The following is a 1,081,325-nucleotide window of genomic DNA, read 5'->3' on the forward strand; positions in this document are numbered from 1 at the left end:
AGTGCCAGACGTAGGCTCGGAGCTGGAGGAAGAACGCCTTCACCTGCTCCATCGTCAGAAGTATCTGACAGCACATATGATGACCTGAGCCCCGACCAAATCCGAAAGAAAATTCGAGAGAAGAAGATTCTACTTGATGCGACAGATTTCCAAGACGAACGAGCAGCCGATGATGAAGATGTTCTAGATCGCAGAGATCGCAGGGAAGCAGAGGACCTTTTCCGACAGATTCGTCGTCTTCAAGATGACATTGATACCCATCCCAATGCCGGGTTCGGTGGCTCGGATACGGGCGCAGAACGTAGATCACTCCGCAGAGAGCTGCAGCGTTATCAGGATCGCCTGCCAGCATTGGCATCGGACGTTAGAAAGATTGAAAAAAGTATTGCCGAGGCTAGGATGCAATTGTTCCGCCTGAAAGATGCTAAGGCTCATCCTAACAGCGCATCAAACATCGTCGGCACTGGTCCAGGAGGGTCTGTTACAGAAGCTGATCGTATCAAAGCTAGAGCACGGGCTAGAATGCAAGCTCGAGCCGCAGAGCTGGCTGGACGACCTGCTCCTGCTGCTGATGACGAAGCGGGCGCACAACGACGTGTTGAGCAAGAAAATTCAAAAATTCGTTCTGAACAAGAACGCAATGAAGGCATGACTCGGGACGTTGAAGACAGTGTCAAAGATTTTGTTTCCAGCCTTGAGGATGGACTTCGCGAGCAGGGAGGAAATGCCACCCAGGACCACGAAAGAAGACGATGGGAGGAAGCCTTGGGAGTCGAAGATGAAGTGAAAGAACTCATTTACGATCTTCAGAGAAGCAGCCGTACGGCCAAGGTCCGCAAGGATGAGTAAGTCATGTTCCATATGCCCCTAGATACACCTTCTGACAACAATAGGCAATCGCGTCCAACACAACGAGTGCAGACAGACTATCAAAGGGAAGAAACTCAACCTGCAAATGGTCATGCCGATCTCCCTTCCCGGCCAGCACCAGTGTCAACACCATCCTCTTCCTCACCGGCTGGACAATCCCAACAAGATCGTATTGCATCTGCAAAGGAAAAGGCTCTCAAACGTATTCAGGACAGAATGGCAGCGGCTGGTATTAAGCCTGCTGGAGACTCTGGCGAAACCCTTCAACAACGACAAGAACGAGAGAAGCAGGAACGAGCTGATCGCGTTCGCAAGGCTGAAGAAGAAGATGCAAAACGCGAACAAGAAAGACAGCAGCGACTGGCTAATGAAGGTGTCACCCCTCCCAGTCCAAAAACAAGCAAGAAGCCACCGCCGCCACCTGTTCGTAAGAATCGACAAGACAGTTCTGATTTCTCAGATCGCAAGTCTGCAGATGCGTCAGCACGCGCCAAGGCTGAAGAGCAAGCCGCTCGATCGAACGCCGAGCAGGAAGCCGCGGCTCAGATCAAATCCGAGCAGCAAGCAGAGGCTGAGAAACGTAGAAAACTCGAGTAAGTTCTGGCCTATTGGATTGGACACACATCATACTGACACTTCGCAGATCTGAAGCCAAGGCTCAGGAGGAAGATCTCGATAAGGAGCGTGAAGCTGCTCAAGCCCGTCTCCGAGCCCTTGAGGAGCAAGTGAAGGCTGGTAAGGTCAAGAAGGCGGAGGAGAAAGCTCGCAAAAAGGCTGCAGAAAAAGAAGCAAAGGAAAAAGAGACTAAGCTTGCAGCCCAGCGTGCCGAGCTTGAAGCAGCAAGAGAAAAGGAGCGACTACTTCAACTCCAGCTTGAAAATCTTGGTGATGACTCGTCGTCCGATGATGATGATAGCCCCGAACAGATCACCCCTCAGGAGAGTACACCAGCGACAAGTCAAGTGCTCACAAGCAGTGTCTCGTCTCCGCCACAAGCACCACCGGTGCCATCGACCAGTGGCGGCTACGAGCACACTCCAGTTGCAAGCCCGCCTGCCGAGGAATCGAGGAATCCCTACTTCAAGAAACTTTCCCAATCTTCCGAAGCTGGTCGTCCTGCATTCTCTCCACCACCAGTGCCTCAAACTCAACCGTTTTCGCCTCCACCAGCCCCAGCCGCTGACCTGTCGTCGACAAATCCGTTCTACAGAATTGCGCAACAGGATGCCCCTAAACCCTTGACTCCGAGTCTGACAGGCGCACAGTCGCGTCGACGACCCGAGGAGGATGAATGGTCTGCTGCGGGTTCGGATAAGGATGATTCGAGTGACGATGAAGACGAACCCCCTGCTGGCGGATCGGCGAAACAGCTCGCTTCTCTCCTCTTTGGCACAATGGCGCCTCCACGACCATTGTCTGCCATGGATAGCAAGCCAGGAACCCCAGTACAAGATGCTCCACCAGTCCCAGGTGCTTTTGATTCTGCTCCTCCACCTCCGCCATTACCAGGGTTTGGTGCACCTTCAGCCCCCCCACCACCACCCCCACCAGTTCCAAGCTCAGGTGCTCCAAGTGCTCCTCCTCCACCTCCACCACCGCCTCCTGGAGCCGGATTTGGTGCTCCGTCGGGTGCGCCACCGCCACCTCCAATGCCAGTGTCAGCTGGTGCCGGTGGTGCTCCTGATCTTGGAGCACTTCTAGGACAAATCCAAGCCGGTAAAGGATTGCGCAAGACTGAGACTAAAGATCGAAGCACATCATCTGTTGCCGGTCGGGTGTTGAACTGAGTAAATGAAGTATATAGGAGTGGTGATTGACTGATATGCCGGTTGCGAGGGAAAGGAATCGAATATAAGTTCATAGTCAAGATTCATGCTTATTCTTTCTCCACGTCGTGCTCCGGTACCTTTCCCATGCAAAGTGGCTCCTCGGATACCTAGGTAGTAAGGTGTATGCCCAATAGTCCAGGTTTCCACGAGATTCTGTCACAAGATTCTCGACCTTTTTGAACAATTCTCAATGACATCCAGAATGGTCTAAAGAACTATTCGTGACACAGCCGTAAGCGTCCCGGAATGCCTGCAGCCACATATCCAGGATCCAAGAGGATCATGGCTTGTGGGGCTACAGAGCCCGACATACCACGTGATATGGCGCCGAGATGCACCTTGCCTATTCGGGATCAATAAACAAATACCCGTGCGATTCTGCGGAAGGCCGCGAGTGACTTGATCTCGAACTCGAAGAGGATGAATCGATCAACATCGGAGTCACAGAACGACAATTGACGCTGAAGGAGTGAAGATAGACTGGTTCATGCACGGTCAATGGTAAAAGGAGACTCGAGCTCATAGACTTGAAAGCATTGAATCAAGAGGGGAACGATCACAGAGTGCAGCGGCTTTCCTTCACATCGAATCAACTGCAACATGCCTCGTGTCGCAGGACAAACGGGCGGGCGCCCGAGTCGCCAGAACGTGGTTATGAATATGGCGCGTGACAAGAGCAAAGCGTCGCCTGTGAAGTACGTGTTTGGTCCATTATTCTGCCCCTGCGCACTGTCCTAGTGCTGCTACATACCCATGCCCTTATTGCGAGGTGACTCTAGACTGACAAGAGATCAAACTCGCTACAGACTGGCGTTGAATGACGATCGAGGCGAGAAAGCCGCAAGACTACAGTCCCGACAAGCCCTACAAGAAATCCACATGAACGAGATCCGCGCCCAAGCCAGCCCGGTACGGAAAATCAATCAACGACGAGACACATATACTAGAGCTATGTCTGAATCGCCGCGAACACCCAGAACACAAACTGCGGATATGCGCAAGAGAGTGCAACAACAACATAACAGCCAGAACGATGCAAGACAAATCGAGGCCGCCAATGGCAATGCCGCTACACCACCCAAACGCGTCCCTATCTTGGCCAACTTTGAGGAGTGGATGAAGATGGCGACAGACAATAAAATCAATGCGGCCAATTCTTGGAATTTTGCATTGATCGATTATTTCTACGACATGAGCCTGCTGAAGGAGGGCGATGGTGTGAATTTCCAGAAGGCCAGTTGTACGCTTGATGGGTGTGTCAAGATCTATACCAGTCGAGTGGACAGTGTGGCCACTGAGACGGGTCGACTACTTAGCGGCCTTGCTGATGGTTCTGCTTCAGAGGGAAAGAAGAAAGGGAAGGGTGATGGGGAAGAGAACGATGATGACGATGAAGATGGTGAAGAAGGTGAAGATGGTGAAGATGGAGAGGGAAAGAAGAAGTCCAAGAAGAAGCCCGCACGAAGTCACGAAGCGACACTGGCTCCGAGCTTTGCGACATTTCAAGCGAAGAAGCTAGATCTAGAGTTCGCGGTTGATCCTCTGTTCAAGAAAGCATCGGCTGACTTCGACGAGGGAGGGGCTAAGGGCCTCTTACTCAACCACCTGTCCATCGATTCAAGTGGTCGGATCGTCTTTGACAGCAGCGATGACACAGGAGATGCAACCTTGACAGCTGAAAAAGGTGAACAACAAGAACACAACGAGGACGGTCCAGCAGAATCAGCACCTGCGAAGACATCGGTGGTTGAGGATGAGGCTCAACACGAAGAGGAAGATGATGAGCAGGACGAAGACATTGATCTTGACTCACTAGCGACCAAATTCTTCCCAGACCTGTCACTGTTGGACAACCAAGATGTCTGCCCATCTATGAAATCATTTACTCTAGGTGATCCGTCAGGAGATCTTAGCATTCCATTTTTGAAAGCACCGGATGATTGGCGAGATCAGAAGAAGGCAGCCGAAACACAACAACCTCCAGCCATTAGTGCGAACCTATCGGATCAGACGGGGATTTTCCTTGATGGGAGCAATGCTCTTGGATTTGATGACGACGATGATGATGGCCTTCTTGGTGGCTTTGACCTCGCAGACAACGTCGGGTTTGGTGAGGGAGGTGAAGCCTGGGCCAAGGATGCCGTCGTTGATGCACAGACCCGGATCGATGGGGATGATAACCTCATCGACGGACAAAACGCAGACGGGTATGGTCTATCACTGCAACACAAATACCAGGAGGATGCAGAACATGAGTCAATCATGGCTTATTTCGAAAAAGCGTTCAACTCTCGAGCAAAGGGCAAGACTGCTTTCACGACACTGGAAAACTGGCGGATGCAAAAGATCCAAAAGGCACAGCAAAGTGAAACCGCGGCACCTACACGTCAGAGGAAAGAGAAGGAGCCCTTCGAGATTGACTTTACAGGCCCGATGACGACGTCTTTGCAAGAGTTGCTCAAAGCTCCAGCTGTGCTCAATTCGCAGATCAGCTTGCCCAAGGCGCAATGGCGGACGAAAGGCAGGAATTTGCTTGACAAGGATGATGAGATTGTCGATCCAAGAAAGCTTATGCGGTTATGGACCAAACCCAAGTGCAGAGTGGGCAAGAGGAAAGGTACCATGGGTGTCATTGATGAAGGGTTTGGAGCAAGAAATCGGGTTGGCACAGCGAACAATGGCGAGCTAGACGAAGAGGACGAAGATGAAGGAAGAAAGGGTGATTACGATGCGAATTTCTTCGCGGATGATGATCAAATACTTCCTTTCGATGGTCCTTTACCTATTGACGATGACGACGACGACGGCATTCTGGGCGTTGGAGACGACGGGCCACAACCATTTATGGATGCCCGGGAAATGCTCAGTCCACAACCTGAGGGTCATCAACAGCAGAATCTTCTCGACGCCGCCTTGGATGGCGAGGGCGAGGGCTTACAAGGACAGCCTCCGGACTCTCAGTTTCCGCCACAGAGTCAAATGGACCTACTACCAGGTAGTTTTGGTAGTCAACTCGTGACACAAGCTGGCCGACGAATGCGCCCCGAGTATGTCAACTACGCCCGCACGGCCAAGAAAGTCGACGTGCGCCAGCTCAAGGAGAACATGTGGAAAGGCATGAGCGAGAAATTAATCCGCATCTTCGACCAACAACCACCGCAACCCAAACCTACAGAACCAGCCGCTCCCGCAGATGAAGATGTCGACATGATGGACGTGGACGACACGCCGCAGGCCCTTACGCCCCCAGAAGCCGAGATGCTCAAGACACCGAATGACGACAACGAGGTTCTCAACTTCACGGATATGATCCATGATTTACGGTCGGTGTATCCGGAGCAGCAGATGAAGGACATCAGCACGAGTTACTGCTTTATTTGCCTGCTGCATCTGGCGAATGAAAAGGGGTTGGTGCTGGACGTCGAGCGCGAGGGCGACAATGCCATGCAGGAGATCAAAGTCATGCGGGACCCGAATGTCGGGGAGGGCTACGAAGGGGAATGAGCGGGCCAGCAGTGAGTTAGAGTGATGCTGATGAGATGAAATGCAGTGCCTTATTGAGGCGAGACGTTGGTCATTCGTTGTCATTTGCCCCTAGGTTGGGTATACATGTGATGCATATTGGCGCTTATTGAGTGTTTGGTTGGTTTTCCCAGCACAGCACAGCACAATGATTACAGTTTTCTTGGTCTCGTATTATTATTTCCATCCCGTCTATCATTCCACCCGAAAGAAAGTACTAAAATCAAAGCTGCAATCGTTCGTGATTCATCTACATGTATCTCCAGACAAGAATCGACCAGTGGCACACACAATACATACGTAGGACCAAGGATCTCGACGATCAATGAACTCTCACGCCTCGGGGTCTTCGGGTCTCGGCCCTTCTAGAAGAGGCCTCCTCGATGTTGATGTGCAGGTGCAGGGAACGTAGTAGGCTCCTAGTCTTCCATTATTATTACAGCGGCCGAGGGCGAAGATACAGTAAAAGATACTCCATCCGTTGAACCTACTGTATCCGTCCTCGAAGCCACGCCACGTTCCCATCATTCGTCCCTGCAATCTCAGGTAGCTCCCAGTAGTAGTGGCGCTGGCGTGCCCCCCACGGCCACCTCTCGAGATCAAATTTACAGAGGGTCGAGCGCTCTGGCCCTGGGAGGTGAGGTGTGGTGACAATTGGGCTAGACTGAGCTAAGCTATATGGAGAACCAGTGCTTAGGGGGAGCCTTTGACCCTTATCTTGAGAGAGAGTGAGGGAGGTGAGAGTTTACAGATAGTATAATTATTGCTTACTCGGACAGCGTACCGTAGAGGCGGAGGGATATCAAAGTGCGGCTCGGACTAACTTCCTGGCACTGCACTGAGGGGGTAGTTAGTGGGAATAAGATTGTGGACCAATCTCGTTAATCTGGCAACCGAGATAAGCCGCAACGCACTGCAGCGAGCGGCGTACGGTACGAAGTACGGAGGATGGAAGGAAAGTCGCGGGACGGGGGGTTTGCTCTCCTCCGCCGATTGCTCTCCTCCGCCGATGATTTTCCTGGAGGTCTAGATTGATGGATCCATACTTGATTAATTTAGCCGGTACTTCGTCGTAGTAGTAGTTGATGATACTGTGGATCGATGTTCATTCTTTCCCACTTCTCTTTGCAATTTCTTGGTTTGATGGAAGTCTATTCTGTTCTTTGGCTCGGAAGTTGGAAAAAGTTGGAGAGGTCTGTAGCAACGAGGTCTGGGTTGGGTTAGTCTTTTCTTGTCTCAAGCGCCGCCCAGATGAGGCTCGGATTGCTGGTCGAAAGGATTAGATTGCGGAACCTTTGAATGGCATACCACCGCTACCTGGTAGTGCGAACCATGCTCCATCTGTGGTTGAAGGTGGAGGTTCGAGAAGCTGTAATATCTGGACCTGAACTCTATTTCTTCATCTTGAGTCTGTTCTATTCTAGTGATTTGCGATACCAAACGGTGAGTGCCATGTTATAGCTTTCCTTCCCTCTTAGCCAACACCCAGGTTCCTTCTGCCTCTGTCAGTACCTGGCCGTCTTTGTCGCATATCTGGCCACGCGACATCCACTTGCGACCCTCTCTGCCCAGTAGCCAGGTCCTCACAAAGACATCCCCTGGCGTGGGTACAGGTCGGCGAAATGTGACATTCAAGTTGACGGTGAAGAGAGAATCCCGGGGGCCGGATATATGTTGATGATGCAGCATGACACACAAGCCCATGGTCTCGTCGAGGATGGCCGATGCCATACCTCCATGGATTACGTTCGGATGACCATCGAGACCTGGCCGACCCAATGCGAGTAACATGATACAGTCAGGATGCTCGGGCACGGGTGTGATCTCTTTGGGATCCTGTTTGCCTTTTAATTGTCCTTTTGCACTCTCTGGCGGGAGCTTGTAGTCTTTCAATTGAAGGGTCACTAGGTGGGGAATGGTGGATGGGGAGCTGATGGTTCGAGAAAAGAAATAGTCTTCGCCAGATTCCTTGAGGACTCGTGAGAATGTGGGAATGGCCTTGTAGAGGGGATCGACGAGGTAGGCGTTGGTCCATTCCACTGAAGCGAAGTGTTTTCGAGCGTCTTCAGGTACCCGATGCGCTGTGATGAATTTGGACATAAAGTCCGTTTGTTCGCCCATTGTGAGTGAATAAGATTGAGATGTTTTACCTGTAAAGCATTCCGGTGTTGTCTATCATGCAAGAATGCATGTGTTGTGTGTATAAGAATGTCATTAATTATTTTCCGGTTTTCGGTCGGTTGAGTTCGGACAGCAAAAGGTACCTCGGTCGAGAGCAACCGTGGGAAGGAGTTTGTGCTCCAAAAAAGTTGGGGTAGACATGCTGGCCTTAGGTACCAGGGTACCTCTTCCAGGTGGCAGTGATTCACCCAGGGCTCACTCTCTGGTGCTTTACCTACTGTACTCTGAGCGTCATGTTTGCACCACTCAGGTAGAAACAGCCTCTAGTTATACCTGCAGGTTGCTGTTTCTTGCACGAGATCAACGAGGACATGGTCAATGAACATTATCCGCATTTTTCTTGCCAGGGTTTACGTGGACAGGTTCCGGGTAGAAAGAGTTAGTGTCTGAGATGGACAAATGGAGAAGAAGAATGGAAGTGAGAGGCTGCTTATCCGTGCCTGGACTGATCTGTTGAGTGGGCTTCAAGCATGCGACAAGGTGGTGATTGGAGGCAAGCCGAGGGAAGCCCTTAATGTGTTTTAGAGTTGGTTGGATTAGTGACGAATGCCTTGCTTGAGATGCCCGGGAGTGGCTCCCTGGGAACCCCCAAGGGCCCCAACATGGGTCACCACCTGCAGAAGACCAGTCCGAAACCCTGGTTAGTGCTTTCACGATCCTTGAGGAGGGTGACTGGGGGGCGACTAGTCGCCAGATAGCGGCAACGTAGCTCCGACGCCAGTGCCTTTCGACCTCATCACTGCAAGAGATATCGGGGTGCCGCGCCAATGCCAAAACTTGAGGAAACGGAGTTCAAGAAAATAAAGCCCTTGGTCTCCCAGCGACAACCAAATTCCCGCCCAACCCCCAGCCCTTTTCTGTACAAATAATCATCTTCAGGTCACGACGACAACCCTTACCACGTCCTCGTCCTCCAAATTGACAATTATTGTATTAAAAGGTAAGGCATAAACCCCCAGGCCCCAAGGACTGCCAGTCCTCACTTGTCCCTGTACCTGTACCTGCACTCCACCGGCATTGGCATTGGCATCTATCTGCATCATCCACTTCGCTCTTCATCGACAGCATCGACCACCTCCACAACTGCGACATCCACTGCCACTGCCATTGCCTTTGCCTTTGCGATAGCTCACTTCTTGCCCGCCTCTACTCCACCCACCTTTTTCTTCTTCTTGCCACTCTTGTCCCTCATCTGACTTTCTCTTCCACTGATAAACCAAGCATCGATTGACCTCTCCCATTTAGAACAGTCTCACACTTCTCTTCCTTCCAATCATCTTACCTCGTTCAAGATGCTCTCCAGATCGCTTCTCAGTGCGGCGGCCCTCGCGGTCGTGGCCAATGCACAAACCATTGTGACCTCCAGTGCCAGCTCAGTTGCTGCTGCTACTACGGTCTCACAAGTCATGCCTCCAGCTGCCACCGCATCCTTCAATCCCGCAAGTGTTGATTCGACTGAAGCTTGTAAGAAATAATTCATCCTTCGTTGCTGAGAGGCCCTTACTAAAATACAAACAGTCAACTGGTGCCGCGGTCAGCTCAATACTTGCCCTCAGATCTGTGGAGGTTCAGCTTCGACAAATCGATGCGACTCGGTAAGCATCGAACCGTTCATACTCGTCATTAAACATTCTAACAAATTCTCAGACACAATTCACATACTCGTGTATCTGCGCCAATGGAACCGTCCCCGATTGCACCGCATTCGCCGAAACCCTTCCCTACTTCATGTGCCAGGCGACATATGGACAATGTGTTGCTGCGCATCCCAATGATGCTCAAGGTCAATCTGTATGTGAGACAAATCAACAATGTGGCACTCGCAATGCGACAGCCGAAGCCCTTGCCCTCACCTCTGCAGCAGAGAGCAGCACCGCTGCGGCGACAAGTTCAGCCTCTTCATCAGCTTCCGGTTCTGCCACTGCTGCCACCACCTCTGCCTCTGCTAGTGCCTCAGGTAACGCTGCTGCTGGAATGAGCCAGCAACTCGCCACTGGTGCATTTGCCGCTGTCCTGATGGCTGCTTTCAAGTTCTTGTTGTAAACAGATCTTGCTCCCCAGCCTTCGAAAGACATCCTCAACCTCCGCTCATGAACTTGGATTGGACACAGCTTTTTTTTTCGATAGTGGATTCGAAATTGCAAGAGAGTTGAAAAGCGGACATGAGAGCATACCTGAAGGCACAGACCTTGACCTTGGGCTCAAGTGAAGAGATGGTATGACAGGATGACGATTGCAGATAGTGATGATTTTATGTTAGTGAGCGTGTTTTACTATGGCTTTGGAGCGAAGCACCCTTCATTCCTTTAGCGCGGCGATCGAGTCCAAACGGTTCATGTTCGCGCAAAAGCATAGCGAATAGAGCTCGGAATAATACAATTGTTTTGGCGAACAACGGCCTCTACTTGGTTTTATCATCATATGCAAGCACTCTAAGTGATCGTCGTGTCAATCATTTTTGTCTGTGCCCACTTTTATGATGGGACAACATGGTGCTGGGGTTACGTTTGCAAGGATCAACTCTCGTGCGGGGATCCTTGCGACGAGGCTCGGAGAACAACAAACTTAGCTAACGAGGCTGTGGAGACAATACGAGTTTTCGTCTCGAGTCTAACAACAAGTGTTTCGGAGAATTTGGAAACCTTGGGGCCAAACCTTCAAAATATCATGAGACTCGTGTTGAAGCTTCACTTGCTTGTAACAACGAGTCACACATCACCGTGCAAGAGTTTCTTTGAGACGTGCTTCTTGGACACTGTGTTTTATCTCGCCCCCTTCTAGTGCTACCTAAGCTGTGTTTGGGGAGCTGATTCAAATGGATCATGATGTCGTGTTGCAAAGATGCTTGACCAGGCTTACGATAATCGTCTGGAATTATTATCATCGCTGCGCTTCTGTTGCTAGGCCGTGACACGCTATTCAAATGGCCTGTGGGGAAAAACTGTCGCATGTTTACCCTCATGAAGTGGAAATGACCGAATGCAGATAGTAAGTCATCCTGCCAGTTAAACAAGATGAGAATTGCACGTTCGGGCTTGATGTATGACTGTCTACCTGGGTATGCAACTATCCTTATTGTCATTTGTGATATCTCGACGGTGCCATTGGACAGGACACCTTCCCAAAGCCGAGCAATTATGAATGAACATCGCGCCTTCCCTCATCACCTGCCCTGCTTCGACGGCAGGAGCTTACCGTGGTTTGCTCCTTCCTTCATTGCACCAATGCCGTCAAGTTGATTGTCTTGCGAGTGCCTACTTCAGGAAAGCAGCTTGAGCTGGTAAGAATCCACGAACCACTTCAGCAACAACTTCGCTCATTTTGGCCAGTGTCATATTGCCCGCTCAGCAGACGACGCAACTCTCGAATGGCTTTCGGTACTAATTCTCTCCTAATTCTTGCTCTCTTACTCGAGACAACCGCATTTCCAGACCCCAGATATCTCGATATCTATGGTCAGGTCGTGCACGGCCCTCCAATTCAGGCGAGGAATCTACCTACCTTCTCAAACTTCGATCCCAATACGGTCTGTACTCTGGCCACTCAGCATCAGCCAAAACTAAATGGATTTGATTTTGCTTTCTGCTGCAAGGAAGACTCGCCTCTACTAGACCTCTGGCTGGGTGTCAGCTTTCAGACTTGTGAGTCCATGCCTCAAATCACTAGTCATGTGCACAGTGGTTTTCTTCAACTATCTTCAAGTCCGCAGAGACTGACTCTCATTGCATAGGCAATATATCGCTAGCTACGAATCAGTCTTCTCTTTGTCCTCAAAACCAGAAGTTCACCTGTTGTACTTCTGATGAGTACACAATCAGACGATCTTGTACCGTTCCGAGGCAGAATATTGCCGGCCCACCCAACTGCACGTATCATACTGCGGTAAGTGGATTAATTGCTGCCCCTCCAATCGGATGGAGAGTGCAGACGATCAGAAGCTGACAGGTTCATATCCAAATAGCCTGGTGTTGCCTGCGCCAATGAGACATTGAACGATGCCATGACAGACGATCAGTTGAGCCAACTCCTACGAGTGACGGGCAATGTTGGGCTCTGAATATATCGACAGGTTTGAACCGCCGAGAGTCGTAACCACCGATAGCTTTTATTGCAGTCATGCACACTATGCTTTATGCTCGACAATCAACCAAAATTTTGACATGTTTGTCCTTCTCCTCAATCAATGCCCGGTATCCATCCTCCACAACTCGATCAATTTTGATAGTGCTAGTTATCATTTGCTCTGGCTTCAGACTACCATCGTCCAGTGCCTGAATCACGCCAGCAAAATCCTCTTTGAGGTATCCAAGGACTATTCAGGTAGTTAGTTAGCTTTGGTCTTTATGGAGTCGTGAAAAGCTATTACTTACTTGCGAAATACTTCTTCTCTCCAAACACAAGATTGTTTGGCTGGAAAGGAATCTGTCAAGCTAGTCAGTATTGAACCCATCCAATGGCGGTCTCTTTCTGGATGTTTTTCTGTGACATACCTCCTTCTCCCAGATAGCCAGATTCACGATGGTGCCTCTGGCACGCACTGCCAGGGCCGCAGACGTAATACTCTGGGGCACACCAGCGGCATCCAGTGCCACATGTGGTCCATTTCCGCCACATATCTCTTTTGCTCGTTTGACCACGTCTTCTTTGGATGGATCAATGACATGGGTTGCACCAAATTTCTTCGCAAAATTCTGCCTCTCCTTGGCGACCTCGACGGCAATAATGGTTTTCGCACCTCGAGCTTTCAAGCATTGAATTACCCCAAGACCGATTGGTCCAGCGCCCATGACCAATGCTTCATCTCCTTCCTTGAGAGGATATTGATCGATTGCATGCCATGCCACCGCCAGTGGTTCAACCAAAGCACCCACGTTCAATGGAATGTGCTCTGGCAATTTGAACACAAACTGCGGATCAACGCATACAGCATCAGTCATACCCCCGCCTCCACCGCTCAATCCGACAAACCCAGCACTGTCGCAGCAGTTGATGTATCCATCACCACACGGGCCGCATTTGAAGCAACAGACCGTAGGTTGCACAGCCACTTTGTCTCCTACTTTCAGGTTCTTGGGATTATCAGCCTTGGATCCAATTTCAAGTACCTCGCCACTGAATTCGTGTCCGATCGCTACCGGCATAGATTCACCGGTCACTGGATGGGGAGCATCCTTTGCGGGAATGAATGTTGGAGATGAGTACTCGTGTACTACATCCAGCATTTGTCAGTCAACCCGATACGGGCACTTCCACGGCTCAAGACCTCGGAAGTGACAGTAGGCAGAGAGAACGTACAGTCTGTGCCGCATATTCCACAAAAAGCCGCTGTACAGTATCAGTCAGCGTGGACTCTACCACAGAACCTCCTTGGGGTTTGTAACACGAAAAGGAAGTATGGATCAGTTAAACTGTACTCAACTTACGTTTGATCTTGATCTGGTTATCTCCACATTTCGGCTCAGGAATATCATCCACCCGCAGATCCTTCGTGCCGTGATATCGAAGAGCTCGCATTGCTGAATACCTGGGTAGCAAGGTCGCACTATTGTAAGAATCCGACACCTAGAAACAATGAAATAGAGATATTGTGCCCCCAAAGTCCAATAAAATGACTCGTACACGGATTTACAAGGATATCGACGTCGTGGTATCAGGTGATGTTAGGTAAGTCGAATAACGTGAATCATTCATGTACTAACTCAACTCGAATGAATCCCACATGAAACCCCAACCATTTCACCATCCAGCCAAATCCGTAGTTTTATATTGCGACTCTCAAGCTACACAACTCCGCACTCTACGTAACCTACCCAACAAGTGGAGAAGATGCATTGCACTGCACTGGCACTGGCAGTTAATTATTGCGCTCCTACGGCCCAAAGGAGAGCCGAAGCATGCGAAAACGTGGAGAAGAAAGCTAGTGCGGAAGCCGTCGTCATAGGATAGAGGAACGTAGACTGGGTTGAAGGACTCGGAGCCGATGGAACACGCCCGGCTTTCTGCGCTTGCATACTGGGTGTAGACTTAGGTTCTTACCTAGGTAGGTAGATATGCGTCGTCGATCGTCGGACGCCCGGACGGATAGGTTTCATATCTAGTTCACTGACTTTGGGCACACCGGGCACATGAGTAGTATTTACCAACTTCGTGGATCACTTCGACTGCCGGGCTCAACGACGACACCCAACGCATCTTTCTCAGGAGGTTACTTATGTGCGTTAATAGCTGGCTCTGTCAAAGGAACTAGTCCACAAGGTTCGAATTTACTCAAATAGACTATACCTCAGTGATTTCTCGTTGAGAAAGCTCTGCGGCTCCCACTAGGGATATGTGGTGAAGAGTACTGTCTAACAGTATGTCTCCTAGTATTGCTGCTTTGATTCAAACACCTAGTACTTAAGAGGAGGTATGTAAGTGTTCTTTAGGGATGTTTTTATACGGGTTGAAAACCGGCGGGTTAGGCGGCGCCTTGGGCTTTCTTACTGAAGCTGGGTCGCTGGAGCAGAGAGTGGGGAAAAGTGGTCAAGCATTGGACTTTAATTAATGTACGCAATAAAGAAAGAAATGCAGTCGATAAGGCAGATATCCGCTCCAATCAGCTCGGAGGTGTTTGCGAAACGAACCAAAAGTTGTTGACATCGCCAATCGCCATCGGCCTTCTCCGATCATCAGAGGTTGCCCCCATTCTTGCAAGTTCGTACTCTCGTACATCAGTCTCGATTTGTTTGTATGCCAACCACAGGGCTCTCACCTCAGCAAGGTGCAGTTCATATGATCAAAGCTTCGCCACGACACCTTCCACTCAATTACACTCTCGCACGCAGTGACTCCATGGGCGTGACAGTATCGTTGATATATCGAAACTCTCGTCGAGAGATTGAACCAGGCTGGCCGCCGTAATGGCCACCCATCTTATCTCTCCGTCGTCAAAAGCTACACCGTTGGCAGAGGTAGATGCTGAGACTGGATACATCAGCAATATCGACGATATCAGACGTTTGGAGTATCCTTCTCTCAATGGGACCACATATCTCGACCATGCAGGCACGACCCTGTACGCCAAAACATTGATCGAGAATTATTCCAGGTCTCTGATTGACAATCTGTATGGGAACCCTCATTCGGCTTCGGCAGCCTCACAGCTATCCTCCCGTCGTATTGACGATGTTCGAGTCGAAACATTGCGATTTTTCAACGCCGATCCGGAAAAGTTTGACATTGTCTTTGTGGCAAATGCTACCGCGGCCATCAAGCTTGTTGCTGATGCATTTCGAGACCAGAATGGTGGCTTCAATTACAGCTACCACGCGGAATCTCATACCAGCCTTGTTGGTGTTCGGGAACTTGCGTTGCCTGGTGCTCTTTGCTTTTCAAATGATGTCGAGGTTGACAATTGGCTGAACAGTCAAGAAATCGGGTCAACGACCTCGGATTGTCCGCCATCATTGTTTGCATATCCTGCACAATCAAACATGACCGGTCGGCGCCTGCCCATGGATTGGTGTCAAAGGGTGCGAAACGCTAGCTCCGTCTCTCATACTCCTATGTTCACCTTGCTGGATGCGGCTGCCCTGGTTTCAACAACTCCGCTCGATCTTTCCAACAATGACATTGCCCCCGACTTTGTTGCCTTAAGTTTCTATAAGATCTTCGGGTTTCCTGATCTCGGAGCCCTGATCGTGCGGAAAGAATCTGGAGATATCTTACGCAAGCGGAGGTACTTTGGGGGCGGTACTGTTGACTCGGTGACGGTGCTGAAGGATAATTGGTATGCTAGAAAGGAGTCATCCCTGCACAGTTGCCTCGAAGACGGGACTGTCCCTTTCCATAACATCATTGCACTTCAGTTGGCCTTACAGACCCATGCCAAGTTTTACGGCTCAATGAGCATAATCTCCAGACATGCAAACTTCCTGGCCTCTACCCTATGGCGAAAGTTGGCTGCTTTAAAACATGCGAATGGGATGAATGTGTGTACAATATATTCAAAGGGGTCGTTCTTTGGGTCGAATCAAGGTCCCGTAATTGCTTTCAACTTGAAAGACGAAAGAGGTGGGACCATTAGCAACAGTGAGGTTGAGAAGTTGAGTATCGTGAAAAATATTCAACTCAGAACTGGTGGCCTTTGCAACCCAGGAGGTATCGCATCACACCTGAGTTTGTCTCCGGAAGAGATGCGACGCAATTATGCAGCTGGTCAGAGATGTGGCAGTGAAAACGATATCATAAACGGAAAGCCAACTGGTGCCATTCGTTTGAGTTTCGGCGCCATGAGCAGCATGGAAGATGTGACCAATTTCCTACATTTTGTCGACGAGTTTTATGTCAGCTCCATTCGCGTGGAGACAAACCTGACCTCAACACAAGTTGATACGATGATCCCTCCCTCCGATACATATTTCGTCGAGAGTTTATCGGTCTTTCCAATTAAAAGTTGTGCGGCCTATAAGATTCCATCAGACGTTGAATGGGAGGTGGGGTCGAAAGGACTTGCGTGGGATCGTGAGTGGTGCCTTGTTCATGCTGGAACAAATGTCGCGTTGAGCCAGAAAAAGTTCCCTCGGATGGCGTTATTGCGCCCAGAGATTGACTTGGTGAATCGAGTGCTCAGAGTATCATTTGACACTCAGGGTAATGGTACTGTTAGTTTTGATATCGGTTTGGACTTTGAGCATACCTCAATGGGTCGTCGCAGCCCATACGAAACAATGACCAACAGATCATCCATCGTATGTGGTGAAGATGTGGATGTTGAAGTATATACTTCAAACGAAGTAACGAGATTCTTCAGTGATGCACTGGGCGTCCCTTGCACATTGGCTCGATTTCCGAAATCTGGAACTGTTCGTCAGGCTCAAGTGCGGATACCTGGCAGTATTCCTGGTAAGATGGGCAGAGAAACCGGTAGATCAATCGCATTGGCGAACGAAAGTCCGATTCTATTGATATCGCGATCAAGCGTCAACCGCTTGAACGAGAAGATCAAAGAAAGTAGGGGGGTCGGCAAAGCAATTGCAGCAGCCTCATTTCGGGGGAATATTGTCATTGCAGAAGATTTTGGCGTAAGCCAAAGGGAAACGCCTTATGCAGAAGACAACTGGGAGTCCATCAAAATTGGAAATAACAGCCAGAATCACTTTGAAGTTCTTGGACCATGTCAAAGATGTCAGATGGTCTGCGTTGACCAGAAAAATGCGGAACGAAGGCAGGAGCCATTCAGCACATTGTCAAAGACAAGAAGGAGTCATGGGCGAGTTTGGTTTGGTATGCATATGTGTCTGACTCCAACTGCAAGCGAAGATTCTGCAACCCCTGTCTATATTCGAGTTGGCGATCGAGTGACACCAGCGATTGGTAGTTCGTGAGTGAAGGATTCCTCATGAATGATGGGTTCCATCGGCCTCCTTGGATCACATTCAAGTGCCGAGATGTGAGGAGCGGAGATCAATATCACGCGGCAACATCTCATACCTTTATACACACGCAAGCAAATGTATCATATCTCTTGTATAAGGACACGGTAGTTAGCTCTAATATCAAGCAGTCTTCAACCCTCCACACGGACGACCAGCAATGCGGATATTCTCTGTCACCAATTGAAGCCATCTCAGCAAGAGACTGGTACGAGCCCCTGCATGCAGAAGATGAGATTTCATGTCGACTCAGGACTCTGTAGCGTTACACAGGACTCCACATTGTTGCGTTCGACTCAAGAACTAACTCATCTGAGATTTCTGCGTCATCTTCTAATGGGTTATAATTGGGCCACTGGCTGTGGTTGGAGGCTGCCAAGCACTCCATGAGAGGGGAGATTCCTCTTCCGCTTCCTTCTCCGCTGCCAAACACTTTCATCGCTCATTCTTCTATCTCATGGATCAAACCTCTGCATTTTTACAGAAATCCATGTTCAAGCAGTGGGAAAACCATGGCTTTCCTTGACTTGATGTATCTCATTGATTTGCCTTGGAAATTTCAAGATATGGGCCAAGGTTTTTTCTCGAAGTTGGCAAGGTCGACGCGTGCCTCACAGAAGGAGCTACTGCCACCAGTGGCTGTACTGAGCTTGCTCCCAAACTTCATTTCTGCTAATTCAATCTAAGATATATATCTCTGTTCTACTCTCTAATATCTCTGTTCGTACACCGCTTCCGCTTGACAACAACGGATACCAATCGTATTCACTCAATCTTGCAACTGTGTCAGACTCAAGCAGACAACTGCCAAAACCAAAACCCAACAGAAGTTTAGCAGCAAGTCTTGAGCCGTACTCAACGCGATTTCGCTTGTCTATAACAACAAAATGAGGAAAGAAAACTCGTTATCGTCACCAAATCCCAGCTCCCTTACGATCGTGCCTTTTTCTGCTGGTGCTTCCTGAGATTGCTGCTCTTCAGGTCTGATTGTGTCGTATGCCCTTTGACAACCTGGTCTTCGTCAACCATCTCGCGCAACATGGATTCCAAGAAGTCCCTTTGTTCAGTTATGAAGGCCTTAGTCGCCGCGGTATCAAAATTTCTACCGGCTCGTTTTCGGTCATTTAGCTGTTTGCGATGGGCTCGAACACGTTCTTCCAACATATCCAGTCGATACTCAGCATACTGAGAATAAAGGTCTGAGAGGTTGGAGATTGAGCGGACGGTTGTGAGTACTGTATCATCCTTGATGAAGGCCGACTTCGGTCTGAACGATGTTACCATGGTGATTCGCTCGGTTGTTCCTAGAGTCCTTAATGCTTGATGCTCAATGTATCGTCCCTGCAAAACAACAGCATGGCCCTAGCACAAGGTTAGTTAACATTAATAGCCCAGGGGAGGTTATGACTGACCATCTGTGGTCCCCGAACTTTCATAACGTTCCCGTCTCCTTTTAACAGTGCAGTTTCTCCACCAACCATGTGTGTGCAGTCACTTAACATTGTGACGCACACAAAAGGATAGCTGTCAGTGTGCCAATTGACAATGGGCTTGTCATCCTCCCATGGGCATCCAGCCACCCCTTCATCTGCATCTCGATGCTGTTTCTCTTGTATGGCTTTATCATCCTCCTCCTTTTGTTCAGCAGAAAATTGTGAGAGGTTGATATGTGCGATTTCTAGGTCCATTTGAGGGACAAGATCGATACCGGCAATTTTGGATACAATCTTGAGCACCTCTGGGCTATTCCACGCATCGTAAACAAACGGGGCATATCTGTCGAGGTAAGCATTGGTTCGACAACCTCCCACTCAAAACCTACTTTGGTGCGAATCCTCTCAGTTGGCTGGCAGCAAGGTTGCTGGCATATTTACAATTCTGTTGCACCGCATCGCTAAGGACTTCGTCCCTCATTTGCATGATCGCCTCCTTACTGAAAAGGGGAAAGGGGTTTGATACTGCAACCGGTGAGATTCCAACATTTTTGTGCCCAATCTCTTCCATGGTCCATATCTTATCGGGATCTTGGAATTGCAGATGCTGACTTGGATCGAAAGCAATTTTTCTTGGGACGGTGAATGACATGACGTTCTCCAATGATGATGTTGTCACCGACTCCGATCGTTTCCTTTTGCTAGAGCCTAGACTAGCGGGGACTGGGAGGAGTACATCTGCGGTCGCCATGTTGAGCTGTGATGGGTGTATTACTATATATCCTCAAGAGTCTGTCTTAGAGGGTGGGTCCTTAGGAACGAACAAAACTGATTTCACCAAGTCAAGGGATATATTAATATGCAAGGACAATCGCTTGTGAGGAAGAACAAGGAGTACTGGTAAATATCTCAATGAACCTGGAGTCCTTATATGAACCGACTTATGGACACTAGAAACATCGGGCCTTGGAAGAGCTACGAAGAGTCACAAGCTTGAACTTAGTCACGCGGGTATTCATTCGATACTCCTGGCCTCAGCTGCAGTATAGCCACTGAGCAAACAGCAACGGCTCTCCACGCAGATATCAATTCGTGGGTTGTGGTGGTGAAAGCCGACCGAACCCGCATTAGAAAGGCACTCGCCCGGATCATCAGGTCTTATCAATATCCTTATCTCGATCACCTATCGGGGAATGTCAATTTTCGCTACACATTGATTGCGTCTTGCAAGGAGCACTAGAACAAAAGCTGGGGGTACGGAAGTGAGGCGGCAGTGCCGTGACGGCTCTCTTTATTCTTTCTGGATGGGAAATTGTTGCTTTGTTTGGACTAAATCATCGCCCATCCATCGTTCATGTTGACCTTCACAACCAGTCCAAAATAAGGTCCATGATTCCACCTCACGAAAAATTCCACGTCTTCCTACCAAGTCATCCAAGAACCGGAACTGCTCCGGTTTCTCAGATGGGAAAAGTTGTTCTTGATTGACTCTTCATCTAGGTTCGATGTTGATCTGATGACCGCCTTGTTTACCGAGCGCGTGGGCGGACTCCGGAGATGACATACCTCCACGATTGTCGTATGGTAACAGCATTTCTAGTGATGTGCCATTGTTGGCTAGATCAAGCAATGTCATGTCTACTATTGCTCGTGTCGAAGTCGACACATAGTATCTGGACGTGTTTTATCGCAGATAAATGTGCGTGGACAACCCCGCTGAGGTCAATGGATCTATTCACCAAATCAGGCAACGTGCCGGCTGCCAAAAGTATCTCTGGCGATACCCTAACCAGTGATGGCATCTAGGCGACTCTGATTGACCTGTACTTATCTTTGTCTACCAGGGTGTCCTTTTCTCTTGATATCCGATCCATGGCCTACGAATCAATACAATGACAGTCGCAACGTCGAGCATAGTGTGAACAGTGTGATTTAACTAACGGGCAAGGGTCACCTCCAAACAATCTTAACATGAACACGGACATCTGCTACATGGATTGAAGTCATTCCTGTTACCACGACGATGCATGGATATAAAAGATTCCGATGTCGGGTGTGAATTTGCAACGGGTCAGTTGAGGCCCAAGTTTCTCATGTTAACGGTTCTCCTTGTAAATTGGGAACAGCACTGTGTAAGAACTGTGCTACAAAATGAAGTCAGGTCTTCCGAAAAGACACTGCAACGGTGGAGATTGTCACGATCTCCTTCATTAGCCATAAGCCAGTCTGCTCCATAGACTTCCAGATCAGTCTTCATGTTCTTGTGCACCTTCATGATGAGAGATATTTTGGTGGGGGAGACGTCGGGGATTGCTTGGCGGGATCAATTTAAGGTTATCGATAAGAAGCACACTAAGATCAATACAGCTTAGCTTTCGGGTAACTTGCATCTGCATCTGCAACTCTTCCTACGAAGTACGGCCGCGAGTCGAATAGTTAATTCGACATTCAGAATAGACACATCCTTCCACGACGGTATGGCTACCTCGGCGGCACCGAAAGAGCAGACGGCTGCAGAATCTAGTGGTGACGTATGGGATGCATCCGCGAAGAAGTACTCATCGTACGTACATCGACACTGACTCCTCTTTGCCTCCCGCCATACAGAGACTGGATGGCGACCACTAGCTGGACGAAGTGACTGACACTGATTGGTTGTAGAAAACGAAGCTCCGAGTACTTTGATCCCTGTCAAGAAGCTGCGACGAGAAGCATCAAATGCATGCACCGCAACGCAGGAGACAAAGATATGTGCCAGGACTATTTCCAGTGCGTGTTTTCCCCCACGCACCACGACCTTCCCTCCCCGAACCGTCACCAGCGAAGTTCGTACTGGACTGACCAAAGAATTTGCGGAGTATAGGGCATACCGGGACTGCAAAAAGGAAATGCTGGCGAGGATGAAAGCGGAGCGCAAGTCGTGGTTTGGCTAGCTCGACCCGGGCCATTGCGCAGCATGCGCGATCACGTTGCAAGGCCATGACGAAATCGTCGTTCCTCGCCAAAGCACGTTTCGAATGTAAGAACATATCATTGGCGCTACACTACATTGGAGAAACATCTTGGGGCCGCATAGCGCAGGCGTGGGTCTGGGTTCAAGCTTGGGACATAATCTCCTCATCAGGCAGCAAAACACGAAAATGTATAAAATGAAATGAAACACGAGTTGCAAGTGGATAGGACATACGACGTAAATTGGCAGTTCTCAGATCTTAAACGTAAGGCTTCGTAAGAGAAACTACCTGGAAACCAGAATCTGCACAAAATGATGTGGCTGCGGATTGTGCTTCCCTAACTGCTACCCCCCATCTCAGAGCCTCGTCTGATATTTATAAATTTCCCCACTTGGAGTTTTGTTGTAATAATTCATCAGCTTCCAGCCTTCCAGCCTTCTGACCTTCTGATATTTGTTATTGATGGCGGCTTGGCCAACCACACGATCATGTCGGATCTGACCGTGAGCGAGCGTAGAATCCGTCCTATCCAGGATGCGGTCTCGAGTGGGAACTGGAAACAGGCACTCCAGCTCTGCGACAAATGGTCCAAGAAGGGTGAACGGTCGGATCGATTCCTGGTATGAGTGTCCCTCCCCACAGCCCCGCCCATGCATCAGTCCCATGGCGACGTGACGAAATAATAACAGTTCGTGACAATATAGGCACTGAAAGCATTTGTGCTCGTCAACCAAGTGGACGAGAAGCAACATGATCGGGGACACAATGAAGTACTGGACTTGTGCAAACGCAACCCACCCATTACGGAACCCGAAGCCATCTATCAAATGCAACATGCGCTCAAAGCCCTGTCGTTGCATAAAGAGCAAGGCTACAAACTATGGGAGCGGGCGGTCGGCTCAACACAAGACAACAAGGATTTATACATCCGATGGTTGAACGAAGCCATCTTGGAGAGCGATTGGCTCAGTGCTCAAAAGGTGTGAACAAACCATACTCTACCATATCAGACCCAAGCATGATTTCCATCTACACCATAAATGAGATGGTACAACTCGGTCAGAAACATATCGAAACCACATACACACGCATACTCATTCTGTCTCAGTGGACTCTGGCTGACCATGGGGGTCCCAATTCTCCTCGACGCAGGCCACCATGGGTTTACGCAAGTCCTTTCCCAAGGAACGCAATTACGAATTCTGGAATATCATGATGTGTTCCTTGATCCAAAGTGACCGGACGCAGGCGGACAAGGATAGAAATCTCTTTGGCACTCTGGCATTCCGCATGATCTCCAAAGCCGCCGAGACGATACCGACCGACCAGGTATGTTGAGACTATCTGACGACGCACCATCATTTCCCCATGTATTGCTGTGATTCTTCTCTACTGATGATCCTCCGTTTACTCGCCAATTAGGAACAAGTCCTTGTGCCCGAAAAAGCTATATCAACACCCGAAGAGGTGGCACTCCTCTCACAGATTTTCAATTCCAATGGACAAGCAGCACAGACAGTGAAACTGCTTCAAAGCGAAACCTTGAATGTGGAATCAAAGGTCGGCAAACAGGATCCCCAGCTCATCCTTTCCTTACTCCTAGATGCATTCGAAGCATCCGAGCAGTGGGAGGAAGCCCGCTCGTTCTGCCACCAACTGTTGTCGTCCAAGCCTGAATCGCAATCTGACGACCGCGTGTGGGCTCTCTGGCTCAAGGCAAGGACGAAGCTGGATGTTTCAGACGAGTAAGTCTTCTAGTGCAGCGACTGACACCCCCATTCAGATGAAATCCTACAGTAAGTGACGACTGACACCCGCATCATAGCCAGGATCAATCCTACGAAGAACTCCTCGAGTCAGCATGCTCAGTGCGACCGATATCACGAGCATCATATATCGCCAAGCTACAATACCTCCAGACGAAAGACGACGACAAGTCACTAGACGCCATCGTGAAGACCTGTGAGGAATATGCGGACGCCTTTTCCACAAAAGCGTTCTGCTTCGATGACCTGAAGGGCCCACTACGTCGTCTGAATGAAACCCAAATACAGTCCTTCCGTGACGCGCGTGCAGCCGCAGCCGAGCAAAACACACTGGAGCGACTGTTCGCTCTCGAGCTCGAGTACAGTCTGTTACCAGATGCGAGCAAAACATCAGACCTAGTCGACTTCGCTGCTCGAGCTCTAAAGCTCTACCACATCTCGTCGTCCGAAGGCTCTTCGCAGCCCTGTCCAGAAGCGGCCTTCCTAGCAGTGCTCGCAATCCTACGTCTCGGAACCATGAATACAAGTGGTGCGGGTGGGAAAGCCACAGACGAGAAACAGCAGCCGATCGACCACGACCACGTGCTACGTGCAATCATTCTACTCGAAACCGTCCGCTCCTCCTTCGAAGACTACTACCAACTGACCGTAGTCCTCATCCGCCTCCAAGCATATCTGGGGCTCCTGTCATCCGCCATGACGACCTTCACAAAACTCAGCGTCAAGAACATGCAATACGAGACGGTCGCGCATCTGATCCTGACACGCATATCGTCGTTACATCCCTCGCCTATCACCATCCCCTCCACATCTTCAACGACCAGCAGCAGCGGAGGAGGAGGAGGCGCCGTTTTCGACCCACTCACGGCGATCGAAACCGGCCTGACCGTCCTCGAGAACGCCGACGGCGCCCTCGTCCGCGGCATCCGTGAAGGCCTGCGCTTCAACAGCTACTCCAACATCCACAACAGCGTCGACATGCGCCTGCAGCTGCACAACAGCGCGAGCCGCCGCGTCTACGCAGTTGAGGAGCGAAAACTGCGGCGTCTTAGGGGCATCGCGGACGATCACACCGTGCTTGAGTCCGAGGAGGACGGTCAGGGCGGTGGAGACAAGAACGCGGCGGAGTCAGCGACGGCGGCGACAACCGCGACCACGACGTGGTCCGAACTGGCGGATAATCGCGACTTCAGCTATTTCCCACACTTCCGCGACGATGATGTCGAGCTCGTGCAGACGCGCTTCCGGTGTGGGCCGTTGCCGCGGGGGGAGTGGGTGCGCTGCATGGCGCTGCTGGACCATGTGGTCACGTTCTTCCGCGCCGAGTTGACGGGTCAGGTGGCTGGTGCGGCGGTCGGGAGTAAAGCGCTCGAGCATGTCAAATCGCTTGTCGGGCGGGAGGAGACGAACCGCGGGAAAGGAGATGAAGAAGACGGTCTGACGAGTGCGGAGCGCTGGAACCTCGAGTGCCACACTCTCCTAGCGAAAGCGGCGCTCTTGCTTGCTGATTCATTCTCTTCATCGGCGCCTGAGGATGACGACATAGCCAGCGTGCTCGGTCGGCTCAAAGACTGGCTACAGAAGACGATCAGCTCACAGAACCAGACGACCACGACGACAGCGACCGTCACTGGGATCCAAATCTACACGTGGCAGGCCTTGCACACAAGCATCAGCACTCTCGAAACACTGCAGGCCGTCGCACTGCTCCTGGGGATTCTGAACAAGAAGGCCAAGTCCGGAAAGGGCAAGGCTAGTATTCCGAAGCCGGCGCTCGTGGAGATTCAGGACTTGGTTGGCCAGTTGGAAGGGGAGATCCATGGGGCGGTCAGAGCGGTAAGAGATGAGATTAATCGGGCTGGTGTGTTGGGGAGGTTGGTGGATTTGGGGTTCGCGAGAGTGGGTGATGACGGGGAGGGTGCTGATGGTGGATTGGGTGCCTTGGGCGAGGTTCTGGAGTTGGTGAGTGATGAGGTTCAGATGGAAACGATTTGTGGGAGGATCAAGGATAGTTGGGAAGATGCGTTGGACGGGGTTCTGACTGTGAAGGTCAAGTTATGGAAGTGAGGCTTCCATGGAGATCTGGTTGCATGGTAGAAAATTGCACTTTTGAGCAGCATTCACACGAGTCGGTAGGTTGAAACCCAAATTACTCATTTCATCCCGTTTTTCTCCTTTATCAGGCTGATCCCGAAGCCCTCTTTGACCATTTCGCCATAGAGAGAAAAACGCCATTGCAATATGAATCAGTGGTGTGCTACAAGATCCGGAAATCGATCGGACCACCAGTGCTTTAATCTTGTCTTCCCTTGAGTAATCTTTTTGTCACCTTGTCCTTTTCGATGATGTAGACATGCGCACCCCAGCCGGATAAGGCATCTCGATCAACAGCGTTGAGCAGTGCCTGTGATATTGTTTCAAACAGGTCTTCGGGCTCCTATGGAGTTGGGATGAATTAGTTGGAGTCTGGGGACAGGAAGAACGATATAACCAGCAGATCATGGAGTGCTGCAAGATGGAATACTGACCAGATCGGGCTCCCAGAGACCCTCACAAGTACCAAATAGCTGATCGCTGGCGGTTCCAGCCACAATAAAGTCCTTGGCAAAGTCGATGCATCCAATGCTGTCGAATCCACAAATGAAAGGCTTCCCCGTTGTGTGATTGATTCCAGCAAGGACTGGACTGACGAACCAAGGACCGAATCTTCGTTCATAGAGGCTGGAGGAAACGAGATTTGCCAGAGTTTGGGGGGCAATGTTGCGCTCTTCTCTCAATCGATACATGTTGACTTTGTAGCGGAAAGTATCTGAGACGGTCTGTACATCTGTGGCTAGGCCGGTGAGACCCAGAAAGACAGAGGGAGCATAGTTGAAGATCTTGGGGAAGTTGTTGGAAACGGTCAAGGCTTGTAGACCTAGTCGCAAATCACAGGCAATGGCCACGCAGTCTTTGCCCACCATTGCAACACAAGCGCCGCCATCTAATCGAGGTCAGGGGAGATCCATAAAAAGACACTGGGCGGATGGAAGTACGTACTGATATCGAAGGGACTGCTCTGTATTGAATGTCAGTAAAGAAGAGCTTGCGATTGAGGTTGAATGATGGCGGCTTACCATATTGCCTACGGAGCTGTTGTGATGAAGAGAAGACCGGTTGTTTGGTGATTACAACAGCGCAGCGCCAAAGTAGAATTGGAAGAGAATGAGAGAGCGGTGAGTGAGGGTAGTGGTGTTGGTGTTGGTGGTCGTTGTGAGTTTGATTGATGAGGGTGCTAAACGGCAGGTGCAAGGGCAGACGCAGGCATATCCTACAACGCGTTCCTTCCTCTCCAAAAACTAATTAGGTGGCCAATGGGAGTTGCTCCTTCCCCACAAGGCTGCCAAATGACGCCGCCTTCCGCATTTGCCTGCGCCTGCGCTTGTGCCTTGACAAACAAAACCATTTCAATGAGCCTGACTACTCAGTAAACAATCACTGCCACTCTAAGATATTGCCAGCATATCTAAGCATTCTAGATTCTTCTTGTCCTGGTTCACCACTTGTCATCATCTCATACCCCTCCTTCAATCTTCTCTCGTTCATATTTGAGACTCAAAAACAATCCATCCACCCCGCACTCACAAGGCACTCTCTGCTGCCTACCTCTCGCCATCTGAGGTGAACATGTCTGCCCACGTTGTCGTGATCGACTCCGCAGCCAGGAGGCATACCGTCAAGACCACTCCAACAAAACACCTGACCGATGTCGTTCAAGAAGTCTGTGATAAACTAAAACTCAATTCTTCCCAATACGGCCTGAAGTGAGTGTGTCTCCAACTTGGTCTCCTGCAATCCCGAACTCGCTGACTCCCTTCTAGACACAAGAACAAGTTCGTTGATCTGACGAATCCATTCCGACTTTCAGGTCTCACTTCCGGCGCCAAACTCGACCTCGTCCAACTCTCCAAGTCTGCCGGTGTTGTCTCGATAGCCCTCCAGATACCAGAATCAGAAGCTGGTGGACAAGTGAATGCTCGTCTCACAGATAAATTCCCAAGCTCAACCACGTTATGGCTGGTCCTCAGGAAGTTCGAGGCTGGAGTTGCGGGAGGTGCTCCCGCGCGGAATTTCACTGCCAGGGGTATACCAGCTATAGGTCGGGGCAATTCTGGAGCAGGGAGACTGTACTATGAGCAGCCTGTCCTACACTGTTTGAACCGAGAGCTCTCCTCCTTTACCGACCTACAAAAGACGCTTGCACAACTCGGTCTAAACAACGGCTCTGCTCTCATCCGATTGAGCTTTAAGGCCACCGAAAATCCATTGGAAGAGGCAATGGCCCAGATACAAGGCTATTTCGATACGGTCGAGCCTTCAGCTGCCTCTCAAGCATCAAATCTTCCACATCCCACCACAAGCGAACCTGAAACATCCGCTACTCAGCAGCCTGAATGGACGGAGGATACAGTTTTACCAGATGCGCCTCCTCTGCAAGAAGCACCCGAGGTGGCAGTTCCAGATTTACCTCCAACAACAGAAACGTCACCTCCACCACAGACCACCACGACATCCTCTGGTCGTCCACTATCGGTCTACCGTCCACCTAGTTCTTCAACACCGGCTGCTGCCAGAACGACGCACAATGATTCCGACTACACACCGACTGTTGAGCATGCCCAAATTCACCAGAAGCTACTTGCTGACAACTCTCGAAACAAGAGGCTGCCTACGGAAGCTGAGATCGCCGCCCAAGCAGAGGAAGAGGCGGCGAAATGGGCGCAAGTCGCCGATGTGGAGATCAAAGTCCGGTTTCCAGACCAGAGTGCTATCAGTTCTAAATTTAAACAATCTGACTCGGGAGCTGACCTGTATGGTTTTGTGAGAGACTGTCTTGAGGATAAATGGCGGCCAGAACCATTTTTCCTCAAAAATCCCGGTGTAAGAGGAAAGAATGAGATAATTCCAGACGATAAGACGCAAAAGTTGATCAAGAACCTCCAGCTAAGAGGCCGAGTACTGGTTGTATTTGGCTGGGATGATACAAAGGCTAGTATTGAGGCGAGAGGGACCAAGGCGGTTCTGAAGCCCGAGCTGAGAGCTCAGGCTCAGGAGATCAAAGTCCAGGAAATTCCTGATGCCCCGAGTGGTGCGAATGATCCTGGTATCAAAGTCAATCTGGCCAAGAAGGAACCCACAGAGGATGGGGGAGACAAAAAGAGCAAGCTGTCCAAATTCTTGAGGCTGTCGAAGAAATGAGGCCAAGACATGAAGCTCGTCAGCTCTGAGTAGATGATCCTACGGGAAGCCTTCAGGGCCTGTAAAATTACGACTGCTGAGAACTACCACTTGAGTAGAATGAGTGATGCAGCGAGTGTGTTTGACAATAGAGTAACGGAGTTGAGAGCGAAGGCAAGGCTGAACAAGGCTTAAGTCCAGATACCCTGGTGCTTTAATTCCGGCGCTAAAATGAATATTCCGCACAATTGAATCTTGGCTTGGCTGCGATCTGAGCAAAAGCACTCCCATATTGGTTCCATCCCTGACGCCGCAGCACTCATTCGCAACCCGACCTCTTGTGAAATCCAGTCAGGAATTCTCCTTCAAGATGCCTTCCGAAGTATCCGACATCAAACAATTCCTCGAGATCGCTCGTAGGAAGGATGCCACAGGTGCGCTTTTCCAAAGATCCCAGATCATCCCACCACGAAATAAAACGAGATTGGGTCAGCTCAGACAATAGGAGGGATTTATGGCTGACAGAAGAGTTTCCTTTGTGAATTATAGGTGCCCGCCTGAAGAAATCCACAAAGGGCAAGGACATCAAGCTCAAGCTTCGCGGAAAGCGCTTCCTCTACACCCTCAAACTCAAGGACTCGGACAAGGCCGACAAGATCAAGCAGTCTCTGCCTCCTAGTAAGTCTTCCGGATCTCCCTTACACGTTTCGTTTCCTCTCCTGCAACTATTGACTGGATCACCTGGACCGTATTGCAATGCGTGGGGGGTTCCCTAACAAAGGACAAAAAGTTGTGACATTTTGAACCGAGAATGACAAGACAAAACCTAACCATTCACCCACATCTGAACCATGCCCAGAGTAGCATGCGGAGATGGAGAATACAACGACACCTGGCCGTTTCTTTCTGTTTTTGTTGGCACCTCACAAGCATCTCCGTACTACGGAGAATCAAAACGGCTGACCCCATCTTTCTCCTTTATAGCATTACCGTTCCAGGAGATCAACAAGACAACCAAGAAAGCCAAGAAATAGACGCCAGACCTTGAGAGGCAATGTTGCGAGCACGGGAGGGACGAAAGATTATTCCACACGACTAGTCTGACTGCTCTTCCTGGACGGCCAGAGAACGCCTCGAAGGTGGTCACAAGTCGACGCATTATCTACTTGCTTAATGTCCATTGTTCGCTCTAGAATATGATGCGAAACAGATCATTAGCCTTCGGCTTGGTGTCTTCAGGTGACGGTCTTGAGATGCAATGAATGCCGCACGAATTGCTCGAGGGCGACGGCACTCGCGGTATGAAGGAAGAATAGATGTGGATGAAAACAATACCCTACAATGAAAAACAAATTGAAAAACAAATACAATGGATTCCATCCCTTGACTACGCCTTCGCCAAGAACAAGTCCTAGAGAGAATCGTCTGTCATTGAACACAGTCGTCATTGAGGACAACGATAGTCAACCTCTCGATATCCAAATTCAACCCCCTCAATCATCTTCAGCACCGTCTCCCTGCCAACCCTCAGCTCAAACTCCCCAAAGAAACTCGGTGTCTCTTTGACCTTCGTGAACCCTAATCCCTCAAACAACCCAATACTCCGCGCATTCTCTTCGCCGATCTTGACTGCCAGATAGTCAAATCTCGTTACATTAGCACTCGTCCCGGTGGCCGTATGCTCATCCCCCGCCACATCGAAGAACTCACGTAGAATCTCGCCTTCATGTCTAAGAATATAACGTAGAAACGCCAGTAACGCCGCTTTGCCGTACCCATGGCCGCGCTCCCTCTGCACAGCGATCATGAGTTCCAATTCACCAACCGTAGCATCTCCTGCGTTGGCCGCAATATGCTTTGCCTCTGACTCATCCTCCTCATCGTCCCGCTGCACCTTCGCCACAAACAAGTTAACATCCCCAATCATCCCGAACACATCCAGTGCGCCATCGCGGTAATTTCCATCACTTTGATCATCACGACTGGTATTGACATTGATATCCGAGCCATCATCCGGACGGTCAACATCCTTCTCCGCGCCCGCTTTACACACGATGAACGTCAGTTTATCGCCGTCGCGCCGCCAGCTCTGCTGCATTGCGTATTCTTCGGCCAGAGAGAGCGGCTCCGAAGCCGTGAGGGCTTGGATTTCCTGGTGTTGATCAAGCGGAGCGAGTTAGTTGGGTGGATGGATAATCCCTGGGAGCATGGAGCTCGATTTGGAGGATACATGCAAGTATGTACATGCGAGGCAAAATCCGTTCTCCCAAAGGCGGAAAGAAGATTCCTCAAATTGGATATGGGCTGGACATACGTACCGTATCTTTCATCCATTCGTGGTATTGAGGCACGTGGTGCGCCGAGTATGGCACGAGGATTAATCTCGAGGTTTGAATTGCTGGGCGGACACCATCGTTACTGACTAGTACTTGTCATTGAGGCAGACCTTTCTCATCTTCTCATGTAGAAACTAAGGTTTCAATGGGTAGATTTGGTTCCTCTCTTTAGGTGGACGTCCTTACCGGTGTGCTCGTTGACACGCATATTTGCGTCTTGAAATCTAACTTAGGTACCCGCCTCCCGACATCGACAATGTGCTTTATGCCATGATTTTAGTGTTGGCGATCCTGTGTTTCAATTGACAGGTGCGCAAGGGTCGTCTGTGGTTTTTGTCGATCGTAAGATGAAAGAGAGGATCTTGGTGTTCGAGGGAGATACAGGCAATTTTGAAAATCTCGAGTTTGGTCTTTTTCCAAGGGGGTTGTCCGCAACTTGGAGCAAGGCTTGCATCCCCTAATTCCTAATTTCACTCCCTTTCAGCCCAGCAATGATGACGAACTTCAATTTGTGATGTCTTCCACTTGAAAAGAATTAGATATTCGTTGTCGATATGCTACTTTTCCGGAAAGTCTATTCTTCTATCTGAAGCAGTCGACAATAATCTACTTTCAGAGCTCCACCGTAAATTCTATATCTATCCCGGTTTCTATCACCCCGTTCATGGTCGATAAAGCAAGATCCACGTCAATCTATACTGAATGACTTATAACTCCCGACATCGTCAGCCCTCCAAGATCAAGAAACAACAAGATCCGCCAGGGCTAGGACTGTGATGTTGGTTGGGGGTGATTTCAAAGTCATTCTCTTCGTTTTCGAGGAGAATTTGGAATGCAGGATGCTCCCGAAGGTCGAGAAGAGAGGCGAGCAGCTTATTCAATCCATCGAGAGTCGTTCCGCGAATATTCAGCGGCTGATGGCGGTTGGTGGGGTCGTGGATGTCTTGGATACATGAACTGGCATTCCATTTTCGTACTCTTTACTCTGAATTGTGACCGGCCGCTTGTCAGCTCTGTCCTGGCCACAATTTGGCACCGTCATCCAATCTTCAGAAGATAACTCGTAAGCTGAAATTACCCACAGTAATGTCGTCTATACGAAGATGTGGTGACGGGTAGACCATGTGCTAGTGTGGTGAGGCTGTGGGCTGGACCGATGTTGAACATTGCATGGTTCCGTCAAAACAGATGAATTTGCTCATCGTCTGGCTCGTCCGAGTGATGGGATCAAAGTATCATAACTTCAGGCAGATCCACCAGAACTTCCTGCATAGGGCGTTCACGTCGAGGTCGTACCAGGCCAGCATCCTTCTGATGACAATGACATTTCAGGCGTGTGAAATAACTCTTGCAGTGCTCAGCAAGTTGGAGATCATATGTGCCACCGGACTATTGACCTCGTGGTGTTGTTGGTGCCTCGGAGCCGGAACACATCCCTTTTCCTTAGCCAGTCTTCATAAAGATCTCGTCTAGACCTTTCATATCTGCAAATGCCATCCTCTTTGCTTGGATATTGCGTCCACGCAGCAGATGTCGTCCGTTACGCAGGGGCGTAGATACTGGGGTTTTTGGCATCGACGTCTCAGAAATTTCGGTGACCAAAGATGATCGTTTCCTTTTCAGCCTGCTGTTGGATGTCGAGTCCTCCGTCCCCGATGATGAAGATACTGGCTCGTCCGGAGCCTGGGAAGGGGATGATTTATGTGCCTGGAATGGGATCGGCGTAGAGTTTTCATCTTCATCAGCACTACTTGCTGCAGCGCTTTTCCTTTGTCGCCTCGCCTTCTTCTCGGCTTTCCGTAGGGCCCGCTCCTCTCGTTTTTCTCTTCTGGCTTCTTTTCGTTGTCTCTTCTCCTCCTTTCGCATCCTCTCTTCAGCATTGGAGCCTGTGGAGTTGTCTTCATCCTCTACCTGCGGTGATGGCTCGACCGGCTTTGGACTGCTGTCTTTCGAGTTGGCGGTCTCGTTCTCTTTGTCCCCCGTGCCGAAATCTCGATCACCAACGAGTGTGCCGCCTTTGACGAATACCATGCCGCCCCACCGACCCTTGGCGTACATTGCCAGTTTGCGGTCTTCGATTTTTTGCTCCTCTTTCTGAAGTTCCTGATCACTCTTCCCGTTCAGGCGTCCGAGTAGACCTTGGAAGGCATCTAAACCGGTCCTTTGCCCTTCAATATCTTTACTCTTGTGTTTGGCACCCAACCCGAGATTGTTGTCCTTGAACAAGACACCGACACGGGCTGCTGCGAGCCGATCAACATCGTTTAGTCCAACGTGCACCGATTCTCGATTTCCGAGGGACTGCCCTTCTTTCCAGCCCTGTTTGGTCATGAGTCGCTGACCGAAGGATGAAGATTGCGACCATGCTAAATTGCGAGGGTCATGGGCAAGTTTAGAGCGCCTATAAGAGTGCTGTCAGCCTTCTCACTCATCAAGATTTACCGAACAGCAGAGGAGTGGTCGGTTGACTCGATTTGTGGAAACGCTTCTTGATTTTACTGTATTTACAACTTCCGCAGAGGAATGTAAAGGAGATAAACATACCTTTTCGGCTCAGCTAGACCCATGGTACCAGTGTCTTGCTCGAGGCGATACGTTCAAGTATTGTACGGAGCCCTGACAGATACTAACACACCGCAGAAATTTGTTCAAACCATAGGAATATCGCGGGGAAAATAATTGGACCGTGCCAAGATTTGCCAGTCACTGACGCTACTAACAGCACCTGCACAAATTAGTGCTCGGAAAAGTTGCCTCTTACGAGCCTCCGTTTTGTATATGATCCAACATCAACTCTAAGTATCCTTTCTATGATCAGAATTACTAGACATGATCACACTTAAACACCATGAGCTCTTCTGAACTCAGATGTCTTCCCATACAAACATCTGCCGATATCTAGAGCCAATCCTCCGGCCTCCCAGCAGCAGCACCCTGCGGATCGTAGGCGACAGCCTCGATCTCGACCAGCATCTCAGGTAGGCCTAGATTTTCCACGCCCACCGCTGTCCAGATGGGCTTGTGATCGGGAAACCACTTGATAAGGTTCTCCTTCATCGTGGGCATGGCGTTGCCACAGTCCTTGGGATGATACGAGGTGATGCGGTACACCTGTGAGAGACCTTTACCGCCAGCGGCCTTCAACGCGAGGTCGATGTTTCGGAATGCCTGGTCAACCTGGCTTCTCAAGTCTGCGGCAAATGTTGGTGGTATTGCTACTGGGTCCCATCCACCTTCGATCGTCAGTGTCAGTCAGCCAGTTTTCGCTTGCCATGGCAGAATTGTAGATGATAGTTCAGGGACCGACCTTGGCCGGAGAGCTCGATCTTGTCGCCCACGCGCACAGCCTGGTTATAGGCAAAATTCTCGAGGGCGTAGGTGCCGTAGTTCTCATAGTTGAAGTATTTCAAGTCTGCCATTTGATTCGTCCTCGGTAGAAAGACCGGAAAAGTCGAGGGCAAGGCCGATGAAGAGTTGTCAGGGTCTTAGCCAGCAAGGAGCCTGTCGCTTGGTATATCTGCGTTCGTGCGTAGTAGCTGTATCTTGCCCTGCCACGAGGTAGGCTTCAACTCGATCCCAAGTCGGAGCCGAAGAACACTACACCCGCGTATCAGTTCGGATCCTTCTAAGATACGACCAGATGCCAAGATCCCGAGCACTTCTTCCGTGCTTTTGAGCACTTGACCTTGAAACATGAAGAGTGTATATTTGAGTTTAGACCGAGTTTGCGGAATGTGTAGTGTCGAGAAATCATAGTCATTCAGCTGGCGCCGCCGTTGTGGTAGCCCGAAGCATCCCAATTATTGTTGAGGAGTCCTGGTGGCAATCGGCTTCAGATACCAGAAATATCATTACTTGAACTATTGTTTGTCCCCAAGAAGTACGCCGAGGTCACCAGCCTTCTATCGTCTGTGACTATAAGTTCATTCCAGTGAATTATGATTGGGAAAGCAAGATCTCTAGAATTTTGTCTCAGCTCGAGGCTGCAAACTCAGGGGTATTGAATCTATGACTACTGACATTCTCGGCGACGAGGCTTCAAGGCCGTTGAGGGACGGTGCCTTACCAGACTCCAAGAGCCCATATTCCCTATCTTTACAGTCTCACAGGGACTTTGACCATCCATGCCAAGATCTCAAAAGCGAGCTGGGCAACGGTGGTTGCCGTCATTTGCGCAGCATCATCATAGATGGGCGACAATTCTGCGATATCCGCACCAACGATCTTCACCCCTGCGGTGCTCAGCCCTCGGAGCACTGCCACTAGCTCCCTACTCGTCCATCCACCTATCTCGGTGCATCCTGTGGCCGGGGCAAACGCTGTGCAGACTCAATATCAGCCATTCCACCCAAATAAAAAGGGTTAAACTTGGAATCGAACTCACCGGCGTCGAGAACATCAATATCAATAGTCACGTAGACGGGAGTCTCCGTACCCACCCGGCCTATGATCCGTTTGATGACACCATCGATGCCCACATCGCTTCGGTCAATCTCAGTTGCCATGACGGATTCGAAACCGCACTCAGCATCGTGTCGGAGGTCTTCGGTGCGGTCGAAGAGGAGAGCCCGGGTGCCAACGTGGATACCACTGTTGTTCTTGAGCAAGCCTTCTTCGTGGGCAAAATGGAGCAGCGTGCCGTGGGTGAGCTCATCGTACTTGTTGATGCCGCCGCCCCATTGTCGGGGGTTCCACGAGTCAAGGTGTGCGTCGAAGTGGATGACGGCCATCTCACCCCAGATCGGATAGAGGGCTCGTAAGGAAGGCAGCGCTAATATCATCAGTCACTTTACTAATACATGAAGAAACTCGGGATACAAGGTGTCCTTGGACTCACTGATCGTGTGGTCGCCGCCGATAGTAATGAGGCGGACGTGGTCTCCCTTTTTTGCTGCTTTGGGGTTTCGGGACGCCATATGATGCAAGCCTTGGCCGAGTTCCTGTACAGCCTCGTACTTGTCGAAGAGTGAGTTTGGGATATCTCCACAGTCGACCACCGTTGCCCAGTCCAGAAATGGATTCATCATATCATGAGCCATACTTGTCCTCAACATTAGCACTCGTGCTGAGAAGTGCGAAAGAAATGTTTTCCCGTACCTATAGGAGATGAATGGTGCCATCCGCTGAGAGACTGTTCTTGCTGCTGCAGGTCCAAACCGCTGGCCTGGGCGATAGCTCACTCCCAGATCGAAAGGCATACCTACGATCCCGACATCGAATGTGTGGTCGCTCTCAGGAGCGAAGCAGTTGGTCCAGTTCAGGTGAGCAAATGTTGCGATCCCTGGCATCGAATTCTGCTTGCCAAAGTTGTCGTATAGGCGGAATTCAGGGGGTACCGACCCTGCAGCCCCGACGACATCATGCCCCGGTCGAAATATTGATGCCTCACGAAAAGTCTGTCTGCTGTTCATCGGCGTTTGCGAATCGGATGCGTGTCGCGCACCCATCGCCGCCGCATCAGCGACATATGTGCTTATGCCCAGTGCAGTGAATTTAAGCAGGCTATCCAACATGTTGCAGTAGAGGTTGAGGTGCTTTGCGTCTGATAATGATGAGGGTATGCCTCTGCTTCTAAAATTCAAAGATTGGTACCTCCTAGTTCTTGTTGAGCACCAAGGTCACCTGGCAGAAATCATCTCCAACTGCTCTTTGGGAGAGTACTGTCTCCACGGATATTTGCAGACTCATGGTTTCGGACTTTCTGGTGCACGAGAACATAAGGGTGCGATGTGATCTTCGTCCACGATTGACCAGCCTCGGCTTTTCCGAGACTCGTATCTAAACGACTTCCAGTGTGCATGGTAGCTACACACACAGGCCAGGACAGAATTCGTGGACCACTAACCCCTTTTCTTGCCTTGTCATTCGCCGTACTCAACCGTTAGTACACAACACAGGGTAGGTTGCATCTGATAATCAGATAGGAATCTCGGGATATGCGAGCTTCGGTCGAGACACGACGAAGGTGTTAGATCCGAGCAAGTAAACATCACTTACTTCCTCGAGAGGTAGGTGGGCCCTGGTTCAGTCCGTTGGAACTCCCAGGTATCTCGAGTCCTCAAGTATTGCATGACGCTTATATGAACGTGTTGCAATGCATTTTGATAAGTTCCCGTGCCTTAAGCCATTCTCAAGGATCTCTTGGACTCAACTTTGACACTACGACTCGTCGATATGATATTACACAAACCCAACCGAGAAGAGGACTTTGATAGGCCACACCCTACTGAGGCAACGCCACTGCTTCGAGAGACCGGCCACGCTGATGAAAGTGGTACGCAAGTTTCTCCTGCTGGCTTTGTTCTTCCCATTGTACTGACACGGGAACAGGCCCCGTTATATCATGGACAAAAGCTGCCCAGCTAATGGTCAAGAATGCTTCTCCACTGGTGCTGTCGGGCCTGTTACAGCACTCGATTGGCCTGACCACCGTTTTTCAAGTTGGCCACCTTGGACAAACCGAACTGGGAGCTGGTAGGTTGTCACTCTCCCTGCAACCAACAGATTTGCGATCCTCTGCCTGCTGGTTAGCATTCCATCCAGATACTGACTTTATCCGATCCTTCAGTCTCCTTGTCCATCATGACGGCCAATGTGACTGGATACGCCGTGTATCAAGGAATGAGCACCGCTCTAGAAACCCTCTGCGCACAGGCTGTTGGCTCTAAGAACAAGCTCCACGTGGGACTCTATTTCCAACAAATGGTTCTCCTTCTGTGGCTGTTGACGATACCTATTGGCATATTGTGGTACAATGCAGGCCAGATCCTTGGAGCATTAACACCCCACAAAGACACCGCGCATCTTGCTGGTGTCTATCTGAGAGTCTTGTTCTGGGGTTGCCCAGGCTATGCCGCCTTTGAAGCAGGTAAGAAATATCTGCAGGCGCAAGGCATCTTCCATGCAGGAACGTACGTCCTTCTCTTCGTTGCCCCGTTGAACGTCCTGACGAGCTGGCTCTTTGTGTGGAAACTCCAATTGGGATTCATCGGTGCACCCATGTCAGCAGCACTTACCAACAATTTGCTACCCTTCTTCCTTTTCCTATACATTGCGTTCGTTGACGGACGACAATGTTGGAATGGCTTGACGTCCAAGGCTTTCATGAATTGGGGCACCATGATTAAGCTCGCCTTTCCCGGTTTTGTCATGCTCGAAGCAGAATATCTAGCATTTGAATTGCTTACGCTAGGAGCATCACACTTGTCCGGCACACAACTAGCTGCACAGAGCGTCTTGAGTCCCCTTATTGCCTTGACATTCCAGGTACCCGTCTCTCTTGCGATCGTGGCGTCCACCATGATCGCAACCGCCGTAGGCGCGGGTGCCGTTCCGCAAGCCCGTTGTTTTGCCAAGGTGAGCATTGAGTTATCAACTTAAGCACCATATAAGTGAGGGCGATCAACTCAGACTGACCAATATAGGTTGCCGCATGGGGTGCTTTCCTCGTAGGCCTCCTCAATTTCATGTTCATAGTAGTGGCAGGGGTCTCTGCGGCGCGATTTCTCACCACCGATCGCGAGGTCATAAAACAAGTCACCATGGTGCTTCCAATCGTTGCGATATTTCAGCATTTTGATTCCCTAGCGACGACTTTCAACGGTTTTCTTCGTGGTCTTGGCAAACAAGATGTCGGCAGCCTCATCAGCATCGGATGCTATTATATCGTGGCCCTTCCTATCAGTTTTTGTACAGCATTTTGGCTCAACTGGCAGCTCATCGGCTTGTGGTCCGGCATCGCGGTGGCTTTGGCACTGTTTGTTCACCTCTTCCTCCAAGTATCCCAACTGCGTGGCTGACACATCCCTTAGGCACTCATTGGTTGCTGGGATCTACATCTTTTCTTTTCCATGGACCAATGCCGTCGAGGCAGCAAAAGCTAGGCAGATCGTGGCGGATCTGTAGAAGGACGCTTTTGTAAAGTCAGAATTGGGATCTGTGACACAAAGCCACGGTGTGTGCCCCCATCAGCTATGATCTGGGTAGCGATAGTGCAGTTGGCGTTGAAGCACGAATGCCACAGATGTGAAAGGTGCCCGCCCTATCGCCAAGTCCTTGATGAAAAGCGTAAAGGAGGCCAGTTGATTTTCGAAGATAGTATATGCTCGGAGTGAAGCAGCTGCTTGGTACTTGGCATCTAAGCTGGGTTGTCTAATATGCCCCTCACACGAAGAGCGAGGTTGCCATTAGCGGGCAACAGCGGGAACAAAATTGCGGTCCTGCTGTAATGTCTGACACAAGGATACAAGAGTCTGACATAATTCGCGTAAGTCTCCGACCGATGCATTGAAGTCAGCGAAGATCTCTAGACCTTCTGTGACATCTTCAAGCAACTTCAGGTCATGCCAACACGATGACTCGACAACGTTGCAAAGGATGGCGAAGAATGGGCACATAGGGTATAGTAGGATAATCCTAAAGATGTTTGTAAGCCATATCTGGTGAACAAGGCTCTTGCTCAGAGAACTCACCAACATGCAGATAGGCAGTACGCATTCCGGATCGCACGGGATTGTTGAGCATGTAGCTCCATATCTCTTAGACTGGAAAGTGAACGCCTAGCATTTTCATAGCATAATTCGCGCACGTCCTTGCTGGATTCGAAGTTGAAGTGGAGACGGGAGATGGCAGTCATGAGTCCAAAGTAAGTGAAGTCGATGCCCATCCATTCGCCACGGAGCAGATCGTCGGTAGATTGGGGTGGGCGTGAACGGAACTGCATAAGCAAGACAGTAAGAAGGTGAAAATTCGAGTATAGTACAGCAAGAATCACTCACGTTTTGGATGTTAAAACGAACACGTTCCATTCGAGATCTGAGATCTTCAATCACTCTTAGGCGTCGTGGATTTTCGATTCCAGAAGTGGGGTCTCGCATTTCTCGTGCCACGTCGTCCTGGATCCTTGCAAACTCAATGTAAATGTTGAAGATGAGAGTGCTAGGAATCTCTGGTACCGGTGGCATCAATATCGAGGCATCTATTTGCATCTCGGGCAAAAATGAACGCTTGGCTAAGGACAAGGAAAGCGACTTATCCATGATATAGCAATGGCCTAAACAGTGGCGGACCTCAAGAGATTCTTGCCTGGACTCATCTGAGGCTAACTCGGCGAAGTAGTGGCCTCCTAAATGCATACAGACGAGACAAGCAGTACTCGTGAGCTGAGCGCATTTTTCCACATTGCCAGCCATCTGGAAGAGCATTGCCTGGTTCGCGTCGAAGTTGTTAGCTCAACGTGCAATATGACAGAGTGGTGGTCAGGAGTTCAACGTACGCCGGCGAGCAGGGCTTGAAGAAGTGATAGGCTTGGGGGACTGAGCACACTGATATGATGCAAAGCCTTGAAAGCGTTTTCCCGATACCGGTCTTGCAAGGAAGTCAATCGTTTCGCGATGCAATTGCTGCTAGCACCTGCCTCTAACCCACCTACTAGCGTAAGTGTGAAGAAGTTGACGCATACAATATATTCAGCTCGGGTGTGGCCGTGAACCTCCCGATCGATCAAAGCATATGCCATACGTTCAAAGGAACTTTTTGAAATGAGCGAAACGATTTCGGAATGAAATACGCCTGCGATGGTCCTAGAGTCTGAATCATATTAACACAGATTCTGCTGTGCCTCACTTGTCCGAAAAGATGACGCACCATTTGACAAGAAGCACATTGTCTCTGCTGATGGGTACATCGATGAGTTATCGAGAGCGTGTCGATCGAAATCAAGTTGCTCGTATCCATCGTTCCATCCTTGTCTACAGCCACCTATTTGAGGAATCATGTCAATGGCTACTGTTAAGCTCTCCCGCTCGAGGGCACTGAGGCGGTGGTTAGTCGCTAGCTCCTTCTTAAGATAGGTCTCTGCCTCGAAACCAGCTGCTATTGGACTTTTAGCTTGGCGCACTTCCGACAGTGCGGCCTGGTAACCATTTCCTCGTCCAGCAAACCCTTGGTCGGCTGTTGAATTGTGGTTCTCTGGCTGGTCGACCCTTCGAGGAGACGTCATTTCTTCGGAAGTCATCATGAGCTGTAGCACATCAGTCGTATCGGGTTCGGTGGCAATTTCCCCATTGTCAGATTGTAACAGCTGTGGCGATACAGAGCCTTGATCATGGTCATCGAGATGCGTGATGACGCTCGATATTTGACGAACGTCCCGTGTCATGTAAGTACGTTTGCGCCGCGTGTGACTGATTTGCCTTGTTCTGAGACAGGGCGTAGCAGAGCGACTGCATCGATCACATGGATCTTGTCGATTGCAACGAACCTGCCCAGAACGACGACATGATAAGCGCCATTACTATAGAGGACTGTAGAAGTGACTTAGCATACCTTCCTGCTATGGCAGAGATCGCACTATTGGTTGGAGTGCCATATCAGCATTCTGCTCATACAGCTGTGTAGAGCAAGTGACTATTCCCAAATTGGACATCGGGATTAACCTACAGCGATAAGATTGGCGGAGCCCACTGTTGGTGGTAACGACCCCCTGCGGCTCTCCATGGTGTGAGGTATATCATCTCACAGCTGAAGAGAAAGGTGGCTGGAGGTAATGAGGGAGGAACTCGGATCTTACGTGGTACAACAGTCGTATCTTTAAAGCAAGAGATCGCTGCGTGTGTCTCGTATCTTAAGGGTGGATCAGGGTTCGGGTCTCGGGAAACTTCGTATCAAAGACTGGCGCTTATCTTAACAGCCTGGACCCCCGACTCGAACCACCACCGCTTGCACCTCGCCTTATCATAATCAATGCCATATGAACAGTCCAGCGTGATCCCAATAAGACCTGCAATGATGAAGGCGGAGTATATAGACAGCCCTGTACGCATGCAGCGGCAGCGGCCTCACTGGATCGGAAGGTAGCAGATTGTTTGCACTCGGAGTACCACCACTCACACAACTCCGGTTTCCGCACCACACGCCGACGTCAAAATGTCTCTGACTACAATGACCGAGAAGGGTGTTCCTGCGGCCAGGGCTGAGAGCACAAATGGACTTGAGGAGGGCACTGCCCACAATACGAACACCAACCAGTTGAAACAGAGCTATGGTTTGTGGAGTTTCTGTGGGCAAGCCATAGTCCTTCCCGGCTCATGGGCTTTTGCGGCAACTGCTCTGACCATCGCCATTTTCGGTGGAGGTTCTTCTGTCGCCATCTGGGGTACCATATTTATCTCAATATGCCTCTGGGTGGTCGTAGCCTGCCTGGCCGAGTTTGGTTCTGCCTATCCTTCGGCCGCTGGCTGTACCTTCATTGCCTACAACGTGGCAGGCCCGGAATGGGGCCCGTTCTCTGTAATAAGTTCCGAGTTCTTAAGGCAGAATTTGGATTTGACTAACATTTTCCGTCACAGGCATACATGACTGGCGCATTTCACTGTCTCGGTGGCATTTTTTCACCGCCGGCATTTCTGATCGTTCTCTCTCAGCTGCTTCTGACTTGTGCGGCCATTTTCCACGAAGACTACCAGCCCACACGGTGGCAGATCTTCCTTCTGTACGAGTTCTGGAACCTGGTTGCGCTCGTCTTCCTCCTCTATGGCAGTCGCATTTTGCCTCTGTTGAGCACCATCGCATGTAAGTTCAGCTCTTTGCAGTACTTCCAGTCCTGGCAGGATCATCTGACACACCAACAATAGTTGTCTTCCTCGCGGGGGGGCTATTCCTCACGCTCGGGCTTCTTCTCGGTTTCACAAAGGAGACAGCTCCCGCTCAGTAAGTGCTGGCCTTAGCTCGTGTGGGAAATCTGAATCAGAAGCTGACTCTCCTAGCCATGTCTTCTTTGACTTTCACAATCTGACAGGTTTCGAATCCCCCGTCATTTGCGCCATGCTAGGCTTGCTCGGTCCCATATACGGCTTCGGTCCACCGCATTTCTTGTTGAATATGGCCGAAGATGTTAAGAACCCGTCCAAGAACATGCCTATTGGGCTCGCTGCCCAACAAGCAGGCAGTACTGTCTTGTAAGATCATACCGGGCGTAGCGTACCCCGCATTTTTATTCGGCAGAGCTGACCCTGGAGTAGGCTCCTTGTCTTTTATATCGCTGCATATTTCACTGTGGTCGATTATAATGCTTTGCTTGAATCCAGCTTCCCATCGGTGGTAGGCGCCGTGTATCTGCAAGCCACTCAAAACAAGGCTGTAACATTGATACTTTTGATCATTGTCCTAGCCCCTGCGTTCTTTGCCTGTTTCAGTTATTTCCTGGCCAATATTCGACTCCTATACGGGTTCACTCGAGCTGGTGCACGTAAGTCAATAAGCAATCATAACTAATTTACTCGCGGGAAGTCATGGCTGACGACTCTTTCACAGTTCCCTACCGTCAATGGTTTTCCAAGGTCGATGTTGAACGAAACATTCCTGTCAACATGCTCTATGCCACGACTTTCATCAACTTCCTGCTCGGATTCATCTACCTTGGTAGCAGGGCCGGCTTCAGCATCATTCTGGGTTCATCAGGAATCTTCTATGGTTCGTGTTTTTCAATTCCAATCCACAGTCCCTTTTCCAATATCGTGCTGACAAACGTGTGAATTCCCTAGCGGGCGGATACCTGTTCTTTTTCATTCCTGTAATCCTCAACAAGCGCAAGTACATGGGCAACGGATCTTTCAAACTGCCATCTGCTGTGGGTATGGCTTTCGCAGTCTTCAGCGTCCTATATGAGACATGGACCATGATCGTCTACAGTCTCCCACCCGTCTACCCGGTCACAGCGGAAACTGCCAACTTTACCCCTGTATTTCTTGGCTTCGGAACCATCCTGAGTCTTGCGGGCTATCATTTTTACGGTAGACATGGTTTCGATATCGAGAATTCAGGTGTTCCTCCGCATAAATAGCAGTGACGAGCTTCGACAACCAAACGTCATGGCGAGCGCCTGGAAGGCGAACGCTGGTGGATCCGGCCCTGGGTGGTTGGTGTTTTACTCGCTGGGTAGCATGACAGACTGAGCAATTATGGAAGTCGATCTCTGTTGGATGCGAAGGTTATAAGGTACCCATAATTTATACTGTTGTTGTACAAGAGTTAGGCAAGCAAGATGAAGACAATATGGAAAAAGCAAGGCTCGTAAAGGGCAACTTTCTGAGTGCTAACTGGTGCTAGCGCCATGTACTACTAGTGGTCTTGATTACCCACTAACTTAAGAGAGGCAAGCCTGCTTTTACCCATCACAATCAGTGATCGCTTTTCCATTTCGCAAGTTCACCAGATCGAGGCACTCTTGCTTAGTTGTGAAGGCCATTCGAAGCTTCATGCCTGTCTGTGGAACATCTCAAAGTTGCATATGCAGCTTTGAATGGTTCCCATCATCACGGCCGATGCCCATGGGCCCAGAATGGTGGATCAAGTCGTCAATGTAATGGGACTATGTCCGGGGTTCCACCATGTCAAGTATGTGGTATATGAATGGAGAATGAAAGGTAGGTCCTCCAGATATCAGGAACCTTCAATTATTTGAACACCGTTCCACAACTCGAAAAGTGCTGTGTCGAAGCTGTTGGATTCTTGCTCAACTCTGTACCTGAAAGTTACTCCTTCAAAATGTCAACACCAGTCCCTCATGAATACCCTGGGATAGATGACCCAGATGCCAAGCTTGAACTTGTAGGCCAAAATACTCGGAACAATAATATTCGTCGGCGTGCTGAGATGGTTACGAGCTCATGAAAACCAACACGCTTGCCGAGCTGATTGGCCAGACGGTCCGCTTATGCAGGGGATAGCACAAGTGGCGGTCGGGGAACAGGCGAAATCTCATCAATTGATACCACCTCGCGTTGAACACAGCGAGGCATACTCCTCGAGCGACGCTGGGACTCAACTGTGAGTAAAGATTTACAACTTGTCGAGTTCACGTGCCCGGCCTCAACTCTGGTTGTCCTGATTCACGGCGGAGGCCCCTGCGTTGGCGTGCCCAAGAACGAAGCAATCACGACACGGAATGTGGTGCGAGCCTTTGGGGCGGTGGCTGTATCGCTCGATTAACGACCTACTCCAGAATACAGGTTCTCATATGCGGTCGAGGATGCATGGGCCGGATTCAGATAAGTCGCAGCAACTGCAACCCTCTTGCGTGTTAATGCAAGCGTGGGTTTCATCCTCGGCGGAACTTCCGCGGGAGCCAACATCACTACAGTTTTAGTCCACAGAGCTCGTGATGAGAATATGCAGTTTTTAATGACAGGGCAGTATCTGGCAATCCCGACAACAGGAACCGAGGCAGAGATTCCTGCTCGGTATCGTAGTCGTCTGCTGTCCTTTCAGAAATACAAATATAACTGTCCATATAATACAAAGCATCATTTAGAATTTAAACCAGTGCCACAATTCTCTATCACATAGTCCACGTCTTTGTCGCCACGACCCGAGAGATTAACCAGTATACATTCACTAGTCGGGCGTTTCGCCGCCAGCTTCAGAGCATATGCCACGGCATGGGCGCTTTCCAGCGCAGGAATGATGCCCTCATACTTGGCCAGGCGGAAGAACGCGCCGATGACCTCGTCGTTCGATATGCCCGCGACGGTCAGTCGATTGTCGGTGAACAACATGGCGATTTCCGGTCCGATGCCGGGATAGACAAGGCCGGACGCGATCGACGACACGTCCGCGGGCGTATCGTCTTCGCGCTGAATCACCAGCGACTTGGCTCCGTGCAACGTGCCTGGTCGCCCATGCAACAGGGTCGCGGCGTGCTGGCCGGGCTCTTCAGACTTGCCCGTCGGCTCCACGGCGTGCAGGACGACGTCCGGGTCGTCCAGGAAGCCCGAATACATGCCCATGGCGTTCGAGCCGCCGGCGACACAGGCGACCACGTGTTCCGGCAGCTTCCCACCGGACTGTGAGAGGAACTGCTCGCGCGCCTCCTGGCCCACGACTGCCTGGAAATCCCGGACGATCATGGGGAAGGGATGGGGCCCGATCGCCGACCCGATCGCATACAGGGCATGTGCATGTTGTTCGGTGTACGCGAGCATCGCCGAGTCGCTTGCGTCCTTCAAGGCCGATTGGCCCGACGTCGACGAGATGACGCTTGCGCCCAGCAGCTGCATGCGGGCGACGTTCGAGCTCTGCTTCTTCACGTCGATGCCGCCCATGTGCACCTCGCAATCGAGGCCGAAATGCGCCGCGGCCGTCGCCAGCGCGACACCGTGCTGCCCTGCTCCTGTCTCGGCGATCAGCTTCGTCTTACCCATCTTCTTCGCGAGCAGCGCGAACCCAACGCAGTGGTTGATTTTATGCGCTCCCGTGTGGTTGAGATCCTCTCGTTTGACGTAGATCTGGGCGCCTCCGACTTGCTTGGACAGGTTTTCCAGATGCTGGATCGGTGTCGGTCGTCCCTGTAGCGTCTTTCGTACGGTGTCTAGATCTCGCTGGAAGTCTGGCGATTCGCGTAGTTCCAGGTATGTGTCGAGTAGTTCTTGGAGCGCTGGCTTCATCTCCGGCGGGTAATGGCTGCCGCCAAATTGACCGTAATACCCTTCGGCATCAGGATAGCGTTGAATGTAAGTTTTGGGAGCTTGGGACATGATGGATGAGTCTCGGCGGCGATGTCTAGTCGTAGTCACGTCGGAGCCTGATGGATAATTATACTAATTGTCGAAGACCGTGACGCTAGATTGCACCTCGAGGGGTGAATGATAGCTCTTTAGAAGGTTCTGGTTTGACTTTTGATCTGCTCAAGGACCTCTCCGATCTTGAAGGAATGCGATACCTTGGAAAGAATGAGAGGATACAAGACTTATACCCCCCAGGAGCATGAAAAAGGACGGCAGCAGGTAGCAACATCATGTTCAGGCCTTCTGACTCACTAATTAGTTCGAGGCATCGATCCCCAGACGGGCATGTGGAGCTCATTAGACAGCAGAGCATCGTGGCATTCTTGAAGGGCGTCGACGCAGCCGGAGTAGATGCCCATCATGCCCATCATGACGAATCTTGGTTGGCACGATGACCGGAGACGGGTTGATTTATGTGGTGAATTTCCTGTCCGTGCTGTGAAAGCGCACGTTTTGCGCGGGCCGCGAAATCTCGAGTGCACGGTCCGCTGGTATATAAACCAACTAGTGCAAGTACGGTGGGACTCGCTCTGAAGTGAAAGGGACGCCTTACGGCTTAGAACCACGATGTGACTTCTGCTGTCGCTTTATTACGCATATTGTCGGTTGTAACTTTCTTCATATGGTCCTACACTCTTGGATCAGCGTTGGTGGTGATGAGAGTACGCGACTTTTAACTTCTATCAAGCGATGATGCGTGGACTCGGAGCCAGCTTGATATTGATACCAAGGGTATACATGGGTCAGCTCGGTTTGGCTGAAATTTGACACGAGATCTGTGACACTAGAGAATGATTTTCAAACTTGATTCTTGAAAACTCATGACGCTACTTGTATTCGTGACCTCTTCTCACTACTTGTGAAGAATGTATCCAGGTTCATGGGGACTTGTTCTGGTGGCCGCTGCACCATTTACTTAGCCGTCCGTCGGCCCTCCCTGGTTTCGGTGACATGTTCTCAAACTCCTCGCTTCTGTGCAGATATGTAGTTGGGGACGACTCCTGGGACGACTCTTTTTTGTGCTCGATCCATATTTGCAAAATGGCGTGATCGAATCAATTCCTTCCTGTTCCATCAGGAGCATTGAAATACTATTCCCGTATGCATCCCTTGGAGCTCCCATTGTGTAAGTCGTTATCAACGACCATTGTGTTGAATCATCTCTTTCCTTTGATAGAGCTTTGACCCACTTCAACCAATTTGGTGTGTGGAATTGTTGTCTTTGTAGACACCACCGTGGACACGGATACTGATGCCGACCGCGATGCCAACGGCAGCCCCGATGATGACTAGAGCAATCACTACTTTGACCAAAAGTCTCTGTCGTGGTGGTAGTCGAGATAACCATCCCGTCTGTTTGGGTTTGGTCATGCACTTGTTCTTCTTTTGCCAAAATTTCAGTCTGTTCTGGGCTGGCTTCTGGGCTTCTTTCTTCTCCTCAGTTATAGTAGGTGACAAGTTAAAGGTTGCTGATTCGAGATCGTGAATGGAGACTCTGGTGCCAGGCAGATTTTGATCCTTTGCCGAGACGTCAAAGGAAGGCCGTGGCGAGTCGTGATTGTACAGGTAGAATGGGGAGGTGATTTTGGCATTGCAGCAAGGATCGAAGTTCTGAGGAGATTTTGGTTGTTGCTCGGTGAGCTCGGTGCCTTCAGGGACGGTCTGCATAGTTGTTGAATACAGAGGGAACTGTGGATGCAAGTCAAGGTATCGGCAGCAGTGAAGATATGTCGAGCAGAACGAATGCCGTAGTAGACCACAAGCAGGTTGCCAAAAGGTCAAATACGTGAAGGCTAAGAGTCCATGGCTTAAGCCAATTCAGACTTTGTTGGTGACAGTCTGGAATGGACGACGGGCTTTCTGATATGATCAGGTTCGAGGTTGAGTGATTGCGGGCAGGTACGAAGTGCTCCCTATGTAGTGGTGGGAGTGGTTTGCTATGCAAGTGCAGGCGTGATCCGGGGACAGTGGGTTCCTCTTGCCGGATTGATTGCACTCTATCGTGTTGGAGGTCCGCAATGGTTAGGTATCAATTGATAAAATGGACTAAGGGCTCAAGAAGCCTGAGGCGTGGAACGAGTCGAAGAGTCAAAGAAGGCGCGAGACGGAGACCCGTGTCGCCGTTGGAACTTGGAAGAGATCTCACCTTTGATATGAATGTGGCGGAAGCCTCTGAAACCATGGCACAGCCCATCCAAGGACGACGTAGTGCGGTTGATAGTGCCCACGAAATACGTGTGCCATGGAGACGTTTTCAGAACCCGAAACCTGATGGATTTGGCGAGACTGAACAAGTGCAATCAAACTCGCTGGACGAGCAATTTGACGCCTGTCTTTTGAGCTCGACCGGGGTTGAGAATGGAGTGATCAACAAAAAGCGCCACTCGGGGAATCCGCTTACGGTTAAGGCCCTGGTTACAAGGACACCCACCCAGGCCAGTCAGTCGTGGTCCATGCAGAGTCCAGGCACGGGGGAGGGTTGGCCTGCAAGGGCGGTCTTAGATTCCCTGCTTATCAGAATCTTGTTCGTTTAAAGATAGCCCCAAGATATCGGAAGTGACCAACTACAGAGTACAAGAATCGGATGTGATATTGGTTTGAGACTCGTGAGGTCACCATCTTAAGACCGCTGGCCAGGTGGGTGATTTGGGTAATTGCGAAGTAAAATTCCCCAGTCATCGGAGACCACTTGCGCACCTGGCCTGTGATAATTTCTTCCCTGATTTATTAGGCGGGGATCCAGGTAAAGTTTGGTAGGAAGGTGATAGTTGTGGCGGAATCGACCGCACCCGGGTGGCCTCCGTCCCCAAGGGCCAGTGAGGGCTGGGGGATGGGATTTCCTTGAGTGAACTAGTTGTTCGTGGTGCCTGGCTAAGCCTGTTTGAGAGTTGGCCTCAGGTGCTTCCTTGCTCACTCATCACCTGTCCCCGCCACGCAGGCCGTTACGCGATATTTCTCTTCCACCTGCAATCAAATCAATCAAATCAACCTTGGGAGGTCTCACCAAGGCACCAACATCGTCCCTGCGTCCGTGCAACATCCAAGGTGGTGGTCAGAATCTTAAAACATCATCTTGTTGATTATTACTCCGTACTTGAATAATATACCGCTAAATGTAGAAGCCAACTATGCAGTCACTGTCAAGGCCATCTCCAAGGCTACCTCCAACTGTGCTTTTTTCCCTACTCGAAATTTTTGAATGCCCGCAACGGCCAATGCTTGCTTCCCCATGCTTTTTTCATATGCGTACAATCAATTCTCCAAGAAGAAATCGTCTCGTCTAATATGACTTTTGTCACACATGCCGCGGAAAATCCCATTCGCTTCAAATAAGTTGATTGGTGTATCCAGTTCGGCAATCTGGCCCTTGTCCATGACGCAGATCCGATCGTAGTTGATGATGGTCTTCAACCGATGGGCGATGCAGAGGAGCGTCTTCCCTGCAAAGCCCGTCCTCATCGTTTTCTGGATTTTCTCGTCCGTCTCGAAATCGACAGACGAAGTGGCCTCGTCGCACACGATGATTTGTGAATTTCGCACCAACGCTCTCGCCAGAGCCATCAGTTGTCTCTGACCGAGCGAAAAGTTCAAACCCTCTTCTTCAACCTGGCTGTCAAGGTGAATTCTGCTGGGTGCTGGAGGTCCGTTCACGTTCGATGTCGATGTCGCTGCTGTTTCTGCTGTCTGCGGTCGTGGGGTCTTGTCTTTGGGGTCAACGTCCTCCGCAACCAGATCGGCTTTTCGTAAGGCGGTCCATAGTTCAAGGTCAGTGTGCTCGTTGAACGGATCCAAATTTGATCGGACGGTGCCACGGAAGAGTGTTGGATCTTGCGGGATGATCGCCAACCTCGACCGTAAGTCCTGGAGCCCGACGGTCGCAATGTCGATCTCATCGATCTTGATTTGACCGCCTGACAATTCAGTCAGACGGAACAAAGCACTCATGATCGAACTCTTGCCCGCCCCTGTCCGACCAACGATTCCAATCCGTTCGCCACCTCTGATGGAAAAGTCCAAGCCCTGCAGCACCAATGGCAGCTCTGGACGATACCGCATCTCAACCTTGTCAAAGGTGATGGCTCCGGTTTGAGGCCACGCAGCTGGGACGTCCCGGTCCTTCGGTGGTGCTTCCTCTGCTAGCTGAGTGCCGTAATAATGAATTCGTTCCGTAGCATTCATATTATTCTCCACCTCGGCCAATTGTCGGATCGTGAATTGGATCATTTGAACGATGGCGAGGACGTACGACAGGACCAATCCTGCAATACTAGGATTGACGTTGAATCGATCGGTCACAACGAGAATTCCCACCACAAAGACCATAATGTTTCCAATAGCGTCAAGACGTGTCGAGACCCAGCGTTGGTTAGCAAAAGTGATGTAATATGCGGAATTCATCTGGTCGATCGCGTCTCGCACCCTCGACACAAAGTACTTTTGTAATCCATATGCACGGATCGATGCCACCCCGGAGACCGATTCTGAGAAGCGAGCGAAGACTGTCGATCGTAATACCGACTCGTGCCGTTTTATCTCCCGGGCGGAGGCTCGATAATATCCTGCTGCGAACAAGAAGAGCAGGAACAAGGGTCCTAACGCCACAGCAAAATAGTAGAAGTATGCGATGATCAGACCAAAGATGGAGGCCACCATGGCCAGGGTCAAAAAGTACAGACGCATCGCATCGGTCAAACTGTTGTCCATCGAGTCCACGTCCTTGGAAAATCGGTTTGTGATTCGTCCGAGGGGAGTCGTGTCGAAGAACGACATCGGCGCACGTAGCACACGGGTTATGGCTCGATGGAGAAGCGTTCTACTCGCATTCGTGCCACTCGTTGACAGTACGGTCGAGAACAGATAAAGAAGTAGGGCTTGAGAGAAGCCCAACGCCGCGTATACACCAATGTAGGCACCTTGGGTGAACCCGAAGTGATCACTAACCCACCAACTCAGCCAAAGACTGGTGGCGATATTGGACCCTTGAGACAAGACCAAGAAAATGAATATCAGCGGCCAAAGAATCGGCGAACCCGATGCCTTGATATAGGCGCCCCAAACACTCCAGCTGACCGACTTGACCGCACGTTCTTCTTGTTGCATCAGAGCAGCGGCCTTGCCCTTTTTAGTCCTTTTCTCTGGCTTCTTCTCTCCCTCCTCAATCTCATCTGCCTTGGCATCAACCGTTTCCTCTTGTGCAGTGGTGGCCATGAGCTTCTGGAAGTCAACACTCTGGCTCATGAGATTGTCGAAAGTATCGATGGCTTGGATGTGGCCGTCTTCCATCCAGATAATTCGATCACATCGATTCAAGACGTGGAGTTGATGCGTCGCTAATATCCGGCATTTATCCTTCATGAGCCCACAGATTGCCTCGTCCATTATGTGGCGGCCAACATGCGCATCGACAGCCGAGAGAGGGTCGTCCATAAGAATAATATCCGCGTCGAAGTAGATGGCCCGGGCGATGTTCAAACGTTGCTTTTGACCGCCAGACAGTGTTATCCCTTTCTCTCCAATTTCCGTCTGATCGCCTGCAGGCAGAATTTCCAGATCAGGTCCTAGTGCACAGGCATCGACCACATTTCGATACCATTTGGACTTGTACGGTTTGCCGAACAAGATGTTTTCTTTCAAAGTAGCGTTCTGGATCCATGCATACTGAGGGCAGAAAGCGCGACTCGAAGCCATGAGCACCTTCCCGCCGGTTTTGCGCATGTCACCGGCAAGAGCAGCCAGTAGAGATGATTTACCAGAGCCTACCGTGCCAATAACAGCGACCAGCTCATTTCTGCCAACGGTGAAGTCGATACTCGATAGTTTGAAGGGTTCGATCTCGGTGATATCACTCGATACGTCTTCGTTGGATGCAGTTGGCTTCTTGGATGCTCTCTTGGCTGCCTTTTCCGCCTTCTTGTCTTCCTTCATCTTGTTCTTCTGGGCCTTGAGTTCGCCCTTGGTTTGGAAAGTGCCGACTCGTTCCTTATCTTGGGTCACAGTTCGCTCCCATGTGAAGGAGGCATGTTGTACTTCCACAGCGTCATGCATCTCCTTGTCCCAAGTGATCTGATCTTCTTGCTCCTCGCTGAGTAAAAACTCTTGGATTCGCTTCAGGGCTGTGAGGGCATCCGTGGTCTGGCCGAGGACCAAAGGCAGCAAATTGAGCGGCATTCTCAAAGAGTTGAACAGAGCCAAGGAGGAAAAGACTCGAGCGGGGGATAATCCGTGGTCCGTAACAGAGTATGTGATAAATGCCAGCATGGATGCAAACACAGGCATCGACATTGCTATTGCGTTGATGGCATTCCGTATTGAAAGCAACACCTGGATCGCTCGGATTTCACGTTTTCGCAATTCCTTCAGGCGATTCAAGAAACTGAGCTCCCAACCAAAGAACTTGACAAAACGTACGGAACTCAGGATTTCCTGGGTCAAAGTGACACGTTGGTCGGTTATCTTGTTGATCTGCTTTCGTCTGGCGAATAGTGATCTGATGGTTCTGGCCAGAATCGGCATCATCACAAGAATCAATCCGTAACCTGCCAGGGCACTGTAGCCCAAATTGATGCATAGAACGACGAGCACAACAATGAGTTGAATTGGCGAAGTCCAGATGATGTGGAACATTCCCGATGCTTGATCAACACGATAAGTATCAACGCTCATCAGATTAATGATCTTGCCGTTGCCCCAGCCAGTACCATCGCCTGCAATCCCAGCTGCTTTGTCCGGTGTGACTTTTGGTCCTCCTTTGGGGTGAAGTCGTTTAGAGAGAGCACGAGCGAGTGCTGGCCGATCGGAGGACTTTTCTGTCACCGTCTCATCAACTTGCTCCTGACTTTCGGCGCCTTCGACAGCCTTTCCTCCAGCTTTCGCCCTGGCGGAGATCTTCAACGATTTTTCGAAAATTGAATTGATCAGCACTGCTCTTGCTTGTCCTCCAACCATCATACCACGATAAAGAAAATGGTTGGTGGCAGTGGTCTGACAGATCTGCATAAATGTAATCCCGATGACCAGGCCAATTCCATGGCCGATGTTAGGGGCCTGCCCGCCCGTTCTATCGGCGATCCAGGCATCTGCAGCAAATTGAATGAGGTACCGTGTCGCAAAGGGAGAGAATACCTGAAGCAAGGCTGAAAACAGGGCGCAAACTCCGCCAAACAAGAATTCGCCCCGAAAGGTGTCGAAAAGAGCCCACATGAGAGGATTCTGTTCTCCCCGAGCCGTTCTTGCCTTGAAAGCTGGCAACATTCTATTGATCATCGTTTCGGAGCTCCTATCTGGATTCACTTCCCAGATATCATTAAACTCGACTGTCCGTTTGTAGCCCACCGACATCAACGATTGCATCCACTGAAAGGTCAACAGGCTGAAGAACCCGGCGTTGTATTCCGGGCATACTGCCCGCTTCTCTGGCACAGGAGGTATGGGCCCTCGTTTGAGCGGGTTGATCTTGTGGTACCAGGGAAGATTTTCGGGTTCTGTGGTTTTCACAGGGTACGCCGTACTGGCTTGGGTCATTTCTGTCGCCGTCGATTCTATCCTCGATAAGGTCGTACTGGCATCACTTCTGGTCCGACCAAGCTGTCCAGGCTGGTTGGGTACCTGCAAGAACTGTGACGACTTGTCATTTTTCTCCAGATCCGTTTGGTCGACATTGTCCTGTTCGAGTGCTCGAGAGACATCCTTCTCCTCATCCACGGGAGGCGCCATCGTGGCGCTTGTGAGTGTTATTCGACTAGGGACGCAACTACGAGAACTTCCATGTCCTGTGGGAAGACGTATGAATGCCAAAAGGGGGGCAAAAGGGCAACGAGTGTCGAAAATCACAGATACTAAATACTGGTCGTAATGACGGAGGGGAGATCCCCCGACGAGGGGAGAAGCCCCGAAGGACCTACGGACTCACTGCTGTGGGAATTAAATCATGGTGCTGCCTCGGTCACAGGGCTTCGGAGTCAAGTAGTAGTCGTAATCGAAGCGACAGTGGAGAAAATGGAATGGTGGGAGTGGTCCGGCACCCTTAGTGCACGATTGTAGCCAAAGCCACCGTCCTTCAAGCCTGCTAACCCTGAAGTCCGGCACCCACATTTGTCAGGCTTATCTAAATTGGGCGCCTCCAGGCAAGACAACACATTGTTATCCGTGTAAAAATTCGGGAGTGTCCTAGAGTCATAGGGACTGACAGAGGTGGTCCCGCAGCAATCTGTGCCGTTCGTTCCAGGGAGGAGGACTTACCTGTCTCGATTATCAATCCACCTGTCGCGACACGAGTTTTCCCCCTTCATGAGGTCGTCGATATCCCGCGAGGTCTACCGCCTCAAACCCCCAGACCTCTCCACGAAGCCGACTTTGTGATCTCATGACTCCAAGTCTTTGTCAATGTCACCCGGTTGACTTTTGTGGTATTCGAGTCCGCCAATTGTAGGCTAGATGTATTTGGATGACTGCCCAATCTAATCTATTCCATACTGATACCCCAGGCAAGAAGAAATGATAATTAATGGATGCCTATTTTCACGTCTAACCCCCGAGTCAACGTGCATTCGGACATTATGCAGGCTCACTCGGCTTTAAAATTTAACCTACTCGTACAGTTCTTTTGTCCGACAATCTGCAAAGCTTGTTTTGTAGGCGACCGCCATCGCAACGCCTTCTTCTGTCGGAACTCGTGGGCAAGCTTTGTTGGGACGCCCTTTGCTCTCTATAGCTACAGTCCGTTCGGACTCGGGACTGTTTGATTCCTTCCGGGTTCTCATCGTTGGCATAAGATCCTACAAGTCCACTGTGCTTGTAGCGGGTTTCACAACAACCCCAGACACTGTTCAAGGCACCTCGCAACCCTTGTTCTTGAGTACTTGGTGGGTGCCATTCACCCCAGAGGGAGGCGCCTATATCACAGGTTTGTACTTCCAGCGAGTTCCTTCTGAGCATCTAGCGTCCTCCGGAACTCGGTGATTTTCGCATCTGCGACCCGCCAGCAGTCTGGCCCAATTAAAACTCGCAAGAAGTTTTCCTTTGCAACGAGAGTACCAAAGTCACCTGTCCCGGTCGCAGCTTCGAACATAACTTTTGCTGCTTTCACAGGATCTCCTTTTGCGGCACCGGATCCCAGACTCTTGACCCATCCAAGCCTGGTGCCAACGGGGTGATCGTTGGCATATGCTTCAGAAGGCTCGCTCAACACCCCCGCATTGGCAAAATTGGTGCGGAAGGCCCCTGGCACAGCAATCAAAACCCTGATACCAAAGGGAGCCACCTCTGCACCAAGGGCATCTGACGCTGCTTCCATGGCAGCTTTACTGGCGGCGTAGATGCCAGTAGCGGGACTCGGGCACACCCCCTGTGCGCTGGAGACATTCAAAATCACTCCCGATTTGCGGTTCCTCATCCCTGGGAGCACTGCTCGTGTGATGCGCAATGGCGCAAGGAAGTTGACTTGCATCTGAGTCACGACGTCTGCATCCGGCACGTCTTCCGTAGAGCCGAGTACGCAGTACGCGGCGTTGTTGACAACGATGTCGAGGCGCCCAAAAATCGACTCTGCCTGTTGCATGGTTTCTTTTATGATATTCTCATCCGACAGCGCATCCAGAGTGAGCCACTTCCCTCCCTGCTTCTCTACCTCGGCCACGAGTTCTGGAGTCCTCGCTGGATTTCGTGATGTCGCAATGACGGTATGGCCCTGGGACAATGCATAGCGGGTCAACGCAAGGCCGAGACCTGCACTTGAACCGGTGATGAACCAGACTGGGTTTGTGGACATGGCTGGCTAGCTTTCGGTAGGTTTTGGTTATATGTGTATATACTCGTAGCTCCAATGGATGATTCTCGTTGTATATCGCGCTGTATCAAATTTATACCCCAGCTTGTTCTATCTTCCCCGGACATATGCTTCACTTTCGTTTTTATGTCCGCATGCTCCGGTCAGCATTGATCGATCAAGTGGGGAATTCAACACCTAGAACCCGAAACCGAACTGTAGAGTATCTTTTTAGTGTCAATAACAACCATGGTCAAAATAGTTCTTCGAAGATCTTAAAGAATTATACTTCCATGGCTAAGGTGCCGAGTTGAGTTTGCCCAGTGCCCTTTGTAGTTTGATGTCATTCATCATCAATGTTTGGTGTTGAATTGACATGGATGTTTACCTCGCGTTAGGTAAGAAAAAGCCAAGTATTCAACTAGAACCACGAAGAACTTGAGCCATAGGTGTACCCTTACCCGGGGGGAAACGCTGAGAGGTGCCTAACCTACCCCTCATCGGCGGGCATGTGTTTGTGTGTCTTATATTTGATCAACGAAAATTTCGGAGAAATTATGCACACAGATCCATGTCCAAACCAATCCCACTGTACAACGATCTACCCAGTTCCTTAGTGTAGTGGTTATCACGTTTCCTTTACACGGAAAAGGTCGTGGGTTCAATCCCCACAGGGACTAATGTTTTTTTTGGATGGAAGATCTGGTGCGTAGTTCGATGCTGGAGAAGGAAATGCTTTGACGGCGATATCGTTTTTGGTGCACTAAAATTGGCTGAGAATCTCTTCATGAACAATGGTTTGCAAAGTTATGCTTATTATTTTTGTGTTCGCTCGCTAGCTGATATTGAAACCTCAGGTCTGAACAAGGTATGGGCTAACGTCTCGCAATTCCATACCCACGCCAACAACCATTACCCTTCGTCTGCTCGCTGCAGGGCTCTGTTCCTCATCGCCTGGCTTGTCTCCCTCGCCGTCCACTTTCACAAGCTCAATAGCACTCACGTCCGCCACCGCTGTCCATTCAGCATGGACCCTTTTTACCTTGAGGCCTATCATGAGCTTATCCTCGACATCAGCTAAGAACTGGCTCGATACTTCCACCTCCCATACGTTCAGCCGCTGATCGTTTCCAACACTGATGATTTTCAAATTGAACCCTGTGGAGGTACTTTTGACTTCTGCAATTTGGAGTGCTGTCAGTGCAGCGGCATGTGCTTTGGCAATGCAAACCGATCGGGCTCGAGTCGCACTAGAACCCGTCATGGAGGTTGCTCGTGATATGACTGTAAGTCCTAATGCATTATCATCGCCTCCCGTGGCGGCAAGCCATGTATTCTGATTGAGGGCCACGGTATCCATAGACAAGATGCTGCTTTGGTGCACGCGGTGGGGCTCAATCCGAGGGGTGATAGTTTGCACATCATCCAAATGGAAGAAGCTTATGTTCAGAACTCCATTGGTGCCGGCGGACAAAATATGCATATCGAGCAACCGACCGTCCGGTGTCGTATCAGATGACAAAAGTAACGCTTGCATCAGACAGAAAGAGCCGTAAACAATTTCTGTCAATGTCTCAAACTTGCCTTGTCCTCTATCGCCACCAGGAGTGTACTTGATGATTTTGACCTTACCATTGGAATACGCGAGTGTCATCAAGAAGGTGGGCTCCTGATATCCCTCGACTGATGAGAGGTCTGAAATGTCTTTTTGATCAAAACTCATAATTCGTGCGTCTGAGTCTTCGGCTTCTTTTTGCATCTGGTCTTGTAGCACCACACCGACACCGATGAAAGGAACGTTAAACGTCAACTTCCAGACGAAGAATTCTTCACAACCCGCGCTGCTGAATAGATATGTCCCAGACGAAGAAAAAGCGAGATGCTGTAGGCCAGTAGTGTGGCCTTTCAAGATCGCGAGAGGCTGGAATATCGTATTACCGTGAGCCTCGGGCTGGTCGGTAGACAAGGCAAACATCTGGATGTTGGTATCTTCTGAACCAGTCGCGACAATTGGCAGAGCCTGGAGTTCAGGCCTGGAGAAGCCACGGCAACTTGCCAGCGCCTTAATTTCACGGCCGTGCCCACCCTTGACGATTGATCGATGGGGCGACCCTCGAACACTGTACCAGTTGAAATTACCCGCCTTTGTCCACACAAAAGTACGTACTGGATCTGTCACGTTTGAAGTGTGACCTATGCTCTGAAGAACTTCGTCGCCCATTTGATCGTGCGTGTCGCTATATGACCAACTTCGGTGGGACCCACCACACTCCACTGAAAGTAACGTTGACTGCTGCGTTTCGTTCCAGACGACATACGAAGTAGAGCGAAATCCATACAAAATGAGATCGGACGTTTGGGCCTCTGAGCCGGCACAGCTGTTGGTGAAATATGACCCTTCAACGTTGGGGCCGAATGGAGGCGCAGAGCGATGAAGAGTCGAGAGATGAGATTGAGAAATACCTGTGTTTGAATCCCATTCGACACAATGTACAGCGTAATATCCATCTCTCCCTGTTGTCAGAACGTATATGCGTCGTTGGAAGGAGCGATCAGGTTGATATTTGGTCGTCAATATTTTGATAGAAGTGACACTATCTTCACCATGAATGTGACGAAAGCATGTCGGGATAGTGGCTGAGCACTCATCCGATCTGAATCTCGAATATACAGCCAGTGCACCAGCACGCGAGCCCAGAAGGAGGACCTCTGCTCCGGGGTCATAACAAGATGCCGTAACAGTAAATGTATCTGGGAGGTTGAGGCTGACCACCTTCACACGGAGAGGTGGAGGTGTCGTTTCTATCCAGAGGACGAAGACTTCTTTGTTGGCAAGGCATGCGATCACAGATGTCATTGAACTATCCCCTGACCGGGATTCATATGCAATATCAATGGATGAAATCGCTCCCGGTAATGAGGACGAAATTGGAAGTAGCTGGTAATTGGCAAGGTGGAGGAAAGCCAATGACCCGTTCTGCATTCCCAGAAGGGCGAGGCTATTCCTTCGTAAATATCGTATCACCAAACTCATACTGGAGTCTGGATCAAGGATTCTCGTCCAGTTGAGAGAATTCTCGACACCATTGTTAGTAAGCATGAATAGCTCCCCAGAATCTGTCGTCGCAATGCACTCTTCATGCGTGACAATGTTGTAATGCTTCAAAGCTTTTTTAGATCCAGTGATGTCCTTGAATGGACGGGAGGTGTGTAGAAAGACAGTTTTTCCGTCCCCTATATTTCTGAGAATTACCTGGCCATCTGCACCACCCGTGTATACCTTCGTTGAGGACCCGACTCGTCGTTGAGCGAATGACCAGATATTTTTCCCATTGTGATGTCGATCCTGCAGGACAGGTTGCAAGACGAACGATGGCCCTTGATTGGAATTGGTTACTCGTATCAGAGACCATAATTGACAGGTGGCATCCTCGCCTCGGGAAAGTAGGAGGACATCATCCTGGCCGGAAGTGGTCTGCCTGACATCGAAAGTGATGTTCCATATGCGAGATGCATGTCCCCAGGAAGCTGCAAGCTGAAGGTTATCAGACGTCTCGGAGTGTCCAAAACCTGTCGTCACAGGTAGGTGTTCCGGGTGAGTAAGCGCAGCAGAATGATCGCAGTCGCTGATATCCCAAACTCGGATCGTGCGATCATCGCTACAACTGGCCATCAATCTTGTGATAGTGCCATTGAGGCTTAGCGGATTTGAGATTGCAACACCGAAGATGGAACCTCGGTGGCCATTGTATCGATGTCTAGGAACTGCCAGCCAACTCCCAGAGGTGGTCGATCTTTGACATGTCCATGTGATCACTTCCCCGAAGACAGTTCCAGAAGCGATGATGATGTGATTCACTTCAATAACCTTGATATCTGCTGCATATAAAAATGACTGTGGGCCATGAACTTTGGACACAACATTACAGCTTCCAGGACCAAACTCGCCGTCAGCCCAGGGGTTGACCTCTAGTAATGTGTTATGAGCAGTTAGCATGAAACTATTGGTCATTGGTGACTGTCCATGTTCTGGTGCGTCATCGTGGAAGGCTACGATTTTCAAGATCCAATCTTGAGCATCGAACAAAGGTTTCGGGATGAAGGTGAGCCTGCTCGAGACAGAATCCGGTTCAAAAGGCTTCAGGTAACCATAGCGCACCCAACGACCACCCCAGACAGCGATCGCAACTTGAGGAGGCACATTTTGAGCAGCTTTCTCCGGGATGATTTCAAACCCTTGAATGGGCTGGACATCAAAAATTTGCGCGCACACAGTTTGGACGCCTGCGTCGTCGTAAGCACACAACCAGGGCCCTTGGCCAACAAGGACGAAGTTCCTTTGGCCACATTCCAATGGAAGTAAGGCGGTCACAGGCAGGCATGATGCTTGAGATGGGAGCATTCAGAGTGTGCGTTGTCTTTGAATGACAACAAACTCCTAAAATGAGCCAAAAGTCTTCCAGATGTTGTTCTACAGTAAGAGGGCTCCTTTGGACATGTTCAGAGAAAGCGCGGTCGTCAGTCTATGGAAATCGCCAGCATGTTAGGAGACTTCATGTATGTCACGCTCTTATTTGAGATTGGTTGAAGTTTGACAATGAGCATTCTACGTGTGCTAGACGCCAAGACGACGCTGCACTTTAGTGCAAATTCGATCCCAATCACCTTACCAACTCAGTGACCTCTCTAGAATATCGGCCTTTGTGGCTTGGGTCTCATATATCTCTGCAGATAACAAATCAGCGTGATCTCGATGATCTTGGTCCATGGTCTTTACTCAGACCAAGGTCGCAGGTAGGTTAGGTGGCTATCTATCACTCATCGTCATCTGCATGCTTCTCTTCTTGTAAGTCCGTATGATGAATTTTTTCGTGGGAAGAAACAAAGGTTACTTGACACGAAACAGCTCGAAAACGTATAGAGCTGATATATTCATGTGGACATCAATATGGTACCTTGACTTTCGAAATCTCTCCAGAAACGTTATTATGGATATTTAAGCACTGGTTGTTCGGCCGATATGGCCTATGCCATATCCTACAGGAAAAGCAACTGAGCACTAGACCTTCCAGCCTTCCCAGTTGCCAGCACAATGACCATGGCCTGCTGGAGATCTGGAACTCTTTTCTCCTCGGGTCGATCATTTGATACAGGCTGTGAGCACGAGACCACCTCCCAGTTACCACCCGACAATTTTACATCCTTAATCTCGTCTCCATCTACAAATATACGCAATGCCGACAACTCGTCCTCTCGAATAGTCCCCGATACGTGGATTTGATCGCCTTGTCTGAATGTCTTTTCGCTGTCGACTGTCAGCACAGGAGCTTCAGACCCCAATTGCCTCGGTTCCTGGGAAAGCAAAATGATATCTGTTTCCAGCTCTGGCGTCCTCGCCGGCTTTTGTCGCAATTGGCTACTCTTTTCGAAAGCGTAGGCATACCGAAGCAGAGCGGTGTCGTCATATGCCGCCGACGCAAATGTGAGGTTGACAGGCATTGCCGTGTCTGCCATCACACCCATGGGCACACTAATTGTGGGAATACCTAACTGGCGAATTGCACAGTTGCCATTCGAGAAGAGGACGCCGTTGCGCCACGCATCTGCTGCGGAGGCCTCGTTGCAATCGGCGTCTGCTTTGCCAACATCGCCGTTGCAGGGCCATACAACCGCATCCAGCCCGAGGGTGCCGAGCCAGTCTTCAAAATCAGCTCTCCGCCTGGCTTCGAGATTCTGTAGGGCTTGCCCCAGGCCGGGAATGTCATATGTGGGGATCCTGCCACCTGTAATGTGTGCCACCACATCAGCGTGGCGTGCCAATGGGTCGTCGGTGTCATATTTGTCGGGGATCGTGCCTGGTGGCTGGGGAAAGATGGTCGCGGAGTCCACCTGCGCGAGAGTCGCGAGCTTCTTGTCGCCATTGCTGACGAGAAAGTCGTCCCAGGCATAAGCCATCAGTCGACACATGTCGACTTCGTTGCGGTGAGGCGGAGCGATTGATTCCGCCTGCGGAGGACCACTGGCCCCCTGTTCGACCGCCTCGAACTTGGTCACGACGGGGAAATCAACCTCTTCGACTACGGCACCAAGTCCCTCCAATATCTTTCGAGCATTGTTCCACAGGTCGACGACAGACTGACGGGTATGGACTTTTCTCGCCGCTGGATCGGAGTCAGTCTTGCCAATGTACATTTTGGGAACGCCGATCTTCTTCCCGACCAGCGCGTCGGCATCGGCCAGGTTGTGGTATGATTTCGGGCGGACGCTGGCGACCTCTGGAAGGGTAACAAAAGGCTGTGCTCTCCAAAAGTCGCACTCCTTTTCCTGATCATGCGCAACGATCACATCGAGCAGGGCAAACATGTCCTTCATCGTCCTTGTGTGGGGGACCACGGTGTCGCATGTTGGAAAAAGCGGCCAATTTCCTCGAATCGATATCAAGCCTCGGGACGGCGTGTAGGCAACAAGTCCATTGTTTGAGGCGGGCGAGCGCCCGGAAGAAATTGTCTCCTCGCCCATGCCAAACACGCCGAAACTGGACGCTGTCGCCGTCGCGGATCCATTTGATGACCCTGAAGCGAACGCTGCTGTAAGGTATTCGGCATTATACGGTGACTCGGCACGACCATACACTCCGCGCTGCATTCCTCCTGCAGCCATGGGAGGCATATTTGTTCGGCCCAAGATGACGGCGCCGGCTTCTTTGATCTTCTTCACCGTGAACGCATCATCCTGGGCGATCAGATTCTGAAACGCATGAGAACCAGCCGCCACAGTCATGCCCTCTATCTTGTAGGAGTCTTTGATGGTGCACGGAAGCCCATCTAGAATATTTACTGTCTTCCCGGCTGCGCGGCGGTAATCAGAAGCTTGCGCAGCTTCCAGTGCGTTCTCATTAATGATGGGCATTGCATTGAGCACCGTGGACCGGCGATCATATTTGGCCACACGAAGGAGGGACTTGACTGTCAATTCAACACTGTTGGTGTGTCCATCGGCAAGGGCGGCCGCCAGATCTGCAACAGTGGCTTCGACGATGGATAGTGCTGTGGCTTTCTGTGCGATCTTAGTTGAGTGAACGATGGACACTGGAAGGAAATAGACTGGAAATACAATGGTAGTGAGAACTTACGGGTGACACCTCGATGGAACCCATTTTTGCTCCGTTTGGTTGTTGTTCTTGAGTGCTTGAGGAAAAGAGATAGTATGAGAGAGGGATACCTTTGAATATTCGTTCTACGTCTCGGTCAATCAATTCTATATATGTCTATCCTCCTCATCCTGAAGAGCCCGAAATACAGCTGTAGAACCCGAAAATTACCAGCTGCTAATGGTATCGTAAATCTGCGGAAATTAACAGCTGTTGAATTGATAAGCCATTTCAACAGCTACTAAATGCCTCCGACCACTTCAGAACTACACGATTTAGCAGCTGTAGATAGCATATCAACAGCGGCCGCCCCTGACACAATGTCATCCTTCCATAAAACGAGTATACACGGCTATCTTCGCTTCCAGATTACCAAATACCAGTTTATGATAGCTGCTCGGCCAGGAGAACTCGAGCCCAGGGTTATGTATATATAGTGGGTTCTTTTTCGAAGTTTTAATCCTTCTCCCTTCAGTCAATTCATCTCTCCAGATTCCACACTTCTACAACCCAAGATCTATACTGATTCCCTCCAGGCTTCCACAAGCCGACCATGTTGGGCCCCACAGACCATGACCCAGACTATGTGCCTGGCACAGTCTACCTCGTCGACGTTGGCGGTCAGCTATCGTCGAATCTGCACGATGCTGCTCACCGCGACATCGTGCTTGTTCCGCGCCCAAGCTCAGACCCTGAAGATCCGTTGAATTGGACACACCGACGCAAGATCCTTGCCGTCAGCATGGGTTACCTCTACGTCCTTGGAACTGGCATTGCGACTTCTCTGCAATATTCCGTCCTCGCCGACATCACGGCGGATACCGGAATCTCCACTGCAAGCCTCGTCCAAGGTACCGGCGTCATGTTTCTGTTCTTTGGCTGGGCTTGCCTCCTGTGGACTCCAATCGCTCTCACCTATGGTCGTCGTGGGGTGTACCTTATCACCATGTTTCTCACCATTCCCATAATGGTCTGGACCGCTTATTCGTCCACCGTAGAACAATGGTACGCCCATCGAGTGCTCATAGGGATAGTGGTTTCCCCGATCGAATCCTTGTGCGAAGTCACCGTGTTCGACCTCTTCTTTGCACACAACCGCGGGACTTATATGGGACTATATGTTTTCATTCTGTTCGGCTCGAACTTCCTCGCCCCTCTTGTGGGCGGGTGGTTGAACGATGCCTATGGATGGCGGTGGACGATGCATTTCGGAACGATCCTCTGTGGAGTGATCTTCTTGATCTTGTTTTTCTTCATGGAAGAGACCATCTATTTCCGTGACGGCGCTACCCTGGGAGAGACTGCGGTACGCGCAAGTCCACCGAGCGAAAATGAGGCAGACAGCCACGAAGGATCAACATCGCCAAAAATGGAAGCTTCGAGCATCGCAGCGTCTCCAGCCCCATCTGTACTTGGAACAGGCGAGCACCCGCCAAGTATCAACGCAGGTTGGAGAAGGTACGGACTCTTCAAAGCTCTTCCCAACCGTCCAAGCAACGTCAACATGCTCCGAATGGCATATCGGCCGATCATCATGATCTTTCGTTTCCCCACTGTCGCATGGTCTGGATTTCTTTATGGAATTAACCTAGCCTGGTACATGGTACTAAATGGCACCGCATCACCAGTCCTAACAAGTGCCCCGTACAACTGGTCGGCCGCCTTGGTAGGCTGTGTCTACGCTGGTCCAATCGTGGGGGCCGCCCTGGCTTCACTCTGGGCTGGCAATGCTGCAGACTGGATTGCCCTTCAGCTCGCTCGACGAAACAAGGGTATTCGAGAACCTGAGCATCGTCTCTGGGTGTTGGCGGCCTCGGGTATCATCAGTGCCGCTGGACTTGTTACCTGGGGAGCGGGTGCCTATCACAACGTGCACTGGATCGGCCTTGTCTTTGGCCTCGGAATGCTGACCTTCGGTTGTGTGACTGGCGGCTCGATCGCCGTCAGTTACAACGTGGATTGCTTCAAGGAGATCGCTGGGGAGACCACCGTTTCCATCATGCTGATCCGCAACACCATTGGCTTCGGCATCAGCTATGCAATTACTCCATGGTGGACACGGCAAGGATTGCAAAATTGCTTCATCACCACCGCCGCAATTTCTTTGTTCTGCACGTTTACCTTCCTCATTGTGATTGTGTACGGAAAGCGAATCAGGCGCTGGTCGATCCCCGCCTATCGCAAATATATGGCGACACAGATCGTTTCGCAGGAGTGATGGAGAGAGATGGAGAGGTGTCTCCTTAAACGACTAGGTATTTAGCTGTTGGGAGTGCATCATCTTCAAATTCCTTATGCTTCGGTCCTCAAATTGACAGCTATTGCAGCGTCAAGCGGCTGTTTCTGCCAATTTGAGTAATCGTTCGGCCGCGGCCGCGGCAGAAGGAATATCATGCTCAAGATTTTGAACTAGATCTCCAATGAATGTGATTAAACGTCTTGCTTCTGGACGGTACTGGCCATTATCGTAGTGAGAAGCGTTGCAGATCATATGCCCGACTCCAAGCAGCTGGTGCACAATCTGGCCACTGGCAACTTTGAACATGATCAAGGGTGCTTGACTTAATTCTTCGAGGAAATTCTCGGCAAGTTCCATTACATCGCGGGCTGGAGCCTGGCTGTACAAGAAACTCAAGATTGTTACCAGTGTTTCGGTACATGATATCTGAATACCCATGTATCTGCATCGGTTGCTCTCGAACCCGCCCTCACCTTCGGCTGTACCGAAGATTCGATGTGGCTTGCTGGCCTTGAGCCTGGTGAGGCTATCGAAAAGTGTGGTTGGCGAAGGCCGATCACAGAGGACGGCCAATACTGCTTTCCGGTTCTTGCATGCTCGAAGACTGAACAGGGCGTACTCCAGTAGGCGAAAGAGATCTGTGATATAGTCCCATCCCGCGGTCCATGCCTGTGCTTCAGGATCCATAGAAGGGATAATGCGAGGATAGAGGACCGTTATCTGTGACTCGGGCAGACGCACGACGTGGCCAAACACAGTTGCGCTATGCACCTCCAAACGGTACATGCACCAAAAGAGTCGACGCCGGTCGTCAATTTCGGGGAGTGAAATATCTGTAGGCCACTTCGCTTCGTCATGGAAGCCATGTTGAGCGACCAGCGCATGGTACAGGCCAAGGTAACGATGAAGATCATTGGTCTCACTTCGTTGAAGAGAATAGACTGCTAAGAGGCCGAAAGCTCGCAGATAGTCTAGGTCCTGCGACTGTGTAAAGTGTTGTGGTATCCTGGAGACAGCCTCTGAAAAGTATTGATGGCTGTCCGGTAAGCCAAAGTCTCCAAGCAAAGTGTCGTCGAAGACTGCGTTGAAAGCGGCTGTCTGACAGCTGACAGCACACAGAGCCATTAGTAATAAATAGGAAGGTGTTGTTGCATCTGGAATTCCGCCTGACCAGCGCACCAGTAGATCGTTTTCAGGGAGAAACGGGTAGCTAAACGTTGCTCAACTCCTTGTATAAAGACCAATTACGGGCCAAGAGAATGACATACTAGCATTGATACATAGTGTTGCGATAGATGCGCAACAGAAGCGATATTGTGTCGATAGACATTGCTTCTGGATTCGTGGACTGCAGTTCCACCTGAGATATCTCACATTCATTCGACCTCTGCGGCTTCCGGCCTCTCCTCTGGATAGGGCGATTACTCGTGCATTCAATGTTGTAATCATTACATGTGAGACAACTGTTTTGTACATGCTGTGGTTGACCCGAGCTGATGGGTGCACGACGACATCTCAGTCCACGAGTATGGCAAAAATCGCATGCATGTGAAGCTCGCTGCCTCTTGTGAGGAGTATAGGTAGGCATATCGCGACGTACAATCGAGATGAATCGACATCGAATAGTTGATGAACAGTTCTGAGAATTTAAGCGCGGTTGTATTCAATTCTTCTTATCGTATCATCAATTTTGCCGTTGATAAGCCCGTTCGGTCTCCTAACTAGCGATGAAGACCAACCAATGAAGACTTACCGTAGGTCAAGCCAAGATGAAACTGGAGCCCGCCTTAGATGTAAGCGGATGTTCATAAGGCATTCAAGTTGTTGTTCAGTAGGGCACAGGTTTCGTCGGTACCTACAGTAGGCGTACGCTTAACATGGAAGTGCTCGGCTCATGCATAACCTACCCATGTGTCTGATGTCCCCACATCGGGGCTGCGATGTTAATTCGGAAGAGCGTAGCCCCTCTGAATGAACAATGAAGTTCTCTACGATGATGAGTCTGGATGTTAGATGATCTATTAGCTACATAGGCAGCGTGAATTTCATTTTGAAAGAACAGGAACAATTCATTTTCTGGATGATTTCTGGGAATCCGAGAGAAGCCAAGTGATTCCGTCGCTGCTTTAGCCCCTAGTAGTGCCAAGATTTTCGTCGCCCTCAGTAACCCTCTGCTGGAGAAGACATTCCCCTTTACCCTAAAGCCCGTCAAGGAACACAATCAGAATTTGCATGAAACAGGCCTGCAATCTGCCTCGGAGCGTTACTCTTTGCATCAGATGAACGAGGATAACAACTTAACCATTTCCAACTACTCCTTGTTGTGAGCTCGGGCAGTACGCGCCAAACACGCGGCATTGGACGCGTCCGTTGAACCAACAGAAGCAGGAGGGACATGACCAACTTCGAGTTACAATGACCCTGCAAGTTGTTTCTGATCTCAAGTTGATTCGAAGCGGCACGTTCAGATACTTTGCAGATCTCGCTTGCGACCTAACTAGGGGTAGGGTTACAATATGGGTTCCGCCCGGGAGCCCATTGTGTTGTCTGACTCTGATGAGGACGGACAGCCACAAAGAAGAGTTTCAGCTCACCCTGAATACATGCGCCAGGCCTTAAACCCAGATCGTCACTATCCATGGCGGTCAGAACAACGACAAACACCTCCACAGAGACCTTTCAACCGTCCCACGATGCCAACCATGGGCTTCTCCCAACCCCCGCGTGTTGTTCATCAATCTACTCGTCACTTAGTAACCACAAATATACCCAGAACACAGGTACCCTTGGCCACCCAACGAGCTTCAACAGAATATCCAGGGAGTAGTCCATTACCTGTATCACAACGAAGACCGGTGTCCTCAAATGAAGAAATCACCATGGCTCGCCTCAGTCGAATATGGGGATTCTCAAACCCTCTACCCAAGACGGGCAATCCTTCAACTCGCCCATCCACTCCGAAATTAGCAGAACGAGAGAGTGTCTCTGCCCCACAGGTTTCAGCTCGCCAGCCAAAGGAAGCTGTGGCCACTACGAACAACAAAGTGCCTGACCAACAAGCACGCGGGTCCTCTGATGTCTCTAAAAAGAGCTGCCAGCGTTGCGTTCGAACAGACACCACGTGTGATGGACTACAACCCTGCACACCTTGTAAGAACACGCACTGCAGGTGCTCTTATCAGACCATGGTAGTTACACTCGTCTCAAAGTCAGCCAGGGCCATGGATGCCAACTCGAAACCCAATCATTCCGTGAACTCAGCACAATTCCATGTGACTGACCATGGTATTGATGGTCACATTGAACCTCACGAGCCCCAACAGAAGCCGGGACTCAGCTACGATATGGTCGCAATTCAACCTGACCACGACGACACATCTTCAGACGAATTCGCCGCTCTCCTGGAAATTGATCTTAGTATCGAAGCAGTCCGAAACCTAGTCAACAACCTGCAAAAGGATCAACACGTTTGGCAAGAAAAATCTGTTCAAGCAGACCTGAGACAGGCAACATTTGATATGAAGACTAGACGCTTACCGGATCTCGACCTGAATATGCCTGACCCTTTTCGTGTCGCATTCGAAAAAAGAAAGGCCACAGAGTCGGAGGATATTCTCGAGACACCAGAGACCAATGGTGTGGGCAAGACTTTGGCTCGGCCTCAACAGAAGAAAGTCTTGCTGACCAGAGCGGTCGAGAAACGCTTCAAGACTGGCGGCAACGTACTCCCGAAGTACAAGGCGATAGGAAGAGTATCTTCGACTTTTCTTGCCCCTAACTGCCACACTCAGAAATACCGACCCTACGACGCGGAAGATGAGATTCAAGATCCAGAGTCAACAGAAAAGTATCTTGAACTCGAGCAACGATTTAACAATAATTACGACGGTTTGAAAGCCCAACGGGACTGTCAAGAACTGATATGGCTCTGGAAGCCATGGGTGGAGCAACTTCTTGGCTCTATGCAGATCAAAGCAGAACACGTGATTTACTATTTTGTTCGCGATCATTTCGAGCAGGATCGGCAGCTCAAAGTGCCTTGGTCAATGGAGTCTGGAAGGGCATGGACATCAGAGTGGACAAAAAGCTGCACAACTTGCGAGCTTGCAAGTCAGGAAGAAAGAATTTCAAGCTTCAGTCGGAACAAATTCGATGAGCTAGATCGACCTGATGACCGGAGTTTGGCCCTTGCTGGTCTTGCAGCCTACGCATTCCATCAATTGAGTCGAGTCAGCATGTGGCACATCGTCACAGGTGGCCTCATCCAGCCGCCTCATGATGAATGGGAGGATGACGAGAATGGGTCAGAACCATGTCTGATCTGTTTTCGCCATCATTGTCCAGCCCATGGCAATTTTGTTGAGCCCCGCGATGAAGATCAACCAGAGGATACCAAAGCCTATGTCAACGATGAAGAGAAGAAGCAGAATGTCAGAAAATTCATGTCTCTCCCTGCAGATGAGCAAAAGGACCAGAAGCCACACTCCTGTGGCGTCTTTTGTGTTGATCCGGCACAAAGCCTCCAGCAGATAGTAGGCAGACATCCAGATGGCACTGTCGGTGGTGACAGTCGAGTAAACGATCAAACACGGTCATCATTCCAAGAAAATGAACTTTGCAGCAGTAGGTGTTTCTGGGAAGTTTCTCGGCGACGAAACCTCAAGATATCCGAAGCCAAGTTTGAACCTTTCCTGTCGAGGTCGCATAGGGTTCTTGTTGAGAAGCTGATGCGGTTTTATCTCAACCACCTCAGAGGACCATGCGTCATCTCTCGAATTGTCAAAGATGTGACTTGTGAGAGTGTCTTTAATCACATGATCTTTTGCATGATGCAAAACCCACACCCTTTTCTGGATGGAGATCCACTGTCTGACACCAATTCTGCCCAGAGACTTCAGATTGCCGCAAAGAAAAAGAGAAAGCCTGCGCCACCTATGGATACATCCAAGAGTGGGGATCTTGATCAACGGCCTCCGTTTCAACCATGCTCGCATGAGGGGCCTTGCCACAATGATCCCAAGTGTAACTGCTACAGATACAAGGTGCACTGTGAACGCTTCTGTGGCTGCGATGACTCTTGCAAACGACGATTCAGAGGTTGCACTTGCGTGGCCCGTGGAAACAAGGTTTGCTTCAAAGACAACCGCTGTGAGTGCTGGAAATTGAATCGAGAATGTGACCCGTCCCTCTGTGGGAAATGCGGCGTGTACGAAGTTCTAGATTCTTACAACAAATACAACGATGACGTTCGCAAAGGAAGATGCAGGAACAATCGGATTCAGCTCGGACTTCCAGCACCTACTACCAAGGCGCCAAGTCAAATACAAGGCTATGGCCTTTACAGCAGAACGGCCATTCTCAAAGAAGAATTCATCGGCGAATACACAGGTGAACTCATCAGCAAGTCAGAAGGCAACAGAAGAGGTGCCATGTATCACGTTCTAGGGCAGGAGTACCTATTCACCATCAACAAAGCACAGGAGATCGACGCATCCAATAACGGCAACAAGATGAGATTTATGAATAACTCTCAACGCGAAGAGCATATTAATGTGGAGCCGAAGATGCTCTGGTGCAGTGGCGTTGTGCGTGTCGGTCTTTTTGCCAAACGCGACATCGAGGCCGGAGAGGAACTACTGTACAACTACAATTACCCCGAATCCAAGGTCCAATATTTTTGGGAACCTGGTGAGCGGCCATCCAATACACGAGCTGTCGTCCCGCTGTCCCATGAGCGCACTGCACGGACGATAACAGCGCCAAGTGCAGTTAAAGCTTTTGCAGACGCAGTGAATAATGACAGCCGCAGCCCATCTCCCATAGTCGCACGATCCCGGAAGAGAAAACGAGTGTTGGACGATAGTTCCTCCGAGCCTGAGGAATTCAGGCAGGCTACTCGACCAGCTGGCACTGCCAGGCGTCCGCGCAGTGGGACCGGAACCTCACGCGTTCCTGAAATTGGAGATTCAGCAGAGTCAGACTATCAAGTCAACGGGCGTTTTGCTGACGAGGATGAGGCAGGAAGAGAAGGAGACTTCGAGGACGATGCCGATGGCTTTGTTGACGACCTTTCAGAACCGCCAGAGGAGAAATCACGCAAACACAAGGCCTCTAAATCTCGCTCATCTAACATCATCATCGGAGCAACCAGCAGACGGGCGAAGAAACGCTCGCGGGTCAGTGGCGCACCTGCGGCTCGTCGGGTGTACAAAATGAAGGATCAATTGGACGGAATGGCAACGGCCAGTAGAGCTGCGAGGGTCAAGTCTCTGAGCCGCTCAAATCATACGAAGAATAAAGCGGGAAAGTTGGTGATTAGGAAGCGCAAGATAGGGCCGAATGATGGTCGATTTGGTGGGAGAGCGCAACAGTTGGCGTGGGAGACGAGAAGGTTGAATGAAGCGCGGGCGAACGCAGGCTCAAACAGCTGATGGCAGGGCTTTTTGTACAATAGTGATGAAACGTCCATCACATGCAAGGCAGATGCGTCTGGCTGGAGGCATGATCCGGAAAGGAATTTACATGGTTAGCTACGGTGCTCAGTACGTACTCCGTATGCACATGCGATTGACGATCCGGAGAAGGCTTGCGGCAGAAACTCTGCAAGGGTGGTGGATAACGATGGTCTCGTGAGCTGTGGCTGTGTCTTGTATTTGAACTATCCGCGCGGGCTATCGTGCGGCTAATGAGGAGACCATGACCACTGTGGCATCCCGATCTACATGCAGAAACTACTTCGTGGATACTCTAGACGCATTCGATGCATTTGAATATGGCGGTATCCAAGAACTGCCCAGCCAGTGGATCTCGCAAATGGACCAAGATAGCAATTAAATTGGAATTGGGTCATGATGGAAAAGTTGAAGATCTGTTTTGCCTCATGCATATGGAGCATTCCCGAGACCCTATGCAAATCGATGACGTGAGCGGCTTGTTGCTTTGACGACGAGATTGCGAGTGAAGTATTATTTGGGGAGCTTGGAGCTGCCAGCTGCCAGCTGCATGGTGAGCGGGTTATTAAGCTGGCGGCCAGAAGATAAACTCGAACCATCGAACCAAGCGCCCGAGCATCTTCCATTTAGAGGGTTGCAGCGGATCCCACGAGCTTCAAGCTTGAAGCATCGAGCCATTGAGCTGCCCCAAGTTCCAACTCCAACTTCTTGCAGGCTGCAGCTATCCATACTAGTTTCCTGTTTCCCCCCTTCGCAAGCTTTTAGAGCTCTCTCCTCATGCCCGTTCGTACCTGCGCCTGGTTAAAAGATCATCAGAAAATTTAATTTGGATATGTTGTTTATTTCTTCCCACAGCTTCGCTGCCCAGCACTACTCGTATGTGCCACAGTCGTCAAGATCGATCTCTGGCAACCGCTGTGGAGTTGAGGGAGGAGGAATGACGTGGAGGCTGGCCCCATCTGGGTTTCCAAATCCCATCATGGACTTTCGATTGTGGCTTGTCCTTGTCTTTGCACTTGTTTCAGTGGTGAGTTTGTGTGGAAAAAGTGGGCTTGATTGGAGAGGGTTCTAGAGGGTGGTGGTGGCGCCAGTGGGTGCCCCAGCAATGGTCGGTGCACACAAACCGGCCCCTGGTTTCTTTTGGCTTTCTCTAGCCACTTCGAGTTGCCAGTGCCACCTAGAAGGTCCAAAGTCATCAGTAGTAGCAGCAGCCCCAAGGTGGTCCGCTCCCATCCGGCACGTCATCCCTCCTCCATCGCCGAAGAGCTATCCCGCCTGAATTACTACCTCTCCTTCCGCTGACCTCGCTGCCTCTTCTCATCTTTCCATTCTTCACAACACAGTTCTCACCGAACATCAGCTTTCACCGTTTCTGAAACAGCTCTGTGTCTAACCCTGACACTCAGTTCTCATTCAATATACACACTTACAAAAGACCTGCCCAGTAGCTCACCAGCCGCTGTAGCTCCTTCTCCACCCTCACCCTCTCCTCCTTAAAGAGCGTTATCATCAGTCCCACAACCGCCTTTCAAGATGCACCGCACATACTCTATGCGCCAATCGCGCGCACCTACAGCCTCACAAATTGAGAATCCCCCTCCACCATCTTCCTCAACCAAAGGCGGCCGCCTATTTGGCCGCAGCAACTTCGGTAAGCTCTTTCTTCTTTTTCTGCAATGAGTGCAACCCCATCTGACAGTTAGATTAGGCCATGCATTTAGAAAAGGTACCGCAGGTGCCTTTGGCCCAGATCTCGCCAAGAAGCTCTCCCAGCTCGTCAAGATGGAAAAGAACGTCATGCGAAGTCTCGAGCTAGTAGGCAGAGAAAGAATGGAAGTAGCTGTAAGTTCTCCACTTGAGCAGCATCCGATGACAAGCCCAGACCCCAAACTAACCAAGATGTGCAGCAACAACTTTCCCTGTGGGGCGAAGGTTGCGACGAGGACGTCAGCGACGTCACTGACAAGCTCGGAGTCTTGGTCTACGAAATTGGCGAGTTGGAAGATCAATTCGTTGATCGCTACGACCAATATCGTGTGACTATCAAGTCGATCCGTAACATTGAAGCTTCCGTGCAGCCCTCGAGAGATCGCAAGCAAAAGATCACCGATCAGATTGCTCAACTAAAATACAAGGAGCCCAATAGCCCAAGAATTGTTGTCCTGGAGCAAGAACTCGTTCGTGCTGAGGCCGAGTCCTTGGTTGCCGAGGCCCAGCTGTCCAACATTACTCGCGAGAAGCTGAAGGCTGCATTCACCTACCAATTCGACGCAATCCGAGAACACTCGGAGAAGGTTGCCATCATTGCAGGTTACGGAAAACATCTCCTCGAGCTCATCGATGACTCCCCAGTGACCCCTGGAGAGACCCGAGCATCCTACGATGGTTATGAGGCCTCCAAGGCCATCATTCAAGATTGCGAAGATGCTCTCACCAACTGGGTATCGTCCAATGCAGTTGTCAGCTCCAAGCTCTCGGTTCGCTCGCGCAACCTTAGCCAGCGCCGGAAGAAGAACGCTGCTTCATCCGAAGGCGTGGATCTGAGTGGTCAAGATCACGCTCTCAAGAATGACCGTGACAGCTGGGTGCCTGCAGGTCAGCACGGAGAGTATGAACAAGAAGAGGAGGAAGAAGAAGAGGAAGAGGAGGAGGAGGCTACTGGAACCAATGGTAAGACGCGTCATCTTCTGGTCACCCGAGTTGTAGCTAACAGACGTCCAGGTCAACACGCCGGTCAGCACCCTGTCGCCGCTTAGACCCAAGGAGTTGTTCAACGACAATGCAATGCAAAGCAGACCGATGTGATCCTCCGGCAATGAGCCTTACCGATCGCAAACACGCTCAGAGTCACAATGGATGAGGAAGAGCGTGGAAATAAAATACCCCCTTGGGAAAATGGAAGGCGCTAGATCTGAGGGAGCATACAGGGTGTTCGCACAATGATTGATGTCGAGATTCAAGTTTTTCTTTTCCAGGTGTAATGAAGACAAGCGAAGATGGAAGTTATTTGCCTGAACGCCACTTCGAATCCCTTCCGACATGGTTCTCGCGTCCGACTGCGCACTGCATGGCCACCATCGAGTTATCATCCGTGGTGGACCACATGACCAGGAGACGTATGGGAAGATAGAAGCAAGTTCCAATTCTGCGAATCATCTAACACCGAGTAATAATGAGATAATGGAAGAAGTGTCTAATTGCACTGTATTCACCCAGATTCCGTAAGCTATTGCGTGGTCTATCAAACCGGTCGTCATAGAATAGCTACGGCTACAGACTTCATACCAAAGTAAAAAGCGCAGCCTTCCAAGTATCTCACCATGACTCCAAGGAACTGGCACGAGTTACGGGGGCGCCCGCTAGCATGATTGGTACATGGTGACATCCGGGGACGCGTGTACGGTCACCCAAATCATCGATGAGTACGAAATACATGCCCTCCTGCTAACTAGGATACTAGGGACCATCACCTACGACACTATACCCCATTATTTACACCAAGACGTTATTGCGCAAGTACTCGTCATCCACTATTATGACTGAAGAACGCCGGCAATTGTTGAAGATCTGGGTGTGTGCGCTCACCAAAACGACCCTCGGCACATCCAGTGCTGTGGGTGGGCACCCACCATCTATTAATAACAGGGCTGAACAAGCCTACCGGAGTACCACATGATTGGTGATCTTGTTACATTCGGCGAGCTGAACAGCTCTTCGGTAAGCGAAAAAAAAGAAGGAAGAGAGGAAGAGGAAGAGATCTGAAAATGGACTGATGAGGCCTATTTGATGACTGTGTGTTGGTCTTTGAGGGCACGCACCCGGCTCGCCTTGAATAGATACCTACCTAGGTATTATTGTGATGATCGATGCAATTAAAACCAATATTGTTGTTCCTTGTTCATTATTATTGCCCAAAGACACGTCTACGTTATTATCATGAAGCCTCGCGTTCGGGCTGTTCTAGACTTGGTGGTCCTTGGACTACGGAAGGGCTTAAACGTGGAGGAAGCTTGGCTACCCTCCCTAAAGTTCACAGCTGAAATGGAGCTGATCGCTGGGTCCTCGTCGATGCAAACACCGAGAGACCTTTATGGCTTGAGTTCATCTTCGGAATCAATACTGCATGAAGATATAGGTATGTGTGATATGATAAAGTTTACTGCTTATCAATATAGGACGGAATGAAGAATTTGGGTTCAATATCTCGATTCCGTGCTTTTGAAATCATACCTACATATGGACATAGGTAGAATATCTGGATGGTGAATGAAACACTCGCCAGGATGGGGGCTGAACAAATGCATCGCACTAACTCGGCGGGCCATATAGCATGATCCAGCTAGGCGGTCGTAGGCGATCCACCTGAAGCCTAAAGGGCCAATGTGAGGGGAAGGAAGGATTCAGTGGCCGTCCCTGCGCAGGTTCAAGTTGCCTCAGCCTCACTCCTTAGTGTCCCGTTTGGCAGTGCAGGGCCTTGCAAAGCCTGAGCTGCTACGCCTCCAGTACCAATAGAGGATGATGAAGCAACATGCTGTGCCACGGTTGAATCGAATGACTTTTCTTCCTTCAAGCGGAGTTCCTGCTTGCTCAAAAGACCACCTCGGACTTTCCTGTCGCTATTACCTCTCGTTCAACCATTCATTCTCCTCAGCCTGTCCATACAACGACAGTAACCATCACCAACTTGAACTCGCTTTACTTGTTGGTGGGGATCCATCAGCATTCGTTCCCCGTACGCCTCCAAAACATCGCCTGTCCTCAAGGTGACTTCCCAAATTGCCCTAAGTGCTTACGGCCCCCGACTCACCAACTGCACCCTGAAATCTACCTCTTCTTCTTGAATCTCTCATAAGTCAAATCATTCCGTGACCGAACTTGACAAGAGATCGTTCTGTCGAGACTCATCAACCTACCTACCTATATCCATCCTGCCAACACAAGATCCCCATCTCCATCGGCCACTCTGATTCCCCGCATTGAGACAAACTTACCACGGCCGGCACCTTTCAGCTGAGCTGAACTCGAACTTGTCCTCCATTCCCTCAGTAACACCTTTTGGATATTCACAGTCGCAGCCATGGTCTCTGCAGGCCGCATATGCTGTATAACAGCTCCCTTTCTTCTCACCATTGCCGTCCTCGTCTGCACGGTATTGATATTCATCGCCGGAACCATCGATCGGAATAAGACCGTCGATGATTTATATTTCCTAAAGGTAAGGAGCATCGCTCGATCAATGTAAGACACGCACTGACAGACACCCCGTCAAGATCGATTTGACAAACCTCACCCTCACCTCCTCCGCAAATCTAGTCGGCGATACCAGTGCATCCGATTCCACTATCCTCGCAGGTGCCCTTCAGGCTGCGAAGCAGTCTCTGGGCATGAAAGACTTTTACACCATCTACCTCCGAAGTTACTGTAGCTGGAACGGCAACGACACCTATGCGAACTGCACCGACCCCAAGGCATACTTCTGGTTCAACCCTATCAACGTCTGGGGATTAAACAACACTGGAGTAGATGTGGACACCTTCATTCCCAAAGAGTTCAACGACGGACTCAAGGTCTACCACAATGCCTCCAAGGCCATCTTCTACCTCTACACCGGCGCTCTCGCCGCTGCTGCCATCAGCATCTTGGTAGGCATCTCAGCCATTTTCTCCCGATGGGGTTCTTTCTTCACCACCTTCTGTGCCACCGCCATGTGGGTTCTCTTGGTTGCTGCTTCAATCACAACCACTGCCGTCTACGTCATCCTTCGCGCCGCCTTGGACAACACTCTAAAGAAGGACTATGGAATTGATTCAGATATTGGTACCAGAGTCCTCTCTGTCTCCTGGATCGGCTCAGCCTTCGCCGTAGGAGCAGGCTTCTTTTGGTTCCTATCAGTCTGTTGCTGCAGTGGACGAAGCCCATACAACCCTGGCAGTAAGGAAGCCAGACGCACCCGGGCCGAGAAGACTCCATACACCTATGAACGTGTTGGCAGTCCTTACATGGGTCCCAGCGACCACCAAAGTGTTCCCTTGACGAATTTCGGACCTGGAAATCAGCAAGCCCAGAGAGGAACTGCCTATGAACCGTTCCGTCCTCAACACGTCTAGAGGACTACCAAGGCTCCCAGGACCCAACGAGGCCCAAGACCGACACGAGATCAAGGACTGTCAGAGGAGGGGGTGCATTTTTCGTAACGAGTGGCGGTGCATGTGCTGGTGGCGGAGGCATGGCTTTTTGCTGATGGGACTCGTTCACGGCGGTCACACATGGTGCTCACCATATATGGTGCAGAGCGATCCCAGGTCGACGCAATCTCACTTGCAACTTCTCGTCACTTTGTCGCTCAAGTCGTGTGTCTATAAACATTTGGGTGTTTTCCTCGTCGCAGTCATCATAGCCACTACAGGCAGATTCGTGTGTGGCTTTCACACAATCAAGTCATGCCTGGCACGCCAGACATAAAGCTCGGCCTCAAACCCCACCAGAATACGCGGCAAATAACGAAAAGTGTTTCATTTAAACGCCATGAGTAATCTCTCGGGCACCCTTCACCTATCAATGAATGAGTTGAGTTGAATTGAAAGCATGTTTTTCAATAAAGAACCTTGGAGTTTGCATGGCGTATCAACAGCGGATTCGGGCTTTTGAATACTAGGGGCTAGCCATGGGCTGACGGCGTTGGGCGTTTAAAAAACCATTGTTGCTCTATCTATCTATCTATATCCTCCTGGACTATCAAGTATTCTCATACAACACAATACAATACCATGAGATTCTTCGTATACGCAATGCTCTGCACCTGTTCTTCCCTCTTATATCTCGTGTTGTCATCATCGGTATGCGTGCACAGCCGTGTATCTATTGCAACATAGTCCGCCGTCCAATATATGACAATTAAGTATATTGCTAGAGACCTGTCAAGTCTGACTAGCCTCATCCACATATTCTCGATGGACATACTGGAGATATCTTCCATCTCACTGATCTACCCACGCAAGACAGGTGACGTCTACTCAAAACAGACACGGAAGAGAGCCAAGAAGTCAGTCCACGCCATGCCGAGGTTGAGGTTGCCTATACAGAAGACCACACACCTGCCCACCCTCTTGCTAATACATAGATCTCGTGTAGTCCATCACTCACCCACTCAATCAACCACTCACTCACTCCGTAATCCCAACCCACCCACCACGCGGCCTGTACCCTACCAAGCCCTCGTCCGCCGCAACATCCGCAGCCTTGCGACCTGTGAGCACGCTCGTCTCGTGTTCGCGACCGAGGACGTGGAATTTCTCCGACGGCCCGGCTTCACAGCGGCGCCATATCTGCGTGCCGGTCCGGGGGTCTTTCGTCCGTGTGAAGCCACTCGCGGGCCGGTCAAGTGACAGGAACCACTTGCGTTGGTGGATCGAGTTTATACTGTTGGTCGCTCCTGGATACGCGTTCTGTAGCCGGATTTGTTCGTCGGAGTCCATTGTTGGGTGTGCCGTTGGGATTGGGGATTGGGGTCGGTGGGGGTCCGGCGGAGAGGGAAGTGGTGGTGGTAGTGGGGGTGGCGGCTGCGCTGAAGGAGAAATGTGCTTTTGCTCTCTGTCGCTCTTTTGGTCGACGGTTGCTCCGATAGAGCGCTTGCGTGCTGGTGGTGAGGCGAGGCGGCGGAGTGATGAGACGCTTTGTTTCAACTGAGCGGCCCGTGCGCTCCGTTGCTGCTCCGAGGGGTCCTCATCGTTTGGTGATTGTTCCGGTGATGGGGAGCGGCTTGAATCTAGAATCTCCGGTTCTCGGCGTCGTCCAGCCGCGTCAGCCTTGTTATTCCGTCTTCGCCGTTTGAAGGATGGAGGTGCTGGCTGTGTCGATCGAAAATTGTCAGTAGTCAGGCGAAGCGATATCGTGTAATTGGGCGGCAATTTCGTGCCGTGCAGACGAAGCTTGATCTTTCTTGCTTGGAATGCGCGATGGAGCTTTGCAGGCTCCGATTCTCCATTCTTGGAGTCTTCGGGCTCAGAGTTCGAATCGGAAGTGTCCGTACAGGAGACTGGGTCGGACGAGGTTTGCTTTGCGTTGTATGGAATAACTGAATATTCACCAGTGTCCCACAGAAGCATCGTGCCAGTTTCTGACGACGCGGTCTCAATCAAGTGATTCCAGAGGTTGTGAACCCTGGTCTCTGTCGCATTGCGATTTAGACGGCGACTGTTGGGATCACCTGGCAACCCATACATGATGGCAAAGCTGATCGAGCTCGTCGCATTACACTGCAAACGCAGGTCATAGTGGGTGCCGGCGATGGGATGGTCATGCTGATGGACAACGAAGTGATGACCTCTGTCATTGAGGTTTCGTCGATAGAGATCTAACCATGCTTGGTGTGCGAGACGTGGTTGATTTGCCAGTACAGGGAGGCGTGCTGCAAGTAGTTTCGTCGAGAAAAAGGAGACATGATCGTCTATCTCAATCTCACCTGCTTCGACTGCTGCTGTCTCTGACTTTATTGGCGCAAGGCTCTTGGGAATGATAGCCTTGGTGACATTCGCCTCTTGCTTGACTCGGAGACGTGATGGTGGAGACACACTCCGGTTGAGAGAATGAGGCGCTCTGAGCTCCCATGATTTGTTTTTCGATTTGACGAATGGGTTCTCTATGGTAGCAGCATCATCCTCGTGCCCGTCTAATCCATTCATTCACGAGGCTGTAAAGCTAATGATGATGATGATGATGAGGAGTAGCAGACTGACCAAGGGTCTCAAATTCCACGGAATAATGCTCTCGGGTGCTGAAAGAGGTTTAGTGTCGAGGGGTATTCCCGAACAATGATGTCAATGCCAAGCAGAATTCCGTAGTGGGCAAGTGCATGACAAAGAGCAGCAAGAGCGGGCGGTGGCAGGTGGCAGGCGCGTCCACCAATGTTGCCCTCGTGTTCAAGCTTTCTCGTTATTCAAACTCGATCTGCTTACTCAATGATTGAAAACCCATTAGCCAGTCTGGATCAGCCATTCCATCATGAACCAATATACATTCTGGATTCTGCCACCATGCTCTAGCAATGCTCAGGTCTAAGTCTATATAGCTTCTCTTCCTTCCCAATGTTGTCTGGTTTTCTCCATCAAAAATCACTTCTCATAACAGCCATAACAGCAATACTAGCAACAATCACAGCCTTTGCAGCAACTCACATGCTCTCTAACAACACCAGCAGCACTTCTCAAGAATCTTCTATGAAAGCTTCCAACATTCTCAAACAAACCATGTCGCAACTCTCTCACGCTAAGATCGTCCCTCGACCCTCCAAGACCAGAGGAGCAGCCAACCACGGCTGGCTCAACACCAAGCACTCCTTCTCGTTTGCTAGCTGGTACGATCCAAAATATACTCAGTTCGGCTCTCTTCGAGTCTTGAATGAAGATCGCGTGGAGCCAGGAGAGGGATTCCCCACCCATCATCACCAAAACGCCGAGATCTTCTCATATGTTCTCGCTGGAGAGTTAACCCACCGAGACTCCATGCAAAAGAAGGGTCAAGAAAGCAATGACAAAGACAAGTTCTTCCGCCTCCATCGTGGAGATGTACAGTTCACCACTGGTGGCCGAGGTATCTCCCATAGCGAATACAACGAACACAAGCAGGATTGGGTCCACTTCCTGCAAATCTGGGCATTGCCATGGAAGAGAAACCTTCCTCCTGCATATCACACCAGGACATTCTCTGAGGAGGCCAAGCGAGAAGGATTTGTGACCATCATCACACCCTTGAAAGCGGGACCAGATGCAACACTAGAAGAGGAAAAGGCTGCAGTTCCGACAATCGATGGCACCATTCCAGTTCACGCAGATCTCGTTTTCAGTGCAAGCATCATTCCTCAAGGCAAGACTTTCACATATAAAGTCGGCGGAGGAGATGCGGTAACTTCCAAATCGAACCGAAACGTTTATGTCCACTTACCCGAAACGAAAGGTGGAAAAGCCAAGATCCGTCTTGACGGACGAGATAACGTGGTATTGAGCGAGGGTGATGCAGCCTTTGTGACTCAAGTCAACGCCAATGACGAACTCCGAGTGGAAAGCATAGGCGAAGCTGAAGCAGAGGTCGTGGTGATCGATTCAGAGTAAAAAAGTTTATCCTTGTACACTGGACACTGGCATATGATAGCAACGGCGCTCCCGGGGGGTTTCAAAAATTGTAACATCAATTATATAGGTACTGATTTCTAAATTTCAGATTTCACTTCCATAACTTAAAACTTCTGTCTCCTATCTGCTTTCTATTTTTCTCCCTCGTTCTGATCTATATTCACTTGTGTAGGAAGTTGAAGCACTCCGATTCGAGAAACCCCAATGACGGGAGAGCTATGCGATTGCGTTATGGCTTGACGGGATGAGTCATCTTCAGCGAGCTTTCGACTAGGGAGGCCTGAGGCAGTGAGTCAAAGATGGCGGGATCTTCAAGTTCAGTCAAAGGAAGGTCTCAACAATCCAATTGTCGCTGTCCGAGGGTGCCTTTTAGCTACAGGACTAGTCGGAATGTGGGTTTGTGCATTGCGTAACATCTCCAATCCGCATCCACTGATTAGCGGACATCTGCATCCTGCGAATACGAGTCTGAATGCAACTTAGCTCACCACCGGGGTGGGTGGGATGGAGCGGTCGTGGTTCTGGAAATTTTAATGATCACTTCACAAATTCACCAGACCGTGGCCTATATCGTATCTTCCTTCTTGTCCACTCCTCCACATCAAACAACATCGCCACTCACTCGTGAGTATTCCTTCAAGAGTATTTTGGGGCCAAATTCAAGCTCCACCAGAGTGTGCAGTCATCAGCTCCGCCACTTTAGTCAAGTATTGAATATTTCATAATCGACCAGTCTTACAGCCGACTCTTATACTACCTAAGAGATGTTGTAAACGAATAATGGACTCAACTCGTCTCTCCCTCCAAATCCGTATTTGTTGAAGACATGCCAGCTCAAATGAGCATACTGATGGTCCACCACGCCTCCGCCTCGTTAATAATCTCAATCTCATGTCTTGCTCTTGTTGCTGCACTATCACTTCCAGCGCTATACCAGTATCTGGAACGAGTTCGGGCAAGGAAAGATCAGTATTCTGAATTGGCAGATCTCTACGAAGACGAAGATGGAAAAGCTACCGAGGAGAGTCAAGAAGCTTATTCGGATTTCGTTCCACGGCTAGTTCTGCTCTCGACGTCAGCAGTGGCCAGTATTGATGCTCTGATTGCGGCTATCCTCATATCGCGCCAGCAACATCATTCTCTTGCGATCGAACAGTGGCTTCAGTTTGCTACATGGGTGAGTCTGCGAAGGGCACCATTTCTATCCATTGTCTAACTGGATACTAGCTGCTTCTCGTCTTTCAAGTCATTTCAATCTTCACCACGCCCTCTTCTGTGAAGAGATACGACCTAGGAATCTGGTCTGGTATATCGTCATTACTTCTTTCCCTTGCTTTGGCCTTTGAAAATATCTCCTTGTGGCAATCCAGCGTAACTCCTCTCCCCCGAAGCACCCATCTTGCACTTTCACTGATCCAATTTATCTCTGGGATAATTCTCTTATTTGCAAGCTTCTTGATCCCACGCCGCCCAGACGTCTACTGGAACGGCACTATCGTGGACAGGCAAAATACTACTACAGTACTCAGCAAAATAACTTTCACTTGGCCAGGCGCTATCTTGGCCAAGGCGGTCAAAAATAAGGGCTTGAAACATGAGGACCTTGCAGAAATCGACCATGTAACCCGTTCGCGAGAATTACGACGTGAGTTTGAAGCTGTTGAGAAAAAAGATAAGCTGTGGAAGACCCTCTTTTGGTCAAGAAAGGGCATCTTCCTTCAGCAGTGGGGGCTTCAGATAGCCACGTCCATTACGCAATTCTTACCCCAGATCGCTCTTTACGCTATCCTTCAAACTCTGGAGCGCCGGGACCAAGGGGATAATGTCTTGCTACGCTCATGGCTGCTCGTTATTGGTCTAGGAGCAGCCAACGTATTCTCCACATGGTTAGAGGCAAGAGCATTTTTTATCATATTTATGCAACTTGGAGTTCCCATTTTCGAGCAACTATCGGCGGTCATCTTTGGCAAAGCTATCCGGAGAAAAGACGTCAAAGGAGCCGGGAAGAAAAGAGAAGAAGATAGCGTCGCTGGCAAGGGCGTACTCCTTAATGGCGAAATCGTTGTTAATGAGGAGGCTGGCCCAAAAGGCGAATCCAGCGTGCCTGAGGATGAAGCTGATGCTGAAGAAGATTTTCAGAAATCGAAACAAAACACAATCAATCTGGTGGCAATTGATGCGAAACGGATCGCAGATTTCGCCACATTCAACGATATCTTCATTGGCTCAGCCGTTAAGATGGCTTTCGCTCTTGGATTTCTGATAAAACTAATCGGAATTATCCCGTTATCAGCAGGTCTGGTGGCCTTCGCTGTGATCACTCCATTAAACATTGTCACCGCAAAACGTTATGGAGATGCACAGGATGATCTCATGAAATATCGTGATCAGAAGATGGCTGTTGTGACCGAGGCACTTCAGGGTATACGTCAAATCAAATTTAGTGCTCTAGAGCGCAACTGGTACGAGAAAATCTTACAGTCACGAAAAAAGGAGTTGGATACACAATGGAAGGTTTACACATCCGAGGTTGTCTTGATCAGCATCTGGATTTTTGGGCCGGTGGCCTTGTCCGCTGTTTCATTGGCTGTCTATGCCTCTATCCATAAGGAACTATCGGCGTCCGTCGCTTTCACAACGATCTCGGTGTTTGAGGCAATCGAGATGACCCTAGCAATCATACCTGAGATGGTGACTGATCTATTGGATGCCATTATTTCGGCAAAGCGAATCCAAAATTTCCTCGACGCTCCGGAGAGAGAAGTACATATTACTCCCGGCGAACTTATTTCTTTCCAGAACACTACAATAGCATGGCCGACTGATGACCCCGAGCAAGAAGAGACCCAGTTCAAGTTGAGAAACTTAAACATTGATTTCCCAAGGAAAGAATTGACGGTGATCTCAGGCCGAACCGGGAGTGGGAAGTCCCTTCTATTGGCTTCGATCATCGGCGAGGCAGAGGTGCTTGAGGGAACCTTGACGGTTCCTAAAGCGCCAGTACCCGAGGACCGTTATGATTCGAAAGCCAATAAGAGCAATTGGCTTATCGACTCAGCTGTGGCTTTTGTTTCTCAAATTCCTTGGATTGAAAATGCGACAATACGAGATAACATCCTATTTGGTCTTCCACTTGATAACGATCGATATCAGAGTGTGCTTAAGGCGTGTGCGCTTACCAAGGACTTGGAAATGCTTGAGAGCGGTGAGCTCACTGATATCGGGGCCAATGGAATCAATCTCAGTGGTGGTCAAAAGTGGCGTGTGTCATTTGCAAGAGCGTTATACTCAAGAGCAGGAATTTTGATCCTTGACGACATCTTTTCCGCTGTTGATGCCCACGTTGGTCGACAATTGTTTGAGGACGCATTAACCGGAGATCTCGGAAGGGGTCGTACAAGAGTTCTAGTGACCCATCATGTTGCTCTTTGTTTACCAAAGACAAATTATAGTGTCCTTCTCTTGGATGGCACTGTTGAAGTGGCAGGCAGAACGGAAGAGCTGAGAAGAAACGGAAAACTGAAACTCATTCTCGACCAGGACAGTGAAGAACAGCAAAAGCATGAGGAAGAAGAAGCCGAAAAAGAAAATGCACTCACTATCGATGATGGCGGAGGACTACAAAGAATCCTCACAAATCAATCTCGCCGATCGAGAAGGAGATCTGCTGCTAGTGAGATAGGCGCCAGTTTGAACCGTCGCCGATCCCATGCAAATTTTGAGGACCAAAAACAGAGAGACCCCCCGAAGAAATTCAACGAAGAAGAGAAACGCGAGACAGGTGCAGTCAAATACAACGTTTACGATGCCTACCTTAGAGCGGCAGGTGGATACGGGTATTGGCTTTTCATCCTGAGCATATTCGTCATGTGGATTGGTGTCTATCTCGGTCGAACTTACTGGATCAGCATTTGGACCAGATCGTACCGCACAGAATCCGTGTTCACTAGTCGACTCGTGCAACAGTCCTTGGGTTCTCTTAAAAACGCAGCATCAAGACTCAAAGCGACCGAGATGGATGACAACCTGAAATACTATCTGGGCATTTATCTTGCGATATCCCTTGCGGCAGTGAGTACTCACCTAACCTATGAATTCCATCCTTCCTCATCACTCCACTACTCTACCGTTCTCCCTCTTCTTTCTCTATTGTTAACTAGCCACTCAACTCTTTATATTCTTACTAACTAGGCGATAGTGGCTTATCGGGACAGTAAGATACTTCCTTGTGTTCGTAGCTGCCATTCGAGCCTCAAAGGTTCTTTTCAAGGAGCTGGCCTGGACTATTCTTCGAGCCCCACTCCGATGGCTCGACACTGTACCGTTGGGACGCATTCTGAATCGCTTTACTGCCGACTTCAACATGGTGGACTCTCGCATCTCATACGACATGGCTTCCACACTACACAATGGTATGCACGTTCTTTCCGTCCTCATTGCAGGTCTTGTCATCTCAGGGTACATGGTGATTCCTGTCCTGGCATTCATCCTCGTATGTGCATACTATGCTCGCTGGTACCTAGCAGGTGCGAGGGAGGTGAAACGACTGGAAAGCAACGCCAAGTCACCAGTTTTTGAGCAATTCGGTTCCGTACTAATGGGCATCGGCACAATTCGAGCTTTCGATAAGTCTCAAACCTATCTCGATCGGATGTATCAGAAGATCGACACTCACTGCCGTGCGTACTGGCACCTCTGGCTATTCAACCGATGGATGGGATGGCGTCTGAATATGGTGGGGGCTGTTTTCGTTACCATAACTGCTGCATTAATCGTGAGTATCAGGCATATTGATGCCTCTTTGGCCGGTTTTGCTCTTAGCTTTGCGCTTGGTATGTCAGAGGGTGTCATCTGGGTCGTTCGATCATATTCCAATGTGGAGCTTGCCATGAACGCCACAGAACGAGTTGTGGAGTACAAAAACATCGCGATTGAAGACCAAACAGGCCACGATGCACCGGCAGCTTGGCCCACGGAAGGCAGGTTGGAAGTGGAGGACCTCGTCGTCTCATATGCACCAGATCTTCCTCCTGTGCTCAAAGGCTTGACCTTCGGCGTCGCACGAAATCAACGGGTGGGCGTGGTAGGGAGAACCGGAGCCGGAAAGAGCAGCTTAACATTGGCGCTCTTTCGATTCCTCGAGGCCCGCTCAGGAAGTATCTTGGTGGATGGAGTGGATATCTCGAAGATCAAGCTCTACGATCTTCGATCAAGACTGGCCATCATCCCTCAAGACCCCGTGCTGTTCTCCGGGACCGTTCGAAGCAATCTCGACGCCTTTGACCAACACGCCGACGCCGAGCTGCAAGAAGCCCTGGCGCGGGTCCATCTCGTCTCCTCCTCGACAACCACAACATCCGTCCAAGCAAGCGGCAGCGCAACACCCACCGCCCCATCTGGGAACGAAACCCCACAGGGAAGCACGAACAACACCAACACCAATGTCTTCAAATCCCTGAATTCCCGCATCTCGGAAGGCGGGCTGAACCTCTCGCAGGGGCAACGCCAACTGCTGTGCTTGGCGCGCGCCATCGTCTCGCGCCCGAAGATCATGGTCCTCGACGAAGCGACCTCGGCCGTGGACATGGAGACCGACGCCCTGATCCAGCGCTCGATCCGCGAAGAGTTCACCGACTCGACGTTGCTGGTCATCGCGCACAGACTGACCACCATTGCGGATTTCGATCGCATTCTCGTGCTGGGCGAGGGCAAGGTCGTCGAGTTCGACACCCCGGCGAATCTGATGGCCTTGAAGGATGGTGTTTTCCGTGACATGGTCGAGAAGAGCGGTGAGCGTGCAGAGCTGGAGAGGATTATTGCTGCGTGAGTGAAGTTCGATTCTTCTGAGGTGGAGTGGACAGGCATGGAGACCGAGGATCGATCATAGAGAGAGAGAGAGCATACTGTAGTGCTGCACATCACACATCGGGAGATGATGGGATGTCTAGGTAGTAATCATGGCGATAATGGCGTAATGTTTCTGGATATTGCAAAGAAATTAAAATGGGAGTCTTCCTTTTTGCTTCTCAAATCTCGAAAGAAGGCTTCCTAGCTAACCAAAGGACTACAAATAGACTGACAGCCTCACATGAATTTTAGTAACTTCGTCGAGAGGTTGATATACTGTATTACATCACATAAATCCCTCTAGAAGGTGGAGTAGAACTACTGGATATTAACCCCTTTAGGCCACTAACTCATTAGGACGTCTGTCGATATTTACTCCTAAGGTATGGTTGCCTGTCCTATGTATTCTTTCTCCTTCCTCATTTGATCTACAAGCTCGAGGAGAACGGTAGATGGATACACTGTTGTCAAGTTATCTCGGGAGTTAGGTGCATGAGTAGGGGCGATACCTTGGATACTGCTGAGTCAGGTGCTCGCTACGATCAGAAGTTGTTTAGAGTTGTTGAGATATATCTATATTGCATGTGCTGTACTTGATGAATGTAAAGGTGGACGTGAATGTGAATCGTCAATGTCTTGTCTTCGTTCCGTCTATACATCTTGAAGCTAATGTACATCCCATCCTCGTCGTTTTCGCCCATAGCTCTAAGTTTAGACAGCCTCAGACCTTGAGCGTCTCTTTCCAATTGTACCATATCTTCATTTCCTCCGTGACATCGAGCGCTTCGCGTCAAGGAGAAGACCTGGGATCGCATGAAGGATCGAAGCCTCAGAGTGAAGCCGAATGGACAACCTTATCTTCTTGTTTGGTAGCACTCAAGATCCAAGCAAGCACGGACTGTCCCATTCCAGCCTTTACCGAGTTCCAGGGCTGCAAGATATTGCACATATCTTGAACATTGAGCATTGAAGCCCTGGCAAGACCAAGTCTGTCGCACCTTGCATAGCAGGTGGAATGCAAGAATATATGGGACTTGTCTCAACCTCATTGAGTAGTTTGACATTGGTGTGAGGGGAGGTCTCCTCGACAGAAACCTGAATTCTTGCTTCCATAGGAGTTCTGTTGAGTCGTGTTTCTCGTCAAGGCGCCATCACGGCCAGGTTTTGGAGTTTCTCAGCTTCCATGGAAGCCGAGTTACCATCATTGTCATAACTCGGTTTTGCTAGTTAGCGCTCTCCGTCCTTTGATGTGCTCGGTCGGTAGTGACTCAAAGAAATCGTCGAGTTCGAGATACTCGGCGGCGAAGACAGCGGTAAGAAGAGCCCAATCCTCGACGGTAGGAATGTCGAGATGCTCAGCATCGTCGTTGATTGTGTGCCAGACACTAGGAAAACGAGAAGGAATCAAATGCAAGACTTGGACACCTCGAGCGATGAATGGGATATGATCATCCTGCATCACATAACTACTGAACCTGTCCGTGTCCTTCTTGTTCTTTTCGGGTAACCAAGTATGCTTTGGATTACTCTTGAACATGCCCAGCTGTCTCAATCGTTGCTCGGCTTCGGCCATTCGGACATAGGACCAGTGTGAACTATGTTGCCACGAAGGTATCTGCAGATTCTCAGGAGAACCAAGAAGATCGAGTAGCACAAAGAGTTCGATGGAGTCGAGGGGGCTTCTGTAGATGCTTGTAGCAGGATGCATGGTATGCTCCCATTCTTCAGCCAGTGATCTGGCTCCATAGATACTGTCGGTAGCAGTCCAGTCCTTGAAAGCCTCCTCACCATCAAGCAGCAGAACTTGAATGCCCTTGTCCTCCTCGAATTCAAGATCTATATCATCCTGCGTCTGCATGTTTTCCCACTTCTTTGTCAAAGCGGCGTCAATCGACCGAATGGCATGCATGATCATCGCACACGGAGCGGCCGAGTCGGTTGCACCAATGAAGCCCTCGGGTGTGTACTTGGAGTCATAATGTGCCACCAAGGTCAGCCTTCCTACATTTCCTGGCTGGGCCCATGGAGGATCCCTTGAGGCGATCAGGTTCACGAAAGGCACATCGGTGTCACCGTGGGTGGGAGTCTTGGAGGTGGAATTCTGAAAGGACACTGTCCAGGTTGGGAGAGCGGTGCGAAAGAAGTCGACGAAATGTTTGAGGACTTTCTGTGAACCTGGAGTACCGGGGACTCGAGGAATCAGGATGGGAGCCAATAAATTGCCTGTATGGATGTCAAAGTCGGCCGTCTCAGGCAATGGCAGACGATGTTTGAGGGTGTCATCAGAAAGAGGCTTGTATGCGACAACCAGCTGTAGCGCAGAAGCGAATGTGACCAGCACCAACGACCCCGATGCCCACCACATTGTACAAGAGCGATGAGGAGAGTCAAGAATAGGCCATTGCCTGTCAGTGGTGGTGTTGGTGTTGCTGAACCGTGACTGCAAGAAGCCACTACCCGAGCCTGACGAGTCTGGGGTGCAAGTTGGGGCAGGCACTTGGTGTTCCTCCAGTCGGCTTTTCCTTCCCCTTTTCCGGCCGGAAGTAATTTCTGCCCAACTTTTCGGCACAGTTTCTGTTCTTGTCCAGCCGATCTTGTTTCAAGGCGCCTCGACGTGTTTGGCGGCGTGACAAAAGTTGGAGAACAATGTCACAGCCGGCGAGCCATGTCTGTTTTCTTTCTCTGCTTCCGTGCATTTCGTGTCTGAGGATCTGTCGATCTTTGTTGCTCTCCTTCATCTCCCAGCCAGATGGGCAGGCTCACAACTGGCCCACTGGTCTGGTCATGCATCAGACAGCATGTTGTGTCTCATAAGAGGGTCCTCTTCAGTACTGCTTCTCCGCTCTTGAAGAGTCCTCGAAAACCAACCAGGAGTCCACCAATTCAAGTTGTCCACCACAAATATCAACAACACCAGCAGCAACGCCTGGCCCAGGAACATGCCACATCCGACAGTCAAGAACTGGTCCCTCTTCCCGACCAAGAAACCGCAGTAGAGACTGCTCCCAGGGTCAACGTACCTCTGCGAGTAATTCCGAAAGCTCAGGTCGCTCCCAATCTCAGACTCACCCCGAAAGAAAGACTGCATATTGAGCAGCTCACAAGGGTCACACCTCGACCATCCGCACCACCAGGTACTGTGGAATCACAAAGCTACACTTCGTCGCGGATAGATCGGCTGACAGAGAGACAGTGTATAAGAGACGGTTGCGCATTTACAGTGCAGGCAATCCTCGCATATACTTCATCATCATCTCTCGCTTTGCCGCTGTGTGTGCCTTGAGCTTCTCCACGGTCTTGTTTGTCCCAGCCTATATTGCTGCTGGCACTCCGTTATATGTTGTAGCTGGAGGTAAACTTCCCCTTGGATTTTCGACTGAAGAATCTTTGCTCATTCAATTAGCTTGGCTTGCAAGCGCTGGCACTTTCGCCTATGTCAATTGGAGTTTGCGTCCCTTTGTCACCGAAGTGTTCCTGCAGCTGCCCGAATACGCTCAGAGTACTCCAAAGGCCGCAATGGAATATGCAAAGAAACTCCCAGATCAGGCTATGCTGGATATCAGATTCCTTAGATTGACTGCCATCACTGATGTTGTCTCGTTGAGATTGTCTCAGACAATGCCTGCTCGAAGTATCTTCAGACCTGTATCGTTCGAATGGATGGCCGCCTATGTCCAAGCTAGTCGTTTTTGGAAGCCAACCCCTACTCAATTCTATGTTCGAACTGAGTCTGCGAAAGGCAGAGCGGCTCGAAACACGACCCCAGGCATATGGAGCAAAGTCTATGAAAGACTTACGGGAGTTAAGCCTGATGCAAGGTCAAGATGGCAACGTTGAACCAAGTCATGTGGTGAACGCTGAGCTGTGTGTCTGAATCGCAAGTTTATCTTGATTTCACACCTCCGGAAGATTCTGTGCCATCGTGGAAGGTCTGGCGGACACTGTCAGTCGCCCCAGTCTCGGCAACTGTGCCTGTCCACCCAAGCTCAAAACCTCTCTTTGATTCATCGTCCTTGCCCTTGACAAAACTTCAACCTCTCGGACAAACCTATTTCCGGCACCGTGAAATCTCCGCCTTCAGATCGACAACATCACAAAGCCAGACCCCTGAGATACCACAGCCTCGAATCAAAGATGGCATCACCATCCGCCCCTATAAAAATAATTCTAAAGTTCACCAAGCCGGCACCACGTCCGCCAGCCCCAGTCAACCTCACACCCACGGGTATGAAGAACCTCGTTGGTGCATTGAGCAACACCAAGGACGAGATCAAGGTATGCATACACCCAGTTTACTTCTCCAGGCTCTATCCTCTATTATTCCTTCCTGGTGATATGACGTCCAAACACTGACATATTCGCAACAGATCGACTACGAGGGAATGAAGCAGGCCCTAGGCCTCAGCTCAAAGTCGTCCGCCTCGAAAATCCGGTCGCGCTTGCGAAAGAAGTTGTTCGCCAACCAGGAAGAAGCCTCCGCCTCCTCCGCCGCCCCTACCGCCGCCGACGAGGTCTGACGAGGTTGAAGAGGACGACGAGAACGACGAGGAGGAGGACACTGCAGATGACAAAGGTAAGTCCCCTACGCGTTCTGGCATGATACCCTCCCCAAACACAACACGACACGACAACAACAAAACTCACCTATCCCTCTACACCACAGTCCCAGCCAAGAAGCCAGCTGCTGCCGCTACCCCTGCTGCAAAGCGCGGCCTTGAGACCGAGGATGACGACGAAGAAGACGACGCCGGGGCAAGGCCAGGCAAGAAAGCCAGAAAATCTACCTAGAGGAGAATAGCTACACGTACATACAGATAAACAAACAAACAGAAACCCACAAAGTGGTAGCCTCAGCTGTGGCAGCGAAGAAAGGCAGAAACTGCAAGCATGATGGATGAAATAATACATTTTGCTATTGAAACACTCCTTAAAAGTTCAAATCTCTGTCCCCTTGTTTTTGCGCCTTTCCTCCTATCCGTGCCCATTGCAGTGAACCCCACAGACTCGAATGTACAATGATAACTATAGAGCCCGAAAGACTCGACCGAATCTCCGCAACTTACAACTCGCCCACGCTCAATTGCCCTGACAAATTCCCTTCAAGACCGCTGCTCCACTTGCTCCTTACAAAGCCTCAATACACTTGACCAAAGCATCCAGACTCCTGGTGTGGACTTGCCCTCCCTCTGCACTGTCAATATCGTCCTTCAGAATCCATGCCAGATCACTCAGAATGCCCAACGGGACTTCTTGCTCCTTCTCTCCGTCGGCTTCGGAACCGTCCTCAGATGAGCCGTGCTTCAGTTTGCGAGACACCAGGCTGGTATGTTCCCATTCGCGGGCTGCTTCCTCGGCGCGATCGACCACGGCACTTGCAATGCCACACATACTCGCGCAGTGCATGCCGAAACTGCCCTCGGCGACGCCAGCTTCGAGTTTATACAAGAATGTCACTCGTCGTTGCTCGTCGTCGACTAGAATTTTCATCCTCTTTGACATGATCTCTGGGTGGTGTTGAAATTCTGCGGACAGTGAGTGGTAATGGGTTGCGAAGAATCCAAGACAGCCAATGTGTGATGCCAGGTGGTGAAGCACCGCTTGCGCAACTGCAAGACCGTCATGAGACGAAGTGCCACGGCCAAGTTCGTCCAGGATTACGAGAGATCGTGGAGTGGCTTCAGACAAGATCTTCTTGGTCTCGGCAAGTTCCACGAAGAAGGTGCTCTGAGCAGCAAATATATGATCTTGTGCTCCGAGGCGGGACATGATGCGGTCGAAAGGCGTGAGCCGAGCATACTCACATGGTAAGTAACAACCAATCTGGGCCATGATGACCGCAATGCAGGTCATTCGCAGCACTGTTGATTTTCCAGCGGCATTCGCACCTGTCAGCAGTGTGAGGTTATTGGTTTGACCGCCTAACACAATATCATTTGGAATGAAGTCGTCGACATTCGCAAGCAGACAGGGATGACGAAGCTCCGCCAACTCAAGTGTCGAGCGCTCGTCATCCACAAATTCAGGACGGCAGCTTGGATTTCCAAGACTGGAACTTGCTTTCGCAAGCGAGATGAGGCAGTCAAGCTGAGCAATAATCTTGACGGCCGCAAGCCAGATTTCGTAGTTCTCATCAAATCGGGCGAAGAATCTACCTGCGACTTCTTTGACGATCTGCGAGTGTCTCTCTTGGGCCTCTTGTAGCTTGCGAACCAGCTGTCTCAATTCTGGAAAGTAATATCTCTTGACTTGCTTAGTGGCTGACATTTGGTCCCAATTTTTTGGGATATCTTTGACCTTGACTGGTACTTCAAGCTGCTTGATCTCCTTTCCGTTATCACGGTAACAAATCGCGTTAGACCCTAGCTTCTTTCTTTGCGTGCGAAGCAGGACGTCGAATTCAGCTTCGATTTCCTTGATCATATCGTGAGAATTATCGAAGTCTTCTTCGATACCACGTTCAGGGACTAGAAGGCCGGATTCTTTTGCCTGACTGCGGTCAAAAGCATCCATCCAGTATCTGAGACGCGAATCGAGTTCCGGCATAGCAGTGATGAGTTGGCCAATTACACCTTCTGAATCTGCTGCTTTTCCAGATCCATCTCGAAGGAGTGACATCGTGTGATCGATCTGCTCAAACCCTTCCAAGACCTTGACAAATTCTTGAACCTTGCATGTACCCGCATGAACGCGAGAAATTAGACGTTCTAGATCAGGCATTTTTGCCATTTGTGAGGTGAACCGATCTCGTACTTTCGTATCAGCATTGAGTGAATCCACAGCATCCAGCCGAGCATTGATCTTTTTCGTGTCCATCAGGGGATGACACACCCATTGCTTAAACATGCGTTTGCCGAACGGTGTGATACAGCGATTGAGAAGCTGGAAGAGAGTGCCTTCGTTACTGCCATCATAGGAATTTGCAAAGATCTCTAGGTTGATCAAGGTCTGTCCATCGAGTACGAGGCTTGAGGCCTTCCGAATAGGGTCATACCATGTGAAATTACCCAGAGTCACGAGATCTCGCTCGATTTTCAGCGTCCTGAGATACTGGATGAGAGCACCCAATGCGGACATGAGCAGGTCCTTGTCTTTGCCTTGCTCCAGTGCTTCTGGCCATGCAGCAGGAAAATACTCACTGGCTTCAATCTCTTTCAAGGTAATGTGACCCTCCCAAAATTCTTTACCTGGCTTGAGGTAATTCCAGATGGTGGTCAGGCCAGTGTTGTTCTTCAGGATTCGTAGAGTTTTAGCTGAAATTGCACCCTTTTCTAGAATAATCTCTTGTGGCCTGGTCTGAGCGATAAATGTCTCAAACTTGGTCATATCTGGATCATCTGTGAATTGAGAGATGTTGAACTGCCCGGTCGCAGTATCGACAAATGCTATTCCGAAAGCTGGAAAGCCATCGATCTCGGACTCTTTGATTGCAACACAGTAAACAGCCATATCATCCTGTAGCATATTCCCATCGACTAGAGTCCCTGCCGTCAAGACACAAGCAAGTTCTCGTTTGATGACTTTGTCATCTTTACTCTTTTTGGCAGAAGTACCAGTGGACTGTTCGTCACGTTCACGCAGATTCTTCCCCAAGGCAGTCTCCTGTTGATCGACACGGGCGATTTTGTATCCTTTGGCAACGAACTGATTTGCCCACAGGCCCAGGCTTGACTCTGGAACACCAACCATACGCATGTTGACACGATCAGTCAGCTTCAAGTCAAAGAGCTGATGCCCTATTGTTGCATCTTTCTCGTAGAGCTCATAAAACTTTCCCTTCTTGAAGAATACAATAGTGTCCCAAAATTTCTGTTTGATTTCCCAGTATTGCTTTTCAAAAGGTGAAAAGCCGGCAAAAGCCATGGGCGGAATGTATAGAGTTCGAGGGTCATAATCGGGATGACCTACTGGATTGCGATCAAGGTCCCTTATATCTTCAAGCCAGGCGTGTCTTTTCTCGGGCTCTGTCATGTGTGCCTTGAGCTTCTTATCCGCATTTGTTCCAGGCTTTTTCGAAGGGAGATTGGCATTACGTGGTTGAAGAGGCATGGGGTTCTCGGGGTCGTATGTCCATTGCTGAGCAGTTGTCGTTTCGCGTCCTTCCAGATCCATATCGACATCATCATCTATGGATGGGGTGAAATGAGTGGAGGTGGTTCGCGACACAGGTTTGGACGGCCGCTTGCGTTTCGTTGGCCGCACCTCGTTATCTGAATCGTCTGGTGCGATGAAGTCATCGAGATCTAAAGGTGTTACCCTTGAAGGCTGTTTACACAGGAACAGGGAAAATTACCTTCGTCAATATCTACTACATTTTCCTGTTCGTAGACGTCCTCGTCCTCCTCATCAGAAAGTTTTCTTCGTTTCACAGCCCGACCACGGTTCGCAGGAGTGGGGTTGAAGACATCATCATTGTCAGTACCTTCACTATCGGACTCAATGTAGCTGATGATCTTCTTCTTTGCCTGCGCGCACATTAACGAGGATACTCGAGCTGGTAATGGCATACTTACTTTTCTAGTAGGTGTGCCTCGTACGTTTAGTTCTTCTGCATCATTGGTCTGCCGTCCGTCAGCTGAGACTGGCGAAGGCAGACCTTTAGTAGAAGAGCGGAGACTCGCCTGGGCGTCGCTATGCTCGAAGTCCGGCTCTGCTGCGTCACTGCTAGGGACGGGAGTCAATGACGAGCCAGATGCCGAGGAACCCGCCTTTCTGAAGACGGGTTTCGAGGGTGCTGGTGTCTGGATTGCAGGCTTCGTGGGTAAGGAGGCTGGAGAGGAGGTAGATGGAGTCTTTGAAAAGAAGCCCAGTAGAGTCCTCTGTCCACCCGAAGATGCGGCCTTCTTCAACGTGGGCGTGGGCGTGGGCGTGGACGCTGGTGTTGCAGATGCTCTTTTGCCCATAGTGGCAACTTGGCCGCCTTTCAGGTCTTGGTTAATCAATAATCGTATTACCTCTCAGCATCCGTCTGTGGACAGAGAGAACAAGTCGCGCTGAACAAAAATCGCACAAAAGAGTGAAAGTTGGGGAATCAGAAGCAAGCGGCCTCGCCGCGTCCCGATTGGGACGCACCTTCCCTTCGCGCTAGTTAGCGCGTTCTACGCGTAAATTGGTTCAGCCTCGTTGGGTGTTCCCCGCGTTGGACGTCGAAAATCTTCAAAGTGGGATTCATTTCTGCCGCTTGGGTTTTCAGCAATAAGCTTGCTGGCTAGAGTAGGGTTCTGAGAAAGTAGAAGGGTAGTATTGTACAGTCTATACTACTGGAGACATTGCACTACTAACCAGAATACAGGGTAAACCTTCCTAAGTATCCTTAATGGCCCAATGTTGACCTAGATATATTGCAATGTCGGAATTTCTGTCGCCAAATGCCCTAAAGCCTGGAAATCAAAGAATTTACCAGACTGTAGGGCATGCTAGCCGAGTTGGATAACTCGACCTTCTCGAAGATCAAATATTCCACTCGGCTGGCGGGTGAAAAAAATCCTCGCAAGAGGATTTTCTATCACTCCTTCCTACCATGGGCCCCTCCCACCTCTAGTAGGTGGGCGGGGCCCGGGAGGAGCGATAGTTTTTTGTTGTTGGCAGAGGATGGCCTTTTTTGAATTTTGTTCAATATCCCGTCAGAGACTTGTGATAAGCATCGGCCCTTCAAGTTGTTGTTACAATGGGAGTTGGTCGTACCTTCGCATGAGAAATCTTTCGGTTAAGCAGCGCACTGCTTAAGCACGAGGGGGCTTTGAGCTGAAGCCTAAGGTCTTCATTCGTTTTTTGGTGCCGTTGCTTCCTCACTCTTTTCCCACCCAGGGCAAGTCAGACCAGACTCAGCATACTCCTCGTCCGACACGATATCGATGATCTTTAGCCTCCATTTTCCGACCCGCAGAATTAGAAGCTTCTCATCCATTACATACTTCTCCAGTAACTGCCAGTCAGAACTCTTGGCAGGTGCGAAGTTGAGCGCGTCATCCATTCCACCTTTCGCATCTGAGTTCCCTCCAATGTACAAGCCTCCAGCGTTGATCAGCCGCTGGCCTTCGGATTTGGATGAAACCAGACCCGCCGAGCAGCATATTCGACTAAGCGGTTGTCCGATAACTAGGCTTCGGGGTAATTTGATGTGAGGCGAGCCCGAAGTCTCTCGAGTCAATGGTTGAGCGTGTTTGTTGGTCTGAGGGTTGATGAAGCCTTCATTGGGATTCCCATCCAAGGGTGGCTTTGTGTGGGCGTCAGGCGTTTTCAGAATGCTATTTATTGTGACCGCCTTTCCGTACATGCCCCGATGCTCAGTCTCGGCTTTATCTGCTGCCCCCAAGCCATGAATCAGCTCTACGATCTCTTTAGCAAGTCTGTGGTGCGGAATTCGTTTCGAGGAGTCCAATTGGTGTTGTTCCATCAAAGACTTAATCTCTGGCATCGGAACGAAGGTCAGAAGTCGGAGGAATTTGTCGACGTCTGCATCAGCGGAGCGGACCAAGAACTACGGGACTCGTCAATGAAACTGTACCCATGCAGAACAGATCAACTCACCTGGTAGAGCTCGAAAGGACTAGTCATCGACTCGTCAAGCCACACAGCATTTCCTGCGCTTTTGCCGAACTTCTCGCCTGCAGCAGTCGTCAAAAGAGGAACGGTGAATCCCAAAGGATCATTCGTCGCCCGTCCTCCAATTTTGCTTTCCCGCGAGAGTTCCACCTGAAATGGATGGTCTGACTTCGCAATGCTTTTGACTGCCTCTGCGCCAGCAAGAATATTCCCAAACTGATCAGCACCTCCGATCTGTAGTTGCACACCACCTTTATAGAGCTCCCACCAATCCCAAGCTTGGACTAATGGATAGCTGAATTCCGCGAACGACATGCCGTTACCATCGAGTCGGGTTTTGACACTTGAAAGCCGTTAGTAGCGAGCCATTAAGAATCTCCAGTAGGATGCTCTTACGTGTCTCTACCCAGCATTGGGCCCAGACGTATGTGCCGCCCTAGAACAGAAAGGAAATCCCTTGCTGAAGTTTTATTCCACCAATGTACATTGTTGTGCAATGCTTTCCTCCACGCCCACTCTCGAATGAAGCCTCGTCGCGCTGCATATCTTTCGACCGAGTCCATGAATCTCTTGAGCTGCATGTGCAAGGCAACCATATTCGCTTTCCGGACTTCAGGCTTGTCCTGCTTCCTGTCGGTAAGACGACCGATTGGGTCTCCTATGCTCGCGGTAAACCCACCGAGCTATTGCAAAGAAACTTGTATCAGCTGATGTTCTCAGTGTGTTTGTTCGTTCCGCATACCAGGTAGCGCGCGCTGTAACCATGAATGTACATGAAGGACAATGCCATAAAGGGGATCAAATGGCCGACGTGCATGGAAGCTGCGGTGGGATCTATTCCAACATAGACCCCGATCCGTCGCTCAGTAAGGAGGGTCTCTAGCTCTCCGCGATCACTATTTTCATCTCAGCCCCAGGAAAGAGTTTATCTTCAACACGAAGAAGACTCACCCAACGATCTGGTTTATGTATCCCCTCTCTTCCAGGCGACTGAGCATAGTGGGAGCATGCCCAGCCTTTATGAGTTTCGCCCGCTCATGCCATTCTTGCTCTGCTAGTTTGATCTTTTGGATGTGGTTTTGAGTTATGCTTCGCGTTCGCGGATGTGAAGAGGATTGTACGGTGCGCGGTGTTTGACGCTGTGCATTGCGACATGTTTGACAAATGTAGAGCGAGCGCGGAGCTGCTCGGGAAACCTGTGTCCTAACCATGACGTTTCATGATATATTGCAATGCAAAGGCAGTCTCGCTTCTGCTCGTGGTCACAATAGCGATGTGTGTTAGGCGCAGGCAAGGATATCATTGACCTTAAGGTTCAAAAAAGTTTCGGTCATAGAAGGACCGAGCAAAAAGCTGCCCAATGACTCAAGGTCCCTGGCTTACATCCAAGGACTGACTCGGTCGGATCACGTGCGATAGCATTCCCGGATTGTTGAAATCCCGCCTGACTGGCGCTCGAATTCGGTTTGCCGTCACAAATTTGAAGTCTTGAAATTTAAAACCCATACCGACTAAAGAGTTCCCTCAGCCGATTCAATTACTTGGAGGCTGAACTTTGCATAAAGTGATCGATGTATAGTCATCCATGGATGTCAGTGAGTATTTCGGTTTCCATCGAAGATCATGAGATGTCTCTCCGCCTCGTACTCGTATGAGGCAGATCCCACCTCGGTACTTGTGTCAACAACCAAAGCCGGTCGCTGGTGGCTGAGATCCTTCGAACTTCAAAGGGCGTTTTGTGCTGTTCTGGCGGCCGCCACCCTTAAGCTTTAAACTTGGCCGCGTTGATTCAAGCCCCGACCACTTCTTAGTTGAACGTGAAGTTGAAGACATGAGACTGCCTTCTAACTTATGATAGTATGTCTTGTTGGACTTCATTCTAAAGGGTGAGCGTAAGTCGTACCTCCGTTTGGACTCCTGATCCCGAAAGGACTTGCCCGGACGTATTGGTGAGGAGGAGCATGCTCATGCGACCGTGGTTTTAGTCGGTGGCCTAGCCCTGAACCCTGGGTCATCTGAAAAGACGGACTCATCCTAATGTCTATGCATGGTCTAGCCTACTTGATGCCGGACCATTCGCTTCCCCACCCCCCGGCCTCTTCATTTCCTGGACGCATTTGCCTGGGTCTGTCGACTTTCGGCCATCAACGATTCACGCTCGCTAAGTCACTTGTGGAAGAGTCCGAACTCGCTTCAGCTAACAAACTGTCAGCGATTGCCAGGGCTTGACTGTGACTTGTGACTTGTAACCTGACCCCGGATGACGGGACAAGGGCGTTGCATTACTGCCCCAGGTTTTGAGTCCAAGGCCATGGTCCGTCAATCGCCCAGGTGAGTGCCCCGATCCCATATCCCTACGGTGAGTCCTCGTTCTCCTGTGCCCACTCTTCAACCTCCTTCCGCGTTTTATAGAGCACCAAGCTCGCTTTGAGCTTTGACACGCTTCGCTGGGTTGCTTGTGAACGCCATGGTCAACAGGAATTACTTCGTGTCGCAATCATGGGAAAGGATTTCTACACAAATACGTTTGAGTACGATCTCCTACTGAATCATGCCAACCAATATGTCAAGACTAATCCACAAGTAGTTCCACCACAATTATAGTCACCGCGACGACAGCCCTCAGTTTCTACAACTCCATTGAGTTGATCCTACTGATCTTCACCACTTTCACGTCCTATCGCGGCCTGTATTTCTGGTCGCTTCTGATTGCTACATCTGGCCTTATTCCTTACTGTATAGGCCTCGTTCTCCACTACTTCCGCCTTGGGAACAACCTTGCTGGATTGATAATCAACAATTATGGTTGGTGTGCTTTCGTCACTGGGCAGAGCGTTGTGCTCTATTCGAGGTTAGGAATAGTACTCGGAAGGGAGAACAATCGCATTCTCAAGTTTGTCAAGTGGATGATTATTATCGACGCGATATTGTTCCACGTCAGCACGACCGTTCTGGAGTTTGTCGGAAACTATGCGGATTCTCATGCAGTCCGACCTGCGTATCAGAAAGGATACATCTATATTGAAAAGATTCAAATGACCGGTTTCTGCATCCAGGAGTTCATCATTTCAGGGCTTTATGTGTGGAAAACACTAGACATCCTCAAAACGCAGGATAACGCTCCACGATCCGGCTCTACGACTTCAGACCACAGTCCCAAGAAACACGTACACCGTGTCATGCTTCAGCTTGTCATCATTAACGTCATCATCATCGCGCTTGATGTCTTACTCCTAGTCGTTGAGTATTACGACCTCCATATCGTCGAAATCTCCCTAAAGCCGTTCGTCTACAGTGTCAAGCTGAAGCTTGAGTTCGCTGTTCTGAGCAAACTGGTTGAGACATCATCGACCGTTCAAGCGAACAGACGAAGATTGAGTCTCACACCGGACCTATTTGACCCAAACGTGGCGTCATTCGACAGCACCCGCCCATTACCAGTACTGAAAAATGCAACAGGTACCGACGTGGAGTTTGCTGTAGATCCCACGCGCAAATCTGCAAATCTTCACCTGCGCACAACTTTATCCGCGACCTCTACCTCGGCCTCATCTCGACCGCAATGGATGGAGGACCTTGAAAAGTCAGACATATCGACTCACATCGAGAAGGTCGACAATGACAGTGAAGTAAGAAGAAGTGAGCCGCTAGCAGGACCTTTCTCGAAAGAGTATATGCAGGAAGATTCAGCCGATCTTGACCAGTACGAGCCCGCGAACTATCGAAAACTGAGGAAGGGATCAGATCTACTGTACGCAGACGCCCTTCTCGCGCTCTCCAAACGGAATCAGGGCGCATCATGAAATCGCCCGAAGCATTTGATTCGGAACCACTATCTTGATTCGAAAATTGTACATATATAGCAACCCTGCTAGGAGGAGGATAACACACCAATCCCTCCTTTTCACGACGTGCACGAGCAAAATACAAACTTATACCTCCAACAAATCCATCATCACCATCATTATTGCAAAAAGCCCTTCGTGATCTGTCAAAAACGCGTTTATACTTCTGTCCAGCATTCCGAAGAAAGTACTACGGAGCATCAGATAGTCTCAGATCAATGGAATTCAGAACAAAGGCCTTCTACCGTGCAATTACCAACGTGCATACCTTGTTGTGCATGCCCAACCCACCCCAACCCAATACGATATCGATTGTCGTTGGCATCGCTCTACTCGTTCCACGTTACGTCGTCCAAGGCATACCATTCCGGCAGCTCAACATTCCAGTCCTTGCCGAGCTCGTCGCCGAACAGAAATTGATCCCATCCTGGATTCACATCTGGACCGTCGATTCTGAACGGTGCATAAGCGAGGCCAGGGCCATTGTTATTGCCGTCGACACCGTTGTAAAAGTTGGCATCCATTTCGCCTTCGCCAGTGTTGACGTCCGTCCAGTCCTCCGTGGACGAGTGAGGCCATATGTCCGGGTAAGAGTACTCCGTACAGTCGGGGCCAGCGAACGCCTCATGGTCTGGTTTTAGCTGCTCCACTCGGACAGCGGATGCCATGTCGCCGTCTCGAATTGAATGGCCATTCGAACTGACTGGAGGGTTTAGCGGTGGATTTGCAATGCTGTTTGGTCCGTCAAATGCTGGTAACATGTTGTCGACGGTGTACTGCTCAATTCCAACCACCGGATCCAGATATGGTCGAATGGGCTGTATGGCTGACGGACCAAACTCGAGGTTGATAGTTCCGAAATACGGCATGATAACGACTCGCCGCCTGGGCTTGCCCTGCGGGATTCCCTTCTCCACTCCGATATGAGTATCTGCGAAACCCAAAGAATCATGACCAGCACCGTCATCAGCGTCATCGGCAACATCATCGTCAAAGAACGACCCCAGCTCAACCAGAACCTTCAAGCCCTGCTTACTGATAAAGCCGCCCTGACGCTGCGAGCGGTATCGGAAAAGGTCCTTCGTCTCCTCAACCAGCGCAAGACTCTCGGTGATTTCGTCCTGTCCCGGCCAAGCTACGAGGTTGTTTCGATCCCGCAGCACTTCCCCGGGGCACATAGCCTTGCACATCAGCAGGCCAACCAGCAGGATGCAGCCTGTCAGCACGCCCTGGAAGTCGTCGCAGTTGCACACGTACACAGCCATGGTCGGGTTTGCGCGTAGAAGATTGAAGATCCGGAGGACGCCGCGGCATCCTTGGAAGCACAGGATTCGGTTTTCTTGGTAGATGTCGATGGTGCCCATGTCGGGGCTGGGGCTTGTGTTATTGGTTGCCGTCGACGTTACGAGGTGTTCGTGGGAGGGCATGGGTTTGAGCATAAAGAGGAGGTGAAGGAAAGCTTGCGTTTGCCAGTACCAGAGCTGGGTCATCAGGTGTTCGTGGACGAAGAACGGGTCGCTCGGAATGGCTTCCACGTGGGTTTCCATGTTCCACCAACCAGGTGGCATGGTTGCGCCCGCTTCGATGAGTGAGGCTTGTAGATTCATAGTCTCAGCGTGCAGGACTGAGTCATCTATCCCTGAGCTTGCTCGGACGTTTCGGTCGTTGGTTTTTCCGGCTATGATTGCGACGATGCGTCGTAATGCGCGCATCTTGATATCGATGTTTGATGTATTGGGTTGGCTGCTGTCTACTTGTAGCCCTGCCTCATCTCTTAAGACAGCAAACGCTAGTTGATCGGTGAAGTTTTCGTCCATGTAGTAGGGAAATCCAAGAACCATGCTCATCAGGCGGTCGAGCTCGAGTATCGAGCCTAGAAACCTCTGTCGAACGACGAGTTGTGTGACATCTTCGCCTGTTTCTGTACTCACAGCGGACGTCTTTGCACCTTCCTCTGCATTTGGTACACCAGGAAATATCTGGCTGGGCCGTAGTTTCGTGTTTGGATCGACGAAGCCCATGGCCTTGGCGGCATGAATGGCTGTGCGGAGTATCAGGAAGGATTTGTGCACTTGATTGCCTTCGGCATACATCTTGCTTCGTGCCATCAGAAGTAGTAGGATGGACGGATCGTTCATGTAAGATGAATTCGCACTGGACGACAAGACCACGGAATCTACCGCTAGAACGATCCGATCCATCAGCTCCCCTGGAGGACAGGAGAGATGTAGTGGTGTATCGTCTATGCCAGATCGAAGTACTTGTAACGACATGGCTATGCCGAGTAGCCCTGTTGCAATCGCGATCGCATTGTCCTTCTGTGCTAGCTTTGAACGGACAAAATCTTGCAGGGAGATTGGAATAGGTTTACTTTTCGCGCCGCCAGCAACATTGCTGTCCATCGCAAGTGCTGTGTTGACATGTGCAGGCAGGTACTCGGCGTTCAGAAATACTTCATGTAGTGCAAAGGCTTGGTCACGCCAGGAGATCCACCAGTGTGTTGAGACCTCGAGGACTTCCATAATATATGGCTCCGAGGCGATGGTGGATAGCAATTTGTCGGAATCGGTGGCTGAAGCTTCGTCTGCAAATGTCAGAACTTGGAATTTCGAGCTGAGGTTATCGGGATCTATGGAGGTCTGGCTCATCTGATCTAGGTGAGTAAAACGCGAAGGGTCATCAGAGTCAACCTACCATGCTGTTGGAGAATACTTGAGACAAGACAGGGCTTGATGTTTTTAAGCCCATCTCATGCTCGAAAACACTTTGGAATGGCCTTCGGGTCTGGTCTGGTTTTATGGATGCCTTAGTTTGCGCAGACCCACAATCGCTTTTCTCGGGTGTCTCGTAATGATGTAGCACTGCGTTCATCGCCGCGACATAGTCGTAAGCTCCAATATGTTCAAAGTCCTGCATATCTGACACTCTTGAATTTGCTAAATGACTTCTTCCAGACTTCGGACGCTTTGCCAGTCGCTCGGCAATGGAATCAACCCTATCGACATGGATCTTGAATAATCTCGGACGGCCTGCAGGCTGATTCTCGATCACCCGGTCTTCACTACCACTTTCGGGAGAGTCAGATTGGATCCCAGATTGGTAACGACGACGCTTATAAATTCTTTTTGGTAGCTGAGACGGCGCTCCATCACTCTGCTCGCTATCTTTGGAGCTTCCCACGATGCCTTGAATCTCACAAGTGCGGCCGTGGCTAGTACACTCAATGCATTTGGTGGTAGACGTAATGGAGGCAACCGAGTCTAGTGTCTCCAATTGCTCTGATGGTATATGTTCAGAAACAGATTCTGCGGATGGTGGGTAGCTGCATTTGACCTTCCTACGACGACCTTGGACATCCGCATTAGCATTTTTCAGAGTCACTGATGGCTTCCGGGGTTATCTATCGCCAGGAAGGTGATCATAGAATTTGAACACACCGGTGAGAAGCAGAGGAAAGCAATCGTGAAAAAAATTAATTCTGAATCAGGGCTCGACCAAATCCTGAACCTTTAGATCTTGGAGCATCGAAGTGTACCTACATTCTCTGCACGACTTGGTCCCTTTCCGCATCTGCTTCAATGATGACGGCTTTTTATGAGTTGACGTCAAACCGCCATGTCGCTCAGAGGATCTTGGTACCGAGGCTGTAGCGGGCAGATGCATCGGTACGGTATCAGCAGTCATCTCCTCTAGATGGCGCAGCTAGATTATTTTTCAAGTCGTAGATTGTAACTGTGGCAAGGCCAAAAACCTCAAACCAAGGTGGTGTGATGTGGATCCCAATGAGCGTGACTATGAAGACGCAGATCCTGCATCAAGGGGGAGGACTCAGAATACTGCCATCTCAAGTAGATGGCCTGAGACGGCGGAGCATCTCGGCCGAAACGTGCAGCCTTGCCAACCTTGGTAGCCTCGCCAGCCAGGCCTTGTTTGTGACGCTTGGCTTGGTCTTTAGGCCATCAACTCCTCAGTGCTTTTGATCATTGACATGCCTAGGGTTGCTTGAGACAGTGCAACTAGTCAATCAAAGGACCATTACAACACCAGAATCACTAAAGGTGCTCCTCGTGACGGGGTTGAGTACTTGTAAATTCGGTGGAAGTTAACGCCAAGAGTTTTGGCTTGTTAGCGCCTTTTCTGAGTTGTTGCTAGGCGGCGGGCAGCGAAGAAATCTTTCGTCTTTCAAGTTCTCAAGACCAGGATCTAAGTATCAAAACTGATCCACCTTTCGGAGTTCTGCCTTACATACTCTTGAAAATTCCACATGTCACAACATGTCTGATACAAATTCCCGAAAGCGATCCAGATCGGCCGGTAGGTCAGGATCTGATGGCGACTCGTCAGATGATGATGATTTTGGCCCAGCCTTGCCCTCTTCAGTCCCGCCCAAGAAGAAGCGCAAACTGCCCTACGAGTCCCTCTATGTCGATGCTTTGCCTCGAGGACTGAAGTACTCCAAGTCGTTGATGCACAAAGATCAGCTCTCTACTATTACTGTTGCTCCCTCGCCAGCAGATTTTGTTATTACAACTTCTGTGGATGGAGTAGTCAAGTTCTGGAAGAAGGTGGCAACTGGTATTGAATTTGCCAAGGAATATCGAGCGCATGAAGGTCGGATAGTCAGCTCTAGTGTGAGCACTGATGGTGGACTCTTCGCGACTGCTGGTTATGAAGACGATAATACCATCAAGATCTTCGATGTCATCACATTCGATCTGCTGTCTATTCTGAATCTCGATCAAGCAGCCTCCTGCATATGCTGGGTACATCGAAGAGGTGCAGTCCCTCTCTTGGCAGCTGGAGTAGGGAAGGCGATACATCTCTACGATGGACGAGGTAATTCGTCGACACCTCTCCATGTCATTCCTGCTCTTCATCGGGCCCCAATAGTGGCCTTGGCTTACAATCCTGCTTTCGACTGTGTGGTGTCAGCCGATTCGACAGGCATGATTGAATACTGGCAGCCAGGAGACAGTTATGAAAAGCCAGACAATGTCTTCAAAATGAAGGCAACGACAAACCTATTTGACTTCAAGAAGGCTAAATCAGCGCCCGCAAGCATCACCATATCACCATCTGGCCACCAATTTGCGACGATATCTTTTCCCGACAGAAAGGTACGCGTGTTCGATTTCGCCTCCGGAAAATTGTATCGCTCCTATGACGAGTCCATTGAAACTATTACTGCTATGCAACAAGCGGGCACTGCACTTCAGAAGCTGGAGGAAGTGGAATTTGGACGCAGATTGGCAGTTGAACGCGATCTCGACAATGCAGTGATCCGGCCTAGGATCAATGTTGTGTTCGACGAGTCGGGTCATTTCATTGCCTATGGCTCGTTGCTCGGTGTGAAGGTCATCAACACCCTCACCAATCGGGTTATGAAAGCATATGGGAAAGATGAACCGTTCCGAACATTGAACGTGGCTTTGTACCAAGGAGCACCGCAGAAGAAGGATGTGGTGACCATCTCCATGGCTGCAAGTTCGAATCCCTTGCTGAGCGAAGCGGAGGAAAGAGATCCCATGCTTTTTGCCACTGGTTACGGGAAGGTTCGGTTCTACATGTTTACCAATGAAACAGAAATCACCAAATCGACTAGAGATGTCCAGAACGAGAAACCTCGAGTTATTAGTGGTAAGAAGAAAGAAGAAAAGCAGACCCAGAGCGGCACGTCGGCGGTGCTACATACCAACTATGGAGATATCCATATTCGATTATTCCCGGACAAGGCACCGAAGGCAGTGGAGAACTTTGTGACGCACTCGCGAAACGGATACTACAATAACACGATCTTCCACCGAGTTATCCGTAAATTCATGATTCAGGGTGGCGATCCGCTAGGAGATGGGACTGGAGGAGAAAGTATCTGGGGTAAAGAATTCGCTGACGAGTTCTCGGATTTGAAGCATGACAAGCCATACACGGTGAGCATGGCAAATGCTGGTCCCGGAACCAATGGGTCACAGTTTTTTATCACAACTGAAAAGACACCTTGGCTGGACAACAAGCATACCATATTTGGTCGAGCATACCAAGGGCTGGATGTGGTCCATCAGATTGAGAATTCCAAAGTGCGGAAAGAAAGGCCAGAGGAGGACATTAAGATAGTCAACATCTCTATTACTTAAAGAAGGTTAATCAATCCTGGTGATGCCCTTACGAGAGACAAGAGACACGCATAAAGTGTTCTCCTCCACAAAGTCCAAAATGGAAAAAAAAAGAAAATTGTAAATATTAGAGAATACAGTGCGGATTCAAACAACCAAAATTTCTGACTGTTGAAGATACACAATCGGGGGAGTTTAGAGAGTAGCTAGAATCGCCATACATCATTTTACACGCAGTAAGTGACGAGAGGGTCCATTTGTCGCCGGATGAGCAAGAGGATACGCGGGCACTATTTATCAGGCCAAGGGGCAGAGAAAGTGATTCTGTGTTCAAGTCATATTTGGTTGGATTTCGCGCTGTATTGAGAGCAAGACTCTGGGATTAAAATATATGTGTTTCCCTTTTCAGGAGTGGAGGGTAATTGTAGGGGATGGCGCCCATAGTGAAGCTATCGTCACCTGTCCACTCACTTTCAGGCGGATTGTACAGAAAGAAGTGAGGCGGAGATGAATGACAAGATTGACCACCAAGAAAGAATTGTGTTATTCTCCTCAAAGGATATATTCTCTTGTTCAGACTGATTTATGTCAATGTCCATTGTTGGAAAATATTCAGTGAGGATGTTCTCACGAGGCTGTAACCCTCCAACCTCGACCACTGTAATCCAGCTGAGATATCCACAATTTTCATTTCTCCGCATTCCGAGAGGAGAACGGTTCCTTCCACTTTTTTCCCTCGCTACAGCAAGCACCACTGGCAGCCTACATTCCTCAAGCGCGTCTTGACCAACCACGCGTCTGGCACTTCCTGCCTCGACCGCCAATATGGTCAAGCTGAGGGTCGTAGCCAGAATCATCTCAGAAGATGATTACTTGGCCGACCTCCCCCAGACGTCTCAAAAAACTCCCAGAAACGAAAAGCGGTTACTGGTCACCGTCCGAGATCCGTACACATGGCAAATTGGCACTCTTGCTCGCGAGATCGAGAGAGCCTACAAGAGCACTTATCAACGGTGAATACCCCTCCTGACCGCAACGCAGCCTGTGAGGTCTAACTCAGATTCCGCAGTGATCTCCCTCCGATCAAGTACTTGAAGGACGTCGAAGATGATTGCGACCTTGACCTGTACTCTTCTGTCGCAGACCTACTTCTCGACGAGGGCAAAGCTAAAAAAGATGGCAATGACCAACGAGTCACGATAAAAGTCATATTGGAACAAGGAAGAGCAGTTCGTGAAGGATCCGTTGCAGTTGGCAATTTGTTGGCGGACCCGCACTTTCACTTTCAACACCAAAAGTCTTTACGGCCACCGGTCCCCAAATTTCCCGATGTCCTTTCTTCACTTGGGAAGCGGCCACATCCCCGAGAGGATTCTATTCCCACCATTGCAAAGAGATCGAAACAGCTGGAAGAACTCCAAACACTACGAGAAGAGAGCCTGATATCATCGATCGAGCGGGATACCCATGCGACATCAGTCGATGTTATTGAAGCCACACAGCCCTCTTCGCGACAAAATGGCACTGATTGGCAAGTTTCTGACCACAATGTCAAGGCTGAATCGCCCGAGTATTGGAAATCATGGCAGGACATGCCGGATGCAAGTGTCGATGAGCTCGAGCAATTGCAGCAAGAACCAACAGGCTTCATACCTCGCCACCGAGCTGGTAAACAGGTAAACAAACCTCAAATCAATCCAGAGCTTCAGGGTCTCGATCCTCAACCTGTCCAGCTCCCTTCTCACGAACGCCTCCAGCATTCTCATGCACCCATCACTCCACCGATGGAGCCTTCTCGCCGCCCTTCGAGCTCTTCTAGACCTTCGGTTTCAGCCAGGAAGAACCCAAACCCGTCGCCTTGGGGACGGTCGTCTAAATCGGCGAGAAGATTTAAGAACCCGTCAAGGAGGGATGTCTACGACTACCCAGAGTCTGAGATTGATGACTCGCAGATGTCACCCAGATCGAGAATGGCAACTCTCCGCCAGCAAAAGTCCAGTGACCGTCTCTCGCGCATCGAGAATCAGAAATCACCGGAGCTTGGAGACGATGCAGCAGAACGCTTAAGCATCTCTCAAGCGATGAACCTCCTGGATAACAATTCTGGCTTCGACGATAGTGCAGCTCCAGAAGACTCAATATACCCCACAAGCTCACTGCTCAATGGCAACGAGCTTGCTACTCGTGATCGCGCGAACGACTTAATTCATGAGGACACGGATCAGAATATCGAGCCAAGAGATATGAGGGACGATAACCATGAGGATGCTAATGATGCGGATCTCTCTGATGCTGCACAAGATGACTATGAAAAGGAGAACATGCCTGTTCAGCGACCCGTAGTCAAGACTCCGAAGAAACCGTTAATTGGCCAGCATACAACGCCACGATCGGCACTGGAGTCCGATGTCAACTCAACCTCTGCGAATACAGCCTCGGCCAAAAAGAGAAATCGTGCTAAGAGGCAGACACCAAATGGTGTAAACAATGATGGAAAAGCGTCTGCAAAGGTCGACCACGAAGGACTGGACACTCCAGATCTTGGAGAGACCAATGAATCCGTCCGCCGCAACTCCGGAAATGAGAGAGACACACCCACTCTAGACAGTCCAGGTGAACAGCTCTCACAATCCTTGCAAGAATCGACTCGCAAGTTGTCATCTATGCATGCTTTAAAAGACAAACTTGAGGCTAGCGGACAATTATCATCTTCGCCCTTGGCCAATGTCATCAAGAGCGATGACGACGATGAAATTAAATCCAAGAAGAGTGAAAAATTGGCCAAAAAAGCCGCAAAAACCAAAGTGAACGGAAGTGCAGCATCTTCGAAATCGTCGAAGCGACCGCGGAAGAGCAGAAACAGCGACATCAACGCCGGCCCTCCCTCGGTCAGTGTTGAAATAGTCGAGCAAACAGCAGTTCCATCAAGCCCCGTCTCCAAACCTCTGCCCAATTGGGGATCCGAATCAACAACGGTCGAGAAACCTCAGCGTTCTGTTCCAAATCAGACACACTCCTTGACTGTGGACAACAACAGCAATTCCAGAAAGAGTCCATCCGTGGCTACAGGTCTGACCTTGGAGGAAATCAAAATCATGGAGAGTCGGCAAAATTGGACCCAAGAGCAATTTGCAGAGAACAAGAAGAAGCAACAACTGGAAGCGAAGCACTATGCAGCAGAACAAAAGAAGAAAGAAGCCAATTTGAGGAGAGAAAGCTCGGGGAAGCAGTCAGCCCCAAAGCCAAAGCTAACTTTACTGCCCGCAACCGAGCCGCCGCCTGCCACTGTTCCGTCGCGTAAAGCCAGTGCTATCAGAAGGAGTCTTTCGACGGATGAGGAGGTTGGGTCGGCGAAGACAAAGAAAGGTTTGGATGAAAGCGCTTCAGTCGATGCAAAATCAACCGCTTCAACTAAAAAGTCTGCTTCAGCAAAGAAAGACGAAGTGAAGGCTTCCGCGAAACCTCCCATCGAGACCCTCTTTAAGACTCCTTCCAAAACGTCTACCAAGACTACATCGGTGAAGTCGGTCCCGAAGGACGCCGCAAAGACTCCTGGCATCTCGAAAACGGATAGCAAAAGTCTGAGTGCTTCAAATCAGAAGAAATCAGCAGCAAAATCAGAGCCTACGCCCAACACCGCCACGAGTCCCTCCTCCAAAACTAAGGTAACAAAAGCTCCCGTTACAACAATCCGGGGTGCAAAAAGTCTCAAAGACCTTCGTCAAGTGATGAAGAGCGCACAAGAGCCCCGAATTCCGGTGACAGCAACAACTTCTCGGGCCTCCTCAATCTTACCTTCTCATAAGCGTTCCGCCCTCAACTCCGCCAGTGACGATGATAGTGACGAATCAGAAAGCAGTAGTGGTGATGAAAGCGAGGATGCAAATGTACGAGATAAAGAAGCTATGCAGCAGCAATCAGTGCAGAAAAAGGCTATCGGCGCTGCAGAGAAAGGCCAAGGCTCTCGAATCAAGACTCCAGCACAGGGGAAACAGGCAAAAGCTACTATCAACGCAAAATCAGAAGTGAAAACATCATCATCCGGGTCAAGCGAGGACACTGATGAAGATGAATATGAACGCAGGCAGACGCAAGTAGCTCGGAGCAGAAAAGCTGCAGACGCCGTCGCTCGAGCAAGATCTAGTTCATCTCGTCCTATCGCATCTTCACTGACTGGCATCGCTCGCCCTGACCCAAGTATTCGCGACGCGAGCGTCGACCCGTCGTCTTCCAACGATGATGACGAAGAGCTTTAGAAAAGCAAACCCTTAACAAAAACGATACGCTCGATTCCGCCAGTGTGCCACAGCGCCAGGCCAAAGGAGGGAGGAGTGGACTGTCAGCACCAGGCACTAGACGGTGTTGGTCGTCGATTGATCAGTCGCAGGGAATATGGAGCTTGAGCATTGGACCTTGGAGGTAACCTGGGAGACTATACACCAAATAAGGCGGGCGAAATATCTCAGTGATAGAGGAAGCTTGACTCATAGGTACTCTAGCTAGTATGCCAGACCTTCAATCGTGTTGAATATCACAGAGAATGAATGAATGAAAAGCTCTTTTCCTTGGTAGGAAGACAACATAAAATTGAGTCTCAAAATTCTGATGGTCTCACTTCAGAAGAATAGGATTTTCTACTTTGTTGCTCAGCGCTCTGCTCTGTGCTCCTCACACTTGGATGGATTTCAAGTCATGTCCCGAACTTAAGGCAAGGGATTTAATCCATTGCCGTGAAGGATAGATAGCAATGCAAGTGCCGACTCCACATACCTAGGTAGACATACATAATCCTAAGATGCGGGCGGAAGCTTCATGCATAGTCCCTCCCATGCGAGTCGAGTGTAGCAGAATAAAAAGCATAGCAGCATCATAATCCCGCAACACACACAAAAAAACAAGTTCGTACTTTATAGAAGAAATCTAGTCTAAGAAACCCGTGAATTCTTGAGGGAATGTTTGCTTTTAGTCTCCGGATCGTCTCGTCTCACTGATTGATGGAACCTAACAACTACATAGTTAACTTAGAGTATGCAATTTCTTTATCTAGCTGGTGGCGCTATCTATGGCACATCCACCAGCTCCCAAGGGCGCTTTCTTTCCCACGTACTACGAAGTAAGTTACAGCATGAGTTCCCGTCATGTCATATCTCATTGCTCAGAGCAGAGTTCTGCCTGAGCAGCGACCGACACACCTTGGATCGCCCAAAGTCTGTGATTAATGGTTACAATGTTCTGCTGCGAGGCCTCGATCAAACCTGGAAGTCAGGAGTTCTTGTCTCCACGCCCACTACGTTCAACAATCCTCTTAGCTATGTGCTCGATCGTGGCCTGAATTTCTGCGCTTGTTCCTGCCTTGTCGACGGGAGTCGGAGTGTACGTAGCTTGAGTGTACCCACTAGGAGTGTGCTGTGGTCTTTTCTGCTTCATCCCAAGATCGGCTGATAGTGCTTTCGTTACGCTTCGGCATGCCATGCAATTCATTCTCGAGAGTCATTTCATCCCATGTCAACACGTCTGACGTCTTCACCACTACTCGCAGCATCTCTTTTCACTACCATCCCCACAGGGGGTGGTGGCAGAGCCTCCATGAGCAAAAGCAAGGCTATCCGTATCTCCACCACTGCCAAAATCTTTCGAGGATGCGGGCTTTCAAGAGCTCTCAGGCTCAACAGTGTTTCCAGCAACAATGTTCGCCCAACCAATCAAACGCCAATGCTTTTCAATACGTCTGCTGAGAGCGATCTTCTCGCCAATAGCTGTGCAAGCAGGGTTGGTGAGTGTCAATTTCGCAGCATCGGCTTTGACGCCCATAACTTTCGCACCCGTTGCTGTCGAACCGATATTTACCATGAGAACCTCGTTCTTCGCCAATTTAGCGACCTTGGCCTGCTTGCCATCGGCAGTCTTGACACCTAGCAGTCTGCGGAGGAGGAAGTAGTTGACTTCGAGTTCCATGTAGATTTCCGGAAGTTGGCCTCGGAGACCCAGTACGTGTCCGACAAGACGATCGGCTCGGCAAAGAGTGGGATCAATGCGTGTTCCCACGCCAATGAGACCGCCAGGGACGGCGAACTTGAGATCGTTGTGTTCTGCATATAGAGAGACAACGCGTGACATGATGGGTTTACAGATGGTCTGGCCCTGTGCGTCCTTGGTGATAATGCCAGGTCGGATCTCAATTTCGTCACCGAGCTTCAACACGCCGGTCAAGATCGATCCACCAGCCACACCTCCTTTCAGGTCTTCAATCTCAGCGCCGGGCTTGTTAACATCAAAAGATCGGATAACGATCATGTGAGGAGCATCTTGGAAATTTCGGATGGGGACTGGGATCTTGGTGACGAGATATTCGTTGATTGCATCGATATTATACTTGAGTTGTGCAGAGATGGGAATGATGGGTGATCCGTCAGCGACTGTGCCTTTGATGAATTTCAGAATCGACTCGAAGTGAGATTGTGCGCCTTCCTCCCGCATGAGGTCGACTTTGTTCTGGAGGATGATGATGTGGTTCAATTTCATGATTTCAATAGCTGCGAGATGCTCCGAAGTCTGGGGTTGCGGGCAGCTTTCGTTGCCGGCGATGAGTAGCAGGGCAGCGTCCATGACAGCGGCACCTGACAACATGGTGCTCATGAGAATATCGTGGCCAGGGCAATCCACAAAGGAGACATGACGTAACAGACGGTAGGTGCCACCGCAGCCTTCTCGCTCACAGGGAGGATCAACCTCCTTCTCTGACTTGTAGCTCTTGTAACATGTGGGCCGAGGGCATGCCTCATTGTCACACTTGTAGATCTTTGCATTGGCATAACCCAATTTGATGGTGATGTTCCGCTCCAATTCGTTCTTGAACCGGACCGTCTGGACACCGGAAATAGCCTTGACGACCGTCGATTTCCCGTGAGCGACATGGCCGATGGTACCGATATTTATGGTGGCCTGTCGGGAGATGATTTCAGGTGACAGAGGAGTGAGAGTAGAGAGATCGAGGTCTTTGGGTTCAGGTTGTTCGGGGAGAATAGGACGAGCGACCTGGGTTTCTGGGATGGCCGCAGAGGTGTTTTTCTTTAGGGACGACTTGGGTGGTTGATTAGTTTCTTCTACATCATCGACGTCGTTCTCCTCTCCAGGGGGGCTCCCTGGCTGCGAGAACTCATCGTCGGATGGTAAATCGCCGTTGGTAGCCATGATTGCGGTTGAGTAAATGGGCCTGAGTGGCGGTTGCGAAGGGATTGCGGGAGTGATATTGGCTCTTTCTGGAGCGCCGGAGGAAAGAACCAATGTATGTCAGGGCTCAATGTCGGTAATGGTAATGTCGTTGGCGAGTGCGAGTGTAAGGGGTTTCTTCGTTCTATGAGCTTTTCTTGGTGATGGATGGAGGGGTTGAACACATTGACACTGAGTGTCCGGAGTAGGAAATTTAGATATCCCAATGCCAAGAACATGAACTTGACTCATTTGTGGCCTTTTAAAGCGGCATTATGACTCATCCTCATACGTCCTGATAATCTCTCCAGCCTCGTCATCGCAAGGCTTTCCAACTGACCAGCTGGACAACGCTCTTACCCTTATTATCATTGTGCGACGCCAGATTGCCTTTGTCTACAGCGCTTGAAGCTTTGATAATGCTGTCGAGTCTATCAGACTGATGTTCTATTGCTTGCTGTACCATACATTGTGGAGATATGGTCACAAGGCTTTGAGCATTATTTACTACTCTTTACATGCACTCGCTACTCATCATCGAGTTCATCCTCTGCTCCCTCTACAATCTCATATCCCTCGCTACCATCAATGTCGTCTGAGCCCTCCTTATCATCTTGTGCACTTTCATCAGAATCACTGTCATCTTCATCGTTGTCTTCTTCATCGTCACCTGCCTTTAGCCCGTAGTCATCCTGGAAATAAGTAAGGTCGTGAATCTCAGGTGAGAAGCCCTCCCCAGCAAGCCCTTCCGAAATCGCCTAGGTAGAAATTGTTAGCCTGGATTAACGATCACCAATCCTGAAACTTGAACTCACCTCTTTGAGTGATGGTGCACACGTCACCAGAACATCGGCTTTGTCAGACCTGAACACATCAAAGACCACTGTTTCAAGTACCTGCTTGATCTCTGGTACCGTGATATCTCTGACTTTCTTGAGTAGCGATTCCTGGTGGTCTTCTGGTAACTGCTTCATGACGCTGCGGATGAAATTTGACGCTGCAGCGGAAGCTAGTGTTTGTTGCTCATTGGCGAACGCAACCACGATACTGCTGATCGCACCCTCCAGCATTAACGGGTCGAACTCGATCTCGCCTGTGATGTGGCCATGGACTACTTTCCGGCTGGCTTCGAATGCCTTAAACGAATCTGGAGAGCGATACACATCCAATGTGATGAAGCCGGATTCAATGTCGAAGCTGACGCTCGTACCGTATGCCAGACCTGTGCCCCGGACCGCGACCCATAATGGACCCTCGACAGCGTTCAGATACGCCATCGCAACCATGATGGCGGGCGTTTTGGGGTCCTGGTAGGAAGTAGGCCCTCGGGAGATGGAGTAGGCAAAGGAGGAATCGATAGTAGGGAGTGGTACAACATATGCCAATTTTCCAGTCTTCTTGCCTGCCTCACTAAGGCGTTCGATTCGCTTGCCGATGGGTGCTAGCTCCTTGGTTGCCTCTAGGCCTTTCATGAAAGGTTTCCATGAGCTGGCAGGTCCTTCAAGCTTGTCTAGATCACTGACGACCAGGAGTCGGAAATTCTCAAACTTGAACAGGATGCTTCGAAGGTCTTCCAGTTGGTGCACCACCTTGCTGGAGTCTGTCTCTAAAAGATGCTTGATCCGTTTCAGATAAAGAGCCTTAACCAGAGTGCTTCTCGCCCGGCCGATCGACTTCGGAGCTAGATGCGTCATGAGATGTACTGCTGTCAACATATCGTCGCCACTGCGCTTTGCGTCAGGTATATCAGCCAAGAGTCTGGTATTTATCGCTTTCAGTCGTTCCACATCGAACACAGAGTTGTACAATAGTTCACTAAGCCATCGGATCGCCACGTCATATTTTTCGATCTCCACCTGAAAGCTGATCCTCAGCCCCTCCACATTACCGAGATTGATGGCTGAATCGATAGCATAGCCGACAGTGTCTCGTTCGAGCTCTAACACCACCTCTTCGAAGCTGATGGTTTCTTTCCCGCGTGTAACGGGGAGGCCGTAGAATGACTCCATATAAAGTGATAATAGCGGCCTCAGTTCGTCTGGGAGGTTTTCTGTAGAGACGATAAGCTCAACCCTCGCAAAATTCGATGGAATGTGCTGGAAGTTCAAGAAGAGAGGTAGATCTTGTGCATCTTCATCAATGATTTTCTGGTACTTGGATTCTGGTCTCCCCAGCTTCAACGCCAGTCCAGATCGGGCAGGTGAGGTGCTCACAAAGTGAATTGTTTCAGTCGAAGGGACCTTGAACTTGCCCAGCAGCTCTCGAGGTATTTCGCGATCGTTCTCTGCTTTCGCTGCATCAAGCTTTTCCTGCATCTTCTTCAGTCCTTCAGGACCAAGCTTCTCCTTTTGTTCCTCCACTCGCTGAGCTTCGTCAACCTTGAGCTTCTCTGACAGGCGGGCAGATGGAACACCAAGAATTGACACGTGGTGAGCGTCAGATATGTAGGTCTTGATGAATTTCTTCCATGCATCTTCTGACCAGCCTTCGAGAATAGATCCAAAGTGCTTCAGCGATTTGAGGTTTGCAAGAGTCGATCCATCACGATGTCCAAACAGATAGTCCGAAATGATAAAATCAGCGAATGAAGTTGGCGAGGATTCAGCGTTGTACTTGGACGATCTAAGTTGTCGGTCTATGCAATCCTTCATGAATTTCATGTCTAGAGGTTTGTCCATTGCTTCTTTTAGGATCTCAAAGAATCGCTTCTCCACCTCCTCAAGTCGCGCAGTGGCGACACTTGAGAGGGAAAATGCAATCTCGGTACGCGGACGACTGTCGAGAGTGTAGTATACTGCTGTGGCCAATTGCTCTTTCTCTACCAGAGTGTTGTCTAGCACGGCAGCCGAGGATCCTGCGAGGTAAAGTAAGGCGACGTTGAGAGCAGCCATTGACAATACATCTGCGCAGTCCGGGCCCAAGAAACGTATATCGACCTCACCAAAAGACTCGTCCTCTTCAGGAAACTCAACTCTTTCAATCGTGGAGTGTTCCAATGGCGGTGCAGGCTTGGAATCAATCCATGGTCTGGTGAACGGAGCGTCGGGGCTAGGGATATCAGACAAAATCGATGACTCAAAAGTATCCATTATGTCTAGCATCTCTTCATGGTTGACTTCTCCAAAGAGTGTAACACAGAGGTTTTTGGGCTGGTACATATCGCGGTGGAATTCTCGGATTCTCTCGGCTGTAAGAACACGAAGCTGTTCCATCATACCACCAGTTTCATAACGAAAACCGACACCCTCGGGGTACAAAATTCTTTTTGATCGCAGTTCAATTAGTTCGGCGGCGGCATTCTGCACGCCTTGCATCTCTGAGTAGACTACACCAGCGTCATTGCCAGTGGCATCAATGTGGTGAACTTCAGTTGTACAACCTGCATCGGTGAGAGTTGGAAGAATAACATGCTCGAGGTAGACAGGTAAAATCTGAGCAAACCCTGCCCAGCCTGCAGTTTCTAAGGTGTATGCAGTGTGATCTGTTGCCGTCCAGGCATTGGTACCTGAGTACGCTCGAGTGGCTAATTTGTCTAGGAAGCCCTTGTACTTGTAGCTTTTCGAGCCCATAAAGCATAGATGTTCTAAAGTGTGTGGTGCTCCAGAGTCATCATGAATCTCGGTGGCAAGGACGAAGAAACCAAAAAGTTTGGGACCCTGTTGGTCCACAACAACGATTCTTAACCCTGTCCGTTCTGATTCATATTGCGTGACCTTGGCAGGACAGTAATCTGGCTCAATGGTTTGAAGGCGCCGAAAGCGAGGCTGGGCTCTCATTGACACCATGGTCGATAATAACCGGGCGAACTGAAGGGGGCCCAAACGAAGATAGCTCGGATTCAGCAGCTTGAGTGCAAAAATTCCAGGGAGCCACTGATTGACTTCCACAGTCAGGTATGCGGTCGAGAAGTTGGGAGTGTATAGGGCCGGGACAATCAGGTTTAGAAACAAGATGAGAATGGGAATAGTGATGAATGCCAATCTCATATGCCCTTGGTTCCCACCAAATTCAACGCGATCACTCTTCTCTGGGGAGTGAGGGCTCCCTCTGCAAGAACTGAACGCTCACCAATGATTCCGAAGATTTCTAGACTACTGTAAGGAGGGTTGAAATCGTTGTTTGCCTTCAAGTTTCGCTGATAGCGTCCAGGTTTTCACCAGATGCGTGCCGCGGGGCAAATTGTATGGTGGAGGTGCTCTGACGAACACAAAAGTGACCGCGAAGAAGTACTCGTGAGGGCAGATTTGTATGTGCTATCGCAGCGCTAACGAATGTTGCCCTATCGCACGTTTATTGAAAGACGGTCTGCTCGATCCCAGGCGCTCAGTGTGAGCCAGTTCAGGATCGAGGCAAAGACAGGCTGGTGAATCATCTACATGTGGAGGGACGAGGCCCGAGGGCTACCAGTCCTCCCTCGTGCAGGGTTTGTTTTAGGATTAGCTTATCTTGGCATCGTATGCCACTGCGTGTCAGGCTGTTTTCAGTCGTCACGTGATCTTAAGACCTCTACTTAGGTCAGTACCTAGGTAGGTGTTGAACGATGGTCTCACCATAATACATACGAGCCTTGTCTGTTGCCAGAAATTGGTTATGTTATTACTTTACAACTCCCCTAATATGTTACTTCCATTGATCCTCGCCGAGTAAGTAGATGTCCTTACCAAAAAGGCATCTTCCACCTTGACTCGTCATGTGACTATCCCAACAACTTTTCCAGAAACCACATCTTCTATGCAAATGTGGTGCAAATGTGGTACCCATGCTGAATATCTCCAAGATTTCTCAATATACCGCTCATTAAATCGCTAAAATTCTTTCCAAGTTGCCCAAATAGTAAGCAATGTGCAAAGCGTGCCTAAGTCGCTATCACGTCGGGGTACCAGTATACAACTCTTGCAATCCATTATTTCCCTTTCGGAGCGCCCAGTTCTTTTGCTTCTTATCTTTCTTCATCTTCATTTCCGCCCAGCCTTGCTCGTCGTCCTCGTCGTCGTGTTGTTGATTCAGTGGCGATCGTCGCCCAAGGGTGTTGACCGACGGTTTAGCGGAGTGGCTCGCGCCTTGAGATCCGTTGTTTGTTTGTGCCCAAGGCTGGAAGCTCGCACTTGTGAAAGTCGAAGCACGTTTAGTAGGGGTTGCGTCAGGCTCAGCCATGGTCGAGACAGGTCGATAACGAGATGCAAGCCCAATATTGCTGCGTTCCGATGGGGCGATTGATGGAGCATAATTGCCGTTCAGGTTGATTGATGGGAGAAAATTAGGAGTCGAATTCCATGGAGCCATGCCAGGATTTAAAGTGCTCATGGTCCGTTGGCTGGCATGAGAAGGAGCCATGGGAGGCTGCATTGAATGAGGTCGGGATGCTTGTCCTCCATATATGCTAGCGGCGGCAAGACTCGGCGCTCCAATTTGAGGTGCTCCTCCTGGTCCCATCATTGACTGCATTTGTTGCATCCATTGCATCTGCATCTGCATCATCTGGTTCATCTGCTGTGACATTTGAAGCTGAGCTTGGTCTGCTGGAGAAAGCATCGGCGGCATCCCGGGCACCCCCATAGGTGGATACCCCATGGGGATATTTCCTGCAGTTTGTGATCTCGTCATGCCTGCGTGAGGCGGGAGACCTGGCATTTCGTAGTTGCCTGCTGGGTTGGGGCTTCCTCTCCGGGCTGCGCGTGCCCTTTCCTCGCCAGCAATCACCCCGACAAGCCCAGCTGGATGGATGGGATGTGCGGTGGAGGGACCAGATCCCAGCGCACTGGGGCTTAGCGAATGTGCCGCCAACGATTCACGCACCGGTTGATTGACCAAACTTGCACCATAATAAGGATCCTGGGGTAGGCCTCTTGCGAATACAGGTAGATTGGTCCCTTTCGGGGTCTGTCCCCCACCAGACTGTGCACTTTGTGGTGGAGGCTGGCTTGTGCTTCGAAGGTGCGAATTCGAGGGAGAATTTGCCAATCGAGTCGGTGGTCGGTTTCTATTGGGGAAGCCGTGTGCGGCGAGGATTCCAAGAGGCACATCCTCGTCTTCGTCTTCATCCTCTCCACTACTCTTTCCTCCTGATTGTCTGGAGGCCACGGTCAGATGTGAGAGTCGGTTATCGAGATCAGTAGAGCTGCCATTATTAAACTTTAATGCTGCAAGAGCACTCTCGGGACGCGGTGGTGCTGCTTCGCCTGTGACCTTCATCATTTGCTGCCGATAGACAGCAAGATGAGCTTCCTGTTTCCGCCTTTGTTTGGTAGCTTGTCGATCACGTTCAACCTCGTCATCATCCTCATAATTATCTCCTGCCTCTGACCCGCTGTCATCGGACAAAGCGCCTAATCTGCGGTCCATCTCTTTTTGCTGTTTGTAACGTTCCCATTGCTGGGGAGTCATGACCTTATTTGAAGGAGCGGGTCTGGGCGGAGCGGGTCGAGATTCTTCATACATGTGGGCCAGCTCGGCATCGGCAGCAATGGAAGGATCAAATGATGCACTATGCAGCGAAGTAGGTGACATTCCTCCATTCTGTGGTAGTGTAGGACTGGTAGAGAGTAGCTTGGTTTCTTCGTTCGTTCGAGTGCGGCTCACTGATAGAGGCTGCAATGTATCCATGGAAGAAGAATCCCTGGGGATGGTAGGCCTTCGTTGAGCAGGTTTCAGCGGTGGGAGTGGACTTTGATTTGAATTGACGAATGTATTATTCGCCGATCGAGGAGGACTCGCTTCTGTGATCGTTTTCGAAGGGCTTGGTGATCTGATCAGGCCATCATGGGAGTCGTGGGAGGTCCATGAGTATGGTGAGGATTCCACAATCTGGTTTCGATCGACGTTGATGGGTTGTGGAACGGCAGCCCGATGCGAGCGGGCAAAGGCAGGACCCGAGTAGCTTGTGGGTGGATAACTGGTGGGAGGGGAAGATCGATCCTAGTTAAACATGTCAGTATGAAGAAGAAAGGAGACGAAGGACAGGTCTACCTCAGATTGTATAAGACGGATACCCTGTGACTGAGAGCTAGACCCAATGTGGTCAAACATGTTGCCGAAACCGTCTAATTCGGTATTCTCTAGCGCCAGATCGGAGTCGAACAACCGGGGTGGAGTGGCGGTACTGGCGGTACTGGCGGTCACCGCCCGGTCTCTCTTGTTGTTTATAAGTGGAGGAAGGCCGCCCGGTGAAGAAGCAGGGGATGACCGCTTGGCGATACCGAAGGAGAAAGTCCGCGAGGAATCACGCATAAATCCAGGTCTCGCAGAAGACGGGGGTGGCACTGGGATATCTGTGTATGTCCTGTGTCCGTTGCTCTGGCCGTTCTTATCGGAGCGGGCGTCGATCGATGAGGGATTGGTGGATGAAGTGCTCAGACGAGCCGAAGAGGCTGCGCTGCCATTTGGTGCAGTCGAGTGGGAACGATCGGTGCCACCACTACCGCTGCATCAATGGTCAGAACTTTGGTCATGAGAGATTTCTTAGGTTGATACACTTGACATACCGATGACTCGCATCATGGCGTGCTCCTGTAAAGACATCCTCCTCCTGATGTTGATGGAAATAATCCTTGGGAGGGGGCCTAGGGCTCTCCTGAGGGCCAAACTTCATTGACAAGCCCCCATCGAAAGATTTGCCCTTGCTTGTGGGGCGTTCCAGCACTCTGAACGAAGAATTTGAAGAGTCGCCAGCTGGAGGATTGCGCACCTCATCTAGGGCATTGCCTGAAGATTTGCGTCTCTGAAAACCCTTAGGCAGTTTGATGGGCATGAAGGTCGATTGGGATGGGGGATGGTGTCCTGGACCAAATGTCAAGGAGTGAATGACCAGAGGGGTTTGTAGCTATCAGGCTGTAGCTATTAGAAGTGTCGTTCGAGTAGGGAGGATTGATCTTAGGTTGATGGCATGGAAAGGGCTCGAGAATCGACAAAGAAAGGGCAAGCTGCATAATGATGTGGTCAGCAAAAACTCGAAATTGACATGGCGGATATGCGGGTTTTCGGACCGGAAACTGAAGCAGGTAGTCTATTAGAGGCTGGTTACCGTGCTCGAGTGACAGCAGTAGCAGCTGAACCAAGCGTTCTGTCAAAAGCCAACGACAGATGTTGGATAAGGTGGTATAGACGTGAGGTTTTGTAAAACTTGCGTTGTTGAAAATGGCGCGAAGGTGGCAGGGTGCAGCGGAAAGGACGAACCCCGACAGGGGAGATTGGGAACAGGAAACTCAATTGGAAAGCCTAAAAATCCCGTGATTTTGGGAATGCGGGCGTGATGTTCGATCGAATACGTCGCAACAGCAGATCAAGGAGCGAGCAGAGAGCGATCGAAATAACGTATGGTATACGTAGAACGAGTGTGCGAATGGTGGATGGTGGGAAAGACTTCAGGGTCGTCAACGCCAACAACAAAAACAACAATAATAATGACTGACGAGATGATGAGACATTGATGAACGATGGGCACCCAAAGGCAGGGAAGAGAAAAACACTAGTTAGTTGAAGCCTGCAGGGTCAGGCCAAGTGTGCTGCCCCGTGGCCCGCACGGTACAGTACCAAGTAGCACACTGCCCAACAAGTCCCTCAGGGCCCACGACTCTACGAGAACTCTCATCGGGCAGGCCCCGCAGCACGGGATTACTCGCACGGATGATGGCTAGGCACCGGGGTTGAATCGTCTTCTAGCAAGTCCTGTGGCTTTCCAGGTAAGGAGCAGGGGCAAATAGGTGTACGAGCTGTTCCGGATGGCTACTCCTTGGGTCATGGTAGGCATACCTCTGGTTAGGAACCTGGGTGGTCCCTTTGAGAAGACCAAGACATCAAAGCAAACTATTTCGAGCCAGCCACGACTACGAGCCTCCTCATTTAGCCCTTCCGTCCTGGGCGGCGATTACCGAGAAAATACCCCCGGAGGCCGCTATTGAGTCTCCAGCAGTTAAGAATGCTTAACTAGTAGCAGTAAATTAAGAACAACTCTCCCATTTCAAGCCTGACCACCCACTATATTCTCTGAGACTGGCACTACATCATGATGGTCGCCGGACTCAATTTGTCATTCTGAGGATAAGCGCGTTTTTCATGAATATAGATGAATCGTTCTCTCTCCCCTTAACCATTATTATTGTCTGTCCGAATCAACACGCAACCAGCCCCTTCTTGATCACACTCGTAAGGATGATGATGATGCGGTGCCTGGTTGGTACCACCCAACGGAGGTTAGTCACGACGATAGTCTTCAATTGATTGCCACATTCGGCCTTGTTCATCTCCGCTCACGATCCCCCCCTGCACTGCAGCTCATGCACTGGTTTTGTGAATTTGTGCGGCATTGTCCCTGACCCACGTGTTGGCTGCTTGCATGACCCCGGCCTTGCGCTTTTGAAAAAGTTGGCTGGGCCTAAAAGTGTAGGCGTCGAACACAAAAAAGGAATTTCATCCCGAATACCGTCGTCAGTCATTGATCGACAACAAGTCTCTGGAGTCTTGAACCTGTAAACGTCGATCTCAATGCCATGAAGGACCGGGCTTGTTTGAGTTCTCTCCTCTTCGCAGCTTGCATTGGTTGAATGTCCAAAAGTCCGTGTTGTTGTCTTGGAGAAGCCAAAAACAGCCAAACTTAGCCAAACTTCCGCCACCTTTTGCGACAGCCAGTCGGATACAATGACGGGAGACTTTCCATTACCACCAGGCACCCACCAGGTGGCTGAACATTTTTGACATCAAGGCCTGTATCAAAATCCTCCGATTGACGTTGACAGCCACCAATATCGCTCGAGAGCTGCATTTACTTGTGGACGTGCACCCTTTGTCCGGATTGTACGTGTGCTTCATGACTTCCCACCGCTGTTGACCTGGACTACTTTGTCCTCACCACCACTCAAAATACCCACATCCTTATGCCAGCAGACTCCGAAGACCTTGACCCCATCTCCGGACACAGGGTTCGGTCCGCCTTTCAGGCTCGCTCTTGGCAGTGTATAAAGACTCTGGCCGACTAATCCTTCCTTTTCTTGCTGCGTGCTGCGGACATCCCATACCCTGCACGTGCCATCATGGCTGCCACTGACAAGTGTGTAATCATTGCTTGGGTCGCGTGCAAGGCTCACCACGGAGTTCTTGTGGCCTTTTAATGTCATGGCCGCAACGGTGGTGGCCGAAGCTCGTGGATCCACCAGCTTGATGACACGACTGACCGATCCAGCTGCCAGAAGGTGGAGATTGGGCATGTGTTCAACACAAAACAGCGCACTTGACGTCGTTCTTGTATCCACCAAAGCTGCAGTCACTAAATCCCACGTCCGTACCGTCTGGTCCCACGAGGCGGAATAACCCACCGTGGCATCGTTGGCATCGAAGACAGCCCCAGAGACTGGACCTGTATGTTGCTGCATCAGAGCCAGTGGTCCTCTCTGTGGAAGCGAGATGTCTGGGTTCAGTTTCCTCCTCTTCCCATCCTTGGTCGTCGTACGGGGTATTAACTCCTCTGGTGCAGGTGGTGCGTCCGATTTTCTCGTCGACCAAAAACCCACCGAATGGTCGGCAGATGCGGAAAGAATACGGCCCGACGTCTCGTGAGCATTCACCGAGTCCACTGATGCTTTATGTCCATATAACTCAAGCGAAGGCGTTAAGCTGGCAGCAAAGCCGTCAGCCTCCTCAGCATATTTCCATAGCCGCACCGTTCGGTCAAACCCACCGGACACGACCTGTTTTGGTGATATAAACTTGGCCGACTTGATAAAAGAGCTGTGGCCGCCAGCTCTAGGGCCTGGAGAGGTAGCCAGTACCTGCGAAGAGGTATTCCAAACTCTTAATAGTCCATCGTAACTCGCGGATAAGATTCTTGGATTATCTGATGATGTGACGTCCACATCGCTGACCCAGTCTTCATGTTCGTAAGAAGCGATGTACTGAGGAGGAATGCGTGCCCGGACATATTCAATGGCCAATGTCGTTTCGGTCGAGAGGCCGTTCTTACTTAGGTACTCATCAAGAGTGGTGCGAAGATATGTGCCGTTGACAATAAACTCTAGTGGCACCGGTTTCTCATTTTCGAGAAGACCATTAACCAACGAAGATAGCGGATAGCGACGGAAGGACGTAGGAACGAGGATTGGGGCCGCATCGTTGAGGGTCAGATCTGCATCTCTGGTGGTCAAACGCACTCGCACTTGGGTGGTTGGTGGATCTGGATCTTGTAAAGTTGATGCCATGGTGCGATTCGCACAGTGTGTGGGTTGAGCTAACCGTGTATAGCATATACTTGTAAGATTTTTCAATGCGCAGCTGAATCAAGGTGATTATAGGTGTCAAGGATCAAAGGTGGTTGCGATCAATTTGGTCGCTATTCGTGGTTTGAATTGCAAAAACTGAGTATGATAAAAATTTCCGATCGAGCACGAAGACCACAAGCGCAGATTCGAATTCTAATTTGAAATGACGCTATCGATCGCCTGTGAAGCGGGTCTTTGAGGTAATACGTCCGTCATGACATTCGAATCAGCAATTGATGTCACCGCCAGCACCCTCTAACCTGAGGGACACTGTTTCCGCCAGCGTGCCCGATGCTGGCCGCAGTTACCTAGGTAATCCCTTCGTCTCCTAGCCACTGCATCACGACCAGAGCCAGAAATGCCAGATGACACGAATGCGGCCGCTTCAATATGCGAAAGCATTATTCAGGGGACATACCCTCAATCAGATGATCTCTTGACCTCCGAACTCTCGACCCAGCTCATTCCACCCCTTCTTAAATATATCTCGGAAACACGACGCGAAATCAGCGATGAGATCAGGACTACAAGTCAAGGAGAGGCTGACGATGTCGATCAATGGATTCTACAGGCAAAGAGGGCCCAAGAAGATATAGCCAGGTGCAGACTTGAGTCCCAGAAGATAGTCGAGGAGCACGACCACTTGCGTACATTACAAGAACATACCACAGACTATCAACGCAAGGTTGACCTTCTCGAAGCCGAGATTGACTTTACCGAAAAACTCAAACAAGAACTTCAATTTGTGTCCGTCGTCAGCCAGTCCCTGAAGGTGGTGGAGGACCTTGTGCTGCAAGATGATCTATTTTCTGCGGCCGAGAAACTCCATGAACTGGACAGCGAGGTGCACACGCTGACCAGGTCAAGAACATCAGTCTTGATTCGAGATCTGAGAGATGAATTGCAGCTGAAGACACGTGTCAAACTGGAAGCCAGATTGAATTCCCAAATTCAGATACGAAGAGATTCGACGTCAGTGTCCCTCAAAGTCCAACCTTCAGAATTAGGAGGCTCTTCAGCCACTTCAGACTCCATCTTGTCCGCCTTGCGACAAGTCGGTGAGCCCCAGGACGTGGTCGAAGCTCTCATAGAGAAACTCAAGGTGTTTATCTTACACCCCTTACGACCGTCTTCGCGATTTAAACTTGCAACTTATGAAATGGAAGTACAAAGCATCACAATTCAACTCGGCGAAGTAAATCCGTCCTTTGATCTGGTCTTTAAATTCGTTTCTGACTTGATAACATTTCTGCATTCTTCTGTCTCAAAGACTATCCGAGAGACTGCCGTGTCCACCATTTTCCCGGATCTCATGTCACTACTCGTCACCGACTGGCTAACTCCAACTCTACCTGTTGAGCTTACTGAGCTGAGGCAGCTTGACCACATACGACAGCACATGCATAGGATCTTGGAGCAACTGAAGTCTCTTGGTTGGCAAGGTCAGGCTGAGTTGCAAAATTGGGATGAGTCGTTGAACCGTGTATGGCTCAACAAGCGAAAAGCGACAATCTTGGATGCTGTTCGGAAAGGTCTTGCTTCATCCAAAGGAGTCTTACGTAAGGTTGAACGAGTGGAAAAACAAGTTGTTCCCATAAAAACACATGATGTTGATGACTCGACCGACAACTGGGATGCCAGCTGGGATGATGAGAAGATTGATCAGCTAGCATCGTCTGATGCATCAAAGTCTGTGGATGATGAAGATGCTAGTGGCTGGGGATTCGATGACGAAGAGGAGTCTGACGAGAAACCCGTAGAAGAGGAGAAAAGAACACCAACAGAGAAGGACGGGAATGAAGTTGAAGACGCCTGGGGTTGGGACGATGAAACTCCCGTTCAAAAGGAGTCAGACACGGCTAGCCACAACCTCGAAGCACAACCAAATGGTGCACAAGAGACCAAACCTATCGACAAAGAGCAGACGTTAAGCGAATGGTATAGCATCAGTGAAGCACCCGATCACATGATTGATATCATTTCTCGTGAATTCTCTGATGCTCAAACACTGCAAGAAACTCAGCACACTTCTTTGAACACAACACTCCTCTCTCGAGGTCTTCTCGCCCTGCCGACTCTTGCACTCGCCATGTTTCGTGCTACTGCTCCAAGTTATTACGGTGCATCACCATCACTGACGGATATCCACCGTTATAACGACTCCTTGTACATTGCAGAGCGACTTCGCGATATCACCTCAGGCGGAACCAACGCGAACGGTGGCGTCTTTTCGCCAAACCTAGACGCGGACATACAAGCGATGGAGAAATTTGCCCGCCTGGCATATTCCAAAGAGATGGAAACCCAACGGCTCATTGTCTGGGACCTCCTGGAAGGTGCCCAAGGGTTCACCTCATGCACGCAATTCCCATACTCCCAGGAAATTGAAAACGCCGTCTCAAGCGTTGTGGATCGCATTCGGGCACTCCACGCGGAGTGGCTCCCGATCCTTGGAACCTCACACTTGATGCAGAGCACGGGGACGATCCTAGCAATGGTGGTAGGCAAAGTGATCTACGCGATCGAGGACATGGACGACATCTCGGAACCCGAATCTCAGCGCCTGACGGGCTTCTGCCAGCAGATCGCCACGCTGGACGATCTTTTCCCACACGATGACAGCCTTACCGGCAATCCTGTGTCCACCACGCCGGTCTATGTCTCCAGCTGGTTCCGCTTCCAGTATCTCATCCAGATTCTCGAGAGCTCACTTGTCGATATTCAATATCTGTGGACGGAGGGCGAGCTAAGCCTTGAATTCAGCCAGAGGGAAGTCGTCAGTCTGATTCAGGCATTGTTTGCGGAAAGTCGCCATCGGAGGGAGGCTATCAATGCTATACTCGCGAAGAAAGGTCCTTGGGATCAATGATCTATCTTATGTTGGTGTTTAGCCTTGGGTAGTTCAAAATGGCTGTCGTCCAGGCGCCCACGTTCGTACGGACTTCTCCTTATACTAGTATGCCTGGTATAATCGTATAACATAAGATATCATGTAAAGAGCAGCGTCCAAAGAGAATCCATGTGACTACTGTACGTCACTTCGAGTTTTTACACGACTGTTGGTAGCACTAATAACACTAAGTCATGCCCAGTGGCTAACAAGTCCAACTCAATAACATGGCCGTGAAGCCCACAAAATTCTCGCTAGGTCGTTCTCACACCTGTTGTCCTTCATAAATATCCCGAATATGAACGCCATATCGCTGCCCAATCATACGTATCATGTCATCAAAAATCCATGACGTTGTGCCTGTCACAACACACCTCATGATCACGTCTGGGATAATATGGCATGACTCGAGGCCGAGCACAGGAAAACAGAAATTACTTAATAAAGCACGAGGAAGCCGGCAACCTCGACCCAATAGTACCATTTGAAAAACCATTCATCCCAACTCAGCAAAAGAATTTATACCATTTCTTCCAAGCCGGCCAATTCTGGCGATCGGCCTTCTCCTCGTTGACGAGGGAGCGGACGTTGAACTCGCGCTTGCCCGTGAAGAGATCCATGTCCCTGCCCTTGAGCACCTCGGTTCTATTCCAGATCTTGTAGCCGAGATACATGAGCAAGACGACGGGAGCGGCGAGGTACGCCTGGAAGAAATTGACGACGAGCTCGGTGGGCGACATGTCCTTCCAGCCGACGGGAGAGAACCCGGTCCAGAACTGCGCGACCAGCACGAGAACGTTAAACGTCAGACCGACCCACGACCCGATGACGCCGACGGGGGAGCGGAACGCCAGCTCGTCGAGTCCATGGCCCTGCAGAGACCAGGCATGCCGGAACCGGATGTGCGCGAGACAAATGCTCGACCATGTGAAGATCGAGGAGAGGCCGGAGAGCGCCAGCATCCAATTGAAGGCGTCTTGCTGTTTGTGGGACGCGGCAAGGAATCCGAGGAGTCCGAGGACCGACGCCAGGATGATCGCGTACAGTGGTCTTCCTTTACGGTCGATGTATGCTAGGAAGGCTGGCGCTTGGCGCTGCTCGGCCAGTGCGGCCAAGGTACGTGACGAACCGTAGATGGCGGAATTGCCCACGCTGAGCACTGAGATCATGATCACTACGTTCATGACCGAGGGGAGGACTTCGATGCCGGCGTTTTGGATCGAGATGACGAATGGGGAGGCTCTGGAGTTTGGACTTAGTATCAGCGATTCATTCCGCAGTAACTGTTGATTCGGTACACTTACTTTGCATCCGCACTGTTTCGACCGTCCAAGAGTCGAGGGTCGTCATAGGCGACGATGGTACCCACGAGGAGCAAGCTGACGATGTAGAAAAGCGTGATACGCCAGAAAACCTGCTTAATCGCCGAGGGCAATGCTTTCCTGGGGTTTTCGGTTTCGGCCGCTGCAAGGCCCACAAGTTCAGTGCCTGCAAAGGCAAACGCTGCAGTTACAAAGGTACTACACAGTCCCTTGAACCCGTTGTTGAAGGCGCCGGGATTATGCCACAGCTTAAAGCCTAGATAGCTCCCGTCGGGTCGCCCATTGGCATCGCGGCCGCCCATGATATTGATGAGGATTGCAAGGAGGCTATTTGTCGTTCCACGCGGTCAGCTCGTTGCTAATGGAACGCCAGCCGGCAGGGAGAGCGAACAGAGCAGATCGTTCTTACATATAACCAATAACGGCAGTGACTTTGACCACCGAGAATACAAATTCAGCCTCGCCATAACCTTTGACACCGAAGAAATTGATGATGACGATCAAGATGAGGAAAATCGAGACCCATGCGGCATTCAATCTCATGTCTTGGACCTAATGATTGTGAATTCTGGGTCAGCGACAATGTTCCCCCATTGTTCAATTGTCCATTGTTGTTTCCATTGTATCGAAAGACTTACCCAATAATCCACCGTTATTGAAGCCGACACAATTTCCAACGGTAACACCACCAACCATTGCATGGCGTAATTCCATCCCATTGCAAAACCCCACGCCGGGTCGAGGAATCGTGTCGAGTAAGCGGCGAAGGAGCCCGCAACAGGGAATAGGACGGCGAGCTCTCCCAGTGCTTGGACTGTGCAGTACATCATGGCTCCCGTTAATGCGAATGCGAGCAATAACGACGCCGGGCCACCTATATGAAGGCATTAGATAATATGTCCAACCAAGGACGATTCCCCTTCTCTTTTCGGCGCATCCACCTAGTAATCCAACACCACCAATACATCTCTTGATCCGACGCAAGAAAAAAGGATTCGCTCACCATGGGCCAAAGCCTTCCCACTCCCGACAAAAAGCCCAGTACCAATACTACCACCAATAGCAATCATCTGTAAATGTCTCCCCTTGAGCCTCCTCAACAGCGGCGACAGCGCCGTGGCCTGGACGGCGGCCTCAGCATCGTATCCGGATTTGTGGTCGGCTGCGCTGAAGGATGCGGACCTCGTCACACTGGCGTTGGGGTCGCGCTTGAAGCTCTCGCGGAGCCGGTTCGTGAAGGATCGCTTGTACGTGCCCATGTCGCCCTCGTAGGCCGATGGGCCAGAGGATGACTCTGGACTCCAGCTCTTCTTATCGTCCATCCGGGATCGCAGTTGCCCGTGAAGAAGGGAGAGGGAAGATGGAGTGGAAAGTTCGCGGGCACTTTGAATGGGTGTGGTCAGCGGCCGTCGAGGCCTATCCGCTTAGGCGCTAACTAACTACGAATAGGCGCGGAGGAGGGGGACTGCCGGGTTACGAGTTTGTGACGGAAGAGCGATTGGGCATGACGTTCTAGCGGTTATGGTTGCGTATATGTATCGATGTGCTTATATACATTGGTAGATTGGAGGTGATGAGAAAGTTGAGTGAACTCGCTACTTACAACAATGAGAGACAGACCGAACGGTCCTTGACTGATTTGGGTTGCTAGCAGTGCAAGACCTCGTGCAAGGTTGGGTGCGTCTGGTGCCAGTCTCATGTCAATTTGAAGCCACAGATACGGCAAATCTCCACTTAGGACCCTGCCACTGATAACGGATCAGCGTGGGCATGGGCATGATTTGCCTCGTGCTTCAGAGCCCTTTGCGTCCAATCGGTGTCGGCCGAGGTTACCCAGAAACCCTTGGATTCTAGGCTTGGTGGTTGGGGACTTTCCATGTGGAGAGTGGAACTCAACTCCGAGAACATATATAGAAATGCCATATCCTCTAGGAATAATGGACAGAATACCATGGCTGTAGGTCGGGACATGATTGTGTCTTTGCACATATTATTACATAGCTATATACGGGAGATACCTCTGGTCGGGTTTGTATTTTCTGCTATACAAACGCAAGACTCCCCTTAGGATGCTGCTTTCAGGTCATTAGGTCATTAGGGAGAGGCTTAGGGCATTGGACATCCGGTGAACCGCCCATTTCTCTCGCATTCAGCCATGGTAGAGGCGCAAAAAAAGCCGCCGTGTGAAGTTCAGTTTCGCTGGGGAACACACGTTGTGCGCGTATCGAAATCAATCTTCTGAGGACAGCTCAACATTTGTCGAATTGTACAACTAGTCGGAGCCCTCTTCCTCCGGGCGATCAATGGTGCTCGAATCCTCCGGTATAACCTGGTCTGGTATTGGCTCCGGAAGGTCTGGAGTTTCTAGCCCTGATTCAGGAATTTGCAGAGTATGGTCAATTATGTCATCTGTTTGAGCTGGAGGATCAGGTTTGACTTCAGTAGAACTTAGGCCTCTTTCCAAGGCGAGTCGTCGAGCCGCTTCCCGTTTAACCTTGACTTCCAATTCTTCTTCCCTTTCGACCTCTTGTTCCTGCTGTTGGAGATCGAGCAGTGTCGGAGCATGCGAATCATCGTTCTCGGGCAATGGTACGACGGGTGCAAGGCTCTTTTGTGACATTGATCTCTGGCTTTTACTGCCAGGACTTCTTATTGATTTGGAAGAAGTGGTTCGATTGGATCGTAGAGAATCCCTTGGACGTTTGCCACTTGTACTCCTCGATTTTCCATTTCCTGATTCTTCATTTACACCTTGATTGGTCATCCGTCGACTTAGAGCAACAGCAAACTCATCATCGAGGGGCACAGCATCATCCTCTTCATCACTCATGATCAGATCGCCTCTTGAGCTGAGTGAATTCGTAGTAGACCGTGAAGTGGTAGTATCACTCCGCTGTCGACCATGTCCTTTTCTCCATACCTCGGTGTCGTCTTCATTTTCTTCTAATAAAGGCTCAGCCGCGCCATCTTTTACCCGTACTGCACCAGGATGCTCCTGCAAGTCTGCAGCAGATGGTTTGTATCGAAGCGTCCTGCTACCAATCTTCCACGGTAACCGCTCCAAGAAACCTAGGTATGAAGATCCAGGGATAATAGTAGGATCTACCTCAGGTTCAGGGTGAAGAGTTGTCGGTTTTCGGCGTCCCCGAGAGCCATAGCTCATTGCGCGCTGTCTCTTCGGTTGTTCTGATGCCGAGCCGCGTCCTGCCAATAAACTGTCCAGCTCATCATCCCCCCATCGTAAAGTATTCTCGTTTGCCTCCTCTTCATCTTCCCATGCGCTATAGAAGTCAAAGCTGTATTCGGCGCGACCACGGGACCGGCCCCTTCGTCGGCGCAAACTGCCCTCCCGGTTTGGGAAACATGGTGCCGTGCAGTCGTATAGACAGGATTTCACTCCTGACAAACAGGGGTCGATATAAAGTTGGGTAAATGTGTAGATGTTCTCTTGCGCTGTCTGGTTTGCGCTTTCGAGGTTGTGAGAGAGGTTGTGTAGAGTCTGGCGGAATTCAGGATTGTTCATCTTGAGGGGTTTAATGGTGAGGCGAATTCAGAGGTTGAGGAGGTAAGCGCAAGCACGGAGCGACAGTGCTTTGTTACAGGCGCGACTTCTGTGCGCTTCAGGATCACAATGGCCATGCTTAATTGCTATGGCATAGATCAATCCATGGGTTGAGATTGTTGGAAGCAGGTTCCGATGAGAGTCTGTGCACTGAGCCTGGGAGGAGATATGTGACCATTGATGATGATGAATGGGGGAAACCATCTCACGTGACGTCTGTGATCACGGAGCAATATAGTCCCGCTTCCGAATCTACGATGGAGCATTCGCGCCATGTGGTCTTTTGAAATCAAAATAATGCACTTCGAGTTCACATCAGAGCGGCTCATGAGGCACACAACCTGTATCGATCTATATTCTGATATTCCCGAAACCCCCAATACCAAATTCACTCCTTCGGATTATTCATTTTAGACACATATTCCACCGGATGAACGTATCATATATTGCGGAGGCAACTTCCCAGAAATCAAGCCACACCATGGTGCTGGCACAACTCACCCCGACTCCAAACCCGCAAGACATGGGACAGTCCAAGTTATGCATCAAACAGTTCGCGAATTTTTACTGATTTCCAGTGGACTTGTAGCAGACTCCCACTTCCATGTGTATGAGAAATGTGCCCGCATCTGCAGATCCATAACCTGTTTCTAGTCTCTCATACTTTGCATGGCCAGCACTACACCGAATATCAAATCGTGGAAGTCTTCGGAGCATCTCGAAGCCTATGTCCAATACCTAGACGAAATGCACTGCTAAACTATGCCCTGTCTCATCTCAAACAGCACATACAAAGTTGCCTGCGAAATTCGGCCCTGCTAGATGCCGTTGCCCGGTTCTTTAAGGAATTGATCCCGTAATCCGGCAGTCTACTGACTGGAGAGCTGGGTCAGCCTAAACTTGGATGAGAGGATCCCAGGTATTGAATGGTCTAAGGCAAGGAGCTTCAAAAACACAGTTCTACATGCTGCAGCTGGAAGTGGGCTTGTCTACAGCAGTTGAGATGTTGCTTGTAGGATAAAAATTCTACGAATGCTTGGTCTTCACTCTCTAACACGGCATTGGAAGACATCTAGACAGGCTGTCGCTTTCCCAGAGGCAAGATAGAGTGCTGCTATTACTGACAATGAAGCAGACTTTCGATATACCTTCCTCAAGGAACCACTATTATCGGCCTGGGGGACCTCCCTCAAGCAGGTCGTTAGACACCTCAGTCATTCTCTCCCCCGAACTCAATCAAAGATCTTACCAAGTCGTGGCAAACGAGGGTGCCAATTAAACCTGGCTGCTTGCCAATCTGGGAAGGTGTATCACTACTGCCAGCATTCACCACAGAAAGTGCTGCGCCTGATCGTCACCGTTTTCGCTTAAACACGCAGGGTTACTCGATTAGAGACAGGACCGAGCGTAGAATACGATGCTAGCTAAATATCATCTGAATGTAAAGACGACTGTACGGCCCCCTGTCGGACCCGATGCGGTAGGAGTAATTTTGAGACGCCTGAAAACCAACCCTAATCATCGCCCCCAGGGACTATTTTCGGCCTTCCAAGTGGCCAACTTTGTTTTCCATTCGTGGTACCTGGCAATCACTAGTAGACCTAAAGGAAGATGGCCAGCAGCAGTGTGTATTGGTGTAGTCACTTCTGCATCCTATTTTCATTCTGTCCCCCTTTCATGCAGCCTTTCCCTCCAATAATTATTGCAGGGGAGATTGGATACTGCAATCTGACATCAAAATCTGGCAACTGAAATCCACACACAACAAGAATTCATTCTCGTGCTTGTTAGTCTGGCAGATCCTGAAAATCGCATGTTCCCTGGCCGGCCTTATTGAGACCAATTACGATTATCACTCCGCCATCAACAATCCGTTGAAGGAGCTTCGAAAAAGCGCTCCTGAGTAACAAGCAACTTGTAGGAGGAAACGCTACAAGCTACGTGAGAGAGACGTTTTCTAGGTCTTCAGTAGATGCAGAACGCTGATTGATATGGCAGATCAAGACATGTCGAGTAGTCCCCAGACTAGCTAGGTAAAACTACAGCGTCATGCCCGAGGAACAATGGAGGGATGAATTGCAAGAGTATGCACTTCTTGTAGAAGCCGTTTCTAGCGGAGATAGATCTAAGGTTGTCAAACTTTTCGGCGACTATATACTACGGAAAAAAGCAGCAGAGGCAATTGAAGAAGCAGAGGCAGAAATAGAGGCAGAGGCAGCTGTTGAAAATGAATATGTCGACGAGGAGGATAACCAGCGGGATCTGAACGAGGACGATCATGAAGAAGGTCTCGACTCGGGCGAAGCCTACGAAGAAGATTACACGGCCGAAGACTACGAAAACCACTATGATGAAGACGAGCCTGGTGCACATGAACGGACCCCAGGGAAGCGAGTCACATTTGCCGACGATGAAGGAGGTGGCGGAGAAGATGAAGAAGAATACTACGATGATGAAGGCAACCCACTGTATGATGATCAAGGAAATGGATATGGTGACCCAGACAATGGCTACTATGAAGAAGAATATAACCCAGATGGATACGTTGGTGGTGAAAAAACTATTCCTTACATGTCTGGGGCTCTGTCTTCGGAACATAACGAGAGCAACGAGTACGACCAAGGAACATACGGCGAAGGATTTGACTATGATGATAATACGCAGTCGTACGATCAAGGAGATCAGTTTGAAAACGCGAATATTCAGGATATGGGCCACCAAGAACAGTATCAGGACTATTACGGCTCATCGAACGTGGCTGGTGGTTACGAGGGGAACGGATATCATGATTCAGCACAAGTCGAGGGCTTCTATGATTACGATGTGAATCAACAGGACGGAGGTGAGTGGAGCAGCGCTGTTAATGAGAACGAACGGGTCACAGATGATGAAGTACAGGACAATGGTATGAACAACAACAACTATGAATTTGACAACTCATACAATGAGGAAGTGCCAAATTTTCAAGCAGACGAGCTCAACGAGCTTAACGGTTTGATGAACAGGCTCCAGCTAACAATGAATGCTCATGAATATGATGGTGGAGAAGAAAGGCAGGGCCAAGATTATGCTGAGAACGGCTACCCTGAGTATGAACTTGGGGTGCATAAAGGCAATTCAACAGGACTTGGAGATACTCATCAGCAGTCCCCTTACCCCGATCATGAGGAAGAATCAGTCCGAAAAAGAAGTATTGCGGTACTGCCGCCCTACGCGGACAATGAAGAAGGACGCAGCAGCAATAACCCTAGTTCTGCTCAGCCTCGAGATCTTGTCTATGAGGAGTCAATCGATGACAAGGATATAGACGACTTTGATTTCTGGGATGATGGTCCTGCGAATCAGGCTAACGTCCAAGGATGTCTTGAAGATTTAGATTGGGTTCAAGAACAGCTCTGGGATGATAGCCTGAACAAAGATTTAAGCAGGCGAAGGGACAATATTGCTCTTGACAACGAAGATCTCGAAGAATATGACGAAGATTACAATGATGAGGAAGGGTACGATGAAGGGAATCACGATGGAAACTCCCTTTCGCAGACGGACAGTACAGAAAGGGTATGGGTCGATTCTGTACGTCCCCATTATGATGCCGATACGGCTCCATTTCCAGGTTTCCATCGAACAATCAGCAATGACCAAGTACTGCCATATGCAATACTACCGGGCGACAGGTTTGACACAAACATGAGACGTGACCCTATAGAAGAGGTCAACCCCACTTACAACGTATTTGACACCGGTCAGCGATTCTACGACCACTACAGCGATAACCGCGAGGACCGCAAGCGTGATCCAAAGAGGAGAAATCAGAGAGGAACTCTTCATCCAATGTCTTTAGTCGATAAATTCCGCGAGAGGCTCTATGCGAATTGAACACACCCTCTGATAATGGGGAATGTATTGCTTCACATCTGCGATACTGTCTATATGTCATGTACATTTGAGCAAACTTTGTATATTTATAGCAAGGTTGAGACCATTGGCCCCTACTTGAATCTTCATACTAGCTAAGTATAAATGCTTCGTGATTAACCATTGTGAGTGCGTATGAAACTGATAGGTGAAATACCATGTCTGAGCCACTATACAAATGCTGGCAGCTATGTGACCTTTTATCTGTCCTAGAAACAGCTAACGAATACGTGCGAGACCCAGATTTCTGAGCTCGCGTCAGCTCAAACGCCATTATGACTGAATGGAAGCGGTCACTAAGACCCATGTTGAGTTTACTGATGGAGCTATTCTGAGTCCGCATCCAGAATATTTGGCAATGTGGTGGGGCGGTTGAGTATTTTAATTAGGGGAGGCTGTGCAAGACCCCCTCTTCAATTCTGCACTATCCAAGTCGTCGAGATCTCCCTACCATACACTTTGGCGCAAACAACGTCTTCTACACGATCGCTATATTGCACTACTTTGCCATCTGCTTATCGAGGATCGGACATTTTGACAGAGATCTCCAAAACACAACCTCCTAGAAAGGCTGACGGCTGTATTACCAAGGTTTTCTATACTTCTTCGACCTCCGATGGACTATTACGATAACTCTCACGACTCTTACGACTACTACGACGCATATGAGAGTCAGGCTTGGGATAGTGAACAATACGACGAAAGTGGATACGGGTATAATGGCTATGACAACTATAACGAGTACGAACAGGAAGAGGAGTATTGGTATGATGCAGAGGACGGCGGTTACGGTGAATATAACGGAGAGGATGAATATGGCGCTCAGGAGCCGTACAATAACTACGAGGAACATGAACACTATCAACATGAACACAGCCAAGAGTATAACCAACAGGACGACCAAGAATATAGTCAAGCATACGGTCAAAGCTATGAGAATGCGGGTGAAGAATATGTAGGAAGTGCACAGGAGCATTCTAACATGGAAGAAGACCACGGATACAGGGAAACTGGCTCTCAGCAACAATTAGGAGGCTACCCGAATGACCATGAAGGCCAGTATTGGTAAGGTGTGAGCCATCGATCTGAGCACAAAGAATCTGCGACTAATACTTCTACAAAGGTTCTTCAACGAATACGAAACATCCTCACGGTTTCACCACTCCGATGGAAATCATATAACAGGAGCTCATAGATCTGCCATCCCAGATATTCATGAGTCCACTGGGACTAGCGAGTATGAGACAACGCAGCACGCAGCGGTGGATCAACATTTATCGCCCGCGAGGGGGGGGCACAGTGTCCATTCCGAATCATATCAGTCTTTCTTGCCCAGTGCCATGTTTGAGCATGGTCAGCACCAAAATCATCCGCCATCTCGCGCTGTAAGCCTCAATCGCAGTCAACGCCTGACCCTCCAGCCAGCATACCCTATGGAAGAGCATGCAGCATCTCCTACGGGAATATTCCGCGATCTCTTCTGGAAGAGTCAACGCAATGGTGGTTCGATCAAGTCGGCTGGCGAACTCGATCACCGTCATAATAACCATCGTAACAGCTCACCACTATCGACACCCCGGAGTCCACGGACGCCCTTGAGAACTGGCTTACTCACACCACGCTCTGCAGATGGGGGGTTTCAGCGTCCAAACACTGATTTTCGAAGACCAGATACATCTATCGGGTTTCTAGCGCCCTTGACACCGTCATGATCTTAATTGCGGACGCCGCTATCTCATTTACTCAGATACTTAATTTCATGATGTGGATGGAAAATATGACTTCTTCGGCGTTATACTAGATACTACTGTATTCTAGATGGCATAACTTTTCTATCAAAATTATCTCAATTATCTAAAGATGAGAATTCGAAGAAATTATGACTGAGCAGAACAATCTCAACTTCCAGTTCCGTCTTGTGCTACTTCATATGACACCCTCATCATTGTCAAAAATGGGATGCATCCCACGAGGGCCACTCAGCGCACCACCAGTCCCTTATATGATGGATTTACCCTCACTAATCCGCCCTGATGATATTGCCGGTCTGGCTCAGCAAGATGACAGATCTAAAGCCAGGAGTAACAGCCAAAGGCACGAGTCATGGTTGGCAGGTTAGTCCCGTGTTTGCATTGTGAGTCTGCTCGTCTGCTCGTCTGTGGAAGCCTTAAAGACCTATGTACATATATGGAAATGGCCCCCAGCATGGTGGGGTTACGGCAAACACCACTGATATCCTCTGGTGGGAGATGGTTAGCCCTGCCAGCCCTATATCTATATGCAAGATCCAAGGTCTACACTGTAAGAATTTAGGGTTATCATGCATGGGCAATACTACCACCCCTCCATGTCTAGCAACAATTCACAAGCAAGCGAAACGATCAAACAGTTCGATCGGACAATAGCAGCGCCGAAACTAAGTATAGATGTCATTAACAATAATCTATACCATAGTTACTACCTTGTATCGTGGCTGGGGACTGCGACATTTCATCGCTCCGCATGCATATCATGCTTCTTTGATGGCTTGATCGGGTTTTAACAATCCTCAACATCCTAACAACTGATTACCCACGCACTTGTATTCACCAGCCCTCTTTCCTATCCATTCTCATTTTCATTCATCGTTGAAAATACGCTCTTTTGAGATAACAGTAATATACACTATGAAGATCTCTGCTTTTTTGACCTTGTTGGCGTCGCTAGGAGCCACAGCTTTGTTGAGTTGTTGCATATTCGCAGGTTACAGTCGCTCAACACTTTCCAATGTCTCAATGTTTACTGTGAGATCTAGAAGTTTTTAGTAGTGGGTTTCGCTGACATGGAAAATGCAGGTCAATGCCTCTCAGATCGCAAATACGAATTTTGATAATAGTACTGGGAATGGATGCAACTGTGTGGAGTTCATAAATGGCACACTCACAATCAATGGGACATCAGTCGAGAATGGTACAGTTGATACTGAAACGGTTGAACTTGGAACGTCAGAGTTCTACGCGGTCTTCGCGATGAACTATTGTGAAGGACAATATCTACCAGACTATCAGGATCCTGATGCTGGCGCAGTCCTCACTCGATGCAAGAAACCATCTCTTGGAAACCATTTCAACCTTGCAACAATTGTCGAAGATGCGATCGAGAACGTCGGCAAACTATTGGAATTGTCCTTGGATCTCGATGACTTAGACTGGCCCGAGGGAATCACAAGCGCATTCTTATATGTCAAATCAGCAGGATCGGCACTGATGGCTTTTCTCATCATTGGACTGCTGTTTCTCCTGATATCAGTATTGGTCGCAGCTCTTGGCCTTTTCTTGGAGAACAGATTTGTGACAATTCTGTTGGTTGTCACCTCTGTGGTAAGTGATGCGCTCAGAGGAAAAACGTCTCGAACCCATGCTAACATTTTTCCAAGCTCGCAACCATTAGCCTAGGTATAGCAGCCGGCATTGCCACAGCCGTTATCACCACAGTCGTGAATGGGATCAATGTAAGCGGCGATGACGTTGGAATATCAGCAGAACAAGGGAACTATTTCATGGCAATGATCTGGATAGCTGTTGCCCTATTGTTTCTCTCTTCTTTAACGTCATTAGTCCAAATATGCACCAAGTCTACATCCAGTGGTGCAGGAAGCAGATCGCAGAGAATGAAGATGGGCTCGAAGGAAGGCTATGGTATGCCCATGATATCTCCAAGATATTATAGAGGCTCCATGCCCTATTACATGCCAATGGGCATGAACGATGATCCTTATATGGATCCTTATTCGTCAAGGAGAAACTTAAGAGACGACGAGTATGAAGAGTTTAGGTAATGCCAATTGGCGATGCACTAAAGGCTGCCATGGGAAAAAGTATGTATATATGTACAATCAATAATGACTATAAGTAAATTTAGGCATCGAATATCGAAGAAATTCAGTAAAAATATTCTAAACTCTTTTGTTGTTTTGCTCAATTACGGCATTACCACCTAGTTAGCTTTGGGTTTGAACTCGCGCTATGGCTGACGCCCAACTAATTTCCTATGAACATATCGTGCAGTACAATAGCCATAAATTGCTGTTCAGATATCTAGGCACTACGAAAATTATCTCGTTCTAATTCTCACTTGAGAATAACCTTGAGAGTCTCGAGTGAAGTGGGCAGGGAAAAGGTTATGCTCCCCCACGAGGCTGCCAGTCAAGGGGGGTAGTTCCCCCACTTCGAGAATAAGGCGAACCCCTTTTCTAAGATAAGCCCATCTAAATGCAAGGCCTCCGAATTCGGGGTCGCAAGCAAGCGCTTTCCAAGACGGGGGCGTAACTGTCGAACCCCAATGCTCGTGATGGTGAACGATTTAGCCACATCGAGTCTGTGGACTACGGCCTCCAATGTTACATATCGGTAAAGCCTGCTTTTTGCTTTTCTCTCGAAGCGAACACTAGGCATTGTTCTCGTGCTCGGGTTTCGCCTTCGTTCTGTTACTAACGATGTAGAGATCTACAAGCGTATTATAGCAAGAAGCTAGTGAATACCAGCTAGTAGGACTAGGACCAGGCTTTGGTGTTAGCACTGGAGTGCAGATCTGCACATGCTCTCAAGTAAATGTCTCTACGAAGTAGGCAGTTGCTTGAATACTGTAGTAACGAATGGCGCCAAGGCTCTCTACCACGAACAGTGCAACGCGATTGTCAGCCAGCATATCACATCAGCCTGTCGACCGGCATTTTAGAAAAAGAAAACCTCTAAGACGGTGGTGATTATCGAACGCCCTGTATGGGGCCGAATTCTAACCAGACCATTCCTGGTGGCAGGCCTGGAATACCTACAGACAGAATGAAAGCAAGCTTCATATCTTTATTTAGTGTTCATCAGTAACATATTCGCCCTTGCCCTCCTCATCTAGGCAGTTGGCATCTCCCACTGATTCCTAGTGGGCTTAGGCTACCAACCCGACATAGATTGGACAAGCGCATTTCTTCTGCACCAGTTTGCAAATAGCAAAGATGTGTAGTAGATGAGGCTCGGGTTGATGGAGTCTAGATGTCATGATTAGGCTCGTTGTTTATTATACAATGCATCATCAGTGATATTCAGAGGTTTTTTGGAGTTAACAAAACATGTTCCACATCTGATAGCTGGTTGTCATAAAACACAGGAACAAATAATTTCGAGCAGGATTCCAGGATGATTTGCAAGACCTTTGGGAATATGGATTGTGTCTTGTCACGAATTCAACCTGAAGCAGGCCCTGCAATATGAAGCCAAGAACGTATGATACGTGCATTTTATATGTACAAGTCTTCCAGTCCCTTGCACCAGGTCCCGCTTTCTATTACCCGGTGTGCCATACACTCCCGTTTCCAAACCCAATTCACGCTTTTCGAGATTCGAATACAATATGGTTTAAACATGGTTTACATCATACCTCGCCCTCGCATACCTCCCCTCATAGCGCCACCCCGTGCAGCTCCTCGACCCATCACTCCTCCCCTGCCACGTGCACCTGCCATGCCGCCTCTTCCCACCGCTCCACCAGTACCAGCTCCTCCGTCTGGAGCTTGGGGTGTCAGACCAGCAGGAGCAATCGCCATAGGCTCTGCGTCTTTAAGAAGCGAAGATTTCTCGATAGTGTCGCCTGCAGCAGCGAATTGGCGCCCACCGGTAGTGCCTGCAGTATCTGCTGGAGTGACCTTGACCTTGATACTACTTATATTGACATGTGTTTGGATTACTCCGATGAAGAATCCAAGGGTAGCAATCACAGTTAGCCAGTGTAGTGCGAGCGCTGTCGTCCCTCGGTTGACATTGAAAACATCTGCGGCTTGCTGATTATGAGAAGTGATCTTAGCCATGGCTGCAAAGAGTTGGGAGTTGGCCACCGCAATCGCAAACGAGAACACTATTGTCAATCCAAGACAAACGATCATTATGAGCCTCATGATATCCAGTCTTCGATTTCGCTGAGACTGCCTCCAAGATGACGCCGGTCCTACCCAAGGTCGATTCAGGGTGGAATATGCAATAAGAAGTATAACACCGACTGCGAGAAATGCTCCCGGGATCGCAGGCATAACTATAAAAACGTCATTCTGGAGGGACATTGCGATGTCAAAGAGAACCGTGTTCAGTCTTTGGTTGTTTTCCAACAGATCGAAGGAGACTCTGTCGTTCTGCCCCGTCGACAAGAAGCGAATACTTGTTTCATCATCCTTGCCAACAGTGATGGCACAATGTTCAGGCTGATCTGAAAGCGACAAACACATAGCTAGATTTACTTAGCGCCAATCGTGCTTTATGTGGTAATAAACGGCATACCTGTATAGCCAATCCGCAGTCTTGTGGTTGCGGTCCCATTTGCAGCATTAAACTCTATCAGATAATACTGCGAAGCAGCACTCGAAGACCCCGGCGCCCCTGGTACGCATCCAAGGATGACAAGGCCTTATATAAATGATAAACCGAATTGCAATTCATAAGACTGGACCTTTCAACTTACATTGGAATAGAATAGCTAAAGCAGCTAGGAAATCGATGGCGATACGGAGCCAAAAGCTGTCTATTAAGTCGTCAGTCACAAGTTGTCTAACAGTTAGAAATAGGCAATTACCGGCGATATGTCTCTTCCAATATTGAGACATGGTCCCTCCCATGGCTCCCATGGCTCCCATCGCGCCCATACCCCCCATACCACCCATTGCACCACCGGCGCCGCGCTGTTGATTCATCTTGAGAAAGTGTTGGTGTTGGTGTTAAGAGAGAGTGGTTTTCAGTAGACGATGAATGAATGTTATTGGCAATGGATCGAAGTTGGAAAGCTGATGCAATAGTGAAATAACGGGACACAATGGAAATAGTAGTGGATCTGGAGAAGCCAGAACACCACTGAGCAACCCACATGGAACTGTTAAATGGAAATTCGAACAACTCAGACTTAGTCTTAGCTAGGCGTCCATCGAGGCTCATGTCACCTAATTTGGCACAGCACCAAATACGACAGTTCCTTGTAGCCATGAAAATCTATGTTTGTAAGTATAGTCAATGCTAATTTGGGCTGGGAGGTCGCATTAGTGCCAGTGTGGAGGAGCAAAGGGCGAAAGGCTTTGTGACATGTGACCCACTCTGCTATCACAGGGGGCCATCAGCACCATCGATCGATCCATACTTATTGGACGGCTATTGCTGTAATCAGCTGCATCCCGATGGTGGATAAGCTTAATTTGACCTGGCCAATTGACACTGGAACTGTTTGATCGATATCATTCGGCGTTGAGGACTTCCGTTACTAATGACAGCGCCTTCCGTAGATTCAATGTAGAGCGCACACTATTTTGAACTTGGCAAGCCTTAACAGAGACTGGCCAGGAAACCCTCACGCAGGACTAGTGAGGCCGCAATGATGCGCATTAGCCAGCTGTCGTAGAGCAAGCCTCCCAACCAGCCGGCTGTGCCATTCAAGTAAGGAATTCGTCTAGATGCACTCACAAACACGTTCACGGTACAATCTTTCTTGAGAGGCTTTGTAGATGAACAAGCCTGAATGGATTTTTCCGCTGAGCTGCTTATTATGAATTCAAGTGGATGGTCCTTCAAGTTCCAGTGAAGAGAGAAGGATCTTCGCGATTTTGGACCTGGCACCAGTTCTGCTTCAGAAGGCGTTGGTATGCTATATTTTCCAGCGAATTGCTCCGCTGAATTCGAGTTCTCCTCGTGATCTCTCTGTCCACTTCTGGATATATCAACCTTTGATCTAAACTTTGGATTTGTAGTCTCTAAACAAGCAAGTCACAAGAGAAGACTTACTCGGCTCACGTTTGGCGACATTGTTGCTGAAATTTGTCCAAGGACACGTCAGAGTATGCACTTCAAAGTATCTATAGTTGTGAAGCAAATAGCCTGGCCCTGGCATAGAAGCATTTGGGCATGTCCATCAATTCATTCAATAGCACGAATGCAAGAACGATCGTAAACTAACTCTGTCCATAAATTCCCAACCCAGCTGAGAAGTTTGCGCAAGCCTCCAATGGGCACAACCTCATGCAAGGCTTCGTACTATGAAGCTGTGCTGGATAATGAGCTCTTTTAGCATTCCTGCCCAATCTGCATCGCGTGTCGGCCGTGCATTCCTTGTCCACCATGCTCGCCATTGCCATCATGGCCCTGGTGATTATGCTCGTGCCCACCATATTCATTTCCATCTACATGTTTTGTCAGTCTTACCCAGCACATACATAGTAGAGCTAGAATTGTACTCACGAGATCCATAACCTCCTTGATCGTCCCAATCCTCATCTTCACCGTCGCCATGCTGTGCATTTGGATTGCCATGCTGACCTTCGTTATGTGGATCGTGTGATTGGCATTGATTATGGTTCTGGCCATGTTTCTGGAGGTCTGAACCATCATTCCAGCCCTGATCATCATCACCGTGTCCACCATGCTCGCCATCATCATAATCATCATAATCATCACCGTGTTCACCTTGACCACCGTGTTCACCATGTTCACCATGTTCACCATGTTCACCGTGTTGACCATGGCCGTATTCGTCATCGTCCTCTTCATCACCATGATGATCCTGATCCTGGTCCTGCTCCCACTCTTCAAAGCCTTCCTCTAGTTCGTGGAGACCATGTTCGAGAACGTGGAAACCCTGTTGGACATGCTCCATGATCAAGAGTTGTGAAAACGTGTGGATAAGATGTAGCAAACAGTTGCAATGGAAAACAAGGTGCCAAGTCTGCGAAAATGGTTCGTTGCTGTAAGGACTTTTTAGTCGACTTGGACTTCTTGGCCGCTCTTATATCTTTCCACTCCCAGATGTAGTGCCTGTAGAATGGACGCAGGGTAAGGCAAACCTTCATTGCTTAGCCCACGGAGCGAAAGCATCTGGGATCAATAATCATCCTCCTGAACAGATTTTCATTTGCCACGAGAGATGCTATATTCGTCCATGGCAAAGTCCTCAGCAAGTGTATCATTTCAGGAGCTGATGGGAGGAGCATCCTCAAAGCACAATCATTTCGCTCCTGGATGCACCCTGCAGTTGCAGATCACGTACCCTGCTCATACCCGTACTTAGAAATGGAAGGGCCAAACTGCAACCTAACTTTGCTAGCGTAAAATGCATGCTTCTTATTCGACAGTTGTTGCCAAATCGGGATCTATCCCAAAGCAACCTTGGAGATTTTCAAGGAAGTACGCTGTAATGACCTCAGCGCTATCACTGTATCAGTAGCACAGGTCTTTGAGATTCATACCCTGGTCAAGCAGCCATGCGCGGTGCGGAGCCGGGTGCCTGGGACGCCTAGAGATACTGATAAGGTGAAGCGGGACATGCTCTGTGAATGAGCTGTACCTCAATGCGTATTCTATCCACAGATTTGTTGGGGCTACTGATTAATTGCACTGCATTTGCAGGATTGAAATTTGCCCGCAACAGTGTTCAGTCTAGTCGCTATTTATGAGAAACTCCAGATAATGTAGTAGACCTTCTGGGATGAGATTGAACGAGCGCGGAGCATGACTAAGGACTAGCGGGATGTCTCTTCCAGGCAAGATCATCGTTAATTTTGCAGCTCTGTTTTGTTAGTCTAAGTCTTTCTTGATTCATTCATAGTGATAGTTTCCAGCATCAAACCATGAATAGACAGCCCGAAATAGCATCTGAGCAGTACCCCGTGGGTACAGGTGTTCGCTGGCAGATTTTAGATTTGACCTGGGCAGTTCTTTATGAAGCAAGTTGACTATCCAAAGTCGAATGAAGAAGTCTGATTGCGAGGACAGGCACATGCACCGGTAGACCGAGCAGGAAATTCCAGCACAGCAAGGCTTGGACAACTGATAATTGGGTGTGTTGGAGGAATATCTTCAGAATGCGCTTCAAGCAACTAATACTAACGTAGTCTTGGCAAGCGCTCTATTCAGGCTTAGCGGCTAAATTCGTTTCACAGAAGCAACTTGACATCCATAGCAAACTCTCCCTCTTCTCTTCTCGAGGACTCTCGCAATTCCAGTGTCCAATCTCATGAAAAAAATTCCTGAAGAATGGTACACTATATCCGCCTTCTGCGAACCCCGCAGACTGCTACTAGCAAGAAGGCGATTGATGTTTCAGCGGTGATCGCGGTCACGACAGACTTGGGGGACGCTCTGTATCCTGCAGACGTTTCCCTTCATGTCGAAGTTGTAGAAGCCAACTACCCACATGATACCTTGTGTGCCACTTCATTGGAGTGGAAGGCAACTTCCCGTGCCCTGAAATTCACCGTGCAGTGCCCCAGCAAGTATCTTTCGAGACCTGCTCTGTTACATGTGACCACCAAGGAAACGACCGATACTTTGAAAGCACTGCATATCCCCCAAATCCTTGATGTTTGGAGTGTTGAATTCTCCTTGTCTGACAAACAGCGGACTGAGCCAGTCGTGGAGCGACGACTATGGCTAGGTAATAAGTCCTGTGTTAGGATGACGGAAGAGACTGGTGATAGCATTGCCCGCCATATTTGGTTTGTGAATATCTTCGCGAGCAAATATAATCCCGCTGACTTGTCCAGGGATGCGAGTTTAGGCTTTCTGATCTACTTCGACAAAGCAATGTCACAATCTTCTACTGTCGGAACATCAGCTATATCTGAAGTGATGAAAAACACCAAGGTAAGGCGCTTGAAGGTACTTGAGCTGGGTGCGGGTTGTGGCATTGTTGGCGTTGCATTTGCTCAGCTTGTCAAGTGTGACATGCTTCTTACCGACCTCGAAGATGCTCAGGAGATTTTGGGGAGCAACATCCGGCTTGCTTCACTTGCAGCTGGGTCTACTATCCAGGCACAAAACTTGGACTGGGAAACAGGCCTTGATGATAGCTCCAATGCGAATTTCGATCTCATTTTGGTTTCGGACTGCATCTACAATCCAGAAAGCAGTCTACACTTGGTAAAGACTTTGAGACAACTGGCTCTACGTGCCCCCCACGTGTTGATATTAGTCGGCTTTAAGCGGCGACATGAAGCCGACACAATCTTCTTCGAACGAATGCAACAGACTCAGTTTAAGGTGCTAGAAAGCATCAATATCCCGCTTCCCCACCAAAATACCGACCACGATCCTGATATACCAACTGCAGAATTTTACACCTACAAATTATCTATAGGAACAACGTGAAGGCCTTCCACGACAGGGCATTGCTCCTTTGTTCGAGCTACCTAAAAACTTAGATGGTAGCAAGACATGGAGAATGACCCTATATGCAATTCGAATCTCCGCCACCTAGGGCTTACACGCCTGGGCAAGCACGTCACGTGCACACACGCACACACACACACAAAGCTCTTTTCAGCTGGATCAGAGACGCCAGGGATGAATCTGCGGGAGAGTGACGGTCTTTGTGGCTTAGCGCTGAATCACCAATTCCCTCAACATCAAGGCGACTGGGAATTTGATTCATCGATTTCACCTACCAGAGACTTTTTGATGGGTCCCGATTCTGCCCTTGCCCCCCACCTTGTCGTTCAGCCATAATTTTCCTATCGAAACCACAATTCGATCTTTCTCTCACATACCTCAATCAACCTCACTTCACCTCCAACAAACTAAAAACAACATTCCATCTACATCTACTACAGGTGTTGCAATTATTGGATAACTCTACTCTCCGCCTTTGGCCGACCAAAGGCACCCGATAACACGGCTTCAACATCTTTTTGCCTTCGCCATCAAACTGCATCCTCTCTTAAACACAGACACATTCTCAACACTCGTCCACCTCCTGCTACAGTTCAAAAAATCAATCCCGATCTCGTGCTTTCAGTTTGAGATCCCCATCATTCAATCTAACCAACATCAGCTGCCGCATAGGTCGTCACTTGAGGTTCTTCCTCTTCAGGAGGGGGAGTCGCTGAGGCAAAGCCAACGTCAGATCGGAGCAGAGTCCCGCAAACCTCCCTAACACCGATTTGGGCTTCTTAATCAACTGATCTATCGCTAAACTCTCTTGCATGGTTATGGCCCCTTCTGCTATCAACATTGATTACAAAGAAACTACAATTTTGAATGACAGTAAAATCGATCTTTTCGATAACAATCATGGCTTCGAATCTGATGTGACTGGCTTTGCCTCAAAGGCTCTTATCCAGAAAGTGCTTCAGGAACAAGTGGCTCGTATCAACACCGATACATGTGAACCGGGTGAGGAAGATGCTTTCTACGTCGCCGATCTTGGTGAGGTGTACCGTCAGCATCTGAGGTGGAAAATGAATCTTGACAGAGTCAAGCCCTTCTACGGTGAGTTTACATCCCTGAAGCTCTGAGTCCGGGAGTGAAACTGATCACGACTAGCCGTTAAATGCAATCCGGACAAGGAAGTTCTTCGTCTGCTGGCAAGTCTGGGCACTGGCTTCGATTGTGCATCTAGAGCAGAAATTGACATGGTTCTCGAACTCGGTGTGTGCCCGAGCCGTATCATTTATGCTCAACCCTGCAAGACCAAGTCTTATCTCCGCCATGCTAGAAAATTTGGTGTGCATCAGATGACTTTCGATAACACCGATGAACTGCATAAGATCAAGGCTTGCTTCCCAGATGCAGAATTGGTACTCCGAATTTTGACGGAGGACTCGACAAGTTTGTGTCGTTTGAGCTCTAAATACGGCGCAACTCTGGACGAGGCGGAAGATTTGCTCGCTTTGGCAAAAGAGCTGGAGTTGAACATCACTGGAGTGAGTTTCCACATTGGATCTGGAGCAAGCGACCCGGATTCTTTCGGGAAAGCCGTCAAAGATGCACGCCACGTGTTCGACCGGGCTGCCGAATATGGTTACGATCTCAAGTTACTCGATGTTGGCGGTGGGTTTGTCGACGAGACGTTTGAAATGTTTGCAACCAATCTGAATGAAGCTATTGATGAGTATATTCCTTCTCATGTGCGAATAATTGGAGAGCCGGGCCGATACTATGCTTCGAACGCCTTCACGTTGGCTACAAATGTGATCGCACGGCGCGAAGTTGCAAGCGAAATCCCGGGTCAGCGAGGGTACATGCTCTACCTGAATGATGGAGTCTACGGAAACTTCTCAAATATCATCTTCGATCATCAACGTCCCATCCCACAGATACTCTCTGCCGAATCCACGAACGATACACCCGTCGAATATTCAATCTGGGGTCCTACATGTGATGGAATCGACGTCATCACTGACCGACACTATCTGCCTGGAACTCTCGGCGTGGGTGATTGGCTGTACTTCGACAATATGGGAGCATATACCAGATGCTCAGCTACAAGGTTCAACGGCTTCCGTGACGATCACGAAGTCATCTACATTTCGAGCGAGCCTGGCGCCTCAGCATTGTTGGGCTACGGAGGTGCTGGCAAAATCTCCATATGAGACCATACAAAGGAGCGTCGACAAATCGAGCTATTTACACGCACGATATTGGTCGCTCAAGCAAGGAGGATTTTCTATTATTCTGTTGTCACACGGTCATTTTCCCATGGTTTCCTAGATAGGCTTTTCAACACACATCTATCCCCTTTCTCTGCAAAGGGTCGATTTCAATTCGATATTCTCAAATGGCTATATTATCCATTTGAAACTCCGGTCTGATCCTGTCAAAAACATTCCCGAAGGAGAAGTAAAGCCGCTGGCGATTCTGTCCGTATCTCCAAGTGAGCGTCTTTGTTTTATTCGTAGCACAATCAGAGACCTCCTCCTCTCCCTGATCTCCTACCAATTTAAAGGGGATTCGACAAGGCTGTGAGTGTTCAGATCACATGATGGAGTCAAACATGTCAATGCGGTGGATAGTTTTTGGACATCTCTTTCTCCAACTATTTTCACTTCGCTTAGATATTAAACTTCGTCACCCAACGAATATCAACGAGCCTTCCAGGGCATCTTCGACGTTCGTTTTCCTTGTTCTTAGTTCTCATAGACTCCCCATTTATCTTCTTCACGCCTTAGATTTGTTTTCTATCTCTCATTGCCTGGTCAAATCACCTCGATAGAAAGAAGTTCGACGCTGTCCTGGGGTTCCAAGAAACATGGCACCAACGCCAGTGACCATCATAACCGGTTTCCTAGGAAGTGGCAAGACAACATTGATTCTGAATTTAATTCCCCAGCTACCGAAGACATACAAAGTAAGTCAAGCACCGAATTTCCAACTCTGGCTTTTTTGTGGCTGGTTACGGTTCAACAATCCGAGCACCAACGCTTCACCCACGACAATGATGGACTTGAATCTTTCAAGTGCGGACATCAATCTTGCAGTCAAACACTGACTCTTCTACCAGCTCGCACTTCTCAAAAATGAATTCGGGGACCTCGCTGTTGACTCCCAACTAGCTGGATCAGCATCGATATCTGGTGTGCGAGAGCTACTCAACGGATGTATCTGTTGTAACCTAGTTGGCCAACTGGGCGACGCACTTTTCCAACTCCGCGAGTCGGTCGATCCCAGTAGAATTATCATCGAAACGTCCGGGTCTGCGTTCCCCGCCACGCTGGCCATGGAAGTGAACCGTGTGGCGAGGGAAAATCCTGGGACTTTCACGCTCGATGGCGTCATCAGTGTCATCGACGTTGAGAACTGGAAGGGCTATGATGATACGAGCGTCACGGCAAAGATGCAAGCCAAGTATACCGATCTGGTGGTCTTCAATAAGTGGGAATTGGTTGATGAAAGGAAGTTTGAGGATGCACTGGATAGATTAGGTGATCTGGAGGTGCAAGTCGCTTGGGTGAAGAGTCAGAAGGGCTGGGTTGATGTCGAGGTGGTCATGGGCATTGACGGGGCCATGGTACGGGCGCAGGGTTTGAGAGGTGCGATTGAGATCAACGAAGAGCACGGCAAAGAGCACGACCACCCGCACACGCAAAATGATCATGATGACCATCATGATGACCACCATCAAGATGAGGTTGAAGTCCTGAGCGTGGTACTTCATAACGCAGACACGTCTAAAGCGCCGCAAGGCGTCGTCCTAGAGTCCTTTGAGGATCTGCTTCTTGGCGCACCAAAGGACGAGGTCTACCGCATCAAGGGTCTCATCTTGTCATCCAGACCTCCACCGGATTCGACGGGGGACAGCAAACCGAGCATTGCCGTAGATTCTGAAGGCCAGAGTCTCTATGTTCTGAATTGGGCATTCGGTCGATGGACATACACCCCTCTACCAGGGACAGCGTTCAAAGCAATGGAACAAGCAAGTGCACGACTCACATTTATTCTGGCTCGAGGTGAATCGAATAAATGGATCAGACGGTTGGAGCGTGGTGATTTCATGGCGCTCGAGGGCGAAGGGGGTAAGGAAGAAAAGGCAATACTGAAGGTTGAGAAAATAGGTTGAAGAATGCACTTTGAGGCTAGATTGAGGCTGGAAAGGGATGCTCAGCCTCGGGTTCAAGAGACTTCGTTGTTGATTAGTGGTAAACAAAAGGAAGCTGAGCGGCATGCATAACCACGGCAGTGACGAAATGCCAGCCTACTGGAAGGCATGAGAGAACCAAGTCAATTCCATCCCTAAGCTGGATCACTACTTCTATTCGACTGGCCAAGACAGATGACTTACGAGTGTAGTTTATATCATGCCTCGATGTGAACAATATAGCATTAAAAGATAGGTCAATGAATAAGGCTCATTACCTCCCTTATGGCGCAACATCACAACACGGCCCTCAACTCTCCTTTTGGATCTAGAGTCCCATCCAAGCCAAGGAACCTAACGACCTGGCCCAGATGATCGAAACCCCAGAAGCCTTCCGTCCTGCCCTTGGTATCCGTACATTGAAACCACGGTAGACCAAAAGCACCAACCTCGAATGCCTCATTCGACCGGGCCAACAACTCCTTCTTCACAATCTCCGACCCCATCTTCTCGATCCCCTCTCGCACCACTTCCTCAGGGAGCATCTTGCCCAGCACTTGAGCGAATACCTTCGGATCCGGGAGCGCGGACTCATTCGGCTCGGTCCACAGAGCCGCATACAGCGCGTCGAGCGCCGTGGGGAGTAATTCCGGGTGAGACATGTTCAACCCAGTCAAAAATCGCTGGAGATGGAGCGTTGGTCTGGGGAAGCCGGCTGGGCTATTCAGTGACATGGGGATGCCAAATTGACGAGCCCACCTTAGACGTTCCACATTTATCCACTTGTCCTTGTTGCGAATTTCTAGCGGTGCACGGTTGCCGCACGCTTTCATCAGTCCGCCCAGGAGGATCGGCACATATGTGATTTCCACGGACTTGAAAATCGGAGAGTTCTGACATCGTTGAGTATCATGTTAGCTCTGATAATTCTCTTGACATGATCAGAAGATCAATCGGGCGTGATGACCGCGATGTAGAATCCAGGTAGGCAATAATGGATCTCCCTGGGCTTGACACCAGAACAGAGCAAGATTTCATACCAGCAAATGGACAGAAGAGTTCAACGCGGTTCAAAGAAGCTAAGAAGGAACAAAGTTCAACTCACCCTCAACATATAATACCCCATATAGGCAAAGGGGCTGACAATGTCGACATACAACGTGATCTTGGGTGGCGCCATCACGAACCCCTCGTCGTCAAAAGTACAGTAGACCTTAATCAATCATTCAAGGACCCCTCGGTTTCGAGTTGTCCAATCGACTTCGCAGGCGATGGCGCAATATGATGACAGCGCGCGCCTCGAACACAAACTACGGCGTGTAGATTGTCGAAGGATGTTCAGTAATCCAGCTTCAGACGACCGCTATGCGCACTTGGCGACCCCTTCAAACCTAAGATAATGGTTTGATAGCAACGCGTATTGCTTGGATATTCACGGTAAGGAAAGACTTCATAAGTCGAGATACAAAACCCGGTAGCGCTTGTCTACATGATCTTCACTACTGATAGTGCCGTGGAAGGAGGAGCTGGTCCGGCGGAAAGTGACACGCAAGTGACGTCGGTAATGCTGCAATCTGCTCTGAACCGAGGCTTAAATAGAAGCGAGGGCCCATTGTGGTGGAGTTGTCTCCCCTCTTCAGCCTTGCGCACCGGGTTTCCTCCACTCCTGGCGGCAGCCTTGCCATGTTGTACGACATCTTGACAGGGCCATTTGGTTGGAGACTACAGATTCGGATATGATGAAGGATAAGACAACATGTAAGATACATCTCACTAAGCTCAAACTAACACTCTTGTACCTCTACCTGCCAAGTCACATTGGACACTGCTCCACAGATTACCCTCCCTGACCCAGGATGGACAAGACCAAACACCACTTCAAAAATGGAAATGAGTCTTGATAACAGGCTCATAATCCCTATACCGATCGAGCAACTTATTCCACCTATCAGCATCCAGACCACCGTCATCGATCTCAAACCTCCCAGGCCGGATCTTGCCCTCGCTCAACCAGCCAGGCAACCTCTCCCAAAACCCAGCAGTCAATTCCCCATGACCGTGACAGCTCCCATGGACATCGCACAACTCAAACCCGACCTCCTTGACCCCCGCATCGATCTTGGACTCATCGACCGGCCCAATAGGCAGCAGCCTCGCGAAGCGTCCGCGCGCCGATGAACTCAGCGCATTGATCGCGAGGATCTGCCCCTCGGGTGGATTCGCCGTGTCGTACGCATACAGCAAGTCGTCGTGGACGATTGCACGGATCTGCGCCAGTGTGTCCTCGTAGGTCAGGTGGCGTGAGAGGACGTGTGTCGCGCCATAGGACCGCAGTTCGGCTTCAGGCCCGCCGACGACCACTATCGTCCCGATCCCCGCGAGCGCCGCGAGCTGCACGCCGAATTTCCCGCACGACGTGCCCCCGCCGATGATCAGGAGCGACTGTGCGGCGTAGTCGAACGTCGTCGCTGCGGGTGTCCACGGCGCCGGGATGGCGAGGTTAGCGCCGTCGAAAAGCGAGATGGCGCTGGTGCTCGCATTCACCGGCAATGTGGCGGCTTCATCGGCTGATACGCCTGCGGGAATCTTGGCTGTGAATGCGCTGTCGAGCACGCAGTATTCTTGGGATCCGTTCTGGGGGCTGTCTTTCTCGAAGCTGGATTGGCCGAAGACTTGGTCGCCGATTGAGAAGGTCGTCACATTGGAGCCTAGTGCCGTGACGGTGCCGACGACGTCGTTGGTGATTGCCGCCGGGATTGCGTCTTCCACGAAAAGCCCGATGTCACGGGAGAGTTGGTCGTGTGGGTTAGGACCCGCGATGCTGACTTTTATTTGGATTTGGTTGGGGCCCGGTTGAGGGATTGGTCGGTCGGTTACTATAGTCAGTGGTTGGCCGATCTCGGTGATGAGGAGGGCACGCTGGGTTGATGGGACGGCCATTGTGTGGTCGTTTGAGTTGTTGGGTTGGCAAGAAAGTGTACCTGTGGAGGGAAGCAGTGGGGCAAGACCGTATGCCAATTACTTCAGTTCCTGATAGGAGAGACTTGGTTTGACAGATGTGTTATCTTCGTTATTGAGTAATCTGACCTTCTCTGAAATGATGTGTTCTGTTTCGTTTTGAACTTGTAGAAGTATCAGTGCACCTCCATCGATTCCATTCCGTCTTATATACCCACGAACGTGATGATTGTCGAGTTTCGCGTGCAGGACGCCATACCACTGGCATGCATGCCAACGACGTCCTCCACGTCACCATAGGAAGCAATATCAACGCGAGTGTAACTGTAAACACCACTGACAGCCTTAGTCACGCACCCAAGACGATGCCAATGGCGACCGCCTAGCCATGCTGAATAATGTTGAACTCATCATCCCAGATACGAAGCCTTGAGAAGAAAGAAAGCTTCAAACTATTGAGATATTAGCATGTCATCGAACGATACAATGTAGTCTGTGGCTGTCGACAGGTTAGGGAGCAGAGGGGGAGTTATCCAGGCAGACCAAATTCCGATCAATCAGGAATCGCTTTGCCCTCAAAGCCAAGTCTGCACCGCAGAAACATTTTGCTTGGACACTTCGTGATCGCATTGCGAATACGAGTGGGTGAGCCGCTTTCACCTAGGAATTAGGGATTTCGGAATGAATTTCTCAATAATGATTGAGAGTTTCGGAATGGGTCTGGACGTTGGTTTGTGGGATATTGGGATAATGCAATTTGCAACAATGTTGTCTGGTTGCCTGTCAGAAATTTCCACGCAAAAGAAGTCACATCACCTCTCAATTGCTTCGAAGTTTGCCTGTTTATTGCAGCACCGAGCTCAAATCGGTCATGGATACCGGAAGAGCCCTCTAGTGATCGTATAACTTTCAACAGAATTCTCGATGCAACCACAGTGACCAGATCGCTGTCATGTGCTGTGCATCAGCAGCAGGGAAAAGACAGTCAATATGGCATCTCTTTCAAGCGATATTCATTATTCATAGAAAGCTAGTAAAGCTATCGGATTTTGATGCCTGCATTCTGCAGCGCACCATTGATAGGGAGAAGTTTCATCTCATGCCATGTGTGTGTATGCATCGGCGCAACGCCTCACGCTGCCAATATACCAGAGCTCTTGCACGTTGATATATTCGGGGGTGTTGTGAGAACGAGTGGATTTACCCTCCTAATCCTTAGAGAAAGTGGTGTCTTTGTCCTTGACGAAGAAGTCCTTGCCAGTCTGGGTTTTGTCTGCAGAGAGAGAAAGAGAACTGTCAGTCCCATAATTCAAATTGCAAAGAGAATCGGAATATTGATCCTCGACAGGAGCAAGGCTTGTACTTACATTGACCACGGATGAAGTCACTGATTTGCTCGTCCTTGGCTTGCTCAGCAGCACTCTCGTTGTTCTGTGGGCCTTGACCCAAGAATTTCTCCTGGACAAAGTCGACACCTTGAAGATTATCAATCCATTAGCAGGATTTTCAATGATATCAAGTCTCCGATCCCAAATTGATAACTCACCCTTGTCAAGATAGTCCTCGTTCTTCTCACTCTCCGGACCACCGCCAGCAGCAGCGTTCAGTTTGTTACCGATGCCATCAAGGAAGCCACCGCCACCAGAGCTGCTCTGTTGGCCTCCTTGTTGTTGCTGTCCTTGGTTTTGGTTGTTGCCGCCACCAAAGCTGCCGAGTGCGCCCTTGAGTTGATCCATTGTATAAGGGAAGGGTGATTTGATTCAAGGAGACGGTTCAAAGGCTGTAAAGATGAAAGAATCTACGAGAAGACAAGTTTCAGGATGGTGATTGAGATGGGTATTGAGGTGGAACAAAAACTATCAAGAGAAGACAACACCGGCAGGATGAAGACCCTTTCTTAAATTGTCAAAATGGGTAGGAGCGAGGGGCTCACGGGTGAAGAGACACAGGGCAAACAGGGCAAGCAGGGAGTACATTGTGGCTTGGATCCAGGAACCTACCTAGGTAGTCTGCATTACCATCACAGCTGAGCATGAATGGACTGAACCTTGACACGAGCTTGAATGTCGAGCTGTCACGACAGACACAAACGAAACAGGTTCCTCAGACTGGAGCCATTCACGACGTCAAGATGGAGACCACAAGTGAGGGGCACAAGTTGACGTGGGCCAAGCCTCGGATAAATCGATGTGCAATGCGGTGCCATGTGCTCCGAACTTGCTTATTTTCAGCTGGGACGATCCGTAGCAAAGCACCTGATTCCCACCTGCTAGACAGCCAGTGCAGTATTACTAACTAACTAGCTGCAAAACCACACGCCATCTGCCGGGCGATCATTCGTTCACTCCGTTACCATTGAAGCTGAATGTTGCTGCGTCCTTTGTCTCACTTCTAGCCTGCCCTCGGTACCTCGTACACCTGTAGTACTGGAACTCTATCTGGACAAAGCCGGGAGAATCCTCCGGCACATCATAGCCCTTGGGCGCTACTCCCCAGCGCGGCTTCTTCTTGTTCCTCCTGCTCGGCCTCATTCTCCCAGTCGTCTATGACTTCTTCTTTGAGCGCTTGCTTCCGAAGTCTATCTTCATTTTCCTGCTTCCTTTTCTTCGCCTCCGCTAGTCGACTCCCCAATACTGTGTAGATCGGTCGTTGCCCAACGGGTTTCACCTGAGGTGCTTGCATAGGTATTGCTCTCTTGGCTGCAACCTGAGACCAACCATTAGCAAAGCTGCTGCTGGCTTTCCCCTGCACGTGAACCACTCGAGGCTCAACACCAGACAGATCGAACTGACACAGAGTGGTTGTTGATGCAATGTGATGCTTGGCCATTTCGCTGGCAATCAATGGCTGTAGGCCAGTCAGCGATGTTGTCAACTGCTCGGGTGTTTCCCAAGACCTTGATGGCAGCAACCCAACACCATCGTCGTTGGATAAGAAGATTATGTCAAAGTCGATAGATGCGGCTGACTTCTTGACCAAAGGCTTCACCTCATCCTCTGTCAATCCGAATTTCACATTGGTAAGAAGCAGACCATTATAGTCATACTTGACCTCGTCTGCTGGCTTGGCTTCTACCGTGGATGAGTGGATTGGAGCTACAATGTTGAGTTGCGCGCGCTTGATCCTGACTGCCTGTGCCAAGGTCTTCATCGGCGCCGACACAAACTTGGGTGTTTTGAACAAAAGTACATGTCGATGTGGTTCAGGATCCAGACTTTCTCCATCAAATCCAAAATCTTCCGCAAGGCTGTGGATGAAGGCTCTTTGCCGATTTTTCATTGGAGCAAATCGATGTCTCTTTTCATCGTTATCGGCAGCAAAAAGTCTCAGAATCTCTTCCTGCCTGTGAGACCACACAATATCTTCAAGATACATCTGCAACGTGGCTGTCGAGTAGGGAATGTGTTCGCTGACATGGTCGTCGGGGATGTGCAGAGCCCGTGCCAAATTTCGATTTCTTTCGAGTCTGGCGCACTCTTCATCGCACTTGAGTGAAGTCTGTCTACCTGATGGCTCAGGTACATTGGCTCTCGAGTTACAGCGGACTTCTTCCTTCTTGCGCTGGCAATCACAAGTTATGATATCCTTGAATGGGCACGCCTTGTCCTCTTTGCACGTAGATGGAGCATGACAAGGCTGTTCGCACGGATGACCGCACGTCTTTTTTGCTTTCCCGCACTCCTGTTGACAATGCTGATGTGCATCTTCACACTCTCCAGGTTTGTGACACGTCTTTCTACAGCTGTGAGAACCGCACTTGAGCGCCTTACCGCAAACGAGTCCACAAGGAATCTCCGCGCGCCAGCAAGGCTGATTTTTGAGGGTTTTCTTGCCACACAGACATGCCTTCTCTGTCAAGAAGGGACATTTGGGACATTCCTCTTCCTCGGGGTGGCAGCTATGCTGTACCTGAGGGTGGCCACAGGCCTTGGTTTTGGTACACGGAAAATTGCAAGGAGGGGCTTGTGTGCCGCACGGCAGCGGAGCCTGTAGTATGGTCCTTCCACAAGCACATGAGATATCATCAAATAGCGCCTCTTTGCAAGTCCCACAAGGTCCGCGGTGGCAGAGATCTGAACAATTGTGGTTTCCACACTTGAGCTTTCGACCACAGGAACGAGTGCAGATATGCTCTGCTTCCACCTGGTCGTCCAACGAGCGCGTGAAAAGATCAAGAGTCTTCAACTTTCGTTTTGTGGCTTGACGTTCTAAGGCTTTGCGTTCTCCGGTGCAACACTTCTGCCCACATTCATGTCTCCCACAATTCAATGTTGCCTTACAGAACCTAGTACACTCCGGTGGGTCTGTAGTAGCCTCGTGGCAGAGCACTTTGAAACTATTGCGACCACATCGGCAAGGCGTAGATATTTCGAGATCACAAGGTCGGCATTCACCACTATGGCACGATTGCGTACAACCATGTCCGCAAGGTAGTCGTCGACCACACGCTTTCTGGCAGCTGGGGATGGGATCGATACATTTGAGACGAGGCTTCCCACCAAGATATTTGAGCGCAGTTTTGCCACAGGGGCAGTGAGTTACCACGTCAATAGAGCGAGGACAGTGTGGTGCGGTCGAATCTTGAGGATGGCACGACTTCTCGCAGCGATGGATCCCGCAATCCATGGGGTTATCACACATGTTTCCACAGTCGAATGAGCCCACCCAATCTGTGCTTTGCTTCTCCTCACCCCGATCATTACACTCAAGCTTCTTCTCGATCTTGCCACAATAACATCGAGCATCGACTTCTGCGGTGCAAGCACCACAAAGACCCTCATGACAGGGACGTTGACATGCGTGCTGACCACACGGCATCATGTCACCACATATCGCACCACAGCTCCAGCCTGTCTCGTAGTTCGTCTCCAGACAGCGTCTTGTGGTCTCCTCTTTTCCGCAGAAACAACTCTGAATTGGGCCCATGGCGGAGCAGGGTGGACAAGGGCCAGCGTGACATAGCAGATCACAAGGGTGTGGACATGTCTTGGGAAACTTCCTCTCACGACCACAAGTCTGCCCGCAGGAGTGTGGTGGGAGACCGGTAATCATTTTGGGATCCAATTCTTTCTCACACCAGCAGGTATATGAACTTGGGGTTATATCCTTGGGTAGATTGCAGCCAGGACACCTCCATTGTTTCCCAACTGCAACGCCTTGTTCGTCTTGCCCCGCAGCCCGCTGCACGGCTGAGCCCTCGTTCTTGGACCATCGCTTGATACATCCAATGTGGAAGACTGTCCAGCAGGTCCGACAGGACCAGACTTTTGAATTCCGGCCAACTTCATTCGTACATATGGCACATTCATAAACCCCGCGGGAGATATCTTCATGAATGCGGGTGGCGATGTCAGGCGCAGTGGAGCGAGAGAGGGAGGCTCTTCGAGGTTGGGGATTCTGTGGTGCAGGCTTCTTGCCACGACGAGGATAGGATTGCGACTGGGACTGAAGTTGAGCTGAAGAAGAGGCGGTGGTAGTAGGAGGGGGAAGTGAGGCAGGAACAAATGCCGGTGCATCTGCTTGCAATCGTGTAAGTTGACCGCCAAACTGTCTGCCCGCCACTCCCAGTCTGCGGTTTGGCTGTGCTGGTTCCTGAGGTTGGGATTGTGTCTGTGGCTCTGGCTGTTGTTGCCTAGGGTTTGGCCGTCTCCTTCTCCTATTACCTCTAGCACTGGAAGTGGAGCTAGGGTGTTGTACAGAGACCGGAGCCTCCATGGTCAATGTATGGAGTTGCAGAATTTGTGACAATGGCTGAGCCAGGTGGGTGGAGGCGAGGGGATGCACCCAGTAGATCTGGGTGGTTATGGTTGAAAGACAATAGGTATGAAGAAGGTAAAACTGTCAGGTCCTTGGGAATGTGACTATCAAGATCCAGACACAGTTAAAGTGGTGAGCAAACAAAGAGAAGTTGTACAGTGGTGGTGGCGGTGGTGGTGTTTGGTGCAGTCACGGAAGTGGCACTGGGACCTTTTTCTAATTCGGAAGTCACAGTGTCAGTTCCAGTTGCTCTTTCCTAACATTTCTCCAACATTAGACTTGGGAAGGCACGTCATGCATAAAGGCTGGACAAATTGCAGCAATGGGGACTCCAATTTTCTCTTTTGACTCATTCCCCAGGCTAGTAGAGAGGCTGACCAATAGAAGTATCATCCTTCCAGATGCAAGGTGATGTTCAGAGAATCTCGCCGAGTCTATTCATCCATCATGACTCTTCCGCCATCCTCAATGCAACACCTCCTGGCGGCCACAATGATAATGTATTGTACAGACCCAGCGAAGGATCATTTCGTAGCTGATATCCATTTCTTTGCGCCCATAGACGATGCGCAAGTTTGTCCCATAAAACGCCACGCCACACTTGCATTGCAGGCGAATGAAATCATGCTGCCATACGAAACGTCCTTTCAATTCACCTGGGTGCCATAGCCTCGAATCTGGTCTGCAAATGCCCAACTTTGGTCTTCCAGCTTCTCGTCCTCCTTCAAATCAACTCCGTCCTTGGTCACCACTGCAATGCTGTATTGATCCAAACTCCGAGCGTCTCTGTAGAAAAGCACTTTCATACATTCCTTGACTGCATTGATCGCTTGTTCCTTGGTCACATCTTTGACACTCTCCTCATCGTTTGGCATCAGTTTTCGCAATAATGGTTGAGCGAGATGAGCTCCAAAGCCTGTAGCCAGCGTTGGGCTTGTAAAGGTTGTTCCCAAGAGATCGGCACTCGCCAGGAAGGGCTGGTCATCTTCATCCAATCCCGCCACAAGAAGCTGATTCCACAACGGATTGAAGTCGTTTCTTCTCTTATAGAGAACTTTTGACAGGTAAGTGTGTAGATTCTTCGCGTTGAGGCTGTGTTCCGACGACGAGAGATAGTTTTCTCGGATGTCCAAGGAAGACAGAAGACGGTCGAAGTATTGCATATCAGAAACATCACCGCCAATGCCGATCACCGTGTTGGGAGGGAAGGTTCGCAGGCGCTTGACATCCGTGAATCTGGCCAAAGATCCATATGAAGCTAGTTGTAATCGTTAGTTGACCCTCGTCACTCTCACACTGGACTCGTCCGCATACCTAGATTGTCGGCCGCTACAACGACACCGTCCTTGAACTTGACACCCAGTACTGATGTTCCCGTGACCGCTGGTGATTGCGTATGCGTTACGGGCATCGAGGTCTGAAGATAAGAAGCGTCGTAGGGACCATAGACATCATCTCTGGGCTGAGTGGTGGTTAGCTGGAAGTTCAACCTGCGGCGGGCTACAACTCACTCTGCCCCAAGCTTGAGGGTAATGGTTCATAATTTCGGATTTCTGTATGCGTGTGTACTCAACCGGAGTGATGAGCAGTGAGGAACGACTATCAATGTAGTCTTAGCTGTGTGAAAGGATGAAATGTTGACTTGGATTTGAACACCGGGGACTGCTCTTCTATGGCGATGGTCCAGCCGCGTCAATCATCTGCCTGTAGTGGCATCGGTTGACGGCACTATACTTAACCGTAGTAATTTCGGTGTGGAAGAACACACTACCGCGCAGTCATCAGAGTCTTGGCGTCGTCAAGTTCGACTTGCACAGTTGAAAGCACTTAGCATCTTCCATCCTTCACGGGCAAGTTTTATAGATCATTAGGCGCTATGCTTCAGAGCTCATGCACGATACGCTGAAATCTCAAGTATTCATTTACAGCTGCAGCCTCGCTCATAATGGGACCCTCCAAGCCGCGGCGTCATAATTCTTAGGCCAGATACCGTTCTTCCCTGGTGCCAGAATACCCTTTGGATCTAGGGCATTCTTGATCTTCTCGTTCAACTTCATTTGGGCATTGTCATTGAAATTGTAGGTCCCCGAAATTTGATCCATCAAGGCCAAATGTGTCCGATACTCACCCCAGCCTGCCTTTGCTGCGTCATCAACCAATACACTGATGAGCTTGTGAGCTTTACGTCTCTGCTCTGGGTCCTTACGGTTGTAGACGATGCACACAATATGGTGCATCTCTCTCATCCCAACAACGAATGTTCCAATAAAATCGAAGCCAAACTCTTCACTACGACGCCGCGTGAGCTGGTATTGAGCCATGGCATCGTTTCCAGATACCTTGGCGATCGGACTGAAGAACAGATGGCCTCCATTAGGAAGCCAATCCACCCAACTTAGCTCTGAGAAGCTAGGGATACCTTGCAGAGTGTTGTGTCTGATCTGCAAGACTTCGTTATCTGGCATGTCTTCAGGGAAGTAGAACTTGGCTCCAGGAATGGTCGAGAATGCACCTTTCACTACCTGCCACATTGCCTCGCGGATCGGGGCTGGGCCGTAAAGAGCGCCATAGAAGTTCCATCGACCTAGGTTGAGTTTTTTTGCTATTTCATCAATCTCCGAGTCCGTCAGTGGTTTGTCTGAAGTTGAATATTTCGTTCGGGTTCCCTAGTGGGTGGTTAATTCTTATGACTTCATGAATATCATCAACACTACTTACCATCACGGCTGCATCCATCAGAACATGGCGGACAGTTGGTACGTTCTGCAGGACCATTGCGACTCTCAGTGGTCGAATGATCTCAACAGCCTGGTGCAAATCCTCGTCGCGAGGGATCGTGACCAGATAAGATTGATATCCTCCAGGATTGACCATTAGCCAGATACCCATTTTGGTAACAATTCCTGATCGATGTTAATGAGGATGCCCCTTGAGACAAAAGTGCTTCACTGACCTAGAGAAGACTGTGTGAAAATTCCATCATTGTATGGACCGAAGCCATAGTTGAAAAGCTGCCAACATTCATTCGCAGGCTGCTCATCTGCAGGCAAAGAGGTGTCCACATTCGGTGGTGGAAGAGCTCCCATGCCTGTTCTGATCAAGCTTCCATCCGGAAGTACTACCTCCATGCCGCAGTGCATCATAAAGTGGTCACCATATGGCTATCGAGTGTCAGTTTTCAAATCCTCAAGAACGATAACGGTCGCAACGCACAGTATATCCAACACCTCTTTCGATTGTATTACCAAGCACTGAACCACCACCAAGATCCGGAACGTCGATCCAGAGTTTGTCTCTCAAGTTGTTGGCGACGAGATAGTCGTGCAACTCTTGAAATGTAACACCAGGCTCAACAAGAGCGTAAGCACCATCGACATCGACCTTCAAGACCTTATTCATATTCCTCCCCATATCGAGGCCAATGCTACCACGAACGCGTGGTCCAGCACCACCATAGCCGACATTCCTCCCAATACTGAACGGCCAAACCGGGATCTCGAACTCATTGAACAGCTTCATAAGGGCCTGAACTTCCTTGACATTCCTTGGCGCGACGACAGCTGAACTGATGAAGTAGTCTTCGTCGAGGATGTTGAACATATCATGAACCTTGCTGGGGTCCATGTAGTCGTCCTTGCTATGGTCTTCAGGCTTAGTGATGATAGTTATGTTCTCCTCGCCAACAACCTCCGACACTCTCAGGATGAAATTCTTGAACGTCTGCGAATTGACGCCCGGCGGCAGCGCGATAGGATCCTCTGTGAGCTTCGGGGTGCCGCCATTGTTAGGACGACGGATCGCCAGTGGAACTGCGCCGCCTCCAGAGACATCTGACGGTGTCACCTTGTTATAGTCCTTTGGCTGTTCAGGCATCTTTTCTTGCGATTTGTCAACCTGTCTCAAATATGCCAACAAGCTGTAGGCTGTAGACCGACCAAAGGGGCACATGCGACATTTATATACACAACAGAGGCCCCTCGAACCGGACGTACTGTGCTCAAATCACCAGCATCCCCGTCTCCTCCTCCACAACTCTCACCCACAATTCAATCCCGCATCTGATCAGCAGCATAAGATACCTAGTAACTCCACAGGAACCATGTAAGTCCCCTTGCCAGTAGACAGTCAGTCCGGGACACCTAAGTTCGACCAAAAAGTATCATATCCGGTGGGCTTATGTGAGTCCCTCAAGAACTTGTTTCAACACGTATGTCCAGCGCAGAAATGCAACCGCAATTGTAATTCCAGTCGCTTCAAAACGGAGCGGAGTGGCATTGTGGGGGTGGATCTCCCTCCCAAATGCCGTGCCCAATCCCCATGCCTGGGCTGGAATGGACTTGCAAGATGGATGCAAGGTTTCGAGTGTGCTCGCGAGTCAGGTTGATCAGGCCCTGACTTTGGCCTCAAGAAGCCGGAACCTTCTCCCCAGGAATTCTCTCGACTTGCGGCTTGGCCCCACTGAGACTTACGATGCCTGGGAGTCTAGGCGGCTGCGGGTTCGAGACGTCAAGCAATAACATTACGCGGTGTCGACTGCAAGGTTTTGAGGATGGTTTCGATCTCGGGAACGTACAATCCTACAGTTCAAAGGATAGATCCAGGAGTGCAGTGGTGAACCGGGTCTAATGGGCTGGATCCTGTAGGCAGCCATCGCAGGGTTCGGTAGTTGCTTTCAGTAGGAAGGGAAGATTCAATCTTGACCAAATAGCTACGCACTTCCCCAATCCTTTCCTCGGTGGTCGTCTTGTCATTTGGTACTCAGCCTCCCTCAGGGTCCAGTTTGCCTCCTCTGTTTAGTCTAGACCCTATATCTCTTGTTTGACTTTCGCCAATCTGCGGGCTAAGTTTCCATTGCCTTCGTAATTAGGAGGGCCCGACTTTCGCGATCTTTAGGAATGCGTTTCTCGATGGGGAGAGTTCTTCGAGTCTTGCCCTCTATACCCATATCCGTCGAGTGAAGTAGGCAATATTCCAATAGTGACGACTCAGCTCATGTTATTGCCATCTACAGATCGTTCTCTTGCGCACGTATCTGATCGGCATCGGTTGTGGGTTCTCACACGCACCATTTGTGAGCTGGACTTATGTTGCCCTAACCAGTCGAAACTCTATGCCTACTGGAGCTTCGGGTGGAGATGCTCCTCTCAAGAAGCATCTGTGAAAACCACGAGACTTGATTCATGATAGCCTGGCTTCGATAGCGTCCAGTCAATCTGAATCCCATCGTACGGTCAGACAGAGACCGGCCAGTTCAATAGCTGTTCTTAGATAAGGACAGCATTCATGTCTTTAGAGCCGCCAACTCGGCCTTTGTCTCAAGAGTTTGCGAGATAAAACTTCGGAGTGCAGCCCACCTTTGGCTTGTAGAAGGAGCAGACTGCGATGCAGGCTGGGTTGAACTTGTGGCATTATTGTTGTTGACACCACCAGCATCCTTCGTGCTCGCTGGAGTAAGCTGGGCCATATTTTTTGCGAATCTATCCCTCTCGCTCTTGTCAAGCTTTTCTCTCCTCTTCATTGCACCGGGTTTGGACTTCAGGCTTTTTCGCTTAATCACATTGATCTGGTCTTGCGGTCTCGACCCTGCCGTAGCGGTTCCAGAAGTTTCATCGTCATCATCTGGTAGTGCGTCGGCTAGTGCATCAAGTGTCGTGATCAACTTCTTGTTAGGTCGTCTCCTTCGCGGCTTAGTCGTGGAGGATTTTGTGATCTTGTGCATCAGCTGTGCATGTTTAATCCTTCGCTTGTCCTTCTTGGAAGAAGAAAACAGAGACTCTGAAGCAGCATTCGAATCTCGCGATGCACTATCCGAGGACTTTTTCTTGAGGATCGACTTTAGCGATCGAGATGGCTGTGATGGAGCCTGAAGAGCATTGGTTAGATTGTCCTAGACATAACGTTATATGGGCGGCTTGACGTACCATATTTATTTGGAAGAGATGCCTCGAGTATAGTCTCCCTTTAATGACTACATAATCTCACCATATGATAAGTTTGGCATCAATGATATTTCGTACCGCGTTTGCCCACCGCTTGGAGCAAGAAAGCCGCGAAATATTTATTCTCGTTATCGATACAACGCGGGGAATGTCATGTGATTGAGCTCACGTGATCCTAATTTCGAAGATGAAGCCACCCAGCACCTTATCGCACCTATTGTATCGACTTACATATCTCTGCACCTAAGTGCTAGCTACTTAGGTAGTTACCACTCTCTGCACAGTTGACAAAGTGATGAGGCCGGTCTGCATAGGCTGGAGCCTGATGCACATGCTTCGCCAGTGGCCGGGAAGTGGCCCGCACAACGCCTACCCGGCAGTCCGACACTATTCGGAGGTGCTTGTGCCTCGACTGACTCGAGTAGATGCATCTGTCGGCAGTCTTACAATGGCGTAGGCAATACAATCAACACAAGTCGTTTTGCGCAAACTTTGGTTCTTGGTCTTGCAAAGCCAGCCAAATATCAGATCCGAGTATCTGGACGAATCTTGCAGACTCTGGCAACCGGTGAACGGGGTTTCAAGTTTGAATCAGTAATTGAACAACTGGAGTTACCTTGATAAGTTGTGAAATGGGGTTCCACCCCAGGAACTACGGTTTCTTGCATGTACAGTCGCAACCGTGGGCCTCGGCTGACGCAACGCCGGCGGCGAGGATCGCAAGCTTTCCATTCAGCCAGACTTGACCCCGCCCTTCCTGTCAAGCGTGAGTAAACAACGTGAAGGGACGGCGGGGGAGTTTGGACGCAACCTCACATTGAGTGGTTCGGCTCCATGATGGTGACCGGCTCCCCATCAATTGTAGCAGTGAATAAGTAGGAAAGAGTCCCAGGTTTGAACGTCTTTTATTCCCCTCCCCCATTGCATTGCCCACCCATTGCAGAGTTGAAGCAACCAAACGCAAACACCTCAACCCATTTTCCATTACAAGAGGCATCTTCAGAACCACTTCCTAGCTGGAAATCCATATCGCAACTTACACTCAGCATCTTTCAAACCCCTCAACATGCCTTACCACGCCACCGTCCTTTATCCCAACGACGACGACCTCAAGTTCGACATGGACTACTATCTGTCAAAACACATGCCGCTCGTACAGGAGAAATTCGGCCCGCACGGCCTCAAAAAATGGGAAATTCTTGACTACAAGCCTGGTGCCGACGGTGCCAAACCAGCATTTGCCGTAGGAGCAACGCTGATCTTCGACAGCCCGGAGGATCTGGGCAAGGCCATGGGTTCGGCGGACGCTGCGCCCGTCTTTGGAGATATCCCTAACTTCACCAACAAGCAGCCAACTGTTTTGGCCGGAAATCTTATCAAGACGTCCTGAGAATGAGAAACAGACTCGGATGGATTCTCATGTACATGTGTCCAATGAGAAATATGAGCAGGAATTGGTCTTGCTTCAAACATATGTAACGAAGATCCTCTCCTAGAGGGATAAACCCAGACAAATAAAAGTCAACAGCAAAGCAATTTAGACCAGTTACAGTCTTATCACTCGATCCCCATCATTCTTTCTTACCCCATGCTCCACCACCAGGCGTGTGAATAACAACACGATCATTGCGTTTCACCTTGACCGTATTCTTGCCCCCAAGATTCACCGTCCTGGTCTGACCCGTAAGCTCGTCCTTCGTAATCCACAGATTCAGCCCAACTTGGCCTTGCCCTCCACCATTCATGCCATACGGCCTGTGGACTCTCCTCTCACTCAAAATCGAGCACTGCAAGGGCTCCAAAAACTCGAAATCTCTGATGACCCCCTCCCCACCACGATATAGCCCCTGACCACCCGAGCCTTCTCGCAGGGAGAACTGTCGGACGATACAAGGATACCTCTTTTCCAGTATTTCGATGTCTGTTATCTTGGTATTGGTCATGTGAGATTGCACGCCGTCCTGGCCGTGCCAATTAGGGCCTCCTCCGCCCCCTCCGCAAATTGTCTCATAAAATCCATATCCATCGACATGGGTTCCGTCTGCATCTGATTTCCCTCCTTTCCCGAAGGTAAGGTTGTTGGTGTCGCCCTGGGATGCGGCAGCCGCGTTGAAAGCTTTGAGGACCACGTCTGTAATGCGTTGAGAGGTCAACACATTCCCTCCGACGACTGCGGCTGTGCGAGAGGGGGAGAGGATCGACCCTGGTGGTACCTTGATGTCTATTGGGGTAAGGCAGCCTTGGTTGAGGGGGATCTCGGAGTTGATCATACATCGGAGGCAGTAGATGATGGCGGAATTGACGATAGCGATGGGAGCATTAGTGTTGCCTAGGACCTCGGGTCCAGTCCCTTCGAAGTCGAACGTTGCAGAACCGGTTTCGGGATCGATCTGGACTTTCAGAGCTATCGGTGTGCCGTCGTCCATGTAATCAACGGCCTCGAGAGACTTTCCACCGTGACGAACCGAAAGTTCACGAAGTAGATTGCGCACTGCTGTTTCTGCTGTAGATTGAATGGCGTACATATATGCTTGAACCTCTGGGAGGCCATATTCGGCAATCAAGTTTTGAATCAGCTGGATTCCGCGAGTGTTGGCCGCAATTTGAGCCTTCAAATCAGAGAGATTATCTGCAAGGCATCTTGTGCCGGAACAGCCCTCGAAAGTAGCCGGGATCTTGAGGAGAAGCTCTGTCATTCGAGCCTCGTTGAATACACCACCACTTACAATCTTCTCTGCCTCGATGGCAGCACCCTCTTGCCAAAGTTCTGTTGACTTTGGTGGCATCGATCCGGGCAGTAGCCCACCGATATCGGCGTGATGACCACGGGATGCAACGTAGAACACAATCTCTGTTCCTCCGGGGCGGTCGAAAACCGGGGTAATGACGGTGATATCGGGCAAGTGAGTGCCTCCACAACTAGGGTGGTTCGATACGAGAACGTCTCCATCGACGAGTTGACCGAGCCAATGGTTGTGTTGGTACTTGACAGCAAACTGCATTGATCCAAGATGAACAGGTACATGGGGAGCATTAGCAACCAGTCCACCGTCTGGAGAGAATAATGCGCAGGAGAAGTCGAGTCTCTCCTTGATGTTTGTAGACACAGACGTCTTTTGGAGTGTTCGACCCATCTGCTCAGCGATCGACATAAATCTGTGCCCGAAGATAGACAGTCTGATGGGGTTGATTGGAATTTCGTTCATCACATTAGGATCCGCCTTGAAAGTGTCGCTTCTAGCAGCCAACTTCTCCTCTTTCAGGTCTATAATGATGCAAGTCTGGAGTACACTCGCCACGGCTTCTGGTGCCACGACGATCGTCTGTGTTTCGTCGATGATGATCGCCGGTCCACGGATACGACTATCCTTCTCAAGATTGTTAAGCAGGTAGACTGGCGTCTCAACTCGACCTGTGCTTTCGAAATACACTGAGGTAGTCTCCTGTGATTGTGTTGGATTTATATCTCTGATGCACGCCCTCTTCAACTGTTTCGATGGACTGATCTCTGCATGACCACCTGAAGATGCAACAGATCGAACTCGGACATCATCAACCAGGAGTGGCTTATCGAATGTGAAGCCGAACTCCCGGCGATGTCGTGTTCTGAACTCTTCGGCAAAGTCCCAATTGTCCGGTTTCAATATCATCAATTGAGAGTCTGAGCCGACGTAGCGCATATTGAGATATAGCTGATGGCTGATTTGGTCGATCTGGAATCCTTGATCCATGAGATCTGTGGTAGATTGGGCAATAATGCTCTCAAATCTTTTGCGTAAAGTTGATTGGGAGTTGAGATATTCCGTTGACACTGGCTCCTGGGATTCTTTGACGACATCTGCCAATGCTAGGCCATAAGCTGACAAGATGGAAGAGTATTTGTGAATGACTATCCTCGAGATCCCAAGGACAGCTGCAACTGAGCAGGCGTGTTGTCCTCCTGCGCCACCGAAAGATGCAAGTTGGTGGGATGCTGTCTCGTAGCCCCGTGCCTCGGTCAGATTCCGAACGGGGCGTGCCATAGACTCATCCGCGACTTTCAGAAAGCCCATGGCAACTTCCTCGGAGGTGAACAATTTTTCTTTTTTCTGGACTTGTTCCTGGTTTATTGTTTCCGTAAGCTCTTCAAACTTCTGTGCTGTAACCTCGCGATCCAGAGGCTGATCTTCATTAGGGCCGAATATCTTGGGAAAATACTCCGGTAACAGTCGGCCAAGGAAAAGGTTGGCATCAGTGACTGTCAAAGGCCCGGACTTTCGGTAGCAGGCTGGTCCTGGGTGGGCACTTGCTGATTCAGGCCCGACCATAAAAAGACCATTGCGCCAGGATAGAATGGATCCACCGCCAGCGGCAACTGTGTTGATATCAAGCTGTGGGGATTGAATGGAGATACCTGCGATATTGGCGCCAAAGACATGTTCGAAGTCCCCACCAAAGCGGCAGACGTCAGTTGATGTACCTCCCATGTCGAACCCAACCAGTGGTATCCTCTCATCTTCATCCCAACTGGTGTTTGCAAATCCTACAACACCAGCTGCAGGGCCCGAAAGAATGGCCTTGAGGCCACTGAATTTCCGATAGTCCACTAGACCACCGTCTGATTGCATGAACTCAAACCGGGCGCCGTGTGAGTTCTCAAGTCCACCCTCAAAATTCGAATCTATGCTGTCGATGTAGCTTTTTATGACCGGTGTCAGGTATGCATCAGCCGAGGCAGACATTCCTCTTGGTACGGCTTTGATCATGGGTTGAAGTTTGGACGAAAGGGCAACTGAGAACCCCATACTTGATGCCACGTGCCCAATCTTAAGTTCATGCTCGGGATAGGCATATGAATGCAGAAGCACAACAGCCAGCGATCTGTAGCCATCTTGCCATAGGGCCTCCAGGTCTCTGATAACTTCTTGCATGTTGAGCTCTTGCAGGACCCGGAAGTTTTCACCAGTTGTGCCTTCGACTAGTCGACATTCTGGATACCTTTCTGTTGCCGCATTTTTGGGACATGGAATAATCCGCTCGTCCACCTCAACCACCTTTTCGTATAACACTCCTGGTTTTGTGGCTGAAAGCTGAAAGATTTTTGGTCGTGACTGGTCTCCTATGGATAGCAAATCTTTGAAGCCTTTCGTGGTCAGTAAAGCTGATCTGGCACCTTTCCGCTCCAGAAGTGCATTTGTAGCCACTGTTGTCCCCATGCGCAATTTTCGGATGTACTTCAGGTTCAGTGGTTTCCCCCTTGGGAAATTCTCACCAGTCGCCTGCTCAAGGACTCTTCTTATGCCCTCTGTCGGCGCATCAGCATAATTTGTGGGGTCCACTGAGAGCAACTTGAGAATGATATCGGGTTTTCCAGGATTCCGGGCGTGTACATCTGTGAATGTGCCACCACGGTCGATGCTAATACTGATTTTGGAAGTGTTCGACATGATTGACTGTTGGTGTTTGCGTTGCTAAAGCGGAGGTCAAGCTGGAAGGTGGACATTGCTCTCTCAAATATAGCACCCTCTTGCGCCTGGCACGAGGAAAGAAGTCCGACATCTTGTAAGCCTCCATGCTGTGCTTCGTCATGTCTGGAGTTGACGGGACTGAAGACGGTGTGGACGTCCAAGAGCTCCAAAATGTTGATAGAATCAAACAACAGGAGTGGGGTGAACGCGCTAGGCTTGGTGCCCCCGATCGTGTTCAGGCACCCTGTTTAATCATCAGCCGGAGTCGGGATCCACAAGCCTAGCGTGATGATGATCCCTGCATATCTCGGGCTGGTCGTGGCTCTCGCATATCCCCGCATATGTCATTCATCGGAGAAGTACGAGCCTCGAAACCACGCTCATGAGGACAGTGAGGCCACCAGGGGAATGCATGTCCTCCGGGTATCCTCCATGACCATCGCGTCGGACCTGCTCTCCTATGCGAAACAGTGTTGGCAGCAGATATCATTCAAAAACCACAAAATTTCTAGGGAGTGTTCGATTTTGATGATCGCATAGGAGCCTGTCAATACGAAAAATACTCCTCTGGAGGACAAACTCTGATATGAGTACCATCGACACAAATTTCCAGCAGACTGGCGAATCAATCCGTTTACTGGCTAGGTCAGGAAAATTTCATACCCCGACAATCACCTCAGCACCTGGGTTCGTTCAAGCAAATTTGATCGTGCTACCCTCCCGCTTAGCACCAGACTTTAGGCAATTCTGTGCAAGGAATTCTGTGCCATGCCCTCTACTAGCTGAGACGCCCATTGGCATCTTTGATCGGCTCAAATCACACATTCCAGGGTTGACTGGTCAGCAAATTGCAGGAGATCTCGACCTCAGATCCGACTTTCCTCGATATATGATATATGACAATGGGCGGCTAACAAAATCTCATGTCGCAAACATTGAGCGAGAGTGGACTGGAGACCATGTTGGGTTCTTGATAGGCTGCTCTTTCAGCTTCGATGCTGCACTGACCAAAGCCGGACTTCCTCCAGCCCATACATTATGGGGAAGGAATGTACCAATGTATCGGACTCGAGTTCCATTGTGTCCTGCGGGTGTATTCAAGAACTCCACTTATATCGTTTCGATGCGACCATATCGACGAAAGGACATCGAAAAAGTTCGAGATATTACTCGGCCGTACCTCATAACTCACGGAGAGCCCATCGATTGGGGCTGGGATGCGGTTGAGCGACTCGGAATATCCAACATTGCCACTCCGGAATATGGAGACGCACCAGTGGCTCCAGATGGCACAGAGTTGGTTCAAGGATTCGGCGAAGGTGATGAAACACTAGAGCCTGTGTTCTTTGGATGTGGAGTCACTCCCCAAGAGGCCATTCAACGGGCTGGGCTCGAAGGAAGAGTGTTTGCTCATGCTCCAGGCCATATGATTGTGCTCGATATCAAAGACTCGGATATTACTCGAGATAATTGAAGATACTTCTTGTAGGGTAAGTAGTTATGGAAAGGAACCATCATGATCTTTCCGGAGAGCAGTTTCAATCCAACCAGTATCCATGTCGATGTCGAAATTTCCGGATATTTCATCCCACAACCCGTCTTTATCATCAATGTCAAAATTGAAGGAGATATCTTGGAATGGTTGGAATGTATTTTGCGGATAGGACATGTTATTTGGTGGCTGTTCAAGAGTCTCAAATGGCACAAGAGGTGCTTGTCGTGCGTGTAGGCTTGTCATAGTGGCTGATGCAACGGACATCTGGGCAGGTATTGGTATAGCTTCTGCTGCAGGAATCACGTGTTGCCGTCCCATCGATGCTCGAAGCCCCATAAGTAGCTTCAATCGAGCCTGAATATACTCGTTCCCTTTCTCTGCCATACCTCGTAGGACTGACAACGCCACGTCCATTCCTGATGCATCTCTCTCATTATAAGGAAATGCAACGTTGACCAAGACCAAGGTCAGAGATGTGGAGAATGCGTGTTCACCATCCATAAAGCCATATGTTGCTAACACGGTTAGTCATAGCACATTTTCAAAAAGAAAAATCATATTGCTCACCCCATTGATTTTGACTCATTGCCATGTTCATGGTCATGGCACTAGCTCGGGCAGCAGCAATCGCATTCTCAATAATCATGACAATATTTCCTGAAAGACCCTCACGCCAATCCATTGGAGCCGTGTTATTGGCTAGGTCCTCAAGTCGTTTCTGGGCCACGAATAAAAGGAATGGCCGTGTTGTCATTGTAACGCAATGATAATAATGGAGGAAAGTAGACACACTTTCACGAAACATGGACGATGTCGAGATTTCTGCCGGTACATCCTTGAGCCAGTTTGATAGATCCGTCATGATACTCTGAACAGAGTGCAGAAGACTTGTCCCCGGCCGGTGTTTCTTTCGATATATTTCTCCACCAATTCTTCCAAGAATGCGCGACAATCGAGTGTACTGGGATAAGATTCTGCTACTAGACTGATGGTGGTCAAGTCCCACCAGAAAGCTTGGCCATGCAACGTCGATGTCCTCATCATGGATGCTGATAGGCTGTCCCGACTTCACAGATATGATTCGGTCCATACTGTAAACTGACCACCACACCCGTCGCCGGATCTCGCGTTCAGTTGTGCCCATCGCTGGGTCTGCAACCTCTTGATGTAGACCTAGAGAGATTGCCATGCGGATTGCCAGTCCGATATAAAGGAAAGCTGCATCCTTCCTGTTTAGATTTTGGAAGTATGGGGCTATAAGCCCGAGCACTTGTACAAAGAGAACAGAACCTTCTTGGTGAATCTCGGGAAGAAGGAACAGTGCGTGACGGAAGAAATTGAAACCAGGAGGTCCATCACTTCCAGCCCATTGATTGACACTGTACATTGAACCATAGCAAAGGAGAAGGAGCACCAAAGTGTAATTCAGGGTGTCCTCCCGGTTCTCAATGTTCGGTGGATGGTCGTAAGCTTGACGCAACCGAGCTTCAAATTCACTCGGCGGACAAAAGTGGAAAATGCCTCCGATGAACGCATTCTGCACAGTATACAGCCTTTTGGCGAAGTCGAAAGGGGGTAGTTGTGGGAGAAAGGGAGCAGGAGGCCGCTTCAAGGATGAAGGATCTTTGTACATGGGATCGCTGTCCCAAGCAAGGCTAGCCTCAGCAGGATTCAATCTCTGGGCGAGATAGGTCGATGAACCGCTGCCAACATAGTGATGCTCTCCTGACCGGGTCAACCAGAGATTGTCCATCCCTTTGTACCACCAGTCATCATCTTGATTTGATTCCTCTTCGTCAACGTTTGATGGTGAATCAACGGTGCTGGGCCCAGATTTGATACCTTTCACAATTAGCACGCACATACCAGATTGGCATGTGAACAATCTTACATTCTTCAGGTTTCTCTTTGGCCCTGCGTTGAAGATCTAACAGGTAGCTGCATGGGTCAGTCTACTGACGGTGCGATCCCAGAAATTTAACTAACCTTTCAGGAACATTAATTCGTCTTTCGGTCTCGGTGTACACACATTCTGATCCTACGTCAAGGCATGCTGAGCATGGATGAGGAGGCGTCCCAGTGCATTTTGTCTTTCGTCCTCGACAACGATTGCAAGCGAGGGCTGAACGCCTGAGTGGATCGTAAGAGAGTCGCCTCGGCTTGTTTCTAGAGGATCCTGAAGACATTATCAAAATTCAGCAGTAACGCCTATTTCAACAGGCACTTGTGGAAATTAGACAGCCGTTCTTGTTTCCACAAAAATTACGAGTCGTGATGCCATTTGAGGTCAATAAAGCATCTAATGAGCATAGTAAAGTCATCAATGGCCATTTAATGCTGAATCGGATAATCCAAGGCTCCGCAAACGCGATATGATCCAAGATAGGACAGATTCGCCTACCAAGATTGCGTTTTGCGTCGGCTGATACCCCAGAAGGACCTCAACCACCGGAGTGATCACCGTCTACTGGCTCTCCGTCTTCCTCAAACACAATTGACGCGTCTGTTGCGAGTTCCTCGGGTCTCACCCGGCGGCGAACGAAGAGGTAGGGAAGATCAACTTCAAGCGGCATCAGCCACCCACGGTACTTGAGTCCCTCGGACTATGAGTCCTATCGGCTATGAAAGTTTCAGGAAGCTCTGTCCGATCGATAGTGATTCAACGCGACCCTAAGCCTAAGATGTATGTTGAGAATAGGTGTGCGGGTTAGGTGGCTGGTGGATCGGATAGAGGTGTTAGGCTCGGAGCACGAACAGCGCAAATGCGAATGGCGGCTACCGGTTTACCAAATACCTTTGTATCGGGTCGTAGACTTAGGTACGTACGAGAATTCTAATATTTTGTAAAGACAAGCCGATTGCAGAAATCCTGACCTCAATCCTCGTGCTTTACGCTTCAATTTCTCAAGGAAGGACGTATCTATATTCTTTGGAATCAAGAGACATCATTTTCTATACTCTATTATGGTAAAAAATGTGGTTTTATGTAAGACTGCGCGTTATAATAAATATAGAATCTAGCTAACAAATCTATACAAAATTACCAGCTGCGAAAACGGTATATCCGTGTTCAGACCGAACAGTGGCAGATCCATCTCCTCAGCTTTGTGGTTGATCACGTGATGATACAAGCCAGGGTTACATTCTCGCTATCTCCAACCCTTGTAGGGCCCCCCCTGTCCGTCGGATTCCACAAGCCGATCAAGACTTGACAGGCAAACTCGTCACTTTTGGCGATCCACTGTACTTGTACTACTCTACACTATCTCCTGCTCCTCCACACAGAAAACACAGATATATAGCTGCCAATCCACTACAGCATGGAGAAAATGGAGCGCAACACTGGCGGGGATTTGAGCCGACATTCTACCCATTGCATTCTACTCTCAACCAAAAGAGCCATATCTCGAAGAAAGGTTCGTCATGTCTGGCATCGAGCAGCAGCAAACAATAGATGAGAAAAAGATTGGTGTTACGCCTGAAGGCAATCAGATTAATGATGAAGCTATCAAAGATGACGGGGAACTCGAGCAAACCATTGACCCCAAGAAGGAGAAGCTGCTTCTCGCTAAACTCGACTTACTATTCACGCCGGTGATCATGTTGGTCTACCTTAGTTGCTTCTTGGACAGGACAAATATCGTAAGAAATATGGATCTCGCAGCAACTCCCAGGTTTTGACTCATCATCAGGGCAATGTTAAAGTCGCTGGGATGCCAGAGGATATTGGGGCATCTGATCAACAGTTTTCCACCGCGGTCTCAATTTTCTATGGTAATGACCCAAATTCAAACTAATGATCTTCTACTGATACAATCAGCAACCTATGTTACTTTCGAAACACCCTTCGCCATCATGTTGAAGAAGGTGACGCCTCGCGTTCTTCTCACGGGACTGTGCATTGTCTGGTCTTTAACTACGATATTCTCGGGATTCATCCATAATGTTGGTGGACTGTACACTTCTCGACTCATTCTTGGAGCCTGCGAGGCAGGCCTGTTTCCGAGCTTGACAATCTACCTTTCTATGGTGTATCGCCGAGAAGAGCAAGCCCGCCGTATCGCATATCTCTTCAGCTGTGCGGCATTGTCAGGTGCATTCGGTGGATTGTTGGCCTATGCAATCCTGCAAATGGACGGGGTGGCAGGTTATGCGGGGTGGCGGTATGATTTCCCTCGGACCCCAAGATATAATCTTGACTCACACTTCTTAGATGGGTATATATCATCGAAGGCATTTTCAGTATAGCCATTGCTGTTCTCGTCTGGTATGGCCTGCCAACTGACCCAGCCCTTCATCCGTGGTTGACGGCTGAGCAACAACAAATGATGAAGATTCGCCAACAACAGACCGCCGCCTACATGGGTAGTGATGAGTTCAAGTGGGAAGAGATCAAGATCGCCTTCAAAGACCCCAAGCTATATCTCAGCGGGGGTATCCAATTCTGTCAAGATATCCTATTATATGGCTTCAGCACTTTCCTCCCGGCAATTCTAAAATCGAGCGGCTATGATCGACTGCAGAGTAATCTTCTTACGATTCCGGTCTACATTGTGGGGGCTGCCATCTTTATAGTCGCCGCCGTCTTTTCTGACCGGTTCATGCTACGATCCCCAGTGAGTGGACTCGGCTTATTCGAGCGATGTGAACACTAATCATGACTTAGTTTATTCTTGTTGCCAATATTTTCGGAATTGCGGGCTATATCGTCCTTCTTACAGTCTCGAATGATACGACCAAGTTTGCTGCAACCTTCTTGTGCGCTGTAGCCGTCTACATTGGACCTGGCGTCAATATCACATGGCTAAGTGTCAACGTTGCACCACATTACCGTCGAGCGGCCTCAATTGGTCTGCAGCAGACCATTGCGAATACTGCTGGCATTGTTGCCGGGCAAATCTACCGGAAATCACCATACAAGCTCGGCCATGGATTCTCACTTGGTGCCCTCTGTCTCAGTCAACTGTTGATTGTCGCCAAGATGATATACATCAAATGGTGGAACGTCAGAAAGGACAAGATCGCTCGTGGTGCAATCGAAGATACTAGAAACGTCAAGACTGGTGATAGAGAATTGGATTTCAGATATCACATGTAGAGGATACCCGATGCAAAGGAAAGAGAAAGCTTGGGGTAGGTAGAAATGTTGTCGGCTAAAGCTGGATGAAAGTTCTTGGCAACTATGGTTCATGCAATTGACCTAAGTAGGCAATATATTCAAGAATAGTGGTCACAAGTTAGGAGAAGAAAGAGAACACGAGGATATGAGGACGAGACAAGGAACTAAAACTCCGCATGGAGTCTCGGACCAAGACCGATGTGCGACAATATGGGTGCATTCAGGCTAAATTGCAGGCTCCTCCCACCGGTTATGTGGTACTGGTGCTGCCGTATCGGTGCTGGCGGATGCTCCCCGTCCTGGGCAGAACAGCGACTTCATACTAAACAGACAAACCATTTATACTTGATATTTTCTACTATTAAATGGGTATTGTTTCTTTTCATTGATATTTATTGAATTTACAGACCCCGTTTAGTGACACAATGGCATCTGGAATCTTACGTGTGAAGGACACCCAAGTGGTGGATGAAAATGGCAAGGTGGTATTACTACGAGGAACAGCCATTGGAGGATGGATGAAGTATGTACACCCTTGACCTCCTCAGAGACATGTTAGCTAACTCTTATATAGCATGGAGAATTTCATCACTGGCTACCCCGGTCATGAGTCAAGTGTCCGAGCCGCCATGCTCGAGGTACTCGGGCAGGAGAAATACGAGTTTTTCTTCGACAGATTTCTCTATCATTTCTTCACCGAGGCAGATGCAAAGCATTTCAAGAAACTCGGACTCAACTCCATCCGCATTCCTTTCAATTACCGACATTTCGAGGACGACATGAACCCTCGAGTACTCAAGGAGAGCGGTTTCAAGCACCTTGACCGTGTCATTGACCTATGCGCCAAGGAGGGCATTTACACCATTCTGGACATGCATACACTCCCTGGTGGGCAAAGTCCAGGTTGGCATGCTGATAACACGACAAGCTATGCGGCATTCTGGGATTACAAAGATCACCAAGACCGAACCGTTTGGCTTTGGGAACAAATAGCGCACCGGTATAAGAGTAACCCCTGGATCGCGGGTTACAACCCCATTAATGAGCCTTGCGACCCCAAGCACATCCGACTGCCCGCATTCTATGCCAGATTAGAAAAAGCCATTCGGGCTATCGACCCAGACCACATCCTATGGCTTGATGGCAACACCTTTGCGGCAGAATGGAAAGGGTTCGATGAGGTCCTGCCAAACTCCGTCTACTCGTTACACGACTACAGTATGATGGGCTTTCCCACCGGAAGGCCCTACACAGGAACAGAACAACAGAACAACATACTTGAAGCTCAGTTCCTCCGCAAGTCGGAATTTCAAAGAACGCATAAGACACCGATATGGAACGGTGAGTTTGGTCCGGTATATGCAAATTCGAAATGGGACGAGAATGCCGAAGAGATCAACCAAGGCCGATACAACATGCTTGGCCAACAGTTGCAGATATACGACAAGTTCCAAATTCCATGGTCCATCTGGCTGTGGAAGGACGTCGGTCTGCAGGGGATGGTCTACACCTCATCGGACTCGGCGTGGAACAAATTGATTGACCCATTTCGCGAGAAGAAAAAGGAACTCCAATTAGACAACTGGGGCAAGTATCCCAATGAAGAGATCGATGGTTTGATCAAGCCATTGGTGGACTGGATAAACAGGGTATCTCCCACGGCGAACTCCGTGTATCCAACCACATGGAACACCTCCCGACATATGGAACGGCAGATCCTACAGACGTTCTTAGCCGAGTCGTTCGTTCAAGAATTTGCCGAGTTGTTCAGAGGCAAGGACGAAAAGGCACTAGAGGAGCTGGCTGCAAGCTTTAGCTTCGAGCAGTGTGTGCAAAGGGAAGGTCTGAACAAGATATTGTCTGATTATGCCGCTGTGGCTTCGAAATAGCTTGACTTAATTTAACGTGCCTTAGGCCGAAGGACTCGGCCCTGAACTCCTTGCGCTTCTGCCTCATGATGTGTCATCCCCACGAGTGTGGTGTCGTGGGTGTGTCGATCCGTGCGAATAACGTCAATTTCCCCGCCATTGTTAATCTGCCTCAATACGGCTTCTCGCCTAAATTCATACTTCAGCATCCTGAATTCCTTCATTAGGCATTCAAACTCCAATTTCGCTGTGGTTTTTGGAGATTTTCATGGCTCGTGCGGGGGGACGTGGCAAGGCTGAGCATGGGTAGGAGTCAGTTATGGCTATCGGCAGATTTGCAAAGCCTATTGCTATGCGCAATACTGGGGTTTATGATACTTAAGGCCGGCCTGATGTCCATTTTGGTCCGTGTCAATCGCTCTCAATCGCAAGTCATCCCGAGGATTTTGAACAACACTGATTCCAGGAAGCCCTGATCAGTATCTTGGTCACAATGGCGAAGGCATTGGCAGGACATGATGTCGCGGCAAGAGATGTCGCAAAGATTTCAGAGATCAGTCATCTTCTCGAGCAAGATACAACACCATGGTATAGAAAGAAGAATCTTCGAAGACTCTACTTGTTCCTGGTACCTTCAGCACTGGGTGTTGAGATGACATCAGGTTATGATGGAAGTGTCTTGAATGGACTCCAAGCAGTACAACCGTGGCAAGATTGTGAGTAATTCAAGCGGAGAAGAAGAATTTGCTGTCCGCTAACGTTACAGACTTCGATACTCCAAATGGAGCATTACTGGGTGTGATGACAGCCGCCTTCTCAATTGGAGCCGTCCTCGGTCTCCCTCTGGTACCATACATCAATGATCGTTATGGCAGGAAGGCCTGCATCGTGCTTGGAAGTATCATCATCACGATAGGCGCAATATTGCAGACAGCATCTGTGAACAGTAAGCAGCTATTCATTTCCTTTCCGTTGCGCGTGGCAACTCACAAGCATATATCTAGTTGCCATGTTTTTGATCGCCCGCATCATCCTTGGAATGGGAATTGTCTATGCCATCAGTGGTGCCTCACAGCTCCTTTCAGAACTGTCATATCCAAAAGAGAGATCCGTGATAACAGGTCTCTTCAATGAAAGTTGGTACGCTGGAGCGATCATTGCTGCTGGTGTAACACTCGGGACTTTCTCCTGGAAAAGCGATTGGAGTTGGCGACTTCCTTCACTATTGCAACTTCTGCCTTCGACATTGCAACTCACTTTTATATGGTAAGTCAGGTTAAGTCACGTTCGACTGCAAGACACTAATTTGCAAGGTTCGTTCCTGAATCACCGCGTTTCTTGATTTCACGCGATCGACACGAAGAGGCTCTGGAGATCCTAATCAAGTACCACGCCGAAGGTGACCGCGACAGCCCTTTGGTTGCAGCAGAGTTCCACCAGATCCGTGAGACTATCCGTATGGAATTGGAGAGCACCAAGACCCCTTGGAAGCAGCTTGTTACGTCCAGTGTCAACCGCAGGAGAGTTCTCATCGCCGCCTGTGTTGGTACATTCTCGCAATGGTCTGGTAATGGCTTGGTTTCGTACTATTTGAGTCGGGTACTCGCCTCGATTGGAATCACCGTGAAGAGAACACAGAATGAGATTAATCTCGGACTGGCATGTTGGAATCTCGTAACCGGTGTGACCGGTGCATTTCTGGCTCACAAACTGCCGCGTCGTCGACAATACTTGATCTCCTATACTGGAATGACAATCATGGTGAGTAAGGTGTAATTATCATTTTGCCCCATCAGCCTATGCGTGCTTTGTCCTGTCTCAAAAGCATCAAGATGAAGGAGGATATCAGACAGACTGACCAAAACCTACTTATAGTTCGCCTGCTGGACAGCAGCTTCAGCCACGTACGCAAAAGATCACACAAACCATCATGCCGCTATTGCCGTGGTCGCGCTGATTTTCATATATTATGCCTTTTACAACCTCATGATGCCTCTCACTTACATTTTCATCTGCGAGGTATTCCCATTCATTCACCGCAGCAAAGGTGTGGCTATAACACAGTTCTTCTCACGCGGAAGCTCTGCCTTTAACCAATTTGTGAATCCGATCGGGCTACAGGTAAGTCTCAACCAGACATCAAGTGCCAGGGGAAGTCGAGCTGATGGCGTGAAAACCAGAACATCGAATGGAAGTATTATATCGTGTATGTTGTCTGGCTGGCATTCGAGACAACTACCATCTTCTTTATATATCCCGAGACCAAAGGGCCAAGTCTGGAAGAGATTGCAGTAGTCATGGAGGGCGACAAAGCCAATGTCGAAGTTATTGAGATTGGCGGAATAGCGGGAAAAGGAAGTAGTGGTGTTCATGAGGTTGAGAAGGCCTGATCCGAATTTGCTGTCAGCGTCGGTCAGATGGAGCAGGGCAGAAGCAAGGCTGGCGTAGCACTATAGTAGAGGAAATTTACCTCTACGGAGTGCCATATCGAAATTTCCAAAATATAGCTAGGACGTAATTACGTGCGATAAAAGATAGTGAGGTTGCGTCGTGCTCGGCAGATTTCGTTCACCGAATACGATGGCGCGCGAATTGTCTTCTCAGCAATCGCCATCTTATCTCAGGACCTTCACATTTGCGATTACCACTCATGGTCCACATCATATCTTGCAAATTTCATGAGCACAGCGGTCTTTTGTAGGTGGCGGCTCGTGATTCCTGTGAATACTTGTTGTGTTAGCCAACTGGACCGTTACTCATGTGTGGAATTCCTTAGGAACCACCTTCTGACCTCACTATCGCGGTGACGCATCAATCTGCTGCATCCTTCTACAGGATTCCACATTATCAACTTAGCGCCCCTGTTGTTGTCCAGTCTATCTGCCTCTTGTCTATGCCGCAGGCTCTTGAACTGTATTGATGGTTAAGGCCGAGGCCACATGATGATCAATAGTAGGTTGACCGGCACAACACTATTACATATATTGTAACGTGCATGGAGTGTTCGTCAGCGGTACTCTCCTTCTGAGACAGGGATAGTAATGTCGAATGATGCGAGGCACGCTGAATATTCTAACCAATTGATCGCAATAGCATTCAAGCTTTTTGTGTTTTTTTTTCGAAAGAGGAAGATGTGATGCCTCATAGAGTGGCTGATTGTCAGCTGGATGGGCCAGCACTTGGTATGAGATTTGCCGTAGCCCAGAAATCCAGATCGGCGAAAGCAGACAGATCAACATTCTGCCCCAACGCAGCATCTACTGCCGGAAGCTTGAAGCCAGGGTCGAAGTACTCGAATAAGTCAATATCAGGTAAGTCCGCAAAGTCGAGATCAAAATTGAACGAGTTAAGATCCTCATTGTCGAAAGTGACAAATGCCTGCCTATTTTCAATATGCTGCGTTGAAGTACTCGGCTCATCAGTATCATTAAGATGATTCGGAGCTCCCGCCGACTTTCCAGAAGAATTGTCGACAGTCGCGGAGAGGTCGGCTGCTCCATTCACTTCTCGTTCACGTGGTGTGAACAATTCTGTGACCGTTTGCCGGCGCCCCGAGATCATTGACGCAGCAACCTTATCCATTTCTCGAATCGTCTGCTCTGCCATGTCAGCCATTGTACTGGCTGATGCAAATGTGTCGAATCGTCTTAAAAGGGCGCATGTTGTTAAGAGCTGCCGCCTGGACCGGGCCTGGAGCAAAGGTACCTTACTGACGCGAAGCTCACGATATGACACTCTCAAACACAGAGATACTGCATATGGTACGAATGGTATTAATGAAATTTCTCCATTAAACTCACTGCCGATAATCGATATCACTCGGGAGGCCGAAAAGTTTTGTCGGATGTTTGGGGTCGACCGTCGGTCAGGCTCATCTAACGAATTGAAGCGACAGGAGAGCATGGCAACAGCATGATAGAGAATCTCAATAGTAGCTAGAAAAGCTGTTGTCAGCCTCTAGCCAGCGAATTCAATTGGATTGAGCCAGGAGAAGACGTGTAGGGGATTCTTCTCATTCGCATGAAACTTACCAATCAGGTATCCAGAAATTCGCTGAGATCCAGTCTGAATAATCAAATCTTCAAACGAAGGAAAGTCATCGACCCAATTGTTCTGAGTTCCAGTCGAAGGCCTGTATAGGTCTATGATCTTATCGAGCAGTTCGATCACCACAAGGAATAGCTGAAAGCCATTGTCCTGTTGGCTGACACTCATTGTCATGTCCCGACCGAAGTCACGCCCATGCATGAGAACTGGGCGCCCATGGAAGGCTGCATTCAGTCGATCCAGAGCCCATACACAGAGAAACAACCGTGTCGCTATCCGATGATCCTTTCTGAATCTGCTTGTGTCGAGATGGAGTTGTAAGGTCTGGACGTAGCTGACTGCTCTCCCACAGTACTCTGCGGAGGAGTGATTATCATTGGACAACTGAGAAAACAGTGAGAGAACCGACAGGGCCTGCACGGCGACAAGCTTGTCTCTACTTGTTCCCAAGTCAACAAAAGTGAGTATTGCTTGCGAGAGATAGCTTATGAAATCACTCGGCATCTGCACGGAATCTGACAAGGAGGGCAATTTCAAATGTTTGCGCGCCCTGGGACTGGTGGCTGCTGCCAGGCAGATTGTTTGCATTAGCAAAATTCTCGTTGGCGAGCTTTCAGCCGTGGTTGGAGGAGGCATGTCGAACTCAACCACCGGAAAGATCGGATGCACTTCTGTCTTGTAGATATTTTGCAGGACTGCAAAATCAACCGGATTCGGAATGAGATGGAAGCTCTGGTCGAGTAGGCAGGGCAATAGGACGTTGGATATAAGTTGACTTTGGCCGTAGAGGGTTTTTGATCTGCGATTGACCAGTCCGATTCGGTGTCTTTTTATATGGTCATAGGTCTTTCGCGGTAGCCAGACGCCGATTTTATCGCCACCTCCTGAGGCAATAGAGGCAGTCGGGCTTGTCGCAGCTAGAAAGATGCCCTGAGGATTTGTATGCCCGATGAACTGCAACTCTTCATCACTTGTAGGCTCTGGGCTTTCGGAAAGCGCTTGGTGAGTAAGTCCTCCAAGTCCAAGGTTCGTGGGCTGTGCCGTCGACTGTAATTCAGACTCAGCAGCAGGACAGGATTTATTGAGACTCGACATTGGTTGAGGCTGGGTGTTCTCACATACATCCGGCCACGGGGTTTCTCGCTGTACTGAGTGCGAACTGGGGGCAGGGTTTTTCGGATTTGGAGGCTGGAGTGGCGTCAAAGGAGATGCCGAAGAAAAGGTAGGGGTCGAGAATGCTTCCATCAGGCGGTCGCCGGTAGTAACGAGTTTCTGCGAATTATCGGCGGGGAGTGTTGATACGAACGTGGCATGATCCTCAACGGGAATATGTGAGCACCTTTTCTAGTGTAGAAGTCAGGGAGGTCCATGGATCATGGAAAGCAGAGCAGTCAAACCGCTTGTTGGCTTGTTAGGCAAGTGCAGGCTTATAGAGCAAAGGATATATTGCGAGGGGACCCATACCTTGCGCTTGCGGCACGTCTGACATGCTCGCGGTGTCTGCTTTCTCTTGACAGGAAACCCATCTGAGGAGCTGGCCACAAATTTGACCATGACACAGAATCGTCATGTGCTGTCGTCGCCGTTGCTCCTAGTCAGCATAGCCATTGATTGGTGTGGGACGAATTGTGAGATACGTCGGCCGGGGACCGACTTCAAGTTCCTTGCACATACATGCTAATGGAGGACAAGACACGGAGGACTGAATCCACCATATGAACCAACATGAGGTCAATAGAAAGAAGAGCGGGGAAAAACTCCAACTTATGATACCGAACTATGACACAACGGGTTAGCTATCCGGTAGCGCACTCTGCACTTTAAGGGAGCGGAATTATGATTCTCCGCCCTTGGGACTCGAAATGAGTTGTTTTGACAATAGCAGGCAAATTCGAACGATGAGTAAGTGGTCGGTGTTTCCAATTCTGGAGCAACCCAATGAGTCCCAACAAAGAGAGACTGTGGCCATGTTGACCCTCAATGTGAAAGTGTACAGGCGGGCACTGTGGCCGGCCAGAACTGTGGCCGCACTCCGCATTTTTGCTGTCGGACTTTCTTCATCTGGACTCACCTCCGTCGGGGGCCTCCAGAGTGCGACATACCCTTTTGGGGTCAAAGGATGGGCATGAGCATGGCCTCTTTGCTATAACATCTCTAGAGGCTACTGCAACCAGAATGATCATCGACAGGAATCTCTACCCTCAATATCTTGGCCCTCAAGTTCGCAGAACGGCGTTGAAATCAGACAAGCTCTCAGGTTGTCCAAGATGCAGTTCCTCAGTCACTGGGACCTTCTCCTCATCAAAACAGCTCTTGGTGGACTATCAGCTCTATATATAGGATCAAAAGTCCAGCAAGCTCTGCGTGTCCAGAACCTGGCCACAAGCATCAGTCCTCACTTCATCACATCAATCAAGTCAGACACCGGTCCATCGCTCGCCTCAACCCGCAGTTTAAGAAAGAGGTTGGAGCAGACAGGAAAAAGATGCATTATCTTCTATGGCACTCAGACTGGGACGGCCGAGAAATTCGCATTGATCATGGCAAGAGAGCTGACTGCACGATACAATTTACCAAGCATGATTGCAGACCTTGACGACTACGATTTCGTTGATTTGGCATCGATGGAATCGAACCTCCTGGCTATCTTCATACTTGCCACCTATGGAGAAGGTGGCCCAACAGACAACGCTGTCTCATTTGGGAATTTCCTCAAACAGCAAAATGCCCAGAGAGGCGCTACAGGTGAAAAGTCCATGTCGTCGCTACGCTATGCAGCTTTTGGTCTTGGGAGCAGCTCTTATCAATATTTCAACCTCATGATTACCAAAGTGGACGAAACTTTGCAAGAGTGTGGAGCAATGAGAGTTGGCTCGCTTGGACGCGGTGATGACGGAAAAGGCACTTTGGAGGCTGATTTCATAAACTGGAAAGAGGCAACCTTAAACGACATCGCCACTGACTTTGCCCTCGAGCAGGTCGAATACCACTTTAAACCCAACTTTAATGTCCAAGAAGCATCGAGCAGCGAAATTTCGGATACATTTCTCGGCGAGCCGAACAAAAATCATCTGAACGGCAAACTCTGCGGGCCATTTACAGCTCGAAATCCCTACCCAGCAAGAATTGTGGAAGCAAGGGAGCTGTTCACATCACCTATACGCAATTCCTTACATTTGGAATTTGACGTGTCAGATTCTACAATTACATATGAAACGGGAGATCATTTAGCAATCTGGCCTGTCAATTCCGACTTGGAGGTGGAGCGTTTCCTTAAAGCTCTCGACTTATTCGACAAAAGAGACACAATTATCAACATCACAAGTAACGACCCCACCAATCAAGTCCCTATTCCACCCAAAACGACATACGCTGCAGCAGCAAGGTATTACTTGGATATCTGCGCTCCCGTTTCGAGACATACACTTACCATTCTCGCAACTCTTACAGCTGGTCCAGATCAGCAAGTTCTCCAACGACTAGCTAGCGACTCGCAACTATTTCAAAGCGAGATAAGTGACAAGTTGCTCAACCTTGCACAGACGTTGGATATGGCTGGAGCCACCGCAAGTTGTCTAGCCGTGGGATTTTCTTTTTTCCTGGAAAACATCCCGAAACTCCAGCCGCGATACTACTCTATTTCGTCCTCATCACTGGTTTCGAGCAAGAGAATTTGCGTCACCGCTGTCGTTAATTCATCTACTACTACGGGGTCGTGTTCTCCATTCAAAGGCGTCTCAACGAACTACCTTCTCGCGATCAAGAATGAAGCTTGCGGTTCGCTGACGGAGAGCACTACTATCCCAACACATCGACTTGGCGGCCCTCGTGACAAACATCACCTCCCCACCGCACTAATCCACGTCAGACGATCCAGGTTTCGGCTCCCCACCAATCCAAGCACCCCAGTTATCATGGTTGGTCCAGGGACGGGGGTGGCCCCATTTCGCGGCTTCGTTCACGAAAGAGCGTACCAGGCTCGTGCCGGGCGAAACGTAGGTCGAACAGTATTATTCTACGGCTGTCGAAAAAAAGACGAGGATTTTCTGTACAAAGATGAATGGGAGAGTCACTCTTCCTCTTTCAAGAAAGGCCAATTTTCCATACATACGGCGCTCTCACGCGAAGATCATACCAAGAAAGTTTACGTCCAAGATTTAATTCAAGACCATGCGGACGAGCTGAAGGAGCTTATTTTGAACCAGAATGCGCATGTTTATGTTTGTGGCGACGCGTCACAGATGGCGAAGCAGGTATTCAAAGCATTTGGAGATATCATAGATGGCTGTGTTCAACAGCCAAGCGACAAATATCTCAAGAGTATGAAGGCAACAGGTAGATGGTCTGAAGACGTTTGGTAATGGGATCTGATTGACATTCTCTCATGTCCTTCATGTGCGTTTTGGCGCTCATTCTCCAGTCCTTGGAGCAGACTAAATTTACTAATGTATAGACCTATTCACAAGTTGAATATCAGAGTACCATGTTTCAAACCTGAGTTATAGTCTCACTGTGCAAGATAAGTACTTGTGGGCATCAACCCTTGAGGCTTGTCGTCTGAATCCGTGAACAGGCAAGCGTAGATATTGCAAGCCGCAGACAACCGAAGCTAGAAAACCCATATCATTGACTTGCATTGGTCCATTTATTGGATAATCCGGATATAGTATAAAAAAACAATGAGTCTAGGAGATTGCAGACAATCATAATCTCATCTAGGATGTAATCAAAGTGCGGATAAGCTTAGCGCCAACTCCCTTTACACCAGTTGCAATGTTCGCTGAAGACATCTCAAATGTAAAACAAGAATTCCAACCACTCTTCAGGGAGAAACCAATACTCGCTTCCGAACTCGCATGACCATTTCATCCGGATTCCCATTGAACCTCTCCAAAGTTCTCAACTCAAACCCTTCCGACTCAAATTCAAACTCGTACCCCTTGACCAACGCTGCAATGACGAGCAACTGTTCGAAATATGCAATGTTTCGTCCAATACACGCTCTAGGCCCGATGCTGAAGGGAAAATGGGCCTTGCTCAGTTTGGCTTTTTCGCTTTCTCCCCCAAGCCAGCGTTCCGGCAGATACACTTCGGGTCTGTCGAACACTTCTTGGTTGCGCAGGAGTGTGTAGGTGGGGACTGAGACTGTAGTGTCCTCGGCGACAAACTGACCGGCGATAAGACGGCCGCCTTTGGGCACAACACGTGGAAGGCCCATGGTGCTTGCGGGACGGACGCGGAGGGATTCTTCAACGCAGGCTCTGAGGTAGGGGAGTCGGGAGAGAGTCTCATAAGCTGAGATTGGGCTTATTCCTGTTGCTTCGTCGAGTTCGTCTCTCAGTCGAGCTAGGACGGAAGGGTTTTTATATAGAAGGTAGATCGTGTTGGTCAATGCCGCGGTTGTGGTGTCCGTCCCCGCGTTCATCATAACGCTACATTCAGCGAGCACTTCACCCAGCTTCAAGCCTAGTGCGGCGCCTTTATTGTCAATCAAAAGCTTGGAGAAGATGTCATCTGCTTCTGTGTCGTTCTCATTGAGTCTTTTCACTGTGTTGTAGTAAATGATGTCATCGTACGACGCTCCTGCCTTCTTGTATGGATGCCAGGAGAAAAGACGTTTGGTGAGGCTGAGAATGGGTGCCTCCATGCCGAGTACAGTGTTGATGATTGTCGCATCGTGGAGTGACTTAATGAAAGGCGTTTTATAGATCTTTCCAGCCTCCGACTGGGCAGTGACCATGTCATTTCCGCGCTCCAGACATCCCTGAGTCTCGCCATAGAGGAGCCTCGAGAAAACATCGATTGTGAAGTAGTTGAGATATCGCCTCATATTCATCGGCGTCCCACTTAGTGCAGCCTTTTCTACTTGTGTAAGTAGAATCGCGACAGTATCTGATATCACGGGCTCCAGGTTTGCAATGGTCTTCTGTGCAAAAACGTGAGCCAGCAGTTTACGTTTCTGCTGGTGCTCGGCTTTGACACGAGCATCTGCCATATGTCGGAATTCGCCGGCTCCACCATCGTACCAGGCATCCTTGAGGAAACCCGCCCCATGGCCGTAGATATCATTCATAGCAGCGGGATCTGAAATGGAAATGTGGTTTGGTGCTATGCGAACATGCGTGCCTAAATTTGTGTGTGCTTCATGGATGGCGAGGAAATGCTCCTTGCGAAGATTGTGGATAATGCGCCAGAAGGAAGAGACAGCTGCATAAGACGGGGAGGGGAACTTCCGAAGGCCTTTCCGATCCACAGCATACACCACAAGTGGTTGGATGAAGAGGACACCGAATAGTACGGCGAAACCAGCTGCCACAAAGGATTAGCAATTGGAACTAGTACAAGGAAAGGAGGTGGGCATACCGACTAGTAGCATTTTGAGATGGATATAAAAAGAGCCCTTGTAGTAATCGAATTTCTCCGCGATCAGAATGATCTATGAAATAATTTATTGTCTAGAAGAAGAAGCAGAGTCAGATATAGTCCTTTTTATGACCCGCTCCACGGTCGTACCAGGTGCCCATTTCTCAGAGAACTATCTGTCTGTATCTGGATACTCCGCTCGCGACATGCTTGGTTGCGCGTCAAATGCTGCACGATAGCAGCCAATGTTACTACTCCATTCCCAAACGCATTGGGTAAATGGCTCATTGACATGTGTGGGTTTTGTGGCGTGGGAATGAGTTGTCGCATGGATTACCCAATACGGTAGGCATCCGCTCCTCAAGTCGGAGCTGCCGCAAGCAGCATTACTTTGGCTTGTGTTACGATCATCGTTCTCCTTACTTGGAAAACAATCCGAGGGGCTCTTCCTAGGCGTTAGAGTCCAGTACTTAGGCAACAGGCTCGAACCCAGCAATCTGGCTATTGATTACTATCAAATCGTCCAAGTTTAAGACTTTGAAAGAGTCAACTTGACGGCGTTTTGGTGGATTAGGGATACGCTTTGCGTCTCGGTTCACAATCAGTTTTCGAGTAAGATAATCGCAGTGGTTATTGTCATGCGCCACATGCGGATACATATCACACTCGACTCTAATTTGTCTTTGTGAAATTTGTTGACTCTGGTGGATGGCTAAGAGAATAAGTGTAAAAATGCAGGGTTTCAGTGGATGAAACCTTTTGTTGCAAAGCCTAATAACTTAACTTCATAGATTACGTTCACTCGACGCAGCTCAGGTTGACCCTCGGGAAATTGTAAGTTCCATAACTAGTAGTGTCTCAAGCACTGTATCGACGATGTCATATCTTGGGTCATCCAGGGGCCTCACGTAATAAGTTGAATAAAGGAAACTTATAAAGCTCTGAATGGAAAACGCGAATTCGATCTTCCCCACCAATACAGCATCTAAATGACCCCAGAAACCTCTGAGCCCACCAATCCTGGCCCTGTCTCCCTATACAGACCCAACTGCAGTATCCAAACTCAATGGCTTCCTTTGACCTCGTGCTCTCAATCTCAGTCCCGTCTCGGTGACAGCGACATACCTACACTGCGCTCCTCACAACTTCAGTGACTGAGGCTCTTCTCTTCTCTCCGTCTCCAACTACAGTGCTTCTCCTCCTTTCGGTCTCCTGAACAAGCTCATCTAGCGGAGGGAACACATGTGTCCGCCACTGTCGTACTGGGATACCTTGCTCGAAAAAGAGCGAAAGCTCGAGGGTTGAACGTCCATTGGTTTCACCCACACAGAACCAAACCCATGCAAGTGAGGTAAGTGTCGTACCAGCATAGAAGAAACCGAGCATAGGACCCCATCCGGCCGAATAATACATGTAAGGTGCAGTGAAGGAGACTAGCCACGTAATGAAGTAGAAGAAGACTATGGAGAACGACATAATCTTGTTTTGGTTTGGCCCGACAGCCATCTCACGAGCCACCGTGTATGCCAAAGGACCTAGTCCGTAGTTGAAGGCGACAATAATGACGAAGGAAAAGACCACGATGACATACTGCGAGGATGTAGTAAGCTTCTCTTGGGTTCCGATGCCACCGATGACAAGGAAGGCGCAGAGCATCATGCTAGTGGTTACGAGCAAGTTGTGCCGTCTGCGGACTTTATTTCCGGTAACGACAGCAGCAGCAACAGCGAAGATCTGGAGGATATTGGTGATGAGCTGAATCATGAATGGTTGTTTTATCCCAATGGCTTGAGCGAAAACGACGCCGTAAACGTAAAAGAATAAAATGCCACAGATCTGTTGAGAATAGAGGGCGCCAGCCGAGTAAATGACCTTTCTTCTCTCGATTGGATTGGTAACAAGAGACAGCCACGATGAGTGATCCTTGTTTTGAAGTTCACGCTCACGCGCTTCTATAAGGACGGTGAGGTCTTTGGCGGCACTATACTCATGGTTGCCTTTGTGGATTTTCTCCAGGGCTCGAGCGGCGTCGGTATGCTTGTTCTTGCTTACAAACCACGTAGGTGTTTCTGGAATAAATGGTAGTCCAGCGAAGAGCATCAAAGGAAGGATGATCAATCCGCCCATTGGGATCTTGTACGAAAGCGTGCTGTTGATCCCTTCGGTACCCTGGGTTATGCCCGCGGCAATGAGTTGGGAGATGGATTGGAGGAATTGAAACATCATAAGGGCAGGTCCTCGAACGTGAAGAGGCGCAACCTCGCCAATGTAGAGAAGCAAAGTGACCGTGCACTGGCCCATTCCAATCCCGATCAGGATACGTCCAAGTGTCAAAACCCCTTCGTAATGAGTGTCCGCCACTTGCGTGATGCCTCCGGCGAGAATGCAAATGGCGGCGAACCAAAAGGTAGTCTTCCGTCCGTATTTGTCGTTAATAGGCGCTGAGATCAGGGCACCAATTGCATCTCCGATGTAGATAGAGGAAGCAGTGAGGGAGGTAAAGAACACATTTAATGCTTTCTGGCCGTCCGCATCATAGTGATCGCCGTAGTGGTTCTTGAAAGATCGCATGGCGAGTACACCGTTGTAGTAAGTATTATCATATCCATAGACCAAAGCCCCGATGGCGGAGACGGAGCAGAAGAAGTAGGCCCACCGATTTTTGCTGATTTCGAGACCGAACATGATGGGAGTCAAGTGGAGCTGGCAGAACACCTGATGAGACTGATATAAGTAGATTTGATAAGGATAATCGAGTAGACCGTTTGTGGACGATTGAAAGATTGCCTCACTTCGAGGATTCTTTGTCGAATTTTATATCAATCCATTCTTCGGCGGCGTCATCTGGGGGAATAGCGGAGACCGCCAGAGCGGGGATTCGCACTTTTCTCGAAGCAGTAACTCCGATACCCCAGATGTGGAAGTGTTCCCCAGGAGGTCTACGCATCGAGCTGACCTGCCGAGATTCAAGCTGTTATTGCGCTTATCTCGACAAACCATACTATTGTATTTTCGTTATCGTCCGTATACCAATGTACAGGTGACAACCCGGAATATCCACAAGTAATTTGAATAACAGTGTAAATAATTCCTTCTCCGCCCCTTATATCTAATTTACTTACTTCCAGTGCTGATATTGAGGGCTGAATCATGCGTCCGCTGCTTGGCTTCATTTCAGAGTTCTGCGAAACGCTCTTCGTATGATTCCGTGGCCAGATTTGTGTTACTGATCGGACGTATCTTTAGCAGGTATTCTGGCGAGCGTACTCGGGAGGCCTCTCTAGAATAAGCGGACCTACTCTTTACGACAGCGGAGTTGAAAGAAACTGAACCCCACACAGAGCCGCCCCAGTCATACTGTCCAGTGCCACAATTTACAGGTTGGACAACGTCAAACAGCTGCAAAGCTGAGCCTGCATCTGAGCGGAGTCGACTTCGGAGCTACTGAATTAGGCAAACTGACCGGCACAATGTCGCCACCTTGCTCAAAAGTTATTTTGTATGGCTCGAAACATTAGAAAACCGCGAAAAGGTTTAGATATGTCGAAGAAGGATATTTTGATGGATTTGCTGAATAGATTTCACACATCGAAATGATATCTGCTTTGAGCATCTCTGTCGGCTGCGGCTCAGCGACGCCGCCTTTACTTGGCTGCAGATTTCCCGCAAATCAGTTTGAGCAAGAATTTTGCTGCATTCTTTTTGACATGGATGGAACCTTGATCGATTCTACACAAGCTATAATCAAGTTCTGGAATGAGTGAGGCTAGCCGCGGTGACTTCAAACTCCAAGAACAAAATCTAACAATGGCGGCAGAATAGGCATGCGTTACAAAATAGACCCTGGGGAAATTCTGGCCAATTCGCATGGGAGACGCTCGATCGACATATTTCGTCGCATTGACCCTAAATGTGCATCATGGGACTGTAGGGCTTAGTATCTATTCTTCAAAATGACGCTGCTAAATGCTTGATAGATCTTCGCAAACTTGAAGGCGAGAGTCCGTTGAGATGGGGTAGTGATGCAGTCGAAATTCCTGGTGCACGCAAACTTCTCGGTAAACTTGAGGAGGTCGCAGGGAAATGGGCGATTGTTACGTCTGGAACACGACCTCTAGTAGATGGACGGCTCGACATCTTGGGACTCGTTGCCCCACAGACCCTGGTAACTGCTGAAGAAGTCCAGAATGGAAAACCGGACCCCGGCTGTTATAGACTTGGGTTGAAGAGACTGTCAATACCTGAAAAAGATGAACTATTTTTGCCTCCACTTTGCATCGAAGATGCTCCAGCAGGCGTCAGGGCCGGAAGAGCAGCCGGTTGCAAAGTACTGGCAGTTGCGACCACCCACAATGTGGAGCAGTTGATCGATGCTGGGGCCCACTGGGTGGTCCAAGATCTCAGGTCGGTGTCATTAGGAGGCAATGGTAGTGACAAGAGCAAAATTAATGTGGAAATCAGAAACGCCTTTTCCGCATGAGCTTCAGCATTGTGACTGGTATTCTGGATTGGATAGTTTCACTACTAACAGTAGATGCAACACGGCTCCGTTTGAGCTTTGAGATTAGATTAAACTAAAGAACAACGTGACCATACGAATCGAGAATCTGACGACGCACCTCCACCAGCTCCATCGTATGGTCATTTTCCACTCCGGCAGCCAACAGATCCGAACTAAAGCAATCAAGGATAGATTGTTCTTGCCGAGCAGGCATCATTTGCGGACCTACAGCTGACTGGTAAACACGGGGAAGTTGTAATCTGACGACTGAACACCAGGATTTGGGATTTGGAGGATTAGAGGAGTGCAATTTTGCGCTTATCACCCTTCCAGGCCAATGAAGCGATGCGAGAGTTTGATATAACAATTCGATATTGTCATCAGAGCCCGATACTCAATTAGGATTAGATACAATGTGTTGATATTGGCAAGACATAGACAACCCATCACTCTCTCCGCTTCGGAGCATAAGTTCAAGCTGAAGAAATGCGTCAGGAAGTCTAGTGAGGAAAAGTTCGACTAGCAGACTTACCACTTCTAGATCAGCCAGCGCTTCCTCAGGCTCCAAGTCTTTGACCGTGATTCCAGCCGCGATTGCCTCTGCCCAGATACGGACCACAGGCGGCACACCCGTTCTTTCGTCTTCAATGATATTCACTTCGGTATTACCGGCCACAGTGACAACGACTTTAGAACCAGCAACCGAGACAACGCCGTGCTCATAGCCAACAGTCCACTCAGACCCCGTGAGCGAAGTACCTACCGATTGCTGGTATGTTCCACTAACTCCCGATTCAAGTTTCAGAATCGCATTGATCGTATCGACGGGTGGAAGGTGACTTTGTAGTAAAGTCGTGAAGGATGATAAGCGACATACTTTGCTGGAGGGCTGCGATTCTAGAAGTCGTCTCAGACCTGCAACATAGTGCACACCTCCATCGAGTAAGAAGCCACCTTGGTGAACTGGGTTTTTGCGCCAATCGGTTTCTGTGTCACTGTGTTAATCAAGAGTGATATATGCCATCCATGAGTTTTGGTTTATCCCCCACCAAAAAATTTCCAGCCTTTCTGGATGTTGTCGTAGATTCGAACCCGAAACCCCAACAATCTGCCTAGTTCACTGGCCTGCTCTTTCGCAAAAGCAATGCTGTCGAGGAAGCGCCAGTTCTCTGCTACATGCAGGTTGCTTTCATCTTCAGATCTTTTCTGTACCAAGTTATCAACTCGTGTGCTTCCTCGAGATTCTTGGCAACTGGCTTCTCGGATAATACATGCTTTCCCGCTTCTAGTGCGGCTCGAATGTAGTCCTTTTGATTTGCAATCGGTAGTCTAGTAATTCTTAGTTAGTACTAATACATTATAACATAGAAGATTCTGACGCTATAACCACAGCTACAATGTCCGGTCGCTGCAGCAGGTGGTCATATGATGCATCGGAGTCGTTCGAATATACATCAATCCGTCCGGCATGTGATGCGATGAGTTCAGCAGATTTGACTGATCTCGAGTACACGGCCTTCAGCGTAAGGTGCTTCGAAGCTTGAATAGCGGGCTAGAGCTGTCAAATCTACGTATTTCGACAGATAGAGTGGCCTGAGATACGGACCAAGTGTTCTTCCCTGGCCCAGAGCCCTGTATCCTGATGGTCAGCACTCAGTCTTCTTCAGCATTGCCTGGGAGTTTACAAACCACCACCAATCAGAGCAACGCCTATTGTCATGGCATACGTGGAAGATATGACAGATGGCTAGCTGTGCTAGTGGATATCGAAATCAAGTCGAAGGTCTGAAAAGAAATAGGCAAAGCAAAATTTCCCAAATATCGTTGAAAGAAGAAGAACACATTTTAAAAACAAATACTTTTCTTTTTCACAACTGATTAATGAGCCCGTATCCCTTGTCGCCATGACCATCTGAATCCTCCCCTTAAGTGACATACGAAGTGTAGCAATTGGCTTCTGGCCAAAGGAGTAATTCCGCCTTCAGCCAGAAAGGCGCAGATCGCCGCGAATCTGGATTAGACACTCCGATATACGGTTTTGAGCGGAAGGTATGAGACAAGGCACAAGCGGATGGATTGCTTCAAGGGTCACTTAGATTTCAAGGGCCAGGAGCCCACCAAAATACACCTTGCTAGAGGTGGTGGTGCACCCTCATACTCTAACAGGCGGGAGAATCGGGGCGGCGGCGTTACAATGTCATCCTAAATTTCGTTCCAGGGCATTGCTATCTCGTGGATGCCTTCTGCTGGCACCTCCTTCGTATATGAACTGAGGCACAGCTGAGGAAGTTCGACGAGATCCTTCCCGAGGCACCAACATGAATAGCGTTATCGAATAGTCAGCTTCGTCCCTACGGGTCAATGCTGTCACATGGACCTGAAGTGATGGCCTCTGCTTGAGATTTATCCTCAAAGAGAGCCAAGGGCGATAGTAATAGATTGCAGATGAGTTGTTCTTATCTTGATAGGACAAGTGAATGGGAATGAATGGGAATTGTGCGGAACGCTACGAGTGCTGGATACCATCTTCCCACTGAGGCGGCGACCTAACTACTTCATAAATACGTTTTGGCCAACACCAATCAATCAAACTACGTTCGCGCACAAGCGTGTCAATCTATACTCTCCTTTAATGCAAGAATGGTTAAGATACTTAGCCTGGGTACAAACTTTGTTTTGCGCCTGCCAAATACTACAACAATAACCATTAATATGCAGCCGTTTTCTGAACCTGTATAATCTTTTCACAGACCTAAGTCGCGAATCCTTCTGACTGCTCCCCCAATCCCTGTCCCCTTTTGCTTCATCATGTGTGCCGCCCCCATTCACATGACGTCCCTCCTCCTCGACCTCGACCAGAAAAGATCCTTTCTCCATATCATGGACACAGCCATTCAGAATCTCTGGACTCCTGGGGAGGAGGGCGACTCCCATGGCCACGAAATCGGCACACGTCTCCTTGGCGAAGAGAGTTTCTATCATGTAGCGTTATGTGTGCCTTGAGGGAGTCCATAATTAGCGTAGGCGGCGCAGACGCCATGCGGCTGCTTCATTCTCAACACGCTTCGACCTATGACGCCCAATACTGCGCGTTAGAGGTGTAACACGCCAACTGTCCGAGGGTGGACTGTCGCATTGGAACGCTGGTGCCTCGATATTTAAATGCCATAGTCCAGCACATAGCTACTAAGGTATACGATCTAACGAGTCAGGAGGGAAGGGAACGTCAACAGGTGGGTTCAGGCTGATTGCGGGTAACAGAAGATCTGGGACTTCGAGATGCTGATATATCAGAACGTCGAGACTGTGCAGGCTGTGATAGTTCATTTGACATGGCAGGAGTACTTGCTGTAGAAGAAGGCGAGAAGATATGGTGGGGAGTCTAACAGCGCTTCATTTCTCGGAATGTGTTACTAACTAGTACTTGGCGTTGGGCAGGATGATATCATCAGCCCATATGAGATCTGTCCTTGTGGGTGCCTGGCATGCCTCGAGGACCCAAATGGCTATGCTTGCGAACATGCAGCCGACTACAGCCCAAAGCAGCAATTGCCTAAGCTTTGCCATGTATTTCTTTGGGGCGACCCCCGGAATCTTTTGAGAATCTGATTCTGGTTTAACTACCCGGTAGGCTTTCACTCTCGAAGGACTTCTGGTGTACTCTGCAGATATCGAAATCGATTGATATTGCAAGCAACGCTAAAATACCAAAGAGGAGGAATACGCCGAGCTCTTGATCGTTCGTGCCGATTGATGATAAATCAGACAGCAATTCTGCGGAATTGTAGCCCAGAATGCAAACCGTTCCAAAGCAGCGCATGGTCTGCTCTCAATAATGTAGGCTACCGACGCACACAGCATGATATTTGCGAAAACATGTTGTCTATCAGACCTGGACTACTTGATGCTCCCTGATGCTGATCATCTGTAAAGGGACCTTGTCCTGCATTGGAGTCCAGCGGGTTTACTGGGTGTCTTGTTAGTGATCCTCACGGTGATACCAGTAGAGCCGTTTCTTTCCTTAGAGCAGTGGACACCACACAAATCTGTGAGATGCGCACTATTTGATTGGGCAATGGGGGAGTCAGGCAGCTCATCTGCGCAGATGGACAGGCTTGAAACTATCAGGACCCCCAAAGAAATGTGCTTGGAAGCTGCACCTCAAGGTTCAAGCACATGAGGTAGTCCACAAGGCGCAAGCATTGCGGAGCACGGCGTATTAAGGCCCGCAAAGTGATACGCTTAGGCTTGATTCTGATACATATCATCAAGCACAATTGGTGAAAAAGCCAATCAGGTAGCTAACAGAGCCAAATGCTCTGTCAATGACTTATCCCTAAGTGCAGATAGCGGCGTATTGCCGGGGTACTGGGTGGTAGCCTAAAACATCAGGCATTGGCATGGGTAGGGTCCCTCCTCAGTGACTAACCATCACACCAGCTAATCTTTAGTTTTAGGTCAGCTCTGCCCTGCAGCCTAAGGGCATTTATTTTCTTCCCGACAACGACTACTTGACATTCACCCATTACGATGTCGGCAGAAAGTCCCATTCAGCGGTTAATTGTTTGTGTCGACTCTGCAGATTATGATCAGGATGGCAAGTCACGTAAGTCAAGTTACGAACTTGGTGCGGAGCATTGCGCTTACTGCGACCCCTAGCAAGTGGTAACCACAGCACGATTTACAGATTGAAAAGCATTGTGCCTAGCAAGGTGGTCTACGATGTGAACAATCAAGCTGTTAACCAGGTGGTGCGCTATTATCGTGCGGCTGACGATGGACCAAGTCTTATGGAAAGACTGAAAACCAAAGCCACATCACCATTCTATGAGGACCAAATCAAGGAGATCGTGAAGACGATCTGCGAAACTCTCGAAAAACCCACTGATGAGCTGTTCCTCTATGGCTTTGGCCGTGGAGCTTTCATTGTGCGGGCGGTTACTGGACTTCTACATACTATGCGGTTACCAAAGAAGTCAGACCTGAAGAACTTTGATATTATCTACAAAACAGGCATTGATTGCCTGAAAGCTCGACACGAAGATGATAACATTAATGGACCTAAGATGATTGATTTCCTCGCCTCGCACACTACCCAGCTTCCTCGAATTCGATTTGTAGGGGTCTTCGATACAGTTGGGTATACCGCTGAGGGCAATGTACACGACTTGTCTATGGTCAACTCCGTTGAAAATATGAGGCACGCCATGGGCATTAACGAAACGCGGTCTCAGTTGAACCCTATCTTTATCGAGACTCCTTCCTTGGAAGAACTGGGGCAATCAACGCTTATTCAAGCCTGGTTTATTGGTGGACATCAAGACTTGGGTGGCGGATCCTCTGAAGATGGACTCTCACTATACCCTCTACAATGGATGATTCTCGAAAGTATCAGAGCCGGCGTGATCTTTCGCTTTGAAGAACAGAAAGGTTCCGGTTCCCCTATGGAAAATCCCTTGGCGCTCAGCCTTCCTCACTTCGCTGGTGAGGTACCAACTTTCCGTGGAGAGGAGAAAATTGAATGGCAGATCCAGTACGCAAATGGCCTCATTGTCTCCTTATACGATCTACAAAGTGTACACGGGCTATCCACCGATGCTAAGGACCAAACACACTCTATACGCATCAATCAAACTTCAAGTCTTTATAATTCCCAGAGAAAGATTTTTGGTTCCAAGAACCTAATGAACGCCAAAATAGCCACTGTCGAGGGTCTGATGGGGTGGAATGACCAAGGTGAGCTTTCAGAACACCTTACTGGCGGGAATCTGGCTAACAACGGGTAGGACCTTCTGGCACCATTATCCATCCCTCGGTCTATTGCCTTCTCGATAGGCACCCGAAGCTCTACGATCAGTCCCGGTTCAAATCACTCAAGCAAAATCTGGGAGATTTCCGGGACAACTATCTACAACAAACTGACGGAGCTCTACCACCATGGCTTGAGGGTATGGAGCTACAAGCAAGCGGTGTCAAAGCGTTCCGTATCCTCGTATGCGGTAAGACAGGAGTGGGCAAAAGTAGCTTGATCAATGCCGTTTTCGCGGTCGATATGGTATTGTCACATTGATTGCGCTTGTATGAAATATTGCTGATCTTCATGGGTAAGACGGACGAATCCACCACCTACCAACAAGGTGTGCACGATATTAACCAGGCGTTCGAGTCACCAAATCACCCTGGCCTACTGGTCCATGACTCAAGAGGATGGCAAGCAGGCAGTGATACGGAGTTGGAACTCATCGCAAAGTTTCTGCGTCATCGAGCATTCCAAAAAGATCCTGCCCAAGCACTACATGTGATATGGTAAGTGTACCTGATGAAACGACGATATGATAGATGGCATTCCTTGTACTCATTACCCTTAAACAGGTTCTGCGTGGACTCAGACGTTAGTCGCATTGAAGAGGCCGACAAACGAACATTCGCAACCATTGCTCAATATTCCAACCACGTTCCCGTATTCATCATTGGCACCAAAAAGGACAAGATGGTTGGATATCGCAAGATGAAGCTCCTTGAACAGTACATGGAAAAGACCAACGATTTTAAAGAATCCAATAGGTTAGCGACTGAAGAGGCGAGTAAACAGGCAGAGGATCAGTTTATGGGGCTGCGAGACGAGCTTTCCCGCCTACCACATTACAAAGCAGATGGATATTGCTGTTTATCAAAAGGTTTGACTGAAATCCCCGTGCTTTGAGTCTAGGGGGTACGCCACTAACACGTTTTGCTGTCATAGATGATATGGACGGCATTAAAAGGCTTCTCTCGCAGACGCTCGAACTGATAAGTGATGACAGAGTCCGTCTCTTCTGCGTAGCGGCGCAAGTCGTAGATGTCGAACAGAAGATTGACTCGGCAATTACAGAATGCATGCGACTGGCCACGCACGCAGTCCGGACGGCGATGGTACCACTACCGTTCTCTAGTGCCATCGGGACGCCGACGGTAGCGCGGATTCTTTGCGAGCATATGCTGCTATGTTTCGGCTTTCCAAAAGCTATACCTGACGAGGTCGAGGACATCATGCTCAAGATTTTGTTCGGGCACTTGAAGTCGTTTATGACTGTCACAATGGTGGAATTCGTGGCGGTCTCGGCGATCACAGCAGGCCTCATCGTTGGTACCATGGGTGCTGGCGGTGTCGTTGCTCTATCTTTGTGTGCACTGGCGGCTCCCCCAACGGCAAGGATGCTATTTAAATGTGTAAGTGCATGATTATCAGGTTTTGTATTTCACAGGCGCAGGTGCTCGAGAACTACGTCGTTACTGTCACCAGATTGCTAACTATTGTTAGGCTGCCGATCTCATTCTGATTCTTGAACGGTCTTTCAGATATAAAGGGAAATATGTGTCCACCAAGCAAATCGAAGATGCGGCAATCTATTATACCACCACGAAGGTGACCACTTTTGCAGGCAAAGAAAAATTGTTGCAGACGCATGTGCATGACCAAATAGACAAACTGATACCACTGAAAGGTGTCAAACTCGGGTTTAGATTCGGTAAACTCAGACAAGGATTAGAGGAGATTATATACAGCAACAGGTTCGAAAAGGTCGATACCAACTCGAAAGACTCGATAGCAGAACTGCCCACCAGCGACGCGATTGCAGAGCTTGATGCATCCCCAACCATCGCGGAACTCCCAGGCAACCAGACGCAAATTGCAGAGCTACCAGCTGAAGTGAGCTTTCCGGTACGATACTCTGGCAGTGCGAATGCGCCTGATAGCAAGCCGTCACAAGCAGCCACGAGCACGGTTATTGGATCGGACACACCGAGTTGGGATGATACATCGACATTGGCATACACTATGAGTGATGTCGGCCCCAGCAGTGCTACCACGGGTTCAGTGTCCGTGGGCTCGCCAGTATCGCCTATGACTCCGGCTCCAGCTCCGGAGAAGATGAAGGGGAAACGGAGTTGGAAGACCATGGGGTTCCGAACATCGTCAAAGGGTAGCCTGTCTAAGACTAAAACTGGATAGTGGTAGTATGGAGATTGTTGTATACCCAAGAGCGCGGTTTTTTGTCAACGCGTCAGAACCTTAGCTACCACGATACGATATACGTGGAAGAGGAAACAAGTAGCACATGTCTTTATTATGATTGCCATAAATCTTGGAAATGAGATGTTTTTTCTCTTCTTCTTCTTCTTCTTCTTCGTCGCCGAGGCTGTGACATGAAATTAAGAAGATGGATCGGCGAGGCCGAAGTCGAAGACCAAACAAACGTGATGCTTCGGCCGCAAGGACTATTTTGCTGAACCTTTGAGTTAACACTCATTGGTACGCCCCTAATGAAAACAGCTACAAGGTTGATGAAAATAAGAGCCCGCCGGTTACAGGCTTGCCTACACCCAAGGGGCACTTCGGTCCCATTGCTGTGTACGGCTTAGCACGCGGACAGAGGCCCCTGGCCCTATCGATAAGCACGTGAAAGCGTGGGCACCTCGGGAAGCCAGGATTGACGGATCTACGGTTAGAGAAGGCTGGCCGGGGTGGAGGGGCATCTCTAAACCAAAGACCTCGGGCATCTGGACGGGCAGTCTCGAATTGATCCCCGTATCTCGTACTTGCCCAAACCACCGTTAGTCTTCATCGCACCTGCAGTACCTGCGTCACGCGCGCATACTCAACAACCAACATTTTCCATTGCTTCCTTTGGTCCAAGTCCAACCCACCAGAATTTCCTTTTTACTATATAAACATCCACCTGCGGTCACTATCCTTAATCACGGATCCCTTTCCTCCATTGAATGTTTTTGACTTCTGGTTCCACTACAATACTTCGTTACTCTAGAATCTCTATTTCTCGTAACCTTCTTCCCTGCCTACCTAACTCAACCCGTCCCAGCAAAATGGATGGGATTCGAGCAAAGATGTCAGGTCTCACACCTTATGCGAAGAAGCATAAGGTGACCATCATTGGCTCTGGTAATTGGTTGGTCATCCAAGCTACTCTCTTTCGAGCTTTACTGACATAACTCAAGGGGTTCTACCATAGCTAAGATGGTCGCTGAGAGCACCGCGGAACATTCCGACCTTTTCGAACGAGACGTGCAGATGTGGGTGTATGAGGAAGATGTCCAACTCGATGAGAAATCCAAGCATTACAAAAAATCTTCAGAGACCAGCCAAGGACCTCAGAAGCTCACCCATATCATAAACACCTTTCACGAAAACGTCAAATACCTTCCTGGAATAGCCCTACCTCACAACGTCATTGCCAACCCGTCCCTCACTGATTCCGTAAAAGATTCCTCAATTCTCATCTTCAACCTACCCCATCAATTCATCCTCGGCTTATGCAAACAACTCAGAGGACATATTCTACCCTATGCTCGAGGTATTTCTTGTATCAAGGGTGTCAATGTTCACGAATCTTCGATAGGTCTATTCTCCGAGACCATTGGTGAAGAGCTAGGAATATATTGCGGTGCTCTTTCTGGGGCTAACATTGCAAGTGAAGTTGCTCAGGAGAAGTTCTCAGAAACCACTGTTGCATATGACCCACCACCGATTGACTCGCAAGCCCCAACCCCCGCAACATCGCAGGGACCAAGTCCAGTCTCTAGTCACGTCGATCTTACCCAGCTCGCACACAAAGATGTCACTGGCAGACCTTCCAAGGTCAAACTGCGACCGCTTCCCCAAGAGTACCAAGCCATTGATCACACCACTATCAAAAAGCTTTTCCACCGACGCTATTTCCACGTGCGTGTGGTTTCGGATGTTGCAGGCGTATCTCTTGGTGGAGCTTTGAAGAACGTCGTGGCAGTTGCTGCAGGTTGGGTTGATGGTCTTGGTTGGGGTGATAATGCGAAAGCAGCCATCATGAGAGTTGGTCTGCTTGAAATGAGAGAATTCGGAAACCGATTCTTCCCTCACACTGTCAATCCCGATACTTTCACTGTCGAATCCGCAGGTGTGGCAGATCTCATCACGACTTGCTCAGGTGGAAGAAATCATCGATGCGCCATGCTGAGTATTCGAGAAGGAAAATCAATCGAAGAGATCGAAGCCAGAGAATTGAATGGGCAAAAGCTTCAAGGCGCTATGACCGCCCATGAAGTAAACACGTTCCTCAAGAGCCAGAAGGCCGAAAAGGATTTCCCTCTTTTGACTGCCGTCCACAACATTCTCAAAGGCAATGGCAAGGCAGAGGATTTACCTGACTTAATTGAACCAAGCGAGTGATTAGAACGAAACTTGACTTTCTTTTCAGTCCCAAATGATATCAGCAATGGGAGGGAGTATTCTTTTAGCCGACTTCCGGACATGGCTCGGCTTGCGGTCAAATGTTTATATTGTTTGTCAGCATGATGCATGATACCCAGGGTGGATGGGAGGAGGAAGAACTTGAACGATGAACAGGATTGTAGAGCTAGCCAGTGGTGTACCTAGGTATCTATTCATGGTCAGAGAATAACGGACTCGCCAGTGGGAATGACGTAGTAACGAATCGGAGGTCAAAAAGTCTAGTTAGACCACGATGGAATATAAGGACCCATAACGATCCAAAGGCCTTTCAAAAATAAGCTTTCGACGTTTATACTATACGTTATCTATTTATATTCAACTTCTTCTTCTTCCTTGCTTCCTGGGCTTGCGTGGGACTTTCACGATTTAAAATTGTATGATGCCTGAGGACCTTTACATTCACCATCCTAACTTGGCCAGAGTAATTGCTATTTCCTCTTAACCTTGTCCAGACCTAACGGCATAAGTTTTTGTGGATGGTAATTCGCCCCATGATTTCTAGCACGATAACGCCACATCTTGAAGGAGCATGGGATAAGATATACATGTTAACAGCACAGCACTAAAACTCGTGGATCTGGATATAAATCCACCATCGATTCCCATAATCTGCAAACGCCGAAGGATTCTCTATATATCTCGGATCCCACCACCACCAGGGCCACCACCAGCGACCTCATTGTTAATCTCCCTCAAGAATGGCGACACCACCACCACCACCACCAGCAACACCGCCAATCCTGCTCCCCGCGCCAGCGCTCTCCTCCAGCCGGTACAACCGGCAGCTGCTCGTGCCCCAGCTGCGGGGCCTGACGGGCCAAAGCAACCTGCTCAAGGCACGGATCCTGATCGTCGGGCTCGGCGGGCTCGGGTCGCCGGCGGCGCTGTACCTCGCGGGCGCGGGGATCTGGACGCTGGGCCTTATGGACGGCGACGCCGTCGAGACGTCGAACCTGCACCGGCAGATCGCGCACAATGAGGATGCCGCGGCACGGAGGATGTCGAAGGTCGCGAGTGCGTTGCGCGCGTGTAGAGCGTTGAATTCGGATGTTGAGTACTTGCCGTATGAGATGCGTGCGATGGCGCAGGGGCCCGATGGGTTCCTGGATGTGCTGAGGCAGGGGAGATTTGGTGTCGTGCTCGACTGTACGGATAATCCGGCCGCGAGGTATCTGATCTCCGATGCGTGTGTGCTTGCTGGGGCGGTACTGGTTAGTGGTGCTGCGCAGAGGGGGGAGGGCCAGCTTGTTGTGTTGAATTGTCCGCCGATTGGGGGTGTGTGGGGCGGGGATGAGAGCCAGGGCGAGGCGGAGGAAAAGGGTCCTTGTTATCGCTGCGTGTTCCCACGCCCACCCGCCCCGGAGATGGTCAGGGGTTGTAGTGAGATAGGCATTCTCGGGCATGTGGTCGGTGTTATTGGGGTGTTGATGGCCGGTGAGGCGATCAAGATTGTTAGCCAGGGTAGGCATGTGCCCCCGAGTGCCGAGGAACGACAGGTTCAACAGCAGCAGCGACAGCAGCAGAAGGAACACATGGAGCCGAAAAAGCAGCAGCACACCATGCTCCTGTATAACACCTTCGCTGCGGATCCGCGAAATCAGTTCCGCACGATCACGCTGCGTGGGCGGCGGAAGGATTGTGTCGCGTGCGGTGACGACGAGGTCCTTGCGGCGAAGAACCTTACTCGCATCACGGCTGAGTCTATCTCCGAGGGCCGCATGGATTATGTGGCGTTCTGTGGTGTGTTGGAGGATGTAAACGTGTTGGGCGAGGAGCATCGGGTCGATGCGAAGGAGTTTCTATGGAGTCAGCAGCAACAGACACGGCAGCGGCAGTGGAGTGGTCAGAGAGATGGTGGGCATATTGGGAAACGGAAACGAGGGTTTAAATCCAGACCCCGAGGGCTCGTCGTGGACGTGCGTGAAGAACATGAAGTCGAGTTGGGCCCGAAGATTAGTGGGAGTGTGAACGTTCCGCTATCGAGAATCCTCAGGCATGGAGGAAAGGCTTTTGATGATTTGCATGCCCACATCGATCGAGTCCACGTAGAGGATGCAGGTCCTGATGGTACTGCTAGAGAAGGTTTTGGCGAGGGGAGGCAAGGAGGAATGATCGACCAGGAAACACACGTGCCCGTTGCAATTTCTGGGTCGACGATCACTGCGCATTCAGGGGCAGCGAGTGAGAATGTCAGTTTTGGCGGGATGGTGGATGAAGAAACTCACATCTCTCCGACTTCAAGAGCGCAGGACTTCCCTGTGGAACACAGCAAGCCCGGTCAGGTCAGTGGCATCAACAGCGGTCTTAATCTGGAAAATGGAGCGCTGGTCAACGAAGAAAGCCACGTCCCCATTACCGCCACAGACCGCGACGCATATCCTCAACGACCAGACGCCAAGAACCAGGACAGCCACGATGAGCGATCCGGAAATACCGATATCTTCGCGCCGGAAGAAGAGGAACGCACTGGTGACGAAGAGAATGGCTGGCCGATCTACTTTGTCTGCCAGCGCGGTAATGATAGCCAGATCGCGGCGCAGAAGTTGTTGGACCGAATACGGGCAGAGGAGAAGGAGGAGGCAGACATGGAAGTGGAGGCTCCAGGGGATCTTGATGGTTCTGCTCCTGTTGCACGGAAGAAAACGAGACCATGGGGTTGGGTCGGAGATATCAAGGGTGGCTTTGTGGCATTGGAGAGGCATCACTTTGAAGGGTCACCATGAAGAGAAGCAGAGAGATCACTTGAACGAGATCAACTATTCTCTTGACTAGGCAGGACGTATGGAGATGTTTGTCAGGTTAAGTTGTGTAGTAAGGACAGACCGTAGCAATGGAACGGGTTCAGACAAGGACAAGTCACAATATGAGGTACAGTGAATCGTTCTAGCATAACATAGAATAGATTATGTGTGATGGGAATTACATACAATATTTATTGTAATCCTATACAGTCGAGGTGTCCACAAGCATGGTAGGGATTGTGTATCCCACCCCATGGAAACCAGACCTGAGAAGAAACCAATACAAAGTGTCGTGAACAAACGCTGGCGGGATGGGCGCTTGCATCCCATAAACATAACCGCAGTCATGCTGAGACAAGAGATTGAGTGTTCCAAAATCGACCCAAGCAGTTTGAAGGCATCAGAAAAAAGAACAAATAGGGAGTTCGTTATACCACGTGTAGAAAAGAGTCGCCGTTTCAGGTGGCTTGGACCACTTTGCAAAGATGCGTAGGTTGTAGAATAGTCGTTCATAGGTCATAAAGAAGAAAATCGCCTCTCCCTGTTCGCCAATTAGTTGTATTGTTTGAAAGGCAGATAGATCCATTCGTGCATGGACGATCCTCAATCTGTGAAAATCGTGCCTGGATAAGTAGGTGAGCACCGGCTGTCTTCAGTACTCTCAACATCGAGCCTTGTCATGTCGGATGCGTAGCTCAGTCGCATATGCTCTGCTGAACGGAGAGATTTTTTGGTGTCTTGATTTGTTCACAGTCAATGTACATGTATCGTCATTAATGTCGTTCCTCTTCCCATGCAAATATTCTAGGAAGTCACCATACCGGGGGCCAATGTCCCCGCAAGTCGGACTTCTTCGATGAATTTTTCTTCGTTACCAGCTGCCTGGAGGTTCCAGTGTCCAGATCTTGGTTCTCGATTGAAGGGGCCCCAACCCAACATTTCTTGTGTATTCCGTCGCTTGAGGTGAATATCGCCTCTGATATCGAAGAGTTGCGACTGCAGGGATCCTAAAATGGCGACTGCAGCCTGGACCAAGCTTCTGTCTCCTTCAAAAATCCATATATCCCAAACACGGCAAAGTCGGTCCACATCCAAACCATTGGAGAAAATAGTTCGAAACATAGGTTCGAAGACTTCCTCTCCAGTAAAACCTAGACCTCCTTGTTCGAGTGAACCAAAGAGATATTCGTGGAGACGTGGGAACTTGATTCCAAGGGTGGATACCGCATGATTGTACGTTCGACTTGTAGATGCTGTGTCATTGATTTGAAATGCCAGTGGTGCAGGTCGGTTCAAGCAATTAGCCATCAGGATGAAAGCTTCTGCGGGAGTGGGGATTTGCAGAAGAAGTAAAGCCGCAATCAGTTGAATCCCATAAACGTATCCCACATCACTCCGATAACACGCATATGCTTCGCATACATTGACCAGATCTTGCCACATAGGACATTGTCGTTGGAAAAGCTTGAGCTCTGGAAAAGCTGTTTCGGCATCACGTTCAATATCAACAAACCACACTCCCATGCTTCTTGAATGCCGATCAAGCTGATCTCTTGGTTTTATTTTGATCTCTTTTGCTCTTTGCAGAGCTTTCTCGTAGCTTTTGACAGTGAGACCGAGTGGGTTTCCCACAGTTCTCTGCCAAACTTTGCCTCGGAGATTCGGACTTACGCCACGCCAGCAGAGATCGTATATACGTCGATCAATAGCATTGAGATCGGTGCTTTCATCCACGTAAAAGGTCCATATCCGGTTTAAAGATTCGCTGGTATCATCCTTGACGCATTGCTGAGCCTCAAGTTTTGCGCGGCGCTTCTTCTCGGATTCCAGTGATGCAGCCATCATTGCCTGGTATTCTCTGAGATGTTTTCTCTCTTCACTGGGGTTTTTGGGTGGTAACCAAGATGGCCTTGTTCGTGAGAGTATGGCCTCTTTTTCCTTGGAGATAGGCATGAAATCTAGGGTGCTTTTCTGAATAGGTGGTAATTGAATGGAACTTTTCCGAGAATTACTGCCTTTTGGCAGTGCAAGACTTTCGGTGGATCCGTCTGCGTGTGGACTCACCGACCTATCTTGTTCTTTGACTTCAGCATGATATTGCAATGTCTCGGAAATGATTCGTGCTTCTTCACTTAATTCGGCCATCGCAAGATTCCACGATTTGGTACGGCCATTGCGTAAGGGATTAGTTCTTCGGGGAGATGGTGGATTCGAGCTTGAAGGGTTTAGAGAACCTGTCCGTGGACCATGTGATCTGTTCTTTGGTAGGGATTGTTGTGAGTGCATAGTTGGTCGGGGTGGAGTATCGGGAGTGGTTTTTGCATGCGCCAAAGGTATAGGGCCCGGACTTTGAGACAGACCTGCTCGATCTGGACTGCCTCGAAAACTGGACCTGTGAGACCGTTGGCCGCCGAAATGTGGAGACACAGGGACATTCCAGAGGCTTGCGTCGTCCGGAAGCTCGTCGTCAGAATCATGGTACTCGTCTTCAAGCTCTTTAATGGTTTTCCGTTGAGGTTGCCATGAAGATCTGCGGGAGGGTACATCCAGGAAAGACGCAGGCGACTGAGGAATGGGTCGTAGTCCACCAGCACTAAGAGAAACACTTGATGCAGAGGGCAGAACTCTTCGGGTCGGTGGCGAGGAAGATCGCGTCCTCATATTCACAGGGAAGAATGATTCGGGGCTTGTGAATCCCCGTTTCGTGGTGGCCATCCTGGCTGGAGCATTTCGTGGTGCGGCCCATTCCGGTCGTTTACTTGACGATTTGCCTTGAGTCTGAAGCTGGGGAAGCTGCGACCGCCTCTCGGTATTGATGGAGTCCGAGGATTTGATCAACTCATGTTGGGAACCCACGGATTGCATCGAAACATCACGTGAATGATAGCTCCGAGGTAGTGTTTGCTTGTCATCCTCAAGTCCAATCTCTTCAAAGTTGGTTACATCGGACTCCAAACCATCTGGACTGGAAAATGTGGAGGACAATGAAGAGGATTTGGAAGATCTCGAACCAGAAAGGTCTGGAGGCGAACCGGGGACACTTGTGATGATTGTGGTCATGTTCAAGAGATGCGCATTGGAGGAAGAGACTATTGGAGGTAGATCAGGGTGCTGCTGGATATACGTTGAATCGAGGAACAAATCATTGATCTGGGTGGTATGGTTCCTGTGTCTGTGGCCTGAACGACTGTTGGGGGTGGGTGCGTCGGCAGTGGAAAGTGGAAATGCAATTTCCGAGCGAAAGCGGGTTTTCAGGTGTTGATTAATAGTGGGAGTTGTAAGTGAGCGCGTATGTTTGATGGACTGTATGTGTCGAGGACGGTCAGAATCGTGAGAAAGGAATGTAATAGTGCACCAGAGGGCATGACGATCTTGATTGTTGAGGTGGGCGAGACCGCTGGCAACAAAGCCTGGTGGTGGTGAAGCTTGATAGCAGCCAAGCAGAAACTCTTGGAGAGATGGCAATGCCAATCGACAATGACGGTGACCAGCCCCTGGAGGGTGTGGATGGCCTCGAGGAGTCGGAGTCGAGTCGATTGGTGGGATGGAAGAACATGACGGTGAGCATGGGCTGCATGGCTTTGCTGGGCCGGAGCTTGAGGATGAAGGTGCGAAGCTATACCAAAGCTGGGGTAGCGGTTGCTGAATTAAGGGGTCCTCCATTGTCAATGACCCCTACTGAGTGGCTGACATGTGCTGGAGGGCGGGAACCAGGCACCCACTGACACCCACAACCACCCAGGAACAGGGGATAGTACGGGCACCACGGGGTGGAGATAAGGGCCACCACCCAGACCGAAGGGGGGCTGGCAAGAATTTCTTGGGGCTTCCGGGCACTCCTGTGTTCGATTGGGGAGGTTTCAAGCGCGACCAGTTAACGAGCTGCAGGCCAGTATGCGGCCCACTGTTTGTCTCCCTCCCGTGCTGATGCTAATGGAGAAACCGGTTGATGAAGATTTGAATCTTGATGCAATCGTAACAATCCTGTTACTGACACTGGCACTGACTGACAGCACCGTGGTACAGAACGACGCTGGCCTCCCCGTGTCTGTTGTGCTTTCTGAAAGTCAACTGTCGAGGCCGACTGGCAACTGGCGGCTGTTGACCACTTCCGGTCACAACTGCGTTTCAGGTTGGATTGGGTCAAGTTTGCGTCTCAGGCGCAAAATGTCCTTCCATGGGCGATGGCGCAAGTGGACAGTTAGATCTGATGTGGTAGTCGACTTCAACGAATCAAACTGTGCATCTTAAATCTGAAGCAGCTGTGGCGGTTTCATCTGCTTTGCAACGATCAATTGAAATTATTGGCCTATTCGAATATCGACCAATATCTGAACATAGTGTTGAAGGTTGTACGTTGAGTAGCATTCGCATGAGTTGATTTAACGAGTATAACCATTTGGTAAATCATGTTAAAGAATTCTTCTGGCTGGTGGTGGGTGGGTGGCTGGTATCAGGGCCATGGCTTGCAAGTTCCCGTTCTGGCCTTCGCCAGATACCTCGCCCTTTTCACACCAAAAGCCACATTCCTCAGTCGACTACATACGTTCAAGAATGGAGGCTGAGCTGTGCATCAATGCCTTGTTGACAAAACATTGGGGACTACGTCAAAGAAAGTGCTCGATTGTAGACGCTCTCCATTCCGCACCTAATATATGTAGCCACGAAACATTTGCTCGTTCTCTTTTATCAATGCTTCTCTGTCCCCTGTGTGCATTCCGACGCGCAGCTCAGTCTCTGCCCGGAGCGTGTTCAACCAAGCTAGAACTACCCGATACTGGCTCTGCTTCCGTTGAAGCACTCTCTGGAAGGCGCATGCTCCCAACCAGGACATCTCAGGCCATCCAATTCTCTGCCTTCCACCATTCTTGGTTGAACAAATTTTGAAGGCTGTAGTGATTGTGTCCTGGATTAGCCCTCGGATCAATCCTTCTGAAGGACGTTGGTTTTGGGAAAGCTGGCCCAGGTACTGATGAAACTTCATTGCCGACTCGGCAAAATTGGCCAGAAGCGTCGACATGACTTGACGTTTGCTGTTCAAGGCAACATCCACAAGCATGGCATGCATCTGCAACTTGAGCGAGGACAAGACCTTCCTCTGCAGAATCTTTCCTGCTTTGGAGCCTGTTTCGACGGTCAGTGAATTCCTGACATATGCATCCTTCTTCTCTCGGTCCTTTTGTAGAACGAGCGTGTTCATCTGAATACTCATGCCGCAATATGGAAACCAAGTGGTCCCATGTAAGCGTGGCACTTTGTGTCCATTGATCGTCACATCGAAGTTGGCCAGCGACTTATCTGTGTTGACCTGGATTCCATACTTGGGGTCTCCTTTGGCCATTGTCTCCAAAAACAACTTCGCAAGGCTCTTGTCAATCGTAATCAACAGAAAATCATCGATAAGTCTCAGAAGTAAACAAGATTCTGCATCCAAGAAGCTCAATTCTTGACTTTCAAACATGCCATAGAAATAGCTACAAAGCAGGCTGCTCAGCATTGATCCTTGAGGGATACCATCCTTCTGAATCATGTGCTTTTTGCCCACTTTGACGATGCTCTCCTCCACATGAGTGTGAAGCAGTTTCAATAGCGAGCTGCGAGTCCAGATTCTGTGGTTTCCAGTATCTGAGAACACAACTCGCCGCTTTTTAGATGCCAAAGACTGAATCGATGTTTCCGAAAATACTGCTTTGTCATCCACAACTCGTGCTGATCCGACAAATCGTCGCCGGAGTTGCGGTTCCTGGTTACAGTCCTTGTCGTCAGCTGACTTTGTCTCGACATGTTTTGTAGTCCGGTAGGCTGGCTGATGGAACAGGTCTGTCACCGCCAGCAGTAGTTCATTCTGAGGTATACTATCAAAGCAGGATTTGATGTCCATCTTGGCAAAATAAAATGCGGATTGACAAGGCACGCCGGTCTTGAACTCAGCCAACTTGCCATGAATATCTGCCGCTGACAGCATGGCAGACCCGAACACTGACGGATTCTGACCCCATTCGTACTTGAGGACGCTGAATATTGGCGTGAGCTGCGAATTGATGCTTTGAACCAATATTCTCCGACCAGAGATTCTTTTGATTTGTCGTCGTCTCAAATTCGTTATGGGTCGCGAGCCAGTGTCTTTTGGAAGCAATCTCAAATGGCTGTATCCCAAAGACCTCGTAGCAAGCACGCGTCGAATTTCGCTAGGTAGAGGTTGCACAAACATATTAAGCCTCAAGGTAGCGAGACTCGGCTCACTGAGCTTGCGCCAGATATCATGTCGAAAGTAGAACAAGCGATTCCGATGAGACGAGCTCTCAGTAACATAAAAGTTGGACCGAATGAGTGGTATCAGAATAGAGTCTAGGAGATAATAGACGAATTCCTGCAATATCTCAACCCGCTTAGAGAAGTCTGACTTAGAAAGGTTCTGTCCCTGTCCAGTCTTGGGACTACCTAGCCATTCGATTGCCTTGACCCGTAAACCCTGCATTACTTGATGTAGACTCAAAGTTTCAAAGCGGCGTAATCTGATGAATTGGTCGATCCTTTGCATAATGATCCGCATGTTGTGTTCTCCATCTGAGCCAGCCCCGAGTGCATCCTGAGGCAAGAGCTTTGCAATGACTGACCGACAAAATGCCGAAACCATCTCTAGCGAGGTCGCATGAGGTAGGAAGGAGGTCTCAGAGTCGTATTGATCACGCACAGGGCCACTTGAATCGAAGGATGGGCTGGACTTAGTCATCTGCGTCACTGGTTGTTCGGAATTGGAGGGACACAGAGTATGTTGGGTTTTCTCCGAATTCATCATGCCTTGAGTCGCGATTGCAGTGAGCGGGCAATAATATCGCAGTAACTGACTGTATGAACAAGTTCGGTGATTGCGCTGTATTTTCCTCACCACATTGATGGCTCCTCCACGGAGACGGCGTGGAACCTTGACTAGACGTCCTTTCCATCTCTCCCCAATCTCCTGCTCGCGGAAGGCATAGTCTTTGAGTGGTTGTGCTGTCTCGGCGGGATCGACAACACTTGTGAAAACATTGTGCAAGCCGAACTGGAGAGGGAAAACATGCTGTATCACATGTACTGTATGTTTTGGTTGCGTAGAGTCAGGAAATCTCTCAAGAGCGTGCACATGTTTCAGCCCAAACTTCACCTTACCACTGCGATTCAAGCCGGGTCTCGAATAGAGAATCCTGTTTCTCACGAAACGAATGAGCGATGGATCAGCAGGGCGATTATGAGGTTTGGAGGTTTGCGGGTTTCCAGTAGATAAGGGTTGTTTCCGTTTGGGCTTCAGCTCGGCCAAGGGGATCCCACTCAATTGAAGGTAATTATCCCTTCCTGCAGACATACGAACGAAAATGCCACAATCGAGCAGTAGATCAGCCAATATACTTTCAGCATTTTCTCCGAGTAGCAGAACCACATCAGACCATGCTGTTGATTTGAGCGTATCTATGCTTTCATTAGGATGCTGTCGCATAATGCCCGGAAGAAACGTGGTACGCCCACGGTCTTGGTCCGAGACCAGAGGTGCAGCGGCTCGGGCAAGTCCATGACAGAGGATATGATTAGGGCGATTTGAGTGTGCTCTATGGTCCTTAAAGAGCGACCAGACAACGAAATCAATAATCTGTAGCCAGTTCAATCAGACCTTCTTGTTTGGAATTTGCAACAGCTTTTCAATGGATGTCTCACTTCTTTCATTGAATATCGCAAAGTCTTCCCACTGAAGGCGCCAGTTGCGCTATATTGGGTTTGGGTAAATGAAGAAAAATCATTCTTTCGGCATCTTGACAGCTCGGTGGAGGGCTCTCTGGAAACACCGACCAAACAGGTGTCCAGCATGCATGTCGAATCCTGCTTTCCATAGGCATCTAATCGCTTCCTTCTGACGCGAGACGTGGTCGGTAACTTTGACAGTAGGAAGCTCCTCAGAGTGCATACCTTGTGATAGTGAGAGGACAGCACGTTGTGATGAGTTGCTGGCAAGGCTGCTGGTGCTTTTGGCGCCTGAAGACCCTTTTTTGCTGGTGTCTCTACACGTCTTTTGGTAGGACTACCATCTTGTGCGTCATGGCACGGTCTCTTCCTCTTCATGGCATGTGGATGAACTGGTGTGGAGGATCAGTGGACTAGAGGGATAGTCTGAATTTAGATGTCAATAATGTGCTCGATACGACCGAACTAATGTTTAGATGCCCCCAGGTGAAGGCGCGCAACCCCTGAAGTTGCCAAGGTCTGATAGAAAGTGCGAAAGGGCACCAGGTAGTTCGTTGCCGGTGAAAACCATGGGTCTGTGAGTTGTTGATTTTAGTTCCACCGGTTTGCTCGAGTTCGTGTTCTCGATTAAAGCAAATACCAACCGAGGCAGGTAGTAATGCGGAAGAGCGCCCAAAGCGTAAATAGGGTTTGCTTCCGGAGACGCGCTGCGGACGCGTCGAGTTGAGGGATACGAGTCGCTAGCGCAGAGGCTACTTTCCAAGAAGGTATTTAACGGCCAACACTCATTTAGCCTGGGCCGCCACCAACGGTGACCCATGTTTTGAGATGACGATCTTTGAATCTTTTTGATATTGGGTCTGTCAATTTAGAATGTCTTTTTGATCTTGATCTCGATGTTGCAACTCCATGGCTTGGGCTATCTTGGGCTATCTTGGACATGTTATAGACAGATTATATCTAGGCTGTTCTACGGAATGGGATGACACCATCTCAACCAGCATCCTGAATAAGTACGGATACAAAAAGAATACCAGTATCCTCTGTAGAGACATCGGACAAGGCCCATGAACATCTAGTGGGGAATGACATGCCAATCTACCACAATAGGTGGCGGGACTTTGATCACAGGCGGGCAGATCCTGGCTCCTGTGTTGAGAATGGCGGTGCACTATGATGGCAACTCTATTGCCGTCTCGAGTTGTTTCATCCAAAGTTGGTGTGATTTGTAGGGATGAAAGCATCAGTCTGCGGCCGATGGAAGGCATTGGATGTGCCCGCCGGAGAGAATAATGTTACTTTCGACGCGAGCATATTCCCCAGTCATCTTTCCTTTGTTCGCAGCGGTAGCTAGTGGTAGAGACTGACCAAGCACTACGGACATACTAAGATCACGGATGATCAAAGAACGACTTTGTATCTTGCCAGTGGATCAATCATCAGTGGCATGCGTGCATTGCCAGGTCATCAGCTAATTACGGATTCTTTTGCCAGTGAGGCATAACCCTGGTCTATCGACCCATTATTGAACTCCGTTCACAATCTGCTCGCTTGTCGTCGGCGGTCGCTAGTTTTTCAAACCCCCTGGGGGCTCCTCTTTCCGTACTTACCTAGTAGGTAGGTGCCCGCCTCAGGTGCCCGAACCTGTCCCCCGGACTAGGCGGTATCTTAACTAGAGTCGCCTAATCGATTGCCAACTACACGGAGAACTTGCAGTCAAGTGCAACTGACGCTAAGATATCACCAGCGACCGCCCTCACCATCGACTCTTGTAGCCTCAGCCCAATCTATCCTCATCACCGACAACGACAACGAATAACGCATCAACTCCGTAGGCCACCGCACTGAACGATTGCCCTTGAGAGTGGCGTCTACCATTGCCAAAAATTCCCACCACATCTCAACCTGGAGGCTTTGCCTTCCGTCGTCACTTCTGCCCGTGCCTGACCGCAGGCAGTTCACCTCACTTGCACGAATTCACTCGCACATCTTCGGTGGCATCTTACCTTCTATTCTCACTGCTAGATACCACCAAAAGATTGTTGGACCGACTTCCTTACCATTCTACCACCGTATGCGAGAAATGCTAGCTCAGAATCGCGACGCATCGACAGCCATCTGACACCACCTCCGTGTCTTGACAACCATCAACTCCGCGTTGTCAACCTCCACCCCGATTTCCTGATCGACGACATTTCTCACCTGCACGTCCCACCACCCACGGTCGCGATCACGGCCTGAAAGTCACCATGCGTGCGGTGGACCATGCACCTGTCCCATAGCCTTGATTGTTCCCAAATACAGGCTTGTCCGTGACCTGACTGGGGCCGATCTTTAATCCTCTAGCCCCAGCCTCAGGCTGGCGGCTCTTGACGACATGCCTTCGGCTGTCTCTAATCAGAAGAATTACTACACCACTCACCACCGACGGCAATCGTCTCTGTCGCAGACTAACCTCACGGACCAGATCGTCGCTTCTCCAACCCAGGTCACCTCACCCTCCCAGTCACTTGTCTTTCTGCCCTCAACTGCCTACCAACCACAGGTACCGGCACCGCGAACAAGAACCCCTTCTCTATCTACCACCGCATTATCCAACATAAGGCTCGACTTGGCTCGGGAGGAAAATGTGATCAACGATCCCCATGAGTTCTATCGACGGTATCAGGATCCTTTCGTCAACAGCGCACCCATCGGGTCACATCAAGAGGGCATAAGAACCACTGCAGATGAACAAGAGGTAGCGCAATATACAAGTCGAAAGTCAAGTTTTGCATCCTCACAGGCAAATGATGATCGGGGTCAAAGATCAGTCAGAAATTCGGTTAGTGCCCGAAAGCTCTCAGTGAACACCCAACAAACGCAGTTGGAGGGAGTCAACTCAAAATCTTCCAGCTCTGCGCCAAATACATTAAGGTCGAGAAAAACATCCTTCAAAGATCTGGTGGCTCGCTTCGACGCCTCTCCAGATGAAGTCCCGCCTTTGCCTACCCAGCAAATCTCTCGTCCGTCATCGAGAACTGCAAGTCCGATGTCAGGTTTTGCCAATGTGGAATTTGGTCATTCTGCCGGCACCGGTACTCAGCCCAAACGGCCATCCTCAAGACTGTCAGAATCTTATCGAAGAAATGGCAGTGCATCGGCGTCTACTGGAATACCCAACACCAAGTCCCTCACTGGTCGAAATAGAACTTCATCATTGGCAAGCGGATTGACCAAAAGTGTGACCCACCCAGAGTCCTCTCAGAGTGGTCGTAAATTGTTGTTTGGTGAAGTTCTGCCATCGGTTTCTCAGACCGCTGCCGCAGGCTACGGCATTGCTAATGTACGGAGACGCCGTGGCTCAGAAGGGTCTCCGATGCACAGTCCTAATCCGATGTTCCCATCTAATTCCTCCACTTCGACTATTCAAAGACCTCCGTCAACCTCATCACAGATTCTCCAACCTCCAACCTCTAGTCAATCACATGTCGGCTTAAGCCAAGAAGCACAGTCCCATCGATCACATCGTCGGGCACAGAGTGACTTCGCTAACCCTTCAATCAGAACTTCTGGTCGACAGGGAGGGATTGTGTCAGCTGTAAATTTTGAAACTGCGCTGAGCTCACCGGACTCGACTGGTGACGGTACGAGTAAGGTCAATGGTCAATCACGAATACCCGTTAGCACACGTCATCAGCGCATGGCTTCCGACTCTGCAACCATGTCAACTATTAATGCACATCCCGCCTTCGTCTCACAGCTACCTCTGCGTAATTTGGCCAGCTCACAACCGAGATTCAATCCCGCTCCATCTGGTGACCGCAAGGCAGCCAGTCCAAAGAGAAGGCCTCGATCCCCTATCCAAATCAAAAGCCCTGGACGGCGCGGCAAGGAGATTACAGCCAGCAGCGAGAAAAGCCCTTCGCTTCGAGCAAACATCATAGCACCTCCACCTAAGATCTCTCCTCCATTAAGAAGCTCTCGGCCCCGGCTTCCAGTCTCCTCTGCCAGTACAGCGGCATCGAGAGCAAAAATTGCAGACAAGTTCCAGATCATGGCTAAAGAACAAAGTGACAAGAGAGGCTATCGGCGACAGCGACCACCCGAGTTGAGCGACATCGATCTCAAAGCCCGAAGACTTAAAATCACGCAGGCACTGAGTAGATCAAGGGAAGGTGAGGATCTCAGAACTGGTGATTTCAAAACTCACGATAGCTCGAAAAGTCGTACAAATAGCATGACTCCATCCTTTTCAGGTTCGAACAACGAAAATCCAAGCTTTCCTGATCACATTGACATCCCAGCAGTCGTGGTCAACTTTTCTGGCCCACCTACAGATATGTCGGAAGAACGAGCTTTTTACACACCGGATGATCAATCTGCACGAGACCGCACAACATATACTCAAAATGCTCTCAGGATTGTCGAGTCAAACTCCAGACAACCAGCTGCGGAGGTCGACTCACCAACTTTGGGTCATGCAGAATCAGCATTCGGTAGCATTCCCTTCTCATTGAACACGCAATTAGTGCCTACCATGCTTGAGCAAGAACCCTCATCTGCGCTCACTGAAGATACAATAGCAACCGAAGCAACCATGATTGACATGGAGCCACAGACCGATGCTTCGAGATTGCAAACCCCTGCGCAATCTCTATATGCACAGATCAGCGCTTTCCGGAGTCAAGATTCCAACTCTCCTATGTCTGCGAGTTCGCAAGCATCAGGTGAGCTTTCTGATCATGCAGATGGGGTTTCGGTTCAGCTAGGGCTGCGGGAGACGACGTATCTCGATGACGTCGAAGCAGCTGAAAAGGGCTATCGACCCTTCTTAGCCAGTGCTGGATCTGACATTGCCACATCACGCAGTAATGGAAGAAGCTCTTGGACGTCGTCAATTGATGAGTTGCCAGAATCTGAATCTGGTGAAAACACCCTCCCAGTCCATGGACTGTCACAACCGCCAAATCAACCGCCAGCAGACCCTGGTTCCACCTCACTCTCTGATTCGATACATTCTAGCAATCAGGATGACTCCCAGGAAGAGCCTGGTGAGCTTGATGTCTACACGATCGTCAACATTGTTCTTCAACAGCAGACCCCCTCAGGAGTGGTTGACCAACAGTTGGTTGATGACATCTATCATCGCATCATCCAAGTTGCCCCAGATCTAGCAAGCACTGATGCTGTTGATGATGACACAATTCGACAGCTCTGTTTGCATGAGCTTGAGAACTATCACAATCAGTGGGACGAACCAGAGTCATCACGGCCACAGTCGGCCGACTACAGCCATTCCGATGACTTGACAGACGCACATCGTAACGCAAACGAGAATGCTGATGGGATTACCAACGAGCAGACTGACGAGAATAGTCATACTGAACCATTTCCAAAATCTAAAAGCAAAGAGCCAGCACTTCCGCCCTCGAGTTACCGTGGCCACCACTACAAGTCAAGTCTTGATAGTGCGGAAGATTGGGCTGAAACTTCGCCGTCTGTGGGAGACTGGATACAATTTGCTCTCAAATCACCAGTAGAAAACCAACAAGTTCGACCACAATCTACACTGTCCCGTGAAGTTACTCGGCAAGACCACATCGCTACAAGTTCAGTCAATGCAGAGGACGAGCAAGCTCCTGGGCCAGTCTGGAATTCACATGTTGATGACTCTCCAACATTAGGGGTTGGTCGTGACATTCCACGTCCACCTTCACACTCTCCCCCACCGCCTCCGACGACGATCTTGCCATCAATTGATCAAACTGCTCATTCCGCACCCGCAGGTATCACGCCACCTGAGACTCAGACATCACAGCCAACCAGACCACACACCACCGTGTCGATGTCAGCCAGATCTAGTCTCGACCATCACGGAGTTCCTTCGAGTTCGAGCATGAACAGACCGTCCGAGGAGAGCAATATTAGTCCTGATCAACGACGCTTGAACAAGCGACGACATATACTGAAAGAGCTCGTCGACACCGAGTACACTTACGAACGAGACATGAGGGTGCTTTGCGATATTTACAAACAGACTGCTGTGGTGGCCATTAGTGAGGAAGACACCAAAATCATTTTTGGCAATGTCGAAGCTGTGCAACACTTTGCCAAGGATTTCCTCGCTTTATTGAAACAAGTCGTATGGCCTGCCTACATCATAGACAAGGCAGACAAGCGGAAAGACGGCAATCGTGTCTCAACCGTTCAGGGCTCAGGCGCATCTATCGATGGACTGGCTGACATGACTGAAGCTGAGAAGGATGAGGTGACCAGAGTCGGACACGCCTTTGAGGTTTCGATGAGTGATATGGAAAAAGTCTACAGCGAATATGTTCGTACTCGCCATCCTGCCAACAAGAGACTCCAAGCTCTGAGCACAAACAGCGCTGTGGACGAGTGGCTCAAGGAGTGCAGTGCCAACTCTAGTGATATTACGAATGCGTGGAGTCTGGACGCGCTTTTGGTCAAGCCTATCCAACGCATCACCAAATATCCGTTGTTGCTGAGTCAGCTGGTGGACGCAACACCTTTGACACATCCTGACTATGAGTTCATTCGAAAGGCACTGGTTGAGGTTACGGAAGTGAACATTCGCATTAATGATGTGAAGAAACACACAGAAATTGTTGACCAAGTCCTCAATAGAAAACGAAAGGAGTCGGACGTCCGCACTGGGTTGACCAAGGCGTTTGGTAGACGAGCGGAGAAACTCAGACAGCACGTGGGCATCAACGAGATATATGAAGATCCGGAGTATGCCAAGATCAAGATCAGCTACGACAACAACATTGCTCACCTGTTTCTTGTCACCAAAGACTGTCAAGGGTATATCGAGGCCATGAAAGAATGGGTTGATCGAATTTGTGGAATAGCAGCAGCGGCCGAAACTTGGGTTGATGTTGGCCACACCAGCTATCCACAAGCCGAGAGCAAATTACGACAATTTGCCATTGTGGTTCGCGGCGTGCACTCTATCGCACTTCCTGATCATATTGAGCAGGTGACAAAGAGAGTAATACAGCCCATGGAGAAAACAGCAACCATGCTGGAACGGTTCAAGGTTGATTCCAAAGGTCTTATCCAGAAGCGAGAGAAGAGGCTACTGGATTATAATCAATTCAAGAACAAGAGAGATCGCGGTGAGAAAATGGACAAGAAAATGACCGAACGGATGGAGCAGTGGGAGGCTCTAAATCTTGAAGCCAAAGAAAGAATGAAGCGTCTACACAGCTCGACGGCAGACCTCGTTCTTGCATGCCAAGCGAGTTTGATCGAGCTTCAGAAGAGCTGGCTACAGATGTGCAAGGTCAAGTTTTCGGCAGCGATGGAACTTGATCTGAATCACCTGGAACCTGCGGAAATTATGAAAGAATGGCAAGAGGAGTTTGATCCACAGCATGTCTACGCCATGACATTGAGCATCTGCAATGGAACACTACTAGCAGAAGCCATCAATCTCTTGTCATTCTTGAGTCCAGGAACGACCTTGACTGGTGACGATTCTCCACGCCAGCCATCATGGAATAGCAGTGTGAAAAGATCTGCTTCGACCAATGAAGGATTAATCCACGCTTCGATGTCAGATCATCACCATCGATACACTGAAGGTCCTACCAGTCCTAACAGTGACGATCGTAGTGATCATACCTCGTTCACATTTGCCAATGGACGGATTCGTGCACCATCTGCAGCGTCAGGGAGACCACCGAAAACCCCTGAAGCTCTTCCACGAAACGTGACGGCTACATCACTTCATACTACGCACAGCGGGAACATATCTCGGCCAGGCACTAGCCTCGAACATTCAGACGACTACTTACGTTCTGCGCCGCGGGTGAGCCTAGAAGCACCGTCTCCAACGATAGGAGCACTCTTCACCGAATCGTCAGCGGCTGCCAAGCATGCCTCGACGTCTACTTTCTATTCAGCGGCTCCGGGTCCGTCACATTCACAGCACCAGTTGCCACCAAGCAGAGGCAGCGTCTTCTCTTCAGCGATGCCCATGGACGAGAGCAATGGCACGCCGAATGAGGGTGCTCCAGAAACAGAAGCTGATAGGGAGCCCGGTGTACTTTTCACAGCGGCCAGTGTCTACGAGTTCAATATTGATCGGTCTCGACAGCAAGGTGGATTCCGGTATCTCACATATGTGACTGGAGAGATCTTCGATGTGATTGCAGAACATGGTGAGTTGTGGCTAGCAATCAATCAAGACGATGACACTCGTGAGATTGGGTGGATATGGAACAAACATTTTGCGAAGTTGGCAACATGATTGTGTGTCGTGATGTGCGGCAGGAGGGGATGAGGTGCAAAGATCATGTGTTGTTTAATGCTTAATCTTGGATAAGTGTGACCTGACCATGCTTGATGAGCTGTGGACAAACCTTTGCAGTCTTTCGAACAACAGAGCACGAATGCGGATCCGACTCTTGGTTGTACAAGAAGACACGGGGTTGAGATCAAGGACGTGCAATGAACACGGAAAGGGGCAACAAAAAGCAAATGCAAAGAGAACATAATCCCCTGGGCAGGATATCAAGGAATGACATCGAAGAACAGCGCCGTCAATTAGCGTGGGCGAACATGATTTTTCAAAGCGTTCAAGCGGTAAATGGGAGTTGGCGTTCAGTGTATTCGGGAAAAAGAATACTGTGTACTGTACATTAAGCTTGAGCTTGGGCTGAGCATGAGAGATGATGGAAGCATAGGAGGCCCTGGCTTGCTACAGTACCTTGGCTAAAGTGGCTGACATCAATGATGAGAATCCCTAACATTAATTCTTTCTAGAAGCCTTGACGCAGAAGGATCTAGCATCTCGTGACCGTAAGGCCTATCCATCTAGTTCCAGTTCTCTCTCCACCTTAGGTGCATCTTTAAACTCAGGCACCGTACGCTGTACCTGGACCCTACTTGCTGTGGGTAGTTGAGATCGATCGTGGCCTGATGTGTACCCGTGTATTCGTGGAGATGCTTGGCCCTGGCGCCCTCGGCCCCTCCAAGTAGAATCTGGAGCCTACGATCAGCCCTGAAAGATGACGTCTGCTTCGTGGCAACCACGCAATTGTTCATTCTCCAGCTTCGAAGACTCACCAGCCTCAGACTCCATCGCAGTTGTTTGTCTATATACATATTCTTGTCTTCCAGCTAGGTCCTTGCGTGTCATATACCTTCTGTTTGGTTTTATTCCTTGTGTCACCATCAGAACTCCAAAGACGGCCTTCCTGCATAGACACTTTGTGCCTCCCCGCGACACACCCAAGCCTCGATTTCTGCCCAACACCTCCCCGTCTGTGACACGAACAACTCGGTCCTCAGTTGGAATTTCAATCATCATAGTGGGATTTGAGCAATAGGTGGACGACCACCTTCTCACTGCGCTCACAACGGCCGGCCGCGGCCTGCGCTACTCCAGTCTCTCTCTGTTGCCATGCCTGATCTCCACCCATTCAGTGGTAGACTAAGTCGACATTTCAGATCGGTATGTGCGCCCTTGTCCTTGTCCTGGCAACCTGCTCTTTGTCCATGTCGACTTGCCCGCATTCCTTTCTCCCACAAGAGTCCACCCTCCAGCTCTTTTTCTTCGGCACACCGCGCCCATTGTTGCTACTGATGCCCATCCTGTCCACAATCGCTGGAGGAACTCAAAGCTGATCATTATGAATTCTCAGCTTGCTCCTGAAGATGCGTACCTGAGTTGTGAGTGGACGCTCTGGACTGTGGGTAAAAGATCTTAGCTAATCCTGCGGCAACGACAGACTACGATATCCGATGTTAGTGCCTACAAATTTACAGACCACTGCAGACGATCGCTGACTGCCATACCAGTAACAAGAGAGGATATATCAGTGTTGAAGAATGACTGGCTTACAGATAATGTTGGTTCAATGAGAGAGCGCTGTGCGAAGCATTTCACTGACAAAGGACGTAGGTCATTGCGTTCTGGGAGGAGTAAGAAACACGAGGAGGTATCTTGATGAAAACGAAGAGTCGCGATGTCTGACATGTGGATGGACAGGTATCTAGAGCGGGAATATCTCACAAACTTCAAACATTCCCACATCGTCCTGCTTCGTCCTGCCATGGCGTTCATGCTCATGCAGACAGCAGACCCACGGACAATAAAGGTATGGTGTCCGCAACAATTGAGGTGATGGCGATTCTAACTCGAGAAGGACGCCTTGCCAAACTTGACCAACGTGTCACATATATTTCTTCCCATCAACGATAACCCATCAGTGACAGTGGCTGAAGGAGGATCGCATTGGTCCCTTCTACTAGTCTCCATCGTCGATGGAGTTGCTTTCCACTACGACTCGATGCCACCTGGTAACCAACAGGAGGCGCACTATGTCACACAAAAGCTGTCTCGATTAATTCAAAAACCGCTTCGATTCATTCCACTCAACGATAGTCCCTTACAAGACAATTCGTCAGACTGTGGGGTTTTTGTCTGTCTCAACATGAGACATCTGCTTCTAAAAAGACTGTTGATGGTCCGTACCGATTCAAAAGTCAGTATGAGTTTGGGTGGCAGCATGGTCGATGCCAGTGCTGGGAGAAAAGAGATGTTGAGAATCATCGATGATTTCAGACGTGAAGGCGAAAGAAGAAGATCGTAAGAATGACTCCCTGACTAAACCCATCCTCCTACTAGATCGCGGCTAACGAGTTTCCGCAGGCAAAGCCATTCACCGCACCCAGGCCGAAAATCCAAAAGTCCACCCAGAATCGATTCACCCCGAGCGAAAGAAATCTAAAGTTCCCGAAATTACGACGAATGCATGTTTTACGGTGTCAAATCCAAATATATTTTGAACGACGAATGAAAGCCTTCTCTACAAAACTGCAGTTTCTGGTTAGAGGCTACCTACGTACAAGCCCTATGTTTCGTGGAGTGTCATACTTTTTTATTTTCTTCAATCAACGAAATGATGGGACTTAGGAGGAATACTTTAAATGCCTTAGCACGGTGATGCTGAACCCTAACAGGGCTTTTACGAGTCAGTCAGATAAGCGTGAGAAATGTCCAACAGTTAAACAGAGCCCATTAGTTCACCCGTCACGATTGGGGTGACCTGTTCCACGCGAGCCTGAGTTGAGTCAACTCACTAACGAGACAAGGCTACCACGTGCAGAAGGTTACACCTGCCACCTACCTGACCTAGCCGAATCAATACTACACCACCTCCATAGTGTGATCCAGCAGCTAAGGCCTGGACCTGAATATCAGGATTCCCGAGAATCATGACCTATCTAAGTTAAAGCACCTCGTATGTACCTGAGCTATTCATCCGCCTGCGGCCGACGACGGTCCACGCCATGTTCTCCACCCAACACGACTGTAACAACCACTCCCCAACCGTGATCAATGCCTTAAATCAGCCAGGCGGAATCGGACATTAGCTGACGCGATTTGACCCATATCCGGCAATATCTTAACGCCTAACTTAAGCGGTGGGCGCGGAGTTGCCAACCTGCCATGCATATAGCTGACAATCAGGCTGTGATTCGTTCGGTTCTCAAGTGGTGGAGAGTTTTGGGTAGGCTCCCGGGATCAAAGTCTCATCTCGCGTTTGCTTCGGCTCGTATGATATTCCATCTTCGAATTAGATCTTCTTCCAAGCAAGGCCTGGCATGCTTTGTATTTTTGAAGTTTTCGGTTTTCGTACTCGCTACTATCATATCGCGGCTCTCGGATTGTGGATGGGGAGGTGGTGGATCGTGTTCGGCGTTAAGGCAGGTTATTTGGTTTGAAGGCGTTCTCCTTTTACTAGAATCGGACGCATGTCGAATAAGTGTATTCCTTGAGTAGGGTAGGCAGCAGTGGGATTCGTCTTCCTTTTCCTCAATTTCTTGGACATAGGTGAATATTAAGCCCTCGCTGTCTCTATCGCATCAACACCTTGACAACGGGTTTACACCGGGTGAAAGAGCAAGCATATTCCACCGCCAGGTTACGTGGGAAAGGTGACAACGCTATTCGACTAAGGCGGCCATCAGCCCGTTCCGATTCAAACACAGATAAAATCGCATTGTGCCTTTTGAGCCAGGTGAGGTAGACATCAGACCAAACGAGGGAAGAAAGAGAAAAACCAATTGCACCTTGGAAGCAACCACAATGGTCCATCTAATCCTGACGGGGGCAACGGGCCTCGTCGGGTCCGCGGTCCTCTCCCACATCCTCAGCCTCCCCGGGGGACTGGTGACGACGGCGGGAAACGCGACGACGACGACGCAGAAGATCTCGAAACTCACGATCCTGTCGCGCTCCACGACAATCCCGTTACTCAGCAGCACGCCGCCGCCGGGGACGCCGCGCGCCAACACGGCGACGGAGATCGAGGTGGTCGCACACCACGACTTCTCCGTCTACGATGGCGATGTGCTCGCGAAGCTGCGTGGTGCCGACGCGTGTATCTGGGCGCTGGGGATCAGTCAGAACGACGTCGACGCCGCAGGCTATGTGACCATCACGCGGGACTACACGCTCGCGGCGGCCAAGGCGTTCTCTACGCTGCGAGCACCAGCACCAGCACCCGGACCGGGGCAGGGATCATCCGAGTCCAAGACTTCATCCGACGACAAGAAATTCAAATTCATCTACATCTCGGGCGAGGGCGCGACGACGACGCCAAGATGGTACACGCCGCGGTTCGGGCGCGTCAAGGGGGAGACGGAAGCGGCTCTGCTGACGCTGTCGCAGCAGTCCCCGTACCGCGACGTGCTGGCCGTGTATTCTGCACGGCCGGCGGGCGTGGACGGGCTGAGGCAGCCGTGGGTGTGGGATCCGGTGATGCGCGAGAAGCGCTCGGCGTTCCAGCGCACGTATTTGCGTCTGCTGCTGCCGCCCATCGCGTGGTTGTTGCCCAGTGCGCATTCGCCGACCGAGGAGCTGGGGCGCGCGTTGGTCGAGATGGCGGTTGATCCGTCGAGGGGGTCTTTTGGGTCCAGTGAGCCGGGTGTTAGTGGTGAGGGGAGGACCTTGGGCAATGTTAAGCTCAGGAGTTTGGTTGGGCTGTGATGTGCCAGCGCCAGTGAGTTGAGGTTGGTGGGGTCAATGGACCAGAGTAATTTGTTGCATTAATTCATTCCAGATTAGATTAGTATACGGATGGGCTGGTGCATCTATCATTGCCGCCGTGTCTCGAGAGCCTTCTTCTCCCTCTTTTGAAGGCGTTCACCATTCTCCCGTCCTCGTCTATGCACTTCTTGCATCAACTATGGTATCGTCCCTCATACATCGTCTAGCTCCTCTGCCATCTGAGGCATTTCTGCGTTGAGGAGCACCTCTTAAATCAAAACACCAAAGAAAGTCATCTCTTCATGCAATGCAGACCCGCTCGCCTTTGCTGGATATTCCGAATAGGACGTCAAAAACAGAGCAGCACCAAAAAATGCCAGAGAGGGAATCACATCAGGACATGCCCAAGCCAAACAATAATGCAGCAACCGTGACACCCAAAGCAGCCCAAAGGTTCGACCTCCTCACCTCGACATTAGCACTCGCCATACTGGTGCCTGACGCCGTGGGACTGGCCGAAGCCGTCGCGCTGGGAACACCACCGGTGGCACCCCTCGTGGCCTCAAGTTCATTGAACCCATCATCGCCCGCCGGCCTCTCGGGAAACACATTCTGCTTGAACCAGTAATTATTCTGGCCGATCAAGTTGCCAGGCGGCCAGTATTCACACACGAGGTAGATGCCATCCAAGCCGTTCTGGCCGTCGCAATCCGTCCAGCCACACCCCGTAGACTGTGTACTCAGCCAGACCAGCTGCGTGAAATGGCCGGTCGGCTCGGTGAAGCCTGTGGGGTTTGTGGTCGAGAAGTCATAGTCCTTGCGTTCGTCGCCCCATGCCTCGACCGCGGCCGTCACGTTGGTGTATCCCCGGGCTAGGTTCTCACCGTATGCGCCGTGGGAGTGTTGCCAATCGCATTTGCTCGAGTATTCTTGTGCGTAGGCGGCGAGCGTCGTGTTCCAGTACAGGAAGGGGACGGAATGTTCGTAGCGGTAGAAGTTGGTCGAGTTGAGGATCGAGGTGCGGAAGTCTAGGTCGTCGCTGTATTGGCTGGAGAGCGGCACTGTGGGTGCTGGTGCCGTGTAGTAGTGTGTTACCGTCGTGGCCACCACCTCGGTTTGTGTGACTTGGGCGTGCGCATGGATGAAGAGGAGGGCGGTTGCAAGTATGACGGGCGCAGAATGGGAAAGGCGCATGGTTAGGGAATGAATATGCGGGCCGGTTGTTGCGCCGTCTGTGATTGCTCTTTTGTATATCTTTATATTTTGAATTATTAAATGTTTTGTATCATGTATGCATCGTTCTTGCGAATTCTTGATGAGTTGAGGGTGGTTGTTATTCTTTTAGTTTCGTTACGGGCAGTAGGATTCCGGTGTTGTTGGTCCAAGTTCAGGGCGGACCAAACAATTGAATAACCCGGGGATGGTTGTCAGCGAGCGGATGTATGAAATACCAGCAGCGAGTGAGATTGAGAGAACGGAAAGGATGGACTCTTTCGAGCAGAACTCTTTGAAGAAGAAAAGTGAGGTTGGTGGAATGAGGCGAAGCAGCTACCGAGTATACCTAACGGTAGCGACATGCACGCCTAGCTGAAGCGTTAGTAGGATGACTACTAGTTGGTTAGTAGGGCAGCTTTAAACTCGATGAGGCATCCTATGTACGAAAGCTGACAGAGACCGAGAACGAACAGAGGCGAAGGCGTTAGCTAGTTAGAACCTGGCCATACTGCGGTTGGTAATTCACCTCGCAAAAAAGCTAATTAGTTAAAGACAAGAATGAAACTCTGTAGAGCCTCAGAGACACGAAGACGAAGGGAGGGGCACTGATGATGTTCAATTTCAGTCTTCCTTGTTCATCTGCAACGTCATGCTCCACGTTCCAACGGCCGCCTGATTCTCCCCTGGCGAACCGATTTGTTGTTGGAGCCCTGGCCACCAAACACTTGGCTTGCAGCTGAACTCCGGAGCCGCTGGGAGATAATTAACTGGGGGACAGAGGGGCGGGGGGCGGGTAGCTTCGGACGTCCAGGGGGGTCCCGAGGCTGCCTTCTAGGTATTAATAGCAGTAGGACTCCACCAAACTTCATCACACACCTAGGTAGGTAGACAACAACTCTATAGAAGACCGTGTTTCCCATCAATCTCAAAATCAAGCCCATCCGATCTGTGAGTGAATAGCTGTTGGCTACACTCTAAAGACCACTACATGTAAGTCAAGCAAAGAATCAACGATCAATCACCGACCAGCATCATCCCGTTCGCCATGGCGGGTTCCTGCAGATAAAAAAAAAAAGGACTGCTTCTATATACATAAGTCGATAAATCATCAATAAGAAGTCGAGAAATCTGCACCCAAAGACTCAATGCCTGCGACGCTTCACCCTAGTGTCTTCACTATCTCGTCGTCGCGAGTGAAGGTGACGACCAACCCTTTTTCTTCAACCATGCTGTCCCCTCCCATTCTCACCCCTCGTTCACTTCTCTAATCCTTCCACGCATGCATCTTCTCATGGATCTCGTCGCGATCAACACCACTCTTCTTCCCTTCTTCCAGTTCCAGTCTGCCTAACTTGCCCTTCCTGGTGCTCGGCGTTTCTTTCTCTCGGCGTGGTGCAATCAAGTCCCATTATTTCTTTCACAATGGCGTCGTCCACTCTCCTCGATCCCGATCTCATCGATCTGAAACTCGACTGGCAAGACGAGTTTGTCAGAGACTTCAAAGATCCACCGACGGCGATCAAGGAGTTCTTCAGAAGAGCCGAGGTCATCAAGAAACGCCATCAAGCTCTGCGCAAGCAAAGTCTTCCCAACCGACCTGATCTCGACGAGACTCTCCGTGAACGCTTGGGCATCAAGAAATCCAACACCGAGGTCGACGACTTGAAGGAAGCCTACCAATCTCTCAAGTACACGTTCAAACCCTCAGAGTACAAAGCCCTCCACTATCCAGCCCGCCGCCACCCAGCTCAAGACACCTTCAGCTCGGTTGAAGAACGAGACCAATTCCTCAGAAACAAAGAACACCTCGACGATCTCCTCGCCATCAAGGGAGAGGCTCCAACACTACCAGACGAGTTCAGCAACCCCTACGCCACCCGCATCCCCATCATGTCGATCCTCACTCTCCACCCCACCAAGGAGAACTGGGAAGCCAAAACCCGCGAAGTCCTCACTGCCTCCATCATCCACCGCAAAGGCCTAACCGCTCAAATCATGTACCTCAACTGCCTGCGCAACACCAAGATGAACGAAGTCTTCGCCCGCGACAGCCTCCTGCGCAACACGACCTGCGAAGCGGCGCTCGCCCACAACCAACACGCCTGGGTCAACTTCATCAACCACCTCCCCACCATCACCACCGAAACCCTCAAGCGCGCCACGTGGTGCCAGCTACTCGAAGACGAATACAACGGCATGACGCGCGAGTGGCTGTTCTTCTGGAACTGGGTCGAGGAGTGCAAGGCGGCCAACATCGAGTACCGCGAGAAGGAGATCCGCTTCTGCGCCCTGCTCAAGGAACACTGTAAGAAGAAGGGGTTCCTGCAGGACAAGATCGCCGAGAGCAACGACCTGGTCTTGCCGGCTTTGTACCACTGGTGGGCCGAGTTGGAGTGGCTCGAGCTCGACTGCAAGACCATCTCGGTCGAGGAGGATGGAGAGACGGTCGCCCGCCCCGTCTTCTTCACCAGGGGCAATGCCCAGTTCGCTGAGCATTGCCGCGTCGTCCAGACGTTGGAGTGGGAAGACAAGTAGATAGGTAGTTTGGTGGAGTGGAGAAACCGCGGTCGAGATGCTATCATGGCGGCCTCCCCGGTCACAATGGGCCGGCCCAGGCGGCAGATGCCGCCCTGAATGCAAAGTTGCAAATGAAAAATGAAATCTTGAAAACAAAAAAAAGTGTCATCATGACTTCCTCTCCTGAAACACAAAGAACTCTCATTGTCTCGGTGTGCTCCCGCCATCCAATGCTGTGAAATGTAGACCGTCGAACGTGAATTCGGTCGTATTCCATGACACGCTGTTGTTGCTGTGGTATGCTGTCGCTGCTGATATACATGCAGAGCTCGCTGGCGATACGGTGTCTTTGGTAGTATGTTAACTAGAAGTGCTCCTGAGATGGAAGATGCCATACTGTGATACCGTAACTTCCTGGAATGTACATGACTGTGCCAGCTCTAGAGAGTTCTAGAGATACAACGGAGTCAACTATTCAATGCTATAGGAGGATTCTTAGATCATAGGAGAATGCGATGGGAAAGCACACCACCCCCAACTATACGGCGAAGGCGGAAATGGATCTCAGCGGCGGTCTCTAGAACTTTGATCTTCTTTCATTTCGTTCTCGTGATGTGGTATCTACGTAACTTCAATTCAGGTATAAAGGCCCCCAGCATCACATGAGATAGCATCCCTCGCCCTTGATACGGCCCTCGACGCGACCCTTGACGACCAACCAATCACTCCTCCGCTCCGCGAATTCCACCACCTCTTCGACGGTAAACACTCCTCTGTAGCGCTCACCATCACTGATGATGGTCGCCATCTCAGCCACGTCACGCTCGCTCTCACCACCGATCAGGTAGATCTGTGCGACCTCACGCAACGCGACAAAGTACGACGTCAAGTCGTGGTTCTTGAACCCCGCCACGAACGACGCATACGCCGAGAGGTCCGAGAGCAACGGCAGGGCTCCGGAAGTCGAGATGCGTTGCCGCTTGATGTGTTTCGTCAGGGCCCCGAACAGGCGCAGCCCGACTTCGGTGGTGAAGACGTCCAGGAGAGTCTTCTCCGTCGCGCCCGTGAGCATCGATGTGTGGTGTGAGACGAGGCCGATGACGCGTGAGGCTGTTGCGGTCGGTTGGCCGGAGAAGTCCATCACTATGGCGGAGCGAGATCCGTTGATGTTGCTGGCCGTACTGAGTTCCGGGTAGAAGTCGGTGGGTTGTTGGGTCGTGGCACAGACGTATTCGACTTCGTCGATGAGAACGTCAATGCCCTTGCTCAGGCCGGCGGCGACGCGCTCGTCAAGCATGGCCTCGAATTTCTTCTTCTCTTTGACGTTCATGTCGAGGAAGTCGTCACGGTTGGAGATGCGAAGACGGACCAGTTCGGACTCATAGAAGACGTCTAACATCTGCTGAATCAGGTCACCGACGTTGACGAGCTCCAGAAACGTGACCAGTGCTGCAACTTGGACGGGAGCTGTGCTTGAACCTGTATGCTCCATGCTGGCTTCGCGGGGGTTGTAGTGTGAGAGATGATCGATAGCTTTGTCGAACCCAGTCTTGACATGACGATCACCCACGGCGTGAAGGAGGAGGACGAAGATGGCTGAACATTGCCTTCGAGCAGATTCCCCTGCTTCTCCACCAAGACTGATGAATTGTGCCCCTCTTTCTAGTGATGATTTGGCTGCGTGAACGAGATTGAGTGCCACTTCGATTGAGAAGAGTGAACGAATATTCTCGAGCTTGGTTGTCATGAGAGCGGCTTTGGCAGCAAGTTCATTTGTTGGCGCTTCACCGGATATCGTGATTGTAGGTGTAGCTGTCCCGGCGTTAAATGGATTCGGGGTTGATGATCGAGACGAAGGAACATCCCCATTGACGAGTGCTTTGGGTGCAGGTTTTGTGTGTGACTGGCCAGAAAAACTAGGTAGGATGTTGACGGGCATCATGACCACCTTTTTGAATGAGGACAAGAAGTCCTTCTTATCTGCTTGACGATTGACATTCGACATCAAAAAACTCTCCGTAGAAGCTGCCTGTGCTGAGAGTGCCGTGTCCCACTTCTCCACCTCGGAGTCTGCCTTTGACCTGAAGAAAGACAACTCCTCTGCCAGGTACGTATCTAGATGAGGCTCAAAGATATCACGGAGGACATCGTTGCATCGAACATGCATTCCATCATTCTCATTATCGTCAGCAGCTTCACTTGGAAGTGCAGAATCCTGGAGAAATTGTTTTGTTGCCGCAAGACTGCCAGAAATGGTTCGCAAAAATATCGAGCTTCCTCGGTTACGCGCATCTTCAAAGAGTTCTGCCAAAAAGGGTGACAAAATTTCCTTTCCCACCACTTCAATCATCTGAATGGTGACATCTTTTGGTTCGGGAAACGCAGCTTGAATGATGGCGATTTCCTGCCTGAACGCAGTCCCAAGTCTTTCAAAATAACTGTTCACTCTCTCAAGAGACAGCTGGCCAGATCCGAGTGAATAATCCACACAATCAGATGCGCTCCCCAGGTTGACCTTCTGAGCCACCAAGTTATTGTCGTGGAGGAAAAGCTCAATGCTGCTTTTTCCACCATTGAGGATATACATCACCTTGGCGTATTGTTTCATACGTCCTTGGATGTCTTTATATTCATAGCCTTTGCGGAACTCTAGGAGGGCGGCCGCGTCAAACATGTCAGTGGCTGTCTTTATTCGTAATTCTCTGTCTACTGAAGCAGTTGAGAAGTCGCTCTGGCAGAAGATTCGCAAATTCGCAAGGAGTTGGGCCTGTTGTTCAGGCGCCGCAAAGTCTCTGAATATTCTCGCTTCCATTGGATTGGGGACTGTGTTGACATTGATATAGTATGGCCCGAGTAACCTGTAGATCTTCCCATACTCGCGTCTAGCTTGACCACGTAGTGATTTGACATTTTTGAACACCGACAATACCGACTCAGTATCGACTGGTAGGGAAGGCGTTGATGTGACTTTCGAGCTGGATAATTCCGCAACATCAAACCCATCAGAAGTAGTTTGTTGTGGGCGCATGGGCGAGATCAAGGTTGTCTGTCGTCGTTGGGTAGTGGTAGGAGAACCCATGTCAAAGAGTACCTCTGGCCTGCCTTTCCCATTGACGAGGCTCCGATCCAATGTATTCTGCCTCAAACCAGGTGTGGTGGGTTGTTTTATAGACTCTGATCTTTTGCGGGCCTCTGTTTCATTCCAACAGCCCATTTCCCTCAACCTCTGGACCCATTTTGCATCATCGTACACCATGTCCTGCATACGGCGTGAGACTCGTGCGAAACGAAGCAGATCCGGCACATCGAGGTAGTCGACTATCTTGGCGAGTATTTCTAGACATCTCTTAGTGGGTGGACTTGAGCATCTGGGTTGCGTTCGAGGTGACAATACCTAGAGGGAGTAATGGCTTTGAGATGAGCATGTCGGCCATCTTCAACGAGGCCAGCGGATCCCTTCGTGGGACCTTGTTCAAGGGTCCCGGCTTCTTGGGTTTCGACATTGCTGCAACAGAGATGATGTCGTGTGAGCACTAGAGGTTATGACTTGTTACTGGACATTCCGCGGATCTCAAAGCCTCGGTGGTGCCACAGCCACTACCTTACGGCCTGGTGTAAGGGCTTTATGGTGATGTGTAGGGAGAGAGGTCCTACAGGTAGATGATTTTGTAGTCGGTTTGCCCTATGAACAGGTCCAGTTCTCCAAATGACACGTTTTATTGCACAGGGCCTCCATCAGGATTCTGGAGGATCTGCCAAGTTTGGACAGACGGTGCTAAAATGAGTCCCGTAGATTTCCCCAGGCGAGCGTCAGGCTTCGGGGCAGCACATGGGCACTTAGGTAAGCGGTCCTTCCACTGGAGCTCCCGTCGCCTCAACACCAACGTGCCCTTGCTATCGAGGTCTACATGATTGAGTGAACCATCTATGTCACCCAGTCGTGCTATCCTGATCAACCTAGCGAATGTCATTATGCTAGATTTGCATCTGCATTTTTCAGACTGTAACCAATAGTCCTGTCCACCAATTGGTTACCCAATGTAACAGAGCTTCATGTCGACTGCCCTTTTCACCTTTGAATTAGAGTCCAAACCCAATACCAGCATTGCGCCATTCCAGCCATGTCTTCCCAACTCCTCTCATTCTAAAGATCCCTATCATACCAATATCAACCTAGAAGCCGTCACCGTCACCGTCACTGCCGGCGTCTTGATCCTCGTCCTCGCTACCTGCGCCCTTCCTTTTCCGTGAGTTTCCATCTTTCCGAATCGGTATCTTTATTCCCTGCTCAGCGAATTTTCGACTCAATGGAGTGGTTTCAATCACTCCCGGGAACTTTTTCGCACTCCAGACCCGAAATACTTTGCTGAAAACTGATGCTAAGCATGGGGCTTCGGTCATAAGCTCGGGCCCCTTTCCCAATGCCTTGTTTTCATTGTCTGACAGATTGAACTTCGACAGATTGAAAAAGTTCAACTTCAATCGGAAAGTGCCCTCAGTTCTGACACTTAGATCCTGAAGGATAAACCATAGACCTACTTTGCCCTTTTCATCAGTCAAGCGGAACGCACTGGAAGACGCACTTCCGATCAGATTTTTGGCGACATGCGCTCCTGCCACCTCAGGTCTCCTTGGACCCAGGTCCTGACTAGAGCGCGTCGATCTAATGGCTCCAGGGGGTGGAACTGGATGACTGCCATTCGGACGTGAGCCATATCCTTCACCACGACCATATCCATTCGAGTACGGTGCGCCATATCGATCTGTTGCACGATCCACGGAGAAAGATGGTGGACGACTGTGGAAACTCTGACCACCATAAGGATGTTGATCCTCATTAGGGAAGTATGAAGTCGCGGAACCGGGGGTGATGACGTTAGGCGAGATGATACCTGGCGAGGAATACGGAACACTATGTCCGGTATAAATCTGAGGAGTTTGGGACTGTGTCATCGGTGTCACGACTTGAGGGTAAGCACTGAGACTTGTAGTGCCTATTGACGGTGAGACATTGCTATGATTGATGCAGTTGTCCTCGCGATCTCCTCCCGGGCTCCACAAGTCAACATTCAATACAAGACGTGAAAGGTCTGTCACTTTCCTTCACAGTGTCAGTTATCGAATAAGTAGTCCAGCTGCGCGACTTACGAGTAATCAATTTCTTCACCAGTCTCGGGGTCAAAGATTATCAGTCTGATACAAGGGGGCGGTGAGATTGGGCGTCGATCCTAGAATCATCAGAAAAGTCACGCCCGCAAAGACAATGTTTGCATACCTTGTCACCAAAACCACACATGCGAGCTCGAATGGGTTGCTGAACAACCTCCAGTGCCCACACCTTTCCCTCGTGTATCCGGTGAACTGGCCGTGGCTCTGGCCATTCATCAACGGCCTCGGTGGCTTGGCTCCCTTGAGTTGGGCTAGGTGGAGGGATGTTGGACATCATGTTATGTGTAGAGAAGTGTTGAATTACTTGACTCGACATGTTATGATGTGGCATTGGTGGGGGAATCTTTGGGAGAGGATTTGGTCTGTACATTCTTATGGTGTGATGTGATTGAGAACTGGACACCTGTAAATGGGGTTGGGAGAACCAAAATCTTCTCGGAATTTCCCTTTGGTTGTGTGGCGTTGTGATGATCCTTTGTCAAATCGAAATGCTTCTGAGGGTAGAGTGTTGTCGTTGTCGTTGCCTATTCACAGGACAAGTCTTGGTCAAGCCTGATCGACCTCGCCTTGTGGATTCCCAGGGCCGATGCCCGAAACTTTGAACTGTGAAGGCACAAATGACAATAACAACAAACAATCAACCGTACTCGGCAGATTTGTCCCAGATGAGTTTGTTCTTCCGGCCTAGAAAAGTTTACTTGTGATGGGTTTATGCCAAAGACGCAATTGAGGGAGACGATCAAATGATTCCGGAGGTTCAGCGGGTCAGTTTGGCGATATAAAGTTCAAAGGAGATGAGAGGCTCTGTCGGCGGATATGGATCAAGCGATGGCTGGAATGAGATTGTCTCTGATACTTTACTGGGACGATAGAAGCCAGCGTGACAAAGAGTACAAGCCGGTCGAGATTGGCCCAAGTTGAGATTGGGAAAATTGTGACAGAGGATGGAGTGCAAGTGTGAGGGTTGGTGCCAGTGAGAGAATGCTACAAGGCTGTCTGGGGAGGTTTGGAGTTGGGCCTCATGAAACGACGGACAAATGTTGGAAGAGCTTGAACCTTTGTGGGTCTCGAGAGTCCAACCAGCATGGTGCAAGGTTCCAGGGTGTTGAACAATCAAAGGTAGGACAGTCGGGGGATTAATTCACCCAAGCAGCAAAAATCCGTTTTTTTTTTCTGACAGGCAGGTGGTCAGGAATTGATTCTTTTTCAACGGTTGAATTGAGGCTGTGAGGATGAACCGTGGAATACGGAGTACTGGTTGTACGGAGTGGCAGTACGGAAGCAGTTGCAACTTGCAAGGTCCAGGGCGGATGACTGATGTGGTTCCGAGCAGTGGAGCCGGGAGGTGAACAAGCGAGGCGTGTTTGATGGATTGGTAGCGTGATGGCAGCCCACTAGGGCGGGGATAATGAATTCTTGCAGTAGCCAACTCGTAGTGGATTGAGTGACGGTCAAGTTGAAGGCTTTTGCGAGGTTTGATGAGCCTCCCTGATGAACAAGAGTGGTACCGAAACCAAATGGAAGGTGTCATGCAGATGGGCTGGCCCTTGAATCGCGCACGAGGGACCACAAGGAGGATAGCGTTGGACGATCCCTGCAAATGCAACTGACAGGACGGCGGGGACCAGGATTCCGGGATCACTGCAGTGCAGCGAACAAAGCCTGGATTGGATATCCGTCCTCCGTACAGAAGCGGAAGAAGAAGACTGAAAGTCCAATATTACGGATGACCGAGTGGACGAGGTAGGGAGGGACTGAGTCAGAACATCCTCAGGCTCAGGATTGGGCTCAGGCTTCCAAGGTCACTGCTCCAAGTATGCGTATACCTACGAAGTACTAGCAATAATGGGCACCCTTCGCCTAAGCTTAACCTTGAACGATGACATCCACAGACTATTGTTCGGATATTCGATGGCGGATGGTGACCGGACTGCACTGGCCAACTTGACCACCTCGTACCTAGGTAGGCACGAGGGAGGCACATGTCCCAGCTGCCGCACGGTCACAATTACGACGGACAATGCAGGCGGTGTCTGTTTGACATTATGAAGAAACCAACTATGATGACGGATAGGATGGATAACGAACTAGTGAACTATCCATCCTATCCGTCATCCTACTCGTAGTCTCTTCAATGTCTGCTTGATGATACTTTCATTCCCCTTCGCAGCGCATCATTTTTCCACTGGTACCCACCCAGGTGGGAGTCCTTCAACTTGGGCCGAGTATATCCCTTTCAACTCGCCTCCCAACAAATCCCAACATTGGAGCCCCTCCAAGCTACCTCCACCTCCCGAGTACTAACCACAGAGCATTGAGGTTTAATCGACAAGTGCTCCTTTTGCAAGGCTGCGGGGTTTGAGCCCAGACAAGTTTGTTCTCTCTGGACATCCAAACTCTCTCAAACATTTCCAGCTCCCCAGGGCCCTGGCGTGCAGTGATGCCCTGTTCGTCAGATGTCCCGCAGGGCTGACCTTGCTGGAAGGACACGCAAAGTTCTCCACGACCAAAAGACACTTTGCATGTTTAAATGATCGCCTCGCCGATCTTGTCAATCATCCGGGAGCCTAATTGTCGCGATCAACCTCAGGCTGGAAACCTTCATCTCGGCCCTCCTGTCTGCCCAACCTGCCCCACCCCTATTTGATCTTCCTTGTCCAAAGCACAGGCGGACTGACTCTGCCGCACCACGTATCGACTGAGTCTTAGCTACCTCGCTAGGTTGTCCTCCCTGTCACCATGCGATTCCCATGCCCTGGCTTGAAGAACTCTATCTGGTGGTGGTCCGTAACCACTCCACTACTTGGTAGGTGTGGTATGGTACTATGGCGTCAGATTCGAATACAATGTGACCACTGACAGCGATGAGATATCGACCTACCAGTGCCGATGCTCAATGCTGAATCACTGCGAGGCATGCCACAAAGCTATCACGATAGCTATGGGTCCGCTGTCTTCTTTAGAAATTCGCCTAATGTAATATTTATAGTTTGACCAGTCCCTTGGCCACGAACTCTGTTGATGAACCGGCACTTTCCAACCATACGAAGTATAATACTTTGATACACCCCCGGGTCAAGTGTGGAGTACCGAGGTACTCAAGGGACATTTGAATTTGGGCCAATATGCACACTCCGCACGAGTCCTCAATACTGTAGATCCCAACTGCCTAACGCTTATCACTGGGTATCTATCGAGTACTTCGTACGCTATTATCCAGCCCTGTTTCCTTCCAGAAGCTGCATGCGAATCCGGGTAATTGACAGCAGACATCGCCATCGGCAGCCATTTCTTAACCCCTACCAGGCCCTCGACCAATCTCGCCCCAGTCACAACTGGCTCGCCGCCGATGATCACGCCACTCCAGACTAGCGCCAACCCGGCCTCGTCTAAGCGATAGCAAGGATGGCTTTTTTGGTGACAACATCGACGGCACTTCCTCCCTGATGGGTTTTCCCTCTAAAAAAAATGTGACCTGTTATATTTTACCCCGCCACCGTGGTTCCCGACCGCATTACCAAGACGCTTGGGCCTTTTTCTCGTGATCGAGTGTCGAGCAGTGAATGGCGCCAGGCCGTCAAAAGACCATGTTATTCGTATCCACGGAAAAACGAAACATCCTCGCCCTTGCGCAGATCTTACGAAGTACGCGGTAAAACTCTTTTCCTATGCCGTGGTCCAGTGGTCCATGTCCACGACATCCTACAGGCTCTCGAGTGCAGTGTGCATGAGGGGCAGGGGCCCTCTCGTCGGATAGTAGCTACCTAAGTAAGTTTCTACGTAAGCATAATCCTTAAGTTAAAAACTTGTGTACATTTCGCCCATGGCTCCTCCCTACTCCGTACTGACCCCAAGAACCCAGGTATTGGACTTAGTTCGCGCCGGCGAACTCAATCCGGTGCCGTATATCCAGGTCTCGCAAGCTACTCCATGGCTAAGTACCTAGGTAGCATCACACGCCGTGCGACACGGCTCAGCACAGCTCAGCTCAGCTCAAGACAAGACCGACCTTTTTCAAGTCAAAGTTCCCGTGAATTGTATACTACTAGCCCCCTCCTTGTCGGCCCGGTGGAGGTTCCCATCGAGATGTCATGCTCTTTCTTCCATTGACTGCACCCCAAGCAGTATCCGAGCAGTAGGCCTGATCTCCACCCACGCGTGAGTTCCGATGACACAAGCGGGCCACCACACCCTGGCATTTATGGAGAAGCAGACGGATCATTCCTAACGAGGCACAAGTTGTGATATATCAATGGCGCTGATGGATTGATTTCCTTCCCGTTTTGGCGTTGTTGCGCAATCCACCCTGGCGTGGTCTCTTTGAGTATATCTAAGATGGACATATATACATATATCTATATCTCTACCGTGACAGCAGGCCTTCCATCCCCCTGATGAACTCTTCAACGCCCCGCGGTCCGCCAACTTGCGTCCCCTGTGTCTGCCCAGACCATCCATCACGCCTAGTTAGTTGGCCCCGGTAATTCGTTCTTCGGAGCTGAAAGAGCATGAATGATAAGATCCTCCAGGTTTCGAAAAGATAAGTGATACTCAAAACGTCGATGAGCCGTCGTCCATGAATGAGGGAGCATTCTTCGGCAAGTCGACTTTCAATGCGCCCTTCAGGCCGATCATTTCCCTTGAGAATAGCTGGGACTGGGATTGGGGAGACTCGTCTGATGGACTTGATCCTGTGGCCGCTTGGCCATCGCTGGTCAGACAGACTGTTGGCACCAACGTAAATTCAGGCTCAAGGTGGTCTTTAATGCGCTATGTGAAATCGGACAGTCCCATTGGTGCACGCTGGTTGATCTGGAGATGAACTGGTGCTGGACTCGGGACTGGTATATTTCAGTCCGTCATCGAAAGCGGGGGAGGTCGGTTGGTGAATGAGAGAACCAACAATGGTTTGACCTGGTCGGGCAGGGTAGTGTGCCGGCGAAATTGATCCATCACATCCATTTTACCGCGGTCCAGAGGCGGAGAGACAGGAGCACGGAAAGTAGTTATACAAAATAGACTTGTTTGACTCGACTGGTTTATCTCGCCGTCATAATCCATGACCTGGATATCAAAACAAGGGCGCTAGGGGCTCTCTATCAAAGTAATAACAAAACAAGGCTGAATCTGCTCACTCGCACCACCTGTACCAAGATGTTCGCTCGCAGAAGAATGATGATGATGATGATCGTGGAAACGCCAGGCCCGAACAACTCCGTGCTACCCGTCTCTCCCATGACCGAACAACCGCCATATACCAGGTAGGCCGTGTGCCGCATGGTTGCCAACGACATGGGCCAAAGAAATGCAAACCGGTAGGCGTCACCGGCTACTTCTCAGCATGCTTTCCCGACACTGCGTCCTTGGCTTTATCTGCGAGAGCTCGGATGCCGTGTCGTTCCTTGGAGCCGCTGCGGCGGAAGGATTCGGAGCGCACCTTCTCGTTGTTTGCCCTTGCTTCGCGTTGCTCCAGTTCGCTCGGCGTATATGTGTTGGCGGCGCCTCCTACAGTGAGAACACGGGGTCATTAGAATCCGCTCTGGCATGCCTTGGTGGACAGGAGAGAAAAGCTTACCTCTGCCGGTATGGTGAGAGTGTTCAGGCAGTGTCAATCCCGGGACGTCGACATCTTGTGCTCGGCGAGCTTCCTCGGGGTTTTGAGGATCGTTGCGGGCCATGTTTCCTGTTCCACCCCGTCCTGTGGTGTAGATCTTCGATTTTAGGGTGGGAGTGGTCTCGGTCTTGGGACTGCCGACTTTGTCTTTGGTCGTCACATTGCCTACGTTACAGATTACGAGTCAGAATGCTTTGATTCGGTGCTGGACGAGGTCGAGGAGGAGGATAACAGGAGGACTCACCGGCACCACCGCGACCATACATGATTGGTTTTCCGCCCTCGGCCATGGCTGATTTTCAAGCGTTGTAGTTGTGGGGGTTTGGTCAATGGTCGCAAGGACTGGGAGATGCGAATGTTGCGAGAGAAGAGACACTGGAGATACGCGCTGATTGTGCTGTGCGGTTGAGTGCAAGAAGAGAAGTCGAAAAGTGAGATGATTCAAAGCGGGGAACCAGACCAAGGTCAAGTGTGACAGGATAGAAGGCAGGTCAAACAAAGGGCTTACTGCTGCTCAACTCACGAGAAGGGCTCAAGAGCGATGATGTACTGTGTAAGAAATGGTCAAGGAGTTGAGCACGGATGGTCACAGACAAAGTCAGTCCCTTTTTATCTTGTTTGACAATTAGTCGCGGTCCTTCTGATCTGAAGAGTTGCATCATGGCTTTTGGGCCCCGTTAGTCGTGCACTGACCAGTGACCACAATGACCAGGCAAAGCGACAACTGGGCCAAAAATGTTTGTAGGTCACACGTGAAAAAAGCTCAACCAAGTCATGGGTGAGGTTGAGGAAACTGTCTCGTAAGAGAAAACACCTCATTTGATGAAGTCACTCTTGGCACTCACCGAGGCTGTGCGGGTCGGTCATCACCTCATTCCTTGGTCGCCGGCAGCCTCCACTCATCTGGAAAAACTCATCGGGGGCCTATGATGTTTCTCCTTGGAGCCCTTTGATGCCTTGAATGTTACAGTAGCGTGAATAGCCCGAGATCTACCCCAGATCCACGTGCACCCCTCAATCCTTTTCCTTTGGCAAACGAAAAATTGGCATCAAAATTGTTCGTGGGCAGGGCGAAGCTTGGTCCAGGAGTGTCGCGAACTCTCTGAGGGTCAAGTCACGCCTGGAGGAGATTTTTGGGACTGAGAGGTGCACATGAACTACCTAGGTACTATTCCGGAGCAATCAGATAACCATCATAGCAAGTGCCTTTACGCGCTGATGAGGTAGTCAGTTGAATGATGGATGGTTCATCGAATGCTCTTTCCCCTGCCACTTCTATTCCAAGTCCTAGTAAGACTCTCCTTGACCTAGAAAAGGCAGCGACCGAAGAGAGATAACTCGCGATACGTGCGACATGTTCCAAATCCTTGGTGTTACTCGTACTCGTACTTGAGCTTCAAAATACCCACGAGTAGTAGAGCAATAGTAGATTTAGCGTGCGCTAGTGTCCGCTAGTGCATCAATACTAACAGATCAATGACGTAGTTTGCCAAGTATTACTGCATTTTGTTGGACTCGGAGCTTTTTCCAGTGGCATGTGTCAATCAACAATCAACAAGCCATGGTCCAGACTCTGAAGTTTCCAAGATGCTTTGATGGAAAGCATGGGCAGTTAGGTCCATGTACAACATAAAAGCCTTGCTTGTGTAGCTTAATAAGATGAAAACCGGGCATTGTCAGCCCGATGCTGTTCTCATCTGTAACCTCTTTGTTGAGACGGTGGGGTAATCCAGGAACACTTGGTCTCATAATCAGCCACTGACGAGTCAAAGTCGCTCCTCGACGATGCTTCAAAAGACCGGTCAGCAATACATGAGACAGAGAATGCATATCTTGTGGATTCGAGCTATTGAACGTCGACTCAGTATTGTAGGCTTCACCGCCCATGCAACCGTCGATTCCAGCGTCATCGACTGGGTCCCGGAGCCAACCACTTAAGCGAACCACCTGGGCAAGATTTGTCCGGAAATCTTTTGGTATGCAGGAACGGGCATTTGGCACCAAATTTTGACTTTACCATCTCACCATCCCGTCCCACGCTGCTCCTCCCACCTTCTCGCCGTTGAGCTAGCAACCATCTCATATCCGTCCACAAAATTCATCGCTGATTGCCGCTTTGCCCCTTTGCTTTTTCCGGTTTCCATTTGAGCATCTGTGTAGACAATTATTTTTATTCATCGGCTCTCCATCACAATTGTCCTCTTTCTGGCCGTTGTACTTACCCCTTCATTCCCGCTTAAGAAGTCTGTGGACCAAGAAAATGCAGTAACGACCCATTACACTTTCGCCTGCAATCATCCTGCCACCTTCTCTGCAACAATGCCACCAAAGACCCATCAAGGCTCGCGCCAGGTCTATCTGCTACCTTTGACTGATTTAGGTGCCCCAAATGTCCCAAATGAGTACATCTATCTCCCTGCGCCCACCGATCCAGCCTACTTCCTAAGGTTCGCCATCGAAGGTGCAAGCTCAATATGTCGACAAGGAAGCTTGTGGGTCAATATTCCTCAATCTGGGGAGAAATTCGATCGCAATCATTTCCGCGAATTCAAACTTCGACCCGATTTCAATCGAACCCTCGAAATTGACATCCCAATCACCTGTGCCGGTGCCTTTTCCTTCTACACCACATATACTCCCCTCCCAGAGTTCTCTACCTCCAAGGTTGACACTCCCGAGCCTACCCGCACTCCCACTTACTATGTCGACATTGAACCAAAACTGGTGCTTGGAGGTTCAAGCCTGCCTTTGGATGCCCTGGGCATCTTCTCTGTGGTCTCCAAGTTTATGGGGAAATATCCTGGAGATTGGAATAAACACCTCCGAGGTATCAGCGCGAGAGGCTATAACATGGTTCACTTTACACCACTCCAACCACGAGGGGAGTCCAACTCTCCCTACAGTCTATACGACCAGCTCTCCTTTGATACGGAATTATTTCCCGAAGGCGAAGCTGGTGTTGTAAAGTTGATCAAATCTATGGAGGAAGAGCATGACCTCCTTGGTTTGACGGATGTCGTCTTCAATCATACCGCAAATAATAGCAAGTGGTTGGAAGCTCATCCAGAGGCTGGTTACAACGTCGAAACTTCTCCTTGGCTAGAATCCGCCTTGCTCCTGGACGATGCACTTCTGGAGTACAGTGGCCAGCTTAAGAAACTTGGTCTGCCGACGGATCTTCGCGACGGCAGTGATCTAGACAAGGTCATCGGAGGCATCAAGGAACATGTAATCAACAAGATCCGCCTATGGGAGTTTTTCGTGGTCGATGTTGTGTCCGACGCCCAAGCAGTGCTTGAGGCATGGAAGAACGGTGAAACGAAAATCCCATCCGGTTCATTTGACAATTCCATAGGTGGCGGTCTCGATCAGCTCAAGGAATGGTCACTTTACGAAAAGGCAACCTTCCTGAAAGAGAAGGGCCTTCTCAATGGTCTGCGTATTGATGGGCGATACTCCCGAAAAGTCGATCCAGCAGTGGGGTCCGCATTACTGACCGCACTTTATGGACGATATGGAGGTAGTGAGAATTCGTCGGCGGAGTCTGGCATCAAGGATATTCTGAACGAGTTAAACCTGCCATTCTACCGTGAGTATGATGCAGATACAGCCGCCATTCTAGAACAAGTTAAGGGGAGGTTACAGTATACTAGACTTGATGCAAATGGCCCAAAAGCAGGGCCAATCACAGAAAAAACTCCTCTGATCGAGACCTATTTCGCTCGTCTACCACTCAACGAAACTACCCAAAAGCACAATCCTAAATCTCTTGCTCTGGCGGTGAATGGTTGGATTTGGGCAGCAGACGCTATGAAGGACAATGCGGGTCCAGATTGGAGGCCATATCTCAGAAGAGAACTCATACCCTGGAGTGATTGTGTCAAATTGCGATACGGCAAGGGTCCAGAAGACAATCCATTCCTGTGGGAACACATGACCAAATATGTGCAGCTGATGGCCAAGTACTTCACAGCCTTCCGCATCGACAATTGCCATTCTACTCCTATTCACGTTGCTGAGTATCTTCTCGATGAGGCCAGAAAAGTTCAGCCGAACCTGGCAGTCTTTGCAGAGTTGTTCACTGGAAATGAGGCCACAGATTTCATCTTCGTCAAGCGTCTGGGCATCAGTGCGCTGATTCGCGAGGCAATGCAAGCTTGGAGTACACAGGAATTGAGCCGAGTTGTTCATCGACAATCTGGTCGACCCATTGGTAGTTTTGAGATCAACGTTCCTTCAAGAAGTGCTGCCAAACAATCCAATAACCTCGTCAATGGCAATGGCACTGCTCCTACCACCAAGGAGGTCGTCAAGCACATTCGGGAGTCGCCTGTACACGCCCTATTCATGGATTGTACGCACGACAATGAGATGCCAGCACAGAAGAGAGATGCTCGGGATACCCTACCTACTGCTGCTCTGGTCAATATGTGTGCATGTGCGACGGGAAGTGTGATGGGTTTTGACGAAATCTATCCCAAGATTGTCGAGATCGTTCACGAAAATCGGCAATATACCTCAATTAGCTCCGAGGGTGAAGTCCACACTGGTGCGGGTGAAGGGGGCATTGCTGGTGTCAAGAAACTCCTCAACCATATCCATACCATGATGGGTAAGGACGGTTATGACGAAACCTTCCTTCATCATGAAGGTGAAATAATCACTCTTCACCGTGTCCATCCGGATTCTCGAAAAGGTTACTTTCTAATTGCCCATACCGCATTTCCTGGTAGTGGAAATGGAAATGGAGGTTTAAGTCCAGTTCACCTTGCCGGCACTAAGGCTAAGGTGGTTGGATCTTGGGTTTTGGAAGTGGATCAAAGTGAAGCCGCCAAAAAGGAGGCCATCGATGATAAAGAATTCTTGGTAGGCCTACCAGCTCGAGTCAGGAATATCAAAGGCGCAACGATTGAAACAGAAAACGGCGATACGACCATCAAGGTTGCCGACTATTTCCCTCCTGGGTCCATCGCATTGTTCGAGACTTGGGTACCCTCAGCCGAGCATTCACAGGGATTGGGAGCATTCATCGCAAGTGGTGTTGAAGAAGGATTTGGTGAATTAGATCTCATCGATCTCAATTTTCTTCTCTACCGATGCGAGGCAGAAGAGCGGGATTCAAGTGGCGGTCAAGATGGCGTGTACAATATCCCGGGGCACGGTCCGTTAGTCTATGCCGGTCTTCAAGGTTGGTGGAGTGTCGTTGAACCGATTGTTCGGAAAAACGACCTTGGTCACCCTCTTTGCAGCCATCTCCGCGAAGGCCAGTGGGCATTAGATTTCCTGATTGGACGGATTGAAAGAATATCCAAACAAGAAGGGTATTCACGCTTGCAAAAACCCGCTCAGTGGCTGAAAGAACGTTTCGATGCTGTTCGAAGCATACCAAGCTTCCTCCTGCCACGATACTTCGCCCTGATTGTCCAGGTGGCGTACGATGCCGCCTTTAGTCGAGGGATCCAACTTCTGGGTCCCAGCATCCAACACAGTCAAGAGTTCGTGCAAAGTCTGGCTATGGTCAGTATTCAGCAAACAGGCTATGTGAAGTCGGGATCTCTTTGGCCGACCAGGCTTGTGCCGTCTCTCGCCGCCGGCCTGCCTCACTTTTCTGTGTCATGGGCTCGATGCTGGGGCCGTGACGTTTTCATTTCTCTCCGAGGACTGTTCCTTTGCACAGGACGGTATGAAGAAGCCAAGGAGCATATCAAAGCATTCGGTAGTGTACTGAAGCATGGACTCATACCTAATCTGCTTAGCAGTGGAGCAGCTCCAAGATACAATTCGCGAGACTCTCCGTGGTTTTTCCTCCAGAACATACAGGATTACACGACAATTGTACCGGAAGGACTATCAATCCTGAAGGAGAAGGTGCCCCGTCGATTCCTACCCTATGACGATACTTGGTTCCCACATGACGACCCGCGAGCATATTCCAAGGAATCTACAGTTGAGGATATTGTTCAAGAGATCCTTCAGCGCCATGCATCTGGATTGTCTTTCCGAGAATATAACGCGGGTCCTAACCTTGACATGCAGATGAAACCAGAGGGATTCCAAATCGATGTCAAGGTTGACTGGAAAACAGGAATCATCTTTGGAGGTAGCCAGTCCAATTGCGGAACGTGGATGGACAAGATGGGTGAGAGTGAACGGGCTGGTAGCAAAGGTGTGCCAGGTACACCGCGAGATGGAGCTGCTGTTGAGATAACTGGGCTCTCGTACAGTGCCTTGAAATGGGTTGCCGAGCTACACAAGGCAGGCAAATACCAATATTCAGGTGTCGAGACAGACCAAGGTGAAAAGATTTCTTTCGCTGACTGGGCCGGGCGCATCAAGGCGAACTTTGAGAAATCATATTGGGTTCCTGTTGATCCCAAGGAGGATATTGATGATGACGTGGATCCCAAAATCATCAACCGTCGCGGTATCTACAAAGATCTGTACCGGTCTGGGAAAGAGTATGAGGATTACCAGTTGCGACCGAATTTCCCGATTGCCATGACCGTGGCGCCGGATTTGTTCAGCCCCGATAAAGCACTGATCGCCCTGAAGGCGGCAGATGATTTTCTACGTGGACCCACGGGAATGGCGACTCTTGACCCATCCGACCTGAATTATCGGCCTTATTACAACAACTCTGAAGACTCAACTGACTTTGCAACATCCAAGGGAAGAAATTACCATCAAGGGCCGGAATGGTTGTGGCCGACCGGGTTTTTCCTCCGGGCACTTCTCAAATTCGATTTGATGAGACAAACTACAGCAGCCGGTAGATTGGAGTCGTTCCAGCAAGTTACTCGGCGTCTCGCCGGTTGCAAACAGGCCATCAAGGACAGTCCATGGAAGGGGTTGACAGAGTTGACCAACAAGGATGGGTCTTATTGTGCAGATTCGGTAAGTCTAGACATGATTTCTTTGACTGTCGTGATAAGGGTGCTAATTATGATTGATATAGTCGCCCACTCAGGCATGGTCTGCAGGATGTCTAATCGACCTGTTTCACGATGCATCATCATTGACGGCGGAAATGGATGATTTATGAAGGATGAGATCATGAACCTAGACACAGGAGGAGAAAGACTATTTTTATAGGTAGAAGAGGTATTGATACACGAGATAAGCTGTGGGAGAAAAGACAGTATTGTTCCTGTAATTAATATGAGTATGACTATATATACCTAGTAAGGTAGATTGGTCGCTATATTTACGGCCTACTGCGAATATCCGACCACGGACCATGATGATTTGACTTTCCGTCCAATCGTGGGTCGGTAGTTTCTCTCTACTAAGACTTAGTTGAAGGAGTCAGACCAAGACTCCTGATGAGGCACATGGCACATGCAGGAACAAAGTCTACCTATGAGACTTGAACTGGCTGGTGCGCGTTGACTTTTGGGCTGGACAGGTCTGGCCACTTCTCTTGCCGGCACCGTCACCGCCAACTAACTCAGCACTTGACATTGAAGATTTACCACATTCTCTCGCCCCTCCAAGTTCTTCGCCTCTATTATTACATTCACCTTCTCTCCCTCCCTCTACTCTACCACCTAATACTAGACCATCCCTATTCATTCCTCTTCATTCTCATCCAGGTTGCTGTGTTCTTCATTCGTTCTACCCTAATACCTGGCCCATCATGGCTGTAAGTCTCTCTCGGTGATTTCTCTCTCCCACACAGATTATTTTTATTTCCCCGCAATTTTGACTCATTGCGCGTAACCTACTGACTCTTACCAGACTTACTACATCAACAACTCGCATGTCGGTGACAAAGAGAGCTCAGAAGATTGGCGAAGTATGCCTCCCATTTTCCCCTTACTGCCCCATACTCCTCTACTACTTCACCATCTCCATCTGTCATGTCTCAAAAAGCTGACTGCTGACCCTAGTTCGTGGCTACAACCCTCTCACACCGCCCGATCTTCTTCAACATGAAATCCCTCAGACAGCTGCCTCCAAGCAGACCGTGCTACAAGGACGTGATGACTGTGTCGCCGTCGTCCAAGGCACCGATCCTAACCGACGCCTGCTCGTGATTATTGGACCTTGCAGCATCCATGACCCCGTCTCAGCACTAGACTACTGCGACCGTCTGCTGAAGCTGAAAGAGAAGTACAAGGACGACCTGGTCATCGTCATGCGATCCTACCTAGAGAAACCCCGCACTACCGTCGGCTGGAAAGGCTTGATCAACGACCCCGAAATCGATGGCAGTTTCCTCATCAACAAGGGCTTGAGACTTAGTAGGCAGCTCTTCGTCGATCTGACCGCCAAAGGTATGCCACTAGCCTCTGAAATGCTCGATACCATCTCCCCCCAATTCCTCGCCGATCTCCTCTCCATCGGCGCCGTGGGCGCTCGAACCACCGAAAGTCAGTTGCATCGGGAGTTAGCGTCCGGGTTGTCGTTCCCTGTGGGTTTCAAGAATGGTACAGATGGTACATTGGGTGTCGCCATTGACGCCATCGGTGCCGTGCGCCACCCACATCATTTCCTCTCCGTCACAAAACCCGGCGTTGTCGCTATCGTAGGCACTGTCGGGAATGAGGACTGTTTCGTCATCCTGCGTGGCGGTACCACGGGGACGAATTTCGACAAGGAGAGCATCAGACAGGCCAAGGAGAAATTGCAGGCTAAGGGTCTTGCTGCCAAGGTCATGGTCGATTGCTCACACGGAAACAGCGAGAAGAACCATGCCAATCAGCCCAAGGTTGCAAAGGTCATCGCGGAGCAGATCGAGGCAGGTGAAGAGGGAATCATGGGTGTCATGATTGAAAGTCACATCAATGAAGGTAAGATTCAAAAACCCTCGCATATATTTCATCCATTCAATTTTCTGCAACGCAGCCACTAACACTGCTTCCCTTCCACTAGGAAATCAAAAAGTCCCCAAAGAGGGCAAAACCGGCTTAAAGTATGGTGTCTCCATCACCGACGCTTGCATAGGCTGGGAAGACACCGAATCTGTACTAGAAGTCCTTGCATCGAGCGTAAGCAAAAGAAGAGAAAAACTCGGCCCTAAGAGCGCACCAAACGGTACATCGACGAAGAGCAACGGCGTCACGGAGAACGGACATTCTTGATCGATTGACCGTTTGCATTGAGCTCCTCCATCGAAAAAGCTTTCCTCCAGCCGCGTCTCTGGTATATCGCTGTGCAACTCATTTCTTGTCTGAGCTACTGGCATCTCAGTGGCGATGAAATTTGGCTAGAGACCTCTGTAAGGGCTTCTTCCAACGACGGAGCTTGGATCATCCTCTATTTTCTTGATCACCCAGTTGTTTGGCACATGGCTCATTGTAGGACCGCTCTGCCTGACTCATAGGCGAAGAATTGGATGCGACCGGGTATATTCTTGGACATACAACCCTGTCTACAACACTAACGAACCATATGCATGCACGAAAGCCAAAAAAACACTATCCCATTAATTACATTACATATGTTTCCCACGACTCACCATGCCAGAGGTTCTCTTGCTTCGCCTCAGAGCCACCCGAACATTGGGTAATTAACTGGATCAGATCATTTGAAAACCAAAAAAGCAGTGCGATGCCGAATGCGCATGCGAGTCTGAATTGATAGATGGGGCATTCACAGCCACCTAGATACCTACCTACCCTACTAAGCATACAACATGCATGCATGCAGTTAATTTGTTTTATGCCAACGTGTGGGATGTTTGGATTCCTTGATGAGAGAGACCCAAAAGGGAAAAAAGCATATCAAATCAAATCAAATCAATAATGCCTATGCCTGCCCTTTATTACAAGTATCTTTTGAGAACCTGGGTGGGACTCTTCCCTTTCACGCCCACTTCCGCCGTCTTCGAGAAACCCATGGCACATTGCTGCCAAGGACTCTTTCGATTTTGTTGGGAAACTCCCTGCCTGCCCATATCTCGCGACAATGTGTAGAGATTTGTAAGGACTCGGGAGAACGAGAACGAGAACAAGAGCGAGAGGTAGGATAAGAATAGATCATTTGGTAGGTGCCAGATTAAGTGGCACGATTCAACCTCTACGTACATGCGTAAATACATACATACGTATATATGATTCAGATTTATTGGATACAGTAAGCAACAAGCGAAGAGGGCCACCAGTTAGGTGGCCAGCTAGAGAAGGGGGATAGAGAAAAACCCTCTCACTTCGCGCCTCTCACTATAGCAGGCGTTAATCCTGTCCAATGTAGTCCAGTCCAGTCCAATTCAACTCGCGTTCAGTTCCTTCAGCCGCGGTGTCTGACACAGAGGAAGCTAAAAAAGGAAAGAAAGAAAGGACCAGCCCTAGATCAAGACCATACGTCTGCCCCATGGTCCAATATTTGACGCAGTTTCCATCGCGAGGATGAAGGGAGGGTAGAACCCCAAGAAACGAGATCAGTGTGGTAAGGAGGGCAAGAATTGAATAAATAAACCTGGTATATAGAAGCAAAAAAGGGGGGAAGAACACGCGGCTTTGATCAAAGATTCTGAGGGTTTTCGCCCGGAGCTGTTCGTGCGAACCATGTGTGCTGCGCAGATCGGGTCAGACAGACGTACTCTCAGCTCAGCTCGGTGGACGTCAACTGAGGGTTGTACTCAAGAGTCAAGACGTGCTCGGGATGGCTGGGTTGGTCGGTCGGTTGGTCGGGCGTTGCAATGAATTCCACTGCATTGAGTTTTGACTGGGCATGAGCGAGGGTAAGAATTGAAAATGGACGGGAATATAGTATAGTCAGTGCTTAGACGGGCGACTGACTTGAGATAACAGGCGATATCCGAGGTTTAGGAAAATAGTCCGCTCTTGCGTGCTGTGCTGAGAGAGTGGAAAAGGGGGTTGGAGGTGTCATTAAGTAGTGGTGTGTGTGTGCATGAGATGTGCGGTATGAAACGTTGAGCTCGTTGAGCTGTGGGACGAAACGGAAGCGTGAGCATCGTCTGGGAACGAACAAAAAGCCAGGCGAGGCGAGGCGAGGAGCGTTTTCTCTTTTTCATCTTCAGCGTCGCCCGTGTCAGTTACGAGGCTGAAATTCCTCGACGACAGGTGTGTTGAAATGGAATCCACCAGAAGTGGATTTCCCGGAGAGACTGAGTTGATAAAACAGTGAGACAAACCCGAAGCGTTGGTGATCAGCTGAAATCGTTGCCGTTTTTCTCTCTGTTGAAATGAAAAGATAAAATACAATAAGACCTCCCGAGAAACGACGATGGTGGCGCTGGCGATAGCAGACGAGCAGGACATCCGACTTTTCCAGACTCCGGATCTTTCCCCCCTTCTTCCACCCATCAAATACCACAAAACTCCGAGTCCGCCATCGCTACAGACATAGCAAGGCTCTCTCTATTGAATCAACTAAGCCTGGCCCTCGCGCTGCCCCTTGGGCTTCCCCTTCCCAGGCATACCGTATTTCCTAGCCTCGCCCTTCGGATTACCATCTGCAGCTTTCTCCAGGTCACGCACAACCCGGGGTTTATTTTTGATGCCGCCGATATTGGTCCAGACGCCAAACTTCCAGTCTTTGTAGGGCAGATTGGGATTGCCGATGGTGAGGTCGAATTGATCTCCATTGCCTTGGTTCTGCCACCAGTCCCACGTGCCGAACATGTCGAACTCGCCTTTATAGCGCTTGTCCAGGTCGCTCGGCGCGCTGTTATCGCTGCCGTGTGGCCGGAAGCAGCCGCAGCGGATGGTTGGCTCGTTGACGGCGTCGGTCTCGACAAAGTCTTGGAAGCAGTTGCATTCGACGCCGGCGTATGGGTCGGATGGGTCCTCTGAAGACCTGTTGGTGTCCTCGTCGCTGCGGCGTTGGTGTTTGTCTTCGCCCCAGTTCTTGCCTTCACCCCAGTTTTTGCCCTCGCCGCCTTTGCCTTCATGGCCTTCCTTGTCGTTGCCGCCCCATTCGCCCATGCCGCCGCCACCGCCACCGCCAGCACCGCCAGTGGGTTGGTGGCCTTGTCCGCCACCAGTTCTTGATGGCCAGTTGCCATATGTGCCTGTGTGCCAAGAGCCGCCACCTCTGCCGCTACCATAGCCTCCACCGCCCTCACCAGGGTCCCGCTTCTGGAAGCCAGTGCCCTCCACATCGTGGTAGAAGTCAAGGTCTCCATCAGGAGCAGACTGAGGAGCTGGCACCGCGCCTGCGCGTGCCAGCGTGAAGGCCAGGATGGCTGCGGCGGTTGATGTCGAAAATCTCATCGTCGAGCAAGTTTTTGAATATGAAGGTTTGTTTTTCTTTTATTTTTCTTTCTGATATTGGATAACCTGGATCCGGTGAAGCGAACGTATGGAGAGGAAGGGGAAGAAATCCCGAGGTGTCATCGCTAGACTTTGCGATCCTTATCTATGTATACAACATGCTATTGTATTTATCAAGCACTCACCTTTAAGTGGGTAGGAGACAAAGAAGAAGCTTCATGTATGATGGAAGCGTCAGTCAGTCACAAGAGGATATGTCGTTTGACAAAGTCTCTAGCATTTGGAGAAGAATGGACTGGGTAACCGCAAAGAGATTTGAATAAGCCGACACAAAAGAAACATAGCTTGGAAGGAACAGGCACAACTTGCCGGATGTCGGCCTCAATAGATGCCCATGGTTGACGCCCGGACCTCAAGACTGATTGTTCCATGGCCGGGAATGCATCTCAATAAGCCCTTGTACCTGATCGTTTTGGCACACTTCAACCTCGCAAAAACGGAAGCGCACAAAACGAACTTCGGGAAGCAAACTCGGTTCCAATGAATGTTTAGTGATTGAATAAAGTTCTGCTAAGTTAATGGTATGAGAAGTTTGGGTAATCGCTAAATCGCTGTTGATGTGATGAAATCATGGGAAAACTGGGTTGGAATGAAAGGCTCAAAATTGAGCAATAAGATTGGAACCAGCCTAGACTGCCACAGCATTCTCTTGAACCGGCTCTGGTCTGTCCTCCACTCCTTCTATAGGTGACTCGGGTTGAATTTCTTCTATAGTGGAAATATTCTCAATTGGTGTTTGGTTTGGTACTTCCTCCTTGACTTCCGCCACATGCGATTCCTCCTCAATGGGCGTGGGCGTGGGCGTGGGCGTGGGTAGCTCTTCTTTATCCTCTGCTGTGATTTTATCGTCGGTGATTTTCTCAGTAGCTGTACCTTCGTTTGGGTCCAGAGAAGGAGTATTTTCGATGGGCTCTTGCGGCACTTCGATCTTACTCTCAGATGCGACTGGTGCATCACCTTCTTTGATCTCTTCCACGTCTAATTGAGGTGGTTGCACGGTTTCGTCCGGCGAAAACACATCTTCGTGACTTGCTTTGTCTGCCTCGTTCTCATTGGTCACCATCTGTGGCTTTGCGAGCTGCGTTTTTGGTGGCGGTGGTGCTTTCTTTGTTGTCACATCCTTGGGTCTATGCGAAGTTGAAGTTCTTGGACGCGGAGGGCTATTAACTTGAACCTTGTCGTGTGTTTTCTGAGCACTACTTGTAGTCGGTCGCATCATTCTGGCCAAGAAGCCTTCATCAGGCTTGCTTGCTTGTACGCTGACTCGAGATTTGGGTCGCTCATGCTTATCGTGTCCGTTAACCAACGAAGCACGGGAAGGTTTCTTTCCCAATGTGGAGGTGGTGGATGAAACACTCGCGCGTGGTTGTCGAATGGACAAAGTCGAAGACTTCTTTGTGACTGGTTTGCGGAAATCAGGCTCGGTAGGGGACAAATGTGTGTCCTTGGCAGCTGATGAAGCGGTATTTGCTGTTGCAGCAGTCGGAAGTCTTGATGGTCTTGTGGGAGACTTTGCCCTGATAATTTTGGATGATCTCGCTACTTGTGGTGATGCTGGGGCTTTTTCCTTCTTTGTAACCTCACTTGTCGACTTGGCTTTTGTCTTTGTATCCAGCTTGGGCGCAGTGGGAGCTTTCTCTTGCTTCAGAGTTGGTTTTGACTCAACTCTAGCTTGTTGAGCTTGCTTGGCTGATTCCATGACACCTCTGATTTTTGCAGGCCCTCCTTTGACACTGGTTACTGGTGAGGTTGGAGTTTTCGGAGAAGGCTTGGAGATTACGGGGGATTTAGGAATTGACTTGGTTGCCAGTCTGGTTGGAGGAGGTTTGATGGGCTGTGTGGACTTTGTGGTCTGCAGGGTTGTTGGTGGAGGAGGACCGGATCTGCCATCAGTTTTCATGTTCTTGACCATAGTGGCTGCGTTTGCGCTTCCGTTTTCTTTGGATGGAGAGTCTCGAGTTGGGTTCTGCAGTCTTCCGGAAGACAGAGCTTCACCCAGATTCTTTGCATTCGAGGTGACTGAAGTGGTCTTGGGAACCTTTGACGGAGTTTCGGCAAAGGCAGAGCCCTTGAGTATCTTGCCTAGCCCACCATCCAGGGTACCATTGGTAGAAGATTGAGCCCTTCCGTAGGGCGGGCGAGCGTCATGCCTAATGTCTGCATCTGTCCTGACAGAAGAAGACCTCTCAAGATGACCGGCGTCCATTGTTGCGTTCTCTTGAATGCCACCTAGGCTGCTGACTTCACTGGCCCTTCTAAGACCGAGGATAGGAGGACCGCCGTTCTCGCCAGGTCTTTCCACAGCGACGAAGCTTGCCCTAACTTTGCTGACAGGTCGGCTACCGTTTGAGAATTCTGAAGGATTGGGGGATCGGCCTCGGCTTGGTGGAGATGTAGATTGATCACCGCCTTTGTTCTCGAACATAGCCCGTAGGTTCCTGACTCCGCCATTTCCAGAATTAGCGGACATGGTGGATGGGAATTGGGCAAGCGCAAGTCAGGTGAGGTCAGGTCAGGCTTGCGGAAGCAGGTGCGAAGAAGATTTGAAGACAGCAAGCGCCGAGGAGGAAGGAGAAAGGGAGGATTAAGATTCGAAAGCGGTCATCTTGGGCAACCAATATTAAATGGAACGCGATGATGAAGAAAGCAACGAGGAGGACCAAATGTGTACAATGAATAGAGTAGGGCTGAGAGCAGAGATGACTTGGAGGATGTCAGTCGATCGTAGATGGTAAGTCGAACATGAAGTGGAATGGAAATGAATGGTGGACCGTGGTGGTGAATCGTCAGTGGATCCGGGGTTCGAGTTTGGGAAAAAAGCAGGACAAGGGGTGATTTGGTAACCAAGGCTGGTTAACGCAGAGACTGAGACGCGTTTTGTAGGAGGGAAGAAAAACGAGACTTGGTACGAGATGGGGACTCACCAGTAACAGTTTCTTCAGGTTACACACGTCTTGTGTCTCCGTATCCAATGGGTTCGGTCGATGGCGGTGACTTGAACAAGACTGGCTCGGTAAGCTGTCATACTACGTGAAGGGAATATCGCTAAAAGCTCCAAAAGCTCTCGAAGCATCTCTCATCTGCCTGGCAACTCGTCAAAACTTTACTTTTCAGGGGTTCTGCGCGTCGCCTTGCACTACAAGTATGTTTGAACCACCCTCCTACCAGTTACAATCTACCCAAGTAATAAACTCGGGCTACCTACTAGCTACCTAGGTCGACATCACCTGTAGCGCTCTCCATTAGATCTCGTATCTTGTGTTCTAGCATTGAAGGTTGCTGTCCACATCACCCACTAGGAGCTGCTATGTTTTTCACGTGATGACTCAAGGAGGCAGTCACGCGTCTCGTGTCCCGGGCCGATGAAATTCCGGGTCTGTGATGTCGATGTGCAATATCTATACTACTTTCAATGTTTACACTCCATCTTTCCACTGTTCCCGCACCTTATCAGCCTTGACAGGCTTCGCACTAACCAGGTACACCAATTTCTCGGTCCAAAAGTGCGACACAATGGCCTGGAAGAGTGGAATACTCCCAAAGATCGTCCCAGAGATGGGGAATATAAAGTAATCAACAATCGCCGTCAGTGTCCATCTTTTCCGGTGAGAGAAATCATCTTCCATCTCTTCATATAACCCCGCTCTTCTCATCTCGTGCTCTCGCGCACTTATGCAGACCTGGTGGTATTTCTCATAGAAGATAACAAAGTAGATCGTCATCAACGCGAATCCTGCTGCTCGCATGTAGGAAGTCATGTCGAGCGCATATGACAAGATCTGCCATTGGTTGTCCGGGTGGATCAACGAGCTGTAGAGGGCGGAAGCGAGCAGGACAAGGAACAGATGGTTTGGTAGGAAGTGCGCCTCAAAGAGCCGGGTGAAGACCACCGCATTCCTCCACGTGTATCTCTTGACTTCGCCTTGGTGGACCGAATGCTGTCCGAGCTTCAACCGGAGCAGGACATGCGAAGGCAATGATGACTCCCGTCCAAAAGGACTCTTGCTCCCAGAGTCTCGTCGTTGTGAGAGCTGAAACCATTGTCGCACAGCGAAGCCTGTATCAAGTGACCCCCACATATGTCTCAATCCTTGTGAGTATCTTGCTTGATGGTTGGCTGCCCAACCACGTATTCCAGACTTTCCTGTGCTGACATTACACTGACTCGCTGGACTTGGAATGCTGATGGTGCGTAAATGTCCGCCCGTCGCGAAATAGCATTTCAGCAGCATATGCAGGTCTTCACCAATGGCCTCGGAACCAGTGTCCCAACCACCTACAAGGCAGGCAAGGGAAAGCGAGATGGTATATACCGCGGTAGGGATCGCTACTGCGTCACGGCGGGCTCTTCCATTGAAGCACGACAGTCCTGCTCCGCACCACATGAGATCTGCCATGCGAACGAGTCGAGGTACACGGCTGGCGTTGCGATCGAAGACAATGGGCGGCATATAAAATGTGACGTCTGAAAGCCCAATCTCACCTCGCGTGCGCAGATGGTTTTGGAAGATGAGTTCAAAGTATTGACTTAAAAGGTGAGTGTCGCCTGAGTTTCGTTAGCCAACATTGTGAATTGAGAGACTGCAACACTCACTATCCATCACCGTGATGAGTACATCAGTCCAATCAGGCTGATTGACATATTTCTTCTCCACTGCTTTGGCAGCCCAGCTGACATTGCTACTCTTTCCAGGGGCTTCTCCTTCAATGCCGTTAGGATGTAAGGTGAATTGAAGATCCCGAAACTTGTGCTTGAAGAGATCAATGAGGCTCGTTGCCACCGCAACACCATTTGGATCTCTTGCTTCCATAGCTAGGAAAACCTGCAACGTCAATCAGCAATTGTGTGAGTTCAGGTTTGGAAATATCCCTACATCATAGCAAGCCTTTGCATGACGATGGCTCGCGAGTACCCGCAACGTTGTCTCAAGTATGTCAATTTCCTCTTTATAACTTGGCACGATAATGGCCATGGTCACCCTTGGAGACTCCCCTGCTGCTCCGACAGGCTCAAGTCTCGTCGATGGACCAGGTACATCTTCCAGAATGCTCCCTTTATGATATGAATGGGTTTCTTCGATCTGCTTCGTTGCGAAGTATACAGCGGCGCATAACCGCAAAGGGAAGATGAGTGCGAGGAGGTGGAGGAATAGTGAGTAAGAAACGAACAATGCTTGCGCAAGAAAAGAAGCATTTTGGTGTAGAAGGAAGGCCGGGTAGAAGTAACGAATCCATTCTGTTTCGACTATTTTCAACGACACCTCCAGCAAAATGAGCAGAGATATTGTTGAGAAGCCAGGAATACAGCGAGAAAACCAGTTGCTCACTTTCATATTGTCTGAGTCCTGCTCAAGTAGGTTGGGTGTATTTGAATGATGCGCGCCGAAGAAATGTTTGGGGTGCAGATGACAACAGGATCGACAGAGATCCCGGCAGAACAGAGCGAGTAGTCTGCATTATCAACTTCGCATACAGAGTTATTGTACATCTCCTTTCGACCCATAATGGTCCATATTTGACATCTTGGGCAACGGAACTCCTCTCCAATTCAGGAGGATCGTGCTGCGTACTTAATCAGACATTGGCCCTCTTGGCATTCCTTCCGCATGCTGAAGGAACTATTGTGGCACATGGAACCGAACTTTGGGCTCACTTCCCCATTTCATTGACCACAATTCACCACAGGACCCAGCTCGTGGGCATAATGGTCTGCAATTAGCTTGCAAGCAAGACTTACCTCTCTGAAAATTGTTGGTGTCTTTTCTGACCAACCAATCAAATGCTCAGGATTGGGAGGGTGCCCCCTATCATTTGCCGTCGAATAATGAGCCACCGAAAGTAGTCAATACCCTAAAGAAGTTACATGTTGATTCAGTGTGGACGCTGTCGCAGGATCTTGTTTGATCCCAACTCAGCCATGCGCAGACTGCGGTCCAGCAGGCAACGGATAGGGACATATAGAAACCAAAGAGTACTTCTGAATGTACCGTGGAAGGATCGATTTATATCTTTTTTCGCCATGGATTTGACAAGCCAATGGCCTTCGTGAAACGGCTTGGAAACCATCCGAGTCTTCCGGCTGACGGTCCTACCAGTTATTCACAAATGTCTTTTCCGCACAAATCCTGGGTTAGCATGTCTAGAGTTGTAGGTATTGATGTGGTGTTTTTATCAAAATGAGAGACGTCACACTAACAAGGAGGGTCAGATACACCGTTCGCAGGCTGAGTGCAGCTCTTTGGAAAATTGCGGTGGTCCCATCGATCCTCTTCATACTTTGGTGCTCCGGGGTGGCCGTCATCTTCCTTATCCTTTGGTGCAGGGGTTCAGAGACTGCGAGCATTTCGGGGTACCCATCAACATCCAGAATCGAACATCAGCTCAAGAAGCATGCTAATCTGAGTGCCCGGCTCTGCGTGCCACCCCTTCGCACGAACGGTCGAGATATTGTCGACGATACTGGTTTCCGATGCAAGCTCAGTTCGGTCAATTGGTATGGAGCAAGCGATATCTTTATGGTACCCGGCGGCCTGGATGTGCGTCACCGACGCCAAATCGCGAGAACAATCCGTAGTCTGGGGTTCAACAGTGTTCGGTTGCCTTACGCGGATGAAATGGTGAAAGAAAATCCCCGTATCGAAGGGAAATACCTGGCAGCCAACAGAGATCTTGTTGGCAGATCGGCGTTGCACATATTCACCGAAGTGGTCAACGCTCTGACAGATGTTGGACTTGCAGTAATCGTAAACAACCACATTACTCAAGCCCGGTGGTGTTGCGATGCTTTGCCTTGCGATGCATCCTGGTCAAATCAAGGAATTCCATTTTGCCCTGTGCATCAAACGGAAGAAGACTGGGTGGAGAATCTCGTTACCGTCATGGCGCCACATGTATTGAACCCACTTGTTGTTGGCGTGGATCTTCGGAATGAAGTTCGGGGTCTACTGGGCGCACGCTTGTGGAACTCATGGGCTGCCGCCGCCGAAAATGCTGCGGAACGACTACACCATCTCCAGCCAGAGTGGTTGATGGTGGTCGAGGGCGTATCCTCTGCGAATGACATTTCCGGGGCAGGGAAACGTCCCGTCCAACTCCATCATGAGAATAAGTTGGTATACTCAGCACACGTTTATGGTTGGTCTGGATGGGGTTCTCTCGACCCATATTGGTACCGCAAATACGATTCTTTCGCAGAAGACATGGGCCGCAATTGGGAATACTTACTTAAAAACAATACCGCGCCTGTCTGGGTAGGTGAAGTCGGAAGTCCTAGGTACCCTGCTGAGAGAGACTTTCATTATTGGAGGAATTTGATGAGATATCTTCGTGCCACAGACGCTGATGTAGCGTATTGGGCTCTCAATCCTCGGAAACCAAAGGACAACGAAGTTGAGACTTATGGTCTTCTGGAAGACGACTGGATGACGCCAATATATGACTACAGGTTATGGGATCTGGCAAGTTTGCGATGATGATGATGATGATGCAAGAGGGCGTCAGAACGTGAGAGACAGCGCAAACCCTTCAGAAGGCTTAATCAGTATGAACAGAATATGTGGTCGAGAGCTTGACTGCCGTAAGAGATTCGAATTTCAACGTCGCCGCCGCTTTCCCGTCGGTCGTTGGATTAACTTTAAGCCGAGATGACCCTAGGGCCTTATCGATAGCTATACGAGATACGAGCAGTTGCATCATCAGCGGAGGCAGTTGTTTAATCATCCATGCGCAGAGTGATACCAGAGCCATTGTCCGACATCATTATGCTATTCCTCAAATAATATCTAATAGGGAGCCGGTGTGAAGCTGGTCTACACAATGCCATCAGAATTGGATCCTCTCCTCCCCTCCAATCCTCCAGCCCCAGAAATTCGTGGCTATGGTTATTCAACTGGGAAGGAGATAGTCGCCGACTCAACCTCCTCGGAACCATGGGGCTTTGTCCAGCATGAGCAGGACTTAGATGAAGAGGAGGATCAGGACAATGAAGACGACAGTCAATCATTCTCATCTGCCAAATCCGCACTCAGCACGCTCGGCTCAATCTTCGCCATTGTGGTACTCTTCGCCTTTATTGTCCTGGTCTTAAGCCCCGAGGCCGAGGATGATAAGCCCATCCCTTTACCGAGAAATCCGTCAACTATAGATGAGCGAGTTTCGGCTATCCTTGATGGTACGCCTCTGATCGATGGACATAATGACCTAGCCATCTTCGTTAGGGCGGTCTACAAGAACAAACTGCATGGAGACTTCCAGCATAAATTCGCCAAAGGCGGCTTAGAGGCGGACGTTGATCTCCCCCGCCTGAAGAAGGGTAAGGTCGGCGGTGCATTCTGGAGTGCATTTGTTGTCTGTCCAGAGGATGCCAGCGATGACTTCTCCGATGAAACATATGCGACAGAGGTGTTTCACACACTCTCGCAGATCGATCTGATACGCCGTATTCAAAACCAATATCCCTCGCACTTTACGTTTGCTACAACCCCTCTATCATCCGCACTGACCAATTTCCATGCTACAAAAGCGTTGATTTCACCCATAAGCATCGAAGGTCTTCACCAGATTCCTCAATCCGCACCTCTATCCACTCTCCGTTTGTACCACGCCCTTGGAGTCCGTGCTGCGACTTTGACCTGGAATTGTCATAATGCCTTTGCGGATGCTGCATTGGTCAGTTCCCGTGGGAAAACCACAGTTGCAGGGTACCATAGAGGCGGCCTAACGCCCGCTGGTCGGGATGTCATTCGCGAGATGAACAGGCTAGGCCTCCTTATCGATATCTCGCACACGTCTTACTGGACGCAGAAATCCGTGCTGAGCAACGGAACATCTTCAGCGCCCGTGATCTTCTCACACTCCTCAGCCTTCGCAATATGTCCGCACCCAAGGAACGTCGAGGATGACATTCTCGAGCTCGTGAAACAGACTAAAAGCTTGGTCATGATCAATTTCAGCCCTGGGTTCATCTCTTGTCTCCCACCACCGAATTCGAGCGTGCTACCTGAGTTTTACGACAAGAACAACACTGTCCATCAAGTTGCACGGCATATCATTTATGTGGGCGAGAAGATCGGCTACGACTATGTTGGACTTGGGAGTGACTTTGACGGCATGGGTGATCTCACTCCACGAGGGCTCGAGGGGGTGGATAAGTATCCGAACCTGGTGGCTGAGCTCTTGAAGAATGGTGTTTCTGACCAAGATGCTGCAAAGATTGTCGGTAGGAATTTGTTGCGGGTCTGGCAAGCAGTTGATTCTGTGGCAAGGGAATTGCAAGAGAAAACACTTGAGGGCGAGGATGAAGTCAGTGGATGGTAAATCATTTGGATAAAACTTGATACAATATCTCGCCGCCTTGGACGCTGCCCGGTCTGCGCAGCTAGTTCATCCACTCTCCATTTATCTGCTCCCTATAAGCGAACATATCATGATATACGAACCTATTTCCGCACTTCAAATCTTCAAGGAGAACCGAGAATCCTAGCCACCAGGTCGCGTATAGACGCCACACCCTTCAAACTCTCCACAACACTGCTCGCCTGCTTAGCACCATTGCCACCAAGGACCAAAGCAACCTGATCCACGAATTTCTCCTGCAATTGCGTGTCTGTCATCGGCACCTCCAGACTGCCCACAGCATGTGAGACATGCTTCTTCAATTCCGCACCACCCTCAAACTCCAGCACGATCTCAGCCTCATCAGCACCCAGCGTCTCATCCGCCGTGGCAGTGATCTTATCCCGAACGGTAATGATTTCTTCACTGGTGACCACACGGTCCTCGTATTCCGCTGGTCCTGCTTTGCCCAGCACCAGACCTACGGCTCCGCCGTGATAGACGCTGAATTTTGCTTGGAGACCGTCCTTTGGTGTCTTCTTGCCCGTCAACTCCAATACCAAGGGATGGACTCTAGCGTGTGCGCTTTTCAATCTCGCTGTCGATAGATCCTTTGCCTTTAGTTCGCGGTGGAGTTGAATACACCCGTCGATGATGGGATGGACGACAATGCCGCACGGGAACGGCTTGAAGGAATTCTTCTCGGTCTCCCAGACTTTCCCGAGTGAGGCTATCTGCGCATCGAGGTCGTTGGATACGCTTACGACATTGGCCCAGCCTCGTTTGGCTTCGAGAGCCTGTAGGGAACTGGTGTAACCGTTTGAGGCGAGAACGGCTGCCATGAGTCCATTCTGCGCTGAACGTCCGACATGGAATGACTTTGTGTCGGAGCCAAACATTTCCCGTAGCCCCGTCACTTGTGTAGCTGCGATGCCGATGGCGTGTGCCATCTGCTCAGATGTCAGGTCCATGAGTTTGCCAACAGCAACAGCCGCCCCGATTGATCCGGTCGTGCTTGTGATATGCCTGGAAAAAGGTTAGTTTTTATCGCCAGTATGTTTGGTTGTAGACTTTGAACAGAGGAAATGTCAGTTATGGTTATTACTCACCAGCCAATATCATAATGCTTCGGCCAGACTGCCAGTCCAACTTTACATTCCGCCTCGATGCCAACGATCAGTGCGAGGATGAATTCCTCTCCACCAACATCTCGATCAAGCGCCTCGGCCTGCGCGAGCAGGGCACTCGCCACGGGTCCTGTCGGATGGATAATTGTCTCCAAATGCGTGTCGTCATAGTCATGGACATGCGAGGCGATACCATTGATCAAAGCAGCATGGGATGCATCTGCTTTTGCCTTGCTCTCATGCCCGAGGACGGTAGAAGTCGCGGGTCCAAAAAATGGCCTGAGTGCTTGGAACGCTCTCGTTGTGGTTTTATGTCGTGATCCTCCTAGCGCACAGCCCAACCAGTTGTAGAAGCTGCGGGATGCTGCTGTAGTGGCCGTTTCTGGGAGAGAGGAGTACTTCAATGACGTTGCCCATGATGCTAACTGTTGAGTTGCCATTGTGGAGATGTACTATGGTTGATATTCTTGTCTCGTATATACTGGTGAACGAGGATTGATAGGCACTCCGATTTCCTGGTCAAACTGTTTGAGCGATGGCTTTGGAGATTAATGACGGTATATGAGTGAGATTTCAGTAGGAAATGTCTGCAACTACACGACACGATATGAAGTGCAATTTCTGGTCCAATGCAGGATTTAGCAGCCCGGAAGAAGAGTCAAGCTTTTCAGCCTTGCAGCATTGGCAAATGCTTGATATCTGCAACGACGCCAGGTGGCTATCACCAGAAAGGTTCAGGGACCGGACCTCTGACTGAGGAATCGGAATGACGACTGTACTTCTGATTGTGCTATTCGATAGTAACGTAGGGACAGTCGCGGGATAGGTAATGTGGCGCATTCATTCATCGCTGCTCGGATGTGACTCCTAAATATTACGTGGATAAGCTATCTCCCGCCCACTCCAACCATTATTCACCCGATATCGCATGCTGCCATGTCGCAAGACGGGCGAGAATGGGAGGGAAAGTGTGTACTTAGGTAATTAACTCGGAGTTCAAGTTCGGTTCTGACGGCATTTGACCGATGGACTTGTAGAGGAAGGAGCACTTTGATTTCGAAGAGTGGGGTTCATGAACGAACTATACTGCGGGGGCGCCGGGCCCATTCCGGGGATAATAACTACGTCAGAGGGCTCCGTTGAGAGGACTTCTCTTAGTGTTCAAGCCTTCTAGTCGATGAGAAGAATATATTGACACAACTACAGCTACTCGTCGGAGGCTATGTCGGGAGAACACTGGATGTGCAGGACACCTGCGGCTCCATGTAGGCGTTAAAGTAGTTTCGAGACGCGAGGTCTTTCATTTCAGCGATGTTAATCCAGAGGGATCCAGTCACTGCCCTTCTCTCTTCATTTTTGTGAATATCCCGTGTAGACTGTCCATCTGGATGTTAAGTAGATTATGTTGAAACATTTCATAGCTGTGTCCTATCGTCGACTTAAGGTTCCTCATCGCTATCAGCGTCCCCGCCGATCAAATCAGGGACGGCGTAATCAGTCTCTTATCTTCCACACTAATCCAATAGGCCGGCAGCAACCTCAATCGCCGCAGCCGTCTTTTCAACCCATTCCTGCGCTAGGGTCTCGTTGGAATACTCAGTAATTGCTTCCCAGATGCCTGGGAAAAGAACTGGAGCGTATCCGGTATCCAGCCCAGGGGCGAAAACGACGTGCTTGTAGAACCCTCGGTTGGGCAGACCACCTGACGAGACAAAGCCACGGCTGAAGAGCTTGAGCTTAGTGTTTAGTGCTGCTTGTTCTTTCTCTGTTGATGTAGCAGAGATCGCTGAGGTTATTGCGGCGGCTGATGCGTTGAAGGTGGCGATCGCTTCCTCTAGTCGGGCAGTATCAACACTCGTGGCGTTCTCGGTCTCCAGAGTTGCGACTAGCTTCTCGTAGTACTCTGTCAACTGTACACCGTAGTTCTCAACATCCAGAGGCAAGACTTCGTCGGTTGCCAAGTGGTAAAGAAGAACTGCCACAAATTGCCCAATGACTTTATGTTGCGTATATTCTGGATCTCCAAGGGTCGTCATCCAATGAAATGTGTCGTAATTACTGTGGTAGTGATAGACGGGATCCTCGCCAGAGCCTCCGGAGCCAATATCAATCGCTGAGATCCCGTTGTGTAGAAAAGTTGTATAATCGGAGCCCGACCCAAGTACACCCCATTCGCCTTTGGTCAAACCAAACCAGACGTCATACAAAGTCAGGTTATTGTAGCCACGGTATGGATATACTATCTTCTTCATTGTCTCCTCAGCAATCTTGTGAAGATCTGGCGTGGCTGAAAAATCGGGATCAGGTCCAGAGGTAGCGACATCGACGTTCAAATTGGCGATGGCAGCACCCTTCAGCCATGGAAGGTTATCCTCAACCCATTCGGTGGACCCGAGCAAGCCATATTCTTCCGCATCCCAGGATGCTAGGATGATTGTGCGCTTTGGCTGCCATCCAGTCTTCTGAAGGCGACCAAAGGCTTTCGCGAGCTCCACTAGGACAGCAGAACCGGAATTTGGATCAGCAGCTCCACCAATGATCCAGGCATCTCTGTGGTTGCCAACAATGATCACCTCATCTTGACTTGTTCCATTGATGACTCCGATGACGTCCCATATAGGCGTGATTTTGCCCTCCATCACATTAGACAGTGAGATTGTGGTTCCTGGTGCGGGGCCCGTTGAGTAGGTAGCATTGAGCTTTCCTACCCAGTTGGTTCTGTTGACCTCTGCCCCACTCGGTCCATAGTTATCAAGAGCCCATAACAGTGGCTGCGCCTCTCGATAGGAAATGGGCAGGGATGGAATCTGCGGAGTGACGGGCGAGATGTCAGCCCTGGGAACTCCTTCGTGCGAAGCATAACCTGGTGTTGTTGGATCTCCAGGATACGTAGATAAAAACTGTACGCTGCCACGCTGTACTGAGGATGGATTTCGAGCTGGGCCATGAGGATACGCGGCATAGCCATTGGCTTCAGTGACATTTCCATCATCCGCCGTGTCAGTGAATATAACCACACCAATAGCACCTCGCTCCTGTGGAGATAAAGTCATTAGATGTCTAAATCAAAATTGTTTTCGTTCTTGGGTAGTACCTGAGCATTCTTGACTTTCAAGCCCCGGAAAGGCCCGCCATAACGTGCTAGAGCGATCTTGCCTTCAACAGATATACCTAGCGCATCAAGCCTTTCGAAGTCAACCTTTTGCCCGCGGCCGACATACACGTATTCGGCCTCGGCATCTCCAGTGGCAGAGTAGCCATGGAAAGTGGGAACACTGTTTGGCCAGTTCGTGACATCGTCTTCTGGCAGAGCGTCTTCCTTCAACGTTGCTTCCCACGTTGATCCGTTCGGGTATGACAAGGACAAAGAATGTGACACTGGGTAATTCAAGTACACGTCTACATCGAGTTAGAAGAGAGTTTGAACTGAGACCATGAGTAACACACAATAGGTTATAAGCCCGGAGGTGAATCCAAACTCGGTCCAACGATCAGCGGTCCATTGAGCCAGAGACTGGTTAGTGCCAGCTAAATGATAGCTATGGGCATAATAGTAGCTCCATTCTTCCAAGGTCGTGTTGTCAAATGAATTGACCAATATTGCCTCGTTCTTGTCCAGAACTGGAGGAAACTGAGTTTCCTGTCGCTTTGCTAGAGCCACATGAGGATCGAAGATTGCGTGCTCAGAAATATCTTTGGCGCATCCAAGCACCGCGGATGCTTGAAGCAATACCAAACCACATGCACAGAGAGACTTCATGGTGCAAATGCAAGCAGCAAAAGTTCAGGGTAGACGAAGCTCGAGGGAACCACCCCTTGACCCCTCCATTGCTCAAATACTCATCTGCGTATACTGGCTTCCTCATCTTCCGGAAGAGCTTCACAACTTGGACATCTTCACAAACAGGCTCATCAATCACCGTGCGTCGATCTATGCGGGCAAGGTTCATCTCGGTGCTCGCCTGCCTGTTGCAGTATGGTAAAGAGTACATGCCAAGATACTAACCTCCATAGAACCATCTGTGATTCGACCTCGTGGCAAGCTCCCAAGGAATTCCCAGGCACGAGTGTAACCACAACCCTGGAGGGGGGCCCTGCTCGAAAAACGTTGACACACTGCAGCTTTATGAAGAAACAGAACGTATGATCTCTTGGACAGCGTCATTGGAGAAAGATATGACGGAATTTTAGGCATCTCCTCTTTCGCGACTGAGGTACTTACCACCTGTGAGATGGGAGCAGGTTTGCGAGCTCACAGGCTGTTTTAGATACTGCTGACTCAAGTTCACCTGCCTTAGACTAGAAGGTAATGATGCGATGAGTCCCAATTCCTGTACATACACAGGTAGAACATGCATAAGCAGAGTCCACTCAATCGTGATGGAAATCGTGATTCCGCATCTCCCATCATAGTTAGACGACACCATACGTATCGATCAGCGCCACCAGAAGCTTATCGGTAGCCGAGGCTTCATTGATAGGAGAGCTGAGGTTCTCGTCACGTGCTTGTCGCCGAAAGATCACGTGGCACTTCTCGTGTTTCGGAGACGTCGCCTTTGGGGCCGATGATCCAGCCCAGGGCAAAAAGGGGGCGTCAACATGCCTAAGCCCTAAGAACATGTGTCCAATTCTGTAATTAGACAGTGACAGGAAAGTGACGACCTGACTCATTGCCAACAATAAGACTTGCCAAACCCATCTGTCTACATAAATAAAGTCCTCTCGAACAGTCTTTCACGCGGAAAGCAGCGGAAAATCGATCATCACATTAGCAGAGAGCTTTTTTGAGAGACCATCAACGCGACCTTGCAAAGCCCGCAAGATCACTTCTTCATCACATAAAATGGTTTGTGGAAGCCTTCAAGCCTAGTCTGGAAGAATCACTCACATACCTGCAGCCACAAACACCAGCCCAGCGGCGCGCGAACGAAAAGCATGCCCGTGGAGTTGAAAAGCGCATGGGCAAGCCCGAAACCGCGTACAAAAAGAAAGATGCTCGCAAATCCCCCGTCAGCCTGGTAGCTGTCGGTACGTTTAATCCCAGACAACCTGTCAAAATCATCACTCTTCATGATGACTCTAATTTTCTCTCGGCAAGAAGGACTAACGCCCCGAGATAGGCCTTCTTATCTTCGTTGTCATTGCACCACTCTTTATTGAGCAACTCAAGTTCATTCCAGCTGTGTGGAACTTCTTCTTGAATCTCTTGGCCAAGATTGGATTGGTCTCGAGATAAGTATTGATGGACTTGTCAATTTTCAACGTAAATGGAGGAAAAGGGTCCAAATTTGGGGTGGAAAAGCGAACTGTCTTCATCTTACAGGCTTGCTAGGCTATGTTTACTGGGAAGGAACTACAAATAGGACCCAGTCATCGTGCAGCAATTGCGCGACTGCATAAACAACTCAATGATTGATTAAAGCTAATTAGTGGCCGCTTGTATCCTCTATTCTTGCTCCTTGCTCAATAAGGGATACCATTGGTCAGAAGTTGGAATTCATCATATACCTTTGTGCTCACGTTTCCTGCACTTTTCTTGATGCAAGCATGCATAAATTCCGCGGCCTCTCTATTGGTCTTTTCCAGGACAAACCGGTCTCGGAAATTGCGCATAGTTTCTGGTTTGAAGCATGGGAGGCCACTGTCCAACATCAGACTGACAAGATGACTAAGCTTGTCACAATATTGTCTGCTGCTCAAGAACGCCTTGATTGTAAGTTCTTCGAACCACCGGTAAGCCTGGGAAGTATTGGAATCAGCACCACCCATGACAGCGATCATCTCAGGCGTAAGCTTGAATGGGGCTCGCTCAAACTTGACTCCTCCAGGGGCAATGTCGAAGCAGAACCCAAAATCGATGTGTAAAATATGGCCCTTGTCGTCGATCATGATATTTCCATTGTGGCGATCTTTGAATTGTAGGAGGTAACTGATGACCGAATATGCCGCCATACTTTTGACGAATTCACTCCTTGCTTCCTGATAACGGACGGAATGCTCGCCACCATATTTAGTGATAAAATAGTCATGTAGTCCATTGACTGCTTCTCGTCCCAACATATCACGACTGATTGAATTCGGGAGAACTTCAATAACACCACAACCTGGTGCTGTGGCAGTAACATGGTAGGGAAAGACATAAACATCCAAACCAATCGAATTAAAGATACCTCTGAATGCAGCGATCATTTGCAATGCCAGCACATCCTGACGGCAATCGTCACCGACTTTGAAGATGGCGCTCTGCCAGATCTCATAAGTCAATGCATCATTCTCGTTTAGTCTCATGTTAGAAATGTCACTGGTATTTCTGCGACTGTGACCTCTTCGTGGAGTCGTTGGAGATCTTGGAACCATTTCTCCACTGTCCGCTCCAGCTTCAGGAATGGCTTCCCTCGTCTTTCGAATCCTGAACGTTGCCATATATGGTGCCTTAGCGTGAGATTGCAAGGGCTTTCCAGATTTGCGATCAATGCCAACCACTATGCCATCAGGATTACTTGGGATATAAACACCAACCTCAACCTTGATTTTGCGTAGCTCTTCTTCGATTTTAGCTTTCTTTTCTGGTTTGCTTTTCTTGATGTACGGCTTTAACTTCCCAGAGATGTCAGTAACTTCAGCGAAGAAAGCAAATTCCCGTTCGTAAAAATCTTTATCAGGACCAGAGAAGCTGGAAATCAGACTGTCCATGACCTTATCCAAAGTTGGCTTGACAGGATCCGGTATTTGGGAGTCTTCGTCCTTATATGCATTGGCCTTGATGTTCCAGATGATTTGGTGGGCAAACAGCTGAGAGAACTTGCCAGCTTCAACGATATATCGCTCAACATAGCCAAGAGCATCATATCGTAGACTCTGGACAATTTGAGGAACATAGAAGAAGGTCACGTCAACAGAATGGCTTTCAAGTGCTCTCATTGCATATTGAAGCACCAGAGGGTGGTTGCCATACGCAGGGAGAAAATATGTGACTGCCTGCATTGGATTCACAGGTGCCCAATAGAGAAGGTATTTCAGTTGGAACGAGACATCTGATGGTAATGCTTCACCCAATAGCAAGTCAATTCCCGTGGCAGAATGAATTGCTTTCTCTGGAAAATTAGTCAGTAAGAACCGAATTTCCTGGCGAATTTGAACATTTGCAGAACGATGCAGAAGTTGCAGTGCGAGAGCTGCATCCTCTGACCATGCCACACGTGCGAGACCAGTCAGTTGAGCCTCAGTCTTGGCCAGAGTGCCAGTGTAGCCGAGAGGCGAAAGCCAGACTGACAAACGACTGATTTCGTGATTGATAAGGGCTTCAAGTAGGAGTTGTTTCTGTTGCACGTCTTTTCTGGTAGCTGATGATGTGAGGATTGCTTGCCTTGAGCTCTCGAGGTATGCCAACACTTCTCTCATCACCACTACTTCCGCCTTCAGTTGAAGACGATTCCCACCAAATGACCAAGCTGGAGGGTAGGAAAACCAACGAAGACCAACTGACAAGATCAAATCCCGTAATTTCCACAAGTATAGTTTATTGGTTGTGGTACTCGTTCTGTGAACTCGTAGTGCGAATAGTACGACGTGGAACAACGTTTCTCGTAGAAGTGGGTGCCAATTCAGCTTCGAGAAGGCAACCAGAGTCCGTTCGAGCATGCGAAGAAATGTCCGCTGTGTATTGGCACTTCCGAGTCTGATGGCGTTGAAGTGACTTTCAAAGAATTGAATGATTCTGAAATGTGGAGAAATGATGTTGTGAGTGGCTTGCGCTTGTTGTTGAATAACAGCCTTGTCAGAAGGGGCAAATTCTTCTTTGACGTAAAATGGATCAGGATGCTGGAAGCTGGGATTGAAAATGCCTTCTTTGCGATCTATCGCCCTCTCCCAAGCTTGTACCACCTCGGTCAAAATACGGGACTCCATCCTGCTATTCTCATGAATGACACCAAGCCAGAGCGAGATTCCAAGCTTGATCGACTCTTTCGTGAATATCTCAAATGGTATGTTGATAAGATGATGCACTATTGCAGTTTGAGACTTCTTGCTTTGGCATAGAAGTGCTGCAGCCCGTCGTAAGACGTCCTTAACCTCCGAGGCTTTAACAGCAGCCCCCTCACTTGTTCGGGAATGCAGGGCTGCCAGGGATTCCTGCAACCCAGTGACAGCAGAGGTCGGAGCGTTTGTAAAGGAGACTCTGCGACCTGTTGACCGGTCTAGCTGAACAGTACCCCGCTGGTATTCAGGGACCCCAGTAAATCGATATTCCTGTCGTGTAGTATACTGAGCCATGAAATCAGAACCCATATTAATATGTACTGAATCGGCCTTTCTGTCTAGGCCGTTGAGTCTCTGATCCGATGGAGGGATTATTGATCCCATCTCAAGTGCAAACGATCGTCCAAGTGAGACATGCCCGTAAGCACCAGTATCATCGAATTCGGAGAGGTAGGTTTGGAGGAGGCCTTTGACATCCAGCGGTGCGATTGCCATAACGCTTGCAACCCACCTTCTTGCATCATTGTTCAGATTGTTCAAAGTGCGTTGGCGATAGGCATAATCGTCTGATAGCTCAATCGTGATTTTTCCACGTGTGGAAGTCAAGCTTGGTCGCCACTCGTATTCATCCAAATCAGCTTCCAGACAACTTGACCACATCAAAGAGAGCAATTCGAGCAACGCAAATAAAGCTGCTTTCTGACACAAAGCTGAAGGGGCGAGGCCAATGATATGATTTGCAGCCGATCGGGCGACCTCCTGCATCTTACTACTGCGATGGCAGCACATACTTAGAATACGAGCAAGTTGTCGGGATGCAAATGGTGCACTGAATTCCTCTTCTTTTGCGGCCACTACCTTCTCGGTATATCTTTTGACGACTTCATTGGCAACAACGCCTAAGCACAAACCCAAGTGGCTCGTCTGAGTGCTCGGATCTGCAAAATAGTCCAAAATCTCGGAACAGCTGCCCGAGGTTGCACGGAGGCTCTCTACTAAGAAAACCGCATTCAGAAATACCACCTTTTGATAACTCATTTGGCGGATATCAGACTCTTTTTCAGGAATTATCGCAATGAGATTCTTCTTTTGATCAGCTGTATGTTGGGGGCTCATCCCGCGACGGAGGACCGTGTTCAATTCGACATCAGATTCAAGAAGCTCGGCTCGAGCCTCGTCGACAAGTGGTAGTGAATTCATTGCTAATATCCTTAGTTCATGATAGAATTGTTGCCCAATGCGCGACTGCAGAGTAATGCCATGAACAGCAATATTGTACCAAACATCGCGCACAAGGGCTAGCAACTCATTGTCTTCAGCTATATCTTGTGAGAGTGTTGGCTTTCGGGATGCAAGTATAGAGAGAGGCTTCAGTAGAGGTGCTATCTCTTTCGCAGCTTGCTCGACTTCCGCAGACTGTTTGAATTCTCCTTCGATAACATCACCCTTGCTAACGATTCGTTCTAGCAAGTGCGTCGCATATATTTTGAACAACGGAGATCGGTTGTCCACATGCGTGGCGAGATATTCTTGTGCATTTCGGACAGCATTGAAAATTGCTCTGTTCTCCTGAGCAATTGCCTCTTGGTGGAGGCGAGTGTATAAACGGAGTAATGCTCTGAACTCATTCTCTTTGCCATGAATCGCAAGTTTTGCTGCTTCTTCCGCGATTTGGGCGTCAACCACAAGGCTGACTCTCCCAATTTTCTGCAACATCATCATTTGCACAAGTGCGGTGATCTTGCTGTCATTACATTCCGTTGCGATAACAACAATTGCATGGGCAACATTACCACAGACGAGGGATGTTTCTTCATCACCACTGATAGATAATGAGATAACACTGCCCGTTCTCAGCCTGGAAGCGGAGGAAAGTGATCCATGATGACCATTTGTCTCCGGGAACAAGTTGGGTTGATGCCCTTTTTCTGTGGCCGTCTGTGAGCTCAGGACGTTTCCTAGTGAGTAGATGGTCGTAATCACAGCGTCTTGAGACAGCATCCGCAAAATATGAGACAGACTTTGGGAGGCCATGGTGACTGCTTGTGGCTGTGAAGTTCCCTGCACAATAAATCGAAGGAGTATCCGGGCATAATTTGATGCTGACTCTGGTATGAACTTCGCCACAACCGCCAGACTTTTGAGTGCAATGTCAGCGAGTTCGAGGTCGGCCATTTGGACTTGATTGGAGATTGAATCTTCCAACCATCCAAATAAGTCTTCAGGATCCGCTATATCGTCATCCAGAACAAGACAGTGCAGAAAAGCTTCCAAAGCGTGTGCCTTGACGGAGAAAGCCAGTCGTTGCTGCCACGCAGAGCTCAATTGAAGATAGTCTGAGCCATCTTCCAACACGTTGATTTGATCCGTCACAACTTCAACGAGATATTCGACCATATCGTCTGTGACCTCTTCATCTTTCGCGCCATGCAAATGACTTCCCGCGATGTATTGATCAAGAATATCCCCGCACTGGACAGTATGCTCATCACAAAGCATTCGAGCAGTGCATGCAAGAACTAGTTTCATGAATCCCTTCTGCAGCATCATTGCACCGACAGGGATTCCCTGTGCAGCAAATCGTTTGAGGTATCTCCGCCAGTCTCTTGTAACTTGATCTGAGGAGACGGAGGTCCTGATTGCAGAGGATGCGGTTTCCACGGCAATCAGGAAAGATTCGGAGAGACTTTCCTTCAAGGATCGGATCATCTCAACCCTCTCGTAGGAGGACCAGAAGTTCTCATGCAACGCCGCAGCATCCATGAAACCAAGCAGAGATACCGTAACTGCCGCTATCTCTTTGGCCTCATATTCGTTGTCCTCATCGTCTTCACTGAGTCCAGCGGAGGCCAGAGCAGCTGTCGATTGTGCCCAATTGCTTAGGTATGACTTGAAACTCGTTGCAATGCTATTCTTAAGCGGAGGAAATTTAAGACCTAGGATAAGGAGGGCCTTGGTAAGCTGATAGGTCAAGGCTGTCCACGGAGCAGGCTTTATCTCATGTAGAAATGGTGAGGCAGCAAACACTTGGGTATGAGCTTCAGGTAGATATGCTATGAGCTGTGTTATCAACCGTTCTGCGTGGTGAAGGTCATTCAACTCGTGAGCACTGGCGCATAAGGCCAATAGAATGTCGAATTCTCGGAGAGACATGTGTGTCCGAGAAGTCGGCGCGATCGCACGGAGAACTCCTTCGAGAACTCCATTGGACTGGGCTTTCGAGGGCGGAATTGAAGCTGTCAGTCTCGTGAACTCGGCGTCTTTATGAGGGGATGGCTTTGAGGACAATGCCGCAAGTCTGGCAAAAGCCTGCCTACGTAGGCCACCATGACCGCTAAAGAAAGGTTAGCTAGAGTCAGCAGAAAGCAGAAGGATAGGCATACATGTCCATCTAGTCTGGACTAGGATTTTTCACGTAGCTGGCGTATAGAGGTGCTGTTCAACATGTTGTTGTTGGTCTTCAATAGGTGCACAAGCACTCCAGCCATGCTCCGACGCTCCGCAGTCAAGGAACAATTTATTATGACGGGGGATCGGCAAGAGCGGTCTTGGCGTCTGACTGAGCGGGAATGGCGTTATGATTTTCCAGGTGCAAATGACAAATTCTTTAACGATAGACTACCTCTTGCCAGTGGTCCCCATTCGTGCTTATCTCAGGCTTCATCTAGGGCGACCTAGTTAGTCAGTCATCTCCAACAAATGTCCAGACAGGTGCACGACTAAGAGAAGTTGTAGAAGTTCTCTTACGAGTAGATAACTACCTATCCATACTCGTAGGTAGGAATCGCAGGGCTCAGGGATCCATATTGATAATCTTCATGTATCCTAAAGCCTTAGAGGCGGCCTACCCCAGGCTCCACAAGCCTGTCCATTACTAATGCTGTCAGCCTCCTAAGGGACAAGATAGGCGATCCACCGTGAGCAGACACTGACACCCAAAATAGCTCCACTATTCTGAAGGTGTGAGGGAAATGACTCGGTGAGTGTGGATGCTGTGAAGAACATCAAACCGAAGGCACTGCCGTTTCCAGCCACCAACACTTCGTTGCTATTCCTTAACCAAAAACCTATTGATTTGCCCAGAATACGGTGATCAAGGCACCCAAAGGGTTTAAGCAGCTTGGAGACTTGCACGACGAAGCTCTGCTAGTACCTGATATGCTAAGGAATCTGCAGTAGAAGAGTATGGGACGATCTAAGCTCGACTCCGAGCAGGCTGCGCATGAATGGCGATGCTCAAAATGTCAGATGGTGTTTACTCAAAGTGAGTCCGACGCGCTCTGGACCTCCTTGAGCTAATCTAAGCCAATTCTGTGTCCAGAGTCATCACTCTCCAGGCATCGTAAACGATGCCTTAGTGATACTCGAGCCTTGCCTCGCCGCAAAGCATGCAAGAAATGCTCTGGCTCGAAGACCAGGTGTGATCTCGGTCGACCAGAATGCAGCAGATGTTTGTCCAGTGGTTTACAGTGTGAATATGATCGCTCCACCAGTAATGATGGCCGATCAGGTCCACACTTGAGCTCAAGAAGGCTCCAGAGTCGGTATGCTATTTTCGAACTCCCGACGCCATCGACAGAGGACAATTGTGGCGATTTTGACCCCTTTACATGTCCTCCGCAACGAGAGATATGGTCGGACGTTCTTGGCCGGGCTAATTACCCAAAATTGAGCTCGGAGCCAGGGTCGGCTGTGGTTGTGACTTTCGTCCTCCGAGTTTTGAAAACGTACCCTCAAATGTTTGAACGCGGACGACCTCCTCCATTTATTCACACGCTACATCTTGGAAACAAGATCAGAACGCCTCTTCTGAATTGCATCCGTGTTCTGAGTGGCTTGAAAGATTCACTCCTTAGAGATATCTCTGTCATCCACAACGATGCTTCCAATGAAATCATCACATTGCTCGCAGGAGTAAGTCTTCCTCAACAGCATTGAGATTTGCTACAACTAATGAGGCTGTAGTACAAGGACTATGATGAGGATGACTTGTTAGCCGCTTTACAAGCATATGTTCTATATACCATCCTGTTGTTATTTTCCGACGGCAATTGCGACCGGCCGCATCGTATCGAGCAAGGTATAATTTTCGGACTTCAAGACATCAGCTTGCAACTAGCAGCCTCTGGCGTCGTTCTCAATGCCGAATTAAACTCGGAAATCCCAGATTGGAGCGAGTGGGTAGTTGTCGCCGCGAAACGGCGCAGTATCTTGGCCGCTCATCAAGTCTTGTGGATCTGGTCACTTTTACGTGGATATCCCCCTTTTGGTTGCCGTGAACTCGGTTTCATGCCTAGCCCAGCACCAAAGGTTCTCTGGGATTCACAAGGTGATGATTGGCAGTGTCTTTATCAGAACTGGGCATCTCGGTGGCCAGGCGGACCACACCGCCTGGAGGAGTTACAAATCCTTGGACCAGAGGTGGACATTGACCCACGAACACAGACATGGTTGGAAGAGGCCGACGAATTCGGATTGCTATTGATGTCTGAAGGTAACTGCATGACTTCATTCGTAATACAACGAGCTAACGCTACAAGTAAATTCTATCCACTAAAGAACCCAGACGAACTCGTCCTAAATCCCGGGAGGGCTTGTGCGCCGAACTCCGGGTTTGTTTGTCAGGTTTCTCCCTATCCTACTACAGCCTTACACAGCCTTGGATGGCTTGGATGGCTCAAACCCAACTCCTTTAGGATCATCTACTGTATATTTTGGTCAATCCTCCAAGGTACGACTTCTGCCTGTGCGCAGCTTCAGTTTGCAGAATAACGCCCGGCGAATCAAGATATCCACTGTGTGCAAGACTGATACCCGGAACTCCGAGTTGAGTATCTTCATCCCCAGTGTTGATTTCCAAGCGATGATGAAGGATGAGAGATATTTATGGTATTAGTCGTGCACAGCTTCGTAATTCTTCGCTCAAAGCATTCACAAGTTTTGGACTTCGAAAGTAATTGAAAACCATGAGATCATATACACGACAATACGATGTGGCCCTCCTGGGGGCCACCGGCTTCACAGCCACACTTGTCGCTCAGGTCTTCGCCGCAACGCTGACGAGCGAGATCCGTTGGTTGATAGCAGGACGAAACTACGACAAATTGAGAGGGCTTCTTGAGAAGCTAAGAAAACTCAACCCAGAGGGACCAGTGCCAGGCATGCCATGTCTCATATTCAGAGGACCATAAAAGTGATGTACTGATATAGAGCACCAGATATACAGAGCATAGACGTTGTAAATGACAACCTCACAGAACTCGCACGCAGCACAAAAGTCATAGTAAACGCCATTGGCCCGTATACGCGATATGGCAGACCGGTGGTTGAAGCATGTGCAGCGAACGGGACGAGCTACGTCGACTTCAGCACGGAAACGCCGTGGATCGAGGAAATGATACTGATATACCACGATCTAGCAAGAGAGAATCATGCGACCATCATTCCCGCGATCGGCAATTCAAGCTCTCCGTCGGCACTAATAGCACTTCTACTCGCAGACCAGTATCGCATCCTTCACGGCAATGATGTTCGGGAAATCGTGAGCTGCTATGGAATGAAGATCAACGGGATGAGTGGAGGATCGCTTTCCTCTGTCGTGGACGTCGTGGATACATATGGTATCAGACATTTGTTATCCCCAAACCCGTACCGACTGTGCCCATCGAAGGAGACGAAGCTTTCGCAAACGCCAACCAGCATACCGTTCCTCGGGCACATCAAAGATCCGATCCTGGGGCATCTCGCCACATCCTTTACGGCGCCTGGCAACGAAGCAATTGTAAATCGTAGCCAACATCCCCAGCAATCCATAGCTCAACATCCAAGTTTCATCTACAAGGAATACATGCCCGCCACGAGCACGTTACAAGCCATAGCGATTCACATGCTCACGAAGCTCGGAATCCTGATGCTCGCGCTCCGGCCCTTCCGGACATTGCTCAACAGGCTCAAGCCCGCTTCGGGTAGCGGACCGTCCGCAGAGATCACCAGAACTGAGAAACTGGCGATCACGGCCGTGGCAAGAGGCGAGGATGGGAAAGAGCTGGTCGCGGAGTATATCTACAACGGACCAATGTACTATCACACTGCGATCCTTGGCACAGCGGCTGTGGCAGTATTGCTGGAGTTGTGGAGGGGAACAGATAGAGATGATAGTGGCGGTGATGCTGGACAGAGACGGGATCCTGATATGTCTGGCATCCTCACGCCGAGTTGTCTAGGAATGCCGTTTGTTGAAAGACTGAGGGCTGCAGGGGTGAAGTTCGATGTTTTGGTTTAAGGCTTGATTAGTAGGTCAGAATAGAGGAGTCGAGGTATAGAGAGATGAAGGAGGGTTGTGGATTATCTATTGGAGTTTTCTGAATTACGTCGCCGCTCCGTTGATGGCTTCCAAATCCCGTAACGCGCTGATCTCGACTTGTAGCGTCCTGTTTTGTATTCCCTCTCTATTGTACAATTCGTTTATTCCCGGCTGTTCCAGGATACTCAGCCTTCTAGGATCCACCTATTTCGTTTTCAGACCGGAATTTTGTGTTGGTACAAATGAAACCTTTCCATCAGAACCAATACTGGCCACAGAAAGTCTTCCCTGCTGACGTGAAGCTGGCAACGACGTCCCTGCCGCATTTCCAAGGGTTTTTGGTGTTTGTGAAGCTGTAATCGCCTCTTGAACAACGCCCGCCGGGGCGTCTGCTAATTCATTCACTTCTTGAGCCGACAACACATCACCAACTCTTGTTGCACGACTCTGGATTAGAAGTGTGGTTGGTCCTCGGAATTGTAAGAAAAGCCGGTCTCCCCAAAGGGTTCTTCGACTCCAAGTGCGGATTCTGAGGAGGGAGTTCGCGATGAATTTGTAGGTTTTGCTTGTTTTCATTGTCTCGACAAATTTTGATGATGGGAAGAAATTGCCCAGTTGTAGTGGGATTTGGAAGCGGACATTCGTCGATTTGAACCGGTAAGGTTGTGGTGGAGGTGTTGGTGAGGACGCTGTGTATGCAAGGACATTGGATGGGTGCACAACATAGGATTCACCTTCAGCGAGCTCTATTGAGTAGACTTGCCCTTGGCCTGCCAGGGCAAGCAAACCTCTTCCAGTGATGTCGGAGCTTCCCCAGTATGCCAGCGATAGTTTTGTGTTCAAACTAGGCGTGACAGTCAAGGTCTTCCCGGTCCACGCTAGCAACGCTTTTCTTTGTGCTAATTTCCAATCAGATGTACCGTCTAGTTGCAAGATCGCGAATGAGGTCAAAGGGGATTTGGTCGATATGAGGGCATTGATCGGAGCGGTTGAAGTAACCTTTTGGTAGAGGAAAGGAATCCCAACCAGGGCTCGCCGTAGTGGATTGAGAATCCGCAGAGTTGAGACTGTGCTGTCCGGTTCGCCAGCAAAGGCCACTAGTGTTCCTCGACGAGTACAGAGGTCTTGGGATGGAGATAGGTTAACGGATAACAGCGAATAGGGACTTCCAAGCACTTCAAAGGAAGCATCTGTTACTTGTCAGTATTTCACAGGTATGCACCTTTGCAAAGGTGGACGGACCGGGTGACGCAGCCGATGTCGATTTCCCAATTACTTCGATCTTGCTACTGTCTGTTGAAGGTGTCGCTTGCAGTGAAATATATCTATATCCACCTACTCGTCGGCCAGCAAGAACCAAGGCGGGAAATGTCCATTGGTGGGGGTTGTTCGTGACTTGCCGCAAGCTTTGCACAGCAACTCGAGGCATTGTCAACAAGGAGGCCACTGCCAGAAAGTTGACTAAAGGGTGGAAGGGTGGGAAATCAGACCAAGATATACAAAGTGGGAGGTTCGTATCTTGAGTAGTTCGTCGTCACGACACGACCTGCCAAAAAGTTCGCGAACTTGGAGAAGCTCTTTTGAGGTCACGTTTTTGAGTGAGCTAAGACAACAAATAAGTCACGCACCCATGTAATGACCCACCCGTGTAATGACCCACGCGTCGAGACGCGCACGTTTTGACCACTCCCCCTCTTCTACACCTAACTACACTCTCAAACGATCTACTCGTACGATAAAATGGCATCAAGTCGAGAGGCTAGGATCCAACAAGCCATTTTAGACTATGAGACTCGTCGATATCCAACTATTCGCTCTGCCGCCGCGACAAATAACGTGAATCGAAAGACCCTAGGCCGTCGACTACAAGGTAGTAATTCACGAGCTATTGCTCGTGAATCACAGCAACTCTTATTAAATCAATAAGAGCAAATGCTCGTACGATAGATACTCGACCTTAAGGCGTAAGGACATCCTCCTAGCTTTACCCAAATACGAGATCTCGTCGTAATTATCTAGGACAATTCTACAGGGCCCTTAAGCATCGGCTATAACTGGATATCACGATTTATATAGCGTCATCCAGAGATTCACTCTAAAGTAGGTAAAAAGATCTATAGTTTACGTCTCTATAGTACTACTCCTAAGTCCCTAAATCGCTAGTTTGAGCATTTAAATACTGTACGAGAGCGATATCAAGTTTCCTAGAAGAATGTCTATAATATAGACGAGATAGGTATCGCTCTAGGCGTCTATACTAATTAACGAGTAATCGGTAGGACCAATACTACTTAATCATATAAAGTAACACTAGAAAATTGTAAATGGGTCTCAATTATCGAGACTATTTCCGCAAATGGCCGTCGACTACAATGTCTCGTTATATTTAAAGGAAATACACTCTAATCGACTTGGTTTACCGATCCTAAGATCCCAGACTACTTATATACGGTCTCACTAAACGGTTAGATCTTAAACGATATTAGATTAGCCTGGCTATATTAGATATTCCTTCCTCAGATAGCGATAAATAACTATCAACTACTCCTTCTGTCATGAACGTCGATTCAGACAACCCCCAAACCAAACAAACAAGCCAAGACCTGAGAACCTGGTTCGAGTAGAAGGCTTACCGCACGCTCACCGCATGAGAGGAGCTTCCCTCCTCTCTATGCTTTGAGTCTTAGTTAAGACACACGTCAAGGAACAATCTATAACCCATTGAACTACCCTAATCGTCGTACTCTGCCTATCCCTATAGGTCCGTTCCTAACATTCTCAAAGCATCTACTCTGGGTCGGTCGGAGTAGACGATTACCTAGCGTATCGCAGGCGATACGATGGCCCCAAAGAGAGCCGCGAGAGAACCAACTGCTGGGCCGTCCCGAGCCCAAATACCACCCCTTGAGCAACTTACATCTCTATCCTCAACAGAACCGCTCCCGAGTCGCGTGCGAACCCCGTCGCACGATGAGGACGAGGAAGAAGATGAAGATGAAGAGGAAGATAGGGGAACGCAGTTGGACCCAACGGAAGCCGCGCGCGAACCGCATGAGCTTCCAACAACAGAACAACAGATTCAAGATCTAGAAAGACAACATGCTGCTCTAAACGCACAACTAAAGTTGATGCGCCTACAGCACGAGGTGGAAGCGATGCAGCAGGAGATGGCTGGGGGAGATCCAGACATCTTTGTACCTGTCGCAGGTACATCGCTACCGACCCGCAAGCGACCCCTAAGCAATTCGTCCGAGAAAGATCGGGAAGAGCTTCAGAAGGTGCTTCGCACCGTGAAACCTGTCAAATTTGCAAGTAAATCAATGCAACAGATGCACAACTTTGACAGTACTTGGCAAACAATTTTCGAGTCAATTTCCTACACAACCAAACCTGACTGGCCGCAACGCGTGCGGACCGCAGCGAACTATCTCGAGGGTCGCGCCCAAGATGAGTGGCGTCGCGACAGAAGAGAAGGTGTACCAACTCCCGCTACGTGGGAAGAGTTCATCTCATGGTGTAAGGACACCATTGAAGATTCTGATGTTCGGAAAGGACACGCGTTGGTGAAGCATGCGGCACTCATGGGAACCGCAGATCAGTCGCCACGAGATTTGGTGCATCAACTAGAGTTGCTGGAGCAAGAGATTGGTGTTCTAACTGAAGATGAACAAAAGGGGTGGACCCTGTTTCATAAGCTGCCGGCTCGCCTGCGTGACGCCGTGCGACGGGATCTTCAGACAATCACGTCTCGAGCACAAGTTTTGGCTTCTGCCACTCGCCTTCACTCGACAGTCTTCAGCAATGTCCAAAAAGAAACATCAACAACTCGCAGTCGGTTCACGCGCGAGACGCGTGAGGTTCGCTCCCTACCGGCGCAACCCAACTCGTCAGACAAGGGCAAAGGGCCCGCTCAAAAATCATATACGCATACCGCAAGAGAGACGCATGTAAAAGGCACCCAAGACGACCCCTCGCCGGCTAAGAGAGCTCGGCAGGGCGAGTCACACTCATTCAAAGGAGACTGTTTCCGCTGCGGAAAAAAGGGTCACAGAGAAAAAGACTGCACCGACAGCAAACCCTCTACCTTTGCCGGTACGCAGGTGAATCGCACGGGTACTGAAGGCAAGAAGCCTCAAGAGGGCAAGTCAAAAAACTAGCACCTAGCCTGTTGAGTGCTGTGGCAGCGCTAGGCCTCAATCATGAGCTACTTCCACAGACAAAAGCAGGGCGGAAGTGGCTAAATAAACAAGCACTAGTGATGGAAACGGAAATCTCGTCGCCGCAAGGACCGCGGAAGATACGCACGCTCCTCGACAGCGGGGCGCAGATGAGCTTCATTTCCCACCTACTAGCCACCGAGCTCGGACTATCACGCGAGATGGATGCGGTACGGGTGCGTACCATAGGCGGACAAGCCCTGGAGACCTATGGGAAATATCAGGCCGACATTTCTGCATGTGACAAGCAAGGAGAGACTAGGACTAGGAGACATCAATTTATTGCTGCAAGAATTGTGGAATATGATGCAGTCCTAGGTTTCGATTGGCTAGAAGAGGTGAATCCTGATATAGACTGGGTTGCAGGCGCGTGGCGCTACCGTAACGCACGCGAACCGCAGGTATCAGTAGTTAGCCTTGAACAATTGAAAAGAGACGCTGATGGTGGCATCATTGGAATGTTGTGGCTTCTCCCTAGCGCCATGATCACAACCGGAAGCGGGCCTATAGCGCTTGTGTCCCTCATGGAAGACGCACACTTACCGCCGCAGTTCGAGAAATTTGCCTCAGTCTTTGAAGATCCTGGAGATAAGCCTTTCCCAACAGAGACAAAGACAAAACATACCATCAAGCTACTAGAGGGAGAAACAGCTCCCTACGGACCCATATACTCTTTGAGTGCGAAAGAGCTGCGGGTCCTACGCGAATATCTGGATGCCGCATTGGAGAAAGGATGGATCCTTCCGAGCGAATCAGCTGCAGGAGCACCGATCTTGTTTGTACCTAAGCCGGATGGTAGCATGCGACTTTGTGTCGACTATCGTGCGTTAAATAAGGTCACGGTGAAAAATCGATATCCACTGCCGCTTATTCCAGAGATTCTAGATAGGTTGGTCGGCGCGAAAGTCTTCACAAAACTGGATCTGCGGGATGCCTATCATAGGATCCAAATCGCAAAGGAAGATCGCTGGAAGACTGCGTTTCGCACGCGATACGGCCACTTCGAGTATACGGTTATGCCATTTGGGCTAACTAACGCTCCGGCAACATTTCAGGCATACATCAATGAGGCCTTGAGAGGACTATTGGATGATATATGTATTGCCTTTATGGACGACATCCTGATCTTTAGTATAGATGAGGACTCACATAATACGCACGTGAGCCTCGTACTAGAAAGACTCAAGGAATACGGTCTATATGCGAAGCTCTCGAAATGCGAGTTCTTCACACAGGAAGTGAGCTTCCTAGGGTTCCGCGTGGGAGCCGCAGGCGTCTCGATGGAACCTAGCAGGGTTTCCGCGATCGAGGAGTGGCCTGTTCCTAAATCCTTCCGGGATATTCAGGTGTTTTTAGGGTTCGCGAACTTCTACAGAGGGTTCATCTGGCGATACTCTGCAGTCGCCGCCCCTATTACCGACCTACTCCAAGGGATGAAGGCTGGGAAAAAGACTGGGCCATTTACTTGGACCTCGGAGGCTGACGATGCGTTCCGCACGCTCAAAACGTGCTTTACGCAAGAGCCTATGCTGGCACACTTTGACCCTGAGAGGCAAAGTAGACTAGAGGTGGACGCTTCAGGCGGTGCCATCGGTGGGGTCATATCCCAAGCGTACGAGTCGCAAGAGGGCCGCACGCGTTGGAGACCTGTAGCCTTTTTCTCAAGAAAGCTTACTACAGCTGAGAAAAACTACGACACGGGGGATAGCGAGATGCTAGCCATCGTACACGCATTCAAGGAGTGGCGCCACTATCTTGAATCGCCTGCGATTAGCACGCTAGTCCTAACCGACCATGAGGCGTTACAAAGCTTCATGACCAAAAAAGTGTTAAATCGGAGACAAATGCGCTGGGCAGAAATGCTAGCTGCATATGACTTTCGTATTGAGTGGCGTAAGGGAAAGGATAACCCAGCGGATGGGCTTTCTAGACGTCCAGATCATATGGAGAAGGATGAGACTCCTCCCGAAAACACTTTGCGTGAGGTCTTGCAATTACGCATGCCTGCCGCAGATGATGCGCAGGAGGGCCGCATGAGACTCGACGACGAAGTGTTCGTCGGAGTCATGACTCGAGCTGAGGCTCGAAGAGGTCAGGCTCAAAGGGAGAGCGATTACAACGTTATAACACTCCCAACTCCTCGAGAGGAGAGAAGAGCTGACTTGGGCGAAGCCGAGGCGGATCTCGTGCGGAAACGCAGAGAGACGCTTGCGGCCCGCCTTAAAGAACTTCAGTCACTAGATGAATGGTGTCAGGAGGCTTCGTGGAAGAAGTTCCCGAACAACTGTATCACTAGTGGTGAGTTCAAGGGCACCTGGAGTGTTGATGATACTGGCCTTATACGTCGCGAGCGTCGCGCATACGTACCGCATGATCCTGCTACGAGAGGAGAAATCCTCTGGGTGAATCACGATGATCCGTGGCAGGGCGGACACTTTGGCGAACATCGGACTGCTGAGGGTATCATGCGACACTACTGGTGGCCGCACATTAGACGCGATATAATCGAGTATGTTAAATCATGTGCGGTGTGTCAGAGGATGAAGGTGCCGAGGCATAAACCATACGGGAAGCTTGAACCCCTGCCCACACCGAAAGGTCCCTGGGAGGACATATCAATGGATTTTATCGTTGGTTTACCGCCGTCGTTACACCTGGGAGTCGCCTGCGACTCGATCCTCGTCATCGTGGACAGATTCTCTAAAATGGTGATTTTCACACCTTGTGTGAATACCATTACGGCACAAGGCCTAGGAGAAATAGTCCTTGAAAAGGTTGTGGCAAAATACGGAGCTCCTCGCTCAATTGTCAGTGACCGGGGTTCGCTTTTTACGTCGACATGGTTTGGGACCATGTGCGAGTACCTTGCGACCCAAAGAATGAACCAGACAGTTGAGGTGTACCTCAGGTGCTACGTCAACTACGAGCAGTCGGATTGGGCCGAGCTACTCGCAGGCGCAGAGTATGCGATGAACGCAGCACCTAGTGCTACCACAGGTATGTCTCCCTTCTCACAAGTGCTAAAGTTTGAACCAGATATGCGCATGAATCTCGACGGCGAGTCGCATGCGGATACATCGAACAGATTGGCAAAGGGAAAAGCAAAGGCTATTGCGCAAGCCCTACTACACGCAAGCGAATCGCGTGATATAGCAGAGGAACAGATAGCGAAAATGGCAGCGGATTACAACAAGAAGAGAAAAGAAATGTTCTTCAATGTTGGAGACAAGGTCATGCTCTCAGCAAAGAATATCCGCATGCTACGCGCAAGCAAGAAGCTAGCGGACCAGTACATTGGACCCTTCAGGATCCTTGAGAGGATTGGAAGGAATGCGTACAAACTGGACCTACCTCCTAAGTATGGAAGACTGCACCACACATTCCACGTCTCCTTGCTGCAAGCGTACCGCAGGAGAGACGGAGAAGAAACGCCTGAACCAATGGACATTGATCAGGAAGAGGAATGGGAGGTAGAGCAAGTGCTGGATGTTCGTCAACGACGAGGTCAGCTTGAATTCTACATTCGATGGAAAGGTTTTGGTGAAGCTCACGATAGCTGGGAGCCTGAGCAACACATGCGGAACGCACAGGACCTGATCGAAGAGTTTAAGAAAAGAAGATTGGTGTAGCAATAGATTTGATTGAACCGTCTTACACCAGCGCAGGATGCAACCCTTGCGGGTCGCACGCGACTCAGACGCGGCTTTGCTACACACAAAAAAGAAGGAAAACTATGAACAAAGGAAAGTACCGGCTTACGTCTAAATTCCCACAGTCTCTTGCGAGACGCGGGCTAGAGCACTGCGGTCCGCCCACCCAACCCTTCCCCAGCCACTGGGCTTTACCAGACTCCCGAGGGTCATACCTCCGTGGCTAGGGACAGAAAGAACAAAAGAAAGAGCCAGAGCCACCACTGCGAGAAGCAAGCGGTTCAATGGCGATGCCAGCCCATGCCCCAACCAACCACCCAACGGCATGACTGCATCATTCAGAGTCCGAGTCTTCTCCTTCCTCAGAGCCGGAAGAAGCCTCTTCAGGCCAAGAGCGAGGCTCAAGACCGTGCTATACGCGATTAGCATGCGGAGAGTAGGAGTAGAGCTCAACTTACGACTTCACGAAGAGTGTCCACCAACGCACGTTGGGCATCCAAAAGGAACCCGAGAACAGGAGCAAGCTCCGATGCAGACGCGCCACCCACAGAACCCAGCGAATCGCGTGCGGAACGCACACGACCGCCAACGGCACGACCACCGGGGGTTCTGCGAGCGGCCTTGGTGTCGGCGAGCTTCAGCTCTTGATCAAGAGCATCGGCCTCGGCCTCGATGTCCTCCTTGGTCTCGGCGTCCTCATCGCGGCACGCAAGCGAGACGTTGGCGTCCCAGAGGTCATTGGCACGCGAGACAAGGGAGGCAGGGACCTGCGCGAAATGAGTGAGGCTCGCATGCGGAAAGGATGAGACTCACAGGGACACAGCCGGAGCGACCAGCACGCTTGCCCTTGGCGCAGTACTGGCAGTTGACAGAGACATTGCCCTTGGGCGTCTCGAATTTGCACTCGATGCGGGTACCGGCCGCACCGCCGGCGGAAGTCAGGCGGCGGAGGCAGCGGCAGCAGCACTTGGCCTTGCGGGCACCCTTGGCTCTCTTGCTGCGGGAGGGGGTGGGGGCATCGTCGGGGACTGCTGCGGGTTAGCTGCGGAACGATAGCGGGACTCATGCTACCTGCGTTTGCGCTTGTCACCTCCACCAGGAGGAGGGTTGGGGGGGGCCGGGCCGGACGGAACAACGATTCCAACAGCGGCAGACACTGCATGCGGTTAGCATGCATCTCGCAAAGGCAATCTCACGAATCTCACTGTTTGATTGATTGAAGCTATCACAACTCAGTCAGTATATGCTCGATTCTCATGCGGATCTCAACAGCAACACTTATAATTGATGATGATGATGATGATGATGATGATGATGATGGTGATGGTGATGATGCTACATCACAGGTTAGCAAAAGCTCACAGACTGAGGGCCTCATGCGTATAGCACATACAGTTGATATGTGACTGGTATGAAAAAGGTCAAGGTTAGAGAGAGAGCAGAAGGAGATATATATACACTACGATTCTACAGATCTACGGCAAGATTCACTACTCAGCATTCACGCATGCTATTCACAGGAGCAAAACCAATAGCCGAATGGGCTGAATGGGATGAGAGTGAAGTGGATGAATAGGCCACAAGAACAATAGCAAGAACATTCACTGCACGAGGAAACGCATGCGCTACGCAGGAGGAAACGCAGTGCGAGGAATGAATGAATGGGATGAATAGGATGAATAGGAACAGTGAAGGAATCCAAGGCACATGAGGTGAATGCTGCAAGGTTCACTTCGCTAGGAACTCATGCGTACCGCAGGAGGTTGGCGCAACTGAGATGATACAGCCTTACGTGGGGATTCCCCAACAAGGCCGGAACTCATAGGATTTGAGGCATGCGACGCGCATGCGATACGCTTCTCGAGGACGAGAAGCCTGGGGGAAGGGGATAATTGTCATGAACGTCGATTCAGACAACCCCCAAACCAAACAAACAAGCCAAGACCTGAGAACCTGGTTCGAGTAGAAGGCTTACCGCACGCTCACCGCATGAGAGGAGCTTCCCTCCTCTCTATGCTTTGAGTCTTAGTTAAGACACACGTCAAGGAACAATCTATAACCCATTGAACTACCCTAATCGTCGTACTCTGCCTATCCCTATAGGTCCGTTCCTAACACCTTCTCGATAGGTATAAAAGTCACACTATATACGAATTTATGTGGGAATATCATATTAATCGAGTAGCGTTAGTCTACTTAATATCTCATTTAAGTTATATCCTTCAGCTACTTAATCTTACTTACTTTTCACTCCTAAAATGCCGTTATAAAGATAAAATCGCTAACTTAGCAAGGTACGACGACGCCTCGGCCGTCAAGAAGAGCAAGTTCCTTAAAACCTATGAGAAAGTAAGCAATGAGGGCTTATCCTCATATCGTATCCGTACGGGATGAAATGCGGCTAGTATTTATCCTTAGGATCCTCATAAAGTTATTCGATCTTATCAAGTCCTCTAAAGCAGCTAGAATAAGCGAATTCTACTATCTACGCCGCCATCACGTAGGCAAAACCAATATCTAGTAATAGATATTCGTACGCCATTTAATCAACGCTAAATACGATAGGAAACGAAGTTGATTTCACGACACGAGACTCTTTCTCGCTTAGTCCGTTTACTACTTAAAAAGACGGGTAAGGTATTTAACTAGCTATAGTAGGATATTACTATAAAATTACAAGAACTCGTAAATGTAATGGGTTGAACCTATGGAGATCCCTGGTTACACCAAGGACTACCTCTACACGTGACCTGTACGACTGACTGTACGAGGGAAGCGAAGGGTTACTCTGGTGACCTAAGCGATATCGATAAGTAGGAGTATTTACTCCTACTCTAGAGCTCGTACGGAGCTCTCTTCTCTTTTTTCCTCTTTAGCTTAGAATCCTAGTTATATGGTAGCTATACGAATCGTATGATTTATAGCAAAACCCTTACAGTAAACTAGCGTGTATAGCTGGATGAACTAGTCGCTAGGAGACAACCACGAGTCGCAATCGACTGCAATGAGGTATTTGCGAGTATCGAAACGATTAGACAAGCTAGGCAGGGTATGGAGGCATTGGAGGCGATAGCGAGGTCTTCTGTACGAACGAATACTAGAAATACTACGCGAAATAGGCAGGTGAATGACGTCCTGGCACCATTCGTACATCAATTTAATGCCAATGAGTCTGTAGGGTAGATAATTATAAATTTATCACCTTGGTGGCAATGCCTAATGCGTGGGTCATTACACGGGTGGGTCATTACATGGGTGCGTGACTTATGCCAAGCTTCTTGCTTGAACCCGGAGCTGCGAGATCGGTGGTGGAGGGACTTCCGGGGTCCGCCGATGGCATCAGATCAAGCCAGAATTACTCAGACAGACCAATATTGCGCTAGGTCATCATCTGTGAAACTAAGAACAATTTCATCTTCTTCCATCAGTTATTCTTTGAAGTTGCTATTGGTTATTTGGGATCTTTTCTTGCTCAGCAACACATTTGAGAGCTGGAATGATCAAGTATCCCTGGGATTTGCTTAGATGATGAGTTGAATATACTCGTTGTCTGGGTGGCTGCTTATTACTAAGTACCTGAGCACCTAGCCAACATGCTGTCACGGACATTAACTACCTGCGGGAGAAGAAGTTTGCTTAACACATACTACCCTTTCCCCAGGGTATGGAATCTCGGTTTGCGTGCCTTTGATCATGGCCGCACTGAGTTTCATTCTCAGTCTTCCCGGAGAAGGCAACAAGACATCAAAAACCCTAGTCTTCAGCAGTCAGTCGCAACATCCGATCTTGATCCAAAAAAGTCAATTCCGCAAGAGATAGCAGTCCCCGAGTCTGCACAGAAGCCGGAACCAGCGAAGCCTGGTCCAGCTCCCTTCAAGAATGATGTTTCACTCACCGAGAAGGTAGTCTCCAATAAGGAGCAGCGAAAAGTCGATCTGGCCATCATGAAAGACATGATCCAATACCTGTGGCCAAAGGGAGAAATCGGTACCAAGATACGTGTTGGTGCAGCTCTGGGACTACTCGTCTCCGCCAAGATTCTCAATGTCAATGTCCCATTCTACTTCAAAAGTATTGTGGATTCAATGAATGTGGACTTCCTTGCTGTTGGAGGTACAGCTTGGACGGTGGCTGGTTCCATGATCATCGCTTACGGCGTTACGAGGATCGGTGCTGCAGTATTTCAGGAACTACGGAATGCCGTGTTTGCCAGTGTTGCCCAAAAAGCCATTCGAAATGTCGCCAGAAATGTGTTTATGCATCTCCTGAAGCTCGACCTAAACTTTCACCTCTCAAGACAAACGGGCGGACTGACTCGAGCTTTGGATAGGGGTACCAAGGGTATCAACTTTCTGTTAACCTCAATGCTTTTCCACATCTTCCCAACGGTACTCGAGATATCCATGGTTTGCGGTATCTTGACGTACCACTATGGTGCTCAATTTGCCTTGATAACTGCTTCTACGATGGCGGCCTATGCCGCTTTTACGATCACGACTACTTCCTGGCGAACAAAATTTAGAAAGCAAGCCAACGCCGCGGATAATCAAGGTGCGACTGTTGCAGTCGACACACTCCTCAATTATGAGGCTGTCAAATATTTTAATAACGAGAAATTCGAGGTTGATCGATATGACAAGGCTTTGAAAAAGTATGAAGATGCCTCAATCAAGGTCACGACCTCATTGGCGTTCTTAAATTCTGGGCAAAATATCATCTTCTCCAGTGCATTGGCAGCGATGATGTATATCGCAGCCAATGGTGTTGCTGCAGGTACACTGACAGTTGGAGATCTTGTGATGGTCAATCAGCTTGTCTTTCAATTGTCTGTGCCATTGAACTTCCTTGGTTCCGTTTATCGCGAGTTACGACAATCACTGTTGGATATGGAGACCTTGTTCAATCTACAAAAGGTCAACGTCACTGTCAAAGAAGTGGCACACCCAAAGCCTCTTGCTTTGACTCGGGGCGGGGAGATCAAGTTCCAGAACGTTTCCTTTGGTTATCACCGTGACAGACCGATTTTGAGAGACTTGAGCATGACCATCCCTGCTGGAAAGAAAGTGGCCATCGTGGGGCCCAGCGGCTGTGGCAAGTCGACCATTCTTCGATTGCTGTTCCGATTCTACGATGCTGAGTCTGGCAAGATCACGATTGATGGTCAAGATATCAAAGAAGTCAGCCTGGAAAGCTTGCGAAAGAGTATTGGAGTTGTTCCACAGGATACTCCCTTATTCAACAACACCATTGAGCACAACATTCGATATGGACAAATTGATGCCAGTCTAGATGATGTCAAAAAGGCAGCTCAACGAGCCAAAATCCATGATCTGATTGAACGCCTACCTGCTGGATGGAATACAATGGTAGGTGAGAGGGGTATGATGATTTCCGGTGGTGAGAAACAGCGACTCGCTGTTGCTCGTCTATTGTTGAAGGACCCTCCTTTGTTATTCTTCGATGAAGCGACTTCGGCACTGGACACGTACACAGAGCAGACATTACTGCAAAACATCAACAGCATTTTGAAAGAAAAGCAACGGACTAGTGTGTTTGTTGCCCATCGATTGCGAACCATTTACGACAGTGATATTATATTTGTGCTCAGAGAGGGCAGAGTGGTGGAACAAGGAACACACACCGAATTACTTGCCTTACAAGGATTATATTCTGATCTGTGGTCTGCTCAAGAAATTTCCATTGGACAGGACATGTCGCTTGAGAGATCCCTTGAGGAAGAGCGCGAGGAGGACAAAAAGCAAACCTGATTTGTATCAGTGTCTAACTGTTGACTACTCGGACTCCGCCTGGAATGGAGGCACGATACCTGGGAGCATCTTCGGTTTACCCAACCAGATGGACGGGATAAGCAACTGATACCGCGGCAGTTCCAGAAATGACACCCTGTGTACAACGTAACCCCTACCACTATCTCGCAGACTGATCAGAGTCATCGAGATTTTTACCTAAAGATATGCGGCATGAAAGACGGAGTTTGACTGTTGAGTCGTGAGTATCCAGCCATCGGATCTGGGACTTGCATTGCATAGCTCGCACTTAATGCGCGCACAATCACACCTCACTTAGATAGACCATAATCTTCTTGATGATATCAGGGATGACGGTTAACTACTCGTACATCAGATTCAACAGCCAGAAAATGGATCATTTGGAGATTACTCCATTTTCCAACCACACATCCCAAGATGGATAGCGAGTCTGGAGGGCAGCCCAAGTTAGGACAAATCGAGGCCAGAAACCAATTCCGCAAAATCGAGCTGTTGCTAGGGAGCCGAGATCATCCTCTGGGGCAAGAAAACAGGGGTAAATCTTCCCACCACACGTGGCGTCCGGGTACACGGGCCCATGCCCACTCAGGTCTCCATGGGGCTCTTTTAGTGGTTGGGCTCTTCCAGCCCGGCGATCTTTGGGCTCTTTAGGGCAAAGGCGGGCTGTTCAGGCACCGTTCCTTGGTACCGAGTACCTAACGAGTTCAGTGTCGTACATGAGTGAAAAAGTGTGTTGACTCGAGCGGCTTTTCCACACTGTTTTCTAGCCTTGCGCAGCTTCGGCCTCGAGGCGACAATTCAGCAATAGCCTGTAGGTAGCTGCAGAGCCTGCATTAGGGTGCCCTTCGGTGGAGGGGGCGTTGAGCACGAATACCACATGACAGTCAGTGATACTACTCTGGAATACCTAATTATTGATATTCGTCATTTCGCTGGAAGGAATTCTGATTCACTTGACTGTCTCAAATCATCTTTTTGCAGATTGATGTCCATGGTTGATGCTGGTCGGGCACCTCAATTCCCCCTCCAAGATCACCCCCCAAAGAGGTGCTCGGGCGTGGGTCTTCAGAAGCATTGGAAGGACTCGCTAGTTGTCATTTAGGCAGGGACCATTGCAGCCTAATAGGTGCTAACCAGGCCAAGAACGCCCTAAAGTCAAACTAAACATGCCTTGGAGAAATTACAATGGGCGTGTCAATCCCACTGCACTCCAGACTCTCTCCTATCCCTTTCCTTGCATGGAATCCACCGACTCGGTGGTTCGCAGTGAATGCGCTAGGTTGACTGCAATATGCGAGATATGAACCATCCTCCCGCCCTCCTGTTCAATGCTGAAGATGATTGTGCACCCATTCTACTCCTGTCATCCCTTACATCGACGGATTTGCGACATCTTCTCTTGAGCAGCATTGACCTGGTTAAGTTGGACAATATTCACTTCACTCACTCGGGTCCCACTGTCCTTCCACCACTTGTTTCAAATCGTGCATAAAGACCAGGAACCCATTGCGCACAAGACGTTGCATCGTCCACGAAGCCGCACAAGTTGAACGCCCAACCAATCCTCGAGTTTGTGACTTTGATTTGTTATCGGGTTTATCCAGTCGAAACGTGGCTCATTACCAGTCAAGACGAACTACACAGCATTCCAATCTGACGAGAGATTCTCTTCCTCTCGTATTCATAACGGAAACGACCAAAATATTTTAGATATAAACCCTGCGCGCAGTCATCACAAGGCCATACATCAGCTGACGTATTGACGCTCCATCAACGATAAATCCAGCATATACACGATATCGCCTCGATTCTCCGGCCTTTTCTGACTACCATAACACTTGAAGCTCTTTCAAAATGGGTCTCTTCGATAAACTACACTCAAGTAAGTCTATTCATGTCCATTTCAGAGAATCACAAAGACTAACCCACACTTAATGCAGAACTTGAACTTTATCGCCTCGAACAAAAGTACGCGCGCCGCAAGAACCGTACTACATTCTCGACCGGCGCCCAATATGTGGACGGAGAATACGTCTACAACAATTCCGCCGATAGCAGTCCTACCATGTCTGCCACCTCGACGGGAGGATCCGACACCTCTTCGTCAAATAAGCGACAGACCATGCTATGGACGCCTCCAAACTCCAAGAGATCATGGACATGAATATGCCTGGGCCACGACTTAAAATATGATACAAAGTCCCTTCGAAGACGAGTTCACACGCACGCCAATGATGGGCATCTTTTCGTTATTGTTTCCGGTTTGGCACCATTTTTTTATTGCATAGCATTGGCGTTTTTGTGAAGGGGTGGTTGAGACTTGAGATTTGAGTAACTGTCTCGAATCGCGTAGAGATTTATGAGAGGGGCAAATGGAAGGGCAGGCTTTCAAGGGGAAAGCTCAGGCCATGCATGACCGCGAAAGGAGGATGAGAAAGAAAGGAGAGCAATGAGACACCTGCTAGGCGTGCTGTTCGCTACGTGCATACCCTGACCTCTTAATACACGAGGCGTTCACCAGAACCACGATGAAAAAGAAACAAGAAGAAAGTCGAGAAGTCAAACACGATGGCTGCTCTAGCAGAAAAGGAAAGAAAAGAACAGACAGAATTAAACTCCATTGAACACAACATGCATACCTACATCCAGCCTCATGGAGTTTTGATGCCCCCTTCAATAAAAGCGAGCTATAGTATCTCAAACCTACTCACGGGCATTCAAACCCCTGTTGTTATCAATCAACTACCTACGTATCTACAAGACATCCAACACCCACGAGTTGTCCAGACGATACCATCCACATCATAAATCATGTCCACATCCTTGCAGATAATCAAATCCTCAACGCCACTTCCATGCCACCTTGGAAATCGTGACATAAAGTGACAGGCGCCCGCTGCATCTGCACATGCAGAGATTTAGACAGTTGACGTGTGACGCCATACGGGGTGCATATCGCCCCCTGTTCATTCTTAATGGATTGCGGATACTCATAATCGTGTTCATGCTGGAGTGGGGAATGTAGATTCGGTATGACAAGCAAGAACGTAACTGTGAATAGAACTATCTCTTCTTATTCAGTACCTAAGTAGTTACGAGGAGTGAAGTGTTCTCATCCGTACGTCTCTTATGAGCCTGTGTGCGCGCCGTTTGGTAACGTTTGGCGGGAAGTGTCACATGTGAGGCTCAGTGTTGGTTGCTGATTTTAATTTTCAATTTTGGCTTCTCAGCCTCGCGGAACATCATGGTCGTTTCAGTCTGTGAAGGCTACTCATGCACACACAGGTTGGTCGCTATATAGACCGGCCACTAGACCGATGTATCTTCCATTGCACGATGAACATTGTGTCACCTTCGTTGGAGAAAATGTGCTTGTTCTACGCATTGTCAAGCCGAAAGTCAAAGCCAGCCAGTTAATCCATTCCGTACTGCCATAAAGATAACACTGAGAGCTATTTCTCTGTCACAATCGTGGGCCGGCTTGCCATGTTCGCGATCGCTGTATTCCAAATGAGTCCTGATGAAAAGTCTCCTTCGGCACTTCCTTCCCCAGCCAAAGAGCGACCTACTCAGACCGTCGCAGAGGAGCTCGCATCACCGACCTGTCTAGCTGGGATGCAAACGTTTGACCTGTCCCTTGTTGCTTCCTTCATTCGTGATGCACCAGCGATCCCTCATCCAGTCTCAAATCCAACGACACCTCGCCTCGCCTCGCCTCAACTCTTAATTCTAATTTCATCTCTTCCCTTTCTCCTTATCCTTGTCCCGATCTCTACTCCCGCCCGCCCTGGCAATGCCACTGGCGAACTTCCCCAAACCACCCGCCAGACTATGGCCACGCTTATGGGGCGCGACTCTACCGTCGCCACCGATCACCGAGCCAGCCACGCCAGCTGCAACGCCACCCGGAATATTAGCGCCTCCAAACTTTCCTGACGCGCCGGCACCACCACCGATGCCAGGTGCACCGACAAAACTAAGTGGTCTCCCGAGCGCGCTGTTCCGGCCCCCTCCAGCCCCGGTCGACCGCCCTCCTGCATCAGCGGAGCGATTACTCGTGCGAGAATCACGTCCACCACCACCAAGGCCGATCCCGTCGTCGAGTAGACCCCTGGCGCCACTGTTCGAGCCCGCATAGGCGCCGTCGGCGTCTGCGCCACGGAGGAGCCTCTCATTCCGCCGACGCGCTTTTTCTTGCGTCTGCTTGAATTTCTCCATCAGCTCGGGCCATTTCACGTCGCTGGAGGCATTGACGTCTCGAGCGGTGCGTGTCAACCGGCCGGGAACGCTACCTGTCCCGGTTGCACTGGGGAGAGAAGCGCCCGACATGCCTGCCACCACGGAGGGGCGTGCTGATGTGGGCATTGAGGCAGGGGTATGCAGCAAGCCGATAGCTGACACGGAGTTCAGCCGATTCTTCAGGGCGCCGAATGCAGATGATTGCGGGAGGAGCATTAGCAGGCCATAAAGGCATTTGTAGAGGTAGGGGTATCGATCGGGTTCGAGGAGTTGGAGGCGGAGGTCTAGAAAAGCAACTGTTAGGAGATTGACTACACATGATTGGGTCACGGGGTACTTACATGTGAAAACTGGGCTCTCGAGCAGTTGGACCAGCTTATCAATCTGAATAAGCATATTAACGGTCATTTCCAAGTCGGCGAAAATCTGAAGCAGGTTGTACGCCTGTTCGTAAGCCTGAGCAAGGAGGCATAGAGAAAATGTCGCCACTGCATTATAACACCAGGCTCGGAAGAGGGCGACAAAGAACATTTGTCCGTCTTTGCTGTCGAGATTTCGCAATCGTTTTCTCAGCTCAGCCAATTCCGGGGCGGTGATAAGATTATTGTTTAGATTCTGGACCATGATACTGGCAAACTCAATGTCCTCATCTTTCTCGATGCAATCGGCGAGCGTCCTGTAGATCCGCTCGGGCTGGAGGTTGATACATAATTGGCGGATGATCAGGTTTCCTCTGATCTCCAGCAATTTCCTATCCGTGGAGAATAATTGTAACAGGGCCACCATGAAAGAGGTAAAATAGCCATCCTCACTATTCCTCGATATCTGCGACAGCAGTTGCAGATCCCTAGTGACCACCGCTTCTGCAGGGTCGGATAGAGTCTTGAGCAGAGCTGGGAAAGTTCCGTCATTGAAAGCGAGGACCTTCTTTGGGGCTTTACGATGCAGCATTATAAGCCAACTTAGCGCAGCGACACGGGTTTCTTCGTGTTCGTTGAGAAACTGTAGCGTCAGTTCGTTGACCGCGGCTGCATAGTTCAAATCGGCCATTGGTTGTGGTGATGGCGTGGCTGTGGACCGTGGGGTATCTTCTGCCCCTGATTGTTCATACTCAGGCAGTGTCTCCGAAGAGGCTTCACCCGCGGGTAGGGGCAGAGCCGGTAGACTCTTCATGGTGGCACCTGATTGCCTCTTGTCCTGGCTCTCGGCATCTCGTGTCTGTAGAAGACTGAGGCTACTGGCTGGCTGCCCTCTTCTTTCATCAACTTGGACCTCATCTTGAAATGTGACGATGTAATCCATGAGAGATCTATTCACCTTGCTGGCTGTTGTCCGGACTTGTTCAGATTGAGCTGACAGTGCAGGGAGCACTCGAGACAGGAGTCGTGGAACATATTGTAGGATTTCTTCTGGGCTGATTTCGAAGAAGCTGTCAATCCATCGAAGAGCGACAATTCCGATTTCTTCCTCTTTTTGCTTTGACAACCCTTCTAGCCGCAAGCTTGAGGATGACTCCTTTTTGGACGAGACATCGACAAACTTGAGAAGGATGTCGAGGATTTTGGCATGATCAACCTGAACATCTTGTCCTGGAATCCAATCGCCACTGTTCTCGTCTGCCGGATTGACCTCATCATCTTGTGCGGTTCCAGATTCCGAGTCGTCGATTGCATTGTCATTGGAATCACTTCCCCGTGCTGTAGCACTATCTGCCTGACTGCCGGATGCACCTCTGACATTACTGGTCCGACTTCTCCGACTTTCAGCAAGACCTCGTTTGATCTTTGCAATCTTCTTGATCTCGCTGAGAAAACGCTCCAACAATCCTTGTGTTGCCACATAGACATCTCGATTTGGGTCGCCAAGAAACCTGAAAAGGCCTGCAAGGAAAGCTGGGAGATAATGTACTAGCTCCAGGTCTGGAATGGTGTCAAGAAGTGTGAGCCATGAAACCAAAAAGGTTCGAGTAAACGGATTAATGACATGAATCCGTTCCTCGAGCAGTGGAATGAATTTTCCGAGTGAGAATGCTGTGGGAAGTTCAATACTGGACTTCTCAGAGTCTTGGTCTTCCCCCTCAGCATCGTTGAAATTTAGTATCGACACATATGAAGCGGCAGATTCAGAGACGATGTCCTTGATTAGACGATCAAGCAACTCAGCACCGTTCTTGACTGATAATTCAGTATCGGCTGCGAGCTAGAGCATGAAAGTCAGCTCTCAGAGGATTCACAGTCAATGAGTATTTCTGCAACATACCTTACATAGAGTATCAAAGATATCATTGAAAAATACTAGAATCTCACCCTTTGCTACTTTGGCAATATTGTACATGGCTTCACAGGCATAGTATCGTACACGAGCATCCTGATCAGTAAAACACGCGAGAACTGGCGGTACGATCAGCTTCAGGTATCGGGCGACATCCTCCTACAGATCAACAAAGTTAGGGCATGTCCTCTGATAGCCACCGATTGGAGGATGTGACTTACCGAGCCCAAGGCAATCGAGGCAGCCGCCAATCCTATCAAACCTCCATTCCGAGCATGAGGAAGATGAACTGCATATGCATAATCGTGGCACAGTTGTTCGATGGTCTTTTGGATTTTGTCATGGTCCTTAGCTGCTGCAGATTCCCGAATAAACCGTTCAAGCCTTACGTAAGTCAGTCACCAGTAAGTAACGGATTGAGCACCCGATCTTACTCCAAGGCACCCTGTTTGCGTTTGTCATAGAGCTTGTCTGTCAGAAGTCGCTGCACTGAGGGATCCATGGTGTATTGATCAAGTTCAGGGCTGAACTCAACGTCATTATCAAATCAGCGGCAAGACTCGAGGGTGGTGCAGATGAAAGACAGTCGATAATCACGTCATTCATGCATTCGGACACGGACGTTCAGGGATCATACAAAAGGGTGATTAAAGTAGTGATCTATTACACGTCGTGGTGAAGATGATGGGAATGAAACGCGTATCTGTTGAAGGTGAGGTCGCGATCATGTTCAGGGTCCTGCTGGGATGGAGGAGTTAGTGGTTCACTACTTGGTTCTTACTAGTGCGCCGGGCCAACTTTTTAGCACTACGTAGTGACTAGTAAGTAGGCTGAAATCAAGCCGCTTTAACTGGCCCCTCTTATCGAAACGACTGAGGTATTCAGCCTCATCAATTCAACTCCTTTGGGACCGGCGCTCCTTTCCTTGAAGTAAATGCTCCTATATAAGCCTGAATGTACCTGATGAGCTGATGTCGCATTGGCCGAATGATTGACGTGGGCACGTACGCTCCTACAATAACCATGACTCGTGCTGGACATTGACACGTGACAACTTCAAGGAGGAAAGTCAAGCGAGGTTCAACCAATAAATCACCTATGCATCAAAACTTTGTTTTGTCCACCCAACGCCTACTAGGTATTTTCTCTCCGAAGAACAGTTCCAAGCGAATACCGATACAAATTGCATATCATACACAAACAACCCATCAGGGTAGCAGGGTGCTGTAGTCCATCGTGTGGGGCTCTGTTTCCCGTCCAATTGATTGGAGCTTGGTCTTCAAGGTCCTGGTTGCCCTATTCGCTCTCAAGAAGGATACGAAAATTCGCCCCATAACAGCCCGGTGGCCCTTACCCGATTCCTGATCACCCAAAGTATCGCCACTCGGGCATCAAACTTCCGCTTGTCGGAACATATATGCGATCACCAATGTATGTATCGATCTGTACAGCACGTCAATCCGGGAAAAGGCAGATGACCAAAACGTCTGACTGACCACAATGCCCCAGTCAGCAATGAAGCTGGTGTCAATCCTGCTGCTCTCAACCATTTTTCCGAGTTTTCTGCAAGTCTTCGTCGATGTTGATCTTGGTCGATTTGTATCGACCACTGAGTCCACGGATCGTTTTGGATGGATGATTTTGCATACTGATCTAGACATGCTGAAACCCGCTTCTCACGTCCTTTCAATCCGTTAGCCACAGGTGCTCAATGCGTCTGTAACTCACGATTTTCTGAACAGACCTTGACACCGCTTGAATTGGTTCATCTCGAAATCAAAATCTATCTTGATTGGAAGACTTTTTTAGTATTGAAGCCCAATAATGCCGATTGATCCAGCCTTTTTGAGCAGGAAGCCTTGATCAGAAGCGAGCTGGTGCTGGTGGAATTATCGCAAGGTACTGTTTCCCCGAGAGAACTGAAGCTTTACAGGACAGAGAAAGGACAACGCGGGTCGTTACTGCATTTTAACATCTTCACTAGTCATGATTGACAGACGGAGTCTGGTGACTCAAAATTTTTAAGGACAAGATTCGAACATCAGCTTGCCTGGAACATGCGTGAGTGGAATCCGAGCTTCAAACGGATCGGCTACGTCCGATTGATTGGACTTTGTAGGCTGGAAACGAAAATTAAACCGAGAGGGAAGATGCAACTCGATCCGTCCCACACGCTCCAGGGATACTTTGGGGCATACATTTCACAGTCATGCAGGGTACAAAAGCCATCCACTGACGTGGCATTATGGATGGTGGCAGTCAGAGCATTCGGTACAAGGTACTTTCGGCGTCCCATCTCGGGCGCAAACCAGCAACGAATTGATCATTTTCTGTCTGATATTATGGGGAAATTACGAAGCATGCTAGCTTCGATGGATTCTACAGCCAAGCGCAGGTGTACTCTGACGGGAATCTGGTTACGATTCACTATCGTGCTACTTTGCAACCCTCTCAGGGCTTCGCTCAACCCGGGGTTCATCTCTTACACGCTAGAGAATGGTCGAGAATAAAACTACAATCGCATATCTCGATCAGAATCAAATTCGCAAGGCACAAAGGCCCGGCTTCTGGCCAGGTCGAGATCAAGAGATCACCCATCGCCCTCAGACTCTGGTCTGGGCCTGGAATCTGAGATGAGAGATGGTGGGGTGCCTGGCCAGTAACTGGCGATGCAACTCCATGATGGGTTTCTTGATTTACCGATGCGGTCCGAATTCAAAATGCTGTTTCCAAGAGGTTTTGCGCGCGCGCCCGGGTTTGCATACTGTGGAATGCCAGACGCAATTGAGGATATGATTCATCTTTGAAACTTCCAATGAAAGGGAACTCACGAGGGCAATGAGGATCCCAAACCCACTTTTCTTTTCGATCTCCCAATTCAGACATTCCTTCTCCTGCTGATCCTTTCCCTTCCCTTTTTATCCCATCCCATGCTATGACGCCTTCGCCTTCCACATCGACACTCGCATCTCAAAGCTCACACCTGACTCTCCTCTATCCCCTCGCCTCTTGAGAAGCGAACATCGTATCGTTGACGCGTCGGCCGTCAATTAGCCTGAAAGACCCAAACGTCAGCCAAGCAGGTAACCTTCTCTCCCGACATGATGCCGACTTTTGAAGGAGAAAGTACCGCTTAACTTAGAACAAGCCACCCCGCCCGTGCATTCCCGATTCTCCGCCTGCACAGTATTTTCTCCCTACAGTACCCTGACCCTCCGCACCCCGTACTCTAACCAATCAACCGAAACACCATGCCACTCTGAGTATAGCGTAGCCGAGACAACGAGAAGACTGCTCATCTTTCATTGGATTGAAGAGTACTACAGTACTATCCCACTCACCCACGACCCAGCAAGAATCGGGATATTACCGCCCTCCTACCTAAACACATGCCTCTGTATACGGACGAACCTATAAGGACCACCTAACTACACACTACTGACCCAGCATACAATTTCACTCGCTTCAGGTAAGCAATAAACACGTCACGTCATAGCCGTAGACTAGGTACATACCGTACATACCTTAGGTAAGTAGCCAGGTCTCGCGACTCACCAATATCCCAAATCCATCACGCATCGTGATGCCAAAGGCAAGGATGAACAGGTGCAAAGATGATAGCATGATGCAATCAATCAATCAATCAATGCAAACGGACGGACGTGTGGTTCTCGGCCCGCTCGCTCGCTTCCCTCCCTCCCTGCACAGACACCCACTGTAGACACCAGCACCCCGCGGCCCGCGCCCTTGGGTACTTCACGCTCAGGGCGCTTGCGATACGAGACACAAGGACGCAGTGAAGAAAGGATACGCGGGTCCCAGTATCATCACTATGACTGAGCAATATTCAAGGTTAGGTTCTTTTCTATTCTCTCGAAGACACAAGACGATCGCTGTCCGCGATCACGACTTCAGATACGGCTTATTTACTCAGGATGATGGACCCAATAATGTACGTCGGATGAGGCTGTCACGCGATGGATACCTAGTGATAGGCGACGGTCGTCTCGCAAGGGTGTGAGGGGAGGAAGGACCGGGAATACGAAGACGAGAACAAGAAGCGAGGAACGAGGCAGATTCGGAGATCGGATTTTAATCAGGTGGTTGTATCGTGAAGCGTGATCTACCTAGTGGGACCTTTGGCCTTGTAGGTAATCATGCTTTTGTTTTGCGGCATCATTCGACTCCTAGTCGGAAAAGGTCTGCTGACTACTACTGATTTAACCAACTTCATGCCTAGGGTACATCAGGTGCATCTCAGGGGGAGGTTCTCCACAGGGGGCCGGACCGTTTCGAGTGTCCATTCATGCTTTCTCAGACGATCCGGAATTGGAGTGGCCTGTTTCCAGTCTGCTGCGCTGTCAGGGCGCAGTTCTGTACAAATCGAAACCCCTAGAATGCTGGACAACCGGCACCTCTAGTCAACGCGAGAGAGTTCGAAAGGGTGCCTCAGGCTTGGATAGGGTGTTCTAGGCATGCATGTAATGACAATATATAGGCTCGGTATTCGAAGGAAGTCGTAAACATGCCAAAGAGGCCATAAAGATTCGTGAATCTAGAGTCGTGAAATCATCTCTGACATGCACATTGTGCCTTTGTGTGATGGTGAAATCGGGCCACTTCAAAGAGATGATCGTCATTATACTGGAATACTTGTCCCCTAGACTGCTCCAGGAGTGGGAGGTAGGCCAGTGATGATCTCAGTCAGTTTCACGAAACAAAATGGCTTTGTCAAGAAATGATCCATGCCGGATTCGAGGGCTTCGTTGCGAGCGGTCGCAGATGCCAATCCAGTTAAAGCGACAACGGGTACTCGACGCAACGAATGGTTCGCTTCGTATTTTCGCAAGAGGTAGGTGGCAGTCATCCCGTCCAGTACAGGCATACTCACGTCTGATCATGGTTAATCAGATGGTTGGCAAATGTGGATAGCTTTGCAAACGATTCTACTTACCCATCAATACACACTTGAAAGCCCCATTGGCGGCTTTGAAAATATCAACTGCTTCCTGACCATTGGAAGCTTGTACTGGTGTAAAACCTTTGTTCTTGATGAAAGTCGTGAGAAGCTGTAGACTGTGAGTGAACAAGATGGTATGCTGTGTTTTCAGGTACTTACCTTTAAATTCAGCGGATTGTCGTCCACACATAGAACCGAATCGTTAATTGGTGGCGACACAACCACTTCCTGAGGTGTTTCAGGAGTACTGGCGATCGAAATAGGAGTGAGTGTCCGTGGTGTACCAGTCGAAATATCTTGAAAGGGAAGTGATTCAGGTGTCGATGCAGGCGTGGGAACAGGCTCAATGGTACCTCCCGCCTGCTGCGAGCTTCTGCTACTTAGGAGGCTAGATCTCTCAAGGCATCGATGTAGAACTTTGGAAAGCTTTCGTGGACCAAGTCTAAAAATGCATGGATGAGCTTCAAAAGCAATTTGTAGTTTTTGTGTCAGTGGGGGAAAACTTACGGTTGATGCGTAATTTCAACGACAAAATCCTTGTTTTGTATTCGCGCGTCGTCACGCAGAGCGGCCATTTCCAACGCATCATGGGAAATAATCAACATTGGAGGGACAATCGAGGCTTGAGCTTGTGCTTGTGATCTGACTGATTGGATAAGGCCAAATGATGGCTCCAAGCAGATAATCAGGTCTGCTGCATCTGGAGACCATGATGATTCAACAGTACTCTCCACTCCATACCAACGTTTTAAATCAGAAAGTAGAATTCTACTGAATTCACCCTCCGCTGTCAAGAGGCTTTCTGGATTGTCTTTTGAGGCTTTCGAGGCGGTGTCTTCTAGGATAGCCACGCGAACATTAGCAAGAGATTTCGATAAAGCTTGCGGGTGCTGTTCATCCACATCGGTAGGGTGATGCTTCCCACGGCGGGTATTGACACAGACGGTCATGTTCGTCCCTAAGCCTCTTGTGCTGGTAACATCTACATAGCCACCCAGTGACTTGACGATTTGATCCACTATGCTGAGGCCCAAACCAGTACCAGATGATAAAGAGTCTTCTTGAGAGAAGGGTTTGAAGAGCTTGTTTTGCAAGAACTCGTTCGACATACCAATCCCGGAGTCATTTACCGTCAGAATGATGGAGACTGTGTCGTGCCCCTTTTCATCGGATTCGAGCTTTTCATCGTTAAAATCAGAGACCTGAAGGGAAACAGTGATGAGTCCTTCATCGGTGTACTTCAATGCATTGCCAACAAGATTCATGACAATTCTTCTCCAAGCACCAGGCTGTATCTCGACATTATTAATACCATTGATAGACTGAAAGTCCAAGGCTAGCCGAACGCGCCCTCGCTGATAAACCGACCGACGACTATGGGCGAGCCCTTGCGGCTGCGATTTTTGTATTGGGAGACCAATCGGGGTTGCATCATCTGATTGTAAAAAGCTGTGCTGATAGGAAAAACCAGTAAACACGGCCTCCACAACCTCTTCAATCAGTTGGCACAAGTCAACACTGGTCGTCAAGCTGGATCGACTGATGTCATCCTTGCTCAGCGCACTTGAGACCTTGTTATTCTCGGCATTTGCTTTAACAGAGAAGTTTGTCTTTGTGTTTGTGAAGCTGTTGATTTTTGTGAAGTCCATCTGCAAGTGTGCGCAAGTAACATTGTCAGCACAAATACAAGACGCTAGGATAAACGGATAGAACTATGTGTCGGGAGGAGTGGGTTGTATCAATCAACTTACGACGTGTTCGAGGGTATCAAGTAAAGTACGTCCAGAACTTGTTATGGAGTCCACCATCTCTAACTGAAAGCGATTGAGCTTGCTATCGTAAAGAAAATTGGCTGCGCCGAGAACGCCGTGCAATGGTGACCGAAGTTCGTGAGATATTGAAGCAACGAAAGATGTCTTGGCTTCATCTGCATCCAGAGTATCGAGATGTGATAAAGCATTCGTGATGTTGTTGCAAAATATCCTCAAAAAGTGGAGATCACCGTCCAGAGCAGGATCACGTTTGGGCTCTATAATCCAACATACGCAGAAAGCGAACCATCGTTCCCGGTTGTGATCCCACAGCGGTAGACAAACAAATGTACGCGCTTGGGGATGAATCTTTAGGAGAGAGTTGACTTGAGATGCTCGCTGCTTTGAACGCCCAGAACCATGCAGTCCAGGAGTTGTTGAGTTTATGGGCTGTACAGATGGGTCTGGTCCTTCGCCCGAGCTTGAGGTATCGCCAGGAAAGGTATTACCAGACCGGTCAAGGATATAAACGCGGCCGCGGGGTTGAGTGCCCATGAGTTTCTGTAAATCACGAAGACGAAAGCGTGGAAAGCGCATCTGATCGCTAATTCGTGTTTGCTCATCAGTTTTACTGAGAGAGAATCCTAAAATCGGACTCAGCCCATCTAGGTTGGTCTCCTCATTGCCTGAAAGATCCTCGGATGAGCTCTCTGCGTCTGGAGTAGTTGTGGGCAGCGCCGACCGACTCCTGTCCGAGGCGGTACTTGATGATGAGCAATGTCGAGATCTGTGGCTCCCAGCATTGGATGCTTGGTACTGCCGTCGAGAAGACTTTCCAGTACTAGACACGGAAGAGATGTAGAAAAAGGCTGTCCCATCATATCCACCTGCTTCTCTGATGATATTGGAAGCCCTTGAAAACATGGTTTTGCAACCACTGGGAAGAGCCATTTCCCACATTGACAAGGAGCGAGTAGAACTAGTATCACTGCCTCTGCTGATGAGGTGAAGGGACTCTGCGTTGACCGGCACTCTCTGAGAACGAGTCCCGTCTATTGCGGCAGTCGTAGTGGGAACGTCATCTTGAGAACGGGGCATCGATGATAGGCCTCGAACGAACGATTCTAGGCCAATAACCAGGCGGTCTCTTCGTTGAAATTCGGCCTGTACCCGGACATTTTCGAGGTGCGTCATGATGGTCTGAGACATGTCAAGCATGAATGATTTGCTTAACTCAGTGAGATCCTGTCGCGGTTTCTGTAGGTGGCGCATTAGTGTAGATCAGAATGGCATCTTAGTCAAACTCACGTTATCCAAAACACAGAAAGCGCCGATGATCGTGCCGTCGACGCTGCGCAGGGGTGCACCAGCGAAAAAGCGCAATTGTGGACCATCCGTCACATAGCGACGAGTGCAGTAGCGTGAATCATCTCGTAAGTCGGGAATAATGACGAGCTCCTGGTTGTGTTTAATCCTGGAGATGTCTTCTTCGGAATTGGTAGCAGATCTGATTGGATCGCAGGTCAATACGACTTCGCATATCCCTTGCTTTCTTGGGATCATCACACTACCAAGCCACAGACCATCACCAAGATCATGTCGATCATCGGACTGGGAGGAAAGCGACTGGGTTGACTCGGCCAGGACATGCTGACTAGTGGAGTCGATGAGCGAGATCAAAGCTCGCGATGTGTTGAGGCGTAAAGCGCCTAGCTGAGCAAAGGCAGTGAGGGCAGAATCGTTTGAAGACTTGGGAACGAAAGAAATGGTGGCGTTTGGATTGTCAACGGTAATATCTATGCCTTGTTCGAGTCGAGGGAGGGCTTGAGTGATAGCTGTATACCTTGTAAGGCGAAGCGAGTCAATTCGATGTTCCTTTGATCGCTGAAGGATAGAGAATAACATTTACCTAGCGATGACTCGCTCTCTAAACAAGTCGAGTGATTTCGACTGTGGTGGAGGGGTACGTGCCATACCAGTGGGAATGTGTTTTGTACTATCGGGCGATCAATGGCCACCAGCAGGACTCTAGTTCGTTGACCAGCACGATTTTGCACATGCCATAGTCCTCAGCGAGCAAGATGCGTTGGGCGACATGAACACGAAAGAATAATACCCAGGAGTTTAGAATGAGGATAAGGATAAGAATGATCAATTCAAGGAGTTTGTCTGGTCTTCGAGTGGAATCTAGTTCATTGGGGGTGGATCTAGCTACAATCAGCACGAATTAGAGATGGAATCGCTCGCTGAGCTGGGTCGTCCACCCAGAATAATAATGGAAGGCTCGATCTAGGCCTTGAATGGTCCTTGAACTGGCAGGGATCGAATTTTCAGAGTTTTGGTGATGATGTAGCGAATCTGGGAATTAGCGGCCACCTACGTCGTGCCTCACAGTGCAAAAAGTGGTCGTGCGTGGCGGTGGACTGAGACCACCAGGATAATGCAGGGTCAAAAGGCCCACGGAATGAATAATGATGGGCTCGGATGGATGAAAATTGAAACAGGGCCCCAAGGTCAGCATGCGATTCTTCCAAATCCCATCAAGACCCTTCCAAGATTGTTATTAATCGACTCTTATTTGGATTCTTGTGGCAATAGTACCTACCTACCTACCTACCTCCTAGGCACCTTTACCTACGACCGCTACCTAGGTCGGTATGATACGGACTATCTCAGCACCCATTCAGTACCTAGGTACCTATCAATTTAGGCATTCCTAGGTGCCGGTACATGTAAAGGGGGTGCCAGTGGCGAACAACAGTACTTTGCACTAATTCCACCATGCTTCCGAATCAGGTAGTTTTGCCGACTGACATGGATCACGTGATATTAAATCCACGTGACTCTAACTAGGACTGCCATCCGAATGTGGGGAGCCCAAGAAGGAAGCCCCATCATCCATGTCCCACTCTCTGCCAGTCTCGGTCGTAGTTCTATCACCATCATTACCTCTGCTCTCTAGCACCTCTCGGAAGCTGGCACAATCAACCCATCTCACTGGGTCCCATCCGTGGTTTTTCTGGTTTCGTCTAAATGTCCGCCTAGGGAGTTCCTTGCAGGAGCTCAACAATGTTTTGGGATGCGCCTCATTCGGTTCCTGGCTACTCGCACTCGGCTCAACAAAATATCTCTTTCCTTCTCACCTCCAAACACACGTCGACCATCTCCTGTCCCTAGTACTTTTCAGACCTCGAACATAGTATCTCTTTCGTTTTCTCGAATGGCGTCTACACTACCCTCCTCTCCCATCTTCGAGGCCATTGCCAGACATGATCCTCGGTCTCCTGCAATCATACACAGTACTTCTGACCGCACATTTTGCTACGGAAGTCTGCTACACGATGTTGCCGCTGCCAAAGACAATTTGACTGCTTTGGCACGGGGAAAGTCGTTGGTTGGCGAGAGGATAGCTTTCCTGGCTGAAAATGGTTATGATTATGTAGGTGCGCGATACTCAACACCTCCAACTTCTCAACTAGTCCTTTAACTCGATAGAACAGTCACTTTTCTCTCGATTTTATCTCATGACGCCATAGCCCTTCCGTTAGCACCAACTCATCCCAATTCCGAACTACGCTACATCCTTGAGAACAGCGGAGCTTTATTCTTCCTAGCCACGGAGAAATTCCGTGAAAAGGCTCAAGACGTGGTCAAGGAGGGTCTTGATCATGTCCCTAACCTGGAAATACTCTCCAAGATTGAGACCGGCGCAGTCTCCGCCGAGAATGTGAAATTTAGCTCGACTCGGGTCGAGAAAGGAGGCTTTATGCTTTACACGTCCGGGACCACAAACAGGCCGAAGGGTGTGGTACTCTCGATACCTACCATTACGGCTCAAGCAAGATCTTTGATCCAAGCCTGGAGATACACTCCGTCAGACCTACTCCTACATGTCCTTCCCTTACATCACATTCACGGCACTATCAACGCCCTGTTCACACCGCTTCTCGCAGGTTCAGCTGTCGAGTTTGCCTACCCGTTTAACGCAGACACAGTATGGAAACGCTTGGCCAGTCCTTTTCTACAGAGCTCGTCTCCCTCGAAACGACCCATTACCTTTTTGACAGTTGTACCTACTATTTACAATCGGCTTTTGACCTCACATCCCAATCTCGATCAAGATATGCAAGTGGCGACTCGTACAGCTATTACGCCTCAGTATATGCGCTTGAATATATCTGGATCTGCTGCGTTGCCAACTCCCACCAAATCTGCTTGGACCGAACTAAGTGGCGGAAACGTCCTTCTAGAGCGCTACGGTATGACTGAGGTGGGCATGGCGTTATCATGTGGCCTAGCCTACGAGGATCGTGTTGACGGTAGTGTCGGCTGGCCTCTACCCTCAGTCGAGGCTCGACTTGTCGACACGGAAACTGGTGAGGTTATCCAACCGGGTCAAGAAATTGATCAAAAGGGGGAGCCACGTGCAGGAGAAATTCAGTTACGTGGTCCTACCATTTTCACCGAATATTTCCGTAATCCGAAGGCTACAGCCGAAGAGTTTGTAGCTGCAGATGACGGGCAAGGAAAATGGTTCAAGACTGGAGATGTGGCAATCCGCCAAGTGGTCCCAGGTGCGGGAAAGAGTGGCCAGTCATGGGCACAGGGACCGATGTACTTTATCCGTGGACGTCAGTCAGTCGATATTATCAAAACCGGAGGCGAGAAAGTTTCGGCTTTAGAGATCGAACGAGAACTTCTATCCTTGCCTGAAGTTGCCGAAGCCGCAGTGGTGGGCATCGCCAACGAGCAATGGGGTCAAAAAGTCGCCGCCGTGATCGTCCTGACGCCCAAGGGATTGACGGCAGGTAAAGGCGGCAAGCCATGGAGCGTAATGGATATGAGGCGTGCGTTGAAAGACAAACTTGCCAATTACAAAATTCCCCAGGAGTTGAAGGTCGTGGAAACAATCCCCAAAAACGCAATGGGCAAAATCAACAAAAAGACCCTGGTGAAGGATGTTTTCGAGAAAGAGAAACCTGTTACAAACGGTGTATCTAATGGAGTCACCAACGGAGTTCATCACACCCCGTCCACCAACGGACTCACGAATGGTGCATAAATAACAATGCGGTATGTCCGAGGCGATTCCCCGCGATGAGAAGTCACAAAGAACGGCTTGCGAAAACACCAGAGACACGGGCCTTCGAGTCGCTACTTTGGAGACAGCATTTATACAGAGCTGACTCTTACCATGCTACTCCCTTCTTGTACATTTACACTGAAAGTGGTTCCACTGCAGCAAGCGGTGCTCAATGCCCCACCGAGCACAAGTCAATCATGTGCGTGAAGTGTATCCAAGGTCCGTCGGTGATGCACTGGCTGGCTGGACGACATGTCCTGACATGGCCAGTCTATGTTAGTAGATTTAGTCTGTCGAGATATATGCACCAGAGGTGGATATCGCCAGAGAGGCCTTTAGGATGCCATGCATAATATGTATATACCCAGGTAATTATATATACTTTGCACATACAACGAAAAAGGGTCAGATATCTCAATCCCTCGTTCTCGAATCGTGAGCGTTCACCTCGAAAGTAGATCCACATATAGATATATTGCTCCGAAGCAGAAAACAACAACAACAATCAAGTTCGTCAGAATTAACCGCCGAGATTCATTTTCATTCTCTTTCACTACTCCTCCTCCCCCTCCTCCTTATTCAACGCACTTGGGCCGCTTGCCAACTAACTAGTCGACAGACGGACGTTCAAGTGTCCCCCCTCTTTGAGTAAAACGATCCGTCCCTCTCCTCGATTTACACAATGATCATTCCTCAAGACCGATCGAGAATTGAATTACGTGATGGATGCCTCGCTCTGTCCGTATAGAGTCGTTGGTCCTCTCTATATATAATAAAGGAGCCTTGTTCCTCATCTCTCGTCTTCGCCCGCTCCCATCGAGTTTCATTCCGCATCACATCATTCGGTGCACATGATAACATTCTAGCCTCTTAGACCGTCTCTTCCCGAGTCGGCTGACCTGGTCGGTTGGCATTGTGTGTGCTCTTCTAGGCGCGTACATAGACATATATATCTCTCTATAGACATATAGGATAGTGAATGAGGTTGAGATTCCGTCTTCGATATAAAAGAGGGTGATAACCAGTCTCGTCGCGTCACCTTCTCAATCGGTGCCGTGTGGCGGCCGATTCGGGCTGGTCGTGAAAGTCTATGTTAGACGAGACTAGTTGGGTCGATCGGAGAGTGTGAGGCAGATGCCATGTCCATGATAATGGTGGTGGGTACACAGTAGCCGGGTCACTGGTTGGTTTCGTCTCCCGATACCCTACCTCGTTCCCCTGTGGGTGGGTTGGGGGGTTGTGATCTAAAGGTTCGGATATGGTGCAAGGGCATATTCTTGGTAGTACACCTTCCTCGTCTCAGGTATTGCGTAGTTGTTGTTGTTGGTCAGAGGGGAGTTCGGAGACCATGCTGAAGCGATCTGAGGTATTGGACGATCCTACCGATTGCTGGGCTATTTCATTCGGATTGTTGTATTTATATTGCTGCTGTTGCTGCTGGTATTGCTGTGGTTGAGCGTGAGAAAGAGGAAGCTCGGAGATCATGCTTGACCTGTCAGAATAGGTGGCACTGTTGTGATGTCCACTGGGTGATCCTCGAGGAGTGGCATTGTCAGAACCGCCGGACAGTTCCGAAACCATGCTCATGCGATAGTCCGACTGTGGAGGCGTGGGTTGGCCCGGTGTCCCCGACAGGTGATGCCCTGTGTGATAGGTTGAGCCAGGAAGTTCGGCGACGAATTGCTTGGGCGCAGTGAGTCCTGCGTGTTGGTAATTTTGCTGCATTTGTTGCTGCTGCACTCCTGATATTTGACTGTAGTAACCCGTCCGTGGATCGTGACCCTGGTATTGTGGCAGGGTGGAGGTGCTCATTGGCCTTCCATTTTGCAGGTAGCCAGACTTCTCATCTATCTGACTTCGATATGCAGGATGGTTGGCCATGTTTTGCCAACCACCGTGGTCCTGTTGTGGGGACAGCATTTGAGGGGAGAGTGGACGTTGATAATCGTTATTGAGCAGTGAGGATTTGGCCATGTGTGAGCCAGGTTGAAATCGAGTGTTTTGAGGGCCGGGACTGGTGGGATATGCGGACGTTGCTTGTACATGCTCTTCCACCATTTCGGCCTTCTTAAGGATTCGTTCCACCAGTACTTTGTGGGCATTATCAAGATTCTTTCTAACAAACGAAGATAACATCCGGTTACACCTCATATCACCATCTTCGCGAATATAAAGTCCTTGACGAGGAGTTTCGACACCTAGTTCTCGAGCCTCGGGTGGCTCTCCCGGTAATGTGCCACCGATTGACCACTTCTCCCGAATATCCAGGCCCAATGGGGCGTAGATGTGTGTTTGCAATCCGTTGGGAGTATCATGAAAACATGCCTTGTAGCTGACTTTTCCCTTTGCGACGCCATAATTGATCTTGTCCGTCAGCTCTTGCCAAACACAACCTAAGAATTCGTCCGCTGGTGCATCTCTAGGGGTCTTGATGGGATGATGTTCAATGACCAAGGGATTCAATTCGATCATTTCGTCATGGTTGTGAAGCATGGCGACCGCGACCTCGCGCGATACCTGAGGCGGCAGAGGGGTAATATTGGTGAAGAGCGTCCGTTTCGGCATGGCTGCGATTAATTATGGAGTATGTGGGTTGATGGTCTTCTCGCTCGACGAGCTTTTGATGATGTTGTGAAGCTGTCTTGAAGACGCTGGAACCACGTCGGAGCGAAATCAATTCAGATGTATCTGTAGGAAAGATGCCAGGAAAAAGGCAAAATGGCGACCCCAGACAAGAGACACCAGACACCAACCGCATAGGGCTGTGACAGTGACAGAACGCGCAGACCCAGTGGCATCGACTCAGCCCGGACTCAGCTTCAAGCCAGGCTCCTGGCGCGCGGTGCCTGGAACACAACCTGCACTAATACTCGTAAACCGCCACCTCGTTACTGTAACAGCGATGCCGATCCGAGAGAGTCAATCCATTGAGCGAAGACCGCTCTTGGTATTGGGTAGTAGGGGCCTATAGGGCTTCTGTTCCGCTATGAATAGCTTAGTGCTTATCAGGTTCAGGCTAGACTTCTTGCACATCCGGGCTTCCTTAACCCAAATATTTTGGTTGAAGAGAATCAAATACTGCCCGACTGCCCCCCGGACTGAACTGTCACTGCGTCAAGGCGTGGCTGAAGCCATCCATGCGTCATCATCTTCGCTTCCCTTCCATCGGTGGTGATTCTGGTGAACTCATGGTCCCTTTTGTTGCAGCCCTCGACTCTGTGTGTTTCGGTAAATGGAATAACTATCATTCACAGAAACACTCAACCCTTCTCGTGGTCAGGCATCTCTTGGTCACCGCCATGCTTGGGCCACCAAGCAGTGTGAACTATTGCATATAGCTGACAGGCTTTTTGTGAACCCATAGGCTACCATGAGTCGTGACAGGAATGACCAACGCAGTGTCACGGCTCGGCAAGCACCCGTTGGTTGGTCACCATCTTTCCCTGTAATGCAATATTCAGGTGTGGCTTCAGGTGTCACGGGGAGTCTGGAGTGTTGGTTGAAGAACGAGCGCGAATGACTTCCGAGCAGGGACCGTGTCGCGTCTCTGGCTCATGTTCTCAGCTTAACGTGTCCACGCCACTCGCTTCAGATTCTGCACCGCGTCCACGCTGAAGCAGAATGTTGCATCAAACTCCTTTAAGCCGGGTTCTTTGTATATTGCCAACACAGCCAGTCCGAGATACGAATGGAGCAAGTCTGGGATTCCCATTAGCATTAGCATGACAAGTTGCGACTTCACATGGACATATTCATCATACCTGGAAGCTCGCCCGGACCTTTTCCAAAACCACCGATGATGTGTGTCACTGTTTGCAACAGATATCTTCGTAATGCTTCGACCTCGACCAGGTGCTCGTTGTTGAGAATCTGCAAGTTATCAATCCATGATCGACTCAAGCAGGTTCTTTCAGATGTGTCTACCTTCAACGCTCCCACATTCCAGAAGCAATAACAAGTGTCTGCTATTTTCCCACTCCGGCCACAGAAGCCAGCGATCATACCCGACTCTTTCGATTCTTGCTTCACTTCCTCATCAGGCTGTGTTTCCTCCTTATTGGCATCATCTCCATCCTCATCTCCATCCTCATCCTCATCCTCATCCTCATCCTCGATCCAAGTTGTCTGTCTTTCCAACATCCATCGTGCACAACTAACAAGATCAAGTCCCGCATGACCCGCAAGTTCCTGTATTGACGCCTGCCTATTTTGGCTCTGGCTGAGAAAAGACAGCGTTGCTATTGCACAGTAATTCAACCCGGCTGTTGGACGGTTAGAGAGGAGGAAATCGTAGTTATGGGAATCCTCTCACTGACAATGTGCTTCAAGAAGCGGTGCTTGCGCGATGCCGCCTTCCAGACTCTTATCATAACCGTCAACAACGTAGTCCAAAGCCATCACAACAAACCCCATAAGAACTCACTCACCTGACAATTCGCAAGATACTGCTGCAGTCGCAACTGATCGATGCCTCCAACCCTCCCCAGCTCCCCATCTCCATCTCCATCCCCGACCAAGATCCTCATCGTCCCAGCCGCACACAGGCAAAGCCTGGGATCTCTCCCACCCTGCACGACCTGATCCTCACCCAGAAACTCCCCAAAGCTCCCGTCCGGAAGCTGCAACCTTCTGACCCACGCAAGACACTCCCGTCTTCTGACCCTTGCCAAATCATCCCCCAGAACCAACAACGTCGCCAGCGCAAAATACGTATTCGGCAGATTCGCCGGGTCCCAATGCCAATTATGAGGGCTTCGCAGCGGCCCCAGCCCCGTGCCGGGAAACCCTCTGAAGCCGCCCGTGTGCGGCACCTGGCACGCGTAGATCCATTCAACCCAGCTGTGTCTCTCTTCGGGTGTGATGGCGCTCTCCAGTGCGCCGAGCAGGTCGAGCGCCGCGACGATGAAGAATCCGAAACTCATCCGGCTGGATTCCCCGGTCGTGTACGGCTCCGGGAGGAGCTGCGCGCATCGTTTCCAGTATTTGATGTGCCGTTCTTTGTTGAGTTGCGGTTGTGCTTCGGATGGCATTCTGTTGGCTAGAGTTGGCTGTGGTGTGGGATTGGACGGTGACCTAGATACATATATTGGCCAGTCTGTCAGGTTTAGTCATGCGCGCTAGCCCAATTAATTTCTCGGTCTTGTCATAAGCATGGACTTTAGGTCTCCGTATATGCGTGGATGGTTTGTCTGAGTAATGAGACGGGAAGCCTCTATCAAGAATGGTAAAAATAAATCGGGGAACGCGGGATAAGGAGGTGTGGGAGGGAGCATCCGCAACAAGACCGAAACGATTTCTAGGAGACGAGGCTGACCTTGCGACATATTACGAGTACATGATACGCTCACACCTGATGCCGCTCTACAACACTCTGACAAATCATAAGTACAGATTATAGTAGTATGTCAACACTGAAACGGATTTGCAAGCGTCTGAACTCTGTTGTCTAGCATTTCTTCTGGAACTTAAACAATTGTGTGAACGTAATGAACTAGCCACCATTTATCACAGTGACCACGAATTCAACTCGTGGATAGAAGAAAATGAGGCTGGCTTCATGTCGTAACGCCGATGCAAAGCTGTTCGAGACAAGATCCCGAGAAAGAAGAAACCCCCAAGGAAAACCCAATCACATAAAATCATCATCTTCAAGACCGCCGTCATCATAACTCGTAGTATCAGCCATGCCTCTGCCCATATCTCGCGTTGCTGCAAGTGTGGTCTTGGTCTTGGCTGCTTTGGATTTCTTGCCAGTCTTGTCGCCTGACTTCTCCTCTTTCATCTTCTCGTTGCTCAGGGCGGTCAAAGCGCTAGCTGCCTTCTTGATTTCTGCGCTCGGTAGATCGGCGGCTATCTGTTTGACAAACGTAGAAAGCCAGATTGAATAGTGAGGTTTGGAAGAGGCCGCTGTGAGTAGGGGGACTAATGTCTGTGAGAGAGCGTCAAATTGTGATTTGGTTGCTGGTCGGAAAAGAGCAAGGGTGGAGAGATCAATGGTTTGGCCGGGGTTTGCTTTGTCTTCGATGATGACAGCCTTATTCTTTGTTGTACGGGTTGTCGGTCCAAGTCCTGCACTAGCAAGAAGATCTTGGGCGTGCTTCAGGTCGGACTCTTGCTCGGTTTGGCGCAGGCGTGCTCTTTTATCGGCTTCGTCCTCATCTGAGCTCTCCTCATCTTCGCCAGCAGCGCGTCTTCGTCGATTGGCCTCACGGTGTTCTTCTATTCTTTGAGACTTTGGTTTCTTGTTGGCTGCTGCTTCGGCCTTGGCTTTGGCCGCAGCTGCTTCTGCTTTGGCCTTTTTCTCTCTCTCGACATCCGAATCTTCCTCTTCATCCCAGTTATCGGCAACCTGTGGCATCGTTAGTGATCAGGGATCAAGGATATTGAATCGTAGGGCCATACGTCATCAGAGTCTTCTTCATCAGCGAACTTTCGTCGGGCAACTGGAACATCGACAGATTCTTCTTCGGAAGATGTCTCTTCGGACTCTTCTTCTATAAGTTGTACGAGTCAGTATCTATAGTGCGCGGTGCCTGGCCTCTTCAAAAAGGTTGTGTGGGAGGCGAAAATTCGCGCGAAGGGGGAGCGACTTACCCCACTTCTTGGGCGGCATGGTGAACGCGGTCTCTGCGAAGAGGGGTTTTCTTTGATTGTCAGGTAATCGTATGAATTGCGTGAACGTGTAGGTTGTCGTAAGAGCAAGGTGGGAATTTGACTGTGTCGTTCAATGGGTGTGGGAAACGAAACAAAAAGTTGGATCGTGGGAAGTTTAGGGGGGAAACTTATTGTGTGTCACCCAGGCGCAGATCGGTTCTTTCCGAGGCGGTTCCCTAAGGCTTGTGAGTCTTTCAGCCCACTGCATGTGGCCACCGGCACTGGTTCTTCACTGTCAGTCCATGACGGCAGCCTGCAGCACCACTTTTCGCCCTGGCCAATTCTCATCACATCGAAATTCACATTATTTCCCTTCCGATGCCAAGATTTTGCTGCCCAATTCACGCCGGCTGTTTTGAACCGTGGGCTCTCTAGACTCTAGTGCCCGTTGTCCTACTCCGACGAGAGAAGCTTCACAAAACATGTGCATCTCAATCCAGCCAGGCACGTGTTTTTGGTCGTCGTGTGTACTAGAACAACTACTGGCATTTGAGCATTCATCACTCTTCTTATTCGTGATTCTTAGCTGCATTTGGCTGCAGGCTACCTCGCTGTTTGTTTACCTCTGCTACCTATAGTTGATATTCCTCTAACCTCCCTATCACTTTTGGGTGTTGTAAAATGGAGGGCCACCGCGACATCCCTTCCATCCATGGTTGATACAGTTATTGCATCCAGACCTACTCCCGGAGACCACTTACAAGTTGATGGCCTTGCGGAAGTTGGATCCAGCATAGATGGCGTTGTCACCGAGCTCCTCCTCAATGCGCAGAATCTGGTTAAGCTTGGCGAGCCGTTCAGATCGGGCGGGAGCACCAGTCTTGATCTCACCAGCGCGTAGACCGACGACAATGTCTGCAATGGTGACATCTTCAGTTTCACCAGAACGATGAGATACCATCACACCCCATCCGGCAGCATATGAATCCTTGGCAGCCTGGATAGATTCTGTTAGGGTACCGATCTGGTTGACCTTGAGGAGGAGTGCATTGGCAGCCTTGGTCTCAATGGCTTTCTTAATGCGGATAGGATTGGTCACAGTCAAATCATCACTGTGATACCTGTTAGTGATGCTTCGACACCATGCGATCCGGCACAAACTTACCCAACAATCTGGAAGTCGGAGGTCTTGTAGAAATAGCTCCATGCCTCCCAGTCATCCTCGGCGAAGGGATCTTCGATCGATACGATGGGATACTTGCTGGCCAATGACTTGTAGATGTCTGCAAGTTCCTCGTAGGTGATCCATTTGGTTGGGTCACTGTCGGGGTTCTTGAAGTCCAAGTCGTATTTCTTTTCCTTCTCCTTGTAGAATTCGCTGGAAGCAACGTCCAAAGCGATGTTCATTCTTCCTTCATATCCAGCTTCCTTGATGGAGTCTGCGATGAGCTCCAGAGCCTCTTCTGCGGTCTGGATATCGGGTGCAACGCCACCCTCATCACCAACATTGCCAGCAGATTGTCCATATCTCTTCTTTGCCAAGCTCTTCAGCTTCTGGTAGACCTCTGCGCCCCATCGGAGAGCCTCAGTAAAGGTAGGTGCTTGGCTAAAGGATTCAAGGTTAACAATGCACCAGTTTTGATGCAGATCTCAACTTACTCTGGGACAATCATGAACTCTTGGAAAGCAAGACGACCACCAGCGTGAGAGCCTCCATTGAGGACGTTCTGGAATGGCACTGGAAGAACATACGGCTTCTTGGTACCTGCAAGATCGGAAACGTGGGCATATAGAGGGACACCCTTCTGAGCAGCACCAGCCTTTGCAACTGCCAGACTGACACCAAGAATGGCGTTGGCACCCAAGTTGGTCTTGTTCTCCGTTCCGTCAAGGTCAATTAGGAACTTGTCAACGGTGGGTTGGTCTGTGACATCAAGGTTCTTCTCGATCAACTTGGGTCCGATGATTGAGTTGACGTTCTCAACCGCCTTCAGGACACCCTTTCCACCCCATTTGGACTTGTCTCCATCTCGGAGCTCGCAGGCTTCGTGTTGGCCAGTCGATGCACCGGAAGGAACGATGGCACGATGCAGACCAGTCTCAGTGACGACGTCAACTTCAACTGTCGGGTTACCCCGGGAGTCGTAGACTGATCGGGCGTGGATCTTGACAATAGGCATGACTGCGGTGGGTCAGTTTATGGGGAAAATCGGGAGGGCGAAAGGCAACCAGAAATAGTTGTGAAGGTGAAGAGAGGAGGATTGACCCAGAAAATGTGATGGATGGATGGAGGGGAAATAGTATAGCTCTACATGTGAAGCTTTTGTTGGACTTTTTGGGGCATGTACTTACTGGGTAGTAGGAGCAGTGGTGTGAGGGGACTTTATGTCAGCGATGAACTGCTTAGTGGAGTTGACTGAGAAAGACAAGAGCAGATGAGGCAGGAAGTAGAAATCACTTCTACTTTAATGGGATCTCAATGAGGAAGAAGAAACTGCAAGAAGGGAAAAGCAACTGAGAACGCAATTGCTGGACTTTTTGTTGTTTCTTGGTGGGGTATCGTCAATTGGCTGTTGATTGTCGCTACAAAAGTCACTCACCAAAACTACCACAGTGCAGGCAGTGGCAGCGTGATCTACGGAGGATGAGGCCTGCAACTTGAAGCTGCTGCAAGCTGCCACTGCAGCGCGGGACGAAGTCATGTTCCAATTGGATCTGTCCCAAGGGCTGGATTCAAGGGTTCAGGGACCACTGCCCACTGCATCACCCCTCTATGAACACTCACCTGGGAAAGAGCGACTTCAAGCTGTGGCAGCCCCTCCATCCCATCTCAACCAATTTCTGTTTTGCCCTATTTTTAATCTCACCGCCCGGGCGGGCGCTTTCACTAGTGGTTTTTGGTACTACGATGGGAGGGACGATCACGCTGCCAAGTCCAAAAACACGCTATACCTTAAACGTAATATCACCCACGTGACCCTGTATCTAAAGCCTTGCCTTGCCTTGCCGCGTCTGCTTGGGTACCTGCGTCGGAGTTCATGTTGCCATCATCAAACCCAAGCGACCAGAATTCACATTTCCAAGTTTTCTCATCCTCCTTGTCCAACAATCCTCACAAGCAGATACTGAACGATTCGGTGTAGCCTGTAATCAACCATCCCCTCCACGCCGACCATCCGACTTCTTTCCTCCTACCTGCACGATGGACGGCGGTGGAGATCCGGAGAGGCAGCAAGCCCTCGAACAATACAAAAACAAACTGCTAGAATCAAGAGAATGGGAGTCCAAATTAAAAGCACTAAGGATGGACATCAAGGGTCTACAAGCAGAATTCGAAACCACAGAAGACAACATCAAAGCATTACAGAGTGTCGGCCAAATTATTGGAGAAGTGCTGAAACAACTTGATGAAGAAAGATGTATGTTTTGACCATACCATAGCGGTCTAGCATGGAATTAACAAGTCTCCAGTCATCGTCAAAGCCTCCTCAGGCCCTAGATACGTCGTCGGCTGTCGGTCGAAGGTCGACAAGGCCAAACTCAAGCAAGGCACTCGAGTTGCACTCGACATGACCACTCTCACAATCATGCGTATGCTACCACGAGAAGTCGACCCCCTGGTCTACAACATGTCGTTGGAAGATCCCGGTCAGGTTTCATTCGCAGGAATTGGTGGCTTGAATGATCAGATCAGAGAACTGCGAGAAGTCATCGAACTTCCACTTAAGAACCCGGAGCTTTTCCTGCGGGTCGGCATCAAACCTCCCAAGGGTGTCTTACTATATGGACCTCCAGGTACCGGAAAGACCCTACTGGCCAGAGCTGTGGCAAGTAGTCTTGACACGAATTTCCTCAAAGGTATTCCTTGGGCCTAGACTTGCTACGAAGAAAGCTAACATTAATCCAGTCGTCTCCTCCGCTATCGTCGATAAATACATTGGTGAATCTGCTCGCCTTATTAGGGAGATGTTTGGGTATGCCAAAGAACACGAACCCTGTATCATCTTCATGGACGAAATCGATGCAATTGGAGGCCGAAGATTTAGTGAAGGAACATCCGCTGATCGGGAAATTCAAAGAACATTGATGGAGTTGCTCAATCAGCTGGACGGTTTCGACTATCTGGGCAAAACCAAGATCATCATGGCAACCAACCGACCCGACACACTCGACCCTGCCTTGCTTCGTGCTGGTCGACTCGATCGAAAAATCGAGATTCCACTCCCTAATGAAGTCGGAAGACTGGAAGTTCTCAAGATTCATGCAGCGGGAGTGGTGACCGAGGGAGAGATCGATTTTGAAAGTGTGGTCAAGATGAGCGATGGTCTCAACGGTGCTGATCTGCGAAATGTCGTTACTGAAGCTGGGTTGTTCGCTATCAAAGATTACCGCGACGCTGTGAACCAAGACGACTTCAACAAGGCTGTCCGGAAGGTCGCAGAGTCCAAGAAGCTGGAGGGCAAATTGGAGTACCAGAAATTGTAAGATATATACTAGGGTGTTCTGTTGAATGCATAGCGTTTGGACTCTGCCAAAATAATCCAATCCTCATGTTTCGGTGGGCGAACCTGCGTGGTGTACCATAAAATTGGCATCAATATTTGCGGCGATTTCTGAATAGAGCAAAAATACACCAGCTCCTAGACGCCGTGATAGGCCTTTATTCCAAAGCTCTCTCTTCAACACTTGAGACCAAAGAGAACGTCCAATAGTAGCAGCGTTATACCTGGCTTTTCCTCCTCGCTACCGGTGCACCATGTGAAATAGTTACCGTGAGGTCAATCAGACAAATCAATATAGTGAAATGCAATCGATGACTCTATGCACCGTCAACCTGATGGTTGAACATCTGCGAAAGTATCCGACCACAGTATTCATTCTCGTGCGAATCCCATGGCCGACCTCCACCAACTTATGATGCCTTTGGCTTCCATAGAAGTAGCGATCTCCTTCACAGTGCCCACTTCTTCAAGTATCCCCAGTGGCGACTCCATTTCCAGCGTGCTTCCTCCTTGTTCACCTCCCGCAATGCTTTCGACAGGTGCTGCAAGTTGATAGTCTTTGTATCGCAGGCCATGAACAGTGTCTACCCAGCTCTGAACATCAGACTGGGTGCGACCTCTGACATACATCACTCCTGGAATGCCACCTGTTCTCAGCAGAGCAAAGCATTGATGGATCTTTGCTGCCACTTTGAGACGAGCTATTTTCTTCCTCGAAGTGATATGATGCGTGCGTATCAACGCATGATACATCTGGCCTTCGATTAGACCTGATTGACCACGATTTGAACACGCCTTGCTGCTCAGATAAGTAATGTTGCTGCATGGCGGATTGGAAATCAGAAAAACCTGGAGCGAACACAGCCTCGTGATGAGCTTCAGAGCCTTGCCGGCAAAGACGGCTTCGAGCGGAGTTCAACGCTCTTGGACCCCTGCTTGGATCCCCGCAAGACCATTTCCCCTGGTCAGATCTCATCTGTGAATGGGGAATACGGGCCACCCTCGCTCAACATCAGCAAGAGGCTTGGATTGCTTTTGATGCCTTCTGGTGGCTGCGAGCCACCGCTCAGCTTTGCCTTGAGGGTTCGAAAGCCTACACGTATGGAACCAGAAGCCATGTCCGTCAAGATCAGATGCAATCAACCTTACCAAGAAATCCTATGGGTAAGCTTTCGTGCTCGATTTAGGTCATGGTTGGAGCACCGTTCGACGTCAACGGGATCACATCATACACAACAGCAGTCCCATACCTCGGCATCTCTCCAAAGGAGGACTTATTCAACTTCGGGACGGTCTACTGCAGAGTCATGAGCCTCCACGGACTTAAAAAACAGACATCTAACTAGCTCTCCGGCTAGATGATCGAAGATCCGTTTCTTGTGGATGACCCCATGTTTTTTCTGATTGCCCATATGTCCGTATTTTGACTTTTCACCTTTCTCGTCTTCGTCTTATTTACTTCATTCAGACCTTGGCCTACCTTTGTTGTTGTTGTTGTCTTTCTACATCGAACTTGTCCTACTGCTCCAGCTACTTATGTTAATGGTATGGCCTGAGGCATCTTTTGCTTGACAAGCATTTTCGGCACCAAGATCACAAGGGCAAAAGCACGTCATTTGGATTGTTTGTTTGCATATTCGTAGCGCTTGGGCATCGAGGAATCATGGCATATCGAAATCATGGAGATGAGAAGGTCGACATAGAAGCAGAACCAGTCCAGATCCCTCCCCTACTCGATATTCCCATCGAGGAGAAAGCAAATGTCCTACCACCGCCTGCTCCACCTCCTGATGGTGGCTTGCGAGCATGGCTCCAAGTACTCGGCTGCTACCTCGTCTTCTTCAATGTCTGGTACACATGCTCCAATCCAACGTCTGCCTTCTGGCCGAATAATGGAAACCTTTCTAACCTAGTGACATATCAGGGGATTTACCTTCGCATTCGGACTTTTCCAGAACTACTATGAGACGAACTTACTCCGAAACATGAACCCATCTGCCATCTCCTGGGTCGGCACGACAGGCTCATACCTCCTGATCGTCACCGGTGTGATTTCAGGCCCTCTTTTCGACCTCGGCTTCTATCGCGTAATGCTATTCGGTGGCGCCGCCGTCTCGACGTTCGGCTGTATGATGTTGAGTCTCTCGACGAAATACTACCAAATCCTCCTCTCACAGGGTATATGCATGGGACTGGGATGTGGGGTGTTGTACGTCCCTGGCCTGGCCTTAGTGAGCCGTTCGTTTACGACCCGTCGTGCCGTGGCGCTGGGGATCGTGACCTGTGGTGCTCCCATCGGTGGCATCATCTACACCATCGTCTTCAACCAGCTCATCGATGGTATCGGCTTCGACTGGACCGTGCGAGTCATGGGTTTCATCATGTTCACCTCTTTTTCTATTGCTTTCCCACTGCTGCTCTGGGGCGCGGGAAATACCGGCGACATTGCGGCAGGTACCACGCGCAAGATCTTTGACAAGAATGCCTTCTCAGATCTGGGATTCTGGCTCTACACGTGGTCGAACTTCTTCATCTTCTGTGGCTATCTGGTTCCCTTCTTCTATATACCGAGCTACGCACAGCTTGAGCTTGGGACGTCTCGATCGTTAGCTCTTTACTCGATAGTGATCGCATCCGGTTCTTCGGTGATTGGTCGAATGGTTGCAGCGTTTGTGGCGGGGCGTACCGGTGCAATGATACCTTGGATCACATGTGTCGTTGTGTCTGCAGTAATGTGTCTTGCTTGGATTGGCATTCACAGCGTCCCTGCCTTTCTGGCCTTCGCTGCTCTCTATGGTAAGTACTTGTTTCTATTCTCACCCTTGCATATTTCCTTAATTCTCGAACCCCAACTCCATCCTTAGCGTTCGTCGGAGGAAGATGAACAATAATCTAACATAAACAAAAGGCGGCTTCAGCGGTGCGCTCATCCCACTTCCGCCCACCATCTTCCCTACTGTGTGTCCCGACCCAAAGGTGCTGGGCGCTCGATTAGGTATGGCGCAGGCAATCGGTGCGTTTGCCTCATTGATCGGCAGCCCCATCGCCGGAGCCCTGGTCAATAGTGGTGGTGACAGTGGTACCGGCCAGGGCTATCTAGGTCTCCAGCTCTTTTGTGGGTGCATGATGCTCTTTGGCTCGGTGTTGTTGTCCGCGCTGTGGTTCTATTTGTTCAGGAAGCGGAAGACGAAGATTTTGATCTAAATACCTAGGTATGTTGAGTGTTTTGGCTGATTTCAGGATCGAATCTAGCCTGTCGAACCAAGCATATGGGTGTGTCTAAATAATTGGGGTTTATGTCAATACGCACGAGGCAATATGTTTTGGCAGCGCCCAAAGATATGTCGATACACGATCCGCTCTACGTAAGAGGGAACGGTGCGACATCTGGCATCTCATATCGCTCGTCAAAACTGGCGACTGACAACAGTGGGTACGAATGTAGTTATGAATTAAGTATCAAGAGTCACAACTCTGCGCATGAAAAACCTAGAAGGTATTTTATTACTTTCCCACGGCTGCCTCGATAACACACAGATGTATCCATTCTGGCTTTCACGGCCAGTTACATTGTTCTTTCCGCTTAAGGCGCCAGGGGACGTTGAACTCTATGGACCCACCAAACACCGAATCTAACTTCCAGGCTCAAAAGAACAGTAAACCTTGATCGATTTGAGAGGACCTCGTGGACATACTGGAAGTATATATAAAGACACGTTATTACTGTCGTTGAAAATGGCGCAAATGCAACATCAACGCCTTCGTTTTCACATCAAGATTACCCCTAGGTTTGACTTACTCCTATATCTCAAATACAGCACCAGACGCAGCAAGACAACTATATCGATCTGGAGCCCTCCTCTAACAACAACCAACTGTGAAAATGCCGAGTCCACCACATCACAAGGCTTTTCCAAAGAACCAATCCCTCTCTTCTCCCCTCCACACTCAAATCGAACGGTTGGAAACAATGCCTCGCTCAAAACCAACATCATCATTACTACCACCGCCATCACCATCACCATGGCCATGAAAGGCCCGATCTGGCGACACACCAGTCGCCGCCTCATCGGCAACCAAGAGGAGCGTCGCAGAGGCAACCAGCCCGTCGAAGGGGGTTGTTCATTGGAAGACGCCGTCGCGTATCTGGACACGGCACGAGCTCCAGTTTAAGGAGGGTAGCAGTGGTAGCGGAGCGCAGTAAGGTGCTGATGCCAAACAGCATCATCACAGCGCCTTCCGATCGTGAAGTCGGCATCGATGATGGCGAGGTCGACGCCAAGTCTACGACCGCCGATGAGGCCGTGGTGCTTACCGTCGCGGAATCGGACGATGCAAACTGGGAGAGTAGCAGCGACGCCGAGGATGTTCTAGAGTCCGCCATGGTCGTCCGAAGCAGAAGAGGGTCATGATGCAGACGCGGAGCACGTGGCACAGAGAGGAGAAGAGGAGCAGGAGGAGGAGCAGGAGCAGCAGTCGGAACCATGGCCTAGGGTTACTGGTCGGACTCGCGTGCCCCTGAGTTACATGCTCCAGGATCTCAGTCAGGAGGTGCCGAGACAGTTGGTGCGAGTGCGGTACTCGCATAAGAATCGCTGGCAGTATGGGAATGGGAAGTGGCAGGTCAAGCTGCTTAATACTGTTGACGAGGTTGATGGGTTCTAATTGTGGGGGTTTGGATATGTATCAAGAGATGGCAATTTCTGACCATGGGATGGTTGATGGTGTACTTGTTTTTCTTGATGGATGTAGTACACGCATAGCACCAAGCTGTAAAGAGCCAATGTCTAGAGAGGGTACCTTCCCTCTGTTCACACGGCATTCATGCCTTCTTTCTATAAATTGGGAGAGATGGTACAAGCGGGCTACCTAGGTAGTCATAGTCGCAGTTTTTGTGAAACATGTCTATACGTACATGAGAAGTGCTCTCGGTGTGAGAGGTTTCGTGATGGTGGTGTCGCTAAGAATGAAATGCTGTGTGGATGGTGAGAGAACGGGTATCGGAATGGTCGTTAGGCGACACCTGACAAAGTCTCGACAGGATCGTGTTGGGAAAGTTTGACAGAAAATCCACGACCAGATCAAGACCCCGGCTTGGGATATTTCTTCCACCCTCGGCCATGACCTTTCTGAATGAATTGTTAGCAACAATGCCAAAGATTATGATGGGTAGTAGTCTTACCGATTCCCACTCCCGAATCAAAGCAGGCATATTCTCCATCGCCTGCCTCCTCTTCTCCAGCCTCGTTCCCATCGAACGCTCCCATTTATGGCCCTTAACCTTTTCGCCCTCACCAGTACCTTTGATGCGCAGGCCTCGCTCTAACAACCGCTGCTGCTTGAATGCTGTCGACTTGCGACCAGGGGGTAGCAGTTCTTCTACACCGTGCTTCTTCGCAAGCTTGACCAGATCGGCTTGCCGCCGAAGGCTTATACTCGCGCCCGCCCATCGCCCTGTGGTGAAGTTCTTCCGTGGTAAGAAGGGATTGGGAGGGAAATGATTGCTGGGCGGTGGTTCGGAGGGATTAACTCCTCCTTCGAGTGTGAGGACTGGATTTGCGGGTGGGGGAGTAGAAGTAGCCGGGTCTTCTACTGAGATCGGCTGTGCGTATTGATAAAGAACTGCTCCATCTTCGCCGAGGACCGAAGAGGGTTGACGGATTGTAGCGGCGAGCTTTGCGGCCTTTTTTGTTATGGGAATCGTGATATTGGTGTGTTTGGCAGAGTAGAGCTCGGGAGGGTAACGTGTAAAGAAGCTCAGCAGACGTGCTGGTAGCTTAGTTTCGACGGCGAGACTGGCCATGGTGGCCTAGGCGCAGGAGATATCAGTGTTGAGACTGTTCCTGTCTAATCCAGGTAAACGGGATCGAACACGAAGATGAAGAGACATCCCAGAAGTTCGAGTCGCTAAACCGCTTGGCAACTAGAAAACAGCCGCAAGCGCGAGTGTAGACGCGATAGCCGCGTTTCTCGGTCGGAATGATTTCCCCAACTTGAAATCCTTCTCGTTTTCTCAACTGACATGCATTTCAGCTTTATCCCACGTCAATTCTTACCTTTTCCTCCCTGAATTCATTTCTAGAATATTGACTCTCGATCAAGGTTCGGAAGGTTACTTATCACATACAATCAATTCTATTAGTACCGCCTGCTCTGGTCGCTTTCAGCCTCGGTAGGCTGCGGTCCAAATGGACGCATACGGCGGGAGTGATGAAGACAGTGCGGAGCTGAGAAAGCTTCTTGCTGAGGTGGTACGTTCAACCAAGCTGCAATCCAGTCACCAGTTACTTGCTCCTGCTCTCCGTCGCTAACTTACTTCTTTCCAGGCCGAGGATCCAGATAGTTTCGAGACCTGGGAGAAACTCGTCCGGGCCACTGAGTCGCTAGAGGGCGGCATCAACCGGAACTCGAGTTCACAGGCCATCACAACCCTCCGGAGTGTCTACGATCGATTCCTCGGCAGATTTCCCTTGTTCTTTGGCTACTGGAAAAAATATGCGGACCTCGAGTTCTCCATTGCTGGCACTGAGGCTGCTGAAATGGTAAGACAAGGCACGCGCGGTTGCATGGAGGAACACAATGCTGATAGCATACTTAGGTCTACGAAAGAGGCGTCGCCAGTGTCACAAACTCGGTTGACCTGTGGACAAATTATTGTTCATTCAAAACTGAGACGAGCCACGATGCCGACATCATCCGAGAGTAAGTATACCAAGCACAAAAGAATATGCACCCTCTCTCGAGACCTAAACACAGTGCGGCACATACACATCCACACATGTCCATATCCCGGACGCTAGTACGGTCGGGTCTGGTCTGGTTTTCATCGTTATACCCAACGTTTAAGATTGGTGAGATCGTCACTCAATCACTGTCCCTAATGAACTTGCTTTCTTACAACTCACTACTCAGGCCCTTTGATCTTTTGCTTTTATCTGAAAGGAGGCCCTCGTGCCCGTCATACCATCTTTCGAGGGCCATTGTTGTGTTGCAGAAAAATTCATTTGATTGAAGGACTATCACTCACGTACATACACCTATTCCCCATCTTTGCTTTCCGCCCTCCTCTTCTGACCCCGAAGCGAAAGGTCTCCCGCTGACACTATACTATCTAGACTCTTTGAACGAGGCGCGACTTCTGTTGGCTTAGACTTTCTTTCTCATCCTTTCTGGGATAAATATCTCGAGTTTGAAGAACGCCTCGAGTCTTTGGACCGAATTTTTGCCATTTTGGGAAGAATTATCTACATCCCTATGCATCAATATGCCCGATACTTCGAAAAATACAGACAGATGGCTTCATCAAGGCCTATTGCCGCTACTGCTCCTCCTAGTCATCTCACTCAGCTACAACTCGATCTTGAAAATGAAGGTGCTGGCTACAAGGCTGGCCGGAGCCAAGCTGAAGTGGAACGAGAGCTAAGAGCTCGAATTGACAATTACCATCTCGAAATCTTCCGACGCACCCAGACAGAAACAAACAAACGTTGGACTTACGAGTCCGAGATCAAGCGTCCTTACTTCCACGTCACAGATCTGGACGAGGCTCAAGTTAGTAACTGGCGCAAGTACCTTGATCTGGAAGAATCTGAGGGCGACTACATCCGTACACATTTTCTCTATGAACGATGCTTAGTAACCTGTGCACTTCACGAGGAGTTCTGGCTGAGATACGCTAGATGGATGTTGGCACAGCCAGGGAAGGAGGAAGAGGTTCGAAACATCTACCAAAGAGCATCTTGCCTTTATGTGCCAATTGCTCTGCCTCTCACAAGATTGCAGTACGCATATTTTGAAGAATCATCTGGTCGCGTGGATATTGCAAAGGATATTCATGAAGCAATACTTTTCACCCTACCTGGCCATGTGGAGACCATCGTCTCATTGGCGAATCTCACTCGGCGACATTCAGGGTTGGAAGCTGCTGTAGCCGTCTATCAGTATCAGATCGAGCAGCCCAACATTGATGTCTCTGCAAAAGCAGCACTGGTTTCCGAATGGGCACGAATCCTTTGGAAGGTCAAGGGCTCACCAGCAGAAGCTCGCCAAGTCTTCCAGAAACATCAGCATTGGTATTCCGAGAGTCCGGTTTTCTGGAGCAATTATTTGAGATTCGAAATTGACCAGCCTGTGTCTCACGAAGCCGAACAAAGCCATCACGGGGAGATCAAAAAGGTGGTCGATGAAATCCTCGCCCACAGCAAGCTGCCAGAAGCCACTCTGCAGGAGCTTGTATCAATGTACATGAAGTACCTACTGGAAAGAGGCACCAAGGAAGCCACCAAGGAGTACATGAATCTTGACCGAGAAATCAACGGACCCGCTTCAGTACAAAAGTCTCTGAAAGCAAATCACGACGCTATCAAGGTCGAATCCATTAACGGACAGGTAAGTCACCAGTCGCCTTGAGAACCGTGCACCCGCTAACGGTATTGCAACACAGCCACCCCCGATTCACTACGCATAAAAGCTTCATCCGTTTCTAGGAGTTACACTGTGCTTAGATACCCTGATATGGTAAAGGGGAACTGTTCTGTAGGGCAAATCCGGATCGCTTGGGTGGAACATAGCGAATACACCAACACGATCTTTTCAAAGATGAAATTTCGCAATCAAGAGCAACAAGAATTTGATTGCTGTGTACAGCTTAGCTTTCGCTGTTGATATTATCAATACAAATTCTTTTGAAAGCAGTAGTCTTTGCATGACCTTCAAATGCCATGTGACCTGCTTCCTAGGCTCGGGCAGCATATGTGGTTCGGCCACCACGCTATTCCTGTTCCACACATGGGATATACAAACGCCTATCCATCTATCTTTCTTCCATGTCATTCTTTTGCCATTGTTTGGCTGATAGAAGTATGGGATAGTACCAAATGCCGAGTCATTGATATGGGGAGCTGCATAGTGTTATGAAGCGAAATAAAATAGATTTTTGATAATTTTACATGCGCAGAACAAAACGTCTAATTTTATGAAGGCTCAGACTATTCCACAGTAATGCTGAGGCAATCAACCCTGCATTTCAATCCCGCCGGTACCATGAATGACTTCTCCGGTAAAATACGAGCCTAGAGGCGAAGCAAGTAGCACATACGCCGTCGCCACCTCAATAGGCATGCCCGGCCGTTGCAATGGCGCTTCCTGCACACCGAGAGAGTCCATCGCCTCGGGTGGATTATTCTTCGTTGCAGGCTGCAGTGGCGTCCAGATGATACCCGGCGCCACGGCGTTAACTCGGATGCCATTGGGCGCCTGCTGCTGTGCCAGACTGCGTGTGAACGTTGCGATCGCACCTTTTGTCGACGAGTAGTCGACTAGTTGTGGATTGCCCATGTAGGCGGCCACGCTGCAGGAGTTGACGATGCTGGAACCCCGTTTCATGAGCGGTAGTGCGAATTTAGTCATGGCGAACATGCTGAGCACGTTGGTACGGAAGGTCTTTTCGACGACAGATAGGTCGATCTCGCGGAAGTCTTGACATATTTCTTGCATGGCAGAATTGTTAACGAGGACTGATAGCTTCTTGAATTTCTCGATGTGCGCGTCGACGGCCTTTTTGCAGTTTTCTTCTTTGGTGATGTCCAGGGCAAGAGTTTGGGCTTGTCGGCCAGCTTTCTCGATCTGGCTCTTCGTCCATTTCGCATCCTCTTCTTCTTCAGGTAGGTAGACGAAGGTTATGTCTGCACCTTCGCGGGCCATGAGGATCGCGACGGATCGGCCGATCCCAGAATCGCCGCCGGTGATCAGCACCGCTTTGTCCTTGAGGAGACCTCGACCCTCATAGTCTTTGAGATACGGGGCTTTGCCCTCGTCATCCCAGAACTCCAATTGAGTCCAGTTCGCGCCGGGTTCGAGTAAGGAGTCTAGTCCCTTGGTTCCTTCTTGATCTTGTTTCTTCAGCGACGTTGACGGGTATGCCGTAGGGGGAGCTTCTGAGTCTTTTGACATGTTTTCTTGACGAGACCGAGATATATATAGTAGAACTCTCGTGAATCAAAGCAGGTGAGATATAGTGTCTTGGAAGAACAACAAGCAATGAGAGTCGCAGACCGCTGTGATAATTCATTATGGCTATTCAAGAATATATACTTGCAAGAGGAAAGTGCTCATGGTAGAGATAGCATGACATCAAGATGATCTGCATCATGCGTCATGTTTTCGGACATCATAAACACGCATATTGGAATCCGCCCACTAGAATCATTAGCTATTTCGTGCTTGTTTTGAGCTTGCACTGTGATCATTGATCATAGGCAAAGTCCCGTGGGGAATAGAAGGCAGATACAGTTGGTCCATGGACTCAGCGCATCCTCATTAGGACATCGATCAACCCACCCGCAAGATTGTTCGGCCACGCTTGGCAATGCTGTGTGTATGCATGCACGACAAGTCTGACGGGCCCACCGTTGGGGAGGCTGACCACTGGTGGTCGTTGACCGAGTTGACACCAATTGATAAAGACCATTTTCCAAGCACCTGATGCAGTGTGATCCGTCCGCTCAAAAGTACCTAAGCGGCTCCCGAAGTGACTGGGATTAGACGAACGACTGTGTCACTCGTGGGAAAAGATGAAGGCATAGCGGGCGGCTGCTACTTACTGTAGCGTACTAGTTAACTGCTCGGTTACTCGTAGCCTCGGGCGGCACGCCCGGCACCTCGCGCCCGTGGCTAGACCTTTTTAACGTCTGGAGCAACAACCAGTGTTTTCTGACCTCGTTGGCTCGCAGTAGTAACGCAATGAGACTGCACGAGTCATGATTCGGGGGCGATGATCTCGCATATTGCGGTTCCACGTTCATTTTCCTCCAGGATGAAGTATTCTCATTGTCTGTTTCCTTTGAAGTCGCACACGACGAAGTCAGGGGCTTCTTTCTAGCATTCAAGGTCGTTGAAGTTTGGAGAGGCTCATATGCTTCTTGCCTCTTCGCCAAATCTAGAACAATGTCTCCAGTCATGAGAAGAAACCTATGTTTGAGCACTGAGTCAGATCTATCCAGGGTGTTCATGGCGGGCTGCTCCACCTTCTGGTCAAGTAAATCTGCCTTGGACTAAACCCCCTGCATAAGTCCGCATATGCCTCCTGGTATCTGCTCCTAAGTCTCAAGAACTAGGGCGCGGAGTACGCAACGTCTCACTTCATATCTTCGAATTTGTGAACGCCTACTGTATGATTATCGAGGAGGTGTTTCACCAGATGTCTCAGAAGATGATGAATACGTGGACTCGCTACACCTTTATCATGTGTGAAGCCGCTGAGCATACGCTCCCATGGTCTGTCAACACAACAGCTTCAGGGCGAAGCTTGATACATACTTAGCGCGGCGCTGGTAGTTCTGGCCCCCAGCGCCACAAAGTTGCATGGGCGACAACATCCTCCGTAGCTGGAGAATCAAATTGGCTGAGGTCACAAATGGGGAACAGCTCCGTAACTAGTAGAGGGTTTAAAAGATTGCGAAACTCCCTCGACTTCAATTGCTTTCGACACAGATCATCATCATCAAAATTGAACACATTCACGATGGACATTAGTAAGAGTGCAATTGGTTCATTCCAATCGCCGGAACGCCTCGAGCTGCTTAACGACATCGACAAATTTCGGCAGCATGGCCTTCACAACCTCCCTCAGATAGTTGTCTGTGGAGATACCAGTAGCGGAAAATCGTCCGTTCTAGGAGCCTTGTCCGGAATCAACTTCCCTGTGTCAGGAACAATTTGCACGAGATTCGCCACGGAGATCGCATTGAGGTACTCTGCTGCAGAAGCGGTCGCTGGACATGCTTTCATCACGGCTGCAGAGACGGCATCCGAAAGCCATAAATCTAAAGTGGAATCATTCCGGCGAGAAATCAACAGTCTTGATGGCATCCCTGCTCTGATGGACGATGCAAGGAAGCAAATGGGTCTGCCAGAAGTGTCGGGAATCAGTCGGGATGTGTTGCACCTTAGACTTGAAGGAAGAGAGCTGCCGAATCTTACATTGGTCGATCTACCCGGACTTATTCACGCGTCCAGAAACACCGATGATATCGTCAAGGTCAAGGGCCTCGTCGAAGACTATTTCAGGCAGAAGGAGAGCATCATACTGATCGTCGTTTCTGCGGAGAATGTAATCGACAATCAAGGCATTCTCACCTCTTCACGGGAATTTGATCCTAAAGGAATTCGCAGTATTGGGGTAATCACCAAATCCGATGTGCTGGAACGACCTGATAAAGCCTCCCTCAAACCGGCGATAATGGAGTTAGCTCGGAATCAAAATACCTCATACCAGTTTACACGTGGTTGGCACGTTGTAAGGTGCCTAAACGACAAAGAGCGAACTGACGGTCTTGACCGAGATATCGTTGAGAGCCAGCTGTTCGGTCAGGAACAGTGGAAAAGTGTGCTTCAGCCCAAGCAACTTGGGATGAAATCATTGAGGTTGAGCCTGTCGAAATATCTACACCAGCACATCCTTCAAGTCCTACCAGAACTCCAGAAGTCCCTGGAAACAGAGGTGAAAGAAACCAAGTCTTCTTTAGAGCTACTAGGCGAGTCTCGAACGACTTCTGATCAACGCCTGGTCTACCTCACAAGAATAAGTAGGCATTATGGGAAAATAATCAGAGATGCTCTCGAAGGCAACTACAGTGATGCCTTTTTCCAAGACAGCGATCCCGTCAAACGGCTGCGGGCAAGAACGATGGCACTGACAGAAGAATACGAAGAAGCAATGCGCAGCCAGGGCCATTCGTTTTACATATCTCAAAATCAGGACCTCGTTGGGGGGAGAACGTCTCATGCTCCAGAAGCTATCACCCAATCTGATGCCCTACTCAAAGTAGAGAAGCTTTTGAATGAACACAGAGGGCCGGAGCTGTCATTCTTGTTCAACCCCCGTCTGGTTGGGGTGCTTTTTAAAGAACAATCCAAAAAGTGGCCAGTCCTGACCGAGAGATATACCAGCCAGATAATCCATGTCGTTCAGGATTTTCTACGAAAAGTGCTCGACTTTCTTTGCCCTTCCCAGGGAGATACGTCTTACCTGATCTATCACCACATCCTGGAAGACACTATAGAAAGCAAGATTGACAGCCTTGAATCAAAAACTCGCGAACTCTTTCACCCTTACGAACACACCTTCCTCTTCTCCACCAAACGACGACTTCAGACAAGTTTGAAAAGAATTGAAGATGAAGCAAGTCTTCGAGAAAATGGTGAGACAAGCATCCAACAGCGGAAAGCTCCAGGTCCTGAGATTATGGGCTCCGATCATGATACCCGAGTTAAGTTGCTCCAATATTCGGAAGCCTATTATCAGGTCGCGATCGAAAACTTCATTGATAATGTTGTTGTTCTTGGTGTTGAGTCATGTTTGCTCTCGAAGCTTGAAGCTATGTTCACTCTCGAAATTGTCCTGGAAATGAGTGAGGAGACACGAAATCTGGCAGGAGGAGAATCGGCGGATACCCGGAGCGAGCGTGAGGCGCTGAATGCACGATTGGCGACTCTTGAGAAAGCTCTCAAACGGTGTCGAACACATACAAGCCGATATAACTATCATCCTTTCGCCCAGCTTCCTCAGCCAGCCTTGAAACAAAGCATTTCCAAGACTGGTAGCGAAACATACCAGCTGAAGACTGGGCACGTCCAAAGAGATATTTTAATCCCCAAATCCCATGCACAGGTCCCGTTCCTTAGCAGGACGAGCCAAAGCTCTTCTTCCGGTCCTCAACCCTCAAGCCAATCCGGATTCACCTTGGATTATAGTAAATATCTTACTACGAAGCCGAACAGCACCTCTCAGAGAAAGCTTTCGGCAGGCGATCTTGGAAATTCTGCCTCAACTGTGTCTGCTACAACACCGACGTCCAAGTTCACGATTCCGGGATCTAGTATCTTTGCCGATCTCAAGGATATGGGTTCTGATCAACCACATAGTATATTCACATCCACAAAGAATACAGCCACAGCCACTCCCATCCTGCCCCCTAAGGATCTAACTTCTACTTCCAGCCTATTTTGGACTGCAAAAAGCACAGCTTCCACAGCTTCCACAGCGACTCCCATCCTGCCCTCAATGGATATTACTTCGACTTTAAGCCCATTGACGACTACAAAAATCACTAGCTCCATAGCCACTCCAACACGAGCGTTTGGTACTTCTTTGACAACAGATAAAGCGGAAATCGTAGGAGCATCTTCACTGTCCGCGACTAACAGCTTTTCGTCGCCAGCACCGGCAGGGGTGAATACTTCTCCTTTGTTTAATTTCGCAAAATCGCCGTTGCCGGATCAGCACAGGGCAGATGGAAGTTTGTTTGGCATCAACCGCTTTGATAGAGGGCAAGTCCAGGGTACGAAGACAACATGAAATGGTTGAATGTATGGCTGAAAGATCATTAGATACTCTATTTAAAGCTTCAGCGCCCAAAGTATACCTTCCCAAACTGAGTCGCATTTACTCGTCCGGATACTACGCACCTGTCCAAGTCCTGACACTGCTTGTAAACTGCGTAGATGTGGTAGGTAATGGATTAGGGCAAGATCGGGAGCAGGATCTCTGGCTGCTTCGTCGTCCACATCTTCGAACCCCCGATCGGCATTATAATGAAACATTGGATGGAAGAGAATACCTCCAATGTCACTCAGAGTATTACAAGACGTTGGAAAGGGTAAGTATGCTATCACCTGAGGTAAGTTAACACTCCACTCTCCTCGGGCGCCTCTACTCCTACAGCCTTGATGTGTAGTCTTGGTGAGGTATGCCTGGATTTCATGTGATGCTGCTTCGCGGTTCGAAGTAATGCCTAACATTTTATAGGAAGCTCGTTGGCGCGATTACCGGCTCATATTTCACTCTGAGACCAAGCGGTTCGTAAGGGCATGCAAGGAACGTGACATGCAGCGCACCGGTGTTTTTGAGATGCCCGTTATGAGATACACTGACTATTTAGAGTATTTAAGATCTGAAATAGTGAGCTGTGAGCGCGAGGAAGCCAGCCGCACTCGCCCTATCCGCATCCCCGATAATCATCTCTGTGGATCTGGTGAGGAGCCATCTGGAGGCAAGGAGTTAAAATAGACGGACTCCTATATCCTCAAAGCCCTCGCCCACATGAGGCAATAATTCATCTGTATCATTGAGACTTTTGTGTACCTATGTGGCCGATCGATGTCAGATGGTGGGGCTTTGTGCCCTTCGTTGTCAAATTTCGATCAATTATCATAGGAAATCTGCAAGTGTGACATGTTTCAGGCTTTTGAGACAACACACGAGTGATTGGAATCCTTGGGGGGCTCCCCTAAATCTTAGAGGTCGGGAGCCTGCTGTATACGTCTAGCTATGTTGCCTGCAGGGTGCCTCAAAAGTAGGTTTGCGATGCACCCTAACACTCTAACAAGGCTGAGTCGAGCAACAGAACTAACGGCTTCGCAATTGCCACACACATTACCGTAGGTTCATTATTGTTTCTGGATAAGACATTAGAAACGTGGATAATGAACGTACAGACATATCCACATCTCCTCAGGGCCATGGTTGGTGTTTATATCTACTCCATTTCGTGCAACCTGTGATGTACAGTTGGTTGAGGAGGCCTCGCGTCACCTGTCATGTATGAGATTGCGGAGCTATCTTGCATCGAACCGTTACTCGTGTGGCCATAACCAGATTGTGAATATCTGAAGTCACGTAATGTTGAGCCTTCCAACTCTGATAACGGGCGTGGGCGAATTTCCTTCATATGAGACTCAGAAGGTGGGGGAGCGGGTACCACGTACTCCTCCGTTTGTGGGACAGGCTGATGCGATTTTCGATGCCGAAAAAAGAGCATAGCGGCGATTGCCCCGAGAGCCAGAACTCCGATGGAAATTCCTACGCCGATGCCGGCTTTGGCGCCAGTGGATAGTGCGCTTGAGTGGTCAGCTTCGAGGGCTGTGGCGGAGCTCGTAGGTGAGATGGTCTCTCCACCGGCGTGTGATGCGGATGTTAATGCAGTGTTCGTGGCTAAGAGCTGAGACGTTGTTGAAGTGTATCCAGCCTCGGGGGGTGTTATAGTAGTGGTCTTGGTCACATCAGATACAAACTCCACACCTGTGGGGACCGAGGCGGTCAGTCGTATTGAGGTCGTTGGAGAGTAGTTCGGGTCCAGCGAATAGGATGTGGGATTCACTTGAGTGAAGTATACAGTTGAGCCACCGACGTTCGTGGGAAGGGACAATATGGGCTGCAGGCTACTCGGCCCGGCGAACGCAACGATAGAGTCGTCATAACACTGCTGTGGCGCGTTCTCCTGGATTGAATCACTGTTGGAAGGCGGATGCGTGCACGACCATTCAACTTGTGTTGTATTGTAGCAGTAAACAAGTCCAACATATGGTGAAGCATCTAGCCCACTCAGTCAGCAACCCTGCTGGAAACGAAAACAGGAGATTGACTCACCATAATCAGGTCCACATTTCCATGGGCATGAAGGGTCAGAATAGGTCGGGTCTGAGCACCCATATAGGTATGTCACATTATGAGTAGGATTCCAGCAAGCACTGTCACTTTGAAGCGTCAGTATGATGAAGATATGACCCTTTCCTCTGAAGTGATACCTTAAACACAAGTCGCCGATTTGGCAGCAGGAGCTGATGGAATCGCCGGAGCCACAGGGCACAATAGCCGAGCCTGCTCTTTCACCAGCAGCATAATAGCAATCATTTTGGGCTATGGCTCCAATAGTGAAGAGAACGCTGGTCACTGCTATCCGAAGGGACCGCATGTTGAGGGTGCGGACACAGATGAAGAGAAGGACGTGGAGATGAAGAATAGACGCGGCGAGTGCGACCATGAACCATAAGAGCGACCCTTTCAATCGAGATTCACCAGAGGGGACGAATCCAGAGCTCGATCGAAGCGGACCCGCATGGTTGCCCAAGCACAAGATTGCCACGACCTGTTCTAGCTGCCTTTTGATGCTCGTGTGCAGAGGTGGCTGCAGGTCTAGCGCTCGCTACTCATAGTGTGAAGTGCAAGGCAGAATTGCCATTATTTCCAAGGGCCTGTATCAGGCTGGGAAGTCCCAGAACCGTGCTCAGGTACATAACAAGACTGCTGAAGACGGCTACGTGACCAAGGTAACATCTCTTGACAGCCACCGCGATGCTGAATCATGGATCAAGCAGGTCCATAGCATTTGGAGCACTTGTCAGAACTGTGTAGTCATCTCAAGACCTGTATTCGGTACAAATTTCATGCGCACCTCCTTGCGTCTCCTGCATGAGAATGGGGTGCTCTGCATGGGAGGTCCAAAACATTGGTCCTCTGCAATATGACAAAAGAACCTAGCCAACTTGTACTAGCAAGCCGCGTGGAACTAGGGCCGGGGCGCAATTTCGTGGCGCCTGTACCTCCCCTGTTAGGGTTCTCGTAATCCATGCCGGTCTTAGAATTTGGGGCCAAACGCTTGCTTCAAGCCTTCATCGGGTTTCTGGAATGATCATAGAATCATGTGGATACCTACGCCATTTCCATAACAGAAGTGTTCGTGAGGACACGGATAGCAAGACGCTGATTCGCAATTTAAACGTTCTTCAGCAGAGCTTGAGATACTCGTCCAAGACTGAGTGAAAGGCTTCGTTGAGAGCGAGTAACCATGACAAGCTCTATAGAGAGTGCACGAAGAGAAAGATGGATATGAGTAGCGTTACACGACTCTTGAGTAGTACGCGTCAGTTTGATAGGATTGAATCTTTTGAGCACTGGTGTTATCAGAATAACGTCAGATATGAATGGCGGCCACCCCATTCAAGAATCGGCAGGGCGAAATGCGCAAGTTACAACACTTCGAGGATTCACCCTATCGTAAATCGCATAAATTCCCCTATAACTTATGTATTCAAGACGGAGATTTTAAAAACACAACATATACTTGACCACTTGAGAGATAGAGAAAGCTTTACTACCATCATGAAGGAGAAAGTGAGTAGTGTCGGGTTGAAGGGAATAGCGGGCTTTCTATCCAGTTGAGCGAATGCAGGCATCCTCTAGTCTCCGAGTTCAGTCCTCATTCGGGCAACTGAAAGAAAGGCCATCAGGGTGTTGACATGTACGGATACTTGTAGAACAGAGGCATACAGTGTCCCCTGGAAGCAACGCCGCTATAAGCTTTGCACGTGCCAATATCCGGCCTTGGCAATATTTCTCCAACTTCAATCAAGTCTTCGCATGAAGCATTGAAAGGGCTCCGCCATTCAGACAGACCATCGACAACAGCAGAATCCACTTCAACAGGCTTCTTCCAATCTAGAATCCACGCCCTTTGCCCCGTTCAAGCCCGTCCTTTCAATAATCTAATCTTCGCCAGCCCGCGGTGCTGGTCAAGCCTGATATGCCGAAATGGCTAACACAATGGTGAACGGCCGCCGTGACATGATCATTCCAGCTCCGCCTGTTGACCCTATATCAAGACCACAGTCTCCGCCGCCGCCCTCTTCTACAGTCCAGCCACCACCTCCACCACCAGACAATAATTCCGCCCCACCACCTCCACCGACCGCATCCAATATCCCTCCGCCACCCCCAGAAGTTGTACCACCTCCGCCAGCAGGTGACTCAGACCAAGGCGCAGACGAGTTGAGACTACAACCTCCGACGAAAAAGGGATGGGGCTCCGCCAAATCTCAGAGGGCTACGCCTCTCAGCGTGGAAGAGCTACTGAGGAAGAAGAGAGAGGCCGACTTGGCTGCTAGTAAACCTAAATTTCTGTCGAGGGCCGAGCGCGAGCGCATCGCTTTGGAGAAGCGTGCGAAAGAAGTTGAAGCCGCAACCTCGTCCAAAACCCAGAACGGCTTTTCTCAAAATGATTCCCAAAAGGTTTCCACCAGCATTGAACGACCCAAGTCGACTGCTGCGCCTACCGGACCTAAGGCACTTCGGAACGGAGAGGTACCCACGGGACCAGCAGCTATGCGCTCTCGAGATCATAACCGAGATGTTGATCTTAAACCCCCGACAGCCCCTAAGGCGATTGCTTTTGGCGGTGATTCAAAGGCCCAGAAGCGGCAGGCAGACGATGATCGGAGTGCAAATAAAGAGACGGATCTCATCCGCCAGAGATACATGGGTGCTGAGATGAACGTGTCGACCTTCTCTGCCCTTAAAAAGAGACGGAGGACGACAGAGAAGAAATTCAATTTCGAATGGAATGCTGAGGAAGACACTACTCCCGATTATAATCCCATCTACAACAATCGCGCGGAGACCAACTTCTTCGGCCGAGGTCGTTTGGGTGGTTTCGATGAACAAGCGGCTGACGCTGCCGCGCAAAAATATGCTGCCGCATTGCAGTCGAGAGATTCCGAAGGTGGCTCTGCCCGTGCCCAGGAAATCCTCGAGATGGAGCGGAGGAGGAAAGAAGACTCCGGTCGTATGGCTATCGATAAGCACTGGAGCGAAAAGAAACTTGAGCATATGCGTGAAAGAGACTGGCGTATCTTCAAAGAAGACTTCAATATCGCCACAAAAGGCGGTGCTATCCCTAATCCTATGCGGAACTGGAAAGAATCCTCATTACCACGAAAACTCCTGGAAATCATTGACGAGGTGGGTTACGTTGACCCTTCTCCTATTCAGAGAGCTGCCATTCCTATCGCCCTTCAGAACAGGGATCTCATCGGGGTGGCAGTCACAGGTTCGGGTAAGACGGCTGCCTTTTTGCTACCTCTGCTGGTCTACATAGCGGAGCTACCAAGACTTGACGAGGACGAAATGCGCAAAGGCAATGGTCCTTACGCCATTATTCTGGCACCCACTCGAGAACTGGCGCAACAAATCGAATTAGAAGCACGTAAATTTGCCACGCCCTTGGGATTCACAGTTGTCTCTATTGTTGGTGGCCATTCAATCGAGGAACAAGCCTACAATCTACGGAATGGCGCTGAGATAATCATTGCCACACCAGGCCGTCTTGTCGATTGTATTGATCGGCGTATCATTGTTCTCGAACAGTGTTGTTATGTCATCATGGACGAAGCAGATCGAATGATTGATCTAGGTTTCGAAGACCCCGTCAATCGAATCCTCGATGCACTGCCTGTGGGCAACGAAAAACCAGATTCGGAGGCCGCTGAAGATTCTCGTGCTATGTCACGTCACCTTGGAGGGAAAGACCGATATAGACAGACTATGATGTACACAGCCACTATGCCTGTCGCAGTCGAACGCATAGCACGCAAATACCTCCGCCGCCCAGCGATCGTCACAATAGGCAATATTGGTGAAGCCGTCGACACAGTCGAACAACGTGTCGAATTCGTCGCAGGCGAGGACAAACGCAAGAAACGCCTTGGGGAGATCCTCTCCTCAGGCGACTTCCGCCCCCCAATCATCGTCTTCGTCAACATCAAACGCAATTGCGACGCCGTTGCGCGCGACATCAAACACATGGGCTTCTCCTCTGTCACACTGCACGGCTCCAAAACTCAAGAGCAGCGAGAAGCCGCTCTCCTCTCCGTGCGCGAAGGCAAAACCGACGTACTTGTCGCTACGGATCTGGCTGGGCGAGGTATCGACGTCCCCGACGTCAGCCTGGTCGTCAACTTCAACATGGCCCACAACATCGAGTCCTACACCCATCGTATCGGTCGAACAGGTCGTGCCGGCAAGAGCGGTGTGGCTCTCACCTTCCTGGGCAATGAAGACGCCGACGTCATGTATGATCTCAAACAGATGTTGACCAAGAGCAGTATCTCCCGTGTCCCTGAGGAATTGAGGAAGCACGAGGCCGCACAGCAGAAGACCCAGCGTGGTGGAGGTGGTGGCGCCTCCAAGGGGTTTAATAAAGGTGCTGGTGCTTCGGATGAGTCTGGCGGCTTTGGCTCCTCGAAGGGCGGTCATGGCCATGGTCATGGTGGGGGAGGAGGAGGTGGTGGTGGTGGTTGGTAGAGGGGCCGAACATATACACCGCTGCAACGTAGCTGTGTTAATAGTGACTTTAGATGCTGCAATGGCGAAATGTGTCATGTCTCTAATACTACGTCTACGGCATAGAGTCCTTCAACCACCGCCCACTCAACATGCTGACACTTTGATCAATAGTACGACTATGCATAGACTTGGCTCGGCACTGAGCAATCTCGAGCGGAAGAAAGTTGGAAAGAATAGTGACTTGTTCAGACATGAAGCTGGCTATTGAGACTCATAATGCTAGAAAAGCCACGAGCGTAACGGTTCTCACTATGTGGATAGACGGGGACCGAAGTGCATATCCAGAAGACTATCAAGTCGCACTGCAAAACCACCCGTTTTTCAGAGAACAAAAATCATGCTCCTGCAAACCAACACCAGCTCAATCTGCTTTATTGCCAAAGGACATGACACGCTCCCGAACAACCGACACGTAACCGTCCAGAATGATATTAATCTAATCCCGTGTATAAACTCCGCAGTGCACCAATCATTTCGTTTCATTTTCGTAGCGTAACGCTCAATCGATCAAGTGGCCAATTTTCAACTTCCTTGTATTCTCCAGACACGCCAAAAGTCCTGTTGTTTCATCTGCGTGATCTTGCCCTGTCATCTTTCCAGTTTTCCTCCCATGTCGTACTCAGATAGGACTCCTCCTCAATGCTCCCACACGCTTGATAGGCGTGTGCATCATAGACTCCTGGATTTCTGGTGGGATGGCTGGTTTCAACGCCGGCTCATGGAAATCCTGGTGATTAGTTTGATCGAACGATCGCTTGTTCATGGACAAAGACGGGTTAAAATTCTCTTTTTCGTGTGCAGATGTAGCGGGCAGAGAACTGGTGCTTACGTTGAAATTGGCCTTCTCAATGCGCTGCTTGGGCACAGGAAGGGTTTTCTTCTGTAGGACATTTGTTCGCTTCGGAGCCAGTGGTGAACGTCTGACAGATGTTGTTGGAATAGCGACTGCCGGAGGAGCGATTTCAATGACCTGGACCACGGCTGGTTCTTCATCTTGCTTCGTCTCGCGTGTTGGCTTCTGTTGTGCAGCGATCCATGACTCGAATCCATGTACAGCATTGACCCAAGCTCCATCGCCGAGATGTCTGGTCTCGATTTCCTTGCTGAGCGCTTGCTGCACCTTTCTGGTCTTCGAACTGGTCAGAGCATCTGTGGCTGCCCCGTATACTGCTTTGGCGGTGACATTGGTCGAGGCGACAATATCGCCATCAGTGAGGATTGTTACCGTAACCGCGAATTCGATGTCAACCCTCCCTCGCCTAGGAAGAATTAACATGACTCTTACTCCCAATTTCTCATCACCAAGAATTGATGCTGACGTGATCCCAACCATGTTCAGAAGTCTAAGTTCTTGACTAATTCTGCCTGCAAGATCCCAGCCTTGTGAAACTGTAGATAGTAATGATTTGGTTGAAATCGAGCCCTTTGGCATCATTGAGAAAGCGTGAAGTTGACTTCGAATTAGTTGCAAGAAGAATCTCTTCTCGGTTGAGAGTTGAGGCGCTGAAGATTCTATACCTTCATCATTTATTGGCGCGAAAGTGAGACTGATAGGTGCGGATGGACCAGAGGTGGATGCAGACTTCCTGCCTGACCTCCGTCGAGCGGTTGAAGGCGTGGCCTGGTAAACCTGCGGATACATGAAGAGGCGCAACTCGTTCTTGTACATCATTGTAAGTGCAGCCCCAAAGTCGTTGGGCTCCTCAACTTCTTCCTCAGCTGTGATCAGACGCCATCCCGTCTCGTGCTCCAGACGTTCCACTTTCGTCTTGAAAGCCAAAACATCGGCACCTGACCAGCCCTTTTGCTCTTCTCTTACCCGGTCTGCCTCTTCAATTTGATCTTTCATTTCGGTCTTCAGCTCGCTTGCCGCATCCAAGGCCTCCTCCTTCTCATCCATTTGGTCTTGAAGAGATTTCAACATTGTGATGCGCTGGAGGTGATACTCGTCGGCAGCTTGCAATTCTCGACGAGTGGTCTGTAAGGTTTCATGATCAACACTGTCTAACTCCTCGATACTTTGCTGAAGTGACGGTTTCTGCTTGCGAAATTCCATCTGCTGCTGTAACAGCCCAGGAATGACACTGTCGAGTATCTGCTGTTGTTCGTTCAAGATTTTCAAATCATGGGACAGGTTGTTGTTAATGCCTTTCAAGCCTGTCTTCAACCCGTCAACCAGCTGAGCTCGCCATTGGTACCAGCCTTCCTTGCTTTGGAGACGAGCATTAGCTTTCCCATTTCGGAATTGGTTGTCCATGACCAACTTCACATCCGGTCGAGCATCAATATACTCGCGGAACAGTGGCGGTTGTTCTGCTAGTGTCTCGGCCTCAATCGATCGAACAATCTTTCGGCCAGTGGAGATGTAGGACTTGAGCTCTCGTGTCGAATGCTGATATAGCTCAAGAAGAGGTAATGTTGAAGCTGCTGCAACGAACGTCTCTTCCAAGGTGTTACCATGCGGGCCTTCCTGTGACTCTTTGTCCGGTAAAGATTGCGCCATGGTGTGCCTTCTCTTGGTCGTAGAGAGTTCGATGAAATGAATATTGGTCTTGTTTAGGAATTCCTGCAAGGAGATTTTGGGCATATCAGGGAGATCCGTATGTTCTAGCATCTGGGCAGTTGACACATCAATCGCTCCGATAACATTGTCAAGTTTGTCTTCAAATGATGTTGGTCTTGCATCTGCATCAATATGAACATCTTTGTATCTTCCTCCTGTGGATGGGCTCTTCGGTACGGTTGTCTGGACAGGTGATGAAGGTCCAATCTGTGGTGTGAGCTTAACGTTGGTCGAGAAGTCCTGAAGCGCGAGCTGCAGCTTTGTTGTGATTTTTCCTGTAGTTTCATCCTTACTTGGAGGTTTTGGCAAATGTACCTGTTTCACCGGGCTGCTTTCCCTAGAAACAGCTTTCAGTCGCTTGGGTGTCGACTCTACCTCCTCGTCATCCTCAAAATCAAGCTCAGCCGGTCTCTTTCCCAAAAGACCTTTCGCACCACCGGGAGCGAGACTCTTGCGGCCCTTCACTTTGCTAGCTTTCGATTTCCTGGGTGACATTGCCTCGATCATGCCTTTGAGCTGCATGGTGTTGTTTCCTCCTCCTTGCTCGTCTGCCTCTTGTTCCATAATGAACCGGCCACTTTCCCGTCTGTGTTCCTCGATACGTTCTGCTTCAACCTCTTGTCCTAAAACCTGAGGATCTTCGAAGCGTGCTCGTGCCGGATTTTCCTCGCCTAGCTTGAAATGAGGCACTGTATCACTGATCGAGGATCTCCGATCCAACAGCTCGGTGATACGCGGAGATCCGACTACTTCTGGTTCTGGCCCAATGCCTAGACCGCTTGATCTGCGACGAGCAAGACTCTGTCTAGTGGCACGAAGAATAATACTGGGAGTTTGTTGACCAGTCTCCTCGTTCCGGGAGAAAAGCGTATTTGACTTGATATTTGTTTCTCGCTTGAGCGATCGTGGCGAGGCTCTCGCTTGTATTTCAGCTCTAAATAGCTTCTTTGGCGATGCGCTTCGAATTGCAACATTCGCAGACAAGGGTGTTTTGTTGGGCGTTTCCGCACGAGGGGGAAGTGGCGTAATTTGCTTCGAGGGGGTGCCATTGTGTGCTGCATTTAGTGCTTTTGTGGGAGTCAGGCTCTTTGCTCTCGACGGTGGCGTTGTAGACACAGTAGCAGCAGAACTTCTCTGAGTACGACCTGATAGTCTCGGCTTGAGCGAAAGACTTGGGCTTCCTGTTTCCGAAGCAACGGAAGTGACGAGCAACCCCTTCGGAGTTGATTTAGGGGTCGTGGTTGGAGCAGTCATTGGTTGTGCTTGCGAACTCGAGGCACTAGGAACAGCCGCAGATCCAAACCTGGACGATCTTCGGGCGCTGTTTGGCTTCGGGGGTGACTTTTGAATAATGCTGCCAACAGCTCGAGTCATGTCCATGGCAGCGGTTTGGTCTTCGTCGGTATCGGTCTGTGGTTCTGTGTGCTCTTCGATTGGTGGTAGGATCCCTCCTACAGCAGCTGTCATATCCATGGTTTCGTTTTCTTCAGTCTCTTCTGCATCAAGTGGCGCTCTATTGCCTCTCATGCCTAGAATACTTCCTACTGCACTGGTGAATTCCATAGTCATACCATCGTCGACTATTTGGGATCTTGTTGTATTCGTCGTCACTTCCTCCGATTCATTGTTGAGAATGCCACCTTGCATGACGGTGAAATCCATAGTTTCGTCGAATGCAGACTCAACACCAGATGAACGGCGGCGCCGCGTGCTGTTTCTGCGACGAGAGACTGGCGACTGACCAATTTTACTGGCTGGAGATTGCTTAGAGAGAATACCACCAACAGCTTTGGTGACGTCCATACTCATATCCTCGGTCTGATCAAGATCTTGTTCTTCCATCTCCTGGTCTTCCATAGCTCGAGAATCTGGTACCGGGCGGGTAGATGAGAAAGGATCCGCATTTTCTTGGTCGTACATTGCACCGTCATCCAGCCCCTGACCACGGGTGCGAGCCCAAGGTTGAAAGGCGTGTGTTACTGTCCCGGTTGCCAGTTCCATCGACAGTTCTTCCTCTCCATTTTCATCATAGCCAATGCCGCGAGTCCCCGCCTGGCTCGCAGCTTGGCGCAAACGTTCTTCAAGGCTGGAATGGGTACTCGATCCCGACTCCTGTGATGTGACTGTTTGCGATGTGGCTTCGTCCATGCTCATTGCAGTATCACCATCAGTGTCTGATTCGTCGGAAGACTCTATACCCTCTTCGACCCGTATAGGACTGCTGTTTGCTGCAATATCTCCAGAAGGACTGGAAGAGAAGACTTCGTCTTGTGAAGTATCTAGCATAGGATCTGAAAGACCAGAGCTTCTTCTTCGGCGCTTTTGTTGGTGGAGTCCTCTCTGGTGAGCGGGAGATTCTTTGACCAGCAGGTTTTCTTCATTATTGTCTGGTGCGGATATTGTTCGTGGGGTTTCAGGTGATGCCGCCGGTTTCGTGGGTGATTGTGCTACTGTGGTTGATGATTGTCTTCTAGTTGAATTTGCTGCGGAGCTCGTGGTGGAATCCTCTGCGATCTCCATCACGCTCCATGTGTGGAGGGTTGCTTCTGGCGCAAATGACACTCGGCGGTTGGCAAGTGATTTCCGTCTAGCAGCTCTTCGCTCGAGTATTGCCTTCTTCTCTGCCTGACGTTTGCGCTCATCTTCATCCTCTTGCCCAATGTCATCGGTATTGGCTCCATTCTTCGCGGGTGTCCGTCGCGCAATCGGGCTAAATGGGTCCAAGGCCTCCTCTGTACCAGAAAACGAATTATCTCCTCCACTTTGCTTATTGGGCCCAGGGGTTGAGAAGTCTATCAGAAGCTCTTCAGCATTCTGCTTGGCAGGAGATTTTCCCTTGCCAGTGCTCCGTTTTCGCAGCTCATCGAACGTAGGAATCGCTTTCGGTGGAGTGAGTGGAATCGCGGGCTTCAGGATTGACTTGATCTGGAACGGGGTAGAAATCTGTCTGCCATCAATAAAACCCCATTTATTAGCTGTTGGAAGCATATTCTCACCTTTGCAACATTTGCGGAGGTTTCTGTTAATGCTTCCAGACCCCCAGGACCGATGCTCTTTCCGCGCGCTTTCTTCTTTGCCACTGCAAGACTTTTACCGTGCTCGGCTTGCAGGGCAGCTATGTCTGTGGTGGCGTTGTCCTTGAAAGCGGAAGACTTGGAAGAGGGTATGTGAGCGATTGATTGTCTGCTTTTGGGCTTCGCAGACCGACGTTGAGCAGGGAGGTCGTCCATCTCGGTCAAAGTGCGCCTTAGGGATCATGAAGTCGAGGGAGTGACTTAGCGAAACATGGCAGGAACAATGTTGTTGAGAGACTGACACAATCCACGTCCCACTTGGAGATCGCGTCAACATTGATGACGCTAACCGGATGCAAACAGTCAATACACGACTGACATAATCATCTTGTCGCGCAATCACATGATCTTGGCGCCAGCTTGCCAAGCTTTCGCACACAGCCGATTTTGGAGGGCACGGCACTAAAACCTCGAGGAATTTCCAGACGACTTCCACTACACTGCAATTGTCGACGAACTCACTCTTCCTGCGCACCCACCGTCAACCACATACCGCAATCATGGCGACCGAGTTGACAGTTCAGTCCGAACGCGCCTACCAGAAGCAACCTCATATCTTCCTCAACCACAAGAACAAGTCTACCAAGAGCAGGAGAGTCGGCAAGGGTGGACGAAGATGGTACAAGGACGTTGGATTGGGATTCAGAACTCCAAAGACCGCCATTGACGGCTCATACATCGGTCAGTAGATTACTGGGTGCGATACGGAATCTGTGGTTGTTCAACAGCACCATCAATGCTTTGAGCTTTCAAGTTCCAAGTTCGAGACTTTGGCTGGGCTCAAGTCAATTCTAACATTTCATCCTCACAGACAAGAAATGCCCCTTCACCGGACAGGTCTCCATCCGTGGCCGTATTCTCACCGGCAAAGTCATCTCCACTAAGATGCACCGAACACTCGTCATCCGCCGAGAATATCTTCACTTCGTCCCCAAGTATGCCCGATATGAGAAGAGACACAAGAACCTCGCCGCACACGTTTCGCCCGCATTCCGTGTCGAGGATGGGGACACCGTCACTGTTGGCCAATGCCGACCGCTCAGCAAGACTGTAAGGCCTAAATCTCAAGATTAGGAAAAGAGAATACCATACTGACAGAGTAAATTAGGTCCGTTTCAACGTGTTGCGTGTCCTTCCCCGAACTGGCAAAGCCGTCAAGTCATTCCAGAAATTTTAAAGCAAGGATGGTGGTGTAGATGAAGGGTTACTTCGATTGATTTCTCTGGCATTAAAGACGAATGCAACTTCGACAATGGAGTTGAACCAACCCGAAATCCGCATTTTGTCCTTTGAACCGGCATGGTGGTATGGGAAAACGAGTATTCGGCGTCACCAAAGCATGAATAGAGAATGCTATTGGTTTCGAGGCCAATGCCAAAATGCGAATCATGAAAACAGCATTGATCATCCATATCGGATCCGAGCACAATTGTGTTTCTACCCGTCTACCTATGTGACTCTCGCCATGAGGTGGATGACTGCTTAGCCTCTAATGGCTATAGCTCCTGCTACTCCGGTCTTTCTCTGGTTGCAACGGTTATCCTATATGATTGAGTATATCGTCCAGAGCCCGTCGTTTATGCCCGCAGATATGCAAACCCAGCCTCGGCTTTGAAGAAAGGGTAGCCACTACTATCGACCTTGGGAAGGATACTCAACTTCCGTTGCGTTTCCTTTTCGTTTTCTTCTTTCCATTTCTTGACCTCACTCTCTACACTCCAGTCGCTAATCAGGTCATGTCCATGTCCGATTTGATGCAATTGCGTCCCACTGGCTTGGGTATTCATTGGTAGCGGCACATAATTTTCGATTGCGCCTGTAACTTTGCCAGCCAACAATTCTTTGACGAGGAACGGTTCTGCTGCAAGTGGTCTCCCAATGCCGATGCCATCAGTTGCACCGTCACTGACAGCCTTGACCATGCCGCTGGCCGTCCTCAATCCGCCAGTGACGTAGACTTTCGTCTTCTTTAGAAGTGGCCGTATCATCTCTGCAAACTCGATGAAGTAAGCTTCCCTGGCGATCGTGCTCTGCTTTTTGTGCTCGAAGGCTCTCCCTTCGAATGTACCTCCAGAGAGGTCCACAAAGTCAACTCTGGCCTCTTCTAGCTTGAGGCATAACTCTTTTGCATCGTCGGGTGTAGTGCCTTTGTCCTGAAACTCAACAGAGTTGAGCTTGACGCAAATGATGAACTTTGGATCGGTGACACGACGTCGGATCTCCTCGATAATTTCGAAGACTATCTTTGATCTGTTGTTCAGGTCGCCCCCGTACTCATCGGTACGATGATTCGTCGTAAGGCTGAGGAACTGGGCTAGGAGATATCCATGCGCGCAGTGGACTAAACGTTGTTTTCCGTTATCATTATTGCGATATAGAGACCAGTTGCACCATTCTTACCTTGGACCCCATCAAATCCAGCTTTCCAGCACAGATAAGCAGTTTCACCCCAGCTCTTCACCATGTCTTTGATTTCAGGTATCGACAGTGGTTTGGGCTTGTTAAATGCATTCCCTGCCCACTCAATCTTCAAGTGTACATCACTCGCGCTGACGGGATTGGGATTCAGGTACTTTGAGCCTTGTCTGCCAGGATGGGAAAGTTGGGCAACGATGAGCGAACCGTGAGCTTTTGCAGCATCTGTGACCTCACGGTATTTGGCGATTCGTCCATCATGGTCGTCAACGAGAATTGGGTTTCCAAAAGCTTCAACCGCGTCGTATCTGACCATCGTGTTGCCGCTCACAATGATGCCAATCTCTCCTATAGAGCACTGTCAGGATCAACATCATCCGCACACTTGTATCAAGGCTGAATCTGCATGCAACGCCAGAGGAGATAGTTGTCCAGACCAAGTGGGTTGCCTACCTTCACCCCATCGTTTATAAAGATTCAGGTACTCTAGCGTCGGATACCCTCGCTTAGACTAAGAACATAGTCAATTCCCATTAGCATGAATGAGGTCAAGTGTGGAAGAGTACAATATCTTCTCCTTCCTTATTCCACTCGCATAGTCTCTCAGTCATGGGAGCTTTGAGAAATCGATTCTTGGCAATCCGCCCCGAGAAAGGGAAAGTTATAGATTCATTTAAGACAGAGACATCAGCCGATCCTGAAGCAATACGCGCATGACCTCTTCCATCGCTGTGGTCAACGCCAGTGGCAGAGGGTAAAAGAGCACCCTTCGCCGTCGATGTATCATACTCCATAATATTAAGACTTGTGCTGAGAACAAAATGAGTTAACAGGCTCAACGAACGGCGATATAACAGTGGTCAAAATCTCCATGTCGAAGAGATTACTACTTAGATGTAGTATGGCAGCGATATCAAAATTAGTCAGCACGATCAGGGAGCATCATCAAATCATCCCGCAATGGTAGAAGCTGTTGCGCAAATAAATGAGTAGGGTAATGATCCGAGCTCCGAGGCCCTGTCCCCTCATTTGAAGGGTCCTCGAGATGCAGCACTTTGGTTCGAGGTTGCTCCAAGATGGTATTGGCGACGGTCCATTGGTAGTTGAAGGCTGTTTAGAAATTTTCTAGCTTACTGCCGAGGTTGTCTGATTGATGAGCGCTGCCAATGCAGTCAGGTATGGAGATTCTGAAATTAATTTCCATCTCGGAGAATCATTCTCGAAAGTGCAGGGACGCAAAGGCATTCGAATGAGCTGCTGGCTCACAACTTATTACCGGTTTCTTGTCAATTTCTCATTCTCATATTTCTCGCTCTTGTCATACAATACACACGGGGTGCCCCCAAGATCAGAGTTTGTTTCGCCATATCTCGTGGGTTATTGGTTCCCCCTCGTGCCCAAGAATTCAGAATCCGAGAAATAAGAAGAGAGATCGTCGGAAGTTAGTTAGTGTTGCCGGCGTCCAAACAGCCGGCATGATGTCAGTTAGGTAAACATTACTTAAATGCCAAGGCTGTGGAAGTTTCATCCAAACTTTCTAGACTGTTGGATGAAAATTCATCGGTGCATTGGGCCGGTGGGTGACCGGTGGCACGCGTTTTATCACTTCCCCCCCAGTCGGGACTGAGAAGGTGTCTTCATGTGCAGTCGATGTGTTGGACCTGGAGTATCTGCTTCTTGGCCGCGTGTTGCAAGCATCACAACACCCAACTGGAGGCCAATGGGTTCGTCTCCCGTTCATCGAGTTCCTGAAGGATTCTCGAAACCCAATCGCAGGACAGTCCTAATATTATGTAAGACAGACCGCCAGTCTTATTGATTTATTTTCACTCTTCGTTGGACAGAGTGATGAAATATGTAGGTTGCTGACTGCTTTCTTATTATATGGATCCAAATTTCAAGGATTGTTTATGTCTGTCTCCACCAAACTTCTCCATTGGAGGAATTACTCCAGGAAAATGAGAGCTTGTGATCCATCCCTTCCTTCGCAAGCATAAAGAGGCCGAAGCCAGGGGTTGTGATGAGATGTCAACTTGCGGTGTATTGCTGCAACTACGGTTCTTCCTCAGAGAGAGAATCCGCATATGTTGATGTCGCAAGAGTTGTTGCTTCCGGGTCAGACTAGGTAGGTGCACATTCGATGGTCCGATTCAAGGTGGCCAATCTCTAGGTGAAGCTGCACCGTGTCAGTGTAACGCTATAGTGGAATAGTCCAATTCTGCTTTCATGTAGGTGAGCATCTGGCCTCAACTTGCTTGCGGAGTCCCCAGACTACCTTGGCAGCCACGTTCCTTATCATGCTCATCTCATTTGGGAGATATCTCATGATGCCTCGGTTCATAACTCATTCATGTGCTATGAATGGCTGGTCGATCGATCTGTTATGACTGGCTTCGTTTTGCACAACACGAAATGTGATTGCCGTCTGGCATATCAACAGACCTCGGTCTACAACTCGATGTGAGTGATATGACTGGCCCGTGGTAGCAATTTGCAGAGTACTATTTCAAAGAAAACTCCGTTATATGTCCCAATGCCTTCCCAAAGAGGGAAGATCCCCGTTATCACCACAGAAATCGGCTGATACCCCAGCTGTGCCCTGTTCGCCGCCAGATCTGTAGAATTGTGCTCCGGACGGGGCAGTGCCACGCCTTGGCCCTTGGCGAAGCGGAATCAAGACAAGGCTGGGCAGCTCCACTCCGTCCAGTCAGAACATCGAACTTAAAGCGTCCAAGAGAAATGAATCCTTGCAAGTGTTTAGACAAGATCTTGAGTACGTCAATAGTTTTTCGATGTGGCAAGCGAACTCATTAACGGCCACATGCGGAACAATCTTCTGGGGTTGAAATGTGGGATTGTGTGGGATTGTGTGGGATATAAAATATCCCCGGACACCCTTTGTCCTTTCGTTCCAGCCTCTATCATACCGGAAACCTAGCAAAAATGGCATCCGTTCCAGTTGAGAGATCAGATGACGTGCAAGTCGCTGGCGAAAAGAGTCCCGATGATTCTTTCGTCGAGGATGCCAAACAGCGTGAGATCCAAGCTCTTGACGAGGATGCTGTCTACAGCAGACCAGAGCAACGCAAGATCATTCATCGTATCGACAGACGGTTGATAACGACCACCGGTGCTATGTACTGCGTGAGTTTGATGGATCGAACAAATCTACCCAACGCAGCTATCGCCGGGATGAACGTTGAATTGGACTTGAATGTTGGCTTCCGTTACGTGAGTGCTCTGGCCATCAACGCACCATGAATGTTGTTAACTAATCTCCTACAGTCAACTATCGCCCTGGTGTTCTTCATAACATACACTCTATGCCAGCCGCCGGCCACAATTCTTTGTCGCAAGATCGGTCCTCGACCTTTCCTTGCTGCTATTTGTCTCGCGTGGGGAATCGTTATGATTGGTGGGTGTTCTAAATATCTGAATACCTCCTGGACCCTCTAACTGTCATGATAGGTTTTGGTTTCCCTTCAGATTGGGTGGTGATGATCCCACTCCGCCTACTGCTGGGTATCTTTGAGGCCGGATTCTTTCCAGGATGTGTCTACTTGATTTCAACGTATGTGTGGCTTGGAGATGTCCCATACCAGGCCTAATCTTTCACAGATACTATTCTCGCTACGATATGCAGAAAAGATATGCAGTCTTCTACATGATCGGTTCCTTGGCTTCTGCGTGCTCTGGAATTCTTGCTTATGGTATTCAGCAAATGGTAAGCAAAAAGACATACAGGTGAGCAGAATCTTAAGCTAACTTGCACAGCACGGACTCGCCGGATACTGGGGATGGCGATGGGTAAGCTTCCACTTTTCCTTTCTACAATTATACTCGCATCAATTCCACAAAACCACCGTTCTCGATAATCAATCTTCCACAGAGAACTAATGCTAATATATCATGATTTTTAGATCTTTATCATCGAGGGTGTAGTATGTTGACACAATTTCATCCAAGTTTGAGTAGTATTTACTGACAATCCCAGCTTACTTGCGTCATTGCAATCATCGGATACATCTATCTCGTCCCCTTCCCCGACCAACTTGAGAAGAAGAAACAATGGCCACCATTCCTGAGCTCTGAAGAAATCGCCTTCGTCATCCGACGCATCAACAAAGACAGAAGTGATGCCGAAGCTGAAGAGTTCAACTTCAGAAAATGGATCGCCTGTGGAAAAGACCCTAAAGTTTGGGCATTTGCATTGGTTTTCTTGTAAGTGCTGTCCTGCATCGCGCTAAACGATAACTGACGACTTTTCATAGCTGTCTTACGACGATGGCATATGCTATTTCGTATTTCCTTCCCATCATCCTTCGCGCGAACATGGGATTCTCCATTGCTGAGTCACAGTGCTTGGTTGCACCTCCATATGCATTTGCCGGTATCTTGATGGTCTGCATTGCTTGGGTGGGAGACAAGTACCACATTCGTGGACCTCTTCTAGCCGCCAATGCTTTGCTGGGTCTGACTGGATTGCCAATCATGGTATGCTATTGTGACATCGTTTACCTTCCATGCAATCGCTAACCTGAGCATAGGGTTTTGCCCCAACTGCCGGCGCACGATATTTCGGAGTCTTTCTCGTTTGCGCCAGTGCTAATGCAAGTATTCCAACTGCGATGGCATATCAAGTAAGAATCCGTAAAATCTTCATATTTCATTCCTAACAGTTCTAGGCGAATAACATTCGTGGACACTGGAAGAGAGCATTTTGCTCTGCGACCTTAGTTGGCTTCGGTAGGCCACCATACATCTACTCTACCCACTGTCAACACTTTTACTGACATTAAACAGGTGGAATTGGTGGTGTCGCTGGCTCCCTAATCTTCCGATCACAAGACTCGCCCCATTATCGCCCTGGTCTTTACGCAGGAATGGCATGCAATGGACTCATCATTCTTATTGTCATTATCAACACCATCTACTTCCGACGGGAGAACCGCAAGGCGGATCAAGAGGGTAAAGTGTTGGAGGACAGTCCATCGTTCAGATACACCATATAAAGGCATACCTAGGACTTTTGCTCTTATATACAGGTCTGATTAGAGATCGTACTCACACGACAGACAATCCTTCGATTTGTTCCCGAAGCCAAAGACCGCTCGTTGACATAGAACGACAGCCAACAGCAATCAAGGCTTAGGGGGAAAGATTAGAGTGAGAGTGTACGCTAAAAGCCTATGAAGAGCCTATTAAATCATGATCGAGTTGTATTCAGAGAAGATAAATAACCACACTAAGTTCTAGGATGGTTTCAGTTCTCTTTGTATGTATTTGAGTAGCACCTCCACCCTTCCAACACACTTGCCGCGTAGTTGGAAAATACATACGACACGATAAGGGTGTATCCTGAGGTACACTCACAACGGCTCATGAATTACATGGGCAGAAAAGGAAGAGCTATGTGTGCCGCAGTCCCTCCTCCTTCACCTGATGCTAGGGGCGGTCACGCTCACGTGGCTGTTGGTGGAGGTCGGTGCGCCTTCATGACGCGTGTCAATACACGATGTAGCGTCCCGAACATCTCTTCTCATTCCTCCCTTCCCATGTCGCCAATTATAATTCATATAATTCTGTTCGCGTCACTACTGACACACAATCATGATGCTTGGACTGCCTTACAAGGAGTCTACGTCAAAAGATAGTGATCGAGGTGACTTCCTTCCAGACGAGACCAGAAACTCACCATGTCTGGTCACAACTTCGCCGCTGATCTGTTAGGTTAATGCCTAGTTCATGGTGAATCCTGTATTCAGCCCTTCCAGGACATGGCTGACAGCGTGTGATATAATGTTTCCTGGTGCACCCGAGAATGAACATCTTCGGCGCCATAGCATGGCGACCAGCGACGCTGCTTGTGAAGACTGATCGTAGCGGCGACACCGTACTCTGTTCAGGCGTGACACGGTAACGAAAGAAAATGCAGGCATGAAACCTGCATCAGGAAGCTTAGTCGAGACTTTGAAGAGGGCGTACTCGCCGTTTGCAACATGAGGGAGAGTTTTACGAATTGAAGTGAAGTTGCAGACACTGGCGCGTGAAGATACCTGTCAACGGTCTTTATATCTCACCTGTGAAAGTGAGAACTGAACATCCGAATCTATCTCGATCACGATATTCTTAACTCTTCTCGATGACTAGGTCTTTATTGTTTGTTTCTTTGGAGCCTGTCAGCTAGCTCCTCCATAAAAAAAACTGGCGGTTACGATGCTTTCGAATCTGTGTTGGCTCAATCGCCTTTCTTTCTTCTTCGTCGCGTCAACTTCAGTCCTTGGAATGACCCTGAATTCTGCTGGACAGCTGAATTCCAGACAAGCGCAGAACAATCTTGAGCCATGTGCAGTCCTTCAGGAATTTCTAAGCACTGGAGTTCCGAACGGCGACTTATGTACGCAAGCAAGGCTTTTTCCTCAGATTTTTGGGATGCTAACAGTTCATAGCACCATCTAATGTGAATGCCCCCATTCCTGCTGAGCTCGCCTATTCATGTGCAACGTCTGCACCCTTGGTCAAAGCCGATGCACTCCGGGTACTCGATGTTGTTTTGGCATTACTGGAATGGCAATCGTCGTTGGCTTATCTCAAAAAACCTCCTCCCGGATATCCATTCTCTGCCACAGACATCATCGGTGATACCCAAGCACTTCGCCTTGCAGTGCAGAACGATATCTTTGGTTTTGAGTATGCATTCCAGCAGAATCTCACGAAAATACTGGCGTCTGCCCACGATGGTCATCTTTATATCGATCTAGAGGTCACGAGTGTTTTTGGTTTTGTTAGGAGTTTTGGTGACATCGTATCAGTGTCTCTAGATGGCAAGACAGCACCAGAGATTTACGCATTCAGTAAGATGCCTTCATTATCGGATAAAGTAGAAGCTAACTAGAATGACAGAAGATCTCTGCAAACAGCGCAGGAATAAGAATTTCGTTCCTTATCCGATCATTACGATCAATGGACAAGACGTCCAGAGCTGGATTACGTACCAAGCACTCAACAAAAGCAGCCACCAGCATGATCCCGATGCCATGTAAGGCTTTATACGCTCTGCATATCATTGTCTAATATCTTGTAGGTACAATACGTTCACAAAGTCACCCGCCACTGGAGGTGGATTTTCATTTAGTGGGGACTATCAAGGGGAGCGCACCACGATCGGCTTCAAGAATGGGACCGTGGTGGGGTATCAGAACAAGGCGATACTACTCAAGAACTTCACTGACGTCGTGGATGGCGATACCTTCTATCATCACTTCGTCACGGGGAGTGTACCGGAGCAACGAGAGTCGAGGAGAAACACCATTGCAAAGTTAAATCTTGGTCAGGGCGCAGGTGAAATTGGTGCTTTTCACAGTGCCCAAGCCTCTTATCCTACTCCATCTTTTTACACAGATGATCTCGCCATTTCTGGGTATTTCATGACCGATCCTGGATTCGAAAACGTTGCTGTCCTCACATTGAGGTCATTCGGGCCCAGAGATATCAAGGACTTCCATTCCAATCTAACTGGTTTCTTGCAAGCATGTATTGCAAATGGCAAACAATATCTCATTCTGGAAATGCAGGCCAATCCAGGTGGAAATATCGGACTAGGTTATGATGTGTTTAAGCAATTGTTTCCAGACATCAGTCCGTTCGCAGCTGGAAATCAACGTTCACATGACCAAGGAAATGTGCTAGGCGAGTTCTTCACAGAACTGGCACACGATGTACTCAAGTCTACTGGAAACATCTCGGATTACACTGCTGTTGGAGGATTTTCAATTTTCGACGCTCGAGCTTCCATCAACGCGACTGGTTCGAACTTCGAATCCTGGAACGATTTCGGTGGTCCAGTAGTCGTCCACGGCGACAATTTCTCCAGCATTGCTCGTCAGGATATTGAAAACACAGGCCTTCAAACATATCTGAGCGACATTACCTTTGGTGATCCGCCCATCCAGCCTTTCGCATCCGAGAATGTAATTGTGCTCGCGGACGGTGACTGTGCATCGACGTGCGATACCTTCATGCACCTGCTCAAATGGCAAGCCAAAGTCAGAACAATCGTGGGCGGAGGTCGCCCAAGCCCAGGTCCCATGCAAGTCGTCGGTGGAGTCAAAGCAAGACACAAGCTCAGCATCGGCTACCTAATGTACCTGATCGGAATATTCCGCAACAAGGCACCAGAGACGGTACAAGCCAAAGCGAACGCAACAAAACTGAAGACGATCTTCGAAAGCGGCGAATACCTCTCGCGCCGCACGGATGGAACATTCTCCGTGAACCTCGGGAACGCGATCCTGAAGGGCGACAAGACCATGACGCCTCTTCAGTTCGTGTACGAGGCCGCCGACTGTCGTGTCTGGTGGCGGCCGGAGCATTTCTTCGACGTGCGCACCCTATGGACCCTCGTTGCTGGCACGGCGTTCGGATTGAACCATACCAAGATGTGGTCTGCTTGTGTGGAAGGCAGTACTAATCATCCCAGCTCCGTCACTGGAGGTGGTCATCTGGTGTTTGATGCAAACTCGGGTATCACCGTTGACAATGCAACTCAGACGGGCTCAAGCAATGGGAATTCGACGAGCGATGGGAACGCCACCGCCTTCGGAAAAGCCGAACCAGCCGGAGGGAACGCTAAGAGCAGGGCAGATCATCCTGTTGTGTGCTCCATGGGTTTCCTGCTTACATGCCTCCTCATTGGCCCCCTGTTCACTGCGTTCTGATCGCTGACCAGAGTGTTCGGGTCTAAGAGTCTACAGAAGTTAGAGAATCTTAGACAGTTTGGAGATAGACTTTGGATTTCTTGGAAACGATTGACCGCCAGGGATGCGGGAAGAAAAGCTTAAACACATCGATAGAAGTCATGATGATTGGATCGTGCATATTGGAAGAAAAAAAAGGTTTCAGGATAGTTTCTCAAAGTGAGCATATCGCCCTCATGAGAGGTAATGATATGCATTAAACTTCGTCTCCCACGATTCCTGCGTATCATTATATCGGCTATATACCATCTCAGTAAGCAGGTACCGATCATGTAGAGAGACGAACCAGCAACATGGTCGCACAATCTGTGCGACCGATGATGCTAAAAAGTGCCGTCTTCCTTCTAAGATCGCCACCAAGATATAGTATATGCGAGTTCTGACAACTCGCAGGGCGCTGAAGCCTGTCCTAAAGCTTCTTAGGCTCGTCCACCATACCTTCCTTCAAACCGTTCTCTGCCTCATCACGACGCGGACTATGGCTCGCAACCGCAACGCCCTCTTCCGGCTGCAGATCGCTCAGCACCGGTGGGCCCTTGAAGCTCTTCCTAGCGCTGACAAAATACCACGTGATGGCGACTGACGAGAACGCGGCGAACACCACGCTTGCGTAATTCATGCTGGTTGGAGTCACGGGTATCGCGACGGGCATGCAGAATAGTACGACGGCAAGGCAGATCCAGCATAGCGTGGCGATGTTGATGAAGAAGCCGAATTTGCCAAGGCTGAACGTTGAGTGCTTGACCGCTTTGCGGCCACGGACCACATTGACGAGGATTGGGATGCCGTAGCTTGTGCTCAGGCAGATGGTCGCAACGCCGGTGAAGGCGTTGAATGCTGCGGTCGAGCCGAAGTAAATTAGGCCGAGGAGGCAGTCGACTGTTGTGGAGAGTATTAGGCCCCACAGGGGCACGTCAAGACGTTTGTCAATGCGTGACCAGAGTTTGGAGCCGGGGATGGCGCCGTCGCGTGCAAACGCGTATGTGCATCGTGATGCGGCCGTCAGAGCGCCAATGCCGGCGAAGAAGAGGATTCCTAGGATCAGGAATAAGAGGCCAAAGCCTCCGGCTGCAGAGCCAGTGACAGTTTTGAATAATAGTCCGATGGGTTGGCCATTGGCTACTGCTAATAAAGTGGCCACGTCTGGGAGAACGAACAGAATCGGGATAATATAGACAATTCCGGTGAGTCCAGCGGCCGCCACCGATAGAACGATCGCCTTTGGGACCTCTCTGTGAGGATTCTGGACTTCTTCACACATGCTGGCTACCATTCCATATCTGTCGATGCATTAGTTTAGTTGTCTTTCTGAAAGGCTCACGTCTCATACCCAGTTAGTGTATAAGCAGCCTGGAGAAGTCCCACGAAAAATGCCCATCCACTTGGCCATCCCGAAGCAGAAGCGTCAAAGTGCGAAAAGACGAACTTGGCGTTCCTTTTGTCGTCAGCCATGACTAGTAACGTGATTAGAATGATGATGACGCTGGCTCCAGTCCAATAAATGCATATGGTGTTGATGATGTTCAAGTATCTCGAACCAAAAGCGTTGACACTGGCGCAGATCAGCATGACAGCCCAAAACATGAGTACTGTCTGCCAGGCGTTGGGTACGAAGTCTTCATTCCATAGCGAGATGGCTGATAAAATTAATTGCCCTCCAGAGAAGTTGATGCTCAGTGTCACCTATCGACGTTTCAGCGATCAAGATCACGATCAATCGATCGAGAGAGAGGAGCTAATGGTCGGTTGGCGATAGACAATGGAACGGGAGAGCCTTACCGTCCAGTTTCCAATTAAAGTCAACCATCCATCAACATACGAAATCATTGGAGCCCATTCTTTGGTCGCCAGCATGGCTGACCAGTAGTAAACGCCACCAGCAGTCGGATATACCTGAAAAACAAGCATGGAAATCAGTGATGACCCAACAAACCAGAAGAGGACTTGATTAAGTAGTGCTAACTAACCGCACATATTTCCGCCAAAGATGCCGCGATGCTCAGCGAGATGATTGACACAAAAATCCAACCGTAAAGCACAGTAACAGCCTGTCCATCTGTTAAAGTAATGTAGAACGTAGTGCTCAGACCAAATGGCACAGCCTATTGAAACCAAAGTTAGGATATAAAACTGTAAAATTTCACCTTGAACGATGGCAGGCGGTCCACAAACCATGATAGCAAAGCTAAGTCCAAGAACACTCAGCATGCTCAGATTCCGGGGAAGCTCGCTCTGGTAACCAAGCTTTGCCAAAGCAGCATCACTCTCGGCATGATTGCCAGTGGAGCTTCTACGCCGTTGCGGAGCTTGAAGGGAGGGTCGTCTAGACATGGTTCGGAATAATATGATAGAAAAGGGTAATTGATGATCGAAAACCCACGTGGCCTTCAGGCAGGAGGATAAAACTCAACGTCTTTGAAAGAAATTCAGTGTAATGGCGATGTAGATAAATGGGAATGGAAATTACTCCCACAGGAGCTCATCCATAGCTAACTCATTTGGCTTGTGGTGCCCGCCGGACCCTCGTAATATTGGGTGGGTGTGCATAAGGTTCGGCCTGACGTCACTGGGGTAATTCGAGTCGCCATTAGAATGGCCCGAAGTCGATTTCGGGCATGTCGACTCGAGGTTGATCATTGTAATGTAACGGGTATGGGGCCTCGGCATTTGATTAAACAGGAGACCTTTCAGGGCCATTGTTTCTAGGTATCTGAGAATTAATCACTCAAACCTCGAATGCTTGTGCAGTCGCATGCGAGAGAGTTTAAGAGGAACTTCGTGTAGCCAGGTGACTTAGGCAGAACGAACTGAAGAATTACACAACATGTTTGCATAGGCTGTAGGTGCTAGGGTCAGCGGGAGATGCTCTCGCCTGTGTACTCGTACCTAGCGACGGCACCTAACTAACCTGTTAGGTATCTAGGTATGTACTTCTAGTGCTCGTTTCGAAACAAGTGTCCGAGTCCCACATTGCATATTAAAATGAAACAGTGCCGTCCTGTCTTTTCCTTCCATCTCCTGACAACTTTGACGTCGGCAACTGCCATAAAAGCCGCAGTCTCCACCACCGAAGATAAAAGCAACTTACTTCGCCCCTGGCCTCTCTCAAATCCAGAGTCAAGGCGCCGGTGTCCGATGAAATCGTCCACATCAAGACTAATATGCTGGGAACCGCACGGAGTCTTAACCTCACTTACTCGTAGTCTCTAACCTCTTGTCCTGGTCCCGTGTTCCCAGTGTATCATTCAACTCGACTTCACCCTTATTCCATAGCCTCTTGAAAGTAGTACCAAGTACTCACCCAGGTCATCTCACTCCATGCAGAAATTCTAGGTCTAATCGGCAGTCACGGTTTGTATCCTGGGATCTGCAATTGTAATGCCACCGCAGCATCCCGTCGAAAGCCATCGACATAAAAAGCAGTGACACTTCGCCCATTCTAAAACCCAAAACAGTTCTTATCCTCCTCATATCCCCATCCTAAACCCGATTAGTGTACGATTGCATCCGGGATAACAAAGTGACGAACCTTTCAGCGCTGGCAATGCTGCTTTCTGTATCATCCCCGGTGGTCCGCACAGCAATACGACACTATCTTTGCCAGGCGCAAAGAGCTTAGCCTTGATAGCTGATTCGTTAACATGGCCACTGAGACCACCCTTGGCCTCCCAATCGCCCTTCTTCTTCGGATGGCTGAGGACAAAGGCGATTTTGAGCCTTCCATTGCTCTTCTCGACCAAATCATTCAGCTCAGATCTCAGGAGAATGTCCTCTTCCGTCTTGTTTGCGTCAAGGACTGCGACAGTCGTGGGGTCTTGCGTATTCTCCGCAATTCGTTTGATCAAGGCGTACCCCGGCGTAATACCGCTCCCGCCCAGCACGAGACTGACCTGCTTGAACTGCTGCTCTTTGCCCTCGATGTTGAATCTGCTGTTGCCCAAATACGTGATTTCACCCGTTGGCCCACAGACCTCGACCTGCTCGCCCAGGTCGAGCTTATGCAGGAAGCTGCTGAAGGCCCCACCCGGCTGATTCTCGTCTGGAAAATAGGTCTTGACCGTGAGCTCGAAAGTTCCATCCTCTTCGTCCTCCCTGATTGGCCGCGTAGGGGTATACGAGCGTATGAGCATCTTGTCGAGCATGTGGATACCGAATTGGATGTGCTGGCAGGTACCCAACCCTAGCTTTATCCTCGATCCTCCGCCCTCATTGTCTCGGTATCGGAAAGTATAAGAAAATGTATCCTTGGACAACTGCTCCCTTTTCGAGAGTGTGACAGGCTTCCATCTCTTGGTGTTGAGCAAAATATCATCACTCTGCCCCCTCGCAGCCTTCTCAGCCTCTACCTTCGCCTGCTCCCGCATGTACGTCTTTGCTTTGTCCGTGACACGCCCCATCGCACACTCGGCAAGCTTCTTGTGCGCATACTCGTCATGAACGTTCTCAAATGAGCTTGTCACCTCGAGACTCAGCTTGCCGGCGTTCGCTAGCAGTGCGCTGCTGCCACCTGGATGCCACTCCAGCACGCTCGTGGCGTCGTACACGTTACCATTGATGACGAGCCAGCAGTCCTTGCGGGTGTTATGCTTCTCAATTTCCTCGCGCGTGAACTGCTTGTCCGGCATGCCACTATCTTGCTTGGCTGCGGCAAGTATATTGCTGGTACTTGGTTTCATCCAGCCGCCGCCAGAGGTGCCCGTTTGCCCATAGGGGTGTTGGAAAAGCAACCTACCGTCACTATCGGTGCTGGACTTGACGACGTACCAGCCATTGTTCATCATGCCTGAATAGATTTAGAGAAAATGACGCGATGTTCTCGAAAGGATGATACACATACCCATCAGATTCCAAACCGGCTTCTGAGGTTGCGTGTTTTTGAAGACGTTGAAACATCGCACTGTCAGGCTTTCCGCGCGCACGAAATGGGCCGAATCGATCTCGATGTGCCAATGAGTCCATGTCCAAAATTTGTTGCCATGTCGTATTGGGTGGTCAGGGAACTGCTTTCAGTCAGCTACACCTACAGTATTTATACACAAACCTCAACTCACGTTTCTTATGCAGTATAGCCATGTCTCGCCACCATCCAAACTCAACTCTACCCTCTGTACCTCATGGCCCCCACCATCGTATGCAAAGCCTTGAACGCAGTAGGTGTCCTTCTTCAGCACCTCGACAAGGTCCAGCTTCTCACCCTGCGCGGGCTTTGTGATGACGCTATTAAGATTCTGCTCGTTGCATGCCGTGCTAGGATGGTTGAACATGGTCCTCGAAAATTCCCCATCTTTCTCTGTCACAAAACTGGGTAGCACGCGATTGTCCCATATGTGGTAATAGGAGTCATTCTCCTTGTCACTAACCCAAACTCTCGCGAGCCACTTCACGCTTCTACCTCCCACGAAGCCCGGGACAAGTAGCCGGACTGGAAACCCGTGGTCAGGTGGCAGTGGCTGGTCATTCATCTCGTACGCTAGCAAGACATCATTGGATATATCCATGACATACTCTAGCGGCAGACATGTTGCATACTGGTCTTCTAATTAAACATCCTCACGAAATATTGGATAAGCTGGAAGTAACGGGACTCACCTTGCCTTCACTCGGCTCATCCGCGCCTTCAAAGTTTACCCACCGCCTACCCTCTCCGCCGGACACCCTCACACCCGCCGACTGCAGGACGTCCGCGACTCTCACTCCTCTCCAAAACGCACAGCCAACAGCTCCAGGGCCCCAATCGAACCCCTTACTCTTGCGCAACCGATTAAGCTCTCCCCGCCGATTGCCATCACAAGCCAGCGCCACCTGGACGTTGATGCTCTCCCACCGGCGCAGCAAATTATCCATGCCGACCCTTATCTTGCCGCAGCACACATCCAGTACATGCTCTTCCCAGTACAGCCGCGGCACACTCCCGTGGTTGCGCACGTAGTGCAGCTGGTTGGGCGTCACAAGCCCGGCACGCATGAGGGCCGACAGCTCCGGCTCCGCGTTCAGGGGGTGCTGACCTGTCCGGCGTATTAGCTTAGCCGAACGCGGGATCCAGTTGTCTGGTGTCAGCGCGTCCGCGCCGTCGATGGACGTGTCCATCTCAGCGGATGCGGTGGCGGCGGGCGAGCGGAGTGTCCCGGGGTTTTGCTGGAAGGCTCGCGTTTTCGCCGCTTCGTGCTGGAGGTGCCGGAGCAGCGTGATTTCCTCGGGCGTATACTTCTCCCGGAGTTCTGGTACTCGGTTTTGGTCTGGCTCTCGCCGCTTCCTTGCTGTTTGCCGTTGGCTGTTTCGGAGTTGTGATTGCTCCTTTCGGAGGTTTTGCTGTATGCACCACGATGTTTACTTCCGTTATAACCCTCAGCCCGGCGCCAGTCGTGCTCTGGGTTGCTTGACGAAGCGTGATCATCTGAAGTGTCATTATCCTGTGGAGGCTGCTGGTGCTTGTCATCGTCGTCATTCTGCTTTTCTGTCTCCTCTTCTGCTTTGCGTTGTTTTATGTTGGCTTTCTGCCGTCAGAATTGGCTTGGAAGAGAAATATGAGGCATCACTAGTACTGGATGGGCGTGGTGGCAATGTTGAACTCACCAGGCCAGTCCTGCTTGTGCCTCACACCATCTTCCGTGGCTCTCACCACGAAGCGCCACCCAGGCGGGTACCTTTTCGGGTTTTGCGTATGGTAGTCCTGCAGAATCATAAATATCAGTAACTGCGCGTTTGAGACACAAAGCGCGATGCGGAAAGCGCCATCGCTAGTCGCAAGAGAGCACCATGTTAGACCCTACCGTCTGTGCTTTCATGACATCCACGAAGTTTACCAGGTCGCCTTTGTTCGCCCTCGCTCTCAGATCGCGGTACTTCTTCGTTGCCGCCTCCACGAAAGCTCGTTCATCTTGGTTCTTTGACTCATGATCACCGTCGTGAGTGAGGCCCGCTTGCAGACCTGCAGCATTGATATAACCAATACGATGCTGATGGCCGGCACCCCAGTTGGGTTCTGCCGCTATCTCTGACTCACTGGATCCAGGATGCGAGACCACTCGTGCTGTTGTTCGTGGGGGAGTAGGCATCTGCCACAGGTTTATGAGCCGCCGGGAGATAGGCCCTGCGCGGCAAATCGACGAAGATGAGATGGGGAATGGTTAAACGTATGAACCACATAAGGGAGGAGACAAGACGTTCGCAAGCTATATACCTAGCGTGCTCTTCAGGTCCTGTTGTGTCCACTGGGAACAAGGTAACCCTGTGAGGTCCCTGTCGATCACTGCATCAAAAAGATGCGTGTTGTTAATCTTCCACACCGTTGGGATCAGTGTGCTATACTTGTCCGATCCAATATTTGGAATTACACACACAAGAGCAGCACACTATTGACACATCACCTCATCATCGACTTTCCTGGCTGCATCCTAGTCTTCTTGTTCGATCTATGGGTACTTGGAGTAATTGAAGGCTCTCGCCTCAAACTTTCGAGCTTTGACGTCAGGCGAGAGCCAATCGAAGTCTAACTTTTTGAGTTTTCTTTCTGTCTTCCGCGGACTTAGAGAAAGATCAAAGACCAGTATTTATAAGGTGCATCAGGGACTTGAGGAAATTTCTTGAGAAACGGTTGCAGACCATAATACACTACTATCATTGTCGGGGTAAACTAATAGCTAGAGTAACAAACTTAGCTTAGGGATTGCTCTGGACCGCTGCCTTATGAGCATTACGTTAGCAAATTGGTGTTTCCGAAATCCCAGGAAAAGTTGAAGGGCATCATGGTGTGGATAGGATGAATCTCTGTCTGTACCAATGGATTTATTCGGGCGAAGATGTGGTCTGTTCTCTCCTAGCTCTTGACATTCGTCATGGGCTACAGCTGAAATATTACTTAGGTACCTCGGTAGGTAGTTAGCGGCCCGTCTGTATACAACCTATCACTGAACAGCACTTTTCGTCACGATGCAAACGCTTTTCAGCATAGGCCGTCTAGACAGATTGCAGTAGAGGGTGACAAAGTCTGAGCATTGGTTTTATCGACCCGAGTAATCAACAAATGACAAGATGACCAGTGTGCACTTCGAACAATTGTTGACTCTAATCAAATAATTCATTATTCGGGTACAATGATTGGGTATTTACTTTCCATTGAAGCTATCTTGACGAGACACTTACCTCCTTCAAATTAATTCCCTCGCGTGAAGCGATTCGCCGAAATCTGTATTCATGGTCAAATGATGGCTTTCAACAAGTCATCGGTAATGGACGTCTTTGTCGTTTGCATGCCCATATCATCTTTATTTTCGTGTATTTCCTCCACAATTTGTTCCTTTCATTCCTGCTGGTGCGCGCAATTCATAGACCAATGGCAAAGACCAGTGGCAGTAACATGCCGAGCACAAGAGTCCACCAATAACGGGCCTCTTTGACCTCGTAAGATCTCGAGGCGCTACCAGGAAATTGTGATGGGACTGCACTTCCAGATGCGACTGCACTAGACGATGCACCAGCAATCACGGTACCCGAGATGGTGGTCGGTGGTGCAGAACTGACTGGAGCAGGGCCACCTGTGAGGGTTGTGGTGTATGAATTCGTGGTTTGTGCAACTGGTAATACGAGAGTCGCTCCGTTTGTCAATTCAGAGCCGTATATCGTCGTTGTGCTATTGTTTTCAAGCGGTAAAATGATCGTCGCTTGCGACCAGTCATCTCCCGCGACAGTACTCTCTGAATAACTCGTCGAAACCACAGTCGTGACTATAGGAGCAGTTACCGTAGATACTGAAGTCTGGGGTCCAGTTGGACTCAAAGTGACGGACGAAGTCCGTGGGGTGACAGTAGTTGATAAGAATGATGACATAGAGCTTAATGTCGAGCCAGCACTATTGATGGTTGTTGCCGTCACCGAGGTTGTGACGATTATTGTTGAAAACTGGTCGCAGTAATCTAGGAATTGTTGAAACTGTGGTGCGATCTGAACAAATCCACCGCTGCTATCGGTTTTGTGTACCTGGATACATTGCTCACATTTCTCCAAGGATGTTTCGAATGCTGAGCCTGGAACACAAAGAGCAGGAGTCTTGCCGTTCGCTTGAGCTTCGAGCAGACAGTTGTTGCACCAAGGGAAGCACGCTCCCGGAACACTGGTTTGCGCCTGTCTCGCTCCGACGGTTGGGGATGGTGGGCGGACTGTGGTCGATGTGAGTGTGATCGTTTCCTCAATCACGAAAATCTCATAGCTCAATCCAAAATCACTGGGGTTCATGTTGAAATAATCATCAAGAGCCTGAACTGTTAAACCGGGGTTCTGCGCCGGGGTTGAATTGCCATAGATTGTGTCATCCCAGGTCACCAAAGGCACTGGAAGTGCTTCTGCTGGAATGCAATGATTAGGTGGGCACAAGAAGCCTTGATCAGGAATTCCAGCTTCAAAGTTGCAATTGTCCCGTGTAGGCCTGCAAAGCCAACCGGGAGGACACCCCCATCTGTAGACGAATGGATCAGCCAAAATGTATTCTTGCACAGCTCGCGATACTTACGTCCAGTCGGTGGGATATGGTCCCTGAGCTGTGTAACTTGGATTCACCAATCGGGTCGGGCACAATGTAACACTGGTCACCCTTTGCGTCAAGGTGGAAAGAAGCAGCTCCTCTGTTGCCGTTGCCGTCACAGGACTGATCGTGATTGACGTCTCAGTCGCGGTAGTTGGAACAATGACCACGGAAGTTTCTGTCGCAGTAGTGGGGCTGACAGTCGTTGAAGTCTCCGTCTCAGTCTCGGTAGTTGGAAGAGCAACGACAACAGTTTCTGTTGCGGTTGCGGTGGTAGGTGTCACGGTTGTTGAGGTTTCCGTTACAATCCTCGTCTAGCAGAGTTAGTTAGTCGTATCAAAGTAGAAAGCCCTGCCTTTCAAGAAGGCTGGTTGTTTCTCGGATTTTGTAGCTTACTGAGGTGAGCACTGTGGTGGATATAATTGTCTGATATATAGTAATCGGAAGTGTAGTTGTGTCCCATATAGAGGTCGTAATGACATCGGTATCAGTAGTCGTATCAGTGATGGGTATATACTGAGTGACGTTCACCAAGATAGTTGGCGCTGGTGGACAAGTAAATATAACGGTCTCATTCCAGGTAGTCGTACTGGCAAGTAGTGGTGGTGGTGGAGGCAATGGAGGGCCATTGCTAGGATCTTGACTCAATGCTGTAACAACCAACGACAAAGCCGTTAGTAGGCGGGTGTGGTAGCAGTACATTGTGCGCAATATCTTAAGTCGAAGCTCTTATAGCAGCGGACACATACTATCACGACCTCAGACTGGAGGAAACTCAAAGCGAATGTAGTGCAACCGAAAATTGGTTCAAAACGAATGAATGATGAGCGTCTGGTGGTTGAAAACGTGGAAACTGGTGCGCCCACTCTTGATAGTAAAAGAATGATTCGGATAGAGGAGTTCCCAGCCCTCTCGAAGACTCACCGTCATTGAAGAACCGTGGACTTGCGGGTATACATCACCGAGCTACCGTCCCGCTCAGCATTGAGCGCATGCCACATGGCAACGGTGGTATTCCTGGAGGCGTCAAGTCTTGGTACTTTGCTGGGGGTCCCCCAGATGGGTGCTGTGAACTTGCAGGTTCCTGGATTTGTGATGAACGCTGCCTTGCTCGATGCAGCTGGTGGCATGCCAATCAATGGCAGCGATCAGCTCTCATCGTCGGTGGCGTGAACGGGAGCTTTGCTCAATCACGTCTAGTTCACCGGGAAGAGGAAGGTGGAAGGCAGAAAGAGTGGACGGTTGTGCCTGGAGTCTGTTTCCGGTGCCAACTACTCCAACCTTGTTACAACCTCGACCATCATTGCCGTCTTTTTCCCATCCCTGTCTCAAATCTGCCATCAAAAACCGGTTTACGGCTTGTCTGGTGCATAAGCGCAATAATGAGCTCTTCACCTACGACTCTCTGCCTTTTCCAGGCACAGCTTCAGCTACTGACGTTCAAGTTGACCTTCGCTTAGGTATCCACACTCCATGTCGCTCTTAACCAAAGATTACAACAAATGCAGTCCCATAAGTCCCCACAATTGATGGGATTGTGTCTGGGCCAAGCTGGGTTTCTCAATTCTTCTTCCTCAAAGTACCAGGGGGATACCTGTCTCTGCAGATCGTCTCTTATCATGGATGTTCTGGAGTGCGCAGTATCAACCCTGCACTTCCTAGTCCATTTCTCTCACCAATGACGCATCCTTCAGGTAGGTCTAGCTGCTGAGAATACTCCGAGTGAAGTACTATCGAACCATCATGCTCTATTGAAGACCCTGATTCCTCTGATCGCTAGGCTTTGCACAAATGACAGCGGTTGTTCAGCAGAAATAGCATCATGGGTGGCAAACTACGCTCTGCCGTTGATTCTCGGCCCACGAAGACGAGATATGTCTTAGATACTGATAGATGGTGCTCACACTATTTCTGCCTTCCATACTACAAACACAAACAAGACAGTCAGTGTAGGTCTTGTTTTCTTGCCTCCGTTCTGTAAAAGCAGAAACAATTTGTACTTGCACCAAAAATCGAGCCGAACAGAAAATGCCCACAGTGGCCACACAGCTATGAGGTCATACACTCAAACCGCCGCGATTCTGGCCGCACATCTCTTACGCTTGGCTGGGGCGGTCGATGTTCAACAGAACTACACAATATGTAACTGGGCGCGGTTACGAGCTGGGGCTGTAAGAGATTCAATATATCTCGATGGCGGTCTTCTTTGGTGGCAGACTGCCTTCGCTGATGGTACCACCCCAGTGGTGAGTAGCGATGGCAATGTTGCGGGCGACATGTTCCGTTTGAACTTTTCCACTCCGTTCGATACGACAAAGACAAATACATCGGACCTGTTCAAGAAAATGTCAAAAGCTGGAGGAGCCGGAAACAACATTGCCCCTAACTATATCGACGGCACAATGTTTACAAACGATGGAGAACTCTACCTCTACGGGTAAGGCATGGTCCGAGCTATATGCATTCTCTGAACTAAAAGTTTCTCAGTGGACTTCCACGTCTGACCGATTCTGCCTCGCCTCAAAGCGAGAGCTCCGTCCTGGGTTATGAAGCTTTTCAATATGGTGCAGATCGCCCAAGTTGGTCACCAGGATTCTACCAGGGTAATCTTCCAAATGATGTGAGTCGGTATGTCACCAACGGTGCAGGTACTTCTGCACCGAGTGAGAATCTGGGCTTTTACTTCAGTGGAATGAGAGCGCCAGATTGGGGTCCTATATACTACGATGATAACTCAGCGAACATCACCGCAAACACCCTCATTACCATTGACATGTCAACCATGAGAAGTGAAAAATGGACCAACACCACCCTACCTGATAACATACCACCTCGGGCAAATGCTGAGTTGGCCTGGATTCCAGTAAGCGAGAAAGGTGTCCTAGTGGCTATTGGGGGTGTAACTGCCCCTGAAGAGATCTGGTCCACTGGGCTTAATGACTCACAGACCTCACAAAGTCAAGAACAAAGTCCTGGTTTCATGAAATCTTTACCTGTCTATGACATCGCATCCGGGGAATGGTATCTGCAGAATACAACTGGCGAAGCTCCAGGACAGTTGACAGAGTTCTGTTCTGTTGTTGCGCCCGCAAAAGACTCATCCTCCTTCAACGTCTACATCTATGGAGGTTATGATGGGCTGAACGCCGGTGATGTTCCATCAGATGATGTTTGGATCCTTTCGATCCCTTCATTCAACTGGATCAAGGCATACACTGGTACTCAAACTCACGGCCGATCGGGGCATTATTGTGTCTCTCCCTATCCGGATCAAATGCTCGTTATTGGTGGCGTTTACCAAAACCAAGCTAATTGCGTGGAGGGCGGTATCATTCAAGTGTTCAACCTCAACACATTGCAGTTCCAAAATACCTATGATCCGGAGACCTGGTCTGACTATGAAGTACCAAGTGTCGTGTCCAAGGTCATCGGAGGTGATAGCTCAGGTGGATCAAGCACTAATGCTTCTTGGTCCAACAATGCTCTCGGAGGCATATTTGCTCAAAAATATTCTAGACAGGTAACTCACTACTACCCCTATGAATCCGACAATAGCAGCAGCAGCAGTACAAATGGGACTGTCGACTCCCCACCCACTAGCGGCAGCTCAGGCATCACCCAAGGAGCGATTATCGGAATCAGCGTTGCAGCCGCGGTCATAGTTCTCTTTGTCGTCATTCTCTGCGCACTGTTGATCCGAAGACGGCGCATCATTCGTAGCACGTCGTCCGAGAAATCTGTCGCCTCGGGTAACAGTAGAGTCAGTCGCTGGCTCAACGGCGCATCCTTTACAGGAGGAAAACCCAAGCACGCATCCGTCTCTCCACCACATGTGACACAGTCAGCTCACTACGCCCAGATCTCGGAAGAGTCCACACCACCACTCCAACCGCAGCGTCATGAAATGTCAGGTACGGAGAGACCCAAGCCTCCCTATGAGCTGGCAACGGATTACAACGATCAGCAACATCCACGCCATTCCAACGCTGCGGATTACGCCTACAACGCCAACTACGGTCATACACACTCAGACAATTCCAATTCTAACACAACCTCATCTGGTTCATATCGCCCCTCGCCATTGCACAGCGACAGCCTGACTGGTGCTTCACCCTTACGAAATGTAAGCAATGTCGGCCCTGGAGCAGCCACAGCAGCAGGTGGAGCAGCAGAACTGGGCACAGGGCTATATGCCCCTCATGACGATGTCTCCGATCCCAGTAGCAGGTACGACACTGGGTCATCATCAACCGGCACGAACGAAACACTTGCATGGCCTTTTCCCGCCGCGACCAATCGATGGCGCACCCATCGCGCCCGCGCCGAGCGAGAACAGCGCGGTAGCGAAAGCTCATCTCTCCAGCCCATCATCATGGAAGAGTCCCAGCCCCATGCTCACGCTCGTGACGCAAGGGGACTAGGCGGCGATGGATATGGCCACAACTACGGCGGCAGCGGCAGTACTTATGCTACACATCACCACAATGAGTCTGCAGAGAGTGGCATCGGGACTTTACCGAGCCCCACTCTGGGTGCTCACGATGATGACTATCATCGCCGAAGTCTCTTTGAGGCGATCAGTCCCGTCAACTCTGCGCCAGATCGGCGGGGTCAACATCATTGATTGATGCCATTACGAATATACACATGATATTTTCTTTCGCCTGTACTTTACGAATAAACGAGCGTTGTTTGGCGAGTGAGACGCATATTTCCGGTCTGTTCTGGCTTCACACGTACACGTACATAATCTGGGGTTTTATTTGGGATGATTGGCGATGAAGCCTCCACCATGCGCGCAAAGTCTATAGAGCGCTCTTACCGTATAACGAAAATAATGATATGTACTTTACACCGTCCAGTTGATGGGCCCTGGAACCTAAATCGTGTTAGAGGTTACCGATCCTTAAGCTCTCAGACAGCCAAACAGCCAACTGCGCATCAAGTCTTCAAGCAGTCAAAGTCGTCTGACCATCTTCGCTCTCCAACACCTCGAGAAATCCACCAACAAGATGCAAACTCCCCGTCACCAAAGCCGTCACCTCGCTGGGTTCCCCATCACCCAACCGTGCGCTCGAAAACTTCCGCACCAGCGCCACCGCCTCCTCGATCGTTCGCACGACTGTGACGTCTGCGTGGGAGTCAATGCCTCGCCAGGTTTCGGCAAGGTCATTCTGGACTTTCAGCGCGTCGACGTCCGAGGCGTTGGTGTTCACGGAGACGAGGTCGGGTTTGAAGCCCGTGTCGACGAATGTCGTGTTGGTGCAGAAGATGGCGTGTGTGAAGGGGTGAGAATCGTCGAGCGCGGTGGATAAGGTGGTGAAAAGTGCGGTTGCAAGTGCGTTCGCGTCGCGGGTTTGTTGATTGAAGATTAGGAAGCGTGGTTCCCGGGCTGATTGGGGTTGAATGCTGGTAAGTTGCGATGCGAACCATTTTCCAGCTAGTTCAATGCTTTCAAGAGTATGACCGCCGTCTATACACCATCTGATGCCGGGTTCATGACGGGTTTCGCACCGTCCGGCCCAGCGAACGGTCTCTAGGCCTCGCCGGATTTTGGAGTCATACTCGGGATCGTTTTGGTAGCCTTGCAGTGTCAGCCATTCCCTTGCTACAGCTTCTGCAAGGCTGCCATTTGTCTTTTGGAACTCTGCTTGTAGACCGAGTTTGATCTTGTCGTTGGCGATCTCCGGACTGACGTCGACGAACTCAAGGATTGTGCCCTTTTCCCGAGCGACCTGTTGCAGGACTACTTTGGCATCATCGGGTTGACTGCTAGTGGTAAAGCATTTGGTACCGTTTTTCATGATACCGGCTTTGTGCCAAGCGATTTCACCAATTGTAGAGCCCAACATTGCCACATGATCGATACCCAGACTCGTAATGCCAGTGACTGAAGGCTTCTCAATCACGTTCGTGCTATCGTAAGCGCCTCCAATGCCACACTCGATAACTGCAGCGTCAACTTTCTCACTGATGTAAGTGTGAAATGCCATCAGCGTCAAATATCGAAAGTAGACTGGCTTTGTGCCTGGTGCTTGTGGGTCGTGACCTTCTGCTTTCGCAGCCTCTTCAAGACGATCCCAAACCTCGAAGAAATATTTCGCAAATTGTTCTTCGGAAAGTGGTTCTCCATTGATCTGTATCCGCTCTCGAACGAATCGCAGATGCGGGGATGTATATAGCCCGACCTTTGATAGCGATTTGCTTCCGTTGTTCCCAATGAACTGCGCCAGTATTGACGAGATGAAAGCAGAGGTAGAACCCTTCCCTTTCGTTCCGGCAATATGAATAGCGTTGAGCGCATCGAAATCTGATGGCTACCAGGGACGCGGGTCAGCTCGGTCGAGAGAGAGAGAGAGAGACGTTGCTAAGCGTTGCTTTTTCAATTCAATGGTAGCATACTTGGTATCCGATTTTGTTGCACCACTCGATCATCTCAGGGATGGCCTGATCATTCATCTTCCGCCCAGACTTACGGATCGCATCAACGATTGCAAAATTAGACTGTAACGTGTTGAGCGACGTCACAGCGTCCTGGATTGTCATTAGTTGCATGCCAATAAATGCGGAGGGCATGACTCACGGCGTATGTCCTGGTCATGGTAGCAGAGGTGGTCGCAAAGCTGCGAGTATATTGGGAGAGATGTATTAAAGGACGTTGAGTCCATCCTCGTGGCATGTGTGAGGCATGACCATTACTCAAGTAGTCGAACGGTCGGCGTTTGTTATCCAAGTGCAAACGCGACTGTTCAGTACCTAGGTAGTGGATAACTTTTCCCCTCGCAGTAGTAAAAATGATGTGCAGCTACGGTGGGGTCTATGCTAATCACTACGGCGAAGCTTAAGCGCGAGGATACGCTGTCAAATTCAGGCCGACGTCATTGGCATCGAGCAGATCACCTGTTCGTGGCGATGACTGCCGCCCTTCCTCCCTCCGTACTCTACACTATCAAAAAGTGCCTTCATTGGTCGAGTCAAATGAAGTATTGATGAGCCATTAATACATACGAGAATGGGCCAATCCCAGTCTTCAGAACCTCCCAAAGAGGTTCCTATCGGTAAGTACATTGAGGTCGTGAATTTGTCCTGATGCCTGAACTATTTCAGAACAATTGAGCCATGAACTGGCTCTTCGCTTTGCAAGCAAGTGCTTCACACATTTGGAAATCACACACTATAAGGACAACTTCAAGTCCTTAGCCGATCATCAAGAAGATGTAGAGTATTGGAAGGAAGACACGTTGTGTCGATTCCTTGCCATACCAGAATTACTCCAGGCAGGCTCAGTACTATATCAAATGTGCACCTACCTCGGGGCATTTCCATTTCCCAGCCTTGCGCCATGCATATTGACGCGTGAGGCCATGCTGAAGGTCATCACGATCATGACTGGTCGGTACAAGAAGATCCTCAAGCGTGGGGATCAGGACAAAGCAAAACTACTATTTCGAAGTCTTGCTGTGTTCGATCGGAGTGCTAGTCATTCAAACCTGGTGGAGAAACCGACAATGGAAGATGTTGTCAATGAGCAACTACCTGATGATATGAGGGCGGAGAAAGCCATAGGAACACATGTATCCGGATTTGCAATTGACGAGCCCGCCAATGACGACGAAGAGGAGGATGAGGACGATCTGGCTCTTGCTGCTCTGGACGCCCTTGATGCGATTGAAGTGTTCAAACAGGATCAGAGGGTTGATCGGAAAATTCATCATGCCATGATCCCCGTGGAAAATTTCAAAAAGCTTGTGAAACTACTTCTCCTTTTGGCTGGCATTGAACCGTTGACCCCTTTGGCCATATATGGTGAGAGCCTTACACCTGCAAAGCTGCAGACACTGGATACCTCAGCGGATGCAATAATTGCGGCTTTCGATCCCGACCCACAGGCAAAAGGAATTCGATATTCCAACTTTGTTCAGACCATCACATCCACTCTCCCAGATCTATTCGACCCGTTGAATGCACTATTCGAGCACTCCCTCTTCAGCAAAAACATCAATCTTTCCAAACACCGAGACATCTCACTCGACCATGAAGTGATCATACCCCTAAGACCCTCCCCCATCCGCAAATCCTCAACTAGCGATGCTGATCAAAGCAAGTCAAATACCAACACCAGCACCTCACTTTTGAACGACACACTCCTCTCGCAAATTTCCACAAGCCTCAAACTTACCACACCAAGCGGCGTCACCACCAATATCTTCACCTCCGGCGCTCGCTTCGATGCCCTTTACTCAACCTCTAGCCACGGCACATCTCTCAGCTCCTTCTCGCGCCAAGTCCTCTCCTGGCGAGCGAGCACCCTCATCATACTGACTGGAACCACCGAAGCCACAAATCAAAAGCCTAGCCGATCCATCACACTAGCGGCCTATCTCCCAGATCGATGGACCGACTCCTCCCAAACCCACTCACATCCCCAGTCCACCACATCAGGCAGTCTCGACCCTACGACACCCAAAGCAAGCCTCCTTCTCCTTCACCCGCGCCAGGCCCTCTTCCCTGCAAACCCCTACAACCACAGCATGCCCGTCAGCTATTTTAGCACCCGGACAGGCATTGCGCTAGGCTGCGTCGTGCCCGCATCGCAATCACGCACCTCACACCAAACGGTCCAACCGGCCCTCGGCCCGGTCAGCCTGCTCATCGACAGCGACCTGTCGACCTGCACATTCCAACACGACGGCTCTCAAGGGAGCGGCGCCTTCGTGACGGATCCTGCATTTGAGCGTGCCCAGCAAAAACAGTCGCCATCACCACCATCATCGAATACCCTCCCCTGTAAAATCCAATTCGACCTCGACGAGCTCGAAGTGTGGGGCGTGTCGATCCCAGATCCGGCGGCCGAAGACGGGCATGACGACGAGATCACGAAACAGCGAAAGCGGCTGGCATGGGAAGAGGCCGAGGCGGCGCGGCGGCGAGGCGTCAATTTTGGGGGCGACAAGGATGGCGCTCGGGCGTTGCTTGAGATGGCAGGCATTGTGGGCGACCATGGGAACCGTAGCGGTGGGAGTGTTTGATCCTGGTCCTATCAGATTGAGCTTGGGTATGTCGCTTGGTATATGACTGCCCTGGACGGATGCGTAAGAACATTTCTTTGGGCGATGTATGTCTGCAGGGTATGGGTATTGCATAATTTGAATCCGTGTCTAGTGCATATTATCAGTTGCTATGGAAGGAGAATAGCCCCGGTCACTGTAGGATCTTTGCATCCAACGAGCTGTTTGGTGGCTATCGAGTAGAGACACTGACTGATCATATATGAATTATGACTACGAGTTGGGGGTAAACTTTGAGCAAAAGTGGGAGAAAAAATGGTCTAGTTTTGGAAACGCTGGGGTTTAGTCATTTGAGGATTCTCTAAGAGCATTAGAAGGTGGATCGATGATAAATAAAATAGAAGCTGCAGCGTTGCCAGAACGCCTTCCCTCCCCAAGTTGAAATTGGGGTCGAAAGTGCTTCTTGTCTGGACACAGAAATGCATGCCGTCGTTCGGAGTGTATCGCCATAACACATGTTGAGACAGCATTTCCAGCAAAAGTCGACTGAACGGACGGGTTGCTGTTGTCGCAAGTGTTGATAAAGACAGGGTGATCCTTGGACGCGGAATCTGAAAATGGATCTGACTTCCTCGATCGTAGACAATCTGTATGCTGTTCGCTCAATTCTCCAACATCCCCACTAGTGAGTGATCATGGTTGCGTGAGTCTATGCTTGGTTCGATGATCAAAGAATCGAACGGTCGAAATGCATCCCCTTTCCTAGCACGATACCTGAAGCGAAAGAACCTCGGCCACATCCATCCCCTCCCCTCCCGTGATATACGCCTAGTCGCCGAGAACTGGGAATAGTAACACGCCAAAATCGGTGTGGAAAACACGACACAATTTGGTCACTCAGCACTGGCAATTGCCCGCTCCTTGAGTATTGGTTGATTCGGGCCTTAGATCAACACCTGGCCGGGGGTTGGATCGAAGATTTCTGGGACCGGCTTGATCCAGTGGTAATTTTTTGGCGATCGCAGTGAAGAGTTCCCTGACATTTGTTGAAGTCTTTGCAGATGTTTCGAAAAATAAGAGGCCGGCTTCTTTTGCATATGCCTCGGCGTCGGCGGTTTCAATGGCTCGTTTATCGGGGAATTCATTGACAACATCCACCTTGTTTCCTGCCAGAGCAATGATGATGTTTTCATTAGCCTGTCTCTGCAATTCCTTTACCCATGACTTTGCTTTGTCTAACGATGACTAGAAGAGATGGTCAGCGGGTACTGTCATTCGACTGAAATGGCTTCATGGTTTGCTTACGGCCTGGGTGATATCATACACGACAACGGCGCAGTTGGCATTACGATAATACATGGGGGCCAATGACTTGTATCTCTCCTGACCAGCGGTATCCCATATCTCGAATTTGACTGTGGTGTTCTCATCGAGGGATATCGTTTGAGTGAGGAAAGCGGCTCCAATCGTTGACTCTCTGTAGTCATCGAACTGATCTTTGACAAAACGGAGGACTAACGAGCTCTAATTTGGGGTCCAGTTAGAATTGAGGGAAGGCTCGGATGGGCAGAAAGCAGTACCTTTCCTACGGCAGATTCGCCTAGAAACGGGTCAGTAGTAGGACTAGGGTATGGGAGTCGAGCAACGAACCGAGTAGAACGAGTTTGAATTGGGCGAACCTGCCGCCTGCGCCTGGGCGGGCTGCGGGAGCTCTGGCGGCCATGGTGGCAATGTGAACTGATGAAAGGCTAAGTGTTGGAAAGTAGAGAGTAGAAGAGACACTTGTTACGGTTGCAGCAAGTGTAGATGAAAGATCCGGGTGGAAGAAGGAGTTGATTGTTGGTGGTGGCAGTAGTGAGGGCAATATGATGAAAGTTGTATAGAGATAATGGCAGGTGATGTTGTTCCGGCAGCGTCGTCACGCAGGCGCAGGCACAACAGGCATAAGCCTACACTTAGGGGTGGGTAAGCCAGGGGCCGGGGGGAGGCCAGTGTACCCTCATAGGCGTAAACGGTGGTTCAGCCTCTACTTTGTTGGGGGAACCCAAGGCCTAGTAACAGTAGTAACCAGGGTTATTGCTCTTGGGGCTGGCGACCGTGGAGCACTAGTGGGAGAACTATAATCCTTAGCGGTTTGCTAATAAGAATGGTGGAGGATGGGGAGTCCAAGACAGTGTATTGTATGACGACAAGCAGATCACTAAGATTTTAGCATGAATAGCCCACACTAATGCTCTATCATTTTGCCTGTTCAGCGTTGGTGAGAAAAATACTCCTCCGTACTTATCTGGTTGGCGTCATCATCGTTGCCCTCAACCCTCACCTGCGCCACGACAGCCTCAGTGCTATCTTGCCGCACGGATTTCATAATAAAACAACAACCTTATCACTCAATCGCACCAAGCAAAACCCAAAGTCTTTACCACGCCTTGTCGTTGCCAGTCTTAAAGCCGCTCCGTCGGTGATGGCATAGAGGCAATTGGCCCTCCTCCGTCCTTCTCGTTCAAACCTGCGTCTGTGTCTTCTCGCATCCGCAATCCTACTCCTGCACCCACACCATGGCCAACCTCATGCCTTTCCGTGACATCAATGTCCATGCGTCCACCTCTCACTATGCCTTCACCTCCCCCTCGACCCCATCTGCACCAACTCTGGTGGTAGAGCGTCCATCAGGAGATATCAGGCTGAATGATGGTTCCCTGCTCGGAGCCAAACGTGTCTCTAGCATTGCTGGCATCTTGGGCATAATCAAATTGAAGCTGGACAAATATGTTATTGTCATCACCAAAGCTCAACCCATGGGCCGACTACGGGGCCATATGCTCTACAAAGTCGTCGCCACAGAATTCCTACCTCTGCGAGAACGACCTGTTCACGATCCTGATGAAGACACCTATCTATCTTACGTCAAGGCTCTACTAGCCAGGGGTCCCATGTATTTCTCCTATTCTCTCGACATCACCTCCAGCTTCCAGCGCCAATCCAAAGCCATTCAATCCGATCCTTTATGGAAACGAGCTGACGATCGCTTCTTTTGGAACCGCTTCATCCAAACCGACTTCATTGACTTTCGTTCCGGTGGTGGTGCTGGTGGTGCTGGTACTTCTGGTACCACAAAGGGTCATCAGCAACCCGGAGCAGACCCATACATTCTCCCTGTCATGTATGGCATGCTCCGAGTTACTCCTGCCAAAGTACAATCCACATCTTTCACATTTGCTCTCATTACACGAAGATCAAGGTTTCGTGCAGGCACAAGGTATCTGTCTCGGGGTATAGATGATAAAGGCCATGTTTCCAACTTCAACGAAACCGAGCAGATTGCCCTTCTCAATGATGTTTCGGGCCAACCTGTAGGTTTCGCTGGATCCCAAGGCCAACAGAATGGCAAAGTTGGTTCCAACCCATCCGAGACCCAGGTTCTCTCTTATGTGCAAACTCGCGGCAGTGTCCCTGTCTACTGGGCCGAAATTAATGATCTGCACTACACCCCCAAGCTACAAATTCGAGGTGTTGAGACTGCTGTTGAAGCTGCACGGAAACACTTTGATGAACAAATCAGAATTTATGGCGAGAATTACCTTGTGAATTTGGTCAATCAGCGTGGGCGAGAAGAACGTGTTAAAAAGGCTTACGAACAAGTGGTCCGAATTCTCGTCAACTCGCCTGAGGAATCGGTCGAGGCCGATCGACATACTGATGAGAAATTTCGTGAAATCAGTGCCGACCATCCTCATCAGAAGATGGATAGGTTGCATTATGTCTATTTTGATTTTCACAACGAGACCAAGGGTTTGAAATGGCATCGGGCCGAGCTCCTGCTTGACGAACTGATTGATGGTCTGCGGAAGGGTCAATATTTCCGCGGTGTCGAAAATCCAGGTGACCCATCTGGTGTGCTGGAGGTCAGAACACAACAGACTGCTGTGGTTCGCACAAATTGCATGGATTGTCTCGATCGTACCAACGTGGTGCAAAGCATGCTAGGAAGATGGGCACTGACCCAGTCATTCCAAGATATTGGTGTTCTCCGAGCAGGTGAGAGAGCAAGTGACGACGCTGCCTTTGAGACACTGTTCCGTAACATCTGGGCTGACAATGCTGATGTTGTTTCCAACTCATACTCCGGCACGGGCGCCTTGAAAACGGATTTCACACGGACTGGCAAACGCACCAAAGCGGGCGCGCTGCAAGATCTCAACAATTCGTGCACTCGATATGTTCGCAATAACTTTCTCGACGGCCCGAGACAAGATGGGTTTGACCTATTCTTGGGCACATATCTACCTTCTACATACGGCGTTGGTTCCTCGCTACAATTTGTAGATCGAAGACCATTGATTCTGCAAGCCGTACCCTACGTCCTGGCTGCCTCCGTTTTCATAGTCGTGATTTCGACCTTGACTCGCCGTCCACCAGACTCGGCAGTGTGGCCACTACGACTCTTCACAATATTGTGTCTGATTATTGCGGGATGGTCCTTTCAATTCATTTACGGACATGGCCTTCTCTTCGTGAACTGGCCGAAACTCAATCCGCCCTCATTTGCGATAGAAGGATATGCAGATGCTCTTGCACGTGCCAATAGAGATCCGGTGGTCGGCCCATTGATCGCGGCCGCTGGTGGAAAGGATAGGCGGGCTCGGAACATCAGCACCGCAAACATGGGATACATGGAAGAAGGAAAGAAGAGGATAGAATGATTCCAGTATCATCAGCTTGTCACTATCGCCATGTCTGGTTCCTTGATAGATATATAGACTTTAATGATGGATCGTTCATGCACACAAGTCCGGTAGATTGTTCACCGATTCCTTGGGCAACTTGGGATCAGTGGGAGTGCATGACGACTCTCGGTAACCGAAGAAGCACCTCTTACCACCAGTGATGGGGGCAGTCAAAGGCTTTAGGCGGGAATCCAACCACCGCAATCTCACAAAAGCAAGGATCCCGTGCTACAAAGTCTAAGCCTCAGAACAATCCTGACAACAAGCGTGGAGTACACCATCCTTCCAAAGGTGATATAAAATGCAGAAGGAGAATGGGAAATACTGTGGAAGTAAACCGAAATAGGATGTGGGATGTTATGCCAGATGTCGGTCGGCAATGCACCAACCTGCAGAGCTTGCCTCCCTGGTGGCCCCCCATCGCCAATCACAATGGGTCGATCACGACTTGGCTTTTGCCTAACTCGATCCCGACGGCTTTTATTCAACCTCTCTCTCTCTCCCTTCCTCCACTTCCCCACGACTATGAGGGATTTTCTGAATGCATCTCTGCTAGCTTTCCATCTCATCTGGGATACGTGCTTGCTATCTGCTCCAATCCTTTACCTGGCATCACTTTTGAGATCCACGGGCCACCTCATTTGCACCGGATCAGTTGTGAAATGACACGCTTCTCACTGCTTCACACTGGTCCGGGCAAATGTCTGACTTCTCTTTGTTTTTCTCGCTCTTGCCCAGCAACTCTTGAAGGATTCCATTATCCCATGGTATGTTTATTTGTGACACCACAATGCCCTCCTTATCTGTTCATGCTAGAGCAGGCTGTTGTCTCGATTGGACTGGTGAGTTATACGACTATCTGAATCAGGAATAACCATGGTGGCTGTGCTGTACGCACGCACATGTGAAGTGACCAGAGATATCCTCAATATCTACCCACCCGCGACTCTTTACACCAATTCAAAAAGGTAGGAAATGAGCCCACGTGCTTTCTGGTTGTAGTGTCCTGAAAACTATTTCATGGTCGCCCGTCAACCTTGATTCTCCTTATCTGCACTTGTGGTCCTCCCGTCCTTTTCCCTTGTGCTCAAGCAAGTCCTCGTTTCGGAATAATCAGGACAATACCTTGTTTGCTGCCACTGGTTGAGCATTGTCTTCCACCCTCAATGTCTGACCTCCGTATTCAATTTAACGATGACATCCATCCTGTTCAGTCGCGAAGTGGTGGAGTGCACAGGCTCAGAAGCAGAGAGGCGACCGGCGTTGGAAGCATTCGCGTCCCCAGTCATGTCGGACCTCCGAAACGCGAAGAAAATGATGCCGAGTCTATGACAAACATAGAGGATCGTGACTACAAGCCCAAGCAGGTCTGAAGATTTCTTTCTATTTTCACACTTACTCCGCTGACTGTGATAGTCCTTCACTAGCTGGCAAGTACTATGGCTAGCATATCAAGCGTCGGGGACAATATACGGCGACATTGGCACTAGCCCTCTCTACGTGTACTCATCTACGTTCAGTGCCGACCCTAGCTATGATGATCTTCTCGGGGCGCTTTCCTTGATCATCTGGAGTCTTACAATCATGGTCACTGTCAAATATTGTTTCATCATTCTTCGAGCCGACGATGAAGGAGAAGGCGGTACATTTGCCCTTTTCTCGCTTCTGTCACGATATGCAAACATTGTCCGTCGTGATCCCCGTGAACAGCAGATGGTCAGGATGGAGCGTCATATCACTCATGAGCTGGGCAAGCCTGCCCAAAAGACTCGAAACCTCATCGAGCGTTCCAGGTTCCTACAGTGGATGCTGAAGATCGTTGGCGTCTTTGGGGTGGCGCTCGTCATGTCCGATGGAGTTCTTACACCTGCTCAATCGGTTCTCGGCGCCATACAGGGCATCTCGGTGGCCTCTCCAGGTATATCGAATGGTACCATTGTTGGAGTCTCGTGCGGCATCTTGGTTCTCCTGTTTCTAATTCAACCTTTTGGTATAACCAAACTCGCCACCGGCTTTGCACCAATCGTCATCATCTGGCTCCTTTTTAATGCCGTCTTCGGGATCTATAATCTGGTCCAACACGACCACTCGGTCCTGAAAGCATTCTCGCCATATTTCGCCGGTGCTTTCCTAGTAAGGAATAAAACCGAAGGATGGAAGAGTCTCGGCGGCATTCTTCTGGCCTTCACAGGTTGTGAGGCACTTTTTGCTGACCTAGGAGCGTTCACTATACGCGCGGTGCAGCTTTCGTGGCTGTTTTTCGCCTTTCCATGTCTCCTACTTGGTTATATCGGACAGGCCGCCTATATTTCCGAAGATCCTTCGGCCTGGACAAATCCCTTCTACAATACTGTACCTCCAGGATGTCTCTATCCGTCACTTGTCATTGCGATCCTGGCGGCCATCGTTGCCAGCCAGGCCATGATTACTGCCGTTTTTCAACTTCTGTCACAAATCATGAAGCTCTCTTACTTCCCTCAGATCAAGGCAGTGCACACCTCCAAAATCTTCTATGGACAAATTTATATTCCAATGGCAAATTGGCTCCTCATGATTGGTACGGTCATCGTGACCGCTGTTTACAACAACACGACGAATCTTGGTCACGCATATGGGGTTTGTGTCATCTTGGTGACATTCTTCAGTACCTGCATGGTGGCACTCGTTGCCTTGATTGTTTGGAAAGTGCCGGCATTCATTGTACTGTTCGTCTGGTTGATATTCGCCCTGTTTGATGGCGCTTTTCTGTCTTCATCATTGACAAAGGTGCCTGAAGGAGCTTGGTTCACCCTTGCGCTTGCTATTGTACTTTCTTCGCTGTTTATTCTCTGGAGGTTTGGCAAGGAACAGCAATGGCATGCGGAAGCTTCAGACCGATTCCCACCATCACACATGATTCGGACGAGGGACGATTCTTCGAACGCAGCGCTTGAACTCACACCGGCATTTGGGGGACACGCTATCACTCAAATCAATGGCATCGGTGTGTTCTTCGACAAAGCTGGGGCGCCTTCCACAACCCCAACTGTTTTTGTGCACTTTCTGCAGAAATTCCATGCAGCATGTGATGTGGTTATTTTCTTCCACCTACGACCTCTTCAAGTCCCCATCGTCGCACCTGAAGAACGGTACACCGTGACACGGTGCTACGTTGGGTCTGAAGGCGAGAGTCGACGACCGATGCCAAACTGCTATCGGGTCATCATCAGGCACGGATACACCGATGAAGTGGTCACTCACAACCTGGGCTTACTCCTGTACGAGCAAGTACGTGATTTCATCTGCAACGAACGTGAGACTGCCATGATATCGCCAACTGCAAGCGGCGAGAAAGTAACCGGTGATGCCGACAAGGCAATCACCTTTGCGGAACGGCCTGTTGATCCAGACCGCCCCTCCTTCGAGTCGGCCAGTGTCGGGTTGGTTGAAAAGCTGGTGGAGCTACGCAGAGCATATGAGAGCCAGGTGGTTTATATCGTGGGCAAAGAACAGATGAGGATTAAACCCGGCACGAATATTATCCGAAGAGGACTATTGGAATTATTCCTCTGGATCAGAGAGAATAGTCGTAGCAAAGTGCAGGCCTTGAATATTGCTGTGGACAAACTTGTCGAAGTGGGCTTCGTCAAGGAGGTATAACATATATTAAGGCGGTGAGTGGGTGAAGAGTGACAAGGCCGAATGATAGGCCAGATGAGGAGTCGTTGGGCAAAGATTGACAGAGTGATTGCTCACTCAGGTTGTAACGAGAGGCTATGAGGCATACAAGTGCCAGACTGTGGCTATAGGGGCAGCATGTCATGACTATCATGACTGTTATGAGATGTGTGGTAGGTACTGAGGTAGTTTCTATTACTTAGAGCTAGGTATGCATGAACCGCCATACTTGTGAACGCACCCCAGAATTGTCAACAGGTGACATGACAAGCAACTCGGCCCGCTTTGCAGGTCGCCTCGAGTGGCGCAAGCAAAGCCCCCCAGCCGATCATGATAACCTTGCAACTTGCAACTTGTAACAAGCCCGGTTCCAATTCTGTACGGGTTATCCAATTCACGAGGTAGTCTCACTTTACTCGTACTTATGGGGATCTATGCTCCACGTGTTCCACCAACATGCGACGTGCTCGGAAACCTTGGTAAACTCTACGAGGTACTGTGGACTTCGGTATCTGGTCTTGCCACACCCTTCAATCGAGTCATCACGAGCTTACAATCAACAATGATACAAGCTTCCACATGATCTTTCGGTTTTTCTCGAGCAGAGAAGAACTACTTGTTCGTTCATGACCTTATAGACGATTTTGGTCAGCAAACCTACCCCACAGATCGGCCGTGTCAAAACAAAGCCAAGTTACCAGATGGAAGCCTACTAATAACCAGCAGGGCAGTCGTATCCGGGTGTTGCAAGGGCGCTCTTGAAATCTTGGCTCGCGTCGAGCTCGCGTTCTCCGATGCAAGAGAATTAGGGGTACGGGTAGCTTAAACCTCACTGCATCAGATTGCATCGATCCATTCCCAGGAGCAGTCAAGAGCTCCTCCCTAGTGTTTTGTTTACGTATACGAGGTAGATTAGGGCAACTAGAATGATGACCTCGGCTCCTGGGTTGACAGAGATAAGTCCTGATTTCACCAGTCACGAAGAGGGGAAACCTCTCCCCCCCGGCTGCACGCTGCACGCTACGTCTCGTGTGACAATCAATTCCCACGAGATTTGACCCAAGATAACTGGCGAGTCGAACCCTGACAAGACCTCGCTACTTGCGCTTGCGATGTCCTAACACGACGTAACGACATGCTCAACTTGGTAATACCTCAAGCTTGCTTGACATGGAGCACTCACCTCGCTGACTGTTGTTGGGGTTGAACGACCTTTGGGTTAGTCGTTCCTTCGTTTTAAGCTATTCGATAACACTGAACCACTGAACCACTGCTTAAGGTCGTTCGTCATGAAAACAAAAGGAGCGATCACCTAACAACTTTGGAAATCTATCACACCTGCAGTCAAGTCATGTACACCAGATGCTAGGTGCAACTACCACTACAAAGCCTAAAAGTGTCTCTAAGTAGCACTTGGAGCCTAGACACCACGACCCCAACGCTCACATCTCAAAAGGCTCCAGGCTAGGTCAAGTCCAGTCCAAGCTCCGATTATTTATCAGTCAAAGAAAGTCTTTATTGGTGGAGATGCGCCAGAGAAGCGTCCGATACCACCCTCTGCACCCTCGAAAGATAAACACGTCCCCGCTAATCTTGGCGCCCGTCATGATGCTTGAGAGTAAAAACTCTTCGCATGAGTGGACTTGCAATCTACAAGCTCCCACGGCTCACATGGACAGCAGCCCACCCGTGGCTCGCTGACCTATCCTATCTCAGATTCTCACCTGTTGGACCCCTGCAAAATGGATAGTAAGGTTACCTCTACAGCCACATGGTCCAGCTGCCTTTGCCCTCGTTTCTTCTTCGATAAATCAGACTGCGTTCCCCCATAATGGGCAGGCTTCTGCGAAAAGCTACTTCCTGAAATTCTAACTTAGTCAAGTCAGCGTCCTCTTTCCCTGCGAGGTCACTCTTTCCCGGTGACAGCCTTGACTCTCAGGCTTTTCAATCTGCTTGCTTCACTCTATTTCGTTTTACCCAACGCGTCTGCCCCGATTGCAACAAACAACCCAAGGCAACAACTACTGTTTCCCCAGAGATAGGCCTGTTCGAGTATATATTGACCTGCATCTGCATCTGCATCCACCTACACAATACTTGATCCTCGAGTACGCCACTGCCCTTTCGCGCCTGGACTGCAATCATGCCAGCCCAAAATGTGCACGACGTCCCTCATGGGTTCGACTATGATAATCAGCCTGTCGCCTCTGGTGATGGCAAGACCAAAGAAGGTGGCCGACACAGCATAGGCCATGGCGCAGAAAACGCCGAAGCTGACGACCTCCTGGCTGTCTTGGGTTATCAATCCGAATTGTCGCGAAACAGATCTACCTGGCAGGTCGCCTTCATGTCCTTCGTGCTCGCATCAGTACCCTACGGTCTTGCGACAACCCTTTATTATCCCCTCATTGGTGGTGGCCCTTCTGCGATCATCTGGGGTTGGGTTCTTGTATGCTGCATCATCATCTGCGTAGCTATCTCGCTTGGTGAGATCACTTCAGTATATCCTACCGCTGGTGGTGTCTACTACCAGACCTATATGCTCTCTCCTCCAAAATGGCGAAATATTACCGCTTGGATTTGCGGTTGGGCTTATGTCATGGGCAACATCACCATCACTCTCGCCGTCAACTTCGGTACCACACTTTTCCTCGTCGGATGTGTCAATATCTTCCAGGATAGCGAAGGCAATGGTGTATGGGCTGCGACCAACTGGCAAATCTGGTTGACTTTCGTTGGTATCACATTGCTTTGCAATGCTACCTCTTCCCTTGGTAACCGGTGGTTGCCGCTGTTAGATGTATGTATTTTCCCACACGCGCCCATCTTAAAAACTCGACCCCATACTGAGACATCGTTTGCCATTATAGACATTCGCCATCTTCTGGACGTTCGCTGGTGTCATTTGCATCATCGTGTGCGCTCTTTCTCTTGCAAAAGGCGGTCGCAACAAGGCCAGTTATGCATTCGGCGGGTTTGAAGCAAGTTCGGGATGGACTCCGGGCTGGTCTTGGTGCATCGGCTTGCTGCATGGAGCATATGCCACCTCGGCTACTGGCATGATTCTTTCGTAAGTGGAATTTCAAAACACCTAGCAGTTGACCGGTTTCTAACAACCACAAAGCATGTGCGAAGAAGTGAAAGAGCCTGCAACACAAGTACCGAAAGCCATGGTTGGAACCATCGTCTTGAACGCCATCTGCGGTTTCATCTTCCTCGTTCCTCTATGCTTCGTCCTACCTCCAATTGAGGATGTCATCGTTGCATCTTCTCCAGTTCCCTACATCCTCAAAATCGCAATTGGAAACGATGGTGGAGCATTCGCGTTGACTGTACCTCTTCTGGTACTGGCCTTTTTCTGTGGTGTTGGATGCACAACTGCCGCTTCCCGGTGCACCTGGGCCTTCGCTCGTGATGGAGCCATCCCCGGTTCTCGCTACTGGAAGCAAGTCAACACCAAATTAGATGTCCCGCTCAACGCAATGATGCTGAGCATGGTTGTTCAAATCATTCTCGGTGTTATCTATTTTGGTTCAGTTGCTGCCTTCAACGCCTTTAGCGGTGTCGGTGTCATTTTCCTGGTAAGTCACGTGCTTCAGCGGCTCTCACGGTTGGTATTTATCTAATCTGTTCCCAGACCATCAGTTATACCATGCCCATCCTAGTTTCACTTATTGGAGGACGAAAGTCTTTGAAACAAGGTCATTACGATTTTGGAATCTTCGGTGTCATCTGCAATGTTGTTGCTATCTGTAAGTGCAATCTTCTTGGCCTCCCATGAGCCAACATCAAGCAATTATTTCCAATGCCGGACTAACGACCACGTTTCTTCTGGTTAGGCTGGTGTCTCTTCATCACTCCACTTTTCAGTATGCCATCCTTCCTACCTACGACACCAGATACAATGAACTATGCTTCCGTGGTCTTCGTAGGTGGTGTGGCCATTTCAGGAGCGTGGTACCTCGCCTGGGGTCGCAAGAATTACAAGGGTCCTCCAGCCAAAGAGGAAGATATCGCAAGACGAAGGAGCTCTGTGATTTCGGCCCATTGATTCTGAAGGGTTTTGCCTGTTCCAGGTATCTCTATCGCTTGCTTTCTAGTATGGCGCGTGGTCCTGGGGTCGGAAAATGTCCGTGGCCTAATTCCCATGTATATGCTTATCTGTCATGTGAAGATATGGGCTTTTTGAGCTGGATACGAACCTCGAATGAACACTTGCTCGTACTTGCATGCGTATCGATTGATTGCTCTTGATAATCCTGTCTTACAGGATCAAACATACATATTCATAATGTTATAGTGCCTGGACTTACTCTCCGCCATGTACCCGTCTTTCTAAGGATTTTTCCGTCCACTAGCTTTCTAGCCCTTCGACGTCACCTTTGGAAGTTCTTCGAGTTTTGCATGTGGATTCCCTGTCGTTAGAAGATCAATCGACATGCTGAGCCAGAGGAGCAAATGTATTGGAATTAGGCATACTACTGCGTCACAATCAGCGACAGATCATCCGAGGAATCCCGTTGTAAGCAAGCATATTGCTTGGCCTTCTATGCGTAGTTCATCTTCGTATATGGATTTGCGTAATCATTGACGCCCCAGCTAATGCCATCTAGCCAACGGGGAACCCACGTGCATCAGATTTGAATCTCCCTCCGATAGAATGAGAACTCCCGCCATTCTTGATGGATACTGTGTTCGTCACCAAATGTAGACCAATTTCCTTAATCCATAAGAGCCGTCGATCGATGCGGACTCCTACTACGGACTCGTTCTGGATGTGTTCCCTGTGCCACAGATGGTATCTGGAGCCCGCCGTTGTCACTGCCAATCTGCGAGTGGTTCGCATTCAATCCCGACTTGGACTTGGATGTCGCTATCTCGCCATACGCACCGTCTGAGGAAGAAGACGACCTCGACGAGGAACCTGCAAGACTGCCCATCTCCAACTCCACCTCTTCATCAAAGTCACGCCTTCGATGACCGTTTGGCAGGGAGGACACGCCATATTTCCCCTCCCCGGCATCCCCACCCTCATGCTGATGCAATTTCATATTCACAAACATGGCATATAAGCCAAAATCATAGAGCAGACGGCACACGCCCGCGACAACGAACGCGATCCAGAACTTTTGGTTTGATGCCAACAGGCCCGTGACGGACGGGCCCATCATCGCGGCCAGCGTGCGCACCATACTGGTGATGCCCATGACGGCAGTGCGCTCCTCGGGCTTGACGACGGCGGCGATGAACGCCGAGCGCGGCGCCTGGTCCATGTTATTGAGGCCGGTGCGCACGAGCAGCAGTCCCGCCGTGAGCCACAGGGAGGGTGGGAGCGGGAAGAACAGCACGGCGGCGGACGACGGCACGTGCGTGAAGACCATGGTGTTGATGAGCCCGATCTTGCGCGCCAGCGGCCCCGCGAACGCCGCCCCGATCGCCCCCAGGAAGTAACTGACAGACGTGATGTCGCCAAGCGTGGACTTCGCTGGGTGGAACTTCGTGTCCATGTAGTAGTTCGTCAGGCTGTAGGGGACCATTCCGTCCGCGAGCGAGTCGATCACCAGGAGGAACCACAGCTTGTACATGATGCTGCGCGTTGTCGAGGAGATCTGCGTGAAATTCTTGGTGAGCCAGTGTTTGATGCGGCCTGCGAGGGTTGGTGGTTGGTGTGGTAGTGCTTCGAGTAATGGTGGTTCGAACGTCGCTGTTGCTGCTGTTGTTGGTGATGCGGACCCGGTGGTTCGACTGTTGTCTCGAGGTGGACTCCGTCGCTCGCTCATCTCCTGCACATCTTCGTCCTGGGGCACCTGGCTGTATGCCTCGTTGCTCGAACCTTTATCGGCGCCCAGTTCACACGCGCTCGTCAGTGGTAGGACCAGCAGTGCATTCACGACGCCCATCACCGTGTACACCCAAAACAGCGCGTGATACGTCTCCACTTCCGTCCACCCTCGTCCATCCTTCAGGTAGTGGATGATGCGTCCTGATGCCTCGCTCCCGGCGCTGGACCCCAGCGTCGAGGTCGTCACGTACCAAGCTAACGTATCAGCCCTGGTCGACGGGGTCGTCAACTGTGACAGCATTGATCTGCGATAGGCGAGTCAGTCAAGGACCAGCCAAAGATTTCAACTTACCTAGTGTTCGAGGAAAGGAAAATGGGGAGACATACTCCTCGATACTCCGAAAGGGACCGAAATCGCCCCCAGTGACGCTGATCACGCCCAGGATGGCAGCCATCAGCAAGATCCAGAAGTTTTCAAAGATGGCGAACACGATCCCGCTGAGGACCATGAGCACCGAGCCCGCCATCAGCATTTTTCGTCGGCCCACCCGGTCGGCGATCAGTGTCAGGAACGTCCCGAGAAAGACATCGCCCAACAGTGTCAGGGTCATGAAGATGCCGATTTGGTGGTCCGAGTATTTTAACGAGGAGAAGAAGATGGCTATTAGGTTTCTCGACATGAGTCAAAAGGATCATCCTTTGAAGCAGGGGGCAGGGGGAAGAGTGCCGATTCGAATGGATGTTTTCCACTTCTTCAGGTAACAAAAAAAAGAGTCTTGCTCAGCAACTTACCTAGGATTAATGAATTCGTCCCGTACGCAAACATTCGAAATGTCCGAGCCAGGATGATGAGGTAGGCATTTCGCCCGGTTGCCTGCAGCGAGTCGATGCCGAATTCATGGTAGAACCATTTCAGCGGTCGCGTGACCGTACTAGACATGGTCATTCGCAAGCGTAAGGCTATTGAGAAATGAGAAACAGCGTTTTCGTAGATTTACTTAGATGCCGACAACATTGACGATTAAAAAGTACAAGTGCTCGGAAGCGTAAGTTCTTAGGTTAGCTAGTATTGCTTGCGCAAGGGAGAATGGGAATTGGTTTTTTTTCTCTGTCTAACGGGAAATCACTGTATTGAGAGTGGTCGGGCATGATGCGATAGCACGGATGCTACCCCGACGTCCCATGAGGTCTTTTTGCAAAAGCAGTGACGATTTCTTGCAGATGGCGAGCGCTGAGAATCATGGGGATTCTGATGCGGCATCGGCGCCCAACAAATCACCCGCGGTTAGTAAAACCCATATCCGTGTGGTCGTTCTAGGCGGTGAGTGCCGCGTGGGAAGGGGACTATCGAGATCGGCTATCAAAGATGCATGGTGAAAGCTGCGATTCCGGGCCGCAGAGTCTTTTAACTACAAACGCTTAGACGTTTATTTGCCAGCCTTGTGGATTGCCGGCTATCGGCACGGCGTTCTTGGCCGCTGGTTCTTCTCCGTCGAATTTGATCTGAAGAGTCTGGGGATCTGGCGCCGACCAGTATCATGGGGAATTGCTGTATACCCAAGTAGTCCTACTAGATGGAGATCTGACGCTAATTCATCATGGCTAACTAGCATATCATGTCCATTCATCGCGCAACCTCCTGACCAGTCCGTCGATGCGCCACCCCGCCCGGCGAACTTGGTTCAAGCAGGACAGTATCTCATTTCTTTGACTCGGTATTGTCGTCGTTCGAGCTGCTAATGAGAATGCTGCAATGATGCATGGATCCCAGCACTTGGTATTCTCTGGGTCGCTGCTTATGCCAATCCCGCACACTCGGCGCGCATGGCTATCCGGCGACATGTGGGTTAGGTCTGCTCCGATCACGTTGAAACAGTCATAAAGGGAGAGATTCGGTGGCCAGCGATCGAGCAGTAGAAACATAGCAGCATGGTAACTCATGTTGACTGAAATTCCGACAGGAGTGGTAAAAAGGATAGTTGGGAATTGTGTCTCCCCATCATGATCGAATTCTGCCAGTGGTTGCATTTCCACTGGTCGATTGGTGTACCACTCCCACAACTTCGATAGCAGGGCTGTCCACTCGCCTGGTTGCGATTTCTCTCGTGCGATTGTTGAGCGTTCTCCCGGTGGTGTCTCCTTTTCATCGGAAGGTGGCAGACAAAGGGTCATCACGTCACCTAGAAGAGTGAGGCAGTGAAGACTGGTCGCCAGTATTTTACTGGAGTCGCCGTGTTCTATCATCGCATTGTCCGATGGCAGCAGAAGCTCACGAAAGAGATCTGAACTTATGGAAGGAGCGGTTTCGAACATAAGTGCATGCGCGATCTCTTTCCGTCATGGCTTTGGATTAGCCAGGTTCTCAAGGGGCAAGGGAGAGCAATAGGGAGAACGCCTTACCGAGCCTTGCCATAAGAGCGAATGAACCCTGCCATATTTGTCTATGACAAATATCGGCGAAATCATCCCTTCTAAGGTCTCTAGGGATCCGTCCTCCGTGAAATGTCCCGGCCCAGGTTTCCGGTACAGTTTCAACATATTGTTTCACTCTCAAGAGGACAAAATGCGTAACAATACCAAGAATAGATAATGGTGACTGCTTGACCGGTTCGATAGACACTGCCATCAAATACGAAGCTCCTGCTCCCCGAAGACCTGCTGGACTTACAGGCAGTCCGGAGGATGACGCCGAGAGCTGTAAAACAGCGTTCATCACACTGGGTGAATACATCGCGAATCTGGGCACCGCCATGCCGAAAGTTCTGCTTTGATCGTATACGTCAAGCTATTGCTCGTGTACAGGACGAAGTTAGTACTGTAGCCTCTCTTAAGGTATATGCTTGAATTTAGCTCACCCAGGGTGCGACATGGTGAATGTAGTGTCTCAAAAGCCGTAAGTCGTCTTGCACCAATAAACACTGCTCCGCTGGAGGTAGCCAGTGTTTGTTCAACGTCTCGCCAGGAATCTGTCGAGGCCCTGACAAGGTCAGCTCTCTCAATGCTCGCCAGGGCATAAATTGACTCACCGTCGTCCACACTTTGCGTGGCGGGGACCAAAGCCTCGCCGACATGCTCGGGAGCCAAGTGCTCATCCCGATGTTCAATAGGCGGTAATTCTACTTGCTGAGACACTGTATCCATCCCGGGTTGGGCGTTTTCCGTTTCATCTTGATGACCGCCATCCTGCTCACTCCCTAAGGAACCAGCAGCCTCTAGAGCGCCATCAACGCTGGGCTCGATAAAAAACTGAAGACAGACGCCGTCAGTGCCTTAGCATATCGGTACCATTAGACCACTAACTTGGAGTGAGGCATAGGTTGCATGTGTGGGCGCCGCAGCTCCCTTCAGACCAGATTCGAATGGCAGATATTTTGACTTATGCTGGAGAAAGGCTATCTGCCTGACGTAATTGCATTCAACCCTAGCATTGATGCAACGCTTGCACATTGGCTTTTGCTCATCACATTTACGGCGTTGTGTGCGACATCGTTCACAGCCGGCACGCGTTCGACGGTGTTGGGCTCGGGGAGGACGCTGTGGATAGTTTTGCTGAGGTTCAGCATCCTTACCCCTGCCTTCGGCCTGTCGCGCTACACTCATATCGACCTTACATGGCCGATGGATGGTTGTTGCTTAGGCTATGGGAGGGCTTTCAGAGAGTGCTGCATGATAATCTTGGGCAGTGAGAAAAGTGAAAGAGGAATATGGAACCGCTAGCGCGAAAACCAAACGACGCTTAGAAAGAAGTGCGGTCGTCTTGGTCCAATTCAAATGACGAAAAAGGAAATTGACCGTTGCAAAATAGGCAGGGATTCGGGCTCATACCAGCACGGCCGAGGCTGGGCAATAAAAGTGGTTTGTTAATTGCTAATCGCGATTTCGTAAAGGCATGGTCAATGCGGCTAGACTTGTCGTTTTCGAACATTCTTGAGTACCGAAGTGCAAATGCATCAATGCTTAAGAACTCGAGTCAACGGTTTTCATTTTCAATCATGGCAGATCAGTTCGTGAGCAGTCTATTGGAATTGCAATCTTCTTTACTCAAATGGCAGACTTACCTAAAACGATGAAGACGTGGGGCTACGATCGACGAGGAAAGCTGAATGAGGTACTCAGACTCAAACCCAATGTTCCTCTTCCTCCCGCTCCCAAGGCTGGAGAAGTCATGATAAGGGTATCATACGTGGCAGTCAACCCAGCGGATTATAAGTTGATGGAATTTTGGATACCGTTCAGATACCCTGCCACTCCCGGAATCGATTTTGTTGGGGAGATCGTCCAGGTCGGCCATGATCTTTCTGGCCCTTCAAGCAAGGTTCAGCTGGGAATGACCGTCGGTGGCTCAGTCCTGACGATGTCAATTTTTCGCGGCGCGGGTACGCTCGCCGAATATATCGTGCTTCCAGCCCACGCGGTTGTAGAAAAGCCCAGAGATCTCCCTGAATCTGTGGCCGCTGGGCTGTTAGGGGTCGCAGGACAAACAAGTGCAATGCTACTCAAAAGTACCAAGTTCTACCACGGGCACAGAGTCTTATTGAATGGGGCAAGTGGTGGTGTGGGCTGTGTCCTGATCCAAGTGTTTCGCGCGATGGGCGTTCATGTCACAGCCATCTGCTCTGCAAGAAATGAGGCTCTTGTTCGGAGGCTGGGAGCGGAAGAGGTTAGGTTTCTCACCTTCACTCAACGTACATTTCTGATTACAGTGTCTCCCTAGGTTATCGACTATACTGCTCATAGAGATCTGTATGCTTTTTTGATACAAAGGCGTGCTGAGCCTGGGAGTGATCCTTTCAACGCTATCATTGATTGTGTTGGTGACATGACACTCTATGATAGGTCTGCTGGCTACCTTGAAGTAGGTGGAGTATTCTGCACGATCGAAAATCCTTTTATGAAGAGCCTGATTCCAAGCTGGTGGCCGAGATTCCTTGGAGGTACTGGATGGAATTATAAGGGCGTAATGAACGACCCTTCCGGTGCCAATGCAGGGATTGCTTCGAATTGGGTTGAGAAAGGATGGATTAAAGAAATCCCAGTTGACTCAACATTCAGCATGGAAGATGCTTTGAAGGTATTCTCTCTCCTCCTTCTTCGTTTTAGTAAGAATTTCCTTGAGTTAACATGGATTTTAGGCTTTCGAGAAGCAAGCCACTGGCAGAGCAAGCGGCAAGATCTTTATAAAGGTCAAACAATAAGCTCATCCTTGCCGTTAGGACATTGGGAAGCTCTACCGTATTCCTTGAAAGCGAGCTCGCCAAACATCGCACATCACTGCATATGAGCAAGAGTGGGATTTTCCGGCCACCAAGCAGTCGTTTTGATTGTGCTAAGCTCGATTTCGTGGCTAATCGGAAATGATGGATGCCATGTAGTTCATCAAATGCAGCTTTGAGAGTATTAGGGAGGTAGGAGGAGCTAGCGGGAATAAATCTAGATCGATTTTATCAATAAGTATTTCATGTTGTAAGAAGGTGGCAATCCAGAACATAATCATTTAAGGATCTCACTGGGACCTCAAGTTGAAGAGTGATTAAGAACCTAGGCAGTACTGGGCTGCCAAAATAAAGGGGAGTGGACACTGCTGGCTGTCAGCTGGCTGGTTAAACCCTCAAGTCTTGTGCTTTAGCAGCGGTACCTACCTAGGTAACTAGACGGAGTAAATTCCGGTTAAAGCCTCCGGCTCAGACAGGACCCAGTGGCATCCTGGAGGTTTGACAATAGGTGCGACTGCTTGGTGCAACACTGAAAAGGTGTGGTGATGAAATTCCGGGCAAGCGTTTCGGGCAAGAGTATTCGTCTCATATGTTGATGAGGACCTGGAACCGCGGGGTCACCATCAGATCATCACCCGATGATGCTGAGCTTCGGCGCTATTTAGGGGAGCTCAGACATTGTATTATTAATGATAGTTATGAAAGTCCTTTAACTACCTAGGTACAGTAATCCCTCCAACTATCTAGTCCCACCGGATTCTTTGTACTCCCCTCCTCGTTACTGTAATCATCATTCAGCGACTCATTTGCGTCATCAAATCAAAGGTTCACCTAACCCTCGACACCTCATCTATTTGTGACTATGCAGAAAGCTGGCAGGCGTAAAAGACCCAGAGCCCTCCAGGCGTGTGAGGTATGCCGCATCCGGAAAAATCGATGTTCAGAGGACCAGCCATGCACTTACTGCGTTGGTGAGTATACCAGGGCCGGCTAGAATATCGAGTTGAAATCAAATCGCAGAGCATGATCTTGAATGCATTTATTCTCGGCAGATCCAGGATAAGAGAGCCAGAGTTGCAAGGCAAGCTTATGTAAACTCATCGGGCACCCAAATGCTGATTCTCAATAGGCCCCTCGATACCGTAGCCAGCCTCCAAGGTCAAGATCCTCATCTGCAGGTCAATTCAGAAAATAATGAGCGGCAAAAGCTGTCGACTGACCTCTCTGGAGCGGAGCAACTCACTCTGAGTCCATTGGTACCTGCATCTGAAGTGACGGACACACATCCTCACACCAGCAACTTGGAATTCTATGGTGCTTCCTCATCTGTATCATTTATACGCCAGATTGAATCTATGTCCGACAACCATGCATCAGGCCCAGTTGGGCCATGGCCATCAGAACGATCATTAACCTCTCTGGTACATAATCCTGAATTCAAGACACCGTTCACCACCCAACCAACCTCCCCAGGAGCAAACAGCAGCCCGCCAGCAGAGCGTTACTACTTCCGCATCGCTCAAAGATTTTTGGACGCGTATTTTACCAACATAGCTCATATACAGCCACTAATTGACGAGGAATCATTCATGAGTCGTTGCGAAAGTCTTTGGTTCGACCATCCCAAACACCCACCTTTGTCTTTTATTGCCCTTTACTACGCGACTTTAAGTTTAGGCTGCCTTGTCACCACATCTGAGGATTGGGACAAGCATGGTTGTCATCGATCCGTTTGGAGCCGGAAACTGCTTAGCGAATCTCTGAGCGCAATCAATAAGTTAGGCTCAGCTACAGATATTGAAATTGCCCAGTGTTATTATATGATAGTAAGTCTTGAAAACATCGACTGTATCCCTGAAGCTAATGATCATTTGCGTCCAGAGCAAAGTTTATCAACATGAGCTCAACCCCCATGGTAGGGACTTCTTGACCTTGTAAAGACCCCTAGATCACTAAGACATGATCTGTGAAGTTGCATACCTTTACTCTGGCCAGGCGGCTAGAACGGCGTTAGCAATTGGGATCAACAGGAAGCCGGTGTTACAATCAGATCTAGGTTCCCACGTTTCGAGCGTGGCGTCCAGGACCTGGTGGTGAGTTTTATCCATAGAATTATATGCGTCATGGCAGTATTCCCAGCTAATGATACCCAGGGCAATCTACTGTCAGGACATGTAAGTGTGCTTCGATCGAGGAACGCAACGCTTACAAAGCCTTAGACAAACGAGCTTTGCCTTGGGAAGACCAGACAGTCTAGGTCCCGACGAGTATCACAATCAGGTATTACCAGTCGTATTCGATTTAGATATTGCAAACACCGTTCTGGAGGGCTATGTGCTTCAAGTTGTTCCCTCAATGGTTGAGCTATCTCGAATAATGAGGAATGTCGGCCTCCGTCTCTATACCGACACATACACTGTGGAAGAACGACTTCGCCGAGTCCAAAACTTGGAAACCGATCTCCAAAACTGGCGACGAAATCTTCCTCTTCACTTTCAGTCAGCTGATCAGAGACCCACAGGATATTCATTGAAGTCTAAGAACTCTGCGAACTATGCCAAGAAGCAGACAGTTGTTCTTGACCTTCGTATGTTCTGATAGCGATGCTCCTTGTGATTACTAACTTTATTCATAGGTTATCTAAATCTCCGAATGATTACGCATGGTGTCTTTATGAGTGAGTCAGAGAACTTTCTCCCAGAACAAGAGGCACAAGTTCGAGAGTCAAGAGAAATATCCATCGAGTCTGCGTGTTGCGCGATTGACTTGATCTACGACACTTTCTCAAACTACAGTTTCTTTCAAACATGGTACGGACATTGCTGGCCAATCCTCCACACTCCTGCATATCAAGGTCACCTCTCATGTTGACTATTTTTGGTTCTTTGCAGGTTCTACAACTCGACCTACACACTATTCGCAGCGAGCATCTTGCTGACCGCTGTTTTCCGCAAATTCGCGACCTCAAGTCAGAACCTTGACATCATGTTCAATCACATTGATCGCGCCATCACCGTCCTTCAAGCCATGGAAGAATGCATGGTTGCAAGGAACGCCATTTGCATCATCAAGCGTGCTCTTGCCCGCGCAAAGGGCGTGGAGCAGCCAGTCTTGAAGCCTGAAAGTTCTAGTACCATACTGAAATCACAGAATATCTTTGGGGCCTCGGCATTGAACTCTGCAAGTCTGAGTAGCCCGATAAATTTTGATACTGTGCTTCCAGCCGTTGGAGACGAAGCTGACATGAGCGAGGGTGTTGAATATTGTTTTACATGGCTTGGTAACAATCCTAACCCTTTTGATGATTATCAGCAGGCCCTTTTCTGGTCAACCTGGGGTCAAGAAGTTGACTTGCTCGGAAAATAGTATGGATGGAAGTTTATCCGTCTCTTGCTCCTTATGAACAAAGAGTTCAAGACGAGTCAGCTATTTCAAAAATCTAGGACTATGGTAGTGAGCTATGACTTCAGGTTTGTCGATGCTAGACGGAACTCTTGCTAGAAACCAAAGGCAAAACGATCTCAGAAGGATAATCGGGCCCTGAATGGACCACATGATATCCACGATTAAGGTTTTTGGGAACTCGCTCCATTGCCGGAAATTCAGGCAATGTCGCTTCGTGACCCTTGATCTCTAGTCGAATAGACTCGCCTGCTTGAAAGAGCATCCCACCTGGCCAGATTGCAATCTCTAGGCATGCTACCTCGCCGGGGGGGATTTTCTCCTCAAGGTCGTGCGGGTGCCAGACATCTCCCGGAGCAATCAGGCGACACTGATCAGGCGACAGGTGTGGATCTGGCTCGATCTTTCGATGTGATGCCCGTAATCTACCACCAGGACCGACATACTTGAATACGTTGACATTTGGCACATCGGTGTCCGTAGTGCCCGGTGGAAAGCTCTCCAGGGGCATGTTGATGTGCAGCAAGGGCTTCCCATCTCGATCAAGCTTCCTCAGAATGACATATACGTCCATGTCATCATTCTCAGCGCAGGACATATACAATTTGACTCTTGAGAAGCCTATTAGCTCTGTGTACTCATGGAACTTGAGCGTAAAATGTGCGCCATCATCATCCCAGGAGTCCGCAAGATACCTGGTAATCGAAGACTTCTGAGGTCTATCATTTTGCAGAGTTCCATTCTCACAGTTGAGGACGAATGTATTGTGTTTGACATAGTCGGGCGGATAGGCAGATTCGGGTCGATTTACAACAGATGGACAATTGTAACCCAGTAGCGAGTGTCGAACTTTGGGCGTTGATTCCCAATCATTGTCTAACCCGCGCAGATATCTGTCAAAGAATTTCTGCAGGTCGTCTACTGCAAATTCTTGATACTGGTCATACCATTCTTGGCTATCGTGAATTCGCAACCTTTGATTGAATATCAGTATCGTTCAGTTTCAGACTTCGACGCAATCTTACCATTTGTCTTTGGAAGCTGAAAACAAAAATCCTCGAATCGAACCCTCGGTATGTAGACCTGAGGAAAAGCTTCCGAGGACATACATTGGAACATCAATCAGTTCTATCTTTGCACGCTTATCGTTCCAATACTCGTTAACGAGAGGATACTTGAGAAGCATTGCACCCGTGTCCTCCAGTCTATTCTTGCCTAGTTATCGAAATCTTAGTATCAATGCTGCTGGAAGCATCAGATAACCTACCGTGGTAACCACCAGACCGAAAGTCCCAAAAAGCGGAATTTGGTATGCCACCCCAGCCCATTTGATGACGGTAGTAGTCACTCAGTCCCTCCCAGGGTGCAATGGCCTTCAGATGAGGAGGTTTCTCTGCGGCAATGAACCTGGAAGGGTTGTAAGGTCAGAATGGCGATCATCACTATCAATGATGTTATCCCGATTCGAAGATAGACAAACCATTGAGCAACAGCTAGCCATGAGTTTCCTCCAAACCCAACGGCACCCGTGCACCAGCTGAGCGAGGCAATGTATTCAACAGCATCATATCCGTCACGACCCTCCTATATCACCTAAATTAGTTCGACAGTGCGAATGAAACAGAATTCAAGCTTCAATGAGCCCACCTGTGTACCAAGTACCGCGATATCCCCGTCGGAATCATATACTCCACGAGGATCGATATTGACAATTGCATATCCTCGAGGACACCATTCAGCAGGATCTGGGGCTTCCCACTTCTCCAGATCACTTGTCCTATTCCGAGGAATCCCAGCGCGAAACGGGATGGCATCGAGACCCTGGTGATCTAGACTGACCTTAGTAGATAAGTTGGAGAATTTGGGAAATCCGAACCATTTCCTTCTTTCCCGTATGGGCTCCACGCAATGATTGCGGGAACTGGCTCGTTACTAGAAGTCGAAGGTCGAAAGATGTCGGCCCACATCTTCAGTCCATCCCTAAGTGGGATGGCGCAATCCTTCTCAAAAATCAAATCTTCCGCCAATGGCCGTCGACCAGGGGCTTTGACCCATCCCTTGGGCAATACTTGAGTGCATATTCTGAAATCCTGCCAACGTGTACTAAAGTCACTGTTGGCTTTCTTGTATTCCACGTTGATATTACCAAAGCGATTCATGTCTTCGATTGGCTCTTCGTCTCGACACTTGATTGACAATGTTAACAGAAGTCACTACTATTCGATTTTCCTGAACCCTTTGAGTAACTTAAATATGGTAATCCCTGCAAGAGGGTGTCTTAGTACGCAATTTAATGATTATGCTCTCTTTGGCATTGGAAATCAAGAGGACCGACCCAAGCCACCCTTCTCCTATCTTGCATAGCCGGCGGACGTCCCGCCGGAAGGTCAACCTCCTTGGCATGGTCAGCCTTATCCCACTTCCCACTTCCCACCACTAAGTAGCTCTGATTCTTGTTTGTTGCCACTTTTCCTTCAACAACGAGACCTCTCTTCTCGATGGCTGATCGTGTGGCTTCAAATACGAGCGCCCATCAATATCAGTAGGGGCTCGTACCGTGGAGTCCGGGGATCTATCGGAACCCCCCATGGGGTACTCGAACGAACATGGGGTTAAATAGGGGATCGGAATCTATGAAGTTCAGGAGTCAATAGTCCTAAACGAATGGATATCTTAAGTTGATTTACACGACCTAAAACCCTTGATTCTTATACTGAAAAAAATCGAGTTCATCTCTCCCGTATTGGCGAATGACGCTCTCAAGTACCATACACCCTCATCCACGGCAAGACATTTCCCAAGAAGCCGCCAATCTACCTCAAATGGACGAGAAAGTACGAACATCGGAAGAACGGGTGGAAGTAGTCAAAGACCCTGGGTTGAACATCACATACGATGAAGTCGATGAAGAGCCATCACTTCATGTTCGCACCTACATTGCTCTGGGGGCTATGTTCATGCTGAACTTAGTCCAGCTTGTTGCTTTGCAAGGGCCACCAACCTTTGTATGGCAACGATACCTCACAAAAATTGTGACTGACTCAAGTTTGCCAGCTCAACTCGATTGGAGCTGATCTAAAAGCACCCCAGACTCAGATATGGATTCTAACCTCGCTCCCAATCGTCCAAGCCACCATCGGACCGATCATTTCTACTGCCTCAGATCTGTTTCAAGCACGCAAATCGATAATGGTCGGATCTTGCACCATAGCGGTCATCGGCTGCGCTATAGCACCTCGATCAAGTTCAGTATACCAAGTGATTGCCGCGCAGATACTGATTGGCTTCGGCTTTGCCTCTGTTCCACTTGCATATTGCGTACCCAGCGAGATAGTTCCGAACAAGTGGCGCCCAAGTAAGTGGAAGACTCCCCGCGTCGTCGAGTTTAGAATTAATTGCTGCAGTGACTCAAGCAGTAATGAATATTGCTGCCTGTCTAGGCGCAATGATAGGTCCTGTAATTCTGGGCGGCTTTTTTCAGGTCGACCGTGTCCGAGGTTGGCGAAATTTCTATGTGAGCGCTAGTCTGACGAATAACACTCCGAAATGTCTTCTTGTCTAACTTTCTCAGTGGGTACAAATGGGTTTATGGGCTGTCACTACTCTCGGAATTCTTGCTGGCTATCGTCCCCCAAAGAGACACACGAGATTAGATCATCTTACGATATGGCAGAAGGTTGGTCGGATCGATTTACTTGGCTGTGGTTTGCTTCTTCTAGGTCTTTCGGTCTTCCTAGCGGGCCTCAATCTCGGAGGTGGTCTCTACGCATGGTCAGACGTTCGAGTGCTGGCGACTGTGATCACTGGTGTCGTTGTTCTGGTTGGTTTCCTGCTATATGAATGGCGTGGCACGAAAACTGGCATCCTACACCATGAAATCTTCACGGGCACTGATGGAACTGGAAGAACAGCAGCAATTTCGATGTTTCTTATAGTCGTCGAAGCCATGATGGCAACTGCCTACTATCTCTTTTATCCAGTCCAGTAAGTATTCGCGCTGTAGACACCTGTAGACAATCTATGTGGTTCTTGTACTGACTCGAGTTCTCTCAATAGGACGACAGCCTTGTTCGATACCGAGCCCATGAAAGTAGTGGCTCGTCAAGAAGCGTTTTGGGTCGGATGTATCATAGGCAGCGTCCTATTCGGATACTGGAGTACCAAGTACAAGACAATCCGAGCTCCATTAGCAGGGGGTTTCTTTATCTTCAGCTGTGCGATGGTCGGGTTCTCCACCATCCAACCAGGACACTCGGTAAACGCCATTGCTTTCGCGACTATGTCGGGCTTCGGATTCGGTGTCGTTCTCATACTTGTCGTTGCTGGAGTACAGCTTTGTACGCCTCATCATCTCATTGCGACCTCGACAGCCGTTGTGACCACGTCTCGAGCTGCTGCCGGCGCAATAGCGCTCGCCATGTACGCTGCCGTGTTTCGTACTCGCATTGAAGAAAAGCTTCCTGCTTATATTGCTGAAGCTGCCGTCGCGAATGGCCTCTCGCCAGATTCCGTCCCCACCTTTGTTGGGGCCTTTCTTAGCAACGACACCGTTGTCCTCAGTAACACCACAGGAGTGACGACAGCCCTAATAGCGGCTAGTGTTGTCGCCACCAAGCAAGCATACGCCGATTCACTGAGGATCGTTTTCATCATGGCAATTCCATTCGGTGTCACCGCCCTGGCGGCCTGTTACTTCCTGGCCGACATCAATAAGCTGATGAATTATGGGGTTGATGCCCCTGTGGAAACTCTTCACGCCAAACATCATCAAGACGTTGAAGATCACAGAGAGTGAGGAAGGCTAGATGAAGACAACCGGAGCCTACATCAATATGTTGAGAATGTTCTGATAAACTGAATTGTGTGACTTGAGAACGAGTTCAATGGTTATTACGCCTAAGGGAGCTAACCTGGTGGCTTCGAGATGAACGAAACTGACGACGAAAGTAGGAAATAAAGGTTGTAAAGAATTGGATCTTGTCCACGAGCTCCTTAATCTTTCTGTATAAATGCATACACTTAAGTTTTGGCTATTTGGGGATTAGAGGCTGATCTCACGGCGACATTCGAAGTCTCACGCAGGGCGTACCGCGGAAGTACAATCGCGGCCTCTACCGTGTTGTGTTCAGCACCCTCGCGGACACTTTTCGAAGATGTAATCGCTCTCAGATGCATCCAGCTAAGGCTCTCAAATCGCTATAGTGGACATTTCGCTCCTTATGCACTTGGTAGATATTTCTTAGATTGTCAAAAGATCACTTCTGTAGTTACTGCTACTACTACGAGCACGAGAGGTTGGGCATCTGATATTACTGTCAACGCTCTCCTTTGGCCCGTGATGCCTCGTCTGAGTCGCTGCTGCTTCATTGGCTGCACCGGCCACACACCCCGTCCTCTGGGATCGGCCACCCTTATTTGATTAGCAGACTGTCAATATATGTATCCTTCAAATTGTTTCCATTGGCTTTTTTTTCGCGGCTGGACCATCCCGGACGATATTTGAGATCATGAATGGTGGATGCGGGATATCCGGCGGAGATCAGCAACGGCTCAGGTCGGTAGAGAACAGGAATTCTTGCTTAGAAACAGGCTTGTGCAGGAATAGCTATGCGAATATTACCAAAGCTCTAGCGAGAGGAGATCAAGTACTATTGGAAGATTTTGAGCTAATCCCATGGAAAATGAACTGCCTCCATGTTGCTTCAAAAATTTATCCTGCACCAAAACATCCCAGTAGGCTTTCATTCTAGATATCTCGAAGATCAAAGCAAGACCATTAGGTGAGCCTGGTCAGAGTAGCAATGGCGATGGAAAAACCGACCGTCGTCCTCATTCCCGGCTCATTTTGTTCTGCAGCGTTGCTTTGGGACGCAGTTATCGACGACCTCCACGATGCTGGATACGAAGCGACAGCCATTGAATTGAGGACCGTTAGTCCTCCGAGCACGTCTCCCCCTAGGACTATGACTGATGACGCTGCACATATTCATGGAGTTATTGAAGCACTTGCCAATGAGGGGAGGGAAATATTGATTGTTATGAGTTCTTACGGTGGCATACCTGGAACCCAAGCGACCCAAGATATGACGCTATCCCAGCGGCAGAGCGATGGCAAGACTGGAGGAGTTATGGGTCTGGTATATGTTTCAGCACTCCTGATAAATGAAGGCGAGAGCTCTGAAGATAGCTTTGCGCCGTTTGTGACACCCCAGGCGTCTCACAGCTTTTTCAAGGTTTCCGTAAGCATCTCACGATCAAAATCCTATATTTGGCATGAAGAAAGCTTCTGATGAAGTATAGGGCGAATACCTTCACCTGGACCCCGTCGGCAGTGCGGCCGTCATCTTCTCGGGCTTACCAAAACCTGTCGGAGAATCATTGACACGCAAGATGCCTGGCCATGCGGCAGGGTCGTTCCGCGAGCCAATGACTAGCACAAGTCACTATGATATACCGGTCACCTATATCAAATGTACAGACGACAGGATCGTTCTTCCGGACCACCAGCAAAAGATGATTGACGACTTTAAATTGGTCAGCCATAGCACTGTCAAGGTGATCGAAGTCGATTGTGGGCACTGCCCAATGGTGGAACGCCCAAAGGAGACCACACAAGCAATCATTCAGGCCGCGAGAAGTAATGCGTGACGAATATGCCATCCGATGGAGCTTCAAGAAGAGCTTGCAAGTGCTATGTTTGGCTTGATATCGAGTTGATCCAGCGTCAATCTAGAATTCTCCAAGTAACCAATATGGATGTGTAACGTTGAGGACTTCTATGGTGGAAATCTTCAGGCATTAGTACAGTTGAAATGCTCCACCGCGGATCTGTGTCAGCAGATTTCCTGCTATGCGAATTTTCTGGCCTAAGCCGCCAAAGCCTATGGGACAGATAGCTATGATGTTTGGATTTCAGGACTCGTACAGCTCCTGTTCGATATCGCATTCGTGGACATTGAGTTTTAGGCTTGCACCATAGTCTTGACCCTTTTCCAGATGAAACTGCTGGATAGACATTGGAAATAGTATTTCGTAATATGGCAGCCATAAAATCATTGTTGAGTAAGTGTTCGAGACTCACTCCTTTTATTCAATTTTTCTTTTCAGAGTGCAATACCACAGATTATGCCCATCATGGAATGAGATAGTTGATTCAGATGGAATCAGTCTAAGTAACTCCAGAAAACGGACGCTTCATGAGTATTAAGTACTTTCTGGACTTCTAACTATTGAAAACACCTCTGCCTAGGTGAAGTCAAAGGGACCTCGAATAGATACTTAGGTACCCACTTAAGTATGCCTAGCAGGTGAATGTTTAGGGCTCCAAGGAAGATTCGGAATCTCGGGTGTCACATGACGCAGCGCCAAGGCATTTTAACATCAGACCACGGCAGCTTGAAGTTCTAACGCTCCGGAGAGTTTCTCTTCTTGGAGGACAATGACACTTGAATGACTCGCGTTACACGGAGTGCTCAGGCGAATCACTTACTAAATATTCCATGGTTACCCTTGTGATATTTAGGACAGATGAACGCGGATCCCGGACTCTACATGTGAAGAGTCCTGCAACATGAGTGCCTCGGGTGATCATGCGTACTTCCCTGTTCGAAGGATCGCTCAAGCATGCAGTTCATGCAGGTAAATCGCATGCCTCAGCATTTAATTATGATCATTAATGATGTTTAGGCGCAAGAAGGCTCGGTGCACAGGAGACCGACCGACTTGTGGACATTGTCGCCGGTTGAAGATAGGTCGGCCCTGACATTTAACGAGTTTTTTGCTATCGCGGGCTAACCCGAACAGAATGCGTTTATCCTGGAAAATCGTTTTCTCAACCAAGGACTCTCGAGAAGAATGTCGATGATTCCTCCCAGATAGGCGAGGCTGCGATCGTGGGTGTTCAACCAGTATTCTAGTCTTCCCGGTTTCCAACTGAATAAGTAGGATCAACTCTCGAACAGGTTGTCGGCGATCGAAGATACTCTGCAAGGCTTTGGCTCTCAGCTAGAAAGGTGTGTGAACCATCAAACCACTCAGATTTGTATGGCACTAAAGAAAAAGCATTTCACGATTATTGAGACATTCCCTCGTTGGCACGGAGCCCAAAGACCATGCCTCTGAGCTTCTCAGTGAACCTGCTATGGAGAAACCGCAGACAACTACATGTTCTCAATCACTTGACTTAACATACGATACTGGAACACACACTGTCATGCCAGGGGAAAGCTTGGCATCAAAAGAGGTCCTTCTTGCTCTTGTTGATGCGTTTTTCACGTATTGCCATAACCAACCATACTCTTTCTTTCATGAAGGCAACTTTCGCAGAGGTTTATCACAGGGTTCGCTTCCAGAGCATTTGCTCTTAGCTGTTCTTGCGAGTGCTGTCAGGTTTTCCAAGCACACATATTTCAATGGTAGGTGGTACGAAGCTGCAGTGGGCTATGCCAATCGATCTTGGAAGTCGGTGGTGTCGAGCTGCATTTCTGTCTCTAGAACAGCCGATGTATCAATTGTCCAAACAATTGCACTCCTGGCGCTTTTTGACTTTACCGGTAGGGTCGAAATTAACCCACATATTGGTAGTTGACCAATTGCTAACCGAAACATTGCAGCTGGCCAATCTCGTCACGGATCTGCCTGGATCAAGATTGGGATAGCCGTGCGAATTGCGCAGGACATCGGCTTGATGTTAGACGCCGCGCCTCACCTTCCATATGCCGAGCAAGAAGAACGACGGAGGGTCTTTTGGTCCGTTTATTTACTTGACCGTCTTGTCTCATGTGGTCGCGGCAGGCCTCCAGCAATTGTCGATGCGTCTTGTCACCTGCAACTCCCTTGTGATGATCTCACCTGGAAAACCGGTGCTTGGAAGAAGACACCAACATTGGATGAACTATCGAATCGAACCTTGTTACATGTTGAGCGTCAAGGCCCTTTTGCCCATGTCATCGTCATGTCCTATGCTGTTGGACGAGTAGCACAGTATATGCTACAGGAATTCAACATAAGGAGTCGCTATCCGCCTTGGGACCCAAATTCTGATTTCGCAGCACTCGAGCTCGAACTCATGCACCTGGAGACTCAGTTGGAGACAACTAAATCAGTTCACGACATGATCACACCCCATATCAGCTCAGTGGGACTTGTTGATCATCAAAGCGTCGGCCCCGTTATTTTCTCACGCGCATTGTTTCACCTGTGCTATTGTATGCTCCACCATCCTTTCCTTTTGAGAGAACGACTTGAGACGAGTCAGTTGACTGCGCCTGCCAACTTTCTTGCACGTGCTTTCGAGACTGGCTGGCAGCATGCTCAGTACATGATTGAACTTATTCGCCATGCTCGACGTTTAGGCTGTGTGTTCCAGTCTTCTTTTAGTGGGTACTGCATGATAGTAGCAGGGTCAATCGCTGCCTTGAATGTCCATAACACTGTAACAGCTACAAGGGCTACAGCTGAAGCACTGGTTTATGAGTCAATTGCCTATCTTGAAGACGTGGGACAATATTGGCCCAATGTTTCCACGATGGTAAGCCGCACCCCGTGAGCACCCTTAATCTACTCGAGGATATCTCGCTCACCTATTACTGTAAACTAGGCCCAATTGCTCCGACACATCGCTGAAAATGCTCATCTCTTCAGACAGCTATCATGCGACCAGCCTCAGATCCAACCATTGTCACAAGCTACTTCCGAGACAATGTGGTCACTTGTTGACTACAGCACAATGTCAAACGATGCACCCACTGGTTTGATGGAGAACCAATCACATGAGACAAATCTGTGGTTCGATTCTTGGTTCGGGATGTTCGGTAACATCGAAACCGAGCACGATTTCGGCGTCCCTCGGATCGATGTGAACCCTTCGAGCTCTGTTAGTTGATGAACAATTCTCGATATTGTAGGGTCTGGAGCTTTTCGGGCATGAATCTCGTCTTAGCGGATATCAGGACCTCTACTCGTCCACAGAACTTTGGTGTCATGATAACACTACATCCTGGCCATCTCAAAACAACTGCTATGAGAAGACCTCTGTCGGATATCGCAAATGACACAACTTCAGATTGTAGAGATTTCTTGTGGAGTCGGCTGGAACGAAGGAGTCAGGCCGCTAAACAGGGAGTGCTGGCTTACCTCTATCCTGGATGGCTTGCCTTGCCAATCGAGATGGTGGTATCCAGAGTTTACTAGTGATCTAATTCCTACCTAAGAAGCTTCCAGGCTCGAGAACTCGGCAGTCAGGCAGCCTTGATTGCAGAACTCATTTAGGCATTTTCGCATGCGCCAATCAGCCGACTCGCGCGCCGCTATCGGCCCGAAATACAGCTTCATGTCGGTTCTACGCGCATCTGGTTTCTTTATCATTCTCAGAGTAACGTGGTGTCTGCTGCCGGTAATGCTAAACAACGAGACCGAGGCGAACTAGCTTGGATATGATTCGGGGAAAGAATCCTGGGGTATCAGGGGCGGGGTTTAGCGTCATCTCCCCACAGTTTAGGCATCTCGTTGATTCTGTCAAGCTCGGCTACGGAATTACGGGGCTCATTAGCCGCTGGGATATGGGTATACACAGGTTTGTATAGCCGGAAATGGGTATACGTGACAGCTTTAAAGAACCAGATTGCTGGCGATCGAAACTAGATATGACGATTCACGAAAGAGGTAGAGATTGCGCAAAACCTGGACATTTGCACCATGGCGACCACCGAGAAACCACAAGACATTCAGGCGGAGACCCGCACTGACGAGATAAACGACCTCGAGAAACATGTCGTTGTGGACACTGTTCACAAGGATGAGGCAATGAAAGTTCTTGCAAATTATTCCGGAGACGAATCATGGACTGAGGAGGAAGAGAAACTCCTAAGACGAAAAATCGACAGGAGATTACTGCCTATTATGTGCATAACGTATGGTGAGTACCCCGTGTATTTGATGCTACTGATAGCATCTTCCACCTTATAAAACCATACTATTTACTAATCCTCGGCTCTAGCAATTCAGTATTACGACAAAGGGATGATTTCCCAGGCCTCGATCTTCGGCCTGCGAACTGATCTAAAACTTACCACCAGCAATCGCTATTCTATGTCTTCTTCGATTTTTTTCTTGGGGTTTGTGGCAGGAGCCTATCCTGCATCTCAACTCGCACAGAGATACCCTATAGAACGGGTCGCCTCCGGCCTCGTCTTCCTGTGGGGTGTGTGCTTTATTCTAACAGCCGCCTGCTTTACCTGGCAGGCTTTCTATACTCAACGATTTTTTCTCGGCTTCCTTGAAGCGGGAATCAGTCCAATATTTATGCTTATGATCGGCCAGTTCTACAAGAAGGACGAACAGGCTCTTATGATGGGAGTCTGGTATTCGGCTTCAGGCTTCGTTACAGTCTTCTCACCCCTAATTAACTATGGACTGGGTCATATCAATGGTAGTCTATCACCATGGCGATATATGTTCATTGTTGGTGGCGTCGTTACCATCCTCTGGACTCTGGTGGTCTATTTCTTCATGCCGCCGGACCCGATTCGCGCCCGAGGGTTTACTGAGCGTGAAAGATATATTGCAGTGGCTCGCTTGAGGACCAACAACGCAGGAGTTCGAAATACGCATTTCAAGATCCAACATGTTAAGGAGCTATTCATCGATCCCAATTTCTGGTTGATTTTCTCAATGGCATTCCTGAGTATGTTTGCGGCTGGCCCGGTGAACGCCTTTGTTCCAATTATCATAGCAGGCTTGGGGTTTAATACACTCAATACACTCCTTCTGATCATGCCTGCGGGAGCAGCTGCAGGCATCATGATTCTAGGAGCGACTTGGACTGCGTATAAAGTCCCTCGGGTACGAATATGGATCATCTTTGCCAGCGAAATTGTTACGATCATCTCCTGCATACTCTTATGGCGTTTGCCCCGCAGCGCAACTGGTGGGCTTCTATATGCTGTTTACACTTTGGCTGGATTTACTGCTGGGTGGGGTATAATCTTAGGTTTGTCGATTGCGAACACTGCTGGATACACTAAACGCATGGTCATCTCTTCGGCAGTTTACGTTGGATATTGTTTAGGTGAGTAGATATCGGACTCTTCGAATTGGCTTGATCGGATCGCAGACTGAATTAAGCTAACATCTCACAAGGGCAATTTGTCGGGCCTCTGTTGTTCAAACCTGAAGATGCACCAATTTATGGCCCAGGCTTCAAAGTAGTGCTCATTACATCAGCAATCACAGCTGGCCTAGCTGTTTTCTACCGCTATCTTAATGTCTGGGAGAACAGAAGACGAGATAAAGCAGGGACTTTGGAAGCATTTGAGCATGCTTACGAGGATGACGTGACTGATCGAAAGGTATGTTCCTGCACATCATGCTTCTTGAACAAACCGAGTGCTTCCCCTGCTGACTCGTGGTTTCTTTTTTAGAATCCCCAATTTCGATACGTCTATTAAGGGCCGGTCTACCTCTAAAGAATGTGCTAAGTTACTTCTGTCTCTTAACCTAGCTTCTCGCATTAGCTATCACCAGGTGATCTGGTCAGTTTTGTGTGATAGATAGTCTCATTTAGCTACCGATGACCTCAATCAGCACACATGCAGCTGGTATTCGAGCATACGGGGAGATCACATACATACCTGAGTAGTAACACAAATATTTTAAAACAAAGATCCAGCCTTACTTAATATAATATGTCTCACACAATGATACAAGGATCTATTCGCGGAAAGCGAGATTAACAGGCACGCTGCTCGCGAGATACAGACCGTGAGCTGATCTTAATCTGAGCAATTCTTCAATGGCTCGAGAAAAATGGACCACTTTTCGCTAGACTGCCGACTTAGATATGGGTATCTCTCCAGTGGCTTGCATTAAACATTCCTTCAGCTGTAAGCCCAGTGCCCTGCCGGGAGAGAAATCAGGTCCCGGCGACGGCTATACGAAACCTAGTGCTCGGCTGAGAAACTTTGAAGGCCAGAAACAAACTGTGCGGGGTTAGTCACCAAACGTGAAATGGTCCAGCCGAGGTGTCTCCAGATGTACCCGACATGATGGAAATCAATATCCATTAAAGAGTAAATGGTACTGGTGAATTATAATTTTATGTCCGCTTCATTTCGTGTCAGCATCTCGGCCAACTCACGTGCGCCAAAAAAGAAGTTCCTCCCGCAAAATGCTCCCAACAAACCCCATTCCACGATCAGCGTATGTGCTCGGTGTAGGTATGACCAAGTTCATCAAGCCTAGGGGCAAGGTAGATTATCCGGAGCTAGGATACGAGGCCGGTGTCAAAGCGCTTCTCGACGCGCAGATAACCTACGCCGATGTCAATGCAGGAGTCGCCTGTTATGTGTATGGAGACTCTACGTCTGGTCAGCGAGTCTTCTATCAGCTCGGTATGACTGGAATACCCATTTGGAACGTGAACAATAATTGTTCGACCGGGTCTTCCGGTATTGTGTTAGCCAGAGGTATGGTCGGTGCCGACTGGTTTGCGGGAGGCAAAATGGACTGTGTCATGGTCATTGGGTTCGAGAAGATGTTTCCCGGTTCCCTCAAGAACTTTTGGACCGATCGAGCTGGCCCCACAGCTTTGCCTCGAAAGATGATGGAACAACGAAAAGGAAAGCGTAATGCACCACCAGCAGCGCTCCAATTCGGAGATGCTGGAAGGGAGTATGCTGATAAGTATGTTTAATACCTTTCGCCACTGAACTCTGTGACTGAAAATCTGAACAGGTACGGGGCTCTTCCTTCAGATTTTGCCGAGATTGCTCGCATCAACCACGAGCATTCGTCAAGAAACCCTTACTCTCAATTCCAAGATGTCTATACTCTTGACCAGATTCAGTCATCTCCTCAAATTCATGATCTTCTGACCAAGCTCCAATGCTGCCCGACGTCCGATGGAGCAGCGGCCGCCATTATTGTCTCGCAAGCATTTCTTGATGCACGTCCGCATCTGAAGGATCAGGCTATCCTGATCGCTGGGCAATCTATGGCTACCGACACAGCTAGCTTATTTTCTGGCAGTGCCATGGATCAAGTAGGATATCAGATGTCGAAGATCGCAGCTGAGAATGCTTTCAGAGAGGCAGGGGTAACACCAGCAGACTGCAAAGTCTGCGAGCTCCACGACTGCTTCTCGGCCAACGAAATGATTACGATTGATAGCCTGGGACTATGTGAACCTGGACAAGCTCATGAGATGGTTCGGAAGGGTGATATCACTTATGGAGGGAAAATGGTCATCAATCCCTCTGGGGGGCTCATCTCGAAAGGCCATCCTCTCGGCGCAACGGGTTTGGCACAGTGTGCCGAATTGACATGGCAGCTTAGGGGCTGGGCAAACAACAGACTTGTGAAGTCGGAATACGCGCTGCAGCACAATCTAGGACTTGGAGGTGCTGCGGTCGTGACGATTTACAAGCGAGCTGATGGCAAAAAGAACGAGCCCTTGAGTGATGCTGTGATCGGTGAGAAGAATGGCTTAGGCTATAATCCTGCAGTTGTAGCAAAAGTCTTTACCAAGGAAGAAGCCAACAGAGTTAGGGCTTTCGCTACGGACTACGCTCTTGGCGACACAGAACAAAAGTTAAGGGCGAGAATATGAGCTTATTTTATTAGTTAGTGGGCACCCACTGAGCTATCTCCCTAGGTATCTTTTACCTGAACGATGGAGTAAACCTTGTCTTCACCACCGCATACTCCTTACTTTTTTGCCTCTCCATTTCCTATGCCACTCGGCTTAAGCCACAAAACCCTCATTCTCCTGCTAGGTGTATCTGCTTGCGTGGCGACTTCGGTGTCTAAGCCGATGCTCCAGTAATGTCTGTGACTAGTTATTCTCGGCCTCTATGTTGAAGGATGAGGGGAGACCGAGGTGGCCGAATCATGCATAGCCGTCGACCTCGGGGCTTCCAAGCATAGGTAACCAAACCATAGGGCAGCCCGAATCACCCGCAGTATGGCTACCATGTCAATGTCATGCTTATTCCTTAAGTCTGCGCCTGATTCCAACATGGGTTCTTTCTCAAGGCATACACCTACTACCACTAAGCGGGCAGTTTTGTGGAAACTTTGAAAAGCCTCCGTAACCAAAAAAGAAATGTCACAGTTACGCTATGACGGACAAGTTGCGGTTGTTACTGGGGCAGGAGGTGGTCTCGGAAAGGCATATTCCATATTTCTTGCCTCCCGCGGTGCAAAAGTTGTTGTCAACGATCTTGGAGGTTCAGGCCATGGTGAGGGCAAAGCAAGCACCGTACGTTCTGCAGACTTTTTGGGATATCGATAGGTCTGACATTTTCTTCATAGCTTGCGGATCAGGTCGTGGCTCAGATTGTGTCATCTGGAGGCCAGGCAGTCGCAGACTACAACAATGTTGTTGACGGCGCCAACATTATTCAGACTGCCATCAAGACTTATGGACGCATTGATATTCTCATCAATAATGCCGGCATCCTTCGGGATATCAGTTTCAAGAATATGACTGACCACGATTGGGACCTGATCATGGCGGTTCATATTTCAGGATCTTGGAAGTGTGCTCGCGCCGCCTGGCCATACTTCAGAAAACAAGGGTATGGAAGGATAGTTAATACTTCATCAGGCGCAGGGTTATTTGGCAATTTCGGACAGACAAATTATTCCGGTTCGTTAGAATCAACATCTACAAGAAGCTGGCTGATTTTTTGATAAAGCTGCAAAGCTCGGACTCGTTGCTTTCACCAAAACCCTGGCACTTGAAGGCAGAAAATACAACATCCTTGCAAATGTTATCGCACCTATGGGTAAGTTGAAGCACCTTTTTGATTTGTTGATCGGCAGATTTGACTCACTTTGGCAGCTGGAAGTCGCCTAACCGCGACAGTGTGGACGAAGGAGATGCTTCAATTGCTCGACCCGTCTTACGTGATGCCATTAGTTGCGATCTTGGTGGACAAAAATTGTCGGGAAACTGGATCCATCTTCGAAGTAGGCGGTGGCCACATGGCAAAATATAAGTGGGAACGCTCGCGCGGTGCGATATTCGCCCGTGATGACAACTTCACAGCGGGTTCATTGTTACGAAGATGGGACGAGGTGACCGATTTTCGACGACCTCAACATCCTGAAGGTCCTATGGACCTCAAGGAAGTTCAGGAGAGGCTTCTCCATGCTCCTCCAAATCCAAAGACGCCGAATCTTGACTTCACTGGCAAAGTCGTCCTCGTCACAGGAGGAGGTGCAGGGTAACTCGAGTTTCCACCCACATACTCTTTCACTCCGCTGATCAGAATATATAGACTTGGTCGAAGTTATTGCTTAGCATTTGCAAAACTTGGCGCTCTAGTAGCCGTCAATGATGTTGTCAACGCGCAGAAAGTGGCGGAAGACATCGAATCCCAGGGAGGCAAAGCTATTCCAATTACCGCATCAGCGGAAGAGGGTTCGCTTATTGTGAAAGAGACTGTCAATGCTTTCGGACGTATCGACATTGTCATTAATAATGCGGGTATATTGCGAGACAAAGCTTTCATCAATATGGATGACAAGTCCTGGGACGACGTTATGAAGATCCATCTACGGGCAACATACAAGGTCACGCACGCTGCATGGCCGCTGTTTCAAAAACAAAAATTTGGTGTGAAAACGTTCTACTTCAATCGGAAAGTGCCCCGATTTCTGACACTTGGATCTAGGTCGAGTAGTCAATACCACATCTACAACTGGTATCTACGGAAATTTCGGGCAAACAAATTACGCAACAGCCGTAAGTATTCCTTCAGCCTACAATGTCGGGGAATTGTCGCTCACCCATGCTAGAAAGCTGGCATTCTCGGGTTCTCCTTGGCTTTGGCCAGGGAGGGTAAAAGCAAAAACATCTATGTCAACACTATCGCTCCGTCCGCATACACAGCAATGGCTCAATCGGTTATGCCAGTAGAACTTGCTGAGGTCGTCAAACCTGACGATGTGGTTCCACTTGTTCTCCTGCTCTGCAGCGATAAGCTGTCAAATCCGACTGGCAATTTATATGAGGTTGGAGGTGGCAAAGTATCTCAGACGCGTTGGATCAGAAGTGGAGGCTACACCTTTCCGACAGATGGAGTTCTCACTCCTGAGCAGGTACTTCAGAATTGGGAGCTTGTAACGAATTTTGACGACAGAGCCGATCACCCTTGGACTCCTGAAGAAGGAGCAGCGAAGATAATGAAAACTATCGAAAATCAAGCATCCAAGGTATGGTCTTGTTGTCGATGCAAGATCACCTCAATTCTATGCTAACGGACTTCCAGGCTCCAAGTAAATCGAATGCCTCATATCTGGATGGCATCAGTACTGTAATAGCTGGTCCACCATGGAAATCACAATTCATTTACACAAACAGGGATGTTTCCCTCTACAATATTGGGGTTGGGGCTAAACACAATCAATTGCCCTTGGTTTAGTAAGTGTTAACTCTTTGGACTATCTCCGATCATGACCTGCTCACACTTATCTCTGTGATAGTGAAAATGATCCTAATTTCAGAGTACTTCCAACCTTTGGATCGACTTTGAATTATTTCACAAACACGCAAGAACTTTTTAAGACTCTGATACCCAGATTTGATCCAAGCATGATGTTGCATGGTGAAGAATATTTAGAGATCCTCCAGTTCCCAATACCAACCTCTGCTACGCTCGACTTTGAGAACAGGGTACTTGAAGTAATTGATAAGGGATCTGCAGCGGTGGTGAGGACGAGCATTACAAGCATCGATAGGGCAACGAAACGAAAGGTCTTCTACAGTGAAGTCACCACTTTTATACGTGGAAGCGGAGGTTTTGATGGTGAGAGGAACGGGAATGATAGAGGAGCAGCCACTGCTGCTAACAGACCACCCCCAAGAGAGCCAGATCACGTCACAGAGGAAAGAATATCATTGGACCAAGCCATTATCTACCGCCTGAGTGGTGACTACAAGTATGTTGGCTCTCTCTTTCATTTATTCGGCAATCAGTACCATCAGGATGAGGGAAGTGAGTGTACTAATACCTGATAGCCCACTGCATGTCGATCCCGGATTTGCCGCGAAGGGCGGATTTTCCAAACCAATCCTCCATGGTTTGTGCACATATGGAATGGCAGGAAGAGCTGTGTTTGAACGGTAAGCGGCAACCCCCTCACTCTTTCCATACGATTTGTACGAAGACATGTGAACTAAGTGACAAAATTTCCTCGGATAGCTACGGCCAATTCAAGTCTATCAAAGTGCGCTTCACGGGCACAGTCCTTCCAGGCCAAACATTAAGAACAGAGATGTGGAAGGAGAAGAACAAGATTATCTTCCAGACAATCATCAAGGAGACTGGAAAGCCAGCACTTGCGGCTGCTGCTGTGGAGCTGATGGACTCGAACGCGATGTCTAAGCTCTAGGCCCGCAGTGGCATAAGACGCGGCCGTTGAGGTTTCATAAATCATACCCTAATATCTTCCAGCTATGGAGCAGTGCACTAGCTAGCAGCCCATACTCATAACAGATTGACTCAGAGGGCAGGAAGGTTGATTACGACTCCTATGACAAACGTCATTCCAAATCATATTCCGTAGGGACGACAAATTCTTTCGCGAGAAGTTAGATCTATCAATTGGTGACTTTAAACCCTGTGGTCCTTTCCCAGTGATATTCGGCCTTGTGCTGCAAGCACCAGATTCTCCGCAAAGGCTGCGCAGTGTGCGGGGGATTCGAGTCCAACAGAAAATGAACTTTGAACCATGGGTCGGGCAGATCGTAGTTTTCACTGTCCAAAGCATTTTGTTGCCACTGAATAGATCAAGGTGTCGGCAAGAAGATGTTGAGATATATTTCACGCAAGGGAAAACTCGCTGCATAGAGCGGCATGACTTGGAATATTCTCTGCTAGCTTTAAAATACTCGGCATTTACAAAAGGACTACCGATGATTGATGGAACCCCGCCCCGGTTATACAACCTTTCGCTCGTCCGACTGCATGCGGACCCCGAATGCAGCGACACAAGGTTAACTGGCGATGCCTAATGACCGAGGTCAAGCAATCAGAAAATCATTTATAAATCATTCAATCTGTTAGTGGACCTATGATCGTTTATAATCAATCCATGAAGAAGGGATTAGCAGCCCAGAACATCTAACATCATTATGCCCTTCCTCGCGCAGAAGATTTTACCGATCTCCAACAAAGACATCCTCTCTTGGATCTTTGACGAACCTCAGTATGATCCCGAAAAGCCAGTGAGCCACTCTAAAGCAAATTTTACCGCACTTGCAGATAGGAGCAAGAACAGCGAGATTGAGCAATGCTAATCCAGGAAGGTCTATGTCGACGCCATCAATCCATCGCGATCACTATCCGCGACTCAATCACGCACAATAATCCGCAAGCTAATTGCTGGCTTGCGAGCTGCTGGTCTCGGACGAGGTGACTGTGTTTGTGTGCATTCATTCAATGATGTGAGTTCGCATGAACCTTACAATTGATCTGATATGCGAAGGCTGAGTACAAAGATCCACTACCCTATGCTGTTCCTTGCGATAGTAGGAATGGGTGGCATTTTTACAGGATGCAACCCGTCTTACACGATGTTTGAGCTCTCTCACCACCTACGAACCTCAAAGGCGAAATTTATCATCGCGGAGCCGGAGCTACTCACCACCATCAAAGCAGCAGCAAATGAATGTAAGATAGCTGCCGCAAACATTCGCATCTTCAACGTCCATAGCCAGACAGTCCCTCGGGGCTACCAATCTTGGACTGAACTACTGAGCCACGGTGAAGACGATTGGGTCCGATTCGAGAGCCAGGAAATATCCAGCACTACTGCTGCAGCGCGGCTCTTCAGTTCCGGGACCACAGGGCTTCCCAAAGCAGCTGTCGTATCCCACTACAACTTGGTGTCTCAGCACACTTTGGCAGTAGAGCCCCAGCCTCCACTATATGATGTGAGTCAGATCCGCTTAGAGGATATGAGAAGTCACTGAACTCAACTTCACCCTTCAGCCGTCACGTTTACTCTATATGCCTATGTTTCATGCCTCAGTAGTCCCACTGGGCCATACTTCAACGCTAAAATCAGGAACCCGATCCTACATTCTACGAAGATTTGATCTCGAAGAATTCCTCTCCTCCATACATCGCTACAAAATAACAGAGCTTGCCCTCTTTCCACCAATCGTTCTCATGGTTCTTGCATCACCGTTGACGAAGAAATATGATCTGACGTCAGTGATGTCGGCCAAAGGTGGAGCGGCAGCACTCAGCAAGGAACTTCAACTCGAATTTGAGAAGCTTATGAGCAAAGATGGCGCTTTCAACCAAGTCTGGGGGATGACCGAAACTAGTTGCGTTGCCTCGTGTTTCTGGTATCCTGAAAGTGATACTACCGGCAGTATCGGCCGCTTCGTTGCGAACATGGATGTAAAGTAAGTCCCTTTCCTCCATGTTGAGCCGCTCATTTCATCTTTCCCCCAAGTGACAGACAGCAATGGCCCATGAATTTGAATTTGTCAGATCGGTGTTGCTGATATGCATACAGAATAGTGGATGAGAATGACAACGATATCACTGCATTGGGAGCCAAAGGCGAGTTACTAATTCGTGGCCCGACCGTTATCTCTCAGTACTTCGAAAACCCTGCCGCCAATGCTGCATCATTCGATCCTGACGGTTACTTCCGAACGGGCGATATCGTGATATGTGAGGGTGGCCCAGGCGTTACCCAGGCCACTGCGAAGTGGTACATCGTCGATCGTATAAAGGAACTGATCAAAGTTCGTGCCTTTCAAGTATCTCCGTCCGAAATCGAAGCAGTAATACTTCAGCACCCAGCCATCATCGATGCTGCGGTAATCGGTATTCCAGCTGTGGATCCAAGAGATGGTGAAAGCCCCCGCGCTTATGTGGTATGCCAGGGTGAAGTTACCGAGGACGAAGTCAAGCAATGGTGCGCACAGAGATTGGCCAAGTATAAATCTCTCACAGGTGGTGTTAGATTCGTGGATGCACTACCAAAGAATGCCAGTGGGAAGCTCTTGAAACGGATTCTACGAGAGCAAGTTCAGCAAGAATCGAGGGGAGGATCATCTAAGGCCCATCTCTAGATTTGACAAATAATCCCCAGTTGTGTGAGAGTTGCGATCATTGTTATCAAGTGTTGATAAGAGTCATTCTTTGATAGGACTGATAGATTGGTAGCAAAGAGCGTTTTGACCACCTCCGTCCAACTCCGTCGGATTATGGAGATATTAAGCGATAAATATGGAGCGATATTTCTTTGGAGAAGCGACATCGTTACGCAAGCCAATCCAGGTTGAACCCCAAATCGTTACAGTTTGACACACTTTCCTCCCATAAGGCCATATTGGGACTGCTATTCATGTCCCCCATGTCTATCCCCCAGTAAACCCCAGAATCAGGAAATCCGAAAACCATATTCGTCGTCTCCTCACCAGTGCCATCTGAGTCAAGATCTGCTCCGTATGAGAATTCGAACAGGAGATCGGGTCTGAGAGTATTGTTCTCTGACATGGGGAGCTCAATTAGCTCGTTCGAGTTGAATCCGCTCGCTGGTGGAACCTGAACACCCTGACTTTGAGGCGTAAGTGGACCATCAAACACTGGGGTATTTTTGACATTCACACGGTCTCTGGAAGGCGTTTGATGACAGTTCAGCTCAAGTTCAAATTCCCTTCGCGCCCTTAACGTTGAATGTTTGAGGTCAGTAGCGGCTGCAGATGGAACCACTCTCGCTCCAGAACGAACCAAATAAGCCTGAAGCAGAAGTGTCACAAAATCTGCCCCAACATGAGCTTTCCGCAGTATATGAAGGGAGACCAGAAGTTCACTAAGACTGTCTCTAGCCCTGTGGATCTCGGTCTCTTCCGTGGTGCTGTGCTGACCGCTAGGGTCAGTCATCACCACCCGTCTGAGGTAGTTGATGTACCAAATGATGCTGGGTAGCAACATGGTAATTGTGTTCACGGGAAGGTATCTTGTAAGACCATTCTTGTTTAAGAACGCGCAAATCATGGCCATACCTTCTGCCGCCTCGGCAACTTTCTGGGAGGAGATCAGAGAACGATTCTTTGGTCGGTGTAATGCGGATGAAGCCGCGAAATAGGTGAGATGCAGGATGGCTACCTGTAACGCGACACTGAAAGGCTCCCGTGAAGCGATTGGTTCGACGCAAAAGTCTTGTTCCTTTGGTGGGTTATCGATACTGATTGGGTCTCGAGCCACCCTTGAGAGCATTTCAGAAAGGTGGGAGAAGCAAGGCAGGGAGCCGAGCCATTCTGTCAAGCTCTTCTCCAGAAGTGAGAAGTTAGAGTCTCGTATTTGCACAAAGGTACGATCTGACGATTGGTTGGAGATTGGGTATAGCATAATTTTCGCAGAAATGCTGTTCGATGCCTCAATCGGGCCTTCAGAGGTCTTCATAAAGGTCGTATATTGCACTGAGAAGATGGAACCGATGCTCATGCAAAGCTTGATGTATAAGATGAACATTGTTGCCAATTTAGTTGATATGTCCGCTTCGGTCAAGCTGATCTGAATTTTGCCATCACGATGGTGTCCGGCCACACTCGTGACGATTGGAATGTCACATTCGAAGTCATCCACCGTCGGCAATGGTACGTCAAACTCGCCATCACGAATGCGCATGGGACGGCTCATGCCTAGAGACAACAGTCGGTCTCGCATGAGGATACAAAACCACAGCCGCTTACGAAGGCTCTTTACACGTTGTGGAAGCTCCAAAATTTCGGGATTGTGTGTCAATCGCATGGCCTGGGCCAAAGAAACTGCGACACCGGTCCAGTGCCAATTTTGTTTGTTAGTGTCTGCGTTGGCAGCCCATTGGCTCATCAGGAGGAGACATTGAATTAAAGTCAAATTGTCTGTCTCGATATCTGCGTCGTATAGTAACTATTTTTATGAGTAAATGTGTCTGAGTGGAATATTGATAACTCACTCTGGCTTTCTCGTAGAATAGCCTCCTGGCTGCTTTGATACTTTTATGTTCTGACTCTTGAACCAGTTGTTCGTCCACGAATGAAATTCCAGCAAACATGACGCACTGAAAAAGTAGAAAGCTATATCTTGGGCGGCTTCCATCGTTCATGGAGAGATCCACCATCTGCAAGAGCTCATCCAAGTCCAGTAAGGGCATATATGGATGTAAGTACTCAGCATAACATCTGATGATTTCCAGCCTCAATCGGGCCTGGGGCATTGATAACGCGCCTTTCCGATGTAGATATTCGAGATCAAGCGGTGACCAGTGGTTTGGAAATGGCTTGAAAACGGCTGGGAATTCTTTAGGAGCTGCGTCGTCAGACTTTGGGATTCTGGCGGTTACTGATGACCTGATTCTCTCCAGACCTGTTGGGATGTCTCCCAGAGAAAACAAAGGGTCCAACAGACTCGCGGCATCGTTGTGTAAGTTGAATGATGACGGCCGGCTTGGGCGAGCTGCCTCTGGTAACTTGACATTAGACTCGGTCCGAGTGGACGTCTCGCGAGTTTCAAAAAACTTTTCGACAGGCACCTCCTCCCAAAGAGGACGCGGACTATTCTTGGTCTTGGTGCTCGGTTTTCTATGACCTGTGTTAGATCTGGTAACGGATCAGATTACTTGCCGGCTAGCTTACTTTCCTCGACGACATCTAACAGTCAGACACTCGAAATTACTGTTTAGACAATTCTTGCAAGGAATACCATGCTGTAGGACGTCGCATTTGACCTTTTTCGCACGGCAGCTCAGACATGCTCGACCTGCTCTCCTTTGACTTGGCAAAACGTGGTGCGCGTTGCGCCGATGTCCATCCGAGAGCTCCGAGCTTGCCATGAGGATAAAAGACTAACGAAATTCCTTTCCTCTCTCAGAGGCAGAGAGCAAGACACATATCCTTGTGATAACAAATCAAATAAGAAGAGTACAAAGAATGAAGTTGACCTCCAAGTCTGGGGTCGCGGAGATAGGCTTCCTTGAATCGCAGTGACTGGGGCCCCACAGCATCCTGGTGTCGGGTTATTGGCAGTCCAAGACGAACCAAGACTTTTGTATAGCCATAGCCGGTAGCGTTGTGCCGAGGCAGATCCATGCAAAACCATGAGGCCGCTATTATTGGCAGATGAAGATGTCAGGTCTGGATCGGGCAAAAGACCACGCCCAAGAATAACAAAGATTAAGTCCTGCGTATGCCACTCAACGCTACTGGCTTGCAAATTGTCGGGCTTAAAAGTAGCCATGTTCAACTTTCAGAGTATGCGAAAGTCAAGATTCACGTCGTTCCTAATACTCTTTCCCACAGCCGCGAGACTCAGCACACGGCGTAGCAGAAAATTCTGAATATTGAGACAGTTTAGTTCACGGAATGCATTTAAGTCACTTCATCGTCTTCTAGCGCCATGATTGACACGCCATTACCGCGAGTTTGTTAAAGGATTGACACAATCATCTCGATTCTGAGGGATGACTGAAGACAAGGACAACTTTGAGAGCCTAATTCACTCTATCGCCTCAATGATCACCATCGGGCAGTCACTGGATAGTTCCCTGGCAACTACTTCTTCGTATGATCGAGTGGCTCTTGTGTGGACCCGAGGCCACGGTATATACCGCAAAAACATATTCCAGGACAGTTTATTTGAGATGGGGGCGGTCTCTGAAACATCTTTAACTGAGAATACTCCCTCCACATTCCGGAGATCATGTGCAAGGATGCCCGAGTTGATGTAAAGAATCTCCCCACCCGGCATCAACTTGTGACACCCTTTGCGGTACCGGTATGTTGGTCTGCTGATTGCAGGGACCGGTCCATCAGGCCAACCTCGAAGGACGCCTCGTGTTGATGGCATTGCACATGGTACGAGATAGTGACCCCTGAACGACAAAGACCAAAATTGGTACCGATGGTACCCACATATGCCTACTGGAATAGCTACCATTGCCCACTTGTGTCCGCAAGCTGACGGATGACAAGGTTGACAGGGTTGGCACTTGTGGAGCACCAAATGTCACGAAAGGAATTTCTGGAACGATGCAGCATGACCCCATGTGCAGATAGTATGGGAGTGAGGCACATATATCCGCCGGAAACAGCTAATGTTAAGTTTTGGTTCTTGCAACACTTTATATAAGCAGATTGAGAGAGCTGACTGTACTCGGAAACGAACTAACTAGCACCTAGCTCGGAGGGATATCTTCACAATAATACTAGCGCCAATATCGCACCTTTTCCGCGGTTACCGATGAGGCTTTCCGTGATGAGAAACAAGATATAATATGCAGTAGCTTTTAGTCCGCGTCCTAGCCGATATGTGAAATCGGCAAATTGTAATGGCTTAGACAGTGCCCGAAGGCGTTCTCTCTAGGAAAAAATTCATGCGCTTTTGCTGTCCGAAACCTCGGATTCTCTGTAAAAGCCAGCCACCAAGAATGCAAGTTCGAGAGCTTGCTTCTCATTCAACCTTGGATCGCAGAATGTTGTGTAATTGAGACTGAGGTCCTCTTCGGTCAGTTGCTCTGCACCTCCAACACATTCCGTAACAGCTTCACCAGTAAGTTCCAGATGTACTCCACCTAGATAGCTGGACATTGATCTGTGAATCTGTAGAGCTTGGCGAAGCTCCGATAGGATATCTGAAAAACGACGGGTTTTGATAGTCGTAGTGCTTGTACCTGATGAATTCGGAACAGTGACGGTGGCGTTTCTTCCATTCCCGTGCATAGGGTCACATTGCCAAACCACTGTGTCACGGTGTGGCGATTGCTGCACAGCACGGATATGTCCTGGTAGATGCATTGCAATCTTCTCTTGTCCATATCTGGTAATCAGAACAATTTTACCAATTTCATGAGTTGGATTCAGAATGTTGAGTAAGGGGACAAGATCTGAAGGTGGCATACTGGGACCAACTTTCACACCAATAGGGTTGGCGATACCACGGAAAAAATCAACATGTGCATGCGTCAACTGCCGTGTACGATCACCAATCCAGATGAAATGTGCAGATGTATCGTAGTATCCCTCGGTCGGTGGCAAGGGTGGCGGAAATTGGGTAGGAAGAGACGCTTTACGGGCTTTGGATGAATTTGATGGTATGGAAAGGGGAGTATCGACAGGCAGAGCGTTCGATGGATGCTTGAAGAGACGAGTGAGGGACTGTTCGTACTCGAGCAGTAGGCCTTCATGAGAGGTGAAGAGATCGACGGTCTCTAAACCACCACCAGTATCGAGACCTATCGTGCGCATCATATCCAATGTGTCTGTGATTCGCTCAACGATTCGTTGGTAGTTGTCTCGAACGCTGGGGTCACGAACGTGGCCCAGACTCCAATCCAAAGGCGCATGTAAGTCAGCCAGTCCAGACGATAGAGCCGCGCGTAGGTAATTTTGGGTAGCAGCTGAGTGGAAATAGGCATCGACGAGTCTGTTAGGGTCAGGTACTCGTGCGACTGGGTCCGCCTCATAGCTGTTCAAGATGTCACCCCTGAAACTCGCCATGCTGACTCCATCAATTGTTTCCATGGGAGAGGACCGTGGCTTTGCATATTGACCAGCCATTCGAGCGACACGCACCACCTTCTTCTTCCCACCATAGAGCAAGACTAGCGACATCTGCAAGAGCAACTTAACTTTAGCTTCAATCATGTCTTGGTTGCAGTAGTCGAAGAGTTCTGCGCAGTCACCGCCCTGTAGTAGGAATGCATTCCCTAAAGCCACTTCCCGCAATTCGTTCTTGAGTTTGGCAATTTCTCTGGGTGTGACAAGCGGTGGAAGGGTGTTCAGTTTACTGAGTGCCTTTTTGAATGAAGCTTGATCGTCATAAGTGACTCCCTGAACGATTGGTTTGCTCTTCCAACTTGAAGGTGACCAGCCGACAGTTGGTGTTCCATTTGTAGCCATATTCACTGCGTCTGGAATTTCTTCTTCAACCGGCAAGCAGGATCCAAATCCTGTCGTGAAATGGGTATTATGAGGACTCTCCTAAGGGCGAGAAGGGTCTCATGCAATCTTCTTGACTTGGGCTGGGCACTGGATGCACTTATGATCGACTGACTGACCACACCACGCTAGCTCGTGCTCACAACTGCTGTAGATTCGCTACGACAATGGGCTCTCGTCTTATGATACTCTTTAGAGCAGATTTATTTGTGAGTTGTGGTGGAAGTTTGACCCCCGACCCCTGGGAGATGAGTCACGCGGAGCTATGCCGTTTTGGGACACATTTTGAACTCACTACTCGATTGCAGGTCAATCATCAAAAGTTCCAACCACGACACACACCTCTTACCGACTTTTAAAAACAGCTAACTACAAACATGGCGGAACCTATACCCTCAGCATCAAATGCGGCCGATGCAGGCGACGATGAGACCACTCAAGACCTCCCAGCCAACGCCGAGGACCGCAAAGCCGCTGCGGCATTAAATTCATTAAATGCAAATGGCATGTCTCAGGAGAATGGGGAGATGGCAAACAAACAACCCTCGGCTGCAGATCAAGAAGCCCTAGGGAAAGCCATGTCGAGATTGGAGATTGCAAGCGGCGTTAGCAAAAAGAAGGACGACCCGAAGAAAGCAGATGCAAAGAAAGAGGTAGAGGTGAAGAAAAAGATCAAAATTGCTGCGGAAGACGTGGCTTTCTTGGTGAGTGTAGAAGGACCTGGATTACTAGAAAAGCTGCTGATATCTTCTAGGTCGAGGAACTTGAGCTCTCAAAGGTCAAGGCAACGGACCTACTACGACAACACGACGGAAATGCCACGCAGGCTATCAAAGCCCACATTGCCCCAGCTGTGCGAGCATAAAATACGCTGCGGTTGACTGCCTGGCAGGTCTTTTTTCCTCAAACAGAAATGCCCGGTATCAAATAAGGCTCTAATAACATCCATGGAGCATCGTCTCCATGAGCGTCTGAAACTCAGTTGATGAGCTGACATGGGAGCAGAGTTCTAGAAGCTCAACTCCGTCATCTAATTGGTCTTGCTAGCTGTCATCTCATGCTCTGTCGTGTAACAGACCTCTACGCCGCTTATAGAGGTTGACATATCTGTTAGCATTGGATAAAGTCGACGAAAATACTTCGAGCTTTCAGTCTTGGGACCGCTGATATTTCAGGACCACCATCCATCTTTATTGCTGCTATGGTTCGAAAGTCAAAATCTTGATAGGTTTGCTGGTTTCAATGGGCATTACGTGGGGATGGAGAAAGTTTCGTGGTGATACCAGCACTTTTACACCGTCCACGGCCAGCTTGATATGGACCCGTCGAATACCAATGCCTCACTACCTCGCATCCAAGGACACAATCAACAGCATTTGATCGTGGGAGTTACCAAGATTAGACGGTGTATTCACATTCTGCATGCACCTACCTGCCGCTTTCCAACCATGCCGCCGGGCCAACTTCGGGTATTCGTCTGTCAGCTATGATAACCATAAATTTTCTCTCATCTTCAATTTGCCTAATAAATAATAATGGTCCACCTTGGCCGATTTAGAGACGGAAGGACGAGGCAAGCCTGAAGGTAGCATTGTGCAAACTGATTTCCATCGAAACTATTTATCTCCATGTTATATCTTGGCAAACTTAGAGTTGACTATAAGTTCTGCCACTCACCCCCGGCAATTGATGACGGATGTTTGCATCATCCGTCTGATGGTTGAGTTCCGACAGTCTCCCTGACTTCCCAAGCTTTTTATGTGTGCGAAAACCATTACTACCTAGTGACAACGGAAGGATCGCACATACTTGTCGCTATTCCTTAGTTGTTCCGTTCCGTGCCAGGGCAATATCAACACCAGTCTTATAAAAATGGGGATCCAGGAGTGGACAGTGAAAGAGGTAATTCTGGGCCAAAATTGGTGGCATAAGAATGTGTATTGATCAGACTAGGCATACATACCCTCAAAATGTAGCCTTGGTGAGGGACCATATTATTCAGAGGAGCGCCATGAACTCCGGTATATGGTGAGCTGCTAACGACTCACCTACTGAAGCCCCCTCTATTGACACCCAACGTAGGATATCAACAATAAGAAATTGTTCATCGTGGATCTGGCCAAAGGTCCTGACTCCGTCAGAACAATCGATACCAAGATGCCTATCGGTGTGACTGCAAATATCGAGGGCGTGGACTCTTCAGAGGTCATCTTGGTAGGCGCAAAGGATGGTGTTACCAAGTTCAATCTCAAGACTGGAGAACATGAATATGTTGCGAAGTACTGGACCGGCGCTGATGCGGAAGATAAGACGAGAAGGTATGGTCTTTCTTAGATATCATGGTTTTGTTGATCTGACGTGAGAGAATAGATTGAGATCAAACGACGGGGCAGTTGACACTCAGGGTCGATTCTGGGTCGAGGCCTTCGTCGACCCTGAGATCAGCGAACTCACCGAGGAGGGTGTACTCTTCCGACTTGACCACGACGGGACACTGCATACCATGCACGAGAAAATGACCATTCCCAATGGCATCACCTGGAACGCCAGTGACAGCACGATGTTCTTGACGGATTCGCCCGTGCAGAATGTATACGCATTCGACTACGATTCTAAGACCGGAGCAATTTCCAACAAAAGATTGTTCTTTCACTTGGACGAAGAAGGGATACACCCCGATGGGCATGCCATGGATGTCGAGGGTAACATTTGGCATGCCTGTTACGGCGGTTCCAAGGTCATTCGGATATCGCCCGAAGGTGTCGTTACCGGCATTATCCACCTACCAACACGCAATATCACCTGCCCAACGTTCGCGGGCACAGAGCTGTTCATCACGAGCGCCAAAGAAGCCGAGCCTGAAAAGTATCCCGAGTCTGACAAATTCGCTGGAAATTTGTTCAGGGTCGAGGTCGGCATCAAGGGTATGCCAAAGTATCGAGCTCGCTTGGGATAGAACATTCCAATTTTCTTCTAGAAGGTACGGGATGAGCAATGCGACTTGGTAAAATTAAAATACTATTTCTTGGTTTGACGGCGTCTTCTGAGTGGTGGAATTGATGATTAAATCAACCAGGAATAGTGTCAGGGCCAGTCTCAGAACCGTTGAAGCCCAAAAGGGGCCACACCAGGGGTCTGACTGCGCCCTTGACAAGGCTGTAAAACCTGGTCATCGATAGTCTTGTCCAGGGTGAGAAAGGCTTCGTTAGTGACCTTTTAGAATCAATTTGTCGTTGCAATTAAATAAGCGAGAAACAATCCCCGGAAGAGGCATTTGTCGACAAGGGTGGTGTGTTTAATGCACTAAAACGGCTTCAGTTGGAGCCTCAGCTCCTGACTATCACATCAAGTTCGTTTGCTAATCTAGGTAAGGGCATGGAACATCTCTGGTTTCTGGAACTACGTTGACGAGTGGCCCCCTGTGACTTTTAAATCCAGGACTACCTTGGAACGCGCTAACAAAAGGATTTTCGGGATGCCGACACTTTCATCATGGCGCAGCATGTTCGCAGGGTTGTTTGGAGCTTTGACTGCCCACTGGGCCAAATGAATTGCATGTATTCGCTTGTAACTCCAGACAACAAAACCTGACGGTGAAAAGCGTCGAATGTTATTTCGCAAATCCTTCCTTGGCCGAATTCCGGTATCCGAGTTGGACCAAGAGGTCCGCCCTTTCCTCCTCTTCTTACAATCTGTACAACTTCAAGCTCCTTGTCACAATCCTTGCCACACCTATGTATCGTTGCGGCGCTACCTACCGGAAGTGTTGAGTTGTGCCCGTACACAAGATGCTTTGGGCGAGAGTCAGCGAAAGCCTCGCTTAAATTTACTAAGTAGCCATCTTATCTTCATGCAAGCATATGATTGAAGGCAGCACGCTAATATCCACTTCTCCGGAACAGTTGCTCCAGCGTATCTTCATGTAGCATTAGTTTCGAGATCAACCAGCACAGATAAATCGGCCTGGGCTGGACTCGACCAGTTATCACACGATGGAAATCGAGGCCATGGCATTTATGAAAGATGGAAAAATCAGAACTGTTGAGGCTACGATGCTCCATCTAAGAAAATGGCATGTGCTCTTAAAGACACATAAGGTAATGCCAGTAGAATTCTCAATAAAAATCGGAGGTCCACTACCGTCATTCGTCAACTCACGGGATTTTAGCTTGGGAATGTCGTCTCCCAGGTTTTGATGCCGTTGCGACGATGGAAATTGCGTTTTCAGTCGTTTGATCTCACCCCGCCTGTACTCGCCTCTCCTGATGTGTTGCTAGGTGAGGATATGCTTGTGAGAACAGCGGTGTTTCGCCGTCAGAATTACTGAAATCAGCACCTAGTTGTGGAGTGAACATGTCGAGACAGCGATACCCAATTTGTGTCAAGGAGAGGGCAGTTAGATGCAGCGAGTGCACGGCACGTGGCCAACCCGGACCGCCCCTCTTCAAGGACCCCCCAACGAGTTTTGCAGGCCTTTCCCTGTCAAATTCACTCCACGGAAACAATGGAAGCATCTACCGTTGAGATGGGAAATTATCAAGGAAGCAACGTCATTCTCCAGAAAGCCCGAACACCACGGTCCACACTGACCATCTCAGGTTGTAGGTCGATGCAAGACTACTACTAGCATTGATCAAGCTGCCAACGCAGGTGATTTGAACACATTCGAAAAAGTGTCGCAATTGGTGAAACAACGCCCAACGTTATTGGTCTGGTACTCGTTCCACCACCTTTTGTGTGAAACAGCTTATCACAGTCGCAGGTATCCTCATGTGGTGATGTCCATAACCTTTCACAGACCTTTTCTTACCATGGAGCATACTCCGTACACACCTTTCAATAAGGTGTAAATGGTGCGTGTTTGGGACTTGAGAAGGATACCCGGTTTAACAGGGTGATGGGTCTGCAAGCCGCTGGAAGACGAAACCGGAGTACTTAGTCGATGGATGTTTATGTGGTTGGAGTTTGATATCAGCCCAGGTTAAGAGATTAAAGATGGGTTGCATCTGGGTAACAGCCTGATTAGTATTGCGTGGGCATCCACTAGTTAACTCCTTAGGTACAGTACGATTACTTGCAGAAATCCGCGGCAGCACCCGAACCCAGATTGTTAACAACAAATCCAACGCTAACAGTATAAATTTTACGCTATTGTTATGCTTCTCAGAATCCAGGGATCTTAGCCTAGGCTCGGTGTTCATACTATTGAAGCACAGACGTCTAAGCATGCTGACTAGTTGCCGTACACGCTACCTGTGAATCAGGTAAAAATCGATCAGCTAAGCTACGCTAATAATAGTGCAAGAGAATCTGCCTTATTAGCTACTTACCAGCTGAGAGTGGCATGCATGAATTTGGCGAGCGAGCTTGACGGCACCATGCTCTTCGCAGCGAGAGCAAGAATCATACATTTCTGATTTGCCGTAGGCCCTTTCTTGCGGTGTGACTATCTATGTTTTAAGTCACGAAAGGAGCCAGTCAGTGGCAAGAGATTCCAGACATCGTGGACTACCTCACTGTAGCATGATAGACTCCGTTAATCATCCCCAGACAGCTGATGATGCCCATTGCGGGCCCTTGCAGTATCAAAGAATTAGGTCTACTGGAAGGGTTGGTCAAGGAGCTAACTCAGCTTGAAGCACTTTACGAGTACGGCATTCGTCACAAAATCGCGAATTTTATCAAATGGTCAAGGCCCGAGCGCGTCCACTGTTGTCCCAATAGTGTGTTGAGACCATGTCAATAGCTTGAAGAAGACTCCTAGATATCCCAACTAGGAGCTCGCTTCTTTTTGAGGTGGAAGTTACGGTGGAGCTCCAAGTATACTCATGCTCGTACGGAATACCTATCCATTTTATCGATTCGGAGGGAGTCCGATGGGTCCGACATCGAGCACCTAGTGCGGATACCCAGATATCCGAAATAAAACGGGCGTACAATCTGCAAGTGATCAGGTCCGAGATACTGTAGATCCAGCAGACGGTGTGACGTACTTGGTACAAAAATTCATATGGAGTGCTATGGCGGCGGTGAGGAGCTCTGAGGCTTGTCGAAGGAAACCACTGCTACCTGGAAGCGGTCTGCTTAGCCATACCTTGCAGCAAAGGCATCATCCAATTCCCATGCCACGTAACTTTGTCAAATTGCGAATTTATACAAGGGACGAGGCATTCGTATTATTGGGCTTAAAGGAGATTGGTGTGTTCTGAGCCATTTGCCTGCACTGCCAGCCCACTTCCTCCTTCGCTCCCTCATTCATCCATGGGATTGTTGTGTAATAGTAGATACGTCTAATAGAGCATAGTCTGGAGTATGGATAACGTATCCACTTTCTCATCCCACGCTCGCAGGAAAGCCGAAAAGGTTCTTTGAGCGTCGGATGCGTCAGTAATCGAATTTCATGGGGGTGGGGGCGATAGCTACTTCGTATTGTCCACGGCACGGGATGGCGACGCAGTTCGGATCCATGCTGGCTGGCTGTGGAGGACTATAGAAATCGCAATCTGCTTCTCCATTAGAGATGAGAATTGCAGGAGTTTGTTTTCCAGATCCTGAGGAGAGCTACTGCAGTGATCTACAAAGTACTGGATCGACCTCTTCCTAGGAGGATCCTTGGAGGTACAGGACCTCGCCAAGGAGGATGGGAACCGACGGACTGGTTTGGTGCCGTAACTCCGCCACTGACGAAGTCCTTTCTCCTCCGACCATGTCTGAAGTTAAATCGATCACGTCACCGGCTCCCTTTCCGCGGGCCCGTCATCTTTGGTCGCCCGTTGGCCCCCTACGGCAAGGATTTTGTCTGGAAACCACCAGCCAAACGGCCACGGCAATTGCTAGCACAAGACGGTGTTGACGAGTTTTGCTGTCTTCCAAGCAGCATTCATCCTAACCACATGAAGGAGAAGCAACAACTTGTCTGGTGCTACAGTAAAATAGTATAACGAGTCCCTTTTCTGCCAGTCCAACCAAAAATTAGGCCTGGGTGCACCAATTTTAGAACAATTAGGCGTTGACCAGGTGGAAACCTCGTCCAAGCCACCGAATTCGGTCTTCACGTTGGGTGTAACAGGGGTTCCTTCTCGTTGACGATGGCCTTTTCCGATTCCCTGGATCATAGTGGAAAGAATTCGTCACTAAAGGAGGGAGATATCAGGACCGTTCAAGATGTAAAGTGTTGTTGCAACCTGGGTTGCCCTGGCTGCTGGCTCAGGGCGAAGACCAATTGGGATTTCCATGCCCCGAATGTAGACGAAGGTCGTTCGCAGTACTCCGTAGACAGGGGATGGAACTTTGACGCCTAAACCCAGGCGAAATGGTATCAGAGCCGCGAGCCAATCAATTCCACACGACACAGTGAGTTGATCGTCTTGCTAGTCCCGCTAGCATCTCTGAGTCGACGCTATCCGTACTTGTTTACGGCTTTTCACTGAGGTCATTCCTGACGGGGGAAGCAACCCGGTGTCGGGTCAAGCCAAGAAAGGTACTCGAACGCATGGTTTTGCATTGCAGAGTTGAACCTGCTTCAAGGAGTCGGTAGGTTTGTTGGCTAAGACGAATGCTGCCATCTTAGCCTTCCATGCCTGACATCCTGCGTGATAAACTTTCGGCCCCTTGTCTGTCAAGAGAATGTCATTGTTCTGCCCGCTCCGCTTCGATCGTATCCCAAGGGGACAGAGCTCATAGGCTGCTCTGCCACTGTAACTTCCAGGTTCCAAGCAAGTCACTGACCGACTCCTCTTATTTAGAGCACTGGATCACTTCCTACATGGGTCACGACCCCCGAAGTGATCTTTTTTCCCACAGGCTATGTGGACCACGCTTGGGATCTCCCTAAGCCCCTCCAAGTCAAAGTCCCTGAGTCTAAACCGAATGGGATCCATGTCTCGTCGGACGGTTACCACCACCCCAGCCGTCCGTAGCGCCACATCACCGCCATGCCGACCCAGCTCGCGCTATCACGTTGGTGCCCAGAGCTGCCACCCATCCCGCCTTGTGGTGCCATCACGCGCTTGTAAAGGCATGCTCGAGCCATGAGCTAGTTCCTCACAGCCCTGGCTTGCTTCCTCACACCTCGCAGATGAGGGCCAGTAACCTTTCGCCCGTCAACCTGCAGGCTGCAAGTAGAACTTGGTCCTGGTACTCGTACCCAGAGACTCCGTAATGGTGACCACTGGACGGCGCGACCCACATCCCCTTCTTATCTCCCCTGCTCGATACCCACCGATGGAATGCTTGCCTTTTGAGAATTGGGCCCAAATGCCAAAACATCCCAGTTTGTCGAGCAAGGGCAAGATCGTGACGACGCAAAGCCTGCCAGCGCTAGAAGCCTAGGAAGGACCTCTCCATCACTTCAGCAAAATAATGCTTCCCGCTTCCCCGTCCCAGGAATTTAAATCAATGGTACCTCTGCTTACCGTCAACTCCGTACGATGAAATATTACGAGCTGACTGACCTCAGGCTAGCTGGCCAAAAGTGATTGCTCTCGCTCGCTCTTCGCCATCGCCGGTCTTGGTTTGCCTGGCTTCAATTTCATAGTTTCGAACGGACCTCTCAGAACTGGGGTTTGGATTTAATGACTCTCATTTGCCGCCTTTTTTGTTCCAACAGCGAATTATCTGAACGCTCCTCGTAAGCCTTGCAACGCTTGCTCAAATGCTCCTGGTCTTGGAATGCGCAATCTTCATTCCGGGTTCATATCCCTTCGTGTACCCCTCGTCTGACTGCACCAAAGGTCCTCTGAAGTCCTTTTGTAAGTCTTGCTTTGGGGCCAACCTTGCTTTTTGATCCAACCTCTCTAACCCTTCCAGCATATTAAGGCTTTCAATCTGGCTACCCTCGGAGTCAAACCCTCTCCTCTTCCACAGTACCCCAGGACCACCCGGAACCCTGGCTACTACGACCAGTCTTGGGAGTTCAAGCCTGCTCAGAACAGTCCACAGACTCCTATAGATACTCAAGATCGGTGGAGGAGAGGAAGCGGAGAGGCGCCGCAGGAGGGACCCTCATGGTCGCGACTGGGGTTCCAGCCGCACGAGGAGGCCCAAGGGTACATGTCACAACCCCCTTCAGCAGGCCTACCGACGACGACGTCCCCAGCGACCACCGGTACACATTACCCATTTTCCTATGTATCCGGGGCGAGCGCAAGTTCTTCGAGACCGAGTACGGCCAGCGCTGCTCGGACGGACCCTCATGGCGGTCAGAGTGGCCCCCCTTCAGCAAGGCTCTTGATAGAGTCTAGTACAGCAGCGGTGGCTGGCCGCCGATACTCCGCCGAATCAACAGCGCAGACTCCTTCTCGGGCATTTGGTGTACAAAGCATCCTCAATCCTCAAGCAGACTATGAAGACAGAGACTCTGGACACATCAGATTACCCCCACCGCTTCCTATGACTGCCAGTACACGTGAGACTTTACCTGCTCCTGCCGAGTCTCCTCGAAGCCGTAAGCGGACAGACCCCAGGTCTCCTGTCCGAGATCATGACTATCCTTCTTCTGCTCGTGCTGGAAGACGAGTCCTAACCCCAAAGTCCCCTGCCATTCGTGCTGCAAGTCTAGGAGCAAGAAGAAATCCTTCTTTCCATTCTACTATTCAACCTCTTCAAAATATTTCTGGACCTGGAGGACGCACATATACTGCCGAACCTGGTCTATATCGATCTTCTGAGATACCACCTCTTCCACCACTATCAATTGCCACAGGTACCCACCCAGCTCACTATGGTTCTCTGGACTCTAGGCAGTCACGATCTGCACATCCCATAGAAACACCTCGAACAGAAACAATAGTCACTCCACAGACTGAGCATTCGGTCAGTAGTCAGACGTCATATAGACGACTTGATCAATCCCCACCACTTTACCGTTATGGCCACGGAGGGTCGGCAACCCATTCTTCAGGTCCGTTGAGAGTACTACCTGCTGCGGGTTCGGGCTATGGTCAGGAAACTCACGTTCATGGCCCCCACGAAGGTTACCAGATGGGCCAATCGTCGCTGAACATGCGATTGTCCACAGATCAGGGTCCTATGGTGCTGCCTGTGGAAGTGGACACGCAGCAAGCATCAAAGGTGGCTGATGAGAAGCGCAAGCGTAATGCAGGTGCCTCTGCGCGATTTCGGGCTAGGAGGAAGGAGAAGGAGAAGGAAGCATCGACCACCATATCCGGCCTGCAAGGGGAACTTCGAGATCTGATTGAGGAGCGCGATTTCTATCTTAACGAGAGAAACTATTTCCGCGATCTCGCCAGCAATTATATTCCGCCTTCTCAATTCCCAGCACGCCCTCAATCACCACAACATACACAGCTGAACACCGGGGCACCATCTTCAACTTCAGACAATCCTCCATTATCTGATGAGATCTACCATGAACGTTCCGAGTCCGGATCGGCGGCTCAACGGCGTCGAACTGGAGACTATCACCCAACATTTGCGACCCAGCAACGACAGTCTCCACCCGCGTCCGGTTATCGCAGCGGATTTCCATCTGCTCCGCCCAACCCCCTTCCACCACCTTCATCGACTGCTTACGGAACACCGAGGACACTCCCACCCGGACCACCGCTAGGCCCAGCCATTACAAGGTCACAATCGTATGATCCGCTTGGAAGAGAGTTGTACGACAAGAACTGGAGTTCAGGTCGATAAACGAACAGGTTCGCAGAACGAATACGAAAAAGGCATTAATTTATGAAGATGAAATTTTCCTAGAGAGACGACGATGAGGGCAACCTCAGATGCAGCATCCCTTAGCCCATCGTGGCGGGACATGATTACGAATTTACCGAGATCAGAAATGGGATGCTCAAGTGTCGTCAGTGTGGCTCATATTCAAAGCCCATTTGCACAAACCCTTGGGAAGCGTTGGGAGATGGATGATACACAATTTGCTTTTTGGCGCTGTTTTCTTTTTCTTTTCTCACATCCTGCCCTTATAAACTCAACCTTTTATTTTGCTCGCGATGTTTTCACTGTTTATGGAGTTTTGATCGAAAGTACCAATTGCATATACTAGATACCCCTGCGGCCGACACAATTCCTCGATTAATTGGTTCTATATACATGGGGCGTTGAGAAATCGCTTTGCGACTTGAACGAAGGGGTCATGGAGATTGACACAGCCCCAGAGGCTACTATTGCAGAAGGATATGTACACCCAAAGAGTGAGAAACGGCAACGAAGCTTGCCTCTGGTTAAGAGGAATTGGGATGGCCACGTATAGAGGAGTTATTGGTCATGGTGAACCAGTATGTACTTTTTGAATACATTTATGTATCCATAAACGAGGAGTGTCCCCAACAAACCACACAGAAGACGTGCTCACCCAACCACGCAAGCCTTTTGAGATAGTCCAGCTTTCTGGAGGCTTCTGTCATGCTTTCTGTTTCTCTACCTAGCCAGATGGCTAGCATATCCCCTCACCGCTCTACTTTACGAAATATCTGCTCTGCACGGAACGTTAGGCGGTGAGCCTACACATTCACTACTACTATTAACTTGACGATTTTGAGATCTTGAACTGATGAGTGGTGGCTTGGGGGAATGATGTGCCTCGAATCTGCCAGTAGGGTCCGATCCATAGGGCACGGCAACCAATTTAACAGTTGCGAGGGAACTCCGCAACTTTGCTAACGTTCACTGGTAACCCTGTCTACGGGCTACGAGCTGCTATGGGAACCTGCTGTGGAACATCTCCAGTTGCAATCGACCTCTTCAATTCTAATAAGACCTATCTAGGAGATCGGGAAGTTGGCGGTGAAGAATGTAACTTTCGACAGGCGAATAATGGCTGTTTGTCGAGGGCATCTCTCCAATTCGTATTAACAAGTGAACACGATCGAGCATCATTATTGGCGTAGACACCGAGGATTCAATCTTGAAACAAATCTCGGTTCGCAAGCCGTTCAATAGTAATGGAGAGGCCAGCGATGTCGATCTGACACAGATGAGACTAAGAAAGAAGTCCATGACAATAATAATGTGATGGTCTCATGTTTTCCGGGAAAGCGCTTCAAACGAAGAAGAAACTTTGGCACACCGGCCGCTTGGATTGTACCGCTGACCACACCACACCACACTTCCCAGCACTTGCCTCCCAGAGTCCAAGTTTCACGGTCCAGTGTTTGAGGTGTTTCCGGCAGACGAGAGCCCACAAGGCGCTCTAGTGCCACGTTAGTGGTAATTGCGCCGGATAGAGTTCCAGCCAGCCAAGTCGGTAAGTGAAGAAGAGTTGGACGCCTGGAGTAGGATGGGCACTACTACACGTAGTTAGCGACTACCAGAGTCCGTACCTCGTACGTTTATCTGGGTGTGTTTTTCGACCAAAACCTGCCCACGGACTGGGTCATCAAAACAAAATTTGTAGACCTTTAGGCGACGGAGTAATACACGTAAATGGGTGCGGGAGGCTTCTTCTCCTTGACATACTCCGCATAAACAGCACACATGGTCTTGATATCTGCGGGTTTCGCGTTCAACATAATTTCTCTACCGAGTACGGGATAAACGACATCAAATGGTTCACTGGTTCGGTGCGGTGACGAAGTTCGGGACTCGGTGGCATTCAACCTTGCCATTCGCTGGCTACTGGCATCTTTGCGGATAGCAGAGCCTCCGGAGATCAGTATTTTGTTTCGCTGGCTCCCCGGGAGAAAGGTCCAAAACGCCATCGTCCACAATTTGTAGCTGGCAAGTTAGAAATGGCTTGACGGAGTTTAAGGAGAGTAAAACATTTACAACCAAAATGTCATTGCGTGTTACTACTGGTCAATGAACTCCGTAGTTACTGTTGGTACGTAGTGGCCGATGAGTTGTGTTAGCAGGTAGTGGTCCGTGGGTTAAGATTAGCCGCAGTGTTCCTTCCGGCTTCTTTTGACGTTCGAACTACTCTTTTAGCGCTGGACTTGGTTGGACTGGGATCATGGGACCAGATACCACGAGGCACCAAATTCAGCCACCTCGGAGATCAATGCAAGGTAGATCGAAGCGAGGCAAGCCGCGAAGTTCTTTCGAGTGATTTTCTTTGGGAATCTGCCGCTGAAGCACTTCAAGTTGGACGGTTCAACCTGTCGATTTGCATTTGACAGCACGGTACGGTTAGATCGTGGCAGCCTGCAAAGTAGACTCTGCAATTTCTTAAGGCATACATTCCTCCCAAGGTTCAAGCTACGCATACTTACGACCCACCATGCTAATGTGGGCGACACTGGATCTAGGCCACTGTAGTCATCGCTGCACTGTTGATGGACTGCCTCAAATGTGCGCCAGTATGCCCACGGGGCACCTCCATAGGTCTGTGAAGGGTGCCCGTGCTGCACATTTGTCTGATGCAGCAAAGAGAGAGGATTAATTTGAGTGCTATTTGTGGTTTTCCTTGGATAAAGTGCTCTAGGTGCAATTGGATGCTTCATAATTTGGGCAACAAAAGAAAGCTGCTTTCTCACTAACCCCATACGTAGTGGGGTGCCAATAATACTTTTTGACGAACAATGTGCGTTCAACTTGATGTCAACGACGTGAGTCGCAAGTAGCGGTCTCAGAATGGTGGATGAACTCATAAAACAACTTCCTTGTGACAAATAAGAGATTAACCAGATACCGGATAGGTTGGAGTGGCTGCTGCAGATAAGCCACGGAAACTTGAAGTTGGGTTGAGTGCTTGCATACCTGTTGGCACTAGCTTGGCTACCTACTCGTGGGTAAGTTTACTGCAAGGCGGCCCAATGCACAAAAGCAGAGGTTACGCCCAAGGGCTGCAGTGCATTGCATTGCAGCACAAGGTTCATGGGGCCATGCGTTTGGCTGTGTGTCAGCAGTCACGCGTATCTTGTATCCTCTCAGTGCCCGAGGGGAAAGGAGGGGGGAAAATTCTCCTGCCTCCATCGACTTGATTCCAAGCCAGCCCACTCATCTCAAGCTCAAGTGGTGAAGGTGCGACGAGCCACTTCATTTGACGTAGCTGACTTCTAATGGCGTGTGACCTACAATCAGAGTAACACATTGGTTGTTTTGAGAGCGGAAGAGGAGGATTCTGCATTCGTCTCGACCATTGAGCCTTCGCTTGCATGCAGTCTCCGAGCTCGAAACATGACCGTCACGGGTTGATAATCAAAAGTCAATCTTGAATAAACTTGAAAACAAAGGAAATCCTCCGGTCGACCAAACGGATAGACTCTAAAGTTCCCGTTACTGACACTCTTCGGAATGGTGTTCGATAAGCTGCATAGAGGACTTGGTTCGAACAGAGGTATCCGTACTTGTTCCGCAGGACTTCGTATCTAGGTAGTAGAAAGCTCTTCTGGGCCTGGTGTGTGACTGACGGCTCTACCAAGCGTCTGGGTGGCAAGGCACCCTACCAGGGGGTGTTTCTTGTTTAGTGCTTGCTCGCTGCAGCAAGTCGTGCATCTTTGCGTGCAGGTTGCAGTAAAGATGGTGGCCATGTGAGGCCATTAAGGGAGCGCGCCGCGCGGATGTGGAACGGTGGAGAAGGAGTGCAACTAGGTGGGCAAAAGAAGCAAGCTTGGTCACGGCACTTTGTGGGCTTCGGCCTTGTTGATGAGTATCCGTAAACAGGACCCGGCAGCAGTCAGCCACGAGTAAGATCTTCTGCAAGGGCGGTGCTCGATTCGCGGGACGACACGTGGCTGCAGGACATCTTCCAAGTCGACTTTGTGGTGGTGGTGCTTCCAGCCGCTACTGGCGATTGAGCAGAGTCCGCACCTATCTGACCCAACAAGCTACCCGATCTAACTATGCGACATATAATATCAATTGCCCTCAAAACCAGATCATATGCCCTCTGACATACAAGGTGGGTGATAAACAATGAACGGAATCAATCGAAAAGCAGCCTCTGAGAATGTTTCCTGAGGCAGCGTAGGAAAGGGAATAATGAGTGACCGTCGACCCCCCACCTGCCCGTACGAAGTAGGTGCATGAGCTGACAGCTTTCCGAATGCCACACCACTGGAGAACAGGACCTAATCCTGGGCCATGACTATTCGCGCGCGAGAAGTCGCCATCACGCCGTCATCCTATCCCAAGCTCCTGTCACCTGCAGGATCTGCATTGAATGGCTTGCGCCGTTGGGTGACTGGGAATTGACAGCCGAGCAAGAGTGAGATTCCATGATTCTCGGCATGTGTTCAATGTCGCACGTCAAGAACATGGATAGCCTAGTTTCTCCTAACGCCGCACTAGTGCATTTCTGCAAGTTCGGAAGGTAGTCCTGCCACCCGACATTTCTTGGTGATGGGATCAGATTCGTAGCGTTGACAGGCAATAATGCATTGATGCCGGTTGTTCTCTCAAGGGTGATGACTCCAAGGTTTTCGCCTGAAGGATGTGATGATTCATTTGGCTGAGACACGTGTGAGGCTAACACCAGCTAGTGAAAGCCCGGTTACTTGGAGAGGGGAAATCCGTATTGCTCACATTCGCAAAGCCTCTAATCTGCTATTTCCAGGACAGGATAGAGGCAAGGGTTTCCGAGCCAATTTCTCGTCTTGAGGGAGTTCACTCGTAGTCCGCTTCTAAAAAACTAACCACACCAATATGTACCCATGATCGACAATTCTATGTATTGCGGCATTAATTGTCGGATAATAGATATTCCGTGGAAATTATGCCAAGACTTTCCCCAGATCTCAACCTCGTTTCCCTCTAACCGATTTTGGTCACGCGATGTCAGACGCGACTTCCACCCAAAGATTTTTGGAAGTCTACTGAGGTTTGTCCTCGAGCACTATTGAGCTCTTTATGGTATTGCGGAGTTTTCTCTAGAAGTCCTCAGTCAACTACGATAGTGGTTACCATCTTTGTTTCATCCATCTCTCACATCATGCCCCCCAAGAAGCGAAAGGCTACGGCCTCGGGTGCTTCCACGCCAGCAAAGAAGGTCCGCATTGGCGACACATCTGATGTTCCTGAAGTGACTTCAACTGGGCGCCCCAAGCGGAGCTCGGTTGGTGAACCGCAGTACAGTCTCACTAGAAAGCGAGCGCCTAAGCCCGCCACTGAGGAGAGCCCTGGCAAAGCACTCTCTATCAGTGTCGAGCCAAAGAAGCGTGGTAGACCACCAAAAGTAATCCCACAACCTCCCAATGCCCGCAAGCAAACAGCGACTCGTCAACCACATCCGGTGCGCGGCGGTACGACTGCTGGTACGTTACCTCGAGTCAAGCCATGCTTCTTTCAAGCTGACTACATTAGTATCAACATCTTTTCAGGCGGCGACCAAGAAACCAAGAGGTCGTCCCCCCTCCGCTGCTCCTACTGTTGCGAAAAAGAGAGGGACCCCATCAACTAAGAAGACCACAACCACACCATCAGCAAGCGAAGCCAAAGTCACTAATACCCAAGCCGACACTGAGCAAGTCGATGAAGCCACCACAGGGGAAGATAACGGATTTGTGGATGGAGATATCCAATACTGGCTCATGAAAGCTGAACCGGAATCACGCATTGAAAAGGGTCACGACGTCAAATTTTCCATCGATGATCTTGCTTCAAAAGCAGAGCCTGAGGGATGGGATGGTAAGCTTTCTCTACTCAACATGGCGAGATACAAGATCTAACATCGATTCTATAGGCGTACGTAATGCAGCAGCACGGAACCATATGCGAGCCATGAGAAAGGGCGATCTGGCATTCTTCTATCACTCCAATTGTGCAGTACCAGGTGTTGCGGGAGTCATGCGTATTGTGGAGGAGCATCAGGTTGACCCTTCAGCATTTGACCCGGACCATCCATACTACGATGCGAAGTCCGACCGTGACAATCCTAAATGGGAAATGGTGAAAGTCGAATTTGTCAAAAAGTTTGATGGGTTGGTTACTCTGCGAGAGCTGAAGTCATTCAGCGATAGTGCCTTGGCTGGCATGTCTATGCTCAAGCAAGGCCGGCTCAGCGTTTCTCCTGTCACCGCTGCTGAATGGCAATTCATTCTTGACTTGGCTGGTGAAAAGGCATCACTGGGTCAACCTACTCTCGAAGGTGGTTATGAAACGGACATTGACAGCGCAGGTACTGACGGCGTCAACGACGATGTTGATGGTGAGAACACTCTCCCAAAAGGAACCGGCGACGATTCTGGCTTGAACGCTATCAGCAAAGCTCATATTGACGAGTGGGAATCGGCAGATGATGCTGTCGTTCCACAATCGCTTACTAATGGGATGTTGGACAGGTCTGACTAGACTAGACACCATCACCAATGATAGACACGTGCAATTCTCAGCCTGGTGGTCGCTCTCACATGGCTCACCAAGGGTACCAATGCAGAGTGCTACTGTCGAGCGGTCTCATTATGGCCTCCGTGGGGCTGTTTCCAAGAGAGGGGATTTCGCAAGGCGTTTGTGCTGTTGTTAAAGAGTGGAGGCAGTATTTCAGCAATGAAAATGAAAGCAAGCGCTGCGTCTTCAGCGAGCAAGCGAAGTCCGTAACAGGAACTAGTCGAGCATAAGATGTCTTTCTCGGCATTCAAAGTTCAAAACCGAGTTCATACAACCTTTTCTTGCTTCGAGCGTATGGGTTCTACATCGCGAGTAATTTAGACCACTGGTGATACTAGACAGCGACAGCGTTCACCCCACCGCAAAGCACGCCCACAACAAGTAATGTATGTCTACGCAACAAAGCAACATCCACCACAACCATCAAAGCAAAACCTTCATACACGTCATAAGAGCACGGCGTCTTTCTATCATCTCGGCCTCAACGCATAGATCCTAACGGGAAACAAGCCCAGTTCCTTGGGGAACCCCGTCTGCAGCTCTGTCTTGACGACCTTGAGCCCGGCTTGGTCAAAGGCCAGTCTCCAGTTCGCATCGCTGCGGGTGACGCTGCTGTCCTCGGCGTCGAAGACGTCGGCGCCGAATGCGTCGGTCGACAGGTTCTCCTTGACGATGATCCAGCCGCCGGGGAGGAGCAGGGGGATCAGGGACTGGAAGTACGATTTGAGAGACGCGAGCGACAGGTGGTTCAGGCACCATTGGTTGAAGATGAGGTCGTATTGTGGTTTGTTTAGGGTGGTGGACTCGGGGTGCTGGTGTGATGGAGTCGCGTCGGCTGTCCACTCTTGCAGTGGGAGGTTCCATACTCGCTGCAGCTGGTGCGCTTTCACAAGCGGGCTCTCGGGCGCGGTGAGCACGGCGGTGAATTTCTCGATCGGCTCGATTATGTCGATCTTGGCGCACAATGGCGCGAGGAGATTGAGCGTCACTCGCCCGATGCCGGCACCGGGCTCCAAGGCGTGTTGGAATGCGAACGATCCTGTTGACTTCTCGGTCGGACCGGTGGATTGGGGTTCGGATTGGTTGTTGTTGTTGTTGTTCGTCTGGATCGCATTCTTCATGTCGAATCTTCGAAGTTTTTGAATGAAGTTGCGTGAGAACTGGACGTCGATGCGCGAGACTTGTGGAAAGCCACCGAGCATGCCCGTCACGTCGGGGCTGATGCTTTGCCAGTAGTTGACCTGGTCGGCAATGGAGATTTGAGCGTCGGTGAGTGATGAGTCAGTGTCCATAGATGGATCAGGTGTTGTGGCACATGTCGATCCTGGCGTCGATGTGGCCCGTTGTTTTGAGTCCATTGACATGTTCTCTGATCGTAGTCGCGCTTTCTTTGAGGGTGGCATGCTTGCCTGTCAGTTTTGCCGAGTGGAACTATAATTTCCCTGACAATATCAGAAAAAGTCGACGTAGTTAAAGCTTAAGGACTGCTCCCAAGGAGGTTGAACTTATTTCCTTGTGATGCCTGAAGTTGACGGTGTTAACCTTTGGTATAACATATATATTAGATTTGGGATTTGACGTAGTTTCGATTCATTGGAGGAAGCACAAGAAAAGCACAGGAGGAAATTCAAATGAGTGACAGCTGGATAGTGGGACGAGGCTGAGTGAATGGCCTAAGAAGGCTAGCTCCAGCCTTGTAGTTCCAGGCACGTAGTACAACTTGAACTTGGCTAATCTTGGCTAGGTAGTTATCTAAGGTACTTCGTAGCCAGGGGCCTATCTCTAGGCATCTGGGAGCACCAGGTGCGCAGCTTCATAGGTACCACCCATGCCTATAAATTACGGATGTCGTATCTTGAAAGGATTTCGAAGAATACTTTCCTTTATCTTCGTTCTCAAAGTAAGTCTGTTTATCGAACGCTGAGGTCTCCTATTTTGCCATGTTGAATCACGTAAAATGTCGGAGAATTTCAAAGCCACAAAGTTGTTTCAATTCATGATCGTCTTCTGACAGAGAAAATACAGGCGGGTGCCCCATTGTTCAGCCGCTATTACGGGCGTCGAGTTTAGCATGTGCTTCGGGCAGGATACCGCAACATCCCCGTAACGGGTACCTGCAGTGTGCTCCAGTTCCCTGATGAGAGCCATTCTGGTTAAAGATACCTAGGTATCCCCGCCGGGGATTTATTCTTTCCAGTTGTTGTTAACTCTAAGCTAAGGGTGTTAACACAAACTACTACTCTTTCACCGTTTGCATTCCATAAGTCTCAAACCCGAGGCCTAGTTACCTAGGTAGTACAGCTTGCTAAGTCCCTGCATCCGATCAATACGAAGTTAGATATGTTCGTGTCCCTGTCTCTGGACAAGTCATGCAGTGTTCCCTGCATAGCATTTGTATACTGAGCGGTTGCCGGTCCTCGATCCCGGGATTGCGCTCGAAAACATCCCTGGCCGGCTTCAACAGGCTGAGATTCCTAGCCAACCTATCCACAGCCTGAGCACGTGTTTTAGGCACGAGTAGTACTATAGTGGAAAGAGTCAGCGATAAGGTCTCTAGGTGCCTACTCGGAGGTAGTTAGTGAGGGGTAATGTTTGGCTGCCCCTCCGAGTCGTTCAAGATTCTGTTCTTATCGTGGACGAAGAACCATTTTTCAATTTCTTATCGGAGCTTCGCGACAGGGTTTGGGCGTCGTGGTGGACGCGCTGATCACCGTTGCTCCAAACTCCCCTCTTCTCTCTCCTCTGTCCTCATTCATCTGAAGCTCAGTTTGCGGATAGAAGCTCCAATAGGCAACTCTTTCCACTGCCATTATTGATTAGTACACACGCTGCACGCTGGGGATTGTCGCGTTTCCATTTCAGCTCAATCTAGCACTTTCCACAACCGCGGTCCACCCCTCCAATCTGCATAACATCACTTGTTATTTGCCCGCCGGCTTTTTTCATTACATGTTCAAGCCATTCAAGTTGACCAGAGGTCTTGCTTCACATTCACGGCGTCTCCCTTTTAATTCCATTCTTGTCTCTTTCCCTTCCCTGTCACCTTGTTCCTCCACTGCAATTTCCCCCAGGCCTTACCAACGTTTCCTTTCCACCATGGCAGATCTCAAGGTTGAATTGACCGCACCCAACGGCAAGAAGATCACTCTTCCCACGGGTTTATTTATCAACAATGAGTTTGTCAAGTCAAGCTCGGGTGATAAGATCACTTCGATCAGTCCAACGTAGGTTCTTCATCACCCTGCTAATCCCACACCTTGAAGGACTCCGTCCTGCCCATTGCCTGACCATTCTGACATTCTCTAGCGACGAATCCGAGATCACTTCGGTCGAAGCTGCTTCGGCTGATGATGTAGACAAGGCAGTAAAGGCCGCACGCGCTGCATTCAACGATCCATCATGGAGCGAGCTTCCAGCAACCGACCGAGGTGCCATAATGTACAAGTTTGCAGACATTCTTGAAGCCAACAAGGAGATCCTCGCTACCCTTGAGACATGGGACAACGGCAAGCCTTACAGCGTTGCACTCAATGAAGACTTGGGCGAGGTTGTTGGTGTCATCAGGTACTATGCCGGATGGGCTGACAAGCTTCACGGACAAACCATCGAGACAAACCCTTTGAAATTCGCCTATACCCTCAAGCAGCCCATCGGTGTCTGCGCCCAAATCATCCCCTGGAACTATCCTCTGGCAATGGCTGCTTGGAAATTAGGCCCTGCTCTAGCTTGTGGCAATACCATTGTTCTCAAGCCTGCAGAACAAACACCCTTGTCGATTCTCTACCTTGCAAGCTTGGTTCCAGAAGCTGGTTTCCCGCCTGGTGTTATCAACGTCATTAATGGATATGGAAAAGAAGCCGGAGCTGCACTGGCCTCGCATCTTGACGTCGACAAGATTGCTTTCACCGGTTCAACCGCCACAGGCAAACAGATCATGAAAACTGCGGCTGTAAATATGAAGAACATTACTTTGGAGACTGGAGGCAAGTCGCCATTACTGGTGTTCGACGACGCAGATCTCGAACAGGCTGCTAAGTGGGCACACGTTGGCATCATGTCCAATCAAGGACAGGTCTGCACCGCCACTTCTCGCGTTATCGTCCAAGAGGGTATCTATGACAAATTTGTTGCTCGTTTCCAGGAGATTGTCAAGGAGACCTCCAAGGTCGGCGATCCATTCGCTGACGACACTTTCCAAGGTCCCCAGGTGACAAAGGCCCAGTATGAGCGAGTACTCAGCTACATTGATTCGGGAAAGTCAGAAGGTGCCAAACTTGCATCGGGCGGTGTCCCATATAAAAACGTCGGAGATGGCAAAGGGTTTTTCATTGAACCCACCGTCTTCACTGGTGTATCAGATACCATGAAAATCTACAGAGAAGAAGTATTTGGTCCATTCGTGGTGGTAGCCAGCTTCAAGGATGAGGCCGATGCTATTCGTATGGCCAACGACACAACATATGGCCTCGGCTCAGCTGTCTTCACCACCAATATCGAACGTGCCCACCGCGTCGCCGCCAAGATCGAGGCTGGTATGGTCTGGATTAACAGCAGCAACGACTCCGACTTCCGTGTCCCCTTCGGTGGTGTCAAGCAGAGTGGTATTGGTCGTGAGCTTGGTGAAGCAGGTCTCGCTGGTTACAGTCAGACCAAGGCTGTCCACGTCAATATGGGCTACAAACTATGAGTGGTGATTCATGGAGCTATGTGTCATCTGTTTGAAGAATAGTGATGGACCCACGATCGTGTTCGCAGCCAAAAGAAAACATAAATAGGAAAGCGAAGAGGAAATGAAATTGATGAATTGCCCTTCGGGAAGGACACTGTTGAGTGAAGACAATCCAAAAGCATTCTCAAAGGCTTAGCCTCCAGGACATCACTTTCTTGGTACAGCCCACTGATCATATGAGATCTCTAGTCTGCCACTGGTATGGCACGATATGTGGGTGGCACGATCGTGCCACAGGCTATATACTACTCAAGTAGTCATATAAGACCATTGAGCGTTCGAAAGCCTATCCTGATCAGATACCAGCCGACATTGCAGCGATTCTCTTGTTCTCCTTCAGTGATGTTTTCCACGCCGGCTTACCACTTGCGTACATATCATCAATTTGCTCCAATGTCAGTCGTCCAGTCTCTGGGACAAAGAAAAAGCACCCGAGCCAGATGATGAGCGATATCCCTTGAGTGTGTCAGCCAGGTGTCCACATTTGAGCCCAAGGGGCAAACAACCCGAAACTTACCGGCAAAGAAATATCCGATATTCAATCCCATATTACCATAGTTGGCGCTGATCATGTATGGAACAGCAAATGACAAACCAAAGGCGAAGACCTCGTAAACAACAATCGTAAATGCCTGTCCGTTGGTTCTCAGACGCACACTGTGCTGCTCGGCGGAAATCGTGGCGAGGCTGGCGCTGAGACATAAGCCATAGACAAAGTTCCAGAGACAGAGGAAAACGACGAGAACCAGCTGGGCCACACGACTTTGCGGTCCTAGACCAGTACCGACCGCGGCGATGAGCAGCATGAATATCCCCAGCGTGCTGTAGCCTGCCAGGAGACCGAATCGGCGACCCAGGTATTCCATCAGGGCTGGAGTACCAATGACTCCCACACATACGCAGGAAGCCATGATGACCGTGACGAGGTACGGGCTTCCGACACCGACACCCGCGAGGAAGATCACGGCATAGGTCGTGATGAATCTGATGCCTGTCAGGGCGATTCCCAAGACGACGATCAAGGCGGCGAATGTCCGTCTCAGGTTGACTCCACGGAGCAGCTCGAGGCCGCTTGCAGTCTTCATGGCGGCCAGTTCAGCTTCGATGTGCGAACTTGTCTGTTGCACCTGATAACTGATGATTGGATCATCGACGGCTTTGCCATAGTAAGTGGCGAAAGACCTCCGGGCTTCAGCCTCACGGCCCTTGGTGAGCAACCATCGTGGCGACTCGGGGAATGCGAATGTGCAGAGACCGAAGATCAGTGCGAGCGGAATGTGGCAGATGATCGGGGTCTGCCATGCCAGGTACGTCGTGTACTTGGAGGTCGCCAAACAGACGCAGCCGGCCATGGTTTGGCCGAGAGCAAGGCCCCAGCCGAACAGGGACAGAAACAGGCCGCGCTTCTCGGCCAGCAGCACCTCTGCTCCCCACAGCGGGCTCGCTGCGAGCAGGATCCCAAGGCCAACCCCCTGGATGCATTTGCACACCATGTAATTGAGATAGCTGCCTGCCGTCCCAAGCATGCCGCCGGCACCAACGGCGATCAGGAAACACGCTGCTCGTATGGCGCCTCGCCGCCCGCCGTATTTCCCAATGGGACCTGCAAGCGCGCCGCCGACGCCAATGAAAATGATGGCAACCGACACGAGCGATTGTTGCAGCGGCGTCAAGCTGTACTCGTGGACCACCGTGCCGTTGGCTTTCTTCACGGGTCCAAACGTCCCAAAGGCTTCCTTGAACGGCATCATCTGGAGCACGATCCCGCTGTATCCTGCATGGGGCGGACCTTAGCGCATTTTGTCCCGAAAGCGTCTTGATTCAAGGGACCGTTGGGAGAAGTAAGATTGGAACTCACCGAGATCGAAATTATACATCCATCCGGCCATACCCACGTAGAAGCCCAGGAACATCATCCTCTTGGTGGTCGTGGGACGGTCCACAGGCGCGCCATTGCTTGAGGTGTCGTCGATATGCTCTGCGACAGAATGCTGCTGCGTTGCTGCTTCCTTTTCCGCCAGATCCATATCAGACATTATGATTCTGAGAGCTGATGATAGTTGTGGATTCTTGGATTCGGTCCTTGTGTGTGACTTCTCCTATCCCTTGTCAATTGTGAGAAACAAATCAATGGCTTCCCCAGTCAGGGGATGATCCCCATTATAAACACTCATCCCCTCTAACCCCAGATTCCGATTCTTTCCCTGTTAGCATGGAACCATTTTGGCAATGAATCTAAGCTCTAACGACCTGTATTCCCGTCTGACCTGATCACTGAACGGTGGGGTGAGGTGGCTGGCCGAGACCCTCGGTTCTGAGCCGATGGTTTTTTGGATCCCAACACGGTTGAAGCGATGGTCGTTTCCGAAGTCAATTTTCTATTCCTTGGGATGTTGCTTCCCACCTTCGAATTCATGTTATGTCTGGAAAAGAAATTTATGTTCCCGAGCAGCAGTATCGTGTGATCAGTCCAGATTGCTTTCAGTAAAATTTTGGAGCGTGGAAAGATCATGTCTGGGCGCATTTTCTTCGTTACGGGCACGTCCAGTGGGTTCGGCAAAACCTTGGTTGAAGAAATCCTCGCTCGAGGAGACAAAGTCGTAGCAACTACACGAAATTCAAACAGTTTGAACTTTTCGTCTGCTACGCCAGAAAACTTCGTCTCGGTGGCTCTGGACGTCACCGATACAGCCTCAGTCACCAATGCATTCGATGTCGCTCTTTCCACCTTCGGCCGGGTCGATGTGGTCGTCAACAATGCCGGATTTGGACTTTGTGGCCCTTTTGAAGAACTCGATGAGAACCAGATATCCGAGCAGATGAATGTCAATTTCTTCGGCTGCGTTAATGTCACCCGAAAGGCGATCCAGGTCATGCGCGAGCAGAAGCCCCCGGGCGGGCTGATCCAGCAAATCTCAAGCATGGCAGGACAGAAAGGCATGCCGACTTACAGTATATACTGTGCGAGCAAATGGGCGCTCGCAGGCTTCACGGAAGCGGTCGCGGCAGAGATGAAGCCGGAATGGGGCATCAGTTTCACTTGCCTTGAGCCTGGAGGCTTTCGCACAAACTGGGCAGGATCATCAATGGTATTCCCCAAGCGTCGTCTTGCAGAATACGACCACCTCGATGCGAGAGAGCGAGCGAGCAAGAGGCACGGCACACAAGTTGGTGATCCTCTCAAAGCAGGCAAGGCAATCTATGACCTTGCTGTCATGAAGGAGCCGCCAACTCGCATTGTTCTCGGATCGGACGCGTACGATCTGGTCATGGCGAAGCTGGATGACTATCGTAGGATATACACTAGTTTCGAAGAGTTCTCAAAGAGCACTGATGTCTCGGAATGAGGTCGATGATTGAGTTAGTCCCTTGGATAGATTCGAGTGGATAGACCGGGTAGTAAAATTTGCTTCGTAGGGAGCGACAAAATGATAAAATATAGATCTGGTTGAGTGGAAGACTTAGTTACACTGGCCGCTCTCCGTTAGGCGGTGCAAGTCGCTAGGAAGGTTGCTCAAAGCAGGACGACCCGCACCCCTAACCTCTCATCAAGCACCCCTGGCGGCCGATATCCAAGGCAGCCTGTTGAAGAGCCTGAGGGGCAGCCCTGGAGATTTCCCCACGTCTGACGTGACGAGCTGAGCGTTGGAGACTTTGGGTGACCGCTATGTGCTTACCCTTCGACTACCGCGTAGTTACCCTGCCTTCCAAACATTGCTGCTTTCTTAGCCTAAAGTACCTTCTCCTATAGGCACCCACTAGGTATGGACCCACCTAAGTCAGGTACCTAATCTAGAAAGGATCACTACCTAGGTACCTAGGTAGGAAAGCACGGGCTTTCCTGAGCAAAATATCTTCACTGTCAATATGTTCCTTCCTATCCGAAGGTCTCCCTAAACGTTTCTCGAATGCACACATCAAGGCACCAAATGATTATTCTCTTGTCATGACAAATCGAAGACAGTTCACGAGCTGCGATGCGTGCAGAAAATCTCGAATTCGCTGCGATGCTGCCAATCGAGATGGGTCCTGCTCGAACTGTGCACGTCGAAAGAAGACATGCAGCTTCCAGGTTGGTGCTGATTAGGACGTCTTATCATTGATTCACACTCTGACTCCTTCAGTGGATCGAGCATTTCACTGGTGGTCGACACCGGCATTCAAGTGAACGATCCACTCCTCGAGGGCCACGACACACGGACAGGGAGACAAGTATCACGGTTCCAGACACAGAAGGCAGGTCTGTTTGTCAATTTGCGCCTTCAGCCCGATTAGATTCCACGACAAATCGAAGACAACATGCTCTGACACTACACAACGTGTTGTGGGATATTTTTACCACTCTTTATGAGCCGCAGCTTGGTTTGTGGATGGGGACTGACTGCAATCCTTTCAAGCGGATAAACACTGTATGTCATTGGGATCCTCTCTTCCAGTAACTAACGGAGCCAGGCTCCGAAGACATTGATAACCCGGTTGATGGTGTTACTGGACAGCACCTCAACATGGTTCCCTACAAAGACAACTGCCATGAAGCTCGGGCTTCCAGATGTCGAGATACCTGCTGAAGATGCTGTAACACAAGATCGGCTTGTCAATCAGGCGCTGATAAGTGCTGTCCACGCCTTCTCTGCGCGATGGCTACCCTTGAGTTGTTTTGGGGAAGTTAACCAGCCAAAGTCGCCACATCTACTTGTGGCAAAAGAACATTTTGTGGAGTGTATCTGGAAACGGGCGCAAAAAGATGTCGAGAAGGTTTTGACAATACCAAGCTATCGTTCAATCCTGGCATTGTACCTATTTGGCGTCACTCCAACTTCGTCCAAAAATGCAGAAAGGCAGATTGCAGATTACTGTATGGAGACGGCCCTTCGGCATTATGTGCGACTCAGAGCACGGAAGTGTATCACAGCCAGCTCAGTGGTCCCAGTGGGTTCAGATATGACTCAAGACTTTGGCAGCAATGACCGCATCATTGGGACGCAAGACGCACATCATGAAGAACACCAACATCTAGAGGATACTGCATATTGGTTCGGTATTGTCATTGACGGCTCTAGAGCTTTGACCCGATGTCAGCCATCGGTTCTGCTTCCAGGCTTGACAGGAGATTCGAGAGTTTGGGACCTTATCAAGAGGCAATCGGAAAATTCAGCCAATGTGTTTCGCTCGATTTCAAGCGCGAAGACACTGTTAACTGATGAGACGGTAACGATTATGGTCCAGTATGGCTTTCAATGCAAAACACTTTTCTGGAAAGCAGTTTCTCGTCTTCAGGAATGCCTCTTCTACCAAAGTATCGAAGTTTCACTAGCAGTAGTACTGGGAGACATCGAGCGAGAGATCACTCGGTTCGAGAAGAATTTTACTCACTTTCTTGACAAATGCGGGAGAGACTATATCCTGCTATCCGTTAAATCGCGAATTAACTATTGTAAGTCGTTTTCTCTCTCTCTCTCTCTCTCTCTCTCTCTCTCTCTCTCTCTCTCCTGTTGTTCTTCACTAATTAAATACAAAGTGATTCTCAGCTTTCATTTTCACCTAGGGATACTGATTCTAGTCGACACGCTCGACTGGCACCATGAGGTTTTCCAAAGAGATCTAACCATAGATGTCGAAGCTCATAGACTCTCATCGACTCGAGCAATAGTGACTTCGATAAATCTAATGCTATCACAAAGCGATACTTTCGCAGGCGACGATCCCACCAGTATCATTCTCAAAGACCCCTACCCCGAACATACTAGGAATGGACTTTCGAGGGCTGCGTATTCTGTTCTGAAGATGTATGCCGCCTCGGCGCTTCCTAAGCAGGTAGCAGAAATCATGGCTTCGTCTCTCTTCGCCGGATTAGAAGTGTTGAAGCAAATATCATATTCAGCAACAGAATCTTTGAACGGTCTGTACGAGGAGTACGCGAAGTCTGACCTAACGTTGAAGCGTCGGCAACCTGTACCGTCAACCAACTTAACAGCGGTGCCTTCAACATACGGGGTAGCACTCACCCCGGAGCTTTTTGAGGAAGCCACGTTCAGACAACTCGACCTAGCAGGTGAAGATCCATTTCTGGTCAACAAGACAATTGGGCGCCATGAGGTAAACGAACAAACCGACGACTTCGCCTGGTTCGATCTAGATGGTGCTGATCTAGAATGGATGAACCAAGATTGGTCTTTTCAGGTGAGCGTGCCTTGCAAGCCAACCTGCCATCTATGTGACTAACTTTAAGATCAGGATTGTTTCTCAAGCGCTTGAAGCAACTTGCTAGAAGATCTCGGCTGGGTACACTATGCGATACGTCTCATCCAAACTTCCGATTTGTCTACAGAGGATGGCTTGGAGCAAAGACTTGGAATGCAGAGCACTCGGCTCTGAGCCGTATTCGTTGCGCTTTTTGCCAAGAAATCGGTTCACAACCTAGAGTCAATCTCTCAAGCCGAGGGTGACACTCGCATACGCGAGTGAGGACGGAGGACTCGAGGAAGCTGATTCCTTGAGAGGAAAAGAAGATGAAGCTCTCCTGGCGTATAATTTTCTCCATACTCTTCTTCATCCAGGCTTGATATCGTTGGGATCCACGTTCGCTGCTCGTCTGCCGATTCTCGGATGCGAGGCTAAAGAGCGAGCCATGCTTGCTGTCAAGCCGAAGCAGTGGGACGGATCAACAAACAACTATAGCTGATGGAAAGACCACTCACCTGTCAGACACATCCATGCAATGATTGCTATCTTCGAATCTCGGACCCAAGAGCTTCTCTTCGTGAGGAAAAGTCCATAGAGTTCACATCGTCTACACTTCGTACTGAACTTCTTAAGGTTTTGAATTCTCTCCAGAAATGGCCACTGAAATTATGTATGCGCCGATGGCAACCATGTCATTTGATGGCTTGTCAACAAGTATCGAGAAATCAGTGCGCATGAGCTCTTCTGAACCACTGCACTCCCCAATTCCTCTTGAGGCGAAGAGGATACTGATGGAGTGCTTACTCGGCAACAAAGCTCTGGACATGCCACTGGAGGTTGCCGACAGAGCGTCTGAAGTCACATTCACTCCTCAGATCAATTCTTTCATGCCAACTCCTATGAAAATGACCGAGTCTGTGTCTGCGCTATGGGCTTGTATCGGATTATTTGCAACCACCATTGTTCAGAAACGATACAACAACTCAGAGCGTATGAAGATCGAAATAGATGCACAAGCCGCGACATTAATGCTCTCATCCCTTGTTTTATTTGAGATCAACGGCAAAGGAATCGCTGACAAGGAATTCAGTGCGAGAGGGGCACATCTCGACAAGGGTCACATAAGTGAAACATATCGGGCTATGGCCACAAACATGTAAAGAGTGGTGCTAAATTCAGAGCCAATTTGTTACTGATATGCGTGCAATAGCTATGAGACTGCCGATAAACGATGGTTTCAGTTACACGGTAGTATGGATACGACTTCGATACTTGAAATGCTTGGACTCCCACAACACCAGCCAGTATCAAGTGAACCAGCAATAGCACATCGAGACGCAATGAAAGACATATATAAGGCTGCAATAGCCCAATGGGACAGTCAAGCTCTTGAAATTGAAGTCAATGAACGATGGCGACAGCCCGGAGTGACCTGTCTGACGAAGGAAGAGTATGCTGCAACAAAACACGGGCAGATGAGCATAAAAGAGCCACTATACAATATAAGAAAAATCCATGATCCGCTACCACCTGCGCCATGGTCACAAAATACCAACGGGAAGCAACAGCAGCCCTTATCGGGTATCAAGGTACTCGACCTGACGAAGGTCATCGCGGGCCCCACAATCACAAGAGTACTTGCTCTCATGGGGGCGGATGTGCTCCGTATCTCCTCTGAAACGACAGCTGATGCAACCTTTGCACTATTTGACGGGCAGTTGGGAAAGAGAGACACTAATCTGGATTTGAAAACTCGTCAGGGCCGCGCTTGCCTCCAAACGTTAATGCAGGATGCCGATGTGGTAGTCGATGGCTTTCGACCTGGTGTCCTTGAGAAGCTCGGTTTTGGGTCAACATGGGCACATGAAGTAGCAAGACGGAGGGGAAGAGGGATGATCTACTGCCGCGAGAACTGCTACGGATGGACTGGAGAGTGGAGTGACCGGGCGGGATATCAACAAATAAGTGATTGTGTGAGTTATGTTTTCCCTATTCAATTCCATGGCATATTGATAATCTGTTGGACAGGTATCAGGAGCCTCCTGGGAACAAGGCAAATTCCTCGGATTGAACGAACCAGTTGTACCGCTACTCCCCAACTCGGACTATCAGTAAGCCACAAGTCTTACGGTAGCTATAGCTAAGCTTACTCGTTCACTAGAACAGGATTAGTCGGTGCCGTTGCAATCATGCAAGCTCTCCTGCAGCGAGCATCTATCGGCGGCTCCTACGATGTTCAAGTCTCACTAACACAATTTAACAACTGGTACCTTCACCAGGTTGGCCTACACGATTCAGTGACTCGATCATCCTTACTCACACTCAATCCTGGGTTTCTGCCTCGCCATGACATGGACATCTTCGAGTTGATCACCAAGACCGTTGAGCAGACGAAAACACTAAGCGAAAGCGATGTGGGCAGGCTCTGGGATCCGGCAAAGTTCACGACTGGGCCGATCCGTTGGGCCGGCCCTGAAGGTGAAATGGCCACGTATCTGGATTGGCGTAGGATCGTCACGGTTAAGAACGTAGGTGACGGTATTGAGTTTGACGACGGAAATGAGACCGATCTGGTCATCTTTGACTTTGAACATGGTTCTTGCCTACCTGGCTCGGACGAGCCGAAGTGGCTTTGACCCTTAGACGATGACAACTTCCATGGCAAGTTATATCAATTACTTTGAGTTTATTGCAATTTGGATGACTATTTGAGGGTATGAGCACCACTCGGCTACATGAATTGTTCTGCCCATTGGCTGTAGAGCATTACCATCTGGGTCAAACTACCACATTTTCTCCCAGGTCCTGCTGAAAAAATTCAACTGTGCCAGTCTTTCGTGCTCTTTCTCTTTCGCTTCCGGACTCTCCCAGTGTGCACATTCTTCGTTGACCTCGGCCAGACCGGTATAAAGATCTGCATTTGCTGGAGAAACCCACTTTGTCTTTTTGTAGACCTTCCAGAACACGAACATGACGACTCCAAAAGCCAGCCCGAAATAGAATGTGACGAAACCCTGTGTGTCCCAGGGGACGAAGACATCAAAACCCATGAAGATCATGCACACACACCCAGCAACGATACCGAACCAGGCCGTGTAGGGTGCGAATGGGACGTGGTAGGGAAGTGTCTTGCGATCTAGGCCCTGTGCTTTGCACGCTTCGTACCACCTTGTCCAGACGAAGATGTACGTTGTGTAAACCAACACGAAACAGATTGTAGTGAGGTTGACAAACCAGTAGAAGACCGTGACGGCACTGTTTGATGCGACGAGGTATGTGAGGCATCCAATTAGGGACACAGCTGTTACACACCAAATGGGCACGCCTGCTTTGGTGCATTTGAGGAAGATTTTCGGTGCTTGGCCGTCTTGTGCAAGGGAGAATAAAGTACGCGATGTCGAGTACAGATATGCATTGCCACAGGAGAAGCCGGACAGCATAATGACAACATTGATGACAGATGGAAGGCCTTCGATGCCCAAGTTCTGAATGCCGACCACCCAGGGAGAAGCAGCAGCGCCAGATGCACCACTCTTGAGAGCGCCCAACAGGCGAGTGTCGCGCGAAGAACAGAGGATTCCGACTGCAAGTACTCCGACAATGTAAAAGCCCACCAGCCGGTAGAAGACAAGTTTAGCTACTCGTGGAATGGTTTTTCTCGGATTCTGAATTTCGCCGGCCGCCATGGTGATCAGATCAGGGCCCGCGATCGTGAATGCCGCGTAGCGGACACAGGTCCACCAGGCCAGAAAGCCTCCTGTTGTACCACTGGTGTAGTAAGCGTGTGTGGCGAGTCCGTTTTTCCAGTAGCGAAAGCCGTAGGCGTCGTGCTGAGGATTTCCGCCCACCATAGTGATGAAGGTCAATAAGATGAGGCCGACGAGTAGGATAATCTTGGTGGAAGCCATGATAAACTCGGTTTCGCCGTACCACTTTACAGCCACGACGTTAAAGAAATAGCAGACCACGATCGAGATTGTGACCCAGGCAGCTGGATTGATATCGGAGTTCCAATACTGAATGACTGCAGCAACGGCCGAGTGTTCAACGCAGACCAACATCGAGCCACCGAAGAAGTATGTCCAACCAAGAGCAAACCCAGCGGCTGGGTCGACGTAACGACTTGCCAATTCGAAGATTTGACCTTTGATGGGAAGGTAGGCGACCATTTCTGCCGTGTATAAATTGCAGGGCCAGATGAAGCCTATTCCCCAAAACATGTAGCCGAGGAGGAGTGAAAGAGGACCGGCTCTAGAGAGACTGCCTCCAATACCGACGAAGAGGGCTGTGCCAATACTACCTCCGATAGCCATGAGCTGCACATGTCTGCTCTTGAGACCTCGTTTGGTGGTGCGCATTCCTTGCACATCTGGTCTGGCCATACCCTGCTCATTGATGCTCTTAGTATGGGTCATGGTACCGGGAGTGATGGTGTGGACTGGAGACATCGTCTCCATGTCCGGAGTTTTCTTTAAATCTTCTGAAGACATGTCTGAATGCTCTGAGCGAAGAAGCTGCAGAATGAAGGCAAAGTTGCAGCTTCCGTGGAGTTGGTGGAAGCCCTCATATATGAAGCTGCTTCGCCCAGCATGCGGCCAAGACTGTGACTGTCACCGAGGCATCTTTATCAACGTCGAGATAAAGTACTCAGTAAGCGAGACTGCTGGGCCAAGTGAAGTTGTTTTCAGGGATCTAGAAGATAAGAGCGGAGATGTTCGCGTGTGGCATAACTGCTACAATGGTACAAGCTTCTCCAGCGGACTACCTATCTAAGCAGGCTTAGATAGATACTTCCGCTAAGAAACCCCCCTCACAAACTAAGAGATCCACGTGGAGATCTCAGTTTCGACTCTCCGCATTTTCGCCGTTTCCTGTCAGAGCCCATCTCAAATGTAGGTTTCTACGAGTAGGCGATAAGGAGATAGAACTGTCCAGAGTTCCAGGGATTCTGGCGTACTTCTCCCAAATAAGCAACAATTGCCCCCCGCGACGCGCTTCAGCCAAGCCTTACTCACTCCAATCTCTTAACAATGGGTACCACCGAAGGTTCTATTCCCTATCATGGCCAATGATGAGCATCCTATTTGTTATCTTACGTCCGGGGCTACAGGAGAGTCAAAATGCGCTGATATGCAAAGGGCAACGATTATGGCCAATGATGGAGCAGAAATAGATATACCCCTACAATTGCTCGCTGACAGCTGCATTCACTTACGATGGCTCGCTGACGGATGCCATTTCCACGAAATCATGTCCTCGTAGTCGCGGAGCCAAGGCTTTGGCGAGGATAAGAGTGATCCTTACCATTTTAGATGAACGAGATAACACTACATCGATATCTCGAGGCTGGGATGCTATCGCCATTTGACGTAGCTAAAGCTGCCCTCAAGGTAAAGATTGAGAGAGTGCATCGGTTGATGGCTTTGCCACTGTCGTAGTCACTATCCATTTTCGACCCTTGCGCATAGCATCTTTCCGTCTGCTTCTGGATATCATGGAAGGCGATACATACTTGCAGCGGTAGAGAGATGCCGATGCGCCATCACGCGAGAGTATTCGTCAATCGATCTGCGCCATTCGCACACGATTTTGGCTGCGTGAGCTTATCATAAGTGTAACTTATCATTCGTCCAAGCCGCTCAGGATGAGATCGACAAAAGTGGTCAAGATATGGAGAGCTAGTGCGAGACAGGAAAATTTAAGGAGAAGCTAACCTATTTCGAACGCTCGTAGATCGAGGCCTCCACGTACACCTCAATTGTTTGGATGCACATCTTTCGATTGCTTCAGGAGCAAGAGAACAATGATTTTTCTTACGAAAAAGAAAAATATCAAAGGGCGCATCGACAGGGACTTGATGCTGAGTGGGAGGGGAATAAGTACCGGTTCATAATACTCAGACGAACCGTTCCATCTCGGATTTTTCGACCAAACCATCTGAGCAGCATTCTAACTTCATGGCTGTGCTTCAAAAGACACTGCCCGCCACTTGGTATACCAGTGATAAATATCACAAACTAGAACGAAAGGCTGTATTCTTGCGTTCGTGGTTTTTCTTGGGAACCGTGAACAAGTTTAAAACTGGTCAAGCCGTTGGTTATGAAATTGCTCAGGTGAAGCTGACCGCAAGAGGCGAAGATCTCGCAGGCGAGATCACAGTGAGAGTGTTTTTCGACCAGAATGTACGTCCAATAATGCAGTGGCACTGAAATCGTTACTAAAAACCACCGGAACAGGGTGAAGAAGTGCAATCTCACCAGACACGCTCGGGCCTCGTTTTTACAACGATTTCATCAGATGCCCCGTCATTCAACGAGTTCTTCCCAGGCCTCGAAGAGCTGCTAGAGTCCTACGACTTCAAGAAGCTGCCTCACCGACGGAAACTGCACTACACTGGCAAGTACAATTGGAAAACCATGATAGACGGTTTCCAGGAATGTTTGCACTGCCAATACTGTCACCCGGGGCTGTCGAAGCTTTATCCGACCGAGACATACCACGTTGTCAATCACCAGAACTGGAGTCGTCATTATTCGGACCCGAAGTTCGAAGACGATGGACTGTTCCTCTACTTTTTTCCTAACACCACGTTGAATCTCTACAACGGCGGCATGTCCTCGTTCCGTGCCTGTCCGAGCCCAGAAGTCGGTGTTTCCAGGATGGAATTCGACTACTACAACGATAACTCTGCAGATGAATTCGAAGTCTACTACAAGTTCGTTCGTGAGGTTGCAGATGAAGATGGTGAGTTATGTGAGAATGCACAAAAAAATCTAGAGAAAGGAATCTATTCCCAGGGAATTTTGAACCCAGTCAAAGAGACTGGGGTTTCCCGTAAGCATGACCCCCTTTGACTTTGAGATCGGCATCGGAAGATTGACCTCCCCTTAGATTATCAGCAAACCGTCCTCAAGATGGTGATGGCTCAGCATAGGAGTGAGGTATCTACGTAGAGTGATATCAGAGATATCCGGATGATAAAGTCAGATAAGACTATAGTACTACATCTTTGCAGATTCTGTAGGTGTGATAAACTGTAAGTGATAGGAGAGATCAGAAAAATAGCCCAATACTTTGCCCTTGGGCGTAAGCTTTGTATAATGAAACATTTCGTAGACAGTCATAGGAAGCTCCTAAATTAGTACAAGAAACCCTAGATCAACTCACAAGACTCACGCATCCCGTAAGAATTGCCATTACGTACAGCAAGGCGAGAAAAAGTAATGAGGCGATGGGTGGTCGCCGGCCCACTCCCGAGAGTCAATATCTAATGACCTATAAGAACGCCATCCGCACAATGTTCAGGATGCTTCAGAATCAAGCATGAGAACTACCTTGACTCTGTCCTGTCCACATATAAACGAAACTCATTTTAACAAAAACCTATCCTTAACTAAATACTATGTCCAGACAGGCGCAGACATGGGGCGCAATCGCGGTCCTGACCGTGGTTGGCATCGTGTGGATCAAGCGGCAGCAGCAAACAGCGATCTACGAGCCACTGGGGAGGTCTTCGCTACGAGAGATGCTTACTCGAGTCGAAGATGAAGAAGGCACGGATGGCATGGTCACCAAGGAGTCCGAGTACCCCTCGAACTGGTGGACGTCGAGCGAGCTCTTGGACCTCGAGCGCCGGGCGATTTTCTCGAAGGTGCAGACGTTTTCTCCCAAAATTTTGTTTTACATATCGAACGCAGACTGACTGTGCCAATAACGTAGGTGCCAATAGCGCTCGCACACGCAAGCATGTTCTCCAAGCCCGGCGCCTATCGCGTCTTCGACCACCCGTCAGGCTACCCAATCTTCCTCGTCCTGGGGAAGGATTCGGTCCTGCGCGGGTTTCACAACGTCTGCCGCCACCGCGCTTACCCTGTCGTCTCGACCAAACGGTCCGGGTGCACGCCGGTCCTGAGCTGTAAGTACCACGGCTGGAGCTACGACCTTCGGGGGAATCTTGTCAAAGCCCCCAAGTTCGATGGACTCGAGGGATTCACCAAGGCCGAGAACTCTCTCTTCGAGGTCAGCGTTGGCGTCGATGGCGATGGAGTCGTCTTTGTCAATGTCGGCGCGCTTCCTGGACCGTCCACCGCGGTGGTCGTCGCCAGGTTCAGCAAATACCGCGTCGAGTCGTGGGACGTTGACGTCGGCTTTAATTGGAAATTCGCAGGTGAATCCTTCTTTCTACAGTTGAGTTCGGCTGCACAGCTCTAACAATTTTGTATCAGAATTTTCAGATACTTTCGATCTTGCCCAAACTGTGGAGAAATATACTCCCAACTGCCCGTCGGCTGCTCTGCTTAGCCTGCTATCTCTCCAGAAACGCACTGAAAATATCAAGCCCACCGTGCTCACCGAAATCCTACATTTTAAGGGGCTCAGATCGACGCTCATGATCAAAGTGCGCCCGGTCGACGGCGGAAAGAGCATTTTGGAGTGTGCGTTCTACTCGACCTCTGCGAATCTAGACTCATCGTCCCTACTTGATGATATCAAACAACAATTAATGAACCGTATTACGTTTTTGGAGACGGCATTCGAGAAGACCAAGCATGCGGTTCCGCAGTAAGCTTGCGACCACTGACCCTCTGACCAACCCCCAAAGACTAATTCTATCGTGATTTCACCAGATCCAACGAGAGTCACCTTTCAACCATTCTGGGATGGGTGAAGTCTCATAGAAACCGTGAGGCCTCTGTCGGCAGACCTATCTGGCCGGCTTCGGATATCATGGCCACCGTGAGAGCGAACGATAGCGCGGCAGAAAACTGTAAGTGCAAGTCTTGTCTAGATCGTCGAACGTGGGTTGCTAATGAGATGTAATAAAGTATGCCGAGATCTCGAGGCATCGCAACCTGATGTTGGAATCGACATTGAGAAGCATAGTGCGAGTGAAATCTCATGGTGAGCGTGAATCCATGGAGGCTGGAAAACGATGAGTCGCCTTAGTCTAGCTCTCTGGCCAGAGTCACTGAGACAAGGTGATATGTGGGATGACAATGCTTTGAGAAAGACGTTGGTGGAAGCTGATCGGTGAAAGCTGGCGGGTTGTGACGGTCGACAGAGCTGTCCATTATCTCAATAGTTGAAATTTGTAAACAGTAGTCGATATAATAGCTCACACCGCAATGATCTGCAACCCACGCCTCTCCCAATCCGCAGCAAGTCTGATCCAGTCCGGCTTCGCGCTCTCCCACAACTCCTCGTGAAAAGCCGCGATCCTGCTGTAATACCAGAACTCGGTCTTCTCGAGCATGACCTTTGTGAGAAACCGCACCAGACGGATCCGTTCGATATTCGGCCAGCTACAGATTCCCGCCACGAGGATCGGCCAAGCGAGATTATACAGCGACGTGCCGAGATCTTCGAACTGGTCGAACAGACGGAACAGGCTTGAGGTGTGGTATTCTTCGTGTAGGGCCTCGTTGGAGATGCGGAGCCGCTTGCACCCGTAGAGGATCCCGGCGTGGTGGTAGATGCGGACGATGCGGGTGAAGTCGTCGGTGATGGGTCGGCCGGAGCGTGCGCGCATCGCGGCCGCGGCCATGATGGTCGATGAAGACGCGAGTTCGAACCCGTCTTCGAGCTCGCCGATGGATGGGTGTTCTGTCTCTGTGATGGATAAGGTCGTGATGTGGTGCACATAGGAAAGAAAGCGGCCGAACATGACTTGTTCCTGCTTGAATATCGGCAGTGTCGCTTGGCTGATATACTCCGGGTCGAAAATCGTCGTGCAGACCAAGACGTCGTGAATGGCCGCCTGGTTCTGGAGGAAGTCGAATAGCTCCTCGTCTGAAGTGCCGGTGTAGGCGATTGCCTTGATCAGGATGCGGACTGCATGCCGATGGAGCTGCGCTTGGCTTATCTCAGCCCCGAGAAGAGAGTGGTTGGAGAGTATGAGCATAGCAGCAAGCGTTGCTTCATTGGTGCTGGCGGTCATGCGCACATCAATGGGTGATTGATCGCGGAACTCGACGTCAGTCATCTCCCGCACGCGCTCGGTGATCAATCGCAGTGCAGCCTCGTATGCTCGACGGGAGAAGCCTTCGTCGACGTCGAAACTATGCGGTGCACGCGCCGCCGCGATCGCCATGACCGCGAGTCGAAGCACTTGCTGCGTCTCGGCAAGAGGAACCACCAGTCGCTTGTATTCGTTCTGCGTGGAGTCCAGCCACACCATGAGGGGGGCAATATTGGAAGAGTAGAACTCCAAAAGCTGTCTCGATATCGACAGCGGTAATGCCTCCGGACTGTGGACCGGCAGCGCTGGCACACTTGCATCTAGCAAAGAAGGCTCCACGGGTATGATGGGCTCGCCATCAGGGGAAGAAACCTTAGTGGCCGAACCACGTTTTCCATCAGGCGGAGACGCACGATCGTGCGTGGCCACAGATACCCATCGGAGTCGATTGCCATAGCCTGGACAGTCCAAGCGCTTATTGTTGCATTTGACGCACGTGGGGAGTGTGCGGTCGCAGCGGATGCGGCGGCGGTTGCAAGTATGGCAGTCTTGATGAATCCGTCAGCCAGAGGCGCTCCATCGGCCGAGAAGAACCTCCTTCTTACCTTTGCCTGCAAGCACGTTGGGCGAAGTCGACATGATCCTGATGATCAAATCTCCTCACCGAAAGAGGCGCGTTCGCCAAAACACGAGGCTAGCTTGTCACATCCGCTCATAGGGAGACTCTCTCTAGTCCATCGCAATTCTCATTCATCCCTCTGCTTACCCGCCTAGTTAGTGATCGGACAATCAAGGTGGTCCCTTGGATCTTAACAGGAAGTTAGCTTTCATGACAGACGATTTGCCAAAGTATGATAACAACCGCCAAGCCGGGTGACTCAAACCTGCTGTTCGAGCCTCGTAGGTCAGCTGTTCGGCCTCACCAAATCCTAGTCTACAGGCAGATGTTATCCTGTGTCAGGGGAAATAAATATCATCACTGGGTCTAGTTGCTTGTAGATAGATCTGAGACGGCTAAGCCAATGGACACCCAGACTGGTTCTGATGAAATCAATTACTTTCAATTCACGATTTGAGTCTGTCCGTGACCACTACTTGATTCAGCTCTCCACAGCCCTCACTTCAGGACTCCATAAACAAAGCCAACGCCGTGATCTGCTAGTTTAGCGCTTTGGATTCCATTACCACAGCGGAAAAAAAAAGAACCAAACGCCTATCCCCTGCGGAGCAATTCCATATCACCATGCTAACTAGTGCCCCAGTTCCATGGACAGCCCAGTTCATTCTCCCCTCAAGAAACATATTCTCAATCCTGCTTCCTCAACGGGCTTCCGACCACAGGCTGAAAGGCAATATTGGCCGTTGCGGCAGCAAGAGTTCTACGTCGCATGTCCTTCCCCTTGCCACCAGCGGCACCTTTACCCCGAGTCACACCATTCATCTTGACCTGAAACTTCTTCATCTCGCCTTTCATCTCACCATTCTCAGCGTCTGCTCCGTTCAAGGTTGAATCGCGCTCGGCGCCATCGTACATAAGTGAGTTGTCGCTTTCCTCGTCGCGCTCAAAGAGACCTTGTTGGATTTGCTTGGGAGGTGCACTCATCTGGACCAGGCTTTTCTCTTTGGCGAGAAGATATGGTGTCATTGGCGTGGCTGCAGTGCGTGGATCGTAGTCGACTGCCAGAAATGCACCCTCAGGAGTCGAGACATCCATATTGCGAGTCAAGAGTCTGAAGTTCGGCGTGCCTTCAATTTCGGTTTCGCCTTCCTCTCCAGCGTCGTAATCCGCCAGCAATTGACGCAAGTCGGTTGTCTCACCTCCACCACCAATAGTGGCAGCTATTGGGGAGTTGAAGGTAGATGAGAGTTCAGATTCGTCACCAATATGAGCATTTGCAACAATAGACTCATTGAAGTCTGCTTCGGAATTGTCATCTTCAACACCTGTAAGCTGTTCTTTGCCTCGGACTGGCGTGTTGATCAGATCCATTTTCATCTCATTCGTCAGGCCAGCATATTCTGCACTGATAGAGCGTCTTCCATCACGTTTCGCGGAGAGAAAGCCATTGGCATTGATCAACATTCTCGGTTCCATTGACTTGCGTCTTCTCGAACCACCTCGAGGTAGGATTGTTGAGTCCACCTCGTAGGATGCCTCATCTAGCCATTTGCCTTCGCGCTCGCAGTCAAGAACCCATCCCACGCCAACGCACAGAACTTGCCCTTTAGCTGCACGCACTTTTTCAAGAGTTCGCTTTCCACCGTCTTTATAGATGACGTGTGTCATTCCGATGCTTGTGCCGGGTGTCTCTGCGATAGGTGAATTTTCTCCATTCGATGTTTGGGCGACGCTTGCACGGGGGTTCCATCTCCAGTCTCTGACACATCGAGCACCCATCGAAGTCAGTAGTTCCACATAGATCCCGGATGCATCTGCACCTTCGCTAGTATGAACGTCTACATGAACCACAGCTCCTGTTAATACGCCATCACTGACTGCCTTGAGTGGTGTGCGACTTGGGACTGGAGTTTTGAGAGGAGTCTTGCCCTTTGAAAGTGTGATTGGTGTCTTGGTCTTAGCAGTCGCAGGAGTTTTAGTGGTTGGCACAGCGACTTTCGACGGTGTAGGGTTTGGGAGCACACTATTCCGGCTCTTGCTGGATTTGGTACTCATGGCATAGCGTGGAGTAGGCCCTTGCTTTGACTGAACAGATGAGATGGCGCTGTTGGGTCTCTTTGCCGACATCGCTGGAGTCTTGAACAGGGCTGAGCCAATGGTCATGAAACTCTCCTCCTGTCTGTCTCCATCCTCATTCCGAGCAGGAGTTGTGGTCTCAACAATGTCATCAGACATCAATTCATCCTCTGGCAAATCAATCCCATCCAAAGTGCTGTCGCCAAAATCGTCAATAGCAAAGCTCATTTGTCCGGGTGTAGTAACACTGGAGAAAAGTGAATGTGCTGGACTAGGGGCTGCACTACGAATGCGTCTTTGGGGAGAAGAACTGATCTTGTCATTTGCCTTTGGAGTGGCAAGCAATTGATTTCTTGCGCCTAGAGCGTCAGGACCGAAGCCAAGGCTTCGTCTCTTGACGGCCATTGTCGGGGCAGCAGACAAGGATCGAGCTCGCTTTCTCATAACTTTCAATGGCGAAGAAGCGGCAGGAATATCACCCTCGGGACGTAGTGGAACCTTCGAGACCACAGTGTTGATATATCGCGGGAGGCTTGGATCAGGCCGAATAGGTGTAACATTGAAATCGATAGGCTCAATATCGTCGCTTATGTTGGCAGTGTTGGATGCCACCACTGAGGGCGTGATCGCAATACTGGTTGAAGCATTGACCTCATTTTGCTCGTTTTCAAACTCGTCATCTTGCTCAACAGTAGCTGCCGGCTCGTCTGGGTTATGGCGGTGGATGACCACGGTATCGTCCACAACAACTTCCGTGGAATCATCGTCGTTCTCTGGGAGTTCGCGTTCTGGCGCAACAGCTTCGGTAGACTCATCCTCGTGCTCTTCAAGTTCAGGTTCTGGCGTCATAACCTTGCCTTGCAATGGAGCAACATTCTCATCAGCATAGTTGTCAGAAGAGCTGCTTAAGGCCGAGGGCTCTTCATCCATCACATCCAGCTCAGGTTCGTTGCTGAGAAGACTTCTCTCACCAGCGTCAACGACATGCTGCTTGAACTCCGTCTCGTGCTGCTCGTCCGCCAACTCCTTAGCCTCACTAGCTAAAGCTTGGAAGTCCACCATTGCAGTATCGGAGGCGTTGGTGAATTTGATCAAGTCGGTGGTGAGATCACCCGGTTCGTGGTCGAGGTCCTCAGACACGCTATCTTCGTCATTCTGGGCATCAGAATGAACAGAATCAACATCCTCTGAAGGCAAAAGATTGAGTTCTTCCCTGTCTTTTTGTACGAGTTCATTGAGATCTTCCTCTCCAATCACGTCATCTTCCTCCAGACTATCGGCCTGGTCCTCGAAATCTTGAGCAGCCATACCATCTGCGAAGAAATCAGCGTTTGCAGGACTTCCGGTCACAGATGGGCCGAGGGATTGTCGATAAGATGCAAAAGATTTTCTCTTCGAGGCGGATCGCCCAGGCGTTTCTTGTCTATTCAGTTCAACCGAACCTTCCACATGGATTTGAGCAACAGGAGAGAAGAGACCTCGTGATAGAGCAGCAGCTTCGCTCGCTTTGACCTTCTTTGCAGGACTAGAAGCAGCCCAGCCTCGAATCTTTGCTGCAAGTGGAGTGAATCCTAGATTTCGTGAGGCGCTTGGCGGAGCAACACCGGTAGATAATCGAGATCGAATGTTGGCTTGGTTCAGAATGGGTCGGAAAGATGATCCAGACTGCTTGTTGTCAGGTGTTTCATCTCCAGCAAGCTCGTCCTCGGATTCGTCTGCAGTATCTCTGAGTCGGCTAAACAGAATATTCGACATTCTAGGTCGACTGACGGAGGGTTCATGGTGAATAACCGAGTCCTCGCTTTCAGATAAGTGGCTTGACGCTGCGGGTGATTGAGCTGGGTCGTCGCCCAGGTCAGATGATTCTTCAATATCTAGCTCGGGATCTACAATAGTCTCATCGCCATTTGGTTCTGCTTCGGGCAGGTGGTCTGCAGCCGTCGAAGTTGAAATAGGAGCAATTGATTCAGCCACTTCATCATTGTCTTCGTCTGCTGTAGCCTCGTGTTCCTCTTCATCTTGAACCGAAGGGGCGTCGACTTCCATATTCTCATAGACATCTCCGAAGAAAGGTTTGGTTTGGTCAACTTTGAGTGGGCTTCTCACAGTCAAGACCGACTGATCAAAGTCCAAATTTGCGCCTGTCTCCTGTGCGAGCTCATCGTCACTCATTCTGTACACTCTTGCTTGGCGTTGAGGAGATACTGAAGAGCGGAAATGTGAGGTCATTGCAAGATCCACATTTCCAGGACTCTTGACGGAGCCGACTTCTGAAAGAGGTGTGAGACTTGCCTTCTTCGTGGGTGAAGGTGAGGTGCGAGCTGGCGTCTTCTGCTTCAAGGGAGAAAATAGCCGTCGAGCTGGTGAAGACAGCAAGGAAGCTTTGAACGGAGATTTCGACAATTTCGCTGCTGATGCAGGAAAGATTGAAGAGTCCAGAAGTCCTCTCTTGGGAGACTGAGACAATTGGGTATTCAAATTCGAGGCACTCAAAGCCAGAGATCCACCAAGGCTCGAGTCTGGCAGGTGAGCTCTGAAGATGGTCACTCCCTCTGGTGCTCTTCTAGGTGACTGATCAAATTGTTCTTTTGCTGGTGATGCGGGATTTCGACGAGGTGGGCTTGCGATCCCTGAGGTCTCGAGGCCATCTATCTTCTTCGGCGATTTAGGTTGAGCAGTAAGAACAGTCGTAAAGTCCAACTTCTTGGCGGGAGAAAGTCTCTGCGACGAGGATATAATGCCACGCTTTGGAGACATGCTCAAATCGCGAACAGGCGTTTTGGCACCCGCAAGTTCATCCTCTGATTCATCACTATCGGGCACGGAAGCTTTGGCAACTTGTGTGATCTTCTTCGGCGTCAGAGCTCTCTGCTGAATCTTCTCAGATGTCTCTATATCGGTCTCTTTGGCATTCTTTGCAGCTGCTCTGCCTCGGGTAGCTTTGGCTGTCGTAGCAGAAGCTCCCTTCCGGATAGGCTTGGCTCGAATTCCCCGACTCACTGGCTCTGTCTTTTTTGTTGAAGTAGAGGCTGCTTTCTTTCCAGTCCTTGCAGCAGGTCTGACATTCTCTTTCTCTTCCTCTTCATCTGGTAGATCTTGGAACGTGACCTTCTTCCGTGGGATTATAACTGCAATTGTAGGTTGAATAGTGGGTACGGATGCGTTAGACCCGGTCCGCGTACGGGTTTGTCTGACTGTTGTTGATGGTTCTTCAACAGGTTGAGATACGACCACTTTCTCTTTCTTTGGTCTTCCCCGAGTCTTGGATGCCACTGGTGCTGGGGCCTCTTCCTGTACTTCCTCCACGTTGGTGCGCGTTCGACCTCGCTTCTTCGGTAGAGGCTCGGTCATCTCTGTGTCCGACGTTTCTTCCTTGGGTTCATCGCGTGTGACAGCTTCGCGAGTACGCTTGCTTCTAGAAGTAGCCGTTGACGCGGTTGCAGCTGGCTTTTCTTTCTTGGCTCTAGAGCTCGTCTTCTTCTCCGGCTTGGCTTCAAGTTCAGGCTCAGGTTCGTTGACGATTGGATCTAGAGGGGTAACTTTGACGCGTCTCCGAGGAGCTGCAGCCAAGGATGATTCGATTGTGGTTGCTTTGGTAGCTGTGCTGCGAACAGATGGTCGCACTGCTCTTGGCTGTGGCTTCGACACATTAACGGTAATGACATCTTCCTCTTCATGATCACTCTCCGGAGTGTCCGCTGGTGGTGCTGCCTTTGTTGATCTGGCGGTACGTGTACCGGCTTTTGGAGCTGCAGTCGTGGCTGTCTTCTTGGTGACGCGTGATTTGGCTTCACTGGCCTTGGTGGCGGTCGTTGTAGGTACAGCAGCTTTAGCTGTTGCCTTTCGTTTAGGAGGTTCTTCGGTAATGGTTGTGGTATTGTCACCAGCAGCTCGTGCTCTGGTGACGCGTCGAGGCCTCGCGGGGCTGGCTACCTTTCTTGGTGCCATGACGGTTGGACGATGTGACAATCAAAATCGCGTATGAGAGTTCGATTTCCGGCGGGTTGAGTCAAGGTGAGTGTACAAGAGATAAATCCTCAAGCAAGAATGCGAAAACAATCCGAAAGTCACCCTGTGATTGTTGGGGGTTAGTATGAGTATCACTTGGGACCGAAGCGATCACGAGAATGTGGAGGAGTAGACGGATATTAGAGGCGGCGGAACAACAGTGATCTGATCGGGGCTGATCTGTTTTTGTTTACGCCCAATGCGGAAGTGATGTGGCTTGGCACGTGATCGCCGATTCACTTGTGGCAAAGGCGGCGCTAGAATCATACTACGTGGGGGCAATAAATCCTGCTGCTCTAAGATGCACTTTTTTCTGCGAACATGACGTGAGGAAAACCATGAGATTGGAAACAACCGATGGCCGGCAAACAGAGTACATTGTGGAAGGTTCTGTATGTCAATGACAGAAGTATATCAATATTCAGTATAGCCTCTCTATTATTCAATGACCAGATATGTGTACATTTCATGCAAATCCCTTGAACGTCTAAGCTGATCTCTATCTCAAATTATTTTCCAGCATCAAATGCTTAAGTTGTTCATCAATCATATCTTATATGCGACAACCATCTAACATCATCTAGACAATTGAGTATCTAGCAGGCAAGGCTGTAAAGAGGAGTGGTGGGAGGGGGAGTGCCAGCACCGACCAGGCCAAAGCTTGGGCTGGCACCGGTATCCTGAAGAATATACCACCAGGTGTTGATGTTGTTGGCGAAGGCATGGCAAGCCACGTCGTCGTAGTATGTCTTTGCATTGTCGACTGAGGCCACTGCCTTGCCAGAGGCTGCTCCGGACACAGGCCAACCGGTTTCAGTGATCCAAACCGGCTTTCCTTGGCTGGCGGCGACGGTCACGTCGTAGTCATCCCAGAACGTTGCGTTTGCGTTTTCGATAGTGTTGTCCTTGGTGGTCTCGTAGTAAGGATAGGCGTCGACTCCGATCCAATCGACCGCCGCAATCAAAGCGTTCTGGCTAGAGTTGGTCCAGACGTTGTAGGTGTCGACATGGCCGATGGGCTTGTCACCAACGACCGCCCGAACCTGGCCGATATAATTAATGATGGTCTCCGGTCCGACACCAAGACCGGCATTGTTCGACACGCCAATAGGAGTAATGCGATAAATATCCTCCGAGCCAACACTAATTCCGGCAATCAAGTCGGTAAAAGCGGAGCCATACTGCGCAACCGCCGCCTTGAGAGCAGCAATCTCGTTGGCGAACTGAGCGTCACCGGCCGAAGCCCACAAACCGAGCAGCAGAGACGTCTTGGTGCTGATGGCGGCAGGGATGGCTGAGATGGGTGTGTTGGTGGTCCCGTCCTGGATCATGGTATACAGACGGGCGGATGTGTAGCTGGAGCCGGCGAGGTTTTTGGCCGCATTGAACTCGCCTTCGAAGGCGGCTTGGTCGCGACCGGTCGCGCCGTAGTTGAAGCCTTTGTATGCGGCGAGCGTGGTGGGGAGGGCAGCCGCGAGGGCGAGGATTTGTGAGGCACGCATCGTGGTTGTGTAAAGTGTGTTGTGTATGTAACGACTGTGTATATGTGCTGATAGCAGAGCAAGGAAATAGAACACACTGGTACTACAATTGATACAGGGCAATGGGAATGGGAATTTCTAAGAAGAGAAACCATGGAATTGAGCAAATGCAGAAGTCTTTAACCGCTCTTACAGGTGGCGGAAATGGCTTCAGACATCATGGTGGAGAGACCTACAGTACCGTTGGATGATGGGGGGAGGACATCGCCAATCGGCGGGTCCATGACAAGCACAAGCCTCACAGACTTCAAAGAGCTGTCGGACCTATTCCCAGCTGGTTGCATTCGCATGGCCACTGCAGAGGAAGCAGGACCCTGAGCGAGAGAGAAAGAAAGTCTGTTGAGTTGATTGAGGGAAAAACTGTGAGTTAGTGACGTACCTGCATGATGCGTCAAGCATTGACCAGGATTACTAGTTGGTCGCACGGTTCCAATGCTTGCAAAGTCCCTAGCCGCAAGCATAAGCATCCGCATCCCGCAAGCTTTTCCAGAAAAATCTGCTGCAGGATTAAGGCACGCCTGAAACTCGGCCATTGAGAAGGACGGACTCTGTCAGTTCGTTTCTCCACACGGCCACACATCATTCAAGCACTGCCCTCAGCGAACTTTTGACCATGGACCGAGAAATGCCGTTCAAGTGCCAAAAGTGATCATGTGTCAGCATGATAGGCAAACGATTGATCGTAGGCAGAACTTGATATATTGTCATCCGCGATCTTTGACTCGAACGAATATAGTATTTATATATGCCTAGTCCCAGGCTATCCGAACCTCAATATTTTTTACAGCTTCATACCCAAAGCCTTATGCACCTTCAAACTCTGACGAATACTGAGATCCAGCATGATTTCCTCGCTACCCCCAGGAATCTTGTACGCCAGAGTATCACGATACAGTCGTTCGACCTTTGCGCCCTGGCCACCTCTCGAGTAAGCCAGACCACCGAAGATCTGCGCCGCCTCTTTGGTGCAGAACTCAAAGGTCGTAGTGGCCTGCGCCTTGAGGCCGGCAATCGCACCTCCAAGCCTTAACATCGCTTCCGTGTCGTTCATCTTCTGACATTGGTAGACGACGTTCTCTAGCCATGCCGAAGTGGCCTCGATTTGGCGTGCCATGTGTGCCAACTTCATCCTTATGACGGGATGGTCGATCAATTTCTTGCCGAATGTCTTTCTCTTGGATGCATATTTGACCGACTCTTCGTAGCAGACGCGTGAAAAGCGAGTACATTGGATGATGATTCCAATGCGCTCATGGTTGAAGTTGGTCATGATGACTATTGCAATGTTAGCGTAGTACAAGACACGGTAGGAAGATTCTCTCATACCTTGGAAACCTTTGTTGGGCTTTCCGAGAACGTTCTCAACAGGCACCTTGACGTCTTCGAATGTGATGTAAGTGGTACCACTGCTCCAGACACCCTGGCAGTCCATGCGCCTGGTGCTAACACCTTCACTTCGCTCGATCAAGAGCAAACTGATGCCACCCATTCCTGGGCCACCTGTCCGCACGGCTGTGGTGAAGTAGTCACTCCAGATACCGTTGGTGATCCACTTCTTTTCGCCGTTCACTATAGCGCAAATGTGAGCTGACGAGCAAAGGGCCAAAGTGTGTTTAACTTACCGATATAATGCTTTCCATCCTCGCTGAGCTTGGCTTCACAAGTCAGATTGGCAACATCTGAACCGGCATCGGGCTCAGTGATGGCCAGACATATCCGCTTGTCACCAGACAAGATATCGGGAAGAATCCGCTCCACGAGCTTCTTGTTTCCATATTTCACCAGAGGAGGGCAGCCGATACCGTAACCACCGATTAAATTCCAGACGAGACCTCCAGAGCCACAGCGAGAGATCTCGTCGGTAATCAACAGCTCGTGGAAGAGATCCCATTTGTCAGCGGGCACGCTCTTGACGGCATTCTTGACTAGATGTTTGGGATATTCGACACCCAGCAAGCCTGCGAGATAGCCTCGTTCACCCATTTGTTTGTAGATCTTTTCCGGCACGTTCTTTCCCTCGTCCCACTCGGTGACGTAAGGCTCGATCTCGGTCTCGACCCATTCCCGTACTTCAGCCCGTAGAGCCGCGTGTGTCTCGTTGAAGTAGGGCGAGTGGTACTGGCCTTGTGATCAGCCAAAAACACCAGCCACCATAGGAGAGGGAAGACTTACACCTTGATACCAGTTTGGGTCGGCGAATGGAATGAGTGAACCATATGCATCCAGGGCTTCGGCCTCCTCTTGGGCAGCAGGACCAGGTGCAGGAGCAACGGTACCGGACTCGGCTTGCGGCACCACCTTTTGTTTCTTCTCCTGTGGGGGAGGTGTAGCTGGAGGAGTTGGTGGTGCTGCAGCCTTCTTCGAGTCTAAGGAGCCAACCAGCAGCTTGGCCTTGTACTTTTTGAGGATGGATTCATTGTGGTATTTCCAGAATTGCTTCGAAGCATCTTTGCCTGCGACCCGCTGGAGGACTTTGGGGGTGTGTTAGAAGAGGTCTCGAGGGTCAAGTGTGTCGTCGGAGGGTGCGGATCGCTTACTCTTTTTTCCACCTGTAGGTTTGGTAAGTACAAATATACTCGGAAACGGCGGGAACAATAGCAACTCACCTGGATGTTCGTCTTGAAACGTCGTCAAATCGTATACATCTTCGTCTACAATGACGTAGAGGTTATTGGCCTTGTTGTGTGTGGCCACATCGGCGGATGAGAAGGTCTTGGACATGGTGATGATTGGGCACTGTCAAGGCTCAGTAATACAAGAGCGGATAGCAATCTATGATGGGTATCGATGACAGGAAAAGAAATGAAGTAATATCACAGGACAGAAATGTCTAGAGAAAATAATGCAAGAGGGAAGAATGACAATGGTGGTAGAGGGAGAAGAAGGAAGGATGGATGGAAGGACTGGTCATTCCGCGGTGGTGACTTTCACATGCCAGAATACATCGCACAGACCGACCGTGGGACTCCAAACTCCGGCATGGACAAATAAATGCAGAGGTAATCTAACATGCGCTGTTGGCCAGGACTCAGGAACCGATGGGCCCTCACGGTTAAAGGCTGGGAACAAGGTCACGCTCCTCCGCAGAAGATGGAGTCCCCGGAGTTGGTTGTTGGCTGATGACGCCGCCAGAGGTTTGAAGTCTTATTGTCGGCCTTCTTATTCGTGGCTTGGAGGGTCAGATGATGGCTTGGGCCCTGACGGGGCTGAAGGACAAGATGCCGAGGCACATCCATCACATGTTTTTTCAAGTTTTGACAATGACCTCCTTTGCAATCTCCGTCAACAGCTAAACCGCCGTGCAACGCACCACATGCCGGACTCGCAATCACATAGAGTCCGGCCGTCTCAATATGATCACCGAAAATGGTACACCGCCAATATGGACTGAGAGTACTGTGTTTGTCATAAACTAACTACATGCTGCTATGTTTTCTTTCTAGACCAGAGCCATTGCCTAGGTATCCAAGGGCCTCTGTCCATTATTACCAACGTCAAGCGGTGACAAAGTTCTGCTGCTGCTGCTGCTGCTGCTGCTGTTGTTGTTGATCACCCGCGCCTCCTGTGTTGGCTCGTTCTCGAAGCCTTCGTCCCTCCATAAGACCCCTCAATCCTCGTTTTTGAAGTCCGATGACAGAGCTCAGATCCCCCGACCACTTCTCACGTGTCTCCCCTCCCCTTGCGTTCGGATCAGCATTGTCATCTTTCGGTGATGCCTCGTTGTCTGTATTGGAAATGTCCGTCGACGTCGAGACCGACGTCGCAGTCGATGCGGAATCCACCGAACTCGATTTCTGGTGTCCGCGTTTCCTCATCTCTTCCTGGGTTGATCCGGAGCCCAACCCTGACGATTTGGAGGCGAGGCTCTGGTCTCCAACGGTGGTGGATTCGCTCTCCCGTCGACCTAGAGCTGCAAGGGTCCCGCCCACAGCACCTCCCAGCCCACGCCCTCCGCCTGCCGCCATCGCTGCCGCGTTGAATACCGCGGCCGAATTACGCCCGTCCAGGACTTCGTGTAGTCGCTCCACGGTTGCTTCGATCAAGCCATCAACCTGATATGGTCGCGCCATCTGTAGAAGGGAACACAAGGTGTGTGGTGTACACAAATTCGACCCGGCAGGGGGGAGAGCCGAAGTGTACAGATATTGGAGTAGAAGCTGAATGGTCGGTGCCATATGTGGCAGATAAAGCGACCGTGGCCGGCTTGAGGCCGGTACCGAAGTCGGGTTTGGTAGTTCGACTAGTGTTCTTGTAGTGGACCGACTGAGAGATCTCTGCGGATCTAATATGCTATCCCCGCTCCCACCAGCAGTCGATGGTACAAGACCATTCGCCGCGCTCGGGGTAATGGTCACTGATGAATTCCGACTCGCTTGCATCCTAGCATTGGGTCGCAGCGTGGCAGCGTCCGACATACTGGCACTTTCATGCGTAGTGGCTGATTCAAGCAGTAACTGATTGAAGAACGGCCCCCATCGTCGAGAAAGGAGGTAAGAATTACAGGGGATCTTTTCACCACCCAAGGCCACAATTTCCATATCGGCAAGTTCGCTCAAGCTCAGTGCTGCCTGTCCGAGCTGTTCGGCCATGGTACTAAAAGGTCGACCGCCAGCTGACTGACTTGGTAAAGATGACTGAAGCGATGTCGGCACCGCAGGCGAGGAGGCTGACACGTATCCAGAAGTTGGTGAGAGTTTTCGTGGGTTGTCATAAAGTCCGAATGCTTCGAGTTCAACCATACAAACATGACTGAAATTGATTCGTCGATGGTTATAGTCGTCCACAAGACTCCGTTTTCGATGGCCTAGAATGACAAATGTATTCCTGCGATTCCACAAAATTCCTCGATTCCAACTGCCCTGCGAAAATATAGACCCGTTGGTATCAATTCGTGCCCAAGTAAGAGTTTTGAGGTCGAGCGCCCATAACGCATATTCGTGTTTTGACGACGTGAGATATGTCCCACTAACAACGAAATGCCCATCAATTATTCCTCCGTTTGGAAATCGAAGACCGGGCGGGGATACTGAGCCAGTCATTGGCTTCTCCAGCATGGAACCATCAGGCATTCGAATCTGCAATTCCAACTTGACGTCCAGAAAATTGTAGTTCGAATAAATCAACATCGAGGTTCCGGGCCTCGAGCTCATTCTCTGAGATTGTGAATCATTGAGTGGAATACCCCGACCTATCAATTCAGCCGAGATTCCAGGCATCGGTGCCACCATACTTTTATACGCTCCACATTTGCGATCCCACGATGTGGTGTTGGTCCATTTCAGACTTCGGAGGTTGAAAACGCTGATTTGCTCGATATAATTATTATTGCTGTCCTGGCCACCGACCACAATCATCTCCGCACCGCCGCTTCCATCCAGCTGCACACCCAATGTGCCGGAATGAGGATCTGATGAAGGTGGATTATGTTGAATGGCGGAAAGCGGGGCATTTGCCGAGGTGAACGCTGCCGAAGAGGGAAGGATTGCGGCACAATGGGCATATCGTCCTTGAGGGTTATCTGAAGTCGCAATCAAGGTCCACGTACGCGTCGATACGTCAAAGACATGTATATCAGACATGACCACCACTTCAGGCTGGGCATCGGCTTGTCCACTCGTGCCGTTTCGGCTATGAATGGCTGGAGACATCCCACCGTAACATACCAATTTCATATCACCCAGGGCACACACGCTGTGAAAATAGCGTGGGGGAGGAACATCACCGATCGCGTCGATTTTGACCCAGTGTCTTTTGATCAAATCCAGCTCAAACAGATCCGAGGTCAGTTGTGGTCTCGTCCTTGAGTGCAGTCGTCCACCAAAAACATACAGCTTATCTCCCAAAATCGTGGTGGTGGCACCCACCAGTGCATGAGGTTCCTCACCAGTGGTCCTGTGAACATTGCAAACTAAATTTGACAGATTGGATGGAGCTGCCCCAGGAGGTGGGACTCCGGGTGATATACCAATATTTCCACTGCCGCTGCCATTGGGCTTGCGGACGGGCACGTTGAAATTATCGGCACCTTCATTACTTGCCTCGGAAGCGACTAGGCTCACTTGGCTGTTGTTCATTGTTGCCTTTGAATTATTCGGGAAGGGAAATGCATTTACATCGAACTCAGACGAGGCCGGGCTTGAACTGGCCCTCTTTTCATCCGAGGTGTCGTCAAGTTTGCTCTCACTTGGCCGAGTTCGAGGTGAGACAGGTGAGATGTTGCAGGCGGTGTCTTTGTCAGACCGGGACGGTTGGGCGAATGGTTGTGCAAATTCTGGGATTATGATGGGCACATAGCGCGGTAGTCGTGTCGAGTTCGTAGTTTTCGTAGCATGCTCTTGAAACGATTCATATGTTGGTAAGGATGCCGATTGATACTTTGATATGTCAATTGGAATGTGCCGTGATTTGATGGCCGTCGGTTTTGTCTCAACCACCAAAGATGAGGAAGGATTGGACCAGATAGATGAGGAAGGATTGGACCAGATAGAGACCAGACTGTTGAGGCTGGACTTTCGTTGTCCTTCAGCAGTCAAGGGAGGAGTAGGTGGCCAATTCTGTTCCTCAGGAGATGGCGGGTCAAGATGTGAACCCACAAAACGAGAGCCACTACTAGCACTTTGACCGGCCTGTGAATCCTCCTTGGCAGTCGAGCTTTTGCGTCGAAATCTAACCATCATGGTCAGCTAGATCGCCCCAGTAGTAGTTCCTCTGATACGTTCAAGGACTCGAATAGAACGACCACACCATGACAGAGTTGTAAAGATTGACAATTCTTCAACCCATGGCATGTTGACATGGTCTTATCTTCAGATAGGTACCGACATCCAGGGGGAAACACCACCAAAAGAGAGGGGATCAAGCACAGTACGCGGCCAGTGGCCTGGTTGGCAATACCTCCGACCAAGGCACCGGGCTATGCAAAATAGAAAGGTCATCAAGACTTACCGAGGGGACAAAGAAGTTGTCTCGGAACGACGCCGGGTTTTGTGGATGAGTGGGTGATGATCCGTGTGACTTTGGCGGGCGTCAGAAAATAGGGGAGTCAATGACGAAGGGACGTCAAACAGTCGTCAAAAATCCCGACCTGCGAGCCTTGCATCTACGATCCAAGAGAAGAGCAACGAGAACGAGGTCCGATCTGTATCACACGTTGGACGACAGGAAGGGTTGATTAAGTATTTTCTGTGTAGCAACTTTGACCGTGCATGGTCTAGATAGAGTCGGTCACTTGAAGTTCTGTGGCCAGATCCATGCCAAGCCGGCTGTTGATAGACGATGCAATCAGAACCAGTCATTGGGACAGGGTTCAAGGATACCTAGACCAAGTCACGTCTCTACGCCATGCTGCGGTACCTTTTTCCTTTCAAATCATCTTGGAAACTCGTTTATGCTACAGGCGTCCTTGACCACCGCTTGCAGCCTCGTGTGGTGCATCCCAAGGTACCAGACTAAACGAGAACCAATCTGTTTCCATCAAGCGCCCCGCGTGCGACAATACGCGCCGCCAACCGCTTGGAGTGGTACTTGACTAATTTAGTTTGGAATTGGGAAAAAGGATAGGTATTGTTTACTATTTCTTGATTCGCGGGGTATTAGTTCCACTAGGCCATTCTCATGACTTAAAATGAAGCAAGCTCAGCTAAAGTTCTTGACGCCACTGTCCCGGCTGTCGGGGACCATCTCCTAAGCAGCAGAGGTCTTCTCCTTGGGAAGCGGAGTTGTTCGTAGGTATGGTCTGATGATTTTCATATCAGGCCATATCTTCTGGGCGTCCTCGGTCTTGACGGGAGGCGCAACAATGACATCGTCACCGGGAACCCAGTTGATGGGAGTGGTGACCTTCCACTTGTCACCTGTCTGAAGGGAGTCGACAATTCTGAGCACTTCAGCCGAGTTTCGGCCAGTTGAAGCGGGGTAGGATAGGATGGTTCGGATCTTCTTGCTGGGATCAATCACGAAGACTGATCGAATGGTGAAGGCAATTCCCTTGGAATCGACGTTGGTGGCATCTTGGTGGTCAAGCATGTCATATAGGAGTGCAACCTGCCTCTGCTTGTCTCCAATGATTGGGAATTGCAAATCGCTGCCACTGATCTCGTTGATATCTTTGATCCATCCTCCATGGCTCTCAATGGTGTTTGCAGACAGACCAATCAACTTGACACCTCGTTTCTTGAACTCCGGCTCCAATTTTGCAAATGCACCCAACTCGGTGGTGCAGACTGGTGTATAATCTTCAGGGTGCGAGAAGAGGACGACCCATCCGTCGCCAATGAACTCATGGAAGTCGATGGGGCCTTTGGTGGTATCTGCCTTGAAGTTGGGGGCGACGCTGCCGAGGCGGAGGCTGTTTTCACCGAATCGTCAGCAATGATCTGTGCCAAGAGTGATCCTCCTGCGGGCGAGCGAGCGAGCGACGAGTTCGAAAAACCATCGCTGCCACCACGTGGACGAGGATGGAAAGGAAGCAACTCACGGTTCAGGACGAGTAGCCATTTTTCGTGATTGATGAGAGTGCTCGTTTCTGTCGATACAAGTATAGGAGAGGCACAGAGATGAGTTGATGGACTGAATAGCAAGTGCAGAAGCTTGATACGTGGGGGAGAGAATTTATTTGTATGGATGAGCAAAAGGAGGACGGCGAGCACGACAAATCTTTTCTGGCATCTCCCTCGGAAGAACCTGCACCCAAAATGCAGCCACTGGGCGGAGGGTCATGGCGGCCGGCACATCATCAATCAAGTGGGATGGCCCTCCATCTCCATTGCATCAGCAGAGGTCGGGTGGAGGGGTATCTTGGTAAAATTGATCCCTCCATTTTGATTCCATGACCGCCATGCCTGCTCCGAGTCCAGGATTGAAATCCATACAATCACGCAATCGACTAGTCCGAAAACATGCTTAGCGCATCTTGGCAACCAACAATGAATTGCCTTCGTTGCGGGTGGCTTGTGCAACCTTTGAAGCCTCCAAGCAATAATCAGACGACTGGATTTCAACTACCGTGAGGCATGCTTCTGGGAAGGAAGGTGTGCTCGCCGACCACGAATACGAACCTGTTTTCCGCTTCGGGGTGGTGGCCTACCCTGCCATGACAAAATGCTGAGATAGGTATCCATTGGTTGATGACCAGTTCCAAATAGCTGGTGAGAATCTGAAGTGGCAAGGACTTGATGATAATCGTAAGGATGATTTCCACGAATGATGGAGCATGCCAGCCTTGTGTCAGATTTCTGAGCGGTGCTTAGTGGTCAGTTCTTACATCTAGGTAGGTATCTAGGTAAGTAGGGAAACACGGTCTGAGGCGGAATGACCCGTATGACCTAAGACTCTTGAAAGCGGCGAGATATGGCTGTGCGAAACAGAAATTGCCCCTGTTCACCATCTTTACATCCATCGAGAATGGTAGACTGTGACCCAGTAGAAGGCGGCGACAAGTCTATGCTGCATGTCCAAATACCGCGTTACCCCCAAAGAGTGAGGAAGAAAACACGAGCAGCATCTCGAGCACTATCAAAGTCTGACTTCAATGTCACCCAATGTCCTTCTTAATCAAATCAGCACCCTTTTCCGCGACAGCGTACGTCGTAGCCATGATGTTTCTAGGATTCTGTTAGCAAACAAGAACATCAAGACCAATCCACACATACCCCGAAATATGGCCCGGGAAAACACTCGCATCCACGACCCGTAAGCCCTTGACGCCCTTGACCCTCAAATCATTATCCACGACCTCTCCCATCGCACAAGTCCCAATCAAATGATACTGCGTAGAAACATGGTTCTTGACGTATTCGATCCGATCCGCCTCGCTCTCGAGACTCGCATCTTGGGGCGGCAGTTCCCTGGTATCGAGGGACTTGGCCACCAACGGGTGCTTTGCGACCTGGTCAATCCATTTGATGCCGGCGGCGAGGATCTTGGCGTCGATGTCGTTGCGGAAGTAGCCTGGGTCGATCTCGGGCGCAGCGAGCGGGTCGGAGCTTTTGATGTGCACCGTCCCGCGGGATAACGGGTGTTCGAGGCAGATCAAGAGCGAGACCTGTTGCTTTCCCTTCGGTGGGGCTCCGAAGAACTGCGTTTGGTCAGATCCTTTCGCGACGTCGAGGCGGCAGGGAATGCAGAATGTTTGGAGGTTGCTGAAGTTTGGGTTTCGCAGTTGGTCGACGATCACCTGTATACGGAGAAGAGCATGGCGGATCAGCAGCCGTCATGTCATCTTTGTTCTCATGACATTAGCTATGGACTTACCTTTTCTTGAGCCTTCTCGAACTCGGTCTTTGCCAATGACTTTTCCTTGATTTCTTTGATGGTGGCTCCAAGTTCTTCCGGAGTGACGGTCTGACTGTAAGATACAAACCCCATGGCCATTCCTGGCGAAGAGAAGAGCCCTCCAAGAGTCTTCTCATATACTTCTTGTTGCGAGGTCAAAAAAACCTCGTCATGCAGAGCGTCCATCGACTCAATACCTGGTTTGAGGTCGAACAAAATACCACCGAGCACATGATCTTGGAAGTTTGCACCAACGCCTTTGTTTTCGACAACGAGATCCACGCCAGCATTTCTTAACACTTCGGGATCACCAATTCCAGAAAGTTCGAGCAGCTGTGGGCTTTGGATAACGCCCGCAGACAGGATAACTTCTCGCTTGGCTTCTACCCGGTGCTTCTTCTCTCCATGGACAAACTCGACCCCTTTAGCAGTTGTCCCATCTAGAATGATTCTCGTAGCTTGTGCTTCTGTCAAAACTTTGAGATTTGGTCGTCCTAGGTTGGGTCGGAGGTAACCTGTGGCAGCGTACGATCGCTTACCATAATCATCCGAACGATTGACAGCACCAAGACTGGAGTAAAAGCCATGATGGTCGCCTTGATAGGCTGACTTGAGTCGTTCTCCTGGAGTTATCTCATATGCAGCATTTGCAAAGTCTTCCTCAAGGGGCATGTACCACTCGTTGAAACTGCTGTGGATAGGTCCATCCTTACTGTAGTACTCCTCAGATTCGGCAGCTGGCATGAATGAAGGCTTCTTTGCGCTTGACTCGGTTCGATCAATTCTGTGATATTTCCGAAAGTAGGGAACCATAGACTTGAAGTCCCAGCCACTGATCCCGGGCATCGAATTCCATCCACTTCCAAGGAATTAGCTGCCCTATAATGGATCCTTGTTGATTGGGTCAGACTCACTCAAGATCACCGGCGCTGGGACGGACGACCATGAGGTAATTGATCCCAGAGGAGCCTCCGAGTAGCTTTCCTCGTGGCATTGAGTAGACTTTGTTGCCGGCATTGGGCTGAGGAATGCTAGTCATACACCAATCATATTCGGGACGACCGATCTAGATAGACCGTCAGTGAAGCTTAGAACAACCAAAGCACTCATGTTCTGACCATCGTTGGGTATAGAGATGGCGTGGAGACATTCTTATCTTCCATTCGATTCTGTCCAGCTTCGAGTACTGCGACAGTGATATTTGGATCCTCCGTGAGACGTGCGGCAATCACAAGGCCAGCAGTACCACCACCGACGACAATGAAGTCATAATCTTGTGAGGTCAGCTCATCAACAGACACCAGTGCATTATGGGTGCCATTGACACCATTGGTGGTCGCCATGGGGACAGTCAAGAGTTCAACAGCTAAGGTGTCGACACGCAGATGCCGCTTGTGGAAAAAGAAACCCTGAACATTTCGATTTCGATGTATTGACCTTCTATACTTCGTAGTCAGGTCTCTATGTCCGGTACCGCGTGTGCTCTCCCCGCATCAACAACCTCATCGCCCCGAGGATGTATGTTTGCGGGGTTTTGCCAATCGGCTATTGTTTGGCCCTGGATACTACCTGCGAGGGGATCTCAAAGGACTACATGCTCCTCTGTTATAGGCATAACCCTTCATGTGGAGTTCAGTGTGTCGAATATCTTCCCGTGTATTCTTTCAGAGACCCCGCGCGGTATATGTACCGATTTTTCGGGGAGAGGGAAGTTTGCTCTCCAGGTAGGAGGGTCTCATGATTCTCACCTTATCTCAATTAATGCCCTTGGGGTATGGGGATCTGGTATGATGACTCATCTCATCGGTATACAATCTGTTAAGAATTAAAGATCCCTGAAGACTGAGTGATTGACTCGAGGAAGAAGATATCTCACCAAAATGATGCCGCGATTTAGCCGGATTATCTGCTCCGGGTCACATTGGAGCGTACGAGTACGGAGTGTAATGTAACTAGAGCCAAAAATAGCGCTGATAGGGTTTGAGCACCCACACATGTCTAAGACCTGGAATCCCACCGACAGTTGAGCGGTTTAGGGGGTGGATAGGCGAGGAGGGTATCACTGGAAGCGCCTCTCAGGCACAGCCTCAGGCATCAACAACGTCCACCAACGCCTCAAACCAAACTCTTTCCCAAAGTGATTCTGGGTCCTTCTGGGTCCTCGGGCTGACCCCATTTCGATTCTTCTTATCGCCCCAATCCAGGTTCTTCGTTCAACTTCGGTGAAAATTTCACTGGTTCTCACCAAGCTTTTTGCCTGTGCGTTAAGGACCAAGACCACATGGCGACGGTTGTGGCTTCTTCTAAGCCCTTTGATGGCGAGCTGACACGGTTCTCTCCTAAGCTTCAGCTTATTGAATCACACGCCGACGAATACATGCCTCAACCATGATCATGAATGCCTAGCTTGACTGGCCAGAGGGTGGCCCGCCCAATGTCTCTTCTGCTCCATCTCGGGTTCTGCTTCCTCGCATCAAAGGGAACGTTGCATATGTTGGTAGGTTGGTTGGTCGGTTATGGTCTAACCTCCCATTCTAAACGCACCAACAAACATCGTTCGTGTGCCCCGTACGGTGTTTTACCTGATGAGATATCTCACCCTGCATTGATGTTTGTATCCACCCGAGACGAGCACGAGCACGATAACGCGTGTCGAAATTGTAACATAGAACCACAAAAGAGAAACATATCTATCGAGGTAAGTCCCCGACCATCGGCTGATCACTTCTCGATCTCGACAAGAACCAGAAACAAGGCTCCTGTGGTGTTCAATCTTTGCCTACCAGTCGAACTTGCTGTGCATTTCCACACTCTTCACATATTGGCCATCTTTCTCGACTGGAAGATCTATATACCGATAGATCACCTGTTCTCCTTCTCCTCCTTCCCAAGTCTTCGTCATCACCCCAGATCGAGTCTATCTATTCGTGTCCGGATCCCCCGGCCATCGAAAAATTTATCCCGCATCCATCGGATTCCGTGCATAAGATCACTTATTCAGCGTGATATTTGCACTCAAACACGAATTTCGTCATAAGCCTGCCAGCTCCGGTGTTCAAAATTGTACCACTCAGGCATATTATTACAGGCCATCAACAACAGAATTCTACTTCTTCGACAACCAAAGGAACACTCTCTTCCTCGAAACCATTCTTCAATCTCTAGTTAATATAGTTGTCACCAAAATGTCCAACAGGTCTCAACAACAAACCCAACAACGGTACTACGCCGACTACGAGCGCTCCCTACGCCAAGGCGTCGAGCGACCGAAAACAGACCGCAACGATCGCTCCAAATCTTCCCCACCATCGTCCAACTCATCTTCACGGACATCTTCAGCCACCTCTCTACAGCCCACATCTCCAGTCGCTGAATGGTGTCATCAAATGCACATGATCCAGCAACGCAAGTACGACTGGTGTGAAGGCTGTCATCCAAGAGTCCAAGTCTCAACTCTGAAGGTGCCTTCGCACAAGGCCATGCAGGCACAGAGATATAGCCAGGAACCGAGCCATGCTTATCAATGAACGACGAAGAAAGACTTGGAGAGATAGTGTTCTTTTAAAACAAACAGCGAGCATGGTGTTGGTGGCGTCGGTTCTATGGTCTTCCAGTTCCAGACCTTTTCACGTTTACAGTCTCCTTGACGAGCAATGATATGTGTAATGATCATGTATGATATACGAATGAGGAAGAATGATTTCAGATGATCCGATTAGATAGAGACATGACAATCCAAGAGGACAAAACATTCGAAACACATTTTTCTTCATTATAAGTATTTATACATTTAATCGTGTATCCTTTCCCTCTGCATCATCTTCAAGCCCACTCACCCACCAACCTCAACCACTCCGCTCACCCACCCCGTTCCTCAACTTCTCAATCTGCTCCTTAAACAACGCCTCATACTCCTCCTGCCTGAACACCTACACGAGCCACAGGAGCCAAAGTCAGCTAAGTAACAACCCGAATTCAAAGCGTCGGCCAAAAATAGAGTAAAAGAGTAACACCGAAAATAATAACAATCACCATCCAAACTCACTCACCCTCGTAGCCTCCAGGGCACTCGGCATCCCGACCAGCGGATCGGCGCCGTGTTCCAACAACACGGCGATGACGTCGCGTTCGTTCTTGAACACCACCCCCGCCAGCGGCGATTGGCCCCGGTCGTTACAGCGGTTCGGATCCGCGCCGTGCTGAAGCAGTAGCGACACCAGTGCCGCGTGCCCGTGGTACGCGGCGAGCATGAGCTGTGACAACCGGAGACGGGGTAAGGGTTAGCGTCAGCGACCGAGACAGTATCATATCAAGCATTTCAACTTGGGTTTTGAGTCAAACACGCACGTACGTACCAGTGAATCGCCCTTGTCGTTCGTTAGGTTCGCGGGAAGGCCGGCGGGCAGGCCTTGCTCGAAGAGATCCATCTGCCCGTGTCGCGCTGCGTCGAAGAATTTGCTCGCGAGCGCGATCGCTTCGGGTGGTAGGGACGTCACTTCTCTTTGTGTTGGTGATGGCGTTGCGTTTACAGCGGGTTGCGATGGTGGTGCTGGTGGTGACGCGGAATCCATGGTATCTATTTTATTCTCTCTAAAATGGCGATGAAGTAAATATAAGAGCCAAGGATGAAGCTCGACGTTGATGGTATAATTGCGTTCAGGTTCAAATTCAGATTCAGATGTTCAAGTCCTAGAGACGCCTTTACTTAGTAGCAATTGTAGTCAGTTGAAGTTCGGGTCTCAAGTATGGTATAGTTTGATAGATTAATCATGGCACCCATAACCCGAGAACATATGCAATATGCAATCGAAAGGCTGTATGACGTCGAGAAGGAAGGCTCGCCACCGAAACCACCGAAAAAAACAACCCGCGTGCTTGTGAGTAAAGTATTTGGCGCATACAATGCTTACATGCAATACTTTTATCCGATGATCAAGACTTAACTCCTCTTGAGTCTTCGATTTTATATATCGCATTGTCCATCTACACACACAATAAGATGTATATAAACATATATACAGGTCTCCAGGGGTTTTTGCTTTCTTGCATGTTCAAACCCTCAGTGCTCTATTCGCCATTATATCCCCTGTAGCTTTTCTTACAAGAATATTGCATCTCCTTCCGAATGCTCAAAGGTATTATCAGCCCAGATGGAACCGCTGCACATCTCGAAAGAGATGCTATCATGCTCATTAGAAGGCAATAGAGTAAGAGAGGAGTTTTTTCTCGATATATAACACAAGTCGTTAGAAGTGAATGGTCTTGAAGATGGTATTTGGCCCTCCAGCTGAGCTGGAAGTTATCCCTGTTTTCTGCAATGCATGGCATGCTGACTGATGGGAGGCCAAAATATAATAGGTGCCTGTTAATAATGCTGTGATGCTCCGGTGTTCGGATTCGGGACTTTGAGCCCAGAAGCCTCGTAGAGAAGGTGTGCAGAGCTAATGATGAGACACACCCCACATATCGCACGACTTCTCGTAGTTCTGGGGCGCTGATGATTGCTCGCCATAGGGTATGTAGCAAGCGGGATCGTGTGTCGAGAGCAGTAAGTGTGACACTGATTGCCAGAAAAGCGTCAGGTGGCTTCGTCCTTTATGAGGCTCTGGTTGCAAAGCACCACCATCGAGCCCTGTCTCCGAAGAAGCAGGCGGCGCAGAACCTCCACAATGTTGCCCACAGCTTATTTCTTGTTCCTGTCAGCCTGAGCTTTGAGGTACTTCTGAACCAGCTCCTTTTGCAACTGTGGAGGCGCACGTTCATAGTGGCTGAACTCCATGCTGAATTCACCTTTACCTTGTGTCATAGCACGCAAGTTGCTGCTAAAACCAAACATACCGTTGAGACTGACATCGGCATAAGCAGTGAAATCATCCACGCCAACATCCGTGTCATTGATCACGGCATTGCGCTTCTGCATCATGCCTACAACGTTGCCCTGAAACTCGGTGGGAGCGGTGACAACGACTTTCATAAGTGGTTCGAGAACAGCAGGATCGGCTTGCATGAAGGCGTTACGGAAAGCCTGTTGCGTGGCGTTCTTGAAAGACATTTCGCTTGAGTCGGTCATATGTGTGGCACCATCGTTGATAACCATGTGAGCACCGAGGACTTTGTGACCGATGAGAGGGCCTTTCTCGCAGGACAAGTGGAAACCCTTTTCACAAGCAAACAAAAACTTTTCGGAAATTGAGCCGCCAATGACTTGCTCTTCGAATCGATTCCCTTCCAAATTTCCCGTGGTGTCCATCCATCCAGCGACACGAGCATAATCACCAGCACCGCCGGTTTGTTTCTTGAGGAGATGGTTGAATTCCGTGCGTTTGGTAATTGTCTCACGGTAAGCAACCTGCGGCGGGCCAGTATCGCACTCGACTTTATACTCTCGTCGCATGCGTTCGACATAGACCTCGAGGTGCAATTCACCCATACCGGAAATAATCGTTTGCTCGCTTTCCGTGTCGAAATGGACACGGAATGTTGGGTCTTCTCGTTGGAAACGAGCAATTGCTTTCGAAAAGTTCTGCAAGTCTTTGTTGTTCCTGGGTTTGATGCTGAGCGAGATAACCGGTTCGGGGACGTACATGCTGGTCATGGTGTATCCAAGTTGACCATCAGTGAAAGTGTCTCCAGATGCACATTCAACACCAAAGACGGCGCAAATCTCACCAGCGCCTACTTCCGTCACATCCTCCATTTCATTAGAATGCATACGAACGATACGTGGGATCTTGACCCTCTTGTCTGTTCGAGCATTGAAGACGTTACTGCCCTTTTTCAGAGCGCCTTGGTAGACCCGGATATATGTCAGTTGTCCAAAGTTAGATTCTTCCAATTTGAAAGCCAGGCCGACGAAAGGGAGCGAGTTGTAAGGGATGAGTTTGACCGGCGCTTCCTTTTTTCGTGTATCCAATGCCATGTTTTCGACCTCACCGGGATTGGGTAGATAGTCGCAGACTCCATCAAGCATAGGCTGGATAAATTTATCCGCTAGAGCAGATCCCATAAATACTGGTGTGAATTTACGTGAGATAGTAGCACGTCGAATTGCAGCTCTCAGTTGCTCTGTGGTCGGCTCAATCTCGTCCAAAAACATATTTGCCATCTCCTCATCGACGTCAGCAACTGTCTCGATGAGCTTGGCACGGCGTTCCTTAACAAGGTCTTGGACTTCGGCCGGTATTTCGTCCTTCGTAATGATGATCTCGCCACGTTCGCCCTCAGCGTAATAGGTCTTCATGGTGACCAAGTCAACGAGTCCACGGATATCGTCTTCGGTACCGACTGGGACTTGTACAGCGGCTGCAGCAATCTTCAATTTGTAGTTGATCTGCTCAATAGCCTTGAAAGGGTTGGCACCCATCCTGTCCATCTTGTTGATGAATGTGATTCGAGGAACATTATACCTTCGCATTTGACGATCCACGGTAATGGTCTGACTCTGCACGCCAGAAACAGCGCATAGAATCATGACGGCTCCGTCGAGTACTCGTAGAGCCCGCTCTACTTCAATGGTGAAGTCAATATGGCCAGGCGTGTCAATCAAATTGATGTGATATTTCTTGTCTTCCCCGTTCTCTTTCTTGACCCAGTCACAAAATGTGGCTGCAGACTGGATGGTAATACCCTTTTCTCTTTCCAGTTCCATGGAGTCCATCTTAGCTCCAACAGCATCCTTGCCTCGAACTTCGTGGATGGCGTTGATACGGCCAGTGTAGAAGAGGACTCGTTCCGTTGCGGTCGTTTTGCCGGAGTCAATGTGTGCCTGAAAGCGGTCAATGGAAAGATTCACAGTGTAAGATTGTTGGTCCGACTGACTGCAATACCGATGTTCCTGACCATGGAAAGTCGACGAGCCTCCTCCGAAGACATGTTCTCAAGGATGGTCTCCTGGGCAAGCGAATCTGGATCGGACGCTTCTTCGAGCCTACAACATCAATCATTCAGCATTATTCCGCAGTACCATTGCAGGCTAGACTCACATTGCAGCCGCAGCACCAGCAGCACCTCTTCGCTGCTGCCACCGACGGTCCAGTGTCCATTGTGCTGTCTGTGACCTCGGGCCACCGGAGTAATTACTGAGGACCGAAGTCGACGCGCATCGACGGCAAAGCCATTGCTGGGAAATTGAAGACCGCGCAGAGGCCGGATTGTTTCTGAGAAGCCTGGATGAGGCTCTCAAGGCACGTGAGGCACTCATATTGCCAGCGGGCTTTAGATGTGTGCTGTGAAGTGCACGCAAGGAGGACGCAGGACGAGGAGTAACTAAAGGCGAATCATTGATAGCAGCACCAGCGTAGACACGAACTGGGGCGGGCAACTTTTTTCTCGGTCGGGAGCTTGATGATCGCTGCATTCCGGCTGGCTTGTTTTAGATCATGCCACGATCTAACCATACTAGGTCAGAAATAATGCCGCTTATTCCAATAGCCCCTAAAAGCCCCAATCGCAGCCTTGCGGGGAAGGCTGTCCAGACGCTTGGTCTACCTCTCCCATAGATGTGAACTCATACTTCTCTCCTTCGCGATAATGATAAGCTACACTGCTGTGAAAGCCATGGTCTTTCAGAGAGAAGATAGAGGTCAGTCGGGCCTATATTTCTAGGTAGTCATAAATATGACGCTGGGAGAAATGGCACCCAACACGAATCGATTAAGCGTACAATCTGCCTTCCTGTATCTGCTCTACATTTCGACTAGTGAATGAACAATGGCCGATACTGTTTCGCTCGGCTGGGTAACTTGAGTAACAGTTCTCAGGCACATGCTTCTCAGCCGCTACCGCACCCCACATCACAGCAGTAAGATAGGCCTTCTCATCACCAGCTGGCGCGTGGCAGGCTGCTGCTATCGCAAGGGAGCAGCTACTCGCCACTGGCATGAAGCCTTCTCCCTTCAGCTTGCGGGTCCGACCCAGCGCTATCGTGCCCACGCAGAGTCCCACGGCTGTTACCATGACAATTAGCATCGGTTGCAAAGAGAAGCCCAACGAAATGATATCGATTTTGCTTAGGCCGCCCTCCCAGTCGACTATTTCCACAATTGCTAGGAACAGCGACTCGGAAATGAGCCAGTGCATCAGGGAAGATACGATGATGAGCGGGACACCAACGCGATATGGTAGCTGGAGAAAATATGTGCTTCGCTGTTCTGCGCGTGGCAAGCTTACTCGAAGAGATTTGCGCTCCAGAGAGAAATCGTTCCATTCGCTGGCCAGCCACATGCATGTGACCAAGCTGTTAAGATTGACATATAGGAAGGAAAAAATCAGTTGCGGAATGTTGGCAACGAGTGCCGTGAAGAGGGTATTGGAAATGGGCCAACTGGTAACGATGGCTGCAGGCTGCGTCTTTCCAAAACCGATCGACGTGATGGATTCACCGGCATAGCCCGAAACGACACCATAGCCAATACCAAAGAAGACGAGAACGACCAGTACAGCAAGCAGGATGCATCCAATGGTCACCTTCCAACGCTTGTGACTGGCAGCTCTGGACCAGGTAAGAATCTGGGATGAAGCCCGTGTTCCGTTGTCTATCTCTGCTCGCTGCGCACTGACAATAGCCTCGGGTTTCTTGGGTTCTGCACATAGGGAACTGACATCCTTCCTGCTGAGTAGGCCACACCCTTTTGTCGTCACGTCAGGTTGCCGAAGGAAGGAGCTGATAGCGTCACCCACTGTAATAAGTGGTGGGCGCTTGCCCAGACCAAATGCGACGATCAACATACACAGGATTTTGATTGCATTGCACACAATGACCACCATCAGGATCTTCGTGTCGCCAATAAACCGGCAGAGTTCATGTTCAATACGCTCACTCAAGCAGTGGTCGATGTTGTGATCCCAAGGGGTCCACTGCTCGATCTGATTTTTGAGCTTAGAAACCTTCGCATTGCAGCCTTCTCCCGAATCGGGAATATTCAAGTATCGAGACATTCGTGGTGACTTTCCACATATCCTGGGGTGCAATTAGAGGAAATCCCGAGATCTGGAGGATGAAAACATACCACTCATAAGGATGATAGTTCGAGCCGCTTCTCGTGACTGCTTCGTCAAACTCATAAAAGACGTAGTCCAGCAGGGAAGAATTTCGAGAACCCTCTTGCTCATCATTTGTGATCAGAACGAGATTTGACCTGCCTGTCACAATCGTTTGAGCATAGAGGTTCAGACAATCAGCGGGCTTGAGATATTCAAGAGCATCGGGGTGCTGGGTTAGGTTCTCAAGGTACCTTGCACCTGCATGTAAGTCGTTGAATTCGTAGTAATTGTACTGCGGCAAGCCTTGGTTAGCAGTGAATGACTGCCAATCAGGCGTCATGGCAAAGGCGATATAGCTCCTGGCTGATAGTGAAGAGTAGAAAGCCGAATTGTAAAGGAGGTGAAGAGGTATAGAACTGAGACACAGGACCCACCACAGCGAGCTCCTCCATGGTGAGATACTTGACAAGTTCCGCAGACTCTGGACACCAATGTCAAGATATTTACCCTTGGTGTGCGCGCGATCCAATTCATGGCGCTTTGGCGCGGAGAGCACTTGCATACTGAAATTGGAAGCGCTGAGCAAGATGCTGGAGACTGCGTTGATGCCGAAATGCACCCATAAATTCATCTCCTTGACTTTCTTGCAGCTCCCTGAGTAGATCTCAACGTGACCTTGTCTTGTCCCTCTGCTACTGACAGCCGGGTGCTGGCTCATCCATACAAGGACTGCAACATTGACGGCAAGTGCAGCGATTGACGTGCAAGCGCCAGCAGTGGCACCGACTTTCCAGCCTGAGAATTTGCGCTTGACATTCTCATCAACATTGCCCTCGGATTCTCGCATCTCAGGTTTGCGGTCTGAGTCGAAGTCTTGCTGGAGGAGCTCAGAGTTGATCATTTCCGTTTTCGATTGGTTGAGGTCTTTGGGCGCTGCTTGCCATAATCTGTAAGTCGATTCTGTATATCTCGTCGCCCTTGGGTTTGCTGGCGACTTGTCGACGTCGTCATGTCCCGTATTGAGGGGAAGCAATGCGTAGCCAGATGCACCCTTCCTATTCCCGGCCTCAAGATGATAGTAGCTTGCGTCATTATTGTAAGTGCTCATCGTCGAAGGCTATGCCTCTGAGGGATATGGGCAGGTGAGCATCATTAGCAGGAGGCATTGGAGATCCTGCTACATGATATAAATCTTCTCTGGGATGTGGACTTGTTAGCCTTACCGTACAAGTCCTGGGGGCCAGATGCGATGCCAGGAAGATGGGAATGTCACTTGCCCATCTGCCATACACCAGGCCCCCAAAGTGGTCTTAAAGTCGTTTCAAGGGGTTGTGGCTTGTATCATTGTCAAGGCAGCTCGTTGAATAGACTTTGGAGCATGCACGAATGGTTTCAACTCCAGCCCGAGGGAGAGTAGTCCAAAACCGTGCAATTGAGGCATTGGAGCAACTGTACTAAACGGGTGATATCTCTCACTCCATATATCATGCATTGAAGGATGGGCATGAGATCCAATACGAGATATGGCCTGGTCGAAACTCTCTAACCTGAGGATCTAGGTTGTAGAAATTCCGATTGGGTGGAATCATGTCTGAAACGGCGCACTCACCTGCCTCAAACCATCAGATCAGGAACGGCCCGGGAGACTACAACCGCTGATCTTTTATGATCAGCGGGTACGCCATGGGTACGTGATTAGTTAGGCTGAATGGTTTGTTTGTCGATAACCCCTCTAGTTCAGCCTAGAGAGACCTCAGTGACAATTTCCGGGTGAATTGCTTACTTGTGCGTATTAGGTTGTACGCTTAGCACTTTTCTAATCTATTACATTTTTCCCACCAGCTCTAGGTCTTTGTAGCTCTGGCGTCTTCAACGAAGCTATGGCGCCTCATTGTCGTTGGTTTGCGCCAAGTTACCACCAGCAGACCGATGACCAGCAGCTTCTCCAGTCAGAACACAGCCTGAAGACGACTCAGCTCGCATGCCGATCATCGCAACATCACCGCCTGATTTTGCCTCTGCTTTTAAATGGCCCCGAAATTCCCACCTCGCACGAACAAACCAATCAAGAGACATGGCAAGCACTAAGGCCAGGTATAGCGCCGAGACGTAATTCATCGATCCGGGTGTGGCAGGCATAGTCGTGGGAAAGCTGTAAACAACGATGATGAAGCCGGTCCATGTGAGGAGGACAAGATTCGCGATGAAGCCAGGTTTGTTGCCGAGCCAGAAGGGCCCATGCTGGACTCTGCTGCGGCCACGCATCAGTAGTGCGATCACCGGGATCGAATATGAAACGTAAAGCAGGACGATACACGCCGTTACAGTACTATTTTAGGCCAGTCAGTAATGTGGAAATGGGATGGAAAGTATGTGTAGTGTTGAACTTACGAACTGAAGGCAGCTGTGCTGGCAGAGTAGAGTAGTCCAACGAGCGCAACCAAGACACAACTGGCGAGATGAGCCATTAAGGGCACTCCCAGGGTAGGATGGACCTGCCTCAGCCATCTATGTCCAGGTAAGCCGGCATCTCTCGCAAAGCTCCAGCAAAGGCGGCTCTGCCATGTGTGGCAGGCGATGAGGCAGCCAATTCCAGTCAAGATGATCAGACTTTCCAGAAGGCAAGCACCAGTGTTGCTAGTTGCTTGACGAAAGATCTCGATGATTGGTACACCAGTAGCGGTGAAGGTCACACTCTCGAGGTCTTGGATACTGAACATCATCCCAATAGCAAACGGCCATGCTGTGCAGAAGCCGATCGCGACGGTGCAGCAGATGGCAAAAGGAATCGTCTTTTCTGGTCGTGGACCTCCTCGGCCAAGTGTGTCGCACAGTCGAGACATGCGAATGCCCATTCCGGATTCATCAGGCCGATGATGAACGCAACACCGTTGTTCTGCCATCCGGTGTTATTGATGAATGTCGCAAAGACGAATTTCGGCGAGTTATGACTTGGTGCGAAGCTCGGGACTGTGATCAGAAGGATGGCGAACGACAGAAGTGAAATATAGAGTGTCGCTTTTGCGATTGTCGGCAAGACCTTGTCATATATATTGAACAAAAATGAGACAGCGTTGAGAGCTATGGGTAATCGGCAGATATGAGTAAATCTCTTGATAAGAAACTTTCGATTGCATGATCGATCTGCTGGGCAAGGGGATCGTCTATGTACAGCGAACCAAATCCAAGTGCGAACGGGCCTCCAAGATGACGGACTTACCCTGATACACAACAATCACATGCCAAGCCTTAACTTCAAAGACAGCATGAGTAAGTTGATAAAGTCCAACAATGGCGGTAGCCATAGCCAGCGCAACACTCGAAGTAGTGAAAAGGCTACCCACCCAAGCAAAGCAGCCAGTTGAATAGCCTGCAAACTTGGCATATCGTGAAGGTGCCAGCTCTGCAGCCCAGAAGGATTGTCCTGCCGCGTTGGGCATCATAGACACGAGCTCACTCAGCGAGATTGCGGCGCAAGAGGTGATCAGCGCAATGAGCAGGATGCCATAAATTAGGAGGACTGGTCCGCCAGAGTTGATGCCGGTGACCATTGAGGCGGAGACGCCGAACCAGGAGTTTGTCAGTGAAAATGCCACTCCGAGCACGGACCAGAGCGAGAAGTTGCGCTTCAGATCTTGCTGATAGCCCATTGACGCAAGCTTGAGGGCGTCGGCATCGGCATCGGCATCGTGGGCGGTTGGGATTGAGGGAGTGTTCTGTGCGACTTCTGCACATGCCATTTTCAGAGGGTTTGAACCATACACGATAGCTTTTGGGAAGGGATATAATGAGGGAGAAAAATTGAACAAGATTGGGATGATTAAAGTCAGAGAGAGCGAGAGAAAAAGAGAAACAATGGCTAATATAGAAGCGTTGGTGAAGCTCAGTGTGCTGAAGAAAGGCCTGCTTGAATGTCCGCTGTGAAGTTCAACGCCGAGCAAATCCATGTGACAAAAGTTGAGAGATCACTTCAATAGCTAGGCAGTCATGATCACGTCCCATTATGGAACGCACTGCCACTGCCATGAATCAAAGGAAGAGAACGGCGTCATATACAGCGATGTAATCAGGGACGCCGCCCGAATAAAACGCGTCAAAGCAGCACCACTAGGTGTCACCCGAATTGTGCACCAAGGGAGGGTTAGCCGCAGCAAACAAACATCAATACTCGCACAAAACCTTCCAAAGAAATGGACAAAGGAAAATAAGAATTTGGCATCGTCTCGAGACAACGGGTCTGATATCTTGCAAACCTTGAGATCATCGATGAGTGCCAAATTTCGCTTGATGCCAGATCGAAATGGTGCGTGTCGATGGTGAGTATCGAGCGCTGAACGCGTTTCCTCAATCTTTTGTGTACTCACGAACCAGCTGATGTGGTTGTTTGGAAAATCGTGAAACGAGTATTTCTCACCAATGTACGAACGTTAAAACGACGACTAGAATATGCCAAAATCATGACCTGACACCAAGCCGCCGACCTCGCAAATGTCTTCAACAACCTTTCAGATCGTTGTTTACTTCCATATTACGGATCCGCAACCTTATTGAGGGATATATACAATATAGAATGTGACTGTAAAAAGAGCGTATGCCGTCGCCGTTAGGTCTGAGTTATCTCGTTTGATCCATACTAGATGGGGAGGAGGTGTTTCCACCTGCCGCGACGGATGTTTTGGTATGTGCCAAGACCGTTCACGTGATATGGGCTACTCGTCTGCTTACCTAAGAGGCCGACTGGGGATACTCGAACTCGATCAGCTTGGCCACCTTTCACCGCATCCAACCCCTTGATAGAATCCTTGGTGGAGGGTCCAGACCTACCGCTCCACTACAACCCGATCTCCTGTCAAAATCAATACAGTCCAACGCGACGAAACCACCAACTTGTCATCCGACTACCTCGTCGTTGCCCGGGACCAGCAGGCCTTGGGCGACCATGAGTGCCCGTCGACCTTCGCGCCGCCAAGACTTTGAGATCGCGATAATATGCGCCCTGCCACTAGAATACGATGCTGTTTCTCTGCTGTTTGACGAATTCTGGGATGACGATGGTGATCAGTATGGAAGAGCGGCTGGAGACGACAACAGCTATACAACTGGTCGCATTGGCAAGTACGCTGTCGTTCTAGCTCTACTCCCTCATATGGGCAAAGCGAATGCTGCAGGCGCAGCGGCTGGTTTGCGCTCAAGTTACAGCAGTCTCCGGTTAGCTTTGCTTGTGGGTACCTGCGGCGGAGTGCCTCGAGTTGGCCACGGCGAAAACGACGAGATCCTATTAGGTGATGTTGTCATCAGCAAGACCGTCGTCCAATACGATTTCGGTAGGAAGTACCCCGACAAGTTTGTACGTAGAAACACCGTGAAGGGTAACCTAAGCAAGCCAAACAAAGATATTCGCAATCTATTGGTCACATTCGAAACCGACTTTGGCCGAGACTGGCTCCAGGAAAAGACTACTCACTTCCTCAAGGAGCTCCAGGACACCGCTGCCCGAAAGAAGCGTCGCAGCAAATATCAGTATCCCGGAACAGCGGAGGACAAGCTGTTCGAGTCGACGTATCGCCACAAGCACCATATACTACCGACTTGCATCTGTAGCGAATGCTGTGACGAAACTGACCCTGTTTGCGACCAAGCTCTGGACTCACTATGCGATGATCTAGGATGTAATATGGCATACCTGGTAGGTAGGAAACGGCTGGAGATGAAGAAACAATTAGAGCAAAGTGATAGCAATGAGGCTCAGTATCCTGCCATCTTTATCGGGCCTATCGCATCGGGCGACCAGGTGATGAAATCCGGAGAAGACCGAGACAGAATCGCGCAGAGAGAGAATGTCATCGCATTCGAGATGGAGGGTGCTGGGATTTGGGAGGAAGTCCCCTGCATTGTAATCAAGGGAGTGTGTGATTATGCAGATTGCCATAAAAGCAAGAAATGGCAAAATTTCGCAGCCGCGACAGCAGCTTCTGCATCCAAGGCAATTCTGCTGCGCTACGTCCAGACAGACAAACTCGCTATTGGAGACTGTAAGTACTAGAGACACAAAGATACTAGTCATGTCGAACTGACAGGAAGCCCGAAGCGGCAAACCGCAGCCCAAGCCCAGCAGTGGCAGCCACGGTAACCTCGTCTTCCGAGCTCAAAATACCATCACCGCCAGTAGAGGTGCCTCGAAATGTCTCAAACTACGTACACCACCAGAGTTCAGGTGCCGAAATCAGACGCAAGCTTGTCATAGTTGGTGATGGCGGCATCGGAAAGACTTGCTTGTTGGTGTGAGTAATCCTCCACACGATCGTCAGTACTATCGAGGTTGCTAACGTGTCACTAGCGTCTTCAACAAAGGTGGATTTCCTGAGGTAGGGGTCCAGTTTAGAGCTATGCAAACTTGTTGATAACATCTCCAAGGTTTACGTTCCTACCGTCTACGAGAACTACGTGGCCGACATCGAGGTTGATGGAAAAGCCTTGGAGCTCGAGCTTTGGGATACGGCTGGTCAGGAGAATTACGACCGCCTTCGCCCGCTCTCGTATCCCGACACACATGTCGTGCTTGTCGCGTTCAGCATTGATTCGCCCGACACGCTTGACAACGTACAGGAAAAGGTTCGTGACTCTGCTCTGACCAGTCCTTATCTGGTCAATCACTTACAGATACGTTTCATTGTCGCCAGTGGATATCAGAGGTAAGGCATTTTTGCGCAGGAGTTCCGCTTCTCCTCGTCGGGTTGAAGAATGATCTTCGATATGATCCTGAAACTGTAAGCACGCTTCATGCGACTGGCCAGCGACCTGTCTCACCAGAAGAGGTAAGAATAGCAATGGTCCACGGAGGCTTCATGCAACCCGTCCGGCAAAGTCTGCTTCAGATCAACGCTTACAATACATACAGGCCCGGTCAGTGGGTCAAAACATCGGTGCTTTCATGTACGTCGAATGCTCCGCTAAGACTAACGAAGGTGTGAGAGAAGTTTTCAAGGTCGCCGCCCGGCTCGCGCTCAATTATCGTGGTCGAAAACGGAACAGAGTACGGTGCACTCTTCTATAAAGTGAATCCTCTCAGACCACAATAGAAGACGGTAGAGGAAGCGACCCACATGAGAATCGCAACTAAAATACGCCACGGGATGATTAGCACGACAATGTAGACAATGGGCCTCTCGTGACAAAGTTGGCCTTAATTGGTTATCCCTCTCGTGGGAAGGGCCATTGCCCCTGCAGGTATCCTCGAGCCGAAAATCCAACGGGGATGCAGTCCCGCGGCATACAAGGAGAAAAGAAAGAGTCGGAACCAACAAGCTCTATATCTTTGGTGATCGAGCCAGAGTGTGTTGTTCGTGGCATCATACGGCACCACACAGACACCAAAAATTGTCCCCGCTCTCCTTCCGCAAGTATCAGATGCATAACGCACTGAGAGGGAGACTGAGCATCGACCCGAAGAATCTCGCTCTACCATTCGATCGTAAGAAAAGGATTTCAGCCACTTCTCTCCGGGGGAAGTGCTCCTCAAAAGGAGAACCGAACCAATCCTGGAGTCGTCGAATTGCTTCGGCCAGCCAACCGACTAGCTGGCACCGCCGATTTCCAGCTTGACCAGTCCAGACTCACACATCGATTGGGCATGTCAATTTCTGGGACCATATACACGTCCCAACAAAAATGTATACAAGGGAGAAGCCCACAACACAGTGTCGCAATCCTGAACTTTCCCGATCACCTAACTGTCCGATGGACCTCCTTTTGGAATGCACATTGCGTTGGCCGAACATCAGAACTGGGCACCATGCTGCAAAGCAGCACATGGCGGTATCTCGACTCACCACCTATTCTGGCCGGGCTAAATAACGAACTGTGGACATATGTGGCGTCGGTCGCCTTGACAGACATATTCGTCGATGTGTCATGGTCTGCATTAGCGACCGAAAGAAGGTCTTGAGAGGGCCGCGCAGAATGTGTTGCATGGGTCATCCAGGCTCCGATGCCACTCGTATCGTATCGAATCGAATATCTTCACCTAGTTAGGGCCGACGTCGAAGAACCAGCCTACCTAAACTACCGAGGTAACCTTCCATGCTACCAAATATGTGCTTTCATTTGGAAGGCAATCGGCTAGTCTGCAAGTGCATGCCAGGACATATAAAACTCTTATGAGGCTGTTCAAGCCCTTTCAAACTGGCGAACAGCATAATAGAGCCTTTCATTGGCAGACAGACAGACAGACAACAAGGTGATGGATCAGGCGAGGGAAAGAGAAATATGTATCTGTCGAGCACAATCCAAGTTCGATAGAGATACCTAAATAAACATCACGATCTCAGTCATATTTTATTCTCCTGCTACCCAAAAAGAACGCCACCCAATATCCGCCTGTCCACGAAGAACTCGTTAGACCTAGAGCTTGATTCTAATGCCTAGGTATCTAAAGGCATCGAAACATGTCCCGCTCATCAAGATTCGATTCCACTAGGCCCTGGACGTTTACGTGGCAAGCCCAGACCGGGGCCGTTAAAAATGTTCATCCCTTATTCTATCGTCATCACCCAAAGTCTATTCATCACCCCATCAATCAATCAGCCATTCACAAAATGCTACAAGCACAAGGCGGAAATGCTTGAGACGCCAACGCTATGACCTGGAAAATTGCCGTTCAAGTAAAACCCAAATAGTAGCCCATGTCTATGCCTCGTCATCCGTATCTGGAGGGTGAGGTGTTCCTTTGGGGCTATTGAGCCATTCGATGCTGCAGAAGTTGGGTCAGTAAGGTGAAATTGGGGAATGGGAATAAAAGATAAGAACTTACTGTCGTAATCTTCGTCGCACATCTCTCTCCTTGATTTGTGCTCTGGTCAACTTCTTCTTCTTCTTTGCTCTGAATTTCATTTCACTGTTGTCTTCCGCACCCGAGTTGACAGCTGAAGCAGTAGCACTCGAGACCACGGAGCTAACATTACTAGATCCTGGTCTTGAGTCTTCGAACCTATTAAGATCGATGGCGAGAAGACCTTTGTGAGTGACGCGGCCATCAGCCACGTGCCATTGTTCGGGACACAGTGCCCCAACAAATTCTTCGTTGTGACTGATCATCACGACACCACCCTTGTAGTCACGAATGGCAACAGCAAGACCGCCCAAAGAATCTCGATCCAAAAAGTTGGTGGGTTCGTCGAGAACGAGTAGATGAGGGTTGTTCCACATGGCACCAGCCAACACCACCTTGACTTTCTGTCCACCACTGAGACCCGAAATCTCATTGTGATTGGCGATTTCAGGATCTAGGCCCACGTCCTCGAAATGTTTCGAAATGACCTTGGGTTCCAAGATCCGATAACCCAGACCTTCGCGAGATGCTTCATGATCGTCAAACTCTTGCAAAAGCTTGACGAAACCCCATTCCACAAGTGTTTCTCTTGAAACTTGGCTGTTGAATTTGGGGATCATGTTACGCCACTTGACTTCGTACTGGAAAGTCTTCTTGTACTTTTGTCGACCCATCAAGTTCTCCAGTTGTCTTGCTCCTTTACCATCGCCAAGATCAATCCACTTCTCCATTTGAGCCTTGTCTTCATCGGTAAGAATACGAGTAGCCTTCATCAAAACTTCTCGATCATCACCGTTGGCATATCGCCACTGCAGATATTGATTGGGAGTCTTCTCCATGTGCATTTCAACGTGTTCAAGAGCGTGCTGTTTGATATATCCAATTCTGAGATTGGGATGTTTCTCGACCTTGCCGGTCTGAGGAATGGTTTCACCTGTCAGCAGTTTGATCAGTGTAGATTTGCCGGCACCATTGGCACCAATGATAGCCACACGAGAAGACAAGCTCAATTGACATGAAACGTCTTGCAAACTTGGTTTCGAGCCACCTGGATATGTATAACTGCAGTTGGTCATTCGAATGATCGATCGGGTGTTAGATTTGACACCACTGAGGATACCTGGTGGAGGAAATTTGAACTGGATCTGAGATGCAGAAAGAGTGTAGTAACTTTTACCCTCTGGCTTGACTTTGACGAAGGCGGCCAGATTTCCAACATAGTGAACAAGTTTCTTCTGTTCGTAGTGATAGATGTCGGTGCAGACAGCATCAAGGAAGCCAGAATCGTGAGACACAATCAAGGAAGTGATTTCCGTGTGGGTTTGGAGGTATTGCTCTAACCATTTGACGTTGGCGACATCGAGATGGTTGGTCGGCTCGTCCAACAAGAGGACGTCTGCTCTCATCAACATGGCACGAGCCAAGGCAAGCTTCATTTTCCAACCACCCGAGAGAGAGCCAACTTTGTGTGATTGACGTCCTTCGGGACCGGCTGTGAATCCGACCTCGCTGAGAACTTCTGAGATTCTTTCTTGTCCTTCCTTGGCAATTTCGGGATCCTTGGCCACGAATTCGAGGATGCTGATGTCGGCATCTTCACCTTGGTTGTGCTCGACAAAACAAGTCTTGAGCACGTCTCGGGACGGGAATCCTTCCAACTTTCCATCTGCAATACTGCGCATAAGGGTCGATTTACCAGCTCCATTGCGACCGCAGAGACCATAACGATGACCCTTAACGAGTCGTAGGTTTGTGTGAGAAAGGAGCAACATACCACCATAGGCAAGAGAAAACTCGGCGTTGACAATTTCGATCTCATCCGGGTTGATCACCACTGGTGCACCGTACTTCTTGTGGTCTTCTTCAACAAAATGCTTTTGTACACCTTCGGCAATGGCAGTCCGGTTCTCATCAGGTAGTAGAAACTTGAGATAAGGTCCAACTCTGCTGGGAATACGGCTGAATACTCTGCCGTTAACATCCTCACGAACCATCTCAGAGACATATGTTTGCCCGAATTTCCATAAAGCGGCATCTCCCTTTTGGATACCTCCTTGAGCGCGAAGTTGGCTATCAAGCACTTTAAGGACATCGTCTGTCGTGGTGGCTGCAATTTGGCCATTGGTGATGCCATCTTTGTCATCACCCATAGCCTTTTTCATGACAGTTACTGCTCTGTCTGCCAATTCTCTGACCTCGGGTAGAGAAGCGTTATCTCTGACCTTTTGTACACCGGGTTGCAACTTTGGCAAGAAAGTTCTTGCCTCGACAGGGTCATGGACCAGTTTGGTCAGATTTTCCACTACCACCACAGTTTGCCGTAGAACTTCTTGCGATGTTGAAGGGTTATTTAGAGCTCTCTCGAGGAGTGGGGTAAGGAGAGCCAGAACTGGAGAGGTGACAATTGCCACAAAAGTTGTCTGCGAGAGGGCATGAATAGCCTTTTGTAGGGTCTGTATTGAAGGGTTCTTCATAGTATCAATCAAAAGTGGTATGCGGGGGGCCACATCGTCGTTTTGTAGCAAAGTAGTAAGCGAATTCATGGTCTTTGTGGCAGCCTTGACGACCTCGGCCTTGAGGTCGTGAATTCCGGCTTCGACAATAGGGATGAGTTCTTTCAGTGTCTTGCCCATGGATTCCCGGAGGACATCTTTGGCTAGTTCCTCCTCTTTCGTGCCCTCGCCCATCTTCGCTTTATCTGCCATCTTTCCCAACAGAGTGAAAGCACCGACAGTGCCTTGCCACTTGCCGGTAGGCTTGGAGAGATATTGCTGCAAAGCAGGGAGAAGGCCTACTACCATAGATTCGGGTTCGAGATTCTTGAATAATTCATCGACTGCAAATTGGGCCGACTCCCGGACGGAGGGACCCTTGTCGGCTAAGCCATCGAGAGCGAGGTTTAGGACACCGCCGTCCTGTACAAGGAAGACGACTTCGCTGAGGGGTTGTTCTCGAGGGAAGCGCTCGAACATGGCGCCAAGTACAAACATGGCACTCTCACGTTTGGCACCATTTTTCTTGTCGGAAGCGGCCTTTTTAATTTCTGGGATGAGGTTATATGAAAGGAGGCCGCGCACACCCACGGACTGGATCAATAGATTTGTCAGAGCGTATGAGGCATCTAGAGAGACCTGGGCAGCGTCCGAGTCGAAGATTGTAGCGAGAAGGCTGCTTATCTCTTCTGGGGTAGGTGCAACACCGGAGAAGGTCGACTTGGAAGCGACAACGGAAGTGGCCATGACTGGTGCCAATCGAGGGGATTCACGATGGGGCATGCTCTGGTAAAAAGCTGGCGCCAGGCCGTGAGGACGAGAAGCCCGGGATTGACTCTCACGATGGAGGACCAGGCAATTATGAAAGGCTGAAAACAAGAACGGCGCCCTCACTCACAATCACCGTGCTGAAAAGGAAGAGTGGAGAGTGTTGTTAAACTGGGAAAAAAGAGGGAAGAGACAAAGAGAATTTCCAGATGAAAGCAAGGTAGTATGTAAGTAACTAGAGGGGTGATTATTTTTTGAAATCTGAATCAGCCTGCGGGCAATGGCGGTAGGCTGGGTGGCCGTGCTTCACGCTGGTGGTAGTAGTTAGTACTGCCGCCCGAGTTGCGACTTGCAGGGGGCCCCTCGGCCATTCACCCCAGGCACGTTTTTTTTTCGCCCTCGGTGGAGCGTTGGAGGTCCTTAAAAGAAAATTTGGGACGGAGGGGCCATTCGATAAGCGATAAGGGCCGGGACTTGCAAGTTTTTCCCAGCCACTGACGTGGAACTCGAGGGTCATCCTAGGGAGCCCTAACCGGCGCTAAACACCCTGTTAACCACAGCCTAACGGGACCCTAGAGACAGACCCCTCGGGCTTCGGAACAACTCACAATTGGGCCCTCCACCATAGCCTTGCTGACTTATCCAAACTTTTTTCACTGACGTCTTCAAGTTGACTCCGAGGCAGGAGGAGGTGCTCCTGCGAACATACGGCATTAACTACCAGACCGAAAATTCAACCCACTTCACTCCTCGTCGGTCCAGCGATCCTTGTTGATAGTATCAACATCAAGGACTCCCGACTCCATGCGTGTAGATCTCAACCATCCATACTCACAGTTCATCCCCGTCACACCTCCACAACAATGAGCACCCAAACCACCAACTCTGAACAAGCCGACAACACCACCACCACCACCATGAAAATCCCCATCTCCCCAGCCCGCGCCTCAACCCTCACAGCAAACCTAACCTCGATTCAAAAACGTATAACCACCGCCTCAACATCCACATCCACTTCCAGCCCCAACTCGCATCCCCCACGCCTCGTCGCCGTCTCGAAACTAAAACCCGCCAGCGACATCCTCGCGCTCCACCAACCACCTGTCTCACAACAACATTTCGGAGAAAATTACGTGCAAGAACTGCTGGAAAAAGCGCGCCTTCTACCACAAACCGTGCGCTGGCACTTCATTGGCGGGCTGCAGAGCAACAAAGCGGCGCAGCTAGCGCGCGAGGTCGAGAGCCTATGGGCCGTCGAGAGCGTGGACACGGTCAAGAAAGCGGGCCTGCTGGAGCGGGGGAGGAAGGAGCGGGACGAGCGGTTAACCGAGACCGAAGGAGGAGGAGGAGGAGAACCGCTCCGGGTGTTCGTGCAGGTTAACACGTCGGGCGAGGACTCGAAATCGGGGGTCGAGCCCAAGTCGGACACGCTGCGGGAGTTGGGAAAGTATATCCGCGACGAGTGCCCGCATCTGCGGCTGCAGGGCCTGATGACGATCGGCGCGATAGCCAGGTCGAAGGCGACGACGGCGGAGACGGAGAACGAGGATTTCATCAGTCTGAGGGAGAATAGAGATTGGTTGGCCGCGGAGCTGGGTTCTAAGCCGGAGGACTTGGAATTGAGTATGGGCATGAGTGAGGATTTCGAGGGCGCGATACGGCAGGGCAGTAACGAGGTCAGAGTCGGGAGTACGATCTTCGGTGAACGGCCGCCGAAGAAGGACGCGAAGGTGCTGGAGGATACGGAAGGAGAGAAGAAATGATCTCCTTCGATGGAAATACTAAAGGGAGGTTTCCCAAAATCTATAATGGGTCTCATGCCGTGCTGGCCAGAGGAGAGGCCCGCCGCCGTTCTAACCAGAGTACAGTCATAAATCGTGTCAAGTACTATTATATTATCGTCAAGGACCCAAAAATATACGTCCTACACGAGGATAACGGACACGACCAATAGTTGCCTGATCAGACAGTCTTCAATGACCATGCTTCCGATGCAACACCCACTCGTGATGGACTTTTGGGCCTTTTTCCCTTCAAAAATCAATATAATAATAATGGTTGGGTGGCTTCTGAAGACCCGCCTTCTCAAGGACTTTTGGCCAGCCGTTCCTGCATCATGTTGAGCAGTATCCCTGGGATCGTGTCCTGTGTGGCTCGAATCGTCATCCGATACATCTGCCAAGAACGTCAGTATTGGTCTGGATATTCGCAATATCAAGAAATCATACCTTCTGTTGAGGATTGGGCTCCAATCTCAACAAACACCCTGTCTTGCCCTTTTCCAGCTGAAGTACTGCACAGCCAACAATATTTCGCGGATTGGGATCTACCGTGTCCAATATCTTCCATCGGAACCCAAGTACAACCTCCCGTGCATATTTATCACTCATGGCGGCCGAAGGTGATCGGAGACCAAACGTACTCTGTGCCTCCATAGGCCCTGCTCCAATTTGCCGCCAGCGCTTGAAGAAATCTTCAGCTGATAACTCGGAAGGATCCATAAAGCGGTGAGGAAGTATGGGTAACTTGAGTGTGTAGGCTTGAAGTGCGCCGGCAAGATATGAAATGCGGATGGTCGGTGCTTCAGAAAACGCTCCAACAGATGTACAAACAATCGTCTGTTGAACTTGAGATTCGGATTCTACCGACGGATCTGGAAGACTTTTCGTGTCGACCTTGAGATTGGGTGCAGATTTGTTGTCCAATGTGGTTGTGAATGATCCCACTGGGAATGACGCTTTGTTGGTGAAATACAGCTTGATCACACCTAGATGGCCCCGATACTCAGCTCGCACTCCCACCTGGATCTGAGGATCTTCGAAAAGAACCCCTTCATTTGCAAAATACATCTGCTCATACCCAATCTCCCAGTCTGGTGACAAGTGCGTTGTACTGGCGAGATTGGGCATCGAGTTAACGTTAGTGTGCCCATTCATGTCTAGTCCAGCTAGGTCATTTGCCGCAGAACCATTTTGTCCGGTCGCTTTAGGGGCTAGGCCGTTACTTCCTGAACCACCTTGGTTTCCATTGACAATTGTGGTGAAGGTTCGTTTCAAGCCAGTCTGCTGAGCGAGAATAATCTCTTGCTTGTCGGCATTTGCATCCTTTCCTCCCACCAGCCATGTTCGTCGTTCACTGGTCCCTGCACTTTTCTTGTGCAGCCTTTGAAGCAGAATTGAGGCTCTTTCAGAAAATGGTGGCATCTCATCACAGATTGTTCTCAGTAGGTCATCAGCTGGAAGAGTTGCGATAGCCAGGTATTCACAAGCTCTTTGTTGCAATTCCGAGTCGGGAGAGTGGCTGTAGAACTGGAACATTTGTAATAATTGTGGTTTGATCTCCGGGAAGAGGTTGACGAACTTGACAAAGGTGGACAAGAGTAATGCTCTCGTTGCATCTGGTGCTGAGATCATCTTGTTCTGTAAAGCCATCAATTGTTCGATCGGACTGCATCCCTTGTTATCTGCAATAAGATGTCCAAACTCCCCCAAAAGATAGCCACCAATTTTGACGAGTGTGTCATGGCTATTGTCGCTTTTGATGTAGTCAAAGATATGTTGTGCAGCATAAGCTTGCAATTCTTCATTATTAGTGACAATTTGCACCACTCGTTGCCACACTTCATCACTGACATGATCTCCAGCCATGGCTAGAAGTCGCATGGTAATTTCAATATACCACTGAGCATCACTTGCATATTTCTCTGTGAGAATGGCGATTTTCAATGTCATCTCCTCTCGAATCGAGTAGTCGGCTGACTGTAAGTATTTCAACAGTTCGTTCACGATAGGTTGTGCGTTGGAAGTGTCACACATGCTGTATAGTAAATCCAATCCTTTTCTTCGCACACTGATATCTCGATCACGTAGTGATCCAATAATGAGACTCTGATGGCGTTGAATAGGATCGAGGGTATCTGAACGTGCAGCCAGATGTGTCATAGCATCCAAGCCCAGATAGCGTACATTGGTCTCTCTTGATTGGATGAATTTGCCCAGCTTGCTGGATATTTGCACCATCAACCCATGCTCTGAATCAAGATGAATGAGTAGGTTGATCGCTTCGAAGAGAACTGCATTCTGTGCATTATTTTGTTGCACATTCTTGGGTGCTTCCGTGGCGTATTGGAGAATCGCCTGAAGAGAATCGCGTATAATTTCCCGTACATGGGTGTCTTCCGAAGGAGGATAATACTGTAGCAATTTCAGGAATTTGACCTGGATCCAGGGACATGGAACTTTATAATAGAAGTAATCCGGAGAGACATCATTTTCAAGGACGATTCTCCTCAATCGCTGGGCGGCCTTGACATAGCTGCCTTTGAAGGCCTCGGGATTGTCTTGAACCAAGGCCATAAGCAAGGATGTCACAGACAACACAACTCCCATGTCTGGGTCGTCCATCAATGAAATTATTCTTTCCGCCCATTCAGGTTGTATTATGCCTGGATATTTTCTGTACAGTCGCAGTAAAGTCAATGCCGCCTTCTTCTTGACGAAAGACTTCGAGGTTGGGGATATGAGGAGACGGTGGACATCGACGGCTAGGGCTTCACCCATTTCTTTTCCACCGACATTGGCCACAGCGTGAAGGGCCAGACAGTTGTTGAGCTCATTGTGATCAAGCAGGTCCTTGCGGATACTGTTGACAACGAGATGGAGGAGTTCGTGTTGCTCGTGAAGGAAGAGGGTAACTGCGAGGTAGCCAATCTGCTTTTCCGAATACTTTGTTGCGGAGATGAGGTTGACGGCCTCTAGATGACCAAAATCGACATTGTATCCTTGAATATAAATATAGAGTAACTTGCAGACGTATTTCTTCTTCTGGTATCCATCGAGTTTCTCGCTCTTGAACTTTTGTCGGATGTTGGCTAATTCCTTGTTTATTCGTTTCTCCTCAAGTTCTCGAGCTCGAGCGTTACGTAGATCGGCAATGAATTGGACAAGACCACGCATGGACGACATGTTGGTATGGCGAGGCGAAGCCGCATCTGCGTGCTGCAAACGCGGCGATGTTGGAAGGCGGTGGGGAGTGAATCAGGGGAGAAGGAGATGGGGTAATTCAGTCAGTCGTGCATTCCTTTGGCCACTTCACTTCTCACTTCTCACTGTCATCGCGGAATGGGATTAAATGAATGAGCGGTCATAGTCTGACAAGACACACGAATCAATGTTCGTATGCTGAGGCCCGCAAGCTGTGAGATGGAAGACGTGGTTAGCGAAATGGATGAGGTAGTACCACGGAACTTCTGTAGTTATGCATCCCGGGTCTACGATGATTCGGCTGCGCCCGCATATTGGAAAGAGGAAAGCGCCATCCCATTAGCCCTGTTTCGCTGAAATCTATTCTCAATTCGAGATAGCTCATGTGCTAAGTCTGGGCACCACGTAATGAGACAACCGTGTAATGTGACACACCTCGATATCGCCACCACGACGATTAAATCATAAATTGCCTATTCTACAGGTTCGTTTGCACTAAATTGATGCATGAATGGTGTCAGGGAGTCATTCAAGTGCCTATTCCTAGTAGTATTCCTAGTGGTTGAGCGCGTACTAGACCTCGCTGTCGCCTCTAATGCCTCCATACCCTGCCTAGCTTGTCTGATGGTCTTGATACTCGCAAATACCTTATTGCAGTCGATTGCGACTCGCGGTTGTCTCCTAGTAGCTAGCTCATCTAGCTGTTGACGTTGAGTAGCGAGTTGTTGCGATTTAGTGGTGATTTCCCACTGTAGCTGGTCGAATGCTTTAGCTGTTTTTTGGAGTAGACGACGTACTGGACGAGAAAGAGTTTCCTGAGCTGAAATCGACTCCGTTTCCTGTCGTATTTACTGTCGAGTAAGTGGCGTATGAATATCATTCGATATATACTGAGCTTGCTTGCGTGACGGTGGCGTAGTTAGTAGTATTCGCTCATTTTGGCTATTTTGAAGGACTTGACTTAATCGAATAACTTTGCGAGGATCCCATGGATATATACCAGCTGCATTCCACGCCGTACGAATATAATAAGTAGATAAAGCCTCATTGCTTACTTTTTCATAGGTTTTGAGAAATCTACTCTTCTTTACGGCCGAGGCGTCGTCGTATCTTACTAAGTTAGCAATCTCATCCCGATAACGGCATTTTAGGAGCGAAAAGCATGCAAGATCCAACGGCTAAAGAATATGGCTTAAATAAGGTATTAGATAGACTAATACTACTCGATTAATATGGCATTGCCACATAAATTCGTATATAGCGTGACTTTTATGCCCATCAAGTAGGAGGAGTCGATAGTGATCCGTTACTATCTAAGGGAGGAATAGTTGATATAACTAGGCTAATCCGATAGTATTTAAGATCCATCCATTAGGTGAAACCGTATAGGAATAGTCAGAAGTATTCGGATCCATAAACCACATCGATTGGAGCATATTTCCTTTAAATATAACGAGACACTATAGTCGACGGCTAGTCGCTGATATTGTCTCAATAATAGAGACCCATTCACGATTTTCTAGTATTACTTTATAGGATTAGGTAGTATCGATTCTACTAATCACTTATTGATTAGAACAGACGCCTAGGGCGATACCTATCTTATCTATATTGTAGATATACTCCCAGGGTATCGAATATCGCTCTCGGACAGTATTAAAATACTCAAACCAGCGATTTAAGGACTCGGGAGTAGTGCTCTATAATCGCAAGCCATGGATCTTTTTACCTACTTTAGAGCGAATCTCTAGATGACGTTGAATAAATCGTGATATCCAGTTTTGGCCAATGCTTAAATACTCCGTCGGAGTACCTCGAATAATAACGACGAGATCTCGTAGTTGAGTAAAGCTAGGAGGATGTCCTTGCATCTCAAGGTCGAGTATCCAGCGTACTAGTATTTGCTCTTGTTGGTTCGATAGGAGTTGCTGTGATTCACGAGCAATTGCTCGTAAATTGCCACCTCGTAGTCGACGGCCGAGAGTTATATGGTTAACGTCATTTGCCGCCGTCGCAGCGCGGATACTGGTATATCGGCGAGTTTGGTAGTCGGATATCGCTTGGAGCATCCTAGTCTCTCGATTTGATGCCATTTAATCGTACATCTAAATGAATTGGTTGAGTGGTTAGGTGTAGAAGAGGAGGAGTGGGATTGAGACGCGCGTAAAAACGCGTGTCACATTACACGGTTGTCTCATTACGTGGTGCCCAGACTTAGCTAGACTAGTCTCACTAGTGCCTCAAGAAGAGCAGATTTCAACTTGACCATGTTTTCTTCCACCATCTCTAACCTGGGAGCATCGAGTTGCTTTGTTGTTGGTGGCCGTCTGCATCGCAATGCCACCTCTTCCGATATTTTTCTCTATGATTTATGAAGCTGAATGATTTCATCCAACAAAGCAACAGTTTCTACCGGACTTGCAATCCATGCGCAACAACAAGCACTGCGGGCCTTGAAGTCATTGCCTCCACCACTTAGAAATTGATCGCCAACATGGAGCGTGTTTGATGGTGGAATCCCTCCAAACCATTTCTGACACGCTTGCACACCCAGTGATTTGTCTCCAATATCCAGAAAAACATCCGCGCCTCCATTGAAAACCGTAAAAGGAATATCGGCATGTGCCGCTTTGTTTCCATGGCCCGGTTCATTGAAAGAGGCTTCCAGTACCTGCTGCACGACAAGAACCGTCTCCTCCAATTGTTCCCGGGTCAATTTCTGAGATTGGTCTGCTGCGTAAATACCAACTGCTCGCTCTTTCCTCAAGACCTTTGCTTGGAGATGAAGAGTTCGGATGCAGGAGTGAAATGCAGATTCAGCAACATCGAGTAAGGCTTGGATCGCAGGCTCATTCCAACCTTTCATTGCGTCTAGGATCCATTCTCGTCGATGGATGTAGCGTAGACAGTGTTCTGCACTCTCGTCAAACACCAAGAGGAAGTTCGACTCGCCACCCATGATGATGAGATTCTCCTTTTGCTCTCGTTTCAATTCCTGTGACGATTTAACGGCAAGCAGCAAGCCAGATAACCGATTGAAGTAATGTTCAGGCTGCGTGTATCCAGCAGCTGTCACAATTCCGATCCGAACTCCACGAGATAAGAAGTAAAGAAGTCTGGTAATGACAGGATCGGATTCAGGTGAGTGCAAAGACGCCCCATCCTCGTAGAGTGTCACATCACCATCGAATGTCAACAGGTCAAGTCCAGGTTGCAGCTTTGTCTTGAGAGTGCGATAGGGTTTGGGTTGGACAATAGCCAAGATTTGAGCGGTGTTCAATATCAGACGGATGTCGTTGAAGGATGGGGCAACGAATCGGCGTGACGAAATGGCGCGAATGGAATCCTGATGTCTGAAAGCATCTTCGAGCGCGAGAGGAGTGAAGAAAGTTGAAATAGTGGGAACAAGCATGCTGAGTTTTGATCTGGTTGACGTTTCCTGGTGATTGACTGGGTTTGTTCAGTGAGCGCGTGGCTAGATCGTTGAGATCTGATATGACCTACTCTGGTCCAGTATCAAGTCCTCAACATCTCTGAATATCTCGGCATATCGTTGTCGGGCAGAGCGTGCCATAGTATCAAGACTATGGGCGTTCTTGTCATCGTGCTCGACTGCTGGCTGCGAATTGAGCACAAAGGGCACAGCTAAAAGACCCTGGTTGTCATCAGAATGGTGTCCAAAGCCTCACTATCTCGTCCTACCTTGATCCATTCGATCTAGATCCACGCTTAGTATCTAATATATAACGATAGCGAGGAAAGGGTCAACTTACCAATTGATCACGGCGGTGCGTCTTTAGATACATTATCAATGTCAGTATGGAAACATCGAGAGCGGCCGCTGTGTTTGCTTGCCTTCAATGCATCTAGAGAGTGTTAGTCGTGAGTGAAGTTAAGATCGCGACAGTGAATACTTACATTCAACCCTGTATCTCGTCGTCATATTGTTTGGGTTAAACGTGATACGGTTTAATATGTTTGTAGTGAACGTTACCTACAAAGTCAAACATTGTCGATGTGTAAGGTTGCTCGCAGAGTAGTAGGAGGAGTCGATGTGACACACGTGACCGCTGGTTCTGGGCGTACCTGCGTAACAGCGGAAGCCTCCTGAACTTCAACAGCGCGACTGGGGTTGCTTTTGGCCTCCAAACAAACACCACCTCCGCCAACACAATGGGCTCTGGCTTGATCTTTGCATCTCAAACACACACTGTCGTAGTCTCAATAATACCATATGTACCCCGAAATTGACACTAATGAATCCAGATGAGACTCCATTGAATCATGTCCTCCTCGGACATCTCCTGAACACTGTGGTGAATTTAGAAGATTCCATTCACGTTACGGTGATGGGGATCTTCATCGTCAGAACTCTATATTAGCTAACTAAGTTGTTATCACGGGTGTACTCTTGATCGACTTGACAAAGAATGGTTACGTTGGTGGCATTAGTCAAATCAACGCGTCCTTCAACTGGCACACGCAGTGGGAGAATATGCTACACAACATACACTCACCAGGACAGCGTAGGGGTTCCATTTATGAAGGCTGATGAAAGACAGAAAGGAGAGAAGAAAACCCATCCAAATTGTGACCTGTGAGATATACACCAAGACAACGTTAATAATCTTCTACATTTCGAATAGCATAAAGTGATCAAGCGACTTATGCTAGGTAAGCATTTAGTTAAATCGTAGGGGACAGCTCTTAGAATTTTAGGCTCCAGATGAGGACGAGGGGACGTCGCTAAGGTCCCTCAGGCCAAGCTTCAGGCGGGTCTCAGGCCTTGGGGACCAGTTTAGCGCTGTTCCTGGACCTCTCTTCTCCTTCCTTGACCAACTCACATCACTATGGGAAGCCCATATGATACAGAAATCATCGCCGAGATCCAGTGCTCGACGATCTGGCCCACTCAAGCACCGGATAGGGCAGAGCACTTTAATGACCTTGTCACCTATTCACCTACCTTACTCCCTGGCCTGGATGGAGTCCTGGTGACAGCATCGAGAGGAAGCTAACGGACACGGAGCATTGTCGCCAGCGACCTTGTCTCATGGGTTCAATCCCAAAGCCAGAAAAACTCACTGGTTGACTAATCTTTATTTTATGCACTTCGCAAATGGGATCGCATGTCATGGAAAACTTTCAGCTGCATGCAAATTCTAGAATTGCCACCAACACGAGCCTCGGCCGGAGTGATAGTTCCTCCGGTTGGCCTCAGCTACAATCAACAGCCATGTACTACTTATGCACGATTGAGCGGCTCTTCTCAGATTCTATATAAATTCTATGATTGGGCTCGATATTTAATCCATCCCAGCGTCAGAATCGGATACATAGGCGCCAGGAATCGTCCAAAGAGACCTTTTGACCTTAGACCTTTGTCTCGCTTTCGGGCTGGAAGCTCGTATCAACGTTTGACTTGAATCTCTTACTTCGCCATGGCTTCAGACATGGTCAGTGTCAACATCACTTCATTTGCAGATCCTTCCAAGTACCAGTTGTCCAAGCTCCCGCGACCTGTGGTTTCGGAGCCGACAGACGTGGTCATCCAGGTCTACGCCGCAAGCATTAACCCCATAGATGTGAAGAAGGCATCTGGGGTATTCAAAGCCGGACTTTCAGAAGAGTATATGACTCCCTTCCCTTTGACTTGAACATCAGAGCTCATCAAATGGAAAAGATTCCCATATAAACTCGGGTACGACTGTGCAGGCGTGGTTGCAGAGACCGGTACTCAGGTATCGAGCTTTAAGGTTGGAGACGAAGTTTATGTACGTCTGCCTGAGCGTTCTCGAGGATCTTGGAGCGAGTACGCCAAATGTGCAGAATCTTTTGTTGCCCATAAGCCCAAGAATCTCTCCTTTGGTGACGCTGCATCTTTACCTTTGGCTGCCCTCACCACGTTACAAGCGCTGAGGAAGTATCGAGGCTCATTGGCTGGGAAGACGGTATTCGTTCCGGGCGGACGTGAGTGCACACCTCTTGTTCCTGGCTGTGTGCTAATAGTTGAAATCAGTAAGCGGCACTGGTGCATATGCTTGCCAACTAGCAAAGAATGTCTTCCATGCCGGTAATGTCATCACAACAGTTTCCACAGCAAAGGTGGCGAAAGTACCAGAGTTACTTGGCGAGGGTGTGGTGGACCAGAGTTAGTGCTCTCTACCTCGTGATGCAAGGCCCAGTCAGTTGATCTTTTCACAGTCATCGACTATACCAAGGAGGACGTGATGGCCCTCATCCCGCGAGGCTCTGTCGACTTTGTCCTCGATACGACTGGGCAAGCCATGCAGTTCTTGTCTCTTATGACACCATCAACCAGCACCATAATTTCCATTTCGACTCTCCCCTCCGGTACTCAACTCCAACAAGCCCCCATCATGAATCGCCCAGATAAACCACAGCTACCATTCGTCATGCGTGTTGCGCTGAATGCGCTGGACTCGATCAAGAAGCTCCGCGCCTCACGATGGGGTGTTCATTACGAGTATCTGTTCCTCGAGTCAAATGGGAAAGATCTGGCTAGTTTGACCAGCTATGTTGAGGGTGGGAAACTTGTACCTGTTGTGGGCTCGAGGGTAGACATCAGAGACATCGAAAAGGTACGAGAAGCTTGCGGTATTGTCTACAAAGGTAAAGGTGGCATTGGTAAGACAGTGATTGATATCATCAGATGAATCCGGGGAAACGTTGTAACTTTTTAAGTCTTTGCGGCTCATCATGGGGTACAGAACATTGATTATATGATACTGAAACTGAAGCAGAATTTGACGCCTTTAACGAGTCATGTTTATATACTTTCTTGAATGAACTTCAATATATCCTGGTTTACCTCTGGAGCACAGATCGTCGGTAAAGCATGGGGAGCTCCAGGATACTCCTTCAGGGTACCATGTTTACAAAACTGCACTGCCCGTCGTCCACTCGTTTCAATCGGCACGACCTGATCATCAGTTCCATGCAAAATCTACATTCGTCTCGTCAGTACGCCTCTGAGAAGCTCACGTCAACCAGAATTCCTTTGATCACTTACCAAAATAGGGATATCCGCACTTCGCAGATCTTCGGTGGTGTCGGTCTCGGAGAATGCCTTGATGCAATCGTACGTGGCCTTGAAATCGCATCGCATGCCCTGCTGCCACCAACTCCAGATCTTGCCTTGGCTCACCGTCGCATTTGGTCGATTGAATCCGAAGAACGGACCTGTGGGCACATCGATGAAAAATTGTGCTCGATCCTTGACCATAGCTTCCCGGAAAGAGTCGAATACTTCCAGCGGCACACCCGCGGGGTTGGCCTCCGTCTTGACCATCCCCGGTGTGACAGCCGATATCAGCACCGCTTTCGAGACACGGCTGGTGCCATGGCGACCCAAAAATCGGGCCACTTCTCCTCCACCGGTGGAATGGCCGACCATGATGGCATTCTTGAGGTCGAGCTTCTCGAACAGCTGATGGAGGTCGTCAGCGTAGGTGTCCATGTTATGACCTTCCCAGGGCTGGGATGAACGGCCATGACCTCGGCGATCGTGCGCGATCACGCGGTATCCTTTGCTGGCGAAGAAGAAGGTTTGGTTCTCCCAGTCGTCCGAGCTCAATGGCCATCCGTGGCTGAAAACAATGGGTTGAGCTGTCTTGGCTCCCAAGTCTTTGTAGTAGATCTCGGTGCCGTCTTGCGTGGTGATGGAGGGCATTGTGGGAGATGTGCGAATTCAAGTTGTTGGTGTTCCAGGAGATATCTTTGGTGCCCAAGACAGTAAAGAATTCTTAAATCTGGTATGAGTTTGTCCCAAGCTTCACTCTTATATCTCTGGACAAGCTAGGATTCATGGTTCAGGCTAAGTATATCGATTTTGATGTCATCCGGCCAGGTTCTAGTTTCCCTGCGGCTGATTTGTAGTGATGTTGTCTCCTTTCGGCCATTTGATCGCCCACTGAATTTGTCGACTCCACCGTCAACAGACATGGACACTGAAGCTGAAGCGGGATTTGCGCACTTCGCCAATCACATCGATGTTCTAAGATCTAAGCGAAGAGCCATGACCATCGTGCTTGAACTTTCCGATTCGGAAGGCAGAGCTGGCAAATCATCTGGGTTTGTCCGTGCACCGTCAAATCAGCTGGGGTATTCGTTTCTCCATCGAGCACCTAGTGGGAACGTTTACCATTTTACATATCCTCTACAAATAAGAATCTATGCCCTAGTTCGAGTTCATCGGAGCAAAGCCATTCAGTGTAATCAACATCTGCTGGCTACTTCTACCTGTAGAGTCATCAAGTTCATGCATTCCAAATGTGCACCGGACGAGCGCAATCCCAATCTCGATCTATTTTAAAGCGTGCCTTCCCGATACCGTTCATCCCTGTTGATGCATCTAAGTAACCCTGGATGTTATGTGCACTGATGCTCAGAGCGTGCACTGATATTAACGGCGAGATGAAGACGGCACCAGAGCCCTTATCGGGAGAAGCAACGGATTCCCTCAAGTAGGTATGTAGTTAAAGATAAGTGCCCCGGGCGCAATTGGCTCCCTTTCTTTCTGGCCCCCGCAAGGCTCAGTAACCTCTAAGCTTTAGCTAATGGCGCTTATCATTGAAATGTTATCGATACGCCATCGGATCGGGGCTCATCAGGGCCGGCGCTATCCAAAACCGGGCCGATGACGTTGTATTGTTTACATTTTGTAGAGGTGTAGATGAAGTTCTTTCGGTTTTGATCTTTCTTCCTTTTCCTTTCTCTGGCCACATCGGTAAGAATACCCTGCGCTCTGTTGTTGTACTAGAATCTCCCTTGCTAACGCGTGTATTAGATTAGTACAGATAGAGTCTTGTACGTATACTCATGCTCAAGGCGTTCGCCGGTCCATCTAGTCACCATTACTACCACTACCACCACCACCATCACCACCGAGCTTGATTTTTATGTTTTATTTTTTGTGAGTATATACATGCAGTGCCTTCTAGCGACAAAGAGCTCATACATTTATTAGCAAGATGCACAATACTACCGTGTAAGAGCTTTAAACCAGACCTACTACATCAGGTTAACACGTGAGTATAGTGGTGATATTGGTGTTGGCGGAGACGCTGGCCAGCAGGCCGTTATGTAAGTACCTTTAGTAGAGCTGAACCTTTCATGTTTAACGGTTAACCTTTCGTTAATAGTTTTCCGTAAGTCGAAAGTCGAAATGAAAACCGGAGTCTTCACTTAGACGCCCGCTATCTCCATCACAAGTAGTTACTAATAGCGTTCACCTACAGGTCCCATTCCTCATAGAAAGAGGAGTTGTGGTGGTTTGCGGGTGTGGTGGCCTGGGTGGCCATCGTGGTGCCGCCTGCTTGGGCAGGCTGGGATTTCGTGCGGCGCCATTGGCGCCATTGGCGCCATTGGCGGTTCGGCCGCCAGGCACCCCTCGCCTTGATCCGGGGTCCTCCTCCGCCTGCAGCGGCGCCGCCGCCAAGGGCTGCTGCCCCGATGAGGGTGAGAAATCTATAAGGGAGTTACTGTCTGCTTCGAGAGCTCGTTAGGCTGACTATAGTGTTAGGCATATCTATATCGCCTATCCTTAACCCTTACAGGTCGATAAAACAAAAAGAAAAAGCCGGCATGCCCCTCGCGTTCTCGTCGCGCTGGTGGGAACAGGACAGGGGTGCAACTACTCGTGCTCCATGCTCCCTGTTGCTGGCGAAGGGGAGCCACGATTTATTTGTGAAGCATGGAACACTGTACACCAGGTGAGAGACGGCTCGAAAATCCTACCTTCCCCACCCGGGGGGGGGGTGGAAACCACACTCCGGCCTGGAGCCTGCAAGTGACAAGAATATGCAGGTAGTAGAAACCCCAGAGTCGCATGGATGCACTAGCTCTGGCAGGATTATCTCGCTGGGCAGAGGGGGCGGCACCTCCAAAGATGGACGGAGCACCTTCTCAAAAATCCCGTGGTGAGGGCGGTCGGAGTAGGCGTGACAATTGAATAGTCTAACAAAGCAGTTGGAGTACGCATGCCAGTATTTCGCGGTTTCGAATCCAACAGCTCAGAGTGTCTCTAACTCCCCTTTGGTGACTTCTAGGGTATAACAAGCAGCCAGAGGAATATAATCATTACCACATACCTTTCGTAAGCTTAATACACAAAATAAGCAGACAATTGCCCAATTTGTTTACCGTCTGAGAACGCCCGAGTATAGCGACCAAAAGAATTTTGCGATTTCGTCATCCACTTCCTCCATAACCGACTAGGCTTCAACTTCAATCTATGTATACGTATCCGCTTTAAGTTCGACCTCGCTACTACGAAGCCTAATATTATACATTTCAAATCCGTAAAGTACATACATTGAAATCGTTGGTGACCGAGGTCACCTAGACTTAAGAATTGCGGTTGACCCAAGTTAGCTCGTAGAGGATGGACTTCCAAGGTAGCCAAGTCTCTCTCTACCTCTAGTCGAAGGGGAGAGGGAAAGCTGACCATCGTAGGATCGGGGATGGAACTTGAGTTGTTTGACTCAGAATTGGAGAGAATGGAGTGCGCAGTCGAAGAAACCAAGTTACCCAGCAAACACAAGAATATCCGCTGTACATTGCTAGAAAACCAAATGGCTAGTGTGATGAATTATCGGACCCTCAACTCGAGATGGTCCAGAGGAAGAAGCCGTCACGCAAGAACCCACGGTTGGTAGCACTCCGAGAATCTCGTCATCAGAAAAGAGAGTCAGGAAAATCACATATTGGGTTACAATCCAGTGCGCGGCATGTGGTATGTTTTTAGTTTGCTGAGAGTCACCAAGACCACAAAGCCATTGGAAGCAGGCTTATGGATCCGAAAGACAACTCCGAACCTAAAAATCGTCTCGAGCCTTGAATCTTACCTTGAAGTTCTTCTGTTTCACAAACCAGCGATTGATGTTTTTCATTTCCTGTGGTTCCACTTGCTCCAGGTCGAACCTTTGGACCAACTCCGGCAATAACTTCGAAATCTCCAAGAAACTGATATTCTTCCCAATACAAGTTCTGGCGCCCATACCGAATGGTATCCAGTATCTCTCCATGGCAGCAGCTTGTTCAGATGAAGCTTCCAGCCAACGCTCTGGTCGGAAGCTCTTCGCGTCAGGCCCGAATATGCTTTGATTGCGGTGCGCAACCCATGGGTTGATCCCAACTACTGTCTGTGTTTGTAAGTTTAAGGAACGGCAATATCACGGTGATGAACAGGCAACTTACTCCAGCTCGAAAGTATTGACCTGCGATGGTTGCTCCACCCTCTGGAACATTGCGCCACAATGGCAAAGCAGCCGATGGGTGTAGTCTCATACCTTCTTTGACTACTGCTTGCAAATACTTAAGCCCCTGGGCTTGAGCGAACGTAATGGGTCGTGATACAGCGCCTTTATCTCTGGCGTTTTTAATTTCTTGGCGCACCTTTTGCAGCACTGTCGGCGAATTCAAAAGGTTGGCGAGTATGGAGGAGAGGGCAATCGAAGTCGTCTCGGAGCCGGCTGCGATATTGGAACCCGCCCCAACGATAACGTGCAAAGGAGAAAATGTTTCGGGGCTCTTTTCATTAGCGACTGCGAACTTCGTGCAAAAGTCTAGAGTGTCTGGGAGAGGCTTGCCCTGCTCAAACGCTATTCGCCGTGCTTCCAGTTTGGAAACTGTGAAGTCGACGAGATAGTTGTTTGCTTGTTTAGGATTGAGTCGTGAAATGAGACGATGTATACAAGGATATACACCGGTGAGAGTGCTGTACAATCCAAAACTCTCAAGATTACTCATGATACTGCCAATGTCGTGACCAGCGTCAAGGAAACCAAAGCGCTCTCCAAACTGGTGGGGGTTAGTCAATGCGTTGAAGCTCACAGTGTTATTACACTACCGTGATTTTCGCGATGACATCAAAAGCATAGCACTGAAGCCAATGCCCAAAGTCTATAACGGTCGCTGCAGCTGCGTATTCTTCCAATTTGGCGCAGAAGACATCAGTGACATTATCGATGTAGTCTTCATATCCCACAACGCTGGACATGGCGAAGTAGGATGCATATTGACGTCGTACAGACGCATGCACCTTTGTGTCCTGTAAGGCAAAAAGGTTTACAGACGCTATGGCCGGAGACCCCCACACTGAGTACCAGTCGCTTTTCCAGAAGCGCGTCCCGGGTCCGTAGAGAATCTTCGTCGCCTCAGGATCGTCTATGCTGTACATGTTTGGTGCGAGTCTGACAATGTTCCCTGAGCAATGGTTAGCCAGAGTGCAACTTAATGTCAAGATTCGAGACCACGTGCCCCATTTTTCGTGGAGCTCAACATTCTCGTCATGAAATTGTCCCGAGTACAGTCGAGAGAAATACCACAGGCTCGAAAATCTTGCAACAAAAGGACCAGGAACTGCCCGAGTTGGTTCTTGTAGACTAGGCATCAAACGATACAAGAAGTAAAAGCAAGATGTTAGAAGCAGTAGCGCAATATACTGAGGCTCCATTATCGCAGATGATGATTGCTGAGGATTCATCGCACGGTTGGGCGATAAAGCTGCTCAGGTATAATCAACCGATTGAACCTACGTTATAAGTATTGGAGAAAGCTCATTCTTACGTGTAGTAACATATGTCGAAAGGATAGTACTCGGTGGGTAGGTCTCATAGACGATGCCCGAGTCTTTCACTAGGTGGAGAAGAGGCATTCTTTGCGCCATCAAAGGGCAGGTGGGTACGTCCTAAAAGTGGAGAAGCTAGATGCAAGATGTCTTGAACGCGGACGAGCGACGTGAGGAGGGTATTGATGTTGGAGATGAATTTAGTAGCATACCATGGTGTGATTTTAGTTCGTCCCTACGGCATTGTTCACTGGGTGTTCGATCTCCCGAGTGACCTTTGGCAAAGTAACGGGCTGTGCATTGGAGACTGTTTTGACAGGTCAAGACGATGACTTTGGAACACACGCGATCCTTGTTAACGAGTAGACCGTGGTGACTGGCCGGCTTGACTGTGGAGTTTGATGGATGAAAGTACATTCTATGAACACGAAGCCAAGCTATTCCCTTGGGTTCCAATCTCGCTCCGGCCTGATGCCATCAAGTACAGCTTTGACATCATCAAGAAGGTCTTCCGCAGGGAGGCCCAGCTTTTCAGTCCAATCATTCTCATCGCGTGGATCACCTAAGCCCTTGAACTTGCCTTTTCCATAGGTAATACATTGAATGATGTCTCTTTCAGCGAGTAGAATTTTCGGCTCGCCAGGTTTCACATTGTGAAACCTGCGGAGGCTATTATCGTAGAACGTGTCACTGCTCAGACGGTGTATCTTGAAAGGCTGTCCTGATGCCTTCTCTAAGGCTGCAAGGACCTCTTGCTGGGTAGTCATATGGGAATGGATGTTGATGTATCGATTTGCGGAATCGCCGAAATGCTTTGGGTCAGACAAAATCTTGAATAGCGCATGGCCAATGGTGTGTAGATTCGTAGTGCCGTAAGGGGTGTCTCCCTCATCGAGGAGATAGAATTCGTTGGGTGGCTGATAGCCATGGAAAGTGTTTTTCAAGGCCTAGATTTGCTTTTCAGCATACCATCTGGTCTCAAAATGAGTGGTCAAGCAATACTGACCTGATCGAAGAATGGCCCGCTGATAATCGCCGTCCAGCTAATTGAGCGGGCCTGTTGCTTCAGCCACTCGATGAAATCTCTTTTGGGTTGGAAGTATGGCATGAGAGACACGACTGTAGGATCATACGTCCTACAACCGAATTCAGACGGGAAAATCCTCCGTACCCCTACTTTGATCGCTGCTTCAACGATGGTTTTTTGAAGGTCGAAAGCATCATCCCCTAGCATGGAGATGATCACATCCCGGCCTTTCAAGACTTGTTCCAGTGAAGAAACTGAGTAGTCGGTGCGCAACACTTCGACATGCTCTGGGAATGTGGAGTTCGAGCCAACTCTCGACAAAGCCGCAATTTTAAGTCCCGAACCTTGACTATGCTTGAGCAAGGAGTTGAAGACGGGCTTCCCTGCCTCGCCCGCACCCTATGCGCAACTTTATTAGCGCCGTCTTCAGTTCTATCGCCCTCTTTGCGCGTTTCATCACTTCTTACCCCCAAAAAAATAATGTTGTTCACGGCTGCAACCATATCTATACTTCGTGTGGCGCGAGTCTGAAGCTGGTGAAGTCAATGCACTTTTGATCAAGGTCCGGTTCCTTGAATACTGTTTGATCGGGACGTTAATCAAACGATCTTATTCCTCGCCTGGAACGCTCGGTGGCTTCGACGCTAGAAGGCCTAGGTCTAAGGTTGGCATTCACGATCGATAAGTGGATAGTGTTCGCTGACAAAGACGGAGTGAGAAGATGCATGGGTCGTTGCGATTGTGCGCTAAACACTGTCTGGGTGTGGGGCGGGGGGGGCATATCAAGGTTCAACCCACCCCTAGCGGCCCTAAGTTAGTATCTGACTCTGTCGAGCCACCCAAGTCTGTGGGGTAGCGACCCATCGAGAGTGCGGGGAGAAGAAGAGTCGTCCACTGGTTCGATGCCACTCACCAACTTTTGAGATCCACCGAAGCGATCGGGCTGTTCTTGTAACCATAAACATTAAAAGGCCAAGAGAGGAGGTGGGAAATCCATGTTGTCTTTTGACGGTCGTGATATGTTGCTCCACCCCCAGAAGGTATCAGTTATAGCACTCAGTGGTGAAAGATCGACTCTGTACGCATGCCTTTCGCGCTCATCCTTGACGATGTGAGCCTGGCACATGTACCAGGCACAGTCATCCTTGATGACGCAAAAAGCACAAGTCAAGTTGTTCACCAACTCAAACACGGCACTGGGAGAAATCGCCATGTTGTGCTCGTTCCCCAGCCATCGGAGGACGTCAATGACCCTCTGAACTGGTCAACAGGGAAAAAATTAGCTGCTTATCTTGTCACCCTCTTCGGAACCTGCCTCTATGCTGGCTGCACCTCCCCACTTCTCAACGCTGGTCTTCTGGTCATTGCTGGCGAGTTCAAAGTCGGAATCATGGACGTCGCACTGCTCGCTGGAGAGCAGATGCTTGTGGTCGGGGTGACCTCTCCCTTCGTCTTGGCCCTAGCACGAAAGTATGGCAAACGCCCGATATACTTGTTCTCCTCCATCATGGCTGTGATCGGCACGGTTGTATGTCAGACTGCCAACGAATTTCCGACTCTGCGAGCTGGGCGAGTGGTGCAGGGATTCTCCGTCACTGCGTACGAGTCGATCGTGTTTGCGTCTGTGGGAGACCTGTTCTTCGTCCACGAACGTGGCTTGTACCTTGCGGCCACCAATTTCATGTTTGCGGGAATATCGAGCTTGGTTTCTGTCATCTCCGGGCCCATCGTCGACAATCTCGGATGGCGATATCAATTCCACATCTTCTTGGCCGCAGTTGTCTTACAAACAATCTTGCAGTTCTTTTTCGTCCCTGAAACGACTTATCGCCGGGATGTTCGATATAACATTGGCACTGTCGTGGAGGAGAACCTTGAAGAGCTTGCCGTCGTCCAAGCCCATAATATGGAGGACAAAGGGAGTATCGAGCATACAGAAGCTGTCCCTGCCACCAAAAAACGAACATTCAGGCAAGGGCTGGCTCTGTATCGCGGGAAGTACAGCGATGAGAACTTGCTGCAGCTCTGGATCGCTACTTTCGCTGTCAATCTCAACCTGGCCGTTTTTCTCATCGCCATCCTGCAGGCATTCTTCGCATCTCTCCTGGTTGCGGTCGCCATCTCGATCGCGCAGCTCTTCGGGCTACCACCATACAGCCTTACAACCGCTCAGATAGGTTATATGTATCTCGGTCCTTTCATTGGCGCCATAATTGGGCTGGTGTTCTTTGGGCTGGTACAAGATCCTTTGGCCAAGTACCTCTCACGGAAAAACAACGGTGTCTACGAGCCGGAATATCGTCTTCTCCTGTCTGTCCTATCGCTCTCCACTAGCGCAGGTCTCTTCGCTTTCGGATATCTCACAGGTAGCATGGGAACCACTTATGCCTGCTCCGCTGTGTACGGAATCGTCATTTTTGGCGTCATTGGCTGTCTCGCCACAACCAGCTCGTACATCATGGATGCTTTTCATGATATGAGCGCTGAAATCTTCATTGTCGGAAACTGCTTCAAGAACTTCGTTTTCTATGGTATGAGTCACTCTATCAATACCTGGCTTGCTCAGAAAGGGCCACAGAAGGTTTTCTTTACCTTGGGAGGGATAGCTTTAGGAATGATGGTCATTGTACCAATTATGTATGTGTTTGGCAAGAAATATCGTAGTTTCTGGGCACGACACAACTTGTTGAATAAATGGCACATTCGTACCCACGAGTACTAGTCGAGCTCTGTGGAGCAGCAACCTCTGGATGACGCATCGCCGGGAAAACACTCCAAACAAGTTATCTTGAGTATAGCTTGGTTTGCTCAAATAACGGCATGTTGAAATTTGTCTGCCAGCCAGAATTTGTATGAGAAGTTCAAATTAAAGGCATTAGTAGTTCCAAGGTACTGACCAAAAAGTTATGAGTCTTACTCGAACAGAAAAGGGCAATGAGATTGTGTTTGGTGGTCCTGTTGTTCTCTACCTTTTGTTGTAGCAAATGGATTTGACGTGATTGTGCAACATGGCCGGGACGTGATTGGGGCATTTACGTGAGTACTGAGCTGTTTACCTTCGCAATCAACCTTCTTATCCTGGCAGTCATGGTCGGAGGCCCTGGTAGAACGGAGAGTGAACACTTGTGGTAGAAATAATGACTGTGGATGAGCTTACATTGCCATACTGAGCTTTCCTGGAGTAGCTCTGCTGATACCACCAAAGGGAGGGTTGAGAACTGGTCTGGGCGCGTGACCTGAAGATTTTTCACTTCCGAGTTGACCTCGTTCAGTAACAGGTCCACCTCGACTATTTTGACCTGCTGAAAACGCAGATACCAGTATAAGAGTAAACCTGTCAGAGAGTCAGAAAAGGGGGCAGTTCGAGAAAGTGCCTCAGCTTGAAGAAGTGGAACTTACCGCCTTCGGCAACGGCAGTGGCTGACAGAGGGGCGAATCGATGTGGTGCTACTTTTTGGACATATCGAAGACCCAGCCGACAGTCAATTCTCAGGCTGGTGGCCGCACGGACCAGGGCCAATTCCAAAGTCTTGGTCTGGGCCAATGAGGACAAATGATGTAACTTTTGAGGATCGTCCAGCAGACCAGGGGACTTGAGCAGCCGTGTCATGCTCACCAGTTGAGCGCTACCATACAGGTGATAACACGCAGAGTCTAGTAGCGACCGGGTACACTGTGTCAAAGGTGTCGGAAGGGAACCATTAGCCGGTCCATCGGTGACCTGCTCTTCCCACATTGTGTCGAGGAGCGCCAATGGAGTTGACATCTGGTCTATAAAAGTCGCATGAAGATCCGGATGTTTTGTGAGGGTCAAATTTTGGAAGGAACATATATGGCCAAGAGCAGCCGAAACCAGAGTCAGGAAGGCGTAATCGTCCGCTGCTATCTCGGGCCTAATGCCAGCGAAAATGCCAGTGACCAGGTCTGACGAGTACAAGGCAGGCGGTGGGCCTTCCCAGACTTGCTCGTCTCTTAGCCAATCGGCAGTCCTCGAAGGAAGTCGGATCTTGGTCTGGTAATCAGGAAGCTGGAAATTTTGATCTTCTGATGTCGAATTCATTGCAGCACCGAGAATGTTGACGCTTGCGACACATCTGTGTACAGGTAAGCTTGCAAGTTCAAAAGGAGTTCCACATTCAGCTCAGGAGTTACCTGCTTATGCTCTCTTGGCGGACCCAGCTCATGTAGTCGCTCGACTCGTCCGACTCAAGCTCATCAACAGCTTCTTGCGCAAGCTGCGGGATACATGTCAATGGGGTGATTTTTCAATTGTGTGAATTATAAGAGACTTACCCTAGTTGTGCGCGCGAAAGTGCTGTAAGCTTTCCGACGCATATGAGCTATTCCACTGTAAGCAGAAAAATAGCTGAGCAAGATAGACGTCTGCAACTCCCACAACTGAAAAGCACCGTCTTCGCTTGTGGAACTTATGTGGATCTCGTTCTGGCCATTTTGTTAGCTGCCATGAAGACCCTACACTTGAGACGCAGGATCGAGATCTAGTTTGGATCCAGTCAAGGCGACTCACCTCGGCCATAAGCTGGGCGGCGGCAGCATACAGTTGCAGGGCCGTCTCTTGCTCACTGGAGTAGATCGCGCCACACGCCATGGTACTTAATAGCAATTGGCCTATCTTCAATGAGTACCGAACACCTATAGGATCAAGCTGGACTTACTGGGGACTGTAGCAATGTCAAAAGAAGGGCGATGTATGATAGGTAGGTGAGGAGCCATGTGCTCGAAGAAGGCTTTCAGAAACCTTGCCACCGCATATTTCGAGGGCAGCTGGAAGTCGCCTAGCCGGTGAGAGTGGTCGAATCTCATCAGATTGCACTGCGCTTCCGCATACTGCTCGTCATCCACATGGAAGGGCTGTTCAGAGTGATTATCGCTCCCGCTAGGCGACGAGCGATTCTGAGGACGGCTTGCTGCAGGTCGGCCGTGACTTTGCTGTGGATCTGAGGGCGACTTCAGAAGAGCGCTGGGGCTGAACATCTCCCAGGGATTCGAATCGGAGCCTGGCTCGGTGGGGAAGAAGTTGACCATGTGGTCATTTGGCAGAATGACCTCATTGAGGAAGGTGAAGTCGGTAGTGTACAGATCCAGATCCGCGAGACCTCCTGTGCCATGTCCATCAGCCGGGATCTGATTGCTTGTCGGCGGTTGGCAAGGCAGAGAAAAGTCCGCGGCCGGGTGGTCTTTCTCTGGTTGGTGCTGAACTAGATCCGGGAAAGGGCGAGTGTTGGCAGAGACGTGTAAACTGTCAGGATGTAGCTTGTCTACCAGTCGGTCCGTCGGTTCGGTCTGAGGAAGTGTGTCCAAGCGGTCGTTGGCATTGTCGTCGTGAGGGCTCGTCATTGCCTCTGGGTGAAAATTTCGTATGTGCCGGACAATGACATCTTTGCGTGAAGACGAGACTGGACAGAAGTCACAGTTATAAGGTTTTTGATTAGTGTCTTGGTGATGGTGGGCGTCAGCTCAACGTCAACAGAATTGGCCCCCGCACCTAGGGAGCCATGGTGGCGTGAAGATACGTACGTGAAGTGAGATGTCGTTTCAGATGGGCCGACCGATTGAAGGTCGCGTTGCACTGAGAACAGGAAAAAGCACGCGGATTGGATTTTGAGACCCCCTTGTGCGCAGCGCGTATGGCTTCCTGGCGTAATGACGGTCCTAGTGCAGCCATAGTAGATTGTTATCAAGAATCCAAAACGATTAGCAGCACGTCTCTGAGCGTGGTGGGACACATGAGCAACTCACTAGTGCTCAAAATTGTGCAAATCTTGCGTGAGAAAATGAAGTTGAAAGAGAGTCACAGACTAGTTAGACGCCGAGTAGGTAGCCAGCTCGTCGCCTTGACTAAGCTCGGATCCCCCCATGGGGAGGGGCCAATATGACGGTTAAGGGCTCAGACCCTCTTCCGTCTCGTCACCCCTCGAGCCCTGACCAGTCTTTGGCGCCGGGCGTCTGGGGCGACGCCGGAACGGCTCCGTAGTCACGTGACTTTACAGTGTGCGGGGTATTTGGCAAGGGCACGCCTTTTAATCGGAGCCTGTTGCTGCCAAGACCTTTCTACTCCGCCGTAATGATTCGCCGTAACGCAATTTACCACTAGTGCAGTTATCAGCTCGACAAGGACCAAAAACCTCAGCTAGACAGGGTCAATAACCAGTTATTATAGCTCAACGAGGGTCTCAGGAGATGCGGAAAAGGCCATTCTAGATCGTCACCACGCGTAATTTATATAGAAAGAAGAACAGCCTCCATAAGTAGAGAAAACAGAGACAATTGGACAATTCCTGAAGTGCATTTCCTACTGCCAAGCCTCCAACAGAGCCTTAGTGTCACGTGGCAATGGCCTGGGGCCTTGGCATTCCTCTCGTAGATTAGACATTCATCCTCTTCCAGTTGTTGTAGCCAACAACCACTTAGCTTACAATCCATGAATTGCTTTGAATCACGCTACACCAAGGCGCCTAGCTGGCAGGCCAAGTGCCTGGGGGGTTGGGAGTCCAGCAGAGCCAAATATCGGGTGCAACTGTAGTGACCCTGGCGGGTCCTGTCATCCTCGTCCATGTGCAACATATAATACATATCAGAACTGCGTAGGAGCAGGCTTGTTGGGGCATCGTACAGCAAGCAACACCTCACTTCATGCCAACCTGCAAGTAACGACAAACTAGGTCCAGTTCTAGTCCGGGCACCCTAACCTGATCTGCAGACATGATCTGGAAAGACGGGCAGAGGACGGGGGAGCCTCTTTTGCTTCTGGAGTTGGGCCATGCCACCTCTGAGGCATCAGTAAAATACGGCTGAGCATCAATATGTCAGCGGCAATAGCATAGTTCAGGACGAGGACTAGGATGAATGCGGGCAATTGGCACTTTGCATCTCAGGGCAAGAACGCCTCTCAACGCCGTCCCATGACCATTCTCGTTTTACGCATGGGACAGAGGGCATCAGGTGGACGATCCAGAGATTCAACGCAGTGGCCTCAATTGTGCTGTGGCAGGAAATCCTCGCAACGGGGCAGACCCTCGTTAGGTATGTTTGCTTAAACACTGTGGCATGGAGCCGTGGCACGCTTTGTCATGGCCCAAACCATCGCGTCTTCACCTTCACGACAACACGATGTGCCGTTGCCCCCATCCCGACGCTTAGTTCATCGTGCTTCCTCCTCCGACCGGCAGGTAAATTCCGTTGATCCAACCTGCTCCTTCCTCACAAAGCATTGCCGTGGCCCACGCAATCTCCTCTGGTCTAGCAACACGAGGTGCGATTGGTGTTTCGTCGATCATTGGCTTCAACAACTCCCTCACAGTTGCCGGTGCCGCGTAGTACGCCTCTGTTCCCACGACTCCAGGTGCGACCGCATTGACCGTGCAGCCATATCGCCGCGGCAGCTCTTTTGCCCATGATCGCGTAAAGGACTCAATCATACCCTTGGTACCGGCGTACATGCTTACACCCACCCCTGGAGTCCGCGACGAGCCGCTCGTGATGTTGACGATGCGAGAGTTTTGGTTCGACAGGTGTTTCAAGACCGCTCGAGTCAGAAGATATGTGCCACGGCCGTTGAGATCCATCATTTTATTGATCAGTCCGATGACCTTTGCGTCGTCAGGATCATCGAGGCTATGGCCTAGCATCAGTCCTGCATTGTTCACCAGAATGTCGATCCTGCCAAACACGGCTACAACTTGTTGTACCAAGGCCTCGGGCCCTGTGGTGGTGGAAAGGTCCGCTTCTATTGCCACCGATTTGGATTCGGCAGGAAGCGTCGAAAGAACCTTGTCGGCATCTTCTTTCTCTGCACTCCGCGGGAAATTGATTACCACAGACGCCCCGCGCTTCGCCAATTCCTGGGCTATGGCAGCTCCTATGCCTGTGGAAGAACCGCTGACAAGGGCCACTTTGCCACGAAGAGTCAAAGGTGTCGAAGTCGAGGTGGAAGACATGAGACGAACACAATCCTGGTAGATCTTGAGACAACTAGAAGACGGCAACAACCAAGCGAACTGGAGGGGCGTATGGCCAACGGTGTCTCATCAGGTCGACTCGAGCTGTATTAAAAAGACAGAATCCTCGCTGGTGGTCCCACGCTTGATCAGTGACGCTCTCAAGAATGGACCAGATCAAACCAGCATGGTTGGCTTCCACGCTGAACTTCGTAGACCACTAACAGGTCGACCTTCCAAAAATACTAGCCTCCCGCTTTGAGGTGGAAAATGCCACAGAAGCTTGGCCGCCCTTCCTCATTGTAGCCACCCGAGGCGTGTCCTTACCCACCCACGTGAGTGGGTACGCGCCACGCGTATTTTGCCCGGCCAGATCCGAAGCATGTCACCTTGATGTCCACCCGGATCACAGCATTTCGAGCATGAATGCTTCGTACCACACTGCTCAGCCTTTTTGTGGCGTTTAGCCTGAACCGGACGCTCTTGGCGTCTTGTGTCTATTTATTAATCATACGAGACATTGCCTTTTCCCGCTTTGGAAACTGGGCAGACTACATGGCGATTCGTATCTTAGAATTTCATAATGACGTGCCGAGATTGCTACAGCGGCCATGAACGGCGGGGTGAAGTGAAAGGGCACGAGGTGGAAAGCCATGGCTTGCACGTCTACGTTACAGACCCACTGCCTCGTGAGTACAGCACGAATGCTTGTATTATCGTGATTTCGGATATTTTTGGTTGGAAGACAAACAACATACGGTTGCTTGCCGACGAATATGCTGCAGTCTCTGGGTGTCGCGTGCTAGTTCCCGATTTCATGATCGGTAAGATAAACCTCACAATGCATTCCCATCAACGAGACAGTCACTAGACCTGCGCTGATCTTGAAAACACCCCTCTGTAGGCGCAGCAGCTCCCCAATGGGTGATGAAATACACCGATCGAATCCTCTCAGGGACAGGCCTTTGGGAATGGCTTTTAAAGCCGTAAGCTCTTCAACCTCACCTTTTTTGATACCCATGAGATGGCGCTAACCAGAACGTCAATCTGACCGTAGATATTTGGGAGTCCAGGTCATGTGGTCAATACTTCCGTTCATGCAGAAAAACGCTCCCAATCGCTCCCACGGTCGCGTGAGGAAGTGGATGCAGGAGTTTCGTTCTGTGGAAGGCGCGAATCTCAAAATCGGGGCTATCGGCTTCTGCTGGGGAGGCTATCACGTTACCAAGCTTGCTCGTGGGGACCCTACGAGCAATGGCAGACCGGTCGTTGACGTGGCCTATACCGCTCATCCTAGTGAGTTGAAGCTACCCGAGGATATTGAGCAGATTGCGATACCATACAGCGTTGTCATCGGCGATGTCGACTTTGCCATGCCTCTCAAACAGGTGGAAGAGATGAGACAAATTCTATCCAAGGCTGGAAAGCCAGAAAGTGAAGTTGTTGTGATCTCGAATGCAAAACACGGATTTGCAGTGCGCGCAGACCCTGAGGACGAACAAGCCATGGTGATGGCCCACCAAGCCTTCCACCAAGCAATAAATTGGTTTAAAGAGCATTTAGATTCAAATTAGAATCGCCATTCAGCATGAGCCAGCTTCGGTATAAGTCCTTCGAACGATAGGCTGTCTACTAGATTGATTTCTTGCTCCTACAGCTCCACAAGACGGATTAGAGCCTATTGCGTGTGGTTGCTCAAGGATAGTCCAAGCTGTCACACCTTCCTTGACGTTCATGTCTTCTTAGGCCAAATTCCTTGTTTCCCAGGTGCTATTATTCCGTTCGGATCAAGTGTAGCCTGCGGCATCCGCGGTTAGTAACGAAAGTCGGCAGAACCGGTGATTAGCGAACCTTGATATCTGTGACCAGCCTCTTGTAAATCTGTCCGTTAAAGTCATACAGATCTTGGATGGCATCTATTGCCGTCAGCATGAAACTGAAGCAGGTAAGTAGGAGAATCGCACCCATGTGATCTAAATGGGACCTGTAGTTCGCAAAGCCGGCTTCTTTCGCTGCTGCCATGACGGATGCCAGAACCTTCTGTCCACGTTCACGGTGTGACTGCTGCGTTTTATCGAAGACGTACTCCTGAACAAAGAGAATATGCCTGTTGAATACGTGACACCCAATGAAAGGATCGGCTCCAAGATCCTCCATCAGCTTTCTCATCTTGACAAACCAGTCTAAAGTAACTTTTCCGATACATGGTAAGATCAAAGTAGCGTCGATGTGCGCCCCTGCTCCGGTGCCGTCGGCCGGTAGGTTGTAATCCGCCAGGGCGGCTCCCATCATATTTGGAAAGCCAGCACCTATTGTCCCAACCTCCTTGTTGTCCACAGGCTTTCCATCCTTACCCAAGAATAACTTGTGATCAAGCCACGCTCCAGACAAGCGTTTCGCAAAAACTTCTTTGATTCTCTCAAATCGTACGGCTATCATTGCTTCGGAGCCATAGAGATCGAAGGCGCCTCTCCAGTATCCAGTTTTATACTTCTTCCGCATTCTGTCGAGAGTGTCTTCTCCAAGAGGTCCTTCGCGCTGTTGTTGCATGTGTTTCCGGGAGTCCCGTGAAGCGAAGTGATTAATATTCACAATGTGGATATGATTTTGGAGGATCTCCTCCCTAAATAGTTGTTGTAGCGTATCAATAAGTGGCGAAAGCTGCTCCACTTCGGGGCAGTTGACGACTATGCTCATGTAAGCAGGGGGAGCCACATCGACGTACACTGCGAGTTTCGTAACAATTCCTAGATTGCTTTGAAGGAACAGACCATCGATCTGAGGGCCAAAATTGTTACTACACGCATGTGCGCTTGGTGATCTGGATACCCCCCATTGGCCTGTTCGAAGAAGCTCCCCAGAAGGGAGGACAACCTCCATGCTGCCTATACCATGTTGACGGTCGCCAGAAGGTGTATAGCCGTGACCACGATCTAGAGTCTGGATGAAGATAGGGAGTGTTAGTCATAACAATGCATGGACTTCTGAGGTGGCCATATGGCTGATTCCGGAGCACTGAATACGCACGTTTCCCACGATGCTACCCCAGCCCAGAGCTGGAGTACCTATCCAAAGATTGAAGTCATGCTCCTTGAAATACTTGTCCAAATCGAAGAACGTGACACCGGGCTCCACAACAACATATGTCAAAGTTTCATTCACCTCGAGGATGCTCTTCATGCGATGAAGAGAGAGTACGACCGTCCCTGTTTCCCTTGGGGCAGGGCCACCATATCTAAGAGAATCAGCAGCTTTTCAACGAAAAATCCTACTTTGTTACCCGAAATTCTTCCCTCTAGATACTACCCACAAGGGAATACGGTATGCGTTTGCAATGCGAACAATTGCTTGAATTTCTTCTGTAAATTGTGGGCTGGCGCAAGAGTCAGAAGACATTTCTTGTTAATATGTGTGCTTACCATAAGGCAGCAGAAGCTTGATGTGCTGTCTGATCTAGAGGATAGGGGTCGTTGAAATTGATTAGATTCCCCCCCGTGATTACATGCTCCAATCCGATGACTTTTCCGAACTCAATTATCGCAGCTGCAAAATCCGTCTTGGTAGTGCCAGGAGGCAGGACTTTTTGTGGGAAGAGACAGCTTTCGTAGACATCATCATGCTTCTCCTGGAGAGCACTTTCGTTGTAGAACTCCATTGTCGTCGATTTCTCTAGCAGGGGCTGAATGTTGCGTCGCAGCGTGTCAACAGGCGTGCTTAGTAGGACGGCATTTAAGACTAAGTACCAAGCAAGGGGTAGAATCTAGTTCTCTGCTGGGCCTTCCACATGTTACCCACCCACTCCTCTCTCCACTGTTGACACTCCGCATCTGGTGTGATCAGTGATTGGTGGACAAGTACTACGACAAGTGGAGTTTAGAGCTGATATTGCCACGACCAGTGAGCCACTTACCACTAGACCACCCCCCAAAATCAGAAAAAAAATTTGCCTGGAAAACGAACGTGGACATCTAGAGAACCGTGCTGAACCAGCTGCTCGATGTGGTTAGGTAATTGTTAGATGGCACATGAACTATAGCGGGACTCAGGTGGCTACTATGGGGATGGTATAGGTAGATTGACTATGGGTTTTAAAACACATTTGGGGCTGGACAGAATTGACTCGGGACTGTCGCGTTGCTTGGTCACTCTTGATTCCGTCTGCCTAGACAATTCCTTTTCACGAGTCCTGATAGCTGGCTGAAATATCATTTCCCAAATCTGTGGATCACTGGTCGTTCGGTGTCACAAATGTGTAGTTTTTGTATCCACCATGCTTCAATGCATATTCTACAGCCTCATGATGCTGGTCTAGAGGAAAGAATGCAGTTTTGGCTCCTGCCATTCTCCCCATTTTCAAAAATCCTGACTCCACCATTCTGATGGTACTCTCAATACCTTCCCTTTCAACCATGATCTTGCCTATGATCCTGAGATTCTTGTGCATAGCGTACGCGTAGGGGAACGTTACATTTCCTGACGGGGCTCCACTAAGTATGATTCTTCCCTCTGATTTCAAAGTCTTGAACGCTGCTGTGAAAAAAGGCGGCGTTTTGAGCCCCCCCGAAGTCCAATCATTGAACACCTCGGCGCCTTGCCCATTGGGGGTAGCCGCAAGGATTGCGTCCGAGTCGACTTCCTCATCGCCGGTCATAACAACAACTTGCAGTCGATTGGGATCTCCCAACTGCTGACGCAGTTCCTCTAGCTTCGACTCGCTCCTGCCAAGGGCAATTACATTTGCTCCTAAAAGCAATGCTAATTCGACAGAGGCAGGGCCGAAAGTGCCCGTGGCAGGCCCAATTACTATGGTTTCTCCAGCCTGTAGGCGAGCAGCCTCGCATAGTGCCCCAACCACCATGGTCTGCAGGGCAAATTCCTGTAGTTCAGCTGCCTTGTATCCCAAGACTCCACAAAGCCGTGGTTCATTCAGCTTGAATACTTTTTCGAGCGGGACCTTTTGGTATTGTTGCATAGAGCCGTCTCTCCATTCTCCTTGCATAAGTTTCGCCCCACCTGGGCCTTCTCCTCCATGATGACCCTGGATAATGTTGATGTCTGGATCGTCTCGAGCCTTAATCCAAGGATTGTAGTAAACAAGATCACCAGCTTTCAGCTTTACAGCATCTGGACCTACTGCATGGATATAACCGATGTTGCTGGGGTTTGGGACAAGGGGAAGATGCAAATTGAAGACTTTCAGGGATCCATCATGAATAAATTTTGTATAAGGCGGAACCCATGTAGACAGCACTCGAATGACAGCTGAGCCGGGTCCAGGTTGTGGCACGGGGAGTGTTGTCACTTCAGGAGGTGATGAGTACGTCGTCAGCCATATGGCTCGATTGGTGTCAGCTGCTTCGCCCATTGTATCACGTTGGTAATTACACTGAATGTTCTGGGTCAAAGAGTTTCAGTACTTTCGATAAATGTAAGAACTTCCAGCGAGAAAGCCCGCAGCGCCATGGTAGTACCCACCGAGGCCGCTTTCGGAGGTTGTCAGGTGGCTCGTTACACTACTTGCGCCATTCAATTAAGGGTGGGTCATGGAGTTGGAGTCAGAAATTGTGTGACCGGTCCAGAGTAGAGCGAAAGCGACGGGTTATAACGCGATCAGCATTGGTCTAGTCAGGACTGGAGTCTCGGCCAAGCATCTCATACCACCTGCATCACTACGATTCTTTCACTGTCTCGATCGTGGAGATGTTCAAAATCTATTCATGCTTGACCACCTGGTCAATAAATGATGATTGAAAAGCGTAGTCCTTTCTCCAGTCCTTTGGCTTGTCATTATATTGTTTCGTGACAGCCAATCAGGATTATCACTTGTAATATCCATGCAAAACCAAATTGTCACGCATATCAATTTTTCCATGTGATGACCTTAGTCTGGACCCACTCCCTCAAGCCGTCGAGACCATTGAATCTTCCAAAACCAGAATTCTTGAAGCCTCCGTGCGGTAACATGCTTTCGTCATGGACAGTCATGGCATTGATATGGACGGCACCACTTTGTATCTGCCTTGCAATGTGTAGACCACGACGCAGGTCTTCAGTGAAAACGGCTGAGGACAATCCGTACTCGGTGTCGTTAGCAACTGCCACAGCTTCATCATCAGAATCAACGACAATGACCGAGACGGTAGGCCCAAAAGACTCCTTGTAGTATATATCCATAGAAGAGTCAACAAATTCAAGGGCAACCGGGCGCATTTTTGTCGAACTAGTTTCGACATGAGTAGGGTCTCCGTAGAGAGCAGATCCGCCTTTCGAAATAGCATCATCGATAAGTTTCTTGTTGTTTTGCACCGAAAATGACGAGAAAAGTTGACCAGATGTCCCCTGGCCCTGCTCTGAGTAAATTTTACTTGTCGCTGTCTTGAAAGCTGCCCGGAAAGAGTCGACCACTTTCGCGTTCACGATAATCCTCTCGGTCGACATGCAGATTTGTCCTGCGTGGAGGAAAGCTCCTACCGCGCACTGTAGTGCTGCATTTTCAATGTTCGCATCGTCGCAGATAATAGCTGATGCTTTCCCACCAAGTTCCAAGACCACTGGTTTAAGATACCTTCCTGCAAGGGAGCCAAGAATGCCCCCTACACGGGTGGACCCAGTAAAATTGATCTTCCTAATCGCAGGGTGCGCAATTAAAGTCGAAGTAATGATGGAAGCATCGGAGGGCCGGTGATAAATAGTGTTGAGACATCCTGCTGGCAAGCCTGCCTTATGCAAAACATCTGCAATAGCCCATGAAGTTGCTGGTGCGGCTTCGGGGCCTTTGAAGATGACGGTGTTTCCCCTATTTACTGTAAGAACCTTCATGATTAAGAATAGGCGGGACCAATCTCTTACATGGCAAGTGGTGTTAAGACGGCTCGTAAACCAAGGACATATGGTGCATTCCATGGTGAAATAGCTAGAACAACACCATAAGGCTCTTTGACGAGCAGTGCGCTGCCATCGTTTATCACAGGGGAGGCTGATTCAGAAGCTGGCTGGATCAATCCTGCTATACTCTCACATATGTCTACAGTAGCTCCGTATTCAAAGTTGTGGAAGTCTGAAGCTTGACCTGTCTCACGGAAACTATATCCCTTAAGCTCACTCTGTCGCTGCCTGAATAGCTCTGCTGCTCGAAGAAAGATCGCTCTCCGAGCAGCGGGTCTGGTTGATGACCACAGTGGGAAAGCTTGTCGAGCAGACTCAATCGCAGCCTCTACGTATTCTTGATCAGCTGCTGATGCTTTATACAGAAATTCATTATCCAGTGGGGAAAGAACGTCAAACGTCAAGGGGCTCGTTTGTTGTTGGCCGTCTCGCCAAAAGGGGATTGTTGAAGTCGAGTCAAATTGGGCCGTCGAAGTACCATTGACTGCCATTTTGAGCGCGAAAGGGGTTTGGTTGCTGGAAGCAAGCGAGGACATTAGGTCCTGGTTCTCGTTACCGCAGACTTGTCTGCAAGATAATCGAAAGGGGAAGTCAAATAATTGATAAGAAGTAGTCCTGGACTTACAACAAGCCTAGTGACGATGGTTCATTATGCTGCACAACACCGGGGGCATCTTATTAAACACAGAACGAGGATGTTCGTGACTTGGCGGAGGGTGGCAGGTGGGACGTATTAAGCATCCACCTGCGTTACCAGAGGTGGCGCTCACTGCTCCCAGGATGTCATCACACTCATTTCAATCAACCCAAGTCCGGGATTCGTTTCGATACTCCACGATCCATTATACCGGTTTAAATGTGCTTTGATACTGCTGCTGAATGACGCTAATATATTGATCTAGATATGTTGACTACATTATGTGGACATTCAAGATATTGCGTGAAAACGGAAGCTGGACGTGGCGCACGATACCACAGACAGATATCGTTGAGTTCAGTGTACTTTTTCTCACATCATGACTACTCAAGCTTGAAGCATAATTTTTAGTAAACCTCTTCCACTACCGCCGACGAAAGCTCACCTCTGCGAAGACATCATAGCCGTAAACGTAGGACTGTATTTTTGGGTCGATCCTCGAAAACAAATCAGTTTAAAGTGTCTTACAAGCACGGATTTAGAATCATGTGACTGACCAGTAAAAGGGATATCCAGGCTGAGGATCATCCATCTCGTCCAGGCATAACTGGTCTCGAGCTACCTGCTCTGGCCCATTTCGTAGGTGATTCACATGGCGCTATCACACCGTCAGCAGTAATTTATTTGGAAGTGCCACCTCGATCACACTTGTTTCAAGCTGCCTTGCTGAAGAGCAAGGCTTCGAGACTTTCGGACTCTTTCGAATTTCTTCAGGGCTTCAAGTAGATCCGCTCGACCGTCGATCTTCGCCAAGATGAGCCCAAGTGCGGCTCCGTCTTCCAAAGATGAGCCTGCCCCTTGAGCCATATACGGAAGCATGGGATGGCATGCGTCGCCGAGGAAAACGACGGTGGCTGTGTCATTGTGCCATTTGTCCATTTCATCGACTGGAGCCACAGGTTAGGCTTTCCGATCATGACGAAAGCAGCTTCTTACTTACGGTGCATCAATTTCCACTTATCGACCTTATCCACCAATCCTAACAACTTTTGAAGTCTGAAAATTAGCTCATTCCTCCCAGCACGAGTATATTGGCATACCGAGGGTCCCAGTCCTTGAAAATTTCATGCATTTCTTGCAGACTTCCAGGAGCTTTCGCAACTGAGTCTGGAAGGTTGTCAGGTACCAAAAGGACAATGTTCAACATGGTGTTTCCTTTCAGAGGGTAGTATATAGCATGACACTCGGGGCCTACCCAGAGGCAAACACGGGGTATCGACGCAAATATGCGTAAGTCTTCGTCGTAGATGTCCTTAGTTTCTAGCAAAATCCGATATGCTAGATCTCCGGTCGGCAATGGCGGGCTTGGCCTTCCTAAAAAGCTAGATCTTGTTTTGGACCAGAGTCCTGCATTGGTCAGTTTGTGCCCTGGAGAGAATGATGCTCCTTCTTACCATCTGCAGCGACTATGAGATCCCCACGTATGGCTTCACCCGTGGACAATAACACTTCAGGGATGACAAAGTCATGCCCTTCTACTGAAACACCGAAACGGAACTTGACCCCTAGTCTCTCCGCGTGGTGGTAAAGAGCAAGCTGCAAATCGGCTCGATGGATATCCCAGAAGTTGGACTTGTACTTAGAAAGCATTTCTTCTCCGTAATTCTCTCGCTTGCCAAGGAGCAGGCCGTCACTGTATCGATGTATACTGAATGTCTGGGGCTTTGAAATTACATTTGCGAGAATATCGCTCAAACCCCATCTCTCGAGTATCCTGGTTGCATTTGGAGTGAGTTGAAGTCCAGCTCCGATCTGATATTCAATTAGCTGGTGGTCTTTCAGAACGACGAAGTCGCTTACCTCCGCCAGTTGCGGGGCTGACTCTAAGACAAGAACGTTATGATGCGCACACTCGCTCTTGATTGACACAGCTGCGGCCAACCCGCCTAAGCCAGCTCCGATGATGATGATGCTCAGAGACATTGTGTATGGGAACGTTGGAGCGTTCAACTGGGTAAGTCTAGTCTACATAATTGCCGGCGACGACAACCTGCGTAAAGCTCGAACCTTTTGTTAATTCAGGTGGCACATCGCTGTGAATTCCGAAATGAGCCTGGTGGGAGCAACCCAAAGCACTTAGTGGATTCAATTCAAAACATACTAGATGATGCCGAGATCTTCCCTCGCAAAACTGCGGTCACCGGTTTACGCGACGAGCTTGGTGGCTATCCACCCCAAACCCCACCCCTTCAGAACTATCAAGGTCTTAGAGTGGGTGATTCCAGTGCTTGCGATTCCCCTAACCATAGGAACAAGCAGATTTTTTCTGAATTGGAAGGGTAAGATAGGTCACACAATTATGAAAACGAGAACCGCGACACACCATTGGTGGTATCTGCAGTGCACTATCACCGACCGTGTCGACGGAGAAACATTAATTTTAAATCTTGCCTTAACATTGCGCACTTGCACATGAGATTGAAATCCGCAGGCCCCGTTGATTTATCTCATATTCACATTGGTCTTGATTGAATGGCGGGAGCAATCCACCCCGCCAATTGGCCATTAGAACAAGCCGTTAGAATGTTGGAGTTTATCATCCTCAGGAACGTCCATAACCGACTCCCAATGTTCTGCAAACTTGCCGTCCTTAATTCTGTAGATGTCGATAACATGATGACCCTGGTCTCCCTCCCATCGAGTTGTGTGGTGTTGCACTATAACAAAAGGTTCATTCACAAAAACCCTCTTCAGATCCATAGTCACACGCGCCTCACCTACGCCCGTCCATTTTGGCGATGCCCAACTTTTCACTAATTTGGCGACGTCGACAAGCGATCCTGGTCCGTCTCCGACCAAGGGACTATGCTGCTTGTATTCAGAGTGGACGAGCTCACTTATTTTGTCGAAGTCGTAATGCTTGAAGACGACCAAGTGAAGCTCGATGACTTTTTTTACCAACGAAATTTGAATCCTTGTTTGTTGTGGCTGATCCTGCAAGTTATTGTACACCTTATCGACCTCGGCATTCAATTGATCTCTGTCGATACCCATCTTGAGCAATTGTCTTAATTCGTTGCTAAAATCGTGGATCTAAAATCCCAAAGATACATTGGTATGCATACATCGAGGAAGACGCTCGTCATATACTGTGGTAACCTACAAATAACCGATGGATGCGACTTTGGACTCAAGTGAGGCTGGTACGGTGGAACACTGCATAAACGAACCCACCAGCTCAAAGTGGTGTGATTAAGAGTCGATGGTACCTCTCATATCCTCCCTACGCGAGGTGGGGCGGGTGGCCCTATTGAAGTATCTTGAAAAACTCAGGGTACAGGGGTCACAACAACCGTGCTCACCGAACTAGCATGGTATAGGCCTCACTAGAAGTAGCACCTGGGGGCTCACGGCCGGATTGTTTGCAGGCCTATTCCCTGAGTTCCACCACTGCTTGCAATCCTTTCGGTTTGACAAACCAGCGGTTTAGTTCTTTGATGTCTGCCCATGTAGATGCTGGGAGAACATTAAACTGCTGGAACAACTGAGGTACCAACTTGGAAATCTCAAGCATGCTGATATGGCGTCCAATACAGGTACGCGAGCCGGCACCGAAGGATAAGAAATAATGCTCCATAGCTGCTGCCTGCTCTCGATCAACAAGCCATCTTTCAGGTCGGAAAAGTTCTGGGTTTGATCCAAAGACATCTTCGTTCCGGTGAGCCACCCAAGCGTTTATGCCTACCTCAGTCTGTATACGAAAGATGCTGTTAGTGAACGTAATCCCTTGAACACTTTGCCAGCACTTACACCTGATGGAAAGTGTCGACCTGCAATTATTACTCCTCCCTCGGGGACGACGCGCCACATAGGCAAGCCTGCGGCAGGGTGCACCCGTAAAGACTCTTTTATCACAGCCTGGAAGTAAGTCAAACCCTGTGACTCCTGGAACGTGATTGGGTCAGATATTTTGCCGGCTGCCTTTGCATCCTGTATTTCTGCTCGCAGCTTTGTGAGAACATCCGGATGTGTGGCTAACTGGCGAACAATCGATGATAGAGAGATAGCAGTTGTGTCGGTTCCCGCTACAACATTGGTGGCTGCGCCACCGAAAATGTGCAACATCGTGAAACCTTCAGGATCCTTTTCGTTATTGACAAAAAACTTGGAGACGAAGTCAGGCACGGTGGAAAGATCTAGACCTTGAGCCTTCGCTTGACGGCGTTCTCCCAACGCCTGGTTCACATAGCCAATGATATACTTTAGTCCAACTAAAGGCCCGAAGACTGAAAGCCTGGCATGCAACCAAGGAAACACCCCCATCAAGGTTGCGTAAAGATTGAAGTTGTCAATGGACTGAATCACACCTCCAACATCCTCGCCGTTTTCAAGGAAACCAAATCTACGGTCAAACTGTACGGGTTAGAAGAGCTTGATTTTCAAGAAGTTGCCCAGAGTCTCACCGTGATCTTTGTAATAACATCAAAGGCGTAACACTGCAGCCAATGAGCGATGTCAATGTGCTCCTTGCTTTCAGAAAACTCTTTCAGCTTCTCAGAAAAGCGAGAAATGCACTCGTTGACATGAGATTCATATTGGACTAGCGTGGACATTGCATAGAAATTGTTGAATCTTCGACGAAGTTCGGCATGCTTCTTTTGATCTTGCTGTGCGAACAGATTCGTCGGAAGTGTTTGTGGCGCTGCAGATGCCAAATACCAGTCTCCCTTAGTGAACCTCGTGGTATGCCCGTAAATGACTTTGACAGCCTCCGGATCATCGATACTGTACTGGTTGGGTGCTGTGCGGACTATTTTGCCTGTGTGAAAGATTAGACATTTCTCGGTCTTCCGTTGATTGCTCCATACCGTATTTCTTGTGCAGCTGAATATTGGTATTTTGGAAGTCGCCCCGCCATAATTGCCAGAGATACCACAATCGTGTATATCTCGCTCCAAACGCCGCATCGGGAACTGATTTTAATGGGTCACTTGATATCTGATAAGCCCGAATCGTGACGTAGACTCCAAGTGCCACGAGCACAATGTGTGTGGGTGCCCAGCTTTTTGACCATGTTTCGGTCATTAGAGCAGCAAAGTGAACCACTGCCATCTTGTGCCTAGATGTATAGCATTTACTATAGCAAGGTTGCACCGTCACTGTTATGATAGCCGTGTTGTCTCAGTGTCGAAGGGTCTGGGCTTGGGTGTCAAAAGACCAAGGCTTGGTGGTTCACTTTACGATAACGTCAACTTAGCGAGCCTCCAGTTGATCCCACACAAAGCGTTACTTCACCACCACCTCAGTTTTTAACGCCACCCCAAGGGTGGGACTCCATGAGTGAGAAGTGATCTCAGCCGAAAACCGCATAGGATGCAACTTGTGGGGATCGCGGAGAAGAATTCGCGGCATTATTTACACAAGCACGGTTATCCTTGTGATTGCTTGATATATCTTGGTGGGTAATGCCATTGCATACGTGTTGGGAATGGCACCTAAACTTTCTTTGAGGACGGGAGTATCGGTGGGCGCACCTACGAAGCCATCGTTGGACAGATGAGGACATTCCTGGGTCTTCAGGTGGTCCGTACCTGCAACCCCGCTCCCCAGCTTCGTAATTCTACAAGTAGAAAGACAAACTCAATTCTTGAGCTTTGAATTCCATCGTAGGACTCCTGTCAAGTAGATAAAGAGACAAAAATGGCGCTCCATTTTCCCGCGGTGGGCACTAGAGGACTCCATACGAGGGAAGATCTGAACACATATCTCGACGCGTTCAATCATGACGACTACGATACATATACACGATATTATCACGAAAACTTCAGGGTGAGCTTTGAGAACTTTATGTTTGTGCTAACATTACGCTACTGTTTACATCATTACGTTGTTTGCAGCAACTAATCAGATTATAGATGAACATTGAGGCTATTCAAGAACGTGACATTAATGGTTTTGTCAAGTGGGCAACGCATACTCACCAACACGAGGTCGCAGAAGAGGTTGTTCCTCGCAAAATAATCTTCGACAAAACTGAAAAATTTGTGGTCATTGATTCTGTGGTCAAATTCCGGGGTCGGAAGAGCTACGTTAACGAGAATTGGAATGGTCTAGGACCAATACAGGAGGGAACAGGCCCAGATGTGCGTATGGTCATCTTTTATCGTCTCGATGATCAAGCCCGTGTACTGGAAATTGAAGCTGCGATAGCTGGGCCAGTCCCTAAGTGACGATAGAGATAGCATAAACTCACTTCGACGGAGATAGCGATTCATAAGCAAAACCCACAAATGTTACGCTTCGTAGGTAATGTCCGAAGAAATTTGTTCAATATGCCGGACGTAAACACAGGTGCTGCACCCGACAGTGCTTTGCGTCGAACAAGCTGCGATGCTGAAACGCTAGCTAATTTCACATGATTTTAAACGATCAGTCGATAAAGGCGTCAGTGGCGATCAGTAGGCAAACACACATTCACGTACGAAAGCAGGTTTTGTTCTGACAAGGTAATCGTACTTAGAATGGCGGAGTAAGGGCTGCCACGAGGCTGAGAGTGGAAGTGGTGGCTATGATTTTTGACACTGCCCACCCTAGTAATCTCAAGCTGGTAGTGCATATCTTCATGGACATTTGGCTTGTTTCCGACCGTCAAGTTCCTCCTAGAGCACAGACACCTTCATAGTGATAGTTTCAATTCTCAAATTGCAGTGGCAGTGTGGCGTGCCGAAAGACTGTCCAAGAAATCTACCAGGGTTGCGAACTTGCAAGTGAGCATGAGCGATGGTCTGTGGCCCAATTTACCCACCCAGAGGAGCGAAGTCAGATGGGAATCAGGACCCCGCATGAAGGTTGTGCGACATTGTTTAAAACAACTTCATTTTCTTGTGTTAACATCACTTCCCGCTGCATTAATAGATTTCATGTCACTCTTCCCTCCTCTGGCAGCTTGCGGCAAGTGTCTTGTCCTTGCTTATCAATGTCTGACACGGTACAAATCCTCCACCCGGCCGATGATGGCTATGAAAACATCCGGAACAGATGCTTCAATGCTCGCGTTCCGAATCGTCGACCTGCAGAAATTGTTTTACCTTGGACCACTGCGGAAGTAGCATATGCAATCAAAAGGGCCAACGCACAGGGTCTTAAAGTAGGGGTTCGTTCTGGTGGACACCATTTTCCATGCTCGCCATTGCGAGATAGTGGAATGCTGCTTGATCTGAAAGACCTCAATAAGGCCTTTGACTACAATAAGGATACGAAGATAATCAGCTTCAGCCCTGCTCACACCGTACAAGACATATCAACCACTCTCAGGCCTCACAAGCGATTTTTTCCGCATGGCCATTCCAGAACCGTCGGCATGGGTGGCTTTTATCTTGCAGGCGGTCAAGGCTGTTTTGTTCGAGGATGGGGTTACACTTGTGATGGATGGGTCACCCAGCTGGAGGTCGTCACAGCGAATGGCGACATTGTAATCGCAAATGCGACAGAAAATCAAGACCTGTTCTGGGCAGCTCCGGGCAGCGGTGTAGGGTTCTTCGGAGTCATAACAAGGATGTGGGGGAAAACTATTCCATCGAAAAAATTGTACGACGTATCATATATCGTGGACTCGACAGATATCTTTAAGCCTCTACTAAAATGGTCACTCCAGACAGCGGAGAGGGTTCCAAGATACGGGAGCGACTTATTTATCTGCACTTTCTATGCTGATGCCGAAGAAAAGACCACGGAGGACGAGTCAAAAGCGAAACGAGTGTTCATGTTACTCAACCAGACGGTGCACTGTGATTCTATGGAGGAAGCCTTGGTCCTAGCGAGCCCATGGCAAAGTTTTCCAGACGCCTTTCGGAAACATCTAGTCGCCGAAATCCCCATGACTGAGCGACAATGGGAAGAGCTGTGGGATCTTCAAGAACGGTTCCAACCCCACGGGGCGGGAGAGCGATGGAAGGTCGACAGCGTGATAAGCGATGCTACTGTTTCGCTAGACGAAGTACAGTCACTTCACGTGCGGTAACCTGATCATGACTAACTGCGTTCACAGTTTGTTGACAAGATAACACCTGCTCTTTTTGACCTTCCAACACGTCGTGCTACAGGGGCGATCATTCCGCTGGACTATATACCTGACGAGGCTGACCATGCTTTGAGTTTGCCGCAGAAGTCTACTGTCTCAACCTTGGTCTGCTATTCAGATCCGGCACTTGACGCCAAGGTAGACACCTGGATGAAGAAAACCTATACCGAATTAGAAAAAGTCGCTGTTGGTATCTATGTTGCAGATCATGACAAGGATCAACGCCTATCACGAGTATGGATCTATCCCAGTCCTGAACTCTATAACTGACAAAACACAGGTGATGACAGACTCAGCTCTTCGAAAGTGGCTCAAGATCAGAGCGAAATACGATCCATATGAGTTGTTTACAGGGCATCATGGATTTGATAACGTTCTCCCGGAGAATCAAGCAAATGGACGCACGTAACTGTGCACCCTTTCTTTGCAGCGGCACTGCGGAGATTTGAGCCATTGCCGTAAGAAGCATAACGGTGGTTTGCTGCTGGAATAATCAAGAGTTGAACTTTGTTAGGATCATGGTTGGTCGCTCTTCGTGGCAGCTCGTGATAAATTCGAAAGGCTGAACTGAAGGCATTGATTTCTTGTTAGAAAGCGTCAGGTCAAGCTCAAGTACTTACCTGTATACAGAATGCTGTAAATGATAAGTTGGAGATGTGTCCTGACCGTCTTGTTCATGTCTCCGCCAATCTGTCGTACTCACTGTGAGCTGAATACTCTAGTGCACCGAAATCCAGGTCATATTCGCATTCACTTCCACATGAGCAATAACAATCATAAAAAATGACTGCCTGGAAAGGCTGCTGTTGAAAAGGCCACATTCCTAGAAGACGCCGCTCAATTTGTGAGCATCCATCTTCTGGTGTCCAATGACTTGATACAACAAGGGCGCTGTCGATATCGGACTCGCACTCCACCGCGAGTGGATCATGTCTTCCAATTGGAACTAGGCCTGACACCGGGATATCTGAGCTGATAGCCCAGATCAGGTCTCAATGCATTCGATTATCCAACCGGATAGTAAATCATCCAAATGAAATGAGAAGATGTATAATCAGAATTTGAGTGAGACATAACGTAGGCTGCATCGTCAGCTAGTGATGAGAGGCTTAACGTCATAACCACTCACCCAATTCTACCTCGAGTGGGGCAATTCAGGTGGGAATGCCTCCCCACCTTGCTATCAAGACCCATCCGAGAACATTTGTTGCACATTTTGTCTTCCAGCCAGACGTTTCCGTGGCTGATATAGACACTAAATCAACTTCGGAGTTAATTGAACAAAAGTGTACAATTCTGCTTTCTACAACACCAGTTCCGCCTCTTTCGCTCGCAGAGTTCAAAGAGGTGTTGGATTCAGGGCGGATAGACCTACTCGAAAATGGGCGCCCACGTTGTACCTAGCACGATCTTCCCGAAAACATACGTGATGAGCGCGTGGAATCATGCTCATACACGTTTCGAGGCTGAAGTTGTGTCTCTCGAGATGGAAGGCAACTTGCCACACGATCTACACGGAGCATTTTACAGAATTCAACCAGATACAATGTTTCCACCAATTTTCGATGATGATGCACCAATCAATGGGGATGGGAATGTCTGCTGCTTTTATATCAAAGACGGCACTGTGGATTTCAAATCTCGCTATGTCCGGACTGAAAAGTACATTGTCGAACGGGCCGCTCGTAGAGCGCTGTTCGGGCGATATAGAAATAAATATACCGATGATCCGCGTGTGCGAAATGTGATCAGCAGAACCACGTCCAACACGCACGTTGTTTATCACGCTGGCAAGATCATGACGCTAAAAGAAGATGGGCCGCCTTACGAGATCGATGCTTCGACACTTGAGACTATCGGGTTTGTCGACTACAACGGTACGTTCAAGGCACCAACTCACACTGCTCATCCCAAGGCAGACTCTGAGACCAGAGAACTTGTTGGCTACAGCTATGAGGCGAAAGGCGATGCTACTCCGGACATCTGCTCGTTCACTGTGGATCGAAATGGCTATATTACCGAGGAAGTTTGGTTCCAAGCTCCGTGGGCATGTATGATTCACGATTTCTGGGCGACCAAAAATTGGGTGGTCTTCCCAATTAATGGGCTCAAGGCTAGTGAAGAGCTTATGATTTCCGGCGGTGAGCATTTCTATTGGGATGAGACCCTAGACTATCAGTTACTTGGCGTTGTGCCACGGCGAGGAGCTAAACCCGAGGATGTGAGATGGTTTAAAACTGGCCAAGGCTGTTATTCCCATACAATTAACGGTTTCGAGGATCAAGATGGCAAGCTCGTCCTGGACGCCAATGTCTGGACTGATCTACACTTCCCGTTCTTTCCAAATTCAAAGGGGGAGAAGTTTACAACAGACCGTACCAAGACTCGGGCACCAATCCTGAGATACCGCTTTGATCCCAAAGGAAATACGGACGTCGTCATTCATCCAGAACGTGTCGTCCTGGATGGCGTTTATGAATTTGGCCGTGTCGACGATCGCCAATTAGGGAAGCCATACGAGCGCGTTTGGACACTCCATGTTGACCCTACGAAGTTCTCGTCTGCCGAATCTGCAGAGCAAGGTTTCAACACTTTACTCATGCATAACTTTAGGACCGGAGAGACCCAGAAATACTTCCACGGTGATGACATTACATTCCAGGAGCCAGTCTTTGTCCCAAGACATGAAGGCGCCCCACCTGAGGATGGCTACGTTCTTGTCGTGGTCGATCTGTTCCGAGAGAACCTCACGAATCTACTGGTGTTCGAAGCTCAGGATATTAAATCAGGTCCTATCACTACCATCAAACTGCCACTGAAACTGCTTGATGGCTTGCACGGTAGTTGGGTTGATGGAAAGGATGTGGATGCAGCGTCAAAAGTGCCATTCCGAGATGCTTGGGCCAAGCATTAGATAGATACTTGCTTGCCACTTTTACTAGAGGCAAACCACGCGCATCGGCACCACACGATGCAGTACGATCACATACATCAAAGACACAGGAACATATGCTAGCAACAATGTCAAGTGCGACTTTGTAGCGTATTGCAGGGTAATTCCTTGATTGTAAGCTAATTTGGTTGTTTTGAAGAACCGAGAGAGAGGAATGGGATGGCCTAATCTAAAATGCGTGCCAAGGCCCTAGGCCACACGTGATAGACTTCTTCTCATATTGCGATTTCATATGTCTTTTCATTTCTAATAACGCAGGACTTCTACGTACTCCGAATGCGGGCGAATCCACACCTTGGCGGTTCGGTCGCCGCCAAGGCCTGTACTGCCTAGTATATATAGAATACGACTCTCTCCGTAGGACTTAGAATGACAACTTATTCCTTCGCAACACTTCGCGGATACAGATCACAATATCACGCAGTAACTAGCTACCGTGCCAAGAGTGATCAGGTATGTCAGCGTGTCTATCCTTCGGGTCATAAGGAACTTACCATAGAAGGAAGAAGTTTGGTGGGTTGCAGTTGTGCGTGGTGTTGTGTACGCAGGGGCGAGAGCAGGCGCAGCAACGAGACCTACTGGAATAGGAGGTGAAATCCCGGACAACACCTCTGACTTATACCGGACTCTCCAGGGTCTAGTATTAGGGCTTAGGAACCTGCACCAACAATAGCGGCTTGAGCTTCCCTACCGATCGCTAGATATCGTGAATAATGGTGTGAGAAGCAATGCCATTTCTTTGGAAATCCATGGAGGGGATTCGAGATGCCAGGGTTGAGCCCGGTGATGCAGTCTGGATCCTTTCATGCCGAAGCCTGGCTGGACAGGGCTGTAGAAGCAGAGAAAGCTCCGGCACCGTCATCAGGAATCTACCTCAAGCGAACAGCGAGGACGAGCAGTGGCTTCGTCACTTGCATTTCGGGCGGACGATAGTGGGAATGAGTTAACTTGCTTGTTGATATCCTTGAGATAGATTGATTTCCGTGGGCATAAGCGGGGATTTTATATTTGAGGTGCCTGCTGGCAGAAACGAGGTTTGGTGCTTGTCTTGTTTTTTTGTTTTTTTTTTGGATCTACTGGTGGATGTTCCCTTGTGTCTATCTAGCTAGCTAGTCGAAGGAGTTTTCCGTATGAAAGGCCGATATATCCAGTGGCCTGGTGTCCAGCTCCAGCAACGGACGTGGAAACAATCACTTAAATATCCCCATCTAAAGCCATCAAGATCATGCCTCCTCACGAAGGCCCCAAGACCTCGCCGACCACAGCGTCAAAATTCCTCTCTGCATCACCCGATATTCCCGTACTGTCGGCTTTGGACGAGCCCCGCGCTGTCCACGACCACACAACATGCTTTGCCGAGCCCGTCTCCTGGGTCGAATTCGGTATGGTGGCGAGTTTGACACTTACTGATTGAGCATGCACGGCGACTTGGAGTTTCTTCACTGCTTCGCCGGAGCTCCAAAGCGTCAGTTCGCCGCTGTACGGGCTCGAGATCTTCCACTGCTGCTTGGAGTCGTTGCGGTGCCCGGTATCTGATTCAGATGCGCCCGAGACTTTAGCAGCTAGGGACGCGATATGGGACACGAGATCGAGTAGAAGGATGTGGCGGAGGAAATATGAAACGGCCTCGAATGTCTCGTGCTGGAAGAAGGGCACCGAAGCGAACTCGAAATCGAGCTTTGAGGTTTCGAAGCGCGTGCCGTACAGGGGAGGGCCGAGATAGGTGGCAATGCCGATTTGGAGGCGTCGCTCGCTCGTCAGACTTACCTCGAGTGCTGTCTTGGCTGGGAGCATCAGCTCGGCGAAAGGGGTGTTGGAGGCCTCCATTTTCAGGGATTTGAATGTTTCGGAGGTAGATGGCAGAGTTTTCATGGAGACTGGTAAACCGGCTTTTGTGAAGGGCTGGACCAGAGCATTACAGTAAGCTCTCAGGGCCGTCAATTGCGTTTGATGGCGAAGTTGTGCCAAAAGTGGGCGGATGAGAGCATATTCAGGGATCGGTCGAGGCTTGAGTGTCATGGCTGGTGGCCGCTGTGATCTTCTGGCAAGACCTTGTTCATGCATTGCACTGAGCAGTAGGTGTAGAGCGGTCCCGACGAATTCTGTCGTTTCGTTGTCTTCTGGGGTCAAGGAACTCTCGTCCAGACTTTCATCGCCAAAGAGTAGAGAAAGCTTGGAGTGCTTATCAAGGTTGATTTCGATGTGCTGACCTCGAGTTATGATTCCTTGGTTCGCTATCAATCGTGCTTCTCTGCTGATCTCGTAGAACAATTCTTCTTCGAATAAGGAATCTCGGGCCTCAATGATTTGTTCGTCAATCGTCTGAGTTTCATCTTTTCGGGTCGTGCGAAAGTGGAACAATCCTGTCGTCTTATTGTTACGGCTGATTGACACTCCTAGACGTCTCCGTCTCCGTGGATGATCCAGAATCACTGTCCCATCTTCTGATTGGCGCAGTAAAGCAAAGCCTCGGTCCCTGAACTGCGGTGCGGCTTCCGGGAAGCCAAAATGGACGCCGATAGCTTTGGAATCACGTGGTAATCTGCTCACCGGCCAACCACGAGCGGTCAGGTCTGCTATCTGTGCCCAATAAGTGGACTCCTTTTCGGCTTCGGCTTGCAGTTTGGTGGAAGCAACCTGAATTTTTTCAGATGCTGCTTTGAAGCTATTTGCTCTCCAGCCCTGAGAGGCCAGATTCAATTGTTTTCGCTGAGCAGGAGGTGGAAGTTTGTGCTGCAAAACATGAGTTGTGAGGGATCCTATTGGCACAGCCTCCTTCAAGGCTGGAGACATTGAGCTCTGCGCTGGAATAGACTGCTTGGATATGAGTAATGAGACAAAATCGAGTGCACAGAGAATTTCATTCTGAGTGTAGCTACTGAGATTAGCAGTGATTTCGAAACAAGAGATACTTCTGAGAGACATACCTGAGTCTCTCAAGCATCTCTTCTCGACGCTTCCAGAGGCGCTCCTGGCGTTTCTGTGGGGTTTCATCTTCATCGACATCTTCCTCGGGAGCCGGGTCATCTGTGGTCAATGGGTCATTTACCGCCTTTTGGCCTTGCTTTTCAGCACGAAGAGACTGCTCTGTCACATATCGAAAGTGGCCCTTTTGAGAAACAATCTGTTGTATCTGAGCTTGCAGATTTTGTTGTTGAGAAGATGCCTCGGGAGGGACGAGAAGTCTGGTTGTTTTTAACTCAGGCATGAAGCGCAGAGATTGAGCGTGCTTTCTTTTGTTCGGTGTTGTAGATGCGGAATGCGTCGAGTTGGAATTTGTTTTGCGCAAATAACCAATCGATTCACCAAGGATTCTTTACCTGAACTGCATGACCGTGAGTTTCTGGTCGCGTCTGTGGTTCTTTCGATGCCTTTACACGCGTAAATGAGAATTTATCTATCGTAAAGTCGCCAGTCCGAATGATTGAAATGGATGATGTGAGGTGTTAGTGGCCTTGTTCACCTTAACAAGGCGGTGAAAAATGCTAGGTCACAAGTAGTAGTTTAGCCGAGAAAAGTTGAAGTTCTGCCAGTGGTTTCTTCTGCCCACTGCTGCAGGTGAGCTGCAGCTGAGGCTTTAAGCAGATTAATGGCATGTCGTGTCACCCAGCGCCCACTAAAAGAGCTGGAGTGGCCTTTCGGCCCCATCGGCCCTGGCACCCACCTGGCTAAGCACGCCTAGCCTGCTTGAGCTCCCCCCCCCGTGCCCCTCTATCACAAAAATCCCAAGCCTGATGCGGGCACCGATATGCCTATTCCTCCAATGACGTGGGATCTTCCTCACCACCTGCTCGCTTCATCCTGCTCCTCCACCTATCGCTTTTTATCTTGCAGACTTACTTCTTGTCAAGCAATCTTCCTACTCTTCTGGTTGTGAAGTTGTGCTCTCTACAGATTCCTTTTGATCTCTTATGATAGCTTTCTTCTTCTGTCCCTCATTTTCTAACCACCTATAAATCCTTTTCTCTACCCCTCTAGAGAACCCTTGGTCCACCCAGACTGCTCAACTCTTTTCCTCGAGTCCAAGTCTCCACCGTCTCACCACTTTTGTCCCACCTTCACCGAACTGCGTTGCTGGTCCCCAATCTCCTAGCCAACATGGCCAGCAACTTTCCCCCTGCTAAGAAACGCCGCATTGGTGTCATGACCAGTGGAGGTGATTCTCCTGGCATGAATGGAGCGGTCAGAGCTGTGGTCCGCATGTCGATCTATATGGGGTGTGAAGCATATGCAATCTATGAAGGCTACGAAGGCCTGGTACAAGGTGGAGATCTGATCAAAGAGATGAAATGGGAGGACGTTCGTGGCTACCTATCTCGTGGAGGAACATTGATTGGAACAGCAAGATGTATGGCCTTCATGGAACGTTGGGGCCGTTTGAAGGCTGCCAAGAACATGATTCACACAGGGATCGATGCTCTGGTCATCTGTGGTGGTGACGGTAGCTTGACTGGTGCTGACAAGTTCAGGTCCGAATGGCCAGGACTACTGAAAGAGCTTGTTGACAATGGAGAGCTGACACAAGCCGAGATTGAGCCATACAAACACCTCAACATTGTTGGTCTTGTCGGCTCTATCGATAATGACATGTCAGGCACGGATGCCACAATCGGCTGCTATTCTTCTTTGGAACGTATTTGCTCAGCTGTGGACGATGTCTTCGACACTGCAGCATCCCACCAGCGTGGCTTTGTGATTGAAGTCATGGGTCGGCACTGCGGGTGGTTGGCCTTGATGGCTTCTATTGCAACGGGAGCGGATTTCGTTTTCATTCCCGAAAAACCACCCAGGGTTGGCTGGGAAGGTCAAATGTGTGATATCATTACGAAGCACAGATCACGAGGCAAGAGGAGATCTATTGTTATTATTGCTGAGGGCGCCCATGATATGGAGCTGAAGAAGATCACTGCAAATCAGGTCAAGGACCTTCTATCAGACCGACTCAAGTTGGATACCAGAGTGACTGTTCTGGGTCACACACAACGTGGAGGAACAGCATGTTCTTTTGATCGTTGGCTATCCACCCTCCAGGGTGTCGAAGCTGTGAATGCGGTTTTGGAAGCCACACCTGAAACCCCCACTCCAGTCATTACTATCCGTGAGAACAAGATTGAGCGATCAAACCTTATGGAAGCAGTTGCGTTGACCAAGTCAGTGACTGCGGCGATCAAGGCCAAGGACTTTGACAAGGCAATGGAACTGCGTGACGTTGAGTTCAAGGAATATTACACCAGCTACATGATCACCACCTCAACTGACCACCCGAAATTGCGACTTCCAGAAGAACAGAGGCTCAGAGTTGCCATTGTTCATGTCGGCGCTCCAGCAGGTGGTATGAATCCAGCAACTCGAGCAGCAGTTGCATATTGCTTGACCAGAGGACATACACCAATTGCCATTCACAACGGCTTCCCGGGTCTTCAGCGACACCACGATGACAAGCCGGTTGGATCTGTCCGTGTTTGCAAGTGGATTGATGTTGATCCCTGGGTCAATGAGGGTGGTTCAGAAATTGGTACTAACCGAGGACTCCCAAGTGCAGACATGAAGAAGACGGCCGAATGCTTTGAGTTATACAAATTCGACGCGTTGCTATTGATTGGTGGATTCGAGGCATTCACAGCTGCAAGTGAACTCCGAAAAGCCCGGGCTCAATATGAGGCATTCAAAATCCCGTTGGTCGTCTTGCCGGCAACTGTCTCCAATAACGTTCCTGGCACTGAATATTCTCTCGGCAGCGATACTTGCCTGAACACGTTGATCTCTTTCTGTGATGCCATCAGACAGTCAGCTTCGTCGTCAAGAAGGCGAGTCTTCGTCATTGAAACACAGGGTGGACGTTCTGGTTACCTGGCAACGATGGCGGGACTTTCGGTTGGTGCACTCGCAGTCTATATCCCAGAGGAGGGCATAAACATCCACATGCTGGCACGAGATATTGAATTCTTGCGTGAAAACTTTGCCAATGATCAGGGCGCCTCAAGAGCCGGTAAGATCATTCTTCGGAATGAGCGGGCTAGTACGACATATACTACGCAAGTCATTGCGGACATGATCAAGGAAGAAGCTCGTGGAAGATTTGAATCTCGGTCAGCTGTACCCGGACACTACCAACAAGGTGGCAAACCATCACCTATGGATCGGATAAGAGCCCTTCGACAGGCGATCAAGTGTATGCAGCATATTGAAGACCGCTTCATCGGAAAGTCACCGAATGAAATCGACAGTGATCCATTGTCCGCTGCAGTCATTGGTATTCAAGGGTCAGAAGTGGTTTTCACTGCTCTCGGAGGACCGACCGGTTTGGAGGAGACAGGGACTGATTGGGCAGACAGACGACCCAAGGATGAATTCTGGATGTCTATGAAGAATACCGTTGACATTCTCAGTGGTCGGCCAAAGACATCGGATTGCTGTGACGACTGTGGCAAATTGCTTTCTGGTGAACCTCTTCAAAAGCGACTATCCAAGCAGTTGGGATGAAGTTTGCAAGGCAATCATCGACGACGAATTCCAAGATCTCAAATTAGACAGGGTGGAGTCGAGGTCGGGTTCTTGTGATAGAGCTGTTGTGTCGCGTCGACAACGATATAGGCGGTTATTCAAGGGGCCGGGTTGTGACTTTCGGCTTGGTGCTTTGGAGACTCGATGGGTGTAGCACGTAGACCCTGGTCACCTGGTGAAGTATACCTACCTATAGACGTTGTGGAGCATGTGGATGACTAGCGACGCCAGCATGATAATGATGAATATTAAACTCCAATGTTGAGCCACCCACCAGCCACTCCTGTTATACAAACCCCCCTTGACATTCAGTTGCTCCACATGTGTCAGATCTATGCTCAGCTACTAACGATGGACATCTAGACCTTGAAGGACAATCAGTATCCATACAGAGTATCACTATCAGTTTGCCCTTCCACTTGAACCGCCTTGGGTCGGTCATGCCACCCACAAGCGAAGCCAATAGCCGATGAGACAAAAAGCCGCAATTGCAAATGCAAGTATTCTCATTGAATAGCATGAGTCAGGCACAGGAATCGATAGCCAATAGTGGTCAAGTAGATTGTCATGCTACGTCATTCAAGAATATACTTAAACCGCGGCGTTGGCTTCCCATTGTATTGTTTGGAAGCCACCACCACTTTCGACTCCCTCTCAACGAACATAAACCAATATCTCAACCAGAGCAATACCAAGGCTATCACTCCAGATACACTTAAAAACTTTACCAACAAACTCTCAAAAACCCCTCCAAAAATGGTCAAACCAACCACCTGCTGCGGCCGCTCCGAAGAGTGCGTCTGCGCCCAGAAAGCGACATGTTCTTGCGGCAAGCAATCAGCCATGAACTGCTCCTGCGAGAAGAAGGCCACCGAGAATACCGTACAGGGTGCTCGTTGCTCATGTCGTATGTGATCTACTTACCCTACCACAAGCCACCACCTCCTGTCTTCCATCCCCTCTCCTCTGATCCATCACTAACATTTGTTTCAACCGCACAGGCGCCCGTCCCGCCGGCGAATGTACCTGCGACCGAGCCTCGACTGAAAACACCAAGCCCGCGGGCTCGACATGTGCGTGTGGACAACGCAGTGCGGGAAGCTGTACATGCGAGAAAGCGGCGGATGGTGGTCTGTTGCCCGGTGAGGTCGACTTCACTACCAAGGCTTGAGAGAGGCTGAGGATGAGATCATGACGACTCTTTCTCTCTTGCTTGTGACGAAGCCATATTTGAATATGGGAGGCGGTGGTATGACATTATGAAAATTGCTTGCATTTGGTTTGCGTGGATTGGGTGGAGTTGTGAAACGGCGCTGAGATTGCCTTTCGACATGGCTGCGTCAGCCCGAACGGGATGGGCGTTCAAGGCTATTGCTTCCCCGACTACTTTTTGTGAGGTCTTTGGCGATGCCTTCCATGCATCCGAAGGCAAAGACATCCTTGTTCCCATGCATCAACGCCGCCACTTTCTTTGGTGGACTTGATCACCTTGTATTGCTACTATACCAATGAGAAATATTGCAAAATAAGAAAGTTAAGAAAAGTCTTGCGTGAGCGTATCTATCATCAGTTGTCGTTGGGATTGTGAGAACGCCCTCTTCGCGTTGACTTCAGATCCAAGGGCATATCATAATCACATTCTGGATCCGGCTTGACGGGTATCGAGAAAATTTCCTTCCAAGACGCCTGGCAGAACGAGTTCATCTCAGACCCTCGGTAACCTTCTTCGACTTTTTAACAACACTCGAAATCCCCGGGGGAGGGGAGTTAGAGGACAGTCGGCTGGAATTGAACGGCATTGACTGCATGGCTTGTGCGACAAGGTATCGATACATCCCTTGGAATGGCTTTGGTGGTCCATCTCAGCAAGCACTCAGAAAAGCGGTTAGACCTCAGAGAGTCCCGTAAGCGCTCATCCCAGCATCCCAGCTATTGCGCTACCAGTGTAATACTGATCTGAGAACATCGAGTACCGGGAGGGTACATTCGAGCCGCACTGGAAGGCCCAAGAGAATGCAAGCGCGTCAATTAAAATCGTGCCATTGGCTCCCACTCTTCTCCCAAGGTAAGATCGTCCACAGCCACCAGGCGTCGTCCATGACCGATTAGTTTTAAACAGTGGTTTTGATACTAAGGTAAGGATTGCCACTGCATTTCTCCTCGATCAGAAAATTTCAGGATGCATGTAGGAATTTATTTATTCATCCACATGTGAGGCAATGATGCACATATGTATAGTATGTATATGCCACCCTGCCATCTGAAACACGACCTGATACTCGGGCCGGTTTCGCATCCAATTTATAGCGATCGATCAGAGCTACGTAGCAGATAAACATAAGGAGAACCAAATCAATAACCAACTAATCAATAACTTTCGTGTGTATGGTACTTTTCACCTTTTCCGTTTTCATTTCTTACATCCGCGTTCAGAGGCGCAGTCAAACCATTGTCATCGGCGCCCGAAGATTCTAGCAACGATCCCTTTCTTCTGCGCCGGTTGCTGCACCTCGTCGGCGGACGACGTTACAGAGGCATCGCTATTGACCTGAGTGCCATCGGGGCCGAAGCCGATGATGCTGAGACGGCCCCTGACGCGTTCGGCGAGAGGTTTCCTGGCCGGCTTCGGCTTGGTCTTTTCGTACAGCGCCTTGTGTTCCTCGAAGACGTCGTGCTCAAAGTCGTAGTCGACGTGGACGAAAGCGCGCTCCACGTCGGCGAGACCCTCGAGCTTGCGCTGGAGAGTCTGCGCGACGTCGTGAGTCACCTTCAAAGGCTCCGTCTCGCTCATGATGATGTCGACTTCGGCGTAGAATTTGTCGCCAGCGTGATAGGCGCGCACGGTGTCGATTTTCTCAATGCGTTCGTCATGCGTGATGCTCATGTAGACGACTTTGTTGAGGAAGTCTTGTGGTGCGGATTTTCCCACGAGGTACCATACGTGCTCGAAGGCGGTGGACGCCCATGACCACAGGATCAACAGGGCGATGCAGATGGCACCTGTGGGATCGAGGAACCAGACTTTGAGGAACCGGGATCCTACGATAGACATGATCAGACCGAACAGATTAACGGCGATGTCGTTACGGTGGTCGATCATGAAGATCCGTGCTGCTGGGTACCGTCGTAGCAGGAAGCAGTACACGAAGAGAGAGCCTTTGGCGAATATCGCCGTCGACACGAAGACGATGGGGATGATCTCGAGCTGTTTAGAATCGGGAGGTCCGTGGCCCAATGCTCGTCCTGACTCGATGATCAGTTGTACCGCCACGGTTGTCATCAAGGCACAGAACAAGATGATTCCAACGGTCTCAACACGCTTGCGGCCAACGGGATATTTGTGCACTTTCGGCGTTGCCGCCATTCGTGATGTAACCAGCATAACAATGGAGCTGACTAAATCCATCTATTGGAGAGACGAGGAATTAGTGCGTTGTCTTTACGTGAGAGAGGAGCGAGACCCACAAAGGCGTCGGCGGCCGTAGCAAAGAGTGCCAGTGACCCAGTCGAAATGGCGGCGTAGAGTTGAATGATGAACAAGCAGAAATTGCACACAAAGCTTGCATTGACGGCAAAGCGAACCTTCCCTCCATTTTTGAGATTGTCTTCCACTTCGAGAGCTTCTTCATCGGCGCTATTGAGGTAGGCATCAATCAAAGCATTCTGGCGGTTATAGTACTTCTTGACTTTCTTGTGCCTCCGCTGTGATAGACCACTATCCTCTTTGCGGTAGGTATCTTTGTCACGTTTCTGCCCACGAAGGGCATATGGATCAGTCACATCGACCTCATCGGCCGGTAATGAAGGTTGGGCAGTACCATTCTTGGGACTGCTAGAAATTTGAACTTCAACTGGAAAGGCTGAAAGGGTTGCTGTAGATCCAAGAGGAGATATAGGATCTGAATTTATCTCGGCTGGTCCTGCCGCCGTTGTTATTGCTGTTCCATTCTGGCCCTTTCCCTTGTCAAGTGACGAGGTCATGCTTGTAAGCAGAGGTTCCTGGTACAGAGACAGAAGCGAATGGTCAAGGCTTCTTCGGATGGTATGTGATGAAACGAATTAAACGAATAATCCCCGAGTAGGAACCTGGGTACACAAATACTCTTGACAGGGAGCAATATGATAAATGAAGACGACAAGAGTAGGGAAGGTGATGGGGGATGGATCTGATGAAATTCGCCAGAAAAGCTGGGACCAGTCTTTCACGAAGCACTTATACATTGAAGATGGCACTTCTGGTGTGGAAAACTCGCTCCTCGCTATCTTTTGCCACTGACCTACCTACTGTGCAAGAGGGTGGCTTGGTGCTCCCCTAGCGGACCATGGCTGGGATGGCTAACACTTTCCCTGTTTGATGGTGGAGTATAGGGACAATTGAAAATGTAATCTTGAAGCATCAATAGCATTATGAATTGGTGTTTATTTCTTGGCTATGGATGGAAGCTGTTTACCGAGTAGCAGATAAGTGGAATAGGAGTTTGAGCAGCCTTGTCTGAGCCTCTTATGATGTGATCTGGCCTCGGAAAATCTCTTGGCCGCTACGTGCCAAGGCGGATCCTCTTGGCATTGTTACAGCAGTGAAATCGTTTTGCAAATCCTGGAGAAGCGAGCCTAGCAATCTTGTCTAGAGCGGAACATCAGTGGAACCAACCCCCTCACCTTCCGCTGCTTACCCAGGTAGGCTTGCAGAGCTTGTTGTGGCACAAGCATCCCTTCAAATGTCGTATCGAAAGAAGAAAGATAAGCCTAAGTAAGTGGGTTAGTTGATCCGCACCACCGCTGCATTGAGGTGCGGAGGTCGATCCCCATGGTATGTTTCATTTCATCCTGGTACGGATACACGAAAACTCCATCCCCGTTCACCTAATGATACCCTATGATTCTCCGAAGTGGATGAGCCCACGATGGGGCAGACTCTCACTGTTCCTGTATGGAGTCAAGAGGCCAATCAACATAGTGAGAAATCAGCATCAAAGCGCAACCCCTTGATTGGCCCCACGAAATCGCCGAGCTGTTTCTCAATGACTTCGATACTCGCTACGCTCAAGTTACTCCGTGCGAGTACATTGCTACATTCAACACCTCACCGTGACGAACATACTGTGGGTTCTGTTGACAGCGCCTGAATGTCAAATAAGGCAGCCCTGGTATCAATGTCCCACTCTTGGCACAGGCACAAGAGTATCCGGGTACAGAGGTACGTAACAGCTATCCATTGCTCGTGCTTGGGTTCCAATGAAGCCTGTGATCGACCTGCTATTCATAGATGAAGAGCAGCAGCAGTCAGTGAAGACTGTAGGCTCGAGAGGAGGGAATATTATCATGATGAAGAGAGAAATGCTCATCAGCAACATGGCTCGTCGGCGGCTATATCCAAGTGAAGCAGCGAAAGGAATTCACTGTCCCGAACGGGTCTGGAGGATCTACATCCAGGTCTGAATCCGGCGAAGGGGATCCACTTGAGACAAAGACTTTTGTCAACATGTCCAGACAAGGCTTGTATCATACTGATTTGAACAGGCCTAGACGACTACGGATCAACCTGTTTGTGGACATTGTGGGATTCCAGAAGTGCATGCGTATATCGACATTGAAGCTGTCTACGAAACACCACCGAAAAATAACATTGTCAGGAGAGGTTTCAATCATGGAGTTGGCTGGGTTCAGGTCGATTAAACGAAGATACAGGATGCCTATAGAAGCTTGAATTCCTTGGGATTTGGAAGACTTCCTCTCCTCAGGCTCTGGCAGCACTTTCACGACCATCATCCACTTGCGAGGCTGTGCTTTGCTTTTTGTTTTCACTCTTGTTTGACTTTTTCTGCTTTTGTTCAATACACTCTCTGGGCCGGTTCCCTTTTTCAAACATGTCAGACAAACCTCAATGCGGTGGCGGTGCTGCCAACCTCGATGATTATGACCTTCCACTTCATGTCGCGGCCGTCTGTGAGTTGATTCCGAGATGGCAAGCAGTGAATACAACGTTAATCTAATATTTCATACCAGTCTTGGTCTTTCTTTTCAGTATTGCAGGTACGATTCACAAGGGGATTTATGCTAGTTGTAGTACTGATTGATCTCGACAGGAGCTGGTCTTCCAGTTGTGGGAAAAAGAGTACGATGGATGAATATCCCTCAGCCAGTCATTTTCTTCTGCAAGCATTTCGGAACTGGAGTTTTGATAGCTACTGCGTTCGTTCATGTGAGTTTGAAGCCAAAATCCTACAATATCGATGCTAATTCATTCCATCTAGCTCATTCCGACAGCATTTGCATCACTCAGCGACCCATGTCTTCCATCACTTCTCATTGATGACTACCCAGCCATGCCCGGTGTGATCATGATGTTTGCCCTATTTGCCCTCTTCACCATTGAGATGTGGCTCAAGGCCAAAACCGGAGGCCACTCTCACGGAGGACCTATGGGAAGTGGAGCTACCACAACCCACGGAACCGTCGGACTAGCTACTCAAGGAGCACGACCAGGTGTGAGTACAGCTCAGAGCCTTCCACCATATGGCCACTCAAGAGATCCATCCAGCTATGACTTTGAAAAGCCTCATGCATATACACAGTAAGTTAGTCAATATGGGAACTGCGAATCTTGATTACTGATTTTGAGAAGTACCTATGAGGTGAACGCAAGTCCCCGTGAGGAAATGGAACAATACAACAATATGTCAGACATGCCACCATGGTTTCAAGTGTTCTATGCTCAATATGTTCGTCAGCGAGAAGAGTTGAAGTCGGCAATCATGGCGCTCACACCACCACTTGTCAGCGAGACTTCGTCCTTTGACGATGGCTCTTCAATCAATCTTGCTGACCCTGAAGCCTCGGCGGTGGATGCTATGACATTGAAGAGAATGAACCTTAACATCACCTTACTCGAAGGTGGTATTCTCTTCCATTCCATCTTTGTCGGCATGACCATTTCAATCACCACTGACGGATTCTTGATCTTGCTGATTGCTATCCTTTTCCATCAATTTTTCGAAGGTCTTGGTCTCGGGTCACGTATTGCTGAAGTCCCATACCCCAAAAAGGCTATCCGTCCTTGGGTTTTGGTAGTGGCATTTGGAACAACATGCCCTATTGGCCAAGCAATTGGCTTGATGACACGCAACTCATACGATCCAAACAGCGCTTTTGCCCTGATTCTTGTCGGAGCATTCAACGCGTTTTCGTCCGGTCTCCTTGTCTATGCAGCCTTGGTAGACCTCCTTGCAGAAGACTTCTTATCCGAGGAAGCCCAGCACCTCATGACAAAGAAGAATAAGATCGTCGCCTTCTGCTATGTGCTCCTCGGAGCTGCTGGCATGTCAGTTGTCGGCGCGTTTGCCTAAACTCAATATGATGTCGCCACAACGCCTGCATTGCTGTCTGAAACGTGTTGAGTAAGGAGCTGCAAGCTCGATCTCACAACTCTGAAGTCTTTCGTTTCCGATATGACAAGCAGGAGACACCACAACCCTTACCTTCCATTTGCCGACCGCTCCATTCCATCGTATATCACCTCCAGCGACCAACCAACCCCACCTTCCTTAACACAGAATCTCTTTACCGTCCGATATCCTTCAAGTCTCCTTCCGCTGTCGAAACCGTTACCAGCCACGCAAGTTGACCACGACACTCTCTTATAGCAACATCTACCACTCCATTTTTCATGTCTTCGGACAAGAAAAAGAAAACAAAACACCGAAACGCAATGCAGACGCAAAGCGAACCATTCAACGCGTCGCTGGACGAAGTTCCTCATGGCCATCCTTTGACAGGGAGCCAGAATTGGAGCCGAGTTGCCGTCTTGCACATTACTGACCGAGTTTTTCTACCCTTTCACTAGACGTGGGATCTCGTCACAAAGCCGTTTATATATGATCACAGAAATCTGATGCCCCGTGATGTCCTTCCGATTAACGAAATCAGGAAGACGGGGAATCGATTATTTTCTGTATTTAGCGCCCTCGGCATCACAGCTTTGAGAGGTGCACAACAAACGATGTACATAGACACGACAATGTTTATTCAAAAGCAGACATAAATAATGAAGTTATTGATTACACGAATATCTCCCGAAATTGTGCACCGACTTACTTTCGCCCCTCTTAGCAGGGAGTGGTGAGACAAGGCTGATGCACAGCCTAGTTGACTCATTCGTCTCCAGTTGCCCACCAGAGCTACTTCCCAGATAGTCCTTGCCTTAAACTTTCATGTGTGGACTCCTCTTTCACAGATAGTCATTATCAGAAGGCGCCACAAGATACCTAACTTCCATCCACATGCAAAATCAGTGTCACTTAACTATATGACTCAACCGCGTAACAGTGAATAGTGAATAAAAGTGTCATTGTTTTGAGGTCAGGGACTATCACCAAGCTAATAACCATGCTGCTTCTGTTTAGTTCATGAGCCCTTCATGGTTGACTTGGGCTACTTTCTCATTGCGGGCTTCTCATTGCTTTTCTTCTCCTGATGCCGCTAACCTTGTGCTCACAAGACACTGCAATCTCCCGAGTCTTGCACCATTTTCATCATGGGTGGCCACGCTTTCCCCTCCGCTCACACGCCACGCATGCCTGAGAATGTCTATCGCAGCGTGCTTGAGCACGTTGAGTCTAGACTCAAGGAGCACTTTGAGCATGTAGGACATGCCATTGAAGGCCCAGAAAAATTCACTCACGGTGACATCGATGTATTTGTTGCCACTCCTATCAATCCCAGCCATCTCTTGAAACCACCAGGTGGTCAATTTCTTGCCGATATCATACAAGGCAAGCAGTTCAGCAAACCTTCAGGGGGCTCGAGCGTCAGTATTCTGATCGATTGGCCCGAGGAGTTTGCTTCTGAGATCCCGACATTGAATGATGATGAAGAGCCACAAGACTCGACGGGTAACACGAAATCTGCTCACATTCAAGTTGATCTGACAATCTGCTCCAACTCTACCGGCTTGGAATGGCTGCTCTTTCTACATGCACACGGCGATTTGTGGGCCATGCTTGGTGGAATCATTCGTCGACTTGGCCTCACCAATTCTCACAAGGGACTTGCCATCCGCATCGAAGAAACAGAGGGATACAACAAAGAACGAAGTCGCGTTACTATGACCAATGATCCCTACCAAGTATTGCGATTCCTCGGCCTGAACATTGAGCGCTACTTCAAGCCTTTCAGCACCTTGGATGAAATGATGTCCTATGTTACTACATGCCGCTTTCACGACCCCAGGCGAGGGGCTGGGAAACCGCGCGAGGGCCTTAAATCCAACGAAAGACAACGAGCCAACAAACGTGCTGCTTACACTTACTGGGTCGACGAGTATCTCCCGGCACATCAGAATGACCCTTGCCGGCGCGACGCACACAAGACTCGTGACGAAGTCATCGAAATAGCCACCCGATTCTTCGACCTCGAATTCACAACTCGGTACGACGAGCAGAAGAAGAAAATCGTCCACGAATTCCGCGCTAGCAACATGTGGTCCGAGATTCGCAAATCTATCCCCACAACTGGCAACGAGTTAGGCCGTGCAATGAAAGGTCTCAAAGCCGTGATCCTCGCCACTAACAGTGAAGTTTCCCCGGGCGGCGACGACGAGCTGCAGAAGGAGCTGTATGAAGTTCGCATCGCGTTTCTGGAAGGTCGGTTCGACGAGGTCCAGGCGTGGAGCAGCAAGAACTGGCGACTGGTTGGGGGGAAGCAGACCACTCTGGAAGGAATTGTCCCGCGGACAAGCCTGAAGAATGCGCATGTGGAATTGAAGACCCATGGCTTGCCTATCGGAGGAGATGTCATGCGGGCTGCTGCATGATAAGCCTGTCAGAGATCAGAGACTTGCTGGCAATAAACGACAGCAACAACGCCTGGATAGGCGCAAAGATCTCCTCACATCGCTTTGACCACCAACATGCATGCTTTGGGCAAAGCTTCGCCTAGGCGTTCGAAATCATCTGCAACAGTCCGCCTGATGCGATTTCGCTTCGTGCCGCAAAACACATCACATCACATCACAGCATAGCACAGCACCTTTCCCTAGCCTAAAAAGCGTTCCAGTCCATCACTACGTGATCCAACCAGTAAAGCAGCCCTGAGTCTTGCGGATTGTGGCCCGTAAGCGAGCGAAAGAGAAAGAAAAAAGCACAGTTTCGAGAAGGGAAGTCATCAGGACCCATGTTATGCCGTCGATACCCGAGAGAGACGGAGAGTATTCGAGACTAGATACGGTAGTCATTGGTATTGATGGTCAGTCTGCGATGCATGGTATGGAAAAGAAAGACAGAATACCATCAAAATCAAGCTTATGAAAAGTCCATTTTCTTCAATCACACCGTCATGAGCATCGTGTATGTATGCATTCTACCTACCTATTCATACGGCCGTCTCGTGCAGTGGATCTTCCTCTTGTGGCTCTTCATCCACATGTCCATCCCCTTCATCTTCATTTTCAATATCATCTCCGTCATTTGTCGCCCGCCCACCAAGATCCTTCAATTTCGCCTGGGTCATCTCGTAGACATACTGCCCCAAGTGCTCGACACCCTCCATCTCGCTCGTGTTGTCTGGATCGTCTTCGAGCCCACGCTGGCTTGGGAACATCTCGCCCGTTGTCAGTACCAACTTGCTCGACCTTTGTAGCAGGAGGTCCATGGCGGGCTTCATCTCGAAGCAGCTTTCGAATAAGTCTTTGCGTCCGAAGATGTAGAGCCCTAATCTACCCCGAGATAGTGCCACTGTCAATCTTCGGATATCTCGTAGGTATCCAACGGTCTTTGTTCGTGTCATCGATACAATAACATAGTCATTCTGTTCGCCCTGGTACTTATCGACGGTCGTGACGATTCTGGGAGATCCGAAGAGGCGCTTGTCTTTGCATCTATGTGCAAGGACATCTTGAATAAGCGCACGCTGTCCAGCATAGGTAGCAAGGATAGAAATACTCTGTGCAGGATAACCCAACAAACGCATGTACTGGTATAATGCGACCGCATATTCTGCCTCGCCAAGATTCTGAATAAAATGTGGCGTTGGCTCACGTTCACCATGACCTTGATAGTCTGGAACATCGATAAATTGGAAGTCCCAACGGAAGCCAGCATTTGCACTTGCGAATTCTGGAAGGTGCAAAAGGTGTGGAAGATTTCCCAAGTTCTCGTAGCGCCACTTGAATAGATTTGCGATAGAAGGGCGGCAGCGTCCTTGCTGATCAAGATGTATAGTAGGAACACCAAGCCGGACAAGGCGTAAGAACAGAGATTGTTCGAAGTTCGCATACTGACGAAGCGCCATGTTTTGAACAATTGGAGAATTTTGCAAGTGGTCACCGACCAAAACAATGCGTTTGAGTGGGAGCTCTCCTGTTTTTGGATTCGGGTTCTGCATGGCACAAGGAATGAAGGATTCTATTTCTGTGACTTGCGCAGCCTCTTCCATGATCAAGGTATCGTAATGAAAGCCGGAGTCAGCAATTTCTGACCGTCTCATAGCTGCGTGTGTAGATGTCATGGCAATGATCCTAGCCTCCTTGACCAAAAGATGATTTGCTTGATCTCGATTGTTCCGTAAGATCTCAAAGGGTCTAATGGCCTCGAGCTCAGAGAAAATTTTGTCGATATGATATTGGCATCCTGAGGCAGTATCCTTCAACTCCTCCAAAGAAGTATTCAGGGGAAAGAGTGTTACAACAGGTGCATCGCCAAAGAATTTGTAGAACGGAAAAGCTGCAAGAGAGGATTCGACGGTGGCTTCATCTGCATTGACAGTGTCCCAGAATCGAGACCAAGCAGGCTTGACGAAAACTTGATTGAAATAATCAGCCGTTTCACATGAGCTTCCATGAGCACCTTCCGCGTTTATTGAAGCCGCAAGTCTGTTGACTTCTGTCAGATAGGGCTGTCGATTTTCTAGGAAGGACTCCACCCGGCCATATTTGCTGTAGGATACCTCTGTATCAAGATCCTCTTCGCCATGACCCAAGCGCAGTAAGTGGCGAGGATCTATATCAAGGGCGATGATTTTTTGAAATAATTGATTCAGGGCCTGATTACTGTGAGCAACCAGTAGGATGCGTTCGTTGGGAAAATTGTGGTAGAGAAGATTTATGATCTGCGTGGCCACATCTGTCTTTCCAGTACCTGGTGGGCCTACAACCACAGTTAGACCTGGTTGTGTTCCGGAAACAACGGCTTCGACCTGCTTTGGAGTGAATCGAATAGTATTCTTTTTTCGCGCATCAACCGGATAAGGCCCGGTGTTCTTGGGCTTATAAGTTGAAACATTGAGGGAAAAGGAATCTTGTTCCATCTCCTCGCGTCGACGCTTCTTAGGGTTTTTGGGTGGTTCATCAGTGATTTGAGTAGCCATTTTGAGAACAAAAGGGGGCTCCATGGTTACATCCTTTTCGGAAACCGATTCGATGGTCTTGTGAGGAAAGCTCTCTGTAAGGTGTTGCCAATCGAGGAAAGTATCGAGGTAGTCAACAGTTTCGAGCCGATCAGGCAGAGACGGGAACGAGGCACTTGACGGGTCACCATATCCTAAAAACACTTCTTGGAGCCATGATGGTAGTGAGGTGTTTGAGGAGACTAATCTCTGTAGAGTGTGCAAGACGGGTTTGAAGTTATTCTCCCGACTCTGTCTGCGTACGATCAAGTTTATTGACGCATAGATGTCGGCTTTGCCCTTGGCTGTCGATTCCTTGTCTGATTGATAGGCCTTAGGGTCGAGGTCAAGAAGCAGGCGACGCTTTCGTGGTCGCGGGGCATGACCATTTGTTTGAGCATCTCTCAATGATCTGCTGTTTTCATCCAACACCTGAACGACCTCCGCTGTCCTTAGCACAGCGAAACTTTGGGTGGTTTCTGGTGCTCCCTCACCATGACCATTGGTGAGCTGGCGAGAAGCTTCTGGCGCTTGGACGGCAAGCAGGAAGACAGTGTCTTTTGGTCTTAAATTATCCCAGTCTTTTCGAATGTTATCATTCAAACGGCTTACATCCAGGATTACCTCTGCTCGAACAAAGCTTGGTATTGTAGAACCCACTTTCGGAACACCAACCTCGATGATAGCAGGTTTATCAATGGACAAAGCCATTCTGGAGAAACCGTCAAACGAGGTAGCACGACCACGGCTAGAATTTGGTTTCAATCTTCTCACTACACTCTCCATGTCTTTCCTGATGCTGTAGAAGGCTTCAGCTTGATAGAGCTGGAACGATCTCCACATGAAATCACTGAGAGTTAGATAGTGTAGGTTGAGTTTGGGAATGCCCAAAGGTCGAGAACCATCGTAGACTTCGTTGCGAAGAAGGGCTGGGTCGTACAGAGCAGAGTCTGTGGGGACCACAGAGAGCTGAGAGACGGCATCTTGGAAGCTTCGTGGTTGTGAAAACGAAGACAAGAGCGTTTCTAGCAAAACAGCTCTATTTGTGTTCAACCCGCTCGAGGCAGGATAAGAGGTACGGATTCCCAGTAGGGAGCACAACTGTTGTAGCTCGGCATCAGTCAGAGGTGTGAAATGGGATTGCAATTCACTACGCTTGTTAATGGAGCCGTAGTTGGAAAACGCTAGAACCTTCAACTTGGACTCGAAATGCTGAAAGGCGACTTTTTGCAGACGAGCGAGTGCATTATAATGAGCTTTGCGTGTGCCTTCTGAACCGGACTTTGCATTTCCGAGATCATCGATATCAAAGTTCTGGAAATGTTCCAACAGGTTGGTGAGATCGCGCAGTAGCGCACCTTCTGGCCTGGAGTGGAAGGCCGACGTGCGAAGGACGGGAAGGATGTTGAGATCTTGCAACAGTGGATTGGTATAGCGCCTAGTGGGAAGCTGGCTGATCAGGTCAATGAGAAACTCTGTGAACCGCTCACAATAGACCATTTCCTGGGACGTTGCTAATTTGGGGGTATTGACTCTGGACAGAAAATCGAGCAGCATAGTGTACAGCCAGGCACGATCGAATTTTAGCCGTGCCTGGGCAGTCTGATCTGCGGCATCGTATCTCCTTTGTGCAGCACGCCATGCCTTCCTCCTCGCTGGTTGGGCATCAAGCAAAGCATCTCTTGCGGCCTCGCTCAAAAGGTTGTGCCAAATGGCGATGGAGACGAGAGGGGCGGCTTCTTTACGGACATGATCATTCTCCAAGGATTGGAATGCGCCGACAACGAAATTGAGGAGGGCGAGGCGGGAGAAGATAGGTAGAGAGGAATCGAGGTTGAGGGAGAGTATTCGACGGAAAAGAGCCGAGAAGTGCTCAGGGCGATGTGTGAAGACGGACCAGTCTTGAAGATGTGCTCGCTGTTTGACATTGAAGAAGATGGCGATGAGAAGGACATGATGGTTGGAGGCGTCGTCCGAGAAGGTAGGCCAGAGAAAGCGCTCCAAGATCTGTAGATTCTCTAGCTGATTCAAGGTATAGAAAGAGAAGGAGTCTTGCTCAAGATGGTCCCAAATGGCTGATTTGATCAGGTCTGGTTTGACCTTTGATGGGATTGACTGAAGCCAATGTTTTGCGGCCAGTTCCTCCCAATAGCTGGAAGGCGCATTGGAGCCTGGGACATCCAGAGCAGGAGCCAGAGCAGGGCGAAGTTGAAGGCCCATGACGGTGATTTGCGCAATTTACATGGCAGAAGCAGGAGTGAGCACGCCGGAGCTCAGCAGACGTGATGGCGGTGTTTAGGTCGCGATAAAAATTGCGGCGAGCGCAGGCAGATCTCCAAATCGGAGAAACTCTTGCATCTCCGCAGATGACGGCTAAAAGCTGCTTTCTTTCAAGGTACCTGAGCAGGATCTCCTGTCCAGTTATGATGGTACCAGAATATATCGGCATTCATCAAGATGCCTCCCGTTCATTATTTATCATTTAGGATATGCTAGTTTTTACTAGTAGGCAACATATACACCTAAACTCACGTCCACTGCTCAAATCACCACCTCTCTTTAAAGGCACACTCTATCGCCCATACAGTAAGTGCTGGTTGACCCACAGCGAGTCCTTCAGCTTACGCCGTTCCAAAATCCCAGCGGCACATATCCCTAACCTAGTACGGCCTTTTCACGTGCCCTCTGTGGAAAATGAAGGAGGAAGAATCAAATGTATACCTTCTATACGCATATGGGCAGTATACTCCGCCCCACTAAGTCGCTCTTCTACGGTGGAGCATGCAAGAATGTCACATGATGAAACTCCCTCAGATGACCAATCACACCCACCTGCCTTATCAACGTCAACTGCCAGGTTCCACCTGCCCTCAGCCATTCTAAGCATGTAGACAAGGCTGTCGACATCTGGTGTGAATCACTTCCAGCACGCCAACCATGATAGCGCGTCGAAATACTTAGAGACTGAGAACTCACGGGCATCTGTCATAAATTAAATGGAATACCTCTTCTTTGATGCTTTAAGAATACATGTCTTTTAACAGCAGTATGGTATCCCAAAATATAGTGACCACTCTCATCTTTCAGCTCAATTCTTAAATCTACTGATAATGCCGCGAAAGACTACCGGCTGCTGGACTTGCCGAGCTCGCAAGAAAAGGTGCGATGGTGCCCACCCGGCCTGCTCATCATGTACTTTTCGATCAATCATATGCTATGGATACGATACTAAACCCTCGTGGATGGATGGCGCTTCAGCTGAGCGACAAATGATGGACCTCATTCAAACACAGATCAAAGAAAGCTATCGGCGAAGACGAATCCGACGTCATAGGAGCTCGCCTATCAGTCAGGTCTCTCCTTATGGCCAGGATAACACTTCATACGTTTCCACCAGTACATCTCTCGAATATGCAATCCCATCGTCATCACGCCAACGACGATTATCTTCTCAGTGGTCTCCCCAAGAGATGGCAAATACCACCCCTGAAGATGGTCAGCACAGTTCTACAATCGATAGCTCTCATGAATTCCCAAATGGTGCAACAGTATATGCATCTCTCAACTGCAACATCGGATCTGAGGCTACAACCACGTCCATTGCACTGAGCGAAACTGAAGTCAACCTAGTTATGTACTACTTTGACCACGTGTTCTCACGCTTTGCACCATGGTTCAAATATTCCGCAGCACACGATGGCCGAGGGTGGCTCCTCAATCTATTTTTGCGCTCTCGACCACTTCTCATGGCCGCCATCTGCATCAGTGCTTGCGATAAAGCACAATTCCTCCTAGGCCCACTTAGTCATGTGCCTCAGCCCTATCATGCCCTGGAGATGCAGAATCTGCAGGCTGTTGCCAGTGTACGCGACCATCTTGACCAGTTGACCCTGAGATCTGGCCTTGGTCAAATGGCAGCTGCTGTCGAAGCTCTGGCGTGTATCATACACCTGATGTTCTTTGAGGTTTGTGGATTTCGTAACCTTTCTCGTTGTTTTCATCTTCAATTTGTCCTCGTTTCACTACTCTTTGCTGCCTGTTTGCTTACCTCCCTGCACCTTTCACCACTGGCCAACAAGTAACCATGTCATTTTCTTTAGCTATGGATTCCTAGAAAAGGATTGGACCCCCAGAATGATTGGTCAATGCATCTAGACGCTGCCAGTGCTCTCTTAAGTACCCTCGATATGGCTGTAGTGCCATCCGCCACCGAAAATGGCAATGACGCCCCTCCCAATAGCCATGCCACGGGAGCCAATATTCCTGTTCACTTGCTTTCCGATGGTCAACGGTCTGCTTTCGAGTTTTTCCTTGGCTTTTACGCGTTCACATTTGTGAATGCGACAGCTACTTTTGGTTTAACTCCACAGACTGCGAACATGATCCATCGGATTCCTTTCATGTTTCCACCTCACGGGAATAAACTCAAGTTTCTCCGCGGTTGCGAAGACTGGACAATGCTCATCATTCTCGACATTGTTATTCTCAGGGATTGGAAGGAGAAAGCGCTACAAGCTGGTAGGCTCAGCATCCGAGAATTGAATTCTCGTGCTGCTCTTATTGAGGAGAAGCTCCAGGAAGGAATTACACGCAGCAGTCTCTCTAAAACCTCCGCCACGGCCGCTGATGACAATAACAGGCGGAGGTCTACGACGCCCTCTACTCCACCGACTCCTTCATTGCCCTCTGAAATATTCGAGGAGGAAGTTCGCATGATGACCAGCTCTTTTATTCACGGAGCATTGGTATTTCTCAACGTTGTGGTCTCCGGATTCTACCCCAACATTACTGAGATTAAATCCTCCGTACTCGAAACCCTCACGGCACTAGAGTACATGCGCGCTCGCTCAGTGGTCAATATTCCTTCTTGGCCATATTTTGTTGCAGGATGCTTAGCACAGGAGACAGAATATCCTCGATTCCGTGCACTCGTCACACCATTCGTGCCAGGAAAAGTTCCTTTGGTAATGACTATGTGGTCATTGGAGGTTTTGGAAGAATGCTGGAAGGTTAGAGCATCTCAACCAGAAGAACAAGAGACCTGCAGCTGGGTCACTGCTATGAAAAATCGGGGCACCCGATATTTATTGTTGTGACACAGTCGTCGAACAATCGATATCAATTTGGCTGGTGCCTTTGCAAGCCATAGATTCAACTTTATGATCTTATTACTTGGTGGCTAGAGCTCCAGAGATTAACTCTACTAGACAAATGATTCTTTCTTCTTGGAATCGACGCCCAACAAGTTGCATCCCAACTGGAGTTCCGTGCTCCAATTCTGGGTCATCTACAAAGAATACGATTAGCCATTTGAGATCTGGTCCCACTTTCCAAGAAATAGACTCACATTGCTCCCAGCGCTCCTTATCCTCATCACTTATCGGTTGATAGTTGGTGTCACGAACATCAATGTCTTTGTCAACTTTGGTGACGGGGAACACGCCCGACGTATAGTCTAGTGTGTTTACCCAAGGCGTATATCCTACTCGATATGTCAGATTGTCGGGGCGATCATGACCTGTAACCGCGAGACCTACCGATGGGAATCTGCTTGTCGAATGTGAATGCCGCTACTGCTGACACTGGGGTCAGAATAGCATCAACCGGTCTACCTGACTTGGTCAGCTTTGCGGTTCTGTTCCAATAGTCCATATATTCCTTCTGATACTGTCGAAGCCTGACGTTGGTGTCCCAGATCTGATCGACTGTCTTTGGCGCTTTCGTCTTCCCATCGTCGCCGTAGTATAATTCTCCGACGAATGGTGGGGGCGGTTCTCCTGAAAGTCCGGTGTGATGCCAGATATCCAGGCCTCCGTCGGCAGTATACGATTCAAACTTTGGACAGAGTAAGCAGGTATCTTCGAACATTATTTGGTATCAAGCTTACAGCAAATGCCACGGCAGTCTTATGAGAAGGAGGATCCCACTCTATTAGTTCATGGCCCATTGAAGTGATGACTTGAACCACTTTTTCAAACGCCCGCTTGACGGCAGGCTGAGGGTTGACAACCCCGTCACTGAAGAGCAGGCCAAACGTGAGCTTGCCATCGGCGGGGACCTGGGCAAACTCTGCCTCTCGCCACGGCATGTTGACAACCGCTGGGTCGTGGAGCCATGGTTGCTGACTTAGTATGGATTGCATCATTAATCTTAAACTCCCAATTGATGTTGCCATGGGCCCGCAAACCGAAGGGATGCTGTTCTGGCCTGGCATACTGTTGGCCGCGCCCACATAGGGGAGGCGCCCAAATGAAGGTCGAATACCATACAGTCCGTTTAATCCCGAAGGAATTCTTTGTCACACCTAATCAGCCTTGCCAGATACGATAACGATGTATGATCAAAGAGGACTGCAGCTTACCTGATACTGCCACCTATGTCTGTACCGAACCCAATTGGGCTGCCACGCATGCTGATGAGGGCCCCTTCTCCTCCCGAACTCCCACCACAACTCACCAGGCGATTGCTAGGGTTAAGGGTTAACCCAACGATATTGTTGCCTGTCACCCCACTCATAACAGTGTGTGGAAGGCTAGTTTTGCAAAATGGTATTCCCCCGAGCGCTTTGGCTTCGCGCACTAACTCGCTCTCGACGTTCTTCTCCTTTCCAGTGCCCTTGACGCCCTCGAATGTGTTGATCCATCCCACATAGCCCATGGTTGTCTCGACGCCTTTGACGTGAAATTGATCCTTGAAACTCACGGGAAGTCCATGGAGTGGGCCGGTAGGACCATTGCCAGCGGCGAATGCCGAGTCAAGATTCTTCGCATGTTCGATGGCCTGGTCGAAGAATATTTCGTGCAGGCAATTAGTCTGTGTAAATAGAGACCACAAGTTAGCAAAGGCGCGTTGTATGGTGCTGCAATGCCGCAAATACTCACCAACTGGTGAGCCAGTGCGGCTCGATGGCAGAAGGCTGTGACGACTTCTGTTGCTGTCCATTTGCCAGTCGTGGTGTTTTCCGTGATTTTGACGGCGTCACTTTCGGTGATTTCAATCTCTCGTGCAGACAGGAACTGCTGGACGTACGGCCCAGTAACGTCCTTTTGAGCCTCCGCCGACGGTATCGGCTCAGGTAGTCGCCATTCTATTGGGATCTTCGCAAGAGTGGATTCCCTCTTCTTGAGCCCTCGTTCTTGCCAGGTTAAAGCCATGTCTAGTTGTCCTAACACTTGTGTGATCGAGGCAATACTTGTGAATTCGTCCCTTCCTGTTCTTTTATGCTCTTGAATAGGTTGCAAAATGGCCAAAATTGACAACCGCGGCTACCAGAGTACGATTGCCTATTGAGGGAGTGCTAAAGACATCTGTGGCATGCATTGCAGTTCTGTCTTATCGATGTAATCATGCCAGCTGGGGATCCAGACCCAATCCCTTATCATAGTATACCCATGTAAATCGTAAGCTTTAGGATGTGTGACAGATTGAAGTGTACCGTGGAACGGGAAATCGCATATCAGTAGCACATGGTATATCAACTCTGAACAGGCATACGTCCTATGAGATGATATAGGCTTCGGTTGGTAGGAGCAAATATCAACCGCGGCTACGATGTCTGGTCCAATGAAGTCACGCCCTTGAGCGCCGTTATCAACGGCGGGTACAATTAGCGTAGCCTCGATTGATAGTCAACCGCGGCTACCTCGTTCAGAACTCGTTATCAGGTCCGGTAAGAGACAAGGTCTGCAGACCACAGGTGTCCCTTATCTTGGATCACACATCGAGACAGATCCTATCTCGAGCAAATGTCGAGCCCTATACTATATAAACATGGCCGAGACCAGGACCAGGGAGACGGCACATCAAGCAAACGACTGTATCAGAATCAATTCTTTGGAGCCGCGAGCACATCAAAACTATGTCTAGTTACTCTGTTGGCCCTGAGCTGCAGGTCCTCAGCCCTGGGGTGGGCTATGGCATCATTGCGGGAATAGGCGCGGTCTTCAGTCTGGTCATGATTCTAACCTCACGCTTCCAGAACCGATACTTTGCCTTTTCGACAAAACAATCGGAAGAATTCAATACAGCTTCACGAAGTGTCAAGCCTGGCCTTATAGTTGCAGGGATCGTCTCTGCGTGGACTTGGTCGGCCACGCTATTAACCAGCTCCACGTTCGCCTACGCCTTCGGGATTTCGGGCCCAATGTGGTACGCGGCACTTGGTTCGTCCCAGGTGATTCTGTTTGCTATGCTCTCACTTCGAGTCAAGAGAGACGTTCCCGGTGCACATACGTTCCCAGAAATTGTGCTTGCCCGTCACGGTCATGGTACGTTGTGCCGTCGGGGGGTGTGCTAGCATAAGGAAGATACTTACATAACTTTAGTGGCGCATGGAATTTTCACATTCTTTGGCTGGGTGGTAAATATGTGTAAGTGTCCCGTCACCTGAAGAGGTGAAAGCACGAAAAGATCTTTGGCTGATTTCACCGCCAACAGTCGTTGGTGCATCGTTGATCCTTGGTGGATCACAAGTTCTGGCAGGACTATCTGGGGTCAACGTCTATGCCGCTTGCTTCATCGTGGGCATCTATAGCTTCTAAAGGAGCTGAAAGATAGGCTAACTTGTCGTTTCACACAGATTCCCATCGCTGTGGCGGCATATGTCATCCAAGGAGGTCTTCGCAGTACCTTCGTTGCCGACTATCTCCACACCGTGATACTTTTTGTGGCTATCTTCATATTTGCCTTCACTCTCTACACTTCAGACGACTATGCTGGCAGTCCAGGTCGAGTCTATGATCTATTAGTCGAGGCATCCAAGGCAACTCCGCTCCCGGGAAACCGTCACGGCTCGTGGCTGACGTTTCAATCGGACACGGGCCTCAAATTCGCAGCCTTGATCTTCTTGGGCAGTTTCTCTGTCGTATGGTTGGATCAAGCTTACTGGCAACGCGCTATTGCTTCGAAGCCGGAGACGAGCGTCAAGGCATATCTGTTGGGCGGTGTAAGTACAAACTAGCTGCTCAAAGCTATTGACATTATTCGTCCTATCAACCCCATGCTGACAATAATCTAGCTTGCCTGGTATGGTATACCCTATGCCTTTGCTACTGCCATGGGACTAGGTGCCGTTGCATTGACAAGTTCGCCATCGTTCCCTACGTATCCCAACCCCCTTACACCTGCGCAGGTTGGAGGTGGATTCTCAGCCCCTGCGACAGCGATTGCCTTAATGGGCAAGAATGGCGCCGCCTTGATGCTTTTGTCGCTCTTCATGGCAGTTACATCTGCAACCTCGGCTGAGCTCATCGCCGTCTCGTCTTTGTGGACATTCGACGTCTACAAACTCTACATCAATCCTTCGGCATCGTCTTCGCAATTGGTTGCTCAATCGCATTACGGCATCGTAGTATATTCCTTGACATTGGCAGCCTTCTGCTGCGGACTGAGTGCCAGTGGGATCGACATCACATGGCTGATGACTGTAGGTGGAGTGATTTGTGGTGGAGGCGGTATACCGTTGGGTCTCCTAGTTCTTTTTCCCGAATGGGTTTCGACCACAGCCGCCATTGGAGCTCCTCTGGTTGCAACACCTTCAGGATTGATCGCCTGGTTTGTTACTACACACATCAGATCAGGATCAATCACTGCTGTCACAACTGGTGATCTGACCAACTCTTTAGTCGGAAGTGCCACCGCCTGTGGCACAGGTGCAGTTGTGGTCCTCGTTCTGACCATCCTCCTCCCATACAAGTACACTTCGACAGATCCCGCACATATAGCCCGTGTCCAAAAGATTCGAGGAACCGTGCCTCTGCAAGGACAGGAACCTATCAACGAAGCAGGTCTGACTGTGAGTGAGACAATCATTGAGACGAAACCTGGAAAATCTGGCGAGCCCGATACCGAGAAAGCAGCGAAAAGCGCTTCGCCCGTCGAAGCAGGGGCTCCGACAGGTAATGAGATTGTTGACTTTCTGACTGCCAACCACATCGAGCCTCTGGACTTCAACGCTTATCGTCGAGCCCGACGTCTGGCTTACTGGAGTTGTGCGGTATTCTTCGTTGTTGCCATTGTGTTGTTCCCATTCACATTCTATGGCACTGGGTATATTTTTACCAAAGCCGCATTCACAGGCTGGGTGGTCGTGAGTTTGATCTGGGTGTTTCTCAGCGCCTTAGCCTGCATTGTTTGGCCGCTTGTGGAAAGCTACCCAACTTTGAGGGATATGACCAAAATGCTTATCCACGACGTGTCGTCGAGGAAGCCGAACACAGCCACTACAGCCAATAATACTCCAGCGGAACTCTAGGATCATGGAACAGATCTCGGAGAAAAGATGTTGGACGGACGAGGACCCTAATGTTGTATTTGAAAGAATATCGTCGAAATACCTTCTGACCGCGCTGGTCTCCCTAAGTTTGAGCGAGAAAAGATCGAGAGGGGGGGGGGAAAGTGTACTCTTGTATTTAGGCATAAAGCTATCGCGTGTTCAACGGGATTTTAAGATAGCTGTCCAAAATGCTGAGATTTTGGCGGATTGTGGTGGTTTCTGATAGCTCTTAGGTATATTCTAGGGCAACAGTAACTGAGAAGCGAAAAGTACCTGTGGATAAGTACATCTCGGTGACTATGCGAACGTACATACGGCGCATGAACGGACGTTACGCCCTTATCGCAATCTCGACGGCACACTGGTTTGGAAAGGTGATCACCTTGCGGTGCAAGAAGCACCTTTAGGAAGCACTGTACAGTCAGGGGGAACACGTTGTAGTGGAGCATCCTGACACTCTGATCAGTATGGCTAACCTGACCAGCATACCAAAAGATCATGCTCACAGTAATCCACGCGGTTGATGACTTGTGCATGGAAGCAATCCAAGTACTCGGTCCTTTGCACCCCGACATCCGGAACGCAATTAGGATCTTGATGACATGGCTGAGCGCAAACAACGACACCGAACCAGATGAGGAGCTCCACGAGCTTGCTTTGAATTCATAGGCCTACGGCAACTTGCCATAGGAAAGAGATTCTTCAATGCAAAGATTCCAAGAAGAGAGATCAGATGTCCTTGTAAGCGGTGGAACTAGCCACGAGACTAAGGCTCTCTTTAGAATTATTGAAGTCGGATACTAGCTCAGCATGGCAACCAGAACAATCCCGCAGGAGCCTCATCAAGTTCGTAAGCGTCAGTGCATTGAATCAAAATCGTGGCGATCAAAGAACTCCGAGTCTTTCGATTGCCCCATCAATTGAGCTGCTGAAATGAAAGTGGTCAAAATTGTGGCCAAGGCTCTGAAGCAAAAGGCATCAAGCTTGAATGCAAACTCGCCTGACAAGAGCGAGCATCAATATCAAAGACAATACACCCAACTCTACCATTCCCTACGGTTTTTGTCATCAATTCACGGGCGGCGGACGTTGGCATGGCGGCTGGCAAAAATGTCTCAAATCACTTTGAGGGGCGTTTCATTGCAGAGAAGTTGATGGCCAATCCAGATCGTAAAGCATACAGAATCCGCAGGTGGCTTAGAGTGGCCGCTTTCATTTCAGCACCGACCCAGGTCTCACCCAAGTATTCTCATTTGCTTGATGACGCATCGTTTATCCAAGATGACAGTCAGTGATTCCCCACGTGTCTTCTGAACAAGCGTCCCGGGAAAGTTGATCCGCGAAATGCTCGATGACCCAGGAATCCCTCTACCTACTTTATTCCTACCTGGTAGAGACCTGGTACAAGAAGTCGTTCCGGTCAACGACTTTGCCATGATCGGCTGTGGAGATGTCGCAAATTTTGTCGCTCCAGTAGTGGTAATGCTCGCTGCAGTCCATAACGACACCGAGCTGCTGCTAGGTGAGATAGTAGAACTGATCGAGGAACTTGAGCTGGAGGGCGACGTGCTCAAACATGCCGCATCGTCTGGTTATAGCTTACTCGAACTATAAGCGTCGCAAGTTTTGCTTAGAGCATGGCTGGCAATGTATTTAACCCAACGAGGTGGTATGGTCGCGAGCGATGAAAAGAACTGAGCGCAGGCAGATTTCCGAGTCGGAGAAACTTGCATCTCCGCAGATCGCGACTTCCTCCGCAAACAATCACATCTTCTTCAACGTAACTTCCTCCAAGTTCAATTTCTCCTACTGATGGGCAAAAGGCAGGCGCCTTCAATAATCTGACTGCACCTTCCTGATGATACCGCCGGCTGCACCGATAGAGACCGTGCTCTCTCCTCTTTGTCAGCCTTCGATCTCTCTTTCTTTGATCAGGCCTTGACTTGACATCTCTCATTTCTGCATCTCCCACCCTCTCTGCTCTCTTCAACCACCATGTCTCTCTCCGACATTCATCTCTTTAACCTCTACAAACCCCTGGTTGACTCCGCTATCCTTGAGTTGGCCGATACCCATCCCGATATTCTCAACGATAATCCTATCCTCGAAAGCGACTGTACCGATCTCCTTTCCCAAGTCCGCACTCTCCGAACCCAGCCTACGGAGTCCAATGACGAACCCTTTCTTCACAACGCTGCTATCGAAGCTGCTTGTCGCGACATCTTCCTCCATACCACGGCCACCGTCGAGATCTTGGAGCCCGCCTTTTGTGTGATTTGGGTACTTTTGGATATCATAACCGTCCTGTCTGATAATGACTTGTGTGAACCTGGCTTGACCACTTACCTCATCGAAGATCTTCTTGATACCCAGACCATTGAGGGATGCAGGAGGGTCTTTGACTATCTAGAGTCCCGTCGGGAGAGGCTGATTGCGAAACATTTCAAAGCCAAGCACCTCATCCTTCTGAGATTATGCAATGACCTCCTTCGACGCCTCTCAAGGGCTGAGGACACTGTCTTCTGCGGTCGCGTCTTCATTTTCTTGTTCCAGAGCTTTCCGCTGGGTGACAAGAGCTCTGTCAATCTGCGCGGCGAATTTCACGTCGAAAATGCAACCACGTTCGACCCCTCCCCAAAGAAGTCGGAACATGCCATCAAACCGATGGAGCTCGATTCTACCGATGCTCAATCTCACACACCGCAAGCCACGTCAGGAGCTCAGACGCCTGCATCTCAATCTCAATCACAGGATCCCGACCAGAAGAGTACCACCGCCCGAGGTACACCGGTCCCTAGACTCGCAAAGTCTTCCGATCCCAAGGACAGCCTCGATGCTGCGCTGCCACCCCCAGATCTTGACAGCTTGTATCCCAAGTTCTGGACCTTACAATCCTTCTTCTCATCTCCTACACGACTATTTGAACCTAGTAATATGTCCACTTTCAAGGATGGGATCGAGCAGACGATAGCATGCTTCAAGAGTGTTGCACAATCATCCACTTCGACGAGCAATCCTTCCGACATCAAGCGTGGTCTCAAGCGCAAGAGAACAAGTGAGATGGATATCACCAGTTCGACCATTCCCTCCACAACCTTCAACCCCAAATATCTTACCAATCGTGACCTGTTCGATCTTGAGGTTCATGACACAGCCTTTCGTCGTCATGTCTTGGTGCAAGCACTGATCATGCTCGATTTTCTTCTGAGCTTGACTACCGGCGCCAAGGAGAAATTTGAGGGATTGACCAACAAATCAGTGCTATATGTGTACACGCTATCAGAAGAGGACACAAAGTGGGTTCACACAACTCGAGCAGCAATCGCGTCATATCTCCAGCAAGGCAGTGGAAACGAAGGCAAATTCTACTATCGTATGGTCGATACTGTGTTGTCGCGTGACAAAAATTGGGTGCGGTGGAAGGCAGAGAGTTGTCCGACCATTTCCCGTGACAGTGTGACATGGCAAGCCCATGTCGAGGCGAAGGTTACGTTGACCAAACTCACCAGTGCACACAAAGCGCCTCTTCCAGCGCCGCCGGGAGCCAGAGATCTTGCCTTTCTTTCGCGAGTGGAGCCACTAGAGGCTCTGAAGCATCCAAGCAAAAGACGCAGGGCTCCGACAATGGAAGACTACTATAATGGCATTCAATCGGACGAGCTTGACTTGGATTTTCCCAATGACGAAGAGACGAATAATGAGATCAAAGAGCGCAAGGCTGGAAGAGTGTGGCGTGCGCTAAGAGCCAGTGGTCGAAGATACGTTCTTTGCGACAACATCGCCAACGGAACCAATCTCAAGGCATTGATTGAAAAAGGAGGTGAAGATGGAGACAAGACTGGGGATGAGCATCTCAAGCAGGATGAGCACGAGGATGAGAACATGGAGACGGAGGAGAAAGGGCACACGAATGCAGAAGGAGTTGTCAATGGGAACGTGAATGGAAGGACGGTGGAGGGTGATGTCCAAGTGACCGAGTCCAATGACGAAGCTGAGGGTAACAGAGATGATGAGGGACCCGATGGTCCTTCAGATTCGAATGCAATACAAGCTAGCGATCCGATAGATGCTGAGATGAAGGACGTTGATTCGCAAGTGTCGGCAGTTGGGGGTGGTGCGAGCCTACCGAGAGACGAATCTCAAGAATCTGGCGAAGCAGACGGCTAGTCATAAAGTAAAATCTCAGTCCATGATCAATAATAAGAATAAGGAGTCTGTAGTCTACAAATCCATCATCGCCAGAATGCAGTAATAAATGTGGTTCCGAGCCACTATCATTGTAGAAAATGAAAGGAAGTGGAGTGAAGGAAGAAGGTACTTGGTACCTCACCTACAGGTGGACCCAAGGGTGTGATGTTGGAGCCCAGAGGGGGTACATTCTACATTCTCACAGCCTCGGGCTTGACATACTCCGGGGGGTGGAAGACAGCAAGTGTCCAGGTACCGGGTACCTGACCTACGAAATCTCTACGCTTTCGATGTTGTCATGCCATTATCAGGGTGTCTGAAGGGTCACTGGGTATCCTCGGTACTTTCAGACCGCAGTGGTGGCAAAAACATGTGAGATGCAGTTGCAGTGCGGCGCTGTCAGAGCGAGGTGGAGAATCACCTGCAAGGTTTTTGGACAAAAAACTTCCATCATCATCATGAAAACTTCAAAACCTCCGTCCGTCTGCTTGCAACACTGGAGGTTGAAAGGAGTGGCCAGCGGCGCCTGGGGGAGAGTGCGGGGTAAGGCTAGGCTAATGGGTTTAGTTGGGCAGTGGTTAGGCTAGGTGGGCTAACTGGGACAGGAAGGCCACCACCGAAAGGGTTTTTGCTCTACAGTCACGGTGGGCTGGAAGGTTAGAACTTAACTACGACTGGAAGACAACTAAAAAGGTGGAGACGGCGCAATAATAAGAATAATAATAATAATAATGCGGTCCTGTATGGCCCGAGGTTGGAGCGGGAATTTCAGCGTGAGCACAGACAGATACCGAGTAGATTTGGGGGAATGGATAATAAAATGGTGAGTAGGTACGAAGTACGGAGTGCCGATAGTGCTTACTTGTCAGTGTGGTTAGAATCGGGATGGGAGAATCGATGGAAAAGTATCGGTTGCTTGCCGGGTCGCCGTATCGTATCGGTGACAATCGAGGGAGGTGGAGAATGAGAGATGGATCATTTATCCAACACTTGAAGGGAAGGTGGCATTGGGTCAACCCCGGGTGGTAACCATGTGGCTTGAATCCCAAAGCGAGGCTAAGATTGATCGATTCCCTGTACGGATATGGATACGGAGTATTGATTGAAGATACAAGTCTCATACGGATAGCTGGATCAGGCTGCTGTTGAGCCTTCTGAGTCCTGATGCAGACTTGTCTGAAGGTGAGGCTGTTTGGGAGACTTGGCCGTGCACTGGCAACCAGCTGAGTTTCAAAGCCAAAGGTTAATGGGAGGATAACTCTCGTGGGTATCCCCCAGTTTCGATTACGCGGCCGGTTGACACTCTGGTCGATTTGCTACACATGTCACGCCAGAATTGGACGGTTTGACCACCAGGTCAGGTCAGCCTGGAATTTCCATGGTTGTTTGGGCCGCAATGCGAGGCTCAGGCTTCCGAAGCCTTGTGACTTGGGAGGGTTGACCAGAAAAGAGTCGGTCAGGCCAGGCTGGGCAGATAGCGGCCGTTGGGACTGCGCTGTACCTCGTCTGTGCAAGGACAGTTAACTCATCTCGGGTACACAACCGCATGAGTAGTGCACCCCCAAATGATCGGTACTTGATTGAGGGTGTGCAGCGTGCCACTGCTATGAACCTTTTACGAGGTGTCCGTACTGCCTGAACAGACTTGAAGACGCGATTGCACCGAAAAGTGGATTGGGGTATCCAGACACCAAGTCTGATTTGATTGATGAGACGGAGGTCAGTACCGAGGAAGGAATAGAATCCATGCCTGGAAGACGAGTGGAAGCAGTTCAAGTTGAAAGGAAAAACTGAAAGAGGGGCAATCGCCAACCACTGCACTTGCACCAAAGAGCTTTCCCCGATGCAGGTCGGTCGGTGGGCGAGCTCGAACCTGCCACGACTGACCCTTGACTAAAGCCTCGTGCATGCCTAGAATCCATCGCCTATTGGCTCTGGAAAACGCCCAAACTCTCCTCCTTCCACCGACCACCTTGCCCACCACCCTTTTGCAGCCTCGGCAGATCTTAACTGTTTTGGGCCAGGCCTCCTCCTCTTTTTTCTAGGCTTCGATTGGGGTCAGGCTCTCGGGGCCTCGGGCTAGTCACCCAAGAGCTAAGAGCTAAGGCTCGAAGCCTCAGGGCCTCGGGGGAAGCTGGTAGCTGGTAGCAGGCTGTCCCCTCGCCTTGCCAGTTCCAGTTGCCACCTGTCACCACCACGCTACAAAGTCACCGTCACCCACATTCTCTTCTTGACCGATAAGTGGAAATATGGATGACTCTGAAAGCCCTAGTCTTGCTCTTGATAAATTCAGATTTGGCTGGAAACCAAAATCGTGGCCGTAGTAGACGAGTCGTGATAAGAATTCCTCTATCATTTCGCGGAGCCTGGTCAGTGGTCAGAGCTCTGCCGAAATCAATGATGCTGGAGAAAGCTGATAGCTACGGAATAAGCTCCACTAGGAAAGCAATCAGTCCTCGAATTGTGGGTGTGTATGGGCCTTGAATGCATCATTCCGGTCTGGCTTCAGAGTTCTGGAGAAACAAAACCACAACCTCGCAGCCTTACAGGCTAAAAGCCTCGTCAACCACAAACACGTCCCGGTTCCCCCTCCTCTTTTGTTTTTTCCCCCCAATAATCTATCGAGTCCACCCGTATTTTTGCCCTCAGGCTCATGCTCAGGCTCAGGCTGCTTCTCACATTCTCGCATGCTCGCCCTTCCCTCTCATCAATCTTATCACCACCTCTCAACCCGACTGAACAAGTTAGCAACCGTGGAGGTGAACAGACTTGAGCTACTAGTAGAACCTCGCAAGCTTAAGCCTTTTCATCCCACCTCCGCCTTCACCATTATTACTCGGTACGGACTCTCCATCTCAACCACCGCGACTGCCACACTCGACCTTCTCCTCTTTCCTTCTCTTTTCGACTTCTCAAAGTCGCTCCTTCCCTCAACCAGCAACCACCGTCTTGGCAATTTCGCCATCTGCCAGAAAGCTCTCGCCAGCAAGCTTATCTCTTCCTTTTTCCAACCATTCTCTTCAACTGATTGCCAGCCTTCCTCAACTTCAACTACAATTCCAAAAACAATGACTGATCATCTCTGAATTTTCCTCGACAGCCTGCCCGCACTTTGCAAGCCTTGCCTTGCCTTGCCTCGCCACGCCTTGTCTCGCCACGCCTTGCCCTGCCTTGCCCTTGGGTTCGAGGTTTCTTCGGTGGTTCTTTTTCGCTCAACTCCGCTTCTTAACCCGACACCCACTTTCATATTATCCTCACCCAGCACAGCCATCTAGACCTACACCACACTTTATTTTATCTCGTCGACTCCAAATATCCAACATGGCGACTGATTCAAATATTAATATCACTTCCGCATCTCTACGAGGCAGTCCTTCTGATCGCATCATCAAACCTCGACCTCGGAAAGATTCGCTGCAATCTATCTCCGGTTCCGACACCCATCCGGGTCGGGTCGTGAAGCCTCGTGCTCGAAAATCTCCCGGCTCTGGGGCAAAACGGTCAGAACCTGCTAAGCGCAAGTTTATTTGTTCTTTTTCCCACTATGGGTGTGACGTTGCTCTCAGTTCCAAAAATGAATGGAAGAGACATGTCTCCATTCAGCATTTGCAACTCGGCTTTTATCGCTGTGATGTTGGTTCATGTAACCCTGACTTGAACCCCAACGTTCCCGGTCATAAACGCGTCTACAATGACTTCAACCGAAAGGATTTGTTCACTCAACATCATCGACGAATGCACAAACCCGAGTCCGGCCCTGGCTCGGTACCATTCCCTGCCAGTAATGCAGATGCCAAGGATTGGAGAGCCTTCGAGGACAGCCTTGAAGATGTCAGAAGTCGTTGCTGGGTTGAAAAGCGCAAACCTCCACAGCGAAGCACTTGCGGTTTCTGCGGCAGAGTCTTTGAAGGTGATGGCAGTTGGAATGAACGCATGGAACATGTTGGTGGTCATTTTTCACGTGACATTGTTGAAGCCAAGGAAGAACGAGAGGATGAAGACTTGACTAACTGGGCCGTTGCTGAAGGTATCATCAAGGACGGTGGCAGCGGTCGTCATGTTCTCATTGATCAACCTCCAACCGCTGGCGAGAGACCTTACATGTCCAGAGATCGAGATGTCACCATGACAGATGTCCCCAGCTCCGACACTGCTTCACGCGATCCTGAACAATCTCCCTCGTTGAGTGCTTCATCTCGGAACAAAGACTCTGAATTCTACAAAAGTGATAGTCCCCGTGACTCTCGTCGTCTCAGCAGTGCTTTGAGCTCTGATGGCACTCCACGACCTACCTCTGCCGTTCCTCTGCTACAACCTTCTCCCAATCTGAACTCGGGCACTCAGACCGCTACTGCTCAATATGGCCCTGTCACTGCTCCTGTCCTTGCACCTGCACCATCTCCAAGATCTGGTCAGCCTCCTGCAACGCCACCAAGCCGAGGGTATAATCTGGCTCCACCACCACTCGGCGCTGCCAAGGCACCAGGCTCTCCAACTTCCGCAACCGTCCCAGCAGATGGAGGTAGTGGCGATAGACTCGAGGATCTGATCAATCAATTGATCAGACCTAAACCACCAAAATCTCATCGACGATTGACCTGGAAATGTGTTTGTCTCTTCCGATCCTTATTGCTTGAGTTTGACTGACCTGAATGTTTTAGGACTGTGCTTTGGAAATGTCGGTTGACATCGATGATGCTGATAGACAAGTCATCGAGAACCTCCAAGATATCAGCATTGTTTGCAGCAAGACACCCAGTCCATATCTCAAAACCAACAAGAATGGAAAATATCATGTTGTTGCCTGTGATGAATTGGCCACTTACATATCAAATCAATCAGTTGAGCAACACAATCGCCCAAATGACGTCACTGTATCTTGAACGCAGAGAAATGAACAGAATTTGCTGCAACCACAAGAGCTATGCGATTATCTTCTACATTCGAAAAGTCCCAGAGGGCAAGGAGGTCATGGATCCGTTGTCAATATGTGGGCAAATCTGGAGAGAACTCATATGCAGAAGCAAGGCACGGATCGTTCCACCATGAACGCCCACATTTGTCAGACAATATCAATTCACACGGCACAGAATGCTTAGTGTGGGAAGTTATGAAATTGGGGGGGAGGGACTATGAAACGAAGAGAGATTTGCCTCGGGGCACGAGTACATCCAAAGACCAACAGATTTTACGCGACAGAACTTGAATGCAAAATTGCTGGGGAGGTCATACTATACATTTGTTGAAGCCTGAATGTGATTGCGAATGCTAGCTGGGAGGCTCGACTTCTCAAAGCGAATAGCAATTAACAATTCTTGCTCATCGTGAATCAAGTAGTATGTATGCCATAGCTCAGAGAAAATGAAAAGCTTAGCATCCCATGTCTTGCGATCCAAAGCAATGAGTCCATCATCTGCTCCCCCTGACTGATCACGGCCTCAGCCTCGCGCGCAGAACGCCTAATGGATCGCCTATCCATGCTTGGTCTGGGGCTACAGGCTCAGTTGATATGATATCCAGGTTCACACCCTGCAAGCCCGTCGAATTCCAAGCTCAGATGACTTCCAGACGTCCGACCTGCTATTTTCTGGTGAGCCTTTTATTTAACCTCGGTATTGTCGCCATCATTGTCGCCATCGCCAATAGCGTCGATTCGTTCGCCACTGGTCTGGTCTGATTCACCCTCTCCATCCTCTCCGGTTCCGGGTTCGGTGCGAGGTCGGCCACGTGAGTCGAAGAACGTGACGGCCGTCGCAACGTCTTCTCGAGTGATTTCGGCCCGACCTGCACGCGCGGCAATGCCAATCGACACTGGGGAGATTTTCGTTCCCGTCAGCAATTTTGTTTTTCGGCTTCGGAATGATGAATGGAATGAAGGACATGAAGTGATTTGGTGCGAGTTCATTGGGAGTGAGTGAGGGAGGGGGGATGGATTGATATACTGTACTTACCATCGAGAAGGTTCTTGACGACGGACTCGAAGGTGCCTCGCGCAGCCACGACGGCAGGACATTCCATGCCGCCGTCCAGGTCACAGTCTTCGTGGAGCTTGTTGAGGACCGGTCGCATCCGCTCTCTTCTCTCAGAGGGGCTTTCGTTGGTGGTGGCGGCCGGCGGGATGTTGGAGATGTCATGCTTGCTGCATCCCAATTGGAGTTGAAGAAGGGCCATGTTGATAGCAGATGATGCAGCGGTAGTGGTGGTGGGCTGTTCCTGGTCGTGTTGCTCGTTGCTTGCCATTTTTGGGTAGCTTCAAGGTTGTTGGTGGTGTGGATTGGTGTTGAGTTGAGTTGAGAAAATTGTAAATGGTATATGGGAGAATCTGTATGAGAAGAGGAGGATGATGGAAGAATAGAAGAGGAGGAGAGTGGAAGAGTGGGAGGTTTATAGAGGGTAGTATTGCAATGGTACAGACGCATGTGACAAGAGAGAGAGACAGGGTGAGTGACAGGGTGAGTGGGAGCTGATTAAACCTCAAGTCGTAGGTTTAAGTAGAGTTATAAAAGTATAAAAGTACATAATAAGAGAAAGATAATAAAGGCTTACAAGGAGAGTAGAGTGGAAGAGTAGAAGGGAAGTGGTAGGCTTAAATAAAATACCTGATGAGGTCTTTAGTTGGAAGTGAGAGGAAGACCTTTTCTAATGTGAGACTTGAAACCTTAAGCTAAGGATAAGAAGTAAGGTAAAACTGACTGGCTTAACTAGATGACAACCTGAGCATCATGATTAGTTACAAGTCATTCTCTGAGATGAAAGGACTGTTTCCGAAGCTGCGCCGTCCTGGCAGAATCGAGCTCAAGATGTAGATGGAGGCCACCTGGTACCCAAGTGCTGAGGTTGAAAATTTGAAATTCCATCATGGGGATTATGTGGCGATATACTAGTTCGATAGAATAGGATTGTGTATTAGTCTCAGGATTTGACAGACAGCCTTGCGAGGTCAATACCACATAGGAGGAGGTACTAAAACAGGGGAAGGACAGTTGATGAGCAAAATTGGTTTATTATTACACGGATTCCTAAATGGGAAACGGACCTGCGAAATTAGTGTATTGACGTGTAGACCGTCAGATTCCTCCGTAGTCCACTGATGTGATTTAGCCTCACCAATATTTATGTACCGCGTGTGCCTTGTTAGCCGCACGAGGCACAAGAGGGTACTCACTAGGCTAAATTTGCAAGTGGAGGTCTTCCCTCGTGGGGGATGGGACGAATGCCTGTTCGGCTTTGCAGAGGCGAGAAATGGTGAGATACCCAGAGTGAACAGTATCCGTACAATGTGCCCACGTGCTCTAGCTTCCAATCGACCATTCTGCTCATCGCCATCAGACAGTATGGTGCCTTCAACGATAACACAACGCCTTCCAGAGAGCATCTGTCATTCTTGCCTTGCCATCTAGCAACTTCTGATATTGAATTCGCATTCCTTCGAAGGCTATAGATGATATGTGCTGTTGCTGCCTATGAGTACCTCTTGAATAGCAGTAACCGCTGCTATCAACTACCTCCAGACCGATAAGCGGCACAACCCTAACTAGCCCGGTTGGCCTTTCGGTGATACGGGCGGTCTATTGGCATTGGTCGATCAATGGCGATGACTTCACAGTCCAGTTTTCTAGACACTGTCGATTGGCCTTTGAGGAACTCCTATCGAACACCCAGCTTGGACTCAGCGTCGCTCAGTCCTGCCTCAGAGACTGCAAGCATTCATTTCTCACATTATCCACTTCCGCCAACTCCGATCTCTTCCAGACCCGCGAGCGAGAAAACAAGAGTCTCCAGTGTTGGAACAACAGACCTCGTTATTCGCGTCCCTCTACAGCGGCCTGTACATATGTATGTGGACCATAAGCCGGGTGTGATCACGGTGGTCAACTCGTTTTGTTCATGTCTGACTATTGATACTTGTGGCTCAGCGCATTCAGCAAAAGTTCTAGCTTATTCAAGCTCAGATTTACCACCATCGACATCCGAAAGGATGCGGCGGGAGGTCTGAAACGCATTGAGTTAAGTGAGCAGACAGGAGTAACATCGACATTGATTCACTCATGTCCGTACTATTCCGCTGCCATGAAGCAAGCTTTTGGGCAAAAACTGACAATGCCCCAGTTCCCGGTACCAAGAGCCCTATACCTCATCTCGAACAACCAGTAACATCGAGTACACCACATGCCTCGCGCGTTTCATTTCTTGAGGAACAGACGGTTCAATCTGCAACAACGCTTTTCCAGGCACAGCCCCAGTATACTTTCGAAACGTGGGAAGGTTAGTAAATGCCACCTGCGGCCTTTCGCCGTTGTTCTCCCGGCGTCCACCAATCCTAACTTCTCCCAGATTGTGTCCATTTCCAAGAAAAGCTGCTAGACCAGCAAATCATCTTTACAGCTGGAATAGCTGAGGCCAAGTCCAAGGGCCGTGGTGAAGAATGCATCAGTCAGAATTTACGGATTCTTCGGGCACGCAACGGCCGCCAGATTGTGATATTCTTTTGCAACTCCCAACGAAAGGAGAAGAAAAGATACATCTCCATCCCCCGTAAGCATTTCTTCAAATTATGAACGCTGAATTCTAACACACCGTGTAGTAGATTGTATTGATCATATTGAACAAAGCAAAAAATCCGGCCGTCCACTCAACTTGACCCTTCGACCTAATTTCGACCTACTGGCCCAGTTGAAGAGCTTGTCGATACATTTCCTTGATAATGATGGTAAGTAGTCTACTCCGAATTCGTTTTGATGATGAGAAATTTCGTTTCCTATTCAAGAGGTGCATGCGTGGCTGACCTGTCATAGACCAAAAGAGATTCTTCGGTCTTCTATGTCAAGGCATCGGTTTTCAAGGCTGAGAATATAATTGTAGCAACTCATGACGAGCATAACGATATGCATCTTCTTGCCTTGGGATTGTATGAGCGTTGAACGGTTAGCAATAGCGCTGGACTGCGTCGGTGTTACATTAATTTGCGAAAGACCAAGAACTTCAAGAGTCAGGAGTCACCTAGATTGGCATTGGCAGGGCATGTCTTGGGTTCCATTTGTTATGAAGACCGAGGGAATTTCGGCATGCAACCAAGCAAAGTATTCCTAGAATGTATCACTGTATCAGTCCACTTCAGATCAGTGATCGAAACCCATGGGGTCAAACATAGCTTTGGCTCCCGAGCATACAGAGTACTCCATGTGCAGTGCTCTATTCGGAGAAAGGGCAAGGCTCATTGATTGCGAGAATTTGGAACATGCTCTCCCATGAGACAATATAGTTGGTTGAACAAGCTGTAAGCCATTGGCAAGAAGCGATCTGGGCTGGGCTTGTTTTTTATGTGGAAACGCTCCAAGCCAAGAGGTTTAGACAAAGCGCCTTCAACGCCAAGCGGAGGACTAAGTTACTGCCCGGGACTTCAGTATCCGTACCTTTCTCTAATTCATTCTTCTTCTTTGTGCTCTTACGTCCACACCTTATAACTTCAGGCCTTATGTCTTTGTGAGAAAATTGGTCTCTTCAAACTACGGATGCATATCTAGTGATGATCGACTTGGAGTTTCAGATAGGTGATAGGGGGTCGGATAGGCCGCGTGCGTGGCGTGCCAATCCAGTGCTGGGCTAGAAGGAAAAGTACAAGGTGTACAAGGTACAAGTACCGAAGAAGCCGTTGCATAATGCAGACTAGGATCATCCCACGCCTAACCCTATTCTAACTCCTAACCAGTCGAGGGTTTAACACGTGCGACAGCCTCGACATTCCAATGGTCGATATTTTGATTGCGAAATATATTTCAGATAAATCGGGTTTTCAGTTGTGATTGTATTCGTCCCATGTTTCGCCACACTCACGACCCGGGCATGGCAATGCTAACACATTTGTGCTCGTGAATCGTCACATCGTCACATCGTCACGTTCTTCACGCCACAAGCTTGACGATAGAACGGATGTCTCGCGCCTTCTCAAGGCAAGGCCCGGTGCTGAAGCATCTGACCTTCTGGGCTGCATGGATCCCCTCGGATCGAGTTCTGTCGCAATATCTCGGAACTATCGACGTGCTACTGATTAGTGCGGTGGGACATCCTTGCGCTCTTTTACCCCCCGTGCTTGAATCTAATAAGGACGATGCTGCTGTTGATGGTGTACCGAATGAATCGCACATGGCTGGGCGTTTTCTCCCTTCAACTGATCTGACCCTAGTTGTGCCTGGCTAGTTAAGCTAGTCAGTCACCTATCAAAAGGAACTCTCTGCGACGTTTTTATGGACTCTTTTCGCCCTGTCTGGACCTACCTTGAATTTATTCGCCCTCCATAATAATACAAACGTCAGCCTGCTTCTCATCGATCTCAGAATTCGTTTGCTGGAAGACTGATATCATCAAACGGCACCAGTCGACTGACTTGATATTCAGTGTCGAATTCCAGATTGCAGTTTTTGGGCTATGGATCATTGAACGATCGGTTGCCCCTCCACTTTGGCCCCCGAATTCGTTGAACCAACATCAAGATGGCCCGCTGGCGAGGAAAATTATACGCCACTGATCGTGCGGCTGACTTTGATCATGAACGGGTACGAGAGTTGCTGGAACTCCAAAGTATCTCTTCACTGATGCTGATCACATTGGACATAGGATCGCCATGTTCGAGTCCGACAGATCTATGAGACCATCGATCGGCAACCATTTCAGTGGGTCGTCGTTCTGGTTGCCGGTGTTGGTTTCTTGCTCGATGGTTTCTCTGTATGCTGGAGACCTGTCCCTAACCCTTGATTCAGGATCGCTGACGCTCGGCAGCTTTTCGCCGGCAATATCGCCTTGCCGATGATCGCATACGTATACTGGAAAGACGAAACCTCATCCTTTCGCCTCACGTGCATTAATATGGCGACCCTTGGAGGAACCGCATTGGGCCAGGTCCTTTTTGGCTTTCTAGCGGACAAGAAAGGTCGTAAAAAGATGTATGGTATCGAATTAATAATGCTCATTGGAGCTACGCTTGGCGTCGTTATGAGCTCCCGCGGCTACAATGGATCCATGAGCATATATGGGTGGCTGATCTTCTGGAGAATCATCGTTGGCATCGGGGTCGGCGCAGATTATCCTTTGAGTGCCGTGATAACAGCTGAGTATGTTCCCTCAAGTTGTACCATTGTTGTTTGTTCGCTAACATCATGGTCTGAGATTTGCTCCCACAAAGCATCGTGCGCGTATGATGGCATCAGTATTTTTCAGTTAGTGGCCTCATACCATCTACTGACCAACGTCTGTGTGCTCACGTTCTCTCTAGTGCAGCCACTCGGACAGATCTTCGGGAACGTTGTTTCACTGGTTGTCGTGACCATTTCTCGTAAGAGCAACCATGAAGATATGCAGAGATCAGTCGACATCATGTGGCGTTGGATTATTGGCCTAGGAGTCATCCCTGGAGTGGTGGCTCTTTTGTTTCGTTTCGCCATACCCGAAAGCCCAAGATTCAAGCTAGATGTCGAGGACGACCCTATCAAGGCTGAGTTTGATGCCACTCAATTATTCGGAGAAACAGCAATGGGAAGCGAGCTCGAATCAGGTATGTGGTGTGAATCTCCCGGTGCTTCCCATGCCTCGAGCCGATCGATGGAAATCCCAGTGGACACGACGCCGAATTGGGTGATCACGTCTGCCCCACCTACAACATTGAACTCTTCTTGGAAATTGTCAAAGGCGGACATCATCCAATACTTCTGGACAGAAGGCAATTGGCGCACCCTATTTGCAACATCCATGTGTTGGTTACTACTGGATTTTGGCTTCTATGGAATAGGCCTCAGCTCCCCTGCCTTTCTCAGTAAGACATGGGGCAACCTACGCATCACCGGACCCTCGCCACCCTGGCAGACTGATCCAAATAAAGATCCTTACACCATGTTTTTGGAGACTTCGGTTCAGGCACTCGTGATCTTGAATACTGGGAGTTTTGTCGGTGGAGTCCTCTGGATAACGTGCGCAAACCGCTTGAACAGAGTCAGCCTTCAGAAGTATGGCTTCTTGGTCCTGGCCGCACTTTTCATTGCTCTGGGAACAGTCTTCATCACCATTCAGCGAGAGGGTCCTCTGGCAATTTGTCTGTACATTATCGGACAAGTCGCATTCAATTTCGGACCCAATTCGACAACTTACATTATCCCAGCTGAACTTTTTCCAACCCGATATCGCGCAACCTGCCACGGTATCAGTGCCGCAGCCGGGAAACTTGGCTCCATCCTCGTCCAAGTGTTTTCCGCGTACTATAAATTCGGCTCCTCCTCACCTGGAAACGATCAGACCAAGAGATATGGTACAATCCTGGTAGTATTCAGCGTCTGTATGATCCTCGGTGCGGTCATCACGCACTTCTGGATCCCTGAAGTCCAGGAGAAGGCTCAGCGTGGCGAGATCTGGGCTGGTAAGGCCAAGAGTTTGGAAGAGCTGGCATTAGGAAGATGGGGGCTCAAGAGCCAGTCAGTCGTCCGAAGTCAACCGACTCGGAGCATTGATGGTTTGTGAATGAGCTTGTTTGGCTCGAACGGACGATGTTCATGGCGTTCTATGAATATATTTGATATTATATCTGTACTTTTCAAGCATCCAAATATCATGTTTCATGCATTCTTTGTCTCGGTAGGGGAATGGTGGTCGACAGCCTTGTGCAAGCTGCACGAAAGGCTGAACTTCAGGGGTAGGAATAGGCTCACCAAGAAAGTCCGTTCCGGCTTGGCGCACGGGCCTCCCGCCCAACCGCGACCCTGTTTTCAGGTCCTGCAACGTTCTTCATTCTGCAGTGGTATCAACGGCAGTGCTCGATCCTATCTGTTCTGCTTGTTCCTGAACGCGACACCTCCGCAGTCATGCATCCTCAACTTGACAATAAGGGGATGGTAAATAGACTGGCTTCAGTCCCGCGAATTCTCACGCGAATAATCATGCGTTCACCGAGATCGACTTTAGACAATGGGTAGTCGCTGTTCCACATCTGCAATCTTGGCCCAGGATGTCGTGGGACAATATGAAGATGTTATGAGTAGCTGTATTGTGGTGAACTGATTCAGGCCTGTTCTAGGCCATAGATCATGCGCTACTTTCTCATGTGCTGGTTGTCGTCTTCACCTGGTTCTGCAATCGGAGGAAATTCACATGACCCTCACTTACTGTTACTCGATATAGGCCTCCATATGTGAGCCTAGCTTTCTTGTTCTATCTGCTACAATATCACTTGCGCTGCTACACACTTCCGCCCTCTTCCACGAGAATCTCCACAGATCTGTGGTGATTGACTTCCCACCTCATCTAACCCATTACACACATCTTCTTAGAATTGCTCGCAATTCCCTCTTGAGTTTGAAAGTCATGTGAGGACGTCATCGGTGGACTTGCTTTGAACTCAAGGTCTTCTCCATTCTTTTGGTTCTGGACTGTACGGGCCCTGAGAGCTCCATTCATCAGCGCTGGTTTCAAGTTTGAGAGCTCGTTCAACCTCTCATCAAGTTAAACTCTCAACCTTCTACGCAACCTCACCTACCTTGAGAGCTTACCTCACATTAAGCTTGTGCATGAATTGGCATGTGGACTTCTTGGCATTGCTGCTTGCAAAAACATAACTAATGATCAATCACTTTCCAGGTTCAACCCACTTTATTCCGCAACCATAACAACTCCTCCTCCACAACTTCAACTTCCCTGAATCTGCCTTCAGGACCAGTCATTACTCCTGCTCCTCCCGCTTCTTTGCTCGGTTTGTCTGCCGATCCCCTCGTCATCGATATCAAAACTGCGCAGACAAACTCAGTCTTCTCAGCGGTCAGTCCCGGTAGCTCAAGCTCAATCTGAAAGGTTTTCAGATTGGGGCATCTGAATTTGGGAGTCTCCAACCCTCTTCAAGCTTGAATCAGCTTGAAAATCAAGATCAGTTGTTTGTTCTCCAACACATTACGGAAACACCTTCTTCTCTTTGGTCAGTATGGCTGAAGTTCCCGTCAAATCCGAGGAAGACGAAAGCCTCACAATGGTCAATTCGGAGGATCCATGGAATGATCCCTGTTTTCTGAGTGCTCAAAAGGTAGAGGTTGACATCTTGAGGCAAATTGAGGTGGCCATCGAGAGACTTCCATCCAACACGAAAAAAGGACTGTGGAAGAAGAAATTGGCAAAAGCCCAGTCGCACAACCATCGAACCTTGCGAAAAAGAGTTGCCCTTATTGGGATGAGCGGGCACGGAAAGAGCAGCGTTTTGGGCGAAACCCTCGGTGATAGTGGGGTTGCGCGGACAAGTGGTATCGGTCGAGCTGTGACATACACGGCCCAAGAATACGTCCAGCGGCGCACAGGCCAGACACAGAAATACACTCTCGTATGTTCGTTCTTAACACGGCAGGAGCGCAAGTCCCGGATGGAAACCCTTCTAGAAGACTGGCGACGCATTGAGGTAGAAGGCATATCTCCCTCCGATCGAGAATTCACAGTGATGAAGGACAACGAGAAGACTGCTTTGGCAACTATCAGAGCTGCTCTCAAAAATGTACGCGGTTTCGACCTACGAAAACTTGAGTATGGCAAGAATGGCATAACCCAAGAGGCAGCAGTCGAACAGCTTCACCAATGGGTTGACGAGATGCCTTTACCAAATGGTGCCACGGAGGGTGGTAGATATGAGCAGACTTTTACCGATGCTAAGGTTCTCCAGAAATCAATTCACGACTTCCAAAGAACTGGATTGTGGCCTTTTATTGCAAGCTCTCGAATCTTTCTTGATTCGGGAGTCCTCAAAGACGGCCTCATTCTGGTCGATCTTCCAGGCTGCTTCGATTCCAACCACATCCGAGCTACGGTTGCCGACGCATATCTCCCTCGAGCTCAAGAGGTGTGGATTGTGGCAAACATCTCTCGTGCTGCTGATTCCCCCGTGATTGAGAATCTAGCTGAACGCTACTTCCGAGAAACTGAAGGAGTTGGTGATCTACACCGACCAGCTGTGAATATTATCTGCACTTTCGCCGGAGACATTCCAGATGACATTGACTGGGAAGACGAAGAATTCGCTGACGAAGAAACATCTCGGGCCATCCGAAAAGCCGAGGAATATTGTGAGATGGCCGAGGACCAATCGCCTCAAGGCTACGAACAAGCAAAATATGATCGGCGAATTCTCAAGATGAAGGCGCGCAACTCTTTTGTCACACGGGAGATAGAGGGAACCTGGTCGAGTGTTTTCGCATCAGGAAAGTCACCGTTAAAAGTATTCTGCGTTGACAATAAGTTGCATAGAGAAGATTCTAAGAGGGAGAAGACTGACAGTGGTATACCGGAGTTACGAAAATATGCTTCAGGCATAATGTCGCAGATACTCTTCAAGAATGCCATGGATTCTCTCTGCGTCGAGACACCAGCCTTGATTCGTTCGGTCGAGACATACATAGATGTCTTGAAGCATCCACCAGCAGTCTCGCAAGCCGAGATCGCTATTGGGTCTGTCGAAATTGAGGAGGCTCATATTCACTGGGAACAATGGGAGAAAACTGTGTCAGAAGCATGCCATCACATAACACAGAGTGCCAAAGCGAAAAGAAAGACTATCATTGCCTCTGCAAGCGTCCATCTCGATGACTGGGAAACCCTCGCGTGGCAAACCCTAGGGGCATTCTTTCGCCGGGGCGGAGCTTACAGAATACCCAAAACAAAAGTTCAGGTCTCATGGTCGGCCCAGCTTATGGGATGCATTCTTACGGTCGTCAAGTCGCTCTGGAGAAGACTCGACCGCCAGGCTGTGTCGGCTTGGGACCTGCTGATCTCAAGTATCATGGACCGATTCAAAATCCACGAGTCCAAATACGGGAGTGGAGAGGGGCCTGAAACCATGCTTCGTCTGCTTGAAAGCCGGAAGAATTATCTAAAGTCACTCTTGAATGCAGAGAGAGCTGAATTCAAGAAGAACATGCTGGAGGTCAAGCTCAAAGCTGTTACATCGGATACTCAATCCTACATGTTCAGCGTCATGCAACCCGTCTTCCGAGAATCTGCCTCAGATCGTGGGGTCGGAGTCAAGGCTCGAAGCATTCAGCGTCTTAAAACCATAATCGAGAGTGGCGATTTTCTCACTGATTATGCAGATACCGTGGACGATGCATGCGACGACCTGATTAGTGCGACCAAGCGAGGATTCGACAAAGTCATTGCGGAAGTTGCTGGGGATATCAATGCAGACTTGGAACCCGTGATCGCAGCTGAGTTGTCTGACAGCTTCTCCCGGCAGCAGCATTCCATTATCAGCGAATTGGACGAACACATGTTTAACATTGCTCTGAAAGAAAGTCAAATGAATGCGAACATCGAGAAAGCAAAGGCGATGGCAGAACGTGTCTGGGGCCTCGAAGCTAATCTCGACCTCGATGCAGCCACGAGTTCTGATGGCGAGTAGGTAAATGGAAATGACAAAGTGACGAGTAGTGCAGAGTCCTCCTTTGGTGGGGTGGAGGAACAAGTGCGTCGGTACCAGAGCAATGCCAGGATTTCCATGGTGCATTGTGAGGAATGGCTCGAGATCTTGGGCATGAAATATCGAGGATGAAAGGATCGCAGCTACACTTGGGCCGTCAGAGCAGGAAATTAAAATGCAGAATGAGCAAGTCTTTGAGAGCTCGCTTACTTGGACGAGAAAACACGATGGATGGGCGAGAGAGAAGCGGCTCGTGAGAAAGTCCTTATCATCATAGTCGAGGAAGTTCACCTGACTTTACATGCACCGCAATGAGCTCTCAGGTTTCCGGAGATGATTGGAATCTGGTCTTCACGGTTTTGATGCAGGACCCAGAGTAGCCCTGTCTCCGTAACCTTGCGAGAATCAGATCAAATTCCTTGCTTCAAGATTCTACTTATGCTCAACTCGGGTTGTTGTCATCCCCTAGTTCCGGAGGTAACTCGATTGTCAGATCATGTCGCTTCGCAAGGAAAAGAAACGCGACATTCTACAAAGGTACCGACATGGTAAATCGAATACTTAATGTTCAATCGTGGCAAAGTAGAAGCAGGCGAAGCGAAGCCACCATGACCTCAAAGAGATTGTGCAAATACACCCACATGATCAATCTGCTCTTCAAGATCTTCAGCTACAATCCTCCCATTTCGTTCTCGATCCTTAGTGGCAAGTTCTCATACTGCCTCCGTTTCTCCAGTAACTATAATGTGCTTCGACATGATGTTCATTTCAGGATATGCTTGCAAGCAGGGAAAACGGATTCACAGCAGCAACATTTCGGACACCTGAGAGATGTGCAAACTATGTGACTGATATGTACGTCACAGCACAGGACTAGTCACCCCAGCCATACTCGATTATGTGCGATTCACCCCTCGAATTGTCAGCTTGTTCCAGCTTGCGTCACCTCTTCAGTGGCCACCCTCGCACAGCCGCTTGATTCAAGATGTCCACCGTTGAAATGCCTCATAATGAAACGACAGGTGGGCTCATGCACCGTGAATCTGCCGCGGGCATCAGGACTATTCGGGACTACTCAGGTATGTTGCTACCAATCTGGGGCCAATGTGGTCCGGACTCTTCAGAGTCAGGCATCCAGAAGTGAAAAGCCAGACTTGTCAATCTTCATGAATCCCAAACCCGCCGTTATAGGCCCATCATGAAACTGTGAGCCAACGTCGGAGGCTGGGCATGGAGAACAAACCGGGGCGGTGGATCCGCATTGTGAATGCTTCAACGTTTCGTTGCATAACAGAGCAGTGAAGTACCAAACGGTCTTCCTGGCTACATATATCGCTCTTTTCCACCTTCCAACCTTCTTTCTTCTTGCTCTCATCATCTTCTTGTCATCTCCCCCTCTGTCCATTCCATCGTCCTATACCCCTCTCCTCAGCATCTGCTCTGCCTTCGTTTCATCTCTCTGAACATCCTTGCGACTTCTCCTCTTGGGGTGGCTGATCCACCTCATCGATGACGGGACTACCTTTCCTGCAGCTCGTGAGGGTTGATTGAGTCACAGAAGCGCCCCACGAAGTTTTGATCAGGTTCTTAAGAACACCCTCCCCCTTGACAGCCTCCACCTGATACAACATTTCGCTGTCCTCAAGAAACCTACCCGTGGGACAAGCTTTGAGATGAGTGGAATGCCAATGGGCTCCCAAAGACCTTCGGGCATCCGAGCCCACTATATAAATCTAAGCTATAGCAACAGTCGCCTTGTGCAGATCAAACGGACGACCCTGAGGCTCTCAGCCTTCTCACTTCTGACGCCACACCTGCGATGTGTATGGCGGGCGCCCTGTCGCTCTGCGGTGCCCAAATTTGTGCAGCCAAGGATCTAAAGTTTCATGCCCACCATGTAAGGTGCTGAAGATTCAGCACCCACAATATGCATTTCGCAGATGGCGTATATGGAACACAATATTCAGCCACAAACTTGTCAACCCTACTTGCAGGGAACGTCCCTGATTACGTGACTATAATGGTGGCTTCAAACTTTGTCAAAGAGAAGTCAGTGTCGAACAACGGGCCTGTCGTATTCTTCTTCTCCTGTTGACGATGAACATGTGGGGTGTGTCCCTCGCGGAGTTCTGGGCTCGGCTCCTACCTATCTTTCCTTACATGATTTGGCTGGACTGAGAGGATCAGCTTTCAGCAGGCCAAAAACACCAGCGAGAAAGCGATCCTGTTCCATGTGCCACCAGTCTACCCCCTTCTGATGCAGTTGATGGACACGTGTAGGAACAGTCCGCTATCCTGCAATAGTTGCTTGATCTCCGCTGCAGTCAGTATGCCAATCATCGTGTACGTCTCGTCTGGCCTGTCGCTCGTCCCGGTACACAAACAGGCAGAATTGGATCAAGAGGTTGCCACTACGCATTCATTGCACCAGGTTGCCCTGTCGAGGACCTCGAGACTTTCGCAACAAACAACAAGCCCCATGTCTTGTTTGTCCCTTCGGCACACAAGATCGTCATGCCAATGGTGTTGGAGAAGCAACTCGAGTGGGTAAAGGTGGATGCACGAGTCAAGAAAGATGGAGTTCCACGTCTGTCAACTGTGACACAATCTGCCATCAAGAATTCTGGCAAGGAAATGGTTCGCAGACTGCAGTCTGTACTAGAATCGACAACAGGAGTTGCAAATTGGAAGGCTGATATCAAGGAAGTGCCACAAGCTGAGGCAGAAACGGTCGACCACGCCCTAGTGGCACTCAATTGGTGCGAGAAGACTGCATGCCACAACGACAATACCAGATCGCCTTCCATCGGCTTCGTTGATCCATCCAGCGTCAGCATCCATCTCGCTCAGCGAACACTCGGAGCGGCATGTACATCATGGTTGAAGATTTTCGGAAACACGATGAACTATGTGGTGGACGGGCGGAGATTTATTGAGGCATGGTTGGGACTGGACGGCTCCTGCTATCAAATGGACATTAGAATTACTTGCTGTTCGAGTTTGCATGGTGTGCCTACCACGTTGTCGCAGATGCGTCGGAAATCCCAAGACTTGGCCCTCTTCCCACCCTTTTCTGCTACATACCAACCTCTCCTCCATGCACTTCTGCACGACCATTCTGCTGGTCGACGAGCGAATCTGCAGTCTCACGAGTAAGTCAAATGATGCTACACTTTGCTGATACTGTACTCCTGTATGCTAAAGAATGATGTGCTAGTGGCCTCTGAGGCAGAGGACCGTGCTTACGAAGAGTCCACTGGAGAGCAAGATCCTCATTCCAGCGAGAACAACGACGACAGTATGTACGAAGATTCTCACGTTACGTGCGATTTGGGCGAAGAGGACCTCGCAATTCTCGGTGACGTGGCGGAGGAGGAGCTTTCCGCTGCCAGGAATGTCAACAAACAGGTAGCACGAAGTCCTCTGGCTGTCAAAGCTTTGGAAGATCTGAGAAGATTCGTGCAACGCAAGATCCGGCCTTCTCTACTTGACAGAATAGCCAGCGTCACGCACTGCATCGAGTCTGCGCATCTGCCGGCATCCACAACTTCCGCCAGCAGATTTCAACTAGGCTTTACCAACATACTTGACAATATCTTCGCCCATGCCATCAGCGACATTTAGTCAGGCATGAGCCTACTCGACGGAGACTTGATCATGTGTGACTCATGGAACGTGACATTATGACCAGTCCTGATGCAACCAGACCTCAGAACAAAGCTCACCCACATTCTCTTTCATTGCATCCCGGATCAAGTTCAAGACATGCTGGGCAAGTATGACAATGTGGCCAATATTGCCAAAAAGATTGCCGACCTCCAGACTGCAGTCGATCTCCGAAAATTAAGAAGGATATATGGCATCGATAAGCGGAAGAGGGAGAAAGGCTTTCACAACTTCTACGTTGGCCAGACGCAGGTGAACTTCAATGCGCGGTGGCAGGGACACAATAGTGGCTACAAATATGCGGCCAAGTCTGCGAACGGTGTCCCACATCCAAGACAACTGATTCAAGCTGTTCACAAGAATGCGGTGGGCAGATTCAGTGCCGAGCAGCGCACTTTCATCATGCTCGCATTGAGCCCCACCGAAAACCCAGGGTTTCATGAGTTTGCATAGTTTTGCAGACCACTCACCGTTCTCTCTGAACTTGCATTCATGGCACATTTCGGTACTTTCAAAACCTGGAGTCGATCAATTGAGACGATCGTTGAACCAATGCGACCCAAGGATATACCACAAACTTGGACCGGACAGAGTCATTCGTTGCCTCTCAGCGAGACTAAGGAGGGCCAATGGATATCGCACGAAGATTTCCTCCTTGAGCAGGCTATCGAAGCCTGCCCGACTTGGTTCAACGCCGACGACCTGTCACGCTCATTGTCGGCGTGATCCTTTATGGTCTGTTGTAGTCTGAATGGTATCATCGATGGATGAGTTGTAGGAAGGATATTCGCCAAAATAGAGCTAATCCACTATAGATCCTACGACGTAGCTCTTGCTCCCAATACGATCTCAACAACGCAATTCAAAACGCATTGACCAATGAACGAAAGGCTAGAAATAACAGCGGATCTAGGAACACGTCGCAAGGCCACTGCAGACAAAGCTGCTACTGACAAGGGAGCTGCTGAAATTCAGAGTACGACAAGCTTACTACTAAGTACCAGAGATGGCATGTCGAGATGCCCGCCACCGGCTTTCGTCGCGGAACGTGATGATATGGAGCTATCTGGTCTCTAGATTCAACTAAGCCGAACGCGTGTGGGAACGTGAAGGGACCAACTATATGGCCTAGAAAGCGGCGGAGAAGGCGGCGGAGAAGGCGGAGGGGGAACAGAGGAGGAGATTGCAAGACCGACACCACAACGTCAGGTCTTAAAACCACGGACTCGTAAACAAAACGAGGGCATACGAGGTTTGACCTTTCACTTACAGCTGGCGGACTCCTGAGATTCAATTGAATCGGAGGTGTTAAACATCGAACTGGTCACTCTCACCGCGGCTGATACCTCATGGTGGCGAGCTTTTATGGGTCTGCTCATCGATAGCCTACCATCTTCGTCTCAAACTGCAGAAGTAAAGAAACCCGGACAAACATCCTGGCGCGTGTTGAGGCAGTGCATTAATCGGACCTCACAAGATACAGCATAAACGTTCCGACACGTCTGCATTAGAAGATACAAGAACCAACGCCGGGTTTTTGAATACCTTATGAGGTATGGGCGAATTTGAATAGACTCGTGTGTTGCTGATCATCAGCTGAGATAGTCAGACGCTTTGTGCAGAAAGAAAATACCTCTCGAATCTTCTACTCTGAATACTGTAACTTTCGGTGATTTGCCTTGTTTGATATGTCCACGCTTATTTTTGGTAGGAGACTACCGTTTCTGACGATTTGGCGGCACCAATTTGCCGTTGAATATCTTTTTACAGCTGGCGAGCTCCTGGGAGGTATTGCACATCGCATGTCTGAGACCGCCATGTTTGAAAATGCTTCACAGTCGGACTGATCACTTAACGGCACAAATTTGCCGTCAAATATTGCTTTACAGCTGATGGGGCCCCGGGACTTCCTGGAAGGCTCATATCTTAGACCGCCATGTCTGAGAAGAATCTCAATCAAGCTGATTTTAACGGCGTATATTTACCGTCAAACAATGGTTTGTGGCTGGCGGATTCCAGGGAGCTATTGTATAGATGCCACACAGTAATGGGATCACCTCACCACCAGGAGATTTATCGTACTTGATTCACCTTGAAGCTGTGCCTATTGTGGTAACGACAAGGATATAGCTATCATGGATATCGACAGTTACCTTATATTGATACTCGTGATAGATTTCTCCTGGCGTTGGAGACATTTCAAGTGTTTCGAATTTTCCGATATGCTAATAAGTTGATACAATATTCAACATGGTTCAGAGTACAACAGCATCGCAATCTGGTACTGACGCCCGCCTGAGGTACATCAATACCCCTACTGTAGATCGTTGGATATTCCCCCAATAGTTACCGACTTGATGACCGTGTACTCTTCGATGCCATACTTGCTTCCCTCGCGCCCAAAGCCAGATTCTTTCACTCCGCCGAACGGACTTGCAGCATCGCTGATGAGACCAGTATTGACACCGACCATTCCGACCTCCAAGGCTTCGGCAATCCGATAGATGCGCCCTACGTCTCGAGAGAAAAAATATCCTGCGAGGCCAACTTCGGCGGCATTCGCAGCCTCGACGACTTCCTTCTCGGTGTCGAATGCGAAGATCCCAGCAACAGGGCCGAATGTTTCTTCTGTCGCGATAGCCATGTCTGCCGTGACATCGCGGAGCACCGTTGGGGCGTAGAAGTTCGAACCCAGGTCGGGCAGGCGCTGGCCTCCAACCAGCAGTTTAGCGCCCTTCTTTGTGGCGTCCTGGACGTGCTGCTCCACCTTCGTGACAGCCCGATCGTGAATCACCGGACCATGAGTCACACCATCGTCAAAACCATAGCCCACTTTGAAATCTTTGACTTTCTCGGCGAATTTGGTCACGAATTCGTCATAGATCCCTCGTTGGACGTAAATGCGATTTGCACACACACAAGTCTGACCCGAGGAGCGGAATTTGCATGCAATGGCGCCTGCTACCGCAGCGTCAAGGTCCGGCGCATCATCGAAGACAATGAACGGGGCATTGCCCCCTAGTTCGAACGAGAGCTTCTTGATCGTACCACTGGCTTGTTTCATCAACAATTTTCCTACATTGGTGGAGCCAGTAAAGGAGACTTTCTTGATGCGTGAATCCGTAGTTAAGATTTCGCCCACCTCGGCCGTGTTCTTCAGTGCCGTAACGATGTTGACAACGCCGTTGGGAATTCCAGCGCGACGGGCAAGCTCTGCCAGTGCATTCGCTGTGAAGGGTGTCTCGCCCGGAGATTTGGCCACAACAGTGCAGCCAGCTGCTAAAGCGGGACCAATTTTGCGAGTGATCATAGCAGCAGGGAAGTTCCAGGGCGTGATTAATCCAGCTACACCGACTGGCTGTCTCCAGGTCATTATGCGATTTCCCGGAACGGTTGCGGCAATGGTGTCACCATATATGCGAGGAGCCTATAGATCAGTCTTAGTAAATTCGCCGAGATGGTCTATGGTGTAGATTGTAAACAAACTTCTTCGCTGAACCAAAGAAAGAAATTCGCTGCATACGCCACTTCGCCACGGGCATCGGCGATAGGTTTGCCATTTTCCATACACACAAGAGTTGCTTTGCTTCATGTTAGCAAGGGTTTTTGACATGAAACCTGGAGAAAGTCCAACAATTGAAAGATCTATCATGATGCTGACAATATGACACCGGAGATGAGAGAGCTCTTACCTAGGTCTTCCGCGTTCGCAAGCATGAGATCGTACCATTTCCGGAGCATCACAGCTCTTTCGCGAGCAGTCGTCTTACGGAAAGTCTTGAATGCTTCGGTAGCGGCGGCAATGGCCTTGTCGGTGTCATCTTTGTTGAACTCGGGAGCTGAGCCGATCTTTTTTCCAGTGGCGGGGTCGTGTACGTCGAAAGTCTCAGAGGAGGCCGCGGAGACGAACTCTCCGTTGACAAAAGCCTTCTCAATGAAGAGGGACGGATCCTTGAGCTTGGGGACTGTGTGAACCATGGCGACTGATTGAATGCGATATGTTACGTGAGCGCGAGACCTGGTGATGGAAGATGGAAATCGAAGTGCAGAGGAAGAAAGGGTGCGATATATGTATGATGTAGTGGCAGTAGCCATGTTAGTTAATAGTTGTGAAAGGTGCGATTGGAGCAACAGCCAGCATCCGGGGATAGATTAATTGGAGGGACCAGGGACCAAGACAATTTTCGTGGGATCTCGGGCTACAACATTATCGTGAATGGATGGAGGGGGAAAGACAGAGGCACAGAATAAGGATTTAGCCCTGATGTTGAAAATGTCGTGTTCGGAGTACCGTGCTCAGAGGAGGAAGCTCCAAAGCATCGATCAAATATTGGAGAAGTCCGGAATCTGACGTCAAAACGGGAAGCTGTCAAGAGCAGGGATCTTAAACCCGGGGATAGAGGGATGAGAAATGACAAAATGAGGATTTGGTGGCAATCGATATCAGTGGGGGAGCCGGGATCTTCTGTGTGGCACTCTTGAAGAAACAAAGCAATTCAAACCGGTGTCGATACAGATGCGCATGCAGCTTCGGTTCTCTTCAATCGCACTGGCTCCCGAACTTCCGATTATTTGAATTCGCAAATGATGGCCGAATACACGGAAACAGAATGAGGTTGGAGGCGGCATATAAGCGAGCCTGGCGATATAACCGTTGTGGTTCCCGGGCCGGGTGTCCGGCTAACGTGTGCTCCTCCACATAACCACCCACGCGTGTTCGAGGCGTCAAACATTGGCCGCACCGAAGCCATGGCGGATTCAGGTGACTCAAACAATAATACTAATCAAACATCACGCCGGCTGAGGAGCAAGGCACAGGAGAAGGCCATCACCCAAGGCAAACTCGTCGAGACCACCAACTCATTGACTTGTGTGGAATTCTTCGATAAGTTTGCACTTGAATTACCCTTGACACCCCAAGTCAAAAATACTGGCAATGCCTTGATCGTGGACAGAGCATTCGAGGATGCTTCTACAATTTCCAAGCATGTCCATGAGAAATGTCTTGATCTCATTGAACAGACCAGTGCCCATGACTACCGAAACTCGGAAACCGGGTGGTCGCGTTCCAAAAAGAAAAAGGAAATGAAATTGCCCGATATGAAGTACATCATCTTTAAAGACGAGCGTTCCGAAGATGTCGCTGGCTTTGTTTCCTTCATGGTCACCTACGAAGACGGCTTTGAGGTCATCTATGTCTATGAAATCCACCTAGCTGCCGAATGGCAAGCCCAAGGACTGGGTAAAAGTCTCATGCTTGCCATGGAAGCCATCAGCAAGAATGTTGGCGTGGAGAAGGTCATGCTCACGGTCTTCAAATCCAACCATCGCGCCGTGGATTGGTATCGCAAGCTGGGTTATGTTGAGGATGAGTTCTCTCCACAAGCTCGCAAGCTGAGGAATGGCACTGTGAAGGAATCCACATATATCATTCTCTCCAAGGCGCTGAAGAAATAAACCCGTGCCCGGAATATTTCAACCAGAGAAAAGCCACGTCAACTAACCTGCATGACCTCTTCTTCCAGGCGGATGCCAGTACCAATTAGCCAGCTGTCACAAACGACCCCAAATCATGGCCGATATCATACCGAAGTCTTTTAATCTACGATCCGAGATCCTAATCCCTCGACTATGGCCAGTGGATTCTTGAGATCTCGTTGCTGATCGCAGAATCACATCACTTCTGCTGTTACTACGCAGCTCACTCCAACCTCATGTTCAAATGCTATGGTGCCTCGACCTACGGGCGTATTTGATCCCATCGCCTAGTTCTAACTCTTCCTCTTCCTTCTCTGCTCTTATTCCTCTCCTCTCATTTCACTATACTCCTACAGAAACCACAGATCTTGCCCTACCAATAACTCATAATCAACAATGACCTCCAAATCTTCAGCCGTAGAGCCTGATGCCATGAAAGAACCCCACAAGTCTGATCCTCAAGGTTCGGGGCTTGCTCGCTACTCAAAGGAAGAGGTTGAGTGAGTCAGATGATCAAGTTTTTATGAGAGGATGCTAACCTATGAAGGGATGCCTTGCGCGGCAGAAAGCGTGGTCCGAAGCCCGGGGCGACAGCTGGCGTCAAACGAAAGGCCAGCGATGAATATTCCAATGATCCAAGCGCCGTGAAAACACGAAAAAGAAAGGCCGGCATGAGTGACATCGAGCGTCAAATTGAGCTCGCCAAGAGCAGAGATTATATGGCAGTCCGACGAAGGAAGGCAAAGATCGTGGCCTCTCCGCAATATCAGAAGTTGTCGGCAGAGGAAAAGGAGGCTAAGTTGAAGGATGCGACGACTGAGTTGATGTCACAAAGGTATGCTGTATTGTAGCCATCGCTGTGGCCATGCGTACTAAAGCACGACCTAGATTCAGAGATGAAACATCAGTCGCGGCAGTGGCACTGGGCTTTCTCGAACCTGACAAGCGTCAAGCTATCATAGCTGCTGCTGCTACTACGACCAGAGGTGTACAGATCGAGAAGTGCCTTCAAGCAGGTATAGATGGCTTGAAAGCGCTTTTACAACCGGATCAGGGAACCCGAGAATCAACCGACTTGGAAGGCCGACCCCAATGAAGCTTTATATTTGACGAACACTCTTCCCCTTCATCTCGGGCCGTTCCAGCTCCCACTCGTCGCGCATTACGGCGAAAAGTGTATCACCAACCAGAATGGCCAATCCTAAGCTCCATACCAGAGTGATGGCATAGAAGAAATTGGCATTACCAGATCCGGCATAGATCCATAAATGGTGGAATGCTGGGCCAAGAAGGGTGGAATACAGCAATACCGAAGCGGAAATGAAGGTATATCTGGTCACTATCATTGAAGTCAGCTGCTGGGAGCTATTGGGAAGATCGCGAGGGCACTTACATGGGAGAACGTGCTGGTACAAGGGAAGAAGACCGAGATACAGGGAAATATCCGCAATGCTGGGGTATGGCTTGAAGACGGCGAACAAACCAACAAGGCTGGTGATGACAAAAAGCGGCTGGGTCTGAAGTCGAAAGGTCATGGCTCCAACATATCCCACCAGCTGTAGCCAGAAAACTCCAATGAAAAAGTCTCGGAAGGAGTCGAAGATCTCAATAAAGAAATACCACCAAAGCCCGATGTTTGGCGTGAGGTCTGTCACCGTGATTTGTGCTCCGTAGCACGAGGAAAGAAAGTCCCAGAATCCGGAGGTGAGGGTTGGTGTGATTCCAAGTAATGCTCCCGAGAGGCCGAAATGGGTGGCAACAAGTGCGACGATCCCGGACGAGGACTGAGGGCTGCTCTTGTGTACCATCAGTAGTACCGGTGGGATGAGTAGCGCCGGATACATTGATAGATAGCTACCCACAGCGATGCCAAACATGGCTCGAATGCCATTGCCCGACTGGGCACTGAGAACAGCTTGAATGATGGCCGTATTGGTGAAAATCGAAGTGCTCTTTCCCAAGCAAGACAAGATCGTCAACGGGTTGAACAAGTATGCAGCCGCTATAAGCGAACCATTCAGTTTCTTGAAACGTGGCGTCGGAATGCTGAGTTTCTCGGCGATCGTGTGCAGAGCGAGTCCATTGGCGATGTCGAGAGCAGTGAAAACCAAAGCGGCAGGCAGAATGTCAAAAATGACCAGCAATAATGGGGCCTGATGGAAGACCCCGCCGTCGTAAGGTGACAGGCCATGCCGGTAGAGGAAGAGACCTTCCTGCAACCGCTTGAAGCTGGAGATGGGTGTCGAAATCTCCACCTGTGCTGTGAGGAAGTCGGATAGGGTAGGGAAGGCAATGAAAGCAGAGAGACGCAGTACGATGGCTCCCACGTACACCAAGATGGTATTCCGATCCACCGACACTGCCATTATGCTTTGCTGCTCACTATAATAACTTCTTGTTGTACATTGTTGGATGAATGATGAACGATCGATGGCCCCTAATTTGGCAATCTATCAAACGTGGCTTGTATGTAAGTCTTGGCATCATAAGGCAACGGTCACGTGGAGATTTTGGCTTTGGAGGCTCGCGCTGCTTTTGACCGACTTTCCTCAGCTTCATCCTCCGAGGCTCAAATCTCCACCTCTGCTCGCGACTCATCCTCTAGGCCGAAGATGTGTCCAGGTGTTATGACTTTCCTGGTATTATTAAGTCTAGCTACACCAAAAGCTCTCCTTATCTATTCTGCAGGACTTTACCCCTGAGGACCATTGATCGTGCTCAATAAAAGTGCTATGTTGAGGTTGCATTATGGCAGACACGGCAAAGACCGCTTGTCAACGCTGCCGTGACCAAAAGGTAGGTCATCTTAACGCGGTGCAGCACAAAGCTCTATATCATATATTCAAGTCCAAGAGTTCTAAGTCTAGGACAGCTCCGATGCTCCCGTGAACTACCTGAATGTTCACGATGTGGGAGGTTCGGCGTGGGCGCGTCGTGCGTCTACCCACCACCACCAGACCGCAAGGCCCTCGCTAAACAGCGAAATCCACCAAAAAAGAGGTCTACAGTACGTACATCCACCAGACGAAGAACTAATATATCACCATCCGAGACCTTGGACCCGAATTGCCCGGCAGGATCCCCGACCAAAACGCTCAACATCTCTCCATTCCACAATGTCCAGAAGCAGGAGTCAATCATTCAACTGCCTCCCGCCGTCCAGGAGCTTCTTCAAGAAACCTACTTCAAGTGCCAATTCCACGCATCGTTGTTGTTCCATCGTCCTACCTTCCAAACTCATCTTATGGCTGGGCTCGTCCCCCAGCACACCTTACTGGCTTTGTACGCTAGTGCCTTCATGTGAGCACTTCCTTACTTACCTCATCGTTTCATCGTTTTGAGATACTCTAGTTTTATACACCCAGAATCTTCCATTTTCACAAAAAATGTGGATCTGATTCATCCACTGGGTGATCTGAAGATTCTTGGTCACAAATATGCCATCTCGGCTGGCCAGCAAGTTCTGCACGAGATCGATCGACCCATCTATGAGAGTGTCAGGACATGCGAGATGCTTTCGCTTTATTGGTTCTCTCGAGGTGACTTGCACAGACATGTGATGTTCTTGAGTACGCCGTTTCCACTCTGTGTAAGTTGACCAACTTATCATGTGATAGGTATAGCTTACAAGGCTTCCGCTTTGATCGGGTTGAATACCGAGAACGCCGATTCTTGCTTTGATGGCACCGAATCGCCATATATTACTCTGCCGCGATCGTTGAAATCCGAGATGGCCCGCCGCTGCTTTTGGGCCATCTGGTATACTCAATGCATCAGTTCCGACCATTCTCTGGCCGACGTATCTTTCAGTCCAAAGATACTTGATCTCAGCTTACCGGTGAGTGAGGCTGCGTACCTGGTAAGGGACTATGAGCAAGTCGGAAACCTCGCGACAATAGCGAAAATAGCTGGCTCAGACGTGCCACACATATTGCGAGACTCTATTTTAGCTGAACTCATGGTGGCAATGCATTTCTGGTATTACCCTTCTACTCATACTGAGACAAAGCTTACTATCGGCTAGGGCCAAGGTACGTATGCTACTTGACTCACGACTGGCGACCGCCATGTCAGCATGGATACCCAAGCTCTACGAGTTGGATGCACAATTGACTTCATGGTACTCGAGCATCCCGGATAGCTTCGCATACACGAAAAGAAACCTCTTTGAGCAGCGGGTGCAAGGGCCACCATCTCTGTTCCCCTTTCTTCACACGGTCTATCATCAGTGTCGTCTCGTTCTCCATTCGTCCTTGGTCCCTCAATTTAGTGGACTCCATCTTGACAAATCCGTACTTCCTGACTTCATACATGTCGGAGCACAACGAGCGATTCGGAGTGCGCAGGACCTTTCAATTATGGGTGCTGATCTGGTTGCACTCAATTGGGATCCTGCTCAATTGCCCGCTTTCTTCGGGTACGCCATGTACAGTGCAGCTTCAATCCATATTGCAATGCTGGGTTCCGCCGATGAAGGGATTAAGAAATCCACGAAGACAGCTCTCAAAACAAGCCTGAGATGGCTGAGGGCTTTGAAAGTTCACTGGTCAAATCTCGATAAATTGGTAAGCGACTGACCTGAAGCCCTCCCTAATGCTAAGTCGTATGTCTTCTAGTGGATACGAATCAATGTATTGTACGAAGTTCAGATAGTTCGGCTCCGCGGACCGTCGACGACGATGGGGACTACATCAACTCCAGGACAATCAAATCTAAAAGAACTCGACCAGTTGGCTGGTGAGGTTCGCGACGCCAGCCAACTGGCTGAACCACTGGCCGATTCGGTATTATCATATTCACTACAACAACTGAGACCTTCACCCGCCTTTACTTCTGAAGCCATGCGAGAATTAGAGGCAAAGTTGGACTTTGAACTGATGGAGCTTTTCATTGAGGAAGCCTCGCCGAGCGATCCCCAACCTCTGTTGAGCAGTAGTAATGACATAATGCAAAGCTTTGGCATGGCATCCACCTCAGCTGTTCCGGAACTCGACGGGGCATTAAGATTCGATCAGCCGAATCTTATGGGGGACTGGATATCAGGACCTGGGTTTTCAGGCGACCTGCAGCAACCCTGGGATTGGTGGGGTGTGGGGATGGATCTGCTTGAGCCGATCTTGCCTTATGACAATCTTCTAGGATTCGGGTAGCTCAAGAGACAAGGAACAGTTCAGTGCTGGACAGAGACCTGCCCTCTTGAGGAAGAACCCATTTTCTCTCGTCGAGATCAAGACCAGGTAAACACCCTCGTACTTGCTAATTATTCCACCGATATCCCTTCGTGTCGGATTAAGCTCAAAATGCGGGGCCCCTCATGCGCACTCCAAACTCGGTACGTACGAAGAAGCATTCGTACAGAAGGCTCGAAACAACCTTCGAGGCCGTCGAGTGCACCAGCAGAATTCGTCCCGATCTTCTTCAACTCCTTGATCGGCCCGATCAATTAAAGTTTTGTTAACCTTTCGTACAAGGTTTGCATCATTCAGCGTCGAACATCGCCAGGTCTTAAGGACTATCGGACACAGAACAGCGTCCTAAACGCCGAAAGGGTTGTTCTGAGATCTACTCAATGAAGATACGACCAGCAGAGATCAAGCTACATAAGACTGGGCACTTTTCGACTACTTCTGCACCACCTCAATTGCATATCAGGCCAAACCCCAAGCGCCCAAGGAACAAGACACATATTGCCATTTCACGAAGTAGCCATGGCAGACGCTGCTAACGCTCACAAAATGATCATCGAGCGAGATGTCGCCATTCCAATGGGCGACGGTAATATCTTGCGAGGTGATATTTTCCGACCTATCAATTCCAACAACAACCCCTGCCCCGTTCTAGTGACTTACGGACCATATGGCAAGGGTGTTCCGTGGCGCGATGGCTACAAGATCCAATGGAAACACATGACAACAGCCCATCCGGATTTCCTCCCTGGATCGTCGCGGGAATACATGGTCTGGGAAGTACCTGACCCGGAGATCTGGACCGCCTGGGGATATGCCTGTCTGCGTGTGGATTCACGTGGATGTGGCCGTTCTCCTGGATTTTTAGACATATACTCTCCTCAAGAATCTCGCGACTACTACGACTGTATTGAGTGGGTGGCGAAGCTGCCGTGGTGTTCAGGCAACGTCGGCACCAGTGGAATTTCGTACTTTGCGACGTCCCAATGGTTGGTTGCTGGATTGAAGCCGCCGTCACTGAAGGCTATGATCCCTTGGGAGGGTTCGGCGGACTGGTACCGCGATGTTTGCCATCATGGTGGGATTCACAGTAATGCATTTAAGGCCAATTGGTACGAGCGTCAGGTTCTGTCTATACAAAACGGGAATCCCAGGACCATGGATGATCCTTGGCTAGGTGAGAGAGCGAGTGGACCAGCTACTTTGAGTGAAGCTCAATTGTTGGCAAATCAGAACTCTCCTCTCGAAAATGAATTCAACCGACCTCTAGATGGTGCATGGTATAGGGACAGGTCGGCGAAGTGGGATCAGGTGGAGGTGCCGTTTCTCAGCTGTGCAAACTGGGCAGGTCATGGGCTGCATCCTCGAGGAAATTTCGAGGCCTTCGTGAATGCGAAGAGCAAACAGAAATGGCTGAGTGGTCACCCTGGTAAACACGAGGAATGGTACTATCTTGATGAGGGAATGGCATTGCAACGGCAATTCCTTGATTATTTTTTGATGGGAAAGGACAACGGTTGGAATCAGATACCGCCTGTTATCATGAGAGAGAGGAGACCTTTCAACACAAAATTCGAAACTGTCAGGTACGAAACTACATGGCCATTACCAAAGACCAAGTGGATAAAGATATACTTTAACGCTGAGCAACAAGATAAACCCGCGTTCAGCTGGGATCCGGTTCTCAACGAGGCGACCATCAGCTTCAATGCGCTGAAAGGGTCCGTGACGTTTTACTCGGCCCCGCTGGAGCAAGAAATCGAGATCACAGGACCCATGGCGGCAAAGCTTTTCGCCGCATCGTCCACAACAGACATGGATTTGTTTGTCACTCTACAGGCATTCTCACCCGATGGCAGGGAAGTCGATTTCGTGGGTACAGTCGATCCCCATACACCGCTCTCGCAAGGCTGGCTTAGAGCATCGCACCGCAAGCTCGACCCGGAGAAATCCCTCCCCTACCGACCGTACCTGGCACATGACGAGCAGCAGCCTCTAACGCCAGGTCAAACCTACGAGCTTGACGTGGAAGTCCTACCCACTCACATCATCCTCCCTAAGGGATATCGCCTGGCGCTTCAAATTGGAGGAAAGGATTTTGAGCGCCCTGACCCTGAGCCCTCAGGCGTGGTGCCCGAGCTGGCATGGCGCTCACGCGGCAGCGGTCCCTTCTTGCATACCAACGAGCTCGATCGTCCAAAGGATATTTTCGGTGGCAAGACGACGATCGCGACTGGTGGACAGACCGGGTCATACCTGTTGCTGCCTATCATCGAGAAGTGAAATGCGCCTTTTGAGATGCCTGAGTACCTGAGCAGGGAGCTTGTGCATATCGATAGTGTCGATAGCTAAGTATTTAGCACGAAAGTCTTTATTATACTCCGCAGTGCCCTAGTAGGTAGGTCTGAATTTGTATGAGAAATGAGTCACTTAGGTAGTAATCCTAGGTCGGTACCTACCTAAGGTAGTTAACCCTCCACCACTGACTTGGCACTCTGGGGAGATGCTGGTAACAGGCATCCCTGAAGTATATAAAAACCGGTGTGCCGCGAACGATCCTCGGTCCTTTTTTCCTCTCCCAAAAGATATTCACCAATCTGCACTGCAGGGAGTATCTGTAGTCGTAGCTAACAATGGACTGTGATGACAAGAAGCTTCAGATCGATGCGCGTGCAAGCCATTGTATGCAGTAGGCCTTCTGGCTCTTTTGAAGATTTATATTACTGATGGGCTGCTGAAAGAAAGCCTTTCAAAGTTCTGAGTCCGCATAATTGTTACAGTCACTTGGATGATAAGGTATCCATCGTGAACTATACTAATGAGGATATCTCGGTTGAGGCATGCAAGTCATCGCACCCTTCTGAAAAATTTCCATCACCCATGAATGAGAAAAGTATATTCCAGTCTGAGCCCACGTCATCAAGAAGCCGTTCATAATTCCGACAGGGCATAAAGAGTCAGTTGTCATTACGTCTGAGGTGACCAACAGGGATTTCGGTAAATGTAATATGGACATTCATCGATTGTGCAATGTGTTTTCTTCCCCCTGAGTCGGCAGCCTCGTGTGGATGAGATGGTCGATATAACATAGTACCCTGCTCAGTCATGTCTACGCAGGAGAAAAACCAGTCAGAAAATGTACAGCCCTGCGATTGCTTGAACCACACACCCATGTGTTCTATTCCCGGACCCTAAATATCTCTTTAGATGATATATCGGAAAGAGGGATGCTTCGAGCTCAATTCCCTCTCTTCAGCAGCAGACAAGCCCTCCAGAATATGATCTCTCTTTCCCTCGTCACGCTGGCGATTCTCCCACTGGCAGTAGAATCTCAGTGAGAGGGCAGTGATCCAAGTCCCGAAGACCATGCCGATCATGATGCCATTCCCAACTCTATATCCTCGAGCGTCATTGGTGAGGTAGACCCAGGGAGCGATGAGCCCACTGAGACTTCCAATTGCGAAAAGAACACCAGCAGCGCTTGCACGAACGGTTGCCGTTGCACAGTTATTGAGACACCAGCTCATGTAGATCGGCAAGCAGGAGAACAGCCCAGGCAGTCCGAGATAGATGGCACCATATTTTGTCCATGGATGGCTGCTTGGTACAAATTCGAGCATGAAGAAGCCAATGATTGATAGGGGAGCACAGCAGATTATGACAATGGACCGGCTTTGATATTTGTCGGACAGGTAGCCGCATATTATAGAGAGTACACATGCAACCGCCTGATTATGTTAGCGCACAGTCGTGAAGGCGGAAAATAAAGGGGCACTTACGTAGGGACCGACCGAGAGCAATTGTGATGTCTCTGGGGAGTACCCAAAGCTCCTTATGATGGACGGCAAGAATACAGCGAGGGCATTCTGTGCCACACTAGATTCTGATTAACCCAGTAGTCTCATGTGTTTCGTTTAGGTTGACTCACTTTCCCAACAGAAAGCCAATGCTGCATCCTAGTACATGTGGGCTTTTGAATGCCTGTTTAATATGCACCCACTTCGTTTTACCGCCCTCATCCGTACCTGCAGCATCAACCCTGAGACGAGCGACCGCAGTCTCCCGTTCTGGCTGATTGAGAAACCTTGCATCTTGTGGTCCATTAGGAATGAAGAAGAATGCAATGACCCCAAGGCACAGGGAGATCAATCCCTACAGTACTTTTAGTTATGGTGTGTTCATCTCATCTTCCACATATGACTGACCTCAAAAAAATAGATGTTTCTCCAGGTGTGAATTAGTCCCCAACGAGGGATTCTGCTTAACCCGATGGCGAGAAGCCCACCGAATGCGCCACTGGACCCAGCCGCGGATATATAGACACTGATGCGTAGGCCGAGCTCCGATCGACGGTAAAACAAGCTCAGCGCGTATATTATGCTTGGCGAGACGGAGCCCTCGAACACCCCCAAGAAGAATCTTGCAGCATACAACCCACCAGGGGTTTCGACTAATGCTGTACAAATCGTGATGATGCTGAATATAACCACAATGGCAGAAATCCAGACCCTGGGTCCAATCAATTTGCAAGCAATATTTCCAGGTATTTCGATAGCTGCAGCACTGATAAAGGTGCACATGACAGCGATGTTGTATTTAACACCGGTCAATTTGAGATCGTGTTGCATACCCAAGATTCGAGCATTACCAATGTTGGACCGATCGATGAAGTTGAAAATGTTGATCGCCACACATAGGGTGAGGAGATGAAGGTCTGTCCTTTTTACTATGCGCCCCACCAATGACTTGTCCACAGTCACAGTCTCATGGGCAGCGGCAAGTACTTCTTGATTCGAATTCTCACCCATTTCTGTAGACTTCTCGACGTGGTCGATGTCCGAGTCGGAAGCAATCCACGCTTTCAGGTCACTGTTCTGTTGAATTGGCGTGTGGGAGGCCATTATCATTCTCTGGAATGGTCGATATGTTCAGAGATAGCAGATCAAGCGAGGTAATCTATGAGTCGTTTCTTTTGAGTTATTAGTGACTCTGCTTTGACTGGCTTCGAGGGCCTGTTGAGGTACTTGGGTGGAAGTATTTTATCCCCATGGAGATTGTGAGCGATCGGACCGAACAAGATCGGGCCGAGTTGATGTTAGCCATGGTTTGTGCTAGAACTCGAACAGATTTCAGAGTCCGGGAGCTCGGAGAAGAGAATCAATATGATGAGTCAATGATTTTACGAAGCAAGTAGCTTTGCTTGGTGGGCGATTTGATCGCTCCGATCATTTACCTTCTGTTGAGTTCTGGCCGTTGCAAACTTCAGAAAGCCCAAATCGCTGGGAAAGCGACTCAACCACTGGCGCTACATTTTGCATATTCGACACCGTCCAATAGCTTCAGAGAAAGAGCTCTGAAGCGTTGTCGTTGTCGTTCTCCTGGTTTAGAAACAGGTACGACACGACTCACAAGCACGAATGCTTCTCGGGTGGGCTTCAACGACAGAGCTCCTCGGCGTGATGAAGCAAGCTACCGGGACACGGTTCAACCGCAGACTTTGGGTCATCCAAGTAGACTAGGAGGACCTAGATTTCTGTTGTCCAGGTGCACGCCCTGAGCAAAGGCAGATGAACAGAAGTTTCGCAGAGAGGGTACTGTATGTAGTTGACATTAGTAGCCACATTGGCACTAGTGTCACGCTAAGATAAGATCTTCGGCAGACCTGCCACTTCCCGGCAGAACCGCGGGTTTGGTTCAAATAATTTTTTCGATCGCATCTCGAAGTTTCAAACCATTGAGTGACATTGCCCAGAGTCCACTTATCCTCACACCGTGCAACATGGGTAAATTAAAGAAGAAAGGAAAGGCCGGCCAGGCGAAGAACTACATCACAAGAACCCAGGCTGTCCGAAAACTTCAGATCTCCTTGCCTGATTTCCGTCGCCTGTGCATCTTCAAGGGCATCTACCCACGAGAGCCCCGAAACCTCAAGAAAGCCAACAAGTCGGCCACTCACTCGACCACCTTTTACTACACAAAGGACATTCAATATCTGTTACACGAGCCTCTCCTGGGCAAGTTTCGAGAACAAAAGACACTTGACAAGAAGATCGCCCGGTCATTAGGTCGCAATGAGGTGCAGGATGCGGTGCGACTTGAGAAACATGCTATGCCCAAGATCAAACTCGATCATATTGTTAAAGAAAGATATCCCACTTTTGTGGATGCGCTGAGAGACCTTGACGACGCTCTATCATTGTTATTCCTGTTTGCCAACCTACCTTCCACGACCACCGTCCCCCACAAAGTCATTGCACGTTGCCAACGCCTGTGCCATGAGTTCGAACACTATTTGATTGCCACAAACTCGTTACGGAAGTCCTTCTTGTCGATAAAAGGTATTTATTATCAGGCAACCATCCAAGGTCAAGATATCATGTGGCTAGTCCCCTACAAGTTTGTGCAGCGAGTCACTCAAGACGTGGACTATCGTATAATGGGCACATTTGTCGAGTTTTACTGTACACTACTAGGATTTGTGAACTTCCGCCTCTACACATCTATCGGTCTTGTTTACCCTCCCAAATATGACGCCGCAAGCGATGAGAGGGGTGCCGAGTTGGCGGCATTCACTCTCGAGGGCCGTGGTATTACTGGTCCCCAAGAATCCGAGAACGACCAAAAGACTCTGACCAACGGTCATGCACAAAATAGTAATTCCGAGGCTCTTCAGGCACAGATTGACAAGATTTCCAAGGACGATATCGTGGAAGACGACATCAAGGAAGCTGAGGACGTGGATGAGCCGGGAGACGAGGGTGCTATTGACGAGTTCAAAATCGCAGCTCCAGAAGGAGATGTTCTTCCCCAACCAGATCTTACCAGCGACCAAGCTGCGTCTTTATTTTCCAACCTAACTGTCTTCATCTCCAGAGAAGCTCCCAGACACCCGGTCGAGTTCCTGCTGCGGGCTTTTGGCTGTAAAAGAATTGCTTGGGATGCAGTTCTTGGTGATGGAGCTTTCACAAATGATGAAACTGACCCTCGAATCACTCATCAGGTGGTAGATAGACCAATGCCCGCACAGACATTCTCTATTGCACAAGTTGGAGAGGCTTCAGGTGATCAGAACCTCCAAGTTGTCATGCCGGGTCACATTGTACCTGGACGTACCTACATCCAACCGCAATGGATCTGGGATTGTATCAATGAAGGCAAGATACTTCGGACTGATGTCTACTCCCCAGGAGCAACATTGCCACCTCATCTCAGTCCGTGGATGAAACCCACCAGTGGTCAATACGATCCTAGAGCTACCTTGGAAGAGCAACAGCCAGAAGGTGAAGCTGATGAGGAAGTGGAGGATGACGACGATGACGACGAAGATGTCGCGGCTGACGACATCGAAGGACAAGAAGATGAGGAATCAGAGGCAGATGAGATAGATGCGGGAGACATGGATGTTGCCTCTTCTGGAGAAGACGATACATCTTCCGAGGACGACAATGACGAACATGAAGAGGGCTTCGGCGGGTTTGAAGATGGAGCTGATGTTGACGATGCATCCGACGACTTTGACGATGAAGCACAGCACCAGAAGGAGCTCGAAGCCGAGGCACTTGGTCGGCCGATTTCTGCGTCCAAGCAGAACCCCGTGGCTACACAAAAGGCCAAGGCCAAGAAAGAACGACAGACTAAGAAAAGCAAAAAGGATGAAGAAGTCGAACGCCAGAAGATGATGATGAGCAACAAGAAGAGAAAGTTGTACGAGAAGATGCAATTTGGCAACAATAAGAAGGATGTCGAGGCCGAAAAGCTCCGGGGCAAGAGAAGGAAGTTAGAGAAGGCTGGCAAGGCTGGACGATAAAGTCCAGCATTGTTAAAACTTAACGGGCATCATAAACAGCTTGAGGTTGGGCGTTTTAATTCGCATGATTCGACTATACCATGAAGAACCTCATTCATAATGATACTTTGCATGCTAGCGATGAGCAGCTGTAGCCTGTAGCCCACTTGATAATGCTTCCTAATTATTTCCAGATCTGCCATGCCTACCTAACCTGCCCATCGGAGAAATGGTGAGCTTGCCGCTTTAACACTTGGGTATTGTCACGGGAGTGCTCACTAAAGCAGCCGTCACAATTGTTCGGAAAGAGATCCCTCTACCTACGAAGCTTGCGGAAACTCAAGCTCTGAAATTGTCGAATTCTCAACAACACGTTCACCCTTCTCTCCAGCTTGCAAATACCTCTCATAAATCCACACGAGGCCTGAAAATGGCTGCGCAGCCCATCATGCTGCGTCTCGCCAGGCCTGTGGCCGCATCGATGCGCCGACAACTCCTCGTTCAAGCTCAGTCTTCACAGGTACTGCCCCAAAATGTTTCCCCTGCCCGCCAGACCTCACACGACTCACTAATTATCTTTCCAGCGGAGGTCGTTTGCCGAGAGGAAGGATACCATGTTAAGCTCCGACCCGAGTTTTTCACCGTCATCCACCGCTCCTCCTAAAATCGAGATACCCTTGGGCCCTGGAGGTCCCGGAAGTCCTGCACCCACCCCAGCAACCCCGTCATCCAGCTCTATCATTCCTCCGGAGAATGTTCCCAAGGCACCACCTACTCCTGCTCAAGTTCATTCAACTCCTCCTACGTCTCCGTCATCTGTGAGCCCGGCGGAGGCTCCACCTCCACCACCTCCAGCTCCCAAAGCAGCCCCTCCAGCTCGTCGCCGTTTTCGAGGGCTTAGATTTCTGCTATATCTCATTCTCTTCAGCGCATTGGGTTATGGAGGAGCTGTTTTTTACGCACTGAGAAATGACAACTTCCACGACTTTTTCACCGAGTATGTTCCATTTGGCGAGGACGCCGTTTTATACTTTGAGGAGCAGTCCTTCAAGAAGAGATTTCCCAATGCCCGACACAATGTTTCGCGGATCGCACGTCCTGAGAAGCCTGACGACAAGAGAGTGACAATCCCCTCCAAATCAGGCTTATCATGGAAGGTTGCGGATCAAGAAGGCAAAGGCAGTGATTTGACCCAAAAGGGTAAACACAACAGCGCTCTAGAAGCCAATAAACCCCCGACCAAGAAGGATATCTCCGATGCACGCCAGGATCCTAGTGGTGCATCCGGAAAAGAGAAGTCGGCTGCTGTTCAGGCTGTGAAGAAAGACGCTCCAGCCGCACCAAAACCAGCAACTACAGAGGCTTCAACAGCACCCCCAAGTCCTGCCACCCCTAGTCCTAAATCCGATCCTCGGCCACCAGCTATTGCGCCAGTCACACAGATCTCCAACCTGACAGTCCCTAATGCAGACGAACCTGTTGTCCAAGAACTCGTCAAAATCGTCAATGATCTTATCACAGTGGTCAACGCTGATAGTGCAGATGCAGCGAACAAATATTCCGCACCCATGAATAAGGCTAAAGAATCATTACAATCCGTTGCCAGCAAGATAAGCCTTCTTCGGGATGCAGAGCGAAAAGCTGCCGAAGAACAGATTCAAGCAGCCCACCGTGAATTTGATGAAGGTGCGAAGCAGTTGTTGAAACGAATTGAGACTGCCCAACTCGAGGATGAAGCTCGATACCGTGACGAATTTGAAGCAGAGCGTACCCGATTGTCGCAAAGCTATGAAGAGAAGCTCAAGACCGAAGTCGAGCGGAGCACACAAGTTGCCGAACAACGTCTCCGAAATCAGCTTAGCGAGCAGGCCATCGAACTGAAGCGTGAATTCTCCAAGCAGATCCAAGACCTCGTCGAATCGGAGCGTGGCGGACGGCTATCCAAGCTCTCCGATCTCAGCACAAATGTCGACAGCCTCACAGAATTGACTTCCGAATGGAACGGCGTGATCGACACCAACTTGGCGACCCAAAAACTCCAAGTCGCCGTCGACGCCGTTCGATCTGCACTGGCACGCTCCGCCGCGTCGGACGCTAAACCCCGGGCCTTCGTCCGCGAAATGGCCGCCTTGAAGCTCGTGGCTGAAGGCGACGCCGTTGTCGACGCAGCCATCGCCTCCATCAACCCCGCCGCCTACCAACGTGGCATACCCTCACAACCACAACTGATCGACCGCTTCCGCCGCGTAGCAAGCGAGGTCCGCAAAGCATCCCTTCTGCCCGAAGATGCAGGCGTCGCCTCACACGCCGCATCATTCGTCCTGTCGAAAGTCCTCTTCAAGAAACACGGTCAGCCCACCGGCACCGACGTCGAGAGCATCCTCACCCGCACCGAAACGCTGCTCGAGGAAGGCAACCTAGACGCGGCAGCGCGCGAAATGAACTCCCTCACTGGCTGGGCCAAGGTCCTCAGTCGCGACTGGCTCGGTGATGTCAGGAAGGTGCTCGAGGTCCGCCAGGCCCTCGATGTCGTCGAGACAGAGGCCCATCTGCAGTGTCTCCGCATCGAGGATGCCGCTACCAAGAAATAAAGACCATGGAAGCAGAGAAGAAAAACAAAGATTCTTGTACTTACTACTACTAGTTTTAGACGCAGAAAAAATTGAAGGGCTCTGATCGTTGAGCTCATGCTATTGACAACTTTTTCTTTGATTCTCCTAAATGACTAGGTGAATTTCTCTATATTGCCATCCAGTGTCGACTCGTTCCATCTGTGTACATATACTGCAGTGCTCCCTCATCTTGCACCTGACCAGCGCAGCTGGAGCCTAGCAGTGGATACTCTCGCTCGATTGATTGAGCCTCGTCTTAGAAGGGACATGCACCAGCAGAGCTCTTGGCATCTTAACAGCAGGAGCGGGAGCAGGAGATGGAGTTGCTTTCTCTTCGATTCAATCGGCTCCGATCTCTGGACCCACTGAGACGGACGCTGCGCTTACAAGCAACGAGAGACTCTTAGGAGCGGTGCTTTATCTTGAATCTTGGTTTCATGTGATTTCCACTGCCTGTCTGGTGGAATTGCAATCAACCCGTATGAAATCTTCGTGTAGTGGGGACCTCATTAGGAGGGTTGTGCACAAGTCGCGAGTCTGGTCAGGAGGGTATATGTGTGTATTAATTACTGTAAGATATGTATAGATAATAACAAACGCTTATGTGACAGAGAAAGAAACTGAGAGAAAGAAGGGGAGGGCGGCGAAGTACAATGAATTGGCTTCGCAGAGCACCTGAGCAGTGGTGATAGCCTCAACGCCGACGCTTTCAGACGATATCCATTACATTGCTTGCTCACAAGCACAAAACGACTGATACTCTCGAGTCTCCGGGTGTATCGAGGGTCTCGCATAGCCTAAACATGGTTCCCATCACAAACAGGCACCACTTCTTGACTCAAGAAACATGAACGCGATGCTAGAATCTGCATTTCACTCCGAGGTTCAAGTCTGCTGATTTGAATTGGCGAAACTTAATCAATCCAAAGCAACCATCTTGTCGTGTTGCCGAGAAATCTGAATGTGGCAAGGATCGCCTGGAGAAAGCTGACAATGGCCCAGATGAACCACAATAACCCAACAACGCCCCATTCAATCATGGCAAACCAGATCTTTCTCACCACTTTGAAAGGACCTCGTTTGCGTCTCCGAAATGCAGCATCAATTGAATCGTTCAAGCTTTTTACTGCCAATGTGCTTGCCGTAGTTAGCTTGATACTCAGCTCTCCTGCCGCATCTGCAGTAATGCGGACTTGAGGAGTGAGGGTATTCTCGACGCTGTCTTCTAACATTTGAAGTTGTCTATGTAAGGTCGGAGCCAATGCTGCTGTAAAAGAATGCAACTTATAATTGAACGACTTCGAATGTTTCTCCAGAGTGTCCGTGATGTTCTTAGCGGCCACAACATGTTCTTCACGGCGCTTAACTCGTTTGACAGAATGCAAGTCCAGATTCTCGGGAGCAAAAGAATCCAACAAGAACTTTGGCGTATGTGTGTGAGGATCCTCAGCACGGCGACCAATTTCCCGTGCTTTCACAGTCGAACTATATAATAGAGCTTCTGCACGTCGAATATCCCTCCATGTCACATGGGTGGGTTCGAATTGTTCTTGTCCTTGGTCGTTCTGGTCTCCCAAAGCCAGTTCGCTGGCAGATCGAGTGGGATGAAGATGTGGCAGGCCATTGGCAGGCCCAATGGCATTGTTCAGGAGATTCGAGGCATCACGAGACCTGCTTAGATCCAAAGCCTGTGAAAATCCATAGCTTTTTCGTCTAGCAGGGTCGAGAGGAGCAGTAGCTTTGGATGTGTCAATTTTCGGTAATGCTAGACGTAGTCTAGGAGAACGAGAGGATGCACGAATGTCTTCTCTCGTATTATCGGGTGAAGCTTGACCTATTGTTGAACCTGGTGTCAAGAGAGCTTTCTTCTCTTGTTCTTCTCTGTCTCTTTGAAATGGAGATGTGAAGCTAGGCAAATTCGGGTTGTTATACTTCGGTCGGTCGTTGGACGGTGGACTGGTTCGAGTGTGCACGAGCGTAGGTCTATCACTCTTTGTGCTCGAAATCGTAGAAGATCTTGACCTGGGTCCAGGAGCAGGTGGTAGATGAATTGCAGTCCCATTCTCGTGGGGCTCTTTTTCATCATCAGAGTCATAGGATCGCAAACTAGCGTCCGACGTCGAAATTCTAGGCCTGTGGTGGCCAGGGTGATCACGTTTCCAAATGTAATCTCCAACCCGAGAGACTTCATTCCCTACCAATTCAGCAATACGTCCGCCCTTGAAGATACCACGAAGTTTGTGGTGTTCGTTCCCACCGTGAGCAGTAGACCTGGTGCTAACCTTACTAGCGGTACTAAGTCTATGCTCATTCGAGGAATGTGGTGCCAAATCATCTGGTTGGGTTCGATTCTTTGACAGAGGACTTAAGCCTCGGGACATGGGACTTGCACCTCGAGAATCTTGGGAAGGTTCAGAATGCTTCTCAGCATCACTGCCTGGTTGGCTGGGTACGACGTGAGCAAAATCAGTGGTGCTGATGTTTTCGTGATCTTTGTGTTTCTTGTTGAATGGATGCAACAATGAAGACCTTTGCTTCCGCACCGGTGACGTACTTCTGCTCGGAGGTGGAGAGAGGTTGATTGCTATACTTGGCCATTCAACCACTGCGGGGGAGCTGGGTGCCGTAGTGGTATCATATTCAGTCGAGGCACGAGGAGGACGCTCGTTATCGACGCTCGATCGAAAAATCCCCATTTTCGGCCCCGCTGCAGGCGATCCATTTCGAATTCGTGAGCCTGGACGAGAGGATATCTTCTTGAAGTTATCACGCAACAGCAACTTATTCAACGCGGAATGGTCAACTGAAGATCTTTTTGAATTTGGAACCGAGGATCCGGGACTGGAATCCGCTCGCGCGTGTGATCCTGCCTTAATCGTTTGCTTGGTTTTCGTGGGTGAAAGATCATCTGAATCGTGTGGCTTTTGTCTCCGCCGACGCAGGCGCCTTCGACCACGTTCAGGGGCACCATCATCAGAGGAAGAGGAAGTGTCAGAGAAGTCAGTGTCACTGCTGTCCGGGAACAATTTCCGTTTAATTTTAGACCGCTCTCGAGAGCTACTTCCGTCTTTCAACTGAAGAGTGTCTTTCAGTCGATCTCTTCGACGACTATGACGGCCAGGATCGTTTTTTGATTGCGCAGATTTGAACGTGGGCAACTCTGGAAGGGCTGAGGGAGGTTGTGACTCTGGTTCGTGATGCTCAGAAGCCGGAGGTGAAGGCTGTTGCAATGTCTCTGGAATATGGACGGGCGTTTTATTGCGCCAGCCAGAAAATTTGAAATGAGTATTTGGTGGATATATCAAATTGTTATCCCGATCCTGGATCTTAGATTTGTTCATCCCTTGTTCCAACCAATATGCATCAGCGAGTAAGTCGGCAGGATGAGTGACCCAATCCGACCGAGGTCGTATTGGTCTGGGATGGAATTGATCGGCCAGGCGAGGGGAAGTGGCTTTTTTCATATCGTCAGGAACATCATCTTGATCATCAGGTTCAGGGTCTTCTGATTGTTGATCCAGCGGAGGTAAGCGTAGACACTCATCCGGGTCATGTTGGGTGACTGTATTGCTTGAAACTACTGCGTCAACCCATGAGCGAACTTTGTGAATATCATGCCAGCCATCTGTTTCCACGTCAATGGGTGTCTTCTCCCATATGCGCAACTTTCTGTTTCGTACATATTGCAGTGGATTGTAAGACTTCTGCAAAGCTTCAGGGCGGTGGGAAACGAGGTAGCTGCCAGGACGACGGAGGGGTGGCAAGTGCGACAGGAGTCGACGGTGCTCATGGGCAAGCTCAAAGAATATTTTGGCCTTCTCCACGCGGGCGGCTGTGGCAGGAGATAGTTTGTGAGTCAAGTCCATATCACCATCCGAGAGATCATCCAAAGTGGCGGGATCATTCTCGGGTCCTTTTATCGACGCACCGGGATCAACATATGAGGCGGAGAAACTCGGTTTTGGCGAACGATTGCGAGACCCTTGACGATTGGAAGCTAGGAATGGTGCAATGCTTCTCTTTCTCACCGTGTCCCTTGCTGAATTTGTAGTAGCAGTAGAGACGACACGGCGTTCGCCCTGTTCGGTGGAGACATATCTCCGTCCAGAAGCAAGTCGTCTTCGACCCTCGCTCAGGGTCAAGGCCATATTTACAATCTGAGCAGGGTCATGGTCATACCCAACATTGGCCAATGGCGATCGGTTGATCTCCACCACCTGGGAGCTTGAGGCTGGGCTCCCTGTGGAGCGATAGCCACGCTTGGATGATGAAAGTGAGCGACGGACATCAGTGCCTGGAAGCAGTTGGTCGAGCCTGGAGTCGTGGTGGATGACAGGGTCCCGCTTAACCTCCGTGGCAAGAGGGGAGCTCCGAAATGTTGACAGATGGGTGTCATTGTGCCTTCTCTTGGGAACGGACAGCTCCGAATCCTCATTCTCTCGTTTTGACCGAGTGTTTTGACGGGAAGGTGTTGTTGAAGCTCTGGCATGACGGGTCGAGTTGGAAACGGATTCGAGAAGGAAGCCACCCGAAGAGCGATTGAAGGAACGGCGGGACTCATTTTCCTTGCCTCGTCCAACTTCCTTGTCCTTCTCTTTGCCCTTTGAGCCGCGGTCGCTGGTAATGCTAGAGGCGGCGAAAGACAAACGGTCCAGGAGATGAGGACTCTCTGGACTCTCGCTTTTTCGATTACCATTCGATTGTGATCTTGGCAGGGAGCCAATGAATTGAAACTCGGGGAGGGCGAGACGAGCACGATCAGGTGCCGGTGCAGGTGCAGGTGCGGAATCGGAATCGCTGGCGACCGTGCCGTTGGGAGGAGTAAAAGTCGACATTCAGCCACCTGCCATTGGCGCAGGTGTATGAGAAGACTATCGCAGCTCGCTGCGCAAAGACAAGACCGAGATCATTTCAACTGAGCCAGAGGGAAACACGACTCTGTAGGTTGAAGTTGGGTGAAAGTTGAAGATGGTGGAGTCGATGGCTAACTCAGCAAAAGACTAGTGTTTGTCTTGTGTCCAGAGAGGGTATCCAAATGTAGGGCGGATGAATTAGTGAAGGATGATGATGGGCCGAATAAGCGGACCAGTGGTCAAGACAGACGAGGTGACTGGATGAAGTTTCGGTTAGATGTGTAGAACTGATGATCCTGGGATCTTTCAGGTCCATGGATCATGACTACGAGGTGCCTAGGTAACTCCAAAAGGGTTTTAACTAATTGGGCACTGATCGGGCAAAGGATAATCCCGTTCCAGTGGGTCTTGCCTAGTATGTTGAAGTCCCGGGTCGTGCCTGCCACGCCTAACTTATAGCTGCATGACGTGGCTTTGACTGAACTGGAACATTATTGTACTTCTTATTCTTGTCCACCTAAATGACTCTGCCTGAGACGGGGCACGCACCACAACACTGGACAATCTTCAACACCAAAGGTGTACTATCAGACTCATGTAGAACTTGGCTAGGAAGAGGCTGGCAGATATTATGTCTTCCAATAATAAATCATCTAGTCTAGCAACGAAGTCAGCCTGAGAAGCTTCGGTAGTCTACAAGATAGTCCTTGTTCTATAGATATTGAACTACTCAAACATGGTTACATGCATCTTTCCATAACTGTATCATTCCGTTTCCCTGGTCGGACACTTTGATAAAACAACCTCTAGGATCTACTGCTCAAGCAGCCTCATAATAGCAAGTCTGGCATGCTCGCTCGTCGGGATCCTGTTATGACCACCATGGCTCACTCTTTGCCAACGTAGCTTCTTCCTCCCATCCACACTCGCCCATATCTCAAGATCCCTGTCACGGGAAAACTCAATCTCTACACCGGCCGAAGATGTCGCCGCCTCAAGCACTCGTTCCCAGCTCTTGCGTCCTTCATTCCACGGGATTTCCCAGTCGTCTCGAGCATGAATCATTGTGAGGTCCAGTTCAATGCCAGGGTTGCTAACGAGCTCCACCAGTCGTAGGTTTGTGTCCCATTTGTCAACGAGTTTGGAGAGGAAGTATTTCTGGATTTTGGGGTAGGCGAGTAGTGGTGATAAAAGCGGTGGAGTGAGACCCTTGATGGAGTAAGAGTCTAAAAGATTCGTAAGGGACGTGAAGCTGGCAAACAAAACAAGGGCTCTAAATGGAGCACGGCCCAGCGTGATGGCCCATTCGTGATAGAGTGCGGAAGAGATGAATGTGCCGAGGGACTGTCCAACAAGAATAATCTGAGATGCTTTCAACGAAGACGGCGAAACGGAAACATCTGAAGAAGTGGAAGCGTGACCGGTCAAGGCAGATAAGAGAGACACCGAGTCCTGAATCACTCCATCTTCCGTAGGGCTACCAGTACTCCAGCCGAAACCGCGGTAGTCGAATGCAATCACATGGACTGGTCTTTCAGAACTTGATGTCCCTAGAAACTGCTGATATGTCGCTGGTCGGTGACTTGAAGCCAGATGTGCAGCATTGCCATGGAAGCTGACAACCACAGTAGCCTTGGGGTCTTCTAACAACAAGCGCAAGCCGACAGTCTCTGCAGCCTGAGCATATGGCTTCTGGCCAAAGTCGCCCTGTGCCTTCAAGGCTTCTTCGTGCTGCATATACAAGTGTGTGGGCAGGATATGCCATGCAAACAGCGTCACATTGTCTGGAGTTGTGACAGTGAATGGCTGTACCTGATGATGCAGAAACCCAAATTGCTCCACGTTGCTTAGGTTTTGCCAATAGGATGGGTTCACATTATGGGCATATGTGGCATTGCGTTGCAACACTGGGTATGTCAACGCCCCGATGGCCAGTGCATAAATCAAACCTGCGCCCGCAAGGCCCCAGTATGCTTTGCGGAGGAACCCGCCGGATGCCATCTGCTGCGGCGATGGATGTCTGACGAACAATACCTCTCGTTCATCCAGCTGTAGAGATACTGTAGGCAGACGTGCAAAAATAGCGTGAAGGCGGCATCTTCGGCAGCTTGGCCCTCAGCCTTCCACGTGATCTAAAGCCTTGTTCGGCTAACTTGCTTTCATCTCGGTGCACTCCATGTCGCCTGCAATTCTTAGATGTGAATGTCTCATGGCTTGGGTCATTATGACAGTATCATCCTTCACTTCTGTGACACGCGAACAACATCATCACTTGATGTTGCTCTCCGAATGACATCCGCGCTCCCAAATATGCGGCACAGTTTACATCTTTAATTCTCACTCTTACTGGTGCGCGAACAATCATGTCTGACGAGACTGCGGTGAAGAGGAGGGTGTCAGGACGAGATCGACGCGAATCTACTGCGAAAAGAAGAGCGTCGACCCCAGCACAACCTGTCGCTCCGTCCACACCATCAATCTCCAGGAAAGCCTCCACTCCGGCTGCCAATGTAGCCTCAGAACCTCGTCAAAAGCGGTCGTATACCAAAAGAGCGAATCAGGTTCGAGTGCAGACCCCGGCTTCTCGAGATTCACCACCAGCCTCTGTTGAAGAGGATGTGTTGCCCACCAAGATTGCCCCCGATCAAGCGCTTCATACAACCAAGGAAAAACAGGCGACCGATTTGTCTCTGAAAGACTATCAGTCGATCTCTGACAGTGCCATTCTGGCCGCGTCTCTACACCGGTCTCGAATGCAATGGCTATACGATGGAGTGTTCGAGAAATACTGGGTAAAGCCATTCAAGAGGAAGGGCGTTGTTCAACAGCCACCCAATAACCCTGATGTGAAGACCATGTCTAAACTAGGTCTTGCGACCATCACCATCGAGCCTCATACCTTTGATGCGATCTTTTATGTTGTCCGCGATCCGACGGTACTCCAACCAGCTTATCCACGCCATGCCAACCAGCACACACCAAAAGCGATGCTACCCCAATTGAACGCCTCTCCTCGACCGACTGGTATGTATCCTCCTCCAATACCGTACCAGAGCCACCCATCCAGTCCAGCTCTCATTTCCAAACCTCCCCAAGTGACATATCAAAGTCAACCCGCCACCCCGCCTACTGGTTCAGCACCTCCTCCCTCCGTCAATACATCTTTACCTCCTGCACCTGTTGTGCCTCCGACTCCGCCACCAACACAACAGCAAACTTCAAATGGTCCATCAAACACCCCAACACCAGCCAAGCCGGAGTCGACTGTGACACCTACCACCGCCGTCACGCCGGACATGGCTGCGCCGCCACCAATTGCATCTAATCCACCCCCAAAACAAAGTCCTACCCCGACATCTAGCGATAAGTCGAACGCACCAGCTAGTACAAAGGGTGGTACGACAGATCCAGTGATTCAAATGCTTGCCGCACGGGCAGCTACAGACACCCGACTAAAGGAGTTGATGAAGATAGTCGCCACGTCCAAGGCCTCGCCGGAACAGTTGAAGGAATTTCAGGCACATATCGACGAGTTCAATCAGGTGATTAGGAAGCAAGAGGCGGAAAGATCTGCCAAAGCAGGTAATAATCCAACGGCCAAGCCTCCAGCGACCAATGTTGGTCCTTTACAGCCAGGCCAAGGTCCAGATTCGAGACCCGGGGTGCAGCCTCCTACTCCTAAAGCAGCTACAGCCAATCCTCCCACAACAGCACAAAGCCCGTCTGGCCCACCTGCTGTTGGTGCATCTCATCCACCTCCGTACAAGGCCCAGGCTCCGCCACCCGCGCCACCCCGACCGCCAATGCCTCCACCAGGACCAAGCACGAATACTCTGCCAGGGGTGATGCATAGGTACCCTCCAGCACCTTCTAGTGGACCAACAAGACCTATGACGGGATATATGGGATATCCTCCAGCGCCGGCACCACCACCACCTCGGCCAGAACCAATCATCAGACATGTTGTAATGGAACTCACCAGCACCCCTTCTGCGACCCAGTCTGCTTTATCGGATCGATGGCTTTTCCCCGAGCATGCTGTTCTTGAGATCCGGCCATCAGGGTTGGAAATGCTCTGTTCATTTCTTGTGGAGAAGAAAGGCAAAAACATGGGGACTCCCATTGGGGGAGGTGATTCAGCAGCAACGGAGGAAGTAAGTGGAAGTGGAAATGGCAGTGAGAGTCAGGGCAAGTTTTCAGCAGAGAAGGAATATTATCAACCGGTGACCATGACGATCAAGGTGACGCAGCACAAAACAATAGCGACGATAGCTCAGGCAGCGAAACCATTGGCCACAGTGCAGGAGTACATGAAGGAAGTGATGGCGAAGAAGGAACGCGCACCGACCGAGTATTTGGTGCATCAGCTTCCACGTGAGAAGGGGACTGAAGGAATTGATCAAAGCTTTGTCGACAGCGGCGTGGAGATTGGCAGTGGCTCTGATATGGAGGACGAGGAATTGCAGGATGTGTATGGAATATGAGGGGCCAGGAGCAAGCCGGTCTCGTGGGATGTGTATGTTGGAGTAGTGCTGGTGGATGATAAAAGGCAACTACGGTCGGGCTTCGAATGACTCAGGCATGGAGATAGGTCTACGTTGTTAGGCAGCCACTGCTGATCACCTTCAAATGGAGGTTCTTGCCTGGGGGAGGGAACCACCACTGGGTAGGTAACTAGTACAGTATTATCAAAGTCGTGCCTTCCTCAAGACTTCGACTTGGACACTGCACGTGCTCCCTAACTGAGCGGAGAATAATAAGCCCGTGAATGGCTCCTACCTTTTTTTTCAGAGCACATGCTTCCGCCCAACTTCCCTGTTTGACTCACTGCACCATGAGCATAGTTGATCACTGCCCAGCTCAGATCCATCATTGTTCTGTGCGGACTCGTCTAACACTCCGAGCCAGCCTTTGATTAAACTAGCAATTAAATCCACCTTTAGACTTTTGGTCATGGCCCCAACAGAGTTTGGTGAGCGGACCGATTAAAGGCAAGCCACCAGATGGAGCTATCTATCGGAAGTTGTATCCAGAACTAATAGAGGCCTTGTCTAACGGTTCTTTGGCCCACTGGCTCCCACATTCACTGCCATCCACCAACAATCTTCATCATGTCTATCAACCTTGGTGGCGCCAGTCCTTTTGCCTATTGGTTTGTCTATTGAACCCTGTCTCTACTCCCGTTAATCCGCATCACATTTCGTCAAGTCTTTTCCCCCCTCCATGTCTCTCTGGGCACCTCTCTCACCAATTTCTACCTCATCATCTTTACAACCCCTACCAGGCCCACCACCTCCGAGTACCTGGATATCCGTGCTCTCAGGCACCGAAGAGAACCTTCAAGCAGGGTTGACATCCTGGACGCCACTGGCACGCTATCTGGCCTTCACACTCTGGGACGGGACCGTACCTGACTGTGTGCACATCCATGTTGAACTTGTCGCATTATGATCGTCCACACTGTCTGATGCCATCATCTTCCACATGTCGTCCTCAACTCTTACCGTTTCTTCCTTCCCTCCTCCCTCTCCGTCCCCTTCATCCGCGCCCGTACCCGCGCCATTGCCAAAGCCAACACAGGTCAAATTTTACCGTGCTGCACAGATGGCTCTCTTCGCACATATTGCTGTCTTCCCTCCCCTTGGCCAGGTCACAGTCGCTTCGCCTAGCCGGGATCCGGTAAGTTCCTATTCCCCAGCTTGTATACTCCTAACCTTGACCCTCCCCTTGAACCTATCGTGGCCATTTACCCCACTATGCGTGGCATGCCCGGTTTTTCTTTTTCCCCAGTCTTCATATACATGCATCTGAAAGCTAACCACCAAACAGTTCAACTTCACTGTCGTTCTCGAGTCTGACAAATCCCTGCCAGAAGTTCCCTGGGAGGTTTCGATTTGGTATGATCATGGCGCTTACTCGGGAGCAAAGGCTGCGTCTTCATGGCAAGCTCTTGATCTTGATTTAGTGCATCATACTCCGGCGGTACTCTATGATGACTCTCAGAAGTCGGGCTATCGTTACACTTTTTCTGGAAATCTCCAAAGTCCATACACTGTCGAAGACAAAATCTACAAGGGCCGTCGGATACCTTTCACCATTCGCTACCGCATTAATTCTCACTCAGAATGGTCTTGGGTTTTCCACAACTATGGCCTTCAGGACGGAGAATTTATTTTACAGCCACCCGTTGACCCCAACTTTCTAGGTGCAACCCCCTTTGATATCGATGAAGGTTGGATTGCTCGGAAAACACCTAGCGAAGCACCCGATGCCCGGCTGTATAGTATCGAGTCTGCTCACCCCATCTATGTACCCGAAAATGGCAACGCTGGATTCGAGCGACAAGTACTCGGTCGGGTCACTCAAACTTGCAGATACATGGCTCTGGTGAGGATATGGGAACCGTGGCTGGCCCCCCGACATGGAGGCAGCCACTTCCGTCTCGAAGAACCAGCTATTCTTATGTCTTTCCTTCGTTCGGATGGTCTTCATGTTGTTCTGTTCGCCATTAATGGTATTGATGAAGTCCTTACACAATTTCGGTCTACTGAGAATGGCGACATTGTGGTCGAGGCCCGAAACGATTCGGGGAAAGACCGAAAGTTTCGTATTTTGGCTGCTACTTCATGGAATTTCGAGATCGCAAATTGCGCCGTCATGTATGAAGCTCGCAAGTTGGTGCGTGAGTCTTCCGCATACCAGCAAGCGGCTGCCAAGTTTCCTCAACATGTGAAAACAGAATCCGTTGAGTCAGATACTGTGCTTGTTTCTCAAGCTCGCGGAACACAATCCCCAGACGGAGTACAGCCTCAATGGCTAGAATCATGGTACGACAACCTTGCTTACTGCACGTGGAACTCTCTTGGTCAGGACCTCAACGCCGAAAAGATCATGAATGGACTAGATTCATTGGCTAACAACAATATAAACATCGCCACACTCATCATTGACGACAATTGGCAGTCTCTTGACGGCAAACAGGGTGAGACCTCTCAATTCAACCGTGGTTGGAAGGCGTTTGAGGCCAACCCTCTTGGTTTTCCTGAGGGTCTCAAGACAGCAGTGGCCAAAATCCGAAAGGCCCATCCTAAGATTCATGATATTGCAGTTTGGCACGCATTGATGGGCTATTGGGGCGGCATCTCTCCCGATGGTCAACTTGCCAAAGATTACAAGACTCAATGGACCCACTTTCGTGACGGCACTCCTATGGCTGGAAAGAAGCTTGTCATTCACCCAGATGATATTCATCGACTTTATGATGACTTTTACCGCTTCCTATCAGACGCTGGAGTGACTGGTGTGAAGACAGATGTACAATTTGCACTTGATCTCCTTGCCGATACTCCTGATCGTCAGGCTTTCACCAATACATATCAGTCTGCTTGGACTCAAGCACATCTGCGACACTTATCGGGCAAGGCCATATCTTGCATGTCGATGATACCTCAAATTCTGTGTCACAGCTTTCTTCCAACCAATTTCTCGAGGATATTATTGCGGAACAGCGACGATTTCTTTCCCGAAGTTCCTACTTCTCACGCCTGGCACGTGTTTGCAAATGCTCACAACGCTTTGTTTGTTCAGCATCTTAACGCTCTTCCTGATTGGGATATGTTTCAATCAAGCCATCCTTACAGTGGATTTCATGCAGCTGCTCGAAGTCTATCTGGAGGACCGATCTACATCACCGATACCCCTGGTGAGCATGATGTTGAGCTGATCCATCAAATGACCGCCCTAAACCCTAGAGGTCAGACCGTCATCTTGCGGCCCAGTGGTATTGGCAAGACAATGGGCGTGTATGACAAGTACGACGAGAAAGCAGTCCTCAAGATCGGAGTCTACCATGGCAAATCTGATGTTGGAAGCGGTATGCTCGGTGTCTTCAATATTGCTGAATCGGAGAGTAGGTTCATTCTCCCAATCACCAAATTCCCAGGTGTGAATGCCTCTACAACAGATAAACCAGAGTCAGCTAAAAGATGGATTGTCCGCTCTCACATATCAAAGCGCATCACACAACCCATCCAGCCAACCGACCCTATTCGACCAGACAATCTTCTCCAAGGAAGACTTCCCATACGAGGCTATGACGTCTGGTCTGCCCTACCTGTGGACACCTTCCGGCTCCCCTGGTCACCAGAATCGACCCTCGACCTCTCGGTGATTGGTCTGCTCGGAAAATTTACTGGTGCTGCGGCGATCGTTGACCTGTATTTCAATTTTAATGACGTCCAGGAGGGTACGGCAACAGCTTCATTCTCAGGCTCTCCACTCGGCCACCGTCTTAAAATCCACATTCAGCTGAAGGCTCTTGGCGTCTTGGGCATTTGGCTATCAGACGCTCAGTCTCGCAGCATCGACGACATGATGGTCATTATACAGAGCCGGGCGGTTCCTAAACATGTCGTGTCGCTTAACTTGGATAATGTGCCGGACGGTTCTTCGGCCGGTGTACTTGAAATCGATGTCGCTACAGCATGGAAAGAGAACGAACTCGAGCACGGCTGGAGTAATGAAGTAGGTGTCGATGTTTTCTTACGATGATAGCAGAAACGATTCATTGGACGTTACCTACGAACACGGCATGAACAGGTGCATTGAACGGAGTATTCACTGAGGGTAAAAGCTAAGCATTCTCAGGCTTCTTTTAGATGAAGCCCCTACAGAACTTACTCTACCTAATATTCTTCCTCAAACGTTAAAACCTCCAATTTGTTCTCCATGATTTTACCAAATGTGAACACAACGATGCCCTTTCACAACAAGCCTGTTGTTGTAGGCACGAGAAAGGTGTCATTTCCCCCTGTTGGAGGAGTTGAACATGGTTAAAATTTCTCGTTCGTTCGGCCTGACCTGAAAATGGAGCGCCATAGACCTAAAGCATACATCGGCCGCATGGTCCACGAGTCGTGATCCGATGTAGATACATCCTGTTATCCTTGGAGGCATCCCGTTGCTGGACTAACCCCCCGACTGAATGTGGTGTTCGCTTTGACTTGTCTTGTCCCTCCCTCCGCGACACTAACAGGTGGTATGGTCTCTGATGGGGTAAGTAGTCCCCATGAGGGCGGCCATGCGCCCTGAATATTGAATATTCTGTCGGTAGTAGTGACCAGTGCTACCAAAGTCCTATCCTTCCTTTGACTCATACATGCCGACCTCTCCTTCCTCATTCCCTTGGGGTTTTACTACTTATCCTACCTATGTGTCGAGAAACTTCCTAGTACTAACCCCATCATCCATAAATCTTTGTTATTCTCTTCATCTCACCCAGGGGCCAGTACATCCAGGAATCCAGCTCGCGGCCACAACAGACGCGTTTCAGGATAACCATTCTTCTATCATAACTGCGGTTCCTAGAGGTTCAGTTCTTGAAGAAATCGGTGGCTCAAGATGAATATTCTGAAGTCCAATATGGGCTTGAGCATGAGCATGAGCAGGAATATCTATATCTCCATTAAACTATCATCACTAATGCGCTATCTCCACCAGTCTACAGACGACCCAGTCTCTCTCTCTCTCTCACACACATCTTTCACCAATCAATACGATCATCACAGACCAACTCGACGGCCGCGCGCTCATCGCCCCTCCACACGCGCGCCCCGTCATTACACGCCGCAACGGCCGTGCGCAGATCCGAGACCAAGCCCCCAGGCCCGGAAGCGAAGACGCTCGTCGGGCCGTGTGCGGTGGCCGCGACGAAGTCTCGCACCATGGCGCCGACGTCTGGGTGGCGGCGGGCGCGCGAGTTTTCGGGGTTGTTGTTTGATGATGGCGACGCGGAGGAGGAGGAAGTGTTGTGGTATGTTATTGAGAAGCGGCGGCCGTGATGGCGAGGGGCGGATTTCTCGTTTGCGCCGGATGACGAGGACGAGGAGGAGCCGCCACGGTGGATCTCGTCGTCCCTGGATGTGAGGGACGTGGAGGAGCCAGTTTCCCTGCCCGTTCGGATATCTGTCGTGGTGTGCTTGTCCGCCGGTGTGTGGTCTGTGTCGGTGAGGGTGTCTCGGGTTACGTAGACTCGTATTTGGAGGTTCAGGCGGTCGCTGGCGGCCCTGAGGGTGTCCAGCTCGCGTTGGACCCAGCGGACGTCGCTGCGGCGGCGGACGATCCAGACGAATTCGATCTTGCGGGTTACGGGGTCGTCGGAGGCGTTGAGAACTGGTGCTGTGATGATATACTGTAGGATTGGGAGCACGAAGGTGACGCCGCTGCCGCCGGCGATGGCGAGGATGTTGATGTCGTTCGTGTTGGCGATGTGGTCCACGTGGGATGTGCCGTAGGGGCCTTGCAAGATTACTGGGATGGTGGGCTTGAGCGACCTGGTGCTGGAGCGAGGCGCGGACTGCAATGCTGCTGGGAGAATGCTGGTGTTGGGCTCGTGAGTTTTGAGATCTTTGCCGTCGTTGGATGTAGCACTACCAGGGGCTGCAGCCTCGAGGGTCTTGGCACGTGCGATTTCGGCAATTTGACGAGTTTGGCCACCCTGTGCACGATATACATAGGTGTGGGTGTTGGAGATCTTGCCGCTGCCGACACCTGCTAGGCTGGCGGGTGTGAAGGGATGAGATTGCCAGATACTGCTATCCGGGAAGCAGAGATAAAAGTGCTGACCTGGCGCCCAGGCATTATGGTTATGTTCAAAGTCCAGGCGCACAACATCTCCGTTCTGCTCGTCTTCAAAGAAGCTGATTTGAGCTTGCGCACTCCGGAAACCCATCGAGGAAGTCGATTCCGGAAGATATTGGTAATGAAGGAGAAAGGCCCGGACGAGTCGGATGATGCGGTCGAGACCCCAGACGGCCAGGCTGGCGATCATGAAGCAGCCGAGAGGAGCCCAGTGGCCGTAGCATCCTCCGATGAAGATCATAGCCATGACGTAGTGGACCTTGCGGAAGACTTCATAGCCCGTGAAGCGAATCGAGCATGGGAGGGAGAGCACGAAAATGAGCGCGATGAAGATCATCGCGACTATGCCCCAGATCGCGTATGTCTCGGCCATAAACGCATTCCAGACTTGAGGTTGGGGTTGGTATAAGCGAAGTTCGATGATCAGCCAGCCGATGGTGTGGATGGTGGATTGAAGGAAGATGATGTAGCCAAGCCAGCGGTGCAAGAATTGGAAATTTTGATATGGGATACCCGTCAGAAGAGAAAGCAGAGACTCGCGGTTGGCGAGTAATATGGAGAGCGGCATTAGAGCATAAGCGAGGACTCCAACACGGTTTGACCACGGCCCTAAGGTCGTGCGAGTGCGGAAGACGCCTTCCATATTCTTGACAGGCGTCATCCATAGTCCATAGGTGAGTCCTGCGAAACTGACGATGGTCACATAGCTAGTGAGGGCGAGCAATATCACGACCTGGAGACGAGTCGTACGACCGAATATTGACCGAATAGACTCGGGCAGGAGGTAGTGACGGATGCTTGCTCGGAGGGCCATGGTGAGCCTGGTGACGGGGTGCTGGCGGATGGAGAATGTTTCTCCTTCTTTGCCGGATTCGAGATTTCGTCGACTTGGTATCAAGCGCCTTCCGATGGCATAGAGAAAGAGGAGCCCGCCAAAGATGGCCCACATGATACCGATAAAGAGGACGCTGTAGTCATGACCATCGTAAACAACCTCCAGGTATGCGCCTGAATAGAAGTGTCAGTGTTGTTTCATCCATTGCGAAAGATAGAAGCCGTACAGCTGGGGACATCATTTGCACATGGTACAACTTGATCTGCATATCCCCAATGTGGTTTGAGTGACTCTGCCGAAGCATGATCTTGCATATGCTGCCGTCGCAGCAGCGAGGGTAGATGTTGTGTGAGTGATGCCATCGGTTTGATATTCGGTGTCGTTCAGGCCCACCCCAGCAACTCCAAGGCAGAGCCAGTATTCACACCAGCGAACATTTTCATTCATATAGCATGACACGGCAATGGCCCCGATCCCATGTGGCAGAACGCATGAAGCAGCGGATAAGGCTCGTTGCGAAGTGGGGTGCATAGACTGAAATTCTCTCCTGGTGCTTGGCGTGAGCAAGTTTCTCTGCTTGGGACCTGCCTCAGAGACTTCGAATGTTCATCTCGATATCATATCACTGGCCAGCTTATTCTCGATACGGGGCGTCCTCCGTATGATTCAATCCATGGTGGATTGAGACCGCCGAGCCAAGTGGTCGGGACGAGCGTGGGATTCTCTCTAATGGTGTCTCTCGGTATTTCTGGCGGAGTTGAGCAGGTTCGCGAGATCTGCTTTCCATGGCATGTAATATCGAGGTATTCATTGCGAGCGAATTCATTGGTGCTCGTAGGTTCAAGCGCGCTTTTTGCATCGGTGCTGGCGTCTCAGCCTTTCATGCTCACACACAACCAAGACTTTGGCATTGCTGATACCAAGCAAAGTGAAATATGGCCATGACCGGCCCGGTATGCACATGGCGAGCAAATTTTGGCCTACCAGATTCGTCTCACCTTGGGCAACTCTGCGCGAGCCTGCTTTGCACCCGATGCTGTCAGTTTTGTAGTTATCGATGGCAGAGACGAACGTGGAAGCTCCAGTGGAATTAGGGGAAGATAGATGTGCCAAGCTTCACCGAAGACCCTGCGGTTCATGTTTTAGCCACCTTGGATGCGATGCAAACGCTGTCCAACCATAAAAATGTACATCTAGGGTTCTGTTTCACAGGTAGAGGTCGTCAATGGACTACCGAACAGTCACCTAGTTAGGTTTCGTAGGATCGTCATAACCACTTTAGTAGCAGACATTATTTCCGAAACCAACTTGAAGCTCAGAACCAGTCCGATGAATCGAGCAGAGGAACGTGAAGGACACGGGAGGAAGAGTTTAGCTCAAAGTGGCCACTCTTTCCCTTATATAGTTCAAGGCCGAATTGAAGAATTGGTTCAATTCTCTTCTCGTCATTGACATGAGTCTGGTTACAGCGGACTCCCGGTGAGGGAAGAGGTCTTCCACCTTGCAAGCGTCACATTTGGCAGAAATCACGAACCGCCAGGTAGGGACGACGCTGTAATCTCTCAGAAATTCGAGTCATTGATAAGGTATGGTATGTACAGTCAATTCCGGTCTTGAGCAGACCGTAGATCTACAGAACCAGTGGCCTAATGGGCCACTCACGCCCACCCTGCGCGAGTTCTTTCTTCAGTCGATGCCCATTTCTCCGCGGGAAAACGTAAAGGAATTCAGCAGGCCCGCAAGGTAAAGGACGATGATAAACCGGAAAAAGATTCGGATTCTTCCTCAACAAAAGCAGATGGCGGTCGTGATGGGAACTTGGGCTGTCCGGGCCTTCATAACAGACTCAGTCTTCAGTAGCCCATTGTAAAGGAAAGCCTGGAACAAGCAAAAGATCCCAAATATATGGTGGTGTCTGGATCTATTTTGATTCGTCATAGAAGCCCTCGTCCTCAAGTCGTCGCCGTGCCTCCTCTAATGCCCACGTTTGTATCCTGTAGCATAAACCATTAGCGAAACCAAACCTCTCTCTGACAGCACAAGTGCAAAGGAAATAAGAAAGAAAAAACTCACGAAGTATCTGGCTTCATAGTATAAGCGGCGACAGCAACAACCCACGCACCGATGAAGATGTAAGCGAATGGCTCCCAGCCCTCCTTCTCCGCCTTCTCGCCGGGTCGGATACCCCAGAGCCAGCCGCCTGGCGGGTCATAGTGGTCCTCGTGGCCGCCATGATGGCCATGGTCTGCCTCGTGCCCGCCGTCGGAACCCTTTAGCTCGTGGGCTGCGCTGTGTGAGCTGGCTAGTCGGAGGGGTGTGGCGGATCGCGTTCGAGCTTGGAGTGCCGAGTTCTGTCGGAGCGGGGTGAGCAGCGGCTGTGTTGACCGCGCCGCCGCTGCAAGCCGGGGGATCTTGGGGAGCATCGCTGCGTGTGTATCTTGTGTTGTGTTTTTAGGTGGATTGAGATGGAGCGAGGGAGAGCCGTGAGAGGCGGACGGATGTTGAATGTTGGTGTCGTCGACGTGTTGCGAGCCTGGGGGGGACCGAGATGAGCTCCTGAAGCTGACTGTGCTATGGAGCTAGCTGAAGGAGTTGAATTCTCCTCAGGAAAAGGTGTTGTTGTGGTTCAATCATAAGTTGAACCTCAATCTACGGCCAGATGGATGACTGCGGTGAGGTTGAGGTTGAGTTGAGATGGCCCATGCCAAGACTCTCGGAGAAGCGGCAAGGAGGGATTGATAAAGCGGCATTCCGTCTTTCCCGAAGCGAGTTCTTGACGATTTTCAAGCTCCCCGTGCGGCGTGTATTAAATCAAGAACAAGACATGACTCAAAGCGATGAAGGGTTTGTTAGACGTGGAAAATCACCCTAATGGTGTGTGTTTTCGTTCCTCAATCTTCTATCATGATTGCATCACTAAACAGGGATATTACAGTCGAATGCATCTGAACAAACGATACCCGTTTTAACACCGCTCACTCCTGACCTGCTTTCGGACCAATCCAGCCCAAACAATCCAGCCCAAGTCGTTCATCTGAGCATACATGAGCCAAAGCGTGGTCCTATGCTAGAATAATTGTGTACATTGCTTTTTTTGCTGCCTTTTGCCTATCGTGAACGTGTGTGTTGTTGTATGTTGCGCCTCTTTCTCCCCACGTTAACCGTGTGAATCATATCACCCAAAGGCTTTGAAAAAGTTCCTCCGTGAGAATCGTAAGCGTCTCGAAATGCTCTGCCAGAAATCTGGCAATACCGCAAGCTTTTATCGCTCGCTGTTTTGGTTAACCTTGCTCAAGCCATCCTTGAATCCTAAAAAAAATGCCAATGAGGACTCCGCCCAATGCCATGACCAACGCTCATAATGACCCGAGCCGAACTTTTCCCATAACGCCATTCCATCGTACTGTACAACACTGACATAAGGAAATTTCCACGCCATAGTCTCACAATCAATTTGCCTCCACGACAGTAGTGTATTTCAGTGATTGTGTAATATCATGCTCTTTGCCAGGACTTACCCCATCGAGATAGCTGTGAGCACTTCTACTCTTTGGTAGACCTGCAGGCTTCTTTAGTGATGGACTAGGAGATGAATCTGGTGGATCAAAGATTTGCCGGAAAATAGGATCGTGCGAAAATCGGGGGACGGAAGCGCGTTCAGGGCTCAATGAGACACCCTCTGCTTTTCGTACGATCTCTTTCAACGCACGTGTGATGACTCCTGCTCGAACCACCAGGTCTCGTAGGTCTTGAGTATCAAAAGGAAGCTTATCCCGTTGCTGAACGGGGACCTCTGCAGGTGACTCTTCTGGTACCGTACGGTGCTGGTGAATGGTCTGAAGAAATGTCTTGGTTTGTATGCTTTCACCACGTGGCCTCCCATAAGGCGGTGTCCCTGGACTGGAGATTGACCGTCGATTAGGTGGTCTTCCTGGCTCATGTGCCTTATCTCCCTCCTCTTCGATCTGTCGTTTGGAAGGCGGAGTTTCATCTCCGAAGATGTCCGATGATACGGGTGAGGGTGGACGAGCAAAGTTTTCTTCGTCTTCATTGACCGTGGCAAGGTCAATGATACTCTCTGCATCCTCCCATAGCTGTCTTGAGTGACTGTTCAGCAAACCCAGGTGCGTTCCTCTTTGACGAAGTCGTTTAAGCTCCTCGACCAACAGCATGAACTCTCGGACTTGGCCAAATTGTATGTGAACACTCTGTTGTCTGTCCATGATTGACTGCGGGACTTTGACACTGCGAATAGATTCACGCTTCCAAGCCTTGTCATCACTGACAGGCTCCGACAACTCGATGTGTTCATCCATATCGTCAAATTCAAAGTCATCGCTCCATTCTTCGCTGACAGGTTTGCTACCAAGGGCCCAAGTGCCAAACTTAGTGGCTGATGATGGCAGATCAGCTTCAGTCAAACTGTCACGATTGGTAGGGACGCTCTGGCTACGTAGATGCATGGCAGCATTACTTTTACGCCCTGAAGCTCGACTGCGTCCATTTTTCATGCCCTGTTTACCGTGTACCGTCTTTGGCCGGGGACTTACACCCTTTGATTGATCACTACCAAGTTTTTGGTGCTCTGACCAATCAAAGATGGAAGATCGTTTCGTTGATCGTTGTTCATCGAAGTCGTCATCCGAGAGTTGATCGAAGCGAATTGCTAGCTGGTTAGACAAGTTCACTCTCACATGACCCTCCTGGCTGTGATCATCAACTTTAGGAGACCAATCAATGTCTTCTTCACCGTGATCAGAGTCCAGGTCCATCATCCTCGGCAGTTCAGGTTCATCCTGCGGATTCTTGTTGAATGTTCTTATAGATGGAGGGGACGAGTTGAAGATGGGACCCGTGTTGCGTCGTCTTTTAGGCACTGGGGTTGAAACAGCATCCTCGGTATCCACATGGGGGCCTTTTACAGGGGTGGAGGCCTGATCAGGGCTGATGTCTCGTGTTGAACGGTCCTGGTCCCTGTCAAGACCATGAATGCCGAAACCCACAGCTGTGGCCCGAGGACTTAGGCCACTGAAGCCTGGACCTGGTTCATTCAATGTGGTTCGTTGCATTAAATCTTCCAAGCCAGGTGTTTGAGGGGAGTCAGCTTCTTGATGATCCGTGGATAATTCGTCAAATATCGTCTCTATCTTTGGCTGACGAAAACCGGAATGGCTGCTAGCAGTGGCTCTTGTGGTCAATGAATCGTAAGCTGTATCACTCTGGAAGTCCATAGAGTCATCGTCTGTAAATACTCTTATGTCGTTATCAGAGCTAGCCGTGGTGGGATCTGAAGGGGCAGCCGAACTCCGTTTGGGAAGAATAAATCGATGATGGGACGAACCATAAAGTGGTGGACTTGATGTGAAGATGGGTGTGCCATGAGGCAGTTGAACCTCGAAGGCTGAAACATCAGATACTGGTGAGAGATGATTCAGCCCTCCTGGCGGAACAATACTCCCGTATGCCTCATCCTTATTCACTCGGACGATGGGATCAGTGAAGTGGCGTTGAGGGATACCTCTCCGTACAGAACTGAGAGTTCGACGGATCTTATGTCGTCGACCAGTGGCGGGTACCGCGGGGTCAGACTGAATCAGAAGTTGGTCCTCTGCGTCATTCGTTGTCTCCCGAGGCTCGATGACGCTCGCTGACAGTAATGTAGGTGGCATTCCCGGGGTGGGAGATATTAGGCGAGTTGATAAATCACGAGTTGGTCCAGCTGAATGCCGCTTCCTAGAATAACTTGGCTCGAAGAAAGGTCTCCATGTGGATATTCGTGATGACTGAACTGGTTGTTCAGCAAGGAGGCCAGATTCGGTGGTGAGTGGCCGGGTGTATGGTAACCCGGAGAACGTTGCTGATCTTTGGTGGCTTGTTGCTGGGCGGCGTAAAAGAGCAGGTGTTTCTCGAGCCTCGGTGAGAAGCCTCTTGGAAGTCGAGCGTTTAACAAGCTTGTTTGGCTGGCCCATGTCCCCAAGTGATGGTCTTGAATTATTAGGTGAATCATCTAATCTGGTTGAGGACGATGCGGGACTGCTATGGTTACCGCGTGAAATGCTAGAAATGCGTCGTAACCAGAAGGAACCCGGTCTGCTATTCTCTTTTCTCTCCGTCGAAGGTTCTCTGTCCGATGTCCATGGGCGAAGGATGCCGTGTCTGCTGACCGAGCTCTCGCGGGACTCGGTACCATTGCTCGTAGTTGTGGAGGGTGTAACTGCTCGAATCGTTTTTCTTCTCAAGATCGACGTGGACATGCGGCGTTCGGTCCTGTCTGGCATGGCAGGGGGTGAAGAGACGGGCTGCGACGTGGCAGGACGCGCAGAGAAAGAGAGGGAGGGAGAAACAGGAGACTGCGTGGTAGCATTGGACCCAGGAGACTTCCTCTTGCCAGGCTTGATCAAAAATGAGTCCCCATTGGAAGTGCCCAGTGCCAAACCAGTCGCTGCGATGCCAATAGTGCCGATGGCACAAAGCTGAAGACACTTGATGTTAGAAGCAGAGAGCAGCGAGCAGGGAGGACGTGGGGTGGTATTTACCGTGGCAATATGTTGTTGACTGTTTTCCATTGTGATCTAATAGAGAGATTGGCCTCGAGGCAGCCCAGCCCAGAGTTGCGGGTGTACGTTCACATGGAACGAACTCATGACGGGTTCACCATCAGTTACAGGACCTGTCGAGAGTGAAGAGGAGTCTGTATCTTGGACCGTGGGCGTTATGTGTTGAATAGGTGCAGTGCAGGAAGGAAGGATATGTCCTCCGAGTACAACGCGGAAGGGGGAAACAGGGCGAAACACGCGACGAAGAATTAGCGAGAGAGGGTGAAATTAGAGATGCAGCGAGTAAACAAGACACACGAGGGCAATGCAAACAACGACAGACGGGAAGAGGAATTCGATGGTTTGTCGAGGTGAGGTGTGGAAGGAGGTTTGTAAGGGAAGGATCGAAAGAAGAAGACAAGGTGAATTAGTTGGCAGTGAATTGCAAGCAGTAGCGAGAAGAAGTGTGGTAGTGGTGGTGGTGGTGGAAGTTGAAGTTGGTGCTGGTGAGTTTCCGTGTATGGATACAATGGCAGTACAAGAGCGAATGTTTGTCAATGCACTGCAGATTGAGTGGGTAAAGGACGGGGATCTTCAGTTGGCATGTTGTAGGTACGAGATGGCTCGACGGTGTACAGCCCAGGACCTGCATTTGCAGTCGCAACCAACAATAGTGATACCTAGGACCGCCCAAAGCCCGGTCACCGTCCGAGGTTCCTGAAGGGAGGTCCCGTTATACCTAGGCGTGACTTTACCTGGAGTTCCCACTATAAGGATCACTGAGAAGCTCCAACGGCTAAAGTCGTGCCTGGATCACAACACCTAATCTACCACTCATCCCGGTAATTAACCCCCCTCTCCGGCTCCCATTTACCTGTATCATGCTCAACCATCAATTCGTGCTCGTACGAGTGAATCCCTCTACACCGTCTCAACCAGCTCGACCCGCTCCTGTCATTGAAATAAGTTTCGACTCGTACCGTGCTAGTTAGCTGGGCCAATGTCAAAACACTCTTTGGTCGTCCTGTCAAATCGCTAGAACCGGGTTCTGGCTTTGGGAAAAATCCCCTCCAGGCTCCAACCCCGTCAAGGCTCAAACCACATCGAGCACAGGGCAGCACCTGGGTTCACCACCATTGCGTCAAAACGCTTGACCGGCGGCGTTGGAGTGGGACCGACCTCATCCTCGATGCCGTGTGCCGCTCTTGAACTCAGTCTTGCAGCCTCCGATGTACACAATCCAGGTGAGATGGAAGGTTACTGCATATCAATCATCTACTTGTACCAGCCTCACATGCCCTCAACATTTCACCAGAACCTCCTGTAGTACTACATAGACCCATTCAACGGTCAGATACCTTTGATATGTCTCGTCACCAAACTCTCCACGCAAGCGAGGTGATTGTTTGATTCAAGGCAACTTACATACATTGGAGTATTGCACCACGACGGCAAGGGCCTACACAAGGGCTATTCCCCTCAGGTGGCGGGTTAGCATGAATTGTGCTTTCATAGTTTCTATTCTAGGTTCAAGATCCAGGGACCATATCAGCTGCAACGGAAATGCGTTCGACTTGATTGTGGAGTAGCCATGTCCCATTCTTCCATTTTTGTGGCTCGTGTATCGCTTCACGTCTTGTGGTTCCTCTGCACGCTTATCAGAAAAAGGGATCGTCCATGGGAAGAAAAGAGCAAGTCGCTTGAGAACAGATACGCAATTGGCAAGGAGGAACAAGGTGCTGCCATGCCTGGTTCTTTACTTTTCAATTGCCTTTCGGAAAACAGGTGATCCCAGAGTAAACGTGCTGGCATGACCCTGGTTGGGACTTCTGCCTTCGATTCGTATTGTTGGAAGGGAGGATGGCCTACTGTTTTGGTGCTACCCTTGTGCATTGTGCCCCACCAATCTTGTGTCAATCTTTGCAGACGATGTCAGGATGAGGAATAGTGATTGACAAAACAGTACGGATTGGGGGAGTGTGAGCATTGAGGACGAGGCAGATGGCCCAGTTGAATGGCCATGCAGAGGGCACAGTAGCGAGAATACTAGAGCATGAAACGCGAGCATAATCTTGGAAAGAGCGGCAGGGATGTACGTAAATGGGACGTTCAATCGGATCTGCGAGGCGTGTGTTTGATTCAAAGCCGAGCGACGCCAGCCACCACAAGACGCCTTTGATAAAAGTAAAGTCGTGCAGGGAGGAAGCGCAGGATGCAAGTTGGTCTTCCTACCATACGAGTACGGTATCATTCAGGTCGTCCGTTACAATCATGAACCATAAGCTCGTTCCACCTTCAAAGGTCGATAAACAACAATGCCTTGTGCAGCTCCAATAATGAGCCAGGAGCAAGAAAAGATCCGTCATTGAGTCTCGGTTGAGCAGTGGAGCCATTGTCGTCTGTTATGACCGAAACCCTGGCAAGGAATAAGGCACGACGATGGAGTGGATCGATATTCCCAACTAGAGAGCCAGCTCGGATGGGGTGGAGGCCGTTTTCCTTCGTAAACAAGATGATTGTGCGCCACCATTCGCTGGCAGGCCGGATGACGAGATTCAAACATGATACGCTTAAAGTCAGATCTCTCGCGTCGCGTGCTGACCGAGTGCCTTTAAGGCGTCAAACTGCAGGGTTGTGGCGCTTGGGACGGAGACCCCGTTGGTGTTTTCCCCCACGAACTTGCCATGTCAGGAATCAGGATCTTTTACCTCAGATTTGTGTTTGTGTTCATATCAACGAGGGAGCCAGCAACTGCGTTGTTCAAAAGGTCATCTCAAACACATCAATCTGCAGGTCTGTTGTGACACTTGTCCAACAGGACCTCGTTGGTCTTCTGGAAGTACCTGTGGCCTCTCAGTCACTGGCTTGTTTTGGATGTGCTCAGTGCTCATGTCGTGCAGGGTTGTTGTTGCATGGATATCGCGTCCACACTGACTGGGAAGCGGCTCGACAAAACTGCCAGTAGCCACTCCGGCGGTACTGAACTCATCCAATCATCCGCGGATCGTCTTTCCCTTATACCGAACGCCCAGTTCATGTTCGAGGACGCCGAGTCTGGTATCTCGACGGAGTAAACCTGGGCAACACATATTCCGTACCAACTTTGTATATTAGAGGCTAGAACCTTGTTCTGTTCAGGTACTCCGGACTCTTTTCAGATTCCAACGATTCCCTTTGTAGTGGAATACAACCTAATTTGTAAACGAGGCGGTAGTGATAAGTCGGATTTGTAGCAGCCACTGGCACCACCACCAGCAATGCGGGGAAGAGAAAACTTAGTTACCTGGTCAAAGGTTCAGGTTACTTTTAAAGCCGGCCTCTTTAGTGAGAGCTGAGGAGGCAGGCGGACTTCCTCCTCTGTCCAAATACCTGTTGCTGCACGCAAGAAGCAACACTAGGAAATGCACCTGAGGATATGGAGGAGTCTGGTCTTCTCTGGATTCCATGAACCTTGACCAGTCTGGATTGGGAGGCATGGAATTCCGATGAAGCTGCCACTGCCAGTGAAGTCGATCCCAGACCATCAAAGCTCTGACCACCCACGAACCCAATATCACGAGCTGAAAGTCTGACACACAACGGCTACTGGAATTTGACACCTTGAAAAGTCTTTCAACCTCAGCTTCCGAGACCTTGAAAGGTGGGTCACTCTATTGCAATGCGGATACTATACCTTCTACTTCTGCTTCTGCTCGATACATGAAGAACGGCCTGATTCACAAGTCTCAGGTCTCAACTTTCAATTCTCCTCTCCCGCGGCATGCGTGCATGCATGCACTATTGCACTTGTCCCGTGCCCTCCAGAGCGGAATGAGAATTCGTGGACTGGACACGCTGTATCGGCATCTGCATCAACGTGACTTCCACTGCCCGTCATCCACCCATTGAACTACTGCAGCTGTAGCATCTGATAAGCGACTTCATTCCCTGTATTTGACCCTGTCACGATGTCACTGATCCACCACTCCGGAAAACGCCTAGGCCCTTGGAAGTCCCGCTTCTTTCGCTTACAAGGATATGACGCGTTTTGAAGACAATAGCTTCGGATTTCTTCTCGACGCGTCCTAGTCTTGGGCAACCCGCGTCAATTTGATTCATGACTGTGGCTAGGGTCTCGGATTTAGGAACCGTGGGTTTCGCACGCAAGCCTCAAAATATGGTGGCACACCAGGCTTGGCGTGTTGAAGATCTTACTCGTCCGGAGTGTATCCGTACTCACCTTCTCTTTGTCTCTGATGGCAGGGACTGTACGAAGTGTCTCATGCACATAATGAACTACTTCCTACTTCCTAATTCACCGACGACGAACCAATGGAGCTCTGATTTGAACTTCAACCGGAAAGCTCGGAGGAAGCTCAAGAGGATGCTGTCTCGGTTCAACTCGACATGTTCCAGTTTCCATGCCGGTCGTAGACTCGTAGGTACTGCTGTACTCGTATGTCGTCTGGAGATAGGTACTCAGTCCTCCGCACTCGAAATCTCCAATTCGGATTATGTCATCACGCTAGTCCCTTTTCGAGATTTCTAACCCACTAGTTCTGGGAAAGCCTCACCAGTTACAAACGTGCAACATCAAAATTAGAATGATAGAGATCTCACGAAATAGACTCTGCTCTCAACTGACCTCGCTGCTCGTATAACCAATCCTTTCAAATCGGGAGTCAAAAATCTACCGAAAGTCTAGGAAACAGCTTGCCTGTGTGGGCTTGCCGCTTGACCACAACTAGCACGAGAATTGCCACATCCTTCCGCCCTGCCAATTTCAAATTTTGCGTCAACTCCGCTTCAGCTGTACGGGTTTCAAGCACAGTTGGCCAATCCGCAACAGAAGTTCATTTTGCCCGACGCCCTCTTCCTCGGTCTGGAAACTGGAAACTCTGGGCTCGGTCAGCAGATTGTGTCACCCGAAATCCCTCTACCAGACGCCCGAGGGGTTCTGTCCGGCACTGCAAACTTGTAACCTGTTGAGAAACCTCGGTCGATTACTGATTTCTCAATATGGAAGCGGAAATACAAGCCCGAATTCCAAACATAGATAATGTCTTGTCCGAGTACTCCGTGGTATGTAGATGTTTCAGTGTTGGCGTTTCACCAAGCATGGAGATTGTGTCTGTTGCCAATGCTCAGCCTTGTCATCAGAACTGCCATGACCCACCCTGGAAGAAGTTGCTGACCATCTTCAGGGCTATCTGAATCATGCCTCCAAATTATACGTATCTGAAGAGGATCCTTCTGCCGAATCACCCTTGAGTGAAGCTCTTGAGACAGTGACTTCATTGCTCGTTTCAGCATCAGGGGATTTCTCGGAGCAGAATGAAGCTGCAATTCGGAGTCTTGTTGAGAAATTCGTTTCAAAGTTCAGCGAGGCAAATGGCATCAATTCAGAGTCTCGACAGATTCCTTTTGCTGCTAAACGCCTCGAGCAGACCATTCAAGTCAGCTCCCAACGCAATGTCTCCTCTACTCTAGGGTTGACAAGCGCTGCCGTGGATCTCGAGGCTGCAAATGCCCGCAAAGTTGAATCAAAAGTCGACAAGAAGAAACTCGAGAAAGCCGAGCGGAAGATTCGAGCCAAACAGGACAAGAAAGTCATGAAAAATGTCGAATATGAAGCCTCCAGACTCATCGATCAGCCAGACAGCACACAGTCGTATGAGGAATTCTTCATGGCGGTCAACCCTCTGCAACTCGGTGCTGATGCTCAAACCAAGAGCAAGGATATCAAAGTCGACGGAATTGATGTCTCCATCTCCGGTAAACGAATTCTCACCGACACCAATCTCACACTGGCATATAGCCGGAGATACGGTTTGGTTGGTCAGAACGGTATTGGTAAATCTACTTTACTGCGAGCTCTGAGTCGTCGTGAAATTGCCATTCCTACACATATTTCTATTCTTCACGTGGAACAGGAGATCACTGGAGATGATACTCCAGCTCTTCAAGCCGTCTTAGATGCAGACGTATGGCGTAAGCATTTACTACAAGAGCAGGAGAAGATTACCAAACAGCTCGCTCAGCTCGAGGCGGAACGTTCTACACTGGCCGACACATCCAAGGATGCAGGCCGTCTCGACAAGGAGAAAGATGGACTTGATATCACCTTGGGAGATATTCAAGCCAAGCTGAGTGAAATGGAATCTGACAAGGCTGAGTCTCGAGCAGCCAGTATCTTAGCAGGCTTGGGTTTCTCAACAGAACGACAACAATTCGCAACCAAGACATTCTCTGGAGGTTGGCGTATGAGATTGGCCCTCGCACGAGCATTGTTCTGTGAACCTGACTTACTCTTGCTCGATGAACCTTCCAACATGTTGGACGTGCCTTCCATCACCTTCTTGTCGAACTACCTACAGACCTACCCAAGTACAGTGCTGGTGGTTTCCCACGATCGAGCGTTCCTCAACGAAGTCGCGACAGACATCATCCATCAACACTCTGAAAGACTTGACTACTACAAAGGAGCCAACTTTGACTCTTTCTACGCCACAAAGGAAGAGCGCAGAAAGACGGCAAAGCGCGAATACGAAAACCAAATGGCCCAACGCGCGCATCTGCAAGCTTTCATCGACAAGTTCCGCTACAACGCCGCCAAATCATCCGAAGCACAATCGCGCATCAAGAAACTCGAGAAAATGCCCGTGCTCGAACCCCCAGAGGCCGAATACCTCGTCCACTTCAAGTTCCCAGACGTGGAGAAGATGTCTCCACCCATCATCCAAATGACCGATGTCTCATTCGGCTACACGCCCGACAAGCCACTGGTCCGCAATGTCGACCTAGACGTCCAGCTCGATTCGCGTATCGGCATCGTAGGTCCCAACGGCGCCGGCAAAACCACGGTCCTCAAGCTCCTGATCGGCCAGCTCCAGCCCACCGGCGGCCTGATCTCACAGAACCCACGTCTCCGCATCGGATTCTTCGCCCAGCACCACGTCGACGCCCTGGACATGAACACCTCCGCCGTCGGCTTCATGCAGAAAACATACCCCGGAAAGACCGACGAAGAATACCGCAGACACCTCGGCGCCTTCGGCATCACGGGCATGACCGGCCTACAGAAACTCGAACTCCTCTCCGGAGGTCAGAAATCACGCGTCGCATTCGCCTGTATCTCGCTCACGAATCCGCATATTCTGGTCCTCGACGAACCGTCCAATCATCTCGATATCGAGGCCATGGACGCCTTGTCGACCGCGTTGCAGAACTTCCAGGGTGGAGTGCTCATGGTCAGCCACGACGTTACCATGCTGCAGAATGTGTGTACGAGTCTGTGGGTCTGTGACAAGGGCTCGGTCGAGAAGTTCCCCGGCGACGTCAATGCGTATAAGAAGAAGATCTCGGCGCAGGCCAATGAGGCGGGTGTCGTGCAGGCGCATTGAGAGGGTCGGTGATCTCGATCATGATGATCACGGTGGAGCCATTATGTACTACAAAGATGTTGACAAATGTAGAATACCTCTAGCTGCGTTAGATGATAAATACAGTGAGCTCGACTTTTTTCCCTGACCGATGGCTCGACTGGGTGCTGACCCGACACTGCAAGCGTCTTCAGCATCGCTTTCCGCTGTGGGCACATCGGTGTACTGGTCTAGACTGAGTCCATCACTGCCAGATAAATGGCCTTTTACCTCCTATCGCAACCGTTGCTTCAACACGCTCAGCACGCACGATTTGTCATAGCCGCAAGGAGTGAGGATGTCCTTATTATAGTGACAGTCGTATGAAAGCTGGCGAAATTCCGACAGCTTGCGTCGCGGAGACCACTCAATGGCCACAGACTTCGGTCTTCCAACCAATCTTCCAACAGTGAAAGCCGGCTTGTTTGTGAGCAGACGTACTTAGTACAGTTCAGAATCAATAGATTGGCAGTTGCCGCATTTCTTGGTTTCCAGAGGCTTACTACGGCCACAGTCCGCACATGTCTTGTCTCGTGTGCCGCTGTGCCGGTCATCGGAATCGCTTGTGACTTGATCGAATGTGGTTTCGATGCTATGCTGGATATTCCACCTGAGAGTCTCGCAAAGCGTCCTCATATCGTCTAGTTATGTGATAATCAATAACGTAGAGTTCAGTAAAAGGCCTACTCAGGGTGTTAAATACTAGCCGTCCAGATCCCCAGGCATGGGGTGCACTTCCCGGTACCCCCAATCCCTAGGCGTCAATGTCTCTGCAACGTTGGCACTAACCGCAGTGAATTCATCAGGCAGAGAGAAGACAAAAGTCACCTATAGTACTTAGTATCTTCTGGAGATCATTGCTTCCCAGCGTGGATATATCCCAAGTGCCTATCCAAGCTCAGGCATGATAAGACAAGGCTAGGGCACAACTATAATCTATACTCGCGAAGTATTGCGAAGGAATAAGTTATCATTCTAAGTCCTACAGAGAGTATCATAAACATGTATATACCAGATAGCACTAGCCTTAGCGATTAGATGACCGCTAAGGTATTAAGGCCTTGTTCGAAAAATAACAAAGCCTTACGTTATTAGAAGAAAAGATAAAAGAAAATTATACTCTCCCCTAGTGGCTTCGAACATTCTTGTTAACGCTCGAGATATAAGCCTTGATATAGGTCGAGTTGGGTCGAATTCTAGGCAGTTAGGGCTCGCTCAGGCTGAAATCCCTGAAACTCCATACTGCGCTACAGCTCTATAAATTAGATGGAAGCGAACGTCAAAGCTACGGCAAGCATCTACGCAGCGTAGTAAATAGTATTGTGTGGCCGACGAGTAGCTTCTATGCGTCATTGTTGGGTGTTATCTAATGACTACAAGAGTATAGTTCGCTCAGACAAAGTTCTAGATAGGGCCCTGTCGTCCTTACCTGTGACCTTAGTCTGTCGTCATTCAGTAAGTAAAACGAAGAGAAGGGAGCCTTTCTTCCGACATGATATGCTATCGATATTAGTTATCTATCAGACAGATCAGCCTCCTTGCGCGCACCTGATTGATCGCAGCCTCACCCTTTTCATGCGGCCTTCCCCTGCCCCTGCTCATTTCAGCTCTCCCAACCATGTTGATCTGGCATACTATGAGAGATATTTAACAGCACAGACAGCTGGGCTCATTGCATACATAATCAGGGCCAGTTTCTCGCGGCCGGCAACGGACCTTGGCCGCCCAATGCAGGCATAAGGGAATCTTTTACTTGACAGTAGAGCTCGAGCATGACGAATGCACAATCTCCTAGGACATGTTGCGGACGAGCGGCTTCAACACGAGCACACACTACAGGGTGAATATGTCCCTGTGTCCGCGGGAACTTTGCGCCGTATACTGTGCTGCCGACATGATCCACTATTGGAAGTCAGAAAGAGGTCGAAAACTTGTGTGACACTGTGCTAGATCTAGGGTGTAGAGAGCCCCTGATATAGGCATATTTGGCAGCTTCATAAATAAGCGATATTCCCAGTCCAACATCCACTGTATCAAAACCTTGCCAGTAGCCTGTGCTTCCGCGTCTTTGATATGCTCGGTGTCGGCCATGCACACCTGTGCATCGTTGCATCTAGGAAGAGTTTGATCTCCAGTATGCACTTTCATCTGTCATTGACCAATACTTTGACTTGAGGGATGCCCCATGTGAGGGTTATAGAGCCGCGGACGAGAACCCAGAGGCAGTTCGTGCATGTCGGCCTGGAAGACGTGGACTATCCCACCGATCGACATGACTACATCAAAGGAGGGGTACTGACCGGTGCCAATAAAACATTTCGCGCTTGTGCTGAAGAGAGCCCGCGGTATCCGAATACTCAAGGACGAACAACCCATCAAGGAACAATACCCCCCAAGGATGTCCTCTGAGATCTGTGATTGTGGCCAATCAAGGCACCACCGTTGACACCTGGATGATGATGTAACTCGCGATGCTGTATGTGGCAACCTCACAGGACAAATTGATTTCGTGCTTGTCCAAAGAAGTGTTGTAATGGAAAGTTGTTCGTCGTGTTTTCTCCCGCGGGTGACTGGGACGTCCCGAATTACCCGTTTGACCGTGACTGGCGATACATGACTCTTTCTGAAACATAACCTTCCTCGGAAGCAAGTCTACAGAGATCGCTGCAGGTTGCCGAACCCCTGCAAAGAACGCACCTTGGTAACGACGAATTCCAGGCGTAACATGCTCTACCTGGACTCACATACTGGGATGTCATCTACTGTCGTTTGCGTTGGAATGACCCCTGTATTCGAGATCTTAAGCCTCTTTAAAACAAGATGTTATAGCTTGGCAGTAAGGTATCCTTTGGCACGGGCCAGTGCGTCAACCGTTTCCCTGAATAATTCGTCCACAATATTTTGAGCACTCTGCCTTTTCGTGATCAACCCAGCAACTTTACCCATAAGGAAAGGGCTTAGGTTATCAGTGAACTCATCGTCGTCCGCACGCTGTTCAGCATCATGATCTATAGGTAACACCCCGTTGGAAGTCAGTTCCTTCAATTCTTTTTGGCGATTCGTTTCCCAGTCAAGAACGTAGGGAGTCTTCTTGACCCGCAATGGCCGACCCTGATAGGGAAATATTAGCCTCGAAGCAGATAGGCACTGTTTGATGTGATGAGTACGATACTGACCGTATAAATTGTCGTCCGCACGGTTGCATCGAAGTCGGCGCTCAACACTGCTTCCTTGTGCGCACTAGAACAATTGGCCTCATGTGCGACGAGGAATCTGGTTCCTACCCATACACCGGTTGCGCCCATCATCAAAGCCGCTGCTATTGTCGTTCCATTTGAGATTCCTCCTGCAGCAACAACTTGGACATCATGGCCAGTAAACTTGCTTTTGTGACCCATAACATTTTGCACAATAGCTGGAATGAGAATCGAGAACGGTATGTTCCCGGTATGTCCACCCCCCTCACCTCCTTGGGCGCACAGAATATCCACATCATTGTTGAGACATTTCTGAACGTGCTTTGGGTGTCCGATCATATTCATGTATAGTACCCCATGTTGGTGAAGTCTATCGACCACATGCTTCGGTGGAATTCCTACCGCACAAACAAAAACAGTTGCACCATACTCGATTATAATGGTGATCAATTCGTCAAGTTTCCCTTTTGTGTAATCATAACTGGTTGCACACGTCAGCGCAACACCGATAAGCCAAAGCATTTCGTAGACAGCAGACTTTTCGCACTTACTTTGTCTTCCTAGCCTGTCCACCAACTTGGGGTATCAAAAGATCTACGCCCCACGCCGCATCTGGAGCATGAAGATACGACTTCAGCTCTTTGATCTGCTCACGGAGCTGGTCCGGGGTATATCCATAGCCACCTATCACGCCAATTCCACCAGCATTCGTAACTTCTGCTGCGAGCTTGGGGCTTGAAACGGGGCCCATTCCCGCAAGCATGATGGGATGACGGATCCTGAATAGGTCCGTAAGAGGGGTCTGAATCTGCTCTGAAAATGTAGTCAGTACTCGCCAAGTCACAGCTGCTCACATTCTTATCAGTGCGACTAGCACTGACTGTGTTGACCGCTCTTACGTTGGAGTGCCATGTTTCTTTGCTGCTGATTTTTCGCCCCGCTAAAATGCCCCAACTGCTCCGAGATTGTCTCGTGATCGATCGAGGGCTGATGTTGTGGTAGTGAATGTACAACTAGCGTAGTCTTTGTTGCTTTCGTGCAACGAAGCACATTCATACGGGTTTCTTATTCCGACTATAAAGGTCCGACAGGAAAGTGATTACTTAAAAGGAAATGAGTTTGCCATGGCCCGAGGTTCTCGGACGTCCCTCCAATCGAACAAAATAATGTGAGGAGGCCTCGCCTCACTATGTTAGGAACGGCGACAACCATCTTGGTGTATCCCTTCTTACTGCTTGGACCTCGGTCAATATAATTTGAGTCTCCAACACGAGCACAAGCTAATCACCATGTCGCAGTACGCCTCACGTTATGTAAGTAACAATGGGCCTGGCGATCAGCGTCCCACTGCCATGGAGATCGTCCAAGATGAGAACCTTATCGGCAAGCCCTCTGATAAAGTCTTCTTCCTCACTGGTATCAGTTCAGGAATTGGCATCGAAACAGTGCGAGTTCTTCACGCTACTACTGCGACGGTCTATGGCAGCGTTTGCAATCTGCGCAAAGGCCGAAAGGCCGTCGATGAGGTCATCGCGGCAAGTCCGAGTACCAAAGCCAAAGTTGAGCTAGTCGAGATAAATCTAATCTCGACTCTTTCGATTCGATCAGGAAAAGTGCAAAGGAGCTCTTAAGCAAGGCGAACATGCTGAATACTCTGGTCAACCACGCTGGTGTTAGTTCAATTTGACTCAAAGCTGTTCTATCGTGCAAATGATGGTGCCAGGTCATGTGCACCCCAGAGGGCCGCACTAGGGACGGCTGGGAGACACAGTTTGGTACCAACCATCTTGGTCACTTCCTCCTTTTCCAACCTCTCAATGACAAACCTCTCGAATAATCAACTCCAGAGTTCCCAAGCAGGGTTGTCTCCGTCTCATCTGTTGGTCACCGCCTGAACGGGATCAGTTTTGACAATATCAACCTTGAAGGCAAGGACCACCCATTTGCAGCCTACAGCCAGTTACAGCCAATCCAAGACCGTCACTATCTGGCTTGCCAGCGAGATTGAGCGGCGATGGGTCGGGAAATTTGCACTGTACTTCTCTTCACCTTTGCAAAATCCGCGCTGATCTAGGCGCCTACATGGCCGATGCTGTGAAGAAATCCCTGAAGGACCCGGTCACCTACAAGTATTTGAAGAGCGTGAAACAGGGCGCAGCTACAACTGTTTACGCGGTACTAAGCAAGGAGTGGAAGGTCAAAGGTGGCAGATTCTTATCTGACTGCCTTGAACAAAAACCACTCCCTGATGATAAACCCTGGAAGTCAACGGCACATGGTGACGGTTATACGCCGAGGGCTTTCAGCTTAGAGGCTGTGGATATGGAGGATGACCTGGAGGGAGGGAAGTTATAGATGATGTAAGACAGGAGTGAGTTCAGTAGTTACAAGAGGACATTCATTGCTTACGGTTCTAACAACCATACCTATGTAACGGTCTTTCACCTTTAAGCCGGCAATGAGCAACTCTTGTGAGGATACTCGGCGACGTCGCATAAGCTGATAGAGAGCTCCCTTTCTGCATATCAGCATCTGTATGTTGATTGTTGTAGTACACCACCATCAGTCTATTTGTTTTCGGAGATACAACAGCAGAACAAGCTCCACATGATCGGTGAACTACTTTTATCTCCTCGCGACGTCAGGACGACAATCTATTTTTTCAAAGGGCGCAGTTGCAGCACCATAAACACCATAGTGAGATACCAGCAATACATGCTGGGAAATACTGGAATGATGAAGTAGATAAACATACTGTTCGCTTGGGAAAGTCATAGGAGGACCATGGAGCTTTTGCAAGGCACATTATTAATCGCTTGCGTTGAAAGTGTGGTATGTGCTATAACCTCCCTCTTGTGCTTTACTAATGGCATGCATGATGTCTGGTAGGTAGTCAACTGTCACACCAGTGTAGGGACGTGTCTGCGACTTGCCAAACAACCCTAGAGGATGAAAGGTTGCAAGGGCAATCCCAGTGGCTGTTAGTCTCACAACTAATCTTGTAAACATACCTGGTGCATTGAACCTTGTAGTGGCTATAGTGGAGAATCATATCACTTTGGAAGACACTAGTTGACGAATTGTGATCATCGTATGCGTTCCGCACCAGAATTTCGCCGACCCATTTACTGAGCCTGTAACCATTTGCATATGTCTTTCCGATTGATTGTTCTTGGAGAGCATCCCTGACATCCACTCCCCCGCCAATGGCGCTGGACTTGCCATTACTAGCAACACCCATTGTTGAAAAATAGGCGAACCGCTTGCGACGAGTGGTCAAGGCGGGGCGGTTCTCGAACAGGAAACACTTCTTATGATAGACATCGGACATTCTCTGTGTACAAGAGACTAATAACTTCGCGAAGTCACATAATCGAACAGGTTCCTCCAATCTAAATCTCCTCAGTTCCTCGGTTTACATTAGGGCTGGCTCTAGAAGCCTCTAGTATCCTATAAGCGGTCGGCATAAGACGTTTAATGTCTTAGCAATACCCCAGCTAAATCGCGAACTCGTACACTAAGTAAATAAAGCATTTGAAGACAAAGTAACTAATGCGTTTTAGTAGGATTTCTACATGGAATGAATACTATATAAAGGATAAGAATCGGGATCGTTGCCTTACTCTTCCTTGAAATATAAAAAACTTATAGAGAAAGATATAGTAGTACTACTAAGACGCGCTATAAGCCTAGATATACTTCTAAATGAGTAAATATAAAGAAGAAAAAGTAGGGTGAAGGTAGCTAAGATAGTGTCACGGGACGCTATGCCAATTACCACTAACCCCTAACTGATAGAATCCTATAAATGCCCTGCTTATCAGGTGCGATCATCTGACCCAGCAGGAATTTATATAAATAAGGAGGACCGCACTACTACGGAAAGCAAGTAATATTAATTTAATAATTTATTAAACAACACTACTAGATTAACAGGCTCACCCGCCTCGACGAGGGTTACGGAGGGTAGGGTAGTGGAGATCCGTTATCTTCTCAGACTCCATAGTAAAACTAGTGCGACAACCGACAGGGAAGAGGCCTTTGGGATATTCCAAAATCATCCTATCCGTATGTACCTTAGACTACGGTCAAGTATAAGATCTCGTAAGCACCAAAAATACACGTTTTAAAAGGCCACAACCCGCCCGTCAAAGTATTCCACACGTCTATAATCCTCCGTCGTGAATCCTAACATTTATTGGTGCACCGATTCGGCACACTTTTCAATATGGTTAAACTACCATACTTCGAACTGACACCAGTAAGTATATAATGGGGTGTGAATACCAGCGGTGATGGCTAATAGCACTCAAAGTGGATTGAAGACCATAAGCTAAAATGCAAGCACTATCTTGCTGGCAGCGCCACTCCTTTCTTGTCGATTGAAGACCTGATATCGTTGTCGTCTGATCCTCAGGCCACTGAAATGGCTCTTAATTTCCGGAGTCTTAAGTTAGGTGGTGATTTCCTCCGCGGTAATCTAAGTGTACGCTCCGCTATTGCTGCGTTGTATGGTTCGAAACAAGGCATCAAGCCCGAACACGTCATTACTACCGTCGCGACCACAGCCGCCAATTTGACCGTCCTCCAGGGCCTGTTGACTGCGGGAGACCATGTTATCTGCATGTACCCAACATATGGGCAGCTCAGCAGACTCCCTAAAACCTGGGGTTGCGAGGTCTCGCCATGGAAGCTTGATGCAACCAAGGCATGGGCAGTGGACCTTGAAGTTCTTCAAGAGCTGATCAAACCCAATACCGTGATGGTCATCTTGTGCAACCCTGCGAACCCAACTGGTTCGTATGTTGATGCAGAGATACAGACGCGAATTATAGACATTGCCCGGAAACACAACCTCATAATTATGACCGACGAGATATTCCGGCCCCTCTTTCATCAATCTCTGGATCAGAATGTCCCTTCATTTGTCGAGCATGACTACGAAAAAGTAGTCGTCACAGGGTCCTTGAGTAAGGTCTGGGGTCTAACTGGAGTGAGAGTCGGATGGATAGTCACTAAAGATCAGTCACTGCTCAAACGGCTTCTCAATGCACGTCAATATACTTATCAGATAGGTAGCATGATTGACGAAACCATTGCAGCCGAAGTTTTGAGTGAAAGATGTCGACCTGCCATCTTGGCCCGACATCTTGGATATGCCCAAGAAAATCTTCAAGCTCTACAAGCCTTTGTGGATAAGAATTCAGACATGTGTTCGTGGACGAAGCCGACTGCCGGCTCAACTGCATTCATTAAGCTATCTTTAAATGGTCAACCGATTGACGATGTCGAATTCTGTAACAGAATCCTCGACGAAGATGGTGTTCTACTGATGCCAGGCAGTCTTTGCTTTCGCGAAGGGGAGGAGACCGATATGGGGGGTTATGTGAGGGTTCACTTTACCCATTTCCCAGACAAGACGCGCAAGGCCCTGGATGCGTGGGACAGATTCCTGGCTAACCAACGGAAATAGAAACTGAAGTTATGTCATCAGATCTGATTAGAATAAACATGCCACTGCGTGCCGTCGTATGACTATGGAGGGCTGTGACTTATCGAAGCAACACTTATCTGCAGCTCGATCATTGATCCAGCAAAACTAAAATCGTATTCGACCGTTCACTCTTGGGCATTGAGACCTTAGTCGTTCATGACTGACCATCTCTAGTTTGGTGTTGCGTGATCCGTTCTAGGCTACTCTACCACACTCTCTTTGCTGATTGCCTTATCTAACACTTATCTGCAAGGACGTCGAACTGGAATGTACTTAGGATTGGCCACCCCACCCAGGGGTCTGTACCCCAGTTTCTCCCACCCGCCTCGTGGGAACTAGGGTTATAAACTTTAAGACCTTTGTAAGTTGGATGGTTAGGAAGATGACTTCTGCCTCCATCCGGTCTCCACTGCGGGTCATCTGATGGTTTTGCGGGTGCTGAGATGCAAGAATGGGGAGGGGAGGCAAGCTAGAAGAGTGGAGGCGAGTTTGCCGTGCTCAGGTGCCATTTGACTTGGGGCTGCAATGATGGACCTTTGTGTACGCGAACTGTCAAATTCGAGAATCAGTCCCAAGCCAACACCGACGCTGTAGTAATAACAAGTTCGACGAGTTTAGTGAATGTGTCAACTCCATGTCCCCTTTATCAACAATTCAATCTACCCAGGACCTCACCTACTCGGCTGCGCGCACGGACCAATTGCCTTGCCTTGCGAATGACCCGATTGATTTCGAGGCTTTTCTGAAACCTGTACAGCCGTTATGAGCGACCCAACAGCACAAGTTTTCCAGTGTTGCGTTGATGCGATTGACGCAAGCAATAGTGATCTACGGGCGTTGAATAAGAGGGTTCATCAGAACCCCGAGCTAGCATTCAAGGAATTCTCTGCAGTCGGAAATATCTCCTCCGTTTTACGGGATCGAGGAATTCACGTCAACGAGAAGACCTATGGGATAGAAACCTCGTTCATAGCCCAAGTAGGCACAGGAGGCCACCTGGTCGTGATTTGCGCCGAGTATGACGCTTTACCCGGAATCGGCCATGCCTGTGGCCACAATTTGATCATGACCTCATCAGTTGCAGCATTTTTGGGAGTGGCTAAAGCTATCCAAACCCATGGCTTTCCAGGTAGAGTGCGGTTACTAGGCACACCTGCCGAAGAGGCTGGGGGAGGGAAAAATAAGCTACTCGAAGCGGGTGCATTCAAAGAAGATATTGCGGCGGCGATCATGGCCCATCCCATGAGCCTTCACCATCTAGAAGACAACAGCAAAGGTGTAGCGGGTATGAGATCAACCGCTTCTCACACTTTTCGGGTCGAGTTCAGGGGCAGGACCTCCCATGCAGCTAGCGAACCTTGGAAGGGACTCAACGCTTTGGACGCAGCTGTGGCGACCTACGATAATATCGCAAGGTTACGCCAACATATCCAACCGGATGAACGGATTCATGGCGTTATTGAGGATGGAGGGAAGTCTCCCGGTGTGGTGCCCGAATACACACGCATGAACTATTTCGTCCGAAGCCCCACGATCAAGCGTGCGAATGAACTGCGCGACCGGGTAAAGAAGTGTTGCGATGCTGGAGCGCTCAGTGCAGGTTGTGAGGTCACTTACGATGAGTAAAGACTTCCCTCCTTTGTGGGCAGTCCGAAGTTGTTACTAATTCATTCATCAAGGTACATCCCTTACAAAGATCTCAGGGTCAACCAGCCCCTGTGCCATGCGTTTGCCGAAGCCATGCAGTCTATGGGTGAACAGTTCTCTGTTAAGATGGATAGCAGTTCCGGCGGCTCGACCGACATGGGTGAGCATATCGCCTGACCCTTCTTTGGGCGAGGAAGCAGAAGCTAATAAGAGGAATTGTAGGCAATGTTTCGTATGAGGTTCCCAGTTTGCACGCCTGTTTTGGTATCCCCACGGAACCTGGCGTAGCAATACACAACCCATCATTTACTACCCATGCAGGAACTGACGAGGCACACGATGTCTCTATTCAAGTAGGAAAAGGTTTAGCGAAGCTGGCTATCCAAATATTGACGGATGGAAAACTAGTCGAAGATGCTAGGAAAGACTTTGAGGATATGAGTGACGTTTTGTGAAAGTATATAGAATTCGTAACCCTACCTCTTCGTCCGCAACAAGAGTTTGAATACCAGCCTTCTTGCTACTAAGTCCACTCATTGACCAAACGCATTTATACAAGAACCCTTTCGCAAGTCTACGAGAGTCTCTTGAGGATAGCTAGCTATCCCTACTATATTATATCACCAGCTTCTCGACAACCCTTGACGGACTGGACGGCCCCGCGCCACCGTGTCAACAACAAAGTCCAAAATAGTGCTCACTAAGGGTCAGTACAGGCTTAGGCGAGTCAGATGCATCATAATTTAGATAACTAAGCTCATGCATATCAGGCTTATGCCTTGCAAAGAGAGGGGTGTTTGGTAATGGCCATAGTAGGAGCACAGACTGCACACTTCCGTCTTAGTTTGGCACTCCGTCAATTTTGATGGCAGTAATGTGGCCCATTACGCCTTCAGCGTTGTTGTTCTAGGATGTGATCATCACCCTGTTCCCCCGTTCTAGTGGCCATCACGGCAGCAGCTGGCGCTAAATAGGTTGTAGGCTTTCCCGGCCTTCGTCAACGGTACACTTTTGCCAATCTCACTCTGAATACCTCTGATATGTGCCCCCTTCTGCCCCCTTCAACCTCTTCAGCGTGCTTGCCCGTCATGCTTAGATGCATCTTTTATCATCTCAGTGGAGATCAAAATTTCATTGTCTTTGCCAGAGACTTCCTTCAGATTAGGCACATCTGAATGCTTAACCCCGTCAAACAACTCGTCTATTTCCTCTAGGGTCAAGCCCTTGGTTTCGACCCAGTACAAGATGACCCCAATAACCATCAGGATGTTCAGACCTCCATTCCACATGAAGGTCTTCCAGCCGATCCCCTTGAACGAGAATGGCCAGACCATTACGGTCACCAAGCCCAGGGCTTTAGTGGTAAAGGTATACAAGGCCATACCGGAAGCTATTGTGTATGCGTTAGCTTTGCATCTCTTGACAGTCCGACTGCTCACAGCCTTCTTTTGTTCAACATACCTCTGATTTCGTAAGATAGGATTTCAGGTGGGTAGAGCACCGTGAGGGGGGTGACTCCAATAACATGGATAGCTTGAAAGAGAAAAAGCATAGCAATGGCGGCATAGATACCAGAGTTGTTGTTTGATGTGCCGAATTTTCCAACAAGCCCACCGAAGATGAATAGAAACACGGTTTGCCCGCCCAGACTAACGACGCAAAGGGGTTTTCGGCCAACACGACCAGCGAGCCAGGAGCCAAAAATGGCGAAGCTAAGGGCCCAACAACTCAAGCTGAGACTGATTTTTAGCTGAGTCTTGTAGTCCTTAATTCCAGCCTGACTCATCATGGATCCAAAATAGAAGACCATGACATTGCTGCCACCGCACATGACGATAAAGGAGAAGGTAGATGCCAAAGTGAGTCGCTTCCGGTTTCCTTTTGTGGACCAGGACTGCACCAAGTTCAAATTTCGACTCTTCTCAAAAGCCAGAGTATCGGTGATCTCGCGATATTGAAGCTGGATTTCGGGAGCTTCTGTATCTCCTTGGGCACCGACGATTGCTAGAACTTCTAGTGCTTCCTCATGACGATCCTGGTAAACAAGCCAACGGGGCGACTCGGGCAAAAACATCACGATGGCCATGCAAATTACACCTGGGAGAACCTGTATCAAGCTGGGAATTCTCCACTGCCAGTTTGAGGTATAATTCCGAACCTAAAGTCGATGTAAAGTCAGGGCACTGTAGAAAATAGGTCAGAGAATGATTCTCGCTCTTACTCCGAAAGAAGTGGAACTGGCTAATATGGTTCCAAGGTTCCAGCATGCATAGTAGAGGCCAAGTGCGAATGGCCGATGCTTAAGAGGGACCGTTTCTGCGACGTAGATAGGACATGCCGTTTGCGCAATGGCCATGCCGAACCCTGGCACTAATGTCAGATCATTTATTTTCTTCCACATTTCTCTAGAGGGATGGCTTACCGATGATAAAGCGTCCAACAATGAACATGGCAACATTCTGCGCGGCACCTTGCAAGATTGCACCAACGATGGTGATGACACAGGAGAGGGTAATGGACCGTCTTCGTCCAAGCCAGTCCGCCAGGTAGCCGGCGAAGGGAGTGGCAACTACTCCACCCACGTACTGGACCGCTGAATTGAAAGAAAAGAGAGTGGTGTTGAGGTTGAAGTAGGCTTTGTAAGTAGGCATAACATTCAAAGATCCCATGATGGAGCTGTCATAGCCGACCAGTAGTGAATCGGACACAGACACTGCAATAATTAGAATCAGCAGGGTCGTCTGATTAAGCGGCACACGTTTAGAAATGTGCTTTCGAGAGGGGGGTTTGAGTCGCCATGGTGATGTCGAATTAATGGAGGATGTTGTAAGGACGAAAAAGGTAGGGAGCTCGAGGACGTCCTTGTAGTCTGCTGTATATAAACTAAATATGAGGAAGTCTAGAGTACGTACATACAAAAGGGAACGACTACTTTAGGTAACTTCGGCTAAGCGATAGGCCAGACACAAGAACGGGGAGCATGCCACCGGCCCATAGATCAGTTACCCTTATCAAACAAAAATGGGGGTAGATGTACATTATCGTGTAATTACTGTCGTTATGGGTCTCTTTAACTTCAGGCCTCGAGACGGGCACCCAACAGGTCAGAAATAATGGGACTGCTCCGATTAGCCCCATTCCTGTCTGCGTGAGGAGATAAGCGGCTCGCTATGATAACTGACACGGCTCAAGTAAACGTCACATGAGATTTATGATCGAATGGTAGCACGGAGGACTTCACAAGGAGAGTTGCGAGGCAGTGCGTACCCGATAGGCGAGTGCGCACGGGCTTCAGTCACGTGACAAAAGCCTGGCACCTCAGGCACTCTAGTTCTGTAACAATGATAGAGGACTAGAGTACTGTAGGTATAGTCAGGTTCATGTGGAACAGACACCATAAGTATTGCATCAGATTAAGAGTATAGTGGTTAGTTAGTTGGTTCGCAAGACATAGTAGTAGGGAATCTAGGGATGAGTGATTTACTACGGTCTGCTAGGTAGGTAAGTGAGTATCCTCTTTTGGAATTTCGTAAGATAGTAAAAGTAAATACTGAAAACGCTTTCTTCTTTCGACCTTTTTCACTTATTTTCACTTATTTGCGTAATATTTAAGGTTTATTCGATTAGTAATAGATTAATAAGCGAAAAGGTGTAGTTTTCTGTAGCTTAATGAATTAATTATAATATATTCAAGTGACTCGCTATAAAGAGTCGATTTCTATGGCGCAAAAATACCCTATTTATAGAGAAAAAGACTCTCTTCTAAGAGATGATAAGATTAGTGGTTAAGAGAATAATTTGAACCAAATTCGATCTAACTCGACATTCTTTAGGTATAAGTTAAGCCGAGTTTGGGTTAAGCCTTTCCAATCCTGTACTGGTGGATACCTCCATGATGATATGATTTCTTTTGATAGAAAGAATTCTGAGGAGAACATGACTACTTAGCCTTTGAAATGAATGGGGCAGGATAATGCCTCGCCTGATAATGACACCTAGTATGTACTTAGTGCCTATCGCCGGCGCCCAAGCATTGAGATAGCGCCATACCTTGGGTTCTAGAATCTACCTTGTAAAGCACTTGGAGAAGAAGAACTCAAGCACGTACACATCCGAAAGACGACAATCATCTCACGATTGTCATGTTCAGATCGTAGCATAATCAGAACTTGGATCAATGCTTTGATTCTCCAACACCACTTTCGAAACGAACAAGAGAAGGCTTTACGTGGCCTCTGTTGGAGTTACAGAAGAACAGATCACCGCACCGCCCAATGGGGGCATAGCTTTGTTTACATTTAGATAAATACCCTTACTCGATTCCAGGTTTTTCCTGGAGAATAGTCAATCAAGTCATACCAAGTTCATACCCTGTTCTCGCAAACCAGGCCCTGACACTCTCGGAGTATCAAGGTTCAAGACATTCTACCCATATATTCAGAAGCGTCACTTGACAAGCAAGGGTGCTTGGCTAGGTGATATGGTGCAGTCCGTCACCCTCAAGGCTAGTAGCGATTCTTGCAGAAGGAGGCCCCGATTTTTTCATTTTAGAAAGATTTCCTGAAGGGTGTTTGCAGCTTCAGCTGCAAATATCCAACCTCGTTGGTGGATCCTTTGAGAAAGTGGCGGCTGTTACCCGTTCCGTCAAGACTGTCCCAGCGAAAGGCCTCACATAATTTTTTAACTTCTTTATCATCATGATCTGGGTAGAAATTCGAGCTCGCACGAGACGCAGAGCTGCTTTCTATGCTGAAATTCATAGCTGGACAAATACCTTCAAAGTCGACGGAGGACTCTCTGACCGCTGAGCGAATTTCGCACGGCGAAATATGGACGTTTAGCCCTCCGATCACTGGTTACTATCAAACATATTTTATGGTAACCTGCAGCCTAGTCAACGACCAAGACCAGGCTCTGGACTTACCCTGGGATTACCGAGGGAGAGATATGTCATCTAGAGGGAGCTTGCAGCCATATTGTTGGCAGTATTCGGATGGGCACACAAAGAGGGCTGATCTTGGGTGAATCACCGCCTTAACGACAGAAAGGTACTTAAGAGAACATGCAGTCTTCTGGATGAGATTACAGCACCGCATGCTTGTGCCCTGCCCCATTTTGAGACTTACTCTTTCGATTTCTGCGCTTTGAGCACTCCTCCCACCACCAGCCTGCCGACAGACTCATCCTCTGCCTTACCAGATGGAGAACATGGACGAGGTCTTCCAAGCAGCTCTGGAAACAGCTGTGGGCCTAGAACCAGATGCCGCCGGTGAGATTGAGGGAACTGAAGAGGCAGCTTTGCAGTCTGCGACTGAGAAAGAAGGAAGGATAAAAGGACTTAGTAGCCTCAGCGCTTGAGAGTGAGATGGAAGGAGCCTTGGTGCATATCTCAAGGTCTACCCCAGAGCCTCTGCGTGAGATGGAAAAGCTGGATCCGAAAGGTGATTTGATACTGGCAGGTGGAAACGTCCGCCTTCTGGTCTCATCGAAAGTACTGCAGCTCTCCTGTCCTTTCTTCCGAACAATGTTGCAACCAGATCGCTTCATGGAAGGTGTTGAACAGCCCAACTCTGAGCAACCACCAACCAAAGAGCTGCAGGAAGAGCATCCCCAATGTTTACGAGCAATGTGCCAGGCACTCCACCACCTTCCGGTCCAGCCAGTCAAGTCGATTGAAGAATTGCATGTATTTGCAGATGTATGCAATTTCTATGGTTGTGTTCGGGCTTTATCGTTTCAAATTCAGAGCTGGACAGAACGCTGGGACTTTTCCACACTGGCAAGTAGTCAGCTGCAGAGATTACTTTGGGTATCCTTCATTTTCCACCTGCGCAGCACATTCAAGCAGGCGAGCAGCAGATTGGCACAGTCATTGACACCCGCCCAGTGGAAAGCCTGGGATGTTCATCCTATGCCTGCTAAGCTGAAAGGTATTGATTACTCCCTCCTAAGTGCGGATGAAAGACTTCTGACGTTGATATCTCCCCAGAGGACGTGAGAACGATGTGCGAGGATTTGAAGTGGGATATGCAAATGCCAATCGAAAACGCCTTCGGTGAGGTCATTAATAACGAGCATGAGCATGACAGGAATGATGGGGATAAGAAATGTTCAGATTGTGGTCTCAACAAGCCTCGGCAGACCAGGAAATGTGGTAACTGCCGGTCTACCAACTTCGAGGACTATGTCTGCACCAATGCAACGCGGTTGCTCTCACTCGAGGGGTGGCTGCATCGCGAAGACCTTTGGCCATTGAGCGACCATCGTGGGAAGAGTTGCCACAATCTGAACCAGCATCGCCAGATGGCTTCCTTCCATGTCCAATATCGCGATCCTTGTGCTGATGAAAAGGCATGTCCACTACTCCAGTCAAAGGAGAAATTGCGCGGACGAATGGAGGAGGCATTCGACAAGAGCCCTGGACTGAGCCTCGACAATTACGACGACGAGAACGAGGTGCCCGAATAGATCAGTCGAGGAAGTAGTGTGAATTAGCATGACTTACGAAGCTCTCGAGGTCCATTGTTGTTGTCCAGCAGGTGATCCTGGCATGAAAATGCAAATGTCACATCGCCAATATAGAACTCAGAAAAAAGTTGTATCCGAGTACGAACCATGAGTTGATTCAAGCCTGTAATTGAGAAGTAGCAAGTGTGACAGCTCTTCTGTGGTGACCTCGAAACCAACAAGAAAAGGCTTTACGCGGCCTCTCGGCGGAGTACGGAGTATCAGCGTCCAAGAAATACTAAAGTGCCATGGTGACGAGGACCCAGAGTGACCTCAGTCTTGGACTGGACCAACGCCTCTCTTGAAAAGCCGGGGAAGAGATCCGGATATGTCGGCTATGATGGTCATAGGCCGAGACTGGCGGGCACTTGGCGGGATGAAATACGTGGATCCTTGGATGAGATCATGACCATCGTCCAGTTTCTCCAAGACTCTTGCTATCCATGCTTCCCACTTTTTTGGTGACATCCACAGATCTCGCTTGCTCATTTGGACAGCGCTTGGTTCATTCAAAACCATCGACATGGAACCTGCCTCGTTCCTGCTTCCTGAGGGCTCTCTACCTCTCCACATCTGCAGCACGCGACCTCCCTGAATTCAACTGTCTGCAGTCACAAAAATGAGGCCGATCACAACCTCCCTCGTAGGCCTGAGCGCCCTCGTCTCAGGTCTCGTCTCTGCGCAATCCTCATCCTGTGGCCCTGCTCCTTCAAATGGCATTCGCCCATCAATTGCCTCTGGGTACACCTACCAAGTTGTTGCCACTGGCCTTGCGAAACCCCGCGGCCTCATACTCGATCAGCAGGGGAATCTGTTGGTCGTGGAAGCTGACCGCGGTGTCATATCCAGTCACGAAATCGTGGAACAAAATGGCTGCGTATCCATAGGACGATCTTCCGATATTACAGACCAACTAGAAGTGAGTATACCTGCTATCGTTCACCTTTGACCACTTCTGACATACCGTACTAGCTCAACCATGGCATAGAGCTCTCGGCCGACGGGAGAACTCTTTATGGTTCTTCCGCAGACAACCTATATTCATGGACATATGACGGTGCCGCCAGGTCCACCTCTGATCAAACGATTCATATCAATAACATGACTGGAACTGATCACTCGACACGAACACTCCTGTTATCCCAACAAGAGCCGGGCATGATTGTCGTCTCGAAAGGCAGTCTGAGCAACATAGATATTCTCGCCACAGATATAACTAGCGGGAGTTCTCAAGTCAAGGCTTTCAACTTGACCAACTCAACGTCACCCTATGACTACAATGCTGAAGGCTTGGTCTTAGGTTGGGGACTTCGAAATGAGGTTGGAATTGGAGAGCATCCCAATAGTGGTGGCATATGGGGCGTGGAGAACTCTGCCGATCAGATGAACCGTATGGGGGTAGATATCCACGAAGACAATCCTGCCGAGAAACTCAACTTTCTGGGCTATTTGAACGGAACTGCGTCCGAGAACCAAGGAGGCAACTTCGGTTATCCATGGTGTTTTGCAGCCTGGGAAGTGGAAGACCTTCCCGACAATGGTAATCTCTCCGTTGGAAGTCAATTCGCCATTGACGCCAGTTCTGCTTCCAACAACGAGAACCGCACGGACGAATTCTGCGCCGAGCAAGTTGCTCCTCGCTTAGTCTTCCAAGCACACATGGCCCCCATGGATATCAAATTCAACAATAGCGGTCGCGAGGCTTGGGTAACGTTCCGTGGGAGCTGGAATCGAGATGAGCCTGTTGGCTACAAAATGTCGGTGGTCGCCTTCACTGAGGGCGGAGAGCCCGTGGCCGACCGCGATAGCATGACCGCTGCCACTGATATTTTTGCCAACGAGGACCTTTCCAGATGTCCTGGAAATTGTATGCGACTTGTTGGAATGGCCATTGATCCTCAGGGCCGCATCTATGTTGCTTCAGACGCCTCGGGCGAAATTTATTTGGTTTCCAGAACCGACAATTCAGGGACTCCTGCTGGATCACCAACATCGTCTGCGTCTGCATCTGCATCTGCTACTGGCAATGCAGGTCACAGTCTTCACCCTCCAACTTCAGGAGACTCTTTGGGCTTATTTGCATCACTGCTGGGTTTGTTACTTTGCTGGTTATGATACCCAGCTGCCTGGTAGCTAGCGACTTCGTCCATTAGCCAAGGGCCAACAGTCCCCATTGTCCAACATTGCCTGGCGTCCACCAGCCATTTTTAGGCCAGTTCTCACGAATTATCACATGTACATAGCCGGAAGCGGGAGCGCGTCGATTTCATTTCAATACGACGACATTCACTGGCAAACGAACTTTCTATTCAAGCCATTCAAGTCACATCCATCCCTGTCCTCTACTGTTCGCGCCCTTCACTCCTTTGCCTAGCGTTTGCTTTGACGACTGGATCTACTGGAATTTCCTGCCTCTTCACACATATAATCTTCAACAGTAAGTCTTCTATCGCTGGCAGATTCCTTTCAGCTACACAACCAACAGCGTATGGGCAATTATCGTAACTGTTGATTTCGCCCCTGCTGTCGTCCACCATGGCCTCAAAACCATTTTCTTACACAAATCAACTCTTCCGCGCCCTCACTCCCTTTATCCCAACTGATGAGTCGGAACTTAGTGATCCACCGTCTGATTTTGACGACCATGACTTTGACCTAGGTGCCAACTTTTCTAATATGGCAATCAAGAGTCCTCCCTACACAAAGACTATCAACCGCTTTCCCTCTTCACGTACCATCAAGACTCCTCCCCCTGCACAGACTATCAGAATGGGGAACGCACAGTCTACGCCATCTTCCAGGAAGCGTCAGCGTCCAGTTTATGCGGACAAGGATAGCGATGCTTCAGCATCCCATACCGACAGCAGCAATGATGACATCGAAGACAACAAATTTCCTGTGCGGAAGAGGGTCAAGTTCTGCAGAACTCTTTACAGTCCACTGGAGCTCATCCCCAACGAGGTGAATAGATACCATCATTATCTCGAATCACTCTCACCATCGTCTGACACTCTGACAGATTCTCAACAAAATCGCTTTCTATGTGAAAGATGATCGAGACTTTATCAGCCTTGCTTCTTCCTGCACCACCCTATCACGCGCTCTTGTTCCACCAGAATCGGCGGTCTGGAAGAAGCGCTTTCTGTCCTTGTATGACTTCCCGTTGTTAGAGAATCAAGAAGAATATGCCTTCGCATACCAGGCTCGGCGTTTTGTCTTGTCTCAATTCGTCGCCTTTACCAAACCTGATGATGAGAGACTGAAGATTCAGATGGATGTACTGAGGGATATGGTCGTTGGTAAGCATCATCAGCCTCAATCCTTGATCACTCACCTCTTCGCATTTTTGGAGGGTGCGTAGATGACTTATTTCTCACTTCTCAGAATCATATCTACCACCACAAAGGCACCTCCCAACACCATTGACTTCACGAAATCTTGCAGCATTTGAATCCCCACAGAACTCACCATGGATGCTTACATTTCTTTCAACTGCTCTGTTTCCCAGCGATCGTCGCAACAAGTTTGGTCAACCGCACCCCCTTTTCGATGCCCTCCAGGTCTGTCTCTCGCATCTATTGCTCTCGCCGGCCTCGAAAATGGCACATACCGTAGACTCCTCAAGAACAAACTATAATCTTCTCCGAGTCTACAATTGGAACCAAATATTCAACACGCTATACCGACGCATTGAGCCAGCGAAAGAGGACAAAAAGCATTCCGACCCATGGTTGAAACGGAAAAAATTCCCAAATCTCAAAGACCGAGTTCCAGAAACCCCCGAGTCTCAATTCGAGCTCGACATGCACGCTCTTCTACATATCCGAAACTTCTGGCATCGTCATTTCATTGATGACACTCGTGGTTTCTCCCAGCTGACTTCACGCTGGATTGGTGAAGATACCTATGCCAAAATGGTGAAGTCGCTCACTACAATGGGCATCACACCCAAGAAATGGGAGATACCATTAAACAGCGAGCATTTCCCCATTAGCTCGGAGTGGTATGGTCATTATAGCTGTCTCAATCCGTGGCCAAAGACAATCCGTGATATGGAGGAGAGACAAACTTGTGCTGAAGATTGGACTTCCGTGGATCCGATGGTGGGTTTATTCTGAGGAAAGATCCCATACCCAATGTTCAGTGAAGCTAACACAACATGCTGCTCTACAGAAACTCGACTTCTCTACCAGTCAGAACAACCTCGCCGACGGCTTCTGGCCACCGATTTTCAGCTGCATACCCGCATTTGATAGCACGATACCAAATGTCGACGATCCAAAGAACAAATGCACCGTGATCCAAGGTTTTGCGAACTTTATCGACTTAGAGGCGATCAACAACAGGATGGGTGGGTTTCAACCGACACTTACAGTTCCCAAGCTACCTAAATACCATCCATTCCTGTCCCTCCGACTTCGTGGTGTCATCCATCCTATCGAAAGCCAGCCTACGAAACTACAGCGAGAGCAGAAGGGCGCTGATGGAGATGGATCCGAAGACTCATCGATCCCAGGCTGGAATAGAATCGTCATGGTCATGTACAAACCTACCAAGCGCTACCTCATCCAGGTGCTCGAATATGCAGAGGAGAACTACGGAGACCCCTTTGGCCCACTAATCTCAATGCAACTGAACTTGCACGGAGGCGCTCAGCCTGCAGTACCCAACTCGACCAGCGGCAATAACCAAGTTACCAACAACCCAAACGGAACAAACACCAGCGCCAATCCAACCACGGCTCCAAATAGCACGACAAACACTGTGGCTTCCAACACCAATCCCACCAATCCCACCATCCAGCAACCCGGGCCCTCCACCGCTCCAGCATTCGACCCCGTTGAAGCCGACCGCCAACTACAAGCGCACCTACACGAGAAACTCCTGTCCAATCCAAGCTGGCGCTGCAGCACGCCGCAAAACAGCATGACACGGGCCAGCATCGAAGCCATGGAAGACAAATTCCGGTCCAACTACGCACTGGATTGGAACGACATGGAGTACGCGTACGCGTACGAGGGCGTGCTGCTCCCCGGTGGCAAGATCATGATGGGCCGCTGGTGGCGCTGTGGCATGCATGGTGTTGGGCCCGGCAAGGAGCTGGATTGTGAGGGCTTTCCCGTCGATGTTGTGGAGCATGCTGTCGCTGTCACTGTCGATGCTGCCGCTGCTGGTGGTGGGGATGGGACTAGCGGTGGGATTGCGCATAGTGGTGGTGGAGATGAGGGCGATGCGATGGTTGTCGATGGCGAGAATGGTGCTGGTGCGGCAGGGGATGGAAATGGTGATGGGGTGGTGGCTGCTCAGCAACAGGAACAGCACCAGGCGGATGTGGCGGGTGACAACAGCAATAAAGGGCTCGAGAGGGGTCCGTTTGTCTTTTGGTGCTAGGTGGACGGGTTGACCGATGCGACTTGCCATGGAAGGGCTACTGGAGGTGGTTGTGCTCGCCTACAGCACTTTGGTGATCTCAATTTGGAGTTGGATGGAATGGGATCAATGATGAGCTGGCTGGCTGGCACACTCGTTCGAGAGATAGGACATTGGATCATTGCAGATGAATGAGGCGAGTGGAAGAACCCAGGCACAGGTTGCTCATCGATGGGGGCGAAGTAACAACTACTTGCTGATCATCAAACCTCAGGCTGGTAGCGCGAGTGCTAACTAGACATCGCAAATGAGAACAGATATCAATCACTGTGGTCATGTCATTCATTTCTCCTGATTTATCATGATATCCCACACAGACAGAAATACAGACACAGCAGTGCCCGATAGCATGTCTGTTCTCATTCGAGTTTTTTTGGTCCCTGTCCCTCTCCCTAGAATATACTAATAATATCAGCATCATGGTCCCTTGTCGTATGCTCCCCCCTGTCCAAATAAGCAGCTCATGCACAGTGAGCGTCCTCCAAAGCCTAGTCTGGATGCAAAGGGTTTCTAGAACAACACCAACGACCCCACGCTCGCTTGCTGAGATCACCGCACGTAGAATTCCAGTCTCTAGCCAAATCATCGCGGGAGCAGGTGAATCCCAGCCGTGGATGTATTTGAGTCAAGCATAGTAAAGCAATCTATCGAAAGCGCCTGGCGAGATTGCCGCTCTCATCGACATAATCGAAGTCACTCGCGCTGATCCCACCACTCATCTCCGGCGTCGCGCGTGGAAGACTCGGGCTCTGGTCGGGGTAGTATTTGCCACCTGGATGGAGAGGCTGCTGCTGCTGCTGGTCCTCGTCGAAACTGTATGTCGTGTATGGTGCGTGAGTGTGTTGTTGGCCAGTGGCCCAATACGCCGGTGGTTGTTGTTGCTGTCGTTCTTCCGTGGATGCTTCTAGATCGTCGGCAGCGGGAGCATACACGACGTCCATGTCCGGGAACGCGAAGTGTGATGAGGAAGCGTTGTTTTGTGCTGCATTATCGTTGGAAGCGTGCTGTTGCTGAGAACTCCCTGGAATTTGAGACGATGTGAAGGTCCCATTCACGAAGAGTCCGTTTGGTTCGGTGTCGCCATTGTGGACTGCAGCGGCTTCGCCCGTAGAGACGTTCATCAGGTCGTTGTTCTGCACTTCCACTTCACGGTCACGGATGCGGCGCATTAATTCGAGGAAATTCGAGTTTTGGAACTTGTCACTGGTGTCGTGTTGCACTGAGGTCAAGAGTTGCCCGGCCGTTCGGGCCAGTTCATCCGCATCACGCGTATCCTGATCCACAGACCGATCCTTCCATTCTCGGTACTGAATAGAATCTGCGCCGATTTTAGAGCTCTCCACCGGCACAATCAAATCTTCTTGTTGCTGGAGGGCTGGGGTTTCGGCCGCGGTGACTTTCAATTTCTCCTCCTGATCTAGCTTTTCGAGTTGAGAGAACGCGTCGGCGAATGCAGCTTCCATGGCCGCATTGGTTTGTTGCGGTTGCTGCTCCATTGTCGCCATTGGAGGTTGATAGTGCTGTTGGAACGCTGCGCCTTGATACATTCCATTAAATTGTCCGTACGTTGGTTGCGAGAGCCCACCCATGGACATAGGTGACGCCATCTGGAAATTGTTCATCTGTGGTTGTTGTACTGCTTGCTTTCCCTGAGAAATTGGTGTGCTTGCACTCGACCGCTGGCGCATGAACTCGGTATGCCATTCTCCTGCCATAGATCTGACCAAGGGAGCCTCCTGACGGAACTGTTGCGCAGGCACTGGTTGTTCATGCATACTCAATTTCTGAAATTCTGATGCCCAACCATTCATGTTCAGGTTAGGCTGATTCGTCGGGCGGAAAGTAGGAAAGGCATTGGCGAATTCAGGAGGCTGCTGGAATTGGAATTGGTTTGGGATGCCATTTTCGAAAGCGTGAAAGTCAGCATCAAGCGAACCAGCGCGGGGGTCTGCTGTGCGGAAACTCTGCCCGAATGTCAGTCACGTTGTTGTAGTCGGTCAATTGAGAAGCCCTTACCTGATTGAACTGTTGTCGCGCACCGACTAAGCGGTCTTGCTGAAGGGTGCGATCGACCTGTGTATGTTTCTGAAGGTTCTGGAGCGGGTTCGACGGACCACACAGGGCGTCCGCCATTGTGATGGTTGTGACGGCACTTGGAAGAATGAGAGACAAAGATGCAAGTACGAAAACGGTGCTGAAGAAGGTCGGAACGTGTGTTTAAATCAGCAATCAAGTCTGAGATTCCGTAGAAAAGAATGAGGTGTCACAGAGATTCATGAGAATTGGATGCGTGCTTGATGAGATATCAATATCGGCATTGCGAAAAGGTCAGACGTGAACAGAAAGAAGCCGAGGCCCGGAAAAACCACGGCTGGCCGGCTGAATTGCCTTTTCACCTTGGCCGTCTCGCCGCCTTTGGGTTCAGTCTTACAGAGTCGCGGGCTCTTGTTTGCTGGCTGAAAACAGTTCCTCCTGGAGAGAATTCCGACGTGCAATTCCGGACCTCCTCAGCTCAATATCTGGAAGTACATAAGGCCACAAAAATGATGTTCAAAACATCTCAGTAAACTTCACCCAACACGCTGCAGTTTTATAGACACGATGACGGCAATACGTTCTGCCGAGTAGGTGGCCAGAGTCACGTGGGGGTAGCTTTCTCAGTTCAAAATTCAGCACATGGAAATGCAGCCTCGAACGTGGCCAAGGCCCCCTTTTAAAGCATCAATTCAGTGCTCCCTACACCTCGATGGTTTTTTTTAAACAAAAGGACCACACAGGCACGGTGACCTTCTATCTATTATTTCTTCCTTGAATTAATGCTGCCCATGATTCAGATGATCACTGGCTGGACACGGGATGGGTCCCGATATCCCCAAATCGAATTTCGCCATTGCAAGAGTTCGCGATAGGCTCTTCAAAGCACGCCATTGTCTACTTATGGATGTCTCCTGATATGTGGCCCTTACCCAGAAGATATGGCTAATACAAGTATCTGCGGCTTGATAAGCATATATATAAAGTTCTGAACTTCTAGATTTTTGGCATTTCTCGGTACAGAATAAAAATGGTCGCCCAGAAACTCCCTCCCGAGCCTAAGGCCCTTCGTGTTGCCATCATAGGCGGTGGCCCGGCGGGCCTTGGTGCTGCAATCGCTTTATCTGCCCTTCCAAATGTGCAAGTTGACATCTATGAGAAGGCTCAGGTGCTTCGAGAGGTCGGCGCAGGTATTAGAATAGGATATAATGGCTGGAAAGTCCTTGAGCTCTTGGGCGCTGCCGACAAGATCACGGGGCACTTGAAGAATTCTGTCACTCATCGGTAGGTTTTGTCAGCGCGGCTCTTGAGGCCATCTTGCCACTAAATTCAATCCCTCGATTCCTGCTTAACCTTATGACAGAAATGGATTGAACGGCAACGTCGTGGGTGGTACTGGCGAATCCTCGTTTCCTCTCCAATACCAGCCTCGTCGAGTTCGAAGAACACGACTTCAATCAGGGCTGGTGTCGACTGTACCTGAAGGAGTCATCCATCTGAACAAGGGGGTTGCATCTATTGAAGATATCTTCAATGGAGGCGTGAAGGTCAACTTTCAGGATGGTACATATACAACAGTGGATCTTGTTGTTGGCGCAGATGGCATACGCTCTGTAGGTCCACGACTTCCGTGGTCCAAGGTCGTCACCGTCCTGATACTGTTATAGGTTGTTAGAGACAGCATTTTTCCCGATCACACAATCAAATTCACAGGTGGGTTGCAAGTTCAATGGACATCAGCATCGAACTGACATTATTGGATTTTGCAGGCACAACAATATGGCGCACGCTCATTCCCATAACTAGCGTCAAGGATATTGGGCCCGAGGTCTATGCAGGAACTTCTTGGTGGTTTGGAACTGCAGGTCACGTCTACTTCTCTCCTGTTGACGACAAAAACGAACTTGGTGAAGAGGAACGACAATTCGAGATCTCCTGCCGAAATTTAGTTGACCCAGCCACTGATACTACCAAGCGCTTCAGTTGGGGAGTACCGGCCACCAATGAGAGAGTAGTTTCACATTTCACTGTGAGTACTCGCAGCACAAGATGTGCTTTGAATGCATGCTGACTGTGGCGAAGGACTATGACCCGAGAGTGCGAGAAGCACTTTCCAGAGTCCCTGAGGGAAACTGGAAGGAGTTTGCGGCATTCGCCGGACCTCGTTTAGAAACCCTTCATGGTTGGGACAAAGTCGTCCTTCTTGGAGATGCCAGTCATCCCCTATCAGGTCGGTGGAATCACATTCGGGCGATGTTCCTCGACTAACCGACACCAGGTGCATTTGGATCTGGTGCTGCTTTTGCGTTGGAAGATGGTTGGGTCCTGGCTCGAGCCATTGAGCATACCCGCGGTGCCCCCAAGGGGCTTGCAAAGGCTCTCCAGGTCTTTGATGCGATTCGATCGCCCTATTACCTGAGGATGTGAGTGATGCATCTGGACTTCTTGTTGTTCACGAGACTAAACCGGGTTTAGGTACGAATACCTTGATGGTCAGAAAGACAAAACGCAATCGGCACAGCAAAGTAGTGAGGATCAAAGCTTCGAGGCCAAATTGAAGATCAGAGTCTCCTCGTTTGGTGGAGAGAAATTCCTTCCCTGGATTTACCACAACGATATTGAAAAGGTGTGGGACGAGTATCTGATAGGTGAAACCAGCACGAATGGTGTTCACTGATCGCATCGCGAAATAGACTTGATAGACCGCCGAATATTCTATAGAAAACTATGTACCTCTACGAATGCAGAAGCATGCCCTTCCCGCCCTATCTCCATAATTGCACTTGGGTTCTAATTTGCTAGTATTATTAAGCCTTCTGATGGAAATTAAATTGTTCCGGCTACTTCGTTGCCAAGCGCGAGGGCCGAGCACCGAGTCCTATGTGTCAGCGTCAGAGGGCGCCGGACAAACTCCAACCTCAGGCAGACAACATAAACATTTTCCATTTCCTCACCGTCCTTCTCCATCTCCTTCCCACCTTTCACCCTCTACATACTGTCTATAGTCCTCGACGCGCATATCATTACCATTACTGTAATTGTCGTTAGGGTCTTCTTAGCAGATGACAATTGTCGACTCAAAAGCTCCACTGGAGCTCGATGTCATTGGTCCTAGCTCCCAGATAGCCCAAGATGTTGACATTGAAGGCATCAAAGATGTCACTATGGCGGGAGAAACCATGCAGGAAGAACAGAGCCGACCTCGGAGTAAATTTCGCACGGCGATGATATTGACTGCTCTCTACCTTTCACTCTTTGTTGCCGCCCTAGATGCCACCATCGTCGCAACAGCTGTACCGATCATCACCGCCGATTTGAAATCTGCCGCTGGCTACATCTGGATCGGTGGTGCATATCTTATTGCCAATGCTGCCGCTGCGCCGATATGGGTCAAGTTATCCGACATTTGGGGCCGAAAGCCGATCTTCCTTGTTGCAATCGCTGTCTTTTTTGCCAGCTCAGTGGTTTGTGCTGCAGCGGTGAATATGCAGATGCTGATTGTCGGTCGTGCAATTCAAGGTGCTGCCGGAGGTGGCTTGATCTGTATGGTTAGTGTTGCCATATCTGATCTTTTCAGTGTGCGCGAACGAAGCCTTTGGCTCGGATTTTGTGAAGGTGTCTGGGCTCTCAGTGGAGCTGTTGGGCCACTGCTCGGCGGCGCTTTCGCGACTTTCAATTGGCGTTGGTGCTTTTGGTGCAACCTGCCCATTGCCGGAACCGCATTTGTCTTGATCTTCTTCTTTCTTAATGTTCACAATCCTCGAACACCTGTATATGAGGGTGTTAAGGCGATTGACTGGTTTGGATGTATCTCGATCGTGGGAATCGTGGTCATGCTACTACTAGGACTTGACTTGGGTGGCGCCATCTATCCTTGGGGCTCGGCCAAGGTTATTTGCCTGCTCGTTTTCGGCTCTCTCATGATCTTCGTTTTCATCTATAGCGAACGCAAACTTGCGAAATACCCTGTCATTCCGCTGTCGCTGTTTGGATCGAGGAACATTGCAACTCTTATTGTTACCTTCTTCCATGGGCTGGTAAGTGATTTTCCGATCCTCGTTCTGGTCATTATCTGACTTTTTCAAGGTCTTTATTGCCGCAGAATACTATTTACCCCTCTACTTCCAGAGCGTGAAAGAGGCTTCACCACTTCGCTCAGGTGTATTACTCGTGCCATTAATTGTGGCCACAGCAGGTACCGGTGTTTTGAACGGGATCTTCATACATCGAACCGGACAATATCGGCCACCTATGTGGTTAGGCACCGTTCTCATGACCCTTGGAAATGGTCTCTACATCATGCTTAACCCTGATACATCGATCGGGGCTATCATTGCCTTTGAGATCATCGAAGGTATCGGGTCCGGCCTCCTATTTGAACCACCTCTACTTGCGATTCAACAGGGCGTTTCACAGAACGACGTTGGAACTGCCACTTCCACACAGAGCTTTGTTCGAAGCATGGCACTTTCACTTGGTGTCATAGTTGGTGGCATTGTCTTCCAGCAAAGCATGGACCTACGCCAGCCTTTCTTAAGAGACGCAGGTCTTTCAGGAACTGTATTGGAAGAACTCTCCGGGAAGAATGCAGGTGCGAACGTCATGGTTGGTCAAACCCTACCAGCAGCTCAAGAACTCGCGGTCAAATTGGCCTTCTCGTGGAGTATCAGAAACATGTTCATCATGTTTACGGCTCTCAGTTTCCTCAGCATCGTGGCGAGCATTTTCATTCGAACTCACAAGCTCTCGGAAACCCACACTGAGACTGTGACCGGACTTAGAAAGGAAGAACATTCTCAAAACGCCTAAAATCGGCACCAAAGTACAGGCGAGCTCCCACGAAGCTGGCTTCAACAACAGTCCCTTCGCTTGGGCCCCCATGAACCAAAGTAAGGCCGAAGGGCTCCGTCAGCAATTCTTCGAACATCTATCCCTCGGGACTTCAGACCGGCAGATTTCCCAGATAACATGCATTCGTGATCATCACGGACATGCATCGTACACAATTTGGTGATGCTCTAGCACCGTTAACAACAGCACTCAATCCCTTTTGACGACGTACTTGGTTCATGTACGTTGCGTACATTAACACGGTGAGCTTCCGCACCGTCCAAAAACCAGCAAGTCTTGTCATATAGTTCCCAGCAGTGCGAGCATCCTCTAATGAGGTGACCGTACCTCGGTGAGCTCCCCACCGTTAACAACAGCACCCCATCTTTTATTTTGACTACGTACTCGCTTCATGTACATTACGTACATTGACACGGTGAGCTTCTCCACCGTCAAAAAACCAGCAAGTCTTGTCATATAGTTCCCAGCAGTGCGAGCATCCTCTAATGAGGTGACTGTACCTCGGTGAGCTTCGCACCGTTATCAACAGCATTTTATCACCTACATGGGGATATTAATGAAAGTCCTGTTTTGGATAACCCTCTTCTGGTGAGCCGAATATTTCATTGATATTTGTATGATCATGTATGACCACTTCATTGATACCACGCGGTATGCGTTGACTTCTTGACTTCCAAAACCCACTACAATCCGCTGTAGTGGTGAGGGGGCGCTGAACCTTGCTCGGGCTCGATGGCAAGCGACTGGCTGACAATGGCCTCGTCGTTGGTCAGATGTCAAAGGTAAGGTAATCAGGGGAGGTTTATCAAATGGACAATACCATTGAAAACTGTGGGAATTCTCACTTCCGACTCAGGGTTTGTTCGAAGACATGAATGTGGGCTTGCTATCCATATGGACTCGTGAAGTTCGACGATCTTATTCCTAGGTACATACACCATAAAAGCATGAGCATAGACAAATCTGGGCACGCACAACATCGACCTACCAGGAAGCAAATAGGCAACGTGAACACTAGAAAAGGCGTCGTGGTAGATAATAATGATGTATAAAATCGATGTTCAATCGTGGTACTAGGTCACCAGTTGAGACATCAAAGATAGCTCGGTTTCTGCCAACTTTGCTCTTCAATGAGCCTTTACCATTTGAACCAGTTCTTAATAGGATCGTCCGCTAGTTAGGGAGAGGCTGCGCCCGAGACAGCGCTGGAGGCTAACGACGGTACCCATCTATTAGATGGCTATAGAAGGAAGTTAGGAGGACTCGCAGGCATTAGAACCGCCGAGACTTAACCAGACTTGGGGCTACGGGTTGCTCTATTGATCACCCAAAATGGCGGGCCGAACCCGAAAGTGCTTGGATTGATGCCCATGACACAACCATTGGAGCACGCGATCCTGCTACTCCCGGGCACAACCGCCCGCTGAAGATCCACGCTATTCTCTCGAGCACAAGTGCGAAAATCATACGGTGCTAGATATTGACTCATCGTCCTTTGACGCGACCCCACACTGCTGGGACAATGTATCAAGAATCTTAACTTCTCATTCCGCCGTCCCTTGTTATCATTATCCTCCAGTCTATGATAGCTGGCTGCATGACATCGAGATAGCCATTCCCTCAATCGGTCCGGACTCTCCAATTTTCCAGCAGTACAGTCAGCTTCGCCAAGAGCAGTGAGTAGAATTAGTCCTGGCAACAATGAGTAAAAATGAGATCATACAGGAAGGCAAGTCATTGACGATCAGTAAATCGTTCCTTTTTCCTTCTAATGCAGCAGCAGTACCGCAGCCACAGCCGACGGGACCGCCAGTTTCTCCAGAGCCAGCTCCTAGGCCCTTGCACGCGGTGTTGTCTGGAAGCAGTGTGACGCTTGTTCCTCTGGGTCACGATCACGCTGCGGATCTGTTTGATGCTGTTGGCGGCGAGGAAAAGCGTTCGCTCTGGACGTATATGGGAGATGGGCCCTATGTGTCCAGAGCAGAGTTCGAGGAAGCTATACTCGCCAAGTCGAAGTCTGATGATCCTTTGTTCTTCGCCATCATCAATACCGAGACACAAAAGGCCATTGGTTACGCGACATTAATGCGTATAGATACGAAATCTCGATCCGTCGAAGTTGGAAACATCATGTTCTCGCCCTTACTGCAGCGCACCAAAGCAGCCACAGAGGCCATGTATCTGTTGGCGAAACATGTTTTCGTTGACTTGGGTTATCGTCGATATGAATGGAAGTGCGACAATCTCAATGGTCCTTCGAAACGAGCTGCATTGCGATTTGGTTTCACGTTCGAAGGGATATTCAGACAGCATATGATCTACAAAAGTCGCAGCCGTGATACTGCGTGGTTTTCTATTATTGATACAGAGTGGCCGGTGGTGCGTCGTGCATTTGAGGCATGGTTAGCGGATACAAATTTCGATGAGCATGGACGACAAAAACAGAGATTGGACGACCTTAGAGAAGAGCTACAGGGTCAAGGAGGACCAGTTGTCTTACAGACTGATTGAGCGTCAGCAGATCACAGGTGCACTCGATACTCGAGTTGAGTTTGGGTCGAGTATGGCGAGTAGAGGAGAATTTCTCAATAGACAATAGAGATGCAATGAGACTTGTGCTGGTTGCCGGCGGAGCACAAGTGTAGTATAGTCAGATACGGATAGACAACCTGCACGAGTACAGAAATACATCAATTGATGTGGCACTTTCCTTCGTCTATTGTATTGGTGGCCGTAATGAAGCTCTGGCAGCTCTACCCTTCCTACTGAAAAGTCATGAATAGCGTCGGCCAGATTTATCTTCACTACAGCAATACAATCATAGCCAGTCGAAGCGACACGTCTCTATCTACTAACAGCATGAGATGAGCTGTCTTTGTTGACTTCTTTGTTCATTTGTAATTGCGAGACGCAGCTTACTTTGAAGCAAACTCTTTGTTCAGCCTGCAGCTGCGACCGAATGGAGACGCTTGGAGAGAAAGCCCAAATATACAGAGGCATGTATAGAGTGTAATGATTGATCTTTGGTTCTGGATGATGTGTTTTGATGGCAATGCAGGTCTGACATTCTTCCACCGTGAAAGTCCAAGCGAAAAGCCCAGGGTTAAGAGGAGGAAGAGAACAAGGGTGGCGAGGCAAAGCAAAAAGTGGATGGGGCACTAACCGTTTTCGGAAGCCCACATCGCCTGTCCGCTTTTCGTTGGCAAGAAGCTGTTAACAACACTCTCCACCTCATCAGACTGAACATCAGCAGTGTTATCCAGCTCTTCGGCGGTTGACACTGTCTTTTGTTTACGTCGATTACCTCGTTTTCGACGTGTTGGTGAATCGAACTGCTGGCCAAACGGCTATGTCATTGAGATCCTTCCTTCAGCTTCCGGGAACGCCTTCCATGCGGCTCACCACTGCTCGCGACCTGTTGAAGGTGCCCTCAACTTTAGTTTCGACAATCAATTCGACTCACAGTTCTGCAACTCCATCTCCAACCTTGTCGACTCAAGAGAGTCGTATCTCTACCGGGTTTTCGACCTCAGTCAGTGACCCGGATGATTACGTGGACATGGCCTTGCCCCAAACCGTGACACCCGCCCCAATCAAGGCCAGATCAACCACCTCAAGCAAACCAAGCCCCGAGCCTGGAAAGCGACGAGCATCTGGTCGTTTGAGAAAACCAACTGCAAAGGCTCAAGCTATTTCTGAGGAATCTACCTCGCCATCTCAACTGCTTGACACTATCGTCATTGGAGGTTCACCGCCTAGGAAGCCTGAGGATCAAGAAGATGCTCAACCTAGCACTCCTCCATCGCCTCGAACTGCTATCATCAACACTGTGGAGCCAGATCTCGAGATCGAAATCCCGGAAACTCCAGCACATCCGATGAATGATAATCCGACGACATTTATCAATGGTGAGGGAGCGGATGGTGGTCCACTCACCACTCCAACTGCCCAATCACCTTCGCGAAGGCATTCTCGTCGTGAGAGGAAACCCACAGCCAAGATTCTTGAGACATCACCAACCACTACCAAACGCCCTGCATCCGATGTTCATGATGTTCATGAGGAACCTCCTCGCAAATCAGCCAGAGTATCTTACTCTGGAGCAAAAGTGCCATCCAAACTACGTTATTCGGTATCTTCCACCAGCACTGATTCGGCGAGCCCTAAGAACAAAGAAATTGGAGATCCGCCGTCAGCGAAGCAATCGTTGATAGTCATTTTGAAAGTTCCTCGTCTCGCAAAAAGTGGCAAAGGAAAGACGGCCAACGCTAGCAGAAACTCGAAGCTGGCGAAACATTCTCCTCGGCGAACTCGAAACTCTACCCATCAGCAGAAAGTCAGTCCTACCAAATCAAAGACGCAAGTTCCTATCATCACTACCGCGCTGGCCAAAGAACTTCCACCATCCTGCTTATTATCGTGTCTTTCGCCATCATCTCGCTTGTTAGCAATGGCACAAATAGCTCTTATGATGCCAGACTCCAATGACGATGATGATGCAGAGATCTTACCTGGTAGTGATCAAGATTGGCGAACATACGTGCCTCAAGTGTGTCAGTGTCACAACAATCAGGATGCACTAAGCAGTCGAACCAATTCGGTTGACCTTCAACGTGCTCTAGAACCAAATCCACTATCTGATGGTACGCAATTCGCACCTATTCAATTGCCCTCCTCGCCAACGCCAGAATTGGACTTTCTTGCAGCCCCAGTCAACACAATTCTCAAGGTTGGAGAAGCAGAACGAGTGAAAGAGTTTTTCTCAAACAACGCCACAATGTCAATGTCGAATTCATTCTCTACACCAGAGAACGCGGCATTCAAACGGAAGCGATCATCTATGCCTCTCTCAGCTCACTTGAATGGAAATACTTTAGCAGCGCATAGTCCTGTATCAGGGTTCTTGTCGGTACCTGCAAAGTCGAGCTATGAGGATCGATTGCGAAAAGATCACCTCGCACTGAGCGATATACGCAAGAGAGCAGGGATGATGGGCATCAGATGGAGTTTTAACATGACTTTTGATCAGATTCATGATCTGGTTATGGAGGTTGAGTCTCAACAAGAAGAAGCGCACATGCACAGTCAAGCGAGAAGTTTTGGCCGCAGGATGACCACGTCATCGTACGAAAATGAAGAAGCGCCTCGTTCTCGCCATGGCTTTGGCATGTTATTGCCGTCCCAAACATCAACCAACGGACTAGGCAATGGCGAGAGCTCACGTCAAGGGCAAGGGCGTGCATCAATTGGAGGAAAGGGATCACGGCCACGCATTGATCTCAGAGGGCTCTTGGGAGAGTCTCCTGGGCCAGGAACCATTATCAACATTGAAGACAGAAGACGCGGTGGAAGCAGAGCATCGAAGAAATCTCGGATCAACTGATCTTCTCGGAGAAGAGTGGAACAACATTTCCTTACTACTTGCCTTGTATTCTAGAATGAACAAGCATAGCGATGTGTGCGCAGCAGGCAAAGCAGAACAATCTGCGAATGACTGGAAAAGCATGACGGGGGTTGCATATGTATACTAACTACTACCTTTATGCATTCGGTCAATTGGGGCACGAGGGCGGTTTGGTTATGCATAGAAGGGCCTGTCTAGGCCTTGCTTTCGGTGCGCGATTAAAACCTAACTTAGGTAGTTGAGAATATCCGGTAATGGGCATTAGCGAGGCCCTGGGTGAATAATCGTCGTTGATAGAGTAATATTCCTCTGTTTGACATCTCCATACATGTATCGTAGACATTAATTGTATCAACCCTTGATAACAGTGTCCTCACGATTGGGCCAGGGTCGCCCATCGCTCATCAACAGCATCGTCATGCCACAGGGACAACGTATTTAGCACGTCTCGAGTCCTTCTCGACGAGTGGCTTGATTTCCCAAGAACCATCAAAGATGACCCCTGAAAAAAACACAGCAAGACCGGAAACCCTGGCGTGCCCTGGATCGCCCCACATGCGTGAAATTGGACCTCGATCAATTGATTTTTTTGAGGTGTGCCTGTTTCTCTGTTTGGGTGTCAGTATTTTCTCCAAATTCGTGGTCGCCCCCTCATCATCTCCGACGCGTCGATCATCCAACAAACTGAACAGGTTAAGTTTAGATGACACCACGAGACGTGAGAATTGGACGCGTTTTTTGGTGACCACGACTTTTTGCAAGATTAAGCCACAATCGCCACATTTGATATAACGAAAAGTTGTCGACGACGACGACGGTCAAAGAAGAAATGTCCGCAGTTGAAGCAGTGACCGTCAAGAAACGGGGTCGGCCGGCTAAGAAAGCCGTGTTGTCGTCTACCGACAATAGTAGCAATGTCATTGTGGAGGTTGACCCCGTGGCCGCGAGTCCCTTGCAACAGCAGGAGAAGACTCGGAGGAAGTCTGCTGCTCTTAGTGGTGAGGATGCAGCTATACCTGCGGCCAAGAAGTCGTCAACGTCTACGGCGACTGCGAGTAAGAAATTGAACGATGAGACCGGGAAGAGTGCAGCTGTGAGTGCGAGTAAACCAGCAGTGGCCGCGTCGACTACGACGAGAAAGAGGGTCTTGAAAAGTTCAACGCCCGCCACTGCTGCTGCTGCTGCTGCTGCTGCTATAGTTGAGGAGAGATTACAATCCTCAAGTTCGCGGACAAAGTCACCCAAGGTTGAGCCTGTGGAAGAGCCGAATGTTCAAGCCGTTGCGACAAAATCAAAATCCACTGCTGTCAATAAGGCTGCATCTCCAGCTAAAGCCACAGCAGCATCATCAACCACGAAGCTGGTGATACAGGCCAAGAAGCAACAGCCACAGCGAATTTCAACTGCGCCGGAAAGTCAATCTGCTACGAGTCTCCCACCGTCGGAGTCGAAGACAGAGCCAGTTTCAGAAATCCTGCAGCAAGCTCGCGCTTTCGCGAAGACTTCCCCCGGAGGGCTGAAGAAGAGTGCGACTACTTTACAACAAGCATCGGGTAGAAAGGCTGAACAGGGTGAAATCAGCCCCGAATCCTTAGAGCCGACCATAACAGCACAACAAATATTAGATTCGATACTAGCTGAAGCCGAGCTCAAGCAGCCGCCAAGTACGTCCGAGACGAACTCACCACGAGAGGCATCCAGGATCGAAACAAAATCTGCAGCACCCTCGTCATCTTTCCCAAGCAAGCTTCTCACCACCAACCCACTCTTCACAGCAACCCGCCCAAAATACACACTCCCATACAGCACGACCGCGGCACTGGCTTCCCGACACCAACAGCAGCAAGAACAGCAACAGCAATCCACGCAGCGAGCCGCCAGAAGCACCGGCCCAGGAGGCATTCGACGAAGCAGGCCTCCGCCGACCGACCCGTCCTTACGGGGCGATCCAAACAAGGCACCACCAATGTCCCATGACGAAATCAGAAAGACACCGCTGTATCGCAAGACGAACGCCAAAGTGCGACGTGTGATAGTCGCGCTGCCGATCGCGATCGTCACGAGCTATTATCTCTATCAGCGGCGGGACGAGCAGCGGATTTATGAAGAGGGTTTGCTGGCGTTGGGGAGGGGCAGCTCGGGGTCGTCGGTGCGGAGTTTGACCACGAATAGTGAGGAAGGTGCTGCTCCTGCTGTTGGGCAGAGTGAGCAGCAACGGTGATGAGCACGAGCTTGAGACCATCTCCTGACCATGTACTCGCTCATACCTCCTGGGCTCTTCTGGTACCATCCATGCCCACCGACGTGTATGACGCAGCACATGGAAATCGAGATCACGACAGCATCTCGCCTCACTTTTCCTCACTCGCTCGAGGCTCAGTCCAAATCAGCTCGGCTCAACTCAGCTCACGTATGTCGGCCATGACGGCTCAGTGGCCTCGGAGCCTCCTCAGTGGCCTCGGAGCCTCCTCAGTGCCCAAAGGTCAGCTTCGAGTCGCTCAAGCTCACGAAGCCCTACATCGCCCCATCGTCGAACGTGCACTGAGCACTACAGAAACTCCCACACGGCTCATTACACAATAATCACCACAGGAACCGAACGCTCTCGACGCTTTGGCTACCACGACTCGATCGTGTCCGCGCGAGTCGTCCTGTTATTCCGCCCTGTCCCTTTCTCATCAACCCCCCTTCCACACATAGTACGGCCCCTGCATGCACATAATGTTACAATAATGAAGCCCACGTTATTCACTTTCAAGCGAAATGCTACTGTGTGTATTTACATTTGTTCATAGTCGTGTTGGAAACAAGACACGAAAATGGATAGAAAGGATTCTCAACTCTGCGATTGATAATTGTGTTCTATCTGTGGTCACATTTTTGGCCTTTTTGAATGCTTGGTTCAGTCTGACTTCGTCGCTTGCTAGTTAGCGTAGCATATCTGGCCCACAGCCATGTGTCTGAAGGGTTCGACTCATCCCGTGGCATATATCGAGTCCGCCAATTCCTGGCTGCTTTTCTCTCCATGATTTCCTCTCGAACCTTCCGATAACCCCCAGCCGTCCCATGCTCATGTCATCATGCTTCAAGTAAATTCCCGAAAACCTGCTTCAACACACCTCCAATATGCATTGCTCGGCTTCTCTCATGTCACCGCGGAGGTAAAGTCCTTACAACTTACTCTCCCACGTAGCACCGCCCTGCCAAGCATCGCCGGCCTCGAGTTTTGTCCACGAACTGACCGTACCAGGCTCTATGCACAAGTATCGCTGCCAGCCGTCTTTGGGTTCGAAGTCACCCATGCCTTTGATCTTGTCCTCCCAGCCGTTCCACACCGTCACGTCTGGCAACGCTTCACGAGAGACGAGGAAGCTGTCTGCGCCATCTTCGGTGACTACAAGTGGTACCAGACCGGCATCGTCCTTGCTGGTTGGTGGTGTGTAGACGCGGTCGGTCTCTCCGGTGAAGGCTAGGGAGGAGGAGGATTCGGTGAAGGTCTCCGCATTGCGAACTTTGTCGACGTACGGGGATTCGTCAAGTCCTCTCACGGCGGTTTTGCTGATGTCCTGTGATATTTAGAAGGATCAGTTTTGTGGTCTCGTTCGTGGAGTCCGATGAGAAATCATGGGACTCGCTTCAACAACTCTTTGGCAACTAACCTTGACAGCCAGATATGTGTGGAAAAGTGCCTGGAATTCAAATGCCTGGTTTCCTTTGTTCTGGACATGCAGCGATGTCTCCAACTTGCCCTTCTCCAGTGTGACACTGTAGACAAGTCCGAAATCATAAGGCCACTTCTTCTTGGTTGCCTCATCAAGGAAATCACTGCTGAGGCCAAAGTCCAACTTGACACTGTCATCAGACTTGCCGCCCAGACTCTCGCTGCTGCTCTTTCCTAAGAACTCCCAATAGCTGTTCCGGGCGAAGCCGTGCTGCGGAAGGTTTCCTGTAGCGTGGGATTTGGGAGGAGGGCCGAAGACGGGGAAAACCAGTGGGATGCCACCTCGAATAGGCTTGGAGCCGTCCAGGACAGCGGCACTGGAGAGGAACAGCTGCTCTTGGCCGTTGTTCGTCTTCCACGAGGTGACGGTGGCGCCATAGAGGTAGACCGTCACTGAGTCGCCCGTGGGGAGTCGTGCGGTGAGGACATTGTCGCTCAGGTCGACAACAGGTTGGGCGAGAGAAGGGGAGAGGGGAATCGCAGAGGGTTTGTTCTTACGATCCACAGACATGGTGGGGGTGGGATAAATTTCGGGGATTTTCTGAAGAGTTCTCTAGGGGTAATGTAAGACTTTTGGATGTTACTGTGATTCAATCTGGGTTTTTGGAATGAACAAAGGACAGAGAAAGTGTTAGAAATCGATGGGTCTTATGGTGAATGGAGGGGGAATGTGAAGCTCTCACCGCGCAACAATTGTTTCATACCAGAAGGAAGTCACCAAACAGCCTTAGTCCACTATGACGAACTATGCCAAGACTCTAAAGCAATATTAGTGGATATACTAGTCTCAATCGGTGTTAAGGATCACTATTGTCCTCAATGCGAGTATCGAAGGGCAAGTCTATGAGGTCGACGCCAAATGTCTGAATCCCAGTTCAATCTTCCGACAAACAATCTCGACAATTTCCCTCTCGTCTTCACCGGCATCAAATCCCAAAGCCCCAAGCTGCCAACTTACAGCTATGCTGAGTGGGCCATTAGCCACGCTCACCACATTGAAACTCAATGGTGCACCTGTCACACTGGCAGGTTGGCAGAATACCATCTTGACAATCGTAGCCCTTCCTCCAGGAGAGACGGGCCTGAAGCTGGTGAGGTTGCTAACTTCATAGGAACAGTCCCGACTTCCACCGACTTTAGACAGGGTCCACGATCGCATATCACTCACGTATGGAAGTAAGCCGATGGGGTGGTTGCGAAGGTCTTTGGAAACAGCCGCCAATCGTTCTGTAATTGCTTTTGCTGATGACCAGTTGACCTTTGCTTCTGCTTCGCATCTCATCTTGTTGTTTTTGGGCAATGTCGCTGTGTCTGCAGAAATGAAGTTTCCTATCTTGTCTCCTGAGATGTTGAGAGCTCCACGAAGACTCAAGGATGTTTGTGCTACAAACTGGCTTATGTCGGCTGATTGAGGCAGGAACTCAGACAACGCACCGACGATGAGTTGGTGCAGAAGTCCTGTAAGCTTGACACCGTGACTTCGAGAGACTCGCAAAACCCGACTAACAATCGTTCCGTCAATCGTTATCGTCCGTACACCAGTTGTATGCTTCTCAGCATTGTAAAATACTGGCGATCCGGTCCAGGTGGCACTCGTCACAGCGTTATTCAAAGCTTCAAGACCCAGGATTGATAGAAGCGGTTTCGGAAGGAAAATGCCCAACAGCGTCCTCAGAAAGAACGGCCATGTGATTGGCAAATTCCTGGGCGTGTCTGAAGCTGGACCTATATCTTTGGATCTAGTACTGGGAGGTAATTCGTTCTCGATATGGGATACCTCGAGACCACTCAACAGGGTTTGGTGGAAAGCCAAACCTGACATGCCATCGCCCAGGGTATGGGAATAAAAGAACGCAATGAAGCATCTTTTCTCAGACAGAGGGAGTATGAAGACTTTCCATGCAGGGATGCTAGGCAGCAACTTGGTATCAAGGATACCTGGCAAAGCATTTTGGATCGCTTTATCTTCATCTCCATCTTTCTTGCACTTATCCAGATGTTGCAGATGCTGCTCGAGATCAACCTTGGGGTAATGTTCAAAATATGGCGAATTGCTTTCCGCGTTGATTGTGACGACACTCAATTGCGGATGTCTTTCGATGCACTTCTGAAGGCCACGAGTGTATGTAGAGGGGCATGACAGATTTGATCCGTCGCTGAAGTCATAGGTGCCACCCACAGCTAGGCCGCGATAGAAGTCAAGATAGTCGCGTGCGATGCAACGACGCTCATTTGGGCCTGACAGAAGGTTATGTTAGCTGACTGGTCCTAGAATTTGCGAATAAGAGCATGATGGACTGACTTGCGGCACGTAGATAGTTCTCAGTGTCATCCCGCACGGCTTTACCAAACATTTTCTTCATATTCTCCTTTATGCTTTACTGATCGTGATCTAGGCAGAAGATCGATCCAGGTCCGACCATGCTTTGAGACTGAGACATCTCTAGAACACAGAGCCCATAGACGCGGATTTATTCCAATTGCTTCGGCAGGCCGGTGTCTTTCGAGAGGCGCCTTGAGCTTGGGCAGGATAAAATGAGGAGTCTCCGGCCCAGTGAGCGCGATCAATATGATCATGTTGCCGCTTCATTTAGCCCCTTCCTGGATGAATTAACGGCATGTCTTGCAGCCGGACAGATCATTCCAGTCTGGGTCAACGCCATCTTAGATGACGCACGCAGGGGCAGAATGGATGATTTTGCAGATTGAATCTACGTCAAGTCCCGCACCTACCACTTTGGATATCTACAGCCTTGTGGAGATGCCTCTCATGTACTATACCGGGCAGATTGATTTTTGTAGATTTTCAGAAACATTTTGAGTTCTGCGCTGGGCGACTTCTGCACAATTCGGCATGATCGTGGCTTATCTAAAAGCTTTAGTTGGATGTTGGGAATAACTTGAGAATGATCATGAAACCGCTCTGCACCAGGAAATTGGAACCCACTCTCCGCGCTCCCGGCTCGGCACCAGCACCGGTGATTTAATGCCTATTTTGGAACAGCTCAGTGGTCGATACCTAATCCCAGATCCAACTAACTCCTAACATTGGGGCTATGGATATTTGTTGCATGGCACACGACTGACTCACTGCAATGACGGGAGGTTTACAACAGACTACCATGATAGGAAGTTCGCAAGCCCCTGCGCCTTTGCGCGCACATACTAGAGCTGCAAGTATCGAGAACAATACTGGCTCCGAGTGTGCTGCATGGCTTCTGGAATTTCATTCTTTCAGCTCGAATGCGGCAATAAATGTCCGAATATTCTGTCAAAGGTCAGGCGAGTCAGCTGGTCTAAAAAGTGGTATAATATAAAAGGTGAAATTGAGAATGCTAATTCAATGAGTTCTGATGAAAGAAGCCTGTTCGAAGGAGATTCTGCAAATTCTAGTTGTTCCTTAGGTTTTCAATCGTGATTCTGCTACACTACTACACAAACATCGCGAACTGTGGCAGTCTTGATCGTTGATGGTCCAGCATGGGGGAAAACTCGGCAACCATCGATTCTCGTGCACCTGCCGAATTTGACTTTCGCAGTAGGTTCCTTTCCGTACCAATGCTGTTAGCACCACGCATTACTGAGCACACACTGCACAAAGGTGATATAGTGACGGTCCCCACCCAAGAGATGCTTGAAGCGGTCTTGAAAACGACTTTCAAGGACGATGTATATCGAGAAGATAGCACGACCGAAAGCTTTCAAGCTGAGATGGCAACCTTGACAGGGCATGAGGACGCCATTTTCATGCTCTCCGGAACAATGAGCAATCAGCTTGGGCTCAGAGCTCTTCTCATGCAACCGCCGTATTCAGTTCTGACTGACTCGCGTGGGCATATCATCCATTATGAAGCTGGAGGTGTAGCCAGTTTGACTGGCGCGAGCTTACAGCCCGTGGTGGCGAGCAATGGCAAGTATCTGACTCTCGAAGATATACAGGGCAAAGCTGTGTTGGATGAATATGTCCAGTACTCCCCTACTAGGGTCATCTCTCTCGAGAACACTCTTAATGGACTGATCATGCCTCTCGAGGAGGTGCGCAGAATCTCGACCTGGGCTCACCAAAAAGGTCTCAAGATGCATCTTGACGGTGCTCGACTTTGGGATGCTGTGGTCGCTGGAGCTGGCAGCTTACTCGAGTATGCTCGGGAATTCGACACTGTAAATCTGTGTTTCTCGAAGGGTCTGGGGGCCCCGCTAGGAAGTATTTTGGTCGGAAGCAAAAAAACAATTGCTGTCGCAAGAAAGATCCGACAAAGCATCGGAGGCGGTATGCACCAGGCAGGCGTGCTCACAGCCATGGCTCGAGTCTCTTTAAATGCTACCTTTGGGACAGGCGTCAATGGAAAAGGTTCCTTGCTGGCCCAATCCCACAAGAATGCTAAGTATATTGCAGATCTTTGGGTAAGACTTGGTGGAAAATTGCTCGGCCCCACGGAGACTTGCATGGTCTTTCTAGATATCAAAGCTGCTGGCATCTCCCGAATCAGGCTCGAAGAATTGTCGGCTCAAAACGGATTAGTGATAAAGAATGAGAGGCTTGTTGTCCATTATCGTAAGTCATGTCAAGCCGATTTTGAGCGGGATGGATGACAGATGTGACAGAAATCTCCGACGAGGCAATCCGCAGAATTGACAATATATTCGTTGCTATCTTCAAAGGGCCGGAGACAACGGTGGTGAAATTGTGAGAAGGAGTTAGGCAGCTGCTGCTAGCTGGAGCCCATTTTTATAGTTGGATGTAGTAGATTGTCGGGCTGATGGTTAACAGGCACCAAAGGTGTCCTTCTCAGATTAAGTCGAATCAATGTTTACCGTCCAGTTCAGGCGTATACACCAAGTCCGCTTCCTGTCTGGAGTAAAGGCGACGTTGCAAGAAGAGCAGCTCGTGGGTCTCACGGTATAACAACAAAGTCCGGGCCTCCGTCAACCAAATCAAGCATGTAACCATTGTAGCCATGCCGTCTTTTCGTCCACACATAGTCGATGGCAGTTTTGAGTTTGATAAGAGCCTGTGGTGCTGCATTGAATAAGGGTATAGAATCCCATATCTCATCTGGAAATTCTGCGAGCTCCAGTGCGGCAATGAGGATCGGGAACCCAACTTGCTGCAGTTGCACAACATTTCCAGCAAGTGCCTGATAGGTCAAGAACTCGAGAGTAATGCTATTTGCGTATTCCCACGCCGTGTCATCCTGTGTACCAATCGGGTTCAACATGCGATGTGCTATCAAAAGCGCCACATTCTGGTACATCAGGACTTGTGTTTTCATACCCAAGATTTCCTCCTTTGAAAAGCTCTTGGCGAGGTCATCAGGCTCAGTCGCCGTCCATGCAAGAATGCGTTGTTTAATTCGTTCGATGGCCACGATGAAACTTTGTCGTTCAGCGTATTTCTTGTGTTTTATTTTGTGACCAATAACACACAAATCATACAATATTGGCAAAAGAGTCGTACACAATCCTGCTAAGCGGTCGACAATTGGAAGTTTTGGAGGACAAAATTTGATGACAGGATACTCACGTCGCAGCAAAGACCACGATGTATCCCAGAAAATGGAGGCAACAGCAAACAGGTCGATGAATTGGTGCTTCGAAAGTTCTTGATACCACGGCTGGATCGAGGATAGAGAATATCTCAGGATCAGAGAGGTGTCGACACACTTAGTGAGAAGGTCGAAGGCTGCCAGACTTTGTCCGAGTGCTAAAATGGCAAGTGCATCAGTGGTTCCCATGATTTTGGTGGTTCGAAGCTGTTGGAGGGATACGGCCCCCTGAGCGAAATCTGGATGAAGAGTGTCGTTTCCAGTCCTAGAACGGTCGACTGCGGTAAACATGGCCATGTAGATGCCTTCCAAAATAGCAGGTGACCTCAAGTAACTTTGCTGCACTGCTTTCCGAAATATAGGGGCGAAGGAAGGACCGATCATGAAAATATGGTACTTTGAGTAGAATTTGGCAACTAGATACGGTGAGGTCTCTCGTAACTCTTGAGCATCCGTTAGACGAATCATATATGAGTCGCATGTCACGACGCCGCGCTTCAGAGAAAGCTTTAAGAGTTCGAGTCCTGAAGATAGGAAGAGAGGTTCCATTTCTGAACACGTGGGCGAACGTGGATCTTCAACTGTGTCATCTGAGGTAGACAGAGTCGACTCTACCTCCCAGACCTGCACAGAGCCGGCTAGTCCTAGTTGTTTACACCTTGGACGCCTTCCCTGGCGAGGCTTTGATCTCAACGTTGTACATGTCGACCTTGTTCGTTCGCATCGATCACACCCGCTGGAACCATATTCGAAGCTACACTTTTCTTTGAGCTTATAGCATCTGTCGCACGATCTGTATTTGATGTTGCGCATGATTATGGGTGGCATACATGTCAAACACTAAATTAAATCGGACTGTTGAAATGAGAGAAGAGAATGGCATGGGTGACACGAATGAGGATTGAATTGACGTGGACATTGCCTCGGCTATCCCTGTTTTGGGTCCGTTTCCACTATCATTAGGACTGAAGGATCCAAAGGGACCTGGGCGCTAGTTAACTAGTTAACCAATTGACCGGGCTGATCGGCATCACGGAGTCGCTAATCCAGGGGCTAATTAATGATCCGAAGTACTTCGTATGCTTCCAAGGGACGATTGCATAACTATGAAGTAAAGTAAGAGGGTTAGGTACTTGGCTAAGTATACAGCTAAGTGCTCTACACTTACTGGAGTGCTGAAGAGGACATTGCATTTGCCCTTGTTTAGATCGGAAATGGCTACCAATATATTGTTATACGCAATCTCAAATTGTTTCTTTCGATGCATAATTTGAGGCTCGATTACCTTTGGCTTGCTTCTCGAATCACAAAGCCCTAAGAACAAAACCGTTGTCTTCAGCTTTCTCTCATGTACCGCCAGAAACCACTCTCAGTTATGCTTCCCATTCACGATTTCTCATCGATTCTGCTCGCTCACCTCATTCATGATCCATCATACCCGATCAGGTGGAGGGGACGTCCTTTTTCCGAATAAAGGTGTCGACACCGCTAAACAATCCATGCCCAGACCTATTGGACATATTAGGCACAGTCGAGTGCAATTGAAGCTTTGAACCTACCTTCTCCAGAAAATTCTGAGGTTCCGATTGGGGCCAAACCTCAGCATCGATTGCGGCTTTACCCGTCCACAAATCGGCCTCGGCGGGATCGACAATTTTCGTTTTCTTGAACACTTTCCAGAAGACGAGCAGGCTAATAAAGATCGGGATGCCGATGTATGTGGTCAAGAATGTTTCCACATTCCAAGGCATGAAAGAGTAGAAGCCATTGAAAATGGTGAGGATGCTGAAGAATGTGAGTGTCGACCAAGCAAGATATGGTTGAAATGGCGATCTGAATGGTAGGTGGCTGCGGTCTACACCTTGGACCTTTAAAGCGGCATAGAACCGTATGTAGGTAACACATATGGCCATCCAAGACGTCAATGCAACGAGAGTTCCAAGGTTTGCAAGCCAGATAAAGACCTTCGCCGGCCCAGTTGCGCAACTCAGGTAAGTCAAAGGGGCAAAAAGCGCTGTCAGACCTACACTGTAGTAGGGTATACCTCTATAAGTCACGTTAGCCTTGCAAATGTGGCACAACCTCAAGACTCACCTCTTGGAGCAGCGCATAAAGACACTTGGAGCCAAACCAAGCTGAGCAAGGGACATCAAATAACGACTGCCATTGTAGAGGAATGCATTTCCTGCAGAGCATGCAGAGCTCAGAATGACTGCGTTGATAATCGAGGGTAAAACAGGTATACCGGCACGTTTGATAGCAATAACCCAAGGAGAGCTGGCGGCTCCCGGAGCACTGGTTGCGAGGGCTATCAGGAGGGCAGTGTCGTTATATGGCACCAGGACTCCAACGGCGAGGGATCCAAAGATGTAAAAGAACAAAAGACGCCAAAACACTCGGCGAACCGCCTTAGGCAGATTCTTTCTCGGATTCTCGGCCTCCCCAGCAGCAACAACAACTGACTCGACGCCAGCATAGGTATAAGCAGCCATAATCATGGCAAACACTACGCCAAGAAAGCGTCCTGTGTTACCATCGACGATGAATGTATTCATGGCCCCTGGATTTTTCCAATATCGAAATCCGATCCGATCATGACTTGGAGCCCCTCCTAAGTCAATGATAAGCGCCAGTATGAGAAGTCCCACAATAGTGATTAATTTCAAGCTTGCAAACCAAAACTCGGCCTCACCATAGATCGAAACTGCAAGAACGTTGAGAAGGATAAGAATAGCGATGATAATCGATATCCACACCGCGACCTAGAGATTGGACCAAGTTAGTTTGAGACTGACGGGCACCATTGCTGGTATCACGATGGTCGACCCACGTTGATATCGTCATTCCAATAGCCTATTATTACTGCAGCAGCCGCAATCTCGATGCAAACCCCGATCACGTAGCCGTACCAACCCTGAAACATGATTCAGTCCTTTTCGTCAATGGTTCAATCCTCATCCAGATGTGACCAGTGGCTTTCTACTCACATTCCAGCCCACAGCAAAGCCGAGCGCCTTGTCTACGTAGCGGCTCGCAAAGACAGGAAGTGCCCCCGAGACCGGCAGCCAGGTAGTCATCTCACCAAGACACTGCATCTGTGGAGATATTAAATTCACACTCTCCTCTTCGTGAGGCTTGAAACTCACCATTCCCCAGATAGCCGCGCCTGTAATTAGAAAGCCTAGGAACATACTGAGGGGCCCAGTAGCTGCTAGTGCCCTCCCAATACCCAAGAAAAGGGCGGTGCCAATTGACCCACCAAGGCCCATGAACTGAACATGACGTGCTTTGAGCCTTTCGATGAATGAGAAATGATATACATAGTCCTTAGGAAGACCCCATTCGACTAGCCGTACGGTAATCACCAGGACTTACTCACCCTCTAGCAACATAGCCATAAGATTCGGCAATTTCAGCGTTGCCATAGATTTCAGTTGCTTCCTGTATGTTGATTGTTGTACTTTCGACTGGTCTCGTCGTTTCGATTACCGAGACCTGCTCCAAGTCTGGAGTGGTTTTGCCTGACATTTTGCTGTGCCTAACTATTGAAGACCGATGACTGGAACGAGCCAAATCTCGATTGAATACTCGATCCACTTAGCGAGGAAAGTGGACATCCCATCGAAATCAGATCAAAAGGATAGGGGCAGTGGGATATATATATATGGCCAAATTTCCATCCATGCTTGACCCGTTTTGTTCAATAAATTAGCGCTGATAAGAGCTCTGCTCCATAGTCTTGAGCCTTTGTCATATTAGAACTTCTCTATCACCTGGCATCCAAAACAGCTGCGTGTCTTCACATAGAAAGAAACTCGAAGACATGACTGTAGCTGTAAACACAACCCGCCAGAGTGGGCAGCGGTTGGGATGGTGAGCTAGACCAAATTAGGTAGTAAGTCACCGGTGCCTACCTGCGAAGTATCAGGTAGATATCTCTCCAGGCCGCCTCTTTGTAAAACCCCACAAGAATTCAGTCAGGAACTTTCGCCTGCCTGGAGACGTTAGGCGGGGTTGATAGCCGAGGAATTTTGCTTCCCTCTATCATCGCAGGCTCTGTTAATCTGCATTTTCAGGCTGACGAGCCGTCCATCTTCTCCATAGGTCCTCCGCAAAGACTGATGTGCTATTTTTCTCTCGCATGTTCGCAGTCTGCACCGGGCATATATGTCCTTTGTCGGAAGCTCGACCTGGAATCGTAAGGTTTAGCTTACATGACCATGCCCATCAGGATACTGTACCGTAACCCATTGGCGTAAGTAGCCCAGCCAGAGAAGATCAGTGCCGCATATATGGGCACTAGGTTGTGCGTTATCTCAAGAAAACGTGCGGAAACCGGGCAATTGATACCAGACTGAGACCATATTGTGATATGCCGTGGGCAGGATGCCTCTTGGGAGACATATTCCGCCAAGTCTTGGACATGTCCCTTATCGCAAGGCAGTCTCGTATGTCCGAGATTGTTGGTTGAACGTGAACAGCAGACTATACTAAGTTTCAAATTGGCGTTAGAAGGGCTTGACTTAGTATGTGTTTCACCTGTAAGGCTTTGAGCAGCTCCCAGCGAATAGTTATTTGATTTACCACTTCACTTGGTCTGCCGCAAATTCTTACTCACCATCTCGTTTCTGCTTCGTGAGGGAGACCAGCGATATATTTGTCCGCTTAGCCTCATAGAGAGGATCCATAGTATTGGTGTCCAACTCTTCCTCCAGTTAACCGAAGCTTGAAGAGGTTCAAGGTCGTCTCGTCTCATAGAAAGCGAGTTACGCAACAGTTTACGCGACGTAAAAGCAGCATGATGTAGCACGTGATGACATCGTTGACACAGCCTTGCCTTCCACTACTGAACTTCAACTTTTGCTGTGTTCATCGATAAAGAGTCAACTCACCTTTTTTTTTTTAAACTGTAATCGATTCTGCAATTATGGGTGCCTCATCATCCAAGGTAGCAAGCAAAGCTGCTGGAGCGGCCAGCCGTCGACAGTATCCATCTACATCTTCCATTCTCAATTCCACACCATCGACAACGCAGTCACCCTCACAACCTGTGGTCCTTCAAACAGCAGTGAAACCAGCCACAGCAGCTCAGGTTCATCCAAATCCCGTATCGCACCCTCCTTCAGAACAGAAATCGGAGCACATAGATCTCGATGGCCGTGATCCGCATTTTGGTTCTGCATTACGAAAGATCGGTGTCGCCAAACCTGTCTCTGAAACGAAACCTCATGAAGATGCTTTTCCTACCTCAAGTCGACCTATGAACTCTGGACAGAATATCTTCCCTTCCACGAAGAACAACCCTGCCATCTTGCTCGTGCAGGCACGTGAGAAGTTTGGAAAACAGTTTGAAGTTGAGGTTGACAGCAGAGGTAGAGCTGGTTTTGCTGGGAGGACACTGTTGAGTGCCAAAGAAATTAAAGAAGTCTTTACGTTGAGAGATGATGGAGCAAAACTTCCACAACAGGTTGAGAAGGAGTTGAGACTGAAACCCGGTATCCTGGAGCAGTTAGCACCACAAGGTGTGGTTGCCAATGCTTGATATCATCCTTACAACGATGTGGCAACAATGAGGTATTTTGGCGAGACGCGACAGCTGGTGCAGTGGCCTTGCTGAGCCCCTTCGGTACAGATCAGCTGCGAGTATCGTCGGTGCTTTGAGCTTCATGCGTACACTGTCATTGATCGAAGATTACATCAACACCTGAAGACCATGCACAATCATGCAATGGCCCAAATCGACATCCTTCGGAAGAAGCATGTCTCGACGTTTATATATATATTCATATGCGCCAGCCTTTGGTACTACCGGAACCACTGATTCTTTCTGAACGGGAGCTCCATTGTTGGCTCAACGGCTCACTCAGTCTGTGAGTACCCATTTCTTTGGTCCTCCAACACCGCTCCTGCCATGCTACGATGAGTGTATCCTGTACCCTATGGATAGAGTACACTTCAAGGTGGTTATCTGGCGCACACAGACCCGAGCGATTGCGCTACGGGCTTCTTTGTTCACGAAAGGAGTATTGCGCGAATAATGAAGAAATGCTACTGCTTTGTGCTTTATGCTTGGATGTTTTAATGTTTCATTTTCACATGCTGTCACATGCTATTATCAGATATTCGTGTACTAATCTGCTGTATTATTAGGTGCATCTACCCGCTGACAACAGCCAGACTGGGCTTTCTCTCCGCTATACTAGATTCAGAGATGTTAGACCACTTCTACGAGTCATCTGCAAGTCACCGATCCCAGTGAACTGCTTTTGACTTTTCTTCTCCTCCATGTCTGCTTTCACGTACTAGGCACTTGGCAGGTAGTAGTGGTCGAAGTCGCGGCACGGGTCAGGGTTTGGCACGTAGTCCTTGTCAAGGCTTCTGTCCAACTCCCATCGATAACCCAAGTCACTTGCAGGGAGGCACACAAGCCACTCGGGATATGACGATACGACCTTCGAGTTCACCCATGGGTGGGAAAAAACTTCCTCCATACCAATGCGATCTGCAGGCTTGTGTTTCATCATGTTCCTCAGCAGATCTTGGAAAACCTCGGACTCGACCGAACCGATAGGTGTGGCGGATAACCAGCCCTTGACTTTGCCAACTGCAGCAACTTGTTGCGCCAGAGATTCTTTGCGGTAAATTGCCTTGACTCTTTCCGCGCGCGAAGGTTCCAATTTAGAGGGTCCCTTGGCGCGATTCCACGCTTCCAATCTGTTATTCATTAAAGCTACCCACTCTTCTGGAAATGGCCCTAGAGTTTCTCGAATATTTGCAGCCACATACTGTGCGCCGCCGATCGGGGTCTTGAAAAGAGGTTTGCCAGTTCTCAACGCGAAAATCACGCTTGCAAGCCCGAATGTATCAACCGCAACAGTAGGGCGTGCTTCGAAATTCACCTCGGGGCCTGGAGAAGCATTGTTGACGCGCAGCTTCTTGAAAAGGGGTGGACGATTGATGAGGAACCCTTCGCCCAGGTCGATGAATTCCAACTCTGGTTTCAAGAACTTAGCGATCCCGGGAGCCTTAAAGAAGTCGATGCTTTCATAGACCAACTTCGGGGCGTGCTTCAGAATATAGGCTACGGAATCTGGTGAGCGAGTTTCGCGTCGGAGAAGCAAAGGTTCCACCTCGGTGCCAACAGGCGCGCCGAAGGTTGCATAAACCTGTTCATCTGACCATGAAGCGATTTCGACGATTCCGAAAATGACATTGCCGGGACTGATATCAGCGGCGCAGACTCCAAGCTTATGCAAATGCAACAAACCTTCAATGAGTGGTTTTGTGAGTGCTTGATGCATTTCTGGATTGAGCATGTGGTTCGACGCATTGAACTGACGAAGTGTTGGGCCCATGAGCCTGAAGACCAGACAGAAATGGAATCCGTTCGGTCCCTGAATTAGAAAAGAATGCTGAGGTAACAAGAAATTTGTGAAGCACGGGTTTACCTCATTTTGGTCGTACATGAACTCGTAAACACCGCGTTCTCGGTTCCGGAAAGTGCTGCTCCCTGTGAGGATCTTCAGCGCCATCAGACGATCAACTTGAGCATCGCGAACGAGCCAAACAGTCCCGTTGGAACCTTTACCAAGTTTGTGCACCACAGAATAGCGCCCGTTACTGAAGGTGTCGCCGATTGTGACAGGATGGTACCCACTATTGCTGTTTCTTTCAAGCCACTCCCACTGAGGTGAGTGATTGGCAAACTTGAGCTTCTCTTCCTCCTTCCATTCGAATGCAGAATCGAAGCGTTCTTGAGACTGTGCCATTCTGCCTGGACTTGGATGTTGCGGTGTGTTGCGGTGTGTTGTATGTGAATTTTTGAGTTATTTTGAGACTGAATTTTCTGGTGCCTTGGTCGATGTTGTTGTCCTTACAGAGATAATGGCAATGATGGAGATGGTTATGGACAAGAACAGGGTGAGTACGAGGATGCGAAGCTTCTTATATGTGTTCTTGAGCACGGTCGGGTCCACTCGTGGCTTGCATACTCTATTCTTTGAGTCTCTGGGACAGACAAAAGGTCCTTCGAGGATGAACTGTATTGTTCTCGATATTGTGTCTGCCAAATCCTTCCACGCATTATCCTTCGCTGAGATAAAGGGAGAACAAGACTGGGTTGACTAGGAGTCTTTCATCCCCATTCCCCTTTGACCTGTTCATTGAACTTTCGTTCCTTACACTTTACCAGCACAAAGCTCAGGATGTTCTGTGGCCATGCATAAAACCATCTCGGCTCATGCAGATTCAGAGCACACCTACCAACAATTTCATCGAATACACTACCTAGTCTGACTTTCAGAAGCTAACGGTAAACCAATTTCTCACACATTTTTTCTAAGCGACGAAGCAATACGACAATCAGCAAGAGGAGATATGCAAGAAACAGGTGAGTCTGGAGCCCAGCTCCTTCCCCTTACATACGGAGTGGAGCTTGAATATTTGTTCGTTGTTGACAAAAAGAAGGTAGTAAATGACCAAAAGTACCACTTTCTTTTGCCCAAGCACTTCGTGCTTGACAAAGATGACCAGGTTGGCAATGCACACGATTTTGATCCAAAGGGTGCCGAACATCGGGGCTTGTGCCAGGCAGCTATGCTCCTTCGACGCTCTCGCGTTGATCTTGCAATGAAACTCTTTCCAAAGAATGACGACAGTATCTTCTCCCGCTGGAGCCTAACCACGGAAAGTGCAGTCGTCCATCCAGGTGGAAGCAAGGAAAAGGCTGCCCTCGCCACTCAGATGAATGTGGCACCAGGGAGCTTAAAACAATGCGAGCTCACCGGAATCGAGTTGATCTCACCAATCCTACTGGCTCCAGATATGAGAGCCCAACAGTATCTGTCAGGTGGAAGCTTTGACGAACTTGATCATGTACTCATGGCCACCAATCAAAAAGGTCTTCCTTGTACTTTTATTGCGGGACCCAAAACGACAAGCGTTCATGTACACGTTGGCTTGCAGCCTGATCGTGATGGGGTCCCCAGAGACATTCCACTTGATGTGTGCCAGCATTTAGCGTGGTTGATTGTAGCATTTGAGGACTTGATCACGCTACTTCACCACCCCGAACGTCATGCTTACGTTGGCACAAAATCGTACAGCATGTGCAAATCAAGCAGGCATGCAATGGGCGATATTATAGGCCACACATGTGATAAAGTACCAGCATTCGACCCTTGGAAGGCCTTTGATAGTATTTTCAGAGCAGAGAGCCATCTAGAATTGCGCAAGGTCATGGGCAATGACCCTTCATGGGGGAGTCGTTATACAACGGTGAACTTTCTTCACATTGCCGCCTCCCCCGGGTATGGCGACGAAATCAAAACCATTGAGTTTCGTCAGCACTGCGGTACGGGCAATGCAATTGAGATTAAGGAGTGGGTGTACTTTCTGAGTAGCCTTTTCCATGCGGCGGAGCGGAAGGCGAACGAATCGATTGAGTTCGACTCTTACGAGCTGGACAACTATCTCGTCGCATGGCCTGATATTGAAAGGGCCAAGTACGACAGTATCTTCTCAATTCCGAAAAGAACCATGAGAGAACTCTTCGATCTCATGGAACTCCCCGTTGCGCGGCGCGAGTATTGGTATGAAAGAGCCAAATTCTTTCGTTCCGAAAAGTTTGCCCATTACTATGCGGGTAACACATGTGAGCCAGAATGTACTGGCACCATGCCACGAGACGCTCAAGGTTGGGCGGAAGACGAGGTAATTGAGCAACCATGGGGTCCCCCCCGCCGCCCTCCTTCCCCCATCACGGACACATCGTCATGGTCCGAGACCAGCAACACGACCCCCTCAAGCGATGGACAATCATGTTAAATATGGCAAAGCTGATGGTGTCTGTGACAAGCTCTAAGAGGTCTTTCGTTTGTCGGAGGGTTCCAAACTGCATATTAGGAAGAAAATCGTACATGCGCCTGATCGCCAAAACAATCAATATTCGACAACACCAACATCGCCCAGATAATTTATCTCACACTAAATCAAGCATTAGTCGCTCACCTATAGAGCCCAGAGATCAGGCCGACAAATGGCAAATGATTTCATTGACAAATTGAACAGAAATTTTTCCCATCTTGTTTCCCAGTCCCCTTCCTCTCCCGACCCGAGCAGGTAGCGGCTCTGCCGTTTACTCTTCCACCAAGCGAAGAAAATCAAAGCGTCCCTACGAATTTAGATCAATCATACTAACATCAGGCACCTCCAAGTATGCAGCTTATACCCAAGTCTTTATTTCGGACAAGGGTAATCTATGGTTAACATCACCACACTCCTCCTGTTCATTCCAGAGTTAAGTGCTAAGATTTATAAGTCCAATGGAGAAGCAATCTACATGATGTACATCGGACAATCTATTGCCGTCCATGCCCGAAGTTTTGGGCTAGATACTGTCCTCCCATTGTCGCCAGATGAGCCCATTCTTCTGTGATAACCCCCAACAGACCAATAGCGCACCGACTTCTATAGAAAAAGGGGAACCGATAACGGCAGGTCACTTCTACCCGGTACCTCTTGACGATTATGGGGACGAGTTTTTGGGTGAAGCCAGTCGCCAGCTGCAGATGGTGGAACGTCACAGCGGCCTGTTCAATGACCCAAGGGTCGAACTTAGAAAGGAAGCCTGAAATGTTCTCAGCTTGATGCCAGATCGTTAATATGTCGTTATCGGGCGTCGGCTCGAGGAGGGAAATGCAGACCGCACCAATAAGCCAGAACAGTCCCAGACATATGAAAAACGCTATGGCTGCCAAAATAGAATACAGTGCAGTGGCCAGGCACTTGGTAAAGAGCGCATTAAAGATTTTGTCAACCCTGTTGAGCCGCTCCCAGAACGCATCAATGTCAAATTCAATGCGTCTGGTGTCGGTATTGATATGGTAGATGCCTTTCATACGCCGCTCTGGCGCAGCTGTACGCGGAGGAGTGCAGTGGAGAGCTTCATCTTCGTTAACTACATTTGAGAATCTGGTGCTTCGTCGTGCGACTCTGGTCTTTGAGTAATAGCTTCCGCCACTGCATTCGCCCTCAGGGATGCGATGTGGCTTCAGCATCCCTAATCTGCGAGGCGGAACGCTCATAGCTGTATCCATGCCGTCGTATCCGGAAATATTCTGTTAAATTTCCTTCGGTTCCCTGAGAAGTGTGTTGTGAGGGACGAGTCGAGTAACTTTGGGATAACGTGCGTAGACTAATTTTCAGATGGAAGTTAGAAGTACTGCAGAGACATGGGTAGAATGAAGAAGTTGCGGTGCTACATTCCCTTTTTGGTTCATATAACAAGGATGCTCCGTTCCCGTCGAAACGCAGTCAATTGCCTCAACGACCGAGACAAAGAAGAAGATGGTCTGGACCGCGCTGGTCAGTGTGCTCACTTTCGAGAAAACATATCCAGTAGCATTGACCGAACCGACTAATGTATTGAAGGTTTTGCAAAGACATTAGACGTTGACCAGGCAATCTAGCGTTGTATGAATACTACAAAGACCCGGTCTAGCACCTGCTCCGGGAGCTCTCGAGTTTTCGAATCGTACATACCCAACACACCTGATCTAGGGTGATAATGACAATGGTTTCGAAGGAAGAGGGCTACAAAAATGCTCGAGGAGTAGAAGAGCATCGATACTTCTCCCTACCCGTGCGGTGTAGCTTGGCGGTCATTAACGGGTAGGTTACTTTGTCTTGATTTTGGCAAAGGGACTCTTTCAATTTTTCTATGATGCTGGGTAGTTCTCGTACGAATAAATATTCAAAACGTCTTCTTCTGCTCTGTGATCAACCCCTTGCAAACTCTTTGTGGTGTATCTGAGACCTTGGTTGTGAAATGAGGGTTTCCCACCAAATCACCAGGTTGGCTGCCAGGTTAGTATGAAATAAGCATTAGAAGTGCGTTGTTGCATGGATCGAGGATACCCTATATCCCAGGTGGTTTCAATATCAAACGGCCCGAAGAGAATGAGACCTATGATTTCGGTGACCCAGGCAAACAGGAAGAAGGAGAACCAAAATACTGCAGTCCACTTCATGACCTTCCACACAAGCTTCAAAATTCCTTTGAACGTACGAACAAGGAGCATGAAAAGGCTCCAGAGACCTACGATGACCCGACCGATGAAGAGTTCCCAATCTGTAGGATTAGCAGGGTTTCTACCGGTGAAATCCTGGTGAGTTGCGCCGTTCACGGTTTCAGATGGGACGGTATAGTCGTAAGTCATTGTGGGCTGTTGATTCAATTGCTGGAGAAGAGTAATGCTGCATTGTTGGTGCTTAGATGTTGGACTGATGAGCGTTTGAGAGTTGGAAATGAAAAATCACGATCTTGATTGATGGAGATCATAAGGCGCTTATATTTGGACTGGGATGGCTAGACAGTAGGGCATCTCTCGTTTGACTCAAGCAATAATGAGGTATTCGATTCCCAGCACCGAAGTATTATTAGCAGGCCCACAACTTGCAACCGAGACAAAGAACGAATTGGTTTTGTTGTTGCGTTTCTTAGTGCCTGGATTTTTTAAGGTTTGGGACGCATTGTGCGGATGTAAGTTAGATATGTATCGTTGTTCTGGGATGCTAAGCCATTGTGATATATTTAGGAGTTGAGTAATGCAAAGAGAATGCACCCAACTCGACGGCGCAACTGACTGCTGGGGCCTCCCACAACGAGCTCTCGAGCTCAGCTATAACGCCATTGTTGTGTTTGGCGTTGTTTGAGAACTTGAGTATAGAATAATATCATTGAAATGCTGGATGATGCAGTTACGCGGATTGTCAATAATGATAGAAGTGGCAATGGAAAGACGTAATACTCATAGTCATTTCTTGACAACACTTCATGCTTCAAGATTGTTTCTCACTAAAGGAATCTACGGTGTCGCTTAACCATACCTGAAGTCAGGTCAGCTACTGACGAACGAGTTGAATTCGTCATCCTCAGATATGATCATCCACATCCTCTTCAAGCATTGATTCAACACTATAGCTTAGCTGTTGCTTGCCCTTTCACCACATTTTCCAATTCAATCTCACTTGTAGCCAGAATGAAAGTATCCGCGAGACTGGGCACGCGGTACTTGAGATTGACCGCCTGATAGTCCTCACTGGCAAGCATGTCCGCAAAATGCGTGATGCTCGGGTAATGGGCGAGGGCGAACTCATCCCACTTGCCACCAGAGACACTCTGGTCCTGCTGGGCCGTAACGTTACCCACGAGCTTCGCGTTGCCACCGCGCTTGGCACCAATGGTCTCTGCGAACGCCTTTCCGTACTGAAGATAGTCGGCTTTCTTGCCTGGTTTGAAAGCGAGGAGATTTAGCATTGACATGGCGTTCTGGCCGGCGTGGGTCTGGGAGAATGACTCAACCCATTGGTTAAGGCCAGCAGAGAGCTCGAGTGTCTGGGACGAGCTTCCCATGCGTGGTTTCGAGAGGGAGCCTGTCAGTGCGGGTATTGATTTGGGATCTGGGTGTAGCAATCGAGTGTTGGTTTGGTCAAAATTGTTCGTGAGACGGGATGGTACGCCCGCGGTGACGGACCAGTGGAGCTCGATCTTGCTCTTTACGCTATCTGGGAGGGGATCGTTGCCCAAGACTATCAGCAACAGATCCCATGGCTTCTTGGGTTGCAGTAGTTCTTGTGCTGAGATCGTGCCCGGAGTGATGATCCACCGGATGACCTTAGAAATGACGAGGGTTTTGATCTCGGATGCCGATCTCACTGTCTTGACGAAAGATGGAATCGTGGTGTTGGAAGTCAGTGAGATTAGATGAACTGTTGCGAGTGGCATGGTCGCGGTAACCTTTGAACTACGTAAGTGATCTTGTGCTGCGTGTTCGCTCAGTCGGCTTCAAATGTATTGACGATGGAGAAGTGCCACTGGAGCTCAATTCTCTTGAAGAATAAGTTGCACCTTCAATCAATCGAATGTTCGGTTATTAATCACCTCTCCCAAAAATGTATTCTCCCAACTGAAGTCACCTTCACCATCGTAATTATGCGAAGAGCGAGGGCCGATGGAGTGAGCAACCTCGGTTCATACCTTTTTGAGTCTAGATAGCCACTACTATTTCGTCATAGCCGGCTAGTCAGCTATACGATAGCCTTGTTAGCTCCAAAGTCTCCGACAAGGCTGAGTCCGAAAAAAGCTAGTGCGGATCTTATCTTATCGGTTTCCCTGAGACAACTTTTTTCCCTCTCAGAGAGAGCGAACTCACCTACCTGGTCATTAAGTTCATTGCGGTAGTTCAACCCTACTTCTCCTTTCCCCGGATCAGCGGTACTAGCTGACCGTACTGTACGCTCCTCACAACAAGTACAAACACAGCCTCATATCTAGTAGGCAGGAGCTCGCAGAAGGCCATTCTTCTCTCGACATCTTCTTCGACACTTCCCACAATCCAGCAACAATGGCTGGCCTGACGCCCCTCCCTCCGTCAATAACACACACAACAACACGTCTCACGCATTTAGAAGCCCACACATTTCTAAACACATTCCTCAACCGCGCCGAAATTGACGCCGCCTACCGACCAGACAGCACACTGGCGGAGCGCGGGCCCCAGGCGCTGAGCACAGGAAGCAGTCCGAACCTCACGCTCCATCATCTTAAGCGGATCTTGCTGGGCATGGAGGGAAAGAGGGTCGGGAAGCAGGCGTTTGAGGAAGAAGCAGAGGGACAAGAGACCGGAGCGTTTGGGGAGAAGGCCACGAAAAGGACGCGGGGTGACGATGAGGCCCAGGGCGGACGGCGCTCGAAGCCCTACACCACGGTTCTGGACGTAGAAGGCGATGCAGAAGACAGTGATGGACCCGCACTGGTCGTGCATCCCGAAGATTCATCCCCGCCGACCCGGGGCGGAATAAACGGCACCGGCGATGACGGAGACGACTGGCAGGAGAAAGACACGTACGACCTCGCGCAGTCGTCGGCGGGGTTGGAACTCACGAACGAAGACCGCCACCCAGGTGCCGATCTCGAGCAGCCCGTGGACGATGCAGAGGAACAAGATCTCGTGGCTGTCGAGGATGAACGGACGGGCGAACGTGTCGATCCTAGGGAGTTTGGACACAGGAGCTCCGCTGGGAAAGGCAAGTCGAATGTGGATAAAGAGGAGCGGAAGAGGCTGAAAAAGTTGAATGCCAAACTGGAGAAGTCGAAAAGGGAGGAGAACCGGAAGAAGGGAAAAGGGAAGGGGGCGTGAACCTGGACGCGACGAGGCATATGGGACGCCTTGAAGATTGATTTCCCGGAAGATACCTTCAGTTTTCGACTATCGAGCAGCGGAGGATTCTCAGCCACAAGACGTCAAACAGGCCAGGGGGTTCAATGTCTCTATATTCATCTTACATCTATGAAAATGGTTGGCATTGAAGCCATATTGGCACACGAAGTATCTTCACCGACTTCGACACTCATCGCATAGCAGGCATCGTCTCCTTGCTTGCAGGAGAGGCCAGAGGATCAGCAGTTTCCACGCCTCAGCAATATCTTCTGACTTTTCCCGAAAGGTTCCAGAAAATACGTGAATCAGCTCAGCTCAGCTCAGCTTTCTCCGAATCATCACAGCTCTCTCTGAGTGGCTGTGACCACCTCAGCATCGACCACCTTATCATCAAGCTCAATCACCTTTCCATTCGAATCAGGCTTGGAACTCTTCCAACCCAGAGCCGCCAACCTCTCAGCCAAAATGGGATGGCTGTAATGATAACTGGCATACATCCAATCCGCATCCATGGTGCTCAGATTCTGCACTTGTAGTTTGATCAGACTGCGAGCCAACTCTTTCTGGAATCCAAGATTTGTGGCGAATGCATCGGCTTCGAATTCGAATTTGCGGGAGAGAATGTTCATGAGAAGTTTGACCACCGCATCAGCTGGAGCAAGAGCATCAGAGAAGAGAATGAAGCCAATGATGATTGGATGCGTTTTGTGGAAGCCGAAGGAGGAATACAGGGAGCGGTTGTTGATGAATACGCTGAACAAGGAGAAGATGTAAAACATGTGGAACTGTTCAGCTGGTTAGTGTTGGTCAACATGGGAACTAGTGGGTTAGAGACATACCTGAGCAATAGCAAACAGTTTGGTGGTATGCGACAGACTCCAATGCCCCAATTCATGCCCGAGCACTGCCACGACCTCTTGAGGCTCGCTCTTTTCAATCAAAGTGTCGTAGATGACAATGTGTTTCTTCCATGGTAGACCGAAAAAGTAGGCGTTGCTATGTGCACTTCTCTTGCTTCCATCGATAACATAAAGAGACTTGAGAGGGAAGTTAAGTCTGCTTGCCAATGATTCGACGCCGGACTTGAGCTCCCCAGGTTCCAGTGGGGATAGTTTGTTGAATAGCGGAAGAATAAAGACCGGGTAGACAGTGATTGCGAGCATCTGAATACCAATTCCAAACAGCCACAGATAATAAAAGAATTGAGTGCCAGTGACTTGGATGATCTTCAAGAAAGCGCTCAACAGAGGGACTCCGAGAACAAATGTCAACGCCTCACTCTTGAGCAAATCTGTTACCCAAAGTTTGAGAGTCTGTTTATTGAAACCGAATTTCTCCTCGAGGACAAAGGTGCCATAATAAGATAGAGGAAGCGACAGGATCTGGGAGATGGTGGTAAACGTGAGGAAGAAGACGACCGAGTGGGAAATCTCGCCGGAGAATCGAGCGGGCAGAAAGCGGGCAACAAGGACACCTGTCAGCGCCCACAGCTTCGGTAGGATATCGTATTGTATGAATAGAACATTCTGAATCTGGGAGATGAGACCGGAGACGAAGCCAAACTTTGCCTTTTCACGACCATAAGCCTGACTCTTGTCGAAGACGTCCTGAGAGATTTCATCTTCGAGTGTCTTAGGCGGCTTCGTCTTTTGCAAGACCTGATACTGTCGAAGTGATAGGAAACTTTCAAAGACAAATTGGCCTATTGAGAAACCTAGGATGAGTTTTTTCCATGGGAAGCCAGGACGGTCGAGGAACACAGCCAGGCGCTGTGGGATTTGTGTCTTGGTCAGTTTCATGTATTTTGCGGCTTATGATGGCTGGCTCGTCAGAGCGCATGACGGAGAACTTACACGAGGAAAGTCGCCTAGGGCTCTCAGAAGTGAAGCCATCTCTCGCGATGAAATGGATCAATTCTAAATGCGGGGGGGTTGATTGATAGACGGAGTGAAGGAACTGATGCAGAGAGACAATACATACGCCGTATGCACAGACGATCTAGGGCGCAGCCCCTCGACGCGTTAGTGATGAGCTAAAAATTACTAGAGACGCGCTAATGGACTTTCCATGTGCTAGTATTCTGAGTCAGGAAGGTTCGGCGAGTTATTATCCCGACTTCACAGAGAGGAAAGTGCATTCCGCATTTGAAAGGTCGACTCCAAGAGTCTTTGTTCTTTCTGCCTCCACGTATTGAAACTTACCACTCTTCTGGTTCTGAGTACAACATGTGTCGCATCTGTGGCCGCGTGGTCAAATGCATCTTCGACAGCATGCCGTCCAGGGCACATAGCGTGCCCAGCCGAAGGTAAGTCGCTTCGGACCACACGACCTTCACATTCTCGAGACTCACTATGCTGTGTGAATAGGGCGTTCAGCACCATCCGGCGAATCACGAACCGCTCTAGCACCCGGTTGGCCATGCAGAAACCCCTCACATCTATCTGTTCGTCGGCATCAGCATCTTCACCGTCACAGCTCATCCGCGCCTTTAGTGGCCTCTCTCTCCGAGCCAGCACTGGGAGCCGGACGACAAGACCAAATCCTTCATCACTTCTCATGAGCAGTACGACGTTACGTCCCTCCACACAGATCACGATAGGTCTGGGGCCGTCATCGCCTCTAGAGACGATATCTAGCTCTCGACTCTTTTCAACCACTTCAGCTCTGATGGGGAAACAGCGGCGGATGGACACTTTCAGCCCTTCGAGGCGGATTCAGAAACGGAGGCATGGCTATCTCTCGAGGATCAGGACCAAGAGTGGTCAGGCGACCCTGAAGAGGAGAGCACTTCAAGGGCGAAAGTATTTGAGTTGGTGAACATGAGTGTTGAATGACCGACTGTGGGACGAGAACGCCATGATGCTTGGTGCGTCAGTTGTTATAACAGAAGAATTGTATAGAACAATACCCTATTCATGTTCGGATCTATGTACTTTTCCGGGTCCCAAGTACCGGTCTATGTTGGAGAGTCACTCATGCCGCGGTCTGTTCTGCCGTGTGACTCTGGTGTCTCATTTCATCAAAACTTCGAGCCTCGAACTTAGGTTCCTCCACAACCTTGCTGGCTTCAGTCTGCATAGGGGTCAACCCCCATCTCTCAAACATGGCCTTGTCTTCATCCCAACCATTACACTCAGTGGTCAACATTCTCTCACCCGTGAAGATGGCATTGGCGCCTGCCGAAAAACAAAGCATCTGTTCACTCTCGGGCATGCTGACTCTTCCTGCAGCTATTCGAATAATCGTCTTGGGCATGACCAATCGGGCGGTAGCAATCACTCGGACCATATCCTCCAATTTGACCGGCTCCTGGCCAAACATGGGTGTCCCTTTAATTGGCACGAGTTTGTTGACAGGGAATGACTCGGGGTGTCCAGGGAGAGTCGCTAACGTGTGAATTAATCCAACATGGTCGGTCTGGGGTGTTTCGCCCAGTCCTAGGATCCCACCACTGCATACATGAATGCCTGCTTCCCGTACGTTTTTGATTGTCTGTAGTCGCTCGTCATAGCTCCGCGTTGAGATAATGTTGGGGTAGTGCTCTCGAGAAGTATCCAAGTTGTGGTTATAGGCGGTCAAACCGGCTTCTTTCAGTTCCAAAGCCTGTTGCTTGTCCACCATTCCAAGAGTTACACAAGCTTCCATGCCTAATGAACGTACGCCTTTGACCATTTCAACAATATTCTTGAGACCTCGTTTTCTTCCACGCATGTCACGCCACGCGGCACCCATACAGAATCGGTTGGAGCCATTGGCTTTAGCGATCTTTGCAGCTTCCAGCACGGAATCCACCGTGGAAAGCTTGGTGGCTTCGAGATTGGTCTTGTAGCGAGAGGATTGAGCGCAGTATGAGCAGTCTTCTGTACATCCTCCAGTCTTGATATTCATGAGGGTACACAATTGGACTGCGGATGGCTTATGGAAGCGTCTGTGGACAGTGCCCTGCAGTTCAATGTTTAGATGCTGTCTCCATATCACGCTGACCGACAACTTACTGCGGCGAAAGCCAGCTCCATCAGGGGCCTCTGATGGATCTGAGAAATCTCCTCCTTTGTCCAGTCATGACGAGGACCAGAGGCATTCAGTGCCCGGTCAAAAACAGATTGGGATTGAGGTTGCGTTGGAGGGGCATTCTGGCCCAAGCTCGCTGCCACCGGAGGAACATCATGAACGATACTGTAGTAGCGAACGGATCGAGCTTGTCTTGAAGCCCGAAGAGCGATAGACCGACTCATGATAGCCAGATCCATGCTGCAAAGAAGGCTGTCGATATGCTGTGAGCTGTACCAGGGTGAACTGGAAGTAAACAGGTGAGAAATATTGGTGGGGTAGGTACAAGTTGACAACTGCTGTGGGCTCAACAAGCGGAGCTGGCAAAGGGGCCAGCCTACCAATTCGGTTGGCTCGGTTGAACATGACATGGCTCAGGACGGGTTGATGGGCACGGCTAGCCCCCCGGACTGACGGGATCAGTTCGTTAGGGCTTTGCGCATTTCCTTTCTTAGCTGATCTTCCCGCCTATTTCTCGGGTTGTAGGCAGTGGACACCACCCCGAAGCTTAGCTAAAAGTCCCGAAATCCAGGCTCCGTGGCCTCGGCCTCGGCCTTCCGTCCTTGGGGCCACCCAAGCCTGCAATCACATCACTCGGATTGATAATGTAACGAGCCGTCTTCCAGCCATGGATGGACTCGAGGCAGGCAAGCTCGTCTAAGCCAGGATGTATTTCAATGAGATATGATCCTAACACTTACTTATTAGGTAGGTCGTTAAGGCACCTTCGCTTGCTCAATTTCTAGACAAGCTGGATCGTGTTGTAGCGTGTGACCAATCTCAGGCACCCATTTTTCGAGCGAGATAGCTCGATTGTTTATCTCTGGTTGCCTACAATGTTGGTCGATCAGTTCTAAGATGGGTCAGATGAACGACGTTGCATCGCGTGAGTCACGAGCAGGTATCTATGCTCGCTACCCAGAAATCTACCTGGATACCTAGTATCTCAGGCATGTACAAAAGTACGATACCACCACTTTTGCCGTCAACATCTTCCTCTTCCTGCATTATATATCAGTAGCCATGCATATTCGACCACCGCAACCCCGTGATTTCAGTGATATGGCCACACTGGCCAACAAGGCCTTGTTTCATGATCCCCTGACTGTATGGGTTGCTCCTCATCGACACCAGCATCCAGAGTGCATGCGTCAGGGATATCTCAGAAGGGCGAAAAGGCGATTTTATGGTGGCAAGTATATGATGGTAGCGGTCACGGACCAGCATGACCCTGATTGGGATGGTGTTGAGAGAGTCGTGGGCTATCTTTCGGCCAATTCAACCAGGAGACAAACGGAACAGGCTCGTCAATCCTGGTTTTCATGGAACAGTAAGGTGCATTTCATCTCTTACTGTGTTTTTGCTGATAGATGTGCCCAGACTGGGAGCTTGCTTTTCTTTCACTCGAGACACAGTTCGTCAATCTCGTGGGTGGAGACAAAGCATTGTCCTACAAGAACTATTATACATTTCACCGAATACTAGCGACTCTCAACAGCACTGGTCCCTTCGCCGAATTAGACCTTCACGATTGCTGGGATGTTGACTTTCTTGCAGTCGATCCGGCATATCATCGACGTGGAATCGGCGCCACACTCATGGAGCATATCAAAACCCTCGCTACTGAAGAACGCATTCCAGTGACACTAGTCGCATCCTCCATGGGAATACACCTATATAGGAAGCTCGGATTTACCGAAGTTGGTGAGGTCAAAACTGACGCCTTGCTTCTCGGTACTGCTATGGTTTGGTATCCCGAAAAATCAATCGAGCCTGACGTGAAGGCACCGGAGGGCTCTGCCGGCATCAGCCTCGACACACTAGTGCCACCCAATCTATAGACTCTCACCTTTATGCACGGCAGAATCTAGAAAGCGAATATACCACAGTTCATACATCTTGGTATACACTTCTTCATCAGTACTTGTTTCATCATCCTTGACCTCGCCACTCATCTTCATTGCTGAGATGAGACTCGCTGTTACCCACAATATCTTCTCGTGCAGATTCTCTTGGAAAACATATCCACAGCAAGAAGGTAATTGCCAAAAGGACAAATATTATCAACTGGAAGATCTGAATCCCCAGTGCTTGTGTAAGTGCGCCTGATGCGAATGGAATCAGAGAGGCTCCGATTTGACCAACCGATGCCACAAACGCAACAGCCGCAACATGCAGATGGCGTGGGAGCAAACGAGTAAGCAGAACTATTGCATTCGGAAAGAGTGGGCCCAAAAAGAATCCGAGGAGGGTGACTGTGAGTATTGAGACCCACTGGTTCGGGACGAGACTGAATAATACTTGGAATCCTATCGCTGTCGTGATGTAAATCACAGTCCCAATTCGTAGTCCGATCCTGTCCGTGACTATGCCCAGTGACAATCGCCCAATCGCCATTCCGATCCAGAACCCAGAAGAGCACAAACTAGAGAAGTATAATGATGCATGGCGAGCGCGTGCCATGAATGAGACGATCCAACCGGAAATAGATGCTGAAATATTGTCAATGGTCATTGGGTCGACAAGGGTAGAGTTTGACACGAACCTTCAGTGCCAACGTAGGCGAGGAAGTAGGCTGCACAGACCCAAGTTACCCGATACCGGATAACATCGATGAGTTGAGCCTTGTCTTGCTTTGCTGTGTCATGCTTTTCGCGCCTATATCTTTTGCCGCCCTCATGTCGAAAGAGCAGCGGTAGCACGATAGCTTCGATGAGACATAAGCCAGTCTGAGATCATATTCGTCATCAGAAAAGTATTGAGACTTCGATCAGCATGGACTACTTACGAGCACATAGTACCAGTAATACCATGGATAGTTGCCCTTAGAGAGCATGGAGCCTGCGAGAAAAGGACCCAGTGCCGCACCGACTGAGTACGAACCATGCAGAAACCCCGATACGGTGTTCGCATTATCCATCGCTCCAGCCCAGGCGCACCAGGCACCATCAAACAATCCAGTTCCGAATCCTGCAAAAGCGTACGAAGCCACGAGTAAGTAGAAATTTGGATGTGAGGAAGCGACACATGTGAAGACGAGATGTCCGATCGGCGCAATCAATGCAACTCCTCTCTGACCGAACCTGAGATGTATCGAATTATTCAGCGCTGCCGCGCTGAGGTATCCAATTGGAAAAATGAGAAAAATCAGCGAGACTTTAATGTCTGTGAGTTGATAATCTGCTTGAAGCTTTGGAATCATCACACCGATTGTCGAAGCCAGTATTCCTAGGACCAGAAATGAATACATGGCTGCCGCCACCCTGAGATGGACATGTGTGCGGTGTTCAGCATCATTGAAGTTCGTGTTCCTTGATGCCGACAATAACGGTTCGCTTTCGGATCCCTGAGGACTTATCTGTGGGCTAGACACGCTTGCTAATGTCATTGCTTATTAAAGCCTGTGGAGTCTCGGGGATGGAGGTCAAATATCGGATGATGTGCTGTTAGACAGCGATAATGATGCTCTTCTATTGACGAACATGAGGATGTGAAGCGAGCCTGACGTTGACTTCAGGCCCCCAATTCTAAGCCTTGCGAGCCTTTCCGAGGTCGGCACAATCCGCCAAGACCTCAAATCCCATCACCCACTGCACTGACCTGCTTCAACCACGATCCTGCTCCCATTGCCTAAAAGTAAGGCACTAACTTCCCTCATGACTCTGAAGATGCCACCTTGAACATCAAACGATGGCCTGAGCGTCATGTTTCTCACATCTCTGAAGGGAGTCTCCATATGTCGAGTGCTGTACGGGTCTCGTCCGGAGCTCCGAAGAGCTGGCCCACCTGATGGTGGTGGTTCCGCCTTGCATTTTCGAAGGTGATACTCCATACTGACTTGCCAGTTGCGTTATCTAGGCCCACTGGCTTTGACACTCACCACTCTCGTGCCTCAGGTATAACTTTATTTGCCTTTTCCACTGAGTCATCGATGTGGTCCTCATTTTTGCAGCAATAATGTTTACTCTGGTCGGTCACCCTATTGGCAAAGCTCGGACCTCCAGGATGGCCGCAAACGTCGAAAGGCTTGCTCTTGCGAACAATGCAATGATCAGGTGGGTCGCTTTCAGCACAGGATCTGGCAGCCTTGTCTTCAGGGTCGGAGAACATTTGCGTGCGAAGCCGGTCTACTATATATTGTCGAGTGATCCCGCCATAACCGGGAAGATGCTGTTCCATCCAGCATTGCTTGCTCAACATTTACCACCACACTCGCTTTCAATATAGAATACTTGAACCTTTGTACAACATGACGATATTTACCCCTAAGCAGGGAGCTGCATCCAACCACAACGTGGCGTCCAACCATACTCAAAAACGCCGCGCAACATCTTCGAGCCCTCCCCAATCGATGGAAAGCAAGAAAACAACAACCCTCGACGTTACTAGTCTCAACGCAGACCAGAAGCGGCCTATCTGTGCGACAACATTCGGCATCGAATTTGAGCTGATACTCGCCTTTCACGAAGATATGTTGAAAACAACTCTGTCCGATTACAACATTGAAGCCAAAATCCGGAAGACTTTTGAATACGAAAAACACGCAGAACTACTTGGACAATACGGAAATCTATTCCTTTCAAATCACTCCCACAATTTTGATCGCCAGTACCCATCATGGGCCTTGCAAGTACCCAAGACGGACGCCATCCTCGAAACAAACCACTATCACCTGAAATACCCCACCAGTCTCCAGAAAAGTGATGTTCTTCGCCGATACGTAATGGAACCGCTCCTCATCGCCAAACGCGGTCTTGACATTAATGCTTTACCCTGCAATGCTGTCGGATGGGCCCAATCCAATGGTCAAACCTCTGTCGAAGTCTACCCCAACCAACTTGAGAATATTTTGATTCGAAATACTTCTCTTGATTACACCAAGTGGACGCTCACTAACGATGACACGCTCATTGGTGCTTTGAAGAGTCAGATTACATCATATCTATCGAAAAAGAACATAAATAAAGACTCCTGGTCTTCTTGGGACAGCCACGGAATCGAATTGATTTCGCCGATATTTACACTTACCAAAAAAGACGAAGCCTTGGAACAGATCGGAAAGTATCTCAAAGCCCTGGACAGCACTCAATTGACAATTCTCCCTTCGGTATGGGCGAGTACTCATGTTCATATTGGCTTCGATTACAGCAGTGCAAGCCACATTTCCACTCCTCTCTTTCAACATCTCGCCTATATCCTTCTTTTACACGAGGATCTGATATCGAAGTGCTTCCCTAAAAGCCGCTCTGGAATCATCGCCAAGGAACCAAAAACCCCCACAGAACCAATCACACCATTCGACTCAGAGGATGCAACAGCGAATGATGAACAGCGTGTTCTTTCCATGGAAGCAAAATATACTGGAATCGATAATGTCGAATCCAATCTAGAACACTTCTGTGATCAAACGGGCGTCGACCTGAACAGCACCGAGCAACAAGATAACACAATGGAGGACCACATATTCCAAGAGCAGTGCAGCATTTTCAGCTTGATCAGACTACTACAGAAGTGCGACCCACACAAGAGTCAAGAATTTGGGGAGTGGGACGCTCCACGTTTCCGTGGATACATCTATAATTTCGCCAACCTCTGGGCATTCGCGGAGGGTGGGACAAACGACAAGCCAGCGAAACCCACTGTTGAATTCCGACAACACGACTGCACGACAGAACCTGGCGTCATCAAACACTGGATTATCTTTCTTGAGGCTCTCATAAGAGTCGCGGAGGAGAAATCACTTGAAACGACAAAATTTTACAGCAAGACGCAACTCGACATGACCAAGCCATATTCTGCACAGCAGAGGGACAAATATCCGACTAGGGAGGGGAGCAGCTATTCATGGGCTTACGACAACATGTATCAATTTTGTGCTCGGTTTTTGGGATTGGATAAGGAAGAGGCCACTTATTGGCAAGGACGGTTTGATCTACACAAGGACGATAGACCAATGAGGAACAGTGAATGAAGAGGTTGTACATCAGGGTGGAAATACATGGATAGAAGAATTTTGGGAGAGGATAATTGAAGAAGATGACAGAAAAAAATGCAAACCCCATTTAACTAGAGCCATTTCCTTCCATCTTCAGCCTTCCTTAGCCGCGGATCATGTCGATCGCCAGCCTCGCGGGCAAATACTTTGCCTTACCGGCACGCTGTGCCGATCAATTCCTGCCCAACGAACTTTGTCCGATCTCGCAAGACCTTCCACCATCGTATGAAATTTATTTTAAGTAAACGAAATTCACGTAATGTACCTTTCATTGCATGTGTTTCAAGTATCATACGTCGTTTGTTCTGTCCTTCACCTAGGTACTTTGTCTCCGAGATCACTTCGGAGGCTGAGTAGCCGGCGAGAATAACTTCCGCGGATGTCCTCGTCATCTTCCACCAAGCTTGGAAGTCACTATGTAGAACGACCTGGAGCTAAGTCTGAGGCCGATCTCATTGAGCCTCTTATGCAGGGAGATCCAAACGAGGCGGCATCCAAGTCTGATACTTCTCGTGAACACAGTGCAAATGAGGGATTCATACAACAAGATGCAAAATTCACTTCCCAGTCGCCACCTCGAAGTCCTTCTCCGGACAACCAGCAAGAGCTGTCAGTCATCGAGGATGTTGAGATTGAGGCCAAACGAGAAGCGCCTGTTACTTGGATGTCTCTACCCAAGAAGGACCAACTAGCTGTGCTCACAATCGCACGACTTTCCGAACCACTTGCAGAACGTTCATTCTCCGCATATCTATTTTACCAACTCCGCTCGTTTGACCCAAGTCTTTCTGATAAGACGATATCGGGTCAGGGAGGAATGCTGACTGCCGCATTTGCGGCCGCGCAGTTCGTCACTGCTGTTTGGTGGGGACGGGCTGCTGATTCGCCCCGAGTAGGTCGTAAGCGGGTTATCCTCATTGGCCTGGTTGGCACGACTATCAGTTGTGTCGGCGTCGGTTTCTCAACTTCATTCACTCAAGCACTTTTCTTCCGAATCTGTGCAGGGTGCCTCAATGGTAATATCGGCGTCATGAGGACTATGATCAGCGAAATCATCAAGGAGAAGAAGTAAGTCACCCTTTTCAGGAAGCCTGACATATTAGCTAACTACTGTCAGGTTTCAATCTCGCGCGTTTCTTCTCCTTCCCATGTGTTTCAACGTCGGTAGGTCACTCCAGTGCCATATCAAGTCTGCCAACTGCTAACACTCACAGGTGTTGTTATCGGGCCTATCCTCGGTGGATTTCTGGCAGATCCCATAGCATCCTTCCCAAATGTGTTTGGACCAGGATCAGCCATTGGTGGGAAAGACGGTGTCGAGTGGATGACCTCATTTCCTTATGCTCTGCCAAACCTCGTGAGTGCCTTTTTCATCCTGGTCGGTGCACTCTGCGTCATCTTTGGATTAGATGAGACCCATCAGGCGATAAGAGGCCGACCGGACTATGGTCGCAAACTTGGTCGTTGGATGTGGCGACATATCTTTCGCCGAGACCGAGGCGGTGGCTATGGATACCACCATCTTCAAAACCAAGATGATCTTCAAGACGCCTCTCCTCTGCTCAATCAAAGCGAGGAACCCCATCATCCGCCTCCTACGTCGATGCAAATGTCAACCATGGCACCGGCAGCATCCGACACTTTCAAGACGAGGCCACCGTTTCGGCAAATCCTCACAAAGAACGTCATACTTACACTATTGTGCCATCATCTCATGGCGATGCACGTCAGCGCATTCAATGCTGTGATATTTCTCTATCTCCCCGCCCCACGGTCAGACAACAAGAATGCACATCTGCCATTCCTCTTCAGCGGCGGACTCGGTCTGTCTAGCAAAAATGTAGGCCTTGCAACCGCCATCATCGGAATCATTGGGTTTCCACTCCAACTTCTGATTTACCCACGGATGCAGTCAAAACTAGGAACACTTCCCAGCTACAAAATGTTCCTACCATTCTCCATTCTTGCTTACCTGAGTGCCCCCTACCTGTCCCTGCTTCCCAACCAGCCATTGCTGATCTGGCCTATCTTGACTGTGGTCTTGAGTCTGCAAACAGTCTCACGCACGTTCTCTCTACCCGGGCAAACGCTTCTTGCCAACAACTGCACGCCTCATCCCGGTGTTCTCGGGTTGATTCACGGCCTCGCACAGAGTGCTTCTTCAGGAGCGAGAACTATTGGGCCTACGGTTGGTGGATGGGGCTTGGGACTAGGTCTTGCAGGAAATTGTGTGGGAGCTATCTGGTGGGCTATGGCCTGTGTGGCTGCTGCGAATTGGTGTCTATTGTGGGTTATCTACGAGGGTGATGCGGGACAGAGTGTGGTGTCACGACACTGATGTGGACGGACTAGGAAAGGAATGATACCGTGCGCATTTTGACCTAGAAGGGATGGCATTACATACCCAGCGTGCAACATAGATATTAACAACAAGTTGTTGAAAAATCGAATTCAGACACTTCTCGAAAATCGTCTCCTCCCACTGCAGCTTGAGCGCCACACAAGGCTGCAGAAGACTGCCGAGCCTCTAAGCCAGAGGGTATGGAGGACGTCATCCTTTTGTCCTCCCAATCTGAAGGGCAGGTTAAGCGAGTTGCACGTGACTTGGCGTTTTCCTTATCGACGTGCATCGCGGGGAAGGCACAGGCGGTGTGTTTATCGCCCCCGGCAGTATCCGCAGGGGACATGATCTGCGGGTTGCCGCCTGCGCTTTTCTTGACTCGGAGTTAATTCATCAGAGAGGCGTCGGGTTGCCTGTTCCTCCAAAGTCTTTCACTCGTTCAATTAATTAATCATTTTTTTCTTTCGCAGATGCATCCCTCTCATGTGCATGTCTCATCCAGATATCCTGCCTGACATCAACCTCACAGACATCAAACACCTCAATCAGCCACACTACGAGAAGCTAGTCAGTTGTTCATCGAGTCCCAACCATGGATGTGGACGGTTGGCCTCCGCCAAAGCGGCGCAAAGTTGAAGAGCCTCGCACCCCTCGCAGAACAGCATTGAACCGGGAAGACGATTCGGACTCTTCTTTATACAGATGCACCTCGCCCAGACAGTTCATAGGGAACTACCTCTCCATCGTCCAACGCCAATTCGAGGTTACCAATTGTGATCCCAATATTGAGTTCCGCAACGACCAGGAGGATATGCCTAAGTACAAGGAGCAATGGGATCCAGCTTCTAATCAAGGCTTGATTGAAGTTGTCATTCAAAGCATAGATAGCGCCCTGCCGTCCGAGATGGTCGTCAAGCGCGTTCAAGGCTCACAGACCCCGTTTACGCTCAAAATCCGAGCCGACTCGAGTACCGATTTACAATTACTTGAGGATATCCAATACCTTGACACTTCAAAGAAGGCAGAGAAAAGGTTTCGTGATCAGAGAGAATATCTCCACTATTCGAAAACTCCAGAGGCAGCTCTTGCATGCGTAATGTCCCGGTTGCTAAAATCTCCCCTCGGGACCTTCCTTGAGATCTCCATTCTATGGAATAAGAGCAGCGCGATTAAGGACCGGGTTGATCCAACTCTGGTGACTATTTTGGATCATTGGCTGCCGGGCGAACTGGAGCGTTCAGATTCCCCTGAGCCCTGGAATCCTCGAGAGTTCTATGACAATGTCCATGTCCCTGAGAAGACCGAGGCGAACTCGGCGGAACTACAAATTATGGCGCTCGAGTCCAATCTATTCCCCTTTCAGAGACGCGCAGTGCGCTGGCTTTTGGCTAGGGAGGGTGTTTGTCTTGGAGACAATGGTAGACCTGCACCGCTGAGTATGTCTGAGGACGATTTGCCAGAAGGATTTCAGATTTCCCATACCGAACTCGGCAGAAAATGTATCACGAACAAGGCAGTGGGATTGGTTACAGAGGATGTCAAGGCTGTGAAAAACTTCTACGGAAATCTCAAGGGGGGACTACTCGCGGAGGAGATGGGTCTTGGGAAAACCCTCGAGATTATATCCCTTATCTGTTTGCATCCAATGCCCCATACGCTGTCTACCGACCCCTCCAGCGATCTGAAAACTTCACCCGCAACGTTGATCATAACACCACCAACAATCGTCGAACAGTGGAAGCAGGAACTTGAAGGCCATGCCCCCACTTTAAGGGTCTTCCGCTACAACGGGATTTCGAGTTACAAAAAGAATCAGGAAGAAGTGATGAAACGACTTCTGGAGAGTGATGTAGTTCTCACAACCTACAATGTTATTGCCAAGGAGGTTCACTATGTCAGTGAGAAACCGGACCGTAAACTCCGAGGTCGACCACGCGCTGATCCTCCAAAGAGCCCTTTGGTCCAACTCTCGTGGTGGCGCGTCTGTCTGGATGAAGCACAAATGGTGGAAAGTGGTGTGTCGTCGGCAGCCACCGTAGCGCTGCGCATTCCACGCGAAAATGCTTGGGCCGTTACTGGAACTCCACTGAAAAAAGACCACAAGGATCTTTTCGGATTATTCCTCTTTCTGCGTTATGAGCCCTTTTGCCAATCGCTCAGGATATGGGATCATCTGGTCAATTTTCATCGCCCTTTGCTCCGTAGTGCACTGAGCAAGATCGCCATGAGACATACTAAGGATTTTGTGCGTGAAGATTTACGTCTACCGCCGCAGAGTCGTCATACCATCACGATACCCTTCACCACGATTGAAGAACAACATTACTCACAGCTCTTCGCTGAATTGTGTGAAGAATGTGGCTTGGATGATTCTGGTGCTCCTCTGTCAGGAGATTGGGATCCAAATTCTCCATCCGTCATCGAAAAGATGCGTAATTGGCTAACTCGTCTTCGTCAGACGTGTCTTCACCCAGAAATTGGTGTTGTCAATAGCAGAGCATTACGCCGTACTGATGGAGTCCTCCGAACTGTGGAGCAGGTACTAGATGCCATGACCGATCAGGCTCTGGGTCAACTGCGCACAGCTCAACGTACTTGGCTCATGGGGTTACTACGTAGAGGTCAAATGAAACAGAACGCATCAGAGACCCAGGATGCTTTGGACATTTGGAAGCACGCCTACGAAGAGTTGTGCGCACTGGTTCGCGACTGTCGCAAGCAGTACAACGAGGAGCTGGCTCTCAGAGGCAATGATGACAACATCAGCGTTGAGGGCCTAGAGGAAGAAATTGCTGAAGAGGAATCCCCACAATTCAATGCTTCTAAGGCTCGTCTGCGCTCTGCACTTGAATTGCAGCATATGTGCATCTTCTTTATCGGCGATGCGTACTTCCAGCTGAAATCGCCTGAGGAGCCAGGATCTGACAAGTACTCTGAGCTGGAGAGGCAAGAGACACAAGCGTATGAAGAGGCGAAATCCATTCGTTCAGAGCTCCTGTCAGAATTTCTGAAGATTGCCAAGAAGTTGATAGCTGGTATTGCATCCAAAATTGTTGATGCGCGTACACAGATCCCTCAGATGATTGCGCCTGACGGATATCAAGGTATCGAGAGTCGAAAGATCTTTGAACGCCTTGAGATTTTCTGTGACGCCATGAATATTCAGGCTGCACAATTCGGTGAACTTCAGAACTCTATGGTTGGGCTTTTACGCCAAGCATTGCTCGATCAAGATGATGGGGTTGAGTTACAGGGAGACGAATATGAGAACTCGACGATACAGCAAGATCAAATGTACGCATATATGGAGGCACTTCGCGCTCTTTTTGCCGATCGGAACGAGGCTCTTAGTGGATATTCGAACAACCTGATCCGGATGGAGATGCAGCAATTTTTAAACGCAGCAAAATCGGATGATCCAAACGTGCAGAAACCGCCTGCGCCAGAATTAATGATCAAACTTCTCACAGAAAGATTAACCAAACGTGTGAACTGGGAGAAGATTGGTAGTTTACGAGGCATCATTGCTGAAATAAGAGCCTTGATTCAGTCTCTCGAGTGGCAAGCGGGTCTTGGATCGGCCCGAGCTTCGCATGAACTCACTATCATAAATCCTGTCCTTCAAAGTGCGATTGACCTCAATTCCGTGCAAGTCAAGTGCATGAGTAGTTTGGAACAGCTTGTCAACCATTTTCGAGATACCATGAATAGCCGCCTCGAGTTCTACCGAGCACTGCAGAGGATCTCCGACATGGTCGCACCTTGGATGGAAGAAACTATTGGAAAGCCACTGAACAAAGCGCACTATAAAGCCAGCACAGAACAAGATGCGAAGATGAAGAACAAGGTGGATTCATTATCGACTCGACTGCGATATCTTGTACACTTGAAGACTGATTCCCAATCATCAGCTCCAAGGATTTGTATCATTTGCCAATGTGACTTCGAGATTGGGACGCTGACTGTTTGCGGCCATCAGTTCTGCAAGGAATGTATCCTGTTATGGTTGGAGGCGCACCACAATTGCCCGGTTTGTAAGAGACGATTACAACGCAACGACTTTTTCGACATCACCTACAAACCAGCAGAAGTAGTTGTTCAAGCCGAACAATCTGTAATTGATGACCCAGCTCAAGGCAGCAATGCTGCTCATTCGCCAAAGCAGTCCATTTATTCTGATATCAGTGCTTCTATGCTGAACCAGATCAAAGCTATCGACATTCAGGGGCCGAGCTTTGGGAGCAAGGTGGATTTCTTGTGTCGACATCTTCTGTGGCTTCGCCGCCACGATCCCAGCTCCAAAGCAATCGTCTTCAGTCAATATCGAGAATTCCTGGAAGTTCTTGCTCAGGCACTCAGAGAATACAAAATCTCTTTCACCAGCATCAATGAAAAGAACGGAATCGAGAAATTCAAGTCAGATCCCACTATGGGTTGCTTTCTGCTTCCTGGGAAAGCCCACTCAACAGGCTTGAATCTGGTAGTTGCGAATCACGTCTTCCTCTGTGAGCCGCTCATCAACACAGCAATCGAGCTCCAAGCCATCGCACGAGTCCACCGTATCGGCCAAAAACGCCCAACAACCGTCTGGATGTATCTCATCGCCGACACCGTCGAAGAGTCAATCTACGACATCTCCGTTAGCAAGCGCCTGGCCCATATGCGCTCCAAGCGAACCGCAAATACATCTGGAAGCAACAGTGGCACCGCCACCCCCACCACAGCGTCAGCGCAGCAACAGGAAGCGGCGATTGAAATGGCCAACTCGCTGGAGTTGCAGACCGCAGATCTCAGCAGACTTTTCGTCACTGGCCGCACAGGTGGCGAAATGGTCGAGAATGCCGACCTATGGCCCTGCCTCTTCAGCCGCGTCAAGAAACGCGAACGCGTCCTCGCGGGCGTCGCTGGCATGGCCGCAAACCAAGGGAGCAGCAGCGCTGTCGAACAGGAGGCGAATCGCTTCCTCAGAGCTGAGGCGGCTGACGCGCGAAGGAGCTGAGTCGTCGTATTCGTTGATTTATTGGTTCATCTGAATGCTGCGATGATTGGGAGCGCATGAGGATTGACCCCGAACGAAGTGGTGAATTGTTTCAATGCGAACGAACTAGTCAAGTGGCCATGACATGACGTGGAATATGCTTTTGCATATGCTCTCATACCCTACATACCAACACGGAAGCGATAAATTCGACTAGCTACATAGCTGTGGTTAGATGCCTAGATCTCTGCGTTTCAAGTTTAATTCTCGTCTGTGTGAATGGAGAACATTTAGTAATTAAATTCATTTCTACCACAGTCACTTGCGACGGATGTGGCCGTGATATGATGGCTGAAGCCCTCTTCGAATAAGCATCAGGTCGGGAGCAGTCGTGGGTAACTGGGCATCATAGTGTAAGGGCACATGCATTGGAACATGGCTTTACATTGTATCGATGTTCATTCCATGAAGCATACTTTTCAGAATTCGACATGTTGATTAAAGCTAAGACGTGTCTATGTGAAGATATCACAAGCCAGTGGAAAAACTCAGCTCATCCGGAGCGGAACTATCCGTTATCAAATACAATTGACCGCGTTGCTCGAGGTGCAGTTCCTCATCATTAGTTGGATGGTATTACATACGATTTATCAAGTGTCGTAGATCATTTGAGGCGTTGCAGGTGATGGTTCGTGTGAGATTGCCCTCTGAGACCTCAATTTTGACAACATTTTGCGATGACATTCGGAAGAGGTCTTTTGACCGAAGCTCACTCCATTTCGATGTCGCTCTCCTCGCGGCCATTCTCGTGATCGCCTTCGCCGTCAACATCATCTGCGGAAGCATCGTTTTCTCCATCCATGTCTTCGTCGCTCCGTTCGGCAAGTAAATCTTGTGTGATTTCATCGTTCAGGTCACGCCCACTCCGAAGTTCAGGTGATTTCACAGTTATTGTTCCCTTCATAGTGCTCCCAACAGGAGTCGCAGTGGGTGCACCAACGTCAACAGAGCGCTCACGTCTCCTGTTAGTTGATTTTCGTGTGCTACCGTTAGTGGTCGGCCGAGGCGGCGGTGCTCGAACAATATCGTCTGCAATAGGTTGTGGCATTCTCGGAGGTCTAGCGGAATACACCGTTATGTCTCGGTCACCACCCCACAGTTGAAGGCGACGGGCTGTCCTCTTGGTCAACCTCGTCCAGACATCTGCCTCTTCTCCGTAATCTTCAGGTTCGTAGCCGGCAGGGATCCCACCTGGCTCACCTTCAACACGCTGGTCATCGTTCCATCGACGAGCAAGAACACCAGCCAAGCCAATACCTCCATTTTCTTCTTCTTCCTCACTATCGTATGTCGGAGGTAGCTCGGAAATCCGCCGCGCTGCTTTCAGAAGCCATCTTTCACCTTCGCGGGTATGCTCCAGAGTTTTGTAGGCATCTCGTCGACGGCGTCGTAGAGCCCACTCAACTCGGCGCATTCTGTGCTCTTCCAGTTCGCGTTGATACCCAGTCCGCGCCCGAGACTTGATCAGGATTCCGCCAGAAGGAGTTTCGTTGAAACGACCTGTCGATATGTTAACTTCGAAAGATAATCTCAACCTGTAAAACTTACCTGATTGTAGTGGTTGTGGTGTGCCCCTGTATTGATCAACAGTATCAGGGGTACCAACTCTGCGACTCGACTTCAGCAGGCTTCGAGGACCATCACTATGTCTTCCCACACCCCGCCTTGTTGGTGTGTTCTTCCCTCGCACACGCTTGTAACGACCTCGTCCAGGATGTGGGTCAACAACGTCCCAGTCATCGTCAAGACTGTCAGCTTGCACACCCATGGCACTCATTATGTGGCCATGTGCGCTGATGTCGGCAGCTGGTGATCTTCCAATACCTGGACTCGCTCTAGAGTCGGCATCTGACATCAACGAGTCTTCATCACCGTACAGTGCACCTTTCTTCAGCCGCTTCAGGAGTTTATGATCTGGGTTGCCTGGATCTGCCATTATCAACGGTGGCTCGTTAGCAACCTCTTCCATGATGCGCTTTCTTTCTTTGGTCATCTTTTCTGCAAACCTGATCTCTTCTTCAGGGTCTTCGTTCTCTGCATCACCCTCCTCGGGCGTGATATTAACCAATTGTGGGACCAGCTGAGGAACCGTATCCGGGTCGTCCGGATCCTCATCCTCTTTGTACGTTCCAGGTCCAAAAGGGTTGTTGAGACCATCTTCTTTGCTGAAGTTAGATTCAAGATACCACCACATTAGCCACAAGAAAGCCCGTGCTCTGCTGGCTGAAGAAATGGTGTGGCGCATAGCCATATCGAAGAAATCGACCTTGTCTGTAAAATGCGTTTCGCTAACCTTGGGGGCAAATTGAGAAAGTACGAATATCAAATTGACAGGATTTGTGCGGGGGACTGCCTTGGCTCTGATAGCGGGAATGGTTCGTGGTTCATCGGTATCTTCGCTGGCACCTTTGAGGATGCTCTTGAGTCTTGGTGCATCTTGGAGTGACTTATAATCCCGCTGGCTCTTGTATGCCTGTAATGAAGGAATGGAATGATATGTTCTCAATTGCGCCCTCATTTCCGGAAAGAAATTCAATGTTGTGTTCATCCGACCGACGTTGACTAGGAGACAGATCATTGCCATGTTCTGTGCAGCTTGCCGGTCAATCTGAAGTCTATCCTTGAGAATCTTGCTTGTTTTGGAGCTTCTGGCCATGCAGTCGACATAGATATCGGCAAACGTGCACTGGGTTTTGCCATCGCTGATTCTGGTGAAAACAGGTTGCGTATCTTCAATAACGATACGGAGAAACTCAAATTGAATTTCCTTCCGCCACAATGGTGTGCCATCTGGTTTCTTGATATGTCTGATCTTACTGCCTGAATACACGGACCCAACCGTCCCGTTGGCTTGTCTTCGTGTCCCAACCGCAGTACCGATGGTTCTAGGTTCGGATTCGGGGCTGGCTTCGGATTTCTTGGTTCGCGAGTATGAAGTAGAGATAACACTTCCCTCATCTTCAGTGGCATCGTTTGGTTGTTCTTGGATCCAAATCGCACTAGCACCCTTTCTCGGTTTTGATTTCCGGCCACTTGCGGTCTTTAAACGGGCACCTCGGCGGAGGGAACCCGGGGTGCGAGCTTGTGGGTGATCGTCAGTGAGGTGCGATTGATCAGGATCTACCTCTCCGTCTTGGTCGAGATCGGCGGGATCTTGCTTGAGATCCTCGTTGTGATCCTCGATCGTGTCACCCTCAGAAGGCGCAGGAGAAGGTTCGCGAGATGCCATTTCAGATTGCCTGGATCCTGCGCTCTGAGTGGGCTTATCTCAGAGATGAATTGTGATTAACATGGGAAATGATGAGTGGTAGAGTAAAGATGGGCTGCAGTAGAGTTGTGATTGTGATTGTGGAAAAACTAGAAATCGATGAAAGGACGGAAAAGTCATGAATGTGAAGCATCACAATATTGAGACCAGGGTGTGGAGATGAAGGGGAAGCCGCAATCATGGCCAACTGCAGGTGGCATTCATTCCCCAAACACGCGCACTGGCAACAGGAAAGGCCCCGGTTCGCGATTCGGAGGAACTTATGCGCGATTAAGGAAATACGGTTGATCACAGGCGCAGATATGTAGTTCAGCACGTGATTGTCGAGCCCAGATATTCTGGGTCAGCCTCAGAATCTCCCGCCCCTGATCACCGTGCATCAATGCTCTTTACGCCAGCAATCTTGGACATCGAATTGGTGTGCCCTGGCCAGTCTTGTTCGAATCGCCAATCACCTCTCTGAAATCATCAATAATCTCGTAAATTTAAAAATAACAGGACGAAAAAGGTGTTGGACTGATTTATCAACGGAACAACGAAGGTTAGAGTCCGAGTTGAGGCAAGTGGTGGGTGGTAGCGGGAGTTCCAAACCGGGACCTGAACTCACCGGCTTCCGGCACTGAGTGGACAGATATTGGGTCGAGGCTGACAACGGCTAAATGCGACATATTCGTTCTCAAAACTTCGGTCGGTATAAGTATCCTTGCTTTGACACATTCGACGAGGTGGCTGTTCCAATCTCAGTTACACATTGTTGAGACTCTATTGACCCTTTCACTTTTCGCTAAATCGGTTTATTCGGGGGAGTTCAGCGTTTACTCTAACCCTGGATTCTACCGCATAACTCAATCCAAAGCATTTCACTGCGTTTCTCTGCATATCAGCAAAAATGACCAACTGGATCCTAGGAGAAAAGTTCACCGAAAAGTATTCCCACTTGAGCGGCGTGAAGGCACTCTGGGAAACAAAATGGAAATTCCCAGCTACAAAGGGTGTCTATCCTTTCCATGACGGCAAATACGAAGACTTTGCTCCCATCTTCGAAAAGCTTATTGCCGACAACGTCAACGACGGCTACTCAGACAAATACACTGAATACTTCCTTCCAACTGCTGAGAGACTCACCGACGAAGCGCTTTCTGCTCAGGGCTCAGACCGTGCCAAGGCTGCTGACCTCTTCAAGCGAGCTTGTGCTGTGTATCGAATTTCTCGTTTCCCATCGGTCGATGCCGGGTCTGGTCTCAAGCGAAAGATATATGAAACGCAGAAACAGGTCTACCTTAGGGGAGCAAGTCTTTGGGATACACCATTGAAGGAAGTCATCATCCCGCACACGGCGGCAGAAGGGGAAGATGAGAAGGAAATTCCTTTGTATGTCAGGCTTCCAGCTGGAGCCAGTAAAGACAAGAAGGTACCAGTAGTCTTGCTCATTACTGGCCTTGACGGTCACCGGCCTGACAACTCTGCGGTAAGTCATGCTCTACTACTAGAGTACATTGTTTGCTGACCTTCAAGATAGCGAACCGACGAGTTCACAGCTCGTGGCTGGGCAACTGTGATTACCGAAATCCCCGGTACTGCAGACTGCCCTGCTGCACGAAGAGACCCCAAATCTCCCGACCGGTTGTTCACTGCTATCTTGGACTGGATCAATCGGCAGCCCAATTTCGATTCTCAAAAGATATTGGCGTGGGGTCTGTCGGCTGGTGGCTACTATGCAATTCGGGTTGCGCATACTCACCACACAAGACTTCTAGGAAGTATTGGTCAAGGTGCCGGAACGCATCTATTTCTGTCTAGGGAATGGCTCGACCAAGTCGATAACCATGAATATCCTTTCATCCTCAGCCACGCTTACGTTCTGAAGTATGGCTACAAAGACTGGGAAGACCTCAAGCAAAACGCGCAAAAGGATTTCAGCCTGGTTGAAAGTGGCATTGTAGATGGACCTTCTTGCCGGCTACTCCTGGTAAACGGCACTTGGGACGGTCTGATGCCGATTGAGGACAGCATTCTTTTGTTTAGCCATGGTCGACCGAAGGAGGCTCGGTTCTACGAAAAGATGCTCCACATGGGTTATCCACCGGCCAATGAAAGTATCTATCCTTGGATGGAGTCGGTCATGGCAACAGCCTCTTGAAGTGGATTATCCCGCAGCATGATTCTTACCCAGCATACTTGATATCTTTGCTCTGATAAACATAGCGATCACTATATCACTTTCTCATTCTTGTGGATCTAAAATCCCTCCGAATGAAGTAATTCCCAACCCCTGGCAATGAATACCTTGCTTCCCTGGATGTGTTTCACCGACCATGGCGTGGTGTTGGCAGCTGCAGATTCCTCACTGAAAGAAGCTGCATGGAGATCATCAAGCTCGTGCAAGGCCAAGAACCTGCCAGGCTCTCCCAAAGTGATCGGGGTCTTTGGACCGAGAACATAGCGCGATGACCGACGGTACCCAGGCATCTTACTCAACATCTCAAGGTGTTCTTCTTGATACCACTTATCCAAGTCCGCTTCATCGACTGGCTCCATCTCGACTGTTACGAGAAATGGCGGGGCACCTATCAAGGCTTAGTCAATTTGTAGAACTTTACTTCTCCGCGCAACTCACTCTCCCCTGTTTTCTTCGGATCATAGTCCATGATCAACTTATAGTTCCGTGCGTCAAAATCTCCATTCTCGGTGGTTTCTCTCTTTGTTGGAAACAGGTCGCTTCCGTGGCGAACATTGTTGGCAAACTCGCTGCTGCTCAAAGCGTCTTCGAAGTCTGTCTGGTAGACAGCCAGGTATGCTCGTGGGGATCTCTCCTCAGGAGCCAGCGGGAAGTCAAAGGTTTCTCGGTAGAACGCAGCTCGCTTTGTCGTTCCACTGTTGACCAGATCTGGCAACTGGTCGTCCTCAGTTAGGAAACTTGAGATGCCTCAATACTGACTCCGACAGCCACGCCAGTAACATACATGCTCGGTGATGTACCACTTTTCCCAGAGTTTGTTGTCCACCCCGGAATCTGGCTTTGGTCGTGAATTAACGTGAAGAAAATAAGGGAGTGGCATATTGAACTTCCTTGAATGAGACGAACGAAGAAAGTGGTTGAGTATTAGGAAGATTGCTATTTGACAGCCCAGGTCCTTAAAAATAGTTCTATGAGTTGAGATGCCTCCTGCTCCATGCGGAGAAAGACCATTTGATATATCCATGGGCACGAACATGCTTCCGGTTCCCCACACTGGGGAATGTCTACAAAAAGCAGATAGCCTCGGATAAAGCGCCACTATGTCAGAAGAATTTTCTTTATGTCGCAGGACTCACGGCAACCAGTTGTCTGGTGTCACAAGCCGAAGATCGGCTACATGCAGGAATACTAGACGAATCAACAGTCTGTGCGCCACAAACCGTGTGTAATGGTCGGCCTCCTCATGGCGATTTCGAACGACCTTCATGTATTGATCGCCGAAGTGGCTGCGAAGTCAGTGCGAATAGTCAACAGTTAGTGGGCTCGGTTTGAAGGGCCCAGACTAAGACAGACCACCCACGAAGGATACTCTGCGTTTCTAGTAATCAAATTGCCATATTCGGGCTCTGCAACTCTCTGCCCGCCAGATCCTCCGGCCAGATCCGGCCAATAACCTCACATCCCGCGTAACTTGAAGTTGACCTCACTAGGAGCCGGATCGACACGATAGGCCAAGTGTGTAGCAGTTAGAAGAGTCTAGTCTGTTCGATGTACTGTAAATCAGTTCGAGCGAACACTTCCGCCCCTCCATCTCTCTAATAACTCCCCATTGAAAGTCATGTCCAGCATGGCCGTGCCGAATTCATCAACGTCTGCCGGTTCTGCATCATCGAAGAGCTTCGTGCTTCCGAAGCGGTGCAAGAATTCTACCTGTTTCCCCGAACAATGCTTCTCCCACTCGGTGGCGCTTGCGGCATTCCAAAGACCGCTACGATGAGTGTACATGATTCCGCCGGGGCAGGTGCCCCACCCCCGTTGCAGTGCGGAAAAAATGCTTGACAAGCTAACGGCGACGAGCCAGACGCGGCGGATGCTCTCAGACAAGATCCACAGGTACCATTGTTGTTGCGAGTAGTTTGATGCAATTGATAAGAAGCCCACAAGTTGCGTATCCACGCTGTGGGCATTGGACAACACCGTGCCGGCAGACTGGAAGAGTTTCCGAGCCCAGCTGGTTTGGACAGCTAAACGACCTTCGGCAACGTGGCGGGAGCGAAGGTCACTTTCGAGGAGGCCAATGATCTGGTAGACCAGAAGCGCATGAAGCCTTGTCAATTGCACGAAAAGTTCAACATCTTGATGCTCTTCGTCAGCCCACTTGTCGTCGCCAACCCTATCCAAGGTAGCACCATTGTCCCGAAGCAAATCATTTGATCTATCCTCGACAATCTGGAGTATGGTTTCTGTGTTCGCTGATGTTCGGTAGATATAGCTAGAAAGCGTGGCATATGCGACTTGGACACATGCCGGTGAGTTCGTACTGTACAGACAGTGATGAAACAGTGGACTACTGCCGGTGGTGACCCAACGCTCAAACCACGACTGCAATATCTTCATGTAGTTCTTCATCGTTGTTTTTCCAACTGGTAGCGCCGACGAAGGCTCAACTCCATGCGAGATCTTCCAAGTCTCGGGCGCAAGGAACCAATCTGCCTTCATCGTCGGCACATTGCTCGCTTGGACGAGAGATGTTGGAGTCGATATTTCCCTGTCAAAGAGTTGAAATGTCAAATCAAGCATTAGACCATCATCAAGGATCAACTCCGCGGTGCTGGGTGATATGTGGCCGGCAATTCCGGTTTGCGATTGATGCCCATCTCTCACCATCGAGCTTCTTCTCAAAGCACTCGAAAGCAATGGCCGAGAGGTGGGAGGCACTTTGTTCCCTGATGGAGGATAGAGACAGTGTTTGCCCATATCCACGCATCGTGAGCAAGACGGCAGTTCCCGACCACATTTCCGCTTCGACCTTGCACAGTGGTGGCAGGCATTCGATTTTGCGTGCTTGGGCATATTCAAGGGTTAAATTTCTTGAAGAACTTCTACTAGGCCAGAGCCGGCTCACCGTCCTGTCTCAGGTGAAGACGAAGGAAATGCTCCAGCCCCCATTTGTCATCCGCTGGGCGCCTGTACACGCCTATTGGGTGGTCGCCCGCACGCGATGCCGACCTGCGGGGGCCTAGCCAACCAAGACTGTAACTCATAACTGGAGCTTCCAATGATCACGCACAAAGTTTGACAATAGGAGGTATATCTCAATCTGCTATATAGTGTGCGTCGAACAAGCACAAAAACGTCAGTGCTACCACTCCAAGCTGTAAGTTTAGAGGATACAACATATCTACCGTGGAAAACGGCCGAAGTACACGCCTGTCAGTACGGAGCGATTCTTCTGAAGGTTATGGTGGACAAGGCTCTGCAGACATACAATGAAACGGACTCGAACTATGCGCGGTCTAGCTCGTGGAATCCCGCAAGGACAGTGCGGGAGCTTGGAGTATAAGAAGACTGCGACACAGGCTCAAAACCCAGACTGTCGTTCGATACTCTTCCTCGTATCCTCCACCAAGCGCAACTCAATCCAAGATGTCCGTTTACGTTATCACTGGAGTGTCAAAGGGAATCGGGGTGAGTGCATGTTCCAAAGTATTATGAGTGGCCCGTACTGAACCCATTACAGTTCGAACTGGTCAAGCAGATCTCTAGTGATCCGAATAACCTGGTCATTGGTCTGGTCCGCGACAAGGCTGCGACTGAGAAGAAAGTGGCAACAGAACTGGGCAAACGTCCCAATGTCCACATTCTCCATGCGGATCTCATCAGCTATGCCAGCCTAAAGAAAGCAGCTACCGAGACTGGCAAGATTCTTGGGGATCGTGGGGTTGACTATCTGGTTGCAAATGGAGCTTTTCCATCCCACTTCGACGCTTATGATCCCATCGGTGCATTGTATGGCCCCTTCTTTTTGTCTGCCCAATCCTTGTACTGGCCAGTTTGTGGTTAATACCATGTCTTGAATAGGCGTGACAAGGTTGAGGAACTTGAGGATGTCTCATCGAAACTATTCCAGACGAACGTCGTTGGGAATATCCACCTGTTCAACCTCTTCCTCCCTTTCGTCTTGAAGGCTAAGACCAAGAAAGTCATCGCTATCTCCAGTGGCCATGCTGACCTCGATCTGATCAACAATTTCGAGATCGAGACAAGTACTCTATACGCTGCCTCCAAGGCGGCCATGAACGTCATTGTTGCCAAATTCAATGCGCAGTATAAGAAGGACGGTGTGCTCTTCGTCAGTATGAGCCCAGGAGTGGTCGAGGTGGGCCAATTCGCGAACTGTGAGTATTCTCGTCTTCAACATTCAATTGTTTGGGCACTTTCTCATCCAGGTCCACAGCAACTCCAGAACAGATCCAGAGTTTGATGGGGTTCATGACCAAGATTGCGGCATATGCTCCTGACTTCAAGGGTGCAACTCCAGTAGAAGAAGCCATCCCAATCATGCGATCAACCTGGGAGAAAATCACTATCGAAGATGGTTATGGTGGTGCATTCATTTCGCAATTCGGAAACAAGCAGTGGATATAAGTCAGAGTATAGTCCAATCGCAGCAAGTACAATTTGTGATGTAGACACCTCACGTCCATGTTCTTCAGGCATTTCATCACATTATGCATTCAATGACTCTCCAAAGATCAACCGATCCGCCACATAGCCCGTGGTCGCCGCAAAGATAGCCTTATGAGCCAGATCGACAATTTGCTCACCCACTGGCCAAGTCCTAAGGATCCCTGATTAGCGAACAAGACGCAAAAAGACTCCCAAACACCACGCACCACGGTAATGAGCCCACTCCAGTCCAATTTTCCAAAGTCTGATCGATGAGCAGTCTGACGCCCATGAACAAATAGCTTCCAAAAGGCCCGACAATGCCATAGTAGCTCATGGCGCCTCGAATGCCTGCGGCGAGTATGCCCTGGCCCCAGTGCATGCTCCAGTTGTATTTCTCCGGAGACGAGTGGAAGTCAAACTTCAGCAACCGAGCCAATGTCTTCCCGGGGACATAGGAGTTTGGTCGGTGGCTTATGGACTGTTCGGTTTTTTCTGCTATCGTCATGCTGTTGCTCATTGATCAGAATCTGATGTTTTCATTTCATGGACGCGTTCTTCCACGCACAACGCTACACCAACGACACCCGCGCCGAAGCCGATTGCAATACACTCCAGTAACGAGAACCGAATCTTGGGCCGTGCCGGGTTAATGTAAGTTTCTGGCATGATGTATGGGCAACCTGTGAGCCTTTCAATGGTCTCGATACCACAAAAGCTATGTTGGCAAAGTTTGTAAGTTGTGGTGAAATAACAGAAATGATAACCACGTGAGCTCTGCAGCCAACTTCATTACCACCGAGTTACCTGGGTGGTTAGTGATGGCCTTTAGTTAGGCTTTGCTACATGACGTGCATGTACCCGGAAACTCCACCCGATCCTCGCCCCCTTTGCCCCGCAAATTGTCTCGCGGGGGAAACATTCCCTCGTAGCGTACCGTTGTTCTTACGTATAAATGCCGTGGCAGCTGCCTTGCTTATGAGTTAATGAATATTCACACCTAACGTAGGGCTATGATTAGGAGGAGATTACTCAATTCTTGGGAACATTTCCTTACATGGTAATTCTCCAACTTAAATGGGCATCGCAGCACTCCTGTGGTCCAAGAACGATTGATTTCTCTTGAGGTTTCCTTTTGATCGACTACCTAAATACTGGACTGTCATTTTTCCCCTGATGGTTGCCTCTGCCAGCAGCAACTCGCCGAGATAGACTTCATGCCGCATCCTTTGGTGGAGACGTCTGCGAACTCCGCTTACGAAGCTGGCTGTCCACGCGCCCTGCATTGAGGGAAGAAGCTCTTCAATCAGAGATGTCGCACTTCCAGCGTGACCTCGAGAAGCACCCAAGCCTCAGGGGGCAGATACTGTGAGTAACATCTAACAGTCAAGACAAGGTCCGTACCTAGTAGATGGATATTGCAGCCGGAAGAATTGATCGTCAGGGCAAGGAATATACATCCGGTCGCTGAAACGATGACGTGGAGACATTAATGATGCATAACCGATCAATAACAGCTTGGATCGTGGAATGGCTTCTATCTATCCCACACTTCCATATTCGACTACCGAAAATTCAAGATCAATAAAGACGCTCTAGTCAAGGAATAACCATCAAATTACAGATATCCTATATTCAAAAATGCTGTCAATAAACCGATCCCCGCCGGTCATGACGGCGTTCTTCCGACACACATCAGTGACTAGGATACCGATCATTAGAAACTGGAAGCCCGCCAAAAGATACAGCTCTTCCAACGTTGTCGGCTCAGTGAAAGTCGACCAGACCAAAAAATCTAACAATCCCTCTAGAGCCCACGAGACAGACCACACAGAGCAGGCACAAAGAACCGGCAGCAGCAAAGGAAGAGATCATCCGGCTAAGCAACCAGATCCGCAGGAGAGTCCGAGCAAGGCAACTGGAATCCAGTCGGAGGGACCTGATTCCAAAGCAGGGGCGAAGGAGGACAAAGGGGTCACCACTGATCGTGGTGCCGGGCCATTCATGAAGCAGTGAACAAACTGTTTCATTTGCATTGTTAATTTCCCCAGGGTATCTCTCGAATGCGGCTATCCATAATTGAGATCTGGAGATATTTATAGCAAGCAAGCTTGCCATATCAGAGGGCTTCTTTTCTAGCTTAAGCAATTGGTGCTCCTCGATTCGACTTATGGGACCTTCAAATGAAAGACATTCCAGCTGTAACGTGACCCGCTGAAGCATTTGCAGTTTTTGTGTGATAAATCAAAGTGTATTCGATCTTGAAATCAGGGTCTCATAGAATGAAGAGCGAGACCGACGTGGGTGATATAAAAGGGAGGTAAAGCTGAGAATTCATGAGTCAGCTGATGATCGATCAAACTGGAGTGTTACTCGGCCGGGAGACGGCAGGCACGTTCACCCACCCCCAACCTTGTATACTTACTCGTACAGGCAGCTTCCCACCCACTCGACAGGCGTGCCAAACTCCCATCTCGATTCCCCGTTTTTTGGGCAAAAAACCTCGGCTAATCCACAACCAGGTGGTAAACTAAGCCCCACAAATCGGGCTTGTGGAGTGACTGCGGTGTCAAGCATGCTCCGTGAGACCTTAAAGCTTCAAGGTTAAGAAGACGGTGTTCTTGAAAGGGCCGAGATGCCGTACAAATATCAACGTCGATTCGTCGTGGTGGTGAAGAAAACTCTCAAGACAATTTGCCTCCTTCAAGTAATTCAGTGTTGTTAAGGTAGCAAGGCTGGTTTTCAGAGATGACTGATACGTTAAAGGTCGTTGCCCTCACTATCAATGTATGGGTATTGATCAAACAGCAGGTTCTGACGTTAATCCTGGTGTTCTTGATTGGGCGCCTCATTTACCGGCGATATTTCTCTCCTCTATCCCCATACCCTGGCCCATTCCTCGCCTCACTGACCAGGCTGTGGAAGGTTTGGATTGTATCCAAAGGGCAGCTCCAGGAGGATTTCATTCAGATACACCGCAAGTACGGTAAGCATCCCAGTTCTGCGGAACGTAAATGTCATATCTTGTAGTCTTGAGTAGACTAACGGACGCCTTCATATCCAGGCCCAATTGTTCGTGTAGGCCCCAATGAACTCTCTTTTGCTTCACCGGAAGCGGCGCGAGATATTCTCGCTCCAGGAAATGGATTCACAAAGACGGAGTTTTATAACGTCTTTCCTCCAAAGGATTTCCCCGATATTTTCACAGAGACCAGGGAGTGGAAACATGCAGCAATGAAACGCGTTGCAGTTGTCCCATACAGCCTTGCTAGCGTCCAAAAAATGAGCACTTGGATTGAAGATGTCCAGAGGCAAATGGTGGAAAAGCTCAGGCAATACGCTGATGGCGGGAAAATCTGCGACCTAGGAGACCTACTGCACTGGTTTGCATTCGATGTGAGGCATCCTCTCTCCATTTTGATTTGTTATTGATCAGTGCAGGTCGTGGGAGAGTTCGCGTTCTCTCAACGGTATGGATTTTTGGAACAGGAAAAGGATGTCGGAGGAACCATTGCATTTATCGACAGTATTCAGTGGTACCATGGGTTGTGTGGCCAAGTGCCAGAACTTCGCCATATCTTACTCTTCAATCCACTATTGCAGTACATTATCAATAAAATCGGTATGCCTAAGCTGACAGAGATGGCCATGGGGGAAGTACGAAAGAGGAGACAGAGTGGTGCTGCTTTCCTAAGTCCCGACAGAAAAGATCTGCTTGGTCAATTGATCCAAGGAGGAGACAAAAGTCCAACCAGTTTTTCTGAGATGGATATCTTCGCTATCTCGCATGGCGCTATGTGAGTGATTCTTCTTTAACGGGTCAACTACCCTTATTGACTATGCAACAGTGGTGCAGGCGCTGACTCAACTGCTTCAACGATGCAATCTTTCTGCCATTTTGTCTTGTCAAATCCAGACGTATATTCGCGGCTGGCGGCGGAGGTGAGAGGGGCGGGTCTCTCCTCACAAGTCAGCTGGCAAGAAGCACAAGACTTACCGTATTTCCAAGCATGCCTGATGGAAACGATGAGAATGAGACCAGCTGTTGGCCTAAGTATTCCTAGATATGTTCCGTCCATAGGCGCCACCATCGACGGCAAGCGATATCCAGGGGGCATGGTTGCATCGACAAATGCTTGGGTGGTCCATCGTGATGAAACGTTGTATGGAGAATATCCCGACAAGTTTTGGCCAGAGCGGTGGCTGAAGAATGATGTCAAGGAGATGAAGAAGCACATGTATCAGGTATGTAACGCTAAAAATTCGACCGAAGGACTCTAACTTAATGCGCGGGTAGTTTGGTGGAGGAGGTCATCTTTGCATTGGTCGAAATCTTGCTCAATTTGAGATGAACAAGATTCTACCACAGCTCATCATGAACTTCGACTTCGAATTGGTAAGACCTGGAGAGCCGCTCCATTCGCACACGACATTTTTTGTTGTCCAGAATGGCCTTAAAGTGCATGTAAAGAGAGTTGGAGCTTGACATGAAGCACAGCATCTGGAGCTTCCAGCCCCTTAGTCAAGTCTCGTCAAACATTGATTTGATATGCTTCGCTGAAGCATTAAGTATACCATCCAGTCCTCTAGGGAACGAACCCGAAGCCCAGCGCTGAACATTCGAATATAATCAATTTCTATCAGCAGCAGCATTGGAAAGTTAATTACCTAAGAGAGCACTCAAGGCTGAGCTGTTGTAGGCGGACCAAGAAAGTAGTTTATAATGCATAGGTACTTCTCAGATCCTTCTTCCAAACGAGGAGTGAGACTACAAACCAAACGATATGTCCGAGAGAAAGTATCGGGAATTTTGATGCGGCGAGACACAAATCCACAAAGCGTCATTTCACTTTGCTCTTAAACATTCGCCGTAGAAGAGTACTTCAGCTCTTGCCAACTATTTGTTATCTCCCACTTCGTTAACAGTAACAAGATCGTACTTAACAAAGATTGTCAAGGTTCTGGTGCTCGGCAGGCTAGTTACTTGGTGTTTAGATGGATACGTTGGTGACGATCTACCAGAAAGATGGTCTGGCGATACGTGTGACTTCAAAAGGGTCACTTGGATGACGTAGACAGTCTGGTGAACTTTTGGGAGGAGTGCTGCAAACACGGCACGGTCGGCCGTTAGCTCTGACTCTGCCGACCATCGTCCTGCCATAATTGGTATCCCGTTTGAACATCATTACGAGTTGGAGGTTCAAGATCAAGGATACCAAGACCTCAATCCGCGGGGCAAAGTCAGGGACTTGCAAGCTTAACTCGACATGGCAAACTGTTCTGAGGTTTCCGTCATGGACAGAGCTGGCAATGTGCGAGGTACACGAATACCACGTCCTCACGTCAACTTCGAGAACTCATGTACCAACGAGTTGCTTGACGAGCGAAATTCACACACATCAGCCATGGCTTTTGGTAACATCTCTAAATCATTATACTACTTGTTGTGTGACTGCTGTGGTCTTCAAGCGCCTATTGAGATCTGATATCAGCGGATCATGACTTCAAATTCGACATCTTCCTCAAGTTCGCCGAGTTCTGCCGGTCTTGGGATAACAGGAGGCTATGAGGGCGATAGCCTGGCACTGAAAGTCATCATTGCTTTCTTCCTCGGCCTCTCCATGTACAACGTTGTTGAACTTCTCATCCTCATCTTCGGCACCTTCACAAAGTTCAAGGGCTTGTACTTCTGGAGCTTAGTGATATCAAGCCTTGGGATAATCCCATATTCGCTTGGATTTATCTTCAAGTACTTTTCAATCCTGACGGGGGGAGGGAAATGGTTCTCGGTTTTTCTGCTCTCAATTGGCTGGTACCCTATGGTCACAGGCCAAGCGATTGTTCTCTGGTCACGCTTACATCTCATTGTGACGGGTGAAACTGGCGACAAAATTCTGTTGTATACGAAATGGATGATTATCACGAATGCTATAGTGTTGCACATTCCGACAACTGTGCTTACCTGTGGGTCAAATAGCGACACGAGCACGGAAGTCTTTGTTCGCGGATACAACGTCATGGAAAAGATTCAAATGTGTGGATTTTTTCTACAAGAGATAATCCTATCCTCAATTTACATTCTCGAGACGATTCGAATACTTCGGAGTTCGGTCAAAGGCAATACCCATCGTCTCATGTATCAATTAATGGCCATTAATATCCTCATCATCATTATGGATCTGGCGTTACTTGGCTTAGAGTGCGCATCATTGTACATCCTCGAAACAACCACCAAACCCGTCTTCTACTCCATCAAGCTCAAACTCGAATTTGCTATCCTTGGGAAACTGGTTCATTTCGTCGGCGGGCCTCGAAGTAATGGCCGCGCTTCCACCGCCCTGTCGGAGCCGGAAAAACGAAATGGTTCAAATACCCATCGGCGCAAGAGTACTGCCAGTAAAGCTGATGAGAACGACATTTCAGAATTCGTGGACTTAACGAAGATTAAAACTGATGTTACACGCACTTCACACCCTGGGAGGAACAGCAGCGCTGTAAGGCCGGATCCAAACGATCTCAACATTGACCTCGAAATTGCGAGGATGGAACACTGGGATACTCTTCCCTCAAGTGTACAGGGCTCAAACGGCGAGATTCATTCGACACGAAAGCTTGAATCACTCAAGAGGTATTACTCAGGAGCATCATGATGGAGATTCTAACCCACTAATCGAATCGATCACCTTGATCGTCAACTACGCAGTACGGTGAATGCAAACCAGGCCAAAATTGGACGAAGTGAAGTATATTTCGAACATGCGACCAGTAAGCCAACCGATACATTATTGTGCTCCTAGTATACACTGTAAACCTCCCAGACTTTCAACGCTAATGCCATCAAGCTAAACACTCGACCGTCCAACTGCTCTAGTCAACGATCAATTGGAGTAAGCCATGGCCGACGAGCTACTCCTTCGACCCATCAGAAAATCCTTCATCGAGTCCGCTATGCTTCCTCTAGAAGTGCTCTCGTCTCGCCCCGCCTTCGTCGAACTTGACAATCGTCCCCGGCTCTCGGACTCAATTGGATCAGGCTCATGTATGTTTGCATAACCTCCTAAGAAAATGAAAACAGTCAGCCCGAAACTTCTGCCATTCCCCGGCCAACAACGACTTGGGGTGGGAGGCGCAAGTCCCTACCGATACCAGTGTGATGCCGTCTCTGGAATAGCACAGTCTGCGGCACTCGGAGTTCTTCATGGAGCAATCGAACCAATCTTTCATCGGCAGATTGACTGGCTTTCTGTGCCATCACGATATTCCCTCGCCCGCCAATACCGGTGCTGAATTTGTGGTGGCGTGCCTCTCGTGAAGTCTGCAGAACACGGCCCTGCTCAATGCTTTGGGGTTCCGTTGCGTGTGCTCTTGCGGTATTCCCTAGGAGTTTTGAAAAGTGAGCCGACGACATCATGCGACAAGAGGGGCATCTCAACCGATGAACAAGGGAGGGCGTGCGTGGGGGATTTCTTTCATGACTAACCTGCACCGCCGACACCATAGTGGTGTTTATTATCGATAGATTCAGCGACCATGATTGTTGATGCTGGGTGGGTTTTACTATTTTTGGAGTGAGGTCGACCAGATCCCGAGCTGGATAGAGATGGAGCACGCCAGGCAATACCTCAACGAGGATGGAAAGTGTGTGAACGATGCAAATGAGGTCTAAAAGCTTCGACAAGAACATTCCCAGATCCACGCAGTACGGCCTCACGAGTATTTATCCTCGAAAAATCTTCGAATTATTTTGCAGCACTCCGTAAGGAGCTCCCATGCAAGACAAGCCAAGCCAATGGGTCTCATGGCGGCCGCAGCATGGTACACCCAGCAATGCAATGCACGCATCACAAATCCAGATGCAGGGTGTCCGCCAGGTGATAACACCGTCCTATCAGCCTTGACGCCGCTGCATCGGGTCGATGTCAGAAAATATCGGACATAGGCATGCTGCTTACACTGTCCTCAATAGAGAGAGGGGGGGGCTGTGAACGACAACGGTAGTCATGGCCAGAGCTTGCGTGGTGGCTGCGACCACGTTTTGTCACTCTTTCGTCTCAGCCTCGTTCTGTACTACTGCAGAGATCGCGGTGAGGGTAATCTGTCAGATGAACGAAAAACCCAGCTTGTTGTTGTAACCATACTGCTGACGACAGACGGGATAAATCCCAAGCACTACCAGTAATGGAAGTTATTGACTGGCTTTTCAGGGTGCTGAGGGCATTTCTGCCATCAAAACAATACACCATTTCAGGAAGTGAAATCATTCTCGGATGACTAAGAGTTCGCTTAATGGCTGGTTGGGTCTACTTTACTCGTAGGTGTTACAACAAATCGTTCGGGTAGTATTTTTAGCACGACTGTCAGCAGTCGCATCACTCGAGGTTGGTTGAACAGCCAAGGCCAAGACTGGCTCACTCTTTGAGTGCTATGGCAAATTACCTCAGCGTGAAAGCGATTCAATCGGGTTTGCGAAAAGAACGAAACAGGAATTTCGGGTCGCGTCGACTAGTTAGGTCTGAACGTTACTTAAGGATGATTATCACAACAGTTGAGGCGGCCGCGAACCCCGACTATATCATGACGCACTGCTGCTCTTGATTGTGCGACAGGGAGTTCATAGGTTGGGACTATATTACAATCGGGGTCAGCTTAATGAGGCACCCTGGATGGTGCACCAACTTGATGCCAATACGAAATGAAGGTCCTGTTCCTGATATCAGGAGCAATTTTTCACGTCTTAAAGTACATGCATCAATGTCTTTTGTACATACCTTCCAATGCCAATTGGATGTTTTCACCGATCTGTATCTGAGCACGCTTGGGCTGTTGAATATAGCTTCGCCACAGACCACCTCGCTTGTTTACCACATTGTTGAAGACTTCCGTATTGCGAAGCCCTTGTGGTCAGTGTCTGCTATAAAGCAAGTTCGTAAGGTGGAAGGGGCCATTTCGGGCGATGTCCAGTAATTAACAAGGAGTCTACACGACTGGTGCCAGAGTCAACTTGACTTGCCATCCGTGATAGCACTGCTATGATTCGAGGCTGGGCACAAAGCGTGAAAGGCCGGGTGATTTTCAATCCGTGCAGAGAACGATGACCGTATCAGCCTCCAAAGAAAATTGAGGTCTGCAAGGGTCAAAATGTGACTATCGACAGTGAGGAGATTTGATGGTGGTTAATCAGCATGGATAGTGTACCCGGAGCGCCTGTTGTTGGATACCTGTCGTATCCACAGAGCATGGATAGAAACGGCCCCGGGCACAACCGCAGGGTTTATTAGGGGCCGCCGAGGGGCGCTGGGTGTTGCAGGCCCACCTTAGCCATGAGACCTTGCGGGGAAGGTACTTTCGATCTCCAATCGGTGGTCTCTTATCCGTGTGAGAATTGCGAATCGGGGATGAAGCGGTCTACCTAAATCTCAACTCCTGCATGGAATAATAATCGAACAAATGCAGGGGAAGATGCCACGTTTAGCAATTATCGAGTAGCGCAGATGGAATAAAGTGTTCATTTCATCTTTGGCACCGAGAGGTTGCATTCGGTGCTCGACGGGACAATCTTGTGATGCGCGCAATCCTTGTCCCCCCCAACCAGTAGAAGAAGAGGTAGGCACCAACCTTAGCTCTCAGCTTTTGGCTTTGTAATTCTGGAAGAGCGTGTTAAAAACGTCAATAAACCGCAGCACGATTGCCAGATAGGGACATAGCCCAGCGTTTCATGGCTGCGGCATGGTTGAGGGTTGTCATTTCCGGGAGGAAATCGGCCAACTTCTTGTTGGGAGTATCGCCTAATCTTCATCAAAGGCCAAGTAACCTTACCTAAATGCATCGTACCTCGTACCAGGTACTTGATTGCGCTGCAGAACCCCCTTTGGAGAGAGGAATACCGACACGATGGGCCGCCAAGGGGCGTTTTTGGACGCAAAGGATTCACGTAAAGAACCAGGCACCGAAGTAGAACCGTGTAGATGCGCAGACGTCAATATCCGTACTCCCTAAAGAGTACACCGTGAACAAGTACAACACGGAGCTCGCTCAGCGGTGAAGCTGGGATTCCTGCATCCTGTACCCTGCTTTCCGTGATGGTTTCAAGCACGACTCAATTTGGTTGTGATTGTCGTTATTAGGCCATGTTTAATGTCCATGCATTGAGTTACAATGCGGCTGAAGCACCCTTGCCTAGAATGTTGCTCGAGCACCAAAATCCGATCTCTTGGGGGAAACTCTGATGGCAGGACATGACTAAAGGATCTTCTTGCCATGTCGTCAAATACACGTCAAAGACGAGCCTGGGTACCGAGTAGTGGCATGACATGTAACTAGTCAGTGAAAATCCGAGCTGCTGGTAAATGCTAGCGTTTCAGAGCCGAATCAGAGTGACAAGGTAAAAGCCCGGCAAGACATTCAGCTCCTTGGCTCACCTCCAGTTGAGGAAATGAGAAATACGAATACGTTTCTTGTGGTTGGAGATGCAGTTCCCGTCAGCGTGACATTGTTCCGTCTCAAAATTCCTTGGGCGGCAAGAACGAGCAAGACACACCAAACGGGCAAGCACGCGTCACACCCCCGACCAGGGGCGGGCCGGCCGTCCACGACAGGAAACTACATCGGACTATCAATTATTCCAGGATCCTTTCAGGCATTCTCCCGCCCTTCTCGTCTCGACGTCTCACCAACAGAAGGAAGTTCAGTAATCACTACAACAGCATATGCTGACTACTGTACCTCGCGAAGTACGTATCACACAAAGGAACCCGGGATATTTGAGTCAAGGCTGTGGGAGGGTAGGATCCCATTGTCCCTCGGTCATTCGCCTAGGTAAGCGAGGCTGGCCTTCTGATTTCTGCTCGTACTTTTGGCATAGGGGGGTGGTCAGCGATGGAATTGAGAAGCGATAGATTGCTGATTAGTTAGCTCGATAGGACCTAGTTAGACGCCCGGATATATCGGGTGCACCTAAAGCAAGGCCACCCCCGACGAGGTGCCATCTTCGCTCAGGCCGTTATGGTACTACGAATGGGGAGGAGTTTCCACCCCGAACCATTCAACCATGTAAAGTCGAGACGATTTGCAAGTGTGCTGATCAGCCCTATAAGGAGTATTTGTTCCAGAGGGGAAGCATCTCGTCCAGCCGGAGCCTTGCGACTTCGGTCTCAAGCTACTTAGTTACTGTTGCAGGTATGATCCACTGTGGCACACTATCAACATCACATCACACTTACACAGAGGTAACAAGTAGTTCGGAGGTCACAATTCGCCTAAATGCAAGTCGCAAAGGAGACATTGAGCAGAGATAAGATGAATGCCTATTGCTGGAGATATCCTTGCCGTCTCGTCCTACTGACGAATTGATAAGTACATGAGAGTTTTGCATGTGTCCCCGTAAGATGCAGCCACTCAAAGATCTTTCGTCCAAGTAATATAAACCCTTGAAAATAAATCTTCCTATCATCACTCGCCAAGAAGCTATGTACCAGTTCATAAAGTAAATAGCCCATGTATACCCACCAGCGCCATCGCTCGTAAAAGATCAATCATTGAATAAAATGTAATTAGTTGAGACTCCTATCACGTTCGGCATATGGAAGAGTATATCCATTCCCATTTCCCATCACTGCCGAGTCCCTGAAGAAAAGAAATTGACGACGTTGTGTCTTGGCGGTACTGTGAACCCGCAGATGTCATGCAATTGAGTCGCCGACCATGATGAGAAGCAAGGCTTTCCCATGTTGAGAATAACCAGCCTGTCCTGCAAATTTGGATGAGCCATCGTGTGGCCTTGACTTGAAATTCAGATGACATGATACGCGTATCATGGTAGCCTCGCCCAACCACGACAAGTATAAATCACCAAGAATTTAGCTTACAACTCTTGTATATTGATGTGAAAAGGACAGAAGTAGGTGCGCTTCCGTCTCAGCGTTTTGTGCCTCGTAGGCAGGACGCTTGCGGTGTTGAGGTAAGGTTATCCTTACTGGCGAAGGCCGTCTCATTCGTGGTTCTCTATGAGTCCTAGGCAACCTTGGAATGGAGGATCTTGATGCTCGGATATAATCCAAACTTCGAGGGAGAAGTTTCTCGTTCTCAATATCGAAAACTTCATCTGCCGAATCGACATCGACAACCGGCGGACTATGATCACCAGCGTACTTGCGTTTTAAAGGTTTAACATCGACGACGGGTTCTGGGTTCATGAGATCTATAAGTGCAAGAGGTGATCTTGGTGAGGTTTCCACCGTCAGAGTTGGCGGTGGCGCACGTGTTGCTGTTAAAGTGGTGGTCGACTGCTCAGAGTCAAATGGTGGGAGAGGTTCAAAGCTGGTCGAAACCCTCGAGGAGCTGAAGTCCGCCAGATGTTCCCAATGTGGTGATGTTGGCTGAAGTCGGGTTTCGTTGTCTTGATGACCGGTATAGTAGTCGAGGAGGGTGTGTATTGCATGCTCTATGCGTGCGGTATGTTCGATCTCAAATCCAGCGCTGACCAGGCCGAGTTGGGAAATTGCAAATTGGCGTTCGTGTGCTTGTTCAAGCATATTCGAGTCCAGACCTCGTGTCAGCTGTGTTGGGCCACGCTCTACATAGTGGAAGAGGTTGTATTCATTCAGCTCGATACGCCAATCAGGATCATATTCGGTGGACCCAAAGGTAGTCCATGGTATCATGATTCGTAGACGTTCAGAACATTGGATGATTGGAGAGAAAGACCGTTATTGAGAACAAAAAATTGCGAACTGTCCTTCCTAAGGTGGCCCCTAGTTGAGAGTCGAATGAGCTTCTATGGCACACTTATAAGTGTATGTGGTCGCAAGCAGGGCGCGTAGGTAGTGACCGGGACCAGAACCAGAAGGAGCAGGGTCGAAGATATATGAGCACGGGAAGTAGCCTGTCAGCCCTATTGAGACTGGACGGGTCGAGTGTTTTGGCTAGTCGAATGCCAGAGTGGTGCTCAAAACCAGGATGAGCTGACACAAAAGATGTGCTTAGATGGTAGGCGAGTAATGATTGATGGTGTTTGCATGAATAGATGTCCTCCTGTCGTAGCAGCTGTCGAGGTCAAGATGATCAAAAGTGGACTTGAGACATGGCGGGACGCGGCGGGAATACCGGGCCACGATTTCCGGCGTCAGTGCGTGTTCTAGTCCAAGGTGAGGTTTGGTTGACGCGTGCCAGACTGGCAATAAGAAATATACTGTGGAGTGTCGATATGAGAAGCGGATTCTTCAGTGATGATGATGGGAAAGGATTCCTGGGCCAGAGACAAACAGCGAAGTAGATGATGTGGAGTAATTGCCAGTACAAAGCTCAGCAAAGTCTCCAGATAGGAGTAGTCGTAAGTTGCCGTGAATTGGGGCGGAGTAAGCTTGGACGGGCGAACTGATGAGTGAAATGGAGAACAAGGAATCAAGTGGTGGGCACGGGCGGAGAATAAAAGAATGAGCCTGAGGACGAGTTTGCTGTTGTAGCTGTCGCTAGCAGTTGGCAGCTCAAGCCGTGGTGAAAGCAGAGCAGGGAAGATACGACGGGGTGTAAGAATGGATACTAGGGCGCCAAGAGCCGTGCTTCTGATTGTTCGAGAGTTGGGAACTAACGGGTAGGCAAGCGAAAGCGAGGGGTTTGGAAAGGCGAAGTGTGAGATGACCAGGCCTACCGAGAATGACTAGTACGAGTAAGAGGGTGTTGAAGGGAGGAGGAACGTCAAGGAAGTGGCTTGAGCTGGTCGATCCGCCTCTGGTGGACTGTGGATGTCTGGCTCCGGAAGAAGCAATGCAGCAAGGTCCGAGAGAAGTGGACTCTGGGTTGAAGAAGGGGAGAGGGGAAGATGGAGCACTGGGTATCAGAGGGCAAAAGCTAGAGGATGAAGCACTCGGTCGAGCAGGCCAGGGAGTGAGGGCGTTGCACTTGTCAAGGATTATTGTATTTTGTTTCTGGGGCTTCAGCCAAAGGGGGCTTTTGGGAGAAGCGCGTCGACAGGGCAAAAAGCGTGGTTGACAGCGGGGGAGTCAGAAGAGACAAGTGGACTGGACACACAGCACACTGACAGGTTTGACAGCGGAAGACCACGAGCGTCACAACTCAGAAGAGAAGAGTATCGTATGGAGTACCAGATTGCAGGCCTGCACACCACCTGCACTTCCTTTCCAAATGGGCAAGCTACATGAACTAACAGCGACTACGATTGCCATGAACCTGGGATCCCAAATGAATGCCCCTTCAAATCGAGCCTGGAGATCTTCAGTCGAACCTTGTCTGCAGTAGTGGTGCATTGCATGTTACTAGCACGGTTGGCCCTCCGTACTCCGGGCGGAAGCCATGCACTTGAGGTTAGCCAGCATCCCTGGATGGTTCACCCGGATGACTAGCCTGGAAAGATCTGACTCTAAGCGTCGTAGACTCCTAGATCTGACCAGGGTGCAGCAGGATGGCTTATTTCTTTTGGGGTTGATGCAGGGCCACCAGCTCAGCCAGACCCAAACATCCACACATCCGTGGCGGTTTAATCTTCAGATGCAACAGCTTGCCCGGGAGTTGTACGAGGCCGCTCTCGAGACTCAGCCGTTCAAGAATCAACACAGTGGACAAAGGGAAAAAAAAGCAAAGCGACACCCAGTCCCTCGTTATTTAGGGGCGAACTCCCTGACAAATCTGACCCTCGATCGGGTCTTAGCTAGTTGCAGTGGAGGTGGCTACCTCACTAACTCAGTTGGCTCTTAGCTAGGCACGGAGGGCACGAGGCACGAGCCTAGGATGGCTTTTGAGTTCACACGGAGGCCCAGCAAGACACAACCCGCCTGGAGCCTCGCAATGCTAAGCCCATTCTTACTGAGCCCTTTATTGGCGCGGGGAAGTCGACCATGCCGCTGCACAGTCCATCTCATCACCAAAGTCTCTGGAGTACGGAGGCGCCAGCTGCAAGATCGTCATCCCCGACCGCCAGACATGGGATCGTCCTGACTGGAGGAACCACATCGATGAGACTGTGACCTGTGCTTGACCATCAATCTCCACCTCTCAGGCTCAAGAAACAGGAGACTCTCTGGAGGCGATAGTCCTGCTTGAACCTTCTAAAGATGATAGACCACTTGTTCTTGCCGAGTCCAACCCTCAGCCTGAGTGCTAGGTAGCTATTACCCCGTAAGGTACGGTACCGAGTCCTTCGTACATTATTGGGCATAGAAGCCGGGGTCGCCCTAGCATACTGTTCTCCTCCCTCTATGAACGAGAACCAGGGCCCTACCTCCCTTGAGCAGGATCTTGCTTCAGTGCGAAAGTAGAGTTCCAGAAGGCTTCTTCAAACGATAATGAGCGATCATGATGGAAACAGTGTAGTTGTCTATTTGCTATCGAGTTCTTCCACGTTGTGGATCGTACGACTACATACCTAAATTGTACGGAAGATCCCTCGGCCCATGATCAACTCCCATCCCGTCATGTAAATCTATTCTCGCTTGCGGGAACGGAAAGAGCAGCAAACGAGCGACTCGCGAACGCATAATCCATGAGTATCCATACTGGGCACGAATAATCATCGTGACACAGTACGTAGGCAGGCATCTTATTCCGTAACATTTACCTTCGCGGACCTCTGGACTCTATCTCTGGAGACTTCGATACGGTAGGTAGGAATCCTCCCATCTTCTCTTCCAGTCCGAGTTCTCTGTGGCCTGGAGCGCTTTGGAATTGGTGAGGAAATCTGAGGGTTCCTCCGTCTCGGAAACCACTAGGTAGCTCTATCACATCAACCACAGCCCCCGCAATTGCTGCAAGCCACAAACGGTAGCTTCGTACCAGGAATTGTTTACAAATGGCAGGAATACTCCCTTTGAGGACACAGTCGCCACTGCGCCATCCGCTATACAAGCCCTCCGTGGACAGAAAAGTGACACATCCGATTATTATTATTTTTTTCGCCAGCCGAATCGGTTACCACTTTTGGGGACGCAGCAGTCAGAACATATCGCCCGACCAATGGCTTTACTCAATCAATACCGCTCTTTTATTGCTCGGCATGTGCGATTGCTGATCTAATGTTATGTGGCTGACGCTTGATGCGCTTATGGCAAGGCCAACTCAACCGTTAAATTTCACCCTTACTCCTAACAAGGTTACAGGTTACAGGTTACATGTTACAGCTTAAAGAAATCACATGGGCGCCAACTAGATACATGCTAAGCACGACCTCAGACTCTCCGCCCTGTTTCCGGCTGCTGAGATTTGATGCGAAAGGCCAAGTTTGTGCTTCATGATTGAGAAAGACATTACCTAATATCCGCGTAGTATTTGCCTCCCAATGCACCCAAGGTACTGGTAACGAAAACGTTCAGGAGTATTCGATGAGTGGCCCAGTTTCGGATTGCAATTTTCTACCACCCGTAGGCTCTGCATGTTTCGGCAGGGACGAATAGTCACTCCAGTCCACTTACAGGTAGCATTTACTTTGTGGTTTTGAGATATCGTTTCTTGTCTGAGATATCTCTTTACCATCTCACGCCATGAAGGTGGGGAAATGCAAAGGTCTTGTGGCCTGACTTTATGGGATTTTTTTTCGGCCCGGACTCTAGGGCTTTGCAAGCTATGAGGTTTCCACTGTCGATCGATCGAGAACCATAGGTGGAAGGACAAGCTTGTTTCATTGAGAATGAAGGCTTCTCATAATTGTTGATGGTAAAAGCGAAACTCCTCCCCAAATCCTTGTCTACGTGGGCGAACGTACAAACTCTCAAAGACTGGCTCAACATCTTTGAAGGACACGGATGAGATTGATGCCCAACAACTTCGGGCCACTTCCAGGAGTGGCCGCTCCCGATTCGTAGACTTCATCTCACAACTTCACAAGCAATTGCCTGTGGGAACCACACTGTATCCACAAGGATAATGTGGTGAACCGTCACAGCGGCATCCTATCAACGCGACTTCACCAGGTCACAGCCAGGGGCCAGTGACTCTTTGTAAGGATCATGGTTGTTGTAGCATATCGGCACTTGAGCTTCGACTAGGAACCTCAACTACGGATAAAGGAGCAGATGATGCTTGGAATACGAAGAGCCAGGATTCTGACCTGAGATTGACATTGTTGGTTAGTGATGGTGCGGATATATCTTGGGTGGAAAATTGCTACATCAAATAATTTTACCTGGGTTCCCCTTCCTGTTGACTGCAGAAAGAGTCACACTCAAACATTCTCTTCTCTGGCTAATGCACGAGTGAGTCTCTCTCAAACATTGATCACCACTATACCTCGTAACATCAAGCGCAAGCTTAAAGGCTCGTATTGGGGGATGACTACTATTTAGTATCCGTAGTTCGATGGGCCAAAATAAGCAATGTTTCCAGACTTCTCTGTGAAGCTTTGGTGCCGACAGGGGCTTGCGTGATAAGTTGTGGTGGCATTGTGGAGCCTGAGTCCTAAGTACTTCGTATAAGAGACCAGTTGGAGCCATCTGAATTGCTTTTGGTCGTCACTTACTCGTCTGGAGCAGGTTATGGAGTTTGGGGGCTTCAAGAATTTTTCCACAAGCAGGCCGGGAGTCGGGAGCCGGGAGTCGCCAGTATGATCGACAGCTATCTTCGATATTTGTGGTGCTGGTCAGGCAATCCTAACCCTGTCATTATTTGGTGGGAAATCAGTCCACCCGTAGATTACCCACAACAAGTCGGATGCTGAAAATATTCCCGAAGTCACCAAGATGCATTCAATCGTCGACGACTACCACCGGGTCTATGTAGGTACCTACTAAGTACCTTTACCCCCTAGACTAGCACTCCTGCTGGCATTGGAAACTCTAGGTACCACGTACCGAGTAACCTTTAAGCTGAGCCTGAGGCCGAAACGCCAAGCCTTTAACTAGAGGTCTGCTGGTACCTAAATTCTGGGGGAGGCAGGCACCTTTTCAGCGCCCTGATCTTGGGAGGCCGCCTCGATAACTCGTTACAGCTCTTCTCATTCTTACGTTCAGAAACGACGGAAGTTCGAAATCCACTTTGCGCTCGTGATATTGGATACCTCTGGTGTCTAAATACACACTTCTTACTTCGTATTTCCTACCATCTGGACCCCGTCTGCCCACTTGTGTCAGTGGGAGTATCCGTTACCGTGCCGTCGGAATTCTCAAGCATCAATTCCGTTGATGGATCGTCTCCATCTTCGTCTCCATCTCCTGAGCCACAGCCGGTAGCCACAGTTCCTGGAATTCCCGAACCTTTTCGTGGCGTGTGTGTTTCATACCTACTCGTAAGTATCATTCTTGCCGATCCACTCATTTCTGCCTGGTCGAATCTTGTCTTCGTCAAGAGGAGACATGGTCCTTCGCGTGGAGTGCATCTTCCGTTCCCAATCGACTCGCCAGGTCATTCCCGTCTGTCAGCAGATTTCTGGAAGAGCTAGTAAAACCTTCCGGTTCCTCCATCAAAGATTCGAACGCCCGGTATCATGGTTCACAGGGATGCTCTACAAACCCTGCAGCAAACGGTCTGGGATGCTCGACTGCCGCTAGAAATAAGACTAGCAGCATCAGAGTGTCGAAGATTCGACATCGCTGACCCTTACTTGGTAAGTCTTCGGCACTTGGAGTTGGGCTGCGATGCGTCAATTCCTCTTCATCGATCGGCCCAGACAGGAAATGATAGGGCTGATACAAACCGTGGTGCCAGGTCGCGTCTCCACGTCTGTCATACTTACCTCTTTTGCTTCCACGACTGCATAAATTTTTCTCGGCGGATCTGATTGCGGATCCTGAAACAGTGTCTCCATATCATGGCTATTTCACATTCGAAGGTGTCCCGCTCAAATGGCACTTACCACTGGGTCTGCTATACGATGTCTATGTTCTATCCACATCAGATGCCGGCCCCGAAGACTCAGATTCGGCCCCTCTTCCCTTCCAGTTGACGTTGCATTTCACACAAGGTTCCTCAGAGAAGCCTAGTCTCCCGGATGCAACTCCCGTTGTGCTTCACGACTCATTTATCAATTCCGTCAAGGAGGCAGACTTCTTACGGTCCGGCACCGCCAAACCTATCATGACGCTGTCAACTCAGGAGAGCAAGGCGTTGTGGAAATCTGCTCAAGAAAACGATTTGATGACTTTTTCGAAAATCCACAATTCCCTGGTGCCTTCATCAGGACAACTCAGAAACATCCCATTACGTGTCTATCTGCCGTCCTCTCCGGGCCATGACCCAAGCAAGGCTCAGATCAAGGTCGTTCAATCTCATGTCTCACCCACTATCAACGCGACGCTCCAAGGTACTCCCGCGACGCTGCGAGCTCCTTCTGCGGGACAGCCTCAAACGTTAGGAAACGCGCTGCATAATGTCTTGCCTAGCATTTTCCCTTCGAGAAGAACGACCATGCTTGGAACTCCCCTCCTGCACGGAGCCCCTGTTCCGATGAATGCCCATCTGGAAGAATTATACCGTTCCGCTTGTTATGCGGATGGGTGGCTTTCTATTGTAGTCGCAATGCGTGGCTAGTCTGACTTAATGGCCCCGACCTGAAGTGTTAATACTCCCGGGTGGACTTGAGCATAGGGTGTGGTCTTCGGCAAAGCTACTCTGGTCAGGGATTCAAGAAAGATGACTGCCATGCCATGCGACTTGGGACGCTTACCGCACCTCACATACCAAAGCGACTAAAAGGGTTACGAAGGCAATCATTTTCCTCATGGCAGTGCTGGAATCATTGGGTACTCCGAGGTGGAGAGTGGTCTATGTTACGTTGGGCGCAGAGCCTGTTCAGACAGCTACGAACATGAGAAGGAATATCTCATTCAGCGGCAAGACCAAAACACATCAGTTCAGCTATTCTCCATTTCTGACCATGACAAACGTTGAAAACATTGGCAGGTCAAAACCCTCTTGCGGCTTTCAGGTTCACGACCCAGCGAACTCGGCGGGCCGACGAGAAGGTCGGATACCCTTGAATCTGCATATTAAGAAGTCATTCTTGCCGACGGCGGCTTGAGGACTGTACTGCCGACTACCTGCTTGTTACATGACAATGGGAAGACTATGGGCGTTACGAGGTTAGATAGGCAGATGGATGACGTAGGAGACGGCCACTCGCGATACCTTCCCGAAATTATTGAGGGGCTGAGCACAAGGCGGCGGCATCCACTTCCCCAAAACAAGGAATCATTCACTTGCTGCCCTGTTCGCTGGCCCAACGTCAGCCCTGCGTAGACGCACAGTTTCATTCAAAGGCATACGCAACAGATAGCCGCCAGAAAAGCATCTGGAATCTGATCTATTCGTACGGTGTCGCGATCCACCAAGATGTCTCCTTGTAGTCTTGTCTAACACACCAACACCCTTCGATGTTGAGGCTGCGTTTACGAACTCTTTTTGCGTGACACCTCATTGGAAATCCCCCACCGACACCATGCCACCTTTCCCTGGCGAGGAGACATTAGCTACAGTGTGAGGATCTTCCTTCTTTCACAGCCTTGTACGGTTTTAACAAACGGCATCTGATCATTCTTAGGTTTGTGGATGTGCACAGCTACTTCGCTGCCCCCAGTCCGCGACCCTTCCTCCATCGCTTCGACAAGTCTTCCTACTTCTATATCTACTATAACTCCACGCGACACACGAGTCGCATTGAGCTAGCTCTTCATCCTGGCACTCCGGATCAGGCAGCATTCAATGGCTTCCTTGACACTGTCAAGATCTCCAATACCCTGCGTTTCCCCACAAAGGTAACGCTGGAGGTTGATGGGACTTCGCAGCCGGATTCCTCTCCGTCATCTGCCCGTGGCAGAGACCCAGATGAATGGCGGCTTGCTAGTGCGGATCCGAGAGACCCCGGTACTACGAAATATAGAATCCACACAATCGAACTTTATTTTTGGATGCAAGAGGATGCCAAGTTGATTTTGGATATCTTTAAGAGGCTCCTGGATCGCCATCAGTTGGACCTTGATGAGGTCGATCAAGAACCAGAGGCTGATCATCATGATATGGTTAGCCCAGTGGTTCAAAATCTGGAAAACGTTGCTATCTCGGATCCCGCGTACCATAAAGCAAAAACCCAACAACCCATTGCAGCTCAGCCTCCGCTGGGACATATACCTCCTCCGCCACCCCCACCGACTCTTCAGGCACCGTCCCTTGCACAGGAACCTGCTGCTATTCCGTCAAAGACCACAGAGGATGCCAGGAACCCAGCCAGGGCTTCACAACCAGACCACAATTATACTCCATTAGCATACAATCCTGCTGCTCCTGCTGCCCCCGAGCCAATCGCTCATCGTGAGGACACCCCGCCTCCGGTGGATGGGGCCGACGGAACTGGACTTTCGGCTGCAGTACATGACAATCCATATATGCATCAGCAGCACCACCAACAGCAGCAGCAATATGGTGTACCACCAGGCGCGCATCCGAACCCTTATGGACATTATGGATCACCTCCTCCCCAGAACCTTGGCCATCCAACTACCAGCCCACCACCTCCATCATTTGGTCCCAATGCTGGCGGAACTCCAATATCATTTGGAAGTCAAGCAGCCACTTCTCCGCGCACTTCAATTGGCACTGGCTTTTCGAACCAACCCCCAAGTGCGACCAGTCCGGATGGCCATCGGCATCCCTCGATTGCCGCCCAGACTTATGCACCCAACAACGGTGATCCGAATGCCCATATCTTCGGTCAGCCACCACCTGTACAGACACCTGGTTCGCAATTCTATCAAAGCATAAGCCAACCTCACAAACCTCTCCAGCACGTCCAACCTCAGTATCCAGACTACTTGGCGGTCGCCGGGCAAGCAACTCAGCCAGCACCCGCGGGTGGTTTCTCGAATTATCAGTATGGTCAAGCTGCCCAGCAACCGCCGCCCGCAACGGCAGGTAATCCTTACGATGTGCATAGTCAGTTCTACCGACCTACCGAGGCTGAGCATAACACGCATCATCATTCTCGACCATCCAAGTCATCGGGCAGTTCTCAGCAGAGGCCAAGTAATGCGGAAAAGATCGAGAAGGGAGTGGGCAGATTTCTGAAAAAGATTGAGAAGAAGATGGGCTGACCAGATGTTTATGTTCGTACGATTTGATGATTTATACCCTTTCCCATGGTGATGTCAGGCTTAGCAAGCGTATTTCAATTGCATTCAAGAGACTACAGCGCTATACAAGCCATGTTGTGCATCTCCTATTTTCCATCCAAGCTATTTTTTCCCGCCGATGTTCAATGATGCGGTTCTTAACACGTTGCTCTGCCAACAAGCGACCAATTGTTGCAAAATACAGCTGACGATGAGACTTCACAGCTCGAATTTTACCGTGGGCACCTCAAAGTCGAGCTTGCGAATCTGACACGCCCTCTGGGACTAGGGCAATCCTGCTCTTGATCTTGCCGGCATGTAGATCAGCCAGGACCTTCGGAAAGTCCTCTAAGCGACCTGTCTCCACCTGTGGCTTGATGATACCTTTCGCAACGAGATCCAGCGACGCCCGTAAATCGACATGAGTCCCTCCATAGCTGCATAGAATGTTCAGCTGTTTGCGGACGGCCTCCACCGAGTGGAAGGATAGGTTAGGGTTGAGCAGGCCAATAAGAACAACGGTTCCTGCAAGACGGACTGTTTCAACGCAAGCGTCAGTTTCTGGGGCTCTATGCAGCCTGGGAAATCTCGAGTAAGGGGACACAGAACTTACCAGCAGAAATCGCCGCTTGGAAGGAATCCGGCGCGCCCACAAAGTCAATCACTGTATCAATCACCAAGTGTTTCTCCCGGACCCATTTCGCCACATCAGTGGTCGAAGCAGGAACGACGTCCTCAGGCTTGACCCCAAACTTCACAGCGTCATCCAGAACCGCTTGCCGTTTGTCTACCACGATCACTCTAGCCCCGATATTCAGCAGGATCTGCAACGCATTGAATCCGAGCCCGCCGAGCCCATACAGAAGAACCGTATCGCTCTTCTGCGCTTGTGCCCGCCCAACAACAGCATGATACGCCGTCATGACGGCATCTGTGGCTACCGCGCCAGCGGCCACACTCACTCCCTCTGGCAGTCGCACCGCCGCTCGCGCCTTAATGGCGATATATGGCGCGAAGGATCCATCGTGCCCGATGCCGTAGCGCTCGCCACGAATACAGATTTGCGCCACATCCTTGGTGCACTCGGGGCAGCTGGCTTCACCACAGCCTGCCACGGCTAGCACCGAGACCATGTCGCCGACTTGGTATTCCGTGACTTCGGACCCGACGACCACGACTTCGCCGCACCCTTCGTGGCCCTATCAATAAGTTTCGAGCATCAGCAAAATCTATGACAACTCCGTTCGTAGGCTGATCATCAGACAGTCTGTTCGACATACCAACGTGTATTTGTCCTGATATCCACTGGGTCTGACCTCCGCGTTGAGAAGACTGACGTCGCTGTGGCATACTACGCGCAGATCTTGTTAGCCCTGATCCAAATGATCCTGTCCGGCCGTCGGAATCGTTTTATGACGATGCATCGATAGCAGAGGGTGGATTACCTCCAGCTGCATGAAGTTTGACCAAAAGACCATCTTTGGCTGGCGAGGGAACGGGCACCTCCACTCGAATCTAGCATTTCCGAAAGAAAACATCAGTCCCACATTCTCTCCTCTCCATATTCTGTCGCGCATGAAACTTTGCTTCCTCCGTCGAGTTCTGCAATATCAAATACGTTCTCAAGACTCACTGGTTCTGTGCTGCCGAAGTGCTTTTGCCATGCGAGCATCGTCTTCGGGAGGCTTGAAGTTGACATTCTCGGAGACTTTGTTTTCATTCAACGGCCCAATGTGCTTGAGGTGTGTTTCGACAGTAATACTCGTCCAGGCCTCGTAGGTAAGAAAATATATGTATTCCCTCGGGAACACGAATCCTGAGTCAGCACTACAGAGTCGGAGGTATGGATTCGTTCTGACCACGAGACGAAAGCGGAGATACAGGGGACAGCGGCGCAGATCTAGGCCTGGACTCTACTTCCTTCGTCGTTGTTGCAGCCTCAAGGTCCACAGATGAACCGGAGAGGAGGATGCGAGAGGACTGTCAGTAATCGTTTCGGAGTTTTTGTCTCTTTGTCGCCCAGTCAGAAGCATGAGCAGACCACGTACAGAACGTCTAATCGACCACACGCCCACCCCACACTGGCGATGTCCTAACAGGGTCCCCAGATGTGCCGTCACCAGAAACTGGGTGAGGAGAGGGTATGTATGTTACCGAGGTCAAAGGACTTGGGGTTGGGAGTCTGGTGACGTAATAATTAAGATGCTCCCACTCAGGAGGGCAGCCTTGTGCACTTCTCAGGAATGGTGGTATGCAAGTTTCTGCCGCACCAACCAACAAGGTCTCACGATTGCTAACTTGTACATATATATGCTGTTTATTCAAACCCTCCTCACAGGCCGTAAGTAAAGGTGTACTTCCGATCAGCATATCTCAGCGACGTTGTTCTCTCTTGCTCGACCTCTTCCGGCGTCATGGCATCTAATTTCTGCCGCCTCCTCCTGTTCACAGCTGCAAGGGTGAATCTGTAAGCGACATAGCCGGCCAATGCGACCGCGATGAATACGAGCGTAGCATAGAATGGTCTGTTGCAGTACGGTCAGTAACCCTGACTACCACGTGAAAATCCATGTGTCACTTACATCAAATATTCTGGCGCATAAGATTTGCGAAATAATTGCGAGCCGATGACTCCAGATAGGTTGCCGAAGCCGTTCACACCGAGGACCAGAGCTCGCTTCCCAGGCTCTGATGCAGAGTTAGTATCGTGAAAGAGGTTGTGGTTGTGCGATCGGATGGTCTTCCTCACCAGGAGTATTGCCGCTCAGCCAGGCGACCGTCAGCGGAGCGGAGACGTAGCTTCCAAAAAGGAGGATGCAAAGTCCTGCATACTTGCCACCGTGTCCCTTGACGGTGACTGTGATGATCAGTCCCACAAGTGCGATGAGAAGACCGCACACAATGTGGTAACCTCTCTCCTTTCTGCCAGAGTAAGAATGGGACATGATGACTAGGGCGCCGAGGTACCTACCTTCGATCGGAGCTCAATGCGAACATATACAGACCAGCAGCACCACAAACATATGGCGGCACAGACATCTATAGAGTCAGCTCTGTGTGACGGCTGTGTCATGGAGTCATCTTACTAGATTTGCTTGAATAGAGGAGTATCCGAGGCCCTTGACGACTAAGGGCAGGAAGACCGAAAAGGCCTGGCCAGGTACACTGGCGAGGATGTTGAAGAAGAGTACATACCATAGCTTCCAATCTTTTGCCGTCTCCACGACATCTCGCTTGGTCAGTCGATCTTCCTCGACACCGCTTTCGCCATACCTGTGCTGGATGTACATAACATTATCAAGTCTTATGCGTTCGGCGGCATAAGCTCGGTCTTCCTTAGTCAAGAACCAAGCGCTGCCAGGACCTTGGGGTAGCCAGAACAACGCAATGATTGCGACGACACAGGTTGCAACCCCCTCGATGATGAACAGGTATTGCCAGTTCTTGAGGCTGCTGTGCTTTATATGGAAGACTCCATATGCTAGCATTTTGTCAGCTAGGAAGGAAAACGTTGCAGTCATAGCTTTGTACCGATTGAGCCGGAGAACGCGCCAGCAATAGCGTATTGGCCGTAGAACAACCCAATGCGCACTGCAAGATCGAATCGTGTGTAGAATGTCGACAGATATGCTACCGCGGTTGGATAAAACCCTGCTTCGAACAACCCGATGAGGAGCCGAGTGGCGATAAGGGCACCTGGAGATCATGAGATTGGAGCAGCATATGCTATGAGCTAAAACTCACTTCGACCTTTGATGAAGGCTTGTGCGATTGTAAGGATCCCCCAACATACCTAGTGAGCGTCAGATACCACCGTCGCGAGATTGAGTAGCTTTGGACTCACCATGATGATGGGTATCCAATATCTGGCACCCATCCACCTTCCAGCAGCTGCTGAGGGAGGCTGAAATAGGACAAAGGTGATGAAGAACAGGCTCACTGCTAAGTTGAGGTCGTCGGGATGAGCTCCAATGTCCTTGGTGAAGCCTGGGACTGTGGTTAGCTTTACTTGGTAACCAACTTCCTGCGGGCTGGGATCACCTTGTGTCTCTGCGTTGCCGACATTGCCTCTGTCGAGTCCATTGAAGAGGTACAATAATGATAGGAATGGGAGCAACCAGACGTCAAGTTTCCGGTTCAAACCTCGGCTCAGCATCTTTTCCTCGCTCGTTAAGGGGATATGTCCAGCTGGAGCATTCTCTTTGCCTTGTGGCTCGGTCTGAAGCATCGAAGAGCCAGACTCGATATGGTCTGGGCTCATCTTTTCCCTGTTGGTAGCCATGACAATCTCTCGGACTGAAATAGGAGGAATCTTCAAGATGTGAGGTTTTTCAATGAGGCCTTTTGAGATCTGGTTGGCAGCCTGGGACCTTCTGAGAAACAACCCGTCTTTTATGTTGATGCCATGGTCTATCTTGGAGAAGCATTCAAGAAATATCACGGGTACTGTAACCGCAGGGCTTCGGCTTGTCGCCCGCATTCAAATGGAGTAGTATCTGACGTCGCTTCGCCAATCCGTACCGAGCTAGACCACAGACTTTGAGATAGCTGATCAAACGGTTCGACTCTCTGGGGGCCGATTGCGGGGTTTCTTTCCCGCCCCTCGGTCCAATTGAGGTGGATCACCACAATTCATGAGCCAAGAAACTGGATCGAAAGTGGTATTAGTGATTCGGGTACCCTACCCGCGACATTTCATGAACGCGTGTTCGTGCATTCGGATCTAGTAACGCAATCACCGAGAGGATGGAAGTGATACGTCTTCATGGGCAGGTAAACTTTCCATCCTGATGAGATAAACGTTCTGCTTGCCCCCAGGCGGCCAGAGAAGTATGAAAGAATATCACGACAATGCATTTCACCCAGGACCAAATGGTCTCCAAAACGATTGATATTGGATATCAAGGCGTTTCCCTTTCGACTGATAATCGAGGCACAGTATTGAACGAATGCCCCCCGAAAATGTTGTGTGGCTAACAATCAAATGAGATTCTCCAAATCAGTACATTCCATCCCAAACATGGCATTGTGGTCGCCGAGCCATATGAGCAGTTCGACGGAACCAGATTCTATGACACGCCATATGTTCGGAATCACCGGGCTCGAATGCTCCGGTCGGTCCAGTCCGGGAGCGCTGGGTTTGGATTGCGCTTCGATACCGAGATGAAGTCGCTCTCAGTCAAAGAACATGGACTTGGACAAGCCATCATTGTCTTACATACCACATCTGGCCTTGAGATCACGACGTCGTTAATAGTACGAGGAGATGGCAAAGTCATCCAATGCTCACAGATCAAGTCCAATATAAGTCAATCCGTTGAGATTTCGTACTCCTTGGATTTTGGTGTCAGCGTCAATCGTGCTTCGTACGGGCAGTTGACTGAAGGTGGTCCCATTCCAATTCCAGCTTCCGAGAATAGGATTCAAGCTGTCGACCGAGGCCGCACGGTAACTGTCTCAAATATCAATTTGGGTGCCTATCTATATGGTCAGCTTGAATGCAATGGAGAAATAGCATTCCTGGGACAACAAATCGAGAATGGGACTTTCTTCCAGTCTCCTGCGAACGGTAGCTTCTCTGGTTCATTTGTCTCCGTACCTGGGTCGGTCACAGAGCTGATGGCTACTTTTGAACTCCGTCCTGGACAATACCCAAGCTCAATCCACGCAAAGCGTGTTATATTGGAAAGGGTTGGTCCTGGTTCCATCTGGACGAGCCCGGAAACACCAGGCCGCTTTATTGTTCGCAGAAATCTTGAGTATATCCTTGGAAATTGTGCCATACAGCTCTCTACCGCGGCGAACGCGGTGTGTATTCTTACAGACCATGTGGCCTTGCCTCTGGGTTGGATGAGGGATAATTAGTGAGTTGCCTGGGCCCCTTTTCACTGAACGAGACTGACTCTGGGCAGTTGGCAGGTTCGTTTCCTCATGGATGTTCATCAAAATTTGGGTGGCTTGAGGGGCATAGATAAGCAGACACCATATCATCAGCTGATCAAAGATACCGCAAAGGGTCATTTGAACTGGATATTCCGTCATGCTCAGCGATCGAAAGGTTTTTGGCATCGGTCATATCTAACAACTGGTGTACCAAAGGATGGACCAGTGTTTCAGTTGGATCAGCAGTGCTACCCGTTGCTAGAGCTTTGTGACTTCTGGCACACTTTCCCAGATGAGAGAGATCATGTCAAAGCGATAATGGATGAGGAGGTGGTTTCTGAAATACTGGACCTGATCGAATCAAAGGAAGACTTTTCGACAGGACTATTTTCGACCGAGGAAACTCCAGGAGACGATGCAGTTGAATTTCCATTCCACTTCTCAAGTCACATCCTGCTGTGGCACACCACCTCCAGGCTGTCTAAAGTCGCGTCACAGCTGCCGGGAGGTTCAGCATTATCAGCCAGATCGAACGCTCTTGCGAAGCGCGTCCACACTTCGACGATGAAATACTTCTTGAATATAGCGCCTGAACGGAACATGTGCTTGTTCTCATACCTAGTCGACGGCAGAGGTGGGAGAACCTTCTATCACGACGCAAATGACATTCCGACACTATTTGCTGCCGAGTGGGGGTTTGTTCAAACAACTCTCGAAAAACAAGCCTGGCACAACACAATGGCATTTGGGTTCTCGTCAGCGAATGAAGGTGGTTACTATCCGGTAGGGCCTTTTGGTGGGCTAGGAAGTGTTCATACTCGTGGGCCATGGACACTTGGGTATTTCCAAAGATGGAGATATGCCCAAATGGTGGGAGATGCTCAAGAGGAATCCGCTGCCTGGCAAAAGATTCTAGGTGTGATGCTCTGGGACGGTACATTCTCCGAAGCTGTCGATGGGCAAACGGGCGAATGCACAAGCAAAGCATGGTTTAGTTGGCCTGGTTCCATGATTGGCGCTGGTCTATTGCAACTAGGGAACAAAGAACGCTATCTTTGAAAGGAAAGATAATTGCAGCAAGGAAGCGCCTCAGTCTGTTGGATGAAAGCTTCTGTGAGTGCGTCTCATTACCTGCAGGGTTACCACAATAACAACAGGGAGCAGGGAGTCAATTAAATATAGAAGGTGCGGGGGAGTAGTTACTCGGTAGTTGCCAGAAGTGTGTTTTAGGGGCAGAAACCATGGATCTTCGGCTGAGCTGCTAAATTGGGCACAAGCTCTGCCTAATCTCCCGCTTAGCTGATTTCCCACTTATCAATTTCACTAACTAGTTACTTACGCGAGCGAGCCTCTCCACGTACCGAACTCCACGCGACTCTTCACATCACAAATTGAAGCTTGCTACAGATATAATCATATATTTCCAGGATTAAGACATGACACTGAGACGCCGGTCGAATGCCGTCTAGTCTCACGCTATCAATGCGGTTTCGTTGGGACTGTAATTTCAGACCATAGAACCTCGCTCTCATTCCACAGCTTGAATGGAGCGACTGCCCGTTAACCCTCGAAGGCACCGCATTGCTCCTGAATCTAGGAAGCGAATAGTACAAGCGTGAGTTTGGATTGTATTGTGTGCCTGGACAGTCGTGACTGATATCTCTATTTCAACTATCAAGTTGTAACAGCTGCAATGTCCGTCGCGCCAAGTGCTCCGGGGGGCAGCCATGCGAGAGATGTAAGAAATCCTCGCGGGAATGTCGATACCCGGTGGCGGAAGAGATGGTGACCATCACGCGAAGGCAAAAGGATGCCCTGACTTCTAGGTGTGCTTTGCTTGAGCGGGCGCTTGCTGAAGCCATCCCGTCCGATCGCGAAAGAACAAAGCTTCTCGACCACTTGACGCTTACTGAAAATCCCCAGGGAAATGCCTTGGAACTCGAGAGCCAGGAGGTCCCTGAGGAGGAGCAGAATCTTCGGGAAGGTCGTATTCTACAGGATCCAGATGGCATCGTACGTTACCTTGGAGAGTCTTCTGGCGCTACATTTCTTAATCATCTACGCGAATACATGGCAACAGTCATTCCCTTGACATTTGAGTCCACCGACTCGGTGTTTCCAACCCTGACACAGCGTTTATATCCGCCCTGGGGCGGTATCAGACGCATGATAGCAGGCCTCTTCTGACCTCGGGAGTCGATCCTCTGCTACTGCCCACGAAAGAAGAGGCAGTCTATATGTTGACTGAGCTCCGCTACTGCGCACAAGATGGCGTTGAGACTTTCCCATCTGGTGGTATCTACTATTGGCTCAACCCAGAAAGTCTAATGTTGGAATATCAAGCTTATCTTGATGCGAATGGTGCACTCGACATCAGCCCGAATATGGTCACCGCAAATGCGGCCTTCGCAGTCGCATGCCAATTCAATCCTCAATGTGCACCACATTGGGAATCTGCATCTGGTCAAACTTTTTTTGCCAGAGCCAAAACCTCGCTCGGAAACCCCCTAGACATGTCTGTTGTCAATGATGCGAATGTACTTGCTCTGCTCAGTTTCTATCTCTTGAATAACAATAGGCGTGATGCTGCTTATATCTATGTCAGCGTTGCCATGCACATTTTGATTGTTCACGGTGTTCACCGAGCTTGGATGGTTGATGAACAAGGCAAGAGGCTCTTCTGGACCGTCTATACTCTCGACAGGTAAAGCGAACCACCCTGATGGACGCACTGAAGACTGACATATGCAGATGGTTGAGCTGTCTCATGGGAAGGCCAGCCCTGATTTCTGATGATGCGATAAAGTTGGATCTTCCTCGGGATGCGAGGTAACAGATTCTTTTCTCAGGCACTAATGTTTTCAGGCTGACTGTGTTACAGTGGTTTGCCACCTGCAGATGGTCTTTGCGCTCACGTGGAACTCGCGAGAATATCTAATTATGTCGTTGCGAATGTTTATGATATCTCACGCCAATGCGATGCACCTGCCAAGACTACTCTGTGCATCCATAAAGCATTAGGATATCTTCGAGTTTGGTGTCAAAGGCTCGAACCAGTCCTGCAGGCTACGGATGAAAATCTGAACCGCGATCGTGGTGTCTGTGAGCTGCATATGGCACATAACCAAGTCAGTGTTCTCATGTCTGTCCCATTTGAAATGCATTTCTGATGAAACCAGTTGGTGATCCTCACTGTTCGACCTCTCTTGTTTATCGCCGTAAAGAAAGAGACAGCCAATGTGCTCCTCAATGGGCGAGCTAAAAACCAGGAAATTTCATACCAGACCGAGCTCGACCTTTGCGCAGAAGTTGCAAAAAGGAATGTACATCTGTGGAATAGCCTCCTAAATTTGCCGAGACCCGCAAGACTATCACATACCAGCATTCATTACTTATTCAACGCTGCTCTGACACTCCAACTCTATCAAATACTTGTGGAAGGCCAAGCAGAGGCCGACTATGAAGAAGTCGGCTTTGTGATCTCTGTCTTGGATGCGGATGAGAGTACAAACAAGGAATATGCGAGAGACTGCTCAACCGTTCTAAGGGATCTTGGGTCGCTGATGGGAAGATTGAGAAGTGTTGATGTGTTCACAGCTGCGCCCGATGGAGAGGTGTCTCGCGGCAAGGCTGTTGCCCTTCATCCATTTACACCAGGCATGTCATCCTCAAGTGAGGATACCGGCACCACAAGTGCTGCTGGTTCTCTCAAGCAGTATGCCCACTCCCATGAGACTATTGATGAACTACGTTCTGCTCAAATAGCAAGCTCAAAGGTCGAATCCAGGGAAAGCGCATATCATGAACTGCTCTCATGGCTCCATACGGATGAGCTGCAGCAAAAGTTCGATTTCCCTCACCGCCTAGGATGATTCCCGACTGGGGCATCAATATTGTGTCGACACAAAAAAGGCTTATTGTGGCAAACCATGCAGGAACAAACGTTCATGCATGCCTGATCTGAGACATATCAGCCATATCATTACTCCACCGTTGTGACCGACCATCAAGGCGTCAGCCGGACCAATTGCTGGCTCCTGACAGAAGCCGACTGAGCAGGTAGTATGGGCCAGATTTGTCCGAACCGAGCTCGGATGAGTTGGATTATTTCTTCACGTGACCTCAGCCAACTTTGCCCAAAACTCATAAGTGAGCACATGCTCTGATTGGCTATCAATCGGATAGTTAAGAGTGGTATGATATAAGCTAAGGTTGTGGTGAAACCAGTCGCTCGTCGTCTATGAGCATATATATCACTAGAGATTCCATGACTTAGGCTATCTCGACACCAAGCACAGACCCAGAAACGTCAACAGAAGGGCTTTCAGCACTTGGACACGAATAGGAACAGAAGCTCTCAACATGGCTGTTCAAACCATGCCAGATGACCCGGTAGAGAGATATGTCCGTGGCATCAACTCGGCAGACCTCCAGCTCGCCCTGGGCGCATTCTCGAGCACTGCAGAACTAATCGACGATGGCAAGACTTTCAAAGACGACGGCATCAAGCAGTTTCTCGAGCATGGAATCATAGCCCATCATGGCAGTGTGAAAGTCATTACACGGGACGTCCTACCTGATGGTAATGTCTACCTTCATGTCATGATGGATGGAGATTTTGCTGAGGAGTTCGGCATCACAGAGCCTTTCTCCCTCTTTCTTGTTTTCAGAATCAGAGAAAATAAGATCCAGCATCTGGATATGGGCGATGTCGATCCTAAGAAAGGATCGATCCGGACGGTATATGCGGCTAGTGCCAATTTGAATGATCCGTTGTCATCGATCCGTATTCGGAAGCGCAACATACTCGAACCAAAAGAAGGATATGTTCGAGTTAAGATGCAGGCCGCTGGTCTCAATTTCCATGATATCTTTACCCTACGCGGGCTGAGCATGCAAAAGATGCAATATCCTATGATCTTGGGCAATGAGGGTGCAGGTGTGCTCGATGATGGAACCGAAGTCGCCCTTTATCCTGGTCTCGGTGATCCAGATTTCAAAGGCGACGAAACAATCGACCCGAGGAGACACGTCCTGGGAGAGATTGAGCAGGGCACATTGGCCGAATATACATGGGTGCCGAAACGCAATGTAATCACTCGGCCCAGTGGCATGGACGCTCAAACGGCGAGCGTGATGGGAATCGCGTGGTTGACAGCATATCGGATGATGTTCGTTAATGCGAAATTGCGCCCAGGGCAGACTGTGCTCGTTCAAGGGTCATCTGGTGGTAAGTTCAGCAAATCCGTTCTCGTGATGTACATACTGATTCTGACCTTCAGGTGTTACCACTGCGTTGATACAACTTGGTTCTGCTGCCGGTCTTCGCATTTGGACAACTGGGCGTACGGAGGCGAAACGAAAGCTTGCCGAATCATTAGGTGCAGACCGGACCTTTGAGCCACTTTCGACATTGCCATGTCTCGTCGATGCCGTCTTTGATGCCTCGGGACCCGCGACCATCAACCACTCAATCCAATCGACGAAGCCTGGAGGAACAGTTGTGCTCTGTGGTATCCATTCCGGAACTGGACCCAGCACGGCCGAGGTCGACTTGTTATCACTCATGGTCAACCAGATCACATTGACCGGTGTCTATATTGGCACGAGGGAGGAGTTCGTAGATCTGCTGAATTTTGTAGACAGTAAGGGGATCAAACCATACATTGGCAAGGTGTTGCCTCTCGAGAAAGCCGACGAAGGGCTCAGGGACATCTATGAGGGAAGAACGCAAGGGAAGATCGTAGTTGCGATATCCTGAGATACTTTTTGAATATTGTATGACTCTTGTCAAACTGTACGTACGATTGACTACCCATGTGAGCATGTATGTAAATGCGGCACGTTGGAGGGTTTTGAAATTTTGAAGCAAGCGTATGCTATAAGCTCAGCGTCCCACTCGCGATTGGGTCGTAAATTCGTGAAGCCTTCAGCCTTGACATAATTGTGCGGCAAGGGGTAGGAGAAACGTACACCGACTTCATGAGACGCGTCAAAGAATATTTAGATGTGGTATCCACATCTGGTGGTGATGTGAGTCATTTATCCCTCATCATATCTGTGCGTGGAAGCGTAGGTTCGTTGGCAGATATCTTTGGTGGTCAGAGCAAATAGGCGGAGATTGGATCAAGCAATCAAGAGGAAAACTTGGGAAGATGCCATCCATGCACTACTGGTACCCTGTTGATGGTGGTTTGATGTTCGGGAAAGCGTCGGCGATGGAGAAAAGATAGGGCCGGCAGTGCCCATGCGCTAAGCCGCGAAAGGACTAACGGGTTCTGTCACCGGATCGAAGGTATTCGTACCTGACCGTCGATGACCTAATGCAGTCCTTATCTTTAATCCATGTCCACCGCGACCGCTTCTCCTAGACTTCATCCTTCTTCCGGTTTACTCCTGTGGATATGAGGTTCCACACTGTCGGGGCTGCATAGACCGATATTTCGTGACATAGAGTCCGTATTTCTCTCATAGGAGAAAAATTTGGGTTTGTTTATGCTAAGTACTTCATGATTCATATCCGTTCGACGTCTTGGACACTAGATACTCTGAACCTTTTCAACTCGAACAAAACGTCATTATAATGTCTCTTTGGACTGGATTTCCAGCGGGCATTGGTCAAGGCCAAATGATACAGCCATACACACAGCCTCGTCGCCCTCTCAAATGCCAGGCGAAGGCTTGCGACTTCGAAAGAAAGCTCGGCCACAAGTTTGTGGTCAATGAAGAGGTATGCAATCAAAATCCCATCACGAACAACCTTATTGACGAAGGTAGCTCCTCCAAAACATAGAAGAAGACAATACAAATGAGGATGCAGTCCTGCTTGACATGCCATATGAGATCCTTCTCACGATCTTCGATAGCTTGGCTCATTCTCCATCTCAGGTTGCACTCGCACTGACTTGCAAGCGCATGGCAATGGTCGCTAGAGATGTCCATCTCCATCTTTCAGCATTCTCTGCCAAATATGCCGGCTTCTTGCCCAAGACAGTCTTCGACGTCCCGGAATTGATGACTCAATTGAAGCCATGGATGCCAGCCGAGCTACGGCTCTGCAACCACTGCCTGACCAATCGTCCGCGTGCCGAAGAATACTGGGCTACTATCATTGGCTGCGAAGTGAGCAATTTCTGGATCCAGAAGACCGGGTGGAATTTCCACAATGCCAGTTGGCATAAACAGGTCCATGATATCTGCCCTGCTTGCCATGCCTCATGTTCCTTGAGCGATTACGTCGAATGTAATGGTTGCCGAGCTCTTGGTAGACTCGGTGATGTCGATTGGACAAGAGTGTCTGGGAACGCTGGTCGCTTTGCAACATGAAACTACCAGCTTTAAGATTTTAAAGGGCAGATCTAGGCCTTCAATCGAAGCCTTTGTTATGATCTCGGTCTAGCGTCCATCAAGACCCATCATTGGGCCGTGGCGATTGACACGACTCACCTTCCATCCAGCCTTGTGCGACTGTTTGTTCGACGGCTTAGAGGGACGTGTTGTTGATTGACCTTTTCAATATCGGTGTACACAAGCTTGCATGAATGTAATTATTTCCGGAGTTCAGTTTTGTGAGACCAGGTGGCAGTCGCGACTGCAGATGTCCGTGCAGCATGGGTCCCACCAACGTCAAAGGGTAGAACACCTTGTATGAGATCTCAGGGATAGCCTCGTGGAGGCGTGTTGCCGCTGGAATGCGCAAATCTGCGCAAATCTGGAGATTTTAAGATGAATTGTTGTTTTCCTCTTCGCGGCCTGCACTTACTACGTTCAACCATGTATTCATCATTTTTTCCTGGGTATATGAGGTTGGTGATGCCCAGGCTGGATACTTGAGGTATTGATTTCTCGGCCAACAGGACAGTGAACCTGGCAGCGGCTACCAGTAGGCTCTTGGGTCTATGGGTCGTGAGACACAACAACGAAGAACACGAATATACAATCTGTTTTATTTCGTGCTCGTTGTGCGAAGGCTGACTTTGTGCTTACTGGAGAGTATCTATCAGAAGGCCTCTCGCTATCTGACCGTTTCCGTCAAGCCACCCAAAAAATTCCCAGCTTCGCTATCCTAGTTAATTCAGATACCTAAGTTAGCTGCCTCTTAGGGTACATCGGTACCTACCGAGCTTCGGCAAACCCTTAGGCGCGGCGGGTAGTTTTCCCGACTCCGACGGAGAATGATTATGCCTCCTCGATTCAGGGTCATGGCTGACACGAGTTTCTGGCCGCTGTCCGCAATCCTCCGTCTCAAATATCAGCAACCTTCCAGGTATTGTTTTAGCATCATTGTGGATTAATGTCTGCCTCCGAAAGTCACCTGAAAAATGCACCAGGCAATATTCATCAACTATAGGAATGGGGTATATCAAAATAACCCAGAGCAACAGCGTCGGATCGTGTCGCACGCTTCGAAACAAAAGCGAACTGGCAAGAAAACCTCCTTGACAAACCCGCATCATATAGTGATCCGTAATGCCTCACTTAATCAGACGAATGATGTACGGCCCAGTGATGGTAAACTCAATGATCAGGATGATCGCACCTTACACGACAACGATGCACCTCTCATGGGCCAGTTGGTGGCTAGCCCGACCTCTGATAATTCTCTTTCCGGCCTCGACCCGTTTGGGGCTTTGCCAATCCGAACAACGACGGCGGGTGTCCATGAAATCTTACAATACTGTATGTCTCAGGCTTGTTATACTCCCACTGCAACTAACTTAGGACGTTTCGTCCTTTTCAAGTACTACATTCATATTCTGCAACGCTCCTACCGTTCAGACGAGTTCAAGGAAGCCTCCAGGCCTCGACAGGAAGTTATTTATCAGCAGCTCTAGCCAACCCCGAATTTTTCAATGCGATAGTTTCTATGACTTCGAGTGCATACGAAGCTCAGACCAGTATGACGTACGCGAAAGAACCATCGGCTCGCGTACTATATTTCCGTGGTCAGGCATTGAAGCTATTGTGGAAGAAGTTAGCAAGTGGAAGCGCCGCAATTGAAGTCGGAACAGTGATGGCGATAATCTTACTGATGGCAATGGACGTTTGTACTCCCAAGTGCCGCTCGGAGTATCATTACTGATTTTTATTGACCAGATTGCATATTTTGAAGCAGGACCCGTGCTAATGCATCGACTTGCTCTGCGCCAGATAATGAAGAACCCACCTGGACCGGAGAGGTAGGCGACCCTCCCTCATTGGGCTCGATGAGCTTATATCCTCGTAGTCAACTTGAACACAGCTGGCGATTACACAACCCCAAAATGCAAAGCACGCTGCGGGATTACTTGTCAGAGTGAGCAATCCTCAATGATGTCCCGGATGAGACTAAACTCAGTGTAGCAAGAAGCCTTCATGGAGTCTTGAGGCCGGGGAAACTTTACTTACACCGTATCCTCTTGATCGCCTCAAGCCTCTAACTTATATGTACCCAAGTGCATATGCAGAACTGAAGATATATGAGAAGCTCCCGAGCGGGTTTCAGGCCTTAGCAAGCCAAGGCGACCTCAGTGTTGAAGTACTTCGAATTGTGCACCGCATTGCTAAGGTTGTCGAAATCCTCGAAAAGACCCGAATGAATAGGAGTTCTGCTGATGAAATGGAATTCGCCGAAACCTACAAACCTGAGCACGAATTCCACGAATGTATTGATTGCATACGGCGCATACCGTCATTGCAGCCAAACTATGCGAACCCCGACACATCCGCGGATGCAACAATCGAGCATGTCATCTGCTTAGCCCTCTTGACCTTCGTTGAATCCATCTTCGGTTGTGTGACGTATGGTCCACTCTTCGGATCTGTACAAGCTCACCTACGCAAGACTTTGCAAACCTGCGAGATAAGCGATCATCACGAAGAGTGCATTACCTGGGCCCAAATGGTAGCCGTCTGGGCTCAAACTCGGATATTAGGGAGTACCACTGGCGTGTCCTTCGGAACCATTTTGACTGGTTATACCCTGAGTCAAGGATGGAGCGAGATACAAGATATTCTCGAGACATTCTTGCTCACCGAAGAGATGGCTATTGCATGTGAGCAAGCATGGGGAAAGATGAACCATGACTGATGTCCGAAGCTCAATTACGCGTGACCTCCCCGCGATCTGGGTAATGTCGTCTATCCAAGTTCTCAGAAGGGGCTCTTGTCAGTCTGAGGTGGTGGCAGACGGACGGCAATGATCTCGCCTTCTCCCTACCATGATTGTCATGCTGAGTTTGCCCGTCTTTCATGTTCCATGCCAAGAACGGGCTCGTTCAGAAGCACACGGATCATGATCAAGTCGAAAGAACGAGAAACATCAGATCAATCTACGCCCTTGACAAATCGTCTTTATCGAATCTCTCAATACCAAGGGATCGTAAGGCTCAAGATGGCGTTAACCTGATCCCCGATCCCTGCAGGTTGGTTGGCAGCATAAACAACACTCACGATACCATCGTTTAGCAGCATTCATCGATCTTTCGTCAATCTAGGCGCATTCCCCCTGGGATTACTTAGCCTTAATACTCTCAGCCGCATTGCCGATCCGGAAAGTTTCTAGCGTAAGGCATCCTGTGGGATCTTGCCGTCCTGACGTGTTCCGCGATACGATTGGTCATGCCAAGCGATTCCCTTCCACTCGAGGTATGTGTTCACCCAACTGGCTTCATGGTTTGTATTGTCACAATACTGTATTCACATTGTTGCAACAGAGCGAGGAGCAAAGCTTTTAGGACCCTATCGGACCAAGCTTAACTAGTCATGTCAATAAATCCCTGTGACAAGCAGATTGGTCATGGTTAATTTCTGCAATATTCGAATTGCCTCGACTCCAGATTCATTATGGCAGTTAGCCCAATATTGCAGCTTCTCCTGTAGGCTACAATCTACCTGAGCCACAGAATGACAAGCACGCCTTCCTACAAGGTATACAATCCTTCAGCAGGGATTTGAATTCAGCTCGAATATCTCTCTGTCGGTGGAGCCAACTGCATCGACAGCCTCAATGTGTCTCGCAGCAGCTGGAGGGTCGAAGTGTTTGGATATAAATTCTGTTGAAAATCTCCATTCACAAGATCCTATGCCTCAAGTATCACCCCAAAAGCAAAAAAAAAATTGATGGCTCGCAACATGCGCACCTTTATGCTGATCGGCACCCTTTATTGGTCTGCAGTCTGTGCAAAACCAGCTCCGCTCGTTTCAGATCTGCACCGGCGACAAAGCAACAATGTAGCCTCCTTGGATTATTTGAATCTCTTTGTAAGTTCGACTGCGCAAAGCTAGTCGGTCCCCAGTGCTGACCACGTCAAGAGTGGCTTCCTCTACACGGTGAATATCAGCATTGGTACACCTCCACAGCAACTGATGGCGGCTCTTGACACTGGCAGCCCTTATCTTATCTTGAGCAATCCAGGATCAGAATTCTGTCAGCAAGTGGGTCAGCCATGCTCAACATTTGGATCTTATGATCCTTCGCTCTCAAGCAGTGCCATCTGGATCTCTGATGATATGGACGTCATATATGAGCTATCAAAGGACTCGGGATCTTGGCTCAACGACTCCCTGACGATTGGAGACCTCACGATTGCGAGCTTCCCCGTGGGGACTGCTAATGGCAGCTCGACCGCTGATCCACAAAATTGGTTCGGTCTCAATGGCCCAGGATCCGAGGGTCCGGCGTCTCAAGCTTCTTCTCTGCAAATCATGGCCCAGGCAGGAGTTCTCGAGTCTGCGTCGGTGGGGATATTCTCTGGTCCACTTAGTGATTCTGTTGGGCAGGTAGTGTTCGGTGGCCTTGATACATCAAAGTGGCAAGGAGATGTTCAGGTGCTGCCCATTGTGAAGAACGATGGAGGTCAAATCCTTGTCAGCTTGACTTCTATCGCGGTAGCAGACAGTAATGTCGCATCACCAGGACTCCCAGTTGATGTCATGATTGATACAGGCAATTTTGATATCAAGCTTCCACAAGACATCGTGGATGGCGTTTGGGCTCAAGTCGATGGCCTCCAAACCTTTAACGTCACAGTCGGAGACACCACCTTGCCGTATGGAGTCTGCGATTGCAACCTGGCACAGAGTTCTAAGACCTTCATCTTCGGCTTCGACGGAATAAGTATCGAGGTTCCGATATCTGACATGGTTGTCTTACCATCTGCACTTCTTCTTCAGAACCTCGGAGTCTCCGACTTCCCTGAAGACACCTGCGTTTTCATGATCAACGGATGGGGACCAACTCCTCCGGTTTATCACTCATATATATTAGGAGATGCTTTCTTGAGAAGTGCATACTTCATCCTTGACTGGGACAGTAACGAAGTCGGGCTTGGTCAGGCGAACAATGCAGACAGTTCGCCAAACATCATACCTATTGCCGCGGGCACATCGGGTCTAAGGGATGCCATTTCAGGAACGTCGAAGGCAATGACTCAACCATCGGCCCAACCGTCGGCATCGAGTTCGGACCCTTCGCCAGCTGCATCTGTTTCAACTGCTCCAAGCACAGAGCCAACCTCTAACTCTGCGTCCTTGATCTTAGTGAGCAATGCGTATTTTGTCAGCGCCATCCTTATGGGTATTCTGGACTTCTTTATGTAGACAAAATATTGTGTTGCAGGAGCATAAGGAAGTGGTTAAAAAATAGGAAACTTAGTTCGTGTCCGAGACAAGCTGGCTTAGGTGGGTAAGAAGCCAAACTGGTTTTTACGTGGACGAGTTATCTAAGTAGGTATCTACCGAGGTACCCAGGTAGTAGGTACCTAAGCAACAAAGAAGTCGTATCACCTGAACTTAACCAAAATATCCAGTTAAAGAGTGTCTCCAGTTTAGGATAAGCCGATCATGCCTAAAGCCTTCTTAGCGCGCCTCTTTGGTGTCAGGCTGCATGACAACTGCTGGTTAATTCCTAACTCATCTTCTCGACCCCCCAACAACATACTTAAAGCCTGATGAAGATTCCATCAAGTGTTCAATCGTGGGATGCCACTTTCGTTGTAGATTTCAGAGAGGCAGACCAGATGGGATGTGTTCAATGCTTTCTGACCATACGCTTGTACTAATTATCATCTCCATGATTCCTGACAAATTCCCCTCTTTCATCTCTAAAGCTAGCTGTGTTCTCAGGCATAGAAACCCGTCCAGACCTTACGGTCATCAGGACCTATATACTGCTTATCGGAGCAGTAAGCTCGTTGATGACGGCAATCACGAGACTACCAGTATCCTTCTCACCCGACTTTGAGCTGGCAGCGTTCGGATTTGGTGGTTCAGTAAATTCATTCTCTGGCGTGGCGATACTGCTGGAGTCGGTGGCACTTGAATCATCGCTGTGCTCAGTCATGGGGTTGCTGAGTTTGCTGTCTTCGATCTCGACTTTAACAGTCACATCTTCAGTGGAGGATTGTTGCGAAGCCTGCTGCAAGCTTTGACGCATCAGCTCCGTGAGAGCACACTTCAAATCCTCTTCTGGAGTTTCGCTAAGCCGAGGCGTACGCCATGCCACAAAGTTATCAGGTCGAACAAGGACGGCTCCGCCTGATTCAACACCCTTGAGCTGGACCCATGAGTCCGAATGGTCGAGATAAAGTCCCTTGGGCTTCGTCACATCACGAGCTCTGATCTGAGCTGTCGCCACCTTGACGTTGGTATCCTGGGCAAGCTTCTCTGCCGCCTCGACCCACTTGTCGCCGTCTTCATCCGTGAGAAGGACAAAGTCTGCACCATCAGACTTGATGAGATCATGGGTTGAGACCATGGACCCATTTTGTACGACCCAGGCATGCGGAAGGCGGTGTCCTGGCCGGGTTGTGGGGTTGTATATTTGGCCTTCGGGATCCGAAAGAGGTGCAGTGGTGCCATCCGAAACCAGAACACCGTCGTTGTAGCTGAACCCAAGTTCAATATCATGGGCACTGTATTCAACATTCTGTGTTCGAAGTACACGTCGAAGGTGATGAAGTGCTGATCGGCCGCGCTCACTGTCTTCGAAAAGCTGCGCGAATCGCTGCTGGTTGAACTCCTTCGCACCTGGGATTGCACCAACCCCTGCGCTAAGCACGTTCATATTGCTGAAACTGAAGAAAGCCCAGTCACTGTTCCGGATGCCAACAGGACGTCTCTCCAACTCGTAAGTATCAAGGAGTGATGCATCGGCCTTATTGTGCAAGACAAAGGCCAGCTTCCACGCGATATTCTTGGCGTCTTCGATGCCGGTGTTCAATCCTAGTCCAGAAGCTGGCGGTCGTCGATGAGCTGCATCACCTGCAATGAAAACCCGACCAACTCGGTATTTGTCTGCGACCACTCGGTCGAGAACCCAGTGGTTGACATGCATGACTTCCATCTCCAAATCAGGAAGCTTGAGTAGCTGACGCACCCGTTCTGGAAGAGCATCTGTCTCAAAGCGTTTGCTGTCATTCATTGGAAAGCCAAAGGTAAGAACCCATTCTTCAGAATTGCGACCCCATGTTGGACCCATCTGGATCAGAGCACCACAGTCGAGGTGTGCCATAGATCCGCCCTCGGGGTTGATAAAGTGTGTAATGAGTGTTCTGTCTGCAGGCTCAAGATTAGCACTACTGAGAAACGGCTTGATGGGAAGATGTTCTTAGGTGCCTTACCATCCCAGTAATCTGACAAGTCAGCTTTGAAATGGGTGCTCACAAAGTCTATAATTGCCGCAGGACCCTCCATGTTGATTCCAAGTTTCTGCGTGGACATTTTGCCGCCATCGCAGGCGACAACATATTGAGCACGATATTTGACAACAGACCCATCGCCCTTGCGGACAGTGACTAGGACAGAACCGTTCACCTCTTCGAAGTCATCAACAGCAGCACTGAAAAAGATTCCGTCGGGGTTACGTTCTTCGGCGATAGAACGAAGGATCGGTTCAAGTCTCAGTAGAGGAATGTTTGATGCAGAGACTGGAGAGTCACGTCTGTGAATGATGTCAGCATACGGAGCAAAGCAAAATTTTCACGCTTTCAGACCAGATCCGAACTCACTTATAGGCTTCTGACATAGAGGAATGAGGACCTCCTCCAGCAGCGTTCATCGTGCTGATCAGCCGGCGGTCGAATGGCCCATCTCCTCCAAGAGTCGTACGCCATTCGACACGACTCATGTTGTGGAGAGGCGCAGACTGAGCCGTGACCGCATCCCACATACCATGCTGGCGGAACGTCTCAAGGGTACGTTGGTTTAGATAGTGGGCTTTTGGGAGGATAGATGTAGAAGGGTGTTTCTCGAAGAGTACATGCTTGACCTTGTAGTCGGACAAGAAGCAAGACAGGTTGAGCCCGACTCCTCCGCCGCCGATGATCACGACAGGAACGTCGATGACTTCAGTGGCCATCTTGGATTTTAATGCTTTATCTTGAAGCTCTATGTATCAATAGCTGATTGGTAGTCTTGTTTATTGCAAAGGTGTCTATGCTGCGTCTTTACATCAAGATAATATAAGACTTCGCCAGGACGATGACCAGTCATTGAAAGGGCGAGTTCTTGGCCGGACTTCATTATTGAAATGGGTCAAATGCATACCGAATGCGAAATCACGCTACGTATGGAATACTGTACACATGTTCTCTAAGGTCACTCCATCATCGACATATTTCTTCAGCGTAGAAATGGTTGATGATACCGGTTGAGCCGCTTAGGCACATGCAAAACGTGGTTCCGGGCAATATTTGTTCGCCGGTGCCCACGAATAATCCTGGCCCGGCGGTTTTCTGATCTCGGGTGAGACACACAACCTCGATGATATTTATTGTCCGATAAAACTGGCTTTGTGAGAACTGCTTTGGGATGCAGTACGCTTTGAGATCAAGGAAACTTGATCTTGGTGACTTAACTCATTGCCATGAATGATCAGCTCACGAAAATCGCAATTGCACAGCAAGGCTACCAAGAAATCTGGTAGCTGATATGCTCCACACTTGTGCCATTCTATGGCCTTGAAAGGGTCTGGACTTGCAAATTTTTCCATCAGACCATGAACGAGAAATCATCATTGTGCCATGAGTTGTGATAGAAAGCCTCTCATATTGATCAATTAGCTCGTGTGCGAACAACGATAGATTGCGTAGCACTATTCGAAGCTCGAAATTTCACATAGCACGGTGGCAGGTTTGCTACGTATAGCGTCATATGCTATAGTGAGTGAGGGGTTTGTGGCTAGGATTCCTCTGAAATGCGTGGTGTCTAGCAATGGGCAGCAGTTTCGTATGATGTGGAAGAGCAAATCATCAACGCCAACCAGCCATCCGTTGAACTAAACTGGTCATTCTAAGACTCTCGCAATGAAAGACATCTACTCCGTGCCATAGCCCTCATCTAGCAGTTCCCGCAAGACTGAACTTTGGGTCAGCCGGTACGCCTCCTGAATATACTGTCTGTCCAACGAAAACCTCTCCGCCATAACATTTGGAACGAATTTCCCTATCAACTTCTCCGGTTGTATGTTGCTCGCATGAATGCGCTTCTGCAAGAACTTGCGGTATGAGTGTACGCCAGATCGCAAGTGTGATGAGTGGAAAGGTACATCGATGCCCTTGAGCGGGATGGTTGCAGTACCACGTTCCAGTTGAAGTGGCTTTGGCAAGGTTCGAACCTTGGCGACGCAATTGGAGATATAGGCTTTGAGCTCTTCCGCTGTCGTGTCATCTGCTCGCAGAGCCTCAGCAACTAAGGGTTGAGTACCGGACGATGTGGCGAGGTGACTCAGAACCGTTGAAAGAACTTGGAGGTTTTTGTCCTGAAGACAGAATGATTAGTGACTGATCAGTCAACATAGTGTGACAAAACGTACAGTGCCGGCACAGACGTATTGCTCGCCTTCCACATTGTAGTTGACTATTTCCAGTAGTTCGTTGCTGGTAGATGAGATGGTGCGGACAACAAAGTTCAAAGCGGTCTCGTTGAAATCTGTGCAAATGTGAGTAGGCAATGGAATGAAGAGATAGGAGCAGTATTATTACCTTTACCCACCCGTTTGGGGTTCGCAGCGACCATGGAGTAGCCAGTACCACCGTCTTCTTCTCTATCCATGGCTAACTGCATACTGAGACCACGGTAGAATACCACGTCCATGAGATCAGTCATGGACAAGAAACCTGAGAATGCTGAGAGGGATCCGTATTCTCCCAGAGAATGGCCCGCATATGTTGCACCGTCTTGAATAAACCCTTTTGCTCGCAGATCTTCAAAGCTGGCTTTCTGCTGCACCAAGATTGCACATTGAGCAAATTGTGTAGAGAAAAGGAGACCTCGAGGCTCAGAAAATGTGAAAGACCGCGTCGTAGAATTCAAGCCTGGCAAGATGGGTTTCGTAGTTGTGTGTCCATCTGGCAGAATAGTCTCAACTTGCATACCCATATAGTTCTCCCGAATCTTGCGGCCTCGCTTGCCTCCAAAATGGATTGTCAAGTTCTTAGGATTATGTCGTATCACGTCAAGTACAGACCATCCTAGCAAATAGGTTAGCATACTCGCTTCCGGTTTCCCATAGATTTTGCTCGACTTACCATAGGAATCCATGAGATATCTATCTGCAGAATCCCACACCGCTTGCGCGGTGGTACTGCTACTGTAGAGATCCATTCCCATGCCTTTCGCTTGACTGCCCTGGCCAGTGAAAATATAAGCCGTTCTACCTTGCTCAACCTCCGCTTCTGCCTCGAGCACGATCTGGTCTGTGCCCTTTTTGTATGCAGTCACTTCAATACACATATTACCCTCCTTCATGCCAACATGCTTAACCTTCACGGTGAGTCTGTCTTTGGGAAGGACCATGCCTGTGAACGTCGCCGAATATCGCCGTAGACGTTCTGAATTTCCATTTGCGGTGAGATTCTCTAGAATGCTAGCAGCAAGAGCAGATGTATACATGCCATGAGTGATGGTACCCGGCAACTCTGCAAATTCCGCGAATAGTGGTGAGACATGAATAGGATTGTAGTCCTTCGAGATTCTGGCGTATTTTTCATTGCTGTTGGGTGTCTGTACTTCAATGATTCTATCATTAGACCATCCGGGGTGTGCAAGGCTGCTTTGTGCACTCGATGAGATCGCCTTGCGAGTCAGGAAGTCCATAACAGGATTTCCCACGCAATCAATACCATGAAAATCCACACTACCGATCTCCACCATTTCGGTCTCGGATCTTCGAGCAATCACCGTACCTGTGACGGCGAGCTTTTCGAATACATTATGTTCCTTCCACGTAACAAGTGATTCCAACTTGAAGAGCAAATTCTGTCCAATAAAGGAGCAGCTCGGCTCGTGCGGATGAAACCAGTCTCGATCGAGAAGGATTGCTTCCTCTTGTCGAGATACAATTTTGACTTCCTGAATTGGCTCCTTTTGCTTGCGGAATGTGGAGGCGAAATCGGTGTATCGTCCCTTGAACAAGAACTTCGACCTCACAGTCATCACGGTCTCGCCTACGCGAATAATTTCTGCTTCAACCTCAACGTACTTGCCAGCATCTTCAATGTACACAGCCTCTACTTTCGACTTGGCAGACACAACATCGCCGATATGAAGTGGTGTTGCTCTGTTGCAGTAGTCAAAGGTATTTGAATGGTGGACAAGACAGAGAAGGTCGCCGTCGATATCTGTGGCCACAAGAGGTCTGGAGATAACATCCCATACCACGACAATACCAAAGCCGATAGGGAAGATCTCGGAATTTCCGCACATCATCGTATCGTTGGCATATGATTGAGCAATCGTGGAAAGGTAGTCTTGATGCATCTCTTTCGTGAGAACCATGTCGTTTCCCCTAAAAGTAGAGGCCGAGGTAGCACTCATGTCAAGGTCTTCATCGAACCACAGTTTGCTGTAAAATGCCTTGATCCGAATGTTTCTGTCCTCCATATTTTCGCTGAAAGTGAATGGACCCGTTGCTGATTGAAGAGAATATTCAAACGGTAGTGCAAGGAAGCCACCGTTATGTGAGCTTGGTAGAACGAGGTCGACTGTCAATCTGAGATTGTCGTGGCAGGAGATCTCAGCTAGCACTTCACCACCAGATCGCCCATCTTTCTCAAGTATAACCTTTCCAGCTTCCCTATCAATTGACAACGAAGTTCCCTCGCGAGGTTCGAGGATTCGATGAAGAGGACTGTTTTTGTGATGTCCGTCCCGAATAACATGATCAGGATGGAATAATGCACGGATTAGTGTTGATGAATCACTGCATCTCCCTGCTAAGAAGGAGGGGGGGAAATAGCTGATGGCATCCATAGAAGGTTGTAGATCGTGCAGAGGCGCTGGACTCTTGCAGGAAAACGGACTATTCTCCATGGACGTGGCCAGACTTGGAGGTGTTGCATTTGTCCAGGAGTCTGGTGTCAGGCTACCACTCTGGCTTGCACTTTCTTGATCAGACAGCATAATGATCGAGGGCGTATAGTTACCATATTGCTCGGATAACAACATATCTATATGAGAGTACGCAATAGTATCGAGGATTTGCTTGGCAGGCTCATCGCATTCTTGAGAAAATTGTGCCGCAACAGGTCCATGTAGGATACAGACTCTGCCTGCATCCATATCAACCACCGCCTCAACATCTTCAGATTGCCATAAGGAGTCTTTCTTGAAGTAGTATTCAAAATTTTCATCTAGTATCGGGATAAAATTGACAGGCTTCTGTCCGCGTGCTTTGCATCGATGGAGGAAGAAGGTGTAGTCTTCAGGGTTCAGAATAGTTGTGGATGCCCTAGGGCATGATAGACGTAATCTGTCCAGAAATTTGAACGGCTCGCGCAGAATCATATCTGACACATCGATATCACTGGCTTGTGTGAGGCGTTGTGTAGCTCGACCAGCAAAATCGTAGACAAAGCTGGCGTATGATGTATGAATCCACCGAGACTGATGTTTAACATACATCAGACTGATCATTCTCTCTAGGACTTCCATGTACGTCATGGCTGATAGGTCTGTGGCCTCTCCATTTGATGTTTGGCCAAACCATGGCTTGGCGAAATCTGCATTGAGCTTTCGGATGATGCTGTCCTTGTTTTTAAGTAATTTTGGAACGCGATCGCTTCGAGGTAGGCTGAATATCGTTCGATCCAGCTCGCTCCATAGCAATACTGCCCTATTGGCAATTTTGTGGATGGGCTGTCCCATCTCCGACTGAACAGTGATGATGCCACCCGCAGGGCCTTTATATGTCTTTTCCCAGTTGGCATCTGAGACGCCTGGGGTTTGACAGATAAGTTCCCGCGTAGCGGCCGACGTATGGGCCTCTCTTGCAACCATCATGCGACTACCAAGCAACACTCCGTCGAATGGCATCATAGCATAACCAAATCGAGATGACCATGCTCCTGTCAGGTATGGAAACGTATCGTCACCGGCTCCAAAACCGCTGCCGGCGACCAAGATGATATTGCTCTGGCTTCGTATTATCCCATAGAGCTTTAGGATAGGTGAATAGAAGTCTTCATAAGAGTGATGACCACCTCCACGACCTCCAGTCCACTGTAGAATGACTGGATAATGAGGATGAGCCTTGGCAATCTCGATTACTTCCTTTATCCCCGCCGCGGAGCCAGGTTTGAATGCAATATGTTTGATGCCAAGGGTCCGAATATAATCTGCGACGATCTCTGCAGATGGAATGCCAGCTCCGATAGTCAGACCATGGACAGCAACTCCTCTTCTGACTAGCTTCTGTAAGGTCGCGAGCTGCCAAGCCATGGTCTGAGGACTCGCATAGATCAGATTACAGGTTATACCCCTGCCTTGGGGGAGAGATTCTGCGAGTTGCTTGATAGCCGATGTCATTGCATCCTGATCGTAGAAGCCGCCGGCTGCTAACTCTGCATGATATCCGGCATTCATGATGGTGGATACAAAGTCCCAGTGGCTTGTTGTTGGCGTCATGCCTGCAACCACCACCGGTGGACAGCCAAGCAGCTGGGTGAGCTTAGTCTGAATAGACCACTTGCCTGCAGGAGAACGAACAAGCCGGGGTTGGAATTTTTGCCCCCAAGAGACGACTGCTGCACACGATCCAAGTAACGTTGGGGAATAGAGGTCAATGGCCGTACCGACTTCTTTTTCGGAAAATCCAAGGCTGGTCATGTCGATAACTCGGACGCCTTCGCCGTCCTTGACTCTCATAACTAAGTCGCTTATACCACCATCAAATGTCAGGATATGTGTGGTGCCTGGGATCTTCAAAGCGGTAGGCCATCGGCATTCCGAACAAGCTACCGCGTCGATCAACGTCTCCAGAAGCTTTGGAATTTCGACACTCCGGAGATCTTGTGCGGTCTTGCTGTGGTAGACAGGCAAAGCTAAATTTGCGTTCCAAGTCAGCTTGCCGGCAAGACGAAGTTTGACCATTTCTGCAGCAGTACTCAAGTAGTTTGTGTGAAACGGCACACTGGTGGGCAAAAACTGGTGCTGGATGACTGGTTTCCGGCTACTGAACGGTGTCCGAGTCTGATCCATTTCATCGTTTGTCTTGAGTGCTCGTAGATGCGAGTTTAAATGAACGAGCGGTTTCACGGGACCGGCCACGACGAAATTATCCCTAGTGTTCTCCAGTGCTAGATATACCTGCTCTTGGCAAGCCAAATTCTTGTTACAATTTGCAAGGACAGTCTCGATACGTGGGCGATCCAAGCCGCGTACACTCAACATGAAAGATGGTTGACCTTCATTATTCTCAAGGCATTCCTTCACAAGAGGTCCAGGCACTGATGAGTGAGGCCTTGCTTGATGGCAGTAGAAGCCCATCCAAAATAAGAGTTCAACTGTGAGTTTCGCAATATGATAGAAGGAATCCCAAGAATCTGCCATAGAGATCGCCGCTGCAATCACTAGACCTTGTGAATGTCCGGTTGTGCCTTTGAAACGCGAACGTAGTTCACCAGGTGTCATTCCGAGTGTTTTGCAGGTAACACAATAATGAGCTAAACTTAGAAGACCCACTAGAGGCATGCTGACTGGTGCTTGTGAGATGAATTCCATGTCGGGTGCACTTCCAAGGTCTTGTAACCAGGTCGTTAGATCGATGGATCGTCCACAATAATGGTCGTCTGTCTCAGGTAAGCGACAAAGCCCAGACAGTAGTGGTGCCACGTGGTCATTGATGAGTTCCGATAAGAAGGGTTTATACGTTGAGTAAAGTCCTGCCAATGACGAAAAGCATTTAGGGTTGTTGGTGCTTTGTCCTCCAAAGACTGCGATCAGTGTTGCCTGATTCTGTTGTGCCAGATGCAGTAAGGCACTGTGTGGGTTCTTTATCGTTTCACATCGGGATAAGGCCATGAAATAAGTGCTGAGAAGCTCTCTATGCACAGCTGAACTAACAGGAAGGGCACAAATCATTGAGTGGGGGTCAGTGGCCTTTAGAAATTCTTCTTCGAATGTCCAGACTAACGACTGAACGATGGATGAGCGAGCATTGTTGTCGATCAGAAATCCGAGAAATCTAAGAACGAGCTCCCCAGCGGTTGTTGGCTCAAGTACAGTTGATATCGATTGATGAGATAGAGCATGGAGAAACAAATCTCTCTGCCATCTAATTTCCCCAATGTATGCCACGTCAATTGACAGTACATGTCTCAAGTCCTTGAATAGCAGCGGTAATTGTACCACGTCCATCGCGGCAAGCACCTTTTTCTGTGGAGAAAGTGGTGGATCTTGGATCTGGATCATCGTATCGGTAGACGAAACATTGATACCAAGCGTCGTGATTCACCACTAAGGAGTTCAGTGGAAGAACTTTGGTAACAAGAAGAGGACGGGGTGGTTTGTCAGAGTACTTTGGTACAAGACAGCTCTTCAGCGAAGTTTTGTACACATGCCAATCAGGAGGGAAGTGCTCAGTCAGTAAGGAATCCGCTATTGCAGGGACAGATATGAGAGCAGTTTTGGCTTATTCTTGGTCGGCACTTTGCGTTGAATCACGAGCCATGCCCCAACACTCAGCATATCGCCGTATCAACGCCGAAATCCCTCTTGTGGCACGGTGCATTTCCATAGCATAGGGGCATACCGCCGAGCCAGCCCATTTGTGGCCCTTTGCCAGTGTACCCTATGCAGGATAGTCACCTTTTCTTGGACGCTCTTCTCGAGCCCAAGACCACCGAGCAGCATTGAGCTCGTGCATGTGCTGGCACGTCCGAGATACAGGTAGTAGTAGACCAGGTTGGGCCTTGAGTAAGCTTTCCCGGGTCCTGTGGAACCATGCTCTAATCTCCAGAGCAGGGCGGTGATTTATGTGAGTATTGCCCCCTTGTTAGTGGGTTTGATCATCATACTGGGGCATCATGACACAGAGCTTCAGACAGCGGTGAACACTCGACGTCGGCACTGTAGATGGCTTAGGGTCAACCCGTTCTCGAATTGGCTTGCTACCACGCAAGAGATGTAAGCTCAAAGGATGGGAAGCTTATTTGTTGAGGTTGGGAACTGGATGCGAATACATTACAAGGCAGTCTCGAAGCAATCTGTGGTTGTTGCCCTTCTAAGTTGCCCAGCAGGGTTAGTGTATATTAACGAGTTTGCAATAGATAGGTATTGAACTACTTTGGCGGCTGTGTGTTTCTACGTACCTGGTACCCCTGTAGGAGGTGGGAAGAGTAGTAGATAGTTCCAAGTAAGAATAGGAAAAGATGGAAATTAGAGCTATTTGGCACCAGGACGACTAAGTTCTTTCTTGGCATACCAGCTATTCACATTTACCTACCTAGCTAGTTAACATTAGGTAGGTAGCTTTCTAGCTACCACAAGCCATCTACTGTTTCATCAACCACATCTCAACATGTTGGCAAATCCAAGGCCACAGAGCAAAATCATGCTCTCAGGTAGACGCTCCTCTTCTTCGGACTTCATACGGAGCAGGACAACACTAGGCACACTGACTGCCCAGTCCAACTGTCAGCCGGGGCATTTCTAGGGGCCACCACGGCTAAACTTGCTCAGAATCTAACTAAGTCCCCGAGCACCATCGCCGACGAAAAAATGCTCACATCGCGCTCGGCGCCAGCCTTGCTTGATGTTGTCAGTCGGGCGATTGAGCTCAAATCAATGTGAGAAGGCGCTCTAAGCTGCCTCAATCGGCCCTGACCCATATGAAAGAAACATCAGTGCCACAAGCATCGAAAAACTAAAATTGCCGTGATTTATGTTCAAATCTCCTGAGTGCAGACCACGCTATGTTGAAGTGCTTTCTGCTAGTGATTCTGGGATTCTTGTTAAAGAACCAACGAGGACCAGCCAAGAAATCTGAGCGGTGAAACGCCAAAGGTATCTATCATGGCTCAAGTCATTGGTGTTAGAGCCACCACAGATCTTGATCTCCATGCGACCAAGAGAGAAAATCAGGCTTTAGCCTGCAAGATTTTGATTGAGCTTCTCTCGTGGGTTTCAGTATGTCCATTCATATAACGTCTCTGACGGAACTGCTTCTCTAGGTATCAGTTTGCTTCTCCAGTCCGTTGGTACGTGTGTCTCCTTGCTCTCATAAATGTTTGATGATAACTTTAGCAAAGGATCGAAACCCAGAAGGAGTTCCTACGTGAACGCAATGGCATCGAACGTTATATCGAGATTGGCCCGGCTAAAATCCTGGCTACCATGATTGAAAAGAGTGCTTCAAAATGCTACGCGCCCCATACAAGATCTCGGTGGTCTCATTTCAAGTTTCTATCCTCTGCAGAAAATAAAAATGACGTGTACTACGAGTATCAAGAACGGGTAGAAGATACCATTGCAGCAAATTCTGCCAATGAAACCATCGATAAAGACACAGTCAACGTTACCCTCAAGGTAGAGGTCAAGACCTCCCCCACAAAAGTTGCTGAGGCCCATCTCGGCGAAATTTCCTCCGTAGCTGGGTCAATAGCTGTGGCAGATGCTTCACTAACTGCGGCACACGTGGTGCTTGCAATAACAGCACAGAAGTTGAAACGTGCATTTGACCAAGTCTCATCACAAAAGACAATTCGAGAGTTATCAGGAGGTGCGTCCGAACAAAAATTGTGGCCATTAGTATCAAATTAACAAGTCAAACTTAGGCAAATCAACTCTCCAGAATGAGCTCATTGGCGATCTAGGCGCAGAATTCGGCAATATTCCAGACGGCTCAGAAGACCTGACCTTGGAATCTCTTGGTGATGCACTCCAATCTACTTTCTCGGGAAAGCCTGGAAAACAACTCTCGGCCCTTGTCTCTAAGTTTATATCTGGGAGGATGCCTGCTGGCTTCACACAAGCTGCCATGTTGGCACATTTGCAAGACACTTGGGGACTCAGCAAGACTCACGCGCTCATTCCCATGGTCTTGAGTGTTACAGCAGAACCACCAAGTCGCCTGCCTGATATTGCTTCTGCAAAAGAATTTTTAGATTCTCAAACTCTCCGTTGGGCGGCCTTTTCAGGCATATCGATCTCCCCATTGAGTGCAGCTGTGTCTGTTCAGGTTCCTGTCACCATCGATTCAGCAGGTCTTGACCTCGTACGTAACGAACAGAAAGATTACCATCTCAAACAATACAAACTTTTGGCGAAGTTCTTGCAGATCAATCCTGATTTGGAGCATGAGAAAATACAAGAGCTGTTGGCTTCGGAGAAAGTACTCAAAGAGCGTTTGGACCAGTGGACGAACGAATTCGATGATCAATTCTTTGACGGTATCCAGCCTCTTTTCGATAGCCGCAGGATCCGGACTTATGATTCGTGGTGGAATTGGGCACGGGAAGACTTACTCAGGTTACTGAGTGATTCTTCTCTGAAACAGACCGATATACAGAGTCTTATTCACCTCGAAAGCGTTCAAGTACTGCTGAGTAGATTTGAGCCTAGTTGCTTGGACATCCTTCAGCATACGTGTGGTCCCCTCAATCTACATGGGCCTCGCCGAATCGCGAAGGAGATCGCTAGGCTTGGTCTCCGAGCAATGGAATTAGAACCTGTCTTCAAATACAACCAGCAAGCTATGGCTCCTAAGACACTCATAAGCAAGACAGGTGAGGTTGAATACCGCGAGATACCACGAGAGATCGCCAACTACAGTGCTTTGGTGGAACATGGGCGCCTGACACCAGATGGGGAGCACATACCATTCGTCCATCTGCGCAGTCGTCATCTTGAGCAGGGTTGGAAGTACAATCCCGAATCTACCAATATCTTGCTGTCGGCCTTACGTACCGGTACAACTTCAGGTATCACTTTTGCTGGCAAGACAGTCTTGGTCATTGGTGCAGGGCCAAATTCAATCGGTGCAGAAGTTGTCCAAGGGCTCCTGTGTGGCGGTGCTCAAGTCATCGTGACCACGAGCCGCGCTGTCTCAAATTCAGCGAAGTACTACCAAGATGTCTATCGCAAACATGGTGCCCGAGGATCTACTTTGTCAATCTTTCCGTTCAATCAAGCCAGCAAGAAAGACTGTGAAGCCTTGATTGACCATATCTACAGTTCTGATTCAAGAAATGCAGAAAATCTCGATTTTATCATCCCATTCGCTGCAATCCCAGAAAGTGGTGCAATTGACGCCCTGGACAGTAAATCAGAGCTTGCACATCGTGCGATGCTTACCAATGTGCTTCGAGTTCTTGGCCATCTGTGCAAGCAGAAGGAAGCACGTTCACTCGATACTCAGCCAACCACTGTGATCTTGCCACTCTCCCCGAATCATGGAACCTTTGGAGGGGACGGCATGTATGCTGAGTCCAAATTGGGGCTGGAAACGTTGTTCAACCGCTTTTATTCGGAGAATTGGTCAACGTACCTCAATATCTGTGGTACTGTTATTGGCTGGACTAGGGGCACAGGCTTGATGTCCAATAACAACATTGTTGCCGATGCCATTGAAAGTCATGGTGTGATCACATTTTCGCAGGCGGAGATGGCTTTCAATATTCTCGCATTGATGACTCCAGGTATCGCGACACTCTGTGAAGATCATCCTGTCTACGCCGATCTCAATGGTGGCTTACAATTTGTGAAGACCCTCAAGCAAGATATCGTTGTCGCCAGAAAAACCATATCTGACAACAGCCAACTCCAAAAGGCATTGCTTGCTGAGCGCCACCGACACCAGATGATTCTGATAGGCTCTGAACAGTACATAGCCGAACCCGCCACCCATGATCGCGCTACTAAACTCGCAAATATTAGCGTCGGCTTTCCCAATCTCCTTGATTATCGAGATCTGACTAGAGACGTCCAAAATCTCAATGGCATGCTTGATCTCTCGAGAGTTGTCGTTGTCGTTGGTTTTTCAGAGCTCGGCCCTTGGGGCAGCGCTAGAACTCGGTGGGAGATGGAACATCAGACCGAACTTTCGTTGGAAGGTTATGTCGAACTTGCTTGGATTATGGGCCTGATCGTGCATAAGGACGGCGACCTGAAGGGCCAACCTTACACTGGCTGGGTTGACAAGCAAAGCCAGGAGCCAGTGAAAGATGTTGATATCAAGGCAAGATATCACGACGATATCATGAATCATACAGGACTTCGGTTCATCGAGTCCGATGCCTTGGGAGGTTACGACCCGTCCAAGAAGGAGTTTCTCCATGAGGTTGTTGTTGATGATGACCTTCCGCCCTTCGAAGCATCCAAAGCTACAGCTGAAGCTTTTAAGCTCAGATTTCAAGATAAAGTTCGAATCGAATCCATTCCTGGAACTGATGATTACAGAGTGCAAGTTAAGAAAAGTGCACATTTCCTCGTCCCGAAAGCAACTCCATTTGATCGTGAGATCGCTGGACAACTGCCGAAGGGTTGGGATGCAAAGGCCTATGGTATACCTGAAGATATCATCCAACAGACAGATCCAACTACGCTTTATGCTCTCTGTTGTGTCTCTGAAGCTCTGCTGTCTGCTGGTATCCAGGATCCTTACGAGTTTTACAAGTATATTCATGTCTCCGAACTGGCTAATTGTATTGGCACTGGTGCTGGGCCACTACTGGCAATGAGAGGAGTATATCGAGACAGATATCTCGATCGGCCTGTTCAAAGCGACATTCTCCAGGAATCCTTCTTGAACACAATTGGGGCTTGGATCAACATGCTCATCCTATCTTCCACTGGCCCGATCAAGTCACCCGTCGGAGCCTGCGCTACCGCCATTGAATCACTCGATATTGGATGCGAAGCTATTCAAGGAGGTAAGTGCAAAGTGGCGCTCGTTGGTGGATGCGACGACTTTCAGGAGGAGATGTCTTTCGAGTTTGCCAAGATGAAAGCCACTGCCAGCAGCAACGATGAGTTCGAGCGCGGTCGAACGCCAAAGGAGATGTCTAGACCAAGTGCTGCCTCTCGCGGCGGCTTTGTCGAGTCAGCGGGATGCGGAGTGCAAATATTGATGAGCGCAGAGCAGGCCCTTAGAATGGGGCTTCCAATCTACGCAGTTGTGGCATATACACAGATGGCTGGCGACAAAATCGGGCGTTCTGTTCCTGCCCCCGGAAAAGGAATCTTGACTGCTGCCAGGGAGGTGTCGAGTCATGGGGAGTCGCACTTACTTGATCTGGATTTTCGCCGACAGCAACTTGAGCAGAGCTTCGAGCTCATCAAGGTTTGGAGAGACTCTCAGATCGAAAAAGCTAAAGGCCTTCCAGATTGGTCTGAACAAATGGTACAGGAAATCGAGACGGCCGCCGCCACCAAGGCCAGATCCGCCAAACGAACATGGGGGAATGACATTCGCCTGCAAGATCCTAAAATAGCGCCGATCAAAGCCGCCTTAGCTACATGGGGTCTAGGCATCAACGATATTGCCGTTGCGTCCATGCATGGCACATCCACCAAAGCAAATGACACGAACGAGGCCGATGTCATTAGCACTCAGCTCGCACATCTTGGACGTACGAAAGGCAATCCAATACTCGCTGTTTGTCAAAAATCACTGACAGGACATCCGAAAGGAGCAGCTGGTGCGTGGCAATTGAATGGCTGCATGCAAATGCTACAGACAGGAATCGTCCCCGGAAACAGAAACCTTGATAATGTTGAACGCAACTTGCGACAGTACGAACATATTGTGTATCCCATGGAATCAATTCGGCCAAGAGATGTCAAAGCTACCATGCTCACTTCCTTCGGTTTTGGTCAGAAAAGCGGCCTTGCAATTTGCGTTGCACCAAAGTATATTTTCTCAGCTATTGATAAAGAGTCATACGATAACTACAGATCTCTGGTCACCCTGCGGCAGCGCTCTGGCAATGTCGCTTTCCAGAAAGCGTTGATGACGAATTCCATCTTCAAGGCCAAAGAGCGCTCGCCGTGGGAGACTTCAGAAGGGACACTCAAGGAAGTGCTTTTGAATCCCAAGGCACGCGTCTCGAGCGATGCAGCCTCAGAGACCTTAGCATTCCATCGCTCGGAGACAACCTCTCATGGTTCCTCTCGAGCAGGAACTCCTCGTGACGAAGTAGAGCAGGAGATGCTGCTATTCAACTCAGTGCGTTCAATGTTGGGCACATCAGCCCTGTCGGATCAAACATCGGTCGGCATTGACGTTGAAAACATTTGCGATGTGCCTGTCGACAACGAGAACTTCATCAACCGCAATTACACCGCCATGGAACGTCAAAGTTGCCATTCAAAGCCGGATTCCAAGGCCTCATTCGCAGGGGTTTGGTGTGCCAAAGAGGCGGTCTTCAAAAGTCTTCAAATTCCTTCCCTCGGTGCTGGGGCTGCCATGGACGAGATTGAGATTTTACGTGATGAAAACGGGGTTCCGAAAGTCGAAGTAAGTCCATGATCATGACCTAACGTGATTTCGACTAACAACAGACTTCTACAGCTTCATGGAAGAATTAAGCAGGTGGCAGATGCAAAAGGTATATCGAAAATACACGTCAGCATCACCCATTCTGGGGGCACGGCAACTGCGATTGCACTTGCATCGTCATCTCCCTGATTGAGGTGCCGATATATTTCTTTTCCAGGAAGGGAGGTGGCCATAGCGAAATGGTTCGGGCTAGCATTGATTGCACTTCGAGAACAGCTCACAGCGTTTCCTTTGTTCAGCTGCCATGTATGGAGATGTGCTTTCGATCCAACTTCCTGTCCATCCTACGAAACAATTGAACTGGGCTAGGACGAGGCGCCACTAATTGTAGGGGTTTCCAGGCACTTACGCAGTTAGGATAGTCCATATAAATTCCACCCCAAACAAAGATCCATAGGCGGAGCCTACGCCTGGACTCGGAATCCAAAAACCATTTAACGGTCTTTAAAATCAGCCTGTTAGGCACCTGTGAAGTTAAAAGTTCTACAATGTTTAGGGCCTATTTTCAACCTCACTCTTCACCAGATCAATGGTACTCTAGTTAGGTAGTACCATGGTTAAATTCTCAATCTGCCTTCTTCCCCTTTGCCTTAGGTACGTATCAAAGTTCATTCATGCCCAAAACTTTCCACACCCCCCTAAGTTTAGTTGGCTGTCCAATTCGTGGCTACCGGCCACCAAGTGCCACGCAAAGTAAAACCCGCCGAAACGACAACCCGCCGCGTTTTCAGCCTTTATTCTAGGCGTAAATTAAATGTTTGGCATTCCCTCGACTGTTTGCCGCCTTCCAGAGAATCTACTCGGCATTCAGCCTTGCTACGCAAAATGTCTCGAGATCTCAAAGATACGAAAGGTTGTTGTAGCTGTAGTTACAAGGCTCCCAAAGGATGAGCATGAATGCCTGTTGAGAATAGAGGGAAAGTTGTCTCAATTGCTTAAGGAAACAGGAAGCAATAAGGACAGTTTTGTTCATGCATCCATTCCGTTGTTTGAATATTGATTTTACTAGAATGCCCATGTCAGGCACAAACGCAGGTATATCGATTTCTTCTTAGGAGCACAAAAAGCTCAAGTACCTAAATCTACTAAGTTGGCAAAGCTCTATCCTATGCAAGTCTCTCACTATCTGGGTGAGTATCAATGGTACAATCTATCCGGTGCGCCAGAAATCAGACCTGTTATTTTTCGTCCTGATTTTCGGCTTCTTTCTCAGCGACTGGCTCCGTCCAATACTCGGCTTTAAGCTTCGAACCTCTTTGTGCATTTCCCTTCTTCTCTGATGTCACATCGGCGTTTCGATCGTGAACTGCAGATCTCATGACCTGCTCATTTAACCTTGTAACCTCGATATCTTTTGCTGATTTCTTATCGGCTTCTTCTTTAATATTTCTCCATTCCATGATCAAGGCAGGTAGTAGTGTCGCAGCGCTTAACGCAACGGATACAAAGATGCATTGAGTCACACTCTTGTTGAACGCTGACTGAACCTGCGGGATGTAGATTTGCGGAACAACGTCTTTCAGTTCAAGAACACCCGTTGCATCTATGTTTGTGCCATTCATCCCTGGAATTGCGGAGAGCTTCTTCTGTAGCACACTCTCAAATATAGCTTGTGCAACGGGGACGAAAATGGCGCCACCAAGGTTCTGTCCGAAGAAATTGAGTGCCATGCCTGTGCTAATGTCGCTCCTGTCTAGTACAGTTTGGGCCGCCATGTTGGTCGTTTGCATGGCCATGCCTGTGCCAAAACCATACAAAGCCTGATAGCCTATCCAACTAGAGCTGCTAGTGGTAGTCCTCAACTCTGTCAGCAGTGCGGCTCCCACTGTGGTCAACACTGGAGAGAAGAGGATGGGTGGCATGTAGTAGCCCACACGTTGAGTAAAGCCACCCGCAATGATACTCATTACCACTAGACTGATGACTAGTGGCAACAAGCTCACCCCGGCGTGCGTAGGGGTGTCAAATCTGACGGCCTCAAACCAGATGGGTAGAAAATATACGATCGTAAAGAGACTACCGTTCAGTAAAAACAAAAACATGACACCACCGAGGACCGATCGTTGTGTAGCGATGCGCATGGGAATGGTGGCGGTGCGAGGTTGAAAGACTTGGAGTACCCAAAATGCCACAAAGAGGACTCCGCTGGTCACTAGAAGCCCAATAATCTTCGGGTTTGACCAAGGATAGCGTGAACCACCCCATTGGAGTCCTAGCACCAAGCATACGATACTGGGTACGAAGATGACTGTCCCGACGGGGTCAAGTCGAATGATGTGCTGAAAAACAGTGAGTCTCTCTCTAGACTGTCGTTCGACCTGAAGGAAGAATACGATTGCTAGGACCGTGACTGCCCCAATCGGGAGGTTGATGTAAAAACACCACCTCCAGGTGATGGTGGTGAGCACTCCTAGAGATCATTACGTGGTAAGTAATTGAGTTTCAGGTCGTGGAAGGAACAGCTCGCCTTACCACCGAGCAGTGGACCGAGCACAGAGGCGATGCCAAATACTGCGCCGAACAAGCCGTAGAAGATCGGGCGCTTGCGAAGTGGGATCAGCGGAACGATCACCATCATTCCACCGGTAAAGATACCCGACGATCCAAGCCCAGCGATGGCGCGCCCAATGATCAGTGCAGCAGATGTAGGAGCGGCACCACAGATAGCTGATCCTACTTCGAAGATAACCACTGATCCTAGAAACGCTGTCTTGATGGGATAATGTTTATAAATTTTGCCAAACATCAGGCTAAAGGCAGCCCCCGTCATCATGTAGGCACTGCCGTACCAACCAATATCGTCCACGGAGTCGAATGTATCAGTGATCTCAGGTATTGCCACGGAAATAATCGTACGGTCCTTTAGAGCGACCACGATGTTAGTTATACTCCATAATCTGTAGCACAATAAGATTGAACTCACCAAGGCTACGAGGAAGACTGCGAGGTACAGGCCTAGCATAACTAGATTGAACTTGACCGTCTTCGGTTGATAGTTGGCTTCAGAATCGGCATCCAGAGCTGCGAATGCTCTCGTTCCTGCTTCATCATGTAAAGGGGGAAAGTCGACTTTCGCGCGGTCCTGTCGCGGCAGCGAACCTGTACTTGTTTCTGAAGTTGGTGTGGCAGGGGAGTTTCCCTGGGAAGCATTTTCATATGCCATTGCGTAAAGCTGATTCGGATTCGACATGGCCACTAACACTATTACTAGGCTTGTCTTGTGTGACTATAATGAAGAGGAAATGGGAAAACTTGGTGGGAAGATGTCGAGCTCTCAAGTAGGTACGTTGCTTAAATCGTGAAGCTTTCTGTGCATTGGGTAGTTCAGGCGACGGACAGGCGAATGTGCCACAGTATCGATAGAAGCATGTATTCTCAATACTCATCCGGCAGCATGATGGCATGCAGAAACGTAACCATTCCTTCTTGGACGTGCTTCGTACCCACCTAGGTACTATCCTGGGAAATCCACGCCGACGATGGTATGAATTAGCATTGCGTCGGCCATGCGCCATGAAATTAATTGAAGCCCGAAACGGAGACGAGGAGTATTGATTAGGATCCTCCTGCAAGTGCTTTTAGGGTCCCAGATGTATCACATGTGAAAAACCAACGATTGCCAATGGGAGGTAGCGATGCGTGCACAGATTGACCGGGTAAATCGCGTCGTTGATGTCAAGGAACAAGCATTCGCACAAGCCCCCTTTAGGAGGCTTAATCGACCTTGGCTCGGTCGGCTGCTTACGAGCGAACCCCGCTGTGGACCGTCCTCGCGGTCTCGCCCGACACCATGAACGGGTGATCGCTGTGCGGGCTCATCAAGGTAAGTGGGCTGAATGCCCCTCGGCTCGGGGTTGGATGTCGAGACACTTCGGCGATCAAAAACCCCTGGTTAGTCAAAGAGTTGGCCAGCACTGATCAGGCCTCGCTCATGCAGCTGGTCACTAGCATCGGCGCATTCTTTGAAACAGGTGGGACCTCTACTTACTCGTATTGAAATGATGCTGCCTGCAGGTTGTCTGCATGTCAGGGTCCCAACCCTGGTTTCTTTCGCGCGAGACTCAACGGCTTTTGGCTTTGAGCCGACCACTGGTGACACAGACTATTGCCAAACATCTAGCATATGAACAACACCTTGCCATGAACCATTATTATTGAGGCAGGGAACATTACTCAATACTTCAGACGGCCACCAACAAGTCCGAGAGCTTTCTTTGCACAAATCCAACAATTTTATCCTACTTGCACCTCTACTTGAATCAATTACCTTCATAGCTGAAAAGTCCCAAAGATACCTCTCGCTTAACATCTCGGACTTGCACGTTAAAGCGTGCATAACCTATACGACACCGAAAGACCCTCGGATCATATCGACAATGGCAAAGGGTATTGCAAGAATCGCCGTGGTCGTATGCTCCAACAGGAAGCCTCGTGCCAATCCGCAGATTGCCAATTTCGTCCTAGAGACGATCGAGTCAACATTTCAAGATAGATGGGATCTCACACCAGAGCTGAAGGTCATTGACTTGGGTGAGAAGAATCTCCCCTTCTTCGACGAACCTGGTGTTCCATCACAAATCCACGATTATACCAAATATGCTCACGAACACACCCGCGCATGGAGTCAAGAAGTACAGAGTTACGACGCTTTCATCTTCGTCACACCCCAATACAACTGGGGCTATCCAGCCGTCCTCAAGAACGCTATTGATTATCTTTATAACGAGTGGAAGGGCAAGGCAGCGATGATAGTTAGCTATGGTGGTCATGGTGGCGGCAGAGCTGGTGTGCAATTGAGACAAGTTCTCTGCGGCGTCCACATGGTACCCACCAAAAAGCCCGTTGAGCTTGCTTTCCCAAATCGAAAGATCCTACTCGAAGCCGCTACTGGCAAAGACCTTGGCCTAGATGGCTTCTCTGACAAAGGTGTGTGGAGTGGCGCAACCAGAAAGCAGATCGCTGAGACATTTGCGGAGATGATGGATATCTTGTGCAGCAATGTAGGTCTATGAGCATCATTGATATCTGCCGCTTGCTAATGAATATTTCAGAAACTCAAAAAAGGTCTCAAGTCAGCTGCCGTTACGTTTGGCTTCGCGAAGGAAGAAATCCGCAGGAAATTCAAGAAATCATCTGTCGACCATTCAAATGGCACAGAAGAATCAAAGCGGGAATAGTGCGGCTCATTCCAGGGCTCTGTCGCTACATATAGCTTTCAAAGGTTCTCAAAAGGCTCGATGGCGGCAATCCATTAGTATGAAGCCTGGGGCTGTATGGCTTGACATTGGCGTTGTCGGGGCGTTACAAGTATTCTAGAGTAAAGCAACAGCATCGTTTGAGATAGTCGCTATCATCTGGGTTGAGTAGTATGCTATCTCCGCTTACAAAATGGAACATGTCTCGTAGATCAATGCTTTTTTTTTCGACGAACGGCCCTGCAGCGAAGCCGGAATGCTAGATCTTACGCTTGGCACCTGGGGAACAGATTAGAACTAATGTACAGAACTGTTGCTGTACTCAACTACGATCAATGGGAACGAGTGCTTGGTTGAGGGTTTCGACTCGCTACTAGCCCCAAGCGCCCATGAAACTCAACTGTCACATCGTATTGTTTTGTTGGCTCATCGAGGCTGCGAGCCTCTAACTTGGTACCTAATTACTTCGTAATTGAGTTACCCCCGTCGCTGCATTCAGACTCCTTAGAAGACCCCCTCGCCGACCGCTGTGGCTTTGGCCCGGGCGTAGAGCTCTGAGCTTTCACATGCCAGACCTGTGAACTCATTTCTCTTCCGTTTTACGCTTTAGAGCCTCCCTATTGGCTTTGCTAGAATCATGCAGGGAAACTGCAGAGCGTCCTCAGAGCGTTATTATCTTCCGCCAGTGTGGGGATCCCAGCATGGCAGCCGAGTCATGCAAAGATTGCAGCATTGCAAATCGCCAGAAAAATCCACCGACCTTAAGTCTTGATGTAGGCAAGCCTCCACCCTTTCACTTGCGGCGCGTGATAGTACTTCTCATCAACAACGCAGCCGAAATCCGTTATACGTCATTCTTGAGATCTGGAAAGTGACCGACAGAAATGCCTAGCCGTTCCACTTATGGAAGGATCATAATCTGTCGTAGATGATCACTCTCATTGAGAGATCTTTAACTCTAGGCAAACCGAGATGATCATACAACAACCATATCGACTTACAGGCAGTCTTGATCATGAGGCCATGAAAATACCATTGACTCGATGAAATTTGCTCAAGAGGATTGTGCTACATCCAGCTATCATGTCCTACCAGATTCAATATGAAGATAGTTGCCAAGCACCAATCCTGAGTGGCTCGTCGGCGTCGACCACAACCACCCCAACACAGGCGACATCAACGTCCACGTCATCAAGTTTGTTGTCAGCCGTTGTGCCAGCATTCACAGTTGCACCTGTGCCGTCGTTACCACCTGGACATCATGCCGAGCAGTCCAGTCCACCCTACCTGCCTCAAACAGCAATCTTAGGAGAGATACCATCGAAGTCAGTGGATATTCCAATAACGACAGTGTTTCTGATCCTCTTCATCGTGGGTGCTGCGAGCAACATGATAATTTTCAGGCAAAACAAAGCTAAAGGGCATCTATTCATACCCTCATTACTTTTGTATGTGTTCTGCATGGCACGGGTAGTGAGTTGCATCATGAGGATAGCATGGTCGTGCTATCCCGAGAATGCTCGACTGTCCATCGCCGCGTTTATATTTGTGTCAGCCGGAGTGTTGATCATGTTTGTGGCCAACCTCACCTTTGCACAACGAATGATCAGAGCCTCGCAACCGGCACTGGGGTGGCACCCTGGTTTTGCAAAGTTCTTCAAAGTCCTGTATGCCCTGACTGTTATGCTGTTGATCACGGCAGTCTACGCAATCATTCACTCTCATTATACCTTGGATCGCGATAAACTTGCGACCGACTTGGCGTTAGAGCTGGCCGCAATGACATACTTCATGTTTTTGGCAGCTCTCCCAATAATTCTGCTTTATCTCGCCCGTGCCATTCCAAGGACCAGAACGATTGAGAAATTTGGCTCCGGGCGATGGAAGACTAAAGTGCGAATATTGATTCTTGGGTCCTTACTCTGTTTGTTCGGTGCTGCCTTCCGAACCGGTTCTCAATTTCTACATCCCCGGCGCCCAGATGATCCTGCCTGGTATCACAGCAAGGCATGTTTCTACATATTCAACTTCACAATCGAGGTCATGGTCGTCTACCTGTATCTCATTACGAGAGTCGATCGGCGCTTTCATATCCCCAATGGAAGTCGTAAATACGGTGACTACTCCGACCACAAGACAGTGTCGGAGGCTTCAAGCGAAACCGATGGATCCCAGAACCGGAATTCTAGCTTCGGCAGCTACGCACGCATCTTCGACGGCAGCTCTTCTATCTACTCTTGGGGGGACGAGAAAGATTTGGATGAAAAGGTACATTCACCAAATACATGGTCCCAGTTTTCAGACGACAAGGTGGAGGATGAATGGACATCGCCGGACTCGACCATCCAGCTACCACCAGCCGTGAGACAGAGTAGAATAAGAGTAGTGACGATGGATCAGGCGCCGTTTGTGGATATAGGGTTTCTCCACGAGGAACACGATGGGTATGACTACTGGTTTGAGCTACCGCCGCCCGTGGTGTTGAGGTCTTTTGGGCTTTGAGTACTCGAGTAGAGGGTATGGGTGGCATATTTTCATGGGTTGGCAGTTAGAGATCATATCTTGAAGGGCGGTTATGGGTTTGTTGTGTCTCGTGGCCAATCTCTGGCTAGGATGTGAATAGTAATGAGATCCTCAACGATCCCTAAATGAAAAGTCCCTTAGTTCGATTCGCCGTATAACCTGAGGCCACAACTTCGAGTTCTAGGAGGGTGTGAAAGAGTGTTGGAGACCACCCTCCTCTCGACCACCACAGTCGACCACCAAAGCTCAATCCCACTCAAGTAATTTCGGCCACTTTTATTTGCCGATAACAACTGACATTCCCACAGTTCGGTGTCAGGGGCTCAGCTGATGACTACTGAACGTACGACTGCTCCAATCCCAGCTACAGAACCGGATCGATATGTGGTCGAAAGAGATTTGGAACGCCGACGCTGGATAATGTCCAACAACATGCTCGGTGCGCTCATAAGCGGCCTTAAGCTTCGCATATCAACGAACGTACAGGACATACGGCACTCGGCTAGCTTAAAGACTGCTTATACCTATCACCAAAATCATTGCACCTGGTTGGGATCACAAAAGCAGATATCTTTTACAGAAAAACTAAATTCCGGTTGCGTGTGAGACGATGGGATTGAAAATCATTGTTGTCGGAGCTGGTATCGCTGGTTTGACTACTGCCTTAGCTTTGAGGCAAGTAGGACATTCCGTAGAGGTAGGCTGATTTCTGGTTTCTTGCGGTGGGCCGCGCTTGTATCGAAATCAATCCTCATCTCTATTATTATTGCTGACTTGTCCGTCCGCATAGATATTCGAGAAGTCGAAATTTGCGAAAGAAGTCGGTGCGGCCTTGGGCCTCACCCCTAATGGATCCCGGGTACTCGCGACTTTAGGCTTCTCTTTCGAAAGTGCTCGGGCCAGAGAAGTCAGCAGCTGGGATGTTGTCGATGGTGTCACTCTGCAAACGCTTAAGAGCATGGACTTCACCACGGCGCGGGCGCAGTTCGGATTCCCAGCGTATTCAGTCCATCGTGTTGATTTTCATGGTGAATTGCTCCGTTTGGCGCAGAAGTCTGGCGTTGCAGGTGAAGAGCCTGTGACGTTACATCTTGCCTCACCTGTGGTCAGCGCGGATGCACAAGAGGGCCTCGTTGTACTCCAAGATGGATCCCACCATCACGCAGATTTGATAATTGGTGCGGATGGCATTCATTCTGTGCTCAGACCTGTTGTGACCGGCTCCCTGGAGAAGCCACGCTTCACCGACCTTAGTGCCTTCAGGTTCCTCATCCCTACCAATAAGATGCGTGACGATCCTGCTCTAGATGGTTTGATGAAGTGGAAGGGAACAGGAGCTGCGACGCTTGCGAACCCGAATGACCCATTTCCAAAACGGCATATGATGTGGTATGACTGCCAGGAGTAAGTGGCCACTCCTTGTTCGTGCGAAAATTGAATACTCAGACAGGTGCTAGTGGTGAGGTGCAGAATTTCGTAGGCATTAGCCATGCTAGAGATGAGCCTCACGAGGATTCCGCAAATCCGGGTGCGTACCGATGTCTCACTCCTAGGTGAAGAGGTCTTGATGTTGATATCCCTTGTACAGACTTCACTGCCCCAATGCTTGAAGATTTTCAGGCCTATCATCCTGATCTCAGGCATGTGATCAAGATTGCTGAAGATATCTCTTGTTGGCCTCTCATGGCCCGTGATCCACTGCCATCATGGACGAAGGGGAAGATTATTTTAGTGGGTGATGCTGCTCATCCTGTAAGTTGCTTCAATTCTGTAAGATCTGAGAAAGAGTGGCAGGTGTATAAGTGTTATATCTAACGATAAAACAAAAGATGCTTCCCTTCGGTGGACAAGGCTCGAACCAGGCTATCGAAGACGCTGGCGCATTAGGAATTGTCCTCGCAGGAGCTGAAAATGTCACAGATATACCTGGACGGCTGAAGGTTTTTGAGGATGTGAGAATCAACCGAGCGTCCACCATTCAAATTTTATCCACGACCCGGGCTGGCACCGAGAAGAGTGTCGAAGAAGCTCTCAAGCAATACGTAGCCCCTGGAACCAAAGTCCCTGGTTCTCTAGCGGAGCGGAACTGGGATGCCTACAGGTAAGTAGCTCGCTGTTCTCCTCCGGGCACACATCAACTCATTGTGATATAGCCACAACGTCCTGCAAGCGGCTGCAGAGGCTTTGGCCGCTGCCAAAATGTTGCCAGACACGTCCGCAAATCACGAAGATCTGTTCGATCTGGATCAAGGTCACTCCTTACTCCTACCAGCAAAGAAAGACTTTCCAGGTATTCAGGAGGTGGCACCAAGGGCACAGAGTGCGGTCTAGGAAACGATGGCTTGTAGCATACTAACTAATGACCTACATAGTCACTGAAATACAGGAATAAGTGGTTTTCCATCAGGGTGATCCAGGTAGCGTAAAAGGCTACACATTCAACAACAACGCCTCAAAGTATTGGTTCAATAAGCTCGGAGGAGAGCAGTTATTCGGTCAACTAAGTGATATGGTGATGATGAAAAAGCCGAAGTAGTAAAACATGAAAGCTTGTGCCTGTACGGAGTATGGTTCACCGGCTCTAGTTAGTTACCTAATTAGCAATCGCTATGCTCAATCTCCTTGTGGTTGAGGGCTGCGTAGGCCGAGGCTAACTAACTAGTACGGTGGGGGTTTAGCACAGACATCAATAAGCATGCATTATGTGGCTACTACACCTAAGATAAATCAGGTCCCTAGGTACCGAGTACAGTACCTAACTTGCCTACCTAACTAGTTAGGTACCTAGGTAGGTAATTGTACACCCCCCTTGAGAATCTTAGGGTATGGGTGTCTGGGCGGGTGTCGAGGTTAGGAACTGATAGGTGATAACTTAGATACCTACCTAGGTATGTAGTTAACTAAACAACAACTTGGCCAGATACCTCTCGGCCCCCTATCGTGCTCCCCACTTTAGGCGTATTAACCACACACTCCCGTTTATCCCCCGCACTGGCTAAAAACACATTCTACCTAGGTAGGTGTTGGGTGTCTGGTGTCTATCAAAATGCTTGGCGTCGCAAGCTGTCATCCAGCTTCGAACTTTCAGTTCTATTGCGTGCTCTTTTTCTGCAAACTTGATCTCGTACGGACACCCCTTCTCACAGTCACTAGGACACCGGCTCCCGACCTTGCTTGAAGATGGAACCACCTGATGAACGGACAATCCTAGACGAGTATTCATCGTTTCGAGTTCCCGACGTGGGGCTCAAGTAAACCACTCCGTACCTAAGTCAGGACCAACATGAACGCCGGTCGGACCATTGCACACCAGGCCACTTGGATATGAGCCACTAAGACCAGCTTCAATGCACCGGTCAAAACAAATACTAGTGATTGTCGGTACTTTTCAAGGTTTAGCAGCCATGCCCGAGGAGCCACCACACCCCTTATGGTCAATTGTGATGCCCTTCGTGTAAGAATGATATCCTATATACCAGAAGAAGTCCTGTCACTAGGGACCAAGCCTTGAAATAGGATACGCCAGTACCCGCCATCTTCCCCATTTTCCACAAAGGAAGGAAGAGGGAAGGTGTGACCATGGCTGGACAGATATCTTTCTTTGGAGATGGCTCTCTTCCATTGCATCCCTCCTATTCCCAGATTCTCCAGGCTCGAGGTCCTCGTTCGCTTCTCTCTGTGTTCTTGCACAAGGCGAGACTTACTATCCAAGATGAAATATCGAAGATTCCTGTGTCGGATCGGAAGGGTATGCCCGATATCCCAGAGCTCGAGCGGCTAGTCCAGCCATCCAGTGAGAAACTACCGCTCGACAATCAATGCCTGGCACCGGCAATGCTTGTCATTATTCAATTGGGACAATTCATCAGGTTGGATTTACGATGTAATTTGAAATTAGGCATGCTTACCATAGTGTGGCAGTTGGCACGAGTCTCATCCAGAGGAACCTTATCCGAACACACCTTCATCCTTCGTTGTTGGCCTCTGTGTGGGTCAGCTATCAGCGGTCGCCGTCAGCGTTTCGCGCAACCTGAATGAACTCCTTCCGTTGGCTATAGAGTCGGTCCGCTTGGCTTTCCGCACAGGACTGCTGGCAACCACGGTTAGAGATGATTTAGAGCTTGGTGATAAATCGGAGACGTGGGCAATGCAAGTCCCTCGTGCCACGGGGCTAGGTGAAACCGAAGCACTGAATACTTTTCATCGAGAGGAAGTAAGGAATGCTCCATCAATTTTGTCTTCCAAATCATTGCTCCGTCGTCTGATGATGATCTTAGGGAGTAGCTGCGCGCAAACGAAGCTACATTAGCGCTGCATTCGGGAAGGGTCTCACAATTCAAGGGCCACCCTCGACACTCGACAGGCTCGGGGAGCGACTGAGCACTAATGGAAGACTTGCACCACCTAGCTCCTACCAAAGGCTTCCTATTTACACTCCTTATCATGCACCGCACCTCTACTCAGATGAAGACATCGACCATATCCTGAATCTCTCCGGCTCTGTTTTGAGTCCTTATCACAAACCACTGCCGCTCGGTACGAACCTGCGATTGCTTTCACCCGTGACAGGAGCATACTACTCTGCCACGAACGGTCGTGACTTGCTGAAGGCAATTATTCACGATGTCCTGAAGGCTCCTATCCAATGGAGCAATGTTGTTGCAGGATGCATGGACAATGTATCTAAGCAATCCACTTCGGACTGGAATTTGCGTGCTTATGGCCCGACACTTGCTGCTGCCAGCCTAGTCTCATCCCTGAAGAGGGGTGCACAAGTGAATGCCCTATTTGATGGAACTTTTGCTTCCATAAACCCTGATCAAAAGGGGCTGACCGCAAACGAGCCTATCGCGATAGTGGGCATGGCTGGTAGATTTCCGGAAGCTACCAGTCACGAGGAGTTGTGGAATTTACTTGAAGCTGGTATAGATACGGTAAAAGTGGTATGGAATTTGACAGCCACTAAGACAGGAGCTTGCAGTTGACCTATTCACAGATCCCTTCAGACCGATTTGACCCAGAAGTCTATGTAAGCAAGGACGGGAATGCCAAAAACCCTACGGGATCTCCTTATGGGTGTTTCATCAAGGAGCCGGGCCTATTTGATGCACGCTTCTTCAACATGTCTCCAAGGGAAGCCGAGCAGACCGATCCTCAGCAACGCTTTGCTTTGACTACTGCGTTTGAAGCACTCGAGATGTCCGGTTTTGTACCAAATCGGACACCTTCTACGCAACTTGAACGTATCGGTACGTACTATGGGCAGACAGGTGATGATTACCGCGAATGGAATGCTTCTCAAGATGTTCAGACTTATTATATTTCTGGAAATGATCGTGCCTTTGGACCGGTATGTGTTACAGGTGTGCCCGTATGAACCGAAATTTTGACTGATCAATATCGCTAGGGTCGCATCAATCACCATTTCAAATTTGGGGGCCCCAGTATGAGTATTGACACTGCTTGTTCGTCCAGTGCCGTTGCTCTGAACGTGGCGTGTACGGCGTTATGGGCAAACGATTGCGACACTGCTGTTGTTGGCGGCATGACTCTCTTCACGAGCGCAGATACCTTCTGTGGTCTCAGCCGCGGTCACTTTCTGAACCACACAGGCAATTGCAAAACATTCGATGATGCAGCGGACGGCTACTGCCGGGGAGAAGCAATTGCAACAGTCGTGATCAAGCGTCTATCTGACGCGAAAGCCGACAATGACAATGTCCTGGCAGTCATCCTGGCTGCAGGTACTAACTACTCTGCCGCCTCGACTTCTATCACTCATCCACATGGGCCTACGCAAGAAGTTCTCTATAGAAAATTGCTCAACGATGCTGGCCTTCAACCCTTTGATATCGACTATGTTGAAATGCATGGCACCGGAACCCAGGCTGGAGACGCTGCGGAGATGAGTTCTGTGAGCAATGTCTTCGCTCCTGATTCACCAAGGCGGCTAAAGGAAAACCCTCTCCTCTTGGGCGCGGTCAAATCCAACGTTGGACACTCTGAATCAGCTTCCGGTTTAGTGGCTTTGATCAAGACCCTGCTCGTATTACGAGAGCAGAAAATTCCTCCACATGTCGGGATCAAAAGTGGCATCATTAATCATACATTTCCGAACCTGAAAGAACGACAAATCCAAATAGCGCTGGACGGTCCTATCGAGTTTCCTCGCCGAACTGGCCGCAAACGGCGCCTCATGGTCAATAACTTTGGTGCTGCAGGTGGAAACACCGCCATACTATTAGAAGAAGCTCCCACCGCGATACGCAACGGCAAGGCTGACGAAAGGTCTGAGCATATAATTGCTATATCTGCGAAAACCTCGAAATCAGCGAACGAGAATGTCCAGAACTTATTAAGATATCTTCGAGACCATCCGGACACTCAGCTGTCAGACCTCTCCTATACCACGACCGCCCGCCGTATGCATTTCTCGACAAGATTTGCGTTGACAGCATCATCAATGTCACAACTGGAAAGCCGTCTTAGCGCAGTCCAGGATCATGATTTGAAGAGGAAATCTAAGTCAGCAAGTCTCATATTCACATTCACTGGACAAGGCTCTTTGTACGCCCCTCTTGCGAAGGAGCTTTTTGAGATGTCACAACAGTTCAGGTCTGATATTATTCGGTTCAATCGAATTTGTCTCGATTATGGATTTCCCAGCTTTATGCCAATTCTCGAACGTTGCGATAGTGACTTGAGTGATCTGACCCCAACTCAAACACAGCTTGCGATCACCTGTGTGCAAATCAGTCTCTACCGCTTGTGGATCGCTTGGGGCATAGCTCCTACAGCCGTCATTGGCCACAGCCTAGGAGAGTATGCAGCACTATTCGCATCAGGGATACTCTCTGCAAGCGATACAATCTATCTCGTTGGTCAACGGGCCCGACTCCTGGAAAATCAGTGCACGCAGGGCACTCACTGCATGCTCTCGATTCAAGCTGACTTGGAGACATTGAGATATCACCTCGGTAAGCTGATCGACGACACTGAGATTGCGTGCTTGAATGGTCCAACAGACACGGTACTCAGCGGTCGTAACGAAGTTCTTGAAAAGGCTCGGGAACTGTTGAAGAGTTCAGGTATCAAGAGTGTCATCCTCAACACGCCGTTCGCGTTTCACTCTGCCCAGGTTGACCCAATTCTTGCAGAATTAGAGGCTGTAGCGGGTACTGTGAGGTATATGACACCCCAGATACCCCTCCTGTCTCCCCTGCTCGGCACCGTTGTCCATGAAGATGGGCAGATTGGACCTGCTTACATCCGGAGGCATGCTCGAGACTCTGTGAACTTTGTCGCTGCTTTGAAAATTGCCGAAACTAAAGGGCTGGCTAATGAAAACACTGCTTGGGTTGAAGTTGGACCAAAGCCAATATGCTTGGGCATGATTCAAAAAACCCTGGGTCATTCTCGACTGATTCATTCACTTCGCCCCAACGAAAGCCCGTGGGTTAGTGCGGCCAGAGGTCTAACCTCGTTGTACAACTACGGCTTTGACATTGAATGGAACGAGTATCATCGGGACTTCGAGCACTCACTGAATTTACTACATACTCCCGTATACTCTTTCGACGAGAAGAATTATTGGCTTCCTTACAAGCATGACTGGGCATTAAGAAAAGGTGATGGCATGTCAATTCAGTCTACGAACCACAGTACACCAAATGCACCTTCCATCATCACTACCACTCTGCATACGTTGGTGTCCAAAGAAAGTCATGGCTCTGATGTTGTCTTGACTTTTGAGACAGATCTATCGGAACCAATACTCCACAAGCTCATCTCCGGCCATAAGATACACGGCAGTGCACTTTGTCCTGCCGGTGTTTACGCCGATATGGCACTCTCTGTGGCTGACTTTGTTCGAAAGAACTACGAACTCAAAGTTTCAACAACAGGGATTAATGTGACGAACATGACAATATTAGGCTCCGTTACGGCCGCATTGGACCATGTCTCTACGCCGCAACTCCTTCGCATTAGTGCAACGACGAATCTGGAAAGAGGAATAATTAGCATTGACTTCAATTCAGAAAGTCCTCAAACGAGAAAGTTTACTCCCATAGCCAAATGCACGATCGAGTACGGTAACGACAAGACTTGGCTACATGGCTGGTCTAGGTCGGCATACTTGGTACGCAAAAGAATTGAAGATCTTGAACGCGGGGTTGGCAGTGGTACGACGAACAAGATGTTAAACAAGATGGCCTACCATCTGTTTTCTCAACTGGTTGATTACAGCCCCATCTACCAAGGCATGCAAGAGGTCTTGGTTGATACGGATGAGCTAGAGGCCAGTGCTATCGTCAAGTTCCGTGAAAACATGGACATTGGCGATAACTTCGTCGTATCCCCAGTCTGGATCGATAACCTGGCTCAAGTGGCAGGATTCGTTATGAACGGTATCGGTACTACCGATTTGAGCTCAGATGTCTATATCTCCCATGGCTGGGGCTCACTACAACTGGTCGGTCCTTTCGATAGCACTCAGCCATTCAAGGTACACGTCAAAATGCAGAAATTTGACAAGACAGTGATGGCTGGCAATGTGTCCGTCTTCCAGGAGAACATCATGATTGGCCTGTTTGGAGATGTTATGTTCCAGAAGGTCCCAAGTTCTTTACTCCAAACGATGCTGGCTCCACACTTGCAGCCGTCCACTACCAGTAAATCACCAACGATCACAGCGAAAATCAGTTGCAAGGCATCGACCAGCGCTTTGAGACCACAAGCTCATGCGAAAGGGCAACAGAAACAATCTATCACTTCTCCCGCACCTCCTGCCGACAAAGAAACAGAATTTGCTCGGGTGATAAGAATTATGGCCCAGGAAATCGGAATCGAGGTTGGGGAACTTAATGACGACAACAATTTTTCGGATCTAGGCGTCGATTCTCTTTTGTCTCTGACTATTCTTTCCAAGGTGCGGGAGTCGACTGGTATTGACTTGCCACAGTCAACGTTCGCAGACTGTGGTACAGTTGGTGATCTCAAAACATTCCTCAATGACACCGCGAGCCAAGATGCAACTTCTGAGTCATCATTAGGGACCTCTCCTAATTCTGGTCAACATAGTCCAATAGTGGACTTTGACCCATTGACAGCAAACAAGACTGCAGACATGGTTGAGATCCTTCACGCCACTCTCGCGGAGCAAATTGGAGTCGACGTGGACGAACTTTTATCGGCAGATGACCTCTCTACGCTGGGTGTCGACTCGTTGATGAGTCTAAGTATTGTTGCAGCCTTGAGGGAGAAGTTGGGAATTGAGATTCCTTCGGACGTGTTAGCCGAAAATCCCTCACTGAAAGGCATCAAAGGAGCTCTGAATCTCTTGCCTCTCCCTGATCTGAAGCCGCTGGCACCAGCCGTAGAGTCACACCAATCCAAGCCTTCCTCTACCATGAGGACCAAAAGGAGTGCGAAATCATTCTTGCTCCAAGGAAATCCAAAAACTGCTTCCAAAACCATCTTCCTCTTCCCAGATGGAAGTGGCTCGGCCACATCATACAGGGAGCTGCCAGACATCGCGTCGAATACTTGTGTCTATGCCATTGACAGTCCATTTCTCAGATATCCCGCAGAATACACTTGCTCGCTCGAGGAAGCCGCGTTAATAATGACCTCCGAAGTTCAATCACGCCTGCCCAAGGGTCCTTACATCCTTGCAGGCTGGTCTGCTGGTGGTATGTATGCGTACGAAGCCGCCAAGCACCTCATTTCTGCCGGAGAAGTGGTCTCTAAGCTCATTCTCATCGACTCGCCATGCCGCCTGGACTACGGTCCCATGCCACAAGACGTCCTGGACTACGTCTGCAAGTCTGGTGTGATCGCTGGCGAAGGAAAATCGAGTTCTGCTCCTGAATGGCTTGTCCAGCATTTCCAAGGCACTATTCGTGCAGTGATGCAGTACTCGCCGCAACCGCTTCCAGCCGGTCGCTCTCCACTGACTTCTGTGATATGGGCCGGTCGGGGTGTTTTCGAAGATTTCCCGGGAGCAGAAGTCGCCGGGCTGGACCTCTCTGACCCCGTTGCGTCTTGGTTGCTGAAGCCAAAAGCTAATCCAGGAGCTAACGGGTGGGACAAACTGTTGGCAAGTTCAAAGATGCAGTGTTGTTCAGTTGATGGAAACCATTTTAGTATGGTTCATCCTCCTCACGTGAGTCTTTAAATTTTGCTAGTCAGACCCTACCCTGAAATTGTCAACTGACTGAGGTTACAGTGCTCATCGCTCAGCCGCGCTATCGCTGGCGCCGTTGACGAAGCTGTCGGTATCGATTGGAAGACGGCCGCATGAACCTACAGAATGGTGGGTTTTTTGGGCGTGGTCTTCTGGGTTCAAAGAAACGGTGGAGTACTTAGACGGGTTTTGGTTTGATAGATAGCTGGCATGAGAAAGTCGCAGAACAGGCAACTAAGTGTAGCAGCGGTGTTGTAGCATCCCGAGATTTGTGCTTGAAGAAAGTCATACCATGGATAAGAATGAATTTGTTAGCAGAGAGGGGCCTCGTGCTTTCGATACAGCGTCCACGCGCGGTTTGAGTTGATTTGATAAACACCATAGTTTCAGCCATAACTTCATCAATCGACTCTTAGTACTACACAGCCCTGATCACCAGCTCATCATTGTTTTCTTGGACACAATCGGCATTAACAACGCTGATCACGACCTCTTGAGATTGTCGGAGTATTTTGACCACCACCACCACCACCATCATCACCAAGTTTCAAATATCAGACCTTTCATGTTTCAGGGTGATGCTCGTCTTAAGCTCAGGCATCCGAGAACAAATGCAGTCAAAATCTTCACTTCTCGACTCTGGGAGCTGATTTCCATCGCAAGCTCCTGCCAGATAGGGACAATCGTCGCTTCTGCATTCCATTCATGGTCTTGAGTAACCAAAAACTAAGATCGCCAGAGTAGATCCACATCGTTGGTTAGACCAAAGGGTCAGTATACATGTCGTAGCAGCGGCGCCACAATGCACAACCTTGGGTGGAGACCACTGCATGCGCAGGAACCGATCATGGCTTCGGGCTACCCGGCACTGAAGTGACCTGAAAGCCTCAAGCCCTGCACCTTGAAATCAACCGACGTAGATAACTGAAGTGACCGAGGTACACTGGCCGACACCAGAGCAGGGGTCCACGTGTGCAGGGTGATGTCAACGGCCACGCTGCCAGTGATCCACGCCTTCTCACTGGTGAGGAGCGACCTCGCTGGGGCGTGCATTGACTGGGGTGTCCTCCCCTCGTTCCAATGAGGCTGCACAGTAGAAGTGCTGTATTGATGCTTTCAGATGTCAAATACAGCTACTTTAGCTCATGTCCAGATGCCTCTGCCAATGAGTCCTGGTCGATGGAGGGAGCTTAGACGCTCGGATCGAGCGCTTGCTTAACTGCTCTGCAAGCAGCGCCGTTGTCTAGCTGGTATCCATGGCCTGTCGGGTGCTCTCTAGAAGCACGCATCTTCAATGGAGGCCAATTTTGCTCCCTGGTGGAATAGCTGCTTGCAAACCTGTTTTATCTTTGTCAGAGCCTGATTGTGCTTGATGTCATTTTGGAGGTTGAGTTGTCAGCCGACTTGTCCTCTGAACTCACGTTGATTGATCTACGGTCAGGATGTCACAACTTACTGACTTCAGAGCTTTGTGCATCAGATCACAGAAGATGGCGTTGATAGCAGCTGTTGGGTGATGAGGGAAATGTGAAAATTTGCAGATGCCGTGCAAGAGGAGTCAATTTCAAGTGGGGGCGAACATCGAAATCATGCGTAGCCTTGCATCGGGGTCGATTTGCACCACATAACCACACCTATTTTTTTTAGTGAGGAATTGTTCTTATATTTCCCATCCCTTTACGACTCATTCACAGTCATTATAATGACTTCTGTATGCCCAAAACAGTATTTCCAATTGTATGCATGCACCTCTGACAAGAGGCTGGCAAGAGTGCAACGATCACGATCGACATTTCTCATAGGCGCCTTGCTGCCTCTGTTCTCAAATACTGAACCTATATGCCAGCATCTTCTTGCATATAAACCTCATCATTGTTCCAGTAAGTCCTCCAAGTATCACAAGTGTTTCTTAGCGCGAAAGGATCTGTAAAAGTTGCCATGATCTCATCTTGTCGCTCGACAAACTGCAAGCCTAGTCCTTCACTTGAATGAGCAGCAATGTGACAATGCATCAGCCAGGCACCAGGGTTATCTGTCTTGAAAGCCATGACCATGTAACCGTTCAGCGGAACGGTTGCCACATCTCTACGAGGTGGATTCGATAAAGTCAGATTTACGGTGTTATTCAGGGGCCCAAAGCCTTGCGCAAGTACGAAGTAGTCGTGTCCGTGTAGATGCATGGGATGAGATCTATTTCGATGGGAGATGTCTTGGATCCCAAAGTAGACCCATTCGTCAGCGATTGCAAGAGGTATGGCATCGTAATTAGTAAATCCTTTCTGGGGAGTGTAGCCTGTGTTAGGCCAGCTTGTGTTCTGCTCTGAGATCATCAAATCGGTTGGTGCGGAGAAGTTGACCCATATGTAGGAATTGTTCAATGTGAAGAGGAATCCGGCCGGCATAGGGACAAAGCTGTAGTTCAGATTCAACAATGAGACTGAGTCCGGGGCCGGTACATCTAGAGCAACGTATGGGACAAGTTTCTCAAATGGCTCGTCTTCGCACTGTGACTTGTACTCAGTTGCCGGATTTGTTGTAGTTGGCAAAGCGGTGGAATTGGTGTCATAGCGTACAATCCCAAGAGTGTTGTTCCAGGCATCATTGTCACAACATGAACGCTGCCAGATTGGACGGATCCAGTACTCGCTGGGAGGTGCATTCGCTTCGACGATGACATCGTACCGCTGTCCCATTGAGATAATCAAGCTGTCTGTCGTGTATGGTTGGATAGGGACAAGGTCATTTGCGATGACGGTCAGGTTGTGTCCGTCGATGGCAAACCTGAAGTGGGAATACAGACCCGTGTTGACGAGTCGGAGACGGTACCTTTTTCCAGATTCAAAGTTCATCTCGAAACGCTGACCGACCTCGCCTTTGCCCTGGCACTGTGTGGTGTTATCCTGGTGGCAGTCAAATACGTTGCTACCATTGATAAGCGAGTTGGCTTGCGCAGGTGGGCCTGTCTTTGGACGATCCCACCACCATTCGTTGAAGGTTGAGATATGCGCCCAGTCCATAAGCATGAGCGCGCCGAGATCTTCGTCGTAGTTGGCCGTGGCGGGACCATTTATGATGATCGGACCGAACAGACCAGCCGAATATTGGAAGCTGAAATGTGAGTGGTACCATGTCTTTTGGCCATATTAGTACTGGAGCCGTCATTTGGCTAGGCCATAGAGTTTGTCCCCAGAAGTACTTACCGTACCATATTGAGTGGCTCGCCACTTGTAAGTGTAAGTCTGACCTGGGGACTATGATTGTCAGCAACAACTTATAGAACCGAGGCTAAGAATTCCGAGGTCAGTCAAGGGAACATACAATTGGACATTGCGTAACTCCTGGTACCCCATCGAACTCATTATTATTGAGTTGTCTCAAGCCATGCCAATGGATGGCTGTCCCATTGTCCAGCATCGCATTGGTCACGTGGATGACGACTGTAGGAGCCTTATATTCAGCCTTGCACACCCCTTTTCGACCCCTGGGACGGAGTTCCAGGGGTTAGGGAAATCCCGCAACTTACCATCGTCACCCCAGTCTGCAAAAATTGTTGGCCCAGGAATACTGCCGTTGAATACTAACACTTGTTGTTCGTATCCCTATAAACGATTTACCATTTGTGTTAGAACCATCTAAGTCGAGTTACTGTCCGGATGCCGAATGTTACTTACATCAGGGGCCATCGTAATGTTCTCCGCAATCAACCAGTACTCTCTCGTCACCCCAGTGTACGGCGTATCATCGTACCAATTTGTGTCAATGGAATAATCACCCCAGCACTGCCTGGAAGTTGGGGAATGTGCGCATCCTCCTTGCGATTGTATGTCACTAGGAGTCAAATTCCAGCATGGCGATGTGCTGTTTGCTAATTGGAGGCCTCGAGGCTGCACCGAGTATCTTGGCAGTGATGCAGCGTCAACCAATGCCAGGAAAAGCAGAACAACGGTAGGACCTAGCATTGTGAAGACAAAATTATTGATGTTGTGGGAAGCTGGACTTTGGCGTCAAACTTCGTAACTCTTGCTAGGGAATATGTGCTTATAACTCAGGACTTTCTCTTAGTTTTCCGGAGTTCTTCATGGCCCATTTGAAGTCCTCATGAGTGTATCTACGCGATAAGCACCAATATTACAATATTCTCCATTATCACGCTCTGAATAGCTCCACAACTACCGTGAAATCTTGACCTTGAAGAAGTTACTAGCGTGCATCCTCTGCTTGACCACATCGTGATCTTGAATATGGCCGTTGAAAAGAAATGCACCGCGGTCAAAGCTAGTACCCATTAGAGCTGGTAATGTTGAGTTTTATACTTCGGAGGATTTTTGCAGTTGCTGATTACCTTGGGAATGGTCCCGGGATTGATGGAGCAACATGTGAAATAGACCGGAATGATAGCCTTTATGGAACTGTATCTTGAGACTGCCAAGATGAAACAAATGGTCCACATGTGAAGTCCATTGCGGCGATAACTGTTGAGGAAGCGGGTATTGCGAAGCGGATGAACATGGACAACCTGCGAACTGCGAACTGCACAGGGATCAAGGCAGGAGGAGCGCTATCACAAGCACATGTTTCATCATGTGGGCGGTAGTGTTCCAATCAGGTAAACTCTAGTAGGTGACCGAAGGATTTGTTGTCAGGGAGAGATGTCCATCCTCATGGTGGACTTGCCATTTGTTGCTAGAAGAAATCAATGATCGGTGGATTATCGGTTTCTCGCTTAATTTCTGCAGGGTAAGGTCTTCCAAAGTGACGAGAGAGGCCTCCGGCAGTGGCTTGTGGATCAACAATGGCTTGCAGAGAATAGAGCCTGCTTTTAACCCCATGGACGCTGGGATTGCCCCAACCAATCCTCTATCAGAGATCATCGACTAGCTTCAATGTTACACCATGGCTTCATGTAGGACAAGCCATTACAAGCTCACTTGGAAATGCTTGTCCATCGCAGGGTATCCTTGGCAATTGCGCATCATTAGCAGCGGTGCGATCTTGACTTAGGGCAAAATTACAACGGCGGGGCATCATGCCATCTCGCCGTCAAGCTACGAATTCATGTGAAGCCTGTTCACCTACCCAATCAAACTGTACCGAGATACCACCTGTATCCTCAGTCCTGCTTGTTAGTGCTCACACACTGAGTTTCATTGGTGATCAACTTCTCTGACACGGCTGATGCACAAGCTCAAGCAAGACCGCATAAGCTTCCCAAGCACTCGTTTGATTGCTTGTGTTGATCCCCTTCATAAAACTTCCGGCCTTGGCCTGCTTGCAAGGTGGCATGGAGATATATCTTAACCAGGGTGTTTGTTGTCTGTTATCGGTAGAGTTTACCTATTCGCGATCAGCGGCACGTGAACGCGAGACAGGCTCAAGCGAGCTCCATAGATTTTGAATGATCCCAAGATCTCATATCTAAGCGGAAGAAGCTGTCGAAGACGAAACCACATCTCCATTCATCTCACTCTCCACTCCTGGAATCATGGTCGCTTTCACTTCACTTGGGGAAGACTCCTCTCAAAATTCGAGCTCCACGAAAAAGCTTCGTCTAGCTTGTGACGTTTGTCATGCCGCGAAGACTAGGTGTTGTGGCAACAGCCCATGTGCACGATGTATCCGTTGTGGCACTCGGTGCGTATACAGTCAGTCAAATCGGGCTGGCCGGCCAAAGGGAACACGCAACAAGAAGAGTGTCGATAGCTCGAAACCCCACGGGGATCAGTGCGATTCGACCGGTTCACCGCAACAAGAACAACAGCCGTCAGCATCTGGCAACGTCCTCAATCGAAGTAGTAGCTACTGCTCAGAAAGTGGCAACACATTGTCCAAAGCCACGTCTTCCATGGCATCCTTCACAGGGCCCTCATTCTCACCACCACTAGAACACTCACAACAGCACTCACAACAGCAGAAATATGTCAACAATATGGCATTTGACTTCAACCCGACACACGACTTTTCTGACCATTCCAACGGCATGTACTCATCATTGTCCACTCAAGGTCACATGATTTTCCCCTTGGGTCCAGATGACATGAATCTCGATCCGATGGATATCCAAGCAGTCTTTGACCTTGACTTCAGTCTTGATGATCTGCAACGTGGCTGCAATATGCCCAATTCGGTCGATGCATCTGGAAACGCCATGTCCGACGCGCTAAGAGATTACATCCCACCATTATCCGAGCACGACGATATGGCTTATTCCAATTCACTCCAAGCCTATTCCGAGCCATTGTCGAAGACCTCCACCAATAGCCATAGCAACAGCGACAGCCGCGGAGGGAGTGGAAGCCCTGCGATGCCCCAATCACGAGATTCTTATGACTCTGCCATCTCTATGGGAGCTACAAAGAGCACTCAGGGCATGTCAGCCTCTCCTCCGCTTTTCCTCCCCGACAATATTTCACTGGCTGAACTGAGATGCCACTGCCTTCAGCGCCACGTCCAATTCCTTTCCCATCTGCAAGAGCTGCTGCAAGGGTTTGATCAATTGACCCTCGATATGGTTCTGAATGGAGTGGACCAAGGACTGAAAGTATGGGACCTTTGTGTCCAATGCCGAATGTGTCAACAGGATCGAAATCGAGAGGTGCTGTTGTTATCTGTCACGAGTATCAGGACCGTTGCTCGAATTTTGCAGAAAGCTTCACAGCGTATATCCAACAAGCAATCACACCTCGACAACGACGAGCAACGTATTAGCACCACCAAGTCATGTGCAGACGGAGAAAGCCACTCAAACAACGCAAGGTTCACATTCGGCAGCTATGAAATCAAGGGCGAAGAAAGTTGGTTAGTGCTCGGCGTGATACTGACGAGAATGCTGGCCAAGATCCAGGGTGTGCTGGTATCCTTCAAAAAATCGTTGAATTCGCCAAACTGTCGTAAAGGCGACGGCCATGCAGGGGACAATTCCGCGGACTATTTGCACAGGCTGTTGGAAGGCTTACAAGCGAACATACATGCACTTTCTGCGAGTTTGATGGGTGGTATCTGATAGCAGTAGTTAGATGGACACGGGTCGTCGTTGAGCTTAGCTCGGAACCCCACCGTTCTGAACTTCCGTTGATAGCAAATGCAGGGAAACCCCCTAGGACTCCTTCTAAAGCCAGCCACTGGCAAGCCGCCTACTTGTGCCAAGAGTGTCAAAAGGATGCAGGGCGTGCCACGACACCTTGCAGCACGGGTCCGCCATGAGTAACCACGTAGATTGTCCCAAAAGAACACACCGAAAAGGCACGTCGTTGGGGATCGTGCCCTGCCTCGCGTAGCGAATGGGTGCGGCACCCGGGGTGTATGCTGACTTGATTCGCAGCCAGGACGATATCGAGTGTAGATCCCTCATCTTGCTAATCTTACCCTGCATTTGGGTGCGATAGGTTTACCTTTCGCATTCGGAAAGCAGTAATTGTACTAGAGTACGAGTGCGTTCCACCAATGCAACTGTGGCCTCACAATTCTCCGATCCATCAATCCGAGGTTCTGATTCCCTAGTTCATTGTTTCCAAACCCCTGTTAGATTTCCCTTCCTGAATCCTGAATACTGCATGAAGTAGGATGGTGGGGGTTGGAGGGGGCCGCACGGGGGCCACCTAGGGGCTAAATATGCCAAGTGGCATTAGATAAAGCTTCAAAGTTCAACACTCTTTTTCTTAGGAAGCCGACCCGGCTTGCGACTCGCATGACTAGCATTTGGCTACGCCCGGCCACCGAGCAATATATGACACTGATTAGGTGACTCAGCCAAAGGAAAATGCGGGTCATTATACCGTTATAGTCAGGTCTGGTTAGAGTCAACTAACCCAGATATTTCGGGGTATTCATTGGAGTGACTGCTTTGGGGATGGTGCTCTTTGTTGCCTTCGATATTGCGTGACTGATTGATTTGTACTCGTGTTCCGTATTGGGGGGTATATGCCAGGTGGGAATGACATCGTATCGAGGTTCCTATATCACAACTTAGATGTTAAAGGCACAAAACGCCGAGTCCCACGGACTTGCTCTGTTTCCGAAAGAAGGTTCTTCGTCTGCGACAAGCATCTGGCCAGCTGTGTCGATGAAGAATGGAATTTGTCTAAGCCCGCGTGGTTGCGAGAGTAGTTAGAATGCGATATCCAGTTGTTGAAGCCCTCGTCTAACCCAACGTCGCAGTACGTATTCGCCAAAGAGAGGGGTTAATTGCACACTCAGCCCATTCGTAGTTGCCATGAGCCGTTCGATAGACTAGTTATGCTCGCAAGCCATCGGGCTCGACTTGTCGCTCAGACTTTTCCATACTGACTGACTTCTGATAGGATTCTCTGCGTGGGTAGAATTGAGTGATCCCACGCGCCCGTCATGGTTTGATGCACAGTGCTCCCGTACGCTGAGACAGTACCCAGAATATGTATCTGTCAATTGATACCTATGTCGGAAGATGCAGATAGCTGGTACGGTGCGCTTCGGTTCCAGGTGTCGGCCTTAAAAGTCTGGGTTTGGGGAAACTTGTATACAGACATTAAGGAAGCAAAAGGGCAAAGGAAAATGCCACAACAACAACAACAACAATAATAACCGCCAAACTATACCCTAGCTTAATCTATACCTCGGTCAGTCCTGGGATGATGTGGACTCTGGCCATTCTCTTGCGCTGTTCGACAAGCCTCTCAGACGTTTTAAGCCCCGTGCTTTCGGCCGAGGTCCCTTTGATCCACTTGTACACTTCACGAGTTACTGGGCATCCAATTTCGAGCAGTCCTCCGCACAAATAAGCCTGCGCGCGAGTTGCGTGTTCCCTTCGTGCTGAGAAAAATGGATTAGCGAGGCTTTGCAGTGCCGATTGGCACCCAGTGACGCAACCAAGATGCCAATATGTAAAGCAGCCTTATGATCCTCGGTACCTCGTACGGGACTCAGGCCCAGACGCGTCTCTGTTCAACTAGCGCGTCAACACCTCCACTGCCAATCTTAAAAAAAGAATACCAAGAACATCAAGCTCAATTTGATGGTTGAACTTTTCCATGTCGGTATAAGTTTGCGACTCGAATGGGCGCCTGATTGACGATCCAACTTTAGGCCAAGGCCATTGTACCATGGATCTGCCCCATGCGAAAGCTCCTGCGCTCTCGCAATCTTGAAGAACGCAGGCAAAGCCCAGAAAAATCACTGAGTTGAATCATACTCGCGGAGAGAATAATTAAGATCGTGGCTTCCTGAGTCTCCCTTGCTGCTTCGAAATCTCAGACAGACTAGTTCAACATGAAGTATTCCTACGGATATGCCCTTTCCGCGATCGTTGCCGCCGTCAATGCACAAGCTGCACCAGATTTCCCTGTCGAGGTCGACACCAGATTCAGCGTCATTTGGGCCAACAGCTCTACCAGATTTGCTGCTGGGGATCTCCTTCCACGGGACAGTAAGACTGCACGTATTCCAGTATTGGCCCGGACGCTAACTTCCCTAACTTCCCAGACATTCTAGAAGCCCCTTCAGTCTTCACTTCTGACAACTCAACCTCCTCGACCGGAAAATACCTAGTATTCCTCATCGATCAAGATGTTCTGCCAGAGGGACAGACAGAAAAAGTCGAATTCTTGCACTGGTTCCAACCGGATTTGGCCGAATCCGATGAACTGTTGGCTGGGCTCCTAGCGGTGCAGAATTCGTCCGATTCCATAAATGCGACAACTTCGGCGCTTCCCAGTGCCCCTTATCTCGCGCCTACACCCCCTGAGGGTAGCGGTCCGCACAGGTATACATTCCTGTTATATGCGCAGCCGGACGACTTCAGTGTTCCCGCATCATATGCAAGCTTTTTCGTTGATGTGCCAGACCTCTCTAATCGACTACCCTTTAACATTAAGCAATTTGCCGAAGATTCGGATCTAGGAGAGCCACTGGCTGCCAACTGGTTTCGCGTTCTGAATGGTAGTGCCGAAGAGACCAGTGCTGCCTTGACAAGCACGGTCGGTCCATCGTCAACTGCATCGGGTTCTGCAAACACAGCAACCGCGACAACTACCTCCGCCTCGAGCGGTTCACAGACTGGAACTGCCACAAGCTCAAGTTCGAGTGCAACTGCGACAGGCTCAGGCAATGGAGCGGGCCTGTTGGACGCTCGCGACAGTCTGAGGGAACTCGGCGTTGGTCTTGCTGTAGGCTTGGCTGGTATGGGCCTGTGGTTGTAGTCAAACCCATCTTGTTCTTGTCGTCAAACTTCATGTACATTGCTTCCCTCTGATGAGGGCTTTAATGATGGAAAATATAATGGTAATTTATTCTTTTAGACCGGCCAATACACAACACTGAGTGCCCTACGTCGAGACATCCTGAACAAATACTCCACCAATCAGATCTTACAGAATACGGGACTTTCCACTTCGGGAAGACCGATACGTGCCCAGGGAAAGTCTAAGCTCTTCGCAACCTCATCTTCCAACAACCATTATTCTGGAGCCTAGCACAGAAGAGGTAGATATCGTATTTCAGTCGTCCCGCTTCTTCTGTCCAGCTTCAAATACCTCAATTAACTGTGGGAACACTGACTTTCTTGAGACTAGGGTTGGCATTTGAACCATGGCAAAGCCACGAGCGACTCATCGTCATGGACTCCCAGACGAACAAAAGGAGATGCAAAGGGTCTTCAAAGTATCCCTCTCCTCAAGCCACCATTCCAAGCCTATCAAAGTGATCGATAATGTCTTTCGCGGACGAAGATCGCATCGGAAGTCGCGGCTTGGTTGTCGCCAATGCAAACTCAGGCGCATCAAGGTAGGTTCACAGGCTGCTCGCAAGTGAAGACGCTGTGCTAAGCCGTATCGGTGTGCCAGTGTGATGAAGAAAGAGAAGGTGGCTGTCTCAAATGCCGCTCTCGGGGCGTTGAGTGCGATTTCAATCCAAGCCCATTCCAGCAGACCACTTATTTACTACTCCCAAAGGAACGAGCAGGGGTAGATGTGTCCGTGCAGTGTACCAACCCACTGAGAGGTTCTGGCAGTGGACAATCATACAGACCGCGTGCCAGCTCACCTCATCCAACGCTGTCCATGACGCTAATCTTTCCGATTGCGACTGAGTTGCCAAACTCCATGACGCCGATTCTACAAACGTTGCACCATTTTGATAGCACTACGTATCGCTCCATGGGCTCTGAAATGGGTCAGAAGATCGTTAGAGCTTGCATTTATACAATCGCCCTTGAAACGCCTCACCTAATGCATGCTTTACATGGTGTTGCAGCGACACATCTATGCCATCTGATTCCCGTCTCTCAGGATCCTGTTCAACACAAGCGGAGCAAGGTTGCCGCAGCCTATCACTGGCAGAAATGCCTCCAGTTATTTCGGGAAGAACTGGAAGCTGGTCCCACCAGGCAGAATATGGACGCCCTGATATCGACAGTCATGTTGATATCCACCCATCAATTCATGTTGCCTGAATCGGAATCAGAGCCGAGCAAGAGTTTTGTGTATGCCCCTGCTCACCAGCGAGAGACTTGTATCTCTTGGCTATTCATCAATTCCGGCTTTACGGCCCTGTGGCGAACATTGGGCGAGAACGTTGCGCAGTCCTCATGGATGCCAGTGCTTCAGGATGCTGATATTCAGACGTTGAGATCTCCAGCTCACATGTGGACGCCGAAAGACGAGACTCACAGGAGTTTTCTTGAAGTCTGCGAAATCGAAACTTTCAGTACCCCCGATGCAAACCCGTATTACACTCCACTGGAAAGCCTATTACTTCTGCGCCGATTGAGGTCCGATGGGAACTTTTTCAACAAGGCGATCAATTTCCTGGGCAACATTGACTCAAGGTATCATCGACTCTTGATTGCAAGAGACAAACGAGCACTCATCATCCTGGCACATTGGCTGGCCCTCATGGCCGAAATGCAGCAGTGGTGGCTCAGTGGAAGATGTAAGGCTGAGTGCCTGGCCATCACCACATTTCTAATGCATGATCGGGATGTCCGTGTGTTGAGACTGTTGGATTATCCTGCCAGAATTGCCGGTATGACAGTTTCTGAGATTTCATCCACAGTACTGGAGGAGGCACTTTACGATCCAGGCAAATCTTGAGAAGTGTTCCACGAACATGAACACCTTGAAAACACTCCTAACTCACAGTTCACGTCTAATTTATCACGCATCATTAACCTGACTATTGTAAGAGTACATACGAGGTCGGATAGGTGCTGATTTGGACTTGGGAGAATAGCACCAGTCGGGCCTCCGTAGGCTCCCCGAACGTGAGAGTTTCGGAGTATATTTGCCCTGAACGGGTCTTACGAGTAATCGGTGCCTATCTATACCTAGGTAAGGAAAAGTGGGAGCTTGCAACAGGTTTAGTTAGGTCCGGGAAGCGCCTAGTTGCCAGAGGATATGCACCCGTTTTGGGCGTGGCCGATACGGAAAGTAGTTAGGGACAAACAAGGCTGCAACTGCCTCGGATTCTTTGTCAGGATTCTTCCAGTCACATGATGAGCAAGTCACCGTGACCTCTGCCTGCGCCCTGCAAATCAACCCTCACCACATCACATCACACATCATCACCACCACCACCACCATTTACACGGCCTTGACAGCCTCATGTATCTGCATGGCTGAGACAGCCAACGAGTATCTTACGTTCATGTTTATCCCTTCGTTCAAACTTGGCAATTGAATTATGTGGTCTCAGACAGTCTCGATATCATCCACCGGCCATATTTCAGCAGAATCCACATCATGGCCTCGCTGCCCAGCACCTCTCCTTCCCCCTCAAGCCCGATGGCTACATCGATTCCAACGGAGTTACCAAGCGATCTTTCGCCCTTTGAAATGTTAATCACCTGTAATCCGCCCATCCTTGACTCCCTTCTCGCCCAACTACCGACTACGTCCATTTTCTATCTCTACCAAACCTCGGCCTTCTTGAGAGACTTCTTATCTAAATCTCCAACTTCCTGGCGGTACATCTCATGGCGTCTGTATCAGCCGTCGATTTCCACTGCGGCCGTCACGAATAATGCCGTTGGGCAGCGTCAGTCCAGTAACTATGCACTCGACCAGATCCTTCTCAATGTCATCAATCCATTCAGTACCAGATTATTCAGCCTGGAGCTGGACAATACGGCAGTCAGCGGAGCCACATTAACCTCTACCGTGCTTGTATTGAGAAGGGATACATTGACCCATGTTTCGGTTCGCGGATGTAAGAACGTCTCGCTGAAATATCACATCAACCCTTACCTCCAACTTCATGCACTAGCCCGCGCACATGACACTCCGACGAGTCATGGTTCAACTCCTTTCGGACAACTTGCTCTGAAAAGCTTGTATACATACAGATGTCGTCACCACAGGAGGAGGCCGTACCTTCCCAGCAGCCTGGCGCGCAAAGAAAGCGACAGCGAACCCACCCACGAACTGGTGTTGACGTGTCATAAACTTGGTATATGGACCGATACAGCTTGGTGCACCACTCCCGGTGCACGCTGTTATCGTCGCCGAGGCTATGTCAAGATGCGAATGCCTCAAGATCCACGAGAAGTGTGGGTGGTTTATGATCGGTTATGGCGCAGCAGGAACTGGCTCGGTCCTACCGACTCTACAAGGGATCCTACTACTACTCCTGGTAGAAAACGAAAGCGTGATGTTCGAAGCTGGGAATTTGATGAAGAAGCCATGAATGGCGAACCTATTGGTACAGGACCAGAAGCAAAACCCACGCCCGCGCACGAGCGCCTGTCGCATAGGAAGTTCATTGAGAATATCACCTGCCATAATTGCTCAGCCGAGATCCTTGAAAGATGTGAGCAATGCTCGGTCATGATGCATTGTGCTGGTTGTCGCAAAACATTGTGTGCCAGTTGTGCTTTTGACAGACCTTATTTACGCAACAAAATGGCTCCAGAGGAGGACAAAAACAAATTTTGGTGGGCACCTGGCTGTGCAGTATCTCCCTGCTCGATGCAGGATCAGGATTTGCCACCTCCTGGTGCCGTCAATGGAGTCCCTGTCGCCAATACAAACACCCTTCCTAATATCAAGTTCAAGTGGTGTTGTACTGAGCCTGTCTTCTCCGGAGGTGGGGGGATAACTTTTGGAGGTATCTCCCATCGCGAAACCGACCAAATCCGTGCCGCACCGTTACCACCAGGCCATGGGTGGGAAGACCCAGAGTTCAGCACTGATCGAACAGATATGGAGGTGACTGAACCTCGATTTCCGACCTTTTCTCCCCAAAACAGCACGGGCGAGGCCATTGGTGGACGGTGGTGTTCCATCGATGGTCTTTTCCGGACCGCAGGCTCATTGAGCTCTGGAGATCATCACTCAGTCTCTGTTCCACGAATACTCTGTGATGAATGTTATACTTCGGATCATTGGAAATTAAAGTGTCAAGCCTGTTTTACGTCATTGTGTCTCAAACACGACATCGGAGACCGCGTTAAGGCCCGGATCTGTGGCTTCAAAGATCTTGCCGTTGAAAAACAGGAATACAAGTCTCGTCAGAAGGCTATCAAAATATTGGCAGCTTTGATGCGTCAACGAAAAGAGAAAGCCTTGGCGAAGGGACGCTCCGCAGAAAAACTATCAGGTTCTGATAACAATCGGGTGTTACCATCAATTATTGCAACCACCGAGCCAAGCTCAAGTACCAATGCGCCACCTCTCACTGCAGAACAGCCTACCGTTGTGTTTTCAGAGACAGCCGCCATTGAGGCCGGGATGGAAAATCTGCTGAGAAACCTCCGTGCCCCTATGCCTGAATCAGAATTTCCCCTGCGGCCAAGTTCTCCAGCATCCAATAGTTCTGGTGCTATTTCCAGGTCCACTTCACCCACACCATCGACTCACTCGAACTCACCCACTCCAGAACCAAGCTCGGCTCCCCGGCGACCAACACGACCTGCCATGCAACCCATACCACGTTGGCAAGGCTGTTTATCCGTTTTCTGCACACTAATCCGGGCTCCTGGTGATCATCGGCGACGGTGTACCGCAGTGATGCGTCAATGCGTTGAATGTAAGACACACATCTGTGGTGGCTGTGCAGATTCATTTGAGCCTCCGTGTCCGTGCAAGGGTTGCCGTGCTCCACAATCGCAAGCCATACCTTCTCCGCAGTTGGCACCAGCACCCGACAACGCGTCCGAAACTCCATATTTTTTCTGTCCCAACTGTAGGTGGCATCGAATGGAGAATGGGAAATGCAAGAAAAGGTCAGAAGCGTTTCTTTCGGCACAGCAGTCGGCCTCACTGAAGAAGTCAAAAAAGAAGAGGGGTAAATTGCGAAAACCTGTCGAGGAACGGCGACTGGCTAGCAATACGGTGGGCGGCTCTTCAAGTGAGGAGGAAGCCATTGATGGACTGGTGGAATTCTTCAATTGCCTCAATGCACAACTCCACGGTATACAAGTTCATGAGAGTGGTGCAGCTGGTGCTCCCAGTTCCGCCTACGACGACCCTCTCGGATACGCCAACCAAAATGACATTCAAGAGCTGGAAGACATGGGCGCCTTGGCTCGAGATCTGATATTTAGGATTCAACGCCTAAGAGATCAGTTTGTTCCCGGCTCACTGGCGGCACGTGCCTTACCAGATATCCGACTTCAGGATGTGGCCGAGTCGGCCGATGCTATGAATGTTATTGCTACTCTAACTGAGAATGAAGCCAATGATGCAAGACCAGACATGACAGGCGCGAATGCGATTGAGCCTGACGAGCCCCTAGAAGAGGAAGCAGGAGAGCAAATATCGAGCGCAGATTGAGATTGGTGAGACAAGTCGGGGTGGGGCGAAAGGTGCGGAGACAAAGATCAAAATTTGCTTTTACTTGAGCGTGGCTATTCGAGACAGAGTTCAGCCAGCATTGCATGATGATATGTGAACCACGATACGCATCTATCACGACGGTGTTCTCATTGAATGGAGCCATGCCACGCGTCGGCTCGGAGTGGTTTCCGAACAAGTATTGATGGCGATGCAAGAAGACTGGCTTCGTTTTGCATTGACTGCTGGTGCCTGAGCTTGAAGAATTTTGGTAATATTTACTTATGTATGAATGACAAGGAATATCTTTCCATCTCAACGTTTCTGTTTCAGAGCACGGATGTATCCGTACTGAATCGCATCAAATCTAACCATGCCGCCCAGGTGAGATCGCAACCGTAACCAAAAGTCCGAGTATTATTTTTGCTCCTGCTTGATCGAAACAGGACTGATGCCTGCACATTATTGTGCATTGATAAAATACTAGTTCACCGGTTTCGAAGTTCCTCATCTGTATCGATATGTTCAGACAATCTTCCCCCCCGCCTGCCATCAGGTTCTCATTCGAGCGTTCGCCATTTTCATGCGCCCAACGAACTGGACTGGCCCTGGGAGCAACCAACAGAAAACATGCCTGTTTGTCTTTCGGTCTCGCACTGCCTCGTACTGAGGAGGACCTCGGGGCGGTTATCGATTTGGCCGAGGCGGCTTCCAGGGGTGTGCAGAAGTCCAGTGGCGGGAATAGGCTCGGGGTGGCTTTAATGAAGCCTCGTGTTGCCAATCATGGCAATGTCCTATCAGGCTGGCCGGCCTTAGTTGTCAATTTACGGCTGTTCCTCCTTGGCACCACACCTTTTAGGGATGAAAGGTTACACACTGCCGGTCGAGTTCGTATTCAGTCGTCTCAGGAACGTGTCCTTGTTGGTGTCTACTCGAAACAAAACTATCGCCGTGGCTGAGGACACCTCGTGTGTCGCCTGACCAGTGGCATTCCGGCTCTACCAACGTATTGGCTGTCTTCACCTCGTGTTTATGCACTCTGCAGGGAAAGCTTGTGTTCCGTACCTGAGGCTCATCCAAAAAGGGGGCGCATGTTCGTATACGAACTACAAACTACCTTTCCAATCCCCCCGTCACACCAGTCAAGCTACTCGTAACAGCCACGCGAACCTTGTTGTGGTCAACTTAGGATGGAAGGCATTATAATATGGCTCTCCAGAGCCCCAAGCGATCAGTATGATCGCCCAACGTGGGACTTTTGTTATTATTCTTGGTTACGCTCTTTTGCCTTTCTTTTCCACGGCCTGTCATGCTTGCCAAACGGCTGAACCGTGCCATTGTTCGGTAACGCCGAGTCATTCTTTTGCTTGTTGTGAAAGCGCCTTTTCCTTCTTTTCAGTATGCCAGCGGTATTTCAGCGGTTGGAGGACCGGCAAAGCATGTCTCGGGATGGGAGGAAGACGAAGGGCAAGAAGCCGTACAAACCTGTTATGACCACGGCTCCCATTATGCTGATCTTCATTGTCGTTGCGGTTGCTTGTGTGGTCCTTCTCCAGAACATTGTCGAGAGTGGTACTCCTTTGCACGATCGCTACGATGAGGATTCACAAAAGCAACAGCGCATCAAGCGAGAGGGCGCTATCCCGCCCAGCGAACCTTCCTTTGCCCTCCAACCAAGACAAGCTGGATCATCAACGGCAGCAGCCACAACTAGTCCGCCTGCACCTTCTTCGAGTTCTTCATTCTTTACAACTACGACTAGCACCATACCTGATGTTGAGGTGGAAGGCAATACCTTGAGCTCTACCACGACCAGTACTACCCCTGAGGTTGAGGTCGATACTTTCTCTACTACAACCAGTACGATTCCGGAGGTTGAGTTCGAGCCTTCCTCGTCTACTACGACGAGTACTATTCCGGACGTTGAGATCGATACTTTCTCTCCTTCTATTACCACAAGTTCTTCGGAAATTGAACTTGACACTTCCTCTACTACCACTACTGCGATCAGCAGCGACGGTGAGAATGGTTCGGCCTCCATTCCACCATCCACGCTCTCTACCACTACGACACATAGTACGTTGACGACAACAACACTCACGACAACGAGCCCAGCCCTGACGAGCTCCCTCACCACCACCACCACAACCACTACCACGACGATCGCTTCCACCACGAGTTCAGCTACAAATCCCTCCACTACAACCTCTTTTTCATCTGCCAGCTCTGACTCCACAACGACCTCGGACTTTCCAACTACGACATCTCCCACTTCCACCCCAGGTCCAGGACTTGTTTGCGGCCTTGAGGTTGATGCCTACTATATCGATTCTGCTGAAACCCTCATATCGACTTTGCTTGGTACTGAACAGACTTTGGATACCGCCAGTTGTTTAGATTTCTGCATCAACAACATGGATGAGGGTGTTTGTCAATCAGTTATCTTTGAAGACCCTGAGAACAAATGCTACTTCTTCATGGACACGTTCCAAGATTTCAATCTGGGAGGCATCTACGATCCAGAAGAACGTACTGATCCCGACAATCACTATTTTTTCTCTGATGCTGCTTGCTGGAATAGTACCCTTCCCGATCCAATAGATCCCGTTACCACCACTACGACAGAGTCTTCCACAACTTCTGCAACTAGTTCAACGACCACGTCAACGATAAATTCAACATCTAGTTTGAATGCGACGACGACCACTTCATTCACAACCAACAGCACGACTTCCATTTCAACGAATACTACGACGATATTCACTACAACAACCAATATAATAACAACCACCAGCACTACCAGCCTTACGACAACAACACTGACACCGACTGCGACGTTGCCGACCACAAATTTCACTGTCCCGAGTACAACTTTGACACCGACAACAACATCAACACTCACTATAACCTCCAACTTAACGACATCAACACTTACGCCAACCACCACAACCACCACTGCTTCCTTTTCTATATCCACTTCACCTTCGTTCACATCATCCTCCACCCCAACGACGTCGCCTCCTACGCTGACGACGACCACTACAGTGATAATTGTTGGACCTAATCCTCCAACATCATCTCTGACAACTCCGAATGCTGCGACTACGCAGACTTCGGAAACATCGAGTGACTCGCCATCTACGTCGACTCTGTCTGCTACAAGTGCCACTTCTAGCCAAGAAACGATATCTCCCACCATGTCTGTCTCTAGCAGCGCATCGCTAGATCCAATAACATCACCAACTACTTCAACACCTGATCCAACCACGACTCCAGACCCTGTAGTCATCCCAAATACTGATCCAACCACAGAAATCACAACTTCGGCTACAGTTTTTGTTGGTACTGGAGATCCTGGTCCATCAACAACACCAAGCGAATCTACACCACAGACAGCCGCCACCGTTACGAATGCCCCGACCAGCCCAGCATCACAATCTGGTGATGCTGTTTCGAATATTGCCACAGATTCCATCGTTACTGGGTCATCTAACACAGCGGAAGGAGCCGGTGGCTCTCAAGCAACGAAGACGAGCCAAACTGCATCCCAATCGGAATCTGCTGCTGCTACAGCTGTTCCCACACAAGCATCCCAAGATTCTGCCACGGCAAGCAACGCTGATACATCACAGCAGACAGATTCTGCTACAAACCAGCCATCAGCCCCAACCGCAGCCCAGGCTACAAATCCTGCCACAACTGTTCCAGCATCAAATGCAGTAACTCAACCGCAAGCAGCGAATAGTGCAACTCAGGCTCCGGGTGTTTCTGCTTCGAATGCCAATTCACTTTCTGATCAGGGCCTTGATACGAACTCTTTGAGCGGTAGCAATACTGTCACAACTGGAACACAGCCAACCGAAACGGGCAGTGTGTCAATTGTTGCTGTTGCTTTATCAAACGACCCAACAGCACTTGCCACAGCATCTATCTCCGGTTCAACGGCTGGTACCAACGGGACTGGCTCCGGCTCAGATTCTGGTTCTGGAGCTGGGGGCGGCGGCAGTGGAGGGGGCGGAGGTGGTTCAGGTGCAAGTGGGGACACTGTGCACCCTATCACCGATAGCAGCCCATTTATTCTCACACTGCCAGTCCCAATTACCGACACTACCTTGTATGCAGCAATATTTGTAACGGTAACCATGTCTGTCTTGTTCAAGAGTTTTTGGTGCGTCGTCTTTGCTTCGGCGAAAATGATGGAACCATTCTATCAGTTATCAAAAGAAGCTACCATGGTAACGGCAGAGTCGTCAGTCCTTCGTCAGTACCTACAGGCTGGCATTGAGTGGCGAGATCTAAATCCCAAGAACAAGCATTGGGTCATGTTCTTAACTACTGTTGTCAGCATCCTACTCAGTGTTCAGGCTTCGATAGCCTCTGAAGCAATGACTGTTCAAGCCGGTGCCACCTGCGATACTCACAATGGTACTAAGCTTTGCGATCCTGTGTGGGTTATCAATTACGCTGTTGTTCGCGGACTACAAACAACTCTTTGCATTGCTGCAGTGGCCATCGCAATACTGGTGTACTTAAATTGGAATCGACCAAGCGCTCTATTCTCTTACCCTTGCAGTATTGCTTCTATGGCTTCGTTACTGAGTAACTCCGAGGATGACATGGTTGAGATTTTGCGAAATATTCATCCCGATGCTAAAGAATGGGCCGTCAAGAAGGTGATGAAAGGGAAGTCTTTCACCTTTAGACGAACTCACGCGCGAGCAGGATCTGATATCCTCGGTGTTTCGGTTCAAGTCGATGAAGTCCAACCCATCGAGCGAGCTACACACCCAGCGGCGACCTCCCGCTCCCTGGGTGACGGCGTTGATATAGCTGGTCTTGCAAGTGGTTCGCACATTCCGTCATCTTGGCTTGACCGGCTTCCTTGGAGCAAGGGTTACATCACCATAATCACTCTGCTTCACATGGCACTGTTCGGCGTTATTCTTTCCTTTGTCCTTGCTGGGAACGACATCTATGAGGTCAATCTAGTCGGGACTGACGGCAAGCAACACTTGACCGCTGTAAGATGGCAGTTCCTGGATGGAACAAAATTTGGACCTCGATTTTTCATGACATTACTCGTCTCATTTCTCTTTACTCCTTTCTGGGAACAGTTTGAGCTAGCCGTCCGAGTTATGGTGCCATATCGGCGTCTCCATAAGGGGAATAAGGAGGGTCGCCATCTCCTTACCATGTACCTTCATGGTGTGCCCTTCACGTCGTTCTTCAAGGCACTCAGACACAAGAACTGGTATCACGCTTTCATCGCACTTACGACCATGCTGTCATACGTGCTCTTGATCCTGATTGCTGGTGTTCCTTACAATTATGGCCAAATCAAGAATGTGTCATACTACAGTTCAGTCGTGAGCGTGGCCATACTCGGCTTCATGCTTGTAGCCATGGTATCTCTCATTTTCTGGCAAATGGGCAACCCCCGCATGCCGAGAAAACCCGATACTCTTATCAACACCTGGCTATTGATGTGCGGCAGTGGATTCGTGGATGAGCTTAAGGGTCGTCCATTATACGAGATTAAGGAAGATCTTGACAGCGGCAATGGGCGGTACTGGTTCCGTAAAGCGACGGGTATTGATGGCGCACAGAGGTGGATGGTTGACACGGAAGGTGACGATAATTGGCAGATAAGGCGACAGGCGAGCACGCATTTGTTGGATCATACTACAAAGCCAGAGCAGAATAGATATTTCTAGTTATTTAGCGTTGGTTGAATTGTGATACCCCCATGATGAGAGGCATGGTTACTGTTAGAGCGACGTGTTAGGTTTTACGAGGTTACAGATTGTCTTTAGGTTTTCGCCAATTTTGTTGCATGATGTTGATAGATTCCACTAGCCAGGCCGGATTTTTTTTGATATTATGCGTCAAGTTTTCGCTCATGCTTTTCAGGAATCACCAACGAGACTTGTAGCAACGGAGCAAATCATTACTTCGTTCGGACATTATACTTCCTAATTGGGATGATTACTCCGATAGGTCTAGTGCTTTCCTATCCTCTTAGATGTGCTGAACCTGGAGGGCCCTATGTCTCGTTTCATTGGATAGCGAAGTTGGAATGGACCTACTCGTACTTTCAGTGGATATGCTAGCTACTTTCTCAGGTTGGTGTGCGACAGATGTGCGTAGACGTGGGCCACATAACCCGAAAAACTTCCTCTGCTAACCCGAGTGGGTAATATAATTCTGCACCTGAGAGTTCGATGGGGTAGGGTGGGTCAATGAAAGGACAGGCACGTCGGACGTTTTGCCTGTTTCATTTACTTGCCTCTTCTGGGTTGTTGAATGGTCGATTTGGCAAGGCGAGGTCGTGGATGCTGGTGACGTTCGCCGGGTCTGGTGGTTGTTCTCTCATAGCATGTTCTGAGACATCGGGTCTGGGAGTTTACATAGTATTTAAACATTGCAAGACGCTCCCCCTTTACAATGGGATTTTCCTTCGTCGATCTCAACCCTTTCAGCAGAGAGAAAGTGAAGTAGGATTATGGCGAGCCAGAGTATATTCTCCACGGACAAGCCAGCATTTGCAGCTCCTCGGCACGATCCGAATGTCCAAGATGTAGATGTGGTGGTGGTGGGCGCCGGATTGAGCGGCCTCCAAGCGGCAACGGATGTGCAGGACGCCGGGTTTTCGTGCGTCGTGCTCGAAGCAAAGGATCGTGTGGGTGGCAAGACACTCTCGACCACGGTCGAGAACGGCCGTGGAGTGGTTGATCTTGGAGCGGCCTGGATCAATGACACCACACACTATAAAATGTATGCGCTATTCAGGAAGTTTGGGTGCGAGCCGATCGTCCAGAAGATGGCTGGGCACGAAGTCTTTCGCATGAGTGCTCAAGATCCTTCGTTCAAGACTCAATGGCCTGGTCTGCCGGCTGTGGATGAGGTGGAAAGACGGATGTTTGAGAAGATTGCTGCTGATATGGATGTGGATTGCCAGTCTATTGACCTTCATGACTCTGTCGCAAATGGTCACGTCGAAGATATTCCGCTCGGAGAATATTTTCGACGCAAAGTTGGGGATGGCTTCGCCCGGCGGTTGTGGACGGCTTGGATCCATGACTTGACGGGAACAGACCCTGATGATATCGGACTGGTATATTGGTTGGACTTCGTGAAGAGCGCTGGTGGAGTTGAAAGTCTTCTGAGCGATGGACCTGCAGGTGCTCAGTATATGACCAACAGACATGGTATCATCCATTACTTCCTAGCTGAGCATCGGGGCTGATCATGTGAACCATAGGGAATCAAACCATTTCTCAGCGACTAGCAGAAAACCTTGCCCTTGGAAGCGTGTATCTAAGTCGTCCAGTCAACGGCATTACTCAGACGAACACTGGAACTCTGGTCGAAACCCTGTCTGGAGAGTCCTTTCGGGCACGCAAAGTCCTAGTCTCTATTCCCACCCCTTTATACCGGCACATCAGATTCTCACCTTCTTTGCCATCGGACAAGCAAGAGTATGTGGACTCCGTATACCTCGGGCCGTACTGTAAGTGTCTCTTGTTATACTCGAGTCCTTGGTGGCGAGATGCGGGCTTCAATGGCTCGTTTGTCGATTTGTCGGGACCCGTCGTGTTTTCTCGAGACGTGTCATCGGATAAGGACAAGATGTACGCTATCTCATGTCTCATTGGCGGTCAGTATGCACTCAAGTGGTCGCGTCTGCCTAAATCCCGCAGGGTGAACGCAATCAAAGACCAACTAGCCTCAATGATGGGTGCCGAGCATGGAGAGAAGGTTTATAGCACAATCCAGACGATCGAGAAAGCATGGGCTAATGAGCCCTTCATTGAGGGCGTGCCTTGCCCTATGCCTGCCCCTGGTGGTATCTGGCCACGTCTTGGAAATGCACTGCGAAGGTCATTCGGGAACGTACATTTCATAGGCACGGAAACTGCCATCGAATGGAAAGGGTACATGGAGGGAGCAGTTCGTGCTGGGGAGCGAGGGGCTGCTGAGGTTGTTGCAGGTCTCAAGGCGGCAAAGAGATAGAGTCCTAGATAAAGTGAATCGTAAGGAATGTTTGTGTTGTAATTGATATTGTTACCCACGATGTTCTGGCTATCCGCGTGTATGTCTGTGCCACCTTTATATCGTGGTCCTATTGCTCAGCCAAAACAAATGCTTACTTGGAGCGAGTCCTGGGATCTAGCTGAAACTCTTCGATCTACAATCTGTCCCCACCAGACGTTGCTGAGACCATCGAGGTCTTGTGATGCCCAGATCTCTTCCAATAGTGGAACCATTGCGCCGAACATGTGATATCGAGTCCGTTCGTTCCACGACAAACATAATGTCTTGATCTTCGTCCTGGCAAACGGATCTGTCATTTCGCATCCAGCGAAGAACAGAGGTAGAAGAGCTTGCCTCGCAAGAAACTGATCATCTCGACAGGAGCAAGTATGGTCTAAAATAGCCCTGGCGTGGGTCATTATCTTCCTTGGAGGGTATTCAGTAGACTTCCACCTAAAAACACGGTAGATGTAGAGGAGAAGTCCATTCCGCCACGCCTCAGAGCAGTGCATGCGATCCACATCTTGATGTATGCTTTCTTCGTCCTCGTGGCCTTTTTCTGAAGGATGATGGTGCCATGATTCGAGTGTCTGCTCGATACCTAAGATTGGGCCATCATCGAAGACACTCCCATGCATCGACGCCAATTTATGCTTTTCTGATGCTAAGTGCGCCAATTGGAGTAGCGGAACAACAAGACTTTGCGGGCAACCACATAAGCCGAAAAATGTCCACATTCGGCTGTTGCCAGAGGTTAGGACTGACTCAAAATATTCGTATGGGAAGACGCAAGGGGTTCTGTTGACCAATGCTACCACAGCATCCCACCTGTATGTGTTGTCAGTGTCTTACCAGATGTAAGTCTGTGAATCTCATATTAATCCAGAACGCACCAGATGAGTAGTGCAACCTGTACCACTGTTCTGGGATTCTGGGTCCATGTCATAATACCTCCAGAAAGCTCTAGAATATTGTATGCCCCGGCTAGATGTGTCGTCCAATTGCCAAAGAGGGAGTCTGCTTCCTTGAGTGAGTTTCTTAGCATATTTCTGAATGCCACGAAAGCAGTAGCTCACATCCAATGAAAAAAGAATGATTATTGTGTCAAGCAAGTAAGTACTTGCCTGAACAAGGCTGTTGTTCTTTAGGGCCCTCTGAAATAGTTGTAGCGCGGTCCGACTGTGGTTAAGAACTGTTTCCGAGAGCTGGCCTCCACCATTTGCCAAGGATGAAATCTCGGTATGGTGACAGGAAAGAGCAAGAACAGCATGCAGGAGATATTCGGCTCCTTGAAATGCGCTTTTGCGACAGCGAAACGGATTCAAGGGCAAGTTCAGAGTCAATGGTATTACACAGAACTCGTCGTTATCTCGGTCTTGTTAGTAGAGAGTCCCAAGCCGGTCGTTTTTCCCACTAGACCTACATCTGTCAAAAAGAGATTCAAACTGTTCAATCTTTCCGTTGTACAAAACGCTTGCAGGAATGTGAAATTTGGAGTGGTGATATACTGCGAGTTCCCTTGAGACTGAACAATGCTGGATCGCAGCTCTCGAGGGATACTCTTCGATGAACACCAGCTGTCGTGCGCCGATCGGTTCGGAAGACAAATCGCGAAGAGATCTGCGCGCTATGGATCGCCTGGTGGGTTTTCTATATGTTGAGAATCCAGGTACCCAAGACAGCTGAATTGTGAAACCGCCACAGACAATCCCTAAGTTTTGACAATTTTGGCAGCAGGGCCGAGCTCCATCACATTTACGCCGCTGCTCAATGCATGTATGACAATCAGAGCCGCGGAACTTGGGTGGACGACCTTTGCGGCGTGTTGAGTTCTTATGCTCCATGGTTGTGGGAGGTACAATATAACTCCTGATGAATGTACGAAAAGAGTGGATTGGGTTAACTTGAGTTGCGAATGTAAGCTTGCCAACGTCATGCCAGGGGAGCCGCCTCGGCCTTTGGCGCTGGCTGAGGCCCTCGGCCTTGAGAGGGGCTCGGGCTCACAATGGGATTTAGGGTGCTCCATCCCGCCCCTGGCACCACGATGGCGCCCATAGGTGCTCGAATACTAACTCCCTATGTCCTTACAACAATGGGCCATAGCCCGCTAAATACCATACAAGCAGACAACTGTACCACGATAGGGTCTGACAGTACAGCATTCTAGTCCAGGTAGGCACCCAGGCATCATTTTTCGGAAGCCCTCAAGCGCCGCAAGAGAATCCCCCTCTTTTATGCTCTGGGTGTTTCAGGCGTTGGCGTTGTAAATAGTGAGTGTCGTTAGTACGGGCAACAATCAATCTTGAGGGCTGACTTCCTCTTTTGTAGCCCTTTCTATCTCCAGGGAAGTCACAGGGGAAGTCGACCGCGCATTTGCATTCCAAATATCACGACGAAGCCGTTCATAGATCTCAGCAGACTGTCTCCCACAAGTTTTCAGTCCAAGGTTAAAGACTCCTGCCCAACATTCAGACCAAGTTTTTTCAAGGAGAACTCTGGAACTGAAATCTGATGTTGCAGCCCAGGCCGACGTCAGACAAACCGGTATCATGCCGGCGCCCAGGGGTTTTAACCCCTGTGCAGCATAAGACAACCAGACGATTTCTTGACAGATCTCAAAGTTCCGCGATTGAAGCGTGGCATCTTCAGGATGATACGCTTGAAGAATAGCGTTGAGCATCACCTCCAAACTTAGGAAGAGTCCATATATCTTCTGGTAGAAGTCATGTAACCGTTTTACTGTCACCTCCATTCTCGGATGTTTTGGCAGATCGAGGAAGGTTTTCTCATCAGAGCCATCGAGAGTCTCATACATCTTCTCTCGCAATTTGACGCACGTTCTCTGCATGTCTCGATGAAGATGGGCAATTTCATCGATCTTGGTGGGGTCATAGCGCATGAAATCGGCAATGGCCAGTACGGAAGAAAAGATTAGCCCAACCTGAGATCGACGAGGCTGATTTGGTAAGTCACCAATGCCTTCCCCATCGTCGTCATCGGGGATGACCGGCGTTTCTGTAGCGATCAAGAGCTTCAGCAGCCAGGAATTCAGCTGAATAGTCGGATCCACAAGGCGTTCAAAAATCTACGACTAGGAATCAACAAGATTGGACTGTGCACAACATGCAGAAATGCTTACCACGGGTGCTGCTATGGTCATGTGCACCATGTGATCAAATTCATCCACAGACTTCCTCTGAGATACTCGACTGAGCAATTTTATTATTCCCGATGAATGTCCAGTAAATACCATATCTTCATCATTACTGACCCAAGCCTAGGGCGATCTTAGTAAACACCACTCATCAAGAAACGGGGTCTTCAAACCTGGCAAATCCAAATGAGGTATATGGCACAGAGAGTACTAGAAGATTGCACAGCAATCGGGTCATGCAGGCATGTTTTGAGCGACACCAACGCCTTCCCATATGCAGAGAATACTTCTGGTGACCTGGGTTTATCTCCGAGGTGTGAGACGATGGTTACCATAGCCGAGACCGAAGCATCGAGAGCAGCATTGGTACCCAACCGTCTGGGGAGTTCATTGAGAAGCCCGCCGTAGGCCCAGCAGAGATCATACCGAGGATCCCTCACCTGGAGCTTTTCAATCAAAGCATTGGCCAAAGCGGTCGTCGCACTATTTGGATCCCGGATGATTGCCCCAGAAGCGATCACGCCCTTTCTCGGCTGGAAATGTTTCGACTCTACTGTTGTCTGTGGCTCTCCAATGACGACTTGCTTGAATTTGAATCTCTGAACACCAGCTCCAGTGCACGGGAGCCGTAATCGAATGCATCTCGAGCATACAGGCTTGAGTTGATCGCACTATGACAGGATTAGCAATGTTTCACATAAACAGATCTGGAGAGTCGTACCTTCTTCTTAGAACTCATGCAAGAGTTGCAACCTTTCCCAGATGGAACTCCTGGCATCCTCAGCGGCGGGTTTTGCCTCTATCAGCGAGAGCCGTCGACCACTCCGATGCACGACGCTTAGATCAATCATGGTGTCATTAGAAGGTACTTGTGAAAGAAAGATATCATCTATTCACAGCGCTGCCTGGGACAGATGATCGCCCAGGAAAGATTGGCCGTCGGGAAGCAGGTCGTCTCTATCGCATCGTCAAGTGGGGCCGTAAGGCCTGACAAGCTTGGGGCTCCAGCGGCGCATATACATCCTTTTGGGACTAAATCATCAAGGAGGCAAGCTGACTAATTGCTTTAAGGGTCTAGTTTGCCTGCGCCTACACCTTGGCCGAGGCGCAAGGCTGCCACAAAGCCTTTGGTGGGATGGATGGATCCCTGGCCTGTGTCGTACTTGAACTAGTTGAGTACGACTTGGCGATAGGCTGTCGAGTGTAAACGTGGCTGTGATTAAGATTGGGAGGAGGGCCGGCTTTTGAAATAAGTTAAACAAAGCCTACCCTCTGTGAACGAGTTTAGCAAGCTCAGCAAATCCATACTCAAAGCGCCAGTCACCTACTGGTCCATACTCGCTCGGATTCTGAAGAGTAGCGCACGAGGAAGATCAATCTGGGCATCGAAAAATTCTCATTATTCGTTGTGAGCCACATGATGGCGACTTGAGAGGTATCGACTTTCATTCATAAGCCGCGTGAAACCGTGGATGAAGTCCCTGGGCTCACAGGTTTTGACACGACGCAGAGTAAAGCTGGGCTGAAAATTTCATGACTCGTCCTCTCCACAGCCTTGCGCGGAACGAAGGGACAGCCTCGTCTTGTGGGGGCCGCCCACTGGCACTGCATGTCAAACAACCAAGTTCCATGGCATAAGGTACGATCCCGGGTTGGCCATTAGACATGATGCACTATGATTGAAGCTTGATACTATGGGGCGCCACGAGAATTGAAATACTCTTCAATCTTTCTCACTCTTGCCCTCTCCTGCTCGTTCTGGAGGAGATGAGGTTCGTCCCTTCCAGCTCAACGGAAGGGTTCCGCTAAAATCGTGCTGTGACGGAATTTCAGCCCCGCGACGGGAAGCATCCTTGAACTCTCCCATGTCGGGAGTACCCCGCGTGCAAAATATTGACGTCGTTATAAAACCATTGATAGGGACTTCTTTCAGAAATCAGCTCAGTCAATATATCCTTCTTGAAGTGCCCTAACTCTTCTCCCTGTTCACTACGAAATCAATCCGAAGAAATCTGATCTACGTACAACGACAGTTTGACTTTCCACCAGGAAGCAGGCCGAAGAACCAATCGCTGAGGGCTTTTACTTTCGTTTTTACAAATTAGGAAGTAAAGCAGCAGAACATGTCCGCCAGAGTCGCCCTCGTCACCGCGTCCAGCGCCGGCCTCGGTGCCGCCGCCGTGAAAGCCCTGGCATCACACTTCCGCGTTGTGGTGAACTACCACTCACGTCGCGAAAAGGCCGAGCAAGTAATCGAAGAAGCATCCAAAATCCCAGCCACATACGCGACAAGCGAGAACGACGCCTCACAACCCCGCTTCCACGCCATCCAAGCAGACGTACAGCAGAAGTCCGAGATCCAGCGCCTTGTGTCTGAGACGGTCGAGAAGTTCGGCCGGCTGGATGTCGTCGTCTCCAACGCGGGCTGGACGCGGCTGACGAATTTCTTCGATCTGGAGCAGCAGGTCAACGATGACGACTGGGACAAGTGCTTCAGTGTGAATGTCAAGAGTCATCTGTGGTTGCTCTATGCGGCGAAGCCGTATTTGGAGAAATCCGAGGGTGGGGGTTCGTTCGTTACCGTCGCGAGTCTTGCAGGTGTGCGGCCGAGTGGCAGTTCGTTGCCGTACTCTGTCACGAAGGCGGCAGAGATCCATCTTATGAAGGGTTTGGCCATCATCTGTGGGAAGAGTATAAGGTGCAATAGTGTCAGTCCTGGTCTTATGATGACTGAATGGTGAGTTTGCTGCGTCCACTATCTTTCTTGAATCTCCATACTCACAAGGTTTCAGGGGCAATCAATTCCCGGAATCAAAAGTCAAAGCGACAACTGAAAAATCGGCGTTGAAGTCGACTGCTACGCCCGAGGACGTGGCCGAGCAAATCAAGACACTGGTCCTCAGCAAATCGATCACGGGACAGAACATCGTCATTGATTGCGGAATCGCCATCTAAGAAGATCTCAATGGGAAAGAGACCAAGACCTCTCCTGCACCTTGAACACTGTGATATCTTCTAAAACACCAATTTCTATGACTTTCGTCGCGGGCAATGAGGCTGTTGAGCGGGGTTTTTACGCACGGCTTGCAGTGTCGCAAGTACCCATGGATTTTACCTTGCGAGCCGCTTGAACCCAATGATATTTGCGCAACAGTCGCGAGGCTGAACACGGCGGGGTGTCCAGATTGGCAGTCGTTCAATTGTGCAAAGTTCGCCGATCCCACCAAGCACCTGTGCCCTCTCATCTGCCGAATGAGACAGCAAGCCATCGATGCGAGCGACCCAGGCGGTCTTTCTGCCGTCAAACCACTTCCCGCGCTCGCTTGATGGGTCAACAGCAAGATATACGAGACCCATCGATACGCAAGACTAGGCTAGGGATGAACCTCAGGTACGCGAAAGTAGACCTGAGAATCGACAGCAACGACAGGCTAGTAATTTGCCGCACACTTGTACTCACCATAGAATCTGTGAGAGACAAGAATGGATGATATGATCACAGACGACGAGGCAGATAGAGCTTGACTGACTAGAGCATGTATATGTAGCAAACTCCACAAAACAGGGGACTCTCATTAGTTGGACCTAACCGTATTCTGGTATCTACATAGACAAAATGCCGTTCCCCAAGCAGCCTATTGTAAAGCAACCGATCATAAAGCTCGTAAATCGTCATCTCAAACTGCCTAGCTCAATCCAAGTCATTCTCACCATCGAGATCCGGAACAGGTCCACCCGAACCGGCCGTCGCGGCCCGCTTCAACACCTTGAGGGCAGCACGACACCCCTTCTTCACAGCCTCGCGATCCCGCTTCTCCACGAGGTCGGAGTCCTTCACGTTCCGCTTGATGAAGAACTGCAATCTCTTCACGATCTGAGGTGTCTCTACGGCTCCACGTTCGAAGGTGCGGCTGATCGTTGTTTCCGGAAGAAGACTCGCATGGGGAGCAGAGGTCGTGGTGGAGTGTTTCCTCGCATTTGTATGAGCTTCCGTGAAAATCAGGACTAGCAGGAGTTCGACGAACATGCTTGTGCGCTCCTTGACATATGCTAGGTCAAGGACTTTGAGGATGCCAAGGGATTGGGAGCCATCGAGGATCAAGTTCGCGAAGAGGCGTGACAGATTGGCGATCTCGCTCATTTTGACTGGGTCGTTGATGGCTAGGCTGTCTTCCTCGTCATCACTTTCTTCGCCTTCAGCGTCCATTTTCTCACCTAGCCGGGTTCGCAGCCATCCCCATAATGCAAATTGGAAGGCCTTTTTCATCCTCGTTTGCATGCACAGGCGTTTCGCGACAAGGGCGTAGTAGGGATTGTAGGGGTCTTCGCCAGCGGCACAGCGTAAGAGGACATGGGGGATTTCGTGCTCTTGAGAGCGTTTCAAGCGCAATTTGAGTAAGCGGGTATGGGCGTCAACGGAATCGAGGGAGGAGAGAAGTGTGATGAAGATCGATCGGCGTACAGAGGTGTTCATTCCATACACACGGGCGAGTTCAGATAGGTCTATTTGATCAGGATCCTCATTTTCGTGGTTGTCGGGCAAAGCGGCTGCCAGGTCGTCTTCGTCGAGATGGCGATTAGTGGCCGGAGTGGCATCAAGATTGCCTTTCCAGCTTGCGCCTACAAGCCACCATTTACCCTTTCGGTCACTGTTCTTGATATCGTCTCGACTTACACGAAGTGGTTCATTGGCGCGTAAAGAGGGTCGGTTGTTGAGAGAACCCAGGGTCTTTCGCATCTGTGTGATGTGTTCGCTCGATAACCCGGAATTGCTGGTGGCTGCCTTCATTTTATTGTTCTTGAGGTCTGTGATCGTCTCAATCATGAATTTCGTACGAACCGACATATGTTCACCCTGGGTTGTCATTCTAGCGGATTCCTTCTGCATAAGCTGAACAATTGACTTCATTGAAGAAGGGTCATCTTGACGAAGCTGTGGCCCACAGTCCCGAATCAATCTCAGAAGGAGCTCGGTGTTGTTTTCAGTGAGTTTGGACAAAAGGATGCGAACATAGTCGAAGATAATGGCGCTAGAAACGACGTGGAAGGTGAAAAGGTTGGAAAGAAGACTGATGAGGTTTAGTGATTCTTTGCCCTGAGAGTCGGCTGTATGATATTGCTCAAAGCGGTCAATGGTCTGGGAAAGAAGATCGGCTCCGAAGTCAACTCCGATAACTTTGTATATAGCTGCTGCAAAAGCAGCATGGAGAATGACAAAGGTGTTCTGCAAAGACGACTTATTGCAGAAAAGAGTAAGTAGCAAGTCGATAAGCACGGTGGTGACATCTTGTCTGGGATTTGACTGATAGACTTTCTCAACCTCGCCCAGTATCGATATCAGATTTGCTTCGGATAACTTGTTGAGGTGACCCTGAATCTGCCGTTTTAGTCGTTCCAGGGATTGACTCTCGGATGCTTGGGCTTTCCTCAGCGAGGGAGGCACATATTTCGTCGTGGTTACTGTGTCCGCTGTGACAGGAGCCACATACGGGTTCTCCCGTATTTTCTTTATAGGCGGAGGCGTGGGCTCGTCTTCAGCCTCGAAACCTTCGAAATCTTCCTCGTCATCATTGGGATCATTCTCAGCATCAAGATCCGAAGCATCAAAATCTTCCTCGTCGTCATTCCCATCTTCGAGGTCAAACTCATCGCTCTGGTCACTGGTGCTTTCCACATCTTCCTCATTCTCATCTTCAACATCCAGGTCCATAGCCTTCCTCCTCTTCCTTTCCAACCATTCCCGCGCCTCACTTTTCCTCGCTGGCGCACCATCCTCTTCATCGCTATCCAGGCCACCAAGGATATCGTCCAATCCATCGTCCACGGCAGATCTCTTCCTCTTTTTCAGTCCCAGTCTCTTCTCCAACGTTGATATCTCTGCATCATCCTGCGCCGCTCGATCTTTGAAGGCCTTTGAGGAAGAGTCCAGGACCAAGGCGGGGGATGAGGAGCGGGAACTCGACGGCGAAGAGTCTGTGTGTGATGTCGTTTCTTCTGGTCTTGCTTTCGCTTGTTCTAGGATTGACTTGGGTTGCGGTTGCGGTTGAGAGTCTCGCTTTGATGCTGTTGCAGCTGGCTGCTTCTTGACAGAATGTCCGTGATCAGAGGACTCGTCGCTCTGATCAAAATCCCCACCATCTTCGTCCTCGTCGTCGTCCTCCACGTCGGCCGCCTGCCTCGAGAGATGTCTTGGCCCTCTCCCGATTCCTCTCTTCTCTTGTCTCTCCACCTTGCGCTGCTCTTTGCGCCCTCTCACTGCTCCATGCGCTCCTCGGGTTTGCCGCCCACCGTGATGCTGTCGCCCATGTTCCTCGATGCCTAGTTCCTGCCGTAGAGTGAATGGTAGTTTGATACCTTTCCGCTGCTTTTGAGCGTTGCGTGACATCGAGTTTGCGCTTCTGCGGCGCCGCTTGGTTGGATGGTCCGAGGGGAATGTATGTTGCTGGGGTCTACGATGCGGCGAAGACAAAAAAGTTTTGGACTGCATTGGAGTTAATTTGAATTTTCGGAGATAAGACCACTTAGTAGTCTAGTTCAGGGGCTAGGATGATAGAATCTGATTTGATTGGCTTGGTGGCTCTTAGCCTTTAGCTCAGCTAGCGACAACCAAATTCCCCCACCAAACGTGCCGAATATTGGCTCTCCCCATGCCTCTTCACATCGACGAGTAAATACCCTAACGACAACGCAGTGACTTCTCAACTCACTGTTAAAGTTCCACCAGTGATTCAGGACCGTCCGCACCAACGAATGCAGACCCTCCAATATGTCACAGCAAGAACGGCTCAGCAATGACGAGGTAAGATCACTGCCTTCCAAAACGTCCACAGTGGTCATAGACTAACCACACCCACCCTATACAGTTCTTAACCCGGCTGACGACACTCCTCGCCGAAACTCACAACACAGCACATGGCTCAATATACCTCACACAAAAGCCCGCCCCAGGCGCACAGCCCACAGACGCCGCAGTAGACACCGACTCGCCCACATCAAGTCAAATCCTGATCCGCGTGACGAACGGCCTGTCGAAAGACCACCGAGCACCAGTCTCAAAGCCCAGCGCCGGCAACAAATCCCGATCGAAAGTCGCAGCAACGCAAGGGAAACCCGATGGGCGGCCGAAAGTGAAGCTTGCGACAGTGGTGGATGCAGTGGAGTTGGATGCATTCTTTGCCCGATATGCGGAGGTGTGCAAGAAGGGGATGGAAGGTTTGAGGAAGCGGGATAAGAAGAAGGCGAAGGTCAAGGCGAAGGCGAAGAAGAAGGGGAAGGGTGGGGCTGGTGTCGGGAAGGCTACTGGGTGAGAGGGACGGTCAAGGCCTCGATGGGAGTGTTGAACCTATTGGATTCAATGTGGTGCTGCTGGATGGTGATCAAGTGATTGAATGGGCTGCAAGAAACGTCGAAAGACCACGATGTTTGTGGATCACGACATACTATTCTGTCTATGCCTGCTCTACGCATGCCATCTACACAAAGAGGGATGCGGGATCATATGATTGGAAGCATTGTGGCCTTGCTCAAATGCCCCGCTGTTGAAGGGTTGGCTACATGCTTCGAGAGCTTCCAGAAGATCTTATCATACCGATTGATCAAGTCATTTCTCGACAAGCACTCGCACTTTGACTGGTGGCATGAAGAGGTCCAAGAACTTAAAGCTGCATCTTCAGCTCAACAGAAAGGATGAATCATATTCTGTTCTGTTCGTCTGTATAGAGGTTGCTGTCATAGCTGGTATCAAAGTCAAATCATAGGTCCAGCTCTTGGCATGGTGTTACTCTGATATCACAAAATCCATCCACTATCTGGTATCAATCCCAAACGCCTTGCTTAAATACAACCCCCCCCGAATATCACATCCGAAATAGGGCTTCGTCCGTTTAATCGAGATCAAACATGGAGTCAGTGTCGGTGTCCCGTGTTGAAGCTGCGTTCGCCTTGGATCCAACACTGCGGGTCCGTCCACGAAGAGGCACCCCAAAGTCATCCTCATCGTCCGTATCATCGCGCGAAGGGCTCCGTTGATCAGGGAAGCTAGATCTTCGGCGATGTTGTTGAGGTGGTCGGAAAAGATTGCCACTGAGAAGATCGTTGAATGTGGCACCACCTGCAATCCGTGCCAGGATATGGACCAATAATACCACAGCCTCCATGGGCTTCACCAAAGCCACGTTACAGGCCTTCTGGAGGATTTCTGCTGTGAAATGATTTCCGTGGGTAGGGGAGCCAGGGGAGTAGAGAGTTGTGGATGGTGGTAGCGGGGAAAAAGATCGCTGGGTCTTCAGTCGTCTTCTGAGCCCTTCATCCCTTAGCGGCAAAGATGGTGTTTGAATATCTGGCCAGGACGAATCCGATACTGTGGATCTAGCGAGAGCTGGCGTTGCCGGATTATCTGTCGAATCCCGAGTGGATGGTCGCAAATCAGCCTGGGGATCGAGATACGAATCCACAGTCGAAGCGGTGATTGTCATTTCGGACAGTCCCCTCTGATGTCCTCGAGATCGTGTTGAAAACGGATCAAACCTCTCGGCGTGAGGTGTTTTCTCAGAATCGAAAGTATCCACGTGGGTTGCCAGTGACTGTTCGGTCAAAGAATGTGTGGTGTGGAACGATGCCACGCTGGATACACGACTTAAGCTGGTATCTTCTGTCAAACTTTCAGTGTCGTCCTCAATCTTCTCGACTGGGTCTGGCTTGCTCTCCAAGACTGGCTCGCCAACGCCAGGAATTACATGAGTAATTGATCCGGTATATAGATCTGCGCTTTTGATTTCCTCTTCAGGTAAACGCTCGGTGTTATCGACATCAAGCTCTGGGCTGGGATCTTCAACATTGTGCGCCAGGTCTTCTATTACTTTGACCTCTGGGATTTCAACATGTTCTTCTGTGGCATCCTCGTTGGGAAGAGAATCCACTTGGTTCATCTCATCGGTTTCCTGTTGGAGGTTCTCCGTCTCCTCGGAAGTATTTACAATTGGTTCTGATTCTTTCAAAGTTGGAGCATCAGGATCTGTGTGTTCGATTCCAGCCGAGATGGATGCATTCTCCGTCACCAAATTTTTCTCTTCAACATCAGGCTCACGAATAGACTTCGCATCGAGATCTGAGGCGGATTCAAGTGCGGATGCATTATCCGACAGAGCGCCGTCTGATGGGGGAAGATGAATCGAGCCGTCCGAAGGATGTGCTCGCTCAGAGTCGGAGTCGGCAGCCCGTAAATGGTCTTGACTGGTTTGCTCATCTTGTGGCGCATCGTTGCTCACACCATCTTCACTTGAAGTGTCTGCGTGCGCATGATCTCCAGGATCCTCACTAGAAGCAAGGCTAGAAGGGGTAGTAGAGCGGTAGCCATCTCCTGCTAAGGGGGGCCTCGGGGATGAACTGCGACTTGTGTCGAATCCATAGTCCGAACCTCGCCGTCCATATCGCTGAAGAGGGGTTCCAGAATCTTCACCCTGTAGACTCCAAGCACGTGTCGTCTTTGACCTTCTTAAAGGCAGCGGATCAGTGTTAGGGGTGGCTGCTTGTGGCGGTTGTTTCCTCTTCCAAGTACCTTTCCGTCTTGGGGTAATGGCATCATCCGGAAGGTCGACATGGAAAGCTCTTTTGAAAGGGCAGGGAGTCCTCTCGTAGCGAAGTACCTTGGGCCAAGCCTGTTTTAGGTCTTCAATCTTCTTCTTGTCATCTTCCGTCTCTGTTGGTAACTCAATCCTGTAGTATCGGAACTGGCCAATGCGTAGGACAAACCTGGATTCACCATCGACGCACCAACATTGAGAGTTACGCATGATGGCGTGCATGACTTTCTGGTCGGCAGACTTTAAGAAGTAGGTAGAACCTCGGACCTTTTCGATCATCAACTGACCGGTGGACAGTAAGTTTTCGGTACGGGAGCGCCATGGTAAGGTTTCGACAGCATCAACAGGGTAATCTGCATCGGGGAGGGTTTCTTTGCTCTTCGCCGGGATGGAATCGGTTGGAGGAGAGAACTGTATTACACGAGCTGAAGGGTGGGAGAAGAGGAGATTCGAATCGGCGTCCGCGGTCTCGAGGCCGGCCCTTTCATGAACAGATAGAGCGCGTGTTGGAAGAGTGAAGGATCTTCGATAGCCTTGAAGTGGGGGACGGTCGCCGTAGGAAGATGGGGGGTAAGCCATGCTGCATCTTCAGAGATCTAAGTAGCACCACAAGGCATTCTATGACTTGAACAAGCCAATCGAAGGTGTAAACATTCAAGTGAGATGCGTTGGGTTTGAATTCTGGAGCGAGTCACGGTTGATGGTTGTTGGCGCCAGTTAGTTTACGAATGCGGATGGTTGTGGAGTGTTGGCGGCAAGTGCAGCTGATTTGGTGTTGAGGGAAGCGCAGTGCAGTGGTCCGGAAAGCCACCACTAAAGATGGAGTTCGCCATAGTACTTCGTAAACAGGCAGGAGCGACTTTGGAGCCACAACAAGAAAAGCGCATGCCATGACAACCAGTCTTGGCATTGACGTCCGCCTCCATTTCAGTGCCTAGGTAGGTACCTCTAGTCTACTAGGAATACTGTATCACTCATGGCAGAGGGAGCAATTGCCATGGTAGATTGGTTATCTACTCCGAGTTCTCTGGCAGCATCTAACCACACGACTCTGACTGTAGATTTCAGTTAGAGACTTGATTATACAGCTCACGTGACGTGTGTTTTTGTCGAAAAGGAAATCGTATACCCTTCTCTTTCCTTCCTAGCAGATTGAAATTTAACGAGGAAGAAGGGTCTAAATATAGTATTGAATTAGAATAATTCCACTTTCCTGTTCTTCCCTGTTTAATCCCACCCATTGAAGTACACATCACAGCCTTACGGTCCGCGTAAAGATCATTTTCACCACCAATGACGTCACTATCAACTCCCACGTCTCCAGCCTTTCGTTCATGTCCACGTAACCACTCGGACACCCTTCGTTTGATCTTACCACCAATTTGAGATATAGGTGGAATTCGGAATACAATCAAAGACTCGCCGAGCTCGACTAGGACATCTGCTGCTCGCAAAGTGCGAATCTTCGCACACGGTGCCACCCAGCTTGTCAAGATGTCGAACTTCGACCCCAATGCCATCCTTCGCGGGGCTCAACTAACCTTCGTGGGTGCTCATCGAGCCCTACAAAACCCGGATCTGTTCACGACATCCCACTATCAACAAGCTGCCATCGCCGTGTGCGCAGGACTAGCCATTCGAATCATCATCAACATCCCGATCTACCTGGTCAAATTCTTACTCCTCCTGATATCCGTCTTCGTCAATCTCGACCATGAGACCTGGGACGACAAATTGGTGGGCGGGCTAGATTTCATTTCCAAATCCGTGCTTCAGGCTCCGTTTTTCCTCATGATGGTCATGTCCTCCGTAACACCGACACTGGACAATCTGTTCATGGACAGCCTCGCATGGGTCGATCGGACGTATATTCAAAAGCACCAGTCCGAAGACCCTACTACACTACGAGCCATGTACTATCCGACACTCAAGATGTATTCAACACACGGCGAGAAGGAGAAGAAGGAAAAGCGCTCCCTTCTTGACGGAGTCCTGCTCTTCGCAGCAAAATATGGTCGACGCGCCGCCATCTCTCTGGGTGTCTACGTCCTCACATTTCTCCCCGTGGTCGGACCGCTAGTACTCCCTGCCGCCAGCTTCTACACCTTCAACAAATCCGTCGGACCCGTTCCGGCAGGCATAATCTTCGGCTGTGGTCTGCTCCTCCCAAAGCACTACATGGTCTCATTCCTCCAGACATACTTCTCCAGCCGCAGTCTGATGTCGCGCCTGCTGGAGCCATATTTCCACCGCGTGCGCTTCACCAAAGCACAGAAGAAGATCTGGTTCCTCGACCGCAGCGGCGTGCTCTTCGGCTTCAGCGTCGCCTTCGCTGTAATGGTCAAAATTCCACTTCTCGGTGTCTTGATCTACGGCATCGCCGAAGCGAGCACCGCCTATCTGATTACGAAAATCACAGAGCCACCTCCGCCACCAATGGCTGGCGGGGAGGGCGATAAGGAATTCATCGAGAGTGAAGTTCGATGGAAGAATAAACATCTCTTCCTCGATCTGCCGCTGGGGCGTCTTGATGAGTTTAATGCGAAGTTGAGTGGTGCTGAGGATGTGAAGAAGCAACGTCTTCCTGAGGCTCCAAGGAGAAAGTTCACTTGAAGACGTCTGAGATTTTTTTGATCCACAGTCTTGAGATGCCGGGAGCGTTCTGTCAGGTGATATACATTCTCCAGCAACACCAAGTCCAAGTCGGCACAGGAGAAGCGTCAAATGTTGGGAGCCAACCTGGGCTACCTGAGTCATGAAAACAACCGAGCACCAAAACCCACTGTGAGATATATAGAAACCAGATGAGTGTATGAGTTGGTAGTTTTAATGATATTTTCCACGTTCCCGTGCGAAGCATCCGGAGTTTCAACCATAGTTTTCTATAGTCGCAAAACTTCTATGAATGCTTTTAGGCATGCAAGTGCTGCTACGGTAGCTCATGTAGAGTGAGTCAAGACTGCGCATTCGAAACCGACCCTTTGCTCGATCTCCTGGCCGAAAAGGAGGTCCATATCCGAGCTCAATTTTATGAACACTTATATCCGACAAACTCTTTCTATATGTTTTCATCCGTCGTAAGTCAACGGATTAGCAAATTGCATAACAACGTGGGTTGGTACAAACGGGCGGGAATTATTCCGTGCCCGGTAGACAGGCTTGGTGATGCTCGAAGTTTCGTCAAACCGTGTTCTTACGTTTGGTCTCCTCGACACCTTGCTCACTTGTAGTCGTAGAATCCTTTGCCGCTCTTCTTCCCTAGCCAGCCTGCATCAACGTATTGTCTCAAGAGCACAGCCGGTCGATACTTGCTGTCTCCAAGACCAGCGTGGAGAGTCTCCATGATGGAGAGGCATGTGTCGAGACCAATAAAATCAGCCAAGACCAATGGACCCATGGGGACATTGGTTCCGTTTTTCATGATGCTGTCAATGTCTTCCTTTGTACCGATACCCTGTTCCAAGCAGATGATGGCCTCGTTGATGTACGGCATCAGGATTCGGTTGGCCAGGAAGCCTGGAACGTCAGCTGAGACGGAGGGGATCTTGCCCATTTTCTCGCAGAATGCCACGGCGGCCTTGAGAGTTTCGGGCGAAGTCTGCAGACCGGAAATGATCTCCACGCCTTTCTGGATGGGAACGGGGTTCATGAAATGGGTGGAAACTACCCGGGAGGATGCAGATGTGTCGGTGGGGTCTTTGGACGTCGCGCGGGCGATCTTGGTGATGCTGATACTCGAGGTGTTGGTGGCCAGGATCGCATGTTTGGGTGCTATTTCAGCTATTTGTGCGAATATCTTTTCTTTGAGTGCAGGGATTTCGGGGACGGCTTCGATAATCATGTCGACATCGGAGAGATCCTCCATCCTCGTCGTGCCCGTCAATCGTTCTCTTGTGGACTTGGCGATTTCCTCTGTGATCTTTTGTTTCGAGACATCTTTCGCAAGGAGCTTGTCTGCAAATGCGAGACCTTTGTCGAGTGCCTGCTGCGAGGTATCCACTAACGTAACGGGGACTTGTGCTCGCTGTGCTGCTACGAGGGCTATTCCGAGACCCTGTTCAATCGGTTAACTTCTATCTTGTTCGTAGTTATGGTCCTGATTCTCTTACCATCTGCCCGGCGCCAATTACACCCAGCTTCTTGATCTCTGCACCTACTACCGGCGTCGAGGAAAATTGGCGAGAGATGGCTGCAAGCCTCTGCGAGGCACCATTGGGTTTAGAGGACGCCATGATCCTGGGCGACAGACGTGCCAGAGATGCCATGGGAAAGAGAGTAGGAACGACGGTTGATAAGAGTGTGGAAGATCCGGTGGAAATGGTCAGAAACGAGACAAGTAAACTATTTTATGATCGGTTTCCAATGAGCGACCACGAAAACCACAACGGGCTGGACGGGTTTTACACAGATCGAGCTTAGGATCATGTCGCCGCAGATAACCGCCAGATTGGAAGCCTCGGTCCCTCACTTAAAGAATCGGGGCGTTTTCGGACTTGGGGTGGCATCACGTGAAAAGGTGGGGCTAATCGCGTCCCAACGCGTGAAAGTGCTTCAGACGCGTCGACCACCAAATCGAACTGTAGTCTCGTGCAATTCACACTCTGAAGAAATTCGTGTAGATCGCCAACTACAACTAAACAACAATGGTCGATTAAATCCAATACAACATGGAAGGAAACAATCCCTTCGAAAAGTCCCAAACTGTTCATCCAGAAGTCAGGGCCTATGTCTACAGCCTGGTCAACGCAGTAAGCCATGCTCACCGTCTCCCACTCTTCCAGCGCCCTGACAGATTCTAGCTTGGTGGTTCCAGCACCGACGATAATGGACGCTACATCTTAGGTGATGATGCACTGGCTTGTCTGCGTGATCTGAAGAGATGGTTAAAGTTATACGATGAGAAGAACAATCGATTGGATGTTGCGAGATGTTTGGCGGAGGCGAAGCTGGTGGGAGGAGATCTGGTACCCATTCTCGCGTCCTGGCCTGAAGATGGTAAAGAGAACAGAGTCAAAGCAAGAGTTGCGCTTGCTTGTCTGGAAGTTCTCGTGCCATTGACATGGCCATTGGAAATTGGAGGAGAGATGACACTCAACCACCACAGACATACCCCCTACCTCCAGCAATCCCAGGTGCTCTATAAGGCAGCCGTACTCGGATGTGATACGAGCAGTATCCTGCGCCAGGTGGTACGAATCGGTTTACCTGCAGTTGCCGCAGCAAAAGATGCAAGAACAAGCCGAGAGGAAGGCATTCTCAAGCTAATGCTGTACTTCTTTCGAAACATTGCTATCATTCAACAGGTGCCTAATCTACCAAGCCAGGGCCTGGATTCCGAAGTATCGAGATCAGCGACCATCGACGCTTTCCGAGATCAAGACGTTTTTGCACTGCTACTCACGATCAGCTCGAATATGGGCGAAGACTTCAATCTACAAGATGTTATTGTACTGGACATTATCTTCAACCTGATTAAAGGCGTCGAACCAAAGAAGTTATGGATGACCGAGGACCAGACAAAAAGACATGGTTTTTCCGAGTTGAGCGCAGCGCTTGCCAACGAGGCTGCGACGACTCATGAAGCCAGGAAGAATGAATCAACTCGACACGGGCGGTTTGGTACTATGCTTTGGGTGAAGCGACAGGGTCAGAACATGGTTGCAGTTTCCGGCCAAGACAACCTCAAGGATGACGACAAAGCATTCTTCAATATGGACAAATCCAAGAAGTGGAACAAGCCTCAGCAGAGACGTAGAGATCTCGATCACACTATCCACGACTTCGATCGCTCCACTCGGCTCACCGTATCAGCCACCGAGAAATTAAGAAATTTTGTTGAAGAGTTCCTTGACTCCGGCTTCAACCCACTGTTCACCCATCTCCGCAAGGCCATTGAGCGGGAAGCCGAACGCCTGACTGATGTCAACTACAGACAATTCTTCTACGTGGTAGCTTGGTTCCTCGAAGCTGAAAGAGCACGAAGGGAGACGCAGAAGAAAGAGCTCAAGCCAACCAAGGTCCGTTCCGATTTTGAAGACGAAAGCTACTCACTCGTGGCGGCCGTTTTGAATCAAGAAACGTTCATCATGCTCAATCGATTTATGCAAGTCTCAGTGGATAACAAAGAGTGGCAGGACCTGAATGCATCAATGCGATGCTTTACTCAGATCTTACTAACTGTCCAAGAAATGGCACAGAGCTCTCTCGAAGACGATCAGGAGATTGCAGACAACATCCAGAACCGCATATTCTACGAAGAAACAACACATGACAGGGTAACAAATATTCTAAAGGGCTACAAAGACCAAGGCTTCGGCTATCTCGATGCCTGTACCGAGCTATCCCACGTCTTTCTGCGCATGCTTGAGCGTTACTCGAAAGAAAATGTCGACTTACAAATACGCTCGCGGAGAAAAGCCAAAAAGAAACGCCAGGAAGCCGCCAAACAAGCAGTAGCCAATGAAGAGAAACCTGCAGAGGATGAGGATGAAGAGTCCGAGAACGAGGACATTGCGGATGTAGTCCAAGTCTCCAAAGAACGCAAATTTGATTTTAATCGCTTTGCGGCGAAGTTTTCGACCCAAGCGTCAGTTGATACTTTTGTGTCTTTGCTCAAGTTCTATCGAGATTTATCATCCGAACAACTCAAGCGAGCGCATCGATTTTTCCATCGAGTTGCCTTCAAGCAGGACCTGGCAGTGCTGTTGTACCGAGTTGACATTGTGGCACTTTTCTACAAGATGATCAATGGTCCCGAGGGCATGGACACAAAGAACCCGCTTTACAAGGAATGGTCAGAGTTCACTCGCCAAGTTTTCAAAAAGATGTTCAAGAAGATTGAGCAGAGGCCAGAGTTAATCGTTGAACTTTTGTTCAGCAAGATCAATTCCACCTTGTACTACCTTGAGTTTGGACAAGAGAAGCAGACCATTGCTGCGACTCGCACTCCGGCTGAGCTCGAACTTCGCCCAGCACCAGGCAGAGACATTAATGAACAGATTGGCATTGTTGTTACAATACTACTCAAGGATGACAAGGGAAACTTGGTGCATTGGGTGAAAAACATGCTCGGTAAAGGATCGGATGAGAGGCATGGTTGGGAAGCCGAAGCAGAATCACGCCGAGCCATTGCTCGTGAGGCTGCCGAGCAAAACGGTGAGGCTGCAGCTCCAGAAATTGAAGTCGGCCAGCCCAACCATATTACAGTTTGGCCCACCTCAGACGATATCAGGACGGCTATGTTCAAAAATGCTCGGCTGAAACTATTGATGACTTTAGTCGGCTTCGAATTACTTGGTGAAGAAGATGCTCTTGGAGCGCCATGGATTATACCAGGCAGCTTATCGTCGGAGAGTCTTACCATATTCAAGTCCGTGATCGAGCAGTACGAGCAAACGTCTTGGCAGAGTGATGTTCCAGATGAGGATCCAGAAGACCTTCTCCGCCGTAGCAGGAACAAAGCCAAGAACCAGAACGGCGACGCGGACGAGGATGAGGAGCCACAACATGCCGGTTTCTTGGATGATTCCGAGGGTGAAGAGGAATTCATGTTCCCTGACAATCCAAGAAAGAAGAGAATGAAGAATGTTCTAGATGAGCTGAAAGCACAGCGGCGGAAGCGGAAGCGCGGCAACGATAATGAAGGTGAAGAGGTGGACGAGGAAGCAGCTGCCCGAAGGAGAGCCGCAAGAGAAGCTGCCCTTCGAGATAGAAGACGAAAGATCAAAAGTGAGGCCTATATCAGGGACAGCGATGACGAATCCGATGAGGAGAGAGACCGCCTCTTCTTCGAGAAAGAGGACCAATTGCGACAAAAGCAAGAGGATTACATCCAAAAGCAGATAACGTTAGGCGGCAACAAACCAACGAAAGACACAGATAAATCGAAGAAGAAGAGAAAATCGGCGCCAGCGACTCAACCAACTGGGTTCGACGATGAGGATGACGATCTCCTCATGCGTGGTTTCGACGATCCTCCTAATGATACTGCCTCTTCACAACCTCGACCGATATCGACGTCTGATGAAGAGTCGGAAGAAGAAGACGAAAGCACGCCCATGTCTTCCCAGATCTCAGCGACGGGTAAGAAGGTGCAAAGTATAGACGGTGTACTCAGACCAGTGTCGCAGGGTAGAAGCCTACCAGCAGCATCGTTAATGGATTTACTGGATGACTCAGATCCGGAAGATGAGAATGATGCTGGGAAGGACATTACGCCTGTGGCGCGATGGCGCCAGATGAGGGCTGGATTTATAGTCGATAGCAGTGACGACGATGACGAATAATGTTGGGTTCAGTTGAACTTGCCAAAGCTGACTTTATTGCACGACTTTCTTCTGCCATGAGCTCTGATAAAGACGGACTAGATTAGGTATTGTCCCTGGACTGCAACTTCTTGGTTTTGGAGATGGGAACGGTAAGCAACTTCAACAACGATTAATTAATCTGGCAAGCTCAAACACATCCGCATTCCAGAGGTGGTTGCTTCGTTACATTGAACAAGCTGTAGGACTCCACAATTGCTAAGTCACCCAGGCAATGCCATCTCTCGCCTCCACGAAGATCTTGCAGCAGAGGCGGCGTCCGCCGATGCCCTAATTGCAGCAACAATCCACCCCAATGGCCACCTCCGATTGGACTGTGTGACCTCCAAAGTTTGTTTTATTCGTGTTCTGATAAGAGATCCATCTCAAGCATTTTGATCTCAGATTACTGGTAGCGATGTTTGCTGTCTTTTTGTTAGAACGAAGAACGGGTGAGCTTGTTTCCTCCTCATAACATACCCCGCGGATTTATCTTTGCGAATGGTCGTTTCTACTCTTTTGGTCATCGCAACATTAGCCAAAACCCCTTGAGCTCAACATCATTATGGCGGCGAGGACGATTTACTTCGGACGCTTCATATCGGCGCCGAAGCCCGATGAGCTACTGATACAGACTGGTGCTGTGCTTGTGTCAAGTAGAGACGGCAGAGGAGTCATTGAGAAGGTGGATTGGACTGTCAACGGACCCAACGATGCACTCAGCAAGTTCGGGATCGAGGCGCCGGTCGTTACTGCCCATGATAACGGATTTTTCTTCCCTGGTTTCATTGGTAAGTCGTCCATCTGGCTTTTAGCAATGCTCGTTCACAGCGTTGACGGCATTGCACCTTAGATACACACATTCATGCATCGCAATATCCGAATGCAGGGATTTTTGGAAAATCAACGCTGCTGGACTGGCTGACAACTTACACATTCCCACTGGAATCTTCTTTCGGCAACGTCAAATCTCCCATGTACAAGAACGCGTCGGAGACACCGAATCCACTGGCGCGAGCGAAAGCCGCATATAGCCGGGTGGTGTCACGGACATTGGCACATGGAACAACGACTGCATCATACTACGCCACCATCCACGTCGAAGCGACGAATCTACTGGCTGACATTGCCTTCGACAAAGGTCAGAGAGCATACATCGGGCGAGTGTGCATGGATCGGCCAGAAATGTGCCCAGATTATTACCGTGACGAAAGCACCGAGGAGTCAATAACGAACACGAAAGCTAGTATCGAATATTGCAAATCTCTGGATCCAAGTGGCGAGCTGTTGGCACATATCGTAACACCGCGGTTCGCCCCGAGTTGTTTACCTGAGACATTAACTCAGCTGGCGACTTTGGCAAAGGAAGAAGATCTTCGAATACAGACGCACATCTCAGAGAATCTGAACGAAGTCAAGCTGGTCAAAGAGCTCTTCCCGGATCGAGAAAGCTACACTGATGTCTATAACCATCATGGGCTGTTGACGCCGCGGACTATTCTTGCGCATGCGGTACACATAAGCCGTGAAGAGATGCAGGTGATCAAACAGCGAAAAGCAAAAGTCAGCCATTGTCCCGCCAGCAACAGTGCCCTGGGCAGTGGATTCTGTCCTGTGCGGGTAATGCTCGATGAGGGTATTGACGTTGGGCTAGGCACGGACGTCAGTGGAGGCTACAGCACGAGTATCTTAGACGCAGTCAGGAACGCCTGCATGGTCAGTCGTCATGTGGGATTTCTCAACGGTGGCGACAGTCGGTTCAACCTTGGCATTACAGAAGCACTGTGGCTGGGAACCGTTGGTGGAGCAAAAGTAGTTGGTTTGGAGGGTCGGTTGGGTGGTTTTGAACAGGGAATGCTATGGGATGTGCAGGAGGTTGTGCTGGGTGAGGTCAAAAAGGATGGAGAGGGTGACGATACGGATGTCGATATCTTTGGCTGGGAGGATTGGGAGAATCGGGTCGCCAAGTGGGTGTGGAATGGTGATGATAGAAATGTGCGGAGGGTGTGGGTGGGTGGTAGAATGGTTCACGAACGGAAGTGAGATTACAAGGGGACATGTTTTCTGGCCGGCTGGGTTTATAATCACGAGAAGAAGACTACTAGATTCACGGATACCCATCATATGAAGCATGGGTCTTTTCTTCGCAAGACAATGGTCGATCAAAACTTGGGCCTGATGTATATCTGGATTATGTAATCACGGATATGAATTCCACCATCACTCCGAGAATCCAGGAATTCGGCATGTCACTTTTTCACGTGCGCCCTTCATTGCTCGACAATGGTCCAACGGCACCAGGTCGAACAAACCGCCTCTACTATGCTGTTGCCTTCATTCGTTCGGCAACCAGCAAGAGAAATGCATATCCCTTGTGACCTGCACAGGACTCAATCATGGATGCACCAGGGTCAACTGCGACGCCATCAATCGCGGGCGAATACCTTCCCCTCTCCTCCAGTCTCTCTGCGATCGCCTCATCGATGGATGTTACAATAGAGCAGGTGCAGGCACAAGCACAGACGCGCACCTCGTCAGGTTTTGGCTATGCTCTTCTCTCAGTGTTGAGCTTCCTGCCTGGTGCTCTGCTATGGCTCATCACCTTCACCACTATTACCCTGCCAACATGGTTGTTTACGCTGTTCTCCATGAGTCTGACCTTTACCATGAACTTTACCACTCTGTGAGTAGATTCAACGAGGCTTTGGGGACTTGGCTAATGGACCATAGGCTGTTGATAGCTCTAGCCATCGTCTCGACTATCAGCTGGGTTATCCGGTACCGGTACCTCAATGTCTATACTCGTCTACCACAAGAACCGCAGCGGAAAGAGCCTCAGTTGGATCTGTTCCCAGATACTCAAGATGGGGATCTCAAACCCGGATTGGCCAACTATCTCGATGAATTCCTTAGTGCGATCAAAGTCTTTGGGTATCTCGAGCGACCGGTCTTCCACGAATTGACCAGAACAATGCAAACCAAGAAGTTAATCGCTGGCGAAACATTGCTGCTTGAGGAAGAGAAAGGCTTTTGTCTCGTAGTGGACGGGCTTGTACAGATTTTCGTTAAGTCGTTGCAAGATTCGGTTGACGATACTCTCAACCGTGTGGATTTGTTCAACGATGAAGAAGGATATCATGAGGGTAACCAAGGATATCAATTACTGACTGAAGTCAAGAATGGCGCTTCCATGTCTTCGCTCTTTTCGATTTTATCTCTCTTCACCGAGGATGTAAAACTACGACATGGTGACTCTGATACCTCAGATTCTCGATTTCCCAATCATGCGGTTCATACACCAGAGTCCGGGTTTGCGAGCCCAGTAACTCAACCTTCCACTCCAGCTATGCGACTGTCTGATGTTGCGGAAGCTACGGACAGGCCAAAACTACCCAGAGTACCTCCACTAGCTTTAGAGCCTGCGTTCGAGGAAAAACAATCTGGACCGAGGCGTACAAAATCGGGGACAGAGCCATCAGCCCATCCAGATATTGTCGCCCGAGCTGTCGTGGACACCACCATTGCGATCATTCCAGCAAGTGCCTTCCGACGACTCACGAGAGTGTACCCAAAAGCTACTGCACATATTGTTCAGGTGATATTGTCGAGATTACATCGAGTCACTTTATCTACCGCTCATCAATACCTCGGCTTAACCTCAGAGGTCCTGCAGATCGAGAAATCGATGAACAAGTTTACCAATTACGACCTGCCAAGTCATCTTCGTGGCGATGCATTAAACAGACTGAGAGACAAGTTCACGAAGGAAAGGGATCGAATTGGACCTGAGGAAGGGACAAAAGGAATCGCTTTACATAACCCAACTTCCCTACACCGGCACAGATCTTCGAGTGGACTCCGCAGAGAGGCAGCCACGACAGCCAGACTGGCCACTATGAGAGGTGCTCCAAACCCCGGCCCACAGCAGTCCGCGCTGCCCAAGATTGACACCACAAATGTCCATTCCGGTGATCTTCATACGGCTTCCAAGATATCCCAGCGCCCTGTCAGTCTACACCTGAGAAATTCGTCGAGTTGGAACAACATGAACATGAGCATGTCTCCTGACCCATCGAAGCCTCCGCTCGGAAGCCCAATGGCAGTACGAGAACAGCCTTTGTTTCTACCGTCTTTGGATAACAATGTTCTCCATCGACAAGATTCTTTAAATGAAGACAGCCTGTTTCGAGAGTCTGTGCTGGCGTGCATGGCGAAAGCTCTTGGGCTCAGTGATGATGGTAATCAACCTCTGAAGCGTGGAGCCGGGTCTGTAGAGCAGTCTCCCAGAATGGTGTCATATGACTCGAAGCGACAGACTGCCATTTTCAACAATGCGTTTGGATTCATCGACCCCTACGACGATTCTGCTGACGGTGACTCTGAGTCAATGGCAACCTCAGTCGCAAGCTTTGGTCCTGCGAGATCTCTAAACGAGGAGCTAATCGACGATGTGGAAATCGTCTTCTTCCCGAAAGGATCTGTGTTGGTTGAGCAGGGTGAGAGAAACCCTGGGCTTTACTATGTGATCGATGGCTTCCTGGACGTCAGCATTCCCATTGAAGAAAAGGAGGACAAGAATCTAGCCCAGCACCCAAAAGTTCGTGACAAATCTCGTGAAGGTGGTCCCCCTCGACTTCGAAGAACCAAGACCGCATCTTCGCGTGCATCTTCAGTACCTGGGCAGCCTAAGGATGCTAAACGACTGGTATCAAAATCTTTGTTCTTGGTGAAACCTGGAGGCATCGCTGGGTATATTGGGACTTTGTCCTCGTATAGATCCTTCACCGATGTTACAGCAAAGACAGATGTCTATGTTGGATTCCTCCCTCGTTCCTCGTTGGAAAGAGTGGCCGAGAAATATCCAATTGTCTTACTCACGATGGCGAAACGACTGACAAGTCTCTTGCCGCGCCTGATATTACATATTGATTTTGCTTTGGAGTGGTTGCAGGTCAATGCCGGACAGGTGATTCACCATCAAGGTGATGACAGCGACGCTATCTACATCGTTCTTAATGGTCGACTTCGAGCTGTTCGTGAACTTGAAGGCGGAACCATGCGCGTTGTTGGAGAATATGGTCAGGGCGAGAGTATTGGTGAGTTGGAAGTCATGACCGATGGGTCAAGGCCTGCTACTCTCCATGCTATTCGAGATACTGAGATGGCTAAATTTCCGAGAACACTCTTCAACAGCTTGGCTCAGGAACATCCGAGTATCACTATTCAAGTCTCCAAACTGATAGCCCAACGAATGCGAACGCTGGTCGACGCACCATTCACAGAGCATGGAGTGAGCAGAAAATCTGCTGCACTGTCTGACTCTAGTACCTCGACTTTGAATTTGAGAACGGTTGCAATTCTACCTGTAACCATTGGAGTTCCAGTGGTTGAGTTCAGTAATCGACTGACCGCCGCATTGAGTCAGATTGGCGTCCCAAATGGGGTTTCACTTCTGAATCAAGCCATTATCTTGAATCACCTTGGTCGACATGCTTTCAGTCGCATGGGCCGCCTGAAACTCTCTCAGTATCTCGCCGATCTCGAGGAAAAGTATGGCATGCTCCTCTACGTCGCTGACACGAATGTGAATGCACCATGGACACAGACATGTATCGCGCAGGCAGATTGTATTCTACTCGTTGGGCTTGCCGAGAGCTCACCAAACATCGGCGAATACGAAAGATTCCTCCTCGGCATGAAGAGCACAGCTCGAAAAGATCTCGTTCTTCTCCATGCTGATCGGTTCCTCCAACCAGGATTGACCAGAAAATGGCTACGGAATAGGATGTGGATCAATGGAGGCCATCATCACATCCAGATGGCATTCAGAATCAGTTCGGAAGCCACGCCACATGCTCAACCGCGGCGGTTAGGCATTGCTATCAAGCACCGTGTCCAGGTTCTACAAGCGGAGATACAGAAATACACCTCTAGACGAGTCCGCCCGGCGCCACTGTACTCCACAGACTCTCCCTTTAAAGGCGATCTCCACCGTCTTGCAAGAAGGTTGTGTGGCAAGTCGGTAGGTCTCGTTCTTGGTGGAGGTGGCGCTCGCGGAATCGCCCATGTCGGTGTCATACGTGCTTTGGAGGAGGCCGGAATCCCCATCGATGTTATTGGCGGAACCTCGATTGGCGCGTTCATTGGCGCCTTGTACGCTCGCGATGCAGATGTTGTACCCATGTATGGCCGGGCAAAGAAATTCGCTGGCCGCATGGGCAGTATGTGGAGGTTCGCCCTAGATCTCACTTATCCGTCTGCTTCGTACACGACAGGTCACGAATTCAACCGTGGCATCTTCAAAACCTTTGGCGATAGTCAGATCGAAGACTTCTGGCTATCCTTCTACTGCAACACTACGAACATCAGTAAGTCCCGTGCTGAGATTCATACGTCAGGCTATGCGTGGCGGTACGTGCGAGCAAGCATGTCTCTCGCAGGTCTAATACCACCGATCTGCGACGAAGGCTCCATGCTCCTCGACGGTGGCTACATCGACAACTTAACGGTTGCGCACATGAAGAGCCTGGGTACCGACCTTGTCTTCGCCGTCGACGTAGGAAGTCTCGACGATGACACACCTCAACAGTATGGTGACACCCTATCTGGTTTCTGGGCACTACTCAACCGGTGGAACCCGTTTTCATCCATTCCCAACCCTCCCTCGCTCTCCGACATCCAAGCCCGCCTAGCATACGTTAGCTCCGTCGATGCGCTTGAGCGAGCAAAAAACACGCCTGGCTGTCTTTACATGCGCCCGCCCATTGACGCATATGGAACGCTAGAATTCGCAAAATTCGACGAGATCTATCAGGTTGGCTATGTGTATGCTAAAGAATATCTCGCTAGGCTGAAGAGTCAGGGCGAGTTCGAGGGTGTTATTGATGCATGGGGTGGTGGCAGTGATGCCAAAGGCAACAAATTGCTCAGGGCCATGGCTCCTCGGAGAGCGAGTATCTGACCACCTATATACCTTGGTAGACATGACGAAGATCTAGATGTCAATGCACTGAGATAAGTGTTGACTCGCCGTCAATCTTTAATAAGGGGCGTGCTCCCCCACGTGACAACGCACGCGCGACGCGTTCGTGCCGGCCATCATACGTCATTGCACAAGTTCCCCGAACGCGACTTTCAATGGCTCGGAACTCCTATCTGTCTCAGACTCACTGGATGATTGAGCAGTAAAGTTCACGCATAGGGGTAAACAACAACTTACCGTTTTCTTCAAGACATAAACGTTCTTGCGCGACCCTCTCACATCTTCAGCCATGCCGAAAGTCCAGAAGCCCGCCACCAAGTCGCGCGGAAGGGGACCGATTGAGAAACCGACTTCCTCGAAAAATGCGACTGTGCCGAAGAAATCCACTATGACAAAGAAACCATCGACAGCAAAGAAACCGGATGCAGCACTCGTGGATTCCAGTGATTCGGACAGTGATGACAGCATACAGGGCGGCGAGCATCCCCCGAACTATCTCTTTCACTGTGCGATGACATGTAGCGACGATCCGACGATTACTAGAGTTCTATCGATTCCATCGAATTTCACTTTTGCGAAAGTCCATGAGGTCATGCAGGTCGCATTCGGGTGGGCATTCTGCCACATGTACACCTTTGAAGTCTCGGGCCTTCCTGGTACAGGACTGGTTCTGTCAACCCTCCCCTATTCAAAGCAAAGACTGGCAGACTGACCAATCACTTTGCTGTTGCGAATTTGTGTGCTGACAAAGGGGCTCCAGGATGAACATCCTTGCGTGCTCTCAATACAAGAACGTGTTGAGGACTTCATGGAAGTGGTACCGGAGATAGCAGACAGGGCGAGAGATGCCGGAAAGTTGAAGCTCAGCGATGTGTTCGAGAACGACGAGTATCGTGGTAAAGTATACATATTCTACGAGTACGACATGGGCGATAGCTGGGGCCACCACATTACCTTTTTGGGTGTGGAGGCACCTGGGCTGAGGGATTCCATGACTGAAGGGGGAGCAAAGTTCAGCAGGGCAATGTGCCTGGCAGGCGAGGTGAGTTCTCCATTAGACATGCTAAGGCATACAACATCTTTATGAGCAAAGTAAAAAGACTAAACGTCGCTGATATCTCGTTTGCCGCAAAGGGTCATCCATGTGCCGAGGACTGCGGCGGTGCAGGTGGTTGGGAAGATCTGAAAGAACTTTTCGCCAAACCTCGAATGCGAGATGAAGACGATAGGAGACAGTGGTACAAGGAGTACTGCGCCAATGGTGATCCCAAAGGTCTCAATCCTTATTCCTGGAGTATTCTTGACGTCAACCAGGAATTGGAGGCGGTTAAAATGTAAGCAATCAACCTGCTTGGAGTACTTATCTTGATTCCCTGGACGAGACCGGATGTTCTATCACTGTATGTTTTACAATATCAAGAGAACCGATCTCGGAGCTCAAACTGGGTATCTAGAATTACCTAAATGTACAATATATAAATAGGTTGGGATAGGAAACCATGCTTAGATTTGGAGAGTATATTCTATTTGGAGTCAGTCTCAAAACATGGAAAAGTAACAACGCTTCACGGACTCTCCTGTTCTTCCAGACAAGACCATACTCTCATTCTCTGGTTAGTTTGGAGGCAGTCAAAATCATTCCAAAGATCTAAATCTTGATGCATACGACAGAGGCGGCCCGATCATTCCAGCCCACTGAACGAAGGTCTGAAACGCTCGCACGTTGGTTGTCCAGGACCCCGAGGTTGGCATTGCATTTGTTGTTACTGAGGAAACACATATCAACTTCATCCTCTGGTCGACGTGGTACAAGGATTCAGACTTACTCGTAAAATCTACACGCCCTTGGATGGGTCAAGAACTCGTTGGCAAGGATGAAAGAAGACATTTTGTCTTTGACATTGTTGTTGAGATTGACTATCGCCAAACGATTGTTAGTAATGTCTCGAGTGAGTCTGCTGCAGTGGGAAAGAGACTATTCCGGCCGCGTGAGATGTCATAATCGAAAGGGGGGGTTCACTTACTGCACTCGCCGTCGCTGTCTGAGGAGATCCCCTGGCTCTTGCCCTTGAAGCCAACGTCATCATACACTATTAGTAGTTAGGAATTAGCACACAGTCGAAACTCTATCGTGGATGTCGCTCTCAGGCTACATACTGACAAGCCAAGTGAAAGCTTGCCGTTCCTCCAAGGTTGAGTTCGCCTGTGGTTCATCTATTGGAGCAGCGTTGGCCATCAGAGCGAAGATGCTCATGGTTGCCAGGGTTGAAGCGACGATCTTCATGTTTGGGTAGAGGTTATTGAGGAGTGAGTTCCACAGAGTATGCTGTCAGACTCTTGGTTAATTCTATAAAGCAAGCCAAAGGAATGAACGACTAGAGGTCAGGATAAATGAGTGACTGAGGCGAGTAGAGCACGAGGAAGGTCATCTTCCAGGCGGACAGTCATGATATATAACTTCCTGGTGAAACGTTGGCGAGGCTCAATCTCGTGAACGACAATCGTCGCTAGACCGGCACCACTTCCTTAGGCAACACCCACTTTCGATTAAACAGGGTGGTATCACATACTACCACTCAGTCAACGGCAAGATATTGATTTCAAGACATTGCCACAGTAAGTTCAAAATAGGTCTTAGTCATATCTGGGTACACCATAGCGAGCAGTGACACGGCATTTAGTCCTTGGTCGGCGTAAGCAAATTTCAAGAACCAGTCGAAGAGATCGCCGCGACACAGAGTATCGGCACCGGATGGAGCATATGCACAGAGAACGTAGTGAATTTGGTAGCTTCTCCATCAAGAAAGGGGCAAAGTCTGGTGCAGGCCGTCACGCGGACCGAAGTAAAAGTGCTAAGCAGGTAATCAAAAACCAAGCTGTTTCCAGTAACCAGGTCCCACGTTGCTATGACGGCAGTACGATTGTCATGTCGGGTGAATAAGAAGGCCTTATTCACCCAAGCATGTAGTACCGAGTTTGGTTTTCAAAAATCTTATTCTCTCAAACAAAAAGAACCTCTTCTTATGACGCTCATAAGGCTGTGACGGAGATGCACCTGCCCCCACTCCACCCCGCACTTGTAAGGACGAGGGTAGAAGAGCGGTTGCCTAAGTTGAATGACGATAGGTCAGGCTTCTACTTCCCGTTCTTCTGATTCTCCCTCTTCAGACGCATTACTATCAATCTCCACAGCTTTAACATCGAAAATGAATGTGCTGTGACAGGCGTTAAGTGCTATTCAAAGTAGACATGGATAATCGAGTAGCAACGGTAAGTTCTGACAAAGGCATGGGACTGCTGCTGAACAGAGGCAGCGCAAAGCGAGTGGCGATCAGTACTTTAGCCTCACGACTCGAGCTCGTTCAAGGTGAGAAGCTTGCTCAAGTCATCTACAGTATTGAGATAAAGGGAATCTGCCTTGCCGCAGAATCCTGGTCACAAAGCACAGCTACTTTCTATCTGACTTCAATTGCAGCATGGTTGTTGGTCACTCAGCCTCGGCCCGTTCCAGGCTAATGCGAACTATCATCATCTCGAGACGTCATACTTATGAACCTTCATTGATCTTCCAACTACTCTCCGCGTTCTACCTACGATAACTGGAGCTAGAAGCGCCTTTGAAAGCCTGCATAAACTAACGCAGAAACTGGCCATTGGAAACAGTTCTTACACTAATGTCACCCTCCTCTTCGCAAGCACTGCCTTGATAGCTGGTTGCCTGCCGCTCATCAAATGTTTTATGATGGGAGGAGAAGATGGCCAGCCTCGAACGATGGCTTTCCTCAAGTATTACTTCTTGTTGAGACGCGCTACTTATCTTGTGTCAGGCGAGCGCGCTCATACCAACTGCTGTTCTGCATGAGTGATCACTCAAGCCGTAGTCTTTTGTCAGCCACACAGGATGCTATCAGACTGGACAGGTGACCAGATTAACCCAGTGTTCGACAAGGACACATTCTCGAACGAGTTTGAAACGTTTGGCGTCCAAGCTTCGCCAACAACTGCACCCGAGATCGAGCGTTTGAATGGAGACGTTATGGTAAAGAAGTTCGTGGACGGGGTAAGTTTCTCGGAGTTCATAGCTTCCTGCGACAAGACACACATATGTTGATAACAATCATTGCTAGACTCAAGGCTTACCAGACGGTTTTGGACGGATACGTATCTTGTAGGATACCAGGCCTAAGTCATGCCCTCAACGAAGCTGACATAGAGTTTGCTTTTATCTAGATGTACACGCCACCGCGACTATCTACGCCGAGAAATCAAGCCTGCTCATGCAGCCTTTCGAGGCGTCATATTTGCACATGTACTCGAGGAATTCCATCTACCATCGACATACCAGCAGATCCGTACCCACGCAAATGCTTCCGGTGCATTCTTCAAATTTACGGAGCGAGGCTCTGATGGGTCAGTGCAACGCATCGGTAAGTATTCACAAGGTTTGTATGCAGACTTGGCAAGTAACATGGGTTTCTTGAAGGGCTGGTGATTCGCGTACCTTACTCTCCGCGCGATGTGAAGTCGATCTGGTCAATGGCGATATCATGGAATGCAAGAACTGGCGAAACAACTGCATTATTTGATGGTGTATCTGACGATTGCATCCGAATCTTGGTTAGCTATTTGAAAAAGCGACAGCCGCAACTTGGCCATCCAATGGTGCTGCCGATTATGGTAATGGAAGTGTTGTGTCACTACTCCGTGGGCTTCAGAAACGAATTGCAACGATCACTGTATGAATTGGAGGTCCGATTAGGAGTGACTCGTGGTCGGCCACAAATCCTTCCTGCACGCAGAGCCCAGGACACAATCTTGCTCTTGGAGGCCAACACTATGAATTGCAATCACATCGTCACAAGTTTGGTCTATTTGGAGAGGAGGTTGAGTTTCGCCAAATCGGCGGCCGAAAGGATCACGAAATTGATGCCATTGTTCTTGGACACAGAGATCTCACTGACCAAGGGTGACAATCTCACATATGCAAGTCTGGATTTCGAAGAGATTGTTGGCAATGGATTGTCCCTTGTTGACAACCAAACTAATTTAACGCTTTGCCTTCTCAAGCGAGCTTTTGCACTTCGAGATGTGGTGAGTGACGGAGCTTTTGGAGCTAGCAATGCCGGGAAGATGATCAGTATCGCTTACAACTATATAGATATTCCTCTTGATCGCACAGCAGGACAGTCGAACCACGAAGGAGCTCACCCGAGCTGCAAAGATAGACAGCTCTGCCATGACAGCTATCGCAGCCCTAACGATGTTATTTCTACCAGCCACATTTGTCGCAGTAAGCTCGAATCTCTTGTGCATGGAATGGAGTACATAGAAAGAGCATGACTGACACCGCGATTAACACAGACATTCTTCGGGATGAATTTCTTCCAGTTCGACGAAAGTCAGAACCTGCTGACCACTTCTCATAACGCCTGGATCTTCGGCGCCATCGCCATCCCCTTGACAATCGCAGTTTTCGGAGTCTGGATCGCATGGGTAATAGTGCAGAACAAGCGAATCATGCCAAAGGACAAGACATCAGCAGCATCGGAGCATCGCCCTAGCCGTCCATCTGATCTTCAACGAGTCAAGCCGGGAGTGGCGAGATACGCGACGTTTAGCCTGCAGAACTGGGAGGAGGAAATGGCTGCGGGACCTTGCTATCCCATCAAGAAGTCTTGGGAGCAGCTGGAGGTCGCGGTGCCGGATCCGGGCTAGAGGAATTTACAATGATGATTCAATAACTGTGCAAAAGGGACGTCGTGGGAAGACGTTGCGGAGTTTGGGTTATTAGCGAACCAAATGTGAAGATTAATGAACCAGACCAGACCACATAAAACTCAAGAGATCGCGTGGTGCATCATGTAACCAGAATAGATGGTGCTGAGTTACCGGTTTCTATTCAAGTAAAGTAGTTCTATAAAATACAATTTGCTCATACATCGTTTACTCGCGCGGGAAAACAACGGGACTAATTAACTACTCCATATGGACCTCGCACTCGGTGCCTACAATCAAGCCCTTTTGTAAGGGCGATGGCCTGATCGCAGAAGCGAGAATGATGGCCCCCACGGGGCTGCTGAGCGAGTAACTATGCGTACCGTCGTACGATGTAGTATCCCTACCGAACATGGATGGATACTGTAGGTGCACCCTAAAATCTGGGATATTGATCCCGCGCCCCCTGAGGCCTTTCGCGAGGACGATGAACTATCGGCTTTAGTGCTCACTATGGAGAATGTCGTACTTCGTAGCATTTTAAGGGCCGTTCGGCGCTAAGCAGAAGTTGGGTGGAGGGGAAGCGAGTGTGAAATGCACGTTTAGTACGGAGTTGTCTTGTTATTCTTATTGACTTGATCTGATCATGCCACGCGCTCAGATAGGCGGATTGGTTTTAGGGGAGGCATGACACTCCACTACTGTGCTGTGTTACTATCTGAATTGAATCGGGACATCACCTAGACCACTGGAGGTTCTCTCGGATTGTTAAGTATCGTTTGTGTTCTATACAAGACATTATTGGAATGTTGTGGTATCTGATATGATATTGGTATGTATTGAATTTTGACCGTGCACATTGAGAACTGGATACCCCAACGAGACATGACTTTTCGATAGGTACATAGCTGGTCGAGAGTACCGAATGTTCCACCAAAAGTAGACAGGAAATGTAATTATAGCCGGGCAGTACAATGCCCAGCTTTCGGAATTGGGGATATCAATATACATGAAAAAACAACTCGAAACCCATAGTGTTTCCACACCGTCGACCGCCTGAAATCGAACTCGTGACGCCTGATGCTGCTTGCCGTCCTAACCACAGGTGATTGTGTGAAAGGGGGTGGTTTGTTTCTGATGAAAAGCATTTGCTCATATGCATATTTGGCCCTGGCCGCCGTATAGAGGTATGGCGGGAAGGGGGTTATATTGAAAGATTCAAGGGACGTGATCTAGAAACCCAAGAGCAGACCAGCGGCGACTGCAGCAGCAACAACGCCTCCCTTGCTGAGAACAAGGGCACCAGCATCGTTACCTGAAGAACCTGTCTTGGTGGCGGCTCCTGAGGATGTGGTGGCGGTAGAGCTTGAGCTTGAGGATGAGCCGTCGTCTAAGAATTCAGCACCACCATCACCAGTGCAGGTGTTACCGGTGGGGCAGCAGCCATATACACCATTTCCGCCCTTCTGGCACTCAGTGTTGGCAGCACATCCACCTTCCAGATCGGGACAGCAAGTGTAGGTGCTGGGAATACAGAACTCGCCGCAGACTGCATCGCCAGAGGCACACTGAGTTGCATTTCCGCTGGTAGCACGGCCTAGCAGGACATTCTCATTCCAGGCAGAGACGAGAAGCGGGAGAGCCGCAAGGAAGAAGAATGAGCGCATTTTGAATGGGTGGGTAGAACGAGGTCGATTTGAGACGATTATGGATTGGAGTCGAGGATTAGCTCTTAAGCGTCGAAGACCGGCTTTGATTAATCGAAGATGAGTGTATTCAAAGAGAGGACGCCCAGGTTAATGAGTGGGCAGGCTCAAAAAATTGACGGTGAGTCGTGTGTGTAAAGAGGGACTGTTGAAGGTTTCACGGGGCAGGAAAAATCAAAAAGAACGAGTCGCGCTGGGGATTGGGGATGGGGAGACGATATAAACCTCGTGTTAGAATAGCCAACGGTTTAAGCTGGCGACCATCCAGATTGCAATCTGGGCTGTCTGTCAGGCATGCCGAGCTGTACCAAGCTGTCTCTGGAGCAGCGGCGTGCATCCAGAGTGTAGCGAAAATGGTCCGCTTCTTTTCCAGACTGGTCGCTGCCAAAGGTGGCTTGACGGTCCGGCGCAGGAACAAAGCAGGAACCAATCCCTGCGTCGAGAAGCGGGCCAGAGATTGCGGCGTCAAGGGTCAGCTCACGAGACACATGGCGCACTCACAGCGTTGACTCAATGGTGAGTGGTTAGATTTGATGGGTTGACAAGGCTGGGCCAGTCAAAACAGCAGGAAGACTATTTGGTGTAACCCCTCAAGGACCAGATGATTGGGGGAACCATGAGCATCAAAGACCGATCCAGACAGCAGACCAGGGGGAGGCGAAAGACGGCGAGGCAACGGTCTGCAGATGGTCGTGAGTAGCATGAGCGCCAGACAGGGGGTTGGGAAGTGGTTCCAGGAGAAAAGCCAACAGAGAAGAGTGGTGTTGATTGCCAAGACCGACTGAGCCAAATTCAGGAAATTGGACGCTGGCAGAGCAGGTGCGCTTGGGCTGGAAAGGGGCGTCACAGCCGCACCTTCTTTTGATAGCCCTCACCAAACCTTCCTTCCTTCTCGGTTGCGCTACGACCAGTGGCGTTATCCTGAGCTGTCTCATCGATCAAATTTAAGATGCTTGGTTTCTGTTGGTAGGGCCATGTGGATCTCCGTCCTACGAGTAGTCGATGGTCTGTCCTGTTTTTATCTTACGAGTAGGCTGCAAGACATCAAGAACAGCGGGGTCTGTGACCTGGGATTCTCGATGCCATGTCGCAAGAAATCGTCCACGGGAGAGCCACCACGACTATCATCTGAGCCTCCATCCGAAATATATGGTCATTGACCAAAGGGTCTTGGGGCGGTAATGGTCACAACGTTGTTTTAAGGATCTAGTCACCTGAACGGGTGACAACAAATAAAGAAATGCTCTATCAAAATTTACCACGGGCTGGCCGGGGGCACTGGGGAAGTCGAACATTCCCTCCCTCCCTCCCCCCCGGCAAGTTCCTGGAATACAACTGATAGCTATTCGTGGATTCAAACCTGGAGAACCCCATAGACGTCTTTGACAAGACATACTCAGTACGTGGATATCGAAGTCAACGCCATTCCGATAACGTCTATCACGATACTCTTTTATCAGTTGCCAAAACAATACCAAATCAGCCATCTGCAAGTACATGTGATTAGTCCCTAGTGGGAAAATGCCTACAGACGGTCGCAAGTCTCGTCGTGACCGACCATCGACTGGCTACCTGCACCTCGAATTGAACATAACACTGAGTTGATAATACAGCAACAGAATTCTAACACAAGCCCCGTTGGCCAGGACGCAGGCGACAGCATCCACCACCCTCGACGATCAAGACCCTCCATAGCCACTGTCAGCAGCATCGTCCAGTGCCTGGTTCACTAACGCATCTGCTTCTCGGTTCCATTCCCTTCCTACTCTCCAGAAGCGAATTGCCATATCCTTCTCCAAGGACTTGAGTGTCTCGTTCATCTCTCGAATCACGGCGCCGTGTTCCACAGGGGTTCCCTTTCTGGTCATGAAACCGTTCCTCTCCCAGCTCCAGATCCATTCACCCATGGCTCTGGCAACGTAGTCTGAATCCAACTTGATGATGATCTCTCGCCAGCCGTCTAGCTCACCTTCAGCTCTCATGCTCTGGATTATGCCGAGTGCCTTGCGGACCGCTTCGAGCTCAGCACGAGAACTAGTCTGGGGGGCTTCCTGTTCGAGCAGGCCTTGCTGATTGCGTCGACAGTCTGGTCCAAAGAAAACACCCCAAGCAGCTCGAGATTTGCTGTCGGATCGATTGTTGCCACGAGAGCCACCATCGACTGACAGAACAAGAGATCGCATGCGAGGTTGCCAATGGGATCCTGGGAATGGAAAATTATACAATCGGCCATACTGCCATTTTGGGCTGTACTTGACTAGTTGGTCAGGCTCAAAGGTTTGTCGGCCATAACGTCTGGTCTTCTTCGGGTTAAAATTTCGCCGGGGTCGGTCCTATCGTGATCTGTGTCAGCAGAGGAAGTATACAAAAATATGTCTTGGCTCTTCTTAGGGAAATCACTAACGAGTAGGTCTGCTTGATCTGCCTGGTCTGCCTCCATTACAAAAGAAAATCTAAATGAGCGACTGTGATAAAGATTGAAAATGGGGACTACCGAAGATTGGACAAAGCTCAGAATGGTGACATGTTTGAACACCTTTGACCTTTATGTCTACTCATAGTCTGTAGATGTCGTCGTGTCTTCATCCTGCCCGGATCTTGGCATCAAAAACATCCGAGAGATCAAACATTCGCCAAACGTGGTTGTCAGTGGGGATTTCAAACACCATAGTAGTGTGTAAAGGGCGATTACGGTCAAGTCACGGTCGAATGCAGACAATTCATCATAATTTGTTTCGTGTTGGTAGGATGATGCCACGGAAAGGTGGTTTTCCGAAGTCGAATGGCTCAAGGGGGTTTCGTGTTTGAACATGATTCACTGAGTTGGCGACCTCGGAAGCTACCGCCAGTAAGCGAATATTCGTGTCACCTACCTGGGTACCTTTGTGGCCGGAAAGGGACTGTTGCTTAATTGAAAGGGCATTTTCAGGACCGTCTAGTAGGTCACATCTCACGAAAGTTGTTTGATAGCCAATGCAGGAGGGCAGAGACGGTCGATTTTACACAATTTAAAAAACTGGTGGTTGGATGACACAGCCCACGAGCCAATACTGTGATCTTTATTAGCACGTAAACCATCACGTGTTGGCTGAAACGCAAACCCAGCAAATTCGCCAAGACATATCTTCGAGCGCCTTGGCAAGATTTGGAGATATCTTTCCTCTTTCCACCGCCTCATCATCTTGACGATTTCTTTTTCCTTCATACTTGTCCGTCCACCCTCAATTGACCCCTATAGCTTGAGTACCTAGCTAACATGAATATAGACCTTGTGGGAGTGGCTCAGCTCAAGTATTGGGTCTACTATAGCGGTGTCCCTGCATTGCACATCGCGGAGGATGTCGTTATTAAGTGTCCTTCGGGGCTCTTATCCGCGTATTTTTTGGCCATTCAATTCACTTTTTCATCAGTATCTTTGCCTTGTGCAGAGTCCTGGAGAAGGAACACTCTTTCCATCGAGCAGCCGAACATAGATCTTGTTGTAATTGTCGTAATAGCTATCCCATGCCATTGATGGAAGCTCAGTGATGCTCTCTCACTTGCATCACGTGTCCGGGTGGACTAGCGCCAAATCGAAGTCGGAGCCACCCCTGCACCTTGACTTTGAGCTTTTGAGAGAAGTTCTACTCTCTTCAAGTCCGAAGATATCAATGCATCATGAGAGCTAGAGGCCAGCTGCAATCATGATACTAAGACAGTTCTGCGTCCGGCATGGTAAGTACACGGTTTTGATTTCGTTTAGCAACAGAACACCCAATTAATTTCCCCAGGACGAACTGTACTCTCTCAGCCATCCCGGACGTGCCTTCGATCTGCATCCAGCAACAATCATGTGGACAATTCCATGTTCCAGCAGTCGAATCAAGACCTAAAACGAAGAGACTTCATACAAGGCCATCCCGATGACCCTTCAAGTATCCTTGACACCACACAGAAACCACCAACAGCAGCGACGAGGCGACTTGACGGTGCAGTCGAATCAAGTGCAAATTCCCTGAAGGGTCTACAATCCGAAGCCAGTGGTCTGTCCCACGCAGAGCGGATCATGAAGCTAGACGACCTGACCACCTTGCACCAGCGAGAGAGGCCATCGACCGAAGTTGAGGGCGAAGACCAACCCACAACTCGCCTTGATCCCAAAAACCTCAAACCCACCCGGTGGCCACGAGATCCCGGCTTTGTCGACCACTGGCCTGAGCACGGCAAGAATCTACACGAGCTGGACAGATACTTTGCAGGCTACATGGCACGGAAACACCGGGGCACAGACAACGTGAATCGTTATGACCCTGCAAAGAACATCACAAACCCACCTACACCCGACGAACTCACTCTCCCAATGCTCCTGGCGAACCAAACACACTTGGGCCACGCTACATCGCTATGGAATCCCGCCAACAGCAGCTACATCACAGGGGTACGAGACGGCATACACATCATTTCGCTGGACATCACATACGCATACCTGAAACGGGCGGCGAAAGTAGTTGAGCAAGTCGCGAAACGCGGCGGCATCATCCTGTTTGTCGGCACACGGGACGGGATGCGAGATATCATCGTGCGCGCCGCGAAGGAAGCAAAAGGCTACCACATCTTCGACCGATGGGTGCCGGGCACACTGACCAACGGCCAACAAATCCTGGGCCAGTGCGCGGTGCAGGTCGTGGACCGACACGACAAGAAGATCGACGAGTACGACGACATGCTGTCGCAGGGGCGCCACCAAGTCGCGCGGCCAGACCTCGTCGTGTGCATGAACCCGCTGGAGAACGAGGTGCTGCTGCACGAGTGCGGGCTCTTCACGATCCCGACCATCGGCGTCATCGACACGGACGCGAATCCCGCCTGGGTCACATACCCCATCCCCGCCAACGACGACTCGCTGCGCTCTATCGCGTTGATCTCGGGGCTGCTCGCTCACGCCGCCAAGGAAGGACAGCGCCAGCGTATCGAAGCCGCCGAGAGTGGAAAGACTACGTACCAGCCCGAACTCGTCCAGCGCGCGTTGGAGAGAGCTCAGACCCTGGTTGACCTCGACGTGCAGGAGAGCTCGAGTAACGAGCAGAGCAAGGAGGGTGCGACTGCCTAGTCCCCAGGCGTGCTGTGCTGGCCTTGTCATATGTATTACGGCCATGTGGAGTGAGAGTCATGCATCAATCACTTTGAGCGTCAAAAAACCCACATGTAGTCATCGGGGCAATGGATTAGACGTGGACAATGGCGGTCGAAATCTGTACGATATATAGCTGGATGTATGTCGCAAACATACTTGCGAATAGACACATAATTCGTGGGCATCCAACGTGAAAGATCTCTAAGCATGCCATCAGTGACCCAGTTGTCCCATAGACAATTGACACATCTGCGATCCTACTGTTGAGCCGTTCTTTCCACCTATCCTTTTTGAGGCGACGAGCGACTGGAGACTGGAAGGGGCGAAAGCCAAACCTTCCACCAAGATAAAGTTATTAAGAGAGTACGAGTCGCGACTTGAGACGAGGCACTTTAAGAATTGTGAACACGATTGTCTAAAAAGAAGAAACTAGTTGCCCCAGGGAATTATGCTGTCTTTGAATGACTAGGCAACATGGTATTTCTCCTGTTGTCCCCAAACACGCCGGAAGCTACTTGAAAAATAGTGATCCCATGGTCGAAAATAGAAACCCTGGATGTTTGCTGCTTCGACAATCAGTCGTTGTCGCCGCAATCTTTGTGGGGCGAAAGGAGCTGGAATCCACATTTGAAGGTGCCCTCCTCTGAGAAACGCTCCCCAATCATGGTCAAACGGTCAGCTCATAGCAAGGAGTCAAGGCGGGTGAATACACTGAGGCAAGCGGCCACAACCTGTTTCCACGAGTCAGCTTGTTACACAGAGATCGAAATCATATCGGCTTACCTCAAGCTGTAATTCCTTATCCTTGTTCTTCTCCACTTCATCGGCAATCACCTGGCCTATGTTAGCACCGATGCCCTGGCCTCCACCGGCTCTCTTGGCAAATGGCCACTGGCTGTATTCCGCAAGTAGTTCGTCAACCTGTGCAAATGCTCTTTCCCGTGCCTCATGACTCATCGTGACAAGTGCATTCTCCAGAACATTGGCCGCGTAGGAAGCGCAGACCATGCTGACTGTCCGTAGCATTCGGAAGTCTAGTTCTGCAGGAAGAAACTGGGATGGGGGGAGAACGACGGTACGATTTGAGCAGACGTTCCGAACTCGCTTGCGGATCTCGTCCTTTGCAGCAGCATCAACCACGGGATGAGTGGCCATGTCGAATAGCAGGAAGTTACGCTTTTCGGTTCGAAGAATGCCTTTGTCGACCAGACCCTTTGCAAGTCGCTCTCGGACTTGTTTCAATTGATAACCGATTTTCATCAAGTTCCACGTCTCGCCTGTATACCAAAAAGTTAGCTTAGGCTGAAGCTCGAAGGCGTGGTAGGGGGAACTGCTCACCACTCATAAGGTCAATCCAGGAGCTCACACTCATCTTCTCACTTGATTTCATCATTTTGAGGGCTTCGTCGAGTAGAACTTCTCCAGTAAGGGTGTCATCGATGACTTCAATTATGCGATCGGCCAAAGGAAACCGTCGTCTGGCTGAGTCGTTCTGCATACTGATTCGACCACGAAAGGCAAGCTCAATCACGATGCAGCCTCGTAGAGCATATGAAATGTTATCGTTCCAAAAGGACAAGTATCCCTGCGATCGAGAAGGTGTCAAAACAGTCCACATGTCTTTGAGCTGCACTCTCGTACCTGTTTGTCCTTCAGACCAAGTAGCAGTATGTCCTCCATCAAGGTCAATTTTGGCTGTTTACTCCGCTCTTCACTCTCACTAATATCTCTGGGGTCGTAGGCAATTTTGTGGCCATTCTCACCACTCTCATACGCGGTCTCGGGAGACCGATCATTATAGGCTTTAGGCGCAGGGGAAGTAACACGGCTTGAGGATGATTCGTCTTCGGCATTGGGGCCGTTTGCACCACCACCACCACCACCACCACCACGCCGCCGCGTGAGGCCTCCTTGGGAGGCCATCAGAGTGAAGTCAGTGCCTCACTGAAAAAGGGTGATGTAGATGAGGACCGGGTGTCGAGAAGGGGTAAGGAGAATGGATGTCTCGTGCGCTTTCGAGGAGGGCTGACCGGGGATGGTGCAGGGTGGCAGCTGCAACTGCGGGCCGTTTGGCAGTATTCCTGGCAGAGATAATGGTGACAATAGAAGGGCCAACGAGTGGTGGGGAGGAAGGATATTGTTAAGTTTGGACTTTCATGTCTGTTCTCACGAACCTGTTGATTTGGCGACGACTTTATTGCAGGCTACGTCTCTTTTAGGACATTCGGGCGACTGTAGACGCGCCAAGGCCGGTTTGGAGGAAGGAGGCACAGGCATGAGAAGTCGACTTTTGTACTTGGGGCCTGCCAGCCCCTAACGAACCCCCTAAAGACACTGAGTGGGTACCTCTGTCGCCTAAAGGAGATCTGGCCATCCATCTGTATATCAACCTTATCTACCTACGAGTAAGTATCAACACATCAACCAAAGTTCTGATCGATGTCAACCTGGTTGTAGTCTCATCAAAAGAACAAGATCCTCTTCAGGGTGACCTACGCGTCAGTACCCAGGTGAGAGCATTTAAGCCGACAGCTGCCGGCCCTCCTCAGAACGTAAGCCAGACTCACCCCTCCGTGCCATAAGGTCATGCTATTCTACCAATCGCCTGGATCTTCAGCAGCAGGCATGGGTTTCTCGTATCATACCACATCCGAGCCACACTGCTTCCGGCCTCGCCACCTCCGCAGTTGATGGAATCAAGAGTGAGTTATGTGCGAAGCCCCTCGCTGCCCGGGCTTTTTGAGCATGTCGTCACACCCATTCTGCCGTTTCATTGGATCCGGAACGCTTGCGGGATGCAGGTGGTTGGAAACCGTTGACCCCATTCAGCTGTATACACAACCTGGTCTTCTCATCCCACCAGAAGATTGTGTTGCTTACTGTAATCACAATCAAAGAGGCAAAAGTCATTTTATATAACTAGGCATCTCAAAACTTTCAGGGTCACGCACCGACAGGGTTCCTAGTAAATATCCTCGAATTACCCCTTACTGGCGAAAGTGTTCATCTCAACCGGATAGACATATCCGAAAATCAAGATAAACCAACGACACACCTGGACCGCTCCGACAACATGGCCACCAAGATTCCGCTCATAACACTTGAAGAGCATTTTGTTTCCAAAACCATCACGGATTACTATGTTTCCCAGGGCCAGGAACAAGTCATACCTGAAAAAGTCATGGACATTATGTCGAAATTACTCGAACTCGGCCCTAAGCGACTGGCATCAATGAATAATGGCAAAGTGAGCATCCAAGTCATCTCGCACAGGCCAAATACTCTTGCAATTCCACCCGAGATCTGTACCGCCACAAATAATGAACTGTACGATGCCATTCAAAATTCTCCTGACCCAACCCGCTTTGCTGCCTTCGCAATGCTACCAACAGCGTACCCAGACGCCGCGGCCAAAGAATTGAAGCGATGTGTTGAAGACCTCCATTTCGTTGGCTCGCTAATTGACAACACAACCAACGATAAATACTACGACGACGAGTTCTTCTGGCCTATTTTTGCGGCCCACGAGCAACTCGGTGTACCCGTGTATCTCCATGGCGCACCACATGTGCTGGACCAGTCCTCCGCATACCATGGGAACTATCCACCTGCGGTGTCCGATTTCCTTGCGAACTTCGGTTTTGGCTGGCACTCCGAAGTCGCCCTACACGTGTTGAAGCTGTTCGCCTCAGGTCTCTTCGATAAGCATCCGCGACTGAAACTCATTCTAGGTCACATGGGCGAGCACCTCCCATACACTCTGGAACGCCAACACCGACTGATCCAAAAGACTTGGCCAGCGGCCACGCGTCCTCAGAGGCATCTTTTACAGGTCTGGCATGAGAACATCTACGTAACAACGAGCGGAATGTTCAGTATGGCCCCAATGTCGTGCTTGATACACATGTGCTGTGCAGATAAGGTACTCTATAGTGTCGACTATCCTTTCTGCAGCAATCAGGAAGGTCTTCGCTTCATTTCTGCCCTACGGGAAAGCGGCATGATCAATGATGAAGATTTCGCCAGTATTGCATACAAAAACGCCGAAAGGTTGTTGGGGCTTCGTGTTCCTGACAGCAACAAAATCGGACTAGAGATGGGCAAGGACGAGACCCGACTGAGACCCTGGTTGAGCGAGGACAGTGCGAACGGCGATCCATTCCCGCATAGTCCACTGGATACTGTTAGAGAATAGGGGAAGGCACTTTTACTATAGGGATTTGTGTTTGGGCCAATGTTTCAGGCTTAACTTGCAGCACAAAAGTTTGACATCAAGGAATTCATTGTTCGATAAGAAATACTGCTGACCATTATTGTCGACACAGCTCAAGTCTCTCTCGAGAGCTGACGACGACGACGCCGCCGTAAAGCATATCAGCTAGTAACTTGTCAGGTTGTTATGTTACCGGAAAAACTTATATCCAAACTTGAGTGCCATAGTATTACCGAGGCAGGTCGACTGTGATCTGCCAGTAAGCCGAAGGCATGCTTATCATGGCGAGGCAGTATTTTTGACCCTCGCATTTTCTAGTCTTAAATGGCTAGTGGTTTGCAGACCGTTAGCCTTGCAGAACACGCGACCATGCAGACTCGGATATTGGGGTACCTGCGTCTCGAGGCTTCGAATAAGCGGTATGACGAATCACAAATCTCGTCTACTTTGTGGATGAACTTGAGAACCCTCGGGCGTCCTTGGAAGTGGAATAGGAATGACGAATTCTGGGGTTGATGAATGGTCATGCAACTGCCAACACAGCCTTGCTGCGCCTCACCGCGCCACATAAATGCCAAGCCACCAATCAGCATCGCTAGCTGCTGCCACAATCCCCTTCGCTAATCCAACTTTCCACGAACTTCGACTGTTTGTTTCCACATAATGATCGAGTATCTTGGTCGTATTTGCGGCAAACATGGAATTAGTGCGGATGGTTAATGTCGTTGACTCCGTACTCAGCTGTCATGTTCCTCAAAGTCACTGGGCTGTGGAATACTCCCTATCGGAACGCCACACTTCCAGTACGCGGCATTTGATGCTCTGGGATAGGCACCCCTCAAAGACAGGTAAACCCCCAAGTATATATACTCCCGTTCCTTCTCTTCAGTGAGTCATACTTCCATATTCATCATCAACCATCATTGGTCAAGGACAAGGCTCGAATATACACAATCCTCACACAAAACGACCAATTCTCATCTTTCCCAAACCACCATCTTAACCAATTCGAACGACAATGTCTGGCCCCTACGATTCTCACTACCCTTCCAACAACTACGGCAACGGCTACGGCAACAGCCAATACCAATCCACATACCCATCATCCGGCTTCTCTCAGCCACAACAGCTCTACAACGCGAATAATTCGTATGGCGCATACCAACAAACAGACCAAAGTTACAACTCTTATCAATACCAACAACAACCACCCGCATCATCATCCTACTATCAATCACAAATACCTGCCAATGACTCGTACTACAACCAGTCCGGCACCCCTGTCAACGCGGATGGCACAACAACCGACCGCGGCCTCCTGGGCGCGGTGACTGGTGGTGCCGCGGGTGCTTATGCTGGGCACAAGGCCCGCGGCCACGGCGTGTTGGGCGCCTTGGGCGGTGCAATTCTCGGATCCTTGACCGAAGACTATGCGAAGAAAGGCAGGAAGAACAAGAACAAGACCCAATCCGGCGCCGGCGGCAGCGGTATCTTCAACCAGGTCTCCTCCATGATGAAGAAGTAAAGTTTCGTTTCATTCAATTTCCACGAGAGGGGTTTTTTTCGACGTGTGCCCTTCCTCGACGATTATTTCGAGAGGAAGGAAACAAGGGAAAAATTCCAATGGGGTTTGTGTGTGTTGGCTGAGCAGGCGTTGGGTACGAAGCGAAGCTGAAATTATCTTTTTTGTTATCATCCTCCTTATCCCCTCCTCCCTTTCCTTTAGGTCACCCGATCTCTCTCCAGAGACTCTTCGCCTCATAGATGGGCTTGCTTGAAAGCGCCCCGCTGTGTTGAACATGCGATTGAGAGGGACCTGGATTGGAGATACGATGCTGCTGCCTGAGTTGAGCCCTTGAGACGGTGAAAAATGTCTCGGGGCCGGAGAATCAAGGAGAGGACGAAATGGAGACAATTCAATGGGCCTTGAGCCACTGGGCCAGCTCATACGACATGAGATGTGTGGCATTTTCATCGGCGTAGAATTGGATTTTGGGAAGCATATGGGACGAAGCGATGCATCTGGCGTTCTGGTGCCTATCACCATTGCCCTTTAAGCTGTTACTGCATATTAGCCTTCTCACAGAGAACCTCATAACTTTGAATATTAAATCATTATACTATAAAACTACTGAGCTCTCTTTCTAACTGTATCCTAAACTGCGCAACTTCTCCTCCAACGAATTTTCCTGCAAGTACATCAGCTCTGATCATCGATCGTCTAACTGAATAATCAAGTGCATTCGTGATACGCAACAAAAATTCCAATCCTGTGAGAGAGCATCACCAGGGATCCCTAATGCAGAGCCTGGTAGACACCACCGCGCCAACAATTTCTCTTCCACGCAACAGCAGGACGCAGTTTAGGGCTAGGAATATGGAGGATCCTGATTGTTTGGGCGATGGGGGAGGGTTGGACGTCGGACGATCCTATGTTATACGCTGTCAGGAGTTCGCTCTTGTTTGCTGACTGCAGATGATGAACGGCGTGTATACAGAAAGGACGGTTCTGTCACGTCCCACCTCTGATGTGGATGGTTTTTGAGTAGACGGCGTCATCCTCACGTTTATGATTTCCAAATGAGGTTGCATTCCGATGTCATTGGCATTGTCACCCGACTTGGAAGGCTGTTTGTCAATAGGGACGATCATGGCCTCAGTAGAGATGGCGTTGGATTAGTACAGAGCCTCAAGCAAGAGAACTTGGTTTTGGCGATGTTGAAGGGATTGAAAACTCATCAGAGACACATATATCAAGTCACTACGAGAGCGCCTCTCTAGCACAAGACGAAATCTTGAAGTCTGGAGAACTAGCCGGCCTTGCGAAACCTAGACATTGGGCAGACTAGTGGATGATGAAGCATGAGGGTCGCCCATGTGGAGTTGAATCTGCGGTGTGCCACAAGGAAAAAGCGTATCATGATATTCAACCAAATATCTTTCATTGATGTGAGCAATCTGGCTAGATAGTAATAACACAAACATGAGAAGACCCCTTTGACATTCCTGGAGTGGTAGATTTGCGGTGCTTTGCCAGTCACATCTCAAGGCGAGCCGGGTATCAACCTTACAAGAGTAAATTTACAAGAGAGTCTGGAGGTGGAGCCCAACTCAGCTCGGTCGATCTATTCGAAATGCGAAACTTCCCGCGACCGATCAGCTGATTCAATATCGCGTCTCGATGGAGTGCGGGTGTCTTGTTTCGACAACTCTGTGATCCGCACTGTGCTGCTTGTTTCGTTTTCACTTGCCGAGTCCGACTTGTTGGCAGCCTCAGCCGGTGTGCTTTGTTGATGCCAGAAGCTTTGATAGCTCCACTTTGAGGCACGAAGGAACCACGGGGCGTTCTTGCCACGGAGTTTATCTAAGTTGGAAATAGTTTTGTTAGCATGTGCTGATGTAGAAGAGAGAAGAGGGGAAAAGGGCAATCTCACAGGTCCAATATTCACGCTGCTCGTAATCACCAGGGACCAGTCTTCCTCCGGTGGCTAGCTTCACAAGGGATGTGACCCCATTGAGGACAACGTATGTCATGACACCACTGCGAAGAGTCAATTTGTGATGCATCAAAACGCAAGGTTGTTATGGGGACTTACGCGATTAAACCATATGCGACTGAATAACTGAATGGGATGAAGAGCAGTGTGACTGCGGCAGGAAGAGCATCTCCAGCATATGCCCAGTTCACTTCAACCATGGAACGAAGCATGAGACAGCCAATCTACGTTCTCCTATTAGCATGAAAGTGGTCGTGATGATGTGATCGGAGGATACTTACCAAAACCAATGCACAGCCTGTAGCCCATGTAGGGATGTTGGAAAAGATGGGAGCAAAGAACAATGAGATGAAGAAGAACAAGCCTGTTGTCATGGCAGTCAAGCCAGTTCGGCCACCCTCAGCTATGCCTGCACCAGACTCAACGAACGTGGTTACAGGTGAGCTTCCAAACAAAGATCCGATCGAGATGCATATGGCGTCAGTGCAGAACGCAACTGTCGAGCGAGGGAAAGAACCGTCGGTAGGATCCACAACCCCTGCGAAGCGAGCCATGGAGTATAGTGTGCCAGTTGCATCCAAGATGTCAACATATCTGCATGCATTGTGTTAAGAATACTGCTTCCCATCGTAGACTGACAATGGATGATCACTTACAGGAATGTGAATAGTGCAAGTGCGAAATGGGCGCCAGTAGTGCCTGAAAGATCCCACTCTTGGGCGACGAGAGTATCCTTGATCGCATGGAAACCGACGACATTCTTGAAGAAGTTGAAGCGATCATCTCCTTCAGGTGTATGAGGGAAGTAAGTGAAGGAAGAATTCCGAGGCCATGACATGATTGAAACAATTGCAATGCCATAGAAGATAGCTCCCCGGACCTGGTTTCTGATTAGTTCCAAAGTATTGGTATGAGACATAATTGCAACATACCTTGTACATCATCAACAGAGCGCTGACGAATCCACCACAGCAGATACCAATCCAAACCTGGATGTTGTCAGTGATGAGTACAACATCACTTGAAGCTGGAAGTGAGAGGGGACTCACAGTTGGGCTGAGCATCTTGTGACTTGTACATGCTCCGAATTCATCCATATACTGAGCAGGGCAGCCACCCAAGTCTGTAGGATGATTTGCTGAGCCTGTGATGAGGCCAACACCCCCGGTAGAAGATAGGCCGATTAGCGCGAGGAAGAGTCCGATGCCAGATGTGGCAGCTATCTTCAGGGATGATGGAACCAGCTTAACGAGCCATTGACGCATGCCCGTCAAGGCGAGGAACACAAAGATGAGTCCTTCGACGAAGACTGCCGTCAGTGCAAGTCTGTAGGGGACGGTGCCAGAGCCATGGAAGCCAACAACTTGGTATGTGAAATAGGCATTCAAGCCCATGCCAGGTCTGTGAAAATAGCTATCAGTAATGGGATATCTACCACTTGGGATAGGACTCCTACGCAAGACAAACTGGCATATTGGTCAAGAAACCAAAGACGAACGACGAGAGCGCTGCAATAGCTGCTGTGGCCGTGACCAAGTCACGCTGAATGCCTGGGACGATATCAGTATTTTCATCACGTAAGCCAAGAATAAAACTGAGCCCTTCTTACCTTGAACGCAGACAGTGTATTCCAAGTTTTCTTTGCAAATAGGATCTGCCTCGCCTCCGTTACATACACAAGTGCCACCAGTCTGTGACAAGATTGAGGCGTTGACACTGATAATGTAACACATGGTCATGAACGTGGTAAAGCCAGCACCAAGTTCGACTGTGAACTTGGCTCCCTTGATTTCTTTCGCCTATGAGACAGGATGTGAGCATTGAGGGCATCGTTGGGAGAATTGAAGATCCGCTCAACTTACATGACCGCTCCCCTCAAGCCGGAAGACCCTTCCGAAGGTAGTCCTGGCAATGGAACGGTTGAGGTTCTCAATGATAGCTGAGATACCCATCTTGGAAGAAAGGGTTGGTGTTGATGTTCAAGGCCAGTAAGAGACACTGTGTTGTATCACCGAGCAGTGAAAGATTGAGCAACACTTGCAATAACAATGGCATTTTGAACTATTCAACGACAACAGATATACTTAAGCGAGGGACTTTTGGGAGGGGCCTCCCCTCGCTCGAATCCATTTCCCTCGTGCAGCTTCTCCGGCCTGAAGTCCCTGGACGCGCGAAATCTCCACCACATGCTTAGTGAGTCAAGCATCAATGAGATGCATGTTTCGGAGGAAATTTTCTTCCCAAAACTTTACGCAGGGCTTTTGCACGCTTTGATTGAAGACAAGAAACGCCAGGGCCCGCCGTCATAGTCCGTAGAGTTCGGTTCCTGAATATCGTGTCGTGTTTAGTCGGCATGTTCGTGCATGTTCGTGCCTGACAGCTGTCATAATCGTTGGACCGTGCGAACAGTGGATCGAAGAGGTGGCTGAGGTCTAGACTCGAGCACAAGCGATTACGAACATGCCCCAATCAAAACGGGCAAGGTTCCAATGATTGCAAACATGGGGAAGCCAGGGGTTGTCATATCAAAGTTCCCGTTGGACGCCACACACATGGTTTGACATAATTCATGCATCTCCGGTTCCTGAGCCAGAGTGTTGGGCGCAGCTGAAAATGGACGTTGACCTGGTTTGGAATTCGGTCGTCCTGACTTCATCCTTGACCATGAAGGTCGGAAATAGCCTATGATGGACTTTCTGTCTCGAAAGCACCACCTAACGAGTCAACCTGTAAGTTGGCGGCTTCTTTTCTCGCCTCGAGAATCTAGCCGAGCTTGAACGAAATCCAATCGGATCATCTTCCAACTCGAAGAACTTTGCCATGTGGCTTGTTCTCTCATCACTATCGTCAAGCCTTCAGACGAATCTAGCCCTTTGCATGGTTGATGAAATGAAAACACGAGAACATGCCTAATCTTCAGCTTCAGTGGTGTGAGTCGTCCGTTGAACTTTGCGTCTGAACGCATCCATGCCCATGCGAGGCACGACTTCCGAGTTCAGGAGTCATTCAGCATTTCATTCAACTATCAAGAAGGTGCCCTGAAAGGTCCCTGAGTCGTAATTCTTCGCCGAACTTTGTCGCTCAGCATGTTCAACGTTTCCTGCAAAGACCCTCTAGATGCCGAGAAGGTAGGAGAGCGACGTGCTCGGAAGAACAAGGAAGCGAAAGAGGTCGTTGATAGTGTCAATGATACTCTCAGCAATATCTCGATATCGGGGCACACCCCAGATACTCATTCATTTGCCTTTAGTCCCCCACTATCTGGCAGGTCGTCGAGAACATCTGTGATCAGTCCCAGCTCTCAGAGATCAGCGGACAGTCCAGAAAACAAGAACGGCAGTGTACGTGACTATTTCAGCTTCAAGAGTGGCCCATCATCGTCTAGGTAAGCTCTGTGTTCATACGTAGGAGATTTTGGTAATTGATGACCGAATAGCAACAGACCAAAGACAAGGGAGAGAAGGCTGCAGGAATCGGCCATCGAGTCTGCTGTCAACCCATTCGCGAGCCACTCGGGCCATTCAAAGGCTTCGGATGTTGCCTCTAGATCAACTGGAGAATGGAATTATATCGTCTCAGCGAGTAGCAGCAGACCACCGGCGCCCTCTCATACCTCAGTCGCATCTTCCCGCCCGACTTCTCTGCCAGTCTTAGATGTCGAAAGACCAGTGTCGGTTCACACGGGTATAACAAATACTTCGAGCGGTCCAAACCCATGGAAGCGCTTCCAACGCTCTCTCAAGAAGATTGAGAAGGCAACTGATGAGACTGCTTGCATCAGGCTCGCCGAGCGTTGGCCAGCAGACGACGACGATGAGGAAATGATGCACGAGTTCGACTATGAGACGACGATCTGGGCGCTGGTGCGGGCCCAGAAGCTTTCCAATCGACAACTGCCCACCGAAGGTATCTTTCCAGTTCCTGCCGGGTTAAACAGTGCAGATAAGGAGACTTTTCATGGAGCCAATATTCTGCATCTGGGTACGGTCAGAGGTAAGTACAACCGACGCTTTGTCTTCAGGGACATGGTGCTGATTTTTGGTCCATACAGGCTGCCCTGAAAGCTGGTATCTCGGCACCAAGTACACCGACACTGTTGTTCACAGTGTAGGCTTTCGAGATCTCCCCTTTGACCTAGCGTCATCGAGCTGGGGACTACCTCCGAACGTCTTGCTAGAACAATGGTCTGAGTTTCCTCGCCTGGATTACGTCGATGCCATCTTCGACAACGTCGTCATCGCACATCATCTGTTCGAATCAATCAAATGCACATTATGGCCTGTCCTCATCGAGGAAATCTCCCGGGTACTCGCACCAGGGGGACTGCTCATCGTCTCCATCATGGACGCTCTACCTCAACGTGCAGGTCCACTGTTGGACTACTGGACACATCAAAACCTGAACATGAATGTCCTGCGAAAATTCATGGTTCACCAACCAAGTTTGTTGCTGCCTTCATGGGTGGACGAAGACGGACGCTTCTGCCAGGAACTGATCGAGCGCATTGAATTCCCATGCATGCCTGCACTGGGCAACGCAAATAAAAAGGCTGAATCAGCAGTCAGCACCAGGGGCCACACTCACAAGAGACGACCATCATACACTTCAGCCTTGCCAACCGACCGTCCCGGCCTCGGTCGAATCACCGAAGTCTCCGAGATTCGCACAGCGGGTGCCACGACGAGTGCAGAGCCACACCACCTGGCGGCATCTCGAGCCGGCTGGAACTTCTATGAACGCTTGTACTCTTCGTTCTTGTCGGAGCCGACGCGCAAACAGAGTGTTACCTCATTCGCCGAGTCGCAGCTCGAAGGACTCAAGCGAGACTGGTGGACTAAGATTGATGATGTGCGGAAGGAATGTTATACCCAGCAGCCGTATTTTGAGATGGCGACCTTTGTATATCGGCGTGTGCCGACAGCTGAGTTGGAGTTGGATGACCAGAGAGCTTAGCAAGCCCACGGGGAAGTGGCGATTGGTTCCTAATACACATGCTTCATGATTTCAAACCAGGTGCTGAATCTCTTAAGATACCCTTAATTTTAATATACATATCTGTACAATGTCAGTAACGTCAAGTGTAGACTGCACGGCAATGATGTAATGGAGATAAGTGTCCGATCATAAATAGAATGATTCATTTCTGAGTACGAAACACATCACGCCTCGTGTTGCAAGTTCGGGTCGTGCCAGGCAGTCAGTCTATTGATCGCTAAAACTTCAAGAGAGGTAAGAAAGACCGTCACCAGGATACAACTGTATTATTACAGTGCATCAGAGTGTCAATGAATAAGGACCGTAAGATGCGAGGTGGTAAGATCACTTGAAGACCTTTAGGTCTGCCTCCTTCAACTTGCCGGCACCAACCAAAGCACCAGCACTGGCGCTGAAAGTCTGCTTGACTTTGGAAGCGTCCTTGCCCGCGACGTTCAACTTCGCGACCATATCCGCTAACTCGTCGGCATCGATGTTACCCAAGACCTTGTCGACATCGTCCAGAACCTCGTCGATCTGCTTGGGGCTGGCTTCAGCACCGTCCGCAAAGTAATTGACGTCCTTGACACTGCCCTTGACGACACGCTTGTTCTTCTTCACAGCATTCTTTGCGGCCTCCTTGGCCTTCTTACCTTGCTCCTTCTCGGCCTTGGAGCGCTCCTCGTCCTCCTTCTTCTTGCGTTCTGCCTCCTCGGCAGCCTTGGCTTTCTCCTCGGCCTCGCGCTTCGCGGCGGCTTCCTTCTCCAGCCGCTTCTTATTCTTATTTGCGTTCGCCGCCTGTCGGAACTTCTTGATCCGGTCGTCCATGCCGAGACAGTCGTCGACGAGTTTGCGCAGGCGCGCGATGTCCTCGGACTTGCGCTTTCGACGAGCGTTGGCGTTCTTCTTCTCGATATGTCGTTTGTGGTCGCGACCCTCGTTGTCGTCGGGGACGTCTTCATCGAGGTACTCGAATGTGCGCCACGAGTCGAAGTTATACCAGAAGTCGTAGAACTCTTCGACGTCTTCTTTTGTGCTGTTGTCGTCGCCGATGACTGGGACAGGGGTTTTCTTGCTGAAGCGTGCTTCGCTCTGGAAGACTGCATTCCACTTCTTGTAGAAAGCGCTGGGCTTTGTGATGTCCTTCTTTGTCGGGGGTGCAACGTCGGCTTCTTCATCCACCGAGTCGAACTGTCTGCGTTTCACGGGGTCGGTGAGAATCTCGTGGGCGCGCTGGATGCACTTGAAGAAAGAGTCGTTCTCGTCGGCATGGCCGGCGGCTGCTTTCTTGTCAGGGTGATGCTTCAGGACCTTCTTGCGGTGGGCCTTCTTGATCTGTTCGTCGGTGGCTTTGTATCGGTATTTCGATAGACCAAGCACGGCATAGTGATCTTGTCCCTTATGAAATTGTCAGTCATGGGATTGTGGGGATGAAGAGTAGAGTGAGGACAAACCTTCCAGTCTTTGGCATCTCGAGCCAGCATCATAGGATCTTCAGGCTCACTGATCTCCCCATCGTCGTCATCCTCTGACTTCTTGACCTTGGAGAGAGCCTGAATACGGTCATCTTCAGAGAAAGTGCGACCATGGCGCTTGCGGCGTGCATAGGCCAGAAATTGTGCACCGTAAGGCTCGATTTTTCGATTGATTGGAGATGAAAGTTTTCCTAGAGACTTGAAGTGAGGGTTGGCTTCACTGTCTCCTTTCCAGTCCGCAGACGGAGGAGGAATAGTCGCTGCTATGGCCATCTTGGCAATAGTGTGGTTAGATGATTGAGGATTTGACAATACTGTCAGCGAGGGGTGCAGGTGAAATCGAGTTTCCCAAAAAATAAAATATCTCGCCGGGAAAAATTCCCCAGCCTTACGTGCGCTGATTGGCTCGCTGTACTTTCTCCATTCATCTATCCCTCGAACATCAAACTGGGCAGGAACGATGAGCAGCTTTGTGAGTCGGGCATATCAATTCTACAGACTATTCCTTCGATAGATCCAGATTCCCTAGAACCAACGACTGCATACGATACCCATACTCTCCGGATCACTAGCAACATGGCCCTCGCCGCATACAGACATCTCCTCCGCGCCACGCGAATCGCTTTCCAAGGTGATTCTATGCTCCTCCATTCTGCAAGGACACAAGCACGGACAGGCTTTGACAAGCTAAGCTCTCTCGACCCGACTTCCGAAGAGGCCACCAAGGGAATCGACCATGCCGAAGGTGTTGCGCAAATGCTCAGGCAGAACGTTGTTCAAGGAGAGCGGCAGGGCGACTCCGATGTCTTAAGTATGGGCACGGCGAAGAAGTGACATTGATCTGATGCTGACGGTGTGCCAGAACTGAACATACACAAAGATACCGAGCTTGGTGACAACGACACGATTAAAAACCCATTGGGAAAAGGTGGAAAAGTCAAAGTGTCAGGTGGTGATGGCTTATGAAAAGGCCACTCATGCACAGACTGGATACACTATCATCTCGAGATATACCCGCCTGAACGCCTCGCTCAAACTGTACAACAATTGTTCCCACTGCCAGCCTTTCAATCCCCAGCCAGACTGGCATAGGTGACATCTCCCTGCCCCGGCGGAGGTGCTACAATGGTGCTGGCACTGTCTTCATCTCCAGTTCCCTCTATCTGGGCCGCAGCACCAGCTGTAATGCCCGCTCTTCCACCTGGGGCATTCTTGACAGCAGTAGCTGTCTGTCTACCTTCTCGAGCCCACTCCATGCGTTGATCACGATCGGCATTGTCGAGGGGCTTGGGCTTGCCCCATCGGACACGCAGGGGACATCCTTGTATAACAGCTTTTCCTTGACAGTGGGCTGCGGCAGCCTCTGCTCCTTCTCTTGTGGCGTAATTGACAAATGCGCAATGTGCTCTGTGAGAACAGACCAAGGATCGAATCTGGCCAAATGGAGTGAAGAAGGTCCGAAGGGCATGTTCAGGAAGATCGTCTTCAACGCCGGTGACGAAAAGGGAGGTGATGTTGGGATCGACCGGAGGTAGATAGTCTTCTGGTTGTGGTGGTCTTGCAGTTCCTGGTACTGCTCTGGCACCACCAGGACCTGCACGGGAACCACGTTGTGAGTTTCCACCTCTTCTCGAATCAGATGTCCTGACTGGGCCTGGACCAGCTGTAACCTGCTTCTGCTCATTCGACTGCTCGGGGTTTTCTGCCTCTAAACGTCGTTGTTTTTTGTAGTAGGGTTCACTGTTTGCTAGCCTTCTCAGCAGATCGCGCGCTTTCTCGTCCGTCTTCTCATATGCCTCCACGGCACCACGACCCTCCTCGAGTTCCTTTTCGTGCTCTTGGGCGTAATATTCTCGATTGATCGTGGACTGTGGGCCAGGTGCGACCATTTTCAAGGCAGCATCTCGAACAGTGATAGGTAGACCGAACGATAAATCAAGCATGCAGCATTGACAGCAGTTTTTCAGACGAGCGCAGGTGAGGCATATATTGGTCCGTTTGGTTCGAGCGGTTCGATCGGCTTTCCATCGAAAGACAGTGAAAGGTCTGGTGCAGATTTTGCATTCGGCGCCATGTTCTTCCTTCAACATCTGGACATAAGGATTGTCGGGGAGGCAGTTTTCGCAGCTGGAGGGGAAGTCGGTCGTTTCCCAACCAGAACGATTCAAGTCCTGTTTGATCTGTGGTGGCGCCATGATGGGTAGAGGTGAGGTGTATAAGGAGAAGGGAACGGAGGAGAGCGGACAGCGGGTGAAGAGGGACTCTGAGGGTCCTTACAAATGGGATTTGAGTGGGCAAGCCAAACTGAATTGTCAGCCTCGTTCGAGTTGCTCACAAAATTCTGTCGACGTCAGGCTGAGTTGCCACCTCCCTGATGAAGAAGGTTAGCCGGAGGAATCATGTGACTGCACGTGCTGTTGGCGGTGTGATTCTGCTCCTTGCGCTTTCCCAACACCCTTGCCATTGCACCTGCACTTTTGGAGATGCACCCCTGCCAAGACCTGGTTTTGTAAATTGCGATTGGTTGGTGGGGCAATCTAGCTTGGACAGGATCGCGTTCTCCGGATCGTGCCATAATTTTTTTGGTGGGCAGGTACGGCAATACGGGAGAATTGGAGTTCTCAATCGTACGAATTTCTGCTGGTCGGCAGCGGAACTCGTAGATTTCACTTTCGCTTTGGCTTCTCGTTCGCCGCCGCTTGGAATCTTGACCGGACCAACCTGGGCTTTCCTCCTGCAGTCCTCCACGCCGCTCTTTTGCAATCCTGCACTTATATTTCATTCTTTCGGATCCTTGACAACCCGTTCCTGAGTCTTGACCGCCCAGTCGCCCTTCGAGTTCCTACTTCAACCTTCTCGAGCAGCCTCAACGCCGCTTCTTCAACTTGTTTACTATTCATAGTACTCCATCCCACAACTCCTATCCTCAACATGGCCCCAGCAGCAGTTCTCCCCGCTCAATCTCTTGAGAAAGAAGACCACGCTCGTGATGCTGCCTTCTTCAAGGCGCTTCATGGCAACACCACCGAAGCCCGTGGAGGTCTCGCTGCCATGCGTGGCAAAGACAAGGCCGCCCAAAAAGCTGCAATTGACGAATACTTCAAGCACTGGGACAACAAGGCCGCCGATGTTGAGACCGAGGAGGTCAGAAAGGCTCGGAGAGACGAATATGCCACCCTGACCAGACAGTACGTTCCCCTGGTCGGAATCATTTACAATTCAATGTACTGACACCCCTTTCACAGTTACTACAACCTTGCCACCGATTTCTACGAGTACGGTTGGGGGACTTCATTCCATTTCTGCCGATTCGCCTATGGCGAAGGATTTTACAAGGCCATTGCCCGCCACGAGCATTACCTGGCACTAAAGATGGGTATTCAGGAGAATGCCCGTGTATTGGATGTTGGCTGTGGTGTTGGTGGTCCTGGCCGCGAAATGATCAAGTTCACCGGTGCCAACGTTGTGGGCTTGAACAACAATGATTACCAGATCGCCCGTTCAATGCGATATGCACAGAAAGAGGGTATTGCACACAAATGGGATGCTGTCAAGGGCGATTTCATGCAAATGTCATTCCCCGAAAACAGCTTTGACGCAGTCTATGCTATTGAAGCAACAGTCCACGCTCCCAAACTTCAGGGCGTGTATGAGCAGATATTCAAAGTTCTCAAGCCCGGTGGTGTGTTTGGTGTTTATGAGTGGCTGATGACCGATAACTATGACAACGACAACCCCGAACACCGAAGAATCAGACTCGGCATCGAACAAGGTGATGGTATCTCCAACATGGTCAAGGTCTCCGAAGGTCTGGCTGCCATCAAGGCTGCTGGATTCGAACTTGAGCACCACGAGGATCTTGCAGAACGACCAGATGCCATCCCATGGTACTATCCTCTAGCGGGTGAACTCAAACATGTTTCATCTCTTGGTGATCTCTTCACAGTTGGACGAATGACCTGGTGGGGCCGTGGACTCGTACACAGACTTCTCGGCGTTGGTGAGACATTGAGAGTGATGCCAGCTGGTACACAAAAGACAGGTGACAGCCTCGCATTAGCGGCTGATTGCCTGGTGGCTGGAGGCAAGCAAAAGCTGTTTACACCTATGTATTTGATGGTGGGACGCAAGCCTTTGGACGCTTGAGGGTGAGCCTAGGTCCTCGGAGAGTCATTGCAATTTTCCGGCGCAGGCGTTCTGATTGGGACAAAAGAGTGCGGGCTCTTCGAAGCAACTATTAGTGATCGATTAATTGAGAGACTGTATATATTAGATGTCATGCCAGGATAGACAGACGGATGACAGCATCGAGTGGGGAGTCAGCTTGTGTGTGTAACGATTATGCAGGGCAGGTGGGAATCGAATAGCTTTGAGCGACAAAGAAAATGTACAGCCTTGAGTCCGGTTTCTCAGATTATAGCACTAGAAAGATGATGAATTTTAGTTATCATAATCTTGTCCAAACCACCGCTCGGTGGTACCGAGCCGTGGTTAATATGGTCAACAAATCTTTCGAGGCTGTCCAAGTGGTCAAGCAAAGCAAAAGAAGCGATTGAATTAATTTACTACCTACGTTACCTCGTACGCTCTGTCGTAAATGGTCAAGTGAAACCAGACCTGCATGTTCGGCCACTGACTTGGGAGGCGAGAAACAAGCATGACGAAGCTTTCGACAGTTAGCTGGCACCTGCAGGCTGTTAGGTGCAACCTCCCGGGCGGCTTCAGCTGGGTGGGTGCCTCGTATGGTGTCATCCAGAGGGCCGAAACAGCCAAAAGGTTCTAGCAGACCACCAAACAAGGTGTTCATGGAGCCCCTTGGCGTAGCTTGGTGCCTATTAAGACTTCGTTAGAGGGGCCCTCCCGCCAGAAGGATTGGATGAGGCTCCCCCAGGCGAACATCGTAGACCCACAGACAGCCAAGCAGGGCTCTAACTTGTCGAGTCACTGCCACCTCCACGTACCTCTTCGTCATCACTTCGACTTTCGGTCACATCCTGAGAGCTGGTCAACGCGTTTCAATGGCGGCTGCTCGTCCAAAGACTAAAACCAGCCTGGTAAACTGGGAAACACTAAGTCACTCACTCTTGCCAAACCTGCGCCTTCTTTTTACCTGATTCCATTTCTTGAGAACTCAAACACTGCCTCAAACCAGGCCTTATCCTGAAGGTCTCCTTCATAATTGCAGGCAGGTGCTTTTACTTCAACCCGTTCTCTTCTTCCATTGCTTCTGCTTGACTCTATTCCGTGTTGTCTGTACTCGTAGCAACAAGAACCTCGACAAAGATGCCTCCCATCACCAAGCTTCTGCTTGCGACAGCCGCTCTCCTCACCTCATTTTCATCTGTCACAGCCTCTCCCAACCCAGGCACTGTTGGGTTCAACTTCGAACGACGTCGTGTCAATGCTGAAGAAGCACCCCATCTCAGCAGACGTCAGTCCAAAACCGTTCTCGCCGGCCTGACCAACGAGTACATCCTCTACTTCATCAATGTCACTGTGGGAACTCCTGGCCAATCCTTCTCTCTACAACTCGATACAGGCTCTTCAGATATTTGGTTTCCCTCTGTCAATGCCGACATTTGCAGGCAGGATATACGGCAGTGTCCTGTTGGTACCTACGATTCATCAGCCTCATCTACATATGCTCAGCTCAACCTTCCTGAATTTCAAATTCAGTATGTCGACGGATCAGAAATTACTGGGGCATATATCTCAGATGTCTTGAATATTGGTAGTACAAAACTCACAAACATGACCATGGCAGAAGCTTTGACAGCCAGTAAGTCTCCCCAGGTGTGGTAATGGACCATGAATGTTTGCTCACCCGCGACGCTACAGATACTAGAGGTATTGGCATCATGGGCATTGGTTTTCAGTCTGGAGAAGCAGCTGCATCCCAGAACGGTTTCACGTATCCCAATGTCATTGATGTCTTGAAGTCCGAAGGCTTTATCAATACACGCGCCTACTCCCTGTGGTTGGATGATCTCGACTCCTCAACCGGGTCTATTCTCTTTGGTGGAGTCGACACCAGCAAATATCAGGGTGATCTAGTCTCCCTACCAATTCAACTCGACACCCAAAGTGGCTCCATCACTTCCTTTACCGTTGCGTGGACTGGCTTGACCGCTTTTGGGGGTGGACAGACTCATAACTTCGACCCCTCGTCGGCTCAACCAGCCATTCTAGACTCGGGAACCACTGACACCCTTTTGCCCGACGACATCGCCAATGCCATCTTCAATGGTGTGGGTGTCCTTACCGACCCAGATTTTGGCAATGTGGTGCGGTGTTCGCTTGCTAACGATGACCTGACTTTCTCCTTCAAATTCGGCGGATCTACGGGTCCTGTCGTGAACGTAAGCCTGGCGGAGTTCGTCACACCTCTGCTTACCACCAGCGGTCGTCAAGTGACCTTCCAAAATGGGGACACTGCTTGTTCTTTTGCAATCGAAGCCGCTGGCAGCAATCCAATACTATTTGGCGATTCCTTCCTGCGCAGCGCCTATGTCGTGTACGATCTTGAGAATGAGCAGATTGCGATTGCTCAGACGAATTTCAATGCCGACCCACAGAATCAAGATGTCCAGGCCTTCCAGGTCAGCAGTGGCATCCCCGGTGTTGTATCGACCGCCACTGCAGCAAGCGTCGTACAGACTTTCTCTGGAAATCCACGCATCAGCGAGGCGACCGCTACCGCTACTGGAGATCTGTCTGGTGGTGAGGTTACGAGATCAGCTACTTTCAACCTAACTCCTACAGGAAGCTCGGGGGCTAGTAGCACTGGTGGCAGTGGAAGCTCAAGTAGCAGCAACGCCGCCAATCCTCACTTACGGCCCAGATCCGTCCAAAGCAATAGTGTCATTGCGGTGGCAGCAGTTGTCATGGGTAGCTTTCTTTTCGGTACTGGACTGATGCTCTTATAGAATTACGATGTGGACATAGCCTGGGAAGGAAGCTGAAGGCAATTTACGACAATCTTAAGCATATTTTAAGGCTCAGGTTGTGTATCAACATAGCTGCTACAAGTCTGGTCCCGATTACATATGCACGAATTGATGAATATAATTTTGATTCTCTTATCTGCTCGCACTGACGCTCTTCCCAAATGCTCAAGTGGATATCTACAAATTGCTTCTTCGGAGCTCGAATGTCAGACAACCTACTCATACTCTAGTAGGACTTCGGCAATCCCAAAACCCTCTGTCCAATGTAATTCATGATCATCTCACGACTAACAGGCGCAATCCTCGGGATCATAACCTCCCGAAAATATCTCTCAACATGATACTCCTTCGCATACCCCATACCCCCATGGGCCAACACCGCGCGCTCACAGGCTTTATACGCCGCCTCGGCGGCCAAGAACTTCGCGGCGTTGGCGTACTCACCGGCCTCATACCCTTCATCATACAGCCTGGCAGCCTGATAGATCATGAGCCTGGCGGCCTCAAGCTCCATCCAACTTGTCGCCAGGGGATGCTGCACGCCCTGATTCTGACCAATGGGCCTGCCGAAAACATGGCGCTCGCCAGCATACAGCGCGGCGCGCCTCAATGCGGCGTATCCGATGCCGATGGCCTCGGCGGCAATGAGGATGCGCTCGGCGTTCATGCCGTGCATGATCATTTTGAAGCCGTGGTTTTCCTGGCCGATGAGGTCCGCCGCGGGCACCTTCCAGTCGTCGAAGAACAGGCTGTTCGAGTCGACCGCCGCCCGGCCCATCTTGGGGATCTCGGTGATCTGCACCTGCGACCGGTCCAGGTCCGTGTAGAACAGGCTGAGGCCCTGGCTGGGCTTGGTGACGCCCTCGAGCGGCGTCGTGCGCGTCAGGATCAGGATCTTCTCCGCGACCTGCGCCGTCGAAATCCATATCTTCTGCCCGCTGAGGAGATAGTGGTCGCCCTCGCCCTCGGAGCCAGACTCATCACCGACCTTGACCTTGACGGCCTTGGACTGCAACTTCAAGGTGTCCAGCCCCGTGTTCGGCTCCGTGACGCCAAAGCAAGCGCGATGCTCGCCGGCGATGAGCGGCACCAGCATGCGGCGTTTCTGCTCGTCGGTGCCGAACTTCCTCACGGGCTCGAGCCCGAAGATGTTCATGTGCACGGCGCTGGCGCCCGCGTAGGCCGCCCCGCTCTCCGCGATCGTCTGCACCATCACCGCCGCCTCGGCGATCCCCAGCTCGCTGCCCCCGTACTCCGCCGGCATGCAGATGCCCAGCCAGCCGTCTCCCGCGATCGCCTGGTGGAATTCGACTGGGAACCGGTGCTCCTTTTCCGCCGTCGCCCAGTAGCTGTCCGGGAACTTGCTGCATATTTTGCTGATGGCTTCGCGGACCGTGCGTTGTGAGTCGGTCAGGTCGGGGTCATGTAGTTGTAGGTATTCGGTTGCGCGGACGGAAATGCTTCGTGTATGTCTGGGCAGTGGTGGGGTGGTTGTTGATTTGAAGTGGTTGCATGATATTGAAGGCCGTGATCGTGGCCGTGTGAAGTATTGGCTTAAGGTGGCGAAGCTGCCATTTGGTCTTTTGGAACCCATGATCTCAAGTAAGAATGCTCAGACCTCTCCTCCAACTCGTCGCTGACAGCAATGCGCGTTAAATCTGTGCAACACCAAGCAGGACGCCGGAAATGCCACCAGATTTATATATATATTTGGGCGCTTGCAGAGAGAACGGTGGTGGTATGTTGACCGTCCTGAGGAGATTCCCACTACTGCTAGAAAGATACCACCTTCGAAGAATGGAGCTGGTTCTCACATCTACCATGAATCACTTATCACAGGAGTAAGGGCAAATACTCCAACAGAAGGCTTCTCTTTGGGCAAAGAAGTTGGGGTATGATGATCGAGAACTTCCAAAAAAGGAGCCGAGGCTGAGCCCCGGAGGCGGGGAAAAGGGAGCAAGGCTGGCATCAAGTGCGGAGAAGCACCCTACTATCGGTCTACGATTCCTGCTATGTGATGTCAAATATCGCCTCGAAATGGCCGTGATTCTTCCGTCTACTATGGAGTAATGGTAGTGTAGAGTGCGTACGTACATACTGTGGCTACGTAGTACTCGATCACTTTGCATCATCGAGACTGCGCCAGGACCCCTCAGCTGAGTTTCGTGGTCAATATTCCGCTAACGAAAGCCATATCCGCGGAAGGTGATTCCAATAGTTCCGCGGTATCGACTGCCCTTCAGTTCCCCAGGATCTTGTGCGGAGTTTGATCGGGGATTGTTTTTATCCCTACTTGATTTCTGGGGTGGAGTGGTATATTTTCCTCTATAGATGAGACATTGAAATCAATGACCGAATATTGATCCAAATTGACGAGAGACGAGTGGCTGTTCTGAGAACGAATGAAGACGCACCCAGCACATCGGACTTATATATCGCGATTACCACAATGAAGCGAGCAGTCCCACAACTGGGGAGGAGCTTCAATGAGAGTTTCTGCTCTCAGAAGACGTCGACGATTACGAAGAGACCATGTCTTGTAAACTACAAAATCAGATATGACGGGGCAGCTCAGCGGCGGCACAAGTCAAACCTCAACACCTCGCCACCATCCACTGCTACAGATAGTCTCCCACTATCGGGTCTAAGAGTATTGGACCTGTCTCGCGTGCTAGCAGGGCCATTCTGCACACAGATCCTGGCCGACTACGGCGCCGAAGTGCTCAAGGTTGAGCAGCCTGGCGTCGGAGACGAGACTCGACAGTGGCGCACGGCCAATGAATCTCCCATGTGGAAAGACGAGTATCCCCTGATGAGCCTGTATTTCGCAGCTGTGAATCGGAACAAAAGATCTGTGACGCTCAATCTGAAGTCCCCAGAGGGTGTTGAGATTGTGAAGAAACTCGCTAGAGAGAGTGATGTCGTGGTGAATAATTTTGTGCCGGGGAAGATGAATGCCATGGGTTTGGGGTATCAAGATCTCCGGAAGGAGAATGAGCGCATTATCTACGCGAGCGTTAGTGGCTATGGCTCTACTGGACCGAGTAAGGATCGTGCTGGGTATGATGCTCTCGCGCTCGCTGAGGCTGGTTTGCTGCATATTACGGGAGAAGGTTCAAGGCCGCCTTCAAAACCTGGTGTCGCGATTGCGGATCTCTGTACCGGGCTGTACTCCCATGGCGCAATTCTGGCAGCTATTGCACAGAGAGAGCGTACAGGAGTTGGCTGTAATATCGAGGGAAGTCTGTTCGAGAGCTCCCTGACACTATTGATCAATGTTGGACTGGCGAGTATGAATCTTGACCGGGACAAGGAGCCAAAGGCCAGGAGACGAGGAAAGAGGTTGGGACTTGAACACCCAAATCTAGTACCTTATGGTGGTTTTGAGACCAAAGACAAGAAGATGGTGTATGTTGCAGCGAACAACAGACGACAATGGGACGGTTTCTGCAAACGACTGCAAGTCCAAGGGCTTGGTGAAAATACACGTTTTCATTCCAATGACGGTAGGGTAGCAAATCGGGAAGAGATCAATGCTATCCTGCAGAAGAGATTCAAGGAGAAGACCAAAGATGAATGGATGCAGGTGTTCGAGGGCAGTGGTTTGCCATATGGAGCTATCAATGATGTGGTTGAGGCAGTTGAACATCCACAAGCACTGGCTCGAAACATGATCATGGAAGTCGAGGATTTTGAAGCGGCTAGGGATGGGGTTCTGAGAATGATCGGACCAGCGATGAAGTTCGAAGGTGCCAAAATGGGCGTTCGCATAAAACCACCACTGTTGGGTGAGCATACTGATGATGTTCTTTCCGAGTTGGGATATGCTGCTTCAGATATCACAGGACTTCGCGAGACTGGAGTCATATAGTCATATAGTCATATAGCAGAAAGGTAGAGGACGAAAATAGAGAATCAAGCGAATCAAACATTCCAGCCCGATCGAGACGAGAGAGAATGAAAGAGCCCAAAGGTTGGACTTGGGAATGTGGATCAGAGATGGTTAGGGAGACCCAATGATCTAACAATGTAGGTGATAGTACAAGTTCAATGGATTTCCCTTCAAAGAGAAAAATGTACAGAGCTGTTGTTTTTTTCTGTCCACGGCCCATTTACTCCCAATCTCCCTATCATCACTCAGTGAGCATCAGGTTGAGCGACAATGTATGTGACTGCCTGGTCGACTATTGGAAACTCGTTAGAAGAGGTCTGGAATGTAAGCCTAAGGTCAACAAACCGCTGTGGATGGCATCGGCCTCCTTGTCGGGAATCTCAATGCTGAATTCTTCTTCAATGGCCATGACGACCTCGACAGTGTCCAAGCTGTCCAAACCCAAATCGTTCTGGAAGTGCGACGTTCCGCTGATCTAGTGACGGGTGTTAGTAACGAGTCTATGTCCATAGACCTGCTCAAGGTACCTTTGATGCGTCTGTGACCTGGAAAACGAGTTAGAAAGTTGCTTGTCCCAGAGATCCTTTTATTCTATAGCGCACCTTGTCAAAGTTCTTCAACAAATCCATTATCCGTCCCTGAACCTCAGGTTTTGTGAGACCCGCAGAGGCCGAGTAGCATCTTATGCTTGAGATGGCGAATGCGGGAGTGACCTGGGAGGATTGCAGATATGAAGATGTGATTTGAGAGCGGAAAGCAGGTAACTGTCGGGGAACCTGGGTTCTTGTGATAGCTTGAAGCGCTTTTACGGCACCGGTGCGGAGCATCTTGACGGAGATGAAAGGATTAGATGGTTGATCGGCGCGAAGGAGAGGGTTGCACTGTGGTGGACCGGTGAAGGAGTGAACTTTGGTGATGGGTTGGGAACTTTGGGAGTCTGAATTCTGATGTCAAGCAAAGCACTGCAGGAAGGAGCAAGCAAGACTCGCAGTCGCAGCTGCCACTGTTTTTTGAGTGGTGATCACGTGCACAACCATCATTACATAATGCAAGATAGCTCTTGTCCCCAATCATCTTGCCCCGAAATTGAATGACAAGTCTCCACTTCCAAAGTCCATTCTCTCATACTAATTCCCGTTGACGTCCTCCATTGCCTCATGCCCACGGATTCCCTTCGCGACCGCCACCCATTGTCTATCTCAGTCTGGAACTTGTAAGGACGATGGCGTCTACAATTCGTCCAGCATCGCGGCTGGTCGCGAGACCTTCCACAGCTTCTGCCCTCATCTCAAGACAACTACAAGCAGACCGATCCCCATTCCTCCGCGCCGCCACCACAGCTCAATTTCACACCTCCAGTCCTCGAAATGCCCTCCCTTCTGGCCCTCCCCCTCAAGGCTATCGGTTACCTAGACCAAAGCGATTCGACGAAGGAGAACATGTCCTCGACAAAGCCAGTAATTACTTTCTTTTGACTGAGATGTTTCGCGGCATGTATGTCGTGCTCGAACAATTCTTCAGACCACCGTATGTCTATATTCCATACCTATACACGAGGTAAAAAGAGGAAAGCTGACATATTCCTTTTTTATAGCTACACAATCTTTTACCCATTCGAAAAGGGTCCAATTTCCCCACGATTCAGAGGCGAACATGCACTCCGAAGATACCCCTCAGGCGAAGAGCGTTGTATCGCCTGCAAGCTCTGCGAAGCTATCTGCCCTGCTCTGGCCATCACCATTGAGGCCGAAGAGCGAGAGGACGGCTCAAGGAGAACCACCCGCTATGACATCGACATGACCAAGTGCATTTACTGCGGACTTTGCCAGGAGAGCTGTCCCGTGGACGCCATTGTTGAAACCCCCAACGCAGAATACGCCACCGAGTACCGAGAAGAGCTGTTATACAACAAGGAGAAGCTGCTGGCCAATGGAGATAAATGGGAACCAGAGCTGGCTGCCGTCGCCAGAGCTGATGCTCCCTACAGATAAAACAGAAAAGGGAAAAAAAGGGCATGCTGTTCTGTTTTTTGCCCCCGCAAATATTGACATGGCCAGGGTTTATGGTTGGCATTTTTCGTCCTCAGCGTGTACCTAACTATGCCAGAGCTTCTGAATGAAGGACAGACCCGCCAAAACGGAAGAAATTCAAAAGGCTTTTCGTTAGCGTTCAATTATATCTCCTTTGGAGAGTATGAATGTATTCTGGCACGTTCAGAGTCCCGCAGTGAGAGCCTCACTATCAAGAGAGAGCTCGACATAACAAATGCAGCATCGTATTCAGTATTATTCATAGGATATCAAAGATGCTAATCACAACAGAAGTCGACAACTTGAGTGTTTCAAAGTCCAGGTCATTTTCCACTCCCCCAGCTTTCGGTGATTCATTACGTTGATAGGCCGAATATAAGCCATTCAAGAACAGCAAAACTTGCATTCTAAAGTCCAAGGCCTTCACACTTTACTCGGAGCTTGAGTCGTGCCGTGATCCGGAATTTCTTCAACGAGCTCCGTCTGGCCGCCTTGAGCACGCTTGGTATCCAAAGTGACCGCGTCGACATCGTCATCGTGGATGACTTTCTCAACGGCCATGACGGCCTGCTCGGCAAGAGCCTTGTCCTCAAACACTGCAGAAAAATAAGTCAGTAATCGTCCGACGACCAGAAGGCCGGTAATGAAGCACGAATCTAGGCAGGCGAAGACAGGAAAAAGAGGGGAACGTACAGAAAGCAAGCTCCTCGAGAGTGCGGTTCGAGGTCTCGGGGAAGAAGAACCACACAAACACGATTTCAAAGGCTAGCCAGCAGCAATACGTGATGAGCCATTTCCAGCCGATGTTGTCCAGGCCGATCGGGTTGACGAACGTGGTGAAGAAATTCGCCATGCGTCCGAAGAATTGGAAGAGGGCGAGGCCGCGGGATCGCTCGGCGTATGGCCAGATTTCGACCATGTAGGTATATGTCAGGGCGTTGTAGCCGAGATTATAGGCTGGGGAATAGACTGGAGATGTAGTTAGAGGACTGTTCCCGAGATAGGAGATTCGATCGCTCGTTCGAGATCGAGAAAGAGTTGGGCTTACGGAAAATGAAAAAGATAGTGGCGATACCGGCAGATCCGTTCTTGCGCTTTTCGGCTTTAGCCTGCATTGCCTGTTGCATGGAGATGGTCCACGAAATGTAGACGAGCAAAAGACTGATCGTGCAAGCCAGATACATAGTTCGTCGTCTGAACCTAGTAACTAGAAGAGAAGCAGTCACACCACACACGAGACTCCAGCAGGAGTTACCAAGGTTGATCTTCTGCTTGAACACCGAGTCGGTATGGCCAATCATGGCGAGAAGGTCACCCAAGTAGTACGAGATCAAAGTATTGCCAGACCATTGGGTGAAGAGACCAAGGAAGGTAGATACCAGAGCACGACGACGCATTCCAGCGGTCGCGAACAGATCAAACCATGACTTGCGAGAGTTTTCCATCTCAAGGTGGATGGTCGTTTGGATCTGGGCCATTTCTGCCCGAACAAATTCTGAGTCTCGGTCCCCCTCCGCGTGGTATTTGGTCAGGATCTCAAAGGCCTCCTCGCTGCGGTCTTTGGAAACGAGCCAGCGAGGACTTTCCGGTAGGAAGAAGACGAAGGAAAGCTGAAGGAGAGACGGTGCCATCTGGAGTAAAGAGGGAATTCTCCAGCCCCAGTTGGAAGCAATGCTGTTAGTACCGAAAGTGATGCCAGCCGCAGTAATTTGCCCTGAACACATCCGTTAGTATCATAGAGAACGCCCATGGGCAGATGTTTTCTAGGGCACGAGTTGAAAAATTTAGGGACATACCAACGAAATAAGAGACATTGAAGAGGGATGTAAGAACTGGACGTTCCTTGGGGTAACCCAGTTCACCTATCAAGGATGATCCAGCTACAATGCACATTGGTATACCGAATCCAAGGATTAGCCGTGCAGCAATATACATGCCAACTGTAGGACAAGTTAGCATACCAAGTAAAACTTTCTTTGGATTACTTACCACTTTGGGCGCATCCTTGGATGATAGCACCAATCAACATGATGACGGATCCGAGCGCTATGGCCCATCGTCTTCCAAATCGTTCATTGGCGATGGGCACGAAAGGAAGAGATAAGATAGCTCCAAGAGAATATGCTGCACCAATGATTCCCTTCAAGGATCCTTGTGGATTATCGAAATCTTTCACAATCTAGTCAGCACATTGGTCTCAAAGATGAAAATGGTGGCAGACATTTGATCCATGATGGGACGATCTGAAGTGCATTGATCAATTGGGAGTCAAACCCGGAGGTCAGCTCAACTCCCATGCATGTTGGAAAGAGCATGAAATAAAGGAATCGTAAGTTTGGCTTCTTATACCAACGAACCTTGTCCTCTCTGACAATCCGAGTGAGGATAGGTTCTGCCGCTCCTGTCTCACCAGTGGTAGGCTTGGTGATCTTCGTCATATTCTGGACTTAGTTGGTTGTGTACTGGATATTCAGAGGAAAAAGCCGTGCTGCGAAGACACAGGGCCTGGAGAAATGACCCCATTCTTATTCTTTTTCCTCCCACATGGGCCATGGAGATGCCAGCTACCTAGCGTAACATCCACAAAGAGGGAGACTGATAGTCCCATCACGAATTTAGCCTTGCGCCCGGGATACCGAATTCGAGAAGAGCTATCAGGCGTGGCCCGGACAATCCGAGGTAGTAATCACGCCGATCAACTCGTATGACTCTGTACGAGCATGGTGGGGCTCCACATGAGTATTCAGAGGCATCTGGGGCCTCTCTTCATATGGTGGGTGAAGTTGTGGAGTCTCCAATTCGAGGAGAGGCAGTGTGATAGTATCTCGTACGTGTACGAGTACTTCATAGGTGTATTCCCGAATCACCAAGCTTCCACCTACCTGGATGTGGCGGGAGTCAAGAACGGGACAAGGCCTTAGCGAATTGCTTCACCCGGACGGCTACAGGCTTTGACCCTTTTGCTTTCTAGCGAAAAGTCTTTCTCCAATCGTGGAATTTACTGCGGTCACAAATGGGTTCGTAACGAGGCAATTCGCTCATTGTTTACGGATGATGTTGCCACATCCTGGGATTTAGCCGCAATTAAAGGAGGAAGGAGACTAACCGCCAAGGATAATACCCGGACCTTTATTGGCAAGGGCATGCTGGTTGTGGTTGTAGTCAAGGCTGACCACTCAGCATTTCTAACCAAAACACTTGCTCTGAGGTCAAATTGAACTTCTGTCACTATTGATTTCCCGGGTTTGTGAGCCCTTCTAAACAAATGCCTGGGGACTCTCCCCGAAAAGCTGTTGTGAAGCTCCCGATGCCGTCTCTTCAGGGAGACTATCACGTTAAGCTTCGGCAGTTTGAAGCTTAACGAAACCTCCACGGACTTTGACGAGTTGCTTCTCGCAGTTGACCGGAAATGATATGGACCTCCCTACTTTACGCTCCGTGCATTAAGAGCAACATGCCGTCCGTATAACCTTTGTTCTGGCTTTGCCGAATACGAAGTTATGTATCTGGCTTCCTCCGCAAGCCGTGTCTGAGCTAGGGCATGTTTGTGCAGGAAGGAACAAGATACAATCAGCCCACCGGCTTAGGCTGTGTTGTTTTGAAGACTGATATCTACAGTCTCAGTTCGCTTGACATTATATTTAGTAAAGAATTCCCGTACTTTTGTTGGTCGGTCAGACTGAGGTGTTCCGCATCTAAAGGCAATATCTGTTTCAACATAAGCCGCCCTGTCGAGAACGGCAATTCCATGATCCTATCCACGCAGAGACGGGATGCTTACGTTCGAATGACGCAAAGTTTGGGGAACATCTGGTGAGACAGGTGGGCACAAGTCCATTGTTTGTGAATAAAGCCGAGTCTTCGAGGCGTTAAGATGAAATCTTCCTATCAACGACCAAAAAAAGAATTCAACACGTCCGAAGAAGAATTCGAACCCAAGAAGAGCAAAAAAATCGTAGTTGGCATCTACGTCTACAATGCCTTGCATTTTTCCGCATGTGAGAACTTGGGGTCCCAAGTGCCACAGAGGCGAGATACGAGAACCTGCATTAACCACCCGTATCCTGCAATGGCCCTCCTGCCAACCACATACACCAAACCTCCGTCGAGCAGATATTCGGATGGACGCATCATCAGTTTGGTGACAGAAAATTCTTTAACTCAAGAATATATGGTTACCAGACTGGGAGTGAATGACAACACCTCACGGGGAAGGTTAGGAAGGTGAGCCTAGAAGTGCTATGACTAGGTGCAGTGTCAACTAGGGCTCACCAGACTTCATTTTACTTCGCTCATTCAGAAGGATGAGCTCGGAACTGCAGGTTACTCTGCATGCCCAGTCAAAGGTGACCGGGTATCAACTAGAGGCCGAAATCAATATTTGGAGATCTCGATAAACAAATATCCAGAACTCAGAAACATGAGTCCAAGCACCGGGCTGCGTCAGCGTGCACAGACCGGAATGGTGTCTATTCAACTACCACAACGATCAACAGTCCATGCGCCAATACGATACGTTCGCCGATCGTCAATAGCCGGGAGGCTGGTATCGTATTATTGAAAAACATTCTTTCACAAAGTTATCAGTCCTGAGGATCTGGCAGTATATAAGGAATGGAGTTGTCTCGATGACTCGCCAAAGCCCCTGACCATTGACCTTATCCAACATCCCCTTGCGACCAGACTGGCCCCAATTTTCATCACTCGAAGAAGAAGCCCATTTATATATCAAGATGCAATTCAACATCCAATGCCTGCTGCTGACGCTGCTGGTTCTACTCATTTCAATCGTGCAGGGAGCACCTTTTCGTACGTACTCAACCACGTTGTTACAGAGATCTGGTCGAGAAGCTCAAGCTAACCATGGGTAGCCATAGCAACGACGAGCACTGACGTCCCCAGTACCTACCAGACCAACTCAGCAGAACGTCCTCCCATCCTGTTTGCGAAAAGAGACATAACTGCCAGCAGACTCGCATGCTTGAACCAATTAGACACCAAGTACCAACTATGCCTGGGACCAAACCTTGGAAATGTCTTGCCAGATGAAGCAGATATCAGTCGTTGCAGTTACCTTCTTGACCAAATGAGGATGATTTGTATCTAAAGGTATTGCAGTCATTCACGTTGACCCAGCCTCAATGAAATTATCTGGCCCAACCTTGCCTTGCTTGTCGACCCGAACACGAAACACTCAGTGCTATCTCCCCTTTTGGCTGTGGATGAGCAAAAGTACTCGCCAATCAGAGTGAACCGAAAATAATTACCGCGATCCATCATTCGAGGCCAGGACCGACATACAACCAAGGAAACCAACCGGCGTTGGCACCAGATCCGGAGAGTCAAATCTATGCTTCTGAGAAAGAGACATTTCTTCCACCGCTGCAAGATCTCCAGTTTGACAACTACCGTGGTCGACTAATCCCCCTGCCTTGGTCAATTCCGCGGCGAGCTGAGGCTGGTGCGCGCGCCCACAATTACAAGAAGCAGGTCCTTTTCGAAAGAGCAAGGGAATGTTGCGTCCGAGACCGACACTATACGTACAGCATTATTACGAAGCGTAGTGGATCATCGGTACACCGAAGCGAATTATCCTCCGATCAACTCCACGTTTATCTGAGCAATTTCTTCTTAGAAAGCTTTGGGGAGAAATACTACGGTGTGAGCATTGCTGGAGGGAGATCTTTCAGGCTTGTAGGAGTGCTGGACATGCTATGCACTACTCCCTGAAAACATGGGTGAAGGTGTGAGCACCCTGGACGATAAATTTTCTACGGACGGCTCCGTGGGGAAGGAAGTGATGAGCAAAACTGAAGAAGATGCACGCACCAGGCACCAATGTTTGACACTGCTGTAGGTAGTTCAGAATGGTGAACGACGAGATTCATGATCAACTCCGCTTGCGTCTGTGGGATCTCGGACTCTGTACGATGCTCGCCACTTCCTTCATCATGCACCCAGCCATCACAGACCGCAGCTGGCTGAATATCACACCTGTTACTTATTTCTAGACCTACTAGTCGTGTGTTTCGCGGAAGCCGGGTGTAGGAACGGATGCGGCCTCACAGCCTTGGGGCCTCAAGTTTGGCTTAGGCCGCAATTCTTAGCCAGTCATTTCTCCCCGCTGCCATCTCTCGTTTTTAATTCCTGACGGTACAATAACTTTCCAATTGAGGCGATATGGTTGGATGCACATTGCCTGCCGGTGAATGTGGTGTCCCTGGGCCGCCAAGATGGTGCCAACCACTGAGAGGAAGTTTCTACTTACTCGTAGCCCTATGGCCCCTGCCTGCTGTGGCGAGGCACAGGAGAAGTGTTGCGCTTGGATCATCCCTGACGCCCTCGAACCATCCTTTGGGTACCGGGCGAGTCGCTGCGAAATGAAGTCGATTGCGTGCACGCTACCCGAAGGCAGACGGCCACATGTTATCGCCCCTTTCTAGGTCTTCCCAGCTCGAGAAAGACACTGTAAACCACCTCGTTGTCATTGGTGTAGACATAACCCATGACGGAGGAAACCACTTTCGGATTCAAGTTGATATTACATTGCAATTATTTGCGATGGTGGTGTAGAAACGAATGCTTCTCGCGAAACTGAGATGCGTTGGATGAGACACGTGAGGATAGGAGTGACGGGCTTTATCTTCGGTGACATACTCCGCATGCGCGATGAGCATGGCTGTTGAAATGTTCGAATAGAAGAAACCTTCAAAGAACCAGTATGACTTTAGACACAACACTAGTAACAACTCCGAAATGAGCCTCGAGTGTAAGACTTGTGCGCCCGGGCAGGCACCCCAGGCTCTGGCCTCGTCGCACGAAGTGGAAGCATAGACTTTCTTCAGAGTGCAGGGATCGAGGTACATATGTGGGTCCTCCAGCCTCTACCTGCCCAGTTAGAGGCCTGTGTGGCTGTCGCCTTTGTCGGAGGCCCGAGGCGCCTCACACCAACTGGTGGGGAACAGAGTTACGATGTACTCCGTACCACTAGGCACTTCCTGCCTCCTGTTCGTCATCCTCAAACCCTATCAGTCAATGCACCCTCCAACTTGGACGTGCCCGTAAACATCACATTAGAAAATCCTGGAATTGAATGCAGGTATTCCGTTATCCAATCTTTCAACCAGAAGGGCCATTCAAATCTACAAAGGTCGTTGAATACAAAGCAATTCGGATGCTGAACATTGTCGTATCCCGTGGTTCAGTTTGGCAGCATCATGGGCTGGCATGCACATCTACAACTTCCCCAAGGCCTTCGTGCTTTTTGGGGCGACGTTTTCTTTCCGAAGATGATCATGGCCCACATGAAGCATTTCATCCCTGCAGTCTTCGAATTTGATGGGCCGAGGGGGCCCGGCCGCCCGACCCCTGCAACAATGAACGCTGCAGCAACGATATCTCCACTAAGATCCCTGCAACATTGAGAGCACTCGTGATGCCTCCTGCAACCATTTGAAGAACGTCTTCCAGTCGTAGTCTCATGGCATCTGGCGAGGAATTCAGAGTGCTCTGAGAAGCAAGAGTTGAGGTGGCGTTTCGTGTCCAATACCAATGGTTGAAAACACCAGGTAGAACATGGGTGGCTGAACTACAAGTCGAAGCGTGCGCCGTGTACACGAACCATACCTAGGGAATTGGCAGGGCGGCTTTCGGACAGGTGAGGGAAGAATGGGTAGATCGTACAGAATGCTCAATACGTAGTATATCTCCTTGAGCGCGCAAGGCGGCGGGCATATTGCTCGACCATAAATATGTAGACTTGCCTCCTCTTGATCTTGCGGTTCTCATCTTTCATTTCCAACTTCTCATTTTCCAGTATCGTTATCCGCAGTGAAGAACTCCACAAACACTAGCCACATCCCATCACCTCATAGCAACGAACATACCTCCTTCAACCGTGTGGTCGACCAACATGACCCGCACCTTGAACAAGACACCCCAACCTCACCGCCGTCCTGAAGGCATGCCCTCCCCTTCCCAGTCCCAAGGACCTACAAGAGCACAAGGTGATGCCGCTCCGAAGCCTGCAAGCAAGACACACAGCAGTCATATCAACATCAACATCCACGTCCATACCACTACTCAACCCTCTCGCAACAAGGACGCTAAGTCAGGTCCGAGGTCTGCAACATCTGCCGTCACTGGCATGCAATCCCTTCACATGGGGGAGTGGCTGAACCAGGACCATAAGGCCGAGCCATGGCATCATCTCATCGTCGACCACAGGGAGGACACGGCTGTCAAGAAAAGTTCAGACCATCCACCTTCCGGGAGACATGGTGAAGACCTCGTCGGGGTTGGGCACTGGGCCGAAGGGGCGCTGGGAGAGTCGAAGTGACTCGACAGGGGAAAAGATAATGGACATGGGAATCAAGAAGGGTGGGAAAGCGTTGGCGTATGGGTGCTTCAGGGACGGGATGCTGGAACGGGACCAGTGGTAAAAGGATAGTATGGAAAAGGAGTTGTGGATAAAGGGGCCTTGGGGGAGCCTTGGACATGAGTAGCATTTGTGTCATGCTAGATATTGGTTTTGGTTATAGTTATTCCCTTCCTTCAGTCGATATGCCATCATCCTTTCCATAACCTTGTGCTGTTTGAAAGTCTTCATAGCTTACCATCAGTAATGCATTCAATCATGTTGTCCTGCTTGTGTTGTCATTGAGTAATCGTGCACAAATACTTCGTAACCGCCGCAAGCTCCACAACACCTTACTGCATACCGGCATAGTATGCGTGCTTTTAGAACGAATAGAACCGTACCAAGCCGAAATCCATCAGACATGTCGCCATGCATTCGAAGAGAAACGTTGGAGAGGAGCGAAACAAGGGTATAGAACATGCATCATCAGTCCGTGACGACACCAGCGCTGCCCACCCAATTTCTGAACACTTGAAAATGGCTTTTATAAGATGCGACCGGTTGTGTTCACCATATTGGTCGCTCGAGAATTCCTCTGAATCAGTCGTTCAAGGTGCAATTGGAATATCAGTTGTCGACCTTGATGCTGACATTCTTCTCTCCCTCTGGGAGGACCTCCTTCTCCTTCTCTCCCTTCAGTGTTGGCAACTCGGTGACTGCCTCACCAATGATTGCCAAAGCCGTCTTGATCTCATCATCTGTGATGACCAGCGGAGGTGCCAAGCGGATAATATTCTGGTGAGTTGGTTTGGCCTTTGGATGTGGTTGTCAGCGTATGGATCACGAATGTAATTGCAAGACACGGGTGCTCAACTTACCAATAGACCTTTAGACTTCATGAGCATGCACAGATCCCATGCGCTGTGGCCATTTGTCTTGGCCTCATCGATGACGATAGCATTCAGTAAACCTTTACCACGGATGGTGGTGATCAGAGGGCTGTTGAGGTCGCGAAGGCCGTCACGGAATATTTGTCCCAACTTTTCGGCCCGTTCGACCATCTTCTCTTCGCGCACCAGCTCAAGAGCTCGGATGGCAACAGCACAGCCAAGTGGGTTTCCACCATATGTGGAACCGTGAGTACCAGGCTCAATAGTCAACATGACATCTTTCCTGCCCAATACACAGGACACGGGGTACATGCCCCCTGAAATTGCCTTGCCAAGAAGTACGAGGTCGGGTTTGATACCAGCCCATTCGTGGCAGAGAAGTTTTCCTGTACGAGCAATGCCAGTCTGGATCTCGTCGCAGATAAGTAGAACGTTGTGCTTGTCGCAAAGAGCGCGGACATCGGAGAGATAGTTGTCAGATGGAACCACGATACCGGCTTCACCTTGGATAGGCTCGACCAAGAAGCCGGCAATCTTGTCTCCATGAGACTCGAAAACGCTGCGGACAGCCTCGACGTCGTTGTAGGGAATCACCTCACCTGTACCGGGATTTACACTACCAACACCTGGAAGATAGGGTCCGTAGTTGTCTCTCGATTCAGGATCTGTTGACATGGAGATGGCCGAGAACTACAGAGGGTGTAAGTATGAGGTTCGAACACCTGACGAAAATTTATGCAACACTTACTGTGCGACCGTGGAAGTTCTCTGCGACACTGAGGACTAATGCTTCGCCTTGGGGAATACCTTTGGACTTGTAACCCCACTTTCTGGCGATTTTGATAGCGGTCTCAACTGCTTCAGCACCAGTGTTCATGGGCAGAACCATGTCGAAGTCGAAGTATTTGGTGACGAACTCTGCAAAGCGGGGAAAGACATCATTGTAAAATGCCCTCGAACTTAGAGTCAGAGTTGACGCCTGCTCAACCAGCGCCTTGACGAGTTCAGGATGGCAATGGCCTTGATTGACAGCGGAATATGCAGACAGAAAGTCTAGATATTCGCGACCTTCGGGATCCCATACTTTGGTGCCCAGTGCTCTGGCGAAAACAATGGGCAAAGGATGGTAGTTGTGAGCAGCATATTCGTGCTCAGCGTGAATGGCTTCATCGGAAGACGAAGCGTGGTATTTTGATCGATCCGGTGTTCCTGAGGGATGGAATGATGGGGCAGTCGCCTTCAACTGAGTTCCGATACTATGACCGTTCAATTGAGTGACTCCATTGACGCCATCGCCATTGACTGCTGACGGTGACATGGTTGTTGAAATTATGGGAGATGGCGAATAAGCCGGTTGTGATTGGCCACCAACTTTCAGATATTGGGCAAGATTGTTATTAAGTTGGGGTAGCGAAGGAATGTGTGTGTCCTTGCTAGCGAAGTGTTGGACGTATGTGTGGTCTTCTTCTTGAAAGAGAGAAAGTGCGAACGACCTGGATCTTACTTATATCAACTTTATCGATCCACCGGGAGGGTCATGTGCAAAGATTTTTCTGGCAAACTTGAACTCAAGAAAACGGTATCTATGCCTCTAAGTGCAGGTGTATCCCAGATGAATCCCTAATGGAAGGAGGATTCGAGGAAGAATCGCTAAAAGCAAGCTTAAGCGCAGCGGATATCCGCCCGTGACATCCAAGAGCCACGACTGGTTGTCCATGCAACATCTGACGCAAGGGCAACGAGGGGCTAATTAGTAGCAGTGACTAAAATTTAGGATATCGATAGGCTCTGCGTGGGCTCCAAAGTGCGTGAGGGATCAAGTGCCAGTCTGGGCGCCCCAAAGGCCCAAGGCCTCCAGTGCCTATCGCGCCCTTAAGCCGCCCTCTACCGCCACCCCTGCGCCTGAGGTTTTGACGAGGGGCACTTCCTCTTTCCTGCGGCTAACAACGGCTTTTCTTCGTGCTACCCCAGACCACGGCACTACTCACCACAACCACACAACACCCACACTGTCACAAGGCGCCTGCTGATCCATCTACGTAACAAACACCCGGGGACCCTTTTTACCACGACATCACCCGTATCCCAGAATGGCTTCCCTCAAAGGTCCTGGCGCTGCCCAGAAGCACGATGGCTCCGGTCTTCGAGTGGCCATCGTCCATGCTCGATGGAACACCACCATGATTGAAGCCCTGGTCAGCGGTGCAAAGAAGACATTGCTCGCCTCGGGTGTGAAAGAGGAGAACATCGTCCTTGAGTCGGTTCCTGGATCCTACGAGCTACCCTTGGCGGTGCAGAGAATATACGCTGCCTCTCAGATACAAAGTGCGACAAGCACAGTGGCAGGTGGAGTGGGCAGTTTGGCCAGTGGCATTGGTGACTTGCTTGGTGGAAGTAACTCTACCACAGATCTACAGGGGAGCTTACAGCCAGCGGCACCAAAGGAAGAACCAAAGGGTTTGAGACATGCTTTTGATGCCATCATCGCCGTTGGAGTCCTCATCAAAGGGGAGAGCATGCATTTTGAATATATTGCTGATGCTGTCAGCCATGGTTTGATGAAGGTTCAGCTGGACACTGGTGTACCTGTCATCTTTGGACTTTTGACCATTCTCAATGAAGGTCAGGGCTTGGCTAGAGCAGGTCTCGAAGGTGGTACGGGTAAGGAAGCCAAGGGACACAATCACGGTGAAGACTGGGGTAATGCTGCGGTCGAGTTGGGTGTCAAGCGGAGAGCTTGGTCGGAAGGGAAAATTGCAGAAATCTGATGAGTTTCAGATGATTCACGACCCCGCTTGAAGAACAACCTGCAAAACATGAAAAGCAAGGCTTGGACAGTACTATTTCTGCTGAGTACCGATCCATCAAAAGGATACCATAGAATTTCGGTGGACCATCTGAGACGCCGGGATAATGCTACAATGCTCGTTGGAAAACTGGCAATTACTCCTGCATCGCATCATCCTCTTCCTCGTCATCTTCATCGTCGTCACCCTCCAGACTCTTCTTCGCGGCCTTCTCTGCCTCTTCCAACAGCTCTTGGGGCACATGTTCATGTCGTCCTTTGGTGGGACCATCAAGAGCCGAAATCCATGTGATTTCCAGCTCAAACTCTTTGTCCTTTGAGTCTTCATGTGCGACGTAGATGATTCTGGCTGCCTCAACAACAGCATCTTTCAGGGTCAGAGCACAAGTCGGAGAGGCCAGATCGAGCTTTTCAAGTTCGGCTTTGGCAGCTTGTCGACCTTTTCCTGTGGCAGCACCATAGTAGCCCTGATTTATGATTAGTAAATGTTGCGCCCATGGGAATGAAAACCTACCCAGTACAAACCGCTTGGTTCAATCATATATAGACCTGGTCCACCTCTCTTGATGGTCCCGTCTTCGGACTTTCCGCTTGTTCCAACCTTTGGACCAGTGCCGACTTGTCCATCCACACCAGCTTCGGCCTCTGAATCCCAACCTCCAAGAATCGCAGTCACACCAAATGGTCGGACACTCGAGTATAGTGTGTATGCTTGTACATAGCCTCCTACTCTTGAAGCGAGGGCGGCTATGGGGATGGGGCCTTTGTATGTTCCTCTCCAACTGCTGGCTTCATCTCGTGCCCTGCTGGTAAGATGACGGCCGTCTGGTACTAGACCGGAGGTGACAATACCCGCATTTCGATCGACCGTGGCTATCCGCTTGTTGGCGCCAGGTTTCAGTAGCTTGGATGAGATGATCTTTTCGCAAGCTAGTACCACTCCATACTGTGTTCGAATACCAATGGCAGTGCCACCATTTTCGACTGCCTTCACCGCATATTCGACCTGGAAGTTGCGACCGTCGGGAGAGAATACCGAATTGGAAAGATCGTAGCCTGTGCCTATTGACGTCTGGAGGAGAGAGAAGTTAGAAGATCGGATGGGTTGATGACAAAATGGGAATATACCATGGCAATTGGAGATCTAGAATAGCTGTCCCGAGACTAATCGATGGGTGGCAGTGATGGAGATGGGATGATTGATAACTCTAGATGAATAGCGAGATTGATTGACACAGTTTGAGACTGTTGTAAAAAGCTGGAAGTGATCTTTCAACTCATCAACACCACATCGAAGTTTGGACTGTCTACTTCAAGATCAAGTTGCAGGCGACCACAGCCGCGTCTCAACTTTCCATGATTGCAGGCGCAGGTACTAGCCTCGCTCACGACCAAATCTGGACTAGTGCAGTGTATAGTCTTGGCGCTGGGACTAAGGGCTCACGTGCCGTTGTTACTGGTAGTCGCCTGAAGCTAAAGTCGACATACGTGTCACCGGCCCAAAACCCCCTTCAAACCACCAAGTTCCCACATCCAAGTTCCGACTCTCTCCTGAACCTCGTCACCGCTTTAAAAGTTGAAGACAATTCAACCTTTTATCTTGTCCCTATATCTCTGATCAACCGACTCGAACCTTCACCTCGATTTCGCAAAGCACTCGCTCTTGCTTTTAATGTTGAGCTGAGCACTGTTCTGCGGCATCACCAATCTCATTTCACATCCTTCATACCCCGCTCCTCTCTTCTTGTCTCTCTCCCTCTCCCAGACTCACCTCTCTTCACAAATCTACAGCCCCAAGTTGTCCATTCCAGGAGCCACTGGCATCTCGTCTTCCGTGAAAACTTCCCAGGATCTGGATCTCCGGGCTTGGCCACCTCTTTGTTCTGGACCTTTGGAACCTTGGACCTCCTCAGGACACTCCGGATCCGGACTACTGGAGCTTTTGATAGCACTTTTTGATCGTTAGTTTAATACAATACGATTTTGAAGCCTAAATCTCGAATTTTTGCTTCGTATCCCTCTTCCTACTACTGGTTTCTTGCTGCACTTAAGGAACTCTAACGTCGGGTGTTTTTCAATCTCAAGTCTCTTCATGATGACATCGGCATTCCACCGATGCCAGTATTGTGGCTATGAGACGGATCTTTCTACCAACATGGCAGTCTTTGAAGAAAACCCCCATTGCAGACAGGTTTGTTCCAAATCCAATCCCAGTTCATGACCTTCTGATTCTCGAAACTAGTGCGGACTGTCGGCCTCCGAAAGCGATTCGAAAATGCAAGACGACTTGATCAGTATGATGTCTCGAAACCTTCAACTGAGTCCACTCCAACATCACCAGGACATGTCGATGCCTCCGACGCCACAAGTTGTCCCACAAGCCGCCCCTATCACTTACATCACCCAACATTACCACCATTCCAACCATCAAGTCCCGGCCACCGATGTCCCGGTCTCGACGACCCTCGAGCAAATGGGGATCAATGCGTCGGCGTTGCTTCCTTCTCAGTTGCAGTTGTTCAAGAATGCAGATGGAGAGCAAAGGCAAAGATTGATTGAATTGTGGCAGATAGCCCCTCCAACCTATGGAAATCAAATGCATCCCGACAGTGTGGGAAACTGGCCACAAACCAGTATGGAGAAGGAAGAGGAGGCAGCACAGTATCGATTACACTTGACAGAGCAAGAAAGATTGAAGATTTTGAGCATCTTACCAGGGCCTGATGTGCGCGGTGCAGAGCCTTACATTGTGAGCGGATACAGTACTCTGCCTAACATCAACGGTGTGACAGCTCCGACGGAGCATGGATCTGGGGTTCAGAGAGAACAGCAATATCAAGCATCAACGGACCCAGTCTACAACAGCCGGGAATGGTGGCAGCTGGGGGAAGAGGAGCCAATGGAACATCAATATGGTATGCTTCAAGCATATGCGTTCCAAGTGGACTATACGGCAGCTAGACGGAATGATGGAGACGCAGAAATGTCCTAGTGAGGATCCAAGTGAATACTGAAGGGGGTTGTTGGAGCTTGACTATGTTGGGGGGTTTTCCTTTTTTGCATACGGATATGAATTTGCATAGATTGGATTTGTAGAAGAACCAGGTCGCAGGCGTGCTGTTGAATAGCAATGAGACATAACAAGATTATGGATAAGAATCAATGATGATCTACTGTTCTAAAGCCATCAAGAATGCACTTGTAATTTGGGGCGAGACTAGAATTGTTTCTTGTTTGGGGTTTTAAATAAATTGGACTGACGGTTGGTGGCAAGCTGAACAAGGGGGCCCGATGACACTATCTTTCCCACTGCTGGTTAACCGAAATGGGGTTTGGCCGTCCTCCGTCTTCCTGCCGAGTATGATTGTAACCTCGTGCTCTGCTCTGCACCGCATATTATTAACGAACCAAATCATATGGGCAGATAGTTTACTCGGGTCTTTGTGTACACGAGCATAGCAAATCTTTGCAGGACTCAACAGCAGAATGACAAAGACATAGCATTTCAACACTCTCTCCCGATCTTCTCATCGATCGCTCCTGCCTTTTCTTGCGATTGCGACGGCATTTGAAGTTGCGACTTCCCAATTGCACCGCACTGCACTACGAACCGGTTTCTCGACGTCCACCCTGCCATCGTAATACCGTGGACACTGCGAACACTCACAACTAGCAGTACGCAACTCACCATGGCTTCTATGAGTAAACGACAACAGGCGCGTAATGAGCGGGAGCTTCATGATCTCCTCAGCGCTCCTGGAAACTCACAATGCGCCGACTGCAGTGCAAAGAACCCTTCATGGGCCAGTTGGAATTTGGGCATCTTTCTCTGCATGCGCTGTGCCTCAATCCATCGCAAACTGGGCACTCACATCTCCAAAGTCAAGTCTTTGAGTATGGATACATGGACTGCGGATCAGGTCGAGGTAAGTGCTTTCACTCTCTCTCGCCACTCATTTTCCATTTCCATGCTGACCCCAACCAGAATATGAAGCAGACCGGAAACATAGCCTCGAACCAGATTTTTAACCCCAAGAATAAAAAACCCGACATGCCGCTCGATGCTGATGAGGTGGATTCTGCAATGGAGAGATTCATTCGCAAAAAGTATCAAGAAAAAAGTCTCTTGGACGGTCGTCCAGTAGTCCCCAGTCGAGATAACACAGCTGCTATATCCCCCACATCTTATTCACGACCACAAGACGAATACGAGTCTTCTCCTCCTCCACCTCTACCACCAAAAAAAGGTAAATTCTTTGGGTTCGGCCTCCGAGCATCATCCTCTTCTTTGCAACAATCCAAGCATGATAAGAAGAAGCTGCCTAAAGAGCCTCGCGTGGGGAGTACGTTTCATATCCCCAATGACGATTATAATTCCATGTCAAGAATGGCTGATGCTCGATTCGAGATGACTGAAGCCGACTTACAGCAAAAATTAGCTACTCTGCGAGACATGGGTTTTACGGAAACGGAACGGAATACTGATCTGTTACGAAGATTGAATGGCAACGTGGAACGAACCATAGAGAGACTCGTTCAACTCGGTCCTAGCAAGGAGACCCAGCCTGCAAGGAGAACAGAACAGTCTTCGGCTGCCGTTGTGAACCAGAAGCATTCAACCGCATTTCCCGATGCCCCGGCTCCTGCACCACAGGCATCAGAACCGTCCTACAATCCATTCACACAAGCCACCAATCCACCACCAATTGGTCTTTCCTTGTCCAAACCGCACGCCGCCTCGTCGCCTAGCACTCAAACATATGCTAGTAATAATCCTTTCGGACAGGTGGTTCAATCTCAGCCTCAGCCTCAGCTTCAGGTTCAGGTTCAACAACAACCTCAACCTCAATCCCAAACTGGACTGGAACAGTCTTTTCAATCAATGCAGTTGGCTCAGCCTCTCTTCCCTCACAGCACCGGAGGCTATCCCACCCAGCCTCCTACCCTTCAGGACCCACGATTCCAGTACTCCATGACCCCTCCGGCTCTATCTACCCAATACCAGCAGAGCTTTGTTGCCTCTCCCTCGGCCCTGCCCTCAAATTCTAATCCGTTCTTCCAACCTTCACCAGCTTCGGCGCATTCAACAGGAAGCAACCCATTCCACAACCAATCATCTCAAAATAATGCAGCTCCAGCGCCTTCCTCACCTTCGACAAACCCGTTTTTTAGTCTTCAGACAGCGAGTTCTGGCGCCATCCAGCAACAAACTGCCAACACAATCAGCTACAACCCTTTTGGAATTCCACCACAGCAGTCTACGATGCAATCTGTGCCACAGCCTGCCTATCAAAACCAACCTCAAGATGTTTTCGGGCCGAATCCAGCACAGCAATTTGCGCAACCATCGCAACCTATGAATCCATTCCAAACACAACCCACGCAACAGTCAAATATCACTCAGCACCAGTACACTAGCAATCCGACTTCTCAATCGTACCCTAATACTCAATACGGACAACCTCAATCCCAACCTCAATTTCAGCCCCAGCCTCAACTTCAACAACAATCCTCTTTCCAATCACCGACATCTTCTTTTCAGCAGCCATATGGCCAGCAGCCGCTGTCGCAGTCGCAACAACCTTCATTCCAGCAATCTTATGGTCAACAGCCACAGTCTCTTGCTCCTCAGCAAACCGGAAGACACGACAAGACTTCTATTATGGCCTTGTTCAATCAGCCACTTGCCTCAATACCCGAACCATCCCCGGAAAGCGCACCATCGCAGCAGTATTATGCCCCTCAGCAACAACAAATATCTCCCGCCCCAGTGGGCGATATCTTTGGAGCACCTAATAGTATAAATGGAGCAAAACGTAGTGCTACTATGCCTATATCACTTCAGAGTATGCACTCTGCTGGAGGCGGAGGAAATCGCAACCCCTTTTTGGTGAACAATACAAATGCCGCTGCGAATGCGGGTATCAACCCAGGGTATTATGCTGGCAATTTTGCACCAGCACCTCAAGGGCAGACAATCGCGGCTCGCCATGCCAGTCAGGAGAGCATGAGCATAAACAATTTCGAAAGTGGTCGCCATAGTCCTGATGCCTTCGCCAGTCTGAGTGCTCGACAGATGAGATAGATCTTGTCTCAAGTGTATTCGTTTCACTAACCAAAATCTTTTGGGCAGAAGAGATGCTTAGATATCATGACACCTGGATACGACCCTGAAGCTTTTGCGCATCTCTAATGACGGATTGCTAGTGAGGATTCCGAAACTTTGGTCAAGAGGACATGGGATAAAGGCATACCATTGAAATCTACAACTTCTCAAGATCAATATCTTCCACCTCTATTTGTGAAACGAAAGGAAGTTTTGACTACCCGCATCAATGAGCACAAGCTTTAATAGAAACGTGCAGCACAAGCGATGTCAAGCGACTTTTCAATCACAGGCTCATGACGCTATGAAGATAGATGAGATAGCCAAGGAGACCCTCAGATGGGCAGGACATGATGTGTCAGGTTTTCAATGATGACCTGCGGTATGCTTGACTTGGGAATAATGTTTGTTGGGTAGCACATCCTTGGGCGACCTTTCAATTCGTGCTGGTGGCGTAGACAAGGACCAGAAAAGGAGGATCATTGGTCGTTGAATCATATACACCTCTTGGGGAGTTGAACATATTGCCTTAGTATAAGATACCAAAATAATGAACACATCTGAAAATGACCCCACTAGCCATTCCAATGGTGTTCATTATGACGAGACTTTGACGATACCAGTGCTGGCTAAACGTATGCTCTCCAGTCTCGACGTTGAATGTACTGGCACCAAATATAAAGTGCGGAGTTTGAGAGCTCTAGTAAAACATCCTTTATAAACGACACGCTTCTGCTTTACCATAGACTGCTGCATAACCCTCCTCATTTCCAAACTCGATGAGGGCTAGAACATCCGACCTGTCCGCCCTCACGTCCAGAGCCTCCCGCACGCATCCGAATCTCAATCTCGATCTCGATCTCTAGCCTTCCAGAACGGCTTCTCGACGACTCTCTCCAGCGTTGGTCGCGCCGTACTCTCACTCTCGGCCTTACCCACATCGGCACTCCCACTTTCACCGCCACCAACATCACCCTGTTCCACACGCTGCTCTACATCCTCAGCGGCACCGTCGACACCAGCACCAGCATCAAGCACCCTCCGATAATCACGGCACCAAACGACGACATCGCCAGTCCTACGCCAGTCATCATGCCAGTGACTGTTGAAGATGCGCTTGCACTGCACGTAGCCACTGCCGCGCAACGCGGCCTGCAGGGTCGGCTCCAGCTGCGCGAAGAAGGCCAGATACATGGGCCAGGGCCGGCGGCCGCGGTGCGTAGTGTACCATTCGTCGAGGTCGTGGTCTTCAAGTTCACTGGACACGAAGGCGTCGCCTTGCGGGTGTTTGCGAACGTCGAAGAGATTGCGCTTGGCGCGGAAGTCGGGCGCGAAGAAGCCTGGGCTGAGGGATGAGGCTGGTCCGGTGGTCCCGTCGTGCCGTGTAATCAGCGGAGGGGACCGTGACATGTGTTGTTTGAGCCACGCGGAGGGGTCGTCGTAGAAGGCGTCGGCTTCGTCCCTGTATTTTGCTTTCTCGGCGGCGGGGACGTGGAGTGGTGGTTCACAGGTTAGGGCCCAGCCTTTGATGCCGGGCTTGGACAGAGATGGGTTCGCCGCGTGCTGTAGGTGTGAGCGCCAGGGCGTTGAGTGGCAGGGCATGAGCATGCCGAGTGTGAGGTTGCGCTGTGGGGAGGATGTGGTGTTTGGGGAGTTGTTGATGGAGGTGGACTCGGAGCGGAGGTAGCTCGTGAGTTCTATTACTCCTGAGTTGTGGATTTGCGTCGTGTAGTATGCTATTCCGAGGTTGACGTTCAGGAAGAGGAAGAGTAGCAGGCGATTGATAGTCGTTGTAGATGGACTGTTCCTTTCCTGGGCTAACGATGAGTTGGTATTAGGAGAAGTCTGAACAATGCGAAGAAGCGGTTCGAAGAACGGAGCGATTGTCTGCCCTGAGACGATATGCAGAGCCGGTAGGAGAGGAGAGATGAAGCGGACTTCCTTGTGTGCGATGTTGGAGAACGCTGCTGGTACTAGGGTGCTGATGATGGAGAGTAGGTACAAGGTGTTTTTGGCGACTGGTGTTAATTTCTCATAGGAGCGTGCCTCGGATCCCCCAAATGACCTGTACATGCCAACAAGGGTGAACGGCAATGCCGTGGTCATAAGCAGTGGATATCCCTGGGAGATATAGTAGTGCCAATCATTGCTGCCGTAGAAGGTCGCCAACGACTGAACGACATTGACTAGCAGAAAATTATATGGTGGTAACACCCAAGCCTGATAGAAGAGTCGATCGACGACTGTCGACAAGAGTAGGACGGTACTTCCACAGAGAACTGCTTCTCTCAAGAATGTGGTCAACTCAGATATTGTCGGCGACAGCCTTGTCAGACGTCGCACGAATGCGAAATAGCTCAGGCTCGCCCAAACGAGGAGGTTGGTTGGGCGGAGGACGGTAGCAAGAGCTGCACAGAGCAGAGCCTTCCTCAATCGAGTCACTTCATCCGCTTTCTCATGAGCAGGTAACCCGTCATCGCGGACTCGAAGATCAGTAGTCAGCTTGGCACCTCGAGAAGGCTCTTCAACCACTTCTGCCGACCAGTGCCACGGCCAGTTGTACAGCCCAATGACCGTCAAGGTAGTTTCCAGCGAGTTCGAAAATGTCCGGGTAGAAGTAAACCATTGCCAGGGACTGACAACAGTCAAGACTAAGACGGCTGTGGAAGACGCCGATCTACGTCCATAGATATAACCCGCTAGCTTCCAGGTGTAGAAGTCGCCCAGAGCAGCAAAGCATGCCTGTAGCGTTTTAGGAGCCGCGAGAAGCACCTCAGCTCTTGTGGCATCGCTCAATTTGAGCAAGCCAGCCAAAGAATCCGCGGTTCTGTATGCTAGAGCAAACAGCGCTGGATGCACGGCGGATCGTAGATGCTCTCTCCATTCCTACGTCCTCTTATGTGAGTTCTCTTGATTCTTGGTATTGGAAAGGGGGCACCACAAATAGGAATGAGAGATGGTTCAAACTTACCCAAGTGATCCAGGCGCCTGAATCTGCTCCAAAGGCTAACTGCCAGGCTGGTTCCAACGCCTGAAAATACTCATCTGGCTGGAAGAAGGTACGAATGGTCAGTGCATTGAAGAGTCTAAGCGCCAGGAGGAACAGCAACGCATTTTGTGAGGTGAAGATGAACTCGTTTGAAGCTTTGTCCTGACTTGTTGACTTCGAGCTGTTCGCTTTTGTGTCAGGCTTCGAACTACGTATTCTGGCGGATGCCATCTTGATCCATGCTTCTGTCACGCACGGTGATGTCGTTCCTTTGTGAAAGCTGGAGACTTGATACTCCTTTTCAAAGCTGTGGCCGAAATAGTGTTAATTGTTGTTGGGTGGTCACTATTTTATTTTATTTTGCTGAACTGTCCTCAACTCATCTCCAGCTCCACTCTCTCCAAATCAGAACACTGGTGATGCACTTTCACTCAGGTAACAGGCTCAATACCATCATGACTTTTGGGCACAGGATTTGAGTGGACATAGATAGTAAAGAACAAAGTCATAAGCAATCATATCAATTGGTATTCAACCTAAATTAATACGCCTTTATACCACTCCATCCTAGAGTTATTCATCCATTGAGTGTGAGCTTAGACTTTCTACACGCTGCGTTGTGGCACATAACCATCTTTTTGAATCCCATACATATCATATGATACATGATACCCCTATCACAGCGAATAGACTTCAACACGTGTTGTAAAAGATGTCTATTCGACGGTGACAGACTTGGCCAAGTTACGGGGGAAATCAACGTTCAATCCTTCGGCAACGGCAAGCCAGTACGCGATTAACTGCAATGGAATAACATTCAGGAGACCTTGCAGAGCGTCCACCGTCTGAGGAACCTCGATTCGTTCGGTCTTGGAAGGTGGGAATTCAGGATCATCCTTGTTGCAAATAACAATAGGGCGACCACTGCGAGCAATGACTGGAATAAGTTAGTACACAGTCAAATCGAACTTGGAATGGCCAACTTACCTTGTTGATATGCGTTCAGAGACTTCGCGAAGATATCATCACGTGTCAAGATCATAATGATTGGAAGATTTTCGTCCACTAATGCCAAAACTCCATGCTTGAGCTCTCCAGACATGACGGCTTCACAGTGGAGATAAGAGATTTCCTTGATCTTCAAGGCACCTTCGAGAGCGGTTGAGTACTGGCTTCCACGTCCCAGCAGCAACAGTGATTTCTGATTTTGCAGGAACTTGGCGCACATTTCCTTGATCGAGTCGTTGAGTTTGAGGATCTCTCGGAACTGCTCGCTGACCTTTCCAAGGCCTTCGATGATTTGATGACGGCGTTGAGCCTTGGATGCTCGGTCCTCACTAAGAGACAGGGCAAACATGACCATGGCCACAAATTGAGAAGTATATGCCTTTGTGGATGCGACACCAATTTCAGGGCCAGCGTTGATATGAACACCACAGTGCGTGAGCATGGAGATGGACGAGCCAACCACGTTGACGATACCAACCGTCAGGGCACCACGCTCCAAGCAGTAACGAAGCGCCATCAGAGAATCAGCAGTCTCACCAGACTGTGATACGAAGACGCAGGTATCATCTCTGAATACGGGTGCCTGTCGGTCGAGGAAATCCGATGCAAGTTCGACAGCAATTGGAATCTCCGTCAGCTCTTCAAACACGCCGCGAACAGCCATGCAAGAATGGTAGCTAGTACCGCAAGCGATGAAGATCAGTCTTCTGCATCTTCGAATGGTGCTGATGTACTGCTTCAGACCACCCAAAGTGACGGTCTTGTTGGCAACGTCCAAACGACCTCGCATGGTATTGACAACGGATTCGGGCTGTTCGAAAATCTCTTTTTGCATGAAGTGATCAAACTTGCCCTTCATGATTTCCTGAAGCTCCAATTCAATCGTCTGAATGGCACGGACATTGCTGGTACCATCATCCTTGGAAAGACGGTGGATGTTGAGCTGACCCTCATGAATGTGTGCAATATCATCATCTTCCAGGTACAGAACTTTCTTGGTATGCTCAACCAGAGCAGAGGCATCGGACGATAGGAAGAATTCGGCTGGCTGGGGCATACCATCATCAGACAAGAATGCTCGGGATTGAGATCTGTGGAGAAGAGACTTGTCTGGAGGAGCGAGAAGGCCTGAGCCAGGAGCCAAGAGACCTGCTGCTGATTTCTTGACGGCAACATTGTGGTTGGCTTGTTCAGCGGAGAGAGCACCACCGCTTTCGGAATACTCAACATCAACGAAATCAACCTTCATCTTCTTGGCTGTCTTGACACCCACAACCAAGGGGGAACCCTTTCGGGCTGCAACGACTTCATGAGGGTAATGGACAGATTTAAGGAGGAGACCGAAAGCGCCCTGGAGCTCTTTGATGACGGCCTTTGCGAGGGTGGTAAAGTCGATATCAGGGTGGGAGTCATAGAGGAACTTTGCGAGCTTGGCGATACATTCGGTATCCGTGTCGGTTTCAAACTGGAAGCCCTTGCCTTCGAGAAGGGCCTTGAGTTCTTTGTAGTTTGTGATGATGCCGTTATGGACGACGGAGAACTCCCACTTGGGATCAGATCTAGAACATGTCAGCTGGCAGATTCGTAGCACCATGTTCTGCTTAGCCTACCTGTGTGGATGGCAGTTTAATCTTGAAGGCTTGCCATGGGTAGCCCATCGGGTGTGTGCAATACCAGCATGAGAGTCAAAGGTCTTTGTCATGTCGACACCGGAGGCGGCAACCAACTCTCGGAGCTTGACCACCTTGCCCACCTCTTTGAAGGCAAAGACCTCATTCTTCTTGTCGCCGTCGACTGCGAAACCGGCGGAGTCGTAACCTCTGTATTCCAGCCGAGAGAGGCCTGTGTAGGACGGAAGGTCAGCATTGAGGTTGGTAGATTTGCGAGGAATTGACACATACCATTCATCAATGTGTCAATGATGTACTGTCGGTCCTTCTCGACGAGGTAGTTGATATAACCGAAAATGCCACTGTTGGTGTTTAGCATGTGCTCGTGTTCCGGACACTTTCCGAAAAACCTACCACATCTTGACGGTGTTGTTGGTCTTGCTCTCTGCGGCCGGGCTGAAAGATGTGAAGAGGGAAACGAGGTCAGCCTGCCTTAAAAGAGTGAGAGTGAGAGTGTTCGGTGGGTGGGCTGACGCCTCGAACAAAGGAAGGTGGAGTTGCCGTTCAGGGAATGAACAAGGAATTGGGCTTTCCCGAGTTGAAGAGTGTACTGGAGGCAAGAAGAGAGAGGAGGAGAGAGGGAAGTGAGAGTTGAGTAGTAGCAGTGACAAGCTGAGAACGATGGGTAGTTGTAGTAATGCTGCTGACAAGAAAGATTCCAAAAAGGACGGCCAGGTGGTATGTACAGGTCTCAGCGGCGGCTGAGGGAAACTCCAAAAAGTTGATGCTTATTTCGTACCAGTGCAGCTGGTTAGACCAGCACCGTGCCCCAAGCACCAAGCACCAAGCACCAGCGTAAACAAGTCCCCATTACGAGGCACCCGCACCCGCACAGTATCATGGCCACTGCAGCTGCAAAGTTGCGGGTGCAGCAGCTGGAGTGCAGCCCACTACGCCGCACGCCGCACACCGCACCGAGCCCAAGGAGCTGAGCCCTGACTGGCGCCACGGACAGGGGTTCGTCGTTAGGCTTGAACTTCGTCCCCCACCAGTGCATCATCCACCGACCACCACTGCATCAATCCACACCTGATGACCTATTCTGCTCAGCAACCGCCCGTATATTTTGAAACCAGCTGTGTCTTGGCAGGTACCAGTGCTGTTCCAGAGGCACCTTCACCACCTATTCGTATACGCTTCAGCTACGAGTAGAGCTCAGTCCCTCCGCCCTCCGGACATTTGTGCACGACAAACTCGCAATGCGGACTTGGAGCTTCATCATCGGTTCCAAAACGTCCAAGCGGCCAGGCTACGGTCACCGTTCTACCCTTCTTTGATCTTTTCCTTTACCGATCCAATCGCAAGCATTGACAGCTGATGCTTGCCCAAACCCCTGCCTTTCGCTAGTGAAACACGCCCTGACGCTTGTGCCACATTGCCACATTGCGTGGCTCAACTGTACAAATATAGATAACCATCGAGACATTAATCAGGCCTTTATCAGGTTACTGCTCATACAGAGTCGTTGGGTCTCTGTGACTATCTGAACAAGATGGCGAATCTTGTTGACTCCAACGACACGATTTCACCCTGTCCCTGTTTCTACTCGTCAACTCCGAGACTGAGACCATAATTCAGGTTCGATAGTGGCTGAGCCTGTTTATACCAGTATTTGCCGCCCCTGCCAGGATTCTGAAATTTGTTCGACGTCACTGTCCTTCACCAGTGACCGCAGTCGCTTTATGAGACAACCAGGTTCCACCGATCATCCATGAGCCAGTCGCAAGCATCGGCCCACCTTCCATGTGCGCCCGATGGTCCAATGCTTGGTCAAGACTAAGTCCAACACAATTTATTCCAGGGGCAACGATCCATCAAAGAATCTGCCAATGAAGATTCCACACAAGGCTGATGATGGTTGGGAGACGCTTCTGTCTATAACCACTCTCTATATGCTTGTTTACCGACCAACCAATTCTATCGCCCCCCTTTCTCACGATGGCATCGATTCCAGCATTTGTTGGAAGATCTCCTGCCGCTTAAGTTCAAACGCTTCAAAGGCATCCTTGGACCTGCCTACTGGGATCTGCTCGGCACCATGTGCTAAGCCAGCGAATGCCTAATCATGATATCAGACTCAATGGCCACTTCAACATCGAAAGATACGTGAAGAAGACTTACCTCGTTTGTGAATTCATCGAGAGGCATTCCAAACGATCGACCGTTCTTGATATCAGGCTGGTGCTTTTCATCATGCAGCTCGGTCTGCACGGCTGGGGGATAGATCTCAATGACTTTGATGTTAGAGTCCTTCAATTGAGCACGCAGACAGAGAATGAATTGATGCAACGCTGCTTTGGAAGCACAATAGTTGGAGCATCGAGTTATTGGTACCAAGGCCAAACCAGAAGTCACATAGACCAATGCTGACGCGGTGGACGCCTTCTGCAGGAACGGTAAGAAAGCTTTGGTCAAAGCTAACTGAGAGAGGTAGTTTGTGGTGAACTCGAGATTCAGCACATCAACATCGATCGACTCCGGGTCACTAAAGTCCGTTCTCCTTTGGATTCCAGCATTCAAGATGACACAGTCTAGATCCGTGTGGGTGCTGGTGACATTGGTGACAAAGTGAGGGATCGATTCCACCTGAGTGATGTCAAATGGAACAGCTTGAACTTTGTCGTGGCCATGCTTGTGCACTAGAGACTCGAGATTGCCTTTACGCCGGCCAACCGCAATGACAAAGGCACCTTCTTGAACCAATCGATTGGCGAGTGCTTCCCCTATACCTGTACGAACTGAGTAAGTTGGCATTTGTGTCTGGACGGGTCGTCACCTACCACTTGTTGCTCCGAAGACTAGGACTTTTTTGTAGGAGAATGGCATGTTTGCTGGTCAGTAATGGAATCGATGCTTGTCACTGTCCTTTGGTAACTTTGTCGATGGCTGGGCAAAAGGCAGATATTGTCATGGGGATGGTTTGATAGTATTAGTACTTTATCCAGGCCATTAGCGCATAGGTCCTACTCTTGACATCACCACAACCGCAACTACCGAAGCCCAAATCCGGCAGATAAAGAAGACCTGAATTGCATCAGGCAATATTATGTAATAATGGACATGGAAGCAAAATTGAACATCACCGATAGTGCAAATGGTATTCCATGACTTCATTGACTTGCTTTTCCTACCTATTTATAGATTTACACTTTGTAGATACTGTATTACTGGTAGTGATATCAAAAAAAATATAACATTTCGAGGGTAGAGAGAGAGAGAGAGCACACTGATTACTTTGAAATTAGCTTGGGGAAAAGCTCTTGCAATTAAACTATCGGCTCAGTATCTTTGAAAAGCAGGTAGGTACACAGATCAGTGCTCAACTTCCTGGTAACCGCTTCGCGGATCGACGGGCGCCATTCACTCCGCCCAGTGTTCTCGTTTGGATTCTTAGCGCTTTCATATCTCGTCCATATGGGATTTTGATCATGCTCGCTGCGGTCATGAATTCATACGTGCCCTGCTCTCCCGTGGAAACCGTGACATGCAATATATTGTAGCGGGCAGCGACCGAACTTTGTCAACTCACCTGGTCATACATCCAAATCGACAACGACTTTTTTGAAGTCCCTTGCCCTCACGTCTTTTTCGAAGAGAATGTCGATCTCCTCATACGTGCGCCCCTTGAGTTCCGGCAAACGGAAATAGGCCCAGACCATCCACAGAAAGACGACTCCTGCCCAGAAGAACCCCACTTTGCCTTTCCAGTTGAGATTCTGCGGATTGATAAAATAGGGACTGGCAACCCCCACGACAATCCCGCTCACAGCATTCACATTCTTCGCCAGGGCGATAGTTCTTCCACGCAATCTGGTCGAAGAGACTTCGCTGAAGATGGTGAACGCTAATGTACCAACGGAGAGGTTGTAGAACACATTGAACACCAGTGCGAGCGCCCCTTGCACCCAAGGAATTGTATGGCTCGAACTTGGACCGAGGCCCAGAAAGCCAATTGTTAAGAGTACGACCACCATGCCAGCCATACCGCTGAGAAGCATCCTGCGTCTCCCTGTCAATCCAATGACGACCCAGGCCAAGATCGATACGCAAAAGGCCACGGCAGTGGCACCTAAACCCATCCCAAAAGATTCTCGCACCGACAGCCCTATCTGTTGGAAGAAGTACGATCCTGGAATCTGCCCACCTCCTGTCATAGGTTGCATGGCGTACACAGCACAAGCGATTTCGGTCCGTCGAAGGTTCGACCCCTTGAAGCAGTCGAGTATTGATGTTCCAGATTCCCGCTCCTTTTCGAAATTGTCCGTGTGCAACATCATCGCCACCATCTGCTTTGTGTTGATTGCGGCCGAATCTTGCGACAACCTCTGCAGAGAACGCTCGGCGTCTTCCAGACGACCTTTGCGGACATACCACCACGGAGATTCAGGAGCCAGGAAAATCAGACAGAATAGTGGGAGTACCCACACCCATTGAATCGCAAAGGGAATTCGGTAAGACCATTGGCCTGGGTAATCTTGGAGGCCATACACAACACCGGCATTGATGAGCTGCCCAATCACCCAGCATGTGTTGAGATACGCGGTCAAGTAACCGCGGAGAACGACCGGACAAACTTCCGAAGCGTAGGCGGGAGCAAGCACCGCAAAGGTGCCCCATGGGATACCACACAGCAGCTCCCCGACCAGTAACACAGGCAAACTCGGTGCGAAGAATGTAACAAAAATAGCACCGCCCATGAGCACCAGGGCTGCTAGCAATAGTGGTCGGTAGCCATATCGCTGCGACAGGGAGCCGGCTGCCTGTGCCGCAATAATGTTTGTGATCATCTGCAGATAGGACAGCATGTTCATCCATGGTGATGAGATCTGATAGGAACCTTGGTATAGTGAACCATATTCTTCCCTAAAGGCAGGAAGCGCATAAAAGTTCCCGAGGAGAGCCGTGTCATAGCCTTCCATAATAATGGTCATGGAAACAATGAATGACCAAAACGCAGCTTTGCGATACACTTTGATTCCCTGCCAGAATGTCGTCTCGTGCTCCGCAGCAGTGGCCTCCTTCGCATCCTGGGTGACCTGACTCCAGTCTTTGGACATTGGCGAGGATTGATTTTGAGGGCTCCCAACAGTTGTTTCCTCCAGATGATCAGCAGGCTTGGTGTCCATGTTGTTCCTCAACACCTAGGTATGGTGTTAGACTTAGGTACTGACCTCCTTTCGAAAGGAATACCATGCCATTAAATATCACATGGTGATGTTGAAACTTTAGCCCAGAATAGTATCGTCTTGTAGCTGAGCAAGAGCGTCGTGCGTCGGTCCGGTCACCCCCACTACTCGCCATGGATCTTACCTAAATGAGCATCGCAAATATTCATCGCGCCGAGCTTCCCCGACGCCGGACAGTCAGCCTGGGAGCGGGTTAGCGATCCAAGAACCTTATGGCTTTGCTCGTCACTCATGTGATGATGGAACAGGCCGAACAGGCTACAGCTAAGATTTTCTAGACATACTGCCCCGCAATTGTCCCCGTGGGTTGGGACTTTCTAAAACCACCTGCATCAAGTACCAAACTGAGGCGGGATATTTACGCGGGGACCAATCGGTCAACCGGTCCGAAAGAAGTCGCAAGGAGACTTTATTGGCGTCACATTGGGTTGTGCAGAACACTAGCGCAACATTTTTAGGGACGGTCACGCTGCTGTCTGCATTTCAGAAAGTACGCCGCACATTATTTGGTATCAGGGACACCTTTCGTTTCGACTGCCATTTGGCTTACAAGCCCCGCTTGTTTGTATAGTCGTCTGACGATCGGGGGCTATCGGAGCATGTGGAAGATGGCTACCTACAACAAGAACCGGAGCAAGATGGCCTGCTCAGTATGCCGAGCAAGAAAGACGAGATGCGATGGAGCTCAGCCCAAGTGCTCTTTCTGTCAGGAGAACGGTTGTCTCTGCAAATATGAAACCCCGCACGTTTCTACAGTGGAGACCAACATCGAGGCCATTCTCACGAAGATTTCAGCTATCGAGAATCGCCTTAGTATAGGGGCACAGTCGCCGTTGATCATTGCACCTGAGTCTACACGTGAAAAGGGTCGTTCAGGGTTTGTTTCTCTTACCATCAAAGAAAACCATTTCGCGGCAATCGTGTTTCACACTGACATCAACTTGTCATCACATGCTCGTTCTCTCGAGTTACACCATGCAATGGAGTATGAGAACAGCGGGTCGGTTGCGATTTTTCGTCACAGCCCGCATGAGTTAGGGCAATTGTTTTTCCGTCACTCATACAACTGGTACCCAATTTTGAACAAGAGAGAAATTTTCGAAAAACTCCCTCTGATTCAGAATACCGTGTGCAAGGGAAGCCCGGACTTGTTTCTACTACTCATGGTCCTAGCTATTGGCGGTCTGAATGCGAATGATTCGGTAGGAATATTTCAGGCAGAAGAACTTCACACACAAGCTTTGTCAATGCTCAGTTGTGTATTGGAGGAGGTATCATTACGATCGGTACAATGCGTCATATTGCTCACCATATTCTACGGACTCAAAGTCATGCCTACGAAAGCGCAAGAATACCTTTCGATAGGCTCCATCAAAATGCAAAACCTGATGGAGATACGACCGGTCAACAAGACAGTGGATGAATCAGGAGACCTAATTTATGATCTAGAAGAATACGAAACACGGGCGTTTTGGGCCTTATTCATATTAGAAAGTGAATATGCCGGTACGCTACATTTTGCCAAAACAGGATTGTCTTCCTATGCGAGCAACATGAGATTTCCCTCCCTCAGAGAAGAGCCGTATCATTGGCAAGGATCTCCAGAATCAGAATCATCTGGCATTGATGAGCCAGACCCTCACTTCCTGGCGGAAATAGGGGTGAGAAAGATAATCGACAGGACATGCTACACGTTCAACAACTCAGATTCGCCCACTACTAATCGCACACCGTTTGCGCCCATTGTTGCAAAAGAATTGCAATCTCAGCTCGACGAATGGTATCTTTGTTTGCCAGATTCCATCAAATTTGACAAGTCGAAATGGCCAGCGACCAACACAAGACACAGCACTCGAGCACTCATCAGAGCACAATATTTCGCCACGGTCATACTGATGTATTGGCCGTGTATTATGGAAATAATCATGACTGGGGAGTGCCAGACTCAGGAGCACCGAGATGCATTTAAAACAGCCATTGACTCATACATCCAACTAGTCTTGTGTGGAACAAGTGTTCGACTTTCAGAGTTGCCAACGGCATGGCCCCATGCTATAAGCATATTTGCCATGTCAGCAACAATTATGCGCATGACTCAGAGGACTACGCTCGCTTACGACAAACCCGATGAACTGGAATCTAGTATTCAACATGCTTTTGCTTTTCTTGAATCAATGATTCAGTGCAGTCCTAGCATTAGGTACTTCACAATGATCTTACATGACTTGCACGATTCTCGAAGTCACTCGAATTAGTCGTGTGATCCCTGTCAATAAATAGTTTACTGAAATCTATGGTAACGGTCGTCCCTGTGTCATGAGTTTCTGAATAATTTGCCATGCAAAACCAGTCGTTATGGAAGCGCCTAGATAGACCACATAAGACAGCACCATAAAGAATGATCAATATCACCAACGTAATTCTGATAGCAGGTCTTTTATCGAGGGCTTATGGCAATAGGTGTGATACCAAGAAGCGTCAAAATTGTTGCCTACCCACCTACGTAAGCCCTGATCAAGATGCGTGCCTACCACAATGCCGTCTCATGGTGGACTTCGAGGTCCTAAAATAGAGCATATGCCTGCTTCCTGCTTTTTGTCTTCCTCAAAAAGATTCATCAGTCACCTTTTTATCTTCAGTGTCTGTAACCTACGTCAAAGTGAATGGACGCCGTTTGTACCGCTTTGCATTGCTTCCGTAAGAGCCAGCGCACGTCTTATGACCTTCATTTAGGCTTGCAGGACTACAGTGGCCCTAGCTTTTCCGCGTTGCCAGCATCGCCCTAAACGTGACGACTCCATCTTCGACGTAAGGCTTTGCGGTGAACGGCCGATCGAAATATTGACGATACGTAAGTGCGACCTGTCTATCGACGAATATCTCGAGCACGTTGCCTCGCAAATACAAGTCGAATCGGAGCTTTCCACTTGAACGACCTTTGATTTGATTCGTTACGAACGGCACAGGCAGACGGTCGTCCTCTTGTCCCCCCGTAGGTCCACCCAAGCTGATAACCCCAGTGCTGGCGTCGAAGAAGAGCAGCAAACCCTCTGTAAGCCTGGTGTTCGTGTAGAGTGCCAGGCCCACGCCGCCAGCGAGATCCTGGAGATCAGCTTCAACCGTAAGCCGAGTCAAACTGCGCTGCAGAGCGCCAATCTCGATCTCGGCTATCGAGAAGGCACCAGGCACGCTGGCTTCCCATTCGGTCGTCGTGTCACCGGATGCCTGTCGAATTAGGAGTGCCCGTTGGGACATCAGTTGGCCCTCGATTTCGCGCGGTATACGTACGCACAGACGATCATCTTCGCCAACGAAGATTTCGCGCGGAAGACACATGTCCCCGCCCCACAGCCACTCGCCTCCCTCTGTGAAGCCACGCCGATCGTGGACCCAGCCGAACGCGATACGGCGTCCATGAACATCTTCTAGAGACTTTGCCGCATACCAGTGAGCGCCATCCAATGCTGGCTGTCTCGGGGTGCGCCATGGGCCGGCCAGATCCTCCGCCTCTCGGTAGACGGTCGCGGCATACTCGGTGAAGCGAGAAAAAACCAGACGCCACTTGTCCCCAAGGCGAAACACCTCGGGACATTCCATCGAATATGTGTTGCCTGGTGCGTAGAAAGGTTCGCGAACGGTGGCCCAGGATACGAGATCATCAGAAGTGCTCAACGCGACCACACCTCTGCGGCCGGCAGGTCCCTCACTCGCACGCGCGGTAATTAGCATCCAGTACTGCTCATGCTCTCCATTCCAGAACACGAATGGATCGCGCCAGTCGCGTTGCTCGAACCACATTCTGTGCGGGAAATGAATCGGGTTCGAGGGACTCTTCTCGAAGAGCACTCCGTCCGTGCTCGTCGCATGACAGATTGTTTGCGGGATGCTCGCCATACGCCGGCCACCGGTGTAGAAAACGTGTAGCACGCCATCAACTGCAATGATGGAGCCTGTCCAAATCCCGTCAACATCGGGATCATCACCTTCACCAAGTGGCAACGCAATTCCCAGATCGTGCCAGTCGATCAGGTTGTCGCTGACGATATGCCGCCAAGGCGTGCGCCCGCGGTCAGGCTGGTCGTCCTTGCCTGCCGGCGCCTCCAGATAGAAGAGATGGTACCTGCCCTCGTGGAAGAATGGGATGGCATCTCCCTGCGGGCCGTCGAATTTTGGATCCCGCAGCCCCAGCGGGTTCATTGACACCGCCAAGACAGGCTGTGCCATACCTACTTAGGAATCTGTGGTTGACAAAATCCGAGCAAGGCTCTCCGGTGTCTATAACGTGTATGGTTTTATCCTAAAGGTGACCCCGACCGGCTGGTAAATAATGACTTTTCAACTTATAGCTGGTGTTTTCCCTGTTCTCGAGAACATGTACCTGTAAGGTTAGACGACATGTCCCGACGGCCCCCGAGGCTAAGCAGGCAAGCTCCCAGAAGGTCGAACCTTGATTGCAACACTGACCATTCTGTACACGTTGCAACTTACTCCACTAAAAGATGACTTCTTGTTCAAAGCTTAGTTTTAAAGTCCCCGGCTACATAAAATTCTTGAGTGAACGGGGCGCTATGCATTGTACTAAGAACTGGAGCAACTGCTCGGAGTCAACCATTGAACGGGTGAATGCCCATCTGCAAACTACACTTGGCCTCCCGAAGAGCCCCGAGTCGGCAGGGCCAAGGACGGACGTGGATCTATCTTGGTGTCTCCCTAAATGCTCTGATGCAACAGCGTGACACGTGCGATGGTGAGAGGCACGGTCGGTAAGGTTCATATGAGATAGAAATGCTTTTCCCGAGGTGCCCTGAATCCAAGTTCACAGTGCCATGTCAACTAGGTCTTTAGCTCTCGCAACTAGGAGTAAAGTCCCACAGCGCATCCCACCCGCCCCCGAAGAGCTATATTCGTAGAAATTTCCACTGATCCTCTAATCGATTATCTTCCTCGCTTGAGGAACACTTCGTCACTTCCGTTGTCAACTTGGTACATGAATTCGCTCTATACCATTCCTGCTTTCTCTGGTCAGTGTCGAGACCTCGATAGTTTGTCCCCACCGAGACCGAACTCTTGGATCAATATCTGTACACAGGAACAATTCATAGCAGCGGACGGAATATGGCTGTTATTGCTCAGAGACAAGGCGACCATCGGCCAGCTCTCCACTTCACGCCGAGGACAGGGTTCATGAACGATCCTAATGGGCTGGTGTATACCAAAGGAGTTTGGCATTTATATTACCAACTGGACGACCAACAACTTGTGGCCGGCCGTCCAGAATGGGGCCATGCCACGTCGACAGATCTCTTGCACTGGAAGCGGCATGAGAAAGCCATCAAAGCGCCATCGGAGCATGAGTCAATATGGTCCGGATGCTGTGTGCTTGATTGTAACAACACGTCGGGTCAATTCGACGAGTCAACTGGCCCAGATGACCGTATTGTTGCCATATTTACACTCCACACCCAAGGGCACCAAACGCAAAATGTAGCATTCAGCTCCGATGGAGGATATACATTCACTGGGCACAAACATAACCCAGTACTTGATATAGGCTGGGCAGATTTCCGCGATCCAAAGGTGTTATGGCATGCTCCTTCAAACCAGTGGGTGATGGTTGTTGCAAAGTGTCATCAATTCAAGATTGGCTTCTACAGCAGCCCGGATCTCATACATTGGCATCATTTGTCCGACTTTGAAGGCTCCGGTGTCCGCGGGTACCAGTATGAGATGCCCAACTTGGTGCAGGTGCCATTTGATGACGACAATCAACGTAAGAAATGGGTACTTTTCTTGAGTGTTGGCCCTGGTGCACCATTGGGAGGAAGCTTTACCCAGTATTTTCTTGGTGAATTTGACGGCACCATCTTTACTAGCGATGACCACTATTTGCGGACGGCAGATTTGGGCAAAGATTGGTATGCAGCACAGACGTGGTTCAATTCTCCAGACGGTCAGGCATATGGTATTGGATGGGCAAGCAACTGGCAGTACTGCAATCGCGTCCCTGCTGAGCGTTATCGGTCAGCTATGTCACTTCCTCGCAAGTTCTCTATTCGCGAGGTTCCTTTGAACGAAGCCACAAAGTCTTTGTCGCTCATATCGCGGCCTGTAGACCTCAATATCGTTCGAATGGCTAGCGATGATATGCCGATAGCTTTTACCCACGGTTCGGCAAATGTCAAACCTTCCACAGAAGTCATATACCAGAGGCATATGCGGGGCTCCGGTTCGTTTGAGTTCAAACTCAAGATCAAGTCTGGAACGTCCTCTGCAGGGGTGCTTGTGGACATTGCAAACCCCAGCGGCCACTCGGTCCGGCTTGATTTCGTAGTCGAGAGGGAAGGAATGTTCATTTCTATGGATCGAGGGGGAATCCGTACCGGCTCTTCATGGCACCATCCTCTGTTTGATGACAAGGTCTGTATGTGGGTTCCAAACACTCAAAGCATTTACGACGTCCACGTCATAGTAGATGCCTACGTGTGCGAGCTGTTTGCCATGGACGGTGCTTATGCATTCACCAATACTTTCTTCTTGCAAGACGGCGTCGCATCGATTTTAAGTGTGTCACAAGACACCGCTGGTACAGAGGTATTTGATGTTCATGAACTCTGTCCGCTGCAGAGAGACCGCTAGAATTCTTTTGACGAGTCCATAACAATAGACAATAGAACGTCCCTTGGTCAAAGAAACCTTGGAAGGAGAGGAAATATAATGGCCTAATGACGTCTACTGAGATGCTCACAGTAATAATTCCGGGAGGAGCAAGCGCAATAACGGGAACTTTGATAGTTTCGTCCACTGCAGTTATGCTGCTTGGACATGTTATGGATTTTGGCGAGTTTCTGGAATGGGTCCAAGAGGACGGAGTAGTGGATGTAGGAACTTGGGAAAAACTTGCAGCCCGCGCCCCTCGCTTGCAGTGTACGAATTAAGTGCTACTGCAAAAGGATTAGGGGCGCGTCTGTGAGATGCCAAGGCTCTAAGGGGCAGATGTGGAAGACGCAAGTGCGATCCGGATGATGAATGGCAACTTAAGCGACAGCCGCAGACGCAGCCGCAGCCGCAAGCAAATCCAGATTCGCCCTCACCATGGCCACCGGGGACTTTGCACTGACACCTAAACTGCAACTCTGGTTCACCAGTTGGCACGACAAAGCAGACTGCACTCACTTTGACCTCAAACTGGACAGGATAATCCTCAAATCTCTACCTCCAATCTGTCCCTGCTTTCTCACTGTCCTTCTACTCTCAGACACACCTTCCAATACCTCCAATAATCCTCCGACAACACCTCTCGCATTTAGGCCTGCCTGCGCCTTTTTTTCCAGGGCTACCCCTTCCCTGTTCGCAGCCCATCTGCCTCTCTTCGTCACCGACGCGTTAATTTCAAGTTCTGCCCAGCCGCAGGCCTGCGTCGGCCACCACTCATTCTTGCGCTTCATGCTTTGATCCTTCTTGTCTTTCTCCATCGCACCCTAAGAACCAAACATCAATCTCATCTCGGCCCGTGATGATGATTCTCGCTTCAGATTGGTGATCACAGGGATATGTCGCGCCCGCTGGGCAGTAACTTTGCTGATTTCTTCCCGAGCGCTCCCAGCGTCATTCAGCAACGAAAATCTTCAAAGCTTCTCGACAACGACAAACTCAGGCTCAATCACTCCACTGAACGCGTTGAAGATGCGCCATACAAAGACACTCCTGTTCGCGCCTCATTGACCTCGCCTGCTATCGCCAGTGCTACAAAGTCCTCCGCCAAACTCGATCGTTCGCCCAAACTCAATAACTCTCCCCTTAACCAAGAAAACACCGAAACCTTTGCTGGCGATCTTCTCAATGGTGTCGGTTCTGCCAGTTCGTCAAGCACCGCCTCATCGGTTTTCAGTGCATCCCTTGCAAACGCAAACATGGCCAGCTCGAATCATCTCGCCTTCACGACTCTAACCCCTCTCACCACCTCCGACTCCCCTCCAAACATGAAGTTAATGAGTCCTACAACCGAAGCGGCCTCAAGACCACTTACTAATGGCAATCATGCGAATTCGAATTCTCACCCTGGTTCCATGACTCCCTTATACACTCCTCCAACCCACCGACCCAGTGCGCGCGACCTCAGTCTCACTATCAAGGGCTCAAAATGTTCTTACGACCCGGAACTCGACAAAAATCTACCTACAAAGGATAAGAGGAGGCTCAAAGCCCAGTTTGCGGATTTCATATCACGAACCGAAGACAATGTGCAGCTTCTCGACCCTCGATTAGCCATTCCCTATTATCTCAAGGGTGGAATAGGGAAGGGAAAGTCCAAGTTTCGGCCTGCGCCATACAATCTAAGATCGTGGGTGCCTGATGTTGCGACCGCTGTTGCTTCCAGTTCTCCTCCTACCACCATAGTTGTCACCGGCTTTGATCCTATGGCGCCTCTGTCCCAAATTAGCGCTTTGTTCTCAAGTTTCGGTGAGATTGAAGATATCGATAACAAGACCGACCCAGTCACTGGTCGCTTTCTAGGGATATGCAATATAAAGTATCAAGACTGCGCATCATTCCAAGGTGGAGGACCTATTTCGGCAGTTTTAGCCGCCAAAACTGCTTACCTGGAGGGCAAGAGAGGTCAAAGGATCGGACTCAAAACTGTTCAAGTGGTAGTTGATCGAGATGGTTCCATCACGGCAAAGTTGGTGGAAAGGGCTATCGCGGTTCATCGTAAGGAAAGTGGTTTTACAAACCAACCACGAGTGCAACCTTCACCTTCGCCGTCCATACCTTCCGCGCCCCAGCTACCAAGCTTTGCAAAGAGTTCGGGCCCACCACCTACTGCTCCGAAAGGCCCAGCAGGAAAACCTTCTCTTCGACCACAGTCTACTTTCCATTCTCCTTACGCACCTCCTCCCCCTCCTCCAACCTCGATGGGCACATTACCTCTAACGGCTGCCATACCTCCCAAACCAGAGAAGACCGTTTCACCCTCTAAGCCTTCCGGACCCCATGTGGTCGAGTCCGAATTAATTGCCGAGACATTAAAAGTACCATACATCTTTGTGGCGCATTGCTATGTTCCTGTTATGCCAACCACCATACCACATCTCAAGAAACGAATGCGTATGTACGATTGGCGCGAAATTCGATGTGATGAGACGGGTTACTTTGTTACCTTTGAGCAGTCACGTACTGGACAAATGGAAGCAAAGAAAGTGTTTCACGGGTGTCATATGCAACCACTATTCACATATATTATGAACCTTGAGCTTCATTTGAATGGTAATCCGAAAGCGGCTGCCTCAAACCCTATTCCTCTGACCGAGGCTCAACCTACTGCCCCGGTAGATTTTGTTTATTCGAAGCAAGCGTATAGATTACGCAAGGAACATGATCTCGACCTTGAGGAGGAAAAGAGGCAGCGGGCTCGCGACCTGGATCCCTCTCGTGCTGTGGTACAGTTAGTCATACAAGAGCTTAGGGACAAACTGCTCGAGGATATCAAATCTCGAATCGCCGCTCCGGTCCTGTTTGACTACCTGGATCCCAGTAATCACATAGAGAGGCGCAGAGCACTTGGTATTGAAGATCCTGAGGGCCCTCGAAGGTTTGGACGTCCCCAACACGATGAGGGTTCCCAAACTCCTGATTCGAGATTTGGTTCAGCGTCGAACAAAAGGTCCAGCAAGAGTCTAAACATTCTATCCCTACCAAAGATCAATAAACGTGCTGGGACGGATCGAGGCATGGTTGGTTTTCGTGACGAAAGGAGAAAACCACCACCAGCTAGACACTTTGTTCGTCCACTATTTCACCAACTTTCTCAGTTCCAAGACGAGGATGATTCTGACGATGAGCGACGGACTACACTTACCCGAGACACTGAAGATCTGGAGAGTCGCCCTGCAAGTCGAATGAGCATGACATCTGTATCAGAGGACGATGACGATAAACCACTCCTTCGCAAGGCAACTAAGCAACGGTTTCAAGTTCGCGAAGACTCAGAAATGCCAGATGCCCCTGTTAAGGATGAGGTGGATCATACACGGACAAGTGCTGAAGATCTTATTATTGCGAAGCTTGAGCGCAACATATACGAGATGTCTCCGTCCTCGAGGAAACGCAAGAGGTTAGTCAAGGAATTGGAGGTCCGAAAACGTCAAAAAGCCGACGAAGAATTGTTTGGTATTGGTCAACGTGACGAGTCAGAAGATCCCCAGCCACAGGAAGTGATAACACCGATTGAAGCAACTCCTGATGTTGATTCCGACGCCCCGAAGACGCAAATCAAGAAGCCCAAACCCAAACCGAGAACGAAGAAGCAGAAACTCGAAGAGCAAGAGGCACTTCGACGAGCACAAGCTGAAGCTGAAGCCGCCGAAGTTGTTGAGAATGTGCTTGAACTTGCGGAAGAGGAAGAGGCTTTGGCCGAGGCTGCAGAATGGCGACCAGAAGTCGAGTGGGGTGTATCTGCAGAAAAGCCTCAACCTACTGTGGATGACGATGAGGATATTATTCCGGATCTTCGAGGTTGGCAAGCCAGCTTGTTCGATGAGGAAGATCTTTCATATCTTGCAGCAGTCATGACTTTGAAGAAACCGATGAATATTGGAGACCCTATGGCATGGGCTTGGAAACAAGAAAAGATCCGCAATCTCAAACATGGTGTCCAGCCTGGAAATCTACGGACAGAACCACCTATCGAAGGTTATTACGTCCCTAATGCATCTGGCTCGGCAAGAACGGAACCTATCAAGAGAATTCTCGAGTCAGAAAAATCCAAATACCTGCCTCACCGAATCAAAGTCCAGAAAGCACGAGAGAAACGAGAGGCCGAAGCTAAGAGTGATCAACCTAGCAAACCTACGATGGCTCTGCCGAAGGCATCATCTCGTGGGAAACGTGCCGATGACCGTCGTACCATCAAAGATCTCGATCGGCAACGCGAGATGCTCTCAGCTACGGGTGACGATGCTGATGTTTTACGCTTTAATCAACTTCAAAAGCGCAAGAAACCTGTGAAATTTGCTCGATCAGCCATCCACAACTGGGGACTTTACTCCCTGGAGCGAATAACAGCAAGTGAGATGATCATAGAGTACGTGGGAGAGAAAATCAGACAGGAAATTGCCGACCTTCGTGAAATCAAGTACGAGGAAATGGGGGTTGGCAGCAGTTATCTTTTCCGAATTGATGAGGGAACTGTTGTGGACGCTACGAAGAAGGGAGGCATTGCTCGCTTCATCAATCACAGCTGCGCTCCGAATTGTACCGCCAAGATCATTCGTGTCGGTGGCACCAAACGTATTGTCATCTATGCTTTGCGAGATATCGAAAAAGGTATGATCGATCCAGTATCGCGATATTAATGACCATGTACTAACTGTTTCTAGATGAGGAGTTGACATACGATTACAAGTTTGAGCGGGAGATGGACAGCGATGATCGAATTCCATGTCTCTGCGGCACGACGGTTTGCAAAGGATTTCTCAACTAATTATATCCTCATCTCAAGCGTACATTTCAATACGGGCTGGTGGCTGCGATCCGGGCGTTTACGAGATTCTGTCTGGTGTATTGTGGGTATCTTCTTTACTACTTTTGTATGGCATGTGCAACCAAGACGAGCATTTGGACGGCGTTTTTCCCTTCCCTGTTCAAATCGGAATTTTGCATGCCACGGCTAGGAGGCTTAGCTATGATGAGAAATGCATCGGGAGCATACACGGCCATTGGAGCGAATGGTCATCTACATTGTCGCCATCATTGGTCTTTGACGAGGCTCTGCCATGTTGGTCATCGAAAAGGCAGTACAGAACGCAATGATGAAAGCACGAATATCCTCGATTCTTCAACACACAAACAAGTCGACACGTCGGAAGAAGGTAATGAGCATGTATGTTCTCTGGCACTTCACCAGAGGACAACATTCACTAGGTTTCCGAGAGAGCTCTTTAGTACTTCACCCGTTTTTCGACGCTCGGTCCTCTCAACCACGACCTCCCTACCTCTGCCGCCTTACTACTTCCCTTCCTCTCCTCATTCCCACCCTTCTGTACTTGTATTGCAGGATTCATTCTCAGGTTGTGTAACGCAGTGTGGGCTGACTCCGATCAATGGCTCTGGAGACGACGAAAGCAAAGCCTCGCCTGCAAGTTTTTACTTTGTTGAGAATATGGAGACTTGAGTACTCCAATCCACACGACGCTTAGGTACAGTCCATAGATCAAAGTACCTAAAGCTAGATACCTAGTTAGTGCTAATTTGGTCTTAACCCTGGTCCCATAATCTTGAGAGACAGGGCAGGATTTGATGATATCTTTGATTTTGATGAGTTGGGTATTCGCGTTTGAGTGTGTGTGTAATAATGTTATGGACGTTCCTGAGTCGAGCCTACACACATTGCCAGGAACAATAACTTCAAATGGCCAAAATCCTTTCGGCTCATCGACGGTGACAAGGTGAACATGTCCCCTGTGATCGAAGCTCCGTATTCGGGCCTGCCACTGCCACCCAGGTGCCGCTCCGGCTTCGGTGATCAAGGGCATTTCATCATGGTCGTCCTTCCATTCACCCACTGGCGATCTCCAACAGCACATGGAGGATGAGATCTGTTCATGTCGATGTAGCGCCATGGCAGGCTGGGTGAAATCTTCGTCTGTTCTCGCTAGATGTGGATGTCTGCTAGCCAGCCAGCTCATGTGGTTGTCGAAAAGTACGCTCAAGCTTGAGCATCGGCCTCTGTTCTGGTGATCGTAGCGTAGGTGGCGAGAGTCGCATATCATGCATGGGGCATGCCCTGACATGACATATAGCCCATTGCAGCGGACCTTTCCCTCCCTCCTTGCCTTCTTTCTTCATAGCACGGCATCTTTCTCGGAGAGACCGCCTCCGAGTGAGCGAACATGCCGTGCGCAACGATATGGGGGAGAGCGGTGGACTTGCTCAACTCAGTCTATTCTCTCCCTCGGTATCCCGCACTTGATCTCATTATTCTTCTTCGCCTTCTTGACCCGCCTCTCACCTGTATGTAGCCTCTCACACCAAATGCGCGGGCAGCAAGAAATTTCCCACGCCCTCTTTGATCGGATATTCGAACCCGCAGTTCCCACAAACCAGCTTCCCCTCCGTCACCGCCGTCTCAAGTAACAGACCGTGCAATTTTTTTAACACCTCTTCCACCTCTGCACTCTTCTCCTCGGTCTGCTGCGGCTGATGCTCGACGTCCATTCCTTCGCTTCCGCCGTCGTGCTCCTTCTCTCCGACGCCGTCGCCCTCACCCTCTTCAGCCACGACATCCACGGGGTTCCGCTCGGGCACCAGAGCTTGCAGGCCCAGTTCCGTCGCTGTCGTCGTCAGGGCATCCCAGTTCACGCGGGGGAGCACGTTGCGCAGGAATAGTGGGTTGTATTCGATCTCGGTGCGTTCGAGGGTCGCGTCTTTGAAGTGTAGTGGGAAGGACGCCGGGGAGGTCTTGCAGGTCTTGACCGCGCAGGTCAGGAAGTTGGTTGTCAAAATTTTCATTTTTTCTGGAGGAGGAGGAGGAGGAGGGCGTAGTTGTGGTTGTGATTGCTCAGAGGTAAAAATGGTGTGTGGTGGGATGAGGTGGGGGTTGTGGATGGGTTGACCACGACACTTGTGCCCTCTTCTGAGGCTGAGAGAATGTTGTGGTTTATTGGCATTCACTGGAGGAGATTGCAGTGGAGCATAAGGCACTGAAATTGTTTCCAATTGAGGTGCGAGATCTCTATGTGCTTTGGATGTGAGTTGGTATGAATGGCACAGAAGGCAGGGAAAAAAAGTTGGTGCGGAGAAAATCAGTCAGAATGCTTTAGTTGGAGTTCTATGGGAGTTGCATCTCTGCCATTCAGTTTATTATGAGTATCAATAGTTTCTTTATGGTCTGGTTGTCACAATCGTCGCTGTCTCGCACAGCTTTTTTCTTTGTCTTGCTACCTCCCACTACTCCCTTGCGAACCGACCGCAATGGTATCTACCTCATGGATGGGTACTCAACTTTCATCAACGCCTTCTCCGTCCGTCCCAGTCAAGTCGCCCAAGTACTCTTAGGTGGGAAGCTCCGAAGGCGGCGCGGGAGGCGTCTTGTCCTTCCAGGCCTGGTTCTCTCTCGCAAGGTCTCTCCAGGCCTTCTCCGCCTTCACATGATCCAAAAGTAAATCCAGGTCCTTATCAGCCAATTGCTTCGCATTGTAAAATGGCCGGTCTTTGCGTCGCTCCTCAACAATAGCCCCTTCCATCATTCTGAGTACTTGGACGATGACCAAAAAGAAGGCGAACGCAACCAAGCAAAGGTTGAAGACCAAACAATTTGGAAGCGTGAGGTATTGGAACAGTCCGCCCGATGTGTTGAGACAGAAGAGGTTGGCAATGTTGCGAATGGCTGTGAGAGTATGGTTGTCCCCTTGGCGAAGGTGCCTATGACGATTCTGGGATCGATTCCTTGTCTTGAGATGGATGGTATTCTTTTTTCGACAGTCTGCAATCTTGCTGTTCGCAAAGTAGAAACGCGTCCTCTAGATATATGCTGAAGGCAGGGGTACATTCCAAGATGAAAACTTGCACAATAGATGGGATGGTCGGACCAGACAAATAGTTTTCGTTGCTAGAGACCATGCAAGGCAATCCCCGGAACATGCCCGCAATTTTGATGGCCCCTGTAGGTCCTCAAGAACATGTTTTCAGTAGCGGAGGCATATTCGCATGCAGAAGGCAACGAACCCACCTTGCAACCCAAAAGATGAAGTCAAAACGATAGATCTGGAGGGCTCCGATGTTAGACAAGAATATACACTCACGTTGTTGACAATTCTCTTTCTATTCTACTGTATGTGGACAATCCAAGTGTTCATACTCATTGTGGGTGCCGATGAAGACTGTATGGGGTGTGTAGGATATTTCTTCAAGTCCATCTCATAGTTTCGGAACAACACTTGTGTAGATAGGGACAAACAACCCGAGACGACGCAGAAGAAATGAAACGGAATGGTTGTGACATAGTTCCGATGTAATACAAATTTCTCAAAGAAGATAAGAATGTATGGCACGCAGGTGACTTTTAGTCCATGATGAACCTCTCGGGAAAGAGACTGATTGTGAGGAAAGAAAAGCCTTAAAGTGCCTCGAAAGGGTCGGTCTAGTACCCAATATGACCTACCAGCCTATTATCAGTCATGCCCACAAAGATGGCCATGCTGGAGGACGTGGCGGTTGATTTATGGGTGCAAATCTGTTTTTATAAAAAGTGTAAAGAACGAGAAAAGCCGTCGGCCAGAGCGGTGGGCGGTTTTGAAGCTGTCTCTTCGATCTAGTTCGATTCGGGACTAGTCGGCAATGTCTTGGCATGTTTCCATCCGACCTCATTTCTTTCTTGCTGCTTCGAATTTTTCGACCTTGTCACATCACATGAGTCGTGAACAATCGATGATCTCCTGCCTGGATATCTTTACAACTTATTTGGCCCCTCGAGAAGTCTCTAGATGGACGAGATTCTCGAGTCTGGATGGGGCAATATGCCACGCAGGTAGGTTGGTACAATGCAGTATCAAAACTCTCTCGAAGGCCGTGAAAAACTCCAGCCTCCCAAGGATCAACACCAAGAATTCATACCACACTCGGAAGCATCTTGAACCATCTCTCCCATGATCAAGACGTGGATCCAGAGGTCTTCCAACACCTCAATCGCAAAGTGGAAGAGCAACATTTGGCTTTTAGCAGGGCCTTGTCTACTCCACCCTACTTCTTCTGATCCTTTGTGGAGATGTAGGACTATTTATATGACAGACAATCGTTCAATATATCAAGCTTACCTACTGCATGTTCCTGTCGTGTCAAGGTGCGTAGTTATTACGACTTGCTATCAAGTTTCCTCGGTCGTTTTGGCTGTTCCAACCTTTCCCAACTCAGAGGTGCCAATGGAAAGCCGCTTCATACCCTTCGTCTGCGCGTCTAGTTCAGCAATGAGCATGAGCAACCAGAAGGATAAAGTACGGTCATTCATGGTCACGAGCCCAAGCTTGAGTTCGAGGCGCGACGAGCGGTACCAATTCGAATATACTCCCTCCAAGCGGGGACATCTGTCTCGATCAATAAAGTTTATCTTAATCACCAATGCTCTAGTCCCTGGGTACATGATGCCTCCCAGATATCTTACATGTTTATGGCTTTCCACAACTTTCATACGGCTGACGACGAGATTCACGTCTCGAAAGGTGATTTTCCTTCTGCAACTTCCAAAGTGAATAAATCCTCTGTTCGGGCTTCTTCTCCTCTATTCACTTTCTCGATGGCATTCACTTCCAATGGTAAGATTGGGTTACTTGTTACCAACTCTCCCTTCGTATCAGTTCTCACCTCACCTCATCTCACTTTCGTGCTCCATTGCTTGAGCCAGTCTGCGATCATCCGTCTATATTTTCCTGCAGTTTCCTCGCGGTAGACACTCACACATGCAGACTACCTTGTCATGAGCTTTTCAATGGTCACCATCGTCTTCAGGTCTTAAAATCAATCACCGTTGAGAACATGTGAGTACTGAGGTCGCTGAAGGCTTGCGATCTCTCGACCCCGAACTCAACTCACATCACTTTCAGAGCGGTACAACCATGTCGAAACTGCCGGCCTTCATCATCACGGACGGAACGGGACCTGGCGTCCTGTACCTCGGCCAACAAGTTGGAGCTGGACCTGAGATCGATTGGGATAAAGCTACAGTCACGCTCGATCAAGTTGCCGAGGATACTGAACGGACCAAGCATCGAATTTCGATCTACCGTCTTGATCAACTCGAGATGGCATCAAAGGAGTCTATATCGATCACCGTGTGAACATGCGCTCTATCTTACAAGTAACAAACAGCACTCCTAGGTATTGGTTCCGAGCATATTCCAGCCGAAGTGGAGGTTTCAATTCCATTGGTCTGTTCAAAAGTCAGGCAGCCAAGAATGGCCGTACTCTCAATGTGGAGTCTTTGACGGAAGCTCAAATGGCGGATCAGCTTCGACGTCATGTCAATCGCACCGTCTTTGAAAGCCATCTCATCTCCTTTACCGTTTCATTCATGTGGGCATTTCATAGAGCGCTTGCTCTGAGAGAAGCTGGCCATGAACACGTTCGCATTGCTATCATAGATAGCTGGGACATTCCGAAGCGGACCTGGGTGAGACACGGTCATTCAATGCTCAAAGGATATGGCATTGAACGTGAGTTGATGTTAGAGAACCTCGGTCAAGGAGAACTCTTCGTGTGGGATCAACTCCGTGTTCCTATGGACGGCGTAAGGCTTGACGACATGCTGAAGGCCGGAGTGTTGACATTGCTGCCATTCTATCGGAAGCCTGACTGCGACCTTTTGTCCAGTAAGTCTGAAGACACTTTGCCCTTACCACTGGTGATGCCCCGACCATCTCAGAGGGCAGCCGATATCTCGTACATTGGCAGCTGACATGCGATAACAGGTTCTCCTGCAAAACACCCGAAGCGCAAGCCGAAGCAACTCTCCAAATGGAAGAAGCCTTATGTTATCAGGAATCAGATTTTCAAACACTTGACTGATGTGAGGGCATTTGTCCGAAAAATCAACGAAGAAATGGCACCAAAGACTTTCAGGGAGAAGCATGTTGCAGGTTGTTCGTTCTACAAGAAGAAGCTTAGTGTTTGGTGGCTCCAGAACAGTTACATTCCCCTTTCTCATCAGCAAAGGGATGCTTTTGTGACATTTGTGGAGGCCTTGTTTTCCGCTAAGTATCAATTTCCGATGCTTATCACTTTGTTCTCCTTGCGCCTGGACGATATCGAGCATGTCGACATCATCGACTGCATGGACACCCTCAGAGGTTAGTTCACATGGAGACAAACCAGTGAGAAAGTACTGATATATTTCCAGATCATCCAATGATGTCGGAAGTCAAACAATGCTTCAAGGGGAAATTCCGAAGAGGTTCAAAGGAGCTAGACTCGTTCGAATGGCTTCTCGAACAGTGTGCAGATCGACTGGGAGTGCCATGCAGGATATTTCAAGAATGGCACCAACCTCGTTTCACAATGCCACGAGCACAGCATCTTCACACTATGCTTCCATTTCTCACATGGAGAGCGCGAAAGAATTTTGAGAGTCGGTTAAAGCAAGAGCTTGAGAGGAAGAGAGGCGTTCAGATTAACCAAGGTGTAGAGAGGCAAACTGGTCGAGGCACCAAGCAAACAATTGCAACTTCTCCCAAATGTGCTATTCCATTCATTGTTACGGGAAAGCGCAAGGCAGATATTGAGCTCGATCGAGCGGCAGTTAAGAAGAGCAGGAGCATTCGAGCCGACGACGCCTCAGTGAATGCCTTCGTGCAGAACATTGCCAACAAGATGGGAACAGTCGACATCTAGGGCTGTGCAATTGGCTGTTTGGCTCCTTTAGAAGCTGGGCTTGGATGTTTGATCGACTGGGCACGGGATTTGGGTCAGTCAGATGTCACTGTTCATCCACTGGAATACGTGCGTTGAAAGAATGGAGCAGGAGCAAAGGAATACGGTGGTCTCGTGTGAAACCAACAGAGGGTTGTCACAATGACCGAGCAGTATGCTGCTGAAGAGAAGGCAGATATATCAGGGGCATATCCCGTGTGGGTAGGCAGAATGGTCCTCGCAGACAACATTGATTTGATGGGTTCAGAGAATCAGAATATGGAAATAGAGCATCCACCTTCGTAAACTTCTCAGTTCGTCAGGTGAGTAGGCGAAGAGACGCTGTGCGCCGAATGGCTCTTCCAACAAGCCCTCAGGATAAGCCGTCTTCCTAAAGTGACGAGTGTTCATGTTGACAAGAGCGATCATCCGGTGATACATCGAAGCCAGGGGTTGCCTTGAGATACTCATGATAGATGCCTAGCTTTGTGAACGGATTGCCTATGAAGCACCCAAACCCGTGGCAAAGAATTGGAGCCAAGCTGATGGCATATTGTAACGATGCTGGAACTCTAGATCCGTGTTCACGACATGTGACAACAAGTTACCACACGAACAGTACGTAGTAGACCGACGTCGAGAAAGTATGTCCAGATTGGAGGAGATGTCAGCCACCAACCTCCTCGTCCTGGTGTGGCGAGAAGAATCAATGCGCCAGTTGCTGGAGCTCTACTTTGGGATGCCACGCCAGATCACAGCCATCATGCTAACGAGACGACCAATAACACCACGGCGGAACCGCAAGGTCTGTTCAAAGTTGGATAGACTAGCTGCACAGTGTGAGCCAGAGGGCATGGCGACAGGTGATATGTGGAGAAATAATTAGGTTGATCAAGGCCGTAGTTAGATGACAGGAAGCAGAATCGAAGAGCGTCCAATTGCACGGAACGACCTAGGTACTTTACTACACACTAGGCTGCCAATATCGTGGAATAAGTTTGCAGCCCCGTCTCGGATACACGTTAATTCGTACCAGTTTGTCCTTGGGTGTTGGCAGCAGTCCCGGGGCCAAACGTGAGGAACTTCTGTTTCAACCCCTGTAAGGTATGTGGGCCCTCTGTAATCTAACCCCGGGATATGGAATGGGTGGGCATCACAACTTCCAGAACGTTTTCTTGGGCTCAGAGGCCTAAAATCGTTTTCTATGAACTCCATGTACGCACATGACGAATGTAATATTGTTAGGGGATCGTCTATGTACTCCGTAGCTTTTCTCTGTGATCTGATTTGGTATGAGATCCAATGCCCGGTGCTTCATGGGGTGCCCAATGCAAAGCCCCTGCAACCCGACCAACTCCTCTCCTATCAGATCTTAGGCTCAAGGCAAGCGACACTCAGAGAATTTTGTGATGCTTCTGTCTCTTTCGCCTGTTCGATGATATGTAGGAAAAAAGCGGACAGCTTTCAGCCACCTACCCAGGGAGGTAAGCGATACTCATACCCTTTTGTGACGCCTCTGTGTTTTTCGCCTTTTCTGATCTTTTGAGTTTCCTGGATCCGAAGAGCTGCTCCCTTGCAAACTCGTGCCGTACCACCCTCATTTCTTGCTCACGGTTATGCACTATCACACCCTATAGTATCGCTGAGACCAGCGATAGGTGCCCTCGTTGGAGTCTCCAAATCCCAGTGGTCACACCTGCTCCGAGTCTGCCATCGTTACGGACTGCTCTCAGGTATAAAGCCATCGGGCCTTGTCCTCAGACAGCTTTCAACTTCTTCTTCTCTTCCTATCTCTCCTAGTATTTGATTTCGAAGCATCTATTCTTGCAGCTCCCTGGCTTGTGAGGTACCATACCTTGTTCGTTCCATACGATCGACAACATGTCAGCAGCATCAGGACCGACCACCATCGAAGCAACCAGTAAGTCCGGGGAGAAGGACATCTTGCCGCCTTCTTTTGGATGTGCTCAGTCGCACTCAGAGTCCTTGTTCTGAGTTCTGGAGTTGCTGATTCGGACTCTGCAGCGCGTGCCTCGCTCGCAACCTCTCCCACCAACTCCCCTGGTCTGAAGGCTCAGATGCTTCGCTTCCTTGCCACTCCAGCTTGCGAAGAATCTTATGTCGCTGGCATGCGAAGTAAAGATAGGCTCAATGGCCTTTATTCAATCCTCGATCTGCACATGACTCGATTCTCCCGTGGGCCTGGTGGACATGATTCGGCCAAGGATAGTTTGTAGCACAACCTACCACCCCTTGGCGGTAAGTTCTTCACAAACTTCACCAATTCTTACCTTTCGTCGCGATTATTATTGTAAAATAATTATTGACGATCTTGCAGCCAAGGAACCTGTTCTGATTCTGACGGCGGGTTTCCAGATTCGCAACTCGGCGTTTTTCGGCCACAACTCGCTGACACCAGCTCCAAATCTTGCGATTTGCGGACCAAACCTTACACAGAGACGGTAGCTCTAATAATTCCTGAGACAGTATTGAAAACGATTACCTGGGTTAGTTGATCATGATAGAGATGGTGGATTTTGTTGGCTTGCTGTATGTTGGCACCAGGTCTGTGGTTCTCGGTTGATGTGAAGGAAGCACGTGGGGGAACCACCCCCAAGAAAGTCGAAGCGCGTCTCCGAATTTCACGGGTGCCAAGCCTCCCGCGATAAAGTCACGTGGCAGTTCATGGTGTTGATGGATTTTTGGAGCGGCACTCCTGGCGAAAGGAAGTGATGGAATTTATCTTAAGGCCTGCACGAAAGAGTGGTGAATAATAAAATGCGCTTTTTTCGTCTTCAATTTGAGGTTGGGTGGCCACCACGCAAGGTTTTGCACCCATCTGGGATCGTAAGTCTGTATGCTCTCCTAACCCCTGTGACCGGTGAATTGACGTGTAAGCCAATCAAATCTTGTACGTAGAGCCTCAACGCTGATCCCAAGATCTCCATGGTTCGCCGTACTTTCTACGGTGGGCGGGTAGTTTTTGGAAATGTTGAAGCGCAATTCTGAATAGATGGACTTCCCACAGCCCCTATGTGCTTTGACTACTAGAGTAGCTCTTTAATGTCAGAAGCCGATGCCAATAGTTACTACCCGATACACTGGCATTGAAGATTAGACAAAAGGCTCAAAATCGCTTATGGTAGCACACATCTATTCCACACAGAATCTGCCTGCAACTTTGTTGCTGCACTCGACCTAATTTTGTCCATCTCTGCTTGTACATATCCAACTCTTCGTTTAAAACCCTCCGTGGAATCTTTTGACTCTGCCTAGTTTTGGGGGCAGAGATACTTTGCCGTCGAGGACACTCGACTCCGTTGAATTTAAGCACTGATGGAGTGCAGATGAAGAATGGGATGTCCAATAGCCAACGAAATGCCGAGGGACTCTATGATGCAAGATTGAGTATGTTGTATCCGTCTCAAATTCCACATTCCAAGGCTTTTACTAGTTTCCAAACTTAGCTTCGTTGGGTCGATAGTGACGTTCGAGCACATGCATGGTCCATCATACATTTTGACGCTATGCAATGCTGATATCAATATTTGACAAACCAGCAGCTAACTACTCAGGCAGAAAGTCTACGTGACAAGCATGATGTGTGACTGGCGCCATGAAGTGGACCAAAGGCCTTTAGTCTACTCCACATGGCTCGCTTGTCTCTTCTCGAGCTATGCAGTCGCAAAATATTGGAAAAATCTGTTTATATGGCGCTGGAGTGTTGCACATCGATGCTTAGTCAAAACTACTATAAGCTAGGCTAGCCACTGAACGAGCTGCGCAGAAGTGCTCTTCAGCCAGTCAGGATGGTTCAAGACCACGAGGTCAGACAGAGCGCTGATAGCAGTGTCCCCTGCTAGACTTCCCAAATGAGCTTTGATTCATCTGAAGGGGAAGAACAAGTCTCGGGTCCTTTTTGATAGCTCAACATGTTGATGCTCAAGTTGCGCACATCACTGGACCTTACAAGGTCTTTGGAAATGTCATATCGTCGCCCGCAATTCGTCCATCACGACAAGCCAATTCTGAACTTAACGGCAGCTGAGAACGGTAGATATGCCACATGCTAGGGCTTGGAAAGAGTATATATTGCTTCTTATCGTCCGGACGGCCAGGTAAGCAAGCTCGGGACACCGTCGTCAAATCCGCACTCACCGTCTTGAACAAATGTTGAGTTTCGCATACGAGGTGACGTATGGTGTAAAAGTCCACGCAACCAGTAGGCATACATAGAGTATGAGTGTCGCACAGCGGCCACAGTTTCCGAAACCTGGGGTCAAGACGTTGAGTGGATGGGATTTTAGCGTGGTATTGCTTCTCGTGGTAGTGGCATTCAAATCGGGGATGACGAGGCTGATCTTCCGGGCACGCGTCGAAGTGACAGACGAATAAAAGGACTAACTGTGTCACATTTTCTGAGGTTCAATGTTGGCCTCTTGGCTCCTGTCATCATAGTTCCGAACGTACTCTTCTTTGCGCTGTCGGGGTCAAGGAAAAGCAATGTGACCTGTGGTTACGCTTGCAATTTGTGCGGTGTTGACTCCCGGCAGTGTTAGATGAAATGGGTAGCAAGCTGTAGTTAAGATGATGAGCGGAAATTAGTAGATCCATTCGTATGATGGCAGAGCTTCTTTCTCTAGTGAACAAGTTAGCCTACGAAGTTGACTCCCATAAATGCTCCATCTCTTAAGTTACCTACATCGCTACGGGCTGAGACTCCAGAGGGCATCGAATCCCTACCTAGGTGCTTTTGGTTGGGGTATGGAGATTCCGCGGGGCTCCTTAGGATGGGCCAGTAGAGAGCCTGGGGCGCCATCCATGCTTAGATGGACATAAAAAGCAACTCCTCCAGCACAGGTGTCCACTCCTCTGGATCCCTCCATGGACTCCTGCTTCCACCACACCGCCCGCACAGGCACACCGGCGATGAGCGTTGTCCTTCTTTCTCGAATTCATCATAGCGTACCGTCTTTGACTCTCAACGCATGGATCATAGCCGTGTGCCCCTAGGCCTCTCATCAGGAGAACAGGTGACTGGCACTCTATTGGCAACGGCTTCATAAGCAGATGCCTTGTCCTCTGAAGTCGTTGTCCTGCCGTCTGTCGCGGGTAGGTATAAAATGTGTGCTTGTCTCTCCAAGATAGAATCTGATTCCTCTTTCTCTTTTACGTCTTCTGTTGTGTGAAAGGTTGCTTTCCCCCTTAGGCACATCATTATTCCATCCAAGTCCATTCGTCATAATATCAAACTTCAAAAGCATGGCAGGATCAGGTCCTAGTACCGTCCAAGCACCGGGTAAGCATCTGCTGAGCAGCATCATGCCCTTTCGTTATTCTTGTTGTCTCTGACACTTATATCTTTGCGTTGCGCACTTGCACAATACTTATTTTGATTCTGTAGGTCATTCCATCAAGCCCACTATCCTGAAGAATCAGATGGTCCGCTTTCTTACCACTCCGACATGCGAGGAGCCCTATGTCGCTGGCAGGGCAAGTCAAGACAGGCTCAAACCCATCATTACAACTCTAGATCTGTATCTGAGTCGTTTCTCCTGTGTAGATAGCGAGGGTGGGTTGAGTAAGGAGAGGCCATAAAGTGGCTTGGTCATGTCTTGTTGCTGGCTTCAGACCGCCGGCTTTCCATGCGTTAGATCCCACTGTCTTCTTTCTCACCATCTGCTTGTTCACTTTCGGATTGTGGCCAAGTAATAATCGAGGTTGTCATAGCCAAGTAATTGTGTATCGTGCTTCTGGTGCACTACCATACCTGCAACCTCATTGTTTTCGACCACAATTCAACCATATGACCGCGAAACTTGACGGTTTGCTCGGAAAACCATGGGCATATATCACAACTCGCATAATGATATTTCTTTGATTGATGATGTACGATTGCTTGAATTAATCGTGTTGGAACCGTTCAGTATATGCTGACATGAAATTTTATTATTTATTGTGGGTGTTGTGTTTGGGTTGAACTTATGTTATGATGAAAAATTAAAAACGACGTAGAGTGGGAACCTCAGTTGAGGAAAGCCGCACCCCGCCCGTTCATTATTGAAGCACCAAAATGGCAGTCAGCCTAACTCAGCTCGCAAGGCATTCAGCCCCAATGGATCACAACGGTGAACTGTAACGCCGTCAGTAACTTAAGTAGAATTACACCACACTTGGTAAGACTTGATCTGAGGGTTTTTCAATCGTCGTGAGCACTGACCAAAGTATGCTTATCGTGCGCGGCCTCATGAAGGCAAATCTGACATCTATAACCGACCTCAATAGAAAATTTCGGCTCTAAATAGGAAGATCTGTAGACTGTGGCAGCAAACAGAATCACGGTACGCGTGCATTGCAACCTGCTACCATCCTTGTACGGAGGCACTTCCTACAGTTCTCTACAGATTTTCCTGGCCAAGTTGTGGCAGTATATACTTAAGCGCAGGGTGATTCCGCCTCATCCCTTACTGTAGGCTTGCAGATATGTCATGGACGATTCATCGACCGGTGGGATCGGGGGAGGATCCTGCCTGATCGGTCTTGTCTCAAAATTCCCATCGAGCTCTTCCTGCGAACGCTTGAGGGAGGACGGATCAGAATATTGGTAAACTATCACTTTAGGACAATTGTTGTTGATTCAGACACTCGATTACTGCCTGGTCTGCAGAGTCGATAATTACTCATTGGAGACCAGTTCGGGGATATTAGTCTCTTGCCGCCCTTAAGCATATCAGGAAACCCAAGAGACAAGCTCTCTGGCTTGCCCCGGAGGCAAAGGCAGAGCATCTTCATTCAGCTTGATCATTCGAAGGACCAAGTTCTTGACCGAGAGAATTTCATCACACGATGGTAATTGGCCCAGTCATCCTCGAAGAGACAACAAATGATGGGTCAAGAGCAAATGAATGACACGTCAAATTTGGTTGCAGAGCTTCGACCTAGATCGTCATTCAGAACCTTGTGCTAAGGGGCTTTCTTGCTTATGGATCCAAGCTGTGATATGGCCTCTTGTGAATTGCGAAACCCGAGCTGACAAGAAGTGCCTTTTACTCAGCCTATGCTGAACGTACGAAACGATGCTTTGACAGCACTCAAACTAATCAACCGATCGATGCATTGTGCAATGCAAATTTACACGAGTCCGACGAACGCATCCTTTCAAACCCCCATATAGGAGGCTTCGTCGTGAATAAGGGGTACCCCCTGGATCGGCAAAGCCTCCACAATCTCGCGGTCGAAGGAATCTAGAAGTATAGTGAGAGTATAGCGGTGAAGAATATTTTCGGAGGACATTTCGAGACAGTATCAGAGGCTCATAACCACCTACTACCCCCAGGATGGACTCAAGAATCGCTGTAGTCGGTCAGTATCAATTGAAGCACATCAGCTGGTAAGATCATCTCAATTGTGCATCTCTTACACCATCTTCAATGTCTTTCGACAAGGTTGGAAAGATTGTGTCAGCGATTACCTGGCCGCAGGAGCACAAGGCTCAGGAGTCGAAAATACGGAAGAATATGAATTTCGCCCCGACGCAACGTCGAAGAATCAAGCCTCATGGAATGCCAATGTCCCAACAAAACCAGTTCGACGAGGGTATCTTGCCTGGGGCAGGAAACTTCCGTGAGTAATTGCGCGTTTGCGAAGACCTAATCAGGTAATTTGAGTCTTTCATAGTATGTTTCTCGGAACTGGTTGCTTGTTGCTTCTTGAGAATCTAAGAATATTCATCGATATTCGGGCCGCATCGCTGCTTTGAAATTAGCAATTCAGGGAGGACTGCACGTGGCGTGACTGCGAATCGGCAGTCTTGGATGGTAGATGATTTCGTGCATGAACCATGGGCATGGCAAGCAATCTGATACCATTCCACTCCGTAGAAGCTGCAGTTGAATGGTTCGGAGAAGTGGAAGTCGGGCGAGAATCATATCTTATGGCATCAAATATTACGATAAGCCCTTACTTTACTAGCATGATCGCTGTTCGTCGCATGGAAGAACACGGGGGCCGTGGAAGGCTGACGGGAGAGAAACCGAGGCACCGAATTTGAACCCTGGAATATCCTGGGGCATTACCGGCGCGTTGTTCTAGAACAAAAGTTATGTTCCATGCACGAGTTGACTTGGTATGGTGACCTCAAGAGATGTCGGGGTTTATTGGATGGTGACCGGATGAGTCCGGATGCCGGTGCCGCTGGGTGCCTGTGAGGATTGATTCACCTTTCCGCTGTGGAGTCCAATTGTCAAGGCCAATCTCATGATCCGTGACAAATCTGGTGTGACAGCTGCTGGGGTCGTTGAGATGGATGCACCTACTGAATCGCTGAAATGTGGCTTGAAGACGAGCAGCACCTACTTGTGCATGTGAGTAGTTTGTATGTGGAAGCACCGGGAGGGGTTTTCACAGAGCCTTCTTGGCCCAAGGCTCAACCCAAGAAATTATGACGAGCTTCTACCGTTGCCCAGAAATCGCTTAAGACTGAAGTGTGTAATGAAGACTGCTTTGACGAGAAGCAGGGATGACGCACGAAAGACGTTTTGGTATTGGCGTTTGGAAGCCAAGGATGAATCTCAACAGCAGAGAGTCAAAACAGACTACCATGTTCATCCACATTGAAGTGTATAGCAAAGTTTGAAACTGGTAAATGATATGAAATAGTGTTCTCGTAGACAGTGGGGACCTGTCATTCAGGCTCTAAGAGTACAGGAGCTCCCGTGGGGAATATTGAACGTGAAGGATGGGTCAGCCAGCAGTGGTTCCCTGGGATCTGCGGGAAAATGACCCAAATCGAAAGAGGAATCCCATGTCAGTTCAGTGACGAGTGACGAGTGACGAGCAGGGCTTTGAAGCTGGCCGCGATTCCCGTTCCCATTCGAGGCTCCAGTTAATTGAGTCAATAATGGGTGCCCATCTCTAGAGAATGCGTCTCCTCTTTTCCCACGCCATCCGAAGAAGAGCCACTCGGCCACTGGTGATCCTCTCTTGCTCCATCTCTCTTGGTGCTCTACCCCTGCCTGGCTACGGCTAAAATCTAAACGAAGAAGCAAGGTGCTGTTGAGAGGTATGTACCAGCGGTCTTGAGACGGTCGTTATGTTTGTACACTTGACCACCAGATTTCAAGATATGAAAGCCGTCTTTTCGCGTGATGCGATATTTTCCATTTCGCTTGTCATGGTTACGTCAGGCTGTGAGGCACGCCGAGGCACTTGTGGCGTGACGATGAGTTTTGCGGCGTCGTCTTGGAAGGTCTTGGTGTTCTTGGTCCTCAGCAAAAACACTGCGTGGTGGCCGCGCGAAAAAGCTTTTCCTCCGCTCGCCCGTCTCTAGCGCCAACGCAAACTTGCCACCCCGGTCATCGTTCGATCTCAGAAACTCTGAGGCATCAATGGACCCCGGTCATCCACTATGACACACAAAACACCTTAGTAACAAGTTCGTTTTTAGTCGTCCTTCTAATTCGCTCTGCCTATTATCAGGCTAAAACGGCAGCAGCGATTGTGCTGATGTTGTGACGCTCCATCTTTAGTTGACGGGCGCGTATCCATGGGGGGGCATCCCCTTTGATGGAGTTCCCCAGGCTCTCACTCTCGACTCAGGCAGATGACCCCGTCATGGCTCGTCGCATACCCCGTAGCTGCAAATGGTGAGCACTCCATTCCACTACCCAACCATTTTCGTAAGTGGTCCGATGCTCGACTTGCCCGGCTTACCTGGTTTGATCGTGACTCTCGGAGATCAACCACCTGTATTGCCTCCGCCAAAGTTTGTTGCAAATCAAACCCGGCATGGACCACCTTTCTCCAGACGAGGATGCCCCGTGGGCTTGGATGTGACCTCAGAGGTACATAAGCCATGCTTTTCCCATCTCCGCTCCTTCTCTTCTCCCTTCCAGTGGCCAGTCGAATACTTGACACGCGACAAAAGCACCTGAAGCATTGCAAGTTCCTCCCCGTGCGACCATCGCGAATAGATCATCATGTCGACCAACGAGCAGCATAACGCTGTCAACAACACTGCCAATCAATCTGTAAATGGCAACCATAATACCAATGGCACTACTACCCACGACTTTGAAAAGGCCACACGGGGCATGAGCAATGAAGAAAGGCAGGCAGCTACTCATGCTGCTCGCTTCGGCTACGGGCCTCTGGCTCATTTCCGCACCAACGATGATGGTGGTGCTCTGCCAGGTGTGATATACTCTACCACATGGATCTTGAAGGCAAGCACTGACTGAAATCCTCTCAAAGCTTTTGGTGGTGAATTCCAACCCGGTCTTTACAAGGGAGTCGAGAACCGCAAATTCGCCAATCCTGCTCCCCTGGGTCTTTCAGCTTTCGCCTTGACTACCTTTGTCCTCAGTCTGGTCAATCTGGGAACAAGAGGACTCGCACAGAACAATCTTGTCCTGGCCTTGGCCTTTGGCTATGGTGGTCTAGTGCAGCTTCTCGCAGGCATGTGGTACGTGTGGACTGTGGATATTCTGGTTTTGTACCATGACTAATAACCCACAACAGGGAAATGGCCGTTGGCAACACTTTTGGTGCTACTGCTCTCTCCTCCTACGGTGGTTTCTGGATCTCCTTCGCAATCATCTTGACACCAGGAGGCTTCAACATTGAAGAGGGCATCCTCTCCACAGGTGGTGAAAAGGCTCTCCTTGACTCCCTAGGTTTCTACCTCATGGTAAGCGAATTGTGTCCAAATTTTTCCAACTAGACCTAATCTTTGAAATTAGGGATGGTTCATCTTCACCACTATTCTCCTGTTCTGCACTTTCAAATCCACCGTCGCCTTCTTTTTCTTGTTCTTTACGCTCGACATGGCATTCCTCCTCTTGGCCATTGGATATCTTCAACCATCAGGTGGACACCCCAACACTGGCTGTATCCGAGCAGGAGGCGCGTTCGGTATCCTCGCAGCCTTCGCGGCTTGGTACAATGCCTTGGCTGGTATTGCAGATACTTCCAACAGCTTCTTCATCATTCCCGTCGCTCATTTCCCTTGGTCTGAGAAGGGCCGAGCTCAACGTCGACCAGACAAGACGGAACATACCGCATAGAGAACCACAGTACTGTCTCTACCTATGCAGAGCATCAAGAGATTGGCATGTTGAGCATGCTACATGTGGTGGTGCCGACTATGAGAGGAAGAAAACCTTACAGTCTAGGGTGATGCAGCGTAATAGTTGCGCACGAAGAGAGCGAGAATTGGAAAACATATTTGTTCAATGATTTCATGCTACGTTCTTTGGATACCCCCATATGCCTTCCGTGGTTATGGTCATTGTTGGAAAGCCATGAAATTGCATGCAAAAATCTGTAATATACCTAATACAACGACTTGAAATTATCTTTCATGCTCGCTATTCTCGATTGTTCATCCGCAAATCTCCACCACAGCCAAGATTTCAGCATGCTTGTAACCATGCACAGAAACACCTCACATCAATCCTGCCCCAAAAGCAATAAGTCTTGGTAATGTAAACAAGACGACCGTTCTACGCATGTTTGGGATGACCTGTGATGGTTTACGTGAGAAGAGCAATGAGACTTTGGCAAGCCCAGTCCCAGCCCTACAGAGTTCGAGCCGTTAAGCCAACAAAGTATGATTCTCACCCAAAAACAGCAAATCACGCATTTCCACGCCCTGGTTCGTGTATGGGGAGTGCAGACAGCTCGTCCAAATGCTCTCCAACCATGGCCCAAAAGAAAAACGCCTCTGAGTTCTCGCGACCCGTCCAGTAATGCATAATAACGAACGAGAACTTGTACAAATCCAGCACGGGCGACCCAGCTTGGTTCACAGCCCTCCCTCCCTCGCTTAGAGCATTTCGCACTAAAGATGGATAGGGAATTTCTTTGTGCTCACAAGACGCCAGGGTTTGCGGGGAAGTCTGGACGCCGAGAGCTTCATTATTTGAACTAACTACCCAAGTACCTATCTTCTTTGTGGGGGGGGGAGGGGCATGGAAATGCCGGATGCATCGGTATGAGCGCGGTTGGTACACCACCACCTCTCCTGTCCTAGTTAGAAGCCGATCTACTGTAATTACTGACCCCATGGCGAGAGGGCTTAGAGATAGACCACTGGAGTACGAACAATAACTTGGACAGCGGAAATGTCTTACGGAGCGCGAACGATGCAAGCAAGCATGGACATCATCATCACCAGGGCCAAGCACTCGCAGGTCCCAAGACAAGTGATAGACCGACCCAAGAAGCCGGTCTGGGGTTTGTGACATGGCAATCATGGGCAATTCTCCATCGCAAATGCTCTGTTGAAAGTCCATTATCCGAAAACCGCAAAGAGTCGAAGGATTGAAGACCGATGATGGCATTCTCTTTCTTGGGGGATGACGTCGGATCTACAATGGGCTCATGAAGTAAATATGTTCAAGAGCACACTTTATTGGTCGAGATGATCCTTGTCTGCCCAGAACCGCTAGATCACAGGGATGCGGGGCTCCAGCTAGAGGTGATCGACTAGTCAGACGGATATGAAATCATGGAGGGTTCGGATATTATATCCTGGACTGCTTGGGTATGAAGGGGTAATCTATTACATCAGGAGTTGAAATGCTGATTCCTTTGGCATTTGTGATTTGACGATCGTCGGAAGTATGAATACGGATAGTGATATTTTGGTCGCGTATAGTCCTGCCTGAGGCTGGTTGTCATGATGAACTTGACTTTCTCGGCAAGGCTCTCACATCTTTAAGCTCCCTTTTGATTGGAAACTATATTCCGAAGCTGTACCCATGATGTAAGGCTGGTATGACTGACACACCTGGATCTCTCATGGTGCAATCAATACACGACAAGTGGTTGACCTTCAGGTTGACCTCTGGTTGCCTCGGGATTACCCCTTCATGTCTGAAGCACAGGGACCATCCAAATCTCCTTCAATACGGCGACTGCCACGCCTCAAACTTTCAGGGAGTACGACCCAGTGCTCACAAAATGCTGATGCATTTCGAAAAGCATCACAGTACAGCGAAAGCGCTGACATAGCTGACACTGCTGTCCTTGACACTTTCAGCATCACTACTCCTCTCATACCTTGTGAATTGAAACCGTCCCTGCGTCGATTTATTCTCGTCAGTGCTTTTTGCTGCATTCTGCCTCTCGACTTCCTCCACTCCAGCCATGAATACTCCAATCGGATGTCTTCCACAAACCGTATTGCCCGTCTCACGTAGCACCCGCAGAAATTCTGAATGTTGGCCTGTCGCAATCGCACACATGCATGCTCGATCAGCATGTGCGATACTCTCAAATATCTGCGGACCAGATCTTGGGATTTTGGTGTTTGAGCGAAGTTCCTGACCTTGGCCGAGTGTAGGCGTCTTGTGGATGTCCTCGTTCACTGTTTCCTTTGCGGTGGTGAATTCCCCTCTCACCCCGTTGGGAAGCATTAGTGGTGACAAAGCCGGACTCGGAGCATCTGGTAGGTAATACGTGTAACCAAACCTGCTTCCCCAGTGACAGAAGTCGGAAGAGATGACGAAGGCACAGGTCTCATCGGCGATGTATGGGGCCAACAGCTTGCCTAATGCGGCTTCCGTGGCTGGGTTGGTGCCGCCGACCATGATCGGAACAAGAGGCGGGTAGGAAGACTCCGGTTGATCGGGATATAGCTTCTGGAGCAGTCGGTGGATATACGGGAGCTGCATTTCTGCACTGTGTTCAGCTTCGTCAACGGATTGAGACATGGTGGTGAATTTGATGGTCCGGCCTTGGACCTCCACCGATAGTTTGGAGAGCTCTCGAATGGTGTCATGATCGAGTGGAAGCGGAGTTTCGGACAGAGGTGTCTCATATGAATCTACGACAGGCAATGCCGCAGTGCTCAGGTGATGGTGATGAGATGGATGCAGAATGAAGATTCGCTTGGCTTTAGACAGGTCAAGACATTTGTAAGCCCAGGCGGCAGCAGGACCGGAATATGCATAGCCAGCATGAGGAGATATGACCACTCTGGCACCTGGTAAAGGCAGCTTCTCAACACCGGGAATGATGTCCTTTTCTGGGACTTTTGATAGCCACTGGTCAAGTTGAGTGCTCAGTTGTCGGCCGTTGCCTGAGTACCACGACCCCGCATGGGAAGCCTCTCTCACGGCCATAGCATTGACCGTCAGATATGAGTTTGAGGGAGGAAGGAAGTTGTATAGACCGACCAATACTTAGGTAGTCAGCAATCAGATCGCTGATCTTTTGAGAACTTGAGATGTAGATCTTATGCCTTTGAGATTTGATGTGATGCCTGGGGGTCAACAACCATGAAGTCAGTTGGTGTTTGCCGATAAGGATAAGCTTGCATTAGTTTCATGGTGGCTTTTAGCTTTTGGGCCGGATACAATGCCCCGCTTTCGCTTTCGGGTGACGCGGTTGCTCGCACGAGTAGCTGAACAAGGCGCGACGGTTTCAAGCTTACTTGTACGCCTGAGGCAGATTCTCTTTCATCACTGTTAGCAGCATCAATAGCTATATCGCAACCAACACCTCCTACAATCACGAGCGATCGACAGCATAGATATCGGCCTCTGCCAGTGCTAGCACCATCAGCCATTTCAATTCTAGTGGCGTTCCCCTTAACGCGTAACGCGAAACACGCACCGCCACACGCGTCGCACTTTAGTCCATTTCCCTCACTTGCAACACACGAGTACCTTCCAACTTGATTGACTCAGACCCTCAACACTGTACAACAATGGGACTCAAACGCAAAGCATCCGCTCTCGAAGAGCCCATCACAATCAACCAATTCACCAACAGAAGTCCCTTTGGAGCAGTTTCCAACACCACCTCTCCAACCAGCTCAACCACGAGCTCCATCTCCTCAGCCTCCCACGAATACTCCCAATACCGCGACACGTGGAACGCCGGCTTCGTGCCATATATGAACTCTCGCACAATGAAGAGATACCGTGACAATCGGCCCGATCCAGGCCAGATCCACGACCATACCCTGAAGAAGCTGTATGAAGCGCAGCGACTGCATCTCGACGAGGCGATGCCCATGTCTGAGGTTCTATCGGACGAAGCAGAAGAAGGACTGGGAGGACAGGAGCAGTCGATGTTCGACGACATCGACATGGCTGATACAGTTCCTCTCACTTATGCGTCGGGAATGGAACCCCTGAAGCAGAAGACACTGGAGAGCTTCTTCAGTGTTCGGCAGAGTGACGCTGCCAGTCACTCGTCTTTGCAGCGGACCACACTGCCTTCATGAATGCTTGCAATTGGGGACGAACTCTAAGGCTTGAGTAGCATACTCTCCTGACCAGATCCTCGATTTGCCCATCAGTGACGACCAAGGCACAAGGATATGGCGAGATCCTTGCTCTGCCCCAGGTCAAACGCCATCTGTCAATAGATCGAGCGAGAATCTCCTGGACACCCTCCGTGTACCACAAAACAAGGTCGGGATTCAGATCATTCCACCCCAACTAGTCCGCCAAGGAATAAGCCGAACCATCCGACGTGATGATGACATGTGGAATTTGAGATGGCTCACCGCAAGTACATATTTTTCATCACTCCTGTAAGAACGACAGGACTAGCAACGCCAGCACAAACGATGGGCCGCGGCTGTGGCCGCCAGGCGAATGTGGTCATGGAAACCTTGAACGTGTTTGACGATCCGCTTGAAGCGTCCATGACTCCCCAAGGAGAGGACCTTAAAGCATGGCCAGCCAGCCATCAAAGTTGCGGCTTGGGGAGGAGAATTGGATTCGGGCTGCCGTGGGAATACGTGCGTTGGTTTGAGAGATGGGATAGAGTATTCACTTTGAGGGTTTTTCGCAGTGGACGGATGATTGATGATGATCAATGAGCCGAAGAATTTGACAGGCACCGAGACGCAATCACCGTGTCAGTGGTCTCAGATCGAGATGGATGACTTTGTTTCGTGTTGTGTCAGTCCCATAGTTTGCGCAGCCGCGATTGACACTGTGAGATATTCGTGCTTCAACGCTGTTAGCCTCGTTTGAGCCCTGTGTAGCAGGCTTTAGTTGTTGGATTGGTGTGAAAAGACATCGCCACGTCTCTTCCTCGGGCTGTCAACGAGTTCCATCCTCCTCATGGCTTGCATCTACCTTTAGTCACTCGTGTACACCACGGGTAAATCTAGTGCTGAACGAGAACCAGATCATAGCATACTATAGCATATCATATGAAATGCTCATGTGTATCTGACTGTCTGCAGGAGTAAAGACTACCTGATCGGCGGTATGTACATGTGCAAAGCCAGCTAAGAATTGAGGGAAAGGGAAAACTTGAGGGGGGAGCGCAATTCAGCGCAAGCATGCAAAGTCCCCATCCATGCGATGCAGACCGAAGAATCTCATCTCGAATCACACTGGGCCTGCCCCGTTATTAGCTTTCTCCGAACCCCCTCATGTAAATAAAGCTCCCTGTCCAAAATCAACCAATCGAATCCTGACTCCCTTGAAAGACTTACTGAGTGGAGGTCCACGGTAACAGGTCGAATATCATGTTGCTGCGAAATATAGTACTTGTCAACACACCTTCTCGGCTGCACTGGCCGTGAAGCAAACGTGTGCCATAATAGTCGTCTGAAAAAAAATGGAAGAGAAGAAAAGAACGCCGTCGTAAAGCTGTAAGCCAACTGAACGCCCCATCGGTACAGCATTAGTGCGTAAAAAGGTATTGTCATGTGTCGTAATCGAAAACGCCGAAAGGCTAGGCAACGAGAATGGTTGATCCTTAGCGTCCTTGAATCATAGCAAGATCGACCGCCCTTTGTTTCTCTTCGCCCATGCCATGAAACTTGTCTGGTACAAGATAATGAGCAAAACCGCATGTTTGGGTCAAGACGCCAGTGATTCTCGATCATGTTTAACTTCCATCGGAAGAAAAAAGAGTAGACCACTACTTCCTAAAGCACACAGGCACATGTTGTGTCAGTTTCAAGGATGCTATCCATGACGATCGAGAAATCCCCTCAATTACTCTGACGATGATGATTGCGATGATGAAGTGGAAATGGAGCCTGATTCATCAACTTCGTGAGGGGCGGTTCGGATGCTTGCAGCAGTATCACGCGGTAGATTTCCCATTGCGGTTTCAACAAGTGCCATCACTCTTCGTTCATGGAATCTTGGCAGATTTTCGAGAGTCTTTTGTAAAGCACGAGTTTCCTGAACACATTTCTCCTTAGTTGCCCTCAGTTCACTGCACTTTCGAACCAAAGCATCAAGATTGTCTGCCGGATTTCCGGGTGCAGATTGCCGAGCTTCTGCAAGATGTCTTCTAGATAGATCCTCTTCTGCTGAAGCTCGATTAGACTGAGACATTATCATGCGGAGTCGCCGTCTCATGGATTCGAATTCGGCTGCTGAGTCTTGCTGTACTTGAGCGATGAGGCGTTTGGTTTCGGCAGGTAGATTTTCTGGTAGATGCACAGAAGTGAAACTAGGTCTGGAACTTGTGTATCCATGGCTTGAATATGCGTGACTCGGGATCGTGTTTCTCACATGGCGACGCACTCGATCTGGACGAGCACTCACAATGACTTCAATCTTATGATCGCCTTTGACTGCTTCTGGGGCATTGAGGTCCGCACCGTCGTCCCAGTTCTGGTCGGATACAGGAGGAACAACACTGTTCAGAGGTCGTCTCGCATCAATGGCTCGGCGGCATTTCATACATGTTTTGCTTTTGGCGTAGGTTTGGGAATTGACCCACGCAGAGAGGCATGTGGCATGCATTGCTGTATCACAGCAGCTGATAATGGCCATGAAGTTGTCAGGTTCAAAGTCCAATTGGCAGGCAGGGCACTCTCGTTTGTGCTCGACCAACGCATCGATGCTGTCCTGGGTCGCTCGGCTGAGGATCAGTTTAATTTGATTTGCATTTGGAATGGCTTTGGGTTTGGGCGCCTCGTTTGAAAGATATGGTAGTGGTGGAGGACGCAAATTGGCCGTCAAGTTCACAAGGCGTGACATCTCACGGGCGTCATATGTGTAAGAGCCTGCATCGGGACCTGGGCGAACATGAACGTGATATGGGGGGGTGTGAAACGCAGGATCAGGCATCTGCTGGAATGTTCCAAGAGCAAGTGGACGTAGACCACTCGTTATCGGAGTGATGTTGGGGACAGGTCGTGGAGGACCACCATTTGGGAGACTTGATGGTGCCTGGTAGAGTGGTTGACCCGTGGCGGTAGGCCCATGTTGAACTTGATATCGGATGGGGGGAGGTGGCCCAACAGCAAGTCGCATGTCTTGGACGAAGCCATTCCCAGACGACAGATACTCTAATGCGGCTTCCTCGTCCCAGTATTGAATTGGTGGAGTGGGAGACACAACATAGTGGCCAAAGTGGTTGGGGTTAGCCATGTAGGAAGTGGTCGAGTATTGGCGAGGACTGACTGTCGGAACTGGAGCATTTGTTGCACGGGTTGCTTCAGTGAAGCTGTGATTGCTAGAGTCTGAAAAATCCAATCTTCGACGCTTGAATTTCTGATCAGGAGTGGTTGGCTCTCTTTCAGATCGGTTTTGAGAGGTTGGGCTGTAGTCATCATATATAGGCGGGGATGAGCCGCCAGGGCTAAGATGATAGTCCATGATTTGAGATTCGACGGCAACTTACGTAGACGAACCGTCGACGATCGACGAGAGCGTTGCTCTTTATTAGCAACGGAACACCTCGATAGAGATAGAGACTTTGGAGCAGAGATAAGTCCCGAGTGCAGTGGGGGAGGAAGGTGGATGTAGTGGCGGGTCTTGGTACTGTAGGAAGTCAAGTTTAAGTTGATGCCAGTGGCGGGATATATGAAAGTGCTGGCTTGATTTCGACTGCCCAAAACATTGAGGCAGTCAATTGTGCATTCACTTCCAGACCATCAAAAGTGATGAGATGGAAAGGAATCATGGAGGGATTTCATGAAAAGCGTCGTGAAAGTAAGGTTGGGCTTAGGTCATGCGTGGTTGACCTGAAGGTGCTCAAACCGGAAGGTATGCTTGGTTGGACCGTGACTGTGAGGGTCGGAGAGGGTCACCTTGACCTTGCTTTGAATTCCGTGACCGGGTGACCGACACGACACGACACCGTGACTGTGACCTTGCTTGACGAGGTGGGAGCCGGATCAAGGTTATCCTGAGTTGGAAGGGCGTTTCGCCGTCGGACACCTCTCGGGATGGAGCAGGTGTTGGCCACTGGTAGCCTGTAAGAGGTGGACAGTGGGCGCCTGGGCAGCTGAGCGGCAAGCTAGTTAGGCAGTCGGAGGAAGCCTAGGAGGGGAGTGAGCCAGCGAGTCTAGGTGCGTGGCAGGTAAATAAATGGGCTTCATGCCTTGGAGCGGGGCTGAGGGGGCGAGGCGACGAGGGGAGCGAGCTGTAGCCCGTAGGCTTGAATGTCGGAAACTCAGGTGACACCTTCACTCCAAGCCGTGGTTAGAGCACCGCCAAATACAGGGGAGGGTTACATACAATAAAACTTGAACTGGCATCCGTCGGAAATAGAAAGAGGGGGAACTGGAATGTTGTGCACCGAGTCTTCGCACGGTGGAATTATTTCATCTTCAACCAAGTAATCTCGTAAAAGGAAAGACGAGTCCTATTCAGCCTGGTTGTTGCATGTCTCCTGCCTTCTCTAAGTACCTTGGGCTATGTCTAGGCGCCAGTAGCCACTGCACCTGGTCTATGAAGTCAAGGTATGAATCGGACACCGGTTGGTTGCCTTCTCTAACTTCGACGGCCCTGACGCAACGCCTCATGGACTTGCAAAGACGCTAAAAGACGGTTCCTCCCTCGATGATAATGACCTCTGATGATCGTGAAATCGCTACTCAGCACGGACTGGGGCGGGATCCAAGTCCCGGCCAAGCTGCCGCGATCTCCAGAGACAAGTTTGCCTTCAGATAAGATTCAAGGTGAATCGGTTTCCGTGCGTGCCTTGATGCACAAGCACCACAGCTTCTTTGTTTCGCTCGATGATTAGTGCTCTGACGCCGCGGGTTTTACGCCACCACATTGACTGTTCGTGTGGGTTCTTCATTTGTGCATACGGCACTTCAGGCTTTACAACTGCAACTTCATCATTTGAATAGACCAAGATTACAATACACTGCGGCCTCATCATCGTGCTGAAGAGCAAACCATCGCCACAGGATTCGCGAAGATAATTTGACACCAGACAGACCACCGAGACAGTCGAACATGGCCCCAGAATTGAAGGCCAGTAGCAGTGGTCCTTTATGCTCTGCTCAGTGCTCATGCTACTTAGTCTTTGTGCCTGTACTGTCTGTCAATTCAGTGGAAGTATGCGGAACAAAGAACGATAAACGTTGATCAAGTCACAATCTCCTGATGGTCAAAAATTGTGGTATCATCCCTTTCTACCATCCAAGTCGGCGAGGATTCCGAGTTATGACACGAGATCTTGATTCTTGAGGCATGTCGTTCCATGCGGTCCGGAACTGCAACCAGCGAGTTGGGGTCCTAATCTCCTGTTTCAAGGAGTTTCTCGAGTCCTCGGCTCGAGACCAGGTAGTGTTGACCTTCGCATTCCGTTACGCATACCAAGTAGTGTCTACCCTGTCCGATGTCGATAAATTGTAGTCCTTGAGAGGCTGACACAATGTTGCTAGTGTTGATAGCTTTCCGTTAGAAAGTCTGCCTTGCTGTAGCCTGGGAAGGCTAGTTCAAAGCCATGTGGTTTGTCAGAAACCTCAGGATCATCGACTTGATTTCGGTCCCTCCAGAAAGATCAATTCTGTTTGGAGGGGTTGTCCTTGATGCTAAGTTATGCAGGCATTCATCTGCAAGACCACCGCCGACATTCAGGATGAAAAAAAGGGGTCGATAGTGACATCGGCGAGCAGATCCGACGGTTCAGCCTTATGGTGGACACTTCCCCCGCACTTCACAGCCTTGCTGCCCTCAGTCAGCCTTGCCTCCAGTTTTCAAATGACACATAAATCTTCCCAAAGTCCGTGTCATTTCATTGATCGGATGGACGTCGACTGCGATACGGACCGGAGTCAACTCGTCAAGTATTAATCAGACACCTTCAACATCTCATCCCGACCCTCGGAACTTACTGAAGATACCGCAATTTCTGTGTACTATCCAAAATGATCTAGATTTCATCCATCTCCGCCTCCAGCAATAGAGCTATGATCTTACAAAGTTCGACGCCACCACTTTCCTCAGATTACATTCTCTTGTCACTCCTAATCTAAATGGGCTGGCTGGCTACTGGCTGCTGCACTCTAATCGCTGGTTATGTTCTATACAACTTTTACATTCGAGGCACCTCACACCGGCCCGTAATATCGTTACTCGGAGTTCACACTGCGCCCTCCCCTGTCCGCGCGAAAGAACCTGCACCCCCATTGTCAGCGCCACCAGTCGACCTCAACGCTCCTACAGTTGAGACAGACGAACCCAAAACAAGAGACGTTGTGCTGCCAGAGATATCTGTGGACATGAGAGGACAGAAACCCCCCAATGCTCCGCCTGCAATGGTAATCAGATCTTCGAGTCCATCTCGTCTGAAACCACCATCTTTTGGGGGCATGCCTGCACCACCTCGACCAGGAAATGGACTGATGCGTCCTCCACCTTCTGCTGCGGCTTCACTGAGAGTGCCTCCCCAGAAAGTACTGCCAAACACGTCGATGGCGCCAACCTCATCCATCATGCCACCCGGGAAACAGGTTTCACGAAAAGTCATCCTGGAGCCTGGCCACTCACCACTTGACTGGGCTGCGCTCACAGCCGATCCTAATGCACGACTACGTGGGAAGGACGTGCCAGATAACCTGATCAGAGTTACATCCGAGCAGCTCAAGAAACAGAATGGCAGAAAAGGCAAAGATGCATGGACTGTGTACAATGGCAAGGTGTACAATATTTCTCCATATGTTCCCTTCCATCCTGGTGGTGCTGGAGAGATCTTGCGAGGCGCAGGCAAAGACTCAGTCAAGTTGTTCATGGAGGTCCATCCTTGGGTCAATTGGGACGGCATGCTAAGCGAATGTCTTGTTGGAATCTTGGTCGGAAGTGAGGATGAAGCTTCCAGCAAGTCCAACAGTTTAGATGACATGGATTGAGTGTGTTCCATGCTTCAAAAGAGAAGTATACAAATGGGAGGATAAACTGGATATGATACCCCCTTTTGCTAGAACGATCTTACGATAGAATGATAGAGAGTGGGCTTCATTGAGGCTTGAGCCCCGGCAAATGATTGTATTCCAAAGGCATTTTCAAGTCGTCCGATTTGCTCCTTGATGATTGCCACCCTTTTTCTGTCTAGCCATGGATTTGTACATCCTGGAATCTCGCCTGCCATTCTTCCCAAAAGAGGCTTTTTTCTAGTCCCACGTTGTCTCATCTCATCTCGTCTCACTTGATCTCATCTCATCGTATCTGAACAGGATCACACCGAGGTCAAGCAAGCAAAGCACCGAAAGGACCCCAGAAAACGTGTTATTCTTGCGTTCGTTGCTGTATGCCACTCAAAGCTCATCCTTCTTGACACCCTTGATGCCCATCAACTCGGTCTCAAAGACCAACACACTATTCGGCGGGATCGGTCCCACCGACTGCTTGCCATAGGCTAACTCCGGAGGAATCGTCAACCGGCGCTTCTCGCCGATGCACATGTCGAGGAGGCCTTCATCCCACCTGCCAGAGATCAACCCAGTCAATAACTCCACGGTCCACACGCATAAGAAATAGGAATCTCAGAGGGAGGGATGGAAAGTAGTTGCAACAGCTAAGCCAGGGACGCGACGCAAATGCTCTGCTCAACTCACTCACCCCTTGATGACGCGCCCCGCGCCGAGCTGGAACGTCAACGGCGTGCCGCGCCCGAAGCTCGAGTCGAATTCCACGCCCGTGGTCTGCAGTGTGCCCGCGTAGTGCACGTCGATGGTGTCGCCCTTCTTGGTCTTGCGCTCGCATTCCACCGCCGGCGTCAGGTATTCGATCTCCAGGCCTTCGGCGGCGCTGAGCCCGGCGAGCGCCAGGGCGGCTGTGAGCAGGGTGTTGAGGAGTTTCATGCTTGTGGTTCGGAGGTTTCGTGGATCTGAAGGCAGGGTCGAGTAAGGTCGGTGTGGTTGTCGTTGGAATGTTCAAGATAAGATGTATTTTAGGACTGGAGGACAGTTTGGGTGTTGGGGTTGCAAGGTTGGAGGGTGAATGTGGGGGAGCTGGCGGAATGCCATACACCGCTGCGGTGTGGCTTCGGGAACGGCATTCCAAGGGTCCCAGGGGTCGTCGTCATCATCCACCTTCTGACCTTGGTGTCATCTTGACCTCTTCGTAGATGTTCCCTGAAATCATTGTGACACTAATAGGTGGTATTATTAGAGCTACGTGTGACGGAAAATTCACCATAAGATGAAAATTTAACTTGATGTTTGGTTTTTGATCAATTGTCCATGGCAAACTGAATGGCTAATCGACTCGCTATAGAAATGGGGTATCTCTCGCTCAATAATGACCAGGTATCTCGACTTCCGATCAGTTATTCAGTTCGTACTTAGCTGGAGAGCCAATGTGGCTGCCAACCCGACTGACTGAAGAAGCTCGCAATGAATTCTGCTGATGGACAAGGGGAAACAATAAAGAACTGAACAAGGAAATCGAGAAAGAAAAGAACAGTGAAGCATATTCTTGCCTTTCCCTCCAGGCATCGTGTCTGACACAGTCGACACATGCCTATGCGCACACTGAACTGATGAGACCACACTTTCCTCCCTTAGTGCATTGATGGTGATGACATCGTGGATAAAAACCTCCACTTGACTGTGTCACACATTGAAGGACACGTTTCGAGTTTGCCTAGGAGGCGAAGAATGATTGTGACCGCGCTCTTTCTGAGCTGCAGTTGAGCTGATAGATTTTTGATATATCTGATATTTTGGTGACATTGGATTTGGGGGCCTGCGCTTTTTCAAGCAGCAGTGAGATCGCAAGAGTCTTGTGTGAAATCTGAGGGCGTTTGAGAAACTGATGGATTGCGCTCTGTCAAGCTGCAGTGCGATTGGTATGGATTTTTGGGATTTCACGATGGTGCAGAGCTAGACGCGAAGATGGTGAGCTCCTGCTGATTGAAACATGCTGTGCTGGGAGTGAGAACTGACCGGTGATGGCTATGAAGAGGCTATGATAACCAATAGGAATGCCGACTTGCTGAAGATGACAGTCTTGTTGAGCATCTTCAACACGTTCGAATCGCGGATGACTCAGTTCCACTCATCTTCGAGATCGTATGCTTCGAATGCCTGACTGGGAGTCCTCAATGTCGAAGGGCGAAAGATGCGCTTGGGCCGAGGGGAAGCAACATATGGCTTGCGCAGAAGTTGAATCAGTGGAGGACTGTTCATGGGTCTTCCTGAAAGGTTCAATCTCAGCCAGTCAAACTGAGATACGCCAGGAGGTGGACCAGACGTCAGATCCGATTCAGCTCATCCTTAGTCAGGGCAGGCCGAGGCATTGAGGGCGATGCACCACCTGCACTGGCAGCGCTCTTTGTGATTTGCAGCTTCTGACTTGGCTTGAATGGTACTGCTATCTTCCGAGCGGTCTCCGTTGGAGCTGCGCCGTTGTTCTGTTTCAGACTTGATGAAGTTGCAGAAGCCTTAGCATGAGAACCATGTGCTCGGATAGTGCGACGTTCAGAGTTCTCCTTGTCAGACTCTGATCTGACGATCGCAAAGTCTTGTCGTCGACGCTTGGGTGAGGACTCATCATCATCAGCGTCCACCTCATCCTGGATAGCAGTCAGTTCCATTACTTCTGCCGCGTCGCTGGACGAGAACTCACAATTGAGCGTTTGGTAGCGCTGTCTTTCTTGGTGGCAATGCCTTTCTTGACTCGGCGCTGACCAGATGTTAGCGAGGAAGACTTGATGGTGGCGGGGGAGGTCACGGGAGCATTACTTACCTCCTCGGTATCAGTGGTAGAGGCGGCGGTAGCAGCTACGCGTGCTCTCGTCTTGTTCGACAGTGCTCTTCGCTCCCCCAGAGTTCTGCGGGGGACGGTAGGGCGACGAGGAGTAACGCCGTTGGCAGATCCTTGAATCATGGCATGTTTTTCAGGGGTTTTCTTCACCCAGTTCCTTAGCGCCTCGGCCTCCAAAGCTGCTTCATATGCTTTTGTCCAGAGCTGAATGCCCTGGTCACTGTTGGCTACCACTCCGGTGGGAAGGGTTGGTGCCGTTCCGTTGAGCTTGTTGATATGACGGACATAGTGTCCGAGTTCTTGCATTTTGGCCTGCTCAAGTGTTGTCTGGTTGGTGACCGCACCAGAGTAGGCTCTCGCCTCCTTGAGCGTGTATTTTCGTGACGTTGGGGCCATTGTGTTTCTCAGTTATGTGGGTGAAGATTGAAGATGAAAAGTGGGGGTTGTTGCAAGGCTGAGCAGATGATATTGTTGTCTGGGACTGATGAATTGCAGATGTTGAGGGAAGGCGGAAGAAGTAGAGAAGTTACTATGCTAAGCAGATGATGTTGTTTTCTGGGACTGAGCAATTGCTGATCTTGATGAATTGGACTGTTGGGTAGTGGGAAGGTAGAGGGTAGAGGAGAAAAGAAAGAAAGAAAAAGCGAAGAAGAGATGGAAAATATGTGCTGGGTGGAGGGTGGTGGGAGTTACTTAGGCAGCGTCGTCTTCACTTCACGTGCAGTACTGTCTTCATAGGCAGTGTTCTCCTCAGAGGCAGTTACTGTTGACGTTATTCAACTTCACTCGCTATTGAGAGCATATGTCACAGGCAGTGGGAACAATATCGACACGTGACGGTGAAGTCGACCGCAAGGTACTGCGAGGTGCAGTGGCGGCATCTACGTGAAGGACCTCAGGGCTCAGGAGGGCTTCGACAGGCAAGGCTTTACGAGGTACGAGGGTGGATGGCTTCATTGACGGCGGCGAATACACGGCAAGGACTAACGATCATGAACAGTGAGTGGGATTGAGATTTTTCTCCCATTGTTGACTATCTACAGGGGTTGGCTGGTCTTCCTAGTATCCCATCACCTCCATATCCACAAAAAATTTGCCAAAAGCCTGAGGTTCCAACACTGTCCACCCACTCCATCAACTCCACCCTTCAGTTCCCCAATGCCTTCTTGCGCCTGGCCAACTGGGCCTCCTTCTCCTTCTGCTTCCTCGCCCTCCTCTCTTCCGGGGACTCAGCTAACCCCGCCTCCCTGGCCTCCTTCTCAGCCTTCCCCTCGGCCATGAGCTTGTCCCAGGCCTCCTCGTCTGTGATTGCCGAAGTCCTCTCCAGCACGGGTTCATATACCACTTTGGGCATTTGAACTTTTCTGGTGATTGTCACCGCTTTGGATGACCTGTTCCCACTCGCCCCGGAAGTTTGCGGCCGGTGCCTCTCTGTTGTCTTGTAGGGGGCCGTCCTGATCGCCTGGACAGCCTTCATGCCAATTTCTTGGCTCGTTGTGAAGAGTGGCTTTTTGGTGACTCGGTTGGCACCCTTGAAAAAAGCCGATGGTTGTTTGCGGGCGGCTTTAGTGTTGTTTGCTGGTGTGGTGGCCGCCATTTCGAATTTGTTTTTTGTTTTTTGTTGTTGTTGTTGTTGTTGCTGGAACTGTTGCTGTTGCTGTTGCTGTTGCTGTTATCGCTGGTGGTGTTACTTGTGGTGTCGCTGGTGCTTTTTTGTGTTGAGGACGCTGCTGCTGTTACTCTTATTGTTGTTGGTGTGTTGGTGTGTTGGTGGTGAGTGTTGGTGTAGTAGAGAGTGCTGGTGGTTGAGTATGAAGTGTGTGTTGTGTTCAAGTGTACTGTTTGTTGATGAAAGATTGTGGGAAGAAAGAGCGAGAGAGCATCATTCTTATAGACTTGGGATCTGGGCTCTCTCGTCTCAAGGTTTGAAGAAACTCTTCTTTCTCATCCGTATGACTGTTCAAAGTATTCTACACAGACAAAAGGCGTCCTCAATGGGACCAAAGTGGAACAAAAAGACTCGGTTTCCTCCATGCCAGTCTTTGAATTACTTAATCGAGAACAATTTCGCTAGAAGGGGACACTCTACATGTATGAGTGACTCTTCAAAAATGTTCGGTCTCTACAGCTCATCGATCAAAGTAACGCTCGGTGGATTACCCCATCGTCGTCTGAGTTTTGACCAATCGACCAGGCATAGGCGAAGAACGACATGAGTCGTGGACGGTTTCCAGGCATTTTTCATCAAGCTCGAACATTTTGATCAGAGAATTGGAAGCTCGTATAGAATACTCAGGTCTCATTTGTTATTTACAAAGTATATGGATATCGATCTTGATTGGAGTACACATGCTGCACGAACGCCAACCACTGTAACGAGTTCGTGTTGGGATATTCTGACGAATCTGGCGAAAAGACAGGGCTCTCGTCGACAGGGGGGATCTTCTCACACCCAAGTGCGAGGCTTAACTGGCTGTGAAGGCTCTTTCATGCGGTTCCGCAAGGCTGAAGTTAAAGGAAGTAATGGAGACCCACATCATTACCAGCCAGGCCTCGAAAACGGTCTCGGTGGCGAATTCCGGCGAAGACCTCGATCAGGCGTCCAATGATTCACCACAATACTCCGCAAGGCTTCGTTCTCAGAATGAACCCCACTGCAGGAAACATCTTTGGCGAGCAATCTGCTACCATGGAGGAGACGCGAGGCCCTAGGTAGTTGTTTCCAGACCTCAAGTATCGACCACGAGGCGGTGAGACTGTACACAGTCCTATAATGAGACTCAAACAGATACTGGAACTATTACCTGCATAGAACCAGACAAAGATTTGCACATTTGCACATTTGAAGACCTCAACATGGAGGGGGTTGGACGTATGAAGTTACCCAATTAGGGTGTTCGATTAGGTATCCGATCGAAAAGCTTATTCGGACAGGAATTCCGAAGGTGACACTCCAAAACGGGCAAGTTCCATACCTGTCCAGGCAGGGCCGGTAGTACTTGCCAATCTTGCCAAATCATGTGACCCCGTGCTGCTAGCGTGCTTCCATGTTCTACGCGTCCCTGCTTGACGCGTTCCCAACCTTTCCTCGAAGCATGTGACAACAGAGATGCAATGGAGACAGTCCTTCTACAGGGACTGAATGTTGCTCAGAAGGCCGCTGTTACTTCAGAGGCTTCGGTTTTGCAAGTCCTCGCACCCCCTGGGTCCGGCAAAACAACAACCCTGACAGCTCGTGTGGGCCATCTCATCACCCACCATGGATACAACCCACAAAATGTCATCTGCTGCACCTTCACGGTCAAAGCAAGCAGAGAGATGCGTGAAAGACTCCGGGGTCTGATCGGGCCCGAACTTGAGACAAAATTGGTCATGGGTACTTTTCATTCCATATGCAGACGATTATTGGCCGTCTATGGTCACCTGATTGGAGTTCCAAAAGGCTTTGGCATTGCGGACAGCTCGGATAGCGCTAGCATCGTCAAGCGTATTATCAAGAGGTTGCACCTTAGCCTCGAACCAAGGGCGGCAAGGTCAAAAATCTCCTCCCAGAAGTCCAAGGGGAAAACCCCTGAAGATCTTAGGAAATCTCATCAGAAACAGGTAGAGAAGCAGGAGTTTGTCACCGTCTTTCAGGAGTATGAGAGCGATTTGGCTGCATCGCAACTATTGGATTATGATGATCTTCTCCTCCGTTGTGTGGACCTTCTGCGGGCATACCCTGCCTGCGTCTCCAATGTCGAAGCATTATTGATTGATGAATTTCAAGACACCAACATCGTCCAATTCGAATTAATGAAGCTTCTTGCTGCCAAGCACAAAAGAATAACCATCGTTGGCGATCCTGATCAAAGCATCTATGGTTTTCGTTCTGCAGAGATTGAGAACCTTCGGCGGATGAAAGCCACTTATCCGCATACAGTGGTCATCAATTTGGAAGAGAATTATCGTTCAGCATCGGCTATTCTCAAGCTTGCTCAGCAACTAATAGAGCAAGACAATGGCCGACCTCCAAAGAAATTGAAGGCTACTCGTTGTTATGGGACGAAACCTGTACTCCGGCGCCTTCCAAACCCGAACGAGGAAGCTCTATGGATTGCCAACGAGATCAAACGAATCAATATAATGACTGGCCCTCTTTTGGTCCACTCCGACTTTGCCATATTACTTCGCTCCGCTTATCTTTCATTGCTTATTGAAAAGGCTCTGACAAGCCAGGGCATACCATATCGCATGGTTGGGGGTCAGCGATTTTTCGATCGAGTAGAGATCAGGATTCTTATCGAGTACCTTCGCACCATTTCACATCCAGACAACAACCAATCCTTTCTAGCTATCATAAACAATCCTTCACGGAAGATCGGAGAGACTATCATCGCAGAAATGGTGCGGCTAGGTGAAGAACGAAAGATTTCCGTGTGGACGGTCGCACAAAAGGTCCTGGTAGGAGACATTGCTTTCGACAAAAGATTTCCGACAGCTGCCGAGCAAGCCTTAGCACGCCTAGTAGCCATGATCAAAAGTGCGAGACAAAAGGTGTCGACCACACTACCAGCAAATGTCCCAAGCATGTTGATTGATTTAGTTGTGAAATCAATTGGGTTTGAGGATTACCTGAAAACCAAGTATAAGGAGGATCACGAGGAACGACTAGAAAACGTCAAAGAGCTAATTACACATGCTTCGGAGGTTATCGTTGGTTCTACAGATGACCAGTCGTTACCAGTAATTGATGGTGTCGATCAAGAGCCCTTGGATGGGGGTCAAGAGGTTCTAGCGCAATTCTTGTCGAATATTGTTCTGTCAAGTGAGGTTGAGAAAGGTGACTCGGGCGACGAAAAGCCTCGTGTGACAATATCCACTATTCATTCCGCCAAGGGTCTTGAATGGCCAGTCGTCTTCATTCCAGCGCTGTATGAGGGCTCAATACCTCATTCACGAGCAGAGGACACAGACGAGGAACGCCGCTTGCTGTATGTCGCAATGACTCGAGCACAAGCTCTACTGACTATGACGTTTCCCATGGTCCAATCCCGGGAAGAGACTCCTTCAACACTTTCACAATTTCTCCCACCTGAACTTCATCGCCTTGTAGCTTCTACTGGTCCGATTTTCGGGGACAAGGTCATTGAGGATGTCGCCACCATCCTGCGAAGGCCTGTACCAAGCCAAGAAGACCTTGTCAAGAGTCTCGAAACAATGACCGCTGATGGTAGCCAGGTCGACAACCTATGGCCAGTTGATGGGAGCCGCAGGCCGTTCGCCATGCCATTTTCTGGAACGAAACTGGAGAGCGACTTTGCTAGGCCATTGGGCGAGGCACTGGCTGGTGGCTCAAAAACTCAACACTCCAAATACCCTGGTACGGGTAAGGGTGAGTTCTCGAGATCGCTCTCAAGTAATGGAGTATCAACAACTATGCGAGATGTCAGCACTTTCTCGACATCGAACATGACCATAGGATTTACTACGGCAAGCTATCAGATGAAGACTGCTCCCATCCCCGACTTGAAAAGATCATCTTCTGATCCTCTCTCGCCAAAGAAGAAATCTAAGCTCTCCAAATCATCATCAGGCAATGGTAATATAGCAACATTTTTCGCGAAGCCCGCGACTCAATCACCACTCCCAGTACCAATTGCATCCTTTGGGGCGCCGTCTCCCACCAAAGTAAGACCAGAACTAATTCGTCCAACGCCACCTAGACCTGTTCAGGCTACCTCGACGAACACTATTCCTGCTGAGTTATCCTTACATAGACTTCAGTACGGCAGTGGGGTGATAAACAATCGACCACTCGTCTCGAACGCCAGCAGCACTAACAAGGGACGTTATGGGCTAATATACAGCTCACCTCCACCAGAATCAGCCACTATCAGTGAGGTGAGCAATTCTGAGGGTACGCCGTCTGCTGAAAACAACGAAAACACGAGACAGTCGAACGAAAAGTTAACCTCGTCGAAAGAACAACCAACCAAATCCAGCACTGTCCCATTCAAGAACCATCTTCTCTCTCGTCCAGTCAACACCATGCACAGCACCACTATGTCCTCACTGGGCCAGGCCGGTGGATTTAATACCACATCTGGTTATGGGAAGAAGACACTAGGAGTACGGCGCCAGATGAATGGGTGGGAGGCTAGGAAAAACAAATGAAATGGGCAATCTGATAGACACGGCTGTACCTGTTCTTCTGATTTGGAACTGGTCTAGACCTTGGAAGGTATTTACGAAAGTATGATTATGGAGTTCGGGGGATCCAGCATAGACGTCCATGCCCGAGCCACCATTGGATCAAAACATCCATAACATTGGTATTGTCGACACCTCGGTAAGAGGACCTTGGTAGCTTACTCTTTTTTCAGGTTTAGTCTGAAGTCATTAGGGTCATTATAGGCAGTATGACAAAAGTTCAAACAGAGACGTGGTCCTGAGGCTCCCTCTCGAACCCGTCCTGCCGCAAGGAGATTTCATATTAAGATACACTGTCTATGTAGCCCTGCGATTGGCCCAACAACTCAAGTGTTGAGATGGTTTAAAATGGCTGCAGCAATCGAAGGCGGCACAGAGTACCTGTCGAATGTCGTGACTTTGCTGCAATCATGCTTTCGAATATATATCTCTAGAGTCAACACCTGGGTACTATATACCTTTGTGTCCTTGGTTTCTTTCACTGGCTACCCAAGGATTCACACAAGTCCAAGAGACCCGGTTCGTCAGAACCCTAAGATATCAAAGACGCTCCGATCTGGTACACAATATGGTTGGTAGTTTGTGCAGCAAGCCAATTGTATCATTGTCTCCAACGCTAGGACAAAGACTTTCTAGTTTGAGCAACGCTTAATCAGTTTAACGATGCAGACACCTAGCCGAGGTACAGCATAGATGGTCCCCGCCTAAGATTCTCTCCTGGGACGCCTATCGGAATATTTAGTGAAGGGGCATGGACAAAAGTGAGGCCGGGACCGAGGACTGACGTAGGCGATCAACAAGGAACCCACCAAGGCTCACTCAGGCTGTCGGTCAGTCTCACAAACCTGCGTTTCAGACAGTTCCTGATTGAAGTCTTCAACCAAAAGAGGGGTGACCTTTTCCTCGTAGTTCCCATTGAATATGCATACCTGATCACATCTCCTATCCCCTTGCGAGCACTTTCCACATACCTTCCAGGAAATTCTGAGCGATCCCTGCTGTCCATCATGGCAGAATCCCACCCAGTTGATGCCCCACTACAGGCACAAGATGCGCAATTAGAATCCGAGTCTGAAAATGAAGAACAAGTTCAAGATCAACAAGCAGATGCCGGCGAAGGCTCAACTACCTCCAAACCCAAGAAAAAAAAGAAGAAGTCCAAGAAGTCTAAAATCGTCAATGCGCTCACAGGCAAACAGGAGGACAAATCTTCTGAACCCGCCGAGAGTTCCACCTCCAAATCTGGTCCCAAGTTGGATGAGGCTACCATGAAGACATTGTTGGACGTGAACCCTGCACTGAAGGGTGAATTGGCCGGTCTACCACCTGAGAAAGCACAGGAAGTGTTGAAGAAGTTAAATGTGTCTGATCTTCTCACTGGTCTCACAATCAATGGCAAGAATCAGAAAGACATGGCTTCCTACAAGTTTTGGTCGACACAACCTGTGCTTCGCTTTGATGAAAAGCCCGACGCCGAGAAACCAGACGGTCCCATCAAGCCTGTTATTCCCGAATTGGTCCCCAAAGACGCTGCACCTCTCCCAGAGGGATATGAATGGGTGGAGATAGATTTGAACAATGAGGTCGAAGTCAAAGAAGTCTACAATCTTCTCTCCCAACACTACGTCGAGGACGATCATGCCATGTTCCGCTTCAACTATTCTGCTGTCTTTTTAGATTGGGCTTTGAAATCTCCTGAGTACAAGAAGAGCTGGCATATTGGTGTCCGTGCAAAGGGAGCCAGCCGAGTACTTGTGGCTACCATCTTCGGTATACCTATCAAGTTGAAGATACGTGAGAATGTCTTGGATGTTGTTGAAATCAACTTCATGTGTGTTCACAAAAAGTTGAGGTCGAAACGATTGGCACCTGTTCTCATCAAGGAAGTCACCAGGAGATGTCATTTGGTCGGTGTTTACCAAGCGATCTACACTGGTGGTGCGATCCTACCCACTCCAGTAGGAAGTGCTCGATATTATCATCGAAGTCTTGACTGGTTGAAACTGTACGAGGTTGGATTCTCTCCCTTACCACCAAACAGCACACAGGCGAAAATGGTCGTTCGAAATCAATTACCGACAACCACCAGCACGCCAGGACTTCGAGTCATGCAGGAAAAGGATATTGACGGCGTCCACGACCTTCTCACACGATATCTCCAACGGTTTGAACTTACGCAAGAGTTTTCCAAAGATGAAATCAAGCATTGGTTTCTCAACACCCAGAAACCTGAGGATCAAGTGGTCTGGTCATTTGTGGTTGAAGGAGAAGGTGGTAAGATCACGGATTTCGGTAGCTTCTACTGTTTGGAGAGCAGCGTCATTGGAGACATGAGCAAGAAACACCCCAACATCCGCGCCGCCTACCTCTACTACTACGCAACGGAACACGCCATGAATCCCAAGGAAAAAGGCTTGAAGGAGAGGCTGCTGGTACTGATCAATGATTTACTCATCGAGGCGAAGAAGGTAAGTCCACCCAAGAAGTTGGGGACGCGAGTTGCTACACGTTCTAACCGTTTCGATTTCACAGGCCAAATTCGACGTCTTCAATGCTCTAACCCTCCACGACAACCCGTTATTCCTGGAACAGTTGAAATTTGGCGCAGGAGACGGCTCGCTCCATCACTACCTGTACAATTGGCGCACGAAGCCCATCAACGCTGGGGTGGATGCGAAGAATCGGCCGGACGAGTCCAAGAGAGGTGGCATTGGCATCGTCCTCCTGTGAACAACAGCATGGATTCTAAGGATCAAAATAGGATGGTTATCCTGTGTGGTGCCTTACAGGCCAGAAAAGTGTTCGAGGTAAAATATGTCTGAGTGAACGGTTCCTCGCCTATTTTCAGGCCAAAAGACAAGAGGGAAAGAATGATTGAATGAAACGAAAATTCACGATTGCATGCATAGTGGTTGTATGAGTCCCAAAGACGTAGCGCCACAACGAGAAATGGCAAATTGCAGAGACAGGACAGAAGTATCTCACTTCGTCGAAGTCGCAATTCCAAGACTTGTTCCCAGTTTGAAAACTGAGTCACTTTTGTGTGAAAGGTAGAACGTGCCCAATACTTTCGGGTCGGTTGATATAGTATATCTACTAACGCCATCGCTATGCATTCCTGGAGCGGATGTTGATTTCGTACTGTACAAGAATATCCCCTCCGCGGGATGGTCTTCCAAAATGTCTCCCACCACACATTTTGCGACACGGAGACCGGCTGCATCGTACTCTGTTGCCTGAGTCCAGTCGTTGGCCGGAATGCGAACGGTGACCAGTGCCCAGCTAGAGCATGCTGGCATGCTCTCAAAGGCTCTGCGCACGGGCAGGCCCCAGGAGAGATTCGATGGCAGATAGAGCCGTGGCATCAGTCGGTCGAGGTAAGGAAAAGCCAACCCCGTCGGCCGGCATCTGAACTTCCAACACCTCAGACCACAACACCACAGCTTGTGTCCTCTATTTCCCCTGTCGCTGCTTGTGCCTCGGGCTCTTACTGCAGATGATGTAGACACGATTCTTGCGACGAACGGGCTAACGATTCGTCACTGCATTAGCATAACCAGAACGATATCTCAAGCACTTCTCAATTTGCGAGGAAAGGGGCAAAACATACCTTGCACCCATCACACAGTCTCTTGACCGACGACCGGGTCTTCATGCCCCGGACCTGTGTTATCTGACTGGACAGCGTCGACGTTGGAATCGCAGGCATCTGTGTGCGGAGACTCGTCGCGCGGCGGAATAGGGAGCTAAATGGAAGAGTCCGTGAGGGTAAAGATGTGCTGATGAAGCGTGTCTGCGGGAGGAGCGAGCGGAAGAACGTCAGGCGCCGCGAGAGCGCTGCGAGGGGGAGCATGGTTGCTGGAGACAAGCAAGAAACTGGTGGATTTGGATTTGGTTCAGAGTTGCAGTCTTAGACGCACAGAGAGAGAAAAGGGTTCTCAGGTAAGCCGGGATACCGGTAGATGAGCTGCGGTGCTCCGGTCGTCGTCTTGGATCTGGGGACGGGGTTGAGAAGAGCGTGCTTGGTTGGCAATCTGGTGATGGTCTGCAGGACTTTGTCGATTCCGAATCAGATGTCCACTTTACTTGAAGCTGCGGTGCCAAGATATGGAGCCTCGAAAGCAGCGTCAAATATTCCGTCCAAAGTTAGACTCAGAGCTAAGGCGGCAGCAGGATCCCGCAGCCTTGTGCTGATCCCCCTCTTTGAATCCCGAGCAAGGCTCTGCAGGTTCAGGGATAATTTTAAGTCGACCAATCTTCTTGATGCAAAGGTGTCGACTAGCAAAAGAAAGTAGGACTCGAATAACCGTAGGTACAGTTTTCATGAGTCAAAACGTCGCTATAAACTACGATATCGTACTGACAAAGAGAAAACCACCAACTCCATATTCTGAGATTTCTAGCTATGTCCAAGGAGAGATGCTAAACAAAATTTCGTGTGCTATGCTTGTATTCTTATATTCTCAATAAATGCTCTCTCACACCCTCGCAGATTCTAACGGCGTACTTTTCGGGTGTGAACGAATCCTCTTTTTCTAGTCCATATGCCAATGGGTTTGCATCCAGGAACCAAACACTGGGCTCGAAATCAAAAGTTCGATTGGTATAGTAAGGGAATAGGGTGTTCATTTTCTGGAGCACCCTCGACAGTGACTGCGTCTTTCGTGCCATCTTGGGATTCCGTGTGGCATGGAAATAAAGTGAGGTAAGGCATAGGGGAAGGCGTTGAGCCATGAAATCGTGCATGTAAAATATGATGTTTCGTTGGCCCAGGTATTTCAAGCATGGTCTTCGGGATTTACCTGGGGCTTGGGCTCTGTGGATGCGTTCAAAATACCGGGTTACCGTTGATGCGAGCATCTCGATCTTCAAGCCACGCTTGACGCCAGCCACAGAGTGAACGATAGAGCAACAACTTGGTGAAACAATGGTGTCGCCACTGCTCGTATCACTCCACCGTGATTGATGAAAAGATATGAGTTGTACTTCACGGATGATGTCATTGGCCACCACATCCACGGGTACGACGTCCAGGATGGATTCGTTCTTGCCATCAACCACTCTTAGGTAACCCATACCCATCAAAGCAACGAAACCAGCAACAGCCGCCTTGCTATCAATCCAACCTGGACAAGGATATCTCCAAGCACAAGAGATAATGCTGGGCCGGACAATGGTCAGAGGTAAATCCTTCTGTGAGAGGTAGATATGCTCAGCCAGACATTTGGTGAGGGTGTAGGTGTTTGGATAATGGGTTTGTTTTAGGATCGTTGCCTCATCGATCTTCCCGTCCAATATATCTTGATACAGAGCTGCCGGTGAGTATGGAAGGGGTGCCAGGGTGGCTGGGATTGGAGACTCAGTGAAAGGGGCGACATAAGAGGTTGAAGTAGTGACCATCGCCAGTAAGTTGAAGCATGATCTGGCAAGACTCATCAGATTGAGGGCACTGCCAACATTTGCAATAGCAGCATTAGCAAGTGGAAGGTCAAAGGCCACGCAAGCCGCACAGTTGATAATGTGCGTGACTTCTCTACATATCCTCTGCAGGGTTTCCGGGCTGAGACCACAGTTGGTTTGTGTTAAATCGCCTTGAACAACCTCGACTTTTTCTTGCCACTGAGAATGAAGCATACTAAAACATGGTGAAGAAGCGACTTCGGAATAGAACCGATCTTGTGCGCAGAGAGTATTTGATGGACGAAGGAGAACAATGATCTTCTGGAGATGGTAGTCCTCACGACGTCGGATGAGCTCCTCGAGGACCACTTTCCCAAGAAAGCCAGTGGTCCCAGTCAAGAAGATAGTTGATGGCTGAGGTGTGAACATGTTTAGTATTTCTCGTCTTGTCAATGGCATTCACTGGTATATGTTGAATATTGCTTCCGTGGCTTTTAGTATGTGCTTCGAGGGATGTAAGGTCTGTATTCGTTCTGCTTCGAATGGACTTCTGATCAAAGAAAGAGAGAGACGAGATGTATTTCAAATGATCTCTGCAAGTGTGTGGTGCACTAGAGGTCTGATCGAATAAAGGAGCTGAACTCTCCCAAACTGTTGTCAAGTACCGATAGATACGTGCAAGAGAGGAGCACATCCACTTTCAACAAAGAAAAGACGAGAAGCAAAACTGATATGTTCGATTACTCGAGCTGGAAAAGAGTTACAAGGAGCCAGCCAAGAATATCATGTCAATATTGATATTCAACAAAGAAACAGAACTTACACAGTGTAGGTAGGCCATGATATCCCATGGCGGGCACATGTGGCTTGGTGGTTGCTGTAAGTCAACGACCCAAAATACCTACTCAAGATAGGGCTGCACGGACAAGAACTTACACTGCCATACGTTGAAACTGGGGATGAGGCTGAGGAGATCCATCTTGGACAGCGAAAGCATAGGCCAGAAGTCAACCATACAAGTGAGCTCGCCATCTCGGTCTGGACTTGCCCGCTACTACTCGCAGTGAATGATTGGACGTAGAGTCCAATTCAATGCCAGACAAAGATAGGACTTTCCAAGTTGGAACCTACAGAACAGAAGGATGGAAGTACGGTCAACAAATTAGGAGACCACAAGAAGTCACAGACGGCAGCCACCTACCTAGGTAGCCAATTTGGGGTCTGGATGCCGACAGATTTAGGCAAGTGGTAGGGATCATACCAATCAACCGAGCGCTAAAGGAAGCTGAGGAATTACGCATGCTCGGGCTTGCCGCCACCTGACAGCTTTGAGCGAACAACAAGCCTCGCTGGGTCAGCTCAATCCATCAACGCCCAGAGACAAAGAATCTCCGGTTGTTATTCAGTATAATTGGATTCGTCATGGTATTTTAGTCGCCCAAGTTGGGACTAGGTTATCAAGATCAGAGTTTCCATATTCATGACATGTATCTGCGGCTGTAAGCACTTCCGACGTGTCGACACCCAGCCTGTGTTCAAACGAATGGTGAGTCATGTGCAATCTGGAACAAAGAAGCTTGAAAAGGTTCCTTATGGCGACCGTCAGAGTTCCCGGCTACGGTCTGCCCGAGGATGGGCGCGAGAGACCAGGTCTTTTACCATGTCGACCATCCCTACGCTTCAAGTGTCTTACAAGAGATCAGTATTGGGATGTGTGCCTAAGGGTCGAAGACACTCATGAACTCGACAGTCCACTTGTTGCTCCGATCCATCGTTTTCACATGCTTTGTTGGTGTCATTTGATGTATGCGTGCTCTTTTGAACACCCTCGCACTCTATCGTTTCTTTGTTCTTCAATTCGCACCCTGGATGCCATGGAACACCCACCGTCGGTTTCCATTTTCTGATGGAAACCTCGAGTGTGATCTGAATGACCCCATCTCCCTGCTTCGTACCTATCGGGAAGTCTACAACCTTTGAACTTGAACAAAGAAAATGTAAGTTGAGGAATCATGGATAGAGTACTTCGATCGAAGACCGCAGATGAGCCCAAGAGTTCCACGGTTCAAGTATGGGTGAAGCGTATTCTATATATTCTCCTCTCGAGCCATACATTGGCCACAAGATATCTTCGCCATAGTCAACGAGAATATTCACCTCACCTCACTGAACAGTGAACATGAATGGTGTATACTTCAACAGCACCAACCCACCGCCACCGGGGCTAGCCTACGGGCCAAGTGCAGCATGCACGTTGGAGACATGCAGTTTGGTATGGTCCGTCCTGGGATACCGACCGTCTCTCCCAGCCAATGCATTGTTCATGACCCTATTCACCGTCGCATTGCTGGTCCACGCCTACCAAGGCTGGCGATACAAGACGTGGTTCTTCGCCGAGGCCGTCATATCCGGCTGCATCTGCGAGATCATCGGCTACGGCGGGAGGCTGATCCTGTACCACAGTCCATTCAACTTCAAAGGCTTCATCGTGCAGATTGGTTAGCAGACGCGATATCATCCATACCTCAAATCCTAGACTTCTGTTTACCCAACCTCCACAGCTAACCATCTTCCAACAATGACAGTGACAATCACACTCGGCCCAGCATTCATCAGCGGCGCGATCTACGTGCTCCTCAGCCAGGTCATCCAGCACCTGTCCACGACATGCTCACGCTTCTCACCGCGCGTCTTCTACCTCCTCTTCATCCCCTGCGACCTGGTCTCGCTGATCCTGCAAGCCGCAGGGGGCGCCGTGTCGAGCGTATCCGTCGGGCAAAACCCCGTCGGCATCGCATGCACGCTCGCCGGCCTGGCCTTCCAGGTCTTCACACTGACGCTATTCATCGCCCTGTCGCTCGACTATGCACTACGGTACGCGCGATTTCGCAATACGACCATCGTCAAGCCCTCAACGAAGCAGCAGGAGGAAAGTCTCGAAAGCAACAGTGAACACTCCAATGCCGGAACGGCAACGAGAGAGATGGACACAGACCCCCTCACCCGGCGATTCAAAGTCTTCGTCCTCCTCCTCGCACTCGCCGTGCTCTGTATCCTCGTGCGGTGCTGTTACCGCATCGCCGAGCTGAAGGACGGATACCAGGGGTTGTTATTCCACGATGAAGCGACGTTCATCGGGCTCGAGAGCTTGTATGTATTGGCATCCCCGCTCTAGATATAGTACAATTCTCCCTCCCTCTCCGTCTCAGGGCTAGGGAAAAGACCATCGACATTGCTCGGGCTAAACTTTTGACAGCATGATCCTAATCGCCACTATATCGCTGAATTTCGCCCAGCCGGGCCCTGGCTTATCTCACGCTGTATGGGGATGATGGGTTGATAACGCCAATTCATGAGGTCCAGATTGAGGGCTGAGTCAGCCGCTGCAGTCACACTCATGGCAATACAGTGGGAACAATGTAGCAAGCAATCAGCGAGGATGCTATCGAGTGGTTGCGAGGATCATTCCAGTCACGGTGCTCGGCGGGACAAAATAGGTAGACATGCTTGAGTTCAACTGGTTAACCAATAAGTGAATGGATTTCAACTCGACTAATCCACTGTATGCTATTCAATGAATGTAAGACTATTAAAGTCGCGAGTGCACAACACATATATGTGCCTGATTTATGCTAGCCTTCCCTGCCCCCTTGCTGTCATATAAAGCTACTGGCAGGCCTGTGAGACTGGTCGAAAGACTAGCCACCGAGAATCGTGATTCTGGCGAGAAATCCTGTGGTTTGTCGAACGATAAAACGCATGTGTAGAATGAATGGACGCTGACTCGGCCCGTCGTATATTGGCGAGGTCGCAGGAGGCAATGTTGCTCCGAAAGAAAAAAGAAATGGTAAACTCAATCTCGTACCCTCGCCCGGCAACAGCTAACTGTGGATGTCGTGGTGCGAACCACTGATCCACAAAGAAGTACTGTGGCTGCCACGTACCAGACACCTTCTGCATTTAGGAATCACTGAACCGTGATGCAAGACTCCAATTGAAGAGGACAATACGCCCGGAGAAACTCGTAGTTCAGAACTGTGAATCTCGCAAACTTGTGGTGGACATGGTTGGTGGGTGCCGAAATGGCGAAGACTGTCTCGTCAGACGGTACAGTTGTATCACCCTGAGGATCGGTTACACCCAGATGGGTCGAGATCATCAAATGCCTATTGAGATCATGGGATTGTTCAAGAAAGTCACAAGCCGTGTCAAGGCTGCGACGGACCATATCGATCATGGGACGAAGAGTCGACCTTTTCCACGAGCTGCTCCACGTTCGACACCACGGGCGGCGCCCCGTGAATGATTACCTCCGCGTCCACGGTATCCCGAGCCACGACTGTTGTTGTTGTTGGTCTGGTTGTGGGTGCCAACATTAACCAGGGGAGTACTGCCGCGTCCAAAACTGCCTCTATCAAAGGAGTCTGGATCAATCTCCTCAATGGGAATCTGAGGTTTGAGTGGTCCGGCAGACTGGTTCGGAGTGCTGAAAGAGGTGCGCGGTGATCGAGTGTCTCTACCCCTTCCTCGGGCTCTGCCTGGGGCAGGATTTCTGGGAGTTGTGTTGGTTTGAACGGTAGCGAGGCGCTTCCCTCGAGGTTTGAACACAACCTCTTCTTCTTCCTCTTCGCTTTCCACATCGTCATAGCTAAATAAAGTCTTGGACTCCAGACGCGGGGAAGGTTTAGGGGTTTCTTTCTTCACTTTGTCTTCACGCTTCACGTCCTTGTTGGTTTCGACTGGTTCTTCCAGGCCCAAAGCACTTCTCAATTGATGAATGTTCTTCGTAGGAACTCCAAAGTCACGAGCAAGGTGGATGGTGTCGGCAGAATTTGTGAGAAGGAAGAAGTGGCCACCGGCAGCAGCCTTGTTTTCATGCATGTACCAAACAACGGGATTGAGTAACGGTTTGAGAGAAGGTGGGACGGGTGCTTGATCGGGCCTAACCATACTTGCAGACTTGACTTCCGGGCTTGTCTTCGAGCTCTGAGGGCCAGAGGAGGAAGGTGACAACGGAGGAGTGGAAGTAGGAGAGGCAACGTTTGGATGCTTTGCAAAGTTGAGTTTGTCGAGCAACAATTGAGAGAGAGTGCCGCCGGCAGTAGTATTTTCTTTCAATTGTAGCTCGGCGTCCTTTTGTTGGACTGCCTTTGTAGCGCAGATGGAGTCATGTTCAACAGTACCATTGGTCTTCAGATTATCACTGATGTAGTGCGCCTCGACTTCGGCCCAGGTCGGATATTGATCGTCGGGACCTTGTAGGATCACAGGTTCATGAGGCAAATCACCGGGGGATGAGGTGGTTTTGTCGAGAAACTTAACGGCCTTACGGGCATTTTGACCGATTTGGGAAGAGTCTTTCTTCAGAACATGTAGTCGTTCGAGGGCTGAGGTCAAGGGCGGGAAGGTTAGCTAGGGCTGAGAGGGGGAGATTGGAGATTGAAGTGACGAGGTCATACTGTAGAGGGGAATCACGAGTATGAGGGCGCCCTGCGCGACCCATGATTCAATCTCGGCGATGTTTCTGGTCAAGATGGTGTCATCAACCAGACATCGAATGGCTGGTTGTGGCGACATGGTCGGTCGCATAACAGTTCAGGCTGTATTTCTTGGGAGTGGAGAGGTTTGTTGAATGAAAGCTTCTGGAGATTCTAGAGACTCATGTGCGCGAACAAGAGATTGCGCGAGGTCTAAGAGGCGTGACTGGAGAAGTTGGTGACATGTCAGCATGCGCGACTCACAAAGAACCAGAGACAGAGGCAGTGAAAGCAAGTGAAATCGTGTGCAGTGACGTGAAGTGAAGCAAAAGCAAAGCACAGTCAGTTCGCCGTACCCGAGTTGTTTGAATCGGTACACGGACGCAGGATAGTGAGCATTTTCGCTAGGCCGAGTATTGGCTCCAGACCGGGCTATGGATGAGAGGCAACATTGACGGTGAGTTTGAAAGAAATCATGGAAAAAGATGAGTCTTGTCCCGCATGTGCAACGTGATAAGAAGATGTGAGGTAAAGTTCAAGTTTGGTTGTGTGCGGGTGGGATGGTGGAGGCAGTGAGTAACAACTTTGAAGCGCAGGTGCAGTGGAGGTGCCACAGTTCAAGTTGGTGCAGGTGCGGGCGTAGCATTCACGGATGAGAGGCTGGTAGAGGTTGGAGGGGGCATGCCCAACTCACAGCCTGAGGCCTAAACTTACGGGTGCAGAGCGCCCAGGGAGAGGTGACGGTCATTCGGACTTGGAGACCAAACAAAAAGGCGGGCAGGGACGGGGCAGCCCTCGTACGAAAAGGATGGGCAGGGGTCTGGCTGAGGTGGCGGATTGGGCAGTCCCTCCAATTTCATCATCCGAGTCATGTTCGTGCCTTCCCCAGTACGGAGGCTTCATCCTGCCGTTCACGGCTAGCTGCTGCAATGGTACGGAGAATCGTGGAAGTTCGCCGGTGGTCCTCATTATTCATTCTCTCAGTACGAGGTATTGGACTGCAGTGACATTGAATTGGCTGATGCTTCCGACTTCCGCCTTCCATGCTTCCATGCTTTAAATCCAACATCTATCACTACCCAAACTCCACACAACCTTGAGAAAATCAATCGCCATCTCTCAAAACACTGTCAAACAACTGATAGTGTCGTTTTTGAGAACTTCGAAAAGCAATCCTGGAAACCCGAATAGCTCTGTGTTGTTCAACCCACCAGCGCCATCTAACATGCCCCTGTCATCACCCGTGTCTGGAGCACTGACTTCCTCAAAGTCCCCTAGAAGCTCGATCGAACTCTCTGGACTCTCTGCCCACCCTCGGTTCAACACCATTCCCCGTTGCATTTGTCTCTCCTGCTCCGCATCCTGGTACGTCTCGTGCCAAACTTCACGAAGGGCAGTAGATATCTCGGGAAATCCCATTTCTGATGTCAAACTTACCCCTCGGTTTTCACCACTTGTTTTGATCACCCACCGACTTCTCCTATGTCGATTGAACGAAAACGACCCTGGAATATTGCCATGAAGAAATACCTTGCTGACTACCAGCTGAGAGCTCGATGATATAGGCAACTCGACATTGGCGGATCCGGGAAATGGTGGTGATTTAGTCTGAGGTAGAGATATTAATATGTCGAGTCCGTGGTGGAAATAGTTGTAGAAACATTCATCGCTTCGATCCTCCACTCGACCTTCTTGTGCCTCTGTGTCCATATCGGAATCCTCGGTGTAGCTTTGGATCGATGATTGATCGGTATCCAAGGACTGCGGATCGAGACCTGGAGAAATACTCGGCCTCCGCCTGTTGGTGGTATTGCCAGTCGCGTGAATCGAGATCCGTCTGTCATGCTTGCGATAAATCGCATCGGGCGGACCCAATTCTGCCACTAGATCTTGCGGTGTGGTCTCGTTCAGTACCATTGTAAAGGCCGAAGTGCTTCTTCGTACAAATTCTAGTCGGCCTGCACCAAACACTCTGACTTCCTCAACCTCATCAGGGACGGTTTCGATGGATTTCGCCGAGAGAGCAGGAGAGCGAGGCAGAGTTGGAGTCTTTGTATACAGATTCGACCGTGTCTCTGTCCAAGAATTGCCCGAGAATATCGCCATGGAGGTAGCAGGACCAGTAGCAGTTGAAGACAGAATAGAGACAAAGTCGATTTTGTCGGACCATGATTTATGCTTGATTGGGAATGTAAATGCTATACCAGGATATGAAAGAACATAGGTGCCGTTCGATTGGCCTGAAACTGGCGGAAGATACTCTCCTGCGTACGTGGGTCCAAACAGTCGATTGTAGATGTGTTTGAATGTTGGTCCACTGATTGGAATCTCGTTCTGTTGAGTCTCATCCGAGGGCTTGTTGCGGCGAATAAGATCGATGTTTTTGTAGGCAACTCCGATCAATGGGAAGTCGAGTATCTCGATCAACCGAAGCCGCTGATCTGGCCCATCGAATCGCAATCTCAAGCCATTGTGAGCAAGACTAACAATGATAGGATTGGTGATTGGGGCAGAGGGCGTATATGCTATATCAAGTCCAGGAAACTGCTCTGGCGACGCCTTTAGCCTCGAGACAATGCTATGAAGTGATGACCCCAAATCTATTGAGCTCCTGTCAGCCGTGGTCAAGTCAACGTAACGAAAGCCTCACTGATCCATCCTAGTCCCCTCTCTGGTTGAATTTGGAGTGGCATTGCAGGCCGGGAATGTGCATCGACCATGCTGCATTTGATTCTGGTCTACCATGAAGAGGCAATACGACGGCTCGTAAGACTCTGATGAGTACAGATGCAAGTCAAGAGCATCCCACATGACTGACAAGAGTCACAAGGGATGATGTAGTCTGGGTCAGCCAATCAGAGCCGTATTGAATTTGGCGCTTATGGCCTCGATGACCCGCCGTACCATATCCATCGGCATTTCTTGGCATTGTTTACTTCCGTCTGTTTTGGGCACATCCGATCCATCTCCGCAGCCACATACCCTGCTGCATATGGACAACCCTGGCATTAAACTTCTTAGACATCTCACCCACGAGCGCAGTTGACTGCTTTCTCTAGATACTTCATATCTCAACCACAAACCAAATAAATTCTGTGCGACCTCCCACCATGGCTAGCTGGCAACGCGCCACCGCTTCCTCCGGGCGCAATTCAATGCGCCCGCCTCCGAGACCGACCCACAGTCATCATGGCTCTATGACGGGTCGCGCACCCTCTCCAGCGCTATCCACCACTTCAGTTGCCACAGTCAGCGCAGGAACAAAAAGGAAAGAACGAGAATACGAACAGGATCATGGCGAAGAGACCAACATCAATGTCGTTGTTAGATGCCGTGGGCGTAGTGATCGAGAAGTACGGGAGAACAGCGGTGTGGTTGTGTCTACAAATGGTGTCAAAGGACAAACTGTCGAGTTATCAATGGGACCAAATGCTATCAATAATAAGACCTACCACTTCGACAGGGTTTTCTCACCAGCGGCAGACCAAGCCATCATCTTTGAAGATGTGGTTGCACCAACGCTTACCGAAATGCTCTCCGGATACAATTGCACCATTTTCGCCTATGGACAGACTGGTACTGGAAAGACATACACCATGTCTGGAGACATGACTGATACTCTCGGTCTGCTTTCGGATGCGGCAGGAATCATCCCTCGGGTTCTATATTCGTTGTTTCAAAAACTGGAATCAGACGAAATCGAATGTTCGGTGAAATGTTCATTTATTGAGCTTTACAATGAGGAGTTACGGGATCTACTATCTGTCGATGACTCAGTCAAGCTGAAGATTTATGATGACACAAGCAGAAAAAATCATATCGCGACTACCGTGCAAGGCATGGAAGAGTCTCACATTAAATCCGCTGCAGCCGGTATCAAACTTCTGCAGGCGGGCAGCCATCGGCGCCAAGTTGCGGCTACAAAATGCAACGATCTCAGTTCGCGAAGCCACACCGTCTTTACAATCACCACACATTTAAAGAAAGTCAACGAGGCAGGCGAAGACTACATCTGCTCTGGAAAACTGAATCTGGTCGACCTGGCGGGTAGCGAAAACATTCAACGTAGTGGTGCCGAAAACAAGAGAGCTGCCGAAGCCGGGCTGATCAATAAAAGTTTACTGACTCTTGGCCGTGTGATTAACGCTCTAGTCGACCGGAGCTCACATATCCCATATCGCGAGTCCAAACTGACGAGGTTATTGCAAGATTCTCTTGGTGGGAGGACCAAAACATGCATCATCGCCACAGTCTCTCCAGCTAAAAGCAATCTTGAGGAAACGATCTCTACACTTGACTATGCTTTCCGAGCGAAAAACATCCGGAACAAACCACAGGTCAATTCTTTGATCTCCAAGAAGACACTCTTGAGAGAATATACAACGGAGATTGAGAAATTGAAGAGCGAGTTGATCGCCACACGACAGCGAAATGGTGTCTATCTCACAAACGAGCAATATGAAGAGATCACAGTAGAGAGCGAATCTCGCAGAATCCTCAGTGATGAACAGAAAGCGAGAATCGAAACCATGGAGGTCAGCCTTCGAAACAAGGTCCAGGAACTGTTCAGTCTTACGAATAATTTCACTTTGCTGAGAAGAGACACTGAATCGACACGAACAACTTTGGAAAGTACCAAGGACGTCCTTATCAAGACAGAGGCTGTGCTCGCCAATACAAGGGACCTATTGGCAGATGAGCATGCTCTCCGTGAGGCTCATCAAGCTACGGAGGAAGAGCTCTTTGGTCAAGGGACTGAATTGGTCTCCACCATTAGCCAATCACTGAGTGACATCAACGGACTGCAGGCAAAACTACGGCGCCGCTCAGACCTTCACACTCAAAATCGTGAGACTTGGAAGACTTCTGCTGGTTTGGTAACCGACGTTTCTGGCATGATCGATGCTCGTATCGAACACTTCCAGGCTTCTCACGCGCATATAATTACTACTAGCTCTAGTTTCATCGAAAAATTCTTGTCGTCAGAGACAGCGCGACTTGAGACATCAGCTGATGTCATGCTCACCAAGATTTCTCAACTAGAACAGAACAGCCAGAGTTTTCAGAGTCAGTCAGGTGATGATCGAGATGCAATGAACAATGTTCTCGAAGAAATCAAAGACCTTCGCGAAGAGGTCAAAGAAAAGGTGAGTGAGGGATTGCAAGGCCTTTCTGCTGCAGCGGCAAAAATATCAGCAGAGGTCATCTCAGAGCTGGATCAATTTCATGCTCAGCTTCATACATCGTACAGCGGCTTGGGCAAAGACTTCAAGAACTTGTTCGATGATTTGACCCAACAACTAGCAGCACAGCGTCGTGAGGCTGATGAGCTGAGATCGGCACTCGAGGCATCCAACCGAGCAAATCTTGAGGCAACATTGACAGCATCCTCACAATTGCAAACAGTCTTGGAAGAAGAGAGAAAGAACTCGATAGAAGAACGAGAGAAATTGAAGGATCAGATCTTCAAACTATTGGATTCGTCAGCAGCTCAACAGCAAGAAAGACTATCTGACAGGTTGATTAATACTCAAACCAGTCTGGTTGGCGCTAGCGAGAGCTTTGAAACTGCGGACAAGGCTTACAAAGAAGGCATGGATCAGTGGAGCGCCCGGGATGCAGAGTTGATGGCCACAGTTGTCAGGTCGAAGGATGAATTGAAAAACAAGATGAAGGGAGACTGGACGGTAAGCTTTCTTACGCATCAGCACTATGCAGCATTAACTAATCACTCACAGGCTATCAATTCTCGAAACACGGCGATTCAAAAGTCTACCAAAGCTGTACACGAAGAAACAGTCAAAATTGTTGATGCTCAGCTTGCAGACATGGCAACTCAGATGGCTGCTCTTGACGAGTTTGTGACAAGGGCACGATCTCAAAATGACAATCATCACGCTGCACGGGTTGTCAGCTTGAAACATCTAGCCACGAGTGCACAAGATGGGCTCTCTCTTGCCATTAAAGATTCAGATGAAAGCAAAATAACATTTGCCGAACTTGGTATCAGCCATGCAGCACAAATGACCGAGATTGAGCAGCTGGTGAACACGCTTCAGGACGAAACCCGGGAGCCCTTGCAAGGGCTCAAGGCAGATATTTCAGAATACACCATGGTGGATTATATCCCAACTGGACAAACACCACAAAAACGAGACTGGACATACCCTACTCAACTTTCACGAACAGAGAATCACGAATCTCTCATTGCAAGACGCCGAGGACTGCCGGACCCTAACATGGCCATGGCCAAGACACCTGGAAAGTCACCTCGAAAACCGCAAGTCTCACCTCGAAAGGGGCATTCTTCACCTATCAAAGGCCCAAGCCCAAGCAAGACAAAAGTTTTCACGGATGTCATGAAGCCGGAGAAGAGTCACTTCTCCAAATCATTTCATGACCACGGCCACACAATCTCCATCCCAATCGACCAGATGAAATCCAGCTTGAAGGAGATCGACATCAACGTGGTGCCACGACCGACTTCATCATCAGCATCAGCAATGGGTGACGACCGACCGGTGCTGATCGACTTCAGCAAAAGCATCGGCAGCGGGAGTGTTGGAGCTAACGGCGCACCTCCATTGAAGAGACACGCAACAACCAACGCCGTCGTCGAGAGCAAATTACCTATGAAGCTGGCAAGAGCCAAGAGTAGCGTCGCCGCCATGGCTGCAGGAAGCGGTGTGGAAAATTTCAGCCAGAGCGTTGGTCCACCACCCGTGCTCGCGTCTGGGAGACGTTTGAGGAGTAGTCCTCCTGAATAAGTGTAAGGGCTGCGGATAGCCAGATAGAGTCAGGTCAGACTGGAAAGAAGTTTTCCTTTTTCATGTTACTACACCAGGAAAGTAATTCGGTTGTTTTTGTTTGCCTCAGAATGAACTAGTCAGCCCTGCAGCGTTGGTGTTGGCGGAGTCAGGTCATCGGGAGGGCTAGTGATTGTTGGACTTGGCCTTTGTTTCGTCCTCGTTGGACATCGATTCACTTCATGGATAAGAATTGGATCGATCAGGAGGCAAAGGCTATGTACCGGTCTGTGGGGCTTCTAGATGAGTCCATTTTCCTTCCCTTCGTATCGGCTCTCATCGTTTTCGCCGAACAGCATTATACCCCCGAGAGTTATGCACAGAACAGATAGATAGTACATGGATAATCAGAGTGATGATCTTGCCTGTGAAATGTCAAGCCCGACCCCTTTAGTTCATGCTAGTAGTGATACAGGCAGTCCCCCGTTAGTCAAATCACCCTTCACCTTGCACTCCTCCACTAAATTCCCAAGTCCCTGAAACATTAGTATCGAGCATCGGAAGATGTCCCTTCAAAGACTCTACTGCGTCATGGTCAAATGGTCTAAAGTGGTCAGTTGGTGGGCCTCTCAGGAGAAGATGACTAGGATGACTGAAATAGTAGATCAGTCTGTATCCTGCCTTCAATGTGCACTACATAGGAGGTGTTTAGAATGGGAGGTTTACCCAGACGATTTGTCTGGCTGTTTTTTGGTTGGTTAGTAGGTAAAAAGGGTTGTAGTTTCGTTTTTTGTCTCTATACAATGGGTTTGCAATCTGGTTCGCGCATCGCTCGCAGGCTTCGGCGTTTGCTGGGTCGATGTGTAGTGTCCAGTGCCCACAATAGCCTGGTTACTTTGAGTATAGACAGAGGATAATTCTCCACTACCTGAGCGACGGGAGCAATCGACATGGGTGCCAGTTGTCTATGGAAATCCTGGCTAGAATAGCGAAAGACAACGGACATGTCACGATGCTGCATCTGCCTTCCTGGAAAAGAGGGAGAGAGAAAGACAAAGAAGGAAATTTGGTTCCTTGAACCAGTTAACCAAAGGGCAGGCTTCATTCCTCAAGAAGGCATCAAAACTGCTGGTTATGGCCTAGCCAACAACGCATCGCCAATCGCTCTGTATCAAAAGGAGTAGTAACAACGATGCTAATGATAATGATGATGAAAGTAACCACTACTCCTCGGCGACCATCGCACCCGTTTCCAAAACCTGCCGTATCTCATCCATGCGCCGCTGAAACCGTTCGATCATTTCCTCCATGGATTCCTTCTCCCTTTCCTTCCCTACACCGGCCTCACCGCCAACACCGACCCCACCCGGTGTATTTCCCCGGCCCTCGATACGCAGCATCCAGCCTTCGTCATCGTCGGCGTCGTCGTTCCCATCGCCGATCGTCGGCGCCGCACCCACTTTCGTCTGCAGGACCTGCCATTCCGCACTTAGGCTGTGCGCGGAGGTCACGTGGAAGGGAATCTGCGGCGTCGCAGTGCTGGGAGAGGAGCCTGGTATGATTGGGGTTGGATGGGTGGGAAGTTGCTGTTGCTGTTGCTGATGGGAGGCTAGTGGGTGTTGGTGGAGGGTGCCTCGCGGGTGAATATCGAGGATGAGATAGTGTTCGTGAACACCTGGAAGAGGGACGGGGAGGCGTGATTGTGTGTCTTGATCGTGGCCGTGCCCCACTTCGCCGGCGTGTGACTGGGACATCTCAGACGGGTCATCATGCTCCTGTCGTTGTTGAGATGGATCTAGGATTTCGAGACTCCGACAAGCTGCTTCGGCGATGACGTCGGAATCGTCGTCCTCGAAGATATAGTGCACGGTCGGGTGGTAGTGTTCGTTGCTCACGCTATCTTCGATCAGGGTGAAGAAAGGCTGGAACGAGGTAGGAAGAACAGGTATTTCACGGTGATGGCCATGCGTATCGCCGGCCTCGTCGGTGTATTGGAGCAGTGACTCGTCTTCTTCTTCATTGGGGTCGTCCTCTCCAAGTGCATGTTCTGAGTAGTTTATTCCAACATCTTCAGAGTAGACTGCGGCCCGCGTTGGACGCGGATTCTGGTGTGCTGCGACTATGGGGTCGTCCTCGAAATGTGGTGATGGGAGGAGAGTCCGAATTTGGGGTTGGGTTTGAAGTAGTTGTTGGGGATGGGATTGAGGTTGAGACTGAGGTTGAGGCGGACCACCAATGCTACCAGGTCGCCTGAGGGAGGACTTGGTGGGCGATGATGAATGTGGATGTACTTTTCGAGGCTGGAACATGACCTGATCGATGTGGGGATGGAGTAGAGGCTACATTTTGCTAGCCTGGTGATGAAGAGGAGGTGGTGAGTTATATGCGGACGGGAATGTCGATGGCCAGGCAAACGGACTGGACTCCTGGGGAAGCACATGATGGGATCGGATGTGCAGGGATGAGATGCCAGGCTCACCCATGGCTATCTCGGAGATTTAATTAGATAACATCTGACTCATCAAGACCGGGATCTATTTACAAGGCTGAAGTTCAGATGGCCCAGTGAATTACTCGTACTTATGGGAAAGCTTCGTACTTCTAGACACGTATCTTCGTCGCCCTCTATTCATGCTTTTGCTTTTCTCCTTTTCGTCACGGTTTTCTTCTTCGGAGCAACTTTGGCTCGGCGTCTGGAGATCCGCCCTTCCTCATCATTATCCTCCTCATCAACCCCCTCGATGGAAGCCTCCCGTTCGTCTTCTGCCGTCAAGTCGTGATCATCAGGTTCATCATTGTCCGCCTCTTCCGCAGCCCGTCTACCTCTCTTTGGCCGGGATGCTCCTTTGCCCTTTCCGCGTCCCAACTCATTGCTAACTGGAGTAGCATCACTTTCATCAAGTTGCTCCTCCACGAAAGCAGGGTCAGCCAACCCAGCGACCTCGTCTGGATCGTCAACTTCGTCGTACTCCTCGTCGTCCAGACCTTTCCGCCGCTTCTCGGCCTCGCCTCTGAGCCTCTTGAAAGCATTCCTCATCCGTCCAGACTCCTTGCCCGTGCGATTCCGAGGTGCTGTTGGCTCCTGCAGGGTTCTACCATTGGTGGGAATGTTTTCACCTCCTATCGCCAGCCCCGAGCTCCTGCCACCGATGCCTCTTCCGCCTGCGCCGACACCACCAGAGAAGAATCTCGTGATATTACTTTGGGTCCCCTCCGTCTCTCTTTTGTTCATGTCTCTGATGACAGGAACGAGTACTTCATCAGTACGTTCTGGACTCCATCCGATAGTCGCCATGAGAAATCCTCTCAACTTATCCAAATCTGGCAATCCCCACTGGAACGGCTCTGGGCTGGAGTCGACCTCCGGGTTCAAGTACGCATCATCCACACGCGGATCGGGAAAGCCAGGTGGCAAGAAAATGCGCTTCTGAACGGTGTTGCGAAACTTGCGCCGAAACGGGGTCGTCAATTGGCCTTCGAGATCCTTCGGACGACCCAGTTGAACTTTGGAACACCACTCCTTGAAATCTGTCAGGGTGTCAAACTCTGTCAAGATTTCGAGTGCGGTAACAGGTCCCACGCCAGGAATACCCTCGGTATAATCACTTCCCAAGAGGTGAGCAAACCGAATGAGTCGTCTACGGTCCAGTAGGAACTCCTTCTCAAGCTCGGTAGCAATATAGCATTCGACAAACTTTGCGGCATTGAACATGTTCTTGTAGATTCTTGTGCCACCAAAGAGGAAAATGTCCGAGTCATCAGTCACGATACCATCCACAAGACCAAGGTGTACAAGCTCCGCACATTGCGCTTCCGCCTCCATAGGTGCAGTAATATATGGAAGTCCAAAGTGCCGCAAAAGAGCCTGGCATTCTTGTACCATGACCTGCGTGACCTCATCTGCATCACGACGGTCTTTCTTCTGCTGTGAGCGTAATTGCTTTAGTTCCATCTCGTAGTCACGTACAGCTTGAGCTGTCGTCCTCTGATTGTTGAGTGACGATGCAAACCGTGCGTGTTCATTCGCTTCGATCTCTAGTTGTCGGATCAACTCTTCTTCAGACTCAGACATGTCTTCGAATTCAATCTCATCCTGGCCAGATGCGACTTGACGGGTCGAAGCTGCAGGGGCAGTCGGAGATTCTGCGTCCTCGACCAGGGCAGAGGGAAAATTTTCATCAGCATCATCGTCATCTTCCGCTTGCTGACTTTGACGCACCATGAAGCTGTCTTCCTGCCGAAGGGTGGTCGGAGCTTGCACATCCACGTCCTCGAATGCTTCGTCTCCATCCTCGTCTTCGCGGGTTGGCTCAGTCGTAAGTTGTGCAGGCTTACTCGTGGATGGCTCATCTTCAATTGTCCCTAGCGAGCCAGGACTTCCAACATCGCCAGGGTCAGACTCACTCCATTCTATACCTCCATGATCGCTTTCTTCGAGGCCAAGCGCATCGATGCGAGGTGGCGAGGGTGGTGCGTCTGGGACGAAGTTCGCAATCTCCGATGGTTTTGGTGGCTCCGCCTGAACCTTTTCGGCCACATCAGACATTGAAATTTCTTGGGAGGTGTTTTCCGCGGCGATTGCTCTTCCCAGTGCATACCGCTGCTCGCGTTCTTCGTCTCTCTTGCGTTGTTCTGGATCTTTGATCTCAATGAGAGCGTCAGTTGGCTGTTCTGGCTGGGTAGGTGGGAAGGTGTCTGTGGCTTGAGATAGTTGAGTCAGATCTTGAAATTCTTCCTCGACTTCTACCTCATCGTCTTCGCCCAGGGTAATTGGAGCTTGACTTGTGCCTTCACCATCCTCTGCCTCCAAATCAATGACCTCCTTTGTGGCATGGCGACGAATCGTCGCTCGTCTATCCACATCCTCCCGACCATAGGTGACATGATCGTCCTCATCACCCTCATCCGCAATCGTATTATGCTTCAAATCTCTCGTTGATGGAGCGGCGTTAAACCAATCGGGAAGAGGTTGTGGAGATCGTTCCTTGCGGAATGTGTCGCCACCGAGGTCTCGATCAAAGCCTCCTGCTAAGTCTTCTTCGACTTTCTTCGACTTCTTCTTGCCTAGGAGTGATTGTCCAAGATTTAATGACTCAAATGGCAAAGGACCATCAAACTTGGGTGTTGGAAGTGATGCCTTCTGCTCTTGCCGTTTGGGTCGCACATCGGTCTTCGCGGTATGCTCTGATTGCCTTGATTCAGCAAGGGCGGCCTGTAGGTCGAATCCGTCGTCATCGTCCATGTCAGAAAAGGGTCCTTTCGAAGAATCCTCGGCAACAAACCCACCAGCAGCTTCATCTTGCTCGGTCTGCTCCAGAGACATGGCAATTGCTCGCTGAAGAGCATCATCCTCTTCTTCCTGCTCAGGCACGATGGGAAGAACATCCTCGAACAACTCATTGTCATCATCCTCGTCTCCAGCATTTTCCTCAGGTACAAATAAAGATTCTCCAGCTGCAACTGCTGGCTTTGGCTCCGGAGCTGGACGCACAGCCGGTCGAGACGCCGCAGCATCTTTCCTCGCCTCGTACACTGCTCTTCGTTTACGTGCAATCTGTTCCGCAGCCTCCTCGTAGGACATATCGTAATCCACAGCTTTGCGCTTACGCTGCAAGTTCTTCGGCAGTCGATTGAGGCCTTCAATAGCAATATCCTCGAACTCTTCCTCCTCGTCTGAATCTTTGACCAGATCATCAGAATTCTCGTCCTCTTCTTCAAGATCAATGGCATTCTCTCTACGACTGCCTTTCTTGTTCGAGACCACACCCAGAGCCCAGCCACCGTCAACACCATCATTTTTGACCAAGATGTATTCTTTGCCCTTCTCACCAGCAATCCTGCCGCCTTGGTTCAGAAAATCCTCCGCCATTCCGTTGATGTGCATGAGTCGCTGAGTCAGTTCGTTCCGCTCCTTCACACGCTCGATCTGGAACTTGGAGAAAGCCATGCGATCGGGAAACATCCCATCGAGCTGGTCCTTGGTATACCCCATTCTCAATCTCGACCTCAACCGTGCCGCATTGAGAATGTTGTACCGATCGCCCGGCGGTAGAGACATGAAGAACGGACTCTCAAAGTCGATCTTGCTGAAATCATAAACGTTGATATCCTCACCACTGTGAAACTGACGAGCATACTCCTCAAGCTCTGCCTGAGACATGATCCGCGGATCGTTGGGGGCGCCCATTGTCTCGATACTGACATCAAGATCCGGCAGGTGATATTGATCTTTACGCTTGAACCCTCTGCCCGCCTGCCTCTCCTTAGCCGTCATGCCAATCTCCTCGACATAGACAAGCTCCTGATCGGCGGGTATTTCCTCTTCGAGGGGTGTGTGTTCTCTCGCGGCGCGCCTCCTCTTTTCCTCCTCCTCGGCCGCCCGCGCGACCTGCACGGCGAGTAGCTTGCCCGCCGTGCGCGCGGCATCTTCCCTCCGACCTTCCCGTCTCCTCGCTCGCCTCCGAACGGTTTCACGTTTGAGGATGGGAGCGCCGCCGTCAAAGACAAAGACGGGTTTGATGCCGAAGTACAGGAGTTTGCATATGCGTCGGAAGAAGCCGACGACATGGCTGTTGCGTAGGGCGTTTCCTTCTTTGTCACGCACCGCTTTCAGGAACTGGTATATCCATATCGAGGCATCGACGGCCAGGCGTTTCCGATTCAGAGACGCAAGTTGGGTCGGTCGCGCTGTCGGTGCGACTACGGTCCAAAGGCCTGTCACACCCATGACTGCAGATTCCGTAGATCAAAAGAGGGTGCGTCCGTCGACCTCAGATACAGATGGCTCATCCCGGTGACGAATCCAGACGTGTCTTAGTCCTGGCCATCTCTAGCCGTGGATTGACGAAATTTGACAATCCGAATCGTGACGGAGAATTCCTCTAAATGTGGTTGACTGCCTAGTTCTACTGTTGCAACTATGCAGTGACTAAAGAGCGATGACGCCACACACCAACGCGATGTCACATGACCAAAATTTGCTCTCCCTTCTGCATGTGCTTGCTCCTGACGATATACGATATAAACTGCCTGTGGCTAAGATGACACTGAAAAGCTGCGTCTCTCAATAAGAAGGGCGGATATAAGTGAGCCACGCCGCTATTATTCTACAGCTACAAGCCGCCCCTAACCCTTTGTGCCCAACGCCATGCTAGAGCATCAATGAATCCCTGATGTGCTTGGGCTCTCCGAAAAGTCGAAAACCCCAGGGACCAGACAAATATGAAAACAGCGAACCCTCAGAATGAGCTGTGGCTCACCCTTGTGTAGAATCACTCGCCCCAGCAGGTCCTACCAGGGTGGGCGCAATCCTCCTCCGCTTGGATTTCCCCTCCTCCTTGTCACTTTCACTGGCTGCTCCAACATCTCTCTTGCCCAAAACACTTCCACTTACAGAACTGGTTGCCGAGTGATGTCCACCATGGGTACTCGCTGGTGTTTGAGGTGGTGTTGACATCGGGGGAATGATGAGAGGGGCACCTGCATTCGATGCAGTGACGAGTGGAACGTGACCCATAGTGGGTGTAGGGTTGTTCTGAAGACTCTGTGTCTGTAAAGATGACATGGTGGCAATCGACGACTGAGAGTTGGATCTAGTGGGACTACCTTGGCGAAAAGTAAAAGGCGCTGGTGAGGGGTGAGAAGGGGGAACAATAACAGGGGAAGCTTTGGTAAGAGACGGAGATGCAGTCGCGGTTGGTGTTGGAACGGGAGTTGAATTGGATGATGTGGTAGGCAACGCTATCGAAGTTGAAACGATGGGATGGATATACGTTGGATGTGCACCGGTATAGATCTGACCAAGCTCGCCAGGGGTGAAGGCCAGCGTTGAGCAGTACCCATCTGTGGATGACATGAGGAGAGTGAGACCATCGTTTGACCTTCCTACTGTCAGTACCGATAGATTAGGGGATAGCCCTCAGACTTACCATGTGAGATCAGAGAAGGTTGCATAGTGCAGGTTGCTAACCACGCAAAGCGGGGTGGTCTGCTGCGTATCATAGACAAAAACTGCATCCTGAGTGGCTACAGCATAGACCATGCGATAAGGCAAAGAAAATGCAGGGGTTGGGCCGGGGCTGGCAGGTTCTCCTTCGATGCCTGGTTTAGGTGACGGTGCTGACATTGACTCGGGAATTGAAGTTGCAGTCATTAATGGTGGGGGTTCCATAAAGGTTGAAGAACTCTGTGGAACTATTGGATCTGGTAATAGTGGGATCTCTTCACAGCCAGAAGAGGTATCAATCGTGATATGATTGGTTGGTTTGCTCGTCGATCTCAGTGTGTATAGAATGGGTGAGCATCGTACTGCAACCGAGGGCTTCTTGTGGCCTGGGAGGTGAGCCACTGGCGGTTTGTTGAATCCGGCTCGCGTATAGATATAGACAGTATTTGAAACCTCCTCGGTGATTTTGGACGGATCGGAGCCCATGGGGAAGTTCGTCTTGTAGTGTCCGGCGGGTGTGAAGAGTAGACTACCATCGGGGGAGAAAGTGAGTCGTCGGAAGAAAGAGGTCATAGTTTCATTGTGATATAGATTGGTGTTTCTGACTGCAAGACCCATGGCAGCGTTGAGACTTGGGGAGGAAATTTCGGGTCGGATAGCCGGCAAGGGTAGAGAAGGAGCTGGAGAAGCTGATCGGCGAAATGAGGGAGATGATCCAAATGAAGAACGTCTACTCGACGCAATAATGGGAGGATCCATTGGCAGAGGAGTCGTGAGAGGAGTTCCAGGGTTGGAGGGGGCGGGAGAAGCAATAGCTAAATTGGTTTGACTGGCATTCGACGCACGATGGGGCATCTCTGCTGGCGCCGGGCTGTTGGAAGAGATACGGCGTCCAGGCAAGTCCATCTTGTTAAACTTGCCATGTGTAGAAAGAGTTGGTGTGCCGTCCTTGAGCTTCAGAGCATATATATGAACCGACCGGTCAGAAGATTGAGTTGCAACAAATTCGTTGAGAGGGTCCCAAGCAACGCCTTGGACAAAATGGCTGTGTTCTGCTATTTGTCTGATCATGCCACCTGGACCAAATCAGTTTCGAGTTTCGAGTTTCGGGAGAGTCTGGTCAACATACCTGTGTGTGCGTTGAATATGCGGGCCGTATTGTCAACACCTCCAGTGATAAAATATTGGCCATCAGGGGACCAGGCCAGATCGTAGATTTCAGCTCCACTGGGTGTGCGACACATATGTTTGGTTCTCCATGTTTCTTTATCATCTGCGTTGTCCTCGGTCATGGGAGCCATTGAAGATTCAGAACGAACCCAAAGCAAGATATTCCCATCATCCCCAGCCGAAGCCAGCATTTCACCTTTCTCCGAATTAGATGGACGTATCCAAGGTATTGCCAAAGCGCTCACCTTTGGGACAGAAACGGACAACATTGACGGGTTGGGTATGTCTTGTCAACGTCGATAGGTATGTGACTTTTCTCTCTTCACCTTGAGCTTCAACGCTCCACAACTATGCTGTGCATCAGCCTAGGAATCAGGAGGAGGGTTGTATGGGGAACGCATACTCGCACGTTATTGTCACTGGTATGGTTAGTCTCAGTTCACAAGCGGAGTGTAGATGGCACTTACTTTCCAGCTGTTGCAAGTCTCCCTTTCCCATGGGGATCAAAGTGAACAGAGTAGATAGGCTGGCTTTCGTTGTGCCATGTGATGAGAAGTGGTCCGGCTTTCATGTTGGCATTGATTGACGGCCTCTATAGGCCAGTTGAGGGGAAAGGCAAAATAGCAGTGGAATCTGACAGAAAGTTGGAAAAAGAGGTTGTCCAAGATCTCATGGAAGGCAGGTGAGGTCGTGGAGCTGGAGTAGGAGCAACGATCGACGAGGACTGGCGCGGGTGAATGTATGCTGAGTCAAAGTACGGAGTATGCTTGCAGCAGTAGTGATGGACGAGGAGATATACGGGCCAAAGTGAACTTGAACTTGAAGGGTGCACTGGCATGGGGGCACTTGATGTGGGCCCGGCTAGATAGAAACGGAAGAGGACCACAAGTTACGTGTATCCGGAGATGCTTAGGGACTGTAGGGTGTAGCTATCTACTCGTACAGTACCAAACAGCAGCTAACTCTAAGAGCCACGGGTGCCAGTGTTGGTCAGATTCGAGGAGGCATGGCATGGTATGCCAGTGGGTTACAGGTAAGGAAAGTTAAGCTGCCTGCTAGCAGTCGCACATACTTCGGACAAAGAACCTTCAAGGACGCTGCGGTTACGAGGCGTCGCAAGCAAGCGCAACTGGGATCATGCATGCCAGAATGAGCGGTGGGATTGGCATGGAAGTAGGGATGATACGACCACTGACTGGATCCCTACAGTCTGAGAGAGCTTCGTGACACACTCACTGGCAGTCAACATGCACTGCAGGCCTTCAGACAGACACCCTCTGTGCCCGCTCCCTACCAAACCCCAGGCGGCTCAAGTATTCTTTTAAAGGTAAGCTGGAGTGGAGCAGGATAAAGTCTGATAGGCCCTAGAACAAGGTCACCAAAGACAGGGTAAAGGGCAATTGACGGAAGGAAACAAGAAAAACCGCGAGACATGGCAAATGATATGCAATCGATTAGTCGTCGCCCTCCAACGAGTTTGAACGCGACGCGCCCGCTCTTGTTTCGCGTGTTGCCTTTCAGCCCATTAAATACCACAACCACCATCAACCATCAACCATCAATCACACCCTCGCCAAGTTAGATTCCCGGTCGCATGCATTGGGCTCAGCTATAATGGGACATCTGATTTGACTGACTGACAATTTCTGCCATCTCTATGGCGTCTTTGCTTTGCATCATGATTGTACTGAACTAGATCATTTCGAAAGACCAAAGTGCGCTTAGCAATAATAAAACTTCTGCGTGCTATCATACACTTTCCACCGCTACCAAAGTTATAGTATAGTCATTGAGTCATCAAGTGTCTTCCTCCTTCAAGTTACTCGGCAGATCTCCTAGCCGCATCAACTTCCTGTTGAAGTGCTGCAAGGTCGGCTAGGAGGTCCCTGCGGTCAATGTTATCACTTCTGGGCGTCACATCACCACCTTCTGGCTCCGAAATACCCAGTGTTGCCATAGATGGTCTTTGTGTCTCCACACTACTTCGACTAGAGCCTCTCCCTCGTCGCGGCGGCGGGACTGGCGGAGGAGTTCCCAAGCTCATTCTTTTCAGGTACGAGGGTGTTTGGGGTAAGCCGGGTCTGCCCTCTGTGCCTGGTGGTTCAAGGCTGCCAGAACTGCCATCAAATGCGGCATTTTCGGGAACACTCTGGACATCAAACGAAGGCCGCCTTTCGCTGGAGGTGGTTGTCCGCCGGGCGGCAGGTGGTGGTGGCGGAATTTTGAATCCAGCATTGATATGTGACGGACTTTCAGGGGCATCATATTCACTCAACACAGAGTATCGTGAGGAACTACTCCTTGTCAGTATCGGTTTGCTGGGTGCTTGCTGGCTCTTCCTCCTTGCTAGCGGAGGCGCTGGGGGGACTTTTCTCTGCGAATTCTCCGGTATATCAACATTCCCCGGTTTCTCTATAGTTGGGCTTTGTTCGGTTGTTGGCGATTTCAAGCCTGGTATTTCTGAACTGATACTTCGGCTGCTAGGTAGCGAAAGGGAATTGATGAAATTATCGAAATTCTGCTTCGATTCCTGCTCCCCTCCAGAGTCTCGAAGTGGCTTTCCACGTCGACTCTTGGGCGGCGGAGGTTTCTTCTTGCCTTCTGTGACGGTCTGTAGATTCGGCGGCTGTTCTCTCAAGGTGTCCTTCGATTCACCTTCAAAAGACGATCGAGGGCTTTCTTCATGCGCTAAAGGCGCGGTCTCAAAAATGGAATGCTGTGAGACTGACGCTGTGTCCGCACTGGAACTGCTCTCACTTACAGGTTGACCATTATTTGCTTGGACACTCTGCACAGCTTGATCTCTCGGCCCGGGTGCTCCCCTCTCACCCGTAAGCAGTAACTTTGTGAATGCTGCAACATCCAGAGCTTGCCGACCTGGCCCTGACGATTCCTGACTCACAGGGCTCTTTCGGGGGCCGCTGGCAAAGCGTCCAAGTGTGTCTTGGACAGAAGTATTCTTCAAAATCGGTTCAGGGACCGCCGCAGCTGGGACATGGATCGTAGTGTTGACTCTTGTATTGTACAAAGCTTGTTCGAGAGCAATGTCATCGTCTCCTTCGGAAGCCTCGGCCGCAAACGGGTTGCTTGCCAACGCCTCACTGTAATCGGTAGGTTGCGGTAGAGATGTTGCCAGGCTCGGGAAGGTAGATAGGGAATCCTGTCGTGTAGATTCTGGCGAAGGGGGGTATGAGACAGGCGAAATGGGTATGCCCGGCGGTGAGGCGAAGTTCACATGTTTTTGCGACGTCGAGGTCACTGGAACAATTCAATCACCATCAGTTGAGGCCTTGTGGAATGAAGCATCACTGAGACTTGACTTGCCTTTGGTATCAACAGACAGCGGGCCAGGGCTTGAGCCGTGCGCATCCGCCGAAACGGTATTGAGGGGGGTGCTACTGCTGCTGCTCTGACCTTTAAATGAACTACGGCGGAAAGGATTTGTGGACATTGGGTTTCGAAAGCCATGTATAGCACATGTAGTGCTCGTAAAGATCCAAAAGACGCGTTCACGGTCTGGATGGCCTTCGGGTTACCAATATTGAAGGATGTTGAAAAGATAAGCACATGATTTATGCGAGTCAAGTGGTGGTGGTTCTGCCCACTTGCAGCCCGGATTCGGCTTCAGGTTCTCCGTTCAGTTCAGCACATCTTGAAAGCCACGATTTTCTCATCGTCTCTCACACAACACAAGGCAGGTATCTACTGAACTCGACTTCATACATCACAAAGAGTTCCAACCAAACCCTAGCTATATGCTACAGGGTATCAAATCAGTCGCGCGTTATTACGCGCTGTTCTCCGAGATGATGATCTTCCCGTACCTAGGAATGCCGTTCAGAAGGTCAATTAGTGCAAGTATTTGATTTCCCCTCTTATCAGCACATAATCACAGTGCAGACTTTCCTACTTGATAAGTCTTGAACTTCCTCATTTGACTCCAAAGTCATCTTGAACACAGTAGCACCCGGAATAAAGATGACCAGTGTTGATTCCAGTACCTTTCTCTCCGATGGTGGATATCTACAAAAAGGGATAGAGAAGAATATCAAGCCAGAAGACCTCGGCAATATTGCCCAATTTTTACCTCCATCAAGATGGTATCGTGACGAGAAGGTCTTCCAGTTGGAGAAGCGCGCATTGTTTTCGACGGTGAGTGACGCATGCCCGCTGTCAAGCTCCCGCTATTTGCATCTCCATATGTTGGAATATGGATGAAGTTTGTCGCAACTGGCGCGTACAGACAAGAGTTCCACATATACTTACTCGAAATAGCTATGGCATGCAGCAAGTTTCATTGGCAGATTCAAAAAGGCTGGAGATTACTTGTCAGTGCAGGTGAGTTGTGAGAGCTGCATGGCTGCGGTCACAATCCTCTACTTGCTTTCGATATTTACGAGTCTGGATGGTTTGCCTCAGAGGCCGTGCCAAAACGCCATTCAAGTGTTGCAAGTTGAAACGTTCGCCCGCCATCGTCTGTTTGGCGCATTTACTGACAACGTAGATGTTTGGATGGGACCTGTTCTTAATTCGAGATAAGGATGGTAACATCAGTGCATTCCATAACATCTGTCGACATCGAGGCTACCCGGTCGTGACAAAAGAGAGTGGATCGAGTACAGTTTTGGCATGTCGATTCCACGGCTGGTAGGAATCTAGACCTTTCACCCAATTTCGTGATGCTGAGATGGTATACCAAGGTCGTACTTACCAAGCGGTCAATTGCATAAAGCAAAAGAATATAATGCGTTGGAGGACTTTGACCCGAAGGAGCACTCCCTGTTCAAGATCCACACACATGTCACCGCTCAGGGCTTCATCTTTGTGAATTTCGATGCGCGAGAAACACCCGCAGTGAAGTTCGAGGATCAGTTTGGTGACGATTTCGATCCTGCTCCAACTCGGAAGACTGGAAAAGAGGTCGGCGATGAGTTCAGCCTGTTCCCACCTTCATCGAGCTGGGAATACGATCATACCTGGGATAGCTCTATAGCTGGCACGGCTTTCAACTGGAAGACGTTTGTGGACGGTTTTCAGGTCCGTTGTGCTATATCTCCGGAGAGTAGTTTCACTGACTAGGTTCTCCAGGAATGCTACCACTGCCGTACTGGACATCCAGACACCCTCCCCAAAGACTTCAAACTTGATCAGTACTATCTTCGACAGGGCTATGGGGCTTCGCGACATTTCCTTCCACCCAAGAAAGATGATATATCTGAGGCATATATCACCTGGTTATTTCCACTCTCTGCCATCACCTTCAGCAATAATCTCCTGTAAGTGTAGGACTGTTTTCGTGGCTGTGACGCCCATCTCTCGGGCTGAGGCAATATCAAAGCGCATTCGAGGGAAACTCTCCTCTCTAGGATGTACATTCTTGGCTGCAAGACTTACAATTCATGCACAGTTTTATTGTCCGTTTCACGGCGAATGGAGCTCTTGATACTTCATATCAAAGCGAGACATATAGAAGAGCCAGCATCCCCAAGCCGAGTGCCGAATATGACCAGTGGATGGACGAGGAGATAGCTTATTGTAAGTTCCCATGACGCTGATGGTACTTTGAAATTGGATGATGGCTGACAAGCTAACACTGTTGAATGACAGGGCGGTATGTGGAGAAAGAAGACGTCGAATTAGCTATCAATGCACAGAAGGGATTCAAAAATGGGGTCTTGGGGTTGGGTCGCCTTCATCCTGTCGAAGAGCATGCAGTTATATGGCACATTGGTAAGATCAAGGCTATTCTCGAGAAACATGCCGAGCTGGAGAAGAAAGAGGGTAGGAACATTGACTATGCGATTCCCAAAGCGCAAAGCGATGCAGTGGAATCGGATCATCTTTGTCACCTTCTCGGACCAGAGTTTGATTGGTGAATGGAAAAGAGAAAGTTCTCGAGGATTTATCGTGTTGGCGCGATGGATGCGATGCCTGGAGAGACGAGGCGTCCTCCCAAGCGAGGGATACCATTCTTGTACCTCCGACATAAATGGACAGGCATGGGAGATACACCACTCCACATCTGTTGTGATCATAAACGAGGTCGAATGCGAATGTGACTCAAGTAGCTGGTCGTTATTGGTGGCAGGGGCATGCCAATGACTTGGGCAATGCCCCCAGATCAATTCTACGAAGTTCTCCCACAAACTTGCTCTCTGGCAGAATGCTTCCAAGAAACATCCGTCAATCTGCGCAAGACGGCCCTCACCCTTGCTTCGTACGCCTGGTAGATACATCCGTTGCTCACCTCCTACGTACAGGCTATGGCTTTTACCGCAGGACTCGGCACCAGATATGATAAAAGGTCAGATTTTAGGCATTCCGGGTCTATAATGCGAGAGAGACGGGAGCAGCCCAGGAGAGTACGGGAGGGGCATCCCGTCTGCTTACGTGTCAAGGGTGCTTTAGGTATCCGTACTCGCTACTTGATATGATGAGGGGTTGGGTTGGGGGAGGGGAGGCAGGCTGGTCAATCAAGGAATAAAACACGGTGCCCTCCGAGTGCAAGCTAGATAGACACCCACCCTGCGCGGTAGGATGAACGCCACGGTGTACTAGTATTGCCTACATCTACATACCGAGTTCCCTGGCTAGGATAGTGGGATATCTACGGGTACCTTGCTAACTTGTGTGCCGTCCTTCCTGGTTGAATGCATCCAAATCAGTCGATTGCACTGATAACGGCCGGGTGACTGGCCTTGGCCCTTGAGTTGGGGGTATTGGTGCTTATCTTGCACGCTACGGAGAAGTCGGGCATCTCGCCTAGTGATAAAGGAGAAGGTTCAAGTCCGGTATGTTTGTAGGCAAAAACTTGGTATTATCGCTAGGATGTCGTGCTACTCAGAGGTACGTCCAGAAGACAAGACCGTACGCTGCAAAAGCGTCAAAGCGTCAAAGATTCAATATGAGAGGTGATCACCTAGATCAAATCGAAGTCGTGTTGTTTAAATAGAGATCGCCTTTGTACAGTCTCTCCTGAAAACTGTCCACTCAGATTCAAATTTGATGGTGGTGGAGTCAGACCAAGATCAACAGAGAACTTGAAGCCCGAGCCCATGCCCATGCCCCATGCCCCCATGTCTGTGAAACTCGATCTTCGCCTTACAGTGGGGAAGCTACGCGGTTCTACGTCATTGCCCCAACAAGAAATCGCTTGCGTGGCTATTGGCTTGGTATTAACGGAAATAGGTGGAATTCTCGATGTGTTCCCGCCAGTCTTCATGTTCTCGACACGCATTGATCTGAAGTCGCACGGGCGGACGATAAGACCAGAAAGAAATGACATGACACCCATCTCGATCCAGGACCCGGACAAAACTTATCAACCTGCCGTAAGGGGCCATTTCTAACACTCATAGCACAGTGTCAGATCATTCAGTGAATCATCGAATGTCGCCATTCTTCCGGCTGGAAGTAAGCGTGGGGCAAGTGCTCCGTAGCCTGAGCCTGAGCCTGAGCCTGGGATGTCTCGGTTGCATTATGGAGCACGACCAGGTCTTTCAGTTTGCTTGTCTGAACTTCCTCCGCCCGCTTATTGCCTCCGGTGCGCTACAGCCATACAAGTTCCCAGCCCTTCGCTTTTTGCTCGACCGCCACACGGTTCGAAGATTAAGCGCTATTCCAACAATCTGGACTAGAGTTTTGCTTAGTTCCATGTGGCCTCTCACTAGACGAAAGGGCACGAGTACTCTCTTTCTTCGGCCAGTGGCTATTCGAGATGTTAACCTGCATTAACGTGGATGGCAACACCTTTCACAGCTACAGGCGTCAAGCCCGAAAGCTTGGTAGCTGACCGCCAGTGTTGATAGGCTGGCAATGGTCTGAATCCTGGGAGGTGCATATTGCATCAGCTTCTGCCCTGGCCATGTCAATGCGGATCTCCAGGCTAAATCTCCGTTGAGTTCCCTCTCGGAAGGTTTGTCCTTCGCGTCCCTACAATATTGGTACCCATTGAGAAGGCCGGTAACTGAAAAGAGCCTACCTTTGTAGAGAAACCTGGTTCATGGACATTGGCCTGACGCACTCGAAGACCTGCTTTCGGCCTCTGGTTGGTCCTCCTCGCCACCATCCTTCCACGGGATCCCACCGTGAACCCATTGTGGATATGGCTTGCTCTGGCATGCGATTTTTCTGAGAGCTTCCCATGCGGATCTTCTGTTTCTCGTCTTGGAGATGGTTTTTCGACGCTGTGCATTTCCGGCATGTTGTTGTTTGATATCTTTGGCGACTCGCCTCAACTCCTCCGTCTCTATACAATCCTTGCGATCTGAAACTGCTTCTCGACACATTCGCTTTAGTCGAGCTGTGCTTGCTCTTCATGCCTTGTCCTCACTGATCGCTACTGTCTATGTTTACTTGCTTATTTTGGTTCACATGATTGTCAATGGTTGTCCTCAGTCCACCACTACTAACACACCTGTATCATCCTTGCCACCATCAGTTTGGCGCCAGCAGCACATCAACGAGGCATCTTACTCTCAGTCCATCGCTTAAGTCTATCGTCACATCTACTCACGCATGTCTCTGGCTAGCACTCCCCGAAACAGTGGCAGCCGCACTATAATGGGTTTCCTAGATGAACCTTTCGAACCTGGAACCCCTCCCCCAAGTTGGTCACCAGCGAGGCCAGATTTTTGGAAAAAACCGTCTAAATGGCAGATCTGTATGCCGCGCTTGACGATTCTAGTCAAGCTCCTCGCAACATTCTTTGGCTTTGTCCTGTTGGTCAAATTGATAGGCCAGAAAGCGGAGCCTTCACCTAGATCACTACCCGAACCACCCAAAGCCCCCTCCGAGGGCGACATGAAGGCAGCTGCGGACAAGATCCCCTGGATATGGAAGGATTTTACAACGTAGGTTGAGTACGAAAACCCCTGTTTCGATCGGCATTAACCTTTCATCTTCGCAGACACGATGGTCTGACGCGGGGGACCTCGCATCTACGAACCTGCCAGACGGGGGAAGTGGACTGCAAGAACAAACACCCTCGCCAGATCCGATACGACGGCCTGGCCCACTCCCAAGAGGATCCATCTCACATTTTATCATGCCTCGGTCCTAGAGGGCTGCCTTTGAATGAAAGCGATGGAGATGCTATCTGGGCCTATCCAGGTCGCGCAGTCGGTAAGGAGTGACGTTGGAAGCTGTTGAAGAGCTAGCTGACCCATAAAGGTGCCGTTGATCCCATCCTCGGTTCATACGAAGCTGCTGGTCTTGATGGCGATGTGTCTTTTGATCGCCTAGGTCGTCTACAGGCTTATGGTCTCGAGCAATTCGATGCTACCGACCTGGAAGATCTAAAGAAATCGAGCGACGTCGACTGGGACTCTGTTGAATGGGGGGAATTACAGGATGGTTGTGTGCTACTCAATAAACAACGCTTCAAAACCGTCAAAGAGAGACCACAAAACTCCATTCAATACTCGAACCTTCGCCACAAGCACGACGGAGCAAGGCCGAACGCTCCACCTACCAGCCTGGAACCCGCTCTCGTAAACAAAGTGAAGCGAACCGCCATTCTCATCAGGGTGTGGACCGGCGCAAAATGGACCGCTGATGCAGTCATGAACATACGAGCAATGATTGCCGAAGCATCTCTCGCCAGTGGGGGGAAGTATCAAGTCTTCCTTTTACTCCATGTCAAAGATGAGGGTGTGCCACTATTCGTGGGAGAAGATGAGCCCCAGGCGACGATCAACAAGCATATTCCACCCGAGTTCCGATCCATTACCGAAGTGTGGAACCATGCACAGATTCGCAGTCTGTACTCGAATCTGGCACAGCATGCCTTTGTCGGCCGGTCACCATGGATGATTGTCCAATGGTTTGCCCGCAACCATCCAGAGTTCGATTTCTTCTATCAATGGGAATTCGACGTCAGATACACTGGCCATTACCTGGATTTTTTCGAGGGTGTTTCCAATTTTGGCAGGAAGCAGCCAAGGAAAGGGATTTGGGAACGTGCTGGCAGAGTCTACATCCCTTCCGTACACGGCGACTTTGAAACCCAATTCAGACAGTCCACTCTGGAAGCCGACCCTCATCATGTATGGGGGCCTGTGTCCGTCGAGGGTGTCAAACCGCGTGGTCCGAAACCACCGGTGAAGGAGATCGAGGACAACTACGAGTGGGGAGTTGGTGAAGACGCCGACTGGATCGGTTTCCTTCCCAGTTTCAATGTCACTGCGACTAACTGGTGGTTTCGTGATTACCTTTGGGGCTACGCTCAAGGTAAATCGACTCCGAGGAGAGCTACCTTGATCGCCCAAGGACGAATCAGTCGACGAGTGCTGGAGATCATGAATTACGAAAATGCAGAGAATGGTCATCATATGGATGCCGAAATGTTTCCGCAGTCCATGTGCCTTCATCACGGGCTCAAGTCGACCACATTCCCCCATCCAATCTTTGCTGATCGTCACTGGCCTGCGGAAGCACTCCAGTCGACGTTCAACGGCGGTCCATTTGGACAAGCTGGTGGGCACTGGAATAGCAGTTTCAGTAAATGGAACGAGCACGCGTGGACTAACATGACATGGTATTACAGTTCTGCCCAAGCTATGCCTATTTACCAAAGGCTGTTGGGCATCACCGCCCTTGAGAGTGGTGGGTCAGAATGGGAAGACGCATACGGACGAACCGTGGTTCGACCTATGCTACTGCACCCTGTGAAGGGGGCAAAGTCATGGTTATGGACGGAGGGCGAATGGTTGCAAACCAAAGGTGGCAAGTAACTGTTGGCTGATCTCAGCGCATCTTTGTTTGGAAAGGGAGGAAAGCTCCTCTCGAAGTCGCAATTACATTAGCAACGGTGTTTGGAGTTCTTGGAGTACGGTTTGTTACAGGTCGACAGTGGAATTTTGACGATCAGAAGCTCGAGGCGCTCTGTACATATCATGACCCGAGTGAGCAGGTCAGAAATTTGGACCATCGCGGCGCTGATGGGGATATACGCAGCATGTGAGGATAATGCGGAGATGATATAGGGCAATTTGCTCATGGATACGTACACGACGAGAATCAGGAACCGAACAGCAGGGTATTTGTTTGCGACCTGAAATGGATATATGACGCTACGCAGGCGACAATTTGCAGAGAAATAGATAGAGTATAGTTGAGCGAGATGTTCGACGATAATCATAATGATCCATCTGTTGATCTACGGAGTATTTGAAGTAATTAAGATATGGAAAAGACTTGCTCGAATACGAAGATTCGATGGTGGTGGACTATATGTTGGTTTCCTTGTGGGCGCAGAGCGACACGGTACTAGCTTACATAGGTACCTAGGAAGGTGAGGGATTTTGACCCGACGTCACTCCAAGCTCTAGGTCATGGCCACCCAATGGCTAAACCCCAAGCGGGCGTGGGCTGGTTAGGATTGGCGGCGATGTCGGCACGGGCGACTGCCTCTGAGCAGCAATGCCACTGCCACTGCCGCGGATAGTATCTACGACACTGCATGTGGAGCTTCACTTTTGCTGCACCTGCAAAGCTCCTCTATCCGATAAACTCGACTTCTTGGATCTTTACTGCATTGTCCCTCCCTCATGCAACTGCAGCCTGACTTTCAAATCTACGTCTGAGTTTCTTTCCACAATCGCCGCAATGTCTCTGGCAAGGTCATCGCGCAGCGCTCAGGTATGTTGATGCATTTCTCGGATCTTGCCCTTGTGTCCTGCATGCAAATCTACAGATATGCTAACTTGCTTTTTCCCAAGTCGTTGTTCCGCGCAGCTCAAAGAACAAGCAGACAACCCATCACCTCTCCTTTTCTTGCACGATGTGAGCTCCCTGAAGTTCACCGCCGTCTCGGCCATAGCTAATCCACCGTTCCAGCCTACGCTACCGTCGAGTCCGACATTTTCAAGCCTACAAAGTATGGAGGGAAATATACAGTGACACTGATTCCAGGTACGACTAGCCCCCCAATTCGCTCTGAGACTCTTCGGTGGTCAATTTTGCTCACAAAACAATTGTGCAGGTGACGGTATTGGTGCGGAGGTGGCTGAAGCTGTCAAGACTATCTTCAAAGCCGACAATGTTCCCATCGAATGGGAGCAGGTTGATGTCACTGGTGTCGATACCGGAGACAAGCACTCGGAGGACCTTTTCAAGGAGTCGATAGCCTCTTTGAAGAGAAACAAGCTCGGCCTCAAAGGTATCCTACATACTCCTATCGAACGATCCGGCCATCAGTCTTTCAACGTGGCTCTACGACAAGAGCTCGACATCTATGCATCTGTGGTACTTATCAAGAACATTCCCGGCCTTGAGACACGACACAAGAATGTGGATCTTTGCATTGTGCGTGAGAATACTGAGGGAGAATACTCTGGGCTTGAGCATCAATCTGTTTCGGGCGTGGTTGAATCCTTGAAGATTATTACTCGCGCAAAGTCGGAACGTATCGCCAAATTCGCCTTCTCCTTCGCTCTAGCCAACAACCGCAAGAAGGTAACTTGCATTCACAAAGCCAACATCATGAAGCTTGCGGACGGCCTATTCCGTAACACTGTCAAGAAGATTGGCGAGGATTACCCAACTCTGGAAGTCAATGACATGATTGTGGACAATGCTTCTATGCAAGCTGTATCTAGACCACAACAGTTCGACGTGATGGTGATGCCAAATCTTTACGGAGGTATCCTTACGAACATTGCAGCTGCACTGGTTGGTGGTCCCGGCGTCGTTCCTGGATGCAACATGGGTCGCGATGTTGCCGTTTTCGAGCCCGGATGTCGACATGTCGGTCTCGATATCCAAGGCAAAGATCAGGCCAACCCCACTGCTCTCCTACTCTCTGGGACCATGCTTCTGAGACATCTCGGCCTCGACGACCACGCCAATCGCATCTCTAAGGCGGTCTATGATGTGATCGCAGACGGGTAAGTGCAACGATTCTCCCTTTAGATCATACAAATGTATACTGACAACGAATCTAGCAAGGTCCGCACTCGCGATATGGGAGGAAACAGCACTACTCACGAATTCGTACGAACGATTCTGGACAAGTTGGAGGCTGCAGCATAAATGCCCGATGATGAAGGGCTCGAGAGCCGAACCTTGGATTTGACTGGCGGTGTTTGTTGGCTTGATGGACCTGGAGCGGCTTCTGCAGTCAAAGGATCAAGACAGCCATAGCGATGGCTTTGGAAGTGACCGTATCTGTAAATATCACTTTTGCTAGATGTTTGCATTCGGCATGAATTCATGTATTTCTTTGAGTGCCCAGGTCCTTCGTTTCATAAAAGTAACCCTGGAAGAGCCTGTCGGAAGCGATGCTCGGTTGGTCCGCCGGCGCCGCGTCATTCTGCACGTCAAGCTGCAATTGGCATGGGGGTTGTGACCAAGTGGCATTCACCCTGCGTACCCGTACAAAGTCCTCACATCTGTCGCATGTGAACGTTCTTTCGAATTCTCAACAATCCGCAGCCATTATGGCTATGTTATCCACGGCCACACCGGTATCACTTCCCCCCTTCTCCGATCCACCATGAACGAAAGAGACTTGCAATAATCCGACCACACACATACCAAGTTCCTCATCTCAGCCCAAGAGGCCTCACGCCATTTCGGTTGTTCCGTCTCCCCCCAGATGACTTCCCCAAGTTCCTCAAGCCATGGGAACAGCAGATCCAGCTCCCAGGACATCCATAATCAGTCCAACTTGACATTTACTCGTACACCTCAGCCCTATCACCGAAGAGGCGGAAGCTTGAGTATAACGAAACTGCATGCCACCGACAATGGCTCAGAAAAGAGCAGCCCGAGTGAAAATACTCCTCCACCACCCAGCCGTTCAGACTCCAGCGAGAGTGGAACAGAAGCAGATGATGAGAAAGGGCCATTCCTGAAAGGATTGCCTGCCCCGCCTCTGCGGAATCACAAAGGTCTTCGAGGCACATCTCCAGCTCGGTTGACACCCATCCCCAGTCCACCATCGACCCCTCCTGCATATGTCCAGGCAGAAGTCTATGAGTATTTCAAGGGGAGTCGGAAAGCCGACAAGCCATCACAGCAGGTAGTCCAGCAGAAGGAATACGAGATATACAAGACGAGGAAGCGGAAAGAAATCGTCCGCAGGTGTACAGAACTCTCGTTGCTTTGGAGCATCGGCGCCCTTGTCTGGACGAGCAGAGGCGGCTCCAAGGCTTTCGTGGACTGGCTCAACGAGCTCCTCTCATTCCTCATCATTCCACCTTGCGTTTACCTTGTCTACCCATTGCGACTAGCCCTTCGGGCGCGCACCCGGGGTCGAACAATTCTTCAATCACTTCAACTGGGGTTTCATATCCCATCTCGGTTCGACCCTGGCCCTCTCTTATATCCCGTTGTGCTCCCGCTCTGGATCGCGATATCACTCTTCAACCGGACGTCTGCATTTCTACCCTCTGCGATTGTTTGTGGAATATCTTCGATTCCGTCTACCATTCTAAGTACACCCAAAGTCCCATCATTCGGACACCACCTACATTGGTTTGCTTCGATAGTCCCACTTCATACCTCGCAGTTACCATTTCTACGCTCAATGGGCGCAATACCGCCCTCCCTAAAGCTCAGTCCCGGAAGCTTGCTCTCCATGGAGGACTTGGTGGTACTGTTTCCGCTACATCAGAGTTTACTGGATGTGCTGGGTTACTTGACCACCTCAAGTCTCGATATTGCCGAACTTCATCTCCTCTCTACCGGTCTCATCAATCTCCTTCTCTTTGCAAAATCACCTCAAGCCGAGATCCTCAAAGCTCTGTTGTGGATAGGAGGGTTATGTCTATTCATCTCGTGCAGAGACCTTATGATTTGGGAGGTGGCTCTTGCACGTGTGCCTACTTGGAAGTTGCTGAAAAAACGAAAACATTCAGGCTGGCTCCCTCGCTTAGATCAGGCCATCTGCTCCGTTCTCACAGGTAGCAGATCTCGGCGTGAACGACACGATTCTTCCGACAGCCTGAGTGATGATGACAATCACGTGAGGCGTCTCCGGTCGACCAAGCGACCGCACTTGAAATTGCAAATGAATGGCAGGTCGCCAACAATGCCTGTTGCAGAGCCTGCATCTGCATTGGAGATACCAAAGCTCCATATGTTCACAGATGATTTGCCGACGTTCTCAATGCCGCTCCGACGAAACACGTTTACCGGATTTGATCTCCGACGAAAAAAGGAAAGCTCTGTTGCGCCCAAAAGAACAAGAGCGACGCCCAGTTTCCTTTCGTCCTCATTCCTGACGCTCAGTATCGAACAGGCCAAGGTACGGAAATGGGCATATGCAGGAGCTGCATACCTGCTAGTTGCTGCCACGATTCTTGGACCAGTGGAACTCTATGTTAGCAAACGTGCTTTGGAATCACATGAACCATTTGGTTGGGCCTTGGGCTACTTGTTTGGAAACATACCCGAATTCCGCTTCTTTGTGGTCAGTAATCACCTGGAGCGATGGATCTGTCTTCCTGCTCGAATGGAGGTCTTAGCATCACACAAGGGCTTTTCTTTTGAAGGATTACGACAGAACATACTTGGACCAGCAAACACACGTCTTTGCATCTGTTTATATTGCACTGCTGTGTTACTAGTGGGGATTTTTGCTGTTTTGCGATTGACCGCAGTTGTCGAAGTTGATACCAGGCGCAAGGTTTTCCATGGGATCATGGTCGTGATGCTACTCCCCTCCATTTTCGTCGACCCATGTTTCATTGCAATGGCGCTCAGTCTCATCCTTGCGATCTTCCTATTGCTGGATCTTTTCCGAGCCTCGCAACTACCACCCGTATCCAAGCCGTTGACGAGATTTTTAGCTCCTTATGTGGATGGCAGAGATCACCGAGGCCCTATTATTGTCTCGCATATTTTCTTGCTCATAGGGTGTGCAATACCGCTTTGGCTTTCACTGGCAGCAGCGCCGCGGCATGGGAAAGATCCCTGGGCCGGGTGGGAAACCAGCACGCGAGATTTGAGCATGGTCAGTGGTGTCATCTGTGTGGGAATGGGTGATGCAGCAGCCAGCTTAATCGGGCGCCGTTACGGAAAGACCAAATGGTATTGGGCAGGAGGCAAGAGCTTGGAGGGAAGCCTTGCCTTTGCCTGTGCGGTGACCTGTGGACTTGTGGCTTGTTGGGCCTGGCTTAGACTAGGCGGATGGAGTTCCTGGCAGGAGGAGGAGTCATTTTGGTGGGCGTTAGCGAAAAGTGGAATTGCTGGACTGGGGGCCAGTCTGCTGGAAAGCACTTTGACGGCTGCTAACGATAATGTGGTGGTGCCTATTGGGTTGTGGCTTCTGGTGCGAGGCCTCAAAATATAGAACGACGACAGGCAGACGAGGTGTTGAGTACAGATATGATAATACTAGTATTTAATGAACGAGCACACCAGGCTGACAACAGACCAAGGGTCTTGGATCCGACCATGTCTACCTAGTTAGTCCCTCCCGGTACCTAATTCCAGAGATGTTGATTCCACATCCGAGTCCCCATGTCTGGGGAAGGGACCAGCTTGAAGGGGTCGTGGATAGGTGCCTGAGATGCCGCCTAGCCTAATGCGAGGGGCTTGGACAGTGGCCTATTGTTCAAGAGCGACGATCTCCGGAATTCAAAGCCGTAAGATGGAAGGTGAGCAACGAGGGCTGTTGGTGACTATCAGGCGGGGTGGGCTGGAAAAGGAAGGGGTGATTGGTCATATGCAGCACGTTATCAACAAAGTCGTATCTTAGGTTCGCCGCTTAGCGTCTGGCTAACTCCGAGTGGTATTCCTTGCCACTGCTACCGTCTTTAGGCCCTAGAGATAGACTGCACCGGGCTTTGGTCATGGCCTCACTCATGCCAGTGGTGGTCACTCATGGATGGTCATGATTGTGTACACTACGGACTATCAAATCCTGCAGCTGTATGACTCAATCAGTCACGACCACAGAAGTCACTAATTCAAGGTCACTAAATGCACATCCCATGATCCTGTTCCATCCCCCACGGACCACATTCGACCCTTCTTCCTGCATAACTTACCTCCGCCTACTACTAGGAACCTATCCTATCTTACCGTACCTTGGACCTACCCAGACTTGACCTGTCTGCACAATCGACCACGACCATTTTGTTAACGTTGCCTGATCTCCTGCCTTCTTCTTCTAAGCCACCTGGTATTGTCATTGTTATCATTACCTTCTTTTTGTCTTTCTACCTGCCAGTTGTCTGTTGTTCTCATCGCCGAGACTTAATCCGATTGTTGGCTCAATCCCGCCTCGCGACTCGCCGCGTTTTGTTACACTGCGTCACTCATCTCCATCTCTCTCGTCCAACCGCATCCTCAACTCATCTGGTGCCCCGATAACCTGACATCCGCGTCCACACCGTGAAGACGTGCATCTGAGCTACCGGTTCATCTCTTTCAATTCACTCTGATCTCTTATCGGCCGTCACATCCCTCGAATCTTCCCTTTTGCGGTGTTGCACGACATTTCCGTTGCGCAGCCTGGCCACTCAATTGCGCCATCTCCACACTTCTGACTTGACGCCTATTCCATCAGCCATCAGCCATCCACCATTCATTCTTTGGCTTCCGACACTCTTTCCTGTGTGTGCCTCGAGCATTCCATGTCCAACAATCTCCCCACAATCTTCCACCCGTACTTGAAGAGGTAGAATCTTCATTCCACATCCCCTTGGTCTGCTTCCGCACCCACCAACATCCACCCCAGCGGTGGAGGTGGGAATCATGGCCACAACCACCCCCCAGACCTCTGCTCCGAGGAGATCGAAGGATTCCGACAAAATTGGTAGTTTCCAACGACAAGAGGAGATTGGACGGGGCAGTTTTGCAACCGTTTACAAAGCCCTCCATACGGTGAGTCAATCTTCATCGAACAACCCTCTCCTCTCGACCACTGATCGACTTCTGGAACCCCAGCTAACAATCCCTCAGTCCTCATCCGGTACCCCAAGTATTGTAGCCATCAAGTCCGTCAATCTAGCCAAGCTGAACAAGAAACTAAAGGACAACCTCACATCGGAGATCTCCATCCTCAAAGGCCTCCATCATCCTCACATTGTCGCTCTGATTGACTGCAAGGAATCCAGCTCACACATCCATCTGGTGATGGAATATGTCGCTCTCGGTGACCTCTCATACTTTATCAAGAAGCGAGACACTATCAAGAATAGTGAAATGGTTGGAAACATGATGGTCAAATATCCGAACCCCAGAGCTGGCGGACTTCATGAAGTCGTCGTTCGGCATTTCCTGCAACAACTCGCCAGCGCTCTCAAATTCCTCCGAGCCAGAAATCTCATTCACCGCGATGTCAAACCCCAGAATCTCCTTCTGAACCCCTCTCCAGTATATTTTGAGACCCACAAACCTCATCCCATGCCCTACCTAACGGCGGACGACTGCTTGGAACCGGTCTGCGGTATCAAATCTCTCCCCATGCTCAAGATAGCAGATTTCGGTTTCGCCCGGTCTCTGCCATCGACGGCGCTGGCGGAAACCCTGTGCGGTTCTCCGTTGTATATGGCCCCTGAGATCTTGAGATATGAGAAATATGGCCCAGAAGCGGATCTCTGGTCGGTGGGAACGGTACTGTACGAAATGATCACATCCAAACCTCCATTCCGGGCCTCAAATCATGTTGAATTGCTCAGACGGATCGAAAAGGGGGATGACAGGATCAAATTTGGTGATGAAATTGTTGTATCTGAAGAAATGAAGAAGCTCATCCGATCGTTACTTAAGAGGGACCCGAAGGAGAGGCTGTCTTTTCCAAGTTTCTTCAGCAACGAAATCATTACTTCTGAGATTCCAGGTCTTCACCCCGAGGACATGCCTCAAGAGGCCAAGGAGGCTCAACCAACAGAATCCGACCGTCGTCGCAATAGCCGAACAGATCCTACGGGGGTGGCAAGACCGAGGTCCATCAAGGAACCGGAAAGCCCATACTCGGATCCTTCCAAGACCGCCTCAGACGACAATGTCCAACGAAGATATTCCATCAATCGGCGATTGTCGAGCGCCCGGGACCAACAAGTCCATCAAAGACGGCCTTCGGATGATCGTACTGCGGCTTTGGAGCGACCTACCAGTCCAATAACAGCTCGTCCTGCTTTGCATCCCCATGCCACGGCTCCTGGCCGACAGGAACTAGTACACCGACCAAGCTCAACTCCAATGGCAAGACAAGGGAGTGGAGGGTCACATAAACTGCCGCCCTCGTCATTGCGTGGCCAGGTATATGACGAGGAACAAGAAGCAGCCCTAATCCGCAAACGCCAGGATGAGAAGGAACGGGAACGAGCAGCTCAAGACATAGCCTTCGAGCGTGATTACGTCTTGGTGGAGAAGAAAGCGGTCGAGGTCAACGCGCTAGCCGATGAGCTTGACGCAAGCCCACGCCTAGAACGAGAATCATCACAGAATGCCATATCTCCCAAATCCGGTGCGATGGTCCGACGGGCTACCACACAGGGTCATCCTGCTTCAACCACAGGTGCGCAAACAAGCGCTTCGCGGGCGGTTCAAATTGCTTCTGGGAGGCGTCCGGATGCTGTTCATGCTCGCCAAAACTCGTACGAACGACGATACGGTCCGAGTCCAAGCTCAGCAACATCAGCTATTTCCAAGGCTTTGAACATGGCAAGCGGTCGACTGTTTGGTGTTGGTTTCTCCCCGCCTGTTAATCTCATGCGGCCCGGCAGATCTCCACCAGTCAATTACAATCCATTCCCTGCATATCCAGGTGCACAAAGCAGCTTGGTCATCCTCGGTGATACAGCCAAACCACAAGCAGCAGATGAGGACACTAAATATGTTCAAACTGTTGAAGAGGTTGCGACCCGAAGTGATGTCGTGTATGGATTTGCGGAGGTCAAGTACAAACAGCTCACACCGGCAGCACCATCACATCCTGGACTCGGATTAAGGAACGCTCCCAGTGATAACGGAGCCGAGAGTCCCCTCGGTCCAACAAATGAAGACCTGACTATCGAGGCGACTGTGATTGTGGCGGAAGAAGCGCTGGTATTGTATGTCAAAGCTTTGGCGCTGCTCGCTAAAGCCATGGATATTGCCGCTCGTTGGTGGACTCGCAAGAATCGTGGCGAAACCACCGACGAGAAAGGCTATCGATTTAGCACAGGTCCTGTTGGGCACAGAATGAACAATGTTGTTCAATGGACGCGGAATCGATTCAATGAAGTCTTGGAAAAGGCGGAGTTGGTTCGATTGAAGTTGATTGACAGCCAACGCCGTCTCCCTGAAGATCATCCCAGCCATCCCAACAATATTTCCACAGCCACTGCGTCCAGTGCTGGGCTGGGAACATCTGCTGAACATGTTGTTGTGAGCTCCGGCATCACAGCGGAGAAACTCATGTACGATCGAGCTCTGGAGATGAGTCGAGCTGCAGCGATTAATGAGTTGACCAACGAAGACTTGCCCGGTTGTGAAATATCCTATGTTACGGCTATTCGCATGCTTGAGGCAATTTTGGAGAGCGATGACGAAAATATTTCCAGACAAGGGAGCGGCACCAGCGATCTGGATGAGAAGGATGACTTGGCTCCCATCAATGGTTTGGAGGCTGAGGACAGGCACACTCTGAAGAACTGTAAGTGATATCTACTGGAAGCGGCAAGCATTCTCTAATGTGAAACAGTGGTCACCAGCATCCGTGGCAGACTATCGGTCATTCGACGGAAACTGCAAGTAATCCAGAAGCGTGCGTCGGCACCAGCCATGGCTTCGCCACCAATTCCACATCGTGGCAGCAACGCCACAGCTGTAACGCCGCCTCGGTCGTGATGTATGAAATTCATGACAGCCTCGAATTTCTGTGCTTGGATGGGAGTTTGCGTTGGGTGAAGCATGTTCGTCTATTGCACTCTCTAACGACCCAAGGCGTTCATCGATGTTGACTAAAGTTCTCCGTCAATGGTTGGATCATCATCACATGATGACAACAATTCTTGACTTGTAATTACTCCTCCATATTTCATCCTTTTCGCCATTCATGGCTGGGCGATGTGGGATTTCTCTTCCTGGCGTTTATCTTGTATAGCGATGACATGAGACCCGAACTTGAAGGCGGCATGTCGTCTCGGCGTTTCGAGCTTTTTTCTTTCTTTTTTCTCCCCTCCATGTTTCCATGCAAGAGCATTGGAGACCACGGGCATGGGCACGATTATGACCAACAACAACAAACCACGAAGAAACGGCTAAGTTAACTACTCTTGTTTTCAAGACAAAGGGGTGGTGTGCATGGGTGTGAGGCATTTGGATTCACAAACGGCAAATGATACCCGTCAAGACAGACATACAGACAGAACAAACAGTAAGACAATGGTGGGGTGGCAAATGGAAACCCTGGGCGGAGCTGGTGGCGGTACTTCCTACCTAAAGTTGAGGGTGCTTCCTACCCAACGCTGAGGTATGGTCAAGATTCTTTAAGTCTCGAGCCTTGCATTTTATTCATGCGAATTGGCATTCTTGTTGGATGGCATGGGATGGGATGGCAAGGCGTGAAGAGCGATATGACTTGGGTTCTTGAATTGTGATCCTTTTTGTTTCCTGGGTATCTATCTCCCTTGAGTGGAAAGAAAGGGGGCCCAGCTGCTCTTCGAGCTGCCAGACGAACTGGAAGAGAAAGTATGGAGGCTTCTGTGCGTGGGAAACAAAGTAGATACACACACAGTCTTGAGACCCGTACCATATAAGCCGACCCAGTCCATGGGGTTTAAATGGCCAGTGACAGATTGAAGAATGACGAAAGAGCAGGATATCTCTCAACATCAATAGAAATCTCATTCATACATCTACATCTGGGGATTCATACATATATGTCTACATATATGGTACGGTAACACCCCTTTTAAACTGGGGCAGGGAATACGGCCGCTTTAATCCGTCGTACTTATGAGAGAGCGAACATTCGAGCGAGCTAGCCAGTCGGTCGAGATTAAGGTAAGTATAATGTCATTCCAAGCTCTCAATCTGCCTCGTATCGACTTCAAGGTTTAGTATCCGAAAGTTATGGAAGCTAGGAATCAGTAAGTGGGTAGCCATCTCCCGAACCTAGGAGATTTCAGAACACATTTTGACTCACTTTTTTCCCCAATACATCTCTCCACCTCCGTTGATCTTTGATGTCGCCCATCGCACACCACGCAGTGAGGCTGGTGATCGCACTCCGTCGAAGGAAGATCTGATCAGAGTGGACCCCCGGTTGATTGAGATTGGGGGGAAGATTGCAGCGGAGAGTCGAGAACTCGACTGGCAACTGAAGCACTTCGCCCCAGCCTGTCGATTTGGGAATGAAGCTGATGAAATCGGCATGGTGGCAGACATCCCGATAGAATGGCTCAATATGAGCTCTCTTGGTTAGGTCAACGGAGGCTGCTGCTCGTTTGCTTGTTTGGTTTAGAGAACGAATCACAGCACTACGCAATGCTGTGCCGGATGGTCACTCTTTCAGCGTAGATGGAAGACTCGTTCCAGACTCGCGTCGCTCCGCCGCTCCTTGATTGCCGCCCCGTGCATGAACCCGTGCACGTACGCCTCCTCGACCAATTGGTAGTGGTCGTCCCGCTTGCGAAGCAGAAATGGCACGTTTCCCCCGTCAAGCACGACGACAACGTCGCCCTCCCGCAGGTTTGCAGGTGCCAATCCGAAGAGCCCGCGTCCAGTGGTGAAGAAGCGATTCCGCAGCACGGTGCGGTGCAGCGCGCCCAGCCAGCCGGGGACGTATGATCGGGTCGGCGCAGTGAGAGCGCCGCCTCCCATTCGCTTCAGCACCTCGCCGTGGAAAATGTCTTCGACCAGCTCTTGGGGCTTGATGCGGCGGTCAGCGTCCATCTTGGTGCCGGGCCGCTTGTTGACCAGAAGCGTGCGCCAGTACGCCTCGCCGAGGGACTCGCCGGTCGGTTCGTACACTGTCTTCGCCAGGAGGCCCTGCCCAGGGTCCGATCGACTGTTCTTAATATCGCGGAGGTAGATGGTGCCGTAATAGTCTGTCACAGCACGCTGCCAATTCTGCAGGTTGTCGTCGACTTTGTCCTCGTGTGCAGCATCCTCAAGAGCATCTATGGTCGCATCTCGATAGACTGTTGAAACGGTGTCGACAAAGGTCCCGCGCAGTGACATCTGACGATTGGTGGGATCATATGTCACATCGACGGTCGTATTGCCAGCTGCATCGTAAATGTAGCTGGAGAGCTCATAAGAGTTGCTCGTGTCGGACCAATCTGCCACCCACGAAGGCAGTTCGGGGTGCCTTCCTTTCTTCCTTGGATTGCACGCCTGCAGAGCGCGGAGGTCTCTCATGTCCTGTATATGGTACCTGGCAAATTCGGTGTAGAGTCTGGGAACGGTGGCGACCTTTTCACCGTACCTGATCATGCCTGAGAAGTTCGAGAACTCTTGGTAGCGGGCGATCCTCGCATTGATATGGCTGCTGCTCGAGTCAGCCTCCTGTTGAACAGCTCCGAGTAAACCAAAGATCTTGTCAGCAGGATCGCGGCATTCTCGATGCCTGATGTTGATAGCCATGTCCAGAAATGTAGGCGAATTCCGCTCGATGCTAATGTTGTCCACTATATGCAAGTACCGTCGGTTGGGCATGAGCTGGTCTTTCTGTCCGCGACCGTGCGCCTGGTCGTGGGCCATGACAAGAAGCATGGCGAATCTCAGTTTCCGCCACGAAAGTTCGAGGTCGCCCAAATAAATCTTGATACTGCGAGCAAGCTCTTTCTCCTGCCAGGTCCAAGCTCTGTCCCACCATGTGCGCGAGAGTAGGTCGTCAAGAGCCTTCCAGGCGGGCGAGAATGCCGTACCGAGGTGCAGGTGTAGATCATCGCGCTGGACCCATTGGCGGGCATTCTTCTCATGGAGCCACTCCCAAAACATCCTTTGGTCGATCGAATCGCACGTCAGAAGAGCCTTCTCGCTGGTCTCTCCCCAGCGTTTCTCGAACTTCTCTGTGCCGTACCAGTGCTTGAAAGAATCGAGAATGCCTTCGATGAGAGCCATGGCTGGTCTCGAGGGGAGGTCATTGAGTCCTTCACCGAGCCAGACGCAGACCAGCTCGGCCTGTTGGTAGATTCTACCCATGTACCGGACCTGCAGCCCCCTTTCCTCTTGATCTTGCTGATTGATACAGAGAGCGTCGACCCACAATGCTCGCTGTTCAGTGGCATGTCGGAGGCGCCTCAAGCCTTCGGCCAAGTTCCGACCCACTGGGAATTCTATCCCATTCAAATCAATCAAATAGTGGTGTCGATCGTTCTCGTAGGAAGCCATGGTCTCGTCGTCAACCGGAGCATCTGATGCGAAAGGGGTACCCCACGTGTAAGACAAAGCCGCATATTTCATGCCCGAGGTGAGGGACGTCCTCTCCAGCTTGGCCACGATTGGCGTATCGGGATTTGCCGCTGGTTGAAGAAGCAGCAGCCGGATCTCTTGCGGCCATAGTTGCTGGCCATACAGTGAAGTGGTGGAACATGCACTTTGGGTGGCTTCATGATGCCTCTGGCTACGGATTGGGTGCGTTAGGCTGAAGCGTCTTCGAGAGGGTCTGGCGAAACGATTGTTTAGGCTGGGCGGCACGACGCGCTTGACGGCACGCATCGCCCAAATGACCCGGTGCCCCATCGCTGCCATCTACTGTGTGAGCATCCCTAGCCATACTGGTGAGTCAGATGGTCAGAGAGTCAGCTGATAAAGTGAGCATCCGCCTTCATAGGGCTACGGAGTGCACGATTACTCAGCCAGGGCTCTGAAATGCACGGTCACGTGCCAAATAAAAGCGGCCTCGCTCTCTCAAGAGATATAGCACAGTTCGGGGATTATATATATATACAGGCGTCCGAAATCTACGTGTCCCAGACTTTCTATGGAGAATCACCCACTTGGATCCAAGTGATTTCCTCAAACTCGCTGGTCTACTTCTGGCAAGAATCTGAGACCAGAGACGCATGTGCTGGTAGGCACTTTTGCCTCTGGCTTTGGACAATATCGAGAATGGGCATGGAGGTGCGGCTGGCATTCTGATGTCGATTTCTTGCGTGGGTTTACGGGCTTCTTGGGATTGAAATCGAAATTGAGGGATGAAGTTAAAAGGGTTGTGACCGTCTTACCTGGTATAGAGACCATATGGACATGACGGCCTACAGAGTACTCGTGGTGCATTGTGCACTGAGAAGGTGTCTAAAGAGGCACAGTATCTCGAGAGAAGAAATCGTTTTGAAACTGTAAGCCGGGCAAACTGCCTCTTAGGGCAGCTTGGGAAACGCACTAACTGTACCGGGTAAGTATTTACTAAATGCCATGCTTGATACTAGGAGCTCTTCACAGTGTCTGTCGGGCGAGGAGGAATGCTTCATTCTGCAACTCCGCCTTGAAAGTTGCCTTTTCTTTTCTCGCTCATTACTCTGCTGTAGGATTCGCATTCCATTGCCTTCCCTTGTTGTCCTTCCTTTTCCTTTCCGGGGGGTTGAGTCTGCAGGTGCGATCGATGACGCTGTTTACACGATCGCTGTCCAGGCTTCCAGTTGCTGCATCACTGGCACGGCTGCAGGCGCGGGTTTATCTTCAAGTTCCCCAATCATCTCCAACGTCGACTGTTTGCTACCCTTTTAGTCTCACACATTCATTCCACTCTCATACACCTTCACCTGCCCCTCCACGGCACTCCTCCTCGACCACTTTCACCAGCACCCGTTTTAGACAACTCCCACCCTCACTTTCTCGGTTCACAAGACCATCTGCCCTACCTTCCTTTCAGCGTCTCTCCAACAACATGTGTCGCTTCATGTCGGACTCGCCAGGCGCTGTGAGTACCCAAGGCAGAGTGGTCCTGCCCACCAATGTGGTCCCCAAGCACTACGATGTGACGCTGGAGGTGGATTTCGACAAGTTCACCTTTGACGGCACCGTCATTATCGACCTCGATGTTGCCAAAGACTCCTCCACCATCTCCTTGAACACCGTCGAACTTGAGATTCACTCCACCGAAGTCCATGCCGATGGCGCCCTCATCACTTCCTCCCCTTCCCTTACCTACGATGCAGACACTCAGACCACGACCATTGCCCTGGGGAAATCAATCACAAAGGGCCAAAAGGTGCAGCTCAAGCATACATACACCGGCCAGTTGAATGACAAAATGGCGGGGTTCTATAGATCTAAGCGAAGAGATGGAAAGTATTTGGCCGTTACCCAATTCGAGGCAACCGATGCTCGACGTGCATTGCCTTGTTTCGATGAGCCAGCGCTCAAGGCTGAGTTCACCGTCACTCTCATTGCAGACGAGGACAAGACGGTTCTATCCAATATGGATGAAGCGTCCACCACAACAGTCGACTCCAAGATCACTGGTGGAAAACGCAAGGCTGTCAAGTTCAACCGGTCACCAAAGATGTCCACATATTTACTCGCCTTCATCGTGGCAGAGCTCAAATCCATTTCGACCGACAAGTTCCGCCTGCCCATCAAGGTGTGGATGACGCCGGAGCAGAATGAAGAGGATGGCAAATTCGCTCTAGAAGTTGCGGCCAAGACTCTTGCATTCTACGAAAAGGCTTTCCAGGCTCCTTATCCATTACCCAAGATGGACATGGTCGCCATTCCCGACTTTGCTGCTGGTGCCATGGAAAACTGGGGTCTAGTCACCTACAGAGTGGTTGATTTGTTGTTCGACCAGAAATCAGCTGGTGCCGCTACCAAAGAACGGGTTGCAGAAGTGGTGCAGCATGAACTGGCACATCAATGGTTCGGAAATCTCGTCACCATGGACTTCTGGGATGGTCTATGGCTCAATGAAGGTTTTGCCACATGGATGAGTTGGTACAGCTGTAATGAATTCTACCCGGAATGGAAAGTCTGGGAGACCTTTGTCATCGACACTCTACAAGGTGCCATGGGATTGGATGGGCTGCGAAGTTCCCACCCTATCGAGGTCCCTGTTCACCGTGCCGAGGACATCAATCAGATCTTTGATGCTATCTCATATTCCAAGGGATCTGCCGTACTGAGAATGATTTCCAAGTATATTGGTGAGGATGTCTTTATTGAGGGAGTCAGGAGATATATCAAGAAGCACGCCTGGGGAAATACCCAGACCAGTGATCTATGGGACGCCCTTGCAGACGCAAGTGGTAAGGATGTTGCACATGTGATGGACGTTTGGACCAAGAATATTGGTTATCCCGTGGTCACAGTCACCGAGAACGAAAAAGATTCGAGTATTACTGTGAAGCAGAATCGATTCTTGCGAACCGGTGATGTGAAGCCTGAAGAAGACAGGGTCATCTATCCTGTCATTCTTGGACTGAAGACGAAAGATGGCGTCGATGAGAGTCTCCTTTTGGAGAAGCGAGAACAAACGTTCAAGCTCAAGGATGGGCTTGACTTCTATAAGTTGAATGCTGATCATTCGGCACTTTACCGGACAAGTTATACACCCGAACGATTGACCAAGCTTGGAGAGGCGGCTAGTCAAGGTCTTCTTTCAGTGGAAGATCGAGCTGGCATGATTGCCGATGCAGGTGCACTGGCGGCAAGTGGATATGGCAAGACGTCTGGTATCCTCAGTTTGCTGCAATCATTCAACACCGAGACTCAATTTGTGGTATGGAACGAGATTCTTACTCGCATTAATGCTGTGAGAAATACATGGATCTTCGAAGATGAGTCTACCAAGGATGCCCTGAAGGCGTTCCAGTTGAGTCTCACTTCAACCAAGGCCCACGAGCTCGGATGGGAGTTTTCTGAAGACGAAGACCACGTTCAGAGTCAGTTCAAGAGTATGATGTTCGGCTCGGCTGGTCTCGCTGGAGATGAAAAGATCCAAGCAGCTGCAAAGGCCATGTTCGATAAGTTCTTGGCCGGAGACTACGCGGCTGTGCACCCCAACCTGAGAGCATCGGTATTTGCCATGGCATTACGTGATGGAGGAGAGAAGGAATGGGACGCCCTTCTTGCACGTTATCACTCGGCACCAACTGCTGACGAGAAGAATACTTGCCTGCGCAGTTTGGGTCGGGCTAAGAGTCCGGAACTGATCAAGAAGACCCTCGACTTGGCACTTAGCGGAGTTGTCAAGATGCAAGACGTTTACATGCCAATTGGTGGATTGGGAACAACGTCGGAAGGCATCGAGCGACGGTACGAGTGGTTGGAAAGCAACTGGGATGAATTGGTGGAGAAATTGCCACCTAGCATGACCATGTTGAGTAGTGTGGTCAGCATCTGTGCATCTGGATTCACACGTTCCGATCAATTGGTCAAGGTCGAGACGTTCTTCAAGAACAAGGACAAGAAGGGATTCGACCGCAGTCTACAACAAAGCCTGGATAGCATTCGAGCCAAAGCAAATTGGCTGGAACGAGACAGTGAGGATGTCTTGTCCTGGCTGAAGGAGAACGGATACTCGGGAAAGGGAAAGGTGGGCAGTGGGAAGTTGTAGACGAGGATACCCAAGGTAAATCGATGCAACAAGGTCATGAAGTGTATAGGAAAACCTAGACGAGACCTGGAATCTTCGGGAGAAGCTATGAACTATGCTGTATTAGTAGCTTATGAATCTTAGAATTCTGTTAGGGGAGACAGACGAATTGAGAGAAACTATAATTTCACGCTCCACGACTACCTTTTTCTAGGGATATATTTGTTGGTGTTGCAATGAAATCAACGTCATGTGACACCATTATGTTGTGCACTTTGATACAAGCACAACCAAATGGTGGTGCCATGGTTGGAGAAAGTTGGAGTTGCAGGTGGACTGACAACCATCATCGTACCACCTGCAGTGGTGACTCTGACACAGACTCGCATGCCCTGCAGTTTAGCCCCTCGGCTTGTGATCCAACTGTGCCGGGTAGGACCACGCCGTCCACGCAGCCCGCGCAGCGCCCGGGACCCCCATGCCAGTGCCTGACGTGCAGTGGTACCATTCGGAATCAAGTTCAACCCTTCAAAGCCAAGCCAGATCTGTTGCCTCCAGTTGCCAATCACATCGCCTGCGTACCTGGAATCCCTGGCCCTCCCAGAGATTTCGGTGCTTGTTTGCCCCCCTGCAAAAAAGTTGAACTGCAGTGATGCTCAGTGGTGGTCACCGCTTTCTGGAAGAAACATACAGCACCGTGACCCTCGTACTCGTGGGCCACTTCGCATGGTCCTATCGCGCGTGTCCCAATTTATTGTTAATCTACCTTTAAAAGTTATTCTTCCCCTTCCAATTCCATGCTGGCCCAAGTCTTTTGAGCAAACAAGACATTCATTCGTTTCCAACCGTCTCTTGTTCCTTGTTGCAGCCATTACATCTGCAATAGGATACTCGAGCCAATAAATCATGGGCCTCCTCACCACCGTTGCCGTGCCCATCGAGCACTTGTTCAACACTCTCCCTGTCTACCAACTCGTCCTCCTCGGCTTCACCGCACTCATCACCCTCGTCATCTCTCTCAATGTCGCTCGTCAATTACTTTTCAAGGATAAAAACGCCCCGCCTGTCGTCTTCCACCTCATCCCAGGCTTGGGAAGCACGTATGTTTCTTCAAACCCCCTTGTCCCTTCGAATCACATGCTAATGCGACATCAAACAGGATATGGTATGGCATGGACCCCTTCGATTTCTTCTTCTCCTGCCGCGAAAAATACGGCGACGTCTTCACCTTCATCCTTCTCGGTCGCAAAGTCACCGTCTGCCTGGGCACCACTGGCAACGAGTTCATTCTCAATGGGAAACTAAAGGATGTGAATGCCGAGGAAGTGTACACCCCCCTGACCACACCCGTCTTCGGCACTGGCGTTGTCTACGACTGTGAAAACTCCAAACTCATGGAGCAGAAGAAATTCGTCAAATTCGGTTTGACCCTCGAGGCTTTCCGATCCTACGTCGATTTGATCTCAAATGAAACCAAACTCTTCGTGCAGGAGGGAGCACCTTTTCGAGGACCAGCCGGCACAGTGGACATTGTCCCCGCCATGGCTGAGTTGACCATCTATACGGCCTCCAGATCTCTCCAGGGGAAAGAAGTCCGAGCCAAATTCGACTCGAGTTTCGCAGACTTGTACCACGATCTGGATATGGGTTTCAGCCCCATTAACTTCATGCTGCCTTGGGCTCCTCTCCCGCATAACCGGAAACGTGATATTGCCAACAAGAAGATGACTGAGACTTATATGGAGATCATCAAGGCTCGACGTGCTCAAGGTGGGAAAAAGGAAGGTGATGAGAATGACATGATCTGGAACTTGATGAACTGCGTATACAAGAACGGCACACCAGTCCCCGACGATGAGGTGGCTCACATGATGATTGCACTGCTTATGGCCGGTCAACACTCGAGCTCAAGCACCTCAAGTTGGATTCTGTTGAGATTGGCCACCAGACCCGACATTCAAGAAGACTTACTCGAGGAGCAAAAGAGAGTGCTCGGAGAAGACCTACCACCTCTGACATACGAATCGATACAGAAACTAAAACTCAACTCACAGGTCGTCAAGGAGACACTAAGGCTCCATGCCCCCATTCACAGCATAATGCGCAAAGTCAAATCTCCCATGGCCATCGTAGCCAACACACCAACGACCACCAAGACCTACCAAATCCCCACAACGCACACACTGATGTCTGCCCCTGGCGTCACCTCACGCGAAAGCGAATTCTTCCCGGAGCCTATGCTTTGGGAACCGCACCGTTGGGACGACGGGCACGAACTCGCCTACACGCGCGATGGGCTCGACAAGGAAGAATTCGAGGACTACGGCTACGGCCTCATCAGCAAGGGCGCCTCATCGCCGTATCTCCCCTTCGGCGCCGGCAGACATCGCTGCATTGGCGAACAGTTCGCATACGTTCAGCTCGGCACCGTGCTCGCCCAGATGGTGCGTGAGATTAAGCTCACGAGTCCCCCTGGTAGCAAACTTGTCGAAACCGATTATTCCAGTCTTTTTAGCAGACCGCTTAATCCCGCTATTGCGGAGTTTGAGAAGAGGGGTTTGAAGACGTCGGAGAAGTCGTGATCATCTATTATCTGAGCGAGAGCGAAGGTGTGGATAATGACGCTTTTTGTGGCCGGTGTTGTCGGGGCAAGCGCGGTGTTCGTCGGCGGTCTTAATAAAGCATAACATCAATGACGTGTCGCAGTATTGTACATACTCGGTTTTAGAGGAAATTAAGAATTATTTGAAGATAAAGGATACAGAACATTAATGGTGATGAGTTAGTGCGAGTAAGCAATCTTCATTGCGACTCTGGCTTAGGCTAATGCAGTTAGTATCTACAATTGGCCTACTGCATGCACACTCGGCTGTTGCAGGGTGGTCCGTGTGAAGACAGCCAGGGCACCTACCTAGCGACACACTCTGTGCTTTCTGTAGGCACTTACTACACGTCGGGCACTCTGATCGAGTATGCGTTGGCAGCTCTGACTTTGCGTTGGCACTTAGCACACTGCCCTGCAGTGCTCTGCAGTAGGTCAGGTTGCCCAAGGCAGCCTTTTTGACCTTTGGGATTCTCAACGATTGGCTCTTCCTACATGTGCTCGGGTCAGCCTCGATAGCAGGCTGTGCCGCTGTGTAACGGCCATGCATCTTCCCATGCATTCTGAAGCGCAGGTGAGTTGGGGCTGGCACAGTGACAAAGGTCTCCGGACCTCTTCGATCAATCGCTACGGGGTTTCTTCCTCTTTGCGACGTCTAAAGCAGAGAAAATAGGCCTCGTTTTCTGAAGAGCGACAACTCGATCGAGTCCAAGAATGAACGAGACACAACAGACCACAAGAACTTCGTCCCTCATGGGCGTCGATCCGCTCTTTGGCCCTGGTACCGTGGCAGCATGGTATCTGACGCTCCTGACCTGTGTCTTGCCGTGGATGTTCGATGCAGCAGGGCGAAAGCGCGGCACAATCGAAGCTGATCTTGCCGTCTCGTTGATATTTCCTGTTGTAGCAGTCGCGAATCTTCTGTCACAAATTGTTCATCTCGACCCAGACGATGCGGATACGACTTATGCCATCGACGCGCCACTGGTCATCGTCAAGGCATTCGTGCCCATTGCCGGCTACATGTGCCTGCTGAACTTGGATTCCGGAATCAACCGGAGAGTCTTGCTCGTAGGTGTCGTCGGGCTACTCTGTAACGGCGGCGAGACCTACGCATATAGCTCCGGATTCCGTCACGAAGATCACTCTGCCGACGTTGTCCGCCGCGTTGTCTTGGGTCCATGGGGGATTTTGTCGATGCTCGCTTTGTTGTGGGGCAACGCAACGGTACTCGAATTCAGCTGGCAGGTCTTCAGGGCCATGTTTTCGAGGCTAACGACCAGGTATTTCAGTCGGCCCGAGGCGGTCCACTCATTGTCGGGGCCATACACATGGCCGTGGCCATTGCCGTGCCGATACACATTGCTGTGCCCATACACATCGCTGTGGACATGCTTGTTGCTACTCCGAAGCATACAGGCTTTCGGTATCGAGGATCCGGAGTCACACATGCTATTAACGATCGCATGGATGAGTCAGCACCTCTGCTTCACGTTCAGCACTGTAGCACTTATGGCGGTTCTCGAGAATGCCATTGGCAGGTCAGCGGAGAACGGATTTCGCCTACTACTGGAACATCTATTTCCGAAATCACCAGCCTCTTTAACAGACCTCGACCAACTGGCCGCCTTATTGGGGGGCGTCGTCATGTTGTCAGTTCGCGTCTACGATGCCACTGGCCCCTATCGCAAAAAGTGGAGCAAGGCGAAGCGACGTCAACGCGAGTTACGAGAGCAGGAGAACATCAGACTTGGTAACATTATTGCACCTAGGATCGACAGAGATGTCGAGCGAAACTGACCGTCAGAAGGTCCAAGGGATGTGCAGGCTGGATGACGGCAAATGCGTAAATGACGAAGAAAAGAAATGAGAGATACATGGGGTAGCACACAACAGTTGATCTAGTTAGCATGTATGTTGTTTTACGGGAGTTGGGTATTCTATCGTAGCCTGCTATCGTCACAGGAAATAGACAGTGACCAGCCGACCAATGCGACGTCAAGCCTGTCATCATCCTAAATGGACATGAGCCAAATCAACAGTGTCCTGCGCCACCCTTCAGATGCGAGATTTCCATCTCTATATCCAGAGTACATTGTAAACTCCTTGCGCGATGCTTGCATTAGAAGCTTCCAACCCCTGTGCCCTGAATGGTTAGGCACAGATGTCCATCGAGACAAGTGGCAGGGTCCAGAGAGCCATCCTTCCTTCTTGATAATTCAAATCCTGCTCCGACAAGACGACGACGGCCGTACAATGTTTTTGGAGGGCCAAGACTTGCATTCGAACTGATATGATCGTCTTCGGCGGTTTCAGTAGGTCGAGATTTAGAGCGTATTCGAGGAAGCTGTGAAAGTGCACGGCTAGGTGCCGTCGTCGATTAAAAAAGTATAGAAATACAATGAATGAGCAAGACTCCGGCCCAATGCTGTTGGAGAGTGGTGTGTCAATCAATAACTGGAATGACGTTTTTGAGTAAGAATCATATATGTCTTCTCAACGCCCGCAAGCGCGGCTTAAGCAGGCGGTGCAGTTTCAGTGTCTTCAGGCTTCTTGGCCTTGATGGACTTCCACTCGATAAAAACCGCAGCGAAGATCATGAGACAGGCCATGGCCACCGCAATGTAGAAGGTCTCGGTCAATGCCGTATTGTATGCTTCTTTGACACCGGCCAGAAGGTTCGCGGGGAGACTGGTCGCCAGACTGGTGGCGCCGGTGTGCAGGATGATCTCGGGGTTGACCCCGGGAGCTTGCTTGGGCAATTCGCTGATGAGGCGGTTGTTGAAGATGTTCTGGGCGACTGAGACGAACAAAGCACCGCCGAATGTTTGGACGAACATGACCAACGCAGTCCCAGTGGGAATGTCCTTGAGTGGTAACACGGTTTGAATGGTGATGAGTGGTTGTTGCATGCCGAAACCAATGCCGAATCCGTAGATGACCTGGTATCCGATCCACTTCTCATGGCCGGTCGCAGTGTCCATCGTGCTGAGGAGCCCCGCGCCAATCGAGGAGAACACGAGTCCTGCGAAGTAGAATGGGGCGTAGTAGCCGACGACGGTGGTGCCGATCCCCGAGATCACATTCGCAATAACGAGAGACAGCACCATTGGAATACACATGATTCCAGACTTGAATGCCGATGCACCTTTGATGGCTTGAAACCAGATTGGTAGCCAGTATACCAAGACGAAGAAAGCTCCCCCGAGACAAAATGCAAACCAACACGCCGCGGCAACGTTGCGACGGCTAATGATGTGGAAAGGGATAGTGGCGTGTTCTTTCATGAAATATTGAGTTATCACGAACACGATGGTCAATACACCGAAGAGCGTTAGAAGTAAAATGATTCGCCAGTTCGACCAAGGATACTTGGAGCCTCCCCACTGAAGGGCAAGGAGACAGACCACGATGTCAACTATGAAGAGACTGGTTCCGCCGAGGTCGAGTTGATGTGCTCGCTCCTTGAGAGGGACCTTGGTTTCAGCCTTGCGAGCGGGTGAATGGAAGAAGAAGATGATGACAGCTACCGTGACAGCTCCGATGGGAAGGTTGATGTAGACTAGCAGTTGTGTTAGTGCGAAAGGAGGAAACAGATATTGTCTCAGAAAAACCTACAGCACCAGCGCCAGCTGACCTTATCTGTGAAAACACCACCGAGGAGAGGACCGGCAATAGAGGCAATTCCGTACATGGCCCCTACTACTCCGGTATAGATTGGACGCTTGATGAGAGGGACCGTATAGGCGATGATGATAAGACCGCCAGAAAAGATACCAGCTGAGCCGACTCCAGCGATGGCACGACCAACAATTAGGGCAGCGGACGTAGGAGCAGCTCCGCAAATGGCAGAGCCAACTTCGAAAACCCCAATGGAGGCTAGAAACACAGTCTTGATGGGGTAGAAGGTGTACAATCTAGTCAAAGTTAATGAGGGCAATTCAGGACATGCGACCAGGATTAATTTGGTGGCACTTACTTTCCAAAAAAGAGTTGTAAAGCGCACGTGGTGAGCAGATAAGAGGAGCCATACCATCCAACATCACCCAAAGAGTTGAAACGATCTGTGATTTTGGGGATGGCGGTCGCAATGATGGTGTTGTCGAGAGCAACAAGAAAGACGGCCAAGCACAGCGCGAGTGTGATCAAAGCCAACTTGAGCCCGCTTGGATACACGATTTCATCCTCGTCAGGGGCGGCAGGGTTCGCGCGAACCTCTTCATTTTTGATTTCCACAATGGATGATGCTTTGCTACCTGAGATGGCGGAGATGGCGGGCGGTGCGTTGATTAGGGTGGTTCCTAACTTCTCGTCCATTGATTTAGAAGGCTGATCTGTCTGGAGGGATTTCTCTCCGTCTGTCGACGCCGTCGATGAGTCCTTTTCTTCTTTGGTGTCTCCCAATTGTGAATGCTTCTCCAGATCTGTACTGGAGACATTCTGGCTTGGGACGACGGTGGTTGTGCCAGACTTGAGGTTCGTATTCATTTCAGGCGCGCCCAGGGTATCGATCGACTTCTTATCGAACAATCCCATGGCGGTGGTCCAGGGGTGGGAGGACCTTCCGATGAACCAGCGTATATGGTGAGACGGAGAATTTATTGCGCAACGGGAGTCCTTAAAGTATCAGGGTTACAGGGTAGATCTGAATGTTGAGCTCGTATTTCTGATGGACGGATACAAGTCAGCCGGGGGGTGGGTAGGTATTGATGTCCAGGAATGTAATGTTGTTGCCGTAGAAAGAAGAAGAATGTTTTGCAACAATCAGCTTGATTATGTGTACAGAAAGCGACTGTAAAATATCAATGAGAGAAGCAGTTGGATTGAAGTAAGGAGCAGACGACAGAGACGAACAACTCTACGTATAAAAAAGGTCGAAAGAGTGAAAAGATACGATAACAAGAGAATAACGGGGACGAAAGGAGCAAAGAAAGAGCAGTTTTTGCCGAGTCGCGACAAACTCCACCAAGCCCGGAACTCTTGTAATTGGATACAAGACCCTTTTCGGACTTAAGAAAGAGAGTGGTTCCAACTCCAGGTGTTCCAGTTGCTCGAGGTGCGCCGTTGAATGTCGCGTGTTAGTATGACTTTCAGAGTGTGGCACTCTCCACCATCTCCATCGTGATCTCTGGGAAGCACCCACTTCCCGCACTGCACCTTTATTCTCCCGTATATTCGCCATGCCAGAAACGAACAACTTGCCTGTTTTGGGAAGACCAAGACCAAGAATCAGGCAGCAATATATTTCCATACGACGGGTAGATATTTGACCGAACTCCCGGTGTGCAGAAGTCCATCAATGCTGAGGAACATGTTGTTCAAGAATCGTGCTCAACCAGTCCAATCGGCCCTAAGATTGGAAACTTTTGGATGGCGTCCCAAGAATGGCACCTTCAAGACTCGTATTCGGGATATCCCTGGGCTGGACTCCTGAGGCTGTCAATGGCCGAGCAAACTGTCGCAATTCCCCGAGTTCGCTACGTCGGATCGCGGAATGTCGTGGTTCCGAGAGATCACGTGCCACGAGCCGCTAAATTATCATGGCAAATGACAAGTCCCATTTCTACCAGAGTGTATCGAAGCCTTTGTTGAAGATTCATCTCCACGTCTTGTTCAGTATATTAACAACCCAATGAGACAAACTCACATTTGCCTAGTATATTTGTCAATCTACTAACGTGAAATCGAAAAGGCAATGAATGTTGTCGCAAGCTGTTACATGTGCGAGCAGCTTGAGAGACCTCACCACTGTCATAGACCATGAAGTTGTATCGAATTAAATGCTCACATATGTTGAGGCAAGGGGTGGGTTTCATCATGCATATGCAGGGCAGTTACCTAACAGCAAGTCACGGGTCGTCACAACCAAGCTGGGTCTTATTGTGACTTGGACTCGGCGGTATCCTGGGAGAACTGGTCTTGGTTCAGCCTTGCTTGACCCTGGCAAGGCTGCCACCATGTCTCCTGCTGCTCAAGGTGACTGATTGCCAGGTGACTGGCCATGGAGAAAAGATATCCCACAGGAAGTGAAAAATCATTTACAATTGCGCGGTTCAAGTGGTTAAGCCTCTCTGTATTTCTTTTCAAAGACATCTCTTCAATCATTGGTGTCATCATCCATCCTCTTCTTCATTCTCCTTCCTCGTCCTTCGCTCACACTTTCAAACGATCGATTTCTCACCCGAATTCTTCTCTTTATCCACAATCATTCACACACTCATTACCACCGTACTCGCACTCGCAATGGCAGGCTTCAAAGTCTTCCTTCTCGCTTTGCTCTTCATCGTTGGTTCCAGTGTGTCGGCCGCCAGTGAACTTCACGTTCCAGATTGGGAAGACCTTGGTGACTGCGCTGTGAGTTTTTCTTCAAGATCCTGATGACCACAGCACCACTGACCTCGCCCATAGCGAACCTGCCTTAGCAACTCCCTCCATGCTGTTCTGGATGACCCTGGCAAGAATTTCCAGAATGCCATTTGCGCTGCTCCTTTCCCTGGTGCTCCCCCATGCCACGACTTCTGCGATGATCCTACCTATAACTCGTCCTTGGACCGTTGTCTCAAGATCAATTGCCCCAAATGGGTTGTAGGAGAGATTCAGCTTCTCAGCAACCACCTCATCTGCAACATCTCCGAGCGTCAGAATGTCAACTTCAACCGCACTACTGGCAACTGGGAGGTTCACTGGCCCAAGACCTTGAACGCCACTGGCACCGAGACTATTGTTGTGGACACTCCTCACAAGACTGGCTTCGGTCATCCTTGGGCTTTTACTGCAGTGAGTCTCCCTCGACCACACAATCCTTGCAAGTCTCCTAGCTGACCAGAAATTCAGGCTCGTCGTGGTGTTCAGGATGGATTCCCCGGCTACCACTTCGCCACCGAATCAACAACCACCCAAGCTGCGCAAGAAGTAAGATTATCATTCAACGTCTGACCAATGCTCCCACTGACCTCATTGCCTCAGCCTGCCTCGACCTTTGCCTCTGGTCTCAACGCAACCACCAGTGCAACCTGTCGCTCAATTGGTAAGCCATTCTTGACCTGTCCCAACTTTGTTCCACCAAACTCTTCTGAAAATGTTCAACAGCTACAGCTACCACCTTTGTGTTTATCACTATCACCCCTGTTCCAAGCACTAACATCTCTGCCACCACCATCGTCCCATCAACCTCTTGCAGTTGTAACAGCACTAGCACATTGACCACTCGTGTGTTCACCACAGTGTTGACAACTTCTCATCCATTGATGTCCACACACGTGCCCTCTCACAATTCAACTCGGGTCAGCACTACGCACTCCACCGCAACCGTTTCCCTTCCACCTTTACACACTGAAACCAACGCAGCAGCAGCTGTCGATGTTGCAAAGCTGATGGCTTTTGGTGCTGGGGGTGCAGGTCTGCTGGTGCTTGGACTGTTGTGATGAACCAGCTCGGAACAACCGCAGATGGTGTGATGTTTGACAAGTCATAACGTCATACACAAAAACATGAGATGACGAGTGACATGGAAAGGGGACGGTTCTAATGGCTTGGAATACTTACCTCCGGGCAGCGCGACCAGTTTCTCGATGATGTCGACAGTAACGATGGATCTTTCAGTGAAAAAATGACCAATAATGGGCGGGATTAGCATTTCTCGACACGGTCTTTTCTCCTTTTCTTGAAATTTGGTCCACAGCTTCGACACATCAGAGTGAGATGGCCGGAAATTGCCTTGGGGTGTTTATCGTAGACAATGTCTCTACCAAACAAAATGAAATTCGATAAATGTAACTCTTCTTCTTTCTTGGTTTTCTGTCTCCGTAGACGTCAATACATTGTCGATGTTAATCACTGTGTAAGCTGACACATCAGAGAGTATGATCGCCCTTCATCTGCAAAACGATTCCAGTGTCGAAAAGGCGCAATCGTGAGGCTGCTGATTAATATGCCGATCAACATCGGCGACTTCACCGTTCCCATTTGGATCCAACATAACTTGACTGGCCCATGATCTCAGCGATGTTTCCCAATTTCAGGCACGCAGATATTCGGAATGAGCAACGAAAGCGGCATTGATACGAAAAGAGAAATATCCTCGACAGTCAACTGCAATTAGCTGAGAGACACCCTGATCGGAACAACCCAATCCGCCGATACCACCCAGGAGCTATAGAGTTAAGGCCTACACAATGGAGCAAATGGAATTCCACGACGCCGAGTCCCGACCAGGGACGGCTTGGAAAGCAAGCGAACCGGGGATCGACGAGCTGGTCCTGAATCACGATCCTGCCACCGGTCGAAAAACACTACTGCAGCGGTGGCAGCCCGGAGCGGCGAATGTGCAGCACGAGGTCTTTGTGCACGAGTACATTGAAGAGATCTATATCGTGGAGGGAGACTTGATGGATACTAGATTGAACCACTCCTGGAACAAAGGGGCTTACGCGTATCGCAAGCCCCGGATGGGACATGGTCCGTTTGCGTCGGAGGGTGGCTGTTTGATGTTTATCACTTGTACTCCGGTGGGGTGATGCGCGGGGGAAAGTGTTCTCTCTAGATTGTATGTTGCTCAGGTCTTGGAACTGAAGCTGTGGATAAGGAGTGGTTGTTAGAAAGGATGTTCAATAGCATACCTAGGTATTTAAGAACCTCAGCCTGGGCCAACACGGCTGAGACTCTTGGCGAGGAAATCCTCAACTTTGTCTTTGAACTCCAATCTGGCACCTGCGAGCCACTTACATGATGATCAGATAATGCGCCTCAAGCCTCGCAGCTAGCTGCTTCCGGTAGGATTGAAATTGTCCGTTAATGCGTCGAGGCAATGTCAAGACGCAGATCGATCAATCTACCGATATCAAATAAAACTACCACTTCAATGATTACGGAGGCAGTCTCTTTGACCGTCAACAGAAAACGGCGAATATTTCATTGCAGATAACACAGTCGCCCGGCAGCCGGAAGGGCTGCGAACCCATCAACCTCGATGGCCCAGAAAAGTCCGTCGACCGACAAGAGGGGAACGCTCCCTGTTGACGATAGCGCCGAACCTTCCTCGCACAGAGAATCCTATCGATGGCCAACACTCTACGATGCAGTGGCCGGAAAGCTAGGGACTGGGGGGTTTCTGTCCACCGAACAGGTCAGATCCAGCACTTATCTGCCCAGTGGGCCCGAGGACTACCTCTTGCGGCGAACAAACATACCTAGCGATCTGCTTGAGAAGTCGTATGCAACTGTGGCAGAGATTGTAACTAGCGGTAAATTGCCGGATTCAGAGATGCTCAAGGCGGTCCACACATACGCCTCCGACTTCTATTTCTCAGCAAATGGCAAGGGGAAATCTAAGATTGACATGCGTTCTCTCGATGAGACAGCATTGATTGCTGTTGGCATCTTACTCGAGGAGGCAGTAAGAGAAACTCTTGGAGAAAACGGGGACATGGCTTTTGTGGAACCAGAAGGACTGGAAAACGGGCTGGGTGAGAGCAAAATGACCAAACATCAGATCAAAGGGAGAGTCAAATCAACGACGGTCCTTTCGCCTGTTCAGTACGAGGATAGCCTGGTTAAAGATGCCTCTCCAGCGAAAAGACTCAAGCGGTAGACAAAGCGGGCATTTATCCAAGGTCGGAAGTGCCGATCCGACTCGAAACAAAGTCATGATAGGAATGCTTGATACAACCGTCCACAGAAGCAGACGAAGTATTGCTGAAAGATTAGCCATACATCTGTAAACCAGGCGTTGACATGTAACCGTGGTAGTGAGAATTGATAGCACATTGGTGCCCAGAGAGACTTCCGAACTCCGGGCCTGCAGGCCATGGCAAAGCTTGGTTGGAGAGAAGCTTTGGTCCATTCACCTTGTCACACGTGGGGAAAAATCAAGCAACCCAGCCAGGAATTTCGTGGTACGGCAAACGTCCAGATGACAAGCAGAGGATGATCGAATGATTCTGCTGCCATTTGTCGGGGTCACAAGTTCAGAATAGTAGAAGGCGCTTTGAATTGGCTGGTGGTGTGAAAATTTTCATCACGCACCGGGTTGCTCTTTCGTGCCCTGGAGTGAATGGATCGGGTTGTACTAGGACAAGCGGGGGGCCAATGTGATTGAGGGGCCAGAGCCAACGGGTGGCATGCAAGACGGCATGCAGACCATTCCCAAGGTCCCCTTCGGATATAAGCGAACATCCAATGGGAAAATGGATGCTGGAGAAGTCAGGATGTGATTCCTGGTGAGCGATTGCCACCTCTGGGATAGTGGAACAGCAGCTCACCTGTGTGAGGACGGTTATCTACTATTTTGATGGCCAAAGCCACATACGGGGACTAGTGTGCCCAGTGCCTTGGAGGTACCCAGGTGTTATTGATGGCGACTAGGTACGTAGCACAATAACAGCACGGAGTACCTCTTAAAGGAAGCAGTTGTGTCATTATTGATGAATTTTGTCAAATGATGACCCACGCCGCGGAGCTGGGTTTAGGCGTTCGTAAGGCATCACAAGCCGACCATGACAGGCAGGGCCCACGGGGACCAAAGACGTGGTCTCAAAATCCATTCTGTGTCACGTTGCAAGTAACCTTGTCGGAACGATGCAGGAATATGTCCCTCGTTTCGAGGAGCAGACTATCGAACTGCTCAGTGACCAAGTTTCGTCATGTACTGTAGATCCTGTCAAGGAGATATTGGATGCGTGGGGATGGATACATCATACAATGCGTGTTGATGATAGCCCCGGGGATGTCCCTGTGCTCGTGGGTAGACCACTAAACTACAAGCTTGAAGGACCCAGATGATCATCGATGCAGTGGGCACGGCCGTCGCTCGCTTCACGCCCGAGCTCGAGTAGTCCCTCATTGCTCGTTAACTTACCGAGTACTCGTAGTAACTAAGTCGCAGTGCCTGGACCCCCTAATAATCCCCAACTAGAACATCACCCTCCTAGCCCCCCAGGCCTCATCTTCTCACTCTTTCGAGTTTCGTAAACTTGTACTTGCCAAGCCGAAGCTTGAACTTCCAGACAAGCCTTCATCATCACTCAACCTGTGTCCTCCAAGTCCACCACTTTGGTTCTATCTCTTCTCATCAAAGCTTGGCCACCTGCCTTTCCACCTCCTTGGATCACGTCTATACGCCCTCTTCACTGGTATTCCTTGACCAACACGCATCTCGCCTGCACCCTGCGAACCCTCAGCCCAAGAGTCCACCGATACCTGCCACCAACACTCGTCTCAGCCTCCGCTCTTCGACCACGCCTACCACACACCCACGCGACGACAACATTGATCTGCGCCCCTCCTTCTAATCAGATAGTATGCGCCCTGCTTGAATCCTCTAGGCCCCCATTCCATCACATCTAGACACTATCCGGCGTGTCTTACGTGCGACGCCCTCGATCGATAACCTCGGATGACCAAGCTGACAGGCTCATATGCAGGCGCAGTGATCGCCGCTTGATGACCTCGAGCCCGCCTCAGCCACACTTCCAACTTATCAACCACCTTGGACCCTCTCGTACCGGCTCCTTACCTCTCCTGCCCTCTCTGCAACGCCTCACATATACCCCAACAAGCTGAGCTGAACAATGCTCTGGCTGAAGTCGCCCTTATAGCATTGAATGGCTCAGGTTTTAACGGCGATGCCTCTCGAGACACTGCTCACCAATCCCAATCAGCCAGTGCCTCGTTCACGATCGATCCTTTCATATTTCTCCAACCCGCTTGCGAATCATGCACGGAACATGTTCGATCTCGTCGTCGAACCCGATGACCCTTTTAAAGTGTATTCGCCGGGCCAGACTGTGAAGGGGCACATCACACTCACTGTACACAAGGGTTTCGACATTACACATCTGGTCATCGCGCTGCATGGTTACGCGAAAGTGTACAAACATCAAATCACGACTGGAGATGGGGTGACTTCGGCGGAAGCATTGATGATCGGGAGAGGCCCACGAGGGTTTGAATATCACGGCAATGGTCTCGCGTCGCTTTTCCAAAGTGAACAAGTTCTTTGCGGAAATGGGTTTCTCAAGAAACAAGTGTACAAGTTCGCCTTCGAGGTCTCCTTTCCCAACAAAAGCCTGCCTAGCACGATTGAGGTAAGTCCCTCGTCAGATATTCTGTCAGCGAGATGTTGACAACATGCAGTTCGAGCGAGGTAAGATCGCGTATATGTTGACCGCGACTCTCACCCGGCCGACCACTATAAGTCCAACGACAACACGAAGCACCAAATTAAAATTCCAGGATCACATTGACATTGAATCAATGTATACCCCGAAATCGAGAACCATCTCTCTCGAGCCCGTCCATAAGCGTGGCAAGGTCAAGGCAGTCAAACAGGCATCATCAATAACCACTCAAACCACTCAAACCACTCAAACCACTCAAACCACGTCAAGCGCTGGGCGTTTGACACGGAATAACACCCAGAACAGCACTGCCACCCGAAGCGATAACTCGGTGTGCAATCCGCCGCTCAGCCCCGCGCCTAGTGATGACACTGTTCATTCTAACACCACGGCTACGAGCACACAAAGTTTCCACGTTGTCGATGCAGGATCGCCTCCAACGAGAACAAGCCCTCAAACAAGCGATTCTCGAAGTAATACTACTTCTTCATCCACTCACACCATCACTGCCACCACCGAGCTCCCAAGGCATGGGGTCCTGCCAGGAGATACTGTCCCAATCCGAGTGTCCATCACACACACGAAAGCCGATGTCAGGGGCATGGTGATAGTGACCTTGTACCGACAAGGTAGGGTGGACATGCATCCAGCCATTCCTCTGGCAACGCGAGGGAAGGAGAAAAAGGCAGAGTATGAGGATGTGTATCCCAAGTCCCGTACTGGTCTTGGAGGATTGTATTTTGCCAATGGCTCACCAAGCAGCGTCTTCAGAAAAGATCTTGCTCAATCATCGACCATGATGGTTGTCCATCCTCAAACCATGACAGCTGACATAACGACCACAGTCAGGATCCCAGATACCGCATTTCCAACAATTGCCAACGTGATGGGAGGCATGATATCATTCACTTATCATATTGAAGTGGTAGTCGACCTTTTCGGGCGATTAAATGAAACACGGATCCTACCACGACTCACGTCCAGTGAACCGACTTTCACGCACAGTGTTGCCGGTGGGAATCAATTAACCTCGGATTGGTCGCATAATATTCTGGACACTACCCAACTTCGGAGAACCAAGAGTGTTATCACTTTTGAGATGTCTCTTGTTGTGGGCACGGTGGACAGTGGGAGGAAACAGCGTCAGGCCAAGCTGGCTGAGGCTCAGAATCCGACCCCAGACGTGCAGTGGGGTGAAGAGGATTGGGATGACAGACTTTATCATGAATATGATGGTCAGTATTATGATGAAAACGGGTATCAATATTATGACGAGTATGGCTATGATCCCAGTTACTATCAGGATCACCAAAACCAGATGGCGGAGGATCTCCCTCCTCCACCACCCCAAGAAACGCATGAAGAGGTGGATGAGAAGACCCGATTGCGTAGGCAAGAGCAATTGTTACTGCCCAGTCAACCCCCACAGGAAGGAGAATCGTCGAACAGCGCGCATTTGTACGCCCCAACCGCGCCTATCCTACAGCCTGATCACTTATCTGATGGCCTTCAAACCCATCATGATGGGTCTGCGACTCCATCGAGCGTTCATCCGGCTTCGGTGGCATCAGCAAGGTCAGGAGATACTATCAGACCATATTCGACCTCTCCTCCACCGGGGCCGCCACCATTCAGTGAGAATGAACCTACAGATGACAAGCATGAACTGGAACGACGCCGATTGCTGGCTCAAGCAAGTGCTCCACCCACGGAAGATGGTGGAGAGTCGAGCAGTTCGAATGCGGCAGCCTCGACAGCGACTGCACCCATGATTAATGAGGAGGATGAATATAATGTACAAACACTGCATCACGATCATACAGGAACCGACTTACCACAGTATGAGCGGTAGTGAAGGAAAGGGATTGGTCATTTTATGTTTTATTTGATTTGTGCAGCGACTATCGGTTCTGCTCTGCCAGCGAAGGCGCTGGATGGGAAATATCTGTATTTTGGAAAAATCAAGAGCAATGGAATGAAACAGTGAGCAGTCTTATCGAGCAGAGTCACAACCAGCTTGAGAGATGATGGATTATGACGACGGGCTTATAGGAGTCACCATTTGCGGGCCAATGTCCCCTGACATCCCAGCCGTGGCTTCAAAAGAGCTGCCACACCACTCCGAAATGGCAGATTTACCTGAATACAACGGCGGCGGTCGAGTGGATTTGTGTATGGACATTTTTGCACGTGAGAAGCACATCAGGGGACGACATTGAAGGGAACCAGGATTGCCCATACCATGAGGCCTATATGAGACCCAAGATCTAGAGGTCATCCATGACAAAAGCAAGTATCGTTGTAACGGACATACTTTCTATATATGACAATCTCAAGATCATCATCTATATGAATTGGTGCACTCCCAGTTGACAAGTAGACATGTCCGTTGCATTATGATGGACTGTGGAGGAATCTCGTCGTTGTAGGGCTTGGGTGGGTGCCATCCTCGTGCAAGCCTGATGGTCACTTCATAGCAACAAGAGATGCGCTGCTGAATCTGAGTACCTGCCCATTTTCAACAACAGCAGGTGTACTGGAGTCTGCTCTTCAACCCATCTTCTGCTGTCAAGGAATGTGGAGGAGCGATTCTTCATTTCGCACTGCCGGTGTCAGTCCTCCCCCTCGTCACATTTGCATTGATACCTCGTAAGTCTGCCCTCAACTTGCGTCGATCAATGGCAGATGCCAGCGCTTTCACGGTTTCCCAATGCATTGCAGTGCGGTGGCGTACGATGGCGTGATCACTTACTCCGTAGGTGCAATTCACTAACTACCTACTTAGCTTCTAAGTGACCAGTGCTTTAGTGTGTGGGGTATACGTCGTCCGTTGATGCGGACCTCGAGGAACTTCGTGTTCCAGGTGATATTGTGGCTATCATAGGAGTCGCATCCTTTGACGGATCCTATCTTTGCTTCTGCCACGCTCGCATCACACGGCTGTATCAGGAAACGCCTTACTCTACAAGCACGAAACATTGCGAATTCCGCCAAGTCTCCTTGCACCAGTCGACTCTTTGACACTCGTCTGGGAGATGAATGCTTTGTCAAGCGCCATCCCCACAAATTCCGACTTCGGCTACTAGAGCCTTATCCGTCCTTGAACCCTAGAGAAGTCAACTGTTCAGCAGCAGCCTCAGGTGAGAATAGTGCTCGGTAAGGGCGAACTGACAAGACACCCAAGGTGAGCCAAGGTGAAGTGCCTAGGCTAATCAAGATAAGACAAGCATTGTCCACCACCTCCCCTGCCAGACAAATTCCACCAAGACTCATTTCCATCAAGACGTGTCAGGCTGGTACGGTCGCTCGAAGTTGCTGGCCGTACTATCTGCTACTCAGCTAGATGATCACTGCAAATCAAGTAGGTTCTCACAGTCGAGTCTGCAACAAACCAATCCGTTGTAGATCTGAAGACACATTTTGAGAATCTCGGCTTCAGAGGCCTCAAGATCACTGGTTGGCCTGTGATTGGTCGGTTTTCGCCTCACTGGTTTCCCTTATCTTTCCATTCTCAAATATTAACCTCAAGATAGGCGACGCCGTGCAGGTCATTGTATGGAGTCAACGAAGCCACTGGTCGTATGAGTCTGCCCTTGAGTGGTGGCTGGATATGATCCCTTGCTGTTTCTCTGGACAAGCCCCCCACCCAACACGGCGATTTCCTTGAGTTCCCATGGATAATCGCTTCAGCTTGCTTGAATAGTCCTGATCGACTGCAGTCCGCGTGGTATTGACATGCACTAAGGAGTGATGGCGAGCTCCTCGCTCGGCGTTCAGGTTGCAACAGCATTGCTAGTCCAAGATAAGCACATGGATGCTGATGCTTCGGTCGGCTTGGGGTTGCTTGGTGTCTTTGCATCTCTTTAAAGCCCTGCACCTCTTCCTGCAACTTTCCTGCCTCCCATCTGGTTCTCTCACAGCCAGTGGCTATCATTCTTTATTCAACAATTCTTGCCCTATACTGTTCACCATGGCGGCCGAACCAGTTCTCGATGAAAAATCCGTCCAGGACACAAAGCAATCGCCCACCAATTCTGACCATGATATCGAAGCGGGAGAATCCCAGCCTGGGGAGCTCCACCGTGGGCTCCAGGGAAGGCACATGCAGATGATTGCTATTGGTAACAACCGTTTGACTTCTTCGAGTCAATACCGAGACTGACATGTTGTTTAGGTGGCTCAATCGGTGCAGGTCTCTTCGTCGGTTCTGGTGGTGCCCTGCAATCGGGTGGCCCAGCCTCCCTCGTCCTTGGATTCATCATCATCGGCATGATGTTACTCGCGACTGTAAATGCTTTGGGAGAACTTGCGGTGCTGTTTCCCGTAAATGGCGCGTTCTTTGCGTATTCTGTTCGTTTCATCGACAAGTCTTGGGGCTTTGCGATGGGCTGGCAGTACGCAATTGGCTGGCTGATCACTCTTCCTTTCGAAATCACCGCTGCAGGCATCACCATCAGCTATTGGCACGAGTACAACATTGGTATCTGGATAGCCGTCTTTCTTATTACCCTCATCATCGTCCAATTCTTTGGTGTGAAAGGTTATGGTGAAGGTCGGTTGAATCGCTCCACGTCTTGATGGAATGCTGATGGAAAATCTAGTCGAGTTCGTCCTGGGAATAATCAAGATCGTTGCCGTCATTGGCTTCATCATCTTCGGTATCATCGTCAACTGCGGTGGAGTGCCTACCGATGATCGAGGATACATAGGCTTTCGGTACTGGAATGGAAAGGACGGTAACCATGCTTTCCGCAACGGTAAGAATGAGACAATGTCTGTCACCAAGAATGATGCTGATAGAGGCGCCAGGCTTCAAAGGATTTTGCTCTGTCTTCGTGACTGCAGCCTTCGCCTTCGGTGGGACTGAGATGGTTGGTCTTGCTGCTGCCGAGGCTGCTGATCCAAGAAAATCATTGCCAAAGGCGACGAAGCAAGTCTTTTGGCGTATTGCTGGCTTTTACGTGGTCTCATTGCTCATTATGGGTATCATTGTGCCAAATAATTCCGAAGATTTGCTTGGCTCAAGTGGTGCCAATACCAAAGCTTCACCATTCGTATTGGCAATCAAGTATGCTGGTGTCAAGGGCTTGCCATCGGTTTTCAACGCTGTCATTACCATCTCAGTCATGTCTGTCGCCAACAGTTGCACGTACGGGTCCACTCGAACAATGCAAGCTCTTGCAGCAGCAGGAATGGGTCCTAAATGGTTAGGATATATCGACAAGAAAGGTCGCCCATTTTGGCCAGTCATTATTCAGATGGCATTTGGTCTCCTGGCATTTGTCAACGAGTCCGCAGATGGTGGCACCGTCTTTAACTGGCTCTTATCACTCACAGGTCTAAGCTCGTTCTTTGTCTGGGGCTCGATCTGCCTGAGTCACATTCGATTCCGACAAGGCTGGAAACACGCAGGACGTTCTCTCGATGACCTTCCATTCAAGTCGCCGCTCGGTGTCTATGGCTCATACTTTGGCCTCTTCCTGGTCGTCATCTGTCTCATGGCAACGTTCTATGTCGACCTCTTCCCCATCGGCGGCAGTCCCAACGCAGAGAACTTCTTCATGGGTTACATTGCGGCTCCCATTGCGTTGGCATTGTTTGCATTCTGGAAAGTCTATGCCAAGGATTGGCAATTCGGCGTTCGCGTGGAAGATATGGACCTTGACACCGGACGCAGAGACTATGCAGATCTGCCTCCGCCAGAGGCCGAGAGGAAGCAGAGTGTCGTGCGCAAGCTGAGCACCGCCATCTTCTAGTCGAAGGGATCGTGGTCCAATGAGGTTGTTTCGTTGTCTTTGTCGTTGACAGGAGCTGTCAAATGGTATGTCCGTAATAGTAGATGGTCAGAATGAATACATGTCTTCACATAATCCATTGCTTCGTTCGGAAGAGTTTTGTAAGAATGGAAACCTCAGAGATGAGCGTGTTGACAGATACTAGATCTCAAAGTAGGTACAAATAGCATCCGCCGATGAGAGAATCATGACCCTACGGTCCAGATTCAACGCGACGAACACCTGAGGCCGACCAGTACTCTCCCGCGAAGAAGCTGTAGCTCGTCGGACCGGACAAAGCGTTTTTCGACAAAGTGAACCCCATCCTCGACGTTGGAATCGAGAAATTGTTAGAGATGGGAAAATGGAATGGAATGGAATGGGTTTGTGAGCTTTGAGTAGCATCAAAGGAGTAGTTGAGTCACAGGGCGGGAAAGCATGGGGCTCGGGGCTCGGAGTGTCGTACAGTCCAGTCCAGCCTGTAAGGCTGCCAGTGTTCAGGGTTGAAAAAAGGGTAAAAGTGGAGTCTTTCGCTTTGAGTTCGACACATTGAAAATACTAATCACTGACTGACCTAGTTGTTAGTGGTACGGAGTGATTATGTCGAGATATCGTACTGGAGTGCTCATCTCTGGTATCATATGGTATCTTGCATAGAGGGAATGTTCGATTCGGAAGGCGTTGTTTCACGTCCGCTGTAGTCACATATAAAGTGCCCGGATCCGCCGGGGTGGTATTCCTGTGATTAGGTTGTTCTTCTCTTTAAGATATTATTCTCGGGGTGGTGTTTCTGTGTCTGCCGACTTTTAAGTATGATGGTTACCATGCCACTGGCTGGCTGCGGGCATCATTAAGGACTGAGGCGCTTACACTATCACTCCACGGAGAGTTTAGATGGGGTTAGACGATGAATGGTAGGATGCTCCAGCGTTCAAGCCATTTCTCATTGTTCTTTCCGTGTATCTCGACATTTCCAGCATCACTGGTGGACACTGGTGGGTCAAATATTTTCTCTAAACCTCTAACACTGCGAATTTTGAAGCACTTGTCATCCGATCTAAGTCGCTCATGGTCTGCTGTCGCCCGTTGCAAATATTGCATGTTTCTCATAAATTCATACCTGCTTCACGTCTCCCACCCGACGAAGCGGCCTCTCAGAGATGTGGAACGAGTCAAACATCGAACAGCTCCTTCAATTGTTTCATGGTGTCTTCGGGATCCTTGACAGCGTGGCCGATGGTTCGAGAGTCCTGGTAGATTTCCCAATCATTGCCACCAGGGAATGCCTTGTCGCCGAAGAAGTGAATCTGCTTGTACTGTACGCCAGATAATCCCTTCGAAGAATCGGCTTCAGCTTCAACATGTTTAAGACAGTAAGTTTTGTCCCATCCCGTGGGGAAAACGTCGAAGGAGATCTGGCCACCAATGGAGTAGCTAAAAGAGATGTTAGCCATCTGAATATGTTGTCTTGCACCCCAGGCTTACGTGAGTCCATAATCAGGGAATTGCTTCTTGATTGCTTCAATCAACTTCTTTCGAGTTTCGGTTTTGAGGTCCCACGTCTCATATTCCCCTCTCTCAGCCTGGCTTGCGTTACGGCCAACTGGACTGACGTTGATCATGCCATTTCTGAACTCAATGAAAGTTCCACGCATAGCTGGGAGACCCTCAAGCTCTGAAATGTATCTTAGGATGAACTTGACAAGCTTCTGGTATTTTTCTTCTCCTAGCCAGCCAATGAAAGAGGTGGAGTCGAGCTTTTTCCCGAGTCGATAGGCAGTAAGACCATTCTCGGCGAAGCAAAAGTCGAAGACATCGGTGACGGGGACTGAAGGGGAGCCGAGTTGTTCTTCCTGTTTGGAGAAATCGGAACCACCCACCTGGTGCAACAAGGTCAGTTAAACTCAACTCAAGAATGTGATCAGGGCAATACGCACATAACCGATGGCGACCTTCTGTCTCAGTCTTGCAAGGATATCCATCATCTCAGGAGTAGCATGTCGACGAGCCGGGGAGAGAGTGCCATCGACATCAAAGAGGCAAATTGTGTCCTTGATAGGACGGTCTTGGAGTGTGGGATATTGTGCAGCCATTTTGGGGGAGGAAGATGTTTGGAGAAAGAGTCGGGAACTGTGGGAAGGCAGACAAAGTTGTAGAAATCAGGAAAAGCAAGAATACAATGGAAGGGGGAAAAGACAGCTCACCGTAAGTTGTTGCTGAAATTACTTTTTGACAGGAGCCGTTAGTTACTGCGACCTACATTAGTAGCAGCCACAATGTTGCCATGGCTCAGGAACAGAAGGTGATCGAGACGCGCTCAATTTCTTGCACACCCCGCTGCTACCTGCCAGTGCATCTAGAACCAACAGATGGAACCCCGCAGGGGCACGTGGAGATAACGACTACACACCAGCTGTCTGACCACCGAGCGCAGCTGCATTTCGTGGTGGTGGTACAGTGTGCTATGAGCATCAGACGTAAATATTTTATCGGAAGACACCGGGAGGACTTCCATTTTGGGTTAACACCAATATGTAACCACTTATAAGCAGCCTGAGACCTCTCAAGGCTGGGTTGCTGTTACTATTCAATTGACCAAATTCATGTTGAGACCAGGATCATTTGGGACCATTCGACGAGGCTGAAATCCTCTGTTAAAGGTGAAGTGAAACAAGACCAAAAGGTCACCTAGTGCTGATAATCCTGGCGTCTCCAAGGGTCGGCGAAAAACAGGTGATTTCGGTGCTCGCCAGCCAACCAAGTTAGAACGAAGCCTTGGCCTTGCGAATTCCAACAGGCGCCTAACTCTCCGCTCATCTGAGATCCAACCACTTTTCGTTCTTGACATTCTCTCTAACCAATGCCTCATACGAGGCTCTGAGAGCTGTTGTGCACCTTTGATATGTTTCAATCCAAGAAAAATACATGTTTCAACGGATTCGCGTTGACTGAAAATACTTTACAGCCGCCCGTGGCAAGAAACAGCCATGTCACTTGGAAGCGCGTTGCTCACGCTCAGTACGCATTCAAAAGCTCGGTAAGGTCTATGCAGGTCATCGATTACTTCCTCAAAAGTTTTCATCAATTTCTCTCGTTATCACCAAAAGCAAGCACCCGCATATTCAATTCTAGCCCTCCTTGTCCATCTCTACCGCACGCAGGCGTGCGATCGCGACAAAGTCCATCATTTTCTGAACACTAATCAGCATATCAATTGGCATACTTTCCTTGTTCCGACTTTGCAATCTTGACCATGCGGATCATTCTATCCTCCTACGCCTTGCTTACATTGTTGGCTTTGACCTCGGCCAGTCCCCTCCATAGGCTTGTTCTCCACCTTGAATCACATCGTGCTGCTTCTAATTTCCTCTCAGGCATCGAAGTGGGGTGCGACATGCAAACGAGCCGCAGAAACGTTATGTTGTGAATGGACTTTTCCCCGAACCAGATTTGCCGCAGAAGCGACACGAAGACTCAGCAAATAACCAAGGCCAACAACAACAGCAAAGCCGGACCGTCTCCAGCATTGACCCGTTTGCTGTTCCTACAAGACAAGGAACTGAGGATGGAGCGGTTGGTGCTGTAGGAGTCGGCGGCTCGCGTACAAGTCTGCTGAGTCTCTTGACACAGAGTTTGACCGAGAGTGCAAGAGCTCAACCTTCCGCCAATCCACAAGGTGCTCAACAAAACGGAGCGTCTGGTGCGGCAGGAAGTGGAACAGCCATAAACCCTGCTGGTGCTGCTGCAGTATCCACAGTCACGGTGCAGCTGCAGACAACACTTCTCGAAACGGTGCAAGTGACTGTCCAAGCCACTGCAGCAGCCGCATCTTCTGTTCCAGCACCAGCCGGAGAGGCTCCAGAACCACAGCGACAACCAAGTGAAGCAGCCGCGCCGACCACTGTCACAGTGGTGTTTGTGACCGTAGATTCGACCGTTACTGGAGCTACTGCCGGACTCAGTACCTTGGAAACCGGGGCCAACACAGCCACCGCAAGTGACGTGATAGCTGCAGCCCCAACCACAACCTCCATCACATCTTCGGCGGTAGCGGCAGCGGCCAGCACTCAAGCTCCCCCTCCACCTCGACCAACGGCGGCTGATGCTCCTATCGCAAACTCTCAACTGCTAGGGGTCGGTGAGGGAAGGTCAGCAGCGGCCAGCACAACTACAGAAGTCGTTACTGCAACCGCTGCAGCAGTTGTGGAGAGCAGTTCTTCTACTGCGACCGCGAGCGCAAGTGCAAGTGCAGAAGTCGTTACTGCTGCCGCAGGAGCTGAGCCTTCCGACTCGGTCGTCATTCAGCCCGGGCTCAGCTCCATCCCAGCCTCGGAGGCTCGACCGGAAACCCTGAGCACTGCTTCAACTCCACCTCAACCAGAGACTACTGCTTCTACAGCGCCGAGCAGCTCTATTGCGGCGGATCCTGGGACTACAAGCGCTCCTGTAGCGCCTTCTGACTCTGTCACTCTAGCAGTGGTGCCGGTGACCATAGAGACGGCGCAACAAAATCAAAACCCTTTGACAGTAACCGAGACACAGACCGTGACAACCACGGTCACTGCGGTATGAGGATGAGTTCTAATGAGAATGGGATTTTCATGTTATCATTGTTTTAAACGGTGCATTGGGGCGGCCGGCGCGAGTCATTCTGATACCATATGTATAGCGGTTGTGCCAGACAAAATTTGTATAGGAAAAGCTGATGGAGAGCTTGGGTGCGATGTATTGTACGGTATAGGTAACCAGATTAGGTAAATATCTAAGTGTTTGAGAAAGGAGCTCTAATTACCTCAAATCACTCAATGTTGAAGACACCAACTTCGAAATACGATATACGCAAGGAACAATCTGGATCGATGTGCACCGGGCCGTGACGTAGTGATTCGTAGTGGATAGGTTGTCATGCCGGCCATGACGTTGGGGCTCCTGCACTCCGAGTAGTTAGTTGACACGAATGACTTCCTCAGCCACACTTGGGTTGCTGCTCCACAAACTTCATATTCGCTCTGCACAATCACGAGCAACATACTATCGCCTTGTAGCAACCTCGGAAACATCGACAATCTTCCCTTGACCAGCCTCGGTGTCGAAAGTCTGTCACAAGGGAAAGCCTCTTCCACGTGTAGGCTAGAGATTGCAGGCTTCCGAGCGAACAACGTCGCAACTACGAAATTCTGCCTGGCCCCTCCAACTCGACCCTCAGACACTACCAAGGCTCCTCTACGCCATGTCTACCGCCGTGATCAGTGGTGACGATGATGCTCTGGACCCCAATCTCCAGAATCTGATCGATCAAAAAACACTGCGATGGATCTTTGTTGGTGGAAAGGGCGGTGTTGGCAAAACCACGACCTCGTGCTCTCTGGCAATACAAATGGCAAAAGCTAGGAAATCTGTGCTTTTGATTTCCACTGATCCAGCGCACAATCTGAGTGATGCTTTCAGTCAGAAGTTTGGCAAAGATGCGCGACTAGTTGAGGGTTTCACAAATCTCAGTGCCATGGAGATTGACCCCAATGGCAGTATCAATGATCTTATCAGTGGCGCGGGTGACGATGCACAGGATGCTATGTCTGGACTTGGTGGTATGGGCAATATGATGCAGGACCTGGCGTTCAGCGTATGTTTTGTCTGATCTTTCATAATGAATCTTGCACTGACTGTCAACTACAGATCCCCGGTGTTGATGAGGCCATGTCTTTCGCCGAAGTTCTCAAACAGGTAAAGAGCCTTTCCTACGAGGTTATCATCTTCGATACCGCTCCAACTGGCCATACCCTTCGATTTCTCCAGTTCCCCACAGTCCTTGAGAAAGCGTTGGCCAAGATCTCCCAATTGTCGAGCCAGTTCGGACCCATGTTGCAGTCTGTGATTGGTGCTCGGGGAGGTCTACCTGGTGGTGCAAGCCTGGACGACCTCACTCAAAAGCTTGAAGCCTTACGAGAGACCATTGCCGAAGTCAATGGACAATTCAAGAATCCAGACATGACCACCTTCGTGTGTGTTTGCATTGCAGAGTTCTTGTCACTTTACGAGACAGAACGCATGATCCAGGAATTGGCCAGCTACAACATTGACACACATTGTATTGTTGTCAATCAATTGTTGTTCCCCGAGAAATCCAACGACTGCAAGCAATGCAACTCTCGCCGGAAGATGCAGAAGAAATATCTTGACCAAATCGAAGAACTGTACGATGAGTTCAACGTCGTCAAAATGCCTCTACTAACGGATGAAGTCCGCGGTGTAGAAAGTCTGAAGAGGTGAGTCTATTCATTTTGATCTAACGCGAGGAGACTACTAAGCCATCCATCCAGTTTCTCGGAAATGCTCATCCACCCATATCATCCTCCTTCGTAGCCTTGTCTGCCTTCGAAGGTGCACCTATTGGATGACCCGATTGAGGTCTTGTCAAGTTTTTAGGCTACAATATGCGCTCACGAACTGTTACGATGATGGCGACATGAAATGAGAACGACATATGCATAGCGAAGAAATCATATGTATATTGGGAGGTATTGGTATCCCGCATTTCGGATATCGGGCTACAACCACCGAGGCACATGAATAAGAACAGCGTGGAGAGCACATCCAGCCTTGTAGAGAGATTAGACAACTACCGAGTACCGTGGTACTGTAAACAAGGATTAGAACAACTTTCACATGGCTTTAGTCTATTGAACATCCCATCCAGTGCAGCGCTCTTTTGTCAGACTTTACGGAATTTTTCTCCCCGTTCTGGTTGGTGGCTATGGATAGCTCGTGCCTATGGGAAAAGCCATTCAGATTGGATTCCTTTATCGTGACCATAGCCTACTGAAGTTGCAAAACCGCTCGCGAAGACGCCCGGCAAGCTGGACAGCCACTAGCCGGCACACCCCGGGGCTCCCAAAGTACTCGTCCCGTAGCCCAAGACGCCTGGGTTATCCAGATCTAGCCACCTACTACCTCGCTTGGGAAGAAGTTGCCACGAGAAGAATAGCAGATAGTTAGACCTCGTATTACCAGTAGCCACCAACTGCCGCTGTTAGTGCTGGGAATCAAGGAGGCTAGTGGTACTGTACATTGAATCCTACCACGAGGGAAAAAGCCTTTTCGTACTAATTTCTGTAAGTGGTATACTTTACGACGACCTCAGGAGGCCGGTCAGTCTACATGCTGGTCACAATACGGATACAGTACCGCGAAAGACTCGGCCGCCGTGTCCCAGACCATTTCCTGCTTCGAGCGCGGCTGAGTAACATGAGAAGAGTTCGAAGCCAACTTTAACTACCCGTACCTCGTACTTAGTTTGGTGGGCACTACTAAGCATGCCGAGGCGAGGATAAGCCTCATGCTCTGGAATCTAGTTAACGACTTTACCTAGGCACTGTCTGGCCCACACGTGATGCTCCCTATGTGAGGCTCAACCATAGTTCTGAACGTATGCATCTACAGTGAGCTGTCTGAGCGACCATAGATAGTTACGCACTTCCACAGGAGGCATCAATTTTTCTGCGACCTACGAAGACGAGATCCAACACACGGACATGGAGGAATCCTTTTGTAATACTACTACTGAAGAAACGTACCGACGTTTTTTTTTGGGAGAGATAACTTCCCCCTGGAACTGCTCATGCCTGGGATAGTAGCGTGCTGACACCAAGAAGTACATAGGAGCAACGAAGTTCCTGCTTCCGCTCACGTGCTGACTCTGCTGTGAGATCATGGCGAAACAAGAGAAGCTTGATATGTATGTAGGATCCTAACGTTCATGTTCGGGGAGGACTCGGGGAGGAGATATTCTTGATGCGACAGACGCGCCCCGGGGGTCCTTGCAGGCTTCCATTCCCTGTGAGCCCTCAAGGTTTCTTAACTAGACTCCCCGGTGGAAGCACGATCAGATATGCCGTAGACTGAAAAATGAGTTACTGATTACATGGTACCTAGCGTTATAGCCGCCGAGGTATTCTAGACGATGGAGAGATTCGTATTATGTTGGGTATTCAGGTCCCCGGAGATGTTCTTGTTGTGAAGGCGTCCAGATCTTCCTACTGGGCCCACCCCAAGAGCGACTGGCTACTTAGTACCGAGTATTCAACTTAGTGTACCTACCAACCTAAGTACAGTACGAGGAGATGCTTGGATAACTCGCTAAGAATGGGATTTTCTGTAACGGTTGGCAGGTGTTGTCCCTGGCCAGGTGGGGGATGGGAGGAATCAAGGGAGTATTTAGTAGGACAAAAGCATGATTAGGTCATATCTGCAAGCACCCGTCACCCATCACCCATCACCGCCGTGCAGCAAACTGGAAACCGTGCTAACTCATTCCTTATAGTGCACCAGTGCAGAATAGGCTCCATCACCAGGAACACCAGCTTAATTGCGTCACCATTGTTTGTTTTTTACCAACTACTTTTTCTGGCTGGGGTTTGTGAAACCCTCTTTGAAGGTGGTGGGAATTCGGCTCCTAAAGCGAAAATATCAAATCCACAATTCTACCACGAGCGTGTCAACACGGAACCTGGGGATTTGGAAGTGCAATTGAAAAAAATGATTAATAGAACTCAAAGGTTCCAAACGTGCGGTGTCTTTCACCCGGTTCCATCATCATCTCTTCTCGCTCACCCACGTCGTCCCCTCGGATCCTAGACGTGCTTCGGCCGTAGAGATCCCGCTCGAACGCCGCGCTCGAACCGTAGCCTTGTAACTCACCTCTGCAAGTCGGCACTCCTCCCACTGCTGTGCTGCACTAAGCGAAGCGTGGGATTTTCTTGCTGCTCGTGTTTGGAGTGCGAGATTTTCCGGTGCCGGTGTCCCACGCGGTTTTGTGTTTTGTGCACGTCACAGCCTTGCTAGAACTTACAGAAGGCGCTTTTCTCGGCAACCTCCACACCGAATGCATACCGAAGTTTGAAGAATGTTCCTCTGACGACCTAACAATTGTGGCGCTGTTCTTGCTCGTGTTCGCACGCACTACTATTTCATTCCATCTGTCCGTTCGCAAGGGTTGTTTCTGGAAAGTCACAAGCATATGCATTCTGCCTCGTTGGTTATATGGCTATCGGCCGGTAATACCCAGTGTGACCAGTCGAGCATATGCAAATCGTATTCAACCCCTGACTACGGATATATACCACGGAGAGAGAAGCACTCGGTCGATCATGTAAGTCATGACACCACATACAATTGCCACTTTGACATACTCAGACAATCAAAGGAGTTTCCAACACTGGACATACATCCATGGCAGACCAGGAAGACAGAGGAGGTCCAGGCGGAAGTGAGCCTGGCCAACCACAACCATCTTCATCGTCTTCACCAAGACCACCAGCGTATACTGGACCATTTTTATTCGTCAACAAGAACGCCACAAACCTTCGTACTCGCCAAAGAGATGAAGTTTTCGCCGTGAGGAGCCATGCAATGCAAATTGCGCGACGCTCGAGGAAGCAGAATAAGGAGGATCCAGTTCAACCAATGCACGAGAACATGCCTGAAGAGGTTGATCAGGCTCAGCATGGAGAAATCGAGGGGCCCGAACAACGACCATCAACGCGGCGAACAGAACGGAGGGCGATTGGGCAGGGACAGTCTGTGTCGAGAACTCAGGCGTGGCGGTCACAGAGACCTTCAACCGCCCAGCCTCATCCCACCACTTCTCGCCGCACTTCGAGCCAGCTTCAACCGGGTGGCATCTCGTCGGCAACGCGAGACCAAGCTGATGCGACCGCTGCGACTTCGCTCTCACAAATTCTGGCATCTATAACGCGCCACGCCGTTGGGTCTGCTCCTTCCACACCACTGGGATCTGGTCCATCAGATCCATTCTCTGCGGCTGCTCTGCCGATCTCGGCTTTCTTCAATTCCCTCCTCCAATTCTGGCGACTCGGATACATGGCCAACTTATGGCCTGCGGCCGTTTATATGGACCCGAGCCATGAGGTTCCACAACTTGTTGACGGCTGGATCCGTGATGTCGTGACGCCAAACCCTGCAATGCTGCATGGGTTATTCGCCGGCACACTGAGCTTCATTACCAGTTACCTCCCGGCCTCAGAAGCCACGCCGGTGCTGTGGGCAAGAGGAATGCACCACCATGGCAAATGCCTGGAATTCACCAGGTCGCGCCTCACCATGCCGAATGTGAATGGCGAAGAAGCCCTGGGCATGATTCACCAGTCAACAACCTTCAGTTTCCACTGTGGAGATTTTGACGCCAGCAGTGTGCATCGTGTTGCAAGTGCTCGCATCCTCGATACATTGGAAAATGGCCTGGACAGTGTACATCCGGTCCTCAAGTCTCTTCTCATTATCTGTGACACACTCATAGCCATGCACAAGCCAAAACGCCCTTCGCTGGACATTGAGTCCTGGACGCCCGGATCCTGGCACGATGAGGACATGCTCAGACCGTATGACGATGAATTCGATTTCGATCCTTCTGACTACTCGCAGAGTGACCGACAAGTTTTACTCTTCAGGGAGCAAATCTACGATTCGGAGACGGGAGACATCGCCATCCAAGTGCAGGGAATGATCAATCTGCAACGGGAGGCTCTCTGTGCTTGCGAAATCGCGGCACGGCTAACCATAAGCGAAGGCGTCGCAAGTGCAGATCCCATCTACCACTGGCTTGCATTCCGACATTATGCTTTGGCAAGCCGTTGCGCCAATCTGTACATGGATATGGTGGAAAATGAGCCAGAGCCACACACAGCCCCGCTACCTGAGCACCTGCAAAGTGTGTTCCCCAGTTGCATCCTGCTCGCAACAAGTTATACTTTCCAATTGATCATGCGATGCAGTATGGGTGGTTGGTCGTTGTCATACATCCCATTCCATCACCTCCGCAATCGGTTGACGTTGATGATGACTCTTATGGGAGAAGGAAGAAGAATGCAACTTCAAGAGATGATGCACATTCCAACTGAAACGCTGCTTTTCCTCTTCTTTGGAGGCGCCGTTGCAGAGGAGATTATGGAGCAGCATGTGCGATCTTCACCTGTGGAGTCTGGCCAATATGCAGCAATATCCTCGACTGCAGCACCCGCAAATCTCTTGCACTTGAGATGGTTCAGTGTACATTTCTGTATGGTGCTGCAAAGACTCGGTATTACAGACTGGGAGGCAGCAAAACACATGTTGACCAAGTTCGTGTACGATGAGCGGACGATGGATGGACATGTGCAGGTTCTTGTCGCTAAACGGTCGGAGTTTCTCGGTGTGCTCTCGGTTGGAGGTCGTGGTAGAAGTGAAGTGCCTCAAAGTGCTAGCCAGGTTGGAGGGAGCCTTCTAGTATCGAGGAGAAATTCTTTAGGCCAACAAAGTGGTGGCGCGGTTGCCGATTCATCTCCGCAGCACTTCCCTCAACATTCACGTTCTGAGTCCCAGCAATCTGTGCCAGCGATTCCGCCAGTCTCTGCCCTGAGCCCAATCACCGGGCCAGATTTTGCGGCAGGATTTTGGGAACACATGGGCCTGGGAATGGACTTGGATGCGGATGAAGAGGAAAATGAAGATGGAGGCGAGCAGTGGTCGAACTTGATTAGAGAGACATGATAGCGTTTTCAATCAACAATTCTTTCGTTTGCGCCAGTAGTTCCGACTTCGGCTGAATTTTTTTAAGGGCAGAACAATTCATTATTTGCTCTGACCATATCTTCTGACTGCTGTTGTCCTGACCATCACCCTGGCGGTGGTTGGAATATGGCCGTCTTAGTGGTGCACCCGCTTCTTGCAGGCTGATCTGTTTTGACTCCAGTTTTCGACCCTCCTTTTCTATTTTTGGGATGATGTCCGAGGGTTTGCTGCCAGTTGTGCTCATTAGTAT

The 1,081,325-nt window shown here is 49.6% G+C and overlaps 383 protein-coding genes and 1 non-coding gene across 384 annotated transcripts in view; 206 read left to right on the forward strand and 178 right to left on the reverse strand.

Moving 5' to 3' along the window:
• Nucleotides 1–2,657, forward strand: part of LTR84_000001 (uncharacterized protein) — a gene marked incomplete at both ends in the record, with an annotated part of 4,463 nt that extends 1,806 nt beyond the window's left edge. Inside the window, 3 exons of the mRNA XM_064843633.1 lie at nt 1–845; nt 894–1,463; nt 1,514–2,657. The exon at nt 1–845 is cut by the window's left edge and continues 1,806 nt beyond it. Of these exons, the coding sequence (XP_064711493.1) occupies nt 1–845; nt 894–1,463; nt 1,514–2,657 (2,559 nt within the window). The remainder of the gene's footprint in view (nt 846–893; nt 1,464–1,513) is intronic.
• Nucleotides 2,658–3,359: 702 nt separating this feature from the next.
• LTR84_000002 (uncharacterized protein) lies at nt 3,360–6,203 on the forward strand (the record flags this gene model as incomplete). Its single annotated transcript, XM_064843634.1, has 2 exons — nt 3,360–3,394; nt 3,488–6,203. 2 exons carry the CDS (start codon nt 3,360–3,362, stop codon nt 6,201–6,203), a joined length of 2,751 nt encoding a protein of 916 aa, XP_064711494.1.
• Nucleotides 6,204–7,676: 1,473 nt separating this feature from the next.
• LTR84_000003 (uncharacterized protein) lies at nt 7,677–8,342 on the reverse strand (the record flags this gene model as incomplete). The annotated part of the gene is made up of 1 exon (XM_064843635.1): nt 7,677–8,342. One exon carries the CDS (start codon nt 8,340–8,342, stop codon nt 7,677–7,679), a length of 666 nt encoding a protein of 221 aa, XP_064711495.1.
• Nucleotides 8,343–9,694: 1,352 nt separating this feature from the next.
• On the forward strand, nt 9,695–10,445 carry LTR84_000004 (uncharacterized protein; the record flags this gene model as incomplete). Its single annotated transcript, XM_064843636.1, has 3 exons — nt 9,695–9,866; nt 9,921–9,997; nt 10,050–10,445. The coding sequence occupies 3 exons, from the start codon at nt 9,695–9,697 to the stop codon at nt 10,443–10,445; spliced, it is 645 nt and encodes a 214-aa protein (XP_064711496.1).
• Nucleotides 10,446–12,532: 2,087 nt separating this feature from the next.
• Nucleotides 12,533–13,916, reverse strand: LTR84_000005 (uncharacterized protein; the record flags this gene model as incomplete). Its single annotated transcript, XM_064843637.1, has 5 exons — nt 12,533–12,714; nt 12,773–12,824; nt 12,893–13,611; nt 13,698–13,727; nt 13,826–13,916. 5 exons carry the CDS (start codon nt 13,914–13,916, stop codon nt 12,533–12,535), a joined length of 1,074 nt encoding a protein of 357 aa, XP_064711497.1.
• Nucleotides 13,917–15,301: 1,385 nt separating this feature from the next.
• Nucleotides 15,302–17,767, forward strand: LTR84_000006 (uncharacterized protein; the record flags this gene model as incomplete). Its single annotated transcript, XM_064843638.1, has 1 exon — nt 15,302–17,767. One exon carries the CDS (start codon nt 15,302–15,304, stop codon nt 17,765–17,767), a length of 2,466 nt encoding a protein of 821 aa, XP_064711498.1.
• A 978-nt stretch (nt 17,768–18,745) lies between these two features.
• LTR84_000007 (uncharacterized protein) lies at nt 18,746–19,999 on the reverse strand (the record flags this gene model as incomplete). The annotated part of the gene is made up of 3 exons (XM_064843639.1): nt 18,746–19,177; nt 19,228–19,591; nt 19,638–19,999. 3 exons carry the CDS (start codon nt 19,997–19,999, stop codon nt 18,746–18,748), a joined length of 1,158 nt encoding a protein of 385 aa, XP_064711499.1.
• A 2,691-nt stretch (nt 20,000–22,690) lies between these two features.
• Nucleotides 22,691–23,188, forward strand: LTR84_000008 (uncharacterized protein; the record flags this gene model as incomplete). The annotated part of the gene is made up of 2 exons (XM_064843640.1): nt 22,691–22,822; nt 22,907–23,188. The coding sequence occupies 2 exons, from the start codon at nt 22,691–22,693 to the stop codon at nt 23,186–23,188; spliced, it is 414 nt and encodes a 137-aa protein (XP_064711500.1).
• A 172-nt stretch (nt 23,189–23,360) lies between these two features.
• On the forward strand, nt 23,361–26,035 carry LTR84_000009 (uncharacterized protein; the record flags this gene model as incomplete). The annotated part of the gene is made up of 3 exons (XM_064843641.1): nt 23,361–23,531; nt 23,625–23,947; nt 24,028–26,035. 3 exons carry the CDS (start codon nt 23,361–23,363, stop codon nt 26,033–26,035), a joined length of 2,502 nt encoding a protein of 833 aa, XP_064711501.1.
• Nucleotides 26,036–26,261: 226 nt separating this feature from the next.
• Nucleotides 26,262–27,087, reverse strand: PUP3 (proteasome core particle subunit beta 3; the record flags this gene model as incomplete). The annotated part of the gene is made up of 4 exons (XM_064843642.1): nt 26,262–26,405; nt 26,497–26,951; nt 27,008–27,026; nt 27,085–27,087. The coding sequence occupies 4 exons, from the start codon at nt 27,085–27,087 to the stop codon at nt 26,262–26,264; spliced, it is 621 nt and encodes a 206-aa protein (XP_064711502.1).
• Nucleotides 27,088–27,634: 547 nt separating this feature from the next.
• On the forward strand, nt 27,635–29,206 carry LTR84_000011 (uncharacterized protein; the record flags this gene model as incomplete). The annotated part of the gene is made up of 2 exons (XM_064843643.1): nt 27,635–27,771; nt 27,829–29,206. The coding sequence occupies 2 exons, from the start codon at nt 27,635–27,637 to the stop codon at nt 29,204–29,206; spliced, it is 1,515 nt and encodes a 504-aa protein (XP_064711503.1).
• A 349-nt stretch (nt 29,207–29,555) lies between these two features.
• Nucleotides 29,556–30,219, forward strand: LTR84_000012 (uncharacterized protein; the record flags this gene model as incomplete). The annotated part of the gene is made up of 3 exons (XM_064843644.1): nt 29,556–29,673; nt 29,735–29,863; nt 30,170–30,219. 3 exons carry the CDS (start codon nt 29,556–29,558, stop codon nt 30,217–30,219), a joined length of 297 nt encoding a protein of 98 aa, XP_064711504.1.
• A 410-nt stretch (nt 30,220–30,629) lies between these two features.
• LTR84_000013 (uncharacterized protein) lies at nt 30,630–31,283 on the reverse strand (the record flags this gene model as incomplete). Its single annotated transcript, XM_064843645.1, has 1 exon — nt 30,630–31,283. The coding sequence occupies one exon, from the start codon at nt 31,281–31,283 to the stop codon at nt 30,630–30,632; it is 654 nt and encodes a 217-aa protein (XP_064711505.1).
• A 1,681-nt stretch (nt 31,284–32,964) lies between these two features.
• LTR84_000014 (uncharacterized protein) lies at nt 32,965–34,088 on the reverse strand (the record flags this gene model as incomplete). Its single annotated transcript, XM_064843646.1, has 2 exons — nt 32,965–33,922; nt 34,066–34,088. 2 exons carry the CDS (start codon nt 34,086–34,088, stop codon nt 32,965–32,967), a joined length of 981 nt encoding a protein of 326 aa, XP_064711506.1.
• A 331-nt stretch (nt 34,089–34,419) lies between these two features.
• On the reverse strand, nt 34,420–34,940 carry LTR84_000015 (uncharacterized protein; the record flags this gene model as incomplete). The annotated part of the gene is made up of 2 exons (XM_064843647.1): nt 34,420–34,754; nt 34,829–34,940. The coding sequence occupies 2 exons, from the start codon at nt 34,938–34,940 to the stop codon at nt 34,420–34,422; spliced, it is 447 nt and encodes a 148-aa protein (XP_064711507.1).
• An 867-nt stretch (nt 34,941–35,807) lies between these two features.
• LTR84_000016 (uncharacterized protein) lies at nt 35,808–37,034 on the reverse strand (the record flags this gene model as incomplete). The annotated part of the gene is made up of 3 exons (XM_064843648.1): nt 35,808–36,292; nt 36,359–36,561; nt 36,619–37,034. 3 exons carry the CDS (start codon nt 37,032–37,034, stop codon nt 35,808–35,810), a joined length of 1,104 nt encoding a protein of 367 aa, XP_064711508.1.
• Nucleotides 37,035–37,695: 661 nt separating this feature from the next.
• On the forward strand, nt 37,696–39,426 carry LTR84_000017 (uncharacterized protein; the record flags this gene model as incomplete). Its single annotated transcript, XM_064843649.1, has 5 exons — nt 37,696–37,795; nt 37,852–37,995; nt 38,090–38,877; nt 38,946–39,277; nt 39,333–39,426. 5 exons carry the CDS (start codon nt 37,696–37,698, stop codon nt 39,424–39,426), a joined length of 1,458 nt encoding a protein of 485 aa, XP_064711509.1.
• Nucleotides 39,427–39,707: 281 nt separating this feature from the next.
• On the reverse strand, nt 39,708–41,680 carry LTR84_000018 (uncharacterized protein; the record flags this gene model as incomplete). Its single annotated transcript, XM_064843650.1, has 5 exons — nt 39,708–39,936; nt 39,993–40,237; nt 40,299–40,727; nt 40,796–41,109; nt 41,167–41,680. The coding sequence occupies 5 exons, from the start codon at nt 41,678–41,680 to the stop codon at nt 39,708–39,710; spliced, it is 1,731 nt and encodes a 576-aa protein (XP_064711510.1).
• A 767-nt stretch (nt 41,681–42,447) lies between these two features.
• Nucleotides 42,448–44,362, forward strand: LTR84_000019 (uncharacterized protein; the record flags this gene model as incomplete). The annotated part of the gene is made up of 7 exons (XM_064843651.1): nt 42,448–42,810; nt 42,870–43,092; nt 43,155–43,230; nt 43,287–43,478; nt 43,542–43,768; nt 43,834–43,992; nt 44,064–44,362. 7 exons carry the CDS (start codon nt 42,448–42,450, stop codon nt 44,360–44,362), a joined length of 1,539 nt encoding a protein of 512 aa, XP_064711511.1.
• Nucleotides 44,363–45,824: 1,462 nt separating this feature from the next.
• Nucleotides 45,825–47,054, reverse strand: LTR84_000020 (uncharacterized protein; the record flags this gene model as incomplete). The annotated part of the gene is made up of 1 exon (XM_064843652.1): nt 45,825–47,054. The coding sequence occupies one exon, from the start codon at nt 47,052–47,054 to the stop codon at nt 45,825–45,827; it is 1,230 nt and encodes a 409-aa protein (XP_064711512.1).
• A 1,221-nt stretch (nt 47,055–48,275) lies between these two features.
• Nucleotides 48,276–48,752, reverse strand: LTR84_000021 (uncharacterized protein; the record flags this gene model as incomplete). The annotated part of the gene is made up of 1 exon (XM_064843653.1): nt 48,276–48,752. One exon carries the CDS (start codon nt 48,750–48,752, stop codon nt 48,276–48,278), a length of 477 nt encoding a protein of 158 aa, XP_064711513.1.
• Nucleotides 48,753–50,336: 1,584 nt separating this feature from the next.
• Nucleotides 50,337–54,797, reverse strand: LTR84_000022 (uncharacterized protein; the record flags this gene model as incomplete). The annotated part of the gene is made up of 1 exon (XM_064843654.1): nt 50,337–54,797. The coding sequence occupies one exon, from the start codon at nt 54,795–54,797 to the stop codon at nt 50,337–50,339; it is 4,461 nt and encodes a 1,486-aa protein (XP_064711514.1).
• A 1,183-nt stretch (nt 54,798–55,980) lies between these two features.
• Nucleotides 55,981–56,850, reverse strand: LTR84_000023 (uncharacterized protein; the record flags this gene model as incomplete). The annotated part of the gene is made up of 1 exon (XM_064843655.1): nt 55,981–56,850. The coding sequence occupies one exon, from the start codon at nt 56,848–56,850 to the stop codon at nt 55,981–55,983; it is 870 nt and encodes a 289-aa protein (XP_064711515.1).
• Nucleotides 56,851–57,454: 604 nt separating this feature from the next.
• LTR84_000024 lies at nt 57,455–57,527 on the forward strand. Its single transcript has one exon. It is a non-coding gene; the product is annotated as a tRNA-Val (tRNA).
• A 173-nt stretch (nt 57,528–57,700) lies between these two features.
• Nucleotides 57,701–61,249, reverse strand: LTR84_000025 (uncharacterized protein; the record flags this gene model as incomplete). Its single annotated transcript, XM_064843656.1, has 1 exon — nt 57,701–61,249. One exon carries the CDS (start codon nt 61,247–61,249, stop codon nt 57,701–57,703), a length of 3,549 nt encoding a protein of 1,182 aa, XP_064711516.1.
• Nucleotides 61,250–61,884: 635 nt separating this feature from the next.
• Nucleotides 61,885–64,003, reverse strand: LTR84_000026 (uncharacterized protein; the record flags this gene model as incomplete). The annotated part of the gene is made up of 2 exons (XM_064843657.1): nt 61,885–63,903; nt 63,980–64,003. 2 exons carry the CDS (start codon nt 64,001–64,003, stop codon nt 61,885–61,887), a joined length of 2,043 nt encoding a protein of 680 aa, XP_064711517.1.
• Nucleotides 64,004–64,550: 547 nt separating this feature from the next.
• On the forward strand, nt 64,551–66,215 carry LTR84_000027 (uncharacterized protein; the record flags this gene model as incomplete). The annotated part of the gene is made up of 1 exon (XM_064843658.1): nt 64,551–66,215. One exon carries the CDS (start codon nt 64,551–64,553, stop codon nt 66,213–66,215), a length of 1,665 nt encoding a protein of 554 aa, XP_064711518.1.
• A 111-nt stretch (nt 66,216–66,326) lies between these two features.
• On the reverse strand, nt 66,327–67,361 carry LTR84_000028 (uncharacterized protein; the record flags this gene model as incomplete). Its single annotated transcript, XM_064843659.1, has 1 exon — nt 66,327–67,361. The coding sequence occupies one exon, from the start codon at nt 67,359–67,361 to the stop codon at nt 66,327–66,329; it is 1,035 nt and encodes a 344-aa protein (XP_064711519.1).
• A 1,513-nt stretch (nt 67,362–68,874) lies between these two features.
• Nucleotides 68,875–72,667, forward strand: LTR84_000029 (uncharacterized protein; the record flags this gene model as incomplete). Its single annotated transcript, XM_064843660.1, has 2 exons — nt 68,875–68,880; nt 69,017–72,667. 2 exons carry the CDS (start codon nt 68,875–68,877, stop codon nt 72,665–72,667), a joined length of 3,657 nt encoding a protein of 1,218 aa, XP_064711520.1.
• Nucleotides 72,668–74,221: 1,554 nt separating this feature from the next.
• On the forward strand, nt 74,222–75,444 carry PIL1 (Eisosome core component; the record flags this gene model as incomplete). Its single annotated transcript, XM_064843661.1, has 4 exons — nt 74,222–74,339; nt 74,397–74,530; nt 74,596–75,358; nt 75,410–75,444. The coding sequence occupies 4 exons, from the start codon at nt 74,222–74,224 to the stop codon at nt 75,442–75,444; spliced, it is 1,050 nt and encodes a 349-aa protein (XP_064711521.1).
• A 2,321-nt stretch (nt 75,445–77,765) lies between these two features.
• On the forward strand, nt 77,766–78,795 carry LTR84_000031 (uncharacterized protein; the record flags this gene model as incomplete). Its single annotated transcript, XM_064843662.1, has 2 exons — nt 77,766–77,903; nt 77,959–78,795. The coding sequence occupies 2 exons, from the start codon at nt 77,766–77,768 to the stop codon at nt 78,793–78,795; spliced, it is 975 nt and encodes a 324-aa protein (XP_064711522.1).
• Nucleotides 78,796–79,851: 1,056 nt separating this feature from the next.
• Nucleotides 79,852–81,369, reverse strand: LTR84_000032 (uncharacterized protein; the record flags this gene model as incomplete). Its single annotated transcript, XM_064843663.1, has 1 exon — nt 79,852–81,369. One exon carries the CDS (start codon nt 81,367–81,369, stop codon nt 79,852–79,854), a length of 1,518 nt encoding a protein of 505 aa, XP_064711523.1.
• A 564-nt stretch (nt 81,370–81,933) lies between these two features.
• LTR84_000033 (uncharacterized protein) lies at nt 81,934–82,794 on the forward strand (the record flags this gene model as incomplete). Its single annotated transcript, XM_064843664.1, has 1 exon — nt 81,934–82,794. One exon carries the CDS (start codon nt 81,934–81,936, stop codon nt 82,792–82,794), a length of 861 nt encoding a protein of 286 aa, XP_064711524.1.
• Nucleotides 82,795–83,641: 847 nt separating this feature from the next.
• Nucleotides 83,642–88,642, forward strand: LTR84_000034 (uncharacterized protein; the record flags this gene model as incomplete). The annotated part of the gene is made up of 3 exons (XM_064843665.1): nt 83,642–83,992; nt 84,043–86,886; nt 87,014–88,642. 3 exons carry the CDS (start codon nt 83,642–83,644, stop codon nt 88,640–88,642), a joined length of 4,824 nt encoding a protein of 1,607 aa, XP_064711525.1.
• Nucleotides 88,643–89,869: 1,227 nt separating this feature from the next.
• LTR84_000035 (uncharacterized protein) lies at nt 89,870–91,027 on the reverse strand (the record flags this gene model as incomplete). Its single annotated transcript, XM_064843666.1, has 1 exon — nt 89,870–91,027. The coding sequence occupies one exon, from the start codon at nt 91,025–91,027 to the stop codon at nt 89,870–89,872; it is 1,158 nt and encodes a 385-aa protein (XP_064711526.1).
• A 384-nt stretch (nt 91,028–91,411) lies between these two features.
• On the forward strand, nt 91,412–92,499 carry LTR84_000036 (uncharacterized protein; the record flags this gene model as incomplete). Its single annotated transcript, XM_064843667.1, has 2 exons — nt 91,412–91,796; nt 91,856–92,499. The coding sequence occupies 2 exons, from the start codon at nt 91,412–91,414 to the stop codon at nt 92,497–92,499; spliced, it is 1,029 nt and encodes a 342-aa protein (XP_064711527.1).
• A 297-nt stretch (nt 92,500–92,796) lies between these two features.
• LTR84_000037 (uncharacterized protein) lies at nt 92,797–93,450 on the forward strand (the record flags this gene model as incomplete). The annotated part of the gene is made up of 4 exons (XM_064843668.1): nt 92,797–92,937; nt 93,030–93,076; nt 93,129–93,235; nt 93,326–93,450. The coding sequence occupies 4 exons, from the start codon at nt 92,797–92,799 to the stop codon at nt 93,448–93,450; spliced, it is 420 nt and encodes a 139-aa protein (XP_064711528.1).
• A 336-nt stretch (nt 93,451–93,786) lies between these two features.
• On the reverse strand, nt 93,787–97,562 carry LTR84_000038 (uncharacterized protein; the record flags this gene model as incomplete). Its single annotated transcript, XM_064843669.1, has 3 exons — nt 93,787–96,902; nt 96,953–97,124; nt 97,173–97,562. The coding sequence occupies 3 exons, from the start codon at nt 97,560–97,562 to the stop codon at nt 93,787–93,789; spliced, it is 3,678 nt and encodes a 1,225-aa protein (XP_064711529.1).
• An 857-nt stretch (nt 97,563–98,419) lies between these two features.
• LTR84_000039 (uncharacterized protein) lies at nt 98,420–100,202 on the reverse strand (the record flags this gene model as incomplete). The annotated part of the gene is made up of 5 exons (XM_064843670.1): nt 98,420–99,139; nt 99,190–99,547; nt 99,601–99,887; nt 99,947–100,100; nt 100,156–100,202. The coding sequence occupies 5 exons, from the start codon at nt 100,200–100,202 to the stop codon at nt 98,420–98,422; spliced, it is 1,566 nt and encodes a 521-aa protein (XP_064711530.1).
• A 1,501-nt stretch (nt 100,203–101,703) lies between these two features.
• LTR84_000040 (uncharacterized protein) lies at nt 101,704–103,007 on the forward strand (the record flags this gene model as incomplete). Its single annotated transcript, XM_064843671.1, has 2 exons — nt 101,704–101,735; nt 101,792–103,007. The coding sequence occupies 2 exons, from the start codon at nt 101,704–101,706 to the stop codon at nt 103,005–103,007; spliced, it is 1,248 nt and encodes a 415-aa protein (XP_064711531.1).
• Nucleotides 103,008–103,378: 371 nt separating this feature from the next.
• Nucleotides 103,379–105,965, reverse strand: LTR84_000041 (uncharacterized protein; the record flags this gene model as incomplete). The annotated part of the gene is made up of 2 exons (XM_064843672.1): nt 103,379–105,697; nt 105,744–105,965. The coding sequence occupies 2 exons, from the start codon at nt 105,963–105,965 to the stop codon at nt 103,379–103,381; spliced, it is 2,541 nt and encodes an 846-aa protein (XP_064711532.1).
• Nucleotides 105,966–107,323: 1,358 nt separating this feature from the next.
• LTR84_000042 (uncharacterized protein) lies at nt 107,324–109,180 on the forward strand (the record flags this gene model as incomplete). The annotated part of the gene is made up of 1 exon (XM_064843673.1): nt 107,324–109,180. The coding sequence occupies one exon, from the start codon at nt 107,324–107,326 to the stop codon at nt 109,178–109,180; it is 1,857 nt and encodes a 618-aa protein (XP_064711533.1).
• Nucleotides 109,181–109,984: 804 nt separating this feature from the next.
• Nucleotides 109,985–113,415, forward strand: LTR84_000043 (uncharacterized protein; the record flags this gene model as incomplete). The annotated part of the gene is made up of 2 exons (XM_064843674.1): nt 109,985–110,172; nt 110,229–113,415. 2 exons carry the CDS (start codon nt 109,985–109,987, stop codon nt 113,413–113,415), a joined length of 3,375 nt encoding a protein of 1,124 aa, XP_064711534.1.
• A 1,393-nt stretch (nt 113,416–114,808) lies between these two features.
• GCD11 (eukaryotic translation initiation factor 2 subunit gamma) lies at nt 114,809–116,350 on the reverse strand (the record flags this gene model as incomplete). Its single annotated transcript, XM_064843675.1, has 1 exon — nt 114,809–116,350. The coding sequence occupies one exon, from the start codon at nt 116,348–116,350 to the stop codon at nt 114,809–114,811; it is 1,542 nt and encodes a 513-aa protein (XP_064711535.1).
• A 545-nt stretch (nt 116,351–116,895) lies between these two features.
• Nucleotides 116,896–120,354, reverse strand: LTR84_000045 (uncharacterized protein; the record flags this gene model as incomplete). Its single annotated transcript, XM_064843676.1, has 2 exons — nt 116,896–117,126; nt 117,184–120,354. 2 exons carry the CDS (start codon nt 120,352–120,354, stop codon nt 116,896–116,898), a joined length of 3,402 nt encoding a protein of 1,133 aa, XP_064711536.1.
• Nucleotides 120,355–121,234: 880 nt separating this feature from the next.
• On the reverse strand, nt 121,235–124,115 carry LTR84_000046 (uncharacterized protein; the record flags this gene model as incomplete). The annotated part of the gene is made up of 3 exons (XM_064843677.1): nt 121,235–123,283; nt 123,335–123,788; nt 123,850–124,115. The coding sequence occupies 3 exons, from the start codon at nt 124,113–124,115 to the stop codon at nt 121,235–121,237; spliced, it is 2,769 nt and encodes a 922-aa protein (XP_064711537.1).
• Nucleotides 124,116–126,168: 2,053 nt separating this feature from the next.
• YTM1 (ribosome biogenesis protein ytm1) lies at nt 126,169–127,554 on the reverse strand (the record flags this gene model as incomplete). Its single annotated transcript, XM_064843678.1, has 1 exon — nt 126,169–127,554. One exon carries the CDS (start codon nt 127,552–127,554, stop codon nt 126,169–126,171), a length of 1,386 nt encoding a protein of 461 aa, XP_064711538.1.
• A 418-nt stretch (nt 127,555–127,972) lies between these two features.
• On the forward strand, nt 127,973–130,483 carry LTR84_000048 (uncharacterized protein; the record flags this gene model as incomplete). Its single annotated transcript, XM_064843679.1, has 1 exon — nt 127,973–130,483. One exon carries the CDS (start codon nt 127,973–127,975, stop codon nt 130,481–130,483), a length of 2,511 nt encoding a protein of 836 aa, XP_064711539.1.
• A 527-nt stretch (nt 130,484–131,010) lies between these two features.
• Nucleotides 131,011–133,148, reverse strand: LTR84_000049 (uncharacterized protein; the record flags this gene model as incomplete). The annotated part of the gene is made up of 5 exons (XM_064843680.1): nt 131,011–131,746; nt 131,809–132,153; nt 132,236–132,378; nt 132,465–132,700; nt 132,830–133,148. The coding sequence occupies 5 exons, from the start codon at nt 133,146–133,148 to the stop codon at nt 131,011–131,013; spliced, it is 1,779 nt and encodes a 592-aa protein (XP_064711540.1).
• Nucleotides 133,149–134,098: 950 nt separating this feature from the next.
• LTR84_000050 (uncharacterized protein) lies at nt 134,099–135,349 on the reverse strand (the record flags this gene model as incomplete). The annotated part of the gene is made up of 1 exon (XM_064843681.1): nt 134,099–135,349. The coding sequence occupies one exon, from the start codon at nt 135,347–135,349 to the stop codon at nt 134,099–134,101; it is 1,251 nt and encodes a 416-aa protein (XP_064711541.1).
• Nucleotides 135,350–137,437: 2,088 nt separating this feature from the next.
• LTR84_000051 (uncharacterized protein) lies at nt 137,438–139,264 on the forward strand (the record flags this gene model as incomplete). Its single annotated transcript, XM_064843682.1, has 1 exon — nt 137,438–139,264. The coding sequence occupies one exon, from the start codon at nt 137,438–137,440 to the stop codon at nt 139,262–139,264; it is 1,827 nt and encodes a 608-aa protein (XP_064711542.1).
• A 655-nt stretch (nt 139,265–139,919) lies between these two features.
• Nucleotides 139,920–141,015, forward strand: LTR84_000052 (uncharacterized protein; the record flags this gene model as incomplete). Its single annotated transcript, XM_064843683.1, has 2 exons — nt 139,920–140,368; nt 140,427–141,015. The coding sequence occupies 2 exons, from the start codon at nt 139,920–139,922 to the stop codon at nt 141,013–141,015; spliced, it is 1,038 nt and encodes a 345-aa protein (XP_064711543.1).
• A 1,062-nt stretch (nt 141,016–142,077) lies between these two features.
• On the forward strand, nt 142,078–143,120 carry LTR84_000053 (uncharacterized protein; the record flags this gene model as incomplete). Its single annotated transcript, XM_064843684.1, has 3 exons — nt 142,078–142,086; nt 142,138–142,662; nt 142,719–143,120. The coding sequence occupies 3 exons, from the start codon at nt 142,078–142,080 to the stop codon at nt 143,118–143,120; spliced, it is 936 nt and encodes a 311-aa protein (XP_064711544.1).
• Nucleotides 143,121–144,704: 1,584 nt separating this feature from the next.
• On the reverse strand, nt 144,705–146,015 carry LTR84_000054 (uncharacterized protein; the record flags this gene model as incomplete). Its single annotated transcript, XM_064843685.1, has 4 exons — nt 144,705–145,555; nt 145,606–145,731; nt 145,787–145,846; nt 145,898–146,015. The coding sequence occupies 4 exons, from the start codon at nt 146,013–146,015 to the stop codon at nt 144,705–144,707; spliced, it is 1,155 nt and encodes a 384-aa protein (XP_064711545.1).
• Nucleotides 146,016–147,369: 1,354 nt separating this feature from the next.
• LTR84_000055 (uncharacterized protein) lies at nt 147,370–147,958 on the reverse strand (the record flags this gene model as incomplete). Its single annotated transcript, XM_064843686.1, has 2 exons — nt 147,370–147,485; nt 147,544–147,958. The coding sequence occupies 2 exons, from the start codon at nt 147,956–147,958 to the stop codon at nt 147,370–147,372; spliced, it is 531 nt and encodes a 176-aa protein (XP_064711546.1).
• A 1,376-nt stretch (nt 147,959–149,334) lies between these two features.
• Nucleotides 149,335–150,447, forward strand: LTR84_000056 (uncharacterized protein; the record flags this gene model as incomplete). Its single annotated transcript, XM_064843687.1, has 1 exon — nt 149,335–150,447. The coding sequence occupies one exon, from the start codon at nt 149,335–149,337 to the stop codon at nt 150,445–150,447; it is 1,113 nt and encodes a 370-aa protein (XP_064711547.1).
• Nucleotides 150,448–151,286: 839 nt separating this feature from the next.
• LTR84_000057 (uncharacterized protein) lies at nt 151,287–152,669 on the forward strand (the record flags this gene model as incomplete). The annotated part of the gene is made up of 2 exons (XM_064843688.1): nt 151,287–151,566; nt 151,621–152,669. The coding sequence occupies 2 exons, from the start codon at nt 151,287–151,289 to the stop codon at nt 152,667–152,669; spliced, it is 1,329 nt and encodes a 442-aa protein (XP_064711548.1).
• A 656-nt stretch (nt 152,670–153,325) lies between these two features.
• LTR84_000058 (uncharacterized protein) lies at nt 153,326–154,633 on the forward strand (the record flags this gene model as incomplete). Its single annotated transcript, XM_064843689.1, has 2 exons — nt 153,326–153,424; nt 153,578–154,633. 2 exons carry the CDS (start codon nt 153,326–153,328, stop codon nt 154,631–154,633), a joined length of 1,155 nt encoding a protein of 384 aa, XP_064711549.1.
• Nucleotides 154,634–154,947: 314 nt separating this feature from the next.
• Nucleotides 154,948–155,831, reverse strand: LTR84_000059 (uncharacterized protein; the record flags this gene model as incomplete). The annotated part of the gene is made up of 2 exons (XM_064843690.1): nt 154,948–155,544; nt 155,757–155,831. 2 exons carry the CDS (start codon nt 155,829–155,831, stop codon nt 154,948–154,950), a joined length of 672 nt encoding a protein of 223 aa, XP_064711550.1.
• Nucleotides 155,832–156,529: 698 nt separating this feature from the next.
• Nucleotides 156,530–157,591, reverse strand: LTR84_000060 (uncharacterized protein; the record flags this gene model as incomplete). The annotated part of the gene is made up of 1 exon (XM_064843691.1): nt 156,530–157,591. One exon carries the CDS (start codon nt 157,589–157,591, stop codon nt 156,530–156,532), a length of 1,062 nt encoding a protein of 353 aa, XP_064711551.1.
• A 1,226-nt stretch (nt 157,592–158,817) lies between these two features.
• Nucleotides 158,818–159,345, reverse strand: LTR84_000061 (uncharacterized protein; the record flags this gene model as incomplete). The annotated part of the gene is made up of 3 exons (XM_064843692.1): nt 158,818–158,882; nt 158,977–159,084; nt 159,156–159,345. The coding sequence occupies 3 exons, from the start codon at nt 159,343–159,345 to the stop codon at nt 158,818–158,820; spliced, it is 363 nt and encodes a 120-aa protein (XP_064711552.1).
• A 733-nt stretch (nt 159,346–160,078) lies between these two features.
• LTR84_000062 (uncharacterized protein) lies at nt 160,079–160,984 on the reverse strand (the record flags this gene model as incomplete). Its single annotated transcript, XM_064843693.1, has 1 exon — nt 160,079–160,984. One exon carries the CDS (start codon nt 160,982–160,984, stop codon nt 160,079–160,081), a length of 906 nt encoding a protein of 301 aa, XP_064711553.1.
• Nucleotides 160,985–164,013: 3,029 nt separating this feature from the next.
• On the reverse strand, nt 164,014–167,239 carry LTR84_000063 (uncharacterized protein; the record flags this gene model as incomplete). Its single annotated transcript, XM_064843694.1, has 6 exons — nt 164,014–164,624; nt 164,681–164,828; nt 165,319–166,032; nt 166,085–166,269; nt 166,320–166,527; nt 166,580–167,239. The coding sequence occupies 6 exons, from the start codon at nt 167,237–167,239 to the stop codon at nt 164,014–164,016; spliced, it is 2,526 nt and encodes an 841-aa protein (XP_064711554.1).
• Nucleotides 167,240–168,647: 1,408 nt separating this feature from the next.
• LTR84_000064 (uncharacterized protein) lies at nt 168,648–169,290 on the reverse strand (the record flags this gene model as incomplete). The annotated part of the gene is made up of 2 exons (XM_064843695.1): nt 168,648–169,229; nt 169,288–169,290. The coding sequence occupies 2 exons, from the start codon at nt 169,288–169,290 to the stop codon at nt 168,648–168,650; spliced, it is 585 nt and encodes a 194-aa protein (XP_064711555.1).
• Nucleotides 169,291–170,371: 1,081 nt separating this feature from the next.
• On the forward strand, nt 170,372–170,695 carry LTR84_000065 (uncharacterized protein; the record flags this gene model as incomplete). The annotated part of the gene is made up of 1 exon (XM_064843696.1): nt 170,372–170,695. One exon carries the CDS (start codon nt 170,372–170,374, stop codon nt 170,693–170,695), a length of 324 nt encoding a protein of 107 aa, XP_064711556.1.
• A 181-nt stretch (nt 170,696–170,876) lies between these two features.
• LTR84_000066 (uncharacterized protein) lies at nt 170,877–174,731 on the reverse strand (the record flags this gene model as incomplete). The annotated part of the gene is made up of 1 exon (XM_064843697.1): nt 170,877–174,731. The coding sequence occupies one exon, from the start codon at nt 174,729–174,731 to the stop codon at nt 170,877–170,879; it is 3,855 nt and encodes a 1,284-aa protein (XP_064711557.1).
• A 607-nt stretch (nt 174,732–175,338) lies between these two features.
• Nucleotides 175,339–176,226, forward strand: LTR84_000067 (uncharacterized protein; the record flags this gene model as incomplete). The annotated part of the gene is made up of 1 exon (XM_064843698.1): nt 175,339–176,226. One exon carries the CDS (start codon nt 175,339–175,341, stop codon nt 176,224–176,226), a length of 888 nt encoding a protein of 295 aa, XP_064711558.1.
• A 24-nt stretch (nt 176,227–176,250) lies between these two features.
• On the reverse strand, nt 176,251–178,433 carry LTR84_000068 (uncharacterized protein; the record flags this gene model as incomplete). The annotated part of the gene is made up of 4 exons (XM_064843699.1): nt 176,251–176,762; nt 176,815–178,089; nt 178,139–178,185; nt 178,234–178,433. The coding sequence occupies 4 exons, from the start codon at nt 178,431–178,433 to the stop codon at nt 176,251–176,253; spliced, it is 2,034 nt and encodes a 677-aa protein (XP_064711559.1).
• Nucleotides 178,434–179,670: 1,237 nt separating this feature from the next.
• Nucleotides 179,671–181,345, forward strand: LTR84_000069 (uncharacterized protein; the record flags this gene model as incomplete). The annotated part of the gene is made up of 5 exons (XM_064843700.1): nt 179,671–179,889; nt 179,940–180,021; nt 180,068–180,410; nt 180,461–180,863; nt 180,914–181,345. The coding sequence occupies 5 exons, from the start codon at nt 179,671–179,673 to the stop codon at nt 181,343–181,345; spliced, it is 1,479 nt and encodes a 492-aa protein (XP_064711560.1).
• Nucleotides 181,346–181,791: 446 nt separating this feature from the next.
• LTR84_000070 (uncharacterized protein) lies at nt 181,792–183,255 on the forward strand (the record flags this gene model as incomplete). The annotated part of the gene is made up of 2 exons (XM_064843701.1): nt 181,792–181,889; nt 181,941–183,255. 2 exons carry the CDS (start codon nt 181,792–181,794, stop codon nt 183,253–183,255), a joined length of 1,413 nt encoding a protein of 470 aa, XP_064711561.1.
• Nucleotides 183,256–183,727: 472 nt separating this feature from the next.
• LTR84_000071 (uncharacterized protein) lies at nt 183,728–185,624 on the forward strand (the record flags this gene model as incomplete). The annotated part of the gene is made up of 6 exons (XM_064843702.1): nt 183,728–183,950; nt 184,001–184,180; nt 184,239–184,500; nt 184,548–184,995; nt 185,110–185,355; nt 185,415–185,624. 6 exons carry the CDS (start codon nt 183,728–183,730, stop codon nt 185,622–185,624), a joined length of 1,569 nt encoding a protein of 522 aa, XP_064711562.1.
• A 769-nt stretch (nt 185,625–186,393) lies between these two features.
• Nucleotides 186,394–186,849, reverse strand: LTR84_000072 (uncharacterized protein; the record flags this gene model as incomplete). The annotated part of the gene is made up of 1 exon (XM_064843703.1): nt 186,394–186,849. One exon carries the CDS (start codon nt 186,847–186,849, stop codon nt 186,394–186,396), a length of 456 nt encoding a protein of 151 aa, XP_064711563.1.
• A 342-nt stretch (nt 186,850–187,191) lies between these two features.
• Nucleotides 187,192–188,376, reverse strand: LTR84_000073 (uncharacterized protein; the record flags this gene model as incomplete). The annotated part of the gene is made up of 1 exon (XM_064843704.1): nt 187,192–188,376. One exon carries the CDS (start codon nt 188,374–188,376, stop codon nt 187,192–187,194), a length of 1,185 nt encoding a protein of 394 aa, XP_064711564.1.
• A 1,172-nt stretch (nt 188,377–189,548) lies between these two features.
• On the forward strand, nt 189,549–191,642 carry LTR84_000074 (uncharacterized protein; the record flags this gene model as incomplete). The annotated part of the gene is made up of 1 exon (XM_064843705.1): nt 189,549–191,642. The coding sequence occupies one exon, from the start codon at nt 189,549–189,551 to the stop codon at nt 191,640–191,642; it is 2,094 nt and encodes a 697-aa protein (XP_064711565.1).
• Nucleotides 191,643–192,103: 461 nt separating this feature from the next.
• On the reverse strand, nt 192,104–193,657 carry LTR84_000075 (uncharacterized protein; the record flags this gene model as incomplete). Its single annotated transcript, XM_064843706.1, has 2 exons — nt 192,104–193,590; nt 193,645–193,657. 2 exons carry the CDS (start codon nt 193,655–193,657, stop codon nt 192,104–192,106), a joined length of 1,500 nt encoding a protein of 499 aa, XP_064711566.1.
• A 1,112-nt stretch (nt 193,658–194,769) lies between these two features.
• LTR84_000076 (uncharacterized protein) lies at nt 194,770–196,329 on the reverse strand (the record flags this gene model as incomplete). Its single annotated transcript, XM_064843707.1, has 1 exon — nt 194,770–196,329. One exon carries the CDS (start codon nt 196,327–196,329, stop codon nt 194,770–194,772), a length of 1,560 nt encoding a protein of 519 aa, XP_064711567.1.
• Nucleotides 196,330–197,400: 1,071 nt separating this feature from the next.
• On the forward strand, nt 197,401–198,124 carry LTR84_000077 (uncharacterized protein; the record flags this gene model as incomplete). Its single annotated transcript, XM_064843708.1, has 2 exons — nt 197,401–197,404; nt 197,622–198,124. 2 exons carry the CDS (start codon nt 197,401–197,403, stop codon nt 198,122–198,124), a joined length of 507 nt encoding a protein of 168 aa, XP_064711568.1.
• Nucleotides 198,125–198,539: 415 nt separating this feature from the next.
• On the reverse strand, nt 198,540–199,615 carry LTR84_000078 (uncharacterized protein; the record flags this gene model as incomplete). Its single annotated transcript, XM_064843709.1, has 4 exons — nt 198,540–198,623; nt 198,678–199,140; nt 199,358–199,474; nt 199,599–199,615. The coding sequence occupies 4 exons, from the start codon at nt 199,613–199,615 to the stop codon at nt 198,540–198,542; spliced, it is 681 nt and encodes a 226-aa protein (XP_064711569.1).
• Nucleotides 199,616–202,675: 3,060 nt separating this feature from the next.
• LTR84_000079 (uncharacterized protein) lies at nt 202,676–206,138 on the forward strand (the record flags this gene model as incomplete). Its single annotated transcript, XM_064843710.1, has 7 exons — nt 202,676–202,751; nt 202,805–203,881; nt 203,932–204,200; nt 204,255–204,451; nt 204,518–204,822; nt 204,888–205,354; nt 205,446–206,138. The coding sequence occupies 7 exons, from the start codon at nt 202,676–202,678 to the stop codon at nt 206,136–206,138; spliced, it is 3,084 nt and encodes a 1,027-aa protein (XP_064711570.1).
• An 893-nt stretch (nt 206,139–207,031) lies between these two features.
• On the forward strand, nt 207,032–208,349 carry LTR84_000080 (Glycerol-3-phosphate dehydrogenase [NAD(+)]; the record flags this gene model as incomplete). Its single annotated transcript, XM_064843711.1, has 2 exons — nt 207,032–207,093; nt 207,143–208,349. 2 exons carry the CDS (start codon nt 207,032–207,034, stop codon nt 208,347–208,349), a joined length of 1,269 nt encoding a protein of 422 aa, XP_064711571.1.
• A 761-nt stretch (nt 208,350–209,110) lies between these two features.
• Nucleotides 209,111–211,135, forward strand: LTR84_000081 (uncharacterized protein; the record flags this gene model as incomplete). The annotated part of the gene is made up of 1 exon (XM_064843712.1): nt 209,111–211,135. One exon carries the CDS (start codon nt 209,111–209,113, stop codon nt 211,133–211,135), a length of 2,025 nt encoding a protein of 674 aa, XP_064711572.1.
• Nucleotides 211,136–211,957: 822 nt separating this feature from the next.
• Nucleotides 211,958–214,213, reverse strand: LTR84_000082 (uncharacterized protein; the record flags this gene model as incomplete). Its single annotated transcript, XM_064843713.1, has 1 exon — nt 211,958–214,213. One exon carries the CDS (start codon nt 214,211–214,213, stop codon nt 211,958–211,960), a length of 2,256 nt encoding a protein of 751 aa, XP_064711573.1.
• A 1,588-nt stretch (nt 214,214–215,801) lies between these two features.
• LTR84_000083 (uncharacterized protein) lies at nt 215,802–218,630 on the reverse strand (the record flags this gene model as incomplete). The annotated part of the gene is made up of 1 exon (XM_064843714.1): nt 215,802–218,630. One exon carries the CDS (start codon nt 218,628–218,630, stop codon nt 215,802–215,804), a length of 2,829 nt encoding a protein of 942 aa, XP_064711574.1.
• A 2,616-nt stretch (nt 218,631–221,246) lies between these two features.
• Nucleotides 221,247–227,129, forward strand: LTR84_000084 (uncharacterized protein; the record flags this gene model as incomplete). The annotated part of the gene is made up of 1 exon (XM_064843715.1): nt 221,247–227,129. One exon carries the CDS (start codon nt 221,247–221,249, stop codon nt 227,127–227,129), a length of 5,883 nt encoding a protein of 1,960 aa, XP_064711575.1.
• A 2,044-nt stretch (nt 227,130–229,173) lies between these two features.
• On the forward strand, nt 229,174–229,614 carry LTR84_000085 (uncharacterized protein; the record flags this gene model as incomplete). Its single annotated transcript, XM_064843716.1, has 2 exons — nt 229,174–229,472; nt 229,536–229,614. 2 exons carry the CDS (start codon nt 229,174–229,176, stop codon nt 229,612–229,614), a joined length of 378 nt encoding a protein of 125 aa, XP_064711576.1.
• Nucleotides 229,615–230,975: 1,361 nt separating this feature from the next.
• On the forward strand, nt 230,976–231,878 carry LTR84_000086 (uncharacterized protein; the record flags this gene model as incomplete). Its single annotated transcript, XM_064843717.1, has 1 exon — nt 230,976–231,878. One exon carries the CDS (start codon nt 230,976–230,978, stop codon nt 231,876–231,878), a length of 903 nt encoding a protein of 300 aa, XP_064711577.1.
• A 393-nt stretch (nt 231,879–232,271) lies between these two features.
• LTR84_000087 (uncharacterized protein) lies at nt 232,272–233,072 on the reverse strand (the record flags this gene model as incomplete). Its single annotated transcript, XM_064843718.1, has 1 exon — nt 232,272–233,072. One exon carries the CDS (start codon nt 233,070–233,072, stop codon nt 232,272–232,274), a length of 801 nt encoding a protein of 266 aa, XP_064711578.1.
• Nucleotides 233,073–234,515: 1,443 nt separating this feature from the next.
• LTR84_000088 (uncharacterized protein) lies at nt 234,516–235,628 on the forward strand (the record flags this gene model as incomplete). Its single annotated transcript, XM_064843719.1, has 1 exon — nt 234,516–235,628. One exon carries the CDS (start codon nt 234,516–234,518, stop codon nt 235,626–235,628), a length of 1,113 nt encoding a protein of 370 aa, XP_064711579.1.
• A 640-nt stretch (nt 235,629–236,268) lies between these two features.
• On the reverse strand, nt 236,269–239,113 carry LTR84_000089 (uncharacterized protein; the record flags this gene model as incomplete). Its single annotated transcript, XM_064843720.1, has 2 exons — nt 236,269–238,946; nt 239,005–239,113. The coding sequence occupies 2 exons, from the start codon at nt 239,111–239,113 to the stop codon at nt 236,269–236,271; spliced, it is 2,787 nt and encodes a 928-aa protein (XP_064711580.1).
• Nucleotides 239,114–239,783: 670 nt separating this feature from the next.
• Nucleotides 239,784–241,053, reverse strand: LTR84_000090 (uncharacterized protein; the record flags this gene model as incomplete). Its single annotated transcript, XM_064843721.1, has 3 exons — nt 239,784–240,711; nt 240,759–240,838; nt 240,886–241,053. The coding sequence occupies 3 exons, from the start codon at nt 241,051–241,053 to the stop codon at nt 239,784–239,786; spliced, it is 1,176 nt and encodes a 391-aa protein (XP_064711581.1).
• Nucleotides 241,054–246,108: 5,055 nt separating this feature from the next.
• Nucleotides 246,109–246,683, reverse strand: LTR84_000091 (uncharacterized protein; the record flags this gene model as incomplete). Its single annotated transcript, XM_064843722.1, has 3 exons — nt 246,109–246,284; nt 246,355–246,558; nt 246,638–246,683. 3 exons carry the CDS (start codon nt 246,681–246,683, stop codon nt 246,109–246,111), a joined length of 426 nt encoding a protein of 141 aa, XP_064711582.1.
• A 2,029-nt stretch (nt 246,684–248,712) lies between these two features.
• LTR84_000092 (uncharacterized protein) lies at nt 248,713–253,435 on the forward strand (the record flags this gene model as incomplete). Its single annotated transcript, XM_064843723.1, has 2 exons — nt 248,713–253,287; nt 253,349–253,435. 2 exons carry the CDS (start codon nt 248,713–248,715, stop codon nt 253,433–253,435), a joined length of 4,662 nt encoding a protein of 1,553 aa, XP_064711583.1.
• A 594-nt stretch (nt 253,436–254,029) lies between these two features.
• Nucleotides 254,030–255,476, forward strand: AMT16 (Phospho-2-dehydro-3-deoxyheptonate aldolase amt16; the record flags this gene model as incomplete). The annotated part of the gene is made up of 4 exons (XM_064843724.1): nt 254,030–254,035; nt 254,131–254,188; nt 254,283–255,185; nt 255,268–255,476. 4 exons carry the CDS (start codon nt 254,030–254,032, stop codon nt 255,474–255,476), a joined length of 1,176 nt encoding a protein of 391 aa, XP_064711584.1.
• Nucleotides 255,477–257,729: 2,253 nt separating this feature from the next.
• Nucleotides 257,730–258,572, reverse strand: LTR84_000094 (uncharacterized protein; the record flags this gene model as incomplete). The annotated part of the gene is made up of 1 exon (XM_064843725.1): nt 257,730–258,572. The coding sequence occupies one exon, from the start codon at nt 258,570–258,572 to the stop codon at nt 257,730–257,732; it is 843 nt and encodes a 280-aa protein (XP_064711585.1).
• Nucleotides 258,573–259,260: 688 nt separating this feature from the next.
• Nucleotides 259,261–261,102, reverse strand: LTR84_000095 (uncharacterized protein; the record flags this gene model as incomplete). The annotated part of the gene is made up of 1 exon (XM_064843726.1): nt 259,261–261,102. The coding sequence occupies one exon, from the start codon at nt 261,100–261,102 to the stop codon at nt 259,261–259,263; it is 1,842 nt and encodes a 613-aa protein (XP_064711586.1).
• Nucleotides 261,103–262,048: 946 nt separating this feature from the next.
• Nucleotides 262,049–263,605, reverse strand: LTR84_000096 (uncharacterized protein; the record flags this gene model as incomplete). The annotated part of the gene is made up of 3 exons (XM_064843727.1): nt 262,049–263,178; nt 263,227–263,455; nt 263,507–263,605. 3 exons carry the CDS (start codon nt 263,603–263,605, stop codon nt 262,049–262,051), a joined length of 1,458 nt encoding a protein of 485 aa, XP_064711587.1.
• A 1,203-nt stretch (nt 263,606–264,808) lies between these two features.
• On the forward strand, nt 264,809–266,104 carry LTR84_000097 (uncharacterized protein; the record flags this gene model as incomplete). Its single annotated transcript, XM_064843728.1, has 1 exon — nt 264,809–266,104. One exon carries the CDS (start codon nt 264,809–264,811, stop codon nt 266,102–266,104), a length of 1,296 nt encoding a protein of 431 aa, XP_064711588.1.
• A 343-nt stretch (nt 266,105–266,447) lies between these two features.
• LTR84_000098 (uncharacterized protein) lies at nt 266,448–267,947 on the forward strand (the record flags this gene model as incomplete). The annotated part of the gene is made up of 1 exon (XM_064843729.1): nt 266,448–267,947. One exon carries the CDS (start codon nt 266,448–266,450, stop codon nt 267,945–267,947), a length of 1,500 nt encoding a protein of 499 aa, XP_064711589.1.
• A 143-nt stretch (nt 267,948–268,090) lies between these two features.
• On the reverse strand, nt 268,091–269,532 carry LTR84_000099 (uncharacterized protein; the record flags this gene model as incomplete). Its single annotated transcript, XM_064843730.1, has 2 exons — nt 268,091–268,991; nt 269,075–269,532. 2 exons carry the CDS (start codon nt 269,530–269,532, stop codon nt 268,091–268,093), a joined length of 1,359 nt encoding a protein of 452 aa, XP_064711590.1.
• Nucleotides 269,533–270,606: 1,074 nt separating this feature from the next.
• On the reverse strand, nt 270,607–272,852 carry LTR84_000100 (uncharacterized protein; the record flags this gene model as incomplete). The annotated part of the gene is made up of 3 exons (XM_064843731.1): nt 270,607–272,127; nt 272,187–272,491; nt 272,540–272,852. The coding sequence occupies 3 exons, from the start codon at nt 272,850–272,852 to the stop codon at nt 270,607–270,609; spliced, it is 2,139 nt and encodes a 712-aa protein (XP_064711591.1).
• Nucleotides 272,853–273,935: 1,083 nt separating this feature from the next.
• Nucleotides 273,936–274,328, forward strand: LTR84_000101 (uncharacterized protein; the record flags this gene model as incomplete). The annotated part of the gene is made up of 3 exons (XM_064843732.1): nt 273,936–273,938; nt 273,991–274,120; nt 274,213–274,328. 3 exons carry the CDS (start codon nt 273,936–273,938, stop codon nt 274,326–274,328), a joined length of 249 nt encoding a protein of 82 aa, XP_064711592.1.
• Nucleotides 274,329–274,555: 227 nt separating this feature from the next.
• LTR84_000102 (uncharacterized protein) lies at nt 274,556–280,463 on the reverse strand (the record flags this gene model as incomplete). The annotated part of the gene is made up of 2 exons (XM_064843733.1): nt 274,556–280,406; nt 280,456–280,463. The coding sequence occupies 2 exons, from the start codon at nt 280,461–280,463 to the stop codon at nt 274,556–274,558; spliced, it is 5,859 nt and encodes a 1,952-aa protein (XP_064711593.1).
• A 1,346-nt stretch (nt 280,464–281,809) lies between these two features.
• Nucleotides 281,810–282,629, forward strand: LTR84_000103 (uncharacterized protein; the record flags this gene model as incomplete). Its single annotated transcript, XM_064843734.1, has 3 exons — nt 281,810–281,986; nt 282,038–282,566; nt 282,613–282,629. 3 exons carry the CDS (start codon nt 281,810–281,812, stop codon nt 282,627–282,629), a joined length of 723 nt encoding a protein of 240 aa, XP_064711594.1.
• Nucleotides 282,630–283,038: 409 nt separating this feature from the next.
• LTR84_000104 (uncharacterized protein) lies at nt 283,039–284,354 on the forward strand (the record flags this gene model as incomplete). The annotated part of the gene is made up of 2 exons (XM_064843735.1): nt 283,039–283,231; nt 283,291–284,354. The coding sequence occupies 2 exons, from the start codon at nt 283,039–283,041 to the stop codon at nt 284,352–284,354; spliced, it is 1,257 nt and encodes a 418-aa protein (XP_064711595.1).
• Nucleotides 284,355–284,579: 225 nt separating this feature from the next.
• Nucleotides 284,580–285,804, reverse strand: LTR84_000105 (uncharacterized protein; the record flags this gene model as incomplete). The annotated part of the gene is made up of 2 exons (XM_064843736.1): nt 284,580–285,565; nt 285,618–285,804. 2 exons carry the CDS (start codon nt 285,802–285,804, stop codon nt 284,580–284,582), a joined length of 1,173 nt encoding a protein of 390 aa, XP_064711596.1.
• A 1,411-nt stretch (nt 285,805–287,215) lies between these two features.
• LTR84_000106 (uncharacterized protein) lies at nt 287,216–288,532 on the forward strand (the record flags this gene model as incomplete). Its single annotated transcript, XM_064843737.1, has 1 exon — nt 287,216–288,532. The coding sequence occupies one exon, from the start codon at nt 287,216–287,218 to the stop codon at nt 288,530–288,532; it is 1,317 nt and encodes a 438-aa protein (XP_064711597.1).
• A 4,044-nt stretch (nt 288,533–292,576) lies between these two features.
• Nucleotides 292,577–293,990, reverse strand: LTR84_000107 (uncharacterized protein; the record flags this gene model as incomplete). Its single annotated transcript, XM_064843738.1, has 7 exons — nt 292,577–292,654; nt 292,701–293,009; nt 293,056–293,270; nt 293,333–293,398; nt 293,448–293,464; nt 293,636–293,648; nt 293,987–293,990. 7 exons carry the CDS (start codon nt 293,988–293,990, stop codon nt 292,577–292,579), a joined length of 702 nt encoding a protein of 233 aa, XP_064711598.1.
• A 1,845-nt stretch (nt 293,991–295,835) lies between these two features.
• On the forward strand, nt 295,836–298,010 carry ATM1 (Iron-sulfur clusters transporter atm1, mitochondrial; the record flags this gene model as incomplete). Its single annotated transcript, XM_064843739.1, has 1 exon — nt 295,836–298,010. One exon carries the CDS (start codon nt 295,836–295,838, stop codon nt 298,008–298,010), a length of 2,175 nt encoding a protein of 724 aa, XP_064711599.1.
• Nucleotides 298,011–299,885: 1,875 nt separating this feature from the next.
• On the forward strand, nt 299,886–300,195 carry LTR84_000109 (uncharacterized protein; the record flags this gene model as incomplete). The annotated part of the gene is made up of 2 exons (XM_064843740.1): nt 299,886–299,913; nt 299,972–300,195. 2 exons carry the CDS (start codon nt 299,886–299,888, stop codon nt 300,193–300,195), a joined length of 252 nt encoding a protein of 83 aa, XP_064711600.1.
• A 1,571-nt stretch (nt 300,196–301,766) lies between these two features.
• Nucleotides 301,767–305,043, reverse strand: LTR84_000110 (uncharacterized protein; the record flags this gene model as incomplete). Its single annotated transcript, XM_064843741.1, has 5 exons — nt 301,767–302,554; nt 302,612–304,469; nt 304,530–304,700; nt 304,763–304,925; nt 304,976–305,043. The coding sequence occupies 5 exons, from the start codon at nt 305,041–305,043 to the stop codon at nt 301,767–301,769; spliced, it is 3,048 nt and encodes a 1,015-aa protein (XP_064711601.1).
• A 4,158-nt stretch (nt 305,044–309,201) lies between these two features.
• LTR84_000111 (uncharacterized protein) lies at nt 309,202–313,226 on the reverse strand (the record flags this gene model as incomplete). Its single annotated transcript, XM_064843742.1, has 7 exons — nt 309,202–309,434; nt 309,496–309,610; nt 309,661–309,943; nt 310,009–311,150; nt 311,253–312,509; nt 312,561–313,087; nt 313,220–313,226. 7 exons carry the CDS (start codon nt 313,224–313,226, stop codon nt 309,202–309,204), a joined length of 3,564 nt encoding a protein of 1,187 aa, XP_064711602.1.
• Nucleotides 313,227–314,472: 1,246 nt separating this feature from the next.
• On the forward strand, nt 314,473–316,314 carry LTR84_000112 (uncharacterized protein; the record flags this gene model as incomplete). Its single annotated transcript, XM_064843743.1, has 2 exons — nt 314,473–314,695; nt 314,753–316,314. 2 exons carry the CDS (start codon nt 314,473–314,475, stop codon nt 316,312–316,314), a joined length of 1,785 nt encoding a protein of 594 aa, XP_064711603.1.
• A 1,320-nt stretch (nt 316,315–317,634) lies between these two features.
• Nucleotides 317,635–318,900, reverse strand: LTR84_000113 (uncharacterized protein; the record flags this gene model as incomplete). The annotated part of the gene is made up of 1 exon (XM_064843744.1): nt 317,635–318,900. The coding sequence occupies one exon, from the start codon at nt 318,898–318,900 to the stop codon at nt 317,635–317,637; it is 1,266 nt and encodes a 421-aa protein (XP_064711604.1).
• A 1,000-nt stretch (nt 318,901–319,900) lies between these two features.
• Nucleotides 319,901–321,365, reverse strand: LTR84_000114 (uncharacterized protein; the record flags this gene model as incomplete). The annotated part of the gene is made up of 4 exons (XM_064843745.1): nt 319,901–320,034; nt 320,097–320,597; nt 320,652–320,697; nt 320,763–321,365. The coding sequence occupies 4 exons, from the start codon at nt 321,363–321,365 to the stop codon at nt 319,901–319,903; spliced, it is 1,284 nt and encodes a 427-aa protein (XP_064711605.1).
• Nucleotides 321,366–321,964: 599 nt separating this feature from the next.
• LTR84_000115 (uncharacterized protein) lies at nt 321,965–322,948 on the reverse strand (the record flags this gene model as incomplete). The annotated part of the gene is made up of 3 exons (XM_064843746.1): nt 321,965–322,684; nt 322,738–322,829; nt 322,930–322,948. 3 exons carry the CDS (start codon nt 322,946–322,948, stop codon nt 321,965–321,967), a joined length of 831 nt encoding a protein of 276 aa, XP_064711606.1.
• Nucleotides 322,949–323,686: 738 nt separating this feature from the next.
• On the reverse strand, nt 323,687–325,109 carry LTR84_000116 (uncharacterized protein; the record flags this gene model as incomplete). Its single annotated transcript, XM_064843747.1, has 3 exons — nt 323,687–324,041; nt 324,095–324,535; nt 324,589–325,109. 3 exons carry the CDS (start codon nt 325,107–325,109, stop codon nt 323,687–323,689), a joined length of 1,317 nt encoding a protein of 438 aa, XP_064711607.1.
• Nucleotides 325,110–326,131: 1,022 nt separating this feature from the next.
• Nucleotides 326,132–327,414, forward strand: RPT4 (26S proteasome subunit rpt4; the record flags this gene model as incomplete). Its single annotated transcript, XM_064843748.1, has 3 exons — nt 326,132–326,348; nt 326,401–326,787; nt 326,837–327,414. 3 exons carry the CDS (start codon nt 326,132–326,134, stop codon nt 327,412–327,414), a joined length of 1,182 nt encoding a protein of 393 aa, XP_064711608.1.
• Nucleotides 327,415–327,803: 389 nt separating this feature from the next.
• Nucleotides 327,804–328,177, reverse strand: LTR84_000118 (uncharacterized protein; the record flags this gene model as incomplete). The annotated part of the gene is made up of 2 exons (XM_064843749.1): nt 327,804–328,078; nt 328,174–328,177. 2 exons carry the CDS (start codon nt 328,175–328,177, stop codon nt 327,804–327,806), a joined length of 279 nt encoding a protein of 92 aa, XP_064711609.1.
• A 917-nt stretch (nt 328,178–329,094) lies between these two features.
• LTR84_000119 (uncharacterized protein) lies at nt 329,095–330,635 on the forward strand (the record flags this gene model as incomplete). Its single annotated transcript, XM_064843750.1, has 3 exons — nt 329,095–329,282; nt 329,356–330,227; nt 330,340–330,635. 3 exons carry the CDS (start codon nt 329,095–329,097, stop codon nt 330,633–330,635), a joined length of 1,356 nt encoding a protein of 451 aa, XP_064711610.1.
• Nucleotides 330,636–331,454: 819 nt separating this feature from the next.
• On the forward strand, nt 331,455–331,843 carry LTR84_000120 (uncharacterized protein; the record flags this gene model as incomplete). The annotated part of the gene is made up of 2 exons (XM_064843751.1): nt 331,455–331,548; nt 331,665–331,843. The coding sequence occupies 2 exons, from the start codon at nt 331,455–331,457 to the stop codon at nt 331,841–331,843; spliced, it is 273 nt and encodes a 90-aa protein (XP_064711611.1).
• A 669-nt stretch (nt 331,844–332,512) lies between these two features.
• On the reverse strand, nt 332,513–333,234 carry LTR84_000121 (uncharacterized protein; the record flags this gene model as incomplete). The annotated part of the gene is made up of 2 exons (XM_064843752.1): nt 332,513–332,560; nt 332,614–333,234. The coding sequence occupies 2 exons, from the start codon at nt 333,232–333,234 to the stop codon at nt 332,513–332,515; spliced, it is 669 nt and encodes a 222-aa protein (XP_064711612.1).
• Nucleotides 333,235–333,619: 385 nt separating this feature from the next.
• Nucleotides 333,620–335,898, forward strand: LTR84_000122 (uncharacterized protein; the record flags this gene model as incomplete). Its single annotated transcript, XM_064843753.1, has 5 exons — nt 333,620–333,682; nt 333,758–333,973; nt 334,030–334,133; nt 334,547–335,819; nt 335,875–335,898. 5 exons carry the CDS (start codon nt 333,620–333,622, stop codon nt 335,896–335,898), a joined length of 1,680 nt encoding a protein of 559 aa, XP_064711613.1.
• A 545-nt stretch (nt 335,899–336,443) lies between these two features.
• On the reverse strand, nt 336,444–337,382 carry LTR84_000123 (uncharacterized protein; the record flags this gene model as incomplete). Its single annotated transcript, XM_064843754.1, has 1 exon — nt 336,444–337,382. One exon carries the CDS (start codon nt 337,380–337,382, stop codon nt 336,444–336,446), a length of 939 nt encoding a protein of 312 aa, XP_064711614.1.
• Nucleotides 337,383–338,952: 1,570 nt separating this feature from the next.
• Nucleotides 338,953–341,787, forward strand: LTR84_000124 (uncharacterized protein; the record flags this gene model as incomplete). The annotated part of the gene is made up of 1 exon (XM_064843755.1): nt 338,953–341,787. The coding sequence occupies one exon, from the start codon at nt 338,953–338,955 to the stop codon at nt 341,785–341,787; it is 2,835 nt and encodes a 944-aa protein (XP_064711615.1).
• A 1,180-nt stretch (nt 341,788–342,967) lies between these two features.
• LTR84_000125 (uncharacterized protein) lies at nt 342,968–344,182 on the reverse strand (the record flags this gene model as incomplete). Its single annotated transcript, XM_064843756.1, has 3 exons — nt 342,968–343,803; nt 343,858–343,964; nt 344,016–344,182. The coding sequence occupies 3 exons, from the start codon at nt 344,180–344,182 to the stop codon at nt 342,968–342,970; spliced, it is 1,110 nt and encodes a 369-aa protein (XP_064711616.1).
• Nucleotides 344,183–345,810: 1,628 nt separating this feature from the next.
• On the forward strand, nt 345,811–348,345 carry PRP28 (mRNA splicing protein prp28; the record flags this gene model as incomplete). The annotated part of the gene is made up of 1 exon (XM_064843757.1): nt 345,811–348,345. The coding sequence occupies one exon, from the start codon at nt 345,811–345,813 to the stop codon at nt 348,343–348,345; it is 2,535 nt and encodes an 844-aa protein (XP_064711617.1).
• A 661-nt stretch (nt 348,346–349,006) lies between these two features.
• LTR84_000127 (uncharacterized protein) lies at nt 349,007–354,180 on the reverse strand (the record flags this gene model as incomplete). Its single annotated transcript, XM_064843758.1, has 2 exons — nt 349,007–353,893; nt 353,947–354,180. The coding sequence occupies 2 exons, from the start codon at nt 354,178–354,180 to the stop codon at nt 349,007–349,009; spliced, it is 5,121 nt and encodes a 1,706-aa protein (XP_064711618.1).
• A 344-nt stretch (nt 354,181–354,524) lies between these two features.
• LTR84_000128 (uncharacterized protein) lies at nt 354,525–355,201 on the forward strand (the record flags this gene model as incomplete). Its single annotated transcript, XM_064843759.1, has 3 exons — nt 354,525–354,705; nt 354,836–355,074; nt 355,133–355,201. The coding sequence occupies 3 exons, from the start codon at nt 354,525–354,527 to the stop codon at nt 355,199–355,201; spliced, it is 489 nt and encodes a 162-aa protein (XP_064711619.1).
• A 400-nt stretch (nt 355,202–355,601) lies between these two features.
• Nucleotides 355,602–357,050, reverse strand: LTR84_000129 (uncharacterized protein; the record flags this gene model as incomplete). Its single annotated transcript, XM_064843760.1, has 4 exons — nt 355,602–356,365; nt 356,425–356,787; nt 356,893–356,950; nt 357,006–357,050. 4 exons carry the CDS (start codon nt 357,048–357,050, stop codon nt 355,602–355,604), a joined length of 1,230 nt encoding a protein of 409 aa, XP_064711620.1.
• A 2,332-nt stretch (nt 357,051–359,382) lies between these two features.
• LTR84_000130 (uncharacterized protein) lies at nt 359,383–361,451 on the forward strand (the record flags this gene model as incomplete). The annotated part of the gene is made up of 11 exons (XM_064843761.1): nt 359,383–359,670; nt 359,725–359,854; nt 359,908–360,010; nt 360,058–360,163; nt 360,214–360,246; nt 360,360–360,380; nt 360,434–360,660; nt 360,711–360,933; nt 360,987–361,079; nt 361,125–361,137; nt 361,243–361,451. The coding sequence occupies 11 exons, from the start codon at nt 359,383–359,385 to the stop codon at nt 361,449–361,451; spliced, it is 1,446 nt and encodes a 481-aa protein (XP_064711621.1).
• A 1,204-nt stretch (nt 361,452–362,655) lies between these two features.
• Nucleotides 362,656–365,156, forward strand: LTR84_000131 (uncharacterized protein; the record flags this gene model as incomplete). Its single annotated transcript, XM_064843762.1, has 4 exons — nt 362,656–362,836; nt 362,889–363,293; nt 363,343–363,478; nt 363,524–365,156. The coding sequence occupies 4 exons, from the start codon at nt 362,656–362,658 to the stop codon at nt 365,154–365,156; spliced, it is 2,355 nt and encodes a 784-aa protein (XP_064711622.1).
• Nucleotides 365,157–365,604: 448 nt separating this feature from the next.
• On the reverse strand, nt 365,605–367,526 carry LTR84_000132 (uncharacterized protein; the record flags this gene model as incomplete). The annotated part of the gene is made up of 6 exons (XM_064843763.1): nt 365,605–366,475; nt 366,526–366,878; nt 366,975–367,088; nt 367,163–367,251; nt 367,285–367,297; nt 367,368–367,526. 6 exons carry the CDS (start codon nt 367,524–367,526, stop codon nt 365,605–365,607), a joined length of 1,599 nt encoding a protein of 532 aa, XP_064711623.1.
• A 1,108-nt stretch (nt 367,527–368,634) lies between these two features.
• Nucleotides 368,635–372,250, reverse strand: LTR84_000133 (uncharacterized protein; the record flags this gene model as incomplete). Its single annotated transcript, XM_064843764.1, has 8 exons — nt 368,635–368,675; nt 368,725–369,978; nt 370,033–370,195; nt 370,247–370,723; nt 370,785–371,452; nt 371,527–371,685; nt 371,769–371,865; nt 371,966–372,250. The coding sequence occupies 8 exons, from the start codon at nt 372,248–372,250 to the stop codon at nt 368,635–368,637; spliced, it is 3,144 nt and encodes a 1,047-aa protein (XP_064711624.1).
• A 1,267-nt stretch (nt 372,251–373,517) lies between these two features.
• Nucleotides 373,518–375,414, reverse strand: LTR84_000134 (uncharacterized protein; the record flags this gene model as incomplete). Its single annotated transcript, XM_064843765.1, has 3 exons — nt 373,518–374,646; nt 374,701–375,026; nt 375,109–375,414. 3 exons carry the CDS (start codon nt 375,412–375,414, stop codon nt 373,518–373,520), a joined length of 1,761 nt encoding a protein of 586 aa, XP_064711625.1.
• Nucleotides 375,415–376,763: 1,349 nt separating this feature from the next.
• On the forward strand, nt 376,764–379,336 carry LTR84_000135 (uncharacterized protein; the record flags this gene model as incomplete). The annotated part of the gene is made up of 2 exons (XM_064843766.1): nt 376,764–377,149; nt 377,200–379,336. The coding sequence occupies 2 exons, from the start codon at nt 376,764–376,766 to the stop codon at nt 379,334–379,336; spliced, it is 2,523 nt and encodes an 840-aa protein (XP_064711626.1).
• Nucleotides 379,337–379,661: 325 nt separating this feature from the next.
• LTR84_000136 (uncharacterized protein) lies at nt 379,662–381,313 on the reverse strand (the record flags this gene model as incomplete). Its single annotated transcript, XM_064843767.1, has 3 exons — nt 379,662–381,029; nt 381,115–381,246; nt 381,296–381,313. 3 exons carry the CDS (start codon nt 381,311–381,313, stop codon nt 379,662–379,664), a joined length of 1,518 nt encoding a protein of 505 aa, XP_064711627.1.
• A 411-nt stretch (nt 381,314–381,724) lies between these two features.
• Nucleotides 381,725–383,741, forward strand: LTR84_000137 (uncharacterized protein; the record flags this gene model as incomplete). The annotated part of the gene is made up of 2 exons (XM_064843768.1): nt 381,725–381,770; nt 381,820–383,741. 2 exons carry the CDS (start codon nt 381,725–381,727, stop codon nt 383,739–383,741), a joined length of 1,968 nt encoding a protein of 655 aa, XP_064711628.1.
• An 876-nt stretch (nt 383,742–384,617) lies between these two features.
• YPT5 (GTPase Ypt5) lies at nt 384,618–385,443 on the reverse strand (the record flags this gene model as incomplete). Its single annotated transcript, XM_064843769.1, has 4 exons — nt 384,618–384,965; nt 385,026–385,244; nt 385,301–385,320; nt 385,371–385,443. 4 exons carry the CDS (start codon nt 385,441–385,443, stop codon nt 384,618–384,620), a joined length of 660 nt encoding a protein of 219 aa, XP_064711629.1.
• An 835-nt stretch (nt 385,444–386,278) lies between these two features.
• Nucleotides 386,279–388,423, forward strand: LTR84_000139 (uncharacterized protein; the record flags this gene model as incomplete). Its single annotated transcript, XM_064843770.1, has 1 exon — nt 386,279–388,423. One exon carries the CDS (start codon nt 386,279–386,281, stop codon nt 388,421–388,423), a length of 2,145 nt encoding a protein of 714 aa, XP_064711630.1.
• A 1,190-nt stretch (nt 388,424–389,613) lies between these two features.
• On the forward strand, nt 389,614–392,086 carry LTR84_000140 (uncharacterized protein; the record flags this gene model as incomplete). Its single annotated transcript, XM_064843771.1, has 2 exons — nt 389,614–389,814; nt 389,864–392,086. 2 exons carry the CDS (start codon nt 389,614–389,616, stop codon nt 392,084–392,086), a joined length of 2,424 nt encoding a protein of 807 aa, XP_064711631.1.
• A 2,161-nt stretch (nt 392,087–394,247) lies between these two features.
• Nucleotides 394,248–396,155, forward strand: LTR84_000141 (uncharacterized protein; the record flags this gene model as incomplete). Its single annotated transcript, XM_064843772.1, has 5 exons — nt 394,248–394,904; nt 394,975–395,174; nt 395,229–395,685; nt 395,742–395,856; nt 395,944–396,155. The coding sequence occupies 5 exons, from the start codon at nt 394,248–394,250 to the stop codon at nt 396,153–396,155; spliced, it is 1,641 nt and encodes a 546-aa protein (XP_064711632.1).
• A 670-nt stretch (nt 396,156–396,825) lies between these two features.
• On the reverse strand, nt 396,826–398,826 carry LTR84_000142 (uncharacterized protein; the record flags this gene model as incomplete). The annotated part of the gene is made up of 3 exons (XM_064843773.1): nt 396,826–398,191; nt 398,274–398,547; nt 398,679–398,826. The coding sequence occupies 3 exons, from the start codon at nt 398,824–398,826 to the stop codon at nt 396,826–396,828; spliced, it is 1,788 nt and encodes a 595-aa protein (XP_064711633.1).
• Nucleotides 398,827–405,772: 6,946 nt separating this feature from the next.
• On the forward strand, nt 405,773–406,465 carry LTR84_000143 (uncharacterized protein; the record flags this gene model as incomplete). The annotated part of the gene is made up of 2 exons (XM_064843774.1): nt 405,773–405,776; nt 406,023–406,465. 2 exons carry the CDS (start codon nt 405,773–405,775, stop codon nt 406,463–406,465), a joined length of 447 nt encoding a protein of 148 aa, XP_064711634.1.
• Nucleotides 406,466–406,580: 115 nt separating this feature from the next.
• LTR84_000144 (uncharacterized protein) lies at nt 406,581–408,660 on the reverse strand (the record flags this gene model as incomplete). The annotated part of the gene is made up of 6 exons (XM_064843775.1): nt 406,581–407,475; nt 407,527–407,716; nt 407,769–407,908; nt 407,982–408,085; nt 408,149–408,330; nt 408,378–408,660. The coding sequence occupies 6 exons, from the start codon at nt 408,658–408,660 to the stop codon at nt 406,581–406,583; spliced, it is 1,794 nt and encodes a 597-aa protein (XP_064711635.1).
• A 1,507-nt stretch (nt 408,661–410,167) lies between these two features.
• LTR84_000145 (uncharacterized protein) lies at nt 410,168–411,296 on the forward strand (the record flags this gene model as incomplete). Its single annotated transcript, XM_064843776.1, has 3 exons — nt 410,168–410,177; nt 410,221–410,485; nt 410,558–411,296. The coding sequence occupies 3 exons, from the start codon at nt 410,168–410,170 to the stop codon at nt 411,294–411,296; spliced, it is 1,014 nt and encodes a 337-aa protein (XP_064711636.1).
• Nucleotides 411,297–412,308: 1,012 nt separating this feature from the next.
• Nucleotides 412,309–413,149, forward strand: LTR84_000146 (uncharacterized protein; the record flags this gene model as incomplete). Its single annotated transcript, XM_064843777.1, has 2 exons — nt 412,309–412,740; nt 412,802–413,149. 2 exons carry the CDS (start codon nt 412,309–412,311, stop codon nt 413,147–413,149), a joined length of 780 nt encoding a protein of 259 aa, XP_064711637.1.
• A 1,763-nt stretch (nt 413,150–414,912) lies between these two features.
• On the forward strand, nt 414,913–416,384 carry LTR84_000147 (uncharacterized protein; the record flags this gene model as incomplete). Its single annotated transcript, XM_064843778.1, has 3 exons — nt 414,913–414,961; nt 415,114–416,030; nt 416,100–416,384. The coding sequence occupies 3 exons, from the start codon at nt 414,913–414,915 to the stop codon at nt 416,382–416,384; spliced, it is 1,251 nt and encodes a 416-aa protein (XP_064711638.1).
• An 812-nt stretch (nt 416,385–417,196) lies between these two features.
• On the forward strand, nt 417,197–418,947 carry LTR84_000148 (uncharacterized protein; the record flags this gene model as incomplete). Its single annotated transcript, XM_064843779.1, has 4 exons — nt 417,197–417,416; nt 417,498–418,568; nt 418,640–418,848; nt 418,921–418,947. 4 exons carry the CDS (start codon nt 417,197–417,199, stop codon nt 418,945–418,947), a joined length of 1,527 nt encoding a protein of 508 aa, XP_064711639.1.
• A 719-nt stretch (nt 418,948–419,666) lies between these two features.
• On the forward strand, nt 419,667–421,106 carry LTR84_000149 (uncharacterized protein; the record flags this gene model as incomplete). Its single annotated transcript, XM_064843780.1, has 2 exons — nt 419,667–420,181; nt 420,233–421,106. The coding sequence occupies 2 exons, from the start codon at nt 419,667–419,669 to the stop codon at nt 421,104–421,106; spliced, it is 1,389 nt and encodes a 462-aa protein (XP_064711640.1).
• Nucleotides 421,107–421,601: 495 nt separating this feature from the next.
• On the forward strand, nt 421,602–424,897 carry LTR84_000150 (uncharacterized protein; the record flags this gene model as incomplete). The annotated part of the gene is made up of 10 exons (XM_064843781.1): nt 421,602–421,757; nt 421,811–422,147; nt 422,197–422,286; nt 422,367–422,727; nt 422,782–423,248; nt 423,306–423,718; nt 423,775–423,926; nt 423,989–424,444; nt 424,524–424,628; nt 424,708–424,897. The coding sequence occupies 10 exons, from the start codon at nt 421,602–421,604 to the stop codon at nt 424,895–424,897; spliced, it is 2,727 nt and encodes a 908-aa protein (XP_064711641.1).
• A 1,183-nt stretch (nt 424,898–426,080) lies between these two features.
• LTR84_000151 (uncharacterized protein) lies at nt 426,081–427,598 on the forward strand (the record flags this gene model as incomplete). The annotated part of the gene is made up of 3 exons (XM_064843782.1): nt 426,081–426,440; nt 426,499–426,920; nt 427,034–427,598. The coding sequence occupies 3 exons, from the start codon at nt 426,081–426,083 to the stop codon at nt 427,596–427,598; spliced, it is 1,347 nt and encodes a 448-aa protein (XP_064711642.1).
• A 190-nt stretch (nt 427,599–427,788) lies between these two features.
• On the reverse strand, nt 427,789–430,345 carry LTR84_000152 (uncharacterized protein; the record flags this gene model as incomplete). The annotated part of the gene is made up of 3 exons (XM_064843783.1): nt 427,789–429,423; nt 429,470–430,094; nt 430,149–430,345. 3 exons carry the CDS (start codon nt 430,343–430,345, stop codon nt 427,789–427,791), a joined length of 2,457 nt encoding a protein of 818 aa, XP_064711643.1.
• Nucleotides 430,346–431,882: 1,537 nt separating this feature from the next.
• Nucleotides 431,883–433,409, reverse strand: ARO8 (Aromatic/aminoadipate aminotransferase 1; the record flags this gene model as incomplete). Its single annotated transcript, XM_064843784.1, has 1 exon — nt 431,883–433,409. The coding sequence occupies one exon, from the start codon at nt 433,407–433,409 to the stop codon at nt 431,883–431,885; it is 1,527 nt and encodes a 508-aa protein (XP_064711644.1).
• Nucleotides 433,410–433,825: 416 nt separating this feature from the next.
• Nucleotides 433,826–434,313, forward strand: LTR84_000154 (uncharacterized protein; the record flags this gene model as incomplete). Its single annotated transcript, XM_064843785.1, has 2 exons — nt 433,826–434,152; nt 434,203–434,313. 2 exons carry the CDS (start codon nt 433,826–433,828, stop codon nt 434,311–434,313), a joined length of 438 nt encoding a protein of 145 aa, XP_064711645.1.
• A 1,007-nt stretch (nt 434,314–435,320) lies between these two features.
• LTR84_000155 (uncharacterized protein) lies at nt 435,321–436,404 on the forward strand (the record flags this gene model as incomplete). Its single annotated transcript, XM_064843786.1, has 4 exons — nt 435,321–435,350; nt 435,402–435,476; nt 435,531–435,766; nt 435,819–436,404. The coding sequence occupies 4 exons, from the start codon at nt 435,321–435,323 to the stop codon at nt 436,402–436,404; spliced, it is 927 nt and encodes a 308-aa protein (XP_064711646.1).
• Nucleotides 436,405–442,499: 6,095 nt separating this feature from the next.
• LTR84_000156 (uncharacterized protein) lies at nt 442,500–444,098 on the forward strand (the record flags this gene model as incomplete). Its single annotated transcript, XM_064843787.1, has 1 exon — nt 442,500–444,098. One exon carries the CDS (start codon nt 442,500–442,502, stop codon nt 444,096–444,098), a length of 1,599 nt encoding a protein of 532 aa, XP_064711647.1.
• Nucleotides 444,099–449,289: 5,191 nt separating this feature from the next.
• Nucleotides 449,290–450,647, forward strand: LTR84_000157 (uncharacterized protein; the record flags this gene model as incomplete). The annotated part of the gene is made up of 3 exons (XM_064843788.1): nt 449,290–449,611; nt 449,661–449,984; nt 450,040–450,647. The coding sequence occupies 3 exons, from the start codon at nt 449,290–449,292 to the stop codon at nt 450,645–450,647; spliced, it is 1,254 nt and encodes a 417-aa protein (XP_064711648.1).
• Nucleotides 450,648–451,153: 506 nt separating this feature from the next.
• On the reverse strand, nt 451,154–452,086 carry LTR84_000158 (uncharacterized protein; the record flags this gene model as incomplete). The annotated part of the gene is made up of 1 exon (XM_064843789.1): nt 451,154–452,086. The coding sequence occupies one exon, from the start codon at nt 452,084–452,086 to the stop codon at nt 451,154–451,156; it is 933 nt and encodes a 310-aa protein (XP_064711649.1).
• A 1,693-nt stretch (nt 452,087–453,779) lies between these two features.
• Nucleotides 453,780–455,370, forward strand: LTR84_000159 (uncharacterized protein; the record flags this gene model as incomplete). Its single annotated transcript, XM_064843790.1, has 2 exons — nt 453,780–453,907; nt 453,990–455,370. 2 exons carry the CDS (start codon nt 453,780–453,782, stop codon nt 455,368–455,370), a joined length of 1,509 nt encoding a protein of 502 aa, XP_064711650.1.
• Nucleotides 455,371–455,707: 337 nt separating this feature from the next.
• On the reverse strand, nt 455,708–457,448 carry LTR84_000160 (uncharacterized protein; the record flags this gene model as incomplete). The annotated part of the gene is made up of 3 exons (XM_064843791.1): nt 455,708–455,868; nt 455,930–457,186; nt 457,271–457,448. The coding sequence occupies 3 exons, from the start codon at nt 457,446–457,448 to the stop codon at nt 455,708–455,710; spliced, it is 1,596 nt and encodes a 531-aa protein (XP_064711651.1).
• A 474-nt stretch (nt 457,449–457,922) lies between these two features.
• On the forward strand, nt 457,923–458,759 carry LTR84_000161 (uncharacterized protein; the record flags this gene model as incomplete). The annotated part of the gene is made up of 1 exon (XM_064843792.1): nt 457,923–458,759. One exon carries the CDS (start codon nt 457,923–457,925, stop codon nt 458,757–458,759), a length of 837 nt encoding a protein of 278 aa, XP_064711652.1.
• Nucleotides 458,760–459,942: 1,183 nt separating this feature from the next.
• On the forward strand, nt 459,943–461,667 carry LTR84_000162 (uncharacterized protein; the record flags this gene model as incomplete). Its single annotated transcript, XM_064843793.1, has 3 exons — nt 459,943–460,846; nt 460,973–461,592; nt 461,647–461,667. The coding sequence occupies 3 exons, from the start codon at nt 459,943–459,945 to the stop codon at nt 461,665–461,667; spliced, it is 1,545 nt and encodes a 514-aa protein (XP_064711653.1).
• A 617-nt stretch (nt 461,668–462,284) lies between these two features.
• LTR84_000163 (uncharacterized protein) lies at nt 462,285–464,231 on the forward strand (the record flags this gene model as incomplete). Its single annotated transcript, XM_064843794.1, has 4 exons — nt 462,285–462,751; nt 462,806–463,568; nt 463,624–463,706; nt 463,757–464,231. The coding sequence occupies 4 exons, from the start codon at nt 462,285–462,287 to the stop codon at nt 464,229–464,231; spliced, it is 1,788 nt and encodes a 595-aa protein (XP_064711654.1).
• A 147-nt stretch (nt 464,232–464,378) lies between these two features.
• Nucleotides 464,379–466,085, reverse strand: LTR84_000164 (uncharacterized protein; the record flags this gene model as incomplete). Its single annotated transcript, XM_064843795.1, has 1 exon — nt 464,379–466,085. The coding sequence occupies one exon, from the start codon at nt 466,083–466,085 to the stop codon at nt 464,379–464,381; it is 1,707 nt and encodes a 568-aa protein (XP_064711655.1).
• A 1,467-nt stretch (nt 466,086–467,552) lies between these two features.
• On the forward strand, nt 467,553–468,529 carry LTR84_000165 (uncharacterized protein; the record flags this gene model as incomplete). The annotated part of the gene is made up of 4 exons (XM_064843796.1): nt 467,553–467,777; nt 467,832–468,339; nt 468,393–468,429; nt 468,487–468,529. The coding sequence occupies 4 exons, from the start codon at nt 467,553–467,555 to the stop codon at nt 468,527–468,529; spliced, it is 813 nt and encodes a 270-aa protein (XP_064711656.1).
• A 468-nt stretch (nt 468,530–468,997) lies between these two features.
• Nucleotides 468,998–470,500, forward strand: LTR84_000166 (uncharacterized protein; the record flags this gene model as incomplete). Its single annotated transcript, XM_064843797.1, has 5 exons — nt 468,998–469,246; nt 469,315–469,762; nt 469,821–470,157; nt 470,223–470,362; nt 470,421–470,500. 5 exons carry the CDS (start codon nt 468,998–469,000, stop codon nt 470,498–470,500), a joined length of 1,254 nt encoding a protein of 417 aa, XP_064711657.1.
• A 210-nt stretch (nt 470,501–470,710) lies between these two features.
• LTR84_000167 (uncharacterized protein) lies at nt 470,711–472,192 on the reverse strand (the record flags this gene model as incomplete). The annotated part of the gene is made up of 2 exons (XM_064843798.1): nt 470,711–472,101; nt 472,159–472,192. 2 exons carry the CDS (start codon nt 472,190–472,192, stop codon nt 470,711–470,713), a joined length of 1,425 nt encoding a protein of 474 aa, XP_064711658.1.
• Nucleotides 472,193–472,859: 667 nt separating this feature from the next.
• On the reverse strand, nt 472,860–478,196 carry LTR84_000168 (uncharacterized protein; the record flags this gene model as incomplete). The annotated part of the gene is made up of 1 exon (XM_064843799.1): nt 472,860–478,196. One exon carries the CDS (start codon nt 478,194–478,196, stop codon nt 472,860–472,862), a length of 5,337 nt encoding a protein of 1,778 aa, XP_064711659.1.
• A 656-nt stretch (nt 478,197–478,852) lies between these two features.
• On the reverse strand, nt 478,853–479,758 carry LTR84_000169 (uncharacterized protein; the record flags this gene model as incomplete). Its single annotated transcript, XM_064843800.1, has 1 exon — nt 478,853–479,758. The coding sequence occupies one exon, from the start codon at nt 479,756–479,758 to the stop codon at nt 478,853–478,855; it is 906 nt and encodes a 301-aa protein (XP_064711660.1).
• Nucleotides 479,759–480,578: 820 nt separating this feature from the next.
• Nucleotides 480,579–482,518, reverse strand: LTR84_000170 (uncharacterized protein; the record flags this gene model as incomplete). The annotated part of the gene is made up of 6 exons (XM_064843801.1): nt 480,579–481,072; nt 481,124–481,366; nt 481,420–481,915; nt 481,970–482,268; nt 482,335–482,346; nt 482,404–482,518. The coding sequence occupies 6 exons, from the start codon at nt 482,516–482,518 to the stop codon at nt 480,579–480,581; spliced, it is 1,659 nt and encodes a 552-aa protein (XP_064711661.1).
• Nucleotides 482,519–483,291: 773 nt separating this feature from the next.
• Nucleotides 483,292–486,474, reverse strand: LTR84_000171 (uncharacterized protein; the record flags this gene model as incomplete). The annotated part of the gene is made up of 1 exon (XM_064843802.1): nt 483,292–486,474. One exon carries the CDS (start codon nt 486,472–486,474, stop codon nt 483,292–483,294), a length of 3,183 nt encoding a protein of 1,060 aa, XP_064711662.1.
• A 1,006-nt stretch (nt 486,475–487,480) lies between these two features.
• On the reverse strand, nt 487,481–488,293 carry LTR84_000172 (uncharacterized protein; the record flags this gene model as incomplete). The annotated part of the gene is made up of 2 exons (XM_064843803.1): nt 487,481–488,144; nt 488,274–488,293. The coding sequence occupies 2 exons, from the start codon at nt 488,291–488,293 to the stop codon at nt 487,481–487,483; spliced, it is 684 nt and encodes a 227-aa protein (XP_064711663.1).
• A 1,036-nt stretch (nt 488,294–489,329) lies between these two features.
• LTR84_000173 (uncharacterized protein) lies at nt 489,330–491,412 on the reverse strand (the record flags this gene model as incomplete). The annotated part of the gene is made up of 5 exons (XM_064843804.1): nt 489,330–489,399; nt 489,448–489,971; nt 490,049–490,928; nt 490,984–491,135; nt 491,188–491,412. 5 exons carry the CDS (start codon nt 491,410–491,412, stop codon nt 489,330–489,332), a joined length of 1,851 nt encoding a protein of 616 aa, XP_064711664.1.
• A 2,685-nt stretch (nt 491,413–494,097) lies between these two features.
• On the reverse strand, nt 494,098–494,640 carry LTR84_000174 (uncharacterized protein; the record flags this gene model as incomplete). The annotated part of the gene is made up of 2 exons (XM_064843805.1): nt 494,098–494,322; nt 494,425–494,640. The coding sequence occupies 2 exons, from the start codon at nt 494,638–494,640 to the stop codon at nt 494,098–494,100; spliced, it is 441 nt and encodes a 146-aa protein (XP_064711665.1).
• Nucleotides 494,641–495,752: 1,112 nt separating this feature from the next.
• MEF1 (Elongation factor G, mitochondrial) lies at nt 495,753–498,269 on the reverse strand (the record flags this gene model as incomplete). Its single annotated transcript, XM_064843806.1, has 3 exons — nt 495,753–497,834; nt 497,888–497,996; nt 498,052–498,269. The coding sequence occupies 3 exons, from the start codon at nt 498,267–498,269 to the stop codon at nt 495,753–495,755; spliced, it is 2,409 nt and encodes an 802-aa protein (XP_064711666.1).
• A 452-nt stretch (nt 498,270–498,721) lies between these two features.
• LTR84_000176 (uncharacterized protein) lies at nt 498,722–501,158 on the reverse strand (the record flags this gene model as incomplete). The annotated part of the gene is made up of 2 exons (XM_064843807.1): nt 498,722–500,027; nt 500,077–501,158. 2 exons carry the CDS (start codon nt 501,156–501,158, stop codon nt 498,722–498,724), a joined length of 2,388 nt encoding a protein of 795 aa, XP_064711667.1.
• A 770-nt stretch (nt 501,159–501,928) lies between these two features.
• LTR84_000177 (uncharacterized protein) lies at nt 501,929–503,790 on the reverse strand (the record flags this gene model as incomplete). The annotated part of the gene is made up of 4 exons (XM_064843808.1): nt 501,929–502,379; nt 502,442–502,762; nt 502,816–503,131; nt 503,271–503,790. 4 exons carry the CDS (start codon nt 503,788–503,790, stop codon nt 501,929–501,931), a joined length of 1,608 nt encoding a protein of 535 aa, XP_064711668.1.
• Nucleotides 503,791–504,989: 1,199 nt separating this feature from the next.
• On the forward strand, nt 504,990–506,746 carry LTR84_000178 (uncharacterized protein; the record flags this gene model as incomplete). Its single annotated transcript, XM_064843809.1, has 4 exons — nt 504,990–506,082; nt 506,139–506,331; nt 506,388–506,401; nt 506,433–506,746. The coding sequence occupies 4 exons, from the start codon at nt 504,990–504,992 to the stop codon at nt 506,744–506,746; spliced, it is 1,614 nt and encodes a 537-aa protein (XP_064711669.1).
• Nucleotides 506,747–508,735: 1,989 nt separating this feature from the next.
• Nucleotides 508,736–512,116, reverse strand: LTR84_000179 (uncharacterized protein; the record flags this gene model as incomplete). Its single annotated transcript, XM_064843810.1, has 2 exons — nt 508,736–508,799; nt 508,860–512,116. 2 exons carry the CDS (start codon nt 512,114–512,116, stop codon nt 508,736–508,738), a joined length of 3,321 nt encoding a protein of 1,106 aa, XP_064711670.1.
• A 938-nt stretch (nt 512,117–513,054) lies between these two features.
• LTR84_000180 (uncharacterized protein) lies at nt 513,055–513,900 on the forward strand (the record flags this gene model as incomplete). The annotated part of the gene is made up of 1 exon (XM_064843811.1): nt 513,055–513,900. One exon carries the CDS (start codon nt 513,055–513,057, stop codon nt 513,898–513,900), a length of 846 nt encoding a protein of 281 aa, XP_064711671.1.
• A 459-nt stretch (nt 513,901–514,359) lies between these two features.
• Nucleotides 514,360–517,101, reverse strand: LTR84_000181 (uncharacterized protein; the record flags this gene model as incomplete). The annotated part of the gene is made up of 1 exon (XM_064843812.1): nt 514,360–517,101. One exon carries the CDS (start codon nt 517,099–517,101, stop codon nt 514,360–514,362), a length of 2,742 nt encoding a protein of 913 aa, XP_064711672.1.
• Nucleotides 517,102–519,481: 2,380 nt separating this feature from the next.
• On the reverse strand, nt 519,482–521,062 carry LTR84_000182 (uncharacterized protein; the record flags this gene model as incomplete). The annotated part of the gene is made up of 6 exons (XM_064843813.1): nt 519,482–520,569; nt 520,624–520,774; nt 520,822–520,836; nt 520,893–520,913; nt 520,975–520,985; nt 521,038–521,062. The coding sequence occupies 6 exons, from the start codon at nt 521,060–521,062 to the stop codon at nt 519,482–519,484; spliced, it is 1,311 nt and encodes a 436-aa protein (XP_064711673.1).
• A 1,498-nt stretch (nt 521,063–522,560) lies between these two features.
• LTR84_000183 (uncharacterized protein) lies at nt 522,561–523,796 on the forward strand (the record flags this gene model as incomplete). Its single annotated transcript, XM_064843814.1, has 4 exons — nt 522,561–522,748; nt 522,803–523,089; nt 523,139–523,270; nt 523,324–523,796. 4 exons carry the CDS (start codon nt 522,561–522,563, stop codon nt 523,794–523,796), a joined length of 1,080 nt encoding a protein of 359 aa, XP_064711674.1.
• Nucleotides 523,797–523,909: 113 nt separating this feature from the next.
• Nucleotides 523,910–524,812, reverse strand: LTR84_000184 (uncharacterized protein; the record flags this gene model as incomplete). Its single annotated transcript, XM_064843815.1, has 2 exons — nt 523,910–524,086; nt 524,153–524,812. 2 exons carry the CDS (start codon nt 524,810–524,812, stop codon nt 523,910–523,912), a joined length of 837 nt encoding a protein of 278 aa, XP_064711675.1.
• Nucleotides 524,813–527,957: 3,145 nt separating this feature from the next.
• LTR84_000185 (uncharacterized protein) lies at nt 527,958–529,597 on the reverse strand (the record flags this gene model as incomplete). The annotated part of the gene is made up of 4 exons (XM_064843816.1): nt 527,958–528,284; nt 528,340–528,942; nt 528,992–529,347; nt 529,402–529,597. The coding sequence occupies 4 exons, from the start codon at nt 529,595–529,597 to the stop codon at nt 527,958–527,960; spliced, it is 1,482 nt and encodes a 493-aa protein (XP_064711676.1).
• Nucleotides 529,598–530,148: 551 nt separating this feature from the next.
• Nucleotides 530,149–530,819, reverse strand: LTR84_000186 (uncharacterized protein; the record flags this gene model as incomplete). Its single annotated transcript, XM_064843817.1, has 2 exons — nt 530,149–530,658; nt 530,718–530,819. 2 exons carry the CDS (start codon nt 530,817–530,819, stop codon nt 530,149–530,151), a joined length of 612 nt encoding a protein of 203 aa, XP_064711677.1.
• A 1,003-nt stretch (nt 530,820–531,822) lies between these two features.
• On the forward strand, nt 531,823–533,460 carry LTR84_000187 (uncharacterized protein; the record flags this gene model as incomplete). The annotated part of the gene is made up of 1 exon (XM_064843818.1): nt 531,823–533,460. The coding sequence occupies one exon, from the start codon at nt 531,823–531,825 to the stop codon at nt 533,458–533,460; it is 1,638 nt and encodes a 545-aa protein (XP_064711678.1).
• Nucleotides 533,461–533,823: 363 nt separating this feature from the next.
• On the reverse strand, nt 533,824–536,096 carry LTR84_000188 (uncharacterized protein; the record flags this gene model as incomplete). Its single annotated transcript, XM_064843819.1, has 8 exons — nt 533,824–533,838; nt 533,896–533,925; nt 533,975–534,072; nt 534,138–534,832; nt 534,891–534,973; nt 535,032–535,181; nt 535,267–535,367; nt 535,415–536,096. 8 exons carry the CDS (start codon nt 536,094–536,096, stop codon nt 533,824–533,826), a joined length of 1,854 nt encoding a protein of 617 aa, XP_064711679.1.
• A 1,799-nt stretch (nt 536,097–537,895) lies between these two features.
• Nucleotides 537,896–538,696, reverse strand: LTR84_000189 (uncharacterized protein; the record flags this gene model as incomplete). Its single annotated transcript, XM_064843820.1, has 1 exon — nt 537,896–538,696. The coding sequence occupies one exon, from the start codon at nt 538,694–538,696 to the stop codon at nt 537,896–537,898; it is 801 nt and encodes a 266-aa protein (XP_064711680.1).
• An 817-nt stretch (nt 538,697–539,513) lies between these two features.
• On the forward strand, nt 539,514–540,270 carry LTR84_000190 (uncharacterized protein; the record flags this gene model as incomplete). Its single annotated transcript, XM_064843821.1, has 2 exons — nt 539,514–539,520; nt 539,735–540,270. The coding sequence occupies 2 exons, from the start codon at nt 539,514–539,516 to the stop codon at nt 540,268–540,270; spliced, it is 543 nt and encodes a 180-aa protein (XP_064711681.1).
• A 268-nt stretch (nt 540,271–540,538) lies between these two features.
• On the reverse strand, nt 540,539–542,351 carry LTR84_000191 (uncharacterized protein; the record flags this gene model as incomplete). The annotated part of the gene is made up of 4 exons (XM_064843822.1): nt 540,539–541,636; nt 541,679–541,931; nt 542,007–542,069; nt 542,116–542,351. 4 exons carry the CDS (start codon nt 542,349–542,351, stop codon nt 540,539–540,541), a joined length of 1,650 nt encoding a protein of 549 aa, XP_064711682.1.
• A 570-nt stretch (nt 542,352–542,921) lies between these two features.
• LTR84_000192 (uncharacterized protein) lies at nt 542,922–544,061 on the reverse strand (the record flags this gene model as incomplete). The annotated part of the gene is made up of 1 exon (XM_064843823.1): nt 542,922–544,061. The coding sequence occupies one exon, from the start codon at nt 544,059–544,061 to the stop codon at nt 542,922–542,924; it is 1,140 nt and encodes a 379-aa protein (XP_064711683.1).
• A 494-nt stretch (nt 544,062–544,555) lies between these two features.
• LTR84_000193 (uncharacterized protein) lies at nt 544,556–546,072 on the reverse strand (the record flags this gene model as incomplete). The annotated part of the gene is made up of 2 exons (XM_064843824.1): nt 544,556–545,492; nt 545,546–546,072. The coding sequence occupies 2 exons, from the start codon at nt 546,070–546,072 to the stop codon at nt 544,556–544,558; spliced, it is 1,464 nt and encodes a 487-aa protein (XP_064711684.1).
• A 529-nt stretch (nt 546,073–546,601) lies between these two features.
• LTR84_000194 (uncharacterized protein) lies at nt 546,602–548,201 on the reverse strand (the record flags this gene model as incomplete). The annotated part of the gene is made up of 8 exons (XM_064843825.1): nt 546,602–546,610; nt 546,664–546,715; nt 546,776–546,876; nt 546,927–547,165; nt 547,219–547,274; nt 547,319–547,625; nt 547,673–548,030; nt 548,079–548,201. 8 exons carry the CDS (start codon nt 548,199–548,201, stop codon nt 546,602–546,604), a joined length of 1,245 nt encoding a protein of 414 aa, XP_064711685.1.
• Nucleotides 548,202–548,783: 582 nt separating this feature from the next.
• LTR84_000195 (uncharacterized protein) lies at nt 548,784–549,272 on the reverse strand (the record flags this gene model as incomplete). Its single annotated transcript, XM_064843826.1, has 1 exon — nt 548,784–549,272. The coding sequence occupies one exon, from the start codon at nt 549,270–549,272 to the stop codon at nt 548,784–548,786; it is 489 nt and encodes a 162-aa protein (XP_064711686.1).
• A 376-nt stretch (nt 549,273–549,648) lies between these two features.
• LTR84_000196 (uncharacterized protein) lies at nt 549,649–551,330 on the reverse strand (the record flags this gene model as incomplete). Its single annotated transcript, XM_064843827.1, has 4 exons — nt 549,649–549,969; nt 550,029–550,631; nt 550,682–551,037; nt 551,087–551,330. The coding sequence occupies 4 exons, from the start codon at nt 551,328–551,330 to the stop codon at nt 549,649–549,651; spliced, it is 1,524 nt and encodes a 507-aa protein (XP_064711687.1).
• Nucleotides 551,331–551,918: 588 nt separating this feature from the next.
• Nucleotides 551,919–552,448, forward strand: LTR84_000197 (uncharacterized protein; the record flags this gene model as incomplete). The annotated part of the gene is made up of 2 exons (XM_064843828.1): nt 551,919–552,047; nt 552,134–552,448. The coding sequence occupies 2 exons, from the start codon at nt 551,919–551,921 to the stop codon at nt 552,446–552,448; spliced, it is 444 nt and encodes a 147-aa protein (XP_064711688.1).
• A 746-nt stretch (nt 552,449–553,194) lies between these two features.
• LTR84_000198 (uncharacterized protein) lies at nt 553,195–554,707 on the forward strand (the record flags this gene model as incomplete). Its single annotated transcript, XM_064843829.1, has 3 exons — nt 553,195–554,214; nt 554,266–554,532; nt 554,579–554,707. The coding sequence occupies 3 exons, from the start codon at nt 553,195–553,197 to the stop codon at nt 554,705–554,707; spliced, it is 1,416 nt and encodes a 471-aa protein (XP_064711689.1).
• A 972-nt stretch (nt 554,708–555,679) lies between these two features.
• LTR84_000199 (uncharacterized protein) lies at nt 555,680–557,212 on the forward strand (the record flags this gene model as incomplete). The annotated part of the gene is made up of 1 exon (XM_064843830.1): nt 555,680–557,212. One exon carries the CDS (start codon nt 555,680–555,682, stop codon nt 557,210–557,212), a length of 1,533 nt encoding a protein of 510 aa, XP_064711690.1.
• A 1,272-nt stretch (nt 557,213–558,484) lies between these two features.
• Nucleotides 558,485–560,459, reverse strand: LTR84_000200 (uncharacterized protein; the record flags this gene model as incomplete). Its single annotated transcript, XM_064843831.1, has 2 exons — nt 558,485–560,126; nt 560,179–560,459. The coding sequence occupies 2 exons, from the start codon at nt 560,457–560,459 to the stop codon at nt 558,485–558,487; spliced, it is 1,923 nt and encodes a 640-aa protein (XP_064711691.1).
• An 890-nt stretch (nt 560,460–561,349) lies between these two features.
• On the forward strand, nt 561,350–563,734 carry LTR84_000201 (uncharacterized protein; the record flags this gene model as incomplete). Its single annotated transcript, XM_064843832.1, has 1 exon — nt 561,350–563,734. The coding sequence occupies one exon, from the start codon at nt 561,350–561,352 to the stop codon at nt 563,732–563,734; it is 2,385 nt and encodes a 794-aa protein (XP_064711692.1).
• Nucleotides 563,735–566,207: 2,473 nt separating this feature from the next.
• On the reverse strand, nt 566,208–567,736 carry LTR84_000202 (uncharacterized protein; the record flags this gene model as incomplete). The annotated part of the gene is made up of 2 exons (XM_064843833.1): nt 566,208–567,161; nt 567,221–567,736. 2 exons carry the CDS (start codon nt 567,734–567,736, stop codon nt 566,208–566,210), a joined length of 1,470 nt encoding a protein of 489 aa, XP_064711693.1.
• Nucleotides 567,737–569,622: 1,886 nt separating this feature from the next.
• On the forward strand, nt 569,623–571,101 carry LTR84_000203 (uncharacterized protein; the record flags this gene model as incomplete). The annotated part of the gene is made up of 5 exons (XM_064843834.1): nt 569,623–569,701; nt 569,762–569,788; nt 569,842–569,870; nt 570,010–570,329; nt 570,381–571,101. 5 exons carry the CDS (start codon nt 569,623–569,625, stop codon nt 571,099–571,101), a joined length of 1,176 nt encoding a protein of 391 aa, XP_064711694.1.
• Nucleotides 571,102–572,288: 1,187 nt separating this feature from the next.
• Nucleotides 572,289–573,566, forward strand: LTR84_000204 (uncharacterized protein; the record flags this gene model as incomplete). Its single annotated transcript, XM_064843835.1, has 1 exon — nt 572,289–573,566. The coding sequence occupies one exon, from the start codon at nt 572,289–572,291 to the stop codon at nt 573,564–573,566; it is 1,278 nt and encodes a 425-aa protein (XP_064711695.1).
• Nucleotides 573,567–574,123: 557 nt separating this feature from the next.
• Nucleotides 574,124–578,353, reverse strand: LTR84_000205 (uncharacterized protein; the record flags this gene model as incomplete). Its single annotated transcript, XM_064843836.1, has 1 exon — nt 574,124–578,353. One exon carries the CDS (start codon nt 578,351–578,353, stop codon nt 574,124–574,126), a length of 4,230 nt encoding a protein of 1,409 aa, XP_064711696.1.
• Nucleotides 578,354–579,405: 1,052 nt separating this feature from the next.
• Nucleotides 579,406–580,215, forward strand: LTR84_000206 (uncharacterized protein; the record flags this gene model as incomplete). Its single annotated transcript, XM_064843837.1, has 1 exon — nt 579,406–580,215. One exon carries the CDS (start codon nt 579,406–579,408, stop codon nt 580,213–580,215), a length of 810 nt encoding a protein of 269 aa, XP_064711697.1.
• Nucleotides 580,216–580,267: 52 nt separating this feature from the next.
• LTR84_000207 (uncharacterized protein) lies at nt 580,268–581,229 on the forward strand (the record flags this gene model as incomplete). The annotated part of the gene is given in 2 exon segments (XM_064843838.1): nt 580,268–580,274; nt 580,289–581,229. 2 exon segments carry the CDS (start codon nt 580,268–580,270, stop codon nt 581,227–581,229), a joined length of 948 nt encoding a protein of 315 aa, XP_064711698.1.
• Nucleotides 581,230–581,301: 72 nt separating this feature from the next.
• Nucleotides 581,302–583,287, reverse strand: LTR84_000208 (uncharacterized protein; the record flags this gene model as incomplete). The annotated part of the gene is made up of 6 exons (XM_064843839.1): nt 581,302–581,420; nt 581,481–581,615; nt 581,671–581,968; nt 582,021–582,426; nt 582,495–582,946; nt 583,015–583,287. 6 exons carry the CDS (start codon nt 583,285–583,287, stop codon nt 581,302–581,304), a joined length of 1,683 nt encoding a protein of 560 aa, XP_064711699.1.
• A 704-nt stretch (nt 583,288–583,991) lies between these two features.
• LTR84_000209 (uncharacterized protein) lies at nt 583,992–586,385 on the forward strand (the record flags this gene model as incomplete). Its single annotated transcript, XM_064843840.1, has 5 exons — nt 583,992–584,400; nt 584,458–584,502; nt 584,570–584,652; nt 584,712–585,077; nt 585,150–586,385. The coding sequence occupies 5 exons, from the start codon at nt 583,992–583,994 to the stop codon at nt 586,383–586,385; spliced, it is 2,139 nt and encodes a 712-aa protein (XP_064711700.1).
• Nucleotides 586,386–587,750: 1,365 nt separating this feature from the next.
• Nucleotides 587,751–588,020, forward strand: LTR84_000210 (uncharacterized protein; the record flags this gene model as incomplete). Its single annotated transcript, XM_064843841.1, has 1 exon — nt 587,751–588,020. The coding sequence occupies one exon, from the start codon at nt 587,751–587,753 to the stop codon at nt 588,018–588,020; it is 270 nt and encodes an 89-aa protein (XP_064711701.1).
• Nucleotides 588,021–588,401: 381 nt separating this feature from the next.
• LTR84_000211 (uncharacterized protein) lies at nt 588,402–590,573 on the forward strand (the record flags this gene model as incomplete). Its single annotated transcript, XM_064843842.1, has 1 exon — nt 588,402–590,573. One exon carries the CDS (start codon nt 588,402–588,404, stop codon nt 590,571–590,573), a length of 2,172 nt encoding a protein of 723 aa, XP_064711702.1.
• A 3,342-nt stretch (nt 590,574–593,915) lies between these two features.
• On the forward strand, nt 593,916–595,477 carry LTR84_000212 (uncharacterized protein; the record flags this gene model as incomplete). The annotated part of the gene is made up of 2 exons (XM_064843843.1): nt 593,916–595,202; nt 595,256–595,477. 2 exons carry the CDS (start codon nt 593,916–593,918, stop codon nt 595,475–595,477), a joined length of 1,509 nt encoding a protein of 502 aa, XP_064711703.1.
• Nucleotides 595,478–596,193: 716 nt separating this feature from the next.
• LTR84_000213 (uncharacterized protein) lies at nt 596,194–596,834 on the reverse strand (the record flags this gene model as incomplete). Its single annotated transcript, XM_064843844.1, has 2 exons — nt 596,194–596,405; nt 596,546–596,834. 2 exons carry the CDS (start codon nt 596,832–596,834, stop codon nt 596,194–596,196), a joined length of 501 nt encoding a protein of 166 aa, XP_064711704.1.
• Nucleotides 596,835–598,182: 1,348 nt separating this feature from the next.
• LTR84_000214 (uncharacterized protein) lies at nt 598,183–599,442 on the forward strand (the record flags this gene model as incomplete). Its single annotated transcript, XM_064843845.1, has 6 exons — nt 598,183–598,430; nt 598,511–598,644; nt 598,704–598,859; nt 598,929–599,129; nt 599,179–599,304; nt 599,390–599,442. The coding sequence occupies 6 exons, from the start codon at nt 598,183–598,185 to the stop codon at nt 599,440–599,442; spliced, it is 918 nt and encodes a 305-aa protein (XP_064711705.1).
• A 1,642-nt stretch (nt 599,443–601,084) lies between these two features.
• On the forward strand, nt 601,085–603,098 carry LTR84_000215 (uncharacterized protein; the record flags this gene model as incomplete). The annotated part of the gene is made up of 5 exons (XM_064843846.1): nt 601,085–601,147; nt 601,209–601,316; nt 601,371–601,702; nt 601,758–601,807; nt 601,864–603,098. 5 exons carry the CDS (start codon nt 601,085–601,087, stop codon nt 603,096–603,098), a joined length of 1,788 nt encoding a protein of 595 aa, XP_064711706.1.
• Nucleotides 603,099–604,548: 1,450 nt separating this feature from the next.
• Nucleotides 604,549–607,002, forward strand: LTR84_000216 (uncharacterized protein; the record flags this gene model as incomplete). Its single annotated transcript, XM_064843847.1, has 1 exon — nt 604,549–607,002. The coding sequence occupies one exon, from the start codon at nt 604,549–604,551 to the stop codon at nt 607,000–607,002; it is 2,454 nt and encodes an 817-aa protein (XP_064711707.1).
• A 2,347-nt stretch (nt 607,003–609,349) lies between these two features.
• On the forward strand, nt 609,350–610,644 carry LTR84_000217 (uncharacterized protein; the record flags this gene model as incomplete). Its single annotated transcript, XM_064843848.1, has 3 exons — nt 609,350–609,363; nt 609,411–610,144; nt 610,238–610,644. The coding sequence occupies 3 exons, from the start codon at nt 609,350–609,352 to the stop codon at nt 610,642–610,644; spliced, it is 1,155 nt and encodes a 384-aa protein (XP_064711708.1).
• Nucleotides 610,645–610,785: 141 nt separating this feature from the next.
• On the forward strand, nt 610,786–611,139 carry LTR84_000218 (uncharacterized protein; the record flags this gene model as incomplete). The annotated part of the gene is made up of 1 exon (XM_064843849.1): nt 610,786–611,139. One exon carries the CDS (start codon nt 610,786–610,788, stop codon nt 611,137–611,139), a length of 354 nt encoding a protein of 117 aa, XP_064711709.1.
• Nucleotides 611,140–613,000: 1,861 nt separating this feature from the next.
• LTR84_000219 (uncharacterized protein) lies at nt 613,001–614,664 on the reverse strand (the record flags this gene model as incomplete). Its single annotated transcript, XM_064843850.1, has 3 exons — nt 613,001–614,113; nt 614,173–614,267; nt 614,379–614,664. 3 exons carry the CDS (start codon nt 614,662–614,664, stop codon nt 613,001–613,003), a joined length of 1,494 nt encoding a protein of 497 aa, XP_064711710.1.
• A 771-nt stretch (nt 614,665–615,435) lies between these two features.
• On the forward strand, nt 615,436–616,143 carry LTR84_000220 (uncharacterized protein; the record flags this gene model as incomplete). Its single annotated transcript, XM_064843851.1, has 1 exon — nt 615,436–616,143. One exon carries the CDS (start codon nt 615,436–615,438, stop codon nt 616,141–616,143), a length of 708 nt encoding a protein of 235 aa, XP_064711711.1.
• Nucleotides 616,144–616,560: 417 nt separating this feature from the next.
• Nucleotides 616,561–617,260, forward strand: LTR84_000221 (uncharacterized protein; the record flags this gene model as incomplete). The annotated part of the gene is made up of 3 exons (XM_064843852.1): nt 616,561–616,664; nt 616,712–616,999; nt 617,053–617,260. 3 exons carry the CDS (start codon nt 616,561–616,563, stop codon nt 617,258–617,260), a joined length of 600 nt encoding a protein of 199 aa, XP_064711712.1.
• A 4-nt stretch (nt 617,261–617,264) lies between these two features.
• LTR84_000222 (uncharacterized protein) lies at nt 617,265–618,530 on the reverse strand (the record flags this gene model as incomplete). The annotated part of the gene is made up of 1 exon (XM_064843853.1): nt 617,265–618,530. The coding sequence occupies one exon, from the start codon at nt 618,528–618,530 to the stop codon at nt 617,265–617,267; it is 1,266 nt and encodes a 421-aa protein (XP_064711713.1).
• Nucleotides 618,531–620,522: 1,992 nt separating this feature from the next.
• Nucleotides 620,523–621,314, forward strand: LTR84_000223 (uncharacterized protein; the record flags this gene model as incomplete). The annotated part of the gene is made up of 2 exons (XM_064843854.1): nt 620,523–620,729; nt 620,781–621,314. 2 exons carry the CDS (start codon nt 620,523–620,525, stop codon nt 621,312–621,314), a joined length of 741 nt encoding a protein of 246 aa, XP_064711714.1.
• Nucleotides 621,315–621,872: 558 nt separating this feature from the next.
• Nucleotides 621,873–623,633, forward strand: LTR84_000224 (uncharacterized protein; the record flags this gene model as incomplete). The annotated part of the gene is made up of 1 exon (XM_064843855.1): nt 621,873–623,633. One exon carries the CDS (start codon nt 621,873–621,875, stop codon nt 623,631–623,633), a length of 1,761 nt encoding a protein of 586 aa, XP_064711715.1.
• A 920-nt stretch (nt 623,634–624,553) lies between these two features.
• Nucleotides 624,554–626,251, reverse strand: LTR84_000225 (uncharacterized protein; the record flags this gene model as incomplete). The annotated part of the gene is made up of 4 exons (XM_064843856.1): nt 624,554–625,078; nt 625,130–625,226; nt 625,279–625,502; nt 625,556–626,251. 4 exons carry the CDS (start codon nt 626,249–626,251, stop codon nt 624,554–624,556), a joined length of 1,542 nt encoding a protein of 513 aa, XP_064711716.1.
• Nucleotides 626,252–627,129: 878 nt separating this feature from the next.
• On the forward strand, nt 627,130–629,157 carry NOP7 (mRNA-binding ribosome synthesis protein nop7; the record flags this gene model as incomplete). Its single annotated transcript, XM_064843857.1, has 1 exon — nt 627,130–629,157. The coding sequence occupies one exon, from the start codon at nt 627,130–627,132 to the stop codon at nt 629,155–629,157; it is 2,028 nt and encodes a 675-aa protein (XP_064711717.1).
• A 409-nt stretch (nt 629,158–629,566) lies between these two features.
• LTR84_000227 (uncharacterized protein) lies at nt 629,567–631,727 on the forward strand (the record flags this gene model as incomplete). Its single annotated transcript, XM_064843858.1, has 2 exons — nt 629,567–629,656; nt 629,721–631,727. The coding sequence occupies 2 exons, from the start codon at nt 629,567–629,569 to the stop codon at nt 631,725–631,727; spliced, it is 2,097 nt and encodes a 698-aa protein (XP_064711718.1).
• A 935-nt stretch (nt 631,728–632,662) lies between these two features.
• Nucleotides 632,663–636,583, reverse strand: LTR84_000228 (uncharacterized protein; the record flags this gene model as incomplete). The annotated part of the gene is made up of 1 exon (XM_064843859.1): nt 632,663–636,583. One exon carries the CDS (start codon nt 636,581–636,583, stop codon nt 632,663–632,665), a length of 3,921 nt encoding a protein of 1,306 aa, XP_064711719.1.
• Nucleotides 636,584–637,414: 831 nt separating this feature from the next.
• Nucleotides 637,415–638,602, reverse strand: LTR84_000229 (uncharacterized protein; the record flags this gene model as incomplete). The annotated part of the gene is made up of 1 exon (XM_064843860.1): nt 637,415–638,602. The coding sequence occupies one exon, from the start codon at nt 638,600–638,602 to the stop codon at nt 637,415–637,417; it is 1,188 nt and encodes a 395-aa protein (XP_064711720.1).
• A 362-nt stretch (nt 638,603–638,964) lies between these two features.
• LTR84_000230 (uncharacterized protein) lies at nt 638,965–641,085 on the forward strand (the record flags this gene model as incomplete). The annotated part of the gene is made up of 1 exon (XM_064843861.1): nt 638,965–641,085. The coding sequence occupies one exon, from the start codon at nt 638,965–638,967 to the stop codon at nt 641,083–641,085; it is 2,121 nt and encodes a 706-aa protein (XP_064711721.1).
• Nucleotides 641,086–642,205: 1,120 nt separating this feature from the next.
• LTR84_000231 (uncharacterized protein) lies at nt 642,206–645,151 on the forward strand (the record flags this gene model as incomplete). Its single annotated transcript, XM_064843862.1, has 2 exons — nt 642,206–642,280; nt 642,431–645,151. 2 exons carry the CDS (start codon nt 642,206–642,208, stop codon nt 645,149–645,151), a joined length of 2,796 nt encoding a protein of 931 aa, XP_064711722.1.
• A 991-nt stretch (nt 645,152–646,142) lies between these two features.
• On the reverse strand, nt 646,143–648,436 carry LTR84_000232 (uncharacterized protein; the record flags this gene model as incomplete). The annotated part of the gene is made up of 2 exons (XM_064843863.1): nt 646,143–648,247; nt 648,301–648,436. The coding sequence occupies 2 exons, from the start codon at nt 648,434–648,436 to the stop codon at nt 646,143–646,145; spliced, it is 2,241 nt and encodes a 746-aa protein (XP_064711723.1).
• A 1,559-nt stretch (nt 648,437–649,995) lies between these two features.
• Nucleotides 649,996–650,497, reverse strand: LTR84_000233 (uncharacterized protein; the record flags this gene model as incomplete). Its single annotated transcript, XM_064843864.1, has 2 exons — nt 649,996–650,068; nt 650,148–650,497. 2 exons carry the CDS (start codon nt 650,495–650,497, stop codon nt 649,996–649,998), a joined length of 423 nt encoding a protein of 140 aa, XP_064711724.1.
• A 1,026-nt stretch (nt 650,498–651,523) lies between these two features.
• On the reverse strand, nt 651,524–654,640 carry LTR84_000234 (uncharacterized protein; the record flags this gene model as incomplete). The annotated part of the gene is made up of 1 exon (XM_064843865.1): nt 651,524–654,640. One exon carries the CDS (start codon nt 654,638–654,640, stop codon nt 651,524–651,526), a length of 3,117 nt encoding a protein of 1,038 aa, XP_064711725.1.
• A 4,968-nt stretch (nt 654,641–659,608) lies between these two features.
• Nucleotides 659,609–661,992, forward strand: LTR84_000235 (uncharacterized protein; the record flags this gene model as incomplete). The annotated part of the gene is made up of 2 exons (XM_064843866.1): nt 659,609–659,671; nt 659,794–661,992. The coding sequence occupies 2 exons, from the start codon at nt 659,609–659,611 to the stop codon at nt 661,990–661,992; spliced, it is 2,262 nt and encodes a 753-aa protein (XP_064711726.1).
• A 2,841-nt stretch (nt 661,993–664,833) lies between these two features.
• Nucleotides 664,834–666,119, reverse strand: LTR84_000236 (uncharacterized protein; the record flags this gene model as incomplete). Its single annotated transcript, XM_064843867.1, has 4 exons — nt 664,834–665,121; nt 665,187–665,688; nt 665,759–666,020; nt 666,089–666,119. 4 exons carry the CDS (start codon nt 666,117–666,119, stop codon nt 664,834–664,836), a joined length of 1,083 nt encoding a protein of 360 aa, XP_064711727.1.
• Nucleotides 666,120–666,496: 377 nt separating this feature from the next.
• Nucleotides 666,497–666,838, forward strand: LTR84_000237 (uncharacterized protein; the record flags this gene model as incomplete). Its single annotated transcript, XM_064843868.1, has 1 exon — nt 666,497–666,838. The coding sequence occupies one exon, from the start codon at nt 666,497–666,499 to the stop codon at nt 666,836–666,838; it is 342 nt and encodes a 113-aa protein (XP_064711728.1).
• Nucleotides 666,839–667,221: 383 nt separating this feature from the next.
• On the forward strand, nt 667,222–667,562 carry LTR84_000238 (uncharacterized protein; the record flags this gene model as incomplete). The annotated part of the gene is made up of 2 exons (XM_064843869.1): nt 667,222–667,225; nt 667,282–667,562. The coding sequence occupies 2 exons, from the start codon at nt 667,222–667,224 to the stop codon at nt 667,560–667,562; spliced, it is 285 nt and encodes a 94-aa protein (XP_064711729.1).
• A 1,873-nt stretch (nt 667,563–669,435) lies between these two features.
• On the forward strand, nt 669,436–670,680 carry LTR84_000239 (uncharacterized protein; the record flags this gene model as incomplete). The annotated part of the gene is made up of 2 exons (XM_064843870.1): nt 669,436–669,468; nt 669,523–670,680. The coding sequence occupies 2 exons, from the start codon at nt 669,436–669,438 to the stop codon at nt 670,678–670,680; spliced, it is 1,191 nt and encodes a 396-aa protein (XP_064711730.1).
• A 783-nt stretch (nt 670,681–671,463) lies between these two features.
• LTR84_000240 (uncharacterized protein) lies at nt 671,464–672,327 on the forward strand (the record flags this gene model as incomplete). Its single annotated transcript, XM_064843871.1, has 1 exon — nt 671,464–672,327. One exon carries the CDS (start codon nt 671,464–671,466, stop codon nt 672,325–672,327), a length of 864 nt encoding a protein of 287 aa, XP_064711731.1.
• A 1,091-nt stretch (nt 672,328–673,418) lies between these two features.
• Nucleotides 673,419–675,017, reverse strand: LTR84_000241 (uncharacterized protein; the record flags this gene model as incomplete). The annotated part of the gene is made up of 4 exons (XM_064843872.1): nt 673,419–673,738; nt 673,810–674,506; nt 674,570–674,712; nt 674,771–675,017. 4 exons carry the CDS (start codon nt 675,015–675,017, stop codon nt 673,419–673,421), a joined length of 1,407 nt encoding a protein of 468 aa, XP_064711732.1.
• Nucleotides 675,018–677,872: 2,855 nt separating this feature from the next.
• Nucleotides 677,873–678,816, forward strand: LTR84_000242 (uncharacterized protein; the record flags this gene model as incomplete). Its single annotated transcript, XM_064843873.1, has 2 exons — nt 677,873–678,278; nt 678,338–678,816. 2 exons carry the CDS (start codon nt 677,873–677,875, stop codon nt 678,814–678,816), a joined length of 885 nt encoding a protein of 294 aa, XP_064711733.1.
• A 658-nt stretch (nt 678,817–679,474) lies between these two features.
• On the forward strand, nt 679,475–680,970 carry LTR84_000243 (uncharacterized protein; the record flags this gene model as incomplete). The annotated part of the gene is made up of 2 exons (XM_064843874.1): nt 679,475–679,774; nt 679,828–680,970. The coding sequence occupies 2 exons, from the start codon at nt 679,475–679,477 to the stop codon at nt 680,968–680,970; spliced, it is 1,443 nt and encodes a 480-aa protein (XP_064711734.1).
• A 420-nt stretch (nt 680,971–681,390) lies between these two features.
• LTR84_000244 (uncharacterized protein) lies at nt 681,391–684,246 on the forward strand (the record flags this gene model as incomplete). Its single annotated transcript, XM_064843875.1, has 4 exons — nt 681,391–681,816; nt 681,875–682,154; nt 682,240–682,958; nt 683,029–684,246. 4 exons carry the CDS (start codon nt 681,391–681,393, stop codon nt 684,244–684,246), a joined length of 2,643 nt encoding a protein of 880 aa, XP_064711735.1.
• A 683-nt stretch (nt 684,247–684,929) lies between these two features.
• On the reverse strand, nt 684,930–686,418 carry LTR84_000245 (uncharacterized protein; the record flags this gene model as incomplete). The annotated part of the gene is made up of 2 exons (XM_064843876.1): nt 684,930–686,249; nt 686,302–686,418. 2 exons carry the CDS (start codon nt 686,416–686,418, stop codon nt 684,930–684,932), a joined length of 1,437 nt encoding a protein of 478 aa, XP_064711736.1.
• Nucleotides 686,419–687,349: 931 nt separating this feature from the next.
• LTR84_000246 (uncharacterized protein) lies at nt 687,350–688,996 on the forward strand (the record flags this gene model as incomplete). Its single annotated transcript, XM_064843877.1, has 7 exons — nt 687,350–687,603; nt 687,683–687,932; nt 687,987–688,032; nt 688,089–688,348; nt 688,402–688,549; nt 688,598–688,742; nt 688,795–688,996. The coding sequence occupies 7 exons, from the start codon at nt 687,350–687,352 to the stop codon at nt 688,994–688,996; spliced, it is 1,305 nt and encodes a 434-aa protein (XP_064711737.1).
• A 385-nt stretch (nt 688,997–689,381) lies between these two features.
• Nucleotides 689,382–691,128, forward strand: LTR84_000247 (uncharacterized protein; the record flags this gene model as incomplete). The annotated part of the gene is made up of 2 exons (XM_064843878.1): nt 689,382–690,356; nt 690,406–691,128. 2 exons carry the CDS (start codon nt 689,382–689,384, stop codon nt 691,126–691,128), a joined length of 1,698 nt encoding a protein of 565 aa, XP_064711738.1.
• A 1,743-nt stretch (nt 691,129–692,871) lies between these two features.
• Nucleotides 692,872–693,681, forward strand: LTR84_000248 (uncharacterized protein; the record flags this gene model as incomplete). Its single annotated transcript, XM_064843879.1, has 1 exon — nt 692,872–693,681. One exon carries the CDS (start codon nt 692,872–692,874, stop codon nt 693,679–693,681), a length of 810 nt encoding a protein of 269 aa, XP_064711739.1.
• Nucleotides 693,682–694,561: 880 nt separating this feature from the next.
• LTR84_000249 (uncharacterized protein) lies at nt 694,562–696,553 on the forward strand (the record flags this gene model as incomplete). The annotated part of the gene is made up of 1 exon (XM_064843880.1): nt 694,562–696,553. The coding sequence occupies one exon, from the start codon at nt 694,562–694,564 to the stop codon at nt 696,551–696,553; it is 1,992 nt and encodes a 663-aa protein (XP_064711740.1).
• Nucleotides 696,554–697,403: 850 nt separating this feature from the next.
• On the forward strand, nt 697,404–698,795 carry LTR84_000250 (uncharacterized protein; the record flags this gene model as incomplete). Its single annotated transcript, XM_064843881.1, has 1 exon — nt 697,404–698,795. One exon carries the CDS (start codon nt 697,404–697,406, stop codon nt 698,793–698,795), a length of 1,392 nt encoding a protein of 463 aa, XP_064711741.1.
• A 949-nt stretch (nt 698,796–699,744) lies between these two features.
• LTR84_000251 (uncharacterized protein) lies at nt 699,745–700,806 on the reverse strand (the record flags this gene model as incomplete). Its single annotated transcript, XM_064843882.1, has 2 exons — nt 699,745–700,140; nt 700,234–700,806. 2 exons carry the CDS (start codon nt 700,804–700,806, stop codon nt 699,745–699,747), a joined length of 969 nt encoding a protein of 322 aa, XP_064711742.1.
• Nucleotides 700,807–701,136: 330 nt separating this feature from the next.
• Nucleotides 701,137–702,658, reverse strand: LTR84_000252 (uncharacterized protein; the record flags this gene model as incomplete). Its single annotated transcript, XM_064843883.1, has 2 exons — nt 701,137–702,533; nt 702,598–702,658. 2 exons carry the CDS (start codon nt 702,656–702,658, stop codon nt 701,137–701,139), a joined length of 1,458 nt encoding a protein of 485 aa, XP_064711743.1.
• Nucleotides 702,659–703,853: 1,195 nt separating this feature from the next.
• Nucleotides 703,854–704,888, forward strand: LTR84_000253 (uncharacterized protein; the record flags this gene model as incomplete). The annotated part of the gene is made up of 1 exon (XM_064843884.1): nt 703,854–704,888. One exon carries the CDS (start codon nt 703,854–703,856, stop codon nt 704,886–704,888), a length of 1,035 nt encoding a protein of 344 aa, XP_064711744.1.
• Nucleotides 704,889–705,190: 302 nt separating this feature from the next.
• On the reverse strand, nt 705,191–706,390 carry LTR84_000254 (uncharacterized protein; the record flags this gene model as incomplete). The annotated part of the gene is made up of 1 exon (XM_064843885.1): nt 705,191–706,390. The coding sequence occupies one exon, from the start codon at nt 706,388–706,390 to the stop codon at nt 705,191–705,193; it is 1,200 nt and encodes a 399-aa protein (XP_064711745.1).
• A 939-nt stretch (nt 706,391–707,329) lies between these two features.
• On the reverse strand, nt 707,330–709,369 carry LTR84_000255 (uncharacterized protein; the record flags this gene model as incomplete). The annotated part of the gene is made up of 5 exons (XM_064843886.1): nt 707,330–707,350; nt 707,401–707,887; nt 707,936–708,603; nt 708,829–709,135; nt 709,221–709,369. The coding sequence occupies 5 exons, from the start codon at nt 709,367–709,369 to the stop codon at nt 707,330–707,332; spliced, it is 1,632 nt and encodes a 543-aa protein (XP_064711746.1).
• A 1,399-nt stretch (nt 709,370–710,768) lies between these two features.
• LTR84_000256 (uncharacterized protein) lies at nt 710,769–711,383 on the forward strand (the record flags this gene model as incomplete). The annotated part of the gene is made up of 1 exon (XM_064843887.1): nt 710,769–711,383. One exon carries the CDS (start codon nt 710,769–710,771, stop codon nt 711,381–711,383), a length of 615 nt encoding a protein of 204 aa, XP_064711747.1.
• A 760-nt stretch (nt 711,384–712,143) lies between these two features.
• LTR84_000257 (uncharacterized protein) lies at nt 712,144–713,610 on the reverse strand (the record flags this gene model as incomplete). Its single annotated transcript, XM_064843888.1, has 1 exon — nt 712,144–713,610. The coding sequence occupies one exon, from the start codon at nt 713,608–713,610 to the stop codon at nt 712,144–712,146; it is 1,467 nt and encodes a 488-aa protein (XP_064711748.1).
• A 607-nt stretch (nt 713,611–714,217) lies between these two features.
• On the forward strand, nt 714,218–715,666 carry LTR84_000258 (uncharacterized protein; the record flags this gene model as incomplete). The annotated part of the gene is made up of 1 exon (XM_064843889.1): nt 714,218–715,666. The coding sequence occupies one exon, from the start codon at nt 714,218–714,220 to the stop codon at nt 715,664–715,666; it is 1,449 nt and encodes a 482-aa protein (XP_064711749.1).
• Nucleotides 715,667–717,687: 2,021 nt separating this feature from the next.
• Nucleotides 717,688–718,059, reverse strand: LTR84_000259 (uncharacterized protein; the record flags this gene model as incomplete). Its single annotated transcript, XM_064843890.1, has 1 exon — nt 717,688–718,059. One exon carries the CDS (start codon nt 718,057–718,059, stop codon nt 717,688–717,690), a length of 372 nt encoding a protein of 123 aa, XP_064711750.1.
• Nucleotides 718,060–718,817: 758 nt separating this feature from the next.
• Nucleotides 718,818–719,627, reverse strand: LTR84_000260 (uncharacterized protein; the record flags this gene model as incomplete). The annotated part of the gene is made up of 1 exon (XM_064843891.1): nt 718,818–719,627. The coding sequence occupies one exon, from the start codon at nt 719,625–719,627 to the stop codon at nt 718,818–718,820; it is 810 nt and encodes a 269-aa protein (XP_064711751.1).
• Nucleotides 719,628–720,246: 619 nt separating this feature from the next.
• LTR84_000261 (uncharacterized protein) lies at nt 720,247–721,041 on the forward strand (the record flags this gene model as incomplete). Its single annotated transcript, XM_064843892.1, has 1 exon — nt 720,247–721,041. The coding sequence occupies one exon, from the start codon at nt 720,247–720,249 to the stop codon at nt 721,039–721,041; it is 795 nt and encodes a 264-aa protein (XP_064711752.1).
• A 359-nt stretch (nt 721,042–721,400) lies between these two features.
• Nucleotides 721,401–722,861, reverse strand: LTR84_000262 (uncharacterized protein; the record flags this gene model as incomplete). The annotated part of the gene is made up of 2 exons (XM_064843893.1): nt 721,401–721,847; nt 721,902–722,861. The coding sequence occupies 2 exons, from the start codon at nt 722,859–722,861 to the stop codon at nt 721,401–721,403; spliced, it is 1,407 nt and encodes a 468-aa protein (XP_064711753.1).
• A 1,174-nt stretch (nt 722,862–724,035) lies between these two features.
• Nucleotides 724,036–725,312, reverse strand: LTR84_000263 (uncharacterized protein; the record flags this gene model as incomplete). Its single annotated transcript, XM_064843894.1, has 2 exons — nt 724,036–725,004; nt 725,058–725,312. The coding sequence occupies 2 exons, from the start codon at nt 725,310–725,312 to the stop codon at nt 724,036–724,038; spliced, it is 1,224 nt and encodes a 407-aa protein (XP_064711754.1).
• Nucleotides 725,313–726,135: 823 nt separating this feature from the next.
• LTR84_000264 (uncharacterized protein) lies at nt 726,136–726,953 on the forward strand (the record flags this gene model as incomplete). The annotated part of the gene is made up of 2 exons (XM_064843895.1): nt 726,136–726,442; nt 726,493–726,953. The coding sequence occupies 2 exons, from the start codon at nt 726,136–726,138 to the stop codon at nt 726,951–726,953; spliced, it is 768 nt and encodes a 255-aa protein (XP_064711755.1).
• Nucleotides 726,954–729,361: 2,408 nt separating this feature from the next.
• On the forward strand, nt 729,362–731,083 carry LTR84_000265 (uncharacterized protein; the record flags this gene model as incomplete). The annotated part of the gene is made up of 1 exon (XM_064843896.1): nt 729,362–731,083. One exon carries the CDS (start codon nt 729,362–729,364, stop codon nt 731,081–731,083), a length of 1,722 nt encoding a protein of 573 aa, XP_064711756.1.
• A 403-nt stretch (nt 731,084–731,486) lies between these two features.
• Nucleotides 731,487–733,445, forward strand: LTR84_000266 (uncharacterized protein; the record flags this gene model as incomplete). Its single annotated transcript, XM_064843897.1, has 3 exons — nt 731,487–732,175; nt 732,225–732,271; nt 732,322–733,445. 3 exons carry the CDS (start codon nt 731,487–731,489, stop codon nt 733,443–733,445), a joined length of 1,860 nt encoding a protein of 619 aa, XP_064711757.1.
• A 595-nt stretch (nt 733,446–734,040) lies between these two features.
• Nucleotides 734,041–738,447, forward strand: LTR84_000267 (uncharacterized protein; the record flags this gene model as incomplete). Its single annotated transcript, XM_064843898.1, has 1 exon — nt 734,041–738,447. One exon carries the CDS (start codon nt 734,041–734,043, stop codon nt 738,445–738,447), a length of 4,407 nt encoding a protein of 1,468 aa, XP_064711758.1.
• Nucleotides 738,448–739,195: 748 nt separating this feature from the next.
• LTR84_000268 (uncharacterized protein) lies at nt 739,196–741,715 on the reverse strand (the record flags this gene model as incomplete). Its single annotated transcript, XM_064843899.1, has 1 exon — nt 739,196–741,715. The coding sequence occupies one exon, from the start codon at nt 741,713–741,715 to the stop codon at nt 739,196–739,198; it is 2,520 nt and encodes an 839-aa protein (XP_064711759.1).
• Nucleotides 741,716–742,643: 928 nt separating this feature from the next.
• Nucleotides 742,644–743,894, forward strand: LTR84_000269 (uncharacterized protein; the record flags this gene model as incomplete). Its single annotated transcript, XM_064843900.1, has 2 exons — nt 742,644–743,222; nt 743,274–743,894. 2 exons carry the CDS (start codon nt 742,644–742,646, stop codon nt 743,892–743,894), a joined length of 1,200 nt encoding a protein of 399 aa, XP_064711760.1.
• Nucleotides 743,895–743,992: 98 nt separating this feature from the next.
• On the reverse strand, nt 743,993–744,813 carry LTR84_000270 (uncharacterized protein; the record flags this gene model as incomplete). The annotated part of the gene is made up of 3 exons (XM_064843901.1): nt 743,993–744,321; nt 744,372–744,648; nt 744,718–744,813. The coding sequence occupies 3 exons, from the start codon at nt 744,811–744,813 to the stop codon at nt 743,993–743,995; spliced, it is 702 nt and encodes a 233-aa protein (XP_064711761.1).
• Nucleotides 744,814–745,493: 680 nt separating this feature from the next.
• LTR84_000271 (uncharacterized protein) lies at nt 745,494–746,600 on the reverse strand (the record flags this gene model as incomplete). The annotated part of the gene is made up of 1 exon (XM_064843902.1): nt 745,494–746,600. The coding sequence occupies one exon, from the start codon at nt 746,598–746,600 to the stop codon at nt 745,494–745,496; it is 1,107 nt and encodes a 368-aa protein (XP_064711762.1).
• A 759-nt stretch (nt 746,601–747,359) lies between these two features.
• On the forward strand, nt 747,360–748,361 carry LTR84_000272 (uncharacterized protein; the record flags this gene model as incomplete). Its single annotated transcript, XM_064843903.1, has 4 exons — nt 747,360–747,401; nt 747,454–747,722; nt 747,795–748,111; nt 748,171–748,361. 4 exons carry the CDS (start codon nt 747,360–747,362, stop codon nt 748,359–748,361), a joined length of 819 nt encoding a protein of 272 aa, XP_064711763.1.
• Nucleotides 748,362–748,442: 81 nt separating this feature from the next.
• On the reverse strand, nt 748,443–748,890 carry LTR84_000273 (uncharacterized protein; the record flags this gene model as incomplete). Its single annotated transcript, XM_064843904.1, has 2 exons — nt 748,443–748,554; nt 748,610–748,890. The coding sequence occupies 2 exons, from the start codon at nt 748,888–748,890 to the stop codon at nt 748,443–748,445; spliced, it is 393 nt and encodes a 130-aa protein (XP_064711764.1).
• Nucleotides 748,891–750,023: 1,133 nt separating this feature from the next.
• LTR84_000274 (uncharacterized protein) lies at nt 750,024–750,398 on the forward strand (the record flags this gene model as incomplete). The annotated part of the gene is made up of 1 exon (XM_064843905.1): nt 750,024–750,398. The coding sequence occupies one exon, from the start codon at nt 750,024–750,026 to the stop codon at nt 750,396–750,398; it is 375 nt and encodes a 124-aa protein (XP_064711765.1).
• A 619-nt stretch (nt 750,399–751,017) lies between these two features.
• On the forward strand, nt 751,018–755,032 carry LTR84_000275 (uncharacterized protein; the record flags this gene model as incomplete). Its single annotated transcript, XM_064843906.1, has 7 exons — nt 751,018–751,089; nt 751,149–751,368; nt 751,447–751,778; nt 751,824–752,179; nt 752,231–752,627; nt 752,680–752,778; nt 753,875–755,032. The coding sequence occupies 7 exons, from the start codon at nt 751,018–751,020 to the stop codon at nt 755,030–755,032; spliced, it is 2,634 nt and encodes an 877-aa protein (XP_064711766.1).
• A 5,205-nt stretch (nt 755,033–760,237) lies between these two features.
• On the reverse strand, nt 760,238–761,041 carry LTR84_000276 (uncharacterized protein; the record flags this gene model as incomplete). Its single annotated transcript, XM_064843907.1, has 1 exon — nt 760,238–761,041. The coding sequence occupies one exon, from the start codon at nt 761,039–761,041 to the stop codon at nt 760,238–760,240; it is 804 nt and encodes a 267-aa protein (XP_064711767.1).
• Nucleotides 761,042–766,806: 5,765 nt separating this feature from the next.
• Nucleotides 766,807–767,849, forward strand: LTR84_000277 (uncharacterized protein; the record flags this gene model as incomplete). The annotated part of the gene is made up of 2 exons (XM_064843908.1): nt 766,807–766,926; nt 767,028–767,849. The coding sequence occupies 2 exons, from the start codon at nt 766,807–766,809 to the stop codon at nt 767,847–767,849; spliced, it is 942 nt and encodes a 313-aa protein (XP_064711768.1).
• A 907-nt stretch (nt 767,850–768,756) lies between these two features.
• On the forward strand, nt 768,757–770,404 carry LTR84_000278 (uncharacterized protein; the record flags this gene model as incomplete). The annotated part of the gene is made up of 2 exons (XM_064843909.1): nt 768,757–768,794; nt 768,859–770,404. The coding sequence occupies 2 exons, from the start codon at nt 768,757–768,759 to the stop codon at nt 770,402–770,404; spliced, it is 1,584 nt and encodes a 527-aa protein (XP_064711769.1).
• A 265-nt stretch (nt 770,405–770,669) lies between these two features.
• LTR84_000279 (uncharacterized protein) lies at nt 770,670–771,900 on the reverse strand (the record flags this gene model as incomplete). The annotated part of the gene is made up of 3 exons (XM_064843910.1): nt 770,670–770,959; nt 771,036–771,621; nt 771,868–771,900. The coding sequence occupies 3 exons, from the start codon at nt 771,898–771,900 to the stop codon at nt 770,670–770,672; spliced, it is 909 nt and encodes a 302-aa protein (XP_064711770.1).
• Nucleotides 771,901–772,754: 854 nt separating this feature from the next.
• Nucleotides 772,755–774,902, reverse strand: LTR84_000280 (uncharacterized protein; the record flags this gene model as incomplete). Its single annotated transcript, XM_064843911.1, has 8 exons — nt 772,755–772,947; nt 773,005–773,110; nt 773,172–773,344; nt 773,394–773,461; nt 773,509–773,903; nt 773,954–774,118; nt 774,167–774,215; nt 774,267–774,902. The coding sequence occupies 8 exons, from the start codon at nt 774,900–774,902 to the stop codon at nt 772,755–772,757; spliced, it is 1,785 nt and encodes a 594-aa protein (XP_064711771.1).
• A 371-nt stretch (nt 774,903–775,273) lies between these two features.
• LTR84_000281 (uncharacterized protein) lies at nt 775,274–777,364 on the forward strand (the record flags this gene model as incomplete). The annotated part of the gene is made up of 3 exons (XM_064843912.1): nt 775,274–775,360; nt 775,412–776,286; nt 776,335–777,364. The coding sequence occupies 3 exons, from the start codon at nt 775,274–775,276 to the stop codon at nt 777,362–777,364; spliced, it is 1,992 nt and encodes a 663-aa protein (XP_064711772.1).
• Nucleotides 777,365–778,087: 723 nt separating this feature from the next.
• Nucleotides 778,088–780,177, forward strand: LTR84_000282 (uncharacterized protein; the record flags this gene model as incomplete). Its single annotated transcript, XM_064843913.1, has 5 exons — nt 778,088–778,439; nt 778,502–779,009; nt 779,057–779,134; nt 779,187–779,433; nt 779,485–780,177. 5 exons carry the CDS (start codon nt 778,088–778,090, stop codon nt 780,175–780,177), a joined length of 1,878 nt encoding a protein of 625 aa, XP_064711773.1.
• Nucleotides 780,178–780,667: 490 nt separating this feature from the next.
• LTR84_000283 (uncharacterized protein) lies at nt 780,668–782,066 on the forward strand (the record flags this gene model as incomplete). The annotated part of the gene is made up of 2 exons (XM_064843914.1): nt 780,668–781,535; nt 781,588–782,066. The coding sequence occupies 2 exons, from the start codon at nt 780,668–780,670 to the stop codon at nt 782,064–782,066; spliced, it is 1,347 nt and encodes a 448-aa protein (XP_064711774.1).
• Nucleotides 782,067–782,888: 822 nt separating this feature from the next.
• LTR84_000284 (uncharacterized protein) lies at nt 782,889–783,631 on the forward strand (the record flags this gene model as incomplete). The annotated part of the gene is made up of 2 exons (XM_064843915.1): nt 782,889–783,035; nt 783,083–783,631. The coding sequence occupies 2 exons, from the start codon at nt 782,889–782,891 to the stop codon at nt 783,629–783,631; spliced, it is 696 nt and encodes a 231-aa protein (XP_064711775.1).
• A 995-nt stretch (nt 783,632–784,626) lies between these two features.
• LTR84_000285 (uncharacterized protein) lies at nt 784,627–786,374 on the forward strand (the record flags this gene model as incomplete). The annotated part of the gene is made up of 5 exons (XM_064843916.1): nt 784,627–784,984; nt 785,047–785,348; nt 785,402–785,484; nt 785,532–785,600; nt 785,648–786,374. 5 exons carry the CDS (start codon nt 784,627–784,629, stop codon nt 786,372–786,374), a joined length of 1,539 nt encoding a protein of 512 aa, XP_064711776.1.
• Nucleotides 786,375–787,417: 1,043 nt separating this feature from the next.
• LTR84_000286 (uncharacterized protein) lies at nt 787,418–788,884 on the forward strand (the record flags this gene model as incomplete). Its single annotated transcript, XM_064843917.1, has 2 exons — nt 787,418–787,546; nt 787,598–788,884. The coding sequence occupies 2 exons, from the start codon at nt 787,418–787,420 to the stop codon at nt 788,882–788,884; spliced, it is 1,416 nt and encodes a 471-aa protein (XP_064711777.1).
• Nucleotides 788,885–789,446: 562 nt separating this feature from the next.
• On the reverse strand, nt 789,447–791,642 carry LTR84_000287 (uncharacterized protein; the record flags this gene model as incomplete). Its single annotated transcript, XM_064843918.1, has 3 exons — nt 789,447–790,840; nt 790,906–791,225; nt 791,293–791,642. The coding sequence occupies 3 exons, from the start codon at nt 791,640–791,642 to the stop codon at nt 789,447–789,449; spliced, it is 2,064 nt and encodes a 687-aa protein (XP_064711778.1).
• A 957-nt stretch (nt 791,643–792,599) lies between these two features.
• Nucleotides 792,600–798,973, reverse strand: LTR84_000288 (uncharacterized protein; the record flags this gene model as incomplete). Its single annotated transcript, XM_064843919.1, has 3 exons — nt 792,600–793,043; nt 793,098–793,213; nt 793,267–798,973. The coding sequence occupies 3 exons, from the start codon at nt 798,971–798,973 to the stop codon at nt 792,600–792,602; spliced, it is 6,267 nt and encodes a 2,088-aa protein (XP_064711779.1).
• A 1,602-nt stretch (nt 798,974–800,575) lies between these two features.
• Nucleotides 800,576–806,089, forward strand: LTR84_000289 (uncharacterized protein; the record flags this gene model as incomplete). The annotated part of the gene is made up of 5 exons (XM_064843920.1): nt 800,576–800,679; nt 800,734–800,760; nt 800,812–801,281; nt 801,337–806,018; nt 806,063–806,089. The coding sequence occupies 5 exons, from the start codon at nt 800,576–800,578 to the stop codon at nt 806,087–806,089; spliced, it is 5,310 nt and encodes a 1,769-aa protein (XP_064711780.1).
• Nucleotides 806,090–807,238: 1,149 nt separating this feature from the next.
• On the reverse strand, nt 807,239–809,223 carry LTR84_000290 (uncharacterized protein; the record flags this gene model as incomplete). Its single annotated transcript, XM_064843921.1, has 3 exons — nt 807,239–808,470; nt 808,533–808,920; nt 808,984–809,223. The coding sequence occupies 3 exons, from the start codon at nt 809,221–809,223 to the stop codon at nt 807,239–807,241; spliced, it is 1,860 nt and encodes a 619-aa protein (XP_064711781.1).
• A 1,213-nt stretch (nt 809,224–810,436) lies between these two features.
• LTR84_000291 (uncharacterized protein) lies at nt 810,437–811,237 on the forward strand (the record flags this gene model as incomplete). The annotated part of the gene is made up of 2 exons (XM_064843922.1): nt 810,437–811,060; nt 811,112–811,237. 2 exons carry the CDS (start codon nt 810,437–810,439, stop codon nt 811,235–811,237), a joined length of 750 nt encoding a protein of 249 aa, XP_064711782.1.
• A 1,479-nt stretch (nt 811,238–812,716) lies between these two features.
• LTR84_000292 (uncharacterized protein) lies at nt 812,717–813,757 on the forward strand (the record flags this gene model as incomplete). The annotated part of the gene is made up of 2 exons (XM_064843923.1): nt 812,717–812,725; nt 812,771–813,757. 2 exons carry the CDS (start codon nt 812,717–812,719, stop codon nt 813,755–813,757), a joined length of 996 nt encoding a protein of 331 aa, XP_064711783.1.
• Nucleotides 813,758–814,210: 453 nt separating this feature from the next.
• LTR84_000293 (uncharacterized protein) lies at nt 814,211–816,109 on the forward strand (the record flags this gene model as incomplete). The annotated part of the gene is made up of 7 exons (XM_064843924.1): nt 814,211–814,217; nt 814,462–814,475; nt 814,569–815,182; nt 815,236–815,306; nt 815,367–815,530; nt 815,608–815,879; nt 815,932–816,109. 7 exons carry the CDS (start codon nt 814,211–814,213, stop codon nt 816,107–816,109), a joined length of 1,320 nt encoding a protein of 439 aa, XP_064711784.1.
• A 1,248-nt stretch (nt 816,110–817,357) lies between these two features.
• LTR84_000294 (uncharacterized protein) lies at nt 817,358–824,081 on the forward strand (the record flags this gene model as incomplete). The annotated part of the gene is made up of 6 exons (XM_064843925.1): nt 817,358–817,647; nt 817,700–817,991; nt 818,056–818,721; nt 818,775–819,128; nt 819,186–823,943; nt 824,007–824,081. 6 exons carry the CDS (start codon nt 817,358–817,360, stop codon nt 824,079–824,081), a joined length of 6,435 nt encoding a protein of 2,144 aa, XP_064711785.1.
• Nucleotides 824,082–825,799: 1,718 nt separating this feature from the next.
• Nucleotides 825,800–827,172, reverse strand: LTR84_000295 (uncharacterized protein; the record flags this gene model as incomplete). The annotated part of the gene is made up of 2 exons (XM_064843926.1): nt 825,800–827,072; nt 827,165–827,172. 2 exons carry the CDS (start codon nt 827,170–827,172, stop codon nt 825,800–825,802), a joined length of 1,281 nt encoding a protein of 426 aa, XP_064711786.1.
• A 2,634-nt stretch (nt 827,173–829,806) lies between these two features.
• LTR84_000296 (uncharacterized protein) lies at nt 829,807–830,964 on the forward strand (the record flags this gene model as incomplete). Its single annotated transcript, XM_064843927.1, has 1 exon — nt 829,807–830,964. The coding sequence occupies one exon, from the start codon at nt 829,807–829,809 to the stop codon at nt 830,962–830,964; it is 1,158 nt and encodes a 385-aa protein (XP_064711787.1).
• A 2,240-nt stretch (nt 830,965–833,204) lies between these two features.
• LTR84_000297 (uncharacterized protein) lies at nt 833,205–834,133 on the forward strand (the record flags this gene model as incomplete). The annotated part of the gene is made up of 2 exons (XM_064843928.1): nt 833,205–833,361; nt 833,418–834,133. The coding sequence occupies 2 exons, from the start codon at nt 833,205–833,207 to the stop codon at nt 834,131–834,133; spliced, it is 873 nt and encodes a 290-aa protein (XP_064711788.1).
• Nucleotides 834,134–835,159: 1,026 nt separating this feature from the next.
• On the forward strand, nt 835,160–836,023 carry LTR84_000298 (uncharacterized protein; the record flags this gene model as incomplete). Its single annotated transcript, XM_064843929.1, has 1 exon — nt 835,160–836,023. One exon carries the CDS (start codon nt 835,160–835,162, stop codon nt 836,021–836,023), a length of 864 nt encoding a protein of 287 aa, XP_064711789.1.
• Nucleotides 836,024–836,671: 648 nt separating this feature from the next.
• On the forward strand, nt 836,672–839,701 carry LTR84_000299 (uncharacterized protein; the record flags this gene model as incomplete). The annotated part of the gene is made up of 1 exon (XM_064843930.1): nt 836,672–839,701. The coding sequence occupies one exon, from the start codon at nt 836,672–836,674 to the stop codon at nt 839,699–839,701; it is 3,030 nt and encodes a 1,009-aa protein (XP_064711790.1).
• Nucleotides 839,702–841,101: 1,400 nt separating this feature from the next.
• LTR84_000300 (uncharacterized protein) lies at nt 841,102–845,415 on the forward strand (the record flags this gene model as incomplete). The annotated part of the gene is made up of 1 exon (XM_064843931.1): nt 841,102–845,415. One exon carries the CDS (start codon nt 841,102–841,104, stop codon nt 845,413–845,415), a length of 4,314 nt encoding a protein of 1,437 aa, XP_064711791.1.
• Nucleotides 845,416–846,203: 788 nt separating this feature from the next.
• LTR84_000301 (uncharacterized protein) lies at nt 846,204–847,714 on the forward strand (the record flags this gene model as incomplete). The annotated part of the gene is made up of 2 exons (XM_064843932.1): nt 846,204–846,909; nt 846,963–847,714. The coding sequence occupies 2 exons, from the start codon at nt 846,204–846,206 to the stop codon at nt 847,712–847,714; spliced, it is 1,458 nt and encodes a 485-aa protein (XP_064711792.1).
• Nucleotides 847,715–850,031: 2,317 nt separating this feature from the next.
• Nucleotides 850,032–851,628, reverse strand: LTR84_000302 (uncharacterized protein; the record flags this gene model as incomplete). The annotated part of the gene is made up of 4 exons (XM_064843933.1): nt 850,032–850,820; nt 850,875–851,012; nt 851,063–851,560; nt 851,611–851,628. The coding sequence occupies 4 exons, from the start codon at nt 851,626–851,628 to the stop codon at nt 850,032–850,034; spliced, it is 1,443 nt and encodes a 480-aa protein (XP_064711793.1).
• A 1,384-nt stretch (nt 851,629–853,012) lies between these two features.
• On the forward strand, nt 853,013–853,844 carry LTR84_000303 (uncharacterized protein; the record flags this gene model as incomplete). Its single annotated transcript, XM_064843934.1, has 2 exons — nt 853,013–853,626; nt 853,682–853,844. 2 exons carry the CDS (start codon nt 853,013–853,015, stop codon nt 853,842–853,844), a joined length of 777 nt encoding a protein of 258 aa, XP_064711794.1.
• Nucleotides 853,845–854,580: 736 nt separating this feature from the next.
• LTR84_000304 (uncharacterized protein) lies at nt 854,581–857,274 on the reverse strand (the record flags this gene model as incomplete). The annotated part of the gene is made up of 1 exon (XM_064843935.1): nt 854,581–857,274. The coding sequence occupies one exon, from the start codon at nt 857,272–857,274 to the stop codon at nt 854,581–854,583; it is 2,694 nt and encodes an 897-aa protein (XP_064711795.1).
• A 381-nt stretch (nt 857,275–857,655) lies between these two features.
• Nucleotides 857,656–858,196, forward strand: LTR84_000305 (uncharacterized protein; the record flags this gene model as incomplete). Its single annotated transcript, XM_064843936.1, has 2 exons — nt 857,656–857,688; nt 857,753–858,196. 2 exons carry the CDS (start codon nt 857,656–857,658, stop codon nt 858,194–858,196), a joined length of 477 nt encoding a protein of 158 aa, XP_064711796.1.
• A 576-nt stretch (nt 858,197–858,772) lies between these two features.
• Nucleotides 858,773–861,049, reverse strand: LTR84_000306 (uncharacterized protein; the record flags this gene model as incomplete). The annotated part of the gene is made up of 1 exon (XM_064843937.1): nt 858,773–861,049. One exon carries the CDS (start codon nt 861,047–861,049, stop codon nt 858,773–858,775), a length of 2,277 nt encoding a protein of 758 aa, XP_064711797.1.
• A 915-nt stretch (nt 861,050–861,964) lies between these two features.
• Nucleotides 861,965–863,083, forward strand: LTR84_000307 (uncharacterized protein; the record flags this gene model as incomplete). The annotated part of the gene is made up of 1 exon (XM_064843938.1): nt 861,965–863,083. One exon carries the CDS (start codon nt 861,965–861,967, stop codon nt 863,081–863,083), a length of 1,119 nt encoding a protein of 372 aa, XP_064711798.1.
• Nucleotides 863,084–863,690: 607 nt separating this feature from the next.
• On the reverse strand, nt 863,691–864,735 carry LTR84_000308 (uncharacterized protein; the record flags this gene model as incomplete). The annotated part of the gene is made up of 2 exons (XM_064843939.1): nt 863,691–864,524; nt 864,580–864,735. The coding sequence occupies 2 exons, from the start codon at nt 864,733–864,735 to the stop codon at nt 863,691–863,693; spliced, it is 990 nt and encodes a 329-aa protein (XP_064711799.1).
• Nucleotides 864,736–865,137: 402 nt separating this feature from the next.
• On the forward strand, nt 865,138–868,755 carry LTR84_000309 (uncharacterized protein; the record flags this gene model as incomplete). Its single annotated transcript, XM_064843940.1, has 2 exons — nt 865,138–865,218; nt 865,270–868,755. 2 exons carry the CDS (start codon nt 865,138–865,140, stop codon nt 868,753–868,755), a joined length of 3,567 nt encoding a protein of 1,188 aa, XP_064711800.1.
• A 583-nt stretch (nt 868,756–869,338) lies between these two features.
• On the forward strand, nt 869,339–870,816 carry LTR84_000310 (uncharacterized protein; the record flags this gene model as incomplete). The annotated part of the gene is made up of 2 exons (XM_064843941.1): nt 869,339–869,564; nt 869,627–870,816. The coding sequence occupies 2 exons, from the start codon at nt 869,339–869,341 to the stop codon at nt 870,814–870,816; spliced, it is 1,416 nt and encodes a 471-aa protein (XP_064711801.1).
• A 353-nt stretch (nt 870,817–871,169) lies between these two features.
• Nucleotides 871,170–875,734, forward strand: NTE1 (phosphatidylcholine and lysophosphatidylcholine phospholipase; the record flags this gene model as incomplete). The annotated part of the gene is made up of 2 exons (XM_064843942.1): nt 871,170–871,456; nt 871,504–875,734. 2 exons carry the CDS (start codon nt 871,170–871,172, stop codon nt 875,732–875,734), a joined length of 4,518 nt encoding a protein of 1,505 aa, XP_064711802.1.
• Nucleotides 875,735–876,044: 310 nt separating this feature from the next.
• LTR84_000312 (uncharacterized protein) lies at nt 876,045–877,093 on the forward strand (the record flags this gene model as incomplete). The annotated part of the gene is made up of 4 exons (XM_064843943.1): nt 876,045–876,422; nt 876,516–876,717; nt 876,768–876,797; nt 876,849–877,093. The coding sequence occupies 4 exons, from the start codon at nt 876,045–876,047 to the stop codon at nt 877,091–877,093; spliced, it is 855 nt and encodes a 284-aa protein (XP_064711803.1).
• Nucleotides 877,094–877,577: 484 nt separating this feature from the next.
• Nucleotides 877,578–878,039, reverse strand: LTR84_000313 (uncharacterized protein; the record flags this gene model as incomplete). Its single annotated transcript, XM_064843944.1, has 3 exons — nt 877,578–877,672; nt 877,780–877,845; nt 877,913–878,039. The coding sequence occupies 3 exons, from the start codon at nt 878,037–878,039 to the stop codon at nt 877,578–877,580; spliced, it is 288 nt and encodes a 95-aa protein (XP_064711804.1).
• A 1,617-nt stretch (nt 878,040–879,656) lies between these two features.
• Nucleotides 879,657–881,470, forward strand: LTR84_000314 (uncharacterized protein; the record flags this gene model as incomplete). Its single annotated transcript, XM_064843945.1, has 6 exons — nt 879,657–879,815; nt 879,883–879,923; nt 879,986–880,186; nt 880,471–880,846; nt 880,914–881,045; nt 881,117–881,470. 6 exons carry the CDS (start codon nt 879,657–879,659, stop codon nt 881,468–881,470), a joined length of 1,263 nt encoding a protein of 420 aa, XP_064711805.1.
• A 1,232-nt stretch (nt 881,471–882,702) lies between these two features.
• Nucleotides 882,703–883,137, reverse strand: LTR84_000315 (uncharacterized protein; the record flags this gene model as incomplete). The annotated part of the gene is made up of 1 exon (XM_064843946.1): nt 882,703–883,137. The coding sequence occupies one exon, from the start codon at nt 883,135–883,137 to the stop codon at nt 882,703–882,705; it is 435 nt and encodes a 144-aa protein (XP_064711806.1).
• A 1,718-nt stretch (nt 883,138–884,855) lies between these two features.
• LTR84_000316 (uncharacterized protein) lies at nt 884,856–885,616 on the reverse strand (the record flags this gene model as incomplete). The annotated part of the gene is made up of 2 exons (XM_064843947.1): nt 884,856–885,509; nt 885,581–885,616. 2 exons carry the CDS (start codon nt 885,614–885,616, stop codon nt 884,856–884,858), a joined length of 690 nt encoding a protein of 229 aa, XP_064711807.1.
• Nucleotides 885,617–886,859: 1,243 nt separating this feature from the next.
• Nucleotides 886,860–888,265, forward strand: LTR84_000317 (uncharacterized protein; the record flags this gene model as incomplete). Its single annotated transcript, XM_064843948.1, has 2 exons — nt 886,860–886,890; nt 886,947–888,265. The coding sequence occupies 2 exons, from the start codon at nt 886,860–886,862 to the stop codon at nt 888,263–888,265; spliced, it is 1,350 nt and encodes a 449-aa protein (XP_064711808.1).
• Nucleotides 888,266–888,969: 704 nt separating this feature from the next.
• VPS74 (Vacuolar protein sorting-associated protein 74) lies at nt 888,970–890,212 on the reverse strand (the record flags this gene model as incomplete). The annotated part of the gene is made up of 4 exons (XM_064843949.1): nt 888,970–889,020; nt 889,073–889,566; nt 889,628–889,874; nt 889,931–890,212. The coding sequence occupies 4 exons, from the start codon at nt 890,210–890,212 to the stop codon at nt 888,970–888,972; spliced, it is 1,074 nt and encodes a 357-aa protein (XP_064711809.1).
• A 1,150-nt stretch (nt 890,213–891,362) lies between these two features.
• On the forward strand, nt 891,363–892,484 carry LTR84_000319 (uncharacterized protein; the record flags this gene model as incomplete). The annotated part of the gene is made up of 1 exon (XM_064843950.1): nt 891,363–892,484. One exon carries the CDS (start codon nt 891,363–891,365, stop codon nt 892,482–892,484), a length of 1,122 nt encoding a protein of 373 aa, XP_064711810.1.
• A 1,036-nt stretch (nt 892,485–893,520) lies between these two features.
• Nucleotides 893,521–894,027, forward strand: LTR84_000320 (uncharacterized protein; the record flags this gene model as incomplete). The annotated part of the gene is made up of 1 exon (XM_064843951.1): nt 893,521–894,027. The coding sequence occupies one exon, from the start codon at nt 893,521–893,523 to the stop codon at nt 894,025–894,027; it is 507 nt and encodes a 168-aa protein (XP_064711811.1).
• A 1,600-nt stretch (nt 894,028–895,627) lies between these two features.
• LTR84_000321 (uncharacterized protein) lies at nt 895,628–897,951 on the reverse strand (the record flags this gene model as incomplete). The annotated part of the gene is made up of 10 exons (XM_064843952.1): nt 895,628–895,866; nt 895,937–896,043; nt 896,099–896,223; nt 896,281–896,593; nt 896,656–896,879; nt 896,932–896,988; nt 897,049–897,400; nt 897,456–897,549; nt 897,609–897,798; nt 897,862–897,951. 10 exons carry the CDS (start codon nt 897,949–897,951, stop codon nt 895,628–895,630), a joined length of 1,791 nt encoding a protein of 596 aa, XP_064711812.1.
• A 1,134-nt stretch (nt 897,952–899,085) lies between these two features.
• Nucleotides 899,086–900,952, forward strand: LTR84_000322 (uncharacterized protein; the record flags this gene model as incomplete). Its single annotated transcript, XM_064843953.1, has 3 exons — nt 899,086–899,384; nt 899,436–899,992; nt 900,051–900,952. 3 exons carry the CDS (start codon nt 899,086–899,088, stop codon nt 900,950–900,952), a joined length of 1,758 nt encoding a protein of 585 aa, XP_064711813.1.
• Nucleotides 900,953–901,318: 366 nt separating this feature from the next.
• On the reverse strand, nt 901,319–902,721 carry LTR84_000323 (uncharacterized protein; the record flags this gene model as incomplete). The annotated part of the gene is made up of 2 exons (XM_064843954.1): nt 901,319–902,371; nt 902,428–902,721. The coding sequence occupies 2 exons, from the start codon at nt 902,719–902,721 to the stop codon at nt 901,319–901,321; spliced, it is 1,347 nt and encodes a 448-aa protein (XP_064711814.1).
• Nucleotides 902,722–903,024: 303 nt separating this feature from the next.
• On the forward strand, nt 903,025–903,414 carry MZM1 (Mitochondrial zinc maintenance protein 1, mitochondrial; the record flags this gene model as incomplete). Its single annotated transcript, XM_064843955.1, has 2 exons — nt 903,025–903,259; nt 903,311–903,414. 2 exons carry the CDS (start codon nt 903,025–903,027, stop codon nt 903,412–903,414), a joined length of 339 nt encoding a protein of 112 aa, XP_064711815.1.
• Nucleotides 903,415–903,515: 101 nt separating this feature from the next.
• SLT11 (Pre-mRNA-splicing factor slt11) lies at nt 903,516–904,643 on the reverse strand (the record flags this gene model as incomplete). Its single annotated transcript, XM_064843956.1, has 1 exon — nt 903,516–904,643. One exon carries the CDS (start codon nt 904,641–904,643, stop codon nt 903,516–903,518), a length of 1,128 nt encoding a protein of 375 aa, XP_064711816.1.
• A 736-nt stretch (nt 904,644–905,379) lies between these two features.
• Nucleotides 905,380–906,594, forward strand: ERG6 (Delta(24)-sterol C-methyltransferase; the record flags this gene model as incomplete). The annotated part of the gene is made up of 2 exons (XM_064843957.1): nt 905,380–905,636; nt 905,694–906,594. 2 exons carry the CDS (start codon nt 905,380–905,382, stop codon nt 906,592–906,594), a joined length of 1,158 nt encoding a protein of 385 aa, XP_064711817.1.
• Nucleotides 906,595–907,731: 1,137 nt separating this feature from the next.
• On the forward strand, nt 907,732–909,374 carry LTR84_000327 (uncharacterized protein; the record flags this gene model as incomplete). The annotated part of the gene is made up of 2 exons (XM_064843958.1): nt 907,732–908,227; nt 908,287–909,374. The coding sequence occupies 2 exons, from the start codon at nt 907,732–907,734 to the stop codon at nt 909,372–909,374; spliced, it is 1,584 nt and encodes a 527-aa protein (XP_064711818.1).
• Nucleotides 909,375–909,621: 247 nt separating this feature from the next.
• LTR84_000328 (uncharacterized protein) lies at nt 909,622–910,989 on the reverse strand (the record flags this gene model as incomplete). Its single annotated transcript, XM_064843959.1, has 1 exon — nt 909,622–910,989. One exon carries the CDS (start codon nt 910,987–910,989, stop codon nt 909,622–909,624), a length of 1,368 nt encoding a protein of 455 aa, XP_064711819.1.
• Nucleotides 910,990–911,844: 855 nt separating this feature from the next.
• Nucleotides 911,845–913,266, forward strand: LTR84_000329 (uncharacterized protein; the record flags this gene model as incomplete). The annotated part of the gene is made up of 1 exon (XM_064843960.1): nt 911,845–913,266. The coding sequence occupies one exon, from the start codon at nt 911,845–911,847 to the stop codon at nt 913,264–913,266; it is 1,422 nt and encodes a 473-aa protein (XP_064711820.1).
• A 266-nt stretch (nt 913,267–913,532) lies between these two features.
• Nucleotides 913,533–914,114, reverse strand: LTR84_000330 (uncharacterized protein; the record flags this gene model as incomplete). Its single annotated transcript, XM_064843961.1, has 4 exons — nt 913,533–913,579; nt 913,633–913,762; nt 913,815–913,832; nt 913,890–914,114. 4 exons carry the CDS (start codon nt 914,112–914,114, stop codon nt 913,533–913,535), a joined length of 420 nt encoding a protein of 139 aa, XP_064711821.1.
• Nucleotides 914,115–914,509: 395 nt separating this feature from the next.
• LTR84_000331 (uncharacterized protein) lies at nt 914,510–915,278 on the forward strand (the record flags this gene model as incomplete). The annotated part of the gene is made up of 2 exons (XM_064843962.1): nt 914,510–914,814; nt 914,882–915,278. The coding sequence occupies 2 exons, from the start codon at nt 914,510–914,512 to the stop codon at nt 915,276–915,278; spliced, it is 702 nt and encodes a 233-aa protein (XP_064711822.1).
• A 462-nt stretch (nt 915,279–915,740) lies between these two features.
• LTR84_000332 (uncharacterized protein) lies at nt 915,741–917,755 on the reverse strand (the record flags this gene model as incomplete). The annotated part of the gene is made up of 6 exons (XM_064843963.1): nt 915,741–915,913; nt 916,011–916,286; nt 916,366–917,031; nt 917,114–917,257; nt 917,307–917,496; nt 917,675–917,755. The coding sequence occupies 6 exons, from the start codon at nt 917,753–917,755 to the stop codon at nt 915,741–915,743; spliced, it is 1,530 nt and encodes a 509-aa protein (XP_064711823.1).
• Nucleotides 917,756–924,303: 6,548 nt separating this feature from the next.
• Nucleotides 924,304–925,884, reverse strand: LTR84_000333 (uncharacterized protein; the record flags this gene model as incomplete). Its single annotated transcript, XM_064843964.1, has 3 exons — nt 924,304–924,489; nt 924,555–925,256; nt 925,315–925,884. 3 exons carry the CDS (start codon nt 925,882–925,884, stop codon nt 924,304–924,306), a joined length of 1,458 nt encoding a protein of 485 aa, XP_064711824.1.
• Nucleotides 925,885–926,656: 772 nt separating this feature from the next.
• Nucleotides 926,657–927,334, forward strand: LTR84_000334 (uncharacterized protein; the record flags this gene model as incomplete). Its single annotated transcript, XM_064843965.1, has 1 exon — nt 926,657–927,334. One exon carries the CDS (start codon nt 926,657–926,659, stop codon nt 927,332–927,334), a length of 678 nt encoding a protein of 225 aa, XP_064711825.1.
• Nucleotides 927,335–927,509: 175 nt separating this feature from the next.
• LTR84_000335 (uncharacterized protein) lies at nt 927,510–928,503 on the reverse strand (the record flags this gene model as incomplete). Its single annotated transcript, XM_064843966.1, has 3 exons — nt 927,510–927,839; nt 927,887–928,444; nt 928,501–928,503. 3 exons carry the CDS (start codon nt 928,501–928,503, stop codon nt 927,510–927,512), a joined length of 891 nt encoding a protein of 296 aa, XP_064711826.1.
• A 1,024-nt stretch (nt 928,504–929,527) lies between these two features.
• LTR84_000336 (uncharacterized protein) lies at nt 929,528–930,364 on the forward strand (the record flags this gene model as incomplete). The annotated part of the gene is made up of 2 exons (XM_064843967.1): nt 929,528–929,563; nt 929,615–930,364. The coding sequence occupies 2 exons, from the start codon at nt 929,528–929,530 to the stop codon at nt 930,362–930,364; spliced, it is 786 nt and encodes a 261-aa protein (XP_064711827.1).
• A 697-nt stretch (nt 930,365–931,061) lies between these two features.
• Nucleotides 931,062–933,457, forward strand: LTR84_000337 (uncharacterized protein; the record flags this gene model as incomplete). Its single annotated transcript, XM_064843968.1, has 2 exons — nt 931,062–931,298; nt 931,358–933,457. 2 exons carry the CDS (start codon nt 931,062–931,064, stop codon nt 933,455–933,457), a joined length of 2,337 nt encoding a protein of 778 aa, XP_064711828.1.
• Nucleotides 933,458–934,321: 864 nt separating this feature from the next.
• On the reverse strand, nt 934,322–936,698 carry LTR84_000338 (uncharacterized protein; the record flags this gene model as incomplete). Its single annotated transcript, XM_064843969.1, has 2 exons — nt 934,322–936,364; nt 936,450–936,698. The coding sequence occupies 2 exons, from the start codon at nt 936,696–936,698 to the stop codon at nt 934,322–934,324; spliced, it is 2,292 nt and encodes a 763-aa protein (XP_064711829.1).
• Nucleotides 936,699–937,183: 485 nt separating this feature from the next.
• Nucleotides 937,184–941,971, reverse strand: GFA1 (glutamine--fructose-6-phosphate transaminase (isomerizing); the record flags this gene model as incomplete). Its single annotated transcript, XM_064843970.1, has 8 exons — nt 937,184–937,404; nt 937,455–939,034; nt 939,086–939,317; nt 939,377–939,447; nt 939,500–939,577; nt 941,083–941,204; nt 941,267–941,874; nt 941,926–941,971. 8 exons carry the CDS (start codon nt 941,969–941,971, stop codon nt 937,184–937,186), a joined length of 2,958 nt encoding a protein of 985 aa, XP_064711830.1.
• A 707-nt stretch (nt 941,972–942,678) lies between these two features.
• LTR84_000340 (uncharacterized protein) lies at nt 942,679–944,271 on the reverse strand (the record flags this gene model as incomplete). The annotated part of the gene is made up of 1 exon (XM_064843971.1): nt 942,679–944,271. The coding sequence occupies one exon, from the start codon at nt 944,269–944,271 to the stop codon at nt 942,679–942,681; it is 1,593 nt and encodes a 530-aa protein (XP_064711831.1).
• Nucleotides 944,272–945,494: 1,223 nt separating this feature from the next.
• Nucleotides 945,495–946,586, forward strand: LTR84_000341 (uncharacterized protein; the record flags this gene model as incomplete). Its single annotated transcript, XM_064843972.1, has 1 exon — nt 945,495–946,586. One exon carries the CDS (start codon nt 945,495–945,497, stop codon nt 946,584–946,586), a length of 1,092 nt encoding a protein of 363 aa, XP_064711832.1.
• A 499-nt stretch (nt 946,587–947,085) lies between these two features.
• LTR84_000342 (uncharacterized protein) lies at nt 947,086–948,555 on the reverse strand (the record flags this gene model as incomplete). The annotated part of the gene is made up of 1 exon (XM_064843973.1): nt 947,086–948,555. One exon carries the CDS (start codon nt 948,553–948,555, stop codon nt 947,086–947,088), a length of 1,470 nt encoding a protein of 489 aa, XP_064711833.1.
• An 891-nt stretch (nt 948,556–949,446) lies between these two features.
• On the forward strand, nt 949,447–950,967 carry LTR84_000343 (uncharacterized protein; the record flags this gene model as incomplete). The annotated part of the gene is made up of 1 exon (XM_064843974.1): nt 949,447–950,967. The coding sequence occupies one exon, from the start codon at nt 949,447–949,449 to the stop codon at nt 950,965–950,967; it is 1,521 nt and encodes a 506-aa protein (XP_064711834.1).
• Nucleotides 950,968–951,881: 914 nt separating this feature from the next.
• Nucleotides 951,882–955,810, forward strand: LTR84_000344 (uncharacterized protein; the record flags this gene model as incomplete). Its single annotated transcript, XM_064843975.1, has 2 exons — nt 951,882–955,653; nt 955,707–955,810. The coding sequence occupies 2 exons, from the start codon at nt 951,882–951,884 to the stop codon at nt 955,808–955,810; spliced, it is 3,876 nt and encodes a 1,291-aa protein (XP_064711835.1).
• Nucleotides 955,811–957,351: 1,541 nt separating this feature from the next.
• Nucleotides 957,352–957,837, reverse strand: LTR84_000345 (uncharacterized protein; the record flags this gene model as incomplete). The annotated part of the gene is made up of 1 exon (XM_064843976.1): nt 957,352–957,837. The coding sequence occupies one exon, from the start codon at nt 957,835–957,837 to the stop codon at nt 957,352–957,354; it is 486 nt and encodes a 161-aa protein (XP_064711836.1).
• Nucleotides 957,838–958,379: 542 nt separating this feature from the next.
• LTR84_000346 (uncharacterized protein) lies at nt 958,380–958,574 on the reverse strand (the record flags this gene model as incomplete). The annotated part of the gene is made up of 1 exon (XM_064843977.1): nt 958,380–958,574. One exon carries the CDS (start codon nt 958,572–958,574, stop codon nt 958,380–958,382), a length of 195 nt encoding a protein of 64 aa, XP_064711837.1.
• A 2,361-nt stretch (nt 958,575–960,935) lies between these two features.
• Nucleotides 960,936–962,706, forward strand: LTR84_000347 (uncharacterized protein; the record flags this gene model as incomplete). Its single annotated transcript, XM_064843978.1, has 4 exons — nt 960,936–961,135; nt 961,198–961,688; nt 961,788–962,165; nt 962,216–962,706. The coding sequence occupies 4 exons, from the start codon at nt 960,936–960,938 to the stop codon at nt 962,704–962,706; spliced, it is 1,560 nt and encodes a 519-aa protein (XP_064711838.1).
• A 9,995-nt stretch (nt 962,707–972,701) lies between these two features.
• On the forward strand, nt 972,702–973,787 carry LTR84_000348 (uncharacterized protein; the record flags this gene model as incomplete). The annotated part of the gene is made up of 4 exons (XM_064843979.1): nt 972,702–972,915; nt 972,976–973,186; nt 973,243–973,411; nt 973,464–973,787. 4 exons carry the CDS (start codon nt 972,702–972,704, stop codon nt 973,785–973,787), a joined length of 918 nt encoding a protein of 305 aa, XP_064711839.1.
• A 1,923-nt stretch (nt 973,788–975,710) lies between these two features.
• On the reverse strand, nt 975,711–976,850 carry LTR84_000349 (uncharacterized protein; the record flags this gene model as incomplete). The annotated part of the gene is made up of 1 exon (XM_064843980.1): nt 975,711–976,850. One exon carries the CDS (start codon nt 976,848–976,850, stop codon nt 975,711–975,713), a length of 1,140 nt encoding a protein of 379 aa, XP_064711840.1.
• A 587-nt stretch (nt 976,851–977,437) lies between these two features.
• LTR84_000350 (uncharacterized protein) lies at nt 977,438–977,959 on the forward strand (the record flags this gene model as incomplete). Its single annotated transcript, XM_064843981.1, has 1 exon — nt 977,438–977,959. The coding sequence occupies one exon, from the start codon at nt 977,438–977,440 to the stop codon at nt 977,957–977,959; it is 522 nt and encodes a 173-aa protein (XP_064711841.1).
• Nucleotides 977,960–979,697: 1,738 nt separating this feature from the next.
• On the reverse strand, nt 979,698–981,317 carry LTR84_000351 (uncharacterized protein; the record flags this gene model as incomplete). The annotated part of the gene is made up of 1 exon (XM_064843982.1): nt 979,698–981,317. The coding sequence occupies one exon, from the start codon at nt 981,315–981,317 to the stop codon at nt 979,698–979,700; it is 1,620 nt and encodes a 539-aa protein (XP_064711842.1).
• Nucleotides 981,318–983,935: 2,618 nt separating this feature from the next.
• Nucleotides 983,936–984,808, forward strand: LTR84_000352 (uncharacterized protein; the record flags this gene model as incomplete). Its single annotated transcript, XM_064843983.1, has 1 exon — nt 983,936–984,808. One exon carries the CDS (start codon nt 983,936–983,938, stop codon nt 984,806–984,808), a length of 873 nt encoding a protein of 290 aa, XP_064711843.1.
• A 405-nt stretch (nt 984,809–985,213) lies between these two features.
• On the reverse strand, nt 985,214–985,759 carry LTR84_000353 (uncharacterized protein; the record flags this gene model as incomplete). The annotated part of the gene is made up of 2 exons (XM_064843984.1): nt 985,214–985,382; nt 985,518–985,759. 2 exons carry the CDS (start codon nt 985,757–985,759, stop codon nt 985,214–985,216), a joined length of 411 nt encoding a protein of 136 aa, XP_064711844.1.
• A 1,394-nt stretch (nt 985,760–987,153) lies between these two features.
• LTR84_000354 (uncharacterized protein) lies at nt 987,154–988,061 on the reverse strand (the record flags this gene model as incomplete). The annotated part of the gene is made up of 3 exons (XM_064843985.1): nt 987,154–987,474; nt 987,528–987,584; nt 987,648–988,061. The coding sequence occupies 3 exons, from the start codon at nt 988,059–988,061 to the stop codon at nt 987,154–987,156; spliced, it is 792 nt and encodes a 263-aa protein (XP_064711845.1).
• A 751-nt stretch (nt 988,062–988,812) lies between these two features.
• Nucleotides 988,813–989,262, reverse strand: LTR84_000355 (uncharacterized protein; the record flags this gene model as incomplete). Its single annotated transcript, XM_064843986.1, has 1 exon — nt 988,813–989,262. The coding sequence occupies one exon, from the start codon at nt 989,260–989,262 to the stop codon at nt 988,813–988,815; it is 450 nt and encodes a 149-aa protein (XP_064711846.1).
• Nucleotides 989,263–990,779: 1,517 nt separating this feature from the next.
• On the forward strand, nt 990,780–993,821 carry LTR84_000356 (uncharacterized protein; the record flags this gene model as incomplete). Its single annotated transcript, XM_064843987.1, has 1 exon — nt 990,780–993,821. One exon carries the CDS (start codon nt 990,780–990,782, stop codon nt 993,819–993,821), a length of 3,042 nt encoding a protein of 1,013 aa, XP_064711847.1.
• A 1,043-nt stretch (nt 993,822–994,864) lies between these two features.
• Nucleotides 994,865–996,587, forward strand: LTR84_000357 (uncharacterized protein; the record flags this gene model as incomplete). The annotated part of the gene is made up of 2 exons (XM_064843988.1): nt 994,865–996,325; nt 996,390–996,587. The coding sequence occupies 2 exons, from the start codon at nt 994,865–994,867 to the stop codon at nt 996,585–996,587; spliced, it is 1,659 nt and encodes a 552-aa protein (XP_064711848.1).
• Nucleotides 996,588–998,312: 1,725 nt separating this feature from the next.
• LTR84_000358 (uncharacterized protein) lies at nt 998,313–999,686 on the reverse strand (the record flags this gene model as incomplete). The annotated part of the gene is made up of 1 exon (XM_064843989.1): nt 998,313–999,686. One exon carries the CDS (start codon nt 999,684–999,686, stop codon nt 998,313–998,315), a length of 1,374 nt encoding a protein of 457 aa, XP_064711849.1.
• A 1,750-nt stretch (nt 999,687–1,001,436) lies between these two features.
• LTR84_000359 (uncharacterized protein) lies at nt 1,001,437–1,002,432 on the forward strand (the record flags this gene model as incomplete). The annotated part of the gene is made up of 2 exons (XM_064843990.1): nt 1,001,437–1,001,755; nt 1,001,843–1,002,432. The coding sequence occupies 2 exons, from the start codon at nt 1,001,437–1,001,439 to the stop codon at nt 1,002,430–1,002,432; spliced, it is 909 nt and encodes a 302-aa protein (XP_064711850.1).
• A 1,058-nt stretch (nt 1,002,433–1,003,490) lies between these two features.
• LTR84_000360 (uncharacterized protein) lies at nt 1,003,491–1,004,834 on the reverse strand (the record flags this gene model as incomplete). The annotated part of the gene is made up of 2 exons (XM_064843991.1): nt 1,003,491–1,004,644; nt 1,004,717–1,004,834. The coding sequence occupies 2 exons, from the start codon at nt 1,004,832–1,004,834 to the stop codon at nt 1,003,491–1,003,493; spliced, it is 1,272 nt and encodes a 423-aa protein (XP_064711851.1).
• A 1,019-nt stretch (nt 1,004,835–1,005,853) lies between these two features.
• LTR84_000361 (uncharacterized protein) lies at nt 1,005,854–1,007,454 on the reverse strand (the record flags this gene model as incomplete). The annotated part of the gene is made up of 2 exons (XM_064843992.1): nt 1,005,854–1,007,334; nt 1,007,385–1,007,454. 2 exons carry the CDS (start codon nt 1,007,452–1,007,454, stop codon nt 1,005,854–1,005,856), a joined length of 1,551 nt encoding a protein of 516 aa, XP_064711852.1.
• A 477-nt stretch (nt 1,007,455–1,007,931) lies between these two features.
• LTR84_000362 (uncharacterized protein) lies at nt 1,007,932–1,011,501 on the forward strand (the record flags this gene model as incomplete). The annotated part of the gene is made up of 2 exons (XM_064843993.1): nt 1,007,932–1,010,421; nt 1,010,473–1,011,501. 2 exons carry the CDS (start codon nt 1,007,932–1,007,934, stop codon nt 1,011,499–1,011,501), a joined length of 3,519 nt encoding a protein of 1,172 aa, XP_064711853.1.
• A 1,202-nt stretch (nt 1,011,502–1,012,703) lies between these two features.
• LTR84_000363 (uncharacterized protein) lies at nt 1,012,704–1,013,789 on the reverse strand (the record flags this gene model as incomplete). Its single annotated transcript, XM_064843994.1, has 1 exon — nt 1,012,704–1,013,789. The coding sequence occupies one exon, from the start codon at nt 1,013,787–1,013,789 to the stop codon at nt 1,012,704–1,012,706; it is 1,086 nt and encodes a 361-aa protein (XP_064711854.1).
• Nucleotides 1,013,790–1,014,109: 320 nt separating this feature from the next.
• On the reverse strand, nt 1,014,110–1,018,207 carry LTR84_000364 (uncharacterized protein; the record flags this gene model as incomplete). Its single annotated transcript, XM_064843995.1, has 1 exon — nt 1,014,110–1,018,207. The coding sequence occupies one exon, from the start codon at nt 1,018,205–1,018,207 to the stop codon at nt 1,014,110–1,014,112; it is 4,098 nt and encodes a 1,365-aa protein (XP_064711855.1).
• Nucleotides 1,018,208–1,018,735: 528 nt separating this feature from the next.
• Nucleotides 1,018,736–1,021,166, reverse strand: LTR84_000365 (uncharacterized protein; the record flags this gene model as incomplete). The annotated part of the gene is made up of 6 exons (XM_064843996.1): nt 1,018,736–1,019,360; nt 1,019,409–1,020,501; nt 1,020,555–1,020,791; nt 1,020,841–1,020,943; nt 1,020,999–1,021,014; nt 1,021,063–1,021,166. The coding sequence occupies 6 exons, from the start codon at nt 1,021,164–1,021,166 to the stop codon at nt 1,018,736–1,018,738; spliced, it is 2,178 nt and encodes a 725-aa protein (XP_064711856.1).
• Nucleotides 1,021,167–1,022,414: 1,248 nt separating this feature from the next.
• LTR84_000366 (uncharacterized protein) lies at nt 1,022,415–1,024,046 on the reverse strand (the record flags this gene model as incomplete). Its single annotated transcript, XM_064843997.1, has 2 exons — nt 1,022,415–1,023,853; nt 1,023,905–1,024,046. 2 exons carry the CDS (start codon nt 1,024,044–1,024,046, stop codon nt 1,022,415–1,022,417), a joined length of 1,581 nt encoding a protein of 526 aa, XP_064711857.1.
• A 527-nt stretch (nt 1,024,047–1,024,573) lies between these two features.
• On the forward strand, nt 1,024,574–1,026,471 carry LTR84_000367 (uncharacterized protein; the record flags this gene model as incomplete). Its single annotated transcript, XM_064843998.1, has 7 exons — nt 1,024,574–1,024,747; nt 1,024,871–1,024,933; nt 1,025,100–1,025,242; nt 1,025,296–1,025,632; nt 1,025,684–1,025,871; nt 1,026,003–1,026,130; nt 1,026,203–1,026,471. The coding sequence occupies 7 exons, from the start codon at nt 1,024,574–1,024,576 to the stop codon at nt 1,026,469–1,026,471; spliced, it is 1,302 nt and encodes a 433-aa protein (XP_064711858.1).
• A 2,686-nt stretch (nt 1,026,472–1,029,157) lies between these two features.
• LTR84_000368 (uncharacterized protein) lies at nt 1,029,158–1,031,328 on the forward strand (the record flags this gene model as incomplete). Its single annotated transcript, XM_064843999.1, has 3 exons — nt 1,029,158–1,029,447; nt 1,029,504–1,029,718; nt 1,029,767–1,031,328. 3 exons carry the CDS (start codon nt 1,029,158–1,029,160, stop codon nt 1,031,326–1,031,328), a joined length of 2,067 nt encoding a protein of 688 aa, XP_064711859.1.
• Nucleotides 1,031,329–1,032,202: 874 nt separating this feature from the next.
• IDH1 (isocitrate dehydrogenase (NAD(+)) idh1) lies at nt 1,032,203–1,033,627 on the forward strand (the record flags this gene model as incomplete). Its single annotated transcript, XM_064844000.1, has 5 exons — nt 1,032,203–1,032,235; nt 1,032,316–1,032,379; nt 1,032,434–1,032,508; nt 1,032,579–1,033,482; nt 1,033,540–1,033,627. The coding sequence occupies 5 exons, from the start codon at nt 1,032,203–1,032,205 to the stop codon at nt 1,033,625–1,033,627; spliced, it is 1,164 nt and encodes a 387-aa protein (XP_064711860.1).
• A 407-nt stretch (nt 1,033,628–1,034,034) lies between these two features.
• LTR84_000370 (uncharacterized protein) lies at nt 1,034,035–1,036,892 on the forward strand (the record flags this gene model as incomplete). The annotated part of the gene is made up of 2 exons (XM_064844001.1): nt 1,034,035–1,034,042; nt 1,034,237–1,036,892. 2 exons carry the CDS (start codon nt 1,034,035–1,034,037, stop codon nt 1,036,890–1,036,892), a joined length of 2,664 nt encoding a protein of 887 aa, XP_064711861.1.
• Nucleotides 1,036,893–1,038,301: 1,409 nt separating this feature from the next.
• Nucleotides 1,038,302–1,041,382, forward strand: LTR84_000371 (uncharacterized protein; the record flags this gene model as incomplete). The annotated part of the gene is made up of 3 exons (XM_064844002.1): nt 1,038,302–1,038,430; nt 1,038,509–1,041,188; nt 1,041,237–1,041,382. The coding sequence occupies 3 exons, from the start codon at nt 1,038,302–1,038,304 to the stop codon at nt 1,041,380–1,041,382; spliced, it is 2,955 nt and encodes a 984-aa protein (XP_064711862.1).
• A 1,665-nt stretch (nt 1,041,383–1,043,047) lies between these two features.
• Nucleotides 1,043,048–1,045,201, reverse strand: LTR84_000372 (uncharacterized protein; the record flags this gene model as incomplete). The annotated part of the gene is made up of 1 exon (XM_064844003.1): nt 1,043,048–1,045,201. One exon carries the CDS (start codon nt 1,045,199–1,045,201, stop codon nt 1,043,048–1,043,050), a length of 2,154 nt encoding a protein of 717 aa, XP_064711863.1.
• A 1,171-nt stretch (nt 1,045,202–1,046,372) lies between these two features.
• LTR84_000373 (uncharacterized protein) lies at nt 1,046,373–1,049,039 on the forward strand (the record flags this gene model as incomplete). The annotated part of the gene is made up of 1 exon (XM_064844004.1): nt 1,046,373–1,049,039. One exon carries the CDS (start codon nt 1,046,373–1,046,375, stop codon nt 1,049,037–1,049,039), a length of 2,667 nt encoding a protein of 888 aa, XP_064711864.1.
• An 885-nt stretch (nt 1,049,040–1,049,924) lies between these two features.
• Nucleotides 1,049,925–1,051,600, forward strand: CYP51B (Sterol 14-alpha demethylase; the record flags this gene model as incomplete). Its single annotated transcript, XM_064844005.1, has 2 exons — nt 1,049,925–1,050,118; nt 1,050,178–1,051,600. 2 exons carry the CDS (start codon nt 1,049,925–1,049,927, stop codon nt 1,051,598–1,051,600), a joined length of 1,617 nt encoding a protein of 538 aa, XP_064711865.1.
• Nucleotides 1,051,601–1,052,334: 734 nt separating this feature from the next.
• On the forward strand, nt 1,052,335–1,053,420 carry LTR84_000375 (uncharacterized protein; the record flags this gene model as incomplete). Its single annotated transcript, XM_064844006.1, has 1 exon — nt 1,052,335–1,053,420. One exon carries the CDS (start codon nt 1,052,335–1,052,337, stop codon nt 1,053,418–1,053,420), a length of 1,086 nt encoding a protein of 361 aa, XP_064711866.1.
• A 716-nt stretch (nt 1,053,421–1,054,136) lies between these two features.
• LTR84_000376 (uncharacterized protein) lies at nt 1,054,137–1,056,156 on the reverse strand (the record flags this gene model as incomplete). The annotated part of the gene is made up of 3 exons (XM_064844007.1): nt 1,054,137–1,055,182; nt 1,055,239–1,055,537; nt 1,055,600–1,056,156. 3 exons carry the CDS (start codon nt 1,056,154–1,056,156, stop codon nt 1,054,137–1,054,139), a joined length of 1,902 nt encoding a protein of 633 aa, XP_064711867.1.
• Nucleotides 1,056,157–1,057,863: 1,707 nt separating this feature from the next.
• Nucleotides 1,057,864–1,059,044, forward strand: LTR84_000377 (uncharacterized protein; the record flags this gene model as incomplete). Its single annotated transcript, XM_064844008.1, has 5 exons — nt 1,057,864–1,057,974; nt 1,058,029–1,058,397; nt 1,058,455–1,058,532; nt 1,058,587–1,058,647; nt 1,058,710–1,059,044. The coding sequence occupies 5 exons, from the start codon at nt 1,057,864–1,057,866 to the stop codon at nt 1,059,042–1,059,044; spliced, it is 954 nt and encodes a 317-aa protein (XP_064711868.1).
• Nucleotides 1,059,045–1,060,588: 1,544 nt separating this feature from the next.
• On the forward strand, nt 1,060,589–1,061,209 carry LTR84_000378 (uncharacterized protein; the record flags this gene model as incomplete). Its single annotated transcript, XM_064844009.1, has 1 exon — nt 1,060,589–1,061,209. One exon carries the CDS (start codon nt 1,060,589–1,060,591, stop codon nt 1,061,207–1,061,209), a length of 621 nt encoding a protein of 206 aa, XP_064711869.1.
• Nucleotides 1,061,210–1,063,241: 2,032 nt separating this feature from the next.
• Nucleotides 1,063,242–1,065,588, forward strand: LTR84_000379 (uncharacterized protein; the record flags this gene model as incomplete). The annotated part of the gene is made up of 2 exons (XM_064844010.1): nt 1,063,242–1,063,703; nt 1,063,753–1,065,588. 2 exons carry the CDS (start codon nt 1,063,242–1,063,244, stop codon nt 1,065,586–1,065,588), a joined length of 2,298 nt encoding a protein of 765 aa, XP_064711870.1.
• A 2,118-nt stretch (nt 1,065,589–1,067,706) lies between these two features.
• Nucleotides 1,067,707–1,069,492, forward strand: LTR84_000380 (uncharacterized protein; the record flags this gene model as incomplete). The annotated part of the gene is made up of 4 exons (XM_064844011.1): nt 1,067,707–1,067,857; nt 1,067,911–1,068,288; nt 1,068,338–1,068,493; nt 1,068,546–1,069,492. The coding sequence occupies 4 exons, from the start codon at nt 1,067,707–1,067,709 to the stop codon at nt 1,069,490–1,069,492; spliced, it is 1,632 nt and encodes a 543-aa protein (XP_064711871.1).
• Nucleotides 1,069,493–1,070,682: 1,190 nt separating this feature from the next.
• On the reverse strand, nt 1,070,683–1,071,603 carry PMM1 (Phosphomannomutase 1; the record flags this gene model as incomplete). The annotated part of the gene is made up of 3 exons (XM_064844012.1): nt 1,070,683–1,070,944; nt 1,070,996–1,071,390; nt 1,071,448–1,071,603. 3 exons carry the CDS (start codon nt 1,071,601–1,071,603, stop codon nt 1,070,683–1,070,685), a joined length of 813 nt encoding a protein of 270 aa, XP_064711872.1.
• Nucleotides 1,071,604–1,072,763: 1,160 nt separating this feature from the next.
• Nucleotides 1,072,764–1,074,082, forward strand: LTR84_000382 (uncharacterized protein; the record flags this gene model as incomplete). Its single annotated transcript, XM_064844013.1, has 2 exons — nt 1,072,764–1,072,801; nt 1,072,885–1,074,082. The coding sequence occupies 2 exons, from the start codon at nt 1,072,764–1,072,766 to the stop codon at nt 1,074,080–1,074,082; spliced, it is 1,236 nt and encodes a 411-aa protein (XP_064711873.1).
• Nucleotides 1,074,083–1,074,740: 658 nt separating this feature from the next.
• Nucleotides 1,074,741–1,075,873, forward strand: GET3 (Golgi to ER traffic- protein; the record flags this gene model as incomplete). The annotated part of the gene is made up of 3 exons (XM_064844014.1): nt 1,074,741–1,075,133; nt 1,075,187–1,075,776; nt 1,075,831–1,075,873. 3 exons carry the CDS (start codon nt 1,074,741–1,074,743, stop codon nt 1,075,871–1,075,873), a joined length of 1,026 nt encoding a protein of 341 aa, XP_064711874.1.
• A 2,865-nt stretch (nt 1,075,874–1,078,738) lies between these two features.
• LTR84_000384 (uncharacterized protein) lies at nt 1,078,739–1,081,054 on the forward strand (the record flags this gene model as incomplete). The annotated part of the gene is made up of 1 exon (XM_064844015.1): nt 1,078,739–1,081,054. One exon carries the CDS (start codon nt 1,078,739–1,078,741, stop codon nt 1,081,052–1,081,054), a length of 2,316 nt encoding a protein of 771 aa, XP_064711875.1.
• Between the last annotated feature and the right edge of the window lie 271 nt (nt 1,081,055–1,081,325).

The sequence above is a fragment of the Exophiala bonariae genome, assembly GCF_035927105.1.
Source record: "Exophiala bonariae strain CCFEE 5792 chromosome Unknown scaffold_1, whole genome shotgun sequence".
In the NCBI taxonomy this organism is placed as follows: Eukaryota; Fungi; Ascomycota; class Eurotiomycetes; order Chaetothyriales; family Herpotrichiellaceae; genus Exophiala; species Exophiala bonariae.